The sequence below is a fragment of the Triturus cristatus genome, chromosome 10 (genome assembly GCF_964204655.1).
Source record: "Triturus cristatus chromosome 10, aTriCri1.1, whole genome shotgun sequence".
In the NCBI taxonomy this organism is placed as follows: domain Eukaryota; kingdom Metazoa; phylum Chordata; class Amphibia; order Caudata; family Salamandridae; genus Triturus; species Triturus cristatus.
Window position 1 is genome coordinate 925223134 of NC_140593.1, and position 1153433 is coordinate 926376566.

General features: G+C 43.4%; 1 protein-coding gene across 1 annotated transcript; it reads right to left on the bottom strand.

Annotated features, from left to right (window-relative positions):
* Nucleotides 1-297705: 297705 nt before the first annotated feature.
* On the bottom strand, nucleotides 297706-930354 carry TMIE (transmembrane inner ear). Its single transcript, XM_085630194.1, has 4 exons — nucleotides 929884-930354; nucleotides 662553-662670; nucleotides 596346-596495; nucleotides 297706-298040 (listed from the first exon to the last, which is right to left on the bottom strand). The coding sequence occupies exons 1-4, from the start codon at nucleotides 929983-929985 to the stop codon at nucleotides 297706-297708; spliced, it is 705 nt and encodes a 234-aa protein (XP_085486320.1). The 5' UTR covers nucleotides 929986-930354.
* Between the last annotated feature and the right edge of the window lie 223079 nt (nucleotides 930355-1153433).

Sequence of the window (1153433 nt, forward strand, 5' to 3'; positions counted from 1 at the left end):
AAGCTTGCCTTACAGAAGTATTGACCCTAGATTAATGTCTATGCTTCGGATTTTCATGGGAGACTCTTCATGCAGTGCAGAGCGGTACTACAGCCCTTGCTCTGTGTACTGAAAGTAAGATCAAGAATGCTAACAATAATTAAGTAGGTAAGTGAAGAGTACTGTGTGGAGAATTGCCTGATTCTTGCGTTACGTATCTACATTTTTTTCTTCTGAGTGAAATTCACACATTTGTTCTCACTTACACAATTTTAGCTGATTAATCTAGTGGCTAAATGTATTCATTTTATATTCGTGTATGTGTCTTTTTACGAAAATTGTGCCAACAATTGTAGTCAAACAAGCTAAGTTAAATTGTGTGTTGAAAGCGAAGGCTAAAAAGAATCAAGTGATTTCGATATATCCATCACATTCAGTGGTATATTTTGATGACATTAGACATCTTTAATACAGTGTTTTCTGTTTTACTAGTATTAATACATCCATTCTGTTTTTCTGACAGATCATACTTTGTACAGAATTCAAAATTCAATTTTTAAGGGTGACTGCCATTGAACAGTAAAATCATACTAGATATCTAATCATGCATGTACTCAAGGCATGTCAGCCTGGCAAAGTGCAGAAATATAGGACTCCTTTGTGTTGATTTAGAGGGGCAGGATAGATTCAGAGAAAAGATGGAGAAAATAAAAGTCAGAAAATGGGTATAGCCTAACAAAGGCCTGATGGAGAAAACAAAAGTCAGAAAAACGGGTCTAGCACTAACAAAGGCCTGCACCTTGCATGTCCCCTCAAAACATCTCACAACTATTAATGTATTTATTTGTTTTGAAGAGGCAGTCACATCGTAGTGCAGCTAAGTCAGTTAAAGGCATTTCTTGAGCTAACCGAACAGTTTCTGTGCAATAAAAAGAACCCTTCATGAGAAGATTGAGGATCGCACACAAAGGATCCAGATCCATTGTTGGTGGCAGCCGAATTGTACTTAGCAGGACCCTGTCCCATTTCAAAGGGGGGTCGGATTTCCAGAGGCTGCATGGTGAGATGGGAAGGACTATCTGAAGAGGATGGTCTTTCACGTGTTCTTGAATAATATCAGATTTGGTTGATTTTTCGAATTGCAGCACATTGCGTTGAAAAGCTGAGCAGCCAACACCTGGCTCTTCCTGCTTGTGTGAGACTTGGGGGCATTATTATCAAGAACGGCGTTAAAATGATCGCCGCTTTAGCGGCAGGAAACTGACGCTAAAGCAGCGATAATGGACTTGATAATATGCCGCAGAGAATTCCAATAGAAGCCCATGATCACACCAGAACCTGGGCTTCTATGGGAATTCTCTGCGGCATATTATCAAGCTCATTACCGCCACTTTAGCGGCAGTTTCCTGCCGCTAAAGCGGCGATAATTTTAATGCTGCTCTTGATAATATGCCTCTTGGAGTTTTATCGGGCTTGTGTGAGGAGGTTTGCATAGTTACAGCTCCTGTATTAAATTGCAAATAGTGGCCTACCTTTAGTAAAGCTATGCACTGGCGCACATCGATGCAAAGGGACTCAAAGTCTCAGAAAGATATTACCCATCCAGCTCATAAGGTGATTTTCATTGAAAAGGTGGCCTTTGTTCAGTGCACAAATTCAGTTGTGCTGCTTTGCATCATTATGCATCACAGGGGAGATGCGAGCAGATCAGCACAAATACCCATAGGTTTTGACATAAAGCACAATCTTCTGTGATAGCCAGGCTAGGCTTTGCATTTATAGTGAATTCCTCCTTGAAGTAAGTGTCAACAAAGGCACAAATGTTTATTTCTCATAAAAACCTTCTTGCTTGTGTGCACACACTCGCCTACAAGGCAATGCATTACACAAAGGTTGTTTGTGCACCTACAGAAGAGATGACAACAGCAGCTGGCCAGCCTAAGTATATATGGCTCTAAGCAATGCAAGCCGTCTTACAAGGCAATGGGCATCTCTAGAGGTGCTGTAAGGGAAACAATTGTCACAATGTCTCCCCTCACATCACTGCAGATTTATTGAGCAGGTGCAATGTTTCATCTTGGCAATCTTTTTGTTCAAAGAAGACAAATTTCCAAAGTGAGAGTTTGTATTATCAAGAAAAATTAAAAAACTATTGACCCTAAAGCCCAAGGATTTTTCTGCCGCACATCAAGTCTATTCTGAAGTGCTCCTGCCCGTGCCTGCCATGCCTCACATGGTGGCCACAGGCAGGGAAAATCAGTGACGGTTCCCCACCCTCAACAGGGTGGGGCGACCGCCGCTATGACCCAAGGATCTCGTGGCACATGAACTGCTGGGTCAATGGGTGCCATCAGTAGATCCAGTGGAGGCTCCGCCAGAGAACCCCATAGTCCCCTGACCTCTAAATGGAGTGAGTACACTATTAATTTGGTAGGGCAGGAGGACCACTGACGTCTTATGGCTTCCCTCCCTCCCTAATAATCCTTAACCAAGTCCAGCAGTTTGTAGGAAAGGGTAAGGCATTATTTAGAACTGCACCTTCCTGTGATGGTCACGGAGATCTGCAAATTAAATGTTTCTCTTTTTTTAGAACGAAATAAGTGCATTTACAAGGAGAGACTGCATAGAAGCTTGTGACCATTAGGTAAAGTCTGACTTATGACCATTAAGTAAAGTCTGACTTGTGACCATTAAGTAAACTCTGACTTGTGCCCATTAAGTAAACTCTGACTTGTGGCCATGAAGTAAAGTCTGACTTGTGGCCATTAAGTAAACTCTGACTTGTGACCATTAAGTAAAGTCTGACTTGTGACCATTAGGTAAAGTCTGACTTGTGACCATTAAGTAAAGTCTGACTTGTGACCATTAAGTAAAGTCTGATTTGTGACCATTAAGTAAAGTCTGACTTGTGACCATTGAGTAAACTCTGACTTGTGACCATATTAAGTAAACTCTGACTTGTGGCCATTAAGTAAACTCTGACGTGTGCCCATTAAGTAAACTCTGACTTGTGACCATTAAGTAAACTCTGACTTGTGACCATATTAAGCCAACTCTGACTTGTGGCCATTAAGTAAACTCTGACTTGTGGCCATTAAGTAAACTCTGACTTGTGAACATTAAGTAAAGTCTGACTTGTGACCATTAGGTAAAGTCTGACTTGTGACCATTAAGTAAAGTCTGACTTGTGAACATTAAGTAAAGTCTGACTTGTGACCATTAAGTAAACTCTGACTTGTGGCCATTAAGTAAACTCTGACTTGTGGCCATTAAGAAAACTCTGACTTGTGACCAGTAAGTAAAGTCTGACTTGTTATTACCGCGTGAGGCCACTGAGCCATTTGCTAATGTAAATATGTTTTTATCCACGTAATACCAACAGGCATTAATAAAGCACAAACACTTTTCAAATGATCCCACACAATTATATTTGAAAACCCAGTGGTTTACTTGCAGGAACAAAGCGTCAAAGCTTTATTTCTAAAGCAATATCTACATTTCTTAAATAGGCTTTTGTTTCTGCGACGAAATATGCTCATTGTGAAATAAAAAGAAAATAATCCACACATATATTTGAAATTCCACTTTCTTATCTTTTAGAGTAGTACTTCTTTCAATCAGTAATCTTTCAGCTTGGCACATAAAACATTCATAAATCTACATGAACATAAATATATGCACATGATGTTATGCACTTAGCATGCTCATTCAAATGAACAGTCGCAGTAGTTAGAATTAGGGCTTTCGTTTTTTGTTTTTCGTTGCATTGCATAAGAAGCTCACCTAAATGCGTTCTCTGCAAATAACTTCGAGCTTTCAAAAATGTATTTCACCAGATGACACAGCATATATATTATGAAATTCTCACTTTCATCACATTCCCGAGCCTAATAAAAGATATGACGTATGTTGTCTCTGTTTATTGCATAATGGCAGTAATAAATAGGGGCAAACAAAATGAGAAAGCCCAACTCTCACATTCCCTGAGCGATAAAAATAGGATGGAAGTATATTCAGAGATTTTTTTAAATTCTTTTTAAGCATTTAACCGGAATGAAATTTAAACATGCTCCATAAAACCATAAAAGCTTTTTAATTAGCATATCCTTTCAATGCATCTCATGAACTTCTACATAAAATGTATATAACCAGAAAAAACAGGGGGGGGGGGAAGGGGAGGAGGAGAAATAAATATGTTCCTATGGGCCAGATGTACAAATGCCTTTTGTATTTCTTAACTGGCTAAATCGTAATGTCAGCCAGTTAAGAAGTGGAAAACAGCCTTTTCTATGTACGAAGGGCCACATGTCTAACCTAATTTTGCATTCACAAACTGTGGGAATCACTAAATCTGATTGTTTGCGAATGCAAAATAGATTTTCGAGATGTATGAAAGGCATTGGCAGTGCATTTTAGGTCATCAGAATTTTTTGCAACTACATAAAATTGCGACTACAAATAGGGAATTGCAATTTGCGATTCTCTAAGCACAGGTACTAAGCATTTTATAAATGCAAACTGTGCATCTAGGAACAGTTATTACAATCAACTCTAGGTCGCTGATCACCATGTGCAATTTCTGACAATGCATAAATGATTTATTTGTCAAAGTGCCATGTAGCGCATACATGCGCACACACTATTTAGGGAATGCAAAATTGCATTTTCGTATATCCGTCCCTATCTGGAGATTAATTTACAATATCAAAGACGGGATTTTGCTCACCTCTTTCCAGGAGAATTTTTCCTAAAGTTTTGGTTTTAGCTGCTTTAAGACATGTGCCTCTTTGGTCTCTTTGTGCACCCATGCAAACTATATGATTTCATTCAGGACATTTAGGGTGATATATTGGGGCAAACCCTGTAGACGCCTGATTGCATATTTCTCGAATTGAGTGCGTCCCTAATCATTGCCTATTGAAGCTATTAATTCTAGATTTTCCATGATCGAAAAGGCCATTTTAGGCATGAGTGAAGTTACCCCTCTGGGTCCCTAAACTGGAAGTGATGTAATGAAAACGATTTTAACTATCTTTGGAACCATTACACATCCCCATCACAGTGTGGAGGTTACAAAGGAGCTGGCTGGGGGACATCTTGGGGAAGTGTCCCAGGCCCCAAATCCTCTAAGTAGTGAGAAGCACCTCGCACCCTCGTCATCCGGGAAATGTTTTTCCTATTATTACTTTTAATGACCCAGTCCAAAATGCCACTAATAATCCTTCTCACACACAATATAGGCCTACCTCTGCAAGGTTCCTTAGATATGCTCCAGGTATCAACAGTCTTTAAATAAAGAAAATCTGTTGCCAGAGGTTACCCTGTATTTTGTCATTCTGGTTAATGTACCACTACAGTAGGTTGGTGTTCCTGAAAGTGCATAGCAGTTGAAAAATAATATTGTACACTGGTGCAATTGGGGGGGTTGGTGGGGTCTCCTTTTTATTTAACCACATAAATATTCTGAGATATGTTGATTGGATTAAGCGGGGTTGAAAGACCTGTGAGGGAGACTGTGTAGTGATTCATTTTAACAAGCCAGCGATAGGAAGTAGGGTACGTTTGTAGCACTGGTGTGCCCACAATACTCACTCACCCATAAAGGTGTGGCCACTTGGACATTTCTACCCTCCCAGATTATTACCCCAAATGTTTAGGATGCACTGGCGCCCACCTCACAACCATGTTCTGAAGTTGCAGCTAATTTTAATATTCCTATATCAAATAGATTTGAGACACTTGATTCTGGATACAAATGTCTCAAATACTTGGAACGCCTAAGCATTTGGGGCATATTTATGAGCACCTTTGCATCACTCTTGCCCCACACAACACGGTGCAAGAGTGACACAAATGAAAAACGAAATTTATTAAGCCACACAAGGCCACCTTGAGTGGTCCTGCATGACTTCATGAATCTTGAGTAATGTAACACAGCTCAAATAGCCGCGTTGCATTACTATGCACCGGGGAGGCATTTCCATGGATGTTGCATGATTGAACCCACATAACATCCATGTATTCCCAGATTTACAAGAACATGTAAACCTGGGAATGAGTTAAAATGATACACCTCCCGAGAAGAGGCGTAACGAGGAGAAATACCTTTATTCTCATCGTTTTTTACTCTTTCTTTGTGTGCTGCATTGGCAGCAGACGCAGACAGAGGAATAATCTCCATGCGTTGGTGCAATGCGGGCACCCTTGCACCAATGTGCATGGGGGCTTGCATTGGCGTTAAGCTGCCAAAATGGCACCAGCATAAGGGAGAGGAACAGCAATGCACCGCATTGTATAAATATAGCTCATTCCTGCCCTTTCCCTGTGATGCAGGGCTGCGCAGCAAAGTGACTTTCTACACACCCCTTAAGCAAAAATGGTATAAATATGACCCTTGGTGAAAGTGGTGTTATAGAAGAATCCGGGGCTGTTTCTATTGCACTGGGAGTTTAAAGTTGGAACATCTCTGGATTGAGCAGCAAGAAAAATAACAGTTTATGGTTTGATTTCATTCAAAGTTTTAACATTGTTTGTTTTCAGGAAACATAGGCAGTTCATTATTCTTTCATTGTGGAAGGTTATAGATCTTCTTTTGCCCTGGCTATTCCTGTTACAACAGGTACTGCTAAAGGTGGTTTAATTACACTGGTCCTGCTTAAACTAAATTGTAAATTAACCATGCTTGACACTGGTCCCCACTATTTATTGATGATGTGATGATGTTTTTTTCAAGTCGCTTGGACATTTGTTGCCCAGTTTTTCCAACTCCATATCTAACCAGAGGCTCTCTGAGCATTTGTTAGCATTAATTTCCTTCCTCGAGCCATTTAGAGATTAATATACCCATTATCCATTTGGTTTTCCTGGGTGAGTTTAATATACATCAATGAAAGGAGTGGAGATGTTTACATAGAACATTGTGTGACAGAGAAGTTGGTGGCTTTCTTCACATGGAACACACTGCCCAAGGGGAATTTAAATTGGGATTTTATTTAGACGAGGTTGGTATAATTGCCCCAAACACGAAGTCTTACTTTCATTAGAAGAGGGTCATCGACTGTCAATGATTATATATTTATTTCAGCCAGACTTGTCCCTTGGTTTAAGCAGTTAAAGGTTATTTGGAGTAGTTTCAAGAATCATAATTCCTTAAGTCTCTCACCATGCAGGAAAAGACAATTGACATTAAGACTTCTGTCAAGCTTGTTACCAGAAACATAGCAGTTTCTGATCAAGGTCATAGATTAAAAGGGTCTAAAGTAATTCCGGAGACCTGCATAACAACCTGATTACTTTTTGTGCTCCGGAGTTCAAAATATGTAATTTCGAGGATTCAGCTAATGCTGCAATATTAGCAGCTTTCAAGACGACCTGTAACAAGGTTAAAATTGATTTCCCATGTCATAGTTCCAACTCTTCTTTCCCTAGGTGCAGATGCTTTGATAATAAGTGCCCTGGGCATATAGGGAACTACTTAAAGTGCTGAGGGAAACACCTAGGGTAAGAGATACTGTAGTGGTCTGTCTACAGTAGTACAAAGCAGCTGTAAAGGAGAGTAAAAGTGCTAGCGAGAGAAAGTGTGGTCCATTTTACTCAAGCTAGCACGCTTGCTCACCGTTCCCTATTTTGGAAATTAGTGAACCGCCCAAATGTTTGCTCTGCCCGAGGAAAACACTGTGTGTTCTCATATTTTCCTGGAGAGTTGGATAAAACATTTTGAAGGAGTATATATCAGTAGACTTACCATCATCGCAGCCTGATGTAGTTCTTATGCAGGGCACTTTGAATATCATTTGTCAGATGGGGCAGGTCGCTTAAGTTCTTACATGGGTAAATAACAATAAAGCACCTAGCCTTGATGGGGTTCCCTTCTACTTGTATAAAGTGTATTATTAATCTATGGGGCCCTTTACTTACCAAAAATGTAAATGTTGCTGCTAGAGAAGAAATACTTATTTCCTGGCCGTGCTCAATCATCATTCCAGTTCTTACAAAATGAGGCAAGATTGATTCTTGCTGCTTTTGGTCTATCTAGCTTATTGATTCAGTAGTAAAAGTGGTCAGTAGAGTGGTTTTAATATCCTTACTGAGTGGTCATAAGATTATCATGTAATAACTGATTTACAATATGGATTTTGGTCCAGTCAGGTTATGATTGAACAGAGTTTAAAATAATACCAGCTTAAAATAAATCGTTTGTGGCCAAGAGAAGTAGTTTACACTTGACCTTTATGGACCTTACATCTGACTTTGACAGGGTCAATAGGGGTAAACTCTGGTTAATGTTGATTTCTATGGGGATACTGTTTCATTTTTAAGAGAGTTGCATGAGGATATGTTTGACTCACTGAGATACAGTCCAGACAGCCATCACACTGTGACTTTGAGACCAAGAGGGTAGTCAGAGAGGGGCGCATATTGGCCCTTTCCTATTTACTCTGTATATTAACCAACTGGAGCCTGCCCTTCTCAGAGACACCAAGAATTGGCCTTGTGTGGATGCTAGACCCATTCGAACACTTTTTTATGCCGATGAGGCTGTGCTGATAGCAAAAAAAATCTCTTGGTCTCAATCACCTACTTGAATCTTTTGTCACTTTCATGAACTTCCTGGACCTCTTTACTATAATTAGGAAATCACACTTAATGGTAGCTGGCCCTAAATCGATAAAATCAAGAAGACATTTTGTTTAAGGGCGTGAAATTAGTTGGGTCTTGGCGTTCCCTTAATGGGTGTGCAAGTTGACAATAAAGGGTCATGGTCCATGCTTGACGTACAAAAAACAACTGTTATAGTAAGATCTGTTTCTGCTATTTTTGACTTTGCCTCCAGAACAGCCATTAAGAGCTATGTTAGGGATCTATCAAGCTTAATGTGTTTTAGCATTTTCATACAGTATTCATATTTGGGGCTATGCGGTTACCTCTGCATTACAATCTGCTGGAGATAATTTTGCAAGATGTTTACTGTCTCTTATGAGAGCATCCTTGGATATATAGCTCAAAAAGAATTAGGTTTAAGATATATTTCTGGTGTGCGTGCCCTTTGTCCCCCTACTCAAATATCTCTCTGCTGGGGTTAATAGTGAACCTGAGCTTAATAGAACCATTTTGTGGGATTGTATGAACATTGATGGGGTGCAGAGTGTTCCTTGGTTGAATTATGTTAGTTGTTTTAAAGTGCTTTGGCGTCTGGAACTTTTTGGTCACCAGAACTGTAGTTGGAGATCATACCTGAAATATGCAAAAATTAACTTCCTCTCACATCAAAAGGACAAAAGAGAAATTCATGAATTAAATAAACCCTCTGTCCAAATTCGCACTCATTTGAAATCTACCTTTTATGGAACAATATTTGGCCTCAGTGCCAAGTACAAAGCACTGTTAACTTTTAACGAAGTTCAGATTAAATTTGGTACACTGCTTGCTTGCAGGGCCAAGGGGTTGGCACCAGATCAACAAAGTAGGCCTGGGTGGAATTTCAATTATGCTGGAGTAATTGAAGTACTTTTGGTAATTTCATGTTACTCTTGGACAGAGAAAACCCTACTGCAAGAGCACATTTCGTGTTCTGCTGCATTTAGGGCTATTTCTTAGGATAAAAATGCATCCTTGCAACCACCTAGTAGGTGCATTTTGCACTAGGAAATAAGCACTTAATGCCAAGAATAAGTTGAGGAAAAATCTTACCACTGGCTACTCATGCTCGATATTCATGTTCTATTCAATTCAATTCAATTCAAAATACTTTATTTCTGCCTATAAGTCCATAAAAGTAAAAATGCAAAGAGAATACAGTAAATACATAGAAATTTTGAAATACACTCATCCGTTGCTCGTTACAGGGCACCAAAATACATCTGTTTGATAAAAATTCACAATGGATTTAAATAAGACTATCACCTATCCCGCAGGCTAGCCTCTACTGTCTAGAGACTAACCTATTATCATACTCATATATAAAGTGCTTGTGCAATACATGAGCAATATGATGCGGTTTATCCCATGTTCTATTCAATTTAGAGCTAATTGCACAAAATGCATCCTAGCTTCTATTTTAGATGGCTAAGTAATAGTGCAGAATTTTTCTTCTTTTTTGTGTAATCCCACATAATCTTGCTGAATTTTTTGCTACTTTCACATGATTATGCTACACAGAATTACAAGACGTATGCCCACCCTTTGTCAAATTCCTGGCCCCTTTTGTTGTGACACATTTTCGACCCAGGAAACGTTGCACCTTATTTTCCTCTGTGGGTTTTATGCCATCAACACCCAACACTCCATGTTCATAGAAGTGAACCACATCCTGGACACCTTCCAATCCAGTTTCAGAAGCAACCACAGCATGGAGATGGCATTCCTTGCCACCACCGATGACATCCGCTCCCTCCTTGACCGGGGTGAGACCGCAGCCCTCATCCTACTTGACCTCGTGGCCACCTTCGACACTGTCTCCTACTGCACCCAAATCATGAGACTTCACAACACCCACCTCCACGACAAGGCACTGGATTGGATCCACTCCTTCCGCATCGACCGGACTGTAGTATGGGAATAACGAAGAAATAATGCTGAAAGACGAGTTTTCTTTCTTTGTAAGAAAAGGATTTAATCCAGAGATATGAACCCACGACTTCTCCAACTCAAGATCCCAGTAAGAATGATATTGTACAAGTTACATTCCAAACTCTAGATTACACAGAACAAACACATTCTAATCTTTAAAGAGACATGTGTAAATAACAAGTACAATTACAGCATATAACATATCCCCCTTTTTACACAGAAAATGAAAACAATAAACAGCATTCAACATACCACATTAATAATAAACAAAATCCTTATTTCGAGAAGATGGGATTCTAATACGAGAACTTTGCCTTACACACCTGTGGTCACCAGAACCACTTACATTTCTAGTTTCACCATTGTCATTACAGATCATTAAATCGTTATTCCTAGAACCATTATCACCATCCCCCTCTCTTAACAAGGAATTAGAAAAATGCGAAGACAACTCATTTTTATCATTCTTGCCATTCAGATCACCTAAATTGAACCAATCTGAATGATCAAACAATTTACCTTGAGACCTCAACTTATCACAAATAATTTTTGCTTGACCCTTTTTAAGTTTGATTAGAGCATTCCGATTCCACCATCCACGATCTTGCAACATAATTGACATTCTCGCCACCTTTATGACCCTAGCTGGTTCCGAAAATTTAGATTGACCTTTGCCAACTCTAATAGGTTTTTTAATGAGTACCCAATCTCCCGGAACCAAATCCATATCCTTGACATGTTTCCTAGCATCATAGTTAGCTTTATAAGAAAGCTGTTTTTCCTTTACAAATGTCCTAACTTTTTGCCAGTCAATCTCATGTTGATTACCTAGATCAACTTTACCCTTCAGCCATGATGGACAAAACATTGTGACCGGTTTCCTACCTCTCAATAACATGTATGGGGACAAGTTGGTAGTAGAATGGGGAGTCACATTATAACTCCAAATCTTATCACAGATATACTTATACACATCCAACCCATTATTCAAGGCAGTTTGTACCCCTTCCTTCAACATTCTGTTGGCTCTTTCAACCAACCCATTTGAGGCCGGACTATAGAATGGCACTAAAATATGTTTTACAGAAACTTCACTCAAAAAGTTTTCAAAGTCATTAGAAACAAAGTGAGTACCATTGTCGGAAACAATCTGGGAAGGCAGCCCTTCAATCAAAAACAAACGCTGCAAAAAAGAAATAGCTGCCTTGGAATCTGCGCTCCTGACAAAAGAGAAATACAATCATTTAGAAAAATAGTCAATAGCCACAATCAAAAATTTGCAATCATTACCAAGTATGTTAAAAGGACCAGAAAAATCCAACCCCAGCTTCTGCCATGGTCCACTGGGCCATTCCACCGGACACAAAGGGGAAGTAGAATTACGCCAATGTTTGTCAGAACACAAACACTCGGGACATTTATCCACAAATAACTTAACCTGATTATCTATGCCTGGCCACCAATACACATCTTTGATTTTCCTAACTGTACTGGAAATTCCCAAATGTCCCTCATGCGCAAGAACTATAATTTTACTCCTTAAAGACTCGGGTGGTACAACTTTGTCATCTCTAAGAAGAATATCATTGACAACTGAAAGCTCATGCGCCACTTGCGAGAAACATTTATCCTGCATAGATAAACTCCTGTCACACGGCCATCCCTGAACCAAAAACTTCTTCACCCTTTCCAAGCAAGAATCTTTCTGTGCACCTTCCATCCATTCCTCTTCCGATAACTTAGTCATATGTGTGATATCACTAATACTAAACACCACATCAGAATCAGTATTGCTATCCGAAACTTCACACTCCAAAGGAATCCTAGACAAACAGTCAGCCCTGACATTTTTGCCACCTGGAATGTACTTGATATCAAAATGAAACTCCTGTAATCTAGCAAGTAGTCTGATTAAACGAGTGGAGGCTTTGTTGGAATTACTATCACCTAACATATATATCAATGGTTTATGATCAGTGAACAACTGAAATCTTGAACCCCAGATATACATTTTAAACTTCTCTACAGCCCAACAGCATGCTAGAGCTTCACGTTCTATAGTGCTGTAATTTAATTCAGCACTACTCAAGGACCTTGACGCGAATGCTATAGTGAATTCCTTTCCCTCCACCATTTGACTTAAAACTGCGCCTAGACCCTTTGAACTAGCATCTACAGTAACTACACAACTATGACCATGAGAAAAAGCTCTGATAGCCGGTGCTTCCAAAATTAATTTTTTGACCTTATCAAAGGACACTTGAGTTTCCTCAGACCACAAAAATTTCGCATTCTTTTTTAACAGGTCCCTCAGAGGTTGTACAATGATCGCATAACTTTGCACAAACCGAGCATAATACTCACTTAAACCTAAAAAGGCTCTCAAAGCATCCTTGTCTAATGGTCTCGGAGCTTCTTTAATGGCATTGATAAGAGATAATTTAGGTTTGATACCCTCAACAGAAATATTATGCCCCAGATAATCCACATCCTGAGTAATAAATTTACATTTGCCTTTATTGACAGTCATACCAGCCTCTTCTAATATATGTAAAACTTTATCAAGTAGTGAATAGTGTGAGTCAAGAGTGGGAGTATGAATTAAAATATCATCTTGAAAAGCCTGAATGCCTTTAATTCCGGAAAACAACTTGTCCATGAGACGTTGGAATACACTAGCAGCCGATGCTAACCCGAACGGCATGCGTTTATACATAAAGACACCAAAAGGTGTAACAAAAGTGGTCAAAGATTGAGATTCCTTAGATAATGGAATTTGATGGTAAGCTGATTTTAAATCAATTGTGCTAAAGAATTTGCTACCACCTAAATTTGCTAACATCTCTTGGATTTTAGGAAGTGGATGGCAATCCACAACAATATTTCTATTCAAGACTCTCAAATCTGCACATAAGCGGATCTCGCCAGAACTTTTGCGAGCCACTACAGCCGCAGAAACCCATTCTGACGACTCCACAGGCATTATAATATCTTGTGCACACAAATCATTCAAAGTCTTCCGTAAATCTTCTCTAGCAGACAAAGGCACAGGTCTGCACTTTTGAACAATAGGCAAAGCATTTTTTTTAAGTTTGATAGTATGATGGAAATTTTTAACCAATCCTATCTTATCAGAAAACACGCTAGGATACTTTGCTACAACATCTTCTACGCTGTGCTTTTCTAAATCATGTTTATGTACAATAGTTGATATAGGTAAATCACCTAAAGTAACAGGTTCTATATGTCCAGGTCTCAAAATAATTCCAAGATCTGCCTGATCTTGCCACCCCAGGATGTCCCTGCCATTCACAGCAACGTAAATCTTTGTGTAAATCTCTCTGCCCATAAACTTGATGGAGTCAGAAAAATATCCTTTCATGGTAATATCAAACCCCCCAAATGCTTTAGGATTTACATCAGTAGGTTTCAAAAGAACCTTTGACCAAAACTTACAAAATGTTATCTCATCTAAAATAGTTATGGGGGATCCTGAATCAGCCATGACATTTACATCAATAACCCCAATAGATACGCTACATAACGGTCCTTTACACCTTCTTACATCACCCCGTAAACTATTTACTTCAATAGTAGATAACAAGTTGTTCATGGCACTGCAAATATCCTCCTGTTCAATTTCTACGCTATTGATCTGACTTTTATGTTTAGAAAATCTGCATACTGTGTAAAAGTGACCAATCTTCTTACATGTATTACATCTTTTTCCTTGTGCAGGGCAATTGGGTGAATTCCCCATGTGATACTTAGAACCACATCTATAACATGAACCTTTTTTTACAGAAGAACTGTTAACTTTCATTTTCGTAGACACTGCACTAATATTTGTTTCATTGTTGTTAGCACACACATCAACTTGTAAAACTTTAGAATCAACATTACTGGAAGAATTCTGTGTCGAAATTTTCGACGATACAACAGATCGTTCTATACTCCTTGCAATGTCCATCACCTCATCTAGTGAAGGATTCTTACATGTTAAAATACGTTCTTGTATTTTCTTATTATGACAGTTAAACACTAACTGGTCACGCAAATAAGTGTCCAATTGGGAAGCAAATTGACACTTTGCAGCAAGAACGCGTAGCACGGCTAAATAATCCTCAATGAATTCCTCTTGTGTTTGCTTACGCTTAAAAAATAGATGACGTTCAACCATAACAGAAGGCTCATCTACATATTGTTTACCTAATCTAGCCAAGGCCTCAGCGTATACATTCCAACCTTCATCCCTGGGTGGAGCTGTTACAACAGGTAAATTATCAAAAACATCTTGACCAGCATTACCTAAATGGTTAAACAATAATGCTTTTTTCCTTCCTGAAGAGTATTTTGTTGCATCAATAGCTTCCAAATAATTGTCAAAAATTCTAAACCATCTATGCCACGGTATAAGTGGTTTACCAGGATTTGTTAAAAATGGAGGTGGTTGCATCACATTGTTTGCTGAAGATGAAGACATCCTTAAAATATAATTATATGTCCAGAAAACAAAGAATGAATTTTGACAAATAGTTATTAATTACACCCAAAACTAATATATTTTTAGGTTAATTAATAATCATAACATCACCAATGCAAATGGTCTAGAACGTAAATATCATTAAAATAAAAGAAACAGATTAAGACAAAAGTACATGGCACTAGAAAAGCGAAGAAATGCTCCTTCAATGAGCTATACCGCCAATTGTTCCATATGCTCGATGTCCGTAATAAAAAGAGAATCCAAAAAGCCAAAAAACGGGATATTTTCAATCCGTAATGTAAATGACGTTGTATCCCCAACCAAAGATGGCGGCTTGTGCGAGAATCTCGCAGTGACGAGCAAACGTGAAGTGAAGTCGACGTTGAGGCGTGACGTAGACGTAGACGATGAGCTGATGTTGCTGAGCCACGCGTCTGGTCCCGCGACTGCTCCCGCGACTCCAGTAGAACAATGGCGAGAATCCAAACATAAGCAAGCTGCAACGGAAACCACCGTCAAGGTAGAGTGCTTTCTATAAAATTTGATCAGCCACAGCGAATCTAACACTCACGAGTATCTCCGTGTAGATAACGCTGGCTGCGCACTTTTGACGAATTCAAAGCCACACAGTTTTCGCACTGAAGCAGTTCCAAATATGTCCACAGATTGTAAAATTAAAATGCTTAAGCTTAAGCAGAAATGCAGCGATGAAAAAAAATAGTCTCATAAGTTTTACATGAGAAAACACTCATGTAGGTGCCATTTGTCTTGAATCAGTTGAAAAATCAATAAAGTCGAAGATGAACTTTTGTAGATTGTCCAAACACGGTCGGTGGGTTCCTCAAAATGATCCCAATCGTCGCCAATATATGTAGTATGGGAATAACGAAGAAATAATGCTGAAAGACGAGTTTTCTTTCTTTGTAAGAAAAGGATTTAATCCAGAGATATGAACCCACGACTTCTCCAACTCAAGATCCCAGTAAGAATGATATTGTACAAGTTACATTCCAAACTCTAGATTACACAGAACAAACACATTCTAATCTTTAAAGAGACATGTGTAAATAACAAGTACAATTACAGCATATAACACGGACTCAGCGACTTACACTACCCCTGTTCCTCTCAGATCCTACAGAGATCAGCTGTGGATTACCCCAGGGTTCCTACCTTAGCCCCACCCTCTTCAAACTCTACATGGCCCCCCTTGGATTCATTGTTTGAAGCCGCAGACTAAACATTGTCTCTTACACCGACGACACCCAGCTGATCCTCTCCCTCACCAACCAACCCACAACCTACAGAACTAACTTCCACAGCGGAATGAAGTACGTTGCCACCTGGATGAAAGGCAGCTGCCTCAAGCTCAACTCAGACAAGACTGAAGTACTCACCCGTCAATCTGGGATGACTCCAGGTGGCCTGCCGCTCTGGGATGCCCCCACCCCGACTGACCACACACACTCAAACTTGGCATCATATATATTTTTTATTTTTTAGAGTTTTATATAGCACAAACTAGACTCGAGAAACTGGGTATCAGAGCGCTTTACATGAGCACCAGTTTTGTTACAGAATTACAAATTCATTTTTGTTAGGCACGGGAAGATTAAGTGATTTGCCCAGAATCAGAGGATGTTGAGTGTCTTTGCCGAGACTCAACCCAGTTCCCCAGCTTCGAGGTTGACCGTTCTAGCCGTAAGGCTACATCCTCTCCCCATTCTGGACTCTTCTCTCACAATGAACCACCAAATCAACGCAGTTTCCTTAGCCTGTTTCCACACGCTTCACTTGTTCCGAAAAATACTCAGATGGATCCCCACAGAATCCAGAAAGATAGTTGCCCACGCACTCATCACCAGCAGACTCAAACACTGCTAATCACTGTACATCGGTGACCCCAGAAACAGCTCAAAAAGCTACAGAACGTCAAAATGCTGCAGCTAGACTGGTCCTCGACATCCCCATCCACAGCCACAACACGCAACACCTGCGACAACTCCACTGGATCCCAGTCAACAACAGAATCACCTTCAAGCTCCTCACACATGCATTCAAAGCTCTTCACAATGAAGGAACAGCATACCTGAACCACAGACTCGCATTCCACATGCCCGCATTCCACCCAAATCACCCTAGTCTCCATCTCCAGGATCTGCAAGACCACAACCAGTGGAAGTTCTTTCTCCTACCTCATCGCCAAGACCTGGAGCACCCTGCCCCTCCACCTCAGGCAATCTTTGTTGCTGACCCAATTCAAGAAAGACACCAAGACCTGGGTCTTCGAATGATCCTACACCTGGAGGGATCAACAAACCCTGTCCCCTGCAGCACCTTGAGACCCTCACGGGTGAGTATCTGTGCTTTACAAGCCCTTGATTGATTGATTGATTGATTGATTGATTGATTGATTGATTCTGCACAATTCAGGGTGAGTCGTAATTTACCCTTGTTACCCTTATTTACTCAAGCTAGGCTGGCCTTGCTGCTTTTACAATTGTCATCTTTGGCTTGTTTTCTACAAAATGCTGTCAGATTTAGATTGTTGATGGATTTTTAAGTATTTTAACTGCCTTAGCTGTTTATTGTAAATGCCTTATTTATTGTTTTATGGATTTTTTTTTGTAAAAACCTGAAAAAAAGAAATTAACAACTGACTTCCTTTAACAAATTTCAGGCAATAGATGGGATAGATCAGCCTACTTTGAGAGCAGAAGAGAGGGGTTCATGGAAAGAGGACTCTACATGTCAGTTTGTCAATGAGGGATAGAAGAAAGGAGTTCTATCCACACTACATTCCCTTAGCAAACAGGTTAGATATTTTGGCCTGCATGTCAGAACCCTTACTGGCTGTATTCTGGTATCTGGCTTACAGAATCTCTGACTCTTGAGCGCAGAAGGTACTCATTTTTTAAGCTGTTAAATTGTTTACGGTATGGAATATCTTATTAGCTGCAAGTGACACTTTGGTCAAGTTCCTTTGCAGTTTAATTGAAGGTATGATACTTGGTAAACAGGAATGAATGGTGCAAGCTCAAGTATATAGTGTGTTGCAAGTACTAATTAGATTGAAACTTTAAACAATAATATTTAAACACTTTTATACATATTGGTGCAAATCCAGCATCAATATGTCATTGTAGCCTAAAGATATATTGAAAATCCAGAGATTTGTTGTAGTTTTGTCAGAACCACTATAACCACTATTTGTGATTCACCATTTGGTTAATGACATTTATCAAACTCAAGGCAATATGGAATGTATAAACATGAAATATTTGTAATTGTGTACAACCTCAACATTACAGTAATGCAATCCAGACCTCTCTCATTTGGTCATAAATATCACTCCTTGACCTTATGGAAGCATGCCACAACCATCTATGTTTTATATCTACACATTCCAAGGTTTCCATCACTGATTGACAAACCTTAGTAGAATAACATTGAATATGACATTATTTTAGCAAATTTTCCAAACTATGGTCATTCCCACAAGCTCTTTCACCTAAAAGCACATCTCTGCCTAAAATTCACTCACATCTGATTCCCCCCGGTCCCCTGCACAGTGGTTTACCTGATATTTATGGGTGTTCTATGGGTTTAGGGTGCCCATAGGCAAGAATCTGAGTACAGTGCATTTTGGAACTTTGGCAAGGAAATGAAACTGAAATACAATTTTTTTTTTAAGTTTACGTTTATTGAAGAAAAATAATTGAATAGAACAAAAACAAATTTCATATATATATATAAGTAGATATAACCTAATTAGATATATAATTTACATCAAGAACAATTTATAAAAGGGAAAAAGGAAGAGACATACAAGGAAGGGGGGAGGGGGGAAGAGAAACAAGGGAAGCAAAAAACAATAAGGAATTACATCATCAAAATAAGATATAATACCTGAGCTCTAAATTTATACGCATAGAAAAAATTGAATTTAAGAAAAATATATAAGCTAACTGTGATTGAAACAATATGGCAAAAGGAGTAACCGTGAATATAAATATGAGAAAAGCAAATTTACACAGGTACATCAAGGTGGTTTCCGAACTTCATCGGGAATGTTAACTGGGGTAACGTTGGTGGATGCAACACAGGTTAGACAGGAGGATAGTGGGAGCCATAAAAGATCTGTTTTGATGGAAAGAGAGACAGGAGTGATATAATTAGTGTCTAGTCTATGATGAAAGCAAACAGCATTCCACCATGCGTTGAAAGTGACTTTATTTGCTTGTTTCCAGTTAAAGGTAATCAAATGTAAAGCTATCGCCAATAATAAGTCAACTAATTTGGAGATGGAGGGTTCAGTAGGCCAGGCTGGTGATAAAGAACCTAAGAAAATGTTAGTATGGGAGATAGGATTTTGGATTTTAAAAATGTTGTTAATTTGAGACCAGACCAATCCCCAGAAACGAGAAATGGGAGGACATTCAAAAAGCATGTGCTTTAAGTCAGCTTTCCCACAAGGACATGACCAGCAGACGGAAGAAGAGTCAGGAGATATAGATGACAATTTTACAGGGGTAATTAAAATACGCTTGTAAATGAAGTATAGAGTTTGAGAAGTGTTAGCAGCTCTGGAAGTCTTATGAATTTTTAGCCATAGTTTATCCCAATGGGAGATAGGCCAACATTCTGCTAAGTCTTTTTACCAATACAATTCAGCTTTCCCCTTATCTCTAGTCGGATTATGAAATAAACATTTATATAAAGTGGAAGCCGATGAGGAGGATAATAGTAAAGGAAAAATATTGGAGCATTTGGATGAAAGATTGGATACAGCCGGTAGGGAGCGTAGATATTAGGAAAGGGAAGAGCAAAGTAAGGCATATTTAGTCTTACAAGAGGATGGCAATCCAAATTTTTATTGTAAATCCAAAAAGGATATGGGGTCATTGTTAGTTAAAAGTTGGGAGATCCAAAGCAATCACTTGAGTCTCCATGCCTTCCAATAAATTGTTCGATTATTAATACGTAATGACTTATTATACCAAATGGGTTGTTGATCTAACGAAGAAGAGGAAGGGTAAGAGGAAGGAAGAAGAGGTGCAAGGATTTTACGATTATGAGAGATAACTGGTGAGCAAAAAAGAGAGTTGTTATTAGTAAATGCAAGTGATTCTCTAAATTCAAAAGGAGATAAAAAATATTTTTTTATAGTCAACCAAATGGGAGGATGAATAAGATGATCTTCTGGAAGCCAGTGAGAAGATTGTTTTAGAGAAAAGGCATAATGCTATGAATTTTAAAATCGGGAAATTTAAGACCTCCAGATGATTTATCTGCTTGTAGGGCAGATAAAGCAATTCGGGAAGGTTTATTTATCCACAGGAATTTGGTTAAAAGAGAGTCCATTTTTTTAAAGTAGAAAGCAGGAATGTGAACCGGAATCATAGATAAAAGATAAAGAATCAGAGGAGAAAGCATCATCTTGATGGAGTCCAAACTTCCCCACCAAGAGAGGAAGAGTGGATGCCAGCGATCAATAGAATCTGATAGAGTCTTTATAACATTATCAAAATTTATCTTTAATGTATCCGAGATGTTGGAGGAGAACCATAAGCCCACATATCTAATCTTTGAAGTTTGCCAGGAAAAACCTGTTTTTATAAAATCTTGTTTGAGGCAGAGAACATTTAGAGATAAGACCTCACATTTATCTGAGTTGAGATGATATCCAGATAATCGAGAGAAAATATCCACCGGAGATGAAAAGGAAGGAATGGAAGTAGTTGGATTGGAACAGTACAAAAGGATATTATCTGCAGAGACAGACAATTTGAAATGGGAGGAGTCAAGTTGGAAGTCAGTAATACTTTTATCCAATCTAATTTTAGTTAAAAAGGGTTCTAAGTCTATTACAAACAAAAGAGGAGAATTGGACATCCTTGACGCACTCCTCTATAAATTGAAAAATAATCTGAAGTTGTGCCGTTCACAAAAATAGAACCTTTAGGACTAGAATATAATATAGAAATAAGAGATATTAGTTTAGGAGGAAATCCTATCCATTTTATTGCCTGAAACATAAAATCCTAACCAATCCTGTTGAACGCCTTTTCTGCGTCTAAAGCTATAGCAGCAATTGGATAATCAAGAGAAGACGCTTTGCTGAGAATATTAAAAAAGACTGGAGTTGTCAGAACATAAACAACCTTTTACAAATCCTGATTGTTCAGGGCCAATAAGATTAGATAGAATAGGGTCAATACAAAGTGCTAGAATTTTAGCAAAGATCTTATAATCCAGGTTGATTAGAGAGATTGGCCTATAATTTTTACATATTGAAGGATCTTTATTCTCTTTGGAAATTAAGCAAATCATGGCCTCTTGAAAGGTCCCAGATGAAGAACCATTAGAGATAAAGTCGTTGTAAAGTGATAAAAGATGAGGGATTAAGAGATTTGCAAAATGTGCGTAAAACTTGATGGTAAATCCGTCTGGACCTGGTGCCTTCCCTCTTTTTAATAGTGATATAGTGCGTGTAATTTCCGATGTAGTGATATCTGCCTCTAAGGAGGAAAAATCGGTGTCATTAGGTGGGGGGGGCTCATTAGACTGAAAGTAGGTAGAAAGGTCTGTCAAATTTGGTCGTTGTTCAGGGGTATATAAGTTTTTATAAAAAGAAACAAAGTCATGTAATATATCATTGTCTTTAAAATAGGATACACCTGTGTCAGTCCGTATTGATTCTATTTTGGTCCGCTCTCGTCTAATTTTTAAGTAATTCGCTAATAATTTGCCCATCTTATTTTGGCCTCCATAGTATCGAGCACTACACTTTAAAAGATAAGAAGAGGCGGCCTCAGTAGATATTTTGTTAAATGCGAGTTTTGCGTCAATAAGATTCTTTAATGGGGATTCAGAATTTGAATGGTAATAAGAATATTCAAGTTGTTTTATTTTAGCAAGTAATTGAGAATTTTTTTCTTGGAAAGTTTTATTCTTTTGTGAGACATAATTTATAATAAAGCCTCTGGCGTCCACCTTGAAAGAATCCCAAAATATTACATGGGAAGAATCCGGGGTGGAATTAAAAGAAAAGAATTCAGAGGCAAAAGAGGTAAATCGACCTGTGAAATGCGGATCTGAGAACAATACATTGTTAAAACGCCATCTGCCTGCATGAGGTGTAAAAGGGAGCAATTCAAAATCAACTTAGACTGGAGCGTGGTCTGATATCAAAATAGAGCCAATTTCAGATTGGGAAACTTGTTGAGATAAGGATTTACTAAAGAAGACATAGTCTATACGGGATTGTGAGTGATGAGGGGGAGAATAAAAACTGTATTCTCGAAGAGTATGATTGCAGAGCCTACAGATATCAACTAAGGATTTACGGCGTATAGAGGATGTAAAATGTGAGTGCATCTTTGTGTTAGAAAATTTAGCAGAAGATCATCTATCTAAAATAGGGTCAAAAACCTGGTTACAATCTCCACCAAAAATATTATATTCATCATCAAATAAAAGGAATTTATCCGATATCTGTGTCCAAAATATATTGTCAACATTAACTGGTGCATACACATTAAAAAGAAGAAGAGGTATTTGATTTATAAGAATTTCGACAATTACCCAATGACCCTCTAGATCATTTTCTTGATGAGTATCTGTAACTTGGTATTTCTTATGACATAAGATAGAGTCTCCGTTATTTTTTACTGAGAGAAGGGGAAGAAAAAGAAATACAGTTTTATTGTACTTTTCTTTTAGTTACAGTTAACAGTCCCAGGGCCCATAGAGACATGCCACACCAATATATTTACAAACATCTACACCTCCTATGGTTTTAATTACTGGGTACCATATTTCTCTTGCACTTATTGACTGTTCAGGAGAATGCACTGAACAGAACATTGGGGCCTAAAGAAACATGATCACATCACCCCACTGGCTCCAATTGCCCACCTGCAGCATCTTCAAAATATAGTGACACCATTTACAAAGCTGACCCTCATTCTCATTGGATGGCATGTAAAATTCGCTGATAATGATATCTGACTGATTTTTACTATTTTTTCCAAAACAAGGCAAATCTTTACAATGTCTCTCATGCAGGAACATATACCTGCCAAGGGCTTCTTGGTCTCCTGAACAAGGGGATAACAGTCATGTACAGGCTTTCTCTTGGTTTGGGGTGTTTAAAATTTACATGCGATAAAGTGGGTGCAGTTCATTTGGAATATTTCAAAAGCAACTGAAAGCAAAATGCTTGTTATGGATACCTGTACTTTTCTTGCTGGTATGACTCCTGGACTGTTTGAAAAGCAAGCAAAGCCATATATTTCCAACATCTTAAAATCCTGAGATTTGAATTGCTAGGTGCCAAAGCTCCCTCATCTTGATAAGCTGGTTGGGAAGCCACATTGAAGATGACCTTTATCAGGTTTTCAACTGTGGTACATCCCTTAGTCTTTCTTACCAGATGCATATTCCTGCCAATGCCTGACCAACTCATGTCAGTGCTCCAGAATGTATCCGAAGGGTGGGAACATTAGACATTGGCAGGATCTCCATGGGGCTAAACTGGGATCTACACCCTCAATACTATGGACTTTTTTCACAGAGAAACTTCCATGAGGGATGACAGTAGTATTTACGTGCGGGGTTGGCCGGCACTATGGAAACCCTGCCGACCCTATACATTTGTTAACATTAAAGAGACATGCTCCTTTCTGGAGTACAACATTATTTGGCTGTGTCTCAGCAAAAAGCCAGGCATTTTTGTTTGTTTTCTTAGCCTAAGAAACACATCCAAACTGTGTCTAGTCCTTTCTAGATCACAGACATATAGCCACTGCCTCTTGCATTATTTCTCTGTCCAGGAGAATTGTGTGTCTGTCCCCCAAAAAGAGCCATTAGCCATTTTTTCTCAGCTGATTCTGTGCACCAGCAAGAAGCCAGATGTTGTCTGTTAGACCATGCCATTTCTGTAGGGTCACCCTGGATTTTTGCCTTTTTTGCTGATCTCGTTTTTGTTTGCCTTTAGGACTCTGCACACTTTAGTCCCGCTAATCAATGGTTAAATGTGTGTACTCTTCATTAAACAAGGTAAAATTGGTACACACCTGATTGAATTATTGAATTTACTTTTAAGTCACTATTAAATTGTCGTACATGTACCCAGGACCTGGAAATTAAATGCTACAGCACAGATTGTGCCATCCACTAAAGTGGCACTGTAAAACATGTCGCAGGCCTGCCACTGCAGCCTGTAGTGACGTTTTTAACTTCCATTTCAAACTTTCAAAAAAAACTGTTTGCTTGGCCTAAACCTTCCTTTTAAATACTTATAACTTACTCCTAAGGTAACCAAGAATCTTCAGAAGTGACTCCAAGGGTCATTTGGCTAACCTGTTTGAGCTAGTGACAAAACAAGCTTACATGGGCCTTCCCTGCAACAACCCAGATGACCCCCACCAACTCAACCCGCCTGAGTCCTGCAGCTGGCCTCAATTGGAGTGTTTCCTAATCCCTAAGAGGTGCCCCAGCAAGTCCTGGACCACTGGCTGCATTCAGAGTGTACTCCTCCTACTTCAAACCTAGAAAGACTGAACTGCAGGTAAAAATGCAGATGTTTTGGGCTCTTTGCAACCACGAGCAGACACTTTGTATCAGCAAAGACTGCATCTCCTGGCAACACAAAGCTCTGATGGGAACCTGCTCTTCACGTCTACAGCGACCACCTGCATCTCCCAACAATGTTAAGCTCCAGTAGCAAGTACACAAAGATGGGGATCAAAGCATTAATGCCTGCATCAGCCCTACCATCCCAAGTAGTAATATTCAGCAAGATAAGGTGCAATGGGCTTAGGACACAATCCCCTAGGTCCCAAAATAGAGAAGCAAGAAAAAACAAATTCCTTGATCACTCTAAAAAAGTTCATGTACATGTCATTAATTAGACCATATCCACAGTGCAAATGATTTACAGTAAACAGTTGTTTTCCCAAATGAAAAAAGTTGATTAGATCTTGCGATGTTAAAAGTTATTCTCTATTCATGTTCTTTAAAATTCGAAACCGCCAATGCGTTTCATCCTGAATCGGACTTCTTCAAGGCTTAAAAAGTAAACAATATTAGTTCATGTAGTTGTTGCCAGTGAACAGAACCCAATAGATTTGAAGATTCTATGTATTCAAGCATATATGTTATATTGATTCAGAAACTCGGGAATTGAAACAGTATATCGGCGAATGTCACGCCCATCTCCATGCGGTCGTCTGGTTCAGAAAGGTTTCACGCTTTAATTTAAAAGAACATGAATAAAGAATAACCTTTAACATTAGCCAGAAACTGGTCCCAGGATGCTTGTTTCTGGTCCAGAGAAGACATGGCTTGGAAGTTCGGGCTGGACTGTTCCTATGAGGCACAAGGTCAGACTGATTTGCATATGGCCATGTCTGAACTGGGGTGGTGGAGTGAGCAAAAGAATTATGATGGATTAAACCCAGATCAGTTGACTGGGGGTGAGTCCTTGCAATGTTCAACACTCCGTCCATCATCCCCTTTGGTTTTGCTGTGTTCGCCCTCAGTTGGCAGGGTATGCCCAGATGTGGGTCCCTTGCTCACTTTGCCACTGGATTCAAGCTAGCCTGGCTGATGGCGGCTGATTAGCCAGAAACCGGTCCCAGGATGCTTGTTTCGGGTCCAGGGAAGACATGGCTTGGCAGTTCGGGCTGGGCTGTTCCGATGAGGCACAGGGTCAGACTGATTTGCATATGCCCATGTTTGAACTGGGGTGGCGGAGTGAGCTAAAGAATGATGATGGATTAAACCCAGATCAGTTGACTGGGGGTGAGTGCTTGCAATGTTCAACACTCGGTCCATCATCCCCTTTGGTTTTGCTTTCAAATAATGAATAAGCATGTATTTTTGTTTTTTATATTGGATATAGGTAGAGAGTCTGAACTAATATATTCATAGTGACTCATTTTAAATTTATGTTATGGTGAAGTGTGAATATGTATGTGAAAAAACGATTATTGACTGGCTTGTCTTCAATCTACAGCCCAGATGATGTTCGAGTAGGATGAAACGCGTTGGCTGGATAAATTGGATAATGTACCTTTGTGTTGAAAAATTGGATTGAATAATAAATTAGAAATTGGCTTTCTAATTAAACAAGGCTCCCTTGGGATTTTCTTGGTGGGATACACAGAGAATGGACGATATATGAGCGCACTGCTTGGAACGCTATCAATATTTGGATTAATCACATGCTCCTTTTGTATAGATTGTAGTTATTGTTGGTGGCCCAGTGGTGGTGAGACCACATAAAGTAGAGCATGATCAGACCTTTGAGAATCAGTATCCCAGAACAGACACCTGTGCGCACTTTACTTGCCACCACAGCGCCAGTTTGTGTATAGTTGGGATTTTATTTACTACAATGTACTCTATGTTTCTGAATTGGGTTGGCATTTTTTTCTTGTGTTGTGTTTTTACTTTATTGCTTCTTGAGTGCTGCATTAATACTTTCCACATTGCCACTAAGCTTATCCTACCTTTATTTGTGGGAAGATACCACAGGGAAATACACAGGTTCATTTAGCAACTTTTGTGGTTCTCCCTGGCAATGATTATCTTTATTATTTGAGTGGGGCTCTCAGCCCTCCCAAAAATAGCTAAATTGCTTACATTAACTATAGATTTCTTAGCCCCAGAAAAAATTCAAAGAACATCTTGGTGGAGCACAGAATTGTGAGGCTCTGCCCAAAAAAGGAGCCAGGTGTTGTGTGTATTTTTCTTACCCCAAATAAAAATCCAAAAGTGTCTGGCTCATTGCAGGAGCATGGAATTGCGTGTCTGGCCCCAGACAACAGCCAAAAACAGTTTGGATATTTTGTTAGGTTAAGAAAAAAAATCTAAACTGAGTCTGGTTCCTTCATGATGCACATAAATAGAGTGCCATTTCTCTCACTGTGTTTCTCATGGACAGAGAAGCATTGTAAAATGAAGGAGCTGAATTAAATAAACTAGGAAGTGCCGAATGCAACAGGAGGGACTAGGAGAAATCCTCTTCACTCTCCTTTCAGTCCCCGACTCCTGGTTTGTTTAATTCTGTTGTTGGGGTGGGAGGAGTGATTGAAGTGAGGGTGGACGATCTGGACTACTCCAAACTCCGTCCAATAGCAACCTCCAGAGAAACTAGATAAGGCCAGTAGCCATGGCTAAGGAAGAGCTGGATGCAGTTATGACTGCACTTTGCCTCTCTCATTACGCCACTCTTTAGTCCAATCCTGGTAATTAACTTGGGGGGCTATGGAATATCTTCCTCAGCGTCTATATGTATGTTACATCACATATGACAAGCATAACAAGTCACTACTGTGGTATAGAAAAAATCATAAACTGCTAACTGAACCTATTATGATTAATGCTTCCTGTTTTCCATTTTTACAGATAAATACAGACAGAAAACCTTCATTTTCTTGTCTGTATTTATTTTTAAATGTGGATAAAAACAGAAATTGGGTTGTTTTTTGAGTAGTTCTAAATACTGTCTGCCATGACTGCCAGGCCAATAAATTTGTGGATTGATAGATAAGGGGGGGTTATAGGAATTTTAGAAAAAATGCTTTAGCAGCAGTAGATATGGACAAGGTTGATACTGAAATTAACATTTTTTCATATAAGTTCACTGATTTATCCTCTGCAGGTGTTCACAGCAATGAAACCTGGCAGACATTCAAGGTTAAGTGCATATTTATTGGTTAAATAAATGTGAAAATATGCTGATTTCAGCTTAATTATTCCACAAAACGCAAAATTAATATGGATAAATACAGATGAAATTAGCACAAAATAAATATGGATAAATACAGAAGGAAATGGCAAAAAAATAAATACCATAAAACCTGGAGCCCTAATTATGATCAAGGATGGAGCACAGAGCTACATAACCTTTTTGCTAATGAGGAAAATAACCACTTCACAGCACCCAATGCAAACTTAGGGAGAAGTGTCTGAATGAAGCTGAGGACCTCTTGGCGCACATGAGTTTTTTTTCTGAATCAAAGGTGGACAGGCCTGATGGTTGATCCCTTAGACCAGAGACAGAGCCTTTATTTGATCGGATTCACATCTGGTCAATGCAGGGGACAAAATGGGTGAAAACATTCATAATGATAGACCCCTATCAGCAAGCTGGTTGCTTCACCCTAAACCATATATACAGGATGCAACAGATAATGCCGCAACCCCAGCTAGCATAATCCAACTGCAATTTAAGAAGGTCAACCACCGCTGACACAACTTGTAGGCAATTATGTATACACAAAAGGGGGTAAGTTCAGGCAACCATTTTCAATAGGCGGCCTTATACACACAATCGGGCAATTTCCATATTCCCCGTTTGAGATGCCTGGGGCCAGATCTTGATCGAGTTTGGGTGATGGTAATATCCTGTGGCACATACAGAGTAGTTTCCACAGCTTGGGGCACATTACCTCTCACACTTATCCATCTGGATATCCCATCACATCCAGAGCCCCCATTTGTAGATATATGCCGCAATGCTACTCATTCATGAATCGCTAGATCTTGATTTGGTTTAAGTGCTGCCAAGGCACCAGGGCACATCAAGAGCAATTTCTAAATTGTGGAGCACACGCCCATATGGATATCATAACCCGCCCAGAGTCCCCATTCTGTAGATACGCGCTTTTTACTCAATATGCGATAGTGGCACTCATACACAGTGGTCAACATCGATCTTTCATTAATCTCCATTAGATGGCAGAAAAAGAAATAGCATACATCGCTTATGCGATTATCACCCTTATACACTTCAATAGTCTACAACACTCAAATAGAACATACACACGGGTCATTCAAGGTTGCCCCACGTACCAGCACCTGTTTTGGACGCCTTGATAGCAAATCCTACCGCTTACCTGTATAGAGGCATTTGTTTGAGACTACCATCATTCCCTCATGCATGACCTTTTGAGACAATTTTATTATATTTCACCACTCTCTCCCCTTTTCAACAAGACATGATATGTGTACATAATCACACACTAGAGCAGGTTTCGGTCTTCACTTCACATTTTATGCTTGTCATTATAAACTCCGGGCAACTCTTCTCTTCTTCTTTTTAACGCCACAAATTTTACTTAACAGGTTGGAAGCCTGTGTACCTTAGGCGAACTGACGAGGACAGATGCGTCATGTAACCTGACTTCTGCAGGTGAGTGATGCCATTCACAGCCACTTAGCTACAATGGCATAATATATCTGAACACACCACACATCCTTTGTTAAATAAAAGACTTGTGACTATTTCCTGAACAATTGATGTTGATATGTTTTATTTGTAAGGATGGAATGTCTAATATGTGACGACTGCACTGCACCTCTCCATACTGATTTAATTGCGCGGTTTGTTTCTTCTGTCTTATCCACAGGTCCTACTGGTGAATCAGTTGAACTGCTTGCATTACTGGTTAGTATCTTCTATTGAACACACCGACGCGTTGTTAATATTGCATTTTCCATTTTCGTAATCACTCGCACACCTCAGTAGCTATAGTAGAGATCCTGATGAAAGCCACTAAACTTTCTAGGTCTTAGGCTGAAACATGTTGATCACTACTCTGTACGACTGCATCTAATGTATGCGGCCGCACTCCATGCTATTTGTTTTTAACCCTAGCACAGGGTAGCAAGAATAAATTGTATCATGCTAAGCTTATAGCTAGTTTTAGTCACCCACTTATTAGCATTGCACGTCTCCCATCCCCCCAACTGCTCACATTGGGTTTTAGGAATACCTCTCATACTTGAAAACATCCCTGAGCTCCCCCTCACAGCGAGGAGGCCGTAGCCCGCATTATGACTAGGCTTCATTATGCAAGGAGGATTCCCCATGATGAAGCATGACACCTTTGGTGTGTGAGGGAAACCATTCTTAAAAGGGAAGCCCCCCCACTAGACTGTCTGTTCCCACTATCTGACATCCACTTCGTTACGTCGGACCCAAGAGCTCTGTGTGTATTGACAACTTGTAGGCAATCCAAGTATGGGAAAATCCTTTGGAACAGCCAAAGTGAGTGGAAAGCAGCTTTGTAAATGTATGTTTGGCAGTCTTCATGGGACAGATCTCTGTCTATAAAAATGCTATGCTCATAATGGCACTGTTTGATAAGAGAAGGTGACACAACCACTTGCTCTGATCTAGCCATCTTTATTCAACTCTGCAGAACATGTCAAGAATACTCCGTGTTAAATAATGTTTGTTTAGTTAAACTAAAAGTCTGACACATGTACATACTGAGTCAGATAAGTAAAGGGTTAAAATATATAACTGTCTAATATATTGGTGTGATAACATCGACAGTGTGCCATATGAGACTCTCAAATGCAGAGGTTGAAGCGTACCGGATAGGAGGGGCACGATGTGCCCATACTTTTTTAATTTCTGAAAAATCGTTTTTGTGAAAAGACAACCATCCCAGGATAGTTAAATATGATAATTTAAATCCTTCAACTGAAGTTTCCTTCAGGGAGTCTGCAGTACTGTGAAACCGAAGGCGGGCAGGCGGCTAAACAATAAACAAGCCTGCATGCCAGGGTGCTGGCTTGCCTGAAAGAAATATAAATTTGCTAAACTGGTTAATCCCGAAACATAAAAGGTCCTTGGGAGCAAGTACTTTATTTAATTGATGAAATCCCTTGAACCTTTGTAGTGACGGATTTATTATTTTTGAATGGTAGTGTAAGAGAGTTCCCAGCTGAGCTTTGACAGTTATAAAAAAAAGTTGCATTACATGCAGTCTGGATATTACTAAAATCTATATTTTTAAATGGCAATTTTATCTTAAACATTTTGTGCATTGTGTGGCTGTCTATCTTAGACTGTGAGTAATGCAAGTTTGAAATAATTTCTTAGATATCACAGTGCTTTCTGCCACAGGTTGGGACCTCGTAGCACAAAAAGTACACAAGTCTCTATTCTCCACTGCACCAATCAAGATTTAATTCTGTGGCTTTCTCGTTGCACACAGACATCTGCAGTGAATCCACTAATAGATTTTTCATTATGTACTATAGTGCATTTCCCACTAATTAACTTAACTTTTTAAAATGTATTTCTAATTTAGGCTGCACATTATTTTAAATATAGTTTTCTGAAGGTGAAAGACCAAAATACTTACAGAATATTTTGTTTTTTTAGTCACACCCTTGACCCCGCCCCCACACTCACTGACCCTGCCCCATTGCATGCAGCTTCACAGTTCCTATACTTTCTTTAATGCACTTAGACTGCTGCTCAAACAATAAGGCTACGGTGTTATTTTCCAATGGTGCTGCAAGGGTATCATTGATTCTAATACAAGCACAGAAAAAGGAACATCAGGTTGGCAGAATTACCAGAACTTTAATTGAGGTGAACTGGACCACTCACACTCTAGAACCCAGTGCCACTGCACCTGCTGTACTAATTATAGGTATGCCCTTGCTATTTCCAATTCTATTCTTTCAGAGCAGTACATTTATAAAGGTAAATGAAGCATAATCTGAATTAATAAGCAGACTCTGAATATTCTTTAAGCCTGATTGGCTAGCATCTCATACCTAATTCGAATACAAGGAATTACATCCTGTGGAAGCCGTATGATGTGTTTGATTAATCAACTCTCTCTAGAGAGTCACTCATATAGACAAGGAAATTACAGGATAATGCTGTTGACCTCGAGTAAAGACGTAATGCTGCATAATATGCATGTTGCTTTCACAGAATTGGAAAAATAAAATGTTTGCCTCTGTGGATAGCTTGGTTGTATCACATAGGTTTTTACTAAGTGAGTACTGGAACAGCAGAAACACACAACCCAACAATGTCATCAATTCAATATCAGATTACTTAGACCCAGGGGCGTAGTTTCATGCTTGGTGTGTTACCCCCCCTAATAAATGTGTTATCTAGCAATTAATTGGGTACATGTGATTTCAGTCAGGTATGGTGAGTAGGCCTGGGCGGAGATCACATTCTAAAAAAATCTGCCGCGCTACGCAGAGTTCTGCACTTGGGCGGAGTTTCTTGTCCCGCCCGTTCAAGTGATGTTTACACAAAGTGTGTTCTTGCGAGGTAACCTCGTGTGAACTGCACCACACGGTTCGCATGGGTGCGGCCATCTTGTTTTTCACCCTCTTTGTGGTGATGGGGCCTACTTTTTCATCCTTTCTTAATCTGTGTAATCCTCTTATCAAACTTTGTTTACCCTCATTTTTATTTATTATGTTATCTTTTGTCTTTGTGAGTGTGTATTTTACGTTTCAATTTTTTTGTGTGTTTTTGTGTGAGTTTTGTGCTTTTTTTGTTTTTCTTCCTTATTTTGAATTCCCTCCTTCTTTTTCCTGTTTGTTTTTTTCTCTCTTTCACCCTCAGCACCATGGTGGGACATGGCTAAAAAAAAAAACAAGAGCAGCAGCCGCCTTTGCCAGGAAGGGGTGCAGCTTGTTCCTTATTTTCAAAGGTGGAGGTGGCAGCGCTGGTCTTTTATACTGAATAATTATTAATAATATTACTTGTGTTCTATGCTAATATTTTTTTCCAAAATAGCAAGCATGCTGCTCACACGCAGGTAAGTTACGTTTACAAATATTATGTGATCGGTATTCTAGACAGGTACTCGGCCCTACCTAATCTTACTTGCTGGCGCTCGCTTGGGCTGATTATTTAAGAAGTAATGCAGAGACTCCTTTGTCCAGTCACTAAGATAGTGGTAGCTAATATTAGTGATTTAGCTCATCCTCTCACTTCTTAAAGCCTGTATTTTTGTTTGTAGCTCGTACAGTTTCAAGCAATTTCCAAGTGATGTGTATGCATGCATCCATCTATGCATTGAAAGAAATATGCAGACTAAGTGAATTGGCCTATCAAAGGGGGTTGGGAGATTGCGAATGAGATGAGAGGCAAACATCATTTTTTTCAATTTATTAGTAATTCCATATTCTAGTTTAGTACATTTGGAACAGGGTTAGGTAGGTTTAGGAAATTTGGAGTAGGACGGTCCGCGTTGCAAGTAGTTGATCTTATTTAGAAACGTTCAATGTTATTGCGATTGCCTTTTCGTGCCCAAAAATATTTTGGGATAGATTATTTTTACCACCAATCTTTTTTTTGTCTTTATGTCTTACATCAGCATCCAGGGGCAAGAAGAGGGCTGAGACTGGTGAGGGAGCTGGAGGTACCTCCCAGTCCCAAAGTTCCTCGGCCGATGGCTCTGCTGTCCCGTAAGCCCTCCTGTTGTTAACATTAATATTTATTTCCCTAACTTTTACCACTCTTAATTTAGAATTATTTCTACCCGTTTTAAAAATAAAATCCAAACCCATTTTGATCTATTCGTTTCTAAATTCTCGTTATATCTGCATTATCCTACTTACCTATTTTCTATATTTAAAGTTTCTGTACTTTACTTCAAGCTGTCTCTCTACTAGTCTGTCTGTAACTTCCTTTCTTCTGCTTTGTCAGTCAGCTTTCACTGTCCCTTATATTTTTTGGACTGCCTAGTGGTGGTACTGTAAGACTCAGAGAACTCATTGGTCACATACTACTACTCTGCCGTGAAGATTGCATGCCCAAATAAGGTGGAGGAGGCAGCAGCTGTTGCAGATGCCCCAGGCCACAGACATATCCCAGTACCTCCAGTCTGCCGGCATCGCATTCTGATGGCAGCCGTCCATCACCATTCTATCACTGCTGCCCCCCATTTCAGTGCATTTCAGTGCTGCATCATGCAGAGGCTGGCGGGCATTGAAGCCAGGCAGGAACCGATGGGGAAGCTCCTAGACAGCTGTTAGTGCCCTATTCTGCTTGTTTTTTATCCTTTTTTGGTAGGTGGGACTTGTTGATGAGAGTGTGAGAATTTGGGAGCTGGGACTTTTTTTAGTGGATGATTTCATTTTGGGACTTTCTTTAGTTACTTTAAACACAACCTTCTTTTGGAACATTGGTTGGGGATGGGGAGGGGGTGGGCCAGTTGTGGCTCTAATTTATATTGTTAGGGGAATAAAATAAATATTTCATAGTTTTACATTATGATTTAAATCTTTTTTGGGGTGTCACTGTTTCACTTCACACTGCTGCCTTTGTCGCAGCATGTTTTTAAAATCTGCTGATAGTGTGTAACAAAAAATGTGTTATGCTGTAACCCCCCTTGTCCTACTACTCTCTCCACCTAGTCTCTGCGGTCTGCAACTATATTGTCCGATGAGGTGTGGGAGGGTGATTTTCCATTGCATATATATATATATACATTGCATTACAACAAAGATGAGCCACAGTTCTCTTACCTGAATAGATGAAGCAAGGGCAGCATGGTTTCCCAAAGTGCCCTGCTGGGGGCAGTAGTAGCACGCTAGCGCACTAATAGTGAAGGCATCAGAAGCGAGGTCCAGCTCCTTCCTAGGTGAACTTAAACTATAAGGTTAGGACTATTCATTGCAAGAAACTAACTAAGTTGAAATACAAACTTAGTGAAGACCTGTTATATATTATTATATGCAAGCTTTAAACACAACTGAGACAGTCACCAGACCAGACTGCTAGTACACAAGAATCCATCCAGTGACTGTGTGTTTCTATAAAGTTTAAATATGTTTTATGTATATGCCAAGGTATATTGAAGAATGAGTGGGTGTATTAGTGCCTGGATGGAGGATTTAGTAGGTGCGTGATTGACTGTATAAGTGAGTGATTAAATGATACTGAATGCTTGGGTTAGTGACTAAACTGTCTGTATCAGTCTGTCTGTTGTTGTGTAAGCTGCTGCATGAGTTGGTCAGTAGCTACATGAGTGTCTATATGGGTTATCGATTGGTTGCCTGAGTATTTGTATGAGTGCCTGAGCATGTGTGTGGGTGGGTGGGAGGTGTGTGACTCTTTGCATTGATGTGTGAGTGGTTGATTCACTGGGTATATGGGTTCAGGAGTGCATGTGGAAACAGCTGTATGGGTGGGTGAGTGTGTGTATGGGTGTGTTGGTGAGTGAATGGATGTCTCAGTGATACATGTTGAAGTAACTACATATGTAAAAGGCAGTGTATGTGAGAGTTGAAGTATATAAATGACTATACATGAGAGTCAGGTATTGTGAGAGTGGCTGTATGGATGAGTGTGTACTTGTATCAGTGATTGTGTAAGAGAGTAAGTATGTGTTAGTATCTGTATGAATAAGTGATGTGGTGTGTGTATAACTGTATAGGTGAGTAAATGGAAGTGTGATTGATTCTTTGCATGACTGACTAGGTGTGTGAGTAACTCTGGATGAGTGGTGGTGTGTGAGTGTCAGTATAGGTGTATGAGTGCATATGATAGCACTGTATTAATGAGTGACTGCATCTATGAGTGGCTGTATGGGTGAATGAGTGGACGTGTGTGTAGACCTAGGAATCAGTGAGTGGGTATGTAGTAACTGGTATTGGTGTGTCTATGGTTTTGAAAATGGTAGTCTGTATTCTAGAGTGGGTGTATCAAAGATTATATTAGGGTGTAAGGAGGTGCATCAGATTATCACGTGGATGATGTCATCAGCGATGTCATTTGAGATGTCATCAGTGATGTCACTGACCATGTCATGAATGATGTAATATGTGACATCATCAGCAGTGCATTGAACTAACCATAACCACGAAATTTCTCTGGTTTTGTACGAGTGAAATGTCCAACTAACTATAACGTCCCTGAAAACTATGTTTTTTTCAGTAAATTTCTAAGGTTTTTTAAATGCTAATTTCTAACTATAATATTCCTGAAACCTATGGTTTTTTCAGTGAATTGCAAAGGTTTTTTAAATGCTAATTTCTACCTATAACATAGCAGTCTAGTTTTCAGAGTGGAGGAGAAAGGTGAGCGTGGCCTCCAAACACCTTTTAGCAATCCCTCTGTGTGGGATTTGCTGGAGATAACAGGAGGGGTAGTTAGCCCCCAACGTCAACCTTGGGGGCCAGCCAACTACCCTTCCTATTACCTCCAGTAAGTCCCACACAGCAGGATTGCTAACATGTTATATCATGCCCGCCCCCTCCCTGGACCACTGTGCAAATGCCAACTAGCCCACCAGGTACCTCCAGTAAGCGCCACAGAGCTGCGTTGCAGAGAGGTGTAAAAAGGGGCGTGGCATCGGAACACCTCTCTGTAACGCAGCTCTGTGGTGCATACTGGAGGTACCTGGTAGGCTAGTTGGCCCCCAGGGACCCTCAGGATTCAAGGGGACTTAATCCCCCAATTTACAATACGCCAGGGGGCACATTTGTTTTGCTGGCCCGCCCCCACCCTACACCACTGTGCAAACGCACCCCCTGGCACATTGTAAATTGGGGGTTTAATTTCCCTTGAATCCTGAGGGTCCCTGGGGGCCAACTAGCCCACCAGATACCTCCAGTAAGCACCACAGAGCTGCATTGCAGAGAGGTGTAAAAAAGAGGCATGGCCTCGGAACACCTCTCTGCAACGCAGCTCTGTGGTGCATACTGGAGGTACCTGGTGGGTTAGTTGGCCCCCAGGGACCATCAGTATTCATGGGGAATTAATTCCCCAACTTACAACGCGCCAGGGGGGCGCGTTTGTTCAGTGCTGCAGGGAGGGGGCGGGGTCTCCGGCACGATACCGGCTTTTTTTTTTTTTTTAAAGGGGGCTGTGTGGCCCCCCTCCTGAGGCCTCTATTGGCCTCGGGGACCCCATCCCCCGGGGCTGTGCCTCTTATTTTTTATTTTATTTTGTATTCATTGATGGAGGGGGGCCGCGTGGCCCCCCTCCTGGGCCACTTCTGACCCCGGGGACCCCATCCCCCGGGGCCGGCATTTTGTGTTGGGGACCGTGAGGGGAACCCCAATGCCCCCACGGTCCTGCTGGCACCCTACCTCCTGCGGGAGCCGGCATTGCTTTTGAGCAAGGGGAGCTGCTGACATGCAGCTCCCCTTGCTCCACAGCAATTCTGCTTTGCTTCCTTGAAGCGAGAGCCGTGCTCCTGCCCTGCCATAGCAAACAGCAGTGTCCCGGGGGTGGGCACCCCAGGACACTGCAGGAGCCGGCCCTGGGGGGTGGCGGTCCCCAGGGCCATCAAGGGCTCAAGGAGGGGGGCCACGCGGGCCACCTCGCACTGTTTAAAGCCCCGGTGAGTTGAGGTGGTCCCCGGGGCCCGGGGGTCCATAACGGACTCCCGCATTTAAATAAAGATACACAAGCAATAAATAAACTGTTTAGAAAATAAACACACAGAAAGTCTTGGTTTCGGGGTAAATACTAATCTATCCTTAAACCTTCAGAACCTGAAATCGTTTCATTCCAGCTGAAATTTGCAAAATCCTACACAGACTTACAAGAGTGGCAGAGTTTTCACAGGCACTGTGATGATTGAATTTAGGCTGGATTACTAGAACTCCCTTTACTTAAGACTTTGTGAATGTTTTTTTTTCTCATGACTACATTTTTTCCGAAGGTGAATGATCAACATCTGTCTAGTGCATGATATTTACACACTGTTACCTCAGTTGTCTGGTGTCTTTGTTGGCTGCTAGTTTAAGACTTTCTGCAGGTTTCTAGCTTTCAAGGCAGTTTGGGGAAAGTAGAGCTTTCGAGGAGCTGGCCTTTATTTCCTGGAATAGAAATCTATGTCATCTGCTTTAATTCATTCGTCACTTTGAGACTATGAAGTTACTGAAGATGTGATTGTTACCTTCATTTTATTCTTAGGTTTTAAAGAAATTGTCCAGCATAAAGAAAACATTTTGGGTAAAGGGCTCTTTATAAGACTCACATTTATATATGGATTTTAGTTTTTATACAGTGCGAACTTGGGACAAGGACATTAGAGCGCTATACATGAGCACCTGATTAAATTATACAAGGAAAGATTAACTTTTTATTGTTTTGTGTGTGTGTTTTAGGCACGGAGGTCCAGTGTTAATCTCATGCCAGGACTTGAACCTGGTTCCCTAGTTCCAAAGTCGGCAGCTCTGGCCTCCAATTTCATCTCCTTTGCATTTCAGTACACATCTCAGCTGCAGTTTGAAAGGCAAGGGTTTTCCCAAGGAAGATACAGGGCAGAATGAGAGTTTCTAACCATAGGTTAAATCGGCGATTACGTTTCCCCAGTTGAGAGGAGCAGTTGAGTCCGGTGTTTACTTGGGAAAATATGACCTCATTCTAAAGTTTCCAGTACTATAGAGTGCCATGTTTAAAGTGAGCATGAATGGTTACTGCAGCCTAAAAGAAGTGATCAATTAATGAGGAAAGGAGTGGGAGAGAAGGCAATTGGGCTAGGATAATATTTGTGAAAGCATTTGTGAATTGGTTAAGCAAGAAGATGTTCTCAAGTCCAAACTATCACTCTAGTGGTTGTTTAGGAAACTCACATGATGGTATTTCCTGATACACATATTCTCTGGAAAAAAATGCAATGTAGTTGATAAAAAACTAGGCCCATTACAGACATGTCATGCATTATGCTTTGTGACGTGGCATTGACAGGCACAGAAGGTTTTATTTAGATTGATGGAATATAAACCTAGCCATCACTGCTTGAAGACTCAGGAAAGGCGCACATTTAGATACCATCATAGAAAAGTGAATGTGCCTACTTGCTTAGCTTCAAAAGAAATAAATGCTTGTTTTCCACAATATTCCTTAAAGTATCCTACATCGTGGAAAGTCTGGGTAGAGGGGGAAGTTACACCCGAGGAATGCCAAAAAATGCTGTACCTTGTTTTAAGAACATTTCCAGGCACATAAAATCAGTTTGGGGAATCTGACCTGAAAGTGCTCATTTCCAATGGACATTAAGGTCCAAGCGACATTCGAATAAACTATTGGAGGCAACGCAAAAATGTGTTTGTACAGTCCTTTAAAATATGTTGAAAATGCCATAAGTTCTTTAGGATTCTTTGGGGGTAAGGGGTGGGGAGGGCTGGGTATGATTGACTTTAAGTCCATAATGGACCGAAAGTTCAGCTAAAATACCCCATTCCGGATGAATTCTGAACTGTGCTATTTTGAGATAGAAATCAATACAGACAATCCTTTGACTATGCATATGATTTTAATGTATGTTCATTGTACATAAATTCTAGAACTGCACTCACAGCTGGGAACACCATTGAACAATTTTTATCTTGAAAGTACATTTATGAAAACCTATTTTAAACCCATCTTTCTGGTCTATCTATTCATTGTCTGGTCCATCTATCTGCCTCTGTCCATCTGCCTCTGTCCATCTATCTGCCTCTGTCCATCTGCCTCTGTCCATCTATCTGCCTCTGTCCATCTATCTGCCTCTGTCCATCTGCCTCTGTTCATCTATCTGCCTCTGTCCATCCATCCATCAATCTGATTGTATCTGGGTTTTCATTTATCTGAGTGTCTATCTATCTTAGTATCTCTCTATATGTATAGGAGTGTTCATGTTTCTAAATGCATACCTGTCTACACATCGGTCAGTCTTATACTATTTCAATACACCCACCCATCTGTAGATCAGCTGAGCTTCCATTTAGTCTGTCCGTGCACACATATTTATAGGGCCTGTTTAATTGTCAACTTTCCCACCCCTGACTGCCAGGCCAGGCTGTCTAAATATTAAATACTGCCAGGTGAACATTAAACACAGGTATTGGTGGCGTTGCACAAAGCGCTGCAATGAATTCGCTCTGTTTAGAGCCCTGTGGCATGCATCACACAGGCATCACTAGACTGTTTAATATGCTAATCAGGCGCGCAACACCCATTGGACTCGAAGGGCTTCAGCCCCCCCCCCCCCCCCCCCCCCCCCGTCGTGTGTGGCAGCCCGGGATGAGACCGCTTCCGGGCACCACACAGCCGCACCCGAGCACTTCACAGGTCTTTAAAAGACCATTTGCATGTTAATGAGGCCTTTCTGTTGTTTCACCCCTTCTAAGAGCCCTTGCACCTCCACTCTGCCTATTGCTTAAAGATTCAGCCCCCCCCCCCGAAATCAGCTCCACTCTGCCTATTGCTTAAAGATTCAGCCCCCCCCCGAAATATTTTCTTAGCCCCCCCCCCCGAAATTTGGCTCTAATTGCGCCTCTGATGCTAATTGTCACGGATGTGGCAGGGCAGTTTCGTGACTCGCATCTCTCTCACTCATGCTGTGGCCCTCCCCTCAGTCTGCAGTTAAATACGTGCGATCGCCCGCTGCCCCCCGGAGCGCGCGCTCCCAGAGAGAATGCAGCTGATTGAATTATAGCCTAACAGTGGGAAGAGGCTGCAAGTAGAACATCAAAGAATAGTTCTAAACTTGAAAACACCGGGGTGAACGAAGCATGAAGTGTACTTGTCATATGCGCGCTTAATTGCACTTGGGGACCTTGGTAAGGTGGGCGTTCGGTTCCTAAAATGAATCCTTGCGTCTTGAAGCCAGAGAGTCCGCTCGTGCGGAACGTGCGTTACGTGTGTGAACTCCGAGATGATTTCCCTTTCACTAATGGACATTTAAACGAGCGAACGTGGGACAGTGAAACAATTAAGGGGCATTTTATCAAGACAGGCGATAAAATTATCTCCGCTTTAGCGGCAGAAAACTGCCGCTAAAACGGCGATAATGGGCTTGATAATATGCTCTATGGAATTCCAATAGAAGCTCAGGTTAGATGTGAAGGACATCTAACATGGGCTTCAATTGGAATTCCATAGAGCATATTCTCAAGCCCGTTATCGCCGTTTTAGCGGCAGTTTTCTGCCGCTAAAGCGGCGATAATTTTATCGCCTGTCTTGATAATAGGCCCCTTAGTTAATGATACATGTGCCCGGCACACTCTCTGAACTTGAGTAATCCTTTTCTTCAAGATGAGCAGAAAGACCATCGGGCCTCTTGGTAACACTGGGGCCACACTGCCCGTCCGCCGTCCCCACTCCGATTAATGTGTGTGTCTGCCTCGGATCTCACATCTATCCATCCCTCCACCTCCTCCCTCCATCGATCCAGTCATCCACCTGGGACCTCCCATCCATCCATGCACCTCCGTGCGTCCATCCTTCCATTCCTCTGGGACCTCAAATCCATCCATCCATCCGTTCATGCTCCTCCGTGGGTCCAACATTCCATTCACCTTGGACCTCCCATTTATCCGTCCATGCACCTCTGTGGGACCATCCTTCCATCCGCATGGGACTTCCATCCGTCTATTCATCCATGCACCTCCATGCGTCCATCCTTCTGGCCTGGGACCTCTACTCATCTATTCATCCATCTCTCTCTGCCAGTCTGCGCATCCGTCCTGCCATCCATACCCATTCACTAGACTGGGAAGAGCCATACATCAATCCACCACATTTAGCCATCCGCATGGAACCTTCATCAATTCCCCCCTCTCTGTCCGTTTGTCCACTCATCCACGTCCGTTCATAGATCCACCAACATCAGTCCGTCTATCTATTCATCGAGTCAACCATGGAGCCTCACATCCAGCCATCCATCTCCTTCCATCCGACCACCCATCCACCCAAGAGCCCTGCAATCTCCCATTTATCAATCCATGAATCCTGCCACTTCACACCCGGCTATCCGTCAGCCTGTCCGTCCATCTGTCCATCCATCCATGATGGACCTCACATAGTACCGTAAATCCCCCACCAGCGTGCACACTTTGGGGTCTAGCATGGTGCTGGCAAGTTGCTGCAGGGTGATATATTTATTAGGCGCTATGGAAAACTAAATAAATAACGAAACAAATAGATTTGTTGGTATATTTCTAAATCATTACTAATTACATGGTATTCATATGTAAAATGCGCTATCTTTTTAAAGATAAAATATGCACTCTTTTTTTACACAATTACATGCATAGAATAAGCTCAGGTGTTTTATGCTTATCTGTACGTTCTTGCTTTTTTTTAATTTGCATTTGTTGTCGGTCTCCTGTGTCTCTCCAGCATATCTTGGATCTCAGGGGAGTGCCATGTTATGTAAGAGAAAGACTGAGGCGCGAGACTAGGTGCTACTGAGCTTCTCGGGTCGTGTTTCTATGAACGGGGTGCCGACTGAGGCACCATAGACATATAACCTAAAGAAGGTTTAGCGGCAAGGATGTTCCCCAGATATGCCAAATGGCTCTAATATATGCACCCCTTGACTAGACTGCCTGGTTTGAGCCATAGTGAGAATGTAGCTTTGATCCTGTGAAAGGGCGTGAAACTCGCTTTTAACCAGCCACCATAGTTAGAAAGTAATGACACAGGTGGACAAGGTGCTAACAACCGACACTTGCCCCTCCCCGCTCCCACCTCTTGTGTATGTGTGGGGGGGTGGGGGTCCAGCCTCTATCGACTTCTGAGGGCGGCCACACAGTTCGACTCCTGCATGTGCTCGACTTCACTGGACTTCACAGCTCATTCCGGGGCAGCAAAGAGCTTCTCTCCTTATCAGCGGCTTCACCTGCACCCCAGTACTGCCCGGGGTCGTCCTCCTGAGAGCTTTCATTACACCTCACACAAGTGGGGAGCAGCTATTACTTTTTAACAATGCCCCCGGTGTAGAGAGCCATCCGGACTCTCTCATACTATGTAGCAGTTACATGCACGCACTCCTACACCCCTCGGGGCGGGCTCGTCCCGAGGGTATAAATAAATGGGTCGGAGACCGCTCGGGGTCTTCCGGCCACGAGAGTTAAGTGGTGTCCCTGTGTCCTTTCTCCCACGCTGCTGCCGAACTGCGACACAGGCCCCGCCGCACTACATTGGCGACGAGGCCGGTCAGACCCCACGCGTGCCCACCGATCCTGGGAGTGCGCGGAGCCCACCCGCATTGCCTGCTCTCCTGCCACTTGCCTGCCTTATCTCCTGCCTCCGGAGCTCGTGGAGCCCACCCGCACCGCTCCACGTGGCTGCCTGGACTGAGCGCTGAGCCGTCTCCACCTCCGGTGGTCACCGAGCGATCGCGCGGCGCCCGCCACGCGACTCCCCTGCCTGAGGGAGCTCGTTCAGCTGGCGGTGCCCCTGCGCGCGCTGAGGAGGGTAAGTGAGGATGCATCGACAGCGCTGCAGCTCCTGCTCTGACTGGTGCTCGCCCCCACCTGCATCAATCGGTGTGCTGGGGGCCTTGTTTCCAACGGCTGCCCCCTCCACTGCCTGCCTGGGGTTTAGAACTCAAAATCATAAGGAGGAAAAGAGAAACAAAAGGCATGAGAAGGGGAAAGGCTACCCCAAGGACAAAAAACACTGGCAAAAGCAATCAAAGACTGAACCAAGCTGGAGCATTGGCAGCCTCAATTCAAAGGCCTGTGACAGTGTGGCTTGGCTGGTGCACCCCCCCCACGAGCAGGACGGCGCCGCAACGTCAGCTACACCCCCGCCTGCAGTCACACGGATCCCGGCACTGCCGCACAATTAGGAGAAGGGTGAGGGCACACGCCCCAAAACTGCACGTGGACGAGCAAGCCGCGCTCCTACACCGGTGCGCCCCTGCCTGGTCGAGATGAACGTCACATCTGCCGCAGGCGCGGCTGCCCAGCAAGGCGGAGGGCAAGTTCCGGCCGCTGGGGCCCCACCACCACCACCGGTGGTCACCCACACTGCAGTCGCACCGCTACCCCCGTTCAACGAGGCGTCGGATCCTGCCACTGCTGCACCAAGATGGAAGGCCTGGGTAGGACGGCTAAATCATTATTTCAAGGGGACGCATGAAACCGATGGGACTGTAAAACGATCTCTCCTAATCTGCTACGGAGGAGCAGAGATTTACGACCTGTTCGAAACGCTCCCCAACACCAGGAATGATGACGACTATGATGCGGCAGTCGCCGCGCTCAATAGACATTTCGATCCACAGCTCAACCCCGACTTCGAAAAATTCAAGTTCCGGAGGGCGTGGCAGACAGAGACCGAATCAGTCGACATGTTCTATGCGCGGCTACGCGTGGCTAGCACGTGCCCCTTCACAGACCAGAGGGAGGAGATCCGGGACCAGATCATCCTAGACTGCCGCTCAAAGCTCCTGCGAAAACTGATTCTCCGACAGCCAGGGATCTCGCTGGACGAGATCCTGGTCCTGGCTCGCTCTCATGAACTATCTGATGCCCGAGCAGAAGAGATGAAAGTGGCCTTACACACTCCGGTTGCCACGGGGTCGGTGCCTAGGACCCCGCATGTCAAAGAAGAAAAGGTGGAGGCCATCCAAAGACGTCCCGCTGTGGCTCGACAGGCGTCCAAACCACCACCAGGTGGGTCGTGTGGGTATTGTGGCGAAGATCACCCGGCAACGACCGCCTGTGGGGCAAAAGGGAAAACGTGCTCCCGCTGTGGAAGGCTAAATCCTTACGCCAGAGTGTGCCGTGGAGGGCGGTTCCGGCAGCTGTCGTCTAGGCCCAGGTCCGGGCCACCGCAGGTTCGCCAAGTCTCGCTTGCTGACCCGCCACCAAGCTCGGAAGACCAGCCACAGGCACGACACCCGGTATATGAAGACGAAGACGACGATGTGTTCGTGGTGTCATATGTCAGCCGGACTGGCTCCCGGAGAAGACCACCTCCCATGTGCTCAGTCTCAGTAGCGGGCATGGAAGTACACGCCCTCATTGACACAGGGGCGTCTGTCAATGTGATGGACTCTGACCAGTATGACTGCCTGTCACCGCGACCCCCCCCTGATGCCGTCCAAGGCGCGAATATACACGTATGGAGGCACGGATCCTCTTCCCCTCCGTGGCGTCATTCATGTCACCATCGCGAGTGGAAGCTACTCGACCGAGACCCAGTTTCACATCACTGAAGGCAAGAAAGGGACTCTTCTCAGCTGCCACACAGCAGAGGAGCTAGGGCTTGTGTTCTTTGAAAACCAGGTTCACGGCTCACATGCGGAGACAATACTGAGGGAGTTCCCGGCACTCTTCACCGGCCTGGGGAAACTCAAGGGCAAAAAGTTCAAGCTCCACAGAGATCCGTCAGTACGACTGGTGGCCCTCAGACATCGGAGGGTGCCTTTCAATCTACGCTCACAAGTAGAAGAGGAGCTGCGAAAGCTCGAAGAGCTTGACGTCATCGAGAAGGTCTCCGGCCCCACTCCCTGGGTGTCCCCGCTGGTCGTGGCGCCCAAGCCCAAACAACCAGAGGCCATCAGACTCTGTGTTGACATGCGACTGCCCAACACAGCCGTGAAGAGGGAACGGCACATCACCCCCACGATGGACGACATCGTGGCGGACCTCAACGGGGCAAAATGGTTCTCGAAGCTAGACCTGCACGCCGGCTACCACCAGCTGGAACTGGACCCGGAGAGCCGGTACATTACCACCTTTTCCACCCATGTTGGCCTCTGCAGATACAAAAGGCTCAGCTTCGGTGTGTTGTCAGGCGCAGAGGTCTTCCAGAATGCAATCCGTGAAACACTGTCAGGGCTGCAAGGGGTGATCAACCCCAGTGATGACATTCTGGTATTCTCCGCCACGCTCGAGGAACATCACTCTCACCTCCGGTCTACGCTGAAGAGGCTGGCAGAATGTGGACTGACTCTACACCAAGCCAAGTGCTCCTTCTACCAAGACAGAGTAGACTTCTTTGGCTACACGTTCACCCGTGAGGGGCTCCTGGTGAACCCAAAGAAGGCTGAAGCGATCAGGGCGGCCAGCACACCCCAGAGTCCCACCGAAGTAAGGAGTTTCCTTGGGATGGCCACCTACTGTGGGCGGTTCATCCCCAATCTTGCAGCCATGTCCGAGCCGTTACGCGCCCTCACGCGCCACGACCGCCAGTGGGAATGGACGCCAGCGGCCAACAAGGCGTTTCAAGATATCAAAGCGGGGCTGGTAGACAAGATGGTCATGGCGAACTTTCACCCCCGATGGCGAACAGAACTGGTCGTAGATGCCAGCCCGGTGGGCCTAGGGGCAGTCCTCCTGCAGGAACATGGCCCCGAAGTGTGGAAGCCTGTCGCGTATGCCAGCAAAGCTCTCACAGACACTGAGACGAGGTACGCCCAGATTGAAAGGGAAGCGCTGGCCATCAAATGGGTGTGCCAGCATTTCCATTTGTACCTGTGTGGGCAAGACTTTAGTGTCGTAACGGACCACAAGCCGCTGCTCCCGCTGTTTGCTGGATTATCGAGGCTGGCGCCACCGAGGATCGAGCGATGGGCAGTGCAGTTGCAAGCATACAATTTCAAAGTGATCTACCGGCCCAGGGCTCACAACCCTGCAGACTATCTGTCCCGTCACCCGGAGTCGTCGGGGCTACCAGTATCATCGGACGACACCTGCAGCACCGAAGCATTTGTCAGCATGGTATCACAAGGGGCGTGTCCTAAGGCCATGACGCTGGAGGAAATGGGTCAAGCCACTCGAGAGGACCCCACCCTCTCTCGCGTTCATAAAGCGCTTGACAGTAATGGGTGGGCCCATTTCATGGATGGAGCTTGTGCGCTACGACAAGAAGTCAGTCATGCTCGCCAACAGTTGTGGCACGTGCGGAGCGAACTCAGTGTGGGGGAAGAAGGAGTCATTCTGAGGGGATACCTCATAGTGGTCCCAGAAAGCCTGCAGAGAAGAATCCTGGCGCTGGCGCATGTGGGCCACCAAGGGATGGCCAAAACCAAAGCCAGGCTGCGCGATAGGGTCTGGTTCCCAGCGATGGACTCCAAAGTGGAGGAGATGGTCCGACAATGCCACGCCTGCACCATCACCAGAGGGGACCCTGCGCCAGCCCTGGTAATCACCGAAGAAGCGAGCAAGACCCAGTGGACTCATCTCAGCATGGACTTTGGGAGTTTTCCAGATGGTCGTCACATGTTGGTCGTGGTCGACTCGTTCTCGAAATTCCCCATTGATGAAGTGATAGCGTCCACTGCTTTCCCCCATGTAAGGAAGGTCCTGGACCGAGTGTTCGCAACGATGGGGCTGCCTGAAGAGGTCAAGTCGGACAACGGACCCCCCTTCCAGGGGCGAGAATTCCAGGACTACCTTTAAAGTTTAGCGGTACGCCACCGGAAGATTACCCCCTATGGCCCCAAGCAAACGGGGAAGTAGAGCGGCTCATAAGAACGATCAACCGTGCCCTGCGCGTCGCTGTGGAGAACGGAGAACACCCGGAAGCAGCTCTGGACCAATTCCTGGGCGCGTACCGCCAGACGCCTTACAGCACCACCAAGTGTGCTCTGGCTCATATTCTGTTCAAGAGAGCTCCACGGGATAGCATTCCGTCAGACCCGCGGTGGGTACTGGCCGTGCGGGATGACGCGGCGATTCAGGAAAGAAGGAAGACAAACAACAAGAAGGCCAGCGAGGCCCGCGGTGCCCAAGACCCACAGCTAAGAGTGGGAGACCGCGTGGTGATCAAGGACCGCCACCCCGGGTGGAAGTTCCGGACTCCCTATGAGCCTGAAGTGTGGGGAGTGGTCAGTGTTCAAGGGACCATGGTCACGGCCAAACGGGGACTGCAATCCATCACAAGGAACGTATCGAGCTTCAAGAAGATCTCGTAGGCAGATACGAATCGAGATGGGTCTAGTTATCCAGACTCACCGGTACACCTCCCTGCCCCTGCGTTGTCCAGAGAGGGGAGCGCCTCAACGCTCACCCCTCCGCCAGTCCGTCAGGACCATGAGGACACTGTCCAGCCAACCAGCCCGAACCCCGCTACCGAGGGGGGCGGGAATGTCCCATTGGGCACCTCCCCGGAACCCCGTGTCCAAAGCCAGAAGTATGGTCTCCGGCCGAATCCAGTCCCGAGTCAGAGGCTGAGGGACTTTGTATTTACGTCTCCATGACGGAAGGTACATTGATGGTTTTGAACTAAAAGAAAGGAGGGATGTAGAGAGCCATCTGGACTCTCTCATACTATGTAGCAGTTACACGCACACACTCCTACACCCCTCGGGGCGGGCTCGTCCCGAGGGTATAAATAAATGGGTCGGAGACCGCTCGGGGTCTTCCGGCCACGAGAGTTAAGTGGTGTCCATGTGTCCTTTCTCGCACGCTGCTGCCGAACTGCGACACAGGCCCCGTCGCGCTACACCCGGGACCTGGCCCACCCGCGGGCCTCATTAAAATGAAGCGCGGGAGCCCGCGTTTCATTTTCTAAAATAATTTTTGCGGGATTCGCGACCCCTATGTGAATTCCACCAACATTATAAAAAAAATGCTTTTTTGGTCTTGGGAGTCCATGTGGGACACCCTGAGCAGGCCTAGGGGGTCAGGGTGTTTCAACCCTGCCCCCTTTTCTTCTTTTTTAACCTCTTTTCACTGTTTTCTTGTGACTCGGTTCTACCGAGTCACAAGATGGCTGTCAACACTTCCTGGTTTGGAGTGTTGGCAGCCAATCAAAGTAAAGCTCATGCCCGGAAGGGTTCGCGAACCCTCCGCACCCACAGATATCAAAACTTTTTCTTTTTCTAATTTCTCAGGAACTACTGAACAGATTTACACCATTTAAAACAATAGTGCTCTTTCTGAACCAAGACCTACCTTTTTGCCACATTTGGTGTAATTCCGGTCAGCAGTTCAGGCTGTAGCTTTGTCTAAAGTTTCCTATGGAGATTAACATGGGGCACACGCATTTTGGGACCCCCCTTTTTTTTCGGCCTCTGCTTGTTGAATCACCCCGAAACTTCAAAACAGGAGCTAACCGGAGCGGGCCACTAGTTTTGAAAATTTCATGAAGATTAGAAAACGGGCGCTAAAGTTATTGGGAAAACAAAAAATGCTTTTTGAATAGAAACGAGGTCCTAATTATAACTACCTACTGGCGACTGCCAGTAGGTAATATAGATATATATATATATATCAAACACAAAAGTTTGCCTGCTGAGAGAGGACCAACACCAGGTAGGTTTTCATTTTGTCACCATTTATTGAACGAGGGCACAGACGGTCACGAATATCGTGGCACCATAATAGTCCTTTCCTGACGCATTTCGTGCGTAGAGAGCACTTCTTCAAAGGATTCTGGACACCTCAGAAATGAAACCGGCATTTTTTCACACCACTATATCACCGATTTCTTCCCCGCCTCAGTGGGCGTGGCCATTCCTCAGGCCTGCTGGATAATGTAGTGCTTCTCCTACTCCAGTGAGTTGCCCGGTTTCAAGACGTGTTACACAAATTGTATCCCAAGTGGGGTGTGCACAACAACATGTAGGTTTCTGGCTTGCCACTTTGCCTCGTACAATTGACACTTCCTGTCCCAATGCCAAAATGCCGGTTGGCACTTCAGCGAGACTGTGTGAACGCAGCGGGTTCACTCTTGCGGCTCAGGCGGGGCCGCTAGACCTCAAACACAAAAGTTTGCCTGCTGAGAGAGGACCAACACCAGGTAGGTTTTCATTTTGTCACCATTCATTGAACGAGGGCACAGACAGTCACGAACATCATGGCACCATAATAGTCCTTTCCTGACGCGTTTCGTGCGTAGAGAGCACTTCTTCAAAGGATTCCAGACACCAAAGAAATGAAACTGGCATTTTTTCACACCACTATTTCACCGATTTCTTCCCCGCCTCAGTGGGCGTGGCCATTCCTCAGGCCTGCTGGATAATGTAGTGCTTCTCTTACTCCAGTGAGTTGCCCAGTTTCAAGACGTGTTACACAAATTGTATCCCAAGTGGGGTGTGCACAACAACATGTAGGTTTCTGGCTTGCCACTTTGCCTCGTACAATTGACACTTCCTGTCCCAATGCCAAAATGCCGGTTGGCACTTCAGCGAGACTGCGTGAACGCAGCGGGTTCACTCTCGCGGCTCAGGCGGGGCCGCTAGACATCAAACACAAAAGTTTGCCTGCGGAGAGAGGACCAACACCAGGTAGGTTTTCATTTTGTCACCATTTATTGAACGAGGGTACAGACAGTCACGAACATCGTGGCACCATAATAAACCTTTCCTGATGCGTTTTGTGCGTAGAGAGTACTTCTTCAAAGGATTCCGGACACCACAAAAATGAAACCGGCATTTTTTCACACCAGTATTTCACCGATTTCTTCCCCACCTCAGTGGGCGTGGCCATTCCTCAGGCCTGCTGGATAATGTAGTGCTTCTCTTACTCCAGTGAGTTGCCCGGTTTCAAGACGTGTTACACAAATTGTATCCCAAGTGGGGTGTGCACAACAACATGTAGGTTTCTGGCTTGCCACTTTGCCTCGTACAATTGACACTTCCTGTCCCAATGCCAAAATGCCGGTTGGCACTTCAGCGAGACTGCGTGAACGCAGCAGGGTCACTCTCGCAGCTCAGGCGGGGCCGCTAGACATCAAACACAAAAGTTTGCCTGCTGAGAGAAGACCAACACCAAGTAGGTTTTTCATTTTGTCACCATTTATTGAACGAGGGCACAGACAGTCACGAACATCGTAGCACCATAATAGTCCTTTCCTGATGCGTTTTGTGCGTAGAGAGCACTTCTTCAAAGGATTCCGGACACCACAAAAATGAAACCGGCATTTTTTCACACCAGTATTTCACCGATTTCTTCCCCACCTCAGTGGGCGTGGCCATTCCTCAGGCCTGCTGGATAATGTAGTGCTTCTCTTACTCCAGTGAGTTGCCCGGTTTCAAGACGTGTTACACAAATTGTATTCCAAGTGGGGTGTGCACAACAACATGTAGGTTTCTGGCTTGCCACTTTGCCTCGTACAATTGACACTTCCTGTCCCAATGCCAAAATGCCAGTTGGCACTTCAGCGAGACTGCGTGAACGCAGCAGGGTCACTCTCGCAGCTCAGGCGGGGCCGCTAGACATCAAACACAAAAGTTTGCCAGCTGAGAGAAGACCAACACCAAGTAGGTTTTCATTTTGTCACCATTTATTGAACGAGGGCACAGACAGTCACGAACATCGTGGCACCATAATAGTCCTTTCCTTTTTTTTTTTTTTTTTAATTTTATTCAGCAAATAGCAGATTTCATTATTATTACATGCAGACAAATCCTTCTACAATACAAATACAAAACTGAAACAAAATCATTACAGTGCAGTTTTTTAACTATAGCCTTTGATCACAGCCAACCTGTTATTGGGGCCCATAATTGCTCGCCAAATAACTTCCTCCTATGGCCTTTCAATTTATAGAGAGCCATTTCCATATTATACAGAGCGAGAATCCTAGCCCTCCATGCAGAGAATAGGGGTGGGTCCGGGCTCAGCCACAGCGAGGTTATGCAAAGACGCATCACAGCCATACATAACAAAAAAAAAAAACCCTTCTGTGGTGCTGCCCGTTTTCTAATTGTTGTGCCAAATTTGGTGCCAAACAGTACAAGGCCCGCATTAAGGACTACCGGTATTTCTAAGGAAAAATTCAAAAAATGCTGTCAATCACGCAGGAAGGGGGCTAAAGACGGACATAAAAAAACACATATGTGCAGCATCAGCTGCTATCGCACCACACCGATTAACATTTATCCCCCCATCTTGCAATCTTGGCAGGAGTGTAATACAAATCGAAAATCGCCATATAACACTGACTCTTAAGGCTCCTAGTCAGCAGTATAGAATTAACCATTTCCAAAGACTCCTGCAGATCTATATTCGAAATCCCTAACCTGTTTTCCCATTTTTGTTCCTGTATTAAAAGGTCGTCGTGCTGCCCCCGAGTACCTTCTCGATACAGTTGCGCCAGCTTGCATCTGCCCATTATTATCTCAAGAATGCGTATTCCCTCGAGTGAACAAATACCCTTTATAATAGCTTTGTCTAGAAAGCTCCGCAACTGTAAGTATTTAAAAAAGTCACCCTTGTCAAGATCAAATTTCTCCCTCAATGAAGCATACAACATAATTTGGCTATGTTCACAAAGATCCCCAATAGTCCCAATACCGGCCGCACGCCACTTTCGCGCAACAGAATCCTGAAAAACTGTGGAGAAAGCCCCCAACAGGCCAATCGGGGTATATCGATTAAAATACCTTATCTTAAACAACACACGTATCTTTTTCCAGACAGAAAACGCAGCCATCAGAATTTTAAATCTGGTTTCTTATAGTAACTCAGCTCTATAATCCTAACAAATAAATACCGAGCTTCTAGGCCCAAAATTAATTCATAAATAGAAGGAGAAGTAGCCGGATCCTGAACCACTCTTTCTCCAGAAATTAGAACCCCGATGTGCTGAAACAGTGATATATAATAATAAAGACGAAAATTAGGGATGGACCACCCCCCACGACTTCTAGGTAGATAGAGCCACTTCAGGGCTCTTCTCGCCCTTTTATAGCTCCATTAAAACCGGGAGCACATCCTTTCTATTCTCAAAAATAAAGAGTTGGGAAACCATAACGGAATAGCTCGGAACACGTATAAGAATTTTGGGAAGATTAACATTTTAATAACATTGCTTCTTCCATAAAGAGACAGATACATATGATCTAGTTTCTCCAAAGTTTTATTGGAGGCTATAACAATAGGGTCAGCATTTAAGGCAGGGATGTCTTGTACTTTCGCAGAGATTTTTATACCCAGATATACAGCCTCATCGACTATTTTGGCATCAGACGGACATCCCCTATCTGAATGTGAGATCTGAGTTTTAGCTAAGTTCAATTTATAGCCTGAGATCCCTGCAAATTCCTTAGTCAAAATCTCTATTCTGCTTAGGGCACTAATCACATCCCTTGTAAGAACTGCTAAGTCATCAGCATAAGCCAATACTTTGACGTCATGTAGCTGGGGTTTAACTGGAATAATTAATGAGTCGTGTTCCAATTTAAAGATTAGCGGCTCTATAAAAAGAGCGAAGAGGAAAGGTGAGCAGGGGCAGCCCTGTCAGGTACCACTGAACACCCTAAGCTCCTCCGATTCCACACCTGAGACCCGAACGGTGGCAGCTGGTTTCCTGTATAGGGCCTGAACAGCCTTAAAAAAATCAGGAGGAAAACCCTTCCAAATAAGTACCGACCAAAAATAATCCCAGGAGACCCTTTTGAATGCCATCTCGGCATCCAACAGGGCCACACCCATCTGGGAATCCGTCGCCTGTGCCCAGTCAAATAAAGATATGACACGTCTTATATGGTCAATAGTACCCCTACCGGCAATAAAGCCATGCTGGCGTATTGAGACTATTGGGGTAATGACTTTGGCAATTCTCCTAGCGAGTAATTTTAAGTAGATCTCTCAGCAGGTAAACTTTTGTGTTTGAGATATATATATATATTACCTACTGGCGATAGCCAGTAGGTAGTTATAGTTAGGACCACGTTTCCATAGGAAAACCTCAACATTCTATTTTGAATAACTTTGGCGCCGGTCGACGAATCCTCGCGAATTTCTCAAAATAGGTGGGGCGCTACGCTCCGCTCCTACCCTGAAAGTCTCGGGGGGATTCGTCAAGCGGGGGCTGAGATAAAAGGGGGGTCCCAAAACGCGTTTTTCCCATGCATTTTTCCATAGGACCTTTAGAACGAGCTACAGCCCGAATGGCTGAACAGAATTACTCAAAATTTGGCAGAGAGGTAGTCCCTAGGTCAAGGAAGTGCCTTTTGTAGGTTTGGTGTAAATCTGTTCAGTAGATTCTGAGAAAATAGCCTTTAAATCAATATATATATCTGAGCCAGCTTACGGTACGCTTACCGTACGCTTACGGTAAGCGTACGGTGGCGTGCGCGAGCGCGATTCTGATTGGCTCTTAGATCTTAGTAAACATTCGAATCGGCCGAAACCAGGAAGCGGCGGCCGCCATTTTGTCTCTCGCACTGAGAGAGATTTTTAAAATCGGAAGCCCAAAAACATGTAAAGGGGCTGTTTTGACAACTCCCTCCCACATAGTCATGTTGAGGGAGTCCCCAAACATCCCCCAAGTGCAAAAACGGTTTTATTTTTTTTTCGGCAATTTCGCGGGGTACGCTTACCGTACGCTTACGGTAAGCGTACGGTAAAAAAATAAAAATAAAAAAAACACTATCCACACTTACCCCACCCCCTGTGCTTTTGGTGGCCGAAGGCCACCAAATGTGCTGGGCTTATTACAATGGAAAAAAACACTATCCACACTTACCCCACCCCCTGTGCTTTTGGTGGCCATAGGCCACCAAATGTACAGGGCTTATTATAAGGGAAAAAAACTTAGCATTTAAAAAACCGTACTAATTCACTGAAAAAACCATAGGTTTCACACACGTTATAGTTAGGAATTAGCATTTAAAAAACCTTGCAAATTCACTGAAAAAACCATAGGTTTCACACATGTTATAGTTAGTGGAAATTTTACTGATAAAAAACCAATGAAATTGCCCCGTTATAGTTAGCGCAGGCAACTATAACTCACGCGACCGCAATCCTCTGCTGATGACATATGTGTCTTTATGAAAAAAAAATATTTGTAATATATGTATAGCTAAAAATGTATGGAAGAAGGCATGGGCAAATAAGTGTCTAAATACAGTATTAGCATCAGCAGAGGATTGTGGTCGCGTGAGTTATAGTTGCCTGCGCTAACTATAACGGGGCAATTTCATTGGTTTTTTATCAGTAAAATTTCCACTAACTATAACATGTGTGAAACCTATGGTTTTTTCAGTGAATATATATATATATATATATATATATATATATATATATATATATATATATATATATATATATATATATATATTCACTGAAAAAACCATAGGTTTCACACATGTTATAGTTAGCTGGACATTTTACTGATAAAAAACCAATGAAATTCCCCCGTTATAGTTACTGTAGGCAACTATAACTCACGCGACCGCAATCCTCTGCTGATGCTAATACTGTATTTAGACACTTATTTGCCCATATCTTCTTCCATTAAATTTTAGCTATACATATATTACAAATATTTTTTTTTCATAAAGACACATATGTCATCAGCAGAGGATTACGGTCGCGTGAGTTATAGTTGCCTACAGTAACTATAACGGGGGAATTTCATTGGTTTTTTATCAGTAAAATGTCCAGCTAACTATAACATGTGTGAAACATATGGTTTTTTCAGTGAATTAGCAAGGTTTTTTAAATGCTATTTCCTAACTATAACGTGTGTGAAACCTATGGTTTTTTCAGTGAATTTGTACGGTTTTTTAAATGCTAAGTTACTTTACGCCATTTGTGGCGTGCGCGCCCACTTAACGCAGTTCGTTCCGTGCACGGTTTTTATCAACTTTAATAAGCCCTGTACATTTGGTGGCCTTCGGCCACCAAAAGCACAGGGGGTGAGGTCAATGTGGATAGTGTTTTTTTTATTTCGATTTTATAATTTCATGTTGCCAAAATTACGTTTTTTTTCTCTATTAATAAGCCCTGCACATTTGGTGGCCTGCGGCCACCAAAAGCACAGGGGGTGGGGTAAGTGTGGATAGTGTTTTTTTTATTTTTATTTTTTTACCGTAAGCGTACGGTAAGCTTACGGTAAGCGTACGGTAAGCGTACGGTAAGCGTACCCCGCGAAATTGCCGAAAAAAAAATAAAACCGTTTTTGCTCTTGGGGGATGTTTGGGGACTCCCTCAACATGACTATGTGGGAGGGAGTTGTCAAAACAGCCCCGTAACATGTTTTTGGCCATCATGTTTGATAAACAACACTCAGTGCGAGAGACAAAATGGCGGACGCCGCTTCCTAGTTTCGGCCGATTCGAATGTTTACTAAGATCTAAGAGCCAATCAGAATCGCGCTCGCGCACGCCACCGTAAGCTTACGGTAAGCGTACGGTAAGCGTACCGTAAGCGTACCGTAAGCGGGCTCAGATATATATATTGATTTAAAGGCTATTTTCTCAGAATCTACTGAACAGATTTACACCAAACCTACAAAAGGCACTTCCTTGACCTAGGGACTACCTCTCTGCCAAATTTCTAGTAATTCTGTTCAGCCGTTCGGGCTGTAGCTCGTTCTAAAGGTCCTATGGAAAAATGCATGGGAAAAACGCGTTTTGGGACCCCCCTTTTATCTCAGCCCCCGCTTGACGAATCCCCCCGAGACTTTCAGGGTAGGAGCGGAGCGTAGCGCCCCACCTATTTTGAGAAATTCGCGAGGATTCGTCGACCGGCGCCAAAGTTATTCAAAATAGAATGTTGAGGTTTTCCTATGGAAACGTGGTCCTAACTATAACTACCTACTGGCGACCGCCAGTAGGTAATATATATATATATATATATATATATATTCACTGAAAAAAACATAGGTTTCAGGCCTGATATAGTTAGGAATTAGCATTTAAAAAACCTTAGAAATTCACTGAAAAAACAATAGGTTTTAGGGGTGTTATAGTTAGCTGGACATTTCACTCGAACAAAACCATTGAAATTCCTCCGATATAGTTAGCTGTACTAACTACATCTCGCGCTCCCGCAATCCACTGCTGATGATGTCACATATTACATCATTCATGACATGGTCAGTGACATCACTGATGAAATCTCAAATGACATCACTGATGTCCAAAAATGGACACTTAGAAACTTTTCTGGTGAAAACCACACAATGGATTCCTATGGAAGGAAATACAAGTTACTGGTAAGTACGCCTAGAATTACTTTCCAGGGTCAGTGCTGGGCTAAAAGATGCAGCACTGGGTTCTCTCCTGATAACAGGTGAGTAAATCGGAATTCGTAGTTCGTCTGATTTTAGAGGAATATTTGTACAATGGTGAAGGAAGGGGGCGGGGCCTGAGGTGACGTGTGCAAACACGCCCTGTGGCACGTTTTAAGTTGGGAAATTAATTCCTCTTCAATCCTGCGGTCCCCTGGGAGCCAACTAGCCCACCAGGTACCTCTAGTATGCGCCAGGGAGCTGCGTTGCAGAGAGGTGTTCAGAGGCCACGCCCCTTTTTACACCTCTCTGCAACACAGCTCTGTGGCACTTACTGGAGGTACCTGGTGGTGTAGCCCCCCTTCTTTTTCTAATTTATTGGCCCTGGGGACCCCATCCCCTAGGGCCTGCCCCCAATTTTTTTTTAATAAAAAAAAAACAAATTTCGGGAAGGCGGCTGCGTGGCCCCCCTCCCGAGGCCATAATTTGCCCCGGGGACCCCATCCCCCGAGGCATGGCCCTTTTTTTTTTTGTATTTTGGGGGGGGGCTGCCTTGCCCCCCTCCTGTGGCCCCTTTTGGCCCCGGGGACCCCATCCCCCGGGGACGTTTCTTTTTGTGTTTTAAAAAAAAAAGAAAATATTTTTAGGAGGGGGGCCGCGTGGCCCCCCTTCGCGGGCCACTACTGGCCCCAGGGACCCCATCCCCCGGGGCCTGGCCACCTCATTGGGGACCCTGGGGGGGTCCCCAATCCCCCCACAATCCCAGCCGGCTCCCTGCCTCCTGCGGGAGCCGGCATTGCTTTTCCACATGGGGAGAAGCTAACATGCTGCTCCCCATGTGGAAAAGCAATATGCTTTGCTTCATTGAAGCGAGAGCAGGTTTCCCTGCTCTCGCTTCAATGAAGCAAAGCAGTTTGCAATGGCAGGGTGGGAGCTGCGAGGCTCCCTCCCTCTCATTGCAAACTACAGTGTCCCGGGGGTGGGCACCCCGGGACACTGCAGGAGCCGGCCCTGGGGGGGTGGCGGTCCCCAGGGCCATCATTGGCTCCAGGGGGGGCAGCGTGGCCCCCCTCCCACTTAATTTAAAGCCCCAGGGGATGATGGTCTCCGGGGCTTGGGGGTCCGTAATGGACACCCTATGTTAAATAATTAGTGCCCCGGGGGTGGCAGTCCCCGGGGCTGTGGGGGGGGGGCTGTGAGCCCCCCGCATACATTGACATAAAGCCCAGGGGGTGGCAGTCCCTCTAATTTTCTCAGGAACTACTGAACGGATTTACACCATTTAAGCAAAAGGCATGAGTCTGAACTGAGGACTACCTCTTTGCTAAATTTGGTGTAATTCCGTCCAGCAGTTCGGGTTGAAGCTGCGTCAACAGGTCCTATGGGAAAATGCATGGGGAAAACGTGTTTTGGGACCCCCCTTTTTTCTCGGCCCCCGCTTCACAAATCACCGTGAAATTTTCAGGATAGGAGTGGACCAGACCTGGCCAAAAGTTTGGAAAATTTTGCGAAGATTCGTCAATCGGTGCCAACGTTATTCCAAATAGAATGTTGCGGATTTCCTATGGAAAATAGGTCCTAACTATATGTACCTACTGGCGACCGCCAGTAGGTAACATATATATATATATATATATATATATATATATATATATATATATATATATATATATATATATATATATATATATATGTACAAGATGTATTTAACATATTATTTTTCCTGTTACAAGTTTGATACTGTGATACGTTTACTTATTCATCTATATGTGCTTAAGCAACAGGATTTTGTTTATATCTATGAGGAGCAATTATTTGTCATGGCAACAATGTAAACAATTGATTAAGGTGCATTTAAATCAAGCAATATGGCAACGTACCTGTAGTAGTGACCAAGGCGGCAAGACCGCCGAAACGCGTTTAACCATTTTTTGAGGAATAAAGGATTTTCTTTGACGAAAACCCCACGGAGTCAGTGCCTGTTTCAAGCATCTCTGAACTGGATTGTGAAATATATATATACATATACATATATATATAAATATATATATAGGTATAATACCTACTAGCGGTCGCCAGTAGGAAGTTATAGTTAGGACCTATTATCCATAGGAAATCCGCAAATTTCTATTTGGAATAACTTTGGCACCGGTTAACGAATCTTCACAAAAATTTCAAAACTTGTGGCCCGCTCTGGTCCGCTCCTATCCTGAAAGTCTCGGGGTGATTCGTCAAGCGGGGGGCGAGAAAAAAGGGGGGTCCCAAAACGTGTTTTCCCCATGCCATTTTCCATAGGGACCTTTAGTCGCAGCTACAGCCCGAACTGCTGAACGGAATTACACCAAATTTGGCAGAAAGGTAAACCTTGGTTCAGAGTCGTGCCCTTTGCTTAAATGGTATAAATCCGTTCAGTAGTTCCTGAGAAAATCAAAAGTAAAATCACATCCATATCTGGGAGGATCCTTACCACACATCTCATCGTGAGATCTAATTGGCTGTCAGCACTTCATCCAAGAAGTGTTGGCAGCCATCTTGGGACCAATATACATGATAGCACCTCATTAAAATGCATTGCAATAATAGAAGGTTTTAAGACTTTAGTTACATTATAAATCATTTGTTGATGGTACCATACTCATTTTAGGAATTGTGGTGTGTTCTAAGGTGACTTTACCATGTAAAAAAGCCTTCTGCTGTGATATCATGAATCATGTTGAAGAGACAACTATTTTCTCATGCTTTTCCCACAGAGGATTGGAAGGTGATCTATAAGCAAAACTGAGAGCATATTTTCTGTAAATTCACATTATCTTTCTCAGTCATGTGAGAATGAAGTCTGACATTCTCGGTAAAACATGTACATCCAACAAGGACAGAGACTGTCTGTTGATTCCTTTGTGTTCTACTGCAGCTTTCCAGAGTGTTCTAAAGAACAACTAGAGTGCTAACAGTCCTACTTATGACAAACGTATGGCACACCTCAAGCCATTTTGATTGGAATAAAGTGGTAACTCTTAAAACATTTAATTTAAAAAGGAAAAAAATGAGGGGGTTCATTTTGCCATAGAAAGTATGATTAGTGCTGCAGAAAGAAAAATTAGGGCACATTTTGAGTGACTTCACAAATCCTCTTCTATTTCATTAAAAAATTCTTACATGCAGACTGAAACATGCACTTTCTATACCAGCAGCAGACTTCCCTGGTGAGCAGTAGCTTTACTACAGTGATCTAATGAGCAACTAGAGTGCTAACATTCTGAATGTATGGCAAATGTGTGACACATCTGAATGCCTTCTTGATGGAATCAAAGTAAAAAACTGAAAGTACTCCTACTGAGGAGACTGTTGTAAATGAGGAAATCAGGAAACTTCATAACAAATAAGTCTCCCAAGATGGCCACCAGAGGCAAAAGAGCCCAAATGTAGCACAGATATCACCCAGATGTAGCCCAAGTATAGCCCAATGACAGAATGTCCCAGAGTGTTCTAAAGAACAACTAGAGTGCTAACAGTCTTACTTATGACAAAAGTATGGCACACCCGAAGCCATCTTGATTGGAATAAAGTGGTAACACTTAAAACATTTAATTTGTAAAGGAACAAAATGAGGGGGTTGGTAGAGTCAGCTGGTATTGGTGTGTCAATGGTTTCAAATATGGTACTCTGTATTTTACAGTGAGTGATGAAAGGTTATACTAGTGTATGATGAGATGTATCAGATTGTCACGTGGATGATGTCATCAGTGATGTAATCAGTGATGTCATTTGAGATGTCACCAGCGATGTCATCAGTGATGTCACTGACCATGTCATGAATGATGTAATATGTGACATCATCAGCAGTGCATTGCGGGCGCGCGAGTTATAGTTAGCAGAACTAACTATAACGGAGGAATTTCTATGTGGTTTTGTACGAATTAAATGGCCAGCTAACTATAACACCCCTGAAAACTATGTTTTTTCCTGTGAATATATATATATATATATATATATATATATATATATGATTCGAATCCCTTTATTCGAAGCAATTCAGTGAATAAGAGAACAGCACACCAGGAAACCGCACAAAAGTTTATTGTGCACTAGCATGGTGCGCGCACAGTGAAAGACCTGAAAAATAAATTAATTAATAAATACATAACTTAGCATTTAAAAAAACGTACAAATTCACTGAAAAAACCATAGGTTTCACACATGTTATAGTTACAAATTAGCATTTAAAAAACCTTGCAAATTCACTTAAAAAACCATAGGTTTCACACACGTTATAGTTAGCTGGACATTTCACTCGTAAAAAACCAATGAAATTCCCCCGTTATAGTTAGTGCAGGCAACTATAACTCACGCGACCGCAATCCTCTGCTGATGACGTCAGATATTACATCACTGTATTTAGACACTTATTTACCCATGTCTTCTTCCATTAATCTTTAGCTATACATATATTACAAATATTATTTTTCATAAAGACACATATGTCATCAGTGATGTAATATCTGACGTCATCAGCAGAGGATTGCGGTCGCGTGAGTTATAGTTGCCTGCACTAACTATAACGGGGGAATTTCATTGGTTTTTTACAAGTGAAATGTCCAGCTAACTATAACATGTGTGAAACCTATGGTTTTTTAAGTGAATTTGCAAGGTTTTTTAAATGCTAATTCGTAACTATAACGTGTGTGAAACCTATGGTTTTTTCAGTGAATATATATATATATATATATATATATATATATATATATATATATATATATATATATATATATATATATATATATATATAAGTTCTATGGTCTTTGACCCAGTCCTAGTAGTCAGGGAAGTTAGGCTTATTCTCAAACTCAGGTGGTTCACCCTGAAGTAGGTCATCTAACACACAACTTCCATGATCGAGTCTTCCCCATCTTCATCCTGTCATACTTAAGGTATTCTGGTGGTATAAAGTGCTGATTAATTTTAATCATTGTTAATCTCTCCACATTTTGGGGCGAAAGACAGGTCCTTCTCACTGTGACAATGGCGCCAGCAGCACTGAAAACACGTTCAACAAAGACACTGGCTACTGGGCAAGCCAGATAGTTTATTGTTAGCCTGCTGAGCAGAGGCCATTGGAACCTCTTCCAATACCAAGACACCAATGGGTTTCAATCAAAGTAGACCTCCGTTGGGTCATGCAGATAGGCCTAGAGCATCTGCTCAATTGTCATTGGTGCTCCACTTGCTTGACCTCTTTTGCCTTTGCCTCTGCACTGGATTTAAGCCCTGCAAGTAGAAACCATTATTTTGCAGATTTTTAGGCTGATGCTCCTGTTCTTGCTGTTGATGGTGTTCTTGTTGTTGTTTTAGGCTGCTCTGAGTCAACATCACTTCCCTCAGGCTCTGAACTTGAAGGCTTCCCCGCAGAACTTGTGCCCTGGACGAGTGGGCCTCTAATTCCTGGCTGTTCTTTTTATAGCTCACTGGCTTGCCCAGCTATACTTGTTTTGTATTTTGCAACATCCCATCTGAAAAGTAATGAAAGTGGACAGTAATGGTTTGTACCGTGGATCAAGAATTGTCGCACAGATGTAATGTTTGGATGACATAATGTCCCTTTGCACACTTGTATTACCAGATAGGCGAAGGACTAAGCTCTCTTTCAACTCATACACATCTTTATTTTCCTCCGGGCCTGAGTACATTGCAGACACCCCCTCTTAGCTGTTCCTGTAGCATGTGCAGCAACGGGATAGCTTGGCCAATGGTACTGTCCTACTTGCTGGCTTCCTGTGTGAACACCTCAAAAGAAAGCAGCATCTCCGCCAGGCATTTAACTAGGCCCCATTGGTCCAACTCTATTATAATGCCTATCATAGTTACAGCCCCTCTTTGCATGGGATATTCATTGATTGGTCTGTACTGCTCAAACAGACGTTCAAGCATGTAATAAGTTAAATTTCAATGTATTGGCTCCTCCTGTATGAGTGCTTTGACTGGCATTATATTATCATGAGGAATAACACTCAGCTGTTTCCAGGCTTTAAATAAGTGGCTGAAAAGAGTGCCGATTCTTCTGCAGGTGTTCAGTAAGTTGCTTACTTGGTCTCAACATCATTGCTCATCATCGCTAAAGTGATTAAACTGGCTGCCTCTGTGACAGATATGGGCTTGGGCATAGGTTGGGGTGGGTCGACTGATGTGGGGGTGCTACTCCCAGCTTGCTCCCCGGAGGCCGGTGCCGGTGCAGCAGTCACAGTTTTTTTCCCCCAAAAGTTTCTGGATGGACATACTAGTGGTGGTAAGCTCCTTCTTGTTCTCACTGACCACTTTCTTGGTAGCACCTTCTTGAAGCTATCTGTTAGCAGTGGCCCTGAGCTTCACAAGTTGAAGAGATGTCTATGATGTGTGGCCCACACATCACATTGTGCACAGGCCTTTTGTCTGGCAGTACGGTGAGTGATATTTTCTCTTGTAGACCTAAAAGCAAAGAAGAAACAAGAACCTCAGTGAAATGTGGCATTGTTGCAGTTCAATTAGTAGTACAAACAAATAATATTTAGTGTGTGGTCACTGGCTACTTAAGTTATTATAAATAATTAGCAATACAGTGTAGCCAATTATTAAATAGGCTTGGGCAGTGAACTTCGCTCCGTTCGTGGAGGTTTTAAAAAAAACAAATGTTATTTGTTTAATAACAGGCTTAGAGCTTTCATATACAAAGCTTCATAAAAGGGGTGCATTACTACAATCCTCACATATATCGATGCCAGCCAGTTTTACATGTTCCATAAGAGTACAAAAAAGGAAACCAATTGCAAAACCCCCCCACCCCATCCCAGCACTTGAACATTCAATTGTCAAGTCCAATAAGCCATGTGAGCACATATAAAGGACAACTCAAGGGAAATAAAGTCCGAATCCAAGAAGTCCTGGCCAAATACATAAGGGTATAAATCATGGAAAGATGTAGATACAAATCACGCAATGGGGTGGCTCAATTAATACATAGTTACTGGAGCCCATAAATCTTTGGGTCGTGAGGTCTCCGGCAACTCCTCTGCGTATACCTCCATTTGTTCCCTGCAATATATTAACTCTATGATCCATTTATTCACAGTAGGCGTAGATTTAGCGCCCCTGCATTGCGCCACAGCACGCTTAGCTAGTAGGGTCGAGACCGCAACCAGCCGCCTGCTGCAGGGCTTGAGACACTTCACGCTACCCAGCAAGCACACCTCCTGCTCACACCGCACGCATTCCAACACCACATCTGACAGCACACTCGCAACCTGAGCCCAAAATGCAACTATCCCTGCGCACTGCCATGCCAGGTGTAGGAAATCAGCGTCAGCCTGCCCGCACCGCACACAATTAGCTGTATCTCGAAATCCAAATCTGGGCCATTGCGCTGGCGTATAATACAACTGGTGCAAAAATTTTAAATGAATAATACGCAAATTATAGTTCGCCGTGAGGCGCTCCATCAGTTTGCAGAAAAATTGCCAATGCTCAAGTGGTAGCTCGAAACCCAACGTAGTACTCCATTTGCAATATGATGGGTGGACCGCCGGTTACCCTTCCCGCTGAGATGTGTCATATACTGTGCCTGTACGTTCCGGAGTGAGCGGAACTGGCCATGCTCATATAGGTCACCCATTCGTGTAACACCCACAGGTTCCAAAGCTCGCAGAGCGGGGCGCTCCTGAGCTGCCGAAATGCCCGGATGAGCAGCAATAGGGAGTTTCGGAGAATACAGATAATTTAGCTGAGCCCTCTTGGCCAGAGTCCGCCAGGCCCAAGCAGTGCACTGCACCGGGTTAATTTCCACCCTGGGGCCTCCACTCCCCCCAGAGAGTGCTGCTGCCATTAGCGGCATTGGAAGTACCGCATCGGCCTCAATCGCTGCGTGCAGCAAGATCCGCTGCGGAAAGAACCAACAATGGGCGTACTGCGCCTGCGCACATAGATAGTGTAAGCGCGTATCAGGTGCCTTAAAGCTGCCCGATCGAACGGCTGTACAAGAACACTCCAGCTGTTTCTTGCCCCCCCAAACTAAGGACAGAAGGGCCGATTGCAGTGTCTTGAGTAGAGTAGTATTCAGCCTAATAGGAATATTTACTAACAAATATAACAATTTAGGCAGTATAGACATTTTCACAACAGCATTCTGATCAGCAAGCGACAGCGGTAGTCTAGACCAGCGCTCAGCCTTGTCAATGATCTGTATGACAGCCCGTCCATAGTTCATGCAGATTACCTGTTCGGGTTCCCTATGCAACCAGACCCCTAAGTATTTCACTGGGGCACGTGTCCAAGTTAGTGAAAAATCCAGCTCAACCTCACGCGTGCCAGCAGTAAGGGGGAACACCATAGACTTGGCCCAATTGATCTCTAACCCAGAATAACCCTCAAATTTCACATACTCGTGGAGTAACGCAGGGAGATGAGTCCCTGGCTCGCATACATAAAGTAACATGTCATCTGCGTATAATGAGACAACTAGAGGTCACTGCCTGAACCGTAACGCTGCTGACGCATGCAATTAGCGCAATTTGCAAGCCAGGAGTTTCAATGAAAGCGCAAAAAGCATTGGCGACAGCCCTGTCGAGTGCTTCTGCCAATTGGGAAGGCCGAAGACACCCAGTCATTGACTCGCACTCTGGCAACGGGCTCCGTATATAACACCCTGATCCATTGTAGGAAAAACTGAGGAAGGCCCATTCTAGTCAAGACGGTGAACATGTAATCCCACTGAAGGGAATCAAATGCCTTTGCAGCATCTAGCAGCACCGCCACTGCTTGAAAGTCAGGGCCAAAATAATGCAAGTTATGAGTGGTAGACCTAGCAGGGACGAACTCCGATTGGTCAGGGAGAACCAAGAGGGGAACCAGTGGCTGCAGCCGAATAGCAATCATCTTTGCGAGGATTTTAGCATCGATTTTAATAATGGACAGCGGCCGATAAGAAATGCAGTGATTAGCAGCCTTATCAGGTTTTAACAGCATCTCCAGAAGGGCTTCCTTCAGGGTGGGTGGGAGATGTCCAGCTTCATAGGCCTCTGCATAGACATCCAAAATCCTAGGGGCCAAATCATCTATGTAAGCTTTATAAAATTCGCTTGGAAGACCATCTAGCCCCGCAGCCTTGCATGTAGGGAGGGACATAATAGCAAATTTGACATCCTCTACGTCAAATGGCTGTGTTAGATGTTCTCTATGGTCTAGAGATAGCCAGCCGAGGACAACATCATTGAGGTATGAGTTTATGTCCTCCTCGGGGATCCGGGATCTGCATTCATACAGTTTGGGATAAAAATCAAGGATAGCCTCGCTAATCTCGGGTGTAGTGTAGTGGGCCGCCCCCTCTGCATCCAACATCTCAGTAATATATTCTTGACTGCGAGGTGCTGCCAGCTTCTGCCCTAGAGAGCAACTAGGCCTTCCCCCCTCCCCATAATACCATGCTGTGCAACGCCTGGACCTATGAGCCATTTCTTGATCCATGGTAATATTGTGTTCCGTCACTAGCATTCGTATTGCGAAGAGTGTCACAGGAGATTAATCTGTCTCTCATGCCCGCTCAAGGGTAGATATTTTTGCTGCCAGTTTTCGAATTCTGTGCCTGAGATCCCGCAGCACCCCAGCCTGAGCCCCCATGCACAACCCCCCGGATAGTCACCTTGAACGCCTCCCACAAGATACCAGCGCTATCTACTGAGCCTTCATTCTCACGGAAATAGGTACGGATGGCCTCCCCAACAGTATGTTTAAAAACAGAATCTGTCAATGAAGAGGGTTGCAGTCTCCATGCAAATGGGAGTTTGTCACACGCAGGCACCTGGAGCTCCAAAAGCACTGGGGAATGATCCGACAGAGTGCGAGCCATATGGTAAATCTCAACTACCTAAGTGCAAGCCACCTCGGGGGCAAGCCACATATCCAAGCGTGCACACGTCCCATGCACGAAGGAGACAAACTTACTTTCACGCACTCCAGGGTGTCGCAGGCGCCATACATCATCCATTCCACCAGTTTCCAACAGACCCCACAGGGCCTATTTAGCGTTTTTAGGCCATGTAAGAGCCTGGCCCATACGATCCAATGCAGGTTCCAGGCACAAATTGAAATCACCACCCCAGAGATTCTCCACGGACGAAACCCCAAAATGCGGCACCATACATCTACAAAAAAGGCTGGGTCATCGGTATTTGGGCCATATACATTAACCAGGAGAACACTCACTCCACCCAACTGGCCATACACCAGAGCCACTCACCCATGTTCATCCATGTCGGTCCATATAACAGTAAAGGGAACCCCTCGTTTAACCAGAATCATCACCTCGCGGGAGTAGGTGGAGTAGGACGGCGCCACACGCATCACAGCCCAACGTGTACCCAGAACTTCACATTACCACTCGTGAGGTCTTACTAGTATGACAGATATCCTAGCTAAATAAATCAAAAACATGTGCCCCATATATGGATAAAAAGGTAGATGAATCGACCTTGTAGAATACAAGTGCCAGTCAACTCCGTCACAACCCCCTAGCCCCGATCCCTGCCCACTTCAGCGTCCCCAACTCACCAAAGCCATCCCAACCCAAACCTACCCAAACCAACCAACCAAAAGAAACAAACAAATACAAATGGGGTACACCCATATAGAGGGGGCGTCAGAGCGCGTCTAGCCTCCTAACTAGTAGGTGGTGGCGGAGCAAAAACCTGGTAGCTGTGCCTATCACACTTTGATACTGTGACCATCGGCCCAGTTAGGCAAAAAAACAAACAAACAAAAAAAACCATAGTGAGGCAATACCAGCAAAATGAGAAGACCTGAAAAGTCAAAGTGGACTGTTAGAAACATCATTGCAACAATGTATAAGAACTGTCTATAGAACATAGGTACTGGATTCGGGCAGGAAGACCCTCACTGTTCCTCATTGTCCAATGGCACCAGAGACTCTCGGCGTGCCCGCTTGAGATGTTTGGCGTGTTCCATGGCAGCTTTAAGGTTAGTGAAGATTTTTGAGGCCCCATCTGAACCAATCCGCAGGCAGGCAGGGTATAGCATAGCGTAAGGAACCCCTTCGGACTGCAGAAACTTTTTTACAGCACCAAACTCTCTCCTTGCTGCCTGCACAGTGACTGTAAAATCGGGAAAGAACGAAAGAGAGTTACCCTGATGCTCAATGTTCCCCTTGTCGCAGGCCTTTCGTAGAATAACATCCCGGTCCCTACAGTTCAGCAGTAGCGCTATAATTGGGCGAGGTGGAGTGCCAGGAACAGGCCTCACAGCAAGGGATCGGTGCGCCCTCTCGACAATTAACATGGGGGAGAGATGTTCAGTACCAAAAATGTCCTTGATCAGGTTTTCCACGAACAATTCCATCTTACCAACATTCGTGGATTCAGGGAGGCCTGTGATCCGAATGTTATTTCGCCGGGACCGGGCCTCCAAATTCTCATTCTTAGCCTGGAAAAGGGACAGAACCTTCTCCATATTTAGTGTTTTCCCGATAACCTCACTCAGCCATCCTCTGTCACCGACACACGTTGTTCCACTTCACAAATACGAGTATTTTGCTTCTCAAGGTGTGCCGACATGTGATCTAGGCAGTGGCTAACAGCTGCCATCGTCCCCTCTATGTACTGCAGGCTGCGATGCACAGCCAGCAGCGTTGTCTCGAGGGTGGGGGACCCGCAGCCATAGCATCAGCCTCAGAGTCCGATGCAGCCCTCTGAGAGGATTTGGAAGATTTGTGCGCCTCAAAAGTGAGACACGGTTGAGTCTTATCAGTCCTCCCCATATTAACTGTAGTAGAGGCAACGTCCACAGGCCCGGTATGCACAAAAAGGGCAAATTACACAGTGCGAGGGCCCAAGGAAATGCAGGTTTATGGCCAGGGAGCACTTGGAACCACAATAAATGATTTGGAGGCTCTACAACAATGAAAGTGTGCCAAAACTAGTCGAGGCCATAGTGGAGCCCGAAACGGGGGGGCTCACAGGCAATGAGCAGTTCACCACTAAGAGGATCGCTGATGCTGAGGCCTTCACATCAGGGGTTGGAGGTCATATAGAGAGAACTGCGCAATAGAAGTATGTCCCCAGCAAGGTCAATAGATGGGGGGGAGACGTGATCATAGCAGACTCCCCACAGCGGCCAATACTCTGCCCAATGGGACCAAGGAGGCCGGCAGCTGCTCCACACCAAACACCACAGCAGTAGACACAGCACAGTCTCCAGCGCACCCCTCCAACACCACTCGCTGCCACGTTGCTGGTTCAGGGAGTCGCCGCACAGTCCAGCTGGCTTGCAGCCTGCTCTCCAACCTCGTGCACCAGCGCACCGCACAGCTCGCAGGCTGCAGCCTGAGCCCCCACCTGTGCTGCCACCACAGACACTGGCAGGGGTCAGGTCGCCCCCCACTCACCGCAGCAGGCGCCGAGTGCTCCAACTACTACACAGCTTCCCCACAAAGTCCGGTCCGGTGAATCAGGATACTCGGGCCAGGGCACCTCATGGGCACCGCGCCGCTGTCTCCTCCAGCAGCAGGCACCTGGCTCATGACACGAAGGGGGCAGCTGGCGTGGGAAGTCGACAACCGGTACAGGGCATGCAGCGAGGCCAGGGCCAACTCCACAGCTAGGAGAATGTTCACCTCAGGCGCAGGGAGCACCAGAGCGGCTGCGACGCTCCAACTTCGGGACCTCGCGGGAGCCGCCATTTTGTATGAAGGCTGCCGAGACGAGGATACAACCTTCAGAGGTCACATTGGTAGATGCGTGCACCGGATGACAGCTCTATCTCAGGCAGGTACGTCAGGGGTGAGGTGCACCCGTTTTTTAATGCTGAATTGCAGCGTAACAGGCGGATAATGAGCAGATAAGGGCTCAGCCAGGCAGAGCCTCTCTAGGGAGCAGCCATCTTGCCGTGCGCTCAATCCGTTTACAGAGTTTGCGGAGTTTTCTGCACTCCACACTGCGCGGAGCTCACAGAGCTCGCGGAGTGCAGAAAACTGCTTCGCGATGTGCAGCAGGGTTTTTTCCATGCTCACGATCTCGAACGGTAAGTTCGCGAACGTCAGCTGCCGCTTGGGTAGAATTTCTACCCAAGCGGCAGGAATACCAGCACAAACTGCAGTTCGCACTGTACTCCGCCACTCGCGGAACTTCGCGGAGTTTTTTTTGTTATAAATTCACGGTGTTCTGTGTAGCAAAACTCTGTGAACTACGCCCAAGCCTATTATTAAAAGGAAAATCACACAAAGATAAACTTTCATGTTATATACTCAGGAAGCTTAAGAAAGAACAAAGGGGGGCGTGGCCAAGAGCATGGCAGTCTAGACGCATCCGACTGGAGGTCCGATGGCTGACATTTGATCCCGACATTTACATATGCACATCGGTAAATTTTAGGCTGAAACTTTCAGGCAAGGTGCTGAAAGGTATGGTCCAGGCGCCGAGTGGGTTGTGTCACTGGAGATCGCCCCGCTAACACCTTCAATCTGATGCGAAAAAGAGCCCAGGCAGCAGGCAAGATGGCGGTGGCTCGACTGAGGCACTGATGGAGGCGGTCGCTGTGAGAGATAGATGGACACCAGATCCCAAGAGCAGTGAAGTGTGAGTGGTGGGGAGGCTTGCCTGCTATCTACCGGCCTCTACCTGCATCTCCTGGCTCCTTCTGAACCCTCCCTCCGCTGGGACCGCTGAGACGCGGCATGGAGTGGTGTGATGGGAGGTGAGCCCGAGGCGGGGAGTCCTACTGAGAGGGCGCGCCAGTGAGTGGAAAGCCGTCGGCATTGGTAAAGGTGTCCCGGGCACCTCAGCCGGGTTGTGGCAGAAGACTGGGCACGACCGCCCCTTGCTGAAGGCGGTGGACCCGAAAGACAGCTGATCCTGCTAGCGGAAGGTGTTGCATGCCGAAGGCGAAGGAGGTGAGCCGACGCGCCTCGATTCGGTGCGGGAGCTCGGGAATCAGAGGGGCTGCCGTGGAAGAGAGCGGCCAGCGACCGGAGCTATCCCGGGGCAGCGGTGGTGAAGGGGCACTCCACAGAGCACAGTGAATGGCAAGAAGCACACAGGGAGCTGCAGAGGGAAGTGAAGGCGCAGCGGTGAGACCACAAAGACCCCGGTTCGGGGGATTGGCATCAGTGTGTACTGAGAGGGAGTCTCGCACCGTGGGGGCATTTTCCTTTCCCCTCCCCCGCCTATCTAGGCGAGGTCCTGAGCCTGAGGAGCCAAGGAGTCAGAGAGGGAAGTCAGTGGTGTGCTGCAGGGCATGTGCGGGGGGCCTCCACTGACACAGTAGCCATGAAGGCGACGGGCACTGGGTACACGGTAATCCCACGACTGAGCGGTGGGTGAATCAGACAAGGAGGGCATAAGAAGAGGAGTTGCTGGTGTGGCTCCAAGGCAAGATGGAGTGGTAGGTGGGCACCACCTGTGGCAGTGGGTTGAAGGACATACCCCCCATATAAAGTAAGTTGGTGGGAGCGGCGACCGAGGGATCCGGAGGGAGCACCCAGTGAGGACCGTTGTCCCAACGGGTCACAGAAAGCAGATTGGCGAACAGTGACCAGAGGAGGGGCACCACGTTTTACTGACGCTGAGCTTGTCCGGCACGGGGGCGTCTCCAGATGGCCCGAGATAAAGACTCCAAGACACAGAGGCAGGGGAAAGTGGACAAGTTCACTAAGCCGCTGCCATTGGGGGACCCCTCCCCCTCCGGGTCGGCGGGCCCGCCTGATAATAATGTCCTCCTACAAGCGATTCAATCCTCTAGAGAGGCACTGGAAGGCAAAATCGATTAAATCAAAATCAACGTCAATCTACTCCGTCAGACCTGTGAAAAGTGTCAGAGAGGGTGACGCACCACATATCGGAGGTTGAGGATACCACCCATGTCCTCAGAGGCGAGGTCACGGGCCTATCGGCGGCCATGAAAGATGTGCTCTGGAGGGTTGACGATGCAGAAAATCGGGCCCGAAGAAATAATCTTTGCTTCCTCGGATTTCCTGAGTGTATTAAAGGGACAGATGCAGGGGCCTTCTTGAGGAAGTGGTTTCTGGACTCCTTTCCCGGTGCCCCATTTTCGCCATGCTTCGTGATCGAGAGAGCGCATAGAATACCTGGGTGCCGACCGCCAGTGGGAGCCACCCCACGGCCACTGATCGCAAAATTTCTGAACTATCAGGACAGAGAACTCATCCTTAGGGAGTTCAGGCAAAAAAGGGATATTCATTTGGACAATACAAAGATCATGGTATTCCCTGACTACCCCCGTGAGGTGCAGAAGCAACGTAAAACGTTCGATTCCATGAAAGACAAGCTACGGCAAATGCAAATTACATATATGCTTCTGTTCCCTGCCAAACTTAAAGTGATCTAGCAAGCCAGGACAATATTCTTCAACACTCCCGAGGAGGCATGGCACTGGCTTGAGGAGTGCCCAATGCCAAGACCAACGGGAGGCGCCGTGTCACACTCAGGGGAAGCCCAATTGGGTCCAGCAGCAGACCCAAAACGCAGCGACTCGAAGGCTGGAATAAAGAGACTGCAAACCGGATCGCACGGAACGACACCGTACCGCAGTAGGAGAGTAACGAGATCTATGCCCTGAGCCTCGGATTCAGAGAGCCTACATCGCACAGAAAAACCTAAGGGGCCATCACGAACTGAGGATATGAGACAACAGCGTTCAGCGGACTGCACGGATCAAGACATCATAACAGACTCAGAGGGAGAGCATCCCTTGCTGAAGGATATTAACCCCCTGGAACAGCAGACAGAGATGGGCACAGAGACTGAGATGGACAATCGGATTCACCAAGCCGGCACGGGAGAATGATGTGAAGTAATTGGCCAGGAGAAATGCGAGGACCGTGGAAAGACAGAGGGACTCGCATGCCACCCCGCGTGCTCTGTTTTCCTTTTCTACATTTGATCTTCCTCTTCACCCCCCTTTTTTTGGTGGTGCTCCTATTTGCTCTCTTCCCGTCCTTTTCTTCCCCTTTATTCTCCTTTTCCTTCCCTCCCTTGTTTTAGATGTTTTTCTTGTTATTTGGGATTGGACTCCTTGTGTGGGTTTATCTGCTGCGGGGTATCTCTGCCCAACGGATAATCAGCAGCACCAGAGGCATGGGGGCCCCAATACTAGACAGCAGACCTGCAGGAGGGAGACCTGTGTGAGTGGGGCCTGGAAGGGAGGGGAGCGGTTTGAGAGAGTAAGTTTGGGTGGGTGGGTGACAGACCTCTCTAGTCCATACACCGGGTCTGGTGGCTCAGTGGACTAATGCGTCTACTGCAGGGGCCTGTGTTCGACCTCATGGTCACAGGTTCAAATCGCGGAGGGTCCACTCAGCCTTTCATCCATCTAGGGTCGATAAAATGAGTACCATTGAGTTGGGTAACAACAAACATCTGTTATTCAGCGCCAAGATACCCGTAGTGGTGAACGTGCGCTTTACAAATACACATGTTATGTTATACACAACGTTGTTGGTCCGGTTGACCTCAGGGGTAGTCGGTTAGATGATGGGGAGCTTGGGGGCATGGGGGGGTTTTCACATTGTTAGATGGCACCATGAAGGGCAGGCAGACAACATGAAAGCACAGACACAGCAGAAGCGGGGCAGTGGAGACAGCCTTGGCAGTGGGACGAACACGCTACACCACCAGGATGGCCACACCTAAGACCGGGACGTACTAGGTCCTCTCATGGAACGTGAACGGGATGGGAAATAAAATTAAGAGGGGATTGGTGGTGGCATACTTCAAACAACTGAAACCAGATGTCATCTTATTGCAGGAGACACACCTGAAGGGAACTCTCTGTGGGTTTCTGGGCCGAGGGGCGTACAAGACACTGGCGCATGCCGGGTTCTCAACAGGGGCAAGAGGAGTAGCAATTCTAATTAGGAAAAACCAGTCCTTCAGAATTGAACGTACGTGGACGGATCTTGGGGGTACGTATGTTGCGGTGAAGGGGGTATGGGACAGGAGAAACATCACCCTCATTAGCGTATATGTGCCTCCTAGGTTGCAAAAACAAACACTAGAGAAACTAGCAATAGTGCTGCTGGAAGCGGGATCGGACACACACATAATTGGGGGGACTTTAATGATGTAATGGACCCTAAATTGGATCGCACCACAGTCCTCGCGGGGGGCCCTAAGGAGACGCCACTCAAAAGGTTCACTGATACACAGGCACTCACAGATATATGGCGCAGGCAACATGCCCAAACCAGAGCCTATTCCTTTTTATTCGGGAGCACACAAAGCCTTCTGACGTCTGGACTACATATTGACCCCGGCGGGTGAATTAGGTGATGTACACAGGGTGGAATATCTGGCGAGAGGCCTTTTAGACCACTCGTCCCTGTAGCTCACAGTGGGCACTCTATTGCAATGCCCCGTAGGGGACTGGAAACTCAGTGCATGGGCGTTAAGAGACCCGCAAGTTGCTCAGGAAATCAGGGTGGACTCGGAACACTACTTTAATGAGAACGTAGGTACAGTAGACATGGCTATTACATTGTGAGAGGCCTACAAAACGGTATTGAGAGACAGGGCCCAAAATATCACAGCTTACAAAAAACGAAAAGAGGGAGAGCAGATTGCAGGTATTGAACCCCAATTACTGCAGATGGAGACACAGGCCAGCACAAGCAGTGACCCCTCACTGCTGCGCAAATTGCAACTTCTCAGACGGGAATATTTCGCGCTGAAAGGAAGCGCGACAGGAAATGCAAGCCATGCACCGACGGCTATATGATGCAGGGGACAAAACGGGCTGATTGCTTGCATGGCTAAGCAAGAAAGAGTTGGAGGGCAGGTGGGTGACCCAAATACAGACTGAAGCCGGCCAGATGCACGACACCCCCATAGCAATAGCCAATGCATTTGCGGACTATTATGAGAACTTCTACACACAGCGCGACCTGGCAGGGCCCCCACAGATACAGACCTATCTCCGGCGCATGCAGTTCCCGAAACTGACTGACGGCGATTCGAGGACATTGGATGCAAAAATCACCAAGGAAGAAATTGTAACAGCCATTGACCAGCTGAAGACGGCAAAAGGGGTCAGGCCTAAATGGACTCCCCCCAGAATTTTTTAAGCAGAACATGGCGCTCTTTTGCCCACATCTCCTCCAATTATACCTGCAGGTACATGAAACAGGTAGCCTTCCCAGACATCTGAGGACCGCCACAATTGTGGTGATTCCTAAGGAGGATAGACCACCACAGAGGTGTAGCTCGTATAGACCCATTTCCTTTATTAACATGGAAACCAAAATACTGGTGAGGATATTAGCTAACAGACTCACCGGGGTGATTTCGGGACTCATACATCGGGACCAATCTGACTTCATGCCTAAGAGGTCGACGAGGCTCAACCTTCGGAGGCTGCATAACTGGTTAGAGGTGGCGACCGCCAAGGAACACCCACATTTCGTCCTGTCTCTAGATGCCGAAAAGGCCTTCGATACTGTCCACTGGCTGTTCCTTAGGCTAGTGTTGTAAGAGTTTGGTTTTGGCCCTGCATTCCGCCGTTGGATTAGCGTTCTCTATGAGAGACCACTGGCCAGAACTAGAGTTAATGGTGTGGTGTCCAGGGAATTCTTGGTTGGTAGGGGCACCCGTCAGGGATGTCCCCTGTCTCCTCTACATTTTGCTTTGGCCTTGGAACCTCTTGCTTGTGTCATTTGGGCGCACCCAGATATGACAGGGTTTCGGGGCCCAGGAGAGGAGGGTTCAGACGACCGCATTTCACTGTATGCGGACGACATACTGCTGTACGTTACAAAGCCGGAGACGTCAATCCCTCAAATAATGGACAGTTTTTAAGAGTACGGGGCACATGCGGGATACACAATTAACTGGGAGAAGTCTTATTTATATCCGGTGGGCAGAGGTAGCGGATGTGATGTGTGCCACAGTAGGCTCCAACTGGCCCCAGACGGTATAAAATACCTGGGTATTTATGTCACGACGGACACATCAGAGGCACTGGACCGCAATCTTCACAGGGTGCACAGGGAATTCCAAAGCGGATGTAGATAGGTGGCGGACATTGCCGCTGGCCTTGCAAAACACGTATCAAAGGATCCCGGATGAGGTGTTCACCAGAATAGAGGGCACACTGCGGACATTCCTCTGGGATGGGAAACCACCGAGGATAGGGATGGCGGCATTGCAGCGCAACCAATACAATGGCGGTATTTCAATGCCTGACCTGCGGGCCTACTATTGGGCGACTCACCTCATCATGGTGAACGAATGGGGCCATGTAAATAGGGATCATCCCATATACACACTTGAACACACACAGTTTATTGGGCACCCCTACAAGCACTATATTTATGGCAGGAAGGGCTCCACACGTCTCCTAACAGCCACACAGATAGTAATATCAGCATGGAAAAAGGCGGAAAGACAGATGAAATGGGAATGCCGGGTGACAAGGGAAACCCCACTTTGGACAGGCAACAGACTTAAGGAAATTACGAAGCTGAGGGGTTTCCGGACATGGGGCCTGCTAGGCATCTCACAGCTCAAAACCTTACTATGTTGGGGGAAACTGGTAACCTTCGACTACTTCCAGAAAGAGTATGATATGGCCAAATCTCAACACTATAAATATCTCCAATTGTCACATGTGTGGCGGGCACAACATATTGACACACCAGATATACCCAAATATGCACCACTAGAGGGTCGTCTCCTGATGGGAGAGATAGGGGACAAGGCGGTCTCCTGGACATACAGAACCATCATTAACAATAAGCCAGACTCCCTTCAGAAGTTGAGGGCCAGGTGGAGCTAGAAATGGGGGAAATGGATGACCAGGACTGGGAAATGGCACTGATGCACCCTCGTGAGGTAGCCATCAAATCACGATTACGACTGATACAACTCAAATACTTACATAGAGCATACTATGATAGGGCGCGATTACACCGCATTGGGAGGGCGGAGGAACCCAATTGCCTGCGCTGCCAAGCGCCGGAGGGCACCTTCTTCCACACGGTTTGGTAGTGCTCCCAGATCCAGAGATACTGGATGGACCTGTTAGAGGAGCTAGGGGCCATTCTGGGGGGGACAATTCCTCTGAGTCCGCAGTTTGTTCTGCTGGGAATCTCCACGGAGATAGACCTCCCTAGGACAAAACTATTGCTACTCCAGCTCGGACTGGTGGTGTCAAAACATGTGCTGTGCCCATCACTGACTGAGTGGAAAAAGAACATAGACATGTATATGCTTGGGGAGAAAACGACCTATCAGGCACGGGGCTGTCCCAAGAAGTTCTGGAAGATATGGAAGCCATGACTTAAACACTATGGACTTACGCTTGCTGATTCCCAATGATGTCTTGGGGTGGGGTGGAGGGTGGGATGGGGGGATGGGCCTGAGGGGAGCAGAAAGGACACACCACTACCGTCTTATCGCTTACTACTGTTTAAAGACAAAGATGCTGAGATATGGTTATTGACACGTCCGCACATTTTTGATATGCTTTGTTTCTGTACTGCTACTATGAAAAATGCCAATAAATACATTTAAAAAAAAGAAAGGACAAAAACAACATACATATGTTACTATTTGCTTTATGTGCATCATATGGGATGTGGCACTCAGAGAGGTGCAGCTGAAAAATGACAATGGAATATTCCTTAGACTATGAATGCTGTTGTGCACCTATAGCAGTCATGACATTGATTCATTGATGCCAGATATGAAAATGGTTAAACAAATAAATTAAAAAAATCAAAAAATAACAAAAAAATAAGGACATAATAACAATTAAACAATTACTAACAAAACTACAAAAATATAAAAATTAACAAATAATTTTCAAAATGTCTAAATAAAACATTTACAAAACTAAAATTAAAAAAAATGTAAATAAAATAATATAAATAAGTGAAATTATCCTCAAAGGTATAATAATCATTTATTAAACTGCTATCTCATTGCTCAACCATCAATGCAAGCATATGGCAAAGGGCCACACTGGCTGGATGCACAAAATGGCTGCCTGCCATTGCCACATGGTCATCAACAACAATAAAAACACTGAACAAGAAAGCATTATGAACAAAGAGAAGACATGCAGTCCTATGCAAAAGCACACCGGCTGGCCACACAAAACGTCCACCAGCCACATGGTCCCAACAACAACCAAGAAGGCATGGGGAACAAACTAAGAAGAACACATGCAGACCTATTGGGAAAGCCCACTGGTTGGCTAAACAAAATGGCCACCAGCCACATGGTCACAACAACAACCAGCAAGAAGGCATGGGCACAAAGAACCTATGCAGGCCTATGGCTAAAGTACACTGACTGCCTTTGCAAACAGGCTGCCAGACACATGGCGACAAGAAGCAGGACAACTAGAAAACAAACAACACATGCAGACCTATAGACACTGACCATACAAACTATTCCAGTGCCGCAGAGTACTGACCTTCCTAGAATTCTGAAGGAAAGTGCCACCTCCGAGGACCCAACCCAAAGTGACTAGCCTTCACCTTTCAAAATCCAAACCCCCAATACTAGCTGCTTGAGAACCTGGTGAGACAGGTGAGGAATGCTGAGCAGAGAACGGGGACAGCGCAAACCTCTAAGAAGGAGCGATGGCTAAACTGAGCAGGAGGGGATACCAAGGCTGGTGAGGCCAAAACAGGACTACCAACAGTACCACCACCCCTTCCCTCCTGATCTTCGCCAGCATCCTGCTGAGAAGGGGAAAGGTGAAAGGCAAAGAGAAGATCCAGAGGCAAAGGGAAACTCAGTGCATCCACCCCCATGCCTCCCTGCAAGGAAGAAGGGTGCAAAATCTCAACAGAAGAGCATCCTGAGGGGAAGTAAAGAGATCCAACCAAGGTCCCCTGAACCCCCTCTGAAATCTCCCAAAAAACCCAAGGAGACAGGTACAGAGAAACCGAGGAAGGGAGAAGGCGACTCAGCTGATCTTCACGCCCATTCTCCCTACCCGGAAGATAGATTGTCATCAGACCCAACAGGTTGGCTTCTGCCCAAGACCCAATCTAATCGGTTGGAAGAGCAAAAAGTGGAGAACAAGTCCTCCAAAATGATTCAGAGAGGCTTATGCCACCTGATTGTCTGTCTGGACCTGAATCCACGTGTCCTCGAGAAGAGGGGCAAAGTGCAAAAGAACTTGGAATACTGCAGCCAGTTCCTTCCAATTCGAAGATATCCAGCTCTCCGCTGGAGTCCAAGGACCCTGAGGCATCGGAATCCTAAGACCTTGGATTCCAGTGAGACGGAAGGTTATACACCAGATGGAAGAGGTGCCTGCAAGCCCAAGGAACCAGGAAAAGGGAAGAAGCCATGTCCCCCTGAACCAGCAACCAGTCCCTGGCGGAAGCCGACTGAGCAGACGGGAGGGACCTGAGCCGAAGCTGGTGAGCCAGTGGAAGAAACACCATCACTAACCGTGTATTGAAGAGAAAGCAAATCAACTGGAATTCCTGAGACGGGATGAGGTGGGACTTGCTGACATTCATAAGGAACCCATGGGCCTCCAGGCGATTCTGCACCAACGCTACATCCTCCTGGGACTTAAGGAAAGACGAGGGAGAAATTTGCCAGTCATCCAGGTAGGGAAACCCCTGCGTGCATGCAACAGACCCACCAGGGGGGGCAGGACCTTCGTGCACACCCTATGGTTGGAGGCCAATCCAAAGGAGAGGACACAAAATTGGAAATGTTGCCCCATTGCAAAGAACAGCAAATACCTCTGGAAAAGAGGATGCTTAGGGATATGGAAATAGGCATCCAAAGGCACATAGGTATTCACGGTCTTGAAATCTAGGACAGGGCGGAAACCCCTAGACTCCTTCTGAATTAGGAACCAGGTTGTCAGGCGAGGTATCCTCCGAGATGATGGCACCACTGGAAGCCAGACCCGCCATCAGAGAGTCCACCTTCACCTGTGGGGGGAAATCAGCCAGAAAATTATGAAGAGGGTACTTATATGTGAGGAATCGAGGGAATCCAGCCTTCTTGACATTGGACAATTCCCTGGATAAAAGCTCCTGATGGCCTTATGGATGGGAAGAGCATCAGGCTCCTACCAGCTGTACTGAGAGAAAAATCGTCTTCCTCATCCAGAGGACCCACAGTTGGAAAGGCCAAATTGTCCTTCAAGTGGGTCATCATCTCCCTCAATTATGCCCCCTTAACAAAGTATCCCTGCTGTCCCTCATCTGAACCATCAAAGTCTGGGTCAGGCGGGGAAGAAACCCTGGAACTTTAGGCACGGGGCCCTCCCGAGTCGCAAACCAGATTCCACACCTTATTGATCATGGCCTGAAAGACATCAAGATCCATGCCTACAGGCTGATGAGAAGAAGCAGGCTCTGACACAGAGCCAGAAGAATGATGCTTACGCATCTCAGAGCGTTTGCCCTCCATGGCTGCACACAAGAAAACAACTGCTGAGTTGGAGGAAGAACTACTTCTTCAAATACGATCAACAGACACCGTTACCAAGCAACCAGCACTGACTCTGTGACGCGGCAGGCCAAAGATGAAAATCCAGCGTCCCTAACTTCCCAAGGAAAATCGCCTTGCTGGAGATCCAGGCAGGCACAAGTCCTTAACCGAGCCAAGATGACACCATTGACACAATCGCACAGGTAAGCCAAAACAACGAGTGGCAGCCAGTACAAGCCATGTAAAACATGCCGCTAGCCCCCAACCCCCAGCGCTCGGCACAGGAGTGGAGACACACAAATGAAACAGTGACCGCCATTCCTGATCACTAAAGCGCAGGAGCGGTCCAAAGACGAAAAAACACTACCGCCTCGTAGGAGCGGGGGTGAAAAAGAACAAAACACACTGCCACTCCAATCACTAAGGGCCTCATGTAGGAAGCCAAATACCGGCCGGTAACGGCCGAAATTCGGTAAATATCCCGTTACCGACCGGTATTTAGGCATTTGCGATGTAGGGGGCTGATTTCTGGATTCGGTATTTACCGAATCGGAAATTAAGAAATCGGTAAAATACCGATTCGGTAAATACCGAATCCTGAAATCAGATGTAGGGAGCACTCTAAAGAGTGAAAATTAGTATTGGAAATTCGTTATTTACCACCAAATACAGGTTGGTGATAAATAACGAATACCTTGCAAAAAGCAATATTTTGCTGATTTAAGAGTGCCATGTGGCAGACATACATGCCCTTAGGGCATGTATGTGTGCCACATGTGCACACATGCAAGATTCAGGGGTGCAACAGGGTGTCAATGTGACACCCTGCCACCCTTGTATATGCTCCCCCCATTACCGAATCGGTATTTACCGATTCGGTAATGAGGCATACCTTCCCATTGATTCCTATGGGCCTCCAGGCCCATAGGAATCAATGGGAAGGTATGCCTCATTACCGAATCGGTAAATACCGATTCATAATTACCGAATTTTTCCGATTCGGTAAACTTTACCGAATCATTACCTACATCACATTTACCGATTCATAAATACCGAATCGGTAAATTCGGTATTTATGAATCGGTAAATGTGAGGCTACCTACATATGGCCCTAAGTGCGGGAATGGAGATACCATAAAAGGAAAACGCACACCCCACACCAATCGCCCAATGCAGGAGGGGCGGTCCAGAAACAAAGATACAAAAAAAGAAAAACATTGAGACATTATAACAGTCCCACAAAACAAAGAAAACAAAGCATAAGCATACTCACCACCGCATTCAAATGCAAGTAGTGCACGTCGATGGGTGTTTCAGCCGGACCACAGAGCAAAACCAGGATATGGTCTGGGGTTGCCCCACCCTTATAGGTCAGGTGACAGGTATTTCCTGGCAGGCCGCAATGTTGGGTGGAGAATGTTTTCTATGAGTGAATGCTGTTCCCCCATATCTTCTATGCAAGGGGGCAAGATGGCCACTGACCGGCCGTAGCGTGTAGTCGCAGAACTCTCTCCCCCCTTTCTGTCTTCTGATGGCGAGTTAAAGAATGCTGTTGCTCTCTATTTGGAAGAATCTCACCCCGCCTGCTCGACCACAGGACCTAGATCGGCTGTGGTGGCTCCCGCATTCTGTTGCTTCATTGGTGGTCCTTGTGCAGCAGAGTCTTGAACGATTAACGGGGCTGCTACAGTGGCGGAGAGCTGAGTGGAGGATGGCGCTGATGGGACCGAAGCAGCTTAAGGATCAGAAAGACCCAAGAGACCCAGGTGCCACTAAAGAATCGACGAAGGATGCGATGGCCCTGATCCCAGTGCAGCGTAGTACAGGCTCGATGCACAGGACAATCTCTAAAAAATCAAATGAACGGGAGGGCAATGGCGGCAGCACCATGACCGTCGGTAGTAAAGACTCAGATGCTGCTCGGAAAGCCGCAGCGGTAAAAAACTGCCAGGGATGCCAACAAAACTAAGGAATGTTTATTCCGACAGCCTACCTTGTTCGAATTCTTCACTGTGAGGCCAGTGGAGAGCACGGAAGCTGGAGCTGGAGTCGCAGGCATCGAGGACTCTGAAGTTTTAGTATCCAGGCAATGCGTGGATACAATGTTGCAGGCACTACCAGAGACAGACGAGAGTCAAGGGAAGCCGAGCGCTGAGCTCGCGGATCCTACGGGCATGGCTCATCACGTTCAGTCTATTGAGGTAGGAGACTCCGTCCTTGGGGCCACAAATTATATTGGGTGTTCTGAGGTGGAAATAACTGAAAGTACGGTTGGAGGAGAGCAGGCCTTATCGGAGGATGCTGTGAGTAGTCAGGAATTGATGTCCTTGGTAAAGCCCCCAGCACTCACTGATCTCACAATTTCAAGGCAGTTTCGAGGGCTAGCCCAGGAAAGGGGGGCTACTGGATCGCCTGACAGAGATTGTTTCTTCTCTCTTAACAACAATTCAGACTCCTTTCTCTTGAGTGAAGGGAGTTTATCTTGCGACTCTGATTCTGTTGAGATCTCATCTGTGCAGAAGGCCCTAGCAGCTCATAGGGGTACCCAGCAGAAAAAGAAGGTTAAATCAAAGTCTAAATTGGGACTATTCAGCCACATCGCAGCTATACCAAGATGATGGCGGTACAAACAATCATGCGGGGCAGAATATTCCGAATAGTCCTCCTCAGGCCCCTTCATTGGATCTTCTTTACGCTACCCTGAAGCAAAGGCAGGGAGAGGCCAGGACAGGGAGTCGGAGCGCCAAGCAAGCAACAAAGAAGATACAGAGCTCTCTAAGAAAGATGAACAACTTATATGAAGACATGGCAGACAGGTCGCCCACGTGGAGGAAAGAACAGGAAGATTGGAAGATGATGTTAGCAGATGGCAGACTTTTAAACAGGCACAAGTGAAAGCGGTTGAGAACGATCAGTGGAAGCTGGAGGATTTTGACAACCGCCAGCGGCGGAATAACATAAGGCTGTTGGGGGTGGCTGAAGGGGCTGAAGGCAGGATGTCAGGTTGTTTGTCATCAATTTGTTGAAGGGCGCCTTCCCCGAGCTGACCTCTTGGAACTGGGAGAATGAGGTGCAGAGAGCTCATCGGTTTCCTTTGATTCAAATGGAAGGTCAGGGGGCGTCCCAACTTGAAAGACCCAGGGCAATCCTTGTTTATGTTGGCAATTATCTTCTTAGACAAGAAGTCATGGACAAGGCAAAGCCCGAATCTAGGCGTACATTTGACGGTATTACATTCTTTGCCCGTCCTGACTTCTGTCATGTCACTGTAGAAAGAAGGTGGAGGTTAAGACAGTTGATTGCTCCTTTTCAATGTCGGGGGTGTGAGGCTTATTTATTGTATCCTGCAAGGCTTAAGGTGATTATCAATGGGTATGTCAGAATGTTCTTTTCCGAAGTTAAGGCCCAACAATATATGGCTGAGCTGAAGGAGCAGAAGGGGGATAAGGCAAGGGGGCCTAGGCGGGGAGTAGGTATTATAAGGGGGTCCTCTTGTTGTTTGATCCTTTCATGGCTTTCTGGGGGTTTTCACTTCCTCTTTCTTATTAGACATTTTCGAAGTTAAGGTATAATTAAGGGATATAAACGGTCGAAATAGCAGAAAGGGGAGGCTGCGATTTGCTGCGAGCTAAGCGGTCACACATAGGTCATGTGTGACCTATTTGTCTGTAAGGGGAGTGGGGGGCCTGGGGGGGGAGGGACTCTAGTCTGGGGGGATGGGGGAGGAGGGGGGGCACACACAGTACAGCATGGCATCCGAGGTGGTGGGCTGGACACACAAGGTGTAGCAAGTATGGGGAAAGAAGGAATCCAGAACAGGTGAAGTGGAATTTGGATATTGTTTTTCTGCTGGTTAAATGATCTGGACAGGTATTTGATGTATTTTTTTGAGTGTGCGGATTGCCTCAGTTAATATCCGTGGGCTCAATGATTACCTTAAGAGGCAACGAGTTACGGCAATCTTGAGATCAATGCGATTGGATTTTGTTTGTCTACAGGAGACGCATATAGAGGGGACAAGGGGCTATTTACTGGAGCAATTGGGGTTCTTTTTGCTTGCCCATACCAAGCATGGGGTCAAGACCAGAGGGGTTGCTATACTATCTAAAAAAAGGATGTCATAGTTAAAAGAAAGATCGAAGACCAATGGGGTAGATGGGTCCTCCTTGAATGCATAATAAATGGTGAAGCATTTACTATAGGATCAGTGTATGGTTCTACTGAGGATGATCTGGATATATTTGAGTTTTTGGACTTAGAATTAGCCTAATGGCCTGAGCCGGTCATCCGATGTGGAGATTTTAATATAAATGGGTTAGGAGTGATGGGTACAGAAGCAGGACATTCCTATCTTGGTCGTAAAAAAAAAAAACATGTCGCGCAATAGTGAACTTGGCTCGGCACAACTCTCTAGCTGATGTGTGGGCACGTTTAAACCCTATAGGCACTGGTAGTACTTACTATTCAGTCCCGCACAAGGTCTGCGTTTGATTGGATTATTTTTTTATTTCTAATTCCCTGATGTCAAGAACCCAGATTGAGAAACTGCCTCGGATTGTCTCTGACCATAATCCGCTGGTGCTTACATTAAAACTTACAAAAGCGATCAGGCGGGAGCAGATGTAGACCTTTGAGAGAGGATTACTCAAGGATAGAAGCTATATTAAACATATGAAGGACTGGATTGTAACTTTTTAGGAGATCAATAGAGGAAGTACTTCTTCAGGGGTATCTTGGGATGCCTTTAATGCGGGAATTTGCGGGGAGACTCTGAGCTTTAGCTTATATAAGCAAAAGCAGGAAGAGCTAAGATCAAATAAACTCGCTCAAGCCGTTGCTGATGCAGAGGAGGAACTGAATTTAGCAATTCTTCATAGGAACCCTCTTGACTAAGTGCTCCTTAAAGTCGTATACACAAAGGCGGAAGCAGCTGAGAGTATTGCCAGTAAGGCGGCTGCTAACTTCCTAATTAAAAAAGAACAATGTCATGAACTAAGTGAGCTGGTAGGGCACACCTTGGCGGTTCGCACAAGAAAGAAAGCGGCCTCAGGTGAAGTCAGGGAGATCTCAGATGGCAGAGGGGCCACAGTAATTGACCCTGACGAGATTTGTGAGGTCTTTAGACAGTTCTACGCTGGGTTGTATAATGAGGATCAGCCAAGGGATCTTACGGTTATCCAGGAGTATCTCAGGGATATCTCAGCTCCTTTATTCTCCGAGGAGGATAGGGAGGCACTTGAAGTACCTTTGACCCCTGAAGAGATCACTAAAGCATTAAACAGCCTCCCCCTGGGTAAAGCCACAGGCCCTGATCAGATTCCCATCGAATTTTATAGAGTCTTTTATGAGGCTATCCATCAGGACCTGGCAGATACGATACTGCAGGCACAAGTTGGAGACTCCATACCAAGTTCCTGGGCAGGAGCAGATATAGTGATAATACTGAAAAAGGGTAAATCACCTTTAGAGCCAGGGTCTTATAGACCTATCACTCTTATGAACTCAGATGCAAAAATATTCTCTAAGGGAATGGCTCTAAGACTTTGTAGAATTATAGGGGATCTGGTTAGCCCTACTCAACATGGCTTCATCCCAGGGAGGGGCACAATGCAGCATATTCGCAAAGTCATCACCCTTTTTGATGCAATGGAAGTCTCAGGAGACCCTATGGCGGTCATGTTGCTGGATGCAGAAAAAGCATTCGATAGGGTATCCTGGGACTACCTTTGGATGGCTATGAGGTGGGGCGGTATCGGCGAGGGGTTTAGCAGAGCAATCCAGGCTCTTTATAGAGCTCCTACAGCCCGACTCAGAGTTAATAGAGGTTATACTGCGTCTTTACAGATCAAGCGTGGGACCCGTCAAGGGTGCCCATGCTCACCACTTTTATTCGCACTATATATTGACCCACTGATCCGCAAATTGGAGTCAAATGATAAGATTATTCCAATAAAAGTACAAAGTTGAGTTTTTAAAACTCTGGCATACGCAGATGACGTAGCTATAGTGACTCCAATGCCCGCTAGCGCTATAGTAGAGGTTGAATTAGAAGCTCAGGTATTCGGTCAGGCTTCAGGATATGCGCTAAATGGACCTAAGACTCAGATAATTAAGAACAAGGGGGCAGTCTGTAAGGGGTGGTTGATTGTACTGTATATTTAGGTATTAGTATCTCGGCAGATCTGGATAAAACTGTAGACAGGAATATTGAACCTATAATATCCAAAGCTAAAAGAGATCTTGGTAGGATGCACAACCTCCATCTGTCGTTAGTTGGGCGCTCCAATGTGGTAAAAATGAATATTTTGCCTAAGTTTCTTTATTTATTCAGGGCAATCCCACTTATATTTGAGGCTAAATGTTTTTTGGAGCTGGAGCACTTAATTAATAGATTTATATGGGCACATGGTAAAACCAGGACGGCGCTTCGCTTTATGACTCTTCCCAGGGATAGTGGAGGTTGGGCGGTTCCTGATTTTAAGATGTATTACTGGGCAGCCGCCCTCCAGTATATGCGTGGTTTGCTAGGTGGGGGTGCGGCAGATCCACAGGTTAAATCAGGGTCTACGACATATACTCTATACTTATTGGCGAGGAGGCGGAGAACTGCTTCCTTAAGTACACTTATCCCAGCTACTTTAAAAGAACTAGATTTAAGACGTTGCTGGCAGCCTATGAAATATGGACATCTTTTTTAAAAAAATATGGGATTGGCAGCTTCAACGCATACACCTGCATGGTTAGTAATGTATCCCTGCCAGGAGAAATATTTGCGGATTTGGTTATGGCTGAATGGGGAAGGCAGGGAATCCAGAAATTAGGTGACTTGATGGGGACTAACGGTGTTCATCAGTTCTCGGAGTTACAGGCTGTCTATGGTATTGATAGAAGGAGTTTCTTTAACTATTTACAAGTTTGGAGCTTCTTTGCCAATAAACAGGGAGGCGCCGCCGGGTTTAGCTAACATAAGATATTGGATGTTATAGAAGGCGGTGCAGACTGTACTATCCGTAGGTTTTACTCAGAGCTTTCTGCAATTAAGGGTGATGACCTGGTAAAATATGGCAGTAAGTGGGCAGAGAAACTTGGGATAGACCAGGACTGCGTCCAAGATTCACTAGAATTGGGACGGACTATCCAATGTTCTGCAGGGCTACAGGCCCAGCAATACAAGAGGATTTGTTCTCTGTATTATACACCTGCAAGGATAGCTCAGTGGGGGGGAACTGTAGGTATTAGTTGCCCACGGTGTGATAGTTTAGAGGCAGATATAATCCATATATTCGCCTCCTGTCCTAAGCTACAGATACTACATAGAGCTATTGAAACTTTTCTGGATAGAACCTTAGGAATTAAGATCTCCCTCACACCGACTTGGATTATATTTGGGATAAATGGTAATCCTGAGCACTGCCCCTCACACGACTTTTTATTTGTAGCCATGTTGGTTCTCCGAATGTGTATTGCAAAAGCGTGGTTAGATAAGGTACCTCCAACCCTGCAACAGTGGTTAGCTAGGCTGCTCTTCGTGTATAACCTTGAGAAGGGGATCTACGCGAGGAAGGGCAAAAAGGGAAGAAACTCTTGGGAATCATATCTGGGAACCTATCTCGAGGTGGAGGGAGAATTAATAATGTCTTGTTATTCCTTTTTTACTGTAATGGTACTATAGTAGTAACCTTCATGATTTCTATGTTCACCCCAGTTGTGTTTTTATTTTTTCTATGTATGAAAAAGTTGGAGTGCTATAACACAAAAATCCAAGAAAAATATATAAAAAAAAAAAAAAAAAGAATGCTGTTCCCCAAACACATAGTGCTCTTGGGTGACTGTGATGAGGAAGACAGAGTAGGAAGAGAAGAGTGACCGTCCAGACTGTTTCGGACCATATTATCTACCTGATGTTCAGCTGCATCCCACTAAGTGAGGTCATTCAGAGCTCAGGCAGGTGTGTGTTGGGGGAAATTAAGGTGTTCAATAGCATCTCTCTTTGTCAGTGCCATGCGCATTGCAGTCATAGGTAGCTGGTATTAAGTGGCACAGTAAGGATTACTCCTCTAACAATTGACAGAAAGTAAATACACCAAGCGGCTTTGATAATAAGCTTGGTGGATCTCAACTGCAGGCACAAATTTTCTGAAACTCGAGGGAATGCAGCTGTGCATGTGTCTGATGAGAGTTTGCTCACCCTGTAGGCACAAGGCAGGTTTGTCACGTCAGGGTGGTGGGCACTGCATTATTTAATACTGATGTATTGTCTTGCCTTTGGGCGTTCAACACTGTGGCCCAGGAAGAGCCGACACGGCTCCATAAACATAAGAGGCAAGGTGGAACATGGGTGGACAAAAGGGTGAATACATTTCCCATTGGGTGTTGGTACTTCTGTGTGGAACAGGAAAGCCTGAGGTAGAGCCCACTGTGTATTATGAACATGTGAGGGAAGAGGCAAACTGCACTCTCCAACCCCTATAAACTGAGCAACATTTTAAAGGCCACGCTATGAAAATGGGCTAAACAAGGAACTAGTATTCTTTCATTTGTATTTTCTTTGTTGAAACTACGATTTTTGATCCATGCGCACCGCAGCTGGATTTATTCTGACAAGGTGAGTGCACTAGCCACCTGTGGGACTGCGCCATTGTCTCCTCCCGTAGGATACCCACCATTGTCTCTGTGAGTTCCTCTCCTGCATTACACCTGGAATACTGGCAAAGATTGCTGCTGCTAGCCTCAGAACTCTCCATGCTAGCCCTCAGCAAGTACCGGACAGGTAGGTTACTCTCACGCCCTCACAGGGTGGGACTAGCCATAGCGGGCACCGAGCATTTTTTCCCGGTGAGCCGCCAGGGCGGGGGCTGCTTTTGTTGCTGGGGGCGAGCAATATTGACCCCTGTAGCAAAATCATCTGAAACGGGGCCGTAGCAAACAGCTTGGCCGCACCCCCATGCCAGAGCTCAGCAGATGTCAGCAAAGCGCGTTTAACTTGCCCAGACATTTTTCCAACTAGATTATTACAATTCCATGTCAAATTTTCTTTTCTAGTATGAAGTTACTGTATGGTACTGCTAGATTATCTTTGTAGTTGTGCAACCCCATGTGTCATTAAGAAGAGTCTAAAATGTAAGCAACCATAGTTGTCTGAAAGCCACACAAAATATTGATCAAATATCAAAAGTTGGCAACTATTATCTATTGACAAATCAAGCAAACCTTTGATCTTAAGTTAGGACTTTCTTTACATGTCACTCACCAAGAAAGCAAAAATTATTGTTTGCCAGTGAGGAAACGCATTGTTCATAACTAAGATTTATTTGCCGTAAATGACAGAAACAAAATTGCATTTTAGGTTCATCCATTCTACCCTCTCTGTGCCTCCTTTGGACACCTAACCCTAAATGGCCCACGTATTTGTTCTCTGTTCCTGGGTACTGCTGAGTTGGTGTAACAACTTGCACAATATTCACATTTTGTTGAGCTCGCAGCATAGTGCTTATTGCATTGTACATCAGTGAGCAGTGGGCAGCTTACGGCATCCGGAGAGAATGGGTTGTGTGGTTGGAGGTGAGCACAGGAAAAAGCGGGGGGGGGGGGCTGGTAGGCTGGGCTCTTCCAGGGTCAGAGGCTGTGAGGGATGCCATGCCTGATCAGCATTCTACTGGGAAAGAATTTGGGATCCTTCCTCAAAGAGACTGGTCAGTCTGAAGTCAGACGCCATCTGTGCCTCCCATGATGCACTCCTACCAGGAGACCCATTTTTTTCTCGAATTTTCTTGCGGGAGAACTCCTTTGCCTGCACTTCCCACCCATATTTGATTGATGCTCGCACGTACGTTATATTCAACTTGAGGTTTTCTGGCTCACCACTTTTAAGGCACCAGCCGCTACTGATTGCAGAGCATGTTCATCATGCAGCAAAGTTACAGAACCTTATAAGTGGCACCCTTTTCCTTCAAGCACAAATAATGCAGTGGCTGTGAGATCCCAGAGAAAGGATGGGGTAAGGAAAAAGATCTGTGTAGACTCCAAAGCCGCAAAAGATAATGCAACAAACAGATAAGTCTACAGATATATCGGGATAAAGACAAAACTAACAGAGACAGACAGGATTGAAAACACCTACTGTAAATGTTTTATACAAAGATACAGAAAAGGAGCAAGAAACGTTACAATAAAATGGATATGGATGAATAAAGACACAAGAGGCAGATAGGGACATATGTAAAGCAGAGACAGCTAGAAAAACAAGCATTTGCAATGCAATAGGTCTCGCATTTACGCGAGTTTAAGCTATTGGCATTGTAAATGACGATGCCTTTTATTTATGTTTGAAAAACGAAAACACAAATAAAAGGCATTGTTATTTGCAATGTGAATAGCTCAAACTCGCGTAAGTGCGAGACCTATTGCATTGTAAATGCTTGTTGTTCCTTTTACTGTAGCAGTGACCTGGTTTGTTTTTAAAAAAATAAGACCTTTGGCCACACGCTGTTTGTTCATTTGCATCTCACTGATGCTGGGAACAAAGAGATAGCAATCTTTACTGCCGATCTTTACTGCCGTGCGGCCCGCGAAAGTGAAAGCAAATGAGTGCTTTCAGGCCTCCAAATGGTGCGCGCGCCCGGCCGGCGCACATGCACTGTATTTGGAGGCCTGAAAGCACTCGTTTGCACTTCCAGATCCCCCATTTACAAAAGCTCTCGCGAGTGCAGTGCTAAAGCGCTGTCTCAGGCGAGACCTAAAAACTGCTGTGGCAGAGCTAGATTGGGCACATACAGGGAGGAACAGGATAAAAGGAAAAGCGGCAGATGTGGTAATAGAAAGATGGAGAGAAAAAAACACAAACACAGGTTGTGTCTTGAAATATGGAAACAGAAAAATGATTTCCACCTGGGGCCGTATTATGCATTATGATTGTTTGCACCCTGCGCACTTTTTAAAAGGTGCACCAGGAGCAAACAATCACAATGTGACCTATTATGTTTTATAGGCTGCCCCCAGGGCAGCCGAAAACTCGGGCTGCCCCCAGGGCAGCTCATTCACGTGAAAACACGGAGCAGCTACTCCTTGTTTTCACAGTGCAGGCAGCACCCGCCTGCACTTTTGCAGGGTAATAGAGATCCCCCTGCAGGCGGGTGCAGTCAGTGACTGCACCCGCCTGCAAGGGGATGTCTGGGGGGTCCATGGGACTCCCTTTACACCCTAGAGAGGGCTGCTGTCAGGAGGCGCACTGACAGTGCACCACCTTTTAAATGGCACACTCTCAGTGTGCTTCCTGAGGGCTTCTTTGACTCTGCGCCCGCATCTGTAATATGGCGCAGGCGTAGAGTCAAAGGAATTCCCTCATTTGCATAGGGCACACCCCAAAGCAAATGAGGTAACACCCTCTGTTGATAGAGCTGGCACTTTAAGTGCGTCAGCTCTATCGGTATAAAATGGGATGCACAAGCATCTACGCCCCCTTCTATAATACCAAAGGGCCCCGGGGGCTTGCAAAGCGGGAGCAAACGCCCATTGCGCCCGAGGCACTTATTGTAATAAGGCCCCTGGACTTTCCTGGCAGTATGCTGGACCTGGAATACACGTGGCACTGAGATATGTTTCAGATCCTCGCAAATATGTACGAATGTGAACCGGAGACAGGCAGACAAAAACAGAAAAACAGAGCAACGAATTGCAAACAAGAGGAAGAAATATTGAGAGCATGGAAAAGCGAGAGAGACAGCAACGGAAAACAAGCATTGGCAATGCCAAGAGGTCTCACATTTGCAAGAGTTAGAACTATTGGTGTTGTAAATGACAGTGTCTTTTACCCATGTGTTTTGGTTTGGAGTGGAGCGGATGTATTTGGTGTGGAGCGGAATTGTTCGTTGTCAATTGTGTGGGGTGGAATTGTGTGGTCTGTAGCATTTCCTTGAATGGACACTTCCTGAGTCTTCTAGAAAGTCCCTCCAACCACTAAAGCCTAGTGATATAATCGGAGGCTGTAGGGGCACTACTGATACAACCAAACTAATTCAAAGTAAAAAGAAATGTAGCAGCCAAAGTATTAGCCAATTATGGTTTTAGGATTTAAACAGCCAACTTACAGACTTCGTCCTAGGGAAATCCTGGTGGTTCCTGAAAGGTCGATTAACCTTTTTCACTGTAAGGTGAACTGGAGCTGGAACCAAATATACCACTATACATATATCATCAACATTTCCAATTTTAAATGGTCAGTCAATGATGAGCAGTTGGAAAAGGTTTCAACACCTTTATTTATTTTAGAGGATTAGTATGGTCATTGTCATCTTTATTAAGATTAGTCAGCTTATAGAAGTATCAACAAAAAGATTGTTTAGCCACAGCTTAAATCAATACACAGTGTTCCGTAAAGGATCACTAAATCAAGGAAAATAACTTACTCTACATAGAACCCGTGAAGAGTCCTTTTGCGGAATAAAGCAAGAGTGAGGATATAAGAAGAACTATCCATAAAGAGTCATTCTGGGACCTCAGCCGAGTTCCCTACAGCTGCAGTAGCAACTGTCAACAATAGTGTGATCTCTGCAGTAGTATTGATCAGGAAAGGATCATTAGACAGAAGGAAATTAAGTCACCTTTAGCAGTAGCTGTTGGTAACAAAGCAAAGAATCAACTCTCCAGGAGAAGATTGGCAAGGCAGGGGTGATGGATCTCTCCGTAAAGAAGATGCGGATGAGCAAGAAGGGGGCAAGGCAAGGGGTTTGTCTTCCTTGACTAGCTAGTAACACCCATTAATATAAAGTCACACAATAATGTATCAAACCACATTAGACATTACTCCTCCTGGACCAGTGGAAACTGATGTTGTTGTCAACTTCCAATGCTGCTTCTCCGACTCCCACAGTAAACATTAACGTTGAAATAGTGTTAAACAATGTGTCAGGTCTTTGTTACATGGAGGAAAGTTCTCATGAGAACCTTCTTATGTAAACTAAAAGATGCGCTGTGAGTTCAGTGTGAAGACAAAGGCTTGTCAGAGATGCAGAGGTAAACAGGCAATAATATTCTGATGAAGTATGCATAAAATATCTAAATAAACATTCATTATAACAGTCACAGCAAGTTTCAGTGTATAAAGCTAAATGACCTAACCTGGGGTGAGGAAACTAAATGAAGCATGAGTTTGAAGTCAGCGCATTCTTAAGCACGTTTCTAGTGCTAGGCAAATGTTCTAAATAAATGTCTATCAAGCCATGAGCAAGAGTTGAGAGAAAAAAGCTTTTATGACTAACTAAAGAGGCACTCACGGGAAAAATTGCCTAGTACAAAAACATTTTAGCTTCATTATTTTATAAGCATTATATAAGTACGCTTTGTTCTACATATGAATGATTAATATATATTTGTGTAGCATTAATAAGAATTCTTCTTGTTCTGTGGAATAGCACATTTTTCCTACGCGTCATTTTCTATGTGAAAGCTTTACTGCAGCAGTTTAAACACATTCTAAAGTGCAATTTTAACACAGTCGGCAAGTCCTACTTTTATTTTCTAACAGCTTTCCTCCCAAAAAAAACCCTGTTCTTTTGGCAAAACCACATCTTGATATGCATACAGGCCATCACGACAATAGTACATCCTTATACAGGCAACTGCATGTGTTTCTCAACCACTGAGGAAACCACAATGGTGTTCCAAAAGTTTTGACCACTTGGCAAAGACCTGGCCAGCAGTACATTCCATCACTTTTTAAAAGAAAAAAAATGGCAGTACAAAAAGGGCCTTCCATAGGCAAATTAGGAGTGTTTCTGCTCCAATAGGAACAGTCCAACACAAAATGGCAAGTGAGGTCAACCGCGAGTGGGAACACAAGGAACCCCAATTGATTTCAGCAATATTGGGCCTCAAGCAGTGAGGTGTGGATTGAGCCCAGCGGCACAGCAAGCATGAGACCCCACGTCTGGCCTTATCTGTCGCACTTAGGGGCATATCAGCAAGGCGATAACATTATCGCCGATTTAGCGTCCGTTTTCGGACGAAAAGCGGCGATAATTTTATCGCCCTATCAGCATGGACACGATAACGCGTGAATCCATGCCTTAGCGCCTGTTTCCTGAACACCCAGCTTTGCATCTCTAATGAGATGCAAAGTGGGCGTTCCTCCCCAAAATATATGGAGAAATGTCGCTAACCAACTTTTCTCCAGTTATCAAGGTGTATGCTAACATGCAGAGCGATAAGAAAAGTAGCGCTAACCACGGTTATCGCTACTTTCTTTACGCCTGCTTTTATTCTGACTTAGCCATGTAATCTAATGGGAGGTGGATTACATGGCTAAATCCACCCTGCCCTATCAGCAAGGTATCGCTGGTCGTAGTGTGATTATCGCTGGATTTCCAGCTATAATCGCACTGTTTTGTGGCTAACACATGGATTTCTATCGCTTGGGAGATAAGCGTTGCTGATAGCACGCTATCTCCGCGATAGAATCCAGCGTTAGCCTGCAATAATTATCCTCGCGCTAAGAGCGCTGAGCGATAATTATCGCAGGCCCTTGCTGATTTGCCCCTTAAAACGTTGCACTAAGGAAATCACAAATGTGATCGCTGGAATGCTTGCAACAATCTCAGCCGTTAGCAATCATATGAGCCACATTCCAGATCAAGTCATTTCTGCCCTCAGTGCCACAACAGACCGAGGTCTGAGATATGAAAACCAGACTGGTCTTGCGCTGATAGGAGCCGTCAGTACAAAAAACCTGCATCACGCACACCTAAAGCGAGGCTGGTCAGAGATGCTCTGTCTCTAAAGACTGCACAGAGGGCTAGGCGTTCCTCCCCAAAATATCTGGAGAAATGTCGCTAACCAACTTTTCTCCAGTTATCAAGGTGTATGCTAACATGCAGAGCGATAAGAAAAGTAGCGCTAACCACGGTTATCGCTACTTTCTTTACGCCTGCTTTTATTCTGACTTAGCCATGTAATCTAATGGGAGGTGGATTACATGGCTAAATCCACCCTGCCCTATCAGCAAGGTATCGCCGGTCGTAGTGTGATTATCGCTGGATTTCCAGCTATAATCGCACTGTTTTCTGGCTAACACATGGATTTCTATCGCTTGGGAGATAAGCGTTGCTGATAGCACACTATCTCCGCGATAGAATCCAGCGTTAGCCTGCAATAATTATCCTCGCGCTAAGAGCGCTGAGCGATAATTATCGCAGGCCCTTGCTGATTTGCCCCTTAAAACGTTGCACTAAGGAAATCACAAATGTGATCGCTGGAATGCTTGCAACAATCTCAGCCGTTAGCAATCATATGAGCCACATTCCAGATCAAGTCATTTCTGCCCTCAGTGCCACAACAGACCGAGGTCTGAGATATGAAAACCAGACTGGGTTTGCGCTGATAGGAGCCGTCAGTACAAAAAACCTGCATCACGCACACCTAAAGCGAGGCTGGTCAGAGATGCTCTGTCTCTAAAGACTGCACAGAGGGCTAGGCGCTGTCTAGTCAGAAAATCTGCCAAACAGCTACACAGATCTGGCCAAACATTACACTCTTCTTGGATATGCCCCACCGCAGAGGCAGAAAGTGTACAGTTCCGAAAAATAAATAAAACTGAAGCCTAAACTTTACATGGGAATGCTTTACCAACAGACCTAGGGGCAGATTTACAAGCCCCTTGCGACACATTTACGTCGCCGTTGCGTCACTTCTGTGATGCAGCGGCGGCGTAAACCATGCGCCATGTTGCGCTTTATTTACAACATGACGCATCTAGGGAGATGCGTCATGTTGTAAAGCCCTGCGCCACATTAAACCTGCGTCAGGTTTAATGTATGCAGGGTGGGCGTTCCGTCGGAAAAAGCCTCAGAAAAGTGACGCAGTGAAATCTACAAAATTTCACTGAGTCACGTTTCCGACGCCACTGCGTCAAACCCCTGCGCCTGCTTGAAGCAGGCGCAAGGTGTGATGCAGCATGTTAGGTATGGGCAGCCCCTGAGCATTGCTGGAGTAGCGTCGCGCTTGCGACATGACTCCAGCAATGCGCCGTCCTTACGCCATCAGATGCGTCACGCATCTGTTTATCCTTGCGCCACGATGCGCCGCATTGCAAATGCGGCGCATCTGTGGTGGCGCAAGGGTGAACTACGTGACGCATCTTACCTGGCGCATCCCTGCTGATATGCAGGGATGCGCCAGTCCTTGTAAATCTGCCCCCTAGTTCTGAGATGCAGTAGGATGAAGTGCTTTACTAATTCACTGAACAAATGAATTGGGGGACTGACACAAAACAGACCATCATTTACTTAGCTTGTGTTTAAAAGGAGCAACAAATATGTCAATAGGTCCATTCTCAGGTCCACACATCTACAGAAGGTGTTTCGACCGGGTGGAAAGTAAAGCCACCCCCTAAACAGTTTGGTGCTTATTTACAAGCCCCTTGCGCCGCTGGTACGTCACTTTTTCCATATAAAAAGTGACGCACCGGCGGCGCATAGGGCTTGTAAATGAGCTCCTCTGTACCTCCTTCGAAGCGCACTCGCTTTGTGATTTAGTGGCGTACCACTGGGGCTCTGGTAGGAGTGGCACCTGTGACTCAAATGTGTGCAGCAGATGTGTAGGTGGACCATGGTGCGTCAGCAGTGGGCACGGCTGAGACGTGCTGCCCACATCTCCCAGGTGTGTCCAGGACCGGACTGGGAACCAAAACCGTCCCTGGCAAAGTGCTTGGCCGGCCCACCCCACCCCGGGGGTTGGGGTTGCCGCCGAGCTCTTTGCCAGGGCCGGTTTTCGGCCGATTTTGTTACAGGGCCGATTATGCAGCTATGCTGCAAAAACGGCCCTGTAACAAAAACGGCCCCACGGGGCCCAAAAATGGCCCCACCCGTGCGGCCCACCGGGGGATTGCCCGGTGCCCGCTACGGCCAGTCCAGCCCTGGGTGTGTCAGTGGCACTTCCCAGCAGCCAAAGATGGCTGATGGTTGCTGAAACCAAACCTGTAGCACGGCGATACCTGACTGGTAACGAACCTCACCGGGTGCAAAAGGATACCAAAGTAATATTTATAGTACGCACTTAGTAAATGGCATTATGGTGCTTGGTTAATACTCCAAGTCAGGACCATCTCTCCATGGGCCTCATTGATAAAGCCCTCTGATGCCCTTTAGCTTCACCTGCATCTTGCTGACCAGATCATCACTCGCTCCTGCCTGAATTGGCACCGCCCCTACAGGCAAACCCCTATGAAAAGTGCCTGTGACAGATTCTGTAAACACACACAAACAAATCAATGCTACTATTTTCAACCGAATGGAGCTCTGCCCTTAGATTTGAGAAGGATAAAAAGCTGAGGCTGTCCCATCAATGTGCGACAAAATTAAGCTTGCATACAGCATTTAACTCAATAAAGTGGGTCATCAGCCTCTTTTCAGAAGAACCCATGCAAAGCCCTTTACAGAATTCACATTTCATTATGTTTGCTGTTTTTTTTAATATTGTGTTTTTTTAAATCTCATATGTAAGTGTGAGATCTTTTTTAATAACCAATCTAATAATGCATTCATTCATGAACTGGAATTCCTTTTGGCAGTGAAAAATTAAAGCGTAGTTCTCTCCGCCATGATTTTAACAGAAGTACACAGGGGCATATTATCAATCGGCAGCGATAATTAACGCTGGCCTCTCTTAGCGAGAAATTATTTATCTCCGGCTATCGCTGGCAATTATCGCCATGCTATCGCTGTATCAACAACGCATAGCGCAATGGCGATAATTTTCCAGCGATAGTGGGGGCATATTATCAAGGGCCATTTCGCCGCTTTTTTGGCTTTTAAAGACATCGCCCTATCTACAAGGGGATGGTAACATGCATTAGCGCATGTTACCACCCTTTTTCCCAACGCCTCGCTTTGCATCTCTAGTGGGCGTCACTGGGCAGTACTCCTTGTAAATTATTGCTGATGTGCACATCGCGATATTTACAATGAGGCCCATGCATTTTTGCAGATGTTAGTTTTTGGCGAAAACCGCGGTTTTCGCCAAAAAATAACGTGTGCAAAAATGCTGACTTAGGTATACTGACCATTGGGGGTGGATTATGTTGATACGACCACAGGGTCGTATCAGCAAGGTTATCGCCGTTTTCTATGGAACATCACTGAAAAAACAGCGATGTTCCATGGAAAACACAGCTATCGCTGGAAAATTATTGCCATTGCGCTATGCGTTGTTGATACAGTGATAGCATGGCGATATTTGCCGACGATAAATATTTTCTCGCTAACAGCGGCCCGCGATAATTATCGCTGCCGCTTGATAATATGTACCGCAGTGTTTTCCATCGAACATCGCTGGTTTTTCAGCGATCTTCGATGGAAAACGGCGATAACCTTGCTGATACGACCCTGTGGTCGTAACAGCATAATCCACCCCAATGGTAAGTATACCTAAGTTAGCATTTTTGCAGACGTTTTTGGCGCGGTTTTCGCCAAAAACTAACATCTGCAAAAATGCGTGGGCCTCCTTGTAAATATCGCGATTTGCACATCAGCGATAATTTACAAGGAGTACTGCCCAGTGATGCCCACCTTGCATTTCATTAGAGATGCAAAGCGAGGCACCTTGGAAAACGGGTGTTAACATGCGCTAATGCATGTTAGCATCCCCTTGTAGATAGGGCGATGTAATTTTCGCTGCTTTTTTCCCCACAGTTCTTTGCTACAGGTGCATTAACCCGCTGAAACCGTGCACCCAATACACAATAAGACCTTGGTTCACAAAAATGTGTGGCACAATAGTTGAGAGTGTGATTTTATAATAAAAACACAAACACACCCGTCCTTTTTAGACAGTAGTTCTTCTTAGCTGAAGCTCACATTTTCCTGGCTGCCTGCTTATTATCACACAAAGAGACTCGTTTCTGATGTAAGTTGCCAAGCGTAGGTAATCCTCCTATGTCCTGCCCGCCAATTAAAGCACTCAGACTGCAGCTTCAATCGCCTAACAAGGGCCTGCTATGTGTGTGTAAACATAGAGCGTTCGCCCCACCGAGATCCATATTTAAGGGGACAGGAGGGAGGGGAGGGCTGAAAGTACAGAAGCACATATATATATTGCAATCTCGGCCCTCGGCTCGCCATGTTTGGCCTCTGTACGAGGATTATTAAATCTGCAGGGTCACAAAATGCCCTAGCACAAACAAGGGAATTGTCCTGGTGTTGCGGAAGTAAAATACATCAATTGCCAGGGTTCGATGGGCCCAGTGCTACTGCACCTGCTGCACCAATGACAGCTCCTCCCCTGCATTGAGTCAGGTAAAGTAAATATACATATTTAAAGGGGAATGCCCAGCACCTCACAGCAATGCACTTGCCATGCTGCCCAAAATTACTCAGTAACCTGGAGGGAACTCAGTGATTTAATTTGCCTCAAAGCGTTGATTTCCTATGGCCACTCTCCACTGGATAATATCAGAATGATCAGAGTTGGCAAAACACTCAAAAAATGATGGAAAGATGACAAGAAATTCCTGCTAAGCACCAAATACTGTTCCATTTTACTCTCCATAAGTTATTCGCCATCTTGACCACAAATAACATTACCTCCTCGTCCGTCTTCCTCGCCACAGTAATTACTAATGAGCATTCTGCTCCTACAGAAACTCCAAGCAAAAGTTAACATACTAGTCTCCCTATCCCTCCAATATGGCCCCCAGTGGCAACCACCAATCACATAAAAGGATACAAGATCCACACCACAACCTGTTTTTTTGTTTCTGCACTACTCCGAGTGTTGTTCATGTTCCTGTTCTACAGGTAAGTTGGGGGCGGCGGTCCTGCTTTAGCGGACTCTTGAGCCCCGTTTTTGTCCCCTCTTGTTGGGCACTTTATACATATTCCCCTGTCCTGCTTTAGTGGACTCGCGGGGTCTTGCTTTACGTGCCGGTAATGATATCTGCTACAGACACCGAGTCCTGCCTTAGCGGACTCGGCATCTTGTCTGGGTGCCTGGATTTGATTAAACATGTTGCAGAGTCCTGCTCTGGCGGACTCAGCATGTTTATTGGTGCCTCCTGATGCCGCCGTTCTGCTTGAGGCAGACACGGCGTGGTTTCTGGGTCCACTGCGCGTTTCACTACACGCCTCCCTGATTGAAGCCATGGCGTTTCAATTCCTGCTAGCGGTCATGTATTAAGGCATGGCAGAGGGGCTGCATTCACTCGCGGTTTGTATCCGCTTCCGCTACAGTGTGTGTTTCTGTTTCCCGGTCGTGCTAACGCATATGGGTTCTTAACGCTTGCCTCGCGGGGACTTCTAGGGCCCTGCATTAGTGGTTTTCACCACTTGCACTTATGCAAACTCAGAGCGTGTTATTGACTTCCCTCCCGGTCGTGCTGGTGGGTCGCATACAAGTTCACTTCTCCCGCATGCCCCTCTCATTTTGTATACTACAGATTCCTGCTTTAGCGGACTCGACGTACCTTGCTTTTCGGGCCTCCCTTTTGCACGCAAGTTCCCTCTTCCTCTCCGCTTTATGGTGGGGCGTGACTTCTTGCTGTCGTCTGTAGGGGTTGGCGCTTGGTTTACTGCGCTGCTTCTTGCGATCATGCTGTGACATGCTTACATTGGGGCATGCCGCTCCCGGCCTGGGGCTATTTTCTCTAGTTTCCATGGTGATGGTACGCTTTTGAGTACTCCTACTTGCCGCAGTGATATTGCTGGTCATTCTTTGTTTGTCAACTATGGAGGCTGATGCTGTGTTGGATTCTGCGGCCACGGAGGGTTCTTCTGGTTCTCAGGACTCAGTCCCTTACCTTGCATTGATACAGCAAATGTCAATTACTGCGGTGGCGGCTGCCTTGCATGTTCAGGACTCGCTTCCGCCTCCCGAAAGGGCCAGATGTGTTCTGGGTCCTTCCCATGACTCAGAGAGAGGAAGATGTGGACCTAAATGGTCGTTTTGTGCAGGGGACGGATCTTAAGGATATTCTTCAACACATCCGTTCCAACCTGTTGTTTCCCTAGTCCGAGGTGGTTGTGGAGGTCTCTCATTTCTTTGCGCAATTTCGACGTACGGAGCCCGTGTTGTAGCCTCTCTACTCATCTGTTTTGAGGGTGTTGGAGGCTGAATGGAAAGATGTTGATAATAATAATTTACCCCAGTTTCTGAGTAAACGTTATCCCTTGCAGGACTTTGCAGTTAGGTTTCCTGCCTCTGTTATGGTGGATGTTGGACTGGGCGTGGACGTTTTCCCACTCTCTCCCTGATGGGATAATGGGGGCGGTTTCTTTCTTTCGTTTCCTTTGACTCCATTGAGCCTATGCCCATTCTGACCTATACCACACCTGATCTCGATTGCTCTCAGAAGTTAAAGGCCGCGCCTGGTTGGTGTCTGGTTGGGCGGCAGCCTGGTAATACCAGGTGCTATGCGCTAACGCCGGTTGTAGTTCCATTCTTGGAGGGCCGATGGTGCACTGAGAGTTTTGAATCTGTGCCTTTCTCTTTCTGGTGTTCGCCTTTTTGTGCTCACTTGGTGGTTCTGATGAGTGGTTCTGCACTTGCTCCTGCTCGTCGTGGGCAGGCTCCTCCGACCTTTTGTGGTCTTGGCCATGGCCGGGGTACTTCTTCCTCTGACTAGTCCCGGTTCCCTGCCACCTCTTCATCCACTTCTGCTACCTCAGCGTTGCTCCAGGTGTGGGTCCTGTGGGAGGCTCGGCTGTCTCTCTTTGTGATCGGCTGGATGCGAACTGTGTCGGTCAACTGGGCTCTCCTGGTGGTGTTGACAGGTTTTCTCCTTGTTTTCCTCCTGTCTCCCCCAGACTGTATCGGGTGACCCATTACCCCTGGGTCGCTCTATGATTGGAGGCACTATTGGGTGCGTACACTGCCTTGTAGTATGTGCCGCTATTGTTCTGATGCCTGTGGATCGGCGGGGGACGGGTGTATTCTTTGTTCTTCTTCCTGGTGGGATATCTCACGGGGGCCTATGTCCGGTGGTGGATCTACCTTGGTTGGATTAATGTTTTGATCCCGTCAATTTCCAGTTGGTTTCCTTGCAGGTGTTGCTGTCTCTGTTCATTCATTTTCTGGATTCCTTCGGTTTGCAGGATGCTTCTCTTCATGTCGCTGTCCTTCTGACCTCTTGTATTGTTTTGCCCTTTGGCCTGTGTTCCTCCCCTCGTGTCTTTGCTGCGGTTCTGGCACCTCTGGTTGGGCTTTTCCATGGGAGGGGGATTGTGGTCTTCCTTACCTGGTTGTTTGGTTGATTCTGCTTCTTTCTCTGGGGCAATGCTCCATGTCCGTGAGAGTTACCTAGTCCTCGTGGGTCACGGATTCTCTTGATTCCTGGTTCCTTCTCTGGATTGGATGTACATTGGGGCTCGCTTGGGACGCTGTTGGGTTTGGTGTACATGCATCATGCGCTGACATTGCCTCTGACGTCAGTTTTCGGTCCCTGGTGTCGGGGACTTGCCCTCCGGTGTGACTTTGGTTGGGGGTCAGGGTATACTGTCCGCCTACTTGTTGGTGGTGCCTTGGTCTCCTCTCCCTTTGTCTCTTATGGTGAGTTATATTGTTTTTCTCATTGGCACCACTATGGTCTGGATTTCGATTTGGGGGTTCCTGTGTCTGCCCTGGTGAGGGTAGTTTTGGGTTGTGGCTGGGTGTCGGTCATCTGTTCAGATGTCGTCCGTTTCTGTTTGTTCCCTCTCGGATGGTCACTGCGAGTGCCTATCTGTTAGCCTGGGGGGGGGGGGGCTAATTTGGATGAATCTTCGATGCGAGGCTGGTGGTTGGTGGCTCTGCTTTCTTGTTTCTCTGTTTGCAGGGAGCTGGAGGCTGTTCAGTTTGGTCGCTTGACGTTTACTGCCTTGCTGGAGGTTCGCCATGTTGGTGTCCGGACGTACTCTCATTTTATCATGTTCTGCTTCTCTCTTTAGGGGGGGTTACAATGTTCGTTCCCTCAGTTGCCTCTGTCATCTCCATTGTTCCTAGACGGGGTCGTGGTTGGCCTCCCTGTCTGCGGTTTCTCACCCGAATCCGGGGAATGTGATGGCAGACTGTCTGTACGGGATCTTTCCCTCCATGGGGGTCTTTTTATCTGTTCTGGATGATATTCCAGCCGCTGAAGTGGTGATTTGAGTGTCCGATGGTGGTCTTGTTTGCGTCTTCAGTCCATGCCACGATCAGTTGTTTCTACTCATTTATGCCTTTTCCATGGGCTTGGAGAAGGGATGCGATATCCTTCCGGTGGCCTAGGGGCCTGTTGTATGCCTTTCTCTGGTTTCCCTGATTCCGGTGATTGTGCTGAAGCTTGGGTATGATGGGGCCTTGGTGCCTCTAGTGGTTCCGGGTTGGCTTTGCCCCCCCTGTGGTTTCCTCTGTTGTTGGAGATGGCGTTGCGTCCGGGTTGGACGTTGCCGTTTCTTTCGTTTCCAGTTGATGGGCACTCTGGCTCCTCTTCCGGTGTTCCGGTCTGTGTTCCTTCTGTGTTGGCTCTTGTGCAGTGTTCCCTGCTCCGGAATGGTTGTTCATTTGGAGTTGCGGGTCTTACCCTGGTGTGCGGGCCCCCCTCTGCTTTTATTGTCTTTCGCTACGCATTGTGTCTCCTTTGCTATTTGGTGTCTGCACTATGGTTTGGCTCCTGATCGGGTCCTGGATATTTTTTAGGGGGTCGGTGTTGGTTGGGCTTGGCCCTTTCTACCCTCCATGTTGAGGGGGCTACCTTTAGAGCTTTTTCATGGTCTCACATTTGTGTCTGTGGGGCCTTTGAAGCCTCGTCTTTTCGCGTCTCTGGCACTTCTACGCTCTCGTCCTGTGTTATCTCCGCCCTGTGGGACCTTCCGTTGGTGTTGAGTGCGTTGCAGGGGGTTCTCTTTGGTCAGTTGGTGTAGGGGGACTTGCTGTTTTTGACGTTGTGAAGGTTTGGGTGCTCCTGCATGCTCTTCCTTCTTTTGTGCCTGCTTGTGTTTTTATTTAGTTGGTCGGCAGAGGTGGTGCTTCCTGTTGACTCCTTTGCACATTTTTGGTTGTGTAGCGAGCCTTGGTGTATTATTTGTCTAGCACAGCTTCTTTTTCTGTGGTGGCCTATTGTTTGTCATTTTTATCTGACCCGTCGGGGACTGTTGCCATCTCTTCCATTCTCAATCGATGGATTTGGGCGACTCTCCTTTTGGTGTCTGTTGCTTGAGTCGGTGGTTCCCTCTCGTCCGATTCGGGGGCGTTCTACTCATTTTGTTGCTGTTTCTTGGACCGCCTTCCAGGTTGTTTCCATGGGAGATTTTGCAGGACGGCCACTTGGTCTTCCCCTCATGCCTTCTTTTCTCATTACCGGCTTGAGGTTGGTGCTTCTGTTACCTTGCATCTTTGGTTCCATGCTCAGTGGTTTCTTGAGATGGTGTCTCTCTCCGTTGTTGTCACTGACATTTTTTTTTGTTGTACTGCCTTCCGTGTGTGGGCTGTGTTTCCTATCCATGAAGCTGATATTGCTTTGGTATCTGCTCATTAGTAATTACTGTGGCGAGGAAGACGGACGAGGAGGTAATGCCCATGTTACTTACCGGTAATCCTCATTACTCCGAGTCCTAGTCTTCCTCGCCACAGTATAGTTTCCCTTCCCTCCCGGCCCTCTGTTGTGGCTTCATGTGCACGGCTTTGGTTTACAGGTCGTGGTGTGGATCTTGTATCCTTTATGTGATTGGTGGTTGCCACTGGGGGCCATATTGGAGGGATAGGGAGGCTAGTATGTTAACTTTTGCTTGGAGTTTCTGTAGGAACAGAATGCTCATTAGTAATTACTGTGGTGAGGAAGACTAGGACTCAGAGTAATGAAGATTACCGGTAAGTAACCGGGGCATTATTCTTGGGTCCCCTGGAAAAGTCTGCACGGGTGGTGTGATCTGACCAGTTTTGTAACTTAGGACTTAGGAGACATGTTATTCACCATTGGGGTCTTGATCAACTCAGCGAGCTCCAGCCTGAGCCCCTAAGCCAGCGAGCACCAGCCCTGTCCTGACTCAGGTCTCCTAAGGCTTAGGCCGGGCTGCGAGGCCATAGCTCTAGTTACTGTTCCCAGCGCAGCTGCCCTGGGAGGACTAGTAGCTTGACAAAGAAGGACTACTCATGCTCCTTGCTCACTGTTTCTGCTTGTTAGTATGGTGTTAACCTACAGTGCCACGCCCCTCCTAGGGGTGAAACTCAGCAACGACAAGAACAAAACTTTGAACAAAACAAACACCATTGCATCCAGCCGGTGAGGTCAGCAGAGAAGCGAGTCCCTGCTGGGCACGATGGGGCATGTAGTCCCCAGCACTGGTGCCACAAAAGAAGGTTTTTTTAAAAACACATGAGGGACTACATGTCCCAGCAGTCAGTGTGCACAGCAGTTAACATGGTGGCCGGGGCAGCTCGAGTGCTTGAAAGTGGCAGAGGCAGCGGTGAGGGTGAAACAAGCCCCCGGAAAACAGCCTCTAACATTTGACCTCTGTCTTTTCATGCACAGCAAATGTAACAAGATAAAAACATTGTTTACAGCCCTGCTTACTGAAACTAACCTCGAAGCACTGAAAACATCAGTGCTCTGGTCAAATGCTCTTAGAGGAAAGTAAAAGTAGTCCCTCAACAGATGTTGCAATGAGACAAATGGAAGGGTACAAGTCCCGGGGTACTGCTCTATGGATTGAAAAGGAGGGGTACATGGGAAAGGTTGACCACTAGCAAGCAAGGATTTTTAAAGGACAATGACACAACCTAATGAAAAGCAGCAAGCCAACAAAGAAGTATATACTAAAGCATATACAAGTGGTATTGAAAGCTCGACCTAAAAAGAAGTAAAAGAGACAGTGAAAATGGTGAGAGAATCAACAGAAATATGCAGCGTCAGGTGGCTCAGTTGATTAGTGTATCTACTCTAGAAATATGTTTGATTTCATGGCCATAGGTTTGAATCCTAACGGGCCCAACTTTTCATGCTTCCAATGTGGCAAAAGAGACAAAACATAAGAAATCAAAGGGTTAACAAAACTAGCAGGAGAAAGTAAACCATCATGTTACATACCACGTTTCCTCTCCGTGTCTGGGTGTTCCTTGTCCCTTTTGCCAGCTGTTAACTTTAATTCTTCAGATGGACTGTGGTGTGACAACAATAGAGCTTGTCTCTCTTCCTGGGTACTGTTGTTACTGACAGTAATTGTGGCTGTATAAAGATTACTGAAAGCATGGAATGTGCTCTAGTCCCTGGTCCTTCTCTGGATTTTGGAAAATATTCTTTACTGTGATTACAAGTAAAAATGTGCACAGAATGGCTTTATCTGATCAGTAGGGATATTTGCAATTATTCACACATTTTATAGACAGTTGCTTGATATAGTACTTCTTTGAAGAGACTCAGATAGTTTTTGGCTCCAAAGACCTCCAGAGGACCTGGACACACTGACAACTTGATCCAGCCAAGGAACGTTGCTTCTGGGCTAATGCTTCAGGTTTCTGCTGATCAGAGCTTTTTTTGCAGTGGCAAATCGGATTTAGCAGGACCTCGCAGAGAAGGTATTCAGCCTCATGGAGGGCCCTTCGTCTACAACATGCAGCCTTGCCCTGCTGAAGGAATATGAGCTCAAAAAAAGTGACTAAGTTATGAATAAAAAACTCTTGACTGGCCAAAGGTGCCAAAATTATCTGGCCAATGAGAGGACTTGCATGGGTGCAAAATTTGAATTTCTTCCGCTCTGAGTTTTTGTCAACAAAACCAATAGCGTTGTCCAGACTTCGTCCAATGGATATCCAAGTACACAGAGCTCTGTTTGTCTACAGCTGGCTGCCATGCCTCATTGAAGATTTTCGGATCAGGTGGAATCAAGTGTTTCTGTATCTAATACTTGCTCCGTTGCTGTTGGCCTCAAATCACAATTAGGACCTGCGGCATGCTGACTGTTGTTGGTGCTCAATGCTTTGGTGCTATTTTTTACTATACATTTAACGACTCATATCCCCAGTTGTCCTTAATGGATTTTTGTTGTTCTGGTGTCATTACATTTATTAAAATGTACTCTATTTTTTAAATTGGTTTGATATTTTTCCTGTGTTGTGTTTTTACTTAGTTACTGTTCCATAGCTACCAGGGGATTCAACTAAGACTTATTTAACCCCTTCGCCGCGGCACGAATTCCGCCGCGGCGCTGGGGGGGTTTGGGGTCAGCTCGGCGCCGCCATGCTCATGACGGAACCACTCCGTCATGAGTCACGGGCGAGCTGTGCTCATGACGGAGTGGTTCCATCACGACTCCGCCCACTTGCATTGTTTGCCCGCACAGGCGGGTAATCAGTGCCGCGGTTGCGGAGCGGCCGCCAACGGCCGCAGCATGACGGAACCACTCCGTCATGAGCACACGGCGCCCGTGGCTCATGACGGAGTGGTTCCGTCATGAGCAGGGAAGGGGTTAATGATATTTGGGTGTGTAGCAAACCCCCTTTTCTAACAACCCAAGTTCTTACAGTATGCCAGGCCCTAAATCAATATTGAGTGACCTTTGTTTGCCATAAATGCAGAAGCAGTCTGTATATTTTAGAAACAGATTAGATGTATCATTTTTGTGTATGCATAGACAACAAGAATACTCCTCAAATTGCATAAATATCTCGCTCTCATGCACATCAAGAATATCTTGATCCATTGAAATATTCACCTCTTAGCTCCACCCCTAGCCTTATAGCCCCACCTCCAATCCTAATGCTCAAGTTGATGAGTACCTGCACTTACTGTTTTCCAGTTAAAGCCATCAACCATTGTTGAGGTGTTAATTAGCATATCTCCTTGTCAGTTCATACGTTTGTATTTATTTTACTCTGCAAGGCTACTGGATTGCTGGTTAACAATTTGGTATAATTTATACTAATTGTAGCTTGGTCATAATAACTTACTCAGAAGGAATCAGGATATTCCAAAGAGGGCCTTCTCATGCTAGCTTTACCTGCATTGCACCCCTTTCCTTTCTTTTTGCCTGTTCCCTTTACCTGACCGCTTTCCAGGGTTTTGTCAGGGAATCCTGAGACCTAACCAGGGAGGAGAGGGTTGAGGGGCTTTGGAGGACAAAGATGTTTCCGATCCACCTCAGATGCCATGAAAAACAGTTGTCCTTTGGTGTCTTGGTCTACGCTGCATCAATCCTACACCATCACCATGTTGCTTTCAGCTTGGTGTGCCTCACCTCTATCCTCATCCTTTAATATATAAGCAGCAGAGGTATTGGCCTTTCCCCTTTCCTTTGGAGCTACTTAGTCTGCCTTGCCGATTCTTGACAACATTTCCTGCCCCCCAGCAGCGCCAGTTAGAGAGATCGCTGAGAGACAGGTTTGGGCACAACTGCATCTGGCAACTAAAGTACAACTTGAATGAAGAGAGAGGAGGAATGTCTTTCTCAACTCTCCAGCATAATCCATTTTCAACTGGTCAAGTGGAATTTTCAGAAGGGCAGGTGAATTTTCAGAAGGGCGGCTGAATTTTCAGAAGAACAAGTGGTGTCACGGAGTCTCAAAATATGCCAGCCCAGTGAGGCACAGCTGACAATAGGGTTTTGGGGGCAACCAACCAAAGTGATGTCTGCCACCTTGGATTATTGGGGAAATGAAGCAGTCCGAAGACTGCTGGTGGTTTGTGCTATTTTATAGCCCGGGGTATTTAAGCAGTAATTTTGAGATGACCAGCTACCATTTTGTCTTGGTGACACAGTGGCTGGTACTAGGACAGTAGTGTTCTTGCCCAGCCTACCATACCTCAAATTAGTGGCTAGTGTCTGCATAATTTTGATAATGTGTTATTCAAGGGAAGGCTTTGCCTGGAACAGGTGTGCAGGGAGTGGTATTAATTATGTATGGCGGTTTCTTTGAAGCATATGCAGGAGCAGTTGACTGAGAAGTTGGCATGGTTTCTGCAGTTTATTGTTCTTGACAAAGGCAATCCAGGCTGCAAGATAACGGGTAGACAAGCGCATGCCTGGACGAGCCAAGAAGTTAAGATAGTTAGAGGTTAAAAGTTGCAGTAAAGCTGGAGTGGAGTTTAAAGGTCTCAGAGGCATAAGATCAACACATGAGGAGGTAGAGACTTACTGGATTAAGTTATTGTGGGAGGGAAGGACATTTAATCTTGGGGGTACTTAACATAGGTGAATAATTCTGTATAGTCAATCAATCAATCAGGGTTGGTAAAGTGCAGCTAATCACCGACGAGGGACTCAAGACACTGGGGGAGCGGGCTCAGTATAGTGCGGGGGTCATCCAAAGAGCCAGGTCTTGAGGTCCTTCCTGAACTGGTGCAGTGTGGGGGATAGCCAGAGGTGGAAGTAGAGGGGTAGGTCTTTCCAGGCCTTGGCTGCGAGGTAGGAGAAGGATTTTCCTTCTGTTCTGGCCTTATAGATGCGTGGGATGGTGGCTAAAGAGAGGTCGGCTGATCGGAGGTGTATTTTGGGTGGGTTGAAGGAGAGGCGTTTGTTCAGGTATGTTGGTCCGGTGTTGTGAAGGGCCTTATATGCATGGGTGATGAGTTTGAAGGTTATTCTTCTTTCAACTGGAAGCCAGTGGAGATCGCGAAGGTGTTGGGTGATGTGGCTGCGGCGGAGGATGCAGAGGCTCAGTCTAGCTGTGGTTTTCTGGATGGCCTGGAGTATACGAAGGAGTTTCTTGTTGAAATCGGTGTATAGAGCATTGCCATAGTCCAGTTTCCTACTAATGAGAGAGTGTGTGACAGTTTTTCTGGATTCGGATGGGATCCATCTGAATGTCTTTCGAAGCGCGGTCTAGTTGTTAAGACCTGGCGCTTACAAAACGAGACGCTGCGCTAGCGCACAGCGGGCGTGCCGCTGGCACGCCGAAGGCGCTCCTAAGGCAAGCCCGTCTGTGCCCGCCAGCGTCCCGGAGGAGTCCGGAGCCAGAAATGCTGCGGGGGTCCGGGCCCAACCGGGGAAGTCTGTGGTTTATAGCAAAGCTGAAATCTTTGACATCAGAGGCCAGGGAAAGGGATGCTGTCAGAATGGTGCGAATAGGTTGACCGAGACGTCCGCTGTTTGCCATAGGTGCAACTGGGCAGCGGACCCTTTGGGTTCTAATCAGAGGGGTGGTAGCGTGATCACGGCAAGAAAGGGCCCACTTTGGGATCTGGGTACACACGAGAACAACTTGCTAAAGTTTCTTCGCCTGAACACCCGCTCTATAAAAAAACATGAAGCTCAATTGTATTATCTATTAGTGGAGTCCAGCCCCGATGTCATGTTTGTAACCGAAACATGGCTGAATGACGGCTCTAATCCAACAATAGCAGGGGCTATTCAATTGGGCTATCAGTATTTGAGGAAGGATCGACCTGTAGGAAAAGGGGGCAGAGTGGGTATTATTTTTAAAGCGTCACTGTCCTGCTCCACTCTTCTGGCTCAGGATATCGTTGAGGCAGAAAGCCTCAGTTTTGTGATTACTATATCGGAGCACCAATCCATTGCGGGCATTTTGGTGTATAGGCCACCTGGTCTGGTGGGAACGTTTACCGAGTCACTCACCCAAGTCACATCCTCCATCTCAGTGAAATACAGGCATTGTCTCCTGTTAGGAGACTTTAATGTCCATATGGATGTGTCCTCAGACCCTGAGGCTATTCGGCTACGGGAATCTCTAGCGATCCTAGGCCTGACCCCGTATATTCACAACCCCACCCATGTAAAGGGTCATACATTAGACCAAGTATTGATGCTCCTGGTCTGGAGCAATGGCTTGAAGATCAGGTGAGGGTATTGGCTCCTCAGAAAACGCGGAATGGCACAAGCAACCGTGCCTCCGCACCGTGATTTACAGTGACACTCAGGGAAAGCAGAAGTGCCTGCAAGCGCCTAGAGAGAGTCTGGCGTACCAAGTACAATTCCACGGACCGAGCTATTTACAAGCAAGCTTTGAAAGCCTATTATAACGATGTCCAGGCTGAAAAGAAAAAATTATTTACCTTAAAAATAAATGGGGCGGCGAATAAAAGTAAAGAAATATTTTAAATTGTTAAAGATTTCACATCTTCCAGTGCTGTAAGTAAGGTCTTTACTCCTACCCTTATTCGGGTCCATCAGATGGCATGGTTTTTCCATGACAAGATCCATCTGATCCAACAATCATTTGCCCCTACGGGTTCTCCCGAAGTGGATACACCATTGGGTGTCCGGCCGCCGAGGTCAAGCTGTGCACTCTCCCTTATTCCTCCCATCTCCCTAGAAAAATCTTTGGATATTATGACCACCTTGAAGTCGGGCTCTCCGTCCGACCCCTGCCCAGCAAGGAGTCTGAAAAAGATTGCGGAACCTCTAAACCCGGCAATCAATTCAGTTCTGAATTCTTCCCTTGGACATGGAACAGTACCCAGTTGTTGGAAAAGGGCCAAAATTATTTTGCTGTTGAAAAAGCCTTTAGCCGATTCTGCAATCGCATTCAACTACAGGCCCATCTCCTTGCTGCCTTTCTATTAGAAGGTCTTGGAGAAGTACGTCAACCCCGTGCTAACAGACTTCATAGAAGATAACAATGTGCTCCATGATAGCCAGTCAGGCTTCAGAGCCTCTCTTAGTACAGAAACAGCCTTACTGGAGGTCTCTGAAACTATTAAAGCTCAAATGGACAAAGGGGGCAGCGCCGTCTTAATACTGCTGGATCTGACTGCGGCCTTTGACACCGTGCCCCATGACCGGCTTCTGCATAGGTTGGAAGAATGTGGGGTTGGGGGTACAGTGTACAATTGGTTTGCTTCCTTCCTTTTGGAGAGGCAACAGGAAATCTGGTCTCCACCATTTTCAGCTACTATCACCTCAATGCAAGTAGGGGTCCCGCAGGGCTCCGTCTTGAGCCCCACCCTTTTTCATATATATATGGCCCCTCTTGCGCTTTTGGCAGAGCAGCATGGCGCAAAGATTATTTCCTATGCCGACGATATGCAACTTCTGTTCACCTGCGATAAAGGAGCGTGCTTTCGCGGATGGGAGATAAAAGAATGTCTAACTGAGGTCATCGCGTGGCTACGACGGAACCAGCTCAAATGTAATTCAGAAAAATCCGAAATAGTTTTTTTCGGTTGCTCCCCAAACGAGGACTGGAATGAATGGTGGCCCAGTGATATGTCTCCTCCTTCAGCCCCAGTCAACATGGTTAAAAATCTAGGAGTCAAGCTGGACTCGAGTCTTACTATGAAGGCCCAAAATCAAGCGGTCGCCGGCACCGGCTTCGGCCTGATAAGAATGGTAAAGAACTTCCTTCCTCACCGACCGATGGAATCCCGTAAGATCGTTGTGCAAGCCTTGATCACATCTAGGCTGGTCTATGTGAACATCTTGTATCTGGGGCTCCCTGAGTACTTGCTCAATTGGCTGCAGGTTGTGCAGAATGCTGCGGCCAGAGCTATTCTTATGGTTAACTCCAGAACACGTATGTCGCCTCTCCTGGAAGCCCTTAATTGGCTCCCGGTGAAGAAGAGAAGTGGATGCGGTGGTGAACTGTCCGGAGGAGTTTTGTGGTGTGATCATAGGAGACGCTGTTTCTTTCCGTGAACACTGGCTCGAGTCTGTGTCCCACTGTGTGTGTGAGTGCGGTGACCAGGTGCTTCAGTATTATGGTGGCGAGGTTTTCTAGGAGGGAGGTGGTATTTGGGTTGTCGTGGTTGTCCAAGTGGAAGTTTAGGTCTCTGAGTAGGATGTGGTCTGTGGAGGCAAAGGTGTGGTGTGCCTTGAGGTTGGTGATGGCATCAGTGAAAGGAGCATGGAACGTGTGGCCTGCAGATGAGGGTTCAGTAGTGAGTCATTTGAGGGTTGGTCTGGATCTGGAAGTGGAGGTGCTCCATGAGGGTCATTGTGTCATCCGGGGTGGTGGTCATCATGCGGAGGGTCTTATTGTGAAGGATGGCGAGGCCTCCTCCTGGGCGGTTGGGGTGGTCCTTTCACAGGATCTTTTATCTGTCAGGAATGGCGGTAGCAATGTCAGGTGCAGAGGTGGTGTTGGTTCAGGTGTCTGTGAGGAAGGTAACTTCGGGCGAGACGGTGTTGAGGAGGTCCCAGAGTTCTTTGGCATGCTTGTGTAGGGAACATACGTTGAGCAGGATGCAGTTGAGAGGCTTGTGAGTGGTGAGGTCCGTAAGGCTGGGGGTTGCTGCTGAGGTCAGGAGGTGGATGAAGGTGGATGAAGGTGCGGTGGCAGTATAGACAGGATATGGGTGTTGTTCGGCGTTAAGAGGTTGGAGGACCAGGGTCCCTGGCGCTGCTTACGGTTGGGTCGTGGACTGGCGCAGATGGGCTTGACTTTGGAAAGCCAGCAGCCATCATTAAGTAGGAATTGGCAGGAGGGTGGGTCAGCTTGGGAGGTGGGAAGGACACACTGGAGGTGGAGGGGCCACAGGTGCAGCAGCGGCAGGGGAAAAGTGTGGGGAAAACAGCGAGAGCAAATAAAAATAAAGAGAAAGCAGAGAGGTTGAAAAGGAAGGGACAGGTCAAGAAAGGTCAAGCAGTAAAAACAATAAAAATAAAAAAGCAATAAAAAGAAACAAGCATTTGCAATGCAATAGGTCTTGCATTTGCAAAAGTTTGAGCTATTGGCATTGTAAATGACAAACCTTTTATCTTTGTGTTGGTTTTGAAAATGTATGCTACTTTGAGCATTGACATTGCAAATAACAATGCCTTTTATTTTTCTTTTCGAATTTAAAACATAAATAAAAGGCTTTGTCATTTACAATGGCAATAGCTTAAACTCGCATAAATGCGAGACCTATTGCATTGTAAATGCTTGTTGATATCCTATCAGTACCAACTCTGCTACATTTAAAAAAAAAGCTGAAGACACACATCTTCAAGGAGCACCTCTGCTGACCTGACAGTGCACACATTTGACCTTCTCCCAATTATTGCATTCCCAGGGGGGCATGCCCTCGTTCACTGTTTTGTTGCTCTTGAGCTAAATTTGCGCTATACAACTACCAGCACATAAACACATACATCCAAGGAAGCAAAAAGAACAGTCCTATTTGTCCCGTTTTGCATCACAAGCAGTCAGTAGCAAAACGCATTGTAAAATGCTCCTTTGTTTGATGGTGTCTGCTTAGATTTTTAGCCCTATTATGAGATCACTGGACAGATGGCCATTGTAATATGGAATCATGCCCCTAAGTTGTGACACTGTATTATTTATTTGCCAGTATACTCAAATAGCAACATATTTCTGGGCCTTCGCCGTGTCTTCAGGAAACCCAATCTGGTGTGTGATGGCTGACGGAAAGATTGTGGGGCATGTGGGAAAGGTCTACTTGTGAAGAATCTGTAGCCTGTGCATATGAGTGCTGTGCTTTTTATATGTGAGGGGTGTAGTGGAATGTAGAAAGTGTGTTGGTGTGTGTAAAGGTTGTGAGGGTTTTCCCGTAGGATGTGTGTGATATGTGGAAAAGATGTCTGTGTGTAATGTGTTCCCTCTTGTGTGACATGGGTCTGTATGTGTGTAAGAGGCATGTGGGTCTAGGTGGAATGTGGAGGTGTGTGTGTATAGTGTTGGACTATGTGTGCGAATGTTTTTGAGGTACGGACAAGCTGTGAATGTTTAGGTATCGGCCTGTGATTTTGGCAGACAAAAAGAGGGGTCAAACCGCCGAGAAACAAAAACAGAGAGGAGAATGCAGGAATTCAAGGAATTTAGAGGGGGTGGGTGGATGTTTGGAGAGGGAGGGATGCTGATGCCGTGTTGGTGAAATTTTTATGGCACGAACAGGGTCATCGCCTTTCCACCCACTGGTCGCATCGCGGGGGTCGTGGTGTCCCGGGTACCTAACGGTGTAGAACCAGTGGTCGAAGTGGGGAAAAAAAAGTAGGGGAACTGTGGGCGGAGAATCAGAGGGCGGGAATAACCTGAGGATTGGATCAGTGGGAGGAGTTAGAGGTGTGGCCAGGATTGGCAAAACATCCCAATCTTTAGTATTTGTTTGGCATTTCACTGACCAGTTACAGCTTATTATGTTATGTAATACAACCAATGGATACACATGATTATTTAACGATTAATATGCGTTATTGACATTAAAATAAATTCACACAGTGGGATATGTTTCTAATCACAGAATGTCCCAAATATGCTTAAAAGTGGAAGCACAAGCCATTTGTTTCCGAGCCATGGAGTTTCTGTTGTCAGCAATATACAGAGACAATCAATTTTACGTGTGTAAATCACTGTATAGAAAATGTTACATAGGACAAAGGACTACAAGGTGTAGGAGTCACATGACAACCATATTAGTAGGCAGTATAATTTAATATTGATTGATCTGGAGAAACACAAACTCAGAATTGACAATTTAATACCATGATTGGGGGTTCTCTTTAATAATCATTATTATTTCTATCCAAATGAACAATTGTTGCAATATTAGGATAATCAAAGACTTAGGGAAAAAAACATAAAGCTCTAGTTTATACCTTGCAGTTTATATGCAGCTCTTAGATGAAAGTTAATAGCTCACTGTTCTTTGTTAGGATTTTAACTTATAAACTGCAAGTAGCAAAATGATCTTACTGACATAAGCAGTAACCCACTGACCTATTTTAAATATATGCACTTTGTGATGGGCATGGTACATTTTCTTTGCAGCAGGCACATTAACCCTCTGAGCTATCTTTCCATGAGTCAAAACTTCCACTAGACAAAACTCCAATCTCGCTCTAGGAAGTAGTTTATTCACCGGAGTTATCATGACATTTTCATTATTGCCGAAAATTGCCGTAGGCCAGGAAGGAGGCAGCAAGTGCTTTTAAAACCATAATATACAACGCCCCCACTCAGTCAGCACCCGTTGCAGTCACACCAGTCACACCGCCCTAAAGATAGCTCTTCTCAGGGGTCCTGTGACCTCAGTGACAGAGTCACTGTTGCTCTAGGGTCTGCTACTTCGTAGGCCTGCCCACAAAACTGGAGGTGAACTTCAGTATGGATTGTGGTGGGCAAGCCTTCAAGGTGAAGCCACACTTGCCACTGCTAGCGTCCACCTGCTGGTGCTAAGACACCAGGGCTTTTCTGGTTTTGCTTGGCCTTCTAAGGTCTAGCATGGGAATGTGCTCCCTCAGGAGAGTGGTCTGGGGGGACTGTTCATGAAGGCTGAACCTGGTTCCCTAGTTCTAAATTCGGCAGCTCTGCCCCCAGTGCTACATCCGCTCCCTCACTTAACACCATACTGCCCCACTGAGAGAAATTCACACTGCCTTCAACTACAATCCAATTTGACCTGCTATAACCAACTGGATGCGACTCAATTCAAATTACACACTAGGCAAGAGCAATATGCTGCCTAAAGGAAAAGGTAACAACATCCTGGAAAAAGCAAACACTCATAGGGAATGAAAGATTAAATAAAGCATGTGAAATGTAAGCAGAAACAACATGGTGAACGTAATGCTTTTACATTTATGCAGTAATCAACAAGTATCTTTGCCTGAAAACTACAGGGACATTGAAATGACCCATTTCAATGTCCACTGCTCATATGCTTACAAAATGTAAGCAGTATGATTTAAAAAGACCACATTCATGAACACAAAGCCGCCGTACACATTTTTTTTCCAATCCACCCATCAACCAGGTACTGCAGTACCTCCAGGTTTGGCGCACTTCCCCATGGGGTGCGTGGGGGGGGGGACAGCGCTTCACTGGCAAACTCGGTAAAGTGATGCTAATGTTTTTGGGGTTTGAATAAAACCAATTTGGCCACTTTAAGAACACTTCGTCTTGCTTTATTTAATTATTGATTTTTCATATTATGAACCTTTTATTTCCAAGGCTGCACTTTGGAATAGAAAAATGTCAAAAACGGCATTTCCAGCAAAAGTTTTTTTCTTTTTTGCATCCATTTCACTGGGGAACAAATGAACGGCAGGAAGAAAGAGAGGGTGAGAACCATTTCTTGAGTCACGGTTTTCGGTAAGTGAAGAGGAGTTAGACAGAGAGGGAATAAGAGTAAGAAAGAGGGGTGGTGGATGGGGCAGCTGCCAGCGGCAGAGCAGAAGCAGACACCTTCCTCGTCTCGTCTGGGCAGGAAGCAAGAGACGGAGACCTTTTCCTTCCCTGCTCCAGTAGAACACATCGTAGCAGTTAATTGGCAAGAAGGCTCTTAATCTCGTTAAGCGCTCGCTGCTGGTGTCGGGTGTGATCTGGAAATCACACAGTCCATCCCCCACCCGCTGTAGCTAAACTACCATTACATCGAGGGACACTTTTTAGAGTGCTTAGAAGCCCCAACAGTGCAGTTGAATCACCATATAAAAAGTTATCATAGCATTATCAATAACAAAATGCTAAGTAACACCCCCCCAAAAGAATGTGTCCGAACACATACGTGCTTGAAGAGGATTCTAGCGCCTCGTTTGTAACCTCTGACACAACGTGTGGTTCTGATGAAAAGCTTCACCAGAGAAGGCGCTGTACCTCTCATGTCACAGTGCACGCACATACACAGCATCTTCTCGAGCCTACCCCTGCCTCCTTTCTGAGAACAACAAGGAGCGAGGGGCGCGAACCAGGCGCCATGGGAAAAAAAAACAAAGTCGTGCCTACATTAAAAGATGCCGCCCTGCAACGCAAGTTAACAGTAGTTGATCGATGCTGCTTCCGCCAGAAACGGAAGAAAACGGAAATGACGGACAACCAGCCAACAAAGAGCATGTTAAGAAGAGCAATGACAGATGTCACCAATGGTAAGTGACGAAGCAAAGAGAAATGCAAAGGGTGGAGTTTAACTAGTAATGCTGATTACTTGATGCCTCGTAAAAGCAGCGCATGCGCTGCTCTCTGCGAGACCTAAAATGATGAAAAAGAGGAAGAGGAAATAGAGATAGAACAGCAGAATAGCAGTGTGCTCTTCCACTGGACCACCAGGGATGAGGCGTAGGCTGGAGCCTGCGGGTGGAGGAGGGTCTCGAACACCCTCCAACAAGAGCTCTGGGGCCTCCGGGGGCAGCACTTAGTGGTGGAGCTGCAGGGAGGAGAGCAGTCACACTGACCAGGTTTTAGTTTAGTAAGGCGAATAAGGATATTTATAAATAAGGATGTATATAAAGCGCATAGCTGCGCATAGCGGTGCATCACAGCCCAGCGAGAGACATATCAGCTGATATGTCCACCGAATTATAGAAGCTAAGTAAAAGTCTATTCTAAAACAATTCGAAATAGCCATGTTTGTAGCCTCCTGTGGAACAACAACTCAGATGTTTCCATCCTCAGATGGAGAGGCAGAGAATTCCAGGCCTTAGCAGCTAGGAAGGTGAAAGAACGACCACCCCATTTAGCTTTCCTTACCCACGGGATGACTGCCTGGTTGGTTCCTGAGGATCTGAGATTATAGCTAGGTTTGTGGTAAGTCACCAAGGAGGTGAGGTATCATGACCCAGGGTTGTTTATATGATGTGCACCTGTTTTAATAAAGCGGCCTTTTTCACACATTCATGGTGTCAGTGGTCTGTGCTGCTCCCCCTATTCCTCAATTTAAAACAACACTTTCCACACTTGTATTTTATTTCCTGCATCAATGGATTATCAACCCATCACTGACCTGCAAGTCCATATGGTGTCTAATTTGTTGCTGTGATTCTTAGAATCAATATTTATCTTCCAATGACTTTATTTAGGGCAGCAGCTAGCTCCCACTGTGGCACTTGTAAGGGAAGATCAGGATGTCTGCTTTAATGCCACGATTCCTTTAATTGTGCTGCCTCAGCCGGAAATCGCATTATTACTGCAAATGTAGCTTTAAACTGGTATAACACGCAGAAACAAAGGAGCAGTTTAACAAGAAAGTGATGCATCTATAAAGATGCGTCACTTCCCCTGCGTCACAATTAGAAACCCTTGTGCCTCTATGGATGCGCCGTATTTACAATACGGCGCACCATGGCGCAAGGATTTACAGATGCGTCAGAATTTCTGACGCATCTGTTGACGCAAAAATCACGCATTGCTGGAGTGGTTTCGCAAGCACGGTGCAACTCCAGCAATGCAGGGGGAGGCCTATCATCATTGTGCTGCGTCACTCCTTATGCCTGCTTCAAGCAGGTGTAAGAATTTGACGCAGTGGCGTCCTAGAAGTGGCACAGTGAAATCTTGTAGAGTTTACTGCGTCACTTCTAAGAGGCTTTTTTGCGTTGGAACGCCTACCCTGCATACATTATACCTGATGCAGGTATAACGTGACGCAGGGCTTTACAACGTGACGCATCTTAGATGCGTCACGTTGTGAATGGGCCGCATTTTTACGCTGCGTCACAAAAAGTGATGCAACAGCTGCACAAAAATGACGCCAGGGGCTTGTAAATCTGCCCCAATATCTTTTCACGTTTAACGTAGCATAGTTATAACCACCGTTTTGCACTGAAACAATTTTCTCGTGCTGTGATGTGGGGTTTTACCACAGTCTTCATAAAACGTTTAACAAGCACGATCTTTTTTACTGTGCAAGAGTCCCCTAATAGGACTTTTTCACACTTACCGATATTCTCCCGGTGATGGCCACTTCATGGCAATGTTTCATTTCATGTAGTACAACAAAGTTAACATTTGCTCAAAAAATAATTATTATTCATGTTATTGGAAACATCGAAATGTATGTGAGGTCCGCCAGAAAAATCGTTCGCGTACATGCACCACTCACACCATTTAATTGAAAAAGTTCACCGTGCACGCTTTTGCAACTAATTAAAACATACGCTTGGTTCACGTATCCCGAGAAACCTTTTAATATGCAGACATGCCAATTAGCAGTAATTAGCAGAGGAGTTCAGGGCACGCATGTGAGAGAATACTGGGGGCGGGAAGGGGGTAGCATTGATTGCAAGATTAGTGTCCCTGTGCGTGGCAACTACCATGGCACAAATATTCGGAGTTTTATAAATTGAAAGCATTACATTCTCACTGGGCTTCGTCTTGTGTTGTACGTGATGCCTTTGTGTACAACATCCGTTCCTAGGCTGTTGGGAATATGCAAATGATGGTATTTAATGTTTCAAAAGCTGCCTCTGAAATAAGAACTTATGATACTGAGCCATACCATACAATGACCATACCATACAATGACAGCCCATGCCATACAATACCGTGCCATGCCATACCATACCATAGCAAACCGTATCGTAGCGTCCAATGACAGCCCATACCATGCCATACCATACCATACCAAACCGTATCGTAGCATCGAATGACAGCCCATACCATACCATACAATGACAGCTCATACCATACAGTACCGTACCATACCATAACATCCAATGACAGCCCATAACATACCATACAATGACCATACCATAGAATGACAGCCCATACCAAAACATACAATGACAGCCCATATCATACCATACCATACAGTATCGTACCATCCAATTACAGCACATACCATACCATATCATACCATACCGTAACATACCATACAATGACCATACATTACCATGCCATACCAGATTAAGAGTAAAAGAGACTCCACATGCGTATTTATCCATGATACACTCTGTACCGATACCGAAGTAGTTGAAATCTGGAAAATCTTTGCATCAGGCAATTAAGACATTTTTCATAAGCAATCTTATGAGGCAATATTGTAAATAAATGAAAAAGTACAATTGTCTTCTAGGTACTCATCAAAGTTGGAGATAACTACGATAAAATACCAAGGTCTAGTGATGTGCGCAATGATAAAAAAATTCAACGGCGGGCATATTATATTTGAAGATGTTTGATATGATGAGCCGCCCACAAGCAGGTTTTGTGCCGGGTTCATGCCGTCCACTGGGGAAAAGAATGTTGACTTGGCATTAAGCTGTAGCCTAAACATAGACACTCATAGATTATTAAATAATACTTTGTTCTTCAATAGCTCCTCATACCTGCTTTCTCCCACTTCTAAGAGCTAAGTAGCAAGTGCTCATGTAATTTATGGAAGGATAGAAGGCGAGCTGGACTGGCCAATATACTTGTAACCACGAGTTTCCCGGTCCAGACCACTGCGTGCTGGTCACAAACTAGATTGTCTTTGAACGGAGCCCGTGGTGACGCCCAATACCGGGATAGTACTTATGCCTTGTATTTGGGGCAGCTCTGCCAGTTGCTTCTATTTAAAGTCAGCAGCAGTGGGCATCGTCCAGATGAGACTTGTTGATTAATTACGTTTTGGATCGATATGTCGGCAACCTACAGGGGGCAGTGCTTAATTTGTAAACAAATTGTAAACAAATTAAGTGCAGGGACCCTCATTGGGAGGCCACTGCAGACTATACCACTATACCATTGCCCCTGCTAGGGCTACAAATGACAGTACCAAACCAGCTACTAACCATCACACCCTACAAGTGTGTAAATTCAGACTATTTCAGGCCCCCAACTCTACAAGATTAGCATTGGTGGCAGGTATTAGTCACTTTTAATGTATATAGAATTTGATGGGGATTTGTGGGGCTCATTCGACCCTATGCAGTGTGGAATAAGTAGTCTGAAGCTCAGGATCTCGAGGGAGCTGAGGGGTCTGGTCATGGAGCCCTCACACACACAGTAGGGTGTCATGCTCCATCATAGGAAGCTCCTCGTAAAGCCGGCGCTGTTATGCCTGACAAACTGGGGGGCTCTTTATCGGAGATCTTTTGATCCGTAAACACCGTTAGATGAATGCATGTTAGGGGTCACAAAAAATAGGGTGGTGAAGAGAAGTGAGGTTAAAAGAGTCTAAGGGAACCTAAGAAGTTTTAATGGGGTGGTGGTCCATTGACACGGTAAAAACAAGGGTACTATCTTGGGATCTCAATGGGCCCTAATTGCTGGTATGTGGGAAATATAACATGTTTCATGCCCTATTTGCCTGAAGGTTCAATTGGCATTTCATCAGGACCTAGAAATAAATCCTACCCTATATGTAATAGTGACGGGCCCCTGCTAAGGTCATGAGTGCCCGCCAGAGTAAACACAAGGAGATGATGGACGGAGCGCTGAAACTTTTCAGACACTCACCCCCAGTCACAGATCTGGGTTGAATCCATCATCGTTCTTTAGCTCAATTTGCCACCCCAGTTCAGACACAGCTATATGCAAATCAGTCTTGACCCTGTGCCTCATGGGAATAGTGGAGCCAGAACTGCCAAGCCATGTCTTCCCTGGACCATAAACAAGAATCCTGGGACTGGTTTTGGGCTAACAGCCCTCATCAGCCAGGCTAGCTTGAATCCAGTGGCAAAGTGAGAATCATTTTATAAATAAAACAAGACCAAAACAACACAAATCCAATCATTAGAAGTCGAGAAATCAATTATTCAAAATAAAATGCAAAAATAGCTTTTAGAAGCAGTCAGCACTTAGAGATAAAGCCCTACACTCTCTTCTGGTCATGCCCTAGATGGAATATTTTCCAATAGCCCCACCTTGATCATTAGCAATATTCTGCCCTTAACATGGACTGATCACTCGGCCATCCAATTCCACAACTCAGGTAAGGAACCTTCACCAGCCACGAGATCAAGTCCCCATTCAGTAGTTATTCGGGCTTGGCATAAGGTCACAGAACTCTTACCCAACTCTCAACCAGTCCTCAACCAGTCCTCTCCGATGACCAAGATATCGCCGTAACCCAGTATAGTGACTAGGTTGACTCTGCTGCTCACACTGTGGCTCAATTTAAGGAGAACAAAGTCAAGAGAAACAAAAAATCGGCCCCATGGTCCTCTGAAGAACTGAGAACCTTTAAATAAAGCAACAGAAGGTGAGAAAAGTGGCATCTCTAATACAATGCTCAGGAAATAATTAAGTTCAAGATCTGCCTGAATTTATAAGGCCATGATTTTTACTGCTAAAACCACCTACATTACTGAAAAAAATGAAGCAGCTAAAAACTCTTCCAGGGAACTCTTTCTGACAGTGACCAAGCTCACAACAGAGCAAACTAGATCCCCTACAATTGCTAATCAATCTTTTTGTGATTCTCTAGCCAGTTTCATTCTCCAAAAAGTATCCAACATTTACAACACCATTTTTGATCCCATTACTTCGCCATTAGTACCACCACCATTTTCACCTTGGTCGAGCCTAGTTTTGAATTCTTCTCTCCTCCTCCCCCTGAAACAATCAGCAAACTGATTAAATCTGCAAGATCAGGCTCTCTGGAGGACCCTGGTCCACCTAGGGTAGCCATCTCTATTGCAGGGATATTAGCACCCACTTTGACCAGGATTTTACCCCACATGTTTCATTCTGCCACTTTGTTTCTGTTACCTGGGAAAAATCATCAGTTCTCCCTCTCCTAAAGAAGCCATATCTTGATACTGCCAAGCCAAATAGTTATCACCCTATATCGTGCCTTCCCATGCCCGCCAGGCTTAACAAGAAAGAAATTAATTCTCCGGTAGTTAAGTTTATCCTCGACAATAATAATCTGGATGAAACCCAGTTTGGAATCCGATCTGGGCGCAGTACAAATAAGGCGCTAATAAAGCCAACAGAGGAAATCAAAACATCCCTCAATCGAGGCGGCAAAGCTGCTCTGATACTTTTGCACCTAGCAGCGGCATTCAACACTGTACATCACAATAGACTGTTTAATCATCTAAAGAATACCAGTGTCACTGGCACAGCTTGGAAATTTCTTAGTTCTTTTCTTCATGGCCATGAACAAGCTGTTTGATTGGATTTATTTGTATCGTATTCTCTCCCTTCATGTGGAGTCCCACAGGGTTTTTCCCTCAGCCCTACCCTGTCTAATATATATATTACCCCTCTTGTGCAACTAATCAAGTTGCTTGGTTTTACCCTTACCTCCTATGCAGATGACACACAAATTGTGGTCTCCCTGGCCAATGACTCATTAGAAACAGGATGCAATTTCTGCAATTGTGTGCAGGCGATCAATCAATGGATGGCATAAAATTGTCTCCAGTTGAACTCAGGAAAGATGGAGGTCCTACTCTTGTTGTGTAGTTCCTAGGAATCCCCAGGACCTGGGCTGTTTGGATGACCTAAACTGAGGGCTTAGTGTCCCAAACGCTTTCGGGCACCCCCACAGGATATGTCAGCCATGAGACCAGCTAGCTCTACAGTGCGGCTACAACACCCCTGTATCTTATGAATCTTACAGTGGTGTAGGTAGTTTCTGACAACCACTGAACATGACAATCCTTATTTCTCAGGGATCGTGGAAAACAGTACAGTACTTTTTGCTCAGTCACTTGTGCTCACTTACTGTAAAAAAATACATAGGATGGCGATTAGGATGTTTCAATAAGTATTCATTGGTCCAGCGTCAGCCTTGTGTAAAATATATTTGCAGCGATAATCAGGAGACAGAAGCATACAAAAGAGACTGCTAGTACCAATATAGTGAATAGTAGATACATTTCTACGATAGTGCTAATAAGATGAACATAAGCAGATAATAATATGAACATATATATATATATAAATATATATTACGAAATGGCAGTCGGCAGTAGGTAGTTATAGTTAGGACCTACTTTCCATAGGAAAAGTGTTTTTTGATTTGCCAATATCTTTAGAACCGTTTGATGAATCTTCGTGAAGTTTTCCCAAAAATAAGGTTGGACCGCTTAGTTTGTGTGTTGAAAGTTTCATCAAGTGGGGGCTGAGACATAAGGGGGGGTTCCAAAGCGCGTTTTCTCCATGTTATTTTCCATAGGAACTTTATAATAGGCTACAGCCCGACCTGCTGAACGGAATTACACCAAATTTGGCAAAAAGGTAGATCTTGGTTTAGACTGCGCCCTTTTTGTTAAATGGTGTAAATCTGTTCAGTAGTTCCTGAGAAATTTAAAAAAGAAAAATATTGATATCTGAGCATCGAGGAGTCGCGAACCCTCCCGAGCACGAGCTTCACTTTGGCTGCCAACACTCCAAACCAGGAAGTTTTGGTAGCCATCTTGTGACTCCGTAACCGAGTCACAAGAAAAGAGTGGAAAAAAGGTTGAAAAACAAGAAAAGGGGCAGGGTAGAATCACCCTGACCCCCTAGGCCTGCTCAGCGGCACCCTTGACTACGAACAGTTACATTGTTGGGTACTTTAGGCTGCTAACTGCGTGTTTTGCACAAATAGAAGCTGTGTTCTATGCTCCGGGGGTTGCTAAGTTCGAGTCTGATTTTAATAGTGTGATTTTTAAACTGAGAATTCCTGTGATTTTAATAACAATCTTGCACTGAAAGGAGCTCTGTTCAATGCTCTGGGGGCTTTTAAATATCAAACAGCGAGAGACTCAGGTCAGCGCACTAGACTGCTGATGCTGGCATGCTCGCTCGGCCTTCAAAAGGCAAGCCTGTCTACACCGGTCCGTGCCCGACCAGGCCCAGGGGCCAGAACCCCTGCCAGTTTGTCAGGGGAAAAGCATATTTATACCGCGGAGCAGCTTAACTCCTATAGAGGAGTGCTAAGAAGTGCTTACACTCATTGTCACCGGATAGTCTCATTAAGCACTGTCGCACCTGTCGCTTTAAATTATGCCCCATGTTTGAAACACTCTTTGTCCCGCCTATCACGGAGGCAATTAAAATGTGTTTACTGAACTGCCGTTTATTGTCTAAACACTCATTGGAAATTTAACTTTTACTGGAAGAAGAGAGCCCTGATGTTCTCTTCCTAACAGAGACTTGGTTGAACAAAGATGCTGACCCTATTATTGTCCAAGCCCTTCTCCCGGGCTATGCAATACAGAGGCTGGACCGAGACACAGGTAGAGGAGGTGGAATAGCCATTATTTATAGGAATACATTTAATTGCCGCTCCACTATAAATTCAATACCAGATTGCGAAAGCATTTATTTTACCTTAGGCATCTCCCATGTCAGGATCTTCTCAGGGATTTTGGTATATTGGCCTCTAGGTCCTTTAGGTAAATTCTGTAAGGATCTTCCCGATATTGTAGCCAATCTAGCTAGCTCCCTCCCTAATTTTACCCTATTAGGGGATTTTAATCTTCATTTTGATGATATTTTACTCTCTCCCATACTGGAATTAGTAGAGGGACTGGAGACACTTCAATTTATTCAATCAGTTGAAGGTTTCACCCACTGTAAAGGCCACTTACCGGACCCCATCTTTTCAAATATTCCTAATCTTTTGGTCAAGAACCCTAGTCCAGTGCATTAGATGGACCATTATCTAATTCCATTTTTATGGAAAGCATAGGAAGCCACTACTCCGGCTGAGAAAACCAGCAAACAGGTACGCGTTTGGTCGAAATTCTCTACAAAATCCTGGGTGACCATCCTGGAAGTTTCCGTTCCCATTCTCAAAATCAACCAAGTCACTGTGAATGAGGATTTTGTTAGCTGGTTAGAGTTGTCACTTGACACTATTCTACCAAAGAAATGGACTCACAATAAAGCAGGATCCAATCAAAATGCTTGGTATACGCCTAAACTCCGGGAGCTTAGACAGTCCAGCAAAAAGCTGGAAAGAAATTGGAGAAAAAATCCCTCTGTATCTAAAATCCAATATAGAGAGGCTATAAAGATCTACAAATCTGAAATAAAAGCTGCCAAAGCTCTCTATTATGAAGAGAGAATTAGTATGGTGGCAAACTGTCCACGTGAAATTTTCCAGATTGCAAAATCTCTCCTAACTCTTCCTGCGCCCCCCATTGCCTTTGTGGACATCCCTCTTCGCTGCAACCAAATTGCAGAATTCTTCCGGATAAAATACAAAGTATCTACAATTCCTTTCCTCTGGTGATTGTTCCACAAACTTTACTGCCACCTGACGCGACAGTCCAAGATGGAGACTGCTTGTTGAAGGTTATCCTCCCCCCTAAGTCTGACCTCCCTTCAAGGGCTTCTTAGTCAACTTAAGTCTGGAGCACCGTTAGACGTTGCCCCCCTAACATTTTAAACTTAATTTCAGAAACTGTATCCCCAGCTATTCTAAATGTGATAAATGCTTTGTTGGTAACGGGAATAGTGCCCCCTGGATGGAAACAGGAAATGGTTAGAGCACTCGTAAAAAAAACTAACCTAGATCCTGACGTGTTGTCCAACTACCGTTCTATCTCACTACTACCAGAAATTGGTAAATTAACTGAGAAGCACGTAAACCAGACTCTCTCATCCTTCCTTGAAAATAACAATCGTCTTCATCCCTCACAGACTGGGTTCAGACCACAGCAAGGCACAGAAACTGCTCTCCTGACAGTGGTGGAAGAACCAAGGAAAATTTTGGATGGAGGGGGCTGCACTGCACTTATTATGTTAGATCTCAGCGCAGCCTTCGATACGGTGAACCATCATCTGTTAATCCAAAGATTCAGGAAGGCAGGAGTGGCCGGAGCAGCATTAAAATGGCTACAGTCCTTTTTAGAGGACAGATCTTTTGTAGTCTTTGAAGAGGAAATCACCTCTAAACGAATGCCCCTTAGATGTGGGGTTCCTTAGGCTTCCTCCCTGAGCCCCACTCTATTTAATGTCTATATGAGTTCCCTGGCAGACGTAGTTACACCTTTTGGAAATCAGATCGTCACCTGTGCTGATGAAACCCGGCCGGTGGTTTTGATTAATTATCAGGAGGACTCAGGCTCGGGATTAGCCTTGTGTCTTGAAAAGATGTCGAGTTGGATGGACAGCTCTTGTCTAAAATTGAATTGAGCTAAGACTGAGCTGATACTCTTGGGTAACTCCACCGCACTGAGTATAGGATTTTTCTGGCCTAGCTGTCTCGGGACACCACCCTCCCCAAAAGACCAAATTAAGAGTTTGGGCGTATGGCTGGACCGTAATCTTGATTTTAAAGAGCAAGCATGTAAGGTGGCTGCTTGTTGCTTTGGGATCTTAAGAATGCTAAGAAAGATCCTTCCCCTCCTTCCCTTCACGGCTAGAAGACTTCTGGTCCAAGCACTGATTCTATCACGTCTTGATTATGCTAATGCTTTATATCTAGGAGCCCCACTCACCACCATCAAGAAATTGCAGATAGTGCAAAACTGGCCAGCACGTCTGCTTAGGAACTCTTCCAAGCGCCTTTCAGCCAAGTCTGCGTTTGCATCACTTCACTGGCTGCCCATTCAAGAGAGAGTCCAATTTAAGACTTTGTGTATTACACACAAAGCACTCTCAGGTAGAGGCCCTCCTACTATCAGATCCATTATTCAACCTTATCGCTCCACTCGGTCTTCAAGGTCAGATAATAAACAATTGGTAGTAGTTCCAAAAATAAAAAAATCACAAAGCGGAGGGCGTCGCTTCTCGTACAATGCCGCCAAACTGTGGAATCTTATGCCTCTTGGTATCCGCCTTGTGCCAAATTACCTGACCTTGCGAAAGCAGTTAAAAACTTATTTGTTTCCCTAATACGGCCCGAAGTTGAAGCTACACTGCTACTAGCGCTAGGATGCCCCCTATAGCCATGCGCTTTAGAAATGCCTCTTCATTCACAAGGACCCCCAGGGCCAAAAAAAGCATATATTTTTTTTAAAACGGCAGAATTCACTTTGGGGTCTCGAATCCTGCCAAAAACGTTTAAAAAATGAAGCGCGCTTCATTTTAATGAGGCGCCCGGGTGGGCCAGGTCTCGGGGACAATGCCAAAATGAAATAGCGGGGGCCCGCTGGGCCCCCACTGCCCCAGGGACTGCCACCTCCCCGGGGCTTCTATCAAAAGGAATGTGTGGAGGGTCCCAACCCCCCATGCTGCCCCGGGGACCGCTACCTCCGTGGGGCTTTTTTAATTGTATGCAGGGGCACACAGCCCCAGGGACCGCCACCTCTCCGGGGCTGTGTTTAAAAAAAAAAGAAGTGTTGGGGGCAAGAGCCACCCCACACACCCCGGGGACCACCACCTCCCGGGGCACTCTTTAATCAAATTCGGGGGTCCGTTATGGGCCCCTAGCCCCAGGGACCACCACCTCCACGGGCCTTTAAATATGAAGGGAGGTGGGCCGCGCGGCTCCCCTCCAGGATCCCTTGATGGCCCTGGGGACTGCCACGCCCAGGCCCAGCTCCTGCAATGTCTCGGGGTGCCCACCCCCGGGACATTGCTGTTTGCTATGGCTGGGCGGGATCACGGCTCTCGCCCGGCCATTGCAAACCCTGCTTTCTTCATTGAAGCGAGAGTCCCAAGGGACAGGCCAGGTGCCTGGGGATGGGGTCCCCCGGGCCAGAAGTGGCCCGGGAGGAGGGTCACGTGGCCCCTCTCCCTTTTATGAAAAAAAATGAATGGCTGGGCCCCGGGGATAGGCTCCCCGGGGGAGAAATTGGCCTCGGGGGGACGCCGCATGGCCCCCTTCCCTTTTTTAAAAATTAGTTTTCTTAATAAAAAGGGGCCAGGCCCTGGGGGATGGGGTCCCCGGGGCCACAAAAATGCCAGAAGGGGGACCAGGGAGCACCCCTTCTAGAAATTTCTTTTTTTTTTTAAAGGTGGGTCTTGCCGGTAGGCCATGCCCCCTTTCTCCACCACTCTGCAAACACACCCCCTGGCGCGGTGTAAGTTGGAGAATTAATTCCCCTTGAATACTGAAAACTTGCCCACCAGGTACCTCCAGTAAGCACCACAGAGCTGGATTGCAGAGAGGTGGTCCGAGGCCACGCCCCTTTTTACACCACTCTGCAAACACAGCTTGTGGCGCACTGCTGCTTGGAGGATGAAGTCCACTAGTGTCCTGAGGACTTCATCCTCCAAGCAGCAGTGCGCACGTTTGCAGAGTGGTAGAGAAAGGGGGCGTGGCCTTTGTCCACCTCTCAGCAATCCCACTGTGTGGTGCTTACTGGAGGTAAGAGGTAGGCTAGTAATTGGGGAGTAATTATGTGGTATGGTAGTCTGTGTTGTGGTGTGATAACCTCAGGTTTATTCTTCCTCGTTTCCATAGAAGTTCAACTATGAACTCAGTGAGACAAAAAAAGATGAAATCACTGCGGAGCACTTGTGGACCTAGTCAGGGGTATGAGCAGGGCCACTGGAATGATGTGACTGTTTGGCTGCACCGACTTTCCCACAATCATACATTTTCTGCATTAGCCACATAATTCATCATCTGCAGATTTCTAGCTGAAACGGGTCAAATGTTACCAAAAATGCAGCGACAAGTGTTACAGCGTGGTGGAAGGCCCTTTGCAAACCTAGAATCACCTGTTACTTATTGCAGGATGACTTTGCAACAAGGCCTCTTTCCACTCCTCTGTTGGTTCTTTGTGCATATCTCTTGCTTCTTTCTGCACCTTTCTTCGTCTTTCTGGACTTCTGTTGCCTCTTTCCGCATTTCTCTTGCTTCTTTCTGTGCCTTTCTTCCTCTTTCTGCACATGTCCTACCTCTGTAGGCATAGTTAGAAATTAGCATTTAAAAAACCTTAGAAATTCACTGAAAAAACCACAGGTTTCAGGTACGTTATAATGAGTTGGACATTTCACTCGTACAAAACCAGAGAAATTCGGCTGTTATAGTTAGTTCAGCTAACTATAACTCACGCCCCCGCAATGCACTGCTGATGACGTCACATATTACATCATTCAGGACATGGTCAGTGACATCGCTGATGACATCACTGATTACATCTCAAATGACATCACTGCTGACATCACTGATGACATCATCCACGTGATAATTTGAAGCACCGCCTCATACCCTAATATAACCTTTGATGCACTCACTCTAAAATACAGACTACCATTTTCAAAACCATAGACACACCAATACCAGTTAGTACATACCCACTCACTAATTCCTAGGACTACACACACATCGACTCATTCACCCATACAGTCACTCATACATGCAGTCAACCATCAATACGGAACTTTCATATGCACTCACATATCTATACAGACACTCACACACCACCACTCATCCATAGAGTTACTCACACACCTAGTCAATCATGCAAAGAATCAATCACACTCCCATTTACTCACCTATACTGTTATACACACACCACCTCACGTATTCAAACATATACTAACACATACTTACACTCTTATACAATAACCATTACAAGCCCACGCTCACCCATACAGCCACTCCCACAATCACTCACTCTCACATATAGTCATTTAGATACTCCAACACTCACATATACTGCCTTTCACATATGCAGTTACTCACACATGTACCACTGAGACATCCATTCACTCACCAACCCACCCATACACACACTCACCCACGCATACAGCCCTTCACAGATGCACTCTTGAACCCATACACCCAGTGAATCACCCACTCACATATTTATGCACAGAGTCACACCCCCCACCCACCCACAGAGACACTCAGGCACCCATGCAGATACTCAGACAACCAATCAATAATCCATATAAAACCTAATTTAGCTACTCACCAACCCATGCAACCGCTTACACACCGACTGAAAAACTAAACTGTGTGAATGTCTGTATCAGTCACTAACCCATGCATTCAGTAAAACACATTTAAACACTCACTTATACAGTCAGTCACGCACCTACTAAATCATCCATTCAGACACTTATACAACCACTCATTCTTCAACACACCTTGGCCTATATATATAAAACATATTTAAACTTTACAGAAACACACAGTCACTGGATGATGTCATCAGTGATGTCATTTGAGATGTCATCAGTGATGTCACTGACCATGTCATGAATGATGTAATATGTGACGTCATCAGCAGTGCATTGCAGGGGCACGAGTTATAGTTAGCTGAACTAACTATAACAGCCGAATGTCTCGGGTTTTGTACGAGTGAAATGTCCAACTAACTATAATGTCCCTGAAACCTGTGTTTTTATCAGTGAATATATATATGTGATCAAGGGCACAGGGTGCTCGAAACGCGTGCCGGTTGGTTACCATGTGGTTGTGATTTTCAAGCTTTTATGCTGGTATACATGTGTGCTCCGCAACAATAATAACTTTTTAAATGCTCAGTACTTCAAATGACATTTTATCTGGTTTGACCTAATATTAAATATAGTGCCGGCTGGTTCTATATATTTTATTAGGCTTTGTAATTTGTGACGCTATGCCCCATTGTAAAGACAAACGTTTTTGCAAAGTCTTTTACTTATGTCTATTGGGGATCACATGACACACTAGAGTGGTGTATAAAAATTCACGGTAACGTATTTCTGCATGTGATCAAGGCTGCTCAGGCAGCCGAAACGCGTTATGACATCTCCATGTGAGGAATAAACATTGATTTCGCTAAACAGAAGAGGAGTTTGTGCTTTCTTCATCGCCTTGCGGAGGTTGGGTACAGCAAAGCTATCATTTTTAATATATATATATATATATATATATATATATATATATATATATATATATATATATATATACATATATAGTGTGTGTGTGTGTGTCTGTAGCCAGGTAACCCCTGGGGAAGAACCAGTCCCCTCACCTTATGGTTGAGAACGAAGGACATTGTCTCTGCTTCGAGGATGACCCCCCCAAGGGATGTCAGACTGCTGCGTGTTGAAGATTCACCATGCAGGATCCTGTGTCAGCTTGGAAGGAATACTCCTCTGATTTTCAGGGGGAATAAGGGTTTTATATACTAGAGTGGTAACTCCAGGGTTTCTTCTAGAATCAATATGTTTTAAAAGCAATCATAAATATTTTTCCAAACAAATGCGATCACGCACAGCTGACTGTTGGCCAAGGATGAAAAAGTGGTGACCTTTATACAGAATAATGATATCATGCCTGAGGACATGTTTATTTACGTCAGGTACAGGGATTATGATATAATACTGATAGGAGCATGCTACTAGGTAAAAGGTCACCTGTTTAGAATAGTCATTGTCGTGTGGATGGGACAAATGTATGTAAAAAGGGATATATATGACAGGACTAGCCTAAAGGACATGACACTCTTTAGGGCTGACCCCTCTTTTTGGGCGCCAACTTGGTAGCCCCAAGACATGGATTCCCTTGCACCCCCTGTCAACAAAGGTCGTCATCTAGGTGTTCTGATCAACAATAAGTTGTCCCTCACTGACCAAGTCAATGCAGTTGCCTCCAAGGTCTTTCACACTTTAAAGCTCATAAACAAGGTACTCCCTTTTTTCCACCTCAACTTCAGAAGACGCTAGTGACTTCCCTTGCTCTTTCCTGACAGGACTATAGTAACAGTCTGTATTTCACTGTTCACAAACACGTATTAAAGAGGCTAAAGACCTTGGAGATTGCAGCAAATTCCTAAGTACCAATCGGTTGCTAAACCCATAAGAAAACTGCACTGTTTGTCTATCAGGCAAAGTGTCACCTTCAAGGCTCTTTGCATCATCCACAAGTCCCTGAAAGATCAAGGATTCTTATTCCTTAAAGACGGTTTTAAATAGTACCTGGCCACTGGACCACTATGATCGTCCTCAGCAAAATCAGTCTCAGTACCCAGCTTTAAAGTGTTGTTTGGGGTGGCCGTAGCTTTGTGCGAGCTGCCGCTCGCGCATGAATTGAGCTTCCATTTCATATCAAAGCCTCCTCCAACTTCTTGAGGTTCAGAAAATACCTCAAAGCCTGGCTTTTGATTCCCAACTATAGGTTTATTAACCCTGCACAACTACTGCCACACTGTGTCTAGTTCCAAGACACCCTTTTGGGTATTCGAGCGCTTAATAAATATTATAATATAACATAATAAAGTTAATTGGTCACACTGGGCCAGGATAAAGTCAAGAGTTCAGACAGCCCGCAGGGTCCGTTGAGCAAAAGTACTCTGATCCTGGTCGCAAACAATGAGATGTGTCATGGATCCCCATGCTGATGCTCCAGATTTCTCCACCCAATGGGGGTGGTGCATCGGTTCCATGAGCGATAAGGTGGTTCCGAATGCCATGTGCCAGGTGTCTCCACACTGTAGAGGCAAAGCTTCTATCTTCTCCACACAATGATGGTGATGCGTCAGTTCTAAAGCGGCAGTTCCGAAGGTGATGTGCCGGTTCCAAGTGCAATTCATTGATGTGGTTCTGCAACCACGGAGATGCGTCCGGTCCGATCGGTGCAACTGTGTCAATGAGTGGGTTCTGGCTGATGCAGCACTTTATACTCAATTCTGAGGACCCAGGACTGGAGTGGCACCACTTGGCAGAGCAGGACTCACAGCAGACAGAGTCCAGGTGCTGTTTGCAAGTTGAAAGGAGAAGTCTATGATATCCCTAAGACTTAAGAAAACAGGAGGCAAGCCTACAAACCCTTGGAGATACTTAGGTTCTGGAATGTAGAGATGCAGGTCCAGTCCTTCTCACTCCCATACTAGAGGGCAGCAGGCCAACAAAACAAAGCAGTTCAGCAAAGTGGCAGTCCCTCCAGCATCATAGCAGTCCTTCTTCCTGGTAGAATGTCCTCAGATATGAAGTGTTCTGAGCTGGTAGTGTGAAAGGTCCAGTACTTATTCCCAGTGGGCTTTTGAAGTGAGGGGGAAAACAAAGAGATTCTTTTGAAGTGCACTAGTCCCTTTATTTCCTGCCCTGGTTCCAGTCTCACTACAGGGGGTTTGCCACCCTTTGTTTGGGGACAGGACACAGACTTTTCAGGTGTGTCAGCTCCTTCTCCCATCCTGCCCAGGATGACCCATCAGGATATGGATGGTGCTAAAGAACGATGATGGATTCAACCCAGATCTGTGACTGAGGGTGAGTGTCTGAAAAGTTTCAGTGCTCCGTCCATCATCTCTTTGTGTTTGCTTTGTTCGCCCTAAGTTGGCAGGGGATGCCTAGACGTGGGTCCCTTGCTCACTTTGCTACTGGATTCAAGCTAGCCTGGCTGATGAGGGCTGTTAGCCCGAACCCGGTCCCAGAATGCTTGTTTCTGGTCCAGGGAAGACATGGCTTGGCATTACGGGCTGGTCTGTTCCCATGAGGCACGGGGTCAAGACTGATTTGCTTATAACCATGTCTGAACTGGGGTGGCGAAGTGAGCTATGATAGATTCAACCCAGATCTGTGACTGGGGGTGAGTGTCTGAAAAGTTTCAGCACTCTGTACATCACCTCCTTGTGTTTGCTTTGGTCCATCAGTCACACCTAAACTCCCTCTGTGTGTGGCTGCCTAAAGGAAATGCACAAAGCCAGTTGTCACCCATTCCAGACATGTATTCTGAGACAGACAGAAGACACAAAATGGTTACAGTACGAAAATGGCAACTTTCTAAAAAGAGGTCTTTTCAGAAATGCAATTTTGAATCCAACGTCACCCTAAGTTGTGGTTTTAAATTGTAATTCTAGAGACACTAAATCCGGGGGTTCGAACTCTTCCCAATTGGAATTTACACTTATAAAATGTAATAAGGCATCCCAATATTATTCTATTGAAGAGATAGGCCTTGCATTGGTGAAAAACGAATTTAAGAGCATTCCACTACCAGGACATGTAAAACTCAAAAGTACATGTCCTATATTTTAAATACACTCCACCCTGCCCCTAGGCTATCCAGGGCCTACAGGAGGTCTGAAAGCAAGATCAGGGGAAATCACACCAAGGATGCCATGTCTACAAATACTTTACACATTGCCTCATTCCCAAACTACCAGGGGTTAAGCACAGGTTAATTTGGGGTTAGCTTGTGACTTTGCACTAGAAGATATTGTGGTTGAGTAGGGTTTCACCTCCCTCAACCAGTAACCCAATTTCTAACATCTCATTATCCATTTTGTGCAGGAGAGTATCAAGTCTCCCACTCTTAACCTCTTCAGCGCTGCGCGGATTCCCGCACGGTGCTGAAAGATCTGAGCGCGGGCGGGGCCATGACGGAACGGTTCCGTCATAAGCACAGCCCAACCGACGTGCATGACGGAACCGTTCCGTCATCGGCGTCGAAGAGGTTAACAGTTATCAATGAAATATTGTAAATAGTATAATTCCAATACATAAATTTAGCATTTTGATTGGCCCTAGAGATTGATAACTACCAGAGAAATAAGCCTGATTGCAGTAGCAACTAAGATGTCACTTCTGCCCCCTGGCGCCCCTTATTTTTGCCCATGCCACGGAGCCACAGGTAAGCTGACTCAGAAGCAGGGACGCAGATTAGGGTTTTTGTCTCAGGATTAGATAGCACATCATCTCATGGAATGTGCTCTTATTGATTTACTGTATGGCATATGTATACTGATAGAGGTCATGGATATACTGGATGAGTTTGGAGACTACTGGGGTTTGCAGATTAACTGAAGCAAGTCTTTGTATTTCCACTGCACCCCATGACGGAAGGCGAAAAGCAAGCAACCCTGGTAACAAGACTTGAGTGGAGATTTGACTCCTTCAACTACCTGGGAGTGTTGTTATATCACACAGAAAAACCTGGGGAGCGTGGTGGCAGAGACGAGGCTCACTAGCCAGTTCTGGATATGTTACCGCTCTTGCCGATGGGGAGGACAGCCATAATGAAAATGCTTGTACTACCGCATCTGTTGCATCTTTTGTAGGTTTTGCTGGTGCGCCATCCATGCCATTATTTTTAGGACCTGCACAACATACTGTCAGACCTGATATGGGGAACAGGGAGAAAAGTATTGGCATTACAGATAGTATACAATACCACAGAGCACGTGGGCTGGGTGCCCCTAGTTATTAAATGTACTTTGCATCGACACAGCTGCAATAGGTGATCAAATGGCTGGACGGCTCCCCGGTGAGTGGCTCCGAACTTCTGGAATTTGCATTACAGGATCCTAAGGGACATGTAGTGACTGGCATAGTCTGCTATAGACCACCTGGAGTAGCCAGTCCCCAACAGCAGGGTATGTTGGCAGATGTCCTTAGCAATATGGCGCTAACTCACTCAAGACCCCTTTTTTAGGAGATTTCAATTTATGGCTCAATGGGAGTCTAGAATCTGGATATAATAACCTCCTTCAGACATGTGAAAACATTAATATGACACAGTGGGCCAGAGAGCCCACACGTAGAGGGGGACACGTACTGGATTTAATTTTCGCAAATAAAGAGTTAATTGGGATGGGGACAGTCTTGCCAATAGACTGGACTGACCATCATCTAGTACAATTTGGAATTATCTGCCCGGAATTGAGTATAGCTACCCCGATGGAAAATAAGACTTTTAGAGGCAGGGACTGGAAAAGACTTGCAGGAATGACAACGTCACTACAAGAGTCCCTCGTGAATCGAACCTTTGATGCAGGCAAATGGGTGGATGAAAATTACTCAAATTAATGAAATCAAATTATTTCGAGGCTTGACCAGCTTGCACCTCTAAAAGATATTAAAAAAGGGGGTAGACCCTCTGCCCCTTGGTACAATGATAATTTGAAACTCCTGAAAAGGAATTGTAAGCTAGCGGAACGGAGATGGAGGAAAGCCTATATAGATGAGGATAAAAAAAACTGGAGAGGAACGATATCTATTTATAAAAAAGAAATAACTACGGCAAAAGCTAAATACTTTGCTGATTCTATTCTGAAATCCTCTAAGAGCATTTTTAAAATAGTGAATGATATCACCAATCCCATCTGCACAAAAAAAGAAACTCCACCAACACAAGATCTTTGTGATGGGCTAGCCGTGTTTTTGAGGAAAAAATAAGTAAAATCATTAAGGGGCTACAATCAAGCAATATACCCACACCAGAGGATCTGAATGGGAACTCTGAGAGTCACCTAACACCCCAGAAACAAGAGCGGGTAATGACAGAGACCTTAGATAGCCTTGACCATTTTGAAATACCATCAGTGGAGGATTTTAGTAATTTAGCACTCAGTGTATCCTCGGCTCCCCGTTGGACCCGTTACCTCATAAATTATGGAAACTTTTAAGAGTAGAGCTTCTTCCCCCGCTCAGGCTGATCTGTAAGCAATCCCTTGAGAGTGGAACGGTGCCAACATGCTGGAAAAAAGCGCTGATCACATCTCTCCTGAAAAAAGCTTCATTAGATCCAGCCTGTCCTAAGAATTACAGGCCTATTTCATTGCTGCCCTACCCAGTGAAGATCATAGAGAGACTGGTCAGCAGAGAACTCTCCCTGTTCTTCGAAGTTAATGGGAAACTGGAGGATGTGCAATTTGGCTTTCGCCCAGGACATGGGACAGAGACTGCCTTGGTAACCGTATTGGACGATCTTTGAATGCGGGCGGACAGGGGACTAGCAACAATTTAAATTTTGTTGTACCTGTACGCCGCATTTGACATGGTTAACCACAAGGTACTCCTAGCCAGGCTTGCCAGAGCAGGTGTGAGAGGGCTAGCACTGGAATGGTGCCAATCCTACCTTTTAGATAGAGAACAAGCGGTTTCCCTCCCCCGTACCAATCTCAGTTTATGAAAGTCCAGCATGGTGTGCCACAGGGGTCTGCAATCAGTCCCATCTTGTTTAATACCTATATGAGGCCTCTGGTTTCAGTCATCAAATCACACAATATCAATCTGGTGAACTATGCTGATGACACCCAATTGATTCTTTCGTTGGAAGGTTTTCAGGCACTCTGACTGGATACATTTCACAACTGCTTGCAAGATACGGCTCTTTGTCTTCAAAACAACTATTTGCAATTTAATGGGGAAAAGACTGAGGGGCATATGTATCAACATCTCCATTTGCGATTCTCAAATAGCGATTTTTTGAGAATCGCTATTTGAGAATTGCAAAACGGGATGTATTTAAAAAATTGCAAAACATTTGCGATTTCTTAAAATTCCTTAATTGCGATTAGCAAATTGCGAAATCGCAATCAAGGAATACCTTCCCATTCATTCCTATGGGCCAGGAGTCCCATAGCAATGAATGGGAAGTCCTTCTCAATTTGCGATTCGCTATTTGCTAATCGCAAATTGAGAATAATTTCAAAGGTGCAAAGGTGTCATGATGACACCCTGATGCACCCCTGAAATCAGCATCTGTGCACATATAGCGCACATACATGCCCTAAGGGCATGTATGTGCACCACATGGCACTTTGAAATATGCAAAAAAGTGCATATTTCAAAGAAATCGTAATTTACCACCAACTTGAAGTTGGTGGTAATTTGCGATTTCTTAAGGAGAAATCGCACAACTTGGGTGCGTGTTACATTGCATTTAAGAAATCGCAATTTGCGATTTCTTAAATGCTTACGGAAACTTAAGAAATCGCAAATTTAGCGATTCCTTAAGATTGCGAGGCTGAAATGTCTCATACATCTCCTTTTGCGATTTTGTATTCGCAAATGCTGTTTTTTTGCGATTCGCAGCGTTTGCGAATACAAAATCGGTTGATCCATATGCCCCTGAGATCCTCTGCTGCTCAGTAGGGAAGGTCCCCCATCCATTACCTACAGGGTTTTGGCCATTACAGGTGACAGCTCTGCTGACCCCTGCAAAGGTTGTACGCAATCTAGGAATCAGCTTGGAATACAATCTGAGCCTAGAGTCCCAAGTAAACAAGACAGTTGGTAGCTGCTTTGCTCTGATGAAAGTGCTACGAAGGATTCTCCCATTGCTCCCTAAACAGACTAGACCGCTGGTAGTAGGGAGTATTATCCTTAGCCGACTGTATTATTGCAATGCTTTGCTGCTGGAGTCTCCTAAATATTTGATGGGGAGACTCCAGAGAATCCAGTCATTGGCGGCCAAGCTGGCACTAATGAGACCACGCCAGTCTTCATCATCTCAGGCCTTGGCCGAGCTCCACTGGCGACTAGTTGTGCAGAGGGTACAATTCAAATCAATGTGCATAGATTTTAAGGCTCTCTATTGCATTGGGCCCAAACCTCTACAGAGCAGATTTGAATGGTATGTTCCCCCACGTAATCTCCGTTCCTCCTCAGCCAAATTGGTGAGAGTATCCAGGTTTAGAAGAGTTAGATCTGGCGGAAGAGCTTTTAGCATCGCAGCAGCTTCGGCCTGGAATAAACTTCCCGTCGAGCTTAGACAGATAGGTAACCTGTTGCCATTTAGAAAGAAGCTGAAGACTTGGCTCTTTCCTAGCACGTAGTTTATAGTTGTGACCTTCTTATCGTTCAACTTTGTACCCGTCGCTACACTCTAGGGTTACTGATCTCACGTGTTTATACGCCAGGATACCCGTAGGGTCACAGTGCACTCTATAAATTCTGTATACAATACAATACTATACAATACAAATTCCGGAAAGACAGCTAGTGTTTGGAAGGCTGGGGACAGCAGTGGTGCTCCACTGGCTAATGTATAAGGGACAGGAACAGAAACCCCCACACAAGTTAGTGATAATTGCAACATAGTGCTGGCAGTGCTACATCCACCCGGGAGGGTGTGTGCTCCTACAATCGCCAGACAAGGCTTCTCCAACCAGTAGCTCATGACTACTGGTAGCTCTCCAGCTGCCTGAAGGTTGCTCTCCTGTGTGCAGACCAGCATATTAAATTAGAAGCATTTTGCTTGGTTGAATTAAGATATGTTTCCCAAAATTGGAAAGTGAGTATTCGAGATTAAATAATTTGAATTTCAGAACTCGTAAGCTAATGTTGGCAAAAAATTGTTGGCTTTCCAAACTATATCTGAAGGTGATGTTTGAATGATAAATCATGAGGTGCTGGGGAAGCTTATTACTAATTATTACCTTCGTACCAGAGGCATTGCAGCTCTGGCTATCATGTATTAACTATTCCAAATTGTTAAAATCTTCTTGATTTTATTGCTGGCAACCCTGACTCATGCACTGGGGTGATCACTGCTGGCAACTTGGAATGGGATAGCCACCAATGTAATTCTGTCTGATATGATCACTATTATAACATTGATAATATTAGTAGCTCAAAAACCACTAAACGGATTTGCACCAAATCACAAAAAGCATACTTTCCAAATTAAAATTTAGTGGAATTCTGTCCAGCTGTTTGAATGGGAAAACTTATTTTGGGACTCCCTTTTTTTCTCAGCCATCACATGACAGGTCAGCCCAAAACTTTCCGGGAAGGAGCTGGGGTGGATGAATGTTTATTTTTAAATGTTTCATGAAGATTCCGCAAACAGCACCAACTTTATTAGCAACCAAAAACCACTCTTCTTATGGAATGTAGGTCCTAACTATAATTACACAGTGTTGACTGTATATATACATTGCATTATTAGATGGAAACGATAACAAAAATGTGAATGAAGAGCAATTTAAGGGGAAAAATAAAGGGGGCAGATTTACAAGCCCCTTGCGCCTCATTTACGCCGCTGTTGCGTCACTTTTGTGACGCAGCGGCGGCGCAAATTCTGCGCCATGGTGCGGGGTACTTACAACGTGACGCATCTGGGAGATGCGTCACGTTGTAAAGCCCTGCGCCAGAAGTAGGCGTTCCTGCGCAGGGGGGCGTTCCGTCGCAGGAACGCCTCCTAAAAGTGGCTGAGTGAAACCTACAAGATTTCACTCAGTCACTTTTAGGCCCATGCTGCGTCAAAATCCTGCGCCTGCCTGAAGCAGGTGTAAGGATTGACGCAGCATTCACAAGATAGGGCCCCCCAGAGCATTGCTGGAGCTGCGTCGCGCTTGCGACGCAACTCCAGCAATGCGCCACCCTTATGCCATCAGATGCGTCACGCATCTGTTTATCCTTGCGCCATGATGCGCTGCATTGTAAATGCGGCGCATCTGTGGTGGCGCAAGGGTAAACTTGCGTGACGCAGCTTTCCTGGCGCATCCCTGCTGATTTGCAGGGATGCACCAGGAAACATAAATATGCCCCAAGATGTCTCGGTTCCTCATATTCATAACCACTGTTAGTCCGCACATGGTATTCAGAACAATAACTGTGACAGATTTGTTTGCCAACATTTTCCAGACAATTTTACATGCTATCGTATCCAGGCCCAATTCATCCATCTAGACATCACCACGGTAGCCAGATACAATCTGGGGTCAATTTCACAGGTGTAGAAATACTGTGACTCTTCCTAAAAAGTTAGGCTTGAAGTGCTTACACACTATCATTCCAACTTTATACTTTTTGCGATTATGATTATTTCTCCTGAAACCGAAACGGTGTTATGGAGAACTCTCATAAGCGAGGAAACATTGCATGTTTCTCAAGAAATAAACCCAGCTATTTTCCCTTGTGAAATGAACACCACGTTGGTCGGAGGCAATGCTCTGAAGTTAGAAGTTTCTGATAGCGTTAAATAGTGGCTTGGGTCCCTTCCTTGCATAACTATCCTACAATCACCATATTTGGATTTTGGTACTGGGTGGGGCAGAGCTGTGCCAAGGAGAGGAGTGGTTGATGCACCATAAGTGCGCATGACGGTTTTGCCGGCCGTCTTGAGCCGGCATAACTGTCATGCGCACTTTAGCATTTCTCGACCTGGCTGTGTTTTATAGCCGAGTGGAGAAGTGTCCCAGGTTCCCAGTCCCTGTTTGAGCGGTGACCCAGGCCACTCAGACCAATCACGATCCTGCTGTCATGCTGGTGACAGCAGCATCGTGATTGGCTAGGGAACTCATGGAGCCTGTGTGCTTCCTGCTTCCGTGTGTCTTGGACAGAAGGATGGAGGAGAGGCGGCGGTCAGGAGGTACGTATTTTTTTCTACCTTCCTCGCCTCACCCGCACTATACAGTAGCAGACGCAACTGATTTGTACACCAAACACTCTTATCAAAATAGACCTATTCCAAATTCATAATAACTTTCTTTAACTTTTGGTTCCCAAAGAGTAATGGTTTATTTTCTATACAGAGTTTGGGGCACAATGTAAGCCTATGGCACTCAGTTTCCTCTGTATCCCAATTGGTGTCCAGTCAAACAAAACTAAATTCACATATCAACACCTATCAACACATTGCCAACCACATGAGAAGACAGAAAACTGACAATAAGATGTCCTGCGCTACATGGTACAGACGTATACACAGGCACAAGGACTTAAATTCTGAAACGTTCTAGTTGGTGCTTTAAATTCTCATAATATGTCAGAGTGGCACAAGTTCAGCGGATTTATAGGAGTATTGAAAAGTCATTCCTTTCGACCTTGTTTTTATGGGAAATGGCATCACCATTGTAACTTTTTTCTTAGCAATCTTTATTGAAGTCTTGAAAGTGAGACTTGCCAGTTAACCTGAAAGAAAACAGGCTGCAACTACAGCAGCCCCTGGCTACTACATAAACCAGTGATCAGAAAGGAAACTGGTTAGTGTCAAAGGTTTACTTAGCAGTTTACAGAGATTGCTAGCAGCACCAAAGAATCAGCAAAAACATCCCATAGCTGTTCTAAGCTTGATACAGACCTGGAAACGGAAAGATGCACAGGGATTGGACAAAACTGCCTTTAATTCCTGCAGCAAATTGTTTATCCACTCGAAATCTGAAACCATTCTTAATTTTAGAGATTAACAGAAATGCCTTTCTTGCAGTTAAGCAAATTCCCAGATTCCAATAATTACTTTACAGAGTGTCTATGAATAGCAGATCCTTCGGCTTTACAACAAGGGGTTTAGAAAGAAAAGCGGATACCTCCCAAAGAACCATTTCGAATCAGTAAAAAAAACAAATGCCGCATTTGAACACTAAATAAGAAAAAATACTGATCCTATTCATCCTAATCTTTTTTAATTATTTTCTCAGAATAGCTACACTGAAATACTACTGCACAGCACACAGCCTTATCTTTAATTAGCTTTCTAAAGTTATACAGGAGCAATTAAGAATTTGCAAATTATATAGAAGTCAATATTATTTTGGTCTGAATGTACTCGCAGAAGTTTCTGACAGTAAAACAGTAATTTCGGGCGTGTCTCTCTATCCCAGTGATGACATGTGACGTTGTGGTGCCATCTATTAGATCGAACTGGGCACTTGGACCTTCTGTGGACGTATCTGACATGGATCAGTGAGTGGGTGATTACAGTATCCCTCCGCTATCCTTCTCAATCCAAATAACTGACTAACAAATCCACCACTCAATTTACTTTCATATTTCATTATACGTATTCACCACTAATCCTTTATGGGTTCCGGAGGTGCGTACTACTCATCGAAAAAGCACTTTGAAGCCTCGTTAGGGGTAGTAATCGCTATATGAATGCAATCGCAATACAATACAATTTCACTAGTGACTGAGGAGTGATTAGGGACTGAGGAAGGGAGAGAATGGTCACTGAAGAGGAACTTGTTTTTAACAGTGGAATTTGGGCATTGATTGACCTGTGAAAGCACATGGTGTTGCCATAATGAAATCAGCAATACTTGTTTTCAGAGCTATTAAGGTTGGGCCATCCTAATTTGTGGGACATTGAAAAATCCACCCCAGGCTGCCTCCTTCGTTTTTGTAATATGAGTCAGTCACTGCAGTTTACCACTTTATTTTTTACCTTCTAAACAGCAAATGATAGAGCATTTCTACAATCAGGACTTCAATCCTAACAAACATGAATCATTTATTACATCTGTAAATCAAAGCCCTTTAATTCTTTGGGTGCAACTTTATGTAGGAAGACTGATGTTGACATTTTACTGCTTATGTTTAGGGCCATCTCACATGTATTTCTACTTATTGAAGGGGGAAAGCGTCTGATAACGCCTCAAAAGCATGTGCAAGGTTATAAATCATAAATGATCAGCAAAGCCAAATAGCACTGGGCTGTTTAGGGGGCTGATCATGTAGTAAAGAGAAAGTTAGGGGCATATTATGAAGAAACGGCGTTAAAATTATCGCCGCTTTAGCGGCAGAAAACTGCTGCTAAAGCGGCGATAATGGGCTTGATAATACGCCGCAGAGAATTCCCATAGAAGCCCATGTTCAGGTGTCAACATGGGCTTCTATGGGAATTCTCTGCGGCATATTATCAAGCCCATTATCGCCGCTTTAGCGGCTGTTTTCTGCCGCTAAAGCGGCGATCATTTTAACGCCGTGCTCGATAATATGCCCCTAAGTCACTTGGGCCAGTCTTGGGGTAGAGTGTTGTGTTTTTTCCAGCTCTTGGGGCCATATTTGAGCAGACAGCTGTTGCAACTCTTCAGTCCTCATTGCTTTGGGTCGACATCATGTGGGGGTCGAGACTTTACGATTGATGGGGCACTCGAGCACTGAAATTTGCCTATATAGAAGTTCAACTGACAGAGACAGTTCTGACTCCTAACACCTGCATGTCTACAAAGCAGAATGGGAAGCTCCTGGTGTTGGTCTTGTGGCACAAAGCAAAGATCACTAGAAGATTATGTGGGCCCAAGACTGGGCGAGTCCACACCAGGAGGAAAGCTCAGCATAGCATGTCTGGATACTCATTTGAATAACAAGTCTGGTTTTCCAGTTTAGGAGTTACCATGTTGAGGCAGAATTCTGGTGCAAATCTATTTAACTAGCAGAAAGGTCAACCTGAACAGGACATCACATAGTCGGCTCAAGCAAGCTATCTTCATTTATGACACATTGTAGACCATAATAGGGTGTCCATTAGATGTCTGTGATTACGATGAGCCCACAGGTTTTCTGTGGATTAATTGAAAATGTGTGTCATTGGCTCATCACACAGTGGCTGATGGATCGAACCGTTAGAAATTAAGGGTTTCATTTTTCATATTCTTGAATAATATGGCTCTGTTTTGGTCTTGACAATGCAAAGCATCGTGGGTACTTTGATTGTTGTACTACATCTCGTCAAAAATTTGTAAATCTTCCCCCAATTCCGCTTAGAGCAAGACTCTATCTACCTGAAAAGGTGAAACTAGATCACCTACCCAATCAGCTCACTTGCACTAATCTCTCCCCACATACCGGTCACTTATCCCAAGCCAAACATCCACTTGTTCTTTGATCTAGACTCTAACTGAAAATGTCAAGCTTGATCACCTATTTCATAACCTAAGCTGCACAAACCCTCCCTCCCTGCTTTGAGTATTGTGTCCCTCTTTCTGAAACGGGCCATTCCTTTCAAATAAGAGGCTTAAACCAGTACTTAGTACGGTGCATTCAGGAAATACCTTCACCTCCGTGGATACACCGCATTTAACCAGTGCTCTGAAACAACAGGAAAGTGCAATGTCCTTGTGTTAAAACATTTCTACGATAAACAAAGAAACAATCAAACACATGAATAAACAGATACATAAATAAACAAATACATCAATAATGCTCAGTTTGACACAGGTAAAATGGAAAAATGCCTGGCACTCCTCCCAGATCATCAGTTACCTTCCAGTATAATATTGAACTAGTACATAATTACAAGTTCTCTGAGAGAAAATATATCAAAGAGGTCCATCAATCTTGCTGCTCCAGATAACAATTCTTTAATTCAATTGTCCAATTTTCGATACAATTTCACTTTCTGGTAGTATTCTCTCAGTAGTGTCTTCCCTTCTCTCTAAGCTATCTCTCTCATCTTAGATTCTAGAACCTCTCGCGACTGCCCCGAGCTGACTCTTTCTCTGTAATCTCTCACCTGTTTCGTCACTTCCTCAGCTTCCTATTTATTACTTACCGCTTACTTGTCCTTCTCTGATATGAATCTTTCTAACAAGTCATACCTCCATATCTCTGCCTCTCAGTTGCCTATCATCAACTGTCTTTTTATCACTTCTCTCAAATCTGAGTTATATCTTTCTTATCTGATTCTATAATTTATATATGACATTGATATTAGAATGTATAAGGATTCAAAATACTAGTAAATGGAAATCATGGTGTTTTGGGTACCTCTTCAATCCAAGGATCATGTGTGATAGTCGATTTTGCATAAGAGTTCATGAAGGTTGTCACAGGTAACCAAATAACGTCTCTTCTAATAGCAAGAGATATTAGTTCAACATATGCTCTGTCTAATCTGTGATTATAGCAAACACTAGACCACCATGCTAGATATGAAAGACTGGAGGAATCCTTCCATGATTTGGCGATTTGATGAAGTGCAACTGCAAGCAATAAATCCAATATACCAATTTTATCATGTTGAGAAGACCAATCATCTGAGAAAAATATATTCTTGCGATTAAATTGCATTGTGTGTTAAAAATAGCATTTATATGCTTCCAGACTCTCAACCAAAATTAATGTGTAGAGGTGCATTCAAAGAGCATGTGCTTGAGTTCAGATGGAGAGACATTGCAAAACCAACAGGAGGGGGAAGATGTGTGACTCATTTTTGATCAATCATTCGGTAATCTTATATAGCGTGACTACTCACCCGTGAGGGTCTCAAGGCGCTAAGTGGGGGGAGGTCTGCGTTTCAGTTGAAGAGCCAGGTCTTGAGGTCTGTCCTGAATTGCGGCAGTGATGGTGAGTATCTGAGGTGCATAGGCAGGGAGTTCCAGGTCTTCGCAGCAAGGTAAGAGAAGTATCTTCCTCCAGCCATGGTCTTAAGAATCCATGGGATGGTGGGCGTAGTGTTGATGTCTGGTGGGAGTGTAGAAGGAGAGGCAATGACTGTAGTATGGAGGGCTTTGTAGGCAAGCATGAGGAGCTTGAAGGTGATTCTTTTGTTGACAGGTAGCCAGGGTAGGTCTCTTAGGTGGCCGGTGATGTGGTTGTGGTGTGGGATGTTCAAGATGAATCTGGGGGAGGCGTTCTGGATGTTCTGCAGCTTTTTCTGGAGTTTCTTGGGTGGTGCTAGTGTAGAGTGTGTTGCCGTAGCCGAGTCTGCTGCTGACAAGAACATGGGTGACTGTTTTCCTGGACTTGGTGGGGATCCACTTGAAGATCTTATGAAGCAGGTGGAGCGCCTGGAAGTAGGAGGATGAAACAGCATTGATTTGGCGGTTCATGGAGAGCGAGGAGTCCAGAATGATTCTGAGGTTTTGTGTGTGGTCAGTGGGTGTTGGGGGGTTCCAAGTGCTGTTGGCCACCAAGAGTCATCCCAGGTGGAGGGGTAATCAATAGTCCATTATAAAAATAAAATAAAGTTTAAAGTTTCAGTAGTATTAGCTGCTCTTGAGGATATCTGTAATTTGAGACAAATCTTAGTCCACAAGGAAGTTGAGAAAGATATGCCCAAATCATGCTCCCATCGTAATTCCACATCTGTCTTGTCTCTATTCTCTGGATGAGCAGTGAGTCTATTGTAAATTTGTGATGCTGAGGGAAAGGATAGCAGGGAAACTTGCCGTTTGGGGAAGGGGAGCAATAGAAACTGTATCATCTGGTAACTGAATGTAGGCTGAATGAATGGTAGCTATTAATGAAATGTATTTAGGTGAATACGAAAAAGGTAAGGAAAAACATTGTTGAGCTTGTGTTGAAAAAAAGCAAGAATCTTTTTCAAAAAGTTCGTTAATCCATTTTAGACCTTTTATATGCCAGGCTTTCCAAAAAATAGTTTTATGGTTGATTTTAACATATTTATTATGCCAAATTGAGGAATGAAGAGATTGGTTTTTGGTATTATTATGGAGGACAAAATATGGCATAGAAGTTTTAATGCATTTTTTTTTAAATAGAGATATAGAAAGGAGTTCCTGAGAAAACGATCTGAACAAAAATCTGGAAAATGTACCCCCCCCCCCCACCACAAATAATGTTTGTGGTTTTAAGCTTTTGGAGGGACATGAAGAATTTTTTATTATTCCACAAAAAGTTAAATAGTATTGAGTAGAAATATTTTTTTAAACAAAACAGGGAATTGCTATGGAAATATTAGACAAGTAAAATAGTATTATGGGAACTAACATCATCTTTAAGGAATCTAATCTACCCCACCAAGAAAAAAATAGAGGATTCCATCTGTATGTAAGAGAAGTGATAGTGGAAAGAACCTGTTAGTAGTGACTGTTTCTTTGATGGACGAATTAAACCAAAGGCCAAGTTATTTAATTTTATCCATCCGGGTTCCGAGATAATGAGAACAGATTAAATCAGCATGAAAATATATTGAGCCAACTGTATGAAGCTTTTTACGGGTCGCGAACCATTTGCGACCTGAAAAAAGCTTTTTCAAATGTACAAAGTCCTATTTGCTATTCGGTAAGCTATTGCCGAATCTCAAATTGGGTTTGTCATATGGTATTAGGAAGGGGCGTGCCAAGGACGTTTCTTCCTAATTGTAATTTGCACTGGTAAGTAGGAATGTTTTGCAACCGGGAATGCAATCACAAAACATTTGCAGTTACCACCAAATTCATATTGGTGGTAGCGCATTCGCAAACGGGAAGGGATGCCTAAGGGACCCCTTCCCGTCTGTGGATGTGGGCACCAACACTTTTAAGAGGAGGCAGTGATCTCATGGACCACTGCCTACTCTTAAAAAATGAAAAGGAATATTTAATTTTTTCTTTTTTAAATGCATCCTGTTTCCTTTTAGAAAAACAGGCTACATTGCATAAAAAACTGCTTTATCTATTAAGCATTCACAGACATGGTGGTCTGCTAATCCTAGCAGGCCACCATCCCTGTGAGTGCTAGCCATTCCCAACGGGTCGCAAATTGCGACCTGCCTCATGAATATTAATGAGGCAGGTTCATTGTGACCCATTGAGAATTGCAAACAGTGTTAACCACACTGTTGTACATAGCTGTTTGTGATTTCCTAATAGTGAATCGCAAAAATTAGCTACTAGGAATTTGCAAACAGAAGTCTATGTACATCTGGCCCCATCTACTTCAAGGGATTATTTTGCATTTATCTTTATTTAATGTATGTCCTTAGACAGAGTAAAAACATGCAACTTCAGATTAGAAGGCTGGCAAATTTGTGGATTTGACATGAAAGGAAAATATCATCAGTGTATGTAGAAAATGTCAACTGTTTATCACCATATTGAAAGCTGTGAATGTCTGGGTGCAAGCAAAGTTTCATTAGAAAGAGCTCTAGGGCAAGAACGAATAAAAGTGGAGAGAGAGGGCAGCCTTGTTGAACATCTCGATGAAGAGAGTTTGGTTAAGATATAAAACCATTTACAATGATGGAGGCCTTGGGGGAGGAGTATAATAAAGAAACTACATAAATACATTTAGGGCCAAAACCAAACCATGAAAGAGTGGAAAAAATAGGGCCAACCAACTCAATCAAACGCTTTTTCTGTGTCCATAGCAACAGCCCCCAATGATTGACTATACAATTTAGAATTGCCGAACAAATTAAGAAAGAACGTTATCGGAGAGGTGTCTTTCTTTAAGAAATCCTGATTGTTCCCTACCTAATATTTGAGGAAGTAAAAGATCAAGACAGAGGGTAGGAATTTTAGTAAATATACATAATCTGGATTAAAGATGGGAATGGGTCTATACTTTTTACACATCTTTTGGTGTTTAGTTTCTGTGGGAATAAGACATATTAAAGCCACCTGTAATGAACCTCCAGCAGAACGAGAGGAAATAAAATGAGGTAAAATATGATGCACTTTGGGAGTTAAAATTTGGAAAAATGCGCTTAAAACTCTATAGTGAAGTCATCTGGTCTTGGAGCTTACCCTTTTTGATCAAATGCATGGCGGAATGTATATCTTCAATTAAAATTTCTTTATGAAGGAAGGAGAAATTTATATCAGGAGATTGAGGTGGTTTGGTGGAAGATAAATATTGGAGAATATTTTTTTAAGAAGCTTGGGTTTCGGGAGTAGAAAGACTACTAAAATATTTAGTAAATTCAGATTGGATATCTTCATTTTTATGAACAAGGTAATTAGTAGATGACATGATAGATTCTATTTTGATACAAACTTTTTAAATTTTAAGATAATTAGCAAGTAGTTTCCTACGCTTATTTTGTCCCCCATTAAATTTAGTGCTAGATGTACGGAGATAAGAATTAGCTATTTCTGTTGAATCCTTGTTGAATGTATATTTGGCTTGGATCAGTACATTTAAATATGCTTTTGATTTAGTAGCATAATATATATGTTCTAATTGTTTAATCTGTTTCATAATTTGAAGTCGTTTTTTAAAGGATGACTTTTACATGTGGGACACAAAGGAAATTATAAATTCTCTAGATGTAGCTTTAACAGCATCCCAAATTGTCAGAGGGGACATATCTAGTGCCTCATCATCAGTCAAAAAGATTAGATGCAAACCTTTCAAAAAGTTGAGTGAAATTAGTATCTAGGAGAAGAGTTATTGAACCTCAATCTCCTGGGGAATGTGGAATAAGATCTAAATCCAATGTAATTGGGACATGATCGGAAATTAATATGAAGCCAATTTTGGATTGTAAAATGTAAAAGGGGGAGTGAAACAAATAAATAATTGATTCTAGTTTGAGGAAAATGGGCAGGAGAGAAAAAAAGTGTATTCTCACAGGGTACGATTACAAACTGTCCAAGCATCAATTAGTGCTGTTTGTTTTATAGGGGAATTGAATTGTTAATGAACCCCTGATGGAATAAACTTGTTAGAATGGCGATTCTTAAAGGGGACCAAAATCATGTTGCGATTACCTCCAAAAATTAAGTAATTTTCAGTGAATTTATTAATTTAGAAAAAACTTCAGGCCAAAAAGATCTATCTAACTATATGGGAGCATAAACATAAAAAATTGTAATTTTATTGATTGGGATGGAAGCAACAATCCATCTGTCAAGAAAATTTAAGTCTTCGGATATAACCTGAATGCCTAAGGAGTTAATACAGCGTATTGCCACTCCATCACATTTGCCTGAACCTGGGGAAGATAAAATGTGTTCAACTTACAGCTTTTTAAGTTTAACAACCACTGTTTTTACCACATGAGTTTCTTGTTACAAGACAGTCACCTTTTAATAATGAGAGATTTGTTAATACCCTTTGCCATTTTACAAGAGAACCCAAACCTTTAATATTCCATTATTTAACTCTTAAAGCCATTTAAAGTGTAGTAAATGATCTATAACATATTGCCTACAATGATAATCAAATAGTAATAACATTTCAGATAAAAAGAGATAATTGAAAAATAAGCCAAGAATAAAGAAAATTAAAGATTATTGTAGGAGAAAATGTATTCAGAAGCGTAGAGAGAAAAAAAATAGATTCAAGAAGGTGGAAACAAATGAGAGAGAAAAAAAGGATAAGTAATAGAATACAAAAAATAACAAAAATATCATACTTTTGTAACAGACAAATAGTCAAGGGAGGTGAAACCAAAGTAGGGGGATGATACAAACGAAACCCGAAGCAGTCTACACAAGGGGAAGGAACAGATCGCATAAAAGACTTCAATAAGTTCTTCCAGACAAATGGAACTTGTCTAAGAGAAGGGAAGTAAACCTATTAACAGTAAATTAGAAAACATTTAACTAAAAATGATTATCTGATCATATGACTATCAGGCAAAGGGAAGAGCTAGATGCATACCCAGAATTTCCTTTTGTCCCTGCGCAAGAAACAGATTAGATCCAGACCATGAAATGCCACCTTTAGCTTTGGCTGCCTTCATGACTTTAAGAAGATCTAGATTTTCTAGGAAATACATTTTAACTCCTCTAGGTTTCTGCGAAGTTGATGCAACGTAAGAGACATGACTAAGTCTATGTCCCCATTGTATGTTTAAATGGGGAGAGGCAGGAAGGTTCAGGATCATGGGAAGAAATTATGTGAAGAATGAAGTGGGATCCAAACCTTCAACTCCTTTAACCAGACCATACATATGTAAATTATTTGTTCTGTTATGATTCTCCAAGTCTTTAGCATGTTTTTTTAAATGCATCGCTTTGGATTGCAATACTTTGACAATGTGCACTGAATCTTCAAGAATCTCAAACCTCTGTACGATCTGACTGACTCTGTTCTCCACATGAGACCATTTATCATTTAGAAGTTGAGTCAATTTGCTGGTATCTTCCAAGTATGGCTTAAGTGCCCTGATTTCCTCAAGTAAAAGCTACATTGATATTACTGTAGTAGATTTGTGGGAGAAGAAGGATCTTTTTTTACTATTTTGGCTCCAGAGACAGCAGAAGTTGCAGGACGTTTAGAGGGAATTTTAGTGCTAAATGAGAAAGTAGCTCTGGACATGCTAGAGGAAGACTCGAGAGTTGTTACCTACCATCTCTTTCATAATTCCTAGCACAGAAAAAGAGTTAAAGGTATCACCTTTAGTAGTGAACTTGGCAATCAATGGTGTAAGAGCGTGTGGATTGAGGTTCCTGGCCCTTCCCAAACATGGAGTTCTCCTCATATATTAAAAAAGGAGATGCAACAGTGATGCACTAAACACTAGCACATTCTATATAAAATAGCAATCTGTGTGTTATGACAGAGTTCTAACAGAGTATTTCTGGTAGACCACCAAAACTGTTATAGGAAACATATTAAATGAGACATTTAATGAGCATTTCCAGATGTCATCATAACCCTTCCAATACACATGCAGAAGTGATAATGCAAAAAGGAAAGAGAAGCAAAAATATCTTCACTGATGGTAAAAGGTAAAAAAAATGGTGGCCCAGGGTTCCTGTCAGCACACCCACCTAATCATGAAAAAAAGAAGGAAATATTGCACTCGGCTTAACAACCTCTCCATGCAATTTTAGTTTGTTGAGGAGATAATCTACTTTAGATGGAGAAGTGAGTGGAAAGAAGAGCACCATCAGCATGCATGCATGAAAGGAAAACAAAATTTTGGGTGCTTTTTAATTTAACCCCTTCGGTGCTCATGACGGAACGGTTCCGTCATGAGCCACGGTTGAGCTGTGCTCATGACGGAACCGTTCCGTCATGACCACGCCCGCGCAAGATTCCGTCAGCACAGCGGCGGAATCTGCGCAGCATGGAAGGGGTTAAAAAAAGTCATCAATCAAGCAAGATATTGACTTTGTGGCGCACCTTCATAGGTAGCAGACGTTCCCCAACAGAAATTAGCCAGTTCCATGAAAACGCGGCCATGTGTGAGCATCAGCCCGTCCTTTACCCATGACTGCACTGGAGCCTCACAAAAAGGCAGCCATCCTGCTTCAGCGCCATGCCACCATCACCTTTTTTTGATGTCTCTTTAATACTCTCTCACACTTACACACACGCTCCCCTGTCTTTGTATCTATCTCACACCCATCTCTCTGTGGTGTCCTTTTCCTGCTCTTCCTTTCATTACTTTCCCCTCATTTCCCCATATAGGGGCATATGTACAGCAAAATATCGGACCACTGAGCTGCTCCAAATTTGGCAGTGCTGCGCCATTATCAAAACGCTGCATTTCCCTAGCACTAGTGTTTAGTTTAGCTGCCTACCACCAACATAGGCACCCTTGCACCATAGTGCAAGGGTGCCTGAGTTGCAGGGAATGATTGTTTATGTGCAGGAAGGTGTCCCTTCTTGCACCTAAACAATCCATAATGGCAATTTTCTACTTCTATGTGTGCTGCATTTTACAGTACATAGAGAAGTAGTAAATCATCATTATTTAATGACTGTTTATGTGCAGGTAGGAACACCTTCCTGCACATAAACAATCATTAATGGCTTTTTGCTATTTCTATGTGTGCTGTATTCGGAATACTTGGGACATATAGAAAAATTAAAAAAGAGGAGAAATAAAAGCATTCCTTCCCGTGCACCATTCTAATGCCTGCTCTTGATTGGCATTAGTTTGTGGCACTGCCACAGATTTACACCTCCTTGTAAATCTGGGGCAGTGTCAAAAATCAATAGATGCTGCAGTGGAATGTCCACAGCAATGCCCATTGCATGCCCCTTTCACCCAGAAACCTGCGCGAAAAGGTAGCAATATTTGCAAAGTGTCGGTAAGCCACAAAAAGTGGTTGGACGCCACTTTGTAAATATGGGGCAGGGCATACCGCCACCAGAGCATCAAAAGAAAGGATGCTCTGGTAGTGCTAGGGGCTTGTCTTTCCCCTCTACCCCACCATTCTCTCACTTCTGTATGTCTAGCTCCCCTCTCATGCTCAGGGGCAGCAGAAGATACCCATGCTCGTTTTTACTGAAGCCCGCACATGATATAGCTGAGGGATACAGAGAATAAACAAGGCTCAATAAAGCCTTCTTTTACTTATGTTTCTGACACTGACTATCTCTGAGCTAGGGTTGCAAAGACCGCACCAGAAGTTGCAGGAGGCAAGCTAAGAATCGCAGCTGTAACCCCTAAGTGACAAATGTGTCACAGACAATTGACAACTTAATGCAAGCCTGAACAGACAGGTAACAATCAAAACCAAACTACACAAACCTCCCACAGTGTACTTGCAGCATAGAATACACTATCGCAAAATGAACTTCTGGTAGGGCAAGCTTTAAATGAATTTCCAATAAATTAAAACAAATCAACATTCCTCAGACTATGCACTTCCAGTGCCCTCCATTTGCATTGCTTAATCAGCTTTATGTTAATGATGATTCAACGGTTAATTGGCAATTAGAAATGATTCATGAAAAAACAAAGCCATTTGTTACTAAAATGAGTTATGTTGTTATCCAAAACAGTAAATATAAACAATTAAAATACTCTAGTTTGGACTATGGGGGATCAGCAGTTGTTTAATCAAATGAGAAAACTGCATTAAAAATGACAGCCTGTCAATGATTTGATTGTGTATACTCCCTCTCTGGTTACACACACAATCTAGATGCACAGTCCCCCAAAGTATGAGAGGATGTACATAAGGAAATGTGATGTGAAGATAAGGCTAATTTGCACACTGTTCAAATCCTTACAATGCAACAGTTTTGTTATTTGGAATATGTTGACTTTTCTATCAATATCAACCATGCTTTCTACACTGTTACTTTCTTGCATCATATAAACGTTGATTCTTTCTGCCATGTCAGTGATATGACAGAATTAAGGACTATTTGAATTTTATATAAAATGTTTAGGTGATTAGATGGGAAAGATATCACCTTTTCATAGTGATACAGCGTAAAAGCTGATCATGCTTTACACAACACATAAACCAATCTTGACAACGAAAACACAAATATGCACTGAGAGAAGTTGAAGTACCAGCACCTACTTAACTAGGTGGAAACAGTAGGATTACTCAAAAAGTCACTTTGAAATGTTTAGTAACTGATTACTTTATATATTCTTCACAAAGGTCATTAAAATTACTAATGTAATGTAGCATTTATATTGATTTAATTTTAGAGCCCCATAACAAGCTCGGCAGTGGTGCAATTAATGCAGGCAATATGTTAGATGATGGGAAATTTCAGTATTAATTCCTGACAGTTTAAAGATTATTTATTAATAGAAACAATTTTATTTTAATGTTTTTTAGAAATAGTTTATATGTTGCTACTTTTTCAAATTGTTATAGTAGACTACAATTAGAGTTGAACATTTCTGTGTAACAATCACTGACAACTTTATAAAATGCGTATATATGAAATGTTTGAACCTTAATTAGGAATTTAGTTTACTAAATAAGAAATGTTAATTTTAAAAAGCATTTGGATTGGTTTTCCATTATTTCATAGCCATATGCAATGGACTTTGAAACCTTTTCTCGAAGGTTGCTTTATTTGCTCTTGTTCATGCAACACGCAACAAGAGACTTTCTTACAGCACCTCTTTGTGTATGAATGGTGGGAAACTGACCTTTGGACTATATCCAGGAAGAGCACTGTAAGTTAATTAGCAACAGATTTACTTTAGATAGTGTGATTTTATATTTCAAGCTGTAAGACTCATGATAGAGCTTCTTAAAATGTAACTTATATGCATTACTTTTGGATCTTCATAACAATAACCAAATAATCTAGATTAGTTTGAGACATTTATTGTTTCTTGATGTTCTCTCCAGTGGCAGCTCCTCCGCTAAGGAGGATGAGTGTCGCCCCACTGAACAAAAGGAAACATTTTTACTATAATTTAATTTTTCCTATAGCTGTCAGTGGCTCTTGGGCAGTGTGGGGCTGGCAAAGCAGGGAGAGGAGTGCTTTGCACTCCTGAAGTACACACAACTGCTTGGCCAGCCTGTTCCTCACCAGGCTGCATTACAAAGACTGGTAAGGAAAATGCAAAGTCTCCCTCTCCCCTTCTGAGCGCCAAACCACTGTGCTCAGAACAATCACAACGCTGCATCATGGTGTTGTGATTTGCTCAGGGGAGCCATGAGATGGCTGCTTCCTGCTGCTAGCCGGGAGTTTGCAGGAAGATGGCGGAGGACGCAGGAGAGGTGGTGGGCCGGCAAGCCGACCATTCCAGGTAAGTGTTTTTTTTTCAGCGGTCCATCCTAAGCCCCCCGTCTCACCACCTGGGTCTGGTAGCAGCCGCTACTGGTTATTTCCACAGAAACTCTGCCTACAATTTTCTGATTGATTTTTAAATGTCTAATAAAGAAAGTCTTAGATTATTTTTAGAGTATGATACTTGTCAGATTAAACTTCTTTAGGAGGTTGGGACTTCCAATTGCAATGCTCTATTTTACAGAATGGTGCTAGGAGTACTATATTTGAACCTGATTACTAATTTGTTAGTTGGCTGCCAATTAATGGTCCTCATTGAGTGGCTGACACTGGTGCATTCTGGTTACCCACCCCTCATTACGATGAGGAAGGATCCATCAAAGGATCTTCGTCTCTGAGGTGAAGTATAGAATAAAACAATCACTCATATGGGCCCAGGGCTAGAAGAAACCAGTTCATCACTTCCGCTGCAACAAAAGTAGGCCGAAAATCCTTTTGTGCTCTGAAGGGCTCATAAACAATTTGATTGTAAAGACAAAAAGAAACAGACATTTAATGACAGTCTTGAATGTTTGATGTTGATTTGTTGCATCTCCCTACAGATATCTGTAGAACAGCAGATGGGTGAATCCAATAGGAGGGTATTTCACTGTGAGAATACCTTGGATTGCACTTTGATTATTGTGCTTTCTTTTTTTTTATTGCAAGCACACACGGGAAGAATTATATGTATTTTTTCATTTATTTGTTAGTTAGTTTGCTTGTTTGTTTGATTATCTAGATCTCGCAAACTGCTGCTTCAGTAGTTCAGTAGCTTAGTTGATGGTTCAGTGACTGGGGCTTGATTTAGTGCAAAACAACTGAAAATGTGAGTGTAAAAAGACTCTTAATAGAAATATGATATGCTAGGCACAGATATGGATAGACACAGCCGGCATACTGATCATCCTTAGTGAGTAATTTCTATACAATAATTGTAGCTATCTATCTATGTACACACTGAAACCATTGACGCTTAGTGGTCATATACCATGAAATAAAGTCAGAATATATACATTGAAAAGTACAATATTAGAGCAAATGAAAACTGTTGCTGTAATACCCGACTGAGAAATCAGTTAGACCAATAGTGAAAATTACATTTCAGATCAGATATAATTTAATTTGACAGAATGGGTCATAGACCTCGAAAACACAGAAATAGGTCCCATTGCAGCAACAGCAGTAAAATCTGTTTGGAATCCTAAATACATTATTTCAACATGGCACCATCAGCCCAAACTATACCAAATAATACTAAAACAGAAGGAAAGTACAACAATGCAGTGAATGAAGTAGTAACATCTTAACATACAACACTGAAGTCTGACCAGGTTCGAATAGCAAATGGCAACTCAACAAATAATGGTATAGCATTACCAAAGAAATAGATGAGCATTTCCTAGCAGACGAGGTGAAGCATACGTGTGGCAATGTACTGGGGAGCTGATTGGTCTATGACCTAAGAAGGTTAGAATGTGGCATGGATTCCAGTGTGGAATCAGTAGAGCTATCGTGGGGGTTCTGTAAGTGGGAGTTGGAGATGAGCTGTTGGTGGATGAGGTGCTAATAAATCCACTTGCTTAACTACTTGACCTGCCTCCTACTTTTTCATATCCTTGAGGACACCACATTTATGATTGTCGGGTTTTGGCTGTCTTGCAACGTCTAAGAGAAGCGGGTCTTACTCTTAGGAAAGATAAGTGTAGATTTGGGTTGCAGGAGGTAAATTATCTTGGACATTGTATAACTGGACATGGGATTTTTCCCAAGAAGGAATTGGTAGAATCCATCATGAATGTTTCTGTGCCGGTTAACAAGGAAGAATTGCTTTCTTTTCTTGGTATGGTAGAGTTTTACGGTAAATTTATCCCTGGTTATGCAAGTAAAACTCATGCTTTGAGGAAATTGACTGTGAAAAATGCAGAGTTTTTGTGGTCAAGTGAGTGCGAGGAGGAGTTCCTTTTGATCAAGAAGGAGTTGAGTAAAGCGCCAGCTCTTCATGCGTTTGTGCCTAGTGATCCGACGGTTATTATGACGGATGCTAGTGATAAAGGGTTGGGGGCAGTGTTGCTTCAGAAGAAGGATGGAGTGGATTGTTTGATTGCTTGTGCTTCAAGGTGCCTAAGAGGGTCTGAAAGGGGTTATTCAGTTATAGAGAAAGAGTCCCTAGCTATATTTTGGGCTTTGAGGAAGTTTAAAAATCTGGTGTGGGGTGTAAAGGTCTGTGTTTTGTCGGACCATAAGCCCTTAAAGGAGGTGTTTTCTAAGAAAGGTCTGGACTCTATTTCTTCAAGAATAAGGAAATGGATTATTTCTTTACAAGAATTTAATTTTGTAGTTGATTACATTCCAGGTGTGGTCAATAGGTCTGCTGACTGTCTTTCTAGGTTGGTTGATCTTAAAGGGAGCAATGTGGAGGATGGTGAGGATGATAATGAGGTGGTTAATGTCTGTGAAATCACGGATGGTACTGTTACCCAAGAGGATTGGAATACGGAGATCAAAAAGGATGATGAAATTTCAAGAGTGATGGTGATGTTGAGGGAAGGTAAACGGTTGGAGAAACCGTGGAGTTTAGTTTCTGATGAGCTTTCTGTGGTGGACGGCTTACTTTCGAGGGGCACGAGGTTGGTCCCGCCGTTGGGTATTAGAGAGAAATTGCTCAGTTTTGCCCATATTGGTCATCTTGGGATTGTCAAGACTAAGGAACTGTTGAGGTTGCAGTTTTGGTGGCCTGGTATGGATTTGGAGATAGAGAGGTTAGTTCGAGAATGTCCTGAATGCTGTGCTAGTGATAAGATTTTGAAGACTAAACAAACCCCAATGGTGTGCAGGAAGTTGCCTGATCATCCTTGGGATGAGGTTTCTATTGACATTGTTGGGCCTTTGCATGGGGTTTGTGACACTCCATATCTAATAGTGGTTTTGGACTTATACTCTAGGTGGATTGAGGTAGGTGCTGTTAGGGATGTGTCTACGGTGTGTGTCATCAGGTTTTTGCAAGAAATTTTCAACAGAGAAAGCTTTCCTAACAGTATCCTTTCGGACAATGGACCTCAGTTTACCTCTGGTGAGTTCAAAGATTTTATGGTGAGATGCGGTATTCAACATAAAAGGTGTGCCATATATCATCCTGAAGCGAATGGTGCAATAGAAAGGGTCAACAAGACTCTTAAGGAGAGTATTCAGCTGGCAAGAGCTAGTGGGTTGAATTGGAAGGAATCTCTTCAAGATAGAATTTTGGCTTACCGGGTGTCCCCTCATTCAACTACTGGGAGATCTCCTTTTGAGTTATTTAAAGGGAGGGTACCTAATACTTTGTTGTGTCCTGGTTGGATGAAGTTAAACAAAGGTTTTGTTGATAATCAGGTGGGGAGATGGAGGGATAGAGAGATAGAGAAGCAGTCTTTGAGGAAATGTTATGTTGATGATAAGAAAGGTGCCCAATTTCAGGTGGTCAAGGTTGGGGATTTGGTTAAGATAAGAGCCCCTGTGGGGTGTCAACCTTGGTCGAAATATACTAATGTAAGACCTGTGGTTAAGGTGTTCAACAACGCGGTTAAAACAAGTGATGGCAGGATTTGGAACAAGAGTCGTGTTGTTGTGGTTAATCCTGTTGTTTCTGTTGGTCAAGCAGATAGCGACAGGTTAATCTCCGGTCCTGGGTCCTCTGTTCCTTTGTCCTCTGGTTCTAATTTCCCTGGGGTCTTGAGGGGCATTCGGGAAAGAAGTCAAAGGGTACGCAGACTTCCTCTGTATATGAAGGACTATGTTAGGTCATAAGTTGGTTCCGTTGAGTGTGGGGAGGCTCATTTGCATATAAATATGTCACATGTTAATGCTTTACTATGAAGTTTTTTTTTCTGTTTATTTTAGTAGCATGTTACACTCTATCTTGATTCTGTGTGATGCTTTCTTTTGTTTATTACCATTTGCAATTTTGTTATTATTATTGTTAAGGGGGAAGATGTGTGGCAATGTACTGGGGAGCTGATTGGTCTATGACCTAAGAAGGTTAGAATGTGGCATGGATTCCAGTGTGGAATCAGTAGAGCTATCGTGGGGGTTCTGTAAGTGGGAGTTGGAGATGAGCTGTTGGTGGATGAGGTGCTAATAAATCCACTTGCTTAACTACTTGACCTGCCTCCTACTTTTTCATATCCTTGAGGACACCACAATACGTAAGTTATGCTTCCTGGAGAAAGGGCGGTCAAGATCTATTGACGCGTTCTCTTCAAGCAGCAGTCTGATTGACATTAATCAATTTTGGACTGACCATTCTTTGTCATTTGTATATTCGTCCTGATCATTTGTAAATATTTTATCCCCACACCTGTATATAATACATTTACTTCACCACAGTCACTGAGCACTTTCCCTCACTATAATTTGTCACTTTTGTTTTGACAGCCTTGTAAATATATACCCCTATTGCATTATTCAGTAAAAAGTATAACTGAAATTCTATGAAGTGAATTCCTGTTTGTTTTGTGTTCCACCAGTATCAAAGTTGAATAACACTGTGAATTTTATTTTATTTTATCTGCCTTCGGAAAGAAATTATCTGCTTACCCAACAGAACCACTGTAGCTTTTCTGAGAAATACCAAGGTTCTGAGGGACACAGGGTCACCCCATTATATTTGTATAATTCCATGAAGTTTCAGCACGGAGGTGAACAAGAATGGCAGTATTTCATTGGAAGGCATTAAAGGATGCTTTAAGACTTTTAGATATCAGAGGAACTTGGAGTTGGACCATATACGATGGTTATTGATTTTCATTATTGTAGACTTCCTAACCATGAATATCAATCACTTTAGGATCTAGGCGTGTTCTAGAATCTTCTAAAAGGGCCCGGTTGGACAACATTAGCATGAAAGTTAGGTGGTGTGATCTGCTCATAACAGGAGAGGCAATAATGAGAGAAATACATGCAGACTGCAAAGGATTCATCCAACATTTAACAGGATGTCAGTGAAGAACTCATATGCACAGATTATAAATCACCACGGTGTATCATTTTTCTATCAGATAGAAATCTGAAGTTTAACGATTAGGACTTTGTATATGGGTTCCTGAGACAATGAGAGTTATGATATGTTGAAGATGTCCATTTGATAGTTGGTGAGGATGCTTTGCATTGTTATACCATAAATTAGAGAATATCATAATTGTTTATAGAGTTGGGCATCAAATGTGAATACACGATCAATTGAGTTTGTTAACACGAGTATTTTTTCAAACATTAAATTCAGGGGTTCCTGTATTTGAACAACATCAAGTAGGGGGCTTGCCTGGGTTTATCAGATGAAGGAGCCAGAATTCATATAATTATTTGGTATTGAATAGCACTCTCTGGTCTTAGCACTCTCTGGTCTTAGAAATACAGAGGGTGCTTAATTGATATTCAATGAAGCTTAGAAATGAGACATAAATATAACATGAGGGACGCCTTTTGACATTTTGGTAAGAGAAGCACAACAGGTGTTAATGTTTTCATTCTTATTTTTTGACAGAGCAGCCAGAAAAAACATATTGAATTTTAGTAAAAAGTAAGTGCATGCGTCAATAAACAATAGTAATTGTTATGTGTTAAAAGTTGCGTTGGTCATTAAACTCACTTTGCCACTGGATTCAAGCTAGCCTGGCTGATAACGGCTGATTAGCCAGAAACCGGTCCCAGGATGCTTGTTTCGGGTCCAGGGAAGACATGGCTTGGCAGTTCGGGCTGGACTGTTCCCATGAGGCACAGGGTCAGACTGATTTGCATACGGCCATGTCTGAACTGGGGTGGCGGAGTGAGCTAAAGAACGATGATGGATTAAACCCAGATCAGTTGACTGGGGGTGAGTGCTTGCAATGTTCAACACTCTGTCCATCATCCCCTTTGGTTTTGCTTTGTTCGCCCTAAGTTGGCAGGGTATGCCCAGACGTGGGTCCCTTGCTCACTTTGCCCATGGTTTCAAGCTAGCCTGGCTGATGACGGCTGATTAGCCAGAAACAGGTCCCAGGATGCTTGTTTCCAGTCCAGGAAAGATATGGCTTGGCAGGTCGGGCTGGACTGTTCCCATGAGGCACAGGGTAAGACAAATTTGCATATGACCATGTCTGAACTGGGGTGGCGGAGTGAGCTAAAGAATGATGATGTATTAAACTCAGATCAGTTGACTGGGGGTGAGTGCTTGCAATGTTCAACACTCCGTCCATCATCCCCTTTGGTTTTGCTTTGTTCGCCCTAAGTAGGCAGGGTATGCCTAGACATGGGTCCCTTGCTCACTTTGCCACTGGATTGAAGCTAGCCTGGCTGATGACAGCTGATTAGCCAGAAACCGGTCCCAGGATGCTTGTTTCCAGTCCAGGGAAGACATGGCTTGGCAGTTCAGGCTGGATTGTTCCCATGAGGCACAGGGTCAGACTGATTTGCCTATGACCATGTCTGAACTGGGGTGGCGGAGTGAGTTAAAGAATGATGATGGATTAAACCCAGATCAGTTGACTGTGGGTGAGTGCTTGCAATGTTCAACACTACGTCCATCATCCCCTTTGGTTTTAAAAGCAACGTTAGTCATTAAACATTATTTGCAGTAAACTGTCAATGTACATCTCTATGTTGAAAGTGCATTTATTTATGTAAATAGAAAACAAATAAGTTGAGGTAGATATTAAAGACATGTTTACAAACTTGAGTGATACCCAGAAAAGTAGCATGTGGGTAATAGTAGATGATTCATAATTGTAACATTCACTGGGACTCTTGTACTGCTACTGCTCATTCTGTGCCTGTTGAGTTGTTATGTTGAAAATAATACTTGCTACCATATGTCTTACAGCTACTCTTAGTATTAGAGATGCTTGAACTACTGCTCCCAGAATGTGCCAGTTCATATGTTATTGAAGTTTGGTAAGCACATTTCAACTATACAAAAGTCAAAATGATTGGTAATCGGGAGGGGGGTAGGTGAAGGGTGTAAAGGGGAAGTATGAGCACAAGTTGCAATGAGGAAAACTGGGTGCGAGGAGGGGAGCAGGATTGCAAGCCAAGAGGTCATGCTGTATGGTACTTGTAGGCTGCAAGCAGATTCCAACTTCCTTTGCACTTGCAGAACAGGTACCACACTGGTAGCAGCAGTGCATTCTGTCTTTGCATGGAGAACAGGTACTATATTGACAAGAATAGTCAATATTTCTTTTGCACACACAGATGTCTGCATGCATCTATGTATAAGTATTATCCATATTCATCTGTCCTATATGTGTGTTGTGTGATCCATGCAGTGGCTGTATGTGTGCTGTTGTAATGCAAAGGTAATTGTAGGAGTGTTCCTCTGTGTATGCACCTGGATGCATGTACCTGTCATCTGTGCATGAGGCTCGCTGCATGCATGCACTGAAAAAAAGTGAAATCTATTGCCTTTGTTAATGCTTATTAATATATCACAGCTGTGAGGATAATATACTTGGGGGGGGTAGACATTTATAGACAGACCATTCGACCTTTCAAATGAACACAGTACAACTGACATGTGACTAATTATAACCTAGTTTTGCTGGTACTTCAGAGGTGCACCAAACATAAGACTGACTTTGGCCTAACTCCTACGGACTCTAACAAATACACCTCAGTTAGTTGTGGCTCTTTCTGCAGGGTCATCCCCAGATTTGATGCCTTTCTCTTCGAATTTTTGCTGAATTTTCTTTTGTTGGTCCAAAAATTATGCACACTTTACCACGGCTAACCAGTGCTAATGTGCTTGTGCTCTCTCCTTAAAACATGTTGAATTGACTTATACTCAATTGACATATTTGATTTACTTGTCAGTCCCAAGTAAAGTGGCACTACCTGTGCCCAAGGCCTGCAAATTCAATGCAACCAGTGGACCTGCAGCACAGACTGTGATACACACTTAAGTAGCACTTCAAATATGTTGCAGGCCTGGCACTGTAGTTAGTCTGGAGCCATGGCCAGGATGCAGGACATCTATGTATTTCAAAGGCATATCTCTATAAGCTTCTCCCCACTTCAAAGGCACAACTGTGCCTAAATACTGGACCTCAGACTCTTCTGTGCAATTCTGGACCTGCGGATACTCTGCCAGGTAGAAGAATTGCTGTGCTGCTACAATTCTGTCACTCTGCTGGGCTGTTGCTCTGAAGGAGCTGCTGCCTTGCTGTGCTGACCCGCTGCCTGCTACCCTCATGCCTTGAATGAGAAGGAATGGGCCTCCATCTTTTGAGTCCAGAACCCAGAGTAACTCCATGGGATAGGTGACTGGCCTCCTGATATGAAGCCTCAGGAACAGAACAGACTTCCAACAACCTTGCATTTTCACATGGACTTTGCCACCTGCGAGTCCACCCTGCCACCCCAGTCCGGGACCTTGGAAGTGGGCTTAAGGTGCGCTGTCCAGTTTCTATGGATCCAGCGGAGTCGATGGCGGAAACCTGACTGGAACCAACTCATAACCGCTGCTGAGTGAATTTGATACGTTGTGAAGTCCCACATTGCATCACAGCTCTTAGGAAAAATCTCCCCAACTGCAGGACACATCCCTCGTCAACAGAAGCCTAGACGACTATGCCAGACTCCACATCACAGCCTCACAGCTCTTCGGAACTGACGCATTCCCCAACTGTGCATCGCATCCTGAATGCCGGACTTGGCATTGCAAGCCCCACTAAGGGGATCCTCAATGACAATGTAGGCCCTCGCATTGCAGCACGCCGCATCTCAGAACTGATGCATTGTTTTGGCTGCATGATGCATCTTCGATGGAGATCCTCTCACAACACTCAGCAAACCAGGATTTAAAGTGCTTTGCTCAGCGGGCATAACTGGGATCCTGTAGTCTGCCCACTCTCCATCGCTTTCGGCCTGAACTTGTGACCTATTACTCTGATCCAACCAGATATCTCCAGTTGGTGCTCTGTGATTTTTCATGCTATGTTTTCCCAAATCTTTTTCTCCGGTTCTGCTAATTGGTTTTTTGTCGTTTTGGTCTTGTTTTATTTATTAAAGAAAGTTCTGGTTTTCTAACCTGGTGTGGGAATCGTTTTGTGTGGTGTTGCCACCGTTTTACTGTTTGAAGTGTTGCACAAATACTATATGGATTGCCTCAAAGTTAAGCCTGACTGTTCTGTGCCAAGCTACCCGGGGGTTGAGCACAGGTACATTTGGGGGTTGCTTGTGCGTTACCCTGACATGGATTGTGGTTTGCTTCTTGACTAGGGCTCACACCTCCGTCAACCAACAACCCAATTTCTCACAACATTGCATAGGATTAACACTGTAACACCAATGCAGGCTCAGCAGTAGTGGACTTGTATTTTCCTGACTCCTCTCCACCCTAACTGATCTTTCACAGGAAACAACAACATGCAACTGAGTTGATTTCAGCCCTATCAGCATATCAGAGTTGCAACCAGCATGCAACTAAGTCTTTCCTTGTCACATCACCAGTATGGCTGAATCTCTCTGACTCTTTGATACAAAACAAACTGTATAGATTCCCAAAGATACTTTTAAAGGTTTTTACTGTGTCTACTCAGTATATTGCTCCTTTTGGAGTGTGCATGGATACAAAATGATAGATTAAAGTAGTTCTTTGTAAAACAACAACCTGAAATTGTAATGACACACTGTCTAAGTGTCATAAGTCTGGCCCAAAAGCATGCACTGCAAAAACTTAGTGAATGTTCATCCTTTACATGCATGGGTTGTTATTCTGTTCTATCAGCAATGGTACCAATCAAAAAATGCAGATTTGTTTACCATACCTTTGGCTCCAGCGTCCACTGTGTGAGACTTTAATGTTGCTTCCTTAATACTCAATTCCCTACTTAAGCTAACCTTCCAGGGGTAGCTAAATCAACCCTTAAAGCTTTGATAAATGTTGTGCTTATAGTACCACCTAAAAAGAAGGAACTACCTCTGGCTGATTTCAAATGATATGGTGTCTGTCAGAACAGTTCAGGTGGGCCATGGGACAAGCAGGTCTTACTGGAACACAACCTAAGGTCTTTTATCACCCTTGTCTCAGGGCCAGGCCCATGTTACATCTTGAGCCGGGGTAAGTTCTTTCCAGCTCAAGTATGTTACTTATGTCATTTTAGAAATGCTTTTGAAGGCTTTACATAGGAATTCCACATAACAGAGTTGGTTTGGCTGGCAGGTGTGGAAAGACTGCGTGAGGTCATTTTATCTGGAATAAACATATTTATTTCATCTTTATTTGTGGAGTGTTTTAACTACAAGATTTTGGCAACAAGGATGGGATTCACACTCAGGTGTGAAAACCACAATGGATGGTTGTCATATTTTCACCTTAATGGATGATGATGAAAGAACACTGGTAAAACAAATTGATTGATTTGAAAAGCTTTTATTCGGTCAAATAGATCAACCATATAAGCAATACATTCATAAAACATTCTGATTAAAACAAAATGAAATAAAAAAACAGTGAGATTGAAAATATAAAAGTATCAAAGTTCATAAACATGATGAGACAGGTACAAAAGTGCAAATGCATAAGTGACAGACAGCCCCTAACATTTTACTTGGACATGGGCAGTCCTGATTCAAAGTGCAAATGCATAATATACCGAAAAGAGACATACAGTCAATTATTGATGATCAAAGATTTCCTAGTACTAATAGCTTTCATAAGAAATGTGGCTAAATAAAAACACAAATATGGATCATCCAGTCTAAAAAGCAACTCCATGGCATTTTTAATAGATCTAGTGTTGTAATATAAAAAGAAAGGTTTTAGATAAAATTTTCTAAGATGAGTATAAAAGGTACAAAAAAGTAGCATGTGGCAACAGCTTTGGTGGGAGACTCCGTCACATGGGCATGGGTGGGTAGAACTCTGTTTCGTGACTGGGAAATTGACGAGATGATGTATAGTACCCAATCGTAAACGTGTCAACACGAAACGGTGTGATGCTCTAGTCACAACTGACAAGTAACTTTGGAATGCCTGTTTAATATCCATTTGCAGATAAAAAAACAAGAGTTGGTTGAGTCTTGATAGCATGGAATCTAGCCTCTATTTTATTGGTCAGCATAACTGTTTTTATCTCGGTTCTAGCAACGGAGACTGTACACTCTGGATCCAATCGGATATCACAGTTGAATAAGAACTTAAACCAGTGGAAAGTATAATTAAGCCAGGGTATTTTTAAACAGTTTTCCAATTTAAGGCAATCCCGTATTATAGATTGCGTGAACAATGTCTCCTCTTTTGACCATATAGATTTCCATAAAAGGAGAGGGCATATTGGAACCAGGTCTGAAATGTATTTAATGCCCACCTCCCTATGGATCCGTTCAGTAGAAGCAGATAAAGGGGCACACAGTAGACGTTTTAAAAATGAATTTTCAATTTGTTGTAATTTATTACCTTGAAAGTGGCCCCAAACACCTGCCCCGTAAAGTGCTGCAGTGACACATCGTATCTCATAAATTGTCAACATGTCTCTGATGCATCGATTGCCTAGTTTGACAGCAAATCTAAAAATGCCATTAATGTTTCCCAACATCTTGGAACAGGCATTATCCTGTTCCTGTGCCCATGACCTATTTCCTGCGAACGTGATGCCTAAGTAACTAAATGTTTTAACTGTCTGAACCTTAGAGTCTTTGATGTAATAAGTGCTGGATGTTATAGGGTTCCTGCCACAGGCCATTACAAAAGTTTTCGATTTATTGATGAAAAGTTTCCTTTTGGCAATAAAAGCAGTAAAATTATCCATAAGACGTTGTAAACCAATGGGAGTACGGGAGAGTAGAACCGCGTCGTCCACATATAAAAGAATTGGGACGGGCATACCATCAACCCTAGGAGCATCCGACTCGAATAATTTCAGGGCTGCGTCTGCTTCGTTAATAAACAAGGAAAAAAGCAATGGGGCCAGAACGCAGCCCTGTCGGATGCCTCTTTTAACCTTAAAAGAGGGAGTATATTCGCCTAGTAGCCCATACCGCACCTTACTTGACAGATTTCCATATAATCTTGCTAGGAAATAGATTATCTCCTTAGGAGCACCCATGTCTAGCAATAATGGCCATAAAATTGAATGGTCTACCAAATCAAAGGCGCTGCTAAGGTCAGCAAAACATAAGTATACATTTCCTTCCCTAGCAAGGGTATACTTGCCAATCAAGAGGTCCAAATTGACACACTGCTCTAGTGTGCCAACTCCCTTTCTGAATCCATATTGTAGTGGAGTAAGAACTACCTTCTCTTGAACCCAAGCTTCTAATCTCAATAACATGACCCTACTCATGATCTTAATAGACGAGTCAAGCAAAGATATTGGGCGGTAATTACAAACATCGGTTTTAACTCGTTTCTTATGTATGGGTATTATAATGGATTGGCCCCATGACAAAGGGAGTTGGGACTCCACGGCGGCATTAAAAACTCTTGTTAAAAAAGGGGACCATAGAACAATTTCATTCTTATAAAAATATATGGGAACCCCGTCGGGTCCTGGTGCCTTACCCCCTTTACTGCTAATTATACCATCGGTAACTTCTTCTATGCTAATTGATAAGGGAATGATTGGCCATTCATCGAGGTACTGGTTGGGTTGGATGGGTAATACAACTGCATTAATAGGGTTAAAAATATTAAATGGGTTACCCAAGCGTTGCAGTTAATATAGGAGTTAATTTCGGGAATGTGGCCGTCCTTCAAGAAGGTGCTGTTTACAGTATCCCAGAACAGTTTGCTATTTTTTGTGTCAGCTGCCAGGCTTAAATCTTTCCAGGCTATTTCTTGGAGTTCCATTTTCCTAATTTTTAGGGCTCTAGCATATTCTGCATGCAAGGCCTTGATTATGTCCGAATTTCTAGGGTTACATCTCAAAGCTTGTTTGAGAATACGCAGGGCCTTCGTGCATCTAGTATCGAGCCAGCCCGCCTTAGGTTTTGTATTTTTGCAGACTGGTTTCATCAGACGATTCTCCACAATGATGTTTATCTTGGTGAAATTCTCTAACAACAGTGCAGGATCAACCTTATCCCCTAGGCAAACTTCAATTTCATTCTGGCATTGGGTGACAACATCGTGCAAGATTTTAGATGGGTCCACACCAGCCCATTTTATCCAGACACCGTTAGGTCTAGTAGGAACAATGCATGAGCTTTGGGGTGCACTGAAAATATGTTTTGGTCCCCAACATAGTAAATACACAGAAATGCTGTTATGATCACTTGTAGGTTGATCCGTTATCCAGGGTGGGGAAAATAAATGTGCACTATTACAGGAAATGATGATGTGATCGATATTAGACATTGCATTCCTACCTGTAAATGTGGGGCATTTCATATTGTGTTTGTCAGTAGCGCAATGTAACAGTTCTAAGTCCCATTTAGCCATACTACCATTTAGAGCCGTACCATATTTCCAGTGGAGAAAATGCATATGGCAATCATCATCAGATTCCCCCCTACTGGGGCCACAAACTTTAGTTAAAGATAATGGACATATTTGGACGTTAAAATCACCCACCTAAAGGATAACAATTGACCTCCTAATAGTACTGGTCAGCTTCTAAATTTCTCTTTCCAGATCATTAATAATTGAGCCACGTGAGGAATTAAACACATTGTTATAAATAATAATCAGAATAACATCTTTAACTACAGGGGAAGCCAGCCACATAATCTTAGCGTACATACCCACGTTAATACAACTTTTAATTTTACATTTATTTAAACTAATGGAGATCAGAATCAAAAGACCTCCCTTGGCTCTGCCGGAGGGCGAAGCCTGAGCCGGGAGCCAATGGGAGGTAAAGCCCTCTACATACATTGGATCAGTGCACCACGTCTCCTGTAGACAAATAATATCATGTTGAGCCAATATAAAATCTAACCATGTTGGAGTACCTATTTTGCTATTAAAACCAGCAATATTCCAAGTAGTGACCAGATACCCAATGACCGTATTCGTTACATCAAGTTGCTGAAGAGGTTCTCGGTTTCCCACCTCTTTTCTGGTGATAATTACTTCTGGTAAGGTACATTCTAGTTCACTAGAGACAGTGGATGGAAATATTGCATTTTTAGTTAAAAACCCACCCTGCTCCAACATGCATAGATCAGCCTTTCTAGTTGTATTCCTGGTATTTAAATTCCCTGTATTGGGACTTTTGGATACACATCCTTCCCTTATTACCTGGCTAATCCATAACGGTCCCTCACGTCAATCATTGCTGTCCAAATTACCCAACAACACCTGATATTTATTAGTTACTGGGACAGCAAAATTGGATACGGGGGGGTACAAAAAAGGGATTGAAAGAGGTCCATTTCTAGGTCGACTTGCATTTCCGTTTTCAAGTGTTCCCATTAAATGTCTATAAAAGTATCCTAAGGGGAGAAGAGTGGTGTTAAATTCGCGAGATGAGGGTAATGGCACGTCTTTGAGTGTATTCAGCGCCCACCTCGGGGACCTAAAATTAATAATTATACAGTCACCGGCAAAACATTTTTTTGAAGGTCCAATCCAACCTACTCTACGTGTTGTCAGGATCTGGTTTATCCCTTCCATTGGGTAATTACAATTATTGGTTAACCAAAACACTACTTTATTTATAAGAGACTCATGATCTTCTACCTGACCAAATTCGAGTTTAGGTACATTGGCCAGAATAGCGACATATGCACTGCATTCAGGAGGTAGGTTTGTAACCGAGGTCATCTTCCTATCCTCATAGACTGGCACTCTTAAACCATCTAGTTTGGCAGAATTGGGTGTAATTAGTTTGTCCGGCTTAGTCACTGCTCTATCCTTCTGAGGTGGTTTAGGTCCATGGTTATTAACTGAGTACTAAAATTCTTTCATTTCCCCTATTCTTCACTTCTGAGGCAATTATCTGCTCCTTCGAATTATCAATAGCTTCCCTATCCTGAACAGTAGTCAAATTGGTTGGGCCTATAGTAGCATCTTTCTGTTAGGTTCTACTTGACTCCTTTATGAGTTTATCGTTAACTTTATCCAACGTTCCAGTAATTTTATGGATTTCTCTGGCCAAAGTATCTAATTTATCATGTAATGGCCTTAGTAGCTCTATCATTTTATCTGATATAGTAGTCAAGGTTAAATGTTGGGGTATAAGGTCAGTTCTGTTCGGCTGATCGACTAGCAAACCTGGTTTCGCAACACGAGTGCTCTTAAATGCCTTTTTTGGCTTGGGTTTGGAATTGGAGTTCCCCCTTTCTAAGGTGTTCTTTCTGCATCCCCTAATTTTTCCCGATGGCAGGGGGCTCTCAGGGGGAATCAAATTAGGGGTCAGTGATATCCGAGTGCAGTCCCCGCTATTTCCTCCCGTACCGATGGTGTCCGGGACCAACTCGCTAATAACCAGTGAGTTATTAGTCGATGTATTTATCTCAATCTCATCAGGGGGGGCAGGAAGAGCACTGGCCCCATTTACCTGGTCAGCCCCCATAAGACTGGAACCCATAGAAAGGCGTCTATCGGTTCGATTAATTTCTTCTGAGAGGGCGTTAACAGCTTTAACCAAAAATGAATCAATTGTAGTACATGATCGATCAATAGGAGGCTTCACAGTTTTCCTCCTTGCCATAATCTTACTACGGGAAAGACTGTGCAAATGCCTAAAAGGACACGTATTGCACAATACAGTAGAATAGTCTACCACTTTGTACTTATTGGGCGTGAATATTAAGCATTAAGCAACCTATTAATTGTAAGGTGCAAATGCAGAATAAATAGACCTGACGTAAAGTGACACGTGCTAGAAGAAGATACAGTACTATGATATAATGATATCACATAAATGTTTAAAAAGTTTAAGATCCCACTATGTCAAACATACAAAAATGATCCAAAAAGTAGCAGCAATGGGAGCGGCAAAGAAAATGTCTTAATAAAAATTACGAGTTCCAGAAGATGAAAACTATGGATAGTAAGCAGTCCCCTCGTAGTTCGAGGTGTACACAGTTCTATTTATGTACAGTACCTTCCCTTGATATAGGCGAATTCCGGTCCGGATGAGGTGCCAATTGTTAGAGGGGGGCCCTGCCCTGTCTCCTCCTGGCGATGACGGGCAAGGACGGGCCCGCCCTTGGCCCGGGCGTCGCCCGGGCGCAGCCCGCGCGCGTCTTGCGCTGCGGGAGGCTGCCGAGTGTTTTGGCGCCTCCAGGCGCGCTCTGCTGCATCACTGCGGGCGTCGGGATGGGGCGGCTGGGAATTGTAGGCAATGCTGGCCATTGCCCTCACGGCGGCGATCTCTGCGTGTCCCCCCTGCTGCTGCCTGAAACGGAGTCCCACGCTGCGGGAGGCTGTCGAATGTTTTGGCGCCTCCAGGCGCGCTCCTCTGCGTCACTGCGGGCGTCGGGCTGGGGCGGCTGGGAATTGTAGGCAATGCTGGCCGTTGCCCTCACGGCGGCGATCTCTGCGTGTCCCCCCTGCTGCTGCCTGAAACGGAGTCCCGCGCTGCGGGAGGCTGCCGAGTGTTTTGGCGCCTCCAGGCGCGCTCTGCTGCGTCACTGCGGGCGTCGGGCTGGGGCGGCTGGGAATTGTAGGCAATGCTGGCCGTTTCCCTCACGGCGGCGATCTCTGCGTGTCCCCCCTGCTGCTGCCTGAAACGGAGTAAAACAAATTGAACAGTTCACCTTTTCAGCACTTGAACCTCAGCAAATCAGTGCAAACAGCTCAAAGCTCCTATGGAAGAATGGAGAGGGATACAGATTCAGAGCTCAACAGTTAAGAAATAGCACGAAATAATGATTATTCATTCAATTACTTATCTTTAAAAAAAAAAAGTGAAACCCTTTATTATACCAAAACAAAATACCACACAAAAGAATATGTCTGCGGACACAGGTTCTACAACAGATATGGCAGGGAATATAGGCAAAAAAGTATCAGACTTAGAATAATCCCATTGGTGCAGGCTCACTCTGGTTAGAGTAAGCAAACATCTGTGTTAAACCTTTAATGCCGCTCTTACTGGCAATCTTCACTGTAGCTTTTCCTAAGCCAACAGAGCCTTAGTGTCTGAGGAACATAAGATCTTGGGGGTGAGACTAAACTGAGCATAGCATGACTCTGGAGTGTGGGTGCGTTGGCCCCACCTTCCTCCAATGTTGTTCGGGAGCACCGTTCAGACCTCAACTGGCCAGCAGGTGCAGCTACAGGCTCACGTGGTGGAACAGACCCAAAGCAAACGTCTATCTCCCAAACACGTGAAGAGCCCACCCTTTAGTACTGAGGATTCTTCAGTCTTCATTGATCCTCTGCTCTACTCTTGGGCACAGCATGACAATAGTTATTTTACTACAATCAGCTTTGCCTTACTGATTACATTTAAACAACAAAGAACACCACTGCCTCTATCACCCCATACCCTCCATCAAGCCAAATAGGGGTGCTTTTCATTAAGTTCCTACTAATCTGCAGGATCTGCACATTTGTTGGACAATACAAACTTTGGGTGAGGCGCCTAGACTGATTCTAAGCACCCCCACAGGATATGTTGGTCTAGAGAACAGCTAGCTCAAAGTGCCACCATAAGCCCCCTAAACTGACTAGGGAGAGAATAGTTTCTGGCAACCACTGAACATGACAACCCTGACCCCTCCGGGATTGGGGAAACAGATCAGACCCTTTCGCTGAGTCACTAGTGCTTACAAATGCTCAGTGTAATAAAAAGAGAACATACAGTGGGACGTTTTCAATATATTTATTGAACCAATGTTATTCTTGTATAAAATACATGTGCTGGGATTATCAGTAGACAGAAGCAGATGAAAATGATTACAGGCACCAAAATAGTAAATATTAGATACAGTTCTACCATGGAGCTAAAACAGTGTATATATGCATGCCTATGATACAAGGCAGTAATCAGGAGAACTCCTACGTATGCAAACCATACTCTCAATGTACCTAGAGTGTGTGTAGGTGTGAAGCCAAGAATCACCCCAAGGGACGATCCAACCCTATTACCTGGCGGGAGAAAATGTAGAAGACCGTCTTGGTCATTAACTGGACACCTCCTCACGGAGATGTCAGACTGCTGCTTGGTGAGGTCTCAGCATGCAGGGACCCTTGTTTCAGCTTCTCAGCATGGAGGGACCCTCAGTATCAGCTGAAGTGCCTCCTCTGCCAATCTTTTGGGATGCTCTTTATTTATAACAGAAAGAGGTGATGTGCATATAGATTAGCGATGTTATGGTTATGTAGATAGACCTGTCACCCGGTGGATGAAGATAGAACAACATTTGTACATAGTGTGTCGAATGGTCTTGTACATGATGTTTGAGGCATCGTGATAATGTTGTGCGAAGCTAGATGTGTAAGCAAAGTTGTTTGAGAGAAATGAATCCAACATTGTCGTGCAAGCAAATATCTGTAAAAAGGTCACAGTAGATATGTTCTTGTGAAAAATAGGACAAAGTAAGAAATGCGCCGCTTTACTACATGGGCCTAACCTGAGCACATAACATGCTCAGTAAGAGACAATCAGTAAAACTCCACTAAATCGGTCACTGCTACATAAAGCAGCACTATCTCCATTCTCCTACACCATACTGTAGGATAGTAAACTCAGTGCTCCAAAATGCCAGCAATGCACTTTGCCCAGCTGGGTAGGCTGTCACTCAGCCCCCATGTTGTGGTATGCCAGTGGAGATCCAAAATGATTCCACTGACGTCACAGCCACACAGTTGCATTCAACATGGAGTCACACCACCAGTCACCATATACAGCCCCTGTGCAAATGACAGAGGTTTCTTTAGCAGATAGCGGAGGCAAGATATCTGCCTGAAGTGGAGGAAACCATTGTTTCTGTGATAGTAGAGAATCAGCTGGCTCCACTGAATGACATGCTAGCCTCTCTTCTGCCTCTGTATTTTTCAGCCATTTTAGATAAGGCTTTGCAACATTATGTGTACCGGTAAATGACGGCCATGATTGACACAGTCGTCACAGAAAGGAAAATTGAAGCAATCTCCCAAAGCTCTTGGTGAAACCACTAGATACGCCAAGACATTTCTATTTTTTTTTTTCAAAGAACAAATGTTGCCTCTGGGATTTGCTCCACAAAAATAATGCTGAATATCAAGCTAACATTGCAACCTGCCTTGTATTAAATCTTTGTTGAAAATGCTCCAAATTTGTTGAAAATCCCCAGCCACAGTGGCCTAGATCTCCAATTATAGCAGGCTATTTGAAGGCTATTTGACACCAGGCCAGGGGAGGCGGGTCATCCTCCGCCCCAGTGGATAGAAAGACTATCTGCCAAGCTCTAAATGAGTTTGCGCCAGACCTAAATAGGCGGAGCAATTGATTAAAACAGATTGTCAATTGCTGTATCATAAACACCAAAAACTATAGACGGAGATGTTTGGGAAATCGTTTACAACAGAACAAGCAATGTAGAAGTTTGGCAAATCTGTAACGTCGCATAAACAAAATAAAAATGTTATTTGAACAAACTAGAGTTATTTTTTCTATAGTGTGAAATTTCGTGTAAACCTTTTTTTTGCATGAATTACTCCACCGAGAAAGGCTTTGAAATAAAAATAAACAGTGAAGGTGAGAACATGGGGGCAGATTTACAAGCCCCTTGCGCTGCTAGTGCGTCACTTTTTGTGACGCACCGGCAGTGCATTTTTCTTCCCCATATTTACAAGGACAGGAAAAGCCACCCTGCGTAGCTTTTTCTGTCCTTGTAAATACGGCCCCTTAACACGCAGCACTTTGCATGAAAGGGGCGTTCCATGGGTGTTGCTGTGGGTGTTCCCACGCAACACCCTTAGAACCAGACACATTTCTAGATTTACAAGAAATCGTAAATCTGAAAATGCGTCTGAATGCTACGCCTCCACAGGGGAGGTGCAACAAGGAGAAATGTATTCATTTCTACTCATTGTTTTCCTCTTTCTATGTGTGCTGCATTTTGCAGCACACATAGGAAGAGGAATCACCTCTGGTGATTGTTTATGTACAGGGAGGTGTCCCTTCCTGTACAATAACAATCCTTTAAATCAATGACGTTTTACAAGTTCCATGTGTGCTAATGCCGCACACATAGTAGTTGTAAAACGCCATTTCTGATTGTTTATGTGCAGGAAGGGAACCTTTCCTGCACATAAACAATCATCCCGGTGAAGCAGGCATCCTTGCACCATGGTGCAAGGGTGCCTGCGTCGGCGCATGGCATCAGTTTGTGAGCCAGCGCAGGGGCAAGCACAGAAATGCGACATATTGTTGCGTCAAAATTAACGGACAATAAAATAAATTAATGAAAAATGTTGATTATTTTATCCTAAAATCCGAGTCGATAGAAAGATCTAACGATTCAACAAATACTATTCCACTTGATTTATATATATAAATTATAATAAGAATAGCTTAAGCAGCAAAATCACAAATTTAATGATATGACTCAATTCAGTGTATCGACCCAACCATCCCTAACACCGCCAGAATGAAAAAAAAGCAAGTAAACCCGAATATCATCCCCAGGGCACTATATCTAAAATTACCTACTATAAATGGTTCTGTATTATTCTGGAATTTACAGTTCTTTTTTTAGGCAGAAAAGAGTTTACATTTAGGCTTTGTAAAGGCATCCCACCCGCCTCAAATGGCCGTTGCCAACTCGCCCCAGGCTACAGAACAAAATGTATTCACACCTTGTCCTAGTGTGACATGTCTTCTCTTAGTACAGCAAGTACAGCAAGCAGACAAATTTGCTGTCAGCCTGACCTTCTTTCCCTTATAAAGTAGAACACAAAGTAACTTCCAGTAAGTCGCCTTCATTCACACTGCAAAAGGCATTTGAACATGTTCATAGATAAGCAATGAGATGGTACTGCAACTCTGTCCGGCTTGCAAGAGACACAAAAAGCAGTTTTATATCTAAGGCCCGATTCTAGCAGGGCGGCCAGGCCCAGCCAAACATGGCCTCTGGACCACCCAGGCACGACAGAAGAGACCATGGAGAACGCTCTTGTTAAGTGCTTCTTCCATGTCTACTGCGGTGGAAGGTTGTGATCTTTTTTTCACTTAATTCCCTTTATCAGTCAGGGGTTATGAAGGAACCCCTAGAATACATTTTAGAGTGAATTATTTTTATATTTACTATTTTAAGTATGTACTGACTTGGGGGCAAATTACCCGCTTTGGGTGATTTTCCCTATTTTTGTGCTGGCTGAGATAATAAAATACTGGTCATACCAGTAGAAAGATTTGCAGGTAGAAAATCTCGCTCGTGTCTGTGGCAAGCTGTAGTTCAGAGGTGTGTTTTGGGGGAGTGAGGACAGGGTTTTACCCGCCACTGATGCAGCAGGTGTAGTGACACCAAGGCCCAGGACTGTGAGCACCCTTCTGCACCTCAGTTATATCGGTATCTGTGTGGGAGTTCTGAAAGTCTGAAAGTGTTTATGTATTTTAATCTGTGTATGATGCATGCAGTAATATAAGGTAGTATGGGGCATGCATTATATTATTCAGATAATAGCGGTGCAGGCCTAATTGGATGAGCAGTCATTAGGAATCATTATTGTTTGCCCATTACCTAAGAATTAATAAAGAATTACAATGCCTAGTAGAAAAAGGACCTGATTCACAAAGGTAAAATTACACTTCTGTGTAAATTTACTATTTCTTTGGTATTTACAAATTACAAGTTACATTTTACTAATAGTAATTTTATGGCTGCGGACACTCCACAGTCGGGGCAGAGAACTCTGCCAACAAAAAGACAGGATATGCCTTCATGAGTGTGGAGTCATAAAATTACTGTTAGTAAAATTACACTTGTAGTTTGTGAATATCCAAAAATATTATACATTTACACAAAACGGTATGTTTACCTCTGAATCAGGACCTACGTGTGTATGTCTGTTCTCTGCCAGAGGCTGTGCTAAAGTAAATAACTGTTATCTCAATAAAATATTATGCTGGGCTAAATTTATTTTCACCACCATGGCAAGGGTACAAATATGAGCATTTCATATTCTGATGTCTTGTTACAGTACATTGCGCATTACCAGGGCCACTGACATTATGCAATTTTACCGCTGTGGGTTATTTCGCATAATTATGGATTTTCTGCATTTGCCACTATCCACCATCTGCCGCATAATCTGCAGATTAAAAAAAGTTTCTAGCTCAAAGGGATCATAAATTACATAAGATTCAGCAAGACGTTACAGCGCAGTCGAAGGCCCTTCGCAATGGTTGATTGGTCACCTTTTTGTTGATAAATGTATACTAATGAGGTGCAACCTATTCCCAGACAGAGTTAACAAGTGTATGTAAATTGTGCTGCATTGCACTGCATAATCTGCCTTTTCTTGCTGCATAATTTAGTTAACCTTGCCACACAAATTGGCCCTTCATGTCACATAATTTCAGTGGCCCTGGTTATAGTGATCTTACTCTTTAATTCATAATCATAATTAGGGCTCCTGGTTGTATGGTATTATTTTTTTTATATTTCTGTGTGCATTTATCCATATTACATTTTTGTTCATTTTTTCTGTATTTATCCATTTTTATTTTGTGTTTTCTGTATAAATGAAGCTTGAATGTGTATTTTTCCACATTTACTTGACTGATAAATTTGAATGTCCGAAAGGTTTCAGCAGTGTGCAGTGCAATAGCATTAACTGAAAATACTTGTATTGTAGAATAGCATAAATAACTGTAGATCTACACATAATTAAACTTAATTAGGAACTCTATTGTCTTTTTTCATCTCCCCTACCTCTCAGGCTGTACACCTACCGACCCGGCGTTCGTGATGACAGTAGAAAAAATCTCCTAAAGAAGGCCTATTTTCCGTATTTTTCTATATTTCAAAATAAATACAGACAGGAAAATAAATAGCTTTATGTTTGTATTTATCTGTAAAATCAGTAAAAATGGATAAGTGGGAGCTCTAATCATAATTCAGTTCAATATAGGGCTTCCACAGGTTACGCACCGTTGCACGATCTACACAGGGTGGCATTATTAATTACCAAACTTAACTCAGAACTGAATAATTCATTCCATAGGTATATTTTAAAGTGAACATCTCTAAAGTTTTGAACAAACAAAATGTGTTTTTCAGAGAAATGGATAGTCTCTGCTTACATCACAGCATATACTTGATATGGCTATATTAAAACCAAATATGTAAACATTTTAAGACTGAATTTTATCTATTCTTTTTAGTCACATTTCAGAATCAGGGTTGTTGTCTTTTTACATTTCACTTCATAGAACTAGGCTTGATAAGGCTCGCTGTTACAGTGAGAGATCACATGGCTGATGATCCATGGCCAGAAGCTACAGAGCATTTGGTCCCTTGATTTTCAGGGGCAAAACCGGCATCACATACATGTTCAAAGAATATATGCTGCCTGCTCCACTTAAAATATTATTGTGCTATTTTAACAATATCATCATTTTGCACACCCATCCTGTGTTTAATGTACACAGAACACACCACATATGGTCACCCACTATGTGCATAAACACCATGTTCATATCCAAATACGCAACACATAAGCACTCTGCCACCAGTTTCAAATGCATCACCGACACTAGAATGGCCATGCCTCACACACATGGACGAAACCACACCAGTTGCACACACATATAACACCCACACTCACTCAGACCCCACAACAAAAGATACACAAGCACTGATATTCACCATTCACAAACAGGGTCTCGAAAACTGCAAGCCCCGCAAGCTCTCAGTGCTTCTCTTCCCTCAGTTGAATCTGCCTAGAATATATATATTACAATGACCAGTGGTTGATGGATGGAGTCCAACTGCCTGAAATTGAACACTGACAAGATTGAAGTCATCATCTTTGGGGACAGCTCCTCTCTGTGTGATTCTTCCTGCTGCCTAACAGAGCTGGGACATACTCTCAGCCGCACCACCCTCACCAAGAATCGTTAGATTGTCTTTGACTTTAAACTTGACATCACAGCTCAAGTCAACACTGTCACTCCCTCATGCTTCCACACTCTGAAGAAGCTGAGGATGGTTTTCAAATGGCTCCCAGTCAACACCTGGAAAGCCATTACCCACATTCTTCTCACCAGCAAACTATATAACAAGAACACACTCTATTGCGGGATCAAGAAACATCTTGTCAGTAGGCTCAGAACAACCAGAACACAGTGGCCAGAATCAGTCTCAACCTCCCATGGCACTCAAACATTCCATCTCACCTCAAGGAGTTACATTGGCTACCCATACACATTTCAAACTCCTCACCCACTCTTTCAAGGCACTCTGGCCCAGCATACCTCAACAATCGCATCTGCCTTTACAAACCTTCCAAACACCTAAGCTTGCCAGCATGTGCTCTTGCACACATGCCACTCATAGGGGAATACCTGATCTGGTTGTAGTACCTTCTCCTACATTGTTCCTAAAGGGTGGAAAGACCTGCTGTTACACATCCACTCTTCCTCAATTCTTGATTTCGCAAGAAGCTTTAGACATGGCTTTTCGAGTACCCACATTAGGCCCTAAGCTTGGCTAGTCTCACAACTGCTCAGATGAGAGTGCGATTTACAAATCAACATAACATAACATGACATTCCATGACATGACCGAGGCAAGCAAATGAATGTTATGACTCTACATCACAACCATGTTTAAACTTTTATTCACAAAGCAAATTTGGCAATAGTGAGACATAATTCAGCTCATAGTGGTACAGCATTGTTAGTTTGGAAGATTACTTTTAGTTCCCATGCCTTATGCACATATGGCCATGCCTGCATGCAAATGAGGGAACGTCCTCTGAAGGAAGCTATTGCTCTACATGTGCATCATTATTATTATCAGGAGTGGCTACACAAGCATTTGTGGCTCCTTCTGTAACCAGGGCCTGGGAAGGTTACCTCTTTGAATGCAATCACCTGTTTTACAATTGTCCGGCATGAAAATTGCTCTCAGTTCTCAACAAAACTGCTTTCTTTTTTTCCAAATGTGTTGCGGATTTTGAAATTTTTTCTTTATGAAATTACACTGCAAAAAATGACATTAAAAACAACAGTCTAAAGTTCACGGTGTGCAGAGAAATAAGTGTTGGGCAAAGTGCAAGGAGTAAATTATCAATCTTGCTAGTGTGAAAATTCCAAGGCTTGAATGCAGTAACAGGGACCTTCTTCGGCTTGAACTTACATTACATTATGTTTGGTATCCAGGTGTTTGTGTTGAAGCTGGGCCTGCTGAACATTATGAAGGTTGGGGTTGATGAGTATAGACATCAGCTCTTACTATGAAATAATTCTATACTTGCTCAATTTGTTGGTTTGGAAGAAGACATTATTCAAATCTAGGTCATGTAGGCTAGCTCCAGAATTGAAAACAATTTGGCCCATATTGGCCCATTGAACATACCCTTGGCCCATCCAAATGAAAATTCCTGGAACTGGACCTGCATCTAAAGTATGCACATTCCCCTTTTAATAATAATCTTAGAATATCTTTATAAATCAAAGATTTGAAAGGCTGAACGGTCTGGCTACTTTAGGTTATGTTAGTTGAGTTTTGTTTTAATTGATTTCTACTGTTGTGTGATACCACTGTTTAGATATTCATAAAAGCAGTAAACCTACCAGCACCCATATACACTCATGGAACATGCACAAAGGCCGAAAATATTTGTCATAAAGAGCTGTACTAATACCTATGTATTAGTACCAGTTCATAAACATACCAATGGATGTTTGAAATCATGGATGCTTGGGGGAGAGGTTGTGTGTGTCAGTACTGATGAACAGGAGTGGACACGTGAGAGTAGGTAAGTGGAAATGTGGACGCACATCTACCTCTGCATGGGTGGATGCTTTCAGTGGTGTAGGCACTGTGTCATGGGTCTTAGTGCAAGAAAGGAAATGTACAGCCTCACTGGCTGTTGTTTGGATAATAAATGCCACAATAATCAGGGTTGAGTGGGCCCTTACAGGCCTCTCAGCCCCGGTGCCACTGCACATGCTTCACAAATGTAAGATACACTCCTGGAGGCATTTGTAGGTGAGGATAGATCATTGCGTGTTGACTGAGAAATATGTGTAGTTGAAAACAAAAATGGGTGTGTGTGATTGTATGTACCTTAGAAATCTTTATGGTGCCATTTCTAAGTGTTCATCACTATTACATTCATCTTTAGGAAATAATGAATGAGGAATCGTCCTATTTTAATGGCATCAGAAACAGGGAGTGAACTGCATATAAAACCAAAGAGCCAGAGGCGGTGTGTGGAAAACAGCTGTGTTTATAGATAGGAGTATAGAACTTTGGAAATGGTCGCTAATGAGAGAGAAAGAGTGAAGGATGGAAGAAAAAGAAACTTTATTTGTGCTAAATGGAACCTATAATTGTATGTTGTGTTGCTAATAATGACTCATTATTTGCCAAATCCTCACCTTCTGTACAAGAAGCTACCAAGCATCGTATCACTTTATGTGTTTTTGCTTTTGTTGGGTGTAGTAGCAAACCCACAGTCAAAACATTCCTGTGGTTCTGATTTTAAAATTAGATAAACAGGAATATGAGCACCCAAAAAAACTATATGCAAAGAAATGCTACACACATATGTACTTAGAAAACTTGCGAGCACTCCCTAAACAGGTGTTGTTCAATTTAGATTTTTGAGGTGCAAGGATCGAGGCATGGTTGTGCAAATCATTTGTCCATTTCTCTTTTCGTGACCACGAACGCCTCTGACTTCATAGAGCAGCACAACGATCTATTCAGAAATGGTAGAGCCACCTGTAGCTGCTCCTTGGATCAATAAGAGATGGGACCTGTCTACCACTCAGAGGACATGAAGGTCAACAAATGTAGCCATACAAGACTTGCTGGTATGTTGCAAAGTGGACTGAGAACCAGTGGTGGTCGGCATGGTTCGCGGGTGCCACGGGGGTGAGGGTCACAGAAAAGGTGGGGGGAAATGATAAAAAGAAACACTTACCTTACCATGCCAGTGCCGCATCTCTGCTCTCCGAGGTACAGGAAGCACAGCAAAGGCTCCCCTGTCCAATCACAATGCTGCAATGCAGCTTTCTGATTAGTTAGAACCCAGTGATTTGTTATGAGAGTCCTGGTTTGACGCTCAACCAGGTAATGGGTGCCTGGGCTAGTTCTCCAAGCAGACTGTGTTGCAGCCTGCGTGAAGAACAGGGAAAGTGAGCATGACTGGTTTGGACAGCCCGAGAGGGCCGACCAAACAGTCATTGCGGACTTAGAAGTGGGTACACCACTACTCCCCTGCCCTGCTCCGAGAGCAGAGCAGCCCTGCCCACCCTCCCGCCCGCAAGCCAACAGGAAACATAAAATGACAATAACTAAAAGTTATTATAATTTTATGTTTACTTTGCAGTGTGTTATGATTGGCTCTAATGGAGTCAATGATGTAATGTGGAATCGTTCCTGTGTCATGGAATGGTGTGATGCATGGCATGATGCATCACTCATTCCATGGATTGAAGGTGGATTGAGACGGTTGGTGCTGCTTTATAGATCCTGCTGTACCTCTTATTAAATCGTCATATTATCTTCAACGCGGATCCTGACTATTATTTCACTGGCGACGAGGATGGGATAGTTATGATTCCAGAATGAATGTTAAGTACAAGAAATGGTGTGTGGGAGACCATGTCTTGGTGAAGAATCCTAGGCATACATTCAAAGGTAGGACGCGTTATTTGGGTCCCTTTACCATTGTAGCCACCAAGAAAAATGTGGTAAAGGTTAGCACGGGCTGCTGGTGGAGTATGTCCAGGTTGGTCAGGCACACTGGTGGTTCCCGGAGTGCAGAGTGTTCTGACCTTTCTGAGATGGGTGGTAATCATTCAGATGGTGAGGGGGTTGTGGTACGAGGGGAATCCGAACAGTATCCGTCCAGGTCTAGGAGGGCACCTGTTAAGATGAAGGACTATGTACTGTACTAAGGTTACTTTGGTTGAGTCTGCTCTTATTTTGTATTTTCATTGTTTTAGGATAAGTTCTTAAGGTCTTTTGTATTCTCTTCATTTGGGTGGGAAGGGGATGTGTTATGATTGGCTCTAATGGAGTCAATGATGTAATGTGGAATCCTTCCTGTGTCATGGAATGGTGTGATGCATGGCATGATGCATCACTCATTCCATGGATTGAAGGTGGATTGAGACGGTTGGTGCTGCTTTATAGATCCTGCTGTACCTCTTATTAAATCGTCATATTATCTTCAAAGCGGATCCTGACTATTATTTCACAGTGCACTGCTTAAAAGCAGTGGGGCGACGCTCCACCGCCATAGCTGAGGAGCCACCCCTGCAGAGAACTGTGTGTGTGTTTAAAACTGCTATCTGTTTGGTCTTTATAGTCAAGCCACAGGTTTGGTGCTTTGTGTAAAAAAAAAATGAATGCAGGCAAATTGCAACAACATGGCAGCCTTCTCAACATTCGGATGTTAGAAAATTGCATTCACTGTATACCAGTAGATGCATTTGCATTACAGAGATCCCTGCTGGGCAGACGAGGATCTCTAGATATGGCGGTTGGGCAATTGTCGGACGAAGGCAGTGGAGAAGGCGTCCAACAATCTGATAGACTGGAAGGCTTCCTACCAAGCAGTAAATGAGCCCCTTATACTTCCGTTGGAGATTGTGAAGACTATAGTTCACAATGTCTGCCCTATTTTTACAATATGATATTTGTTTCCAGAGTTCATTTAAAATGGATGGGTGATTCTCTAAGTGTAGCCTTTCGCAGTAACACATTATCTGGATCAGACCATAGGCCTCAATTACGAGCATTTCAAACACAGTTTTCATTCCAAAGCTGTAACACCTTGTACGTCTGCCAACCTTAATTTATATTGGAACGATGGAACCCTCTTTTTTGTTTTGATCTTTTTTATGGCCATTCATAATTTAAGTAATCAATAGAGAATGCATCAGTTGTCCTGTTTTTTAACAAAGTTTTGGGTTCTGACCGTCTAAATGCCTTCATTCACGTTTAAGATTTTGGAGTGGTATATCTTGATTTTCTGTTTCAGTGGTTACGTGAAAAGCATCATCATAGGGTTTTAATTATGCTTTTCTCCACCTGGAGGGAGACCAACTGGTATTTGCAGCAGTGATCAGAAACAGTGAAGGTGAGAGTGAAGTGAGCTTAAAATTACCTCCATTACTCAAGGTGGAAATGGGGTAAGATTTAAAAGGAAGGTGGTGCGTAAATAGAGGGGCTACTGTTCTATAGCACATACTTTAAAAACGTATAAGGTCGACATGTTTCGGCCCCTACGGTCGGGGGCTTTGTTCAGGACCAAAAGGTGGCACGTAACTTGTTTGTAACTGTTCACTTACCCTTCTTCTCAGTGAGCCTGTTACAACACTGAGTGGTTACGGGTCAATGGTACCTGTAACTGGAAAAATAGAAAAAAAGACTGTGAAAATAGAACATAATGTCACTTTACCACATTTATTGATCTGTTATGAATGATGCGAGTAATTGATAGTCATTAACTATTTACTGCCCTGCTTAGGGAAATAGTGCGGGGAATAGAGGGAAAATAAAAGGAAAACACATATCTAGGACTCGGTGAGCGTAGTAGTGCACACATGACTTCAGTAACATTTGTTTTTAAGAATGAGGTGAATGTCATACTGTTAAGAGAAATTAGTGTAGCGCATCATAATCACCCTTGTTTACATAAACAATCCTCCCTTAGCGATTAGATAGAGGCGACGTCATCGTCGATAGTGCTGTGATTGTCACATCCACGTTCTATGGCTGACAAGTATTGAGCGCCCCGGGGTTCCAGCTAGACGCGTACCTGGATTGAATGGGAGCGATCGTTTGATTCTTCTTCAGGATGTGGAGTGAGCGTGTCGCGTTTATAGTGTGCTTCATGCGAAATCATAGTCGAACAATTATTTAGATTCGCGTGTAGTTAGCCTCTGCAACGGTAATGTAGGCTCGCTGCGTGTTGCAATTCCACGCTGAAATAACTTGTTAAATTGGCCTACTAGGTTCCTTTTGGGGAGAAGCGGAGTGGACTTCACTCTAGCTGTGACAAATAGAAAATAAAAAGAACGGGATGAAGTTGATGGGAAATATGTGCCATTGTTTACACTGTCCTCGCGTGCTGTTTGACATACCTTGTGGAGTCTTCGTCTCAACTTGTGCTATCTCGGTATACTGTGCCCTGGTGACGCCGGCCGGTAGCGGAGCTTTACAAATAGCCTTGGTCGCTTATGGGCATAGTGGAGAGACTCTGTTGTGCCATGCATACGTGCAATTTTAAATGGTAAATGAGGTTTGTTAGACGCATTCAAGTATCGTGTGAGTAATATGAATTTTCAAGATAAACTTGATTCAGTGGGGTGTGTTTATTGCGATTAATAAAATAGACATGTTTGCCCTAAACTTCTTTAAGTTGATTTTTCCAGATTATCCCCAGATATTAATGATTGTATACTAATATTTGATAGTAGAAATCGTTTTGCCCCAATAGATCGTGTTCAAACCATGGTTGTTGAAAATGTTCAGTCTCGTGTTAGTTGAATTATTTTACAAGCTAGCTTTAAATCCTGCTCACTTTTGTAGTCCCGTACCTCCATAAACGTTCAACACAGAAATATTATTCTGATGCTATACTAAAAATGTTTTAAAGTTTTCTTCATATCTTTAGATTAGCCATGACTTCACGTGCATGGTTTTGCCATATGGTCTGTTGTCTTTTTGACATTAACTATTTCAGTTCTCTGTTTGTTTTAGCAGTCAGTGAGATTTGACATAGTAATTCCAACACAGTTGTCTCTCTACTTTTTTCATTGTGTTAAGTTTCTTTCTACATTACATTAATGCGTGCTCCCCATAGGTTGATAGAGGTGGGGAGAAGGTGAAAGCTTGAACCAGGTCAAGCCTGAGGTCTGGCTCTGGCTCAGCTCGAGGTCCCGTTGAATCTTCAAGAACATCACAAGCCATGTTTCCATGTGGCTTCTGCCTGTCACCCTCGCTGTTCACTCAAGCAGAAAGAGGTAAAAACAAAGCATTGGCATTTTAGGGAAAGAGGAGATACAAAGAGTTACCCTTTTAATATCATATTTTCTAGAAAGTGAAACTAGAAAACCTTGATTTATCGCGGTATCCCTGTTTAACCAATTTGTAGGATGCTAGACAAATGTTTTATTTTACCAATTCTCCTTTTTAATTCACTCTCACTTATGAAATCACCTTCAAATATGTGAGTTCAAATAATAGCTGTACAACAACTTATTGCGTTTGATTTAATAGACTATAAAGCTGCCCTATCTAAAAGAATCTGGGCTACATACAGGGTTCACTTGCCAACTGTTTTCAGGTCTGGCTTTAGGGTAGTCCGCACATTGAGCCCGTGGCTGCTGTGTTTAGAAGTAACTTATGGGTTTAAAAGCACCTGCTGCGAAATTCTTAGGGGCAGATTTACAATAACTGGCGCATCCCTGAATATCAGCAGGGATGCGCCAGTTATTGAGCGTCACGGCTCCGCCACCATGGATGCGATCGCATTTACAATGTGGTGCACCATGGGGCAAAAATGGGCAGATGCGTGACGCATCTGCTGCCGTAAAGGCGGCGCATTGCTGGAGTGCCTCGCAAGCGCGACGCAGCTCCAGCAAGGCTCGGGGGTGCCCTATCTTTAAAATGCTGCGTCAATCCTTACGCCTGCTTCAAGCAGGCACAGGGTTTTGACGCAGCATGGCCTTAAAATCTACAAGATTTCACTCAGCCACTTTTAGGAGGCGTTCCTGCGCCGGAATGCCCCCTCGCGCCGGAACGCCTACATGTGGCGCAGGGCTTTACAACATGACGCATCTCCCAAATGCGTCACGTTGTAAGTACCCCGCACCATGGCACTGGCTTTGCGCCGCCGCTGCTTCCCAAAAGTGACGCAACGGCAGCGTAAAAGAGGCGCAAGTGGCTTGTAAATCTGCCCCTCAGTGTCCAGCAGTTTTCAGGCAACAATAAATATGTCAAGATAACTCTGGTGATTAATGTTCCAGCTGACAAGAGATGGAGCTTTGTCTAGTGGCAGTTTTGACTTCTCATAAAGTAACACAGAGGGTTAATATGCCTGCTGTAAAGAACCTGTACCATTCAGATCACAGAGTTCTATTTTATGTGGCTAGCTCTGTCGCTTACTGCTTTTGTTACACAAATCCTTTTATTATTTGCAATTCATAAATTACAATCCTAAAATGACCCTGTGGCCTAAGAGCTGTCACCAAAGAGCTTAGAATGTTATGTTTTCCCCCAACTCTTTCATTGTCCTAATATTGCTAAAAAGGGTTCATTTGGATAGAAATGAATTCTTATTCATAAAGCCAATCCCAACCACTGTGGTATGTTTTAAATCCTGCGTTTGTGCTTTCCAGATCAAACACTCTTATAGTATTCTGCCTGCTAGAATGGATGGAATTTCATTCCCACACCTTGTAATCCTCATTGTTTTATATAACATTTCCAGTAGAAAGATTTACACACATAGGATTCATTGTCTCTATGTAACGTGTGGGTGATGTAAAGTGCTCTGACACCGTACACTGGCATGAGTAACGCTATAAACCAAATTGTATGTGAGAGAGTGACTACGGAGATATGAGGGTTTTGATGGAGTGTGGTAATGAGGGAATTCATGTAGAGGGCTGTCATTAGAGGTGTCATAAAAGATTGTTGTGCTGGGCGCCACCAGCTCTAAGCCAGCTCTGATTGTCTTGCCTCAGAGGTCACTAATGGCTAGGCTTTTCTGTTTAGTTTTCATATTTGGTAAATTCTAGTATGGTTTTTTCCCAGTGTTTTCCAGTGATTTCAATACCTTAAAAAACAGTGGTTATCAGTGGTTAAACATTTTGTGCGCCTTTAAAAACAGAAAGTGTTTTTCCGGTGTTTATGGAAAGTTTTGCTCTTATAATTGCTTGCTTTCTGCACTGATAGTGCATGGCATATAGACAGCGTACCTACAGTGTATATATGAGGTTCGAATACATTTTTAAAGATCAAACTTATTGTAGTACACCATACAATACTTCTTCAGTGAGTCTTTAATCATGAGCACTTGCACTTTCCTTCCCATGTAAAATTTGTATCTGTGAAAAGGCCTTCTCAACATTGGCACTTAAGACAGGCAATGCCAAAAAAGCCAGTACACAATTTGCTAACTCTGGCCACAGATATAGTTTTCCATGCCAATACTGGTGCACCTGAAGATTGCAATTCTCTGGGACAGGGTCTGCAACCATATGCATTAAACTGTGGGCATATGCCCTCAGAGTTATTGAAGCGGTACAAAACGAAGCAGTACTTTTCAAAGTCCAGAGAAAATTTCCCTTCACGGAGGTATTGAGGGCCACATGTATCAAGAGCTTTTGCATTAGCAAACAGATTCTCAGAATCGTCTTGTTTTTGAATGCAAAAAATGCTCTTGACATGTATCAAACCTTATCTTGCGATTTGGTAACCTGTTACCGAATCGCAAAATGGGTTTGCGATTCGGAATTGGAAGGGGCGTGTTTAGGGTGTCCCATGGACCCCTGCCTACTCCTAAAAAAGGAAAAGAAAGCTTTTCATTTTTCTTTTTTAAATACAACCTGCTTTCCTTTAACGAAAATGAGAGCATTTAAAAAAATGGCTGCTTTATTCAAAAGCAATCAGGGACATAGTAGTCTGCTTACCCCTGCAGGCCACCATCCCCATGATTTTTGTGATGCCTAGGGGGTCAAAAATTGCGACCTACCTCATTAATATTCTTGAGATAGGCCATCTGCGACCCCTAGAAAGTTTCCGAAAGTGTTCAACACACTTTGACACATGCCGTTTTGTGGTTTCCTAATTGCGAAATGCTAGGATTCACAATTAGGGAATCGCAAAAAGGTTTCTTCATACATCTGGCCCTCAGAACTTGTACAGAGTCCCAAAAAAGGCTTCATTGACTTCAAATGCCATGGTCGGTGAAGGAACATTTCTATTCTCCATTGCAAGCCATTTCTCACGCATTATAAAATAAAATGTCCTGAATTGCTGCTCAGCATTTCTTTACCTACCAAGTGGCAGCATTCTAACATGGAATATGTTGCAGTGCCAACGTCACTAAAAGTGCCACCCAGCCAACTCTCAAGGAGATGTTTCACATCTACACCAATTAAGCTGCACACTTGGTAAACAAGGGTGTTTTCAGACTCTAGCTTTTTTATTATGTTCACTACAACAGTCATGTTTTCCTGTAAAAATCTATGATTGCAGTAGAGTGTACTTTTTTCACATCATTTCAATATGCGACGGAAGATCCTCTCATTTCTTGCCTTTGGCATCATTACTATGCAAAAATTCTGTTAACGGTCACCACATGGATGATATAGCATTCACGTCTCTAGGACTGAGAACAACTGGCTAAATGACACAGTTGGTATGACTCTTTCCTTGATGCCACACAAAGCACAAAATGAGATATATTTGCATTTTAGTTCCAGTGTATGATGAAACAGTGCCCCAGAATGGACTACGAAGTCAATAGCATTCTTCATTAACTCAGAAGGGGCATGTGTACAAGGAAGTGGGGGAGTGAGGTGTTAGCCGTCATGGCTTAACGCCTCACTCCGCCACTTCATAAACACAAGGCTGCACCATATTTACAAGGATTTAGTACAGCCGTGCGTTTCCCCCTGTGCTGGCGCTACACTTAGCAGTGTAGTAGCACCAATGCAGGCACTCTTGCACCATAGTGTAATGGTGTCTCCATGCAGGGGAAGATTGTTTATGTGCAGGAAGATTTCCTTTCCTGCACATAAACACTTTTGAAATGCCATTTTGTCACTTCTATGTGTGCTGCTTAATGCAGCTTACATGAGAGTTACAAAATGTCATGTCAGGGTTACCTTCCTGAACATAAACAATCCAAGGCGTTGTGCATAAGGCAGCACACATGGAAAAAGCAAAAACAAGGAGAAATAAAGCATTACTCCTCATTTTCTAAGTTAAGACCAGGTTTTCCCTGGTCTTAATTTTGGCGCTGCCTTCTATTTACACTGCCATTGTAAATAGGTGGCAGCCTCAAATTCAATGTGCGTTGCGGTGGAATACCCACCGCAACACCCACTGCCCATCCCTTTCACGCTAGGCATAGCATGAAAGGGAGCCTTATTTATAAGGCAGCATTAAGCCACAGCCACTTTAAGTGGTTTAACGCTGTCTTGTAAATAAGGCAAAGCCCCTATTGCCACAGAAACGTCAAAAAATGTGACGTTCACATGGCAATAGGGGTTTGTTCATAGGCCCCAGAAGATTGTAAAGATGCTTGCAGCATACCATCTAGCAAGTGGCAAGGATCTTTTACAGGGAAGCACTTCAGCTCATGTATCGATTTTGACAGGTCATCATGCAACTTTTTCATATACATAGCTGAATCACTGTAAATGCAAACAATAGCACTCCAATATTTGTTGAAGTTGGTAAGAACATTTTGCAGCAACATTACAAGTGACATGACCTTCTATCTTTTCCAAACGTCTGGTGTAATGTTTTCACCACTATCCCAGATGTTTGATGACAGCTCTCTTTTCCCATATATCTGTCACTACACCTTGCAGTGAATGTTTAAAGCCTGTGGTGTTTGGCAACTCGCCTACTATCAATACTGACTCACTAGAAAAGGGGGCTGATTCATCAAAGGGTTTCATCCAGTCTCAGTCTGTGGTTTAATGTGATGGTACATATTGGGAATGATTCTTATGAAAACATCCATTTTATCAGTGAAAGTCTCACACACAGAAAAAATAACAAATATGATTTTGATATGTCTTGATTCTCTACAGCTTATAAAATAATTAAACCTAACCTAAAACATGCTTCTAAACCCCGCATCCTTAGATCAAGGACCACACAACTGAAAAAAGCAAAAAAAAGAAGAAACAATATTTTATTGACATCCTTAAACTACAAAACAGAATACATTTAGCCCAGTCTTTCTTGCTGCTACCTTGTATAACAAAGTTACATTGTACTGGCCCCTTCAGGATGAAATACAATGAACTCTTTCACTTTTCTTTTCCTTTCTTTGAATGGCATTTAGTTTGTGTTTGTGCAGGTGTCTATCAGTGTTTATATGTTAATACTAGCGAGGGCTGTAGCCCTTTCGGTGAGGTTTTATCAGTTATTACAGGTTTAAGCCTAAAACAGGAAGGCCTAATAATGGCATTGTGGCCAGGGTGGGGGTGAGGCACGAATGGTTCTAAGTTCATGCTTAAAAGCTATCACTTTATAAGTACTTCTCAGTGTAGTGCTATATTGAGACACATAAATGTCAAAGCTTCTGCATGTTAAATAAATAACCTTTTTTAATTTTGAAAAGACTTTATAATTTTTTATGTGAAGTTTCTTGTATGATTTAAATGGCAAACATGTGCTGGACTTGGCTCATGCATGGGCTATACGAGCCAAGCCAGGCTCTTAGCTTGGCTGTGGCTAGGCGCCCCATTTTCATTTGTTGACTCACCCATCTCTAAGGCTTGTGCCTCTATGGGTGGTATGGTATCCCAATCCAATGATGATGTTACAATGTGCTCTCTTACCTTGTTCTGTGGCCCGACTGGAACATGATATCAAGAACCTGATATTCCTTTTGTATTGTAACCGCAACCCTCACCTTCACCCCGATAGGCAGTGCTTTCTCTTGGGAACTCTTTAGCAGCATCATGTCAGTTTTACTTGCTTTTGTGTCTGTTTCTTTATAGCACCCTAATAAACATGTCATGCAAGTGTGCTATATAAAAGCATTAAATAACCAAAGTAAATATATTGCTGGAATTGTCACCAATTATGACTGACTAATCAAATGGAAAGGCTAAGAGTGTGGGGATCCATGACTGTTTTTTGCTTACATTCTAGTTCAGTAGAATGCTGAGCAGTGCTATGAAACAGAGAGGGGCCGTGGACATGTGTCTCCCTGTGATGTGTGAACTTCAAGATATGTCTGCTAATGGTCTCATTGTCCATGCATGGATGGGCCTTTAAGACTGCTGTTTGCCCCTTTTGCTTATTAAGAGCGTCTTCATTCAGCTGAAACCTATATTTGGTAGATAGGCAATTAACAGTCATAATTTCCTTACTGAAGGGCAATAATGATTTATTTAAACACAAGGGTTAGCTGTATATTTTACAGTTTCCAAATGTCTGTCCTGCAGCCACCTTGTCATCAATGCCCTCTCTTCTAAATTGACTGCTACCCACCTCTTGGAGGAGGAAGATATGGGGGCATTAGGGCACACCAACTTGTCTTGCATCTTTCTGGTTCCCCTGAGTATGAACAGGCTGCCAGCAGGCTGAAGTGTCTTGTAATAAATTAATCCTGGAAATCATTTTGGTTCCCACTGTATACATTAGGCCTGTGATGTAAGAGTTGAATGCAGACTTAGATTGTTGAGTTATGACTTACATGCAGTGGAAAAAAGATGTGTAAAATTACTCTCCGTGTGTGGCGATTGCCTAGGCTTGCAGGACTGTACTACTGGTGACGAGAAAGGGGATCAGAAGCCCGTACACTGAAAGCACTCTTTCAGAGAGTTTATCTCTGTCCAACAAGCTGCTTGTGGGTGTCATGGATGTTGCAGTTGTAGTGTGCAATCAATGCTGGCCCAGGTAGAGTCTCAGTGCAGCAACAGCATGTATAAAATGCTTGAAGATAAAGAAAGCGGCATTGAAAGTCTACATGTCAGTTGCCACGAAACAAATGAAACAGCAGTAAATAAAAGGTACCGCGTCATTATGCAAATTAATGCCATATGCTATATTTAGTGGAGAAAGCTAAAGGCAGATGCAACCAGGTTACTAAAGCAGCGCACAAAAATAGCTCAGTACAGATTAAACTGAAATGCATGTGCTATGAAGCAAAGATTAACCAGGTGGTTGTGAAGAAACATTTAAGCACAAAGCCAACCAAAATCATAATGGTATTTGCTTTCATGGACTAGTAGTATATAAGGTTCATCTACTTACAGAAACTACTAATGAATCCTCTTGCCACAATGTGCTACCATGTGGCCCCGGGACTCCTCCTGGGGCAACTTGACCAGGGAAGAGGTGTGGCGACGCGGCCAGGGCGACTGACTCCGGAGTCTGGGGATCATGGTTCGATCCCCGGCGCCGGCGGCAGATTAGCCCAGCCCCATGTGACTCTGGGCAATAGCTTGCTTAATCTTCTGGACGGCCCCCAGCGCCTGGAGACACTTACGGTGATTGTTCGCACTTTACAAATATGGATTATTATTATTATTATTATTACTTGGCAGCACATTGTGGGCAGGGTTTGTGCATGCAGACTTGTCTCCAGAAGAAGCTGCCCACCACCAAAGCTGCCGCAAAGGTGTCTACAACAACTCCACAGACAGCCATCAAGTATGAAGCTCCAACGGAGAGCAAGAGCAAGATCGAAGATGCAAAAGCTGGTAAGACTGACCAAGCATGCAGCACGTCAGAAGGCGCTAGAGAAGCTCTGCCTAATCAAGTTCCACAAGAAGCACCTGAGAGACTATTACTATCTACTAATGTATATATGGCTGCTGCACTCTTGAAACCGCCAAATGCATTTGATATTGCCAAACAACATAATATTGGCAATAGATGGATGGCATGGATAGAGACTTTTGAAGATTTGATAGATGCGATAGATGAAAAAGATGATAAAAGATTCATAAAGTATCTGATGAACATGACTGGTGAAGGAGTGAAAAAGCCATGAAAAAGATACCACAAGAAGGTGAAGTGGTGTATGAACAAATCAAAACTGCCTTGAATGTCAAGTTTAATCCAGTGGAAAATGTAGATTACTGAAGATAGATATTCAGTCAAGAGCGCCAGAGACCAGATGAGACCATCGATGAGTTTGTGGAGAGACTGGATGTTCTGGTGAAACACAGTAAATTCGATTAATTTAATGATGAGGAAGGTACTCACCTCGAACTATCCCATATCCTATGTTATTGCGAATCATCTTTATTTGTCCAAAGCATCCAAGTATTCTCTGGCTTTTATTTCCGATGCAAAATACCTTGTGTGCCCATCATGGATTATCTTGAGTTGCGCCGGATTAATAAAATAAGTCTGAATATTTTTCTCTTGAAAAGGCTTTATTAGCTGTCTCAGCCTCCAGCGTCTCTCTACAGTTGAGTGGCAGAAATCAGGCCGCACAAAAAAAGAGACCCCCCCAACTGATCTCCTTGCTTCTGGTCTAGCCTTTTCTGAAATTGCCTGTCGCAAAAGGAAATTGCCGAAGAATACAAGAATTGCCCTTGGTTTGTCCCCCTCCTTAGGTTGAGCACGAGGTTCAAACGGAGTTCGGTGTGCTCTTTGGATCTCCACTGCCCACTTCCACTCTGACATCTCCGGAAAGGCCGATTTAAAGAGATCGATTATATATTCCCTCGGATCCCCAGCCCCCTGAGATTATTCCTCCTTTGTCTGTTCTCAAAATCTTCCAGCTTCCACTGGATATCCTTGATTTAAGCGCCTTGAGCCGCCACCTGAGTTATCGCACTGCCCACTTCTGCTTCAGTTGACACTATTCTTTCCTCTAGGTTCGCCACCCTTTCGCCCACATTTGTGCACGCCTTGGAAAGTTTCCTGACGACCCCCTGCATCTTTCTCATCGCAGCCTGCACCTTCCGGCTATCCTGACGCGTTTCTTCTCTATGAGAAAGGATGGCCTGATGTATTACCTCCAGAGTGGGGGAAATTGTTCCACCGTCAGTCGGTGATTTACCTGATAATGGAGTAGCAGACGAATAATCCCAGCTTAAATTCTTTTTCTCCCGCCTCTGTATACCAGGACACAAATTAAATTTTTTTTTTTCCGTTACAGGGGGATCTGGGTCGCTATCCTCGAGATCTGAGTCTAAGTTGCTGGCCCCTAGCGATGAACTTAGACCGTCATCTGACCATTCTGCCCCTTCTGAAACAGAGAAGAAGGCGTCACTGGGCTCTTTATCCACATCAGCTCCATTCTTACCCCCTGCCAACGGACATTTTGCCAGGGTCAAACTATTCATCTCCAATGCTGAGGGAAAATACCAAGATCCCTTTCCATCTTCCTCAGCTCCAATGGATATAGGAGCTTCGTCCTGCATATCGTTGCCATTTACCTTTATTTCCTGGCTCATAGCGATAGCCATTGCCTCTGTAGTATCATACGGGGGGGGCCGAGGGGAGAGTCATCGAACTTGATGTATCTAAACTGACCCCCCCAACAGATACAAACACAGGGGGATCCCTCTCGCCACCAGCATCAATGGCAAGGCGGGGACCCTCACCATCAGGCTCCACTCCTTGACTCTCACCATTACCCCCCGTGACCTTTGTACTCGGGATCACTAGGGTACTTCTAAAAGTTCCAGAGATCCATGCTGGGCTCACCTCCTTATTCCGCTTCTGCCTCATACCAGCTTTCTCCATCTTTGCCTTTGCTGCAACCGCAGCTGTCACCGTCTCCGTCTCCATCCATGGCTACTTTCCCCACATGAACAGATCAGCTACGGAGGGGCCGGCTGGACGATTCTTTCCCGTAGCCCCGCCTCTCCCTTTCCTCGGCGGGTCCGACGCGGAGGGCTGGCGCGTTCCCTCAGACGTCCGATCCGAAGCATTCAGGCATGCCAAAGGCTCTCCCCGTGGTCCTCGAGCTGCCGCTGCCGCTGCCTTAGATCCGGATGGATTCGCAACTTTCGGGGCCATACCTCCATTAACCAACAGCAGCTGAAGCAGGTATTTCCGTACAAAGCGTTTAATTAATCTGGATCCGGTCTTGAGCAAAAACACCCAGAATCTGTTGGAGGGAGTCCGTATACCCATAGGGGTTATCTCCTAAAGTTACCGATGATCCGCTGTAGCGCAAGGATCCTAATAGGGGCCTAAATTAAAAAGTTTGACCCAGCATAGCCCGCTAGTGTTGCATTCGGCCACCTAAGCGGCCGCCATCTTGCTTCTCCCTCGTCTTTAGGTAATCATTAATGAGACCGGACATGTAAAGGATTGGGCCTGCGCTTTTTCTGTCCTTTTGTGTTATATGTGCTATTTGATGAGTATGAATTATGGGGCAATATAAAATTATAAGTGATTGATTCAGAAGGACCCAGGCCGCTAGTGCTGTATACATCACATGCACAGACCAAGGTCTGAGCGCTTCAACAGGGTGGAGGGAGTTGGGGGTGTTGGGGAGGTAGACATTGGGTTGGGTTGGGGGTTATCAGTGTTGGGGAGGGGATGGGTTGGGATGGGGGGTGCTTGGTGGAGGGGAGAAAAGAAATACCTGGTACTGTTTGGTAAATTGGAAATAGGCCTGATATATAAAACAGGTGTCGGATTGTATCAAATAGGGTGTGGCCATTTTGCAGAGGAAAATGGTGAGACTTAGGATAGGTACGGTGAATATTGGGGGCCTGAATGATTGGAGGAAAAGGCAACGGCTAGGACAGTTTGTTTGGTCAAATCATTTAGATGTAGTTTGTCTACAAGAGACCCATGTTCCCTGGGCAAAAAATATCTATTAAATATTAGAGGATTTGATTTGTTGGCTTGCTCCACCCAGACATCTAACATTAGAGGGGTTGCAATTTTGGCTAAATCAGCTTTGGGGGGGGGCTAAACGCCAATTGTCAGATGCCCATGGAAGATGGGCACTAGTAGAACTGGGTGTCGGGTACACATTATGCACAATCTATGGTTCAAATCAGGACGATCCCGAATTGTTTGAACAGCTGGAAATAGAATTGATTAATTGGCCAAGACCCTTGATAGTATGCGGGGATTTTATTATTTCGGTCGATTTTGGTAAAAATACTACTTATGTAGGCCGTAAACCCAAGGTATATCGTGCATTAAAGGCACTAAGGGATTCACACGAGCTGATTGATGTTTGGGGAAGTAAAAAGCCAAATAATCCAGGGTTTACGTATTTTTCCTACCCTTTTAGTAAATATACCAAATTGGATTATTTTCTGATTACTAGATCAGAAATTAAGAAGGCCACAATTGAGAAGCTTCCCAAAACTTTGTCGGACCATAGCCCATTAATTTTGGAGCTGCCAGCAGATAGCTTAAATAAGAAACAAACAAAGTGGACATTTGAGAGGAAGCTACTAGCTAATCCCAACTATGCGGAACATATAAAGAAGTGGACCCAGGAGTATTTTAATATGTACCGTTACAGTGCATCCCGAAATACTGTATGGGATACATTTAAGGCAGCTCTTAGAGGGGAAACGATAAGTTTTTCGGCTAGAAGGAAGAAAGAAGAGCGGGAAGAAAATAAGAGATTAATGGGTCAGCTAGAGGATGCAGAGGAGCAACACATGTCGCATATTAGTCAGGGGAAAGAGATCTCGGGGATCCAGCAGAAGATTATATCCTTAAAAGCAGAGACACATAAAGGGATAGCTCAAAAATCTGCTGATGAATATCAGACGCATAGGGGTAAGCTCTATGAGACAGGAGAACAGGCAGGAAAATTGTTAGCCCTCCGGATTAGACAGCAAAACACAAAGAATTCAATAACAAATATACTAGAGGGGGTAAGGATGTATACAGAACCAGAAGATATATTAAATGTTTTTAAACGCTTCTACCAATATCTGTATAACGAAGAAAAGCTGCCAGATGCAGGTAGCTGTGAATTTTTAGATTTGGGTCCACATCTTGGTAGCCAGGATATAGAGATGTTGGAGAAAGATTTTGAAAAGGGGGAGGTTGCTGAAGCATTACAAGATTTACTTACTGGGAAGGCTGCTGGACCCGATAGCATCCCGCTAGAAGTATACAAATGTATTCAGAATGAGATTATCACAATACTTCTGGACTTATTTAACGGTATAATGAGCTCTGGGGTAATTCCAGATTCATGGAAGGAAACCAATATTATAGTTTTTCATAAAAAAGGTAAGCTCCCAGAGAGTCCTGCATCATATCGTCCAATATCCCTTATTAATACTGACACCAAGATCTATGCTAAGGTTGTGGCCAAAAGGCTGGGAAGGATCATAGGCGGTCTGGTCTCCCCGTGGCAGCATGGGTTTATCCCAGGTCGAGGGACTACTGAGCATATCAGGCGGGCTATTACACTTTTTGATGTGCAGGCTGCCACTGGGTGACGGATGGCCATGATCCTTCTTGATGCAGAAAAGGCCTTTGACCGTGTCACATGGAAGTACCTATGGGAGATATTGGAATATAGAGGCTTTGGACCTAAAATAATAAGATCTATTAAGGCCATGTACTCTGAGCCGACGGCCAGAATCCAATTAATGGGCGCTAGTTCGGAAAGAATATCTATATCTAGGGGGACACACGTCAGGGCTGCCCTTGTTCACCAATTCTTTTTGCTCTATATATAGACCCGTTAATTCAAAGACTGTTAGGTTATGATAATATTAGACCAATAGTTAGTAATGGATATGAGACCAAGCTTCTGGCCTATGCCGACGATCTGGCAATAATAACCCCCGAACCAGGCAGGGCTATGAGTAGTATTAGGGAGATCGCTAGCGAATTTGGAAGATGCTCTGGTTATATGTTAATTGAAAGCAAGACCCAGATAGTCTGCACTAGTAATATCGTAATGAATAATAAAAGGTTCACTGAATCAGCAGTATATCTGGGGGTTAGAGTGAGTCCTGTACCTGAAGCAATTATAAAAGACAACTTTGCCCAGTTATTAACAACTATTACGGCAGATCTAAAAAGAATAGATGCTTTACACCTGACTATAATAGGGAGAGCCAACGTATTGAAGATGACTATGCTCCCCAAAATTTTATATCTCTTTCGCTCCATTCCCTATATGATTGATGAAGGTTTAATGAAATTAATAGAGGCAACATTTATGAATTTCATATGGCAGTATGGCAAAATAAGACGATCCATGAAATATCTTTCTCAGCCTCAGGCGATGGGCGGGCTGGCTATGCCTAACATTAGATTTTATCAATGGGCTTGTTTGATTAGTCAAATGGCGATATTATTTGAGCTTGTCAAAAATCAGACAGATAACTCATATGATAATCAGACTCTTCCATCTATATTTGAACTAATGCTGGGTAGGGAAGCAAAAGGGCTTCTGTTGCGGAGAATGGATAGAAGATATTTAAAAAAAAGGAGATACAAATTAATGGATAGTTCCTGGAAGGTCTGGAAGTTGCTCCAAAGAACAATTGGAGTCCCTAAAATAAACTATTATACCCCCCTTTGGAACTCAAGCCTATTTCCTCAATTTAGTTATGATAGAATGGGGAGAATGTGGGAACAGCAAGGAGTTATAAGAATAGGAGATATCTGGGAAGGGGGGCAAATGCGAGGCTTTGGCACTATCCAACAGAAATTTGGCATACAAGATAATCAAAGCTTTAAATATATACAAATACGTAATACTTTAATGGGTATCTGACCTCGGATCTCTCCAGGTGGTAGAATTAATATGCTTGACTATCTATTAGGCGGGGGGATAAAAATAAAATCGGTATATATTACCCTTTTATTAAGTCTACAAGATGATATAGAAAAAGGTGAAGCTTCCTGGATGTTGAAACTTGGCGATCCAGATGTCGATGTGGATAAAGCATTGCAAATGGCAGAGAAAATTTTTCGATCCACAAATTTAAAGTCACAATATTATAAAACTTTATTTAACTTATATTATACACTGGCCAAATTATACGAGTGGAATAAGAGGGATGATGATAAATGCCCAAAGTGTCTGGAGGGGCCTGCTAATCTGGTACATATGTTTTATCAATGCAATAAACTAAGTACAATTCGCGAAGAGATTGAAAAGTTTTGGGAGGGGCTGCTAGGCAGAAAGGTCAACCTATCCCCTACCCTAATGATAATAGGTATTGACAGCAACTTGGGTATGAAGATGGAGGAGGAAGCCTTTGTGTTTCTGTGTCTCGCTGTTCTGCGTATAATGCTAGCAGGAAACTGGAAAGATGCCCTGGCCCCCACGTTTCAGCTTTGGTTGTCTAGACTCCTGGGGATACATAATATAGAATCTGCTTTATATATGCGGAGAGGAAGGAAGATGAGGGAGCTGGGGTTGGAAGTATGGGCTTCCCTTAAGGCGTGGAGGAACTCCCAGCGGTAAGGCAGAGTTGTATTTAGATTTTAAATATTTCAAATATTTATTAATGAATTGTTTCCTAAATGTATGTATTCTTGTATTATGTATAGAACTGGATTAAGAAAAACCTGATTTTTGTACTGTGTATTATCTATGACTAATTTTGTATGAACCTATTTATGTTAGACTTTCTATTATATAATGTATTTATTGCTATTGTACCAGGTATTTAATAAAAAACTAAAAAAGAAAAAAGGAAGGTACTCACCTCAGAGTTATTGATGATGTCTCTCAGATTCTTTTTGATGACAAATGTTGAAGGAGACTCTGAGCTTAGAACAGGTCCTCAAAGTTGCTTGCGCTGAAGAGCATGCTGATCATCAAGTGAGTGGCATGGAGGCCAAAGGTGCCCAAATTGCATCAGTCATAAGCATGAAAAGTAAGCCAGGGTACAACCCTGAGGGCCACAAGGCAATGTCTCTACAGAAAAAGAAAACTGGTTACAGGTGTTTATTGTCATATTACACATGAAGGTAAATGTCACGCCATTTGACAAACATGTCTCAGCTGTCGTAAAGCATACCATTTTGTTATGACTTGCAGAGCGAAGAGAAAAGTAAGTGCGTCAGAGCTTGAAAACAAAATTACCGCCACCTCAGTGACATTTGACGTGCTCCTACAAGGCCTACTGTCAACCAAACTGAGGAAAATTGACACTAAACGAAGTTGATCATTGTCTAAATTATCAACAAAGTGTCCCTCAGTATCAGTTTCCACTGAAAGTGACAATGATAAATGTCTGCTATCGATTTTTACCTCAGAACGGCATGCACATGTGGGACTGGCCAAAACTGAAGAAAAATTGACATGAAGAAGCACCAAACAAATTCAAACATTTCCCGAATATAACTCTAAAAACAAGCATTTGCAATGCAATAGGTCTCGCATTTCCATGAGTTTAAGCTATTGGCATTGTAAATGACTGCCTTTTATTTATGTTTTAAAAACGAATAAAAACATGTAAGATTGTTATGTGCAATGTCAATAGCTCAAACTCGCTTAAATGCGAGACCTAGTGCATTGCAAATGCTTGTTTTAAGCAATATTCAAAGAGCAGTCAGACAGTCAAGCATTATGAAATGCAGCTAACCTCTTAAATACTAGGTCGACTTAAACCATTTATAACAGAGACTTTGCCAAACGGTGACACAGATGACAAAGACAACAAGGTGAACACAAGAGAAACAGAGCTAGAAGGGGAAATATACACATGCACAGAAAGCGAAATAATACAGCGAAACAGAGACGCACAGGTGTCAAAGAAAACAAAATGGTGAAACATGACACAGTGAGAAGGAAGAGGAAAAGCAGAGAGACAAAAGGGAAAATACAGGTAAACAGAAAACACGGGTGAAAAAGAACATGAAATATTAAAAAAGGAGAGAAAGAGTGAGAACGAAGGGGAAAGACAGGGTGGAACAAACAGGAAAAACACAGCGAAACAAAAAACGCAGGGGGCAGAGATAAAGAAGGATAAGTACGCGTTTAAAGTAAGGGAGAGGTACAAAGTGAGATAGAAATAAATCAATACACGCAGCGAAACAGAAACACACAGGTGGCAGTAATAACAACGAGAAAGAAGATAAACACGAACATGAAACACTTAACAAAAACTCACAGTGATACAGCCGGAAATACAAATATAGAAAACACACAGCAAAATCGACACACGTGACAGAAATAAGCATAAGAACGAGGATGCTATCCATTTTTATCACAAAAGTAGAGGCGGGAGAAGGAAAAGGAGAGACATCGAGCTAGATTGAGAAAGAAAAAACGCAGCAAAAAGACACAGACGTAACAGACAGCAACGAGAAGGCGGAGGAACACAAAAGGGAGGACAAAACACACTGAAAGGAGAAATACACTCAGCGAGACAGCCAAATACTAAATCGGAGAGCCGAGCAGAAACACACTGGTGATAGGTTCCCAACAAACGGAAAGGGGTGTACAGAGAAAAAACATAGAAAGAAGACAGACAGTGCAAGTGTGTTAGCTAAACTCATCTAAACCGAAAGAATGAGGAAAAGGGAATACTGGTGCGGCAGAGACCACAGCAATACAGAGGAAAGACAGAGGAGGTGGGGAGAAAACCAGGGAAACAGAGACGCACAGGTGACAGACATGAACATTGGTAAATGGGGGGAGTTCGGGACAAACAAGCTGCTCGGGCTAAATAATAACAAGCAAGCAGAGAGAAAAGGAGCAGTGAAATAAGGGAAAAAGGAGGCACACTTAACTTTGGGTTTTGGCAACGCGGCCGCGACGAAAGTGAAAGTGATCGCAATCGCGATTACGATCGCATGCAACGGAGGGCGCGCGTGCACGTTCACGTGCACTGTAGCTTTAGGCCACGGCAGCACTTTGAAAAAGCCTCTTTACAAAATGTCTCGGCCAGATCAGCGCAAGCGCTGAATCAGGCGAGACCTAATAAATGGGTATTTCATACCATTCATAATCGACAGTGGTGCATTGATAAATATGCCTGAGGAGAAGTAACAAGAACTGTCTCTGTTACCACAGCTTACTAAGTTAACATCAAAACTATACACATGGACTGCTTTGAAAATGTGGGACAAGCACCTATTCTAGTACTTCAAGGAACAGCTTCTAGTCTCTGCACCTGATATGGGACTGATATCAGTGAACTACAACATAAAGGCTCATCATGAAATTGTAAGTCAATTTCCTTCATTATTTCATGGGCTAGGAAAACTCAAAACAATGAAAGTAAAGTTATAGATAAATGAGGATGTTTGTCCTGTTGCTGAAAGACATAGACTAGTTGTGTTTCACATGGAAGTAAAGGAACTTAATTTGTTACTTGAACGCTCCACAGGTCTGACACCATGGGTTTCTCCCATTGTTCTGGTGTCTAAAGAGACTGTGAAGGAACGCATATGCGTTGACATGCATCAGCTAAACAAAAAGAACATCACAAAGCTCTAAAGCAAATATGTAATTTGCTGACCAATGTAGGCTTAACTCTGAATGCCGACAAATGTGAATTTCTGAAGAAAAACTCGAAATTCTCTGACCATGTTTTTTCTGATGGCGGTATGAAACCTGATCCAGCGAAAGTGAAAGCTTTGTCTACTGTAAATACCACATACAACATTTCTATGCTACAATCCTTTCTTGGACTTTCTAGTTACTGTTAGATACATACAAAACTTTGGTACGGTCAGTGGACCATTATGGGAACTAACGAAAAAGAACATATCTTTTCATTGGTCACCTGATTGTGAGAAGAGTTTCCAATGCATCAAGCAAGCCATTGAGAGTGCCACTGAAATGACATACTTAGGGGCATATTAACAAGGGCTTTAAAAGCAAAAGAAGTGGAGATAAAAATATCGCCCTATCAACAACAGGGTGCTAACATGCAAAATTGCATGTTAGCACCCTTTTCCACTATGCTTCCCTTTGCATCTCTAATGAGATGCAAAGTGGGCGTTCCAGAGCAAAATAATAGGAGAAATGTCGCTAAGCAACATTTCTCCTATTATCAAGCTTCACGCTAACCCTGTTAGAGACAAAAAAGGCAGCGCTAACCACGGTTAACGCTGCTTTTTTACGTCTGCTAATTTTCAGACTTAGCCATGTAATCCAATGGGAGGTGGATTACATGGCCAAATCCACCATGGGCTATCAACAAGGATATCCCTATCCTTGTAGTTTTATCGCTGCATTACCAGCGATAACCTCCCAAAATGCCACTATCAATGGATTTTTTATCGCCTAGGCAGTTAGCGTTGTTAATAACGCGATAACCAGGTGAAATTATGCAACGATAAAGGGCGTTAAAAAAATTAACGCTAAGCGCCCTTAGCGTTAATTTTCCCTGTTCCTTGTTAATATGCCCCTAAGATCCCAAACTACATAAAGAGGTTGTATCAAACAATCAATGTTTATTGTTTCAGACGATTGGCCATAACAATTAAAATTATACTATACAATTTTTCATAAACATTCCAGCTAATAAACAATGTAATGTAATTAATAATCCTTTAAAACTATATAATGCTTTAAAATTGTCATGATATTCTGTGCTAACAGTATGTCACCATTTTCTCACACTGAACAAGTCAAGCTAGATTGTAAATATCAACCCCTCTTCCCTCTAAGCAATAAAACGCAGTAGGTTTTAAAACCAAGCCTCCTTAATGCTTCGACAACAGTACCTGTGGCGTTACTCATTCTACTTGACAATAAGGCTGATAAGTAGTGTGTAAATGCTTGCATGCTATTTTAATCTGATGCAACTCTTTTAGCTGATGTACAGTGTTGCCTATTAGTGTTCAGTTTTGAGTGTGCATCTGCTCTTTGTTTCCATGTCACTAAATATAGGATGAGACAGCCACCACAATAGTTCAATCGTCAGTTCTCATGCACAAAACCTCCGCCTCTTTGCAGGTTCTAACCTTACATTTTAGAAAAAGTGCCCTCAAGTACTGTCTGCAAATGAGGTACTTAAATTGGTGCAGAAAAAGAAAATGGGATAGCATTTCACGGCCTCCCAGGGAGCAGAAACACTGCTCAAATCTTCCGCCTGTTGGTTTCAGCCATCTTTTAGTGACAGAAGCCACTGGTAAAGATCTCAATCTAATTTTTTATAAAGAGCTTGTTTTCCTGCCAGATAAATATCTTTGAGGCATACAGTAGGGGCCGGGTCTTGATTAAAAGAAAAGTAACGGTTTGACAAGGCGCCTAGGTGGCTAAAGTTTATTTATAGTTTGTGGTGCCAATATGCCTTCATTACCACATTGTGGCTGTCCTTCGTGATTGTTTCAGGATTATGCAAATATTTGTTCAGGCCAATACTGGTCAGCAAAACTGACAGTTAGGAAATCCATGGTGACTTATGAGTCTTGCTGCTTCATAATGTCTTGTAGAGTGAGTCTGAAAGATGTCAATTCATCCCTGGACCATATGCAATGCCAATATTTTAGAGGAGACAATGCAATATAATAATCAATTTTAGCTACCCTAGATAAATTCTCAGAGCCAGCATTGGTGTACCACAGTCTTGGTGTAGTGGGTGTTGAATTAAGTTATTTTAGGTGGTTTGTATTCCTATGATCTTCTTCGGAGTCATATAGTCCAGCAGCCCTTGCTTTCATTTTGTAAGCCAATATTGCTGACTTCACTGAGTGATTGCAGCATGAATTTGCTAATCTCAGTACCTCTCCAGCTTGCTGAGTCAATATGATGGTGCTTTTTGAATGCTGTTGAGACCACTTAAGTTTGTCATCCAATCGGATGCCAAGATAGTCATAGGAGGATACATGATTCCAGGGTGATTTATGAACCTTGAAGGTGGCTTGCAGCTTTTTCTTCAAAATCATATATTTTGTTTTCCCAACATTAATAGACAATTTCCTTGCCATACAAAAGGCCTCAAAACCTTTACATAGACGGTGCACTAAAAGCTCTGTTCTACCCAACAAAACCGCTTTGTCAGCAACAAGTAAAATTGCTATTTGGTCATTGCCTACTTTTGGTATATCCACGTTGAGATTCATCAATGCTGAAATCATCGTTTATGTAACAGTTACAAAGGTTTGGGGTAAAACACAGCCCTGTTTAACACCTTGATTGATTGTTATTTCAGTTGTGTAATCACCTCTTGTGCTGTATATTATCCATGTGGTGTTATCAAAATGCAGGGCAATTAGGAGCTTCATGATGTCATCGGGAATGCTCATTCTACTTAGGATTTGCCATAAAATAGACCGATTTACGCTGTTGAAGGCTCTTTGAAGGTCAACAAAGATCAGGTAGAGTGGTGAAATTTTGAGACACATATATTTAGAGCAAATAAGATTCAGTATAAAAACCTAGTGTACTGTGTTCTGACCCCTCCTAAAACCCTCCTGGTATGGTGATATTAGGTTCTTTGCTTTCAGCCATTGATGTAAGTGGGATAACAGTAGTTTTCCAAAGACTGTATCAACGCTTTTGAGCGAAAAAAACAGCGACTAGTTAGAGACAAGGTCTCTCGTGCCCTTTTTGTGGATAGGCATGATTATTGATTTCCGCCAAGATTGTGGAATGTCTGTTAAAGACGAGATGGTGTTGAAGGTTCGAGTTAAAAATTAAGACAAAAAAGTGATTTAGAAAGAGGATTGATGAAATTTTCTCCAGTCCCGCAGCTTTTTGGAGTATTAGCGACATGATTGCTTGAACAACTTCCACTTCAGTACATTTTTGCATTTGCCCTCTGTATGTAGGATTAACTGGAGAAGTGCGAGATGTTGTTGATGATATGCAATGCAAAGTCGTGTGTTTCAAGCATTCATAAATTATAGCTAATTGTTTGGTTTCTAAAATCCTTTTATGATCTTCGCCACTCATTCTCCCTCTTGCACTTTGATTATTGGCTGATGGCACGAAGTATTGCGGTGCTGGTTGGTGAGCCCGTTGGACAGGGGCTCAGCATCCTTTTTGTGAAAAAAGGACTGTAATGATCCACCCATGTTTGTGGGCTAATATTCATCTCCAGACTCTATGGGGCACCCTTGCAACCGCTTTTAATTGTTTCCCAGAATTTTGGGGGGTTTCTTGAAGTAATTGTGTCTAACAATGCTTGACATAACTTATGCAAGTGGGACTTCTTTTTGTATTTTAAAAGCCTCTTGTACTGTTTCCTCTTCTCAAGAAAGGATTATTCATTTTATGCATACAGGTGTCGATTTGTTAGAACCAGAGACAGAGATTTTTTTTTTGTTTTGCACACTCCTCGTCGAACCAATCCCGGTCATCCTGAGCGGAGTGTACAAAAACAGGAGTAATTTGGTGCTCTCTTTCCAAGGTCGTTGGTGACAGCAGCTCCTCGAACTTGTGTAATTGGAACTGTTGTTGCTCTATTCTGTTCACAGGGGCATTTAATGTCAAATTATGTAATGTTAACCATTTTGAACTTTATTATCTTGTGACCTAATAATGTTTTTTCTGTTTGAATTTAAATCGATTTCTTTGGCCACTTGCAATGCAAATAAAAGTTTTCCCAGGATTTCGATGTGTCAAAAGCAGGAGCAATAGATCATGGTTGCTTTCAAGCCTGGTGATTACACCCATATCAATAATGAGGTTCCATGCTTCCGTATTTATTGCTATCTAACCAATAGTACTCTGTCTGGCACCTGCATGATAAGTGAATCTAGGGGGGTTATCTGATTTGGTTCAAACATCGAGTGAGCGTTGACAACATGATAAGTGAATCTAGGGGGGTTATCTGATTTGGTTCAACCATTGAGTGAGCGTAGATCAACCATTACTAGGGACTTAAAAATTCATTTGCCTTTCTTTCACCCTTTAGAATAATATTTGGGTGGTGCAGTTATTTCCCAGGCTCTGTCCATATCAGTTAGTGATTTATCTATAAATTGTGGGTGCAACTTAGTGTAGAAGTCCCCGCAGACCAGTTTGCAACTTTTTCTGGAGTTTACGGGACCTCCTAGCATTGCGTCAAGCTGAGATATTGGTTTTACTGGGCTTCTCATAAAATTTTTTATTTAAGGGACACAAGATCTGGTTTAATTTTTGCAAAGTCACCTGATGGAAAATATCGATTTATAATCCTGATTTTCCATTTCTTACTATTTAGGTGAATAATTTGGATGTTTCTACCGAGTATAGTGTGGATTATTTCAGTTTTTTTAAAGGCCGACGGTTTTATCCACATAATGAGACCTCCCACTTGTCTATTTTGTTGTTTAGTTGCTGGGAGATAATATTTGGAGTGGCCCTCTAGGTCAATAATGTCTATGGACCATGTTTCTTGAAAACAACAGATGTCTTGATCGCTGACAAAAGACAGCCAATCCTTATCCTCAACTTTCGATTTGAAGCCTGCTACCTTCCAACTCAATATCTTCAGATGCTCCTTTTGACCAATTTCAGATGGAATAATTCTGGGTTTATCCTACAAACATCCACTTCCTTGAATATCTGAGGTGGATGATAATAGTGGTCTTGATAATGGGTAGGGAGCTTGATGACGTGGTTACTAGGCCTAGTTATTTACCATGCAAAACTCTATATTTGGTAAATTGGAATATTTGGGAAAGGTCATAGTGGAGGTTTGAGCATTTTACAACACAGAGCCAGTGTTTTTTACTGTGGCCAATTCTGCTCTCAGGATCATATGAAGCTAGTTTTTCCATGAAAATAGAATGATAGGAGTCCTGCTCCTATGGCTTTATATTGATGCCCCAGGTCTTCATTAGTTCTTTGTGATTAAGAATATCTTTGTTATTATTGAATTTGACCATAGAGTCTGTGTGGATTCTCTAATAATAATCCTGTGCATCCAGACAAAACTAACCCACAGTAAATCCTTTGATCTTATATGCTGCAATCCTGGCAAAGAATTTACTAAACACAAAATATTCCTTCTGTTGAGGATGTCTTGGCTCCCTCTTGAGATGTATTCTGGGGTAAAAGTAATTGTTAATTGATCTTTGGAATAGGTAAAAGTGTCATTGTGATGATGCAGGTCAAGCGGCCGTACTGATCCTTTTGGACTAAAGTGCAGCCTTTGACACGGTCTCCCATAGTCTCCTCTCCCAAAGACTCAGCCATTGCAGGATTGTAGGCACTGGGCTCCACTGGCTATGTTCCTATCTATATGACCACAGCTTTCATGTGTCTCAGAATCCTTTCCTATTGGAAACTATGCCTTTAGCGCAAGGAGTCCCACAGGGCTCTATTTTAAGCCGAAATTTGTTCAACCTGTATATTGGCCCACTTGCAGATATTGTGGAATGGCACAAGGTGACTACTGTGGCATATGCAGATGACACACAATTTATAGTCACAATAGCTCAAAACCCTGAATCTGCAGCCTCTCGCTTCTCCTTATGCCCAGAAGAGCTAGCTACTTGGATAGTTAATCACTGACTTGAATTAAATGGCAATAAGACAGAGGTGCTGATTGTAGGGAAATTGCCCTCTATATGGTCATTGGCATGGTGGTCCACAACCCTGGGTCAGATCCCCACTCCCAGAAAAACCACAAAACATCTTGGGATTTGGTTTGACTCTGATCTTTCCTTCGCCCACCAAATCAGAATAGTTGCCGATGAGTGCTTTGCCATTCTTAAAATGCCAAGGAAACCGATTGACCTTCTACCTGTATCAGCTAGATAGACTATTGTGCATGCACTGGTCACTTCGCAACTGGACTATGGGAATGTCCTAAATCTGGGTGCTAACAAAGGGAGTCTGCTGAGACTCTAGCGCATTCAGAATGCACAGCTCACCTGGTATTAGGTCTTCATCGTAGATCGTAAGCCTCAAAAGCACTCAATGCCTTACACTGGCAACCAGTTGAAAAAAGATTCACTTTTAAAGCAATGTGGTACTGCCACACATGTGGTGGAACTGCAGACCCAGCTTCCTGCGCTCTTTAATCACGCCTTACCTCCCATCTCGCACCCTCAGGTCAGGCGGAACTTTGCAGACAAAGGTTCCTAAAATCTGGAAAGCAAGAATGGGTGCTCGTTCGTTCAGCTATTTGGCTGTTACATTTTGGAATTCCCTACCGACCCCACTGAAAGCATGCATGGCAGAACAAGCTTTTCGCAAGCAACAAAAAACTTGGCTATTTAAGTCTCTCTCTTAGTTCTTATTGCTGCACCTTAACCTTCTGCTTGATTCAGGATGGTCTGATTTCAGCGCGGGGACACACCATTGGTGTAACCAGGCACTCTGTAAATGGCATTTAATTTAATTTCATTATTTTTGACACGCCCTTGACTAATTTTTTGCATGCTGTTATCAGTCTCCTCATTTAGGGATGTGATTCAAAACTCTGTATCAGGATTAGATGGTTTAGTTTGTGTGTACATTGGCATTGGGAAGTTAGACATATTGATCAAGCAATTAGGTTGATTTGCATAATTTACCCAGGGCCGCAGAATATCAGAGTGTGTTTGCTCACGATGAGGAGTTGGATTCAAAGAGGACAACTCTCCCAAGACATCATGAATAGCCTTTCTGAAATTAGATTCAATTTGTTCCAATGTTGGAATATTTAAAGAACTAAAGTGTGTACGTGCAGTAATTGAAATTTTGCGGGAATGTTTGAAGCAAGACGATGCTTTCATGTGTCTCGTGATTTTGCTTCATGTAATGGTAAAGTTAGTATGTAACTGCTGAAATTGAAGTGACAGATTAATATGATTACATTGATTTAGTATGTTCTGTTTGGACGCTATGGCGAAATTAAGACCAACGGTTCGCTTTACGAATTTACTGAATCTTTAGTGATTCATAGTTTGGTTGGGAGCCCTTCGTTGTCAAGTTCTAGTGTTTGCATAGGAGAAGTTTGCCTAGGCCTTGTTGGTATCTGTTTTTATATGAGAGTGGAGTGTGCAATCTTTGCAGTACAGTAATCCTGAGTTTTGGTTCACAAAGTCAGCACTAATCTGGTCATTTTTTACATTGGCAGACACAGTTTTGGCAGCTTCTCCTCCCTTTCCCATCTATGTGGGGTCTACTGTCACAGTAATCCCAGGATGAAGTTGATCTGTTCCTGATATGTTGGGCTCAGAGATAATCTTGCCAACAACTTATATTTTGTTGTTGCTTTTAAGTTGGTCCTCTTTTTTCTGCTCTTTCCTTTCTTAGTGGAAGGAACATTTGTTGTTGACCTTTGAGAAATCAGTTTTGTCCTCTATTGAGACTCCACTAGTCTCATGGAGTTTAGTCTTTTTCTTTTTCGACCCAGGGACTATCTCTGAGACAGTAATTGGCTTTTTGTCTAGGGAGGGTTCACTAGACTTTGTCTGAGAAACAAGTACCTCCCCCAAGTTTTGTCTAGAATCCTCAATCATATCAGTTATAACCATCAGAACTTCCAGTAGTTTCTACAATATGGGAAAACAACGTTGACAGTCCATAGGTGCCTGAGTAGATTGCGCTTATAGCTTGTCTTTTACAGCTTTCTTGACTAATGCCATCCTGTGGTCAATGTTGGGTTTTGTAGAGGTAAACTGCCTGCTAAGATCTAATTGGGTATCAAGTTTCAAGGATTGTTACGTGATTGCATTAGCGATTGAGTCCAGAGTAGTGCACATGACTTTCATGATACATGATTCATTTTAGTATTGGTTGATCTAATGTAAACTCGGTCTCATTTTTTACCTGATTTCTAAATATATTTCCTGGGTCATCCCTTGCGTGAATTTGTTGGTTTTCCTCTAAGAGGTTTAGAACCTCCGATGAAAAACTATTTACTTGAAAGTCACTCTTGTTACTGTCAGGATTCTCTAATATGGAGAGTTCTGTGTAAGCAGGCCAAGCATGTATCGATTCTGAGTGTCCACTTTATAGAAATCATCATCTTTAGTATCTTCTAATACGCCCAGATGAGTGAAAATAGGAGAGGAAGATAACTGAGGAATTCTTCCATGATTTGTCTGTGCAATGGGTGGTGTTAATGATGCTGTTTCTATGAAGTGGGGCAATGACACTCCAGTTAATATAGGGTACAATGGCTGTTCTGAATATGAGATTCTTGTTGGTATTCATATTCTGACTGGTTGAGTAGGCTCTATTTTGAATTCGCTAGAGTCCTGTGTGGGTTAATGTAATTGATAAAGCTGCTTTGATTCTACGCCATCCTTGTGCACAATTTCAAAATGTACTTTATCGTCGCTGGCTCTCTCCTAATGCTGCTCCAGATAAAGATTCTTGTGTATGAGATATGTTGAATGTGTCGGGTCAGGGCTAGAATTATTATAATGAAAATAGTTAGTTATGGTGTTTACTGTCCCATGGTGCGTAGAAGTAATGTAAAGAGTGCACGATAGAAGTGATGGTGATTTAATCCTTGTTTTATTTGTTTGGAAGTCCAGCCCTGGGCAGCCATCAAAGTTTTCATCCGTTAAAATCTGCGGTGTGAAAGATCCAGTGATAACGTCTGGTGTAAGGAGGAATCATCATTGTGTTTCTTTGCACTCCCTTGACAGGCCTCAGTACTTGTGTATCTTACCGCAGGCCATGGATTGGGAGTTTCTGCTCTGCTCTGCTGACCTAAAACTTGGGTTCCTACCTGGCCAGTGCTTTTTTCGCTGCTACCTCGTACTTTTGGTGTTGCCGAGGGTCTCTCCCCGCCGCCGCGTTTCATTCCATCAGCGCGGCCGCAGTGAGGGAGGTACTACAAGCCCCACGAGCCCCTGCGGCAGGAAGCCGCCACCGCAAACACCCAGTTCACGCCAGGAGGCGCATAAATCGAGAGGACATTCCCGGCTGAGCGGGCGCTCTGCTGACCTAAAACTTGGGTTCCTACCTGGCCAGTGCTTTTTTCGCTGCTACCTCGTACTTTTGGTGTTGCCGAGGGTCTCTCCCCGCCGCCGCGTTTCATTCCATCATCGCGGCCGCAGTGAGGGAGGTACTACAAGCCCCACGAGCCCCTGCGGCAGGAAGCCGCCACCGCAAACACCCAGTTCGCGCCAGGAGGCGCATAAATCGAGAGGACATTCCCGGCTGAGCGGGTGCTCTGCTGACCTAAAACTCGGGTTCCTACCTGGCCAGTGCTTTTTTCGCTGCTACCTCGTACTTTTGGTGTTGTCGAGGGTCTCTCCCCGCCGCCGCGTTTCATTCCATCAGCGCGGCCGCAGTGAGGGAGGTACTACAAGCCCCACGAGCTGCCGCCACCGCAAACACCCAGTTCGCGCCAGGAGGCGCATAAATCGAGAGGACATTCCCCGCATCGCGGGATCGCACGCGGGAGAAGCCCGGGACAAGGGCGGGACCGTCTGTGGCCGTCCGGGGCCGGTAGAGGCTGGGCTGGGCCATATCCCTAATATATGCCCCGTGACGTACATACTCAGAGTATCCCTTTATGCTAATATAGGCAAAGGTGGGCCACGGACCAAGTAACGTACATATTATGATATATATGGTAACCGTCCCACAGTTGAGGCTGTCTAGTCTGTCATCGTGAATCTAGCTGTATTGCCTGGCCATATTTGCTCTTGGATATTTTGTCTGCAATATTTTATTTTGTTTTATTGTGGTTATCCTAGCTTGTAGGGTGCTAACACTTGATCCTACTCTGTTTCCTTGCATTTGTGAGTATTTATTTATATATGATCTTACTGCGGCGCACTATTTTCTGCTTATATAGGCCTGTAGTCTATAAGTACTATATGCGACTCTGTTAATACGAGTCATCTTTTTGAGCACTCGCACCTTAAATTTTGGAGGCTTATTGTTCTCCTAAGCGCTGCATTTGCACGTTTTGCACGACCCTTCTATTTCAGACTTTCCTGGCCTTATCCCCCCCTGCATTTGCACTTTATACTTTGGAGGCGAGCTGTTTTTTAAATATTGTATTTATTTATCAGCATAAGCAACCTTATTCTGACCCTACTCCTATTCTGCATTTGTATTTTAAACATTGTGATGTATTCTCTATCTATGTGATATTGTGTCTGATGGTTTTATTTGCCCGGCATTTTAGTCTGTAATCGTGTAACACTTTGTATTTTATATTTTTCCATTTATAACAAATCGGGATTGCGAGGTATCTCTTCCCATAGATTTTGCCTTATAATAAATTGGGATTGCGAGGTATCTCCTCCCATAGATTTTTCTCATAACAACTTAATTATCCCTCTGTAGTTGATTTAATCAAATAATCGTTAGTATTATGTCTACAAAGGGCAGCAGGAATAAACCAACTGGTGGTGGAGTACTGGGGATAGGCCCACTAGATAATTTTATCATAAGGGCTAATGAAGCCTTAGATCAAGGCTTCAGCCTTTTGGAGCGCAGAGTCTCCCAAGACTTAGCTATGGCAAGAAGATCATCCCTGGGATCACTTGCGTTAGCCAAAACTCCACTACAGGGTAAAAATAAAAATAGTGCTTCCACAGTAGTAGAAGTACATAGTATACCAAACGAGGTCGATTTGTCAGCATCACACCTATTGACAGACTCACAATTAAGTTTGGCACTGGAAAAGTCTCCGGAATTAATTATTAGTACTACGCCAGTTGAGATAAGTTCGAGGTCCTTAAGAGGCAGGAGAGAGGGTGCCATACGGAAACAAATAAAACCGATAACCATGCCAAAAACTAAAAAATCCTCTATGCCCAAGAGAAAGCAAGGGAAAGAACCAAATCATCATGGAATCAATGGCAAAGGGGATAATCAATCAGATGTGATAGATGCAGTTTCGGATGCCCAAAGTAAAAAGACTTCTAATATCTTGGGTGGAACTTGCGATAAATGAAATAAATGTATTAATTGCGAAATATATAACCAGCTGTTGACAAGAATTGGGGATCTTTTTAAAACTTATCTGTCCCCTATAGAGTCCAGACTGACACAAATTGAAAAACATTTGGCTACACTAAGTCCTACCTCAAAAGATTCCCTTAAGCATGGGGTCCCAAAGATCGGGGGAACACAAATTAAACCTACTGATCCTATTCTGTTGGATAAACCCCCGAATGCACAATTAAGTTCCTTACAGGCCCCAGATAAGCAAACGGTCGATAAATCGCCTATTTTAACTGACCCCAATAGACAGGAAAACACCTTATCTAATGACACTACATTTCCTAAAAGGGCCCAGGATATGGGCGCTAAAGGGGATAGATATACATTTAATTTGCCACCTGAAGCAAGCCCCTATGTGGTGATTATGACAGGGGTCCCAGAAATGGCAGGTCATACTGAGGAATCGAGCTGGTCATTAAAGAATAAAGTCCAGCATTGGCTCAACATTAATCGCCCATTACCCCCCCGACGATCAAGCAGGATTCTAATGGTACGTAGAGTACCATGGATAGGGCAAGAGGAGAAAAAGTCCCATGGCGACTGCGTAATCATTAATTTTGAGGACCCAAATACTGTAGATTATATATGCTCATGGAGGAATTTAGGGTGCAATGAGCGTATTGAAACAAAAAGATTTGCTTTCTTTTATCCCTCCATGAGCTGTCCCGGGTCAGGCTATGATGATGGAAATTGGAGTAGAATAGGTTATCGGAACTGGAGGGGGAAACAGAGAGAGTGGGGATTGTGGAACCAAAGTGATAGAAAGTTTTTGGGAGACTACAGAGGGATCACGACTTTTAATAGGTTTAGTTGTCTGGAGTCTGTAGATTGACCCATAGTCCCTATTGATTCCTCAACCAGAGAGCGGGAGGGTCAGATATTACATAATGGTAGAGCTAAACAGATGGTTTATAGCCACTCAAAACCAACTCTGGAAAATAGGAATATAGTTATAGATGCAGCTGTAGCATCTACTACACAATGTATGTTAATTGTAGAAATAAAAAATATAGGGACTGCCGTAATGGGAAACACTAGAGGTAGCGAAGGGACTGTTAAGCCCAGATATAGATCTTTAAGTATGGGGATGGAATTTGGAGAAAGTGTAAAACTCCCCTCAGATAAGTCACCCAATACGAACTTGAATATCCTTAGCTGGAATGTCGCAGGGCTAGAATCTAGACTGTTGGATTCCAATTGGCTAAGGATATTACAGGATAAAGATATAATAATGTTCCAGGAGACTTGGGCTACTATCGACCTCCAGATAGAAGGCTTCTATTGCAACAGTGTGTTTGCAACTAAGAATGATTATGGCCGCCCTAAGGGTGGGCTGTTGATTGGTGTTAGGATAACAGCAGGTGGTAGTATAAAGGTAATACCCACCAATAACCCCAATATTCAGGTTATCGAATACAAAAGGAAGGTACCCATCTACGTGATTAATTTTTATAACAATGATTTTTACTCAATCCCAAACAAAAATTTTATACAACTTTTTACATTTTTATCGGACATTATTGAACCATCAGATAACAGTAGAGGTAATAGGATCATTTTGGCAGGGGATTTTAATGCTAAAATTATCAAATCTAAAATAATAGAAGGAGATATGCATAACGACCGCGCATTTAAACGCGGCACAGAATTGGATTGTTTTATTTGTGAATATGCTCTAACTAACGTGATGGACATAAACCATATCTCCACAACTGTTAACGTCCCGACATTCAGAGGCAGAGATTATAGCTCAACTATTGTGTTAGACCTGGCATCTTTGGCGGGGTTACCCCTGACTTTTTGCCTCTACCTCCTGTATTTTTGATGCTATGCTGGATTTCGTTTTTGCTGGTTTAGATGCTTTGGGCACTTTGCCACCGCTGATCAGTGTCAAAGTGCAAGTGCTCCCTTGGTAAATTGTTATATTGATTGGTTATCCATGATTGGTATATTTGTTTCACCTGTTAGCCCCTAGTAAAGTGCACTGCGAGTGCCAGGGCTGGTGATTCAAATGCTACTAGTGGGCTGCAGCACTGATTGTGCCACCCACAGGAGTAGCGCTAAAATGATGTCTTAGGCCTGCTTGCAGTGCCTATGTGCAGTCCAGGACTGCCATGTGGACCTGGCCAGTGCACCCACTGACCAAGCCTTATCCTTCCCTTTCTGTACATGTCAGGCATCCCTATGGTGGCCCTAGGTACCCCCCTGGGCTGGGTGCAGTGTATCTGAAAGGTAGGGCATGTACTGAGGTGTGTAACATGCCCTGGTAGTGAATTACAGCCATTTTCGTTTTTCACTGCTGAGAGGCTATCTTGCCCATAGGATAGAATGGGGAAGGCTGTTTACATGCCTATCTTCCCATAAGGGCAAGATAGAAAATCCAAGTTTGGTATCTCTGTGTTCAGAATTTAATTATACATCTTTTTAGCAAGATGGTTTTTAAATTCACTGTGTGAGAATAGCACTTTTTAGAAAGTAGCTATTCTCCTGTTTAACCTTCCTGTGTGCCTGTGTGCTGGTTGGCTGACTGGTGTCATGTGATGGGCTAGGTGGCTCCAGGAGCCTGGATGAGTCAGCAGCAGGGTGAATAGGGAGATCTGCTTTAGATGGGTGGGAGGAGTAGTCCCTGGGTTTGAATAGGGCTGCCCCTGACAAACACAATGCTGGCTCCACCCCCTGCTGGCCAGGCTGAGGACTCTGCCTCTGCTGGCACAAAGAAGGCTCCACCTCCTGCTGAGCGTCTAACGACCCTGCCCCTCACTCTGAAAGGAACCAGGTGCTCCAGAGCAGAGCACACCCAGGAACCGGTTTGAGCAGGGGAATCCCCCCACTGGAACAAAGAGAGACAAAGACTTGGAGGGGTATAAGAAGAGGACCCCAGACACCTAAAACTTTAGATCACTTTGGAACTAAGAAGAAACCTCTGCCAAGGAGAAAGCTGAAAAGGACTGAAGAGGAGAAGACTGCCTGCTTGCTGTTTTGCTTTGCTGCCAAGGAGAGGGGAAGGACTTTGCTGTGTCCCCTTCTTTTGATTCTGATCTCCAAGGGCCTGAGAAGAGCTGGCTCCCTGTTAAGAAGTCCCAGGAACAAAAGGACTTCACCACCAGCTCCCCTGGAACTCTGCTGAAGGAGTTCTGACCTGCCTTGGAGTGCTTGCCCAGTCTTGGGGCCTCAGGAGGTCGTTTTGCTGTGTTTTGAGAGCTGGGAAGCAGAAGCGTGAAAAGAGTAACTGGTACCCAACGCATCATCCGATTGCGTGTCGCAAGAACAAGAGTGCGTGGAAAATTTCATTGAGGCACCATCGCAACACGCAGGGTACCCGCATCGCCGAGTGCGTCGAGCATCGTCCCGAAGCGTGAAGATTCCTGACATTGCGAGGGTAGTCGCAGAACCAGTTTGCGGGCCGCACCACTGCCGGTGCGTGAAAAGTCTCCAGTCATCGTGTGCGTCGACGCAGAGTCCCGTTCCGTGGCGCATCGAGAGTTGCGGCGCCGGAAGTCAACGCTGCGCCGCGCATCGTGCCACATCGAAGCGTGTCGCATCGAACCTGTGCGTGAAGCTTCCCCCTAAGAAACCTACGCAACGAAGGCCAAAGTCATCGCATCCTCCCCTTACAGATCGGAGCCGGCGCATCCACCTCTGCTGCGTGAAGCAGGGCTGCTGCAAAGCCTCCCCAGGATCTCAGGAGTATCGCATCGCCTTTGCAAGCTTCCTTGTTATAGCTTTTGGGAACCTTATCGCAACTACAGGTACTGTTGGGCACGAAAGTGTCGCATTTTGTGCATTGAGAGTCGCATTGTGCAGGACACTGACTTTTACATCCTGGAGTACTTTCTGCAAGCTCTTGAACTATCTTTAAAGTAACCTTTTTGAATTATATGTTGGTTTGTCTGTAGTATTTGGTCTTGTGAAGTTTTTAGTAAAGATACCTTATTTTTCTAAAACTGGTGTGGAGTAAATCTGTGGTGTTTTCACTGTGTTACTGTGAGTGTTGGTACAAATACTTTACACATTGCCTTTGATAGCCTAGACTGCTCAGGCCAAGCTACCTAGAGGGTGAGCAGGGGTTATCTTAACAGTGTATCCCCCTTTCCCTGACCAGAAGCAAGGGTCCCTACTTGGACAGTGGTACCTACCCTGCCAACTAGAGACCCCCAGATCTAACATTGGTGGTCAGCGGTGGGATTGAACTTGTATTTGTACTTGACCCACAGTAATTGGTGTACATCACTAGTTTAAGTGCAGACCAATAGACAACCACATACTATATTTTTTATTCTATTTTTGAGTAACTCTTCAAGAGCATCATGTCTCAGGTGGCAACAAGTGAGAAGGCAGAATTGGAGTTTTCCACTGCGGATTTGTATTCGTACGGAGTTGTAGAGCTCAAGCGATTCTGCAAAGACCGTGGTTGCCCTTTTAAAAGTGGAGCTAGAAAGGATGAGCTCCAAAAAGTCTTGAAGGCCTGGTGGGAGGCCCAAGAGGAGGATGATGCAGATGAAGAGGATGGTTTTGTTCCCCAAGATCTGCCCGTGGGCAGAACAGTCTCAAGGGTTGGCAGCTTCCATTCCAGTAGGGGGCTCACTCCAGAGGAGTTGGAGGAGAATCAAAGGGTGAGAGACCATGAAATGGAAAAAATGAAAATGGAAATGGCAAAGGAGGAGAAAAAGAATGCCCTTGCTTTTGAGGAAAGAAAATTGCTTTTGGCTCATGAGTTGAGCATGAAGGAGCTGGACATCAAGGCCAAGCAGGTGGAGTCCGGTTCAAATGGTGGCAGCGCACAGCCATTGCAGGGGGGTAAAGTATATATCCCCAAAGATTTAGTACAGAATTACAATAGGAGTGAAGATATCTATGCCTGGTTTACACCGTATGCAATAGCATTGAGAATGAATGGCGTGCCTGAACAGCATTGGGGGGTGGGCCTGTGGAAACATTTTGAGGCTTCTGGGAGGAGTGCTCTAGAGCCCTTAGAATTAGCAGGTACCATGACCTATCCCAATATGAAGGAGGCCTTATGTCTCAGGTATGGACTTACTCCAGAGCAGTATAGACTGCAGTTTAGGAACTCCAAGAAGAAAGAGTCTGAGACTTGGATGGAGTGTGTGAATCTGTACTCGTGGGCACTGGAAGGTTGGATGAAGGGCAGCAAGGTAACTGATTATAAGGGGTTGTTACATTTAATTAGTTGGGAGCACTTGAGTAGTCTATGTGTTCCAGAGCTGCGCCAGCATCTTTTAGACAGCAAGCTGACGGACCCCATTGAGCTTGCTAAGGAGGCGGACCGCTGGACCAGTACCAGGGTCCACAGAGGAATTGTGGGTACCATTGCCAAAGGTGGGCAGGGTCCCCAGCAGAAGAGTGGAGGGACAAGGGTAACCAAAAGGAGTTCTCACAAGGGCCCCAAAACAGTTCCCAGGGTAACCAGTCCCAGCCCCCCAAGTCAAAACCCAAACCAACCTGGCCCCCTAAGGGCAGGTCGGATAACAAGGGTCCCATTAGGTGTTATCACTGTCAGGAATTGGGTCACAAAGCTCCTGTGTGTCCCAAGAAATCCCAGGCACCCTCTGGTGCTCCAACACCGGGTATAGCTAGTGTAGCTTTTGGTGGGGATTTAATTTCTAGCGATTTGGAGGGATTAGCAGTTATGTCCCTTGTCTCTTTAGGAGACACAGAGATGGTCCAGGAAACCCCTGTCCCAGATAACACTAAGAAGTACAGGCAGTGGGTGACCATCAATGGGAGGAGGGTGGAGGCTCTCAGGGACACTGGAGCCAGTGTGACTACGGTCAGGTGTCAGTGGGTCCCTGAGGAGCTGATCATTCCAGACGTACTTCACCCAGTAGTGTCAGCTGACAACTCTGTGCGCCTTTGCAAGGTAGCACATGTTCCCTTTGAGTGGGGGGGGGTCTCAGGTCCTCTCAGAGTTGTTGTGAGTCCATCCATGCCGGTAGACTGTCTGGTAGGTAATGACCTGGAGAGTTCCCCATGGAAGGAGGTGGAACGCCAGGCTCATTTGGAGATGTTGGGTTTGCCTGAGTGGGTCTGTGTGACCACCCGGTCCATGGCAGCCAGACAGGGTTGTGAAGCAGACCTGGAGCCTGAAACAGTGGCCCAGGTCCCTGCCAGAAAGAGGAAGGGCAAGGGGCGTGGTACGTCCACCCCCGCTGTTCCCACGGTCCAGGAAGGAGCAGAACCTACGGGGGATGCCCTGGAGCCTACAGGGGAACAGGTCGCTGAGCTGGGAGAAATACCTGAGCTGACCCATTGGCAGCAAGAGGGTGGTCCCTCCAGAGAGGAGTTCTGCCGTGCGCAGAAGACATGCCCTACTCTTGAAGGTCTGCGGCACCAGGCTGCAGACCAGGCAGCAGGTGCTGATCCGAAGAACTTTTTTCTCTACTGGGAGAATGACTTGTTGTACAGTGAGCCTAGGTTTGCTGAGCCCAGTGGATCACGTACCCTGGTGGTACCCGCAGGGTTCAGAGACTTCCTACTGGGTCTGGCTCACGACGTGCCGCTTGCAGGACATCTCGGGCAGGACAAGACCCGACAAAGGCTTGCCACCCACTTTTACTGGCCCGGGATGAAGACGGACGTCGCTTCCTTTTGTAAATCATGCCAGACTTGCCAGGCAAGTGGCAAGGCTGGAGGAAAATGCAAAGGCCCTCTCCAGCCTTTTCCTGTAGTGAGCACCCCTTTCGAGCGGGTGGGGATAGATATTGTGGGGCCACTGGACCCCAGGACCGCCTTAGGCAACAGGTTCATCCTGGTCCTGGTGGATCATGCCACCTGGTACCCGGAGGCTATCCCTCTCAGGACAACCACAGCCCCGGTGGTGGGCCGTGCGTTGATGGGGATCTTTTCCCGTGTGGGTTTCCCCAAAGAGGTGGTATCTGACCGGGGTACCAACTTCATCTCCAGGTATATGAAGTCTCTGTGGGAGGAGTGTGGGGTAACTTATAAGTTCACCACTCCTTACCACCCTCAAGGAAATGGGTTGGTTGAAAGGTTCAATCGGACCCTGAAGGGCATGATCATGGGGCTGACGGAGCCCATGAGACGGAAGTGGGACGTCTTTTTGCCATGCCTATTAATTGCCTACAGGGAGGTACCACAAAAGTCTCTGGGGTTCAGTCCCTTTGAGCTTTTGTACGGGCACCCTGTTAGAGGACCTCTCAGTCTGGTGAAGGAGGGTTGGGAGAAATCCCCTGGGAAAACCCCCCAGGATGTGTTCAGCTATGTGCTGGCCATCCGCAACCAGACACAGCGCTTCCGGGCCCTCGCTCAGGCGAACCTGGAAGCCAGCCAGCATGAGATGAAGAGGTGGTATGACCAGCATACCACTCTGATGGAATTTCAACCTGGGCAGATGGTGTGGGTGATGGCGCCAGTGGAGCCTTGCGCGCTCCAAGACAAGTGGACTGGGCCATATGAGGTGGTGGAGCGCAAGAGTGAGGTGACCTACCTCGTCAACTTGCGATCTCCCAGGAACCCCATGAGGGTCCTACACGTGAACCGCCTCAAACCCCATTTTGAGAGGTCTGAAATAACAATGCTACTTGCTACAGATGCAGGGATGGAGGAGGATAGCGATCCTCTTCCTGACCTCCTGGAAGCTAAGGAGCAAGATGGGTCAGTGGATGGAGTGGTCCTCTCGCCCACCCTGACCCCAGAACAGCAGAGGGACTGTCGCCATGTGCTGGGTCAGTTTGCATCTCTGTTCTCCCTGACCCCCGGTATCACCAACTGTTGTGTCCATGACGTGGACACGGGAGATAGCATGCCTGTGAAACAGAGGTTTTACCGGGTGGCTGACAAGGTCAGGGCCAGCATCAAAAAGGAGGTTTCTAAGATCGTTGGAGCTAGGGGTGATTGAGCCCTCCAGCAGCCCCTGGGCTAGCCCAGTGGTACTTGTACCGAAAGCTGCTGCGCCAGGTGCCACTCCAGAACTTAGGTTTTGTGTGGACTACCGTGGGCTCAATGCTGTCACGAAGACTGACGCACACCCCATCCCCATAGCTGATGAGCTCGTGGATCGGTTGGGAGCTGCCAACTACCTCAGTACGTTTGATTTAACTTCTGGGTACTGGCAGATTGCCTTAACTGATGGGGCCAAGGAGAGGTCTGCGTTTTCAACGCCAGAGGGGCACTTCCAGTTCTGTGTCATGCCCTTTGGGTTGAAGAACGCCCCTGCCACATTCCAGAGACTGGTCAACCAGGTACTGTCCGGGCTGGAGCAATTCAGCGCCGCATATCTGGATGACATTGCTGTGTTCAGCTCCACTTGGGAAGAACACTTGCAACACCTCTGCGCAGTGTTGAAGGCTCTGCATAGTGCAGGCCTCACTATCAAGGCCAGTAAGTGCCAGATAGGGCAGGGTTCGGTGGTGTATTTGGGACACCAGGTAGGAAGCGGCCAGGTGGCGCCCCTACAAGCCAAGATAGATACCATCCGGGCTTGGGAACCCCCCAAAACCCAGACAGCGGTGAGAGCCTTCTTAGGACTCACCGGGTACTATCACCGTTTTGTCAAGGGGTATGGCACCATTGTGGCTCCCTTGACAGAACTAACTTCCAAGAAGTTACCGAAGAAAGTGATTTGGACCAGTGCCTGCCAAGAAGCTTTTGATGCCCTGAAGGAGGCCATGTGTACAGCACCTGTACTCAAGGCGCCTGACTTCTCCAAGGAATTCATAGTGCAGACAGACGCTTCTGAGCATGGAGTGGGAGCGGTGCTCTCACAACTAAATGATGAGGACTTGGATCAACCTGTAGCTTTCATTAGTAGGAGGCTACTTCCCAGGGAACAGAGGTGGAGTGCGATTGAAAGGGAAGCTTTTGCTGTGGTCTGGGCGCTGAAGAAGCTGAGACCCTACTTGTTTGTGACTCACTTCCGGGTTCAGACAGACCACAGGCCCCTCAGATGATTGATGCAGATGAGGGGTGAGAATCCTAAGCTGTTGAGGTGGTCCATTTCCCTACAGGGGATGGACTTTACGGTGGAACATCGCCCCGGTACAGAACACGCCAACGCCGATGGTCTGTCCAGGTTTTTCCGCCTTAGCGATGAGAACTCCCAAGAGGGTGGGTAGTTCTCCTCACTTTCAGCTGGAGGGGACACGTGTTAGACCTGGCATCTTTGGCGTGGTTACCCCTGACTTTTTGCCTCTACCTCCTGTATTTTTGATGCTATGCTGGATTTCGTTTTTGCTGGTTTAGATGCTTTGGGCACTTTGCCACTGCTGATCAGTGTCAAAGTGCAAGTGCTCCCTTGGTAAATTGTTATATTGATTGGTTATCCATGATTGGTATATTTGTTTCACCTGTTAGCCCCTAGTAAAGTGCACTGCGTGTGCCAGGGCTGGTGATTCAAATGCTACTAGTGGGCTGCAGCACTGATTGTGCCACCCACAGGAGTAGCGCTAAAATGATGTCTTAGGCCTGCTTGCAGTGCCTATGTGCAGTCCAGGACTGCCATGTCGACCTGGCCAGTGCACCCACTGACCAAGCCTTATCCTTCCCTTTCTGTACATGTCAGGCATCCCTATGGTGGCCCTAGGTACCCCCCTGGGCTGGGTGCAGTGTATCTGAAAGGTAGGGCATGTACTGAGGTGTGTAACATGCCCTGGTAGTGAATTACAGCCATTTTCGTTTTTCACTGCTGAGAGGCTATCTTGCCCATAGGATAGAATGGGGAAGGCTGTTTACATGCCTATCTTCCCATAAGGGCAAGATAGAAAATCCAAGTTTGGTATCTCTGTGTTCAGAATTTACTTATACATCTTTTTAGCAAGATGGTTTTTAAATTCATTGTGTGAGAATAGCACTTTTTAGAAAGTAGCTATTCTCCTGTTTAACCTTCCTGTGTGCCTGTGTGCTGGTTGGCTGACTGGTGTCATGTGATGGGCTAGGTGGCTCCAGGAGCCTGGATGAGTCAGCAGCAGGGTGAATAGGGAGATCTGCTTTAGATGGGTGGGAGGAGTAGTCCCTGGGTTTGAATAGGGCTGCCCCTGACAAACACAATGCTGGCTCCACCCCCTGCTGGCCAGGCTGAGGACTCTGCCTCTGCTGGCACAAAGAAGGCTCCACCTCCTGCTGAGCGTCTAACGACCCTGCCCCTCACTCTGAAAGGAACCAGGTGCTCCAGAGCAGAGCACACCCAGGAACCGGTTTGAGCAGGGGAATCCCCCCACTGGAACAAAGAGAGACAAAGACTTGGAGGGGTATAAGAAGAGGACCCCAGACACCTAAAACTTTAGATCACTTTGGAACTAAGAAGAAACCTCTGCCAAGGAGAAAGCTGAAAAGGACTGAAGTGGAGAAGACTGCCTGCTTGCTGTTTTGCTTTGCTGCCAAGGAGAGGGAAAGGACTTTGCTTTGTCCCCTTCTTTTGATTCTGATCTCCAAGGGCCTGAGAAGAGCTGGCTCCCTGTTAAGAAGTCCCAGGAACAAAAGGACTTCACCACCACCTCCCCTGGAACTCTGCTGAAGGAGTTCTGACCTGCCTTGGAGTGCTTGCCCAGTCTTGGGGCCTCAGGAGGTCGTTTTGCTGTGTTTTGGGAGCTGGGAAGCAGAAGCGTGAAAAGAGTAACTGGTACCCAACGCATCATCCGATTGCGTGTCGCAAGAACAAGAGTGCGTGGAAAATTTCATCGCTGCACCATCGCAACACGCAGGATCCCCGCATCGCCGAGTGCGTCGAGCATCGTCCCGAAGCGTGAAGATTCCTGACATTGCGAGGGTCGTCGCAGAACTAGTTTGCGGGCCGCACCACTGCCGGTGCGTGAAAAGTCTCCAGTCATCGTGTGCGTCGACGCAGAGTCCCGTTCCGTGGCGCATCGAGAGTTGCGGCGCCGGAAGTCAACGTTGCGCCGCGCATCGTGCCACATCGAAGCGTGTCGCATCGAACCTGTGCGTGAAGCTTCCCCCTAAGAAACCTACGCAACGAAGGCCAAAGTCATCGCATCCTCCCCTTACAGATCGGAGCCGGCGCATCCACCTCTGCTGCGTGAAGCAGGGCTGCTGCAAAGCCTCCCCAGGATCTCAGGAGTATCGCATCGCCTTTGCAAGCTTCCTTGTTATAGCTTTTGGGAACCTTATCGCAACTACAGGTACTGTTGGGCACGAAAGTGTCGCATTTTGTGCATTGAGAGACGCATTGTGCAGGACACTGACTTTTACATCCTGGAGTACTTTCTGCAAGCTCTTGAACTATCTTTAAAGTAACCTTTTGGAATTATATGTTGGTTTGTCTGTAGTATTTGGTCTTGTGAAGTTTTTAGTAAAGATACCTTATTTTTCTAAAACTGGTGTGGAGTAAATCTGTGGTGTTTTCACTGTGTTACTGTGAGTGTTGGTACAAATACTTTACACATTGCCTTTGATAGCCTAGACTGCTCAGGCCAAGCTACCTAGAGGGTGAGCAGGGGTTATCTTAACAGTGTATCCCCCTTTCCCTGACTAGAAGCAAGGGTCCCTACTTGGACAGTGGCACCTACCCTGCCAACTAGAGACCCCCAGATCTAACATATTGACTATATTTTTATGTCATCTGAGCTAATTGATTGCCTCGTAACAGCCGAGGTCTTGGAAACTGCTTTTGGCGATCACAATGCACTAGTGGCTAAAATTAAATTGGGATCTTCGCCAGTGTTTACTAGTTTTCCAGGCGCTAGAGACATTAGCCCCGCCACAAACAATTTGAGGTTGAAATGGAGGGGGGTTGATAGTGGAAAAGTGGTTGAGCACGTCATAAATAAGTACCAAGTTTTAATTGACTCATGCATATCCTTAGACGGGAATAACCAAAGGATAATTGATGATTTTACCAGTTTATGTACAGTTATAAAAACCTTCCTAACCGTGCCTAACCATAGTATAGGTAAAGACCCTAGGTGGTTTGACAGAAATTGTTCTGTTGCCAATAGGGCCTTGCGTAAAGCATTGAATGCAAAACCAAGATCCCAATTGGAGGTTAGGGCGGCAAGAAATGAATAGAAGTCTGCAATAGAAGAACGTAAGGCAGTAATTTTGAGAGAGCAATGGGAGGAGCTTTCTGACGCTGCAATAGGAAGGAATGCATACACCTTCTGGCCGGTAGTAAAAAAAATGCGTAATATGAGAAGCCAACTATCCACAATTAATTGTATCATTCCGAGTGATCGTTGGGAAGATCATTTCTCTAAAGTATATGCCATGAATACAACAGCTAATGATGAGTATATACCCGGCCAATTATGCTCTATACAGTTTAGCCTAGGCGAGGTGATTGTGGCTATTAGACAAAGTCTTGGTAACAAGGCCCCTGGGCCAGATGGTTTCCCAGTAGACATAATTAAATGGAAACCTGATCTTTGGGCACCGATTTTAACGAATGTTTTTAATAGTATACCTTTGGCAGCTATGCCTGACACCTGGTCCACAAGTATAATTGTACCAATATATAAGAAAGGGGAGAGAACAGACCCAGTAAATTATAGACCTATTTCACTTTTGGATAACACATTGAAAATACTAGGACGAGTCCTATATAATAGAGTAAATACATGGGCAGAGGAATTAGGTGTTTTGGACCCATGTCAAATGGGTTTCCGAAGTAGGGTTTGGACGATAGAGCAATGTTTAAATTTAAATTGAGTAATTGGCAAATATAATATTGCCAGGTCGTCAATAATTTACCTAGCCTTTATGGACTTATCGTCCGCTTTTGATTTTGTAAATAGGTCAAAATTGTGGTCTATTCTTTTAAATTATGGTTTAGATGCCCCCCTTGTACATTTTTTGGCCTATTTGCACACTGACACAAAAGCCAAAGTAAGGATTGGGATGGCGGGGGAAACCTCTGGGGCCATTAAAGTGGAAAGAGGAGTTAGGCAGGGGTGCGTTTTAGCTCCCCTGCTTTTTATTATTTATATCAATGGATTAAGTAACTCCTTAAAACTAACCACTATGGATGTCCCAAAAATAATGGGGAGTCCTTTACCAACATTGCTTTACGCAGATGATGCGGTCCTCTTGGGTCTCACCCCGAATGCCCTGCGTATCTTGGTCAAAAGCTTTGTACAGCACATGGATAAATTGGACCTCAAAGTAAATTTAAAAAAATCTTTTATCATGTCCTGTGGACCAGGGAAAAGACAGCTCAGTGAGATTTCGGTGGGAACTGCTAAGTTATACTCCACAAATATTTTTTCCTATTTAGGGATGCTTTTTGCTGCGAATGGCTCGTGGAGTGGGCATTTGGCCCACGCCACGAGCAAGTTCTCAAAAGCCATCAATTCTATTCTTAGTCTCCCACGGCCTAAGAAAATAGGAGCCACTAAAGCTATTTTAAAATTTTTTAAATCACAATGTGCCCCGGTAGCAACTTATGGTGCCGAGATTTGGGATTTGGTTAAGACTCCCAGTATTCAAACCGAGGAAAATCGTTTTTGTCGGAAACTCCTCGGAGCCCCCATTGCCACCTCGGAGTATATCTGTCATTGCGAATTGAATCTGCACTATATAACAGATTTTATAGCAACAAGACCTGCCTTGTTCTGGCTGGCAATTTGGAGGAACACAGCGGCCTCTCTAACCCACGAAATTATAAGAGATTGTTTAAACTGTGAGAAAGGGTTGAGAATCCCGTGGCTTGCTGGTGTCTTTAAGATACTATGTAGTGTGGGCAAAAGCCATCTATTCACTGACCCCACCAAAATTGAGGTTACAGATAAAAATGAAATTAAATTCGCACTTTACGCACTTTATAGTAATATGAGACTGGAAGCAGAATTAACCAAATCAACTGTCCAGGTCTATGTAAACAAAGACTTACATAGACAATCAATCCCTCTATATCTCACGTTACCAATGACAAACTGGGAAAGATCACTACTGCTTCGTCTAAGGGCTGGTACTGTCAGATTTTTATTATGTTTTCCATTAGGTTATTTTTCTTCAAAATCAGAAAACATGTTATGCCCTTGTGACGGAGTGAGCCCACAAAATGATTTACATTTTTTCTTCTTTTGTAAATTTTATAAAAAATACATTAAATGGTTTTTATTTCCATATTTTAAAAAACAAAGACCACTTTCCTTAGAACAGTCTTATGCGTTGTTGTTCACCCTGGAAACTGATGAATTGATCTTTCATGTTAGCACCTTTTTGAGAGTTGTAACGTATGTTCGCAAAACAATGGAAAACCCCTGAAATAATTTTAATGTCGAATAATTTGTGACCACACACTGTGTATTGTAAAAACATATATTTGTTTTTACATTTGGATTTGTATACATGTGATTGCTTTTATGAATTTGAAAAAATTCGAATAAAGATGATTTGAACTTGAACTTGGTAGTTTCTGCTATGCTCTATTGATTTTGGCCTGCTCATTGGTCGCCCAAATTGAGTAGACAGATCCAATCTTGCAAATGGGTTGGGAAGTGCTATGTACAGGCCCCAGGACCTTTAACGGTATGCCTGCCAACTCTTTGTTTGCCAAATTGACCGATGTGTTTCCAACAGTAGAAGTGTTTCATCTTGAGCCTGTGGTTGGCCCCAGTCCGGGATCCTTGTGTCTCGTGGCCTTTAATTTTCCTCTTTTCCCATATATTCTTGCGGGTTTCTTCTAATTACGATTTATATTCGATGGTTATATTTGATCTTATGTTTGTTAAAATTTGTGATTAGGTTTATGTTAAGGTTTGTATCCTCCAGCCTGTTCTGGCAGTTACCAACGAGATGGGCAGGGCCAGACCAGGTGTTAATGGCTGCTGGTGGGAGTCTATGAGCCGTAGACATTTAGAGCCATATTTTCAAGGAACGGCGACGCTTTAAGGGCAGGAAACTAAAACCAGAACCTGGGCTTGTATGGGAATTCACAAGGGCATATTATCAAGAACATTATCGCTGCTTTAGCGGCAGTTTCCTGCCGATAAAGCGGCGATAATGTTATCAACGCTCCTTGATAATATGGCCCTTAGGGTCTTTCTCCCCCCTGTACTCCTAAACTCAGTATTGCCCCTTCGAGAGGCCGTCCAGCAAACTGCAGCAGGGTCATCCACTTCAAAGTCTCCAGCACCACCAGACACTGCAGTAAAACCTGATCAGGTCATCCCCAGTTGAAGGAGCGTGGGTATGAAGGTTTGAGGCTTGTGAAGGCTCTTAACACGTTTTAGAAGGCATTGAAGTTTGAGCTCTCAAGATTAGAGGGTTCAAATCTGAGGCTAAAGCCAGGCATGCAGTCCTTTATTCAGGAGTGAATGTGCCAAGTGGGCAAGGTCACAAGAGGGCAAGGTAAGGTAAAGGTAAGCGTCTGAGGCCTAAGCTTGAGTACACCTGGCTGTCCACAAGCTGCATTCAGTCCTGGCTGGATCGCTTCTGCAGATGGCCCGGGCTCACTTCCCTGAGCGGTAACTAATGCCGCCTTACTCAGGCACTCAGGCAGACCTTCATCACTTTACCTTGTAGTGCCACTAAATCACCTCTGAAGCCAGGTCCCCTTCTCCTGGACCGGGACTCCTAGACCAGCAACTGCAGCACCGCACCTCCTCCTTTCCGCTTGCTCTCCCGCACACCGCTCATCTGAGTAAGACAGAGGTTATAGTTGACGCTAGATCAGTCAGGTTGAGTGCAATCCTTGCACAGCACAGCACAGTATCAGCCAAATGCCCAGAGACATATCATGGCATATGCCAGCAAGAGCCTGTCTCAAACAGAACATGCTTACTCGTAACCTTAGAGAGAAAGTTTGGAAGTGGTCTGCGCTTGAGAATATTTCCATGTTTTCTGGTACAGAAAGCCTTTCACTGTAGTGACTGATCATCAAGCACTGTTGACAATACTTGGCATTCCAAAAGCAAAAATGCCTCCTTAAATTGAACGTTGGGGTTTGAGGCTATAAGAATACAACTATACAATTATTCATCGTTCAGGGAAAGGTCAGCTTCCGGCTGGTTATTTTTCAAGAGTACCATTACAATGCCCTGGTACCCCATCTAAGACATAATAGGCCTACCTCAATTTTATTGTGAAATGGAGCACACCAGGTGCCATGTCTTTAGAACAAATTGCCACTGTCACAAGCTAAGATGGTGACATGTCAAGATTAAAAGACAGTATTGCTCATCTATCATGAACCAGCACTCCAGATCTTACACTAAAAAATGTAAGAGGTGATCTTTCAGTGACCCAAGAAGACCTCATTCAGCGAAGTACACAAATGGTTATTGCTGAGAGTCTTAGACAACAAATAATCAATGTTGCCCAAGAGGCACATCGAGGAATAGTTGCCACCAAGAGAGCGCTCAATGACCAAGTCTGGTTTCCGTATCTCGAAAAAAGGGTAAAAAAACATAATTAGGCACTTGTCTAATCTGCAATTGTTTTTTCATTTCAGGTCACTCAGCACCCTTTGAAATTGTCAGACTTGCCACATTATGCTTGAGAGAGAATTGCTATTGATATGTTTGGTCCTCTTGAAAATGGACATCTTCTAGTCATTGTTGATGAATACTCCTGTTTTCCATTGGTGTAAGACCTTTCATCCACTACACTTGAAAATGTCAAAACTAGATGGCATCTTTGTGACATGGGCTGTACCTGCAGTGATAAAGTCTGACAATGGCCCACCGTTTAATCGTTGAGAATGTAAAACTTTCTAAATCACCTAAAAATAAAGCAACTAAAAACACTCCTCTTTGGCCCCAGGCCAATTACCTCCTAGAACAGTTTGTGAGTATGTTAAAGCAAGCTGTTCAGTGTGCTGCATTGGAGAAGCTTGACAGCAAAGCAGTTTTAAACACTTCTCTTCAAGCTTACTGTTTGACCCCTCACTCAATGCCAGAGGAAAGCCCAGCAACTCTCATGTTTGGAAGAGCCAAGCCATAGGTCTGTGACACAAGCGTTGGAGAGATGAGTTGAAGGCAGGCGTATAATGTTGAGTTCTGACTTACACACAGCAGAATAAAGATGTGTAAAATTACTCTCTGTGTGTGGAATAGTTAGTGGCGAGTGCCTAGGCTGGCAGGGCGCTACATAGGCCAGAAGAGAAAGCCCTTCAAGTGGGTAAGATGCACCTGCTGTCAGCATTGTTTGGGGTGGGGTTAGCTCATTCTTGACTTGAATGTGGCCCTCCTCTACCATCATGAAGGCAACAAACAGTCCTGAAGAGAAACCTGCTGCACCCATGAGTGCCCCATTTGACCCATTCTAGCAATGTTTGTCATTGACAGATGGTGTGTCTGACACTTAAAGAAATGGAAAGAGCTGTCTAAGGTAAACCTGAGCAACTTGGTGTGAGATTTTCTCTCTTCACAGCAATGATCTATCTGTTGCTTACAGTTAGCATAAGAAGGTTTGGGATAAAGAAGCACACAGTCCTTGATGCAGGTGTCTTTCAGAGGGAACCTGAGGTGGAAGGGTGCTTGGTGAATCTAAGTTTTTTGCCACTTCGATGAAGTCTCTCAGGAGGAACATGCCTTTTTTCGCTACAATGTGACACCTACCACTGCATGTTCCATCAGCTCAGAGACCAGAGATCATCTGTCTCCCCCATCATAATTGTGAGTACAGTGCTTCCATCGTGGAATGGTCTAGCAGAATATAGCAGAATATAGACCATGTTTTACAGCGGCTCCACATCTCGATTCCAAAATTTAACTGCAGAAATTGTGGGTACTGACACACTGCTGACAAGTCAATGTGTAGCATGAATACAAATTTGGTTAAACATGTTTTACCCTTTCAAATACAACAATATACATATGTTGTTTTATTATACTACTAGCAGGGGCTGCAACTGCTGTTACAGGGATTCTGCTTATGCACAGAACTATGCACAGGAAACCAGGACCTCAGTAAATTGTGGTGTACCAAAAACTCACCTCAGAACCCAGAACCCCTTATCTGACCAGCATCAGTGTCCCATTTGTTATCCGAGTTTTATCTCGACGGTCCCAATGTATAGACAACCAAGAACAAGCGACTTAGGGTACTTTCAGGAATAGTGGGAATCAGAAATACCTGTTCGTAATGATTCTCATATCAGTCCACAACAGAATAAACAGAGATACGGTAAAGTTTAAAGAGTTTATTTTATAAACCTTGTCTCCTAAGATGCAGTACTTTGGCTAACATAAGCAGACAAATGATTGAGATCAAAACCATCAGCATAGTTACAACACCATAGAAAATGAAAGGAGTAATCATACTAAAATGACAGTGGATATCAGCCACCTTCCTTTCGCTAATAAACTAATATTATTATTATTAGACTAATAAAAGGTCTCTAGGCTTGAATGGGGAACCCCATACCGTAAAGATCAGCTTAGTGGAATCACGTCACAGGATCAGCTAGACTCTGCTCCTGGGAATGCTCTTCTTCTGAATGAATGTAAAGCATGCAGCCTGCAATATTAAAAGCACTCGACTTTCAGGTATTTGCAGCTGCATGCGTGTTATGGCTAAATAGTGGGCCGATCAACCTGAAACCAACAGCATGCACCGTCTAGCGACCCAGACTGTTTCTTTACACAATGTACAGACCAAGGTCGCTGCTCACTGTTAGCGATGTGAACAACAGACCGTTCTAATGTGAAGCAAAGTCGAGTAAGCATTTCTCACTTAATAACATGTGACTACACTGTCGTGTGCAAAAGCAGCAAAAGCGGCAAGATGGCTTTCTAACATCTAACCCGGTTGTGCTAACTTAGCATTGTACGTATATAGATAGCAATCTCCACTACACCCCCCCCTTGATCGGACCACTAACCAGTAGGGGCGCACTTGCAAGAACACAGAGTTCAAGTTTGAAAGAACGGAACCAAGGGCATGAATTGTAAGTCCATATAAGGTAAGTGAAAAGTTCGAAGAGAGAAAAAAAAATAAAAAGGATTGAAAAAAAAAACATTTAAAGGGTAAAAAAAATAACATCGATGGATGTACAACGAAATGAAGTGGGAAAAAAGTCAATCCATCAAGGTATAAGCACAATAAGTTGCAACAGCCTCCAAGAGGAAATCATTGGAACGTTCAGCAAAATTAACTGCCATCCAGTTCAGCAAGGGGAAGGAACACACATGTTCCTCGACAATCGGAGCCTCTAGCACCATCCGAGGACAACTGGTGTGTTCTTCAAGATAACTTATTGCTAAGAATTCAGCTGCAGCCGTTCCGATGTCCCAATTCCCTAGGACTCCATGTGCTGCTCCACAGGCCATAATCCTGACGCCAGAACAGTCCAACTCATGAGCCACTAAGGGGCTCATTAGCCGATCATAATCCGGGGCAGGAGACACCGAGTTCGACAGGCACAAATCCAGAGCCCATTGGAATGGACAATCTAGGCAATGAAAGACAGGCTGCACACAAGTAAAGTAGGGAAACCGGAAGGACAATCCATAGGCTATAGGGGCTCATTAGCCGATCATAATCCGGGGCAGGAGACACCGAGTTCGACAGGCACAAATCCAGAGCCCATTGGAATGGACAATCTAGGCAATGAAAGACAGGCTGCACACAAGTAAAGTAGGGAAACCGGAAGGACAATCCATAGGCTATGCTTAAAGTCGCCAGTGGTAAAGTGCCATAGTAGTCAAGCATCCGGTTACGTAGATGGAGCAGCCGGGACATGCTGTCGTGTGACGCAAGTTGTGCATCCATAGCGTAGTATGCAGATCAACAAAAGCACCCCAGCTACGAGGGCGAGAAGCAAAGGGAGACCTCCGAAGACACTGGAAAAAATAGAATGAAAAAATGCCGGGATCACACCAAAAATAGTTTGAAAGGAGGTCACGAGGCCGGAGCCCACAATTTAAAAAAAATGAGCCAGGCCACTTGTTGACGAGGCATTAAAGATAGTCTGAATCAGGGCCCCAAAATGAAGTGGGAGATCAGTATTCAAAAGCGATTGCACCTCTGTGCACGTGTTTGCTACGTGAAGGACAAATGTTTCCCGGGATGAAGTCAACGCAACTTCTTTTTGAGACAATAGAGCCCTTATTCTGCTCATCTTGTTGAACTCTGCTTTCAAGGTTGGAATGGAAGGCCAGATGGATACATCGAGCCGTCCATGCGGGGGTGGGAAAAGGACGTTATTACAGCAAACTACTCTCTGTGATACAGTCACTATGTAGGGAATTCCCACTAACATCCCACAGCAAGCTTCATTATTTAATAGGAAATAACTACCGTTAGCAAGCAGCGTAAAAGACGGTGTTATAAATGGCACCGGAATCCCTTTCAGGAAGCAAGCTAAATTAGGAGCGTGCACATTACATGCACCATGCAATTGAATGTGCCGACACACCACTGAGTGATCTGGAGTGGAAGTGCACTCTTCACCTTTTAAGTAAACCTCTTTTCCGTCCCTCACGCATCTATACGTGAATGGGAGTGACCAAACTTTGTGCAGGAATGCAGTACCAAGTTTTTCATACCTGCCAAGGGCATAATGTTTCATGCACGAACTGAACTTAAACAGGGGGAATGGTAATGTGATCAACCCGTGGATAAGCCACACAGCGGAGTTTAATTCGGCGACAGAGAAAGGTAAAGGTTCTAACTTTTCAATGTGCAGTAATGAATATGTTGCATCTTTCATGGACATGAACTGTTGTTTTGTAGTTAAATTAAAAGGGAGGAACAAAGATGAAGTATTCATGTAATCCCAAGGGACTTTCCCAGCCTTTAACGTTTGCAAAGTCCATGCAAACTGCATAATGGAATGCAATTGATTTTGACCATGATACAATACAGACAGATCATCCTGCACAATGTCTACCACAGATGAAACAATATTATCTAAGGTATAAATTCTAGAAGACAGGGTGTTAATGCTATTATCTATTACAGCCAATACCTTTTCCATATTGGCTTGGTCAATAGCTCGTAATCTGGATGCAGCTTCAATCTGTGACAGTTTCCAAACTTCGTTGTAAATAGCATATACCCATCTTTTGGACCTGCCAACCGCAGGACCCTTAACAAAATCATTCAAATCTATTTTGTCGTTCAATCGTCATAAATGAAGTTTAACAGATGCTAAGGTGGAATGTTGCAACCAAGACTCGCATAACTTTCCTACTGAGTAGGTAGTTACAGTGTGAGAAGATTCAAAACGGGGGTCTATACGAACTTGTGTATACCCCGGTGCTAAATCCAGAAACCGATGTTGACAGGAATCTGAGCTCGTTTGCCATGCCAACCACCCTTCCGGATGTAATTCAGAAATATTGAAGGATGTGTTGGAAATGTATGATTGCAACGTAGCAAGGGACAGATCCGTATGATTATCCCAACTAGGATAAGCACCCAGACCCGGAATGGAGGGAGAATTAAATTTTTTAGAAGTAGCCAATCCAAAAGAGGTGGTCTGAAAAATTGACGAATTCAAAAATAACATGTGGTTCCGGATGAGGCAGGCACAATGCAAAGCTTCTGTTCCCTCTACCTGCCACGGTTTAGAACCCCAAACCGATTTAAGATCGATAGTAGCTTTCCACAGATCATATCCTCCAATTGCCAACTCGTCCATAAAGGACTTGGAATATAACAATTTGGTGTTTGTAAGTCTAACTTTAGAAGCAGACTCAGCCGCAACCTTAAAATAAAAGGAGGCTGGATTCGACACACTGAAGTCAGAAAAATATGTGAATTTGTTCACTAACGTGGTTGAGCTGCCCAGCCTAGGGGCTGGACAGTGTTCCCATTGTGTATAATTTACAAAATTTCTAAACGTATTTGCTTTATGTAGGAAATGTGTGCCATAATGTTGATAGCAGAATTGGTCATCATAATTAGCAGTATCTAAATACAAATCCTCAGCATCAAATCCAGCATAATATTTCAAATCAGAAAACGGTGCTTCTATTGCTTGAACATCTCAGTCATCCGAGTAGATGTTTTGCTTAACTACATCACCCATAGAAACACAAAATACATTTGGCTCATTGATTACTTCAGTGGGGCCATGAATTTGAAATTTTACAGCATCCCAAGCGATCCCATCACGTACAGGCCAGGCAGTAATGTTCACAAAATTCTGGTCCCTTTTCATGACATGTGATGAGGAGTGGGGGGCTAAAGTTCCATCAATTAGTCGAATCGTAGATCTTTCTTTCAGGTAGTGTCCATTGATAAGTCTAAAAAACACTACCACAAAGCCAATGGACATAAACAAAAAAATACATATGAGCACCAGCCAAATGTAAGTCCAAGGGGGAATTGAAAAATGTCTTTTGAACCAGGCAACAAAAATTGAAACTTTTGACGGGGCAATGGAAGTCATTGAATTAGTGTCAAAGGAGTATCGTGACTGGGTAAGTGTGGTGGATTGTAAAACAGGCAACGGGACATCCGCAGGATAAGCATACTCAATATCTTCAGGTAGACCACCAGGTGTCGTGGTAATAAAGGACCAGTAACTGTATGCATCTCGACGGCAACATCAGGCAAGGTGTTAGAAGCTGGGGCCACAACAGAATTTCTCAGCATCGCAGGGCAAGAAACCGCTGGAGTCATACTAAGAAGAATCGGCCACTCGCTGTAGCTTGACATTGTCAATAGAGATGTACCTGTTATCCTTGCGACCAGGAAGTGGAGGTAAAATGACTGTACGTGTAACCTGTACTCCAAGCACCGGAACTGGTGCACGATAAGAGGGACCGAACTCCTTCTTGTTCTCCACCTTCTCATGGACCAAGTCACCAACTCGAGGTAGCCAGCCGACTACCGGAATCTGAAGCGCAGCATCAGATGTGGAGGGCACGTGTTCCTTCGCTAGACTTTCTCGGGCTTCTTGAAGATTCTGCAATACAGCACAGTGATCATCTACGTCAAAGGGTGCGGCTGGCGCCGCCATGTCTAGACCATCAAGGTCCGAGACAAACATTTGTACGCCAAAGAGCATCATGTATGAGGTCCGCCCACCCAGAGACCTTCTAGGGAGATTATTAAGTGCACGGTGCACGTCATACAAGTGGGCTAGCCAGTTCCGGCCAGTACCTAAAACCCTGGCTGTCAAAGATTGCTTTAAGTCACGGTTCATTCGCTCCACCACGCTATTACCCTCAGGTCTGCATGGAGACGAAAATTTTACTTGGACCCCCAAATTTCTCATGGCTTCTTTGTACGCCTTAGAGGCGAACGCAGGGCCCTGATCAGAATGAAAGGTACCACATGCAAAACTTCCAACAAAGACACGCAAATCCTTGATGACAGTACGGGCATCAGCACTCCTTTGTGGCCACACCCACAGAAAATGTGTGCACGAATCCACTGCAACCAAGATGTATTTGTACGCAGTATCAGAGGTAAATGGACCGCAATGATCTAAATAAACACACCCCAGTGGTTTATTAGATATGTACAACTGAGTTTGTGGTGGGCGCGCCGCAGTTGAAGGTTTAATCTGCTGGCAAATGTCACAATTGAGAACATAAGCCCGAGCCTGTTTATATAAACCGCACCACCAGTAACGTTGTTGTAACAGAGATACACTAGCTGCAACGCCGGCATGCGCGGACGCCATGCCCTCGTGAGCTGCTAATATCAAAGATTGTCTGCAGTCCGTGTTGGGAATCAATCTGTCACCAATGTCGTTATTCCTCACTAATGGGGCGTTATCAGGACTTAAGCGATAATGGTAACGAGATGGGAAACCTCTTGGATATTTTGTTCCCTTCTCTGTAGCAGCAATAGCTGCCAAGATGTCATCATCGATCTTACTTTGTGATCTTGTAACTGCTGCTACTAAGTATGTCGCCACTGCTGTTTTTGCTGCCTCGTCAGCTAAGCTGTTGCCGACAGCATGGACACCAACTCGTTGGTGACCAAGAGTGTGAATAACATTCACGAGAGCAGATGTTCTTTAAGTTCTGCCACTTGAACCCAAAGCGTTTTATGATTAATTGTGCTACCTTTGGAGTCATGATAGTCATTTCGAGACCAAAAATGTAGATTGTCGTTGTAAGATTGGACACAATAAAATCAGTCACTCACTATAAGAGTATTGATTCGGGGATCAGCAAACTCTAGCTCAAGCACCAGAGCATGAAGCTCCGCCAACTGTGCGGTACAATCACCCAATGACTGCGTATGCACGACATCGGATTGGAATTCACCATTCACGAAAGCACCGACCACAATTGCGCAGGCCGCTGAATAGGCATGATTCGATCCAGTAGCCGGTTGCACAGAACCGTCAGTGTAAATGACACAATGGTAATCTTCGAGCGGGCGCAAAGAAAGAGGAGCTGGATGAACGAATTAATACTGTTAAAACTCCTGAGTCTGAAGAGCCGCGTCAAAGATATATGTGACGTCAGGCGATGTCAAGGAAGCGGCCCATTGTATCCACCTTGGATGCAAAGCCTTAGAATTAGGTACACTTGCTTTCGTCACCGCCTCAAGGGCAGGATATGGTGTTACCACCAACATGCGTTTACCTTGCGATAGCGCTCGCTCTTTCAGAATCGCCATCTGTACTGCCATCAGAACTTTCTCGACAGCGGAAAATCGCAGTTCAGCCGAAGTGTACAAGTGAGATTTGTAGGCAATGGGGACGGTGTCGCCCTCATTGAACGTTAAGTATGTGAAACCCACTGCGCCTGGCACAATTCTTATCACCAGGTTAGTGTGGTTATCACGCGTCAGTAAGTATTTTGAAGCAAGAAGATCAGCTTGCAATGATTGCAATATAGCTGAATGCTCTGGCAGCCAACATGATTTGGAAAAAGTAGGTTGTACCAAGGCATAAAACGGCTTGATACACTGGGCATAATCAGGAATGTACGTTCGAACGAAATTCAGAAAACCCAGCAGAGATTGTAATTTCTTCAGTGTTGTAGGAGCTTGCAATGTTCAACACTCCGTCCATCATTTCCTTAAGTTTTTGCTTTGTTCGCCATAAGTTGGCAGGGTATGCTCAGACGTGAGTCCCTTGCTCACTTTGCCACTGGATTCAAGCAAGCCTGGCTGAAGACGGCTGAAATGCCAGAAACCGGTCCTAGGAAGCTTGTTTCCGGTCCAGGAAAGACATGGCTTGGCAGTTTGGGCTGGACTGTTCCCATGAGGCACAGGGTCAGACTGATTTGCATATGGCCATGTCTGAACTGGGGTGGCAGAGTGGGCTAAAGAATGGTGATGGATTAAACCCAGATCAGTTTACTGGGGGTGAGTGCTTGCAATGTTCAACACTCCGTCCATCATTTCCTTTGGTTTTTGCTTTGTTCGCCATAAGTTGGCAGGGTATGCTCAGACGTGAGTCCCTTGCTCACTTTGCCACTGGATTCAAGCAAGCCTGGCTGAAGACGGCTGAAATGCCAGAAACCGGTCCTAGGAAGCTTGTTTCCGGTCCAGGAAACACATGGCTTGGCAGTTTGGGCTGGACTGTTCCCATGAGGCACATGGTCAGACTGATTTGCATATGGCCATGTCTGAACTGGGGTGGCAGAGTGGGCTAAAGAATGGTGATGGATTAAACCCAGATCAGTTTACTGGGGGTGAGTGCTTGCAATGTTCAACACTCCGTCCATCATTTCCTTTGGTTTTTGCTTTGTTCGCCATAAGTTGGCAGGGTATGCTCAGACGTGAGTCCCTTGCTCACTTTGCCACTGGATTCAAGCAAGCCTGGCTGAAGACGGCTGAAATGCCAGAAACCGGTCCTAGGAAGCTTGTTTCCGGTCCAGGAAAGACATGGCTTGGCAGTTTGGGCTGGACTGTTCCCATGAGGCACAGGGTCAGACTGATTTGCATATGGCCATGTCTGAACTGGGGTGGCAGAGTGGGCTAAAGAATGGTGATGGATTAAACCCAGATCAGTTTACTGGGGGTGAGTGCTTGCAATGTTCAACACTCCGTCCATCATTTCCTTTGGTTTTTGCTTTGTTCGCCATATGTTGGCAGGGTATTCTCAGACGTGAGTCCCTTGCTCACTTTGCCACTGGATTCAAGCAAGCCTGGCTGAAGACGGCTGAAATGCCAGAAACCGGTCCTAGGAAGCTTGTTTCCGGTCCAGGAAAGACATGGCTTGGCAGTTTGGGCTGGACTGTTCCCATGAGGCACAGGGTCAGACTGATTTGCATATGGCCATGTCTGAACTGGGATGGCAGAGTGGGCTAAAGAATGGTGATGGATTAAACCCAGATCAGTTTACTGGGGGTGAGTGCTTGCAATGTTCAACACTCCGTCCATCATTTCCTTTGGTTTTTGCTTTGTTCGCCATAAGTTGGCAGGGTATGCTCAGACGTGAGTCCCTTGCTCACTTTGCCACTGGATTCAAGCAAGCCTGGCTGAAGACGGCTGAAATGCCAGAAACCGGTCCTAGGAAGCTTGTTTCCGGTCCAGGAAAGACATGGCTTGGCAGTTTGGGCTGGACTGTTCCCATGAGGCACAGGGTCAGACTGATTTGCATATGGCCATGTCTGAACTGGGGTGGCAGAGTGGGCTAAAGAATGGTGATGGATTAAACCCAGATCAGTTTACTGGGGGTGAGTGCTTGCAATGTTCAACACTCCGTCCATCATTTCCTTTGGTTTTTGCTTTGTTCGCCATAAGTTGGCAGGGTATGCTCAGACGTGAGTCCCTTGCTCACTTTGCCACTGGATTCAAGCAAGCCTGGCTGAAGACGGCTGAAATGCCAGAAACCGGTCCTAGGAAGCTTGTTTCCGGTCCAGGAAAGACATGGCTTGGCAGTTTGGGCTGGACTGTTCCCATGAGGCACAGGGTCAGACTGATTTGCATATGGCCATGTCTGAACTGGGGTGGCAGAGTGGGCTAAAGAATGGTGATGGATTAAACCCAGATCAGTTTACTGGGGGTGAGTGCTTGCAATGTTCAACACTCCGTCCATCATTTCCTTTGGTTTTTGCTTTGTTCGCCATAAGTTGGCAGGGTATGCTCAGACGTGAGTCCCTTGCTCACTTTGCCACTGGATTCAAGCAAGCCTGGCTGAAGACGGCTGAAATGCCAGAAACCGGTCCTAGGAAGCTTGTTTCCGGTCCAGGAAAGACATGGCTTGGCAGTTTGGGCTGGACTGTTCCCATGAGGCACAGGGTCAGACTGATTTGCATATGGCCATGTCTGAACTGGGGTGGCAGAGTGGGCTAAAGAATGGTGATGGATTAAACCCAGATCAGTTTACTGGGGGTGAGTGCTTGCAATGTTCAACACTCCGTCCATCATTTCCTTTGGTTTTTGCTATTTACAAAGTAACGCACCTAGGCAGTGGCGTCACTTTGTACACCCCTTTGCCACATTATACCTGCGTCAGGTATAATGTATGCAGGGTGGGTGTTCCCCCACAGCCAAGCCTCGTATGAGTGGCGCATTGAAATCTACAAGATTTAGGTGCGCCACTTCTAGGACGCCATTGCGTCAAATCCTCATGTCTGCCTCATAGCAGGCCTAAGGGTGATGCAGTGCCATATTCATAGCCCTGCCCTGTGCATTGCTGGAGTTGCGTCATCCTTCTGACACAACTCCAGAAATGCGTAGGTTTTGCGCTGACAGATACGTCAGTAATACTGACGTATCTGTCATTCCTTGCGACATGATGCATCATACACTAAATATAACGCATCCATCATGTCACAAGGAGAATGCACTGAGAATTGAAGCATCACTGTTTTCATGCAGCAATGCGTCACTTCTCATAAATAAGGCCCTAAGTCCCTGAAAGATGTGTGTAAAGGGGCTGTATTTACATTGCGTCATACAGCCACAAAAGGAGGCTGAACGCCTCTCTGTAAATATGAAGAAGGGCATAGCACCGGCAGACCGTGGCGAAAATTGATGTTCTGGTGGCCCAATCCCCTTGTAAATATACCCCTTATTTTCATATAGCACGTAGGAGTATATTCTCAAGAACGTTTGATAACTACCGCAAAAGTAGCTTAACGCAACTCTTCACATTGCAGTCTATCACGGGAAAATAACACCGTGATAACGTGGCATTCACAAGCCGGCAGTACAATGTGATAGGCTCACGATAACGCGTCAAATGTTGGCAATAAAGTCAACGCGACGCCGCAAGAATGCGAAACGCCAATGCAAAAAACATTGCGACGAGGCCAATCGTGATACAAAAGCCAGCGAAAACCAGCCACAGGCCTGCAAATCCCATGCATCATGTGTGAAAATGCACTATAAAAACAACGGAAAAAAGGGAGAAAAAAAGAAACTGCGTGCACCATGGATGCACCCAGACCGAGTGCAGAGGCCAATGCGAACCCCACAAGCCCCACAGACCACCAGCAAGGAACAACGGGGTTGGGGAGGGCCAAGGAGAAGAGTGAGAGGAAGACGGATTGCAGTCCGCAGGAAAACCAGATCAGCGTCACGGAGGTAACAGAACACTACCATAAACTGACACACAATTAGATCAATGAGAATGCAGTCGGAGTGTTGCGGAGGGCAATGGAGGAGGCCACGAGGCGCTGGCATGATGTGAAAAGCCAAACCAAGCACAAACCCGCTGCCAACAGGAAGGCAGCAACGGCGACAGGAGGTGGGAGTCCTGCGCCACAAGAGGAGCAGGAGGAAACGGAGGCCACAGTCATCAGTGTGGAGACACCGCAAGGAGGTGGGATTCCGGACACAGCCCGAGAGGACCTGACACAACATCAACAGGGTGAGTAACGACCAGGGACTGGGGGAACGGGGGGAGATGGGCACAATGGCACACATGCACAACGGTGTGTAGCACACTGCACACCCACAAGGACCCTGGATCATGTCCCTGGTCCCCGTGGCACACTGCAGCACACACACATAGCAATCACAGCACATCCACATTGACGACAATGTGGTACAAAGTGAAACACCGACACTGCGGAACAGAGGACTCAACTGGCTGCGCTCCTGCCCTGAAACAGGCCATCCACATCTAACAAGGCAGGAAACTGTGAGAAGGAAATGTACGCGTACAACCTCACATCCATCATGTAGTCCATATGCCCACTGTCCCACATCAAAATCCAGCACCTCCCAAACAGTCACAATGTACGTAGTCATACAGTCTGCATGTAAACAAGATCATTGGGCCAAAATACATGTCAACACAATGTCAACATGCATCTCCCCTTCACATTACAGAGGGACAAGCAACACCTCCAGCAGAGCAGACCAGACAAATCATCAGTGATGATGGAGAGGACCACCACACCTTCGACCCCGACACCCCACAACAGCTCATGGACATCCCAGGCAACCCACCACCAGGACCAGGGCAGCTAAGCGACATAGAGGAGAACCCAGCCCCTGCACACACCACACAGCAGGAAGCACCCGCCAGCACGGCTGGCTCCCAACACCTCACCGAGCCACACATTGCATTCCAATGCCAGGTGTCAGGATTGCAAAGGGAGGTGGCCGAACATGTACGGGTGGGGTCCTAACCCATGGAATACAAACTAGATCACTGCGACAGAGACACATGCATTTGCACATTTCCAGTACTGAACCACGCCCAGAGGCACACAATTATCATTCACACACCCACGCTGGACCTGCGTACGACGGCCCAGTCCACTCCTCTTAAGTATTGAGTGGGTGACGATAAAGCTACATGTCCAAGGTCTAACACGCTGCCTGCGGTGACATGTTGGCATGCTCTGTACACAACACAATGTAATGTTGTTGGGCCAGGGGCCCTCATGCATACATCCTGACCATACGGACACACGCAGATAGTTTGTGGAACTGGCCATGGGCACGTGCGCCCATCCCCTTTATTGGCAGGGCCACATGTACAGTGATGTCTGTGCTGGATGTGTGTGGGGTGAGTGTGAGCCAGCCCTCACGGAGTGGTTGGTGCTGGCAACAAATTGAAAAGTGAACACCATTAAAACGGAAACTGAAAACACCAGCATAACAGAGAAAAATGCGGAGCATCATGGAGGTAGCCGGAGCAAGTACAGAGGTCACTGAATATGCAAACAGAAGTGTACATGAGTTGCAGTGCACTGAGGTTGGGGCACCTCGAGTGCCAAGCAGGGTACCAGGCAGATGATGGCATCCACCACAGGTGTGAGCAACTCCGTTAGTTTGAATGCACAACTGTTTCGACTTTTGCAGTTGGCCATTGGAGGTGGTGGTGGCTTGTGCCTCCTCTGGTGATGCGTCGTCTGGGCCAGTCAGGACTCGATTTGATGTGTGAGCCCTGGTGTAAAGCAGTTGAGGCCAGAGGCAGCGGACAGCGCAGGGCCACATACACATGGCATTGATGTTAATGTTAATGTTATTGGTATTTGTATAGCACAACTGCTACCCGGAGGTGTCCTGGCACTGTGTGAAGGCCTATAGAGGATTGAAAGGTGAGGGAGATGAAGGGGAGATCAGTTGGTAAACAGCCATGTTTTCAGTGCCTTCCTGAAGGCCAGAAGATTGGTCATGCTTCGCAGATGTAATGGCAGAGCATTTCACGCACTGGCCTCATTCCCAGTGAAGCTTCTTCCTCCCGAAGTGGCTTTTTTTACCCTTGGGACAGTTATGAGTCTTGCCTCTGAAGACCGCAGTGTTCTGTGAACCGTACACCAGCGAAATCGTTGTTTTAAAAATTCTGGTCCAGTTCCCTGAAGGGCTTTAAACACCAGACAGAGGGACTTAAATAGAGTGCGCTTCCTATTTCCAGAGCCAAGGTCCATGACTTGAGCTGCACAGAGTTAGTGGCCCCGGATGCACTGCGGCAGGCACAAGCACACCGCCACGGGACAGTGAATAGAGGTACAGTGAGATGGTCCACACAAGCTGAGTGGGTCCTCATTGATGTCTGAGGGGAATGTGGTGGAGGGTTGCAGGGGACAGTGGAAGGTGTCCTCCAGGGCATTATGCAGAGGGTAGAAGCCATCCAGAAGCTGAAAATTGATGAGTGGAATGCTACTGCCTCGTTTTTGCCACAAAGTCAGTATCACCGACATGATGGTGACGACAACCCCCAGTCCATGGACTCAGTTGCAACCAACTTTCAACCAGAAAGTGTCCATGGATCTCGAGGAACAGACTTAGTGGCACCGGAGCTGAAAGGGGATGCAGTCTTCGATGAGGCCTCTACAATGATATCAAGTCTGCCATAAATAAATCAAGACTGAGTTCAAAATGTGTGACCTACTCGACCGCAGTGTATGCCGGAGGCAGTGGTTAGCAGGGGCCCACTGCCACGTGTCATTGGCTTGCGATGCACAGAGTTAGTGACACCAGGGCAGTTGTTGGTGGTGTTCGATCACCTCCGTAACGATGATCCTTTTTTCCTCCTGACTGAAACACATCATCCTCTTACACCTCTCCTTGTGTGCAATGATATGTAATCTGCCATTGAAAAACCAAGACTCAGTTCCAAATGTGTGACCTACTCCAGTGCAGTGTGGCCTGAGGACAGTAGTACGCGTTGGCACACAGACATGTGTGGTTGGAATGTAATACACAGACTTGGTGTCACCACAACGAAGGGAGTATAGTGAGATAAAAGCAGCCATAATTAATGTTCTCTGCCATAGTGTAATCAAGACTCAATTCCAAATGTGTGACCTACTAGTCCGCTGTGTATGCCGGTGGAGCATGTCAATGGGATAAGGAGTACTGCAGGCCTGTGTCGCATAGGCTGTGATGTTCTGAGGAGGCTGCCAGGGTCGCGGAACTTGGGCTTGGAGCTTGCACTGGCATGTGGTGGGCCCTCTTTGACACACGTCGGTGTCGGCGGGTGTGCATTGAAGCCTGGGTGCTCAGGGCCTAGCAGGACTGGAATGGGGACCAGCGGGCCGGGGTGCAGCAGGTGCACAGGATCGCAGGCAACACCGCTCACGGCAACAGCATCGGTCTCGTATAAGGGTGAGGGGCACTGCCCTGGCAGAGACGTTGGGCATTCCAGATACAACCACACCCAGAGCTACGTGCCTTTTATTCACACCCCTACGCTGGTCTGGCGTACGCCGGGCCAGCCCACTCCGCTCACGCTCACGCTTACAGGGGGGGACGTCACAAGCTACATTTCCGGGATCTTCCCCACTGGCTGGGGTGACATGGTTGCATCCACTGTCCACTGCACTCCAAACACCAGTGGTGTATGTCAACATGGATATGTGGGTGGTCTGCATACTGCAGTCTGGACATCGCATCCATGCCACACTTGGCATTGTGTACATTCTCATTCATCGGTCACTTGCCTCCTTCGCACATGCCTGGTCCCCACCTCTTCCCACAATCTGCTATCGTGTGGCTGAGGTGCCATGCCGTTGATGGCTTATGTGCACGGCTGGCCCAGGTTGCCACAGTAAGTTGTGCTGTTGTGTCTGGTGGTGGGCATGTTGTTTGGCATGTTGTATGTGAGTTTGTGATGTGTGCATTCCCAGTGTTGTGAGTTGCATGATTGTGGAGTTGAGGTGTGTGGTGTGTTCATTTGGTACTTGCCAAAGAGCAGCGCATTTCCGTAGGTGCCAACCTGGAAGCGCCGGTTGATGATGGACTGTCGGAAGATGTAGGACTCATGTACTCTGCCTGGGTGGTTGGCGTCGAAGTTGGTGAAGATTCCCCGGTGGTCCACTATTGCCTGCACATTGATGGAATACGTGTGCTTTCGATAGCGGAGATTGTGTGCAGTGTTGCCAGGTGGCACAAGTAAGACATGTGTGTAGTCAATTGCCCGCTGACACGTGCGGGAAGCCAGCAATAGCCTAGACGACTTGCTTAGTCTCCAGCTGTTCCTGCGCAGTGTGGGGGAAGGATAGGTAGTGTGGTACCAAGCTGATGATTAGTAAACAACAAGGGGGACAATGAGGGCTTGATAAAGGTTCACCGTACTTGTCCTGGGTAGAACTAGAAGACAAAAGAGGTACGTGTTCCTGGGTGGCAAGTTGGCCACATGATGAGTACTCAGAGTGGTGGGGAGGTGGGAAATACCTCCGTTCGGAACTAGGACCCTCACACACCCAGCAAGCTAGGTGTCATGCTTCATCATATGGGTCTGCTCCTCGTCGAGCTGGCGCTGCAATGCTCGACGGGCACCCATAAAGGGGCTCTTTATCGGAGATCTTTTGTTCCTTGCCGTATAGGTGCCGTGGGTGTGAAGGGCCTGGTAAGATGTAGATGTGGTGTGTGGGTTAAAACAGGTAAGTGAATCCTCTATAATTATTTTTATTCTGGAGAGGTCACAACCTGATTAAAAAGTAAAAAGAAGAAGGAGGGTGACTATTTTGTTTTAATCTGACAAAAATTACGCTCTACCGCTTATAGGTCAACATGTTTCTTGCCTATAAAATGTCTCTAATAGATCAGTTGGCCATTCCTCAGGACCTAGTGATTAAATGAAAACTATCTACAGTGTGTGGTGTGGTTCTACATAACACTTCTTCTCTCGGTAGGATGTTCCCCTGGAGGAAAGCAGCCAACCTTCTAAGGATTCAAGTGCTGTTTCACCAGATCGCAGCGGAGTATATGGACACTCAACGTAGTGTCGCTGCTCCCACTCAGAGCAGTCCGGCTCACCTACCCGCTCCGCTGCATCAGGAACCCAGGAACACCGTACCTCTTTTGTCTTCTACCAAGCTGATGACGGCATACAAGACGGTTGTGGGGAACTTGGATTGGGCTGGCTGTGAGACTCCTCTAACTCTGGCAGTTGTTGTTTGGAAGGTGCCAGTGGCCAACAGATGCGGCGCAGCCAACAGCTTTCTCTGAGGTGGGATGTTGGTTGTCTGCTGTGTTGGTACCGTCAGCCTGTGGGCAATGGTGATCTGGATGCGTGGGATGGTTGTCCTTTTGAGTCTGTGGTGGGCAATGACATTCCCTGGTGTTGGGTCTGTGAGGTTGGTGTGTTTTCAGGAGGTCGCTGTCTTTGTCTGCACTGCCTCAATGTTGGTCCGGGAGGGGGGCGGGGTGGTTCCGGGGGGGAAGGGGTCATAGGGTGGTGACGGTGGGTGTTGTGGCCCTGTTGTGGCTCTGAGCTGCATGATCAGTGGATCCATGGCATCTGTTGGTCTTCAGGTGTGGTTGTGGTCTGGGCTCCCATTTCTGGTGCCGGTTGTAGTCCGACTTTGCACCAGGTCAGAGCAGGTGTTAATTTCCTGCTGCTAACGCGCCTTATCGCCTGTTTTGTGATCTTATCACAGATCAGGCTGGTTGTTGACAATGTTGAGGTGTGGTGTTGTCGCTGATTTTTGCTCGGGAACGGCTACTCTGCATTTCATTAGCGATAGTTACCGGGATCATCTGTGGCGATGTTTTTTGAGGATGCTATAGCCGGAAAAATGGTGATATCGGCTGTTTGCACCAGCTTATGAATGGGGCGATAAATTTATCGCGACTTTGGCAGCGATAAAGTGCCGATAACTCGGCAATAGCTCCTTGAGAATATACCCAGTAGTTTCTACAAAGTTAACACTACTATTTCCCAACTTAAGGGTGCTCCTTCTTTCAACCTTAGAAAATTGAAATGATAAGCTGGCCTCTCACTTGATTCAAATCTGTGATTTGTAAATCATGCCAGATGTAATCAGAGAGTGTTTTACATTGGTGAGCCGTCTATAAAATATATTACATCTGGCTTGTGTTAAAAAATATATGTTACGTTTTTAAAAATGAAATAAAAGAAATTCCAATATAGTTTTCACATAATTAATATAATGTTTTTTTTTCCTGCCATTAAACTGTTTCAATCAAATCTTGATATTGTACTGCCATTTTGTGCAAGTTGATGAGTTATTTGAGAATGAGTTAGAAGATGGTGTAGGAGCACTAGTCTGTCAATTCACCTTGATCAGTTTGTAACTCATATGTTGTGAGTCAATGAATTGATATGGCTCCATTAGTGACAGCTGATGCTCCTCATGTTGTTTACAGCTTTGCTAGATATAATGGTTGAGCATTTTGGGGCATATCATCAAGATGCCACAATAAAATTATCACCGCTTTAGCGTCCGTTTTCGGTCGAAAAGCGGCGGTAATTTTATCGCATTATCAGCAAGCTCACGCTATCGCGGGAATCCTTGCCTTAACGCCCTTTCCCTCAACGCCCAACTTTGCATCTCTAATTAGATGCAAAGTGGGCGTTCCGGAAAAAAATAACGTGAGAAATGTTGCTAACCGACATTTCTCCTATCAACAAACCTCCCGCTAACTTGCATGGCGATAAGAAAAGTAGCGCTAACCGCGCTTATCGCTACTTTTCCTACGCCTACTTTCAATCTGACTTAGCCATTATATCCAATGGAAGGTGGATATAATGGATAAGTCTGCCCTGCCCTATTAACAACGTCTCCCCAATCGTTGTGCGATTATCGCTGGATTTCCAGCGATGGGGCATATCAACAAGGGGTGGCGATAATATTATCGCATTATCAACAAGGACACGCGTTTCTCCTTGCAATAGCATCCCTTGTCAGCACACCTCCCATCGCATCGCTAATGAGATGCAAAGGAGGCATACCTGACAAGACTCCCTTGGGAAAATATTGCTAACCCAGCTTCGTCATATTGACAACGAAGGTTAGCGATATTTAAAATCACGTTAAGTATGCCTTAACGCAGGAATTTAACGTCTGTTAAAATCCTGACTAAGGCATACCTAACATGGGGGGTGGATTGTATGGCTAAGACCACAGGCCTATTATCTAGGATATCGCTGTTTTCCACCATGGAAAACGGCGATATCCCCACAATCTCTGGAATTTTTGTCGCCTCTGTGATGCGCGTTGTTGATAACGCGCTAACCGGGCGATAAATTCCAGAGATAGCTGGCGATAAATATGAAAGCGCTGAGCGCGCTTTGCGATATTTATCGCCGGCCCTTGATAATATGCCCCAATAATCGCACATTTGTCAGCTCACTCTGGAATTTTTAGCGCTTTGGAGATAAGCGTCACTGATCGCGCCCTATCTCCGCGATAAAATCCAGTGATAGCCGGCGATAATTATCCTAGCGCGCTTAGTGATATTTATCACTGGTTGTTGCTGATATGCCCCTTTGTTTCCTGCAGATCACTTGCTCCGAGTAACTGTATTATCCAGCCCTTCCACTTCAGGATATTCACTTAAACATAAGAGAGGAACCCTCATTCACTCAGTCATGCTTGAGGATGAGGATCCTAACGCATAAACACTCTCAGAGGCACCATTATCTTTTCAACTGTTCTCGGCACGCAAACTCTCTGGATCACCACGTGAGATGATATGGGGGTTTCTGGTAATTGTTAATTTCTGGGAGACAGTGAAAGAAATTAATAAATGCATTAAACAGGATGTGCATAATTGTTTTTGAACTGGTGAAAAATACATCACCGCTTGTTCCATGGCTAGGGAGAAAGGATATTATGCACTATTTCTATTTTCTCATTTAAAGGTTAAACTATTTTTAAATGTGACATGTGGTGCAGTTCCTTGAAATCTCTGTGGGTTTCTGAAACATGTCTGCATCAGTCCTGAAATTTTAAAGTTCATTCAATTACTACCTCAGGTTTCCTTCTGTGCTTTTTCATACAAATAGACGAGTTTCTACTAAGAAGGAGTCAAATTAGGGCATAAATCCATTTCATGGTGTGGATTTAAATAGCATTCTGATGAATAGTAGGAACATAATTCGCATGTTCATATTAGACTCTTATTTTGGAAATCCCAATGTTGAAAGGATTTGAAATAAAATTATCTGCTTTCATTAAGCATTACAAACCTAACCAGGAAAGAAAATACCAATATGAGACATATTGGAGGATTTGACCAGTACAGTGACAAGTGTATTTCAGGATGTTTCCCTCCAAAGTATCTCACTCAACACAGAATTGAGCAGATAGGTCCATATTTAGAGTTTGCCCCGAGCACCCCCCCTTTGGACACAGATTTTGCACATCAACTCTACAAAATTATGAACCAAAGAATTCGCCTGAAGTCGCACAATCACAACACCAAACATACATGCGTGGTCAGAAAGAGGAGAATCATACATTCATCTTAGAATAACCAAATAATCAGTTTATTACAGAATAAACCCAAAATAACAATTCGGAAGAGTCATGTCGGGTCTTCTCAGGACATTCTGTAAGTCACAGACTGCAAGACAAAAACCTAGATAAGAAGGTGTATCAAAAACTCATGAAAGTACAGAGAGAGAGAGCGAAAGAGAGAGAGGAAGATGGAGAGAGAAAGTGAGGGAGAGAGAGAGAGAAAGAGAAAGAGAGAATGAGAGAGAGAGAGAGAGAGAAAAAGATGAGACAGAGAGAAATAAGTAGAGAGAGAGAGAGAGAGAGGGAGAGAGAGAGAGAAAGAGAGGGAGAGAGACTGCCGACACTGCGGACCCAGGCCTCACTGTTCACCTGCTGCAACCGGTGTATCTCCAACCACAAATGCCGGTACACCCTGCAGTCCCCCCGGTCCCTTATCTGGAACATTTTCCAGAGACATGAATGGTAGTGTCCATACAGTTGCACACGCCATCATCGCTTGCCCGCTGTTGGCACGAAGTATTGCGGTGCTGGGTGGTGCTGGTGAGCCCGTTGGACAGGGGCTCAGCATCCTTTTTGTGCAAGGCACTGTAATGATCCACCCATGTTTGTGGGCTAATATTTATCTCCAGATTCTGTGGGGCACCCTCGCAACCGCTTCTAAATATTTCCCCCGAATTTTGAGGGGTTTCTTGAAGTTATTGTGTCTAACAATTCTTGACATAGCTTATGCAAGTGGGACTTCTTGTTGTATTTTAAAAGCCTCTTGTACCGTTTCCTCTTCTCAAGGAAGGATTGTTCATTTTATGCGCACAGGTGTCAATTTGTTAGGGACAGAGATTTTTTTTAGTTTTGCACACTCCTCGTCAAACCAATCCGGTTCATCCTGAGCGGTGTGTACAAAAATAGGAGTAATTTGGTGCTCTCTTTCCAAGGTCGTTTGTGGCAATAGCTCCTTGAACTTGTGTAATTTTAACTGTTGTTGCTCTATGCTGTTCACAGGGGCATTTAATGTCATATTATGTAATGTTAACCATCTTGAACTTTATTATCTAATAATGTTTTTTCTGTTTGAATTTTAATCGATTTCAATGGCCGCTTGCAATGCAAATACAAGTTTTCCCAGGATTTGGATGTGTCAAAAGCAGGAGCAATGGATCATGGTTGCTTTTCAAGCCTGGTGATTACACCCATATCAGTAATGAGGCTCCATGCTTCCATATTTATTGCTATCTAAAAGATAGCACTCTGTCTGGCACCGACATGATAAGTGAATCTAGGGGGGTTATCTGATTTGGTTCAACCATTGAGTGAGCGTAGATCACCCTCTCGAGGGCCTTAAAAATGAATTTGCCTTTCTTTCACACTTTAGAATAATCTTTGGGTGGTGCAGGTATTTCCCAGGCTTGTTCCTGGAGTTTGCGGGATATATTGGCTTTACTGGGCTTCTCATCAAAATAAATTCTTTAAGGAACACAAGATCTGGTTTAATTTTTGCAAAGTCACCTGGTGGAAAATATAGATATATAATCTTGATTTTCCATGTCTTACTTTTTAGGTGAATAATTTGGATGTTTCTACCGAGTATAGTGTGGATTATTTCAGTTTTTTCAAAGGCCGACGGTCTTATCCACATAATGAGACCTCCCACTTGTCTTCTTTTTTGTTGTTTAGTTGCTGGGAGATAATATTTAGAGTGGCCCTCTAGGTCAATAATGTCAATGGACCATGTTTCTTGAAAACAACAGATGTCTTGATCGCTGACTACAGACAGCCAATCCTTATCCTCAATTTTGGATTTAAACCTGCTACGTTCCAACTCAATATCTACAGATGCTCCTTTCGACCAGTTTCAGATGGAATAATTCTGGGTTTTTCCTACAGACATCCACTTCCTTGGATATCCGAGGTGGATGATAATAGTGGTCTTGATAATGGGTGGGGAGCTTGATGATGTGATTACTAGGCCTAGTTGTTTATCATGCAAAACTCTATATCTGGTAAAATGGAATATTTGGGAAAAGTCATAGTGGAGGTTTGAGCATTTTACAACACAAAGCCAGTGTTTTTTTCTGTGGCCAATTCTGCTCTCGGGATCATATGAAGCTCGTTTTTCCATGAAAATAGAATGATAGGAGTCCTCTACCTATGGCTTTATATTGATGCCCCAGGTCTTCATTAGTTCTTTGTGATTAAGAATATCTTTTTTATTATTGAATTCGACCATAGAGTCTGTGTGGATTCTCTAGAAATAATCCTGTACATCCAGACAAAATTACCCCACAGTAAATCCTTTGATCTTATATGCTGCAATCCTGGCAAATAATTTACTAAACACAAAATATTCCTTCTGTTGAGGATGTCTTGGCTCCTTTACAATAATCTATACAAGGGTCCTAGGGGAACTAGTTTAAGGACTACAGCACCTTCAATCCCCAAAAGACACCGAAATACCCTAACAGAAGGTCTTAAGTCCAAAAAATAAAGAACAAAATGCCACGTGATGCTACATACACCGTGCACACCTCTTCAGACAATTAGTACATCACTGAGCCAGGAGATTAAGAGTCCATCAGCCCACCCTTGTTGGCGGAGCTTCGTCATTTGAGACTCTAAGGGGTCAAGGTCATGGCCCACATTATTGAGCCGACCGGCCCTACTGGGTACCCGACCCATTGATCCCAGGATAGAAAAATCTCCTGCCAAAGTGTGTAATACAATTTTGGAAGACTCAAAAAAACATATATGCAGTGCTCTAACGTGATAGTGCTTTAAAAATGACTACGTGGTCTCGAAGATAATTATGATATTGTCATCAAAATAGGTGTGTGGCTGTAGCCACCCTACCAGACTAGCAATGCTTTTGCTTTAATACTGTCACCTTATCTTCTTTCCCAGCTTTCTGTGGGAGGAAAGCCTCACCTCACCCGGCTGACTGATCGGTGAAGGAGGCACCGCTCTGTCCGTCGAGACCGCGAACTTGACTACGAGCAGTCTGGGAGGTCACCTCCCAGACTGCTCGTAGTCAAGTTCGAGGTCTCGACGGACAGAGCGGTGCCTCCTTCACCGGGTGAGGTGAGGCTTTCCTCCCACAGAAAGCTGGGAAAGAAGATAATCGCTGTTTCTTTACACTATTTTTACCAAATAGATCCTGCAGTAGCCTTGAGTATCATCGTAATTAGGTCCTGAAGAAAGCCGGGTTAGACAACCATATCGGCTGAAACATGTCGACCTTAAGAGACCGAGTCAGGAATTAGTCATATTTGTCTAAGACTAATTTGGTTTTTAGATATGACACCTGGTCAATTTGCAATAAACATATTTTTTGACCACGTAGTCATTTTTAAAGCACTATCACGTTAGAGCACTGCATATATGTTTTTTTGAGTCTTCCAAAATTGTATTACACACTTTGGCAGGAGATTTTTCTATCCTGGGATCATTGGGTCGGGTACCCAGTAGGGCCGGTCTGCTCGATAATGTAGGCCCTGACCTTGACCCCTTAGAGTCTCAAATGACGAAGCTCCGCCAACAAGGGTGGGCTGATGGACTCTTAATCTCCTGGCTCAGTGATGTACTAATTATCTGAAGAGGTGTGCACGGTGTATGTAGCATCACGCGGCATTTTGTTCTTTATTTTTTGGACTTAAGACCTTCTGTTAGTGTATTTCGATGTCTTGGCTCCCTCTTGTGATGTATTCTGGGGTAAAAGTAATTGTTAAATGATCTTTGGAATAGATAAAAGTGTCATTGTGATGATTCAGGTCAAACGGCCGTACTGATCCTTTTGGACTTAAGTGCGGCCTTTGAAACGGTCTCCCATAGTCTCCTCTCCCAAAGACTCAGCCATTGCAGAATTGTAGGCACTGGGCTCCACTGGCTATGTTCCTATCTATAGACCACAGCTTTCATGTGTCTCAGAATCCTTTTCTATTGGAAAGTATGCCTTTAGAGCAAGGTGTCCCACAGAGCTGTATTTTAAGCTGAATTTTGTTCAACCTGTATATTGGCCCACTAGCAGATATTGTGGAATGGCACAAGCTGACTACTGTGTCATATGCAGATGATACACAACTTATAGTCTTAATAGCTCAAAACCCTGCAGCTGCTGCCTCTCGCTTCTCCTTATGCTTAGAAGAGCTAGCTACTTGTATAGCTAATCACTGCCTTGAATTAAATGGCAATAAGACAGAGTTGCTGATTGTAGGGAAATTGCCCTCTATATGGTCAATGGCATGGTGGTCCACAACCCTGGGTCAGATCCCCACTCCCAGAATAACCATAAAACCTCTTGGGATTTGGATTGACTCGGATCTTTCCTTCGACCACCAAATCAGAATAGTTGCTGGCGAGTGCTTCGCCATTCTTAAAATGCCAAGGAAACCGATTGACCGTCTACCTGTATCAGCTAGAAAGACTATTGTGCATGCACTGGTCACTTCGCAACTGGACTTTGGGAATGTCCTAAATCTGGGTGCTAACAAAAGGAGTCTGCTGAGACTCCAGAGCATTCAGAATGCACAGCTCGCCTGGTATTAGCTATTTGACTGTTAAATTTTGGAATTCCCTACCGACCCCACTGAAAGCATGCGCGGCAGAACAAGCGTTTAGCAAGCAACTAAAAACTTTGCTATTTAAGTCACTCTCTTCGTTCTTATTGCTGCATCTTAACCTACTGCTTGATTACGGTTGGTCTGATTCCAGCGCGGGGACACACCATTTGTGTAACCACCAGGCGCTCTGTAAAAGGCATTTAATTTAATTTAATTTCATTATTTTTGACACGCCCTTGACTAATTTTTTGTGTGTTGTGATCAGCCTCCTCATTTAGGGATGTGATTCAAAACTCGGTATCTGGATTAGATGGTTTAGTTTGTGTGTACATTGGCATTGGAAAGTTAGACTTATTGGTCAAGCACTTAGGTTGCTTTGTATAATTTTCCCTGGGCGGCAGAATATCAGGGTACTGATCCTTTTGGACTTACGTGCGGCCTTTGAAACGGTCTCCCATAGTCTCCTCTCCCAAAGATTCAGCCATTGCAAAATTGTAGGCACTGGGCTGCACTGTCTATATTCCTATCTATAGACCACAGCTTTCATGTGTATCAGAATCCTTTCCTATTGGAAAGTATGCCTTTAGCGCAAGGTGTCCCACAGAGCTGTATTTTAAGCTGAATTTTGTTCAACCTGTATATTGGCCCACTTGCAGATATTGTGGAATGGCACAAGGTGACTACTCTGTCATATGCAGAAGACACACAACTTATAGTCACAATAGCTTAAAACCCTGCAGATGTAGCCTCTCGCTTCTCCTTATGCTTAGAAGAGCTAGCTACTTGAATAGTTGCTGGTGAGTGCTTCGACATTCTTAAAATGCCAAGGAAACCGATTGACCTTCTACCTGTATCAACTAGAAAGACTATTGTGCATGCACTGGTCACTTCGCAACTGGACTATGGGAATGTCCTAAATCTGGGTGCTAACAAAGGGAGTCTGCTGAGACTCCAGAGCATTCAGAATGCACAGCTCGCCTGGTATTAGGTCTTCCTAGAAGATCGTCAGACTCGAAAGCACTCAATGCCTTACACTGGCTACCAGTCGAAAAAAGAGTCACTTTTAAAGCAATGTGGTACTGCTACAAAATGTGGTGGAACTGCGGACCCAGCTACCTGCGCTCTTTAATCACGCCTTACCTCCCATCTCGCACCCTTAGGTCAGGCGGAACTTTGCAGACAAAGGTTAACAAAATCCGGAAAAGCAAACAAGGGGTGCTCGTTCATTCAGCTATTTGGCTGTTAAATTTTGGGATTCCCTACCGACACCACTGAAAACATGAGCGGCAGAACAAGCTTTTCACAAACAACTAAACACTTTGCTAGTGAAGTCGTTCACTTAGTTCTTATTGCTGCATCTTAACCTTCTGCTTGATTACAGATGGTCTGATTTCAGCGCGGGGACACACCATTTGTGTAACCAGGTGCTCTGTAAATGGCATTTAATTTAATTTCATTATTTTTGACACGCCCTTGACTAATTTTTTGCGTGTTGTAATCAGCCTCCTCATTTAGGGATGTGATTCAAAACTCGGTATCAGGATTAGATGGTTTAGTTTGTGTGTACATTGGCATTGGAAAGTTAGACATATTGGTCAAGCAGTTAGGTTGCTTTGTATAATTTTCCCAGGGCGGCAGAATATCAGGGTGTGTTTGCTCACAATGCGGAGTTGGATTCACAGAGGAAAACTCTCCCAAGATATCATGAATACCGTGTCTGAAACTAGATTCAATTTGTTCCAATGTTGGAATATTTAAATAACTAAAGCTTGTACGCGCAGTAATGGAAATTTTGCGGGAATGTTTGAAACAAGACGATGCTTCCATGTGTCTCGTGATTTTGCTTCCTGTAATGGCAAAGTTAGTATGTAACTGCTGAAATTGAAGTGACAGAATAATATAATTACATTGATTTAGTGTGTTCTGTTTGGGCGCTGTGGCAAAATTAAGACCTGTGGTTCGCTTTACGAATGCATTGAAAATTTAGTGATTCATAGTTCGGTTGGGCGCCCTTCGTTGTCAAGTTCTAGTGTTTGCATAGGAGGAGTTTGCCTAGGCCTTGTTGGTATATGACTTATATAAGAGTGGAGTGTGCAATCTTTGCAGTACAGTAATCCTGAGTTTTGGTTCAGAAAGTCAGCACTAATCGGGTCATTTTTTACATTGGCAGACACAGTTTTGGCAGCTTCTCCTCCTTTTCCCTTCTATTTGGGGTCTACTGCCACTGTAATCCCAGGATGAAGTTGATCTGTTCCTGATGTGTTGGGCTCAGAGATGATCTGCTTTGATTTTACTTGTATGTTTATATATATATTTCCTCTTTTACTTGTACTTGAAATTCTATTGGTTGCTAACAACGGGGAACAACCTTTACAACGCAACTTTTACAACGCACTACCATTACAACGCATTTTTTACAACGCATAATCCATTACAACGCATGACATTACAACGCATGACACTACAACGCATTTTTAAAAACTACCTTTACAACGCATTCCATTACAACGCATACTACCATTACAACGCATACCATTACAACGCATAATATTACACTATACTATTCAACACTTACCCTACTGATGCACCCCCTGGAGTTAGAATAGTAATTTTTACCCCTATACTATCCAACACTTACCCTACTGATGCACCCCCTGGAGTTAGAATAGTAATTTTTACCCCTATACTATCCAACACTTACCCTACTGATGCACCCCCTGGAGTTAGAATAGTAATTTGTACCCCTATACTATCCAACACTTACCCTACTGATGCACCCCCTGGAGTTAGAATAGTAATTTTTACCCCTATACTATCCAACACTTACCCTACTGATGCACCCCCTGGAGTTAGAATAGTAATTTTTACCCCTATACTATCCAACACTTACCCTACTGTTGCACCCCCTGGAGTTAGAATAGTAATTTTTACCCCTATACTATCCAACACTTACCCTACTGTTGCACCCCCTGGAGTTAGAATAGTAATTTTTACCCCTATACTATCCAACACTTACCCTACTGTTGCACCCCCTGGAGTTAGAATAGTAATTTTTACCCCTATACTATCCAACACTTACCCTACTGTTGCACCCCCTGGAGTTAGAATAGTAATTTTTACCCCTATACTATCCAACACTTACCCTACTGTTGCACCCCCTGGAGTTAGAATAGTAATTTTTACCCCTATACTATCCAACACTTACCCTACTGTTGCACCCCCTGGAGTTAGAATAGTAATTTTTACCCCTATACTATCCAACACTTACCCTACTGTTGCACCCCCTGGAGTTAGAATAGTAATTTTTACCCCTATACTATCCAACACTTACCCTACTGTTGCACCCCCTGGAGTTAGAATAGTAATTTTTACCCCTATACTATCCAACACTTACCCTACTGTTGCACCCACTGGAGTTAGAATAGTAATTTTTACCCCTATACTATCTAATACTTACCTTAAATGTAATTTAATATTATGCGTTGTAATGGTATGCGTTGTAAAGGTAGTATGCGTTGTAATGGTAGTGCGTTGTAAAGGTATTTTTTAAAAATGCGTTGTAGTGTCATGCGTTGTAATGTCATGCGTTGTAATGGATTATGCGTTGTAAAAAATGCGTTGTAAGTGCATGCGTTGTAAAAGTGTGCGTTGTAATGTCATACATCCCTAACAACGTATATTTTGTTGTTGCTTTTAAGTTGGTCCTCTTTTTTCTGATCTTTGCCTTATTAGTGGGAGGAACATTTGTTGTTGACCTTTGAGAGATCAGTTGTGTCCTCTGTTGAGACTCCACTAGTTTCATGGAGTTTAGTCTTTTTCTTTTTCGACCCAGGGACTATCTCTGAGACAGTAATTGGCTTTTTGTCTAGGGAGGGTTCTCCGGACTTTGTCTGAGAAACAAGTACCAACTCCAAGTTTTGTCTAGCGTCCTCAATTATATCAGTTATAACCATTGGAATTCCAGTAGTTTGTCCAATAGGAAAAAAACAATGTTGACAGTCCATAGGTGCCTGAGTAGATTGTGCTTATAGTTTGTCTTTTACAGCTTTCTTGACTAATGCCATCCTGTGGTCAATGTTGGTTATTGTAGAAGTAAACTGTCTGCTAAGATCTAATTGGGTATCAAGTTTCAAGGATTGTGACGTGATTGCATTAGCGATTGAGTTCAGAGTAGTGCACATGACTTTCATGATACTTAGTATTGGTTGATCTAATTTAAACTTCGTCTCAGTTTAAGACCTGATTTCTACAAAGATTTCCTGGTTCATCCCTTGCGTGAATTTGTTGGTTTTCGTCCAAGAGGTTTAGATCCTCTGATGAAAAACTGTTTACTTGAAAGTCACTCTTGATATTGTCAGGATTCTCTAATATAGAGACTTCTGTGTTAAGCAGGCCAAGCACGTATCAATTCTGAGTTTCCACTTTATAGAAATCATCGTCCTTCCTGTCTTCTAATTTGCCCAGATGAGTGAAAATAGGAGAGGAAGATAACTGAGGAATTCTTCCTTGATTTTTCTGTGCAATGGGAGGTGTTAATGATGCTGTTGCTTTGAAGTGTGGCGATGTCACTCCAGTTAATATAGGGTACAATGGCTGCTCTGAATGTGAGATTCTTGTTGGTATTGATATTCTGACTGGTTGAGTAGGCTCTATTTTGAATTCGCTCGAGTTCTGTGTGGGTTAATGTAATAGAGAAATCTGCTTTGATTCTAGGCCATCCTTGTGTACTATTGCAAAATGTACTTTCTCGTCGCTGGCTCTCTCCAAATGCTGCTCCAGAAGAAGACTCTTGTGTACAAGATATGTTGATTGTGTCGGGTCAGGGTTAGAATTATTATAATGAAAATAGTTAATTATGGTGTTTACTGTCCCATGGCGCATAGAAGTAATGTAAAGAGAGCATGATAGAAGCGATGGTGATTTAATCCTTGTTTTATTTGTTTGGAAGTCCAGTCCTGTGCAGCCATTAATGTTTTCATCCGTTAAAATCTGAGGTGCGAATGATCCAGTGATAACGTCTGGCGTAGGGTGGAATCATCATTTTGTTTCCTTGGACTCCCTTGACAGGCCTCATTACTTGTGTATCTTACCGCAGGACATGGATTGGGAGTTTCTGCTCTGCTCGTATTGATTTGGGAGGGCTCCTTGGTCGCCCAAATTGAGTAGACGGATCCAATCTTGGAAATGGGTTGGGAAGTGCTATGTACAGGCCCCAGGACCTTTAACGGTATGCCTGCAAACTCTTTGTTTGCCAAATTGAGCGATGTGTTTCCAACAGTACTAGTGTTTCATCTTTCGCCTGTGGTTGGCGCCAGTTCTGGATCCTTGTCTCTCAAGGCCTTTAGTTTTCCTCTTTTCCCATATATTCTTGTGGGTTTCTTCTAATTATGATTTATATTCGATGGTTATATTTGATCTTATGTTTGTTAAAATTTGTGTTTAGGTTTATGTAAAGGTTTGTATCCTCCAGCCCGTTCTTGCTGGCAGTTACCAACGAGATGGGCAGGGCCAGACCAGGTGTTAATGGCTGCTGGTGGGAGTATATGAGCCTTAGACACCTAGGGTCTTTCTCCCCCATGTACTCTTAAACTTAGTAGTGCCGCTTCGAGAGGCCGTCCAACAAACTGCAGCAGCGTCATCCACTTCAAAGTCTCTAGCTCCACCAGCGCCACCAGCGCCACCAGACACTGCAGTAGAACCTGATCAGGCATGGCCCCCAGTTGAAGGAGCATGGGTATGAAGGTTTGAGGCTTGTGAAGGGTCTTAAAACTTTTTTGAAGTTTGAGCTCTCAAGATTAGAGGGTTCAGAGCTGAGGCTAAAGCCAGCCATGCAGTCCTTTATTCAGGAGCGAATGTGCAAGTAGGCAAGGTAACAAGAGGGCAAGGTAAGGTAAAGGTATGCGTATGAGGCCTAAGCTTGAGTAAACCTGGCTGTCCACAAGCTGCATCCAGTCCTGGCTGGATCGCTCCTGCGGATGGCCCGGGCTCACTTCCCTGAGTGGTAACTAATGCCGCCTTACTCAGGCACTCAGGCAGCCCTTCACTACTTTGCCTTGTAGTGCCACTCATTCACCGCTGAAGCCAGGTCCCCTTCTCCTGGACCGGGACTCCTAGACCAGCAACTGCAGTACCGCACTTCCTGCTTTCTGCTTCCTCTCACGCACACCGCTCGTCTGAGTAAGACAGAGGTTGTAGTTGACACTAGATCAGCCAGGTTGGGTGCAATCCTTGCACAGCACAGTAAACAGCCAAATGCCTAGAGACATATCGTGGCATATGCCAGCAAGAGCCCATCACAAACAGAACATGCTTACTCGCAACCTTAGAGAGAACGTTTGGAAGTGGTCTGCGCTTGAGAATATTTCCATGTTTTCTTGTACAGAAAGCCTTTCACTGTAGTGGCTGATCATCAAGCACTGTTGACAATACTTGGCATTCCAAAAGCCAAAATGCCTCTTTAAATTGAACGTTGGGGTTTGAGGCTACAAGAATACAACTATACAATTATTCATCGTTCAGGAAAAGATCAGCTTCCTGGCAGGTTATTTTTCAAGAGTACCATTACAATGCCCTGGCACCCCATCTAAGACATCAATGGCCTACCTCAATTTTATTGTGAAATGGAGCACACCAGATGCCATGTCTTTAGAACAAATTGCCACTGCCTCGAGCCCAGATGGTTACATGTCAAGATTAAAAGACAGTATTGCTCATCTATCATGAACCAGCTCTCCATATCTTACACTAAAAAAAGTAAGAGGTGAACTTTCAGTGACCCAAGAAGACCTCATTCAGCGAAGTACACAAATTGTTATTGCTGAGAGTCTTCGACAACAAATAATCAATGATGCCTAAGAGGCACATCAAGGAATAGTTGCCACCAAGAGAGCGCTCCATGATCAAGTCTGGTTTCCGTGTCTCGCAAAAAGGGTAAAAAAACATAATTAGGCACTTGTCTAATCTGCAATTGTTTTTTCATCTCATGTCATTCAGCACCCCTTGAACTTGTCAGACTTGACACATCATGCTTGAGAGTGAATGGCTATTGATATGTTTGGTTCTCTTGAACATGGACATCTTCTAGTCATTGTTGATGAATACTCCTGTTTTCCATTGGTGGAAGACCTTTCATCTACTACACTTGAAAAGGTCAAAACTAGATGGCATCTTTGCGACATGGGCTGTACCTGCAGTCTGACAATGACCCACTGTTTAATAGTTGAGAATGTAAAATCTTTCTAAATCACCTCAACATAAAGCAACAAAAAACACTCCTCTTTGGCCCCAGGCCAATGATCTGCTAGAACAGTTTGTGAGTATGTTAAAGCAAGCTGTTCAGTGTGCTGCATTGGAGAAGCTTCACCGCAAAGCAGTTTTAAACACTTCTCTTCGAGCTTACTATTCGACCCCTCACTCAATGACAGAGGAAAGCCCTGCAACTCTCATGTTTGGAAGAACCATGCCATAGGCCTGTAACACAAGCGTTGGAGAGATGAGTTGAAGGCAGGCTTAGAACGTTGAGGTCTGACTTACACACAGCAGAATAAAGATGTGTAAAATTACCCTCTGTGTGTGGAATAGTTAGTGGTGAGTGCCTAGGCTGGAAGGACGCTACACAGGCCAGAAGAGAAAGCCCTTCAAGTGGGTAAGATGCACCTGCTGTCAGCATTGTTTGGGGTGGGGTTAGCTCATTCTTGACTTGAATGTGGCCCTCCTCTAGCATCATGAATGCAACAAACAGTCCTGAAGAGAAACCTGCTGCACCCATGAGTGCCCCATTTGACCCATTCTAGCAATGTTTGTCATTGACAGGTGGTGTGTCTGACACTCCAAGAAATGAAAAAGAGCTGTCTAAAGTAAACCTGGACCTGTTATCCAGGGTTTGGTGGTTATTCGGCCGTTCCTTAAAAAACCCTCATTCACGTTTTTAGGTGGATTGTATGGCAGTATATCTTGGTTCTCCGCCTCGATAACGTGACTGCATCATCATCGGGTTTAGTATTGTGCTACCTCCACCTGGAGGAAAACCACTGGATATTTCAGTAGTGATCAGAGATCAAAATTGGACAAGGTGCTCATGTGTCATGAATTGGTGAAGATTAAAAAGGATATTTCCTCATGCTACCTAGACTGTAATCTTTATTGTTGCCTGGTGCATGGAAAAAGAATAAAAGTGGGGGAAGTTGTACAGAAAGGGCAATTAATTTGTCCGCTGTACAATCAGTCCAATGGGTGGGTCGACATGTTTCAGCTCTTTATGTGCCCAGCAGGGTCAGGTGAGCTTTCATCAGGACCAGGGGGTGTTGTATTAAAGAGGGGTATTGCCCACTTTAAAAGTGAGGAGTTCGGAATATTCTTCACTGAACTCCTAGTGAGAGGTTAATACCTGTGGTGGAGAGAAGGGCGAATAACATATGGTCTGTTGGTAAACAAATAATTTCTTTTAAAACAAATTCTTTTTTTAAATTCTTTTTTTAAATTATTTTTTACCCAAAGTACAGGACGAGAAGCAACATGGCAATTCTTTATATACAGTAAAGGTGCAAGTGGGATTCGAACAAGCCGCTGGCTACATAGCAAATATAAATGGCAGATCTTTGCAATGATACCTGTATGTGTGTCAAATGATAGGGCTGAGGACTTTTCAGAGGGGTTGCTTTAATTAATAAATTACGCTTTTATACCTAAAATTATGTGTCAGAAATTAATGTTACATCCCAAACGTGAAATTAGACTGCCCATGTTGTCCTTATGTTGAGGATCATTGTGGGACTTGTGTATTGTTAACTGAAGACTACAAAATTGTGGACTGTGCAGGATACCGTATCACAGAAAATTACTCTGTTAATTAGGTTGGTTTCAATGAGGTAGTGGTGGCTATGATATGTGATGGTTACAGATGTTAATCTCTGGGAGGTCTAGAGCCCATGTATGTTGTAAACATAATAAACATCGATATTGCAACACTCGCGTCAATTTTTAGGAATAAGTGGCGGCACATTTGAGCTTATTCATTCTTACGTTCACTTAGATTAGTATATGGTATGTAAACACTCGTTTTACACATAATATTTGTGGCATCCATTGCAGGGCTTTTTAAAAAACTAAACAGTGCCCCTGTTTTATCTGTAGCACGTAATTTATGGTGTCCAGTATGTAAGCTACAGCGTCGTTATCAAGCAGTAAATCGAGCTTCTGGGACTTTGTTAGACACACAGAGAGCAGCGTACAACACTCGCACGTTATAAACATTCATTGCCTGGATAGCCTTCGTACCTTAAGAGCTCCGTTTTAGGGCTTCCAAGGAAGAGTGGCAGCGTGGTCGGGCTGTAAGGGAGGGGTTGGGAGGTCGGAGGGAAGGGGGAACAAAGTGAGGGTTAGAGTCAAACAAAAGAAAAGAAATCTCGAGGTAACGTTACGTGTCTCCGTCTTCAGGTTGCCTCCATACCGGGATTTCCGCTCTGCACGACTTGTGCTGACGCTGTCTTCCTGCTTGATGGAGACGGCCCGGACTCGAGAGTTTTTATGCGGTATAAAGTGAAGAAAGACTATTGGTTAAGACAGCAGTATTCAGGGCTGTCGGTTTACACGGTCTTTATCAATATAGGCCTCCATAGTCACTATATCATTGGTCTGTAATTCAAAGTGTTGCCAATATTAAGGATGGTATGTATTGACCATTTACAAATTGAAAATTAATAATTATAAATTACCACTGAACCATTTTAATAAAAAGCGAGTTTTCAGATGTTGCGTGGACAATGGTAATGCTTCAGAAGGATTTAGTTGGCTTGAGTTAGAAGGTTTATTATTCCTTATAGTGCAAATAAAGATTATAATAGAGATCTTGATGATATGAAAACCTCTTAGGTGTCTTTGTATGGAGCATTATTTCTGGCCATGAAGTAAATAATGTATTTACGATACACTTAACCAGGGGATATCATCGTTCAGACCTGTTATGTTTGTTTTTAAATGGTGTACCCATCTTTGTTCTTGTGTAAAGAGACGTTTCTCAACATTCCGTGACCCTGCCACCATAGACTCTATGACTATCCATTTTAGGTCATCGAGCGTATGTGGGTGATTGATGAAGTGACTACTCATTTTGGTGGTGTGACGTTTACATCTGACGTTGCTTCTGTGTTCACAGATTCGCTGTTTTATCTTGCGACACGTCATACCGATGTATCTCAGATTGCATGGGCAGGTAATCATGTAGATAACATGGGTAGTGTTACAGTTGGTATGTTGTCTCATCTTCCACACCAAGTCAGGTGTCAGTTCAATGGATTTTGTTGTTTCTGTTAAGTGACAGACGGAGCAGTGTCCACACGGGAAATGGCCTACCACTGGTGGCAGGTTCCATAAAGTATTTGTGATTGCATGTGTCTTTTCTTCCAGAGGACGAGTGTGTACTAACATGTCCTTAAAATTCTTAGTTCTCCTGTTTGCGAAGCGTGGTTTAGTCCAATCTAGACTACCTGAGGTTAGGATGCGCCAGTTCTTATTGATCATTTTCTTGATTGTGTTACTGGCTGTGTTATATGTTGTAACACATGTTACTTGATCAGATGATTGTGTTTTGGGTATTACTTCTAACAGGCTCTCTCTGTGTTGATTTCTTGCTCTCTTTTGGCATTTACTTACAATTTTCGCAGGGTAGTCGCGTTTGAGTAGTTTAGGGCGTAAGTCTTCTGCTTGTTCTTTATATTCACTCAGCTCACTGCAGTTCCTTTTCAGGCGCAGGAACTGGCTGTAGGGTACGTTTTCTCTGAGTGAGCTTGGATGGAAACTGTTAAAAGAGAGAAGGCTGTTCTTGGTCGTTGGTTTGAAGAAAGTTTTTGTTTTGATGGTGTTATTAGTTACGTAGATGTAAAGGTCAAGAAAATCCAGATGGTCTTTGTTTGCATTGATGGTAAACTTTAGACATTGGTCTCGTGTGTTTAGCCAATTGTGAAAATTTCGTAAATCTTCTTCTGTTCCCTCCCAGAACATGATAATGTCGTCTATGTATCTCTTCCAGAAGACGATACTGGTATGGAATGGATTGTTGATGTTCTGGATGTGCGTCTTTTCGAAATTGCTTACATATAGGCCTGCCACGCTCGGCGGGCGAAAGTGCTCCCCATGGAAGTACCATGGCACTGTTGGTAAAGGGTGTTGTTATATTCAAAATAATTTTCAGTCAGAGCCATTCTGCAGCATTCTAAGATGAAATGTCTGGGTGTGTGGTATTGCCAGTCGCGTGCAAACAGTAAGTCCTCAAGAGTGTTAAGGGTTTCTTGCTGAGGCAGGATAGTATAGAGGCTTTCCACATCTAGTGAGACTAAGATCATGGTTTCACTTAGAAACGGTTGGTCTTGTAAGAGGTTAAGTAAATCTCGTGTGTCTTTTAAATAAGTTGGAGTCTGCTGTACCATAGGTCTAAGATACTGGTCTGCAAATTGGGAGAGAGGTTCTAGAAGAGAGCCTATTCCGGATACAATTGGACGCCCAGGTGGTGGGCGTTGATTTTTGTGTACCTTGGGTAGGGAATAGAAATAAGGTATGCGTGGAGAGTCAGTTCTTAAGAATGAAGCCTCATTCTTAGTGATCCAATTGTTTGTCTCTGCTTCCTCTACCATTAGGTTAATAGTTCTTTTTAACCTCGGAGTCGGGTCTTCACTGATAACTTTATAGAATTTTTCGTCAGATAGTAATTTTAGGCACTGGTCGTCGTAGTTGTCTTTGTCCAAGATCACTATGCCTCCACCTTTATCGGCTGGCTTTATGATGATGTCGTGATGTACTCTTAGTTCTTCCAGAGCTTTCTTTTCTTTATTGGAGATGTTTACAAAAGATTTAGTCGTCTTCTTGTCAATTTCATTTATCTCTCTCATGACTGCCTGTTCAAAGGTCTGGATTTCTATTGCACCTGATGGTTCAAAGGGCAGAATATGGATTTAGGTCTTAGGGCAGTGTCTCCAAGGTCGGGGTTATTCTCTGTACCTTGAAAAAATGCTTTTAGTTTCAGTGGCCTGCAGAATTGTGCAACTTCACACTGTGATTTGAAGAGGTCCAATGGTGGAGTTGGTACAAAGCCCAGTCCTTTGTTTAGGACGACTTCCTGATCTTTTGAAAGAGTGATTTTCGACAGATTGAAAATTAGTGGGTCGTGCTGGTACTTGGTTTTTCTTTTGTGGCATTGGCCATACTTCTTGTCAGTATCTGTCTCTCCTGGTCTCCCTCGTTGGTTTGTACGGCCTCTCCCTAAAAAATCCATTGAACTGACACCTGACTTGGTGTGGAAGATGAGACAACACACCAACTGTAACACTACCCATGTTATCTACATGATTACCTGCCCATGCAATCTGAGATACATCGGTATGACGTGTCGCAAGATAAAACAGTGAATCTGTGAACACAGAAGCAACGTCAGATGTAAACGTCACACCACCAAAATGAGTAGTCACTTCATCAATCACCCACATACGCTCGATGACCTAAAATGGATAGTCATAGAGTCTATGGTGGCAGGGTCACGGAATGTTGAGAAACGTCTCTTTACACAAGAACAAAGATGGGTACACCGTTTAAAAACAAACATAACAGGTCTGAACGATGATATCCCCTGGTTAAGTGTATCGTAAATACATTATTTACTTCATGGCCAGAAATAATGCTCCGTACAAAGACACCTAAGAGGTTTTCATACCATCAAGATCTCTATTATAATCTTTATTTGCACTATAAGGAATAATAAACCTTCTAACTCAAGCCAACTAAATCCTTCTGAAGCATTACCATTGTCCACGCAACATCTGAAAACTCGCTTTTTATTAAAATGGTTCAGTGGTAATTTATAATTTTTAATTTTCAATTTGTAAATGGTCAATACATACCATCCTTAATATTGGCAACACTTTGAATTACAGACCAATGATATAGTGACTATGGAGGCCTATATTGATAAAGACCGTGTAAACCGACAGCCCTGAATACTGCTGTCTTAACCAATAGTCTTTCTTCACTTTATACCGCATAAAAACTCTCGAGTCCGGGCCGTCTCCATCAAGCAGGAAGACAGCGTCAGCACAAGTCGTGCAGAGCGGAAATCCCGGTATGGAGGCAACCTGAAGACGGAGACACGTAACGTTACCTCGAGATTTCTTTTCTTTTGTTTGACTCTAACCCTCAATTTGTTCCCCCTTCCCTCCGACCTCCCAACCCCTCCCTTACAGCCCGACCACGCTGCCACTCTTCCTTGGAAGCCCTAAAACGGAGCTCTTAAGGTACGAAGGCTATCCAGGCAATGAATGTTTATAACGTGCGAGTGTTGTACGCTGCTCTCTGTGTGTCTAACAAAGTCCCAGAAGCTCGATTTACTGCTTGATAACGACGCTGTAGCTTACATACTGGACACCATAAATTACGTGCTACAGATAAAACAGGGGTTCTGTTTAGTTTTTTAAAAAGCCCTGCAATGGATGCCACAAATATTATGTGAAAAACGAGTGTTTACATACCATATACTAATCTAAGTGAACGTAAGAATGAATAAGCTCAAATGTGCCGCCATTTATTCCTAAAAATTTACGCGAGTGTTGCAATATCGATGTTTATTATGTTTACAACATACATGGGCTCTAGACCTCCCAGAGATTAACATCTGTACCCATCACATATCATAGCCACCACTACCTCATTGAAACCAACCTAATTAACAGAGTAATTTTCTGTGATACGGTATCCTGCACAGTCCACAATTTTGTAGTCTTCAGTTAACAATACACCCTTCACAAGTCCCACAATGATCCTCAACATAAGGACAACATGGGCAGTCTAATTTCACGTTTGGGATGTAACATTAATTTCTGACACATAATTTTAGGTATAAAAGCGTAATTTATTAATTAGAGCAACCCCTCTGAAAAGTCCTCAGCCCTATCATTTGACACACATACAGGTATCATTGCAAAGATCTGCCATTTATATTTGCCATGTAGCCAGCGGCTTGTTCGAATCCCACTTGCACCTTTACTGTATATAAAGAATTGCCATGTTGCTTCTTTCTCGTCCTGTACTTTGGGTAAAAAAGAATTTAAAAAAAGAATTTAAAAAAAGAATTTGTTTTAAAAGAAATTATTTGTATACCAACAGACCATATGTTATTCGCCCTTCTCTCCACCACAGGTATTAACCTCTCACTAGGAGTTCAGTGAAGAATATTCCAAACTCCTCACTTTTAAAGTGGGCAATACCCCTCTTTAATACAACACCCCCTGGTCCTGATGATAGCTCACCTGACCCTGCTGGGCACATAAAGAGCTGAAACATGTCGACCCACCCATTGGACTGATTGTACAGCGGACACATTAATTGCCCTTTCTGTACAACTTCCCCCACTTTTATTCTTTTTCCATGCACCAGGCAACAATAAAGATTACAGTCTAGGTAGCATTAGGAAATATCCTTTTTAATCTTCACCGATTCACGACACATGAGCACCTTGTCCAATTTTGATCTCTGATCACTACTGAAATATCCAGTGGTTTTCCTCCAGGTGGAGGTAGCACAATACTAAACCCGATGATGATGCAGTCACGTTATCGAGGCGGAGAACCAAGATATACTGCCATACAATCCACCTAAAAACGTGAATGAGGGTTTTTTAAGGAACGGCCGAATAACCACCAAACCCTGGATAACAGGTTCAAGTGATCCACTCTCTTTTTTGATAAAAAACTATTAACTGGAAGGTGATTGGATCACGTATCCTTCTTACTCCCTACCAATTGATTAGCTATAAAATAAACCTGGAGCAACTTGGTGTGAGATTTTCTCTCTTCACAGAAATGATCTGTCTGTTGCTTTCAGTTAGCATAAGAAGGTTTGGGATAAAGAAGCACACAGTCCTTGATGCAGGTGTATTTCAGAGGGAACCTGAGGTGGAAGGGTGCTTGGTGCATCTAAGTTTTCTGCCACTTCGATGAAGTCTCTCAGGAGGAACATGCCTTTTTTCGCTTCAGTGTGACACCTACCACTGCATGCTCCATCAGCTCAGAGACCAGAGATCCTCTGTCTCCCCCGTCATAATTGTGAGTACAGTGCTTCCATCGTGGAACGGTCTAGCAGAATATAGACCATGTTCTACAGCGGCTCCCCATCTCGATTCCAGAATTTGACTACAGAAATTGTGGGTACTGACACACTGCCGCACAAGGCAATGTGTAGCGTGGATACAAATTTGGTTAAACATGTTTTTCCCTTTCAAATACAAGAATATACATATGTTGTTTTATTATACTACTAGCAGGGGTTGCAACTGCTAGGCATTTGCATCAATCAAGTTAAAGTGCTTTTGCACAAACAAAAGTGCTAAGCATTCTGACATTTTTATTTTACATTTATAGAAACTATTCTTGCCTTACATCCGAAAAATGCCTTTATTTTTTTTTATTCCATTTAAACAGTGAAATGATGTTCAATATTTTCATAAACTTGTCTTAATGTAAACAGTGTTGCTTTTTAGATCCTATATTTATAACTTACAGACACCCACTTAGGATGTTGAATTATTAAATGGCACTAACAAAAAGATCTAGGGACATATTCACAAGGAATTGTCAGAGCCCGGAGCTGTGCCAAATTTTGCAGCGCTGCGCTCCGACATTCCCAAAACGCAGCGATGCGCAGTATTCACAACAATACGGCAAATCCCTGTGTTTCCCTAATGCTGGTTCTAAAATGTGCTGCCTATCGCCAACGCAGGCACGCTTACACCATAGTGCAAGGGCGCCTGCATTACAGGGAATGATTATTTATGTGCAGGAAGGTGTCCCTTCTTGCACATAAACAATCCATAATGGTGATTTGTTACTTCTATGTGTGCTACAGAATGCAGCACACATAGAAGAAGCAAATCGTCCCTATTTTAGGATTGTTTATGTGCAGGAAGGGAAATCTACCTGCACATAAACAATCATTAATGGCGTTTTACTCTTTCTAAGTGTCCTGCAGAATGCAGCACACACAGAAAAAGAAAAAACAAGGAAAAATAAAAGTATTTCTCCTTATTTCACCATTCTGTTGCCTGTTGTTGCATGGCATTCATTTTTGGCGCTATACATCTGGAGCAGCATTAAAAAGCAATGTCTTTTGTGGTGCAACGCCAACAGCAACACCCTTGCACACCCTTTTCATGCTAAGAGGCTCATTTATGAGCCTTTGCAAAACTTTTGTGCTGCCAGTGCGTCACTTTTTGTGACACACCGGTGGTGTAAAAAATGCGCCATGTTGCGCCCTATTTACAAAGTCACGCATCCAGGCAGATGCTCCACTTTTACACCCCTTTCCGACATTATACCTGCGTGAGGTATAATGTATGCAGGGTGGGTGTCCCCCCACAGCCAAGCCTCATATGAGCGGCGCATTGAAATCTACAAGATTTCAGTGCGCCACTTCTAGGACGCCATTGCTTCAAATCCTTATGTCTGCCTCATAGCGAGCATAAGGGTGATGCAGTGCTATATTCATAGCCCTCCCCCCTGCATTGCTGGAGTTGCGTCACGCTTCTGACCCAACTCCAGAAATGCATCAGTTTTGCGCCAACAGATATATCAGTAATACTGACGTATCTGTCATTCCTTGCGACATGATGCGTCATACAGTAAATATGACGCATCCATCATGTTACAAGGCGGGCGCACTGAGAATTGAAACATTGCCGTTTTCATGCAGCAATGCATCATTTCTCATAAATAAGGCCCTACGTCCCTAAAAGATGTGTGTAAAGGGGCTGTATTTACATGGCGGTGTACAGCCACAAAAGGTGGCTGAACGCCTCTTTGTAAATATGGAGAAGGGCATAGCACCACCAGACCGTGACTAAAAGTGATGTTCTGGTGCACAATACCCTTGTAAATATACCCCTTAGTTTCATAAACCATGTAGGGGATATTCTCAAGAACGTGTGATAACTAATGCAAAAGTAGCTTAACGTAACTCTTGACATCACAGTCTATCGCGGGAAAATAACACCGTGGTAACATGCTATTCACAAGCCGGGGGTACAATGCTATAGGCTCACGATAATGCTTCAAATGTCCGCAATAAAGTCAATGCGAAGCCGCAAAAATGCGAAACACCAACGCAAAAAAGTCGCGATGAGGCCAATCGCGATACAAAAACCAGCGAAAACCAACCACAAACCTGCAAATCCCACGTGTCATGCGTGAAAATGCACTATAAAAGCAGCGGGGAAAAAAGGGAGAAAAAAAGAAACTGCATAGCACCATGGATGAACCCGGACCAAGCGCAGAGGCCAACGTGAACCCCAAAAGCCGAACAGACCACCAGCAAGGAACAACGGGGTCGGGGAAGGCCAAAGAGAAGAGTGAGAGGAAGACGGGTTGCAGTCCGCAGGAAAACCAGATCAGCGTCACGGAGGTGACAGAACACTACCATCAACTGACACACAATTAGACCAACATGAATGCAGTCTAAGTGTCACGGAGGGCAATGGAGGAGGCCACGAGGTGCTGGCATGATGTGAAAAGCCAAGCCAAGCACAAACCCACTGCCAACAAAAAGGCAGCAACTGCGACAGGAGGTGTGGAGATGCTGCAAGGAGGTGGGAGTCCGGACACAGCCCAAGAGGACCTGACACAACATCAACAGGGTGAGTAACAACCAGGGACAGGGGGGACAGGGGGATATGGGCACAATGGCACACATGCACAATGATGTGTAGCACACTGCACACCCACAATGACCCTGGATCATGTCCCTGATCCCCGTGGCACACTGCAGCACACACACATAGCAATCACAGCACATCAACATTGACGACAATGTGGTATAAAGTGCAACACCGACACTGCAGAACAGAGGACACAACTGGCTGTGCTCATGCGCTGAAACAGGCCACCCACATCTAACAGAGCAGGAAACTATGAAAAGGAAATGTACACATACAACCTCACATCCGTCATGTAGTCCAAATGCCCACTGTCCCGCATCAATATCCAGCACCTCCCAAACAGTCACAATGTACATAGTCATACAGTCTGCATGTAAACAAGAACAATGCGCCAACATACATGTCAACACAATGTCAAAATGCATCTCCCCTTCACATTGCGGAGGGCCAAACAACACCTCCAGCAGACCAGACCAGACAACTCATCAGTGATGCTGGAGAGGACCACCACACCTTCGACCCCGATGCCCCACAATGGCTCATGGACATCCCAGGCAACCCACCACCAGGGCAGCCAAGCGACATAGAGGAGAACCCAGCCCCTGCACAGACCACACAGCAGGAAGCACGCACCAGCACGGCTGGCTCCCAACACCTCACCGAGACACACATGGCATTCCAATGCCAGATGTCAGGATGCCAAACAGAGGTGGCCGAACAGGTGCGGGTGGGGTCCAAACCCATGGAATACTAACTAGATCACATGCATGGGATTCTAATTCCCCTCAGGGACCACCTACACCACACAAAGGAGACCCACACTGCAACAGAGACACATGCATTTGCACATTTCCAATAGTGAACCACGCCCAGAGGCACTCAATTATCATTCACATTCCCACACTGGACCTGCGTACAACGGCTGGGTCCACTCCTCTTACGTATTGAGTGGGTGAGGATAAATCTACATGTCCAAGGTCTAACCCGCTGCCTGCAGTGACATGTTGGCATCCGCTGTACACAACACAGTGTAATGTTGTCAGACCCGGGGCCCTCATGCATACTTCATGACCACATGGACACACGCAGATAGTTTGTGGAACTGGCAAGGGGCATGTGCCCCTGGCCCCTTTATTGGCAGGGCCACATGTACAGTGATGCCTGTGCTGGATGTGTGTGGTGTGAGTGTGAGCCAGCCCTCATAGAGTGGTTGGTGCTGGCAACAACTTGAACAGGGAACACCATTAAAATGGAAACTGAAAACACCAGCATAACAGAGACAAATGTGGAGCATCATGGAGGTAGCCGGAGCAAGTATAGAGGTCACCCAATATGCAAACAGAGGTGCCCGTGTGAGTTGCAGTGCACTGAGGTTGGGGCACCTGGAGTACCGAGCAGGGTATCAGGCAGATGATGGCATCAACCACAGGTGTGAGCAACTCCATTAGTCTGCCAATACGACTGTATCGACTCTTGCAGTTGGTGGTTGGAGGTGGTCCTGGCGGTGGTGGTGTGTGCCTCCTCCAGTGATGCATCGTCCGGGCCGGTCAGGACTCGATTTGATGTGTGAGCCCTGGTGTAACGCAGTTGAGACCGGAGGCAGCATACAGCGCAGGGCCACATACACATGGCATCGATGACCCCAGGTCCATCGTCTCAGAGGCCATCAAATATCTCAAGAGCCGGGGTCCCTGACTTGAGCTGCACAGAGTTAGCGGCCCCGGATGCACTGTGGCAGGCACAGGCACACCACCACGGAGCGGTGACTTGCGGTACAGTGAGATGGGCCACGTGAGGTAAGAGGGTCCTCATCGATGTCCGAGGTGAATGTGGCAGAGGGTTGCGGGGGACAGTGGAAGGTGTCCTCCATGGCATGATGCAGAGGGTAGAAGCCATCCGGAAGCAGCAATTGAGGAGTGGAATGCTACTGCTAATTTTTGCCACATTTTCAGTATCACCGACATGATGGTGATGACAACCCCCAGTCCTTGGACTCAGTCGCCACCAAAGTTCAACCAGAAAGTGTCCATGGATCTCGGGGAACAGACTTAGTGGCACCGGAGCTGAAAGGGGATGCAGTCTGCGATGAGGCCTGTACAATGATAGCAAGTATGCCATAAATAAATCAAGACTGAGTTTGAAATGTGTGACCTACTCGACCGCAGTGTAGGCCAGAGGCAGAGGTCAGCAGGGGCCCACAGCCATGTGTCGTTGGCTTGCGTTGCACAGAGTTAGTGAAACCAGGGCAGTCGTCTTTAGTGTTCGATCACCTCCGTAACGATGATCCTTTTTTCCTCCTGACTGAAACACATCATCTTCTTACACCTCTCCTTGCATGCAATGATATGTATTCTGCCATTGAAAAACCAAGACCCAGTTCCAAATGTGTGACCTACTCCAGTGCAGTATGGCCCGAGGGCAGTAGTACACGTTGGCACACAGACATGTGTGGTTGGAATGCTATACAAAGACAAAGGGGCATATGTATGAAAGGAAAAATTAGTCGCAAACGCTGCGAATCGCTAAAAACAGCGTTTGCGACTGATTTTTCGCAATTTCATATGTATGACACACTTCCACACAGAAAACTAAGAAATCGCTAAATTAGCGATTTCTTAGGCTGCGAAACATTGAAACTGCGATTTTCCTTGCGAATACTTAATTTGCGATTTCTTAGCTTAGCGAAAATTGCAAACAAGAAATCGCAAACTAAGAAATCGCAAGCGCATGTATGAAAAATTCGCAAATTGCGATTTCACGAAATTCGCAATTTAAGAAATCGCTATTAAGTATTAACACCAATTGCTTGCAGGTGGTAAACTGGTGCAAGGTACATAAACCACCCCACAATGTAACAGACCCACCCACAATGGCAGCAATGTTCGTGATAGCCAGGAGGCTGCGTATTTGGGCCCTTGCTCAGAGGAGAATGAGACAGGAACGTATATTCAGGCTGCGCATCGCTCTGTTCCAGCACACTGAAGAGGACATCTATGACAAGTACAGACTGCACCCACAGACCATAATGGACCTGATTGAGGAGCTGAAACCCTACTTGGAGCACCCTACACGCAGGACACAAACAATTCCCACACATGTGCAGGTCCTGTGCTCCCTGCACCTCCTGGCGTCAGGGAGTTTTCAACGGGTAATAGCGGAGGTTGGTGGGGTGTCACAGAGTGCACTGTCGCGTTTCTTCTATGCCTTCCTAGATGCAATGCTGCAGAGGCTCTCACATCACATTTACTTCCCCACCACCCAACAGGCATTACAGCAAACAAAACTGGACTTCTACCAGATTGCACTTTTCCCCCACGTCATTGGCTGCATTGACGGGACCCATGTGGCCATCACAACCCCAGCAGCAACTGAATATGTCTACAGGAATCGGAAATGCTACCATTCCCTCAATATACAGATTGTGTGCAATGCTAAGTATCTCATCACAGACATCGTACCCAAATACCCCGGCAGTACACATGACTCTTTCATCTTCAGACACAGTGGAATACACAGACGTCTGAGTGCTGGAGAGTTTGGGGAGGGGTACCTGCTAGGTAAATACATGGCACACATCAATACATCCACTACATCACTTGAGGGGGGGGACATTGACTTACCTATTGTGTTTGTCCATGCAGGTGACAGTGCCTATGCAGTGCGCGACTTCATCCTGACCCCATATCTGGATCCTGCAAATGCAAGTGAGAGGAGCTATAACAGGGCACACAGATCTACACGCTGCGTCATTGAGCGAACCTTTGGAATCCTGAAGAGCCGCTTCAGGTGCCTGCATAAAAGTGGAGGCGCACTGCAATACAGCCCTGAGACCTGCTGTAAAATCGTGGCAAGCTGTGCAATGCTACATAACATGGCAATGAGGAAAGGCACCACAATTGATGTGACCGATACAGACACATCGGATGACGAGCGCCCTGCTCCCCCTGCCAGACCTGCAGCAGGAGTTGGGGCAGCTGCTGGACGCCGGAGACGGACAGAGATCACACAAAACTACTTCTAGGTGAGTAATGATGAAATGAGACAACAAAGCTTGATGATGTGTGAAGTGTTTAATCACACTTCACATGAAAGAAAGAGTAGCTGTCCCCAGCACATGTTGTGCACACAGTGCAGGTAAGGCACAAGTAATTGTGCAAACAGCATTTTCGGGTTAATGCACCCATGTTGCAGTGAGTGTCCCCGCAGATGTTCACCTCCTTCGGTGACGTCCAGGCTGAGTGCCCCCCATGGTGTTCCCTTGGCCTGCACCCTGTCCGGCACTGCGGCGTCTTTCCCCTGGCAAGGTGGGAGTGAGGCTGCTGCGACTTGAGATGTCCTCACTCTCGGCAGAGGCCATGAGTGCGCCGCCACCAGCATTGGCTGTCGTCAGCTGCTCCACAGCAGTGGTTACCTGCGCAAGCCCTCGGGCAATATCCTGGCAGCAGTGTGCCATGTCGACCTGCATTGCTACGCTTCTGCGTGTGAGGGTGCTGGTGGTGGTGCAGGCGTGCATTGGCACGTCGGCCAGCCCTGTCATTGGCGGCTTGGGTGTGCCTCAAAGTGGCACAGAGCTCATGGATTGCCCCTGCCATGGCCACAAAGCCCTCCCCCATGTTCTTCTGGTCCTTGTGTATGCGGCATAGCTGCCGATTAATTGACCGCAGTGCTTTGCTTTGCAGGCGCTGTTCCTGCAGCATGCTCTGTTCCAGGCCTGAGAACACGGACCCTTCTGCTTCAGTCGCAGTGCTGCTCCTGGGCCTTGATCTGGATGTCTCCTGTGGTCTTATCCTTGGCGTTTGTGTGTCATGACTGGGCATATGTGACACACCCTGACTCCCCTCTCTCCTGTCGGTGTCATCCCCTGTGGCAGGGAATTCGTCCTCAAATGGAGGCAGTGGGGGCGCATGTGCGTGCTTCCTGCGCTGGATTGGCTGCTGCTCTGTGTCATCGCTGGAGTCCGCAGGGTGTGCAGGCTCCTCTCCCTCTGCACTGTCTTCTTGTGCCATGCCATGTGCTGTGGATGTAAAGGGGACTACATGAGTTTGTGTTATTGTCTGCATGTGGCAATCAATAAAGTTACTACTTTTTTTGGGCTAACCTCTGACACTGTATCATTCACTTATCCCCAACCCACATGGTACATTTAATTTCGTTAGTGTCATGGACATACAGTCAGACACAGTACTACGAGTCCCATGATGCATTGCTGGGTGTGCTGTAAGACCTGGCCTGGATTGACATTTTGGGAGTTTACTATGCGCATTTGGGGAAGTGTGCAAGGGATGGGGAGGAGTGCAGATTGATTTTGCATGCATCTTACCTTGACTGCTTGATGCAGGGTCGGAGCTGTCTATGTCAGCCACACCACCAACGCTCTCAGGCAGGAGAGTAGACTCCATGAGCTCCTCATGGGGTTTGGCTGCTCTGCAGTGGATGGTCCTCCTCCAGTCTGATTGGCGTCCTTCAGTCTGGCTGCCACCCTCTCCTTCGACCTCTGGCGCATGTCGTACCACCGCTTGCGCAGCTCTTCGATGGTACGTGTGGTGACTCCCACTGCATTTACCTTACTCTGTTTTTCTAGCCAGATTTTCCTCTTCCTGGCCTCTGGGACACGCAGTGCCTTCTTGCCGAAGAGGAGCTCATGGCTGCAGACCATCTCCTCAATGAGGACTTCCTGCTTCTTTTCAGAAAACTTATGTTTTCTCTTCCTTTTCTCTGCATCCTTGCCCTGCTGTTGTTTGGTGGAATCCATTGCTGGTTGCACTCTCCTGGGATGCCTCCTCACACTCCCCAAGCAGCCTCTGGGTGTGGCTCAGGTGAGCAGGTGCAGGAAATCACTCCAGTTTCCTGTTTGTGATGTCATCAGGCTGCACCTGGCTTGCAGATTCCCGTTTTTGCGATTTCTTAATTAGCGAATTTCGCTATTAAGAAATCGCAAAATGGGTGTCTGCGAATTGTTTGCGATTTTTAAGAAATCGCAAATGATTAGCGATTAATTTTTTACATCCCGTTTAGCGAATCTGAATTTGCGAATCGCAAAATATCGCAAATTAGGATTCGCTAAACGGGAGTTTGATACATATGCCCCTTAGTGTCACCACATCGAAAGGAGTATAGTGAGATAAAAGCAGCCATAATTAATGCTCTCTACCATAGTGTAATCAAGACTCAGTTCCAAATGTGTGATCTACTAGTCCGCTGTGTACACTGGTGGAGTACGTCAATGTGAAAGGAGTACTGCGGGCCTGTGTCACGTAGGCCGTGATGGTCTGAGGAGTCTGCCAGGGTCACGGAACTCAGGCTTGGAGCTTGCACCGGCACGTGGTGGGCCCTCTTCGACACACGCCGGTGTCGGCGGGTGTGCATTGAGACGTGGGTGCTCAAGGCCTGTCAGGACTGGTACAGGGACCAGCGGGCCGGGGTGCAGCAGGCGCACAGGATCACAGGCAACACTGCTCAAGGCGACGGCCTTGTGGTGGGGTGAGGGGCGCCGCCCTGGCAGAGATGTTGGGCATTTCGGAAGAGACCCACGCCCAGAGCTACGTGCTTTTCATTCACACCTATACGCTGGCCTGGCATACACCGGGCCAGCCCACTCTGCTCACGCTTACAGGGGTGACGTCAGAAGCTATATTTCTGGGATCTTCCCCACTGGCTGGGGTGACATGGTTGTGTCCACTGTCCACTACTCTCCAAACACCAGCAGTGTATGTCGACATGGATATGTGTGTGGTCTGCATACTGCAGTCTGGCCATCGCATCCACACAACACTTGGCATTGTGTACATTCTCATTCATCGTCACTTGCCTCCTTCCCACATGCCTGGTCCCCACCTCTTCCCACAATCTACTATCGTGTGGCTGAGGTGCCATGCCGTTGTTGGCTTATGTGCATGGCTGGTCCAGGTTGCCACAGTTAGTTGTGCTGTCGTGTCTGGTGGGTGGGCATGTTGTTTGGCATGTTGTATGTGAGTTTGTGACGTGTGCATTCCCAGTGTTGTGAGTTGCATGATTGTGGAGTTGAGGTGTGTGGTGTGTTCATTTGGTACTTGCCAATGAGCAGCCCATTTCCGTAGGTTCCAGCCTGGAAGAGCTGGTTGATGATGGACTGTTGGAAGATGTAGGACTCTTGCACTCTGCCTGGGTGGTTGGCGTTGAAGTTGTTGTAGATTCCCCGGTGGTCCACTATTGCCTGCACATTGATGGAATACGTGCGCTTTCGGTAGCGGAGATTTTGTGCAATATTGCCAGGGGGCACAAGTAGGACATGTGTGCAGTCAATTGCCCGCTGACACGTGCGGATAGCCAGCTATGGCATAGACGCCTTGCTTGGTCTCCAGCTGTTCCTGCGCAGTGTTGGGGAAGGATAGGTAGTGTGGTACCAAGCTGATGATGGCATACAAGACAATTGTGGGGAACTTGGATTGGGCTGGCTGTGAGACTCCTCCGACTCTGGCAGTTGTTGTTTGGAAGGTGCTAGAGGCCAACAGATGCAGCGCAGCCAACAGCTTTCTCTGAGGTGGGATGTTGGTAGTCCGCTGTGTTGGTACCGTCAGCCTGTGGGCAATGGTGGTCTGGATGCGTGGGATGGTTGTCTATTGAGCCTGTTGTGGGCAATGACATTCCATGGTGTTGGGTCTGTGAGGTTGGTGCGTTTTCAGAAGGTCGCTTTCTTTGTCTGCGCTGCCTCTGTGTTGGTCCAGGAGGGGGGCGGGGGGGTCCAGTGGAGATCATGGGGGTTGTGGCGGTGGGTGTTGTGTCCCTGTTGGGGCTCCGAGCTGCATGATCAGTGGATCCATGGCATCTGTTGGTCTTCAGGTGTGGCTGTGGTCTGGGCTCCCTTTTCTGGTGCCGGTTGTAGTCCGACTTTGCACCAGGTCAGAGCAGGTGTTAATTTCCTGCTGCTGACGTGCCTTATCGCCTGTTTTGTGATCTTATCGCAGATCAGGCTGGTCGTTGAGAATGTTGAGGTGTGGTGTTGTTGCTGATTTTTGCTCAGGAACGCCTACTCTGCATTTCATTAGCGATAGTTGCTGGGGTCATCTGTGGCGATGTTTTTTGAGGATGCTATTGCCGGAAAAATGGTGATATCGGCTGTTTGCAACTGGCTTGTGTTAAAAAATACAGGTTAAGTTTTCTAAAATGAACTAAAAGTAATTCCAATATAGTTTATTACATAATTAATATAATATTTGTCTTTTTTTACTGGCATTAAACTGTTTCAATCAAATCTTGATATTGTACTGCCATTTTGTGCAAGTTGATGAGTTATTTGAGGATGAGTTAGAAGATGGTGTAAGAAGACTAGTCTGTCAATTCACCTTGATCAGTTTGTAACTCATATGTTGTGAGTCAATGAATTGATATGGCTCCATTAGTGACAGCTGATGTTGCTCATGTTGTTTACAGCTGTGCTAGATATAATGGTTGAGCATTTTGTTTCCTACAGATCACTTGCTCAGAGTACTTCTATTATCCAGCCTTCCACTTCAGGATATTTACTTAAACCTAAGAGAGGCACCCTCATTCACTCAAACATGTTTGAGGATGAGGATCCTAATGCATAAACACTCTCAGAGGCACCGTTATCTTTTCAACTGTTCTCTGCACCCAAACGGAAGTAACCCAATACTCTCTGGATCACCACGTGAGATGATATGGGGGTTTCTGGTAATTGTTAATTTCTGGGAGACAGTGACAGAAACTAATAAGCATATTAAATAGGACATGCATAATTGTTTTTGAACTGGTGGAAAATACATCACCGCTTATTCCATGGCTAGGGAGAAAGGATATTATGCACTATTTCTATTTTCTTATTTAAAGGTTAAACTATTTTTAAATGTGACATGTGGTGCAGTTCCTTGAAATCTCTGTGGGTTTCTGAAACATGTCTGCATCAGTCCTGAAATTTTAAAGTTCATTCAATTACTATCTCAGGTTTCCTTCTGTGCTTTTTAATACAAATAGTCGAGTTTCTACTAAGAAAGAGTCAAATTAGGGCATAAATCCATTTCATGGTGTGGATTTGAATAGCATTTTGATGAATAGTAGGAGCATAATTCGCATGTTCATATTAGTCTTTTATTTTGGAAATCCCAATGTTGAAACGATTTGAAATAAAATGACCTGCTTTCATAAAGTATTACGAACCTAACCAGGAAAGAAAATACCAATATGAAACATTCACTAACATATTGTAGGATTTGACCAGTACAGTGACAAGTGTATTTCAGGATGTTTCCCTCCAAAGTATCTCACTCAACACAGAATTGATGTTTGGCAGACGGAATATTCCATCACAAATGTGGCATCTGCCCTGTCCACCTTAATATGAGTGCACTATAGCCTATGGCACTTGCGATATGCGGAAGCGATGTCGCCACATTTTGACAGAGCGCCAAGATGGTCTCTGCTGTCCAGGCTGATCCACAGAACGCCATTGACTAGACAGGATTTAAGTTGGCAGCATATGCTATTCAAACTCGTACTGCACATCACATAACATATATACTCTTTATGTTTTCATATAACAATATTGATGCAGTGATGTGAGGGCTGCTTTGGAAACTCAATTTCTGATGACGGTCAATCAAGAACATTGAGCATCTGTTTGGAATGATCACTTCTTGCAACATAACCAAAAAGGCATTGCTTGGCTTGTCTTTTACAGCAATGGAGAGAATAATCGAGCAGAGACTAGAATGCAAAAGTATGGTGCCAATATAATGCACTTAAGGTTCAAAATGTGTCTAGTAATGCCACCAAATCTCTGACACTAAGGGGCATATTCTCAAGGATCTATCGCCGAGTTATCGGTACTTTAGCACAGCCAAAGTCACGATAACTTTATCGCTCCATTCACAAGCCGGTGCTAACAGCCCATATCACCAGTTTACCTGCGATAGCATCCACAAAAAACATCGCCACAGATGACCCCGGCAACTAACGCTAATGAGATGCAGAGTAGGCGTTCCTGTACAAAAAGCCGCGACAACACCACACCTCAATATTCTCAACGACCAGCCAGATCAACAATAAGACCACAAAACAGGCGATAAGGCGCGGAAGCAGCAGGAAACTAACACCTGCTCTGACGTGGTGTAAAGTCGCAACCAGCACCAGACAAGGGAGCACAGCCCAGAGCCACACATGAAGAACAACAGATGCCCTGGAGCAACTGAACATGCAGCCCAATAGTGCAACAACACCCGGCACCACCACCCCCATTACCCCCCCCGGGTTCCTACATAATCTGTTTATTACAGAATAAACCCAAAATAATAATTTATAAGAGTCATGTCGGGTCTTCTCAGGAAATTCTGTAAGTCACAGACTGCAAGGCAAAAACCTAGATAAGAAGATGTGTCATGCGCTCATCAAAGTACAGAGAGAGAGAGTGAAAAAGAGATAGAGATAAAGTGAGAAAGAGAGAGAGGGAGATATATAGAGAGAGAAAGAGAGAGAGAGAGAGAGAGAGAGAAAGAAAGAACGAGAGAAAGAGAGAAAGAGAGAGAGAGAGGGTGAGAGAGAAAGAGAGAAAGAAAGAGAGAGAGAGAGAGAGAGAAAGAGAGAAAGAGAGAGGGAGAGAGAGAGAGAGAGAAAGAGAGGGAGAGAAAGTGCCGACACTGCGGACCCAGGTCTCACTGCTCACCTGCTCCCACCGGTGTGTCTCCAAGCACGTGCCGGTACACACTGCAGTCCCCCAGGTCCCTTATCTGAAACAGTTTCCAGAGACATGAATGGCAGAGTCCATACAGTTGCACACGCCATCATTGCTTGCTCGCTCCTGCGCACACAGGCTGCTGCACCCCAGCCCCTTCCGCAGCCCAGCGGTGATTACCCTCCTGTGCGCAACAAGGCATCACTGCTCACCTTCCTCCATCGGCGTGTCTCCAAGAGGGCCCACCACGTGCCAGTGGGAGCTCCAAGCCTGGGGCCCGCGATCATGGCACCCTACACATCATGCAGCCCTGCACAGCGGGTCACCAGGTCACATTCTTTATTCTGGGTCTTGATTTCGGTATGGCAGAGAACATATCAGTGCACATGGCATCATCACAGGCTGCACACCCGCTCAGCTTTTGAGGTGCCACTAACTCTGAACCGCAAGGCGATGCCACATGTCGGTAGGCCCGCACTGACCGCTGGCTCAGGCCTACCCTGCAGTCCAGCAGGGCTCACACTAATCCTACCAGTCCAGACCGCCCGGATGGCGCATCATCGCAGGCTGCACACCCGCTCAGCAATTAAGGTGCCCCTACATCAGTGCACCGAAAGACACCGTTCCATAGCGATGTGCCTGTGCCTGCCGCAATGTATCCGGTGCCACCAAGACTGTGCACGGCAAGCCTTGGACCCTTCATGATTGTGTCTCGTGGTGCAGACGTCATCTTGTGACCCCTAGCAATGTGAGGTGGCAGGGCCCTCTGGCATAAATGATAACCACACAGAGAAACCCAGTTACAGAGTGGAAATGGCATTCAGCACGTGCGTCGGGCCCTTTTTATTAGCAGGGTCACATGTCCTGAGATGGCTGTGCTGGATGGGTGCGGTGTGGGTCTAAACCAACCGTGAGGGAGTGGCCGTGGCATGCTGACAACTAGACCTGTGAGCAGCAGATCCCTACAGGGAAGACATGGGACATGTGGCGTTGTCATCCCCCCTGTGAGCGTAAGCGGAGTGGGCTGGCCTGGCGTATGCCAGTCCAGGGTAAGGGTGTGAACAATGACCCCGGTGCTCTGGGCGTGGTTCCGTCCAGGGCTGGACAAGGAAGTAACCAATGCATGTGTCTCCGTTGTAGTGTTGGTGCCACCCGGACCGCAATTGGCAAAGTGTCACCCTGTGACCCAAGTCCCACATGAGCCACATGGAAGTAAGGGGGACTCACTGAGCCTACATTCATCCATACTTCTACACTTGCAAGATCAAAGACATGAAACATCAGTGTGAAAAGGAATGTTTAATGCACATTCAGTGGAGTGTTGTAGCTGGAGCAGTACAGTTCCTTGCAAACCCCACTTTACATTGTTGGCCTGTGGGGGGCCAGCCAGAGTCCTTCAGGGAATGACAAGTACATCAGATGAGGATGAGCTCAGTCCGCAGTCTGATAGCTGTGTCATAGGTGACCAAACAGAATATGGCAGTCCATGTCGAGGTCCAAGGTGAGTGTCGCAGAGTGCATGGGGGGACAGTGGAAGGTGATGATGCAGAGGGCAGAACCAAGCAGAAACAGGCCATCTGTCGGAGATAAATGCTACTGCGTCCTCTGACAACGGAGGCAGATTCACCCTAATCTTTGTCCTCTGCTGTTGCATGTGCCTCACATGTGGGTGGTGGTGTTCTGTATCCAGCACTGTGTGGCAGTGACACCTCAGGGGCCGGAGGTGGAATGTCTGCCGCACCGTGTGACACTGCCACATCAGGGGCCGGAGATGTAGCAGCAGCATGCATCAGCGCCAGGGCTTGTGGCAGCAATGCCATGAGCTGGGTCTTTATGGCATTGAGGGACCCAGCTACCTCTCGCTGGTGTGCAGCCGTGGCAGCCGCTCTTTCCGCTCGAGTCCGCTCCATGTCCTCCATGATCCTATTAATTTGTCCCAACTCCCGGGCGAGCGTGCTGGAGCCACTCTGACTAGACAGTCTCAGAGTCTGGACTCTAGTGATGTCAGCCATGGTTCGTTCGAGAGCATGGAGCAGACTGTGGGTGTCCGTTAGGGACTGTGAGTGATCCCTGATGGGACGTAGACACCCACGTTTGGCGTCTAGTTTGGCTGCCATGTGTTCGAACCCCAACTGCAACTGTTCAGCCAGCTTCTCCTGGCACCCCAACACACGCCGTTGGAAGGCCATTTGTTTGTCATGTGGGTCCTGGGAGGCAGCCCTCGTTACTCACACTGTTGCTGTTGTGTCCAGTCATGTTGAGCAGTGTCCGGGCCCCCAATTACTGCAACCGTCTCCCCACTGATGACTGTGGACACCATTTCATCCATCTCGTCCAGCTCCTCCTGTGGCGCTGGGCTCCCACCTCCAGTCTGCATTGCTGCCTTCCGGTGCTTGTGAGTTTCTCCTTGATTTTGCGCTTCACATCATTCCATCGCCTCTTGACCTCTTCCATTGTCCTCTTCAGCACTCCGACTGCATTCACCTTGTCCACAATGGTGTGCCATATATCATTTTTAGTTGCCAGTGACACAGTGAAGGTGACGAACAGTAGTTGATGGTGTTCTATCACCTCCGTTATCAGGATCCTGTTTTCCTGCAGACTGAACCGTTTCTTCTTACTCTTCTTGTCCTTGCCCTTCCCTGACCCCGAGGTCCAAGGCTGGTCATCCGGGCTTGTGGGTTTCTGGTTGTCCTCTGTACTTGCTCCGGCTCCCACCATTGTGCTTCGCTGTTGTTTGGCTTTTGTTTGTATGTTTTTTTCTACATTTATAGTGCATTTTCCCGCTTGACGCGTGGGAATTGCAGGCCTGTGGTTGGTTTTCATTTATTTTTCTATCGCGGTTGGCGTCATCGCAGCTTTTTTCGCATTCATGTTCAGCATTTTTGCGGCGTCGCGTTGCTTTTAAAGCGGTCATTTGAAGCGTTATTGAGGAACTATTGCATGGTGCTGCCGGGTTGAGAATACTACATTAACACAGCGTTGTTTTCCCGCGATAGACTGCAATATGCAAAGTTGTGTTAAGCTAATATTGCAATGTTTATCACACGTTCTTGAGAATATACCCCTAGATTTCCCTTTACTTCTCAAATAGGAAGCGCACCCCACTAATGAGTCACATTGCTTGGGTCACAAACAAGCTTTGAACCAGAGGGTTTTCTCATTGTACCATGGAAATGTTTCATGAGTTGCCATTTTGTTGTCATACTGGTGCAAAGTGTTTTGCAAATCGAATCTCATCATCCAATGGTTGTTCGCTATGCCTTCATTTTAATTTTACAAAATTTGATTTATATGTGCTACAATTTCCTTAAGCAAAAGACAATGAACATTTTAATTATTTTTTTATTTTACAGAGATATATCCAGTGACACTTTTTCATATAATTTAACTAGAAAAATAAGTAATTTAGCCCATAATACAATCCCGTAACTGTGCACAGTTTCTTTCATAACAAAGCACGCAAACGTATTTGTTGTGATAAATGCAATGGATTTTGATCGGTACTTGTAGAGGGACTGGCTGAAGATCGTGGCAATGGGGTGAAGAGACAAATGACAGATTTAAAAACATCTTTGCATAGACTGATAAGTAAGTAATTTCCTGGAGATTTCATGTTCCAGACCATCACGCGTTGACATAAAATGTCATGGTTAGTTACAGAAGCGAAAAAATTCAAGTCAGTTTCTGATTTAAAAAAAGACTGTGTACCCATGCATTATCTCAAATCAATAACGATTCAAACCGAAAGGAAGATTTAAATGTATAAAAGTAATTAGAGAAAGCGTTCATATTAATTAAAGGGTTTCACCCAGAAGCAGAAGCACCGAAAAATCTGTCAAGAACATTTCGTTGTTTAAAAAATGAAAGGAGAAAATAGGCACAGTAAATTTTAGTAAATAAATTGTAGTTGTTGTTATAAACAAAATTAATCAACACAGATGTTGCTTGAAGTTAGGTATTTTCTGCATAATAAGCCTGTCAAGAAATTGGAGGGTTTAAAAAAAACTATAATGAATAGAACATTTGTATTACAATAACATTCGTTCTTGTCTAGTTAATCAATATTTCAATTGCCATGGAAATGTGTGATAGCTCTATCAGAAATAATAAATTGTGGAATAGATAAATTGAAACCAATTTAAAAAACAAGACAGCTTATTACTAAAAAAAATCCTCATTTGACACCTACAATTCAGAATATAAAAAGTTGAATTTTTTCAATACATACATTTAATGCATTCCCTTTTGAATTATTCTCTTCATCATTGTAATAACGGAAACGGGTTTTAAAGTCTGTCATTCTATGCAAAGATGATATATCGGTATCTGTGACATATTTTTCTCCTAATCAAAGGTTTTGCATCATGTTAGTGAATTATGAGCTTCATTGTAGAAACGCCCAATGAAACTATTTTCATACACAAGATATACAAGAGGCATAACCGGATATTGTATTCTGATTTAATATTGCCATCTGATATTTACAGAGAACTCAACCATCAGTCGTATGGTTTACTGTCATGTTGCCAGAAGACATCAACCTCATTTTTGGAACATGACACGTGAATGTCTATGATATAACAAGAATCATAATATTTTGGCTTTGTTCATTGTGAAGAAGTGACATTAGTAAATGACGAGCACTGGACAGCAGAGGAGCACTCAATGAGAGAAGGATTTGACTGGAGACTTACCTGGAACTAAAAAAAAGAGAAGAAAATGATAAGCAACTGAAGTGATTCAGAAAGGAGAGTCCCTTGGCAGAGTCCAGGATCCCGGTGAACAGAAATGTGTTTCTGAATATGCACTTTGATTTCACTGTTGAGTTGGACACCCTTTTAGATAGTATTTGAGACTAATTGCAGGCGATATCAGTGGCTAGTAAAGGAGTTTTCTTTAACCCATCAATGGTGAGAAATGTTGGATCTGCTTAGAAGGCCTTTTAGAATATTTGTCTTTATTTTGGGATCCAATGGAGTAGAATTTAGAGAACTGTTAAAAGAACTATTATAAAGTATTTAAGGCAATATTCAGATTTGCCTTGAATGAGATAGTCCTAGCTCCTTTTAGCTATTTGAGAGATATCTTTGGACTTCACACGTGTCATTTTTCAGAAGTTGTTGGGCATAATAAGGGGAATTCTAAATCATTTAGGGTAAGGCATTAAGGCATCTTGGGGTATTCTAAAGGTTGACCAGATCAAACAAGGGTAGATTTAAAGAGCAAAAGAAAAACAAAATTGGTTTAAATGAAATGTGATCTCAACACCTAATGTTTATTGATGTTTTTGGTTTAAAATTGATCCAGTTTAGCCACAACCTAACAGCTTTTTGGAGCAATAGCAATGCATACTGATATTTATTTGCTGCTCTGTGTGAATATTTTGAGTAGTTTGAGGCCTAATTCTTGGGCCCGTTTTGAATATCTCAGTAAAAGAAAGACTCTTTAAATTGAGGGCCCGCCTAAAGACAACTGGAAGTTAGTAATGGTTCTAATTAGGAGAACATATAGTTTAACCATAGGAATATCTTTATTTTCTAAGAAGGTACATTTGAATGATCATGTAAATGAGTTCCACCTGCTACTAAAACAGAGACCTTTTGAGCACAAATTAATGACTTTTTCCAATTTACACTTTGAAGAACAAAGGGTGAAAAGGAAGAGCTAAAAATGTAGATTGGAGTATAAAATTGTTGAAACATTTATGTTAATCACAGATCACGGTTAGTTTAGAATAAAGGGAAACATTCTCAAATTAAAGATTTGGGGCCATATTTATCAAAACTTCACGCAGCATATGGCAGCAAGCCATCTTGCTGCGCTGTGCTGCGTGAAAGGGCAGGAATGTGCCATATCTACCATTATATGGCGCACTCCTATCCTTTCCTAGCGCTGGTGCACTTTTGACTGCCTACACCAATGCAGGCACCGTTGCGTCATGGAAGGATTGTTTTTGTGCAGGAAAAGGCACCTTCCTGCACAAAAACAGTTCTCTGAGGCGTTTCCCTCTGTCTATGTGTGCCTCAGGATGTAGCACACGTAGAAAGAGGAAAAAACAAGGGGAAATAAAAATATTTCTCCTTGCTACACCTACCCTGGGAGAGTGCAGCATTCTGATGCTTTCCCGGGTCTACCACTAATCATTAATCTGGGAATGTGCTAAAATCCATTGGTGGATGAGTGGGAACATCCACGCTCCACCCAGAGGCCAAGTAATGAAAGGCAGCAGCTGGCTCTGCCTTGGGTTACTCCGGATTTACCGAGCACTGCAAGGCCACACATGGTGGACTCGCGTTGCTCAGTTAATCTGACTTTAGCATTGTGTTGTCCTTGCGTTACCTTGCATGACGCAAGGACAACTCAACACTATGATAAATCTGGCCCTTGGAGCTTAAGTACAAAAATGTCCAAGGCATATCAGTACACCACTAAATTAAGCAGGTGTGCTGTGCAAGAAGTTTGCATTAAGAGACCTCAGCAATGAAACTAAGAAAAAGAACATGTATTATTTTAATAGTTCGGTTTACACCTGTGCAAAGTATCCTTTTTAAGACCAACAGACCTACGCTTGAGTACAGCCTGGTAATGTCAGCAGAAATGTGTAACAAAATATTTTAGTGTGCCCAAAGCCCAATGCTTAAACTAATATTACTTGTTATCAATACTTCATCCAATGTAATTGTTCTAGTAAGTAATATGATAATACTGCTAAGCTTCAGTCCTTTTTATGTTCCTGTAACCAGACCACTGGTTCTGATGCTAATGTCTGGGCTTGTGCTCCCCCAAAATTAATAAAATGTTAAGCCTCCTCCATCTCTCTTCCACGAAATAGATTTGAACTTCTTGTAAAAGACTTTATGTTGCATTACATTTTAGTCAATATTTGAATTACGTATTTAACACGAATATAGCATGCTACAGCGCATGCTTTTACATTGTGTTCCATAACAACGTGGTCGTTACAACGACCGCGTTGTTACAACGCGATACCTTTACAACGCAAGTCATTAGATCGACTTGCACTAGATGGCACACAAACATTAGGAATAGTATAATTTACTATTCCAACTCCACCCTGTGCAACAGTAGGGAAGGTGTTGGAATAGTAAATCATACTATTCCTTAGGTTGAAGCGCCAGCTAGAGCAAGTTGATCTAATGATTTGCGTTGTAATGGCATTGCGTTGTAACAACACGGTCGTTGTAACCACCGCGTTGTTGTGGAACACGATGTAACAACCGTGTTGTAAAAGTTGTTTCCCATTTAGCACCTGGAACAGTACTCTGAATAAATTCCATATCTTTTTATGGTACTGAGAATGCTTAATTCTGAACCGCCTCCACATGTGTCACTGTAGTCAACCACAAATGTCGAAAGAATTCATTTCTACAGATCACAGATCATTTTTTGCCCAGAGCTATAAATAATCATTGCCTTTGTGCACTGGGTACCAGACTAAAAATGTTCATTCTGGAAACCATTGGTGCATTGTTGAGGGTGACTTTGACACACTTCTTTGAAAGATGTTCAATAGAGCTACCATCCCTGATAGGCTGAACTAGCTTGTGGGGGAATCACAGAATTACTGCATCAAGATCTTTCCAGTGTTGGAACTGGAAAATGTTTACTCTGAGATCTCAGAAATTAGGTGTGGCAAAAGGAGGGATCTGTATTGGGAGTGCAGTCACGATGAGTAAAGTCAATTACAGTCATCCTAAGCATTATGTTTTACTCTTCCCTGTCCGCCCCAATGAAACAAACAACTCTGAAAAGTGTGATAGTAAAGCTGTTCTGCTGTACTTAATGTTCCAGAAGAAAACTGCAGTTTAACATTGTTTCAGACGTTCAGCACTGGTTAACAGGGCTGTAAAAGAATGAGGCCTCCAAAGTGGTATGGCATAAGAAGGTCTGGTTCCCCCCTCTCTGAGCTCCTGTCCTACTCCTAGTATATTTGCCCTCCTCCTGTGCCTCCTCCTCCTCCTGGTACTCCTGTTATTGGTGCTTTCACAATCTCCTCATATGCCATCTGGTCCTCCTCCTACTTATGGTCCTGCTCCTGGTTCTACTCCTCAACACTCTGTCATGATGCCTTCCTATGAGTCTGGACATGAACTGGTTCTCATGTTCCAGTGTCTCATATTCCTCCTCCTCTTCATCATCATCAATATTCTATTGGTCCTTATTCTCCTTTTCCTCCTGGACAATCCTTGTATTCCTCCTACTTCTGGTCTTTCCATCCTGATCCTACTGTTCATCCTCATGATATTCCTTCTCCTGGTTCAAAGCATCCTCCTGATTTGGTTTTCCTACCGGTACTCCTCCGCCTCTGGACCCCCACCTAGTCTTGGTCCTACCCCTTAAAATCTTGTGGGCATATTAACAAGGACCGCGTTAAAAATTATCGCCGGTTTAGCGGCAGAAAACTGCAGCTAAAGCAGCGATAATGGGCTTGATAATATGCCCTTGAGAATTCCAATAGAGGTCCATGTTCTGGTGTGAACATGGGCTTCTATTGGAATTCTCCAGGGCATATTATCAAGCCCATTATCGCCGCTTTAGCGGCAGTTTTCTGCCGCTAAACTGGCGATAATTTTAATGCCGTCCTTGATAATATGCCCCTTGGTCTTCCTCATCCTGGTCCTCTTTTGGCTCCTGAACCTGAACTAGTGCTACGGGTGTTCTTGGCCAATTTAGTCATGAAGTTTCTGGTCTTCATCGTTCTCCAGTGTCTATCAAGATCCTGATCTCATTTCTGGCTTTCGTAGTCCTTGTGACCTGGATTTGATCAGCCTGTTGCTGACCTTTCTGTTCCTGATCCTTGCGGCCCTTCATATGATTTTTTTCTGGCCCTGTTTTTCGACCCTCTCTGGTCCTGGTTTTCTTGGCCCTGTTCCTCCTAGTCCTGGTCCTCCTTCAGATCGTGAGCCTCATTGTGAACTTTTTGGTCCTGGCTCTGTTCCTAGCTCTCCTAGACATGGTCATGTCTTGCTCCTCTTGTTCCTTTGGTTTTCTTAGACCTAATCCTCCTAGTGCTGTTCTTCGTAGTGCAAGCTCTACTAGTCCTGGTCCTTCTGATCCTGGTTCCACTAGTCTTTCTTATCCTGATCCTCCTCATCCCTATGGAATAAGACACACTGCTGTGGGTTATTCAGGTCCTTTTCCCCCTAGTCCTAATCTTACTGGGTCTTACAGACTTTGGTCCTCCTGGTTCTCCTGATTCTGGTCCTCAAGACCATAGTTCTCCTGATGCTCCTGGCCCTTTTCCTATGGTCTTTGTTCGGCTCATCTTTCTGATCCAGGTCCTATTCGTCAATATTCCCCTGATTCTCCTGGCACTATCTACTGTTTCTCCTTCTCTCTTCACCCAGGTCAGCCAGGTACCACCTGCAAGCCAGTTACTCAGGTTTGTAATTGTTTTTTTCTAGTGACTGTCAGATTTTATGCTTTGAGAGTGGGGCTATGGAAAATTGAACAAGAGCTCCCACTAGGGCCCTTCTCAACAACCCTTTTTTTGTCAGTGCTGGGCCTAATTAGAACTGTATATAAGACACTTCCTGCAAAGATCTATGTGTATCAAAAACGTTTCAGGGCATAATAAAATTAAGTTAACTCGGGTTTTTGATATATACTTGCTGAAGAGAGATGTTTGTCATTTTTGATCACAGAATCTCTCAACACCCCCACACCCCCGTGTGCTTTTGCTGGCTCTGAGCACAGAGAATGACCTTTTCACTGAAAACACCTGGCTTAGGCCACCTGCTACCGAAATATGTGTATTGGAACAAGTTTCAAGATGTAAAGGTGTTAACCCTTCTTTTTAATGAACTTAGTGGAGAGAGAAGCGCTGTGTCTGGACATAGGTTTGAAGCATTATAAAAAAAAACTTTGAGGATAAATACGCCTGCTTCAGAGTATGTATCCTGTAGGTCACAGATTTGTGCTTTACAGAAGCTCAATGGATTGAGGGTCTTGTTGAGAAGTTCACTTTGTTACCTGAAGGTAACAGGTTGCAATCCTTGTAAAATAGCTGAATGAATAATGTGTGTGCTTCAAAATATTACTATGTAAACTGCGTGACCAGTGTTTGAAATCTTAGTGAATTTAAATCAATCATGTTATTTGTTTTTGATGAAATGGGTTCAATTAAATTGGTATCACTAGACCCTTGTTATTAAGTGCCAACAATCTGCTTGAATTGAATGCAATATAAATGGATATTATGAGTGCTTTGAATAGATATAGCTGACATTTACAGAACTTCATATTTTACACACATGCTGAGACTGGGGTAATCTAAAAAGGTTTCAGATCACGGTTTTTCTCATAAACTTGTTAAGTGGCATGCTGAGCGTGAGCTGTCCTCTCCTCAATGGCCAGGCATTAGGTTCCAGCTGTGCTTGAAATGGTCTCCCACTGCTTCCAGCCAGGACTTCTAGCAGGAAGTTGATTGTCTATTTGCATTTGATTTCCTCACTGAAGGTCACAGAGATACAGACTGTGAATGTGCCCTGCGGCTGCCGCTGCTGTGTTCCTGTGTCACCATCCTGCACGGGAAACGGATGGGAAGAAATGCTGGGACTAGATCAGAAGCTGGTTCCAGATAGCTTTTAAACTCCGAATTTGGCTGGATCCCACTCTGTTCCAGCACTGAGTCCCCCCAAACTCTCCAGATAAGCCAGCCGCGACGATAGTGGGTGTCTTCAAAAAAACTACTTGAATTTGATGTATGTTTTGAAGATTATTTCGTCTCTGGAGAATGCATCAGAGCAAGAATTTCTGACCAGTCTTTTCTGGGACCGGAAGTGCCCTAATCCCTGTACCACTATCATTCCTGCTTTGCGTCTGACCCCCTCTCTGTGATACTTTACTGTGAAGCTTCTGCCACTGCACACCAAAACAGCAATTTCTCCTTTCTGTTTTGGGCACATTCCTGCATGAATGTTTCTGCCACCCGTGAGTTAAAATGAAAGCTTGCACAGAAAGAAGGCTTGCAGTACTTTCAGTCAGCGTCAGCAGGTGTGTTCCCTGCACTGTTCTAGGATGCCAGCATCAATAGGGTCTTAAAAGCCAAACATAAGAGGCTCCAGGCAATTTGTTTTTCTTTATATCTTTTCTTCATATTAGTTTTGTCATTCTGATATTCTTCAGGATGCCTGTTCAGCACATCTGCTCTGCCTCTGACACGTGTTAACAATATGGTCCTGCCCTGATGTGGCAACCTACATGCGGTTTCTTCTCAGGCAAAACTTTAAACAGAGGTTCCTCTAGAGGTCTTTCATAACTTCAAAAACCCTACACCTAGCTCTCCAAATCTCTCACTGTCATAACGGTGTAGTAATGTGAGCACACACCTTCTTACATGTTCGATGTAGGACATCCATGTACGTAAACGTAGGTGTGTTACCTTCGGGAACTTCTAGAGTACAGCCATTGGTGAGATATTGTCTTTTACTCACATATTCAGGGAATAGTAACCAATGAAATGCAAAAGTTAGCGCCCTTTTTATGTGTCCCGAAATCGTACTCAGATTAATGATCTAAGATGCGTCCTTCTTTGATTGACAGATCACTTCTTGGCAGGTGGTTTTTTGGCTGCTGGTTTGCCACTGGCGCCTCCTCCTTTTCCTTCCGTCTTTGCACCGCTTCCCGACTTTTCCCCAGCAGTTTCTTTTCCGCCTTTCTTTCCTGCTCCTTCTTTTTCCACATTTCCCTTCCCTCCATCTTTCTTTTTAGCCCCGTCTTTATCTTCTTTCGCTTCTTTGCCGTCCTTCCCTTCTTTCTTGCCTTCTTTTTCTCCCTCCTTCTTCTTGGCGCCCTTGGCCCCTTCTTTCTTGCCATCTGCCCCGTCTACTTTCCCGGAGACTGTCGACACTTCCGTTTTCTTAGGTTCCGCTTTATGAGCTGCAGAGATAAATTAAGCAAAAGTTAGCCACACGTTTTTCACGTTTTCGACAGCTCGACTATTTCTTTTGGATAGTGGGTTATGAAAGGTAACTTATCTGCACCCCCTTCGGTTAAATTGGATTCAGTTTTTTTAGAACATTTCTGAATACTCCTTGAATACATAAACATTTGCAATTAAAGTAGGCCATTTGATCAAAACAGACACAAGCTATGTTCTTTGTTTTATGGTTCTACCCATTTAAAATGTTCCTGTAAAACTGACATCTCTCTGCTGTTTTCTGTCTCCTAATTGTGTTCTCATTTCAATTTCAAAGCATCTACATTTGGCTGATAAACCGTTCTGGGGAAAATGAAATATCTCCACCGTGCAGGAACACGAAGAGAGGATTGTTATTTATTGGAGTAGAAAACTTTAATTGGATTTTTAAAACTAAATTTCCCACACTGGTACAAAAACACATCGATGGTTAAACACTATATATGTGTGTGTGTGTGTGTATGTATGTATGTATGTATGTATTTATATATATATATATATTACCTACTGGCAGTCGCCAGTAGGTAGTTATAGTTAGGACCTATTTTCCATAGGAAATCCGCAACATTCTATTTGGAATAACGTTGGCGCCGATTGACGAATCTTCGCGAAATTTCCCCCCCCCCCCAAACAAAAATATATATATATGTATATATATATATATATATTATATATATATATATATATTTCAAAGGCCCAAAAGCTTCGAGGTCGCATTCAACTGCCAATTTACCATTCCGGTTTTGTTCACAAGGAAGCCAGCCTCTGCATACCGGGTAAAATTACTTTATTGTTCCCAAACGCGTTTTGAGGCAGCAGCCTCTTCTTCCGTGGGCAGGCTGAAAAACATGTGACATAGAGTGCATGCGCTTTTGTATGCTGGCTTCTTTGTGGACAAAACCGGAATGGTAAATTGGCAGTTGAGTACGACCTCGAAGCTTTTGGGCCTTTGAAATACAATTAACTTGCACGGTTGTCCTGTCGTGGAGGTCTGCACCATCTTATAAAAGAAGAGGCTGCGCAAACAGGAACTTTGTTGACTTGCGACATAGCGCTGCCAATTTGGAATTAATGAGCCTGTCCTGCATTACGGGGCCCACTGGAGGGCTTTTCAAAGAAATGAAGATTGCTGTAAGAAAATTAAATGTTACATGGAATAAAGAACCACATGTCCAAGGACCCACTGAGGGCAGCATACAAAAGCGCATGCATGTCACATGTTTTTCAGCCTGCCCACGGAAGAAGAGGCTGCTGCCTCGAAACACATTTGGGAACAACAAAGTAATTTTACCCAGTATGCAGAGGCTGGCTTCCTTATGAACAAAACCGGAATGGTAAATTGGCAGTTGAGTGCGACCTTGAAGCTTTTGGGCCTTTGAAATACAATATATATATATATATATATATATATATATAATTTTTATCCTCAGACAGTTGTATAACGGGGAGGAGGGCTCCTGAAACACTGAAATCATTCAACCTTTATTAATACTCAAGTCAAGCATTTAAAAATTGAAGAATATTTGAAAATGAAATAGCCACGCAGCATTATTTTAGCATATCTGCATATGATAAAATTCGTAATCAAGCGGAATGTCAAACTGTATTTCTATAATGGAGGATTGTACACTAGCAACAACCTGTCTGTGGCCAAACATTTCTTCATTTCAGCGAGTTGTTTCACAGTTAGTGACTGTACATTTGAGTTCACACTGCAGATTGCTGTGGGTACGCATGTGGCAACTAGCAGTGCCCAATTTGTAAAAACATAAGTGCCAGGGACCTCGTCAAGAGGCCATTGGAGCTGGCATCACCCATTGCCCCTACACCACCAATACAACTACCAACTATAACACCCCTACAATTGTGACAAATCATGCGATTCCAGGCCTCTAAAGCTACAAGAATGGCTAGGGGGGCAGGTCATTTAAAAAACATATTGAATTATTAAATAATTGATGTTGCGTTAATCTATAAATTAGACAAGCAGTGGCATAGCTGGGGGGGCGTCCACCCCGAGCGGCATGAGATATTGGGGTGGCGGCCTCCCTCCTCTATCACCTGCCGTCTCAGGGTGGCAAGAGCACTCCCCCTGCTCCTCAATGCATTTGCCACCAGGTGGCAAATGGTATAAACGCTCTTGAATACCCCCGCCACTCTTCACTGTGGCCGCCGCAAGGTGGCAAACGCAGAGACCGCCATGGGCGCCCATCGGGCTAGCTATGCCACTGAGTGCCGAGGCTGAGTATCGGAACCCACTGGCTCAAATTAAGCACTGGCAACTTGTCATACGGGGGTAGGCTAACTGACTGCGGGAACGCAGCATTTCATCCTCCACTGCGTTCGAGATTCCCAACCAACAGCTTTTTTTCCCACTAAAATAGCATAGATTTGCGTGGCGTACAGTGCAGTGCTGTAGAGTGGAATAGCTTTGAATGGAGTAGCGTACAGTGGAGTGGTGTACAGTTTAGTGCATACACTGTGGTGGAGCACAGTAGAGAGGGTACAGTGAAATAGCATTGAGTGGAGCAGCATAGAGTAGAGTGGAGTAGAGTGGCATGGCATACAGTGGAATAGCATAGAATGGAGTGTTGTACAGTGGAGTGGCGCAAAGTGGAATAGCGTGGAGTTGTGTACAGTAAAGTGGTGTGGACTGGAGTGGCATACAATGGAGTGCGGTAGAGTACAATAGCATATAGTGGATTGGTGTAGAGTGCAGCTGCATACACTGGAATGTGGTATAGTGGAGTGGCATACAGTGGAGTGGCATACAGTGAAGTGGCGTACAGTGTAATAGTGTACAGTGGAGTGGTGTAGATTGGAGCAGAATAAATTGGATTGGCGTAAACTGGAGTACCATATAGTGGAGTAGCATACAGAAGAATAGTGTAGAGTGTGATGGCATAGAGTGTATTGGCATATAGTGAAATAGCATAGAGTGTTGTGGTGTACTGTGGAATGGTGTAGAGTGGAACAGCATGGGGTGGAGTAGTGTAGCAAGTGCCAGTGGATTGGTGCATAGTGGAGTGGCCTAGACTGGAGTAGCGTACAGTGGGGTGTGGTAGAGTGGAATAGCATGCAGTGGAGTGGTGTAGAGTGGAGCAGTGTGGAGTGAAGTGGCATACAGTGGAATAGCATAGAGTGGAAGGGCATAGAGTAGACTGGCATAAAGTGGAATAGCACATAGCGGAGTGGTGTACAGTGTCGTTAGGTACAGTGGAATATATAGAGTTGAATCATGTAGAGTGTAGTTACATACAGTAGAATAGCGTAGAGTGGATTGAGGTACAGTGTGTTAGTGTACAGTGGAGTGGTGTAGACTGGAGTGGGTACATTGGAGTGATGTACACAAGAGTGGCTTACAGTGGAACATGTTACAGTGGAGTGGTGTACAGTGAATTGTTGTCCATTGGAGTGGTGTAGAGTGCAGTAGGATACAGTGGAGTGGCATACAGTTGAGGAGAGTGGCATGAATTGGAGTGGGGTACAGTGAAGTGGGGTACAGTGGTATCGCATGCAGTGCAGTGGCGTACATTATAGTTGCATACTGTGAATAGGGGAGAGGGAAGTGGTGTACACAGGAGTGGTGTACAGTGGAGTGTCATAGAGTGGACTAGCGTAAAGTGAAATGGCATACAGTGGAGTGGCATAGAGTGGAGTGGCATAGAGAGTAGTTGTGTACAGTGTAATAGTGGTTAGTAGGGTGGAGTGGAAAGGTGTAGACTTGAGTGGGGTACAGTGGAGTAGAGAGATGCAGAGTAGAATAACACACAGTAAAGTGTTGTAGAGTGGAGTGGCATAGAGTGGAGTGTGGTAGAAAGTAGTGGTGTACAGTGGAATAGCATACAGTGGAGTGGGGTAAAATAGAGTGGCATACAGTGGAGTTGCTTATTGTGCAATAGCACATAGTAAAGTTGGTTAGAATAGAATGGAAAACATTGGAGTGTTGGAGAGTGAAGTGAGGTACAGTGTAGTTATGTAGAGTGGAATTACATACAGTGGAGTGGAGCTGAGTAGAGTGCCGTAGAAAGGAGTGGAATAGAGTAGAGTGTAGTGTTGTAGAGAGGAGTTGCATAAAGTGGAATAGTGTACAATGGAGTAATATACAGTAGCAGATCATACAGTGGAGTGTCATACAATGGAGTGACCTAGGGTGGAGATGTGTAGGTTGGAATAGTGTAAACTGTTGCAGGGTGGAGTGGAGTGCCTTACAGCGGAGTGGCATAAACTGAAGTGGTGTACAGTGGAGTGGCGTAGAGTGGAGTGGTGTTGAGTGGAATAGAATACAGAGCATAGGTGTACACTTGAGTGGCATACAGTGGAGTGTCATAGAGTGGACTAGCATAAAGTGAAATGGTATACAGTGGAGTGGCATAAAGTGGAGTGGCATAGAGAGTAGTTGTGTACAGTGTAATAGTGGTTAGTAGGGTGGAGTGGAAAGGTGTTGACTTGAGTGGGGTGCAGTGGAGTGGAGAGACGCCGAGTAGAATAGCACACAGTAAAGTGGTGAATAGTGGAGTGGCAGAGAGTGGAGTGTAGTAGAAAGTAGTGGTGTACAGTGGAATAGCATACAGTGGAGTGGGGTAGAGTAGAGTGGCATTCAGTGGAGTTGCGTAGTGTGCAATACCATATAGTAAAGTTGGTTAGAATAGAATGGAAAACTTGGAGTGGTGGAGAGTGGAGTGAGGTACATTGTAGTCATGTAGAGTCGAATGGCATACATTGGAGCAGCGTTGAGTAGAGTGCCGTATAATGGAGTGGAATAGGGTAGAGTGTAGTGTTGTAGAGAGGAGTTGCATAGAGTGGAATAGCGAACAGTGGAGTAGCATACAGTGGCAGATCGTACAGTGGATTGTCATACAATGGAGGGGCATAGGGTGGAGATGTGTAGGTTGGAATAGCGTAGACTGTTGCAGGGTGGAGTGGAGTGCCACACAGCTGAGTGGAATATACTAAAGTGGTGTACAATGGAGTGGCGTAGAGTGGAGTGGTGTTGAGTGGAATAGTATACAGAGTATAGGTGTGCACAGGAGTGGTGTACTGTGGAGTTGCGTCGAGTGGAATAGCGTATAGTGGGGGCATATAATTGAGCAGCATACACTGCAGTGTCGTAGAATGGAGTGGCGGGTAGTCTAAAGTAATATTAATAATAGTGTAATAGCGCATAGCGGAGTGGCGTACAGTGGATTAGCGTAGAGTGGAGTATAGCGTAGTGATGTAGACTGGAACGGCATGGTATGTAATAGTTGTGCAGTGGTGTAGATTGAAGTGTGGTACTTGAACCAAATGTAGCAAGAAAGTGGGTGAATGTGTGTAGGTGTAATGTGCAAATAAAATAGAATATGAAGTATAAATGCTATGTTTTGGAACTACGTGTAAATAGAGTAAGTTGTGTTAAACTTATAATTGTTAAAACCTAAGTAATATATTGTGCTGCGGTATACTGAGGTAACTTTGCGGTATACCATGGTACATGGCGATAACAAGGCAGTATCTGCTAAGCTAATGGTTCTATTTGCAAAATGTAAAAGGTAGCAAATGTAATCTTTAGCAAACTTTTGCAGTGTTGTGGGCTAGGGGTTTATATATAGGCAAGTATTAGGTTCTATTGTTGCTCCCTATCGATTGCCACTTTATGAAAGCAATAATAGTGCGATGTATTTATCATTTTTTTATATATTTTTGCAGCAGTTTAGGGAGAACTGCTCAGTTTTTAAAAACATTTTAATCAGTGCTGTAATTTGTATGTATTACAGCAGTACTCTGTCGACCTTTTTGTGAAGATTTAAATATGGTAAAAAATAAAAATACACAATACACTTGTAGGATATTAGGTTATTAGTTGTGCAGGATATGAGACCTGTACAAGTAATAGGTCAACATTTTCTCCTTACTGGTAACCAAGCGTCCCATTGTAGCTCTTGACTCTCTCAGGATAGTGAAGCAGAGCAGTCCAAGGCCAACTCAGGGGAGGTTGGCTGGGCTAGTAATCACCATTCTCCGGCACGCAATAATAACATTCAATAAATGATTATCCAGTCAGAGCTAATTCTTTATAAAAATAAGTATATTTAACACACATTATAACTAGGCTATCTGGTTTTAGGTTTAAACCTATAATAACTGATAAACCCAACCGAAATGAAAAGAGCCATCACCAGGGTAAACATGTAAACACTGAAAAAACACCTTCACAACCACAAACTAAGTGCCATTCAAAGAAAGGAAAAGATGAGTGAAAGAGTAATTTGTATTTCTTCCTGATGGGGCAAATACAATGTAACTTTGTTATACAAGGCAGCAGCAAGAAAGACTAGGCTAACATTATTCTGCTTGAGTTTTGTTGTTTAGGAATGTCAGTAAAATATTGTCTCTTCTTCCTTCTGCTTTTTCAGTTTTGTGGTCTTTGGTCGAAAGATGCAGTGTTTAAAAGTATGTTTTAGGACTTATTTAGTTATTTTATCAAATGTAGAGAATCAGGAAATATCAAAATCATATTTGATATTTTGGCTACATTTAATTTCACTGGTAGGTAAAATGGCTGGTTTCATAAGAATCTTTCCCAATATGTACCATCACATTTACCTAGACAGAGAATGGGTAAAATCCTCTGATACATCAGCCGCTTTTTCTACAATTAATTGCCAAACACCCCAGGCTTTAAACATGCAATGCAAGGTGTAGTGACAGGTATTTGTGAAAAGAATGTTGTCACCAAGCATCTGAGATAGTGAAAACATGACACTAGACGTTTGCTAAACATGGAAAGCAGTGTCACATGGAATGCTGCTGCAAAAAGTTCGTACTAAGTTCAATAAAAATTGGAGTGACATTGTTTGTATGTGCAGTAATTCAGCTACATATATGGAAAAAGTTGTATGATGATCTGTCAAAATCGATACCTGAGCTGAAGTGCCTCCCTGTAAGAGATCCTTGTCACTTGCTAGATGGTACGCTGAAAGCATCTTTACAATCTTCAGAGTTAATGAAGAATGCTATTGACTTTGTAGTCCATTCTGGTGCACTGTTTTGTTATGCCCAGGAACTGAAATGCAAACATTTCTCATTTTGTGATTTGTGTGGCATCATAGAAAGAGTCATCCTAACTGTGTCATTTAGCTGGTGGTTCTCAGTTGTCCAAGAGGCTGTGAATGCTATATTATCCATGTGGCAACAGTTTACAGAGTTTTTGCTTAGTGATGATGCCAAAGGCAAGAAATGGTTACATATTGATAGTGATGTGAAAAAGTACAGTCTACAGCATGCTTGGGTTTTTTACAGGAAAACATGACTGCTGTAGTGGAGATAATCAAAATACCAGAGTCTGAAAACACCCTTGTCTATAAAGTGTTCAGCGTAAATGGTGCAGGTGTGAAACATCTCATTGAGAGTAGGCTGGGCGACAATTTTAGTGACTTTGGAACTGCAATATGCTCTATGTTAGAATTCTTGCCACTTGGTAAGCAAAGATATGTTGAGGAGCAATTCAGGACATTTTATTTTATAGTCTATGAGAATTGTCTTGCAATGATTAATAGAAATTTCCCTTCTCTAACCATGGTATTTGGAGTTAATAAAGCTTCACTGAGATACTCTGTACACGTTCTAGGTCCCTTCTGAATTTTCTCCAGACTTTGAAAAGTACTGCTTCATTTTAGACCACTTCAATAACTGAGGGCATATGTGCCCAATTCAAGGCATATGTTGCACAACTAGTCCTAGAGAATCACAATCTTCAAGTGCACCAGTATTGGCATGGAAAGCTATGTCATTGGCTGGAGTTAACAAATTGTATACTGGCTGTTTTGGCGTTGCCCGTCTCAAATGCCAATGTTGAGAGTGCCTTTTTACAGACAAGCATTTACATATGAAGGAAAGAGCGAGCATGCATGTCCAAAGACTCACTAAAGAAGAATTGTATGGTGTACTATAATAAGTTTGATTTGTAAAAATGTATTTGGACCTCATATACCCTGTACACATGCTGTCTATAAACATGTACTATTGGTGCAGAGAGCAAGCAATAACAAACAAAACATTCCATACACACCAGAAAACACTGTTTCTGTTGTTTTTAATGCTGTAAAAATGTGTAACCACTGATATCCACTGTTTTTTGAGGTATTGAAAAACCTGAAAAAACCCATCAGAATTTACCAAAAATAAAAACTAAAACAGCAAAGCCTAATTAAAACGAACTACTACACATTAATTTGCAAAAATGTACATAAGGCAGATCAAAAATATATTGGACTACCTTATGAAATCAAATTTGACTTCAAAGGGTCATGATCCTCAAATTCACAGTGCACCTCACCAATACCAGACAACAAATCCCCATATGGGGGAATCACTTCAGATAAAACATTCCTTTTTCCCTTATCAAGGATTCATCATATTACAGGAAAAACATATCACATGGTAAAAACACCATCATTTTGTCCCTAAATGCAATTATCAATAATAACCATGGGCAAATACAAATATTAATGTCAAGAAAGCATATAACCTTCATCAGAAATCATTGTCTGCATTAGTATTTCAAGAACACCTTTCAAAATTAACATAAAATGTGTCTATCTGTTTTTTTTATATACTTTAAAAGCACATACATTGCAACCATATAAACAACGAGAGAGCACCACTTTTAGACCACACAAAATGCAGTCATATATCCAGCTCCTTAAGAGTACTGCATTTCCTATTTCTTCTTCATACATCTTCACGTCACATAAAATGCAGCCAGAGAAGAAGCCCCTAGAGGGTGCTGCATTCCCATCTGTAGAGCAAAATTTCAAGCTTTGGAACTGCTATAAAAAATATTTAAAAATCCTAAAGGGTCATGGATTTCTTGACCCCGTAAATGTAGAGAAATTCTGACAGAGATTACTTGTGGGTTCTGCTGTAACTCCTACAGCCCCCCACAACACTTCCCAGTTTCATTGGTGGTGCCCCAGTCTTCCTGGGGACACCACAAGGCAAGAACATGCTGCAAATTAGACTATCTTGAGGCATTATGGTACACTCCTCAGAGAAAAGCAGTGAATATTTAAACAGTGGGTCTCCTGCTGTGCTTTGTAATGGCATGTGTTGAAGTGACATGCGTTGTAATGGCATGCGTTGCAATGGCATGTGATGTAAAGGCAGTTTCGTTGTAACAGTTGTGTTGTAAACGCAGTGCGATGTAATGACTGCGTTGTAATGGATGTTTCCCCATCCTAAGACCAGGTATTACCTGGACTTAGTTTTTGGCGCTGCCCCAGCCTTGTATCTAGGGCAGCGTCAAAAAGCAATGGGTGTTAAGGTACGAACACTGCAGCATCCCTTGCATGCCCCTTTGCCGCAGAGGACACCTGCAGAATGGGACATATTTACAAGGTGGCGTTAAGCCACGTTAAGTGGCTTAGCACCACCTTGTAAATAGGGGGAAATGCTGCTATGCCAACGGAGCGTCACAAAAAGTGACGGTCTGGTGGTGATAGAGGCTTGTAGATATGCCCGCAATGTAGGGCTGCTGCCACTTACTGAGTCCTTGCCTGGTTAACCAGGACTTCCAAGGGGTCTTAGGAATTTCTAAGATTTTTTAAATGCTAATTTCTAACTATAACGTGCCTGAAATCTATGATTTTTTCAGTGAATTTCAAAGTTTTTTTAAATGCTAATTTCTAACTATAATGTGCCTGAAACCAATGGTTTTTAAAGTTAATTTCAAAGGTTTTTTTAAATGCTAGTTTCTAACTATTCCTACAGAGGTAGGACATGTGAAGAAAGAAGAAAATACGCACAGAAAGAGGCAAAAGAAATGCAGAAAGAAGCAACAGAAGTCCACAAAGACGAAGAAAAGTGCAGGAAGAAGCAAGACATGTGCCGAAAGAACCAACAGAGGAGCAGAAAGAGGCCTTGTTGCTAAATCATCCTGTGCCCACAACCTTTTCAGACGGGTACTGATGGTAACTGACTCTGACTAACCAGGCCTAGAGCCAGTGCTATGCTAAAAGACACTTAGAATACAGTGAAAACACCTACATACACTATGGAACACTATGCGTTGGGGTACCCCTGTGATTAGCATGACCTCCTCTGTAAGGCCCTAGTATATAATAGGGCAGGGGGATTAAAACTACTTCTAAGTCAGAGGTGCAGAAATATACTACTTTAACTAGTAGCCGCGTTCGCAGAGTGGTGGAGAAATGGTGCTGGGCGTCCAACCAATGCTCAGGAATTCCGCTGCGTAGGACTTACAGGATGTACCAGGAGGGACTCTTAGCCCCCAAACTCCCTCAGGACTAAATTGGACTTCACCCCCTTCCCATAGTCTGCCATGAGGCACATTTGCAGAGTGGTAGAGAAAGGGGACCATGGCCTCTGAAGACGTTTTAGCAATCCCACTGTGTGGGACTTACTGCAGGTAACAAAAGGGGAAGTTGGCCCCCAAGGACATCCTTGGGGGCCAACTTCCCAAACTAATACTTCCAGTCAGTCCCACACAGCAGCACTGGTAAGTACTCATACCAGGCCATGCCCACATAGCCCACCACTCTACAAACGAGCTCCCTGGTGCGCTCTTGGATGGGGATTAAAGTCCCCTTCACTGCTGGGGGTCCTTTAGGGGCCAACTAGCCTACCTTTTACCTCCAGTAAGCCACACGCAGTGGGATTGGTGATAGGTAGACTAAGGCCATGCCCCCTTTCTCCACCTCTCTGCAAAGTGCCCAGTGGCACATTTTAAGTTGGGGGATAAAGTCCCCTTGAATCCTGAGGGTGCCTGGGGTCCAACTAGCCCACCAGGTACCTCCAGTAAGTGCCACAGAGCTGCGTTGCAGAGAGGTGTAAAAAGGGGCATGGCCTGGACCACCTCTCTGCAACGCAGCCCTGTGGCGCTTACTGGAGGTACCTGGTGGGCTAGTTGGCCCCCGGGGACCCTCAGGATTCAACGGAAATTAATTCCCCAACTTAAAACACGCCACAGGGCATGTTTGCACACATGTCACCTCAGGTCCTGCCCCCTCCCTTCACCACAGTGCAAATGTGCCCTATGGTGCGTTTTAAGTTGGGGGATAAAGTCCCCTTGAATCCTAAGTGTCCTTGGGGTCCAACTAGCCCAAGAGGTACCTCCAGTAAGTGCCACAGAGCTGCGTTGCAGAGAGGTGTAAAAAGGGGCGAGGCCTGGACCACCTCTCTGCAATGCAGGCCTGTGGCACTTACTGGAGGTACCTGGTGGGCTAGTTGGCCCCCAGGGGCCCTCAGGATTGAAGTGGAATTAATTCCCAAACTTAAAATGCGCCACAGAGCATGTTTGCACACATATCATCTCAGGCCCCGCCCCCTCCCTTCACCACTGTGCAAACACACCCCATGGCACATTTTAAGTGGGGGGATAAAGTCCCCTTGAATCCTGAGGGTCCCTGGGGTCCAACAAGCCTACCAGGTACCTCCAGTAAGCGCCACAGAGGTGCATTGCAGAGAGGTGTAAAAAGGGGCGTGGCCTGGACCACCTCTCTGCAAACCAGCCCAGTGGTGCTTACTGAAGGTACCTGGTGGGCTAGTTGGCCCCCAGGGACCCCTAGTATTGAAGGGGAATTAATTCCCCAACCTAAAACGCACCACAGGGCGCGTTTGCAGTGTTGCTGGGAGGGGGCGGGGCCTCCAGCACGATCTCGTGGTTTTTTTAATTATTTTTTTTGGAGGGGGTGCTGTGTGGCACCCCTTCTTTTTACTTTTTTTGGGCCCTGGAGACCCCATCTCCCAGGGCCTGACCCCCATTTAAATTGTTTTATAAATATATGAACGGGAAGGGGGCCGCGTGGGCCCCCCTTCCATGGCCAATTCCGGCCCCAGGGACCCCAACCCCCGGGGCTGGCCTTTATTTTTTTTTACTTTTTATTCTTTATTTTTAGGGAAGGGGGCCGCGTGGCCCCCCTCCCGGGCCACTTCTAGCCCCGGGGACCCAAGCCCTGGGGTAGGCCTTATCCGTTGGGTACCGTGGAGGGAGCCCCAATGCCCCACGGTCCCGCCAGCTCCCCACATCCTGCGGGAGCCGGCATTGCTTTTCCACATGGGGAGCTGCTGACATGCAGCTCCCCTTGTGGAAAGCAATTCTGCTTTGCTTCATTGAAGCGAGAGCAGGTTTCCCTAACTATATGTGAGAGTGAGTGATTCTGAGAGTGGCTGTATGGATGAGTGTGTACTTGTATCAGTGATTATATAAGAGAGTAAGTATGCGTTACAATCTGTATGAATAAGTGAGGTGGTGTGTGTATAACTGTATAGGTGATTAAATGGGAGTGTGATTGATTCTTTGCATGACTGACTATGTGTGTGAGTAACTCCATGGATGAGTGGCGGTGTGTGAGTGTCTGAATAGGTGTATGAGTGCATATGATAGTGTTGTATTGATGAGTGACTGCATATATAAGTGATTGTATGGGTGAATGAATAGATGTGTGTGTATAGACCTAATAATCAGTGAGTGCGTATGTAGTAACTGGTATTGGTGTGTCAATGGTTTCGAGAATGGTAGTCTGTATTTTATAGTGGGTGTATCAAAGGTTACATTAGACTGTGAGGAGGTGCATCAGATTTGCACGTGGATGATGTCATCAGTGATGTCATTTGAGATGTTATCAGTGATGTCATCAGTGATGTCACTGACCATGCCATGAATGATGTAATATGTGACGTCATGAGCAGTGCATTTTGGGGGCGCGGGTTATAGTTAGCTGAACTATAACAGTGGAATTTCTCTGGTTTTGTACGAGTTAAATGTCCAGCAAACTATAACGTCCCTGAAACCTATGGTTTTTTCAGTGAATATCCAAGGTTTTTTAAATGCTAATTTCTAACTATAATATCTGTAAAACCTATGGTTTTTTCAGTGAATATATATATATATAAACACAAGGGCTTTTTAGAGCCGCCTTATATTCCCAATATCGGCTCGCAGAGTGACAGCTGCGGTCTGGCTAGCAGAGGGAGACCTGCGGGACATCGGGCAGTCTCGCAGAGAAAGAGCTGTGGTCCGTGGGCTCGGCTCGCAGAGGGAGAGCTACAGGCCGTTGGCTAACAAAAGCACAGCAGCGTACTGGCTTGCAGAGGGAGAGCTGTGGTGTGACTCGTGGAGGGAGACCAATGGGCCAACAGACCTGCTACCAGAGACACAGCTACGAGCTGCCCAGACGTGGGTCCCGTGCTCACTACGCCACTGGAATCAAGCTATCCTGGCTGATGACGGCTGATAGCCAGAAACCGGTCCTAGGATGCTTGATTCTGGTCCAAGGAAGATATGGCTTGGCAGTTCGGGCTGGACTGTTCCCATGAGGCACAGGGTCAAGACTGATTTGCATATGGCCATGTCTGAACTGGGGTGGCGTGGTGAGCAAAATAACGATGGATTAAACCCAGATCTGTGACTGGGGGTGAATGTTTTGCCATTGTGCAACAATCCGTCCATCATCTTGAGTGTTTTGCTGTTCACCCTATGTGGGAAGGGTATGCCCAGACGTGGGTCCCGTGCTCACTACGCCACTGGAATCAAGCTATCCTGGCTGATGACGGCTGATAGCCAGAAACCGGTCCTAGGATGCTTGATTCCGGTCCAAGGAAGACATGGCTTGGCAGTTCGGGCTGGACTGTTCCCATGAGGCACAGGGTCAAGACTGATTTGCATATGGCCATGTCTGAACTGGGGTGGCGTGGTGAGCAAAATAACGATGGATTAAACCCAGATCTGTGACTGGGGGTGAATGTTTTGCCATAGTGCAACAATCCGTCCATCATCTTGAGTGTTTTGCTGTTCACCCTATGTGGGAAGGGTATGCCCAGACGTGGGTCCCATGCTCACTACGCCACTGGAATCAAGCTATCCTGGCTGATGATGGCTGATAGCCAGAAACCGGTCCTAGGATGCTTGATTCCGGTCCAAGGAAGACATGGCTTGGCAGTTCGGGCTGGACTGTTCCCATGAGGCACAGGGTCAAGACTGATTTGCATATGGCCATGTCTGAACTGGGGTGGCGTGGTGAGCAAAATAACGATGGATTAAACCCAGATCTGTGACTGGGGGTGAATGTTTTGCCATTGTGAAACAATCCGTCCATCATCTTGAGTGTTTTGCTGATAAATTCCATGTCACTTGCCCCACATTCTGAGCCCCTCGTATACGAGCTCTGTGGCCCCCAGCTTCCGGAGTGGTGCAGACTCAGCGGCAGGACGGCCGCTAATTACATCGCGCTCAGTGGGGAGTGACCTACAGGTAAGTCGCACTCAGACAAAGGATAGCTTCCCCAAACAGCCTTTAATATCAATCAAACAGCAACACTTGCCAGCAAGTTATGAGCATGAGACTGCAGTCCTGACGCGTTTCGAGAAGTCCTCTTTTTCAAAGTATAATGCAGTCAAAAAGCGCATGTTGGCTCACCATCCCTTATTGAAAACGATATTGCATGCCCCTGATTGGCTGCTCTGAATGAGTCAATGCATTGCTTTATGGGAGGTATAGTCCTTTCTTTTCCCCAAAATGGATGCGCTTTTAAAATTAAATGCAGAAGTAAGGCTCTCACATGAGCCCCTGGAAAGCGTGGCTGATGAATTCCATGTCCTTTGCCCCACATTCTGAGCCCCTCGTATACGAGCTCTGTGGCCCCCAACTTCCGGGGTGGTGCAGACTCAGCGGCAGGACGGCCGCTAATTACATCGCGCTCAGTGTGGAGTGACCAACAGGTAAGTCGCACTCGGACAAAGGATAGCTTCCCCAAACCGCCCACTCCCCACTGAGCGCGATATATATATATATATATATATATATATATATATATATATTACCTACTGGCGGTCGCCAGTAGGTAGTTATAGTTAGGACCACGTTTCCATAGGAAAACCTCAACATTCTATTTTGAATAACTTTGGCGCCGGTCGACAAATCCTCGCGAATTTCTCAAAATAGGTGGGGCGCTACGCTCCGCTCCTACCCTGAAAGTCTCGGGGGGATCCGTCAAGCGGGGGCTGAGATAAAAGGGGGGTCCCAAAACGCGTTTTTCCCATGCATTTTTCCATAGGACCTTTAGAACGAGCTACAGCCCGAACGGCTGAACAGAATTACTCAAAATTTGGCAGAGAGGTAGTCCCTAGGTCAAGGAAGTGCCTTTTGTAGGTTTGGTGTAAATCTGTTCAGTAGATTCTGAGAAAATAGCCTTTAAATCAATATATATATCTGAGCCCGCTTACGGTACGCTTACCGTACGCTTACGGTAAGCGTACGGCGGCGTGCGCGAGCGCGATTCTGATTGGCTGTTAGATCTTAGTAAACATTCGAATCGGCCGAAACCAGGAAGCGGCGGCCGCCATTTTGTGTATTTCACTCTGAAAAAAAAGAGTGAAAACAAGGAAAGGGGGCAATGAGGAGAGTTACAGACCCCCTAACATTTGTAAGGGGGTCAAAGAAGGACAGAAAAGTACAAAAAAAACATTTATTGATTTTAAAAAAAATCACGGGGTACGCGTACGGTAAGCTTACGGTAAGCGTACGGTAGAAAAATAAAAATAGATAAATGAAAAGCAGATTTAAGAGTTTAGAAATTAGGGAGCTCTAAAAAGAGCTGTTGTGTTTATGAAGTCATTTTTTTAGTGGTACCTACAAGTAAGTACCGATGCAGAGTCTAAGGTTCAAGAGGAAGACTCTGTTCCCTTCATCATTGAAGTGCACACCATCTCCTCTATAAATGTCTTGCATGTCATAACGCAAGTTGTTGTGGTAAATGGCACCCATACCATAGTCACGGAGGAAAGCAGAAACAGATTTGTTGACGTGCTTTCTTGCTTTGTCAATCTGTGGACAGAAATGATTGGACCAGTTCCATTTTTGCCTTTGGCATATGTTGGAAAACACAAAGGCAGTTTTAGGGAAAAGTGTAAACAGTTGTGCAAAGGTGTCCTTCATAAGCATTTCCAGACCTACCCCAGTCAAAGTGCCTAGGTCATTGCCACCACAGTGCACTATTATGAGGTCAGGGTGTTGGATTTGAATGAAGGATTTCACCAATGGCATCAATTGGTGCCACTTTAACCCTCTCTGACCAATCCATTTAATGTCTACATTTGGCAAAGCAAGGTCTCTCACCATATCTGTTTTCTCTGCAAACTTTTCACTCCAGAAGACATAGCTGTGCCCTACAATCCACACTGTGAACATCTTCAAAGGAGAACTGGATGCACTCAGGAGGTGTCTTTCAGTAGAATGGCAATATGAAAAGAAAGACAGTTTGGAAATGGAGGCATACATATTTTTTTAAAACAAAAAGAACTGATTGGCTGTTTCATACCATTCTAGAATAAAAACTAGGCTGTATGTGAAAATTAATAGAAGCATGTTTTGTATTGGTACAAAAAAATGTGTAACCAAAGAACAGTACTATGGATTTGCTGTAAGGTTTGAAAAGTCAAGCACTCTTGCTCTGTGGAATTGAAACATTGTGTGTCGAACTTCTGACCTAACTGCACACAGCAGTGTTCCATGAGCTGTTGCTATGGTAGCAGGCAGAAGTCAAGTTGGGGGAAGGGTACTAGGCAGAAGTCAAGTTGGGGGCAGGGTACTTTTGGAAAAGGGTTGGTTTTCAACCAATAGAAATGTGTGATTACATTTGAAAAAAAGGGGGAAGCACTGAGATTTGAAACTTACATGTATATGTGTGGAAAAATAGAGGGAAAGTTTGCCATTATCTGGTTCTGCTGAGAGGAGAGAGGTGAACACAACAGAGATCCTGGCTCTGATAATCTGCTGTTTGAGTGTCACATTTCTTTCACAACTAACTAATTTTAAAGGTGAGTTTAGAGTTTGAGAGGGGATGTATGTGGTAACTTAAGAAATGAATAATAGAAATGGGAATTGTTTTTGTTGTAGTTACACATGGTGGTTTCATAATGTGACAGTGTGTAAAAGTGATTTACACTTGCCCCGAAAAAAAAAAGAGCAGTAAGTGTGCTTTCAAATTGGCAAAGAAATTTCGTTTTGGGACTAATGTGAAAACATGACTCTGTGTGCATAGAAGAATTATAGGCAGAGATTTATTGCGTCTTGCTCTGGTGATTTCACAGTTGCATTAGATGGAAAGGGGGAGCGAATTTTTTGGGGAAGAAGCAGAGGCTTAGCACACACCCATGTGCTTGCCATGTATAGTCATGCACAGTATTTAGAAGCCAGTGGGGTTTTCAGGTTTAAGTCTGTAATGCAAATACATTCAGCATCACTAAGGCTGGTTGCCCTTGGTGGAGTGTAGGCAGTCACAGAGAATGCACATGGTGGTGGTCTGAAAAAAAAACAGCTTGGACACGTGCAATTAAATAAATCAAAAATAGTGGTTTCATAATGTGTCAGTCTGTAAAAGTGATTTCAAATTGTAAAAAGAGATTTTCACTTGGCCCGAAAAAAAAAGAGCAGTAAGTGTGCTTTCAAATTGGCAAAGAAATTTCGTTTTGGGACTAATGTGAAAACATGACTCTGTGTGCATAGAAGAATTATAGGCAGAGATTTATTGCGTCTTGCTCTGGTGATTTCACAGTTGCATTAGATGGAAAGGGGGAGCGAATTTTTTGGGGAAGAAGCAGAGGCTTAGCACACACCCATGTGCTTGCCATGTATAGTCATGCACAGTATTTAGAAGCCAGTGGGGTTTTCAGGTTTAAGTCTGTAATGCAAATACATTCAGCATCACTAAGACTGGTTGCCCTTGCTGGAGTGTAGGCAGACACAGAGAATACACATGGTGTTGGTCTGAAAAAAAAACAGCTTGGACACGTGCAATTAAATAAATCAAAAATAGTGGTTTCATAATGTGTCAGTCTGTAAAAGTGATTTCAAATTGTAAAAAGAGATTTTCACTTGGCCCTAAAAAAAAAGAGCAGTAAGTGTGCTTTCAAATTGGCAAAGAAATTTCGTTTTAGGACTAATGTGAAAACATGACTCTGTGTGCATAGAGGAATTATAGGCAGAGATTTATTGCGTCTTGCTCTGGTGATTTCACAGTTGCATTAGATGGAAAGGGGGAGCGAATTTTTTGGGGAAGAAGCAGAGGCTTAGCACACACCCATGTGCTTGCCATGTATAGTCATGCACAGTATTTAGAAGCCAGTGGGGTTTTCAGGTTTAAGTCTGTAATGCAAATACATTCAGCATCACTAAGGCTGGTTGCCCTTGGTGGAGTGTAGGCAGTCACAGAGAATGCACATGGTGGTGGTCTGAAAAAAAAACAGTTTGTACACGTGCAATTAAATAAATCAAAAATAGTGGTTTCATAATGTGTCAGTCTGTAAAAGTGATTTTCACTCGGCCCGAAAAAAAAAGAGCAGTAAGTGTGCTTTCAAAATGGCAAAGAAATTTCGTTTTGGGACTAATGTGAAAACATGACTCTGTGTGCATAGAGGAATTATAGGCAGAGATTTATTGCGTCTTGCTCTGGTGATTTCACAGTTGCATTAGATGGAAAGGGGGAGCGAATTTTTGGGGGAAGAAGCAGAGTCTTAGCACACACCCATGTGCTTGCCGTGTATAGTCATGCAAAGTATTTACAAGCGAGTGGGGTTTTCAGGTTTCAGTCTGTAATGCAAATACATTGAGCTTCACTAAGGCTGGTTGCCCTTGCTGGAGTGTAGCACTGTGGACATGGGCTTTTTAAAAAATCTGAAAAGTGGTTTCATAATGTGACAGTTTGTAAAAGAGATTTTCACTTGCCCAAAAAAAAGAGCAGTTTGTGTGCATTCAAATTGGCAAAGAAATTTTGTTTTATGACTATTGTGAAAACAAATGTAGTAATATATTTAAATACAATAAAGGATTTTTTTTTTAGTTTTTTTCAGGTATTGCTGAAGAACAGTGAACAAAATTTAAGATGCCTACAAAATCTCGAGCTCAAAAAACGCTAAAAAAAAAACTATATTTGAAGACAACTGGAGGACCAAAGTTAGTAGAAGATGCTCATGTTGGGAAAAAGAAAAAATCTTCTGGTAAGCAGAAAAAACTATTTCTTAACAAAATATTCAAAACAAAGAAAAATGTACAAAATGTCTGTCCTCGGAAAAATGTAACAAAACATAGAGAACAGCAAAAAATTGAGAATTTAGTTAATGCAAATATACCTTCTGCAATTGAAAAGTTTAACATGAACAGAAAAACAGCGTTTAAAGAGATACGTAGAAAAATGTTTCAGAGAAGAGTTATGTCCAATTTGATAAAGGATGTAAAGAAATATAAGCAAAAGGCAAAATATTACAAGAGAAAAAAAGAAATTGAAGCCATTGCAGCAAAAGCATTAGAATTAAAAAGGAAACTATTCATATTAATTTTGAATAGGATGCGTACATTAGATAAAATGGTTAATGTACTGAAATCACAAAGCAAAAGCAAAAGAGTAGTGAACAGAACAAACTTTTGTAAAGTGTTTTTAGGAAAGTGGATGCATAGTTCAAGTAGTGAACCTTTTTTTAATGAAGAGAGCTATTTTCAAAGTAATAGTTTGCTGCATGCAGTTGACACCAGAGGTCGTTCATACGAAGTAAAAAATGGTTGCATAATGGAGAAGGAGATAATGGTTCCAAGAGATGAGGTACAAGTGATGGCAGATGAGGCAATGGGGAGACGTCCTAAAGCCCCAGTGTACACTTGGAATTGTAGTAGTATTTGCACTGTGCGTCAGGAATCTATTGACAGATTTCGAGAGTTTCTAAGAGAATATAGTAAAAAAAGTGTAAAACAAAAGATTAAGGTGCTTCAAAGTCTGGATCCAAGCAAGAGATTGACCCTGCAAACCAATACTGGTTTGCAGGGTCATTCTCTTGCTTGTCTATCTAGAAAAGTGTGCAATAGTGTTTTCCATCATTTTAGGATGCTGGCTGTTCATCATACTGAAATGAGAAAGTTTGTGAGACGGTTGTATTTTGCCAAAAGTCCAGCAATAAAGTTAAATGAATTGAATAGGGCTCTGTTCCGAGGAACGGTATCAGATGTAGAGAAGGTTGTTGATGAAATTCAGTTTTGTTACTTTGGTCCTGAACAAAACAGTGCAGAGAAGGACACAGTAAATGAGGCAGAAGTGGAAGAGAATGTAGAACCCTCTGTAAGTAACACATTTAATGATCACATAACAAAATTTGCAATAGTCTCTAATGAAAGACCAAATGTTACTTGTATTTGTTGCCGCAGAACTCATTATAGAAAACAAACTAGGAATGTTGATCTCTACAGAAAGAGTGAAAATGAAGATAATTATAAGTGGATGGATTTTGCCACATATATATTTCTTGAAAATTGTTTTGAATTGGGTGAAGATCAGCGTATTTGTAAATACTGTTACAACAAGTTAGAGGAAAATAGAATGCCGACCAGAGCTGTACATAATAATTTAGAATTGGATGCTATTCCTGCTGAACTTTCTGAATTAAATACATATGAGTCTATACTCATTCAATGTGTTCATCCGTTCCAGACCATAGTACGTATGGAGCCCAAAACTGGTAAATTACCTCCTTCAGATTTACTGAGAGGTTTAAAAGGTAGAGTGGTGTATTTGCCCTTGGATTTGAAAAAAAATATGGAAACTATTGATGCGGATACTTTGGAAACTGAACCATTAATTATTCTGGTTAATGGTGTACCTACAAAGAATAAGAAGATTTGGCAGGAGCTGGTAGATGTGCGGAAAGTACAAAGAGCAAATTTGTATTTGAAAAAAAATAACAAATGGTATGAATCAATTTATATAGAAGAAGAAGAAGAAGAAGAAGATTTTCAAGAACACACAGAAACACCAACTGGACAAATTGAAAAAGTGGACAAGTCAAAGGAAGAAGAAATTTATGAACATTTTAGCATACATCCTCTCCATTCGAAAGAAGTTATGGGAGACAATATTGATCTCTTTCAGATGAAGAAAGCAAAAGGAAATCCCGTGAGTGTATGGGAGGAGAGCTTGGAAGCTCGATGTTTTCCCCAGCTGTTTCCTAAAGGAAAAGGAGGACGATACGATGAACGTCCAGAACAGATTCCAGCTTCAGAGTATCGGACTACAAGACTATATGCTGAAGATCCCAGATTTCGACAAAGTATTCCTTATTTGTTCCATCTTTTATTTGAAAGCGACTTGTCTGCACTGTCTTATGCAGTAAATCACATTTTAAAAAGTGGAGTACATTTACAAAATGTGTCTGCTAAGGATTTTATGGAGAAAGTGCAGCACCGAGATGATCATTTGGAAACACAACTGATCAATCTGATGGCTTGTCAGCGTGGGACAAATGAATATTGGTACCGACGCCATGGTGAACTAAAATGCATGTTACGCAATTTAGGAACACCAACATGGTTCCTTACCCTAAGCTGTGCCGAGTACGCTTGGGATGATTTACTGGATTTTCTACGAGAGGCCAATTCAAACATTAAAAACATCGAATACAAGACAGCAGGAGAACTGTGCTCATTGGATCCGGTTAATGTTTGCAGATATTTCAATCATAGATTTGAGGCTATGATGTCCTTCATCTGCAATAAAAAAAATCCACCCCTTGGAGAAGTAGTGGATTTCTTTTGGAGAAAAGAGTACCAGGCAAGAGGTGCTCCTCATATTCATATGCTGCTGTGGATCAAGGATGCCCCAAAGTTTGGAACAGATACTGATGAAGCAGTGTTATCTTACATTGAAGAATATGCAACATGTGGTATACCAAAAAGCAAAGAAGAGAACAAGTTAAAGGAGCAAGTTCTACGTTTCCAAAGTCATCGGTGTGGAAAATACTGTCGACGGAAATACAAGAGCAAAGAAAAATACTACACTAAATGTCGATTTGGATTTCCTAGACCTGTTCTTTCAAATGGAAGAGTCAACAGTTTTATGTCAGCTGTGAGACATACTATCACAAGAAAATCACCTAAGAATACCTACAACCTTAAAAGAAAAGAAGAATCAAAAAATATAAATGACTACAACCCAGTCATTTTATCCATGTGGAACGCTAACATGGATATACAGTATGTAGCTGACAATTCCATTGCTGTTGCACGATATGTAACGTCTTACATTACGAAATCAGAAAAAACAGAATTGAAGGAAATGTGGGAAGAGATTTCTCACGAGAAGACTGTCAGTAAGAAGCTGTACAGTTTCAGTTTGAAGATGTTATCGCATCGAGAAATTGGATCCTACGAATGTTCAGATAGGTTATCTTCTGCAAGTCTCTACTCGAAGTCAAGAAGAATAATTTGGGCAAGTTTAGGCCTTGCAGCAATGAGAAATCGGGTACTGAAATCTGTTGGAGAAATTGAATATTTGGCCGAGAATGACCCAGAAAGTACAGATATATTGAAAACAAACATGTTGGACACATATTATCCCAAGAGAAGTCATCATCTGGAGAACATGTGTCTCTATGAAGTGCTGCAGAACTACATTTATTCACGGAAAGCTGCAGAAGACATCAACAGTGGAAAATATAAAGTTGTTGGTGAAGAAGGATGTTTGGTGAAGCAAACCAAAGGAAGTTTGATAAATCACCGGAAGCTGAGTTGCGACACAACCGACAAGAAAGAATTTTACTACTTGGCTCTTTTACAGTTGTTTAAACCATGGCGTACAGAGGATGAACTACTGGGAGAATTCCAGAGCTATGAAGATTCTTTTAATGCTTGCAAAGACAGCATACAATGCAGTACATTCTCAACTTATCTGCAAATGTTAAATGAAGAAATTGAACAGGAAACTACAATTGCAGCAGAAATAGCTAGAGACAGTTCTCAGGACAGCCAAAGTTCAGGAACATACAGTCAAGATCCCCTAGGACAACCAATCGTTGAAAATGAAGCATCAATAGCCATGAATGAAGTGGAAACGGCTATGAATCAAGCTCAAGAAGAATTTATAGACTTACAAAATTTGGAAAGACAACTGAATCAAGAGCAGCAACACATTTATGAAGAGATCAAAAACAAAATTGATCACGGATTTCTACATATAAAAAAAGAGTGCTCATGCACATCATTTCATCCAATCAGGATGTATGTAAGCGGACAAGCTGGCACTGGAAAAAGTTTCCTAATTAAAGTCATCAGAAGCTACCTAAAGCAAAAAACGGATTCTACTTTGTCTTGTGTGGTTACTGCTCCAACTGGGTTAGCAGCATATAACATAAAAGGAATCACCTTACATCGTTTGCTAATGTTACCAGTGGAGCATGAGAACAAAATACAATTCAACAAGCTAACTGGAGAAGCATCCTTGGAAGTTTCAAGAGTATTGAAGAAGATGCAAGTTCTCATTATTGATGAGGTGAGCATGGTATCAAACTTAATGCTTGCCTTTGTGCATTTAAGAATGCAGCAAATTTTGAAGACAGACTATGACGTGTTATTTGGTGGAAAACACGTCATAGTTTTTGGGGATCTTTTGCAACTTACTCCAGTTAAAGGACAACCAGTGTTTAATACTGTGACACATGAAGACACGAAGAAGTCATTGGGAAGCATTGGAAATACAAATATTTGGTCCTTCTTTGAGTACAAGGAACTTACAACTAATATGAGGCAAGCAAACGATGAAGAATATGGAAGTATTCTGAAAGATATCAGAATTGGACTACTCACAGAAGTTGGGAAAAAAGCATTACAGAGTCGGCTGCTACATAATTTATTTCCAAAGGAAGAAATAGTTGCAGAGAAAATATACAAGAATATTGCAGAAAACAAAAGTGTCATCTGCTTAATGCCAACTCTACGTGAATGCTCAATATTTAATGAGGAGCTTTTGAAATTGGAAAAGGAAGAGATCAGGAAATTGGAAGCAGTGGACAAAATTGAGGATGGAAGAATTACTGTCACAGTAACAGGCAAACTGAAAAATAAATTGGACTCACTAGAGAAGAACATCTCCAAAACAGCAGGATTAGAAAAAAATCTATATGTTTGCATGAACTGTAGAGTATTTTTAAGGAGAAATTTGGATGTTGAGAAAGGCTTAGTGAATGGAGCGATGGGAAGAGTTGTGGGTTTTATTAATTATCAGAAAAAAGAAGGAATTGAATGTTTACAGATAAAATTTGATCAGATAGATGAAGTTAAAGATATTTGTCGTTGTACAGTTCGTTTTATGCTTGTGAAAGACTTATATGTACGTAGGAAGCAGTTTCCGTTTTCTCTAGCATATGCTGTAACTATCCACAAGTCTCAAGGATTGACTGTAGATTGTGCATTTGTGAACATTGGTTCAACTGTGTTCAAAGAAGGTATGGCATATGTAGCTTTGTCACGAGTCAAAACATTATCAGGTTTATTCATGATAGACTTTGATGACTCAAAAGTTAGTGCTGTTACAAACTGTGTAAAGGAGTATAATAGATTAAGAAGAAGCTATGCTCCTCATTTAGGTCAGTATCCTGTGTTGGAGAAACGTGTAGTTTCTCGTAAAAGGAGAAATGAGAATATCTGTAATGAAGATATAGAGAAGAGGAAAAAAAAGAGGAGTGATGTAATTGCAAGCAAAAAGAAAAAGGACAATGAAGAACAGGTTGTAGGATGTCATTTTGAAAATAGCTCTGGTGTCAACTGCTACGCTAATGTAGTGCTGAATGTTGCATTTTATCTGGAAAGTTTGCAAGAGCAGATAATAGTAAATCAGGGAAAAAGATTCTGTTCAGAGCTGAGTCTCCTTTTTCAAAAGCTGAGTAAAGATAAAACTCAAATAGAAAGTGCTACTGATATTAGAAAACTTTTAGATGTATGTTCAGGACGAACACAGTTTTCTCAAAATGAACAGCAAGATGCACACGAATTTTTGATGTATTTTCTTCAGGTAGTGGAAGAAGAAGGAGTTCCCATTGACATTTTTTTTGGTCTCTCTTATAAATGGGAACATAGTTGTGATAATTGTTATAATATATGTGGCTCTATTGTTGATAATGAAAGGTTTATTTATTTGACATTGCCAGAGAGTAAAACAGTCACTTTTGCAAAATTAGTTAAAGATGCTAATCATAGCATGAAATGTGGTGAGTGTAATTCTGACATGTTTTCAACATTAATTTTAAGGGAATACGGACAGTATGTAATTTTAATGATGCAACGATGTAGAGCTGATGGTTCAAAATTGGATACTTTAATAAAGAAGTTTACAGGACAGCAATTATCAATTTCAGGAAAAACTTTTGTAACTGTTGCAATAATTTTCCATGATGGACCTACTGTTACTTCTGGACATTACACAGTTTATCTAAAATGTGAAAAAGGCTGGACACTGTGTAATGATTCCCAATTGATTTTCAAACAACGTTTGCCTTTTGATTTAGCAAATTCCTATCTAATCTTCCTGAAACCTAAATTTTAGAGAGACTTGGCAAGATCTGGACAAAATAATTTTACCATTTTACTGGATTACCATTGTAATTTTGTAGAAAAAATATTTTTAAAATTATCATTTGGCCTAAAGGAAAGATAACCAATTGTAATGTGGACTTTTTTAATTTTTAATGCAATTTTGAAAAACCAATAATTTATAGATAATCGGTAACTTCTGCACATTTTAAATTTTGGAATGCTATTGGACTGCCATTGGAAATTTTTTCAAAAATGATTTAAAAAATTACTATTTGGCCATGTGGAAAAGTAAGCAATTCTATTGTGGACTAAATAAATTATTCAAAAAATTTTCGTGAACCAAAATGTTACAGAGAATCGGTGAGATCTGGACAGATTAAACTTTAGAATTTTAATGGATTTCCCTTGGAAATTTATTCCAAAAAAAAAAAAAAAAAATACTATTTGGCCTAAAGGAAATGAAATCAGATGTATTTTGGAGTTATTTGAGATATAATATTGTGATTATACTTCTGAAACAAACATATCAGACGGTATTTTAAAGAAATAAGTATTGTTTTTAGATGATATTTTTTTAGAATAATATGCATTTCTGTAATGATAAGTTTAAGTGAGAAGAGATTCTGGGCTTTTTTAATACAATCTTTGAGATTGTTATTTTTTTTTGCCCGCTGTAAAATGATGAATGCAATTGCTTTCACAATTTATAGTGAAATGCAATATATTCTGAAAACAGCAAAAATAAGGCAAAAATATTTTTTTGAAAAAAATGTAAATATGTATACTGTATTATAAATTGTTAAAAAAATATTAATACTTTTTTCTTTTTTTTCAGATCGATATAGAAAATTTTCGAAAACTACAACCATTTTTAAAACTAATGAATAAATATTTTTTTGAGTGAGTATGGTAAGTCAATAATAATAATTGTAGTCTCTCAAGGACCTTGTAATGTGATAATTGATTTTTAGTGTTTTTGAGATGTCATCAGTGATGTCATGAGTGATGTCACTGACCATGTCATGAGTGATGTAATATGTGACGTCATCAGCAGTGCATTGCGGGCGCGTGAGTTATAGTTAGCTGAACTAACTATAACGGGGCAATTTCATTGGTTTTTTACGAGTAAAATGTCCAGCTAACTATAACATGTGTGAAACCTATGGTTTTTTCACTGAATTTCTAAGGTTTTTTAAATGCTAATTCCTAACTATAACGTGTGTGAAACCTATGGTTTTTTCAGTGAATATATATATATATATATATATATATATATATATATATATATATATATATATATTCATATTCACTGAAAAAACCATAGGTTTCACACACGTTATAGTTAGGAATTAGCATTTAAAAAACCTTGCAAATTCACTTAAAAAACCAGAGGTTTCACACACGTTATAGTTAGCTGGACATTTCGCTCGTAAAAAACCAATGAAATTTCCCCGTTATAGTTAGTTCAGCTAACTATAACTCGCGCGCCCGCAATCCACTGCTGATGACGTCACATATTACATCACTCATGACATGGTCAGTGACATCACTCATGACATCACTGATGACATCTCAAATGACATCACTGATGACATCACTGATGACATCATCCAGTGAGTATGTGTTTTTGAAAAATTTCAATATGTTTAATATATATAAGGAAAGGCCTGTTTAAGAATGAGTGGGTGTACAAGTGTGTAAATGGATGATTTTCTGTGGTGCATAACATGATTCTTTAAGTTAGTCATTAAATGTATCTTACTGCAGACTAGTGACTAAACTGTGTAAATGTGTGTATGTGTCTGTATGTTGGTGTATAAGTTTCTGCATGGTTTTGAGAACAGCTATATGAGTCTCTATATGGGTAATTGATTGGTTGTCTAAGTATCTGTATGGGTTCATGAGTGTTTGTGTGGGTAGGGTGTGTGTCACTCTATGCATAGATGTGTGAGTGGGTGATTCTATGGGTGCATGGTTTTAAGACTGCATCTGTAATGGACTGTATGGTTGAGTGAGTGTTTGTTTGGGTGTGTTAGGGATTGAATGTATATCTCAGTAGTACATTTGTAACTTACTACATATGTGAAAGGCAGTATATGTGCGTGTAAGAGTATATAAGTGAGTAGATATGAGAGTGTGTGATTGTGAAAGTGACTGTATGGATGAGAGTGTGCTTCTATCAATGATTCTATAGGAGTGTAAGAATGTGATACTAATTTTATGAGTAAGTGAACTTGAGTGTGTTTCACTGCATAAGTGAGTAAATGGGACTGTGATTATTTCCATGACTGACTAGGTGTGAGAGTACCTCTATGGATGATTGGTGGTGTGTGAGTGTCTATATAGGTGTATAAATGCATATGATAGTTTTGTATGGAGTGACTGTAAGTATGAGTGACTGTACAGGTGAATGAGTGGAGGTGTATGTAGACCTAAGAGTTAATAATTGGGTATGTAGTTATTGGTATTGCAGTATGTATGGTTTTGAGAATGGAACTCTTAAATTTTTAGTCGGTGTATTAAAGGTTATATTAGGGTGTGTGAAGATGTGGTAATTTTTCACATGGATGACGTCATCAGTGATGTCATCAGTGATGTCATTTGAGATGTCATCAGTGATGTCATGAGTGATGTCACTGACCATGTCATGAGTGATGTAATATGTGACGTCATCAGCAGTGGATTGCGGGCGCGCGAGTTATAGTTAGCTGAACTAACTATAACGGGGGAATTTCATTGGTTTTTTACGAGCGAAATGTCCAGCTAACTATAACGTGTGTGAAACCTCTGGTTTTTTCAGTGAATTTGCAAGGTTTTTTAAATGCTAATTCCTAACTATAACGTGTGTGAAACCTATGGTTTTTTCAGTGAATTTGCAAGGTTTTTTAAATGCTAATTCCTAACTATAACGTGTGTGAAACCTATGGTTTTTTCAGTGAATTTCAAAGGTTTTTTAAATGCTAATTTTTGTATTTTTTAATTATATTTTTTAAATATTTCTTTTTCAAAAATTTCCCTATGTATACATTTATGTATTATCTGTATCTTTTAATTTGGTGTGGCTCATTTTTTTTTAAAGTTTTAATTAAGATAAAGTTGAACAGCATAGTTAATATCTTCTATTAAGTTATGTCCACTTTTTTTTTTTTAATATAAATTCTTAGGGTGCGCGCTCAGAGCGCGCACCTAGTACGTTTGCGTACGTTTTTCATGAATTCCGGCGTATGTTATTTATGTACGCATACATACGTTTTAGTGCGCGCTCGGAGCGCGCACCCAGTACGCATGCGTACGTACGCATGCTTACGTGCGTCGTACGTGCTCCACGGGGTACACTTCCGTATACGCGTAGAGTACGCACGCTGACGTTCACGCATACGCGCGTGCTGCGTATGCGCGTTACGTACGCGCATAGTACGTAAGCGCATACGCGTTCGCGCATGCGTAATTGCACCGTGCGCGCTCGGAGCTTGCTCAGTGCGTGCACCTCGGGTTATGTGAATAATAAAACAACACTTTTAATTGGTTTTCATTACTTTCAGTTTCAGATTGTTACAACACCACACCCAATCCCCCATGGCAAGTCATGTGATCAAGAAACATCACTTTTCATTGGTGCAAAGTACTTTTAGTTCCAGATTCTTCCAAAATCACACCCACCCCCCTCATTGTTAGTTCTGATTCCCTAGGAGAAGGAGCTAATCTGTTTTTGAGATACAATGGCAGAGCAGCAGCCATCTTCTGAGAGTGAACAGGACACTCTTGAGAGACAGAGGCAGAGGAAGCAGAAAGACTCCTTCATATGGCAGTTTTTCACTTTTCCAGAGGGACAAAAGAAGGTGAATGCACCAAAGGTCACCTGCAAACTGTGTCAGCGCGTCTTGTCACGTGGGAATGCTAACAAGAAGTACTCTTTTAGTATTCATACTATGACGAGGCACGTTGAGGCAATGCATCCAGTGACTTTTCGTCGAGCTTCTGGAGCAAACCCTCCACCTGCTCAGCCGACGACATCTGCAGCACCTCAGCCGAGCACATCTTCGGCAGCTCAGGCGAGCACTTCTTCTGCAGTGGTGCCTTCACCTTCTTCCACACCTTTGGATATTCGTCCTTGTTTTGGGAGGATGAGTACACATTGCATGGATTGTGGTCTTCTTATTTCTTTGGGTGAGAGCAGTATTGATCTCATTCAAAGAAAATTTGAGGAGCATCCTTGCGAAAGGCCATAATTTTCTTATTTTTTTTTTCCTTTTTCTCTTCCTCTGTCCCTACATTAACTCAAGGGCTCTTTTTAGAGCCACCTAAAATCAAAACACAAAAATTTGTTTTTTAGAATCTATTTCTCTTTCGTTTTTTTAGGGTGCGCGCACCCTGTGCGCACCCAATGGGGTTTTTAAAAAAAATAAAAAAAACATTTTTTTCACCTTTAGTAAACCTTCAGTGACTCCCTGAGAAAGAGAGGGGAGTGGCAAAGTAATTAAAAAAGAGATGGTGTACATTTCACAGATGAAGGGAAGAGAGTCTTCCTATTAAACTTTAAACTCTGCATCAGTACTTATGTATAGGTACCCAAAAAAGATAATAGCTCACTTTAGTGCTGCATTTGAATTGGCTGTATTTAAAAGGAGAGGAAAAGACACACAGAGTGGCTTATCCTCTCCTTGTAAATATAGAAAAGCACCCTGCGCCACTAGTTCGTCAAGAAAATTGACGTAGTGGTGGCGCAGGTGGCTTGTAAATGTGCCCCAGAGATATTAAGGAAATTAAGGATAAAACAGACAAACCAAGAGTGACAGATACAGACACAGAGAGCAAACAACTGAAAAGGAGTAAGGTAGTCAAAAAGACTAAGACATATGCATACAGAAAAAGAAACATGGATGAAAAATTAGTGATGGAGGTAGTAAAGGTAGGGGAGTAGTAGAGAAGGAGTGAGGGAGTTAGAAAAGAGTAGTAAAGCAGGAAGAGAGAGTGGGAAGAGAAATGAGAAAAGTAGAGTAAGGAGAGGTGAAGAAAAGGAAGCATGAAACGAAACCAGTGACACATACAGATATGTTAAACTTACCTGACCATCAAAATAAATAATTTAGAATTAAATGTTTTTATTTAATTGTAAAGATAACTGAATTACATCTTCTAAATTTTCTTTCTAGTTCTGAAAAAAAGAAAAAAAAGTATTAATATTCAACAATACACTTTATTAAACAGTACATGTTTTTTCATATTTAGCAAAGCAATTTGTTGCCCTTTTTTTGCTGTTTTCAGAATGTTTTGATTTTCACTGAAAATAGTGAAATCAATTGTATTCATCATTTAACAGCGGGCAAAAAAAAAAACAATCTGAAAGATTGTTTAAAAAAGCCCCAAATTTATCCTCACTAAAACATACCTTAATAGAAATGTCAAAAATACCTTTTAAGAACAATAACAATTTTCAAGAAATTCCGTCTGTAAACCTTGTTACAAAAGAACATTTTCCAAAATAATATCTGTCAAAGAAGTCCACAAATGTTTGTTTTACCATTCCTTGAGGCCAAATGGTAAGTTTAAAATCTGTTTTGAGCGAAATATCCAATTTTAAGCCTTTTAAATTTTAATAATGCTTTCTTCCGATGATGATGTTAGTATTTAAAATTTGGGTTTCAGAAAAATTAGGTAAGAATTGGGTAAATCATAAGGCAAACGTTGCTTGAAAATCAATTGAGAATCATTACACAGTGTCCATCCTTTTTCACATTTAAGATAAACTGTGTAATGACCAGAAGTTATAGAAGGACCATCATGAAAAATTATTGCAACTGCTACAAAAGTTTTTCCAGATATAGATACTTGATTGCCAACAAACTTCTTTAGTAAAGTTTCCAATTTTGTTCCATCAGCTCTACAACGTTGCACCATTAAAATTAAATGCTGTCCATAGTTCTTTAAAAATAACGTTGACAACATTTCAGATTTACATTCAGAACATTCCATGTTGTGATTAGCATCTTTAACTAATTTACTAAAAGTCACTGTTTTACTCTCTGGTAATGGTAAATATATGAACCTTTCAGAATCAACATTAGTATTGCTTGTGTTCATACAGTTATCACAACAATGTTCCCATTTATAAGAGACACCAAATAAATGTTCTACTTCTACCCCTTCATCTTCTAGTACCATCAGGATATACATCAAGAATTCCTGTGCATCTTGCTGGACATTTTGTGTAAACTGTGTACGTCCAGAACATACATCTAAAAGATTTCTAACATCAGAAGCACTTTCTATTTTAGTTTTATCATTACTCAGCTTCTCATAAAGGAGACTCAGCAAAGAACAGAATCTTTTTTCATGATTTAGTATTATCTGCTCTTGCAAAAAATCAAGATAAAATACAACATTCAGCACTACATTTGCGTAGCAGTTGACACCAGAGCTATTTTCAAAATGACAACCAACAACCTCTTCCACACTGTCCTTTTTCTTTTTGCTTGCAGTCACATCACTCTCCTTTTGTTTTCTCTTCTGTACATCCTCATTACAGATATTCTCAATTCTCCTTTTCCGACAAACAGTACGTTTTTCAAACACAGGATATTGACCTAAATGAGGAGCATAGCTTCTTCTTAATCTATTATACTCCTTTACACAGTTTGCATCAGCACTAACTTTTGAGTCATCAAAGTCTATCATGAATAACCCAGATATTTTTTTCACGCGTGACAAAGCAACATATGCCATACCTTCTTTAAACACAGTAGATCCAATGTTTACAAAAGCACTATCAACAGTTAATCCTTGAGACTTGTGAATAGTTACAGCATAGGCTAGAGAAAACGGAAACTGCTTCCTATGTACATATAAGTCTTTCACAAGCAAGAAACGAACTGAACAACGACAAATGTCTTTAACCTCTTGTATCTGATCAAATTTTATTTTTAAACATTCAATTCCAACTTTTTTCTGGTAATTAACAAAACCCACAACTCTTCCCATAGCTCCATTCACTAAACCTTTCTCTACATTCAAATTACGTCTTAAAATTACTCTACAGTTCATACACACATAAATATTCTTTTCCAAACCAGCTGTTTTTGAAATATTTTTCTCCAGAGAATCCAATTTAGTACCCAATTTGCCTGTCAATATAATAGTTATTCGTTCATGTTCTATTTTATCCACAGCTTCCAGTTTTATGATCTCTTCATTTTCCAATTTCAAAAGTTCTTGATTGAATACAGAGCATTCATGTAGTGTTGGCATTAAGCAGATTACAGTATTTTTTTCCGCAATTTTCTTGTATATTTTCTCTGGAACTATTTCTTCTGTTGGAAACAAATTACATAGCAATCGACTCTGTAATGCTTTTCTGCCAAGTTCTGTGAGTAGTCCAATTCTTATATCTTTCAGAATACTTGCATAGTCCTCATCATTGGCTTGCCTCATATTGGTAATGAGTTCCTTATACTCAAAATATGTCCAAATATTTACATTGCCTATACTTCCTAACGACTTTTTCGTGTCTTCATGTGTAAGAGTATGGAATACCGGTTGTCCTTTAACTGGAGTAAGTTGCAAAAGATCTCCAAAAACTATGACGTGTTTTCCTCCAAATAACACGTCAAAGTCTGTCTTCAGAATTTGCTGCATTCTTAAATGCACAAAGGCAAGCATTAAGTTTGATACCATGCTAACTTCATCAATAATGAGTACTTTCATTTTCTTCAATACTCTTGAAACTTCCAAGCATGCTTCTCCTGCTAGTTTGTGGTACTGTATTTTGTTCTCGTGCTCTACTGGTAACATTAGCAAACGATGTAAGGTAACTCCTTTGATGTTATACGCTGATAACCCAGTTGGAGCAGTAACAACACAAGACAAAATGGATTCCATTTTCTTCTGTAGGTAGCTTCTAATTACATTAATTAAGAAACTTTTTCCAGTTCCTGCTTGTCCACTTACATACATTCTGATAGGTTCAAAAGATGTGCATGAGCACTCTTTATTTTCATGTAGTAATCCGTGATCAATTTTTTGTCTGACTTCTTCATAAATTTGTTTTTGTTCTTCATTCAGTTGCTCCTCCAAATATGTTAAGTCTACTAAATCTTCCTGAGCTTGATTCATAGCTGTTTCCACTTCATTCATAGCTATTGCTGCTTCATTTTCGACGATCGGTTGTCCTAGAGGATCTTGACTGAATGTCCCAGAACTTTGACTGTCTTGAGAACTGTCTCTAGCTACTTCAGCTGCAATTGTTGCTTCTTGTTCAATTTCTTCATTTAACATTTGAACATAAGTTGTGAAAGTACTGCATTCTATGCTGTCTTTGCTAGCATTGAAGGAATCTTCATAACTCTGGAATTCTCCAAGTAGTTCGTCCTCTGAACGCCATGGTTTAAACAGCTGCAAAAGTGCCAAGTAGTAAAATTCCTTTTTGTCAGGAGTGTTGCAACTCAGCTTCCGGTGATTTATCAAACTTCCTTTTGTTTGCTTCACCAAACATCCTTCCTCACCAATGACTTTATATTTTCCATTGTTGATATCTTCTGTGGCATTCCGTTTAAAAATAAAGTTCTGCAGCACTTCATAGAGACACATGTTCTCAAGGTGATGACTTCTTTGTGGATAATATGTGTCCAACATGTTTGTTCTTAAAATGTCTGTACTTTCTGGTTCGAACTCTGCTAAATATTCCAGTTCTTGAATAGATTTCAGTACCCGATTTCGCATTCCTGCAAGACCTAAACTTGTCCAAATTATTCTTCTGGATTTTGAGTACAGACTTGCAGATGATAACCTATCTGAGCATTCGTAGGATCCAATTTCTCGATGCGATAACATCTTTAAACTGAAACTATATAGCTTTTTACTGACAGTCTTCTCGTGAGAAATCTCTTCCCACATTTCCTTCAATTCCGTTTTCTCAGATTTAGTGATGTAAGATGTGACATAGCGAGCAACAGCAATAGAATTGTCAGCCACATACTGTATATCCATGTTAGCATTCCACATGGATAAAATGACTGGGTTGTAGTCATTTATATATTTTGACTCTTCTTTTCTTCTTAGATTGTAGGTATTTTTAGGTGATTTTCTTGTAATAGTATGTCGCACAGCTGACATAAAACTGTTTACTCTTCCTTTTGAAAGAAAAGGTCGTGGAAATCCAAATCGACATTTTGTGTAGAATTTATCTTTACTCTTGTACTTTCGTCGACAGTATTTTCCACACCGATGACTTTGGAAACGTAAAACTTGCTCTTTTAAATTTTTCTCTTCTGTGCTTTTAGGTATAGCACATGTTGCATATCCTTCGATGAAACTTAAAACTGCATCATCAGAATCTGTTCCAAATTTTGGGGCATCCTTGATCCACAACAGCATATGAATATGAGGAGCACCTCTGGCTTGGTACTCTTTTCTCCAAAAGAAATCCACAACTTCTCCAAGAGGTGGATTTTTTTTATTGCAGATGAAGGACATCATAGCCTCAAATCTATGATTGAAATATCTGCAAACATTAACCGGATCCAATGAGCACAATTCTCCTGCTGTCTTGTATTGGATGTTTTCAATATTTGAATTTGCCTCTCGAAGAAAATCCAGAAGATCATCCCAAGCGTACTCAGCACAGCTTAAGGTAAGGAACCATGTAGGAGTTCCTAAATTCCGTAACATACACTTCAATTCTCTATGGCGTCGGTACCAATATTCATTAGTCCCACGCTGACAAGCCATCAAATTGATCAATTGAGATTCCAAATGATCATCTCGCTGTTGCACTTTGTTCATAAAATCCTTTGCAGTCACATTACGTAGATGTACTCCAGTTTTCAAAATGTGATTTACTGCATAAGATCGTGCTGACAAGTCACTTTCAAATAAAAGATGGAACAAATAAGGAATACTTTGACGAAATCTAGGATCTTCTGCATATAATCTTGTAGTCCGATACTCCGAAGTAGGAATCTGTACTGGACGTTCATCATATCGTCCTCCTTCTCCTGTAGGAAACAGCTGTGGAAAACAACGAGCTTCCAAGCTCTCTTCCCATACACACACGGGAGTTCCTTGTGCTTTCTTCATCTGAAACAAATCAATAGCGTTTCCCATAACTTCTTTAGAATGAAGAGGATGTATGCTGAAATGTTCATAAATTTCTTCTTCTTTTGACTTCTCCACTTTTTCAAGTTGCCCAGTTGGTATTCCTGTGTCTTCTAGTATTTCTTCTTCATCTTCATCCATATAAATGGCTTCATACCATTTATTATTTTTTTTCAAATACAAATTTGCTCTTTGTACTTTTCGTACATCCACCAGCTCCTGCCAAATTTTCTTATTCTTTGTAGGTACACCATTAACCAGAATAACTAATGGTTCAGTTTCCAAAGTATCTGCATCAATTGTTTCCATATTTTTTTTCAAATCCAATGGCAAATAGACAACTCTTCCTTTTAAACCTCTTTGGTAAATCCGAAGGAGGTAATTTACCAGTTTTTGGCTCCATACGCACTATGGTCTGAAATGGATGGACACATTGAATGAGTATAGACTCATACGTATTTAAATCAGAAAGTTCTGGAGGAATATCAACCAATTCTAAATTATTATGTTCAGCTCTAGCTGGCATTCTATTTTCTTCTAACTTGTTATAACAGTATTAACAAATACGCTGATCTTCACCCAAATCAAAACAATTTTCCAGAAATATATATGTTCCAAAATCTTTCCACTTATAATTATCTTCATTTTCACTTTTTTTATACAGATCAACATTCATTGTTTGAATTTTATAATGGCTTCTCCGGCAACAAATACAAGTAATATTTGGTCTTTCATTAGAGATGATAGCAAATTTTGTAATTTCATCTTCAACATTTTTACTAACAGTAAGTTCTACATTCTCTTCCACATTTTCATCAATAACTGTGTCATTTTCTGCACTTTCTTGTTCTGAACCAAAGTAAGAAAACTGAATCTCATCAGTAACCTTCACTACATCTGATACAGATCCACGGAACAGAGCATTATTCAACTCATTTAACTTTAGTGCTGGACTTTTAGCAAAATACAATGTTCTCACAAACTTTCTCATTTCAGTATGATGAACAGCCAGCATCCTAAAATGGTGAAAAACACTTTGACACACTTTCCTAGATAGACAAGCAAGAGAATGTCCTTGCAAACCAGTATTCTCTCTCACTCTGCATGGATCTAGTCTTTGAAGCACCTTAATCTTCTGTTTAACACTCTTTTTACTATATTCTCTTAGAAAGTCACGTAATTTATCAATAGATTCCTGACGCACAGTACAAATACTACTACAATTCCAAGTGTACACTGGGGCTTTAGGATGTCTCCCCATAACCTCATCAGCCATCACTTGTTCCTCATTTCTTGGAACCATTTTCTCCTTTTCCATTACACACCCATCCTTAACTTCATATGCTCTACCATTGGTGTCAACTGCATGCAACAAACTATTACTTTGAAGATAACTCTCTTCATTAAAAAATGGTTCAGTACTTGAACTATGCTTCCATTCTCCTAAGAACACTTTACAAAAGTTTTTTTTTTTGACTTCTCTTTTCCTTTTGCTTTGTGACTTCATTGCATTGACTAATTTATCTAATCTACGCATCCTGCTCAAAATTAAAATGAATAGTTTTTTTTTTATTTCTAATGCCTTGGTAACAATACTTTCAATTAATTTCTTTTTCTTATAAAATTTTGTTTTTTTCTTATATTTTTTCACATCCTTCAGCAAATTTAACATCACTCTTCTCTGAAACATTTTTCGACGAATGTTTTTAAAATCTATTTTCCGTGTTCAGTCACTCTTCCTAACTTCTGAGTCTATATTAGCATTTTGTTTTTGCTGTCGACTCTGTTGTAGTTTTGTACTTGAAACACTGTTTGAATTTATCTTTCGATCATTTTTTTTTTTTTGAAGATATTTTTTAAAAATTCTTTAGTTTGATTACCAGAAGACTTTTTCTGTTTTCCAACACACGCTTCGCCTCCTATTTATTTTTTACCAGTCGTCTTCAAATATAGTTGTTGTTTCTTTCCTTTTCTTTTTCTTGACTTTATAGGCATCTTTATATTTTTTCACTGTTGCTCAGCAATACCTGCAAAAAACTAAAAAAAAATACCTTTATGTAATTTTAATTCATTTAAATTTTTTTTTTCGACTTTTCAAATCCTATCACATGAGCTGATCCTTTCCTACGAGTCCAAGTCTTACAAAATAGGAGAAACATGAATTAAATCTCTGACAACAATTCCTGTGTGCACACAGACTCTTGGTGTGATTCTAGGCAGAAAACGATATTTGTTTGGCAATTTGAAAGCACATGTACTTCTGTTGAGGAGCAAATGATAATTACTGTGACAGCCTGACACATTTTTCTTATATTTTAGAGAAGTAGAAAAGAGCACATGTCCTTACAGCTATTTGACACCATGACCATGTGTTACAGGGTGAGTGATCAGACTACAGCAAAGGAAATCAGCCTTGATGACGTTGAATGTGTTTGCTATTTGTTTGCATTTGCCTCACATTTTTGAGATACTGATTTCTGCTGAGTGCTAATCAACACATTTGAAGAAAACAAGGTGGCCCTTTTCTGAATATGCAAGTTTTACAGAACAACAGCAACACAAATTGGAACGCTGACAACAATTCCTGTGTGCAACAGAGTCATGGTGTGATTCTAGGCAGAAAGCGATATTTCCTTTGGCAATTTGAAAACACATTTAGTACTGTGGTAGAGCAAGTGATAATTACTGTGACAGCCTGACACATTTTTCTTATAGTTTACACAGACAGAAAGGAGCACATGTCCTAACAGCTCCTTGATACCATGACCATGTGTTACTGGATGAGTGATTAGACTAGAGCAAAGGAAATGAGCCTTGGTGACATTGAATCTGTTTGCGTTACACACTACTATCTAAAACACCACACACAGCTGACTATTATACATGGGAGTGTACGAGAAGCTGCTGCGTGTGTGCAAAGAGTGTGTTTCTGGAAACTGTGTATTGTCAGCTGCAAGAGAGATCTGCATGGAGACTTCCACAACTGCATGAAGAGTGCAGACATGTGTATAAGACTACATGTGTGGTAAGGGTTAATTAGACTTTTCAACATGTAGGAACCACCTCAGCCATTGCAAGAATTCATGAAAAATCTACCATGCTATTTTCACATGTGTTATTGCATTTGCCTCACATTTTTGAGATACTGATTTCTGCTGAAAGCTAATCAACACATTTGAAGAAAACAAGCTGGCCCTTTCCTGAATATGCAAGTTTTACAGAACAACAGCAACACAAATTGGATCGCTGACAACAATTCCTGTGTGCACACAGAGTCATGGTGTGATTCTAGGCAGAAAGCGATATTTCCTTTGGCAATTTGAAAACACATTTAGTACTGTGGTAGAGCAAGTGATAATTACTGTGACAGCCTGACACATTTTTCTTATAGTTTACACAGACAGAAAGGAGCACATGTCCTAACAGCTCCTTGATACCATGACCATGTGTTACTGGATGAGTGATTAGACTAGAGCAAAGGAAATGAGCCTTGGTGACATTGAATCTGTTTGCGTTACACACTACTATCTAAAACACCACACACAGCTGACTATTATACATGGGAGTGTACGAGAAGCTGCTGCGTGTGTGCAAAGAGTGTGTTTCTGGAAACTGTGTATTGTCAGCTGCAAGAGAGATCTGCATGGAGACTTCCACAACTGCAAGAAGAGTGCAGACATGTGTATAAGACTACATGTGTGGTAAGGGTTAATTACACTTTTCAACATGTAGGAACCACCTCAGCCATTGCAAGAATTGATGAAAAATCTACCATGCTATTTTCACATGTGTTATTGCATTTGCCTCACATTTTTGAGATACTGATTTCTGCTGAGTGCTAATCAACACATTTGAAGAAAACAAGCTGGCCCTTTCCTGAATATGCAAGTTTTACAGAACAACAGTAATCCAAATTGGAACGCTGACAACAATTCCTGTGTGCACACAGAGTCATGGTGTGATTCTAGGCAGAAAGCGATATTTCCTTTGGCAATTTGAAAGCACATTTAGTACTGTGGTAGAGCAAGTGATAATTACTATGACAGCCTGACACATTTTTCTTATAGTTTACACAGACAGAAAGGAGCACATGTCCTAACAGCTCCTTGAGGCCATGACCATGTGTTACAGGGTGAGTGATTAGACCAGAGCAAAGGAAATGAGCCTTGGTGACATTGAATCTGTTTGCGTTACACACTACTATCTAAAACACCACACACAGCTGACTATTATACATGGGAGTGTACGAGAAGCTGCTGCGTGTGTGCAAAGAGTGTGTTTCTGGAAACTGTGTATTGTCAGCTGCAAGAGAGATCTGCATGGAGACTTCCACAACTGCATGAAGAGTGCAGACATGTGTATAAGACTACATGTGTGGTAAGGGTTAATTAGACTTTTCAACATGTAGGAACCACCTCAGCCATTGCAAGAATTCATGAAAAATCTACCATGCTATTTTCACATGTGTTATTGCATTTGCCTCACATTTTTGAGATACTGATTTCTGCTGAAAGCTAATCAACACATTTGAAGAAAACAAGCTGGCCCTTTCCTGAATATGCAAGTTTTACAGAACAACAGCAACACAAATTGGATCGCTGACAACAATTCCTGTGTGCACACAGAGTCATGGTGTGATTCTAGGCAGAAAGCGATATTTCCTTTGGCAATTTGAAAACACATTTAGTACTGTGGTAGAGCAAGTGATAATTACTGTGACAGCCTGACACATTTTTCTTATAGTTTACACAGACAGAAAGGAGCACATGTCCTAACAGCTCCTTGATACCATGACCATGTGTTACTGGATGAGTGATTAGACTAGAGTAAAGGAAATGAGCCTTGGTGACATTGAATCTGTTTGTGTTACACACTACTATCTAAAACACCACACACAGCTGACTATTATACATGGGAGTGTACGAGAAGCTGCTGCGTGTGTGCAAAGAGTGTGTTTCTGGAAACTGTGTATTGTCAGCTGCAAGAGAGATCTGCATGGAGATTTCCACAACTGCAAGAAGAGTGCAGATATGTGTATAAGACTACATGTGTGGTAAGGGTTAATTACACTTTTCAACATGTAGGAACCACCTCAGCCATTGCAAGAATTGATGAAAAATCTACCATGCTATTTTCACATGTGTTATTGCATTTGCCTCACATTTTTGAGATACTGATTTCTGCTGAGTGCTAATCAACACATTTGAAGAAAACAAGCTGGCCCTTTCCTGAATATGCAAGTTTTACAGAACAACAGTAATCCAAATTGGAACGCTGACAACAATTCCTGTGTGCACACAGAGTCATGGTGTGATTCTAGGCAGAAAGCGATATTTCCTTTGGCAATTTGAAAGCACATTTAGTTCTGTGGTAGAGCAAGTGATAATTACTATGACAGCCTGACACATTTTTCTTATAGTTTACACAGACAGAAAGGAGCACATGTCCTAACAGCTCCTTGAGGCCATGACCATGTGTTACAGGGTGAGTGATTAGACCAGAGCAAAGGAAATGAGCCTTGGTGACATTGAATCTGTTTGCGTTACACACTACTATCTAAAACACCACACACAGCTGACTATTATACATGGGAGTGTACGAGAAGCTGCTGCGTGTGTGCAAAGAGTGTGTTTCTGGATACTGTGTATTGTCAGCTGCAAGAGAGATCTGCATGGAGACTTCCACAACTGCATGAAGAGTGCAGACATGTGTATAAGACTACATGTGTGGGAAGGGTTAATTAGACTTTTCAACATGTAGGAACCACCTCAGCCATTGCAAGAATTGATGAAAAATCTACCATGCTATTTTCACATGTGTTATTGCATTTGCCTCACATTTTTGAGATACTGATTTCTGCTGAGTGCTAACCAACACATTTGAAGAAAACAAGCTGGCCCTTTCCTGAATATGCAAGTTTTACAAAACAACATCAACCCAAATTGGAACGCTGACAACAATTCCTGTGTGCACACAGAGTCATGGTGTGATTCTAGACAGAAAGCGATATTTCCTTTGGCAATTTGAAAGCACATTTAGTACTGTGGTAGAGCAAGTGATAATTACTATGACAGCCTGACACATTTTTCTTATAGTTTACATAGACAGAAAGAAGCACATGTCCTAACAGCTCCTTGAGGCCATGACCATGTGTTACAAAAAATAAGCTGCCCCTTTCCTGCGAGTGCAAGGGTAATAGAGCAAGACCAACACAAATCAAATCTCTGATAACATTTCCTGTGTGCTCACTGTCTCATGGTATGATTCTAGGTAGAAAACAGTATTCCTGGATGATACCAGTACACCTTAACTTATAGTGAAGACATACTCCATAATATATAACATGTTCAAGCCACTTAAATATCTTCCTTAACATAAAATGAAAAACACAACTTTTAAAGTAGTAGGAAAATGTACAATACCATTTTCAAATGTGTTTGCATTTGCCTCTCATTTGTGAGTAACTGATTTCTGCTGAATGCTAACCATTACACTTTAAGTTAACAAACTACCCCTTTTCTGCGAGTGCAAGTCTAACAGAACAAAAGCAACACAAATTAAATCTCTGACAACAAATCCTGCGTGCAGACAGACTCATGATGTGATTCTAGGCACAAAACAGTATTCCTCAGTAATAGCAGTACACCTTAACTTACAGTGAAGACATACTCCATAATATCTTACAAGTTCAAAACAGTTAAATATCTCCTAAACCACAAAATGTAAAACTCAACTTTAAAAGAAAAATGACATTTCTATTATTTATATCAAAATACACCACATACTTCCCCTCTCAAACTCATAACTCACCTTTAAAATTAATTAGTTGAGAAATAAATGTGGCACTCAAACAGCAGATTATCAGAGCCAGAATCTCAGAGCTGTTCACCTCTCTCCTCTTAGCAGAACCAGTAAATGGCAATGTTTCCCTCTCTTTTTTCACACATATACATGTTCATTTCAAATCACAGTCCTTCCCACATTTTTTCAAATGGAATCACACATTTCTATTGGTTGCAACTTTCAACCCCTTTTCCAAATCATCCCTTCCCCCAACATGACTTCTGCCTGCTACCATAGCAACAGGTCATGGAACACTGGTGTGAGCAGAGAGGTCAGTAGTTCACCACACAATGTTTCAAATCCAAAGAGCAAGAGTGCTTGACTTTTCAAACCTAACAGCAAATCCAAACTAATGTTCTGTGGGAACACATTTTTCTGAACCAATACAAAACATGCTTCTAAAAATGTACACATACAGCCTAGTTTTAACTGTAAAATGATTTGAAACAGCCAATTAGTTCTTTTTATTAAAAAAAATATATATGTATGCCTCCATTTTACAACTGTCTTTCATTTCATATTGCCATTCTACTGAAAGACACCTCCTGAGTGCATCCACATCTCCTACCTCCTGAGTGCATCCACATCTCCTTGAAAGATGTTCACAGTGTGGATTGTAGGTCACAGCTATGTCTTCTGGAGTGAAAAGTATGCAGAAAAAAGAGATATGGTGAGAGATCTTGCTTTGCCAAATGTAGACATTAAATGGATTGGTTAGAGAGGGTTAAAGTGGCACCAATTAATGCCTTTGGTGAAAACCTTTCTACATCTCCCACAGCCTAACCTTATTATTGTGCACTGTGGTGGAAATTACCTAGGCACTTTAACTGGGGTAGGTCTGGAAATGCTTGTTAAGGACACCTTTGTGCAATTGATGTCACTTTTTCCACAAACTACCTTTGTATATTCTAATATATGCCAAAGGCAAAAGTGGAACTGGTCCAACCAACATTGTCCGCAGATTGACAAAGCAAGAAAGCACGTCAATAAGTCTGTTTCTGCTTTCCTCAGAGACTATGGTATGGGTTCGATATACCACAACAACTTGCGTTACGACATGCAAGACATTTATAGAGGAGACGGTGTACATTTCAATGATGAAGGGAACAGAGTCTCTCTCTTGAACTTTAGACTCTGCATCGGTACTTACTTGTAGGTACCGAAAAACACTTCATAAACACAAGGGCTCTTTTTAGAGCCACCTAATATCTAAACACTTAAACTTGTTTTTTAATTCTATTTTTTTAATGTTTTTTTTCGGGAGCGCGCTGGGTGCGCGCACCTCGCGATGTTTTAAAAAAAAATTAAAATCTATTTTTTTTGCCCTTCGTGGTCCTACTGTGACCCCCTTACAATGGCTAGGGGGTCAAGAACTCCCTCCCCTCCCCCCTATTCATGGTCTCCACCTTTCCTTTTCAGTGCGACAGACAGAATGGCGGCCGACACTTCCTGATTTCGACCGATTCTAATGTTTACTGACATGTAACAACCAATCAGAATTACGCTCGCGCACGGCAAGGTGCACGCACAGGGCTTGCTCAGTGCGTGCACGGTACGCGCGTATTGATATGCTTTTAAATGCTATTTTCTCAAGAAATACTGAACAGATTTACACCAGACCTGCGAAAGGCACTTCCTTGACCTTATGGCTACCTCTCTACCAAATTTCAAGTAATTCTGTTCAGCCGTTCGGGCTGTAGCTGTGTCTAAAGGTCCTATGGGAAAATGCATGGGGAAAACGCGTTTTGGGACCCCCCCTTTTTCTCGGCCCCCGCTTGACGAATCACTCCGAGACTTTCAGGGTAGGAGCTGAACGGAGCGCCCCATTAGTTTTAAAAATTTTGCGAGGATTCGTCAACCGGCGCCAAAGTTATTCAAAATAGAATTTTGAGATTTCCTATGGAAACTCGGTCCTAACTATAACTATCTACTGGCGACCGCCAGTAGATAATATATATATATATATATATTACCTACTGGCGGTCGCCAGTAGGTAGTTATAGTTAGGACCACGTTTCCATAGGAAAACCTCAACATTCTATTTTGAATAACTTTGGCGCCGGTCGACAAATCCTCGCGAATTTCTCAAAATAGGTGGGGCGCTACGCTCCGCTCCTACCCTGAAAGTCTCGGGGGGATCCGTCAAGCGGGGGCTGAGATAAAAGGGGGGTCCCAAAACGCGTTTTTCCCATGCATTTTTCCATAGGACCTTTAGAACGAGCTACAGCCTGAACGGCTGAACAGAATTACTCAAAATTTGGCAGAGAGGTAGTCCCTAGGTCAAGGAAGTGCCTTTTGTAGGTTTGGTGTAAATCTGTTCAGTAGATTCTGAGAAAATAGCCTTTAAATCAATATATATATCTGAGCCCGCTTACGGTACGCTTACCGTACGCTTACGGTAAGCGTACGGTGGCGTGCGCGAGCGCGATTCTGATTGGCTCTTAGATCTTAGTAAACATTCGAATCGGCCGAAATCAGGAAGCGGCGGCCGCCATTTTGTGTATTTCACTCTGAAAAAAAAGAGTGAAAACAAGGAAAGGGGGCAATGAGGAGAGTTACAGACCCCCTAACAATTGTAAGGGGGTCAAAGAAGGACAGAAAAGTACAAAGAAAACATTTATTGATTTTAAAAAAAATCACGGGGTACGCGTACGGTAAGCTTACGGTAAGCGTACGGTAAAAAAAATAAAAAAAAATAAATGAAAAGCAGATTTAAGAGTTTAGAAATTAGGGAGCTCTAAAAAGAGCTGTTGTGTTTATGGAGTCATTTTTTTAGTGGTACCTACAAGTAAGTACCGATGCAGAGTCTAAGGTTCAAGAGGAAGACTCTGTTCCCTTCATCATTGAAGTGCACACCATCTCCTCTATAAATGTCTTGCATGTCGTAACGCAAGTTGTTGTGGTAAATGGCACCCATACCATAGTCACGGAGGAAAGCAGAAACAGATTTGTTGACGTGCTTTCTTGCTTTGTCAATCTGTGGACAGAAATGATTGGACCAGTTCCATTTTTGCCTTTGGCATATGTTGGAAAACACAAAGGCAGTTTTAGGGAAAAGTGTAAACAGTTGTGCAAAGGTGTCCTTCATAAGCATTTCCAGACCTACCCCAGTCAAAGTGCCTAGGTCATTGCCACCACAGTGCACTATTATGAGGTCAGGGTGTTGGATTTGAATGAAGGATTTCACCAATGGCATCAATTGGTGCCACTTTAACCCTCTCTGACCAATCCATTTAATGTCTACATTTGGCAAAGCAAGGTCTCTCACCATATCTGTTTTCTCTGCAAACTTTTCACTCCAGAAGACATAGCTGTGCCCTACAATCCACACTGTGAACATCTTCAAAGGAGAACTGGATGCACTCAGGAGGTGTCTTTCAGTAGAATGGCAATATGAAAAGAAAGACAGTTTGGAAATGGAGGCATACATATTTTTTACAAAACAAAAAGAACTGATTGGCTGTTTCATACCATTCTAGAAAAAAAACTAGGCTGTATGTGAAAATTAATACAAGCATGTTTTGTATTGGTACAAAAAAATGTGTAACCAAAGAACAGTACTATGGATTTGCTGTTAGGTTTGAAAAGTCAAGCACTCTTGCTCTGTGGAATTGAAACATTGTGTGTCGAACTTCTGACCTAACTGCACACAGCAGTGTTCCATGAGCTGTTGCTATGGTAGCAGGCAGAAGTCAAGTTGGGGGAAGGGTACTAGGCAGAAGTCAAGTTGGGGGCAGGGTACTTTTGGAAAAGGGTTGGTTTTCAACCAATAGAAATGTGTCATTACATTTGAAAAAAAGGGGGAAGCACTGAGATTTGAAACTTACATGTATATGTATGGAAAAATAGAGGGAAAGTTTGCCATTATCTGGTTCTGCTGAGAGGAGAGAGGTGAACACAACAGAGATCCTGGCTCTGATATTCTGCTGTTTGAGTGTCACATTTCTTTCACAACTAACTAATTTTAAAGGTGAGTTTACAGTTTGAGAGGGGATGTATGTGGTAACTTAAGAAATGAATAATAGAAATGGGAATTGTTTTTGTTGTAGTTACACATGGTGGTTTCATAATGTGTCAGTCTGTAAAAGTGATTTTCACTTGGCCCGAAAAAAAAAGAGCAGTAAGTGTGCTTTCAAATTGGCAAAGAAATTTCGTTTTGGCACTAATGTGAAAACATGACTCTGTGTGCATAGAAGAATTATAGGCAGAGATTTATTGCGTCTTGCTCTGGTGATTTCACAGTTGCAGTAGATGGAAAAGAGGAGCGAATTTTTGGGGGAAGAAGCAGAGGCTTAGCACACACCCATGTGTTTGCCATGTATAGTCATGCACAGTAATTAGAAGCGAGTGGGGTTTTCAGGTTTAAGTCTGTAATGCAAATACATTCAGCATCACTAAGGCTGGTTGCCCCTGCTGGAGTGTAGGCAGTCACAGAGAATACACACGGTGGTGGTCTGAAAAAAAAACAGCTTGGACATGTGCATTTAAATAAATTTAAAAAAAAGGTTTCAGAATGTGTCAGTCTGTAAAAGTGATTTCAAATTGTAAAAAGAGATTTTCACTTGGCCCGAAAAAAAAAGAGCAGTAAGTGTGCTTTCAAATTGGCAAAGAAATTTCGTTTTGGCACTAATGTGAAAACATGACTCTGTGTGCATAGAAGAATTATAGGCAGGGATTTATTGCGTCTTGCTCTGGTGATTTCACAGTTGCAGTAGATGGAAAGGGGGAGCGAATTTTTGGGGGAAGAAGCAGAGGCTTAGCACACACCCATGTGCTTGCCATGTATAGTCATGCAAAGTAATTAGAAGCGAGTGGGGTTTTCAGGTTTAAGTCTGTAATGCAAATACATTCAGCATCACTAAGGCTGGTTGCCCCTGCTGGAGTGTAGGCAGTCACAGAGAATACACACGGTGGTGGTCTGAAAAAAAAACAGCTTGGACATGTGCATTTAAATAAAATTAAAAAAAAGGTTTCAGAATGTGTCAGTCTGTAAAAGTGATTTCAAATTGTAAAAAGAGATTTTCACTTGGCCCGAAAAAAAAAGAGCAGTAAGTGTGCTTTCAAATTGGCAAAGAAATTTCGTTTTGGCACTAATGTGAAAACATGACTCTGTGTGCATGGAAGAATTATAGGCAGAGATTTATTGCGTCTTGCTCTGGTGATTTCACAGTTGCAGTAGATGGAAAGGGGGAGCGAATTTTTGGGGGAAGAAGCAGAGGCTTAGCACACACCCATGTGCTTGCCATGTATAGTCATGCACAGTAATTAGAAGCGAGTGGGGTTTTCAGGTTTAAGTCTGTAATGCAAATACATTCAGCATCACTAAGGCTGGTTGCCCCTGCTGGAGTGTAGGCAGTCACAGAGAATACACACGGTGGTGGTCTGAAAAAAAAACAGCTTGGACATGTGCATTTAAATAAATTTAAAAAAAAGGTTTCAGAATGTGTCAGTCTGTAAAAGTGATTTCAAATTGTAAAAAGAGATTTTCACTTGGCCCGAAAAAAAAAGAGCAGTAAGTGTGCTTTCAAATTGGCAAAGAAATTTCGTTTTGGCACTAATGTGAAAACATGACTCTGTGTGCATAGAAGAATTATAGGCAGAGATTTATTGCGTCTTGCTCTGGTGATTTCACAGTTGCAGTAGATGGAAAAGAGGAGCGAATTTTTGAGGGAAGAAGCAGAGGCTTAGCACACACCCATGTGCTTGCCATGTATAGTCATGCACAGTAAATAGAAGCGAGTGGGGTTTTCAGGTTTAAGTCTGTAATGCAAATACATTCAGCATCACTAAGGCTGGTTGCCCCTGCTGGAGTGTAGGCAGTCACAGAGAATACACACGGTGGTGGTCTGAAAAAAAAACAGCTTGGACATGTGCATTTAAATAAATTTAAAAAAAAGGTTTCAGAATGTGTCAGTCTGTAAAAGTGATTTCAAATTGTAAAAAGAGATTTTCACTTGGCCCGAAAAAAAAAGAGCAGTAAGTGTGCTTTCAAATTGGCAAAGAAATTTCGTTTTGGCACTAATGTGAAAACATGACTCTGTGTGCATAGAAGAATTATAGGCAGAGATTTATTGCGTCTTGCTCTGGTGATTTCACAGTTGCAGTAGATGGAAAGGGGGAGCGAATTTTTGGGGGAAGAAGCAGAGGCTTAGCACACACCCATGTCTTTGCCGTGTATAGTCATGCACAGTATTTACAAGCTAGTGGGGTTTTCAGGTTTAAGTCTGTAATGCAAATACATTCAGCATCACTAAGGCTGGTTGCCCCTGCTGGAGTGTAGGCAGTCACAGAGAATACACATGGTGGTGGTCTGAAAAAAAAACAGCTTGGAAATGTGCATTTAAATAAAATTAAAAAAAAGGTTTCAGAATGTGTCAGTCTGTAAAAGTGATTTCAAATTGTAAAAAGAGATTTTCACTTGGCCCGAAAAAAAAAGAGCAGTAAGTGTGCTTTCAAATTGGCAAAGAAATTTCGTTTTGGCACTAATGTGAAAACATGACTCTGTGTGCATAGAAGAATTATAGGCAGAGATTTATTGCGTCTTGCTCTGGTGATTTCACAGTTGCAGTAGATGGAAAGGGGGAGCGAATTTTTGGGGGAAGAAGCAGAGGCTTAGCACACACCCATGTGCTTGCCATGTATAGTCATGCACAGTAATTAGAAGCGAGTGGGGTTTTCAGGTTTAAGTCTGTAATGCAAATACATTCAGCATCACTAAGGCTGGTTGCCCCTGCTGGAGTGTAGGCAGTCACAGAGAATACACACGGTGGTGGTCTGAAAAAAAAACAGCTTGGACATGTGCATTTAAATAAATTTAAAAAAAAGGTTTCAGAATGTGTCAGTCTGTAAAAGTGATTTCAAATTGTAAAAAGAGATTTTCACTTGGCCCGAAAAAAAAAGAGCAGTAAGTGTGCTTTCAAATTGGCAAAGAAATTTCGTTTTGGCACTAATGTGAAAACATGACTCTGTGTGCATAGAAGAATTATAGGCAGAGATTTATTGCGTCTTGCTCTGGTGATTTCACAGTTGCAGTAGATGGAAAAGAGGAGCGAATTTTTGAGGGAAGAAGCAGAGGCTTAGCACACACCCATGTGCTTGCCATGTATAGTCATGCACAGTAAATAGAAGCGAGTGGGGTTTTCAGGTTTAAGTCTGTAATGCAAATACATTCAGCATCACTAAGGCTGGTTGCCCCTGCTGGAGTGTAGGCAGTCACAGAGAATACACACGGTGGTAGTCTGAAAAAAAAACAGCTTGGACATGTGCATTTAAATAAATTTAAAAAAAAGGTTTCAGAATGTGTCAGTCTGTAAAAGTGATTTCAAATTGTAAAAAGAGATTTTCACTTGGCCCGAAAAAAAAAGAGCAGTAAGTGTGCTTTCAAATTGGCAAAGAAATTTCGTTTTGGCACTAATGTGAAAACATGACTCTGTGTGCATAGAAGAATTATAGGCAGAGATTTATTGCGTCTTGCTCTGGTGATTTCACAGTTGCAGTAGATGGAAAGGGGGAGCGAATTTTTGGGGGAAGAAGCAGAGGCTTAGCACACACCCATGTCTTTGCCGTGTATAGTCATGCACAGTATTTACAAGCTAGTGGGGTTTTCAGGTTTAAGTCTGTAATGCAAATACATTCAGCATCACTAAGGCTGGTTGCCCCTGCTGGAGTGTAGGCAGTCACAGAGAATACACATGGTGGTGGTCTGAAAAAAAAACAGCTTGGAAATGTGCATTTAAATAAAATTAAAAAAAAGGTTTCAGAATGTGTCAGTCTGTAAAAGTGATTTCAAATTGTAAAAAGAGATTTTCACTTGGCCCGAAAAAAAAAGAGCAGTAAGTGTGCTTTCAAATTGGCAAAGAAATTTCGTTTTGGCACTAATGTGAAAACATGACTCTGTGTGCATAGAAGAATTATAGGCAGAGATTTATTGCGTCTTGCTCTGGTGATTTCACAGTTGCAGTAGATGGAAAAGAGGAGCGAATTTTTGGGGGAAGAAGCAGAGGCTTAGCACACACCCATGTCCTTGCGGTGTATAGTCATGCACAGTATTTACAAGCCAGTGGGGTTTTCAGGTTTAAGTCTGTAATGCAAATACATTCAGCATCACTAAGGCTGGTTGCCCCTGCTGGAGTGTAGGCAGTCACAGAGAATACACACGGTGGTGGTCTGAAAAAAAAACAGCTTGGAAATGTGCATTTAAATAAATTTAAAAAAAAGGTTTCAGAATGTGTCAGTCTGTAAAAGTGATTTCAAATTGTAAAAAGAGATTTTCACTTGGCCCGAAAAAAAAAGAGCAGTAAGTGTGCTTTCAAATTGGCAAAGAAATTTCGTTTTGGCACTAATGTGAAAACATGACTCTGTGTGCATAGAAGAATTATAGGCAGAGATTTATTGCGTCTTGCTCTGGTGATTTCACAGTTGCAGTAGATGGAAAGGGGGAGCGAATTTTTGGTGGAAGAAGCAGAGGCTTAGCACACACCCATGTGCTTGCCATGTATAGTCATGCACAGTAATTAGAAGCGAGTGGGGTTTTCAGGTTTAAGTCTGTAATGCAAATACATTCAGCATCACTAAGGCTGGTTGCCCCTGCTGGAGTGTAGGCAGTCACAGAGAATACACACGGTGGTGGTCTGAAAAAAAAACAGCTTGGACATGTGCATTTAAATAAATTTAAAAAAAAGGTTTCAGAATGTGTCAGTCTGTAAAAGTGATTTCAAATTGTAAAAAGAGATTTTCACTTGGCCCGAAAAAAAAAGAGCAGTAAGTGTGCTTTCAAATTGGCAAAGAAATTTCGTTTTGGCACTAATGTGAAAACATGACTCTGTGTGCATAGAAGAATTATAGGCAGAGATTTATTGCGTCTTGCTCTGGTGATTTCACAGTTGCAGTAGATGGAAAGGGGGAGCGAATTTTTGGGGGAAGAAGCAGAGGCTTAGCACACACCCATGTGCTTGCCATGTATAGTCATGCACAGTAATTAGAAGCGAGTGGGGTTTTCAGGTTTAAGTCTGTAATGCAAATACATTCAGCATCACTAAGGCTGGTTGCCCCTGCTGGAGTGTAGGCAGTCACAGAGAATACACACGGTGGTGGTCTGAAAAAACAGCTTGGTTTCATAATGTGACAGTTTGTAAAAGAGATTTTCACTTGCCCAAAAAAAAGAGCAGTTTGTGTGCATTCAAATTGGCAAAGAAATTTCGTTTTGTGACTATTGTGAAAAGAAATGTAGTAATATATTTAAATACAATAAAGGATTTTTTTTTTAGTTTTTTTCAGGTATTACTGAAGAACAGTGAACAAAATTTAAGATGCCTACAAAATCTCGAGTTCAAAAAACGCTAAAAAAAAAACTATATTTGAAGACAACTGGAGGACCAAAGTTAGTAGAAGATGCTGATGTTGGGAAAAAGAAAAAATCTTCTGGTAAGCAAAAAAAACAATTTCTAAACAAAATATTCAAAACAAAGAAAAATGTACAAAATGTCTGTTCTCGGAAAAATGTAACAAAACATAGAGAACAGCAAAAAAATGAGAATTTAGTTAATGCAAATATACCTTCTGCAATTGAAAAGTTTAACATAAACAGAAAAACAGCATTTAAAGAGATACGTAGAAAAATGTTTCAGAGAAGAGTTATGTCCAATTTGATAAAGGATATAAAGAAATATAAGCAAAAGGCTAAATATTACAAGAGAAAAAAAGAAATTGAAGGCATTGCAGCAAAAGCATTAGAATTAAAAAGGAAACTATTCATATTAATTTTGAATAGGATGCGTACATTAGATAAAATGGTTAATGTACTGAAATCACAAAGCAAAAGCAAAAGAGTAGTGAACAGAACAAACTTTTGTAAAGTGTTTTTAGGAAAGTGGATGCATAGTTCAAGTAGTGAACCTTTTTTTAATGAAGAGAGCTATTTTCAAAGTAATAGTTTGCTGCATGCAGTTGACACCAGAGGTCGTTCATACGAAGTAAAAAATGGTTGCATAATGGAGAAGGAGATAATGGTTCCAAGAGATGAGGTACAAGTGATGGCAGATGAGGCAATGGGGAGACGTCCTAAAGCCCCAGTGTACACTTGGAATTGTAGTAGTATTTGCACTGTGCGTCAGGAATCTATTGACAGATTTCGAGAGTTTCTAAGAGAATATAGTAAAAAAAGTGTAAAACAAAAGATTAAGGTGCTTCAAAGTCTGGATCCATGCAGAGTGAGAGAGAATACTGGTTTGCAGGGTCATTCTCTTGCTTGTCTATCTAGAAAAGTGTGCAATAGTGTTTTCCATCATTTTAGGATGCTGGCTGTTCATCATACTGAAATGAGAAAGTTTGTGAGACGGTTGTATTTTGCCAAAAGTCCAGCAATAAAGTTAAATGAATTGAATAGGGCTCTGTTCCGAGGAACGGTATCAGATGTAGAGAAGGTTGTTGATGAAATTCAGTTTTGTTACTTTGGTCCTGAACAAAACAGTGCAGAGAAGGACACAGTAAATGAGGCAGAAGTGGAAGAGAATGTAGAACCTTGTGTAAGTAAGACATTTAATGATCACATAACAAAATTTGCAATAATCTCTAATGAAAGACCAAATGTTACTTGTATTTGTTGCCGCAGAACTCATTATAGAAAACAAACTAGGAATGTTGATCTCTACAGAAAGAGTGAAAATGAAGATAATTATAAGTGGATGGATTTTGCCACATATATATTTCTTGAAAATTGTTTTGAATTGGGTGAAGATCAGCGTATTTGTAAATACTGCTACAACAAGTTAGAGGAAAATAGAATGCCGACCAGAGCTGTACATAATAATTTAGAATTGGATGCTATTCCTGCTGAACTTTCTGAATTAAATACATATGAGTCTATACTCATTCAATGTGTTCATCCGTTCCAGACCATAGTACGTATGGAGCCCAAAACTGGTAAATTACCTCCTTCAGATTTACTGAGAGGTTTAAAAGGTAGAGTGGTGTATTTGCCCTTGGATTTGAAAAAAAATATGGAAACTATTGATGCGGATACTTTGGAAACTGAACCATTAATTATTCTGGTTAATGGTGTACCTACAAAGAATAAGAAGATTTGGCAGGAGCTGGTAGATGTGCGGAAAGTACAAAGAGCAAATTTGTATTTGAAAAAAAATAACAAATGGTATGAATCAATTTATATAGAAGAAGAAGAAGAAGAAGAAGATTTACAAGGAGACACAGAAACACCAACTGGACAAATTGAAAAAGTGGACAAGTCAAAGGAAGAAGAAATTTATGAACATTTTAGCATACATCCTCTCCATTCGAAAGAAGTTATGGGAGACAATATTGATCTCTTTCAGATGAAGAAAGCAAAAGGAAATCCCGTGAGTGTATGGGAGGAGAGCTTGGAAGCTCGATGTTTTCCCCAGCTGTTTCCTAAAGGAAAAGGAGGACGATACGATGAACGTCCAGAACAGATTCCAGCTTCAGAGTATCGAACTACAAGACTATATGCTGAAGATCCCAGATTTCGACAAAGTATTCCTTATTTGTTCCATCTTTTATTTGAAAGCGACTTGTCTGCACTGTCTTATGCAGTAAATCACATTTTAAAAAGTGGAGTACATTTACAAAATGTGTCTGCTAAGGATTTTATGGAGAAAGTGCAGCACCGAGATGATCATTTGGAAACACAACTGATCAATCTGATGGCTTGTCAGCGTGGGACAAATGAATATTGGTACCGACGCCATGGTGAACTAAAATGCATGTTACGCAATTTAGGAACACCAACATGGTTCCTTACCCTAAGCTGTGCCGAGTACGCTTGGGATGATTTACTGGATTTTCTACGAGAGGCCAATTCAAACATTAAAAACATCGAATACAAGACAGCAGGAGAACTGTGCTCATTGGATCCGGTTAATGTTTGCAGATATTTCAATCATAGATTTGAGGCTATGATGTCCTTCATCTGCAATAAAAAAAATCCACCTCTTGGAGAAGTAGTGGATTTCTTTTGGAGAAAAGAGTACCAGGCAAGAGGTGCTCCTCATATTCATATGCTGCTGTGGATCAAGGATGCCCCAAAGTTTGGAACTGATACTGATGAAGCAGTGTTATCTTACATTGAAGAATATGCAACATGTGCTATACCTAAAAGCACAGAAGAGAACAAGTTAAAGGAGCAAGTTCTACGTTTCCAAAGTCATCGGTGTGGAAAATACTGTCGACGGAAATACAAGAGCAAAGAAAAATACTACACTAAATGTCGATTTGGATTTCCTAGACCTGTTCTTACAAATGGAAGAGTCAACAGTTTTATGTCAGCTGTGAGACATACTATCACAAGAAAATCACCTAAGAATACCTACAACCTTAAAAGAAAAGAAGAATCAAAAAATATAAATGACTACAACCCAGTCATTTTATCCATGTGGAACGCTAACATGGATATACAGTATGTTGCTGACAATTCCATTGCTGTTGCTCGATATGTAACGTCTTACATTACGAAATCAGAAAAAACAGAATTGAAGGAAATGTGGGAAGAGATTTCTCACGAGAAGACTGTCAGTAAGAAGCTGTACAGTTTCAGTTTGAAGATGTTATCGCATCGAGAAATTGGATCCTACGAATGTTCAGATAGGTTATCTTCTGCAAGTCTCTACTCGAAGTCAAGAAGAATAATTTGGGCAAGTTTAGGCCTTGCAGCAATGAGAAATCGGGTACTGAAATCTGTTGGAGAAATTGAATATTTGGCTGAGAATGACCCAGAAAGTACAGACATATTGAAAACAAACATGTTGGACACATATTATCCCAAGAGAAGTCATCATCTGGAGAACATGTGTCTCTATGAAGTGTTACAGAACTACATTTATTCACGGAAAGCTGCAGAAGACATCAACAGTGGAAAATATAAAGTTGTTGGTGAAGAAGGATGTTTGGTGAAGCAAACCAAAGGAAGTTTGATAAATCACCGGAAGCTGAGTTGCGACACTACCGACAAGAAAGAATTTTACTACTTGGCTCTTTTACAGTTGTTTAAACCATGGCGTACAGAGGATGAACTACTGGGAGAATTCCAGAGCTATGAAGATTCTTTTAATGCTTGCAAAGACAGCATACAATGCAGTACATTCTCAACTTATCTGCAAATGTTAAATGAAGAAATTGAACAGGAAACTACAATTGCAGCAGAAATAGCTAGAGACAGTTCTCAGGACAGCCAAAGTTCAGGAACACACAGTCAAGATCCCCTAGGACAACCAATCGTTGAAAATGAAGCATCAATAGCCATGAATGAAGTGGAAACGGCTATGAATCAAGCTCAAGAAGAATTTATAGACTTAGAAAATTTGGAAAGACAACTGAATCAAGAGCAGCAACAAATTTATGAAGAGATCAAAAACAAAATTGATCACGGATTTCTACATATCAAAAAAGAGTGCTCATGCACATCATTTCATCCAATCAGGATGTATGTAAGCGGACAAGCTGGCACTGGAAAAAGTTTCCTAATTAAAGTCATCAGAAGCTACCTAAAGCAAAAAACGGATTCTACTTTGTCTTGTGTGGTTACTGCTCCAACTGGGTTAGCAGCATATAACATAAAAGGAATCACCTTACATCGTTTGCTAATGTTACCAGTGGAGCATGAGAACAAAATACAATTCAACAAGCTAACTGGAGAAGCATCCTTGGAAGTTTCACGAGTATTGAAGAAGATGCAAGTTCTCATTATTGATGAGGTGAGCATGGTATCAAACTTAATGCTTGCCTTTGTGCATTTAAGAATGCAGCAAATTTTGAAGACAGACTATGACGTGTTATTTGGTGGAAAACACGTCATAGTTTTTGGGGATCTTTTGCAACTTACTCCAGTTAAAGGACAACCAGTGTTTAATACTGTGACACATGAAGACACGAAGAAGTCATTGGGAAGCATTGGAAATACAAATATTTGGTCCTTCTTTGAGTACAAGGAACTTACAACTAATATGAGGCAAGCAAACGATGAAGAATATGGAAGTATTCTGAAAGATATCAGGATTGGACTACTCACAGAAGTTGGGAAAAAAGCATTACAGAGTCGGCTGCTACATAATTTATTTCCAAAGGAAGAAATAGTTGCAGAGAAAATATACAAGAATATTGCAGAAAACAAAAGTGTCATCTGTTTAATGCCAACTCTACGTGAATGCTCAATATTTAATGAGGAGCTTTTGAAATTGGAAAAGGAAGACATCAGGAAATTGGAAGCAGTGGACAAAATTGAGGATGGAAGAATTACTGTCACAGTAACAGGCAAACTGAAAAATAAATTGGACTCACTAGAGAAGAACATCTCCAAAACAGCAGGATTAGAAAAAAATCTATATGTTTGCATGAACTGTAGAGTGTTTTTAAGGAGAAATTTGGATGTTGAGAAAGGCTTAGTGAATGGAGCGATGGGAAGAGTTGTGGGTTTTATTAATTATCAGAAAAAAGATGGAATTGAATGTTTAAAAATAAAATTTGATCAGATAGAGGAAGTTAAAGACATTTGTCGTTGTTCAGTTCGTTTCATGCTTGTGAAAGACTTATATGTACGTAGGAAGCAGTTTCCGTTTTCACTAGCATATGCTGTAACTATCCACAAGTCTCAAGGATTGACTGTAGATTGTGCATTTGTGAACATTGGTTCAACTGTGTTCAAAGAAGGTATGGCATATGTAGCTTTGTCACGAGTCAAAACATTATCAGGTTTATTCATGATAGACTTTGATGACTCAAAAGTTAGTGCTGATACAAACTGTGTAAAGGAGTATAATAGATTAAGAAGAAGCTATGCTCCTCATTTAGGTCAGTATCCTGTGTTGGAGAAACGTGTAGTTTCTCGTAAAAGGAGAAATGAGAATATCTGTAATGAGGATGTAGAGAAGAGGAAAAAAAAGAGGAGTGATGTAATTGCAAACAAAAAGAAAAAGGACAATGAAGAACAGGTTGTAGGATGTCATTTTGAAAATAGCTCTGGTGTCAACTGCTACGCTAATGTAGTGCTGAATGTTGCATTTTATCTGGAAAGTTTGCAAGAGCAGATAATAGTAAATCAGGGAAAAAGATTCTGTTCAGAGCTCAGTCTCCTTTTTCAAAAGCTGAGTAAAGATAAAACTCAAATAGAAAGTGCTACTGATATTAGAAAACTTTTAGATGTATGTTCAGGACGAACACAGTTTTCTCAAAATGAACAGCAAGATGCACACGAATTTTTGATGTATTTTCTTCAGGTAGTGGAAGAAGAAGGAGTTCCCATTGACATTTTTTTTGGTCTCTCTTATAAATGGGAACATAGTTGTGATAATTGTTATAATATATGTGGCTCTATTGTTGATAATGAAAGGTTTATTTATTTGACATTGCCAGAGAGTAAAACAGTCACTTTTGCAAAATTAGTTAAAGATGCTAATCATAGCATGAAATGTGGTGAGTGTAATTCTGACATGTTATCAACATTAATTTTAAGGGAATACGGACAGTATGTAATTTTAATGATGTAACGATGTAGAGCTGATGGATCAAAATTGGATACTTTAATAAAGAAGTTTACAGGACAGCAATTATCAATTTCAGGAAAAACTTTTGTAACTGTTGCAATAATTTTCCATGATGGACCTACTGTTACTTCTGGACATTACACAGTTTATCTAAAATGTGAAAAAGGCTGGACACTGTGTAATGATTCCCAATTGATTTTCAAACAACGTTTGCCTTTTGATTTAGCAAATTCCTATCTAATCTTCCTGAAACCTAAATTTTAGAGAGATTTGGCAAGATCTGGACAAAATAATTTTACCATTTTACTGGATTACCATTGCAATTTTGTAGAAAAAAGATTTTTAAAATTATCATTTGGCCTAAAGGAAAGATAACCAATTGTAATGTGGACTTTTTTAATTTTTAATGCAATTTTGAAAAACCAATAATTTAGAGATAATCGGTAACTTCTGCACATTTTAAATTTTGGAATGCTATTGGACTGCCATTGGAAATTTTTTCAAAAATGATTTAAAAAATTACTATTTGGCCATGTGGAAAAGTAAGCAATTCTATTGTGGACTAAATAAATTATTCAAAAAATTTTCGTGAACCAAAATGTTACAGAGAATTGGTGAGATCTGGACAGATTAAACTTTAGAATTTTAATGGTTTTCCCTTGGAAATTTATTCCAGGAAAAAAAAAAAATACTATTTGGCCTAAAGGAAATAAAATCAGATGTATTTTGGAGTTATTTGAGATATAATTTTGTGATTATACTTCTGAAACAAACATATCAGACGGTATTTTAAAGAAAAAAGTATTGTTTTTAGATGATATTTTTTTAGAATAATATGCATTTCTGTAATGATAAGTTTAAGTGAGAAGAGATTCTGGGCTTTTTTAATACAATCTTTGAGATTGTTATTTTTTTTTGCCCGCTGTAAAATGATGAATGCAATTGCTTTCACAATTTATAGTGAAATGCAATATATTCTGAAAACAGCAAAAATAAGGCAAAAATATTTTTTGGTAAAAAATGTAAATATGTGTACTGTATTATAAAATGGTTTAAAAATATTAATACTTGTTTCTTTTTTTTCAGATCGATATAGAAAATTTTCGGAAACTACAACCATTTTAAAAACTATTTTTTAAAAAAACAAATGAATAAATATTTTTTTGAGTGAGTATGGTAAGTCAATAATAAAAATTGTAGTCTCTCAAGGACTTTATAATGTGATAAATGATTTTTAGTGTTTTTTTTAAAAAATAAAAAAAAAGGTACGCTTACCGTACGCGTACGGTAAAAAAAAAAAAAAAAAAGTTTTAAAAAATATATGTAAAAAAAAGATGAAAGATAAGGTTGGCTCTTAAAAGAACCGTTGTGTTCATGCAGGGACAGAGGAAAGAAAGATTGGGAATATTAGACGGTACGACAAGTGTGCTGATCTATTTTACTGTTCACCAGGGAAACACTGGTCTCCCTATAAGTAATTAGATCGTGACAAGTGGCGCACCGTACTTCAACCCTCGCAAACCGAGGGTTAATTTCCAGAGGGCCAGCAAAAGGAGATTCTCCCCCCCACAGATGAAGGGCTCACCTGACCTGCAGAAGAAGGAGTCTGCCCTGCAGGTGATGGTCCAGGCTGAGCTGCTGTGGATGTACTGGCTCGTCTTTCTGAAGAGTTACCTCCAAAAAGATGACCATGTGTCCTTCTGTGTACATCCTGGAGGTGTCTCTTCATGGTGTGATTCCCAAAGGAATACTTCCTGTTAGGATTACCTCTAGAAAGTACACGCTGACACAGCTTGCAAGTAACTAAGGGTGCATTCACCTTTTGCTGGCCTTCTGGAAAAGTAAAATAATCCCAAACATAAGAAGGCTTTACTTTCCTCGCTCTCTGCCTCAAGAAAGTGCTGCTGGTGCTAGCCTCACTCTCAGAAGAGCTCTGCTGTTCTGCCATCGTATCCCAAAGACAAACCAGCTCCTTCTCCCAAGGGATCACAAGCAGAAATGAGGGGAATGGGTGTGGTGTAGGAGAGTTCTAGAACTGAAAGTACTTTCAACCAATCAAAAGTTGTGTTTCATGATCACATGACCTACCGTACGCTTACGGTACGCTTACGGTGCGCTTACGGCAAAAAGTACGCGTGCGCGTAAAAAAGACACGCGCTTGCGCGCATGCGCATAACAGTCACTCCCCGGCACTTCCGCGTAACGTGCGCGTGTTGCGTAAGCGCGCACGCGTCCCACGCGCAGTACGCGCGGCTACGCAATGTACGTAACTATACGCAAGCAGCGTAGATAGATTACGGACGTTGCGTAAACCGTACGCTTACCGTGAGCTTACGGTACGCGTACTATAAAAAAAAAAAAAAAAAAAAAAAATCTGGAAATACATTTTACATGTTTATTTTAAAAAATATATATAAAAAAAATATTTAAGGATTTTAAAAATTTAAGCATAGTCTTTATAAAAGATAAGAAAATTAAATTAAAAATATGTTTGAAAAAAATGAAGAATAAAAAAAAAAAATAGCATTTAAAAAACCTTGCAAATTCACTGAAAAAACCATGGGTTTCACACACGTTATAGTTAGGAATTAGCATTTAAAAAACCTTGCAAATTCACTGAAAAAACCATGGGTTTCACACACGTTATAGTTAGGAATTAGCATTTAAAAAACCTTAGAAATTCACTGAAAAAACCATGGGTTTCACACACGTTATAGTTAGGAATTAGCATTTAAAAAACCTTAGAAATTCAGTGAAAAAACCATAGGTTTCACACATGTTATAGTTAGCTGGACATTTTACTCGTAAAAAACCAATGAAATTGCCCCGTTATAGTTAGTTCAGCTAACTATAACTCGCGCGCCCGCAATGCACTGCTGATGACGTCACATATTACATCACTCATGACATGGTCAGTGACATCACTCATGACATCACTGATGACATCTCAAATGACATCACTGATGACATCACTGATGACATCATCCAGTGAATGTGTGTTTTTCTGAAAATTAAATATGTTTTATATATGTATATCTCAAGGTCGATGGAAGAATAAATGGGTATATAAGTGTCTAAATGGATGATTTGTTTTTGAAAAATTGATTGTGTAACTGACTGATTAAGTGTATCTCTCACTTTGTGTATAAGTGGCTGCATGGGTTGGTGAGTAGCTACATGGGTGTCTATATAGGTTATTAGTTGTTTTTTTGAGTATCAGTCTGAGTGTCTGTATGGTACGGTGGGGGGTATTACGTAGTGCATAGATGCGTGAATGAGTGACTCACTGTTTGTATGTGTTGAAGACAGTATGTGTGCAGGACTGTATGGGTGGATGAGTGTGTGTATGGGTGTGTTAGTGAGTGAATGACTGTCTCAATAGTGTCTTCAGGAGTAACTACATATGTTTTAAACTAGTATATGTGACTATTGGTGTATATATGTGAGTATATGTGAGAGGGAGAGATTGAAAGAGTTCCTGTATGAATAAGTATGTGTTTCTGTAAGTGATTGTTTAAAAGACTAAGTATGTGTAAGTTTCCGTAGAAGTAAGTATGGTGGCGTGTGTATTACTGTATATGCAAGTAAATGTATGTTTTATTCTTTATTAGCATGAGTGACTATGTGTATGAGTAACTCTATGGATGAGTGGCATTGTGTAACAGGATGTATAGATGTATGAGTACATATGATGAGTGAGTACATGTATGAGTGACTGTATAGGACTGTTGGTGAATGAGTGGATGTGTATGTGGATCTTAGAATTACTGAAGAGGTTGTTGTAACTGGTATTGGTTTGTCCATTGTTTTGAAATTTTTAGTCTCTATTTTTGAATGTGTGTATCAAAGCTTATATTAAGGTGAGAGGAGGTCTGCCACTCTATCACAAGGATGATGTCATCAGTGATGTCATCAGTGATGTCATTTGAGATGTCATCAGTGATGTCATGAGTGATGTCACTGACCATGTCATGAGTGATGTAATATGTGACGTCATCAGCAGTGCATTGCGGGCGCGCGAGTTATAGTTAGCTGAACTAACTATAACGGGGCAATTTCATTGGTTTTTTACGAGTAAAATGTCCAGCTAACTATAACATGTGTGAAACCTATGGTTTTTTCACTGAATTTCTAAGGTTTTTTAAATGCTAATTCCTAACTATAACGTGTGTGAAACCCATGGTTTTTTCAGTGAATATATATATATATATATATATATATATATATATATATATTCACTGAAAAAACCATAGGTTTCAGGCACGTTATAGTTAGGAATTAGCATTTAAAAAAACCTTAGAAATTCACTGAAAAAACCACAGGTTTCAGGGGCGTTATAGTTAGCTGGACTTTTCACTCGTACTAAACCATTGAAATTCCCCCATGAGGCAACACTGAAAATATACCGTAGCTCTGCCTGTGCGAGATACCCCTTTCACGGTCCCTCTCCCCACATCACCAGCTCGCGGCTATGCCTTTAGAAGCAAGTCCGTCGGCACACAGCTCTGCATCTGCGAGCAACACTGTTAACTCATATCTGTGTCTGTGATAGCAGGCCCGTTGGCCCGTTACTCTCCCTCTGCAAGTCAGCCCGTCAGGTCACAGCTCGGGCCTGCAGCTGTACCTCTGCAAGCCAGCCCGTTAGCTCGTAGCTGTGTCTCTGCTAGCAGGTCTGTTGGTCCATTGGTCTCCCTCCACGAGTCAGACCACAGCTCTCCCTCTGCAAGCCAGTACGCTGCTGTGCTTTTGTTAGCCAACAGCCTGTAGCTTTCCCTCTGCGAGCCGAGCCCACGGACCACAGCTCTTCCTCTGCGAGACTGCCCGACGTCCCGCAGGTCTCCCTCTGCTAGCCAGACCACAGCTGTCACTCTGCGAGCCGATATTGGGAATATAAGGCGGCTCTAAAAAGCCCTTGTGTTTATATATATATATTCACTGAAAAAACCATAGGTTTTACAGATATTATAGTTAGAAATTAGCATTTAAAAAACCTTGGAAATTCACTGAAAAAACCATAGGTTTCAGGGACGTTATAGTTTGCTGGACATTTAACTCGTACAAAACCAGAGAAATTCCACTGTTATAGTTAGTTCAGCTAACTATAACACGCACGTCCACAATGCACTGCTGATGACGTCACATATTACATCACTCATGACATGGTCAGTGACATCACTCATGACATCACTCATGACATCTCAAATGACATCACTGATGACATCATCCAGTGAATGTGTGTTTTTCTGAAAATTACATATGTTTTATATATGTATATCTCAAGGTCGATGGAAGAAGAAATGGGTATATAAGTGTCTAAATGGATGATTTGTTTTTGAAAAATTGATTGTATAACTGACTGATTAAGTGTATCTTAGTGAATACATGGCTTAGTGAGTAATGTTTAAATATGTAAATATCTGTATCAGTCTCTCACTTTGTGTATAAGTGGCTGCATGGGTTGGTGAGTAGCTACATGAGTGTCTATATAGGTTATTAGTTGTTTTTTTGAGTATCAGTATGAGTGTCTGAGTGTCTGTGTGGTTCGGTGGGGGGTATTATGTAGTGCATAGGTGCATGAATGAGTGACTCACTGTTTGTATGTGTTGAAGACAGCATGTGTGCAGGACTGTATGGGTGGATGAGTGTGTACATGGGTGTGTTAGTGAGTGAATGTCTGTCTCAATAGTGTCTTTAAGAGTAACTACATATGTTTTAAACTAGTATATGTGACTATTGGTGTATATAAGTGAGTATATGTGAGAGTGAGAGATTGAAAGAGTTCCTGTATGAATAAGTATGTGTTTCTATAAGTGATTGTTTAAAAGACTAAGTATGTGTACGTTTCTGTAGAAGTAAGTGTGATGGTGGGTGTATAACTGTATATGCAAGTAAATGGATGTTTGATTCTTTATTAGCATGAGTGACTATGTGTGTGAGTAACTCTATGGATGAGTGGCGTTGTGTAACAGGATGTATAGGTGTATGGGTACATATGATGAGTGACTGTATAGGACTGTTGGTGAATGAGTGGATGTGTATGTGGATCTTAGAGTTACTGAATAGGTTGTTTTGTAACTGATATTGGTATGTCCAGTGTTTTGAAAAATTGTGTTTCTATTTTTGAATGTGTGTGTCAAAGGTTTATTAGGGGGAGAGGAGGTCTGCCACTCTATCACAAGGATGATGTCATCAGTGATGTCATTTGAGATGTCATCAGTGATGTCATGAGTGATGTCACTGACCATGTCATGAGTGATGTAATATGTGATGTCATCAGCAGTGCATTGCGGGCGCGCGAGTTATAGTTAGCTGAACTAACTATAACGGGGGAATTTCAATGGTTTTGTACGAGTGAAAAGTCCAGCTAATTATAACGCCCCTGAACCCTGTGGTTTTTTCAGTGAATTTCTAAGGTTTTTGTAAATGCTAATTCCTAACTATAACATGCCTGAAACCTATGGTTTTTTCAGTGAATTTCAAAGGTTTTTTAAATGCTAATTTCTAACTATGCCTACAGAGATAGGACATGTGAAGAAAGAAGAAAAAACGCACAGAAAGAAAAAAAAGAAATTCAGAAAGAAGCAACAGAAGTCCTCAAAGACGAAGAAAAGTGCAGAAAGAAGGAAAACGTGCAGAAAGAACAAACAGAAGAGCAGAAAGAAGCCTTGTTGCAAAATCATCCTGTACCCTGAACTTTTTCAGATGGATACTGGTGGTAACTGAGTCTGACTAACCAGTCCTAGAGCCAGTGCTATGTTAAAAGACACTCAGAATACAGTGAAAACACCTACATACACTAGGGAAAACTATGCGTTGGGGTCCCCCTGTGATCAGCATGACCTCCTCTGTAAGCCCCTAGTATATAATAGCGCAGGGTATTAAAACTACCTCTTAAAACGCGCCACAGGGTGTGTTTGCACACGTCACCTCAGGCCCCGTCCCCTCACTTCCCCACTGTGTAAACACGCCCTGTGGCCGTTTTACATTCGGATATTAAGTCCCCTTGAATCCTGAGGGTCCCTAGGGTGCAACTAGACCACTAGGTACCTCCAGTAGGTGCCACAGAGCTGCGTTGCAGAGTGATGTAAAAAGGGGCACGGCCTAGACCTCCTCTCTGCAACGCAGCGCAGTGGCGCTTACTAGAAGCATCTGGTGGGCTAGTTGGCCCCCAGGGTCCCTCACGATTGAAGGGGAATTATTTCCCCAACTTAAAACGCGCCACAGGGCTTGTTTGCACGCGTTAACTCAGGCCCCGTCCCCTCCCTTCACCACTGTGTAAACGCACCCTGTGGCCGTTTTTAGTTGGGAGATTAAGTTCATTTGAATCCCGAGGGTCCCTAGGGTCCAACTAGCCCACTAGATACCTCCAGTAAGCGCCACAGAGCTGCGTTGCAGAGAGGTGTAAAAAGTGGCATGGCCTGGACCACCTCTCTGCAACGCAGCTCAGGGGCGCTTACTGGAAGCACCTGGTGGGCTAGTTAGCTCCCAGGGGCCCTCAGGATTGAAGGGGAATTATTTCCCCGACTTAAAACGCGCCATAGGGCGTGCTTGAACACGTCACCTCAGGCCCCGTCCCCTCACTTCCCCACTGTGTAAACACGCACTGTGGCCATTTTTTAAGTTGGGAGATTAAGTCCCCTTGAATCCTGAGGATCCCTAGGGGCAAAATAGCCCACTAGGTATGTCCAGTAAGCGCCATTGCAGAGAGGTGTAAAAAGGGGCACGGACTGCACCACCTCTCTGCAACGCAGAGCAGTGGCGCTTACTGGAAGCACCTGGTGAGCTAGTTGGCCCCCAGGGTCCCTCAGGATTGAAAGGGAATTATTTCCCCAACTTAAAACGCGCCACATGGCGTGTTTGCCAACGTCACCTCAGGCCCCGTCCCCTCACTTCACCACTGTGTAAACGCGCCCTTTGGCCGTTCTAAGTTGAGAGATTAAGTACCCATGAATCCTAAGGGTCCCTAGGGTCGAACTAGCCCACTAGGTACCTCCAGTAAGCGCCACAGAGCAGCGTTGCATAGAGGTGTAAAAAGGGGCGTGGCCTCAGAAAACCTGTCTGCAACGCAGCTCCCTGGCGCATACTGGAGATACCTGTTGGGCTAGTTGGCCCTCAGGAACCCTCAGTATTGAAGAGGAATTAATTCCCCAACTTACAGCTGGCCAGGGGGCGCGTTTGCAGAGTGCTGCAAGGAGGGGCGTGGCCTCCAGCGCGACGCCGGTCTTTTATTTTTTTAATTTTTTTAAGACGGAGGGCTGTGTGGCCCCCCTTCTTTTTCTAATTTACTGGCCCTGGGGACCCCATCCCCCAGGGCCTGCACTGCACCCTAATTATTTTTTGTTGAAAAAAATTAATTTGGCCCTTAATCGGCGCCGGGGACCCCAACCCCCGGGTCATGGCCTTTTTAAAAAAAAATCTTTAGGAGGGGGCTGCGTTGCCCCCCTCCTCAGGCCACTTATGGCCCCGGGGACACCATCCCCCGGGGCCGGCCTTTGTTTTTTATTATTTTTAAAATATATATATTTATAGAAACACCTAGGACAAGGATGGCGGTCGCCATCTTGGTCATCGGACGTTCTAGTCGTCACAAGGACGCTAGACGTCTACATAAGGGGGGTAAATTAGGTGGAGAGTCTGCTAGGTGAGAGCGTCTAGAGCGCATGCTTCTATCTATTGCTTGCCATTTCGCTTACTATTGGCTTTTATAAAATGCCCGTTTTTGCATTTGTGTTAAAGTTACTTTGCATTATCCCCTGTTTTTATTGTTAGCCTTCCTACCTGCCCTCTTACTCGCACGTTAAAACGCCTATTTCACCGCTGTTGGGCGGGTCCCTTTCCCGGATAAGTTGAGCTTGTCTGCCATATTGGGGGTTCATTGGGACGCCTGGCGGTCGCCATCTTGGTCATCGGACGTTATAGTCGTCACAAGGACGCTAGACGTACACATAAGGGGGTCATGTTTACGCGCAGCGGACTCGCGCAGCGGGGTCGCCGGATTTCCGCCGGAGTTACGCCTGAGTTCAGCCCGTCTGCGCCCATCCGCGCTGAGGACGCGCTGCAGGACGGCCTGGGCATTGAGGATATGTTCTCTATGACTCAGGTATTTCACTCATATTCCTTGCAGGAGCTGATTGCACTAAAGCCTTCCCCTTTAGTATGTCACCACAGGTTTTCGCCTGAGGGCCTCTCACGCTCTACAGTTTGTCATACCTGTAATGGCACCTTATTGCCCTCACGCTCCAATAAGGGGGTGATTCATGCTCCTATCATTCAAGGGAACGATACTCAACTCAGAAAGGGCATTCCTAGTTAATGTTAGGTCTCTTATTAAAAACAATGTGGCTTTTCATGAGTTTGTGACCGCGAGGAAACCTTCTTGGGTTTTCGTTACTGAAACCTGGGCGTCGGACTCTGCTGGTCATGATTTACGGTTGGCTATTCCGGATGGATATGCTTTGCAGAGACTCGATAGAACAAGATGTAGGGGAGGTGGGCTGGCTATTCTCTATGAAACTTCCCTGACTTGTAGTATTAAAGCCCTGTCCGAGTCTTCAGACTCTTTTGAGGACTTGTACTTCTGTAGTTTTTGCTCCCCGTCTGTATCTATTACAGGTGTTCTCTTTTACAGACCACCTGGTCCTAGATCTAATTTTAGCTGTGAGCTGCTTAGAATTCTGGAACCTTATTTTGGTAAGCCCCATCTGACCATTCTTGGAGATCTAAATTTTCATTTGGATGATTTGGGTTCCAACGATACACTTTCCCTGGTTGACTCGCTGGACGCGTGTGGCTTTAGCCAATTGGTAAGCAGTCCAACTCATCGAGCGGGTCATATTTTAGATGGGGTGTTCTCCAACGACCCGAGGTTGTCAGTCGGTCCCCCCTTACAGCTGATTTGGTCCGATCATCTGGCAGTGCCCTTAGGACTAGCAGTTCCCCTTGTAGGGGCGCCTAAACTGAGCTCCACTAATAGAGTACCTAAAAGGTGCTACAAGAATATTACTAACGAATCTCTTATTCCTTTCATAGCGGCTAGCCCACATTCCTCTACCAAGGAAGTTGGTGAGGCTGCACAAGAGCTCGCTAATTCCATCTCTAGAGCGGTTGATGTGTTAGCCCCCACTTCCCTTCGGTATGCAGCAACACGTAAACCTTCTGCTCCGTGGTTCTCTGAGCCATTAAGGCTTTTGAGGCAGGGCGTTAGGAGACAGGAAAGGAAATGGTGGAAATTCTGGGACCCCAGGGAAAGAGAGACATATAAACATCTGCTGCAAGATTATAAGGCCAGGTGATAAAGGAAAAGCAGGAGTTTTTCTCTAATCTCACCTCATCCCTTTCGTCATCTAAGGAACTTTTAAAGATCGTGGATTCCCTCTGTTCTCTTCAAGTGCCTGATCCTGTGGTAGGGTCGCAAGAGCTGTGCAATAAAATCTCGGAGTTCTTCCACAATAAAATTGAGGACATCTACCTTGCCCTGGAATCACAGAGGATCACTTTGGGTATTCATTTTTCCTCGGCCTTGGAAATAATGGGTTTGTGGAATAGAGATCTGTCTAAGACCCTTACTCATTTTCCTCCGCTGTCCCTTGAGGAGCTTGAGCTTTTGCTGAAAAAGACAAAATCAGCCTCTCCTCAGGATCCTTGTCCCCTGAAAGTGTTGAAATCACGTCAGGATATGTTATTACCTCCTTTGCTGGAGGTGATGAACGATGCCATGGCACAGGGGCCTTTCCAGTAACCTGGAAAAAGGCGATAGTGAGGCCCTTGCTTAAGAAGCCCACCTTGGACCCAGAAATACTGAAAAACTTCCGTCCGATATCCCTGCTGCCCGCTCCAGCTAAAATGCTCGAATCCCACCTGAATTTTCATCTGTCGGCCTTTCTGGACTCCTCTGGTTATCTGGACAACTCCCAACATGGTTTCAGAAAATTCCATAGTACGGAGTCGGCACTTACTATGGTGGTGAACAACATCCGACTGAAGGTGGACCAGGGTCAGACCACTCTTTTGGTCCTATTGGATCTTACGGCAGCCTTCGACACCCTGTCTCCCTCAACTTTACCACCTCGTTTGAGGGAGTTAGGAGTAGCGGGCCCGGCCCTGAGCCTTCTGTCCTCTTTTTTTAGAGCTAAGAGAGCAGAGGGTCAAGATTGGAGAGTTCCTCTCCCCTGCTAAATCCCTGCAATGTGGGGTTCCACAGGGGTCGGCCTTGAGCCCGACCCTGTTCAACATCTATGTGGCCCCACTTGCTAGGCTTGTGAAATCTCAGGGGATGGAGGTGGTGTCATACGCCGATGATACCCAAATTATGGTGTCCTTAGCTCATTCGGCCTGCACCTCCGCTCTCAACTTCAGGAACTGCATGCAAGCAGTTGCAGAATGGATGATTCAAAATTCCCTGAAGCTGAACGGTGAAAAAACAGAGGTGTTGATTTTTGGTAACAATCAGGATATCTGGTCCAATGAGTGGTGGTCCCCATCTTTGGGAACATGCCCTATGCCATCTTGTTCAGCTAGGAATCTCGGCGTTATATTTGACACCTCACTGAATATGACTCTACAGGTTAACAGAACGGTGGCCACTTGTTGGGGGGTCATCAAGATTCTGAGGAGAATTGTTCACTATCTCTCCCCTCAGGCTCGTACGCAGACGGTAGTTGCTCTAGTGGGTTCAAGATTGGACTACTGTAATGCTTTGTATGCTGATATCAACAAGGGCCTTATCTCTCGCCTCCAGGTGGTACAGAATGCCGCAGCAAGATTCGTTATAGCCGCATCCATTTTGTCCTCGGCTACTTTAGCCAGAAAAAGCCTGCACTGGCTTCCAATCCAGCAGAGGATTTCTTTTAAACTCCTATGCTTAGTGTTTGGAGCCCTTTTCTCCGGATTCTCTAACGCACTTGGCTCTTTGCTAACCTTCTATACTCCGAGCAGGAGCCTGCGTTCTTCTGAGAAGAATCTTTTGGTAGTCCCCCGGGTAAAGAAAGTCAGATGGGGTGGTAGAGCTTTCTCCAATTTGGCTCCCCGTTTATGGAATGCCCTTCCCGCAGAAATTAAGGCTCAACCGTCACTTGTCCAGTTTAAAAAAGCGCTCAAAACATGGTGTTTCATTAAGGCCTACCAGTAAGCAAGTCCATTCTATCTATCTAGCTTTTGGTTAGGCGCCCTGATGCCCATTGGGCTGAGTTGCGCTTTATAAATTTGTTTTCATTCATTCATTCATTCACATGCTGGACAAACCGTATGTACCTATCACCATGACGATTTGCGTGATATTCATTAAAAGGCGACTCTGCATAGAATGAATCCACATGGAATGTATTTACACTGCTAGTGAAGCTCTGACGTGTCTGACGCCCTACCGTGCCTAATCCCAGCACCCCCGCCGGTGGGTACTCTCCAAGTAGACACCCTTGTCGTTTATTTATACAAACATGGGTAGCTATTGACGGACACATTTCATATACACGCACACCAAGCCATTCAAAGGGGATTCAACAAAAATTCGACCAAACTATGCAAGAAACCCCCCTCACGGTTAATAAAACACACATCCACCGCCGGATGTGTAATACTTTTTATTTTACTCTCTGGAAAGGAGACGAACCTCACTTTAGAGTCACAATGTATTGCATATTATATTTCACGCCCCGGTTCATCTTATATCACAATTTTTGGTGCATAGTTTATACCATATACTATGTCTAGTTTTCATTTTCAATCGGCTATGTTCTATATAACACTGCGTCCACCTACCCTTTTCACGGGCATTACATTTTGCGATGGGGGTGGAGGGTCAGGGGGTGTTTCTGCCAAGTGAGCCAGGAGTCACAGACAAACGTCCTCTTCTTCCTGAATAAAAGTGAGATTATGCTGGATACTTGTTCATATTTTAAGTAGTTCGCACATTTTAAAAACAATAAAGTTCCTAATACCCACCTTCTCTTAACAGTTAGCTTTCTGCCCCATCCACCTCCTCCCTATCCTCTGTTGTCTGAATCCATGGACTAGCCTCCTCCCTCCTGCCATGCATGGTCTGATGTGCTGCCACTGCCCTCCATTTAGCATGATGTACCAGTCCACTCCTCCTGCCCTCCATTGCCCAATTCTATGGCCAATCATTGACCTCCTGCTTAGCCTCTGTGCTTAGCTTGCTGCCCCTATTCTCCTTCCACCTGCTAAATCCTTTTTGCCCACCATGTTCCATGAACCTGCCACTCCTATCTACTCTGAGTGTTCTGTTGAGCTGCCACTCCCCTCCCACCTGCCTAGCATTGTCAGATGGCTGTAACCTGTCCCTGCCACCTCCACCCTGCCTGTCCACATGCCATGCCCCTATCCCCTTCATCCTGTCCTCCATGGTCCATTTTACTGCCACATCCTTCTGCCTCCCTGGTCTGTTGTATTGCAACTGCTCCTCCTGCCTGCCCCGCGCGGTCTGTTGTGAGGCCCCTTCCCCTGAACTCTCTTGTCTGTGCCCAGGTCCTGACCCTCCCTTCTATCATCCATGGTCCTTTGTGCATCCCCCTGCACCCTCCTTCTTGCCCATCATAGCCATTGTGCTGCCACTAACCCTCCAGCTTGCCATGCATTTTCTTCTGTGCTGCCATGGCCCCTCCCACCTTCCCTGTGTGGTCAGCAAGCTGCCCCTGACCCCCTCCCACCTTCCCTCCATGGTCTGTGTGTATGCCATCATAGTCTCATTGTTGCTCATCATGGTGTGTCTTGTTTCTAGTGCCCATCCTGCCTGACCTCCATGGTCATCTTGCTGCTCCTGCCCTGCCCCCTTGCCCCCAGCCCTCTGTTTCCATGCACAGACCCCTATTCCCTCCCTCCTGGCTTGTCTGTTCCATTGTAATGCCCCTGATCCGTTCCTCCTGCCCTTTATGGTCTGTTATGCTGCAGCTTTCTCTCCTGTCTGTCCATTATGGTCAGCTAGCTACCATTGCCTCTTTCCCCTCTGTTCTCTGTTGTCCATGTGCATGGTCCTGTCCCCTCCATATTGCTTTCTATGGATTGTTGTGCTGCACTCCCGTCCCGCATGCGCTGTGTGGTTATTGTGCTGCTGCAAACCCTGATGCCTGCCCTGTAGGGTCATTTTGGTGCACCTCTCCATGTCCCTCCTGTCCTCTGTTGTCCGAGTCCATGTCCCTACCCCAATTCCTCCTGCCTACCGTGATCCAATGTACCATACTTGCGAACATTTTGAACTTGGTAAGAGGGAGATTTTGAAAAAAACGGTGGTATTGATTTTCCCCTTTGAATTACATTGAAAAAGAGGAGATTGTAGACAGGAGAAAGATCAAATAAAGCCCATTTGAGCTTAAAAATATTGGACGTTTCCGGGCTGAAACGGGTCTGTTGGCATGTATGGTTGTACTACCACTGCCTCTTCCTTCTGCCCACAATGGTCTATTATATTGCCACAGCCTCTCTTGCAAGTCCTGTATTGTTGGTTTGTTGCCCCTGCCCCCCTTTCCACTGCCCTCCATAGTCTGTTGTGCTGCCACTGCCCTTCCTGCCTGCCCAGTGTGGTCAAATTGTTGCCTCTGCACTCTCCTACCTGCCTTCAATGTTCAGAGTCCGTGCCCCTGGCCTCTGCCTCGCAACAGTATCCCAATGAACAACTAGATTGCTAACATTCTATATTTATTACAAAAGTGTGGAACGCCTTGATGTAATCAAAACTGTAATACCTAGAGTATTTCCTTTAGAAGTTACATATATGAGAGGGTCTTATTTGCATCAAAAGTATGGTTAGTGCTCTAAAAAACTAAAATGAGGACACATTTTCTGAGTTTTCAAATAGCGACACAGAACTTTTAAATTATATGTAATCTTTATGTTTTTTATCCAGTTGACCACTTGATTAAATGTTGCACCTAGGGGAGAGGATGTGGTGTTACTTACAGAGCTGCAGACTTTGCAACTGAGGAACCAGGTTGGAGTTTCTGCTTCAGCTCAACATTCTGTGATTCTGGTCAAATCACTTAATCTCCCCATGTCTACAACCAAAATGAATTTGATCTTGTGTGATGTAACCAATGCTCATGTAAAGCACTCCAATACCTGACAAGTCTGCACTATATAAAACTGCAAATACACAAACAATAAGTGTTTTGCACACTTCTGTCATTGGGCTACATGTGGGTGATATTTGTGCTGCATTTGGGCTCTTTTGTCTCTAGTGGCCATCTTGGGAGATTTATTTGTTATGAAGTTTCATAATTTCCTCATTTACTGCCGTCTCCTCAGTAGGAAATGCTTTTAGTTTTTTACTTTGATTCCATCAAGAAGGTATTCAGATATGTCACACATTTGCCATAAATTCTGAATGTTAGCACTCTAGTTGCTCATTAGATCACTGTAGTAAAGCTACTGCTCACCACGGAAGTCTGCTGCTGGTATTAAAAGTGCATGTTTCAGTCTGCATATCAGAATTTTTTAATGAATTAGAAGAGAATTTGAGAAGTCACTCAAAATGTGCCCTAATTTTTCTTTCTTCAGCACTAATCATAATTTCTATGGCAAAATGAACCCCCTCATTTTGTTCCTTAGTAAATTAAATGTTTTAAGTGTTACCACTTTATTCCAACCAAGATGGCTTCAGGTGTGCCATACGTTTGTCATAAGTAGGACTGTTAGCGCTCTAGTTGTTCTTTAGAACACTCTGGGAAGCTGCAGTAGAACACAAAGGAATCAACTGACAGTCTCTGCCCTTGTTGGATGTACATGTTTTACTGAGAGTGTCAGACTTCATTCTCACATGACTGAGAAAGATAATGTGAATTTACAGAAAATATGCTCTCAGTTTAGCTTATAGATCACCTTCCAAACCTCTGTGGGAAAAGCATGAGAAAATAGTTTTCTCTCAAACATGATTCATGATATCACAGCAGAAGGCTTTTTCACATGGTAAAATCACCTTAGAACACACCACAATTCCTAAAATGAGTATGGTACCATCAACAAATGATTTATAATGTAACTAAAGTCTTAAAACCTTCTATTAACTGCAATGCTTTTTAATGAGGTGCTATCATGTAAATTGGTCCCAAGATGGCTGCCAACACTTCTTGGATGAAGTGCTGACAGCCAATCAGATCTCACGATGAGATGTGTGGTTAGGCTCCGCCCAGATATATATATGATTTTACTTTTTATTTTCTCAGGAACTACTGAACAGATTGACACCATATATGCAAAAGGCACATGCCTGACCTGAGGACTACCTCTTTGCCAAATTTCAAGTAATTCTGTTCAGCCGACTAAAGGTCCTATGGGAAAATGCATGGGGAAAACGCGTTTTGGGACCCCCCTTTTTTCTCAGCCCCCGCTTGACGAATCACCCCGAGACTTTCAGGGTAGGAGCTGAGCGGAGCGCCCCATTAGTTTTGAAAATTTCAAGAAGATAAGTCAACCGGCGCTAAAGTTATTCAAAATAGAATTTTCAGATTTCCTATGGGAACTCGGTCCTAACTATAACTATCTACTGGCGACCGCCAGTAGATTATATATATATATATATTCACTGAAAAAAACATAGGTTTCACACATGTTATAGTTAGCGGAAATTTTACTGATAAAAAACCAATGAAATTCCCCCGTTATAGTTAGTGCAGGCAACTATAACTCACGCGACCGCAATCCTCTGCTGATGCTAATACTGTATTTAGACACTTATTTGCCCATTTCTTCTTCCATACATTTTTAGCTATACATATATTACAAATATTTTTTTTTCATAAAGACACATATGTCATCAGCAGAAGATTGCGGTCGCGTGAGTTATAGTTGCCTGCACTAACTATAACGGGGGAATTTCATTGGTTTTTTATCAGTAAAATTTCCGCTAACTATAACATGTGTGAAACCTATGGTTTTTTCAGTGAATTTGCAAGGTTTTTTAAATGCTAATTCCTAACTATAACGTGTGTGAAACCTATGGTTTTTTCAGTGAATTTGTACGTTTTTTTAAATGCTAAGTTACTTTACGCCATTCGTGGCGTGCGCGCCCACTTAACGCAGTTCGCGCACCATGCGCGCACAGTGAGCACGCGGTGCGCTTCGCGCACCGCGCGCCCACTTTACGCAGTTAGTGCCGTGCACGCACGGTGGGCACGCGGTGCGCTATGCGCACCGCGTGCCCACGTTACGCTAGATGGGCCATGTACGCACGATGCGCTTCGCGCACCGTGCGCACATGGAGGACATATGATGCACTTCATTTTGAAAGGTAATATTTTAATTTTTCGTATATCTTATAAGCCATGCACAAATGGTGCCCTTCGGGCACCATTTGCACACGGGGTGGAGAGAGTGTGGATAATTTTTTTTTTTTATTATTAGTTTTTTTAATATTTTAGTTTAACTCAGCTTTAATAAGCCATGCTCAATTGGTGACCTTCGGGCACCAATTGCACACGGGGTGGGGAGAGTGTGGATAATTTTTTTTTTTTTATAATTGTTTACCGTACGCGTACGGTAAGCGTAATCGGCGAAATTAGCGAAAAAAATAAAAATCCGTTTTTGGCCTTGGGGGATCTTTGGGGACTCCCTCAACATTGCTATGTGTGTGGGAGCTGTCTAAACAGCCCCTTTACATGTTTTTGTGCTTTATATTTTAAACATCACTCTCAGTGCGAGAGAGAAAATGGCGGCCGCCGCTTCCTGGTTTCGGCCGATTCGAATGTTTACTAAGATCTAAGAGCCAATCAGAATCGCGCTCGCGCACGCCACCGTACGTGTACGGTAAGCGTACCGTAAGCGCACCGTAAGCTGGCTCAGATATATATATTGATTTAAAGGCTATTTTCTCATAATCTACTGAACAGATTTACACCAAACCTACAAAAGGCACTTCCTTGACCTGAGGACTACCTCTCTGCCAAATTTCTAGTAATTCTGTTCAGCCGTTCGGGCTGTAGCCCTGTCTAAAGGTCCTATGGAAAAATGCATGGGAAAAACGCGTTTTGGGACCCCCCTTTTATCTCAGCCCCCGCTTGACGAATCCCCCCGAGACTTTCAGGGTAGGAGCGGAGCATAGCGCCCCACCTATTTTGAAAAATTCGCGAGGATTCGTCGACCGGCGCCAAAGTTATTCAAAATAGAATGTTGCGGATTTCCTATGGAAACGTGGTCCTAACTATAACTACCTACTGGCGACCGCCAGTAGGTAATATATATATATATATATATATATATATATATATATATATATATATATATATATATATATATATATATATATATATATATAGATATATATATACATATATACGCTACAAGTTGCCCACAGTTGCACAGCACTCGAACACAGTTAAGAGGTGGCAAACCTTTTATTCACAGGGTATAAGCAGGCTCTGATGGCAGTTTCAATCAGACAGTCACTGGTGCGAGAGCCTGACGCGTTTCGAAAAAATGTCCTTCCTCAGAGGCAGTCGCTAAGTGAATGCGTGCACCTGGTTTCTTTTCATAGCGCTGTTATCACGCCCCCTGATGGGGCTATCCAATGACAGCACTGCACTATGGGAAATATAGTCCAGGTAATGTATACTTTAGATAGTAGAACTCATTTGTGTCCCAAATCTAAAAGCCCTGGATGAGCCAATGCCAGCAGTGTCTGCTTTAAATCCCATAACCGTGTTCCACAGTACGGCTCAGCACATTCCAAACTGCGTGCCCCCCCGGCTCCGGGGTGGTGCAAGTTCGGCGGCTGGGCAGCCGCCCCACATATACGCTCCAAGTTGCCCACAGTTGAACAGCACTCGAACATGTTAAGAGATAGTTATAGTTAGGACCTAGTTTCCATAGGAAACTTGTTTTTGTTTTCCCAATAACTTTGGCGCCGGTTGACGAATCTTAGCGAAATTTTCAAAGCTTAAGGCCCGCTCCAGTCAGCTCCTATGCTTAAAGTTTCGGGGTGATTCGCAAAGCGGGGGCCAAGAAAAAAGGGGAGTCCCAAAACGTGTTTTCTCCATGGTATTTCCCATAGGAAACTTTAGACACGACTACAGCCCGAACTGCTGAATGGAATTGCACCAAATTTGGCCTTTTGAGATGTCATCAGTGATGTCACTGACCATGGCATGAGTGATGTAATATGTGACGTCATCAGCAGTGCATTGCGGGGGGCGAGTTATAGTTAGCTGTACTAATTATAACGGGGGAATTTCTATGGTTTTGTACAAGTGAAATGTCCAACTAACTATAACTTTCACTAAAAGCTATGGTTTTTTCAGTGAATTGTATTGCTTTCTGTAATTGTGCTGTGTTTGCTTCTACTTTATTGGTTTTATCATTTTCCTCCTGTACTGGCCTTCTATTTCCCTTAGCCGTTCCTCCTTCCCATTTCCCGCCGCTGCATCCGCTCCGGCCCCTCCCCCCGCTCGCCCATTCGTCCGATCCCACCTCCCAGCTGCTCCTCCCTCCCACCTCCACTTCTTATGGCGGCTGCTGCGCGGTGTAGAGAGTGACCCTTGACCCTGCTTCCAGGCAGGTCACTCCCCACGCCACGCAGCTCCACCTGCCTGCACCCTTGTCCTGAGCCCAGCTGCCGCTGCTGACTGTGTTCGAGGCCTTCCTCCACCCTCAGGCTACCACCTGTGCCTCATCCCTGGTGGCCAGTGGTAGGCCGTAGGTTCTGCTCGCTGTATTGCATTGTATTGCTTTCTGTGATTGGGCTGTGTTTTCTTCTGCTTTATTGGTTTTATCATTTTCCTCCTGTACTTTTCCCTGCCCTTTTTGCCTTCTGTTTCCCGTGGCCGTTCCTCCTTCCTGTTTCCTGCCACTGCATCCCCTGCAGCCCCGCCCCCAGCTCACCCATTCGTCCGATCCCACCTCCCAGCTGTTCCTCCCTCCCACCTCCCCGTCTAATGGCGGCCGCTGTGTGGCTGCGCGCAACAGGCGCGCCGCTGGCGCACCAAAGGTGTGCCTAAGGCAAGCCCGTATGCGCCTGTTCCCGCCTGGACCGTGCCCAGTGCCAGAACACCTGCCCCCCGCGGCCGCTACAACACCAAACTCCGCTACGATGCCAGCACCCTCCACGCACTCAACACTGGACGATCACGCACCTGCTGCCTGGCCGCCCCGAAGCGCACCCAAGGACCCTTGTCCTGCCGGAACTGCAGCTTCACCAGCATCCGGCATGCCAAACTATCGACCAGGAAAGAACCCAACTACCTCAGATGTAGTCTTCTAAACACCCGCTGTGCACGCAAACACGCCGTTGAACTCTGGGACCTACTCGACTCAACTTCACCAGACGTCGCCTTCCTGACGGAGACCTGGCTGAACCCCTCCTCGGCACCCGACATCACCATAGCCACCCCGGACGGCTACAAGATCACCCACAGGGACCACACCAAGGGAGTAGGAGGAGGAATCGCCATCGTCCACAGGAACACTCTCAGAGTCTTGACCTACACTGACGACACCATCAGCACCGCCGAGCACCTGCACTTCCAGATCCACACAGACCCCAACACCACCCTCAGAGGAACCCTCATCTACAGACCCCCCCGGACACCGACCACAGTTCAGCGGACTCCATCGCCGACTTCGTCAGCACACACACCCTCGTCTCCACAGACTACATCCTCCTCGGGGACCTGAACTTCCACCTCGAGAACAACAACGACACCAACTCCACCACCCTAATCGACAACCTAACCAACCTCATACTCAGACAACTCGTCACAACATCCACCCACTCCATCGGCCACACGCTTGACCCCATCTTCTCCGCAAGCCCCCACTTCTCCATCAACCACACCACCGAACTCCACTGGACCGACCATCGCTGCATCCACTTCACCTTCTGGAAACCCACCACTCACCACTGCACCCAACAGATGCTTCGCCGCTGCTGGAGAAAAAAGTCACCGAAGACCAGCTTACCACCACCCTCGCCCAGAGCCCACCAGCCGACCCCACCACCACCACCTGCAACCTCAGACAGTGGATCGACGAATGCGCCAACACCCTCGCCCCATTCAAGAAATCCTTCAACAGCAAGAAAGCCAGCTGGTTCACTGAAGACCTCCAGGCCTCCAAGCAAACCTGACAAAAGCTAGAGAAGAACTGGCTCCATGAATGAACACCGGACAGCTACGCAGCCCACAAGAATGCCACCCCCGGACACCATCACCTCATCAGATATGCCAAAAGGGCTTCCTTCAAAGACCGCCTAGACAACAACGCGCACAACAGCAAAGAGCTCTTCAACAACCCCAGCTCCAACACCAACGACATCCCACCTTCGCAAGACCTGTGCGACTCGCTGGCCACCTTCTTCCATCGCAAGATCGCAGACATCCACGACAGCTTCAACGCCATGACCGCCCAACAACCACTGAGACAGCCGCCCCCACGGCCATCAACCGCACCAACCGCCTGTTTTCCTGGACCAACATTAACGACGACGACACCATCAAGATCATGAACACAATCCACTCCGGATCTCCGTCAGACCCATGCCCACACCACATCTTCAACAAAGCCAGCACCGCCATCGCACCCCATCTCCAGAAAGCCATCAACATTTCCTTCGAGACAGCAATCTTCCCGGCGAGCTGGAAGCACGCCGAGATCAACACCTTACACATGAAACCCAAGGCGGACCCCAAGGACCTCAAGAACTTCCGTCCCATCTCCCTGCTCCCATTCCCGGCAAAGGTCATCGAGAAGACCATCATCAAACAACTGACCTGCTATCTCGAGGAAAACAGCATCCTGGACCCGTCCCAGTCCGGGTTCCACAGCAACCACAGCACCGAAACAGCCCTCATCGCCGCCACCGTTGACATCAGGACCCTACTAGACAACGGAGAAACCGCAGCCCTCATCCTCCTCTCCAGAAGAACACAGAGCGTCCCCCTCACACCCTTCCGCTCCAAAGCCACCAAGATCATCTGCGGCGTACCCCAGGGCTCAACCCTCTGCCCAACGCTGTTTAACATCTACATGGCACCGCTCGCCCACGTTGCCCGACTGCACGACCTCAATATCATCTCTTACGCCGATGACACCCAGCTGATCCTATCCCTCACCAAGGACCCTCACACTGCCAAAACCAACCTCCATGATGGAATGAAGGCCTTCGCCAAATGGATGAAGAACAGCCGACTGAAGCTGAACTCAGACAAGACGGAGGTCCTCATCCTCAGATCCACCCCCTCGGCCTGGGACGACTCCTGGTGACCGACCGCACTGGTAACAGGTCCAACACCGACCGACCACGCATGCAACCTAGGGGTCATCCTAGGCTCCACCCTCTCCATGACTAAGCAGGTCAACGCCGTCTCTTCCTCCTGTTCCACACCCTCCGCATGCTCCGCAAGATCTACAAGTGGATCCCCACTGAAACGAGAAGAACGGTCACCCAGGCCCTCGTCAGCAGCAGGTTGGACTACGGAAACGCCCTCCACGCAGGAGCGTCAGCCAAACTCCTGAAACGGCTACAATGCATCCAGAACACCTCTGCATGCCTGATCCTCGACATGCCTCACATACCCCACCTGAGAGACCTGCACTGGCTCCCCGTCAACAAGAGGATAACCTACAAGCTTCTCACCCACGCACACAAGGCACTCCACAACACCAGACCAGCGTACCTCAACAGATGACTCAGCTTCTACACCCCCACCCGCCAGCTCCGCTCCACCGACCTCGCCCTCGCCACAGTCCCCCGCATCCGAAGAGCGACCTCCAGCGGCAGATCGTTCTCCGACCTCGCCACCAAGACCTGGAACACCTACGGCAGACCCAAGACCTGCTAACCTTCAGAAGACTCCTCAAGACCTGGCTCTTCGAGCAGTAGCAGCAGTACCCACCCCCCAGCGCCTTGTGACCCTCACAGGTAAGTAGTGCGCTTTGCAAATGCTATGATTGATTGATTGATTGAATCTATATATATTATATATATATATATACATATATATATATTCACTGAAAAAAACATAGGTTTCAGGGGCGTTATAGTTAGCTGGACTTTTCCCTCGTACAAAATCATTGAAATTCCCCCGTTATAGTTAGTTCAGCTAACTATAACTCACGCGCCCGCAATGCACTGCTGTTGACGTCACATATTACATCACTCATGACATGGTCAGTGACATCACTGATGACATCTCAAATGACATCACTGATGATATCACTGAAGACATCATCCAGCGAATGTGTGTTTTTCTGAAAATTAAATATGTTTTATATATGTATATCTCAAGGTCGATGGAAGAATAAATGGGTATATAAGTGTCTAAATGGATGATTTGTTTTTGAAAAATGTATTGTATAACTGACTGATTAAGTATATATTAGTGAATACATGGCTTGGTGAGTAATGTTTAAATATGTAAATATCTGTATCAGTCTCTCACTTTGTGTATAAGTGGCTGCATGGGTTGGTGAGTAGCTACATGAGTGTCTATATAGGTTATTAGTTGGTTTTTTGAGTATCGGTATGAGTGTCTGAGTGTCTGTATGGTTCGGTGGGGGGTATTACGTAGTGCATAGGTGCATGAATTAGTGACTCACTGTTTGTATGTGTTGAAGACAGCATGTGTGCAGGACTGTATGGGTGGATGAGTGTGTGCATGGGTATGTTAGTGAGTGAATTACTGTCTCAATAGTGTCTTTATGAGTAACTACATATGTTTTAAACTAGTATATGTGACTATTGGTGTATATAAGTGAGTATATGTGAGAGTGAGAGATTGAAAGTGTTCCTGTATGAATAAGTATGTGTTTCTATAAGTGATTGTTTAAAAAGTATGTGTAAGTTTCTGTAGAAGTAAGTGTGGTGGTGTGTGTATAACTGTATATGCAAGTAAATGGATGTTTGATTCTTTATTAGCATGAGTGACTATGTGTGTGAGTAAATCTATGGATGAGTGGTGTTGTGTAACAGGATGTATAGGTGTATGAGTACATATGATGAGTAAGTACATGTATGAGTGACTGTATAGGACTGTTGGTGAATGAGTGGATGTGTATGTGGATCTTAGAATTACTGAATAGGTTGTTGTAACTGGTATTGGTATGTCCATTGTTTTGAAAATGTTAGTTTCTATTTTTGAATGTGTGTATCAAAGGTTATATTAGGGTGAGAGGAGGTCTGCCACTGTATCACAAGGATGATGTCATCAGTGATGTCATTTGAGATATCATCAGTGATGTCATGAGTGATGTCACTGACCATGCCATGAGTCATGTAATATGTGACGTCATCAGCAGTGCATTGCGGGCGCGCGAGTTATAGTTAGCTGAACTAACTATAACGGGGGAATTTCAATGGTTTTGTACGAGTGAAAAGTCCAGCTAACTATAACGCCCCTGAAACCTATGGTTTTTTCAGTGAATTTCTAATGTTTTTTAAATGCTAATTCCTAACTACAACGTGCCTGAAATCTATGGTTTTTTCAGTGAATTTCAAAGGTTTTTTAAATGCTAATTTCTAACTATGCCTACAGTGATAGGAGCAACAGAAGTCCTAAAAGACGAAGAAAAGTGCAGGAAGAAGGATAACGTGCAGAAAGAACAAACAGAAGAGCAGAAAGAAGCCTTGTTTCAAAATCATCCTGTACCCTCAACTTTTTCAGACGGATACTGGTGGTAACTGAGTCTGACTAACCAGTCCTAGAACCAGTGCTATGTTAATAGACACTCAGAATACAGTGAAAACACCTACATACACTAGGGAACACTATGTGTTGGGGTCCCCCTGTGATTAGCATGACCTCCTCTGTAAGCTCCTAGTATATAATAGGGCAGGGGGATTAAAACTACCTCTTAAAACGCGCTACAGAGCGTGTTTGCAAACGTCACCTCAGGCCCCGTCCCCTCCTTTCCCCACTGTGTAAACACACCCTGTGGCCGTTTTTAGTTGGGAGATTTAGTTCATTTGAATCCTGAGGGTCCCTAGGGTCCAACTAGCCCACTAGGTACCTCCAGTATGCACCACAGAGCTGCGTTGAAGAGAGGTGTAAAAAGTGGCACGGCCTGGACCACTTCTTTGCAACGCAGCTCAGTGGCCCCGTCCCCTTCCTTCACCACTGTGTAAACACGCCCTGTGGCCATTTTAAGTTGGGAGATTAAGTCCCCTTGAATCCTGAGGGTCCCTAGGGGCAAAATATCCCACTAGGTACATTGCAGAGAGGTGTAAAAAGGGGCACGGCCGACACCACCTCTCTGCAACGCAGAGCAGTGGCGCTTGCTGGAAAGCACCTGGTGGGCTAGTTGGCCCCCAGGGTCCCTCAGGATTGAAAGGGAATTATTTCCCCAACTTAAAACGCTCCACAGGGCGTGTTTGCACACGTCACCTCAGGCCCTGTCCCTTCCCTTCACCACTGTGTAAACGCACCCTGTGGCCGTTCTAAGTTGAGAGATTAAGCCCCCTAGAATCCTAAGGGTCCCTAGGGTCAAACTAGCCCACTAGGTACCTCCAGTAAGCGCCACAGAGCTGCATTGCAGAGAGGTGTAAAAAGGGGCGTGGCCTCAGAACACCTGTCTGCAACGCAGCTCCCTGGCACATACTGGAGATACCTGTTGGGCTAGTTGGCCCTCAGGGACCATCAGTATTGAAGGGGAATTCATTCTCCAACTTACAACTGGCCAGGGGGCACATTTGCAGAGTGCTGCAAGGAGGGGGCGTGGCCTCCTGCGCGATGCCGGTCTTTTATTTTTTTTATTGTTTTAAGAAGGGGACTGTGTGGCCCCCCTCCCAAGGCCTTAATCGGCCCGGGGGACACCAACCCCCGGGTAATGGCCTTTTTTTTTTATTCTTTAGGAGGGGGGCTGCATTGTCCCCCTCCTCAGGCCACTTATGGCCCCGGGGACCCCATCTCCCAGGGCCGGCCTTTGTTTTTTATTATTTTAAAAAACTATATATTTATAGAAACACCTAGGACATGCTGGACAAACCGTATGTACCTATCACCATGACGATTTGCGTGATATTCATTAAAAGGCGACTATGCATAAAATGAATCCACGTGGAATTTGTTTACACCGCTAGTGAAGCTCTGACGTGTCTGACGCCCTACCGTGCCTAATCCCGGCGCCCCCGCTGGTGGGCACTCTCCAAGTAGATACCCTTATCGTTTATTTATGCAAACATGGGTAGCTATTGATGGACACACTTAATACACACGCACACCAAGCCATTCAAAGGGGATTCAACAAAAATTCGACCAAAACTATGCAAGAAACCCCCCTCATGGTTAATAAAACACACATCCACCGCCGGATGTGTAATACTTTTTATTTTACTCTCTGGAAAGGAGATGAACCTCACTGGAGAGTCACAGCGCTCCTGGCTGAGCCCAATGCTGTGTTACACCCACCAGTGCCCGCCGAGTGCCACACACCTCTGTGTTGTATTCCACCAGCTAGTGCGTATTCTATGACACTCTCTAGCACATGTGCACTGTAACACCACCCCGTGAATATGTCATGCCACACTTGCCTTCGCACGGGTTATATTGCCCCATCTAACGAGCCTTCCTCGATGCCTATGTTATAATGCACAGCGCTATGACATACATATTACAATCTGGGATCCATATCTTTGTACTACAAAAGGGGGTGGTGATGGACGGAGCATCAGAACCAATCAAACACTCACACCCAGTCAACAGATCTGGGTTTGATCCATCACCGTTCTTTAGCCCACTTTGCCGCCCCAGTTCAGACATGGTCATATGCAAATCAGTCTGACCGTGTGCCTCATGGGAACAGTCCAGCCCGAACTGCCAAGCCATGCCTTCCCTGGACCGGAAACAAGCTTCCTAGGACCGGCTTCTGGCATTTCCACTCTTTGTCACAGTGCATATGCAACGTTACGCTCCCCAGCACATATTTTATATTACAACTTTAGAGACTAGTTAGGTTACACAAAACTGTCCTGTTCATATTACACTCCAAGGCGCATATCGCATAGCACGCGCTAGTCCCTGTGCTATCTCGCGCTCTCCAATGAATCTGTCATTGCGCACAATGTATTGCATATTATATTTCATGCCCCTGTTCATCTTATATCACACTTTTTGGTGCATAGTTTTTACCATACACTATATCTAGTTTTCATTTTCAATCGTGCTCTCAGGACTATGTTCTTTATAACACTGCGTTCACCTACCCTTTTCACGGGCATTACATTTTGCAATGGGGGTGGAGGGTCAGGGGGTGTTTCTGCCAAGTGAGCCCGGATTCACAGTCACAAACGTCCTCTTCTTACTGAATAAAAGTGAGATTATGCTGCATACTTGTTAATATTTTAAGTAGTTCGCACAGACACACATTTTAAAAACAATAAAGTTCCTAGTACCCACCTTCTCTGAACAGTTAGCTTGCTGCTCTATCCACCTTCCTCCCTATCCTCTGTTGTCTGAATCCATGGACTAGCCTCCTCCCTCCTGCCATGCATGGTCGTATGTGCTGCCACTGCCCTCCATTTAGCATGATGTACCAGTCCACTCCTCCTGCCCTCCATTGCCCAATTCAATGCCCCATCATTGACCTCCTGCTTAGCCTCTGTGCTTAGCTTGCTGCCCCTATTCTCCTTCCCCCTGCCCTCCGATGTCGTTGTGCATGCCCCTGCTCCATCCTTTTTGCCAACCATGTTCCATGGACCAGCCACCCCTATCTACTCTGAGTGTTCTGTTGAGCTGCCACTCCCTTCCCACCTGCCTAGTATTGTCAGATGACTGTAACCTGTCCCTGCCACCTCTACCATGCCTGTCCACATGCCCCTATCCCCTCCCTCCTGTCCTCCATGGTCCATTTTACTGCCACACCCTTCTGCCCTCCCTGGTCTGTTGTGCTGCAACTGCTCCTCCTGCCTGCCCCGCGCGGTCTGTTGTGAGGCCCCTTCCCCTGAACTCTCTTGTCTGTGCCCAGGTCCTGACCCTCCCTTCTATCCTCCATGGTCCTTTGTGCATGCCCCTGCACCCTCCTTCTTGCCCATCATAGCCATTGTGCTGCCACTAACCCTCCCGCTTGCTATGCATGGTCTTCTGTGCTGCCTCGGCTCCTCCCACCTTCCCTGTGTGGTCAGCTAGCAGCCCCTGACCCCTCCCACCTTCCCTCCATGGTCTGTGTGTATGCCATCATAGTCTCACTGTTGCTCTCCATGGGGAGTCTTGTTTCTAGTGCCCATCCTGCCTGACCTCCATGGTCATCTTGCTGCTCCTGCCCTGCCCCCTTGCCCCCAGCCCTCTGTTTCCATGTGCAGACCCCTATTCCCTCCCTCCTGACTTGTCTGTTCCATTGTAATGCCCCTGATCAGTCCCCCCTGCCCTTTATGGTCTGTTATGCTGCATCTTTCTCTCCTGTCTGTCCATTATGGTCAGCTAGCTACCATTGCCTCTTTCCCCTCTGTTCTCTGTTGTCCATGTGCATGGTCCTGTCCCCTCCCTATTGCTTTCTATGGATTGTTGTGCTGCACTCCCGTCCCACATGCCCTGTGTGGTGTATTGTGCTGCTGCAAACCCTGATGCCTGCCCTGTAGTGTCAGTTTGGTGCACCTCTTCATGCCCCTCCTCTCCTCTGTTATCCGAATCCATGTCCCTACCCCAATTCCTCCTGCCTTCTGTGATCCAATGAACCATACTTGCGAACATTTTGAACTTGGTAAGAGGGAGATTTTGAAAAAAACACTGGGGTATTGATTTTCCCCTTTGAGTTACATTGAAAAAGAGGAGATTGTAGACAGGAGACAGATCAAATAAAGCCGATTTGAGCTTAAAAACATTGGACGTTTCCTGGCTGAATCGGGTCTGTTGGCATATATGGTTATACTACCACTGCCTCTTCCTTCTGCCCACAATGGTCTATTATATTGCCACAGCCTCTCTTGCCAGTCCTGTATTGTTGGTTTGTTGCCCCTGCCCCCCTTTCCACTGCCCTCCATAGTCTGTTGTGCTGCCACTGCCCTTCCTGCCTGCCCAGTGTGGTCAAATTGTTGCCTCAGCACCCTCCTACCTGCCTTCAATTTTCAGAGTCCGTGCCCCTGGCCTCTGCCTCTCAACAGTATCCTAATGAACAACTAGATTGCTAACATTCTATATATATTACAAAAGTGTGGAACGCCTGAAGTCATCTTGATGTAATCAAAACTGTAATACCTAGAGCATTTCCTTTAGAAATTACATATATGAGAGGGTCTTATTTGCATCAAAATTATAGTTAGTGCTCTAAAAAACTAAAATGAGGACATATTTTCTGAGTTTTCAAATAGCAACAAAGCACTTTTAAATTATTTTTTATCTTTATTTTTTTTATCCTGTTGACCACTTGATTAAATGTTGCACTTAGGGGAGAGGATGTGGTGTTACTTCCAGAGCTGCAGACTTTGCAACTGGGGAACCAGGTTGGAGTTTCTGCTTCAGCTCAACATTCTGTGATTCTGGTCAAATCACTTAATCTCCCCATGTCTACAACCAAAATGAATTTGATCTTGTGTGATGTAACCAATGCTCATGTAAAGCACTCCAATACCTGACAAGTCTGCACTATATAAAACTGCAAAAACACAAGAAATACGTGTTTTGCACACTTCTGTCATTGGGCTACATGTGGGCCACATCTGGGTGATATTTGTGCTGCATTTGGGCTCTTTTGCCTCTGGTGGCCATCTTGGGAGATTTATTTGTTATGCAGTTTCCTAATTTCCTCATTTACTGCTGTCTCCTCAGTAGGAAATGCTTTCCGTTTTTTACTTTGATTCCATCAAGAAGGTATTCAGATATGTCACACATTTGCCATAAATTCTGAATGTTAGCACTCTAGTTGCTCATTAGATCATTGTAGTAAAGCTACTGCTCACCACGGAAGTCTGCTGTTGGTATTAAAACTGCATGTTTCAGTCTGCATGTCAGAATATTTTAATGAAATAGAAGAGGATTTGAGAAGTCACTCAAAATGTGGCCTAATTTTTCTTTCTTCAGCACTAATCATAATTTCTATGGCAAAATGAACCCCCTCATTGTGTTCCTTTTTAAATTAAATGTTTTAATTGTTACCAGTTTATTCCAATCAAGATGGCTTCAGGTATGCCATACGTTTGTCATAAGTAAGACAGTAAGCGCTCTAGTTGTTTTTAAGAACACTCTGGGACATTCTGTCATTGGGCTATACTTGGGCTACATCTGGGTGATATTTGGGCTACATTTGGGCTCTTTTGTCTCTGGTGGCCATCTTGGGAGACTTATTTGTTATGAAGTTTCCTAATTTCCTCATTTACTGCAGTCTCCTCAGTAGGAAATACTTTCAGTTTTTTACTTTGGTACCATCAAGAAGGCATTCAGATGTGTCAAATATTTGCCATAAATTCTGAATGTTAGCACTCTAGTTGCTCATTAGATCACTGTAGTAAAGCTACTGCTCACCAGGGAAGTCTGCTGCTGGTATTGAAAGTGCATGCTTCAGTGTGCATGTCAGATTTTTTAATGAAATAGAAGAGGATTTGAGAAGTCAAAATGTGCCCTAATTTTTCTTTCTGCAGCACTAATCATACTTTCTATGGCAAAATGAACCCCCTCATTTTGTTCCTTTGCAAAGTAAATGTTTTAAGAGTTACCACTTTATTCCAATCAAGATGGCTTCAGGTGTGCAATACGTTTGTCATAAGTAAGACTGTTAGCGCTCTAGTTGTTTGTTAGAATACTCTGGGACATTCTGTCATTGGGCTATACTTGGGCTCCATCTGCGTGATATTTGTGCTACATTTGGGCTCTTTTGTCTCTGGTGGCCATCTTGGGAGACTTATTTGTTATGAAGTTTCCTCATTTCCTAATTTACTACAGTCTCCTCAGTAGGAAATACTTTCAGTTTTGTACTTTGATTCCATCAAGAAGGCATTCATATGTGTCACACATTTGCCAAAAAGTTCATGAATGTTAGCACTCTAGTTGCTCATTAGATCACTGTAGTAAAGCTATTGCTCACCAGGGAAGTCTGCTGCTGGTATTGAAAGTGCATGTTTCAGTCTGCATGTCAGAATGTTTTAATGAAATAGAAGAGGATTTGAGAAGTCACTCAAAATGTGCCCTAATTTTTCTTTCTGCAGCACTAATCATACTTTCTATGGCAAAATGAATCCCCTCATTTTGTTCCTTTTTAAATTAAATGTTTTAAGAGTTACCACTTTATTCCAATCAAGATGGCTTCAGGTGTGCAATACGTTTGTCATAAGTAGGACTGTTTGCGCTCTAGTCGTTCTTTAGAACACTCTGGGAAGCTGCAGTAGAACACAAAGGAATCAACTGACAGTCTCTGCCCTTGTTGGATGTACATGTTTTACTGAGAATGTCAGACTTCATTCTCACATGATTGAGAAAGATAATGTGAATTTACAGGAAATATGCTCTCAGTTTAGCTTATAGATCACCTTACACACCTCTGTGGGAAAAGCATGAGAAAATAGTTTTCTCTCAAACATGATTCATGATATCACAGCAGAAGGCTTTTTCACATGGTAAAATCACCTTAGAACACACCACAATTCCTAAAATGAGTATGGTACCATCAACAAATGATTTATAATGTAACTAAAGTCTTAAAACTTTCTATTAACTGGATGAAGTACTGACAGCCAATCAGATCCCACAATGAGATGTGTGGTTAGGCTCCGCCCAGATATATATGTGATTTTGATTTTGATTTTCTCAGGAACTACTGAACGGATTTACACTATTTAAGCAAAAGGCACAACTCTGAACCAAGGTATACCTTTCTGCCAAATTTGGTGTAATTCCGTTCAGCTGTTCGGGCTGTAGCTGCGGCTAAAGGTCCTATGGGAAATTGCATGGGGAAAACACTTTTTGGGACCCCCTTTTTTCTCAGCTCCTGCTACACGAATCATCCCGAGACTTTCAGGATAGGAGCGGACCGGAGCTGGCCAAAAGTTTGGAAAATTCCGCAAAGATTCGGCAACGGGCGCCAAAGTTGTTTCAAATAGAATGTTGCGGATTTCCTATGGAAAATAGGTCCTAACTATAACTACCTACTGGCGACTGCCAGTAGGTAATATATTTATATATATATATATATATATATATATATATATATATATATATATATATATATATATATATATATATACATATATATATATATTCACTGAAAAAAACATAGGTTTCACACACGTTATAGTTAGGAATTAGCATTTAAAAAACCTTAGAAATTCAGTGAAAAAACCATAGGTTTCACACATGTTATAGTTAGCTGGACATTTTACTCGTAAAAAACCAATGAAATTGCCCCGTTATAGTTAGTTCAGCTAACTATAACTCGCGCGCCCGCAATGCACTGCTGATGACGTCACATATTACATCACTCATGACATGGTCAGTGACATCACTCATGACATCACTGATGACATCTCAAATGACATCACTGATGACATCACTGATGACATCATCCAGTGAATGTGTGTTTTTCTGAAAATTAAATATGTTTTATATATGTATATCTCAAGGTCGATGGAAGAATAAATGGGTATATAAGTGTCTAAATGGATGATTTGTTTTTGAAAAATTGATTGTGTAACTGACTGATTAAGTGTATCTCTCACTTTGTGTATAAGTGGCTGCATGGGTTGGTGAGTAGCTACATGGATGTCTATATAGGTTATTAGTTGTTTTTTTGAGTATCAGTCTGAGTGTCTGTATGGTACGGTGGGGGGTATTACGTAGTGCATAGATGCATGAATGAGTGACTCACTGTTTGTATGTGTTGAAGACAGTATGTGTGCAGGACTGTATGGGTGGATGAGTGTGTGTATGGGTGTGTTAGTGAGTGAATGACTGTCTCAATAGTGTCTTCAGGAGTAACTACATATGTTTTAAACTAGTATATGTGACTATTGGTGTATATATGTGAGTATATGTGAGAGGGAGAGATTGAAAGAGTTCCTGTATGAATAAGTATGTGTTTCTATAAGTGATTGTTTAAAAGACTAAGTATGTGTAAGTTTCCGTAGAAGTAAGTATGGTAGTGTGTGTATTACTGTATATGCAAGTAAATGTATGTTTTATTCTTTATTAGCATGAGTGACTATGTGTGTGAGTAACTCTATGGATGAGTGGCATTGTGTAACAGGATGTATAGATGTATGAGTACATATGATGAGTGAGTACATGTATGAGTGACTGTATAGGACTGTTGGTGAATGAGTGGATGTGTATGTGGATCTTAGAATTACTGAAGAGGTTGTTGTAACTGGTATTGGTATGTCCATTGTTTTGAAATTTTTAGTCTCTATTTTTGAATGTGTGTATCAAAGCTTATATTAAGGTGAGAGGAGGTCTGCCACTCTATCACAAGGATGATGTCATCAGTGATGTCATCAGTGATGTCATTTGAGATGTCATCAGTGATGTCATGAGTGATGTCACTGACCATGTCATGAGTGATGTAATATGTGACGTCATCAGCAGTGCATTGCGGGCGCGCGAGTTATAGTTAGCTGAACTAACTATAACGGGGCAATTTCATTGGTTTTTTACGAGTAAAATGTCCAGCTAACTATAACATGTGTGAAACCTATGGTTTTTTCACTGAATTTCTAAGGTTTTTTAAATGCTAATTCCTAACTATAACGTGTGTGAAACCTATGGTTTTTTCAGTGAATTTCTAAGGTTTTTTAAATGCTAATTCCTAACTATAACGTGTGTGAAACCCATGGTTTTTTCAGTGAATTTGCAAGGTTTTTTAAATGCTAATTCCTAACTATAACGTGTGTGAAACCCATGGTTTTTTCAGTGAATTTGCAAGGTTTTTTAAATGCTATTTTTTTTTTTTATTCTTCATTTTTTTCAAACATATTTTTAATTTAATTTTCTTATCTTTTATAAAGACTATGCTTAAATTTTTAAAATCCTTAAATATTTTTTTTATATATATTTTTTAAAATAAACATGTAAAATTTATTTCCAGATTTTTTTTTTTTTTTTTTTTTTTTTTTTATAGTACGCGTACCGTAAGCTCACGGTAAGCGTACGGTTTACGCAACGTCCGTAATCTATCTACGCTGCTTGCGTATAGTTACGTACTTTGCGTAGCCGCACGTACTGCGCGTGGGACGCGTGCGCGCTTACGCAACACGCGCACGTTACGCGGAAGTGCCGGGGAGTGACTGTTATGCGCATGCGCGCAAGCGCGTGTCTTTTTTACGCGCACGCGTACTTTTTGCCGTAAGCGTACCGTAAGTGTACCGTAAGCGTACGGTTGGTCATGTGATCATGAAACACAACTTTTGATTGGTTGAAACTACTTTCAGTTCTAGAACTCTCCTACACCACACCCATTCCCCTCATTTCTGCTTGTGATCCCTTGGGAGAAGGAGCTGGTTTGTCTTTGGGATACGATGGCAGAACAGCAGAGCTCTTCTGAGAGTGAGGCTAGCACCAGCAGCACTGTCTTGAGGCAGAGAGCGAGGAAAGTAAAGCCTTCTTATGTTTGGGATTATTTTACTTTTCCAGAAGGCCAGCAAAAGGTGAATGCACCCTTAGTTACTTGCAAGCTGTGTAAGCGTGTACTTTCTAGAGGTAATCCTAACAGGAAGTATTCCTTTGGGAATCACACCATGAAGAGACACCTCCAGGATGTACACAGAAGGACACATGGTCATCTTTTTGGAGGTAACTCTTCAGAAAGACGAGCCAGTACATCCACAGCAGCTCAGCCTGGACCATCACCTGCAGGGCAGACTCCTTCTTCTGCAGGTCAGGTGAGCCCTTCATCTGTGGGGGGAGAATCTCCTTTTGCTGGCCCTCTGGAAATTAACCCTCGGTTTGCGAGGGTTGAAGTACGGTGCGCCACTTGTCACGATCTAATTACTTATAGGGAGACCAGTGTTTCCCTGGTGAACAGTAAAATAGATCAGCACACTTGTCGTACCGTCTAATATTCCCAATCTTTCTTTCCTCTGTCCCTGCATGAACACAACGGTTCTTTTAAGAGCCAACCTTATCTTTCATCTTTTTTTTACATATGTTTTTAAAAACTTTTTTTTATTTTTTTTTACCGTACGCGTACGGTAAGCGTACCTTTTTTTTTATTTTTTTAAAAAAACACTAAAAATCATTTATCACATTAGAAGGTCCTTGAGAGACTACAATTATTATTATTGACTTACCATACTCACTCAAAAAAATATTTATTCATTTGTTTTTTTAAAAAATAGTTTTTAAAATGGTTGTAGTTTCCGAAAATTTTCTATATCGATCTGAAAAAAAAGAAAAAAGTATTAATATTTTTAAACCATTTTATAATACAGTACACATATTTACATTTTTTACCAAAAAATATTTTTGCCTTATTTTTGCTGTTTTCAGAATATATTGCATTTCACTATAAATTGTGAAAGCAATTGCATTCATCATTTTACAGCGGGCAAAAAAAAATAACAATCTCAAAGATTGTATTAAAAAAGCCCAGAATCTCTTCTCACTTAAACTTATCATTACAGAAATGCATATTATTCTAAAAAAATATCATCTAAAAACAATACTTTTTTCTTTAAAATACCGTCTGATATGTTTGTTTCAGAAGTATAATCACAAAATTATATCTCAAATAACTCCAAAATACATCTGATTTTATTTCCTTTAGGCCAAATAGTATTTTTTTTTTTTTCCTGGAATAAATTTCCAAGGGAAAACCATTAAAATTCTAAAGTTTAATCTGTCCAGATCTCACCAATTCTCTGTAACATTTTGGTTCACGAAAATTTTTTGAATAATTTATTTAGTCCACAATAGAATTGCTTACTTTTCCACATGGCCAAATAGTAATTTTTTAAATCATTTTTGAAAAAATTTCCAATGGCAGTCCAATAGCATTCCAAAATTTAAAATGTGCAGAAGTTACCGATTATCTCTAAATTATTGGTTTTTCAAAATTGCATTAAAAATTAAAAAAGTCCACATTACAATTGGTTATCTTTCCTTTAGGCCAAATGATAATTTTAAAAATCTTTTTTCTACAAAATTGCAATGGTAATCCAGTAAAATGGTAAAATTATTTTGTCCAGATCTTGCCAAATCTCTCTAAAATTTAGGTTTCAGGAAGATTAGATAGGAATTTGCTAAATCAAAAGGCAAACGTTGTTTGAAAATCAATTGGGAATCATTACACAGTGTCCAGCCTTTTTCACATTTTAGATAAACTGTGTAATGTCCAGAAGTAACAGTAGGTCCATCATGGAAAATTATTGCAACAGTTACAAAAGTTTTTCCTGAAATTGATAATTGCTGTCCTGTAAACTTCTTTATTAAAGTATCCAATTTTGATCCATCAGCTCTACATCGTTGCATCATTAAAATTACATACTGTCCGTATTCCCTTAAAATTAATGTTGATAACATGTCAGAATTACACTCACCACATTTCATGCTATGATTAGCATCTTTAACTAATTTTGCAAAAGTGACTGTTTTACTCTCTGGCAATGTCAAATAAATAAACCTTTCATTATCAACAATAGAGCCACATATATTATAACAATTATCACAACTATGTTCCCATTTATAAGAGAGACCAAAAAAAATGTCAATGGGAACTCCTTCTTCTTCCACTACCTGAAGAAAATACATCAAAAATTCGTGTGCATCTTGCTGTTCATTTTGAGAAAACTGTGTTCGTCCTGAACATACATCTAAAAGTTTTCTAATATCAGTAGCACTTTCTATTTGAGTTTTATCTTTACTCAGCTTTTGAAAAAGGAGACTGAGCTCTGAACAGAATCTTTTTCCCTGATTTACTATTATCTGCTCTTGCAAACTTTCCAGATAAAATGCAACATTCAGCACTACATTAGCGTAGCAGTTGACACCAGAGCTATTTTCAAAATGACATCCTACAACCTGTTCTTCATTGTCCTTTTTCTTTTTGTTTGCAATTACATCACTCCTCTTTTTTTTCCTCTTCTCTACATCCTCATTACAGATATTCTCATTTCTCCTTTTACGAGAAACTACACGTTTCTCCAACACAGGATACTGACCTAAATGAGGAGCATAGCTTCTTCTTAATCTATTATACTCCTTTACACAGTTTGTATCAGCACTAACTTTTGAGTCATCAAAGTCTATCATGAATAAACCTGATAATGTTTTGACTCGTGACAAAGCTACATATGCCATACCTTCTTTGAACACAGTTGAACCAATGTTCACAAATGCACAATCTACAGTCAATCCTTGAGACTTGTGGATAGTTACAGCATATGCTAGTGAAAACGGAAACTGCTTCCTACGTACATATAAGTCTTTCACAAGCATGAAACGAACTGAACAACGACAAATGTCTTTAACTTCCTCTATCTGATCAAATTTTATTTTTAAACATTCAATTCCATCTTTTTTCTGATAATTAATAAAACCCACAACTCTTCCCATCGCTCCATTCACTAAGCCTTTCTCAACATCCAAATTTCTCCTTAAAAACACTCTACAGTTCATGCAAACATATAGATTTTTTTCTAATCCTGCTGTTTTGGAGATGTTCTTCTCTAGTGAGTCCAATTTATTTTTCAGTTTGCCTGTTACTGTGACAGTAATTCTTCCATCCTCAATTTTGTCCACTGCTTCCAATTTCCTGATGTCTTCCTTTTCCAATTTCAAAAGCTCCTCATTAAATATTGAGCATTCACGTAGAGTTGGCATTAAGCAGATGACACTTTTGTTTTCTGCAATATTCTTGTATATTTTCTCTGCAACTATTTCTTCCTTTGGAAATAAATTATGTAGCAGCCGACTCTGTAATGCTTTTTTCCCAACTTCTGTGAGTAGTCCAATCCTGATATCTTTCAGAATACTTCCATATTCTTCATCGTTTGCTTGCCTCATATTAGTTGTAAGTTCCTTGTACTCAAAGAAGGACCAAATATTTGTATTTCCAATGCTTCCCAATGACTTCTTCGTGTCTTCATGTGTCACAGTATTAAACACTGGTTGTCCTTTAACTGGAGTAAGTTGCAAAAGATCCCCAAAAACTATGACGTGTTTTCCACCAAATAACACGTCATAGTCTGTCTTCAAAATTTGCTGCATTCTTAAATGCACAAAGGCAAGCATTAAGTTTGATACCATGCTCACCTCATCAATAATGAGAACTTGCATCTTCTTCAATACTCGTGAAACTTCCAAGGATGCTTCTCCAGTTAGCTTGTTGAATTGTATTTTGTTCTCATGCTCCACTGGTAACATTAGCAAACGATGTAAGGTGATTCCTTTTATGTTATATGCTGCTAACCCAGTTGGAGCAGTAACCACACAAGACAAAGTAGAATCCGTTTTTTGCTTTAGGTAGCTTCTGATGACTTTAATTAGGAAACTTTTTCCAGTGCCAGCTTGTCCGCTTACATACATCCTGATTGGATGAAATGATGTGCATGAGCACTCTTTTTTGATATGTAGAAATCCGTGATCAATTTTGTTTTTGATCTCTTCATAAATTTGTTGCTGCTCTTGATTCAGTTGTCTTTCCAAATTTTCTAAGTCTATAAATTCTTCTTGAGCTTGATTCATAGCCGTTTCCACTTCATTCATGGCTATTGATGCTTCATTTTCAACGATTGGTTGTCCTAGGGGATCTTGACTGTGTGTTCCTGAACTTTGGCTGTCCTGAGAACTGTCTCTAGCTATTTCTGCTGCAATTGTAGTTTCCTGTTCAATTTCTTCATTTAACATTTGCAGATAAGTTGAGAATGTACTGCATTGTATGCTGTCTTTGCAAGCATTAAAAGAATCTTCATAGCTCTGGAATTCTCCCAGTAGTTCATCCTCTGTACGCCATGGTTTAAACAACTGTAAAAGAGCCAAGTAGTAAAATTCTTTCTTGTCGGTAGTGTCGCAACTCAGCTTCCGGTGATTTATCAAACTTCCTTTGGTTTGCTTCACCAAACATCCTTCTTCACCAACAACTTTATATTTTCCACTGTTGATGTCTTCTGCAGCTTTCCGTGAATAAATGTAGTTCTGTAACACTTCATAGAGACACATGTTCTCCAGATGATGACTTCTCTTGGGATAATATGTGTCCAACATGTTTGTTTTCAATATGTCTGTACTTTCTGGGTCATTCTCAGCCAAATATTCAATTTCTCCAACAGATTTCAGTACCCGATTTCTCATTGCTGCAAGGCCTAAACTTGCCCAAATTATTCTTCTTGACTTCGAGTAGAGACTTGCAGAAGATAACCTATCTGAACATTCGTAGGATCCAATTTCTCGATGCGATAACATCTTCAAACTGAAACTGTACAGCTTCTTACTGACAGTCTTCTCGTGAGAAATCTCTTCCCACATTTCCTTCAATTCTGTTTTTTCTGATTTCGTAATGTAAGACGTTACATATCGAGCAACAGCAATGGAATTGTCAGCAACATACTGTATATCCATGTTAGCGTTCCACATGGATAAAATGACTGGGTTGTAGTCATTTATATTTTTTGATTCTTCTTTTCTTTTAAGGTTGTAGGTATTCTTAGGTGATTTTCTTGTGATAGTATGTCTCACAGCTGACATAAAACTGTTGACTCTTCCATTTGTAAGAACAGGTCTAGGAAATCCAAATCGACATTTAGTGTAGTATTTTTCTTTGCTCTTGTATTTCCGTCGACAGTATTTTCCACACCGATGACTTTGGAAACGTAGAACTTGCTCCTTTAACTTGTTCTCTTCTGTGCTTTTAGGTATAGCACATGTTGCATATTCTTCAATGTAAGATAACACTGCTTCATCAGTATCAGTTCCAAACTTTGGGGCATCCTTGATCCACAGCAGCATATGAATATGAGGAGCACCTCTTGCCTGGTACTCTTTTCTCCAAAAGAAATCCACTACTTCTCCAAGAGGTGGATTTTTTTTATTGCAGATGAAGGACATCATAGCCTCAAATCTATGATTGAAATATCTGCAAACATTAACCGGATCCAATGAGCACAGTTCTCCTGCTGTCTTGTATTCGATGTTTTTAATGTTTGAATTGGCCTCTCGTAGAAAATCCAGTAAATCATCCCAAGCGTACTCGGCACAGCTTAGGGTAAGGAACCATGTTGGTGTTCCTAAATTGCGTAACATGCATTTTAGTTCACCATGGCGTCGGTACCAATATTCATTTGTCCCACGCTGACAAGCCATCAGATTGATCAGTTGTGTTTCCAAATGATCATCTCGGTGCTGCACTTTCTCCATAAAATCCTTAGCAGACACATTTTGTAAATGTACTCCACTTTTTAAAATGTGATTTACTGCATAAGACAGTGCAGACAAGTCGCTTTCAAATAAAAGATGGAACAAATAAGGAATACTTTGTCGAAATCTGGGATCTTCAGCATATAGTCTTGTAGTTCGATACTCTGAAGCTGGAATCTGTTCTGGACGTTCATCGTATCGTCCTCCTTTTCCTTTAGGAAACAGCTGGGGAAAACATCGAGCTTCCAAGCTCTCCTCCCATACACTCACGGGATTTCCTTTTGCTTTCTTCATCTGAAAGAGATCAATATTGTCTCCCATAACTTCTTTCGAATGGAGAGGATGTATGCTAAAATGTTCATAAATTTCTTCTTCCTTTGACTTGTCCACTTTTTCAATTTGTCCAGTTGGTGTTTCTGTGTCTCCTTGTAAATCTTCTTCTTCTTCTTCTTCTTCTATATAAATTGATTCATACCATTTGTTATTTTTTTTCAAATACAAATTTGCTCTTTGTACTTTCCGCACATCTACCAGCTCCTGCCAAATCTTCTTATTCTTTGTAGGTACACCATTAACCAGAATAATTAATGGTTCAGTTTCCAAAGTATCCGCATCAATAGTTTCCATATTTTTTTTCAAATCCAAGGGCAAATACACCACTCTACCTTTTAAACCTCTCAGTAAATCTGAAGGAGGTAATTTACCAGTTTTGGGCTCCATACGTACTATGGTCTGGAACGGATGAACACATTGAATGAGTATAGACTCATATGTATTTAATTCAGAAAGTTCAGCAGGAATAGCATCCAATTCTAAATTATTATGTACAGCTCTGGTCGGCATTCTATTTTCCTCTAACTTGTTGTAGCAGTATTTACAAATACGCTGATCTTCACCCAATTCAAAACAATTTTCAAGAAATATATATGTGGCAAAATCCATCCACTTATAATTATCTTCATTTTCACTCTTTCTGTAGAGATCAACATTCCTAGTTTGTTTTCTATAATGAGTTCTGCGGCAACAAATACAAGTAACATTTGGTCTTTCATTAGAGATTATTGCAAATTTTGTTATGTGATCATTAAATGTCTTACTTACACAAGGTTCTACATTCTCTTCCACTTCTGCCTCATTTACTGTGTCCTTCTCTGCACTGTTTTGTTCAGGACCAAAGTAACAAAACTGAATTTCATCAACAACCTTCTCTACATCTGATACCGTTCCTCGGAACAGAGCCCTATTCAATTCATTTAACTTTATTGCTGGACTTTTGGCAAAATACAACCGTCTCACAAACTTTCTCATTTCAGTATGATGAACAGCCAGCATCCTAAAATGATGGAAAACACTATTGCACACTTTTCTAGATAGACAAGCAAGAGAATGACCCTGCAAACCAGTATTCTCTCTCACTCTGCATGGATCCAGACTTTGAAGCACCTTAATCTTTTGTTTTACACTTTTTTTACTATATTCTCTTAGAAACTCTCGAAATCTGTCAATAGATTCCTGACGCACAGTGCAAATACTACTACAATTCCAAGTGTACACTGGGGCTTTAGGACGTCTCCCCATTGCCTCATCTGCCATCACTTGTACCTCATCTCTTGGAACCATTATCTCCTTCTCCATTATGCAACCATTTTTTACTTCGTATGAACGACCTCTGGTGTCAACTGCATGCAGCAAACTATTACTTTGAAAATAGCTCTCTTCATTAAAAAAAGGTTCACTACTTGAACTATGCATCCACTTTCCTAAAAACACTTTACAAAAGTTTGTTCTGTTCACTACTCTTTTGCTTTTGCTTTGTGATTTCAGTACATTAACCATTTTATCTAATGTACGCATCCTATTCAAAATTAATATGAATAGTTTCCTTTTTAATTCTAATGCTTTTGCTGCAATGCCTTCAATTTCTTTTTTTCTCTTGTAATATTTAGCCTTTTGCTTATATTTCTTTATATCCTTTATCAAATTGGACATAACTCTTCTCTGAAACATTTTTCTACGTATCTCTTTAAATGCTGTTTTTCTGTTTATGTTAAACTTTTCAATTGCAGAAGGTATATTTGCATTAACTAAATTCTCATTTTTTTGCTGTTCTCTATGTTTTGTTACATTTTTCCGAGAACAGACATTTTGTACATTTTTCTTTGTTTTGAATATTTTGTTTAGAAATTGTTTTTTTTGCTTACCAGAAGATTTTTTCTTTTTCCCAACATCAGCATCTTCTACTAACTTTGGTCCTCCAGTTGTCTTCAAATATAGTTTTTTTTTTAGCGTTTTTTGAACTCGAGATTTTGTAGGCATCTTAAATTTTGTTCACTGTTCTTCAGTAATACCTGAAAAAAACTAAAAAAAAAATCCTTTATTGTATTTAAATATATTACTACATTTCTTTTCACAATAGTCACAAAACGAAATTTCTTTGCCAATTTGAATGCACACAAACTGCTCTTTTTTTTGGGCAAGTGAAAATCTCTTTTACAAACTGTCACATTATGAAACCAAGCTGTTTTTTCAGACCACCACCGTGTGTATTCTCTGTGACTGCCTACACTCCAGCAGGGGCAACCAGCCTTAGTGATGCTGAATGTATTTGCATTACAGACTTAAACCTGAAAACCCCACTCGCTTCTAATTACTGTGCATGACTATACATGGCAAGCACATGGGTGTGTGCTAAGCCTCTGCTTCTTCCCCCAAAAATTCGCTCCCCCTTTCCATCTACTGCAACTGTGAAATCACCAGAGCAAGACGCAATAAATCTCTGCCTATAATTCTTCTATGCACACAGAGTCATGTTTTCACATTAGTGCCAAAACGAAATTTCTTTGCCAATTTGAAAGCACACTTACTGCTCTTTTTTTTTCGGGCCAAGTGAAAATCTCTTTTTACAATTTGAAATCACTTTTACAGACTGACACATTCTGAAACCTTTTTTTTAAATTTATTTAAATGCACATGTCCAAGCTGTTTTTTTTTCAGACCACCACCGTGTGTATTCTCTGTGACTGCCTACACTCCAGCAGGGGCAACCAGCCTTAGTGATGCTGAATGTATTTGCATTACAGACTTAAACCTGAAAACCCCACTCGCTTCTAATTACTGTGCATGACTATACATGGCAAGCACATGGGTGTGTGCTAAGCCTCTGCTTCTTCCCCCAAAAATTCGCTCCCCCTTTCCATCTACTGCAACTGTGAAATCACCAGAGCAAGACGCAATAAATCTCTGCCTATAATTCTTCTATGCACACAGAGTCATGTTTTCACATTAGTGCCAAAACGAAATTTCTTTGCCAATTTGAAAGCACACTTACTGCTCTTTTTTTTTCGGGCCAAGTGAAAATCTCTTTTTACAATTTGAAATCACTTTTACAGACTGACACATTCTGAAACCTTTTTTTTAAATTTATTTAAATGCACATGTCCAAGCTGTTTTTTTTTCAGACCACCACCGTGTGTATTCTCTGTGACTGCCTACACTCCAGCAGGGGCAACCAGCCTTAGTGATGCTGAATGTATTTGCATTACAGACTTAAACCTGAAAACCCCACTCGCTTCTAATTACTGTGCATGACTATACATGGCAAGCACATGGGTGTGTGCTAAGCCTCTGCTTCTTCCACCAAAAATTCACTCCCCCTTTCCATCTACTGCAACTGTGAAATCACCAGAGCAAGACGCAATAAATCTCTGCCTATAATTCTTCTATGCACACAGAGTCATGTTTTCACATTAGTGCCAAAACGAAATTTCTTTGCCAATTTGAAAGCACACTTACTGCTCTTTTTTTTTCGGGCCAAGTGAAAATCTCTTTTTACAATTTGAAATCACTTTTACAGACTGACACATTCTGAAACCTTTTTTTTAAATTTATTTAAATGCACATGTCCAAGCTGTTTTTTTTTCAGACCACCACCGTGTGTATTCTCTGTGACTGCCTACACTCCAGCAGGGGCAACCAGCCTTAGTGATGCTGAATGTATTTGCATTACAGACTTAAACCTGAAAACCCCACTCGCTTCTAATTACTTTGCATGACTATACATGGCAAGCACATGGGTGTGTGCTAAGCCTCTGCTTCTTCCCCCAAAAATTCGCTCCTCTTTTCCATCTACTGCAACTGTGAAATCACCAGAGCAAGACGCAATAAATCTCTGCCTATAATTCTTCTATGCACACAGAGTCATGTTTTCACATTAGTGCCAAAACGAAATTTCTTTGCCAATTTGAAAGCACACTTACTGCTCTTTTTTTTTCGGGCCAAGTGAAAATCTCTTTTTACAATTTGAAATCACTTTTACAGACTGACACATTCTGAAACCTTTTTTTAAAATTTATTTAAATGCACATTTCCAAGCTGTTTTTTTTTCAGACCACCACCGTGTGTATTCTCTGTGACTGCCTACACTCCAGCAGGGGCAACCAGCCTTAGTGATGCTGAATGTATTTGCATTACAGACTTAAACCTGAAAACCCCACTGGCTTGTAAATACTGTGCATGACTATACACGGCAAGGACATGGGTGTGTGCTAAGCCTCTGCTTCTTCCCCCAAAAATTTGCTCCCCCTTTCCATCTACTGCAACTGTGAAATCACCAGAGCAAGACGCAATAAATCTCTGCCTATAATTCTTCTATGCACACAGAGTCATGTTTTCACATTAGTGCCAAAACGAAATTTCTTTGCCAATTTGAAAGCACACTTACTGCTCTTTTTTTTTCGGGCCAAGTGAAAATCTCTTTTTACAATTTGAAATCACTTTTACAGACTGACACATTCTGAAACCTTTTTTTTAAATTTATTTAAATGCACATGTCCAAGCTGTTTTTTTTTCAGACCACCACCGTGTGTATTCTCTGTGACTGCCTACACTCCAGCAGGGGCAACCAGCCTTAGTGATGCTGAATGTATTTGCATTACAGACTTAAACCTGAAAACCCCACTGGCTTGTAAATACTGTGCATGACTATACACGGCAAGGACATGGGTGTGTGCTAAGCCTCTGCTTCTTCCCCCAAAAATTCGCTCCCCCTTTCCATCTACTGCAACTGTGAAATCACCAGAGCAAGACGCAATAAATCTCTGCCTATAATTCTTCTATGCACACAGAGTCATGTTTTCACATTAGTGCCAAAACGAAATTTCTTTGCCAATTTGAAAGCACACTTACTGCTCTTTTTTTTTCGGGCCAAGTGAAAATCTCTTTTTACAATTTGAAATCACTTTTACAGACTGACACATTCTGAAACCTTTTTTTTAAATTTATTTAAATGCACATGTCCAAGCTGTTTTTTTTTCAGACCACCACCGTGTGTATTCTCTGTGACTGCCTACACTCCAGCAGGGGCAACCAGCCTTAGTGATGCTGAATGTATTTGCATTACAGACTTAAACCTGAAAACCCCACTGGCTTGTAAATACTGTGCATGACTATACACGGCAAGGACATGGGTGTGTGCTAAGCCTCTGCTTCTTCCCCCAAAAATTCGCTCCCCCTTTCCATCTACTGCAACTGTGAAATCACCAGAGCAAGACGCAATAAATCTCTGCCTATAATTCTTCTATGCACACAGAGTCATGTTTTCACATTAGTGCCAAAACGAAATTTCTTTGCCAATTTGAAAGCACACTTACTGCTCTTTTTTTTTCGGGCCAAGTGAAAATCTCTTTTTACAATTTGAAATCACTTTTACAGACTGACACATTCTGAAACCTTTTTTTTAAATTTATTTAAATGCACATGTCCAAGCTGTTTTTTTTTCAGACCACCACCGTGTGTATTCTCTGTGACTGCCTACACTCCAGCAGGGGCAACCAGCCTTAGTGATGCTGAATGTATTTGCATTACAGACTTAAACCTGAAAACCCCACTGGCTTGTAAATACTGTGCATGACTATACACGGCAAGGACATGGGTGTGTGCTAAGCCTCTGCTTCTTCCCCCAAAAATTCGCTCCCCCTTTCCATCTACTGCAACTGTGAAATCACCAGAGCAAGACGCAATAAATCTCTGCCTATAATTCTTCTATGCACACAGAGTCATGTTTTCACATTAGTGCCAAAACGAAATTTCTTTGCCAATTTGAAAGCACACTTACTGCTCTTTTTTTTTCGGGCCAAGTGAAAATCTCTTTTTACAATTTGAAATCACTTTTACAGACTGACACATTCTGAAACCTTTTTTTTAAATTTATTTAAATGCACATGTCCAAGCTGTTTTTTTTTCAGACCACCACCGTGTGTATTCTCTGTGACTGCCTACACTCCAGCAGGGGCAACCAGCCTTAGTGATGCTGAATGTATTTGCATTACAGACTTAAACCTGAAAACCCCACTCGCTTCTAATTACTGTGCATGACTATACATGGCAAGCACATGGGTGTGTGCTAAGCCTCTGCTTCTTCCCCCAAAAATTCGCTCCTCTTTTCCATCTACTGCAACTGTGAAATCACCAGAGCAAGACGCAATAAATCTCTGCCTATAATTCTTCTATGCACACAGAGTCATGTTTTCACATTAGTGCCAAAACGAAATTTCTTTGCCAATTTGAAAGCACACTTACTGCTCTTTTTTTTTCGGGCCAAGTGAAAATCTCTTTTTACAATTTGAAATCACTTTTACAGACTGACACATTCTGAAACCTTTTTTTTAAATTTATTTAAATGCACATGTCCAAGCTGTTTTTTTTTCAGACCACCACCGTGTGTATTCTCTGTGACTGCCTACACTCCAGCAGGGGCAACCAGCCTTAGTGATGCTGAATGTATTTGCATTACAGACTTAAACCTGAAAACCCCACTCGCTTCTAATTACTGTGCATGACTATACATGGCAAGCACATGGGTGTGTGCTAAGCCTCTGCTTCTTCCCCCAAAAATTCGCTCCCCCTTTCCATCTACTGCAACTGTGAAATCACCAGAGCAAGACGCAATAAATCTCTGCCTATAATTCTTCCATGCACACAGAGTCATGTTTTCACATTAGTGCCAAAACGAAATTTCTTTGCCAATTTGAAAGCACACTTACTGCTCTTTTTTTTTCGGGCCAAGTGAAAATCTCTTTTTACAATTTGAAATCACTTTTACAGACTGACACATTCTGAAACCTTTTTTTTAATTTTATTTAAATGCACATGTCCAAGCTGTTTTTTTTTCAGACCACCACCGTGTGTATTCTCTGTGACTGCCTACACTCCAGCAGGGGCAACCAGCCTTAGTGATGCTGAATGTATTTGCATTACAGACTTAAACCTGAAAACCCCACTCGCTTCTAATTACTTTGCATGACTATACATGGCAAGCACATGGGTGTGTGCTAAGCCTCTGCTTCTTCCCCCAAAAATTCGCTCCCCCTTTCCATCTACTGCAACTGTGAAATCACCAGAGCAAGACGCAATAAATCCCTGCCTATAATTCTTCTATGCACACAGAGTCATGATTTCACATTAGTGCCAAAACGAAATTTCTTTGCCAATTTGAAAGCACACTTAATGCTCTTTTTTTTTCGGGCCAAGTGAAAATCTCTTTTTACAATTTGAAATCACTTTTACAGACTGACACATTCTGAAACCTTTTTTTTAAATTTATTTAAATGCACATGTCCAAGCTGTTTTTTTTTCAGACCACCACCGTGTGTATTCTCTGTGACTGCCTACACTCCAGCAGGGGCAACCAGCCTTAGTGATGCTGAATGTATTTGCATTACAGACTTAAACCTGAAAACCCCACTCACTTCTAATTACTGTGCATGACTATACATGGCAAGCACATGGGTGTGTGCTAAGCCTCTGCTTCTTCCCCCAAAAATTCGCTCCTCTTTTCCATCTACTGCAACTGTGAAATCACCAGAGCAAGACGCAATAAATCTCTGCCTATAATTCTTCTATGCACACAGAGTCATGTTTTCACATTAGTGCCAAAACGAAATTTCTTTGCCAATTTGAAAGCACACTTACTGCTCTTTTTTTTTCGGGCCAAGTGAAAATCACTTTTACAGACTGACACATTATGAAACCACCATGTGTAACTACAACAAAAACAATTCCCATTTCTATTATTCATTTCTTAAGTTACCACATACATCCCCTCTCAAACTGTAAACTCACCTTTAAAATTAGTTAGTTGTGAAAGAAATGTGACACTCAAACAGCAGAATATCAGAGCCAGGATCTCTGTTGTGTTCACCTCTCTCCTCTCAGCAGAACCAGATAATGGCAAACTTTCCCTCTATTTTTCCACACATATACATGTAAGTTTCAAATCTCAGTGCTTCCCCCTTTTTTTCAAATGTAATGACACATTTCTATTGGTTGAAAACCAACCCTTTTCCAAAAGTACCCTGCCCCCAACTTGACTTCTGCCTAGTACCCTTCCCCCAACTTGACTTCTGCCTGCTACCATAGCAACAGCTCATGGAACACTGCTGTGTGCAGTTAGGTCAGAAGTTCGACACACAATGTTTCAATTCCACAGAGCAAGAGTGCTTGACTTTTCAAACCTAACAGCAAATCCATAGTACTGTTCTTTGGTTACACATTTTTTTGTACCAATACAAAACATGCTTCTATTAATTTTCACATACAGCCTAGTTTTTTTTCTAGAATGGTATGAAACAGCCAATCAGTTCTTTTTGTTTTGTAAAAAATATGTATGCCTCCATTTCCAAACTGTCTTTCTTTTCATATTGCCATTCTACTGAAAGACACCTCCTGAGTGCATCCAGTTCTCCTTTGAAGATGTTCACAGTGTGGATTGTAGGGCACAGCTATGTCTTCTGGAGTGAAAAGTTTGCAGAGAAAACAGATATGGTGAGAGACCTTGCTTTGCCAAATGTAGACATTAAATGGATTGGTCAGAGAGGGTTAAAGTGGCACCAATTGATGCCATTGGTGAAATCCTTCATTCAAATCCAACACCCTGACCTCATAATAGTGCACTGTGGTGGCAATGACCTAGGCACTTTGACTGGGGTAGGTCTGGAAATGCTTATGAAGGACACCTTTGCACAACTGTTTACACTTTTCCCTAAAACTGCCTTTGTGTTTTCCAACATATGCCAAAGGCAAAAATGGAACTGGTCCAATCATTTCTGTCCACAGATTGACAAAGCAAGAAAGCACGTCAACAAATCTGTTTCTGCTTTCCTCCGTGACTATGGTATGGGTGCCATTTACCACAACAACTTGCGTTACGACATGCAAGACATTTATAGAGGAGATGGTGTGCACTTCAATGATGAAGGGAACAGAGTCTTCCTCTTGAACCTTAGACTCTGCATCGGTACTTACTTGTAGGTACCACTAAAAAAATGACTCCATAAACACAACAGCTCTTTTTAGAGCTCCCTAATTTCTAAACTCTTAAATCTGCTTTTCATTTATTTATTTTTATTTTTTTTACCGTACGCTTACCGTAAGCTTACCGTACCCGTACCCCGTGATTTTTTTTAAAATCAATAAATGTTTTTTTTGTACTTTTCTGTCCTTCTTTGACCCCCTTACAATTGTTAGGGGGTCTGTAACTCTCCTCATTGCCCCCTTTCCTTGTTTTCACTCTTTTTTTTCAGAGTGAAATACACAAAATGGCGGCCGCCGCTTCCTGGTTTCGGCCGATTCGAATGTTTACTAAGATCTAAGAGCCAATCAGAATCGCGCTCGCGCACGCCACCGTACGCTTACCGTAAGCGTACGGTAAGCGTACCGTAAGCGGGCTCAGATATATATATTGATTTAAAGGCTATTTTCTCAGAATCTACTGAACAGATTTACACCAAACCTACAAAAGGCACTTCCTTGACCTAGGGACTACCTCTCTGCCAAATTTTGAGTAATTCTGTTCAGCCGTTCAGGCTGTAGCTCGTTCTAAAGGTCCTATGGAAAAATGCATGGGAAAAACGCGTTTTGGGACCCCCCTTTTATCTCAGCCCCCGCTTGACGGATCCTCCCGAGACTTTCAGGGTAGGAGCGGAGCGTAGCGCCCCACCTATTTTGAGAAATTCGCGAGGATTCGTCGACCGGCGCCAAAGTTATTCAAAATAGAATGTTGAGGTTTTCCTATGGAAACGTGGTCCTAACTATAACTACCTACTGGCGACCGCCAGTAGGTAATATATATATATATATATATATATATATATCCAAAAGAAACACGCGTTCACTGAAACGCTGTACGGGCCACACCAACAGTGCTTGAAAAGATTTTCTTTATTTAAAAGACCAACAGGCATGACGCGTTTCGAGTCCTGCGACTCTTCCTCAGATGCCACTTGCTGTAATGTCAGTGGGTTCGTTAGATTTAAATAACGTAACTTTCTAAGACATTGAAAAGGGACCAACATCCATTTCCTCCAGTTTAAAGGCACAGTTCTTTCATGGTTTCTCATTTACAATTCTCACCGCATTTCAGTGGTACAACAGAGGTAAGTACACTTTTTCGTTTCAGGTTGCTTTTTAACCCCCAAATGGTAACACCATCATGGTTATCCTCTGTTGTATGATCTTATTAACTTATAATTCCGTTATATATATATATATATACATATATATATACATATATTACCTACTGGCGATAGCCAGTAGGTAGTTATAGTTAGGACCACGTTTCCATAGGAAAACCTCAACATTCTATTTTGAATAACTTTGGCGCCGGTCGACGAATCCTCGCGAATTTCTCAAAATAGGTGGGGCGCTACGCTCCGCTCCTACCCTGAAAGTCTCGGGGGGATTCGTCAAGCGGGGGCTGAGATAAAAGGGGGGTCCCAAAACGCGTTTTTCCCATGCATTTTTCCATAGGACCTTTAGAACGAGCTACAGCCCGAATGGCTGAACAGAATTACTCAAAATTTGGCAGAGAGGTAGTCCCTAGGTCAAGGAAGTGCCTTTTGTAGGTTTGGTGTAAATCTGTTCAGTAGATTCTGAGAAAATAGCCTTTAAATCAATATATATATCTGAGCCAGCTTACGGTACGCTTACCGTACGCTTACGGTAAGCGTACGGTGGCGTGCGCGAGCGCGATTCTGATTGGCTCTTAGATCTTAGTAAACATTCGAATCGGCCGAAACCAGGAAGCGGCGGCCGCCATTTTGTCTCTCGCACTGAGAGAGATTTTTAAAATCGGAAGCCCAAAAACATGTAAAGGGGCTGTTTTGACAACTCCCTCCCACATAGTCATGTTGAGGGAGTCCCCAAACATCCCCCAAGTGCAAAAACGGTTTTATTTTTTTTTCGGCAATTTCGCGGGGTACGCTTACCGTACGCTTACGGTAAGCGTACGGTAAAAAAATAAAAATAAAAAAAACACTATCCACACTTACCCCACCCCCTGTGCTTTTGGTGGCCGAAGGCCACCAAATGTGCTGGGCTTATTACAATGGAAAAAAACACTATCCACACTTACCCCACCCCCTGTGCTTTTGGTGGCCGTAGGCCACCAAATGTACAGGGCTTATTATAAGGGAAAAAAACTTAGCATTTAAAAAACCGTACTAATTCACTGAAAAAACCATAGGTTTCACACACGTTATAGTTAGGAATTAGCATTTAAAAAACCTTGCAAATTCACTGAAAAAACCATAGGTTTCACACATGTTATAGTTAGTGGAAATTTTACTGATAAAAAACCAATGAAATTGCCCCGTTATAGTTAGCGCAGGCAACTATAACTCACGCGACCGCAATCCTCTGCTGATGACATATGTGTCTTTATGAAAAAAAAATATTTGTAATATATGTATAGCTAAAAATGTATGGAAGAAGACATGGGCAAATAAGTGTCTAAATACAGTATTAGCATCAGCAGAGGATTGTGGTCGCGTGAGTTATAGTTGCCTGCGCTAACTATAACGGGGCAATTTCATTGGTTTTTTATCAGTAAAATTTCCACTAACTATAACATGTGTGAAACCTATGGTTTTTTCAGTGAATATATATATATATACATATATACATATATATATATATATATATATCAGTGATCCTTGCTTTAACTCCTTCGTGATGACGGAAAACAAGAGCAGACCCAGATTCGTCGATAGTGATTTTATTTAGCTCACCACCATGTCGCTATATATATATATATATATATATATATATATATATATATATTCACTTAAAAAACCATAGGTTTCACACATGTTATAGTTAGGTGGACATTTCACTCGTAAAAAACCAATGAAATTCCCCCGTTAAAGTGGTGGGAGCATAAATCTCTCACCAAATACCTGGAGGAAGGACGTGTTCCACGCGGTTTACGTATTCTTCTGGCTCCAAGCTATGAAAACCCCAACCCTGAAATGCTACGAGAATGGGGTAAAACTAACCTAGAATCATCAGCTAAACTGGTTCAAATCCTCATTAAGTATGCCTCCATTGATAGAGAGAATTTAATGAAGGAAATTAGTGAAATCAATGAACTGCTGGCAAAGTTTGGACCAAGAGACATTATTACCAAAACACGCAAAGAAATTGATGAAAGGCTTTCAAAACAGGAGGAGAAGATAAAAGCGCGTAAAATATATAAATTCGCCCGAGACAAGGAGGATTATGCGCAGGGCAGAATCTACACTTTTGCGCGCAAATATGAAAAAGCCAAGAGTAATAAACTTGCACAGTTACAAACTAAAGCTGCCCAACAAACCAGCCAATCAGTAGCTACAACATCAATGACCACTGACTCCACTAACATTGTCAGTGAGGAAGAAATACTTACCAGTTGTCCATCATCTGAAGATGGTGATTATATTGCAAGAAATCCAAATACAATGATTCTGGACTTGGGAGAAGAAGTTGATTTTTTAGTCTCGGACCGCCTGCAAACACTCAGGCCCCTAACGAGGCAGCAGAAAAAAAGTCAAGACGTAACAAAAGAAGGAGGGAACGCAGAAAAAAGCACAAAGTCGCCGAAAAAAACAAAAAAGCAATATTGGCGCAAAAAGCGGTAGAGAATAATGCTATAATCAATCTCTCCAGCCTGTCCCTCACTATGGCTGAGAAACAACTACTCAGCCTTGGTCTCACTTACTGCCCGCCATCAGACTTTAACTATGCCAAAACCCGGGTTGATGTTTATTGTTTTATTAGAAAACTTAAGCTGCAAAAGTTTTTTAATATCAAAGATGGTCCCTCAGGCAACACCGCGAATAGCAACACCAGTGGAGTCACCGCAAATTTAAATGTGCCTGCTCGAGACGCCAAAGCATTTCTCACTTTGCATCAACTGGCCAACAATGACACATCCAATTCTGTTCCAATCTCCACCCAGGAAGAACTAAGAGAGGCCTCTGTGGCTCAGATGGGCGCAAACAGCAGTCCATTTAAAGCTAAATCGAAGTTCATGCCTGTAATGCCAAAAGACTAGATAGATGTTTTTCATGACGTTGTTGTGGAAGATCTAAAACAACTGCAATACAAGATCAAGCACAAGAAGCGTTACAAAAGTCAACAAGAGGAACAATATCTATCCATGGTCTTGAAACTGAGTAAAGACTACAAAAATATTGTTACCACTGCTGACAAGGGAGGCAATGTGGTCATTTGGCCTCAAGATGCCTACATCGAGGAGGCCATGAAACAACTAAATGACTCCTCATGTTATGTTAAATCTTCAGGCAAGAACTACAATCTGGCCAAAGAATCACTTTTGAAATTGCTCCACAAATGGAAGAGGGAAAATATGATCTCAAAGCAAGAATTTGATTTCCTATATGTGGAATTTCCTATAATACCAAGACTTTATCTCCTCCCAAAAGTACACAAATTAGTCACATCAGTACCTGGCCGACCGATTATCTCGGCCATCGGGGGAATGGTAGAACATGTTACCGAATATATAGATTACTTCCTACAGGACTTAGTGAAGGAATTACCAACTTATGTAAGGGACACGGGAGACTTCATTGCCAAGATTAAGGATATTCCGTGGAGCGACGATCTTTTATTGATCACCCTTGATATTGAGTCGCTCTACACCAGTATTGCACATACAACTGGTTTGAATGCGTTAGAACATTTTCTTGGTAAGAGACCTGTTGAATGCTATATGCACAACAAGATGATTTTAGAACTTACTAGTTGGTGTCTAAACAACAATTTCTTTTTATTTGGTGACAACATCTACATACAAAAGCGAGGTGTGGCGATGGGGGCCTGTTTTTCCCCCAGCTATGCATGCTTGCACGTAGGCTGGTGGGAGGAACAGGTCCTCATGCACACCCATGGTGTAATGTACAGAGAACATGTCATACAGTGGATACGCTTTATAGACGATGTTTTTATTCTGTGGAGAGGCAATTTGGAAAGTGTCAATAATTTCCTGGCTTGTATCAATAACAACCAAGAAAATTTAAGATTCACTTCTAACGTAAGCGCAAATGAAGCTGAATTCTTGGATGTTAAATTATATGTTAAAGATGGCCGTCTTGTCACTAAACTACATAGAAAGAAAACTGCTGGCAATAACATCTTGCATGCCAGTAGTTCACATCCTCGACACACGATTGACAACATTCCATTTGGGGAGTTGCTCAGGTTGAAACGAATTTGCAGCACTGATCTAGATTTACAGGCCTGCACAAATGAAGCCCTAGACAGATTCAGATGTAGGGGATATAAAGAATCAGTCTTAAAAACTGCCATCCAGAAAACCAATGCTAGAACCCGTGAGTCTCTGTTTACCAACAGTGAATCAATTGCATCAACTGATTCAAGGGAGGAACAAACTCCCAGACTTATCACCGGGTACAGCAAACAGGCCAGACAAATTAAATCCATCATAAAACAGCGCTGGCCTGTTTTAAAAACAGATTTGGTTCTGGCCCCCAGGCTTCCAGACAATCCTGTGGTTACTTATCGGAGGGGACCCTCCTTTAAAACCCAGATCAGTCACGAATTCCCTGAGCTAGCAAAACAAGAGGTTTGGTTAAAGTCCCGGCCGGGTTTCAAGCGTTGCTCAACTTGCAGAGCTTGTAAATTTGGAAGAAATACTTCCCAATATTTGACACCGTTCAGTCCTATTGCCAAAAACATCAAGGGCACATTCAATTGCAAAACTGATTTTGCTGTCTACATTCTGACATGCACCTGTGGCCTCAGATATGTGGGCAGCACTAAGCTACAGGTGCATGCCAGAATACTCCAGCATTTACGTGCCATCGTTAATAACGATGGCACCTATCCTGTTGCCAGACATTTCAAGGCAAGACACAATAACAACCTACAATGCTTGGAATATTATGTCATTGCCTCAGTCCCTAAATCTAGACGTGGTGGCGATAGGGAAAAAATGCTCAGAAGACTTGAGTCACAATTCATTATTGAGTTAGACAGCAGATTCCCCAATGGATTGAACACAACGGAAGACTTACATGTTTTTTTATAACCAATCCTTGTTTAATGATTTGTTTTGGGCCATTATTTGCTTTCTCTGCCTTTTCTGCCTTTACCCTATTAATTTCATTATGAATTTTATTACACACACTGTATATCATTCCTTTTTTTATTATCACATGCACATTTGATTTTTTTCACTGGTTCAATGGATTTACATTACTTTTCCCATTTAAGTTTTTGGGACACAGACATCAAGATAGATTTTCTAGTTTGTTTCCTCCTTTGGAATCACGTATAGAGTAAAATCTTTTTTGGGAGGTGGTCGATATTTGCTGCTTCAATTGAATATACACAAAGAAATTGTGTGTACATCATTACGATCCATATTGTTGTTACATATCTATTGCATTCATGCAGTTAATTGAGAGATTGCAAAAGAATAAAACGTAGATGATATTTTTATATGGTCATATGCCTAGCATCAGGTTTCATGAATTGAGAAGCTTAGATGATTTTAAAATGAAATTATTTATAAATATTTATATTTATTTATATGCTATGCTTGCATAGAATATTTAGCATTATTTGCACAATTGCATCTGCACTTTATCTACGCACATTGCACTTTTTCATGACAAATGACCACCAGTAATACTGTGTTTTTCTTTGCAATCTACTATATAAGCGCATTTATGCGGATATCATGTGCCATTTTCAATGCACACTGACAATAATTGTTTGATATAAAATTAACAAAATATATAGCATGGCAACTCACAATGTAATGTTAACACAAATTTGGGCAACAAAATGTAAATACTGTAATTATACCTCCCGTTATTCGATTTATATATATCAAATTGTGATTTAGAAAACAGACTATCTATGTTAGCTATATGTAGTGTGTCCTCAGTCTTTAGTTTCTAATCACATGGTGCTGCAAAAAGAAAAAAATCACCAATTAAATTCGTGCAATGTACCCTTTAAAAGGGATGCTCTCTCATTTGCCTGGCGATCTGTGACCAAGGGCGGACGCCCGAAACGCGTCAGATTTGGTGAACTTGCCTTTTTAATAAACTTGCCGAAAGAAGACTGGGACTTGCGTGGTTTTTCCTCGTTGCTGCCTGCCTGGCGGTTCTATGGTGAAAGACTTCTGTTTGTGCATATATATATATATATATATATATATATATATATATTCACTTAAAAAACCATAGGTTTCACACATGTTATAGTTAGGTGGACATTTCACTCGTAAAAAACCAATGAAATTCCCCCGTTATAGTTAGTTCAGATAACTATAACTCGCGCGACCGCCACTCTATCACATGGATGATGTCATCAGTGATGCCACTGACCATGTCATGAGTGATGTAATATGTGATGTCATGAACAGTGGATTGCGGGTGTTATCTGAACTAACTATAACGGGGGAATTTCATTGGTTTTTTACGAGTGAAATGTCCACCTAACTATAACATGTGTGAAACCTATGTTTTTTTAAGTGAATTTGCAAGGTTTGTTAAATGCTAATTCCTAACTATAACGTGTGTGAAACCTATGGTTTTTTAAGTGAATTTGTACGTTTTTTTAAATGCTAAATTATGTATGTATTATTATATATATTTTTTTAAGGTTTTTCACCATGCGCGCACCGTGCATGCACGTGCGCGCACCCCGCGATTTAAAAAAAAAAAAACGTTTTTTTCACCCTTCGGGGTCCTTCAGGGACCCCCTGACAAAGGCTAGGGGGTCAGGAACTCTCTACCCTGCCCCCTTTTCACGTTCGCCACCTCTCTTTTTCAGTGTCACACCCAAAACAAACGAAATGGCCGCCGACACTTCCTGATTTTGACCGATTCAAACGTTGACTGACATGTAACCACCAATCAGAAATTTCGCTTGCGCACGTAAGGGTGCACGCACGGTGCGCGCATGGTGCGCGCACGGTGCGCGGCTATAGATATTTATGTACATTTAACTGCAATTTTCTCAGGAACTACTGAACAGATTGACTCCATATATGCAAAAGGCACATGCCTAACCTGAGGACTACCTCTCTGCCAAATTTCAAGTAATTCTGTTCAGCCGTTCGGGCTGTACCTTCGACTAAAGGTCCTATGGGAAAATGCATGCGTTTTGGGACCCCCCTTTTTTCTCGGCCCCCGCTTGATGAATCACCCCAAGACTTTCAGGGTAGGAGCTGAGCGGAGCGCCCCATTAGTTTTGAAAATTTCACGAGGATTCATCAACCGGCACCAAAGTTATTCAAAATAGAATTTTGAGATTTCCTATGGAAACTCGGTCCTAACTATAACTATCTACTGGCGACCGCCAGTAGATAATATATATATATATATATATATATATATATATATATATATATATATATATATATTACCTACTGGCAGTCGCCAGTAGGTAGTTATAGTTAGGACCACGTTTCCATAGGAAATCCGCAACATTCTATTTTGAATAACTTTGGCGCCGGTCGACGAATCCTTGCGAATTTTTCAAAATAGGTGGGGCACTACGCTCCGCTCCTACCCTGAAAGTCTCGGGGGGATTCGTCAAGCGGGGGCTGAGATAAAAGGGGGGTCCCAAAATGTGTTTTTCCCATGCATTTTTCCATAGGACCTTTAGACAGGGCTACAGCCCGAACGGCTGAACTGAATTACTAGAAATTTGGCAGAGAGGTAGTCCTCAGGTCAAGGAAGTGCCTTTTGTAGGTTTGGTGTAAATCTGTTCAGTAGATTCTGAGAAAATAGCCTTTAAATCAATATATATATATCTGAGCCAGCTTACGGTGCGCTTACGGTACGCTTACCGTACGCGTACGGTGGCGTGCGCCAGCGCGATTATGATTGGCTCTTAGATCTTAGTAAACATTCGAATCGGCCGAAACCAGGAAGCGGCGGCCGCCATTTTCTCTCTCGCACTGAGAGAGATGATTAACAAACAAAGCACAAAAACATTTAAAGGGGCTGTTTTGACAGCTCCCACACACATAGCCATGTACAGGGAGTCCCCAAAGATCCCCCAAGGCCAAAAACGGAATTTTTATTTTTTCGCTAATTTCGCCGATTACGCTTACCGTACGCGTACGGTAAAAAAATATAAAAAAAAGTAAAATATCCACACTAACCCCACCCCGTGCGAACTTGGTGACCGAAGGTCACCAATTGTGCATGGCTTATCACATAAGTAAAAAACGAAAAGATTAAAAAAAAAAATATTAAAAAAAAAAATTATCCACACTCTCTCCACCCCGTGTGCAAATGGTGCCTGAAGGGCACCATTTGTGCATGGCTTATAACTAATGCGAAAAATTAAAATATTACCTTTAAAAACGAAGTGCATCATATGTCCTCTATGTGCGCACGGTGCGCGAAGCGCATCGTGCGTACATGGCCCATCTAGCGTAACGTGGGCACGCGGTGCGCGTAGCGCTCCGCGTGCCCACCGTGCATGCACGGCACTAACTGCGTAAAGTGGGCGCGCGGTGCGCAAAGCGCACCGCGTGCTCACTGTGCGCGCACGGAACAAACTGCGTTAAGTGGGCGCGCACGCCACGAATGGCGTAAAGTAACTTAGCATTTAAAAAAACGTACAAATTCACTGAAAAAAACATAGGTTTCACACACGTTATAGTTAGGAATTAGCATTTAAAAAACCTTGCAAATTCACTGAAAAAACCATAGGTTTCACACATGTTATAGTTAGCGGAAATTTTACTGATAAAAAACCAATGAAATTCCCCCGTTATAGTTAGTGCAGGCAACTATAACTCACGCGACCGCAATCTTCTGCTGATGACATCTGTGTCTTTATGAAAAGAAAATATTTGTAATATATGTATAGCTAAAAATGTATGGAAGAAGACATGGGTAAATAAGTGTCTAAATACAGTATTACCATCAGCAGAGGATTGCGGTCGCGTGAGTTATAGTTGCCTGCACTAACTATAACGGGGGAATTTCATTGGTTTTTTATCAGTAAAATTTCCGCTAACTATAACATGTGTGAAACCTATGGTTTTTCAGTGATATATATATATATATATATTCACTAAAAAAACCATAGGTTTCACACATGTTATAGTTAGCTGGACATTTTACTCATAAAAAACCAATGAAATTCCCCCGTTATAGTTAGTGCAGGCAACTATAACTCACGCGACCGCAATCCTCTGCTGATGCTAATACTGTATTTAGACACTTATTTGCCCATGTCTTCTTCCATTAAATTTTAGCTATACATATATTACAAATATTTTTTTTTCATAAAGACACATATGTCATCAGCAGAGGATTGCGGTCGCGTGAGTTATAGTTGCCTGCACTAACTATAACGGGGGAATTTCATTGGTTTTTTATGAGTAAAATGTCCAGCTAACTATAACATGTGTGAAACCTATGGTTTTTTCAGTGAATTTGCAAGGTTTTTTAAATGCTAATTCCTAACTATAACGTGTGTGAAACCTATGGTTTTTTCAGTGAATTTGTACGGTTTTTTAAATGCTAAGTTACTTTACGCCGTTCGTGGCGTGCACGCCCACTTAACGCAGTTCGTTCCGTGCGCGCACGGTGCGCTTCGCGCACCGTGCGCGCACAGTGAGCACGCAGTGCGCTTCGCGCACCGCGCGCCCACTTTACGCAGTTAGTGCCGTGCACGCATGGTGGGCACGCGGTGCGCGAAGCGCACCGTGCGCGCACGGAACGAACTGCGTTAAGTGGTGCCCACGTTACGCTGGATGGGCCATGTACGCACGATGCGCTTCGCGCACCGTCCGCACATGGAGGACATATTATGCGCTTCGTTGTGAAAGGTAATTTAGTAAATGTTCCATATGAATGATAAGCCATACAAAAAAGGTGCCCTGCGGGCACCTTTTGCACACGGGGGGGGGGGTAAAATGTGGATAATTTTTTTTTTTTATTAATTTTTACCGTACGCGTACGGTAAGCACAATCTGCGTTTTTTCGGGGGTTCTTTTGGGACACCTTAACCAAGGCTAGGTGAATAGGAGATGTCTAGCATGCCCATTTACATGTTATCGATCATTGTTTTTCCTCCCCCCCTCAGAGTGCGAGAGAGAAAATGGCTGCCGCCACTTCCTGGTTTCGACCGATTCGAATGTTTACTAAGATCTAACAGCCAATCAGAATCGCGCACGGCACCGTACGTGTACGGTAAGCTTACCGTAAGCGCACGGTAAGCGCACGGTAAGCTGCCACAGATATATATATTGATTTAAATGCTATTTTCTCAGGAACTACTGAACAGATTTACACCAGACCTACAAAAGGCACTTCCTTGACCTGTAGACTACCTCTCTGCCAAATTTCAAGTAACTCTGTTCAGCCGTTCGGGCTGTAGCTGTGTCTAAAGGTCCTATGGAAAAATGCATGGGAAAAACGCGTTTTGGGACCCCCCTTTTTTCTCAGCCCCCGCTTGACGAATCCCCCCGAGACTTTCAGGGTAGGAGCGGAGCGTAGCGCCCCATTAGTTTTGAAAATTTCGCGAGGATTCGTCGACCGACGCCAAAGTTATTCCAAATAGAATGTTGCGGTTTTCCTATGGAAACGGGGTCCTAACTATAACTACCTACTGGCGACCGCCAGTAGGTAATATATATATATATATATATATATATATATATATATATATATATATATATTCACTGAAAAAACCATAGGTTTCAGGGGTTTTATAGTTAGCTGGACTTTTCACTTGTACAAAACCATTGAAATTCTCCCGTTATAGATAGTTCAGCTAACTATAACTCGTGCGCCCGCAATGCACTGCTGATGACGTCACATATTACATCACTCATGACATGGTCAGTGACGTCACTCATGACATCACTGATGACATCTCAAATGACATCACTGATGACATCACTGATGACAACATCCAGTGAATGTGTGTTTTTCTGAAAATTAAATATGTTTTATATATGTATATCTCAAGGTCGATGGAAGAATAAATGGGTATATAAGTGTCTAAATGGATGATTTGTTTTTGAAAAATTGATTGTGTAACTGACTGATTAAGTGTATCATAGTGAATACATGGCTTAGTGAGTAATGTTTAAATATGTAAATATCTGTATCAGTCTCTCACTTTGTGTATAAGTGGCTGCATGGGTTGGTGAGTAGCTACATGGGTGTCTATATAGGTTATTAGTTGTTTTTTTGAGTATCAGTCTGGGTGTCTGCATGGTTCGGTGGGGGGTATTACATAGTGCATAGGTGCATGAATGAGTGACTCACTGTTTGTATGTGTTGAAGACAGCATGTGTGCAGGACTGTATGGGTGGATGAGTGTGTGTATGGGTGTGTTAGTGAGTGAATGACTGTCTCAATAGTGTCTTTATGAGTAACTACATATGTTTTAAACTAGTATATGTGACTATTGGTGTATATAAGTGAGTATATGTGAGAGTGAGAGATTGAAAGAGTTCCTGTATGAATAAGTATGTGTTTCTATAAGTGATTGTTTAAAAGACTAAGTATGTGTAAGTTTCCGTAGAAGTAAGTGTGGTGGTGTGTGTATAACTGTATATGCAAGTAAATGTATGTTTGATTCTTTATTAGCATGAGTGACTATGTGTGTGAGTAACTCTATGGATGAGTGGCATTGTGTAACAGGATGTATAGGTGTATGAGTACATATGATGAGTGAGTACATGTATGAGTGACTGTATAGGACTGTTGGCGAATGAGTGGATGTGTATGTGGATCTTAGAATTACTGAAGAGGTTGTTGTAACTGGTATTGGTATGTCCATTGTTTTGAAAATGTTAGTCTCTATTTTTGAATGTGTGTATCAAAGGATATATTAGGGTGAGAGGAGGTCTGCCACTCTATCACAAGGATGATATTCATCAGTGATGTCATCAGTGATGTCATTTGAGATGTCATCAGTGATGTCATGAGTGATGTCACTGACCATGTCATGAGTGATGTAATATGTGACGTCATCAGCAGTGCATTGCGGGCGCACGAGTTATAGTTAGCTGAACTAACTATAACGGGGGAATTTCAATGGTTTTGTACAAGTGAAAAGTCCAGCTAACTATAAAACCCCTGAAACCTATGGTTTTTTTCAGTGAATTTCTGAGGTTTTTTAAATGCTAATTCCTAACTATAACGTGCCTGAAACCTATGTTTTTTTCTGTGAATTTCAAAGGTTTTTTAAATGCTCATTTCTAACTATGCCTACAGAGATAGGACATGTGAAGAAAGAAGAAAAAATGCACAGAAAGAAAAAAAAGAAGTGCAGAAAGAAGCAACAGAAGTCCTCAAAGATGAAGAAAAGTGCAGGAAGAAGGATAACGTGCAGAAAGAACAAAAAGAAGAGCAGAAAGAAGCCTTGTTGCAAAATCATCCTGTACCCTCAACTTTTTCAGACGGATACTGGTGGTAACTGAGTCTGACTAACCAGTCCTAGAGCCAGTGCTATGTTAAAAGACACTTAAAATACAGTGAAAACACCTACATACACTAGGGAACATTATGCGTTAGGGTCCCCCTGTGATTAGCATGACCTCCTCTGTAAGCCCCTAGTATATAATAGGGCAGGGGGATTAAAACTACCTCTTAAAACAGGCCACAGGGTGTTTTTGCACACTTTAACTCAGGCCCCGTCCCCTCCCTTCACCACTGTGTAAACACGCCCTGTGTCCGTTTTTAGTTGGGAGATTAAGTTCATTTGAATCCTGAGGGTCCCTAGGGTCCAACTAGCCCACTAGGTACCTCCAGTAAGTGCCACAGAGCTGCGTTGCAGAGAGGTGTAAAAAGTGGCACGGCCTGGACCACCTCTCTGCAATGCAGCTCAGTGGCGCTTACTGGAAGCACTTGGTGGGCTAGTTAGCCCCCAGGGGCCCTCAGTATTGAAGGGAAATTTTATCCCCAATTTAAAACGTGCCATAGTGCGTGTTTGCACACGTCACCTCAGGCCCCGTCCCCTCCCTTCACCACTGTGTAAACGCGCCCTGTGGCTGTTCTAAGTTGAGAGATTAAGTCCCCTTGAATCCTAAGGGTCCCTAGGGTCAAACTAGACCACTAGGTACCTCCAGTAAGCGCCACAGAACTGCGTTGCAGAGAGGTGTAAAAAGGGGCTTGGCTCAGAACACCTGTCTGCAGCGCAGCTCCCTGGCGCATACTGGAGATGCCTGTTGGGCTAGTTGGCCCTCAGGGACCCTCAGTATTGAAGAGGAGTTAGTTCCCTAACTTATAACTCGCCAGGGGGCGCGTTTGCAGAGTGCTGCAAGGAGGGGGCGTGGCCTCCGGCACGATGCCAGTCTTTTATTTATTTTAATTTTTCAAGAAGGGGGGCTGTGTGGTTCCCCTTCTTATTCTAATTTATTGGCCCTGATGACCCCATCCCCCAGGGCCTGTCTCCTAATTATATTTTTTTGACCCCAATCCCCAGGGCCGGCCACTGTTTTTTATTATTTTTAAAAAATATATATTTATAGACACACCTAGGACATGCTGGACAAACCGTACGTACCTATCACCATGACGATTTGCGTGATATTCATTAAAAGGCGACTATGCATACAATGAATCCACGTGGAATGTATTTACACCACTAGTGAAGCTCTGACATGTCTGATGCCCTACCGTGCCTAATCCCGTTAGACACCCTTGTCGTTTATTTATACAAACATGGGTAGCTATTGACGGGCACATTTAATACACATGCACACCAAGCCATTCAAAGGGGATTCGACAAAAATTCGACCAAAACTATGCAAGAAACCCCCCTCACGGTTAATAAAACACACATCCAATGCCGGATGTGTAATACTTTTTATTTTACTCTTTGGAAAGGGGACGAACATCACTTGAGAGTCACAGCGCGCACCTGGCAGAGCCCAATGCTGTGTTACACCCACCATTGCCTGCTGAGTGCCACACACCTCTGTGTTGTATTCCACTAGCTAGTGCATATGCTATGACACTCTCTAGGCCATGTGCACTGTAACACCACCCCGTGAATATGTCATGCCACACTTGTCTTCGCGCGGGTTATATTGCCCCATCTAACGTGCCTTCCTCGATGCCTATGTTATAACGCACAGTGCTATGCCATACATATTACAATCTGGGATCCATATCTTTGTCACAGTGCATATGCAACGTTACACTCCCCAGCACATATTTTATATTACAACTTTAGAGACTAGTTAGGTTACACAACACTGCCCTGTGCATATTACACTCCAAGGCGCATATCGCATAGCACGCGCTAGTGCCTGTGCTATCTCGCGCTCTCCAATGAATTTGTCATTGCGCACAATGTATTGCATATTATATTTCACGCCCGGTTCATCTTATATCACACTTTTTGGTGCATAGTTTATACCATACACTATACCTAGTTTTCATTTTCAATCGTGCTCTCAGGACTATGTTCTATATAACACTGTGTTTACCTACCCTTTTCACGGGCATTACATTTTGCGATAGGGGGTGGAGGGTCAGGGGGTGTCTCTGCCAAGTGAGCCCGGACTCACAGTCACAAACGTCCTCTTCTTCCTGAATAAAAGTGAGATTATGCTGCATACTTGTTAATATTTTAAGTAGTTCGCACAGACACACATTTTAAAAACAATAAAGTTCCTAGTACCCACCTTCTCTGAACAGTTAGCTTGCTGCTCTATCCACCTTCCTCCCTATCCTCTGTTGTCTGAATCCATGGACTAGCCTCCTCCCTCCTGCCATGCATGGTCGTATGTGCTGCCACTGCCCTCCATTTAGCATGATGTACCAGTCCACTCCTCCTACCCTCCATTGCCCAATAGTATGCCCCATCATTGACCTCCTGCTTAAACTCTGTGCTTAACTTGCTGCCCCTATTCTCCTTCCCCCTGGCCTCCGATGTCTTTGTGCATGCCCCTGCTCCATCCTTTTTGCCCACCATGTTCCATGGACCTGCCACTCCTATCTACTCTGAGTGTTCTGTTGAGCTGCCACTCCCTTCCCACCTGCCTAGCATTGTCAAATGACTGTAACCTGTCCCTGCCACCTCCACCCTGCCTGTCCACATGCCATGCCCCTATCCTCTTCCTCCTGTCCTACATGGTCCATTGTACTGCCACACCCTTCTGCCCTCCCTGGTCTGTTGTGCTGCAACTGCTCCTCCTGCCTGCCCCGTGCGGTCTGTTGTGAGGCCCCTTCCCCTGAACTTTCTTGTCTGTGCTCAGGTCCTGACCCTCCCTTCTATCCTCCATCGTCCTTTGTGCATGCCCCTGCACCCTCCTTCTTGCCCATCATAGCCATTGTGCTGCCACTAACCCTCCCACTTGCCATGCATGGTCTTCTGTGCTGCCATGGCCCCTCCCACCTTCCCTGTGTGGTCAGTTAGCTGCCCCTGACCCCCTCCCACCTTCCCTCCATGGTCTGTGTGTATTCCATCACAGTCTCACTGTTGCTCTTCATGGTGTGTCTTGCTTCTAGTGCCCATCCTGCCTGACCTCCATGGCTATCTTGCTACTCCTGCCCTGCCCCCTTGCCCCCAGCCCTCTGTTTACATGTGCAGACACCTACTCCCTCCCTCCTGGCTTGTCTGTTCCATTGTAATGCCCCTGATCCGTCCCTCCTACCCTTTATGGTCTGTTATGCTGCAGCTTTCTCTCCTGTCTGTCCATTATGGTCAGCTATCTACCATTGCCTCTGTTCTCTGTTGTCCATGTGCATGGTCCTGTCCCCTCCCTCTTGCTTTCTATGGATTGTTGTGCTGCACTCCCGTCCCGCATGCCCTGTGTGGTGTATTGTGCTGCTGCAAACCCTGATGCCTGCCCTGCAGGGTCAGTTTGGTGCACCTCTCCATGTCCCTCCTGTCCTCTGTTATCCAAGTCCATGTCCCTACCCCGTTTCCTTCCATGATCCAATGTACCATACTTGCGAACATTTTGAACTTGGTAAGAGGGAGATTTTGAAAAAAAACTGGGGTATTGATTTTACCCTTTGAGTTACATTGAAAAAGAGGAGATTGTAGACAGGAGACAGATCAAATAAAGCCCATTTGAGCTTAAAAACATTGGACGTTTCCTGGCTGAATCGGGTCTGTTGGCATGTATGGTTGTACTACCATTGCCTCTTCCTTCTGCCCACAATGGTCTATTACATTGCCACAGCCTCTCTTGCAAGTCCTGTATTGTTGGTTTGTTGCCCCTGCCCCCTTTTCCACTGCCCTCCATAGTCTGTTGTGCTGCCACGGCCCTTCCTGCCTGCTCAGTGTGGTTAAATTGTTGCCTTTGCACCCTCCTACCTGCCTTCAATTTTCAGAGTCCGTGCCCCTGGCCTCTGCCTCTCAACAGTATCCTAATGAACAACTAGATTGCTAACATTCTATATTTATTACAAAAGTGTGGAACGCCTGACGTCATCTTGATGTAATCAAAACTGTAATACCTAGAGCATTTCCTTTAGAAATTACATATATGAGAGCGTCTTATTGGCATCAAAATTATGGTTAGTGCTCTAAAAGACTAAAATAAGGACATATTTTCTGAGTTTTCAAATAGCGACAAAGCACTTTTAAATTATTTGTTATCTTTATGTTTTTTTATCCAGTTGACCACTTGATTAAATGTTGCACTTAGGGGAGAGGATGTGGTGTTACTTCCAGAACTGCAGACTTTGCAACTGGGGAACCAGGTTGGAGTTTCTGCTTCAGCTCGACATTCTGTGATTCTGGTCAAATCACTTAGTCTCCCCATGTCTACAACCAAAATGAATTTGTTCTTGTGTGATGTAACCAATGCTCATGTAAAGCACTCCAATACCTGACAAGTCTGCACTATATAACACTGCAAAAACACAAAATAATAAGTGTTTTGCACATTTCTGTCATTGGGCTATATTTGGGCTACATCTGGGTGACATGTTTTAAGTGTTACCAGTTTATTCCAATCAAGATGGCTTCAGTTGTGCCATACTTTTGTCATAATGAAGACAGTAAGCGCTCTAGTTGTTTTTAAGAACACTCTGGGACATTCTGTCATTGGGCTATACTTGTGCTACATCTTGGTGATATTTGGGCTACATTTGGGCTCTTTTGTCTCTGGTGGCCATCTTGCGAGACTTATTTGTTATGAAGTTTCCTAATTTCCTCATTTACTGCAGTCTCCTCAGTAGGAAATACTTTCAGTTTTTTACTTTGATTCCATCAAGAAGGCATTCAGATGTGTCACACATTTGCCATAAATTCAGAATGTTAGCACTCTTTTTGCTCATTAGATCACTGTAGTAAAGCTACTGCTCACTAGGGAAAACTGCTGCTGGTATTGAAAGTGCATGTTTCAGTCTGCATGTCAGAATTTTTTAATGAAATAGAAAAGGATTTGAGAAGTCACTCAAAATGTGCCCTAATTTTTCTTTCTGCAGCACTAATCATACTTTTTATGGAAAAATGAACCCCCTCATTTTGTTCCTTTTTAAATTAAATGTTTTAAGAGTTACCACTTTAATCCAAGCAAGATGGCTTCAGGTGTGCCATATGTTTATCATAAGTGGGACTGTTAGCGCTCTAGTTGTTCTTTGGAACACTCTGGGAATCTGCAGTAGAACACAAAGGAATCAACTGACAGTCTCTGCCCTTGTTGGATGTACATGTTTTACTGAGAATGTCAGACTTCATTCTCACATGACTGAGAAAGATAATGTGAATTTACAGAAAATAAGCTCTCAGTTTAGCTTATAGATCACCTTCCAAACCTCTGTGGGAAAAGCATGAGAAAACATTTTTCTCTCAATCATGATATCCCAGCAGAAGGCTTTTTCACATGGTGAAATCACCTTAGAACATACCACAATTCTTAAAATGAGTATGGTACCATCAACAAATGATTTATAATGTAACTAAAGTCTTAAAACCTTCTATTAACTGCAATGCTTTTTAATGAGGTGCTATCATGTATATTGGTCCCAAGATGGCTGCCAACACTTCTTGGATGAAGTGCTGACAGCCAATCAGATCTCAGTATGAGATGTGTGGTTAGGCTCCGCCCACATATGTATATGATTTTACTTGTGATTTTCTCAGGAACTACTGAGCAGATTGACACCAGACCTGCAAAAGGCACATCCCTGAGCTGAGGACTACCTCTCTGCCAAATTTCAAGTAATTCTGTTCAGCCGTTCGGGCTGTACCTTGGACTAAAGGTCCCTATGGAAAATTGCATGGGGAAAACGTGTTTTGGGACCCCCCTTTTTTCTCAGCCCCCGCTTGACGAATCCCCCCGAGACTTTCAGGTTAGGAGCAGAGCGGAGCGCCCCACCTATTTTGAAAATTTCGCGAGAATCCGTCAACCGGCGCCAAAGTTATTCCAAATAGAATGTTGCAGATTTCCTATGGAAACACGGTCCTAACTATAACTATCTACTGGCGACCGCCAGTAGATTATATATAATATATATATATATATATATACATATATATATATATATATATATATATTACCTACTGGCGGTCGCCAGTAGGTAGTTATAGTTAGGACCCTGTTTCCATAGGAAATCCGCAACATTCTATTTTGAATAACTTTGGCACCGGTCGACGAATCCTCGCGAATTTCTCAAAATAGGTGGGGCGCTACGCTCCGCTCCTACCCTGAAAGTCTCGGGGGGATTCGTCAAGCGGGGGCTGAGATAAAAGGGGGGTCCCAAAACGCGTTTTTCCCATGCATTTTTCCATAGGACCTTTAGACAGGGCTACAGCCCGAACGGCTGAACAGAATTACTAGAAATTTGGCAGAGAGGTAGTCCTCAGGTCAAGGAAGTGCCTTTTGTAAGTTTGGTGTAAATCTGTTCAGTAGATTCTGAGAAAATAGCCTTTAAATCAATATATATATCTGAGCCAGCTTACGGTACGCTTACCGTAAGCTTACCGTACGCGTACGGTGGCGTGCGCGAGCGCGATTCTGATTGGCTGTTACATCTAAGTAAACATTCGAATCGGTCGAAACCAGGAAGCGGCGGCCGCCATTTTCTCTCTCGCACTCTGAGGGGGGGGGCTGTAAACAAAGGCAAAAAACATATAAAGGGGCTGTTTAGACAGCGCCCATGCACATAGCCATGTTAGTTGAGTCCTCAAAGATCCCCCAAGGCCAAAAACTGTAAATTTTTATTTTTTGAAAATTTCGCCGATTACGCTTACCGTACGCGTACGGTGCGCTTACGCTAAAAATTTTAATAAAAAAAAAAAACACTCTCTGTGCATGGCATACTATTGTCATCACTTACAAATTAAATTTAACAGATTACCTATCACAAGGAAGCGCATAATATGTCCTCCATGTGCGCACGGCGCGTAACGCGGGCACGCGGTGCGCGTAGCGCACTGCGTGCCCACCTTGCGTGTACGGCACTAACTGCGTAAAGTGGGCGCGCGGTGCGCGAAGCGCACCGCGTGCTCACTGTGCGCGCACGGTGCGCGAAACGAACTGCGTTAAGTGGGCGTGCACGCCACGAATGGCGTAAAGTAACTTAGCATTTAAAAAAACGTACAAATTCAGTGAAAAAACCATAGGTTTCACACACGTTATAGTTAGGAATTAGCATTTAAAAAACCTTGCAAATTCACTGAAAAAACCATAGGTTTCAGACATGTTATAGTTAGCGGAAATTTTACTGATAAAAAACCAATGAAATTCCCCCGTTATAGTTAGTGCAGGCAACTATAACTCACGCGACCGCAATCTTCTGCTGATGACATATATGTCTTTATGAAAAAAAAATATTTGTAATATATGTATAGCTAAAAATTTATGGAAGAAGACATGGGCAAATAAGTGTCTAAATACAGTATTAGCATCAGCAGAGGATTGCGGTCGCGTGAGTTATAGTTGCCTGCACTAACTATAACGGGGGAATTTCATTGGTTTTTTATCAGTAAAATTTCCGCTAACTATAACATGTCTGAAACCTATGGTTTTTTCAGTGAATATATATATATATATATATATATATATATATATATATATATATATATATATATATATATATATATATATATATATATATATTTCTGCCATGTTTTGGTTCTGTTACGTTGTGAAAGATAACACAGAAGTAATACTGGTTGCTGATTCATTTGGGGTCACCGGCACCACCACAGACTGACTAACAACACCACTTCATGGGTCATTCAGCATGAACTCGCACTGCGTTCCCTTCTGGCACTGCTGCAGCAAGAAAAGTGTCTGCAGCAGAGAATCCTATTGTATGGAATTAGTTGGAGCACCCAAAGGCACTACATTTTACTCTAGATAGTAGAAGACAGCTGCCAGTAATCTTCTGTTTTATAAATTGAGGAATTGTCCATATTCCATGTACTTATGTAAGAGAAAGGAACACATCCATTTTATTCCTAATTCCTAATACAAGTGGCAAATCAGGGACCACACTGTGGATGTTCTGGAAGCTATGGCGTGCACCTGCTAAATTAGGAAGATTTTTTTTATGCCTCAGGGTACGGTGAATGTCATTCAATGAACATTCCTGCATCATATAACAGCATTGGGTTATACGGTATGGTACATAGTCTCAGTTCTTCATAAGTGCACGATAATGCACAGGTAATCATATATTACCTACAGAAACTGTCATTTCAGAAATCCCATAATTGTTGAACTAATAAGTCAATTGAGCCAGTTACAACACCCCGTTTGAAACCCTAAGCTGGAGGCTCTACGGCAGCCATCCGTTAGTGGGACTCAAATGTGTCAATTGGGTCTTTAACACCTGGTGTCTGTGGGTTTTGTTCAGCATACCTTGAAACTGGGGGTGAAATACCAATTTTAGCACGTGACACTCAGGATAACATTTGGGCAAGAATCTCAGAACTGAGTAACTCACAAAACAACATTCAGTAGATCATTATCTGGTTAATGTTTTTTCCTTTATAAAGGGTAAGTTCTTAAATACACACAAAATGACAGACTAGGCACACAGCAAGTAGTTATGGGTTTTTGGGTAAAATTACAAATTGGACTCTATTCTAAAGCGGCCTAGCAGAATAACAAGGGGGCAACCATGAATCCTAAAGAAATGCTACTGAAGGCAACTTATGCCCTAATTTTAGGGCCCGATTATAATGCCGGTTGGACGAGCATCTGACCGGCATCGTTGCAGGAAAGGGACAAGCTGACAGGTAGTTGGAGATCCTGACCGACAAACTAGGATCCGACTGCCGTGGAGCCAGTCGGAAACATGACTTTTTCCAATAAGGTTCGTGCTGCGGCCAGGAAAAGGGGCACAGCACTAGCCCCAATGCCAAAAGGCATGTTTTTCAACATCCCTGCACCGTGTGCCAGGCACCGTGAGGTGCCTGCCACACGGGGCATGGATGTTTGTGTGGACACCATAGGTGCCCACCAGACCTCATAGCGGAGGCTACGGACAAAGGGGGCCCTGCAAGGGCCCCCCAAAGTCCCCTTCTGTCTGCCTTTCTATGGCGGTCAGACCGCTATTGAAAGGCAGAGGAAAATAGCCATTGTAAACCTAGTCTTAAACAGGCAAAACAAGGAGAAATGCTTTTTTTCTCCTCCTTTTAGCTGTCTCCATGTGTGCTACCTTGTGCAGCACACATAGAAACAGCTACTTGCCTATGATTGTTTATATGCAGGAAGGTGACCCTTCTTGCACATTAACAATAATTTTTTTTAAATGCCGTTTTGTAGCTTCTATGTGTGCTGGATGAAACAGCACACATGGGAGTTACAAAACAGGGCGGAAGCCCTTCCTGCACATAAACAATCATTTTCCCAACGCAAACACCCTTGCACTATGGTGCAAGGGTGCCTGCATTTGCACTAGGCAGCTGAACTCAGCGCCAGTGCTAGGGAAAACGCAGGGGTGCGCCGCATTCTTGTGAATAAGGCACATCTCTGTGTTTTCAGAATGGAGAAGCGTGGCGTTAGTGGTGTTTGTTTAATGCCATGCTTCTCCATTCTTTTGTAAATATGCCCCTACATGTTTCTGCTGATAACAGACTTCTTCACCTGGAGAGAGAGAAGATCCTTAGGGGGCCATTCAGGAGCTAATAGGCATATTGGCCTTGTAATAGGCTAATGACAAATGAAAACCATATGCGCCCTCATTATATGCTTTCAGCTGTGACTCAGACCCTATTGGAGGATGGCTAATTACTAGCCTTTGTTTGCCACAAGTGCAAGATATGACTATGTTAACATCACATAGAGTTATAAATAGGACCCAGCATCCCTCAAAACTCTATCTTTTTTAACAGCCATCTCGTTCTTCTTTTGATAATACAGACTCACTCCAAATTGTAGTCTTACCAATACCTATAGTACCCCATAGTTCCTCTTTTGACTATACATTCAATTATAGATCTGCTCCTAATAATACGTCTACTCCTGATAAATCCATAGTACATAGTAGCCTGGCTTGAGACTGTGGCCGCTGTACAAAAGGAGGCCTGTCCTAACATAGAAGAGCTCTTCGCCTATGGCATACAACATGCCACTCCAAATGCAGATAAAGACTTTCTCCTGACAAAGTCAAGTCCTTTCCAAGTCAAGACCTTAACTGGTTGCCCACTCATCTGGGTTGGCAATTGCAAATGCAAGAGTGGTTCTGAGGCACGTATCAGGCCTGTCCCTGGAAGAGGCAAAATCCAGACTGTCCCTTATCAACCAAATGTACTCACCTATTTTCCACTCACCTTATAAAATCAAATCGACATGGTTCGCGGGTGGCAGGGTGGGTGCGGGGGGGTGAGTTGGGGTGGAAAGAGGGGGGAAAAGGTGCGCAAACTAGAAAATATATATATATAAAATTAAAAAACATTTACCTTGCCGCGCCGAGTTCCGCGTCCCTGCTCTCCTCATCAGACATGCACAGGAAGTACAGCCAGGCTCTCATGACCAATCACAATGCTCCAATGCAGTGTTTTGATTGGTGAGCACCCAGGCTCTCCTGACTAATCACAACACTGCAATGCAGCGTTGTTATTGGTTTTGAGCATCCTGGTTCCACACTCAACTTGGGAATAGGGACCTGGGGTTGTGCTCCACGCAGGCTGTAATGCAGCCTCCATGGAGAACCAGGAAAGTGTGCAAACCATTCCTCCTCTGCCCTGCTCCGAGAGCAGAGCAGTCCCGCCCACCTGCAAAGAGGCAGGAAACATAAAATGATAATAACTCTAAGTTATTATAATTTTATATTTCTTCTTCCTCGCGCTGCTTAGAAGCAGTGTGGCAACACTCCTCCGGCCTAGCGGAGGAGCCGCTTATGTGTACTAGGTAAATGTTATTAGTCAGACAATCAGGGTGAGAGGATCAGAGGCAGATTTGAACCAGCCTTTGATGAAATTAATGTTATGGCATATTGCGCGGACCCCACACAACTTCAAACAAATGTTCACCAAAAATACAGAATACTACAGATTACATATCCAAATATTAGAGTAAATATTCAAATGTATTTTCTTTTGTACCTAATGTTTGGAAGGGTCTCAGACACAAATAAATCATAAACCTCAGCATGAGTAGGCATCATTCCCAGATAAAACATATAATTCATGTCATAAAAGTATAAAATGCTAATATTGGATATCAATTCAGTTTTAAACATCAGGAAAATACGTTGTTTAACAGCTGATTTTAAATATATACCATTCCAAATTTAAATATATACCATTCCAAAACATATTTCCTGAAAACACAATGACAGTAGGTAAAAAAAGCGCAGCTCCACAGTTCTTAATCTTTGCCTTCCGAACTCCTGGGATAAGCAAGTCCATAGATAAATCTCTATGAAACCTACAGAAAAACAGAAAGTGCAATAGGATTTGGTCAGATGATTCATTGCAAGGCCAACAGCGGATGGTGGAAATATCCTACTGACCAAGGGAAAAACACAGCTTCTAACGGAACCCAGGCACAATCTGGTAAGGAGTGATCTCTTCCAAGGGCTCTTAACCCACTTTAAATATGGTTTGATCCCAGGACAAGACTGGATCACCTCATAGTTTCTAAAAAAAGAATCTGTAGTAGATAAAGCCAACTCCCTGTCCCTGCACCATTTCAATTTCAAATCTCCTTTCACCCACCTCTAATCCTTCTTTTTAATGGAGGTTTGGTCAGTAAAAAGGCTAGGTCTTCCAAGCAGAGAGAAATTAGTATGTATATACTGTGTCTGTGGCAGTGAAGGACACAAAGCACATGCCAGACAATTCTTGATTACATCTCTGCTAAGGGAGGCCTACGAATTGCACCACAATAGAGCACCACAATAAAAGAGGAGTTAATGTACACAGTCTTCTACTTAATCAAGACCAAGCTCCTCATGCACCTTGAAGTTATTACTACTGGGTAGAACCCCTAATAGCTTGCGAAGGATCCTATTTTCTTCCATCTGCAAATTGAACATTTTAGAAAATCTCCAGATCCCAGCGCCATATGTCAGAACAGGGACACATCTACATTTATAGATCTCTGTAAGAGGATGGATGGGATCATTCCCTATGCACACAGAGACATTACAAATCAATCCAGTAGCATGTGAGAAACTGGAGTATCTATTTGCCTGCCATACATGAGGACCAACTAAGATTTTCATCGAAGGTGACTCGTAAATAGGGAAAAGATTGCACTCTCTGGATGCACTTGGCAGATCGTAAGATTCTTCACATTCTTAGGGTTAAAGACCATTATGAAAGTTTTGGATCTATTAGTATCCAAGTTAAGGCTCTCCATATAGCAGACAAAACCATTAAATAAGAGCCTTAATTCCATTGCAGGTTCTGGCTACCGAGACTGCGTCATTGGCAGAAAGGTGAGCCATCGGCATTTTACTCGTAATTTGTGGGACGTCTGTCCCTAGACCTACCAGAATAGGATCTCACTTATTGATATAGAGTTGGAAAAGGATCAGTGTTAACTCACAACCCTGCCGAACCCCTCACTGTAAGATAATATAAGCGGAGAATTTACCATTACTCACATATCTCACCCTGACCTGAAGATTCCGGTGCAGCTCTCTCTGCAACTGCATTAATCCCTACTCCTCCCCAAAAGCAGCCATGAGGTCCCACACCTTGGATCTGTTAATGCTATCAAATACGCTAGACAGATCCATAAATGCAAGATGGATGGCACTTTGCTTTAGCAGTTTTTGCTTGCTGATTATGAGATGCAGGTTAATACATTGTTCAATGGTGCCTAAGCCAGATGGAAAGCCAAACTGGACCTCTGACAGGACATTATTTTAACTGATACAGAGTTGCAGCCTATCTAGAATAACACGTCCCACAATCTTGACTGAAGAGTCTAAAAGGGAAATTAGATGGTAACAGGCCTGATCCTGACTATCCCCTCTTTTAACAACTGGAACGGTAATAGCAGACCTCCAAGACTCAGGAAGCCCAACCTTGCAAGCAGAATTAATGACTTTTGTAAGCAAAGAGGCACAGAAGTTGGGATTGTCCTTGCATAGGTCCATTGGGACACCATCCAGTGCAGGGGCTTTATTGGCTGGACTGTGCTATATTACTGTAATAACCTCATCCAAAGAGAATGCGATTTTAATGGGAAGATTGCCTTGAACAAGGAGAAGCCCACTATGAGCACTGCCCTTCAAATCATATATATACTGTAAATGGTTCACCCAGTTTTTTGTGACAATGTTGCAATTTAAAGCTAACTTGAGTACTTCTGCCAGGGAGCAATTGTTGACCAGGTTTTTGAAGGCCCTATGACCGTTTAGAGTGCTGGCCTGAACTAGCGCATCCCAATTTATATTTCTCACTTCAGCTTTACTCACCACCAAAGCCCATGTGTAACCTTGTTGCAATTTGCAATTTCCACCCTATTTAAGGGGGTTTTCCTCAGGGCAACCTACAGGCTTTATTGAACCATGAAGCCACACCCATGTCATTTACCTTAACCTTCTTCGTAAGAAACAATTTTATAGCAGATCCCAAAGATACAAAGGAATCTACTACAAGGTGCCTGTCCATTTCTAAGAGAAGCAGTTTGTAATGTTGGTCTGGTTGCCTGCTACAAGCTTAACAAAAACTGAGGCCATATCTGCATGCCCCCAAAGCAGTCTGCTCAAATTATCGTTAACCTTTATTAGAGAGTTACCCACCAATGGCCCCCTTTTATCCATCACATACATTATTTGGGAAAGGTGGAGAACATTAGGATCACTGAAAACATTGGAGATAACACAGCTGTCAACATTTCTAGTAGACAAATGTCGGGATATAAAAAGTGTAGGAAAGTAGGATCTGCTTCTTATGGTTGCCCCAACATTTGCTTGATGTGATGCTGTTTTTGACTTGGCTGACTGGGATCCTGCTAATCAGGACCCCAGTCTATCTGCTTTTTCCCTACACTGTTGTGTTCAGTACCTAGGTACATCTCAGATTGGATACAGGGGTACCCTTGTCAGTCCCTAGTATATGATACCCATGTACCCAGGGCATAGGTACTCCAGAGGTCTCCCATGGGCTAAAGCATGCATTCTGCCATCCATGAGAGGCCATTCAAAATGAAACTACAGGCCTGCCATTGCAGCCTGTGTAACCTGGTGCATGCACCACTTACTAAATATATAGGTTTACTATATCCAAGGGTCACTGCACTTAAAACCTATAAGTCACCCCTCTAGCAGGCCTTTACAATCCTAAGGGCAGGGTACTTGGTTCTAAGTGAGAGGGTGCCTCTGCATGAGCAGGACACCCCTGCAGCCTACAGAGTCCATTCTCCTGGGTTGTCAGTGAAGCAGCCATATCCTATATGAAGGGGCATCACGTGACCGCACGATAACCATCTCGAAAAATACTGCAACAAATCCTATCATGTTTCGTATCAAACATGTTGGAATCATACCTCCCACACCGTAAATGGTGTGGGAGGTATGGTACCAAGCACCGGGAGAGCCCTCCGTTAGGCTTCCAGTGTTACCAGTACCAGCCTTCTAGTCCCAGACAGCACAAAATGGTTTCTCCCAACCAGAAACACATTTCTGCCCTCCTGCTGCAGAGCCAAGCTCGAGCAGGGGAAGGCAGAACAATACGCATCCTGTCACAAGGAGGTGTGACTGCCTCCCAGGCAGGATTTAGTGTATTAGGGCTGGGTGGGTGCGCTTGCCAGTGCCTGAAAGTCTGCATGAGGGGCACATTTGGTGTCCCTGTGCATAGTCCAGTTCAAACCAGTTCCGGGAGCCATTGGCTCCCGCTCTGGCACGAAACTGGACAAAGGACATGGGAGTAACCTCCCCCCTGTCCAGACACTCCCCTGAGTCCCCTGAATGTCCCAAACCTTTCCTTAGGGTACTTAAGGACTTACCTGGGTGTAGGTCCCTAGATTCGTTGTGGACAAGATTCAGAACTGAAACCACTGAACTTCTTCCGTCTGGGCACTCTGAACTTCCCTGGACTTCGTTTGGGCCTGACTTTGTCTCCTTTTCAGTCTGCTGCATTGTCTGTGCCTGTGCACCATACAGGATCCATGCAGGACCTGTGGAGCATCAAAGACACTTTAAGATAATCTCCCTTGAAGTGAAGTAGTCACTTCCCTGCATTCGCAGGCACCTCAGCATTGCTGGCCGGTCTGCTGGTCCTGAGCTCATGCAGACTCCGAAGTGTTCAACAACACATCTATGCCTCTCAAGGCCCGAGCTGTCCTCTCACCGAGTTTGAGCTCAGAATCCCTCGTTGGAGCTTCATTAACCAAACCCCTGTGTACCACATACTTTTGCAAGTGCATATGCTTGTTAGCAACTTTGCGACAAGTGGATTGGGCTCCAAGTAGGCCCAACCTCCTGCAACTTCTTCCACCAAGATCTTCAGCCACAACACCTCGTGGGCACCGTGGCCTGCTCCTGTTGGTGAGCAGCTCGAGGTCCTCTCGCGACCCCTGTGCCTCCGGATTGTGGGTACATTTGAAGGTCACCTTTGTTTTCCTTGGGCTCCCCTGAGTGCTCGGGCCTGCCCTGACTCCCCTGCTTTTGGTAAGTCTCCTGGACCTTGTTGGTCCCAGCCATGCACCTTCTTGACTTCCTGCGTGGGTTGCATTTGCCAAGGCTTGTTGGTTGGTGCTCTTGCCGGACACCGACCCCTCAGCACTCAACATCCTTCATGGGACAGCTCGTATCCGTGTCCTGGACATCCTCAGCTTCTCCTGGTCCTCGCAGCTGCAGAGTCAAGGTCACCGTCATCCTTCCAAGGCATTACACAGGTTTTGACTGACAAGCCTAGGGAAGAGCATGGCATCACATTCCTGGCAAGAATATTGACATAATAACTCAGAAGGTTGAGACTCAGTAAGACCCTGCGTATCCCCCAGCTTTGCATTAAAATCTCTGGCAACCAGCAGGTTAAAAGTTCTCCGTATACAGAGAGGACTAATGTACAGAGTCAATAAAGGAAAAAAGACCAGTAAAGTTCTTATTTACCTTAATGGAGAAATCATCATTATAAAAGTTCACAATAAATAGCCCAACATTTGGTGCCCATTTTTGATAAAAGGCCTGGATAAGTCTACTTTCTGTATCACAACTAGTCATAGACCATCCCAGAGTAACCTTAAATCAGGCCAGTAGACCAACACTAGCCCACCCTGAGGTTGACTGAAGGTCATGTTGACCAAAACTTACAAAGTTATCACAAAAGACATCCTCTGTAGCCCAGGTCTCCTGCAACAAGGCAATGTAGAATTGCTGGACCAAGTCCAACCAAGCCTGAGATCCAAACTTAGCATCAAACCCTGCAAAATTCTATCTGAACACGCTAAGATTATGATTTGAAGCATTGACTTTATTTGGAGATTAGGTACCACTAGTACTATCCAGTGTGGACCTAGACATGGGGGTTGTCATCTTAATTGATGTCATGTTCCGGGATCCCACTGCACTCTATTGGATGACAGTGGGCAAGGGAGAATCTGGATTACAATTGCAATGTCCAGGGTCAGAGTCAATCCACCCAGGTCAAGGTGTAGCGTTTCTCGAAACAGTTAGAGTTAGTGCACCCCAAGTATTACACTAATTTTTTAAGAGCAGCCGGGCCCCTCAACATGTGGGCCAAGTTGTTATAAAATTAGGATAGTGGGCAAACTGGATCAGTTTTGACTTAATGAAGCCCATATTGGCCTAGAATATCAGACCATCCACAATCCTGGGCTGTCTAAAATTAACTACAACACAGTCCCCACCAAAACATTTAGGACGGGAGCCTAGCCACCTTCTCTTTGCACCCTTAAAATGTCACTAGCAAGGCAAGAGGATTAATTAGTCTTTGAGCTTAACCAGTGAGTTTAGTTCAATGGTCGATTCAGGGACATTTTCTAAAACAATTGTGTATGGGCTAAATGAGGGCAGCAGGTGTAGTATGGGAACCTCCTCCCTAATTTGTTGTGCCTGGTCATAGTTGCCAGTGGCTGAGGGCTGCCAGGTGGGCAGTGTTCCTCTTACTTCATAGACTTCCCTCTACAACAGTGGACAGGCAAGAAATTCCAGTGGCTGAGTTGCGACACCAGCTATAGGTTTATCGGAGCAGCCAGCGGTGGGAATGGAATGAACATGGCTTCTTTGGTTCACTTTCCCAAATGCAGCATAATCACCAGACCTTGCTCCTTTACATACCATGATTTTAGTCAATCAAGTGTCGATGGATGCCAACCTGGAGATAACGGTGTCAAGTTTGGCATTCAGTACGGCGTCAAATTCCACCTTCAGTAAGTCGACCAAGGCACATGCTGAATTCAATCCCTGTCGAAATGGGTTGTCTGTCTGTCTGTAACCGGCAAGACACTTGCAAAGGTTTGTTTAATAGGACTGGTGCAGGCAAGGTACACAAACTCGTCTGGGTAGAGGACTCATTTGGTGGGGTAAAGCACTCAAATTAGGACTGCATAGGACATATAGGAAGGCCACCCATGGTTAAAGTCAGACTCAGATGTTGAGAGGGGGAACCATTCTCCGTCAAGGATTGACAGCGCTCCACAAGTTCGATCTCTTTTTAAACAACCTCCAAAACAACAGGCAGAAAACCATCAGTAGTAGAAATTCTCGAGGCAGCAGGAGAGGGTAGGGGTTTGTGGGAGGCAGAATTTCTTTTACCCATACTCTAAACAGACAAAGTTACAAAGTAATAGCTGAGCCAAAAGAGACAGAAGAAAAAGAGGAGGGTACCTGCCACAATCCAGGAGGACAGGGGTGGCCTAGCCCAGTCACTGTCGGTCGATGACAAGCGAAGATGGGCCTTGTATTCACCTTGCCATGTTTGTAACAAGTCAAAAGCGCTCACCAGCAAAGCCCACGTCCTGAGGGCCAGGTGGTTGTTGACCCACAGTAAGGCAGTTCTCCTCATTGTGTACCTGTTTCTAACCCTGAAGGGTGTGCCTCTTTCTCCTTTCTCTTATGAAAGTAGGTAGCCAGAGATAAAACCTCCTCAGGGTTTTTGCAAACTGACCTGCAGATTTAATTTTCTCCTGAAAATGCAATATTGCCAGATAGAGAAACGGGTAATCATTCAAGTGGCTTAGCCATCTTTTAATGGAGCCAATCCACTTGAAACTTTCTGCTAGTTAAAACACTCATTTGGAAAATGTTAGTGAAGTAGCGACTACTTGTCTTACCCCCACCAGGGGAAAATTGTTATCCTGGAACATCGCAGGGTTGAGTTCAAAACTCTTGTCACCTGAGTGGCTAGCTTTTATCCATTGTTTTGACATATGTCTCTTTCAAGAGACATGGCTCTTGATATCTCTGCACTGTGAGGAATTTGTAAACTACCATGTCCCAGCGGTAAAAGGGAGAATGGGTCGCCCTTCTGGTGGTCTAACAATATGGATTCGCCAGGAACTGAACATTAATATAAAAGAACTCCCCTCTAATAATAATGATATACAGGTGCTGCGACTAAAGCCAAGTCAACTAGAGTCAATCGACATTTACATTATTTACGCCAGGGGAACACAGGGAGGCAGGTCTGAAATTTTATCAGCCCTCGAGGACCTCCTTGATCAATATTCTGCTAATTCTAATATTATAACAGCAGGAGATTTGAATACAACGTTCGAGCCACTTGAAATAGGAGATTTGCCTCTTACCGAGAAGGAGGATGCTCAATGGGGCATTCCACAATTGGAACTTACCCCAGTCAAGAAGTGGACAGATGTAGTTATTCAGATCAACACCATTTGTCTTGACAGGGGACTAAGAGCACTAAATGGGAGGACGCCGCACGATAGATTAGGGTTGAGTACATTTATTAATGGGTCTAGTAATAGTAGAATAGACTACATCTTGGTGAGTTTGAAACTGTGGCATAAAATAGACGACATGGAAATAAGGGATCGTATTGAAAGTGATCATAACCCCCTGTGTGTTACCTTCGAGAAGTGGTAGCATACGTGTCTCCAACTCAGTGAGGTAGAATTATGCACATTAGATGTGGTTCCTACTCATGATATGAGGCGACTGAAATGGGCAAATCTAGCAAAACAGGGTGATGTACTGACTAGTATTTCTAATGACACTGCCAGTGCCCTGATAGAGTTAGAAAATATTATATCTGCTGGGAGGAACCTAGAATGTGTCACCAAGTTACATGAAAGATTTTTTGCCCATATGAGAACTTATTTTATTAAGAGACATAAGCCGAAGAAACTGATACCTCAAAGATCTTGCCGCTGGTATAATAGCGAGTGTAGACAGGTGCGTGCTAGCCTTGGGAGGGCGATCAAAATTGGGGAGTCTGCACAGGTACGGATTGCCAGGGCGAATTACAAGACCACGATGTATAAAGCCAAGCGTACCTGGGACGAAAATCACAGGCAAGACCTTAGAGAGGCTAGCGTTCAAAAACATAGTAAACTATTTTGGAGCTTATTAAAATGGGATCATGGCGGCCAACCTGAGGAACCACATAACCATGTCACCCAGGATGATTGGGTTAACCATTTTAAGCCGCAGTATGCCCGATGCCCAATTGAGGAATATGGGGTAGGTATTAACCATGTGTTTTATACTAAAGAGGTTTTTAATAGTAAGGATGTCGAATTGGCCCTTAGATTAGTGGCGGGTGGAAGAGCACCAGGTTAAGACGGTATCCCGCAGATGTGTTTACACATGATAAGGAACGGTGGGGGAGATATATTAAAATGTTGGCAAATGCCTTAACACAGGGAGCACCCATCCCGGATTCTTGGAAGGGCGCGATAATAGTCCCCGTATATAAAAAAGGGGATAAATCATTACCTGGGAATTATCGACCCATAAGTTTGATCGACACATTACAGAAGATCAGAGGTAGGTTAGTGCTAAGTAAGATACAGGATTGGATAGACGACAATAATATACTGTCCCTCTGCAAGCCGGATTCCGGGCATTCACTAGCACCATTGATCAGGTGTTTCGCTTTATCCTTATATACTGGAAAGTAGTGTTTCTGAGCAAAGGCAGTCTTTATGCCACATTTGTGGATTTGAAGTCGGCCTTTGACTTAGTACCACGCACCAAATTGTGGGTAACCTTGAAAGACCTAGGGTTGCCAAGTGAACTCTTATCAATGGTAATTAGGCTGCACGAGGATAACTCAGCTAGAATCCGATGGGGGTCCCAGGGCATGGATACTAGTACATTCCCAGTAGAGTGAGGGGTGCCCCTATTTTCGTTGTTTATCAACGGCATAGTGGCTCACATATCATCCGTGAATACTGATGCTCCAACACTTTCAGGGACCAAAATACCCATTTTAATGTTCACCGACAATACCTTGATAATTTCAAAAACCCCGAGCGGACTCCAGCAAGCTTGCTTATCTTTGAAGAATTTTGTACAGCTCGTGGTCTAGAAATCAATGTATCTAAGATGAAGTTCATGACTTTTAATTCATATAATGTTTTTAAAGGAAAAATGTTAATGAATAACCAACCACTGGACCAAGTTAGAATGTTCACTTATTTGGGGGTAAACATTCAGAGTGATATGAAGTGGAATCAGCAAATTGATCTTGCCACACTTAAACATCGGTAACTGGGAGGTGCGCTAAATGCGGAGCACAAAAAGTCACTCACTAAACCTATGCGACCTGTACTCCAGGTTTACGACATGAAAGTGGTCAGTGTGGCTCTTTACAGCGCCGAAGTCTGGGGGTTCGAGAATATGCCCAAACTTAGAGTCTCTGAAAATAGATTCCTGCGTAGTATAACCAATCTCTCCCAAAGTACACCACAGTGCCCTCTGCTCTACGAGCTTGGCAGAAAGTCCATATCAGATATTGCAAAACTACGCCCTGTTTTATACTGGCGTAGATTGTGGACTACGCCGGAATTGAAGTTGTATGCATTGGGTTTCATAGATGTTATTAATTCTGATACTTTCCACAAGATAAGTTGGTTGCGGGGAGTTAGGGATGTCCTTACAAGTATGGGGATGAATTCCCTCTGGTTGGATCCACTCTCAGCATGTTTTCCCTCAAAAAAAGCATTAAAAGAAAGGTACTGGGAGGTAGTGGTGCATAACACCCAAAGATATAGTGAATCATCTTCATTGACAGGTTTGTTTTTGAATTCTAAAGGCAGCCCTGTCTTTGAACCCTACTGGGACACCATAACCAAACCATTGGATAGAAAACTGTATTTCCAGCTGCGAGTGGGCTCGCTGCCTCTTAAATCTTTAACATCTAGGTGGTCGAGCTCAGGTGACGACAAGTGCCCAGTCTGTTTATCATGTAGTGAAACGATTGTCCATATTGTATTTGTGTGCCCAGCTTATGCTGCCCCGCGCCGGATTTGGTTGAAACCTATATGTAAAATGTTGGGTACGAGGAAGAGTGAGGAGGCAGAAAGGATAATACGTACTAGCACCTTATCGTATATCTCTATAGGAGCTGCCAAATGTCTGGGGTGGGCCTGGGTAATAAGGCTAAAACTTACAATAACATGAGCAAATTTGACTGTTTAAACTAGATAGCCGTAGATTGATTGATATAATGAAAATTATATTGTCCAGGCAGCAGGTTTACTCTATTGTCAAAATTAACTGGAAGTGAACAAAAGAAATGATGATACTGTACAATTTTTTATTGCAATTCTTTTTTATCTGTTTTTTAAGGCAATTTCTTAACTCTTTTTAATTGTAACCTGCTCCAGTGGTAATAACTATTGTAGGATATTTATCTCTTTGTCACATATTTTACTAGATTTTAGCTGTATTCTGGAATAATCATGTATACATATGTAAAATGCTTTTATGACAAAGTGTCGAATAAAGCTTTTTGGACTGGACTGGCTATTTAAAACTTTTCAAAATGGAAATAAGTTCACAATCCTTAAAATGCGGGTCATATTGGCCTGCCTTTTCTTGTAATAACTTTTAAATACGTTTTTCAGATGTAGCAGTTTCATTCTACGAGGTTGTGGGGCTGCTGTACTGTAGCCCTCCAGCGTTCTTCACCAGTGCCAACAGTTAGTCTCTTTTCTATGTCTGTATCCATTAGGTTTTTGGTTCTAAAAATAGTTGCACCATATCTTCGGACTGACCAGCCCAGACCATTGTACGTATCGTGGGAACGCCCTGGGCTGCTGCAGTTGGCAGATGTTCTAGAAGACTGGAACGCTCTCATGGCATTATCACTGCATCTTCCCGCAGTACAAATTACAAACACTTGCTGAACACTCATTCCACCCACATCAACATGAGCATACTTGCATGAACTATCCCCATTGCTTGTGTTGTGGTACTATTTCAGCTGTAGGGATTGAGTATTTGTGAAATATATTTTTTATGTGTTTCCTTAACAGAGAAATTATTTCAATGAGAAGATTTATCTTTTCCTGCATGTCATGACATATTGGGCAGTTAGGCTACTTTCATACAATGACTTATATTTTGTATCCCACACTTAAATGAACCTGCTGTATGTAGTTCAGCAAGTGTCAGAACTATTACATATTACAGGACATTTTTTAAATCATTTTCAAAGGGAAGGGGCAAATAATATGTTCTAAGTTTTCAATTGCAATATCAACACAGAAAATGTGAATAATAGAGAAATGTAAATATATTTTTGTTCCCGGTTTCTTTTCAAGGAATATTATTTTTGATGAGAAGACTTTGAAAAGGCTTTGCTCTCCCAAACCCCTGCTGTCACTAAGAAAGTTTGGTACACATTTTACAGTCTTGATTAATTAACGAGATAGGTTGGTAATTAGAAACTTTAGTATGAGCTTTATTTTATTTTGGGAGGACAATAAACAATGATTCTTTGAAAGATCCTGAAAGTATACCAGAATTACTGAAGTTCGTAATAAATTTACATAAGTGAGGAATGAGAAGGGGAGAAAAGATTTTACAAATTCTGCTGGGACACCATCAGGTCCAGGTGAGTTATGTGGTTTCAAAGAATTTACGATGGGCCTAATTCCCTCTTTGGAAATGGGAAAATTCAAGCTACATGTGTCAGATTGGGAAATTTGTGAGAGATTACATATTGCAAAAAAATAATCAATAATTTGGGTATCAATAGAGGTAGGTATGCTGTACAGGGAAAAGTAAATTTCAATACATTTACTAATAATATCATAGGTGGATATAGTGATATTCCCATCATTAATATGAATAGCATGAATTTGAATATTATCTTTTTGAATACGAAGAAAATGTGTTAGCGGCTTCCTAGATCTAAACAGTATTGAAATAATATTTAGCCTTGCCTTTTTAAACCTTTACGCCAGCTTTTTTACTTAATATACAGATATATTCATAGCATCGTTTTTTAAATTGATATTTATAAGTATTATACTTAGAGGTGATAAACAGATATTCCAGACTAGCTATTTATTTTTCCAGGTTAGATATATTTGCCTAAAAATATTTATTCTTCTTGCGCTAATGCGGCAGGTGGCACACAGAATAATAAAATGTTGATGACCATTTTATTATTCTGTGTGCACCAGCTGCGCTTGCAGCAGGATGGGCGATGCTCCTCCACCTTAAAGAGGAGCCACCGCTGATTATAAATACTCTCAAATTCACAAGTTTATAAATAGCTACAAACATCAGCCAGCAGAATGCAGATGTAAGAGTACCCATCTACATACATCTGCATTCTGCTGGCCTTGCCTGGGCAGGTCGGAAAAGAGGTGCTAACTCTTTTTAGAATTACAGATAAGTGTGAAATCGGCATGGCTGATGTTTGTAGCTTGTGAATTTGAGAGTATTTATAATCAGTGGTGGCTCCTCTTTAAGGTGGAGGAGCATCGCCCATCCTGCTGCTAGCGCAGCTGGTGCACACAGAATAATAAAATGGTCATCAACATTTTATTATTCTGTGTGCCACCTGCCGCATTAGCGCAAGTGTGATGGTGGGGGCGAGACAGATAGATTCCTGCATATTGCAGGATGACTGCTTCAAGTGCTCAGTGCGCATGACAGATTGGCTGGCCAATCTGTCAGGCACACTTCAGTGCCTGCAATCCCAGTGCTGCTGTAAAACAGCAGAGGGATAGGAGGCATAGGCCCGCTCAAAATTAGCAGTGGGTTAGCCTGCCCTTACTAGTCCTAGAGCTGCTCTCATGCTGAGAGCAGCTCCAGGATTGGCTGGACTTGCATGCAGGAAGTAAACCAACTTCCTTTCCTGCTTGTCGTCATTAGGAGAGGAAAAAGGCAACATATCCATGAATTTTACGGTGCCCCGCACCTTACCGATTTTTAAAGTTGCTAGTTGCCCTGTTCATGATGTATGTAAGCACTTTTTGGAACAACCGACCAGTGTTGCATGTGACTGTGGAATTCTTGCACAAATAATTTTATTTTAAATTACATCTTTGCTATGCAATTGAACCTAGTCAATCGATATGGGAGAACCAAGGACATACTATTGTCTAGCAACCGTCTCCAAATGATTGCTAAGCTTAGTGGGTTTATGTGCCTTCCTCCCAGGTCTAATAATACAACAAGTAGAACACCATGAGTGCTGAGAGGCCCACAGTGGTAAATTCCATGCAAGTGGGTGACATAAGACAAGTCTAGTAAATGTATGAATGCTCACACGAGTCATTTGTGGGCATAAGCCATCTGAAACTTGCCCCTCTCTCACCTTGTAAACGTTTAGAAATGTATAAGGGCTATATTAGCTCCCATTTCATGATGCAAGTGATGTAGGGTAAGGGCTTTCTCCACAGGAAAAAAAGGTTTCCCCCTAGATAAAAAAGAAAAGAATGTGCATTTGCATAGCATGCTCCATTCTCCAATGCATAATTCTACTGTATGTCAAATTCCACACAGAAGGAATAGGAGCTTAGGGGAGATGTCACTTGAAATTTGCAGTTTGCTCGGGACCTATGTCTGGACATATCCATCCCACTGGAACTAAACTAAACCCAACTGATGAGCCCTGCTAATGGAGAAAAACTGTTTTGGTTTGCTTGTGTTTTGGTTCAGTGAGGACCAGATCTTATAGTTCCGGTTGGACTGTGCCTATTGGCGCCAAGACTGATTTGCAAATGGCTGGGTCCAAAGTAAGGCAGCATTGTGTGCAAATTAAAGATGGGCTTAGATGCAACTCCAAGTTATTATCATTGGCTGAGACTGAGTCAAGCACTGCATGCATCACTTCTTTGTATACTTCAGTGCGGAGACCTATAGAACAGTATGGCCAGATGTGTGTTCCATGCACGCTGTGCCACAGGAACAAAGCTATACTCAACTAATTGATTCAAGCATTCAATCCATCACTTTTTTGTATACCTCAGAGGTAATTCATACTAGAGCAGAAATAGTTTTTTAAAGTGCCTATTTTGACCAAAGTAAGACTCTTCAATGTGTACTTCACATTAAGGGTCATGCCTTTTACTTGCAATTTGTAATTTTTACGTTGAACAGTGATTCTTCTCAGAATTATTGAATGTATTTGTCCTTTTATGACTTGGACACTCAAAAGTCCTACTTTACTAATAATTGGTGCTAATCAGCTGACCACGTTTAACGCCATACAAAAGGCCATTAGTTCCGATTTTCCTCCCGTTACTTAATAGGAGTAGAAAGTCAGTAATTTCACTCACATCTTGGAGAGGTTCAAACATGTTACTGAGGGGAATTTTAAAGCAGCCATCTGGTTTTCCAATAGTGGGTGTTCTTCCCTGACATTATGGGGTCTGGGACTAAACCTTTGGACTTGTTTATAGAAATAACCTAATGGCACAGCCTTAATGTTACTAAAAGTATTGCCTGAAAAGTGTATCCTGAGATTTAACTTTTCAACCAAGTTAGCATGTTTTCAATTGTCTACCTTACAGTCCTGCTGCCCAGTTTTTGGTCAGTAGCCAAACCAGGATATCCTTCTGACCATACTGATTTCATCAAAAAGGTCACACAGCCAACCTTAGTGCTTTTATGAGGCAATGTGTAGACTTATTCCTTAGATTGAGCCACTCCTCCTTTTGACCTTCCAGTAGGACTTGCACACTTTCCAGAACTATAACATATGGGATATACATAAAGGAGGTAGTTGCAACTGATTTACGCTTTCTCTACTATCTCCTTCTGCTCGATGTTTTGGACCCCTCCACCCCATGAGCATTAGATGGAGTTACAATGTTTCTCTAGTCAGTAGTTTTTTGAGTCTGTATTTTGAAAACCTATATTTTGACCAGTATCAAGGTGAAAGAATCCATTAACATTACCACTAATTTCAAAGAAAGATTTGTGAAATTACTTTAATTGTGCTGCAGGACTTTTAGATCATTTAATTTAATCATGGTTGAACAGTATTTAGAAGGGCTCAGAACAATAAAACTGATTGGTCGTTTGAGGTCAAATTTGGAGGTCAATAATGTTCTTGAAGACTACCCGCCACATGTCTGCTCCACCAGAATACTAAAACTTTTTCAGCACCTTGATTGTTCTTGATCTGTCATAGGCAAGTAACACTTTTGACCAAGCCATCATCCAGGGCAGGTTCCTAGAGGGGGGCAATGGTGGCAGGCCTTTAACTGGCTATCATCATTTTTATATGGATGTTTTCAGAGGTATTTTTGCTTCCCATTAAGTATAATACCAAGCTGTTCCTTTAGGAGTGCCTCCGGATTTCCCATTGTCACCCTTTTTGTTCAAAGGCACATTGTATCTTCAACCAGATTCACTTACTCCAAGAGTGTCTTGTTCTTTATATATTCTCATGATACCTAAATCATCCTCTGACTGGATAATATGGATGTTCAACGGATTTAGATGAAGTGCTGCAACAAGGAGGTGATAGTGTCTTGAAGGTATCATTCATAGAGAAAATCTCATTAATCGAACAATACCATAAAAGTTATTGGTAAATGCCACAGATCAATAAATATAGAAAGATATGACCAGAACATGTTTGAAATGTATCCATATATATGTTTAGTCATATATAACAAATTATATTAAGCAGCATCAAAATGAATGGAAAGTGATAGGTCCTCAAGGTCGAGGTGGACACAAAGTGCTCAGGACTGTGCAGGCAGCACAACATAGTACTTCCAGTATGAGGCAGTAATTTATCACAGGAAATAACATGCTGCAAATGCAGCTGGATTTCTAAATGTATAACATAGAAACAGTACCTTCCTTCACCATTTATACTGTCAATTCATCCACCCCCATTGATTCAGCGGCCAACCACAAAAAAAGAACTCTTTAAAATAATCAAAGAATTCTCAAACCTTACATCCATAGAGAACAATATCCACCCCTCCCAATAAATCTGTGACACCCTCTCAGACTGCTTCCACAGCAAGATCACAAAGATCTACAACAATTTTAACCTCCAACCTGCCACCATTAAACCCAATGCCCTCAACCAACCAGCGAGCATCAGCCAAACCATTACTACCTGCGCTTTGCTTGCTGCCCTGACCATCTCAGCCATCATGTCATCTATCCACTCCGGGGCGCTCACTGCTACCTGCCCCCACAACTTCTACAACCTTGCACGAACCCAATCATCATGCAATTCATCAGCATCTTCAACACCTTTGTCTCCACAGCAACCTTCCCGGACAGATGTAGCCCACGTATAGCCCAATGACAAAAGGGTGGAAAATTCCATAACCAGTTTGGACATTTTTAAAAGTCATTTGGAAAGGGTTAATATGGCTAACCAATAGAAATGTGTTTTATAATTTGAAATAATGTAGGAAGGAATGTGATTTGTTACTTACATGTATTTATGTGGAGAAAGAGTAGGAAACTTTGCCATTGCTGGTTTTGCCTTGCAGAGGCCAGTGCATTACATTTATTGTGTGCATAAGAAAGTCTTTTCTGAGTTTCTGATATTTTTTATTCCACAAATCAATTTGGAAGGTGAGTTATACATTTGTGAGTTGTATTATGTGTAAGCTTTATTTTTCAAGATAAATAATTAATCAAGAACTTTGATGTTTGAAATATATTATTAAATGTAGAGATGTTTATTGTAGTTTTTTTTACTGTAGTTAAATGTTGTTTGAAATAGATTCTGTATAGTATTATGTGTATATCGGAATATGGATTAGTGATTATGGTAGTTTGCTTTAGTGTGTGGATATGTATATTTGTAATATACCCCATAATTTTAGCTTTTGCTTTAAATTTGGAGGTGGAGTCTGTCAAATTTTAAGGTGTGCATGGACTTCTGTCTCAAGCATGTTTCTACTTGTATATGTATTTTCATATGTCTTATACAATTGGTAGCGAGGAGTCGCTGAAATATAGTAATGATTTGACATTGCGTGATGGTACACTGGAATGGCCTACACTAACTAAAAGACCTTAGGTGTGCTATCTGGACTACCTCTTAGTGGCCCTTCCAGAGTTGTAAGGAGGACACTAGTGGAAATTATTTTGCTTTGGGTTTAGTGTGTTATACATTGATGTTCTTTTGTATGTTGTGATTCATGTCATGTTATCTTGTATGTACATTTCTTTGTGTATACATGTATTGTTCTTTCTTCATGATTAGATGCCATTACTTATGTAGAGTGTAAAAATGTTTTGATATAATCTATCTAGAGTAATAATTAGAGAGGGAGTAATTAAATGTGCTCTACTCAAAAATATATATTTTTTGTATCGATTCCTTTATACCATTTTCTGACTGTATAAAACTACGTCCCTTACCCAGGTTATAAAGGATTAATTGTTGTTTGCTAGTTCTACTTATACAATTGGAGGTGCATGATGTATAACAAAGAGGTGTTGTTGCTTTTTATGTGGTAGGCTCAAGACTGTGAGTACTAGTAGAATGGTGAAGATGCAGCAAAAGTGTAGTGTAAAAGATGGTGACATAAGGTGTTATTAATTAGGCTTCTTTTTTTAAGTTTCTAGAGAGGTACAGTTGAAGTATGCGGCATACTTTTTTATGTTCGCTTGAAATTGGAAGTTTGTTCTGGGCTTTTTTTAAGGTTTGGATAGTGTTATGGTACAGACGTATTCATGTATGGTTTTAGTAATATGGTGAGACTTTTACTAAAGATATGTGAAGGGTTCCTACGTTCTATTTGGGTAGGTGTAATAGTATATGTAGTTGTAGAATGAGTAAGCAGTAGCCTGAAAGTGAGCTTTGAGATGTTTGTGTCTGTAGAGATGTTGTTTATTATAGTAATTTGTATGATGTGAAAAGAAGTCATATTTCATATATACCGCATCATTTTCAGTGTCTGTTTGAAATTTGAAGTGTACTCTGTGAAATTTTGAGCTGTGCATGACGTTGTGACTAAGATATGTGTCTACTTGCTCATACACTTATAGAATCACCCAGGCACTACCTTTGCACTCCTGTAATCACTCAGGCAGTACCTTAGTACTTCTGTAATCACCCAGGCAGTACTCATGCACTTTTAAAAGCACCACTCACTTTTTATATATTCCAGTAATCCCCCATATATAACCCCTTTAGTCATACAATCACCCAGGCACTAGTTATGTGCTACCCCTACAGTTATGCAATTATGCAGGCTGTACCTATGTAGTTATATATTAACTCACCCACTATCCTTTGCAGTCAGATAATCACCCATGCCTTTCTGTTGCATTTATCTATTCACCTAAGTATTACTAAAAAACTCATCTATGCCTTCAGGTGCTATTTATACATTTATCTATGCACTCAACGTGTATGTTTGCACTCATGCAATTAGCCAGTCACTATCCATCTTTTCCTGCAAGTATCCAGTGACTATCCTTCAACTCATTCAATCACCCAAGCACTACCCATGGAGTTTTGGAATTACTCTGGCAGATCTATTACCTGTCTCAGTTTCTAGGTTTTACTATATTCCAGAAATATTGTATACCAATTTGTTTTAGATTTGAAAAGGTAGAGACGTATATATGCACGCTTTTAACAATATGGAGAGATTTATGGTTGAATCCTGTAATAGTGTGCTGCTTTATATTTGGCTAGGCCCAACACTCATGCAGTTGTAAAAAAAACTCAAGTACTACCCATACAGTCTTTCAATGATCCAGGCACTACATATGCACTACTGTAATCACTCAGGCATTACTGCCTCACTCATGCAATCATCTAGACACTACCTATGCACTCATGCAATCACCAAGGTATTGCTCATGTACTCTTTCAATCATGTAGTCAGTACTCATGCACTCATATATTCACCCAGGCACTATTGTTGCAGTCCTTTAACATGGAGGCACTACCCTTGTACTCATGTATTCACTCAGCCAGTAGTCATGGTGTTATGAAATCACCCAGGCACTACCTTTGCACTTCTTTATTCACTTAGGCAGTACCTCAGTAGTCCTGTAATCAGCAAAGTGCCAATGCGCGTAAAAAAATCACCTAGTCACTTCCTATTTAGTCATGTAGATCCCTAGATATTACACCTGTAGTCATGCAATCACCAAGGCGCTACCTCTGTACTTTTTTAATCCCTAAACGTTACCTCTGTACTCATGCAATCACCAATGCATTAACTATACAGTGCTTAATTCAGCCAGCCACTATCTTTCCACTCTTTCAATCATGCAAACAATACCTATCCACTTACAAAATCACCCAGGCACTACCAATGCACTCCTGCAATCACCCAGGCACTACTCATCCACTCATGCAATAACCCAGGCACTGCCCATGCACTGCTCCAATCACCCATGCACTACCCATGGACTCCTCCAATCACCCAGCCATTACCTATGCACTTATCCAATCACTCCACCAATACCCAAGCACTTATAAAATTACCACGCACTACCCTTGCTCTCTTAGAATCACCCAGGTACTACTGATGCACTCATGCAATCACCCAGGCAGTAACCAAGCACTTAAAAAATCAGCCATGCACTACCCTTGCACTCTTACAATCACCCAGGCACTACCCATACACTCATGCAATCATCCAGGTATTGCCCATAAACTCATGCAATCAGACAGGCATTACACGTGCACTATTCCGATCACCCATACATTACCTCTGCACTCATGCAATCACCCAGGCATTAACCATGAACTTACAAAATCACCTATGCACTACCCATGCACTCCTCCACTCACCCAGGCACTACTCATCTACTCATGCAATAACCCAGGCACTACCCATGCACTGCTCCAATCACATATGCACTATCCATGCACTCTTCCCATCACCCAGACACTATTTATTCACTCCTTCGATTACCCAGCCAGTAGCCATGCACTCCTAATAGCTATCCACTTATAAAATCCCCCAGGCACTACCGAGGCACTCCTGCAATCACCCAGGCACTACTCAACCACTCATGCAATAACCCAGGATCTACTCATGACTGCTCCAATCACCCGTGCACTACCCATGCGCTCCTCCAATCACCCAGTCAGTACCTATGCATTACCTACTTATCCAATCGCTCCACCAGTACCCTAGCACTTATGAAATTACCATGCATTATCCTTGCACTCTTACAATCATCCATGTACTACCGATGCACTCATGCAATCATCCAGGCATTACCCAATTCAATTCAATTTTTATTTGTTATGGAACTCCTACGGAGGTCAACAAAAATACACCAATACAATAAAAAAGGCATACTTTAAATACATACAAAAAAATAATAATATATATATATATCTATATATATATATATATAATTAAATATACCAGTAAAATTAAAAAGGAGGAAAGAGAGTAAGACATACTTTAGATCTAGTGCAAAATTCTACAATGTCCAACCATCAGACGTTACAACATAGAAACTAAACTTTAAAAAAAAAAATCCTATTAAATATCCAGAAATGTTTTCAAAAATTGAAATATTCTATGCAAACCATTTCATTTAGTGGGTGAAAGACGAAGGATCGAGTCTCCTGAGCGGAATGAATATTATATTTGATAAATGATGATCTTAAGAACATGCGCCTGGCCCTTTGAAGTTCCGGGCACACAAATAGTATGTGATTAAGATCCTGAATTTGTAAAAAACACAATTCACAGATTCTCTCTCCTCTTGGGATTTTGTACCATATACCATTCACTTCTCTCAGAGGCAACAGGTTGGTTCTCAATAGTAGTATCAACCTTCTAATCCCATGTGGGAGATTCCATGAAAAATAGGGCTGAAGCCTATTCCCCACTGCACTCCCACAAACCACCACATTACAGGCTTTAGATTGACTTAAAACTGTGTCTCTTGCCGTGCTAATCAAGCTTGCGGACTTCTTTGAAAATGACTTGAATACAGGCTTTGGCATGGGTGAATCACAATTTAAACTGAGCCCAAATAAATCATTTGCTGAAGAAAGCTGATTTATCCTTCAGTTTAACAAAGATTTCCATTCTCAAAGCGGCCCTAAGGGTGCATTACCCATAAACTAATGTAATCAGTCAAACATTACCCATGCACTCTTCAATCACCCATACATAACACATACTTACTCTCTTGTACAATCACTGATACAAGCACACACTCATCTATACAGCTACTCTCACAATCACTCACTCTCACATATAGTTATTTATATACTCCAATACTCACATATACTGCCTTTCACATATGTAGCTATTCACACATGTACCACTGAGACATCCATTTGCTTACCAACACACCCATACACACACTCACCCACCCATACAGCCCTTCACAGATGCACTCAAACCCATACAGCCAGTGAATCACCCACTCACACATCTACGCATCTATCACACACACCCCACTCACCCACACATATATTCAGGCACCCATAGAGATGCTCAGACAACCAATCAATAACTCATATAGACACCCATGTAGCTACTCACCAACCCATGTAACCGCTTACACACCAACTGACAGACTGATAGAGACATTCACACAGTTTAGTCAGTAACCAATGCATTCAGTAAGACATGTTTAATCACTCACTTATACAGTCACTCACCTACTAAATCATCCATTCAGACACTTATACACCCACTCATTCTTCAATACACCTTGGCATATGTATATATATATAAAACATATTTAAACTTCACAGAAACACATAGTCACTGGATAGTGTCATCAGTGATGTCATTTGAGATGTCATCAGTGATGTCACTGACCATGTCTTGAATGATGTAATATGTGATGTCATCAGCAGTGCATTGCAGAGGCGCGAGTTATAGTTAGCTCAACTAACAATAACGGCCAAATTTATCTGGTTTTGCACGAGTAAAATGTCCAACTAAATATAACGGCCCTGAAACCTGTGTTTTTTCCAGTGAATATTGATTGATATATATATATATATATATATATATATATATATATATATATATATATATATATATATATATATATATATATATATATATATAAATAGATATATAGATAGATGCATATATATATACCAATAACATAAAATCTATTTTTTAAAACCATTCTATTATAAATTAAAAAATTAAACTATTTAAAAATCTTTAAACTTAAATTTACCACTCCTGTCAGTGCAACAGTAGGGAAAGTGTTCAATAGTGGCGGGGTAAAAATTATTATTCCCACTCCAGTGAGTGCAACAGTAGAGAAAGTGTTGGATAGCGGAGAGGTAAAAATAACTATTCACACTCCAGTGAGTGCAACAGTAGAGAAAGTGTTGGATAGAGGAGGGGCAACACTTACTAGTCCCACTGCAGTGAGTGTAACAGTAGGGAAAGTGTTGGATAGCAGAGGGGTAAAAATTATTATTCCTACCCCAATGGGTGCAACAGTAGGGGAAGTGTTGGATAGCAGAGAGGTAAAACGTACTATTCCCGCTCCAGTGAATGCAACCACAGGCAAAGTGTTGGATTGAGTAGGGGTAAAAATTACTATTCCCACTCCAATGAGTGCAACAATAAGGAAAGTGTTGGATAGCGGAGGGGTAAAACTTACAATTCCCACTCCAGTGAGTACAACAGTAGAGAAAGTGTTCAACAGCAGAGCGGTAAAACGTACTATTGCAACTCCAATGAGTGCAACAGTAGGGAAAGTGTTGGATAGCTGAGAGGTAAAACTTACTATTCCCACTCCAGTCAGTGTAACAGTAGGGAAAGTGTTGGCTAGCAGAGGGGTAAAAATTACTATTCCCACTCCAATGAGTGCAACAGTAGGGAAAGTGTTGGATAGCGGAGAGGTAAAACTTACTATTCCCACTCCAGTCAGTGCAACAGTAGGGAAAGTGTTGGATTGCGTAGGGATAAAAATGACTATCCCCATTCCAATGAGCGCAACAGTAGGGAAAGTGCTGGATAGCAGAGGGGTAAAACTTACCATTCCCACTCCAGTGAGGGCAACAGTAGGGAAAGTGTTGGATGGCAGAGGGGTAAAACTTACTATTCCCACTGCAGTGAGTGCAACAGCAGGGAAAATGTTGGATTGCAAAGGGATAACAATTAATATTCTCACACAAGTCAGTTCTAAATATAATAAAAATGTAAATACAAATATGCTTAATATTACAAATTGAAAAAAACATATAATGTTAAATGCATATGACAAATACCTACAAATAGTATATTAAACAAAATAAAAAATAAATTTCAAACAAATAAATATTTTTAATTAGAAATTTCCTACCCTATAACACCACAAGTCACAACCCACTTCTAAATTTTATTTTAAAAAAGTACCTACATAATTAACATAATCGATTACCAATTAAAGACATATTATTAATTAAAAACTAATTAAAACTCATATAAATAATTAAATTACCACATTTTACCCCTATAATCCCCACAGACCAATGGTAAAAATAAACTGTAAAAAATGTAATTACACAATTAAAACATATTTTTAATTAAAACACTGACAGTATATGAAAACTAATTATAAAGTCATTATAATTAATTTACTCCCCACCCTCTACCCCTAAAAAAGTAAAACCCACACACAACAAAATATAAACAATTATCATAATTAAATATCAATTCATTAATTAACATTAATGATCAACCAATTACTAATTAATTAAACATATATTACTTCCTGCTCTTTACCCCTATAAACCCCATATCCCATACCTAAGATTAATTACACAAATTCCATATTTAATTTTCAATTAATTAATCATTATTAACTAAGAACTAATTATCAATTAATAAAAATAGATTACATCCCACCCTTTAACCCATAAACTCCACAACCCACCCCTAACAAAATCACACAATTACCGTAATTAATTATCAATTAATTAGTTAATATAAATAAACAACACATTTTTAATTAAACACATATTACTTCAAACCCTTTACCCCTATGAACCCCACAACCCGCACCTCATATTATTACACAATTTCCATACTTAATTTTCAATCAATTAATTAATATAAATTAAAAACGAATTATTAATTAATCAAAAATGAATTACTTCCCACCCTTTACCCCTATAAACCCTACAATCCACACCCAAACAAAATTACAAAATCGCCATAAATAATTATCAATTAATTAATTAATACTAATTACCAAACAATTAATAATTAATTACAAATAAATTACTTCCCCCAATTAACACTAAAAATCTAAATTAAATTAAAAAAAATAATCATTCATTTATTATAATTAAATTACTCGCCACCCTATTGCCCTATAAACCCAGAGCCCTCTACAGAACTAAAAAACACCAAATTTAATTAAAATAAAATTGATAACTACTAAAAATGTAACATATATGGTAAAAACATAAACAATATCTAAACAAAAAAACATACATCAACCCTACATTTAAAATATAAACTAAAATACACGAAAATACACATCATTAATTTAAAAATTGATATTTTAAACAAGAATGGGACATATTCCCAAGCCCCCATTGCCACCACAACATCATTTTCAGTGACGTTGTTGTGGCGATAGGGGCTTAGCCCTCTTCACAAGGCAGCATTAAGCCACGTTAAGTGGCTTAACGCGGCTTAACGCTGCCTTGTGAATAGGGCCCTCTTCACACTGTTTTTAGCGTGAAAGGGGCGTGCAGTGGGTGTTGCGGTGGGCATTCCACCGCAAAACCCGTTGAGTTTGACACTACTTCCTATGCACAATGGCAGCGTAAATAGGAGGTAGCGCCAAACTTAAGACCAAGAAAAATCTGGTCTTAAGGTGGCGAAATAAGGAGAAATGCTTTATTTATCCTCGTTTTTGCTTTTTCCATGTGTGCTGCCTTGTGCAGCACACATGGGAAAAGCAAAATGCCATGGTTTGTTTATGTACAAGAAGGAGTCCCTTCCTGTTCATAAACAAACCTTTTTTGAAAATGCCGTTTTGTAACTTGCATGTGTGCTGCATAAAGCAGCACACATGTACGTTACAAACTGGCATTTAAGGTTTGTTTATGTGCAGGAAGGGACACCTTCCTGTACATAAACAAACCTCCCTGCTTGCAGACACCCTTGCACTCTGGGGCAAGGATGCCTGCATTGGCGCAAAGTTGTGAAACGCGAGGCTGCACCATATCCTTGAGAATAGGATGGAGCCTTGCATTTCCGAAGTGGCGGAGAGAGGCGTTAAGCCAAGAAAGCTAACGCCTCTCTCCACCACTTCCTTGAGATTATGGCCCTATATTTTTGCAAACAATATTAAAAACAATATTTCTTACCTTAAATTCAATATTCTTGACCACGATATTCTTGCTGTCGATATTTCTGAATCACTATATTTCCAACTTGATATTTGTGTAAGTCGACATTTCCTACTCAAAATTCTGTCTCGACACCAATTGATCACAGTCGGGTCAGGTTGCTTAAAAACTAGTTACACTTTTGCGCCTGGGAATGACTTTTGTATTTTTGTGTTTATTTATTATTGATTAGGGTCTCCTGTTTTTTATTTATTGTCTTTATTGATTAGGCATTTTGTGTTGTTGTTGTTGCAAAAGGTGTTGAACTGCATGCTAATTGGTGTGATTTATCTACTCGTGTGATGATGGGTGACACCCCAATAGACAAAATGGACTTACATCAAATCTGAGCTGGTCGCTGCATGTGGAAAAGGCATAGTTGTCCCTAATTCAGCACACTGCAAACATAGTCAAAATCCACAGGAAAACTACATCCAGACGGGTGGCTCCAGTCCTTAAGATCTATAACATCAAGGCTATGGAGTCGGACTTATATGGGCAGAGTTATGGGGTTGTACAGTAGTGGAGACAGGTTTATAAGATCTTTTTTTAATCTCCCCGTGAGTACCCCATCCACTGCACTCTATCTAGACTTGGCCCAAAGAAGGATCACTCAAAAAATCAACTTTTTGGCATTGTCTTTGGCCTATCCCAGCTTCGGCTTGGCCTATCCCTGTTTTCGAACTGTTTAGCATCTACTCCACAGATTAGGCATTGAATTATACTTGGCCTTTCCTGGGAAGCTTAGGACAGTTTCCAAAGTTAGTTTTATTACAAATTTTTGGGAGTGTGTTGATATTGAAAATGTGCTGTGCTGTAAAGGAACGTTATCATTAGTTTTCATTGATTTTAAACCATGTACACAGTATGAACAAACAAATGACGAAATTGTTACACCATTTGCAAGGAAGTTATATGTGCAATTTAGGTATGGATCTTTACCCATTAAAGCTTTTGGTAGCAAATGTCTAGGGTTGGGTGCTGCTGACAATCTATGCCCAAGAACGATGCCCCGAAACCGGTCCCAGGATGCTTGTTACCGGTCCATGGAGGACCTGGCTTGGCAGTTCAGGCTGGACTGATCCCAAGAGGCAAAGGGTAAAGACTGATTTGCATATGGCTGGGTCTAAACTGGGGTGGCATGGTGAGCAAAAGAATGATAGATTTAACCCAGATCTCTTGACAGGGGGTGAATGTTTGATTTGCTCCTCATTCCGTCCATCATCTGTGTATCTTTTGGTTGTGCTACGAAACCGGTCCCAGGATGCTTGTTTCCGGTCCAGGAAGGACCTGGCTTGGCAGTTAGGGCCAGACTGTTCCCATGAGATTTGCCATCGGCTGGGTCTAAACTGGGGTGACATGGTGAGCAAAAGAACAATGGATTTAATCCCAGATCTCTTGACTGGGGGTGAATGTTTGATTTGCTCTGCATTCTGTCCATTATCTGTGTGTCTTTGACAATCTATGCCCAGCATGCCAAGGGAGATTGGAATTGTTAACCCATGTATTGTTTTTCTGCCCATCTTTTCAAGACCTCCAGACAAAGTGGATTGGGACACTTTGCAGAACTTTGGGCATCAGAAAGCACATGGAGGCGTTTAGATTACTGGAAACTAATACAAGCAGAGTAGTGGTCTTTGGGTTGGCCAGATATCTAATGTCCATGTGAATAAGACGCACAAAATGTATAAAAGGTAGCTACTGATCTGACAGGTTGCCAGTGGGCACTGGGATCCAGCGCTTTTTATGGTCATGATTGTCAAATGTTGATGTAAGTATGAAGGGCGAGCCTTTTTAAGGGACTTTCTTTCATAAATGCATTAGCAAACCCAAACTGGGTGTAAGAGGTTTTTTTATCATTGTAGTATTTAATTTTATTGCTAGTTGGTCAAATGCTTTTCATTATATTGCATTTTGTCTTTTTGACACGTTTGATGCATTGGTAATTCTAATACAAATATATAGCTTGTACCCTAGAGTGGCATACAGGATCACTTTTATGGCTGATAGATTTTTACACTGTGCTGCTAATCTCCTTGGATATTTAGATTTTATTTTCCTACCATGATGTACCTGTTGTTAGTTCTCTATGCTCTGTAATTTAGTTGGTGAGGGACTTTTATTTCTTAACCATGCCTTCTGAAACAGTATTTTATTTTCTCTTTAGGGTTTTGCTATTGAATTATACATTTTTTATGCATTTTATATATTTTATTTGATGTCAGTGATGTACTTTTATGATCCTAGTGATTGATAATAAAGCCTTTGCTCATGACCCATGATGGAAGCACTGAACAAAAGCCTTAGTTCAATAAATACAGAAATACTTTGAATATATGTAAAATAAATGTAATACAGATATGATGGAAAATGTCCACATTTCTGATTTGAATCAAAATAACATTAAAAATGGTGAATGAATGTTTTGTTTCTATGTTAACGCAACAAGAAGATGGACGGAGTGCTGAAACCTATCAAACATTCATGCCCAGTCAAGAGGTCTGGGATTAATCGGTCGTTCTTTTGCTCACTATGCCACACCTATTTGGACCCAGACATATGCAAATCAGTCCGGACCCTGCGCCTCATGGAAAAAGTCTAACCCAAACTGCCAGGCCTGGTCCTCCCTGGACCGATAACAATCATCCTGGGATTGGTTTCAGGCCCATCCTGGCAATTAAAACTTAAAACATCATGACAGACATGTTCCGTCTTAACTCATAGGTCATAGGTACTACCAATCAATGTTCAAACCAGGAGTCAACAGAATGACACTCGCAATAAAATCTTCAGAAAGAAATGCATGCCAGTCAGTAAGCCAACAAGCAAACCCACCCAGCAGACAGATGCGTCAAGACCAAATGAAGTCAACACGGATTTGTTTCTTACACCAACATACACACACCTCGAAGGGCAGGCATGACATACTAAATCAAGGCAATATTTTAAGGCTAGCTGAAAGCATCCCACTGTTACAGAACATCAAGTCGACAGACAAAGTGTATGTCAAATTCATTGCAAACATGGGACCCTGGAAAATACAAATGCCCGAAACAACGTTGGTTAGCTGGCACTCACAAGAGATAGCTAAAGTGGTACTGTCAAGTAAATCACACTTTGAGAAGTGGGGTGTTCCCATCGGAGGCCAAGCATAGGAAACCTATTCACAAATTCTGCTGAAAATGCCCACAACAAAGAAGACTACCATATATTCCAGACTCAAGAATCATCCACCAGCCTATTTGATCCTGAGGAGCCCAATTGATAAAAATTGGTCACACATTCTTGCAAAGGCAAGTGACACCAGTATAACAGCCAGGAGAAAAATTGAAAAAGGAAAAACCCGACTGGAGATGGATGCCTCGAGCACTAATAAATAAAACCAAGGGATGACTCAAAAACCTAGGAAGCACATCCACCCTTGTTACAGAGCATCTCACTGCTGGCCTGCACATCTGTTTGTGGAATGTGGGGGGTTTAAAAATGTATTAGAATCTACAGCAGCTACTGCTTTCTGGAAGACGCATCACATTATTCTACTGCAAGAGACGTGGGCCCTGGAAAGCATGCCCCTGATGAGTTTCATTGAATTTAATAACTATACAGTTAAGCATACAACAAAGGGATGCCAAAAGGGAGGCCTGGCGACATACATCTCAGTGTATCGAAAGGTTAAGACAACCCAGATGGAATCAACCCAACCCTGGATCCTAGTGGTAAAATTTGAGGGCTGGTTCATGGATCCACCTCACCCTCTGATTAATGTGAAGATATACATCAACCTGGCCGCATTTGAAAAATGCAAAGTCAAGGCAAATCTGCAACAGATGTTTATGGGCTAGAAGCAGGAACACAGAACTGCTGAATTCATAATAACAGTGATTCTAATTAAAATCTGTTCAACACCTGAGATGTGGATGAATTTATCTTAGAATAAGACCTCCTATAGTAGATTCGGTATCACTGGCCACGAACAGAGGATAGATTCAATTAAATCGTAGCCTCCGTCCTCACAGAATTTTCCAGCATCGGCCTTAGAGTCCTAAACAGAAGATTCCGAGAGAACTAACACCCTGCAAAAATGAGGATCACCTCCAAGGTGAGCTCCACAATTGACTATACCGTGGAGTCCCTTCGATTTTTCAATCCAATAATTTTCTACAGGATTGAACCTCAATCAGAAAGTGACCACTGCCTCCAGCTAATAGGTTTAAGTACAATGACCTGCCTTCACTAAAACTGACAGCGCTACTAGTCCTAGTAACCTCAGGAAAATTGAGAAGGCTACAATGGAAAGGTGCAAATTCCAAATAAAATAACAGTGGAGTGTTCGGCTCTTTTTCTCCAAAAATCTACTCAGGATTGCAATCCGGTCATAAACTGGGGAGCCATCAGAAACGCTTTGTTATATAAATAATTAAGCTCGCAACATCAGAAAGGTCATCATCTCTGCCCCAGGAAACAAAAGCTGGAATGGTACACGTTGACCATAAAGACAGATTAGAAACAGCATGAATCACCTAAAAGAACAACAAGAAAGTCCCTGGCCAGTAGTTTGCTGGTCGAAAAAAATCAGAAAAGCAAGGTTGTTGTATAAAAAGGAAATATGGGCAGCAAGAAGAAGTATAACAAAGGACTGTGGGTGAAAATCTTGCATAATCGCAGGAAAAACAACCTAAGACAACTTTGGAGAAACATAAACAATTTAAAAATAGGTCCTCATGCAGCTAATAATGCCAGCATCACAGATCAAACCTGAGTAGAATACCTTGTATCCTATTATGCAACTTATATGAAAGAACTGGAAGCATCTAGTCACATAAGAACGTACTGATGCTAGGGTGGGATCAAGACAAAAGGGACAAGCACGTCTACAACACAAGAAGCACAGAGAAGCTGATACTTAAAAGTAAAATGAATGGGGCTTCATGTCCAAATGGACTGCCAAATGCCTTGTTTAAATTCAATGGAATAGAAGTGGTCCCAGAGTATAAATGGAGATTTAAGAAAGATCAACAAAAATTGCAACAATTATAAGGCAAAACCATAGTGTTATTTAATCACACTAGGAACAGGCAAATAAATGCATACAGTAAATCACACTATTTACAGATGTGCAGGGTGCCACGGGGGTGGGAAGGGAGTGAAGGAATGGGTAGGGTATTTGAGTAAGTGACATAAACAATTTCAAAACAATGGTACAAATCAATTGTTGGGCACCTTAGTGGCGTGCCAAAGGTTCAAAAGTCATTCATGAACAAAATCAAATATTATTGCCAGGAAGCCATATACAAATGAGAGTTCACAGTGCTCAACGCACTATTGAGGGTACTGGCATGATGGGATGTCGACGTTTCGACCCCTCTTCAAAGGTAGGTAAATTAATTCCTTACAGGTGGGGTCTTCCTCAGGACGGAAGAGGATGGTGAACCGGGGAAGGTAGGCACCTATGCAAAGATATAGGTGAAGATTAAAAAGGGAATAGTGCCAGGCGGACATTCAACTGTAGGACTAGATAAGGATATGACTGCCATAATTACCAGAGAAAAAAAGAAGGCATCAAGTCAGTGACAGCTTGGCATCTGGGCACAGAGGCTCAAAGGTCAGGTGGGAGTGAAAGTCACCTACAAGTTAATTTAAAAGCGACAGTAAGATCAAAAGTGCAAATGGCTAGAAAAACAGGAGGTGGGTGATGACTCCAAGTAAATCTAGACTCACGTTTATTATTTGAAAAAAGGAGGAAACGAATACTCCATTGGAAACACACCGCTGTATAATCGGTATGTGGGGTGAGACGAATCACCAAAGAATCAGCCTCTAAAAACAAATGGAGAGAGCGCTCTATAAATGAGTGAAACAGAAGGTGGTCCTAAACTAGAGAAATACAGAGCTAACAGGACCAGGTAACCCACATTATCATCCGTAGACTGAGATGTCATGAAACGGGACTAAAAAGTCCAGTGAAAAGCAAAACTGGGAAAATGTATAAGTCGAAACCAGCAGGAATTGCTTATACCCAAAGAAAAACCAAAAAGGGCGATTAATCATATGGTGCACATAATAAAAACAATATATGAGTCCGAAATTAACTGTGAGTGATAGAGGGGGACTGAAGAAATAAACAGGGACAGAAATTCTAGGTCAAATGATCCAAGTAAACGGAGTGTCATCCGACAGGTTCCCTTACCTAGAGACGGCGTACCAGACTGAGCTCGCTCGATTCTAACAGCTAACTGAGGACGCGGAGCGGCTCCCAGATAAGGAGAACGCTGAAACCGCGTGACGTTCAACCGGGTGCAGCAGCTGGATGCTGCCAACAACGGGAGATTAGAAGAAAGACCATTCGAGTCGGTCATTTGCAAAGTTGGGAAAAAGAAGGTGGGTAAATAAAGTCCCACACTAAATAAATAGAGTAAATAGAATAATTTCAAATTAAATGTGTACACGGAAAATACAAAACTGGAAGGGCATCGTCAGGGCCCGGGGGAACAGCCTTAATCAAAGGAATGTATACGTAGGGGATCACGTAGAAGTAACAGGAGAGAATCGATTGTACACTTTGGGATTGCAACATTGCATAATATATACAGTGAGGCTCTTGATCAATTAAGTAATCACATAAAAGAAAAAACAATTGTAAAATGAATGCAATTGGTTCAAAGCGTCTCAGGGATGAGAACCGGCACAATATATTAACGAAAAAACGGGGGGAACAGTGGTTGTTTAAAACAGACAGACATATGTGCTCATTTCGGTCAGCAATTACAGATGAGAAAGTAAAAAGAGGTTACATTAGTAAAATGACATCAAAAAGTAATGTTACTACATGTCAATGGATACAAGCTTGCTGGATAAGACAGACTATGGTTCCTGTGAGTGAAAAACAATGCATGTGCATAATACGTACATTCGGTCGAAAAAGCTCATGGTCAGCATCATACAGTGTCTAAGAAATAACGTTAACCACAGGTTAGAGAAAGGGCTGGGGAGAACAGAGCAAAAGAGAACCTAGTTCATGTGCTACCGAGGGTAGCTAATTGGGCATTACTCGGGTCTTGCTCATTTAAACCAGTTAGGATAGTGTCAAAACGGATCATCATTTTTGACTCTCTAATGAGCAGGATGGAGGATATATTACCTCCCCGAGGTCCCAGTTCTGTCTTTTCCAAGACGATCCATTTCATTTCTTCGGGATGGTGTCCCAGTTGGTGATAGTGATCAACTAAGGGTGCACTTGTCACATTACATCTGATTCGACTTTGATGTTGAAGGATTCTTGCCTTGACTTTCTGTTGTGTCTGGCCAATATATAGTCGGTCACATGGACACAGGATCCCATAGATGACGTTGCTAGAATTGCAGTTGGTATGTGATTGTAAAATAATGGTCTGATGCTGGTATTCGAATTTCTTTGATTGCATAGTTGTGGGGCATGCTTTACACGAGCCGCACTTGAAGTGACCTATGATGGGTGGTAAACTCCAGAGTGATAGAATCGTTGGTTCAACCGGGTCCTCAAGGAAGGAATGTACCACGTGGTCCTTGATGCTCATTGCTTTCTTAAAAGAGTGCATCGGTGGGTCAGGTTGGTCAATCTCCGTGGATATAATGTTCCAGTGTTTATTTTTTTTTATTTTTTTTTTTTTTTTTTTTTTATTTCTCCTCATATACCAAGAAGGGCATTCTTGATGAGTGGCCACCATCCCTCTCCACCGATCAAAATGACCAGGCCCTGATGTTGGAGACCGGTGTGGAGAGAGAGAGGCTCAAACTCACAAGCAACCACTGTTTTTGAACGTCCACTCCTTTTCGCGCAAATCGGATAACCCCAGGCTATTTTGGAGGGATCAAACCAACAGTGCCCAGGTTAAATCATTGGAATGTTTTATTTTTTTTCCTATTTATTTTTTTTATTTTTTTTATCTATTCCTCCATGTAACAAGTGGTGCCCAAATTTTTTCATAGCTGTTTCCGTCGCAAGCCATGTCCGATTCACTAATATATATTATATGTTTCAGGCATTCTGTAAAGGTTGGAGCCTTTATGCTTTTCCAGGCTCTACATATCTCTCGTCTTGCCAGAATAACCACATAAAAAATAAATTTGGATATCGAGTCATTGAGGTGGTAATTTGTGTGCAATCCAAATATAATCATTTCTGGCGTGACTTCAATATGTTTATGTACTACCTCAACTAAAAAATCTCGCACCGTGGCCCAGTAGCTTACTATCTCAGGGCAGTCTATAAACATATGGCAATCATCAGCTGCAGGCATTTTACATCTTGGACAAAGGTGGCAAAGGCCTGTTATCTTTGTAAGCTTCTTTGGGGAAATATAGGCTCTATATGCAGTATATAGATGATTTCTTTTAAGTGCAGCTAATTTGACCTCTGCATGTAACATGGTAAAAGAATCCCCCCATAATTCCATGAGGTTAGAGTCTGAATTTATAACATTCCCCCAAAGCTTATGCAGTTCGAGTTCTGTTATTGATTCCGACTCAAGGATGGCCCAATACCAAAAGGAAACCTCCTGCTTCCATCTACCACTCCTAGATACACAATCAAATTTAGGATTCAGTGATTCAACTCCCCAAGATTTTGTTGCCCACCATCCTGACAACTGATAGTATTTGTACCTTGATAGCGTCCCACCTGTCAGGCAGGATAAAGATTCCCAATTCAGGAGCCGCGAGTCTTTCTCTAGATCTTGCCAGAAAAACAGGCCTGCCAATTTAAGAGGACGGGATAATTGATCATTCAGGCATTCTGGTGTACCCGGGGAATCCCATATCGGGGCCTGAGGAGCATAGTATGGAATTTTTAGTATCTTTCTGACATACAACCAGTTCCTAAGAGCAGTGTCAAGGATTTTTAGCCTGACTCTCTTAAAAAACCGTGGATCGCCATATTTAAATAGGAAATATTCTTGCCCCTGAGGTATACCGTGTAATAGGGCTTGAAACAATAAACCCAAAGAGGAGGCATCCGTCTTTCCGGCTAACATTCTGAAGTTTTTAAAATGAAAAGAGTGACAATAGGCCAGTAAATCCGGTAAGGTCAGCCCTCCCATAGCGAGGCCTCTCCTCAACTTTTTCCAGGAGATCCTCGGTGTCTTAGTATTCCATATGAAAGAGCCTATTTTCCCCTGTATTTTAACTATATCCGGTGCTGGAAATGTCAGTGGAATAGACGCAAATAAAAAAGTGATCTTCGGCAGAATGACCATTTTGATTAGATTTACTCTGCCAAAAATACTCAAAGAGAGACCAGACCAACGCTGCAGTAAACCGCAAACATCCTTATAAACCCTCATCAAATTCATTTTGGCTATTTCTGAGATATTTTGGGCCAAAATTATACCCAGGTACCTCATATGTGTCTTAGCTCCGGCCACCCCTCGTGTCTGGTTCCAATGCATGGTCTCAGTTTTATCTTTGTTTACCCTATACCCGAGATTTCTCCGAACAATTCCGCTTGCTCGAACAGTCTTGGAATAGCCTCGTCTGGATTTGAAGTAAACATAAGAAGATCATCGGCGTATAGGGCAAATTTTAAATCTAGGTCTGCAATTCTAAAAGGATGGATCCCGGGGTCAGCCCTGAGCTGACATACAAAAGGTTCAATATAGAGGTTAAATAGCAGAGGTGATAAGGGACACCCCTGTCTCGTTCCTCTGGAGATTATGAACCAGTCTGAGAGCACTCCGTTTACCAGAACTTTTGCTCTGGGGCTCTTATATAGGGACTGGACAGCTGAAACAAAGTTGGATGGGAGTCCGAACCTAGTTAGAGCCAACCATAAATATGACCAGTTTACTTGATCGAAAGCCTTAGCGGCATCAATTGCCGTAAGGGTCAACGGGAGCTTCTTAGCCACTGCAACATCTACTGCTGCGATAGCTTGGTAGGTTAGCTCATTCAACTGCCTATCGGGAATAAAACCTCTCTGATCCTGATGCACAATTGTTTTGATGACTTTGGCCAACCTTGCTGCCAAGACCCCTGCAAAGATTTTATAGTCAGTATTCAGCAGCGAGATTGGTCTATAAGATTCAATTTTCAAAGGATCTTTATTAGGCTTCAGGATCAGAGTGACTGTCGCTTCAGACCAGGTATCCGGGATAGTGTCACCCGATAGATAAATTTTATTAAACAGAGTCGTCAAGGCGGAGACAACTTCCCCCGACTCTATCTGATACAATTCAATTGGGAGCCCGTCCGTCGGTGGGTTCTGCTGGCCTCTCGGAGGCCCTCTTGGCCAGTTGCCACCTCGTCCTCGCGGTGGTCTCCATTGGCCTTCCCCTAAAAAAGGGAAATAACCTTGGGGGGGGTTGTACCAGTTGTCTCGGTAATTATACTCGTAGCTGGGGCCAGGAGCCTCCGGATCACTATCAGAACTAACCGTAGAATCGGAAAAAGTGGTGTAGTTCCTTCTTCCTCTGAAGGCTCCTCGTCCTCTGCCTGTAAAGCGGCCAGAGGTATCCTGTTTGTAGTAGTCTTCGTTGAGATAGGGATATGTGTTCTTTTTCTCATAGAACCTGATGCCAAGAGGGCCTCCGAGAGGCCAGCAGAACCCACCGAGCGCCAATTGGGACAGAGGCCGAGGTACAACCCCGAAACAAGTTCGGTTCCAGCCAGAGAACCACGGAGAGATATCGACGAGGCGCAAAGTCTACAGATGGTAGAGCCCAGTGACAGTCCAGTGGTCAACATCTCTACATACAACCTCAACGCCGACGAACAGGCGGTACTTTGCAAGGGCCTATCTTTTGTCCCAACTGCCCATCCGAACACATTCAACCTTAAAACTGAACTCCAAGGGTTTTTCCGTAAGATCCGTCTCAGGTATTTTTTTAAAAACAAGGAAGACATCCTACCCAAGTCGGTCACTGGATTAAGGCCTCCATCGAAGTTTTTTCCACCGGCTAATGCTATGAGTAGCAGGATTTTGGCTTACGAGAGCATGGTTCTGAACGATGTTGGCACTTTACTCTCAACATACAAACACACCATACCGAATACCAGTAAGTCTGAGAAAGCGGCTCTCCAAACCCTCCGAAATAACAGAGATATTGTGATCAAGTCTGCCGACAAAGGCGGGGCTATAGTGGTGCAAGATACGACTGCATACAGATCGGAGATTCTACGGCAATTACAAGACGGTGTTAGTTACTCACTGTTGAGGTCTGACCCAACGAAGGACCTGATGGAGGAAATCCATTTAATAACTCTGGATGCTTTAAACTGTGGTTTTTTAAGCAAATTGGAATATGAGTATCTGAACCAACAACATCCACGACTACCCACCATCTATACGTTACCCAAGATACATAAGGATATCCTACATCCACCAGGTCGTCCCATTGTATCCGGCTGCGGATCACTTTTGGAACCTCTATGTAAGTACATAGACATTTTCTTGAAACCATTGGCAGAAGAAACAGAAACATACCTCCGAGACACCATGCAAGTTATTGCAATGATTGATCAACAACCCTTCAACCCATGCGAGCAGTTACTTGTCACTTGCGACATAGTCTCACTATATACTAGCATCCCGCAGGAGCCTGCATTGACAGTTATGCGAGAAGCACTGGATCTAAGACCAGCACCAACAAGGGTACCTACAGACTTTATCATAGCTCTTTTGACCATCGCTATGAAAAAGAATTTCTTTTACTTCCAAGGGAAGTACTATGTACAAACAAAAGGAGTCGCGATGGGGGCTGCCTTCGCACCAGATCTAGCGATCCTTTATATGGACAACTTTGAGAAGCGGTTTGTCCTCACCAACAACCCTTTTTTGGCACATGTCAACACTTGGAAGAGATATATTGACGATATATTGATGATTTGGAATGGTGAGACTATCCAACTCAATTTGTTCCACCAATGGCTAAACCAGTGCGACCCTAACATTCAGTTCACTATGCAGTCCAGCACACAGGAGATACCTTTCCTCGATTTAAAAATCTTCCACGAAGATGATAAACTTCTTACTACCCTGTATAGGAAGCCAACGGAAAGGAATTCTCTACTGAGATACAGTAGCCACCATCCGCGCGGCTTGCGCGACAATCTACCAGTGGGACAGTTCCTGCGGATCCGCAGGAACTGCACGAAACGATCTGACTACACTACAGAGTCTGAGAACCTAACAGCCAGGTTAATATTAAGAGGTTACCCAAAACGCCTGGTTAAGAGGGCCCGGAAGAGGGCATGGTACAACCCACGGGACATTCTGCTTTCGCCTAAACATCGCGATACATCAAGTCAAAATAACAAAATGATTTGTGTTACAACATTCTCCACGCGCAGTAATGCAGTGAAAAAGATCATCAATAAACACTGGAACATTATATCCACGGAGATTGACCAACCTGACCCACCGATGCACTCTTTTAAGAAAGCAATGAGCATCAAGGACCACGTGGTACATTCCTTCCTTGAGGACCCGGTTGAACCAACGATTCTATCACTCTGGAGTTTACCACCCATCATAGGTCACTTCAAGTGCGGCTCGTGTAAAGCATGCCCCACAACTATGCAATCAAAGAAATTCGAATACCAGCATCAGACCATTATTTTACAATCACATACCAACTGCAATTCTAGCAACGTCATCTATGGGATCCTGTGTCCATGTGACCGACTATATATTGGCCAGACACAACAGAAAGTCAAGGCAAGAATCCTTCAACATCAAAGTCGAATCAGATGTAATGTGACAAGTGCACCCTTAGTTGATCACTATCACCAACTGGGACACCATCCCGAAGAAATGAAATGGATCGTCTTGGAAAAGACAGAACTGGGACCTCGGGGAGGTAATATATCCTCCATCCTGCTCATTAGAGAGTCAAAAATGATGATCCGTTTTGACACTATCCTAACTGGTTTAAATGAGCAAGACCCGAGTAATGCCCAATTAGCTACCCTCGGTAGCACATGAACTAGGTTCTCTTTTGCTCTGTTCTCCCCAGCCCTTTCTCTAACCTGTGGTTAACGTTATTTCTTAGACACTGTATGATGCTGACCATGAGCTTTTTCGACCGAATGTACGTATTATGCACATGCATTGTTTTTCACTCACAGGAACCATAGTCTGTCTTATCCAGCAAGCTTGTATCCATTGACATGTAGTAACATTACTTTTTGATGTCATTTTACTAATGTAACCTCTTTTTACTTTCTCATCTGTAATTGCTGACCGAAATGAGCACATATGTCTGTCTGTTTTAAACAACCACTGTTCCCCCCGTTTTTTCGTTAATATATTGTGCCGGTTCTCATCCCTGAGACGCTTTGAACCAATTGCATTCATTTTACAATTGTTTTTTCTTTTATGTGATTACTTAATTGATCAAGAGCCTCACTGTATATATTATGCAATGTTGCAATCCCAAAGTGTACAATCGATTCTCTCCTGTTACTTCTACGTGATCCCCTACGTATACATTCCTTTGATTAAGGCTGTTCCCCCGGGCCCTGACGATGCCCTTCCAGTTTTGTATTTTCCGTGTACACATTTAATTTGAAATTATTCTATTTACTCTATTTATTTAGTGTGGGACTTTATTTACCCACCTTCTTTTTCCCAACTTTGCAAATGACCGACTCGAATGGTCTTTCTTCTAATCTCCCGTTGTTGGCAGCATCCAGCTGCTGCACCCGGTTGAACGTCACGCGGTTTCAGCGTTCTCCTTATCTGGGAGCCGCTCCGCGTCCTCAGTTAGCTGTTAGAATCGAGCGAGCTCAGTCTGGTACGCCGTCTCTAGGTAAGGGAACCTGTCGGATGACACTCCGTTTACTTGGATCATTTGACCTAGAATTTCTGTCCCTGTTTATTTCTTCAGTCCCCCTCTATCACTCACAGTTAATTTCGGACTCATATATTGTTTTTATTATGTGCACCATATGATTAATCGCCCTTTTTGGTTTTTCTTTGGGTATAAGCAATTCCTGCTGGTTTCGACTTATACATTTTCCCAGTTTTGCTTTTCACTGGACTTTTTAGTCCCGTTTCATGACATCTCAGTCTACGGATGATAATGTGGGTTACCTGGTCCTGTTAGCTCTGTATTTCTCTAGTTTAGGACCACCTTCTGTTTCACTCATTTATAGAGCGCTCTCTCCATTTGTTTTTAGAGGCTGATTCTTTGGTGATTCGTCTCACCCCACATACCGATTATACAGCGGTGTGTTTCCAATGGAGTATTCGTTTCCTCCTTTTTTCAAATAATAAACGTGAGTCTAGATTTACTTGGAGTCATCACCCACCTCCTGTTTTTCTAGCCATTTGCACTTTTGATCTTACTGTCGCTTTTAAATTAACTTGTAGGTGACTTTCACTCCCACCTGACCTTTGAGCCTCTGTGCCCAGATGCCAAGCTGTCACTGACTTGATGCCTTCTTTTTTTCTCTGGTAATTATGGCAGTCATATCCTTATCTAGTCCTACAGTTGAATGTCCGCCTGGCACTATTCCCTTTTTAATCTTCACCTATATCTTTGCATAGGTGCCTACCTTCCCCGGTTCACCATCCTCTTCCGTCCTGAGGAAGACCCCACCTGTAAGGAATTAATTTACCTACCTTTGAAGAGGGGTCGAAACGTCGACATCCCATCATGCCAGTACCCTCAATAGTGCGTTGAGCACTGTGAACTCTCATTTGTATATGGCTTCCTGGCAATAATATTTGATTTTGTTCATGAATGACTTTTGAACCTTTGGCACGCCACTAAGGTGCCCAACAATTGATTTGTACCATTGTTTTGAAATTGTTTATGTCACTTACTCAAATACCCTACCCATTCCTTCACTCCCTTCCCACCCCCGTGGCACCCTGCACATCTGTAAATAGTGTGATTTACTGTATGCATTTATTTGCCTGTTCCTAGTGTGATTAAATAACACTATGGTTTTGCCTTATAATTGTTGCAATTTTTGTTGATCTTTCTTAAATCTCCATTTATACTCTGGGACCACTTCTATTCCACTGTATGTTACCCAGGTCCCAGTGATTATTGGGTTTACCCTTAGTTCTAACGTTGTTTAAATTCAATGCAGTGTGCTGGTCGAAATTTGTCTCACCTCTGTATAATTATTTTTTTCCTCCAGCCAAATTCCTGACTCCTGGTGAGGTGCAAAATATTCATCTGACTTTTAAAGGCAGCAACAAACAGAGCCAGCCAACTACAGCGTGGTCATCTTGCTAGATTACAGGGCAAAATAATATGCAGGTCTTTTACTAAAAGATCTGAGCAGCTGGGTGGATAAGCAGCAGACAATTACATACAATCACTGTGGCTTTCGTCGAGAAATGGGCACAGTGGACAACCTTAGAATTCAAGCCCTGATCATAAATAAGGCTCAGAACCTTAAAAGCCCCCTTCACACCTGCTTCATGGACTTGAAGGCTGCCATTGACCAGGTTGATAGGACGTGGCCAAACTCATGGGACAACAACTGACAAGCATGTTATATGCAGAGTATATTGTCATCTTGAGGGGAACCGAGGTGGGTCTAAAGAGGTTGTTACACAAACTAAGCTCCTCTACCTCAGACAAGAAGCTGGAAATTAATCTAAATAAAACAAAAGTGTTAACTTTCAGTAAACACTTAAATACATTCGGTCCCTGGAAATTAAACGATCACAAACAAACCAAAGAAAGAAAATATAAGTATCTTGGAATAAAATGCAATATAAAAGGCACCTACCAGTGGCACAAAGAGCAAAATAAATCTGCTGCTGGATCGCAGCCTTCCTATCTTTACAGAAAAGGCTAGTAGGTCATTTGCTCCTTCCAATAGTAGAGGTCACCAGAGCTAAACCTTTGCCGACCATCGACTACAGCTGAGAAGCACTCTATGGTCATGTCTCTAACTGACTGAAAGCATTACATCCCTACATCTACAGGCAGCTCTTTCGACTTCCCACATTAATGCTTTTTACGCCCAAATAAGAATGGAGTTTGGCCACGTAAAGCATAAGTATGCAAAAGTATGTTAGGTTTTTGCTGTAAATTGAGACGTGCATAGGAGAACTCGTTTGACCAAAGGGTTATTGAAAGAGCTATCAAACAACATAGGACATTGCCCCCAGAGGGACAACCTACGGTCTTAGGGAAACTACAAATGACTGGGCCGTGCAAGCTACCAGCATCTTTTCATGTCTTCAAGAAAGACGTTAATTAAAGAGTGCATGCTCTATTCCTTTTTTTTTTTTAAATAATTTTTTTGTTCTTTGACATAGAATACAAAGTAAATAAGAAACAGAAAAAATAGGTATCAGAGAGAAAAATTTCAGCAAACAAATACATATATGAGAATCAAATAGTCCTTGCATATTAATCCTTTTCAGCAATTCATGAGTAAATAAATAGATCAATTTTATATACATATAAAATAAAAAAAACAAGGGGTGGAATTAAAGGGCTGACAAATAATTTGAGAAAAAATATAAAAGGGCTAACAAATAATTTGGGAAAAAATATAATAGAATTCCCCATAACTTAATTCACCAGTTTATGAATTGGTGCCCATATTCGCAAGCCTCTTTCTCGTTTCCTACGTCCCTTTAATTTATAAATTGAAGACTCTAAATTATATACTGCAAGTAATCGTGCCCTCCAGTTCGAAAAGGTCGGGGGATCGGCACTTATCCACTGGGACGTTCTACAGAGACGGGCAATGGCCATAGAAATAAATAAGAGAGGGGTGGTAACTGAATATGGGCTATTTGATACCTGGTTCAAACTGAAATCTCCAGACCCAGGCTACACTTTTTTTTCTGCCCCCCATAATAAACACGTGAGGTTAGATTATTTTTTTCTCTCAACCCATTTGGCCAGTTTTTGTGATATCGAGATTTTCCCCAGAGTGATTTCGGACCACAACCCATTAATAATAGAGATTCCTATGCAAGGGATGGGTAAGGTCCAGCGGTTATGGACGTTCGAAAGAAAACTTCTGTTGGATAAGGCATACTGTTCCCACACGGCTACTTGGATACCTGAATTTTTTTCCATTAATCGCAATACAGCATCAGCCTGTGTAGTATAGGATACTTTTAAAGCAGCTGTTAGAGGTGAAAATCTGAGCTTCACTATTGCACGTCAAAAAAAGATACAAAGGGAGATCCAAAATTGGGTGGAATTATTAAGGCAAGAAGAATGTAACTTAATAAATAAGATTTTGCAGGGGACAAGTATAGCGGAGTGCCAGCAATATATTGCTATATTAAAGAATAAAATCCATGAGTATATTAGTACGGAGATTGCAGCCAAATATATTCAACAGAAGGCAGAGGCATACGAGCTGGGTGAAAATACTGGTAGAGTTTTAGCCAAGCGACTTAAACAACGGGAGGCTGTTAACCGAATCCTTAAAATTAATGACCATGATGGACATGTTCAAGAGACTCCAACAGGAATTCTAAGGGTTTTTCAAAAATTCTACAAACAACTGTACCTACAGGACCCTACCGTGATAGAGAATGATATTCTAGCAGAATTTTTAAATGAGATAGACACGGTGAAGGTGCCTCAGGCTCAAAAGGAAGCTCTGGGAACTCAATTTAATTGGGATGAAATAGAGCTTGCATTGATCTCCCTAGCTCCAGGGAAAGCAGTTGGCCCTGACGGCATCCCGCTGGAATTTTATCGTGTATTCCGACAAGAGCTTAAACATGAATTGACACATCTACTTGAAAATGCACGTAACAACTATGAGATCCCTGATTCTTGGCGAAAGACCACTATTATTGTCTTTAAAAAAAAGGGCAAACCAGAGCTAAGTCATGCTTCCTATAGGCCAATAACGCTTATTAATAGTGATAGTAAAATATATTCAAAACTATTGGCAACAAGGCTAGGAAAGATTATAACTCCCCTGGTCTCCCAATATCGACATGGCTTCATTCCAGGAAGGGACACGACTGATCATGTACGCAGGGTGATTGCCCTTCTTGATTGGGCTCAAGCCACAAGGTCACCGCTGGGAGTGCTCCTCTTTGGACGCCGGAAAGGCGTTCGACAGGGTCTCCTGGCGGTTCCTCTGGTCAGTTTTAAGCCGGAAAGGTCTGGGGACATATTTTATATGGGCAGTTAAAGTAATGTATACTAATCCTGAAGCCGTAATTAGGATAGCAGGCCAGGAATCAACAACATTTACTATAAGCAGAGGCACAAGGCAGGGGTGTCCTTGTTCACCCCACCTTTTCGCTCTATATATTGAACCTTTCCTAAAGAAGTTAGAGACTAACACCTACATTAAAGCAATAGAGACGGGAGGGGCAATATACAGAGCATTGGCTTATGCTGACGACATCGCGGTTCTCACGCGCGATGTCGCTTCTGCCTTTCCAATTGTTAAAGACTTAGCAGATCAGTATGGGGTCTTATCTGGGTACAAACTAAATGTTGATAAAACTTTAAGTTTATGCTCTGGTTTGTCATGCCCCCCCGGTTTTCCAGTCGTGACTGAGGCTACATATCTTGGCATTACAATCACTGCCCAAGTTGAAAATATCCCAGATCTGAACCTTTTCCCTTTAATTGAAGCTAGTAACAAGAAATTGGAGAGGTTGGATCATCTACATTTATCTCTGATTGGGCGGAGTAATGCTCTAAAGATGGTGATTTTACCTAAATTCCTCTATTTGTTTAGGACTATACCGCTTGAGTTTCCTTCTTCTTTTGCTTGAAAATGGAAAGGGTATGGTCTAGGTTGGGTAAGGTCCAGCGGTTATGGACGCTCGAAAGAAAACTTCTGTTGGATAAGGCATACTGTTCCCACACGGCTACTTGGATACCTGAATTTTTTTCCATTAATCGCAATACAGCATCAGCCTGTGTAGTATGGGATACTTTTAAAGCAGCTGTTAGAGGTGAAAATCTGAGCTTCACTATTGCACGTCAAAAAAAGATACAAAGGGAGATCCAAAATTGGGTGGAATTATTAAGGCAAGAAGAATGTAACTTAATAAATAAGATTTTGCAGGGGACAAGTATAGCGGAGTGCCAGCAATATATTGCTATATTAAAGAATAAAATCCATGAGTATATTAGTACGGAGATTGCAGCCAAATATATTCAACAGAAGGCAGAGGCATACGAGCTGGGTGAAAATACTGGTAGAGTTTTAGCCAAGCGACTTAAACAACGGGAGGCTGTTAACCGAATCCTTAAAATTAATGACCATGATGGACATGTTCAAGAGACTCCAACAGGAATTCTAAGGGTTTTTCAAAAATTCTACAAACAACTGTACCTACAGGACCCTACCGTGATAGAGAATGATATTCTAGCAGAATTTTTAAATGAGATAGACACGGTGAAGGTGCCTCAGGCCCAAAAGGAAGCTCTGGGAACTCAATTTAATTGGGATGAAATAGAGCTTGCATTGATCTCCCTAGCTCCAGGGAAAGCAGTTGGCCCTGACGGCATCCCGCTGGAATTTTATCGTGTATTCAGACAAGAGCTTAAACATGAATTGACACATCTACTTGAAAATGCACGTAACAACTATGAGATCCCTGATTCTTGGCGAAAGACCACTATTATTGTCTTTAAAAAAAAGGGCAAACCAGAGCTAAGTCATGCTTCCTATAGACCAATAACGCTTATTAATAGTGGTAGTAAAATATATTCAAAACTATTGGCAACAAGGCTAGGAAAAATTATAACTCCCCTGGTCTCCCAATATCAACATGGCTTCATTCCAGGAAGGGACACGACTGATCATGTACGCAGGGTGATTGCCCTTCTTGATTGGGCTCAAGCCACAAGGTCACCGCTGGGAGTGCTCCTCTTTGGACGCCGGAAAGGCGTTCGACAGGGTCTCCTGGCGGTTCCTCTGGTCAGTTTTAAGCCGGAAAGGTCTGGGGACATATTTTATACGGGCAGTTAAAGTAATGTATACTAATCCTGAAGCCGTAATTAGGATAGCAGGCCAGGAATCAACAACATTTACTATAAGCAGAGGCACAAGGCAGGGGTGTCCTTGTTCATCCCACCTTTGCGCTCTATATATTGATCCTTTCCTAAAGAAGTTAGAGACTAACACCTACATTAAAGCAATAGAGACGGGAGTGGCAATATACAGAGCATTGGCTTATGCTGACGATATCACGGTTCTCACGCGCGATGTCGCTTCTGCCTTTCCAATTGTTAAAGACTTAGCAGATCAGTATGGGGTCTTATCTGGGTACAAACTAAATGTTGATAAAACTTTAATTTTATACTCTGGTTTGTCATGCCCCCCCGGTTTTCCAGTCGTGACTGAGGCTACATATCTTGGCATTACAATCACTGCCCAAGTTGAAAATATCCCAGATCTGAACCTTTTCCCTTTAATTGAAGCTAGTAACAAGAAATTGGAGAGGTTGGATCATCTACATTTATCTCTGATTGGGCGGAGTAATGCTCTAAAGATGGTGATTTTACCTAAATTCCTCTATTTGTTTTTTATTTGAGTTTCCTTCTTCTTTTTCTTGAAAATGGAAAGGGTATGGTCTAGGTTTCTCTGGTCTTATCGCCGATCTAGGAGAGCATTTAAGTGGCTGTTCCTCCCCAAACAACGAGGGGGATTAGCCATTCCGAATTTTTTACTTTATTATTGGGCTGCAATTCTCCAACACACGGCTATTTTACTTGTTGGATCAAATTTTAATATACCAACGGCATGCCGCCCATCTATATATGAATTCGGACTGGGGGATCAAGCGAAAGGGTTGCTGGTCTCAATATTTGAGCCCAGCTATTACAAAAAGACAAGATTTAAAATATTGCAGGCAGTGTTTAAGGTATGGAGACAGATTGAACGGAAATTAAAAATCCCAAATCTAAATGCAAATACTCCCTTATTAACCACACCAGGTTTACCACCAATCTTTCGGGATTATGTTACATCTACCTGGGGTAGGAAGGGTATCTATACATTGGGAGATCTTTATTTTAATGGGCAAATTAAATCTTTCGCAATCTGACAAGAGGAGTATGGGTTAAGTAGGACCGATTTCTTCAAATTCTTACAGATCCGAAGTTTCTTAGCTAGCGGACCCCATCGGTTGGTTTACAACTTCAGTAAAATATCCTTGGTGGAACTAATTCAGAAAAGGGACCGTTTGGGGAAACTATACATTAACCTGCTAGAGTCCTTTCCAGACGACTTACTGTCCCATACAGGAAAATGGGTTAAACTGCTGGTGGAGGATGAAATTGATATTGAAGATTCCATATCTTTAGCAAATCAGATATTGATCATGGGTAGTATAAGGAGTCAACATTTTATGTCCATATTTGACCTATATTACACTCCAGCAAAAATATCAAAATGGGGTGGTACAAGGGGCGCAAGCTGTAGTAGGTGCAATTCATTTGCAGCAGATGCTGTTCACATGTTTTTCACATGCCCAAAATTAAAAGAATTTATATATGATATTGAAACTTTTCTTTCTATAATCTTTCGGATCTCAATCCGAATTAATCCAGCTCTTCTTATCTTTGGTATTAGTCAAAATCTAACAGACGGATGGGCAAGATCAGATGCATGCTCTATTCCTATGGGAAGATTAAAATACCTTCTCCAAGCATGCACACTCATCGATCATTACTTATTTATTCATTCCTATAAAACCCTGGTGCAACAGATTTTTTTAGGTTTTAGCCTTTCTTCCAACATGAACAAAAAACTAATTTGCCCTCGCTTGGAAGACTTTCCAACACTTGACTTGTGCCCAACCTGGCTTGCAACGGAAAACATTAGCCTCTGCAAAGGTTTCAACCACAACCCTGAAATCATTATGCACATTATTTGTGTTTGCTCAGCATTCCTGAGTGGGAGATGACATCTTTTGCACCATGGCTTCAAAACATTTGGGGGCAGATTTACAAGCCCTTTGCAACATTTTTACGACACAGGTGCGTCACACCTATAACGCAGCGGCGTTGTAAACAATGCGCCGCCATGCGACAGATTTACACCGTGACGGATCTAGTGAGATGTGTCACGTTGTAAAGCCCTGCGCTACATTATACCTGCGTCAGGTATAACGTATGCAGGGTGGGCGTTCTGTCGCAAGGAAGCCCTGTAAAAGCGACGCAGTGAAATCTACAAGATTTCACGGAGTCACTTTCACGTCCCTGCTGCGTCAAAACCTCACGCCTGCTTGTAGCAGGCGTAAGGAGTGACGCAGCACTATGTGTATGGGCTGCCACTGAGCAGTGCTGGAGTTGCATCGCACTTGCAACACAACTCCAACACTGCGTCACCTATACCCTGACAGATGAGTCACGCATCTGTCTCTCCTTGCGCCACGGTGCGCCGCATTGTAAATGCGGCGCATCCATGGTGGCGCAAGGGGTCCCTAACATCACGCAATATAACTGGCGCATCCCTGCTGATCTGCAGGGATGAGCCAGTCATTGTAAATCTGCCCCTTGGAGTGCAATCATTCGGGCATGCAGTGGTTGCATGCTCCGGTTGGGGAAATGCTAGTCAAAATCAGTGGCGGCCAGCACAGATCAGGGCTGGTAGGCCGGGGGGGTGAGGGGGTAAGAAGGTATAATTGTAAAAAAAGAAAACTTTACTTACCTCCTCGCCGCTCTGTCCTACGTCATCTTTCCTCCGTTATGTTATGTTATTATAACTTCTATAGCACACGATAGTGTGTCTTGGCGTTGAACTGAACCGACCCTGCCACTCCTGCGTATCTTAATTCTGGAATAGCTACGTCTTTAACTTTTTCCTAACAGCGCCTAGGGAGTTGGAGGTTCTTATTTCCTTTGGTAGCATGTTCCAGATTTTAGCCATACCATAGGCTATGCTTCGGCCGCCCCAGATCGCTGTTCGAATCCTGGGAACTACCATCAATCCGCCATTGGAGGACCTCAATTTTCTGCCCGGGTTGTACCATGAGTATAGGCTTTTCAATGAAGCCGGTCCTATTTTATTCAGGGCTTTATAGGCTAAGCAAAGTGCTTTGAACCTAATTCGTTTTATCACTGGCAACCACTGTTTTCCTGGATTCAGGGGGAATAAAGGCGGAGAACCTTCTTTAGTTTTTTTATCAAGTAGAAAGATGCTGAAACTGTCGCATTCGTTTGTTGGGTAAAGGTGAGTTTACTGTCTATCAGAACCCCTAGGTTTTTGGCTTTTTCTGCTGGTTTTGGTGTTTCTCCAATTTCTGCTGGCCACCAGTGAGCGTCCCAGCCCAGCTGGAGTGTGCTGAAGGTTACCACTTCAGTTTTGTCCGAATTCAGCTTGAGGCAATGCCTTCCAATCCATCCGCTGATTTCATATATGAAACTGAGTTGCTGGGGAAGGGGAATTTTTGTACGCCGCAATCACAATCTGGGTATCGTCTGCGTATGATGTTAGATTGAAACCAAAGTTTCGAACTAACTGAGCCAGTTCCGATACATAAATATTGAATAAGGAAGGGCTGAACAAGGAGCCTTGGGGAACCCCACATGATAGCACATAGGGTGTTGCTTTGAAATGGTCAAGAGTCACTGTCTGTCTGTCTTCTATTTTTCAGAAAAGATGATATTAGAGACAGTGCCAGCTCCTTGATCCCTAGCTTATCAAGGCTCTGGAGCAGCGTGTCATGATGTACGGTATTGAAGGCCGCTGACAAATCCAAAAGGATAAGTACCGCCGCACCTCCTTTATCCATCACTGCTCTTATCTCCTCTGTTGCCTTAATCAGTGCTGTCCCCATACTGTGACCTGGACAGAAACCGAACTGAGATGGATCGAGTAAATCGTTTTGTTGTATGAATTCGGGTAACTGGCTATTCATACTTCTTTCCACTGCTTTTGCTGGGAGGTGCAGCCTAGCAATTGGCCTGTAGTTGCTAGTTGATAATGGGTCCAGATTAGCTTTCTTTATTAGCGGAAAGATGGCTGCATCTTTCCAAATAGCCTGAGGTGCCTGAGGTGAACATGTTATTAAATATTTTGGTTAAAGTGGGGCCCACCTCCCTTGCAATGCTTCTTAACAACGCAGGAGGGCAGGGATCAAGTGGGGATCCTGATTTGATTCCCTGGATCAATTCTTCTACCAGCTCGTTTGAAACCTCCGAGAAGTTAGAAAAGATTCTCCTTTCAGTCTCATTACTCACGCATTCCTTCGCTGTTTTTTTGGGTGTGGTCAACTTGAAGACGTTATATGTCATCAACTTTATTTCTGAAAGCACTAGAAATACTATCACAGAGAGATTGACTGCTCCCTGAAGCTTTATTTTTGGGTGCAATGGTAAGTTTCTCAACTACCCCAAAAAGTTCTTTGGTTGAGTTTTTTGCTTTCTCAATCTGTTGAGAAAAATAAGACCTTTTCTCTGTGATCAGTAATGATTTACAGATTGATAGGGCGTGTTTACAGTTATTTTTATCCAGTGTCTCATATTTCAGTCTACAACATCTTTCCATTCTACGACAATTCTGTTTTTCTAGACACAGGGCTTCAGTGAACCAAGGGGCAGATGGTTGCGTACGGTTCCCTGCATTTGTGCATGTGGGCACTGTAGTCCTGAAGGCATCATTGAGCCAATTGGTGTATTCTTCTGTTGCTTGGTCTATGTGGCTACTCAGGGTAGGCTGTGTGTTTTCCAGCTGAAGTTTTAAATTATTTATATTTAATTTACTCACTGCTTTAAAGGTACTTTGCTGTGGTTTGGTGGATCTGGCTTCTTGTATTGTTGGGACTAAATAAGCAATTAAGATGAGTGAGTGGTCTGTCCAGACCAATGGGTAGATCTCTTTAACCGCCAGACCTGGTACCAAAGAAAAAACCCCGTCAAGTGTGTGCCCTGCCTCATGCGTAGGTTTATGAATCATCTGAGTTAGCCCCAGCGAACCCATGGTTTCCATAAGTATAGCTGTATCTTTACCTGCTTGATCTTCAAGATATAAATTAAAATCGCCCAGTATTGTAAATTCATTGGTGGTCAGGAAGGGTTCCAACAATGAATCTAGGTTTCCAGTGAAACCAGCTCTTGGCCCTGTGGGGCAGTACACCAATAAGCCCTTAAAAGTATTTATTGGACTTAAGTCAAGTGCAAAAAATAGGCCTTCATAGTGGGGGTCACCGGCAGGAGAGAACTTGGCTCTAATATGTTCCCGACATATTACTGCTAGCCCTCCTCCTTTCTTTATCAATCTATCTAGACTGAAAGATGCAAATCCCTGTGGGACTGCAATCACAAAGTCAGGGTCTGTTGCCGGGTCAGCCCACGTTTCAGTAAGGAATATGATATCCAAATTATATTGTAGGATGACTTCTGCAATTTCAAATTTATGTTTAGACAGTGATCTCACATTGATTAGTCCACAGTGTACCTCTGTCCCTTCTTTGCTTCCTATCTGAGTTGTTACTAACTTAGTGTCTAAGGTATGCCCGGAAGTAATCATTTGTTGCTCAGGGAAGGTGAAACAAGAACAGCAGTTTTGACAAAGCCCTGTATCCAATGTGTGTCTTTTGCAGTCAGGGTGTGACCCTGATTTCTTTAAGTCTAACAGCTCTTTACCTGAGTATAGTATTCGATCGGACTTAATTTGGACAGGGTTTCTAGCCCCTAGCCCCGTTCTGGCGTGGACGGGTGCAGATGGGCTTGCCTTTGGTGCACCTTCGACATGCCCGCTGCGTGCGTTTCATGTGACCTTAAGTAGTGATTGTGGCGTAAAACTAGACCCCTCACCCCCGGAAGTGTAGGATTCTCCTTTCCGGCTTCTCAGCTCTCGTCTGACCACAGTTGCCCTCCGTACAATCGGCACTCTGCCATGACAGACCGGGCGAGATCTTGAGGCCGAGGCACCAGAAGAGTAATGTGCAAATTCCGCAGTTTAAAAGTAAGTTTAAAAAGTCAATTAATGATTATCCAGTTACAAAATTTGTGAGCATCTCCCCCTCCCCAGTAATCAGCGAGGAAATAAGCAGCTAAAAACAGTTAAAAGGATATAAATGCAAGTTCAAAATAGCGGAGCGTCAGCAGGGCTAGTTCAGTCCGCTGCGTGTCCGTTTCATGTGACCTTAAGTAGTGATTGTGGCGGAAAACTAGACCGCTCAACATGAACATGAAGCAGCCAGGCTCCCTCGAGCAGTGGGGCGACGCTTCTCCGCCTTAGTAGAGAAGCTGCCTATGGTCTAAATGTGCAGATGATTTGTGTCGCAAACAAATGCATTAAGAAACCACTGTAACCTTAAGACTCTTTAATCATGTATATCCCAGATAAATTGTATAGCACATTACATATTTTATGCCTATCATGGCCTCCTGCCATTGTAAATGAGCACATTGGTACACAAGATTTTTATAAAGATTTGTTAATTGTAATGTAAATGACAAATGTTATTTGTGTATTCTATGCAATTTGTTTTTATTAACTAAGCATATAATAATTACAAATTGTGCCAGTCCCCTACATGCTTTTAATCTAAGTAATCAATCCACAGGATTATATGCCTTCCTAACCTCACTTCAATGCTAGTGTCACCAATTTATGTGGGTTGCAGCAATCTGTTAATTGTATAATGTCCATTAGGTGGGGTTGGGTCTTGCTGCTCCTAGATGAAATTCCCAAACCACATATCATGACTGGTTGTATAATGCATATCTCCAAGAGCAGCTTCCTGCCAGACCTGTGTGTATTCCTCAAATATTTTATGGTTGGTCTTATAATGATTTCTACTCCTGTCACTCCACAGCCAGCTCATCAAAGCATATTCCACGGTTAGTTGTACAATTACATTTATTATGACTTGCTGCGTGGTACTTCTGCAAGGACTCCTTAGTACATACTGAAGTTGATGGAAGACTAAACCTCCCAAAGTTGCTAGCCCTCACCTTCGGACAGATTTCTATGCACCTTGAGCAACATGGTTTTAAAGACTATGATAAAAAAAGAACTCCAAAGCTGGTTAGCATCCGCATGCGTGACTGTAGGACTTGGCCCCCTGTGCAGGGTGACTCTCACACTTTTGAGTCACCCCACCTGTTTTCTGAAGCTGTTTTTATTGGCTTTCTATGACAGACTCTGTGCACTTTACCGCTGCTAACCAGTGCCAAAGTGCGTGTTCTCTTCTGTTTAAATATCTAAAAAAATTGACTAACAGCCAAGTAGCACATTTAATTTACTTATAGGTCCTTAGAAAAAGTGGAAATTCATGTACTCAGGGCCTGAAAATTAAATGCTAATAGTGGGCCTGTAGCACTGATTGTGCAACCCACTTACGTAGCCCTTTCAAAACATCTCATGGCTCCCATTGGTGCCAGTATGCAGTTTTAAACTGCCAGTTTACTTGGCAAAATAAACTGTTTTACAAGCCTAAAACTTCCTTCTTAATACATAAATTTCACCCATAGAGTAGTCACTAAACAGCCCATAGGTGTCAAGAATTCCTGTCATGCAAGGGAAACACGCCCTTATGTAAACAGGAGAGCTGTTACATAACTCAAGGAAAACACGCCCTTATGTAAACAGGAGAGCTGTTACATAACTCAAGGGAAACACGCCCTTATGTAAACAGGAGAGCTGTTACATAACTCAAGGAAACACGCCCTTATGTAAACAGGAGAGCTGTTACATAACTCAAGGAAAACACGCCCTATAAAGGGAGGAACCGGGAGGTACAACGCTGTCGGATATTGTGTTCACACCGACGTACCTGCTTCGTGAAGAGCAGTGTTCCGGAGTGGTGCTCCAGTAAGGCAAGAACGGAGGTAGGTCGAGTCGTTACTCCCTGGGCCGTGTCTTGCCCCATCGTCACCTGTGAAGGACCCGGAAGCTCTACCGGTCAACCATTGAGCTTCGCTTTTTGACTCGGCTGAGTCCAAGCGCAGTGGCGCTTTTGCTGGTTGGAGTCGTAACTCCCAGCCCGACCAGAGACACAGGGACTGCCAGCTGTAACGCACACCAGGAGGTGTTTGCCGCGTTACAGACTCGGAAGTCCACACGATCGATCGAGCGGCTGCTCTCGGTTCAGTCTTCTTGCTTGTGATTGGGGTATCGGTGACGCATCACCAGGAGGTGACTCCGCGTCCCGGTGCAGTCTGAGGAAGAGGTTGAGCGGCTGCTCCCTTCAGGTAGAGACCCCGGCTGGGTGTTTCCCTGACTCCTCGATTCTCCCCAACACTCTTCGTGCCCCTTACAGCCTACCGATTGGCATTGTCGGCCATTTCATTTCTGCCCTCTGTTGGCATACGCCGGGACCGGCGTATATGCAGAGGACGGTTAGGACCATCCGTGCTGTGGGCTGGTAACGTACTTAGCCTGGAGGATTCCAGTGACTATAACTTTTGTTTATTCTTTGTATTATATTTGCCTTCATTAAAACAACTAACCCTTCACTAGTGGTTGCGTCCTCATTGTCGTGTCTGTTAAACGATCCTGAGACGTTCAGGGCGTTACAATAGGTCAAGGTACAGTGTATTTAAAAAGTTGGACATATACTTTTAAGCTTTACATGTCCTGGTAGTGAAAATCCCTCAAATTATTATTACTATTGGAAGGCCTACCTTTGCCATAGGATAACATTGGGCTACCATATTATATTTAATAAGTGATAGCTTTTGACTGGGGGCAGGTAGGAGGGTGATGTTTTGTGTCTGAGGGATTTAAACCCCTCTTTATTAGTAAAGTCAGATTTTAAATCCCAATTCTGAGAAAAGTTACTTTTAGAAAGTTGGGATTTTCTTCTCCTAACCATTTGGTGCCTGCAGCTGTTTCCTGGGTTACATGATTAGGTGCAATTAGCATTTGATTTTTGTGTATTCCAAATAGTGATAATGATAAACTTGGGTGCTTAAATCTATGGAGTCAATGTTTGTTTTCTATTTTTATGTGCTAGAGGATGTCCAAAAGATATTTGAGAGGATGCCTCACCCACAACATATTGCGGCGTTCTTCATCATAGGCATCCACACCATGCCGGAGTAGGTGAACACCCACTATGACGGATGCAACCACATTGGGAGTTCTTATATACATCTTGTTTTGGACTTAAGCAGGGATCCAGTAGTAAAAATTCCAAAGAGATTCCTTTTATTAGCGGGTACTCTTGGTTTGATTAAAAAAGAATCCTAAAATGATTTTAGCCGAAGTACAATGGTTCACCAATTCAGAGAAGAGAAGAGACCCACAAGCTTGGCAGCTCTTTCCTGAGGATGAATTTAAATAAGCCTGTTAACCATATATCTTATGAAGAATTGTCAAGTATTTTCTGCACAAGCTATGTATAATCAAGCTGTCACAAATAAGAATACCATAAATAACTATTTGCTCTATGCACTGTTATCAACATGTGGAAGCTAAAGATGGTGGATTGGCTGTAGTATGTTCCAATATTGTAAAGTCTTTTTGAATGTGTGTTTTGTTTTTAACTTTTTGATCTGTTTCAATCATATGTACATATTGCAAATATTGGCATATATGTTGCTTCTTGCAGCCCTGAAGAAGTCCTGTGTGGAGGAAACGTGTTGGTTACTGAGTTGTATCTTTCATTCTTTGATGTATTTTTCATGAGAAGAAAATCAATAAAGAACCAATGAAGAGAGAAAATTTCGACATACACATTGATTATTTGCTACTTGCAAATGCATCATGAATATTGTAGGTATGAACGGGATGCAAAAAACTTTGGCTGAATTTCAAATGCTTCTTACTCAATATATCTACTAATCTTGAGGACTGAACCATTACTTGTAAGTTGTTTTTGAAGACCATTCCAATCTACCAGTCTTTAAATGAGCAAGATGGATCAGAGGAAGACATTGTCATCTCCCCTACACTGATCGCAGAGCAACAGTGGGACTGCTGCCACTTGTTGTGGCAGTTTTTCTCTTTATTCTCACTTACCCCAGGGTTTACTGACTGGTGTTCCCAACACATGGGGGTGATTGACCTCTCCTGTAGTCCCTGACCCAATCTAGTCATACTGGGATCCAAGGCTGCCCCATTGGGCACTGCCCCAGGACTGAGGTACTATGTGGACTATAGGGGGAATAATTCAGTCACCAAGATTGATACAAACCTTATCCCAGAGCTGATGAATCATTGATCCATTTCAGACAGTCAAGTTCTTCAGTACCTTTGACTTGACATCGGGGTATTAGTGGATTGCCCTGACTGAGAAGTCCAGAAGAGGCTGGCATTCTCCCCCCAGAGGACTACTTTCAGTTCAAAGTGATTCCATTTGATTAAACAATGTCCCTACTGCCTTCCAGAGGTTAGTCAACCAAGTCCCCGACTGGACTAGAAAACATCAGTGCTACCTGCTTAGATGAAATCCCTGTTTTTAGCTCCAGCTGGAAAAACCACTTGCACCACCTCTGGGAGTTACTTCAGACCCTGCAATAGGCTGGCATAACTATCAAGGCTAGTTAATGTCAGATAGGGCAGGGATAAGTGGTGTATTTGTGCCACCAAGTTGGAGGAGGCAAGGTGCAGCCACTCCAGCCCAAGATACAGAACAATATGTATCAAGAACCTCCCCAGACCGAGGTGAGATTCTTGCTAGTCCTCACTGCATACTACAGGAGATTTGTTAAGGGATATGGCACCATTGTTGTCCCCTGATCCAAGCTGACTTCTAAGAAGCAGCCTAAAATGTTGATATGGATAGAGGTGTAGCAGAAGACTATATACAGCACCAGTGCTCCAGATCACTGACTTTTCAAGGATTTCCTAGTTCAGATGGATGCTTCAAAACATGGCATCTGGGCTATTTTGTCACAGCTACATGATGCAGGCCTAAAACATCCTGTTGCCTTCATCAGCAGGATCCTACTTACAAGGAAATAGAGGTTGAGTGCAATTGAGAAGGAAAGATTTGCAGTGGTATGGGCACTGAAGCAATTGAGACCACACTCCTTAGGGACTTACTTCCGGGTTAATATAGACCACAGACTCCTCTGATGACTGATGCAAATATGGGATGAGAATCCAAAACTGCTGAGATGGACCATCCCAGGTCCTCCCTGGACAGGAAACAAGCATCCTAGGACCTGTTTTGGGGTTTCACCCCTCTTCAGCCAGGACAACTTGATTCCAGTGGTATGGAGAGCACGGGACCCACGCCTGGGCATACCCGTCCCACTTGGGGTGACAAATGCAAAAAGAACAATTGATGGACAGAATGCAGAACAATGTCATACATTCACCACACGTTTTTTGCTCCCTGTGCCATTCCAGTTTAATCCCAGCCATATGCAAATCGTTCTTGACCCTGTTCCCAATGGTAACAGTCCAGCCCAAACTGCCAGGCCAGGTCCTCCCTGGACATGAAACAAGCATCCTAGGACTGGTTTCAGAGTATTACCCCTCATCAGACAGGCTAGCTTGACTCCAGAGGCATGGAGAGCACGGGATCCACAGCCATATGCCACAGGAGTCAAGCTAGCCTGGCTGATATGGGGTATTACCCTGAAACCAATCCTAACATGCCAGATGAGAGGCAAGATGGCTTCTGTGTGAGCGGTGCATCAGCCACTCCCCTGCAGCTCGGAGCCCTGCATTCCCTGAATTGGGTTATCGGCTCGGCACAGAGAGCGGCTGAAAAACTGCAGTCATAAATGTCCTACGTGCATTTCTGGATCTGGTGTGGGGTCATGTCATGGCTGTTGTTGGCAGCATTAACAGCAGGAGCTCTGGTAACCCGCCGTGCAAGGCAATTCCTGCTCACGACTGCCTCGACTCTCGGTGGAGAGCAGTGAGGTCCAAGTGGCTCACGGCAAAGGATTGCACAGAGGACGGCATTGAGGATAGGATAACTCCCAAAGCGGCTAATAAGGTGTGCGAAAAGGCAACTGATGCTACAGCTCAGCCAGGGAACAGGACCTAACCCACCCCCACCACCCCAAGCCTGGGAAAACTGGTGCAACAACGTCTACTAACAACAAGGCAATCCAAAAGAATAGGAAAGGTTCCGAGATGTTTAACACAGTGGATGGGAAAAAAGATGATAGCATCCCACCAGGGGAAAAGGATGTCTCTCAGGGTAATCGAATGCAGGTACAGTAACAACAACAACAAGAACAGAGCATCACTGAATGTATTCCGGCTGTAACAGCAACTGCAGGAAAGTCTCAGGTGGAAGTACGTGAAGACACTTGGAGAGATGGCGATTGCGATAGTGACGGCTCCCTGGATAACAGTGGCAATCTGGTATGGGTGAAACATAGATACGATGGTTTGCCATGCAAACCTTTGGAGGATCAGTGGGGTCTCCAAGGCTATGGGTTGAATCTGTCCAAGAGGGACAACAGGGGGATAACAACAAGCTTGAACACACTATTACCCCCTTGGGACACAGCGTAAAGGATGCTGGCGGTCAGTCGCTAGACAATGCAGAAAGCAATCAAACAGCCCAGCCGTCACAACTCCCTGTTTGGAGTAACATAGAGATCAGCACCTTGGTTGAAGGAGGGAAGGGCTTTAGAGGGCTGGAGGACTCCCACCATCTAGGAGATAAGTTATTTTCTCTCATTGATAGCTCCGACATCAGTTCTGTTGACTCAGAAACTGGGGTATCCTCCAGACCTCTAGCTCCAGTCGGGGCAGCCAACGCGATGGCCCTGGCATCCCAATGAGGAGAAAAAGGCAATCCAGATGGTTCAAAGATGCCCTGCAGCAAGGACATGTCCCCGATGGATTTCAAAGGCAAGGGTCAGGTGGCACTTTAAAGTGTGATTACCCAATCACATGAAAAACCTATCATGATTCGCAAGAAGGCCCTCACAGGGAGGCTGTGGCAGTACAAGACGAGGAACCCTCCCTGAAAGTGATCTATGATACCATAAAACAACAGCGAGAAGAGACCTGAGCTGATGGTAAAAAAACAGGTTTGCTATGAAAAAACTGCAAGGGGCAGTCAGGAATGTGGCCAGAGCATGTGCTGAGTTTAGTGAGAGGCTCACTGTGACTGGAGAATAAACAGCCACCTTGGAAAACTGTGCCGTTAGGGCCAAAAATTAGACCAAAGCACAAGGCACGCAAATCTTCGATATCCAATGGAAATTTGAAAATTTTGAAAACAGGCACTGCCGCAATAACCTGAGAATTTTAGGTACTGATGAGGGGGTTGAAGGGAATGATGTCCAGGGTTACATGTTGAATCTGATGATGAAGGCCTTTCTCGAGCTCCAACAATAGAATTTGGAGTTTGAAATCCAGCAAGTGCATCACTTTCCACTTATGATGAAGAAACTCGGCCAGCCGTATTCAGGAGAAGTACAGAAGCCGAGAGCTATAATGATCTATTTTGGGAACTTTTTGCTTCGGGAAGCTGTGTTTGCTGAGGCCCATCCGGATGCTAAAAGGAATTATGAAAGACAGTCTTTTTCTACAAGAGAGGACTTTAGCCATGCTACTATTGAGAGGCATTGGAGGCTGATTCAGTTGATTCAATCATGTCAGGCAAGTGGGGCCAAAGTGTATCTAATGAATCCTGCCCGCCTGAAAATAATCTAAAAAACAAACCAAGAGTCTCAGAGATAAAAGCTAAAGAATATTTGGACAAACTGGGGTAGTATGGTTGAGCTAAGCACCTCTTTTCTCCTTTTTTCTGGGATGTGTAATGGGATGTAGCAGTGTATAGGCCGGTAATTTTGTTTGTGGGTGGTCTTTTTTTAACCCCAGGTGTAATTGTAGTTATAAGGCCCTGAGTGGCAGGGGAGGACTTGAGCACAGATTTCTTCACCCAGACCTTTTTGGTCTGTTTGCCTCAAGGGCAAGGTGGGGTTGGGGGAGGGGTGGGTGACGGAGGGGTTCGAGGATGTTTAGGGACTGGGTTGTAGCAGTTAGGGAGAAGCAGGGGGGTCAGCACAGACACAGAAGAGAGGGGAGCACAGAGAGGGGTAAAAAAGGGAACGAACAATGGTACATGAGGAGAATTAAGAGACTGTGGGGGAAGGATGGGAAAGTTGCTAATGGGAGCAGGGCCTATAGGCATTGCCAGTTGGGTCTGTATTGATAAAAGATGATATTTCCAAAGATGACAAGAATTCGAATAGCAGACCTGAATATATGTGGCCTAAATGATCATGCTAAATAGCGAAAGGTGCAGAAGATCTAAAAGTCTTTCATGCTGATATTTTATGTTTCCAAGAGGCCCATATTGAGGGTGCAAGGGAAAAGTTAAGGAACAGCTTGGGTATAACCTTATTGTTATTACTGCACAGGGAACCAGCAAAGCACCAGAGGGGAGGTCATTTTCTCTTGGATGGCAGCTATAATATTTAAACGTCGTTTGGCAGATAAATGCAGGCATTGGGTGATGGCCGAATGCTATTATTTTAAACATGCATTTACCATCTGCTCTGTATATGGGTCCAGTAGAGATGACTCTGATATTTTGAAATTTCTCAATCGTGAGCCATGGCCTACCCCTATTTTATCCTGTGACAACTTGAATATCAATGGCATGGGGGGGCTCTGGAGTAGTAATATCGGTAAATATGTCAGCCGGAAAAATAAGGTTTTCAGGGCTTTCACATGCCTGACACTAAACACTGGGCTTATTGATGCCTGGACACATCTAAGGCCTCTTGATCCTGGTAACAACTAATATTCAGTCCCTCACAAATCTGTAGCACCTTGATTATCTTATTGTCACACAGCAGCTATCACAAGATGTAGTACTGAAAAATATCACCGAATCATGTCAGATCATAACCCCTTGGTTTTAGAAGTAATTTGTAGAGGATCTGAAAGAGCTGAATACACTTGGACATTTGAAAGGGGTTTGCCGCAGGATTAGGGCTATATAACACACATGAATAAATGGATTGAAGAATTCATGGAGATTAATAGAAGTGGCATGGTCTGGGATGCTTTTAAAGCAGAGGTAAGGGGAAGACACTCAGCTTTAGCCTGCATCATAAAAAGAAGCAAAACCAGCACCCAAAGTTGTTATATAAAACACTGGCATATATTGAGGAGGAACTCGTTGGGACTATATCCTCTGGGGCATGTATAGATAATATTTTGCTCAATCTTGCTCTGGCAAGAGCCGTAATAGGAGAAATTTTGGCAGAAACAGCTGCCGAAATATACCCTGAAAGACTGTCACAAGTATAATGAACCGGTCGGCAGCAGCGGTTTCTTTGTTAGGGTGCTGGGGCTCTGCCCACCCTATCTGCATAATTGTGGATCATACCGGTAACTGCTATTTGCAATTACCATCATGGTAATTACAAATAGCAATTACCGGCATCCAGATTTCTTTTAAAATGTTAAGTAACATCAGTGATGATGTTCCAGAGCATTTTAAAAGAAATGTGGAAGCCTTGCGCCAGTTGTGAAATTGGACTCCTCCTGCACTGCTGCCTACCTGATGGATGATGCTCCAACATGGGCGTCAGAGATGGCAGGCAGTCAGACAGGCTTCTTGTGACACATGCAAGTGTGTATGTGTCACAAAATTGCTCTACTGCTTCTTTGGAAATACGGGTTGACATGGTGTCAGTCCTGCAACTCAGTATATTGAGGTCCTTGGCACCTTAAAGCAGCCCTGGGTGGGTACAGTTTAAGCCCTGTATCTCCAGAGGCTGCTTATTACTGGAGCAACATTAATGACCCGCCTGACATCCCTGTGATGAGAGGGGAAACAGAAGGGGTCATTTATCCTTTTGTTTTACAGCGTTAGCAACTAACTACATATTGTATAGTGCTGTGATTAATGTAGTAACTCTGCATTTTGTAAAGAAACATGAGTCACAGGGTCATCTAATGACCCTGTGATGTCAGTCACATGCTGAATGCTGTAAACAGATACACTGAGCATGCCTGTGCCTCAGTGTATCTGTTTATAGCATTGTTGTCATGTTTGCAGAGTAGAGCTTTCACTTTCAGCTCCTCTGCGAACTGTGGCTGGGAATCGGACACATCTAGTAACTGGCAGCACCCCAACCATGGCCTCAACTCACCAACCAGCAGGACAGACTGGGACAGAGCCTCCAAACGGCCGGCAAGGTAAGTTTAAAACCCTAAATATTTTATTTCACTGATCTTCCTATTCTGTGAGCACATTACATGTTTAAAATGCAAGCTGTACAGAAACATGATGTGCTTAATTTAATAGACTGCAATGTTGCTCTAGCTAATGGAATCTAGCCCACATACTATGGTGTTGATCCGGCTTGATGCCGAAAAAGCGTTCGATGGATATTAGGTAAGGGTTTTATCGACGCAATACTAGTAACACATCAGGCTCCAGCTCTTTGGCTTGTCTAAACAGGGGCCATACAGAACCACTTTTGTTTACAAAGGGGACTAGACGGGGTTGCCCCTGTTCCCCTCTTTTGTTAGCATGTTACATTGATCCCTTGATTTGGGAAATCGAGGACATTAGGTGCATTAAACCAATGGGTTTTCAAGGGCGTGACAACAAAATTCTGGTCTTTGCTGATGATCTGGCGGTTGTAACATCTGACCCCCAGTTAGCTCTTGTGGAAACCGAGGCAGAGACCCGGCTGTTTGGGAGGACTTCAGGGTATTCACTCAACCAGTAAAAAACTCAAACAGTCACAAATAGCATGGTATATCTGGAGGATCCCCGGGTGACACAGTCAGCAATTTATCTTGGGATAAATAGAACTTCAGAGTCGGAGCAAATTGCGGAGTTAAACCTAGCCCCGGTCATCCAGAAAGGGAAAAAGGAATTTGATAGGATGAATAATTAAGATGATTTTTCTAACCAAAGTCCTTTACTTCTTCAGGGCAACACCACTGAAAATTGAAAAAAGTTGGTTTAAGGGGATAGAAGACATGATCAATAGGTTTATATGGGCATCCTGGAAGACAAGGCGAGCTCTGAGGTTTATTACATTTCCCAGAGAGAAAGGGGGATGGGCGGCCCCGGATTTAAGAATGTACCATTGTGCCGCAGTGCTGCAGTTTATGAGTGATCTAGAAGGGGGGAACACTGCGGATCGATGGAGTAGGCCGGGGTCACCCGATACTTTTGAGCTTTTCTTGGGAGACAAGGCTCAAAATTAGTTCCTGAAATATAATGAATCTAGTTATTATAAGAGAGTCAGATTTAAAATTCTATCAGCTGCATTTACGATATGGGTGGCACTAAAGACGAAAATAGGGCTCAGCAGGATGAATTTCTACACTCCACTTTTCAGGGACCCAATACTCCCTGAAATTTTCCATGATGTGGCTATGTCATGCTGGGAAGAATTGGGAATCTGGAGGATTGGGGACCTTATGGCTTCAAATGGAATTCAGTAATTTGAAGAAGTTCAAATTAATTATGGGGTCGATAGGAAATACTTTTTTAAGTATTTGCAAATATGGAGCTTTTCAGCTAAGAAGAAAGGGGGGCCAAATGGATTATGCAAAAACTTAATCATGGAGGAGGTCAGGGATTAAGAGGGATGATCTATTAGTCACATATTTAGGGGCTGAGTCAATTGATGCAGGACAACCTTGAGAAGCCAATGGAGAAATGAAAACAAAAGCTAGGTACAATCTGCAGTAGCTTTCTAGACTCTCTGAAACTTGGTCAGTCTTTTCTGTGCTTGTCCAGGCTGCAATCACAACACCACAAGACAATCTTCTCGCTGTATTACACCCCGGCTAAGATAGCCCAATGGGAGGTCAAGCGGGGGTCTTCTGTCCTCACTGTAGCAGCATAGAAACAGATCAAATACATATGCTCTCAACCTGTCCTGTGCTAGAAACCCTGAGGAGGGATATAGACATTTTTTGGGATCATTCTTTGAAAATAAAAGTAACCCTAACATCTGAACTAATGCTGCTAAGTGTCAGTAGTGATGGAACAACAGGGACATATCACTATGTTTGGCCATGAAAGTGGTCAGAATCTGCATTTCTTTGGCTTGGTTGGATCCACTCGCCACAACGTTTCAACAATGGCTTACGCAGCTCTTATCTATCTTTAATTTGGAAAAGAGGGGTGTATGAAAGGAAGGGCCGGAGGGCAGGAAAACTAGGAAGGTGCACATGGGCCCCAATTTATAGCTGAGAAAAAAAAAGACCGGGAGATAGACCATAACTGATTAATTAATTAGGAATTGTTTGCACTATAAGCGTGTCATATGATATGAATTGTTGATTTTAAAGTCCCTTTATATATAATTGTATATTATTGTCTTTATTACAGTCTTTGGCCGACTATCCAAATGAATCCTTATTTGTAAGTATTTATATGATGGTTTTGGGAAAAAATAAAAAATAAAAAATAAACTTTTTGCCAACTTTCTGCTTGGAAAATGACGGAAACCAGGATCACCATCTGAACCGCAGCCATCGACGTCACATTTCTGGTTGACCTCAGTTTGCTGGTTTACCCTGTTGAAGAAAATCTAACTTCCAGAAAAGTTTCTGATCCTGAACTCAAGGTCTTCATCGGGAGCGACCCAGAGTTTCAACCTATTTACTTTGAAGCCTTCCACAGAGTTTGGACTTTACCAGCTTGGAGCTTTCCAGCCTTCTCCAATTACAACACCTGGACCAAATGCTTCAGTAACCTGCCTTCTTCAAGCCTTGCTTTGGGTCCACCTTGCAGCTTACCTTGTGAACGACTCGTTTATGACTACTTTTTCTCCATAAAAGTTTCTACGTCGACAGGTAAACTTGCCAATGGAACGAACCTGGTCCTTCTATCCATCCTGCCCTCCAACCTTACTTTTGACTTTTATTCGGTCTAGAGTGACCAGATAAACATGGTCGGATCTTTGTGTTTTTGGCACTATTTTTAATTTAAACTTCCAAAATTCATATCTCTGGTTGAACTTATTGAATTTGTGTTATTTTCATGTCATTTTATTTATGAAAATATTCTCTTTTTTTCTAAATTGGTTTGGGATATTTCTTGTGCTGTGTTTTTACTTATTTCTATTTGAGTGCTGCTTATGTGCTTTCCACATTGCATCTAAGTTGAGCTTGACTGCTTTTGTGCCAAGCAACCAGGAGATTAAGCACAGGTTTATTTAGTGACTTTTGTTGTTCACCCTGACAAGTATTCTGATTATTATGTGAGGTGGGTTCATCCCTCTCGACAAATACTTCAATTTCTTACACTTAGCCTTAGATGTGAGACTTGCCTTGTGCTACCACTTAGCTTGTCATGTAAAATCAAAAATCTTTATTTGATCTATTAGAAAGTAGCTCAGATCTTTGGGAAGCTAAAACAGAACCAATGGGCTCTTTGAATTTCTTAGAGAAATTCCAAGAGTTCAAATTTGGAATGCACTTCATCAGTAGATCTGTCATGAAGTTTGCAAGATCAGACCTTTACCTTCTTCTTAAGTGCAAAAGTCTTGAGACTGCTTCTTTGTTGGTGATTCTCCCTATCTTCAAGCTATTGAGAGATAATGTTCTAGATCATTTGGTATTTAAGGTTTCTGTAACATGATCAGCTTGTGATGAGATCACCTTTGTTTCAATAATTACTCCTCTAACTCTGTCGAGTAGAACATGACTTCTTGATGAAACCGTGCATGTGAAGACTAAAGTGCTGGCTGAAAATATATGGTGAAAATCTTTTTTTGTCATTTCTCAATGATTGATTAGAGTGATGATGGTCAACACATCCGGTGCAGATGGCCTCAGCGGCGTCACTAGGGTTGGTGTCACCCAGTGTGGTAACTCATGGTGACATGCGGTCCGCACCCCCCGCACCCTCCTAGTGACGCCACTGGACGCAGAGGGTGCGTAGGTACGGGTGAGTGCGGAGGTATGTGGCACAGGGAAAATGTGGAGGTACGGGGCACGGATCAGTGCGTAACTGGAGTTTATACAGCAAAGGTAAAAGAAGGCTAGGACTTGATGAGGTTTTATAGGGGTAAACTCCGAGTATGGCGAAGGAGGGAAGGGAACGAAAATCTAACGAGAGAGCGAGGGAGAGAAGGGAGCAGATGCACTGAGGGTGAGGAGCGGCAGCTGACATGACAGCTCGACACGGAGCTCCCTGCCTGGGCTCCGGGCGTGGGGCTCCCCTGTGCAGGCTGGTCCACGGGCGGGGCGGGGGTCCCATTATTTAGCATTTTGGTGTCACGGTGTCACCCCATGTGATGGTGTCACCCGGTGCGGTCCGCACCCCCCTAGTGATGCCACTTTATGGCCTTTTTGTAATCCGGATCATATTGGGTTTTACTTGACTTTGTAGACAGAGTAGGTCTTGGATGTGATTTTGCCTGGTTATTACCAAAGATTGCCAGCCTTGAGATCCCACACCAGTGAAGCAGCCACTGTCAATAAATGCACGAGGGAATGGATTTAGAACTAATGTGGATCATCGGTACCCTTATCCTCTGTATTCACATCTTTCTCTTCAGTGTTATATTTGACTTAACCTCACTTTCTTTTTCACAAGTGTAAATTATTGAGTAGAACCGATCTTCTGAATTGTCAGTTTTGACAGAGACTGTTTCTCTGTAGAAGTGATGTGAGGATAAGGCAGCTGACATTGCCTGTATATGAGCGGGAGGGAAGGTCAATGTTGACAGCCTCTTGGTCCTGGTTGCTTCTTCCGCACAATCTTTTCACCTGAACTCCCCTCCACCTGCCAGAAAGGTCAGTAGGTTTGGGTATTGCCCCCACCCCTTGTGGTAATTGATTGCAGTCTGGTCTCACACATGTAGAGATAGGCACGAAAGTTACTTGTGTTCATTTGAGTTATGTTTAAATATTAATATGTTCATATTAATATGTTTATTTCAATTTTTCACATTACTGCAGTGAGATAAAACCTTTTTAATACTTGCTATTCAAAGTAATTTTTCTGGTTAGAACACTCATGAATATTCACCGCACATCACCTTAATGTACAGCCCAGATAAAAGCGCTTATTTACATAAATTTCGATTTAATTTGCAATCATTTCTACATCTTCTTTCTTCTGCCGGTCCATTATAATACGTGGGTGTGCCTGAGACTCTCAATTTCAACTGACGGCAGTTTTAAAAGAAAAGGTTGGGTGCAGCTGTCTCGTACAACACAGGCAGTAGACAGATCAATCATGTTTCCTCATCATCACCGTATATATTTGTCACATTTGTTCTTGCACAGCTGTCTTGCATCAACATCTGCAACATAGAAAAACACTGGCACATATTAACTCTATGCCCCACTAGTCATAGTACTAGTCCTTACATAGGACACAGATAAACATCTCAGGAGGGATCGCCATGGCTGCTGGAAGGACAAAGCCAACTTTAGCCCTTTCTGTCCTAACATTGTGCGCATAATAAGCCTTGTTTCCTCTTGTGACTGTGAACACCTTTCCTCTGTCACAGAGGCATGGTGCTACATCAGAGGAGTCCAAACTGTGTTGAGTTTCATGTTTCCCTCCTTAATGTCTCCTTCACTGGTAGAAAGAGTTGATTCTGGGGAACGCAAAGGACCAATGCAAGGACCTTTGAGCCATGCTAGGGTTCACCACACCACCAAAATAATTAGCCATAGAACAACTGCATGCAAGAGAAGTAAAAGTGAGAGTGACGGACATCCATGGTCCTCTGATAATGAACAATGAGACCACGGCTGCTGATAATAGCACATCTGTGTGCATTTATGAAGCAGTTGTAAGAGTGCACAGGTTCCCTTTGGTTTGTGAGCGAGGGATGTTGTCGAGCATATGTTTTAGGCAGACTATATTTCACGATAGATCTCTGGCATCTCCTACAGTTGACTGGTGACAAGAAAAGGGAAACATACAACAATGCTTGCTCAGGAGTCCCACTTCATATGCTAGGCCATCTCTATTTGGAGATTGACTTTGCAACCAGAGTACAGGGAGAAGCAAGCAAAGAAGGAACACGCTCCCGGGATGAGAGGTGCACCCTTTTTTAGAGCTTGCGAAGCCACTGTTGAGCTTTCGGACGTGGCTTTTGGCACATTTGGACAATGTTGTTTGACTGTGTATATTCTAACACTTGTCCTTGGTACAGCCTGTGTGTACAGACAGCCAGGCCTACAGACACACAGGACAGCAGTAGTAGTTTGGTGTCTAAGATTAGTCACCCTTTTAAAGTTACAGTCCACTAGAACTAGGAATTCACCTTAGCAATGAATAATGCAATTTAGACATTGAGAGAGAATAGTACACCCCAGTAAGAAAAAGGATGATGCAAAAACTTAAAAGAAATTCTGCATCTTCATTGGAAACCTCTCCATCCTCTTCTCCAAGGCTGCCACCAAAGTAGATAGAAGAGATGCAGCTTAAAACCATCCCCATCAGAGGATTGAAGAAGGTATGCTACCAGCTTGGAGTTCAGGAATCGTCTTTTTTTATTTGATACTTCTATTGGATTTTTAAAATAGAAATCAAACAAATGGCAGGTAAATCAATGCAATTAGCCCCGACCCTCTGGCCATATGTCCGCACAAGGATAAACATTACAGTCCCTGGAGCCCAAAGTATTCCCACCAAGGACCCCATATCTATTGATGTTTATGTGAGCAGCCCTGTACTGTGGACACCGGCTCCACTATTTTGGAACACCAGTCCATATCCTGCTGCCATGCCGGTATGACCGGGTGGCAGCTGAAGCCTAGTCCTGGGCAATATTCCTTTTACCAACTAACAAACCAGCCCCACGAGATATCTCTCAGAACGCCTTCCACCCAGGTCATTCAGCAGTCCCAGGAGCCCAATCGGGGGAGAGCTATTATCTGGCCTTCTCAACACCCCCAACAAAACACCCAAACGTTGGGGCCAGTATCTGTGTATGATGGGGCACAACCAGACTACATGATAAAAATCTATCCCATCTGCTATGCACATATTGCATGAAGACATTGGGAGCTTCCCCACCCTCTATTACCATAGCAGGGTCAGATATTTCGTTTGCAGAACATTGACCTGAATCATTGGGATCCAAGGAGAGATGGAAAGTTCTCTCGGGTCATAAGCACCTCCCTCTATTCCCATCTTCTTAAGAACCATCCCATGATTCTCACCAGGTGCGGAGGTTAGTAAGTAAGTCAAGAGAGTTAGTGACCAGGAAGTAGGAAATTTGGGAGACCCCACCCTGCCCCTGAGGAGCTATGAGAACCTTACCCTCCATAGAACTGAATTCAGGGACCTCCACCAAGGAGGACTGGAGGGACGTCAAGGCGTGGAGAAGTTGCAAGAATCTGAAGAACTGGGAGTGGTGTAGTTGGAAGTCAACCTGCAAGTCAGAGAAGGACCACATATGTGGGCAATGTCACATGTCACCAAAACATGAGATCACAATCAGGTCCCACTGTCCAAATATCTCCAAGCCAGCCACATTGTGAAGCATAGTACCTTTCCAGAGGGAGGTCTGGCAAGTAACCCATCTTTCCAGCCGGTCCTTCTCATGGCCACCTGCCACAGCCAAAGAATCCCCTTGGTCAAGTCTGGGAGTGGGTGTGTGATCGAAGACATTTACAGACGGTCCACAATTGCACCCCATGACATGAGCAACAGTTTGGCCTGGAATACTTGTTAATATTGACCGCCATTAAAGCCAATCATTCAGAACCACAAGCGGTGATGCTCAATTGTAAAGTTGTAGGTTGGCCGCCGACAGGCCGTCGTCAAAGGTGGACTGTATGCATTTACCAAAGGCGGCACGTGGAACCCAACGGGCCCACAGAAAGTGTCGCACCTAAGTCTGTATAGAGCAAAACCAGGACCTGGGCTGTTATGGGGGAAATTTTGCAAAACATATAGGAAATGTGGCAACACCAAAATCTTAAACAAGGAAATCTTCCCTATGATGTTAAGGGGGCGAGAAGACTATCGCCCCAGATCTTTGCACATGCAAAGCTACTAGGGAAGTCAGGTTCAAGGACCAGTCAAGATTGGGAAGGAACAAGATGTAAACGCCAAGGTAGAGGAAGCTTAACCGCCTTTCTGGCGGTTAAGCTTCCTCTACATTAGCGTTTACAAGGGCCTGCCAATCATGATCTTGTTGGGAGCCGGTCACTGGAATAACAAAGGCTTTGAGTGGCTGACCAGTAAATCGGATGCCTGGCCAAAACGGTCAAGCATATGCAGCATTCTATGGCCCGTTGCCACAGGTTCATTCAAGAAGAGCAGCACATCATCAGCATAAAGCAAGATAAAATCCTCTTCAACCCACATTGGAACCCACATAGCTGTGCATTGCAGTGGACCCAAGTTGCCAGAGGCACAATCGTGAGAGCAAAGAGAAGGGAGGACAGCCCTGTCTGATCTCCCTCTGAATTGGGAACACCTGCAAAAGGGAACCATTCACCCGAATTCTGACCGTGAAACCAGTATATAGGGTACGGACATAGGATATAAAGGGGGGCCCAAAGGCCATTCCAGCAAGAACATCCCAACACATATCCCAGCTGAGGGAGTCAAAGGTTTTCTCAAAGTCTATAAGGACCACGGCAGCAAATGACGGTACACCCCCACAGTCTGTCTTCTGCGGATGCAGTGGCATGTTTCACGATGTCCATTAACCCCTTCATTTCTCGGAGTGAATCTACATTGAAACGAACTGAAGGAGTCAGTTGGCCAGCCCTTTGGCGTATATTTTAAGCTCAGAGCTGAAATCGGGCAATAGGACACTCAATTCACCGGAGACCGCCCCCCCTTGTGCAGGACCACTATGGTCACGTCGTTTAACTTTGCTGAGAGATAACCCTTGCTTGTTGCATCATTGTAGAGTGCTAGCAAGTGGGGTGATAATGCTGTCTGAAGTTTCTTGTAGTACTCTACCGGGAAACCTTTGGGTGATGGTGTCATGCCAGAGCTCATGGCAGATAGGGCTGCCACAACCTCCTCGAAAGTAAACACTTTGTCCAGTTTTGGGGCATCTGCCGCTGCAGCAGAATGCAGTGGCAAATCCTCAATCAGATGGCAAGAGTACTCATGTGGCGGTCTTGGGCGGTGAGCATATAATGCGCAGCAGCACTCAGCAAATGCTACTGAGGTATTGCGAGTCTCGGTTACCAGTCCCCACTCAAAAGCCCGAATACCAGGAATCACCCTGTCTGCTAGGCCATGAGACACCATGCAGTACAGGAGTGTGCCCGACTTATCGCATCAACCATAGACCCTGGTCTGGTAAGCCTCCCAACACTGTCTTGCCTTATACAAGAAGCTCTACCGCAACAAGAGCTTATCCAGCATGAGCTGATGTGGCTCAAATATATCTGCGGCAGACTGTGCCTCTGCCTGCACTATGCAGGCTTCCATGTCCTTGATTTGTAATAACTCCTGTTGGTCCTGGTTGTGAAAGTGTGTACGGGTGATCCCCCCGATGAATGCCTTACTGGTGGTCCAAAGTGTCTCTGGGGAATCCACCAAACCCATGTTTAGCTCCAGGAAAGCATCTCGTTCCTGTGACAAGTATTCCACTGTAGCACTGTCCACAAAGTGACATGCACTGAGGTGCCAGACCGGATGTTCCCCTTGGGTTTCCCAGCCCATGTAGGCAGTAACTGGAGCATGGTCTAAAATACCCCTAGGAAGGATCTCTAAACCTTTAGTGAGGAGTAAATTCATTGCGGGCATGAAAACATAGACTTTGCAGGAACTTGTCCTATGCTTTGCATAGGTAGGAGTGTATGTATCTGTGCAGGGGCTCTAGGTGTGCCAGACATCAAAACGGCCAAGGCAAGATGCCCGGTCCACGAGGCGGGTAGCCGTGGGCCCAGACCGGGCCCGCAAAATGTCAACAATTGAGGGCATCATCATATTAAAATTCCTGCAGCTGAGGGAGGAAAATAAATGCTCAGCATATTGTAGTCCTGACCATTATTTACCCCCTCAACTGTGACATACCTGCCCTGAGGGTCCAACGAGCTGCACATGAATACTATGGGGAGATGTTTGCGAATCAGGATAGCTACACCACTTGAGCCCTTGGCGTGGCCGGCATGGTATACCTTCTCATATTTGTAACAGGCCAAGAGGATATTGGGTAACAAGTAGGTGTGTTCCTTGTTGTAGAAGCACATTGAGGGCATGTTGTTTAGCTAAACCAGAGACTGCACTCTGTTTAATGGGATCATTGAGACTGTTGACATTCCATATCATTAATTTAAGAGCCAGTGGTTCTCAAGTGGGCTGCAATGGTCTGGGTAAAATCCAGGAGGGCATCCAGTGAAGAAGCGGGCCCAAGGGATAGAAGCTTGCCTGAAACAAAACAAACACAAGGCCTACAGGATGAACCACAGTAAACAAATTCCCCAAGCCCCCCCACCCCACACTGCCTCACCAAAAGCATATGTCACTCCCACAATAAAAAATCGCAAACAAAAGAAAAACAACTTTTGGAGCAACACAAACCACATCCCTCCACCAGAAATACCAATTAAAAAGGAAATGGTACTGTTGGTATAATAATATAGTGGAGTCCAAGGGGCAATTGTGGAAACCTCTGCAGGGCCAGGCCCCGTAGGCTCCTCTCTAAGAAGCAGAAGCCGAGCCCACCAAGTCTAACAGGGGAGAGGGCCCATCCATGTTCGTCACCCCCACAATGCCGTTCCTTGAGGGACTGGGTGTGTATGGGGTGGTGTGTTGACTTTTGGTGCTCTGCGCCGATTCCAAACAATGCTTTGAGTTGATGCGTGGATTTTCTTCTTTGTATCACCAGAACTCACTTCCAAGGTCCCAGGAACTGGATTTGGCAACACTTGGCAGAGTAGGACTCACACCAGTAGAGTCCAGGTGATTGCAGATGAAGTCTTTGATGGCCCTGAGACAACTTAACAGGAGGCAAGTTCAAACCAAGCCCATGGAGAACCTTGGAAGCAAGATGTAGAAACCACAGTCCAGTCCTTTCACACACAGAAAAAAGCAGCAAGCAGCAGGCCTACACAGCAAAGCAAACAACAAAGTGGCAGTCCCTCTTGACAGCAATCCAGCTCTTTTTCCTGGCAGAATATCCTCAAAACAGAAGTGTTCAGAGTACATGGTGTATACCCATTTTAGCCTTCAAACTAGGCAAACTTCAAAGGGAAGTATTTGCAGTGCACAATACCCTGCCTTGCCTTGCCCTGGTCCCAGACACTCTACAGGGGGTGGCAACTTCTTTGTGTGAGTGCAGGCACAGCCATATTCAGGCATCAGTGTCAACTCCTCCCACCACTCTAGCTCAGGATGGTCCATCAGGATATGCAGGGCACACCTCAGCTCCCGTTTTGTGACTTTCTAGAGTGAATGCACAAAAATCCCAACTGTCATCCTGACCCAGACATATATTCAGAGACAGGTAGAGGAGCAGAATGGTTAATGTGAGAAAATGTAAACCTTCTTAAAGTGGAATTTTCAGACCTGCAATTTAAAAGCCAACTTCACTAAAAGATGTATTTTTAAATTGTGAGTCCAGAAACACCAAACTCCAATTTTCTATTAGGTCCCAATTGGCAGATACACTTGCAAGATGTTACAAGGCAGCTCCAATGCTAACCTATAGGAGAGATAGGCGTTGCTGTAGAGAAAAACAAAATTAGCAATATTTCATCACCAGGACATGTAAAACACAACAGTACATGTCCTACCTATAACTACACTGCACCCTGCCCATGGGGCTACCTTATATGTCAGGACGAAATGGCAGTTTAAAACTGCACACACAGACACAGCAGTGGCAGGCCTAAGACATGTCTGCAGGGCTATGCATGTGGTTGACACAATCAGTGCGGCAGGGCCACTAGTAGCACTTGATTTACAGGACTTGAGCACACATGGTGCACTGTACTAGGGACTCAAGGCCAATCATAGAGAAGCCAAATATCATTATATTTTAGACCGAGTGCACATGCACTTTAGCACTCGTCAGCAGTGGTAAAGTGCCCAGAGTCTTAAAACCAACAAAAAAAGGTCAGAAAAATAAGAGGAAGAAGGCAAAAAGTTTGAGGATAACCCTGCAAAAAGGAACAGGTCCAACAATCAATCAGGCTTTCGCCAGACACATACAGATAAAAGTGTGATTGTGAGTAAATGGACATAGTCTGTCCAGATACCACTGACACATGTATGCCACAGCTGCCTGCATTTAAGATCTGAACAATCACTTCCTTGATTTGTTAAAGAGATTTTGGAGGTTACATGCAATCTTCTTGCATTGCTCAGTTTGGTTGGAGTTGGAGCCAGTCAAAGGTGGCTGCTGGTTACTACTGCCTATGATAAGAGCAGGACGAGCCTGTCTCAGCTCAGCAACATCTACACATTTCCAGAAGTGGAACAACTACAAAAACGCACTTGAACTGATTGGGGTGCCCAACTGCCATGGACTGAACTCACTAGACTACTAGTACTGTCCAATGAAAAACTTTAAGTCCATCAGACCTTTGAGGACCATGTACTGGTGCCTTCTTGAGTGTTGAGCTGCCCATTTAATCTAAAGTCATCTGTTGTGCCTTGAAATCTCTGCTAGATTTTCTGCAGCTGCTTGTGTTACATGGGTGAAAGTCTCAAGCCAGCACATGGAGTCCAGAAACACTGCTCTAACATACCAAGAAGCATTTGTTACCTCGCATCCAGGACTGGCAATGAGCTTTCCCTGCACCAATGAAAGAGCTAAGGAGTGACTCTTACTGTAGAGAACATTTCCCATCTCAAATACAGGTTTGTACCCTCTAGACTTGATGTGGTCCGGAAATTGCACATGCCCTTCACCAGCCTTATCTCCCTGGGTGGAGACTGAATTTTCCCTGAGTCACACTTGGATTTCCACTCTTGTGTTGAGCAGTGGTAAGTCTGCTGGCCGCCTTTATTTCTAGCTATATCCAGAATTTGAAGTAGGTACAACACACGAGCCCCTCCATTAGTGTTATCCATCCTTCCTGAAATCTGACCTTTGGGCTATTTGTTATAAGCATTTTGAGCCCATAGATTATCTAACTTGAAGGATGTACATATGGAAGGTACGTTGTCTGATGCAATGTGAAAAGCCCCTATAACTATGATTCTTAAAGAGAGGAAGTCAATTGAAAAATGATTATCACACTGTCCCTTCTTTCTCTTGAATGTGGAGAAGAAAGTTCTAGTCAAGGTCTTGGTTAATAGACTGCTTCTTGTCAATACATCCTTTTTTATGTCAGCCAGGCCTGAGTGATCCCCCTAGGTCCATGCTTTTTTATCTATATAGGATTGCCAAGAACATAGGTAGGGATGATCAAACTGAAGAATCCGCTGACATGTGGACATCAGACATAGAAAAGGTTTTGATTACAAGAATTATGTGATTACCTAATAACACAACTGAAGATGGGCTTTGGACCAGATTTTGTGGTGGGGATTACACTGCTGTTCACTGCCCCCCTGCAGCAGTTACAGTGAACAGAGTTTTCCCCAAAGTTAGATCTGAATAGGTATCTCAGGCCCTTTACTTTTTGCTCTGGCTTTGGAGCGGTTGTCATGTTGGATCGGGAGAGGCCCTTTTGTTATGGGTGTTTCAAGCAAGCACGGTAGTAAGAACGACATATTGCTTTGTAAAGATGACACCCTATTGTATATCAATAATTATTCATACATAATACAAAGACTTTTGTATACATTATGCAAATGTGGTTTACATTCTGGATTCTGATTCAATTGGGCCAAGTCCGCTTCTTTTCCATTTCTGCTTCACATCTCTTATCAGGTACTTGTTATGTTATGCTATGGTATGTTATGTTATGGCATGTTCTGCTATGCCATGCTATGCTTTGTTTTTGTTATGTTATGCTATGTTATGTTTTGTTATGTTGTGCTATGTTATGCTATATGTTATAAAAATATGTATAGCGCACTAATCACCCAAGAAGGTATCCAGGCGCTTGGGCATGTGTGTGGTGCCGAAGCTGCTTTTACAAAGAGCCATGACTTCAGGTTTTCACAGAGTTCAAGAAGTGAAGATGAAGCTCTGATGTGTTGAGGGAGGTTGTTCCACATCTTGGGTGTGATGCAGGATAATGAGCGACCTCCAGTTTTGCTTTTGCGGATGCAGGGAGTACGTGCAAGTGAGAATGAGGCAGAGATTAGGTGTTTGGTGGGTTGGTGAAAGTGTAGGCAGCTGTTCAGGTATTCTGGTCCTGTGTGGTGTAGGGCTTTGTATTTGTGTGTGAGAAGTTTGAATTAAATGCACTTGTGAATGGGGGTCAGTGAAACTTCTTAAGGTGCAGTGTGATGTGGGTGAGGTGTGAGAGGTCAATTATGAGTCTTGCAGTGGTGTTCTGGATGGGTTGAAGTCTTTGTAGAAGTTGTTTACAGAGTCCGGGGTAGAGAGGGTTGCTGTGGTCCAGCCTTCTAGTGATGAGTGCTTGTGTGACGGTCCATCTGGTGTTCTGAGGCAACCATTTGAATATCTTTCATAGCATGCATAGGATGTGGAATCAGGAGGTGCACACAGCGTTGACTTGAGCAGTCATGTTGAGCTTGCCATCTAGGATGATCCCTAGATTTCTTGCTTGGTCTGTGGGTGTGGGTGTTGGTCCTAGCTCCGATGGCCACCAGGTGGAGTCCCATGCATAGGTCTTATTGACAAAGCCAAGTACTTCTGTCTTCTCAGTGTAGAGCTGTAGGCAGTTGGTTCACATCCATTCTGATATAATGGTCATGCAGTTGGTGAATTGGTTCGAGTGGTGGTTGTGTTGTCCAGAAGGGAGAGGATGAGTTGGGTGTCATCGGGATAGGAAAAGACAGTTATGTCATATGACCGGAAAAAGTTGGCGAGCGGTGTCATGTAGATGCAAAAAAGGGTGGGGCTGAGGGACAATCTCTGTGGGACTAAACTTATCAATTTTGTGCTCTCTGATGTGAAGGGTGATAGATTGACCAGTTGGAATATTCCTGTGAGGAAGGAACAGATCCATTTCAGAGCGGTTCCTTGTATTTTAATCTTTTGGAGTCTTCTAATAAGGGTGGTATGGAGGACAGTGCTGAAGGCCACATTGAATTCAAACGGGATGAGTTCTGCTGTTTCTCCTTGGTCCAGGATGATTTATTTGTTGTCAGTGGCTGCGATGAGTGCTGTTTTCCATGCTGTGGTTCTTTCTGAAACCTGACTGAGTGTTGTCTAGAAGATGGTAAAGTACGAGGTGGGTTATGAGTTGGTTGTTGGTGGCCTTCTCAATCCCTTTGGATGGATAGGGGACAGGGAGATGGGCCAGAAGTTGCTCTGTTGATTCAGGTCGACTGCGGACTCCTTGCATAGTGTGCTGATATCTGAAAGTTTCCCTTTATCCGGTAAGCAGGTTAGCAATTAATTCTTGGGATTGGGTTGGTGTGTGAAGTTGCTGTAGATGTTTGCAATTTTGCTGTGAAAGATGTGTGATGGAGTGTGTGAGGATGGTATTTAACCTGTGCATTGTTATCCCCATATAAAGCAAGACTGGGGGCATAATTGTAGATTGTATGTTCTCCATAATGGGTTGCCCTTGTACACTGTCACTAATTTTATGAACCTCAGAAAAATGAAAGGCTGTGTAGACCTGCCAGGATTCAAACCTGTGACCGTGGGCGTCAAACAAAGATCTCTGGAGGAACCGACCGGGGCTCCAGGTCGTGGGGGAACCATGGCGGCCGCAAGCTAAACGGCTGCGGTCGCAGCTCCGCTCAGGCCGCTAATTAATTTTGAAGGCGCACGCTGATATGGGTCTCGGAAACCAGCTTCACTGAAATTCGGCTAGCCCTCTCCCTCCCCCTTTCTCCCCTGCCTCGGGGGCTTCTCTATTCTTACCCGTGTCAGGAGCTTTGCCAGCGTAGCGGCGCACGGGGGGAGCTGTATGGCCCCAGATTCCAGGGGCACTACGGTGATGCCGTATCGATTCTCGCGGTGGGAGGAGGTGTCCCGCGAGTGGAAACGAGGCAGTTCTGCCTGTAACCGGATCCGGGTCACGGGTGGCAGAGTCAGAACAGCCAGCGCTGGAGTCTACACAAGTGCCTGGGCTGGAGGTAGTGATTCTGAAATAGATCAAGAGACTGCCAACCAGGTAGGCGGTATAAATTCCAGTTGGCTTAGCAGGGTAGCAGTGGTTACTTGGAGAGGAGGAAGGGGTGAGTTGGGCAAGGTTGGTAATCCCAAAGAATGTGTTAGCGTTCATGTGCTTGGGAAGTTTGAAATTTCTTATACTTTTAAACAAGGCAAGGGACAAGCAGGTCTGATTTATTTTTCGTGTATGGAGACAAACGGGACACAGATTACAGCCACTGTGCCTCCCATATGACCTATAGTCCCTCCAGTAGTTAATAGATACACCCTACGGGCTAGAGCCGCCCATTTCACATCTAATACCGCTATTACCTACCCTATCCTCCCCCTCAGAATTCCCCTCCCGATTTCAGAAGCTAGAATCTCAATTAGACCTCATAGTCATAAAGGGGGGGACGCAGACACCAGTGCTGGTGTGGAAGGAAGTAGAGGTAGGGGTAGGGGTAAGGACACTTTCCTCCAAGGTAAAGCTAACCCCTTCGTTGAAAACATTTTATAAGGTGATGTCTTCCTCAACCACAAGAAACTCCAAAAAGTGAAGGTCTCAATCGGGCACCCTGGGCACTTCATCGGGGGATATCAGCGGTCTGTGTGAAGAAGCTCAGGTGGGTCCGGCTCAGAAAAAGGTATCTGATACGCCTGTAAACGTACAGAACGAAACAAAGTCAATGAATGTCCGGAAAATGCAAAAAGGTAGTCTTGAGGGCACCTCATCTATGATACATCCTGCAGTAGCGCTAACAAACAGTTTTTCTCTACTGGCACCTCAAGACGAACAAGAAGAGCAGCAAAGGACCACAGTAGAGCCTGTCGAGATGGGAGCCAGGTCTAGTTCATTGGCAGATATACTATTGGCTTTTAACGATGAAATGGCCAGTAGATTCTCGGAGATGGCAAGTAGATTCACTGTTTCAGAGGCCAATCAGGCTGCGATACAATCATCTTGTGTGGACCTAGCCCAAAAATTAGAGGATGTCTCTTTAAGAACTGGAGTGTTAGAGTATGAGGTACCTAAAATCAAAGAGGCTCTTAATAGTACTATGGCAGACACGACAAAGTTAGCAGCCCAGAATAAAGAGATGAGAGACGACATTGAGCGTCTGGAGAACAACCTGAGGCTTATTAATATTCCAGAAGCATTGGAAGGTACGGACATAAAGGGGTTTGTAATTTCATTATTGAAAGAGACAGTTTTGAAGAACTCCCCAAATGTTGACCTTGTGAAGGAGATACAGCGCGTACACCGTGACCCATTCAAGAGGAACTTGGCCAAGCAGAAGCCCAGGAAGATTCTGGTCAATTTTTTGACATATACTGTGAAAGAAGAACTTTTGGCTCTGGCTCTCAGAGAGGGATCATTAACTTCTAAGGCTTCCCCAACCCCCTTCTCCTTCTTAATCAGATCAGATATATCCCACATCACGGCAACAAGGCAGTGGGAACTGGGGAGGAGATTGGAAGAACTGAATAGTCTGGGGCTAAGGCTCAATTGAGATTTCCCGCGGCATTGCGAGTAATGTGGAATAACCACATGTACCAATATCGCACAGTGGAAGAGGTGGATGCCCTTATTGTTAAGATTAAGAATGGGGGAGGAATATAAGGAGGGGTGGTTTAGGGTGGGACTCATATCAGCGAGAGTATAGTTTTTTTTGGGGGGGGTTTTAAGTAAACTTTATTTATTTATTAAATTTGTTTCTTATGTGTCTGAGCGGGCTGAGACCAAATAGGCTTGCCTATTAGTAGGGAGGGTTTCCCATGGGGTAAGGGGTTCACTGGGTGGGAGGTAGGGAAGAGGGAGGGATAACGGGGTGGGGAGCAGTGGGTTAAAATTATAAAAACAATATATCCTCATTCTCTTGTTAATATTAGATCGTTACCCTTGGGGAATGGATTTGAATGGCAGATACAAGTAGGATGATTAGGGAGGTAAAATTTATCTTTGGAATGTTAATGGTCTAAGGTGCCCTCGTAGACAAAGATTGGTATTAAAATATCTGGAACTTTCTGCTGCACAGATCTGCCTTATTCAGGAGACCCATCTAAGCTATGTAGAATCTTGTGGTATATTTGTAAAGTGCCCTTGGGTGAAATATTTCTGTCCTTCTGAACAGTCAATTCATAGTAAGGGAGTGGCAATATTGATGGGGGGCAGGGTGCACTATAAAATCAGTCCAGTCTGACAATTCTGGGAGGTGGATAGTGGCCGTGTTAGATTTCGGAGGACAAGAGGTGACTTGTGCCTCGTTTTATGGTCCCAATATGGACGACCCGACATATATTTGTAGATTACAATCTAATTTAATGGAAGTTGTCACCCCATTAATAATCGGAGGAGACTTTAATGTTTTATTTGACCCTCAGAAAGATAGGTCTGATCAGAGGTACTATATAGGGCTCCACGGGTCCGTAGAGCCATGAAAAATATGCTGTGTGACCTGGGATTAGTTCATGCCTGGAGGGCAAAAAGGGGTGACACACATGGATTTACATTTTACAGCAAGAAACATGGTCATTCCTCAAGATTGGACTATGTTCTAATCGATAGGTCTAGTATAGTTAACCTGATGGATATATCAGTTATGTCTAGTCATCTATCAGATCATGCCCCCATGGTTTTTTCCTATACTCGGAAAAGTCATAATTTACAACATAGGTGGACTTTGAAAAGATCGATGTTGGCTGACCCCGAGATAGAGAGGGACATTAAAGCAGCCACGCTGGATTATTTTTCCATGAATGTTGGTTCGACCTCTTCAAACTTTGTGTGGGACGCCTTTAAGGCCTACCTGAGGGGCATGTTGCATAGCCATATCTGTTTTAGGAATAGGGCGGAAGCAAGGGAAATGCAGGATATTGAGGGGAAAATCCGACAGCTAGAGCAGCAGAGAGATTCGATCAATCGAGAGAATACTAGAAGGCTGGCATAAGTCTTGAGGGATCTCGAGAGTGCTCAGCAGGAGTATAGAGGAAGGCAGGATCAAAAGTGCAGAGCCCAATGGATGAGTAAAAACATGCAGAATTTTGAGTACGGCGAAAAGGCAGGTGCACTATTTGTGAGAAAGCGGCTCTGTATATACTGTTCCTTAATAGGTACAGGGTGTACAGAGTCCACAGACCCCAAGGGTTTAACAGAGGTTAAAGTTAGATATAACCTTACTCTCCAAAGTGGTAGCCTGGTCGAGCAGTAAGGCAGTATCAGAGGACGTGTAAAGCATTTGTTGTACACACTCAGTCAGCAAATAGTTCCACACGCTCAATAACTGAACTCTAGGCCAATGGTTTGTATATAAAAAATATATGCTTGTTTTATTTTAGAACCAACACTTGGAATTAAAATATACTTTCTCGACAGGAGATGTTTCATAAAAATACTTTTGTATATGCAATTGATTTTTTAGTGAACAGTTACAATTAGTTGCAGTAGGCAACTCTATTTCTAAACACAATACATTGAGCTCAATGATAAATTCAGATTATATGCAACAGATTACTTTGTAGATTACTTTTGTAATTCCAGGCTTGGATCCTAGATCCAGTCCTGGGTCAGTTCTCAGAATCAGCTGTTGAAAGTCGACTTTGGTACTGTAATGATTTTTAACTAATATTTAGCTATTTCAAAAGTGAGCACTTAGAAAATATTTCAGAGCAAACAATCAATGATTCCCTATGGAAGGAAATGTAGGTTACAGGTACAGTAGGTTATCGTTACTTTTGTAATCCAGTACTGGGTGTCTAGACTCAGTACTGGGACATTTATCCAAAATAGGTAAGTAATTACGTTTTCAGATGTTATACGATTTTTGAGGAATATTTAGAAATTGCAGAAATCAACACTTGGAAGAAATTTCATAGAAAAGCAGTCAATGGTTTCCTATGGAAGAAAAATGAGTTAAAGGTAAGTATAGTTGTGGGTACTTTTCAGAGTCAGTGCTGGGCACCAAGATCCAGCACTGGGAGCTCACCTAAGAGCAGGTGAGTAAATTCGTTTTTGGTACTCGGCTGATTTTTGGTGAATATTTTGAGTTTTGAAAAGTTCACACTTAGAAGAATTTCCAAGAAAAAGCCAGTCAATGTTACCCTATGAGGAAAATGAAGTTAGCGGTTCAAGGGTAAGTACTCGACTGGCAGAGTTGAAGTTCTGGGCATAGACTCAGGGGTCTCCCAGTGTCAGGTAGGTACAGTCAGTTCACCCTCAGCGGTTTCAGGACGGCCGGGTGCAGAGAGAGTTAGGCCCAATGTTATCCTATGAGGGATAGGGGGGCCTGGGTTGGTGGCTGCTGTCGGGCAAGCCACGCGGCTGTGGGAGCTGAGCTCCTGGTCACTTACTCAGGGCAAGTGGGGAAGTGGGTTAGAGTAGAGTTTTCACTGCCAGGGCCACTCGGGCGGCTGGCTGCAGGGTGCTTTTGAGCCGTCGGGCACGCAATTGATTTCTATGGGAAATCTCCGATTTGGAAAAAGACTGCAGGCTCAGGGACGAGGACTCTTCGGGTGCCACCACCACTTCGAGTGGTAAGTTGGATAGTTGGAGGATAGGTAGGTACCCCGGGATTGGGCACAGAGGGCCGTGGGGCGCCGGGTGCAGGGGTGCCTTTTGATGTCAGAAATCTTACCCTCTTGTTGATCGCGGTTGGGGTGGCACTCTGTTCTGAGGCTGCAAGCTTCTTCAGGATAGTTGAGGGGGGTCCTTGGGTGCCGGACTCAGGGTCACAGTCTCCGTGGGGGTCGTCCTCATGGGTTTAGTTCACTCCGGCACCGGCCAGACTTGGCGGGTGCAGAGTGGGCTGGGATCGCGGTTCCGGGCTGCTGCCAGGGGTGAAAGGTAGGTTCTGAGTAGAGCCTCTACTCATGGGAGTCCCGGGGGATTAGAGTTCAAAGGCAGCCAGGTCCTCCGGGGTTTCTGAGGTTGCTGGCCACAAGAGATGCCGGGTTTGGAGCAGGAGCAAGTCAGCGGTCGACAGGCCGGTAGGGCTGGGGCCAAAGCAGTTGGTGTCTCCCTCTCCTTTGCAGCTGCAGGGCAGGTCTTCTTTTCTTCTCGCTCTTCTTGTAGTTTTGGAATCTGGAATCTGGGGAAGGAAGGTTCAGGGTGCCCCTAAATACTAGATTTAGGGGCGTTACAGGTAGGTGAAGGCCAGGGACCAATGGGTCCTTGTCCTGGGGTGGGTACACCCCCTATCCTGCCCCTCTCCTGTGGGAGGGGGGCAGTAGCCTAATCCTGATAGGGTAGGGCCTCCCATCTTCAAGATGGCGAGAGCCCGGAGATGTGCTTCACCTCGCCTCCCCCACCTGAGGGGTGGGGTTGGCAGGCTGGCACATCCCCTGTCCTTGTATGGGGTTTCCGGCCAAGCTTCCCGCCAGAGTGGGGGGTTGCAGTGGCCTGGGGAAACTCCTAGAGGCGGCAGGCCTTTGAAGCTTCCCTTTGCTCATCCTGGGGGAGGAGATCTATCACCTCAACCAGGATGTGCATTGTTGCATGCCCGGGAGAGCAGGGGCTCTCCCACCCAGGGGTCCAGCAACGTGTCTGCTGTGTGGCAGCCTGGGCAGCCTCAGAGCAGACGTGGATTGTAGGTTAGTTATAGGAGGGCATCTCTAAGATGCCCTCTGGGGTGCTTGGTACATTAAATCTCACACTGGCATCAGTGTGGGTTTAATGTGCTGAGAAGTTTGATACCAAACTTCCCAGTCTTTAGTGTTGCCATTATGGTGCTGTGGAGCTCGTGTTTGACGAGCTCTCAGCACCATGTACTCTTAAATGGCAGCACTGAATGGACCTGGGTACTGTAGGGGCACAGGGCTCCTGCTCCTGTGCCCACACCATGGGCATAAGGCACCCGGCCAGAGGGTTGACTGACATATGCCTTGGCAGTGTGGGTGTTGGGCATGGCACACAGGGATGTGTGCCATGTCGACTCTTCATTTTGTCCTGCACCCAGACACTCAGCCTGCAAAGGCAGTGTGTGTGTGTAAGGGTACAGGGCCCCTAAGGGTGGCACAATGAGTGCTGCAGCCCTGAGGGGCCTTCCCTGGTCACAAGGCCCTGGGTACCTAGGGTACCATTTACTAGGGGCTGACATGTGGCAAGGGTTTGCCAATTTGGAGTTTGTGTGTTTAAGGAAGGAACATAGGCCCTGGGGACCTGATTGGCAGGAGTCCAGGGCACACTTAGTCAAAGTACATTCAGCAATTTAGCAAAAAGTGGGGGCATACCATGCAAGAAAGAGGGCACTATCTCACACAACCCCCCCCCAAACGAAAGGTGATGAGACTAACCTTGTCCTATGGAGTCTTCATTGTCTAAGTGGAAGAACCTGGAAAGTCCATCTGCATTGGCATGGGCAGTCCCTGGTCTATGTTCCACTTCAAAGTCCATTCCCTGTAGGGAGATGGACCACCTTAATAGCTTTGGATTTTCCCCTTTCATCTGCATTAGCCATCTGAGAAGTCTGTAGTCAGTTTGAACCAGGAAGTGAGTACCAAACAGGTATGGCCTCAACTTCTTCAGGGACCAAACCACAGCAAAGGCCTCCCTCTCAATGGCACTCCAACGCTGCTCTCTGGGGAGTAGCCTCCTGCTTATAAAATCAACAGGTTGGTCTTGGCCTTCATCATTGGTCTGGGATAGGACCGCTCCTATCCCTAGCACAGAGGCATCAGTCTGCACTATGAACTGCTTGGCATAATCTGGAGCTTTTAGAATTGGTGCTGAGCACATTGCTTCTTTCAGGGTGTCAAAAGCCTTTTGGCAACTAACTGTCCAGTTCACTTTCTTGGGCATTTTCTTGGAGGTGAGTTCTGTGAGGGGAATCACAATGGACCCATACCCCTTCACAAACCTCCTGTAGTATCCAGTCAAGCCAAGGAATGCCCTGACTTGGGTCTGGGTTGTTGGAGCTATCCAGTCCATGATGGCCTGGATCCTAGGTTGTAAGGGCTGTACCTGGCCTCCACCTACAAGGTGGCCCAAGTACACCACAGTGCCCTGCCCTATCTGGCATTTGGATGCCTTGATAGTGAGGCCTGCAATGTGCAGGGCCTCTAAAACGTTTCCAAGGTGGATCAGGTGATCCTGCCAGGTGGAGCTAAAGACAGCAATATCATCAAGATAAGCTGCACTAAAGGACTCCAGCCCAGCCAGGACATGGTTCACCAGCCTCTGGAAAGTGGCAGGGGCATTCTTTAACCCAAAGGGCATCACAGTAAACTGATAATGTCCATCAGGGGTGGAGAATGCTGTTTTCTCTTTTGCTCCTGGGGCCATGCCAATCTGCCAGTACCCTGCAGTTAAGTCAAAGGTACTGAGGAATTGGGCAGCCCCTAATTTATCTATCAGTTCATCTGCTCTTGGGATAGGGTGAGCATCTGTCTTGGTGACAGAGTTGAGCCCTCTATAGTCCACACAGAACCTCATCTCTCTCTTTTCACCCTGTTGATGAGGTTTTGGGACTAGAACCACTGGGCTGGCCCAGGGGCTCTCAGAGGGTTCAATGACCCCTAACTCCAGCGTCTTGCTGACCTCAGCTTTGATGCTCTCCATGACCTGGTCTGACTGTCGATAGATTGTGTTTTTGACAGGTGCATTGCCACCCGTGTCCACATCATGGGTACACCAGTTGGTCAGACCAGGGGTCAGGGAGAAGAGGCTAGCATACTGCTGCAAGACTTGCTTGCAGTCAGTTTGCTGTTGGGCAGAGAGGGTGTCTGATAAGATCACACCATCCACTGACCCATCCTTTGGGCTGTAAGAGAGGAGGTCAGGGAGAGGTTCACTCTCTGCTTCCTGCTCCTCATCAGTCACCATCAGCATGGTGATGTCAGCCCAGTCATTGTAGAGCTTGAGGCGGTTCACATGGATGACCCTCTTGGGTGTCCTGCTAGTGCCCAGGTCAACTAGATAGGTGACCTCACTCTTTCTTTCTAGGATAGGGTAAGGGCCACTCCATTTATCTTGGAGAGCCCTTGGTGCCACTGGCTCCAAAACCCACACCTGTTGCCCAGGTTGAAATTCAACCAGTGCAGCTTTTTGGTCATACCAGTGCTTCTGGAGCTCCTGGCTGGCCTCGAGGTTCTTGGATGCTTTTTCCATGTACTCAGCCATTCTGGACCTTAGGCCAAGCACATAGTCCACTATGTCTTGTTTGGGTTCTTGAAGTGGCCTCTCCCAGCCCTCTTTTACAAGACAAAGTGGTCCCCTTACAGGATGACCAAACAGAAGTTCAAAGGGTGAAAAACCTACTCCCTTCTGTGGCACTTCTCTGTAAGCGAAAAGCAGGCATGGTAGCAGGACATCCCATCTCCTTTTGAGTTTTTCAGGGAGCCCCATGATCATACCTTTCAATGTCTTGTTGAATCTCTCAACAATGCCATTGGTTTGTGGGTGGTAGGGGGTAGTAAACTTATACTGCACCCCACACTCCTTCCACATGTGTGTTAGGTAAGCAGACATGAAGTTGGAACCTCTGTCTGAAACCACCTCCTTAGGAAAACCCACCCTGGTGAAGACACCCAGGAGGGCCTTGGCTACTGCAGGAGCTGTAGTAGTCCTAAGGGGAATTGCTTCAGGGTACCTAGTGGCATGATCCACTACCACTAGAATAAATTTGTTCCCTGAGGCTGTGGGTGGCTCAAGTGGACCCACAATGTCCACTCCTACCCTTTCAAAGGGGACCCCCACCACTGGTAGTGGAATGAGGGGGGCCTTTGGGTGGCCACCTGTCTTGCCACTGACCTGACAGGTGACACAGGAGCTGACAAACTCCTTCACCTTTTGGTGCATCTGGGGCCAGTAGAAGTGACTCACTAGCCTTTCCCAAGTTTTGGATTGCCCCAGATGTCCAGCTAGGGGGATGTCATGAGCCAAAGTTAGGAGGAACTCCCTGTACTTCTGTGGCACCACCACCCTCCTGGTGGCTCCAGGAGTGGGGTTTCTTGCCTCAGCATACAGTAATCCCTCTTCCCAATAAGCTCTGTGGGTACCACTGACATCTCCTGCGGTACTTCATTCCTGTTTGGAGGAAGTGTTTAGGTGGATGACGACTTCATCCCTTAAATTGAATGGCTCAAAGACGGAGCTCATGATCTTAGGCCATACGTCTTTTGCTCTGTCTCCCAGTAGTTGGCCTGACTGCATGGGGGTTCCTCCCACCCCGAAGAAAGAGATCAAGAGCCTGGGGGTGTGGCTGGAGCAGGATCTGACATTTAGAACACACGCCAAAAAGACCGCTGGTGTATGCTTTGGTATGCTCCGGTCAGCCCGCAAGATTCTGTCACTCCTCCCAGATACCTCCCGTAAATTGCTTATACAGGAGCTCATCATCTCAAGGCTGGATTACAGCAATGCTATCTTTCTGGGCGCGCCGGAATCTACGTTTAAGAAGTTGCAGCAGGTGCAAAATGCTGCGGCCAGACTGCTGACAAACGTTCCCAGAAGGCAGTCCGCCAAACCGGCACTAAAGGCGCTTCACTGGCTTCCGGTGCGTGAAAGAGTAACCTTCAAAGCACTTTGCATGGCACAGAACCCTATAAAGCAGCAAGGGCCCTCCGTTCGGATCATAAATTCCTCCTCCAGTCTCCTAGAGTAAGACGAGCCCGTACTGGAGGGAGAAGGTTCTCGGTGAACACGGCCTCCGCGTGGAACGCGCTTCCACTTGTTTTGCGGGCTGAGACTAGCACTCGGCGTTTCCGCAAACTTCTAAAAACTCATCTCTTCCCAGACTAGCGTGTCACGTGTTAGCCTCGGTTGGTCTTCAAATGGCGCTGGGATGCTCAAGGGTAACCGTGCGTGATATAAAACTCCAAATAATAATAATAATAATAATCTCCCCTGGCTTCTGAAACAGCTTGCTGCCTCAGGCTTTCAAGAGTGGGAAAGTCTCGCTGACCCTGGCACAGCTCTTCCCTAGAGGGTCCCCCTGGGCCCAAGAGTTCAACCTGGTAAGGGTCAAGCTCCATGGACTCAGTTCCCTCAGGGGTATCCAAATCCTCTCCCTGGGGAGAGGGGTCCTGAATGGTTGGCTGTGTAGAAGCTGGTTCCCCAGTCTTCTTTCCTTTTCTCTTGGTTGGCTGGGCCATTATTCCAGGCTCCAGACCTACTTTTTCACCCTTCCTCTTGCTCTGTGCTCTGGTTTGCACACACACCAATTCAGGGATGCCCAGCATGGCTGCATGGGCCTTCAGTTCAACCTCAGCCCAGGCTGAGGTTTCCAGATCATTTCCAAGCAGACAGGCAGCTGGGAACTTTGGAGAGACCACTACCTGTTTCAGGCCAGTAACCCCCCCCCCCAGCCTAATGTTACCATGGCCATGGGATGACTAGTGGTGACACTGTCAGCGTTGGTGACTGGGTAAGACTTCCCAATCAAGTATTGCTCAGGGGAAACCAGTGTGTCTTTCACCATAGTGACACTGGCACCTGTATCCCTCAGAGCTTCTACCCTAGTTCCATTCACCCAGGGGTACTGCAAGTATTTCTTTAAGTTGGGTGGCCACACAGCTACAGTGGCAAACTCCACTTCTCCCAAGGAGACTAGACTGGCTTCAGTGTGTTCCCAGATTTGCTTAGGGTACACCTCTGATCCCATTTGTATGCTTGCTGCCCCAGGAGTAGCTGTACTGGGTGCCTCAGGGGCTTTGTTTTGGGGGCAAGCTACAGTTAAGTGTCCTTGCTTCTTGCAGGTATTACACCAGGCCTTTAAGGGATCAAAGTTCTTCCCCCTATATGGTTGGGGCACATAGGGAGTAGTTTGGGTCCCACCCACCTGAACAGGTCTTTGGGGCCCTTTGGAAGACTCAAACTTTTTATCTTGGGGATTTCACCACCTTTCCCCTGGGGAGGTTTTGGGACCACTTTATTTTGGTCACCCCCAGTGGTTGTCTTAGTCACCCTAGTCTTGACCCAGTGGTCTGCCCTCTTTCCCAATTCTTGGGGAGAAATTAGACCTAGGTCTACCAAATGCTGATGCAACTTTTCATTTGTGCAGTTACTCAAAATATGTTCCTTCATGAATAAATTGTACAATCCATTAAAATCCTGCACACCATGTTCAGCTAACCAACCATCCAGTGTCTTCACTGAGAAATCTACAAAATCAATCCAGGACTGGGTCTGAGTATTGTGAGCCCCCCTGAATCTAATTCTATACTCCTCAGTGGTGAATCCAAATCCCTCAATCAGAGCTTTCTTCATGAGGTCATAGGATCCTGCCTCTGGCCCAGAAAGGGTCAGCAGCCTGTCTCTGCAGTTACCAGAGAACAGTTCCCACAGGAGTGCCCCCCAGAGACGTTTCTTCACTTTTCTGATATCACAAGCCCTCTCAAAGGCTGTGAACCATTTGGTGATATCATCACCTTCCTCAAATTTAGGGATAATCCCTTTGGGGATTTTAAGGTCAGAAGTTTCCTCCCATCCTTATTTTTATTATTGCTGCCACCATTGATGGGTGCTAAACCCATCTCTCTCCTTTCTTTTTCTAGAGCCAGGAGCCTGGACTCTAGTTCTAATCTTTTGGCCAGCCTCACAAGGCTGTCCTCTTCACTGGGGGGTCCCACAGTGTTCTCTCTGGGACCAGAGCCACCTGTGTAGTCTCTAGGTTCCCAGATGCTAATCCTTGGATTGGAGGGTATGGGTGCCCTCTCCACCCTAGGGAATAGCATGGGGGGGGGGGGGTTGTTTTCAACCTCCTCTGCTTCCCTTTCCTCATCTGACTGGCCATCACCATGTTCAGATGGTTGGTCCTTAGCACACTCAGCCAAGAGCTCCTGGAGCCCTAGTTTGGTTGGATGCAGGCCCATTTGTAAATTTTTAAGTTTGCATAAGGACCTCAATTCCTTGAAAGACAAGTGTAAGTAAGGTGTGAGGTCGAGCTCCTCCACCAGGTCCATGTTATTATTCTCACTAATAGCTGGGTTTGTTTGAGACATTCTAACCTGACAGTTCTAACCCTCTACCCTGACTATAGTGACTTTTATTTTTCTAAAATTCTAATGGGACTTAAGCAAGGCCCTAGCAAGACTTTTAGTAATTTTGGAAAGACCAATCAGAATTCTAAAGGCAATTTTTAGGAGTTCTGTCGTGTGGTCAGATGGTAACCAAGTAGTCCAACAAATGCAAGTTTGTATCCCACCGCTGATCCACCAATGTGAGAAAGTGGCTCTGTATATACTGTTCCTTAATAGGTACAGGGTGTAGAGAGTGCACAGACCCCAAGGGTTTAACAGAGGTTAAAGTTAGATATAACCTTACTCTCCAAAGTGGTAGCCTGGTCGAGCAGTAAGGCAGTATCAGAGGACGTGTAAAGCATTTGTTGTACACACTCAGTCAGCAAATAGTTCCACACACTCAATAACTGAACTCTAGGCCAATGGTTTGTATATAAAAAATATATGCTTGTTTTATTTTAGAACTAACACTTGGAATTAAAATATACTTTCTCGACAGGAGATGTTTCATAAAAATACTTTTGTATATGCAATTGATTTTTTAGTAAACAGTTACAATTAGTTGCAGTAGGCAACTCTATTTCTAAACACAATACATTGAGCTCAATGATAAATTCAGATTATATGCAACAGATTACTTTGTAGATTACTTTTGTAATTCCAGGCTTGGATCCTAGATCCAGTCCTGGGTCAGTTCTCAGAATCAGCTGTTGAAAGTCGACTTTGGTACTGTAATGATTTTTAACTAATATTTAGCTATTTCAAAAGTGAGCACTTTGAAAATATTTCAGAGCAAACAATCAATGATTCCCTATGGAAGGAAATGTAGGTTACAGGTACAGTAGGTTATCGTTACTTTTGTAATCCAGTACTGGGTGTCTAGACTCAGTACTGGGACATTTATCCAAAATAGGTAAGTAATTACGTTTTCAGATGTTATACGATTTTTGAGGAATATTTAGAAATTGCAGAAATCAACACTTGGAAGAAATTTCATAGAAAAGCAGTCAATGGTTTCCTATGGAAGAAAAATGAGTTAAAGGTAAGTATAGTTGTGGGTACTTTTCAGAGTCAGAGCTGGGCACCAAGATCCAGCACTGGGAGCTCACCTAAGAGCAGGTGAGTAAATTCGTTTTTGGTACTCGGCTGATTATGGTGAATATTTTGAGTTTTGAAAAGTTCACACTTAGAAGAATTTCCAAGAAAAAGCCAGTCAATGTTACACTATGAGGAAAATGAAGTTAGCGGTTCAAGGGTAAGTACTCGACTGGCAGAGTTGAAGTTCTGGGCATAGACTCAGGGGTCTCCCAGTGTCAGGTAGGTACAGTCAGTTCACCCTCAGCGGTTTCAGGACGGCCGGGTGCAGAGAGAGTTAGGCCCAATGTTATCCTATGAGGGATAGGGGGGCCTGGGTTGGTGGCTGCTGTCGGGCAAGCCACGCGGCTGTGGGAGCTGAGCTCCTGGTCACTTACTCAGGGCAAGTGGGGAAGTGGGTTAGAGTAGAGTTTTCACTGCCAGGGCCACTCGGGCGGCTGGCTGCAGGGTGCTTTTGAGCCGTCGGGCACACAATTGATTTCTATGGGAAATCTCCGATTTGGAAAAAGACTGCAGGCTCGGGGACGAGGACTCTTCGGGTGTCACCACCACTTCGAGTGGTAAGTTGGATAGTTGGAGGATAGGTAGGTACCCCGGGATTGGGCACAGAGGGCCGTGGGGCGCCGGGTGCAGGGGTGCCTTTTGATGTCAGAAATCTTACCCTCTTGTTGATCGCGGTTGGGGTGGCACTCTGTTCTGAGGCTGCAAGCTTCTTCAGGATAGTTGAGGGGGGTCCTTGGGTGCCGGACTCAGGGTCACAGTCGCCGTGGGGGTCGTCCTCATGGGTTTAGTTCACTCCGGCACCGGCCAGACTTGGCGGGTGCAGAGTGGGCTGGGATCGCGGTTCCGGGCTGCTGCCAGGGGTGAAAGGTAGGTTCTGAGTAGAGCCTCTACTCATGGGAGTCCCAGGGGATTAGAGTTCAAAGGCAGCCAGGTCCTCCGGGGTTTCTGAGGTTGCTGGCCACAAGAGATGCCGGGTTTGGAGCAGGAGCAAGTCAGCGGTCGACAGGCCGGTAGGGCTGGGGCCAAAGCAGTTGGTGTCTCCCTCTCCTTTGCAGCTGCAGGGCAGGTCTTCTTTTCTTCTCGCTCTTCTTGTAGTTTTAGAATCTGGAATCTGGGGAAGGAAGGTTCAGGGTGCCCCTAAATACTAGATTTAGGGACGTTACAGGTAGGTGAAGGCCAGGGACCAATGGGTCCTTGTCCTGGGGTGGGTACACCCCCTATCCTGCCCCTCTCCTGTGGGAGGGGGGCAGTAGCCTAATCCTGATAGGGTAGGGCCTCCCATCTTCAAGATGGCGAGAGCCCGGAGATGTGCTTCACCTCGCCTCCCCCACCTGAGGGGTGGGGTTGGCAGGCTGGCACATCCCCTGTCCTTGTATGGGGTTTCCGGCCAAGCTTCCCGCCAGAGTGGGGGGTTGCAGTGGCCTGGGGAAACTCCTAGAGGCGGCAGGCCTTTGAAGCTTCCCTTTGCTCATCCTGGGGGAGGAGATCTATCACCTCAACCAGGATGTGCATTGTTGCATGCCCGGGAGAGCAGGGGCTCTCCCACCCAGGGGTCCAGCAACGTGTCTGCTGTGTGGCAGCCTGGGCAGCCTCAGAGCAGACGTGGATTGTAGGTTAGTTATAGGAGGGCATCTCTAAGATGCCCTCTGGGGTGCTTGGTACATTAAATCTCACACTGGCATCAGTGTGGGTTTAATGTGCTGAGAAGTTTGATACCAAACTTCCCAGTCTTTAGTGTTGCCATTATGGTGCTGTGGAGCTCGTGTTTGACGAGCTCTCAGCACCATGTACTCTTAAATGGCAGCACTGAATGGACCTGGGTACTGTAGGGGCACAGGGCTCCTGCTCCTGTGCCCACACCATGGGCATAAGGCACCCAGCCAGAGGGGTGACTGACATATGCCTTGGCAGTGTGGGTGTTGGGCATGGCACACAGGGATGTGTGCCATGTCGACTCTTCATTTTGTCCTGCACCCAGACACTCAGCCTGCAAAGGCAGTGTGTGTGTGTAAGGGTACAGGGCCCCTAAGGGTGGCACAATGAGTGCTGCAGCCCTTAGGGGCCTTCCCTGGTCACAAGGCCCTGGGTACCTAGGGTACCATTTACTAGGGGCTGACATGTGGCCAGGGTTTGCCAATTTGGATTTTGTGTGTTTTATGGAAGGAACATAGGCCCTGGGGACCTGATTGGCAGGAGTCCAGGGCACACTTAGTCAAAGTACATTCAGCAATTTAGCAAAAAGTGGGGGCATACCATGCAAGAAAGAGGGCACTATCTCACACAACCCCCCCCAAACGAAAGGTGATGAGACTAACCTTGTCCTATGGAGTCTTCATTGTCTAAGTGGAAGAACCTGGAAAGTCCATCTGCATTGGCATGGGCAGTCCCTGGTCTATGTTCCACTTCAAAGTCCATTCCCTGTAGGGAGATGGACCACCTTAATAGCTTTGGATTTTCCCCTTTCATCTGCATTAGCCATCTGAGAAGTCTGTAGTCAGTTTGAACCAGGAAGTGAGTACCAAACAGGTATGGCCTCAACTTCTTCAGGGACCAAACCACAGCAAAGGCCTCCCTCTCAATGGCACTCCAACGCTGCTCTCTGGGGAGTAGCCTCCTGCTTATAAAATCAACAGGTTGGTCTTGGCCTTCATCATTGGTCTGGGATAGGACCGCTCCTATCCCTAGCTCAGAGGCATCAGTCTGCACTATGAACTGCTTGGCATAATCTGGAGCTTTTAGAATTGGTGCTGAGCACATTGCTTCTTTCAGGGTGTCAAAAGCCTTTTGGCAACTAACTGTCCAGTTCACTTTCTTGGGCATTTTCTTGGCCTCCACCTACAAGGTGGCCCAAGTACACCACAGTGCCCTGCCCTATCTGGCATTTGGATGCCTTGATAGTGAGGCCTGCAATGTGCAGGGCCTCTAAAACTTTTCCAAGGTGGATCAGGTGATCCTGCCAGGTGGAGCTAAAGACAGCAATATCATCAAGATAAGCTGCACTAAAGGACTCCAGCCCAGCCAGGACATGGTTCACCAGCCTCTGGAAAGTGGCAGGGGCATTCTTTAACCCAAAGGGCATCACAGTAAACTGATAATGTCCATCAGGGGTGGAGAATGCTGTTTTCTCTTTTGCTCCTGGGGCCATGCCAATCTGCCAGTACCCTGCAGTTAAGTCAAAGGTACTGAGGAATTGGGCAGCCCCTAATTTATCTATCAGTTCATCTGCTCTTGGGATAGGGTGAGCATCTGTCTTGGTGACAGAGTTGAGCCCTCTATAGTCCACACAGAACCTCATCTCTCTCTTTTCACCCTGTTGATGAGGTTTTGGGACTAGAACCACTGGGCTGGCCCAGGGGCTCTCAGAGGGTTCAATGACCCCTAACTCCAGCGTCTTGCTAACCTCAGCTTTGATGCTCTCCATGACCTGGTCTGACTGTCGATAGATTGTGTTTTTGACAGGTGCATTGCCACCCGTGTCCACATCATGGGTACACCAGTTGGTCAGACCAGGGGTCAGGGAGAAGAGGCTAGCATACTGCTGCAAGACTTGCTTGCAGTCAGTTTGCTGTTGGGCAGAGAGGGTGTCTGATAAGATCACACCATCCACTGACCCATCCTTTGGGCTGTAAGAGAGGAGGTCAGGGAGAGGTTCACTCTCTCCTTCCTGCTCCTCATCAGTCACCATCAGCATGGTGATGTCAGCCCAGTCATTGTAGAGCTTGAGGCGGTTCACATGGATGACCCTCTTGGGTGTCCTGCTAGTGCCCAGGTCAACTAGGCACCTCACTCTTTCTTTCTAGGATAGGGTAAGGGCCACTCCATTTATCTTGGAGAGCCCTTGGTGCCACTGGCTCCAAAACCCACACCTGTTGCCCAGGTTGAAATTCAACCAGTGCAGCTTTTTGGTCATACCAGTGCTTCTGGAGCTCCTGGCTGGCCTCGAGGTTCTTGGATGCTTTTTCCATGTACTCAGCCATTCTGGACCTTAGGCCAAGCACATAGTCCACTATGTCTTGTTTGGGTTCTTGAAGTGGCCTCTCCCAGCCCTCTTTTACAAGACAAAGTGGTCCCCTTACAGGATGACCAAACAGAAGTTCAAAGGGTGAAAAACCTACTCCCTTCTGTGGCACTTCTCTGTAAGCGAAAAGCAGGCATGGTAGCAGGACATCCCATCTCCTTTTGAGTTTTTCAGGGAGCCCCATGATCATACCTTTCAATGTCTTGTTGAATCTCTCAACAATGCCATTGGTTTGTGGGTGGTAGGGTGTAGTAAACTTATACTGCACCCCACACTCCTTCCACATGTGTGTTAGGTAAGCAGACATGAAGTTGGAACCTCTGTCTGAAACCACCTCCTTAGGAAAACCCACCCTGGTGAAGACACCCAGGAGGGCCTTGGCTACTGCAGGAGCTGTAGTAGTCCTAAGGGGAATTGCTTCAGGGTACCTAGTGGCATGATCCACTACCACTAGAATACATTTGTTCCCTGAGGCTGTGGGTGGCTCAAGTGGACCCACAATGTCCACTCCTACCCTTTCAAAGGGGACCCCCACCACTGGTAGTGGAATGAGGGGGGCCTTTGGGTGGCCACCTGTCTTGCCACTGGCCTGACAGGTGACACAGGAGCTGACAAACTCCTTCACCTTTTGGTGCATCTGGGGCCAGTAGAAGTGACTCACTAGCCTTTCCCAAGTTTTGGATTGCCCCAGATGTCCAGCTAGGGGGATGTCATGAGCCAAAGTTAGGAGGAACTCCCTGTACTTCTGTGGCACCACCACCCTCCTGGTGGCTCCAGGAGTGGGGTTTCTTGCCTCAGCATACAGTAATCCCTCTTCCCAATAAGCTCTGTGGGTACCACTGACATCTCCTGCGGTACTTCATTCCTGTTTGGAGGAAGTGTTTAGGTGGATGACGACTTCATCCCTTAAATTGAATGGCTCAAAGACGGAGCTCATGATCTTAGGCCATACGTCTTTTGCTCTGTCTCCCAGTAGTTGGCCTGACTGCATGGGGGTTCCTCCCACCCCGAAGAAAGAGATCAAGAGCCTGGGGGTGTGGCTGGAGCAGGATCTGACATTTAGAACACACGCCAAAAAGACCGCTGGTGTATGCTTTGGTATGCTCCGGTCAGCCCGCAAGATTCTGTCACTCCTCCCAGATACCTCCCGTAAATTGCTTATACAGGAGCTCATCATCTCAAGGCTGGATTACAGCAATGCTATCTTTCTGGGCGCGCCGGAATCTACGTTTAAGAAGTTGCAGCAGGTGCAAAATGCTGCGGCCAGACTGCTGACAAACGTTCCCAGAAGGCAGTCCGCCAAACCGGCACTAAAGGCGCTTCACTGGCTTCCGGTGCGTGAAAGAGTAACCTTCAAAGCACTTTGCATGGCACAGAAGAGTCTGCAGGGGAAGGGTCCGGCAATCCTGAGGAACATGATTCAACCCTATAAAGCAGCAAGGGCCCTCCGTTCGGATCATAAATTCCTCCTCCAGTCTCCTAGAGTAAGACGAGCCCGTACTGGAGGGAGAAGGTTCTCGGTAAACACGGCCTCCGCGTGGAACGCGCTTCCACTTGTTTTGCGGGCTGAGACTAGCACTCGGCGTTTCCGCAAACTTCTAAAAACTCATCTCTTCCCAGACTAGCGTGTCACGTGTTAGCCTCGGTTGGTCTTCAAATGGCGCTGGGATGCTCAAGGGTAACCGTGCGCGATATAAAACTCCAAATAATAATAATAATCTCCCCTGGCTTCTGAAACAGCTTGCTGCCTCAGGCTTTCAAGAGTGGGAAAGTCTCGCTGACCCTGGCACAGCTCTTCCCTAGAGGGTCCCCCTGGGCCCAAGAGTTCAACCTGGTAAGGGTCAAGCTCCATGGACTCAGTTCCCTCAGGGGTATCCAAATCCTCTCCCTGGGGAGAGGGGTCCTGAATGGTTGGCTGTGTAGAAGCTGGTTCCCCAGTCTTCTTTCCTTTTCTCTTGGTTGGCTGGGCCATTATTCCAGGCTCCAGACCTACTTTTTCACCCTTCCTCTTGCTCTGTGCTCTGGTTTGCACACACACCAATTCAGGGATGCCCAGCATGGCTGCATGGGCCTTCAGTTCAACCTCAGCCCAGGCTGAGGTTTCCAGATCATTTCCAAGCAGACAGGCAGCTGGGAACTTTGGAGAGACCACTACCTGTTTCAGGCCAGTAACCCCCCCCCCAGCCTAATGTTACCATGGCCATGGGATGACTAGTGGTGACACTGTCAGCGTTGGTGACTGGGTAAGACTTCCCAATCAAGTATTGCTCAGGGGAAACCAGTGTGTCTTTCACCATAGTGACACTGGCACCTGTATCCCTCAGAGCTTCTACCCTAGTTCCATTCACCCAGGGGTACTGCAAGTATTTCTTTAAGTTGGGTGGCCACACAGCTACAGTGGCAAACTCCACTTCTCCCAAGGAGACTAGACTGGCTTCAGTGTGTTCCCAGATTTGCTTAGGGTACACCTCTGATCCCATTTGTATGCTTGCTGCCCCAGGAGTAGCTGTACTGGGTGCCTCAGGGGCTTTGTTTTGGGGGCAAGCTACAGTTAAGTGTCCTTGCTTCTTGCAGGTATTACACCAGGCCTTTAAGGGATCAAAGTTCTTCCCCCTATATGGTTGGGGCACATAGGGAGTAGTTTGGGTCCCACCCACCTGAACAGGTCTTTGGGGCCCTTTGGAAGACTCAAACTTTTTATCTTGGGGATTTCACCACCTTTCCCCTGGGGAGGTTTTGGGACCACTTTATTTTGGTCACCCCCAGTGGTTGTCTTAGTCACCCTAGTCTTGACCCAGTGGTCTGCCCTCTTTCCCAATTCTTGGGGAGAAATTAGACCTAGGTCTACCAAATGCTGATGCAACTTTTCATTTGTGCAGTTACTCAAAATATGTTCCTTCATGAATAAATTGTACAATCCATTAAAATCCTGCACACCATGTTCAGCTAACCAACCATCCAGTGTCTTCACTGAGAAATCTACAAAATCAATCCAGGACTGGGTCTGGGTTTTGTGAGCCCCCCTGAATCTAATTCTATACTCCTCAGTGGTGAATCCAAATCCCTCAATCAGAGCTTTCTTTATGAGGTCATAGGATCCTGCCTCTGGCCCAGAAAGGGTCAGCAGCCTGTCTCTGCAGTTACCAGAGAACAGTTCCCACAGGAGTGCCCCCCAGAGAGGTTTCTTCACTTTTCTGATATCACAAGCCCTCTCAAAGGCTGTGAACCATTTGGTGATATCATCACCTTCCTCAAATTTAGGGATAATCCCTTTGGGGATTTTAAGGTCAGAAGTTTCCTCCCTATCCTTATTTTTATTATTGCTGCCACCATTGATGGGTGCTAAACCCATCTCTCTCCTTTCTTTTTCTAGAGCCAGGAGCCTGGACTCTAGTTCTAATCTTTTGGCCAGCCTCACAAGGCTGTCCTCTTCACTGGGGGGTCCCCCAGTGTTCTCTCTGGGACCAGAGCCACCTGTGTAGTCTCTAGGTTCCCAGATACTAATCCTTGGATTGGAGGGTATGGGTGCCCTCTCCACCCTAGGGAATAGCATGGGGGGGTTGTTTTCAACCTCCTCTGCTTCCCTTTCCTCATCTGACTGGCCATCACCATGTTCAGATGGGTGGTCCTTAGCATACTCAGCCAAGAGCTCCTGGAGCCCTAGTTTGGTTGGATGCAGGCCCATTTGTAAATTTTTAAGTTTGCATAAGGACCTCAATTCCTTGAAAGACAAGTGTAAGTAAGGTGTGAGGTCGAGCTCCTCCACCAGGTCCATGTTATTATTCTCACTAATAGCTGGGTTTGTTTGAGACATTCTAACCTGACAGTTCTAACCATCTACCCTGACTATAGTGACTTTTATTTTTCTAAAATTCTAATGGGACTTAAGCAAGGCCCTAGCAAGACTTTTAGTAATTTTGGAAAGACCAATCAGAATTCTAAAGGCAATTTTTAGGAGTTCTGTCGTGTGGTCAGATGGTAACCAAGTAGTCCAACAAATGCAAGTTTGTATCCCACCGCTGATCCACCAATGTGAGAAAGTGGCTCTGTATATACTGTTCCTTAATAGGTACAGGGTGTAGAGAGTGCACAGACCCCAAGGGTTTAACAGAGGTTAAAGTTAGATATAACCTTACTCTCCAAAGTGGTAGCCTGGTCGAGCAGTAAGGCAGTATCAGAGGACGTGTAAAGCATTTGTTGTACACACTCAGTCAGCAAATAGTTCCACACACTCAATAACTGAACTCTAGGCCAATGGTTTGTATATAAAAAATATATGCTTGTTTTATTTTAGAACCAACACTTGGAATTAAAATATACTTTCTCGACAGGAGATGTTTCATAAAAATACTTTTGTATATGCAATTAATTTTTTAGTAAACAGTTACAATTAGTTGCAGTAGGCAACTCTATTTCTAAACACAATACATTGAGCTCAATGATAAATTCAGATTATATGCAACAGATTACTTTGTAGATTACTTTTGTAATTCCAGGCTTGGATCCTAGATCCAGTCCTGGGTCAGTTCTCAGAATCAGCTGTTGAAAGTCGACTTTGGTACTGTAATGATTTTTAACTAATATTTAGCTATTTCAAAAGTGAGCACTTAGAAAATATTTCAGAGCAAACAATCAATGATTCCCTATGGAAGGAAATGTAGGTTACAGGTACAGTAGGTTATCGTTACTTTTGTAATCCAGTACTGGGTGTCTAGACTCAGTACTGGGACATTTATCCAAAATAGGTAAGTAATTACGTTTTCAGATGTTATACGATTTTTGAGGAATATTTAGAAATTGCAGAAATCAACACTTGGAAGAAATTTCATAGAAAAGCAGTCAATGGTTTCCTATGGAAGAAAAATGAGTTAAAGGTAAGTATAGTTGTGGGAACTTTTCAGAGTCAGAGCTGGGCACCAAGATCCAGCACTGGGAGCTCACCTAAGAGCAGGTGAGTAAATTCGTTTTTGGTATTCGGCTGATTTTTGGTGAATATTTTGAGTTTTGAAAAGTTCACACTTAGAAGAATTTCCAAGAAAAAGCCAGTCAATGTTACCCTATGAGGAAAATGAAGTTAGCGGTTCAAGGGTAAGTACTCGACTGGCAGAGTTGAAGTTCTGGGCATAGACTCAGGGGTCTCTCAGTGTCAGGTAGGTACAGTCAGTTCACCCTCAGCGGTTTCAGGACGGCCGGGTGCAGAGAGAGTTAGGCCCAATGTTATCCTATGAGGGATAGGGGGGCCTGGGTTGGTGGCTGCTGTCGGGCAAGCCACGCGGCTGTGGGAGCTGAGCTCCTGGTCACTTACTCAGGGCAAGTGGGGAAGTGGGTTAGAGTAGAGTTTTCACTGCTAGGGCCACTCGGGCGGCTGGCTGCAGGGTGCTTTTGAGCCGTCGGGTCGCTCAATTGATTTCTATGGGAAATCTCAGATTTGGAAAAAGACTGCAGGCTCGGGGACGAGGACGCTTCGGGTGCCACCACCACTTCGAGTGGTAAGTTGGATAGTTGGAGGATAGGTAGGTACCCCGGGATTGGGCACAGAGGGCCGTGGGGCGCCGGGTGCAGGGGTGCCTTTTGATGTCGGAAATCTTACCCTCTTGTTGATCGCGGTTGGGGTGGCACTCTGTTCTGAGGCTGCAAGCTTCTTCAGGATAGTTGACGGGGGTCCTTGGGTGCCGGACTCAGGGTCACAGTCGCCATGGGGTCGTCCTCGTGGGCTTAGTTCACTCCGGCACCGGCCAGACTTGGCGGGTGCAGAGTGGGCTGGGATCGCGGTTCCGGGCTGCTGCCAGGGGTGAAAGGTAGGTTCTGAGTAGAGCCTCTACTCATGGGAGTCCCAGGGGATTAGAGTTCAAAGGCAGCCAGGTCCTCCGGGGTTTCTGAGGTTGCTGGCCACAACAGATGCCGGGTTTGGAGCAGGAGCAAGTCAGAGGTCGACAGGCCGGTAGGGCTGGGGCCAAAGCAGTTGGTGTCTCCCTCTCCTTTGCAGCTGCAGGGCAGGTCTTCTTTTCTTCTCGCTCTTCTTGTAGTTTCGGAATCTGGAATCTGGGGAAGGAAGGTTCAGGGTGCCCCTAAATACTAGATTTAGGGGCGTTACAGGTAGGTGAAGGCCAGGGACCAATGGGTCCTTGTCCTGGGGTGGGTACACCCCCTATCCTGCCCCTCTCCTGTGGGAGGGGGGCAGTAGCCTAATCCTGATAGGGTAGGGCCTCCCATCTTCAAGATGGCGAGAGCCCGGAGATGTGCTTCACCTCGCCTCCCCCACCTGAGGGGTGGGGTTGGCAGGCTGGCACATCCCCTGTCCTTGTATGGGGTTTCCGGCCAAGCTTCCCGCCAGAGTGGGGGGTTGCAGTGGCCTGGGGAAACTCCTAGAGGCGGCAGGCCTTTGAAGCTTCCCTTTGCTCATCCTGGGGGAGGAGATCTATCACCTCACCCAGGATGTGCATTGTTGCAGGCCCGGAAGAGCAGGGGCTCTCCCACCCAGGGGTCCAGCAATGTGTCTGCTGTGTGGCAGCCTGGGCAGCCTCAGAGCAGACGTGGATTGTAGGTTAGTTATAGGAGGGCATCTCTAAGATGCCCTCTGGGGTGCTTGGTACATTAAATCTCACACTGGCATCAGTGTGGGTTTAATGTGCTGAGAAGTTTGATACCAAACTTCCCAGTCTTTAGTGTTGCCATTATGGTGCTGTGGAGCTCGTGTTTGACGAGCTCTCAGCACCATATACTCTTAAATGGCAGCACTGCACTTACAGTGCCTGGGAATGGACCTGGGTACTGTAGGGGCACAGGGCTCCTGCTCCTGTGCCCACACCATGGGCATAAGGCGCCCAGCCAGAGGGGTGACTGACATATACCTTGCAGTGTGGGTGTTGGGCATGGCACACAGGGATGTGTGCCATGTCGACTCTTCATTTTGTCCTGCTCCAGACACTCATCCTGCAAAGGCAGTGTGTGTGTGTGTGTAAGGGTACAGGGCCCCTAAGGGTGGCACAATGAGTGCTGCAGCCCTTAGGGGCCTTCCCTGGTCACAAGGCCCTGGGTACCTAGGGTACCATTTACTAGGGGCTGACATGTGGCCAGGGTTTGCCAATTTGGAGTGTGTGTGTTTAATGAAGGAACATAGGCCCTGGGCACCTGATTGGCAGGAGTCCAGGGCACACTCAGTCAAAGTACATTCAGCAATTTAGCAAAAAGTGGGGGCATACCATGCAAGAAAGAGGGCTCTTTCTCACACTATTGGCTTGGAAAGCTAGAGTAGAACGTTCACGAAATTGCATCAAGGAATTAATTATAAATAAGGATGGGAAAAAGTCAAGTAATATAGAGGATATACAGGCCTGTCTTCTCTCCTTATTTTCTGAGCTTTATAAGAAGGAAACGGCCCCCAGTTCTGAGCGCCTGCAAGCCTGGTTGAAAAGTAAATCTCTGTCTAGGTTGTTTATAGATAGCAGAACAATTTTAGATGCTCCAATTACAGAGGAAGAGATCAAAGTACAAATAAATAAATGTAAGAACAATAAGGCTGCGGGTTCATACACGCTTCCAAGTGAGGTTTATAAGATGCTGTCAGATGAGCTGGTTCCAGTATTATATGAGCTATGTAATTTTGTATATAGCACAACAGGAAGGGCACCAGGGACTTGGAAGGAAGCTACTATTGTACTTATTTTAAAACCAGGGAAAGACCCCCTAAAGGCAGATTCGTATCGACCAATATCCCTGCTGAATACCGATTATAAAATCTTTATGGGTATTCTGGCAGGGAGACTGTCCCATCTCACCCCTGCTTTTTGATATTTACATTGAGCCATTGACACAAGCCATAAGACTAGATAACTCAATTACCCCTTTTAAATCATTACAATATAGTAGCAAGCTGGCCCTCTACACCGACGATCTGCTGTTATACACAAATAATCCAGAGGATACTATACCAAGAGTTGAAGCATTATTAGTTGAATTTGGTACTTTATCTGGCTATCTTGTCAATACCTCTAAAACAGAGGTAATGTGTTGGAATGTTGAAGGCTGGGAGGGACAGGGAAGTGAAGAATTAAAATATCTAGGTGTTACTATTGTGAAAAATTTGGACAAGATTCCACAGACCAATCTTACTAGGATTAGTAATGAGATAGACCGTATATTTGCCAGGTGGAGAAATCTCCCACTGACAATATACGGCAGGGTCAACCTGGTGAAAATGGTCATCTTGCCCAAGTTGACATATCTTTTTAATGCTATCCCTTTGGTCTTTCCCAGCAAGGGTATTGATAAATTTCAAAGCAAGATTGGAAGTTTCATTTGGGCCAATAAGGGAGCCAGATTGTCCTGGAAAAAATTAAGACGCAGGCTTGTTAGGGGGGGGCTGACCCTCCCAGACATTAGGTGGTATTCTGTAGCTTTCCAGTTCAAAAATATTAGGATGCTACTTGCCAAGCCGGGGGAGTCATCGTGTGGGAGATTATTGGGGGAAATGGTCACGACAGAGGGTGGGTGTGGGGAGGAGAGTTTTTTGTATAAGTTTGGGGCGCCAAGGTTTTTCAAGCGAGTGCGCCTGAAGGTACTAAGGGCTGCTCTGGATATATGGGTTAAGGTGAGACGCAGATGGGGGATTGGGTATTATTCTGACTCTTCCCCTATCTGGGATTCACCGGCAACTCCGATCTGTCTGAAGGATAGCCTTGCAGTCCCTATAAAAAGTGCGGGTATTACAATTTGGTCAGATTTGATTTCAGAAGAAGGGGTTCATCCTTGGGAGGTATTGAGGGCCAGGGTTGGAAGTGACTTTTCCAGGTTTAAATACTTGCAGCTGACCTCCTGGTTTAATGCGGAAAAAGGGGATATAAGTGGTGACTGGGAAACAGAGCATCTTCTGCAGACTTCCAACCGCAAAAATAAAGAAATTTCCCTCTGGTATGGAAAACTTATGGATGCTGATGATAAAGAATTGCCTCCGCAACATGCAGTTTGGAACCAGTCCTCCCTTGAGGAGATTGCGGTAGATCTCTACGAACCCTCTATGAAGCTTCTGTATAAATATGTCAAACCGGCCAGTTGAAAAAAGAATCATTTTTATGTGGTAAATAGACTCTATTACACACCTGCTAAAATTGCCAGGTTTGCCCCCCTATCCTCCCCTAAGTGTCCAAGATGCAATGCCCCGAGTGCCAACGATATACATATTTTCTCTGAGTGCCCTGTCCTTAGTAGATATTGGAGAGAAGTGGGGGATGCCCTCTGTGACATTTTTAACCTTAATATCAGGATGAATATCTCTTTGATAATTTTTGGAGGAGATGGAATATCTGGGAATAAATTATCGCAGTTGCAGAGGGGGCTGCTGTTAAATCTGGTAGTATTAGCCCGACATGAGATATGTATGAAGTGGAAAGATCCGGGCCCCCCCGGGGGTGAGGACTGGTACAGGGCTGCATTTGCTATGGCCCGATTGGATCGGGAGGAGGCAGGGAAAGTGAAACAAATATCTGGCAACCCTTACTATCCTGGGGCTTGAACTTGAGACTGATATAACCCGTTCCCGATGAACTGCCCCCCCCCCATTCTCCATCTTTGTCCTATGATTACACCAAGCCTACATCAATGGGGCTGGTCTGGTTAGACCTAAGCGAAAACAGTGGCCGCAGGGTGCATAGAACAGAAAGACGGCCTCTTCAGTTAACGCTTATTGGTGAGATGATGATAACAGTTTTTTTTTTAAAAAGATCTCTGTAGTATACTGTGCATCAGACTCATATGACAATCAGGCAGAGTTCAAAGACAGGAATTTTAGCAATATTCCGCAATTTGTTCATTGAATATGCTGAGCAGTGGTGTGATACTCTCAGTGTCACTTCTGGGAAGGTGTACTGATTTCGAAATCATCTTTGACCACATTCTTATATATCCTTCGAAAAACCACCTGGGAATAGCAAGGCTGATAAAATCTTTACCTCTACTCTGTGTAGGTCACTGTTACCCTAAATTGCAAGTTACTATAATACTTCCCATCTTGGAGTCATCAATGGTTGGTTATACACGAGGCTGCAGGGCTCTAGAATTGATGAAACAGACTGGTTATGAGTGAAAGGTCATTTAGGCCTCTACTGTAGGCCGCTGTTTTTCAGAGTAAGCCCTGGAAAACTGTCATGAACACAGTGGGCTCAGAAAAAAAAAAGCTGTTAAAATAGACTCCTCTGTTGGTTCATGGCATTGGGGATGGGGTCATATAACAAAACTAGAAGAGTTTGAAATACAGGATTCAAAGATATAGCTGGGTGTGGGAATAAACATATTTGACTCACTAAAACGACAATTCTTCTAATTAGAATGGAATTAGTGGGTACTGTTTTACATATTATAGCCTTATAGCCCGTCGTAGCGGGCTATACCGGCTATTAAAGGCCCGCTGCATCGTTAAAGGCCCGAGCTGAAGGCGAGGGCCTTTAACAAAGCAGCGGGACATTAATAGCCGGTATAGCCCTGCTACGAACGGCTATAAGGCTATTAGAACATTCTGCCACTAGAGGGCAGAATGTTATAACAAATTAAGCAAAGACTTCAGGGAGCACGAGGGGATTGAAATCCTCTCAGGCTCCCTGAAGCCTTTGTTCACAGCCAGAGCTGTGAACAAAGAAACATTGGAATGTTGGAGCTCTGGGCTTATACCAGCCATTATAAGCCCGGAGCACTCTGTTGTTTTCAATGGAGCTTCCAACATTCCAATGTTCTAATTAAAGATATTACATGCTCTTTAATATATATCACTGATTTGAACTACTAGATCATTGTCAAATTGAAGATAGGGTAGATGACATCCTATGGTATATCCTGCAGTGTGCTTTCTATTACAGACAAAATACTCATACAGACTACTGCAGACAGCTTGAAGAGATTCAAACAGATGGGAAGGTGACCTTAAGAAGCTTCCAATTACTCTTTCTGCATCCTATATATTTATGAAAATCCAAAGGTATCTGCTGTCCTGCTACCTATCCCTTTAAATGTTTACTGTGCCTCAAATTTTCTGACTAGTTGGTGTTATGAATGTGTATGTCTTCGTACTCTCCAATGATCGAGCACTCTGAGGGTGTGGGGCATATTTACAAGGGAATGGCAGAGCGTGGTGTTCAGCACAATATGCTAACGCCACGCTCCCCGATTCCGAAAAACGCAGGGATGAGTTGTATCTACAAAGATACAGCACATCCCTGTGTTTTCCCTAGTGCTGACGCTAAATTATGCTGCCTAGTGCCAACGCAGGCATCTTTGCACTATAGTGCAAGGGTGCCTGAGTTGAGGGAATGATTGTTTATGTGCAGGAAGGCGTCCCTTCCTGCACATAAACAATCACTAATGGCAATTTGAAGCTTCTATGTGTGCAGCATTGTGCAGCACACATGGAAGTTGCAAATCGCCATTTTTTTAATGATTGGTAATGTTCAGGAAAGGACAATTGCCTGTACATAAACAATAATTCATGGCGTTTTGCTGTTTCTATGTGTGCTGCAAAATGCAGCACACAGAGAAACGGGAAACTTCATTTACAACGCATTGCATGACTTTACAACGCAAGTCATTACAACGACGCGTTGTTACATTGCATGCCATTACAACGCACATCTTTACAACGACTTGCTGTGGGGGCAGAAGGTGTTGGATTTGTTGGATTTTAAATCCAACACCTGCCCTACTGTTGCACACACTGGAGTTGGAATATAATACTATTCTAAACTCCAGCACACCCCCTACATCAAGTCGTTGTCGACTTGTGCTGTAATGGCATGCATAGAAACCGCATTCATTGTAATGAGTGCTATTCCCTAGAAACAGCAAAAACAAGGAGAAATAAAGCATTTCTTCTCATTCCACCATGTTAAGAACAGGTTTTTCCTGGTCTTAATTTTGGCGCTGCCTCCTATTTACGCCACCCTTGTAAATAGGGGGCACCGTCAAAATCAATGGGTGTTGTGGTGGAATGCCCACAGCACCACCCATTGTCCACCCTTTTCATGCTAAGTATACCGTGAAAGAGTGCCTTATTTACAAAGTGGCTTTAAGCCACATTAAGTGGCTTAAAGCTGCCTTGTAAATAAGGTGAAGCCCCTATCGCGACAGGAACATTGTTAAAAGTTACGCTCCTTTGGGGAAAGAGAACTTTAAATATGCCCCAGTATGTTTTTCATAACATGTTGTTTCTCCAGCATTGTTCACCGATAACATGCAACTAATAAAAATTGCTTATAGAATAAAAATAAAGTATATCTGCCTTGTATAGTTCAGATGCCCAATTATGCTAAATCAAAAGAAACTGGGGTGGCGTAGTGAGCAAAAAAACAATGGATTTAACCTGTATCTGTGACTGGGGGTGAATGTTCAGCATTCCATGGATCATCTTTTTGTGTTGCTAAAATCAAGGGAAGCGTCAGATCTTTCTGATCAAATTTCCGCTGCTGTAAAATGTAAAAAATATAGTGATAATGGAGTTACAAAGGGTTTCCTTTTTTATTGAGGTTTTCAACTGTTTTAATCATGTCCTTTTGTCTAGAGGGTCAGAAGCCATAGTCCCACTTGCAGGATAACGTTCATTGTTCTTTTGTAATAGAATGAATTGCAATCTTTATAGTTGTGAGAATCTGGTTACACACAGCACAGGGATCTAAATCACTGAAAGGACTGAGAACAGTATTTATTGAGTACAAGTTTGGCAGTCCGAGCACCCAAAAACTGCATCCGCAGCCGCCAGTAGCCAACAACGCTGGCGGTCTTTAGACCGCAGTATTACGAGTTGACCGCGGGGCCCGCATTATGCCTGTGGTGGTCTTGCAGCGGTGGGCAATGGTTTTCCATATCTCATTGCCTGTGTGTACATTGGGACTGCATATGAGTTGAATGTATACCTAAGCATGATACATGTGGAAAAATACCACCTACCTATTGCCGGAGTCCGGATCATGTGTGACCAGTCTAGCAAAGGGTATATGGTACAAAAATGATTCACCTGTAGATCACCGCAAATAGGGTTGTATTCTTCGGGGTGAGTATGCTGCTGTGAAGGGAGACCTAGAGAAAGGGATCCTCATCGAACTCTGCTTGAAAGAACAGGAGAGGAGTGAGTATGCACCCCAAATCCTTCAACACCGCCATCTCAAAGCTGGCGGTTGAACCGCCACCGTCTGCTTATCGGAAAGCTAACTCGTAATATGGACAGCGGTAAAGCTCCTCAGTACCGCCCTATGGCAGCTGCCTTTCCCCAACCGCGACCTCGGTGGTAGGCGGTGTGCTGGCGGTGTTGGCGGTTAAGGCACTGTCTTTGGGAACGCAACCCACCGATCTCGCAATATGGCAGTGGCAACTCCAAGGTCACCGCGGTCGGACCGCCACCGCCAGTACGTCAGTTCGCAGACCGCCAAACTTGTAATGAAGCACTTTGTGTTTTACTATATCTTCAGTTTTGATTTATTGTGTGTGTTCACTACTCTTTGGCTACTTTTACAGAGTATAGTGTTAAAAAGTTTATTAAAATATTGTTCCCATGAGGCACAGGGTCAAGACTGATTTGCATTTGGCTGGGTTCAAACTGGAATGGCATGGTGAGCAACAAAACGATGGATTTAGGCCCAGATCTCTGTACTGGGATGAATGTATGACATTGTTCTGCATTCTGTCCATCAACTGTTGTTTTTGCATTTTTGCATTTGTCACCCTGAGTGGGACGGGTATGCTCAGACTTGAGTCCCGTGCTTTCCATGCCACTGGAATCAAGCTATCCTGGCTGAAGAGGCGTGAAACCCCGAATCCAGTCCTAGGATGCTTGGTTCCAGTCCAGGGAGGACCTGGCTTGGCAGTTCGGGCAGGACTGTTCCCATGAGGCACAGGGTCAAGACTGATTTGCATATGGCTGGGTTCCAACTGGTATGGCATGGTGAGCAACAAAACGATGGATTTAGGCCCAGATCTCTGTACTGGGGTGAATGTATGACATTGTTCTGCATTCTGTCCATCAACTGTTGTTTTTGCATTTGTCACCCTGAGAAGGGACAGATATGCTCAGACGTGAGTCCCGTGCTCTCCATGCCACTGGAATCAAGCTACCCTGGCTGAAGAGGGGTGAAACTCCGAAACCAGTCCTATGATGCTTGGTTCTAGTCCAGGAAGGACCTGGCTTGACAGTTCGGGCTGGACTGTTCCCATGAGGCACAGGGTCAAGACTGATTTGCATGTGGCTCGGTTCAAACTGGAATGGCATGGTGAGCAAAAAAAAGATGGATTTAGGCCCAGATCTCTGTACTGGGGTGAATGTATGACATTGTTCTGCATTCTGTCCATCAACTGTTGTTTATGCATTTGTCACCTTGAGTGGGACGGGCATGCTCAGACGTGAGTCCCGTGCTCTTCATGCCACTGGAATCAAGCTATCCTGGCTGAAGAGGGGTGAAACCCCGAACCGGTCCTAGGATGCTTGGTTCCAGTCCCGGGAGGACCTGGCTTGGCAGTTCGGGCTGGACTGTTCCCATGAGGCACAGGGTGAAGACTGATTTGCATATGGCTGGGTTCAAACTGGAATGGCATGGTGAGCAAAAATAACGATGGATTTAGGCCCAGATCTCTGTACCGGGGTGAATGTATGACATTGTTCTGCATTCTGTTCATCAACTGCTGTTTTTGCTAGTGTAGTAATAGTGCCAGTGCGATCTTTAAGACCTCCCAAAGTACTAGATTTGAATTACCTGCTATTGGCAATCAAGTTTCCCTTTTAAAGGTGTACATGCCTGATTATACAAGAGATGTTGGGAGAAGGAGAACGTATTATGATTCCGGGCAGATGAAAAGTTGAGGAGGTTCAGGAACCAGTGAATGCTCTTGACTGTAGCCACACAGAATACAGAACAGAGGGGTTAACATAAAAGCAGTTCTGGAGATATTTACACAATATTTACCAGAATAGGAAACAGGTAAAATAAACCTTCCAGATCCTTGGACTAGGTCTATCTACAGTATTAAGATGGGTACCTAGGTGAAACACCCACAGTTAAATCAGCATCAAGCTGCTTCTTCAGGAACTCTCCTTCACCAAGTTGAAGTTTTCATTCCATAGTCATATAACCTACAATTATTAATGGAGAATTTGGCATCATTTAGCCAGAGCTCAAAACTCAGGGGCAGATTTACTGACATTTTGTTCTGAGGTTGTGTCACAAAAGTGACAAAAACTGTTGCAAAGTATTTATTTGGAATTTACTTTAAAGTGCAAAACCTGTTTTGCACTGGAATGTTGGGCTGCTTTGCATTACTTTGCATTGAGGGTTGGGGTGGGTTCTATAGATGGTACACGCACACATCCATTCAACCATCCAAGGTTTTTTAAACAAAGGCCTATTAAATAACAACAGTAGACAGGATTTTGCACCAAGAATAATGCCTCCATGAGACAGGCATTAAAAAGAAGAATTATTTGTATTTCTTCAAACTTTCCTGAATGTGCATGTGTGCCACTGCACAGTACACATCCAAAGTTGGAAAAATGTTAAAGTTTGTCTAGGCATAGTATTTTGTCCTGGAAGGATTGCCTTCCAGCACAAAACCTATGCGAGAAATGGCACAGACATCTTTGCACTATGGTGCAAAGTTGATTGCATAAGACTAGGCATTCTGACTGTGTGCCATCACCAAGGAGAGGCCATTACAGTGCCATATCTTAGACGATATGTTGCTATCCTACTCACCCACTCTCACACAACGCAGCTCAGTGACTTTTCTTGCTCTGCTGCGATGCATGAATTTTTAGTACATCCACTGAGTGTTCAATTTGCTCATTTCTCGATTCAAACTCACCTTGAAGGACATTGCAACATAGTTGAACTCACCAAACCTGCAGCCTCTTAAACTGCTCCTAACCAGATGCCACGACTTCTTCAACATTCAACATCTAAGTACCAGAGCTGTAACTATCCTGGGGGCATATTATCAAGGACGGCGTTAAAATTATCGCCGGTTTAGCTTCAGAAAACTGCCGCTAAAGCGGCGATAATGGGCTTAATAATATGCCCTGGAGAATTCCAATAGAAGCCCATGTTCACACCGTAAAATGGTCTTCTATTGGAATTCTCAAGGGCATATTATCAAGCCCATTATTGCCGCTTTAGCAGCAGTTTTCTGCCCCTAAACCGGCGATAATTTTTAACGCCGTCCTTGATAATATGCCCCTAGGAACCTTGGACATCAGATATTTGAGCCATTGAGACCCAGATTCAGCTTCAGCCCTACAGGAATCATCTCTTGACAGGATCTGCTAAATGAATGAATCCATCTAAAACACATTTCAAGTGAGTTGATAAAACAGACTTACACTGAGGGACTGTTCGGTTTCTGGTGGGTTTCCTATTTGCCTTATTGATAAACACTGAAAATCAAAGGATCTTTTTTCCATTTTCAATTATGTGTTTTGAGCCTCTTCAAAATGTGTCTTCTACCCCTTGTTATTATCATTCGTTAAATCATTTTACTAAAACTTGATAATGCAAAATTCTTTATGTAGTATCTATATTGTTGTATGGTTGGGCTGTAACATATATAACTCTTTTCTTAAAAGAGTGCATTAAGGCTATATTCCATATTAAAAACATAGGGGCATATTATCAAGCACGGCGTTAAAATTATCACCGCTTTAGCGGCAGAAAACTGCACCTAAAGCGGCGATAATGGGCTTGATAATATGCACTAGAGAATTCCAATAGAAGCCCATGTTGACACCAGAACATGGGCTTCTATTGGAATTCTGTTGTACCTTAATTCCCTTAAGTGCATTCCCCTCTTAGCTGCTCAGCCAGAATGAATGTGATGGATGCATGGAATGTTGGAGTGCCTGGTGAGAGAGAGAGTGGAATGTTGGTGTGCCTGCTTGCGTGGAGAGAATGACAGTTGGAGAGAGTGGGCTGAGCAGCAACCATGCTGCTCCTGGTGGGGCCATCATCCTGATTAATCTTATCATCTACTGAACTACCTTGTACCATCTGGTGACCGACCAATAAACCTACATGAAATATACCTCAAGGCTACGTCTGGAACTTACTACCATTTATCTTTTCAACATTGGCGACGATCTGGAAGAAACCCTGCGTGACAAGACTACTGAAGGTGAAGAAATTTTCATTTATGCAGAACTTTATGTGTACTAGAAACTACTCAAAGCAAAGCAACTTTAAAAGCAAGAAAAAAAAAAACGCTACTTAAAGCAAAGCAACTTTTACAAGCAAGGAAAAGAACACCCTTATAGGTCCCACCAGTGTCCTTCACCATCTGGACAGCCTGCCCAGGGTGCTTCACGTTCCTTACATCAATAGTGTCGACTTCAAAAAAAATATATATAGCGTTAACCACTTCATTTTCAAGATTGACAGATCAAGATACTGGTCCATCTGCACTGGATGTTGTTTTTCAACCGAATATAGTATTGGATTCAAAAATGCGGAGACAACTTTGAGAGTCAGCGTGATTTATGACCCTTGACGACTTTTTGTCATGAGGTTGGAGCGTCGATCTATCGAAGTTTGCTCTGTGTACTTTGCCAAGGGAGTTTGTGAGCCGCAAGTGTGGTGTTCACTTATGTTATCCGGATCAGATATGCGGCAAAACCGTTCCTTCTTAGATCAAATTGCGGCATTTTTGGTGACTTTTTAACTGTTTTTAAAGCTTGCCGTTACACTCAGCGGCATTTGAATGGGTACCGCGAGCCACAGCACTTCAGGGTGAGCCACGAGACTGATGCAGTCTGTTAGAAGCCTGCCATGCTGTTACAAGCTCACCTTATTGTTCTCTGTTGTCCTGGCAACGTTACGAAGTTTCAGTCCTTTTCGTCATCGCCTCCGCATTTCTCAAGTCTCTTGCTCACTGACGCCTGCATGCATGGACGTGACGAGAGCCACCCGGTGCTCCATCGTGCTGCGTGCCTCCATTTTGGGATCTGCACTGTCTTAATGCTCAGCGCTGTTGCCAACCGCGTTTGGTTATGACTATTAAATCGGAGCATCTGCCAACCAGTTTGTCTTTCTTTTTGGAGGACTATAAAGTTTTATTCCGGAAAAACATCAGGACATCGTTTCCAGGTGATTCTTTAGCCTGCTTAGATGCTTTGCGGAAATTGAATAGCGCGGCTTGATGAACAGTCGCACTGGTCACAAAAACCTTTTGGACTGAATTGAACTGATCATCTTTCGGAAGGAAAGCAGAAAGCCATCCTTTGAAGCACACAATAAGTAATTTAAACGCCGAATGTTTCCAGTCTTGTTGATTTGCTACAATTGCTGAGATATATTCTTAAAAATGGAACTACGGTGACAACTTTATTTGTTTTAGTTTATTGTGTTTCAATGGACAGTGTTTCTCGACATGTGTTTTGCACTGTGGTTACTTCATACGTTTTCATGCTTTCGTTATGTTAATGTTTTTTTTTTTTCAGTTGTATTACAAGTTTAGTGATATTTCACTGTATTGAGATTGCCGTTGATATTTCATAGAGAGTTACGTTTCACCTTATGTGTTTTCCTGACTTAGTTACTTTCAGGGTATCTGGCATTTTTTTTTGTAGGGTATTTGTTGTTTAGGAGCTGGTCTTCTTACACTAGTTTTTACTCTTCAGTGGGGGTGGTGCGCACACCCTTCACACTGATTTCACCCTACTCAGTCTTTGGTGCCTAGTAGTAGTGTTACGTTTGCATTACCCTTTAGATTGTTTCTATCAGTGAATACTTGCGCAGTGGGCTGTGTACCCATCTTTAGTTAAAATGCGCAATGGACAAGTGTACTCACATTTTATTTAGTTATAGGTAACGGGCAGTGTATCCATCTTTAGCTTAGTTAAAACGTGCAATGGGCAGTATACCCATCTTTTGTTAAAATGCGCAATGGGCAGTGTACCCATCTTCAGTTAAAATGCGCAGTGGGCAGTGAACCTTTATTTTATTTAGCAATATGTAATGGGCAGTGTACCCATCTTCAATTTAGTGGAAACGCGCAATGGGCAGTGTACCCATCTTTATTTAATAAGCGCAATGGGCGGTGTACCCATCTTTACTTGTAATACGCAATGGGCATGTACCCACTCTTTAGTTTGTTATACTCAGAGGTGCTTTAATGTTTTAGTACATGAGGCGTGCAAAAGAGGATGAGTGTATAGGTATTTACATCTCTCGGGGCTCTTATTTAATGTATTAGTATATTAGGTGTGTTAAACATCTCCCGGGGTTCTTCACTCTCCTAGTCCTGCACTATTTCCTCCATGGTGCTGTGTGTAGAAATGTAGTTGGGGTGTCAGACCTTTTTTTTTTTTTTTTTTTCCCCAGCTGTCAGTTACGCTACCGCTTTGCACTTCTTTTTACCCACTTTATTTGGTCTGCCTTCTCTAATCTCTGTTATTATCTACTCATATTCTGTTTTTCACTTTAATCACACTTGATACATGCAAGGTTCCAACTTGTTCTATTGTTTTTCCCAAGGGAATGGGAAATGCTATTTGTATGTTTTGAACTTGAATCCTTGCTAACTACCACTCTTCTTTCATTCTTATTGCTTTTTTGTTATTTACTCATCTCTTATTTCTATCTCATTGCTTTTTCATATTTATTCTTCTTATTTATTGTGTGCGATGTTACATGCATACTTATTCTTATTTTTGCTGCAATGTCGCAATTATTGTTGTTTATTGTTCCCAAGGAAAGGGGATATGTTGTACCTTAATTCCCTTAAGTGCATTCCCCTCTTAGCTGCTCAGCCAGAATGAATGTGATGGATGCATGGAATGTTGGAGTGCCTGGTGAGAGAGAGAGTGGAATGTTGGTGTGCCTGCTTGCGTGGAGAGAATGACAGTTGGAGAGAGTGGGCTGAGCAGCAACCATGCTGCTCCTGGTGGGGCCATCATCCTGATTAATCTTATCATCTACTGAACTACCTTGTACCATCTGGTGACCGACCAATAAACCTACATGAAATATACCTCAAGGCTACGTCTGGAACTTACTACCATTTATCTTTTCAACAAATTCTCAAGGGCATATTATCAAGCCCGTTATCGTCGCTTTAGCGGCAGTTTTCTGCCGCTAAAGCAGCGATAATTTTAACGCCCTTTCTTGATAATATGCCCCTTAGAAGTTTAGGCTGGGGACAGCTCCTTATCTGCATAGCTATGTCTAGCATCCTTGTATTTTCACTTGCAAAAGCATACACGAAAATATTTGTGGCACTTGACACATGAGCCACATTATACCATAGTATTAGGGGGAGTCACCTTAGAAGTGCAGGGGAGAGCACCTGCTCATGGTATGATAGTTTCCCTTTCAAAAATGTGTTTGGCCCACTGCTACATTAGAAACATTTTGGAAGAATAAGAAATACACAGGAAGCATTGCTGACTTTAAGGGGCCCAGGAACCAGAGAGCACCATGGTTCAAGTTTACCCTCTTCTGCTTCGGCCAAACATTTACATTGGATTCTATGAGGTTCAACATCTCACAAAAGAGTAAGCCTACTGCTTTTCACAAACTGCACTTCTAAAGTTTCTACAGTAAAAATTAACCTGTAAAATATACTCCAGCACAGGTCTGGAGTATTACCAGCACCTCACATGGACAATGGAGGACCAGTATTATTTGCTCACTAATTGCATTGTGACCCGAGCTGAGTTTTGCACTGCGCCTGATGTATAAATCAGTCACAAAACCACGAACCACAAGGAGTGCAAAAACGTCAGTGCAAGTAATATGTATGTTCATTCTAAGACTCTTTGTGAGTGGTTGTGGATGCAGTGATGGACATTGCGAGAAATGGCAGACCTCCATCACTGCATCCACATTTACAGAATGTCGACATTCTCCTAAAGTAGCCCATGACCTTTTAAGGAACAGGGGCTACTTTCAAAGAAAGTGTTGGAGACCACCAAGAAGGGAAAGACTGAGGAGTTATTAGATGCGCTGCTCTCAGACCTGATTATCTAGTCGACTTTTTCACATATATTTGTGGTGTAGAAGATATTTCGTAATGTAGAAAGTGCATCACTTGCTGGCTCTAAGACATTAGTTATATACAAATTCACAATGGAAAAGGAAAATAGACGGCTAATGTCCAGTCAAAAGAAAAGGAGTCACAGACCTTGGAAATAATGACTGAAAGAACCAGTAATGTTGTGTGTCAAGATAAGGTGGCTGGATGTGACTATTGAATTGAACAGTGGGTCATTCTAGTCTGCTGCTAAATATGTGGGGCTGAGCTTCTGCTCTTGTGCCCACATCGGTTGGAGTCATGATTATCCACCAATAGCTGATGCTTATGAAACATAGGCATTGCTATTATTAGAAATTAAATATGATACACTGCTTCTTTTCATTTGGTGGTGGGGGTGGAGATCCATGTGCCAGTCTGTGTATTACTCTAGGCTTTTTCTAGGCATGAGAAATGTTTTGGGTAAAAAAAAAACTCAATATGCATTACTACTCGTATGCCAAGAATATCTGGTTAGTTGACAGGTAATCTAAACAACAAATAATGCTATTATCTTGTAACATACAAGGACTAAATAACCCACGAAAAGCCACCTGTTTGTTGGCCTAGATAGACTGGCATTACAAGATGTGGTATGTGACCTTAATATCGATTGACACAAATATCATGTAAAACATATCGTGATGTCAAGAATATTGTAGGATAGGTAAGAATACCTTTTTTAACTACTATATTGTTTTTAAAGCATAGTTGTACCTATAATATTTTTTACAGTATTTTGTTGTGTTGTATTACTTTGTGTGTTTTATGTTTTCATTTTTCCTAATGTAATTAATGTGTGATTATTTTTAGTTGAGATTTGTTTTAATATGGTAATGTATTTATTGTTTTTTTGTATACTTTTATCTTTATTTATTTATTGGAGAGTTGTGGGGTTTGTAAGTGTATAGGGAGGGAATTGTTTTAATAGGTATTTTTTAATTGTTTAGAAAATAGTTTTATTTATTTTAGAACAAGTAAATTGTGAGTTTGATTATTAGTTATCTATAATATTTCATTTTAAAGTATTTAGTAGATAATTTACAAAAGGGAGTTTTTAGATCTAATTGTTTAATCTACATTAATTTTGTAAATTATGCAATTGTTTTTATTAAGTATTATATTGTTTTCAATTTTTATTCTAATGTTATTGTTTTTGAAATTACTATGTATTGGTAATTCTTTTCGCACATTATTTTTATCTTTTGCCGGGTGTTGGATTTTTATGATAGTAATGTGGGATGTGTTTTAAATTAATATATTTCTTTACTGATTTTAATTGGTAAATACTTTTTAATATAATTCCTCTTTCTTATGCGGAGAGGAGATAGTATATCTGTCTCTTCCGAAGTCCAACAGTTTATCTGATCTTGCTGAGGTTGGATTTGGAATAGTAACTATGATCCTTTCAAATTTACCACTTTCCCTGCTGTTGCTCAGGTTCGAGAAAGAATAGTAAGGACGACCTATTCAAAGCTCAACACTTTCCCTACTGTTTCTCAGGTTAAAGTGTGAATAGTACATCTGACCCCTCCATAGTCCACTCATTTCCTACTGTTTCTTATTTTGAGAAGGAATAGTAAATATGACCCTTCAAAGTCTAACACTTTCCCTACTGTTGTGTCGTACTTTAATCTGTCGTACTTTAATCTCTGTGACCGCGTAGGGGACAGGGCCCCACCCCTGTCTATCCTGGTATTAGAAAACCGCAAATGGTTAATGCGGTATGTACGAGTGCTTTATATATCGTTCTAGCTATGAATGCACTGTGTACACGTTATTCTGCTTCACTACGCGGGTTCCATTTTGGAGGCAGTAGCCATCTTGTGATTGCCCTCACATAGGCTATAATGAAGCAACTACGGGCCTTGCAATCCATGTGCCTTTCCATGACTCTTCTGTGACCTGGACGGCTCGGTTCTACTGCCCCAGGTCAAACTGGTCTCACAAGCTCCCCTTCCTCCGGCCACCTGTGATTAGCATCAGGGCTCAGCGCACCATAAAGTCCTTTCATCACACACAAGCCTCCGGCTAATCACTTTCGCACCTGCTTGTTCCTGCTTTATGGCTTGTTTCCCAAAACAGGAGATGCTCATGTTTATTGGGGCCTATCGATTATCTAATGTGGGATCTGAACCTTGCTGTGTAAATAATGGTGGGCTGGCTTAACTGGAATGTGGGATGGTCATCATGACTCTGCTCTTTCGTTTGAACTGTACACTTGTTTATTGCCGTATCATAAACCTAGGAATGTATGCCTGAGGCAGGGAAAACTGTATTTAAGATGAAGTCCGTTTCTATGATTTTCAGCAGTCTCCTGAGAACATACACGCTGTTGTACTTCTAGGATACCTGTAATTGGTCTGCAGCCAATAAATGAATCTTTGACTTCACCTAGAAGACTCTGTGTTTCTGTAGGTCTGGAACAGGGTGAACCCAGAAGTCATAGGGTGAGTGCCCCTGCACCGCTGGGTCTAATATACCCAGTACTTCAGTTTGGCGCCCAACTCGGGACGATTTCAGCGGTACCAGTCCAAGCCAGAGGTTCGTGAGGAGCTTCGTGTGGAAATTCTGGAGGAAGGCCGCCACTTCATCGACCCCTGCATGTCGACGTGGTCCGAAAGTCTTTTCTGCGAGGTTCTCCGCGTCCGACGGCTACGAAGGACTGCTGCCCTGATTAATCGACCTGTTTTGGACCCTTGACGAGTTTTGAGAGAGCGAAACAATCGAGAGAGTCTTCTGGTGACGCCATCGATCAGCAATATTCAGTTAAGTATAAGTGGAGCGTCTCCCATTTGTTTGGTATCCCTCGGGATCGTTTTGATTTGGAAATTTGGAGTTTGCAAACGCCAAAGCCAGAGGACTCGTGTATTCACGAGACTATCGTAATCGATAATCCTCTGACGTTTAGATCTAGACTAGTGAGCGAAGATGCCTGGTTCTAGAATATTTGGTAGAATATTTTGCTTGGGTTGTGGAAGAGATTTCCAGCTGGAGGAATCATGTCCGGTTCCTCCGGTTGGAACTCCAACTTATGAGCTCTATGTAAAACATGGCGTAGGCCCTATTGCATATAACGAAGTGTGGATCCACTACACCAGAAAAGACGGTGTTTTAAAATGGCCCCAAAATGGTAGTTTCGATACCGATATTTTAGATAATTTGGAAATTAAATTGTTTAAAAAGCAAGCCCGGCCGGCGATGTTTGATTCTTTCCGCTTGTGGCGAAAGGAAGCCAAACAGAAGGAAATTAAGCTAGCGAAAAAGAATAAAAGGGAGAGAGGTATGACAGTAATGCAAGCAGCTGTACAATTCAAAGACAATGAGGAGGAGCAGATGAATGAGCAATTGCACAGGCAGCGTAAGTTAGGGATCGACAAATGTTACCCAGCTTTACCGCACTCTAAACAGAATGAGTTAGAAGAAAAGGAGAAAGATCCCCTGATGTCGCATTTGTTGAGTTCGCCACCCCCGTATGCTCAAAATGCCACGGCGCCTCCCCAGCTTGTGAATATGCCACCTCCAGTCAATATACTGCAAGCCTTGCCGCTACCGCCAGCTGCTTTGCAGCCGGCTCCTATCCCTATAGCGCAGCCTTCTCAAGGGCCGCCAGTTGTGTTTCCAACTGCCCCCGCGCTTCCTGCGACTTTGCCTAGCATATTGACTGCCTCCCCTGATACTCTTCCTTGCACCACTCCAGTACCTGTTTCTGCATCCTCTTTTCTCCCCTCTGTTTATCCCCCGGTTTTCGCCTCAGCTTCTCCTTCAGCGCGACAGCGCTTAGCTAATGTGGTTACTACATTAATGTCTCCTCTCTTTGAGTCATCTGGTGCGACTCCTGGTTTACAGCGTAAGCAATTGCGCAGTCAATTGCCTAACCCCGATGAGAAAAAGGTAATAGATCGCATGGCGCGTAGATGGATTGTTTTCCCTTCACTGTATGATGTGGAATCAGTTGTCAACGTTTTCCATCAATGGGATGCCCCAAAACAGAGATATGTGTTTGAGAAAATGTGCGAAATTCTCTGTGAAGAATTGGAGGATAGTGGTAAAGACCCGAGCCCGCAGGAGTTGTGTAGAGTGAGGTTTGATTTTGGAACTGGTACAATTGTGGATCGCGAGGTAGATAAAGCAGTTGCGGTTGTATTGTCCTTCAGGAATGATGATTGTCAACAGTCATTGTTTGAACAAGATGTCCTTGTGGGGAAAAAGGTAAAAGCGCGACAATACCCCATGAGAGAAGTTCCCCCGGTATGGAAGGAAGCAGTTGCAGCTGATGCCGGTGCCGGTATCGCTGCTGTGCCAGCGCATTTTCAGCGTGTTTGGGTGCATGTTCCATGGAAGCGTTCTGAGGTGCTAGCGCTTAAGCAGACATTGCCTGATCCCCGTAAAAACCCTGCAGGATATTATAAAGAGTTGTCACAGACGGCAGGGTCATGCGTTATGAATCTGGCCGACATAGACATGTTGTTTGGTAATGTTGTTCCACAGCCCCTATGGGGATCAATTCGTAATGCAGATCACGATGCAGAACTAGGTGCTACATGGGCTGACATTATTGCCGCTGACGCTAGACAAACTGGTGGCGCAAAACCTGAGCCATTAATAGCAGAACTCCCTGGTAGAATCATCACGTATATGAAGACAATAATGCCCAGGATGTGCGTATATTGGGACAAGCTATCTGCATGCAAGCAGAAGAAAGATGAAACAGTGTCAGACTTCTTTACCAGGTTTGAAGAAACGTTTATTGATCACAGTGGGCAAGATATGAGTACTGAGGGTGGCCAACGGTTATTTGTGGATAAATTTGTGCAGAATTTACTTCCTGACCTGTGTAAAAAGTTAAACGATTCAGAAAGTTCTTGGGCTGTTTCCTCTTCAGCGCAAATACTGGCTACTGCACAGTATTATGAAAACAGAGATAAAGATGAAAAAGATAGAACAGATAAGAAAACGAAGGAACTAAAGACAAAGGTCCTTTTGCAGCAGGCCTATCCGCCACGTGGAGTTCAGAATAATTATAGGCAACCCCAAGGTGTCTATCACCAACCCCAACAATTTCAGAACAATCAGCAAATGAATGGGTATTATCAACCACGTGTCCCTGTAGGTCCCAACCAATGTTCATACTGTAAAGAGGAAGGTCATTTTAAATATAGTTGCCCTAAATTAATGCAGCGGAACGGTAATGCGTATGGCACAAGAGGTAGGGGTGGTCAGCAAGCTCCTAGAGGCAGAGGGCGTGGAAATGATCCCCAGAACGCGCGTCCTCTGCCGCCTCAAAATACCATCAATAGTTTTGACCAGCAAGCTAACACAACTAGTAATACAGCTCAGTATTACAATAATGATTATTATGCAGAGGACGGCGATGCAGAAAATAATGATTACTAGGACAGCCGTAGACAGAGAGAGGGAGTTGTTTCAGTGCCAGTGGATCAGAGCGGACCGTATGTTGAGGTGACTACAGCAAATGTAACGGAGCCCTTTCTTCTAGACACTGGTGCTGCAAAGAGTTCAATCATGCATTCAAAACTCCCTGGCGCACCTTTGTCTGGCGATATAAATGTTTCAGTAGGTTTTTCTGGCGCCCCAGTTAGAAACCCGATTTCTAGTCCCATGTCACTTTCTATTGGACCTTGCGAGCTGAAAGCACCCCTGATTCTAACAACAGGTTGTGGTGAGAATTTGCTTAGGGTTAGATTTGTTGAAAAGATTACATGCTACACTGTATTGTTCACCGTCAGGGGTACAACTTACATTAGGCAGGAAAGTGATTTCCCCGATGTACTTGTCTAAAAATACAATGCCGCCTGAATTGTCATCCCTTCCGGATGTCCTTTGGGCTACTGGTCCCAATGATGTGGGCCTCTTGGAGATACCGCCATACGTGGTAACTTTAAAGGCTAATGTCAGACTGCCACGTATTCCCCAGTACAAGATCTCTAATAAAGGCCAGAAAGCATTGTTAGACATTGTCAGCGATTTGATTAATAAGGGTGTAATTGAAGAGACAAGAGGCAACGTTTGCAACAGCCCGATTTTACCTGTTTTAAAACGAACGGACCCTTCACAGCCACCTGTTTACAGATTTGTGATTGAATTTAGAGAGGTTAATAAGATTGTTGTGCCACAGTTTCCAGTTGTCCCTGATATAACTGCCTTGTTAACGATGATTCCAGCCTCTGCTGCACGGTTTTCAGTGATCGATTTAAAGAATGCTTTCTTTAGCATCCCAATTGCAGAAGAGAGCAGAGACATTTTTGGCTTTAGTCTGGGAGGCCGAAGCTTCCGCTTCAAACGCGCTCCCCAGGGCTACTGTGAGAGTCCATCCATATACAGTCAAGCTTTGAAAGCGCAGCTTGATGCACTTGTTTTACCTAGTGGCGCTATTCTGATTCAGTACGTGGACGATTTACTAATCGCCGCGGATACTGAAAAGATCTGCAAAGAAGCCACATTGTCATTGTTGCGCCATTTATCTGCTTTCCATCATAAAGTGTCTCTCTCCAAGCTGCAATATTGTCGACAAGAAGTGACCTACTTAGGTCATCTCTTATCGAAGGAGGGAAGGAAACTGACCCCAGAAAGAATTCAAGCCATTGCGCAGTTGAGTGTGCCAAGAACACAGAGAGAAGTGCGTGCTTTCTTGGGCATTACCTCATACTGTAGGCACTGGATCCCAAATTTTTCCTTGTTGGCAAAACCTTTGTTAGCCTTAACATGCAAAGACACACCGAATCCTATCCCATGGTCTGAAGAGTGCCAGAAAAGTTTTGTGGAATTGCGCAATGCACCTGTGTTGGGTACTCCTGACTACAGCAAGCCTTTTACATTGTATGTTCACGAGAAAGATGGTTGCGCATTATCAGTGTTAACACAGCCTTTTGGTGACAGACCGCGCCCATGCGCATATTTTTCATCAACCTTGGACCCTGTAGCGAGGGCATTGCCAAGCTGTCTGAGAGTGACAGCTGCTGCAGCTATGTCTATCCGACAATCTGCTGGTTTGGTAATGGACAACACATTGATCGTTATGGTTCCACATGCTGTAGACACATTATTAAACAGAACCAAGACACAACACTTGACTAGTGCGCGATTATCAGGCTATGAGCTCACACTGTTAGCAAATCACATACACATAAAGAGATGCAACACGCTGAATCCAGCTACGTTATTGCCAAATCCAGCAGACCTAGATGAGAATGAGCAACATGACTGTCTGTTCAGAACAGAAGAAGAGACGAAAGGGAGAGTAGATCAAAAAGATACTCCCCTGGCTGAGTGTGATGGTACTTTATGGGTGGATGGTTCGTGTTTCAAGCTCCCTAATGGTGACACAACTGCTGCATATGCTATCACGACTTTACATACGGTTGTGGAAACTGCACGAGTGCCACATAATTCGGCCCAAGCAGCAGAATTAATCGCCCTCACGAGAGCGTGCGTGTTGTCTGAAGGAATGAGAGTGAATATATACACCGATAGCCAGTACGCCTTTGGCGTGGCTCACAATTTTGGACGACTGTGGAAAGAACGTGGGTTCCTGACGTCGCATGGAGCTAAAATTCAGAATGGCAAGTTGGTGAATGATCTCCTTGAATCACTGACCCTACCATTACAAGTTGCGATTATGAAATGCAGTGCGCACAGGAAAATCACAGATGATGTTGGACGTGGGAATGCGTTTGCTGATGAGATCGCGAAAGAAACAGCACAGAATGTAAAGACTAGAATGTATATTGCAGGCCCCGCAAGATGGGTTGATGATGTTGGGATGTGTGAAAACACAATAGAGAGTGTGAAGTCGCTTCAAGCTGAAGCTACAGAGAAAGAATTAAGCAAGTGGAGAGAAAGTGTGGGTAAGTTAGATGAGAATGGTTGTTGGATTGATCTGACAGAACATAGGCGATGGTTGTTGCCCGATGCATATGTGCTTCCAGTAGTTACAATGGCACATGGGATGGCACATATCAGTACGCAAGGAATTTGTAAGTTGTTGGCTCCAGTATGGCAGAATGCTGGGATTCCCAAGTGTGCAGAGAATGTGGTCAAGAATTGCATGGTATGCTTGAAATACAACCCTGGTAGGGGAACCCCAACTCCAGCTGGTCATTTTGCACCCCCATCATACCCATTTGAAGTTTTGCAGCTGGACTTTATCCACATGGAAAGGTGCAACAACCTGAAATATGTACTGGTGGTTGTTTGTGCTTTCTCGAAGTGGATAGAGGCTTATCCTCTGAAAGATAACACTGCCCTGTCCACAGCCAAAGCTCTTGTGAAGGAGTTTTTTCCCAGGTTTGGAATGCCAAGAATGGTGTGGTGTGATAATGGAAGTGAGTTTGTGGGTAAAGTAATGAAGAATGTGTGCGAGGGTTTAGGCATCAAGCAAAAGTTCCACGCTGCAAATCACCCCCAATCAGCTGGATTAGTAGAGCGCTACAACGGTGCTCTAAAACTTAAGCTGGCCAAAATCCAGGCGAGCACCGGTCTTAAATGGCCTGATGCTCTGCCTTTAGCACTTCTGTCCACCAGAATGACCATACACTCACGAGTGGGACTTAGTCCCTATGAGGTCATCTTTGGCCGCCCGGCTAATGTATGGGGCGTGCCAAGACCGGCGAAATTCAGTGAGATCGAGCATCCAATACTACTCGATTACTTGTATGATTTGACTGTTAAACTGCGTGTTTTACATCAACAGGTGCATGATACTCTTCCTCAAGCTTCTGAAACTCCTGGACACCCTATCGACCCTGGCACATGGGTGCTGATTAGAAACTTCCAGCGCAAGAGCAACGACGAGCCTCGCTGGATCGGCCCTCACCTTGTACTTTTATCAACAAGATCAGCGGTGCGAGTGAAGGGGAAGAAACACTGGATCCACGGCACCCACTGCAAGGTAGTTCCCTTGCCCCTGCCATATGACCAGTGGGTCCAGGAGGGTATCGCCGACTCTGAGACAGACACTGTACCTCGTTTGGTACCATTCAGTGATGCACGCATAAAAGGCACAGTTTCAGACCAAGAGAGTGACAATATTCTGCAAGAGGCTGTGCCACTGTCAAATCGATTGGACACCACAGAGCCTGAACTTTTGTTCCAAGACCAAACAGCACCTGGCCGTCTCCGCTATAATTTGAGACCAAGGCCTATGGAAAAATAAAAATTTCCTTACTATTTCCTTTTTGACATTTTAGCTCTCCCATCTGAAGGACTTTCTTGATTTTTGTTTTTCGAACCACCATCCGGGTTCAGCCGCAGGGTCGCGGTGCCAAGACTCTGGGGTACAGGCCGAAGACGTTAGGTCAACGGTTCTGGTTGGTCTAGGGCGTTTCCCTGGACTGACAGGCGTACTCCTTAGCAGAAGAAACTCATCCGCCGCGAGCGGCCCGATTAGAGGATGGAGTTTTTTAAGATGGAGAGACCCGTTGAGGAAATGAACTTTAAAGCAAAGATATGTAAAATTATGAGAAGTAAATGTTTTGTATTTCTGTGCCTATTTATACTGTGTAGTATGATAATGTTTACTGTGGGATTTGTGTTTTTCTCCTCCCAGGAGCCCATTGCACCCACTGTACAGCCTATACCTCTTTCTACTGCCTCCTCACACTCTTTTCACCCTCTGCCTGAACATGAACAAACCAGACGATCAGAATTTGTAAATAACTCGTTTATTCAGCTCTTGCACCAACACCAACTAGTAATGAATACAACCAATTGCTGGGTCTGTGGGTTAATGCCACATACCATTAACAAGGGTATTCCCTATTTGGTGCTGCCCTTTAGTTACAATGGATCGTCATGGGCATTCCAGACCATGTTCCTCTACGCTCTAGATGCCTACTCCCCGCGACAACCGCGTTCCATCAGACCTAGTACAAATAATAAAGCCTTAGTGAGAGGAATTGCCGATATGAGTAGGGATATTGATGCATACTCATCCATTCCCAAAGAAGAGCTGAGAGCTTATGTAGGGTGGAACGCGACGGGGTATAGTATTAGTCTGGGTGAAAGACAGCGAAAAATCTCATCTCCAATCTGGGTCGTACCCCACATAGGTCGGTTCTGCTTACAGGGTAATGGTCAGAAATCCTAGAGCCCAACTGGGAAGAAGTGACTGTACTGAAACGTACACTTTCCCGTCACAGTTTTCCCCTGCGTTTTTGGCTGCCAAGGGTACATATTTCATCTGCAATGACCGAGCATATACATGGTTGCCCCCTGATTTCTCGGGCACATGTTATATTGCGAACTTGCTACCGCCAACATTTACTGCTGCCGCTGACTATCACAAGACCAGAGTTGTGAGGGGCGTGATTAGTAAGGAGGATACTGCCGGTCAGGAAGCAGGAGACTTCTTCTTGGGTTTCCTGCCGTTTTGGGGACCTATGGTAAATAGTAGGAACCTGAGACAACTGACTCGTGTGGTTGAATCCACTGTCAATGTAACGGCTGGTGCCCTTGGTAATCTGACCGCTGAGCTCCAAGCGGATCGCCTTATGACTTTGCAGAAACGCATGGTTCTAGACGTTATTCTTGCAGACCGCGGTGGGGTATGTAAGGTTATCCAATCCAGTTGTTGCATTTTCATACCAGATAACGCTCCAACAGTCTATCAAGCCATCTCCAGACTCCATAAAATATCTGAATCCATACACGTGGATAAGGGAGACTGGTCACTGGTGGGGTGGTTCTGGGAACTGATATCTGCCTGGGGTTGGAAAGTTCTAATGGTCATTGGAATGATCTTAGCCATTCTTTTCCTGTTCTGTCTGTGCATACAGTGTGCTCCTGCGATATGTGGCCTCTGTGCTACCTTATGTGTAAGGAAACCTGTATCGAGGGACGAGCTAAGTAATAGGATGATGCTACAGCAACATCTCCATGACTTTGTGAACATTGACCTAGACTCGGATTAAGATGAGTATAGTGATTGCCTATGTAAGGGCAAAAGGAGGGTCTGTCGTACTTTAATCTCTGTGACCGCGTAGGGGACAGGGCCCCACCCCTGTCTATCCTGGTATTAGCAAACCGCAAATGGTTAATGCGGTATGTACGAGTGCTTTATATATCGTTCTAGCTATGAATGCACTGTGTACACGTTATTCTGCTTCACTACGCGGGTTCCATTTTGGAGGCAGTGGCCATCTTGTGATTGCCCTCACATAGGCTATAATGAAGCAACTATGGGCCTTGCAATCCATGTGCCTTTCCATGACTCTTCTGTGACCTGGACGGCTCGGTTCTACTGCCCCAGGTCAAACTGGTCTCACGAGCTCCCCTTCCTCCGGCCACCTGTGATTAGCATCAGGGCTCAGCGCACCATAAAGTCCTTTCATCACACACAAGCCTCCGGCTAATCACTTTCGCACCTGCTTGTTCCTGCTTTATGGCTTGTTTCCCAAAACAGGAGATGCTCATGTTTATTGGGGCCTATCGATTATCTAATGTGGGATCTGAACCTTGCTGTGTAAATAATGGTGGGCTGGCTTAACTGGAATGTGGGATGGTCATCATGACTCTGCTCTTTCGTTTGAACTGTACACTTGTTTATTGCCATATCATAAACCTAGGAATGTATGCCTGAGGCAGGGAAAACTGTATTTAAGATGAAGTCCGTTTCTATGATTTTCAGCAGTCTCCTGAGAACATACACGCTGTTGTACTTCTAGGATACCTGTAATTGGTCTGCAGCCAATAAATGAATCTTTGACTTCACCTAGAAGACTCTGTGTTTCTGTAGGTCTGGAACAGGGTGAACCCAGAAGTCATAGGGTGTGTGCCCCTGCACCGCTGGGTCTAAAATACCCAGTACTTCAGTTGCTCATGTTAGAGAGGAAATAGTAAATCTGACCCGTGCACAGTTCAACACTTTTCCTGCTGTTGCTTACACTTGAGACGAAATTGTAAATATGACTGCTTTTAAGTTCAACACTTTCCCCACTGTTGCTGAGGTTTAAGTAAGAATAGTAAAATCTTATGAATCAAACGTCAAACACTTTCCCTACTGCTGCTTACGTTGGAGTGAGAATAGTAAATCGAACCCCTTCAAAGTCCTACACTTTCCCTATTGTTGCTAAGATTAAAGTAGGAGTTGTAAATCTGATCCTTTGAATCTTCAGAGCTTTCCCTACTGTTGGTTAGATTGGGGTTAAAATAGTGAATTTGAACACTAAGGGCCTCATGTAGGTGGGCTGGCATTTACCACTTCATAAATACCGAATCATACCGATTCGGTATTTATGAAGTGGTAAATGCTATGTAGGTAATTGGTCGGTAAATATTACCGATTCGGAATAATTCGGTAATTACCGAATCGGTATTTACCGAATCGGTAATGAGGCATACCTTCCCATTGATGGGAAGGTATGCCTCATTACCGAATCGGTAAATACCGATTCGGTAATGGGGGAGCACATGCAAGGGTGGCAGGGTGTCACATTGACACCCTGTTGCACCCCTGATTCGACCATGTGTGCACATGTGGCACACATACATGCCCTGAGGGCATGTGTGTCTGCCACATTGCACACATCTACGGGCAAAATAATGCATTTACACACATATTCGTCATTTACCACCAACTATTAGTTGGTGGTAAATAACGAATCCCCACACACACCACACAGTCCCCCTACATCTGATTTCTGTATTCGGAATTTACCGAATCGGTAAAATTACCGAATCGGTAATTTTACCGATTCGGTAATTTTACCGATTCGGTAAATTCCGAATACAGAAATTCTCCCCCTACATCTCAAAAGCCAAAATACCGGTCGGTAACGGTATAATTACCGAAAATCGGCCGTTACCGACCGGTATTTGGCTACCTACATGAGGCCCTAAAAGTCTATTTTTATGTGATTTTTTTTTTTTATTTACCATAAGTTTTGTACCTTCATTTTGAAAGTAATTTAAATTTAAATGATTCCTTTTTTTAGCTAGTTTATACATTTTTGAGGAGTAATATTATTTTTGTTATTTATCGTGCCTTTTAAGGATTTCGGTCGGACGAGTGTCCGACCGGAATCGTTTCGGAAGTGAAACCACCTGACTATTAGTCGGCGGTTTGCCTCCTGATATTATGATGTGACCACCAGCAGAATGGTTGGAAACATAGCCTTTACCATTGAGGCTTGTGCTGCAGCTCAGAAAAGGGCCACAGCACAAGCTGCAAAGTTAAGGGTTGTGTTTCTAAACATCTATGCACCGTGTGCCAGGCACCATATGATGCCTGACACACGGTGCATATATGTTTGTGGGGGCACCACATGTGCCCCCCCAGGCCAGAAAGCGGAGACCTAGGAGGATGTAAACCCGGCTAGGGGCCCCAAAAGTCACTTACCGACAGCCTTTTCATGTCAGAAAGGATGACATGGAAAGGCTGTCGGAAAGGAACATCCTAATCCCTATGGCAGTGCCCTTGTAGGGATTAGGCCTCCGACCGACACCGCAACAGGACCCTTGACCCTGTCAGAAGTGGCGGTTGTTCCCTCTGACGACATCGCGCTGATCGCTGGCATCGTAATTCAGTGATCGGATCAATGCCTTGGATGTCAGACAGACGGCCATCAACGGCCTGTCAGTGGTGGTCTGTCCAACATCCTGATAGGGCCCTATTGTTTTAGTTTTAATAATTTTTCGTGTATTATTTATACTTTGTAATATTTTGTATTTTAATATTCTTAACTATTAGTATATTTTATTTTATTATTTATGTTTATTAAACAATGTATGTATTTACATATTATGTTTATTTGCATATATTTTAAATATATATTTTTAGGATTGTAAATTATACATTTTTTATATTATACATATTTTTTCTTAAATGGGTATATATGTTCCAAAGTTATCTGTGTACATACATACAAAATATGTAAAGTTGATATTTATGTCCGCATTTTTTCAACAATATTTTGTTTCACAGTATTTTTTTATCAGCGTTATTCAGTCATATAATCTGCAAATATAATTATGCTACTAGAAACACACCTTGAGCCCTGATAGTAGATACAGTTTACTATCAGATCTGGAAACAACCGATTTTCTTATGTCACATGTGTCAGACTCCAGAAAAGGTGTAGATTGATTTGTAAAAGGCTCAATTTTAAGTTGTATGTGATACATATAGATACACAGAGTAAGTAGCCCTACTGTTTGCTAACTGAGAGATGGCAGAGAAAGGGGTCACTTATTTGTGTAAGCATGTGGTGGAGGCTTTTTTCCATATATTAAATGTTTGCATCAATACAACATTAGCTCATAGACATATTCACACTGTTTGTAGAATGATATGTCATTTATGTTTAGATTGATCATAGCTTACATACTGTAGTTATAGGCAAGAGGCTTCTAGCATTGTGGAGCATATTATTGAAATTCTGAAATCCAGGATGGCCAGTATATCTAACTCTTTGAAATGGCCTTACACTCCCCCCTTGTTTTGATGTGACTTCAAAGTACTCCTAATTGAAGGACTGGACTCTCGCTGCATGAAGTGTTGATGGTAAGACCCAGGAGAATTGTATCAGTGCCTGCAGTTGAGCTTGTTAATACAATGGGTGATGTGATTCCGAATTACAGCAAACGAGTGGCTGATTTGGTGAATTCGGTTCCCCAACAGGTAGACGTGATGGCCCTCACCTGAAAAACAAGAGCTGTAACATGACTGTAGACCAGGTAATTGGGTTCTGTGAAGAAATACATTAGGAAGACAAGCCTAGAGGTGTGTAGGAAGGAACATTTCAGATCATCCTTGTGACAAACACTATTGTTACGTGTGCCAGATTATCACACTGCATATATGCTTCCCATACCAAGAGAGTGAAAACACGCCAGCTTAGAAGTGGAGACAACAAACACTAATTTGTAGAGTCAAATTCAAACAAAGAAAAAACATACAGAGGGAGGAGAAAACAGTGCACAAGGGTCTCAAAGTCAAATTGTGACAAGTGTACAATATGTGGCGAATGACCTGAAACTAATCACAAACTATTCACAATTTTATATCTTGCTTTATTCACCTTTTGACTAAGTCTCCCCGGTCCACCATGGTTGACACCATTTGTGACGAGGGAGTTAATGGTATTACTGCCATTTTAGATCGATTAGCAGTTCAGTGTTTTTGCTTTCAGTATCAGCTCCCTACTTAACAAGAGCCTGGAACGGACACGCTGCCTGCGAGCTAAAAGCAAGCCTGTTTGCACCCCTCTGCACCTGAATGTTGCCAGGTGCCAGAACCCTGCATCTTCCACCATAGAGGCAAGTCTTCCCACTATGATTTGTTACACCAATGATGAGCTCAAACATCTAAAGGACTTGGCAGCATCGCATAGGGCTGACAATTTCCTATGTGCCTATGAGTTTTCCCCTTGTTTGGAGGGCCCATCCTCATACTATGAATGCATTTTTTTCTTGAATTACTAACTCTTGTGCCTGGGCATCTAGTGAAAGGGGCGTCCCTAACGTAGATTTGTTGTGGTCATGTGGAGAAAAGACCTCTCTCCCCAAGGCTAAAGATTCCCCAAGAGAATTACATTTTCAATTCCCAAAATGAATCCCCTATAGTAAAATGTCTCTACTGCAATGCAAGGTTGATTCCTAAACACACAACTACGTTATGGGATTTACTTTCTTCCCTACAACCTGATATCTGATTCCTTACAGAAACGTTGTGTTTTACCCACTTGCCCTTCACTGCATCTCTATTGCGTTTCCTTATAAATATAGGATGGTCCGACTGAAAAGAGAAACTAAGACAGGATACTAGATAGCTATAGCTTTTCTGGACTCCTTGAAGATTGAAATTATTGACTCTTTTTCTCTGCCAGGATGGAGCTAAGTATCTTTAAACTAGAAACTACTCATGGTGGTCCCTGGAAGGGCGCTCTAGTTTATCACCCTCCCGGCCCTAAGAAGGGCTTTAGCAATAAACTGAAAGAACATCTAGCAACACATGACCCTGCGAAAGATGCTTTCATCTTGGTGGGTGACTTCAACTATCATGCTGAAATAGTTTCAGGAATAGCTGTGTCTCTCCTACTTACTGACATCGAAATGTTAAGTCTTCCACCCATATAGGTGGCTACACCCTTGATCTTGTGTTCACTAATTTGCAGCACTTCCACATTGATTCTCCCAAGCCCTTAATATGGTCTTGTTGGCTTGGCCCTTTTGCAGGGTCATCCATGAACTTTTTGCCTTCCTCCTGTATTTTTTTCTGACCTGTTTTTAGTGGTTTTATGACTCTGGGCACCTTTGCACTGCTGATCAGTGCTCATGTGCATCTGCTCACTTTTGTAAATTGTGTTATGGATTAGTGACTCCATTATTGGCTTATTTGATTTACTTGTCAGCCCCTAGTTCAGTGCATAATGTGTGCCCAGGGCCTGTAAATCAAATGCTGCTGGTGGGCTTGCAGCACTGGTTGTGCCACCCACAGAAGCAGCTTGTAAAATAGGGCTCAGGCCTGCCATTGCAGAGCCTGTGTGCAGTCTGGGACTGCCATGTCGACTTGGCAAGTACACCCACTTGCCAGTCCCTAAACCTTCCCTTTTCTACATGTTAATCACCCCTAAGGTATGCCCAAAGTACCTCCCTGGGCAGGGTGCATATTGTATGTGAAAGGTAGGACATGCCCTGATGTGAGTGGCATGTCCTGGTAGTGAATGACAGCCAATTTCGTTTTTCACTATTGCAAGGGTATCTGTTCCCATAGGCCAGAATGGGCAGTTTGATTATAACATCTTATAATCATAACTGACCCAGGGATCGAGATGAGAAAATAACATTTAGTATGCCTGAACTCAGAATGTTAAAATACATCTTTTAGTGTGGGTGATTTTTGCATTCTGTGTTTGAAGATATCACTTTTAGAAAGTAGGTATTTTATTGCCATCCAGTATGCCTCTGCTAGGTCTGTGTATTCCATGTCTGGTTTGTGAGTGACAGGGGGCTGGAGAGGGCCTTGGCTCCAGCAGTCTGATGGGTCAGGGCTGGGCTGCATAGGACCTGCCTTGAATAGAGTGGGGGGAGCAGATTTCCTTTCAGCTACCTGGGCCAGGTCTGCTTTTAACAATGCTGGCTCCACCTCCTGCCAGGAAGCTGCACCAGGGAGGACAGAATTGGTTTTGGCTGAGCACAGACACTATCTGCCTTCAGAGAACAAAGGACTTTGCACTATAAATATTGGAGCCCAGAACCCAGAACTTTAGATCAATTCTGGGAATCAAGACACACCTTTGCCAAGGAGAGAAACCAAGGAAGCTAAAGGAGGAGACTGCCCCTGTGCTGTTTGCTGTTTGGGGTTGGCCTGCAATGGTTACTTATTGCCAAGGAAAGGAGAAAAGGAACTTTGTGTGTACTTTAACTATCTTGAGGAAGATCTCCAAGGGCTTAAAGCTGAGCTTGCCTCCTGTTCTGAAGTCTCAGGGACACAAAGACTTCACCACCAGCTCCCCTTGAATTTCCTTGCTGGGAATTCTACCTGCAGAGAGGTTCCTGTTGTTGTTTTGGGTCCTCAGGAGACTGCGTGTCGCTGGGAGCTGGAAGCGTGATGCAACGAGGAAGAAGCATGTCGCCGCCGCAGCAGTTGCCGTCGCATTGCCGATGAAGCGTGTCGCATCACCAGAGAAGCCTGTCGCCGCCGCAGAGGTTGTCGTCGCATCACCAGAGAAGTGTGTCGCAGGGTCTGTCGCAGGTCAAGAAACCATCGATTTTGCCGCACGGCCACCGGGCGTGCACACATCGCATCCAAGTTGTCGCATCGCATCAGAGACGCCATTTTGTCGCATCGCACCGGATCGTCGTATCGTATCGAGGCACCATCTTGTCACATCGTAACCGGAACGCAGTAAGAAACCGATGCATCACCTACTCTCCGGTAAGGAACCAACACATTACCTCCCCTGGGCTGCAGTAACGAACCGACGCATCACCTTCCCCGAAGCAAGGAACCGACACATCACCTTCCCTGTGACCCTTTTGTTTGTTTTGCGTGATGCATCCAAGACACTGAGAGTAAAGTGTCGCATTTACCATCTACATAGAACTAAGCTATTTTCTACCATCTGAAAGTCATATTTTTATTACTGTATTGTGGATTTTTGTTGTTTAGTCTTGTGTTAAGTCTAGTGAGATAACTTATTTTTCTAAACTGGTGTGGTGTCCATTTGCAGTGTTTTCACTGTATTACTGTATGTGTTCACAAATGCTTTACACACTGCCTCTGAGATAAGCCTGTCTGCTCGTGCCAAGCTACCAAGGGGGTGAGCAGGGGTTATTTTAGAAGTGTATCCCCCTTACCCTGACTAGAAGCAAGGGCCCCTATTTGGACAAAGGTATCTACCTCTGCCAACTAGCTTTCGGGTCCCAGTTAAGGATGTCTACCTAAGGCCTAAGAAGATTGGCCATAGTATGGTGAGGTCCTGGAAGCAGGTTACTCTAAATTCTTTTGAGCCAGTCTTTTATGCCACAGACATAGAAAATACCCAGGACATAAAATCTGCCTTAGCCACACTCCAGGACTCTTTCTCTCAGGCTTTAGATATAGATGCCCCTTTTAAACAGGGTTCTCTCAAGGCCATCAGACATCATGTCCCATGGTACTCAACTGAATTAAGGCTTGAAAAGACAAGCCGCAGAGGACTGGAAAGGAGATGGCGACCCTCAAAGTCCTCCTCTGACAATAAGACATATAAACAAGCCTTAGGGGCTTACCAATTTGAAAATTAGAGAAGTGCAAAGAATACATACGCAGGATCGACTAAGCCGAAAATCTGCTAAAGAACTGTTTAAAGTGTTAAATGAATTCACCAAGCCTCTTGCCTGTTCCTCAGTTATCCCAGCCATTCAAGCTTTGTGTAATATTCTTGCGGACCATTTTGAGGCAAAAATCGAGAAAATAATAAAATATATCAGAACTTTTGTATCTCACTTCATCCTTTGTTGCCGCTTCAACCAACAATTTTCCTCATGGATATTCCGTAGCTGTACTTGAGAAATTTGAGCCCATCACTCAAGCACAGGTGTGAGAGATGTTGATTAAAGCCAAATCGGGATCACTTCTGATCCCTGTCCACCTTGTATAATGACTGCTCTGTCAACCATACTTACTCCCACTATCACGTCTATGTTTAACCTATTGCTTACCTCGCTGGTCGTGCCACTGGAGAGGAAATCTGCACAGGTCTCACCTATTCTAAAGCAACCTAACGCTGACCTTAAAGTGCCTGCCAACTATCAGCCCATTTTTCTCCTTCCTTTTTTGGGCAAGGTTCTAGAATCTTTTGTGAATAAACAACTGTCCTCCTGTTTGGAGGAACACCATCTTCTGGACCCTTCACAGTCGGGCTTTAGAGCTTTTCACAGCATGGAAACAGCTTTGGTGGCAGTAGTCGATTCTAAGACTATCACTAGACACCGGAATGCCGGCTATGCTTGTTCTTCTTGACCTGTCAGCCATGTTTGACACCGTCTTGTATTCCATCTTGGCTCAAAGACTTTTTGAGATATGCATCCTGGAGATGGCACTAGACTGGTTTAAAGACTTTCTGAACAACAGGACCCAAATGGTCTCCCTCGACACCTTTTACTCTAGGATCATGCCACTGGTCAAGAGGGCCCCCACAATGATGTTCCTTGAGCCTCATTCTTTTAACATCTATCCGTGCACCCCATGATTTATGACACCAAGTTATGATGGTTCATGACTCCAAATGATTTACGACACCCAAATGATTTATGACCCATGATTTATGATGTGCAACACATTGAGATTTATGACACCAGATTTTATGATGGTTCGTGATAATGATTTATGACCCTGGCCATAAAATTATGTCCTGGGGACTGTAAAATGAGTATGCGTTTAAGGGTAATAAAACTGCAGCCAACAACAACCCCAAAAACTACACAAGAGTTGGCTGTCTGTAAGGAGGTTTGCGTGCCATTCCGGAGTGGGAACAGTGTTATATCATGTGTGCTTGTAGAATGCTTATTTTCAGCTTCTTCAAAATTTGGAAGGTAGTTGTCATTTTGCTTTAGTGTTTCCATATGTATATCATGTCGATGACATAGCTGATAAGAAGAGGTGTAAAGTAGTAGTGTAACAGAGGCTTATGTAGTCCCTGGTGCAGAGGGCCCCAACACTCCATGGGCACCCAATCCGTCAAGGGCGGGCCATTCAGCCCAGGCCGAATGAATATCTCATTATATTCTAAAGGAGTGTACTGCTTCACAAATAATAGCAATATATTTGGAATTATGATGCCTTCTGAAGGTGTAGTTTATATTATTTGAAGAATAGAAATCTGTCTACTTTGGTAGGACATGCGGATACTAACATGGCTGGTGCTTTAACAGCAATTAATACTGAGTGTATAACTATACGAACTATGGTTTTGAAGAATAGGCTTGCTTTAGACATCGTATTAGCAAAAGAGGGCAGAGTTTGCCACATGCTTCACGTTCAGCAATGCTGCACGTGTGTAACAGATACAAGCGATAAAATTACCAACTTAATAACTAACATGACAGACATTTCTTGTGAGGTAAAGAATTTGGAAGAGACAGGTGCCTGGGAAGCAATAGGGAAAGGATTTTTCAAACCTTAAAAGTGGTTTAGTCGTATTAATGTGGAATTCTGGAAACTATATTAACCTCTATGCTAATCATTATGATTGTATGATATGCATATATCTTGTTACAATAGAAATTACAAATGATTTAAAAAAATAGTGGGTCGAGGTGCAACGGAGAGATGCAGCTGTCAGCAACAAGCGGAAACGTATTGAGTATGAACTGGATGACATTCAAGACAGGGTATATTGTGAGAGGGAGGACTTGGTGAAGTTTATTCCATATAATAAATGTTTACGTTAATAAGACATTAACACATAAGCATGTTAAATTTGTTTGTAGAAGGATATGTTCATTTATCTTTAGACTGATCACAACTAATGTAGTCCTGCATCCTAAAATGGCTAACATTAGTGATCACAGATAATTAAGACATGGTGATGAAGAGGTTCTCAGTTCAAGTAGATCGGATGGTCAAGGTGGCATTATCCAAAGCGGGAAAAATTACACTTGTTAAAATGGTGATAAAGGATACATTTTTAGATTTACTCAGCAGTATCCTAATCCCACTGAACAAGTCCTTCTTTTTTACACAAGGATAAAAACTGACCCACTTGGTTTCTGGGGGCACACAGCAGCAGATAAAGTGGGAAATACTGTTGTTCTCACATAATAAGGGAGGGTTTGCGATTTTGCATTTGGAGGCAGACTTCTACGACACCAAAGTCCACTGTTATATACACTAGTACCACATGCCCCATCACCTGCCCCAACTGATCGCTAGAAAGAGCAGGTGAAAGAAAGCACATTGAAGACAGTACTAACCGCTAGGATACAGAGCCCGACTACATGTATTAAAACATTGGCGCCAGCCAATTGGGCCTGGCAAGAGATGGACTAGCAGGACATACTCGGGTATATTCCCTTACAAACCCTTTTCTGTTTTTGGCAAATAATAAAATTGCTAACAAACCCCACTCGTTAATTAAGTTTTCTTTGTTTTGCTTAAATATGCACCAACTTTGTTCAGCCTCCTTGATTATCTTCACGGTCTATTACACCCGTGTCAAAAGGAGAGAGAAATTAACAGAAGTAAATGCAGATGACACAGGAAAACTCGCACTAGCAATTACCACTGCGTTTCTTTATTTTTCCCCGTGGACCCTGTTCTAATTTAGATGAGAAATCACGTAGCAACGCTTTTGCTAATTACAGAATAATGAACAGGCTGTAGTTAGCCTTCAGAGAACATGAATACCAGACATCAATTCACATTCACGGGTGTAAAGAGAACACCGACTATAGGAAAATATTGGTTGTGTGTTATTAATAGCTGTGGTGCAGTTTGGCAGCTATTCGATTGTGTCCTATTAAGTATGCACTGCAGAGAGGAGATATCCGCTACCCATTATGAACCAATCATATGCCGCTCCTCTATGCCGGCCACTGAAATCGCTTCCTCTTATAAATGAACCAAAACATGCATTAAATTTCGGATGATGATGACTCATTTCTTTAGCGTGGTGAGTTATGCTAATTTGGATACTAAGTATTCCTGGTGAAAACCTCGGATGTGATTACAATCCACAAATCGTCTGATTCAATTACAGGTTATCATTTTACCTCATATAAAAATAAAGAAAGAAGAAATGATTTGCATTTGTGATCACTTGAAATGTTCCAATTTGGATGTGAGGGTCAAAACGGATTCATTCATACCAGTGTAAAACCTCCTTGTTGAAGGCCAACTGCATTTTTATTGCTGTATTAAGAGATGCAAGCAAAAACAGATAAAAACACGCACATGATTTGCTGACAGAACTCAAAACGGGGTGACTGGAGTATTAATGCAACTCTGTAAATACAGTTTTAGAGCACAAATATGCAGAAACACGATTTCCGGTCATTTTTACCCAATATTCAAGTCTTAAGTACCATTGATCGCCTACTTTACAGTGATAAAAACTGATGGTTTTGCTGACCATGTCGACAAAATTACAGTAGTACTGTTGGCAGTAGCCATTGTTATATTATTGGCAGGATTACTAGCGTGTCTTTACTCTTTTGTCAAGCCGTTATGTTATGATAAAATATTTGTAAAGCGCATGGCTGCCCAGCGCTAGTCTCAAGAAAGGCCACTGTAAAAGACACGCAGAGAGGACCACAGGAGGGATTAAACAGAAAACCGCCAGGTCTTCAGGGCCTTCCTGACTACTCAGTGGTTTTGAATGATCCTGATAGACAGAGGTAGCGTGTTTGAGAGAGCAGGTGCACAAGGTGCGGAAAGCGCAGCCTCCTGCTCTTACTATTATAACACGTGGGACGTAGGCCAAATTGAGGAAAGCTGAGCAGAGAACCCGCGAGGGTGGGTAAGGTCGGAGCAGATTGGACAGAATGGGATGTCCCTGAGAGGCTAGGATTTTATGTGCCAAGCACAGGACCTTGAAATGGACATGCTTGTCCACAGGGAATAGATGCAGCATATGAGAAAAGCTAGAGAACTTGCAAAACTTTGGAGGAGAGAATAGCAATCTTGCAGCAGCGTTTTGGGCCAGCTGGAATCTTCTGGTCACCATTTTATTAGATCCTAAGTACAGGATATTACAGTAGTCCAACCTCAAAAAGATGGTAGACTGAATAATAACCTGGCGGGTGTGGAGTAAAAAAATCCAAGAATAGGTTTGAGCCCACATAGAAGTTCAAATCAGGTACCTAACACTGATTTCACCTGCGCTTCAAAGGTCAAGGCATTGTCGATTCAGACACCTACATTTTTTACCACCGCCTTAGTCAGCAGGGGTAGCCCCAAAGAAAAGGGCAACAAATGGGTGCCCCGATGGTGGATAGCTCTTCCTAAAATAAGGATTTTTAGGTTTGCTTGAGTTCAGTTGTAGGCACACTGCACCAGCCACTTTGAATTTAGCCAGATCCAGAGTAGGATTGTTGGAAAGATAGATCAAAAGCTGGGTATCATTAGCATATGACACCAACGTGAGTGAGCCCTGGGCTTGCACAACCTGAGCCAATGGTTGAATATAAATGTTAAATAGAGTAGAGCTCAGCAAGGAGCTCTGGGGAACACCATGTCGCAAAGTGTGTGAATAGAAACTACGTGGGGGGAACAACCTGATAAGATCATTCAGAGAGAAAGGAGGACTACCAGGTTAGTGAGGCGCCACCGATAACAATCTCCTGTAAACGCTGGAGCAAAACATCATGAGACACTGTATCAAAAGCGGAGCTTAAGTCAAGCAAGATCCAAGCAGAGGATCTGCCTTCATCTAGAGAGCCACTAAGATGCTCATTAACAGCAAGCAGACCCGACTTGGTCCTGTGTCGTGGCCTGAAACCATTTTGGGAATGTACAGAATTTGGTTAGTCTCCCAAAAATTTGTTACAATGGTATTTTTACGTGTCCCAGTGATTTTAGCCAGAAATGGCAGTAAGGTAATGGGACAAAGGTTTTCTGGTGTAGAAGCATCCAAAGCAGGTTTTTTGAGAAGGGAATAATTTGACATGTTTCCAAGAAGCCAGTTTGGATGCTGATGCCAAAGAAAGATTTATCACCTCAAGACAGAGTGGAAAAAGACAATCCTGAAATGTAAACATAGATCCAGCTTAAGGGGATCAGCTGGTTTGCCCAATTGTACTTTGGTACAGAGAATCTGTAGCTCTTCAAAGGACAGCAAAGGAAGAAGGTGGCCATGTAGCAGGGAGTAACTAGTATGAGCCTCTAACCTAAAATCCCTAGTATCAGAGGCACAGTTGGAGTAAATGTCTTCAACCATGCCTCAACTAGGATTAAAACTAATCAAATCTATTGAGCTGAGCAACATACATTTTATATGAAATTACTGCACAAAGAAGGCTTTGAAGTTAATTTCTCAGACAATATTTTTTATGGATAGTTAGAGAATTTAAATATTATGGGTGCTATGCTCGTATGTGTCCATGGCCTTTGCAGCTGGTGTAACCTACCTCCACTTTCCACTTACCTGACCTTCACCTGTAGTATAATCATGCATCTGGTTTATCGTCAAGATAATTTTTTGGATTATGTTTTGTATTTTAATATGTCTTTGGGTGATGTGCCTATGTTTACAACTTTAAATCAATTGGCAGGGAGGAAGTGCAAGGAGAATATAGTTAATTATAAGTGGCCTGTCACAAAAATGTATGTTGCTAGCCCCACTAACTTTAAGGCTTCATGTAAACTGAATAGAGCTGCGAAAGACTTTAAGAAGAGTTGAATGGAATTAAGACAAACACTGAGAAGAGGATATAGAAAGAAGAAAGGTTTGGCTGGGAGAAATAAGAAGAAACAGTATTAGAGACAGAAATACATCCAAAACTCTGTGTGAGGTGATTCAGAAAGATCATATGCAAAGACCAGAAATAGTGAGTTGGAGTGATAGTGTAAAAAAAATCAAAGTTATGGCTGATCAAGTTTTGTCATGGGAGAGAACCTGTAATTAGATAAGTTTAGTATATGTCGTGGAAGAATTCTTATTTTCAGCATCCACAAAATTGTATAATAGTAGTTGGTATTTAGCTTCAGTGTTTCCAAAAGTATATTGTGTAGGTGACAGACATGATAAGAGAGTAGATGCCAGGTAAGAGTAACGCAGGCCTCTGGAGTCCATGGTGCAGGGGCCCTCAAGCCCTCATAGGCCCCCAATCCTTCAGGGGGAGCCACATTTTGCCCAAGCAAAATGAATATCTGTGAGATTTGGGAGACTCAGGCCCCTCCTCATATACTGCAGGGACGGCAATCATTTTGCATTACACCACTGTTAGTGGCTCCTGGGAAATCTAAGCGTAGTGCTTCAAAAATAGTAGGCAATATTTTTGGAGCTATGATGCCTTCTCTAGGTATAGTTTTAGATGATTTTGATTTGAAGAATAGAAAGCTGTCGACCTCGGTAGATCATTGAGCTACTAACATGGCTGGTGTTTTAATCACAAAAATTACTGAGCTTGTAGCTAAAAGAGCTATGGATTTAAAGAATAGGCTTTCTTTAGGCATCTTTTTAGCAAAAGAGGAAAGAGTGTTCTGCATGTTTGACATCCAGAAATGCTGCACGTCGGTGCCTGAAACAAGTGATACAATTAACAAATTCATGACTAGCATGACAGACATTTCTGATGAAGTCAAGAATTCGGAGGTGCCATATGCCTGGGAAGCAATGAGGCAAGGATTTTCCAAGAGTGACAAGTGGTTTAGTTTTATTGATGGATGGATTCTAAAAACGATATTAACCTCTATAATAATCATTTTGATTGTGTGATGTATATTTTTCATTTCCTAAGCTAACAAAAAATGATTTCGAAAAAGGGTGGGCCGAGTTGCAGCAGAGAAAATTTGCTGTCAGCAACAACGGGAAAGAAGAGGAAATGTATTGAGTGTGAACTGGTGGCTTTCAGGATAGGGTGTATTGTGAGCTTAAAGCGTTGGAAGAGTCCAGAAGCAAGCTGGAACAATCGACAACGTCCTAGTACTGGAAAAGTTCAATTAGTGAAAGTGCGGTTTATGGTGATTTTCTGAATCACCAGATGGAGGACTTGGGGACGTATTTTCATATATTAAATGTTTACATGAGTAAGACCTTAACATATAGACATGTTAGCATTATTTGTAGAAGGATATGTTTATTTACATTTAGATTGGCCATAGTTAGTGTCGGCCTGCATTTTAAAATAACTAACATTGGTTGCTTTCTTGCTTTGTGACATGAACATTAAATTACCAGGTGTAGCTGGAGTCCTAATAATCAAATGCAAATTTCTGCTGCTTTCTTTCCCATAAGAAGAAATGTTGTCACTGCGATAATCAGTGAAAGTTTTAATTAGTAGCGTAGTCATGAAGACACCTGCAAAGTAGAGGTTGGTCCTTGTATTTCATTATGTTACAGATAGTGTAAATTGGAAGGAAGCTGAGAGACGCTGTATTGTGAGAGTCCTTGGACCTTTCTGCTCTTGAATTTTTTCATTTTTAAACTGTATTCAAGCTTTTTTTTCTTGTGAATCATTTCTACACAAAGTGCAGCATTCAGCACTTTACAATGCCAAGTTATTGTTTTAAGAATTCTGTGTCAATCTCTGATTGTATCTCTCAACACAGTAGATCAACGCATCCAATTTACCCACTGTATAAACAAAGAATCAATAACATTTCTGGATACCTATATTACCATCAATCAAGGACACCTTACCACTCAGGTATACACAAAACCTACTGACCGTAACAATCTTCTTCATTTCCACAGCTTTCACCAACCATCGCTCAAGCAACATCTACCCTACTCTCAACTTCTGAGATTAAAAAGAATCTCAAGCACCAATGATCTTTTCGAATCGAGCAAGCTTACCTGTATCTCTAAGTTTGAACAATGCAAGTACCCAACTAAAGTTTTGGATAACGCCATTTTGAAGTCAGACAAATCCACCCGACAAATGTTACTTTCACCTAAATCCATTAAAATACAAGACCAGAGAATGACATTTGTATCCAAATTTTCAACACATAGTTTCAACATAAAAAAAACCATCCTCAGATACTGGCCTATGTTAAGCACTGAAGCGGAATTTAACAATGCCTTTGATGCACCTCCAAGATTTGCTTACCAAAGATCACGCAACCTCAAACAAATAATATCCAAAGCGGACGAACCGACTACAAGCATTTTCAAAGGCACTGTACCTTGTCTTAACTGTGGCAACTGTAATTCCATCATTAAAGGCACTACTATTTAACATCCATCACAAGGCCACACAATTAAACTCAGAGTTACAGCCACATGTAATAGCCAGAATCTCATTTACATGTTGAAATGCCCATGCGGCCTGGTGTACGTGGGTAAGACGGAGAGAAAGATTCATATAAGAATCAACGAACATAAAAGTAACATACGGACACAACAAGCTAAATCTCCAATCGCAACTCATTTTCACCAGCACCAACACAATATTTGCCAACTCCGATTCCTCGTTCTTGAACTGATACCCTATCTTAGGGGACGAGATAACAGTAAATATCTACTACAAAGAGAAATATTTTGGATTCACAAGCTCAATTCTACATACCCAAAAGGTCTCAATGAACGCTATGACCTTGGCTGCTTTCTATAATCTGGTCTTTCTTACACTCAGATACATAACATTGGACTATCTCCCTCTTTGGACTCCACAGTACCTTAGGTCATTTAGAATTCCCATGTGGAAAGTGCCATTTACCTTGTATTACTTGCTTTAAATATGGATGTTTCACGTAAGATAATTGATGCTGTCAATTTCACATTTATTTTGTCAACATGCAACTTGTTCCTTTTTTGTAATTTATTGCTGATGCATTACCCTTCTTCTTTATTTCCTTTATTTTCTTCTGATTCTATTGAATCACCTTGTTTGACTCTTAGAACTCACAAGTCTTTTTACATCGCAAGTTTCTAATGAACCAGCATGCTTACGCACCCGTGTTTCATCTTTCGAATATACACACCTCTGAACTACTAGTCTTTCTTCTACGTAGTTCGAATCAACTCACGTTTCTAGTCAATCATGTGGTCTTATACCACATGATCACAACCTCTTTCACGCTCCGAAGTGCACTGTAACGGTTTTCCCCGGTTCCATGAGGGTCCGTTAATCGTCTACTAACTGTCATTACAAACCGTAAGTCAGATTTTTAACATTTGGGGACTGTTTAAAATCGCACAGCCTTCGTTAATTTTCACGTTACACGTATTTGCCACTCTGTTTTTCTGTCGCACACTCTTGAAAATCACAATCGGCACCGCTGTGATATTTAAATTTGCGCCGAATCGTGCGTCACGATACTATTTGGAAGCGGGTCTCTTACAGCATTACTTTCTTCGCATCACTGTGGTTAATTGTTTGTTAGGATATAATTTGGAAACAGGTCTTTCTATGCATCACTTTCTCTGTATCACTGCGGGGAGATAGATTTTACATCTATGTCGAACGCACTGTTTATGTTTTTCACCAGACACAATTGGTATTACCAAGGTTCGACGGGTACTTGTCATTTCTGACTATCGTTTCTGACTATCCTTTATGTTCTCAATTGTTTGATTCTTCATTGAAACTGATTTAACCTCATATATTAAGACTGATTCCTGAACTTGTCCTTTCAGAACGCCGCCCCTGAAGAAGGGCTCAAAAAGCCCGAAATGCATTGGGCAGTTGGATTAATGATACGTTATATAAGAATGAATATAATTCCATGAAATTACACTGAAGAAAGTATTTAATAAACTGAACTTACGTTTGAATCAATTTTTGAATCACCAGTTTATCTTACTAAAAGAGATTTTATCTCTGAGACTGAGTGCATCACGAATAACATTTTCCTATTTAGGAACGTGCTTACTTTTGTGAATCCAGAGGTAGTCACAGTGCAGCTGCAATAGCTGATGCTCGCATAAGGCATTCTAAATGAAAATTACATCTGTGCCTGTCTTCAATGACAGTCACTGGAGCTTGCCACCATATAGACAGATTATTTAATCTGAGGTATACCCATAAATGCTTGTTCGTAGATTATGTTGCACTTATTGTGTAACTACGTATTACTCAACTTTCCGTGAGGCAATATATTGATAATCCATCTACTCCCAGAAGTCCTTGACTTCTACTTCCATCATATTTCCTTTGAAGCGTTTCAGAGGCAGGACTTAGTGTGTGTACTTTAGCTAAACACTGTTAGTAAATTTCTAAAGACAAATGCTGGGACATAACTTTTCTTAGGACATCTGTCTACATGAGACCCTGGGTCAGATATTGTCATAGTGGTCACTGAAGGGCATAATATCCTGCATTGAAATGGGATCATGAGGCAGGACGGGGAGTAGCAATAATTATTTATAATCACTTTAAAATTTGCAAAGAACATCTTGAGGAGTCATCTGTGAAAGATTTATTGGCCAATGATTGATTGATTTATCATTATTACAGTCTTTGCTTTGTGCTAGTATATCACCAGTCTCACTCTCTTCAAGTTTTTCTCTTCACGTTTTTCTAGATACTTTACTGTAACTGTAGAACAATAGTCCAATTTGCTACGGTCATAGTTATCGGTGATCTAATGCAATTGCAATTCACCATATCTTTATTTTGCATTATCTCAGGAAGTAGGGAATGCCTGGTCATACCACTGACCTAATTCTGCATATTCTAAATTACTGTAGATACACTGTTTCTGGAAAGAACTGAAACTAACACTTCTCTAACCAAAACAGCTGGATTTTGTTATGGAATAAAATGGATGGGCAGGTATTATGTTTGGTCAATTGTGAATCTCTTGTTTAGTGTCTGATGAGACTGATTCTCGATTGCAGTCTTTCATACACTGCCATACTCAGACTATTTCTAGGTCCTTCTGGTAGTCAAGACAGGCCAGGGTGGACTAGCAAGGGCTTGTTTTCCATACTTTGATATACTGAGTGTAATTGGTGTCTTTATTACTCGGAAGACAATTGTATGGCCTATCACGCATGACAGAGGCAAAACAAAGTCTGTATTTGCCAGACTATGGTCACCTTTTATCATAACAAAATCTCTCATGTTTCTAGTTCAAGGCTTCTTTATGGTGAATCATTATCTCACTAAGGGTATGTGAATGTAATTTTTGGTAACAAACTCTGCAATTTACGAAACTGTGGGGTGTGTGACAAGAAAATGTGTTTTTGGAATGTACTAAATCCATTTAGTGATTTGGTATCATGTTACGGAATCGCTATATGGGTTTAGGAAACTGTTTGGAATCTCGATTCGGAGGGGTTGGGTTTAGGGTGTCCCTTCTAAATAACAATTCCAAATGGTATGTATTAATGTTTTGCAACTGAAATCCAGTTTCAAAACATGAATATTTTATGCACTACTGAAAAGTAGTGACAACCTGTTTGCAAATGAGAAGGGGTCCACAAGAGACCCCTTCCCGTCTTTGAATGGTCAGAAAAACATCTTTTTGGAGCAAGCCGTGTTCCATGGGACCACTGCCTATTCTTAAAAATAGATTTTAAAACTTTTTTTTTATATGCATCTAATTTTGTTTTAAGGAAAACAGCCTGCATTAAAAAAGTCTGTTTTATTTAAAAGGAATGACAAATATGTGGGTCTGCTGAACCCAGCAGGCCATCATCATTTATATTGCAGTGAGTCATAGTGGGTAACAATTTGCGACCTACCTCATTAATAATCATGAAATAAGTCATTCATTTATTATTAATGTATTTAGCCAATAAGAAAATAGCATTAAAAAGTATACTATGTACAATAAGAGTAAAAAGTTCCAAACATAAAATTGCACAAAAATAATTCATAGATAAGAACAATTATAATTTACCATTCCAATTTAAATTTTATTTTAAATACATAATCATTTAAAACAAAGCAATATGGCACAACGGGGTCACTATAATCACAGATTCTGTTTCCTCTTTTTTAGAGCATGCTGGAGAAAACTAGCCACACAATAAAAGGTAAAAGGATCCATTAATAATTTTACAAAATATAAAGCTGGGCGGCATTGTCTGGAATTCAGCCGACGCAAGAAAGAGACAATATAAGTCATCCTTTCCTCAATATACAGACTACAAAAAAATAGAAAATGAAGATCCCATTGAGGGGAACGGGAATCAAATGGACAAGTCGTAAGGGCATCAATGGAATATATCTGATGGATAACCCAGCAAAATGGGAATATAATTCAATTGAAACCTTGTTAATAAAAATCTTCGCCTAGAATGTGTTACAAAAGTTAAAGATGAGGGAACGGTGGAATCTATTCTTGGTGTTGACAGATATAATTTAACACTAGGCTTACCCAACTTTCTTTCCTAAGCTGTTCTATCCATAGATTTTTTAGAGGTTTTTTTAAGATTGATTTACATGTAATTGGATCATCAAATAATTTGGCAAAGCCAATGCTATAAAGACTATTCTTAACAAATTGAAGCCACTTTGCTTTAGATAAGCCATCAGGCTTTAAAGAATCTTTTAAAATATCTTGTGTGAGCTTCAACGCCTCCCTCTTCCACACTGAGTGTCACAAAAGACAAGGGGCAATACGAATATAATCCGATATATAGGGAACATCCAGTTCAAGGTGACAATTATAGGAGGAACAGGTTTTAGTTGCGCCTAACAGGCGCTTCCAAAAATGGTCCTCCACTTGTTGTCGCACTGTTATATTGGCAATGCCCCACACAGCAGCTCTATAAGTGGCAACAGATGTAGTTTTAGCTTCATCAATCTTTTTAATTACCTCAATTGGTTTGGATCCAAGCTTTTTTATGAATTTAAAAAGGGCCACTATACTTTTTTCCATTGATGTCGCCCTATTAACCACCATATTTTTGCATGGATTTTTAGAGTTGAATAATACCCCGAAGTAGTAGAAAGAATCCAGTAACTCAATCTTTCTTCCTTCTATGTTCCAATTATGGGTTATTTTCTGCCTTTCTTCTGCCAGCCATGAGTATAAAGGACTTTGCTTCATTTTCTCCAAGTTCACACACCAAGAGAGGGGTTTGGCCATTTTCAGAGTGGGCAGAATAGCACCCTCTAGGATAGCTAGATGACACACATTGCAGAAAGTGATCATCATACGGGGGGTCCTGGTATGCCATTGTCTGGCTAGTACCCAATCCACTTTCAAAGTGTAAATATGGCCCCTGGCGCCCAGATCTCAGATCACATCTGGACTGGAGAAAGGAATGAAGAAGGACTACCCTGCTGATCTCTTGGCCTGGCAAATAGAGGCTGCTTTGAAGACTGAACTGCACCTGCTGATCCTAGGGCTAGCGAAGAAAAAACTATGGGGCATATCAGCAACAACCGGCGATAATTATCGCTAAGCCCACTTAGCGCTAGGAAAATTATCGCCGGCTAGCGTGGATTTTTATTGCTGAGATAGCGTGCTATTAGCAACGCTTATCTCAAAAGCGATAAAAATCCTAGCGCTAACTGCCAAACGTGAGATTATCGCTGGAAACCCAGCGATAATCCCACGAAGTTTGGCGATAGCTTGCTGATAGGGCCTCACATACTTAGCCATGATATCCACCTTCCATAGGATATCATGGCTAAGTCAGTTTCATAGCAGGCGTAAGGAAAGTAGCGATAACAGAGGTTATCGCTACTTTTCTTGTCGCTATGCTGCTTTGCGTGAGGCTTGATAATAGGAGAAATGTCGCTTAGCGACATATCTCCAGTTATCCTGGGGAGGAACGCTCACTTTGCATCTCATTAAAGATGCAAAGATGGGCGTTAGGAATTCAGGCTCTAAGGCAAGGTTTTACGCGATAGCGTGACCTTGCTAATTTAGCGATAAAATTATCGCCGCTTTTCGGCCGAAAACAGCCACAAAAGCGTCGATAATTTTATATCGCTACCTTGTAGATATTCCCTTATGCCTGTGGTGTGTGGCTCATGCAAAAGTCACTTCTGAGCCCCAGAAAGAAGAGTTGAACTTCAATAGTCAGTTGGCTGGCTCCATGTTACAGCACCAGGGCAGCAAAATCTGAAGAAGCTCACGCAGATGACCAAGTCCAGATACTCAAACTGTGCACTCGGTTCTGCTGTACCTGGGAGAGACGTTGGAGTGCAGATTGGTCACCCAAGACAGACACTATCCTTAACCAAAATGAATCATCAGTTGACCAGTAGTACAGTGGAAACTGAACTCTTGCTGGACCAACAGGAGGGTGGAAGAATGCTGCCTCACATCCCAGCACTCAATCTGTCCCAATGCATTATGGTAAATGCAGTGAATAATAATACTTACTTCAGTAGTTGTCTTTAATTTTTCACTCACGTTGTATCAGCCTGTGTTGTGTAACCCTGGACATGGGTTTCTGGATTCATTCGTTCATCAGTAGAGAGCAACAAATCATTTTGAGAGTGCTGAAAATGTTTCCCAAAGACTTATCAGGTCTCTGTACCACTTACTAGGTGCAGGTACATAAACAGGCTAGTCAGGTCGGTAGCCCAAGGAAGCCTTTTCAAAGAGAAGGTGTGTGGGAGCTCACTGCCAAACATCACAGCACTCTTCCTGGACCAAACAAGACTTTAAGGGACATTGACCTATGAGGCCAAAGTCGCCCACCTGGACCGTGGACTGAGGAGGTACCTCGGGAAGACTCCTGTTGACCACACAGCCTCCTCAGCATCTTACAGCATCTTCAATATCATGTATTCCTTGCATCAGTACCACTCCATTGAAGGCAAAGGAAGTTCTCACTTAGAGTGGAACTCGAAGTTAGACTGCTTTGGTGCCAAGGTAACTGTCCTGCTACTCTTCATTGCCCCTCTCTGACCTTCCCCCTAGGTGGGCCGGACTAGCCGAACACAATTCTTAAAAGTTTTACTAAGTTTCCCAACTTTGCAGTTGCTAATGCTTGTGTGCGTTTTCAAGTGAAAAGATTAGATTTATATTTCACTTGAAAATGTATATCTCTGGAAGCCTATGGGGGATTTCGTTCATTTTGGTGTCTAAACATTCATAAAAATAAGATCTATATTTATAAATTAGTGTTGTATTTCTTTCCTGTTGTGTGATTTTCTTATTTTGTTGTTCTGGTACTTCTAAATGCTTTACACCTGATTTTTTGTTTAACCCTGACTGCTCAATGCCTTAGCCACCCAGGGTTAAGCTAAGGTTTAACAAATGAGCCTGAATGGATCCAAGTCAGTAATATGAGTTTATTCGATGGTGAAGTTGCACAACCACAATATATAATACACCACAATTCCTCACAAATTTTCTGTTCCCATACTAAACGTTAGGATTATGCCAGCGCATATGTGAACAACTAAACTACACAAGAAACCCAACATCGTGTCTTAAGGTAATGACGGACTCACCCAGTGAACTATATGTGAAGGATTAACAGTTGACCTGTGTGGTTGGTAGGTATGCTAATTAAGGGTGGAAAGAAGATCACCAGTGTATAATTGATAAGCTCACTATTGTTGCTATTGAACATATCACTGAAATTCACATAAACTCAAGACACTTCCAATAAACTTCATACATTACAGACTTTGAGTACCAGCTATGAGGAGGACAAGGGGAGAACATCAGCATGGGGGCTCAGGGAATCAAGATGCGCAAATGTGATGACCAACACAGCTCAGTGGATTGAGTCAGGAAGGAAACTTCATTAGAGATGGGGTCAGGAGAGGCTTTCGTCCAATGAAAAGAAAGGAACAGTGTGGTGAATGGACAGGGTATAGTTCTCAGTCAATTAGAGTGCTTCATGGGAGTTTTAAAGGAGTCTTTACAGTTCAGAAAGGAGGGCTTTAGTTGAGTAGAAACACATAGGCTAGAACTTGCTGCACCTGATGTTAAATGCTTCCAGTTTTTTTTAGAAGCCTCGAGTGAAATCCTATCCCCAAATTGGGTAATTCCTAAAAATAAGGATTCCAGGGTCAACTTTAGTGAGAGCTCATGTATGGAATAAGAAAGAATTGGAAAAAATAATTCATTGAGGACCTTCAGGTTTAGAGAAAAAAGAGACTGCATGGACTGCTTAATGATGCCTGCTTTGTGAACTAGTATACATCAAGAAACAAGCATTGACAGAATGTGATTTATTTGGTAGCTTCATTTCAGTAACAATAAATGTTCTGTTATGATTTTTTTTTAAACTCATTGTGAACATTTACAGAAAGATATAGCAATTGCTAGGTATTGGAACTTCTTTTATTTCTGTAGGGGGCTCCCACCTATATTGACCTTCCTTGCTTGCAGTTTGTGGTTTTTTTGGCGACCTTATGACATGACTTTTAATTTATCCTTGTTGTATACTGCAACTTAATGTCAAGAGCTGTGTGGAATTTCCAGTTCTTTCAAATAGAACTAAATCATCTGCTTTACACAGAAATTCAATGTGTGTATCACCTACTTTGTGTAATTCTTGAGTCACCACTTTCAGAACTTCTAGCAGGTCATTGACATAGAAACTGAGTAATGATGAGTACTGAGTGATAATGTGCAAACCGGCATCGTTGTTTTACTCAAGTGTTCATCTGCAATCTCCTATTCAGTTTTCCTGTGTTATCCTAATGAACATGTGCAGATGAAGAGCTTTACAGATTTCAATCAGGTGGACCAGACAGAAGTTCTTTCTTGACTTTTTCAGTTTTTCCAAAAGTTATTCTCTTAAAAGCTAATTGAATATTTGTGAGAAGTTCAAAAAATCTGCCTACAGGGGTGCTTTCTTCCTCATAGTAAATCGAATTATCGGCAATTGGAAGATCAATGCTGGGCCACAATTGAAAAGGTCCTCAGTAAATTCTCCTTTTACAAACAAGAGTACCTTTTCTTCATCCTGCCAAAGTTTACTTCATAATGTGTTTGTCAACTTTAGCATCCATATGTGTGAGACTTTTGGGCCTATATGAATGTGGATCATTCATGTTGATATTTTTGTACTGGGGTATTGTTATGTTACTAAACAAAAAAAATGGAAACATGATTTTCCCTCCACACTTCTCACATACTTCTTCTAGTGCTGGTGTCAATAAAAGATGATGTTATTTGAAGAATTCATTTATTATTAAATTGCCTCTAGGTGCCTTTTCACTTTTCAGAGTACTAATTGTAGTCTGTATACATTGTTGTATAAAGCAAATACCATCTTCCCTTTGCCCAAGTTGAGGCCCTCTAAGAAGGGGCTGCAGTATATGGACAGAGTAATACCGGCTTCCCCTTGCAGTTGTGGTACCACCTTCCATAGTGTTGCCAAATAATATACCACTCAGATTTCATAAGGGATTTTGGACTGGATGTGTTACTTAAAGTTTTGATTTTCAAAGGCCATAATATTACTCATTTTCCTAGAGACCCATTCAGCAGCTTCTTTCTGGAACTTTTGCCATTCTTCCCCTAAATGTGTCCATTTTTATTTGTCTTTCAAGTGTTTATACATTAATCTGCTCTTCTTACCTGATCTTTATTTCGCGCATCATGAAAGGCCATCAGGCGCCTTGTCATTGGGTGGAGTATGAGGTGATGGGTATTGGTAGAATTAATGACCACAGTCTGCATTCTTTAGCCAATTTTGCCACATGTTCCAGGGTATTGTTACTTTTTGTAATTTATGGTAAATGTTTGAATTGAACTGACATTATTGTGTAAACCAGTCACTGATAACAGTGCTGACAATATTCGTCTTTGTTATATGCTGCCATTGTTAGGAAAGTGGAGAAATGCAGTGTGGTCATGAGAAAGTGGTGTGTTGGCACTGCTGTTGGGTTGTCTTACCCTGAGCAAGGTTTTGGGATTAGACATTTTACTGTGTGTTTGTGATTGATTCCAGAGTCTTCTTGACTACCACTGAAACTTGATTACTGCTGGCATTGGTATAGGTTGCTCCCGGGTATCCTATTGCTTTGGAGATAGGGGGTTTGGTGGATTTTGAAGCATGCCGATGATAGGTTCTGGCCATGTGTTTTGGGTGATCAACATTGGATTTCTATTTCTTTTTTTTACCTTTATGTGCCTGACATGAGAAGTCTGCCTCACTTCTCACTTGTTTAACAGTGTTTGTGTGTCTGCTACGCTGTGGTTGTTGGATCATTCCAGCTATTGGTGATCCTCAAGAGTTGGCTTTCATAATTGTTAATACTGTTTTTCATTAATTTGTGCATTTAATGAAATAGTTTTGAAATGTCAGCTATGCTAAATCTGTATTTTGATTTCCTTTATTTGCAGCCCCAAGTATCGTACCATTATCAACGAGATAACATTAATGCTTATACACACAGATATGTGCCTGCTATGTTTAGGAACTCATGATGCTTTTACTTTGTCTATGTTTTAACTAGTTACTCTGATTTTGTTCCTTGCTGTAGCTGGTTCCATGTGGTAAGCATAGTTGTGTTCCAAACATTATTCTCATGTACCCAAGCATAAGAAAATATACAGCTTGTGAGTCATAGGTATCTAACTAGAATGTACCCTGTTTTGGAATATTACACAGAGAGCTCTCCCCAGAAGCAGTGCTTTGAGAAAATTTGCAACACAGAATGAACTTTGCACTGTGATTTGATGTATTGCTGTCAATAATCTTATCACAGGGGGTACAAATATTAAACCTTAAAGGTGGCCAACTTTAATGGACATATAGTTATGGAGTATGATCAAAAGGATTTATGATCTATAAATAATCCAGTGTATGATATCTTTGATGGTGACAGACTAGAATCTTCATTTCTTATTTCAGAAATGTCCACTGAGCTGGGTAATATTAGCATTAAATTGTAAAGTTCCTTTAAAACGAGTTTGTATCTTACATTATACAAAATGAATATTATTAATATGGTGTAAACCTTAACAAGAACATTATTATAATTATTATAATTATTATTATTATTATTATTATTAATATTATTATTATTATTGTTGTTGTAATTAATATTATTAATATTAGTAGTAGTAGTACTAGTAGTAGTGCCATTTGTAGGAGGATTAATAACACCAACACTACTACTACTACTACTACTACTACAAATAATAATAATAATAATTGTTTTTTTCTTTATGTCTAATGGAATTATCTAATTATAGGGTGGTCCCTTTGATCCCCATATCATTAAACCTCTTACCCTGCCTTCCAGAGTCCTGGAGAGTAACTCTCTCTCCTTGCTTACATATCCTTGCTGCTTTGGTATTGGTTGTATTCATACTTCTATTGAAGAAGCTCACAGTTAATCCTTATATTTCATCTCCAGTGATTGATGTTCAATTGAATTATCCTGTGTCCCTCTGCGCATAACTTAATGAATCCTCTTTAATCTTGATGTTTTGAACTTCAAACCACTTGGATAACATTGCCTCATGCATCTGATTTCATATTTAGTGCCCATCACAAATATCTCTTTTCCATAGAAATCATTCCTGACCTCTCTGCACAGCAGCATTGTCAGTCATCCCACCATGCTTAGGCATAACATGCACAGCGCCACCCTAATTTTTTTCTTATCTTTTCACTCTCACATGAGTCTCTTAGCATTTCATGCTCTCTCACCCTTCATCTTTATCGGTAGGTGACTCTTAAGGCTTTGTACTTAGCACTCTTTACTTATCTCTTTAACTCACTCCCTTTGTTGACATTGTGTCACCCTTCAGGTTCTCCTTACACCTTTATGCAAATGACAGATAAACATCATTCTTCTTCTCTATCATCACCTCTAATATTTAGACAGTCTGCTACTGCCTCTTGGCCAGTTTAATATTGGATGGCTCTTCATTAACTCACATTACACTCTGCTAAATATTAGAATAACTATCCACTTTTTTGCTTCCTCTCAACCAACCACCACACTGACACCCATTCTGTTACCACAAACACTCCACCTCCACTTCCCTCTACTGAGGATTTTGATGTGCCCTTTGACTCCACCTTGTAGCTGTAATTATGTATCACACTTACACTGTCAAGGCATAGAGGGACCGTTTCTTAAGCCCAAGAAGCGTATGCCTCATCTCCATTCCAAGCAGCTTTTCCGCTTGGCTAAAATTCTTCCCTATTTCTTTACTTCTCCAATCCAAATCTCCTCAAAGTTAGTTAACCCCCTCTTAGATGTCTATATTTGAAGATCTCTGTCAATAATAGGTTTTTTTTTAGATTCTTTCCTCATGCTCCTCTAATCCCACATTTGTAAAATCACTTATAAGAAGATGAAGACCATGATGACTTCAAGGAATAAAACTGGTTTATTTTACACGCTGTTTTCAACAAAATAATGTTATAGACTATTACACGCACTGGACATGTTACTTCTACATTAACAACATTCAAATGTCTACCATTAATTCTGACACATCACCCCCCTATTGATTGACTGTGTGGATTTTTATGGTATCTTCAAGATGAGAAAAATAACTTGGGCATATTAAAACCACTTCAGTTTTAGTCAACATATGGGTCTGCCGATTGGAGAGTTGGAATAAGAATAAGACAATGAAACAAGAAAAGGCAGTGGAAAGTAGCAGATAAAATAAATAAAAATAAGACAAACAAGATTAAGAGTCCAAAGAACATAGAAGTTTTCAGGAGAACATGGGAAAGAGAGGTTAAAGGTAGAGCAAGGAAAGGAGAAGATCCCTAGGTTCCTTGGAGAGCCATCTCATCTTCTTCTTTGACAACTGGTAGAGCGCTGACAGGTCTGGCTTGGAGGTGGCTAGAAAGAGTCTGCAGATTTTCAGCCGAGCCTACAGAGTAGGGCCAGGAAAAGATGAGTGAAAGCCAGGACATGCAAGGAAACATAGAGACAGTTAAGAAGCCATCAGGATACAGAAGGATAAGCATGCACAAAAGGAAACAAAACTCTGGAGAGCCCCATGCATCCATGTTTTTATCTAAATATATTGGTTCACAAGGTTTCTTTATCATTTGTTCAATTTACATAGTTTCCCCCTTGACCACACCATGTAATCTTCAGTAAATTTCATTACTGCTCAGTGACCTGCTGCCTTTTTCTTTAATTGGTTATAAATCTAATATTTGGTATGCAGTCATACAAAATGTAGTCAAATTCATACAAACAAATGTATGGATCCATGAAGTCCATCTCATTACTGTTCAGTGGCCCATTGCCCTTTTCTGTCAAAGCTGAAAACATTTAGTACCTCTTCAACCTTTATGATTTTGGGGGAATAAACATCATTTTTATTGGTTAGAAATCCAACAACTGGTATGCAGTCATACAAAAATGTAATCAAACACATGAAAACTATTTTATGGATCGTTGAAGTCTGTCTTGCAGCATGCAAATATAGTGAGGGGTATCCTGGTACCTTCTGTTTTGTGTCACTAAGCCCTAGTAACATGCTCTATGTAAAAAGCATGAATGTGATCTCAAAAGTAATTATTAGACCTGACATCCTTAGCTTAGTATCTTCAAAGCTTTTTGCCCTCACTCCTTCCTGTTTGCTGAATTTGTGTTTGTTGGCTTTAGGACGTAGTGGACTTTACCAAAGCTAAAAAGTGTTAAAGTGCTTGTGCCTCTAGCATCCGCCCAGCCCAGGTACTCGCCAATAACCACACCACACACGGAGAGTAGTTTTACACGTCTTTATTCCTCTGCATGTAAGTCATAATTCAACATTCTAAGCCTGCCTTGAAATCATCCCACCAATGCTTGCATCACAGGCCTATGACGTATAGTGTAAACCAAAAGAGTTGCAGTGTTCATTTATTTACAAGACACTACATCTCCTGCTTTACTAAATAAAAAGTTATGACTTTTCAAAATAGAAAAATAAATAAATAAATGCACAAATAAATACATGAATAAACACACAGATATTCATACATCAGCAGGCAATTATAATTCTTCAATTAATTGTCGTGGTGCCTGAATCACACATCCTGATCAGGTCACTTGAAACTGGGATTCCGCAGTTTAAGTGTCAGTGATCTGCACACGTGAGGTGGAATCATCTGCAGAAACAATCAACAGTCACTACATTGACATCGATGTTTGGTGAGTGATGGGCCACATGTTGAAATGAAAAGAATCTCTCATAAGGGACTTACCAGGATGCTGGGCAGTTACCATGCGTCCTTTGGTGTTAGTGATGGTAAATGGTTGGGCCTCAAAAGGAGCATTAGACTTTTTTTCTGGGTTGTTTGACAAGCATGTGATCTCCTCCTGTAAAGATGACATCATTTACATTTCGTCTTCTGTCAGCATGTATTTTCATTTTATGTTTGAGAACAAAGTCTGTAGTATGAATGTCTTTCTCACTCTTGGATCTGAGATTGGTCCATTGGTGCATCTTGGTCATCATGGCTCTTCCAAACATGAGGGACACACAGCCTTCCCCTACTGCTGAGTAAGAGGTTGAACGGTAAGCTTGAAGAGTAGTGTTTAAAACAATCTTGAGGTTGAGCTTCTCCAATACAGCATGCTGAACAACTTTCTTTAGAGTACTCAAGAACCATTCTACCAGGCCATTGACTTGAGGCCAAAGAGGAGTGCTTTTCTAATGCTTTACAGTGAGGTGATTTAGAAAGTCTTTAAAATCTCTATGCTAAAAAGGTGGGCCGGTGTCAGATTTTAGGATTGACGGTACACCCCATGTTGCAAAGATACAATCTAATCTTTGGATATCCGTTTCATGTGAAAGGTCTTCTACCAATGGAAAATGGGAGTATTCATCAACAATGACTAGAAGATTATGTGCATTCTCAAAAGCACCAAAGTAATCAACAACAATCCTCTTCAAAGCACGATGTGGCAATTATGACATGTTCATAGGGTGTTCAATAACTTGAGACAAAGTCTTTAATCCTTTTTCAAATCTTCTGTGAAGATAAGAAAACCAGACTTGGTCATGGATAACTCTCTTGGTGGAAGATATTCCTCAATGTCCCTCATGGGAGACATCGATCACTTGTCACAGATTCTCAGGTATAACAATTCATGTCCTCACAGACTGAGGTTTTCTTGAGTCGGAGAAAGTTCATCTCTTACATTTCTGAACTTCAAATACTCACTGTCCCTAGTGAGGGGTCTAAAATACTGCTTCGACAATTGATGAGTAATAATGTCTTTTAACTTTAATGTCACTGTCTGGGCTTGTGGCAGTGACAATTTGTTCGAAAGACATGGCAGCTGGTATGCCCCATTTCAGAATAAAATTGATGTAGGCCTCTGCTGTCTTAGATGGGGGTTCCAGTGCACTGCAATGACACTCTTGAAAAATAACCATTAGGATTTTGATCTTTCCATTGATGATGAAGAATTGAATAATTGCATTCTTTCAACCTCAAGGCCCCCAAATTTTCAATTCGAGGAGGCATTTTGGCTTTGAGATTGTCAAATATCGTCAACAGTGCTAGATGATCAGTCACTATTATGAAAGTCTTTCCGTACAATAATTTTTTGCAGGCTTTTACTGGTTCATACCACAATACTTCTCCAGGCATTTGGCTGTCCGTTGTGCATGCTCACTGATGAAGAGTGGTGAGTCAACTTACCAATACCATGCAAAGAGAGTTTCAATTCGAGAACCTCTTCCACATCGGTCCTGATGAACGCCACCTCACCCATAAGGGTGCTCTAGGCTGAAACATGTCGACCATACCATGACTAAGCCATTAGGTGTTGCAGACTAGCAATGTCCGCTCTAACACCGCCATTTATTTTAGCCTTATTCCTGTCCTAGCTCAAAAAATAAGTCACACACAGGAGAGGAGGTAAGTTTACCCTCTTTTCACTACTGGTGCAATTCAGACAGTCTCCCTCCTGGTGGAAGAAAGTAGAAAACTTGGAAAACAGGACACCCAAGTGATAGACCCAATGATGATGCTATCCACCAACCCACACTACCAGAGAATACACATACACCTCAAATGGTGAAAGTACGGTTGAGGGTCCCTGAAACATCTTTCTTGAGGCTCTGGAACTTTGAAACACGTGATTCATTCCCATTGATTATGACTGTATTAGCCGTTGAAGCTGAATGAATCTCTGCTTCTATCTCCCTTGCATTTTTGTTTTATAAATATTGGCTCTTCAGAGCCCCTCGTCAGTACACTCCTGGACCTGTGAAAGATTCGGAGGATGGATTGCCCTGCTGCCCTGCTTCCAGAGGGACTACCCTGCTGCCTTTCAACAGGAAAAACTGCCTTGCTGGCCTATTGTCTGATGAAAAAGGACTGGACCTGCTCTTTTGAACCCAGGAACACCAGAGTGACTCCAAAGGCTAGTTGGCTAGCCTCCTGTATAAGTTACAGGGACACAATAAGCTTCAGAGGCCTCCATGCAAATGTTCAGCTGACCACCTGCAACTGAACCTGTCTGGACCTGCCTATGCCCTGATGCTGCCTCCACTGGAGTGACTACTGGTCATCAAGAGGTTCTCCCCACATCCTGGACCCATGGATGGCATCAGTGGGAGCTCCTCCAGGAAGAAAAAAGGGAAAAAATGCCCCCAGCAACGACCGTCAATGCAAAGCTCCAGTGAGACCAGCAAGTTTACGTCAACAGTGGCCATTGAAGATTACCATCAAAGCAAGACTTACACTTCAGGCTACAGCATCAACAGCCCATGGCAACTGCCAACGTGGAGTGGCAGTGACTACCGCATCTTCATGCTACAGCAACCACCATTTGCGAAGCTCAACCTGCTTCCCACATCGAAAGTCTCTGCCTCGCGGCCTCTCCAACTTGAACAGAACTCTTCACATCAGACCAGAGAGAGTAACTTTACAGTGGGACTAATCTGGCCCCAGTATATGGCCTGCACTCCATCGCAGTTGGCCTGAATTTGTGACTTTCCCCCAGTTAAGCAACCAGATGATCGCGAGTGGGGCTTTGTGCTTTCCTGAGCTATTTTCACTAAAAATATTAAAATGTAATATCATTGGTTCTACTGGCTGGATTTTGGTCATTCAAGTATCATTCTATTTATTAACATGTACTCTAGCTTTGTAAATTGGAATGGGATTTTTCTTTTATTGTGTTTTCATTTTATTACAGATTGTATGCTGCATAAATACTTTACACATTGTCTCTAAGTTAACCCTGACTGCTTTTGTGCCAAGCTACCAGAGGGTTAGGCACAGGTTAATTTAGTGACTTTTGCGGTTCACCCTCAGACGGACTGTTGTTGTTGCTTGAGTGGGGTTTCCACCCCTCTCAACCAATAACACAAATCCTTACAATAATTTTAAACTGTTACTTCTCTTTTAGTCTTTACTTAAACAGTTGTTCTTATCTTCAGGAGGCTTTCTCCCAGAAATACATAAAGTGAGAGAAGGGCTAAAGGATTCAGATTTACCACCAATATGCATAAATCACTTGTGTGTCTGTCTATAAAAGAAATAAAAGAAGATATCCCGCCTAAAAGAAGGAAGGCCAGACAAGAAATCTAAGAAGCACAAACACTTTGCTTCTAATTCTACCCAAAAAACACAAACAAAAAGCACCTGCACGCTCCTTTTCAGGCAATGCCCTCAAAATCTGCAACTCGTTCCCTGTGCATTTCAAGAAGAACCCCGCCTTTATGAACTTCAAAAGGTAATTAAAAGATCTCCTCAATCGACACCTCAATCCTACAGAATATAATACCTAGCACTCTACTCGATTCTTTTCCTCATATTATATTATGTTATGTTATGTTATGTTATGTTATGTTATGTTAAAGAGATTAATAAGAGCGCACAAATACCCAGAGGTGTCTTGGCGCTAGGGAGTACCAGACGCAAACTCGCCCCTAATACTGAAAGAGCCAGGTTTTTAATTGCTTTCTGAAAACTGTCAAGGAACTAACATTCCTAAGTTGAAAGGGGAGGGAATTCCACAATTTCGATGCACCATAATAAAAACTATGGCCACCCCAGTGCGCCGTATGAATTCTTGGTACCAACAGTAATCGTGCCCCCATAGACCGAAGGTGTCTGGTCGGTTGGTACCATGTGAAAAGATCCTGCAGAAAAGATGGACCTAGGTGATGCAGAGCTTTAAAAACAATACATAATGTCTTGAATTCAATGCGCCGAGATACTGGACGCCAATGGAGATTGCGAATTTCATTAAAAACTGAGCTATGTCTGGGGATGTCAGACAAAAGGTGAGCTGTCGAATTCTGAATCATCTGAAGTTTCCTCAGACACTGCTTCTGGGTGTTAAGGTATAGGCCGTTACAACAGTCTAACTTAGATTGAATAAGGGAAGAAACTACTGTTTTCCTGGTGTTGTCGGGGAAGTATGGAAATATATTCCTTATTTTCTTTATGAGAAAATGTGAGGCAGACACCACGGCATTCGTTTGATGGCAAAATGTCAATCTATTGTCCATTAGCACACCCAAATTCTTTACTTTAGCCACTGGCTTTGGTGGTAGTGTATGTTTGTTCCTCTCTTCAATCTACAATCTACTTTGACGCGACCCTCTAAGAGTCTGTATTATGTATCTGTAATCTATGTTCTATAACTCTGCCTTGTCTATGTCTGTAAAACGCTCTGATGCCCCCGGGTCTTGCCACTGATATATAAAACTCTTTAAATTAAAAATAAATAAATAAATAAAACTCTGTCCACCAAACAATAAATCAAGCCCTTGATTATAGCCGCTCACATTGTACAAGGCTAAGCAGAAACAGTCATGGTTCATATTAAGGTTGAGGAAGCTGGAAAGAAGGATCCTTGAGAAGAAGAGAGAATGACAGGAATCCTGACTTGTTGGTGGATTAGGGCTACATGTACGTAGATTTCATTTTGCGAGTTCCTAATAGCAAATGTTTGTGATCTGCTATTAGAAAATCGCAAAAACCTATGCACCAATGCGCCTTTGACACATTTAGCAATTACTAATGGGATCACAATGGACCTGACTCATTAATATTCATGAGGTAGGTTGAATTTGCCACCCCATTGGGAATCACTGCAAACAGAGGGATGCTAGTCTGCTGTGGACAGAAGACCACCATGTCTGTGTTTGCTTTGAAATAAAGCAACGTTTTTTTGTTTAAATGCAGCACGTTATCCTTAAAGGAAAATGGGATGTATTTCAAAAGAGAAATGAAACATTTCAGTTTCATTTTTAAAGAGTAGGCAGTGGTCCCTGGGACCACTACTTGCGCTTAGAAAACTTTTCCGCACCTCTTCACAAAGGAGTAAGGGTCCCCTGAGGACTCCTTCCCATTTGCCACTGGGTTACCACCTATTTGAAGTAGGCAGTAAAATGCAAATGTTTTGCGATAGCATTTGCGTCACAAAACATTTGTACAGGGCCCTGCGGGTCACAATTAGGAAGGGATGCCCTTAAAAAGTTACTGAATCACTATTTGGGCTTTGTACATGCCAGAAAAGCGTTTTGCATACACAAATGGGGCAATTCTGCGAATTGGCCTGTTTGCGACCAACAAAAAGGTTTGTTTATATGGCCCTTAGACCTTTTGTTGTTTTTTCAGTTATGAGTGATTTTCTGGAACTAAGATGGGCGTGTGCAAATTACACATTTCTCATGAAATTTCATGAACATTTGCTTAATGTATATGAAAATACCCAATTTTGGGGGAAATTCAATTGCCAAAATGTCTTCAAAATTAAATTCAGGGCCATCTTTGCCTTTAAAAATCACATGAAGTACCAGCATGAACCAGTCTTCAACAGAGAAAACTCATGAAAAATTACACACATTTTGCAAATATTAAAATAGTCACCATGGCCAAATCTTAGTGCTAAATATCCCTGTCTGTGCACTAAATTACAAAACATATGTGAAAAATAGAAAATGCATAGATGTCGCAGCTGAGAGCTCTGGCTTGCCCCTTGCGACCCCAGGCACCGCTTTTGCGACCCCTGACCTTGGAGCTACCAAAATCAATGCCTGAAACGCAGGAGGTGCTTGTCCTGCTGGGCGTCGATTGGGGTTCCACTTTCCTGGTTTCTATTAATTTTTTTATTACACTAATAGTGAATAATGTTATAACCATTAGTGTTATAAAACAATTAAGTACAATTAGCTAGAATTTAATCCTTCCTGGCAGCTGAGGTAAGTAAAAATGCTTTTAAATGTATGCAGTATGTGTGCTTGCGGCGGGTGAGTGAGCTTATGTGAGAGAGAATGTGTGAATGTGTGTGTATGTGTAAGCATGTGTGTTTCAGTCAAAATAAATAAAGGTCAAATTGCATGTGATGTCACGTTGCTACCCTGGGCATTTTTGTGAATTGATGCCCATGAGCAAATTGAAGTCATTTTTGCGTCATGTTCTAAGAATAGTGCAGCCTTTAATTGATATGCATGGCAAGGAGATTGCTGCTGTCCAGTGACAGCCAGATGCGGGTAGGTCCCGTGTCAACCGGATACTTCAGTGAAGCCCTTTCATCGCTAAATCAGCGATCATCCTGGCCAGTCCCGGTTATGGAGCCTGGTAGATACACACATACCTTTTCCAGCGACGGCCCGTATAGGGCGTGTTACCAGGGCGGTGACGTGGGGCAGAGGAGGGGCAGGGTGAGGGGTTGCAAAATGCGGCATACAGCCGATTGTAGGTAAGTTACAAAAAAAATAAAGAAAACTAATTTTGTTGCGCGCGCTGCATCGCATTTGGCGATGCTGCGCGCGCAACGAAATTCATTTTTTTTTTTTTTCGTAACTTACCTGCAATCGTCCGTATGCTGCATTTTGCAACCCCCCACCCTGCCCCTCCTCTGCCCCACGTCACCGCCCCGGTAACACGCCCTATACGGGCCGTCGCTGACCTATTCCCATCTCTCTTCTCACCCCCTCTCCAAAGGAACAGCACACTCCTTTGTTTTGCAGTTGGTTGGGGCCTGTATGCTGGACCTTCAAAGCCCCCGTCCCTCCTCATGATATTCATTTGTCACGTTCAGAAAACTTTGCTTGGGGCGAAATTGCTTGCAGAAAATAGACATGTATTTTTGAAGATTATCATGCAATTATTCCACAAAAAAAGTGTGTATTATTTGTTTGCAGGACTTTCCACACCCTATTAGTTTTTCAAACTTTTCTAAATTAATAAATAGATAGCAAAAAATGGCAACTTTAAAATAAAGACATTCCTGAGGGTGCTGAAATCCGAGTTTGTTAACTCCCTCGCTGGGCCCAATGGGCATTGCAGTGCCGGCCCAACAAGGAGCAGCCCTACGATGAAGCATGACACCCCTCAGGTGTTTGAGGGTTCTAGCTTCTTATTGGAGCTATCCCTGTGCGAGTATGCACCTGGTAGATACACACTCCCATTTCCCCATCTCTCTTCTCCCTCTTCCTTAGGAACAGCACACTCCTTTGTTTTGTATGAATGTGACAAATCTCACAGCTTTGTGAGCTGCTGAGTTTTGTCATCTTCACAAAATGTTGCTGATGGAATTATTGTGTCAACTTCCCTCCCCGTGGCTAGTTCCACTTAGAGCCATCCGAACCGTCTGATTTTCCTCATAGCTCTCTCACCTCCAGTTCAGTTATTCAGACCTTTCTCTATTACCTTTTCCATATGTCAAATTCACAGACATGAAACATCGCACTACAGAAAAAACTGACCAAGGATTAAATAGGCCTTATAGAAGCTGAGACCAGCACTCATTTTGTGTTGGCCAGGATTCATTTTTCGTCATCGGACTTAGAATCAGTGAAACAGAGTGGAAGATGTCAAATCAGAAAGAAAGAGGAAGAGAAAGATTGAAATTGGTGACAAAAGAAGAAAGCATAGATAAAAATCACACATACGAGTGATACGAAGAGACAGGAATTGTAGAGTGGTAGAAGAAAGAGGTATGAGGTGGAATCAAATCTAGACATCATTGTTATTCAGCATCCCAGCATTTGGCAGCAGCGGCAGAGGGCTCCTATGAAATGCTTTGGGCCTCTGTGATTATTTCTATTTTTCTAATACAAATCATCACTGTCATGGCTCAAAAGTTTGAAACACAATTTGATAGCCTAAAATTACACTATGCCGTGACTGAATACCTTATCCAAAGCTGGCTATTTCTTTGAATTCTGGTACCTGAACTTTTACAATGGAAAGTACCAAAATGGTCACAAAAATCAGAGACAGCATAAATTACATCTCCCTTCATTTGGGCAACCTTGCCTACCTGTATACGGAGATGAGAAGTTTAATATAAAGGACTATATTGCACCTTTGGTTTCTAGATGCAGTTTTTTCCGACAGAAAATGACAATGCTGAGGTGAATGTACCAGTAAATGAAGGGTTTGGCTGCCAGCATCTGTTGTCTTAGAGAAGGGCTCGGTAAGAGGAATCAGTGCAAACACCAATACTGCTAATGTGTTAAAGGATGCAAAGCCTGCACTTTGGAAATTTTCTAATGCCCAAGTCTCTTGCATTAAACAGACATCAAAATTATCTATAAAGGTGCCCCAGTCTTCACATATCAGTTTGCTCTTGAGGCCTGCCACATTCCATGAGAGCAGACTAATACTTGACTTTGAATTGCTTGTAGCCGGGAACTGGTCACCAGCGGTTCTAATAGTGGCTGGTAAGATAATTGCCCTATCCGGGATTTCCTGCACAAACCCATTTGCCGGCCCTTCCAATACTGTCAACCCCCCTACCACTAGAGAGGTGAATGACTCACTAGGGGGATTCTGAGATGAAACCACTTCCACAGGCAAGCTGTGTGAAGTTTCCAGTAACCCCAGAGGGGAAGAGGTAGATTTACATGCCAAGGAACCTATATTGTGAGCCAGTAATCCTTTCTTTTCCCTGATGTAACCAATCGGAGCACTGCGGTTTGGGCGTCAATCCACCGGGCTTTGCATTAAAAACGAATGCCTACATGTGAGAGGTGCAAACAAATTTGAAATATGACGCATTGCATGTAAATTGAAAATCCAATGCGAGGGAATCTTCTGAGTCTATCTATGCATAGGCATACTGAAATGGTATGTTCCAGTCCAAAATATTATGCTAGGAAGCACACATTCACCTCTGCTCAATGGTTCAAGGTTGAGAGTCTGGTAAAGGAAGCCTTGTATGAACACCAGAACATGAGACGGCACCATCAGCGGTCCAGCCTTTATATATATGGTGCTGTCGTGTTTTTCAGTTTGCACAAAGAAGCAAAAATCGATGCTGCACTGGGTAAAACTTTTTATTACTTGGATGTAATTTCTGTGAAATGATACTTTTTATATAACTTATTCTTGACTAGTTGCCACTGCGATGAAAATTTGTAAGCGCAATACCTATTTGCGGGCCTTTGCACGGTGGCGCAGTTTTAGTGCTGCAGCAAAATAGCATTTTTTTTCAGGTCAATGAACGAATTTTGTAAAATTCCAGCAGCATAAGTTTTTGCCAGTCAAGCAAAGCATGCCTGCAGATTTTGGTGAAATACAGCATTGCCTAAGTTTTAGTAAATTTGGGTCCAAGTCCAAGGGGGACTTGAAAAGCACTTCTTGACAGACCATCCTAATTGTTTTAATTTACTCCAGTTCTTAATGTGAGCCTTTGGTTGCAGCTGAAGCCCTCTGGCCCTCATTTTTGGGGAGCACTTATTTTTCCTTATTAGTCTTTGACACAGAGCAAGAGAGAAAAAAACTACACAAGGGGTAAAGATAAATGGCAGAAGAGAAAAACTGTATAATGATGAGAAAGTGAAAAAGCAGAAACCTGCAAGAGTGAGAAAAAGGGGCAGAATGTTCTTGGTAGTAGCTTGAAGAGGCATGCTTGGTATCAGTACAGCTTCTTAGAAGAACTTTGGGTCCCCACAATTATTATAATTTTTTGTTTTTTTCAAAGTAAGCACTGGGTTTACACTCACAATCTTGCATTAGACGCAAAGGAATACAATACCTCCGGGAATGTCCGTGAGCTCGTTTAATGGGGGCACAGTTTCGAGTTTGTCAGCATACTCCTTTCCTGCCTGCCGTTGTGCATACCGTGCCTCGATCTCCTTTTTGGTTCGTGGAATTCGGCACTTGAAGATACAACATAGTGTGATAACTGGAAAAAACACACAAATCAATCACCGAGGGCACTTTAACACTGTGAAAGACATTTATAATAGGAGTGAACCAAATACATGTCTGAGCAGGCAAAATTTTTATGTTCAATATGGGGGCCTATTCACAAAGGCATTTTGGAGAAGGTAAAGTAGAACACCTCTAGAACTAATTTGATTATATATCTTTTTAAATTGACCGCAAAGTATTACAACGGGAATGAGATGAGACTGTTCAGGGCATATATAGTCAGTCAAGTCAAAATACTTTATTCGGTTAATTACAACTATAGATCTATTCCAGAGGGACCCCTGGGAATACAACCTCAAGCACAGTAACAATTTTGGACCAGGCACTAGCTAGCTGTCCCTCAGGCTCTAAAACCATTGTGGGTGGGGATTTTAATTGCACATTTGAACCCCTCGGTGGGGATGACCCCTTGGGCATTGAGGAAGAGGACTCTAGATGGTCCATCGCGGCACTGACACTCGCCCCAATTAAAAAATGGTCATCAAAGGCAATTCAGATCAACGCCCTCACAGTGGAATACAATCTAAGAGCAGTAAATGGTAGGACACTCTCTAACCGTGCGGGAGCAATGACTTTTAATAGGCTTAGTGGCCCGTCCAGAATTGATTATATTCTATTGGATGTCACCTTGTGGTGTGATCTAATAGATATGGTGGTGGTACCCTCACAGGATAGCGATCATAACCCCCTGTGTATGAAGTTGAGGTGGGGCAAACAAAAAGGTCGTGGGAAGAACGCCCCCCTGAGGTCAACCAATGAGGTTGTCCCATTCAATGGTAATCGTAGGTTGAAATGGGACAAGGTTCAACTTCAGGTTGAAAATCTGGCAAGGATTCGGGCGTATGTAGTAGACCTGACCAGGGAGTTGATGGATCTTGAATTGGCAACAGATAGTGCCCAGGGGTCATTTTTTGCACTGGCCTATAAACACACAGTTGCGGAAGTAGGGAAGTACTTTGTAATCCAGGGTAAGAATGCCAGCAAGGGGAAAAAAACGCCAAAAACCACTAACCCCTGGTATTCAGACATGTGTAAGGAAAAAAGGAAAGAGTTAACTCTGGCCCTACGTAAAAAGAGTCAACCCTTAGTTAGAGTAGCCAGGAGGGACTATGCAAGAGCTTTGATGTTGGCCAAATGCGAATGGGAGGAACAATTTTGGCAGGATCTCAAATGTTCCTCCAAAATGAAGAACTCTTCGTTGTTTTGGGAAATGATTAATAAGGCTAGGCAGCGTACCATGCCCCCAATAGTTAATCATATTACAAGCCAACAATGGTACAGCCATTTTTCTGCTCTGTATGGTGGTTTGGAAGGGACTTCCTCCCCCCCTTCTGACCCGGTGTGTAGGGTCCCCCCTAGTATGATGTTTGAAGATCCATTTTTGGCTTCAGAGGTGGTATTGGCTATTAGACACCTGACCCCGAAGAAGGCCGCTGGCCCTGATGGGATTCCAGGGGACCTTCTTCTGGAAGAACCCGAAGCTTGGGCTAAATTTATTGCCATATTAATGAACTTGATTTCTAGGGGATACCCCGTGCCAGACTCATGGAAGGGAGCAGAGGTGATAACCGTGTTCAAAAAGGGTGCCGATGATGACCCTGCCAACTACAGACCGATCAGTCTGATTGACGTGATCCAGAAGGTAGTTGGTAGGGTCATCATCATGAGGGTAGGTGTCTGGATGGAAGAGGAGCATGTTCTCTCGCATTTTCAAGCTGGATTTCGCCAAAAGGTGGGCACGATGGACCAGGTGTTTCGCTTCTTTGCAATCTATTGGAAGACGGTTACCATCAATAAAGGTAGTTTATACCTGGCTTTCATAGACCTCAGGATGGCGTTCGACCTGGTCCCTCGTGCAAGGCTGTGGGAAATCCTAGAGAAGATGGGTGTCCCAGGACCGCTTTTGGGTTTCATTGTGAAACTCCATGAGGGGAATTATGCGAGGATCAGATGGGGTACCCAAGGTCAACTGACAGAGAGGATACCCGTGAAGAGGGGTGTACGCCAGGGATGTGTGATGGCACCAACCCTGTTCTGTCTCTTTGTGAATGGAGTGGTGGATCATCTGAGAGAGGACTCGGCAGATGCGCCATCACTGGCAGGGGAAAAAACACCTACCCTACTCTTCGCGGATGATACCATTTTGATCTCAAAAACCCCCGCAGGTCTCCAAAAGCTCCTGAATCGTTTTAGTGCATTTTGTACCGATAGAGGTCTTACCATCAATACCTCTAAAACAAAGCTCATGGCCTTATCACCCTCGAATAGATTTAAGAACAATCTCTTGCTCAATGGTGAGCCTCTGGAGCTGGTAGACTCCTTTGATTATTTGGGTGTTAGGGTTAATAGTCGGATGAGCTGGAAAGATCATTTGGCCAAAATGTTGTTGAATCATAAAAGAGTTTCAGGGGCGGTTCTGAGAGAACACCGGGAGTCAACGAGTAAACCTGTAGCACCAGTTCTTGCAATTTATGAGGGTCAAGCATTACCATCCGCCCTATACGGCTCTGAATTATGGGGGTTTGAGAACTTAACGGAGTTGGGTATATCTGAAAATACATTTTTGAGAGATTTGGTAGCCCTTCCTCCTTCCACTCCGTTAACCCCATTACAGTTAGACTTGGGCAGGCGTTCCCTTAAAGATCTAGCGCGCTTGCGCCCATTACTTTTTTGGGTCCGCCTACGAAGGAACAAGGAGCTCCACAACTATGCAGCAGTCTTAGACGAACTGATTTTGCTTAATACAGGCAATAAGATTAAGTGGCTGAGTAATTTGAAGCACCTGGTTGTTTTACTCGGTCTGAACGAATCATGGCTGAGCCAATCTCCGCCCCCAAGCAAATGATTAAGAAGTTGTATTGGGATTGGGTTCAGCGGGAGATATTTTGTAGAGATACAGGGGGATCCCTAACTGAGCGGTTCTTGACGTTCAAATGGTCAAGGAAATTCGAACCATTTTTGGACTTTATAGAAAAACCCCTGGAAAAAGCGCTTTATCTAAAGGTTAGGTTTGGGATTCTCCCGGTGAATGATTTTCTAGGTGGAATAACCAGGGTGGATTAACGAAATCTTGCCCGGGATGTGTAGCTCCTAACGAGTCTCTGGCGCATTTCTTCTTTGCCTGTCCCGCATACAGGGTAGCTAGGAGCACTTGGTTAAAGCCTTTATGTAGGGGGTTGGGCCTTAGATGTCATAAAATGGCCCTGCGGGTTCTTTGCACTGATACGTCCTCACCCGCCATGGTTTGTGGGGTAGCCAAATACCTGGCCAGTGCTTGGTCGACACGTATGAGGAGTACCAAGGCACTGTCCTATCCCACTTAATTGCTCCAGGTACCCTGTAGACGCTCCCCCAAATATGTGACAATGTTTTAAATGTATAAATTAGTAAGCGGAAAAATGAACATGTTTTGACGTTGTAATAAGGATTGGTGGGTTTTCGTTTTTAGTTCACTGTACTGTAAAAACTGTATACTTTTATGATGATTTTTTTATCGAATAAAGTAAATTACCTTACTATAGAAGTACATACAATGGAATCTAGTAAAAACATTGTAAATAAAAATGTAAATGCGTCTTCCCTAAATTCTCAGTCATAAAAATATCATAGTACATCAGATAAAATAATGTCCGAGCTTTACTACATAGAGCCCATATATACAAATATTGAAAGGCCCCGTTTAAAAAATTTTTGGACAGCCAGAACTAAAAAACTTGCAATACTAAAACATTCCAGTGGACTGTTTAATATCTGGAGGTATATAAATGCAGGTCTTACTTGTAAAAAGCCTTTGTCTTTTCATAATGGTAATATAAATTGCTTACAAACAGACCAATAATAATCTCAAAACATCATAAAATGCAATGTGTCCTGAGTGGAAAATGTATCACACGAACAAGAGCCCATATCTTTCATCTTACACAACAACTGAGGTTCAGCCAGCACAGATTGTAGAAGATTTCATCTGAACCTTGTTAAAAGAAAATGATGAAAGGGAAATATTTAATTAAAGTAAGTTTCTATTAACTGGTCGTTTTTAGTATGATATAGGCCCATGCCGTAGGTTTCAGGAGCACCCTTGCTTCTCTCTCTGCATGCACTATAAACAAAAAATGTTTTGAACTCAGGACAAGTCTTCTCTAATGAGCAAATTGGATGAATCAAATAAATCAGGGTGCCCCAATTTCTTAGCTAAACTCTTTATATAGGTATCCAGGGGATATTATATGCTTTGTCTAAGGACAAACAGTCCTGAGCGATTAGCGATTCAGCTCTACTTTTGCATTAATCCAAATACAGCGCAAAAGTGAGCCCATTGCTAACAAGTCAGGAACATAACCAACCCCCAATTCCTGATGGACAAAATAAGCGGGTACAGATTGCGGGACTGAAAGCAGATTTCTAAAAAACTTGTTCTCCACTATTTGAAATTCTCCCGCCTATTTATAAGGCCAAATGTCAGACCCATAGCACGCAATTGCAATACATTTGGCTCTATATATATTTAAAAATGCAAAAACAACAATTGATGGACAGAATGCAGAACAATGTCATACATTCACCCCAGTACAGAGATCTATATATATTTAACACAGCTTGAGTTGGTTTGGCCCCCAACCTTTTTTCAAAATCAACAACTGCTACAGCGGCTCTTCCATGGCATTTCTTTTTGTTTTTCTTTGTGGCGACCATGTCTATCATCAAATAAGACCACTAAATAAGAGAAGGTAGTAGCCCTTGTTATTTCATTTCCCTCACTGAATTGGGTTATCTGTTTTCAAGCTCTTGGTCCCAGTATCATTGTGAGTGATTTGACAAAATTAGTACTTAAGTCCAATGAAGCCATGAAATCTACAAAAGAGCTAAGGTAGCATTGAAACCCCATGGCCGGCCTCACCATTAGCACTGCGTTGGCCGCATAAAGGAGCGCAGGAATGAACTGATACCCTGCACAAGGGATAGCTTTACAAGCTAAATGGAGGGCTTAGTCTAGATTATTAATATATAGCATAAAAAATAGGGACGCTAATGTACACCCCTTTCTGAATCCCCTTGATATCTTTATAGATGACAAGAGGTTACCCCTCTGATCCTATCTAACCACAGCAGTAATATGTGTGTGCAAGTCAAACAAAAAATTAACAATGTTCTGATCCACTCCTGTTTTGATCAGTAATGTCCATAATTTTGATCTATTCACATGGTCGAAAGCCGAGGATAGATCCATAAAAGCTAAATGCAGTGACCCTCTTTTAGCTACAACGTATTTTCCCCTCTATCAGCTGTAAATTGAGACACTGGTCTATTGTTGCCTTAACTGTCCTAAACCCATATTGTAAATTGGAGATTACCTTTCATTCTTCTAGCCTATCAGTCAATTTTTTGGACTACCACTCTGCCCATGACTTTAACTGCCGAATCTATCAGCGATATACATCTATAACATCATGACACTGGCAAACCAGTTAAACAAGCAGCATTAAATAAATGTTTTAGAAATTTAGACCATAGTGGCAGATTTAACTTATAAAGGTCAGCCGGCACCCCATTTGGGCCATGTGCTTTGTTATTTGACATTAATAATACTGCCTCAGTCACTTCCTCTTTGTTAAAAAACAAAACGTATTTGCCATCATCAAGAACAGGAGGGAAGAAGTAGCTACTTCAGTAGGGTTAAAAGATATGTTTTGAAAATGTGAAACTCACTGTTCTGCTGGTGTGGTACAATCAATCAGGCTATTTCCAACTCCCGAGAAGAATGGTCTGTTAAAAATCTCTCTGGACACATCGCTATTTTTAATAACATCCATGCACAATAAGTCATTTGAGGCTTCTCTTTTGATTTATTTCTTTGTGGGTTTCCAGAGTTTGCTATACACTTTTCAATTCATAACTATCTGGCCATTATCTTGGGGTACTCGCTTCAAGGCATTTATTGAATTACAGATGGGCCTCTAAACATTTGTGGTCAACCCATCTCTCCGTACCCTCCCTGGCTTTGCTTACAAGTTGCAAGAGAGTTTTTGCAACCTGATGGCATATCCTGCCATAAGTTTTTAGCAATGTCTCTCCTTGAGTAATGCCATCTGAACACAGTCTAATGTCATCCCTGGCAATATTTAATAAATCATTCGTAAACTATTTGGGTACTATCTTATTTCATTTCAGCCTACGTGCCTCACCACTATCAATACCCCCATCAGGATTTGTATTCTCCTTATCCTCCTATTTAAGGCTTATACATATTGGATTATGAATTGGGACCACTTAACCGTATAGGATACAACCTGGTGGGTCAAACAGACAGTAGTAAATATGTAATCAATTGTATTGTTCAATCCCCTTCCAGTGAAAGAGGGAATACTATCACCAACCTTGTCTTCCCTCAGGTATCGTAGCATAGATAGAATTAGCCATAATAGCCTCCAGTAGACCTCCTTGCTGTGTATGATCAAAATGCACATTTGAGCGATTCCCGGGGCTAAACTCATCAAAAACATGGCAATCACCAGGGCATCAAAGCACATTAAAATCCCCCAGAATTATAACTGAGTAAAAAGTATTTTGCTTATCCCTGACGACTCAAGAAAGATTTTAAACTTAACAGGTGCTTGTTCATAAAATGTCTCTCATATGGGTTATAAAAATTAGCAATGAGTGTTTTGGGTGGCTTTATGGGAATTAGTTGAACCACCAAGCGATTATTGGAACCCAATTCAAGCTTTTAATGGGTACCCATAGTGCTGAGGGAGATAAGGGTATGTAAACCTCCTTTTGCTCTACCAACCAGTGAAGGTCGTGCAGGTTCAAAAAAGGTCATAAACCCATCCACAAAGAACGTATTTTTAGTTTCCCAAGTTTATTGAGGCCCACCATATGCTGTTCCTTTAAACTATCAATCCATCTTAGGTCTTCTCTTTTATTGTTTAACCCGGCAATATTCCAGCTCAGATCAGTTAGCTGGCTACCACTTCATTCACGCGCCTTAAAAGGGGTCTGTTAGTTACTGAACTATCCTTGGTCTAGGGTAAAAAAGGGGTAACCGGTGTAAGTCAATAATTATAGTCCAACTGGCTCAATGGTAAAAATCCATTTGATGTTTCTATGATGGACTCTGGTGGCCCCCTCACTCTAGATGGTGCATCTCTCAAAGGATATATAGAAAATCCAGAATGTGCTACCTCTTTTGTAGGATAACAAAAATCAAGTGGCAAAGCTATGATTCCTCCAGGGCACAGGTTAGTTCCTGCATGAAAGGTGCGGCCCTCCCTAGATATTGATTTTGCCAGGCGACAAATATCTAGCTTTTGCAATACTCTACTATGCGACGAAGGAACTAAACTCCCTATAGCTGATGAGGGGTGGGCTACAGAGTGGGTTAAATTGTTATCAGACATCCTTGCAAGAGACACAATACTATGTTTAGCCCTTTCTCATTTGTCCACAGAGTGGTCAGAGTTAATACAGTGCAATCACCCCTGCTAACAGTTTGTTTTGGGGAACATTCCATAATTTAGCCTCAATGTGAGTGCTATTTTCTGAAAGCCATGTATTCAAATAAACCATTAAAGACTCTTTTTTTCCCCATTTTCCTCACCATCTTCTCTATTTCGAGCAAAAAACTTTTACTAATTTCGCATATAAAGTCAGAAACAGGGGTTCTACTTGTGACTGAATAAGGCTACCCACAGTGGTTGTCATAGATTGGTGCAGCAGGTTATCTTTTTTCCAAAGGCATTTCTGGACCTAAGTGGGAAGTAGAGGCATGGTTGGCTGTTATTACTGATCCTCCCATGGAAGTACCAGCCTTTGGGCTTCTTTTTTTCCTTTTTTTGGCAGATGCTGCTCCCTCTGGGGATACGGAGTCCACTATATGGTTATCTCCCTCTAGCGTTAGTGTTCTTGGTGGTAGCTCATTTAGGACAGGTTCCCCCAGTCCTTCAGCTTGCTTAACTTTCACAACCTGTTCTCCCTTCATATTCTGCTCAGCTGTATTAGATACAGTTCTGCTGACTGTCAACCATAACTTCTTCTCTGCAGTCTGAATTTCTCCTGATAGGGCTCCTGCAACCATTGTGCGACACAACATTATTGATGCACAATTGTGAGGTACCTTTGCTCTCTCAGAGTCTGGGATACAAGTTAATTTATGCTTACCCATGGTTTTTGCCAAGTGGTAAAAGAAAGAGCGGTGGCCCAGCCCAGCCTCTGTCAGTCTCTGACAGGCGGGGGATGCAGTACTACCTCACACTTTAATAGCGCTGTAGATCACTGACATGTGGTAGCCTAGCAAGGGCTTGTGGGACTTACAGTCCCCAGCGGTCACTCTCCACTCGGCTACGGCTCTAACCAGGGATGCAGGCAAGCAAGGAGCACGAGCAGCCCTTCAGGAAGGTCCAGTAAATGACAAGGGACCGACCACAGCAGCATGGACACAGAAGCAGAATGCGCGTCCCCATATAAAATTAGAACAAATAGAAAGTAGAGTGCTCCTTTGCACTTTTAACAGAGAATGAACGGTTTGGCGCAAATCACAAAGGCATGTAAGATCAGGTAGAAAGTACTTGTGTAATACTCATAATCATAATAAGCTTTATTTTGACAATTGCCATAAAAGCAAACACAAAAGCTTAAAACTGTAAAAAGACATGGAATAAAACCACTTAAAAACATAACGTATAAAATAGATAAGATGTTTGTAATACCCACATTTAGAACTAGCCACATATAGGGGAAATATAACATATAAGTTATAAAACAATTGAAATATTTATAATATCCACAATTAAAAGTAGCATAATTTAGGGGGAACATCACGACAAATGTAAGATGTGAACGTGAATTTCATCCAACAACTCCTATACTGGTTATCTACTGTTATACAGTCTATAAAAAAACATAAATGACAGCGAAATGCAACTCGGACACACAAGAATCTTAGGGGGATATTCACAAGGATCTATCGCCGAGTTAACGGCCCTTTATCGCAGCCAAAGTTGCGATAAACTTATCGCCCCAATCACAAGTTGGTGTTAACATCCCACAGCACCAGTTTACCCGCGATAGCAGCCACAAAAAACATCACCATAGATGACCCCCGCAACTATCGCTAATGAGATGCAGAGTAGGTGTTTCCGTGCCAAAAGCCGCGACAACACCACTCCACAACATTCACAACGACCAGCCAGAACTGCGATAAGAACACAAAACAGGCGATGAGGCATGTTAGCCGCAGGAAATATAACACCTGCTCTGACCTGGTGCAAAGTCGGACCACAGCCTGCACCACAAAAGGGAGCACAGCCCACAGCCACATCGGAAGGGCAACAGATGCCATGGAGCCACTGGTCATGCGGCCTGGACACCCACGAGGGCCACAACACCCACCACCACCACCTCAGGACCCCAGCCCCCACCCGGAACAACCCCCCCCGGACCACACCAGAGGCAGCGCAGAGAAAGACAGCGGACCCCCAGGAAACGCACCCGCCTCACAGACCCAACACCTGACAATGTCATTGCCCACTACAGGCTCAAAAGGACAACCATCGTACACATCCTGACAAACAACGCCCAACAGGCCGACGGCACTAACACAGCGGACAACCAACATCCCACCCCACACAAAGCTGCTGGCTGTGCTGCACCTGTTGGCCGCTGGTACCCCCCAACCAACACCCGCCAGAGTCAGAGGAGTCACACAGCCAGCCACATCCAAGTACCTCACACCTGTCCTGGACATCACCATCAGCCTGGTACCCCAGTACCCATACGTCCAACACAATGTGCAGGATCCGCTGGAGACCAAGCAAAGACCATACACCATAGCTGGATGTGTTGGGGGCAATCCACAGCATACATGTCATACCTGTGCCCCTTGGTGAAACAGTACACAATCACCGCAACAGAAAGCACACATCTCACATCAATGTGCAGGCAACAACCGAACACCGTGGAACCTCCACCAATGTCTCCTCCAAATACCCAGCCAGAGTGCATGATTCCTTCATCCTCCGACAGTCCATCAGCAACCAGCGTTCCCAGGATGGCACCAAGGGAAATGCACAGCCCCTTGGCAATTTCCAACTGAACACCCCACTCACCTCAACTCCACAACCATGCAACTCACAACTCTGGCAATGCACAAGTCACAAAATCACAACCAACATGCAAAACAACATGCCCACACACCAGACACGACAGAACAACTCACAATGGTAACTTGGGCAAGCCATGAACATGAGCCATCAATGGCATGGCACCTCAGCCACACACTAGCCGAATGTGGGGAGAGGTCGCAATCAGGCATGTGTGAAGGATGCAGGAGAACCATGATTGGGAGAGTACACAATGCCAAGAGTGGTGGATATGTGCTGGACAGACCGCAGTATGCCGGACACACCCATATCCATGGGGACATACACCGCTGGTGCATGGAGTGTAGTGGACAGTGGACATAACCATGTCACCCCAGTCAGCGGGGGAGTTCGCGGAAATGTTGCCGGTTACGTCCCCCCCGTAAGTGTGAGCAGAGTGGGATGGCCCAGCGTACGCCAGGCCAGCATAGGCATGTGAATAAAAAGCACGTAGCCCTGGGCGTGGTCTTCTTCCAGAAAGCCAAACGTCTCTGCCAGGGCAGCGCATCTCACCATGCCATGAGGCTGACACCATTCTAATGAGCGTAGTTGCCTGCTATCCTGTGCGCCTGCCGTACCCCGGCCCTCTGGACCCCGGAACCTGTCAGGCCCGCCCCGGGCAGCCAGGCCACACTAATCACCTTCCGACACCGGCGTGTGTCAAGGAGGGCCCACCACGTGCCTGCGCAAGCTCCGAGGCCCGTGACCTTGGCAGCCTCTCAGACCAACATGGCCTCCACGACACAGGCCCGCTTTACTCCTTTCTCGATGACGTACTATACTGCCGTCTCCGGGCCTACACTACGGTCAAGTAGGTCATACATTTGGAACTGAGTCTTGATTACACCATGGCAGTGAACATTATTTAAGGCAGAGTTCATGTCACTATACTCCCTTCGATGTGGTGCTCCCAAGTCTGAGGATAGCATCACAACCACACGTGTCTGTGGGCCTACGCGGACTACTGCCCTCAGCCTACGCTGCACAGGAGTATGTCACAGAATTGAAACTGAACATCAATCATTCAAAGGCAGAATACATTTCATCGCACGCAACGAGAGGCATAAGAGGATGATGCGGTGCAGCCCGGAGGGAATAGGATCATAGTTACGGAGGTGATCGAACACTACCGACAACTGCCCTGGTGTCACTAACTCTGTGCTTCGCGAGCCAACGACAGGTGGGTGTGGTCCCCTGCACTACTGCCGGCCCCCACTACGGCCAAGTAGGTCACACATTTACAACTGAGTCTTGATCATACATTGTCCATGTACGCACAAAAAGGAAGATTCTACTTCACTGTACTCCCTGTGGTCAGGTGGCAGCAACCATGTACATAGCATCCCAACAACACGTGGCTGTGGGCCCTTGCTGACCGCTGCCCCCGGCCTACACTGCGGTTGAATAGGTCACACACACCTTTGAATTCAGCCTTGGTTTATTTATGGCAGACTTGATGTCATTGTACAGGCCTCATCGCAGACTGCATCCCCTTTCAGCCCCAGTGCCATTATGTCTATTCCCTGAGACCCATGGGCACTTTCTGGTTGGACTTTGGTGGCAACTGAGTCCATGGACTTGGGGTTGTCATCGCCATCATGGCGGTGATACTGACTTTGTAGCGAAAACGAGGCCGTGGCATTCCACCCCTCTATTTGCTGCTCACGGACAGCTTCCACCCTCTGCATCATGCCCTGAAGGACACCTTCCACTGTCCCCGCAACCCTCCGCAACATACACCTCGGACATTGATGAGGACTGCTCAGGTCACATGGCCCATCTGACTGCACCTCAAGTCACCGTCCCGTGGCTGGGTGCCTGTGCCGGCCGCAGTGAATCCGGGGCCACTAACTCTGTGCTGGTCATGTCCGGGACCCTTTCTTCTGAGATATTGGATGGCCTCTGAGGTGATGGCTTTAGGGTCATCAACGCCATGTGTCTGTGGCCCTGCGCTGTCCGCTGCCTCCGGGCTCAACTGCGGTCCACCAGGGCTCACACGTCAAATCGAGTCCTGACCGGCCCGGACATCGCATCACCGCAGGAGGCACACGCCACCACCGCCAGGACCACATCCAACCGCCATCTGCCAGAGTCAAAACGGTGGTCCTGACAGACTTACGGAGTTGCTCACACCTGTCGTGGATGCCATCATCAGACTGATACCCTGCTCGGCACTCCAGGTGCCACTGACTCAGTTCACCGCAAGCCATCGTCCGTTACTGATTGAGTTTTGTGTTGTTGAGAGGTTGCACAGCAATGTCTCCTCAAGCAGTGTGGGAGACCTGGGATATTGATGAGGAAGATGATGCAGGTCTAACACACCCCACTGCATCTGCATCAGGAATGTCTGGAAGGGACACAATCTGAGACTTTTTCTTCACATGGGCGCACTCAGCTGTAGTGCCCCTACCTCAGTGCACTGCAACTCACGGACACTTCTGTTTGCATGTTGTGTGCCCTCTGGACTTTCTCCGGCTCCCTCCATGTTGCTCAGCAGTTGACTCTGTTATGCAGGAGTTTTCAGTTTCCGTTGCACTGGTGTCCACTGTTCAAGTGGTTGCCAGCACCAAGCACTCCGTGCGGGTTGGCTTACACTCACCCCACACACATCCAGCACAGGTGTCACTGTACATGTGGCCCTACCAATAAAGGGGCCGGGCGCACATGCCCGTAGCCAGTTCAACATAATATCTGCGTGTGTCCCTGTGGTCTTGTTGTATGCATGAGGGCCCTGGGCCCTACGACATTACATTGTGCTGTGTACAGCGGATGCAGACATGTCACCGTAGGCAGCGGGTTGGAGCTTGGACATGTAGCTTATTATTATTATTATTATTATTAATGAGTTTTATAACGCGCCTGGTTACCCTTGGGCATCCCCGCGCTCATCCAGAAAGAGACGTCATAACATGAGGCACCAGAAGTTAGGCAGGAAACAGGTGAGTTTTTAACAGCTTGCGGAAACGCAAGAAACTTGATTCCAACCGTAGATAAAGTGGAAGGGAGTTCCACAAAGTGGCCACATTGAAGGAGAATCTTCTGCCCCCAGATCTTGCCTTCCTTACTCTCGTGACCTGCAGCAGATGTTGATGGTCCGATCGAAGGGAGCGAGAGGCTTTATAAGGTTGCACCATATCCCGTAGGATGGGAGGGCCTTTCCCCTGCAAGATTTTATGGGCCATGCAGAGTGCCTTAAATTTCACCCTCTCCCTGACGGGAAGCCAGTGCAACGCCTTCAGCGCAGGTCGAGCAGACTGACGCCTGGGGAGATCCATCAGGAGCCTCGCGGCCGCATTCTGCACCTGCTGTAATTTGTTTAAGGTGGACTCTGGGGCCCCCAGAAACAGCACATTACTAAAGTCCAGCCGGGAGATGATAAGCCCCTGAACAAGTAACCTCCTAGAGACCACTGGGAGGAGAGGTAAAATCTTCCTGGCTGAACGGAGCAGACCAAAACACACGCCTGCGGTCTTTTTAGCGTGAGTCTTAAAGGTAAGGTCCTGCTCCAACCACACCCCCAAACTCTTGATCTCCTGTCTGGGGATGGGTGCCGCTCCCAGGCAACTAGGCCAGCTACCCGGAGACAGGGTAGGAGGGGAGTTCCCCAATATCATCAATTCCGTCTTGGAGCCGTTAAGCTTGAGGGCTGAGCTACACATCCACGTGTAGATCTTATTCAGACACGTATGCAGCTGATCGGGATGGTAAGATGACTGGGGAAGGCCTACCACCAGCTGAGTATCATCGGCATAGCTGATAATCTTGACACCCAGGGGCAGTATCTCATTCTCCAGGGGGGGCATATAAATGTTAAATAAAGTAGGGCTCAATGAAGAGCCCTGTGGCACACCACACTGGAGAGGAACCGATGAAGATTTCATATGGCCTTCCCACACCTCAAACGTACGGCCAGCCAAAAAGGAAGAGAACCACTTCAGGGCCAGCCCGGAGACCCCCACCCCCGACAGTCGTTGGAGAAGCACTTGATGGTCCACAGTGTCAAATGCCGCACTGAGGTCGAGGAGGATCACTGCCACTGATCGCCCTGTATCCAGAATGCTCCTGGCATTCTCCACGACTGCCAGCAGGGCAGTATCGGTCCCCTGACCGGGGCGAAAACCTGTTTGAGAATCACCCAGAAGGGAATTGGACTCCAGGAAGCCCGAAAGGCGCCGATTCACCAGTTTCTCCGCTACCTTGCTAATGCCAGGGAGCAGCGAGATAGGCCTAAAGCTGGCAAGGTCTGCAGGATCCAAGTTAGGCTTCTTCAAGAGAGCCTTGACAACAGCTCCCTTCCAACTCGGAGGCACCACTCCATGGGCAAAAGATAAATTTATAAGATCCGTCACTGGACCGCCGATGGTGGAGGCTACCTGTTTAAGATATTTCATTGGTGCCGGATCTTTAGGTGAGCCACTTTTCATGGTCGTCAGGACTGTGAGAACTTCTTCCACACTAACAGGGCCGAAAGAGGCCAGCTCCGCTGTCCGCACCCTGGACAGAGACTCAAACATACTATCAGAGGAATTCTCCACGCTCAACCGAGGGAGTGATAATAGAATGTTATCAACTTTGGTTTTAAAGAAGGAGGCAAGTTCGGAACATTTCTCAAGAGGATCAGCGTGGAAGACTTGAGGTTCGGGAGCTTTTAGGAGTTCTTTAATGACCCTGAACGACTCTTTTGAGGAGTTGGCCGCCGAGCCTATTCTCTCCTCAAAGAATACAGATTTAGCTACCCGAATAGCTGATTTGTACGTGCTAAGAGCCGCCCGATATTCTCTCCGGGTTGCTTCACTCCAGTCTTTTCTCCAAGACCGTTCCAATCTCTTGCAGCCCCTTCTCAAAGTTCTCAACTCTGATGTATACCAGGGCGCCGAACCCACTCTTTTACCCATAGAAAGTTGTTTCTTCTTGGGGAGGAGAACATCAAGCGAGTTGGTCAGCCAGATGTTAAGCCTCTCATCGGCGACTAATGGATTGGACCCGAGGGGGGACCGAGACGCCTCCAGATGGGCCGCCCAGGTATCAACTGAAAGTCTTGACCAGGCTCTTTCCACCTTGTATACCCTGGGAACAGATGTAACTGGGATATCAAGCTGCCACTGGGCAGACACCAAAAAGTGGTCAGTCCAAGGCAGGGCCAGCGCTGGAAAAGCTTTAAGGCAGGCCGAGTTCGAAAATATCGGATCCAACAAGTGGCCCTTCCTGTGAGTGGCACCGAAATTAACCAAGTTAATCCCCAAAACTTGAAGATCACTTAGTAAATCTACTCCCAAGGAGTTGTGAGGGTCATCAAAGTGGATGTTAAAATCTCCCAAGGCGATGAAATTGCCAGTGGAAGAGGCAAGAAGGGCAGCTGATTCCAAAAAGGAATTAAGAAAATTTCCCATGGGCCCAGGGGGACGATAGATCAAAAAGCCTGTCAGAGACGCCGTGGGTGAAAGTCGAAGAGAGAACTGACCGCTCTCACAGTCACTCATCCCTCCATCCTGCACCTTACAGACTAATGAGTCCCTATAAATGATGGCAATCCCTCCTCCCCTCCCCACAGGCCTATCCAAATGTGCCATTAGGAAACCAAAAGGGAGAGCTGTAACTATGTCAGGGCCCGAGCAGGAAGAGATCCAAGTCTCGGTTAAGAATAACACATCTAACTTATGGTCCAAAATCAAGGAATGAATTTCTGTGGCATGACTAGGTACAGACCGGCAATTCAGCAAGGCTATAGAGAGCATAGAATTATCATCGGACAAACACCGTCCCCCACTACATGTCCCACAAGGCAGGAACGGTAGATCACCCTCATTGGCGTACCTACAAGGTGCGAGATTCGTGAGCCGCCAGGACATAAGTTCTTCCCTCCTGTACCCAATACGAGTGTGGCCCGGCTCCCCAGGAACAAGCATAGCGGCCAGCCCTGAGCCCGTCCGTGCCCGGACGGGCACAGACGGGCTGAACTCTGGCGTAACTCCGGGCACGGACGGGCTGAACTCTGGCGTAACTCCGGCGTCAGTCCGGCGTGACCGCTGCGCGTGACCGCTACGCGTAAGCATGGCTGCCTAAATAGTCTCCAACCAAAGTGGAGAGAGGACTTGCTGGCGCGCTGGGACCGACTCACCCAAGATGGCCGCCACGAGTCAGGGGCGAAGGATCCGCAAAACGCGGTGAAAATAGCCCAATTATCGTGCAGGTATGATGGCAGAGGTGGGGGTATGCGTGGCCAAGCAGGTAGGACCCAAAATAATAATAAAAAAGTATTCCTAAGGAAATGTCAAAAACGAGTGGTTAAAAACAAACGCTGCCCCAAAACAAGCGCTGCATGAATAGCGTTCGCGCTGGATTAGTGCGCGCTGCCCAATCAGGTCTGCCTAAATAGTCTCCAACCAAAGTGGAGAGAGGACTTGCTGGCACGCTGGGACCGACTCACCCAAGATGGCCGCCACGAGTCAGGGGCGAAGGATCCGCAAAACGCGGTGAAAATAGCCCAATTATCGTGCAGGTATGATGGCAGAGGTGGGGGTATGCGTGGCCAAGCAGGTAGGACCCAAAATAATAATAAAAAAGTATTCCTAAGGAAATGTTAAAAACGAGTGGTTAAAAACAAACGCTGCCCCAAAACAAGCGCTGCATGAATAGCGTTCGCCCACTCAATTCATAAAGGGAGTAGCCTGGGCCGTCGTACGCAGAGCCAACGTGGGTGTGTGACGGCTATTTGTGTGCCCCTGGGCGTGGTTCTGTACTGTGAATGTACATCTGCATATGTCTCTAAGGCAGTGTGGGTCTCCTTTGTGGGGTGTAGGTGGTCCCTGAAGGGTAATATACACCAACGTATGTGCTCTAGTTTGCCTTCCATGGGTTCTGACCCCACCCACACCTGTTGGGCCACCTCCTTTTGGCGTGCTGACACCTTGCATTGGGGTGCCATTTGTGGGTGGGTGAAGTGTCGTGAGCCAACTGTGCTTGCTGGTGCTTCCTGCTGTGTGGTCTGTTGCAGGCTCTGTGTTCTTCTCTAAGTAAATTGGCTGCCCGGGTTCTGGTGGTGGGTTGCGTGGGATATCCATGGGCTGTTGTAGGGCGTCGGTGTCGAAGGTGTGGTGGTCCTCTCCAGCATCACAGATGTGTTGTCTTCTGTGCTCTGCTGGAGGTGTTGTGTGCCCCTCTGCAATGTGAAGGGGAGATGCATGTTGACATTGTGTTGACATGTATGTTGGCGCATTGTACTGGTTTACATACAGACTGTATGACAATGTACATTGGGACTGTTTGGGAGGTGCTGGATTCTTCTGCGGGACAGTGTACATTTGGACTACATGACGGATGTGAGGTCGAACGCGTACATTTCCATTTCACAGTTTCCATCTCTGTCAGACTTAGTTACATGTTTCTGTGCATGTGCGGAGCCAGTTGTGTCCTCTGTTCTGCAGGGTCGGCTATGTGCATTGCACCACTTTGTCGTCAATGTGGATGTGCTGTTCTTGCTATGTGTGTGTGCTGCAGTGTACCAAGGGGATCAGGGACATGATCCTGGGTAATTGTGGGTGTACAGTGTGCTACACCTCGGTGTGCATGTGTGCCATTGTGCCCATCTCCCCCCATCCCCTCAGTCCCTGTTTGTTACTCTCCCTGTTGATGTTGTATTAGGTCCTCTGAGCTGTGTCCGTACTCCCTACTCCTTGCACCATCTCCACACTGATGACTGTGGCCTCGGTTTCCTCCAGCTCCTCCTGTGGTGCAGGACTGCCACCTCCTGTCGGCGTAGCTGCCTTCCTGTTGGCAGCGGGTTTGTGCCTGGTTTAGGTTGTCACGTCATGCCGGCGCCTCTTGGCCTCCTCGATTGGCCTCCTCGGCACTCCAACTGCATTGCAGGTGATCTTGTGGGTCAGTTGCTGGTAGTGTTCTGTCACCTCCATGACGCTGTTCTTGTTTTCCTGCGGTCTGCACCCAGTCTTCCTCTCCCTCTTCTCCTTGGCCTTCCCCGACCCTGTTGTTCCTTGTTGGTGGTCTGTGGGGGTTGTGGGGTTCACGTTGGCCTCTGTGCTGAGTCAGGGTGCATCCATGTTGCTACGTGCTTTGGCTTGTTTCTGGTGTGTTGTTTCTGTAGTTTTTATGGTGCATTTTCCCACCAGACACGTGGGATTTGCAGGCCTGTGGCTGGTTTTCGCAACTTTTTGTACCGCGATTGGCCTCATTGCATGATTTTTTGCGTTCGCGTTTTGCATTTTTGCGGCGTGATGTTTAATTTTGCGCGGCCATTTGACGCGTTATCTGGTGACTATCGCATACTACCGTCGCGTTGTGAATACTTGGTTGGCACGGCATAATTTTCACGCGGTAGGCTGCGATGTTGAGAGTTGCGTTAAGCTACTCTTGCGGGAGTTGTCACACATTCTTGTGGATCTACCCCTTAGTAAAGCGCTATTTACTGCACATATAACTGCTCCTGTAACTCGCCCCCATTATGTCCTTCAAATGTTTCCCCAAAAGACAGATGGGAAATTATAAGGGTGCACAGATAAGCAACAAACCTACAGATAATCCTCTCAAACCAGTTAAGATTATAACTATTGCTCGAAAAAACTGTGAATTGTGAAATCTCAATGTGTATACAAGGATAGCCTAGTAAGTGGCAACTTTTTCTACAATATATTTGATTAACGAATTCGAATGTCCTGGAATAACTATAAGAAAACTGCAAAAATTTGTTCAGTTTTCAGTGACCTATTTTTGCACCATTTCCACCTCTTTGTCATTAGTTGATGTACAGCTATTCATAATTCATACTTTTAGATATGGTTTGAATTATTACATGGATGTATGTGGCTGGACAGCAGACATAATTTTGGGTATTATAAGGAAAAGTAACTACATAGTACTCTGAAAGTGTAATCTCTTGAAAGTTTCATTGAATTTTGTGAAATTTCATGGAAAGAGATCATGCAATTTTGCACAACCTTTGTTACTACAGACAGGCCTTTTTTTGAACAGGTAAAATTGATTGAGTGGATTTTATTTACAATAAACAAGTTAAGATATTTCAGCAAAGACCCAAAGAGAGAACAAGACATAAAAGCATCAACCATTGTAGGATTGTAAACCAGAGCCTCAGTCCATTGTTCAGATTCCTGTCAGGCCATGCAGGTCAGGCACATACAACTGAGCCGAATTAAAACCAGCAGGCCCTCACCTGAGTATTTACTACCTTCCCAAAAGTTTATAGTAGGGGGTCTACATCTTGCAACAGTACCGATTCCAGAGATAGCTCATAGTATCATGTGGCCATTATGGTACTGCTTCAGCTCCACTGCCATGTTTGATTTTTGACATGGGCATGATGTGGATGTGGAATGTAGCCAACTATGGTCTGCACTACCCCGCCCACACAATTTCACAATAGGAATCCTCTGATGCCTCATGTCCTTGGCTCCTGAACAGGATATTTCCCTTTAGAGTTTTAAATCTAGGCTATTTGTACTTTTGCTGCTTGGAATAATGAGTCTTTTATTCTAAAACACCTTTGGCGTAAAGGTTAACTTGACGATTAACTTGATGTGGTCATTAAGACACACTATCTGGCTAAAATAAAAACTCGAACTAAATTGTATTAAAATCAAATACTTAATCTCGCCGATAATTCCAAGGTAATTAAGACTATTGTAGCTAACCTCACCAAAGAAAACAGTAATGGCGGTTTCATACCCGCTGCGCAGAAGCTATTTAAAGCACTGCAGAATCTCTTCAATACTGAAATTGAAATATCAGAGCATCATTCAGTACCACAGATACTAAACTTTTCTTCTCAAAGGACCTGCCTGCACCGTCCTCCACTTTCTAGAATCTTTTATTCGTCGCTCTATAAAGTTCAAGCTCTCCAAGCATTTATGTTGAATCTGGATTGGCTTTTCATTTCTGCTCTTAAAAATGATCAAGATTTTCTCTGAACATTTTGCCCCTGTTATAACACAACTTTGGGATTTCTCATTCCGCTCTGCTACAGCTCCATCTTCCTGGAAACAAGCTATCATCATCCCTGTATACATTTAGTCCTAAAGTTTACTTAAATTAGTAAACACACTGGGGCAGATTTACGTTCCCTGGCGTATCCCTGCAAATCAGCAGGGATGCGCCAGGGATGATGCGTCACGCAAGTTTGCCTTTGCGCCACTGCAGATGCGCCGCATTTACAATGCGGTGCATCGTGGTGCAAAGACAAGCAGATGCGTGACGCATCTGCCGGCGTAAGGTTGGCGCAGTGCTGAAGTTGTGTCGCAAGCGCGATGCAACTCCAGCACTGTTCCAACCTGCCCTATCCCTAACATGGTGCGTCACGCCTTACGCCTGCTTGAAGCAGGCGTAAGGATTTGACGCACCAGCGTCGGAAAAGTGACTGCGTGAAATCTTGTAGATTTCACTGCGTCACTTTTCCGAGGCTTTTTCCGACATAACGGCCACCCTGCATACATTAAACCTGACGCAGGTTTAATGTGGCGCAGGGCTTTACAACGTGACGCATCTCCCTAGATGCATCACGTTGTAAATCTGCCGCAGCATGGCGCTAGCTCTGCGCCGCCGCTGCGTCACAAAAGTGACGCAACGGCGGCGCAAAAGTGGCGCACAGGGCTTGTAAATCTGCCCCATTATGTTTTGCTAGTTGTATTGAATCAGCTATACCAAAAGTCTTTTTGCATTTTAAAAGAGTACGACTGCAGGTCTGTGTGGCATCGAGGCAGAGGCCAATCTGGTTTATGACACTCTGTCAGGCTTGGACAACCTGTGCATGGCTTGTCCTTTTTGACCGCCCAGGAGCTCTCAACCTCTCAACACTTTTACACTCCATCTTGCTAATATGTGTAGCTGACATTTGAGTGAGAAGCAGAGCTTTAGGGCCAGAATCATCATTGCTTTGCACCGGTGCAAAGTCTCCAAACTTGAAAACTTGAAGGCAGCCCTAAAGTTACATAAAGTAGGCCTATGAAATGCTTTGCACTGCTTTGCTACTTTGTGTCAAGGGGGCATCCCATGGGTTGTACATGGGTGTTCCTATGCAACCACCTATGGATGTTGACTAAAAAAGGTAGGCAAGGCTTAGTTCCAAAAATGTACGCCTCCTCGAGGCAGGCATAATATTGAAGAAGTTTTCTATTCTCAAAACATTTCTAAATTGATATAGAAAATCTGCATTTTCTGCGTGGTCACCCCAGATGTCTCGCCTTTTTCTGGGCCCTATTTTTGCTGAGTTTAAAACTCTTTGCACATTCCCCCTTCTAACCAGGAGTAAACTGCCAGTGCTCACCCTTTAAATGTGGTTACATTGACAATTTCCTGATTGGCACATTTAACTTGCCTGTAACTCGCTGGTACATGCTTTAGAAAGTGTACCCAGTGCCTGAAGTTGAATGCCACTTGTGTACTGCAGCACAGATTGTGCCATCCACTATAGTGGTAGTGCAACCATGTCTACAGATCTACCCGTGTAGCCGGACTGCTGTAATGCAAAACCATTTAAAGCACTGCAGAATTTCTTCAACACTAAAATTGAAACTATCAGAGCTTAATTCAGTACCACAGATTGTAAACTTTTCATGTCAAAGGACCGCTTTGCATCGCCCTCCACTTTCTAGATTTTTTTATTTGTCTCATACCACATTCAGGCTCTTCAAATATGGTTATGTTGAATCTGGATTTCATCTTCATTCCTACCCATCAAAATAATCAGATTTGCTCAGAATATTTTTGCCCCTGTTATGGCACACATTTGGCACTTGTCATTCAGCTCTGCTACAGTTCAGCTTTCCTGGAAACAAGCTATCATCATCCCTCTTCTGTAAAGCCCGAAATCTAGTCCTAAGGTTTACTTACATCACCAAACAAATTCTATTTTGCCTGTAGCCTGACTGCTTTACTGCAGAACCTGCAGTGACAATTTTTGACAGGTAAAAAGAACCTCAGTTTAAATATTAGTAATTCACCCCGTGTAGTCCTTGTAGCCAACAAGGTAGGGTGTATGATGTTTTAAAGTTGGACAGGTTGAAAATCAATATTGCCTTATTCCAGCAGTGGCTGGCTTAGCTGTCCTATGTGTAAACTCAGAGTACAGATCAAAAATCCTAATACTTTATCTCTGGAAAGGGACCAATACTAACTAAACAACTATTTTTAGAAGTTATTTAAAATCGAATTCACATTTTAAGTCAGATTTTATTAAATATTAAGGAAAAGTACCTTAGAAAAGTAGAAAAGTTGCCTTTACCCCGCCTGAAGCTCCTTGAGGGTAATTTGCCTTACCTCACCAGCAAATACCAGCCTGTGCTCAGCCTGGAAAGAGGTGTGAAAGAGGTGTGAAATTCCTCCAAGGAACACTCAATAGACTGACCTGAATGTACAGAAAGTACTCCCCTGGGTTCGAAATAATATGCAGGGTGTGGTCTATGGGCATTCTTTTGACACCACAATGTCAACTCCTGCCTGACAGATCTGTTGGCAACATGTAACACTTTTGCACGTTTGAATGGGATAGAACAGGATGCCAGAACAACTGTTGCACATGCCCTGTCTAGTTGCTGAAGGGCCTTACTTTTGTCTTACTAGACTTCTGTCTCTGAGTTTGCTTTGAGTACAAGGCCTGCTTCAAACTGGATTTTAGCTTTATCTATATAAGGACACTGGTTATTATGATAGTGCACTCACCTATGCTCAGACAACACTCAGTGATCATGTTCACTGAGGTCAAGGGTTACTTTCATCTTGAAAATTCTCTGAAACATGACATTTTTTGTTTGTTTGCATTTCAACAAACAAGAAGTACTGAAAAAGTGGGTAGGGGTGTCCCCACCCACTAGCTGGTGCCAGGAAATAATATGGCACTGATGGATCTGGAGAGAACACTTGCTGGTCCTGCGGAAGAACAGAAGAGAAGTGGTCCTGCTGTCTGTGGCCTATGAGAAGCTATATAAGATTGGACCTGCTCCCCTTGCACCCATGACAAGGTACAGGATTCCAAGGGTCAGTTGCCTGACATTCTGTGTGGCTACAAGGACACAAAAAGCTGCACAAGGCATTTTCCCTATAATTCCCGGTTGACCAGTGGCAACACACATACTAAGTTAGAAGACCTTTTGAACTATGTCTAGGCATACCCTTTCAATGCTAAACGTATGCTAGACATCCTGCACACATCCTTCCACTATGGGGCAAGGGGTGTTCATAGTACAAGGAAATCTAAAGTGCACTAGTGCAGGGGAGAGAGTAACAGTGCCATAGCTTGGTAACTACGGTGCTTTTCTGCTCTCTTCATTTCATGCAGGAAAGCACAGCAATTTTGTTGCTACGTTGCGTGAGTGCTGTGTAAATTCACCCTTTGAGTGCATAAGTTTCTTTCTTTAGTGTCTCTTCCAATCTAAATCTCTTTATCCCTATCAATCCATCACTATCCATCTGCTTTGTGGAATTTGACGCAGAGCTCATCCCTTATCCCTACTTTATGTTATATTTATGTCGACCTCCGCAACCTCCGCATCCCCAACCACTTAATTTTATCCTCTCTTATAGCTGTGAATTTTTCTGCTAAGCCAAGGACTTACGTGACTAAAGAAGGACGTAGCCTTACCCCACTCAGCATTTTAACAGGCCCTAATTTCCCTCATTTTGTGAATTATTTCAAATTCATTTAAATTTGATAGACTGCATGGAGAAGCTTGCACCTTGTTTTAAGTTACTTGATGGCTCATCCTGATGTGTCCTTTTCCGACATCTCTGATACGATTAGAAATCCTAGCGAGCACAATGTTTGATGAGACTCTATCCTTTAAACCACTGATTGCTAATCTTGCTGCTCCAAATTTCCTGTGCCTGAAAACATTATCAAAGATGTTTCCACTTCTCCAAGTCAGCTGTCAAAAACTGCTGTTCATGTGGTTATTTCTTTCTGCCAGGATTTTACTAAATTCAATGCATATTTGTGAGAAATTCATTCTTTTTGTCCTAATCACCCCCATTTTATTACAGATACTGGTAGTTGCTGACTCTTATTGTGTCCTGGGCTCTACTAAACAGGGCCAGGACTAGTGCTCTGTGCAAAAGGTTATGTTAATTAGGTATAATTACAATTGGTATGACAACCTACTTGTAAGCCCCTAGTATATGGTAAGGCAGGTAGGTTTAGAGGCCAAGTAGATTTAATGCACTTAAATATGCACTGCTGTATGGCCTACAGTCATTTCAAGAGTCAGCCCTGCTTTTCAGGCTGCTTCTAAATTAAAATATATGCAAAATCGATTTTGGAATTAAAGTTACTTTGAAACTCCTAAACTACCTTATTTATACATATACATCACCCTTAAGGTCTCTCCTAGGTGCCAAAAGATGTTTCATATGCCCTGATGAGGAAAAAACTGCAAATTTTATTTTTCCCGATTGTAGTGCAGTAGTTCCATAGGCTAACATGAGAAGGCTTCATTACAAGGCTAACTATTGACAGGAGTAAGCTAAAATTACACTTCAAAGTGTGCAAAAAATAGTTTGAATGAACCCAACAACTTGCATGGCCAAGGTTAGATATGATATAACTATGACAGAAAAGAAGTTATAGAACTTGCTTTTTCTGATATGCCTCCCCTGATTGGCCAGCATTTGACAGGCTGACCCAAGCTGCTCTGTTGAGGTGTGAAGTGGCCTGAAAGGAAACAAAGAGACATCAGGTGGGAAGAGATTTGCAAGCTGCAGAGAAAAAGGCAGGAAGGGGGCTGGGTAGCCAAACTGGTCATCAAAGTGGAAATGACTCTTAGAACAGGACCCAGGCCCACCCCCATTTCCTGTGCCTCAGGAAGATGGGAGCCCCTGTAATTGAATTAACTAAGGGGTTGGAAGGAGAGTGTTAGGGAACGCTAGCCCCATTTGTAGGTTGGATTAGCCATACCGTAAGAACAGGAGAGATTTATTCAATTTTGGTTTTTAAAGAACAGTGCTTTATGGGACATGAATTTGCCACACTTCAGGGGAAGTGGTTTTCATTGATGGTGGCACTCGGCACCCCATTGGTCAACAAAGCCCCCCTGCTAACGAGCCCAAAAGGCTGCATAAATATGGAATCCCTGCCTTAAAAAACAAGTAGGGCTGCCCTGCCGGTGTTGTGGACCCATCAAGAACCGAAAAGGACCTTCTGGAGACATCACCAGATGTTTGAGATCAGCAGGAGCATTTTGACCAAAACGGTCCACAAGTTAACCTATCGGTCGTCAAAAGTCAAGCTGGTGATGTCGAACTGTGACCCGGCATGAAAATTCAGGTTTGTCTCGCTTTTTGTAGTTGAAGTGACTTCCAGGAATCAACAGAGGCCTCCCCCTGAAGCAAGCCGCTGTTGTTAAACCCAAACCTGGCTTGCCAATGAGACCCTCTCAAAAATTCAGTAGGTCAGAAGGTGGAAACTTTACCAGGCCGTACCACTCATTGTATCCGACCGTGCTCCGTTGCGGTCAGCCTGAAACTTTTGACTTCGTCCCAGAGTAGTGTGACCAGATGCCCCAAGTTGGTGCTTTTGGCTTTTAAGAACTATTTAGTGACTATTCTTTGAAAAGTAATATCTCTGGTTCCCTACATTGGCTTTTTGTTGTTTTGGTGTCAGTTTACTCATAAAAATATTTCCTATTTGTATGAATTGATGTTGGATTTTTATTGCATGTTGTGTCTTACTCATTTAAAGTATTGGTGCTTTTAAATGCTTTACACACCTATCCAGTCGACAAATGTATATTCTTTAAATGCATTTTCTTATGCCACATGGCAATCCTTAAGGTTGTCCCAGAACAACCAAATATTTTACAGTCAAAGTAGATTCCTACCCATGCCGTGAGCCCAGACTGGTGGCCCTGGTGTCCTAGGGGCATGCAAATAGGATACCATGGGGCCCCTATATGTGGAGAAGGAACAGGCTGAGAACCCAGGACCTGCATCCCCCACCGGGGATCTGGTTGGAGGAAGGCACAGCGAGTGTCCGGTGACTGCTGCGAACCCCACAACGAGCGGAGTATCATGGCACGAGGTCTGGGTCTGCCTCTGGGGATGGGGGCAGGGCTTGCCATCTCCTGCGGCATACAGGACCCCGGTCGTGGTAGCAGACTGCCACAGGGGAGTTCCGGAGAAGCTGCAGGACTGAGAGGGCAAATAACAAACTGGCTTACCACCCTACCAAGGTGAGAGTTTTGCGCTGCACTAGGGGCTCCGCCTGGTCCCTGGCCATGAAGTGGGACTGTGTGCTGCAGCCTGCGAGGATCCTTGAATTGGGACAATGCAAAAGGGACCAACCAGCATAACGCTGATAACACTGCACTGAGTCCAGCTACTATCTCTCTGGGGTGACTGTGGGGCGCCCATATTGGAAGGCAATTAGCAGCCTGCAGACACAGGTGCTGATACCTCAATAAGGGAGGCAAGGATACTGGGGCCTAGAGTGGCGGACTCGGCCCCAGATAAGAACTGTGAGGGGGCCCAGGAGAGAGCCCACCCTCTGTGATTTGTAGAGGAGCGGGTCTGGATTGACAGACTAGATCCTTGGAAGCAAATTGAAGCCCACTCATACAAATCCTAACAGTTAACAGCAGACAGAGCCTTACCCTGAGCCACATTCTTTCTGACCACACACTACCCCTGTAAGACTATAGAGGTCCACCACGGTGGCCGAAAGACATCCTGCACCCAGGCAGGGCACATACCTTCCTCCCCAGATATTCTCACTTGAGCCACTGATGCATATTTCGTGGAGACCAATAAGTGAGTGGGGGATACACCAACATTTAAAAACTGCCCTCACACACAGCAAGCTGTGTCATACTTCACCGTTAGATTTCACAAAAAATGTTTTTGTTGTATGTGTTGTTTTCCCCTCCCCTATTGCTCCACCCCCATGCGTTTGGCTGACGCGGAGGTGTAGTAGCAGCCCTATGATGAAGTATGACACAGCTTGCTGTGTGTGAGGGCAGTTTTAAAATTTTGGTGTATCCCCCACTCACTTATTGGCCTCCACGAAATATGTGTTTTTTTATCCCTCTTCTTTTTGTGATATTCAGTACATTGGAGTGCAGGACTGAAGATGTGGAAGGGTACAATAGGAGGAACAGTGTGCGGATAATTGGACTGCCAGAGGAAGTCAGCGACATGATAACCTTTCTCGAACTCTGGCTTAATTCGGTTTTGGCACCAGAGGGTCTATCCCAGTTCGACACACTCTAGAGGGTACCTAGGATCCCTGCTTGTCCTCCAGCCCAGGCCATCCGCCGCGCCCAGTGGTAGCAAAATTCCTCCATTACAACAACATTGACATCCTCCTGCAGAAGGCCCGCACGGATGGCCCATTCATGGTGGACATCGGCAGGGTTTGTATCTTCCCTGACTATACGGCTGAAGTGCAGAAATGGCGTGCTTCGTACCTGGAGACTAAGAAGGCACTAAGGAAAGAGGGTTTCCAATATTCCCTGATGTTTCCTGCCAGGCTCTGTATAATGCTGGATGAGAAGACTCATTTTTGAAAATCCAAAGGCAGCCTGGGAATAGCCTGAATCCTACTAAGCTGGAGACAAATTTGACCACAAGGTCGGAAAAGAGAGTAAGGACCCGGTAGAACCAGAAATCACCTTGAAGACCTAGACCCTCCCAGACTGAGAAGGAGAGAGCCGCAGCCCTGGTGACTGGAGGCTCAGACTCTAGCAGGCTCTCGAGCGGCCAGCATCACACTGCCAGTGGTTACCCCCAGAATCGGTGAAAACTTTAACTGAACTGAATCTTTTCCGCAGGGAGCCCAGTGTTGGGGCACAATGGAGCACCGTGTCATGGCCAAAAACAAGCTGGCTGGAGCCACTGGACAAAAGGAGTGGCGCAGGTCGCGCTGCATACATGAATATCACAAAATGGATGGTTATCCACTTGCCATAGCCTGCCCCTCCTGGAAGGCCTCACCCAGACACAGAAGGGGCCTCCCGATGATTTGAATGGTTTGCTTGCAGTTTGGGCGGCTGTCCGTTGCCAGATTGTTCTGGGGAAAGGGGATTTCTGGCTTCTAGGGGTTCTCATTGTTTCATTTTTTGCTTATTTTACAGGTGGTGTCCTGGCATGCTATTTCCGGGGGTGGGGAGGGAGTGGGCAAGGGGGGAGAAGGCAGAACTGAATACTTATACCTTTGAGAATGCCATCAGATCAACATACACTGAAACTAATGACATGGAACATTAGAGGTATGGGTTCAGCTGCTAAGCGCCACAATACCTGCGCAGGAGAGGAGTGCAGATCACATTCCTTCAGGAAACACACCTCACTCATGGCGAAGTGGAGAAATTACACAGGAGATAGAGGGGGAAAATATGTGAGACCTCCTACTCCGAGAGCCATTATCCCATTTGAACCCTTGCATAGACTCATAGATAAAGAGGGTAGATACGTACTATTAAAGGGTAGGCTCTCTGGACAGGATATCACACTAGTTAGCATATATGCCCCTAGCCAAGATGAAGTGTTGTTCCTCCAGAACCTTTTGGGCCCTCTGGCAGAGGTTTTAACTCCAAACGTTCTTCTGGGAGGCGACTTTAATTGTGTTAATGACATTACCATAGATCGCTCACACCTCTCATTGCCAAGCACTCAAGCCCACCGTACAACAGCAGGGTTCCGAGATTGGAGGGGACACTGGGGTCTGGAAGATACCTGGAGGATACAACATGCAGGAGCCCATGATTACTTATACTCTTCCCCCTTACATCAACTGCACACTAAGCTGGACTTATTTTTGACCACACCCAATCTGGGCTGCTCTTTTACACACACGGAATACCTAGGGCGCACGCTCTTGAACAACAGCCCCCTCTTGTTGATACTCCAACCGATGAGGACACGCCCACTGATTTTACTATGGCGACTAAACCCCTTGGCGTTAGAAGACACTTGCTTTAAGGAGACTATAGGCACAACCATAGACACTTATTTCGATAGTAACACACAAACGGCATTCAACATACTGGGAGAGTGGGAAGTGTTTAAGGTGATGATGAGGGGGCCTTGCCTCGGACAATCGACTGGGGCTCAGAGGGAACCCCTTCTGGAATTGGAAATACTGGAGGGTGACCTACATAGGCTAGGCAACAAACAAGTAACCAGCTCAGATGCATTAACCGCCCTAAAACGAACATGCACACTTTACTACCAAGCCCTTGAACGGCTGAGATGCCATGACTACAAAAGCTACTTCACTAAGGGGCAGGATAAAGAGGGAAGGCCTGGAAGACTGCTGGTGTGGCTAATCAGGCATGAGACACATGGATCTCCAATTACTCAAGTCTGTACCATTGAGGGAGTTCCACATTATTTATGTTCCTGTGGCCTTTAATGCCTTATTTGGTGACTATTACACAGCCTTATATAAGGCCCCATCCCTGTCTTCCTCCAACACCCAGAGAGACTCCCTTACAGCGCTGCGCCCTCGGACTCTTGACATTCAGGTAGTAAATGCTATAGGAGGACCGGTGGCAGTGAAGGAGATTCGGGTGACGATTAAAAGCATGCCACAGGGAAAACTCCAGGACCTTACGGCCTCCTGGCCCAATTCTTCTCCACCTATGCCTCAAAGCTTGCGCCACAATTGGAGAAAGCATATGCTATGATGATACCCTGAAACCGGTCCCAGGATGCTTGTTTCTGGCCCAGAGAGGACTTGGCCTTGCTGTTCGGGATGGACTTTTCCCATGAGGAGCAGGGTCAAGACTGATTTGCAAATGATTGGGTCCAAACATGGCATGGCATAGTGAACAAAAGAATGATGAATTAAAACCAGATCTCTTGAATGGTTGAAAAGTTCCAGCACTCCGTCCATCATCTTGTTGTGTTTGTTATGTTTTCCCTAAGTGACCAATAGCACTTGCACATTACCAGTGCTGAATTCCCTAAGCTCTAGTTCAATATAGCACTCATAATGTGTTTTTAATTGTGGTTAGCATGCTGGGTAGACTGCATTTTGGCCAGGTAGTGTGTTTATCTACTTGTGATATAAACTAGCACTTTATTTATAAATATGAGCACTTTATTAGCCAGATGTAATTTTAAATACTAGCAAACTAATATGGGGGGATTTGTTTAAACATTTTTGTACGGGGATGAAATTAATGCTATATGTTTTTGTAGTTTAATCTAATGACTGATCTCTGTGTTTCATGTTGTGTGGCCTGTTCTTTCAGGCTGACACAATAAAACTGACTCTAACTTAGGACTGTGTGCTCTGAGTCATAGATACCAGTAGGTTTAGCTCAGGTTAATTAAGGGTTCATGTTGACAGGGTTTGTGAAACCATGAGGTGGTTAGTCACCCACCCCATTAATTAATCAAATTTCTTACAATGGCCACCTAAAAAATGATACGAAATCATAATGTTGTATGAGAAGCTGTAATGTATGAATTAGTGAAATACATATTTTACTTTTCACGCCTCACTTTTTTAAACTCTCTCTCTGTCTCTCTCTCTCTCTGTCTCTCTCTCTCTATAGGACAGCATTGGGAAGATTTATTAAGGGTTTCACAATGACAAAGTAACATAGAAAGACACAACCTCCTGGAATGGGACTTTGACCTGGAAGGATACCCTTGTCTTGGCGCACATTGTGCTTTACGCCACTTTGTATCCATAGGCCGTGGCATGGGTGGTACTTGGGCTTTACAGTGCAAGTAACAATGTATTTCTGTGCAGAGCCTGATCTACTAAAGTGCAAAGATGGGTGATTGGCGCTAGTCAGTCTGAGCAGAAAGCAGCAGCAGGCCATCTTTAGTAAATATGGCTCTGCATTGCTTTGTCCCCCATGAGCAGTGCAGCACAGCTTTCCTGTGTGCTGTGTTGAGTTGCGCTAAAATGTTGTGAATCTACACCATTATTTTACAAGTTTTTCAAGCTATCTTTCCTAAAATATTAATTAATCCTGACCCTGGTCCATTTGTAGAAAACCAAAACTCTTCATCTTTATCCTCAATTTCCAACTCTTGTGCTCATCAATCACATTAGTGCTTTGATTTTACTTAGGGTGGAATAAGCAGGTTATAAGCAAACAATGACAGCATGTGGCACTGTAAGCGCCGTACAGTGACACGTGGGAAAGGACCTCACACTGACACCAAAAAACTAAAAGATGTATATAAATACTGTGACATGCTCACTGCCCCAAGAGCATCAACATTGACATGGGGACACTGACATGAGTACAGCAACAAATGTAAACTGACACGCGGACACTAACAAGGGGACACCGACATAGGAGCAATAGAAATAGTCTCTGTCACTAGGATAATGGCACAGACAATTCAATACCAGCTCTGAGTCACTGGCACAAGGGCACTGAAACAGGAGAACCAATAGAGATATTACAACAGTGACACTGGAGCGTTGGCATGGTGCGCAGTCACTAATGAGGGGATGCTGGCATGGGGTAATTTCATGAGGCACTGACACAAAGGTGCCAGAACACAAGGATACTGATTTTAGGACAAAACACAAGTACAGAACCATGTGGTAGGGACGTGAACTAGGGGACAAGGCATTAGTTTACTGACACTGAAGGAGGCCGCTAGCTAGGGGTGGACATAAGATGACTCACGTAATTCAGTGTAGCGTACTCACACTGAATTACCCCAAAATTATAATTGCTGAAAACTTCATGTATTCTTTGTAAACCCAAGTGTGTCAAATCAACAGATACCAAACTATCTGCATATAGTAGACACAATACATGTCTTCCCCCATTTTTGGGGATAAGGCATAGGCTTCCCTCGAGCAGTTGTAACATGAGCGAGATAAAAGAAAAGTAAGGTTGGTGCCAACATGCACCATTTTCTAAAACTGTTCTCTATTGGGATTTTCCTTGATAGAGACACATTTTTGTCCAGTTCCATCACTGCCCAATTTTCCCTATGAAGTTCTTTAAGAATAGCCAGGAGAGAATAGAGATTCCTTAATTTCGTCCACAAAATCTTTCAGTTAACTATATCAAATTCCTAGTCGGGTTCTTCTCAGCCTTTGAGCCTCTCCAAGTCAATAAGAGGAATACCATTGATTTAGGTAAGAATACATTTCTGTTATTCAGCTCCTATGTACTCCATCAGCTAACAGAAAACTTTACAAATGTTTTAGTATTTATAGATGCATATTTTTTCAGAGCTTTCTTTTACCTAGAAAGCAATATCCCTTTTGTCTAATGGGTAAAAATTTCTTTAGAATTTCTTTCATGTTGCACACAAGAACACAAGGGTACCTAAACACCTTCAAGCAGGGGTCCTTCTTATGGCAATATTTTGCGACTTTTTAATGTGTTGCACTGGGAAAATGCATCTGAGGCCTCTTACATGTTCTGTTGTAAGCCTTGATAAACAATGTAGTTGATTTCTGCTCAGTGGTGCAGCTTTTTGGGATTTCAAAAAGCTCTTCTTTAGAACAAACTAATCATACTGTGTCTCAAAGAAAAGCTATTCACACGATTGTGTCGAAAAGTAGTGTCGACGAGTTTTGATGGTTTTAACTAATATTCCATCTTTGTCAAGACCAAAATAACGTCCCTCTTGTTATAGGCACTGAAATACATCGTTGCTTGCACTGTAAAGCCCAGTGCCTATAACAAGAGGGACGTTAGTTTGTTCTAAAGAAGAGCTTTTTGAAATCCCAAAAACGGATGTGTTATAATAATGACAAAACAAATTGTCTGTTTCTGTCTCTCTGTTAGGTGTATGGGTTACGAATAGGAATTAGATAAAATTGTTTTTATTGTGATAATTATATTTTATATTGGTATTTTGTGTATTACATTTTTTTAATCTTATAGGCTTGTACAATATGATATGTAACTGTGGGAGTATATTTGTTTGGTGTTAACAAATATAAAAATATCTTTCTTTTTTAATATTTTAAACTGTCGTCTTATACAAAATATAAATAAACTCTTTCTTAATTATTTCAATATTGTTATGGTGTAATTTGACATTGTACATGTTCTAGCATATGGGCTTTAGACTGTATTTGTTACAAGTATCAAATTATCTATTCTAGTTTTCCACCAGGGAATCCCGCCTTTTTACTTGATACAAGTACCCTATTCCCCTGGTTTTGTAAGGGGTCCCTCTCATTTTTTTCTTGAAACAATACCTTTTCACTCTGAGCTACAGAAGAATCTACTTCTCTGAGCCGAACCAAACTAGAGGCTTACAGAAATGCCCTATTGCAGGATTAAGGGATAATTTACTCTCCTCCTTTACAAAAAGTTTAAAGGATGATACCAGACCCGCTTGAAAGCACAACTTATACTATCATCATTAACGACTACATCACTAGCATCGCTTGTACTGTACTAGATTTGCATTCATGCACGGCTCGCTACTCATCAGCATTTACTATTACTACCAGGCCTATCTATTAAGATATGTGCTTTTATGGATATTTTATATCTTTATTGAATTGAATTGAAATATACTCTATGTTAGATACTTTAAATGTTTGCAATGTGAACCTTCATGTATATCGACTCGCAAATGGTCTCACTGTCTGGTAATACTACCAGTAATATACATTGCATTTATGTTATATGTTTATTAAAAAATCTATAAATGCATTTGTTTTTTTTAAATGTAGGTGCTCACACTAAGAACAGCTTTGCACCCGTTTTTTAATGAGCTTTTACAGTAAAATGTGTATACATTTAGCTTCCAAATTCTCACCATTATTGCAGGAGCTTCAGACAGCACAGTCCAGAAAACATAGAGGCACCCTATATGTATGCACTGACTCAGAGAAATTCTGAGTTAAATCTATGGGGCTTATTTACAAGTCCATTGCACCGCCTGTGCGTAACTTTTATTGATGCACTGGCAGCGCAATGGGCTTGCCCATACTTACACGGCTAAGTAAATTCACCCTGCGTGACTTTTCATGGCCTTGTAAATATGGCCCCTTTCACGCATTACTCTGCGTGAAAGGGGTATTCCATGGGTGTTGCTGTGGGTGTTCCATGAACCATCCATGGAATTAGAAGCATACCCAGATTTACAACATTTTGTAAAACTGGGAATGCGTCAGAATCCTGAACCTCCCCAGTGGAGGCGTAGGAATGGGACAACGAGGAGAAATACTTTTATTTTTATTTGTTTCCTCTTTCTATGCGTGCTGCATTATGCAGCACCCATAGAAAGAGGAGAAGGCCATCAATGATTGCTTTTGTGCAGGAAAGTGTCCTAGCAGCGCAGGTTCCCTTGCAAAATGATGCATGGGAACCTGCGCTGGAGCATGGCAGCCGATTGTACGCCAGTGTAGGGGAAAGCACAGAGATGAGTCATATTGTTGTAAATATAAGACATACCTGTGCTTTGAAAAGGATGCAGCATGGTGCAGCATAATGGCTGCAGTGTCGCGCTGCGTCATTTCCTTGTAGATGGGGCCCTGTGCTCTTTAGACAGTGCAATCAAAAAAACACAAGCACTAAGCTCTGCTCTGAGCCAGCTACATGTTCATGATACAGCCCCTGGTCTCAGAGCAGCAGAGTGTTATGGTATGCGAAATGGTTTGAGTACAATGTGAATGACAGCTGAACGGCTCAATGGATGGAGAGGGCTGACCGAAGAGCCTGTATGCATTTATACAAACATATACGTATTTTAAATTTGATTTTTGGGAAAACGTGATGCTTTTGAGATTACAGCTGCCTCTAAAACAGATTGACAAAGTTTTGCAAAGTAAACCACTTGTATTACACAGTAATGGAATAGTACAAGAACTAACAAAAACTCGACTCTAATGATTGCAATTTAAAGCTGCCACTTTTGTATCTTTTCATCTGAAATGTTAGTAAATTCGATGAACAGTATCTCAACAACTCCCAGTTGGTTAACATTTACTGCTGAAATCTGTTGTGATCTACAGGTGGTGAGTTCCAAAACTATCAAGGCCATTCTTCTGGGGTTGGCAGGTTGAGACCTTTACACTGGACTATTTGTAAAATATGAAGTCCAGGTGCTCAAATGTTTGTGGGAGACCACACCCACTTCCCCCAGCCCCACCCACTTCCTCCACTTGCGCCACCCACTTGCTCTTTCGGTTCCACCCACATCCTCAGCAGGCACTGCTGAAAGTCAGATGTAATATCTAATCTGAATTCCAGCAAGGGAGCCTTCCTTCAAGTAAGGTTTTGATAGGAGGTTTCCCTGCCCCGTAATAATTTTGAAAAAGAGTAAATCAAAGGTGCATTTACAGCAAAATTTTGGAATAAATTAGCTAAAATGACTAATGCATTGAAAAGGGACACATGAAATATTCCAGTGCCGATTTGGGGAAAGGAAAATACTGGACTATGCCGTTTTTAACAGAGTCTGATTGTGTGTCATGAGTTCAAAGATACAACTTTTACATATCACTGAAGCCAGAGGATTGTGAAAAATCCAAACATCACATCTAAGAACAAGCACAACCCATCCATGGCCACAAGGCCATCAAATATCTTGGTCTGTGATGTTTGTTGAGTTGGCTGAATAAAGCAGAGACATGCAAACACAGACACACACAAGGACATCTGTAGGTATGCAGGCACATGTGCACTAAAAGACATATTACATTTGTGGATTGTAGAGGACGCAAGCAGAGTGCAAAAACACACCAATATAAAGGTGTAGCACATACTCAGTGGCAAAAACCAAGGACATAAATGAAATATGGCAACTGAGACTTACATAGAATCAAAATATGTCCCCTTCACATACAAAGAGACAAAAACCTAAACCATTCCATACTGAGCGTTACCCATCCTCCACCCTCACTGTCTCTCACACACATACACACACACACACACACGCACACACACACACACACACACACACACAGCTAAAGTCAGAGCAATCATATTAAACATTAACACATGTGGAATGTGCCAACACACAAGTTTGGAGTACAATAGCAAAATACTGTGCTTTGCTGACAAGAGTGCAGTGTCTCATGCCTTTTGCTAGATAGTGCTAATAGTGGCTCAGCACTTGTCCCTGAATTCTCTCTAATATCATCTATCTACATAATTGTGGTGGGTGGGTGGATGTAGGTTGTAAGTGTTGATTGGGTAAAAATGGAAGAAGTGATTTAAATGGAACTCCATAGTGCAATCTCTGGCAATGTGGAGGTGCCATGCTGCTGAAGATGAGATAGTACACAGACATCTTCTCCATCCCCACACATTGGTCCACCAGCTTTCTTTCACCACATCAACATCAAGACACTGTCTTTGTGAGTGTGTGGGTTGGCTAAACATAGCCTTTTGTAACAATAGTGATGGTGGCACTCCATCATTTCCATGTCAAAATATTATCCGACTTTAAAAAGAACCCTTTCCTTTCTCTGACAAGAGCAAGAGGAAACCAAGTGAGCAGCAGTCAGTTGCTGTTAAAGAAAAATTTGCTTGCTGCACTGCTGCTCTGCCTTCCTGCCAGCCTACGTTGAATCTTACATCGGGCAATAACTGGGCCAGTGATGCAGGTGGCTAACACTGTAGTACTTAAATGTGCTTGTGGACACTTTCTAATGAGTGCTGTTATAGTTGACGCACTTCTTATCTATGCTATGCAACCACATGACTTGAATTGCAAGCAGGGACGTCTAACCATAAATTTGTCTTTGTTGAATTAACATGTCTCATATAAACCTAAAGCACTGCTGGCAATGTGTATTTGCAAGAGAGCAAGAGAGAGAAAAGAGAGACTAGGGCTTATTTTCAGTTGCCCTTCTATTGCCCTTCTGCATACTTATATGGGCTTCATAGGGGAACATGGCCCAAATGCTACCCGGATTAGATATTTATTATCCTCTCAAGTCAAGTGACTTCAGTGCGGCCCAAAACATGCCACATCAAAGATGTTCCACACTTGCTCCAATGTGAGTGCTAGTGTGTGCCCTCACCTATTTCTCTACAATCACAGCAGTGCTCACTGATCTCCTATGCAAGCTTCAACACTAATGGTCGTATGCAAAGAAGGGGCAAGTGCTAATATCTGATTACCTGTTTGCACGTTCTATAGATTGTTCTTCGACTGTGCAGCAATAACATACATGATGATTTCTGCCCCTGAGGCACAAATCCCCACTTTTCTTTTATACTCTAAAACTAACTGCATCATGCATGACTGTCATCATGTGATGCTTTCTACAAACTACATTAAACCAGTGCTAAATTTAGGCGGTGGTTTCTAATGCTCAGCAGTGGCACTTAATTCTCAACACTGACACTAATGACAGTCCACCATATGGCGGAGCTGTCTGTCTAATTTTGAGATGAGCACAGCCACAATGTTTAATATGTCAATATACATTAAAATTGAACTATACCTGCCACCCACGCTATTCTTATAGCTTTGGATGGCCAGCAATAGTCTGAAATGTCATGCTTGTATGAGTAAGATGGTAAGTATTTCTGTTGGTACTATCATTGGCAGAGCTGACAGGGGCAATGGGTGGTGCAGGCTGCGGTGGCCTCCTGAGATGGGCGTTGGCACTTAGATTTTTTCAAATTAAGCACTGCATGAAACATATTTTTCTGAAATATAAAAGAGGATCCCATTTGGCATTCTTATGGCATAGCATATCATTGACCTGAAACCTTTAATCAGGGTGCTTTAGTGCACAAAGAAAGTTTCTTTAAGCAAGTGTTCTTTCCTGTAGCTTCAGGTGACCTGTGGTTAGTTTGAGTGGAACTACCTAAGCATTCAATCAGCTAGAATAATCCTGTATATCGAGATTGGTTCCATTTCATCATATCAGACTGACAAAAAAAGACAATGGTGAAATCACAATGGTGGTATAGTCTATGATGCCATGCCCACATTTTTCTGTTCTCCAGATACAAGCTATTAAGAGAACAAATAATAAATATCATATATTGCAGGCTCACTTTCGACACCTTGGCTGATGATGTGAATGATACCCTAATTCAGAAATCAGCAAACGTTTTAGGGTTTTATATTATATTACACAACATTGGTTTTGGATAGAACATTCATCACCAACGCCTTAGGGTTCTGTTAGGATGTGCATGCCAGTTTTTTATTTACTGCTTGCCAAGAACAAGAAGACTGTGGTCTGATGGTTGGAGCTTCCCAATGGCTGGCACAGCAAAGTTTTGTAACCTTGCGCTTACCTGCATGTTGTTGTGTTCCTGTACTTAGTATGTATATAGTATGTTTTTGTCAAATGGTTGTGGGTTTCTTCTCATGCACTGTTTATGCAGGGTGTATTTTGTGTGACTTTCAAACAAATCCTGTAAGTGATGTTCTGTGTGCCTGCTACTGTCTTGTTGTCCAAGTGTGTCTGAGGTCTAACACTTGAGGTAAAAATTGTTGTCAGCTGTGGTGGGACCTCCCAATAATAGTCTCAACTGAGGAGAGAGCAGGCCCCCTCCAAAGTGGGGTTGTAAACTGAGGAACCAGAGAATGGGACTAAATGTAATGGACATATTTTACATTAACTCTCTCTTTTCATGTATATATATATATATATATATATATATATATATATATATATATATATTATCTACTGGCGGTCGCCAGTAGATAGTTATAGTTAGGACCGTGTTTCCATAGGAAATCTGAAAATTCTATTTTGAATAACATTGGCACCGGTTGACGAATCCTCGCGAAATTTTCAAAACTAATGGGGCGCTACGCTCCGCTCCTACCCTGAAAGTCTCGGGGTGATTCGTCAAGCGGGGGCTGAGAAAAAAGGGGGGGTCCCAAAACGCGTTTTCCCCATGCATTTTTCCATAGGACCTTTAGACACAGCTACAGCCCAAACGGCTGAACAGAATTACTTGTAATTTGGCAGAGAGGTAGCCATAAGGTCAAGGAAGTGCCTTTTGTAGGTCTGGTGTAAATCTGTTCAGTAGTTCCTGAGAAAATAGCATTTAAATCAATATATATATCTGTGGCAGCGCTCCGTGCGCTTACCGTGCGCTTACGGTAAGCTTACCGTACGCGTACGGTGCCGTGCGCGAGCGCGTTTCTGATTGGTAAAAAAAAATAAAAAAAAAAAAAGAATTAACAATCACATTTAATATGTAAATCTAAGGACCCCCAAGAGAGAAAAAAACAATTGATATTTTGTAAAAAATGGCGAGGCTTGCACGGTACAAAATGCGCCACGTGGGCGCTCGGTGCGCGAAGCGCACCGAGTGCATACAGCGCGCGCACGGTGCGCGAAGCGCACCGAGCGCGCAAAAATTAAAAATAAATACATAACTTAGCATTTAAAAAACCGTACAAATTCACTGAAAAAACCATAGGTTTCACACACGTTATAGTTAGGAATTAGCATTTAAAAAACCTTGCAAATTCACTGAAAAAACCATAGGTTTCACACATGTTATAGTTAGCTGTACATTTCACTCGTAAAAAACCAATGAAATTCCACGTTATAGTTAGATCAGGTAACTATAACTTGCGCGACCGCAATCCACAATGTGTCATTTCAGATGTCATCATTGATGTGAAGAGTGATGTCACTGACCATGTCATGAGTGATGTAATATGTGACGTCATCAGCAGTATATTGTGGGCGCGCAAGTTATAGTTACCTGATCTAACTATAACGTGGAATTTCATTGGTTTTTTACGAGTGAAATGTACAGCTAACTATAACATGTGTGAAACCTATGGTTTTTTCAGTGAATATATATATATATATGTATATATATATATATATATACACATTATCTACTGGCGGTCGCCAGTAGATACTTATAGTTAGGACCGTGTTTCCATAGGAAATCCGCAACATTCTATTTGGAATAACTTTGGCGCCGATTGACGAATCCTCGCGAAATTCTCAAAATAGGTGGGGTGCTCCGTTCCGCCCCTTCCCTGAAAGTTTCGGGGGGATTCGTCAAGCGGGGGCTGAGAAAAAGGGGGGGGGGTCCCAAAACGCGTTTTCCCCATGCATTTTTCCATAGGACCTTTAGTCCGAGCTACAGCCCGAACGGCTGAACAGAATTACTTGAAATTTGGCAGAGAGGTAGCCCTCAGGTCAGGGATGTGTCTTTTGAAGGTCTTGTGTAAATCTGTTCAGTATTTCCTGAGAAAATAGCATTTAAATCAATAGATATATCTATAGGCGCGCTCCGAGCGCGTACCATAAGCTTACCGTACGCGCACGCTGCCGTGCACGAGCGCGATTCTGATTGGTTGTTAGATCTCAGTAAACATTCGAATCGGTCGAAACCAGGAAGTGTCGGCTGCCATTTTGTCTCTCGCAGTCTGAGGGGGTGAAAAACAAAGGTGGAGAACGTGAAAAGGGGGCAGGGTGGACAGTTCCTGACCCCCTAGCCTTTTTCAGGGGGTCCCAGAGGGACCCCCAAGGGCAAAAATTAATTTTAAATTTTTTACGAAAAATCGCCGAATGCGCGTAGCGTACGCGCACGGCGTAAACGTAAAAATTCCGCGAGAAAAATTCCGCGAACTTCGCGTAACTATTACGCGTACCGTGCGCGCACGGCAAAAAAAAAATTTCAAAAAGGAAAGCTTAAAAAAAAATAAAAAAAATTGTGAGGTAAGGTTGGCTCTTAAAAGAGCCGTTGGGTTAATACAGGGATAGAGGAAAGAAAGAATGGGAATATTATGAGCGTCTACAAACGTGCTGGTCTATCTTATTGTTAATAAGGGAAACACTGGTCTCCCCAAAAACAATAAGACCACAACACGTTAGACACCTCATTGAAACCCTCCAAAATCGAGGGTTAATGTCCAGAGGAGCAGAAGAAGGTGATGCTCCCACCTCAGAGGAAGGGCTCAGCTGAGCTGCCGATGATGTACTCGGCTGAGCTTCTGAGGTTGGGCTCCGGTGACTTACTGAAGAGTTTTCTTCAGTATGTCGAGCAAAGGTCCTGGGATGTTTATCCCTAAGGTGTCTCATCATAGAGTGATTTCCAAAGGAATACTTCTTCCTTGGATCTCCTCTAGATAAAACACGGTCACAAAGTGTGCAAGTGACCAATGGAGCATTGACCTTTTTCTGCCCCTCTGGAAAAGTAAAATACTCCCACACAAAAGAATCCTTTTGTTTCCTCCTTCTCTGTCTGATGATGGTGCTGCTAGGCTCACTCTCAGAAGAGGTCTGCTGCTCTGCCATTGTATCTCAATGTCAATTCAGCTCCTTCTCCTAGGGGATCTCAAGCAGTAATGAGGGGAATGGGTGTGGTGTGGGAAGTTTCTGGAACTGAAAGTAGTTTCAACCAATGAAAAGTGTTCTTTGTGGATCACATGACCTATCGTGCGCGCTCCGTTAGCTTACGGTACGCGCTCGTAAACAAGTACGCATGCGCGAACGTGACGCTTACGGAGCGCGTACGTAAGACGCACTCGTGCATGCGCATTACACGCCCCTGCGTAACCGCGACGTTGCTTCCGCGCAACGCGCATGCGTGTACGCGTACGTCACGTACGTATCACGTAAGTGCACTGTACTTATGACGTACGGAGCGCGTAGCGTCAGCTTACCGTACGCGCATCGTATCACGTAAGCGCACCGTACTTATGACGTACGGAGCGCGTAGCGTCAGCTTACCGTACACGCACGGCAAAAAATGCATACAAAAAAAAATACAAGTTTCAAGAGTTGTAGAAGATAATAACTGTGATGTACAACTGTATGTAAACATTAATTTAAAAAAAATTAACTATTCCATAATGCAGGATATAGTACATATATTATTTTATACATAGGTTGAATATTATTTTTTACCAAAAATGTCAAAAAAAAATTTGCATTTAAAAAACCGTACAAATTCACTGAAAAAACCATAGGTTTCACACACGTTATAATTATCAGGACATTTCACTAGTGAAAAACCAATGAAATTCCCCCGTTATAGTTAGTGCAGGCAACTATAACTCACGCGACCACAATCCTTTGCTGATGACGTCAAATATTACATCACTGATGACATATGTGTCTTTCTGAAAAAAAAATATTTGTAATATATGTATAGCTGAAAATTAATGGAAGAAGACATGGGTAAATAAGTGTCTAAATACAGTGATGTAATATTTGACGTCATCAGCAGAGGATTGCGGTCGCGTGAGTTATAGTTGCCTGCACTAACTATAACGGGGGAATTTCATTGGTTTTTCACGAGTGAAATGTCCTGCTAACTATAACGTGTGTGAAACCTATGGTTTTTTCAGTGATATATATATATATATATATATATATATATATATTCACTTAAAAAACCATAGGTTTCACACATGTTATAGGTAGGTGGACATTTCACTCGTAAAAAAACAATGAAATTCCACCGTTATAGTTAGTTCAGATAACTATAACTCGCGCGCCCGCAATCCACTGCTCATGACATCACATATTACATCACTCATGACATGGTCAGTGGCATCACTCATGACATCACTGATGACATCATCCTTGTGATAGAGTTGCGGTCGCACGAGTTATAGGCAAGGCTTTCAGCCACGTCCTAAAATCCTTCAGAGTGCCATGGCAGGGGTCATGTGGCATGTGCCGCACTGGCTTCCGGCATGTAACCCCTCTGTTTGCTGTCCAGTTTCAATTGTTTCTGCGCTGGTAATCCACTCACTGTGCATTCCTTTGTAGCATGTAAAGCAGTAGTTTGACTTTGTATCAGCGCTCGTGTGATGGGGACTGAAATGTCATGTTTGGAAAGAAGCACCAAAATCGTTATCGACTCTGAATGGCTTCGATATTATTGCCCATATTCCCTTCATTATTGTTGGTTGTTCTCAACACTCTAAGCTACGCTATCTCGTTCACTTGAACACGGGGCACGTATTACAAAGTAATAATTGGGATGTGAAAGGCAGGGACAGTGGCGTATTAATTGCAATGCCAGTAATGTGTCTGTCTGAAAGTGATGTCGCCATCACATTTGACCTCCCCTGGCCTTGTTGTTATTTGGAGTGCGTCTGTTCTATTCTTCGCGGTACTACATTGGTCTATCCGCCTATGTATGGAGCATTCTGTCCAGGCATCTAGAGAGGGCTAGCTTTTTACATCTCCTGCTGGGGTTTCCTCATGTTTCTTTTGTTATACTGCACATACGTTAAATGTCAGTGGGTTAAGATGTCATGGCTGCTATCTAGAAGTGACGTTGTATACATGCTAAGTTCCCGTAGTGGTCATCCTGCAAAGGTCACTGTGATGAGCACTGGTCTCTAAATCAATTAGGGTTCTTGTAAAGCGTGACTACTCAAACGTTAGGGTCTCAAGGCGCTGTGGAGGGGGGTGGCGGGGTCTCTCCATAGGAGCCGTATATGCTGTAATGTTGCTGCCTCTCACACAGACTACTTCCTGCCATTGACCTTGTACCGCTTTCGCAGCCTGATAACTTTCCTCCTGGTTCTGTTAACATTGTTGTATACAGGAGTTTCGTTTTTTGTGAGCCTTTAATTAAAGCCTGGCTATAAATCCAACTACCCCTTGTCAGTTTGAATGTTTAGGTCCTACATTTAATCCTCAAGGTGAAACTACAAGTCCCAGAAACAAAAGTGCAATGGCAAACAAGACAGCAGTGGCTGAAATATTGAAGTTTGACTGTTTATTTAAACCATAGAAACAATTCTACGGTAGCACTGTGCCCTTCCGCGGATTAGATATTAATCGTTTGGTAGATTGTTGCCATGACAGCATACAGATGAATCAACCAGCCTAACTCACCCTTGTGTCTTAACTCTATGGGAGATCAATACGTTAATTAAATCCCAGTAGCCCCTGCTCTTTCTAATTTTACCTGATACATTTCTGCCCATGTAGAATTTTCTCCCACACAACTTCCACTTCTATTAGGGAGAGACATTTCAGGATTAAAAGACAAGTTCTTGAAAAGTCTTGACCTGCTTCCGTTGTTTCAGCTAGGACAGCAGCTTCAAGTGGGCAAAACAAAGCTGATTTAGATATGCATGCAGTGTGAGGTAGTACGTTGTGGGCAAACATGAAGCTGATTAAAATATGCATCCAATTCTCTGCACAAATAGTTGATGAAACGAGTTGATTAAAATATGCACCCATTGCAAGGCCTTAGTATAGTCTGCCTTCAGGACACCGTCCCGTTGTCTAATAAAAGTAGATTACACAAATATTCCCCCCCCCCTTTGATGTAACACACTATCTGTTCCAACATGTTATGTTAATGAATTTAAGAAAATGCACTGCTACCCCTGAGTGTCCTAGTGCAGTCTAGAAAATAGATTGAATTAAAACCAGAGGGAGCATGCAAATCAAAGGAAGAGCCAGGTCTTGAGTCCCTTCTGAACACGGAATGGTTTATTTTGGCTGCTAAGCTAGAAGGCCTTTAATTCCATGTCTTTCTTACCAGAATACTGAACCACTTAACCTACTTTTTAAATGTTGCTACTTTCGGTTAGCTGTGCTGTAGAGAAGCAAAATCTTCATGCAGGACAGTAATAAAACAATTCAGTTTATAAAAACATTAGCCTTTGTGTGAATGCTGTGAATAACGCAAGTTTTTGTAAAGCACCTTCTCATAAATGGGATACTGATGCTTCTAACCTAGTTAAGATGATTGCTTGTACCTCTGTCTTCTAGCCGGAACCAATAGAAACTAACTATGGGGCATATCAACAACAACTGGCGATAATTATCGCTCAGCGCTCTTAGCGTGAGGATAATTATCGCCCGCTAGCGTGAATTTTTATCGCTGAGATAGCGTGTTATTAGCAACGCTTATCTCAATAGCGATAAAAATCTACACGCTAATAGGCTAACGTGAGATTATCGCTGAAAACCCAGCGATAATCACACGTTACCTTGTTGATAGGGACAGGCAAACTTAGCCATGATATCCTCCTTCCATAGGATATCATGGCTAAGTCTGAAAATTAGCAGACGTAACAAAGCAGCGCTAACCGCGGTTAGCGCTGCTTTTTTTGTCTCTAACAGGGTTAGCGACATTCTTGATAATAGGAGTAATGTCGCTTAGCCACATTTCTCCTATTATTCTACTCTGGAACGCCCCCTTTGCATCTCATTAGAGATGCAAGGGGAAGCATAGAGTAAAAGGGTGCTAACATGCAAATTTGCGTGTTAGCACCATGTTGTTGATAGGGCGCTAGTTTTATCTCTGCTTTTTTGGCTCTTAAAGCAAAAAAAGCAGAGATAAAGCCCTTGTTGATATGCCCCACTGTTTGACCAGTAGCCTCAAATGATGGTAGCAGACTAAAACGAGTTTGTGCTTTCAACAGCAAATTAACTAAATTCCCATTTTTATATTTTTATAAAACTCCTTGACCGGATGGGTGTAGGCCACCAATTCATAGACCAGATGTCAGAAGATCTTACTTTTTGTCAGACTTAAGTTTTAAGGTATTCTGTGACATTGCGGAAGCAGCAGCTTTCAGGCCACCTTTGAACCTGCTTTTTGGCACCACACCTAGTGGATTGAAGCGCTAAATACCTGCAACAGTACTACAGTAATTCGCAAATTGATAATACAAACTTACAATGAACAACATTTATAAAATACAAAAATTCTTACATCGCAATACAAATAGAACATAATATATTAACTTTTGCATATCCCCATAATAGTTGCTTCACTTACCCTATGACATTTGTCAAGAACTTGGATAGTTGTTGGTATTCTGCTGTTATCCCACATTAGCCAGTCACCTTAGACGACATACCACTTTTCCGTTTGCATACCCACAAGCTTTACACTTAACCTGCTATTTTTTTCTTGATTAGCTTATTATTTTGGAGCAACTAAACTAGTACTTGCACAGAATATATGTGCACATTGATTTTTTGAAAAGATTACAAATTTAAACTACTCATCGCAATATCTGCACACCAGGACAGATCCCACTTTGCTCTTCCAATAATTAACCAATGTTAGTGGCAGGATAATGGAAACAAGCATTGGCATAGCCAATAGGTCTCGCCTTTGGGACATTATATGTATTTACTTATCTGCCACAATATTCTTGTGCAACAACATCAACTGTTGCATGGCTAAAAACTTATAAGGTCCCAAAGGCGAGACCTATTGGCTATGCCAATGCTTGTTTCTGTTGTCACTGCCTGTATTAAGAGGCCTGATGCTGCTGCCAATGATAGTGCCCGCCTCAATGTCATGCTGCACTGGCCGTGACTCACGTTGCGTGTGTGCTGAGGCGTGGAATTTAATTTGAATAAAAGGTTAAGCAAGCTGATGCAGCCCCTGCCCCCACAGAACCACATGCAGCCAAATCACTGGCCCGCCCACCTGCAACTCTGAACGGAAGGCAAATTTGCATGGATTAGTGGCTCTCTCAGCTCAGCAACGCTCTTTTTTAGCAATGAGACTCGGAAGACTGTAATAGAGTTTTAATAGCACTGCAGCAGTAAGTCAATTTACTTTGACATATATGATATGACATGCAGGGTGTGCAGTCACGCTTATGATGTGAGTTGGCAGTGTAGACCCGGCCCTGTTAAATAAGTGCCGGTGCTAAGCATCGGAAAGCACCGGCACAAATTAAGCACTATAGCAAATCCCGTTCTTTCCAGCGTATAGAAACTACAGGTGTGTGATGCAAAGCGCTATGTAGAAAGCAAGACTTTATTCAATTCAGAGATATTGCAACCTGATGTAGTTTAAGATTTTGGAACAGGAGAATATAAAAACTGTCATTTAGATGCGAGGCATAAGGGTGAAGTATGCAAACATTACTGTGCCACGACAGGAAAGAATGAACTTTTTTTTTTTTAACAACCACAACGGTGATAATAAAAAACAGATTGACCATTTACACAGCTTAGGTGGGAAGCTGCTTCAATCCAGTTCAAGTGCTTCTCGATAGATTGAGATGTCCATTTATTGTAAAAGTATCCAGATAGTACTAAAATCCTGATTTATTTCTGTGGTGCGTTGGGCCCATATGGATCCCTTCTCTCTCTCCTCGGTTTCCAAGTGTTCATTGAAAAACTGCACCTGGCAGCTGCTTCTTGTTGCATTCGAGTCCAGGTATTTTTAGTGGGAAGCTTGTTAAGCTCAGATTCTTTGATGGTTTCCTGGCAAGATGGCTGACAGTTTGACATAGTACAGAATCAATTTTACGGCTCTCTAGTTAATTACTGTAAGCTACAAGTGTGTGCACTTTACAAGAATAAACAGTATGTCAAACTTTGCTTGTACCCTGTCAAATTCCGTTGAACGATCGCAATTTTTTATTCAGAGTAACAAGGCTTGGAAGGACGCATTCTAACAATCTGTTTTTACCTCGGAAGAGAGTATTGACACAGCCATATTTGATTTATGAGCGCCATATTTCACACCAGACAACGTTTCAGCGCACAGTACTTCATCTGACATTTCAAATTCGAGGATACGTTTGAATGCTAAATTTTGTTAAGGAAATTCAAGCAAAATTGAGTTGAAGTTAAGTCGGAGGCATGAAAAGTTTTCTCCTGCCACATCTCACTACTGTCCATTATTGCTTCCGAGTCCTCAACCAATTTCATTCACTCCCATGCACAATTCTTGACTTACCTCATTCTGCCCTAAAAGTTATTATCTAGTGAAACTTCCCTCTGTCTTTTCCAGATATTAGACATGTTAAAATTCTATGATATTTCCGCCCTGCACCCATTGTTTAGCCCAGAATTTTCTTCTCAAACACATGTCCAAACTGCAGATCCATACTACTTTTATTTCATGGCCGACATGATGGGTACTTGACGTGCATGGTTCATGACTGAGAGAAGCACTTTAGCCAACATATATGCTTCTTAACTATATGCTTAGGATTAAATATTGGGTGTGAAGGTCCGCTGTTATGAGTAATCAGTGTGACGCAGTAAGACAATGTTACTGCATGCATCTTGGTTGTGTGAAAGGCTGTGTGATACAATATATAGTCAAAACTTGTTGGAACCTGCCACTGGGCCCAACTGTGGTGGTTGAGGCCTTTTCCTGCTAAGTTCCTGGGCTCCGCCCTACTCTGGATCCTGAGCAACTGGACCAAGTACCCCTTCTGCACTTGGCTCTCAGTTGTACTTGTGGACGAGTAGTCAAACTCTCCCTCGGGGTGGGAGGGGATGTAGATACAGGTGGGTAACTCAAAGAGCACAAAGTACAATCAATAAATCATTGTCCAGTCAAATACTTACTTTTATAAGAAAAATAAGTATTTCTTTTCTAACATCAAAGGAATAATAACATCCATAACCAATAGCACAATCTCCTTGAGGTCGGATCTCTAGCGTTTGTTAGGCAAACTCCATGTCCCACCCTCTTCCTTGCAATGTGTTTAGGGATATTCCCTATTCACTGGTGAGCACATCCAGGGAATTCTTACTAGTAGGCTGTAATCAAGAGTTCCCCTTTGACTCTTTAGGAATGAGTCAAAAGTGTCTATAGTGCCGCAGCACCATCAGCAGCAAGTTCCCCCGGGGCCGCATAGGCCCAGTTCGAGTCTTACCTGCTTCTGAGGTGACCATCACCACGCTCCAGAAAAAAACAACGTTGGTTTGGTTTGTTACTTACCGGTTTTTAGGTCTCGCCTACGCAGTGCGCATGCACTGCATGGGAGGGGACCTCATGTAATCGATCTGCTTTTGTCCCCAGTGTAGCAAATGCCCTTTCCACAGGCGCTCAGACGTCCTGACCCCCTTTGGAGAAGTGGGCTGTTCGCAGTACACGCAGTAGCACCTGGCAGGTGCAGACACTCTCCCTAGAGGGGCGCTGCCAGCTTTTCACAGTTAACAAAACAAATTTCCCATGCTCTCCTTGTCTGTACTGTTTACTTTCATATGTCAAAATTTCGAATGTCAAAAATTAAAAATGCATGTTTTAATCTAAAAAAGCTTCCACTGGTCTGAAGACGGGCCGCTCTTCTTTTTTCAATTAATTATGCGAGGGCCAAACAGAAACCATAACCAGCCTTCACAATAATGTTCAATGGAGCCCCACATTGCAGTAGAGTGTAGGTACAACTTTACCATGGGGTCATCGTAGTAGGGCCATGGCAGCCTAACGGGGTCTGAAAGAAGACTCCTAGCCTGCAGCCTACTGGGGAAATGCTGGGGATGGAAAATGTCCAATCTGCAAAGATAAATACTCATCATGCTCACCCTAATGTCGCTGCAGAAACTTAATGCTTGACAACATAAACACAACTTTGTCCCAAAATAGTCATTCCAAGATGTCAGAAAAATTACATTAAATCGCTTTACCAAACAATCCATTGCGAAATCATTCACATTGATCTGACCGAAACCTCACCTCAATGACCTCATTTGACCACTAGCTATTTTTGATTTATTTTCTACCAAAATGCTTATGGAATATTTATTAAAACAGAAAAGGTTCACAAGTTTGAGCAACTCATTTCACCTAATCTTGGTTTAATAAAAATCCACCTATCCGATTTGGCTGTAGTTCAAGTTGCAACAGTTTTTACCTGTAAAAATGATCAAGCACTTAGGGGTAGATTTACAAGCCCCTTGGGCCACTTTTGCGTCACTTTTCCCATGTTAAAAGTGACGCAACAGTGGCGCAAGGGGCTTGTAAATCTGCCCTTTAGTACTTTTGGGTCCCCCCTATAACTTTCGCTCTACTTGGTGGATCTTCAGAAAAACTGCCCAGAATCGAGTGGGTGTGACAGAATTAATCATCTGGAAAGTTCTGTGAAGTTTTCTAAAACTGAACTACTGTAATAAATGTCAAATAAATGTATGTATGGACCATAACGGGTGTGGTCAGCAGATGGAAGACGCCTTTCTTGGAGGCTCTGCATAGAAAATGCATAGCGATAAGTCACTTTGCCCCAAAAGGGTAACCAGTGCATTACATATCTGTTATTTTGGCCACAGCTGTTCCTAAAACACCGGATCCCCGTCACTTAATGACAAGACTGAAAATTCCAAGTTAATATCCTCTAAAGCTCACGGCTTGTAACGCTTCAGGCAATGATACGAAAACACACACAAAGGATGTGCTACCTTGTATTGACCTTAAATGAAACATGCGTTCCTACTGTGTTGCCATTGTTACTCAGGGCTTCATTACAATCTTTCCTTTCTTTCAACGGGGCCAGCAACTGGAATTACAAGCTCTATAAGAATAAGGAGAGCCATGGTAAGACAGAGCCACTCAACTGTAATAAATCATTACAGATGAGTTGTGATGTTATGACGCCTGTTGCCTCAACCGCAGCCAAGGTGAAAGGCGGGTCACAAATCATAATTACATCTGCATTTTAAACATCAAAGATGAGAAGTGTCATTGCGTTGTCCTGGTCTGATTTTATATAAGGAACAGTGGTCAGAGGAGAGAAAATATTCATGGCAACATATTTAGTTTGACGTGGTCTCTTACCAACGATTGGTTTGTTTCTCCAAATTCTGAGCTTTTAACTCTGACTTAAATTACACTGGCACTAATATCTTCTTTGAAACTATTTCTTTCATAAAAAAAGAGCACAATACTACGAATTCAGTGGTTTGTGGGAAGGGTGAAGGCAGGGGATGCTGGTAATTTTACTAGGCAGGGGGCGGGGAGGGGCACACATACACCTCACTAACACCCATTCATTCCCACACACTCACACACACTAATTGACAAATACACATGCACTCATTCAAGCATGCACCAAACAAAAACAAAAAACACATAAAACTGACCTCAACAGCAGCATTCCATGAGGGTTGGGACTGCTGCCTTTCCTCATTGGCTGATGAGAAGGCAGTAGTCCCAACCCTAGGAGGTCCCAGGAGAGTTCGCACTGCTGCATTCCCCGCTTGACTGAACCAAGGCCAGCCAATGAGGGAAGGCAGCAGGCCCAATCTCATCACAGAGTGGGATGGGGTCAGTAAGACTGCTGAGCCCACACCTCTCTATGACGAAGTGTCACTGATTGACCCTTGGCCCTGGGAACTTCAGGGCTTAATACTGAAGCGCCCAAGTCTGAAGCAATCGGTGACGCTTCCTATCGTCATGAGCAGGAGGCAGAGGCGCAACTAGAGCCAAATTTCGGGGGGGGGGGCTAAGAAAAAATTTCTGAAACTTTAAGCAATAGGCAGAGTGGAGCTGCGGGGGCTCTTAGAAGGGGTGAAACAACAGCGAGGCCTCAGTAACATGCAAATGGTCTTTTAAAGACCTGTGAAGTGTTCGGGTGCGGCTGTGTCTGTGCCCGGGAAGCTGTCTCATCCCGGGCTACCACACGACGGGGTGGGGGGGGGGGGGGCTGAAGCCCTTTGAGTCCAATGGGTGTTGCGCGCCTGGCAGGAGGGCCTCAAGGAACTTTAGCCAGACTTAGGAGCTCACACGCCCAGGGCTCTGAAATCGCTCAGCCTGACAGACAATCTTCCTGCCTGGAAAAAGGTGAGGGTCATGGCCCCTCAGCCCGTATGGACGGGCTACTTCTGGGCGATGGTGTGACCTTATAAGGAATAGAATAACCTCTGCCTTACATTAAAAGGATATTGTAAAGTGGATTTTGGTTCCGTCTCAGAACTGACACAAGGAAGGTGACCACTTACTACATTTAATGCAATAGTGGAGATTGAAAAACAAATGTTGATGTCTTAAAACAGATTTTATTTCACCGTTATATTTCTGTATTGTTTTATGTACTTCATAGATACCCCAAGAAGTTTTCTTCCCTGTAACTTTAGCTGGTGAATTGCTTACAATAAAAATTAATTTCTATGTCATGTCTTCGATAGCATAAATCAAGAAGCCCTACAGCTTCAACGTTTACCAGCCTGACTGGTAAAATGTATCCAAACTATATAATCTGTTTTTTGATGTAAATTACAGTACTTGTCAATCAGTGAGATGTTTTCAAAAGCAATTCTGTTTTTTTTATACTTTTTACTTGAAAAAGCTCCGTTTGCTTTGAGCATACTGGCATGAATAAACGCAATGAGCAATTTTAGAGCCTCCTCCCCATGTCCCAACAACAAGCACCATCTCTGCTGGCAAGCCAGGCAGCTTTTTCCACTTCAGTTCTTTTGATTATATTTAAATTGCACATTTCAATCAGCAGTCCTCCTTCAATTTTTGAAGTGTCAGGTTATTCAGTGACATGCCAGGTTTCTTAATGATGCTTAGTGTTTCTTGTGTGCTTGGGATCCAAACTGAAGCATCGTTTTGTCCCCCTCCCCCATTTCTCCAAGAAGTGGTTTAGAGTGCAAGGTGCCAGCAAGGTATACAATTATCGAAGAGTAAACGCTTCAGCACCAACTTCGCAGAGATATTGGCCGAAAGGTCTCTCACTGCCTTTCCTTGTTAATAAATCTAGTTGTGGGAATATTTCACTACCAGAACTGTTGGGGTGCTATTCTGTAGTGGTTTATAAGCCCAAACAGGGAAGCAGTTTTCATTGGTGCATCAGGTGCAGTGGCGCCAGGGCACAGAGGCCTGAGGGGCACATATACCACATACAAGAGTACACTACACCCAATCATCCAAGCAAATTCACATTAAATTTAGCAACTTTTGACAGGTTAATTTTTGGGAGCATATTTAAAGGAGAGGCCACACAAATCTTTAATATGCTAATTACGTTGGTGCCGTATGACGTATCTGCATGGGATTTGCAGACGCATATCACGCTTACCTTGCTCTTGATATATTGAGTCTAGCTTACCTTTAGGATATGGAGTTTCATGCAAACACTCTACAGTGGAACATACCTGGGGAGGGTGGAAGAGAGTTAATTTGCTAATAATATGCTGACCAGCCACAGAAGGTCAACCCGCTCTCTGCGTGACCATCAAACATGAGTAGCACGCTATGGCACATTTCCTAGGCATATATTTATTAAAATATTTGCAAAGGATTCGTGCACTCTGTTGTAAGTTGTTCCTGGAGCAAACTTTCGTACAGCTGACTCAAAATTGACAAGGGAAGCAAAAAGCTTTCTTGTCAAATGTGGGGCCTTTTATTTTCAAATCTAGGTCCGCAAACCTGCGCTAGAGGACGTCCTGCAGAGTAACAGTCCAGATAGCTCTAACTTGTATCCCTTTCAAGTCCACTTATGCACTGCTGTTGGCACTGCAGGTACGAGCGGTTCGGCGATGGGGCCGGCTGGGGGGGATTTCTAAAGATGACCACAAGGGAAAATTAAATAAATAATTGCTCAAAGGACTGACTTGCTGTCTGAAGAAGAAAGATTGGACCTGCTTGACTTGATCCCAGGGTACCCAGACTGACGCAAAGAGTCTGATGGCTGACATCCTATGAGAGCTACAGGACACAACAAGCATTCAGAGGGTCCTGGCAACTGCCCAGCTGATCAGCTGGAACTAAATATGCCAGGACCAGCCTGGGCACTGCTATTGGCTCCTTTGAGAGTGAGTCCTGATCCTCAAGAGGTGGTCTCCAGGACCTGGATCCCTAGCTGGCCTCTTTGAGAGCTTGTCCACAAGAAGAAAGGTGAAACTCCTGAAGTTTGTCTCCACACAACCACGAATGAGTCATTTGTGCCAAAATGACGACCCTCAAATCGAAGCTCAAGTGGACCTGCTTTTCGTTCCCAACTGTGACCGTCCACACTGACCGACTATGTGAAACCTGCATTAAACATTGTAAGTGACCATCCGCAATGATCAACAAATGAGTGGCTCCAGTGACAACCCTCTCTTTATACTACAGCAATCACTGTCTGTGACACTGGAGCTGATCATCACGCCGAAAGTCTCAGCCTTGCGCCCTCTTCCAAAGCAAATGAAACTCTTCGCACCAGACTTGAGAAGGTAACTTTTGAGCTAACCTGGTCCCTTCACCTGACCCGTGATCCACTCCATCGTGGTCGGCCTGAATTAGTGACTTTCCCACCAGTCTAGTGCGGCCAGGTAACCACCAGTGGCACTTTCTGAACTTAATTGTGATGTTTCTTTCAGTGTCATACACTTTGTAAGTATTTTTGTAACGCAAAATTTCTGAAAATTTTGTGCAAGTTCTATGTTTGGGTTTTATTTTATATTTTGAAGTTAATGGTCTGGTTCACACTATTATTAACATTGTCATTAATACCGATACACATTGCCATGCTCTTTGTGAGCTGGTTGGCTAATCATTTCTGCAAATTTTTTCTCTTGATTATTCGCGCAGATAAATTTTGTTCCATATGTGATTATATGGGGTGTACTCGGGAATGGCCGAGAAGCAACTGAAGAGCAGTCTATTGGAAGCATTATTAATCCACAAAGGATTATTTCCCAGAGTCTACCCAGGAGTAAGAGAGTAGCAGCAAAATATCAACTCATTTGATGCACTGTTACAAGAAGTCTACCCAGGAATGACAGAGAAGCAACCCGTTGGAAGCCCTCTTAAGCTACTAAATTGCATTACATGGTGTTTATCCTGGAGTTACATATGTAATCTTTCAAGAAGGTACAGAGACACAACCGTGGGACACTGATAAACGACCAAGCAGGAGCAACAATGGAGCAACCCATTTTAGGCACTTAAAGAGGCAAGGGGTCTTACATGTACTATTTGCAATAGCATCAGTGAATAGAAAACAATGGTGGTACTATTGAACCACAGTAGTGTTTTCTATAAAGTTTACTTAATAGTGACAGAGGAGCAATAGAAAAGGAAACCAATGGAGGCACTGCCAACCCCTAGAGATGTATTATATGGAGACTACCCAGGAGGAATAAATGAACAACATAAAAGCAAACAATTGGAAAGATTGCAAATCACTGGAAATTATTCTATGGATTCTACCCAGGAGCAACAGAGAAGTAACCCATTAAAGACTGTGTTAAACCATCAAAGGGATTATGTATAATTTTCACTGTTGGTTGAGAAATTAGGTGTTCAGAAAGGGACAGGAGAGAGGAAGATTACCTCAACGTTCCACTCCAGCTGGTTAAAGTGGACAGATGCCCCTTAGGAGGGTATCAAATAGGAAGGTGAGGAGTGGAAGGGATAAGGAATGACAAGAAGGGAGAAGAGTAGTCCTGGACTACACTGTAAGAAATACTCTGAGTGATTTAGCTATGGGGACAGGTGGAGTGCCAGCGGGGGAAAAAGTGACAGACTAAAACAAATGTGCCAAATAGTGAATTGAAATGACGCAAAAAGGCAGTTACATAGAAGGAAAGAAAGGAAAAAGGAAAGAAGGAAAGGAGAAGGAAAAATATTAAAAATAATAAATTAAATTAGGGAAAGAGAAAGAGGAAGACAGAAAGAAAAGAAGCAAATTGATGAAATATTGCACAGGTATGAAACTACTTAAAAGTTTGTTGTCTGTTACCAACTCCTTCCTGGGGAGCAGATGTGGATTTTTAACTGCAGAGCATCAAATCAATTGCTCTTAGTTATCTGTCAGGGATAGATAGGGCTGTCACTCAAAGGAGAGGGATTAGAACATTGGAATGTTGAGCGCTCCATTGAAAACAATGGGGTGCTCCGGGCTTCTAATGGCCTGTCAAAGCCTGGAGCTTCAACATTCCAATGTTTGTTTACAGCCATTGCTGTGAACAAAGGGCTCACAGAGACCGAGGGAATATCAAACCCCTAGGGCTCTGTGTGGCCTTTGTTTTACAAATTAGAACATTCTGCCCTCTAGGACCAAAATGTTCTAATAGCCTTAGAGCCCTCTGTACTGGCCATTAAATGCCCACTTGTAACATTCATATTGCCTATTCCATGCATGCTCAGGTTCTTTCTCCTTTTCCTGTAATTCTGTATATGTGCTTGGTTTCATTTCATATTACATACTAAGTCCATGTACAGATTCTTTACATGATTCTACGTATGCTTCAGTTGCACCTGGAGTTGTTCGGTCTGCGGATGTATTGCGGTCTGCCTGAATAAACTACAAAAAATACAAAATTTTCGCAGATTCTTCATAATATTGGCAACAAGTTGAGGAGCCACTTCTGTCAACATTGTGCAGCACAGGGGCGGAGAGTTTCCTGTACCCAGCAATTTATTTATTTAGGTTTATTTTGGCCTGTTTTCTGGAAATCAGGAATTTGTTTGGACTTTCGTTTGGAGCGGCTTTGAATTACCACCCTTATATCTGTGAGCTTCGTGTATTCCTTCCGGTGTTTTGAAGAAGGCCGAACGAACGGGACCGGGATACATTGTGTTTTTCAGGAAAGTCCAACGAGACCGGGATACATCGCTCGCAAAGTTTAAAAGAAAATACCTGCAATCCTGTGCGCGCTCCTGTTGTCCCATCACAGAATTCGCAGTGTAGGTCGTAATGCAGCTGTGAAGTCACCTCATTGCCTAAGTTCAGTGAGCAAGTCAATGTATCAACGTAATCATGCAGCATGGCAGCCATTTTAAGGGAACAGTTCTTACAACTTAGCTGAGCCGCTATGCTAATTGTCAGAACATATGCTGCATACTTTCTGGCACGTTGTGGGTGTATAGGTTACTGGTAAATAAGAGCATTTATTGTAAGAACTGGCCCAAACAGAATTGTTTCAAGGTGCAAATGTAACTGTAGGTTTCACATTTGGGTTTATTCTTCGTACATTTTTTGCCTGGTTCTTCTTTTTAAATCTATAGGATTCTTCACATTTGTGAATGTCAAATCGTTTTTTTGGTAACTCAGCAAGTTGGGTTGCTAATGTACTGAAGTTGTCACGTGTATAGTTTATTTACAGATTGTTGCTTACTTGTCTGGTATGATGTGTCCTAAGTAAAGAAGCTATGCAGTTTGACACACCAGTTATGTTTCTACAAAGTAAAGGTGAGCCTCAAATTCCATGGATGGGATGGAAAGAAGAACTTCTGACACACATGAGGGCGATAGACAGAGAACACATGGGTGTTGAAAGGAAAAAAAGCATGTTTTATACTGTTTAGGTGCAGAAAGACAAATTGCTTTTAGAGCTATGCCTCAAGTTCTACCACCTTATAGTCAAGAGGAATTGAATGTTTACAGGGAAGCCTTTTTAAGGATTGAGCAGAGATTTAAACCTAACACAAATATTGCTTTAAATAGGTTTAAGTGCTACACCTGAGCACAAAAGGAGGGCATATCTTTTGACACTTATTTGACAGCATCAAGGTCTTTGAGCAACCATTGCAATTTTGGGAGAGAAACAGCCTTTACTACACAACTTTTACAATGCAGTACTTTACAACGCAGTCGTTACAACGACTGCATTGTTACCACGCATGTCATTACAACGCAAGTCGTTTCAACAACTTGCTCTAGGGGGGGTGCAACACCAGGGAATATGTTGGATTCTAAATACAACACCTTCCCTGATGTTGCGCAAACTGGAGTAGGAATAGTAATTAATACTATACCTGTTACTAATACTATTCCTAAATCCAGAGCGCCCCCTTAAGCAAGTCGTTGAAACGACTTGCGTTGTAATGGCACGTGGTAACAATGCTGTCATTGTAACGAGCGCATTGTAAAGTACCATGTTGTAAAAGCACGCGTTGTAACGTGCTATATTCCTTTTGGAATAATGACCGACAAAATGATTAGTGACCAGATTATCACACATGTTAGGAATAAAAAGTCGCAAGAACAACTATGGGTCATGGGAGATCCCAAATTGGCAGAAGCTATTTCAACTGCAAAACATTAGAACAATCTAAAAAATGGATGCACAGTGAAAGGAAGGCGAGTATGAATGTGGAAGGAGTTGAAGAAGTGTGTGTGTTTAAACGTATGGATGAACATCACCTTGAACCATCTCACTCTAGGTCTAGGCATGATAGACCTGATAAATCTGGAATATGTTACTGATGTGGAAGTAAAATGCACATTGTATCATTTGTAGGTTGTCCTGCTATTAATGGAGAATGCAAAAAATGTGGAAGAGTAGGTCATTTTGCAAATGTTTGCAAGGATGGAAGGAGAAGTTTTAGTCAAGTATGTACTGCTGAGAGGGCATCGTAAAACCTGGATGTGAGTGTGGTGCCTTGATTGAAAACAGCAAAGGTATTGTGTTCTCCATAGTAAATGGTGTAGCAAACTCCAGAGAAGAAATGGTCTAAACAACTCCTACATGTGTAGTAAATGTTGTTGGAGTAGATTTAGACCTCATGGTAGATTCAGAGTCTCCTTCGACAATCATTATAAGGGAGTATTAAAAGGATACATTAAGTGAAGTACTTAAGTGTGGACTATTACAACTGTCTACCATTGAAAAGGATGGTTTTCTGAGTGTTCTATTACAGTTTAGTGGTAGAGTTGCTCAAATTAAGTTATACATCGCAGATAAGGGTGTGAATGGTTTGGGTTGGAGAGACCAGTGGAAAATGGGAATTATCTTGAATCTCTGTTCTAGAGAACCAGTATTGTTGAGTGATGAAGAGTGTGTTAAACAAGTATCATCGCTTGGGAATAGCGATGAAAAAATATGTGCTCAAGAGTATTTATAAGAAGTTTTTTGACAGAAAAGCTAGGGAAATGAAAGAATTACGCATATAGGATCAAACTTAAAAACAATGTGGTACCTATAAAACAGATGTTGCGAGGAGTTCCCTTTAATGTACATGAGGAATTAAGGGATGTGCTCAATGTGTTAAAGATTGCAGGAATCTGTTAGCATGAGCTGAAAGCCATTTTGTACCTGGCAGCCATTGTAGTTAGACATGTGCTTTCTCCCTCTTCCAGAGCCTTGCACATGCTCAGAGAGACCCGTAGCTGCCAGAATGCACCTGCTCCTAGTATAGAACTGTCAGGATATTCTTACTGATGTAAGCAGTTTAGTCCCCCTCCCACTTTGTTGAGCAAGTAAATTTTGTATACCCATATTAGTCAATAAGCATGCTTATATGTGCCAGGACCTCCCCTTGGTTTTATGCTGACTATGTAACCTATGCTTATATAAGGCCCCTGTTCTCTGTACTCCTTAGAATGGCTCCTACAGTGGCCTCAGAGTACTGTGTGAAGCAATCTCCCTCATCTGAGGTTAATAAATGCATTGTTTTTATATTACAGCTTCTGTGCCAATCTCTTCTTTGTTGGTTTAAAAGGACCAGGTGTATCAGTGAACCCCTTAGAAGGTTTTTATTTCTTCAAATGAACTGGTCATTGATGGTATTACTGAAGCTATTGAATCTGATGAATGGATTTCCCCCATTGTTTTGGTGCACAAACCTGATCAAAAACTGAGAGTCTGTGTGGATTTGAGAGCACTGAATGCAAATGTTATATTTGACTGTCACCCCTTACCCAATATTAATGAAGCTGTGTCCATGTTGGAAGGTGCTAACATTTTCTCCACTCTAGACCTGAGATCTGCGTATCATCTGATCGGATTGTCTGAGGACTCAAAGCAATTAACAGCTTTTATTACACCCCAGGGTTTGTACTAATACACCAGGATGCCATCCGGGTTGGCTTCCGCAGACTTCGTTTTCCAGAGGGCTATATTTTACATTTTGAGGGACATTGACCAGTATGTTAAGTGTTTCCAGGATAACATAATAATATTTTCTAAGACTGAAAAGGAGCATATAGAGCCTTTGTTTGAGGTATATAATAGGTTGACAAGACATAGATTGACACTAAAGCACATAAGTGTAAAATATTTAAGAAATCAAAAGAATATCTTGGGAACCTTTTGTCTGGTGATGGAGTGATTCCGAAACAATCCATTGTTGAGGCCATTGTGAATGCTCCTGCCTGAACCAATAATTAACATTTGCTGGTATCTGTGAATACTACAGAAAATGTATTAAAAATGTTGCCACCAAAATGGAACCTCTGAGAATGTTGTTGAGACAAAATACGCCATATGTATGGTTGGACAAACAACAGAAGGCATTTAAGTAGATTAAAGGTGAAATAGTTAAGGTAACCACTGTAAAAGCGTTTTTCATAAAGAAGGAATGTATAATTACTGTTGATGCGAGTGTATATGGTGTTGGAGGGGTGCTATCAAAGAGGAGTGGCAAGAAAGAGTGGAATATTACTTTTGCATATCGAACTCTTAATGAGACAGAGCAAAAGAATGCGGTTACTGAGTGGGAATGGCGAAGACCTTTACAACGTGGTCGTTACACCGCGATACATTTACATCGCGGTCATTACAACGCAAGTCGTTACAACGACTTGTGCTGGAAGGCGCTATACACTAAGGAATAGTATGATTTACTATTCCAACACCTTCCCTACTGTTACGCAGGCTGGAGTTGGAATAGTAAATTATACTATTCCTTAGTGTATAGCGCCCCTAGTGCAAGTCGTTGTAACAAAGGGCATTGTAATAACTGCGATGTAACGTAAGGCGATGTAAATCATCGCGTTGTAACGTCACATATTCAGTGGGAATTACTCTCTTGTATGTGGGCAATTGAGGATTATTGTAATTACATTTGGGCCAGTAAGTTTGTACTAAGAACAGATCATAAACCACTGATAAACATCCTATCACCAGGGGGGTTTGGAATTCCACAACACGATTGTCAGACTAGTGTCTAAGATTCAGGAGTGCATTTTTAGTACTGAATATTTACTGAGAAAGAAAAATGGTACTTCTGATTACCTGTCACGCTTCCCTTTTCAACAGACTGACTCGGAAATGATAAATGAATGTGAAATGGTTGCCACTATTAAGGATATAGTATCCAGAGACTTTGGAGACATTTCTTGTGAATTGTGGAAAGAATGTGAATACGTGGATGGCCTTTGACGAATTACAATGAAATATATACTAGAAGGGAAGCCAAGCAAGAAGGATATTAGTTCAGAATGAATACCCATGTTCAATGTAGCAGATGAATTGGAGATGAAAGGAAACTTAATGTATAAAGGGAGTAAGTATGTTCCCCCTAAAGGAATATGTCTGCTATGAAATGTCTTGTGAGAAATAATTTTTGGTGGCTTGGCATGGATAGGGTCATTGATCGCACAGTCAGAGAACGCAATGTTCGCACTTCTAGTGAAAATATGTTTAAAGTGAATATGCCTTCATTGAAAAGTGTTGAGTGGCCTGAAGAACCATATAAGAATCTTGCCTGTGATATCTCAGGACCATTTAATTTCTTATCGATTGATTTCCGTTTTGCTTTAGTCATGGTTGACTATCATTCTAAATGGCCAAAGTAAAATTTATTTCTCAACCTACCATTGGTGTAGTAATAGAGTTCTTCAAATAAGTGTTTGCACATGAGGGGTGCCCTTCTACATTGGTCACTGACAATGAGGTACAGCTAACGTCAACAGAAATAGAAGTCTATCTAAGGCATTGGAGCATAAAACACGTGATGACTTCAAGTATGAACCTCATGAAAATGGTAAAGTTGATAGGTTCAACTGTGTGTTGAAAGGGTATGTAGTAGAAGCATTTAAGCAAGGAGGAGATTGGAAGAACTCTATTAGAGAAAAGTTGTGGTTATAACACATTACCCCGCACACATTTACTAAAGTTAGCCCTTTCAAATTGTTAAAAGGAAGGGATCCGGTATCTATTTTGTGTCATTGGTGGTTCAAAGAAAGGTGCAGAAGAAAAGGAGAAGAGGGGTGGGGCAGTTAAAAAAAACAGCACTGATGGTGAGGAGAAAGCTAGATTAGCTAAAATGTGGTAGGATGACAAATGGAAGGCAAAACCTTATCCTTATCAGTAAGGTAAGAGCCAGATTTGGAAAAGCTATGAAGATTCTTAAAGTATTCACTAATAGTGTACTCACCCAAGGTGGTAAAACTTGGAATATTAGAAGAGTAGCCCGATGCCCTGAAAATACAACCCCGGAGCTGATGAAGAGGACAAGGAGCAAGGATTTTTTTGAAAGATTAAACCACCATGGCCAAAGGTGTGATCATAATGGAGTGTGTGGAAATCGCTCAGAATTGCTGAGAATTAGTGAAGGCACAGTGGCTTCAAGAGTCAAAGGGGTGAGCCGATTCAGACAACCTCCTAAAAGGTTGTTTGATTTTTTCAATTGATTTTTATTATCTAAAGGTTCACATTCTCATTGCCTATTTAATGCATGCACAGGTTCTTTCTCCTTTTACTGTAATTCTGTGCATGTGCTCTGTTTATTTTCATATCAATTCCAAGGGCCCGATTACGAGTTTGGCCATCTTCCAACTTTCCGACTGGTGGTGGCACAGGAGTAGCAGTCCACCGTGTTGCTGATTATGACTTACAAAGTCGTATCAGCACTGGACCACCTGCTGAGCCAGGGAATCCCTGGCGGTAGTGCAGGAGCGCCACAATGAAATATGCTGAGCAGGGACTTGTGTGGTCCTGCTCAGCATATTTTGAGTTCTTGCACCGCCAGCCTTTTCATGGCGGAGCCCTGCCAAGAAAACGTTGGTGGTGCAAGAACAAAGGGGACCCTACAGGGCAGCCATGTCCTCCACACCACGGGGATACATTCAGGGCGGCACAACATGTGCCCCCCTGTCTGTATTCCCCCCAGTTCTGCCGTGCTGGAACTTTTTGCTGTTCCCATTGTGGTGCCTGCTTTCAAGGCACCGCCATAGGAAAGGCCAAAGAACCGCCAACCGTATTACGAGTTGCACATTTGCAACTCGTATTGTGGTCAGCGGTGCTTGCGCAGCTTTGGTGCAGCAGAGGCTGCATTGAGCCATTGCACCAAAATCGTGATCAGGCACTAAGTTCCTGTACAGATTCTTTACATGATTCTAAGAATGCTTCAGTTGCACTTGGAGTTGTCCTGTCCGCAGATGTATTGCGGTACTGCTGGAATAAAGTAAAAATAAAAAACACTTTGCCGTGAGAGCCCGCTACGCTGGGTTCTAAGGCTATACTCTGTCCCTAGGCCTATCCAGGCCTTAAGAGGGCCAAACAGGGATGTCGCCATAGGAAGTCACCACTTTCTTTACACACCCTTAACCAGAGGATGCCCAGGCAGCGGGACATCCCGGGAAATATGAAGAAGAAATGTAGAATTTTGTCACATGAGAAACTCCAATGGAGAGGACTAGTTACTCACAGCACATCAAAGAGGGGCTAATTTAGAACACTCAACTCAGGAACAGGTCACCATGAGGCACTTAAGTGGAACATCGGAGGCCAAGTTACAAACATTCTTTGTGCAAGGAAACACTGTAACAGCAGAAATGCACGACTTGAGAACTACACTCTTTAACATGTACACAATAAATGTAATTAAAACTGAAAAGCATTTACCTAAATCCAACTCTTTTGCACAGAAAATCGACTCCAGCAAAGAACGCAAAACCGGTGTTTAGTCCTACTAAACATAAAATACCACACACAAGTACCATGTCAGCTGAAATACACAGAGTTTTAAGTACACTCTTTAACGTTTGATGGGGTGATACAGGTTGGGGAATGTGATGGTCTAGTAATCATATCTGTTCTATTTGTTGTCATGGCCCTCTTTACAAAATAGGGTTCTAGCTCTTCGAGAAAAGAATAGAGCAATATGAATTCTTACTCCTGTGACCTTGAGGCTTCAGGTGTCAGAAGAGTCTTTTTTCCAGTCTCTAGAGCAAATGATAATTGACATACATGTAACATTCACAGTACTCCCCCCTCTAAGGGAGTCAATAAGTGGCAGATGACTTACTCATTCAGTAACTTGGTAGCTGGTGGTGTAGAATGTCAATTAGAGAGTCACTAGGGAGTGAAAGTGTGACTATTCTCCCCTTTCTGGTCCTTGAACTGCCACATGCCTTTCCATCAGATTTTGAAGCACTTTGATTGTTTTCCTTGTGAATGATTTGTATCCACGTCCTTTGTGGGTCCATGGCTGGGAAGATGTCACATCAGCTCCCCTTACCTGGATCACAGCTCATAGAATGCTACTTTCTGTGATGTCTCCAGAGGAGGAGAGGGCATTTGAAGTCACTTACACTAGCCCTCTAATTCTGTTGAAGTGACTCTTGTTCAAGACTTTCTAAAGTTTTGATGAAAGGATGCCCCCCTGAGCTTGAGAATAGTTAGTAGCGGGAATCAAGTGACTGTTGCTGGTGATTTGGGTAGTTAGTGGTTTCTACTTTAACTTTTTTTGCACTCTAAGCACTAAAAATAAACAGGGCTTTTAAATGAGACTGCCTCGAGAAACCGAGATCATGTGCAAAGGTAGGGTCGTAAAGCAGCCACAGTTTATGCACGCTGGCTGCTTTTTGAACCCACATATATTTTGGTTTTCCAGCTGGTGTAGTAATCATTTGTATCACAAAAGGCCCATTTGCAGGGGATTGCAAAACGCCCGGCCTCATTCATATTTATGAGGCATCAGTCAGTTTCCTACTCTCTGTGAATGGTTGAGAAATGCAGGCACAGAGGCCTGCAAGGAATAACACCGCTCCATCCCTGGATTCGTTTTCTCTAAATATGGATTTTTTCAAACAGTCCGTCCTGGCAGAAATAAAGACAGAAATAAAAGCTGGCTTTCCATGAATGGCTTTTGTGGGTGCATGCAGCTGCCCCCTGTATTACTGCATGTTCTCTATCAGTGCCAACAGCCACCATGCTGGGACAGTCCCTCTCTGAGGATGCCTTACTAGCCCCTTTTAAGAGTCAGAAACGGATCTATCGTTTCTTACAGTTTTGTCAACAAACCCATTACAAGCAACCTTTCCTTTGTGATTTTTTTATGATTCAAAAAGTTAATTTTGTAAATCAGAAAGACATGTTGGATTACATTTGTGCTATTTGTACAGTGTGACATACATGTTTTGTGATTCCAAATTCAGTAATTTTTCGAAATCACAGCTTTGAGACGAACAATGCTTTATCCATAATAACCATGAACCAATGCATTGTCCAAATTATGCTGAGTGTATTTAGTCCCCCACATGCATTTTCAGAACACTTCTTGACCGCCTAGTTTGAAAAATGTGCATTTGTTTCATAGATTTAATCTCCGTTCCATTGTATTATCATTTGAGATAGTTCAACCTTGAGTATGTTATGTTATGACGGGTATTATAAAGCGCGCGGCTACTCCCAGGAGTGTCCCGGCGCTGAGAATAAAGAACCCACATCCAAACAGCATATCAAATGAAACACAATGTCCGGCAACGTACAGCCAACCGAATAGATTACAGTTGAAATAACCAAGTCTTCAACATTTTTCTAAAAACAAGCAGATCCTGAGCCTGGCGAAGAGACAGGGGAAGATTGTTCCAAAGGCCGGAAGTAGTCGCCTGAAAAGAGCGACCGCCGACCCGCACAAGAGTACTTTTCGGCACAGAGGTCAAGAGCTGGGCTGAGTAGATTTTGACATTATATTTTTAGCTACATGATAAAAGTTCTTTAGATGCGGATATTGCATCTGGGTTGCTTAATAACCCAGTTTATTTGGGTGCTGTGCCTCAAATATAATGCCAACATATCTGACGACCTCAATAGAGATGCCACCAAATTGACCTGAGAAGCAAAATTTTAGAAAACTAGAGGGATGAAAGTAAAAACTGATAAACAGTTTTCGACCAACTGGGGGCTGATTCACAAAGGGCCTCCACACTCATGTGTGTGGGGGTCTCTGCTCTCAGGCAGAATGAGAATTCTCACTACGGAGACTCCCCACAACTGTGGGGTCTCCGCCACGACTGCGGGGTCTCTGCCACGAGTGCGGAGCGCCTTTGTGAATCAGGTCCTGAGTGTCTAGCAATTCTTGGGCATTTGTGCTGCCCTATCAACAGCTTTGAGCTCCTATTTCTTGGGACTTCCCTTCACTCTTTCTCTCCCAGGGAGGAGAAGGATGAATGTAGCAGGCTGACTAGAAAGCAGAAGCAATAATTGGGTTTGCTCATGGCAAGGGGGTTAATCAGGCATTTGAGGTGTGAAACAAACGATGTGTGCAGATTCCAGATATTCAATAGTTAGAACACTGCACGTGGCAGTGAGCTCATATATGGATTGTGATAGGCACAGACCATTTGCTGAAGATAGAAAATGCTTAATTATCAAAAAAACACAAAAGACAACAAACAAGAAAATGAGTGTAACTTACTGACTCCCAAGACAAAGATGGAGAATACCCCAATCACCTGCCAGAGCCGTAGCCCCCAAAACACAACGGTTTCTGACGTGACAGGGTCTGGTTTCTTCTTGGGAGGCTCTGTTGTTGCCTGTCAGATGGGAAAGATGGAACATTAGAAAAGTGTACACTAAGTGATGCTGTTTGTATTCTTCACCAACATACCAAAGATAATTCATCTAAACTGAGACTTGTGGTGCCTGAGATTTTGCATGCACTGGCACAGTTTGATCAGAGCATGGCTGACTTTGATCATGTTTTCCTCTTTGTAGATTAAAAACATCATGAAACAGATTATGCAATACAGACCAAGAAAGCAAGGAAGGAAGCAAGCGAAGAAGGAGGTAAGCATGGAAGGAAGGGAGGGTTGAAGAAAGGAAGGATATTAGACCTTATTCACTAAAGGTGGTGCAGGTGCTAATGTACAGCACTGCAATTTAGTACTGCACCCACAAGCCTTAGTAAAAGCAACATGAAATCTCGTTCACCAAACATTTTAAAGAGAAAATAAATCATAATTTGTTCATAATTAGAAAAGTTTCAGAAAGCATCGATTTAAGTCCAAAGAGAAAAAAAAGCTAGCATATTACAAATATTGATCATCTTTAATCATCATTAATCAATTCATGTAAATGTAAATGTAAAATCAAAGTGCTTTACGCACCTTAGCAAACTGACACTTTTGGATGTTGTACGAGCACCAACATACACCTTTATTTAGCCTGTTAGGAATGTGGGGGCATATTTACTGAAATTTCAAGCAACACAGGGCAGCTATAAAAGTTGCTGCGCTGTGTTGTGTAAATGAGAGAGCTGAACAAAGCTATATCTACTAAGATATGGTGCTCTTTAAGCTTTACTTTTGCTGGCGCATTTGAGGCTGCTTAGCACTAACACAAGCACCCTTGCACCATGGTGCAAGAGTGTCTGCATTAGGGGAAAGACTGTTGTTGTACAGTAAGAAGTAGTGTTCTTTATTTGGTTTTGAATAAAAACCATAAAAGTACATCAAAAAATACAATCATCTTGAAAACCATAAAATCCATGAAAGAGATATAAACATACATTTTACTTCATTACAATAGCTACTACCATCAAATAATCGCTGTTATAAATGGGGGTCTCTAATTGGCAGAGGTATGCACCTTTGTCCAAGTAGGGACCCTTCCTTCTAGTCGGGGTAAGGGAGCTACACACTTTAGATAATCCCTGCTCACCCCCTTGGTGGCTTGGCACGAGCAGACAGGCTTAGCCCAAAGGCAAAGTGCAAAGTATTGTATACAAACACACAGTAACACCGTGAAAACACCACAAATGGACACCACACCAGTTGAGAAAAATAGAGTATCTTTTTCTAAATTAAACAAGACCAAAATGACAAAAGTCTACCATGAAGGTATTAAGATATTACTTTTAAAACAGATACTTCAAGAATAACACTTGTAAAAACAAAATAGCTCCACCTGGGGCTGTTACAATGTCATGACAGGCAAAAATCGAAAGTATGGCACCGACCGCGAGGTGTATGATGTCGCGCATGGCTGCACAAGAACCCCCAGACAACAGTACTTTGGAAACAAAGTCTATGGACAATACACTGCGTACTGGAGGTGATCCAACAGTGCCGAGGCGAAGCCAGTTCCCTGGTTGCCACAGGGGAGGCGAGGCATCGAGTTCGTGAGGAGGGAGGTATTGAATCCAGGTAGGGGAAGTTAGGCAGCGCCGGCGGCGGGGCATTGGGTCCGGTGAGGCAATGCGAAGACGAAGAGTTCTTAAAGTCACCCTCCTCGGTTATCGGCTCTGCAGTAATGGAAAGTAGGCACTGGCTGTGACCTTGTCGATAGAAGCTCTGCCATTGGAAAGGCCGATAACTGCAGGTGTTGGCAGGCATCGAAGGCCATTGGAGCTGCGCTGCAGGCATGGAAGTGTGTCATGCACTTCACGAGCGGTGCAAGTAGCGATATAACTGGCGGCGGCGCTCATTGCATCATAGTTGTTTTTCTTGCTTTGCAGCACCAACCACACAATTCTCAGGGCCCATGAACTGGAATTTGTGCCCTTTTGAATTCAGGAGTCCACAGAGGAGTCCAAGTGCTGGTCAGTGGGTTGCAGATCACTCTTTGTGGCCCTGAGACTTCAGACTAGGAGGCTAGCACACACAGGGCCTTGGAGATTCTCCATCAAGAAGGTTCACAGTAAAGTTCCAATACTTATACGCCATTTTCTCTTTGTTCTCTTTGTGGCAAGGGTCTCTGACCCAAGTCCAAAAAAGTTGTGCCCACTCTGGCCCAGCTTCACTACAAGAGGCGGAGATAGCATTGTGCAGAGGAGACACTGACTATTCAGGTTCAAGTGAAACTCCTCCCACCAATCAAAATGCAGCCAAGGTCTATTCAGCCCAGCTATGAGTCACCCAGGAAAAGCAGGACACACCTCAACCACCCCCTGTGGCTGTCTACAGTGAATACAAATCCCCAGCCCCCGACAATCCAAAAAACAGACAGTCACTACACAAACCAGCAGAGGCACACAGAATGGTTAAACAAGAAAATGTCTACTTTCTAAAAGTGGCATTTTCAAACACACAATTTAAAAAGGGAGAACCTAACTCCACTTCTCCATCTTGTCCCAGTGGAAAGTTATACTTGTAAGATGTTACAAAGTAATTCCCATGCTAGCCTATGGGACAGTTGGCCTTTCAATAGTGAGAAACAACATTGGCAGTATTTCACTATTAGGATATGTAAAACACACCAGCAGATGTCTTACCTTTCACATACACTGCATCCTGCTCATGGGGTCCCTAGGGCCTACCTGAGGGTGCCTTACATGTAAGAAAAAGGAAGATTAGGGCATGGCAAGTGGGTGCACTTGTCAGGTTGACATGACAGTTAAAAACTGCACGTGCAGACACTCCAGTGGCAGGTCTGAGATACATTTACAGGGCTACTCAGGTGAGTGGCACAATCAGTGCAGCAGGCCCACCAGTAGCATTTGATTTAAGGGCCCTGGGCGCACACAGTACACTTTACCAGGGACTTACCTAGTTAATCAAATATGCCAATCATGGATAACCAATCGTAGTACCAATTTACACGGAGAGCATATGCACTTTAATACTGATTAGCAGTGGTAAAGTGCCCAGAGTGCTAAAGCCAACAAACACAGGTCAGGAAAAATAGGAGAAAGAAGCAAAACAACTTGGCAATAACCCTGTAAAAAAGCAATTTCCAACAATCCCTAAAAGGAGTATCTTCCTGCACAAAACAATCCTAACATCACAAATACAAAGTGGAAGTAACAAGGAGAAATAATCTTATTTCTGCGCACTATGCCATGGTCAAGATGGCAGACCACTTTGGCGCAATCCCACGTTTACTGATTTCAGTAAATCTGGGACTATGTCAAATAACATGGGTGGATGCACAGGAAAGCACTTGCTCCACTGACCATCTACCACTATGAAAATACAAGGCAACACAGAACAAACCACTGCGTTACATTACATTTTTTAACGATGCCATGCTAGGTACCACAAATCACCACTTGCATGGTTTTGTAAATATTATTTAAGCCATTGCGTTGGTGTGCACCAATGCTAGAGGAATGCAAAAGCTTAGTAAATCTGGGCCTCCATGTTTAGCACTCAGGTTATTTATAAATGTATTTATTTCCACGAGTGGCAATACAATTCTATCAGTATAGTCTTGCATGAGGACAATAGTAGTACATAGTATGAGAATCAGTTATGGCAGATAACACAAACCATTGTTGTTATCTGCTGTTGCCAGAGTTCTTACCTCCCTAGCTATTTTCCTTTTGTCTTCACGTAGTTCTTTGTTATACCATGGTTCATGCCTGCTGCCTCTTTGGGCTTGTTGTCGGACAAAGTTCCAGTGTGATGCAATAGAATACTGGAAGTCTCCTCCAAGCACTGGTGTGAAAGTTGCCTAGCTTCCATCACAGGGTCCAAAGCACCTATCTTTGCTATAGGGGGTGGAACAGTCGCTCAGGAAAAAGGCAATCATCCAATTGTCTCCAGAGGAAAGGGATAAGGGAGCTTTTTCGATCCTGTTCTTGGTCCTGAAAGGGTCAGGAGCTTGCAGACCCCTTCTGGATCTGAAATGGGTCAATGCTTGGATTCAAGTTCTGCACTTTTGGATGGTGACTGTGCAGACAATTTTTCCATTATTAAGGACAGGAGATTGGCTGTCATCCATAGATCTAAATGTGTATCTCCAAACCCTCACATCAAAAATATTTGTGGTTTGCCCTGGAAAATGATTACTATCCATGTATAGTTCTTCCTTTCAGTTTCAAGTCGTCCCGAGGGTATTCACCAAAATCCTAGCACCCTAGGTAGCTCTGCTCCACTCCTAAATGAATTTTTGTTCACCCTTATCTCAATGACTGGTTGATACAGGCCCTGTCTGCAGATTTGCTGTTGTTCTATGCAAACAGGGTTCTGGAGCTTCTTTGCACTCATAGATTTCTTATCACTTGGGAGAAACTTACTTTAAGACCAATACGAGACCTCATTTTCATTGGAGCTCATTTTCTGACCATGCAGTGGCAAGTTAATCTCCCCACAGGGCGGGTTGCCATACTTCGGGGCTCAGGGTCCAGGGAGATTTGGCATCTACAATCTTCCTTGTTCCTTGAGCTCGGTTCAATCTCCACTAATTGGTTGCCGGGATCCTTCTCAACTGGAAATCCAAGTTCTCAAGATTAGACAGGTTCTATCCCGTTCACCCAGCAAATCAAAAGAGACCTGGCATGGTGGTTAAACTCAATCTATTGCAGCGGAACAGTTGGATTCTCCAGAACCAGTGTTCATCTCCTCAGATGCCAGTTTGTCAGGCTGGGGAGCCTGGGGAGATGCATTGCAGGCACAAGGATTTTTGACTTGCACCAAAGCAAGGATGTCCTCGAATTGGAGAAAACTCGAAGCAGTGAGGAGGGCTCTTCTTGTCTTCAGTTCTCAGTACCAAGAGAGAGCCGTTCTAGTAAGAACTGACAATATCATGGACAAAGCTTGTGTGAACAGACGGCTCAGGCTTGTCTACTGTCTCAAAGGGTGATTCACATTCAGTGCACTTCCAATGTGACAGCAGACCTTCTCAGAAGGGAGATTCCTTCCTCTATAGAGTTTTCTCTGCAGCTGAGAGTGTTTTATCTGTTGTCTCAGTGGTGGGTCTTCCGGTTGAAGATCCGTTTGGCACACAAGTCAATGCCAAGGTTCAGAAGTTCTGTGCTAAGGAAAGGGATTTTCAGCTTGGGCAATAGATAGTCCATCATGCAATGGCCAAAGGGTCTGATGTATGCCTCCCTCAGTTTCCACTAATCGGGCCCTTTCTTATGAAGGTTTGAAAGTTGATGGTTAATGGTGACTCCTCAGTGGCTACAAGCCAATTGGTTTCTGCTGCTGTTGGGGATGCAGAGGGCTCCGGAATGGCCTCTCCCACTGGCCATCTCCTCTGGACATCCCGATTTTGAGGGTAGAGAGTCTACAGAAGCTCCATTTGACGACCTTGAGGTTGAGAGGAATGGATTGAGGGATCAGAAAATGTCAGATGCCTTAGTGGTTATGTTGCAGGCTTCTCAGAAATGGTCAACTTATTGCTCCAATAATAGGCACAGGGGTTCTTCTTTTAAGTGGTGTGGAAGGAAGGATCTTGATCCTACATCTGTGAGTTTGCTCATGGTGATGGAATTTTTGTAAGATCGGTCTAAGTTGGGCTTAATGGTGACTATGCTGAGAATGCAGTGGGCAGCAACCCAGGCATTTCAGGGTCCAGGGAAGAATGTATTGGATGAGGAGGTTTAGGTTTCATGTCTCTTGAAGGGCCGGTCTAATTTCTGTCTGAGGTCATTTAGATCTTTTCCTCCATGGGCTATGACTTTGGTTTTAGAGACATTAATGTCAGCTCCTTTTGAGCCTCTAGAAGAGGTTGAGTTACAATTGCTTACTCTTAAAACAATCTTTTTGGTGGTCATTACTTCAGCTTGGCAATTAGGGCGATTGAGAGCACTCTTTTAAATCTCCTTTTTGCAAAATGTTCCCTGACAGGGTGATCTTGGTCACACTTCCAGCTTTCATTGCAAAAGTCAACTCCCTCTTCTCTTTCACAAGTGGCAGGAGGTGATTCTAACAGAGTTGTTCCCTTCCCCCGTTCATTGGAGGAGAAATGTTTACATCTCCTTGATGTCAGAAGGACTCGTGTTGTCTATTTGCAGAGGGTTCCGCCTTTTCATAAGGTAGAATCTTTATTTGTGACTTTCCGTCCGGCAAGAAAGGATTGAAAGCTAATCAAGTCATACTTATTTCCTGAATACTGATTTCCACATATCACAGTTTGCATGTTTATTATCATTAACACTGTATGCCTGAGCAAACGCAGTGGCCATTTCAATGGAGAATGTTCTATCAGTAAATGATACTGCACTAACATACGATGCTTGCAAAATACATTTGCAACTGTGTTCCCCAAAAATCACCAGCAGCTGCATCCTACACCCTTACTCCTCTCTTGCTGAATACATTTGATACACTTGTTCTCCACAAAACGCTAGGATATTTTACAAGACCTGCGACATCATTGATGTAATTTTGATGGCAGCACCCCCACTCTGAAAATTGTTTCAGCACCACTGATGAGAGCAATCCAGGTTTGAGACAAAAAATGAGTGTTGGGAGCATGCCTCAGCAGTATCAATAAGGTTCTGAAATCAAAGTTCAGAAACATGGCTAAAGGGGAGAAAGAATATGGAACATGCACTCCATCAGCAGGTTGTTTTCATATTCCAATTTAGTAAGTAGTTGTGAATTATTAGTGTGTTAGCAGCATGGAATGAGAGTCAGGTCAACATTTTTCTAATGTTTAATAATGGGTGCTATGCTGTAGTGGCAGTAGTAGTAGTAGACAATTTCATGTGATTTGATACAATGATAATTACACTGACATTTCTATCTGAGAAGAAGAAGCCTATCCAGAGGAGACTTAAATAGAACTGGGGGAAGGGATCGGTGCAGAAGGTAGCGGTGGCCACTCCATTGGAGCGGAGGAGCGCTGTCCCCAGCAAATAATACGATAATAAAACGGGTTTCAAATCGGTTTTACTTTAGTTTTTTTTAATCCCCTGGACCTGTCCTCCGGGTCTCTGATGAGTCTTGGTGGCAGGTCAAGGAGATGACTGCTGGTGGGGGAAAGAGGCCCTCCCTTCACTGTGCATGAGGTGTTTGGCCAGCCGTCACAGGCAAGCCAAACACCTCATGCACAGTAAAGCTCTCTCCAGCCCCAGCTGCATTGCTGGGGCTAGAGAGAGAAGGCACAAGCTTCCAGTCTGCCTGGGAGCGCAAGTTGCAGGTGCTCAGGTCAATCCTGATGCTGCTTTCCTGCAGAATCAGAAATTGGCCCCAGTGCATTCTGGGAGCCTGTGTCCAGTACCAGGAAGAGCACGATGCGGAGGGAGACGACGGTGGCGACGTGAAGGTAAGTATTATTATTATTTTTTTTTATCTTTTATCCCTAACCCCCCCATCTCCTTCTCCCCTCCTTGGGCCTGGCCTGGCCTCTTTGGCCGGCGATGGGCTGCTGGCAGATGAGGAAGGAAACTAAAGAATCTCAGTCTGCAGGTGTTGAATGTAAGAGACATGAGGGCCTACCAATGTCATATAGTAGTGAGGCAGTAGATTAAATGTGATTTGAGGTGGGGATACAGGGTGGGAAAGGGACGTCGCCATCAATAGTGCAGCAGGTGCAGTTGTGCCAGAGCTCAGTTACCTGAAGGGCACACTGAACCCTGATTTTTGCAGTATGTTGCTATTCAATCTGAGGTTTCATGTCAATTTCACTTGTCTGCAGTATGAACCTTGGCATCCCTTCTATTCCATTGGGTGGGAATAGAGAAGATTTGTGTATTATCAACGTAAATGTGGAAAGAAAGCAGAGAGAAGAGATGGTGTCTCCAAGTGATGTGCACATACAAAATAATAGTGGTATTCTAGGACTCACCCTTAAGTGACCAGAAATGATGTAGGAAGGCTCGGAGTAGTTGAACACATCGGATCTTTATTCAAGATACAAATTTCACTTCAGCCACCACTCGCCGTTACTTACCCTGTCCAGGATCAGAAGTCACAGACCCTAAGGCTCGCCATGGAATACCGTGCCTAACATTCCACCCTTAACATTCTGCATAAAACTATTAATGGTTGACACTACAGGATACTACACTCCTCCCTCTTTTCTAATACAAAAAAATACTAAGTCATGCAATAGTAAGAAACTCAAAACAAAAATGGTTACTATAATGATAAATAAACCATTTTGTACCTTAACGTTAAACAATCTCATTAAACAAACTCTTTGAGAAATTGTGGTTTCATGGAGACTTTCAAACTTCTCCTTAACCCTTGTTTGGATCACCACCCATCACATTTCCTCTGACATTTTTCTCCTTTTTCTCCTTCACCTTTACCACACGTCCCAAATTCTATATCTTATGGTTTTCAGTTCTGACAGCATTGCTGAACACTCTGACAACTTTCATAGAAGATAAATATTTAGAAAATGTTTTAAAGATTCCCACACAGAGATTCTTAATTTTCACAAAGTCCCAAGTTTGAACCACTGTTTTCTTCACAGCTTTACGAGAGTCAAACCACACCTTTCTTTCCGACAGTTTCTCATTTCCCCTTTGATCTTTTATTTCAACTTTTTGCCTTATACTCAAATTGTCACACACCTTGTCATTAACTCACGAAGGACATAACAAGATATTAGCTTTTCTTCTCTTGAATAGTTCAAATGGAGTAAACTCTGTGGTGGAATGCGGAGTGACTCTATAATTTCTTTTCTTGCAGAAGACGTCATTATTCCAGTACACATTTCCAGTATTCACCCTCTGTATAGTCTCTTTGAGAACTTTGTTCAACCTTTCCACCATACCATTAGTTTCAGGATGATATAAGGCTAACTTTTTGTGCTTAATGCCCCTTTTACACAATAATTACTCTATGTCACGTGAAACCAATTACACCCCATTATCGGTAAGTAATGACACAAAAAATCCCTCTCTTTCAAACACCTGTTCCAAAACCCCTACCACATCTTGTGTTTCAATGGAATTAATTATTGCAACCTCCGGCCACCTAGGATACATGTCAATAAGTACCAACACATACTATCCGTATTAGAATGACGAATGGGATCCAATGTATCTATGGCAACTTCCTGCCAAGGTTCTTTAGGTATCACCCTGATTAACATAGGTTGAACTCTACACTTTAGTGTTTTGTCAGCATTGGTACACTCAAAGCACTCTGTCACATCACGCTCAACTTGAATATCCATACCTGACCACCAATACATTAGTCTAAACCTTTCCTTTGCTTTTGAGATCCCAGGATGACTGTTGTGAGCTAGAGAGATTAACCGTTGTCCTTAACAAAACAGGAGGAATCAATCTGGTCCCTCTGAACACTAACTCCCCTTGCAAAGACAATTCATCTTTGACTCTCCAATAGGGCTGTAACTGTGAATGACATTTGTCGATATTGGTCCAACAACTCCGAAATCTTCGTACGAGATCTTGCAACGTCTCATCCTTGCCTAGTTATGACAACCATTCCTCTTCTTTAATGCTCCCATCTCGGACAAGACACAATTCAAATTCTTCTTCCTCACCACCTTCATTCTCCTGTTCCATCCCCTCACATTCACTTACTAACCGAGAATAGTCTGCCACACAGTTCTTTACACCTGAAACATACTCCACATCAAAGTGATATTCTTGCAATGCAATCACCCAGCTCCTTATCAGACACTGCAGCCAAGCCTATCTTCTTAAAGACATCTTTAAGAGGTTTGGGGTAAATTTTTACTATAAATTTAGTGCCCCAAACAAACTTTCTTAATTTCTGTACAGCCCAAGACACAGTTAACGCCTCTTTTTCAATAACTGAGTAATTCAGCTCTGCTCCTTTTAAACTCCTGGAGATGAACAAAATGATTCTTTCTATGCCATAATGCTTTTACATAAGAACTGCTCCCCGACCTTTAGAAGTGGCATCAGACATTATCGTAGATTCCTGCCCTGGCTAAAAACGCTGTAGACACGAAGCTCTTTTCAGGAAACTCTTCAACATACTGAACTCGCACTCACATGCTTCACTCCACAAAAACTGAACCCCTTTCTTTAATAGCGATCTCATATTTTTGGTTTCCTTTGCAAACTTTTCAATAAACTTATAATGATATTCAGTCATCTCCAAGAACTTGACCAACTCTTCTTTGGATGCGGGACTGGCTAGATTGTTAATAGTCTCAACTGGCTACTGTTTCGGCTCAATACCATCCAAGGTTATCTTGTGTCCCAAGACATTAATTTGGTCTAGACAGTTTTCAATGTCATTCCGCTGTCTTTAAATCTTTGCAACACCTCATACACACGATTATGTTCTTCTTCAGTCTCACCATACACTAACACATCATCCTGGTAAATTTTGATAATAGACATTCCTCTTAGCATCCTTACCATTATCCAATAAAAAACAGCAGCTGCTGAGATCAACCCAAAAGGCATGCGCACAAAATTATACGTTCCAAATGAGGTAACAAATGCCATTAAATCCTGTGAATCATGGTGTAGTTTAACTTGATGATACGCTGATGTGAGATCAACTGTCGTAAAACATTTTGCCCGTTTTTAACACTGAAAGCATCTTGTTGATATTTGGCAAAGGATAATGATCAACAATAACAATCTTGTTCAACTCACAGAAGTTCACACAAAGGCGAACTGACCCATTAGCATTTTTTGCCATGACCACTGAAGCAAGCCATTCCGTGGCCTTCACCTCTACAATTATACCATTCTCCATCAATTTGCCCAATTTTTCCCTCATCTTGTCCTTAACTACTAATGGCACCCCTCAGACTTTACTTACCACAGGTGTTGCACCTTTTCACTCTAATTGTATGCACATAATCCCTTAAACAGCCTAGTTTGCTATTAAATACTTCAAGAAATTCTTTTTCAAAATTAGGTTTGACAGAGCCGACATTATTTACTTGTTCAAGTTGCTTCAACCTAACCGATGGACTTTCATTAGGATCAAGATACACTCCTAGATCTCTTTGATGATACCAATTAATTAGGGAGTCGCCTCGCATAGAGACATATACCTTGCCCACAGTCAGTCTGTCTTTAAATTCTAAAGAATCAGTGGAGTACCCAATCAACTCTATAAGCTGGCCCCATATCCTTTTGGACAAATGTCAGGTTTAAACAATTTAACTTTTCCTAACTGATTCTGAAGTCTTTAGGTAGCAACAATATCTTTGCCCCTGAGTCAAATTAAATAGAAACTGAAGCACCTTCTTGTACCGTTTCCCAGGGACAACCAGCGCCATCATGAACCTGTAAGATAATCTCTTCACCTGAAAGATCACCAAAGCCTTCACACTTGACTTCATTAACCTTCTTTTTGGTGTTGGCATTATTTTTCTGAGTAGTACTCCTACAACATTTTGACACGTCATTTCTTCTCACATTTGTTGCAAGTAGCTTTCCAACCCACACACCCTTCAAAATGTGCATAATGACCATATTCACCACATCTGTAACACTGCCCTAGATTCACCTTTCCATCTTTCCCAACTTCCATCTGACTCAACTGCATAGCACTAATACCGCTTTGATTTTTGTGCACAGACACCGGTTGTGCTGTTTCTTCTTTTTCACCAGTACTTCCCTTTTTTATTATATCTACACATGCCTGACTTTGTTCAAAACATTTTGCTATAGTGCCCACTTCAGAAAGAGAGGGATCATCTTTTTGCCAAATACTTTCTTTGGCCTTCGCTACAGAACAACCCAACATAAACTGATTTTGCAATCTTTCTTCACTACTGGCATTAAAACTGCAAGATAAAGCCAATTCTCTTAATGCATTCATATACTCTTCAACAGATTCTCCTGGTCTTCGCATGCGCTTGCCAAGCTGATATCTTTCTAACACCCTTGAAACCTTTGGTAGATAATGTAGATCCAACTTTTTCGAACAAATCTCATACTCATTCATATTGGTACTTATGCATAAAGACAATTCTGGAAGATGTTCAAAAACTTCTTGGCCTCCATAACCCAGGCAATGTAACAGTAATGACATTTGCGTTCCGCACTTAGAGATGTACCACAAACGCTGGCGTAATTTTCAAAAACATGTTTCCATTTCTTCTATGGAATTGAAGGATCACCAGAGTTCATCAAAAAGAAAGGTAGTACAGGAACATTTTGCATGGTGCCACGTTGCAGAATTATCCCAGGTGTAATATAAGGAATGATAAGGACAGTCTTGAAGTTAAAACTAAAATTGAAGAAATAAAACAGATTGATGCTCCACCTGTGTTTTAAAGAACCTGTCTCGACCAGAAGACACACAAAGCAATCTTGTCAGCTGTTTGAAATAGGCGTCATACATAAAACTTGGCCCCATAGCACAAATATTTAACACTTGACACCGCATATAAATACCCCATTAGCCCAACAGGATGGTCACAAATGCTCTAAAAGAGAAGGTGTGCGCATCACAGTGAATAAGAAATCATTGAAACACACACATCAGCATAAAAGGTGTGCCCATCACTGAGCATGAAACTCCTGGGTTGCTTAGAAACTGCTGTAAACCTTCCCAATGTTTCAAAATGGCCACTTGTGCATGAAGACGTGAACCGGGAGTTTGTTTTCTGAAGATAATGTGCTTGTACCACTCTGCAGTGACTTCAGGTTCCTCCCACCATTCCAATGCGGCCGCTCTGCTTCAGAGCGTTTGAGAAACCAGAACGCGAGACTTGTGATTAAGCCTGAGCTGAGTTCCTGCAGTTCCGCTACGTGGAACTCCGCAAAGTGCAAAAAAAACTCTGCCGCGCTACGTGGAGCTCCGCGAACAGCTGAGTGCATTAGATAAATGCCGTTCGCGGTGATTTTCAGTGCCAGGTGCTTGTCCGCACTGTGCAATCATCGTGAATGGCACCATGCACAGCGCAAGCAGGCGCTGTTTCCTTTCTGCCGCTCGAGTAGATTTTTACTCAAGCGGCAGCTTTCTCAATGCGAACGGACAGTTTCTCAACGAGAGCGGTCGTGAGCATATGCGACCACTCGCAATGAGAAATCTGACTGCCCGCGTCGAGAAATCTCGCCAGGAGGTTGATTTTCCACACTCGCGCACGCCAACTTGTTGTTGACGATCGTGAATGAGGAAAAATCTCTCCGGGAGGGGGATATTCCTCGCTCACGCTCACCAACATGCTGTTGACGAATGTGAGGAAGGAAAAAACTCTGCTCCGCAACACAAAGCAGAGTTTTCCAGAACTCCGCGATCTCCGCATAACGGGGAGTAAGGAAAACTCCGCAAACTCCGCGAGTGGAGCAGAGTTCACCGCCCAGATTTACTTGTGATGTGTTCGGCTCGTGCAGTCCTCAAGGCCACAGGAGACAGTTATTTTAAATTTAGGGCAAATATTTGAGACAATGTGTTCCCATAACTCCAAGTCACAAAATGTAAGGGCTTCTGAGCACAAACCAGAGAAAGAAATGTAGGCTCAGGAGTATCCATAGGCCTATTGAGTCCTTTGCACATGCGTTGAGTGCTTGGCTTGGTTAGTGTTTGAGGTGAAGTGTTGTGTCCATGCGGAAAATGTGGATCCGCTATACTCCAAGTCATTGTCAATGAAATGATGTAGGAAGGCTTGGAGTAGTTGAACACATCAGGTCTTTATTCAAGATACAGATATCACTTCAGCCACTACTCACTGTTACTCGCCCCATCCAGGATCTGAAGTCACAGACCCTCCGGCTCATTATAAAATACAATGCCTAACATTCCACCCTTAACATTCTGCATAAAACTAACAATGGCTGACACTGTAGGATACTACATGACCCCAACTGGCAGAGCAGATGCTGGGGATTTCTTGCAACCCCATGTCACTGAGAAGGAGTGGTCTGATTGGTATAGAGTAGAATCAATGTAGAGCAGAGAGCTTGCTACCAATAATATGGAGGGAGGGGAGCAATATGGGATGATCTATAATGTTGAGTGTTGGAGATAGGTCAAGAGGAATTAGAATAGAAGATTTATGGTGGTTGTGATCTCAGGAAATAAAGTTAGCAACATAGGAAAGAGAATGTTATCAGTTGCTGAAGGGCACAAAAGCCTAACTAGAAGAGATTTGAGTCAGATTTAAGAAGGGAAATATGTACTGATTCAGCTGTTATGTATGGATTTTCTGGATCTTGGAGAAAAAAAATGGGAAACTAGATTATATCAGCCTGATTCCCAAAGGGAACTTATGTGTAGTAAAGTTATATGTGCAGAATCTCTGCACTCGCATCAGAATCTCAGCACTAGAGGCAGAATCACAGTGCTCGGGCAGAATCTCTACACAGCGCACTGCAGATAGTGTGCCATGTGGAGATTCAGTCCCGAGAGCAGAGATTCCGCCCCGAGTTTGGAGTTTCTTTCACGAGTGCAGAGACTCTACTGCAAGTGTGGAGACTCGGCCTCATAACTTTAGTACACGTAAGTGAATCTGGCCCTATATGTCTCCAGGGCAGAGTCAGCTGAGGGACTTTTCAATAAGGGTACTCCAACAGCTCATATGAACCAATGTGACTAATTTCCAATTAGGTGACAGGGACTGAACATAGAGATAATGCAGACAAACAACCTGCAAGAGAGAGAGATAACATTTAATAGTGAAAGGCTCTTATATGGCACTTGTGGGGTTAGTGGAGCTGAATATGTGGATGAGTTACTTAAAGTTAATTACGAGAAAAGGCAGACAGAATGATAGAGCAAGGCTGGGCTGTGCTGAGAATGAAGTAGGAGGAAGACTGTGTTGTGAATAAAGTAGGCAAGGAGTTCATATATTAGTTATTTTAGAGGAATTATATGATGAGACTGACCAAAAAATGTGGTCGCAGATTGAATTATTGATCCTAAATGCAGGATGTTGTGACTGAAGCTGTAGTGAGTAGATGTAATCTATTAAAACTAGGTGTACTTGGCTTTATAGAAAGCTAGCAAATTCAGGTTCAAAGTTTATTTGTAATATCTGGATTATTTGAAATGCTGTATTCAAAACACTTGTGAAGAAGTACCCTCATCTGTTGTCATTGAGTGAATGGTTGGTGTGATTCATGTTTGTGAATATTGAAAAGCTTTGTGCGAAGTGTATGTCAAAAGTGCAGTGAAAGGTATTCCTAAATTGGTCAAAGGGTATTGTCTGCTGCAGCAGTGTAAGTTCAATGTGGATGTATAGAAAACAAGAAAACAGTAGAGTCAGTAATGGACTCGTGGAGAGAAGGAATATCAGGTCATGGTCAGTGAGGTTGAAATCAATCATAGAAGACAAAAGGGTTAGTTAGAGAGAAATCTGCATGAAGTCTAGGACATTATTTAGACGAAGAGAGTATTCTGTAATAGGATGTTGAGATTGAAATTGAAGTCCCATAGTAGAATGAGGGGGAAGCATCATTTCAGTAGGTTGATAATGGTTGTAAGACACAACCACACATGCAATTACCAAACCCGCCTTTACAATGCCGTCAATGCAATGCATGCATCATTACCGCACATGTATTTACAATGAAACCGTATATGCCTTTACCATGAAAATTTCATTATAAAGGCACAGTTAGTATTGGCATATGCGTGGTAAAAATGTAATAAGTAAGTGTAATCCCTATATGTATATATAATCACCGTCCATAATACAAAGATGAAATCTGCACTCCTGTAAGTTTCACTGGAGTTTTATATATAGTTATGTATATAAACATATATTATATATGCAGATGCATATATACATATATATATATAAAATCTCCTTGCCAACCAAAAATCACTACTCACCCTAAACCCTAAAATTGCCCTTACCTCTCAAAGCCCCATATCCACACTAAACCCAAAAAAACACTTTCCTACCCAAAAACCATACCCATCCTAAACCTTAAAAATGCCCTTGACACCCAAGAATCCCTACCCACCTTAAACCTAAAAAATGTCCTTACTACCCAAAGACCCATATCTACCCTAAAATCCTAAAATCCCCTTACCACCCAAAAACCCAAACCCACACAAAACCCTAGAAAATCCCTTACCACCCAAAAACCCATACCCATGCTAAAACCTAAAAATGCACTTACCACCCAAAAACCCATTCCCAACCTAAACCCTAAAAGCCCCTTACCACCCAAAAACCCATACCACCCTAAATCCTAAGAATGCCCTTACTACCAAAAAATCCATACCAACCATTAACTCTAAAAATACCTTACCACCCAAAACCCCCCACACACCATCAGCACTTAAAATTCCCTTGCCATCCAAAATCCCACATCCACCTTAAACCCTAAAGATACCCTTACCACCAAAAAACCTATACCCATCAAAAACCCTAAAAATGAAATTGCCACCCAAAAACCCATACTCACCCTAAACCCTAAAAATATCCTTCCCACCCAAAATCCCATACTCACCCTAAACCCTAAAAATACCCTTACCACCCAATAGCCTTTACCTACCCTAAACCAAATATATATATTTATATATATATACATATATAACACTTAATACTTGCCTGCATTTACATGCAAAACCTTCACCATGCATCTGCCTTTATCATTCATGCACAGTAAAGGCTTTATGGCAAAGGCATGCGTGGTAAAGGTATGCATGTTACAGGCATATGCATGGTAATGGCTTTGTGGTAAGCCACGCGTGGTTTTGACTGTGTTGTAATGGCTGTTTCCCATTGATGACAGTGCTGATGACAGAGAAAGGGGCAAGAGAGCAGCAGAACCGACCCGTGTAGCTTGAACCAATACTGAAGCAATTTCAGAATAGACTTTTATGATTCTGCAGTGCCACAGTACTCCTCCACTGACAGAACTTCCTTCATCAGGTGGTTCAAATATGGCGCCTGCACTGGACTGGACAATGGCTGTCTTCTATGTGGAATGCAGCAAAGAATCTGGCACCTCGAGGGCTAGAAATATGCAGCAGGCAGTGAAGCCTCACATGCAACCCTTGTTAACCCTTCCAGCAACATATGAAAACTGCATTATACATGAAAATATTTTGGGTACTGGATTGCAAAAAATGTGTTGGTTGTTGTAAACAAAAAGACAATACAAAAACCCAGACCATTTAATTTGTTGGAAGGCTAGTTTAACTGAACTCAGGCAAACCACTCTCTCTCCCAGCCATCACCAGTATCCATGGGGTCCCCCAAGGGTCCGCTCTATCTCCCATACTCTTCAACTTGTTTCTAGAACCATTAGCTAATGCACTAAATTCCACTGACATTCTCTTTCATATGTATGCGGATGACACGCAACTTTATCTGAAAATCTCCTCCCCGGATAATATCATTTCACTCAACACTCCCCTAAGGAATACTCAAAACTGGTTAACTGAGAACCACCTCCTGCTCAACACCTCTAAAACAGAATTCCTTCTCATTTCTCCTCCGAATCACATCCCCAAGTTAGACCCTTTAATGAACCACCTCACTGCCTTCAACTGCTCCCCCCTCATTATTGACTCTCTCAAAATCTCTCTGAATCACCCTGGACAAGCATCTGAACATGAAGAATCATATCAGCAATGTGTGCAAGGGAGCTAACCATCTGATGAGGATACTCAGGAATCTCAAACCCTTCCTCCCACAAGCTGACTTCGAACAAGTGGTCCAAGCGCTTGTTTTGCCGAGGCTAGACTATGGCAGTGCTACACTCTGTGCCCTCCCCAAATATACCTTGGCCGCACTAAGGGCATAATTGAATGAGGCTGCCAGATTAGTTACAGGTACCAAAAGAAATGTGCACATTTCCCCAGTCTTAAAATCCCTAAATTGGTTGCCCTACGAAGCAACAATACAGCTAAAGATAGCCTGCCTGTCTCACAAAGCCCTCCACTTCAAAAACCCCAGTTATCTAGTGCAAAAGCTAGAATTAACCAGAGGGAGTAGACCTTCCAGGAGTGCAAACTCTCTCCTCTTAAAACCACAGATCGTTTGCAAAAAGAGAATGTGTCACCGTACTTTCTCCGGCTCTGCTCCGAAGATCTTGTACTCTCTCCCACCAGAAATACGTAGAATCTCCTCCAAGGGTTCTTCTAAATTGGAAGTAAAAAGATTCCTTATAAACAAGTTTTTACCTTAAAAGGATTTTGGATCGTCTGCTCTATTGCTTTGGACTTACACCTTTAAGCCCTGCGCTGGGTGCTATTCTTGTTTTTATGAATCTTCTGCACCCCTCCTTGCTCACTATGTATCAGTTTATTACCTTATTCTTTGCTGACCCATTTTGGCTGTAAACTTTTTGTTTGGTATTCCTATCTGAAACCTGTACTGCAATTGTTACCTCCCCTTCCCTCCAATTGTAAAGCGCTCTGATATCCTTCGGGATCATGTTCGCGTCTATAAAACTTTATAAATACATAAATAAATAAATAAAATGCTGAGTCAAAAAACGAAAGGTATGCTATGATCTCAGAATCAGGAGCTCTAAATTGATGATCTACCTTACCAGCCCAATCATGCTATATCAAAGTCTATATGCTGGACATAAAGACATAGGTGGTGAGCAGGCATAATTTAGAGAAAGCGTAAGAAGGGAATGACTCGAGAATAAGGCCATATCCTTGCCCTTATCTTGGAGGCGTTGATGCACAATTGCCTGAACAGCAGCCACATAGCGAATGCCATACAAAGCAAATGTCCTTCAATTACCATGGGGAGGGGGGTGGGGGAGGGAACATTATTTGAATGAAAAACTCCTCAATCCTATCTTGCATTGTAACAACTTCAAACGGTTGTGAACAGTAAAAGGATTTTCAGTCATTCAGGAAAGGTTGCATTTTGCCAGATGGGGCACTCTCGATATACTGATAAAAAGGCATTTTCTAGGACATTTTTGCTGTAATTTGGCCCCAAGAGCAGCGCCGGACTGGGGAACTCAAATTAGCCCTAGCAAAATGCTCAAACCAGACCTGCTCCCTTTGTCTACCCGGGCAACCTATCTTTTTTCATCCATCTATTTTCTCCCTCTCTTTCTCTCCCCTCTCTCGTCTACCCTATTGATTGCTGTCTTTCTACCTTTGCCCTCTCTCTCTCTCTCGCTCACTCTTTGCAGTACATGCTACATTTAATATTGAGGAGCATGAGAAAGTGACAAGAGTCCGAGGAGGGTCCGAGGAGGGACCCTGCGCTTTCAAAACTGGTCTCCAAAGCATTCAGCTCACTAGGGAAATGCCCGGTGAAATAAAAGGCCTGCCCGACCCTGCACAACTTTTGCCTTTGGGCTAAGTTTGCGCTTTATAAGACTAATATTCATTCATTCATTCATTCATATGGTGCTGTAGGGATTCTGCCTTACTATGCCTTATGAGTGTGTCAGTCCTGACAACTATGCTACCATTAAGTTCATGAGTATAAAAGATTGTTCCTCCATGAAAGAATTAATGAATTAATGAATTGAATCATGAACACATTGTATTTGCAAAAACAGAAATACCACGCAAGGGCAGTCATGCTGGGGATGTACATTGGTCTGAACAGAAAACATCAAACATGAGAAGTAAGTCATGTGAATGAAGCCTCCAGGAATGGACCACCTGAACCGTAAGTAATGTTCAAAGTGCATTTCTCTACATAAATGTTATTTTTTCTGTAACTGATTGGTTCATTGGTGTGTGAAACTCATCCTGACTCAAAGAGAATGGACAAACTCGTGCTAATTACAGTTAAGGAATCCAGTATGTTCATATATACACACAGATAAACCCTTTGGTGATTCTTCTATTTATTGTATCCATTCGATAATTTCTAAAATTGTATTTAAAATACCTCACCCTTACAAAACCTCATGAAATAGTTCAATCATCTCCAAGCATCCTTCACAGCTTCAATACCCAGGTTGTACTTTTATGGGTCTGCTCAAAATGTTAACCTCTTCAGTGCCCATGACGAGCTGGACTCGTCATGGGCCGCAGTGGCGCTGTGCCCATGACGAGTCCAGCTCGTCATAAACCCCGCCCGCTAATGCAACGGCCAGCACAGGGCGGGGAAAGGGGCGGGCACTGAAGGGGTTAACCAACTTGCCACAACCACTGCTGCTGTAATCTTGCTGTGTGCACCAGTTTCCCAAGCAATGCAAATATATGTACCTTACTTCTATCGCTTTTGATATCAATATCACTGCTGGCCCACTTCCTGAACGGAAAACACAGTTTTGATGCTCAGCATGTGCCTTAGGGTTTCATGCTATGCGTCAGTGATGACGTCCAGTACTAAGTAAGATCCCAAGATAGCGGTACGAGGCTGAGTGTCAACAGACCTGCTGAAGAAGAGCTCCAGCAGCGGCATGACTAAAAGCAGTATGAGGGGAAGAGAGCGCTGAACATCCTGAGATCGTGCAGCTGTCCTAAAGAATACACGTGTTACCCCCCCTCCGACTTTAGTGAGTTTACTGGCTCACCACGGAGAATCTGGAAATGTGTGTCTCCACCGGAACAGGCTTGCCACCATGCTCTGTGGACACTGGCATTTGATGTTCTGTGTGGACTGAGTTGTAGACTTAGACCACTCCCTCTGATGTCCAAAGGAAGGGATGCTCAAATGGCAGAGAAAGGTGCTACAGTGGGGGAGGCTCGGTGGACACCAAGGGCCCGTGCAGGGGTGGGGCATGAGTAAATGCAATCAGTATTTTGTTAACTGATTATTTCAGAGCAGTGGCATAACAAAACTTGAGCCCCCCCCTGCAAAGTATATGGAGGAGGCCCCATGCTCTGGACCCAGTCAGGAGCTCTCATGCCTGGAGCTCGCTGACCGTGCACAGTGTCGGAGGGGACCTACTTGAGCTTGGGGACCCCCACACCACAAGGCTGCCAGGGCTAATGTTACACCACTGTTTCAGAGACTACCTGAAAGACTCCTGCGGTAGCTTAATCCGACACTCACATGCCTGCAGTAGGACAAAATTCAATAGTATATTGCCCTAAAGTAAGCAGTTGAGAATGGTGTTCACCTGAGGAGCCTTCCATTGATAAACTCATACCGTATAGGAGCCCACAAACGTAGTAGTTCTCAAACTACTGCTTCAGCTGCAGTCTGAGCCAGTAAATTAAGGGGATTGCTCCGATCAGAATATAGCAGATATGGAGAAAAAGACAATCGCTGAGACATTCATGCAGATTACAAAAATCCAACCCTTCAGAAACTGAGCCTTGTAGCAAAGCTAGGTAGAAAGCACCCTCACTGATAATTAACCCATGCAGTGGACACTGATTTGAGTGGTAGGTAATTGATAGATGTTCATACCCGGGTGGCTACTAATTGACGAGCAATCAATAACTGGTGAAACTACTAAGCCACTAATGGTACAGCTCATTCACTCCATGTGCTCCATACTCTTGAGTTGGCTCTAAAATCAGCTGATTCTATAACAGGAATGGCAACCTTGCTGGTGCACTGGTTCTCACCCTTTCCTATAGGTTTCACATTTATGAGAGAGCCTAAGGCTATAGTCCCACCAAAGCCTAATAATGTATTGCAAACTGTGAAGGGGGATGACCTTGGTATGGTTTCCAAGTTAGCCTTTGCACCTCAGTGTAATTCCTTTCCTGCAATGACTGTCAGGGGATGCAAATGTTTTGCAATGCAGAAAGCATTATTATGTCTAATTAGCAGAGCCTCTACATAAGACTCAAAGTCTGAGCTAGATTTAGAAGGGACCGGTCTAGCTTTCAATACAAGTGCAAATAAGTCACCAATAAATAAAAGAGGTAATGATAATAAAACATGGGCAGAGGGGGTGAATGACAAGTTTCCTCAGTTTGATCAAGAAAAAGAAGGTGATAAGGGGTTTGAAGATGATGAATTATAGTGGAACGACAATGGGATTGAACTCAACCATCTTGTTGTGTCTATTGTAATTAAAAGGCGACATGCAAATCAGTCTTCTACTCTCTGCTACTTCCAAGCAGCAGACCTGTATATTTGAGTTGGTCCTCCCACCCATATTTGCTCCACCTCCTCTATATATGAACAGCATAAGCTTCAACAGTAGGAGTAGGAAAAACACTGCTTTGCACCTAAAACCTTTCATTTACAATTACACATGGTGCAACTAAAGATGTCAAAAACATAGACACAAAGAGTCACCTTATTGATATAGAATAATGTACATCAAGCCTCTCAAAGACTGTGCATACTACACAATATTAGGTTCAGTAACAGTAGACTAAAATAAAAAAAATAACTCTATAATAGAAGACTTAGAAAATATGATGCACCTCAAGAATTTTTGAGTTCTTGGGATCTCAAAGGGAAATAAAGGGGAGGACCTTAGAGCTTATATTGTGCAACTTTTTAAACAGGCTTTTCCCCAATTTAATGACAGGGATATTGATTGTAAAGTGCAAACAGCATATCATTTCCTTTTTGGAAGGGCAGGAATGAAAGACCAGGTCTACTGATAATATCATTATAGGTAGGAAATTACAGGTCATATATCAGGAAGCATGCCCCTCGAAAACTATTCAGCCACTGATTTGCACATTTTTACATGCTTTGTAACTGCATAGTGTTGTGTCTTGCTAAATGATCCACGTCGAGACTGGTAAGCGTTAAGTATATTCTTTATTCTCTTGTTGGCTCGTGCCCACATGCAAGTCCGTTCCCTCTGCCCTCGTCCAGTAAACTGCCTGCCCCACTCCCTGATCGGGAGTGGTGTCTGGTCTCTGTCCCCTCCCCTAGGTCCGAGCGCAGAGTCCTAGTGCCCCTGACCCCAGGTCACTACATCTCCCCTCTTGTCACGAAAAGAATGTGAAGAGAGAAAGAGAGAGATCTTATGTATTGTGCCGAAAGATAATGAAAAAGAGAGAGAGAGAGAGAGAGAGAGAGAGAGTGAGAGAGATGGAAAATGGAAAGAATGGAGAGACATGTAGTCATCCCCAACGCTACATTTCTTCAATCATTCTTTTTGTCCTTTTGCTCACTCTTTTTGGACAAGTCCCTTATTTTTCTTCCTGTAATTCCTCTTCTTGTCCTTTTCTGTACATCTTCCTTCCTTGTCTGTTGCTCTGTTTCTCTCCTGTGCTCCTATGGTCTCTGCCACAGTGTCCTCTCCGTCTTCGTCAATGGGCTTCACTTCTTAAAAGTGAGAACTGTTTCTTGTTATTCAGTATGGGCCTGCCTCCGCCGTGATTATTGGCCCTTTGACCTCTGTTACTGTTAGCTGGCCTTTGGAAAATGGACTGTCAGACTTTCTCCATTGCCCCTGACGCACTATCACTTGGTCTCCTTGCTTGAGGTGCACTGGAGTGGCATGTCGCCTGTCGTCCGTGTATGCTTTCATCTTCTCTTTTACCCCCTGGTCCCTGACAGCAATGCTGCTGTGTTCTGATGGCCTCTTCACTTCTAACTGTTGTAGCCGTGTTCTGCTTGTTCTTTCCAGCACTAATTCAGCTGGACATCTCCCTGTGGAGCTGTGGTGGGTGTTTCTATAGTCTCATAATACTTGACAGAGCGCCTGTCCTATGGAGATCAGCGCCAGCTTTGCTCTTTGGACAGCCTTATTTATGTTGCCCATGAACCTCTCCACCATGCCATTCGCTTGTGGCCACAGAGGCGTTATCTTCCTGTGATGAATGCCTAGGTATGTCATGAATTTTTTGAACTCTTCCCCTGAGAATGGAGGACCGTTGTCTGTGTTGAGTGTCTCTGGTGATCCCCAGGCTGCAAATATGCCATCTAGTACTGGTAATGTCACGGTTGCTGATGTCTAGGAGACGTGGCATACTATGGGAAACCTTGAGTATTCGTCAATGATCACGATCAGATAGTTACCGGTGTCTAGCAGCCCATAGAAGTCTGCTGTCAACGTTGTCCATACTGCCTTTGGAAGTTCTGCCATTTCTAATGGTTCCGGCTTGCTGGCTGACCTGTTGCTTGACAGATGTGACAGCTCATGATGGTGTCTTCCACCATTCTGTCTAGACCAGAGAACCATACCTTCTCCCATAGCATCTTCTTTGTCGCGACTATGCCTCTGTGTGCCTCGTGTGCTAAGCTAACAGTCTGTCGATGTAGCCACTTTGGTATTACTATCCTTGTTCCTCGCATTAGTATGACACTTTCAGTCTCTGATAGTTCGTCGTGTATCTTCTTGAACGCTATCATTTCCTCCTTGTTGTCTCCGTCCCCCATTGCAAAGTTGTTGATGTGTCTCAATCTTTCCTGCCTTGTTGTTGCTTTCAACGCTTGCATTGTGTCGTTCTTTGCTGTCTCCTGTTCTAGTTCCGCCAGTGTTATACGCACCAGCGTGTTCAGCCTTAGTACGAAGTTGAGATATTCTTCTGCCATTGAGGTCTTCTCTGGTGCCTGTGGTAAGGGGTGTCGAGACATGTAGTCAGCCGGGTTGTGTTCTTTGCCCGGCTTGTGCTCTATCTTGAAATCGTAGTTCATCAGTCGTATGCCCCAGCACTTGATGCGAGGCGGCATCTTTGCATTCGGACTGCTATATATTGTCACCAGAGCCTAATGGTCAGTGATGATGGTAAATGGTTTTCCGTAAATGAACATGTGATAGTGTTTGCACGCCCAGACCACTGCTAAGCTCTCCTTTTCAGATTGGGAGTATGCTCTTTCAACGTCAGACAGACTTTTGCTTGCGTATGCAACAATTTTTCTTGGTGAGTCTCTCCCTGAAAGGTGTTTTGCTAAGATTGCCGGTCTGGTGTCTACGGTCAGCTCGGTGCATAGCAGCGGATTGAAGTAGGCAAGATCGTCTATTTCCATCATGGCCTGTCTTATTGCTTCAAAATGCCCAGCTGCACTCTTGTGACCAGATGAACTTTTGACCCTGCTTTATTAGGTCCCGCAGTGGTGTGCTCACCGTGGCAAAGTATTTTATGTAGCTGGCACAGTAGCTAGCAAGACCAAGAAACGACCTCACTTCTGCAACATCGATTGGAGGATTCGCCCAGGGTGTCGTTCTCTTTCAATGGCTGTGTTTGGTTTCCTCATGTCCACGCATATGCGGATCTTTGAAGTGTTCTTTTTTGGAACTGCCACTATGGGAGACACCCAGGGAGTCGGCCCTTCCGCAGGCTCAATGATGTCTTGTGCCAGCAGACTCTGTATTTCCTCTTCGGCCTGAGGTTGTAGGTGTATGGGCACTCGTCAGTGATGCTGCGCCACAGGTTTGACTGCCTCGTTGATGTGCAATGTTATTTTTTTCCCTTTTAGTTTCCCTAGGCCTTGTAGTATGGCTGGATGTTCTTGTAGAATGTTTCTTTTCTCTGACATGTGGTATGTCATGGCCAGGAGGCTCATTACCTGCGCCGTGACATTGCTCAGTAGGCATGGTGCTGGGATGTCTGTAGCACATGTATCTCTTCTCTCATGACCGGTCCTTGTACGTTAGTGTTTCTATGAACTTCCCCGTGTTTTCCACCGGCTTCTTCGGGCCCCAGGTGAAAACATCAATGGTCGATGGTGATAGTGGTGATCTTATCTTCATCTTCTTGTACTCCGAAGTGCACATGATGTTGCACGTAGCCCCACTATAAGCATGAAGCGTGTGCTGTGGCATCCTACTTCAATCTCCACAGTTGCTGTTTTCTTGATCTGATGCTTCTCCACAGTGTTGATGTGCTCTGGCCTTCCTACTTCTGTGGGTGCATCTGACATCAAGTACAGTTGTTCCGCTCTTTCTGATGCGACTGTTCCTTCGGATTCACCTGAGGAGCTGCGATTTGCCATCTCCATGTGCCTGGCATGCCTTCTCGTTACTGCTGCTTGCTGGTCTTCTTCGCTCATTGTTTAACTGTCTACTCATGCAAGCACTCGCAAAGTGATTGTCTCTGGTCCACTTTCTGCATTTCTGGCCCATTGCCGGGCATGCACCAACGTGTGGGAAGTCAAGGCAGCATCGATAGCTTTACAGATAGATGGAATACAGAGTCTGCTGGCACAAGACATCATTAAGCCTACGGAAGGGCCGACTCCCTGGGTGTCTCCCATAGTGGCGGTTCCAATAAAGAACACCTCAAAGATCCGCATATGTGTGGACATGAGGATACCAAACAAAGCCATTGAAAGAGAACGACACCCTGGGCCACACCTAAACGACATGATAAGCTGTCTCACTGGAGCATGCTGATTCTCGAAGCTGGACCTGTGCAAAGGGTACCATCAACTGGAGCTCGACGAGTAATCGAGATACATTACTACATTCTTTCTTGCCTTTTCGTTGGCGGTGTGCTGTCTTTTTTCTTGCTGCTTCCAATTACACGATTCGTTTGTTCTGCCCTTCTGTCTTTGCCCTGCTCCATCTCTTTGGTGTGTGTCGTCGCTCTTGCTTCTGCTCGGGCCATTGTCAATACTTTTTTCCAGCGCCGTTGGTTCCTTCAGAATATGTGCGCGGAACTCCATGGAATGGCAACCTTCGATGATGCGCAGTCGTATCGCATGTGCATTGTCGAACTTGTCAAATTTGCAATACGTTACTAGCTTTTGCAGTCTTGTTGCAAAATCGTCCAAGGACTCCTCTGCTTGTTGACATGCTGTGTTAAATGTGTATCTCTCGAAGTCTATCTTTCTTTGCAGGTCGAACTTCTCTGTGAGACACTGTATCAGTCCCTTGTACGTTGCTATTTTATCGCAGGGGAATGTTGTGAGCAGGTCTTCTACTTCATCCCCTAAGAGATTCAAGAAGAGGTCAACGTGTTTGGCATCTGTACGGTGTCAGTGGCGCGCATGTAGCTCTCGAATTGCCAAATCAAGCGTTCCCAACTGATGCCTGTCTGGGGTTCCGATATGCTGAATGGTAGTGGTCTGCAAAATATTGCCTGTGCGCTGGGGTTGTCACTTTCGTTGGTCATGTTTCTCCTTTTCCTTTGTCTTTCCGTTTTCTTTTTGTTATGCTGTGTTCCTTCTTTCCTTTTTTGTGCTGCAATGTCCTTTTAGTTCGTTATTTATTCCTTTTCCTCTGGCTTTTTGTTAATGCCTGTCGTCAAAATGGCCACCTGGCCCTCTCCAGCCTCTCATTCACTGTCCAGCCTGACTCTAAGATGGCCGCCGGTACTTCTGTGGGCGAGATTTTCTATCTTATTGCATTGCATGACTTTAAAATGGCATCAGGGTCTTCCTCAGCTCTTCATTGGCTGTCCTGCCTGACTTCAAGATGGCCTCCGAGCTCTCGCGAGATTTCGTGTTGAATCTCAACGCGGGACGCTCAGGCTCTCGTTTAGTCAGCGGGCGGCTTTTCCACGATCGGGTGCTTATTTTGCACTTCCCTCCCCTCACTCTCCTTGGTGCGGCCGGGGTGGGCTCCCGATGTCGCCGTGGATGCCGCACACAGACCAGGGTGGGCTCCTGGCTCCCTTTCTTTTGCGATCGGGGTGGGCTCCCGATTTCGAGTCTTCTCTTCTATGGGGCCCAACAGACCAGGATAGGCACCTGGTTTTCGTCTTCTTCTGTGCTCCCGATGTCGTCTCGTCGATCGGCGGACCAGGGTGGGCTCCTGGTTCCGCGTGGACGTGGTGGGGAGGTGGTTTCTTGTGGTGGCTCTGGATCCCACCTGCTTGTCGCCAGTTGTCCTGTCTTGCTAAATGATCCACGTCGAGACTGGTAAGCGTTAAGTATATTCTTTATTCTCTTGTTGTCTTGTGCCCACATGTACGTCCGTTCCCTCTGCCTTCGTCCAGTAAACTGTCGGCCCCACTCCCTGACCAGAAGTGGTGTCCGGTCCCTGTCCCCTCCCCTAGGTCCGAGTGCAGGGTCATAGTGCTCCTGACCCAGGTCACTAAACTTATGTGGTCTGTCAAGTATTTGGTGATGGGGTTAAAGAAGCTCTTTTTTTACACCATAGATGTGTCATGACCTGTTAGTTTTTGTTGAAAGCCACTACACAGATTGAATCACAAATCTCCTTTGCTCTTTGACTTGTTTTGTTTTGTTTTCATGACAACATTGTGTTGCATTTAGATGCTCTGAAATCATAAGTGTGAGACTTAAAAGTGCCTCTCAATTCCAAGGCACTCTGTCTGTCACATTATTTGTATTTTCTTCCATGATGAAGTCAGCATGTTGTACTCAATAGAGCAACAACTGTTTAGTGAGATAATACTCTTCCTCCATTGGCTGTACATACATATTCAGGAAAGTTAAATAAAGCCATACTCCTAATAAAAAGATGATGCGACATGATATGCAGTGAGTTTGTATGCCAAAGACTTGTCCTCAAATTGGCTCTCTGAAAAATGCACCAGAATCCGGCATTTCGCATGTTTAGTTACTATTGCGACTTTATGATTGTGCTACTAAAAACACAACTAAATCCAGTTATACTGTATTTTTTAAGCAACGCATTTATGCACAAGGGTCTTCTGAAAATGAACCAAAACAGCAACCAGAGCTGCACACAAGTGGTCCATTTCGGATTTAGATAACGTTTAGTTATCAATGTTTGTGGTTCTTGTTTTTAAACACTTCTGTTAGTCTGTGACAATCAAAGACCTGTCTCTAAGTGCATCTCTCCCTGATCGCACCTCCTTCTGCCTGTCTTAATCCCACACTGGCTTCTTTCTGCCCACCTCCTTGACTGTGCTTTTCACCTTCTAAACCTCTCTCATCCCATTTCTTTCACAGACAACACCTCTCCTTCCTTATCCCTTTCCCTGCTGGTTCCTCTTTCTTTCAGCTCACACCCAATCCTGCCAGTACCTCTTCTTTTCTACTTGCACTGCTTAAAGCCTGCACCTCTCTTTGCCATCACCTCAACAGTCTTATAGCTCCCCATTACGCCACCAATACCTCCTCAAACATCTACTTCTCAGCACCTCTCCCCACCTGCTTCTCTTCCTGCACCTCCCTGAACATTTACATACAGTGCTTAATTAGAGCCGGTTCTTTCCAGTGCTCAGCACCGGCACCTAATCATCGGCACCGGTGCATGTAGCACCAGTTAAGGACACACTTATTTAGAACGCACATGGTTTTCCTCAGACTCACAGGTTGTTGAGCCACCCGAGACTTTAATCAGGTTCTCCAGCTCCGAAATCGGCAGCTCTACACATTAGGCCAAGTCCTCGCAAGGTTCAAAAGTGCTGGGGCTCTAGTCAGGAGACAGTTTGCAGCAGCACATTTCTCCTAGTAGCGCTGCCTCCTGAGGAGAGCCCCGACACTTTTTATTTTATAAATTAACCAATGTCTCCATGTCTGTGCCCAATCCACACCCATCGCTGTCTGGAGCTCTCTCTGCTTTTCATCTCCCAGCACATACCTCTCATCCCCGTACTGTTCTCTGGCTACACATTCCATTTCTGCCCAAGTCTCCTTGTTCACACCTTGTTATGATTCCTACTTTTCTTGCACACACACCTCCATCTCCACACCTCTCCCTGACCATATCTTTCCCTGACCCTACTTGACTTTTTCTATACTTCTCCCAACCTGTAGTCCTCCAAGTCCATACCAATACATGCCTTGACATTACCCAGCCTGCATCTCTTCCAGCCTACATTAATGCCACACTTCTCTCAATCTGTACCTGTCCTTAACTATAACTCTCTCTGTACTTCTCCAGGCATGCTGTTAGCCAGATGTCTTCCACTGCCTAAATCATTAATATACCTGGGATGAAGTACAGCCTGCCATATATTATCAGATAATTGCAATTCACTTAGGAGTTCTGTCACCATAAAAGTTCTCTGGGGCCGTAGTATAATAAATGCCCCGGGGACGTTTGCGCCCACTTTGCGCACCCTCGGGCACTTTGGTATCACACAAGGGGGCGCAGACGCTTGTGTGTCCCCTTCAGTAATACTGATAGCGCTGTTGCACTTAATGCGCCAGCGCTACCTTCGGGGTGTGTTTCCTCATTTGCATAGGGGCATGCTCTCTGCAAATGAGGGAATTTATCTGCCTCTGTGCCCGTGCCATATTACAGAATCGGGCACAGAGGCAAGGAAACTTTCAGGGGGCGCACTCACAGTGCACCACCTTCTAGGTGGTGCATCGTGAGTGCGCCCCCTGAAAGCAGCCCTCTGGAGGAAAGAAAGAGGGTATATGGACCCCCCAGACATCCCCTTGCAGGCAGGTGCAGTCAGTGACTGCACCCACCTTCAAGGGGATTTCTAATCCCCTTTAAAAGTACAGGCGGGGTGCCGCTTGCACTGTGAAAACACGTAGTGGCTGCCTGCAGTAGCTCTGTCTTTTCACATGAATGCGCAGCCCTGAGGGCAGCGGGAGTTCGCAGCTGCCCTGGGTGCTGGGCATACGTAGTAATAGGGTGCATTGCCATTGTTTGCGTCCTGCACAGATTTTAAAAGGTGTGCCCAGTGCAAACAATGACTAATACAGCCCCGATCTCCATAGTAATTGATATATCCTCTTTTTTTTTTTTTTTTTGCAGTTTGATGTTGCGCGAACTTGACCCGAAGGTATCAGACCACTTTACATCGGCACCCGTTGCATTACAGACTGACACATTCACTTCTAGGCATGGGGAGATTAGGGGATTTGCTCTGAATCACAGGATGTTTGTACCTCCCGCAAGCCTCGAACCCGGTTCCCCAGCTTCAAAGTCGGCCGCTCTCGCGTTATTTTATTCCTTATAATTATGGACAGGCTATCACCCTTCCTACAAACCGAGTAAATGTTTGGTGTCTTGTTCTATCACATAGAACAGATAACATGTTTGCAGATAAGTAAAATCTACAGTGTGAATTAAACATACCAAAAAGTAGTTAATAATTTGTTGAAAAAATATTAGACGCAGTTAAATGTGAATCAGATTAAAATGACAGTAGCTCAAAATGTGTAGACACATGCAGAGATTCAATTTTTCATGTAATGACCCATCGCATGGAATAAAGCATGTTGTCATCAATAGATAATTTCTTCTTAAAATTCTTCAACATTTTGGAAAACAGATCAGAACGAAAAGTCAGTTCTACTTTTCGTTCTCTAAACTGCACATTTAACTCTGCCCTGTGACTGCCTTTCAGGTTGGCTGCTGGGTCGGGCAAAATAATGTCTCAACTCAACTGCAGTAATCTATTTCAGTTGAGAAGGTAGGTCGTGGGCTGCAAAAAGGAAATCGGACACAGGATCTTTCTTATACGAGGATTACCGATTCATTCACATGATGTATCATCTGAAAAAACTGATTTCGTTCCTTCCTGGTTTCCGTCTTGAAAAGGACTTTTCAAACGTCTCGCTTTAATTGGACGGCTGCTGGACAGGCGCATGCGTGTAAAAAGCCCCCAGTGCTAAATTGGACAAACGCCCAGTCTTATTAGGTCAATTTGGCAGTGACGTAAGGCATAGCAAGATTATTTTTTTTACATTTAAAATGAGTAATAACTCATAAGTGCACTCGACATTAGGGTACATTGAACAAAACAAGGCAGAGTGATCAAACGTCACAATTAATATTCTTGTCTGCGCATATCCGGGGACTATCGAATTAGTAGCGACGACTTTCAGAACACCGTCCTTCAAATGCTCCTCATAGTCCCTTCATTTAAGAGTTTACTCCTAATTCCTGCTTGCATTCGTTTAACAGTTCTACTTTTATGACTCTAAAATATCATTAAACTTAAATAAATGTTATGAACACTGACAGCTGTTGCAAGGCCTGTTTAATATGTATTTCACAGGAATGACATCTCATTCAGTTTTTCAAGTTCACCGTTGTTTTTTAATTTCTGCGGTGCTATTGCTCTATATTTTAGAGCACAGCGCCGCCATGCGTACAAAGAAGGCAGCTACACTCAGAGGTGAACGAATGAAAGGAGCCAAGATCTTTACTGGATATTGCTTGCTAGAAACACACTCCTGCCATGGAATTCACTGTCTCCCCTAAAGCAAGAAATACATTTGCTGTACTGAAAATACGTGAAAATAGCAGGGGTTAAGCACAAAACTACAGTTGCTACGCCCCCATGAGTTGGCAATCATATTAATATTTAACGTCTAAGCGACACATACTGTCACAATAATATGACTCTTGTGCAAGAGGTATCAATTTTTTCAAGAGATTCAGTGGTAGGTGTCTTTAGTTGTACAGCCACGTTTTTTGCTTCCCAGCTACGTTTAGGCTTTATAAGTAGAACCATCTACGGACGTAATTAATCAAACCACTGTGCATCATGATGATTTACATCTTAAGACACATATAGTTAGAAACTCAGTAAATTATTTTTAAAAAACTGAAGAAAATTAAAAGGTAAACATAAGAAAGGAGAGGGACTGGGTGAACGAATCAACCTTACCCCCCCCCCCCCCGAAAATTGGCAACCCCATGAAAAAACAGAGATTTTTTTGTAAAACTGGAGGTTTAAAAGCCTTCCCAAAAAAAGCAATATACATTTCCATTCAGATGAACTCTGGGAAATTTCCCATCAGGCGTAGAGCATCCCTTGAAAACAGGGCTATTTTTTATCAAGATCTGACGCAGCGCAGCAAGCCACACTTCTGTGCTGCATGATAGGAAAGGGGCAGAAAAGCGTCGTATTTAATATAACACTGCACATTCCTGACTTTTTTCAGCACTGGTGCACAATGTGCTGACTAGCGCCAATGCAGGCTATCTTGCACCGTGCTGCAAGGGTGCCTCCGTTGCAGGCAGGATTGTTTTTGTGCAAGAAGGGACACCATATTGCACAAACACAATGCCTTGAGGGATTTTCTTCTTTCTATGTGTGCTGTAAAATGCAGCACACATTGAAAGAAAAAAAAAACGAGAAATTAAGATATTTCTCCCCATTACGCTTCACCTGTGTACGCATAGCAGTTTTGCCGCATTCCCAGGTCTACCACTTATGGTAAATCTGGGAATGCATGAAAATCCATGGGTTTTAAATGGGAACACCCACACACCAATGGAACGCCTCCCTTGGGCGGGGTAAAACAATGCAGCTATTTGTGCTGCGTTGCGTTACTCGGGATTTATCAAGCCACTCAGGGCCATGCAAGGCTTGATAAGTCACATCTAAAGGGTTGCTGTGCTTTTGCACTCCGTTGCATGGTGCAAAAGCGATGCAACCCTTTGATAAATATGGCCCAGCGTTGTTGCTTTTAGGGGAGTCAATGTAGTTCCTGAAGGACAGAGGTGACATGGCTGTTTTTGTTGTCGCAGTCACCTGCAAGGCTGCAGAAAGCAATCATTCCTTCAACAGTGCCAAGGTTCAGACGGAGGTTCAGCAAGGAGCACTGTGCTCAAGGAGTCACCAGCCAAGGTTAGGGTCAGTCTGGGAAGCAAAAGCAGTCCTGGCAAAATATTCAAACAATCCACCCCCCCCCCCCCCCCGCCCTCTATGCCGCTCGCTCTTTCGTTTCATCCATCTATTTTCTCCTCGCTTTCTTTGATATCTGGCATCCTGTCTTTCCCTCCTCTCGCTCTCTCTTTGCTTACTCCTCCCACTGTGAATCTGCTGCAATAGAAAAACAGAGGCCAGTGGCGTAACAAAACTTGAGACCACCTCCGTGCAAAGTAGATGAAGGGCCCCCCCCTCCGGACGCACTTAGGAGCGCTCAGGCCAGGGTACTATGCTGAGGGCTCCCCCTGGAGTTTGGGGCCCCCTGCACTGCGGGGTTTTTGTTACACCACTGACAGAGGCCAGAGCAGCGGCCCTAGGAACTACAAACTGGCCACCAAAATTTCCGGCCCACTGGGGAAATGTCCTAAAACATAAAAGCCCTGTCCGACCCCGGCCAAGGCCAGATGCTGAACTACAGTGTGAATAATGGCAAGTGGTCGGTTCTGTTTAATTCAACATAGAATGGACAACTAGGAACTAGCTGATTATATGACTGAAAGTTCAGATAGAAACCCTGCAAAACAAAGGGACACGACCTAGCACTGCATGATAACCTGATGTCAGATAAAAACGCACAACCAATGGGCACGAGTCGGGGTGAGCAAAACCAAATCTTTTTGTATGCACAATATGTGTAATCTTCTCAAAATATTGCATATTATGTAAGTCAGCCTTGGACTATCATATGAGTGATGATTCTAGTCAAGGTAGGGTGACCAGATTTTATGAAGCGAAAACCGGGACTGGTCAGATATAAAAGTAGGACTAAAGCCTTTCGTATTACTCATATGAATGGCCTATCCCAGTTTTGTGTAGTCTTGCATATGTGTGTGTGTATACCTGACTTGAGTTTTTTTTTTTTTATTTAGTTAATTAATACCATAAAGGAGTGCAATACCATCAGACATACAAGAGCAGAATATACCAATAGAATTTAATTTTTTTTTAAACTTAAAATGTCAGTTAAAGCGTCCCTGGTTTTGGCAAAAGAGTAAACTAGTAATGCCTCAGAGATAACCCTCAGGCAAAGCAGAAATGCATGTGGACATTTAAAAATATAAAATCCTAAAAAGGAGCTTAGGTGTAGGTAAGCATTGACTATAAGTTATGTCCTATGACACATATAATACTGCTCATTCCCCCATGAGACTGTTTTCTAAATGGTGACAGTGTAAAGAGCAGGGCTTTCATCCTTTGAAGTTATCAGCTTAATTGCCTGGTACATCAATATGACTAGGGCACACAACATTTGTATGTTTTCGCCCTTTATGACATACTGAACAGCCTCATTCACCTTATGACAACCACCTTTCAGGAAGCTCGAGCATAACCATTTAAGTCTGTCACCGTTGGGGAGCTGCACATGCAATGTGTGTTAGAGATTCGGACTTGCACACACTTAAGCGGCAGCTAATGTTGAAGTGGTCATACCTGTTCCAAGCCTGTCGAAATTCTAGAAGGGCAATGGCAATGGCCGCTTTCGTTGCTGTATGCTTCTCTTTTCTACTACTCCCTCTTCTTTCGACCCTTTTCTGTCCATTCACTGCTATCCACTTTATATGGGCCTCTTGCCCGTGTTCTCATTGTTCTTGATTTTAAAAAAGGTCCCGAGACTTCCCACAACAAGCTAATATTGCTATATGTACTATGTCACGCGGCCGGCCCAACAAGGGTTGTAAGCGACATGCTGTGTTCCAACTCGTCTACTAATGCCTTTTCATATTCTTGGAGAACCTTGGATGAAATGCGGCCGGCCCTAAATGGGTTGTGGGCTTAATGCTTTGTCTATCTGGACCTCTGTTCTACTCTGTATTTAAAAAATAACACATATTTAAAAAAAAAATAGCCACAGGGTGGTGCGGCCATGGCAAGGACCCATGCGCATGCGTCCACGCTGAGCTGCGAGGTCAGCGGGCCCGAAACAAGATAACACAGCCACTTTGACTCCCCAGATCCTCACAAATGATAAGGGAGGTGGAGGGGGGCCAATCGGCTCAGTGAAGTGGGCAGGAGCCGGGACTCTGGGATGTGAGTTTGACTGCGGGAGAGCCTCGGAGATGGGCTACCCCTCTGCCTGAGCGAGACAAGATGGCCTCTGACATCGCATGGGCAGGGATTTTAGAGCTGATGCATGGAGCTTGGTACCAGCCTACTGAGTTCAGGATGAAGCCCTTCGCACTCATGCCTCAGAAGGCTGCAGATTCAGACGTGATGAGCTAAGGAGGCCCTGTAAGGGCTGTTGCGCAGAAGACGATAGTGGGAAGTGCCAGTGGTTTGCCCAGCCACCAAGGTACCTGCGTATAGTAAGCCAGTAGAGAGAGGCAGCACTCTGCGCCTGCTGATCGCTGCTACCGGAGGAGGCCACCGGGGAGAAAAAGGGCCACCCAGAAGTAAGGGACACCTTTCCCATGCAACATCCACAGCTTCCCCGCTCAGGCAGGGCAGAGGGAGCAGAGAATCCTAGCACCTCCTGACCCTAAGATGGTGCAGGGGGAAAGCAGGAAGCCAGAGGAGGTCGGCAGAGCAGACGGTCCCCCATCGAAGGCTGGGAAGACCCGTGGAGGAAGAGTACCCACGTGGAGACTGATATAGACGTTTTTGGATTTGGGCCTAGAAGTGCAGCCTTCTTGGTGCTACACACAGCATGTGGAGTTTTGTGGGGGCCCTGGCTACCTTGTTGGACCCCAGTGTCTTCTACAGGCCTGACTCCTGTCTGGGTTTTCCAGTTGCTTTGGTCTCGGCTCGGAATGGCAGGCATCCATGCAAAGGAACAAAAGGGGGGGGTTCCATCAAGGACCTCCTAGGGGGACCTAGTCAGGCTACGGAGTCCTTGCCACCATCAACTGGTGATGCTGCTCCCCGGGCGACCTGGAGGGAGCATGGGCTTCTCGGCCACCCATGGTGATATTCAGATGATGATGGCGGCCTCCACGAAGGAAATTAGACTCTTGTGACATGACTTTTTTCAAATCTGTGAGTGAACTTGATCATGTGGTGCAAAGAATCGATACCAGGGTTGATCAGCTGGAGGTGGCAACAGCAGAGTGCCCTTACGAGAGAGATGAGCTTGATGCAAGGGCGGCTGAGGTCGCGTGGTATTGCCAGTGGCTTACAGATAATGTGGAGGATGGAGGAAATCAGTATAGGAGAAACTATACGCAGATCGATGGTGTTCCAGATGTGATACCGGAATCTCAAATGATAAGTTATGTCCAAGACCTATTTGCCTCATTACTGGAAGCTTCATTGGAGTCGGAAATAAAGCTAGACCGCATTCACAAAGTGCTCAATGCATTCCAGCCAAGAATGGGCTAACACCGGACGACCTCACCAGGGTCCATCAATTTCATCGAAAGGAAGAAATTATGAGAGTGGCCAGACATAGGGAGCTGATGGATGTCAGTAATGTTATTTCAAAATGTGTCTAACTAGACTTTCGCTAAATGAAAATCTTTGTAAATTGTGACTGACATTTAGTGAACTCATAAGATCCACTACAGGTGGGGGTGTTGTAAATTAAAGCAGAATGTGATTAAGCATTTACTGAAAACATTAATGCTTCCCTTTTATCGTGTTTTTCTCATTATGTTGACCGAAGTCTGGACTCCATTTTGTATTGACATGCTGCCACGTGTTCACCACGAGGAGAGTCCGACCTCTGTGTCAGTTGCTCTTGTAATCTGCCTAGTAACAGTTATAAATAGCTTTCTCGTCTATCTGGCGCATGCCCAGACTTGACCACATCTGTTATAATTAGCTTTGCTTGACCATGTGTTTTCGCGGGCCCAAAGAGTGTGTTAGCTCCGCCCATGTATTGATTCAGTATCGAGAATGACCCTAAATGGTAATGTTCTTCAACCTCATGTGGTATCCACCCACTTATGAGCCCCTCTGTTGTGTATAAAAGGGGACTGTGTACGAATGTTCTGTGTGCTACTCCATGCAATACTGAAGAGTGTTGTGTGGATTGTAGGACCACCCTTAAGGGTTAATAAACGTTGTTTTTGTACTTTGCAGTTTCCGTGCCAACTTCCTTATAGATTCCGTTACAGGAGAGCGAACCCTTGTGCCTTGCGGGCCTAGCTGGGGCCTGTATTCATCAATTGGCGCCCGTCACGTGGGGCTCATCGGCGACTCGGATGCTCGATGGACTGGTCGCGACGAAGGTGAGGAGTTTGGCCGGGGACGTGATCACTGCCAGTGGCATCTTAGCCCTGGCATCCCGAGGTTCTTCTTCCTTCCCTTCCGAGCTGACCGTCTGGGTGGCGCCGGTCATCGACTGAGACCTCTTCTGTCGGTCCTGCCGTGAGAGCCGTTTGGGCGATTGTGGAGCTTGGCAGTTGGAACCTGGACTCTTGATTGGTAAGAACCGTTGTACGGTACTTGCTCCGAGTTTTGAAGCCTGGTCTGGCTATTTGAGTTTGATTGATGGTGACTAGTCATATTTTGAATTTGTCTTTGTGAAAATATATGCGTTGCAACACATATAGGCAGGTAATGTGGAGAAATTTCTCCGGAGCTGTGTAAACTTTGAACGGCGCAACGATTAAGTGCCATTTTTCTTGATAATACTGCATATTTTGCATTATTCCTAGCATGCCTGCTTTTAGCGCACTTCGTAAGTGGTGCTGCTGTTTTGGGAACCGGTTGAACCTCGAGGAATCTGCTCCAGCTCCCCCAGAGGGGACTCCTAATAGGGATATGTACGTGAAGCATGGTCTTTCTTCCATAATGTACAGCACGTTATGGAGGAAATATACGAGGAAGGATCCTGAGTTGCGATGGCCTTTGTATGGATCGTTTGATATACGTAAGATTGAGTATGTGGAACAGTGTATGTGTAAGCGACGTGCTCGTCAGGATATGTTTGAGTGTGTGCGATTATGGGTGAAGGAAGTGCGTGAGCGAGAGAAACGTGAGAAAGCGCTGTTTGATAAGGAGCAGCGAAAGAATGATCATGTGCGAGCTCAGGAAGCGAAGCATCGGGAGGACAAAGAGCAAACGGACAGACAAGAGAAAGAGCGTAGGCTACAAGTTTCGGGTCAATATGTTGTTCGTCAGCCACTTTATCCTGTCCTTAATAATCCTGATGACGATTTTTATTTACTAGATCGCTCTCCGCCCCCTTATGTTGGCGCATCTGCTCCGCGGCCGCAAGATTCTGGCCCGGCTCCGGGTAAGGTCGACACACGGTCCATGTTATCGACCGAGCATATGGCTGATCTTCGGAAACTTTCCCTCCGTGCACTTAAGGGCAAGATGTCTAAGGATGAGTTGTTCCATACTTGGGGGTCGTGGCAAGATAGAGAGAGGGTGTATTTTCTGTCTCATTTTTCAGAAGAAGTAATTGCTGCTTTCCGAAAATATTCTAGTATCCTTGAGCCTGACGAAGTGTCTTCGGATGCCGGAGCATTACGTAATGGTGTTTTTTCTCCCCCTAAGGCTTCTGAGGCGGCTCGGCGGCTGTTCGCTTTGCGGGACGAGGTGCTGGCCCTTAGAGAGAAAGCACGTCAACAAACGGAGGAGGAGAAGCAGTCGGATTCGTCTGCAGCAGGGGGCCACCCATCCGCCTCCCAGTCAGATAAGGATGACATAGTGCATGTTAAACCAATGCGAGAGGCGGCGCCTTTGTATGTTCCTCCCAAGGGAGCAGGGACTAGCTCGGATATTAATTCTGTCGATGCTAGGGGATATTTTGTGTATAATTGGGTTTATACTCCATGGCATAGGGCCGATGTTATGGCATTAAAGAATGCGCTGCCTGACCCCCGCAAGAATCCAGCGGCCTTCTATGAAGAAGTCGAGGGGGCCTTGAATTCTTGCATTATGACCTTAGCGGATATAGACCTGTTCTTTGGCCTTATCCTACCGCCGGATACATGGCGCTCTGTCCGAAAGGTAGATGATGCGGTTGCCTTCAAGGCCCGGTGGTCTGACCTTGAGGATGAGGATAGGGAACGGAAGCCCGCACAGAAACCACCCCAGAATATTTTAGATCTCCCTGCGGCTATTGTGGCTAAGTTGAAGACGATTATCCCCCCTAAAAAGATTGACTGGAATATGTTAGCTGCATGTAAACAGAAAGTTGACGAGTCAGTCGCGGACTTCTTTACGCGCTTTGAGGAGACGTTTCATGATTTTAGTGGCCAGTCGCTTACTGACGACACGGGCCGCCACCTTTTCGCGGACAAATATGTGGCTAATCTGCTGCCGGCAGTTGCGGCCCGGTTAAAAGCGAGTGAGAGTTCTTGGTCCTCCGCGACACCGACGGCCCTTCTGACCATCGCTCAGTATTATGAGCGTCAGGAGCAAGAAGCGAAGGGCCAGGAGGAGAAGAAATCGAAAGATCTCAAAACCAAGGTGATGTTAGCACAAGTATATGGCCCGCCCCGCCGGGGTAATAATAATAGAGGAAGGGGCGGATCTTATGGTCCCCCTTCGGGCCGATCTGATTTGAATAGGAACCAGTGTGCGTATTGCAAGCAGTTGGGCCATTGGGCCAGGGATTGCCCAGCGTTGCGTGCTTCGCGTCAGGGGCACGCTCCGGGTGGCCCGAGAGGTAGAGGGGGCTTCTCGAACTTTAGAGGGAATTCCAACGATAATGCCCGTTTCGATACTGCCGGACAGCACCGAGATAGCTCAAATGTTTTCGATCGCCAGCACCAGTATCATGTATCGGACATCGATCGATCGGGATATCATGATTCTCAGCATGCATAGGAATGCGTAGGATGGGGGTCTGAATCAGTTGAGGTGCCGGTCGATCAGGCGGGTCCTTATGTATCGGCTGAGGTTTTAGGTTCTACTGATCAGTTCCTAGTGGATACAGGAGCGACACGTAGTGCATTGTCTAGGTACTTGGTTCCGGGGGCTCCCCCATCCGGCTCAATGGTTACATCGGTAGGGTTTGACGGTACACTCTCCCGAAGCCCTCTTTCACAGCCCCTTGCATTTAAAGTTGATTGTTTTTCTGCGCCCTGTCCGTTTCTGCTTGCTCCGTACACACCGGATAACATTATGGGCCTTGATATGTTAAAGCACTTTAGGGCCACAATCCGCTGCTCCCCTGAAGGTGTGAGGGTGATCTTAAATGATAACTACCCCCGGTCTGGGCGGATGTGTACGATATCAGAGGATGCGTTGTTGGCTACCCTCCCCCGAGCTTTATGGGCGACTTCGGACACAGATGTGGGACAAATGGTGATCCCTCCGGTCCACATTAGTGTCCAGGAGGGGGCGGTGTTACCACGCCTCCCACAGTATCGTATTTCCCAGGAGGGCGAGGAAGCTCTCATACAGATTGTGCAAGATTTGATCGCTGTAGGAGTAGTGGAAGAAGTTCCCTATAATATCTGTAACAGTCCGATTCTCCCTATTCTGAAAAAGGACACGGATGCAAAGGTCTATCGGTTCATAATTGATTTGAGGGAGGTGAACAAGATCGTGATACCTCAGTACCCGGTGGTTTCCGATATCACGACGTTGCTTACCTTGGTCCCGCCTACGGCGACCATGTTCTCAGTGATTGATTTGAAAAATGCTTTCTTCTCTATTCCCATTCACCCTGATAGCCGATTTCTTTTTGGGTTCACATTAAACAATAGATCTTATCGTTTTTGTAGAATTCCCCAGGGCTACACAGAAAGCCCTAGTATTTACAGTCAGGCTTTGAAGCGACAGTTGGACTCCTTTGCTTTACTCGAGGGGGTCGCCCTCATTCAATATGTCGATGACATCTTGTTGGCGGCTGACACCCTGGAGTTGTGTGAGAAGAGCACGTTATCCCTACTTTCCTTTTTAGCATCCCACAATCATAAAGTATCTAGGAAGAAATTGCAATTCTGTAGACCAAAGGTGACTTATTTAGGTCACCTTTTGTCTAAGGAGGGGCGTGCACTCACACCAGATCGTATCCAAGTAATTTTGGACACACCGAGACCATCCACGCAGAAGGATGTGCGTGCATTTTTGGGCCTCGTTTCTTTTTGTAGACAGTGGATATTGGGGTTTTCACACATAGCTAAGCCATTACTAGCTCTCTTGACAAAAGATACGCCTATCCCAATCCCTTGGTCAGATGAGTGTGATGCTGCTTTTCAGCAATTGCGACAGGCCCTTTGTTCAGCACCAGTGTTAGGGACCCCTGATTATGCTAAACCCTTTTCGTTGTATGTGCATGAGAAAGATGGATGTGCATTATCAGTTTTAGTGCAGATGCATGGTGATAAGCAGCGCCCTTGTGCATACTTTTCGGCTGTACTTGATCCTGTCGCCCGAGCATTACCAGGGTGTTTTCGCTCGGTTGCGGCGACAGCTGTGTCAATACGGCAGAGTGAAGGAATTGTATTGTCCCATAAACTGTTGGTGTTAGTTCCCCATGCTGTTGATGCCCTGCTTAATCAAACAAAGACGCAGCATTTGACCAGTGCCCGTTTAACGGGATATGAGTTGACGCTTTTGGCTCCTCATATTACGTTAAAAAGGTGCGTGACATTAAACCCGGCCACATTGTTGCCATACCCCGAGACCCAGCCTGAGGCGCAGAAAGCGCATGATTGTATTCTTGTGACTGAGGAACAAACAAAGGGTCGTATTGATCTGCAGGATACGCCCTTTCCAGATGTAGATGGAGAGTTGTGGGTAGACGGGTCATGCCTGAAGCTACCAGATGGTACGACTTCAGCAGCGTATGCAATTACCACATTACACACGATAGTGGAGACAGCACGCATACCACAGAAATCAGCTCAAGCAGCGGAACTGATAGCGTTAACACGAGCGTGTGAGCTCAGTGCAGGATTGTGTGTGAATGTTTACACAGACAGCCGCTATGCCTTCGGAGTAGCGCACGATTTCGGCCTACTCTGGAAGGAGAGAGGGTTTCTAACGTCACATGGGGTACAGATAATGCATGGGGAGTTAGTCCACAATCTTTTAACTGCATTGACATACCCAAAGAAAATCGCCATTGTTAAGTGTAGCGCCCATAGGAAAGTGGTTGATAAGGTTGGAGAAGGGAATGCGTTAGCGGATCGAGTAGCACGGGAGACTGCGTTGCAGCCCGGTACTACTGCCATGTATGTAGTGAAGTCACAGGTGGAGAGATGGCATGATGCGAAGGAGGAAGTGCGAGAAATACAAAAGACCGCTTCTGACAAAGAGCGGGAACAATGGGCTAGCGAAGGAGAACTGGATGACGAGGGTTGCTGGAGAAATAAGCAGATGGATAGATGGAAATTACCCACGGCTTTTGTACAACCTATGGTTCAAATGGCACATGGGCTAGCACATGTTTGAGCTTCCGCAATTGTGAAATTGCTTACCCAAGTCTGGGAGCATCCAGAGATTGCTAGCACGGCAAAGAGGGTGGTGCAGACCTGTATGATCTGTCTGAAGTATAACCCAGGGAAAGGCACTCGAACTCCAGCAGGAGGATTTGCGACGCCCACTGCACCCTTTGAGGTTCTGCAGATGGATTACATCCAGCTTGAGCGCTGTAACAACTTGAAGTATGTTCTAGTAGTGGTTTGCGCCTTCAGTAAATGGGTTGAGGCGTACCCTGCGAAAGACAATACTGCAATGACTACAGCGAAGCTATTGCTGAAAGAGTTTTTCCCCCGATACGGCGTCTGTAGACTTCTGTGGAGTGATAATGGCCCTCACTTTGTAGCGGATGTTATAAAGTATGTCTTGAAGGGCCTAGGCATCACCCAGAAGTTCCACGCCGTGTTCCACCCTCAGTCTGCAGGACTAGTCGAGAAATATAATGGTACACTGAAGCTTAAGATCGCCAAAATCCAAGCTTCAACATCTTTGACTTGGCCAGACGCCCTGCCACTGGCGTTATTGTCAATTAGGTCGGTGCCACACTCTCGAACCGGCCTTACACCCTATGAGATTGTATTTGGACGCCCAATGAATATTTGGGGTCCACCAAGGCCTAAGGCTGTGTATGATGTACCTTGTGTGATGATGAGTGATTATCTGGCACAGTTAACGGATAACTTGGTTTCTATTCATCAACAGGTCCGAGAGGCGCTCCCTGATCGGTCTACTGGCGAAGGACATGGTCTCCGACCTGGAGATCATGTAATGATAAAGGTTTTCGACAGATCGAACAGTTTGGAGCCGAGATGGGTAGGACCTGAGCAAGTCCTTCTTGCAACGAGGACGGCAGTGCGAGTCTCGAACAGGAAGAATTGGATCCATTCCCTGCACTGTCGAAAGGTACCGCCCGGATTGGTAGAGTCTGCCGTGCTGACCGATCAACGAGACATCCTAGCAGCAGAAACAGGCCGTGCTGCAGAGCCAAGCGACACTGAGGAGCTCTTTCCGGACCACGCGACTTCTGGAGGAAGGCGATATCATCTGCGACCAAGGAAGTGAGGTTTCCAGTACCGGGACATACTGTCAGAACGGCCCTTGGGTTAGTGAAACGGAGAGCCGATGAGGCAAGGGGGGGGGATCAGCCCTGCATTAGTGTAGTGACACCCGTCTTGGCCCGCTGGTGAAGAAATCAACCGCTGCCCAAGGGGAAGAGTTCTGACAGACTTTTTAGTTTCAGGAAGATATCAGGGTATTGTTTCCTTTGACATGGAGAAGAAGAAAATTCTTTGTGCGTTGGGGTTCATGCTAACAGTAGCTATCGTTGGTATAACCACATGGTTTGTGGAGGAGGCAACTCCTGCTCGAAAGACGCTTGTGTTAACGACTCCAGTGCCTGAGGAGCACTACTTTTATACGTTGCCATATCAAGAGTTGAAGCATCGACAATCCTATTTGAATAACACTTTCATTCAGATGCTGCATCACACCCACGTTGCTACAAATGCTACGAACTGTTGGATATGTGGGATGATGCCAGCTCATCAGAAGAAAGGAGGTACGCCATTCATACCACTTCCTTTCTCTCATAATGGCTCTTGTAGAGCATGGTACACTTTGCTGTTTGCCACTCGGAAACCGACAGTGGGACGATTGCTTTTCAGACTCAATAAAGAATGTCATCAGGACAAAAATGGATATCCACAGGCAAATGGGACAATTTGGGAATGGGAAGAGTACCGACCAGACAATGAATCCATTCCCTATATCTTCACGAACACCAGAGACACTGTGGGGAAGGACAAATTCGTGATCCAAGTGGCACAAGCTCAAGCGGACCTGTGTGTCCAGAGTGTGGGTTTTATCCCTGTTGGTGTCAGTGATTGCATAACCGTGTTAAACATCGATGGGTTAAATAACAGTACCTTCCTAGCATCCCATAATACCTACTTTGTATGTGGAAATAAAGGTTATTACCGTTTGCCGGCTGGGTGGTCTGGGGTATGCTATGTATCATTCCTATTACCTCCTGTATTCTTAGCACCCGCGTCATATCATAAGGATTTAAAACTGTTGAATAATGTGACTGTAAATAGATATAAACGTACTCTATCAATTGATGAGGTGGATCAAACAGATACCAGCTTGCAACAGTATATTGATTTTAACTTAGGACTGTTCTTTTTTGTTGGAGCCGCTTTGAATAGTAGAAAGATCCGAAGATTAACGAGAGTGGTAGAAGCTGTGACTAATCAAACTGCTGCTGCTCTTGGGAATCTTACGGAAGAATTGCAAATTACTAGGATTGTTGCATTGCAGAATCGTATGGTATTAGATGTAATGCTAGCTGATCGAGGTGGAGCCTGTAAAATTATTGGAAGTAGCTGCTGTGTGTTCATCCCTGATCATACGCCATCCGTTTATAATGCCATTAACAAACTGCACAAAATAGCAGCTGAAATCCACACAGAAAACGGCACTTGGTCCTTTTCTGGATGGTTTTGGGCGTTGGTTACTGCCTGGGGTTGGAAGGTTCTAACTGGTCTCTGTATTATTATAGCAATTCTGTTCCTTTTCTGTATGTGTATTCAATGTGGACCATTGTGCTGTTCCGTATGCATTTCACTCTGCATTCCAGATAAGAAAACTATTGCCGATGTTGCCCGCCAGAAGGGTCTAGCTAAAGAGGTTAAAGGAATGATGATAATTGACATATATGATGATTATTCTTGGAAACCGGATGTCTTCAGTAAATGCTGAAAGGGTCGTCTGTTGTAAATTAAAGCAGAATGTGATTAAGCATTTACTGAAAACATTAATGCTTCCCTTTTATCGTGTTTTTCTCATTATGTTGACCGAAGTCTGGACTCCATTTTGTATTGACATGCTGCCACGTGTTCACCACGAGGAGAGTCCGACCTCTGTGTCAGTTGCTCTTGTAATCTGCCTAGTAACAGTTATAAATAGCTTTCTCGTCTATCTGGCGCATGCCCAGACTTGACCACATCTGTTATAATTAGCTTTGCTTGACCATGTGTTTTCGCGGGCCCAAAGAGTGTGTTAGCTCCGCCCATGTATTGATTCAGTATCGAGAATGACCCTAAATGGTAATGTTCTTCAACCTCATGTGGTATCCACCCACTTATGAGCCCCTCTGTTGTGTATAAAAGGGGACTGTGTACGAATGTTCTGTGTGCTACTCCATGCAATACTGAAGAGTGTTGTGTGGATTGTAGGACCACCCTTAAGGGTTAATAAACGTTGTTTTTGTACTTTGCAGTTTCCGTGCCAACTTCCTTATAGATTCCGTTACAGGAGAGCGAACCCTTGTGCCTTGCGGGCCTAGCTGGGGCCTGTATTCATCAGGGGTTCCCAGTCCAACTCATTATCCAATATAAAGATCAACAGGTCTCACTCTCCACAAGACAGGAGGGCCAGACCTCTTTCAGCTGAGTGAAAAACAAAACACCAAAGGCAATGACCCTGAAATTCTGCAACGGAAGTGGCAACAACAACAAACCTGAAGATCCAGATGAAGGGATTGCACCACGAGGGGTTCAATAACAGCAACATTCCCCTGGAGAGTACCACTGCATGATGGGCCCTGATGCTGCTTTGAGACAGAGGTGGAGAGACTCTCTGGATTGCCCCTCTAAAGCAGGTTAGACAGACCTGTGGTAGCTTTTGGCTAGTGTGGTGTGGCCTCTGGGCATGCCGAAACCTAGGGCCCAGCAGCACCGATGGAGTGGGGGGGGGGCCTCAGGACAGTACTCTGGCCTGAGAACTCCTGATTAAGTTCATAGGGGAGGCTCCTTCATGTACCTTGCAGGGGGCCCCCCTCACGTTTTGTTACACCACTGCTTCTGGGGCCACTGGCGATGGCAGGCCAAGTATGACTACTTTGGACGCCTCTGGTAGGACAATGGCTGTGGTATGCCTTCTCTGGTTTGGGGAGGGGAGGAAAAACTAATGTTATGTTTTGGTTTGAGGGTCAATGATGTGGGCTGTGAGAACGGGAGGGGCAATGAAAGGGTATTGAAACCGGCCGCTAACCCGAGAAGAGTTAGCCCAATATGGTGGGTGACCAGTTGATGATACCCGGAGAAGAGGGGAAAATCTCTGATGTTCTCAGGACACACAGAGTCTCTGCTGATTTCTAGCTAAGTTTGTTTGTCTTCTCTGAATGGTCCTCTCTTATTACGTTTTCAGTTGATGTTCTTTTGTTTTTGGCCTGGCATCTGCACTACAAATGTGGAATCATGTTTTTGTGTCATGCATGGAATCCATTATTTCTTGCTTCGTTCTGTGATATTCAGTGAAGAAAAGACCTGAACAACATGTGCAGAACAAGTAATATACCCTAAGGTTGAACTTGTGTCCTTTTAGCTTGCACAATGAAATATCACAAGATGTACATTTCCTGTAGCAAGTTGCTTCCATACGTTTCGAGTATGGAATGTGTCAATCTAGGTCCATATATTGCAAAGACAAAATCCGAAAGTTGTTTGCACAAGTATTGTATAAACCCTTGTTTAGACACATCTTATGCTTCCAGCCACCAGGATACGTAGACACTATTACCTTCCACCATCTACATCACGCATATACCACAAGATGTTACTTCACTGTGATTGGCTAGACACTTAATGCTTGTGTAGTGCTTCCATCTTTCGATCAGCGACACTCCATGTATTTGACCACAATAGTGAAGAAATTACCTCTTACTGTATTATTATTGGACATGTACCGAAACGCCATTTTGTGATTTGAAGGAATAAAAGATTGTGTTGAACTTCTGCAATTCGGCCATTTGGTTTCCCAAGCCATCTGTTCCTGTATATACATATAAAGCTGCCTTTGAAATTCTCCGGTGTCTGTGACTATTTTATTTAACTTTCACATTTTGGTGAAGAATTGCGGTCCTGGAGAGGTGTCTTTTGGTGATGGTCACTCTGGTTCGGTGGACGGTCTCTGCTAGGCATCTGCCTCTAACGTGAACGCTCTCTCTTCTGCCCTCCCTGCCTGTATGCTGTGAGACTCTTTTCATCTGCACCCTCCACTACTCCATTGCGGCAGACCATGAGTGACACTCGCCCCGTTATTCCTGATTTTGCAATTGCACGTTCACTGTTCAGGGATGTGGCATTTTAACTGTGGCTTTCATATGCAGCTATACTTCAGGAGATACTGTTAGATGTGATATTGTAATGCTGTGATATTTTCCTTTTTGTGGTTTTGGCTTCCCCTTCCTGACACACTGATTTCCAGGAACCACATGGTGCACTTTGTACCGAGTAGGTTCCTGATGGTTTGAGTGACCATCACTTGGTATTTATGCCATATGACACACTTAACGCCCGAGACGGTTCCTGTGGGTCCTAGGTCCTCCACTTGGGAGCCTGGACGGTTACTGTATTTGTCTGGGCCAGGGGAAAGACCCAGGACTCAGGAACAGAGCTTTAGATTTCGTGCTGGTATGTGTCCCCGGCGATTGACTGTGATGGACAATATGGGCTTTCCCAGATGTAGATAAGTGTGGATTGTGGTGAGTTGTACTGGCCAGTAGGGGAAGGCTGTGGTCCTTCTGGATTTGAAGGGAGCAGAGGGTGCTCTGCTGATTTTGCCTTGTCTCCTCCGTCGACCTTGGGTGCGCTTGGCGGTTGAGTGTCTTTCTCAAAGTTTTGGACTCCTGTACATAGGGGTCTTCGGTTGTACCCAGGTGCAGTTCGCACTGGTTACCAGAGGAGGGTGACAAGAGTAAATTAGGGTGAGGTTAAGGTAATTTACATTTGTATAGCAATTAGAGAATATTAGGGTGAGATTAGGGTGATTTACATATTTTTGTATTTTTGTTAATCATGTCTTTGCCATACTTTATCAATAACGTACATTTTTGGAATTTTTTATGCAAGTTTTAGCATTTATGTATTGCCACAGGGTATATATTACTTAGTTATTTTTCTGTACTTGGGACTATGCAGTGACTATTCTTCCCTTCCCATTGCTCCCCAGGATAGGGCTTTGGGCCACGAAAATTGTGGTGTGTGGGTAGGACAGGCCTAGGAGACCTGGTAGACCAGGGTTACTTAGCTGCTTTTCTTTGTATGCATCTATAAGGACTTCATGGTTAATGAGTAACATTTGATCTGTTTTCAGAATGCCAGCATGGCTGAACGCACATCTTGCCTCCTACTAATAATATTGTGCAAGGCTTAACTCAATCCGTTCGGTGCGCGCGTCGACCATCGGCCACCGCGAGCACTACCTGGCTAGTGCTGCGCACGTCCGTTGGCCGATGCGGCCCCGCCCACTCATTAAAACTCCCGCACTGCGGCGGAATTTGCACCGCAGTTAACGGGTTAAATGGGAAATATAGGCAAATGTGTTTTTTTCTTTCTTCTCCACCCTTATGTCCTTGTCTGAGGGTATGACCTCTGAGAACTAGCTTCAGCGAATTAGCTTGTGTTGTGGTGTCTAGTATGAGTGAAACAGTTTTAACATGGTAGGACAGCTATTGTATCTTCAACAATGCAGGAGGCATCGTCCCTCCTGGGTCTCAGTAACAATGCATTACTATCTTCTTCAGGAGACCATAGACTTTGCTAAAGGGCTTTACATGCATGGTTTGGAGCTGCTCGAACGATGGTAGGAATAGGAGTTCTGGGTATATATCACATAATGTAAATAAGGGTAAACACAGGGGTTGAGGTAGGTGTAGAGGCAAAAGAACAGCACCCCGAATACCACCAAGGACCACTTACTGCATCAAGCCTGGTCATTGGTGTAACCCCTGCCCCCTCTTGCACCAACCAGAGTGTTGTAATGGAAGATCGCCACAGCACAACCCGTTGCCAACATAGCACCCTGCACCACATGCACTTCTGATGACTCATTAGACCAAAAGAGTGAGGAACTGAGTTTGCAATGGTTGCAGAGCCTGTTTACAGACTTAAATAGAGAAGAGAGAATGATGGAGGAGAATGGTTGGTCATCCAATGCCGTTATTTAGGCTTTGGAATTCAGATTAGTGCCACAAGTAGTGGGAGTTGCAACAGGCATGGAACCCACAGAGCTGCACTGTGCCCTGAATGTAACACATGGAGTTTATACACAACAACGAGATACCATTCCATTGACCATCTTACTGCTTCTATGTTGAGAGAGTTTCACGATTTGCCTCAGATGGCCTATGGCTTAGTGGCAGAGGGTCCGGGTCTTTTGGAGATAGTGTCCACAGCCGATACTGAGTGCCAGTCCAGACAGACTAGTGACTGTCCAGATGCATTGCCAGTGGGGGTAACTCCACTTCATGTTTTTCCTATCTTTCCGCTTGATGACAGTCCACCTGAAAGAGCATCGACACCACTTTCCCCAGTAATATGAAAGGTATGATAGCCACAATTCATACAAAGTAGAATGTATTATAATCAGTGCTTTAAATGGGCCGGTACTCACCGGTACGGAAACCTTCACTTTTATATGTTCTCCCCTTGAGTACCGGGACCTTTCCTCCGACAAGGAGAGTACCGGTACTCATGACGGCCCGGATTTGATGCGGTTGCTGCTGAGCTGGTTCAAAAGCGTGAAAACCACAGCTCATCTTTGGTAGAACACAGAGAGCTAGCTGCGTGTGCCTCTCTGGAAGTTAGGAGAGGAGGAGTATCGCTGCAGGGTGTCTTTCAGAGGGGGTCGGAAGGCGACCAAAACACCTAATGGGCGTGAGTGTATGACACACTGTTTAGGGCAATGCAGCTTGTTAGCTTGCCTATTGTTTCAAACGCCTGCAAATCTTCCCCTATCAACAAATTAAATGAAAGGGATTTGCATGAAAGAAAATCCCTGCCCTCTAGACTTAAATCAATGCATTCATGCTGTTCCAAACACTGCAGCACTAGTATTGATTTGTCAGTGCGCCATTTATAAACATGTGTTATACAACTATAAACTTGGGTGATTTGCAGCACCCAAATCACCTCCTAAGCATCTCTGCTCCAATGAGACATACCTGTGGCAGTCTCTGAAAAGGATTCAATATGCGAATATGTACATTGCACAAAAAGCGAACCCCGACTTTGTGCTGCACCTGTTAAAGATTTGAAGGCCTCCACTGTCGGGGCCTGCGAGTAAAAGTGAATGTGTGAGAGCCAGGAAGTAAAAGCAATACGTGTGTGAGTTTGCAAGTGTGGGTATGACTGTGAGAATGAAAAGTAGTATTGTGTGTTTGTGTGAAACTAAATGTGATTTAGAGAGCATGAAATGGGCTTTTAAGTGTGTGAGGGAGCGTGTGTGTGTGAAAGGGGACGAATGTATCTAGACAGCGTGTAGGGAATGTGTTTTTCAAGCCTGGCTCAACCTGTAAGTGGCTCACACACCTCTAGGCAAATGTACTTTAAAAAATAGCACTCATGAGGCCAACTCTAGCTTTATTAATCGGGAAAAGCCCAAGGGTTTGCAGCAGAACGTGGGTGCAGTCGCAAACAGCAAAGTCTGAACGTAGTTATTTTTTAAGACTCTGCCCCAAATAATTTGTGAATAAGACAAATGTGAAAATAAATGTATTCTGCCTTGCCTAACTCATCACAACATGTTGCATTTCGAAATAGTACCTGGTACAGAGATCATTGTGAATCCAGTAAATTCCCGGGTGTAATGGCACTTTAATAACTATGCTGGTTAATGCACTTGCTGGAAATATCTGTGTGCATTTTTCTAATCAAAGGTTTGACTGAATATAAAATTGCATGGAGGATCAATGTGCCTGCTGTAATGCACAGCATGAACATGCAGATCACTGAGTGGTTTTTTTACATAGAGAGCTCTGTTGGTTACTGTTTTTGCTGCAGAGATCATTGTGTTACCTGCAGGTTACAAGTTAAAATCTGTGTCAAATAGTTTAGCGATTCCCCGTCCTGCATCAAGGATATGCATGCAAACTACAAGGCAAACATTAGGAAACTTGTTGGTTTTTTTTCTCAAAAAATTTATTATTATAAGGTTGCTTAAAAAAAGGTTAGTTTGGTTAATTCTAAGGACTTATTGGTAAGTACTATATAAATGGCTAGACATTGTTACAATGCATGCATATGTGTTGCATACAAAGTTAAGAAAGGTAAAAAACATAGCCCCTCCCCAAACTCCACCCCCAGTCCACTGCTTATTTTGTGAGTACCTGCACTTATTTTTTTCCATTTAAAGCACTGATTATAATATTAACAAAATAGGGACAATAAACCAAAGTTTTCATATTAGATAAGCCTGTGGAGTTTAACTTCCCCTTTTAGGCTGCCTTCACTCTGGCTAACCACGGACCATGGGCGTTGTTCCAACATTACAGCCGCACAGTGTAATGATATCCCATGACTGCTGATATCTGTATACTTTACCTGCAGGATAGTCTGGCAGGTTCAGTGTGTTTTGCTCATACTGCAGAAAAGAAATGCACATCTGGATAGGTATGAATACCAATATTACTATATTCAGACTTGCTTGGATTTTACTAAATTTAAGATTTGTATAACTGCACCCTGGATGCAGGAATATGTGTGTGGATATATATAATAAAATAATAATTATTAAAATAATTGGTTGGTGCAAAAGTGTTGTTCTTTCCTTGTTTCTTTTTCCCTATTTTGCAGAAAACGAAGGGGAGGGAGGTGAGTTTTTTGTAGGTGTCTGTCTATGATCTGCTCTATGTTATTTTTTGTAATATTTGTGGGAATTTTGGGAATATATGTTAATATATTAGGTAAAGTGGCATGGATTGGCCTCCATGTGTAAGCAGGTCCGACTGCATACTGTCCATAATGGCCTGCTGTAAATATTGCTATTTAAAGTTTTCCCTCTTTATCTCTTATTGTTTATTTGTTATTGTTGATGTTCTTTGAACATACAATGGGTTACACAACGAGTAAGGATGAACTGCATAGCAGTAAGCATACCCCGCCTAGGGGCCTCCGCCACCTATTAAGTGGATGCACACCTCAGCCTCAGGCATACTCATTATCAGCCCATTGGCTCACATTGACAGTAGGAACAAGGATCTGCATTCCCGCTGCATGGCCACCCAAAGATACATCAACCCAAGCTCTAACTGCCTTTTGCCCATTGCTACTTATGTGCTCACCACTAACAGACACATTGTGTGACCACTTTTTTAGTAACACAGCACTGCCTGGTGCTGATGGAGACCTCTTTGCTGATGGATCTTGTCCAAGGGATAAGAGGGGGACGCGGTGCACCTCTTTTGATGCGGATACAGTTTGCTGCAGGCGATGAGGAAGTTCTATATTAATTCCCTGTTGTTTTCTCCCCTTGAACATAAAAGGTCGTAGATATGTTGACAAGAACGTGGATGGTTGCTTGTGTAAGTGAGGCAGGATAGCATGGTTGGAGTATGGAATAATTGGTTCAAGTAGGAGACAGCCTTGTTGAAGTATGGATTTTTGAGAAGAGAACACAAGGGTTTATTAGGATGTGAAGTAAATGACTCTGGTGTGGGGGTTGGGCAAGGGAAGAAAGGTAGGAAAAGGCTTTGTGAATGAGAAATGAATGAAGATGCTGCATGGTTCACCAACGGTATTGATATTGACTTTGCACTGATTATGCAATAAGGTGTTGGTTCACCACATTGATGGTGCTTTGTTTTTCAGTTATATTTCTCTTTTTCAAAGAGATTGTGTGTGTTATAGTTTAGGAATTCAGAACACATAGAAATATCACTAGAGATCTGCCCCTTATACAGCTCCTTTTGATGTTATGCATAGGAACTGTGTCCCATATTCTAGTATGTTTCATAAAAGACGGCACAGCTATGCGCACTGTTTTAGTGAATACCCAAAGTTGTTGTCACAGATTGGCTTTTGTACGTCTACAGCCTCACAAAATACAAAATGAGTACAGATGTGTGGGGGTGGTGTGAACTGATGTGGGATATCTGCACATCTGTGAAGCTTACAGTACATGATAAAAATAGCACAGGGTACAATGATACAGGAGCCACCGGGGGTCTGGAGGAATATCTTAGCACAGAGCGCCACCACACCGACTTCCCACACACCTCCAGTGACCAGGAAAATGTATTTTTCTAAATAGTAAAGAATAATTAGTGAGAAATAGTTAAGGAATACCAAACGATTTTGCATGATAGAGAAATGACTATCCAAATGGATAAATTTAAGTTTTTAGCTAAAAAAGTTCAATGTTTGACTTATCATATTTCACAAGAGGACATACCTTCCCTATCTAATATATTACAGTACACTGAAAGAATGGAAGCTCCCTCAAACAAAGACCAACTTCACTTTCATTGAGGTTTGTGTATTTGATTCAAGAATTGTCAATAAGCTTTGCCATGATTGCCTTTATGATTGCCTTTAAGACAGTACTCAATTACCCTTTTGAACAGCCCTACTTGTAAATAAGAGACATGAATAAGAATATATACTGAAAATTGGATTTCTCCACATTACCTGCATTGCAGGCACAGTTTTCACCATGCAGTACTTTCCAAGGTGCAAGTACAATCTTTGGACTGTACTCTGTTCATTATATGCATGTGAGCTTTATAGGATGGGGGTGGAGACCCCACTAAGCCAATGGGTTCAGGGGTGAGCACAGTACTGAGACGGCATTAACCTCTGTACTTAACAACATCCGAAGTCAGGCTGATGCCAGTCACAGGACTCTGTTTATCCTTCTGGACCTTACAGCGGCCTTCGACACTATCTCTCCCTTAAGATTGGTTGGGAGGCTTAGGGAAATAGGGATCAAGGGCCTTGCCCTGAATCAGCTCACCTCATTTCTCATGGACCAGTCACAAAGGGTCACGATGGGTCAATTCTACTCCGCTTCCAATCAGTTGTTCTGTGGGGTCCCTCAGGGGTCCTCATTGAGTCCTACCATTTTTAATATTTATATAGCTCCTCTTGCCAGGGTGGTAAGATCTTTTTGGTTAGGAGTGTTATCCTATGCTGATGACACTCAAATTATGATCTCTATCACTGACTGCGTAGAAGCATCAGCGGCAACTTTTAACAAGCATTTGCAATGCAATAGGTCTCGCATTTACGCGGGTTTAAGCTATTGGCATTGTATATGACAATGCTTTTTATTTTGAAAACCAAAACATAAATAAAGGGCATTGTCATGTACAATGCCAATAGCTCAAACTGCATAAATGCGAGACCTATTGCATTGCAAATGCTGTTTATAACGCACCTGAATCTCTGTCGTAGTACACCACGTGGCGACCCCTATTGTTGTGTCCTTGTTCTATATAAAGAATTGCAAGCTTTGCAGTAATAAAGGGAGACCGTTCCCAGAGACTTCTCCCAGCGCAGTATCTATTCAAGGACATCACAACTGTCTCAGGCTAGTGTGTACAATGCATCTACTAGAATGCTCGTATAAACTGTCAGAGTGACTAAGTCCAATGTAATACTACTATGAGAGGATCCTCAAATGTATTCTGTAGTAAAATATTCCTTCTTGCATCTCCCTCATTGGTGGATATTCTGAGAAGCATGCACTTGTGTAGAAATGTACGAAGACAATTGTCCAAAGTCCTATATAAGGATGTGCTTTTCACTGCATTCCGAACCCCTATTTCCCACCTTCAGAGGGCGGATCTATGCTGTATTTCATATAGACTTTTACCGAGTTCTTTGTACTTACGATTTGTAAGCTGTGCCTCTAAACTTTTTGATGGCATATTTCCATTAGTTTGCCTATTATTTCTTATACAAACCTTAAAAACGTCAACTTTTGTCTGTCATTCTTACTGAGCATGTTTCAGTACTGAACACTGAACTTGTTTTAAATGTGTTAGAGACGGGTCCAATCGGTGAGCACCAAAGTCTGTATTGGAACTACAATGCTCCCAGGCCTAACCATTGGCGTGCAATTGACATTATCCTTTAAGAGGGGGCTGTAGGTTGACACAAGCCAGGACCACACTGAATCTGCATTTGTAGCTGATGCAGCATTGAATTTATAGCCTAATGCCATGGTTCTGCCTTTTCATAGCAGGGTGATCCGAAGTCTAACATTGAGACATCTGTAAAGGTCCCATGTGCATCTTGCCTCAGTCTGTGCTAGTATCTTAAGTTTGCTGCTTTCTGTACTAAGGATTGGTCTGGTAGCTGGAATTCTGGACAGATTTTCTTGGCTGGATGAGCAAGGCAATGGAAACAATGTTCGGAGGAGATCACTTTGCATTTTATTCACCTGGGTAGTAAATTGACCTGGGTGTGCTTCCAGTCCTCAATTAGGGTTGGCCGGAACTTTGCCACCGTGATTTCTAACAATAGTTGTATAGAGGTGCTGGCTAACTTCTTTGGTGGCTTACGGAATAATAACCTTAACGGTGCTGTTTTATTTTCCAGAGAAGCAAGATGTGCGTTGATAGAACCTTGTGTGGAAATTGGATCCCAATGTGTTTATTTATTCTAAGATTTTCCTGTCAAGTTTCCACACATAAGATACATTTGTAGTGCTTGCAAGTGTGACCCCTTTCGCCTTGTCCTGGTTGATCACTAACTAGTCCATGCTACAGTGTCCCCCAAGGTGATCAATGTGTTTTTGGAAACTAAACCTGGTTTGATCTAACATAACTCTGTCTGCTGCATATTGCATAATATGTAGAGATTCATTGTTTAGCGTGGGTGGCCAAGCTCACAGATTATTTAGGGATGCACCGATGTCTGCTCCATATGAACAATAAAGGCGCCAAGAAGAAGACTTGTTTTAGGCCCTTGTTGATATAGATTTTAGCCGGTAACGTAACGTTGTCTCCCAATTTTAACCAAATCCAGTTGTTTGTATATAAAGACAGGATGGCCTTTGATGCCATTGGTGGTATTCCCAATTCCACCCCCTTTCCCAATAGAAACCCTCTGTCTTTGCTATCAAACACCTCCTTAAAGTCAATGAAGCATGCAAAGAATTTCCATTGGTTTTCATGCTTGTATGGATTTGTAGGGCTCGGTCCACTTTATTGTCAGTTGTTGTGCAGGCTGCTATAAAACTAGTCTGGAACCATGGAATCATGCTTTTAGTCGTAATCCTGGTCCACGGCTCTTTTGTCAATACGGCAGCGTAGTATTGAGAATCAACGTCTAAGAGAGCTATCAGTCTGTAGTTTTCAGGCTCACACATTGGGCCTTTCTTCTAAAAATGTGTACATGTCCTGGACAGGGGGATCTCGCAGACTCCTCCCACCAGGGGTGACAGCTGCTCTCAGAACCCCTCTACTCCACCAAAAGGCAGATCTCAGTTAGGTGGAGAGTCACTGTCCTTCCCGTCGGGGGAGGCAGAGTGTGATGACGCACGTGAAGCGTGTTTGGAAGCGACTGGTCCATGTTACTCACTGTTGGTGCAAGCTCCACCTCTATGGATCTGAAGTGCTACAGACTGGCTGGCATTTGCCACACCCCCACTTCCATTGGGGGGAGGTTTCAGCACAATGTTGGTGGCCACCCATCATCATCACCAGCAGGATGCCTGCCACCCTGTATGGATTAGGCACCTTGGACTTCAGGTCAGCCACTTCCCTTCTTCATCACCCTATCTCTTCATTTCTTGACTCTACAATACAGGGCAGAGTGGAAATATGCCAACTACTTTCTATTGTCTCCGTAACAAATCTACTTCCATTTAGTACTCCTGCAATAGTAGCTTTAGCTCAAAGAAAATACAATATTGATACAGTAGCAGAAGATTCAAGACTGCTGCAAATCATTTTGGAAGCGAAGACATTTGGGTGTATTTTAGATTTTACAACTTCAATCAAATCGATGCGTTGTGATGGAAGCTGAATGTGAAGTGCTGATGTCATAAGACGTGTTGGTCAGGGCTCTGCCTCCACCAGACCATCGGAGCAAAGATGGGCGCGACCTTAAACTCCCCTTGACCCTGAAGAAGAGAATGCATTGAACGAGGGCGGAAGTGACAGTGACCGTGTCCTATAGGCAGTGCCACTGGAATTAGGCGAGTGTGTGGCCACGGTGATGTTCTCATACTTAAAGATTTGCCGCATTTGCCACATAATTCATCATCTGCGGCATAACCTGCAGAGTTTAACAAAAAAATGCTTTTAGCTGGAGAGGTTCACAAGTTACTAATAATTCAGAGAAAAGTGTTGCCTCGCAGTGGAAGGCCCTTTGCAAATCTGGACCGGTCACCTTTCTGTTGCTTATTGTAATTGTATTGTATTTATATACCTGCTATATTTGGATGTTCAGTTGGTACTAACGAGGTGCAAACAATGCCCAAACAGTGTTAGAAAGTTTAAAAAATGACAGAATTCTGAAGTAATACTATTGCACAATGTGCCACATTATGCCGCATACTTTGCCTTTTCTTGTTGCATAATTTACTCAACCCTGCCGCATGGTTTAGCCCTCGCCTGTTGCATAATTCCAACAGCCCTGGCTAGAGGCTCTGCTTTCGTTGAAGTGGGACCTTTTGCGCCTGGATCATGTCTCAGTCTAAAATGGCTTCGTTCTCTCCATGGAAATGCCAGATCTCGAGATCCGCGGAACATGCCTCTCTCGAGCTGCATTCATTAGGCACTGTCCCTTTTTTGTTCTTGCAGTTTTATATAGCGAGGTAATTGTATGCACAATGGGATACTTTGGGTATTCCCAGTGAAATACGTAGCAAAATGGACTGCTGTGGTTTCCGCGGCAGAACACGGCTGTATACATGTATTTTTTCGCATTCCTTGAAGATCACGGAACAATTCCGCCGCCGTTCAATCTCATTTAAACCTGTCTACTCCCAAGAGAGAGCCCCGGATTGCAAGGGAGCGTCGCAGCCTGGCGGTTATTTGCTGTCGAGAAGTCTCCGCCAAGGCCCCCGAAACCAGCCAACAAGCAGCGCCCGAGCCGGGAGATATCTTGCTGCAGGGCAGCCGGGTTTAAGTGCCTTTGCCAGCATGTATTTTGTAGTTTCTTCGCGGCGACGGCCCCTCTCCCTGACGAGAGTAATATATATGCCATACGGAGCGGGGTCATTCCAATCGCATCCTGTCTTGCATCCGATGTGAAGGCCGATAAAAAAAATAAAACAACACTGAAGGCTGGCAATTTCCTTCAGAGCTCTCCTGCAGCTGAATTCATAATATATATATATATATAGGCAGTGATGGTGGTTTTGATGGCAAGAAAATAAACAAGCCATAAGCATGGTTAAACATATCCGAAAAAGTGTATCGTTTAATTTCTTTTGTTTTTCGTAACATGGTATTGTTGTTCATTTCACATCAGTCTTGTTTTAGGCTGTAGTTAAAGTGATCGGAGACGCGATCAAGCAAGCAGAAAGGAAACTGATTAGAAGGGAGGGGGTAGTGTGAAAACAGCGGGGAGAGAAGGGAGGGTGTAATAAAAAACAAAGGAGCCAAAGCTATAGAGAAGGGAGGGGGGAGTGGGAGCAGCTGTGCACGTGCATGTGATCGTGCACTCAAGGTTTAGGCCAGCCAAAACCGTGGGTAGCACTTTGAAAAACCCACATATAATATGTCTCTTCGAGCCTTTGGCTCGCGAGACCTAAAAACTGTATGCAGGCAGTGGCTTCCTGGATCGTAGAGAACTATCTAAGACTCAATGGGGAAACAACTGAGGTTTTAATTTTTTGGGAAACCATCAGGATATTTGGTCGGAACCTTGGTGGCCGGACACGCTTGGTCCTTGCCCCTGCCCTGGCCTCAGTGCCAAAAATCTGGGCATCATAATTGACAACTCCATTTCTTTTGGTCGTCAAATCAATAGAACAGTTTCCACCTGCTTTGGGATGATAAGGATCCTCAGAAAGATTTCCCAATTTCTTTCTTTTTCCTCCCAAAATCAGACCGTTGAGGCCCTTGTGTTGTCTAGATTAGATTACTGTAATGCCCTTTATTTGGGTATTAATAAGGGGCTTGTGCATCGACTTCAGCTAGTGCAGAATGCTGCTGCCAGGCTGGTGATGGGTTTTCCCAAAAATCACTCTGTTGCGGCCACTATCAGGAATCTGCACTGGCTTCCGCTTGGTCGGAGAATTGTATTCAAAGCCCTTTGCCTTGTTCATAAGGCTTTCTACAATACAGGGTCAGAAGGCATCAAGAAACTATTTCGGAATATGTCCCTACCAAGCAGTTAAGATCGGCTAGTAAGAACTTGTTGATAGTACTAAGTTTTAGGAAAGCTAGGTGGGGAGACAGAGCCTTTTCTGTTGCTGCGGTTAAACTTTGGAACTCCCTTCCTCTTTCCATTTCGGTTCTGGAATCTCACTCTCTCTTCTGTAAAGCCTTGAAGACCTGGCTTTTCACTTTATCAACTCTGTAAGCATTGCACCTGTGTGAACCTCGGTTCTTCTGACCTCTTTCCGCAGCGCCTTGAGGCCGCTGGGCAAAGTTCACGCTTTACAAAGCTTATATGGGTAGGGCTCATTCAGCCCTACAGTTTATCTTCTCCTGTCTCTGAGGTGGAATTTAACTTGTGTTATGACCAAGACGAGGACAGGGCCCGTGCAAGCAGTGGCTAATTACAAATAAAAACTGTATCAACATGATACAGAAAAGAACAAATAACTTAACAACATAACTGAACACCTTAAAAATACAATAGGCAACGTTAAAATGCATGAATGCAATAAAATATAAAAATGTAATAAAATGAAAAGTCGTATATTGTAGGGTCTATAATTAGCCTTCTCTTTAAACATCAACTCTTCCTACAATTTTCAGAAACAGATAAATGGTGATCAACATGGATGGGGCATAGTCATTGGATTTATCAAGACAAATAGTTTGCAAAGTAATCTAAATGCATCATATAAACGCTGATCCGGACTAACCCATGGATCCTTTAGAGGCATCCCTTTATCACGGACCTCCTGCAAATATCAGGAGTTATTGTTCATGACCGCCCAAGGCACAAGTATGGTTTCCCCAGGAAAATCTGTGTAGTGCCTTGAAAGAGTTTACACAGTGTATCATGAACTGAAGTCAAATGCCTTTCCAGTCGGCCCCATTAGTCCTAAAAAGTAAATTATTATGTACCACGTATATTGAGTCGTAGCATGGCAGTTGGAAGATGATACCAAAGAAAATGTCTACACCTTCTGAGGATGGGTTCTAGAAGTAGGCACGTATTTGGGGCCTGGCATACTAACCTATTGTATGGTCGCAAATGCTGTGATTTGAAAGCTAGATACATTTTATGAATAAAGGTTTAATCCCATTTTTGAATAAAGGTTTACTGACTCCTGAATTGGGATTTCAGATGGATACCAATTTGCAATTTGGAAGAGAAGGGTGTTAGTTAATCATACAAAAGTTTAGTAGTCCACTATGCTAAGACGGTAGTTAGCTTAACTGACCAACACCTGGTCAGTCTCTCTCAGCACTTGTTGAACCCCAGCAACCCTTCTCCTAGGGATAGACCTGCTGAGCTGAGGGACCAGCATGGGCTAGAAGATTGGATCTCAGGCTGCACCGGGCGCCTTCCTCCCTCTACGTCACCTCTCGTTATGTGATTTCCGAGCACCTGACCTGTGGGACCCCATCGCAACCATTCATCAACTGTGTCCAATTGCCGCTGCTCGTGGCCCCCTTGTAACAGCAACAAAATAGCCGACAGTAGGGGCAAAGCAGCATGGTGATTCGGGGCCGGAGCATCCATAGGGTGACCAACTGGCATGGGTGCAAATTCAGGACCGTCAGTGTAAAAATTCAGGACAAAGGGTCAAAATTCAGGACAAAAATTTAGGACAGAAGGTCAAAATTGAGGACAAAAATTTGGGACAAAACATACGTTTTACAGACTTATCAGAGGAGGTCGCACAATAGTATATATGTAAATAGACAACCAAAATAAGTTCAAGTCAAAATAAGTTTATATAAGGTTGAGCCAATCATGCACTTCACAGTTTTTCAGTTGGGCGCAGCTTTGCAAAGCTGCATCAGGCTCTTTCTGCAATCAAGATTTGTGCAGGAGAAGGCACACCACAAGCTGTCGCTATAATATGGCCCAATGTCATTCTATCTGTGATAATCGCCCGCAGTCTCAGAATGACAATGGGCCGGTCCACAGTCTTTGCGAGATCCAGGAGGGGCTGCTTCAGGCAGCCTCAGTCTACAGATTAAAAGATAAGTGCGAGAGGCCCAGAGTGGAAACTTTTAAACTCATGAGGCCTCTCGCAGGGAAACGGCATACCTTCCTGAAATTCCCCAATTTGCTTTTAGTATGGTGTCTGTGAGGCGTCCATAATTTGGGGACCCAAAATTACGGACGCCTTACAGACATCATACTAAATTGTGGATGGTCCGTGAAATTTACGGATGGTTGGTCACCCTAAGCGTACAAGGAAAAGGCCAGCAGATGGAAAGGCCACAAATATACCCAGCCGCTTCCATTGCATATGGTGAAAGTGAAGAGAGCACCAGCAGCAATGTACAGCCTTCAGACTGAGTCCTTTCCTTTCAGTCTTATCTCTCTTTTTTGTGTTCTGCTGGACGGAATGGAGGAGGGAACTGATGCAGCCTCGGCCAAGAAAGACATCAATTCCTGACCTATCCAAATCAGCCACAGGGAACTCAGAAAGGGAAAAAATCCCTCAAATCCTTAGCAAGAGGTGAGCACCGGGGGGGTCTGAGTTACAAAGAATGTATGCTGTGCTTGCATTCATTTTAAACGCAGACCTGATGCAAAATCTAAGTTGGTATTTACAATCCAAAGAAAGTATGATTTTCAATTGTTTATCATCAAAAGTAAGGTAAGGCAACACAATACACTTCCTTCCATTACTTTGCGTTAAGGGGACATTCCTGTGGAACCACTAATGGGTGTTTAAGCAAATCCCTGTTGTTGAACTTGAACCTCTCTGCAGGGTTACCCCCAAAAATGTGGTCTTCAACACTCCTGTTTTCTGAACTTGCTTTAATTATCCTTTAGGACTATGTGCACTTAATCACAGCTAACCAGTGCTAAAGTGCTTGTGCACACTCCCTGAAATGTGTTCAAATTGGCTTGCACCTGATTGGCAAATCTAATTTACTTACACACGTCTAGTAAAGTGGTAAACCACATACCCACGGCTGGAGAATTACATTCTGTTTGTGGGTCTGCAGAACTTTATTGTGCCACCCACTTCAGTAGCGCCTTATGACGTGCCTCAGGCCTGCCTTTGCAGTCGATATGCAGTTTAAAACTACCAATTTGACTTGCCAAAATAAACCCATTGCCAGACCTAAAACTCACTTTTTAATATATATTTCACCTTTCAGGTAGGCCTTAAACAGCCTATGGGGCAGGGTGCAGTGTATATAAAAAGTTGGACATGTACTTTTAAGTTTACGATGTCCTGGTAGTGAAAATCTCACAAATTGCCTTTTCATTGCTGTGAGGCCTACCTCTCCCAAAGTATAAAATTGGGTTTCCTTATGAAATGTAATACATGATCATTTTGATTAGGAACAGGTAGAAATATAATCTTTGGTGTCTAAGGGATTGTAATTTCAAATCATTTTTGATAGGGAAGTCAGATTTTAAGACAGAGTTCTGAAAATGGCACTTTGAGAAAGTTGGCATATTCTAGTCTTAACCATTTGGTGCATCCAGCCTGATACTTGGGTCACATGACTAGGTGTAGTTGGCATTTGGCCTTTCTGCATTCCACCCAAACAGCATCACAATAGAGGGACTGTGATGGCAGGATGGGTCATCCAAGCAGCATAGGGGCGGAGCTGTTCACAGTCCAGCTTGCACTTCAAAGACACTGCCTTAGCTCACACACAAAGAACTTCACACTAGCCAATTGTGACTGCAGACAGCCTGGGACCAGAGCATGGAGGTAGGAAATTCCAGACACTTCTGTGGGGGAAAACTCCTGAAGTTTCTTCCACTTCAAAACTGGCACCAGGTGTAAAACTGGGACTCTCAGACTTACTCTTCAGTTTACTTCCAGATCTGTGGAAGGGCTCTCAGTAGACTGCCCTTCTCCTGTGGCCTGCTGTTTGCTTTAAAGGACTGTCCTGCTGCACCATGAGGGCTTCTATACTCAAATTACTTGCACTTGATGAAAATGATGATGGTGGTACTATACTCTGAAACATGGTAACACACTGTTAGAACTACTTACAATGTATAAAAAGGCTATAGAAATATTATGTATGAGAACAACAGAGTCAAAAGAAGACCTTCAATGTAAATGTATAATAAAAACATGCAAGATGATAACGCTGGTGTGCAGATCACCGTAATAACTGCCCGTAGAAGATGATAACGCTGTAAAATGGTAGGTCACGGTAATAACTTCATGTATTGTTTCCTGTTCACAGATTTAGCACATGCTGTACAATGGCCCAAAAGCTGAGTGCAAATAACAATAATTATTTTTATTATTTTAACGTTTAGGTGTGTGAATCACCATGATCCGCAAAATAATTTCCATGGATTACTGAGAACACGCAACAGGATTCCCCACCTAACGTTGCTATTAGACTTTGGTTGTGCAACTCACCGTGACATAGAAAGTGTGATTACCAGGATAATTCCTGTCAATTGACAATTACCCAAAGACCTATTATAGTGATCAGCAGGGTAAATAGGCAATCACGTACTGCTGTAATGTTTTTTTTGGGGGGTGCGAATCATTGTGATCCACAGGGTAAATAAAGTGATACACACAGTGAAGACATTTCTAGGCAAGCAGTATGCCCGTCCGGCATTTGGTCTTGCTCTGCAGAGCCAATGCCAGATAACCACAATGCAACAAAAGAGAAGCAACGTTCACACCAGTGCCGAAAAGACGTTGCTAGGTAACATCTAGAAGGCAATAAAAGCTAGAACGCTGTCTGCATCATCTGCATCAGTATGTTGAAGATGTAAGACACTTCAACAATTACGACAAGGAAAGTCCAGCACACGTGCAGGCACTAGCTCTAGGGAAAGCGTGAGCTTGGAGAGCTAGTTGTCAAAATTATGTCCCAGAGTCCCAACAAAGCGGTGAGGGAGTGCGGAGAACCCCCTCTACCCTTACATGGACCCGTTTACCATCAAGAAGGTGCCTGCCACTGTTGAACCAGGGTGAAGGATTTCACTGCTTAAAGCGCCAGGGTGGATCGAATTTCCGCGCAAAGGTCTGGAATCATCGCCGGCCAACTTGTTGCCAATAAAAAGATGCCACAATATAGTACTGCTCTGTAAATATGCTATTTATTTGAGCATCTAGAAGTACGATCGGCAGCTTCAGGCAGAAACCTGCAACTGTCTCCACAATCAAGGAAATACATTCCACTCACGCACTGACATTCTGATTCTGATGGATTGTAGCAGAACCCAATAAGCCTCAGGGACAGAAAAGGCTACATCCACCTTGAACCCGCACTTGTACCTAGCCTTAGTGAGTACTGACCCCTAATGGGTTTACCTCACATTCTGGACCTTTGAGAGCGGTGCTAAAGATACCCAAATCCAAAACGTGGCACTTAGAAAGTTTGCTGGCAAAAAGTGTTCTGAGAGCCGAGAGGAAACCACAACCTTTCTGCTGGTCAATCCACCCAGGGTGCATGGCCGGTCAGCTTCACTTCATGGCTGCTCCTGCTACATTCTTCTCCGCCACATAAAATCCTGTTTGGTGGTTCCTCATAGAAGGTGTATCCAGCCTTATGGAGTCCTCATTGACTACAGCCTGAAGCTTTGTCCCTCTGTAGGTTTTTGACTTCCATAAAGGAGCCTAAGTCCAAACATAGAAATCTTCACTGTAACTTTGTCCAGCGATGATGACGCCTCCTCCTCGGACACTGTGGATTGCTTTGCCCCGTTGAACTTAAGATTCTCAGGAATGTTTTTTTTTGTATTCTTCTTAGTCTGAAGGTAAATAGAAACCGGATCCAATCCACTTTGTGCATTCAAACTTCACTCCATCGTGGTCATCCATATCTTTCAACTTAGCCCTGGCCTTACTTGGCTGGATGTCTGTGGATGGCAATTTGATCTTTTAGGCGTTATTTTCCATTAAACTTTACAACTTTAAAAATTCATAACTCTGGTCCTACTGATTGGATTTTTGTTGTTTCAGTGCCAAATGTTGTGTTGTCACTTTATTATTGTTTAAGTGCTGCAAAAATAAATAACACGCTGCCTCTAAGTAGAGCCTGACTGTTTTTGTGCCAAGCTGCCAGAGGGTTAAACACAAGTTAATTTAGTGGCTTTTGTGGTTCACCCTGACAAGGATTGTGGCTGTTGCTTAAGTAGGAAAGCCATTTAGGAAATTAATAAAAATATAATTCTTAAAAAGGCATAACTATGAAAAGGTAATCATCTACTACCATCATTGCAGGCTGACAGTTGATCTTCCCAAAGAACAGTTATGTAAAACCAGAGACCTTTATTTAGTCTTCAGCAGAAATACTTGCAGTTTCTCCAAGAGCAATTTTATCTCACCTCTCTTCTCCTCCACGGGAAACATCATTACAATGCATGCGATACATCGTATGCCATTACAACGCGGTCATCACAACAACCGCGTTGTTACATCGCAAACCATTACAACGCAAGTCGTTACAATGGCTTGCTGTAGGGGGCAGAAGGTGTTGGATTTAAAATCCAACACCTTCCCTACTGTTGCGCAGACTGGAGTTGGAATAGTAAATTATACTATTCCCAAATCCAGCGCGCCCCCTTCAGCAAGTCGTTGTAACGACTTGCGTTGGAATGGCATGTGATGTAACAACGTGGTCATTGTAATGAGCGCATTGTAATGGCATGCAAGGTATTGCATGCGTTGTAATGTGGCCTATTCTCCTTCACGCCCCACTCAAGTACCATAAAGTTATAGCTCTAGTTGTCATCAGTACTTAACTGTAAAAGAATGTGTGCTGGGGGTCAAAGTTTTGACCAGAAGCATGTGACTGCCACTATCAGATGTCGATGTACCAAATACAAATGCTGCGTACTCTTGATTCCACCTCATGCCTCTTTAATTCACCACCAGGCTCTCCCCTGCTTCTTTGTCTTAATATTGAGGGTTCCTTTACATCCCTGCTTTCCCCTTTTTTACTGTTTTTCTGTCTTCCACTTCCTCCTTCTTTCCTCCATATGTATTTTCATCTCTCTTACTCTGGATCAAATTTACCTAAGAAAAAATAAGTGCTGGTCCCCAAAGATGAGTGCCAGCAGGTTCTACCTGCCACCACCGGCTCAAATTTAGCTCCGGTTCTCATCAAATCATTGAGTCTCTATGTTGTTTGAATGAGATAATTTGACCCTGACTCCTGCTCTTCTCTGCTACAGCAATAAAGGAAAGGAGTGCTGACATGCTAAAACGCTAACATGCTAAGCTGCAGAAGGGTAAGGGCCCTCTACAGGTCAATAGGCAATGTGCACATCTTTGGATACAATTATGAGAGATTACAATATTTTGAATAGAACTCTGTAATCATCCAAAGGCCGGTCAATAATGCTCTAGTTCAGCTCAAATAATTTGCAAGCAAGTGACCCTTGGGACACCCTCACAGCCATCCACTGCCCATGCCAAATTACCATCACTCTTGGCCAGATGGAGGTCCCAGTAGCAGCCTCAAGCTATCTGGAAGTAGGGGAAATGTGGTGCAGTGTTTCAGTGCTGGGGAGACGAAGGGTGTTGTGGCAGTAGATGGGAGGACTATTAGCACACTTAGGGGCATATTATCAAGAAACGGCGTTAATATTATCACCGCTTTAGCGACAGAAAACTGCCACTGAAGCAGTGATAATGGGCTTGATAATATGCCGCAGAGAATTCCAATAGAAGCCCATGTTCTGGTGTCAACATGGGCTTCTACTAGAATTCTCTGCGGCATATTATCAAGCCCATTATTGCCGCTTTAGAGGCAGTTTTCTGCCGCTAAAGCGGCGATAATTTTAACGCCGTGCTTGAGAATATGCCCCTTAGTCGCTTCTGTGATGTATGGTGTATGGGAGCAGCAGCAATGTTTCGGCCTTCATAGTGAGCCTTTCCTTCTGATTTGAACTCTACTTTCTACATTTTGCTGGTCGGGATGGGGATAACGTACTGTTTTGGTTCTGCTACATTTTAAAACAAATGATATCCATTTCTCACCTGCAAATTTGTAGTGGTAACATATTTCTATTGGTAAGTTCATCTAGGTAAAGGTTGTATGGGGGAAAGGCGAGTGAGCGAAACAGCTGTTCGGTTGGGTATGTTAGATCTGGCCAAACTGTTTTGTTCTGATTTGACAAACTCAGAATGTGAAATCTGTGTCAAAGTGTAAGAGTACTGTTCCCATGAAGGTGAAGCATCTCGCAGACAACAAAATAAAAAAAATACAAAAAAGTAGAAAATGGATTCTTCACTATTAAGATGCTAAAAAGCCTTTAAAAAACACATGGATCAAAAGAAAAATAAAGAGTTAGATTCCGAATGGACATACCAACCTAAACACATGGGCCCTGATTCTGAAAACTGTCATGGAACGCAGCGCAGCCTCCAAAGAAGCTGCGCTGCATTGCATGACAGAGAGAGGACAGCAGAGCGCCATATTCACAGAGATATAGGTCTCTCCTCTCCCTAGCGCCGGTGCTGGTTTCAGCTGCCGCGTGCAGGCACATACCTTAGTGCCATAGTGCTAGGGTGTGTATGTGAGTCTAGTATAGGCTTTGTACAGGAAGGATACCCTTCCTGTACAAAATACTATGCCTGGGTACACTTCAAAGCTTTTTCTACTTTGTATGTGTGCACAGTGCAGCACACATGCAAAGTCGCAAAATAAATGAGAAATTAAAACATTCCTCCCTTTAGCAGCTGCTTTACAACAGCGTTAATTTTTGGCACTAAACCCTGTCTACTGTCTATGTTAGTAGATGGGGTTTAACGTCAAAAGGCATGGGTGGTTGCATGAGAACACCCATGTACCACCCATGATTCGCCCCCTTAACGCAGTGTAATGCAAAGCAGCATTGCGCGCTGCTTTGTTTTACTTTTCTATACAAACTAACACTAATACCGATTAGCATTGTTTTGTTACGCCCCAAAAAGGTTTAGCATTGGGTTAGCATTACAAAATTAACACTAACCCGACACTAAACCTTTTATAAAACTAGGCCTTAATGTAGCCTGTTCCATTTCAGTCTGTTTTAAAATTGTGCAAATACCTAACAACTGTTCCATTGGTCATTTGCACATCGAACTAGTGTGTCAGCGACTTAAACAGAAGGTAATAATGAAAAGGCCATTTTGTAAAAGCCACAATTTTCTATAGTGCAAGGTACCAATTTTGCAGTATGGCTCCCCCGTTCACACTTGAGGCCAGATCACAAAACATTTTTGACTGGAGCAATTTCATGTCCATGAAGTTGTGCAATCCACTTTTACTACCATAGTATGAAAGTAAGTTTCTGAATGTGGTAATGTATGACCATAGTGATTGTGCATCTTTGTTGTGCTGCATTTTGTAATGCTAGTGATCCTGTTTTATTGTTCTGCAATGATTTTCTACTGCAGCAGGACATGGTACTGATGTCAAGAACTGCGTCAGCCTAATCCATGGTGGTCTACTGGTAAAACCTCACTGTTTTGCTGCTGGGTTGCCCCTCTGTCTCTCTTTTCCACTTGTTCTGCTTTCTGCCTTTTGACCTTTATTCTGCTTTTTTCTCTGCTTTTGCTTTTTTCTTCCCTTTTTTCGCCACCCTCGCCCATGTAACTGCTATCTGCAGCAGCCCCGCTCGTCCAGAGATACTTCCGGCTCCCGCGTTTCCCACCTCCAAGCTGTCCAGTCCACTCCCACAGCACTACTTAATGGCAGCTGCTGCGCGGTGAAAGTGCAGTCCACAGACCTTCTAGTGGACTTGCGCCCTTCAGGGCACAGCTCCGCCTGGTAGCTGCTGCTGCCCCTGTTGCTGCTGCTGACCCCTGGTCAGGAGTTCGAGGCCCTCCTCCACCCACAGACTCCTGCCTGTGCCTCATCCCTGGTGGTCAAGAGGTAGAGTGGCACTGTTCTGCTGCTGGGCTCCCCCTCTGTCTCTCTTTTTTGCTTTTTTTAGCTTGCTGCCTTTATTCTGCTTTTTTCCCTGCTTTTGCCTTTTTCTTCCCTTTTTTCGCCACCCTCGACCCTGCCACTGTGATCCCCGTGGCCAAGTCCCCCTCCAGTGACCCTTCTTGCTCCTGCGTTTCCCACCTCCCAGCTGTCCAGCCACCCCCCCCCCCCACAGCACTACTTAATGGCGGCACACTGCTGGTGCTCCTTTGCAAGCTCGTCTGTGCCAAGACGGCACCCAGCATCAGGGTCCCTGGTTCTCAGACATTCTACCGCTACGATCCCAGCACCCTCCTCGCCCTCAACTCAGGACACCACACAGCCTGCCACCATGCGTCGCTGAAGGAGACCCAAGGGCCCTTTGCCTGCTGGTACTACAGACACATCCTCACTTACATCAACACGACAGATACTCTCACCTCCTAGCTGACCAACAGTGCACCCAACAGGCTTAACTCCATCCTCCTCAATGTGCGATCCCCCCACAAACACTCCACAAAAATCTGGGAAATCCTCGACACCGCCTCTCCCGACATCCCCTTCTTCATGAAAACCTGGCCGACCCCTTTTCTGGGATGGACATCACCATCCCCACAGCTACAAAATCACCCACAAGGACCGCGCTGACCAACTATGAGGAGACATTGCCATTGTCCACAAGACCACCCTCCGACTGACCATGCACTCAAACGACCCAATGACAACCATGGAAAACTTCCACTTCCAGATCCAGGCCAACCCCAACAACAGAATCCACTGCACCGTCGTCTGCAGGCCCCCGGGCCCCCGCCCGCCCTTCACTGACATCATCAGAGACATCATCGCACCCCAGCCTCTCGCATCCACCGATTACACCATATTACACCCTACTTGGAGATCAATGCCAGTGCACACAACAGCAAAGCACCACCATCAAGGAGTTCTCCAGGCCCAACTGCGAGACCACGGACATCTCACCCTCCCAAGACCTCTGCAACAAACTTGGCTCCTTCTTCCAACACAAGATCAGCCAGATCTATGACATCTATGACACCCAAGACCCTACCACTATGACCGACACCACCGCACGCAACCATGCTGCACCCCAACAGATCATGCTCAACTAGACTCCGCTCACCACAGATGACACACTCAAGACCATGAAGAGCATACACTCAGGAGCCCCATCAGATCCTTGCCAGTCCCATATCTTCCATAGAGCAGCCGCGTCCATCGTCCTCAAGCTTTGCTGCACCATCAACTGCTCCATCAAAACTGCCACCTTCCCCGATGACTGGAAACACGGCAAGATCAACCACCTGCTAAAGAAGCCGTCCGCCGGCCTGACAGACCTCAAGAATGTCAGACCCATCTCCCTCCTCCCCTTCTCAGCCAAGGTCACCTCGAAAGCCATCAACGTCCAACTCTCCGAGTTCATCGAAAAGAACCACGTCCTAAACACCTCCCAATACGGCTTCCGAAGCAACCACTGCACCGACACCACACTCCTTACTGCCACCGACGGCATCTGCTCTTTCCTTGACCAGGGAGAAACCGCAGCCCTTATCCTACTGAACCTATCGGCCGCCTTCGACACCGTCTCCCACCGCACCCTAATCATGAAACTCCACGATGGTGGCATCTGCGACAACGCCCTTCCCCAACTGCCCCCCTCTCTTCCCAACCCCCTAGGAATGTCACTTAAGTCCAGGTCGGTAAGGTATGGTAGACCTACTTACTCAGTGGGGCATCGACAGCGAATGGGATAGTGCCTGAGCGGAGTGCGTCCCAATGCCTGCAAAGCTCTCCATGACGCAGGACCAGAATATCTGAACCACCTCTTCCCATTCCACACACCTGCCAGATAACTCCGCTCCACCCAACTTACCCTGACCTCCATCCCATGAATCTACAAGACCAGAATAGGAGGAAGATACTCCTCCGACCTTGCTGCCAATACATGGAATATCCTTTGCCTCCACCTCAGACAATCTGCGTCGTTAACCCAATTCACAAGGGACCTCAAGACGTGGCTCTTCGACTGAACCTCCACACCCAGACGGATCAGCACCCCCCCCCCCCCCTTCAGCACCTTGAGACCCTCACGGGTGAGTAGCAGCGCTATACAAACTCCTGATTGATTGAAAACATAGACTTTACTATAGCGGCTTCTGCTGCGGCCCTTTTCAGGCCGTCCGCACAAGCCACAATAGTAAAGGCTATGTTTCCGACCGCCGTGCTGGTGTTCACATTGTAATGCATCAGGTGGGTCCTCTGACTCCCTGTTGGGCGGTCCCATTCCCGCTACGATGTCGGTTGGACGGTCGTCCGACCGTCATCGTAATAAGGGCCATAGAATCTATAGAAGACTCTAGCCTGTTGACAGACTTGGTATTTTGTTGTAGTATCACCTGATCTCATATGGGGCAGACTGTACTAGGAAAGTCCCATTCTCTAAGCCACTATATGTCCTATATGCATTTTACGGATTGTATTGTATTGTTTGTAAATATTTTTTTTAATGTGCTGTTCCCACTTTTATGGAAATGTACTTTGAATTGTAGCAGGCCTAGGTATGCACTGTACTCCTTGCTTACATCCGTTGATGAAGTACTATTTTATGTTTTAATATTTTGAATTGAATGCAATTCAATTTTTTATTTTATATCTTTTATCTTCAATTGTTTGAAAGGAATAAAGGATTTTGAATCAAAGCGTTTTTCTACTGCAACTTGATGTTGTTGTGTTGCATTGTTTAGACCATTGGTTCTAAACCTTTGGTCCGGGGACCCTTGAGGTCCATGAAGGCTACTCAGGGGGTCCCCACCTGCTCAGAAAATTAAATAATATAAAAAGGTTAATAAAAAGTGTATATAAATAAACAAGTAAAATTGAAAATATTAAACCATTCTGTAAATGTGAAAGAATTTAAATTTGAAATTGGAGGCTAAAAATTAAGTTAGTATCCTCAGATTGATTTGTAGGAGCAGTGCAAGTGCATCAAACAGTATATCGCATGGACGATGATTGGCCTCCTGTGAATTTAGAAAAGCTCCAACCTACAGTTAGGCGGGAAGCTGGCGAAATAAAAGAAATCTGCAGCCAGCCAGCAGTGCCGAGACAAGTTGCGGATTTAAGCCATATTGTCAAAAAATATATTAGCCAGCCCAGATTCCACACATAGTAAATAGATTGAGTGGAATGAATGAACCCTCTTGGTTCCTCGGGAACTAAAGGGGGGCCACAGTAGCAAACGTTTAGAAAGTAGAACAAAGCACTATGAGTAAATAAATGGATGCACAGAAGGTCGGAGGGGGGTGAGGACTCACCTACCGGCCCTATCAGGAGTTATCTCAGGCAACCGCAGTCTCGCAAATGACATGCAGTACCATAACTATAATCCACATTTGTAAAGCGCAAATAATCCTCCGTAAGGGTCTCTAGGCGCTGGGGGCCGTCAGGAAGATTAAGCAAGCTATTGCCCAGAGTCACATGGTGCTGGGCTAATCTGCCACTGGCGCCGGGGATTGAACCATGATCCCCAGATTCCGGCGTCAGTCGCCCTGGCCGCGGCGCCACACCTCCTCCTAATGTCTTGATTTTATAGTTTGATAGTATTGGTACTCTTATTAATTGTGACAAAAAATGATCAATATATTTACAGTCCCTACAAAAATGTCTGAGTTGTAAAGGTTTTCCTTGATGATACCCACTAGCCTCTTTATTTTTGATTTTTTGCATTATGTGATTATATAAATACTTGCATTTTTTTATTTTGAAATTGTGTTGACATAGAACGTATTTTTACTGTATGTCTTATATTTAGTTCTGAAAAATGTATGAACAGACCAAAGCACAAAGAACAAATTCGCCAAACAAATTGTCTTTCTTGAAAGTGAAGTTAAACAATAAATCTTCCTGCCACAAGAGGGCAGGATTGCACATGAATATACTTGACTGCTTGGAAGTTGGACCGGGGATTTCTGAAGAGCTTGGACAGCCGTACTCAATAACTTTGATATTTTTAAAATGTTTGTAAATGTTCCATTTAGACAATGGCCCGAATCTAGAAAGTGCCAACATTCTGAGCATCTGGGAGGGACTGATGAAAGTTCCCAGCAGGAGATGTTCAGTGGCAATGTGCATACCTATAAATTGAAAACATTTCTAGGGTGAAACCGTAGATTAAAAAGGTAGCAAGGGTTCTGTGCTGTGCTGATGATCGTGCAGACGCCTCTCTTCGTAGAACTTAATGACACGTTCGCTTGGCGGACAGGTCGAGAGCATATAATGTGTACACAGACCCTTCCCAGCCTCCTGCCACCTGGCAGGAGGGGTTCTTGTTATTGCCTCTTTATTTGACACTCAGTGGTAATTCCTTATGTCTGGCCTCTCTCTAAATGTAAGTGTTTTTCTACGATTCAGGCCAGGAACATGTCAAATGCTTCACATTTTAACAGGTTCTTGTATTTCCAATAAATACGCGGCGGGAATGCGGATTCCTAATGCTTATCACAGGATGATGTTTTAACGCCTGCTGCGGGGCGCAGTTGTCGAGTGTTTTATGTTACCCTGTGAACCGTGTCAGACTCATGGCAGGGCCGGCCTTCGCGCCGGTGGTGCTACAATATTTTTGGTGACCCCCTCCCCCCACTAACCATACCCCCATGACTACCTTCTCGGATTCCCTCACTACCACTGGAAAAAAATGCCCCTCATCTCTCCATACACGGCTGGCTTTAGCGCTGGTGGCGCTCGGTGCAACAATGTTTATTGCCCCCGCCCCCAATGACCCCCTTCTCAAGGGATTCCCTCACTACCACCCTTTAACAGGGCCCTTCAAGTCTCTATAACCACTCTCTCTCGTGCATTTATTTTGTTTTATAGCGCCACTCATCATCAAAAACCTTTATTCGATATTTAGAAAATATCATAAAAGTACAATGGTACAGTTAAAAACATTACAATACAAATCATTTTATACTGACAAAAGAAAAAGAAAAAAAAGGAGGGGGCCATTTGCATCAGAATGTTCAAAATAACCCTCTTGTGCGTCTCAATCTTAGTGCAACTCTAATAAAATTCATAATACAAGCTAACGTCAATGGATTCCCAGCCTTTTGTAAATATAAGAGAGCAACCTTTGCATGTCTAAAGTTCATTTGTTTTAAAATCCTTACTAAAAAACGACGTCTGGGCACTGAATAAAAAGGGCAAAGAAGTACAAAATGAAGGGTATCCTGCGGAGACCTATTGTCGCAGCCGCAGGTACCCTTCTGCTCAACTGTGGCCGTAAAACCAAATGGGTCAGCCAAAAGATGGTGTAAAAGGTTGAGCCTAAAACGGGTAATTAAAAATCTGTCTTGTGCATTATATAACAGGGCAAGGTAGGGTTCCATACCTACTACTGATTTAACTAGATTGAAAGTGCGAACAGTAGGCTTACTTGCTTCTGAGGCGGCTCTACGGGCAGACTCCTTTGACAGAAAAAGTTTTTTAATACGGGTTTTATCCACAGCAGTTATTGTCGTGGGGTCAATAAAAAGATTCTTACAGTCTAATCCGGACAGGACACCCTTAACGTAGCTCAGCCATGGGATATCCAACCCCTTATCTCTACCCATACAGTCACTAATTATCTGCCTACTCAGACCCGCCTCACTATTGGTCCATATTCTCAACCAGGCCATAAGTGGTCTGACTTTAATCAGGTCCTCTATGTACACCCTTCCCAATTCAGCATGTGTAATATAGACTGACGTACTTTGTGGGATTTGTAAAATTTTCCTAAAAAATTTGTTTTCCTCAGTTTGAATTAGTTGTGGGTTCGCAAAACCCCACACTTCTGCCCCATAAATTATTTTGGGACAACAAACTGAACCATACAAATGCATGACCTGTTCAGGAGACCACCTGCCCAACCTATGTCCATAGCTCATTATAGCCCCCGTGGAGGCCACTACTTTAGCACTTCTACCTTCAATTAAAAGTTTAAAATTTAAAAACCCGTCAAATAAAACACCCAGATAGGAAAAGGATTTAACCTGTTCCATTACGTGTGTGCCAATTTTGAAGCAAGCATTTTTACATGATTTAGACCCTGCCACCAGTACGTAAGATTTAGCTAAATTTGCGGAGAGATCTAAACTGGCCATAAAGCTAACAAACCCGTCCAGCAAGATCTGGAGGCCTTTCGGTGTTCTGGCTAAGAGTACCGCGTCGTCCGCATATAACAACACCGGTACTGCTCGAGCACCCACTCTAGGGGTATCTACATTTAAGTTACCAAGTGCCAGTTCTAGCCCGTTTATGTATAATGAAAACAGAAACGGGGCCAGAATACAACCCTGGCGCACCCCGCTAGTGCAGGGAAAGGGAGCTGTAGTATCACCCTCTAGATTATAACGTACTCTAGCAGAGGTGTTCCAGTGGAGTGCTCTTAAGATAACCACCAGGCCATCTTCTACCCCTAGTTTGATCATTAGGTTCCAGAGCTTTTCTCTATTGACGTGGTCAAAAGCTGAGGAGAGGTCCATAAACCCCATATAAATCGACTGGTTGCTTGCAATGGTATACTTGGCCGTTAGGAGGTAGAGATTCAGACACTGGTCTGTAGTTGACTTTCCTGTTCTGAACCCATATTGCAAGTCGGTTATTATGTGGTGATCCTCTGCCCAATCCAGGAGGCGGTTCAGGACGACTCTCCCCAATACTTTAGCTGTTACATCAATTAGGGAAATCGGGCGATAGCACCGGGGGTCATCCTTTTTCCCTTTTTTGAAAATTGGGACTATCGTGGCTGCAGCCCAGGATCTTGGCATGCCTGTAGAAACAGCCGTGTTTATTACTCTAGTGAGGATAGGTGCCCATAGGTCAACTTTACTTAGGTAGAGGTCTGGGGGAATACCGTCCGGCCCAGGGGCTTTATTCTGTGTCAACCCTTTGATCCCCACTACCAGTTCATCTACCGTAAATTCTACGTTTGTCACCCATGGGCAAATAGCGCCACTCATACCAGTGTAAGGTGTCGGAGCACTTTACATCACATACACTTTACAGGAAAGCAAAGCATCATAAGTGTGTAAATCAGTGTATAGGAAACGTTACATCAGACAGAGGACTACAAGGTGTAGGAGTCACCAGTCATCCCTACTAGCAGACAGTAGAGTTTAAGAGTGTTTGATCTGGAGAAGCACAAACTCAGATTTTAAAACATAAAACCAGTGCTTGAAATAGAAATATAGAAGTGCAGTGACTCTGAACCAGAACACCTGCTTGTTTCTGAGAAGTGCCAGTACTCACCAATTAAATGCATTACGTCACGCTTGAAAAGTGCGTGTAATGTCCCTCTCAAACATAAAAAAGTGCTGGAACTCAGTGCCTGCCAGTACTGGCCCATTTTAAGCACTGCGTAAAACTGTGGTTGGGGGTGGGCTTTACTAATAAGAAATTGATTTCTACCCAAGTGAACACTTTTTGCAACAATAAGATAATGAAAGACTGGGTGGAAAAACATAAGGGGCAGATTTACAAGAAAGTGACGCATCTGTAGAGATGCTTCACTTTCCCTGCACCAACATGCAAAACCCTTGAGTCACCATGGATGCGCCGTATTTACAATACGGCGCACCATGGCGCAAGGATTGACAGATGCGTCAGAAATTCTGACTCATCTGTTGACGGAAAAGTCACGCATTGCTGGAGTCGTGTCGCAAGCACGACGCAACTCCAGCAATGCTCAGGGGCGCCCTATGCCTAACATGCTGTGTGACGCAGCATGGACGTAAAAGTGACTCAGTGAAATCTTGTAGATTTCACTGCGTCACTTTTACGGGGCTTCCTGCGACGGAACGCCCACCCTGCATACATTAAACCTGATGCAGTTTTAATGTGGCGCAGGGCTTCACAACGTGACACATCTCCCTATATGCGTCACGTTGTAAATGGGCCGCAACTTTTACGCTGCCGCTGCGTCACAAAAGTGACGCAACAACGGTGCAAAAGTGAGGCAAGGGGCTTGTAAATCTGCCCCATAAGTCTCTAATTTATACCTTGCAGTTTGCATGCAGCTCTTTGATAAAAGTTAATAGCTCACTGCAAATTACAAAGGGTCTCTTAGACAGAAGCAGTAACGCACTGACCTATTTACATTGTTTGCACTTTGTGATCTGCCGGGTACACGTGCTTTGCAGCAGGCAATTTAACCTCGCTACTTTATGATGAGTCAATACTTCCACTAGACAAAACTAAGATCTCTGTGCAGCAGTTCCATCAATTACCAGAGTTACTTGACATTTTTATGGTTGCCTGAAAATTGCTGGAGGCAAGGAACTGCCAGCAGTTGCTTTTCAAACCATATTTTACTTGAAAACATGGCGCCCATCCCAAAGTCAGCGCCTTGTGCGAGGGCACGATCGCACCACCCTATCTCCATCGCCCCTCTCTCAAATACATTTCATTTGTTTTAAAGCTCTGGTAAAGGCTGACTTTACTAATCCACTCGGCTATCCACATAAAATACAGATCTGTTATTTGCAGAAGGTGTATTAATTATCTGTGCTACTTTATGGAGAATCTAAGCTGCCAATCTCTCTCTCTAGCAGGAACATTCATCCCAAGAGTTAGCTTGATATTTTGATTACTGCCTGAAAGCCGGATGCACAAAGAACTCCGCAGCAGGTGCTAGTGTCCCCCTCCCCCCCACCTAGGTCAGTGACCCCACCTCCAGGTCAGTACCCACCGCTGCACCAGTCCCTACAGTCCCTAAAGCTGGCCCTGACTCATGGTATTTATTTGTTGCAAGACTAGCTATCAGAAGATTCATGGCTCATGCATGATAAAAAGTGTTTCTGTTTTGCATTGTGGGGTGTGGGGAAAGATTTGTGCAATCCTTAGCGCCTATTGTTACACGTCGGTCGGGGTTGTATTCCCAGGGGGAATACAACCCAGATTATTCGGTGTCACCTGGTGTAGTAACTCCAGGCCTGTTTTTACCAGGTGATTTTCTGCACCTAGTAAAAACACAATGGACTATGGAAAATGGGTTTAGGGCAGGTGAGCTGAGCCTCAACTAGACCCATGCCATGGGTCATGGTGCAAGTTGAGAAAATTGCCTCTGTGCTGTTGTAGTAATAAAATACAGCCTTGTCAGGCTTCAATTGGCCGCTCAGGTTTGCACTGCACCTGCTGCAACGCTGATAACTACGCTGCAGCTCGGAGGAGGTAGTAAAATATGAGTAAAAAAGTCCCCAGGGAACAACCATGTAGAAAAAGTCGAAACAAACCCAATTCAGTCTGGTTACTCCCCATTCTTGGAACTTAGGGCCTGATTACGATCTTGGCGGATGGGATACTCTGTCCGTCCGCCATATTACAAGTTCCAATATGTCCTACGGAACTTGTAATATAGTAAGCAGGATATCCGTCACGTTTGTGACGGAGTATCTCATCCGCCAAGATCATAATCAGGCCCTTAAACCTGTAATTGCCTTAAACATATGGAGAGATATCAGCTGGAAGTGTTGATCCCAGCCACAGTACCTCTCAGCGAATTTACGCTAAACTCGTGATCTGGTGTCATGGGGGGATGAAAGAACAAGTTTCGCCATGGGCATGTAATATGATTTTAAAGTAAAAAAAAGATGGCTTTCCTAACAGGAATCATCCTTTGATAATAGCGTACACTGTGAGGTATGTTGATCATCGCAGAAACTACCACCCAACTCAGGAACCATCCTTCTAAGGGCACCAGAGGAAGCAGCAGGACCTCATCTTGTTGCTCCCCTTTTTTTTTTTTTTTTTTTGCAGAGTTTTATATAGCGCGAACTTGACCCGAATCCAATCAGGTATCAGAGCGCTTTACATAGCACCAGTTACGTTGCATGAGTTACCTTTGGACAGTGGTGTGGGTAACCCCCGCCTTCACTTCTTAAGCAGGGGTGATGTTGACACATAATTATTCATGAGCCTGTTCTGTCTTTAGCTCTGCAGACAAATGGTTTAAAAAAAGAAAGTAAAAATCTTAAGGGATGCACAGCCAGTCACAGTAAAAAATGGCCAAAACATGAAAGAAATGAAGAGTGTACAGAGCGTAACTTCAATTGGTACAGCAGATGCAGTGGCCTGAGGGGCCCAATGAACCCTGTTTATTGATGTGTTTTACCATTCGAATTACCGCTGTGGGCCCACTTTCTCCCATGAATTAGGGACACAATACACTGGCTACTTAGAGGAGTGTGAGTGAAGGTTGGAGGAAAGAGTGAAATGAAGAATATATGAACAGAAGTAAGACACTGTGACAAAAAGGAAGGGCCAAAAGCATGAACAGATGAATGCAAGGGTGAAAGGATTGATGGATGAAATGTAAGCAACATTAATTGCCTTATTATGACGTTGGTGTTACTCGAGGGGCGGCGCCTTGCGCAGTCTGCTGGAGGACCGCTAAAGCTGTGGTTCACCCACCTGCCAGATTACGAGTTAAATCCTGTTCAGGCAGGCGGTGCTGACGCAGTCTTATGGTGGTGGGCTGTTAAGCTCATTGCAGAGCCTAACATGCAGACTGCCACCATGATAGCACTTACTGCACATTACCGTGGGGAAACTGAGGGTGCAAATCCAGGGGGGCACAACATGTGCCCATCCGCATGCACCCCCAGGAGTAGCACGGCGCCCTGAGGGCCCCCTTTATTTCATCTACAACCACCTTTTCATGCCCGGCTCACAACCATGAAAGGGGCGGTGGACGGGGTTACTCATAATGTGCTCAGTGGTGCTGCAGCGGCACTGCCAGAATATTGCAGCCCCCTGACAGTGCCTCCCCTAAAGCAGAGGATGAGACTCGATGGAAAGCTCTGAATCCTTGGTATAATTAAAGCTGTGGTGCAGCCAAGTCTGTTCTTATTGCTGCTATTAAAGTCAACGATAGGTTATTGATCAAAGAAGCAAGGGCAGTCTATAAAAGTGCCATTGCAAAGGCAAAGGCAGTTGGGAGTGCCATAAATCGGATACTCATAGAAGTGCCCTAAACAATCATGACATGAGGTCTTTTTGGAATGTGATTAAGTGGGGATTCCAAGAAGGCAAAATGGCTATAGAACCCAACATTGGGGAGGAGATATGGGAGGTACATTTTGAATCCCTATACCTAACTGTAGAGGATGTTGATGGGCCAGTGGCTAGTCGATCTATGCCCCCTGAGCCAACTCTTTCAGTTACCCCTCGGATCTCGCTAAGGAATATCACTGACGCAATTGGCAAGATAACACCAGCCAAGGCTCCAGGGCTGGATAAGATCCCTGGAGACCTCTTTCGTTCTGAGCCCACTGTCTGGGCCCCTTATTTGCGCTCCTTGTTCAATGCCATCCTACAGGGCATGGCGATTCCTACCACCTGGGCGGGGGCCGAAAATATTCCAATCTTTAAAAAGGGTTCCCCACTCATTCCTGCCAACTATCGCCCTATCAGCCTCAAAGATGTAAGACAGAAAATATTTGCCCGTGTCGTTCTGGGACGACTCCAGACTGCCGACCTGGATGGAGGAGCATAATATTCTTATTCCCCTCCAAGCCAGGTTTAGAGCAAAGATCTCCACAACTGATCAAATTTTCAGGCTACAACTATTGCATTGGAAAACTGTGTGCATAGAGGGTGGCAGCCTCTAGTTTATATTTGTGGACCTCAAATCTGCATTAGATCTGGTACCGAGGGATAAACTATGGGCAATTCTATTGGCTATGGGAGTCCCTGAGTATCTCTGTCATCAGCTGAAATGCTTACATGAGGGTAACTTCGCTGAAATTAGGTATGGTAAAAACAGTGAACTTTCAGCCCCTTTGCTTGTAGAGAGAGGTGTTCGCCCTGGCTGCATCCTGGCCCGACTCTTTTCTGCCTTTTCATCAACGGCTTAATTGAGTTGTTGATTGCTGGGAAAGACATCGAGGCCCCCAGGCTAGTGAACTGCGAAATACCAGCTATGATGTTCGCAGACGATACCCTCCAGCTCTCGAAATCCCCTATGGGAATCCAGAGGGCCATTGACATCTTCAGTGTTTTTTGCAGAAACCAGGGTCTGGACACTAATCTCCAAAAAACAAAAGTAAATGGTATTTAATGTGGGCAATAGCACCCGTCCAAATCCCCGCCTGGATGGAAAACCTTTAGAGAGGGTATCAATCTTTGTGTATTTGGGGGTTACGCTTACTGAGAAAATGGACTTTGGTGCGCAAATAAATAAAGCAAGCTTAAACTGTTTCAGACAACGGGGGGCATTACAAAGCTATATAGGAGCTGCACTCACAAACTGGTTGGCCCGGAGGTGGAAATTTACAAGGTACAGGCCAGGGGTGCCCCCCTGAATGGAGCTGAAATCTTGGGCTATTGTTCACCTGGCTCTTTATTGCGTATAGAGAATTATTTTGCTAAGCAACTGGTGGGCCTTCAGTCTAGCTCCTCATTGATACCTCTCCGAATGGACCTAGGGATTAGGCCCATCGTAGACGAAGCCGCTTGTAGACCTCTTTTATTTTGGCGACATCTGTGGAGTACCCCTGAACTGGCTCCATACAGGGAAGACCTGACTGAAGTCTTGGGCCTACAAGGTGCGGGAAAACTATCATGGTTTTCACATATTAGGAACACCTGCAAAGAAACTTGCCAAGCGACCTCCAGAAAGGTCCTGATGGAGAGTTATAGAGAATATAAACTCGTGCAATTACAGAGGAGGTATATATATGGCCAATTGACCCTTGGGTTTCTGGAAGTAAAAGATAAATACAGTCTTGTATTGGTTCTGGACAACATCCAGCCGCTCCTTGCCAAGAAGCTGTACCTACCATTCAGACATGGGGTGCTCCCGCTGCGTACATTTACTAACAAGTGGGAGGGTTCACCCAGTCTGGGTTGTCCAGCATGTAATAATGCAGACGAGACGGAGCTTCATGTGCTATTCTTTTGCCTGGGTTATAGGAGGGCAAGAATTTGATGGCTGTTTCAGCTATGCAGAAACTTCGGGGTCCAGACACTGTAGCAAGGTTTTTAGGCTGTTTAAATATGATACCCACATGGACCGTGTAATAAGCCATAGTTCGTAAGGGGTGAGATGTCTTTGCGCATGAGACTTGTTATCCGGATGCAGAGCCCAGAGTCACAGCCGTAAATAATGCAATCTTTCAGATTCAGGAAGGCCATAGTCAGATCGTAGCTGAGGGAACGGGATAATGCCTTCCACATCAAATAATTGAACCAATGCGCGGCACCCTGCTGCCCTCCACAGCGGAAAGGACGTCTCGCACACCCCAGGACTAAAGTCGGAGTTGTCAAAGAGTGGTGTGAGAGGGGAGGGGAAAGTCATCAAGCCGTGCCTCCTGCTAGTCTGGTCCCATATAGATAGTGTGGGGCGTGTGACTTGTGAGGCGTAAAGGTTGGGCTGTCTCTGCGATTTCCTAAGGAAGGGTATCTTCATAAGAGAAGTGTCCGCAACAGCACGATCCTGGAAGAGCCAATGCGTCTCTGATTCAGTGCGGCTCCACTCGACCAAGTGCCGTAATTGTGCAGCTTTGTAGTAGAGCGTAATATCCGGGATCCCGAGGCCACCTTCATTGGGTGGTAGAGTGCAAACGACTCTCTTCAGTCTTAGTTTGCGACCCTGCCAGATGAAAAGAGAGGGCTCTGACTGTACCAGGCATAACCAACCGTTGGGAGGCTGCAAAGGAAGTGTCTGGCAGAGGTAGAGGATTTTAGTGAGGATTGTCATTTTAATGGCAGCAATACGCCCTAGCCAGGAAATAGGGTAGTGTTTCCAGCGCTGCAAGTCTGTGTGGATTTGAGTGTGTAATTTGGCATAGTTGACCGACATCATAAACTGTAACGTAGGGGTCAAATGAATTCTCAAGTAAGGGAACGTCCCATCAGATCATTGTATAGGGTGCCAACTTCTGAGGCGAAAGTGAGATTCAGGGCAGTAGATTTTGCAATATTTACTTTGTACCCGGAGGCCCTCGCAAAGGAGTCTAGCTCCCCTAAGAAGACACCCAGGGCAGTCACCGGGTCCGACAGGGTGACGAGAACATCATCTGAGTACAGACTTATAGTGTGTACGTCGCCCCTGAAGCGGATACCCATGATTTGCGAGTGCTCCCTAACTCTCTGCGCCAGCAGCTCCATATATAAGGCAAAGAGAAGGGGCGACAAAGGACACCCCTGCCGTGTGCCTCTACTAATGGGGAATGGAGTTGAGGTGTGCCCATTAACTCTTACCGAGGCTGTAGGAGAGCGATAGCAGTTGAGAATATGCGTCCTCATCTTTACTCCTAAGCCTATGCAAATCATTGCCTGTTCTAAGTAGGGCCAATTAACACAATCGAACGCCTTTTCAGCATCAATAGTGAGGAGCATGTAAACCCCTGGAATGCGCGACGCCTTCTCTATGAGGTGCAGAACCCTCTTGGTGTTATCACTAGTCTGCCGTTGAGGAATGAAACCCGCCTGGTCAGGGTCTATTAGCCCCAGCATATAAGGTTCCAGCCGGGCCACCAGAATCCCGGTATAGAGCTTCAAGTCGATGTTTAGAAGGGAAATAGGCCTATAGGCCCCACAGCTAGTCCTGTCTTTTCCTGGTTCAGGGATGACTACAATCGCAGCCTCCAGCATTGAAGGGGGGATCGCACCTAAAGTCGCAAAGGAGTTAAAAAGCCTGGTAAGTAGAGGGGCCAGCGTGGAGCAGAGGCCGCCGTGTAGCCATCTGGACCGGGGGATTTAGCTAATTTGAGGTGTGATATGGCCCCTATGACCTCCTCTGGGAGTATCTCCTTTTCTATATGTTCCGCCTGAGCTGAGGTCAGTGTGGGGAGCTGAGCCTGTGTCAGATATGAATGGATGAATGAATAAAAATTTATATCGCGCAACTAAGCCCGAAGGCATCAAGGCGCCTAGCAAAAGGATCAAACAGACCAGAACTACTCCTGCGGATAAGCCTTGGCAAAGAGCCACGTCTTTAATGCCTTTCGGAACATAGGGAGATTCTGCTGGAATTTGATTTCAGTAGGGCAAGAGTTCCACAGTTTGGGAGCTAGTGACGAAAAGGCTCTCCCTCCCCATTTATCTTTTTGAAAGCGGGGAACTGAGAGTAAATTCCTTCCCTGGGAACGCAGGTTCCTGCTCGGGACATAGGGAGCCAGCAAATCCTTCACTCCTTCCGCCCCGCTGCCAGTCAGGGCCCCAAAGGTCATGCATAGGATCTTAAAAGCAATCCTATCTTGGATAGGTAACCAATGAAGACTCTTTCTAGCAGCGGTGGCTGACGCAATCCTGGGAGCGTCCAGCACGAATTTGGCTGCCGCATTTTGGGCTATTTGTAAACGCCGCACAAGGCTCTTATTAATGCCAGAGTAGAGGGCGTTGCAGTAGTCCAGCCGTGAAGCGACCAGTGCAACCATGATCTGCTTGCGGGCCTGCGGCGCCAAATAGTGTCTGATCTTCTTAAGGGTTCTGATAATACCCCAGCAGGTGGAAACAGTCCTATTAACCTGTTGAGACATAGAGAGCACAGGATCAATCATCACCCCTAGATTACGGGCCAGGATCGTGAGTGTGGGACAGACTCCCAAGGAGGGGGGCCACCACTCCGAAGACTAGATGTCCCTATTCCTGCCAAAGATGAGGACCTCGGTTTTTTTCCCGTTAAGTTTTAGTGAATTATGAATCATCCACTGAGAAACTGCCTCCATGCAGTTCCTGAACCTAAGAGCAGGGGAGCTGACAGAGTGGGAAAGGGACACCATGATCTGGGTGTCATCTGCATATGACACCACTTCCAACCCAAATGATCTTATTAACCTGGCAAGTGGGGTCACATAGATGTTAAAAAGGGTAGGGCTTAAAGCCGACCCCTGCGGGACCCCACATTGCACAGGTAGGGGTGTAGATAGAAACTCACCCAATTTGACCCTCTGTACCCTCTGATTTAGAAAGGAAACCAAGAGGTTCAGAGCCAGACTTTCCACCCCAATCTCCCTAAGGCGAGATATCAAAACCGAGGGAGATAGGGTGTCGAAGGAGGCTGTCAAATCCAACAGGATCAGAAGGGTGGTGTGGCCTGAATCAACCTCCGTGCGGATGTTGTTGAGCACTACCGTAAGGGCTGATTCCGTGCTATGGTGTCTCCGGAAGCCATGTTGGGACTGATCAAGACAGCACGAGCTGTCTAAGAAAGCGTCGATATCCTCTGCCGCCAGGTGTTGCCCATCATACAGACCTGCATAGAAGTTTCGGAATGTCTCAGCAATGGCTGCGTCATCCGAAATCACTGTCCCCTGGTGATCCTTAATCTCCTGTACTCCCTGGTGCTGTCTAATCTCTCTAAATTTGTGTGCTAGCAGTCTCCCACATTTGGCCCCCCAACGTAAAAGAATGGCGCAGGCGCAGTGAGGCGTATTCTGCCTTGTTGCAGTCGATGGCGGCCAGTTGTGACCGAACAGCGGTCAATTGGCGCCAGATGCGGGGGGCCTCAGTGTGTTGGTGCATTTGTTCCAATTTGCGTACTTTCTGAGTTAGGTCCTCTCTCTTACGTTTGTGCTCTGCATTGTCTGCGGAGGAGTTGGCTATTATTTTGCCCCTAAGGACTGCCTTCAGGGCTTCCCACCTGGTGGACACATGTGTGTCGGGGTTGTTATTATGGGATAAATAATCATCAAGTGTACGTTGTATCTGGTTGACTACATCCGCGCATTGAAGGAGAGTGTCCCGTAGATGCCACCGCTGTGCTGGCTGTTGGGTCGGAGGTAGTGTTAGAGTAGCCATTACAGATGTACAGTCCGACAGCGCTGCAACTAAAATGTCTCCCGCCGTTGTGATGTCTCGGAGCGCTCTAGAGCCTAATAAAAAATCAAGACGAGCGTAGGTTTTGTGGGCGTTAGAATAATAAGAATATTCCCTGAGTCGGGTGGTGGCATCTCCATAGGTCTACTAGGCCCAAGCCGTCTATCCTGGCTAGCCCTGTGTGTGTGAGAGCGCCCACCTAACCTGTGCGCTGCGCCAAACCCATCTAGGTTGTTGTCGAAGACTAAGTTAAGGTCGACCACAGCAAAATCTTGCGGTCTGGCGTGGCAGTGGCTTCGCTCAGGGCACCATGTAAGACACGTTCCTGGCCTTCATTGGGTGCATATATGGACCCTATGACTAGTGTGTGGTCTCCCATCGCAAACTTATAGGTAAGCAGCCTGGCCTTGATTTTGGCCTCCTTTTGTATAACCTTCCCTCTGAATGCCTGGGAAACCAATATTGCCACCCCTGTTTTTTTTTTGGAGGGTCCAGAAGAGAAACATTGTGTGGGAAAAGTGCGGGACCTAAGCCGGTGGCAATTTTTGGAGAGCAGGTGTGTCTCTTGTAAGAGGCAGATGTCAGCGCCAGTACTCTCCAAGTATGATAGAATTGCCCAGCGCTTGATAGGGTTGTTAAGCCCTCGCACATTAAGTGTGAGGAGATTGAGGGTGTTAGGAGGCATCTAAAGCGTAGGGCCCAACGGGCAATGTGAAGAGCTGAAGAGAAATCTGAGTGTGGTGACTAGTGGGCAGCGATAGGGTGCCACAGATGTATCTGCGTCGCCATTGCAAAGTACGGGAAGCAGTGGACTGGGATCCCCAAAAGTAAAAGAAGAGAAAAAGAAGAAAGTCTCTTTTAAAAGTGGCACAACTGGTGCCCAGAAATGTCTTTAGTCCGAATTGCAGTCAGTCATCCGTAGACGAGCGGTATTTAGTGTTCACAGGGGTAACGTTGTGGCCTAGAGCACCCTCTGGCCTCCCCCACCGGCCGCCCGAATTGCATTTTGAGAATTAACAAACGAGTGATCCACATGCTGTTCACGAGGCCTGTGACCTAGCAAGTGCCTCTGGCAAGGCGTCCAGTGTGGCCTGTTGTCATTTTATGATTTCCGCGGGGTCCGGTCGGTTGGTACGGTGCCTTCTCCTTTGTTGCCTCCATTGCGGCTGTGGTTCTTCAGCTCCGTGCTCCGGGCTATCACAGCCATCGCCCTCGTCCGGATGTCAATGCCTAGCAGCCGACATGCCTCAGATAATGAGCGGAGTTGATAAAGTTTGTTATCAAAGCGAAAAATGAGGCGGAATGGATGTCCCCTAGGGTATGCTATGTTGTGTTGGCGCAGGACTGTGGTGATAGGCCAGAAGGTCTTGCATTTCTGGAGCGTGAGTGCGGCTAATTCCTGGTAGAGAACATGATTCTGGTCCCGATATGTGATCGGATGCAGCGATCTGGCCTTGCAGAGAATCTCCTCCTTAGTGCAGAAGTCTTGGACCCATGCTAATATATCTGACGGGGGAGAGGTGTCGGAGCGGGGTGGGCGCACCCTGTGAGCTCAATCTATTTTGAGATCTGAGTCTGGAGGGTTGCCCAGGATGTGATTGAAAAGTTCTCTCACATACATGAAGATATCGCCAGCCTCCTGGTTAGTTCTGACCCCTCGGATTCTGATGTTATGACTTTGTGAGCAGTTCTCTAAATCCTCAAGGTGCGATTGCAGATCCACTTGCTGATCATGGATGCGGATGACCTCTTGTTGTAGGGCAGCTACCTCAGTATCTCTATTGTCACTCTTGTCCTCCAATGCTGCAACGCGCTCCACGACGCAGTCCATGTCCTTGTGGATGTCCTGTATTTCTGAGGTGAGATCCCGCTTGAGAGTATGTAGATCATCGCACAGGGCCGAATATAGGGACTTCAGAAAGGCCTATGTCACCAGTTCCTCCTTAGGCGCATCCATCTGTGATGAGGTAGCATCACCCGGCAATAGGGCGTCCGCTACCGCTCCGCCATGGGCGCGTGCGAAGAGTTCCTTGAGTGATTTTTCCTTTTCCCCAGTTCCTGCCCAGCAAAACGGAGTTTGCAATGTGGAGTCGGAACTGCTCGGGACCCGTCCAAAGATCCCCAGGGTATGCAGCAGTTTTGGCAGGGCCCCGTGGTTTCCCTCAATGTCTGTGTGACAAGATGCGGCCAGACAGTCTGGGCTGTAGCCCGCACTTTAATGGGTCGGGCTCTCAACCCCGGACCCAACGCCTGCTGTATGGTGCAGAGGGGTGCAGTCCAACTAGAGGAGCCTCCTGTGCATCCTCCGTCAAACTGGCAGGCAGCAGGCCCCACGTGTTGGTACCATTAAAAAGGATATGCGGGGACAGTCCTCATGGCTTTCCTAATGCCACTGCCTGAGAGAAAGATGTGCCTCCTGGCAGGGGACAGTGTGGCCGTGCCTCTGGTATGACTCCGCTGGCGTGGCACTGCGCACTGTATAGGTGGTGCTGTCTTGTACCCTTCTCCCAAATGAATCTCAGGCCCACAGATCGCGCTTGTGGAGGTTGGTCAGTTTCTGTATGGGGCCGCCGAGTCATACACCTCGGGGCTCCCAGCCGGAACCAGGGCCAAGCGGGGGGCACGCAGCGCACCAAAAAATGCCGTGGTGGCCGGGCCCCACCCTCAACGGCTACCTCTAGCACCAGCAACACAACCCCCGGCACTTGCCTCTGGTCTCCGGAATTGGGGCTCAGGCCGCTCCACTCTCCATGCGACATATGCTCTGCCGGGCCGCAGAGCAAGATGGCGGGTACGTCCCCGCTGTCGCCTCCTCTGCTGGGCCCCGTTGCTGAAATGTCATGGGCAGAGCACTCCTCTGTGCCACCTCGGCGCCGTCAAGGGGATAGCGGTAAGGCCCGCAGTGGCCTGCTCCTTTCGCCCCGATGTCGTCTGTACCTCCTCCGTGAGTTGGCTCGGGCCGCCAGCGCTTCATTGAGACTTATAATGAGCGAAGACGACTCTCTGGAAAAGCCACCCCACTGGTCATGCATATGCACTTTATTGAACTTTATCGTTTGACTAATGTAAAGGCCTAATATTGCCCGCGCATTGAATATGTATTTCATGTCTCTTTTACTTGTGTTAAGGCTAGTGAAAGAGAGAGACGATCGCGCTAAGTAAACTAGACAGGAATTTTTTACATTTCTTTTTTAACAATGTGCCGTCTGGACCCTTATGCAGATAAATGGAAATCTTTTATGTGTTGTATGTAATATATTGGATTTTATCTGTGCTTTTATGGCCATTCTGGCCGAAATTAAATTTTATGATGATGATGATGAAAGGTCTGAACTTTCTTTCCATTTTATTTGCAGGAGTCTGACAGCCTCTCCCCAAACTAGACACCCTAAAGCTGATAGGGTAATGCTCGGACCATGCCAGAGGTAGAGACAAATCCCCCTCAAGCTCTAAATTACAAAAAATCTGGTCGAGGGTGTGGCTCCTATTGTGTGTGGAATGGGAAACATAGGGAGCAAGGTTAAGGACTGAGAGAAATTCAGACAAGGAGATAGCTTTGGGCTCTGTGGGTATGTCCATATGGATGTTAAGATTACCTAACACCAGGAATTTACTGTATCTGAGGACTTGGGGTGCAATAACCTCATTAATGGGATTCAAGAATGAGCCTGCAGGGCACAGGGGCCTGTATATCAAGGCACCTGCTAAGGATTGCTGTGCTGGTCAGGAGCAGTAAAAGCCAAGGCATTCAGCGCCCTCCATCTCTCCTAAGGAAATAGTGTTGCATACATATTCTTGCTAAAAAATAATGGCTACTCCCCCTCCTTTGCCAAGCTGGCGGTCCTTCCTAAGAACCTTATATTCAGGGGGAATAGCTGCTGCAAGGATGGAGTTCGAGAATTGCGTAAGCCAAGTTTTCGTGAGAAACATTTGAGAAACCTCTTGAAGAAAAGGGCCTAGAGGCCAATGAGCTGCTGTTGGCTGTTTTGCAAGAAGCCTCTATACGTAAGCCAGATGTATGGAAATACACTGTGAGTAGAGTATGGTAGAGAAGCCACAGGAAGTAGTGCACTGACATAACCATGGCAGAATTGTAAGAAAGGTTGAGAGCAAGCTGAAGGCCCAGAGCAACAGAGAACACAACAAGCTATTAATTTTTTGCTTTCCAAAGCTTTTCACAGATGCCATCAGCAACAGCAAAAGGGAAAAATATGTTTTTTGCTCATACTGAACAAGATCAACCTTAAAAAAAAGTCCATGAGATACAATTGATGCATAGGTATGTGTCAACACACATGGACTCATATGCATAATGTTAAGAACGCCCCAGTGTCATGATGTATTCATGCACATGTCACTATGTATGTTCATGCACATATCATGACTTGCCAACCATTTGGCATTTTTGTTTGTTTTCAGATTTGGTTCACTGACCCAATATCATGTTAAAAAATATAATTGACAAAACTACTGTGTCAAAAATATTGTTTGCCACACTATTGGCGTATTATACTTAGTACTTAGTACTTAGTAAGTATAAAACTATCAGAAAAATGGTTGACACTAAAATTTTCCCCCAAAAGGATTTTTTTCAACATAAATAGAGTTTGTTTAAAGTAGCAAATATTAAATATTTTAATATATAGATTTAATATAATGATAATAAATACATTCCAATATTTAGATAATAGTACAATATTAATTAAATGAATATAATGTAAAATAAATATTTTTATGAATGATATTGCACTAAAAGTTTACTATTCCCACTCCACTCTGTGAAACTGTAGGGAAAGCATTGGATTTCGGAGGGGTGAAATATAATGTTGCCTCTCCAGTCCCTACAACAGAAGGGAAAGTGCTGGATTTTGAAGGGATTACATTTACTATTCCCACGCCATTCTCTGCAACCGTAACAAAAACGTTAAATTTCAGAGTTGTGAAATGTACTATTCCGAACAGTAATTTTACTATTCCTACTGCAGTCTAAGCAAAAGTAGGGAAAGTTCTTCACTTAAAATACATTACATATATGATTTACCATATGAATGTAAAAAAATATTAGACCTTTAATAAAATTAAATTATTACGATAATATAGAAGTACGTATTAAACAAAACTAACAACAATCAATTTGCATAATTACTGTTCAATAATAAATGCATGAATTATTAAATTAACCTACAACCCAACAAACCTAGCATCCCACAACTAAAATAAAAAGAAAAAAACAAACATTCCACAATTTACATATTCAAAATACAATTAAATAATTATTTTACAAATAATTATGAATAGCTAATTAATTATTACTTGATTAACTTCCCATCATATATTGCTGCAAATCATCTTTCAACTAAAATATAAGTATATTAAATTAGTAATTCAATCTTGTACATAATTAAAAATCGATTAAATAATTAACAGTTAAGAATTAATTGTTATTTATTATTTAATTAACAACCCACTCTACAACTTTCCAGCCCCTACAAATCTAGCAGACCATAATTAAAATTATATTATTGAAATCAATTAAATAATTAACTAACAATTAATAATTAATTGTTAATTTAATATTACTTACTTAACTTCCAACCCTTTACCCCTACAAACCTAATAGCAGTATTACATAAATTACATAATAAATATCAATTGTATAATTAAATACAACTTATTAACAAAGTATTAAATAATTACTTTCTAATTCCCTTCCCAACCTATCTCCCTACAAACCCAACAACCCACTAAGACACTTTAAATTACTATTTAAAATGAATAGAATTTCAAAATCACTTCAAATTAAAACCTATATTTTAAAAACAATAACAGTTATATGAGCAATTGTAAACTTACAATTAATATCAAACAAAAAATATTAAATAAAAAAACAATATTGTTAACCACTATATTACAGAAAACGATATTAAAAAACATCAATATTATATAACTGTAATTTTGAAACCAGGGAAGTCCCCAACAGCCTGTGGTTCTTATAGACCAATCTCTATTTTGAATGGAGACTATAAGATCTTTGCCTCCATTCTTGCAAAGAGATTGGCTCTAGTCGCTCCCACTATTTATACACGGATCAGAAAGGATTTATTAAGGGGCGACAGCTTTTTGAATTGACTTTTGATTTGATTGGATCAATAGATATGGCATGTTTGAAGTCTTTGCCCTTGGCGGTTCTCACGCTGGACGCCACCAAGGCCTTCGACAGAGTCAATTGGTTGTATCTGTTGGAGGCCTTGGCAAAATTCGGCGTGGGGGTAGATTTTGTCAGGCGATTGGTCTTCTTTATCGGAACCCTAGTGCCCGTGTATTGGTTAACGGTATTTTATCCGACCCATTTGACATCTCGAGGGGCACCAGACAGGGTTGCCCTCTCTCCCCACTCCTGTTTGATCTGTACGCTGAACCTTTTGCCCAGATTTTGTGGGATAGTGTTAACATCAAGGCATTCGCATACAGGGGTTGGGAGAGAAAGGTGGCCCTTTATGCCGACGATATTCTTATATTTACCTCTGAACCACATGAGGCCCTCCCAGCAATATTTAAGTTGGCTTCGGAGTTCGGGAGGGTCTCCGGCTATGAAATTAATACTTTAAAAACCGAGATGATGACCTGGAATATTGACCAAAGTACCTTTAATTCTGAAATCCGACTGGGGAGTAAGTTAAGGTATCTAGGTTTGGATATTGTAGCTGACCTCGATCAGATCACTATTATTAACTTTTCAAAAGTTGCAAAAGAATGTCGTAAGCTGTTCCAAACCTGGGCCCATCTTCCGCTCTCCCTATTGGGTAGGGTCAACCTTGTTAAAATGTCCATTTTGCCCAAAGTTTCTTTTTTGTTTAATACGATAGCTTTATATTTTGATCCCGCCTCTATCAGAAAATTGCAGTCTGATATTAGTACCTTTATCTGGAATAAACATCTTCCAAGAATCTCCTGGAAAAAAATCAGGTGGCGTAGGGAAAAAGGTGGGCTCGCTGCCCCTGACCTCCAGGCTTATGCCTGGGCCTTCCAGCTATCTCACGCTAGGATCCTATTAAAGAGTCCAGTAGGTTATGGAGTGGGGTTCACTTATTCTATGTTATTGGATGTAGTCAGGGTTTCTTTTCAAATTTGGAAACCCCAAGTTTTTCAAAAAAATTAAATTGAAAATTTTATGGGGTATGGCTAGAATATGGGCTCAGATATCTAAGGCCATTAAAGTCGGGTACTATGGAAGCAAGACACCGCTGTGGGATCTCCCTGATGGTCCAACTTGGTTAGGGGATGCACTAGCTATGTCTATGAGAGAAGCTGGACTGGAGGAGTGGGGTGACCTATTTGTTGACGGGGACTTGTTACCCTGGGAATATCTTTGCACTAAAATTGGTCCAAACTTCTCCAGGCTTAAGTATCTTCAAATATCGAGTTGGGCTCCTGCATATTCTGTTCAACCTCCACATGGTGGTAAATATCCCTTGGGTGCGTATAGTTATCTTATAACGCTTTTGGTAGATAAACTGCCTGCCAAGAAGGAAATTTCACTGTGGTATAATCTAATCCTGGAGGAAATGGATGGAATATTTTCATTGCCAGAGGAGCTTTGGTCTTTGCATGTCACCAATCCCGATCTACAACATCTTTGGAATTCGTCTTGTACGTTGATGTGGGACATTGTCAAACCTGCATGGTTACGCAGGAACCATCTTTTCACCATTCATCGAGCATATTATTCACCCCTTCGTCTCTCCAAATTTACCGTGGGGAGTAGTGTGGCTTGTGCGAAATGTGGTTTGGTGGCCGCTTCTGACATTCACATGTTCTTTGAGTGCCCGCATTTGTCCTCATTCTGGGAAGCCATTAGTAAGACTCTTTCACTTTCTGTTGGTATTAACATTACCCTGGACCTTACATCAGTAATATTTGGTTGCTACCAAGGGGTCCCTTCCTTGGCAAAAAAGCTTATCTTTTATGCCATACTGCTTGCCAGGAGGGAGATATGCAGGAAGTGGAAGGACTCTTCATCTCCTTCTATCAATGACTGGTATGCTTTTACTCTGCTGGTCTCTAATTTGGACCTGGCTAGAACCGGTAATCCAGATAAAAGATCCTTTTGGCATCTTCTGAATTGGGTCCATTGAGTATCTGGGTTTTTTTTTTTTTGTTTTTGTTTTTCCCCCAGGTACAATGATTAAGCCATCAATCCCATTCTGGGGGATAGCTGTTTCCAGGTGCTATTATTAGTACCTTGGCTGGATTCTAGCAACCCCTGTTTGGTTTTATATTAGCGATTACTATTGGTTGAAAGATTACTGCTGAGGGGTGAGCTCTCCGGTCCACTACTGCCCCAACCAGTCATAGTAACTGAGGCAGAACAATGTGTGTAAACCTACAAGATTGCATATTGAAACCTGTGTGGCAGATGAGGACAAAAAAAAAATTTTACAAAAAAATACAAAAAAAAAATATATATATATATATTATTTAACACTATATTACTTACCTCAAAGAAAGATATTATTTTCTGCGATATTTCTGCATCATTGTTTGTGTGTCATATTTAATTTCTGATATTTCTGCCTCATGATATTTTGAAATCGATATTTTATGCAAACGCCATCAAATTTACCATTTCAAGAAGGCAAATGGCCTTCTTGAAGTGATACATTAAAATAAACTAATACAATGCGAATGGGAGTGTCTATTGGGAAAGGAACAGAAAGGTAGAAAATTGCACCTATGTGGCCCAACTAAAAAGTTAGTTAATAAATGCAATGCTGTGGGGTGGGGGAGCAACAGAGGAATAGGGAGGTAGGTGGAAGCAAGACACTGCCACTAAGCTGCAGAGCGAAAAAGGAGAGTTGAAGGAGCCCTGGGGGGAAGAGCAGGGGGCATTAATAAATATGTGAAGAGGAAAGTAAAACACAGAGGAAGGTAGAAAAAAGCAATACTCATGCACTCCCATGCTAAGCTATATACGAAACAGAAAAAAAAGTTTCTTAAATCTAAGCACCGGAAGGATAAAATTCTTACAAAAAAAACGAATTGTAAAGAAGTTGTGCTCTAGGAGAAGGACAAGCACAGGAAGAGGAAGGAAAACCATTGAATAAGAAGCAAGCAAATGAGACTAACAAAAAGCTAACCAATGATTAACAATGCGCTGACCCAAAGTCCACTGTAAGGAATGGTATTATGCACAAATGTTTGGTAGAAAACAGACAGGGAAAGGGAGATATACAACAGACTACAAAGTGAATGCTACAACGCAGTGGCCATATCAAATGTGGGTGAGCCCACTACTGCCCTACTGAAATGATCAGTCACGCTACAAAGTCTCACATTTTAAAAGTAAAAATGAAGGTGATATTAACACAGGCCAAGTTGCAGCCTGTACTGAGAATTTTCCCTATGTAAAAACTGTTTTTTTAATTCAATTAGGCAGATGAAATTGCTCAGCAACTGAGATGATTTAATTAACACGTTGATAGCTGGTTGGCGGGTTGGCTCAACAAATTACATGTTTGAAAATTTAGTTGAAAATGTTTTAAATTATCCCTTTTAAAAAGTTGGTCCATTAACATGGGCCAGAAATTTACGAAAATTAAAGCCTGCTGTAGATAGGAGTTGGGGGTTCATCTACGTAGAATTCGTAGGTTCTAAAGTGGTGAATTTCAAACATTGTGCCGGTAAAGGTTGTAACAATTTGATACTATCAGTCATTTTACAAGAAGAGTTTGGGGTATCTCAAAGAATAACTGAGACATTCATTGACATATAGTTATAAACTTTTTGGGACGATACGTCCTCTGCATTGCAAGAGATATGTACCCCTACCATGAATTCACATCTGCACTGTTTTCTGCATCCCTAATGCTGATTATTTTTGTCATAGGCGAATACAGGTTATGCACGTGTGCCATGACATAGCCCTGTTTCACAGATTGCGGTCTTGTTGGACTGGGAGGGAGCCCAAAGTGCTACCCTTCATAGTAATGGAAGGCTACGGCCTACACCCGGGGCTAAGCATCACAAGTGCGGTGGTAGCAGCATAACATGTAGTGATCAGTAGTAGTGAACAGGACCCTTTTACCCTGTGTCACTGGAGTGAAGCTTAGAGGCTCACTCACCTTCTTAAAAGGTCCATTGCTGAGTGCTTAATTCACCCTTGATCTACATCAGGTAGATTTGTTGTTCTGCATAGAGCTGGAGTAGAAACTCTTGTTTAATGCCCGGCAACATGGCAGAACTTCTGTCAGTGATGTTTGTCCTGGGGATGGGCCTCTCTTACCTTAAAATGGACCCATAAATTAGAGGCACATCTCCAGAAAGCATATAAACCCAAGACCAAAAGTCCACCAGAAGGAATGACGTAATGAGGGCAGACTTATTTGATAGCTCAGTTTGTGTCTTTCCTATCAGCTGCAGGAGCAGTGAGAGGGTTTTCTTGATTGCAGGACAAGTGGCCACATCACATTGGTGTACCCAATTTCCTACTGTTAGGAACACCAGTTTTTCCCTTCGATCTGATTGAAGCTGGGTGCAAGCGGAGTAGGATGTTCTGTTTATTTGCATGTTTATTTACAAATGTCCCAGTACTACCCACTTCTAACTTATGTCCATAATTTCCTCAATCTGCCTTGTTAGTCACTTCTAGTCAACTCCTTCTTTTAAACGTAAACGTAGAAAAAGATATTCATGAATTAATGTCTTAGTCGAACAAATGCAATACAGCTTCTGTAAATGAGATTTATGAAGTAGCCAATGCAGTCTTTTTCAAGGCTATTGTTGTGCTCAAACTTCTACATGACTCTAGGAGGGCGTCAATGTGCTTAACCACTCAAAGGCTCTCAAGGTGAGGCTCTTGGATGGCTGCACACAAGTCCCTCAGAAGTCAGACACGTTTCATTTAATGACAAAGTCCAGAACTTGAGTTAGCCTCATGTAACCAATGCATGGCACCTGAAGCAAACCCGACCAGAGATATTTCATATATCTTTAAAACACAATCATTGTTTGTTCCAGGATTTGGCCATTTCATTAGGTAATCATTGATTACATAGATTCCAGATGTGTTAATCTGAATGTGAAAAACCTTTGGACCAATTCGCAAAAGCAATTTCTGCCTGTGAATCCGACATGCACAGGCAAAGGGCTGGATTGATAAGTGCACAGTATTCACAAAAAGGCACCTTGCTTTTGCAAATCCTTTTCATCAGGCAGAATATTACCATGCCATGCTGTGAGTACGTTCCAATATAGTGGTGGAAAATGGGAATTATAGGCCTTGGTTGGCCTGAAACATTTGGGAATACACACGAACTCCACAGTGTGCTTGTATTCTCATACTGCTCTCCTTCTCATTTACGCCCTGGAATTGGTTGGAGTTCTACTTCTGCCATAGGCAGGAGTAAATCCTTCTAGATTGTGGACAGCGGCGCAGACTATCACCAAAATGGGTTGGTTTGTAGCCTAAGCAGTCTTCCCACATGGAAAAAATATAATAAATTTATCTATTGCTTAAAAACCATGGTATTTCAGCAGGCATAATTATGCACTGTGAGAAATTGGATTGTTGGTTGAGTTGGGTGTTAACCCTGCTCACGCAACAGCCACAGTCCCTGTACCGGTGAACCATAAAACTCACTAAATTAATCTGTGCCTAACTCACTGGTAGCTTGGCACAAAAGCAGTCACATTTAACTTAGAGGCAATGTGTAAAGTATGTATGCAGCACATAGACAGTAATAAAGTGAAAACACAACACAAGTTAATATTCCCACACCAATTAAAAAAAATACAGGTAATTTTAATAAATGATTTGACCCCAAAATGAAACATGCTATCTGTGGAACCAAAATGTTTTTTTTTAAATTTAAGGTAAAAACTTGTGCCTAAAAGATCACAGCGGCAACCGTGGATAACTAGTCACACAAGACCGGATCAAAGTCGAAAAATATGGCTGACTGCGATGGAGCACGAGTCAAATACAAAAATGGATTGGGTCGAATCAACGCTTACCTTCAGACGTGGAAGAAATTTTAGCAAAAAGTCTCTTGAGAAGGTAGAAGTTCAGAGATGAAAACCTGCAGGCGATGTTTAAGGAAGAGGCTTCATCATCAGGGAGCCACTGGACACCAAGTTGTGGAGAAAATGTCCATATTTGAACTTAGTCTCTTTTTTGGATGTTGAACATTTCCATCAGGGCGAGGCTGCTGTAGCCAAAGGGGGCTGCAAGAGGGTGGATAACCATTCTGCAAAGGATCGCTAAACAGAATTTGCTGCTGCAGAGACGAGCGTAGTGGGAGCTGCCTCAAAGTCAGGCTGATGTGCATGCACCTTGGGTGGATAGACGAGCAGGTGGGTCCTGCTCTCCTCTCGGCTCTCAGAACAGTTTTTAGTCCCAACTTTTGGATTTTGGCCATCTGGGCACGGTTAGAAATGGCGATTGCTGGTTGGCTAAGGCTTGCGCCAAAGCCAGGCAGAAACCACCACTCTAGTCAGGGCAAGGAAGTTACACGCCAAAGATAACCCCTGCTCACCCCCTTGGTAGCTTGGCACGAGCAGTCAGGCTTATCTCTGAGGCAATGTGTAAAGCGTTTCCGCGCGTACCCAGCAACAACACCCAAGGCCCACCACAAAGGAAACTCCACACAAGGTATTCTATAAAAATAGCCTTTGTATTATAGTAAAACACATTAGATAAAAACACACACTTTACAATGTGCCAACAGGCACGGGCAGAATTTACAAGGGATATGTACAAGACAGGGCCACCTGGACCACTGTCAGGAATAAGCACTTTTTGTAGAAATAATACTTTAGAAATAATACTTTAGAATAATACTTTAGAACATAGCACATACAATCACTGTAGCACTAAATGGAAAATGTAGCACACAACCAGTAGCCACTGGTAACAGGTAGGTCTCACCTACGCAACCCTAACCACCTTAGGAAAATATCGCGCAGGGAACTAGGACCTCACTAGCACCACCTGCACTAGGAGGAAACAACCACCTAAGTATCACAATACCTGTAGGGGTAAACGCATATTACACATGATGCATCACAACACATTCAGAGGTGTAGGGAAGGAAAACACATGATGCACAAAATACATTCAGCGGTGTAAGAACAAGGCACATGACGCATAAAAACACATTCAGAGGTGCAGGTAGGAACATTAGCGCAAAACTCCACATGAGCCACCACCTGTGGCAGTCCCTGGGCCAACTGGCCTGGTACGGGCTAGGACGCCCTGTGTTCAGCAAAGTCAGGGGCAAGACTGCGCAGGAGGCACAGTCCAAAACTCGGAGGGCCACAACCTAAACGTGGCAGCTGCCCACTAAGTGCTGGGCAGCTGTGGAACGAACTCAGGCACCGGCGTGCCTCTGGAGCCCTCTCTGGGCTCTGTCCACCCAAAATGTCCCCTCGAGCCTCGCAGGCTCTAAACAATAATGCTCCCCTTCGTTGGAGCGCTCAGGGCGCTCTGAGCAACTAATGCGGGGTGTTGAAGCCTCACGGGGCTCTGAATCAATAATGCCCCCAACGGTGGAGTCCCTCTGGACTCAAGACGACTAATGCCCCCACCGGAGCACCGGAGGCGCTTTCCACAACTCTGTCACCAAAGCGCTGCCGCTGCCCACTGTCAGGCGGGGCAGCGGGAGGGAGGTATGAGCACTGCACCCGCAGTGCTCGACTTTATCACGGGGACGGCACCGGCCAACGCACCTCCCCACGCCCCCAGCCACCCAGCAGCTGAGCCGCACTCACCGGCTTGCGGGCAGACAACACACGGAGGCGGGGTGGGCTCCGGTCCTCCTCTCGATGGGGGTCACTTCTCTCTCAGCGTTACTCCTCTCCTCATACGAGGGCACCGGCGCACAGGGTCGGCTCCCGCCCTCCTAGTTTCGTTTCCGGTTGTCCCAGAGTCCCGCCCTCGGCCTGCCTGACTTCCTGCAAGCCCGGCCGCGGCGGTGATCTCCAAACTCGGACCACAGAGGGGTAGGCTCCCTCGGTAGAGGTGATATACGGCGGGGTGGGCACCCGCCATAAGTATAATCAAATAAGCGGGGTGGGCACCCGCAAGCACACCACAATGCGGGGTGGGCACCCGCCAATTAAATAATTAAATGAGCGGGGTGGGCACCCGCTATCAGGATCAAAGCGCTCACAGCGCTATGCAGCAAAACAGCGCTCCCAGCGCTCTAAAGCCCATAAAGCGCTCCCAGGCGCTGCAAGTCAAAAAGGTCCAGCAGAGAGTCCTTAAAGAGCAGGGGGGCAAATGCTGGGCCCAGAGCCAGCTCACAGGGCCCTCCAGCAGGGAGGCAGTCCCCAGTGGCGGTCTCTCCTGGCGCCCAGCAGCAGCAGGCCCCCTCCAGATGATCCTGCAAGAGAACACCAAATGTAAGGGGACACAGCCCCTTTTTATACAGTAAATCCTTTGTCTCAAGGTGCAGGGAAGGGGCGAACCAGTTACAACTGGTCCCTGAGCACTTTGTTTTGCTCAGCCCCTCTCCCTATTCAGTGGACAGGCCAGGGTCATCAGACGCACCACAGGGGCCGGAGCCAGCATTGTGTGGGGAAAGCCCTGCCCTATTCAGGTCCAAGTTGCACTCCTCCCCAGCCATCAATATGCTAAACTCCCTATTCACTACTGGGTGACTCCTCCTGACTCTGGGGATTTCCCTAGCCCGTCACATGACCTCAACCAGCCAATCGCCAGACAAGGCACACATTTCATACTGCACACTAAAGTGCCCACTTCTAGAAGTGGCACTTCCACACTAGGTACATGCACGCCGCACACATCATCGCGCAGCATTCACTCACACAAGTCCGCACATACCAAATTCGAGCCTGCACACCCCACGCATCAGGAACTACCAGGACACATACATTCCCCCATGCATTCCTATGGGAGGGCAGGCCATCCTCACTACACGCACGCACTTTACCCTGGGACACAGTGGTAAAGTGCGCAGAACCCACAAATCACTACACCAGATCACAATAAGAAGCAAAAAGTTTCGGGGGTGAACCTGCCTGAAGGGCCAAGTCCAACAGGCACCTTTAGCACCACTTCCAAGGTATCCTTTTCTGTCCCTGAGGCTCTGATCAGGAGGCCAGACAACTAGCCCTTAGTGTCACTCTGGTAGTCCTGAGTTGAAGAAGTGGAACATGGGTCAAGCAGCAGGGCAGGCCTCTGACTGTTCAAGGCAGGCTTTAGGTTGCAAAGCAGTCCTTCCAGGTGGAGCAAAGCAGTGTTCTGAAGTACACAGCAGCAGGCAGGTCCCTGCGAGTCCTTCTGCAGGTACAGAAAGTGAACTGAAGAGTTGGTCTGAGGGTCCAATTGTTATACCTGGTGCCTTCTTTGAAGTAGGAGATGTTTCTAGAAAATTCTCTTTGACGTGTTCTTCTGTTCTGGCACCAGCCTGTCTGCATGAACAAGGAAGTGGAGTGAAGTCCTATGTGTGAAGACAGGTAGAGACTATTGTTTTGCAAGTGGGGCTGTGCTTATCTCCACTACCCCCTATCCTCCCAGTGACTGCCCCTCCAGGCAATGTGTGGTAGTCTGTGAAGAATAAATCATGTCCAACTACACCCAGTCATGTGACCCAGGAACAGGCTCCAGGTACCAAATAGTTAGGGCAAGAAATTGCCAACTTTCTAAAAGTGCCATTTTCAGACACCAACCATGAAAGTCGTTCTTGCTTTCAATCAAAAGTGAGCACCTGTTACATGTGATGAGGCAATCTTGTGTTGTCGTGTGGCAGACGTAGGCCTCACTGTAGAGAAAAATGAATTTAAGAATGTTTCACTACCATTGTATGTAAAATTTAAAAGTACATGGACCCCTCGGGGGAGAAGTTCCTTGCAATGGATCCCCATCAATTTGGGGGTGTTCCCTTTCCCTTCCTGCTCTGTAAAGGTATTCACTCCTACCTTTGAAAGGTGTAAATCTGTTATTTACAGGTAAGAAAGGGCTTGATAAGAAGTTTTCGCAATACCCAAAAACATACACGTGTGAGTCACCGTCCTCCAGGGTATTCCCACCATGGAATGGCTACACTCCTTTCAGCAGGAGAGATTTACTCACAGGAAACCCTGCGTGTGAGGATTATGTATCTACAAGTGCAAACCCAACCTTTCTGAATTTCATAAGTTGCATTCGTTACTAAAGCTATTTGAGGCATCAAAACTACAAGCACAAATTGCTTTATGAATGAGATGTATCGTCGTAAGTGCTTGCATGCTAAATATGGACCATGTCTGCCATCTAGTGGCCAAGTAAAAATTTAAAAAGATGAAACAATACTTTAGATAGCATTATGATTGTTGTACTAGTATATTTCACATAACATTTTAAATAGATTTGTTGCGCAAAGATCTAATCTTCGAGTATACCAATGTAAACAAACAATAAAATGCATCTACCAAGGTTTGTCTATTTACAATTTGAAAAGGAAGTCTATAAAATCCATTTACTTTAGCAACCGTGATTGAAAATTCCCTGTGAACAGTGATGTAATCAGGAGGTATGCAACAACCTCACGATGATGTACAAAGTGACAGGAAAGTGTAAGTGCGAGCAACACCGTGTTCACCAAACGTGTGATTTCTACACTCCGCTTTGAAACTTCAGAATTACCCACAGAGGTTGAAAATTCGACCCTAAATGTTCAGGAGGATATCTTTACTTCAACTAGGTTCCTCCTTATGCGTCTCCCGCAGCACAGGGTCGGACAGGGACAGAAAACATGCAAGGGTACCAAAATAACGGTGCCCCCCCCCCCCCCCATCAGTGAATTGGATAGCATAAAAGTTGCCCACATTTGGAAATCGGGGCAGTTTTGATCTTTTAAAGGCCTAATTAGGAATGGAGGCGTTATTGATCACCCCTGGTAAATATTGATACCACGAGTAGGTTATTTGTAGAGTGCGACAAATAACACCTATTTTAAGTTCAAGAGGAATAGCCTGAAGATTTTGGTGTTTTGCGCACTAAAATCTGCATGATACAGTAAATACCATGTTTTGCGCTGTTAAATTTAGGCAGGTTTGAACTGCCAAAATTAACAAGCATTTTCAATGCAATAGGTCTCGCATTTGTTAGAGTAATAGCTATTGGCTCTGTAAATGACAATGTCTTTTCCCCATGTGTTTAGGTTTGGAGTGTAGTGGTTGTATGTAGTGTGGAGTGGAATTATGTGGGTTGAATTATTATTGTTAGTTGTGGAATTGTGTGTGATGGAATTGTGTGGTTTGGAGTGGATTTGTGTTGTGGAATTATTTGGCATGGTGTGCAGTGGATTGTTGTGATAGTAATGTGTGGTATTGAGTGACCTGGAATGATGCGAAGTGGGATTGTGCATTATTGAATGCAATTAGATGGAATGGTATTATGTGTTGTGGAGTGGTATGTAGTGGAGTTTAATTATGTGGTGTGCTGTTGAATTTTGCGGCATGATGTGGGATTTTGTGGTATGGATTGGATGGATGGATGTGGTGTGTTGTGTAATTGTGTTGTTGAGTTGAATTATGTGGTTTCTTGTTGAATTATGTGGTGTGGAATGGAAATGTGAAGATTTGAATTGTGTGGTGTGGAAGTGTGTGGCGTTGAGTAAAATTATGCTGATTGTATAGGAAAGAGAAGGGGATGAGCATGTAGATGTGAGGTAATATGCGATGAAGATGAGAGGGAAAATAAAAGGGTGATGGTAGAGAAGTAGAAATGATGCCGATTGCAGAAGCAGGTGCAAAAAAATAGAAGAAAGACAGAACTTGTAGGGGACTGGTAGAGCTAAAGGGGGAGGGAGTAGGAGAGGCGAAGGTAACAAAGAAAGGTGGGAGATGGTGGAGAGACCCTGCAGGACATGGACGTGGGACGGTGACCGGAGGAAGATGAGGAGGAAGCGAGGACAGTGGAGCTTGGGGACGGAGAAACAGCTAAGAAATGTGGAGAAGCAGAAGTCAGAGACTCGGGTGCAAGAATAAGGGAATCTGGAAAATTTGAGGCGACAGTGGAAGGGTGGAGGCGGGAGAAAACCAGAGCATGAAAGCGAAATGGGGGGAAGAGGGGTAATGGCCAGACCGGAAGTGAGAGCGAACAGTGGAGCTTACCTTTTTATTTTTTTATGGGTGATTTGTTTCACCTGTTGTTTGTGTGCGGAGTAAGTCACTCAGGAATGTGAATGAGAAGGATCAACAGGGGAGGGCGAGGTAAAGAAGAGAGGGGTAGAGTTGGTGGCGACAAAGTTAACAGGTAAAGATGGAGACGAAGAATGAGTGGTGCAGGTGGTGGTGAGAGGGAACTAGAGAAATGAAGGTGAGAAAACTAGTGGCAGAAGTCAGAGCAAAATTGTGAAGGTGGGGAGGGGGGCAAGTATGAGAGAACAGTGAAAAGGGAACTGGGACAGAGGTAGGGAAGAGTGAGACTGATACAGGTGTGTGCAGCACCGGAAATGAAGTGCGGCGCTGAATAAATGTGCATCCCCGAATGTATATTTCGTGGTTAGTACAGAGCTGGGCAACTGTGTGTGGGCTCAATATGCCCAGACAGAAAGCATGCCTGGCATAGAGTATACGCACAATCTAAATTACGTCCGTCACAACATATAGTACATACCTGCTGTAACAAGTGTCTGAAGGCCATGTTCCAAATACCGTGAAATAACAGGTGGCAATGGTACTTAGTATAAATGAGATTGCAAAACCCAACGAGGATCGGTTGACAACACAATCCCAAGCAAAAACATGAAAGCGCGCGCCATGCTGAAATAAAGTGCGGTGCCCATGTACATCAAATGAATGTGAGTGGCGGACCATGAAGCGGGCACCATGGCAATTAAAAAAACAAAAAAACATAAAAGCGGGTGGCATTTGATGAATGGTCTACTTATGTAATTTAAATGCATGTGAGGGACAGGCTATGGAGAGATGAGGGGCCTTGCTGGAGGGTGGTAGTGAGGGAATCCATTGAGCATGAGCTTATTGTGGGTGTAGCAAACTCGATTTACCACAGACACTTTACTGTTAAAATCATAACCAAGGTGAGACCTAAAAAAATGACCAAACGCATTTTAGAAACAAAAGCCTTAACAGTAAGAGTTAGTAACTAATGAATCATTTACAGCAGCATTATAAAATATGTGCACAACCCTTTAATTACTGATTATAAATTCGACCCACTTGCAGGCCTCATGTTTCTAAACTCTTGGCACCCATCTCTCCTTTCATGCTATCTCCGAACAGCCAGTCGAGGTGATGCACTGCACGATGCCTACTTCCACATCAGACTGGGTTAATTGAAGGAAGCATTTGTAATCTCTAAACAAAAGAAGCTGCTTCCTACCAGCGCTTAATGACGACTGCTAATATGTCTCTACTGTTTTACTGCTCATAGAAGAAGGAGGCGGTTACAAATTTTGCTCTACTTTTCCAAAGTTAAATTCGGGTCTAAAGTGAAGGAAAATGTACACAGTAAAAGTTGTCCAAAATAAAATGTATTTTGTTTCCTTCCATTGACAAATAGCTGTGCTGTTTGGGTTCAGCAATCGTTGAGTATTAGCCCGTACGTCATTCTGCAGACACCAAGTGTGACATGAAACATGATCACAAAGTGGATTAGCTCCGTGTTTGCACAACACCGCGGCGCAGCTTTAAAAACATGCCCCAGTGTTGTGGAACTATCAATTTGAAACTCACACACAAGAGCCTTAATGTTTCAAAATCAAAACCAAGGAAGGACTACAATAGCACCGCCTTCATAAAAGCCACTTGTACCACTGCATTTAATCTTGTCCTTGTGTAAGTTAAGGGCATCACTGGTCTAAACTGATATAACCAGGATATAACCCAACTAATGTTGTTGAGAGAAGACCCTGACAAAAATTTTAAAAAAACTGAATTTGTTTTCTCCCCACCCCAAATGGGACTCGAATCCATAACCCCTCAGCTTAGGAAGCCAGTGCCTTAACCATTCGGCCACAAAGCTGCTATGGAAATTACAAAACCATGAAGCTGCAATCCTTTCCTTTTCTGTGCGCACGTGAACAAAAGAAATACCGGGAAACAAAGTACCGCAAAGAGATTAACACTGTACCGCGGCACAATGATAAAAGTGAAATATAATCGCGGAACGACGATAAGCTACGCACTAATGCACTAACCGGCGAACAAAGCTCCGGGATATCGCCGCACAGATGCCAGTACCACATAAAGCCCAGCATGTGACCCACTAGTACACAATCCAGTCCACATGGGCATGTCAACAAGGAGACATGCCTTAAACAAACAAGTGCGAGTGGAGGAATACTGTAGTTAGGCGCCGCTGCTTCGGGACTACACGGAAGTTCTTAACAGATCAACAGCCAACAGAAAGCAAGATAAGAACAGCAATGCCACAGTTCAACGAATCGCAAGCGGTATGACAAATTAAATGCACTTTCACCCAACATAGAGATGACTTTATGGCTCACTGAGACAGCTCATGCAGCGCATGCGCTGCAAAGGCGAGACCTAAAAAAGGCTTAGTAATTTAACGCATTTGATAACAATCGGATGCATTAAATACCTTCAAACTCATAATTCCAACCAGGGGCGGCTCCTCTGCTTTTTCTCACCCCAAAAGAAAAATAAAACTATAATAACAATGTTATTATCATTTTATTTTTCATTATTGGCTATGTAAAGGTGCGGGCTTGGCGGGCTGCACTTTACACAGAGCAGGGGGAGGAGTGGTGGCACTCTCCTAAGTCTGCATGAGGTTTGGCCAGCCATCTTGGGCTGGCCAAACCATCATGCGCCCTTGGCATGTTCTCCATAGATTTTTTGCAAGGTATGGGAGAATGCATGAGCTTTCTGCTGGCATCGTCTGTGGTAATGCCATAGAAATCAACAGCAAAAACCTGGTCCATCAGGCTTTAAAACAGTCCTGCAATCAGCCAAAAAATCAGATCTGTCAGAACAGATATTCTGGCACTGCCAGATTCTCCTATAGGCCAGTTTGACCTTGCCTGAGGAGGTTCCCATGGGTGTATATTGCCCATCAACTTCAATCACAGGGCACCGAGCGCACAGGAGAGGCCTGGAGAACAGAGAGTACCAATACCTGCACCCCTCCCACAGCAACCGGGGAGTATGCAAACACGCTCTGCTGCAACCCCATCATTGGCAAATGTGAGTGGAGGCTACATCAGTTTACCACCTGCTCAGAGCAAGTGCCCAGAATTGAGAAAAACCTGTGGAAAAGGATCTACAGGTATGTCTGTTATATCCTATTCAGGGGACTTTAACTCATGATACCGGAATTTAGTGGTGGACATGCTGGCCAGAACTGGTATATCCGACCACGGTGTCTCTAACTTTTAATTCTCGCATAAAGAGGGTTCTAATATTTGATAATGTAGGCCATGACTCTTTGGGGCAGAATTATCAATGCTTTGCACCACTGCATAGTCACAGAAAGCGATACAGAGTGGTGCAAAGCCTTAGTAAAGTATTTACTTTTCAGTGCAAATTCTTTTGAGCTGGAAAGATGCTCTTAAAAGTAGCACAAAAAGCACTTTGGGCTTCTTTGCACTACTTTGCGTCAACGGGTATTACATAGTTTGTACTTTTTCTCCATACCTGTGCGTTCCAATGCTACCTCCCATGGGTTTTTGATACGAAGACAGAGCAATAAAGATTGTCACGCCTGGCTTTACTTTAAAAAATAATGGCTACTTTAGGCAGTTGCAACTTCTGAGAAAAGTTTTAATTTTTCTACACATTTCACCTATTTCTAACCAGAGATTTCTATACTGGGGCCTATGTTGACAGCACAAACACACACCTTTGCACAATGGTGAAGTGTGTGTATGATGCTAGCTACCCTTAACGAGCCCCACAGCCAGGGGTTTAGCTTCGAGGGAGGGGTTTGGGATGTTGCATCCCCTAAAAAGTTTTTTCTGTAGTAAATAGTTGGGTACAAGTGCTTTCAGTCAGGTATGGTGAAGTGTCGGTCGGATTTCATCTGGGATTTATACATGCCAACCCTGACAAAAACACACACATTCTCTCTCGTCTCTGTTTTGAAGACCTTAAAAAATGTTGATTCATTTGAAAAATGTTGGGGCATATTTAGAAGGAAGTGGGGGATTGCTGTGTGAGCCTCCTTGGCTCAACGCCGCACTCTGTCACTTCTGAAACATAGGGCTGCACTGTAATTACAAGAATGCGATGCAGACTTGCATTTCCCCCTTCACTGGCACTAATTTAGCTGCCTAGCGCCAACGCAAGCACCCTTGCACCATAGTGTAAGGGTGCCCGTATTGAGGGGAATGATTGTTTATGTGCAAGAAGGAGTCCCTTCGTGTACATAGACAATCTGAAATGGCGTTTTGAAACTTCTATGTGTGCTGCCAAATGCCGCACACATAGAGTTGCAAAAGATCATTTTTTAATGATTGTTTATGTGCAGGAAGGTGTCCCTTCCTGCACATAAACAATCAATGGCGTTTTACTGTTTCGTTGTGTGCTGCAAAATGCAGCACCCATAGAAACAGCAAAAACGAGGAGAAATAAAGCATTTCTCCTCAGTTCGCCAGAGTAAGACAAGGTTTTCCCTGGCCTTAATTTTGGGTCTGCCCCATATTTATGCCACCTATGTAAATATGGGGCAGCACCAAAATCAATGGGTGTTGCGGTGGAACGCCCACCGCAACACCCATTGCCCACCCCTTTCACGCTAAGTATAGCGTGAAAGGGGACCTTATTTACAAGGCAGCGTTAAGACACATTAAGTGGCTTAATCCTGCTTTGCAAATAAGGGGAAGCCTCTATCACCACAGGAACATCTACTACAAGTGACGTTCTTGTGGCAATAGGGGCTACATTTTCATAGCTGGAACTATTAGGTGAACTTATCAATATTTGTACAGAAGCAGGATGAGTAAGCAGTAATCAACTCATTTGTCAAGGGAGAGGTAAACATAATCTATAATCTTCCAATCCACAAGTAAAAGTTGCACCATTTCTGATAAGAGTGCTAAGATTGAAGGAGTTGTATTTGTGTTTTTGTTTGTTTGATATTTTTTATTTACTAATGAGGCATTCATAGTTCTTAGTGACCACTTATAAAACTTAAGGGTTAACATTGACAGGTTTCTGCGTGAGATATGAGAGGCCGAAGAGAAAAGATAAATCGTGGGGAAGAGTCATGAAAACGATAAAATAAACAAAAACAGATGCATAGTTGCATTACCTTCTCATCTCAGCTCTGCATCACATAAATTACGATCTATTCGCGCAAACACCTTATGTACCTTAATGGAATAAAAACAATTCACATTTTTCCTTCTCACTCCTCTTGTGTATGGGGATTCCCCCTGGCTGTGTAACGCATCCCAAAAGATGACTTGCTTACCTCACATTCATGTTTTTTATTGTAAGCTTTGGTAAGTCAATTGGGGTTCATTGTGAGTGGCGGCCATGTCCATCCCTACGATGTGGTTCAGTACTGTTCTTCACCTGTGCTTTGAAAGTGTACAGGCTGTGGAAAGCTTCCCTCAGTCCACAGTGAAGGAATGGTGGGAGTGATGTGAGAGTTGTGGCTGGCCTGTGATGCTACTACCTCCATGGATCCTACTTGGCTCTACTCTGCTTTCCTCAAAAGGTATTTCCAGCCCTAATCAGAATGAACCCAGAATCTGGGAGCCAGCAGTGCCGTGCCACAATTCCTTGAAGGACTGGCTGGTGTGGTCACCATCCTCTCTTTTTTCTGGAATGGAGATATCTCTGTGCTAGATTCTTGGGTTTTCAAAAGCATCTGGGAAGTTTATGTACATAAATTAAATAGGATGCCTCTTTATTCTTGAGTAGGAAAGGCCCATAACCCTTGTGTTTACTCAAAGAAGGTGGCCAGAGGAAGGATATCTTTGATTTAGTAGGGAAGAACCTATTTTTTTCAGTGCCACCTCAGAAGAAGGGGCAAGGGAGTACCCAGCTGTATTCTTGCTCCGCAGCAGGCTAGTGATTTTTGTCTGATAACTGAACTAAAACTGATAAGCATGTTTTAAGTACAATGTACGTCAAGGTGTGGACTTTGCAACAGATCTTGCTTAGGAACTCACTGACGATATTTCTCATAGCAACACTCAGGGGCATACTGTCTACATAGTATGATTTACTAGTCAAATCAAAGTTCCCATTTCTTTGGCATCCACGGGATACACCAGTAGTTTCTTGCATTATCTCTCCAGTATTATTTTTTGTCTGCACTTGATGCATTCCTAGAATTCCCTACAGTCGAGCTCAGCATCTGCTCTAGTTTTGTGATCCCTCCACTCAGGATTTTGAGACTTTGGATTCAATCTGAGATCTTTGGGTCTCCTTACTTTGGTGGACTGCTTTAGAGAACCGTAAAGATGGGTTCCTCTATGCCGCCAACACCTTTTGTCTGTCTCTATGTACGCCTGTAATTGGGGATGTGGGGGAATTCTTGACGGGACAGATCTGCTCAGGGTTAGTGGCCACTCTCAGAGATTCATCATTGGCAGGCTCTTGCTGCAGTCCTTCATGCTCCCAGATCTTTCATCGAGTTGAATTGGTGAAAGGTGATCTTGATCTGCCAGAAAAATATGGCCATCAAGTTTTTCCTCAACAGGCACTCAGCACAGGTTACAGGTCTCTGGCACTCCTAGCTTTTTAAATAGGGTGTTTGTTATTAATTCATATATTGGCACTATGCATAGGGTTCAGTCTCCTGTCGGTGGATCTCTTTGTAGACCCCTGTGCTCTGGTACCTGTCATGCTAGATAGATGACATGGCTTGGGGAGTAGAAGCCCTGGTCTCAATGACTTCTCCCAATCTGCAAGTATCCACCCCTTTATATTCATTCCCAAACAGTTAATGTTGAATTGGACCTTGTACTACTTGTGGACCACTGATGGCACATAGATTGCTATTGTCACCCACGACTATTGAGTGACATCAGTGACACTGACTCTTATATTCACTTTCCCTGCGTTTTATGCAAAATACTTCATATGGGATATGGGTCCAGAATATATTTCTCAGAATATCCTCTGACATAACTATTATGTCCTACATATCAGCTTCAAAAATACCACTCCATAGGAGTTAATAATAAAAACTCTAGATCCAATGGGATTAGATTTTTGCAAACAATATTTAGGAGACAATATTTTTGTTAGGCAACATTTCTGTACATGAAATTTGGACATACATCTGCAGTTATATCCAATCTGCTAGCCTGCAGCTCTCATTGGTCCTCGTTTTTGACATTTACCTCACTTCCCAGATCCCAGGAGCCTGTCTGCCAGTAACACCACTGTTCAGTTCTTGCTGATGAAGAATGCATCAGCATTGGATTGCATCTCATTGACTTTGATATAAAACTGTCCCTCTGGAACATTTTGCACATGGCCTGTTTGATACCCCCCTCCCCCTAGTGTCCAATAACTGGTGTATCAACTAACTGTTGATTGGTATCAGGAATAGCAGCAAGAAAAAAAACATGATCTTCAAAAGCTAGGAGTTGAATAGTGGAAATATTCTTGGTCTAGAAACTAGCATCAAAAAGGTAATTAATCATTGAGCTCTTTAGAGACTGTGCCCTGATTTACTGAATCCTTGCAGCAGTCTTGACACAATCCTTCTCCATTGTGTTACAGAGTTGATGCTGTTGAAAGGCAGGCTAGGTAGATACTGTTCCTAAGAATTTGGATTTCAACAGAAGAACCCGTATGAAGTCTTGAGAGAGGTGGAATCCACCTGAATAGATATGAAATAATTTCAGAAAACCTAGACTACATGGATATGAGGCTAGACACTGTCGAGGAACAATTAAACTGGGTTCTTGCTTGATGATGTAGATTCTGGCACCTACATGGATTCCATTTCAAATTGAAAGCACAGTCTAATTGGATAATGTAAGTTTCATTGAAAATGCTGAAAAGGAAGACAAATTGTTCTTCCAGGGAGACTTTCTCTCATCCTTATTTACTATTGGCTTCTCAGAGCTTTTGGAGTTTCAGAGAGTATATTGGGTTTTAAGAGCAATCCTACAAACAATCTTCACATGGGACCATCATAGCTTTCTTCCTCAGTTATCAACAGGACACATAGGTGGTGAATGCAGCTACAAAACATTGTCTGTACATTTATAAGGTGCACAAGGTGAATATCGCAGATTTCTTTCCATATAGAAATCCCCAAAGAATAGATTTATTTCTCATAGTCCTTTGCTCAGAAAAAGAGACATACATTTTGATTTACTTGAGCAGCTACATTGATTAATAAACTTGCTAGACAAGCTATAAAATACTTTGACTCTGGAGACATGACCTTTTCGTACAATCATTAGAGTAATTTGGAATGAATACTTGCAGGATCCAAATACCAACACCATGGAATTTGACAGGAATTTGCAGTGCTCACTGAGCATGATGGATTCAGACAGATTCCAAAGACAGACAACTTTATCAATCTACAAGAAATGTCCTGAGAAGGTGCTCTTTCAGTAACAAATTAATCTGCATCTTATGGCTTTCTATGAACCTACTGCAGCATTTTGGTGGGGTGAGTCCAAACTTGGTCACAAGGATGGTTTTCATTGTAGTATACTTCATCTGGTGATTCTTCTGTACTATATAGAATAAAAGACGAATATATAACCCCTCTACCAAGGCTGAAGGTTGATCCTTTTACAATACACTGCCTTATGGACTGCTTAGGGTCTACTTATATGTATTAAAAAGTAAGGTTTAGGCCTGGCAATATGTTTACCTAGGTCAGAGAGTCAATTGAAAACTGCACACACAGGCTACAATGGCAGGTCTGACACATGTTTAAAAGATTACTTAAGTGGGTGGCATAATAAGTGGGGCAGGCCCACTAGTAGCAATTAATATACAAGACCTGGGTATGTGTAGTAACACCTTATAATGGACTTATAAGTAATTTAAAAATGGCAATTGGGTGTAAACCAATTTTACCACATTTAAAGGAGAGAGTACACACTAACCCTGGTCGGTGTACTCCGCTCTGCTCGTGGAGTTTTCTGCAATCCGCGTTACACGTAGATCGCAGAGTTCCCAAAAACTCTGCTTCGCGGAGCGGAGTTTTTTTTCCTCGCTCGCGTTCATCAATGATATGTTGGCGAGCGAGGAAAATCCACCTCCGGGTGAGATTTTTCCTTGTTCGTGAACGTCAACATCAAGTTGAGAATCGCGAGCGTGGAAGATCAACCGCACGGCGAGATTTCTCAATGCGGGGGGGCAGATTTCTCATTGCGAATGGTCGCGTATGCTCGTGACTGCTCGCGATGAGAAACTGTCCATTCGCATTGAGAAAGCTGCAGCTCGAGTAAAAATCTACTTGAGCGGCAGAAAGGAAAGCAGCGGCTGCTTGCACTGTGCATGGTGCCGTTCGCGATGATTGCTTAGTGCGGACAAGCATCCGGCACCGCAAATCACCGCGAACTGCATTTTTCTATCGCATTCCGCCGCTTGCGGAGCTCCGCGTAGCGCGGCGTAGTTTTTTTCCATTTCGTCCAGGGTTAGTACACACACCGCCACTGGTTAGCAGTGGTAAAGAGTCCTAAAAGCCAACAAAAATGAGTTCTGAGGATGAAGGCAAAAAATCTGTGCACAACCCTCCAGAAAGGGCCACGTCCAACACTTGGGATTTGAGACCACAACCATGGGCTAACACATTCAAACCATCACCACTCACAATTGTATTTGGCACTACACATGCAACTCCTCATATACATCGGTGTCCGCTCACTGTCCTTAAGGCCCATCTTCTTGAATATGATGCATATGTGACTTCTCTGACACTTTGCACATGGACTTCCATGCATTTTTCATCTCTCAGATACACCCTCAACCACAGTTGTGTACACATCACTTTCACTTCTACTGTGTTTTGGCTACATCTTTGGAAAACCGGTAAAATGTACTGACTAAGGCAAAGACTATCCATTCATTTGACCTGCTGACTAACTGCACTAATACACTTAGACCCTTATTCTGCAAGTGCCCACCATTTTCTGTTACTCCATGTTTACACTGTCAGTTGTACGTCAGACTATTATAATCTGAAATATCACGTGACAACCATTGTGTTCTAAATAATGTTTATGAGAATATTCAGTGTAGACTTTATTAACTCAAGAGGAGTGATTTTGCAGACAAGTTTGAGGGCACTGTATTTGTGTTAGATGATATTCTGAGGTGTTTAGACAAATAAATTGTGTTAGATGCTATTCTAAGGTGTTTTGAATAAAAAATATTGTGATGCAAAGATATTGTATCAAGAATATCTAGATGTCAAAAATATTGTCAAGAGGAATATCAAAGGTAAGAATATCGTCTTGATGTTGTTATGAATATCGCTATTTAGAAATATGCTTAGAAAAAATATTGTTTATTTCAGTTGTTTGGTATTTTTTTGGTAGTATGGTTTCTAAATAATCTTATTTATTTATGTAAAATGTATTTTTTTTTTAAATGTGAGTAATGCGTATAATTAATGTTTATGCATTAGGTTATAGGAGCAAGACGTTGAGTTTTTAGGGGATAAGGGTACGGAAATTTTTAAAATGGGAACATTTTAATTTGACTTTAAGTTACATTTTTATAAATATATGCGATTTTTCGTTTTATGTTTGTAAATGATGTTTATTTATTCACATATGTAAGTAATTAAAACAAATTATTACAAATTTCAATTTTTTTAAACTTTGCTTTGCTAAATTAATTAAAAAATAAATGTAAATTTGTGTGTTGTTAATGTAAATATAAATTATCTAAAATATTTTAGAAATATTTGCAAATAATCAAATGTTAAATTAAAATATTTCATATTATAATTTAATGTAAATATTTGTGTAATGTATTCTATTTAATTATTTTAAAAATATAAAATTGATAACATTGATTTTTTTAAATAATTAAATACATCTCATAAATGTGTTGGGTTTCCTTTAGAAATGTGGATTGTTTTTACTTTATTATTGATAAGTTTTGTATAAATAATCTTTAAATGTTAATATGATAATAACAGGATTAATAATATGTAATATTTTATTGCTGTTATGAAGTTATAATAAATATGTATCAGAGTTATTGTAGTTATAAAAAATTATATTCCTATTTAAACTTTGTATGCATTATATAATGTATAATTTGCAAATAAGCAACTTTTTTATTATTAAGAAAATAATTATCATGTATTTATTTGTTATATACTAGGTAGTTGGGAATATAATTTATTTAATTTTTTGTTTTTACTGAATATATTTTATAATGATTTAACATTTTAAATATTTGATTTTAAATACTAAAATAGTTTATGATTTTGCAATTTATAATACATTCATATTTATTTTGTTTACTTAAAATATGTTATAATAATTCATATAATGTCACGTAAGTAAACCCTAACACTCCTGGTACAATCCGTATGACCAAATTCGCTGTATTGTCTCTTGTAAACAAGAATTGAGTTGCAAGCAGATCAGACTACAAAAACCTAAGTATTGCTGTATGTTCTGGAAGCCAACTGGAAGAGGAAAAAGAGGGTTGTATCAACGAGTAAAGCGGTTTGATACGTTTGGCATAATCAGGAATGCAAGTTCTGCCGAAATTCAAAATACCCAGCAAAGACTGCTATTTTTTAAGGGTAGAAGAAGGCTGTAATTGAACACATTTCTCCAAAAAGTGGGGGCCAACCTCTACCTTAATTATTAAGCTCATAACCAAGGAAAAGTACTGCCAAACAGGCAATATGTGATTTCGCAAAATTACATTTGTTGCCTAAATTCGCAAAATGCACATATGATGCAGATTCCTTTCATCACCCGTCAAATAAATGTCATCGATGTACAAAAAGACATCAGGGTCAATCTCATGTAAAATTGAAACAATGCGTGTCACAAACACGCCTGGGCCATTCTCATATCCCAGGGGCAATAGCACTGAATGCGGTCAAATCACGGCTTTCAAGAGCCAAAGAATGGCTGAAAAAGCCATTGGAAATATCCAAAGTTGTTTTGTACTTTTTTCAAACAATGTTGTTTACTAACGCAGAGCTATGTGTGTTCTGAACCGCAACAGTACAAACATGACTGTTCAAATGTCTGTAGTCTAAAACTGTACGATATGAACCGTCCGCTTTCAATATCAGAAAAAGTAGATTATTCATCGATGAAACACAGGGTTCAATTACACCCTGATATTCCAATTGAGCCAAAATGTCACTTAAAGATGCTTTAGTGTCAGATTTAATTGGATAATGCGATTGGGGCTGTGCTGTAGAATGCAAATAAATGACATGAACTAGGGAATCCTTGTCCCAACCCACCTGATTGCAATATATAACGCAAGAGCCAGGGATAATGCCCACTCCAAAGGATAAGCAATTTTGTCCTCATCAAGTACATATTTCGAAAAACTTGGTAGAATAGCATCCTCCCCTCTGGAGGAAGAAAGGACAAAAGGGGGAGGCCAATCAACCTCCGCCAGCAAAATATCATAAGAAGACATTAGATTATCCCAAAAGACTGCTTTAACAGGTCAATTAATATCACCTTCAATTTGAAGGTTCACTTCATAAAGCCTATCAGGAGGAGCAACACAAGTGTCAGCTGTTTCAACTGTAAAAAAAGTGTCAGTTGCTTTCGCCTCCAGCTGCTGGTGGAGTGTCTGCCACACTATGGTACCCTCCACCGTACTATTGAGGAGGGTTACCACCCAACTCCTGTCGAGGAGGAGGGTCCACACTGTCTGAGGCATATTTTGCAGTCGAAGCGACAACTTTTTTCTTCTGAAATGGGGCACAATATTGAGGTGGTTCCTCCTGCTTGACTTTTACGTCAAACTGGCCCCGTGGGTCACGTCTTGCCTTGCCTTGTCTGTGAGCCTGCCACCCGCCAGCCTCCTCCGCCGAATTGTTGATCCGACGGATCCTGAATGGAATGCAGAGAACGAGGATCAGTAACCAGGAACCTCTCGGGTGTGTTAATTTTAGAGCTGACCCAAGAATGTATACACATCTGCAATAATAATTTGTAACTGTTGCTCCCGATCCATATCTGCAACCGCCATTGGATGTTGGCGACTTGTAAGCAAACTGCTTCACCTATAATGTTGGCCAGAATCATATCGGAGACGATAGGGAACATGCCCAGTAACTTCATCCCCAAATCCAGGGCTGGACAAGCCCCGTGTTCATCCCTGCTTCAGAACGCTTAGCAGAACGCTCGTGGAAGGGGTGCCAAAGTACAGTGTATACACTAGAGCAAACACTGTCCCCCAGGTGGTGCAGTCAGCTTAAGGAGGAATCAGACAACTCGGCATACTCATTGTAAGGATCCTGTATTTTTCAACAGTAGATGTATTTCGATAAAACAGCCTCAAGCTGCTCAAATGTCTGGGTGAGCCAAAATAGCAAATCGTCATGATTTTGAGGACATTTGCCCATCACTGTGTTAATCATGACAGGGCTAATCACAAGTCCCCCACCCTGACCTAGTGCCGGAGGAGCCGCTCCAGCCAGAGCTGCCTAAAGTGCACGAGACATAAACTGTATGACTCATCTATGAAGATGAACCAACTGTGTGTACAATAGACGTAGCTCTATAATAATAACATGGAGATAATTTGGATGTGGTTTAAAACCAGCCAAAACAGGCAAAGTGGCCCCATCAATAGAGAAGGGACCCATTCAAACAAAAGAGACAGGGTGAGTAAGGGTGCCATTAAACCAAAAGGTATGCTCCCAGGACATCAACAGAACTTCAAATAATGCATAAAGATGATACGCTGCTGGAGTAGTAGCGGCCGTGTAAGCATGAAACAAAATATCATTCGCATCTACCGTGGGAATAAAATACCTCAAAGCGGTATGCTGGATATGCCTCAATGACAAAAATAATGTTAGCCCCTGCATTGGTGACTCCGTGTTGAGTTAAATAAGCTATAACCGCCATGCGCTTATGTGCCGCAATAGCGACCGGTTGTGCCATGTGTAAACAGAAATGAATACGTAAAATGGCAGTGCAAAATAGGGTCCAAAAACCTTTTAAACCCCAAGCTTGAAAGGCCTATAGAAATAGGTATACCCTACAAATATAGGAGGCTAAGCTTTCCCACCAATGACGTCTCTGGGAACCGGTGAGAGGCTATTGTGGACAAGCAAAAGCACTACTCAGGGTCTCATGAATAGGTACCAGACCAAACGGTAGTGATGCCATGTTGCAGGGATTGTGCCCAAAAACAGAACTATGCGTAGGATGATGGGAAGTTAGTGCATAGGGACTGAGTCATCCTACCACCTTAGTACCCATGAGCCCAGGACCGACTAGCTATAGTGTATCACATGCTCTCCTTCTCACTCGCAGAGAAACAAGTGATTAGACACCCCAGAACACAGCACTGCCAGATCGCGGTGGCAAGACACACCCTTTCACTCGCACTCTTGTAGTTGTCCACAATAAGATTTGATAGAGACACAAACAAGTTTAAAATATTTATTTTAACTAACATGCTCTAATATGCAGTATGGGTGCCACAACAAGCAGAAAAAGGCTTAATACAAATATTGTCAGTATAGCAGTTAGTCCATAAATCATGAAAGGAGATGTCATTATGAAAAGACAACATAGCCTAACCTCCCTCCCCTTGCACAGAAGTAGTATTATTATATATTAGAAGATCTCTGGGCTTTCTTCTGCAGACACCATACCTTAGCCTATAGAGAGGATAGATCTACATCGTAGGTGCTGTCTCGCTGTTCTTCCCAGGAAGGTCCCTCTCCAAGTGTGTTCTACCTATTTGTGTATTCCAATAAGACCAAAGTACGCTGTCCCAAACAACAGCTGCATCTGTATATTTTGTCTAGGTGCTAGGGCCTAGCCAGAACAAAATAACAAGGGGCATTGTTGTTTGACCTTGCTCACAATGTTCAGACAAAATCTCAGGAACCTGCAGAGTGTGAACACAGCGATGTGTTCTCATGTGAAAACGGCAATAGAGACAGTTGCAAAAATAAAGTATTGTAGTAACGTGCGCATAGCAGCTGGCAATCTGCAGCGTGCTCCTGCTAACTTAGAGAAAACAACAATGTCCCCATGGGCCATGTGACACTCCAATGTAACCAAAAGCAGGGAAAGTGTTGGACCTTAGAGGGAGTTACATTTGCTATTCCCTGTAGGAGAGTAGGATCTGCACTTATGTTGCCCCCACTTTTTTTCTGATGTATACTCTGGTTTCTTGATATAGTCTGGCTGGGTCCCTGCTAATCAGGGCCCCAGTCTCTCTGTTCTCTCTAAACGACTTGCTGTGCATATTAGATGCACTAGTGATTGGATACTGTGGTACCTTATGAGCCCCTAGTATATGGTACCTTAGGTACCTAGGGCATAGGCACTTCACTGGCCTACCAGGGGCTGCAGCATGTATTATGCCACCCCTGGGAAGCATTCTCAATCTGACACCATAGGCCAGCTACTGCAGCCTGTGTGAGGTAGTGTTAGCACTCTTCACTGAGGTATAGGTTTCTATATCTCACCATACACACACATATAAACCTATCAGCCACCCCTATGGCAGGCCCTATCAATCCTGAGGGCAGGGTGCTTGGTTTACAATGTGAGGGGGTGCCTCTGCATGAACAGGGCCCCTCTGCAGCTACCAGAGTCTATTCTCTGTGGCTGTTTGTGGATGCGGTTAAACCATATACACTTAAGTGCATTAAAATGATAACTTTGGAATGACTGCATCAAAACATGTCATGTTTGGTGTCAAACAACTTGGAATCATACTCCCACATCAGTCCATGATGTGGGATCATGATCCCACCCTTCTACAGGGGACGACATGTAAAACGACAGAAATCTGAAAGAGCCCTGGCATCACAAAATGGATGCCACCAGCACAGACACTGGGCTGCCCTCCTGCTGCTGACTGAAGCTCGCAGTGGAGGAAGCCCAACAAAAGGCATCCTGTCACAGGGAGGTGTCACCACCTTCCAGACAGGATTTAGTGTATTGGGGCTGGGTGGGTGCACTCCTAGAGTGCTTTGAAGTCCTGCACTGGGGGTGCAGTAGGCTCCTCTGTGCATATGCCAGCTCAAACCGGTTATGGGGCTACCTGTCCCTGCTCTGGTGCAAAACTGGACAAAGGGAAGTGGGTGTTACCACCCCCTACCCTGACCCTCCTGGAGGAGTGGTCATAGAGCTAGTCCCTCCCCAATCTTCACTATAAGATAGCAAACTTTGCCATTGCAAAACAGATAACCCTGGACGACGCTCTACAAAGAAGAATCCTGGCCCTTCGACATTCCACTACCTTTGGAAGACAGAAGAATCTCCCTTGGAGTCAAGGAGTGACTCCCCTGCTTGGTAAGCACCAAAAACATTAATCAACGGTTGCAAACTTTCCCGCTCCCGCCGGAGTTCGAAGTCCCTGCAGCCCAGGAAGTGGATTTCCTGACTTCACGACGGCCATTGTGAGTCCCCAGCAGAGCTGTGGCGAGTGGACCCCACGAGTGACGAGGAACAGCAATACCAGGGGACCGTGCACTATTGTCGAGTGCAAACCCTTCACGACGTCCTATGGACTTGTGCATTGGACAATTTGTGGCCCAAGCCTCCAGCAGGTTTTGCGTGGAAAACCAGTGGCCTACCCTGTCCCGAGTGACCGTGGGCTCCTGTGAAGCATTTCCTGGAGAGGTGCCTTTGTGATCCCTTGCCCATTGGCTTGTGGGTCCCCCGAAGACTTTTTTATTAACTAAAAGGGCTCTCCTGGTTGCTCCAGGCCTGCCCTCACTTACCTTCACTGGGTGAGTCCCTCAGACCTTACTGGTCTGAACCATCGACTTTCTTCAGTCTTCACAAGACTTGCAGTTGCTAAGGCTTGTTGGCTCAAATCCAGTTGCTGACACCTCCATCACCCGCAGACGTTGCGGGACACTCTGAATCCAGCTGCTGGTCATCGTCGATCGCTCCTGGACCTCGTGAGCAAAGAGTCAAAACACCATCGATGACCTGAAATCACCCGACATCCGTGGTCAGCCATCTTCCTGGCAAGTGACTTTGAACACTGACCCTTCAATTTTCAGGTCTCCTCCATCTTGAATCCAGCCTTGGATTCCACCGGACACTTCTTCAGTCGACGCAAGCAGCAAGTCTTCTTTGGTCTCCATAGAAAACAGCGACGCGACCCGACACCAAAAGACACCTATGCACCCGGCTTCCCTGGGTGAGGTAACTCGTGCACTCCTGTGCCCTAGTGTGTGTTGGCTCTCGAAGTACTTACCTTGTAAGTGGCTGGCTTGTAGACTTCCTCGAAGTACCCTAGAACTTTAAAAATCAAACCGCGACTTGCACCATTATAATCAATGGGAAACCGGCGACTGTGTTCACACTCTGCACGAGTCTCCCGTGGGCCTGTTACTTACCTGCTAACACTGCAGTAGTGAAGCCCCAGCGATTCCCCAGGCCCTGGGCCTTGTCATTTTGCAAGTCGACATTCTTATACCATTTTTTTAGTATATGGTCTGGTACGACCCTAGGGCTAAAGCCATATTTGTGCTTAACTTATTGAGAAACGTTGAATTTTGAATGTGTATCTGGCTTCTAATCTCATAAAGAGATTAGTAGAGTGTGTCTGGTAATAAATACATATATATTTGATATACATACCTGTGTGGTGTCCTTTCATTTGGTCATTCAAGAGACTATAAGGTAAAACAAGCTGCTTTACATTCCTCTGAGACTTAGCCTGAAGGCTGCTCTCCACAGCTACCACTAGGATAGCTTTCTTTAAAAGGTTGTCTTAAACCTATCTACCATAAGAGTCGAATTGGACTGGTGTAAGGTGGCCACTATAACTAGTGACCAGCATATGCCAGGCCAACTTCTCACATTGGTGGGCAGCGTGTGGGATTCCAGCTTGCCATTGTTTTACCAGAAAATCTCTATTTGAATTACTAACTGAAAACCACTAAAGGTACTCAAGGTACATATAAAGTCAAGCATAGTATCAATAAGTTCTAATGAACTTAGAGCTGTTTGTGAAGGGATAGCACACCCTTGCTACAGCTCAAGCTAGGTTCAGTAGGCCACAAACTAGTGTAGGTAGTACAACACTGCACAACACTAGAATGTCCTTAAAAGGTGAAACCAGTGGGTCCACCCAGCCTCAGTACAAGGACATGGCCTACACTGACTTGAAGGCCATGTGTGTTGAAAGACACCTGAAGCTAGGACGGAGTCCCTCAGCCCTAATCTGTTAATAGCAGATGACCTTAGGTCAGCTCTAGGAGCTGACAGGTCTGAACCAGGGGATGGGTCAATTACAGTGTCTGGGTCTGATGATGAAAATCAGGATGACCAGGACTTGTGATTGAAGGGCCAGACCCAGAAAGGTCTGAACAGGACAGAGAAATCCTCCCTAAGAGGACTGATAGAGTGTAAGAGAGGCCTAGGTCCCCTTCAAGGGAATCTGACCATTCATATCACTCTAACAGAAAATCTGTCCATCAGAGGAACTCATACTTACATAGAGAGACCTCCTCTGAAAGAAGGTACAAGTTGCTCCAGTATGAGGAAGCTAGGCTTGCCCTCAGAACCAAGCAATTGGCCTTAGATAGAGAAGCCTTTGAGCTCCAGATAGCTTCTAGAAAAGAGGGGTTAGATACCCCTGGTGGCAGCAACAGTGTCCCTAGAGGCAAAGAATATATTCCATACCATAGGAACCTGTCCAAGGTTGTTCCTCCCTACCAGAGTGGGGATGATATCCACAAATGAATAACTGCTATGGAGAGGGCCTGTAAAGTTCAACAGGTCCCCCAGAAACAGTGGGCAGCAATCTTGTGGCTCTCCTTTTCTGATAAAGGTAGAGACAAGCTCCTCACTGTTAGAGAAGAGGATGCTAATGACTATGAAGCCCTGAAGAGTACCTTAATAGATGGGTTTGGCTTAACCACTGAACAGTACAGGTTGAAGTTCAGAGATACCCAGAAAGCACAGACTCAGGATTGGACTGACTTTGTTGATTGTGCAACCAAGGCTCTGGAAGGTTGGCTGGTTGGTAGTAGAGTTACTGATTTTAAGGGATTGTATAATCTTACAATGAGAGAACAGATCCTTAATAATTGCCAAAAACAGTTGTTGCATCAGTACCTGGTGGACACTGATCTGACCTCTCCCCAAGAATTGGGAAAGAAGGCAGACAAATGGGTAAGAACCAGGGTGAGGCAGAAAACCCAGAACCAAGAGGGTGACACCAAGAAGCAAGATCCTAAAGGCTCAGATAAAGGTGGGGATAAGGCAAAAGACCAGAAGTCTTCACAAGGGCCCCAAAAATCTGCATCTGGTGGGGATTCACAGTCTACAAAGGGAAAAGGCCAAAAGAAGCCCTGGTGCAAATTCTGTAAACAGAAAGGGCACTGGACTTCTGATTGTACCAAGTCCAAAGACCAAACCACCACCACTCCAGCCCCTAAGGCACCTGTTCCCCCTAGTGCAGTCATTGGTGGAGGTGGTAACCAGAATAACGGTGTAGTACGGTTGACCCTGGGTTCTGATGTGAACTCTGGCCTAGTCAGAGTACCAACACAGGCATTGCTAGTTTGTGAGGGAGACCTTGATATGTCCTTCCTAGTGAGCCCCAGTAATCTGGGCAAGGACAAACAGCAGCCTATCATAAATGGCAAACAGGCTTTGGCATTCAGGGACACAGGTGCTAGTGTCACCATGGTGGCAGAGGATCTAGTGGACCCTGCCCAGATCATCCTGGGTGAAATGTACCAGGTTACCAATGCAAGCAATGTCAGGACCAACCATAGTCTGGCAGTTGTGAATTTCTCCTGGGGAGGGGTTACTGGCCTCAAAAAGGTAGTAGTCAGTGCAGACCTCCCTGTCGAATGTTTGTTGGGCAATGATCTGGAGACTTCAGCCTGGTCTGAAGTAGAATTATGGACTCATGCTGAGATGTTGGGCATACCTGCAGAGGTATTTGCTGTGACCAGGTCACAAGCCAAAATGCATAAAGCTGAACCAGCTCTGGATCCTGAAACTATGGACCAGATGCTACCCAAGAGGAGGAGCAGTAGGGTTAAGGCTGTGCCTTCCCTTCTGTCTCAGATCTCAGATTCCCCTCCTGAGGGAGGAGAAGCAGATCCTGAAGAAGGAACTGCCCCAGAGGGACTTGAGACTGATCAGGTTGAGTTCTTGGGGGCAGGGGGGCCTTCCAGGGAAGATCTGAGCAAAGAGCAGCAGTGCTGCCCCTCTCTTGAACCCCTCAGACAGCAAGCTGCTGCTGAGGCTGCTGTGAGTGCTAGTGGATCCCATAAAGTTTATTGGGATGAGGGGCTCCTATATTCTGAGGCTAGAGATCCTACCCCTGTAGCCACCAGGAGGTTGGTAATACCTCAGAGGTTTAGGGGGTTCCTCTTGACCCTAGCACATGACATCCTATTGGCAGGACACTTGGGCCAAAACAAGACCTGGGACAGGCTTGTCCCTCATTTTCATTGGCCACACATGTCTGAGGACACCAAGGAGTTTTGTCGCTCCTGTGTCACTTGCCAAGCCAGTGGCAAGTCAGGTGGCACAACAAAGGCCCCCCTGATACCACTACCTGTGGTGGGGGTTCCCTTTGAAAGGGCAGGGATTGACATTGTTGGTTCCCTTGACCCTCCAACTGCATCTGGGCACAGATGTATACTGGTGGTAGTGGATCATGCCACCAGGTATCCAGAAGCTATACCCCTCATGACTACCACAGCCCCTGTGGTAGCAAGAGCCCTCATTGGAGTTTTCTCCAGAGTGGGTTTCCCTAAGGAGGTCATATCTGACAGAGATACAAACTTTATGTCAGGATATTTAAAAGCAACGTGGAAGGAGTGTGGTGTCAATTATAAATTCACTACTCCCTATCACCCACAATGCAATGGGTTAGTTGAAAGATTCAACAAAACCCTAAAGGGAATGATTAACGGCCTCCCAGAAAAGCTTAGGCGAAAATGGGACCTTTTACTTCCCTGCCTTCTGTTTGCATACAGGGAGGTTCCACAGAAGGGGGTTGGCTACAGCCCTTTTGAACTTCTGTTTGGGCACCCTGTCAGAGGACCCCTGTATCTGGTGAAGGAGGGATGGGAGTTACCTCTCAAACCTCCAAAACAGGATGTGATGGACTATGTCTGATGTACTTGGTCTCCGCTACCGGATGGCAGAGTACATGAAGTAGGCAACTAAAAACCTTGAGGCTAGCCAAGAATTACAAAAAGCTTGGCATAACCAAAAGGCTGTCCTGACTGTTTATCAGCCAGGCCAGAAAGTGTGGGTGTTGGAGCCTGTGGCCCCAGCAGCTCTCCAGGACAAATGGAGTGGCCCCCATACAATTGTTGAGAAAAAGGGAGAGGTCACCTACTTGGTGGATCTTGGAACTCCCAGGAGCCCCCTTAGGGTGCTCTATGTCAACAGACTTAAGCCATATGTGGACAGGGCTGACATGGGCTTGCTCATGGCTACTGATGAGGACCAGGAGGAGGAGAGTAACCCTCTCCCTGACCTGCTCTCACAGAACCCTGATGATGGGTCAGTTGATGGTGTTGCTTTGGCAAGCAGCCTCACTGAACATCAGCAAACGGAATGCAGACAAGTTCTGCACCAGTTTAGACATATGTTTAGCCTGACGCTCCCATGAGGAGGACACTGGAGACAGTCTGCCTGTAAAGAGTAAAATCTACTGGCAACCTGACCATGTCAGGGATTGTATCAGGACTGAAGTCCAGAAAATGTTGGAACTAGGTGTTATTGAGCCTTCAGATAGCCCTTGGGCTAGCCCAGTAGTCCTTGTACCTAAACCTCATACCCAGGGTGGTAAGAAAGAAATGAGGTTTTGTGTTGACTACAGAGGCCTCAATGCAGTCACCAGGACTGATGCCTACCCAATACCAAGGGCAGATGAACTTATAGACACTTTGGCCTCAGCCAAGTATCTTAGTACATTTGACCTAACAGCTGGCTACTGGCAAATCAAGTTAGCTGATGATGCCAAGGCCAAAACAGCATTTTCAACCCCTGGTGGGCACTATCACTTCGTGGTAATGCTCTTTGGTTTGAAGAATGCACCTGCCACTTTTCAGAGGTTGGTGAATAAAGTTCTGACTGGTATGGAAACCTATTGCTCAGCTTATCTTGATGATATTGCTGTCTTTAGTTCCACCTGGCAGGATCACCTGGTCCACCTCAGGAATGTTTTGGAGGCCCTGCAAAAAGCAGGCCTCACTATCAAGGCCACTAAGTGCCAGATAGGGCAGAGTCAGGTTGTGTACCTGGGCCACCTTGTAGGTGGAGGTTAGGTTCAACCATTGCAGAGCAAGATCCAAACCATAATGGAATGGGTGGCTCCAACAACCCAGACACAGGTTAGAGCCTTTTTAGGCCTGACTGGCTACTATAGGAGGTTTGTTAAGGGATATGGATCTATAGTGACCCCCTTAAATGATCTGACCTCTAAGAAAATGCCAAAAAAGGTTCAGTGGATAGCTAGCTGTCAAAAGGCATTTGATGACCTCAAGCAGGCAATGTGCACTGCCCCCATCTTGCAGAGTCCAGATTACAAAAATAAGTTCATTGTTCAAACAGATGCTTCAGAGCTGGGTGTGGGAGCTGTACTGTCTCGACTTAATGATGAAGGTCAAAACCAGCCAGTAGCTTTCATAAGTAGAAGGCTGACCCCTAGAGAGAAACGTTGGTCAGCTATAGAGAGGGAGGCCTTTGCTGTGGTGTGGGCCCTGAAGAAGCTGAGGCCATACTTGTTTGGCACTCACTTCATAGTTCAGACTGACCACAAGCCCCTCCTATGGCTCAAACAAATAAAAGGTGAAAAACCTAAATTGCTCAGGTGGTTCATTTCCCTACAGGGGATGGACTATACAATGGAACATAGACCTGGGACCCAACATGCCAATGCAGATGGACTCTCAAGGTATTTCCACTTAGAACATGAGGACTCAACTGGTCAAGGTTAGTTTAATATCCCTGCGTTTGGGGGGGGGGGGGATTGTGTAGGAGAGTAGGATCTGCACTTATGTTGCCCCCACTTTTTTTCTGATGTATACACTGGTTTCTGGCTATAGTCTGGCTGGGTCCTTGCTGATCAGGGCCCCAGTCTCTCTGTTCTCTCTAAACCACTTGCTGTACATATTAGATGCACTAGTGATTGAATACTGTGGTACCTTATGAGCCCCTAGTATATGGTACCTTAGGTACCTAGGGCATAGGCACTTCACAGGCCTACCAGGGGCTGCAGTATGTATTATGCCACCCCTGGGAAGTATTCTCAATCTGGCACCACAGGCCTGCTACTGCAGCCTGTGTGAGATAGTGTTAGCACTCCTCACTGAGGTATAGGTTTCTATATATCACCATACACACACATATAAACCTATCAGCCACCCCTATGGCAGGCCCTATCAATCCTGAGGGCAGGGTGCTTTGTTTACAATGTGAGGGGGTGCCTCTGCATGAGCAGGGCCCCTCTGCAGCTACCAGAGTCTATTCTCTATGGCTGTTTGTGGATGCGGTTAAACCATATACTCTTAAGTGCATTAAAATTCTAACTTTGGAATAACTGCATCAAAACATGTCGTGTTTGGTGTCAAACAACTTGGAATCATACCCCCACATCAGCCCATGATGTGGGAGCATGACCCCAGCCTTCTACAGGGGACGACATGTAAAACGACAGAAATCTGAAAGAGCCCTGGCATCTGGGGGAGCAGTAGGCTCCTCTGTGCATATGCCAGCTCAAACCGGTTCAGGGGCTACCTGTCCCTGCTCTGGTGCGAAACTGGACAAAGGGAAGTGGGTGTAACCACCCCCTACCCTGACTCTCCTAGAGGAGTGGTCATAGAGCTAGTCCCTCCTCTATCTTCACTATAAGATAGCAAACTTTGCCATTGCAAAACAGATAACCCTGGACGACGCTCTACAAAGAAGAATCCTGGCCCTTCGACGTTCCACTACCTTTAGAAGACAGAAGAATCTCCCTTGGAGTCAAGGAGTGACTCCCCTGCTTGGCAGGCACCAAAAACCTTAATCAACGGTTGCAAACTTTCCTGCACCCGCTGGAGTTTGAAGTCCCTGCAGCCCCGGATGTGGATTTCCTGACCTCGACGACCATTGTGAGTCGCCAGCAGAGCTGTGGCGAGTGGACCCCACGAGTGACGAGGAACAGCAATACCTGGGGACCGTGCACTATTGTCGAGTGCAAACCCTTCACGACGTCCTACGGACTTGTGCATTGGACCATTTGTGGCCAAAGCCTCCAGCAGGTTTTGCAGTGAAAATTAGAGGCCTACCCCATCCCAAGTGACCGTGGGCTCCTGTGAAGCATTTCCTGAAGAGACGCCTTCGCGATCCCTTGCCCGTTGGCTTGTGGGTCCCCCGAAGACTTTCTTATCAACTAAAAGAGCTCCCCTGGTTGCTCCAGGCCTGCCCTCACTTACCTTCGCTGGGTGAGTCCCTCAGACCTTGCTGGTCTGCACCATCGACTTTCTTCAGTCTACACAAGACTTGCAGTTGCAAAGGCTTGATGGCTCCAATCTGGTTGCTGAGACCGCCATCAGCCGCAGACTTTGTGGGACACTCCGAATCCAGCTGCTGGTCATCGTCGATCCCTCCTGGACCTCGTGAGCGAAGAGTCAAAACACCATTGACTACCTGAAATCACCCGACATCCGTGGTCAGCCATCTTCCTGGCCACCGGTCACTGGCAAGTCGCTTTGAACACTGTCCCTTCAATTTTCAGGTCTCCTCCATCTTGAATCCACCCTTGGATTCCACCGGACACTTCTTCAGTCGACGCAAGCAGCAAGTCTTCTTTGGTCTCCATAGAAAACAGCGACGCGACCCGACACCAAAAGACACCTATGCACCTGGCTTCCCTGGGTGAGGTAACTCGTGCACTTCGGTGCCCTAGTGTGTGTTTGCCCTCGAAGTACTTACCTTGTAAGTGGCTGGCTTGTAGACTTCCTCGAAGTACCCTAGAACTTTAAAAATCAAACCGCAACTTGCACCATTATAATCAATAGGGAACCCGCGACTGTGTTCACACACTGCACGCGTCTCCCATGGGCCTGCTACTTACCTGCTAACACTGCAGTAGTAAAGCCCCAGCGATTCCCCAGGCCCTAGGCCTTGTCATTTTGCAAGTCGACATTCTTATACCATTTTTTTAGTATATGGTCTGGTACGCCCCTAGGGCTCCAGCCATATTTGTGCTTAACTTATTGAGAAATGTTGAATTTTTAATGTGTATCTGGCTTCTAATCTCATAAAGAGATTAGTAGAGTGTGTCTCGTAATAAATACATATATATATATTTGATATATATACACATGTGTGGTGTCCTTTCATTTGGTAATTCAAGAGATGATAAGTTAAAACAAGCTGCTTTACATTCCTCTGAGATTTAGCCTGGAGGCTGCTCTCCACAGCTACCACTAGGATAGCTTTCTTTAAAAGGTTGTCTTAAACCTATCTACCATAAGAGTTGAATTGGACTGGTGCAAGTTGGCCACTATAAATAGTGACCAGCATATGCTAGGCCAACTTATCACATTCCCACTTCAATCTAAAAAAATAGTAAGGGAAGTGTTGGAAGTTGGAGGAGTTAGATTTATTATTCCTACTCCAACATAAGCAAAATCAGACAAGGTGCTGGTCTGTGGAGGGGTTAGATTTACTATTCTCAATCCATTATAAACAACAGTAGGGAAAGTGTTGGACTTTGGAGGGGTTACATTTCCCATTCCTGGTTAAACAAAACTAAAAGCAGGGAAAGTGTTATATTTAGGAAGGGTTAAATATATCATTTAAAATCCTAATAATTTGTAAACAAACATTTGAATACTCAACAAGTTAAGATTATTAAAACTTATTAAAAGTAAATATATACAATATAAATAGCAATAATTGAAAAATTTGTCACAATAATGAAACAAATAAAAATCTTAATTTGAAAGAAATGCCCTTTCTTCTACACTACCTAAAAATCCACACACCCCAAATAATATGACAAATTATAAATTAAATTGTGATATATTAAAATATCAATATTAATAAACAAGTGAAATTAAAAGCATGAGTAATTGAAATTTTTTACAAATTTTGCAATTAAAAACTCTAACTAAAAACAGCAAATATGTGCATAACAAATAAATAAAAGTCAACATCATTAATTCTTCTGCCCAACACCGCATCAGTCATGGGACCGACCGACACCCAGTCGGCGGTTCTGACCGCCACTTAAGTTTGTAACAGAACACTGTTCGGTCACATTCCTACATTGTACTATGAGAGCATGCATAAACTGGCTGTAATGCATGCTCCCATAGTAAAATGGGAGGTGCAGTTCATCACTGCACCCCATGGCAGGCACCTCAGGGGGCCTGCCACATGGTGCAGGGATCAACAGGGAGCACCATACGTATGCCCTTGGCCTCCAACCGGAGACCGTGCACCCTTGGGGGCCCTCAAAGACACTTTCCGACATGGTTTCCATGTTGCACAGGCTGGAATGGAAACCATGTCGTAAAGCTTCATCATATTCTGACGGGCGGAAAGGCCCGCTTTTGAGATTACTTGCCGCATTCCGACTGGCGGATAGGCTCTCCAAGACCCTCAGAAGCCAGAAGGAATGACCAGTTGGATTCCTTTCCGACCGCCTCCATTGTAAAGAGGTGGTCGGAAAGGAGTCTAGCAAGCACATTACAATGCAGTTCTGAAGGTTCCGACCATCGGTCAGAGCCTTCCGAGCCCTATTGTAATTGGGCCCGAAATATTTACCTAACACTTAGGAGCTTATTACGATGTCGGGCGAACATTGACACCGTCATGACAATAGGACTGACTGACCTCCGGTCAGTGGTACCAACCGCCTAATTACTAGGGGACGGCACATGGTGCGGTCGCATACTCACATTTCTCTATGGGAGCATGTGCTATGGCTATAAACCGGCCATAGCACAAGCACCCATAGGGAAATGGGAGGTTGTATTCATCCCTGCACCACATGGGTGCCCCTTCGGCCCCCAACCGGACACCGCAAACAGAAGACCCTGCTTGGGCCCCCCAAACTCCCTCTCCGACAGGCAATGTCGGAATGCCCGGCATGGAAAGCCTGTCAGAAACCGAGCATCGTAATCCAGACGGCGTAAAATGTCATCCATATGGATTATGGGTCAGTCTCAAACTGGCCGACGGGCTTCTTGAGCCCGTCGGAATACATCCAGAATGACTGGCCAGTTTTACTTCTGAAAATTACAAAAAAAGAATAATTTTAATACGTTTCTAACCTATTCCCCTACAAACTATTAATGAAATGTAAAAAATTATTTATTTATAAAACATTACAAATTATGTTTACAAAAGCAATAATTACATTAATATCACCAACACCGTACATGGATATAGCTAACATGTATTAAATGAATTTAAAACAATATGTAATACATCTATAAGAAAGTAAATGATATTATATACGATTACATATGCACACAATCACACACACACTCATTTATATGCATTAAACGATATTCTTACCTTCTATATTTTGTCACTCTATATGCTTGCGGTGACACTATTTCTGCAATGATACTCATGTCACACAATATTTCGGAATTACAATTTTTGTCTAGACTTAATACAGAAGCATTATTTCCATCTGGGGACATTTATGGTACATTACAATTTCTTTAGATTGTTCTTCTGCTACCCACTGTTATTATGGACTTCAAGTTTTTTGACTTATTATTCCTAATGCCCCTTATTAAGTAAAAAAAAACATGAGAAATCATATGTTACATGCTACACATTCGGGTACTGTACGTGTTACACAATACTTCAAAAATGAAACTTTTATTATAAGTCCTCATTTGTTCTCCATCAAATTTCATACATTTCATGTTACTTTTACTCCCTTCTAAAAATAAAAATAATTTTTCTGCAAAATCATCTGTAGCTTCTTTTCCTGGATTGTGACTAAAAATGAGATTGTACAGTGGGAATTGGTGTCTATCGGCAATTAGAAGAGATTTACTGTATCTGTGCTAACTAGACGTTTATGTAATGCATGCCAATGGCCTCATTAAAACAATCAAGGTTTACCGAAGTAAAAGGTCAGAAGAATGTTTTCAATCTCACACTGTCAATTATGAGCAGGATGTATCCTCAACTGGTCATTTTCCTGTTTTCTAATGCGTCTTCCTTGGTATATTAATAAATAAACACGCCCAGCAGAACACATTCATATTCCACCCATTTCACTGTGTAGCTGACCTTGCAGTAAAATATGCTGTCAGATATCAAAATCACGAGTTCATGCTGTGCATTACTCAATGTTTTCTTCTTTATTTCAGAGGAAGAGAGCAGGGCTTCCTTTCAGAATCACTTAGGGCGCTGGCCCTTGATCAATGTTTTTGTTCGTATTTATGGGGTGAAAAAAAGCCAATCTTACTGAATAAATTAATCTCCATCACCTTCCTTTTCGATAAATACCATTACGGGGACGCCTGCTGTCAGGTCTCAGGCTCACTGTGAGGCAGGGAACACGAGGTTAAATACGTTGCCACAACTGTTAAAGCAACACAAGATTCGATACACTCCCTATGCCAACCAATCAATAGTGTAAAAATAACCATAATATAGTATTCAGATCGGAAGCCTGGTGAGTGGGCCTGTGAACTTTGGCCCATAGGAGACGATAGAGTGGGACTTCAGAGCCAGATTGTCTCACTTCCTGAGTATGGTCGTCAGTCAGCACAAAAGGATGTTTATTCACAGCACCTTTGCTTTCCAGCACTTCATCAGTGCTCGCAGCCTTTCACTTCCGTATAGTTTGTCACTCATCCCTGCATTCTCACACCTTTGGTGTTTTCCTCCCCTTTCAGTTCCCTAGGGTGTGGGTTTATAGTTAGTTTCAGTGTCGGTGCTGGTGTGCCTTCCTTTGCTGTTTTCCTTGCTCGCCTCTTAAGTTACAGTTCCTCCAGTCTCTAGGGTTTTCTGGATCGCATGGATTGATCCATATGGAAAGTGGAGGTCGCTACAGCATACCAATGCCCAGAGGGTGGTGAGTCATTCCGTCATACTGATCTGCTCAAATACCGATGTGAAACTCTTTGTGTGCTTAAACCCGAAAGCTGTTATTCTGTTTGTGCAAAGTGCCGTGGATCCTGTAATTGATTTATCAGACTAGGCGGAGCCTTTAATGGAAACCGCGACAGGCTCCTTTGTGTTGTGAGTCTGACACATGCAGTAACAATGCAGGTTGAACAATGACGTTCTGGCCATTAAATAGTAGACAGTAGTGAGTGTAGCGTGACCACTCAAGCTGTCAGAAGAGAGATACCAGAGTTGCATCTCTCTTCTGACAGAATGCATCTGTATAGGTTCTGCCTTATGTAAATGACCTTAGTCCCAACCACTGGGGACTGCAAACGCCAAAAAGAGCAACAAAACACTCTTGTTTAATGTTGATAAGTATGCATTAGCAGCCAAGAAGCATGCTTGGATAATCATAAACACCTACGAGAAATTGGAAACTCACCCTTACATGTCTACCCCCTTTCCATCACATATGAGGGATGCATGTCTCATACTAAGATTCGGCAGGTATCCAACCAAGGACAGCACTCCAAAATGGCTGCAACAATGGGCAACTAGCAGCTGTAGACTATATTGGTATCCTCAAGAAACTCTATTGCATTTAGTTAGCATCTTCCCCAACTTGCTATATAGGAGTGAGAACATGCCACGAAGCACTTATGTCTATTGGGCACAGCAATCCCCTCACTTTTTGGTTTGCTAAGTGTCTGACCTTAAACCACCTGTCATTCCTGTTTTCCTGCTGTGGGGGGGTGAAGCTGTGCCCTGAATGAACCGACGCACCGCTGGGGAGACTACAACTCCAAACAACCTCCTGCTTGCCACACACGCATTAAAAAGCGATACCGACCCGCAGCGGATGTAGCCACCTCTCATTCCTGTCTTCCTGGTGTTAGGGTGTGAAACTGTGCCCTGACTTAACCTATGCACCACTGGGGAGACTCAACTCCCAACAACCTCCTACTTGCCACATGTGCATTAAAGCGCCATGACGACTGGTGGCAGATCTAGCCGCTTTCATTCCTGTGTTCTTGCTGTGAGGGGGTGAAGCTATGCCCTCACTGAACCTACGCACCACTGGGGAGACTGCAACTCTTAACAACCTCCTGCTTGCCACACGTGCATTAAAGCACGAAGCCGACCTGTGGTGGATGTAGTTGCTTGTCATTCCTGTGTTCCTGCTGCGAGGGGTTGAAGCCATGCCCTGACTGAGCCTACACACTCGCTGGGTAGACTACAACTACCAACAACCTCCTGCTTGCCACATTCACATTAAAGCGTGACACCAACCCACGGTGAATGTAGTCATCTGTCACTCCTGTGTTCCTGCTGTGAAGGGGTGAAGCAGTGCCCTGACTCAACCTACACATGGCTGGGTAGACTAAAACTCCCAACAACCTCCATCTTGCCACACGTGCATTAAAACGTGACACCAACCCACGACGAATGTAGTCATCTGTTATTCCTGTGTACCTGCTGTGAGGGGGTGAAGCCGTGCATACTGAACCTACACACGGCTGGGTAGACTACAACTCCCAACAACCTCCTGCTTGCCACATTCACATTAAAGCGTGACACCAACCCATGGCGAATGTAGTCATCTCTCATTCCTGTGTTCCTGCTGCAAGGGGGTGAAGCCATGCCCTGATTGAACCTGCACACCCGCTGGGTAGACTACAACTCCCAACAACCTCCTGCTTGCCACATTAACATTAAAGCGTAACACCAACCCACGGCAAACGTAGTCATCTGTCATTCCTGTGTTCCTGCTGTGAGGATGTGAATCCGTGCCCTGACTGAACCTACACACGGCTGGGTAGACTACAACTCCCAACAACCTCCTGCTTGCCACATGCGCATTAAAGTGTGACACCAACCCACGGCAAATGTAGTTGCCTGTCATTCCTGTGTTCCTGCTCTGAGGAGGTGAAGCTGTGCCCTATGCACTACTGGGGAGACTACAACTCCCAACAACCTCCTGCTTGCCACACACGCATTAAAGTGCAATGCCGACCCGTGGCGGATGTAACGGCCTGTCATTCCTGTGTTCCTTCTATAAGGGGGTGAAGCCGTGCCCTGACTGAACCTATGCACCGCTGGGGAGACTACAACTCCCAACAACCGCCTGCTTGCCACACGTTCATTAAAGCGCAAAGCCGACCCGCAATGCGAGATGCGCGCGTGGGCGTGCCCGGGCAAAGCACAGGCCAAGGGCGGGCTCATCCATGCCCATCAGCACCCGGAAGAGGCTGAGCTGGGCCAGCCCTCTAGCATCTCGGCCTCCGCTCCTGGGACCCCGCCAACTGAAGAACGGGCAAACAAATGGACAAAGCAACCCAACAAGGGGGGGAAATCATTAACAACTTGGACTCCTTTTTGACCAAGCGTGGCGGAAGTGCTATCCAAAGAAATCGAACTTACCAAACGCCGCATTTCTCTAGAAGAGATAAGAATTATACCCGGAAAGTGCAATTTAGCTGAACAGCCAAGTCCTAATACAGTGACTCCGGGAAACCCCCCACCCATAAGGGCCCTTTCAAGACTTCATGAAGCGGACAGTAGCCCTGTAGCGGAGTCCCCAGGGAAGAGGAAAGGGGGAGGAGTTAAGAACACTGTGACTGTTAAGCCAGCTAAATTCAGAAAAACTGTACAGTCGGAATCCACAGTTAGACCTAATCTACCATCTTGTACTGATGAACCGTGTGAAAGAATGGAGCAGGCTTTCACAATAGTTTTGCAACTGGTACTGTGTCGACTAACAAAAATAGAGAACTTAGCCATACTCTCCAACAACTAGCAGCTGTAGACTCTGTGGGTATCCTCAAGAAACTCTACTGCATTCAGTTTGCATCTGCCCCAACTTGCTATATGTTCGCCAAATTATTTTAAAACCATTATTTTTAAAAGAAGGAGTGGGAACATGTCATGAAGCACTTATGTTATGTATAATGGGCACATCGACTACCCTCATTTGCCGGTTTGCTAAGTTTCTGACTAAGGCGGAACTAATGTTTACATCTTTATCTTAAATGTCTAGTATTTTTATGTAGTTTACTTTTACTCGTTCTTATGCACAATGTAATTATGCCCTAAAGATAAACAGTGATAGGTAATGAAGGTAAAATATGACAATTTAATGTTAAGTAGTTAAAGGTTCTTGCATTGATAGCTGAGAATGATTTGTGCATGACCAATTAAGACTTATCTAACATTAAGTATTTCAGCATTGTTCGCAATGAATTAGTTTGAAGTTGAGCACTTTAACATTAACTTGTAAATGATCTTAAACTACCTTATATGTCTAGTGGCTAAAGGATTATTTTATCTATGTGTCTTAATTGCAAAGTGTGTAATGATTTTAATTGATCAGACAAGAATTTTAGCATTGTGCGGAATAAACTGGTTAGAAGTTAAATACTTTAGCATCACCTTGCATAGATCTTCGGATATGATTTTCACATGACTATTCTTGAATTACAATGTATGTAAAGTAGCTTAAATCCTTATTTTACTCATTTGTTTTAATTGTAATGATTTTAATTAATCAGACACTAAACTTGGACAAAATCAGATGAAACAACTCACTGTGTCTGTCCATAAACATCAGAAATAGGACTAGACTAGGCTGTTTTTACTTTCTGGTGGTGCAGTTGGTCATATAAAGGGTCCCGGCAGTGTCCAGTACCGGGACCAGCTGAGCAGAGCAGGGCGGCGGGTTGAACCAGCGCTACCCGGCCCCGCCCCCTCCTACTGGACACCTGAAATACACCTCGCGCCTCCCGCTTCGCGGGAGACGCAGCGTCCAGCACCGGGACCAGCTGAGCAGAGCAGGGCGGCGGGTTGAACCAGCGCTACCCGGCCCCGCCCCCTCCTACCGGATATTACCAGCAGCCTTCTCCGGCCCGCGGAAGGCGCCGGGCGAAGCCCGGGCAAAGGGCGGGCCGTCAACGGCCGTCAGAGGCCGAAAGAGGACGGGCCGGGCCACCCCCCCAAGGTGTTGTAATGGGTAAGCGCAAACAAGCAGCTAACAGGGAGGAGGAGGGGAAGAAAGCGAAGGTTGCCAGAAAATCGGAAAGTATAATCTCCTACTTGTCCACCGCAGTAGGGGTTCTAACTAAAGAAATTGCAAATGCAGAGCAGGAACTTGGTCTGGTACTTCCCTCTTCACCTCACGAATCTACTGACTGTGTGGCAGTGCCCAGTATACCCCTGGAGCCCATGGTGGTTGTGTCGAACCCACCCATTGTGAGCGATCCCGTTATCTCTACCCAGGATGGCGCTGATCAATTGGGGCCACACGCCCATGGTAATGTGGGGCCTGTAAGGGTCTGTAAGAAGAAGATCGCCAAAAGATCCAAATCCCCAAGAGCTCCGCAGACCATTGAGGGTCAAATAGTGAACATTTCGGTGGAATTACTTGAAGAACTAATTACTTCACGCATAGAACCGCTACTTGTGGGCATTGCTAAAGATATTGTCAAGACTTTGAACGTTTGTGTTGCTGACCTGCTTAAAAAATGCACCAAAATTATTGCCGCCTTCAAAGACCTTAGCTCACAACAAAAGGGGGATAGTCAGGCTAAGCATAGCTCACAAAGGCCAGAGGGGGGCATGGGAGTGCCTTTTGGCCCATCGAATCATCTAAGTCCCCGTGTGAATTGTAGCTCCCTAGGCAGGTCGCAGAGCGTGGGCCCATCTCCTTCTGTCGTGCAGCCACCATTAGGCAGGCATACCTCTGGTAATATGCCGCGTGCGGCTAGCCATGATGTAGCTCAGCCCTTGGGTCGCAGTGTGAGGCAGGCAAGGGGTTGTTCGGTTACCCTTGACCTTCCCCCGGAAGCGGCCCCGCTGGTGGCTGTATTTGTTGGGGTCCCACCGCTCCGTGTGGGAGTGATGGAATCAACTCATGATTTGTTGAGGGAGACTAGATCATGGTGTTCAGCCTTCAGTTGTGGGGGACTGGACATCTCTTCCAATATCATCATGGCGAGAAGGGTGGGGTGGGTCGGCCGGCGGCCCAAGCGGCATGCGGGTGACTGTGTAATAGTCAACTTTAACAGTCCTGATATAGCAGATAGACTGTTCTGGGATGGGTCAGAGGTAGCGCAAATAGGAATTAGACCAGTCCCCCTAGGGTATTTCTATCCTCCACCAGCTCAATTGTTATGCGGTAAATATAGTCATTTTGAAGCAGCTTCCGTTGCCAAAAATACTCTCCCCCTACCCCCCTGGCCACAACCTACTTACCGACTGCAAACCATAGTGGGGAGTCTAAGTACTGGGGAGATTTCAAGGCTTGGCGACTGGCAGCTACCCACCAATGTTCCTTTCCCCACCCCACTAATCTGATTTTGAATAATCGCTATTCCCCACTGTCTAATTTGGAGGCAAATGATTGACTGACAGTGTTGGACCAGCCACTCGTACCCAGTTACGTAAACCCTGTTGTAGGGGTTACCTGTAAATTAATTAGCTGGAATGTTGCTGGGACTAGATCGATGAGAGCGGATGCAATTTGGCTTGATTTTTTAGGTAAACACGATATTATCGCCATGCAGGAATCATGGGACCCCTCAAGCAATTTCTGTATGGATGGCTATTCTAGCTTTGCGGTACCGGCCGTCATGGGTGGGGCGGGACGAGCGAAAGGGGGTCTAATATTTCTTTTTGCACTACACTTGAAGGGCACATTTACTCGATTGGTCTCTGGTTCGAATAATTTTCTTTGTGTTGAATGGTCCGTCTCCCAAAATCCTACTGATCAATTTTTATAATTCTAGAGACTGTGTCGATTTTAATCAACATGTGGCCGCTTTACAATGTTTTATTTTAGAATATAGCCAAAAACAAAACACAGGTTTCGAGATCGTCCTTATGGGCGATTTTAATATTCATCCTTGTGTTGCTGAGTGTCATACTAGGGACCAGGATGCTCTTAAGGGACCAATAGGTGCTGCAGCCTCTCATTTTGAGCACACTAAGCATGGGGAGGCCCTAGAGGAATTCCTTGCCACTACCAATATCTATGAGTCCAATTTTATTGAGGTTGGGGGCAGGATTGTTACATATAAAGGCCCTATTTCGGGGACAGTGATTGATTATATTTTTATGTCCACTGGCGCCTTAGCGAGGGCCAGTCTTGGGCGTCCTTAGCTTTTCTCATCCCCATTACATATTGTAAAGGCAGATGCAGTGTGGATTAAGCAGTCTTTTATAGACAGGGAAAAACTGGATCGGGAAGAGAGGGGACTTACAAAACCAAGTGTTAGAGCGCATTATATGCTTCTCTTATCTCCCTCACTGGAACCCTATTTAAGCATTGTCTCTAATCCACACCATAGATTCCTACTGATGAGATTTAGATTTAATCTGATCCATTACTCTTTAGGTTTTTATCCGTCCTGGGGTAAACCTGAATGCAGCAGGCCGTGCCAATGTGATAATTTTTCACACCAAGATACTTTACACTTCATCATGTTTTGCGAGTTTTATTCTGCTAGTCGAAAAAAAATATTTGTTTCCAATTCTGAAGGAAGCCGGCTTTTTACAAGTTAGACCTGCTTTGTTATTTCTTCAGCAGCTGAGCAGTACCCGCATTGTGTTTAGTGCGGCAAATTTCTTGGTGGCAGCCCTGCGCCGCAAACCAAAAATTCTACACCAGTTTATGCAATCCTGACTGACCTTTTAACGATTGTTTTTCGGCATGGTATTTTTAACTCTGAAGATATGTTTGAAACATTGATGGTACATATTATGCTTTTTTTGCATTATTTACTGTATGAAATCTGTACTTTTTATGATTTTAAATAATCGAATAAAGTGTTTTTGATGATGAGTCCCCTATGTGTGGGGCAGTAGCCCTTGCTGGGGCCTTGTGCCAACTGAGGGAGGGGCAAACGAATATCAATGATGAAAAAGTCAGGGTAGTTATGCTACATATAAAATAAACACTGTGCTTCTCGTAACCAGTATGTCTGTTATCTTGATTTGGATTTCCGTTAACTGGAGTGGCCCATCCAATTAGAATGAGAAGATACACAGTAAGTCCACAAATCTGTATTATTTCACCTGGAGACTTTGGCAGAAATATGTGGGAATCAGTTTGGAGACAATCATTTCAACATGTTATTGCCCAAAATCTCATGGTCCTGTGTATATGAACCCCCTATTTCTGCACACCCCTTAACTAGAGTCACAGATGCCTCTTATATTGATAATCCTGAGGAGTACTGGGAAGGAAACTGCCAGGCATGTGAATGACCCTAGAGATGGAGGTCACTATAAAAACAAGCTCAAACTTAGCCAAGAGGTTTGACTTTTGATGGTGCATGTTAGCAAACACACAACATATATGCACAAAATTGACACGGATGATTATAATGTAGCACTTCATAAACACATCTGCTGCCTCTAATTGCTGTAAATAATAGGTGTTACTATTATCCAATTCAACAGTACTCAATTTACCAATCTCGCAAGAATGGAAGGCTGGTTGGGCCTTGTCACGTTTCAAACTTGCTGATCGGTAGATCATTGCACATTTCAGCGGTGAGCACTTAAAACACTGAGACATATGCAAGTACAACACATATAGAAAAATATACAAACATAGCAACATATCTAGAAAGACCCATTTGTAGGCACAGACCAATACATCGAACAACTATGCACACACACAAAGAGCAGTAGGAAAACAGGCCTTGCTGAGTGCAGACTTACTGGAACCAAATTCACAGATCACCTGATATGCAGTGTCCAATAAACAAAGGAGACACTTCCATAAGATGAGGTATGATGCCAGCTTGTGTTGGTGCCAAAGTCCGACAATATAACTGAAAAAGGTCTGATTAAATAAGTGCCTTTCTGAGCAATTAATACAGAAGGCAAAATCCTATTTTGCTTGAAGCTCTCAAAATACTTCAATGATTCCTGCAAACACACATATTAGGCTGCATGTGTTGTTAACAATGGTTCGTAGACTTGCACTTTATGATGGTCCAAGATGTTGTCAAAGTAGTAGATGTTACAGGGGAGTGGAAAGAAGGGAACAAGAGCCAGGGATGGTAGAAATATTCTTAGAAATGAATAAGCTTTCCAAAATAGAGCAGTAGTACATAGCTAACTGTTTGTGTGTCAGTTTGGCCAGGAGGCAGGAAAGAAGTCTGGGCTGCAAGAGGGAGAAAGGGATGTATTTATCAAGGCCTGCTATACCTATCAATAATATAGCAAGTGCGGTATCATAAGAGGCCAGGGGAGTGATGTGCTCATTGCACTCCAAATATAAACTTGATACTACCAAACCTGGGGATTTGAGCCCATTCTTGATTGCACCCGGGGCCCATTCCTTCCTTGATAAGTTGCTGAATCACCATAAGAAAACACTTAAAGGAATCTAAAGCTGAAGGAGAGCTAAAACACTTGGTAAATTGTTAAACATTATGGCAAGCCCAGGAGATCCAGGTTCCCATGACCTCATACCAACACTGAGGCTAACACACACTGACAACAAACATACAGGCACACCTACAGTCCCACACACAACCTTCCCTTTGGCTCTGTGGAGGGCACCATCTTAGCATGGTCCTTCCGTCTGATGAGGTAGCCCAGTCAGAGCTGCTCTCAAGAGTCTCGTGAGACAACACCAGTGGTCATCTTAGGAGTGGACTGACGGTGAGACTAAGATAGCTCCGTATGACCCTTGGACCCTGTCATGCATGATGTTTGGACACTTTCACTTTCAAGTTTGCCAATCTCACGCAAGAGTCTTTCTAATTTTTTTTTATCTTAACAATTTACTACAAAAAAAGGAATAGTGACAAGTGTTAATCACCTGGAATTCCATTGTGGAAAAACAATGAATAAATCATTTTGATCCCTTGACACAGTATTACTATCTAAGATAATTTATTTTATGTAATGTAAAAATACTTGTCTAAAGTACCGCCATCTAGCATACGCAAAACAATTACTTTTATTTATTACTGGTCAAATGTTAAAAAAAACATTGAAATGTTCTTAACCACCTCTTTTGGGAAATGCCACTGGATATTGGATGTTTATCACTCAATGTTGATGCTGCCTCATGAGATAAATCACCAATGTCCACTGATGCACAAACCTGGCATAACATTTTCAATTACTATCTTTCAAACATGCAATTTTCAACTAAAGCAGTTTCCTACGGGATAGTTGCATTCAGAACTACTTTCTGGCAGTCCATTTATACTGGCCTGTCTCTATATCACTGGTCACCCAGGAGTACTGCCATGTTCATAATCTGGGTCATTAGGGACCATAGACGCTTGGTAGCCATTTTAGAGACATGATTTCACACTTTCACCACCGCCTTCCAACTATGCCTGTAACCAGTATGCTGAATATTTCTCTCCCAACCCTGATCTGGGAACTTTTTATTCCCTCCTCTATTTGAGATCGTTTGGGAATTAGCCATGGCCAAAAACGTAGCCATCTTCATAATTATCATTTAGCTAAAGGTGCCCCCCTGCCCACCAGAAGCTCTATTAGGTTTGTCTGGTAGCATACCTATAAGAAATTGGCTTGTTGGTTGAGTGAGTTGTAACCCTGCTCAAGCAAAAACTACTATCCCCATAAGGGTGAACCACAAAAGTAAATAAATAAACCTGTGCTTAATCCTCTGATAGCTTGGCACAAAAGCAGTCTGGCCTAACTTATCAGCAATGTGTAAAGTATTTATGCAGCACACACAAACAGCAATAAAGTGAAAACATAGCACATGGAAAATCCCACTCCAATTTAAAAAATAGAGTACATTTTTATTAATTGGACACCAAAGCAACAAATATCAAATCAGTAAAACAGGAGATATGAATTGTTAACTTTTAGGGTAAAAGGTAGCACCTAAAAGATCAAAGGGCCAACCACGAACCTCTACTCTTGGGAGAACAGGTCAAAGTAAAAAAATATGGCAGACCGCGATGGAGAGCGGGTCCTATACAAGAAGTGGATAGGTCCCAGTTAGTGCTTACCTTTAAACTTAGAAGAAATGTTGTGGAAAAATATCTAAGAATGTAAAGTTCCGCGGGGCAAAGCTAGAGGCGGTGTCCGAGGAGGAAGCTTTATCGTCGAGAAGTCGCTCGATGAAGTGGCAGTGAAGATTTAATCTCATTTTAGAAGTTGAAAATCTCCAGTGGTACAAAGCTGTAAGCTGTAGCTGGAGAGGACTCCACGAGGCCAGATATCCCTTCTGCGAAGGACCACTGAACAGGAATTGCTGCTGCAGAGAAAAACGGTGTGGGAGCTGCTGCGAAGTCAGGCTGTCGTGGTCACCTCTCTTTTCTCAGAGCATATTTTACCAAAAATGATTTATGTCCAGAGTTTGGAAAGTTTGTTATCTGGCCTATAGGGCCACTTTTAAGGGTCCAGGACTGGAGGGGCACCACTTGGATGGACAGTACTCACTTAGACTGGGTACAGGCGAGTGTTTGAGATGGTTGAATCCTTTTCTCTCCCTGAGGCTCTTACCAGGCCAGCCAACTAGCCCTTGGAGTCACTCTATTAGTCCTGGATTCTAGAAGGGGAACAGGGCTCAAGCAGTAGGGCAGGCCTCTGAGGTTTCAAGCCAGGCTTCGGGCAGCAGAGCAGACCTTCCACACACAGCAAAGTAGTCTTCTGAAGTACACAGCAGGTCACAGCAGTAGGTAGGAGAGTCCTTCTACAGATTGAGAAAGTGAATGGAAGAGTGGGTTTGAGGGTCCTATTTTTATACCTGGTCCTAGTTTTAAACAGGTAGATATTTCTAGAGATTTTCCTTTGAGGTGCTTGGAGTTTCCTGCCTCCCATGCCCTGACTCCAGTCTGACTACAGGACAAAATGAGGTAGTTTGAAGTCCTTTGTGTGAAGCCAGGTCTTAGCCTATTGATTTGCAAGTGGGGCTGTGCCCAGCTCTGCCCCCATTCTGCCAGTGATGACCAATTCAGGCACACCTAATCCCTCTATTGTGTGGCTGTCTGGAAGAACTATACAAAGTCCAGCTGGCAACCACACCCAGCCAGGTGACCCTAGAACAGACTGCAGGTACAAAATAGCTTGGATAAAAAAATGCCAACTTTCTAAAAATTGCATTTTCAAAATTGTGGTTTAAAATCCAACTTTACCATTAAATTTAAATAACAATTTCTTAGATACCAAGTATGAATGTCCTATCTGCTCCCAATCAAAAGAAAGCACTTCCTAAATTAAATAAGGCAATGCAATAGACCAGTATCATACTGTGGGAGAGATAGGTCTCACAGTAGTAAATAATGAAGTTGTGCATTGTTCACTACCAGGACTTGCAAAACTTAAAAGTACATGTCCAACCTCTCAACTAAAATACACTTTGCCCTATTGGTTGCCTAGGCCTATCTTGGGGGTACTTATATGCAATAAAAGGGAGGTTTTAATGTTTGGCAAAGGGGGTATTTTTCCAAGTTGGATTGGCAGTTTAAACTATTCAGGTTGCAATGGCTAACCTGGACTTGTTTTAAGTGATGTAGGCCCACTAGTAGTCTTTAATTTACAGGCCCGGGGTATATGATATTCCACTTTTCTAGGGACTTGAAAGTAAATTAGATATGCCCATTAGGTGTAATCTACCTTTTCCATGTTTAAGGGATTGCGCACAACCTTACTTATCCTCTCAACTAAAAACGATCTATGATAGGCTACTCTGTGAAAGATTAATAGAAAGAGATGTCTTTGTTGAGGAAAACATCTTCTTACAGGCTATAAATGTATGTTCTGCCCAGCAAACAAATCGACTTCTGGACCTATTAGCAGCCTTTGATACTGTTCACCAACAGACAGTGTTAATAATATTGGCTCAACATATGAACAAAATTCACTAAAATGGATAGCTTGGTATCACAAAGTCAGATATAGCCTGTAATAATGCCACAGTTTACCTCTTCTTTAATCATTGTTTGTTCTTAGAAGAAAACCATAAATGGAAACTCATTTTTAGTACAGGTGACAAAACTTTGGACTCCCTTTCCGGCTATGATATGGAAAATAATGACTATCTAAACTTAGAAAACCAATAAAAACCTGGATATTTTCGAAATGAGGATCCAAGACAAATGGGTTCTATAATTTCAAAACAAAATATTGTGATCTGTACTAAACACTCTAGCCAAGAGTGCCCAATAGTGCCTGCTATGTCGTAACTTTACCCTAACAACACAAAACGTGATACGAGGAATGCTGCAAATAGTTTAACCTCTGGAAATCACTTGGGATAGCATTCCAACCCATAGGTTTTACCCACTGTGCCATTATAAACAGAAGCCTAACATATGCAAATCCGTATTGACCATGCCCCACATGGGAAGTCCATCCGGAACTGGCAGGAAAAAACCCCTTCCTGAAGAGAACACGTGTAACCCCAAACCAGATTTGGCCTTGTTATGACTCATCAATGAGGTACAGCTTGGTATATATGGCACAGTGAGCAATGGACCCAAATTTCTGTATACCACTTAGGGCTTACATCAATCAGGCAAAATATGATGAGAGGAATGCTTGTAAACAGTTGTTTACCCACCATGCAACATCACCATATCTAATTCCGCCTTGTTCCAGTTCCGATAAAAAATGTACAGCCAAACTGCCAAGACAGGTCCTCTCTGAATCAGAACACAAGCAACCTGTGGTACACTGAATGCAGATCCTCTTTGCACTTTGTGGGTCATCAGAATCCTTACCCTTGTGCATTCCATCGAATAAGAATATGGGTCATGTTGCTCTCTGTGTAGAATGTTATTATTCAAAAGGACAAGGGCGTTGACAAGGAGAGGAGCTGAAGTAAAGAGGCTAGGATCAAAGAGGTATCTTGAATAAAGCTACAGTTTCATGAAGTTAAGGTGTACCTCTCATCGTCATACAGCCCAAGACTGATTTCAGCCTAGTTGGGACTCGTCTGCCATGAACTGGTTGGTTCCAATGACACAGTGATCATGGGACCTCACTGCACCATTGAATCCAAGCTAAACCTCACTGATGAAATCTAAAAAGGCAGAAGCCAGTTTAGAATTGTTAATTTTCTCTTGTGGAGAGGGTCTCACCTGGTAGTTCGGGATGGACTGATCCGATGAAGGGTAGGGACAGTCCTTTGTTTGGAATGGCACAGTGGGTGAAGACAGGCCTTTGTTTGGAATGGCACAGTGGGTGAAAAATGATGGATGGGAATGCTACACCGAGTGATTGTTACTGGTCAGACTATTTGCAAGCATTCCTCCCATCAACTTTTATGTGATTGATGTACACCCTAAGTGGCCAAAGGTATGCCCAGGTGTGAGTCCATTGCTCCCTGTGCCATTTTGTGTGTTTTGCTAATTGTACCCAATTCTTGGCTTGCTCTAAACAGTGCAGATTGGACAACATTGGTGACCAAATTGTACAGGAATCGCCACAATTGGACTCTACCAATGCAGAGTATAAACAGTGCAACCTGCTTTACAACTATATCATCCTGGCAGTCCTGATATAGCACACTTGGCCCGCAGGTTAACACAGCATATGGAAACTGCCACAGGACACACTTGTACCATTGAAAAACCACTATCAGTCACATAAGTAAAACCTCTCTGTGCTGCAGAGGACAGGCAAATAATGCATGAAGACTTCAGCTACATATAGCTGGCACCCTCGAAGACTTTAATATGAACTTCACTGCAGGTCACAACCAATTTCAATAGCCATATACACAACTAGAGATCTTATAGTAATAATCATATAGCCCATTATTGAAATTCAGACCATCCAGGTTGATCTCAGCTCTCTCTCAGTCCTCTCTCTGCCTAGATACCTTCTACTCATATCTACTAAACTTACCAAGTGGATAACAGCACAGGAATGGATTGAAAAAAGCAAGAATGCAAAGAATATTTTCAATAATTACCATAAACTCAGTACAGAATCTTCAACTTAATTTACAGCTGCCAGATAATTAAAATCTTAATTTGAGTGTCTCTCACATATCCTATTTCAATTTAATGTTAAACACTGAATCTGAAGACAACAGCAGACCACCATTCTGGATCTCATGCATGGCACTAAAATGCGTCCAAATAGATTCACAGAAAGTACATTTTTCCAACCAAACACTTCCCCCATGCCAAGGTGTGCTAGCCATCTGATAAACCAGTTGCACGTCTCACAATGGGGTATGAACTGCTACATAATAGCAAATAAAATACAATACTACCCTTCTAACATCACCATAACTCACTTACACTTCTCCCATAAGTACCACTCCCTCTGACAGTCAGCCTCTGCTGCCTAACCAAACTGTCATCTGCAGATCTAACACAGATACACTTAGCTCTCACTCTTCTCTTCCTCTTGATCCATACTCAACTAATAACTTTCAACTCCATGAATAGCTAGTAACCAGCCCAAATGCTCCAGTCTTACTTACAACCCTGACCTTGAATTTTTCTACCTAACAATTGTGTTTCCCAACGATCTCTCCTACACCCAATACACCTCCTACTCCTACTTCAAAGACCAACCCTAACTTCCTTTTCTACCACTTGCTCCTCACCCCCCACATGCATCAAAGGATGTCTTCTTCTACCAACTTGTGTCAGGATTGACACATGCAGAAAGACACACCTTGGGTGTAATCATTGCTCTGTCAGGACACAGCACATCAGGAAACTCAAGGTAAATTTAGAGCAACTACCATGTCAAATCCTTCCATGCCATCCTCTTGAACAAAAGAGTCCTGGAAGAAATGATCCGAAACAAAGGTATTTAACAAACACTCGAAGAAATAGTAGTAGTAGTAATAAATAACGTTTGTTGTATTAATCAATTGATTACAATAAAACATGTAGATCATAGCATATATAATTAAAAATTATCTAATAATATAAAAATTCTGCAATTAAAACTTACAAGTCTAATTTACAACAATCACATTTAATACAAACACCTCAAGGTATAAGTTTCTATATGATCCCAACTTATGCAATGATTAACATACATTATTCAACCATCTTCCACTGCATTACCATCATCTTTAGTTCCATCTATTGCCTTACAATAATAAAGTGCAAATGTGCCACAAGTGTAAATACATTTGGGGCAAGATGTACGACCATTTTCTGAGCTCGCAAACAGGAGATCGGCCCGTTTGCGACTGCAAAAAATGGTAATGGCGTGTAAAATGCTATTTTGTGTGTCACTGACATGCAAAATAGCGTTTGTGACTCTCGCTAGTAAGAAGGGGCGTCCCTTCCTAATAGTGATACTTACTGCCATGAACTATTGTTTTGCGACCACATTTGCGGCCCAAAACATTCGCAGTTTACCACCTCCTTTAAGTAGGAGGTAAAGCACTCACAAACGAGACCTTTGCCTGCCCCTAAAAAATGAAACTGAAAAGTTTCATTTTTCTATTTTAAATGCAACCCGTGTTCTTTTGAGGAAAACGGGCTGCAATAAAAAAAAATGCTTTTTTTAAAAAGCAATCCCAGACATGGTGGTCTGCTGTCCCCAGTGGTGTGCTAGCCATTCCAAATGGGGTCCCAAATTGCGCTTGCCTCATGAATATTGATGAGGCATGCAATTTGAGACCCCATTGGGAATCACTAACAGTGTCTGTGACACTGTTGTACATTGCTTTTTGTGAGTCACAAATTGCGAGTCGCAAAACAACACAATTTGCGAGTCGCTAAATGTAAGGGTCCTACATCTGGCCACTACTTTCCAGCAAGCAGATTCAATACATACACCCCCTAGTATTAAATGCTATTTGTATTCCAACTTCTACAATAATTTACATCTAATGTTCAACCATTAGCCGCTGCATTAATGATCTTCTTTAGCTCAGTCTGTTACTTTCACTAATGTACTAAAGTGCCAATGGGCCAGATGTACAAAGCACATACAATTCATTGCATTTGTGCAGCTGGCCCTTATCTTTACAAGAAGGTCCAGTGCTCTGTTGAATAGAATATATATTACTTCCCATTGTATAGAGACAATTACGCAGATAATGCTTTATAGGCCGGACCTAAAAATGTTATCATCGTTTTTATTGCTCTGCCTTCTCTCAGCCTAAAACAGTATCTAACAGCAGCCGTAGTTGATCCTATTTTAGCATTTTTTTTTTTTTAATTTTTTTTTTTAAACCGTTTATTACAAGTCTCAAGAGTATACAAGTATGGGCCTACAACCTTCCGGCCGGCCGCTAGCAATGACAGGAACATACGACATACATTTATGGAACACGTGGCGTTGCAAAGGAGCATGCTCAGGAGGTAACAACGTCATAAGCCACATCATCCAGACCCCACTATACGGCTTCATTTTAAATTAAGAACAACAAGAAAACCACACCCACAAGGCAACCCACAATCGGAAATAGCAGCACGTGCTCCCCTAGAGGGGGGATCCCAACTATCCATAGAAGTCTAAAGAGGGGGAAGAGAGCAGAGCGAGGACTGGGGGAACCCAATGCCCGGCAGCGGGGGAATGAGTCGGCTAGGGGGATGGGGCTGGCGAGGTATCAGGCAGCAACGGTGGTGCACAGATACCCCCGCGGTAGGCGTTCCAGGGGCCCCATACTTTCACCCATGTCCCAGGCTTACCCCTCGCCACATACACCACCTTTTCTCGAAACATGCACCAGTCCATGTGTTCTTTCCAGGCCGAGGCCGTCGGGGGCCTCTGGGATCCCCACAGTTTAGCAATATCACGCTTGGCTATCATATATCCCAGAGTCACCCACCACGTCTGCGGCGCCGAGTAATCAGTCAGTTCCCACACATTCAACAGGCATCTCCTCGCTTCAGGCAACAGCGCCACATGCGTAACCAGTCGCAGCACCTCATGTACATCACGCCAGAACCCCTCCACCTCCGGGCACTCCCACAAAATATGCAAAAAGGTCCCCAAAGCACCACACCCACGCTTACACAACCCATCTACAGCATAGCCCATACGCAGAAGCTTTGGCCCCGTCATGTAGACCCGTTGGAGTATCTTGAGCTGGACGAAGCGAAGGCGAGCCGGTATGGCCACCTCCTTCGGGGAGGCCACCGCGGAGGTCCAGTCCTCGTCGTCCAACTCCAGCCCGTCGGCAACCCAAGCCGCGCGAAGGGCAGTCAACAGGCCCGAGCGGTCATTTATCAGCTTTTTGTATATCAGTGAGATCGTGCTGTCCGGGACGTGCCCATCCAGCATTCTATCCTCCAGGGGGGAATATTCCGGGATGGAGGCAACGTCCGAGAAGACGGAGCCCAGCGCATGACGGACCTGCAAATACCGAAAGTATTCACTGCCCTGCAACTGAAATTCCGTCTGCAGCATATCGAACGTTTTAAATCCTCCCCTCGTCCAGAGATCCCCCACTTTACTGATACCTATTATGTCCCACTTCTCAAAGCCCTTAGAGGTCCACAGGGAGCCTAACCGCTCAGACGCGTATAGTGGTGACGCCCGGGTCAAACGGTCCTTCCACCCCATTGCTGCATTGGCTGCGTGCCACACTTGCACCATGACACGCATGGAGCCCGTCAGACGAGCGTCGGGCGCGCTAGAATAGAGCGCTCGATTGTAGTCGCCACCTGGCAGGAGCATCTTGTCCATTTCGAATGCCGGGTTTAAGGCGGGCCCGTATAGGCCATGGTTAATTGCAGCGAGCTGGGAGGCCCAATAGTACCGTTTAATATCCGGGAGGGCAATCCCCCCGTCATACCATGGGAGCGTCAACTTCGCCAGGGCAATACGCGGCCTCCCGTCCCAGAACAGGCGGCGCTGCAGACTCTCCACCTCACGGAAGTAGCGCGCCGGGACTAAGTCCATAGTGTTCTGCAAAGCGTACAGGAAACGCGGCAGAGACATCATCTTGAACAATGCCGCCCGGCCGAGTGGCGAAAGCGGCAGGCGCCGCCAGCGTGCGACATCTACCTGCAGGCGCTGGAGGGGGGGAAGCAGGTTGCGTTCATACCAGGCCTCCGGGTCCAGAGTAATGAAGACACCCAGGTACCGAAATCCCTGCGGGGCGATCTGGATCGGACAGCCCCGCGGGAGAATAGGAGCCTCCCCAGAGAGAACATACACGCACGATTTAGCCCAGTTGATGACGAGACCGGAGTTACGACCAAATGAGTGTAAAACATCAACCAGCACTATAAGTGATTTACGTGGGGAGGCTAGGTACAGAAGGATGTCATCAGCGTATAGGGATACGCGGTCCTCATACTCGGGGGTCCAACGGAGACCACGGATGGAAGGCTCCCACCGCAGCCACTCCGCCAGGGGCTCCAAGGCAAGCGCAAAAAGAAGCGGCGATAAGGGACAGCCCTGTCGCGTGCCCCGGCCCAGCTCAAACGGGGCCGATACTCTTCCGTTCACCACCACCTGCGCCAATGGGCCCGAATACAACAATTTGACCCAGCTGATGAATCCTGGGCCAAATCCAAACTTCGCAAGCATCGCCCAGATGTATGGCCACTCAAGCGTATCAAACGCCATGGTGGCGTCCAAGGACGCCAAAATGGCCGGTTCCCGTATAAATGGGACGCGCGCGAGCACCCCATGCAAACGCCGTAGGTTAAGGGCTGTGTTGCGATGGGGAATAAAGCCGGACTGGTCCTGATGAACCAGATCTCCCACCACCCCGACCAGCCGATTGGCCAGTACCTTGGCGAGAATTTTGGGCTCCGCATTCAGTAGTGAGATAGGCCGATAGGAAGTAACCCGGTCCCGAGGTCTCCCCTCCTTGTGGATCACCACGATTGTAGCCAGACGTTGGTCAAGCGGGAGGGAGCCCAGCGAGTGGGCCGCCAGGAACATTGCGCGGAGGTGGGGCGCCAGTGTATCCGGTCGCAACTTATACAACTCGATAGGGATACCATTCGGGCCCATGGCCTTGCCAGAAGCGACCGAGCGTATGGCGAGGGCGATTTCGTCGGAGGTGGGAGCGGCGTCCAGCGACACCCTGTCCTCCCCGGAAAGGGACGGCAGCGCGATATCCCTGAGCAGGGCACGGGAATCCTCTTCAGAGCAAGAAGAGACCGGGGAATACACCTCGCAGAAATAATCCGCGAAACAGGAGACAATTTCTTCTGGCTCAGTTACACACACACCATTCGTTTTCTCAATCAGCGGGACCACACGATTCGCTCTCTCCTTTTTATCCAACCACGCTATCAGTTTACCAGCCTTATCACCCACATCATACAGTCGCCCCTGTTGCTCTCTACTAAGGCCCCTGGCCGCCTCCGTGACGAGGGCCCTATAAGCCGCTTGTTTGAGTTGGAGGACATGTAGTGCAGCATCCGTCACCCCATCTTCTAGATTACCCTCCAACTCGGCTATTTCAGCCTCCACCCGGGTCACCTCCTCCCGCTCGCGCCTCCGGGCGTGGGAAATAAGGGATAGGGCCTCCCCTCTGAGAACTGTTTTGAAGGCCTCCCACAGGGAGATAGCCGAAGGCACTGACCCCACATTCTCATCAAAATATCGCTGGAGGGATTTAATCAAGTCAGCGCGAATGGTGGGGTCGCGCAGGTACCAGGAATTGATTGGGACCACCCTGCCCTCACCCCTCGGAAAGACATCGAAATGTAACAGGAGCGGGGAGTGGTCCGAGATACCCCGTGCCAAATGGCGCACCTCCCCCACCCTCCCGACATAGGCCGCCGGGACAAGGACATAATCAAGCCGGGAGAGACTACCATGGGCCCCCGAGTGGAAAGTGTACTGCAGCTGCGTGGGATGTTTTAAGCGCCAGCAGTCCACCAATCCCAGTGTGTCCAAGAGGCCGGATAGCCACGCCTGTGCCCGGGGGAGGTCCCTAGGGGGGGTGACGATCCACAGTCCCAGAAACCACTGCATTGAAATCCCCCCCACCACCAGAAGCCCCCCCGGAAGGCCAAGGAGGAGGCGCCCCAGGTCTGCAAAGGTGGTCGACTGCAGCCCCGGTGGGACGTACACTGACACAAAGACAACCACTTTGCCCTCCATTCTCCCCACCAAGACAGTGTAACATCCCCTATCATCGTGGAGCACCTCATCAATTTCTAACGGGAGCGAGTTCTTTACCATGATACCCACACCCCTTGAGCCTGACGTGAAGCCCGAGTGGGCCACGAGGCGGTAGCCACGCCGATTCATGGCACAGAAGGAATTGCCAATAAGGTGTGTCTCCTGCAGAAAGACTACATCGGGCGAGAGTCGCTTCAAAAACTGCAGGACCACACCTCGTTTGATCCTGTCCCCCAGTCCATTAACGTTCCAAGACAACAAAGTTAATTCCCTACCCCCATCATACACAGAAACCATCATTCGTCCCCCCGAGAGCACCTTAGAACCAACACAAAAATAAGTTTGCCTTGTGATAATAACGAACAACACCCCATCCCTGCCCACCCACCCCAACAGAACTCCCCCCTCCCTGCACCCCTGCATGAGCCCAAACAGCCCCCCCCAACGTGCAGTGTGCCTGTCGCCCCATAGATAGTTAAACTAACTAGACCCCCAGAGGAGGAGGGAGAACCCCCAAGAAACCCCACACAACCTCCATAGGAGGGGAACTTAAGCGAACAGACGTATGGTCAAAAGTGGCATCATTTTTGTCCCGAGCGAGGCCTAATATTAGTCCCTCAGTCCTGATCCGGCGAGCCCTCTCCCCCCGCCGCTCCCCCCACGCCCCCCCGATCCCGATCCCCAGACAGAGTATCCAGCCAGTCCCCGGCCGCTTCGGGACGATCAAAAAAGTGCGTGCGACCATCCACCTCCACTCGCAGCTTAGCTGGGAAAAGCATGGCGTATTTGAGGTTTAGGTCCCGGAGACGGCGTTTGACACCGAGGAAGCTCAGTCTCTGCTTCTGGACCGCTGGGGTGAAATCAGGATAAAAATGAATGTCCATATTGTCAAGTCTAATCGGTCCCTGTAGTCTGGAGGATTGCAGGATAGCGTCTCTGTCCCGAAAATTAAAAATCCGGGCAATGAGAGGTCTCGGAGCGGCTCCGACCTTAGGCCTTCCCCCGGGAACCCTGTGGGCCCTCTCCACAGCAAAGAATTTACTCTGCCCCCGCGGCTGGAGATGGGTAACAATCAGGTCTTCCACGAAAAGGTCCGCCGCCGCCTCCTCACGTCCCTCAGGCACCCCGATGATACGGATGTTGTTCCTCCGGGCCCGACTCTCGGAGTCCTCCAGGCGGCGATCCATCAGCGCACTCGCCCGAGCAAGCCGGCGCACCTCCGCTTGTAGGGCCGCCACATCTGTCGTAAGGCCCGATGCGGTGTGGGCCAAAGAATCGACTCGGTCGTTGGTCTTGGAGAGATCGGCCCTTACCAGGCCAACATCCACGAGGACCGAGTCGATCTTCTGCGCCAGTGTATCGAAACGCTGGCCCACTGAGGCCTTCATCTCGGCGATGGCGCCCATGACATCCCGCAGAGTCAGATCCGTGGGCAGATCGGGGGCATCAGTAGGGCCCTCAGGGGACCTGTGTGGCACCTCGGGGGATCCCTTCTGGAGGGTATATCGGTCCATGCTGTTGGACTGATGGACTGCGCCACGCCGGGTCGATTTTATCTTTGCACGGTCACCATCTTGTTTCGTGGCCATGGTCCCAGTCTCCCGGTCGCACCAGCCACGTCGTGAAAGGCAGGCAAGCCGGTCCACGGGCTCCGGGGGGGGCCACCTCAGATCTGCGGGGCGGATCACAGCCGGCGGGCAGGCAGGGTCCCCCAGCGAGGCCACACCAACACACAAAGCCCCGCGACCCAACCTCGCAGAGACAGCAAGGGGGGTGTGAAAGCGAAAGTGAAAGTGCGGGGTACGCGAGCCACCCAGCCCTGCCCGCCGCTGTTGTTCACTTTGTCACTGGATCGCCCCACAGCGCAAATCCGGGGTTCGGCTAGGAGAAGGCCGCAAACCTCGATCGGTGCTCAAGCCGGTGTCCGAGGTCCGATTTGGAAGCGGAAAACGGGTGCCACCTCAGCTCAGGCTCACCAACACAGTCCCCTCATCTGGGACAGGATATGTTCAGGATAATCGTAGGAGGTCGCGGAGAACCTCGGGAGCCTCGCACCTACGCGCCCATCTTGGTTGCGCGCTAGGCTCCTCCTCTATTTTAGCATTTTTAAACAGGGAGCATAAATGTAGCTTCCGTATAGACAACAGTTTAGGGCAGAAGGAATAAGATCTTTCTGTGCTTGACTCTCCCCTCACTGAAGCTCAAACAAGCGAACAAAAAATGGTTGAGTTCTACAACTGACTCACAAAAGGCTTTGACAAACAAATACCAGAGAGGACATCCTATCTTAGTAAACACAGAATAAATTAACATCAATTATGTAATTAAATTGCATGCTAAATCTCTCCTCCTCTTCTTCCCACAACCATATTGTTACGTGTTGCAACCCAAGAACAGCTAAGAAGTTAACTGTGTCACTCAAGCATGACGTCAAAATACTTCAAGCATAGATTCTTCAATACTTTAAGCATAGGTTACACTTCAAATCAACATCCTTCTATACTACCCTGCCATAAATGAGCTTCGGCTCCTCGACTATACAAATGCAATTACAGTACAAATACAATAAAGTACAAAACCTAACAAAGCGGTCATGTTTATTGAAGGTATTCTGTCGCCATTGTAACCATGCTAAGGAAAACTATATTTACATTTATGATGTGAACGTGTTGATTTGCTCTTTGGCAAAGTGTGTAGTTGAAGAGTTTATACTTCTTTAATGTTTATCTTTCAACTCTTGACTATGACCTTTCTTTGCAGATATTAATTAATACAGAGCGGGAAAGACGTAGTCATTCACATGCTACTCAGTAATTGGTCTTTTGCTATTCACAGACACGGTTTCTATATGTTTCAGTCCTCATGAATGCTGAGAGCTATTCCACTTAACCTTAAATTCCTGTAAGTGTGCTGCCACAATCCACAGGATACTAATTAGCTTTTTCCCCATAAGCTTCCTGATTCTATTTTCTAAATGGGTCACATATTCCTGTGGTGTGTTCTATCCTGAGACTGTTCAGTGTGTAGTATATTAAGTTTAATATGTTTTTCATGAACTCATTCAACATTTAATTCTTTTGGACTATCGACTCTTCCTTTGTGGGATGAGGTCTCTAGGATAAGGGTCTCTTTGGAAAAACTGATAAATGCATATTTTAAAATTGTTAGTTGAATAAAAGCTTTCAGTAGACACTTATCTCGATTTTCATTTATTGAGGCCATTCATAAAACGAAAGGAACTCCTTATGAATATTTTCTTTTATGTCATAGTGAAATTTTGAAATGGCGGTCGCGATTTTAACTTAATGAAGTTGGACATTTGTGAATCCGTTACTCTGCCACTAATCTCTGTAAGTATTTGCTGCATCCAGAAATGTTTGACGTTTGTAACCATTCCCGTTAAATGTCTGCGCTTTTAGATAGACTCTTAACTAACTGAGGTCAGGTGAACTCTCAGGAAGCTGCAAGAGTTCACATTGCGACCCATAGCAAATCCCAAAAGAAAGGGGGTATGTAATGGGGGCCCCCATAGAGATTTACAGTGCACTGTATCCATGTTTTATGTACGTAATTGCAGCCCCAACCATTTATCTGATTTCGACTCAAAATGAGGTTGGAGACTTTGTGACTCCTTGTAAATGTTCATTTTATTTTCAGTCACAGCACAAAATGAGGATGAGGTTGCAAAGCAGTCAGTCGACAGAAAACACTGACTGCTTTGCGGACACACCTTAGAAATTGAAAGCAAAACAAAAAACGAAATAGTCCCACAAAGGATGGAAAACTCACAGACTACTGAAGTCTTTGAAATAACTTTGTTGTATAAACTATCACCTACACCTCAGGCTCTTTTTTATCTTCACATTGAACAGACACACTAACTCAACATCCATGAACATAACCACGTTTTGAAACTGGATTACAGACAGCTACAACACAAATCTTGGATTGCATTCTCCCATCAGTGATTTTCACAGCAATTGTAAACAATGTAATCACCTTCAATGCACTTGTAAATTTCAACCACTTTTCACAACAAACCAGAGTTTCCACTTTCTCCCAATCTGACAATGTCTTTCATTCTTTTCTTATTATCACAGGTTTTCTTCTTCTTGGCCTGGGTTTTCTGTTATTTTCATCCTCCGATCAGTTATGCCATTGAATTTGACTCCTTTGTCCCACATGAGCCACAGCAGAAACATTTTTGTGCAAAGATCTCTCTTTTTGAATAACTCAATCACCAATTTTCCTGTGCCTGAGTGAGGAGGCTTGCAAGATGCTGTAATATTCGCCTGTAATATTTTCCTCCACTTTAAATTACAAGCTTTAGCCAACTGGATGATTTCCTTCTGTGTCCTATTAATTCTATCAATGATCCTATTTGTTTCCTGGTTGATAATTGAGCTTTTTTTAAGTAGTATTCCACAAGACTTCAAATACTCCTCCATAACACTCAAACAGATTTTGGTGCCGCTGCCAGCTACCATGCTTTCGAGATAACTTTCCATTTTGAACACAATGTAAAAAAATAATGCTAGTAGAAGAAATAAACGTTATGCATAAGCCTTCCAACCATCACAAACAAAGATCCAATATCAAAATCAGATAAGGCATTGAGTGCTAACTCCTCAAAGGTCACATTAAATCTATTGCTACTTCTACCAGGGGTTATCTTTCGACAGGACTTGCAGGTGTGCTGTGAGTGTGGAGCTGCCTGCTGCCGGCTTCGGACTGCGGCCGGGCTGCGACTGCGGTGAGCTGCTGGGGATCTCCCGACGTTGCTGCCTGCCCCCTTGTCAGCGGTGTTTGGCCTGGGGGGGCCCTACTGTCGCCTGCTGCTTTACGGGGGCCGGTGTACTCCTCCCCAGCGGCGTGTGGAGCGGAGGTGCTGGATCGGCCCTCGTTTGCCTGGAGTGCTGTGGTTGCAGCGCGGCTCCCCCGCTGGCTCGGACGGCACTTGCACTGCTTCGGCGTGGTCCTGCTGGGGCCTACCGGCAGGGTGCGACCTCCTGGTCCCGCGGATGTAGCCTGGCCTGCAGGTGTACTCGGCCCTCCGGTGCTTCTACACTCATCACGCCTCACCTGCCCGGGGTCTGATATGCCTGTATGATTGCAGCGGCGGATTCTGTAGACGCGCTGGAGAGCAATTGTGTTCAGCTGCGAGACTCCAGACACTTCCAGACACTTCCGCGCTGGAGCGCGTTTACAAGCCACGATGAGGCTCGAGACTGTTTAATTCTTTCCCCCGCTGATTTTTGGACACTGCCAACACGCTGGAGTGTGTTTACGAGCTGCTGTGAGGCTCAATACTGTTTCATTCTTTCGCGGCTGATTTTGGGGTATTTCCTACGTGCTGGAGCGCGTCATGAGCCGTTAAGAGGCTCGGAGCAGTTCTTTTCTATTTTCTTCCTCAGCTGCTCCTCGCAAACGAGCTGGAGCACGTCTACGAACCATTCTGGGGCTCAGGGCAGTTTGCCATTTATCTCCCTTGAGACATAAGGATATCGCTAACGCACGACCGTGAGCCGGTTCCAAGCCTTGGATTACCCTGAAGTAGAGGAGACATTCTCATTATGTTGGACTGCTTCTACCAAGCTAAGTACATTTAATTTTGATTTCATGGGAACAGTCTCTCTGCAGAAAAGAGTACAGGCACGTTGGGCTCATATACAGGAGTGCTTATTTCTTTTGTTGCTTTATTTTTGGATTTTGTGCTTTTTACACAAGGCAAGACATTGTTTGGAAGCGAGTGAGCGAGTCAGTTGCCTCGCAGGACCCCAGCTCCTAGCCCCAGCACCCAGCCTTCATCGATGCGATACAGCCGGGGATGAAAGAAACAGCACTATCACCCCTTCACCGCGCCTGGCTTTACCTGCCACTCCGTTGCTCCGCAAGTCTCGCTGTTGACTGAGCTGCTGACAGCGAGCCGAGAGCAGCATGCCGCAGCGTCCACAAGCACGGCTCTGGGATTCCCGCGGTAAGCAGGCGGCAGCAGCTGCGGCAGTAGCAGTAGCAGTACCCGAAGGATGCACCCAGAGGTTACACCCGGCCGAGTCTGGGTCTGGCCGGAAGGCGTGCGACGAGCGAGGGGTTCGCCTGGGACCAGGGAAAAACGCACGGTTGATAGGCCATATTGGAGCCCCTGAAATTGCCTCTGTGTGCTTCTGTGTATCTGGAGTGCTGAGCCGCTTCAGAACGCATACGTCACCATCATTATTCAGCTGGTTCCTGCAGTGGTGAGTGGGGTTTTTGTATCCATCTCAAGTCCGGGGAGAATAACATCATGGGAAAACGAAACCCAACGCCCGCAGTTCGTAATACCACGTCTATTGACACCATGCTGGAGAGGGTGATGAACATAGTCAGTACTGAGATTGAATTGACTGAGAGGCGCCTGTCCCTGGGCTTAACAAAACCTCATTCTGCCACACAAAATGAGAACATCGATGTAAGTGCCCCCCAACTAATGACACATAGTGAGGTTGATCATGGCCTACATGGCTCACATTTACTAACCGGAGAAAATATACTGAGTGCTGAGGAAACTGGTCACATAGGGGTAACAGTAGACCTTGCATCCAGGAGTTGCCCAATTGACATTTTAGTCTCGGCAACTACAGACATATCCCCGAATCCGGAAATATGTGGAGCAAAAAGGAAAAGGGAGACAGTGAAGACAGTGAAACCAGTTTGCTCCAAACGGAAACAACCTCCACGTCTGAACTCCCAACGTACCACGCTAAATACGTGGTTCCAGGGCCCGAAAGCCCCAGTGGACCTATCACCCTGCAGCGACCCAATTGATCCAGTTTCATTGGAAATTTTAAATAATTCTGCACACACTCAGATGGAATCTATACAGACTCCTTTTTCTAATTTTACACTTGGGGACACTGCTATTGACATTATTATAGACACATTGTATGACCGAGTTAAAGTGCTTGTTGATAAAAACTTTGCAAACCTATGGAAACGTTTAGATCGTTTGGAATCCCTAACTACTAGGGTAAAATCCCCCAGCAAGGAATCTAAACAGCCATCCCAACAGGGTAGCCTCCAGAAAAAATTAGTTCAGAGCGAGCAACAATTGTCCATAACTTCAAAGCAGCCCCCTGTCTCCTGTGATACTAATAGTAAAACTAGAGATCACATCCTTTTAAAATCACTCACTGACTCTGTTAATACCCAAAATATAATTCCCACTGTTTTATCACATCCTACTACTCAAACTGGTGTTCATGCCGTCTCCACAGCTTGTACGAGCACTGTCGGCATTAATATCAGTGGGTATGCCGAGTCAAATAAGGATGTTTTAAGTCTACCCCCAGCGTCTTGTCCGTACATTCTGATTCTCTGAGGGGTGCCTCCATTAGAGAAGAACAAATCTGAGTCCTGGGAACAATTACGAAACAAAAGTGTGGATTGGTTGGCAAAATACAAAGGGTACAGGAGGTCTGACATAAATGATATTTTAATGGTATGAAGGGTGGGTTGGGTTGGATCGGCGGAAAAAAAATTCTGGGGCAATTGCATTGTTATTAGTTTCCGCCGACCAAGCCTTGTTAGATCAATACTGGCTGTAAGGGAGATTAACTTCCCCATTACCCACAAACATCTGTGCCTACCCCATGGCTTCTTTTATAGACCACCATTTGAACAGCAATCACTAAGCAGTCCCTCATATCACTCTGTAAATAGATTCCCTGCCATTTCCGATCTCGATACCCTTGATTGACCTTCACTTACATCTCAATCGATCGAACCAGCCTCTCCGGCACCTATGGAGATTATCCTAGCTAATAACGACCTTGAGGCTGAAATTATTCTTGTAAATGATCGTCCTGATTCACTATTACAGGTGGCTGTGTTCCGGTGTGATCTTGGCTTGACTCGTTCAACTGATGAATTTCCCCTCCCTGAACTGACCCGAACAACGCGTATGCGTTAGGGAGCTGCACAGCTGCGGGACTGGAGCGCTAACGGGAGGGAGACAGTTGGACGGAGACGGGGGGCGTCCGGGGTCTGAGCCGTGGGTGACGCTCACAGGACCAAACCACCACAGAGGGCTGCTTCCCGAAAAAGGGGAAAGACCGGAGAATCCTGTTACGGGCTCTGAGAGGATACGCCTAGAGTGGCGTGAACCCTGGTACAAGTCGTTCACAGCTGCTCGCCCTTTATGTACCTACGACGCCGAAGACGACAGAGCATTGGAAACACACGGCGCCCGGTTACCCTACAGAACTTGGGACTTCGTGAGGAGGTGGATCGACGCTGGAATCCCTAGTGGGGAGCGTGAAGCGTCATTTGGTTCCAGCTGGGTTTGAATCATTGCTGGTAGAATCGCGCGCTTATGATAGCGCTTGGATAACTATTACTTTCAGCTTGGTTCGAATCATTGTGGGCAGAAACGCGCTTATGATAGCGCTTGGATAATTTTCACTTCCTCCAACTTGCTCACAGAACTTGAAGCGTGGGAATGCGTGGAGAGCGCTTCCCTGTTATTTTCATCACCGTTTGCCTACAGAGTACGAGGATCTCACTGGGCGTCTCCTTGTTGTTGCCCTTGGCTGCCCATGGACCGACCTTTAGACTTTGCCCCATGCTAATCTCTGGCAGCACATGTATCTCCTCACTCCCGCCGCCGCGCTCAGGATTTCGCGGCCGCAGTGTGGTGTGAAGGAAAAACCGGACTACAGCTCCCAGATTTCCCAGGACAGGCACAGCGTCATCAGACCAGCGCACGGAGGCGCATAAAATCTGCGTCATTCCCCGCGTCGCGGGACCGCGCGCGGACGGCGGGCCCTCTGTGGCCCTCAGAGGACTGGACTGGGCCACGGCCCGTACGTCGCAAATAGGATTTCCCGTGTGTGTATCAAAGCCTATAATATCCCGTAAGTGGACTACCTGACAAAAACACCCTGTAGCGTTGATGCATTTGTTAAAGTTGATAAATAGCACTTAAACTGTATGCACTGGTCCTAATACCACACTGGTAGACGTACTGTTTGTTTAAAAAACAAAAAAAAAAAAAATAACCAATCATGAGTATGCCTGGACCAAAAGACAAGCCTCTTGGGAGAGGAACTACTAAATGTGGGACATTGGACAATTTTGTCATTAGACCTATTACAGAAATCGATAGGACTATAGCTCTAGAGGATTTACGGGCGGAAAGACGTCGCTCTGTAGAACACGCAAAAAATAGTCGCTTACTTGATCTTCCCTCACAGGAAATGTCCTCCTTACAATGCATTACCCCATATGATAGAGATGGTTTTGATGTCTCCTTCGGAGATGGTATACCCTTACTTCTTAGGGACATCACTCCTCCCCTAGACTCAGTAAATGACAAAATTTCATCTCCCTTATTGAATAAGACTTCACTTGAAAAAGCTGTTCTGAGGGCTCGTTTACCATCTGTAGAGTTAATCCAGCAAAGCGAACCTAGCATTCTGGTAACCCCTCGAGCACAAGACCCCATACCAAAAAAAAGGAAAAAGAAGAGCTCTCTATTGAAAAAATCAAAGCCCAAAAGCAACATATTAACTACTAAACTAAGTAACTCTGCAAATAAAGTTCTTACACTCGATACATATAACTCACAAAGTGAAATAATAAACCACGTATTATTGGAGAATTTTGGGATAATGATCAGATCCCTTATCTTACCATTAACAGAAAAATTAAAAGTTATAGTGTCTCAACTGGAGAATTTAGAAAAAAAAACTTGAGGAGATTAAAAAGGGAACCAAGGACATAGTTAAGCCTCAATTAGTCCCTTCAATGAGCCCATCGCCAACATCCAACACTGACCAAGAGGGTCCAACTACTAGAGTGATTAGCCCGCCTAAACTAAACATCCAGCATACGTTGCCTTCTCGAAAGACACGTAGTGATGGACCCCTCAAAGACTTGGAGCCGGAGGTGGCTTCGAAACTCAAATCCCAACAAAAATTGAAGCAACCCACAGAAATAAATACCGACCATCAAGATTTGACAAGGTCACCTATTCAACCACACTGTAATGTTGACCTTCCTCCGGAAGCTGTTCCTCTGGTAGTGGTCCTAACTGGAGTCCCTCCCTTAGAGGATGGGAAAAGTGAAGGCCACTCCCAACTAAAAAATAAAGTTATATTTTGGCTTGGCCAAAAATGCCCTCTACCTCCAGAGATCAATGGGGAAATCCTTCTTGTTAGGCGTCTCTCTTGGCTAGGAAGTAGGAGAAAAGATATCAAGGGTGACATCATAACAATTAATTTTAGAGACAAAAGAGCTGTAAAACATATCTTAACTTACTCCTCTTTCAATGATTACAATTTAATAAAGGTACACGACCTGACCTATTTCTATCCTAGAGCACATTTTCCGGTTAAAAACAACATAAGTCATCTAACCCAAAGCTTGGATAGGTGCACTAGCCCCTTGTTCCAGCGCCAGGATCCCTATTTCAGGCCCCCCTATAACCAACAAAGCAATCGAGATATGCATACCTTACAATATCCAGATTACTGCCCAAGGCCCTCCTTATTAGACCTAGGAGGTTATTCTAACTCTTATTACCAATATAGGACAAACTCAAATAAGCCCCTCATAGAGAACTATAATCAGCACATTCCATCATTTAATTTACAGAAAAATCCTTGTGTCACTTAATTTCATCAAACATTAGATCACTCAAGATTTCCTCACCAATCCCAGAACCATTGTTTTCACCCTCCTCGCCCAAATCAGGGCGACCACACTTTACCCTTCCACAATCGATATGCTGAATTCATAGACCTGGAAGGAGTGGACTGACTGAAGTCACATGGGGCAGAAATCACTAACACTAATAGATTACAAAAGGTTTCCCCCAGTATCGTGGAGGAAAATACAATCTTTAATCCTGATATATCTATGCCCCAGGATGGCATTTCAACTCACGTCCAGACTCCCTTAGTATCCACGGATTTTTCATTTAACCACGCATCCGTGGAAAAAATTAATCCCACTCCAAATACAGAATACAATTCTAAAAACTCTCATACTTTTATTTCTAAAACAGGTCAAGGAGATGAGATAAGTCCCCATATAACGTTCCTGTATTGGAACGTAGCAGGTCAACGTTCTAAGGTTAATAACGATATATGGATTAATTTTGCCCCTACATTCGACATTCTGGCACTCCAGGAGACCTGGACTGTTGAACCAATACACATGGTAGGCTATAAAACCTTTTTCTCTTCAGCTCAACCCTCTGCCTCAGGTAGAGCGAAAGGAGGTTTATCAATTTACATCTCTAACCTCCTAAACATAAAGAAAATAGTCCCCATGAGTCTCGATTTACACGCCCAGATTCTTGAATTGACCTTATATGATGGGGACAGATTTATTATAGTGAATTTTTATAACAACCTCCCAGAGCCCGAAACAATATCTGTGGTATCTCAGATACGGACTACTTTAAAAACTAGAATAACAAAAAAAACAAGTGACGCGGTGATTGTTTGGGGGGGGGATTTTAACTTAGGTCCATGCCATCATACCCCAAACGGGAACATATGCGGCATAGTGGACGAATTTGACAATTCCATTTCCCATTTTAGACACTCAACTCTGGGCAACTACTTAAACGAAATTTTATTCGATCTAGATTTGGTTCAGGCAAATTCTAGGACCAAAAAGAATCAAACCTTGGCTCCTACTTTTTTTGGGAGAGGTTGTTCAACAACCATAGATTACATCTTGGTTTCAAACGCGGAGAGGACTGAAGACGTTGCCTTTATTAGACACCTAGTCTTGCTAAGTGACCACTATCCCCTTAGCATTTTCCTCCCCCTGGCTCATAGGCCAAAGAGAGGTATGGGAACCATCCTTTCACAAAATAACCTAGCACTTTCTAGATTAAATGGTTATGCCCTCAAATGGGGAAATGTAGTGCCCATGGAGTTGACTAAACAAGTGATTACAAACGCTAACTCACCCATCATGACCTGTCTTAATCCACATTCTAGCAATTCGGAGGTAATTACAAGCTTCGAACTGATTGTTGTGGCAATCAATGAAGCATTGTGGGTAAAAAGAGCACACGCCTCAAATAAACAAAAAGGCTGGTTCAATCATGATTGCACATCCGCATATTCCAACTTAAAATCGGCACTGAGAAAAACAACAAGGTCCCCACAAGAGATAGTAATTCTCAGGAAAGTCTATAACCAAACCCTAAAAACCAGGAAAAAAGAACTAAAAACTCAGCTTTGGGAACAATTACACGAATCTTGCTCCCAAAAAAATATGACAGCTTTTTGGCAAATAGTAAAGTCTCCTTTTTTTGATAACACACATCATGCTAAACTAGATGTAGCCATTGAGGAAAAGGAATGGGTCCGGCACTTTTCTAATATTTTTTCGGTAGATAAAGGGTTACCTGAAGCGTTGCATTCACACAGCCTGAACTCTAAAACATTAGAAGAATCCTCTCTAATCTACCCTATTGACCTTCATTTCTCTTTGGAACAAATCACTTCGGCCCTGAACGCAAGCAAAAATGGGAAAGCACCTGGCCCAGACGGAGTCCCTATCGATCTATTTAAAGATCAAATGGCCTTGTGGACCCCTATTTTAACCAGAGTTCTGAACGCTACCTGTAAGATGGGTTTACTACCATCCTGGTCAAAATCTATACTAGTCCCAATCTTCAAAAAGGGTGATCGGGACTCTGTATCCTGCTATCGCCCAATATCCTTGTTAGACTCCTTGGGCAAGATGGCAGGGAGAGTCATTCTTGAACAACTACAAGATTGGGCTGTCGAAGGTAGGGTCATCTCTGATTTACAATATGGGTTTCGTCAGGGCATGGGCACAACCGAGCAGGCCCTTAATCTCTCTCTTTTGATCGACAAATATGTCCACATTAAAAAGGGTGACCTATATATGGTTTACGTGGACTTGACAGCCGCGTTTGACTGTGTCTCCCATTCCAAATTATGGGTAATATTGGCTGACATGGGGGTCCCCCTGAACTTACTCACATATGTTAGAGAACTTTATGCAAAGGCTTCTGCTCGTGTTCGTTATGGGGTGGGGGGGGAACTGACTGATCCTTTTCCAGTAGAAAAAGGAGTTAGACAAGGATGCGTCCTTGCCCCTCTTCTTTTCACATTATATACCAATGCACTGGAGAAGGAAATGCTGAAGGGTTCCCAGGACCTCCCAACGATATGTAAACGCCCAATACCTGCATTACTTTATGCAGATGACTCGGTTATATTGGCACGTACTCCCTGCGAACTACAAAAAAATCTGAGTAGATATTCCACGTTCATGGCAAGCCTTGACCTCAGGATAAACATAACTAAAACTTTTGTCATGAGGTCAAACTCTTCCCGTACAAATGCTAATAAAATGAGGGGTATTTATTTGAACGACCAAAAGATAGCTACTACCCACACTTATTCCTACCTGGGCATAATAATAGACAACAAATTATCATGGAAAGCAGCAGTGGAAACTCGAAGATTACTTTTTTTAAGAACAGTCACAGCCCTTTTTAACTTTATTAGGAAATTGGGCAATAGAGCCCCAAATGAAATCATCCAGATCTATAAAGCCAAATGCTTGTCAGTGGCCTTATACGGGGCTGGCCTATGGGGCTTTGTGAACTTAGATATCATCCAGAAAGTCGAAAACTGTTTTTTGAGGTCTCTTCTCTCAGTACCGAGAAGTACGAGCACTTTTGCTTGCCATCTAGAATTGGGACTTGTATATCTGGTGGACCTAGCAAAAGTGGAGCCTCTCTTGCTTTGGCGTAAAATATGGACTTCAGATAAAGCGACCCTCTCCCAATCACTTCTCTCGGACTGCTTAAACCTGGATAACGCTCATAGGTCTAAGTGGCTGAGGTACATTGCAACTTTCCTCCATGATTTGGGCTGGGACAAGTATTTCTATAATCCCTCGTCAATATGTGAGGTGTCAAGAAAAACTTTAAAAACCAAAGCACTCGCCCATCTGGAGGAGTTGAGGCTATTGAGTGAAGCTACTAAACCATCTGTCACCCATAGCCTAATGATCCAACTGGTCCCAACCCTGCAGCCATATCTGACCCTAAATATGACAAATCATGAACGCTATTTATTGGTAAGACTCAGGATGAATATTTTTCACCGAATAATAGCCTTCCCAGTTCAGAATAATTGGGTACAAAATCTACCGGTTTGCCCCTGTGACCTTATATCTGCACAATCAACTATGCATACTATTCTTTTCTGTAAATTCTTTGCTGAAAGCAGGAAAAAATTACTTGTTCCTATTTTGAGGAGTCTAGGACTCAGGCAATGTCGCACAGCATTTCTGTTCCTGCAGATGTTGGAAGGAGATTTACTGACATTTACAGTAGCCAGCTTCTTGAAGTCTATTGTTTACCATCGAAAGACTTTAGATTAAAGAATCATTGATTTTATCTAATGATATAATTGTGTAAATTTTAAACTTTTTTTTAGCTATGTTCACTGAATGCTCGATTATTCTAAAGCACTCCTTTTTATTCTGGAAAGATTTTTTCTTTTTTTTCTTTTTTACTTCTCCCGTTTTAATAACTTTTAAAGAATTGTATCTTATTGATTGTCTTTTATTGTATGCTTTTTATGATTTATAAATTTAAATCGAAATAAAGTAATATTGACTTGACTATTACAGGTGTTGAGCTGGAATGTGGCCGGATTGGCTTCCAAATTAAATATCGATGAATGGGTCAATATGGTAAATAAACACGACATCCTTATGTTTCAGGAGACTTGGGCAACCAAAGAGTTATATCTTGAAGGATATGAATGTTTTAATATTATCTCCCCTAATCCCAAGCAAGGCAGACCCTCAGGTGGTCTATCGATATGGGTTAGTATCACATCGGGCGGCAGTGTAAAATCAATTCCCACCAAAAATGCCAATTTTCAAGCTTTGATATACACACGGGGGTTTCGATTTGTTTTATTAATTTTTATAATAACGATTTTCTAACCATACCTAATGTGAATTTTGTTAACCTCTTTAACTTTATTTCGGATATGGATAATTTGTCGGGAAAGCAAAGACTGGTAGGGATATGTTTGGGGGGCGATTTTAATGCGGAGATTGCAGGGGGAAATACCTTGACCCCCATCCAGCATATTTCAGTCAATCCGTGCAAAAGGGAGTATGAATTAATAGACCATTTATTAAATAGCAGTCTTTCAAATGTTATGGACATTGCAGCTGTAAATAATGAGGATAGTTTAATACCCACTTATAGAGGTCTTGGCCGAGCCTCAGTATTGACTATGTTTTTATATCAGCACTATTAGAAGATCATTTAGCTGCAGCAGAGGTTAAAACATCCATCTTTGGGGATCATAATCCAATTTTAGTCTCTTTTAGGGCTGCCCTTAGACCTGACCCTAGAAAGGAGCCAGGGGCCGATAACATAGAATCTTCCACAGACAACTCAAGAGTTAAATGGAAAGGCATGGATTGCCCCAGGGTGTTCCAAAAGATGGTAAAAACTTATCCATCGCTTTGTGAGACTTGTCTCACATTGGACAATCCTAACCCAGAGGCAGTTTCTGCTTTGTCCTACTATGTGCAGGCATTAAAAAACTGATTTCAAGATCTGTAGTTCCACTCAGTCCCGACCCTAGGTGGTTTAACAGCACTTGCTCTAGGGCAAACAGAGAACTTAGAGCCGCCCTATCAGCTTCCCCCAGAGGCCCTAACCTTATCAGATTATTAAGGTATATTTATAAAAGAGCAGTGAAGCAGAGGCAAGATGTGATTTTAAAAGAGCACTGGAGTAACCTGGCTTGTGCTGCAAAGCTTAATAATACAAATGGTTTTTGGACAGCCGCCAAGTCACTGAGAGAGTTTGGCAATACACTCACCCCGTTAAGTTGTAATATAACGAGTGAAGTGTGGGTAGACCATTTTTTTTAAAATATATGCTGTTACATCTCAGTGCGAAGATACTTTTGACAACCTCGCTGCTGCTCAAATCCAAATATCTTTATCGGAAGTTGAGGATGCAATTAACCAGAGCCTGGGCAACAAAGCCCCGGGCCCGGACGGGCTACCAATCGACCTTATAAAATCTAGGCCAGAGTTTTGGGCCCCTTTGCTACTCAATGTTTTTAATAATTTAACAACAACTAAAATCCCCAATACTTGGTCTACATCTGTAATTGTTCCCATCTTTAAAAAGGGAGATAGATCCAACCCGAGTTGTTATAGACCAATTTCTCTAATTGATAATACCCTTAAGATATTGGGGAGGGTCTTATTTAACAAAATCAGAACTTGGGCAGAAGAGGAAAACATATAAAACAAATGCCAGCTGGGTTTCCGAAGTCATCTTGGAACGGTGGAACAGTGTCTCAATCTTAATTTAATTATAGGAAAATATACCATCGCTCGACACAGTCCCCTTTACCTAGCATTTATGGATCTCACCTCCGCATTTGATTTTATTAAAAGATCTCAGCTTTGGCAATGCCTTTTAGACTACGGGTTGGACAAAGACATGGTGTATTTTTTAGCGTATTTACATAGGGATTTAAGGGCTCGGGTGAGAATAAGCACGGATGGGGCAGTTTCAGGGGATATAGTGGTTGGAAGAGGCGTCAGACAAGGGTGTGTCCTTGCCCCACTTTTGTTTATTTTATATGTTAATGAGCTACATAATGCGTTGTCTGACCAAACCACAGATGTCCCAATAATTAATGGTAATAAACTGACTGCTCTATTATATGCAGACAATGTTGTTTTAATGGGACGCACACCCAATGCTCTACGTATTTTAGTTAGGGGTTTTGTAGTTTTTATGAATAGTCTGAATCTTTGCACGAATTTTAAGAGATCTTTTTTAATGTGTTGTGATAAAAAAAAATGCCTTATTAATGTCATTACCTCGGGCTCAGATACCCTGTTACGCACTCGCACTTTCCTGTACTTGGGTTTACAATTTTCAGATAATGGATCTTGGGCACCTCATTTGGTATATGGCCGGACCAAATTTTTAAAAGCAGTTAATTCGATAATAAGTCTCCCTCAACCGAAAAGAATTGTGGTAGTACTGTCCCTACTTAAAATTTATAGGACACAATGTGTACCAATCATGACTTATGGGGCTGAAATTTGGGGTTTTATAAACCTGAAAAGCGTCCAGGTTGAAGAAAATAGATTTTGCAGGAGAATTCTGGGGTTACCAATTTCATCATCTACTTTTGCCTGCCATAACGAGTTAAAATTATCTTACTTAGAGGATTATATTAGGTCCCACCCTGTCATGTTTTGGCTGACGGTTTGGCAAAACCTGGCAGCCTCGCTAACAAGTGAGATTATAGTTGATTGTTTAAAATGTGACAGGGAGGAGACATACCGTGGCTTGCAGAAGTACAGGCAAATGTGACAAGAGTTAACCTTGGTCATATCTTTCATAAACCAGACCAACTAGATGGAATTGATAAAAAGATTGTCTGCAAAGCCTTATACAAACACTATGGGGACATAAGATATGCACAGGAACACACCAAAGTATCCGTGGCACAATATATATCAATGGCAGAAGAAGGTGGACCTTCCTCTTGTTTACCAGCTAGTTATCTTTTAAGAGATATCACTCGCTGGGAGCGAAGCCTTCTTTTTCGCCTTAGATCCGGCACAATAAAATACTTGCTGTGTTTTCCCTTAGGCTATCAATCTCACATTGAGGATTTGGCTTGCCCCTGTGGCAACCTAGGAAAGCAGTCTATGCTGCATTTCTTGTTCTTCTGCACTTTTTATCATGCAGATACTGATCCCATTTTTAGGGCTAATGGAATAACGGATTTTAGGGTTGCATACAAAACTATTCTTCAGCTTAATGGTGAGGATCTAACATTTCGAGTTTGCTCTTTTTCAAAAATGGCTATTCGCTCACCTTCTTCCATGAATTCTTGAATGTTGGACTAGGTCGCACTACATGCACTTTTTGATTTTATACTTAAACAGGGTAATATGTGATATGAGCGATATCTGGACGTATAGACCACCATGTATGGAATTTAATAAGTTCGTCCTTTTTTGCTGCTATTTTTCTCAGTCCTATTTGCACTTTGAACATTGGCACTTTCCCACACGATGCTGCTATTTGCAATACTGGTAATAATCTTGTGATGATTATTAAATTGTTTTATGTGGTCTGCTTTTAATAGTAGCTGAGGGCTTTTTTTCTTTAATGTGACTTAATAATTTGTCCATCCTTGCTGCTATCTTCGGAAATATTTGCACTTTGCACTTTGGCACTTTAGCATATGAAGCTGCTATCGAACATGTGTGATAATTCTGCAATGTTTCACTGAATTGTTTTGTAGTTGAGCTCTGTTCTTAAAACTTAAAGATGATGGATCAATGTAAATGCTTTTTATGATCAATTATGTGAGAAATATTTGTACTTTTATGGATAGTGCATATCCGAATAAAGATCAATGAAACTGAAACTGGAACTTCTGTGTCCTATTAATTCTCTCAATGATCCCATTTGTTTCATGGTGGATAATTGAGCTTTTTTTAAGTTGTATTCCACAAGACTTCAAATACTCCTCCATAACACTCAAACACATTTTGGTGCCGTTGCCAGCTACCATGCTTTCGAGATAACTTTCCATTTTGAACACAATGTAAAAAAAATAATGCTAGTAGAAGAAATAAACCTTATACATAAGCCTTCCAACCATCACAAACAAAGATCCAATATCAAAATCAGATAAGGCATTGAGTGCTAACTCCTCAAAGGTCACACTAAATCAATTGCTACTTCTACCAGGGGGTATCTTTGTAGACATTTGTACACCATGGGCATTTGTCCACCGTCAAATTCTTGACCCAGGTGCTACATTCTCTGCAATCTCATCAGAACACCAAACATTTGACTTAATTCTCTCCTTTGTCTTAACTATTCCCCTATATCCTTCAAGAGTAAACAATAAAAGCTTTTCACAGATTATGTCAGCCCTCTTCACAAAACTCCTTTATCCTCTGAGAACCCAACACTGGCAATCCTCCATTTTCTGTCTAAATTCTTGATGCATTTCCAGAATGATCTATCTCCAGTACATTGAACATTACCGTTTTTTTTTCCAATTCCAATTTCCTGTCCTCCTTGGCCACCACTCTCAAAATTGCTAGGCAAACATTAAGTTTGTCTTCCGCAAACGCTTCTGCCACATCAACTTTCTCATTTTTCAACACTAAGCTTGACAAACAATCTGCTGAGAAATCTTTCACATCAGGTATATATTCTACTGCATAGTTCTTCAGACAAGTCTTATTACATCATCAACCAACAAATCACTAAGCCTTCTACCCCTAACAGCTTTATATGAAGATCACAGAGCTTTAAAAGAGAGCAGAGGGGTTCACCTAGCTCACAGATGGTGTTTGCACTTTGAGACATGGTCCTGGAAAACACAGCTTTAAGAATGGGGTGATCAGATATTCTGAATTTATAAAAATGGCTAAACCATTGTTTTTAACATGCAAATCATGTATGATGATAAAAACAAGAACTATGGGTCTGCACAGAGTAGTAACGGTCACTATCCCCACCATATCAGAACATCCCCATGCAAGATTCACAACCCTAGCCCTGTCTTGACTTAGTTGCTGCCATACTTTTACACTGTATATGGAAATTCAATATGGATTGGAATACTTGAATTTTATGTTCTCTGTGATTGCCATCAAAATGCTGTCTAATCCTGTGAAATGGTTGCCCTGTAGAAATGTCACATGTATGTAACACTGCCTCTAACTTTTGTGTTATTTAAAAAATACTTAGAGTCCTGCTTCTTTGTTGATGGAATGTCACGGTTTGTGTTAAGAAAATCTGGTCACCCTACTTTAGAATCTTTAACTTTCTTGTGCAGAAGTTTAAATATGTACATGAAAATGGTTCTCATCCATGCAAGTTCCTAAATTAAACCATAAGAACAATGTTATTTATTTGTTCATATTATATCTTTAAAGTGTACTAAGTCTAGTGTAGCCAAGTCAGTTTTGTCTGTATATAAAGCAGTAGCATCATTGTTCTTTCTGATTGGCAATCCCACTTATTTTAGAATATATTTTAATTATTGACATTGAATGTAGTCATTTGTAACTGATAAAATGCTACATTTTTTACAGACAATTAATATATATTTTAAGTGTGTTTCATCATTTACTCACAATAAACATGATTTTGAAGCCAGTGAATAATAATGCAGGGAAAGGCAACTGTTAACAAAAGGAATGTGGTAAAGAGTAAATAAAAATTAAATGTGTAAACAGCAACTCCATAGAAACCATAATCAATTAATTTCTAATATGTGATTAGTCTGCAGCTAGCTTACTGCACTTCTATAATTCTGTGAGAAAGTGGATTTTTAGATGGGGTTGAGAGTAGTCTACCACAAGTAATAATGTTTCTGTTAAGTCCAGTTAGATCCTGTTAGTTCCAGAAAAGACCAACCTGTTAGGTCCTTTTAGGTCCTGTAAAGGAGCTGTTAGATCTAGTTAAGGTTTAAGTAATATAATCCTGAGTTCAACCCCTGGACGCTCTGGCACGGAGTCGACAGGCCTAACTTAAAACAAATGTGTAAAGCATTTAGAAGTATTAAAACAATTAAAAACACAACACAATAGAAATCCCACTCCAAATTATAAAGCTAGAGGATATTTTGATGGATAAAATGCCACCATAATGTCAAAACTCCAATACGTAGAACCAGAGATATGATTTTTTAAAGTTCTAAATGAAAATAGAGCAAAATAAATTGATTACCAACTACAGTCTTCTGGTTGTGCTCGAACGGGACAACAAAAAGGTTTCAAGCCGACTGCGATTGAGCGCAGGTTGAATATGAGGATCAGGTTGGTCACAGTCAGAGTTTCCTTAAAACTTAGATGTTTTTCTGGAGCAAATGTGGTTGTTAATGAGTCACCGGCAGGGCAAGCTGCAAGTTGGATCCAAGTCGGAGTTCCACGACAACAGGTTGCTGAAGAACGTGTTCCCGGTGCAGACATCAATGAAGGCAGGAAAGCCCTGAGCGAGCGCAATCTGTTGTCCGTGCCCAGGAATATCTCAACAACGATCAGATTCAGCTCCACATCGATCTCAGTAAAGCTTTCAAAGTTTAGACTTAGAAACGTTTCTGGAAGTCCAATCAACTTCAGCGGTACAACCCAGTAAGGTGAGTCCAACCAGAGATTCAAAATTGACCACTTCTGCTCGACAGTGGTCCTGGTCTTTTGCAGGTATTTCAGAGAGAAAATGTTGGGGAAAAGTTTCTATGTTCTAGCTTTTGCAATTTGAGCACGAAGAGTACACTCTGACACTTATATAAGGGACCCAGGACCTAAGGGACATAACTTAGGGGTCAGGACTCACTCTAACAGAAGCCACCGTCAGGGACTAAAGCAGGTTCAAATGAAATGGGTTGGCTGGGTTGTTCAGGAAAGTGGGCTTTTTGCATCTTTTTGTGCCCCTTTAGCTTAATAGGAGGTCATCCAATTGACCCTTGGAGTCCATTTCTCAGTTTGAAGTACAAGTGGGAGCAGATACAGCCCTTAGGGTTCTCCTCACAGGTCACAATAGCAAGTGCAGTCCTATTTCTGTCTTCTACAAGTTCAGCCGTGTTCTGAAGAGGCTACTAGGGGTGCCACATTTATGCCCAGTACCAACCTTTCTCTGGGGGAAACTCCTGGCCACTCCCCAAACAAGATGTACAATTTATGGTTAAACCATCCCACCCCTTTGCAGAGCTCCCTGTACCAACTCAGATTTTTGGCTATGGTAAAGGGCAAACCCTCCCTTGTGATCACTCAAAACTGGTTCTGGGATAGCCCCTCTCCCATTGGAATTGGTGATAGGCTGCCTAGCAGGACTATGGAAGACGCAGGCCCATGTGTGAACTATATTTGCCTATGACAGGGTAGGTGCCCTTTGAAGTTAATTAAGTTCCTCACCTCAGTCCAGATGGTCATCTTGTGAGGGAGAAAACATTTCCCAAAACCCAAGCCCTTTGGTCACTGTTTGGGAGCAGTACACCTTTTACCACATGGGAGCCATCAATAGTAAGGTTCCTTGAGGATTTATTTAGTAACAATTAATTATTTATTCGGGAAGTCACAAAGTGATCTTAATTTCCTTTAACTCAAGCAAAAAAAGGAGAAGGGGACAACTCATACAGTGCAATAATACAAAAAATGACCCAAGTTCATTCAAAGTTTTTTTACCAAAAATAAATTTATATTTTCAGTTTCTGAAGTAGTGAAACAATACACTTTACATTTCATGTACGGCAATATAAAACTACTGTCTTCTTTGCAATCTTACTAGCAGTAGTTAATGACATTTCTTACATACACAACAGAGCCCACCACATGTTTGGCCAGGCAATGAACTAAATTCATACAAACTTAAAGAATTTTTTAGGCTACCAATGCCTCTTAGTTATGTAAGAAAATGTCGCAGCGTCGACGTTTCGGTCTCACTCTTGAAGAACAATCACAGAGACCATCCTCAGGACCGAAGTTGCACCATGAATCTATTAAAATATATACATACATTCTATTAATATACTTGAGTTCACAAGTTTGTAGTGAATATACACAAAAGGAAAACAGGTGTGATCTGTTCCAACCACCTATAGTGTGGTTGTTATTATAAATTGGAGGTGGTAACAGGACAGAGCCCAACACCTATGCACCACACCAGCCTAGTCTCAAAAGCGAGGTGTAAACCATAACCACCAAAAGTCCGATAGTGACAAACTCAAAATCCAAAAACTCACTGCAATATGAAAATCAGCCTGTTCTAGAATTTTTGAGCAGCGTATGTACAGCGTTCCTTGAGAAACAATCCTGATATCAAACAGTCAAGAGAGAACATCGTTACAAATCATGTCCTCAAAACAGGTTGGTCAAACGCTCCTTAAAAAGAGCCTGGTACTACGACCGTGAGGCATTATTACAGACCAAAGACAAGCAAACACAAGAACGAGAGTTGATCACCTGTGTCACGACTTTTGGGAGTGAATCCAACTCTATTAAAAAGATAGTGACAAAAAACTGGCACCTGATTCAGAAAGCGGAACCACAAATGTCACTACCTCGTTTTGCTTACAAAAGGGCGAGAAATCTAAGAGATTACCTCGTAAAAACATATAAAGAATCAACCCCGAGTACTTTGACAAATCTTTGGGGTCTACCACCGATCATTGGCCACTATCCCTGTGGTCATTGTTCTGCCTGCCCTACCACATCAGTAGTCAAATCATGTGTATTGAATGGAAAAGAATGGACAATACGACAACATTCAAATTGCCTTACTAGAAATGTCATCTACTGTATAGAGTGCCCCTGTGGGCTATTCTATATTGGCAAAACCACACAAGAGGTGAAAAAACGGATCACCCAACACCAATCAAGAATTAGATGTAGGATAGAAACGGCACCAATGGTCCAACATTATTTAACAAAGGAACATTTACCCTCTGAAATGAAATGGTTTGTACTGGAAACTGTAAAAATGAACAAACGTAGGCAAAATGTAGATCGTTTGTTAACACTAAAGGAAAACAGGTGGATTTGGTCTGCCAAAACTGTAGAAAAGGGACTTAATTCCCTTGTGGAATGGCAATCTTTGGCAACCCTCTAATTTGACTTTAGTTCTTGCCTTTCATTTAAGAGCCCTTTACCCTATGTGGGCATTGTATCCCGTTCCAATATGGCCGACACATTGGTGTATGGGGACCTCATATACTATATTTTGTATGTTGAGCAATCTTTCTCAAGAGTCCAGCCTTGGTTGGGACTCGTTTGTGACGGAGAGAGCTTCTGTCGACCTATAATGTTATTCTAAGAAGGTCGATTCAGCTTGTGTATTTAGATCCACTTGCCGCTGATACATTACGGAGCGAATTAACAAACACGACACTTGCTGCCATTAAAATGGGCACTTCCTATGTTTTGGTACTGTCGATCTAATTTTATTTCTGATTGGATTATGTTTGAGAGGTTTTTCGATCTATTATAAATATTACCATTCAAAGATGGCCGACCTATATGTCTGTCTACGTTGAGACCAGCATGCCGCTGGAGCTTAAATCTCGTAACCAGCGTGCATCCGGTGCTCGACTGACCTAGGGAGTGAGAGGCAGAACTCGGAGCTGTCTGAATCAGAAGGTGAATTGTAAGTAAATTCTACCTTAGTTTGGGACTGTAATTCATCTATATTTCAAGATGGGAAACTGTAATCTATTACTGATTGTTTTAACTGTTGCTTTCATAGAAATTTACGGAGGAGACGAGTATTGCCGTCTTGTCGGCTAATAACTGCCGGTATGTTTCTATAGCATGTTCTTCCACTGCATGTTACAGACACCGTGTTGTGAGGGTGTGTTTTGTAACTATGTTCTTTTTTGACCGTTTGATATTAGGAGTTTTGCAAGGAATACTGTATATTAACTTCTAGCATAGGTTGAATCCCACCTTGTTTTGAGGACATGATTTGTAACGATGTTCTCTCTTGACTGTTTGATATCAGGATTGTTTCTCAAGGAACGCTGTACATACGCTGCTCAAAAATTCTAGAACAGGCTGATTTTCATATTGCAGTGAGTTTTTGGATTTTGAGTTTGTCACTATCGGACTTTTGGTGGTTATGGTTTACACCTCGCTTTTGAGACTAGGCTGGTGTGGTGCATAGGTGTTGGGCTCTGTCCTGTTACCACCTCCAATTTATAATAACAACCACACTATAGGTGGTTGGAACAGATCACACCTGTTTTACTTTTGTGTATATTCACTACAAACTTGTGAACTCAAGTATATTAATAGAATGTATGTATATATTTTAATAGATTCATGGTGCAACTTCGGTCCTGAGGATGGTCTCTGTGATTGTTCTTCAAGAGTGAGACCGAAACGTCGACGCTGCGACATTTTCTTACATAACTAAGAGGCATTGGTAGCCTAAAAAATTCTTTAAGTTTGTATGAATTTAGTTCATTGCCTGGCCAAACATGTGGTGGGCTCTGTTGTGTATTTAAGAAATGTCATTAACTACTGCTAGTAAGATTGCAAAGAAGACAGTAGTTTTATGTTGCCGTACATGAAATGTAAAGTGTATTGTTTCACTACTTCAGAAACTGAAAATATAAATTTATTTTTGGTAAAAAAACTTTGAATGAACTTGGGTCATTTTTTGTATTATTGCACTGTATGAGTTGTCCCCTTCTCCTTTTTTTGCTTGAGTTAAAGGAAATTAAGATCACTTTGTGACTTCCCGAATAAATAATTAATTGTTACTAAATAAATCCTCAAGGTATCTATTGTATTTAACTGATCTACCCAATTCCTTGGGGAATAGTGGGTTGCCCTATTGTGATTACTTATCAATAGTAAGGTGACACTGAACACTGGCCGGAAGGCACAGTTGTCTCAAGCAGGAAAATAAACACAAGGAGATGATGGACGGAGAGCTGAAACTTTCCAGACACTCCCCCCCAGTCACAGATCTGGGTTGAATCCATCATCATTCTTTAGCTCACTTTGCCACCTCAGTTCAGACTGAGCTATACGCAAATCAGTCTTGACCCTGTGCCTCATGGGAACAGTCCAGCCCGAACTGCCAAGCCAGGCGCTCCATCCATCGTCTCCTTGTGTTTGCTTCAAGCAGGAAAATGACAACTTTCTAAAAGTGTCATTTTCAAAATAGTAATCTAAAATCCGACTATTGACTATTGAGTTGGATTTTAAATTACAATTATGAGTCCTTGAATCATTTTCTAGCTATTCCCAAACTGAAGTTCAGCATTATAATGTATTATTATGTAACCCAGTGTTTTCCAATGGGAGAGCCAGCTTTAACTCATTGAAAAATGACTGTGGAGATTTTTTACTGCTAGGATGTGCAAAGTATAAATGCTCTTGCCCTGCTTTTTAAATACAATGCACCAAAACCTTCAAGAATCTAGGGCCTACTTTAAGGGGTGACTTATAGTTATTAAAATGGAAGGTTTAGGCCTGGAAAATGGTTTATTTTGCCAGGCTGGATTGGCAATGTTAAAATTGCCTTCCCAGGCTGAAAGGGGAGACCTCAAGACATGCTTTGCATTGTCATTTTAGTCGTGGCAAAATGTGTGCTTCAGTCCACTAGTGGCATTAACTCAAAGGCCCTGTCTACACTTTGCTTCTTTAAAAATAAATCATGCCATAAATGATGAAATATATACTTCTCTTCACATTTTATAGCCTGCAGTTTTCAAATCTGCATTCATTCTTCAGGGCTCATTTATTTCACCTTGTTCAATAAAAACGGCTTTACATTTTACTTCTATTCAGCATCGTGGCAACCATTTTGGCATAAATATAGAATGTTGGCATTATAGTTGTTTATTAGCATGCTGTGGTGAAGCTGCAACAGAACACTGGGGGATCAACTGGTAGGATGCTGTTGCTTAAAGTAAATTTCACTCAGCATGACAGAATTTCTGACATGAATGAGTAGGAAATTTGCAAATTTATAGAAAAGATGTCACAATTTTAGAGTTCCAGAGCACTAATCATAATTTCTATGACAAGATGAAACCTCTATTTTTTTACATTTAATGCTGCCTCATCTACAGGAAATTATTTCATATCTACTGTTCCAATTTCAGCAACATGGTTTTCAGGTGTGCCTCACTTTTGTAATGAATATGGAACGTAGCATTCTAATTATTAGAACTCTCTGTGTTGAGGCTGTCAAACAAATTAACAAAAATAGACAGAAACAAAAAAATATTCTCCTCCCTAAATGGGTAAATCCTTATGTCAAAAGGTTCTACTAAATATAGACGGGAATAAAAAAAAAAGGTATGAGCGACTGGAAGATTTAATCTACACCGACAATTCAAGGTTGACCCTTTTGTTACCTATGCTCTTGGAAATCAATGATCCTACGTAAACGTAAAGATGTTCACACTGCCTGAGTTTCTTGCCTTTTTAATTTGCTTTACTTTGTTTAGCATCTAAAAGTATGTGTGTATCTGGAGTAATATTCTGGTGTCAAGAGAAGTGACCGAGAGTGGTTATTAGATATGGTGTTTTTTCCTTCTTAAGGGCCCCATTAGGATGGCGGGCTGACTTTAGTCCGCCCACCACCCTAGCGGTGCTGGGACCAGCCACCAGCGGTGCGGCTGTCCTGCACCGCCAATTAGGATGCGACCGCCACTCTAGCGCTCGCATTCTGCATATTCAGCATTACGGCGGGTGCTGCTGTAAGCAGAACCCGCCCCAATGCCAAAGAGGCATGCTGTGCAGGCAATGACAGGGGGTACCATAGGTACCCCCCAAGTGCAGCTCCCCACCCCCCGAGGGGCCCGCAACGGGCCCCCAAAGTAATTCCCACCAGCCTTTCCATGGCAGCATCGCCGCCATGGAAAGGCCTTTACCACCAGTCATCATAATATGGATGGCGGTGCCTTCCAGTCACCGCCACCATATTATGCCCGAGTTCCGCCCAGCCGGCAATCGTGACGATTGCCAACCGGCAGAAAATCGGCAGATTAACTTTCCGTCCACTGCGGTACCCCCCCGCCATGGTAAAATGGCGGGGGGTAAATGTGGTTGTGATGGCAGGCGGATCGCCACCGCCAGCCGGGCGGTGGCGATCTGCCCGCTTTCATAATCACCCCCTAATTCTTTTATAAGTATTGCACCCCTGACGACTCTGGCATGAAGAATGCTCAGAGAGAACTAGTTGCAAAGAGCGGTCAGCGTTAGGCAATAATGACAATTTTCAACATGTCTTAATGTTGTTATGTCATTTGTCAGAATCAAGCCAAAATATGGGCCATACATGGCCCTTGTATTGGGCCATATATGGGGCTGCTTTCAGTATCAGTCTTTGTTTATGTAGTCAAATTTGGTATTTTAAGGTGTACTGGACCCGGTCGAAGCTTGTTCTCAGTCTCTGGCTGTAAGCAGGGCCCGCTTTAACACTGGTGACGCCAGGTGCAACAATCTTTTTCGGCACCCCCATGACCACCTTCTGCAAGGATTCACTCACTGCCACCATCCAACAGTGTCCATGATCTCCTCATAGCCCCTCGCGCAAATGCATTTTATTTGTTTTATAGCGCTTTTATACCAGTGTGGGGTGTCAGAACACTTTACATCACACATAAGCGAGGCAGAGACAATGAATCATACATGTGTAAATCAGTCTATAGGAAATGTTACTCAAGAAAATGAGGATTTACAAAGTGTAGGAATTACGTAATCCATCATAGAGGGTAGTATATTTTAAGAGTGTTTAGTCTGAAGAAGCACAAACTTAAAATTTAAATCATACCACAGTGATTGCAGTTGTCTTTACAAATAAGAATATATCTCTATGAAAGCCAACCCATTCTTAGCAACATTAGAGAAACAAAAGATTGGGGGAGGATTGGGGGAAAGACCCAGCTCATAGGGTGGCACCTACTGTGATTTTTATGCTGTTGCTTAGAGCTAGCAGCCCAGAGAATTGGTGCAGAAAACGTTTTCCTGCAGCCTGGTGTCCCATGAGATTACCAGCTTCAGAATGTACGCAACCTGCTAATGCAAAACTTTAGACTAAGGTGGGCCACGTTGGACTTTTTCATATGGGTGACATTGCCTAATTTCACCTAGTATGCCAGGACAGTATAGTGTTTTAATACATTCATGTTGCCTCACTTGTCACTGCACTCTATGAGCTCGATTGCCAGTTGTGAAGACTTCTATGCTGAGATTCTGGGAGTCTGAAATTACATAATAGAAAAAACATTTGCAAAGAATTATTGAAATTAATAGAATTATTGCAATTATGAGCAGGGCACAAGTCGAGGGTGCCCATGGTAGATAATGTCTACCCACCCTTGCCACAGGGTGGATGCTGTCTCCCCAGCCAAGATGTTGGGCTCCACAGAAATGTGCTGAACTTGTCACAATTTTCAGACACATTCAGCAATGGCTACACACGGTCTGCTTTCCTTTCGAGCAGCAACGTGCAGGCGAGGGGTCTTTGTTGTTTTAGATTCCAGCTGAGCCCAAAACAAATGCTAAAGTTAAGGAGCCATCAGGTCTCTTTTTGATTGAGTATCCTGGCTGGAAGCTGCCTGGAACCTCACAACTGACTGAAAATTAAATGGAGGGGAAACAAAGGAGGCTCACAGCTTGTTTATTACTTCACAGATACTTAAGAGAGGCATGCTTTTGACTTTGTTCAGTGTCTGTAGATAAGAGATATGCATGCACAGTCAGATGTGTAGGTCTGTCCCCGTATTTACGCGAATAACACTTGAAATACCACTATTTTGTTTTATTTCTTTTATAACGCTATTCATCCCAATCCAGGGTGCCGGAGTGCTTTACATCACATGTACATATTATACATTGACAATAAATCATATGTGTGTAAATCAATGTACACAATAAGCTACATAAGTAAGTGAGTGTTACAAGGTGTAGGACTCACATTTCCTCCATAACTCAATGTAATATACTAGAAGGATTACAATTTCTGAACTGCAAGCAACAAAAGGATCTCTGTGTTAAAAGTAGTAATCCAGTTACCCATCAACATAAAATGAAAATCTGTCATCTATGTGTCACATGATGTGTTTTGCAGGCATAATATTAACCCTCTAAGCTTCTTTAATTCAAAACCGGAACTAGGCAAAACACAGATCTCTCTAGCAAGTGCATTAACCTTCAGAGTTACCTTACCATTATTATTAATATTCCGTGCAATTTACTGGGTATACAAAGACCTATACAGCAGGTGCCTTAACCCCATAATATAGTTTAAAATACACACTTTGCAACCAATTAAGCAAAACAGATTTACTGCCATGTTTCTCCATGTTGCCAATTTCTTTGTGACAGAGTTTTACAAAATAACTGTAGGAACTGAGGCCCAGATTTTGCGTCTGGGTTGTGTCACATTTTTGGCACAACTTTGATGCAAAATCTCATTTCTTCAACATTAAAATGTGCTCAAATGTACTCATGATAGACCTGATAAACATATGTGTGAGATCTTAAGACAGTAAGATCTTAAAACCTGATGTCACTTCATGTTAAGCCACTTTCTGTGAGGTCATGACTTGTGGAGACACTTCCTGTGAAGCCTCGCGGAATGTCATACTCCGTGATGTCAAGTGCCATGATGTCAATTGCTTAACTTGGTTAGCCCTCCACTTCTGTTTTTTAGTTTCTGTGCCCTGATTATGAGTTAAACAAATAGAAATAAGAAACAACTGTGAGCAAGCAGATTTACGTAGTAAAATTCCGCAGTGTATTACTGATTCCAGGGGCTTTAACACATATATTTATCATCCGCTCCATGCATGTGGTAAATGTCCACAAGTACTCCTGTGTGGGGCGGGGGTGTTCTGGGTGTCAGGTTGTTGACGGGGATAGGGGAACATGTTGCCCCCCAGTGTAGATCATGACATGGTCCATCCATGCCTTGGTTGAAATCCAGCCAGGAAAAAGCAAATGAGTTAGGGCTCCAATGCCGCCTTTACCCAAAGTGATTTTGCCAGACAGATATTCTGGTTCAAGTAACGTTGTGTAGTTTTTATGCAATAACAACACATTCGTCAGTGGATTTTTTTAATAAAACAGTAAAAACAGGAATAGCAATTTCCCTAGTGCAAATCCTAATGCTCTTTGAATTCCAAAAGAAGCATAAGCGATACATTTTGACAAGTAGAAATGGACAGGCGTACATTGCCACATGCCTCACAGAGTGTACATATTCAAAGACCAGTCTACTTTAAAAATTATCTTTGACTTCTCAGCTTAAAATTTCACGTGTAAAAATATGGCTTCTTACATTAGCATCTTAGCATAACACCTGTCAGTACATAAGGTCAAAACATTATGATTCACTCCTTTTTTAAGTAAAACAGATACATGTCTTCAAGAGACAATATGGGGAGAGGGCTTTCTGAAAAATCTACAGTACATTACTAACTGTTAATGCCAAACAACATTTGGGCAATAAAGCTATAAGCACTCATCTCGCTAATCCTGCTGAACACAGGAGTTGTTCTTGTCCCATTTTGCTGGGTTATCCCCAGACTGATTGTGCTATCTACATAAGTAGCACTTTAAACATGCCTCAGGTCTACCATTGCAGCCTGTGTGCATGCTGTTTTAAACTGCCATATCAACCTGGCAAAATAAACCTTTTTCCAGGCCCAAACCTCCCTTTTTTATACAAATAAATTGCCCCAGTGTATGCTCTTGACAGCCCAGAGGGCAGGGTGCTCTGTATTTAAAATGTAGGACATGTACCTTTACGTTTTACATAGCCTATCAGTGAAAAACTCTTACATTTATTTTTCACTACTGCAAGGCCTACCTCTCCCATAAGATAACATTGGAGTTACCTTATTACATTTAATAAGATGTTATTGTAATGAAAAACCTTAACTTTTGATTAAGTCAAAATTAAATTAAAGTTTTGAAAATGCCACTTTTAGAAAGTTGGCATTTTCCTATCTTTGTCATTTGGTGCCTGCAGACTGTCTCTGGGTCACATGATTGGATGTAGTTGAAAGTTGAGCTTTGTGTAATCCTCCTATGCAGCCACATAGAATAGGGTGCTTAGGTGTGTCTGGATGGGCCACCATTACCTGGTTGAGAAAGACTGGGCCTGCAACTCTTGAACTTAGAACCACGGAGTGACACCAAGGGCTAGTTGGCTGGCCTCATGATCTAAAGCCTCAGGGGCATAACAGGTTTCCATGATCTTTGCACCTGCAACTGGACTCAGTTATCTGTGAGTTTACCATGTCAAGTGGTGCCACCTCAGTCCTAGCCACTTGGAAGCAGACTTACGTGCCCTGCCAGCTTTTGTGATCCAGCGGAACAAATGCATCTCTTCTGCTGCATGGTGCACACTCAAGCCGAACCAACACATTGCCGCTGCTATATGGATTGAACCCATGGCAAAGACACGCATTGCATCACAGCCCATCAGATTTGCTGCTGTGCGATGCATCCTCAGCTCAAGCCCTTGCATCCGTCATCGACAGCGACTCCGGGCCCTACATTGAAGCCCCTCGGTACTGACGCATTGCCTCGACTGCGCAATGCATCCTCAATTCCGGGCTTTGCAGCTTAAGCCCTCGTCAACAGGATTCTTGACAACAAGTCAGGACCTTGCATCGCAGCCTTGTTACACCTCGGAATTGACGCATCATTATAGCTGCACAATGCACCTTTGACGCGGATCTTAGTAACGTAAACCAGGATTTAAATTACTTTGTTCAGCGGGCCTAACTGGGTCCATGTAGCCAGCCCACATTCCATCGTGGTCGGCCTGAACTTGTGACTTTGTCTGGGTCCAGGTTGAACAGATATCCAGAGTTTGCGCTTTGTGCCTTTTGGAGCTATTTTTCACTAACATTTTTTAAACTTGCCTATCTCGGGTTCTTCTACTGATTGGATTTTTGTCAATTTGGTCTTGTTGTATTTATTAAAGAAAGTTCAATTTTTCTAAGTAGGTGTTGTGTTGTTTTTTCACATTATTTCTCTTTTAAGTGTTCCACAAATATTTCACACATTGCCTCTAGGTTAATCCTGACTGTTCTGTGCCAAGCCACGGAGGGCCAGCACAGGTTAACCTAGAATTGTCTTGTGCCTCATCCCAACAAGGATTGTAGTTGCTGTTTGACCAGGGCTCACACCCCAATTACCCTACATCCCACTTTCTTAAAGCAGGCAAGTAAACATGTTCACTGTTTCTGTCTGCTTCCTGTTTCTGCACCTAAACCTAGATAAAGGCAAACAAGAGTAGTGCCAGCTTCAAAGCAGAATGATTAAATGGGTCAGGTTCATCATTCCATACACAGCAACAAATTGAAGGCTCTATATAGATATAACCACTTCAATGCATAATGGCAAAAACTTTGGAGCAAAGGGTGCAATTTTTGCAAAATTAATATAACAATCAAAGTAAGAATTATAGGACTAGCCTTAATACATAATATACCCTTCAACTATTTTCTCTCATGTCAACTACATGGCAATTTAAGTAAATATAAAGGCTCTCATTATGATGTTGGGCGGACCGCCACGACAGGCCATTGGTAGCAGTCCGCTCAACATCCAGGCCATTGGTCCGACCGCCAGAGTACAGTACCGGTGGTAAGAGCGAATATGTCGGGGGGAAGAGTGCCACCTCTGACAGGCTCAACGAGTTCCGTGTGTGTTCATGGCGGTCCCACTGCCATGAATACACTGCCATGAATAGGCAGATGGAAAGGGACTTTGGGGGCCCCAAACAGGGCCCCCATCCCCTGTGGGCCACTGCTTAGTGGCCTGATGGTCACATGTGGTGCCACCTCCACACATTCATGCACTGTGTGCTAGGCACCACATGGATGTGCACAAAATGCTTTTCTCTAGTACTGCTTGTGTTGCAGCCCTTTTCTTGTGCTGCAGCACAAGCAGCACTAGAAAAAAGCATGTTATGGCAGCCTACAGGGCAGTCGTATCCTAATAAGGCAGGCAGGACCGCTGACTCATTGTCGGATGGTTCCTGCCTGTGGCGAAGGCGGTCGGACGCTCGTCCGACCTCCATCATAATGAGGCCCATAGTGTTTTGTAGTTCATAGGTGCAAATGCTGGCGCTTCATTTTGATTGAAAATATGGTATGGAGAGCTTAATTAACAAATAATTTTTCACGAAATTACTGTAATATTATATTTGGGAGTGCTTGGTGCAAAAATCGTTTGCAACCTTAGTGTAAAAGCAGACATGTAAAGATAGTAGTGTGTGAGAGGATTATATGTGCATTTTGGTTATGTTGCATTTAGTTTTGGCGATGATGATGTGATGATATATTGTTCTTTTTGCTGCTGTGTTTTTGCACTGCTTCATTGTGGTGTGCTGTTTTGTTATATGTTGTTTTTTGTGTTGCATTTTGTTTTAACTGTTTTGTTGTTTTATGGCTTGTTATTCATTTTTGTGTCGTTATTTAGCTTTGTATTATTTTGTTCTGTGATCTGTATTTCCTTTAAAGATTTCAACAAATGGCTGCTACCTTTCCAACCAAATGTAACATATTCCTTTGTATTTCCTGTGGCAAACATTTATTTACTTCTTGTCACTGTGGTAAAATACCACTACAACAATTTAAAACATCAGTCAGCCTAAAACTGTGGCAGAGACCATAGTCCACATCACCTAAAGTGCGTACTGAAGTGCTAAGTTAAGAAATTATTTCTTGCATCGAAGAAGTTAAAGCCAATATATCTGGAGGTGCATTCCATTGTAATCATATATTGATTACGTTAGAATTCTTATTTTACAAAAAAAAATTAAATGCCTCATTCAATGCTAATAATATTTTGTTTATTGCATGGTCCTTAATACAACGGGCTTGCCATGTTAGGCGCTGTAAGTAATTTGTCTACCCAAAGAAATGCAACTCACATAAGGGCAGCTTATTCCATCAATTAATCTCACTTTCCCAGTCTGGGAAACCCACAAGGGTTCGAGCCTACTGAACCACTGCCGTACCCGTCATTGATATTTCACTCATCCTTATTCCTATTTTTTCCCTTGTGTTTCTGGCAGATTTGCATATGCCTGGAATGTGATTGATTTATTTCCCAAATAAAAATATCTTGTCTATTCATTCAAAATGAACCCTGCTATTGTGTGATCAGTCTCTCTGTCGCCTCACCTCTCTCTCTCTCTCTCTCTCTTTCTCTCTCTCTCACACACACACACACACACACACACAAACAGTCTCTAGTATCCTCCTTTTTTGAGTTTCATACAATTAAGTACAACTCTGGGATCTCTTGGTCAACTCATGCTTAAGAAATAGATAATTAACTGAATAAAACGACGAAACCAATATTTGGCACACGCCCCATTTGAAGTTGCCCCCCACTGAACTCTTATCTACGTAAATGCAGGTGGCTGTGAGAACACTCTTTCATGCACGAGCCTCTCTTATTGACTGCCAGGATCAGGGAACTTGAAAAAAGAGGGCCTTACTCTTGACCCTCTCACCAGTCCCCAAAACCATCAGAATATCTTTCCACAACAAACTGGCTATGGATGTGCACATCAAATCTAGTGGTGTTGCTAGAGGAGTGCCAGATGGGGCAGGTACCCCCCTCCCCCACGCCCCACTACTGGGCGACAGGCACAACTGACACATGCCCTCTCAGTATGGGAGCAGTGATGTTGTTTCTGTTTACATTCTACTTACTCTTACATTCCCTAAGGGTGCTAGTGTGTAAAGGTACTCAGTGTATATCCTGATTTACTCTCCTCTGCAAGACTCATTCCATGCTACTAACTACTCTGCTTGGCACTCACTATGAGTGGTTACTATAGTTGCTGGCCCCATTGGAATTATGAGATCAGCGCATATGGTTTGTTCCACCCTGAGATTTTGGTAGCCTTTGGCAGCTGACATCTATGTATGAAGCTGTCAAGCGCTCACTTTGTTCCCTCCACACGCTGCCAGATTCTAGCGGGGAATACATATATGGTTCAATGGTTAGCAGGCCTGAACATTCACTCTTCTTGCAGTGTTCCAATAAAACCTCATATGTGCCAATAAGTCTTCTGTAATATTTATGTTTCATCATTATTGAGGTAGCAAATTACATTCTGAACATCTTCGTATATGCTATGCATCGAATCAAGAAGAGGAGACCTGAGAAGGATGTAATCAATTACAGTCATGGCAACTGGAACTGTAATATCACGATTACAACTAAAATATCTGCCATCTCAACCACAAACTCTTAACAGGACCGCCCAATTTTGAGATCTTGAATGACTGCAGCCCATGAATAATTGAAAAGCTATTTTTAGTTGAGTGTTGTCTCTAAAAGTAATAATCACAACCTTCCCTACTACAGACTTTGGTGTCAGCTTAAACTAAGCAGTGTGCTTCACCATTTGTACATCTTCGAACATGCTTCCTGGGGAATTTTGAACAGCAGTATCTGATCTTCTCAGGTCAATATCAGGTACCACTCCTGGGAACTCACAATCTAGGCCTTACTGGAAATCATGTACATAGTCAGTGCTTATCTTAGAAAACTGAGATGGATGCAGCCCTCATGGACCCATGTTGAACAACCCAGTTTTACAAGTAATGATGGTACAGGGGAATTTTGTCACTGTAATAGGTGACTTTGATGAGTATATGTCCTTTAAAAATGATTATTGAATTCTGAGGTTATTTGGACCAAGAAACTAATTTTTAACATAATGTTAAATGAATTAAACATTTTCACAAAAGGGCCTATTACGAGTCAGGCAGAGTGATATTCTGGTGGTACTGCCCCACATAATTTAAAGTTTTACCAGGTATGTTCCTGCACCAGGCAAGGCCAAATTGTTTTCCGTGCACATGTTTATGCTGTTGACTAAAAAGATAATTCTGTGCGTAAATAGACCTGGAATCTGAACAGGCATGCAGAATTAGACCCGATAATCCTGGTCCAACATGATCCTACCCTTTCTAGAGCCTGGATGTGGGAATGATAAGTAATTGGAGTTTATGCCATCTTGTTAATAGAAGAGTTGTTAACCAGGTATAAGAACAGCTATAGGTGTTCTGCAAGAAGTATTTAGGAAGAGTAAAGAGAAGCAGTAGTTTCAATTGGTGCTTCTGGGGAAGGAAGGGTCGGTTACCAACACAACCCCAATTGACCCTTCAAGAGGGGAACAAACAAGCAACAAGAATCCAATCCGAGCACACTTGTGTAGTCCAAAAGTCAATAATGTTGTAAAGAGTATGTTATCAATGTCCACTTTTAATCCAAAAACAACAGTTCGGGTCTGAAATTGTAAATAGGCTTGTAAAATTATGACCTGAAAAAAGTCTCAATTAGCTTAAGGAGTGTGTTCCATTTGCTTAATAGGTTCAATGTACTTGACACTAAAGGTTAATATCATTATTCTGTCTCGAATAAAGTGAGAAAATATATATATATTTATATATGTATAAAATGAAAGTGAGAAGAGTACTTCGTTAAGAATTTGAGAAACAAGATAATTGTAACCGACTAACAATCAAGTAAAGCAACGTTGCCATTAGAGGTCACCTCCCTGAAAACACTGTATTAGAAATTAACAGACTTTCATTTAAAAATGCATAAAAAGGGCGTGGCCAACCATCATGGCCGATCGGACGGATCTCTGATCAGCTCCGTCCCAGGCCCTGCGCAACTTCGTTCTATGAGGCAAACTTACCGGTTTCAAGGAAGCGGATGGTGATCTCCCGGATAGCGGGATGCTGCGGATCACCCGACTTTCACTTTGAAGTGCTCCTGAGCGGCAAAAACTGCTTTGGCCAGTAGCGGCGACCCTGAGAGCTGCGGGGGAGAGATGGCGCCTCCCGCTGTGGCGGGTCCCTGACGGCGTCTTGCTGCGATCTATACGGGACCCGGAGAATGGCCGGATTCGTCGGAGCGGGTGCGGGCGCCCCTCACCCCCCCGGCCGGGGGGAAGATGATACTGCTCCACATACATTACTGCTCAGGAAATTAATGGCGGACGCGGAGGGGAGGCGGCCTGCAGCGGGTGCTCTGCCTCATTAAAATGGCGCGCCCGCGGTAACCGAGGAGCTCTGTACATCGAGCTATCTCCTCCTTGGAAGCTCCTCTGGCGCGGTGTCTCTCTCCCCTTCACAGAGTCTGGCTGCAACCCGGCACGGAGAGCTGGGGACATCGCTCTTGGGCCTGTGGGATCCCAACTGACACGTGGCTGCCGTCTTCATAGCTTCTAACCAGGCAAGTGATGCACACAGGAGGGGTACTGGAACTGTGGCGAACCCCCTGACCTAGACTACACCTAAGCTACGCCGGCTCTTTTATCTGAAGGTGGCAAGGTTGGTTTCTCTGTGGCCTGCATGATGTATTAATCTATTACCCTTTACTGCCTGACCCTAAGATGGCCGCCATTCAGGACGCTCCATTTTCAATACACTGGTAAACCCCAGGTTTCAGCATATGGCCTCAACCTCCCGAAAACCACAGAGTGGGGCCAGAGGATAGCACAACGACCGCATTATCAAGCAGCTGACTTGTGGCGCTGGAAGCAGAGGAGTACGGTGGCGCACCTAACCCAGGAGTCAAAGGACTAGCACGACGGGTCGCAAGAATTCTGACCACTGGAGCCTTGCGGAACATCCGACAACCTCGGTGCCACCCTTCAGCAGCAGCGCCTTCGCCCAGCTGGAAACGCAAGGCGGCCGGTGGCTGACCCAGCGGCGCCCGCCTTATGCCGCCCAAAAAGACCACAAACAATAAGGTCTCACAATACTTCGAGACGGCGGCCACCAAGACCCTTGAAAAGGGAGCGACGTCACGATCCTCGACAATGTCGTTAACACGGGAAGATCTTATGACCTCTCTTCGTGAATTTCGGCAGGACCTCCGAGCAGATATTAAAGCATACATGGAAGCTTCATTTGAAGCATTTCGCACAGAGGTGCGGGAGAAGCTGGTGTCTCTACAGGCGGATGTAGACTCGACGGGGACGCGGACGCTTGACCTCGAAGCCAAATACCAAGATGTGGACATTTAAAAAGAAACGACTCGGCGGATCCAGTTTCGCATACCTCGCCCCAAAAACCTGGAACTCTCTGCCCTTGTCTATCCGGAGCTGCTCCAAGCTGACAGAATTCAGGCGAGCGTTGAAGACCTGGCTATTCAAACAAGCGTACGGTTAGAACACCATACCTTCTGACCCTTCACTATCCATCTCTCATCTGTTTTCTTCAGCGCCATGAAACCCCTGGGTGTCCGCGCGCTTAACAAATTCCGCATAGAATAGAATAGAATAGAATAGAACCGCCTCAAGCCCCTGGAAGGAGGAGTACTGGAACTACGTAGGCCGATCCGAGCGGCCACAACCAAATGCGAAGATTTGGAGAATCGCGCCCGGCGCGACAATATCCGCATTCGTGGCCTGGCAGAAGGAAGCGAAGGCCCAGATCTCGAGGCGTTCATGGTAGGGCTCTTCTCGAATGTCCTGGGAGAAGATGGCCCGGAGGTCACGCTGGAGAGAGTCCATAGAGTGGGGCCGCGGCGCCCGGGGGAGTCTAACAAACCAAGAGACATTTTAGCTCTTTTAAAGTAAAGGAGAGGGTTTTGCACAAGGCAAGAGTACTGGACACCATCTCCTTTCAAAACACCACCTGCACGCTCTACCAAGACGTGGCTCCAGCTACGCTCCTGAGGCACCAGCAATTTCGTCCGATCACTAATTTTCTACGGGGCAAGAACATTAAATATCGCTGGACCTACCCCTTGGGGATCACATTTCAATGGAACAACGAAACTTGCCACTGTGAGGAGTTGACGGAGGCGGCAGACATGCTAGGTCTGGAGGTACCTGATAATTCAATGGACAACTCGGGGGCCCAGAAAAGACTCGACCGTCTAGAGGGGGCTCAGTGGAAACCGATGGGCAGGAAGCCTGCGAAACAGCCCAGATAAACTGCAGGCCGGCGAGACCCATGGGAAGATCTTTCTCCAATGGGAGGGGATTACGGTGGATTGACTGGAGGGATGGATGGAGCGGAGGACTTGCAATGAACACCTGAAAAGAATACTGTTCTCAAATTGATACCCCCTACACTTTCCCGCTCATAAGTGTGTACCTTGGGAACACCTGTGGTTTCACCTCGACGGCCTGTGTGTGGGAGAAGGGCGCAACACGCGCGGGTGTCCGGGGGCTGCCGGAGGTGTGGTAAGGAGGGGAGGCAGGTGAAGGTTGCATCAGACTGAGATACATTCTGGCATATACCTCCTACTACTCAGGAACCAAGGGGGAGAGGCAAAATGAACTGCCGCATATGAGATATATCATGTTCCTTACCTGTTTGCCTTAATACGTTTACTGTTCAAGGGGCATGGGATACGGGAATGGTCACGCTCTTCGAGTGTGTGCATACACGGAGTCTTCTCTCTATGATGGGAACTCTCCACACTTGTTTTTATAGTTTAAGTAGTTTTGTTAAATTAGTTGGGTGTCGTGGTGCCGTTTTTTTTCTTTTTTTTCTCTTTCATTTTTCTCTTCTCCTTTTTTCCACTTGCATGGGAGGGGGGCAGTCCAGAGGGGGGCGAGGCAGTGCTGGCGCGGGGTCAAGGGACAACGTATACACATCGGGGAGGTTACACATGGCTATTAAGTACTTGAAATGTTCGGGGACTTAACTCCCCGCATAAACGTCAGCGCATGTCGAAATACTTGATAGACCACAATGTTCAAGTGGCCGCTTTGCAGGAGACGCACCTCAAAAAATCCAAAATACACCGATTAAAACATAGGGCCTACCCGCAAATATTTGGTTCATCTCATATTAATAAACATAATGGGGTGGCATTGCTGTTTCATACGGGGGTCCCATTTCAAATGCAAGAATCCAAAGCTGATAAATTGAGGCGATATATCCTAGTCAGAGGGGACCTGGGGGAGCAGGGCCTGTACATTTGCTGCACTATACGCACCCAACCAAGGACAACAGGACTTTCTACTCTCCTTTCTTGGGACCCTCGAAAATTTCGCAGAGGGGGATATCCTTATCTTTGCTGACCTTAACCTTATATGGGATCCAGCTCTAGACACCTCCAATTCCAACAGAACAGCAGAGATAATTGTTGGTAGGGCGCTTAAGGCACAGCTGCAGCGCTTGGGAATGATAGATACTTGGAGGGACAGTAATCCCGCTGTGAGCGACTACACCTTTTTCTCTCACTCCCATAGAACATACTCCCGTATTGACTATATATTCCTTAGCCAATCCCTGCTGCCCTGGCTAGTGCACACACACATACACCCGATCTGCTTATCTCACCACGCCCCACTTGAACTGACCCTTTCCTGGCCGAACCCCCGCCCTAAACATGTGCGCTGGTATTTCCCCAACTTCCTATGTCGAGATCTATAAAACATTTTTTGGAGCAAAATGACCCCGCCCTCACTTCCCACGCCACAACCTGGGACGCCTTCAAGGCCGTCATTCGGGGGAAATGTATTGAGTTGGCCTCCACTCTGAAGTCCCAACAAAAAGAGGAACGTCTCCTATTGGAAACTGAATTACGAGCCGCAGAAACAGCGCATAAAACCATCCCTTCAGCTCCTGCACTGCAAAAAGTCACTGCGTTAAAGGGGAAATTACAGGCGATATATTCTAACAGGGCGGAAAAGACTCTCCTACGGTTTCAAACTGGGAACTACACAGAGGGAAATAAAGTGGGGTCCCTTCTTGCACGCCAATTGAGGATCAAACAAGAATGTGAGTATATTAAGCTGATTGTGGATGACGCGGGGGTCACCCACAAGACGGAAGAAGAGAAGGCACTAGCCTTTGAAACCTTCTATCGCAAGCTATTTACCTTCGACGACCCACGGCCCTACGATCAACAGTCTTATCTGGACTCCGTGGATCTTCCCCAGGTCACTCCAGAGGAGGAGCAGAAAGCGATTGATGCACTTAAACTTCCGAAATCGCCAGGGCCCGATGGATACACGGCTCATTATTATCGTACCTTTGCTCCCAAAATAACTCCATTTTTAACTACCCTATTTAATGACATCGCCACAACACAACAGACCACTCTGTCTATGAGAGAGGCGATAGAAGCAGTGATCCCCAAACCAGGTAAAACGCCCACGACCTGCTCTTTATATTGCCCAATTGCCCTCCTAAATTTGGACGCCAAGATTTATACAAAAATTTTAGCCACCCGTCTTGAATCGGTGCTCCCTTCCCTCATTGCCCCGGATCAATCTGGGTTTATTAAGGGCCGACAAACCCACAATAACTTGAGATGCATTATTCATGTTATAGAAAAGGCTCAGAGGAAACATATTCCAACGGCTCTTCTCGCGCTGGACATAGAGAAGGCCTTTGACCGGGTTGAATGGTCTTTCTTGTTTAGAGTTTTACAAAGATTTGGCTTTCCAGAGGCCTTCATAGGGATGATCCGAGCCAATTATCATGCTCCAACCTCGCGGGTCCTAGTCAATGGGGTGGCATCTTCCCCGTCCCCCCTGGCTCGCGGGACGAGGCCGGGGTGCCCGCTATCCCCCCTTCTCTTTGCTTTATGCACTGAGCCACTGGCACATAAGATCAGGCAGAATCCTGCTATCACAGGGATGCGCTTCGGTCTGGACGATCACAAGGTTTCGTTATTCGCTGACGATGTGCTCCTTCCGATTACTAATCCGCAAATTTCTCTCCCGGCCATCCAAGAAGAACTGGCACAGTTTGAGTGTGCGTCCGGATTCAAAACTAATCTGACCAAATCCTTTCTGCTTAACTTAACCCTTCCTTCCGAAGTCTGGCATCAGATAGAGAGCGCCACTCCATTCTCTTGTGTAACCATGGAAATCACATACTTAGGGGTTCAACTCACTCCACGAATCTCTGACCTTTATAAAGCCAATTTCCCTCCGCTGCTTCGCCAATTGAAGAATGATATGGTCCGTTGGAGTACAGCCTATATCACATGGTTGGGTAGAATCAACGCCATTAAAATGAACGCACTACCTCGTTTGCTTTACCTTTTTCAGGGTCTCCCTATCCCTGTGGGTGGGGGCCTCTTCACAGAACTCAAACGAATGGTGACTAAGTTCATCTGGCAGGGGAAAAGGGCTTGCCTGTCCTATCGCCTGTTGACGCGCCCCCATCGGGAGGGAGGGTTGGCCCTCCCAGACTTCCAGGGGTATTATAGAGCAGCTCAGCTTCGGGTGGTCGTTCCGAGAGTCAGAGAAGCATTGGCTTCACATAGATCGTCAGCTCACCGGCCGTTCTATCTGGGACTTGCTCTGGAAGCCCAAAGTTGACAGGTCGGCCAATGCGTATATCAGCACACCCATCTCCACCACACTCCGGGTCTGGGACATGCTTACTACATGGCTACGACTGACCACTTTCCCCTCCCCCTTCACGCCCCTCCATTACAATGCGGCTGTTCCCCCAGCACTGCATGAGGATCCTTTTGACGCTTGGAAGGAGGGTGGGTGCCGCACAATTTCACATCTGTTTCGCAAAAATGGCCCTAGCAGCTGCATGGAAGCGACCAGAGGCACCCTCACTGACTCAGTGGCATGCAAGGCTGTGGAGGGCATTGCCCCTTGAGCGACTGTTGGACATTATGGATGACACCAGGAAGGAATTTGAATATACCTGGTCCCCGCTGGTGGGCTACCTCTCTGAAGGGCTTCCAATTACGGCCTGCACGCCAAGGCTTAGGGCCCTCAACGTGTTCCTTATCTAGGGGCATAGCTTCCCCGCCGCTTGTGTGCGCCACCCAAAATTAACAAGGAGAACACAGACACCTAACCCCACCAATACACATATTTAGTTTATGGCATCACGGCACCCTTGTTTTTTGTTGCTTTACTGTTTTGTTATATCTGTCAAAATTACCTGCAACGCCCCCCATAGGGGGGGGCAATTGATATGCTGTTCAAGACTTGCACATAACAATACTTGGTGTATATGCTTGGAATGGGGACTTTTTCGAGCCACAGACCTTGAGACAAAGATGACACTCATACTAGCTTTCTGTAACTCCTGGCTCTCCCCCTCGATTTGCTCTGTTTGTATGTATTGTCTATGCTGCTTGTCTGTGGTCATATTAAAACCAAATAAACAGATTTTGACAAAAAAATGCATAAAAAGACTCTCTGTAAGTTTGTCGGGGCAAATGTTAAGTGCACCAAGTCTAGATATCGGCTATTGCGTATTCAGTAACAAATGAAGAGAATATATAACAAAACTATTTGCAAGTATGGCATAATAATTGTTAAGCACACCAATTCAAAATATCATATATTTCGTATTCAATAGCAATTAACAGAAAAGGGCATCATAAACCCAATGGGCTACATATTGCCTGATTCCTGCCTTAAATATGAGCCTCAAATGCGGTCAACAGTCATTATACCACAAGGTACAGTGTAAGCAACTAGTCCCTCCACTGAGTATTATGCGTCTCAACGTATGTCACCTCTTATCCGCCTTAAATATGAGCCTCAAATGTGGTCAACGGTCATTATCCCACACATTCTAGTGTAAGCAACTAGTCCCTCCTGAAATAATAAGCATCTCAACAAAAACGCAGCATTAGCTTATGATATAAACAGGTGTCGAAAAACCATAAACATATAAATCAAGCCAAAAGCCATTAGCATATAAATCACATCAAAAGCCAACATCACTTACTAAAGAACGAAGTCGCAAAAAACAGAGAGTATTCCCGGCGTCTCCATGGCATGGACAATCTGCACCATTTTTGGAGGCCCATATGTATCATAGCACCAATCAGGTGCCACACGTGAACGTCAGGGCGTAAGGGCGCGCCACTTTGGCACTATTTGGATATAACTAAAGACAAGTACGGGATCCACAAGTAAGGGTCTTAAAATTAAGATCGCGATTTCATCTCAAAGACTGACAGGAGAAATAATAAATAAAAGCCCACATATATGCTTGAAAAGTGTAAAATAGGCAGAAAATAATGCTGATGTTCGTAATATTTGTAATTATAACGAACATGCAGCGGCCATCTTGGAGTAGAGAGTCTCAATAATGATGGTGTACAATATAGAGCGAATCGTCAGCAGTCAACAAACAAGTGTGGTATAATCATAACCCTACAGAAAACATGTTACTATAGTCAGGAAAATAGATCAAGAAAGGAAAGGAAAGGAATGAAAAGGGAGTAAGGCGACGATCACAAAAAAAAGTAAAATAACTGGCAATTGGCACTAAAAACATACCTATTTAACGAAACATGCAGCAACCATCTTGGAGTGGAGAGTGTCAATAAATGCCATACTGAATTGGTATCTCTGCCACGGTATTTCCACATTCAATTACTGGCTCATAATAGGACCCATACAATAAGAATATCTTTAGATGCTGTTTTAAACAATATATAATCTGGGGTAGAGTAGCCTATAGGGCAATCAGGCAGTGCCTGTTAGGCTGGTCTGACAGATCAGTGTGTGGGCCATTTTTATGGCCAGGTGGGTGGTGTTTACTGTTTATTTCCCATTTATTACCACTTTTATATCAATATGCTTGGTCTAATGTGGCCACTATTATTTTGGTGCCCGGGACGATTTTTTGTCCCAGTCTGACCCTGTATATAAGTGATCAATGAACATTAGCAGCTTCTGACATTCTGTCATTACTAAGTGCAAAATGTTCCAAGCAATAGCCCAATAACCATAAAATAACCTTCTCATGAGATTGCCATGGGAATAGAAGCGTAAATGAACTGCAAATGACATTCTGCAGCAAGAGAAACACTAAAAGCGAAATGCACATTGTTTTGATGCAAGCAAATCCATTTAGAAAAGATTGAACAATGCATTAACTGGGTGACTGAGATGAAAAACACAAACTCCAGTAGAGTAATGTCATTGTGGCCCTCTCAAATAGCGGCACCTGCTTGAGCTATTTGCAACTAAAGGGAGAAAATAAGATTTAGGGCAAAAGCTTTTTTTGCAGACTCTGATTAGCTGGTCCTTGACAATATAAATAAATGGCACGAAATGCTACTTTCGGAGAAACAGAAGGCACTTCTCTGCAGAAAAGAAATAGAAATAATGCAGACGGGAAATGTTGAAAAATTGATTGCTAAATGAAAATGTGAAATTTGTTTTAGTGAAAAATGCCAGTAAAACCGCCTATACTTTGTACATACTGTGGACATTTAGGGGCTGCCTATGAGTAGCTCAGAGTTTTCCCACCTCAATGCAAAACCATGTTTACACAGGTTTCAGGAAACGCTAAGTTCTGTGGTATTTACGCGAATAAACCTCACCACCATCATTAAATTTCAGCAGGTCAAACCCGCCAGAATTTAAAAGGGGAAAAGTGTGCTGTATTTACCTTAACATGCGGATTTTTCATTAAGCACCAAAATCCACAGGTTACCCAAAAACACAAAATATGCAATAATGATCGAATCTGATAAAATCCGAACTCTTCTGTGTCAGATTTTAATCAGATGTGATAATGATGTCATCTGACTTGACCACCCGTAATTACACGTTTGGGACCTGATTACGAGTTCCTTCTCATTTTACTAGCCATATGTAAACTCCTGTTTACACAAGCATCGCAATTACGAGTGTAAAGGTATTTAACACAAGCAATAATTATCGGATGTGTAAATTATTCAATCTTAGTTACATTTTGGCAGGTCAAACCTGCCGAACTTTAACAGGGTGAAACATACTGTACTTACCATATCATGCAGATTTTGGTGTGGAGAAAACCAAAAACTGCATGTTATTCCCCATAAACTCATAAAAGGTGTTATTTACCCAGTGGTATTGTTACTTATCAGGGACGATAAATAATGCCTAGCTTGTAATCAGGGCCTTAGGCTTTCATTTAGAACCATGGTATAGTATAAAGTCAGCTGCAAATAGTTTTTTGTGCTGATATTGATTGACCATAGCACCCAATAGGAGTGGATCACACCAGTGGAGGCGATCATGAAATGTTCTGTAAAAAAGTGAGTTATTAGAATTACTGATACTAGGTGTAATTGCAGTTGAGATTCTCTGAGTTGGAATGGCTACTAACATGAAGAAAGGGGACTTCCTGCACCGTTTCTAAGATCGTTTCCCCAGTAACGATGACCTATTTCCAGGCATATTTTCACCTGCTTCTTACAAGTGGCTATGTGCTCACTTCTGTGTTTGTAAGCTCAGCACCACTATGTGTTCCCTAGTGGCACTTATTGATGTTAACTCTAGAACTCAGGGTAATAACACATGCTACATTAGCATTCACAAGCACACTCAATCATACAACACAACTGACATCACACAACCCCTGTATTGCAGATTTCCACCACAGCATACCCCCTTCAAAAGTTCCTGTCACTCAACAAACCTACATCACATTGACCTCTCTCAGTCAGCGTACTGTAACTAACCTTGTGAACCATACACTCGATGGCACAATACACCCCATAACATGACACTACCTACTATCGGGTAAACACAGCATAACATGGTTCAAGGACCAGGTGATAAAGCACAGTATAAAACACTGAGAACTCAAGACCAACCATACACACACGCATTTGCATGCACACACACACACACACTCACACATACACCAGCAGTCTTTGAGACCTCAGTTTGGACACACGGAGCATTCACCATCAGAAATTGACAGCTTAATCTTACAGGTGGTAACCAATTCTTTTGGTTATAAATTTCAAGGGTAGTCACAAAGCATATGTGCATGACCTAGTGAGTTGCAGGGGCATGAATGGCTCTTTGCTACCTCTTTTACATGTGCTACACAAAGATCCCTAATGTGTGCATTGCAATCTGCAGTGACACTTGCGAATCTCATTGCAAATTTGTGATTTCTGAAGTGGCACTTTGCATTTCCAAAGTTAGCTGTGCTGGTTTGGTAAACAACCTTTACAACGCAACTTTTACAACGCACTACCATTACAACGAAAATTTTACAACGCAAGTGGATTTACAACGCATGCTTTTACAACGCAAGTCTTTACATCGACTTGCGCTAGATGGTGTGCTAACATTACAAATAGTGTAGTTTACTATCCCAACACCTTCCCTACTGTTAAGTGGACTGAAGTTGGAATAGTAAATTACACTTTTCTAATGTTAGCACGCCATCTAGCGCAAGTTGATGTAAAGACTTGCGTTGTAATGGCATAGCGTGGTAACATCGCAGTCGTTGTAACAACCGCGATGTAACAGCACGCGTTGTACTGACTCACGTTGTTACGTCATACATCCGCTGGTTTGGGGAATGTAGAGTACCTTTGTGAGCGGGACCAAGGGCTTGCATTGATAAGGGGCTAGATAACAACATGGAGGTTACATTGAACTTATTCAAATCTCATATCAATATCCATTAACATGTTCATAGTATACCACAAACATATTCTTATTGCTTATTCTCACATGTGAGTGAGTGAGTGAGTGAGTGAGTGAGTGAGTGAGTGAGTGAGTGAGTGAGTGAGTGAGTAGTTGAGGTTACGGAAGCGAGACAATCACTAACTGAATTGCAATTTGCAAATGTTTCCTATTGACAAAGAATTTGTGGTTGTATTTCTTTCCACAGTATATCTGTTTCACTCAGAGACAATTTACACTGTATCTCTGCGGTACAAGGGGAGTTTTTCAAGAACATTTAAACATCCTGGATGCGAGAGGAGTGTTAAGATTGATACAGAACAGTAATAATACATGACACAGACATATATATATATATATATATATATTATCTACTGGCGGTCGCCAGTAGATAGTTATAGTTAGGACCTATTTTCCATAGGAAATCCGCAACATTCCCAATAAGTCTGGCGCCGGTTGATGAATCCTCGCCAGCTCCACTCCGCTCCTACCTTGAAAGTTTCGTGGTGATTCGTCAAGCAGGGGCCGAGAAAAAAGGGGGGTCCCAAAACACGTTTTCCCCATGCAGTTTCCCATAGGATCTGTTGTCGAAGCTACAGCCTGAACCGCTGAACGGAATGACACCAAATTTGGGAAAGAGGTAGTCCTCAGTTCAGACTCGTGCCTTTTGCATAGAAAATTAGAGATTAAAAGTACATATATATCTATGGCCAGGGAAGATCCACAGACCCTACCCGCACCGTAAGCGCACCCTCCCCGAACCGAGCGCGCAGCCTCCCGATCGCGCGCTGAATGCTAATTGGCTATCGAGTGTTTGTCTACATTCGAAACCAGGAACTGTTGGCGGCCATTTTCTGCCTTGGTAGAAGCGAGGCTGAAGAAGGAAGGGGAATAAGTGTGTAAAACATATAAAGGGGGCTGAGTGGAAATACTCTGACCCTCTAGAGGTGCTTAGGGGGTCCCCCTTTTTAAAAAAAAAAAAAAAGGTCGAAATGCGCGCAGGGTGCGCGCATCCTATCGCGTTGGGTGCACGGATTCTCTCGCATTGGGTGCGCGGATGCAAGGAAAAAAAAATTGAAAAAAGACAAGAAATCATTGGTTGTATTACAACTTTCTACACTGAAAGGTAGGGTGTATATTTCTGTTTGTTAAAGGCATGATTCTTATTGGTTAATAAAAACAGTTTGTAAGGAACATTATATATGATAAGCTGATATGTTGAAAAGTCAGGCACACTTGCTGTCTTGTTTAGCAACATTGTGTGCTGATCTTGTGACTTGTGTGCTCAGTGCAGTGTTCCATGACCTGTTTCTATTCGTAACAGGCAGAAGGCAGATTGGGGGAAGGGTTGAAATGTATTTCACTTGGAAAGGGTTGAAATGTTTAACCAATAGAAATGTGTGTTTGCTTTTGAATTTATGTGTGAAGGATTGTGATGTGATGTTTACATGTATATGTGTGGAAAATGAAAGGGAAACTTTTCCATTCTTTGTTTTTGCTGAGAGGTGCACAGTGTAGAGATTCTATAAAAGAAAATCTGGTGTGTGACTGATATACTTCTTAATCTACAAAAAGGTGAGTTATTTAATTGTGAGGGGATGTATGTAGACTATTTTGATTTTAATCAGACTAATGTATTTCTCCTGCTAAAGTGTAGGGAGTACTTTTTTTCTCTACAATCTTATTGACAGTGTGTGTGCATGTAGAAACCATTCTGTGATAAGAATTTGTGTTTTTCATGTGTTTGCAGACAGATAACTGTGCTGTTTTTATATTTTTGTAGAATTAGAAACCAGTCATTGTTTATGAATTTGTGAAATGAGTTATGTTTCTATACTAAAATGTAGTACTCCTTCTAGATGAAGAAATGTGTTTTGGTATAGTGCAAGGGATAATGTTGTTTATCTAGAATCACACTGTGAGTCTGTGTGCATTTGGGAACCACTGTGAGAGAAGGATTGGGTAACATCGTATATTTTCTGACAGATAACTCTTTTAAAACCGGTCATGTTGTCAAGTTTTAGTAGCATTAGAAGCTAGTCTTTGCTTATGCATTTATAAAATGAGTCAGGGTTTGACACTAAGGTGCAGTACCATGTACTATTCTCTTCACTGTGCCAGAACTGAACATTTAAAAGTTTTACCCAGGCACTGTCCTAGCAGTAGTTTGATGATTTAGTCAGTTTCTAAGTACTTATGTTGTGAACCATACATTACCACATAGACTGCTTCAAATGTCTATGCAGTATGCATGCAGTCTTCTAACATACTATACACTTGTCTTTCACACCTTCAATTCCCTAGTCAGTATCCATACACTTCCAGGAAACACCCTTTCACTCCCTTTGCACTCCTCTAGTGACCCATTCAGTACCAAGTACTAATCCATTCCCTGCACCAAAAGCCTACCACTTATAAATTCACCCAGGCACTCTCCTTGATGTACTCTAATCATTCAGTCAGTGCCCAAGTACTCATGCAGTGAGCCAGGCCTTATCACATAGACTGCTTCAAACGCCTATTCACTATGCATGCAGTCCTCTAACCACCTACACAGTTGTTTTTCACACCTTCAATAGTACTGTAATCATTCAGTCAGTTAGCATGTAGTCTTTTAGTGAGGAAGGCTTTAGGGCATGAACTGCTTCAAAGTAGTAGTAACATGTAGTGTTTTAACGATCGTCACACTTGTGGTTCAGGGCTTTAGTTTCTTAGTGAGTTTTTATGTAAAATGTGTTTGTACAGTAATGGAATAGTATAAATTTGAAAGTTATTAATATACATTTATTTGTGATTCTCTTTTACAGATACAGAACAGGAGTGTTTCTCATCTGTTTGCACTCTTCTCGTGCAAGATTGTTCGGATGAAGGGTCCTTCGGTGTTTCATCATACTTGCGATGCCGTACGAGTATTTCTTGTTAGGATCCCCTTGCAACAGAACTCTTTTGCAAATCTTGCACGTGACCAAGGTGGCATTGATCTTTGTTTGCCCCTCGGGAAAAGTAAAAAATTTCCACACCACTGAAAGAAAACGTTGTGGGCATGGTGTGTCCTCCAAAAATTCATACTTAGATTCGGTGAACATTTTAAAGCGACAACATTTACAGTTTTTGTAAGTTAAACTCATAAAAATGTTTTTGCTGTAAGCATTTTATATATCTGTGATTTGTATCTTGTGCTATTTTGTTGAGAATAGCATGTTGTTTTTCTTTAACAATCTTTTTTTTTTTTTTTTTTTTAAACCGTTTATTACAAAATTCAAAAAATATACAAAGATGGGCCTACAACCTTCAGGCCGGCCGCTAGCAAACAAAAGGAGCATATGATACAAACAATAGCGCGCATGCTGCGGCACAGGAAAATGCACAGGAGTTAGCAGCGTTGATAGCCACACCATCCGGACCCCACATAACGGTTTCTTTTTAATTTAACAATCTTTTTGATTGTCTGTTTTTTTTGCCCGCTGTTAAGTGATGAGTACGATTGAAATCACTATTTTTAGTGAAATTTAGTATATTCTGAGAACAGCAAAAAAGGCAAACAAATTACTTTGTGGCAATTATGCTGTTTATTTTTAAATTTATTATTACATGTTATAATTTTTTTTCCTTTTCTTTTACAGATCCAAATTTTAAAATAAGCAATTTATATGAATTTAGATTGCAATGAATATCTGAAAAAAATGTATACTATTTTTTATTCCTATTACTGTGAAGGTAAGTTTAACTAAGTCTCAATATGCAGAATGAGGAGGTCTGCAAGAAGCTACAAAGTTGAAACACATTTCTAAAAAGACTCTGTTTATACCTATGTAGTTTTGAAATCTGATAATCAGATATCATGTGACCTGCAAAAAAAGAGATTTGAGGGGTTCATAATATTTCCCATTGTAGCTATTGAAGGACCGCAATAATTTCAATCATTCTTCTTTGAACATCTTTGCAGACAAAACTCTGTGGTTACCTTCTATCATTCGCAAGGAATTTTAAAACCGGAAATATGTCACTTTTTGTAACATAGTTATTGTGCAAGACACTCTTTCATATTTACAAAGAGAGGAAAAGGCACTCTGTGTACTTTTTATACTCCATGTAAATACAACCTCATTATGCACACCACTTTGCGTTGAAAGGGTGTTCTATAAGTGTTGTTGTGCATGATTGCACTTAATACTCATAGAACAAAGACACATGTCTAGATTTATCAAAAATCATAAATCTCGATATGTGTGTGAATGCTGCACCATTTTAAAATTGGTGTAGGAAAGCACAACAAGGAGAATTGTTTTCATTTCTCCACATTTTTATATCTTCAATGCATACTGAAATGTTCAGCATACATTGAAGGAGAAAAATGCATTTTCTCATTGTTTTTGTGCAGGAAGGTGTGTCTTCCTGCACAAAGACAAACAGCACATGACACAGATATCCTTGCACTATGGTGCAAGGGTATCTGTGTCACCACATGGATGCAGTTTAAGCAGCCGTGCAGAGAGAAGCATACATTTACAACATATTTATGTACATATGTTGCATCCCTGTGCTTCGGAAGTACTACAGCACACTGCAGTTAAAGAGGTTACTGTGTGATGCTGCAGCACTTCCTCATAGTTCTGCACTTATACATTCACCATATGCTACTAATGCATTCATTCAGTCAATTACATACTACACATACATTCATCTAAACTTTCACACACTAACAAAGAAATTTAGCTTTTTTTTTAAACTTACAAGAACTTTTTTTTTCTTCTTTTTTTTTTGGGGGGGGGGTTCTGAACAATTTTTAATTTGTTTTGGTTTTTCTGCAAAAAAAACCCAAAAAAAACAGGAGGCACCAACAATGAACTTCAGGGAACAATAAAAAAAAAAAAAACTTGCAAATGTGACTTTCCTGCCGGCGGCAGATCAGATCGATCGACTGCTCACCGTAGCACAAAGTCGCATTGCACTTACTGCAGAGCACTTTTAAAAATTGAAATTGAGGACGGATGTCCAAATTTTGGACTGATGGATGCACTCTTGAAGTGCTCGGCTGCGATGAGGTGGAAGGCGCAGGAGCAGGAGTGTTTCTCATCCGTTTGCACTCTTGTCGTGCAAGATTGTTTGGATGAAGGGTCCTCAGGTGCTTCATCATACTAGCCAGGCCGCACAAGTATTTCTTGTTAGGATCCCCTCGCGACAGCACTCTTTTGCAAATCTTGGACGTAACCAAGGTGGCATTGGTCTTATTCTGCCCCTCGGGAAAAGTAAAAAAAATTCCACACCACTGAAGAAAAACTTTCTTTGGGTGGTGCCTCCACCAAAAATTCATCCTCAGATGAGTGAGGAGATGCAGGTGACGCCTGCTGCCCTGAAGCCATTTTTAGGAGAAAAAAGTTAGAGCTAAGTGTAAACTTAGTCTAAAAAATCTTCTTCTATGCAAAGAGATGCTCCTCCAAAGAAGGTGAAAGAAGAATGATTGAATTGGGTGGGGTCTTTCAATAGTTAGAACAGGAAGTGTAATGAACCAATCAAATCTTTTTTTTGCAGGTCACATGGGATCCGCGCACCGTGCGCTTACGCATCACGCACCCAGCGCGCATCGGCGAAATTGAATAAAAAAAAAAGTATAGGCTTAGATGTAAAAATATATTACTTTTAAGACTAGTTTAGAGTTTGTCTTCAATTAATATTCACATGAAATACATATATATGTTTTTTAAATGTTAAATATTTTGCGGGATCCATGCACCTACCGCGTCATAGACGCAGATGATGCATCGTGGAAGCGCGTAAACATCGTGTTACGTACATCAAACGTGTCGCGTATAGGCTGGGAGTCGCGTACCGGTCGTATTGCGATCGCGCACTAAACACGTACCCAACGCATACCATGCGCGGATGCTATCGCGTAGGGATCGAGAAATGTGCGCATAGGGTGCGCGGATCCGAAAAAAACTATATAAAATAAAGTTTTGAACATATAGTTAAAAAAATATTTTGCAAAATATAAAAAAATATGTTTGAAAAACCCATTAAATTTAAATAATATATTTTAATTTTTGAAAGAATTAATTGAAAAAATAAGTTTAAAAAATGGTGTTAAAAAAGAATTTAACAAAAACATAATTAATGAAATTGACACACTGAATTTGAAAAATATAGAAATCCAATCAAAATCATTAAACATGATATCTTCAGAGATAAGTTAAAGATAGGAATTAGCATTTAAAAAACCTTTGAAATTCACTGAAAAAACCAAAGGTTTCAGGGGCGTTATAGTTAGGAATTGGCATTTAAAAAACCTTAGAAAAGCACTGAAAAAAACATAGGTTTCAGGGCGTTATAGTTAGCTGGACATTTCCCTCGTACAAAACCCGAGAAATTCCCCTGTTATAGTTAGTTCAGCTAACTATAACTCGCGCCCCCGCAATGCACTGCTGATGACGTCACATATTACATTACTCATGACATGGTCAGTGACATCACTGATGACATCACTGATGACATCTTAAATGACATCACTGATGACATCACTGATGACATCATCCAGTGAGTATGTGTTTCTGTACAGTTTTAATATGTTTAATATATATAGGGAAAGGTCTGTTGAAGAATGAGTGGGTGTACAAGTGTGTGAATGGATGCTTTTCTAGGTGCGTAACTGACTCTATAAGTGAGTCATTAAATGTATCTTACTACAAACTAGTGACTAAACTGTGTGAATGTCCGTATGTGTCTGTGTGTAGGTGTATAAGTGGCTGCATGGTTTTGTGAATAGCTATATGAGTGTCTATATGGGTTATTGATTGGTTGTCTGAGTATCTGTATGGGTGCCTGAGTGTTTGTGTGGGTAGGGTGTGTGTGACTCTATGCATAGATGTGTGAGTGGGTGATTCTATGGGTGCATGGTTTTAAGAGTACATCTGTGATGGACTGTATGGTTGGGTGAGTGTATGTATGGGTGTGTTAGGGACTGAATGTATATCTCAGTGGTACATGTGTGACTAACTACATATGTGAAAGGCAGTATATATGTGTGTAAGAGTATATAAGTGGGTATATGTGAGAGTGTGTGATTGTGAGAGTGGCTGTATGGATGAGTGTGTGCGTGTATCAATGATTGTATAAGAGCGTAAGAATGTGGTACTATTTTTATGATTAAGTGAACTTGAGTGTGTTTAACTGTATAGGTGAGTAAATTGGACTGTGTTTAATTACTTACACGACTGACTACATGTGTCAGTACCTCAATGGATGATTAGCGGTGTGTGACTGTCTATATAGGTGTATAAATGCATATGATAGTCTTGTACGGAGTGACTGTAAGTATGACTGACTGTACAGGTGAGTGAGTGGAGGTGTATGTAGACCTAAGAGTTAATGAGTGGGTATGTAGTTATTGGTATTGGAGTATCTATGGTTTTCAAAATGACCGTCTGAAATTTTGAGTCGGTGTATCAAAGGTTATATTAGGGTGTGAGAAGATGCACTAATTTATCACATGGATGAGGTCATCAGTGATGTCATCAGTGATGTCATTTGAGATGTCATCAGTGATGTCATCAGTGATGTCACTGACCATATCATGAGTGATGTAATATGTGACGTCATCAGCAGTGCATTGCGGGGGTGCGAGTTATAGTTAGCTGAACTAACTATAACAGGGGAATTTCTAGGGTTTTGTACGAGGGAAATGTCCAGCTAACTATAACGTCCCTGAAACCTATGGTTTTTTCAGTGAATATATATATATATATATAAATATATATATTCATAGACATTGTGAGATTAAATCTCTTTCCTGTGCTGATAAAAACCAAGAGGGATTTGGTGTGGATCAACTATTTACTTCTCATACTGATAGGTTGCTGCAATGTAATCAAAAAGCTGCTACTGCCAAAAGTTCTTTATTTCTTTAGGGCTATCATTCTGGAAATTTAACTGCAGTGGTTTAAAAAGTTGGAGGCGAACTATAGAAGTTTTATATGGGAGTACAAAAGGGTGAGGAGAGCTTCAAAATATTTGGTGCTTCCCAGGGCTAGAGAGGGTGGTGTCTAATTTCAAATATTATTATTGGGCAGCATTATTACATCATATAAGGTTTTTAATCATTGGTAGACAACCTTAAGATTTAGGGCTCGAGGAACTGCCTTCTATCTATGAGCTGATATTGGGAGTTGAAGCAAAAGCTGGTTTCTTAAGGACAGTGGAGCCAAGCTAGTTTAAGAAAGTTAAATTGAAGGTGTTAACGTCTGCAAATAAGATCCAGGTGCAGGTAAAGAAGAAGCTGAAAATAGGTCGATATAATTATAACACCACTCTCTCACATTCTGGAATTTTCGCAATTATATTCCATAATAAATGACTGTCTCACTTGGGAAAAGGCAGGAATGGAGAGAACAGGGGATGTTTTATAATAAGGATCAAATATTCTAAGTTGAGGAATTGCAATACAAATTTGGGCTGATAAAACAGATGTTTTAAAGTATCTGCAAATCAGGGACTCTGTGTCAAACAGTGACAGGGATAAAATCTCTGTAGAGTTATTGAATCAGTTAGGTCACTTTGGGGGTGGGAAGATTAGACAAATTTATAAAGTTCTAACGGATTTAATGCCAGACGATCTTGGCAAGTAAGCAGGTAACTGGGAGAGAAGACTGGTGGCTAAACACAAATGTTTAGAAATTGTTGTAGATGGGTCAGGAATTGTTATCAACTGGGGTATTAAAGGCCCAACACTATATGTATTCAATCTCTACTACACAGCAGCCAACATGTCTAGCTGGATGAAAAGGTCAGAATCTACCTGTCCTCACTGTGGCAGTCATGATGCAGACTGAGCACATATGTTTTGCAATTCTGTAAAGTTTGAGGCTCCCAAAGAAGGAATCTTAGATCTGTGCTTCATATTCAGGTTTTGATGATGCCACAGTTAATGCTGTTAGGCACGGAAAAGGGAGCAATAAAGGACAGGGGAAAAAAGCACTATATTTTTGTGGCTATGGCAGCTATTCGTATATGTATTGCCTCAGCTTTGCGTAACTCGTATCCCCCTACCTATCATCAATGGTTAGCTGGATTGCGCTCCATTTACCCTCTGGAGACCAATCTGTATTGATGAAAGGGGTGGGAAGCGGGATAGCTGGAAGCCTAGGCCTGGGCGGCAGTAGACGAGTGGATTGTCAGAATGGAATATTTTGATATTAGCTGCTATTGAAGATGTTTCCAATGGAGTAACAATAACCAAAGACATCGAATTTATTATCAAACATTTATTCAATAAACTATTAACTAATCAGTTCTTTGTTTGGGCAAGTGTTACAATAATCAGTGTCTAGATGAATTGAGATATGCATAAAGATACTGTTATGAATTGTGAATAATAAATGTACAGCTTTGTAGGTACTGGATTTGCTATGATCCCCCTCTAATAGAATGAAAAATGAAAATAAAAAATAATACATTGAGGAGTAAAGGAAAATGTGAATGGTGTATTAATCGCTAGGTGCCTCGAGGCTCAAGAGAAGAGAATCAAGAGCTCCTGAGAAAACAAGAGAGAGAATTTTCATCATTGGACTCACTGGGAAATATGCTACAGTGCAGGGGTGCAAGCACCACAGAGGGCATGGATCACAATCAGATACGGGTAAATGGGTGTGGTGAGGAGCGATGAAGTGGAGAATGCAGGTCGCTTATGGGGATATTTTTGAAAAAGTAAGAGATGAGAGCTTGTGAGTAGAAGTGAGGACCATAGGGAAGCTCTGGTTTTGTGATGCAAGAAGAAAAAGGTTTGAGGTGCGGGAGAAGGGAAGAAGTGTTGATACCAAACAAGATGCCGATTGTACCAGAGGTGAGAACGCTCATTGAGTTATACTGATAAGGAGGCTGTTGTAGTATTACATTCTGCTTATAAGCGGGTTCATTTGGTAACGAGGAAGGGAATAGATATTCAGGTATTTAGGATATTTGACAAATACAACATATCCATCCTAATAACTGTATAGAATTATGTTTTCTTGTATTTAGAGCCAACTCAATTAGACTAGCTATATCATCTTCAAATTGAAAAAATAGTAAAAGCATGAGACGGGGTGTAGATTGGCAGGAAAACACGACAGTGTGGTGTGCTTGACTTTTTATCTTCGATATAAATATGAGCATATGATTGTCAAAGCAATCTAGGACACCACTGAGATAAAGAGGCAGCAATTGGGAATACTTCGAAAAAATATCATAGAAAGGAATGGAAGCTTATATTCCACCTGCACACTTTTATAAAGTGAACAAACTAAATCATCACTGAAGTTTGTCAACTTCATATAACTGCGCTTGCTGGAAACAATACTGCAGAGCACAGTTTTCATACAATAGCAGTGTTTGTAAGAGAATGTTCCAATAATATCACGGCATGGGGGAAAGAGGGATGTTTCCATCAAAACCCTTTATGCATAATTCTTGTTCAATCATTTTCTCTTATGAAACAATGCCATTTCTGTGTATGTTATGGGGCTTAATACTTTCCAAAGTTTGTGCATGAAAACATTTGAAACTTTGCATAATCCTAGAAATAATCAGAAAAAATAATAAATAGAAAGCTATGGCATGAGAATTAATGGCAGGGTACGATTGGGACAAAAAATAGGACTGAGCACCATAATAAAAGCGGCTCCCATTAATGAATAAGACAGCTAAAAATGTGGCCCATGTTCGCAATTCGTGGCAGTTTTGCAAGGCATGGAAGAATGTGATCGATTTAAGCTTGCTGTAGGTAATGTTTGTGCTAACATCAATGATTTTAACTGCAAAAAACGGACAATAAAATTGGTCCACAATAGTCAAACTAAACAAGCATTTGCAATGCAATAGGTCTCTCATTTATGAAAGTTTAGTAAATGCATTACCTATTGCATTACAAATGCTAGTTTGTATAAACGTCTGTGAAGTGCTTTAACTTTAAAGTTGGCTGTGCCCCTTTCTTTAGACGAGCCGTGTTTAAAGAAAGGGGCGTGGCTGCCATTAAAGTGAAAGTGCGGTATGGGGCGCTTTTACAAAAAAATGCATTTGTTTGTCTAGTTGACAAACAAATGCTTTTTTTGTAAAAGTGCCCCATGCTGCGCTTTCACTTTAATGGCAGCCATGCCCCTTTCCTTTGACTCGACTTGTTTAAGGAAAGGGGCACAGCTGACAAAAAAGTGTAAGTGCAGCATGGGGCAATTGCAATTTAAAAAAAAATGTAAATAAATAGTAAAAAAAAAACATTTGGTTCAGCAAGTAAAGCAAAGCCACGGCCGCACGGGGCGTGCTAAGTAAACAAAAATTATAAAACCATACTAGAGAGCGTGTCCTGCCTGCAACAGCAGGAATGTGAAAACCATTAAATGAAATAGTGCTTAGAGGCTGTAATTAAAGCCTACCGAGCAATAACAAATGCAAAACGGGGTTTCCTCATGGGAGGTTACAAATGTAGACAAAGCTGTACTAAGGAGGGACTAACAAGCCCTCTATTAGGAATCAGAAGCCAGTGTTTACATGTCACAAACCTATGAAATACATGGGCGGAAAGTGGGCGGGGCTTCAAGTCCATACTCTAATACAGCATGCCTTGAAGAGCAGCGAATGCGCTGCGCAGATTCGACCTAAAAACGGCCCGCACAGTGATCTGTCAGATCAGCCCTCTGTGTACTGCCTGATTGCCCTATAAGCCAGTGCTACCCTGGGGAATGGCATACTTTGAGCAAGCATGGTCTCTATGTGTTTCCACAATAACACATGTTCATACCCTTGACCAGCAACTAGAGAAAAGCCTAATTCATATTGGCTTCACAACAATGGTGTGTACCTCTCCTCCCAGTCGCATTCAGGATAGGCGGACTACAGGTTCAGTGATGTTTTAAGACATAACAAAGTGGGCAACTGCCAGGTTCCCAGCCTCTGGGTAGGGACCCTTGCTAGTGACTCCTTCATGTCTACTTAAGCCTCATAGGTCCGACTACTATTCTCATTTGGTGCACTCAGCTGATGAGTAAACATAATCTTTTTTCAAATGTGATTTTATTATTTTACTTCCTTTATTGGAAAGAGCTGGAATGGATCATGATCCATTATAGAAATGTTGTAGAACATTTCTTTTCTAATGGGTTTATTAAAAAGGTTACAGAGAAGGGGAATGGATCTGGGTGGATGAGGCATTCTTCTTCTTCCCTCCACACCAGCTTTAATAACTGCTGTTTGTAGTGGTTCCTGTCTACAGTACAGCTATTGGGGTGATACGTGGTCTGATGTTGTATACAATGTTGAAGTCAGTGTGAAAGGACAATGCCGGGGAGCTCCGATAGGAGTCTCTGAAGAAGGATTCCCTTCTCCAGAGCAAACACTGAAGGTAACATCTACAACTGCGCAATGACACAAGAAAGGATAGGTGGTGATCCGGTGATGCTGGACGTGGGCCACGGGAAGTGACCGTCCTGATTTGTCTTTCTGTCTTGTGCCTGGAGGGGTGCCACAATGTGGAGAGGAGGAAGAGATCTCCCAACAAAGGTGTGGGCCATGGTACCATTAGTCCAACCATGTGGGTATGTTTATAGGGAGAAGACAGGAGTAGAGGGCAGCTGGAACCTCGTACCAGGATAGGTGGCACAGGGGCATTGGGGTGACTGACTTGAACCCCATGCTTCTGAACAAAGGTGATCACATGGATATATACCTCTAAAGGTCCTGAAGAGATTAACTTCACCCAGTCAGTAGAGGCATTCTACACAGCAAGATTTGCCCCAGTTGTGAGCAGTTGCGGACATCCATGAAGACAGTGGTAGGCATAGGTGTCCTTCTTTGGTACTTTCTCAAGTTTTGCTGCATAAAGGACAGTAGTGGCCAACCCTCAGTCTGAGTCAATTCCCAACACTGAGTGAGCTATTGTGAGGTGGTTAAGTCCCTCGAATTCTAGACTGCTAATCGTTAGGAACAGAGACAGTGCTTAATTTGATCCAGTGGTTGCAGATGGGGCCCACTAGCACTCATGTTTAGGGACCTGCACTTATTTTTCCTCTTCAGACTTCCACACATAGCAAGAGAGATAAAAAAAAACAAAAAAAGGAAAAGAAGAAAAGAAAGATGGAAAGCAGTGACAAATAGAGAATAAAGTCATAAAAACAACTTGCAAGAATGAGATAAAGGGGTAGGGGGTGTCTAGTTGTGGATGAAAGGGGGATGAGGTGAAATCAAACCTACAAAGCCTTGGTGTTCAGCACTGCAGATACTCGCAGGTTGGACTGTTGGCTTCTCGGAAAAAGTTGGGCCTGTGCACTTAAATTAAGAGCTGAATGCTAAAGTGCTGATTGGGAACCTATTATGAAGATTGTTGGTATCAATGGCCCATCCTGGCAGCCTTTTGACCTGCCTGCATTTGTTGTATGATGGATTAAAGCAGCCTACCTTAGCATCTCCAAGCTACTTTTGCCAACCAACTCTGGGTGAGTTGTTGAGAAGTGTTTGCTTCCTTGAATGCTAGGATTCGTCTCTGCAGGGACCTTTGAGGAAGAGGTTAGTTACTAGGTAGATTGGTGAAGACCTAATGCTTCCAAAAAACACAAATGAAGAGGGAACTATTGGTATTTCTTTGTAGCCACATAACACTTGGACAGTCTGTCTTGGAGGCTTGGTCTTTGGAACCTCGCATCGCCTCTGCTGCACGGTGCATCCTCGACATTTGGGAGCTAAAAAAATCAGAAAACCCTTTCATAAATGAAATTTTCTCTGGTGGTTGTAAAAGAGTATTAAGAGGGTAAACTGGAAGAAATTAGATAATTTAATGAGGCTCCCTATAATGGCTAGGCTCACGAATTAGAAAACTAAAGTTCATGTAGCTGTACTCACCTATAGTTAAAAAGGAGATGCTCATGGCTCTCCATTCCCTTTTAATGTAACAAAGCACTAGTGTCTGATGGCTGTAAAGCCAACATTTAGAAAACATTTTCCTGACAAATGGCTCACAGACTAGTTGAACTGTATAATAATGTTGCAATAACAGGATGGGTCATGCACCTGATGAATGAGGCAATAGTTAGTCATCACCAAACCAGATAAGGATATCCTTTTCTGGTACTCATACAGGACTATTGAATAAACACAATCTGATAGTTTTTGATGGTTTTTAGGCGAAACCTCAATAATGACTAAATCATTTCAATGGTCTGCCTTGACACCACCCTTAGGATTTTCGATAGGGGGTGTCCCACACCTCCTTGAGTGAATCAATTGCGGCTAGCGTTACCGGTGCATCAGTCATGCAGATTAGATGAAGTCATCTGCTCCTAATCATTAAAAACCATCAAACACCATCCGATTGTGTTTATTCAACAATACAGGGTCTTCAGTCACATATGAACATTCCAACCTGAAGATGGTTTTATAGATGAGAACACACAACAAGACCGAAATGGCAACAACTTTTCCCATTTTCATGCTTAAAAAAACTCTTTGGAAATGTTCATTGCAGTCTCCATGATAATCTCCTTGCTGGAAAATGTTTGAAATAGGTGGTAACAAGAGTGTTTATGAGAAACCAGTTGATGTATAAACAATATATCTCATTCACTTTTTTGTATTCATGTGATATGCATTTTGCACCCTAACTTTCAAATGAATTTTTCTACATAAATTTGTATTTTTCTAAAAAAGTATACGCCCGTCCTGTTCTTCCTTTGCTGTTACATTCGTTTTGAATGAATATGATTTATTTTGTCAATTTTGTTTGTTGGAGTCACTTTTAGTTTGGGCTGGGTTCAGAGACCCTTGCCACAAAAGAAACAATGACAAAATGGGGTATAAATAAATTGTTCCATGTGCAATAAAGGTTTGAACAGTGTACCTTGAGTTATAGCCAAATAAAGACCTGATGCCAGATTACCTCAAAAGAAGTGGGCAGAGGTCAGAGAGGTAGTGGGGCTAGTGGATTTGTCTTAGAATAATTCAGAATAAAGGACCAGAGGACCATCCAGTGTCAAATTAAAGTCGGACAGTTCTACATGAGAGACTGAAGGAAAGGAGTGAACATGGGAGAAGAAAAGAATATCTGTGTGCAAGATTATGTAATGAAGTGGGATAAAAACAGAAAAAGGTGATGGTGGGATCAATTGGAATTCCACTCCATTGAGACTGAAAGGTCAGATAGGCAAGAATAAAATCATTCAATAGCCCTGTTGAGCCCTCTTGAATTGATACCAATGGTTTAACTAGATCCGTAATCATTGATTCACACTGAGATCCACGATGAGGGTATTTGAATGACCAGAACCTCCCCTTGGTAAAACCATGCTGCCCTTTATTCTGATTCCTACCATCATCCATCTTTCGAATTTATGTCATTATAATCCACGTCACTGGAAGCTATGCCTAAGTGTCCATGTTAGCAAACTTCTTTCTTGTTTCACAATTACTCAAGTGGTGTTGAATGCACTTGCCTAAATGATCTATGTTGAAACATTTATTTTGTACATTTTCTGCAATAATACACCTTAGACTAATTTGAAAATCTGCAGGAGGAGAAGTCCCATATTTTTCCCATTGATTTTTCACATGTAATGACTGCTGATACAGTCCAACTTTAGTCTGGCGTTGGAGGATCATGTGAATGTGTTTGTTTGGTGTTCCGTGAAAAGTCACATTTGATTATGCTCTCAGAGAATCACCACTTCCAATTTTACATAGTCGCAAAAAAAATCCTCACTTCGTGGTAGACTTGCTGCTGACTGTGTTGTCTATTCCTTGATCCGTTATGAAGTGGGCAAGAATGTGCAAATGAAGTCAAATGTATGCAAACAAATGTCAGATGCATTTCAGTTGTAATACTATCTTTAGTTTGAATCAACACTCTGCTTTTAGGAGGAAAGTCATTTCTAAATTTTTCTTGACCTATTAAAAAGAAATCCTGCCATGTATACTCACGGTAGTGACCTGGGTGGTAGTTCTTGCAGCTGGCATCCGTCAAGGCAGTTTTTAGAATCATTCTTCATTGAGTTATAGCATTATGCCTCGTTATTACATTTTAAAACAAGTTTTTTTGCGAAGGTGAAGTAAAATGAATTTGTAAACTGTAAACCATTGCTTTAGGTATATCGGCCCATTGTTTAATTTTCAAAGCAATACATTCACAGGCCAAAACGTTTGCTCACAAGTCCATGGCCAGTGCTATTGAAGGTCAGTGTGCTAAATATCAAGACTCCGTAGTCATGATTCCACCTGATGCCTCTTTAATCCATCACCAGCCACCTCTTTATCTCACTCTTGCAGGTTCTATGCATCACTGCATTCGTTCTTAGTCACTGTTTTTCCATTTTCCACTTCCTCCATCTGCCTCCTCTTCCTTTCCCCTTTTGTTTTTTTCTGTTTTCCTCTGGATCATAGTTTGTTCGGGAAAAATAAGTGAGGTCCCCATAAATGAGTGCTGGTAGGCCCCACTGACAATCACTGGCTACAAGTGTGTCAGAATAGGTAGGCATATTCACCCGACAAATGGTAAATACCATTACCCCAGGGTGAGGTATTTACCATGTGTGAGCTATGTAAAACCTAACGGGGACGTGGAGAAGCAGTATCAAAACGGGTGAATGAAAAAATAGTAAAAAGAATGATAATCCTAACATGATCAGAAAAAATTAATTAGATTAGAGTAGGCCCTTGAATGAGCAGCTGTATAAAAGCTATATATTGCATGCATCAGAATACAAAAGCCATTTGTTAGCTCTTTTTCAACGAGAAAGATCCACAGGCCTCATGTACAAAGCAAAGGCTCTGATTTGCAAAATATGACTCTTTGTGAATTCAAAATAGCTTTTGGCTATTATACAAAGCCCAAATTGTGATTCGGTAACACACGCATGATGTGGCCTAATGGCTAGAGGGGTCAACCTAGAAGCTGGTGACCCGGGTCTGAGCCTCAGCAGGGACACTCAACATCCTGTGATTCTTGGCAAATCACTTAATATCCCCGTACCTAACAAAATGAATGTGCCCATCTGTAATGCAACTGGTGCTCATGTAATGCGCTCTGATACCTTCGGGTCTAGTTCGCGCTATATAAAACTCAACTAACCAAAAACTCTCTGAATGGTAAAATTGGTTCTTAGTACAGACTGAATTGGAAGGGCGGTGCTTACTTCTAATTAAAGTGGCAAACCATTGATAGGTTACAAACACTTCAAAGGGAGTGGTAACCCATTCGCAAACAGCACGAGGACCCCCAAAGGACACATTCCCCTTTGAGAATTAATTTTTCAAGATACATCACATCCATAAGAAAGAAAATCTGCAGCGGTCACAACAGGAGATCAATAATCTGAATGTGCCCACTATCTGACTTTGTTCAAGAGATGGATATCACTTTAACTCACCGGAAAGACTGATGCTCTAGAAGATACATGCTTCTGAGAGTAATCTAACCAGTTTTTATGAAAGATTAATTATTATTGAAATGAAGTCTGAAAGGCCATCAAAGGGCCCTAGGATTTCATGGAGAAAGCTGGGTAGGAGGGTTGAAATCGGAGGGTTGGCATTACCGGATATATTGGTTTACTGCTATGCTATTCAATTTAAGAATGTTTGCATGCTTGCTAATAGGACTGATAAAACGATGATTGGCCTTTTCTTTGAGGTGATGTTAATGGATGTCCCACAAGCTCAGACTCACTTTCTTTTTAAATACGGAAATCCGAAGGTTTTTTAAAAAGGTGAGGCTCAAGATTTTGAAGGCTGCATTATATACATGGATATATGTATGCAAAACCTTGAGAGTTCCATATTTTTCATCATGGGCACCCATTTGGGACTCGCCAGGCACCCCGGAGTGTTTGAGGGACCAGTTAAGTCAGCCTTTGAAATCTGGTGGGATTAGCTATTCGGCAGACCTTAGGAAGGCATAGAGTTGGGAAGCTTTATCCAACTGTACTAACGGTATGTTAACTAGGTTCAAATACTATCAAATGAGTTCCTGGTGGGCAACGCAAGAGTGGACAGAGGAAGAGGAATCTAAATTTGATCAAGTGATGAGAACTGGGTGGTGGGAAAAGGAAACATCCTTTTGGTATTGGGCCTTTCTGGAGATGGATGTGAAGATCGGGACCGAAATTCAAAAACTTTGGGGAGAAGAGTTTAATGGTGAAGACTTGACACAAATATGGAGTAATTCTTTTAGCATCTTGAGACAAGTAGTAAAACCGGCATCACTTAAAAGAAATCATTTATTCTCTACTTATAGGGTTTACTGGTCCACAGCTAAGCTTTCCAAAACTACCGGTACCATCTACACTTGCCCTAGATGTATGTTAGTAGCTGCTGACGATATACATCTATTTATGTCATGTGCAGTAATAGCACTATTTTGGAACTCACTTTGGGACTTTGTGGAAGATATTATTGGGATTTGAATTAAGGTAAGCCCTGCGTAACCTTCGTTGGACTTATTTTGGGGCAAGATGTGCAAATTACAACAATTGAATTAAAGTTTCTGTTTTATATAATCCTAATGGCAAGGCGTGAGATATGCAAGTTATGGAAATCTGAAAATCCTCCACTCTTCTATGAATACCTTAAGAACGTTATTTATATATCTGAATCTGACATGGCATGTGATCCAAGAAGCAGGGAAAAAATCTGGGCTCCTTTGTTAATGTGGAGAGAGACGGAAACATGAGTCCTATGATTATGCCACCTATACTGTCGGCCATGTTATCTCCTATCCTTCTGCAGTTTCAGTTGTTTAGGAGATGGAAGTGAAAACAGTAGTATGCTTGTGGGCCAACTCTCTTCTTATCCCTCTTAAGGACAACGGTCTAGCTCCCTTCAATAAGACCTAGAGGGTGTAGAGCTTAACCCGGTAAGAAATATGGCAAAATGAGGACACAAAAGGAAAAAAAAAATGAATTCTGAATGAAAGAGAACAACAGAAAAGCATTACTAATAGGGATGTGCAAGGTTTTTAATGCAAGGGAAGTCTCAGCTAGGTCAAAATATTTTGTCCACCCATAGGTGTTTCCTGAGATTACTACATTGAGGGAAACAGCCGTTTCCCTGCAAACGTTACAACGCATGCCATTACCTCAAATGCCGTTGCAACGCGAAAGGTGTGTAGCAGGGGGTAGAAGGTGTTGGATTTAACTCCAACACCCTCCCTACTGTTGCACACACTGGAGTTGAAATATTAAATTAAACTATTCCAACTTCCAGCACACCCCCCCCAGCAGGTCGGGGTAAACATTTGCGCTACAACGGCATGCGGGGTAATTGTTGCATGCGTTGTAACGTCATACAACCCTACATTGACTCACTTGTGTTCTTCCCTCCAAACTGGCAACATTTTCTTGCTAGTGTCAATATTTCCTCAAAATTCGAGTTTGCTCTTGAAAATGTGCCATGTTTTTCCTGGGCTAGCTTCAACCCACTTTTCACGTACGTTTGGAATGATGACTGCCCCATTTCCTCTCAAAATAAGGGTACACACATTGGTATCAAAAAGAATTTGCAGAACACTTTACATGTGATAATCTTAATATTAACAAAAAGTTCCAAAAGTTCAAATGAGAAAAAAATATTTCAAAATGTTCACACCGCTTATTACCTTTATGGTCACAGCAAATGTCTAGCAATATCAGGAAAAAAACAAATGTAACATAATGGGGAGAATGGATAGGAGCCGAAGACACTAGGCTAATTATGGACAACGTCCAGGAATGCAGATCCAGAAAAAGTGACTGACCACGAAAAGCCAATAAAGAAGCGAAAAGTAGAACCTGCAAAAACTATGAAGATAACCTTGAATAACTGTGCACATCACACATTCTTAGTACAAACAGAAAAAAAAGAAAACAAGAACCCGACAAGTAAACACTGGTTTGATAGAGACTGCAAAAAGAAGAAAATTGCACTGCTGAGGATGAGGGCACTTATTGACTGTACTTCTTTTTCAGTGATCAGATCCCAGAGAAAATCTTTTTTGTGAAAAACAATTTAAGGCGCCCAGCTGAAAATTGGGAAGTTCCAGAAATGGCAGCAGTGGCAAAACTTTGAAAATGTTCTGAATGTTGGGGGCCTTAGATAAGAATGTAGCTGAAAAGTACAATATTCCAAAGGTGCACCAATGACAAGAGGAAGCCAAGGCATAAAACTTCTATTAATAGTGAAAAAAACAGTCTGTCAGTAACAAGCTGCACTTAGTCCAGTGACTCCACTATCACAAGTGTGGAGGAGGATGAGACAATCATAGAGAGTTTCAAGGAGGTGACCATGAAGACAGGAATTACAGGAAGGAAATCCCAGGAACTAATTCCATACTGGGGGTGACTTTTAAGAAATATATAAGATAGTGCTTGCAAGTACTAAGGAGGACCATCATTGCAGATGTAGAACAGCTGGAATTCCAAGCGTCCAGAAGAAACAATGCTATGGTGCTATTTTACAACAGAAGTTCACTAAACTCAACCTAGAGTCATAGTCCCTCCGGCTGTGTGAGGCACACAAAAATTGAGTCTTTAATTTGTATATTAAATTGTTCATTTCAATATTAGAAATATGCATAGGCTACTCAGATTAGGGTAGGTGGCTTGGTGGAGTGTTACCTATGGCACGTTTGTCTTATCATAGCATTTTATGGATGCACTCATCCACCCACGAGCCTGAATATCCGACTGCAAATTTAGAGAGTTACACAGTGCCATTTTTCTATCTTCTTGTATGCAAAGGTCATTGTTGACCAATTGCAAATCAAACTATTCCAGAACCCAAGGTTAATGGTTAGTTCAGTGTTTTTGGTTACTGTTAGTTGCTGTCGGATCCAGGGCTGGTTCTAAGGCGGTGCGACCAGTGCCACCGCACCGGGTTCTGACTTCACGCAGGGGCGCCTGTTTGCTAGTTTATATTGTTTTTAAAAAGAACCTGCTGCCAAGTTCCTAGCGTCCAGCAATTTTCAGCCAGCAATAGAAATGTCGAGATAACGCCAGTGATTAATGTTCTTCCTGCAGAAAGACCTGAGTTTTGTCTAGTGGAAGTTTTGATTCATCTTAAGGTAGCAGTGTTAATATACCTGCTGCAAAGAAAGTGTACCATGCAGATTATAAATTGAATTTAAACTAAATAGGCCAGTGGGTTACTGCTTTCCTCAGAGACTTCCTTTTGTTACTTGCAGATTAGAAGTTAATATCCTAATATAGAACAGAGAGCTATTAAATGTCATCAAAGAACTGAAATGCAGACTTCAAGTATAGATTAGAGCGTATTGATTTTTTCCCCAGACTTTCATTATCCTAATGTTGCACAAAGGGTTCATTTGGGTAGAATTCAATTCGGATTATTAAAGAGAACCCCAGCCATGGTGTTCCAATTTAAATTCAGAGTTTGTGCTTCTCCAGACCAAGCCTCCCTAAACGATACTGCCTACCAGTATGGATGACACATAAATACTACCCCTTTTAGTCCTCTGTCTAATGTAATGTTTCCTTTACATAGATTTACACATGTATGATTGATTGTCTCTGTAATGTGTGTGTAATGTAAAGTGCTCTGACACCCTTTGATTTTATGAGTGACACTTTAAAATTAATTAAATGATTCTAAGAGATAGTGGTTATGGAGACTGTTAAAGGGTAGACAGTGCTGGAATCCGTGCAGAGGTGGTCACAGGGGGGCGACAAAAACATTGTCTCACCAGGCGCCACCAATGCTTAAGCCGGCGCTGATCGAATGGATGCATTCCTTTGGTCGGCACGACGGCTTCTATTGTAGATTTATTTCTTGTGATTCTTTTCATCTGTCGATTTCTCTCTTCTCCCACTTTGATGAAAAATGTTCCAGCACATAGCTTCACGGACGTAACCACGTATCAAAAGTCATGTTGGAAAAAAATAATCTCTCCGTGGATCAAAAAAGCAATTCCAAGCAGCAGGCGTAGCGGGGAAATGCGCACCGACACATTAAAAGCAGGCTGTGGAAAGTACATGAAGGCAACTCACAGAGGAATGCTCGTATCTGAAATAGATTGGGAAAAGAATTTGGAGGCGCACAAATCTGAGTGTCAAATGCCAGCAGTCAGCGCCATTAGAACTCTCTGGAAGAGCAAAAACCCCGCGAAGCGCAGGTCGCACGAGCCCAGGAGCGTCAACGCAGGCAGACGGAACACCGGAAATAGGCCCTGCAATTAGGGCTGATTATCCCCGCTGCCTCTCCAGCTGGGCCGATGTCTTTGAAAAATAAACAGGTTCCATTATTAATAGTTTCCAATTGGGAACATAAGGACCACAAGCTGTCATGGGAAACAGCTTTTAAAATATACATGGCACCATGACAAAGGTGCCGAACAGCCTAATCATGCATATTATGCAAAGACAAATACAAGTAAGCTCAATGCACTTTCGACATTTCATTTAACCCCTTCGCTGCTGCGGACATTCCGCTGCAGCGCTGGGGGGGGCAGGGGGGCAGCGCGGCGGGCCTGTGCTCATGACGGAGCCGCTCCGTCATGAGCCACAGTTGAGCTGTGCTCATGACGGAACGGTTCCGTCATGACTCCGCCCATTTGCGTTGTCGCCCCGCACAGGCGGGGAAACAGCGCCGCGCAGGCGGAGCGGCCGCCGACAGGATTGTCATGACGGAACCGTTCCGTCATGAGCACACGGCAACCGTGGCTCATGACGGAACGGTTCCGTCATGAGCAGGGAAGGGGTTAATAAAATCATATGCCATGCAGTTAATACATATATATGCAAAATGGGCTCGTTTCCAAGTGGCATGCGCCTGGAGTTGAGGAAAAGTGTTTGGTGCCGGCTCTGTTGGACTGAGTTGTATCTCTGTTTCGCCGGCATCGCACGATTCCGGGAGACCCTCCCTGGTGTCGGCCTTGGCCTGCTCAATCTAAATCTTCACTGGTCGTCATGAAGGATGTTATGATTGTTCCTAAAGCCCTGAAGATGAGTGAACTCTGGGGCTTATTTACAAGCCCATTTTGCCACCGCTACCTGACTTTTTCCCATATTAAAAGTGACGCACCGGCGGTGCACGGGGCCTGTAAATAATCCCCTCTATTCCCAAGGCTGGCAGGCTGGATCATTGCGGGACTGGGAACCCATAGCAGCCCTGGCGAATGTTATCAGTCCAGCCCTGAGAGGTGCGGGTTCTCTCCCAAGAAAATCTGGGCAAAAATGGAGCAGTCTACCACACATTTATCATTATGTATTTAATTGTATTCGTTTTTAAAGCATAGTAAATGGTGACCTTACAGTGCACCAGGATATAACAATCTTTGTTTGGGCTCTTTAATGATTCCCTCACTGTCACCCTCCAACAATGCCTCTCATCTCTCCAGAGACCCTCTCTCACATGTATTTCATTTGTTTTATAGTACCTCTCTAACCAGTATAGGGTGTCAGAGGACTTAACATCACAGAGAATATAAGTGTGTAAGTCAAGTGGTGAAACAAAGGTCCCCGCAGCCCCCGTAGTGCGGGGGGCCCCCAGCTCCAGGGGTCCCCCTCAGCACCGTACACTGCCCTGAGCGCTCCTGAGTGACTCCAGAGGGGGGCCCTTACTGTATGTTGCAGGGGGGGCCCTGAAGTTTAGTTATGCCACTGTGTAAGTCAGTGTAAAGAAAATGTTACAAAGGAAAATACAAGGGTAGGATTCACATGTCACCATACTGATAGGCATTTTTTAAGACTGCTTGTATGGAGAATCACACACTCCGGATTTAGAACATAACACATAGGTTAAGGTTGGCTTTACTAATACAAATTTATTTGTACCCAAACAAACCTTTTTTTGCAACATTAGAACAATGAAAGACTTGAAAAAATATATAACTGCCTAACCTGTATGTAGGAAGGTAGGGTCAGCTTCTTATGGTTACCCCCACTTTTTGCTAAATGTGATACTGTTTTTGATTAGTCTGACTGGAATCCTGCTAATCGGGACCCCAGTCAATCTGCTTTCCCACTAAACTGTTATGTTATGTACTTAGGTACACTCCAGATTGGATACTGGGGTACCCTTGGCAGTCCCTAGTATATAGTACACATGTACCCAGGGCATAGGTACCCCAGAGGCCTCCCATGGGCTGAAGCATGTATTAGGCGTTGCAAAATTGAACTACAGGCCTGCCATTGCAGCCAGCGTAAGTTGGTGCATGCACCACTTTCTTAAGATATAGGTTTACTATATCTAAGGGTCAATGCACTTAAAACCTATAAGTCCCCCCTATAGCAGGCCTTAACAATCCTGAAGGCAGGGTGCTTGGATCTAAGTGAGAGGGGCCCACTGCATGAGCAGAACACCTTTGCAGCCTACGGAGTCCATTCTCCCGGGTTGTCAGTGAGGTAGTCATTTACGACATATAGAGTGGCATTAGGAGACCGCGTGATGACCAACTCTAAAACGGCTGAAAGTAACCCTATCATGTTTGGTGGAATGATACCCCCACACCGTGGGAGGTATGATTCCACCCCTCAGGAGCAAGCTTCGTTGGGTCCCTGGTGTTCCTGGTACCAGCCTCCTAGTCCCGGGCAGCACAAAATGGTTGCTGCCGACCAGAGACACGTTTCTACCCTCTTGCTGCTGAGTCAAGCTCGAGCAGGGGAAGGCAGAACAATAGGCATCCTATCACAGGGAGGTGTGACCACCTCCCAGACATGATTTAGTCTATTAGGGCTGGGTGAGTGTGTTTGTCAGCGACTAAAAGTCTGCATGAGGGGCACATTTGGTGTACCTGTGTATAGTCCAGTTCAAACCAGTCCTGGGAGCCGTAGTCTCCTGCTCTGGTGCGAAACTGGAAAAAAAACATAGGAGAAACCTCCCCACTGCCCCTGAATCTGTCCAACCCTCTCTCGTGGGTACAAAAGGGCTTACCCGGCTGTAGGACCCTAGATTCAATGTGGACAAGATTTTGAACCAAAAATCACAGAACTTTGACCGTCTAGACACTCTGGACTTCGCTGGACTTCGTTTTGGCCCACTTCGTCTCCCTCTCAGTCTGAAGCCTTGTCTGTGCCTGTGCCCCATACAGGATCCATGCAGAACCTGTGGAGCATCAAGGACAACTGAAGATAACTCCCTTGAAGTGAGGGAGTCACTCCCCTGCATTCACAGGCACCGCAACACTTCTGTCCGGTCTGCTGACCCTGAGCTCTTACGGACTCTGAAGGCTTCAGCAACACAGGAGTTGGGTTTCTATGTCCCTCGAGGTTCAAGCTCCCCTCTCACCAAGTTTGAGGTCAGAATCCCTCATGAGGGCTGCTATACCCGAACCCCTGTGCACCGCGTACATTTGTAAATGCATATGCTTGTTGGCGTTTCCTGAACAAGTGCATTGGGCTTCGAGTAGCCCCAGTCTCTGGCACAATTTCCTACCATGAACTCTGGCCTCCTCAAACCGAGTTCACCGGGGCTGTTGTTTGGTGAAATTGCTCAAGGTCCTCTCGCGACTCCTGTGTCTCTGGCCTGTGGGTCCACTTGAGGGTCAACTTTGCTTTTCTTGGGCTCCCCTGGTTGCTCCAGGCCTGCCCTGACTCCCCTTGCTGTGGTGAGTCTCCTGGACCCTGCTGGTTCGAACCGTATCCCTCCTTGACCTTCTGCGTGGGTTGCTGTTGCCAAGGCTTGTTGGTGCTCCAGCCGGACACTGACCCCTCAGTACTCGACATCCTTCATGGGACAGCTAGTATCTGGCTCCTGGTCACCCTTGACATCTCCTGGTTCCTGTGGCTGGAGAAGCAAGAACTCCAACAACATACCTGAAGCACCCGACATTGGTGGGCATTCGTCTACCGAGCCCTGGTCACTCCTGAGTGACCCAGACTCTGTCCCCTCTGCTTTCAGGTACTCTTCGACAAGAATCCACCTTTGGATTCCAATGGACCCTTCTCCTCCTTCTAGCAGTGGCTCTTCTTCGAAGTCCTCCATTGGGTTTGATGGCGGTTCCCAATGCCACTTCAAACCTATGCACCCGGCTTCCCTGGAATAGGTAACTCTGATAATTTTGTATCCATGGGTGGGGCTCTCCAACCTCCTAACTTCTACAGGGTTTCTTCGAAGTCCACTGGGAAGGGTCCTTAAACTCTAAAACCTTAACCGCAACTTTTCCATAGAATTGTGCGGAGCATGCGGTCGTGTTCCCACACTGCACCAGTCCTCTGTGGGGTCCCTACTTACTCACCGTGGGTGGTTCCTTGGGTTCCCAGCGATTCTACAACTTCTACAATCTGTCTTGACTCGAGTCGTGGTTCTTATACCACTATTTTAGTGTATGGTTTGGTCCCCTCCCCCCAGGGCCCACTGTGTAATAGTGCTATTCACTGTCATTTCTGTGCTTAAGTATTGTGTGCTTTGTGATTATCTCCGTGCAGGAGATACTGTGTCATACTAGAAAGAGTTATATTTATAAATACATATTTTTATAACTACTGTGTGGTTCTCCTTCCATTTAACCAATACTATAAGGTTGCATTCTGGTAAAAACAAGCTGCTTAACATTCCTTCAAGACTAAGCCTGAAAGCTGCTCTCCACAGCTACCACTTGGATAGCTTTATAAGGTTATCTATGACCTCTTAAATCACCATACGGGTTGTTTGGACTGGTGCAAGGTGCCCACTTTAATTAGTGGACAGCATATACCAGGCCAACTTCTCACACTGTACCATTTAGTTGGCAGTTAGCTCTTTGATAACAGTTCATAGCTCACTGTTCTAGATTATGATTGTAACTGATGAACTGCACAGTAACAAAAGGATCTCTGTGACAAAAGCAGTAACACACCAAGCAATGCACATAAAATACTGTCCTGGGATCTGCATGGTACACTTCCTTTGCAGCAGGCATATTAACCTTCTGCCCTACTTTAGATTAGTCAAAAATGCCACTAGACAAATCTCAGCTCTCTCTTCAGCAAGTTATCTTGGCACTATTATTGTTGCCTGAAAACTACTGGATATACAAGGAACTCTGCTGTGGGTGTGCTCAAAACTGCTGAACTGCCACAAAAACGGCCCCCAGTAAGAAAACCGACCCCCGCCCAGCCTACCAGGGAAACACCCGGTGCTCGGTGGGTCCGAAGTAAGTTTCTTAATAGGAGGTTGGAGTGGTTTTGTAATTCTGTACGGCCCTTGAGTGTAAAGTTGCTTGCGGGGGTGGGGGCAGTCAGCAGCTCTGTGATATCTAAGCATATATTGTTGAATGTCTTCTTCACTGCATTTTGTAGGGAAAACCCTGCATGCAAGTTAGGTGCTTTGATTTTGCTTGTTTCTTGGCTTTCCTTGAAACTTCCTGAATGGCCAAAGGTGTTCATAACATCAGACAGAACATCAAAACAGCATGCTTCTCAGCAGCAAACACTTTAGAGAGAGACTTTCATTTGTGATGCCTTTCAAGGCCTTCCTGACACAATCACAAATAGGCACAGGAAAAAAGTTAGTCAAATTGTAAAACAGTAAAATTTCCCTTTTTTTCAATTGGCTAGCTGAAAAATGTTCAAATCCACACCGTAGGGAAAACAAGAGTGTTTTGGTGATTTCCATCCATATATTTCCAGCAAAACGTGATCCAGGGAGAATCACAAACCACACAAACTGAATAAGCTAACCAGTTTTTAGAGGGATTACCAGTTCATTTTCTGCTGTTTTTACATTTGGGAAGGCAGAAAGGATCAGACAATTTGCATGGATTTATCCTGCAATCTTCTTCCAATTTCTATAGATATGAAAAAATATGCTTAGGTTAAATAACAAGAAATGCTTACTTTAGGAACATTTCCATTACAAACGTATTACCTGTGTTAATTTCACTAGCGCTGACGGAGTTTCTGTGCATGTCCTGACCCCATGGCAAATCAAGCATAGGCAAAGGCAACAGGTCTTGCTTATGCAAGAGCTATTGGCTTTCCCAATGTGTTTTAGCTGTTTTGCACACCGGTGTGGCTGCTGTTCAGCATAACTAAAAGTTTGTGGCGTAGAGGAGAGTGGCGTGAAGTGTCCTAGAGTGGAATGGCGAGTTGCAGAGTGGAGTGGCAAAGAGTGTTGTGTATTGGAGTGGCATAGAGTGGAGTCACATAGCGTGGCACAGAGTGGAGTGTTGCAGAGTAGAATGGATTCATGTGAATTGGTATAAAGAGTTGCAGAGTAAAGCGGCATAGAATTCAGTGGTGTACAGTGCAGAGATGAAGAATACAGTGTCATAGATTAGATTGTTGCAGTGGTGTAGAGTTGAGTAGAGTGGCGTAGAGTACAGTGGTGTGGAGTAGAGTGGCATAGAGTGCAGTGACATAGAGTAGTGCAGAGTAGAGTGACATAAGGTAGTGCAGAGTATAGTGGCTAGAGTGGTGCAGAGTAGAGCATGACCCATTGAGTGCATTGGCATAGAGTGCAGTGGTGTAGAGTGGAGTGCTGCAGAGTGAAGTGGCACAGAGTGCATTGGCAAAGAATGCAGTAGTGCAGAGTGGAGTGGCAGACAGCTCAGTGTCGTAGAATGCAATGGTGTAGAGTGGTGTAGACTGCATTGGTGTAGAGTGCAGTGGCATAGAGTGGAGTGGCGTAGAGAGGAGTGGTGCAGAGGAGAGTGCAGTGGTGTAGAGGAGAGCAGCGTAGAGTCGAGTGGCATAGAGTAGAGTGGTGCACAGTAGAATAGAGTGCAATAGCATAGAGTGAGTTACAGTGGAGTGGAATAGCACAGAGTGCAGTAGAGTGGATTAGTGTTGCATTCATTGGCATAGCGTTGTAGAGCATAGAACTCAGCTGTGTACAATGCAGTGTTACAGAATGCAGTGGTATAGATCAAAGTGGGGCAGAGTAGAGTGGCATAGAGTGCAGTGGGGTAGAGTGCAGTGCTGCAGAGTAATGTGGCATAGAGTGCAGTGGGATAGAGTAGTACAGAGTAAAGTACAGTGGCATAGAGTGGAATGGTGTAGAGTGAAGTGGCAGATTGTGTGGTGTTGCAGAGTAGAGTTGAGTTGAGTTCAGTGGCATAGAAAGCAGAGATGTAGACTATAGTGGTGAAGTGTCAGAGTGCAGTGACGTAAAGTGCAGTGTGGTAGAGTAGAGTGGCATAAAGTAGAGTGGAGTAGAGTGCAGTGACATAGAGTAGAGTGGCGCAGAGTGGCATAGAGTGCAGTGGCATAGAGTGCACTGGCTTAGAGTAGATTGTCTCAGAGTAGAATAAAGTGGCGTAGAGTGGAGTGGTGCAGGGTAAAGTGAGGTGGCTTAGGGTGGAGCGGTGCAGGGTAGAGTGCAGTGGTGTAGAGTAGAGTGGCATAGAGTAGAGTGGCATAGAGTAATGGCATAAAATGGTGTAGAGTGCAGTGGCATAGAGTGCAGTTGTAAAAAGTAGATTAGAGTGGTATAGAGGAGATTGAGTGTAGGGGCTTAGAGTGGAGTGGTAAAGAATAAAGTGCATTGGTATGCAGTGTATTGGCATAGGGTGCATTGGCGTAGAGTGTATTGGCATAGAGTGCAGTGGCATAGAGTGAAGTGTTGCTGAGTGGCATAGTGAGGAGTGACGTGGAGTGGAGTAGTGCAGAGTACAGTGAAGTGACCTACACTGGAGTGGTGTAGAGTGCAGTGGTGTGGAGTGGCATAGAGTGCATAGGCGTGGAATAGAGTGGCGCCGATAGAGAGACGAAGAGTAAAGGGGCATTGAGTACAGTGGTGAAGAATGGAGTACTGCAGACTGGAGTAGATTGCAGTGGTTCATAGTGCAGTGGCATGATGTAAAGTGGAATTGGAGCAGAGTAGAGTGCAGTGGCATGAACTGGTGCAGAGTAGAGGGGAGTGGCATGAACTGGTGCAGACTAGAGGGGAGTGGCATAGAGTGAAATAAGTATGGTGTGGTAGCACACTTCCATTACATACATCACATCTTCAATTGAAATCACCACTACATTTGCAGAGAAATTCAGTTTCAGTAATAAAGGTACACAGTGCACAAACAATATTGTGTATGTGTACCTAGTGTGTTGAACTGGTTTGATCATTTTAAAATATTTGTTTCCACCACACTTTAGAATTACCAGAAATATGTTGTATTTGGGCCTTTCTAATTCTGAAATATCTGCACAGTTCATTGAGAGACGTTTACATTCTGTTGTGTGGAAGAATATGCAGAACATCATACAGCCCTCCTAAGCAGTTCCCGAAGCAAACATGAGCGTCACATAAATCCTCTCACTTTGAAGTCAGAGAAATAAAAGTAAACACCAAGCTCCCTGGAAGAGCTGGAAAAGAGAGCCTGACATTTGACCTCTGTCTTTGAATGCACATCAATTGTGACAAGATAAGAACAAGATTTAAAAGCCTGTTTACAGAAATAGAGCACTTGTGGTCTAATACAGTAAATAGTGATTGCACAGGAGAAGGAAAAACTCAAACTGGACAGTCTAAAACAAATAGAGCCAGCAAATAGAAGTCAATGGTAAACAACGGGTGAAATGCATACCCAAGGGATCTTCCGAATGCCCTCAAGATGTCAATAGCAAACCAGACAGTTGCGCTGTCTGCAAGGCCTTGAGCTAACAAAGTTCCCTCTGGAACCAGAGGACCAAATCAGTTAATTTCACTTATACGACAGTCAATGGAGTCAAATTGGCAAAAGATTTAGCATCTAACTAGATTAATCAACATTTTCAATCCACTAACTAGTCAGAATAAGATAGGACCGAAGAACCAAATCTATTCTGCTGGCATCAACAGTTGCTCTATGCACTGTACTTGACGGTGGAACAATGACAGTATCTGGCTCCAAGAGATAGGGATGTCCCGTTGTTTATGGTACCCCATTCCACTTTTTTAAGGGCCGCACTGGGCGGTTGCACTGTGTGACACCTGTTTAGGGTGTAAAGTTAGTGAATGACCGGCAGTTCCTTTGCCTCTACCCCTTTCTGTAATAGAGCACAGGTGAAGAGGCAAAGTATTCCCTAATTTGTATTGGGCATGTTCTAGTTGGGGGGTGGAAAAGAACAGGTCGCCCCCCACTCACGGAATTCAACACCAGAAAAGACCTGTTCTATCAACTGTATGAACTGCTATGGGCATCCACCGTGTATTTTTGCAATCACACAATTTTGTGTGACAGGACAGTGGACTTCAATCACTTAATTATCTTTAAAACCTAGTGTTTGTGCTGTCTTTCCCTGTATAGCCCTCCCTCTAGTGGGAAGAGAAACTGTGAGGGTGGAATAATGTAACAATGAATTAGAAGTGTGAAAAAAGGTGAGAGAAAGTTAGCAGTGCCTCACAGGAGTAAAACCATGGGAGTTTACAGACTGGTACTTGCCTGCATCCTCAAGTTCTCATCATTAGCAACTGCCAACTTATAAATCAAATAGGTAATGAAAAAAAAAAAAAAAGAACAAAAACGTGTTCAGTGTGGTATATTTGAACCCTGTCAGGAGTACCGGGATCTGGCGTAAGAAACCCGATACAACTAGTCTAAAAAAGAGCTAGACAGCCACTAGCTATACTACTTTCTTCCTTGTTGTGTGTCTGCTCAATTAAAACCATTGCTAGTTGACATCACGCCTGACACGTGTAGTTTCGGCACTATCTGTATTACAGAAAGGGTGGTGCACGTGTCTGTGGCCCCTTCTGTAATATCAAAGTGTCGCAGGGGCACAGAAAGTGGGTGCACACAACCTTTTTGCCCCAGTGCACTCACTGTAATATGGCCCTAGGTTGATTTCTTCGCTCTTCCCACATTGACCTATAAAGAATACCCTAGCATATGTGAGTCCCTCATGAATGTTTGCTGTCTTCTTTGATGTTCAGCTGCTAGCATCACTTATTCACTCATTTGATTTAAGGATCTAAACATATACTGATGACTCAAAAAGATTCTATTACTAGATAAAAACATATCACCAGGTAGGGACTCCCTTTTACAAAATGGCTTGATGTCAGCAGATGCTACATGAGAAATAACTTCTTCAAACTAATTACAGGGAAAACAGAATATTGATATTTGGGTGTGTTAAAATTTTTAGGACGAGTCTAGACAACACTTGAGCTGTTTGGAAGATCTGTTGTATGTACTTTGTGGGCTCTGGAGATTAGCCCCAGGACTTGTCTACTTCCGCTTTTGCTTAGGGAGTTTTTTTTCTAGCCACTACCTCTATTTAGCTGTCTTGATAGAAAACGACCAGTAGAGGTCAGTAAAATACCAGGCTTGCTTTCTGCTTAGGGACTTTCTTTTTTAAATTTTTCTGGCAACTGCCTCTATTTAGCTTACTTGATAAAAACACAACAAGCAGAGGTCAGCAAAATACCAGAATCACTTCAGCATTCCCTAGATTCCAGGCCATAGAAACTTATCTTCCACAAACACCCATAGACAATAACATTTTTTTGAAATGTATTTTCAGTGATATGACCATTGAAGGCCCTGATTTTTTTTTTTTGAACCAACTTTTATTGATTTTAACGGTCGTGCAGAAGTCCATACACAGCTTGTTCGCCTACAACCACAATGGCCGGCAGCAGGTGACAAATCATTAGCAGGAGCAAAGGCATATGCATTAACACAAGTAACATTATCAATAGCCCAGGAGCCGGCCCCCACAGAGATATTCACTCTCAGAGGCTCTTGCCTTAGTGACGCCAAGCCCTCAGTAAACCTCCCGCCCAGTAACCCTGCAGAGGCAGCTCCTAGAGGCTGGAGACCATAGCTAACAAAATGTCACAACTGTCACGGGCCAACCGGGCAGGCAGCGTTAGGGTAAGACTGCAAGGGCGCCCCATTCGTGCAATGTAAGAGTCACAGCATATTATAGCGAATATCGCCTAGAAGAGACGCTGTACAAGTCCAGGAACTTTCATCAATGATGTACAGGGCAGTATGCAAGTCGACTGCTGGCTTTTCTCTCATTGCAAGTGTAACTAGGGGTTAAACCCTCCACCCCGATATCCCGCCGCCATGCCAGGGCGAGGATGTCGCCCCAATCCCTGCATCAAAGATTGCCAATGCGGCGACCAAACAACCAGGGGGATAGAACAAGGGAAAAAGTGAGGGGGTGTGGACCATCGCACAGGGCAACAGTCATGGCGAGGGGGAAGGGATGTGCGCTCAATTATCATCCTCAGATGGGGGCCTTTCAGGGTGTGGTCCGCTAATAGCAAGTTCTCCTCCCGTCCTTCCAGGCCGGCTTTCGCTAGTGGATTGGGTTATACACCCTCTGCGGGATTCCAGTACCCTCCCGGGTCCGTGGGGTCCAGCACGTCATCAAAGAGCTTCAGGGCTCTAAGTCGTGGCGGCTGCAAGCGAGCATGTTCTAGCCGCCCCAGGTAGTCTACCAAAGGCTTCCAGAGCTTTTTATATTTGGCGTCTCGGAGCTGCAGACGCGCCGTGAGAGACTCCATCGCCACCACATGCCACAGACGAGTAAACCACACGTTAACGGAGGGCGACTCTGGCTTCTTCCAGTAAAGGGCTATTGTTTGTTTTGCGGCGCCCAGCATGTGGAGGCTAAGGTGCCGATCCCGAAGGCCCTGATTTTATATTAAAAACAGAGCTTTGGACAATACCATTTCCCACGGATAGGCAGTATTTCTCTCAATGTGTTCCCATACCTGGCGTGTTCCGCAGTTTGGTGCTTACTTTCTCTCTGACACACATCTAATGATTGTACTCAGCCTCTGTGTGCAACCTTCTGCCATCTCCGTCGTGTTTAGAGCTGTGGCATAATGCAAAATGATAACACCACATCTGATTTTGATGAGTTGAGTCTCATATATTACAGATATATGTTGCCTTTGGATGGGTTGGGGCCCCCTGAAGAGTTGGGGGAACCCCTGTGCCACAGAGGATGCAGGGGCCTGTGTTGTGCCCCTGGTTTAGAGCTCATCATCTCGCTCTCATGCACAGAAAGTCTCTGCCACCTGCTATCACATTCAACAGCTTCACATGGGCTGCCCCAAGGCCGCACATTCTGATATCATTTTCTCATCCCACCGTTTCATACACTTTTTATGTGAGAGACCATGGCAAGGTCCTGAAATTATTAATCATCAAATCACCTCCTGAAAACGTGCACTCTCAAACCACATGACATGCAAATTTCACTTACCCTAACACAAGTTGTGCCTGTGTACAACTGTAAATCATGTGACAGGGTGTTTCCTTCATGCTCCAGACTGCTTAGAACCGCAATGAATAGTGAATATCAGATATGAACTCTTGCTGCTGACACATGCGGAGTTCTGGAGATCATGGGTTCAACTCCTACCAAAACTGACTCAGTTTGCACTCTTCAGAGTCTCAGGTTTGACTGCTGATAAAGCAACTTTAACCTTCAGTATTCACTAAAGAAAGTACAGCCATGTTGGGTTATTGTGCTACCTCATGTTGACAGGACTAATACATGGTAAATCAGCGGTAGCATTCACTACATAAAAACAAGAATTGGCAGTGCCTACATGCTTTGCTTTTCTGTGCCTTTTGTACCAGTATTGTTCAGAAACAGAAAACTCAACAGGCCATAAAGTGTCATGTTCTGGAACCATCCCAAAATGATCGAGTTGGACTCTTCACTTTTATGTTTGCTAAAAACAACTGCGGGGATATGAAAATATGTGTTGTTATTTCAAAGAGGGGGACATTCATACACTTTTCTACAGGTGAATCGCCACGGCATGGTGGGTTAAAAAAAACGCATTCCACTGCATGTTACCGCATCACCGCACTGAAAGGTAAGTAAAGATCTTCACTGTCTGATTTTACTCGTGCGTCTGTGATTAAAAACAATATATATAATAATAATCATCGCCGGAAGTCGTCGTATCTTCCCTGTGTCGTGGTGATTACCATGAGCTGGTGATGTAATTGTGTTGAAAATACATGAGCGAGGCTACGTTGCAGTAATGTGCGATAATGTACCGGTTAGTGTCAAAACCTCCATGTTAAAGAAAAGTAGACGTTTCAGAATCCATGATAATGTGCTGCATAGCTAAATACATATAGGGTCCCAAAGGAGAGACCGATTGCATTGTAAAAGCATGTTTTGGAATACAATCAACTAGCCAGCATCACATGGAACTGTACCAACACCACTAGACTCAGTTGAAACTATTTGCTACATAATGACAGCTAGCTTTCCATAATAAGTTAAATACATGTAATCGTTTCAACCAGTTCTTAAAGCTAAAACAAGTATGGAAATCACTTCATTTTACCCTTATCTCTGAAAGGCACAAGAGGTCTATGCTTTAACTTGAGCAGAACTGAAAATTATGCCATTTCTAGAAGTTTATAAAAACACAAAAAAGGTTGGTTTTCTAGACACTCTGACACCAAGAACTTAGCCAACGTGCCAACCCAAATTAGAAAATCAGGTGTGCTGCAACCATTCCACAACCTACTGAGAGATATTTGAGGGAGATATGTTTCAGGTAATGATCAATCCCATGAAGCATTACAGGTAGAGTTAGTGGAACCCCAAGTCCTCTTTCATTAAAGAATTTCAAACGCAACAACACTAGAACACGATGGATACATTTTTAATATATATTTAAAACCAGAATCCTGGTCTAGAACACATGATATGAATGGTAACCACAATAAAGAGAAATAAAACGGCAGCAGCAACGTTTACCAAGAGTGTAAATAAGAAAAATTGCTCTAACATGGTTGGGGTATAGCAATGCTACACATATTCTACTACTTCTAAGTGCTAATCTAATTCTATCACAGCAAAACATAAAACCTATGTTGAGTTTTCAGACATGGAACATAGCTCCTATGTTCCATATAGTCACAAGATCTGCTATTCTCGTCTTATGAGGCCAGCTGCACTGAAAGCCGGTGAGAGAAGGCCAAATGCCTCCCTTCCTGGTAGGCTTCGATTGCGACCAGCAATTTGATTCTGTGCTGCCGATCCCACCGTCGGTCTCCATCAAGTCCCCTCTACCCCTCTCTCTCTGTGCTTGAATTTTATAACATAATCTCATTGTTATGAGAAACTCTTAGCACAAAGAATTAACAGAAAGCAGCCTGACACTCTTTCAATTATTTTCATTCTACGGATTTTGATTGTTATGACGTCTGCTCTGGACAAATTCTTGGGTGCTAGTGTGTGAGGAAGTGGCTTCTGGTAATCATGACAATCCATAGTAAGGAAGAAATGCGTTATTTTTCAATGTCATCTGATTGAAGAGTGTCTTGATAACATGTTTTTAAGGCAACTACTGTCAATTATATTTCGACCCTTAGGGGAATTTATGGGTCATCATCTTGAGGGAAATCGTTTTCCAGAGCTATGGTAGATCCCAAATCGCTGGTAGAGGAATGTCCAAGGGGATGAACCAGCACGGTTCTAGATTCAGAGAAGTACCAAACCTCCAGAAATTGGTATTTGCAGATTACGAAGGCGTGAGTACATCAGAGCAGAGGAGCCATCAATTCTCAGTCAAACAGTGGTAATTAGTCAATGATGTAGCTGAAGGGATAGCGCATCCCCTTGGATAAAAAAAAGAGACAGAATCTTTGTGGCTCGGACGCGTTGAAAGAGAGATTCAGTCTCTGGTGTTCTTACAAGGGGGCCCACTAATGAGAGATTCCGTCTCCAGTGTTCCAACAAGGGGATACATTGATCGAGTTCCCCCCCTTCAGTTACATCAAATTAAATTAACACTGTTCGGCTGAGAATTGATAGCTCCCCTATATGATTCAAGCAAGCTTTTAAAAAATAACTGATTCTTTCATTATCATGTTCAGTTATTTGATGTATCAGCCCTGCAATTGAACGTCCCACTTTCTATTGCCTTTTTATGATCACTTTATTTCTATTCTCTAGCAGGGTCCCATTTGCACCGCGTGATCACATTATTGCAAAGAGCACTATTGTTATTTGTTGTAGATCCTTTTGCATCAATAGTGATTTTAAGTCTCCTAATAATTATTTGTACGTCGAGTATTGCTGCTCAAATTTCAGGTCTCCAAACATTGATATTAACATTCATTCCTCGATCTGTCAGCAACTTTTGACATAGTCTCACATAGTGTGCTTTTGGATAGATTAAGTGCTATTGGGTTACAGGAAAATACCCTACATTGGTTTAAATCCTTTCTGAAAGATAGAAAGCAGGCTATTCAGATGTCTTCATTCCTTTCTGATTTTAAAGATGTATCTTGCAGGGTCTATAAGTTATCTGCTCCTAGTCCAACCCTCATTAATATATATACGTTACCACTCTGTCAGACGTGAGTGCTTCTTTTAGACTTCAGTTCTAAGGCTTAGATATTCATCCATGTGAAGGGCAATCTTAGCCAACTTCAGAAACAATTTATTTTAAGCTGCTTGGTAAAGGTGGCCAGTTGGATTAATGCAAGCTCTCTGAGGCTAAATTAGGAGAAAACTGAGGTGTTGGTGCTTGGTAACCCCTCAGATTGGTTCCCTTCATGGTGGCCTCAGACTTTAAGGTTCTGTCCAACCTGGCAACTACTGCCTGCAACATTGTTTTTTTTTTTCAATATTAGGCTGTCATTTGAACTCCATGTAAAAAATCAAATGGCTACTAGTTTCTTTATCACAAAAGAATTGAAAAAGATCTTATCATTTATTCCTAAAAATTCAAGACAATTGCTAAAACAGTCCTTGATTCTTAGTAGCCTTGATTACTGTAATGCACTTTATGTCAGTCTTCCTGCTTATCTTATACAGAGACATTAGTTAATTCAGAATGCGGCCACCAGATTGATATTTGGTATTCAGAAATTTGAGAGCATTTCCTTTCAACTTCAAAAACTTCACTGGCTCACTGTTCAAAAAAAGATTCTAGTTTAAGGCCCTCTCTTTCTGTGCCACAAGGCCTTGTATCGAGTGTCTCACACTACCTACATTTATTTTATGTTTGAAAAATACAAACCAACTCGATGGCTTTGTTCTGCCCCTGCACATTTAGTAACTCTACTCAAGTTTTGGAGGTCAAGATTGGGAGGGCATGCCTTTCTGGTGGTTACAGCACAGACATTGAATAAACTGCTGAGTGAGCTACGTTCTGAATCCAACATCTTACATTTCTGTAGGTTACTAAAAACTTACCTTTTCACTCCATATTATAATTAGAGATTCAGAGTCCCATCCCTCTTTTGGATGCTTATATAGGCTGGTAAATATAGATGCCTTATCTTAGAGCCAGGACACCTTCAAGTAATCATGAGTGCTATAAACTAATAAATTATAATATTATTTGTGTTTTTGATTCAATTACTTGACAATCAACTATTGTTATAGATTTTGATGAATGAAACCTAGATAGAACTTTGCTGCTCCTTATTATGAATAAAAGACAACACTAAGTAACAATGGGACATGCACAAGAATGTCGAGGAACAAAACAATCTATGCTTAATTCAGGGAAACAAAATCAGGAAAATAAGAGACTGAATTGGGTTACTTCAAATGGAAGAAATATGAGAAGTAGAGAAGTGGGGAGAGGAGTTGGCCTAACGGCTAGGTCGCTCGACCTCGGACCTGGGGAACTGGGTTCGAGTCTCAGCAATGACGCTGAACTTCCTGTGATTCTGGGCAAATCACTAAATCTCCCCGTGCCTAACAAAAAATGAATGTCCTCATTTAACTGGTGCTATGTAAAGCGCTCTGATACCTGATTGGATTCGGGTCAAGTTCGCGCTATATAAAAAACTCAGCTAAAAAGTAGGAATTGGGTAGGCTGCTTGGTAGGGTGTTAGGGCCTACAGCCAGGGCAGTAACACTTGACACACTGAAACAGTAAGGCGGTGGGAGACAAGAATGGGGAGAGGGCATGAACTGCTACACCCAAGACTGGAGGTGTTGTATATATCTTAATGGCCTCCCAGATTTTACTTCCCTTGCTCACAACCGCTTTTCACTCCCCTACACCAGCCCACTACCAAAGCAACACAAAGCACGGTCGGACTGGGAACTCCAACCTGCCCTGGCTGATTGCTGCTTGACCGGCCCCGGAAGTGGGGGTAGGGAGTGCTGGTGAGAAGCACCGCTCCAGCTTTTATTACAGGGGGTCGATATTGCAGCACTGCTGCAAAACCGGCACCCAGTAACAAAACCCAGCCCCAGGGTTACAAAAACGGCGCCCATCCCTCCGGCCACTGGGGAAACGCCTGGTGCCCGCTATGGCCAGTCTGGACCTGACCCAAGTCAGAAACCAAACTTCCCCTTTGGTGGAATCAAACACTTCAATCTCATTCACACAACCTAGTCATCCCATATCATCAGAACATAAATTCACATTTGGAGTAAGGAATAGTTGTAAAAAATATAAAGATTTATTTCAACCTTTAATTGAATAATTTATTTTAATCATTAAAAAAGTATTTTTAAAAAACCATCAGACAGAACAGTTCATTTCTCCAACACAACCAATTGTTGTGTATACAATAAAAAAGCATAAAAACCTAAATTATATCAAGAGAGGTTCACATAAAAAGACAACAAACATTAATTTCATAGTTATACATACACCAAGGCAGGAGAAAAAACTAGACAGAAAACTCATGTCATTATGTAAAGACACCATTCTATAATAGATTATTTATTGCAGCCGGAATATGTTAAATAGTATTTTACCATTGACTTACAAACATCCCAAAGATCTAGTGTATATACTTTAAAAATACATCAACCTCCCTTTTATTAAATATGGGGGCTCCTGCTTCCAACCTGTTAGATAAACTTATGCAGAATAAGGTCTTCAATCAAAAGATACCCAATCAGAATCGTCCTTCCGTTTTTTATATACAGGCCAGCATTCCTCTTATCTCCTAGCCATATTGTGGGAAAATAACCGCCGTTTTAAAAAAAAACAACGGAGGTTATTTCCCCGCAATACAGCTAGAAGATAAGAGGAACACTGGCCTGTATATAAAAAATGGAAGGGACGATTCTGATTGGATATCAGAAGACCTTATTCTGCATAAGTTTATGTGAGAGTTTGGAAGCAGGAGCCCCCTTATTTAATAAAAGGGAGGTGCTGACCCCCATATCAATCACCATTGAGAAATGGATGTGTCTCACATGAAAAACAGATCTTTGTGAAGTAGTTTGAAAAAGGAAAAATCAGTTTCCTCGAACTCTGGAACTCCTAGACTGCATAAGAAGCTAATCAGGAGTGTTTATCCAAGAAAGTCTTTAAAGATATAACAAATCGTAGCCGGGAGATATCTACTTTCCTGAAGAAGGTGGTTGTTATTCGCTAGGGCCCACCGAAACGCGTCAAAGCCTTTTTAATTTATATACACTAGATCTTTGGGATGTTTTTAAGTCGATGGTAAAATACTATGTAACATATTTCGACTGCAATTAATATTCTATTATAGACTGGTTTCTTTACATAATGACATGAGTTTTCAGTCTATTGTTTTCTCTTGCCTTGTTGTATGTATAACTGTGAAATTATGTTTGTTGTCTTGTTATGTGACCCTCTCTTGATGTAATATATGTTTTTATGCTTTTTTATTGTATACACAATAATTGGTTGTGTTGGAGAAATTAACTGTTCTGTCTGATGGTTTTTAAAAAATACTTTTTTAATGATTAAAATGAATTATTCAATTAAAGGTTCAAATAAATCTTTACATTTTTTACAATATTCCTTACTCCAAATGTGAATTTATGTTCTGATGATAGAGGATGTATAGGTTGTGTGAATGAGATTGAAGTGTTTGATTCCACCAAAGAGGAAGTGTGTTTTCTGACTTGGGTCTACTTGGTGCTCTACCTCTTTGGGTGTAAGGAGCCCCTCTCTGTTTTAAGGCAGTCTGGACCTGACACCAAGTTAACACACTTGACAAGTGTGGCAGCCCCACACCTCTCAGAAACTCCTGATCGAGAGCCCAAAGCAAAGCACAAAGCACAGAGAGGCATAATCAAAAAAAATAAGCTGCGACCAATGGCTTTCTCCTCCATTAACACCCCCAAAATTGGGGAGACAAAGCTGGGGAGACAAATCTTGGATGACTAGGCAGGATAAATGTGAGATACACAAGGCGGAGCAACCGGGGACTTAGAGAACCAACAAACACAGGGCTCCCAGGCCTCCAGAACATAAATCATTTGGTGGCAGGCAATGCCACAAAATGCACAAACTGAGCTTTATTGGAGAGACTCGGAAAAAAAACAGGATGTTGATATACACTAAAGGTCCTTCCACACCATCTACGACCCAGAAATGTTGGATTTGGCTGAAACATCAATGCTAGAAGTCACTTTGGTGGCCTATCCACAAACAAAAAGAGTGGGAGCAAAAGTCCATGAATACAAATATATTACACACAGAAGAAAGACTGCTTGCTGGTGCTCCATAAGTATACAATCGTAACATTGATTAAGTAGGTAACGACTAACGTGCAATGCATTTAAAAAAAATAGACATATGAAAAACTAACGTGTACGTGCACATTGAAAAAGGATTTATAAGAGTGAGTTAAAAAAAAAAACAGGGAAGTGCTAGGTGATAGAAAGAAAGAGGCATGATGTGGGCTCAAAAGTGGGCAACCTTGGCTTTCGGCAACCCTGGCATTCACCATCGCCAGCAAAGGGCTCCTAAAAGAACTTTGTGGCCCCGCCCCTCACTATTTATTTTATTACAAAATAAGTACCGTGCACTGGCTAATAGTCCACAATGTTTTTGTTACAAAGCCTCTACTACTAGGAATCCTTAAAGACTGCCTGACACAAAGCCATTACAATTGAAGCAACGGGTATCACTTGTAGTTAGTTCATTGTCTGTGTTAATAATCTCTCCTTAAGAAATGAATTGATTTTTAATCACGGTTTCAACATTTTTCCGATAGTGGTGTCCCTGAGGCAGTGCAATCTATAATGTTTAACTTCTACTTCAATGCATTGAGAAATTGAGACAGAGCCGCAGAATACAAAATGCCTTTTTTCGATTCTGTGCTTTCCTCGCTCGTCTTCAATTGATCTTTTTTTCGTTAATCTTTTGTTCAAAATCAATACCGAATTATGATGAATGGGTGGTGGATTTAGCATCGAGAATATGTGAATCTCAAACTAAAGGCATAACACACAAACGCTTTTATTTTATTTTAACCAATTTCATTGAAGTTTGGAATAAAACAGAAAATACACAGTGCAACTTCGGTAAAAATTGACAGCAATTTTCGAGGAGTGGGAGAGCTGTGACAATCAGAGAAAATAACATTTACATGCGACGTTATATCCAGAAGGGTAGAATACAGTCGTATGAGGGAGTGTGACAACGGTCATGAGAGGTAACAGCATTTTTAAATGTATCTCTTGGAAAAATATTGGAGCAAGTCTCTATAGTTGAGTGCACTGTGCAGTACCTAAGCAAAAGAACAGAAGAAGAAAGGAGAAAAGCGCAGAGTGTGAAAACAAGCAGTGAAGAAAGAAACAGAGGGTGTAGGGGAGAAGGGAAGAAACTAGTCCAGATTAGTTGGGCCGGCAGATCCAGTGGCAAACGCAAGATAGAGGTGGTATGATCCACCAGCGAACCAACCTCTTGGTACGAGCTGGATGTTGTGACGCGCATTAAGGTGGCTTGGATTATTTTAAACATACATCATTAGATTCCCATAAACCACATGTAATAGACGTGTTGTGCAGTTTTTTGTACATCATGTTGTCAGCACTTCGGGTGGGTATGGGCCTGCACTAAATCTGCTCCACAGGGTGAGTTGATTCCACAATCCAAATGACTAATAAATATATTGCTCCTAATTATGATTAGGGTGGCCAGATGACTTCATGTCACTGGGACAGGACATTTCCAGTCGTGTTTTTTTTTTAAATCTGGTAATTAATTCAGGTGAGTTAATAACCCAGTGGAGTCTGACCAATCGCGTCTTACCCAGAATGCACCAATGTATTAGATTATATTATGGGACAGGAAAACCGGTGTGCCCAAGACATGGAACCATCTGGTCACCTTTAACATTATACTACCACAGAGACACCAACTACTGCTGGTGGATGACTGAAAGATGCTTCCAATTTGCTCTATCCCCGGATTGTTCATTTATTCTGATACAAAGTGAAGCTGCAGCTGAATGAGAAGCTTCCCCATGTGTCCCCAAGCTTTGTGTTTTAGCACCTTTAACTGATAGCTATGTTTTATGTCTGCCTCTGACAGCTTTAAATATGAATCTCGTGCCATCTCTTCCTCAAAAATAATTAGAGAGATGGAGAGTATGCATTGCACCACCCCTCTTCAGCCATTGGCTTTCGTGTGTTTTTCATGGCTTTCCATTGGATAGATGGGCTAAACATCAAGGCCATGTTATTTTGTGGATGGTTACACTGTCCCATCTATGTGCCTATTAGGTTCAGTGATTGGGCATCTAGTAGCCCTTTTATTACACTGCAGTAGGAGCTTCAAGCGTAGATTGTATGTGAGAACCAGTCTGTGCTATTTTAAGTATTTATTTGACTGAGGCAATGACATTTTTACTTCCTATTCATGTGTTTTTGTTCAGGGAGTGTATGCTGTTTTGGTGCTTTAATGTTAAAGTGTTATCCACTGTTTGTTCTTGTGTGTTCCTTTGCTGTACTCTGCTGGTATAACTTGTTGGATTTACATATCTTTTAAGTAAATGGGTGCATGTAGGCTTTTTTAAGATGCAAATAAACTACTGTCTCCTTGTTAAAAGTATCTGATTTGTAATATTTTGCCATGTATTTCTTCTAGTTTGTCACTTATAACACAAACCTCAACTACTGATTCCTTTTAATAACACTATTCTTTGAGGGGGGTGAACAACCTTTACAACGCAACTGTTTCAACGCACTACACTTACAACGAAATTTTTACAACGCAACATCCACTACAACGTATTCCATCACATAGCATGACACTACAACGCATGTTTAAAAACTACCTTTACAACGCATTCCATTACATCGCATACTACCTTTACAACGCATACCATTACAACGCAATCCAACACTTACCCTACTGTTGCACCCCCTGGAGTTAGAATAGTAATTTTTACCCCTATACTATCCAATACTTACCTTAAATGCAATTTAATATTATGCGTTGTAATGGTATGCGTTGTAAAGGTAGTATGCGATGTAATGGAATGCGTTGTAAAGGTAGTTTTTAAACATGCGTTGTAGTGTCATGCTATGTAATGGAATGCGTTGTAGTGGATGTTGCGTTGTAAAAAATGCGTTGTAAGTGCATGCGTTGTAAAAGTGTGCGTTGTAACAACATACATCCTTTGAGGGGATTTAGCAAAAGACAGCTTTGGCAGTGTGGCAAGATCTCATGTCAGCACTACACACTACAACACTCAGCACATCATACAACATACGGTATTCAGAAAGGGATTTTGCATCATCTCTCTTACACAAGTGGCTTGTTTGACATTCCAAATCAACCATACCTACGATACCGATCTAACTCCATGGACCCACATCTGCACCTAGGCTTACTTACCCATCAGCTCAACTCAGCTGGTTAAGCTCTAGCACCATGGGAATTTACTCATTCACTATCAAACAACTTCTCTCTCTCACACATTAATGACTTACTTCCTGCCAAAAACTACCAGTCATTTTATCTACTCTTTCACTCCCAGCCCCACGGTTTACTGGCTTGTGCACAGCACCTTTTTGCTCCGACAACTCCCCTCTTCCCATTTCCAAACTAGCCAGAAGCACTAGCCTGGAGGAAACACTCAGCCCGTCCTTCTGGAGTCCAGTGACCCCTCTATTTAGACCCTTTCCAGATCCTTTCAGTGCTTACCCATTAACCCGCCCTTACTGAGACCACAAGTCTATTCACTACCTCCAACTTATTTCAGCATGGCACTTTTTACCAATTTTGTATTACACTAATTTACTCCAGCCTCATAGCTCACTTTCACACACTCAATCATTCGCTTCCAGATTCAATCTCCTAGTCATTCACTTTACTCTTTTCACTTCCAGTACGATTGACGCCCCTTTGCTGGCGCCAGGACGCCCCTTTGCTGGGGTAGCTGTGCGCGGTACAAAAATCAGTAACATAACATAACATAACATAATATCTGTGCCCTGTGCATACCACCTTCTTGCTCCAGTAACAATACTAGCCACCCTTCTCATCTCCATTTAAATAGTCTATAGGCACCACTCCGGAATATTTTCTCACCCCCAGCTTCTCTGAGTCCAAAGACCTCTCTCTTTCATCCATCTCAGTAATAATGTTACACTTTATCTCACCCTCAAGAAGACCTCAACTCCAACCATACTATCCTTCAGTCTCAGCCCTTTTGCTTACCAGCCTCCCATCCCTGACAACTTCCTGCTCTTCTGTCTGCATGGAACATCTCTTCCCACTCTTCATCCCTGATCATAACACCGGCCCTGATACATTACTCATTTCACCCTCTCCAAATCCTTAGCCATTCCATTGCAACCTCCTTCCACACTGCGACTCAGCATGTGTCTATAAACCCTGCACAATACCAGTTCCCTACAATGGTCCACACCGCTGTCCTCTCCCTAAAAGAAGAGCCACCCACAGCAACACAGAGATAATAATTTGCACAAATGGTATTTCTCTCACTCACATCCACAACTTTGTTTATCCAGAAAGTTACTCAATATAAGATCTACTAATGCACACCATCTACAAATAGCTGCACTATGTGAACAAACAAACTCAAACCTCTTTTGCATGATGGAATCTGGCTAAATGACTTCTCACAAAACATCTTGGCTATCCTCCTCCCACCAGGCTACCTATTCATAAAATCTGGCAGACAAGGCAAAATTAGCTGTGGTGTTGCAATCATTTTTATAGAATCTCTTACTTTTCACTAGTCTGATTCATCCTGCTGTGATTCATTTGAAAGCATGAAAAGGGATCTCACAGCGAATTCTTCCTTAACAATATACCTTCACATAATCTACTGACCACTATAAATCTCCAACAACTTTTTAGAACACCTCTTTGCATACGTCACCCTCAACCAAATGCTCTCCTCAAAACAGCATCTACACACAAGATTTAAATATTGTCTTGGGAAACCGTCATTCAAACCTCTTCAGAAAAGTAGATAATGTAATGAGACTGCAACATAGCAATCAGTTATCTACCCACCTGATGCACAACAAAGGAAAACATTAGACCGACTTTTTATATCTATTGAAGGCTGAGTCTCACTCCCTTTGATGGAATTGGACTTTGCCGACCACTTCCTCATTCAATTCAGCTTGCTACTGGTGCCCCTCATACACAAAGTTTTCTACATTAGATCTTAAGCAAACGCCTACTACTGATACGTAAAAATATTGAGAATAACTATATCGATCCTATCTGCGCCCACTACACAAAATCAAGTGACGTTTTCTACAACAATATAGCCCCAGCAAAATTGAAGACTCAGAATGCCACATGAAGCATACCAAAACACAATGAAGCCTTACGCACATGCAAAAAGGAAATCAGAAAGTTAGAATGATGATGGCAAAATGATAAGTTGGACAAATTTAAATGCAAGCTAAAGAAGGCCTGAAAGTTGCAGAAACTAGAAATCCAAGACAGCTTGCTTTCAGGACATACTCTGACATTCATTGAACCCCTCCTGCATCTTATTCAACTTTTTTATAGAAAAATCTAAAGCCAGTAATTGCGCAATTCCCTCTCCCTCCATTTTGAAATGGAATGATTTACTTGCTTTTCCTCCAACAAAATTGCAAAACTGAGAGTGAATCTCTCTGTTAAATCCTTCCTTCCACCACTTCTTACCACAAACACCCAAATATGGGAGTCATTCCAGAATCTCAATTCCAAAGACCTATTTAAAATAATTAGTGAAATACGACCTATCCATTTTTCAGAGATCTAATCCTAGCCAAGACAATCAAGGAGAACTTAGTATATTTGCACCAATCTGGCTCACAATAGGCAATGCTTTTCTAACTAAGGGCCTGTTCCCCAACATCCTGATACTGGGCTAGATGTTGCCTATATGTAAAAATCAAATGCTAACCCTGAAATATAGAAAACATCAGACCCATCAACAACCTCCCCTAGCCAGGAAAAGTCATTGAAAAGTCTATTGCACTCAAACTAAACAAACACATCAGTCACAATGACCTTCTCTCCAATATCCAATCAGGATTTAGGGAAGAATACAGCACTGAAACAGCAACCTTGAAGATACTGGATGGCATGTATCATATCCTTGATGAAGGGGAAGTCTGCCTACTGGTCCTGTTTGATCTGTCAGCAGCGTTCAACACAGTGGATCACAATCCTCTAGTAAAGACCCTATCACTTAGACTGGGTCTCAGGGGAAAGATTCTAAGCTGATTCTCCTCCTTCCTGAATGGCCAATCACAGCTTGTAAAATTGAGCAACTTCACAACGTCAACAGAAAGAATGACATACGGAGTCACACAAGGTTTCACACCTATTCAAACTTTTTGTGGAACCACTCGAATTGCTGCTGAACTACACAGCAATGTAGCTTCTCTTGTACGCAGATGACACCCAGCTTTACTTAAACTATCCTTGGTTCAAGACCGACACACCTTACCTAAGGGTCTGAAAACCACTAATGACTAGATTGCCTCACACTAGGAGTTTGAATAAATTTATTACATTTGCAAGAGCATACAGCTTTTTCAAATATAGGGTTTTGTGATATGTTTTCATTTACAAAGGCTTAATATACTGATGGAAACAATATACAATAAACAACAGTAAAATTGTGTGCTTAGAATTCATCTCCAGGAGATGTAAATCAATAATGAACTGAGATAAGCAGCATTCCTAAACCACCTTACTACTGTTTTATATAAACATATTTCAGCATAGGTTCTTGTCAGTGACCTACACTACCTGATATGAAACCAATCAACAACATAATTTCTCCTTATTTCGCACAAATCATCTGCCAAAATCGACTCAACTCTGCTCGTGGAATTATCTTTGAGGGGGCTCCATCCATCACACAATACGCCAGTCAAATCCCTAGATTTCACAATGGACTCCTTTCTCTCATTATCAGCATAAGTAAAAAAGATGGCACAATCTGCAAACTTCCATCTCTACCAGTTTAAGAAAACAAAACACCTAGTCTCCTCCAATCAACTAAAATGAGCAGTTTAATCTCTAATAATTTCAAGAAATGACACAGGAAATTTCATTTTATCGAGTAATTCCTCAAAAACATTGGCTGAGCTCAAAGCTATCTTCCACTCCAGTGCAACACTTATCTTGCAGAAGAAATGGCTCAACCATATTTCCACCCTCAAAGCTTTACACTACCACACACCCTTCTATTTATCCAGCCTCCTCACATCGTCAAGAGGTGTAACACTCTAAAGATTAAAACCCTGCTAAAACCTAGATGCACCCAAATCCATGTCCTTGTTAGCCCTGAGGCAACCCTTCTCAGGTGCGGTGTCCAACTTCTGAAACTCCCTGCCAATAGACCTAAGATGCAGCCACGACATTCTGTCATTAATGAAAGGCATTTGTTTTAAAACCTCACCTCCACAGACAGGAATCTCTCTCCTGTGTGGCCCTCACAGAAAATCTCCCTCTTGTTCTCTACACATTCTGACTGGACATCCTCAACCACATTTTTGTTTACCGTTCTTCTGTTGTTTCACTTTGTTAGCAACCAGTTACGCACCCTCCCCCCTCTGCTGCCCCCACCTAAATGCTACTCCATGTTTGTGCTCATGTCAAACTATTCTGTTCTCTGAAAACGTGCTTTAATACAGGTCCTGGGGACAATATGCTATATAAAACTTCCAATAGATAAATAAATAACCTACTTACCATACCTGTCATTCCTAACCTGAAGTATCTAACCTACCATACCTCCCGACAAAACCTATGGCCATGCCATACCTAACTTGCTATAACTACCTATCAATCAAACCCACCATCCCTACCTACAAGCCACACCTACTTATCTAACCTTCTACTATATCTAAATACCTACTGTACCTAACTTTCCATTTCTAACCTGCCATACATTACCTACATACCTTAGCCACCATACCTTGTCTGCCATTCTTAACCTACCATGTTTAACCTCCCATAGCTGTACTAGTATCTACCATACCTATCTACCATCAGTACAGTACCTATCTGTCATACCTCCCTCCCTACAATCCCCAACTTTTTATACCGAACATACGTCTGCCTCCTCAGGGCATATGTTGTATGTCTTTCGAGAAGATGTGATTTTGTAAAACAGGGACAAGTTATGTTTATGTTGAATTTAACGACATTGAATAAGCCATCCAACACTTGCCCAATAAATGTGAAACTGTCAATTGCAACTGCTGTATCAGATAAATGATTAAACCCTACGATTAAAGTAAAACAACCCACACGCACTGAATACAGACTTCTCACATCCTAACCTTTTGCACACAAGGAGTCATGCTAACCTTAGAAAGTAAAGGCACCAAATATAACATGTTACAAACACTTACAATGCACTTATCAATAACATAAAACTAACACCATACAAAGCCTCACCCAACTAATACTTTCTACCTCAAAACATTAACACTAAAAAAATTAAACTACAGTTAATCAACTTCAACACTTACTACCACTTCGGGCTTACTTTAAGAAAAACTAAGTATGTTGGGCTCCATGATGGCTGCGGATCTTGTAAGATCTGCCGGTCCCAGGATGCTTAGCGAGCAGAAGAATGATGATAGATTAAATCCAGATCTGCGACGGAAAGGTTTCAGCACTCCATCCATCATCTTATTGTGTCTGCTGCAGCTTTAGCCTTTAATCTGTATTTAGGTGACACATGACAAGAGCAACTCAGAATACAGTACCTCAAGGAGCAGATGAATGAGCAGGGTCCTTAGGGTTGAGTCTATGACTGAGGGCTGCTGATGATACCAGTGGGTGGAGGCTTATGCTTAACAATATGGTAGAGCCTGCCTCATGTGGCCTAGGTCTTACTGCCCGGGGATGAGTAAGGACACCAGTGAGAGCGATGGTAGATCGGTCAGCAGCAGACTCACAAGCTTCGGGTGCACCCTTAAATGTCCTCCTAGAGGCTGGTGCAGTTGTAAAAGCGAAGCTACTGGAATCATAATGGTGGAGTATGGCAGGTGGAGATAATGTGAAGATCGGCAGCAGTAAAGTGCTACCTCCTCGCTAGAATGCTGACAAAAGAATATGACTGTGTAGTGGCTTCTGAAGGTCAACGTTGAATACCTTAAAAATAAAGCATAAATTGCATACATCAGGATCAGTGGACTACTAATGAAGTCTGAGGGTGAAGATTTGAAATCTAAGATCCGGCATTTCTTCTGTGAGGTAATTTTAGAGCGGTCTGAGTTAAAATCCATTCCTAAAATAAGCCAGTGAACTTGCCCAATGAGTAGGGGGGGAAGGTTGATAACCGACACAGCACTTGCTTAACTCAGCCACTTAAGAGAGTGAGATTGTGTGACCAAAGTGGCTGCCAAAAAGAGAGACTTGATGGTGACGGATGCTAAAATCCAGATATGAACTGTACAGCCATGTTGAAGAGGCAGACATTCTAGATAATAAGGAGCTTATTTCCTTGATCAAAGAGGCCTCATATGGGTACCCAGCATGGCCATGCTTTCAAGACTGAAGGAAGACCTACACATTTTCACATTCTGCTGTGCTAGATAATATTGGGAATCCCAGAAAGCACAGTTATTACTGTGAGAGGGAATATGTTCTATGCTGAATCTGAGGTAAATCATTGTGTTAGTTGAATGCTCAGAGTTGGGGCTTGTTGGAAACTGTACCCCGTATAAGGGAAGGTTTTCACTGTGTCATTCTTTAGACAACAGAGTAAAGTTTAGATTTATTGGAAACTGAATTTCATTTTAGGCTTGTACTGAGATCGTTCATCTTTTTTTTTTCCACCCCCACCCCACATTTTATATTTATTTACTGAGGCCTTTGTTAACCTGCTTAGAAACATATGGAGATAGGAAATAAGTTATTCTTTGTTGTGGTCTAGAAGTACTTCAATACTGTTAGTTGTTCGACATATTGAAGCATATGCTCCCAAACAATTATGTTCTTCTATTTTATATTGTCTGGCTTGACAGCACAGCTGTCGTAAGACAATTATGTGAGAATCACCAGGAGAGAGAGAGGCTTTAGCTCTGCCTACATGTTGGGAGCCTGGATACAAGTTTGGATCGGGCAGACGTGTTTTGCTTCCACAAAAAAGTGATTGCTCTACACACAGCTGTGATCATTTTGTTCATTTCTACAGCTGCCTGGGGTTGAACTTTCAGGGGCATACACATGACATTGTATTGCTATTAAAGTGTCTTAGTGTACTAGATCATTAACTGTATTTTTCATTGGCAGCAGCACAGGTGGATGGTGGACAGTCATTAAACTACATAGATTTTTAGGTCTGGCTTAACAGGGCAACTGTCACCTGAACTTTTAACCTATACCAATATTGTTCTACAGTTCTTTGCTTCAACACAAATACGTACCCATTCCCATGCAATATACTTGAAATGCTTCATATTCACATACACCATTTCTTTAAATCCAGATCTAATATCATTTCCATTGCTTGTTACCTTTTGGTTTGGGAGAAAAATGAAAAGAAGAGCATAAAAAGAAGAGCAGTTCAGAGTTGAATCATGGGGTGAGCCTCAAACCAGACATTTTTGCTTTTTGTCAAACGCTGCAGCCTGCCAATCTTGTGTTATGTGGATCAAACAGTCGGATGCCCTTCTCAATGGATTTTCTATATTTTTTTTATCACTTAGGGTGACCCTGAATCTTATGTCCATTATGTTTTCCCTTGCATCACCTACACCTGCCACAGTATGCAATCGTGCAATGTGATGCTGGTAGTGAAGTGATTGGTGGTGTGCGCAGCAAAATGGCCCATCAAACCACAAGCATATGAATGGCTGTGATCCAATAGTCTGAACCATGCTGCACTTATCTCTACAACAGTAACCGGTGGTTTGCTTCCCTGGCAACTTCCCAGGTGCCATTCTACACCAAATTAACAACAGGGATTTATTTTCATTAAGCCCAGCCAAAAACGCATGATTCCCAACCGCGGGTTTTGCATATTTGGTATTTTTTTCTTGGTATCCCTCATGTTTTTTGCATAATTTTTTGACTGCAGGAGACTCATTTTGAGGGAACTTTAAAGCTAACGTATGTTGCAACCAAGAGGAGCTTCCTACTTGGACCACTCTTTTGTGAAAAAGTGTATTGCTTTATTTATTTTCATGAATTCAATGTAGATTGTCAATCAAAGCGTGGATTTATTTTTATGTTTCAGTGATGCGGTTGATTTTAGACAGTTCAGCATCATGAAGAATTGCTTTAAACAGTGAAGTCGCAGTGTCTGGGCAGTTTGTGAGCAAGATATTCCCACTAACTACATGAAACAAAATGAATGGCCTCCTTGTAGAGTGGATGCTGGGAGGCAGGAAGGTTTTAATACTCCTCAAGATGCTCAGGTGGGTAAATATATATATTTTTCTGTGTTCTTTGAAGTATAGTTTGGGATTTTTTTGTAAAGTCAGGAGATTTGAAGCAAGGAAATAAGCCATCATAGTTTATGCCAGATGGCCACATCCGGTTTGTGCCATCTGAAAAGAGTATGAACTCTGGCCTAATTTGAATTTTTTTTATATTGCCCAAACTTAACATGCACTTCTCTGAGGATTGCCTGCTGCTTGTGCAATAGCTAACCGGGGCTCAGCAGAGATTCTCTCAAAACTGTGATTTGACCTAACCAGAGTATGTTTATGGATTTTATAGTAACCCCATTCCTGAAAATGTCCACTTATGTAGCCTTTCACCAGTTTCCAAGGGCTGTACCAACTTTTAAAGTCCCTGAGCCCGATATATAATCAGGGAGAGTTCCTTTAACAATGGTATAGCCTGAGGCAGAAGGGCTATAAGCCTATTAGAATATTCCAACCACTGAGAACAGAATGTTCTAAATCAGGTTCTCTAACTGGGCGATCCTCAGCTATCAGTAGCTCGCAGACACCTTCAGAGTAGCTCACAGCCTTGGGTTAATCTTTAAATAAGCAAAGGGCCACATTTTCCTTTTAAAGATAAGGAAAGGTTGTTTTTATTTTAAATTATTTTCATAGGGCCTGATAATACACAGTGCTGAGTCAGATTTATGGCCCAGAGTGGGACACAGAGGTGAAGAACTGACACACTGATGTATTTAACTCTTAAATAAAAGTCCTTGTCAACTCACAGTGGTGAAGACCTGAAGCACTGAGGTATTTAACTCTTAATTAAATTCCTTGTTGGCTCATTATTGTACTGAGAACAAACTGATGTTTCTGAATACTTTTACATGGGAGAAAATTAAAATAAAGAGTTAACTTACTGATTAAGTTAGCTCTTCATTTTAATTTCCCCTCATTTCAAAGTGGTTTGTTTACAAACAGCAGGCCTCTTGGTCCCAGTGGCCAGTAGACACTGTAAAGTATTTATAACTGAAAAATACCGTATATTTTTTTTAAATGGGAGAAATGTAAAGTGAAGAAAATTAATTCTATGAAACATTAAGTGCTGGTGTTTTTCTCCACTTTAAATTAAACCAATTACATCTTAATTTTTTATGAAGCATGTTTCTACACTTTAAATTTCTCCCATTTAAACAAATGGCTGTATTGTTCTGTAAATATGGCATTGTGTCTACAGGCCAATGGGCGCATGATGCCTGCTGTTGATAAATGTGACTCTCTGAAATAGGAGAAAATTTAAATGATATGTTTTACAGAATCTATGTAAATATAAAGTTAACTCTTCCATTTTTTCCCATTTCTAAGGGTTGCAGACTTCTACTGGTCTGTGCGCTTGTAACTGAAAAATACAGCCATTTTTTTAAGCGGAAGAAATTTAAAGTCCAGAATTTTTTTCCATATTATGAACATTTTTGCAGGATATTTTTCTGCATTTTAAGTTTCTTCCTTTAAAGAAAAATGGTTGTATGTTTGTGTTATACATGCAACTGTGGTACATATGGCAAAACGTATGTCCTGTGCCACAAGTACATATGACACAGGCTCTAAATCACCGATCCACATATATCTTATTCATACACACATATGCGTATGTATACCCAAAGACCATGCTCTCACTTACACACATGGCAGCCCAGTCATAGTATTTTGTTCAAACACATAGCATCTGGGTCTATGGCCATTGGGCTTAATGTCAATGAAGCAGGGCGTGTGGGTCTCTGTTAACACTGCGTGAGTGGCTTCGTTTTCGGTTGCTCACAATGGTTATCACTGATCAGAAATAGCTCTCAATACAGAAAAGGTTGGAAACCCCTGTAAATCTAAATTAAAGGTACTCTCCCTCGTTGTAGGCCATTGCCTTGGGTATGGAGTATAACTTGGGATCAGGACCTTTAACAAACACTATAGACATATTTCATATTTTCATACATATTTCATATACAAGCAGAATGGGTGCAAAATTCCCGGGAAATGCTAGAATTCCTTTTTCTAATAAAACAACTGTGGTGCTGTAGGACAAACTATGGATGAATACAGCATCATATAAGTCATGTGATGAGCAGCACCAAACAAAGGGGGAAACAAGTATGCTTGCTTTCAACTGAGACTACTGAAAGTCATTAAATATTTAATCTCAGTGACATAGATGAAACCTGTTGTTCATCCTTAAGTAGTCTAAAGGATTGACTGTGGAAAAACCATACTGATAAGCATTTCCAATTTGAGTTACATCCACTTAAACTTTAAATGCAGTCTGTGCCCAGAAAAAGCTTGGTTATCCACCGTTCCCAAGTTTCAGAGAACTTTATGGGGAAATATGTTTTTCAGTGGCTGCAGCACTGCTCTAGAACTGGCTTACACTGAATCTGAGAAGCGAACACTCTGTGCTGAGATTTATATTAGAGAGCTACTAAACACCTGGCTTTTCCACTACTAGGCTCCTGTGATTTTACATGACTGGTTAGTGATTTGCCGAAATGGTCTTCGAAAAATGAGCGCTGAGGTACCTACCTGGCTGTAGCGCATTAGATGTGCCTAAATATAAATAAATACCATGCAGACAATTGCTCCTCTAATCACAATATATTAAACGCAAAACATACTCCTATATAAGGATGTGGGGTTCGGTGCAGCATTTGACTGAACGTTGGTCACCGCTGCCATCATTTGCTTGGCAGATGCGTATGCTACCAGGGGCCTAACAAAGGCCCCGCATGTGAGGGGGCCCCTTCAGCATATCTTCCACGGGGCCCCCTCATGGTTTGTTACACAACTGCCTATTAACTGCAATAACACTCTCCTGTCCTGAGAAATCGTAGCCAGACAGACAGCTAAACACACCTTTCTGCCAGTGTGCTGCTGGCCTGAAAGAAATGTAAATGTGCACAATGAGTTAATCTGCAAATCCTTTTCATTTGCAGATTAACTCTTGTGCACATTTGCATTTCTTTCAGGCCAGCAACACACTGGTATATGTCTGTCTGGCTTCCATTTCCCAGGCACCTGAATAAAACTCCAGGGAAAGTATTTTAACTATGTCTGGAACATTTCTTTTATCATATGAACAGTGCGACCCCCTTCCCATGCCTCCACGGCCCCACTGGGGGTGGCGCCCCACAGATTGAAGACCTCTGACTTAAAGGATGTGTTGCCTTTGAATGGACATCTAAATTCCAGCACTATAAAATATGACCATCTCACACGGAGTAAATTGTCGTCCCTTGTATTACAGATGTCCTTACAAACTGTCCCGTAAGAAAACAAGTCCATGACTACATAGCTATCTAGAGTCCATTTAAACGTAACTTGTCCCCTGATGTTCTTGCTGTCTTTTTGATTTAAACAATTTGATGGGTCTCTAATCATTTGAGACCCCCATTCTGCATATTTGTGCCCTCATTGTCACCCCTTTAGTGAGCCCTGAGAAGGAACAGTCCTATTTGTCTGTCCTCTGCAGAGCCATGGATGTAGCTCTACTCTGCTAAAGCCATGGTTAGTAGCAGATGATTGATAGTTTTTGGGGTGCCTAGAAGCATCCAGGGAAGTTACCTATGGACCTCCACATTTATACAAAAGTTCAAAAGCTCTGGCAAACGGGGTCCCCAATATGTGGATATGATATTTTTCACATATAACGCTGTGTACACAACATCACAAACATCAGCAAGCATGATTTATGATAAACAGCTTTGCAAATATTACCAATATGCCTGAGTTAGAGTTGCCCATAAATGTTTATTAATGCTTATAAGAATGTAAAAATAGTGACTGCAAGATGGTGAATGAGTGTTGCCGAACAAGGAAATACCTCTGCTCCACTACCTCTCTTGATCTACCTTTTTTTTTGTGCTAATCTGTAGCAATACACAGTTTCCTGATAGATAATCTTTTTCAGAAGTTTCTCTGGAGCCTCACAGGTAAAGGCTCTTTGTATCCAAGACTGCTCTCTGAGGAGGGAAGCCTTACCCCAGCCCGATTGGCCAGAAGTTTGAAATTGTAGCATACACTAAACTGTGATTTGCATGAGGCTTAAACTATTTTCTCAACATTGTGGAGGAACTACACTGTAGCCCACTGAATATCCTCATGAATTTGGACTTGCATGGACCTGTTTTGCTGTGGTGTATCAAGAGCATGCCCACTTCTTCCTAGATATGATTAAGCCAGGGCTCTGTTAAAGCACTGCTCAACGGCACAGCAGCATCATTTGCCAAGTCTGAAACCCCGGCTCATCTAATGTGTCGTGCTGTGGTGTACCCTTCAACATGATATGGATGCAGACTGCTGAGGAGCCATCCTCCTCAGAACCAAGGAGTCCCTTGCATCTCACACCAGCAGAAGAGATGAGCTGCTATGATACAGCTCCTGCATTAACACTGGCAAATTGGCCTTAATGCACATCTTTCAACCAAACTTTGTTATGTTATTCTTTTAGCCACTTTATCCATATTTGTCTTGCTGCATTCAACTTGCTCTCAGATTGGGTATGCAGCTAACGAGTCAACTAGCAGTATATTGAACTCTATGTGCTCCTGGGCTGTCATTCTTGTCTGCCTCATGCCACCGAAGTTGTCATGTGTGCACAAACTCAAAGACACAAAGGCCTTTGCAAGTACTCTAGGCACTATTGACACCAATGATTGTTTCCTGTTGTGTTGTATAAATGCTGTTTAGATGTTTCCACACATTCAGATTTGTGAAAGATACAAAATACAAAGTATGCCATTTAGACAGAAAAGTTAAGATCTTTCTTTCCGAACAGCAATCCCCATATTTTGTAAAGCTTTACAAAACGTGTATTACCATTTTCATATTACATCATAAAGATGCCTTGTCTTCATTCTAAGTGCATTCTGGTCATCACTCCCTATAGAGCTTTTCAAGCATAATTGTTACTGAACATTAAAGTCTACTTAGCCAGGGTCTCTAGTTACATAATTGTATTGTGGTTTCACATTTGCTCTGTTTGTGTCCACAGTAATTCATTTTGAGATTGCCATTCTCATAATGGGATTACTCGCTCACTGTGCCATGTTGTGATATCTGATAACGGGTTCAGCATTGTGCTCCTACTTTCTACTCATTAAATCATGTTGATACTGTAAATGTGATATATAAGTGTTGTTAGTAAATGTTTTATTAAGATGCAACTGTAGGCTGGGCATTTACACTGTATACTAGTACTGCTGTACCTAGCCTCACTCCATTCAACCCACCTTGAGTTAAGCCTTGCACGGCTGCCAATAGAATCAAGGAGGCTTAGATAGCCCCACTTTTTGTTGTAGACCGTGTACCCTGAGCACTCATAGCAAGAAGCATGAACTTTGTCTTTGAGACATTCTTTAGGCGCCTACCAGGGCCAGACTAGCCGTAGCGGGCCCCGGGCAATGCCCCGGTGCACCGCACAGGTGGGGGCCGGTTTTGGGCCCCTGGGGGCTGTTTTTGTTACAGGGAAATCGGCCCTGTAACAAAATCGACCGAAAACCGGCCCTGGCAAAGAGCTTGGCGGCACCCCCAATTCCCCGCGGTGGGGGGGGGGGGAGGTGCAGCTGAGCACTTTGCCAGGGCAGGTTTTGGTTCCCAGTCCGGCCCTGGCCCCTGCAATTACCCTCTCCAGGACAACCGCAGCAGGACATCTTCCTTCTACATGGTGCAAAGCCTGGGCGGTAAACTCTGCTCTGTTTGCGGAGTTTTGGGATTATTCCGCACTCCGCGCAGCACACGAAGTTCCGAAAAACACTGCTCCACCAAAACTTTTAAATTATATATGACTTATGAAGAACTTTTGATTCATAACAGTGACTCCTACTGATTTCTCGGCTGATTTATGTTTTATCATATGACAGAACTCCATTTCACTGAGGGGTCTAGTAGATACTTTATAAAACAACTAATAAACAAAACATAACCTTGCCATGCAAATGGAAAGTAGTTTTATTGGGTTGCATTTTTCCAAACTGATCCATGGGATCTTTGGGGTCTTTAAAATATGATCAGTTCTGGATTCGGCTGTTTTACCATAGTTTTTGGACTTTCAGCACAAATCCTGATAGACGGTCAAATTTGCTTGTAGACCCTGTTTGATTTTCCAACCCCCACTCCTTCCAAAGGTCTCCAAGAGAAACTGTGCTTCCTTAGACCAGTGTTCTTGGCAAAAAGCATTAGCAAAACAAATAGCCCGGTTTTCCATATCCAATATCTCTTAGCTTTACCATTGCTTTTTATGTCTGTGTGCATACTGTCCTCAAAAGAACCCTGTAAGATGCACTAATTGGTGCTTATGGTCTGTTTCTTTAAACTATGGCAATTCAATGTCTTTTAAAATTCAGTATTTGCCCTTGAAATCCATACACTCAATAAAGTAGCCGACGGTCTGCCTAGTTCCGCTAAATGACTCTGTGTTCGACATGACTCTTAATTTATCCGCTAAATGAATCTGTGTTCAACATGACTCTTAATTTATGAATTTGAAAAAAAGGTTTCATTTGGAGACACTAGTAGACATTTAATTTTAATTGTGGCCCAAGCCAGCTCTTGATAGCCTCATGTTTTAAAAAAAAGTTCAAATTAAGATTACGCACACCTACACATACATACAAGGGTTGTCAGTCAGCTCTCTTCATCCATTGCTCAGTTCAAGTGTCATTCATTTTTAATTCTTCCCACCACAGCATACAGAATGGACCAATGGATCAGCCCACTCCATCCCTTTGGCAATCTCGCAAAGTGAGTAACAGCATTTAACCTCATCACATGTGCACAGCCACTCAAGGAGCAGACTTCAGTTCTAGGGCTTGTGTGCATGGGCTGGTGGGCTTCCCCTTCATTTTGATATTTGTAAAAGTTTTTCAAATAATTTTTTATTGCATAGTTTATATTTTTGCAAAAACAGTTAAAAACAATAACACTGCATGCTCATCCAGGGCCCACCTGTTGGCTTTCCAAATGCTTGATTCAAATAAAGTGGAATAATGTGCTGGGCTTAAATAAGTGTATTGATGAAGGTGTTTGCAGAGGTATTAAATTAAAGCACCTTGTGTTGTCATTAGCTTAACTCCTAAATCTCTCAATTAGTTTAATGATAGAGTTCTTCTAAAGAACTCATTTTCCTTCTGCGCCCACAGAGCACCTCTTAGGAACATTTGTACCATGGATTACTTTTATCACCAAATTGTGCCTAAATGATCATTGTTCGATTTGCAAATAGCAGGTGTTTCAGTTGCTTGATAATATTAAAGAAGACCTGAGCAACTAAACCCTCCATCCTTCCCTGCCCTCAGTATAACTACCTGAGACACACTGGGGCAGTGTTAGAGAAAGTGCCCCAGGAGTGCAGCAGGTGTGTGCACCCGTGTTCACTCCCCCGGGGCACTTTGTATTACAGAGGAGCTGGCGATGCTTGCATGGCCCCTGATGTAATACACATCGTGACAACACTAAATAATTGCCAGTAGATTTCAAGGTGGTGTTCTCGCATTTGCATAGTGGCATGGCTCCATGCAAATGAGGCAATCCTTTGACTTTGCATCATCACCGTATTACAGAGGTAAATAGGAAGGCAAAGAGCCCATTAGGAAGAAGTCTGACTGTGCACCACAGAGCGGTGGTGCACAGTCAGTGACACCCTTAACCCCTTGCATGCCCGCCCCTTTCCCCGCCCAGTGCCGCGCTTTGCATTAGCGGGCGGAGTTCATGACGAGCTGGACTCGTCATGGGCACAGCGCCACCGCAGCCCATGACGAGTCCAGCTCGTCATGGGCACTGAAGGGGTTAAAAGAGGGGAAACAAAGTTCTCAAGGAGTCCATATGCATCCTCCTTCAAGTAGTTTGCAGTGACTCACTGCCCCTACATACAGGGGGTCTCTGCCCCCCTTCGAAATGCAGGCCAGTTGCCACATACACAGTGAAGGTAGGATCAGTGGCATCAAGCAGTTGGTCCCATTTGCTGGGATATGGTGCATCGTCCGAGTCTGCACCTGGTGCACACTCTTAAATGTGCACCTCGGTGCAGAGTAGGCAATGCACCATAAGCATAAGATGGCACCAGGTTTGAATAGCCGAGATAAATTGCTGAATTTTCCACTATAATTGTGCAGCTTTATTTTTGCAGATAATGTCTGAAAAAATTACTCTATATTAAAAGTTGGTGATTTATCTAAACACATTTTAATTCAATTTGGCAATTTTTGCAGCTCATTTCTGTGTTGTAAGAGCCCAGAGTCAGATCTGCTTTGAAGATAAGCAAATGACATACCCTCAAGTCATTTATATTTTATTCAATCCATTTGGAAATAAATGCTTGAGCCAGGTTTACTGCATTAGAATTTACTGAGATTTTTCGAATATTTCTCTCTTTGGTAAGTTTTGAAAACATGTACGGCTTTGATTTCTTGATGTACTTTGGATAATGCTATTATTGTGTTTACTGATTCTTGTGTGATTACCAGGACACTATCAATGAAAAGCTATCAATTTGGCATATTGTCTCTCACAAGTGATTTCCACAATCCCTTCATTCTTTCTTATATGTTGCATTATTAGGTCTATTGCTTGGGGATGCGCACTGGTGTCGATGGGCGTCCTTGCATCTGTTCCTTTCCAAAGCGAGAGGTCAGATAAATATTCAATAACTCAAATTCTGAATTTAGAAAAATTATATTTCGGAAATGCCTATCTGAGAAAGGTTTTCTCCTAGTAAACCCCCGCAAACCACTTCAAAACACACCTTAACTGTCCTTGTTGAGTTCGAACAAATGCCTACTCATCAATGAGACATGACTTTTGCTGGTGTTTTTATTTTCTTCACCTTGTTGATTAAGTGGAGGACTTTTCCGCTACTGCTTCCTTTTCCTGAATGAAGCCTGTCTGACTAGGGTGGACGAAGGTCGAGATTAAGGTGTCCAGTCTAGTGAGAAGTATCAGTATTGATCCATATTAAACAGTACAATAATCTTTGTCGGAAGCATACAAAAATGAGTCTTTGTTAGGGTTTGAGATAGCCAAAGGAGTTGGGTGGGACTGGCCGTAGCGGGCACGGGGCGTTTCCCTGGTGGGCTGGAGGGGTGAGGGGCGGTTTTCCGGCCGTGAGGGCCGGGTTTGTCACTGGGGGGCGGTTTTGCAGCAATATTGGCCCTCTGTAAAAAAAGCTGGAGCAGTGCTTTTTACTCGCAACCCCCCTCCCCCACCCGCTCCCTGGGCCAGTTGAGCAGCAATCAGCCAGGGCTGGTTGCTGTTACCAGTCCAGCCCTGCAAATGGGTCATTTAGACCAAGTCAGTCGAACTTCTTTCTGCCAGGGCAGAAGAGAGATGTACTCCTCTGCCCTGGCAGACAAACAGCCCACCATATTCAGGTCTCCACCTGCCTGGTGGAGTCATCAATACGACCACAGGATCCCACTGCCTTGGCAGCTCCTCTGAAGGCACTGACAGGCTGCCATGTTCCATGCAGACACTGAGCAGTCTTTTTTGTTTTTCGAAAACAAGCTCCCAAAGTGAGAGTCTGTTTTTGTCAAACAAATAACTAATGACCCTGACTTCCTTGGAGTTTTCTTCAAGGAATTGGGGCCATTCTTTCTGTTTGAGACCACCAGATGGCCCGAAACAAGAAAAAAGAAAATGAGATCATATGCTCTAATTAGGGTATACATTCTGAGGTACTTATCCCAACAACCCTGAGTTCATTGGGCTGTTAGTGTGTTTTTTCCACTGACAGATTCAGTGGGGGCCACACTGACAGCATGATGATGGTCTGCAGGGGGGCTCCTCCTTTTGAGCAGAGGAGAACTGAGTAAAATGATAGATAGGTCGGGCCAGAGCTGCCATGCCAAGTGGCAGCAGCAGGGAGCTGTGCGCTTTAAAATGCGCATGTCTGTTTGGCCGGCCTTCTTGCAAAGGACAGCCAGACATGTTCATTTTAAACTTCTCTAGCCAGCTGCCTTACACAGCTGAGCTAGACAAAGTGCAGGCCTTCAGTGCTCTTAAGAGCGCTGAGTGAGGCCACTCCCTCCAATCCTGGTGCTGTTCTCATGCTGGTAAGAGCAGTAACAGGATTGGTTAGGGGAGTTTGCTGCTGGTTCCCGCGTTGGAGGCTGCCAGAAGAGTGAAGGAGGACGTTGCAGACTAATGTAAGTCTGGTTTTGGGGGGCGGGATGTCACATGCCCCCCCACCCCCCTGCCACGTCTGTACATGGCAGCCACTACTGATAGCCTGCCTGCCTGACAATAACTGAATGAATAAAACTGTTTTGTGAGGGACAGTAGCAACTGCCTGAGCGAAATTATCTAGAGAAGAGAAATGGGTGAATCGTGTCTTTCCGGTAGCTTGGCAACACCTGTAAAAGCACCCATGTAGGTGGCAGAGATATTTAGCATGAGTTTTACCCTCAACCAGTAGCCAATACTGACCCTGCATGGTTGCTGAAGTATGGCCTGTCTGGTGTCCGGCCTTGATAAGTCAGCCGGCCATAAGAGAGCCCTAGATAGAGCCTGTTACAGCCGTGCAAGAGGGAATTACCAAGGGCCTCAATCAAAATTGGTCCAATCCCTGCATGGACATAGTTCATGATACAAAAGCACAGAGAGAGGTCAAGGCAACAGAACCCTGCACCAGTCAATATCGTATCGTGGCTTTAAAGATGAATTCAGGTGTGGTGCAATGAGCCAGAGACGTGAGCCTCATACGTCCCCAATAATGGAGAAGAGATACCCCAAAGCAAATTTAGACACAAATGGCGCTGCACTCAACTAAACAAATAAGATACTTGTCAATGGATATTAATGTCCATAATATCCATTGACAAGTATCTTATTTGTTTAGTTGAGTGCAGCGCCATTTGTGTCCAAACATATTTGATGATGTTCCAGACATAAGAAATGCGAAGAGCGATGCTGTCTTTTAAGTGAATGGCTTTGGCGTCCATGCTGAGTGTATTTCCTCAGGCGTATCCTACTTCCCTAGTTTTGACAAGGGACGTGCGACTAAAAAGGGCCATCTGATGGATCCATAAGGCCTTCTAGAGTCAAAATATACAACTTTCAACTTTTTTTTCCTGTGGGAGAAAATCACATTCCGAGAACATTATGTTATGTTACATTACGTTATGCTTTGAGATGTTATACTTTGCGATCGTACATCGTATGTATTATTTTCAGTTTTATGCTGTGTGCTAAATTAGGGAGCTCCACATTCTGTCAGCGGTGATGCCATGTCTCGCCCAGACATCTTCTCAAACCCAGAGCTCCCATTACACGTCTCATTGAATAGAGTTGAATTTGAGTTGAACTGTTTACGTGTGAACTGTACTTACAAACAGGGCTTTAAGTAGGCCGAGTCTCACCGGTGCTGAGCACCGGCACTTTTTTAATGTTATGTTATGTTATTGCTATTTGTAGAGCGCAGCTGCTACCCGAAGGTGTCCTGGCGCTATATGAAGTCCTGCTGGGGGAACCTGACCATGAATGTTAGTTATTGAAGAGCCATGTTTTTAACGCTTTTCTAAAGGCCAATAGATTAGTCAGGGGGCCTCAGAACGGGTTTCTATCGGGCTCTGTGTTGTGCCCTGGCACAGGCTGTCCGGTTTTTTTCCGAACTGCAGTGACAGCAGGCACATCTCTGCTCACACTGCTCACTTGAAGTTACGGCATGACGTCATGCCAGGTGAGCGTTGTAGGATAAGAGAAATCCTTTAAAGAGACTCATTTTCTCTCTGGATTTCCCTTCTCTTTTTGAAACTCAGGAGCAGCAACATTGCTGTGGTGTCACCAGGGCTTTAAGTCGAAGCTTTGTCAATATTATATACAAGCCATAGTTGCTGCATATTTATCTTGTGCAACTTACAACCATTGACAAAGCCAATAGTTCTGACTTGTTGTAGGTATGATGTTACTTGTTTTGTCATATATCTGGATGTAATGACAGAAACATCAAAATATAAGTCGGGCAGCACACTATGCCAGGCACAGAATTTTAGCTTGTGTGTTTTTAAGCCACGCCCTTAATTACACTGCCCACGCCCCTTTGAGAGACCCCCCCCCCCCCCCCAGTTTTTTCATCCCACTTAAAGCTCTGCTCACAAACATCCAAATGGGAATAAGTGGCATTTTTCGGCTTAAAACGCACGTTCAGAATGTAGATTGTCAAGTAAATTGTGGTCAGAATGCAGACAAAGAAAAACTTTTAACAATCCGATTAAAAGGCAAACGCAACACAGTAACAGAAAATGCACTGATTGTAACATACGACACAGAAAAGAAAGAACCGTGGAAAATAGATACACTGTATACTCTCATTTGTTGTTGTGTGCTACGAAGCCCTCTCTCCTGCATGTGTCTCTTTAAAAACATGCAACAATCAGTCAGCACCAACAGAGTAAGGCAAAAAATGGTTCTTCAGATATGTAATGATCATTATGGAGCCTATTAGCAAAAATTGCAAATTGGAAATTAATTTTCCTTCATTCTCCCCAGAAGGCTGAATCATCGACCATCTAACATAACAAATGCAAACCCAGACCTGATCATTTGAACATGGAACGATCAATTTCAGTAAAGAAAATGTGCTACCTTTCTGAAAACTGGCACCTATCACCCCAAATATGTTCTTATAATGTCCATATGTATGCGGTATAACTTGTAAATACAAACCCCTTCAACAGGCTTTCCCTACCAATTTGCATAAACATAGATAAGCAATAACATGTATACTGTTACTCTGATAAATTCAAATCATACCCTGGCGTTCTTATGTGTTATGTACTCATCTTTTAGATGTATGCATTTATTTTGAAATTGTGCATTTTGCTACAGCGCAATACGTTTTTGTGTACGGGTCATTAAATGACTCTTTCTTGTCAAGCGAAACGGAGTGCGCACCGCTGTTCAAAGGGGTTACAATTACAAACACATGCATACTGGTACTCCAACTACGTAGGAGCCGGTGAAGTAGGGGCGCGGGTCTCCCAACAAGCAACAACAAAATCCGGACCCCTGTTTTATCCACTTGGTGTCAATATTAATAAAAACAATGATTATACGTAGGGAAAACAGCGTGCTCTGTCCTGTCATCTACTGATGTCGAGTTTGCTGAACAGGCATCCGTACCGGAAGTAACGGCGGCGGCAGGATGGGGTGTCTTACCTCTATGAGCTGAGCTAGCCCTGCCCTCAGGGAGCAGGAGAGCAGGACGATGGAACTCCTCGAAAGAGTACAGCGATGCCGGCAGCCGGGGGCCCACGCCATCTTATTTCCTGTTGTCTCTCCTCCTCTGCCTCTCCTGAGCGCGTGGACCGGGCTGGCCAGGTGATGAATGGCCAGCTAGCCGCTGACAGCTCCCTCGGACTCGCCCAGCATCCCTTCCTTCCCGCTGCAGCCTGCCTCTCCACAGCCCGACGGTCACAGAGTCAGTCGGTGGCGAGCCGGGGGAATCATTAATTAATGACACTGGTGTCATTTACACTCGGTGCCGGGGAGCTGGTGGGTGGGATCATTAAGAGGGCTGCGCGGAGATCTGTGACCAGGCGCGTCTCTCAGGAAGAGAAACCTATCGCAGTGTACCGTGCAAATGTTTTATTTCACCAGACAGACAGGAGCAGCCTCTTCCGAGGTGGGCTCCCACTGCCAGATGGGGATGTTTGTGCAGGAATGTTTCCAAAATCGTTCATACCTCTCATCACCTGAGAGACGATTTTTATTGCATCGCGTGTGTGGAACCAATCGACAAACTGGTGAGATAGATGGGGGTGGGGGGTCATTGCACCTGCGGTAGAGGTAAGTAACATAGCTTCGAATTTTTAGCAGCCTTTCATCCTTCTGAGAATGATAAAATGATTAAAACAAGCAGCACTGAATGGAGTTATAATATCACTTTCTATTACAGCCTTTTGAGCCTTAGAATGATGTCAGAACACTATATAAACATAGATCTTTAGAGCAGATTTTGGACTTGAAAAGACACAAACAAATAAATGACTAAACCTTCAGTGCGTTGTGCACTATGGCGCTTGAAAAACGCTATATCCAGTGATGCAGGAAGGGAACGTATAAAGGTGGCAAAAACTGGCTCAAATAGGTCTCATGCCTCAGTAACAATCAACTTTGTTCAGCCTTCGCAACGGGCGGAGAGTGGAAAGTATTCAAACATAAAGTGAATACTGTTATAATGTGAACCTCCTGATGTGATGTGCTTTGGCACTGCCATACAGTCCTGCACTCTGCACCACTCCACTTACATTAAATATAAATTCTCTGTAAAGCGCTTCTCTTTTCTGTTGAGCTAGCTTAGCACTATATCAGATAAGAACACGTAAGTATAATCTGTTCTCATTTGATCATATTTGAAGTGTACATTTTAGCATGCGTAAGTGGTAGTACCCTACCACCCCATGCTTTAGTCATATATTGTGGACACAGTGCACACAAATGCACCACTGGACGGATACAAATTACCTTGCCAGTCTCTAGAGGGTGCAGCTCATTTGTTGTACTTCATGGCACAATCCCACTCTGAAAATTGTGCCAGCACCACTGCACTAAAGAGAATGATCCGCAGTGTACGCTATATAAATGTTGTCGTATACTTTGGTATTACTATAGCCAGGAGTAGGTTGCCCGCCTCACTTCTTGGCGCTTGCTCAATGTAAAGTTCATAGCGTTGTCAAATTTATAGCTGCAATATTCAAAAATGCAGTGGAGCAGAATTGTGTTTTTTCAGAAAATTGTGTAGTAAACAAAAAAATTTGACTTTTTTTCCTTTAGTACAGGCTATAGGAATAATTCTCAACCTTTTAGAATTTTTGTTGACAAACGATATTCCACCTTTTTCATAAATCTGTAAAGCAAAATGTACTGCCTAGTCGAGCTGTAACAACTGCTTTAGAGCATTATCTAAGGATTTTCCAATCTAGTCTAAATAAGATCAAAAGTAGGTGAAACTGCAGTAAAACTTTTACAAAGTCTTAAATTGAAATGTGAGGTAAAAATACCTGATTAGGGATATGAGGATGATTTTATAGCATGCGCTCCCCCCATATTAACCCGTGTGATTTTACTGAATGTTCTAACTTTGCATGAGGTAAACTTGTACATGAAATAAGTGCCTGACGAACTTCCACCTGGTGACACGACATGCATTAATTTAGTATTCACTAGAACCTTCCAATCTCAAATTTATGCCTAACAGTTGAGTTGATGGAATTACATCCAAAACTCCTGGGGGCATATTAACAATGCGACGATAACAAATTATCGCCGTTTTTGCGGCCGTTTTCGGCCGAAAAGCAGCGATAATTTTATCGCCTTATCAGCAAAGTCACGCTATCGCGTGTTTTGCTGATTTTGCTCCCGTTTCCAGCACGCCTAACTTTGCATCGCTAATGAGATGCAAAGTAGGCGTGTCTGTGGAAACAACATGGGTAAATATCACGAAGGCAGCTTCGCAATATTTACAATGCGGGGAAGCGATTATTTAAATCGCTCTAAGTATGCCTTAACGCAGGAATTTAACGTCTGTTAAATTCCTGACTAAGGCATACTTAACATGGGGGGTGGATTGTGTGGCTAAGACCACAGGCCCCTATTATCAAGGGTATCGCCGTTTTCCATGTTCCATGGAAAACATCGCTATTGCTAGGATAATTATCGCCATTGTGCTGAGCGTTGTTAATACAGCGCTAGCATGGCGATAATTACCTGCGATAGCCGGTGTTAAACATTTTAACGCTAAGAGCAGCCAGCAGCCGTTGATGATATGCCCCACAGCTTCCTAAAAAACACACGGTAAAAGAGTGCAATCAAGAGAGAGTGTTAGCAAAGACAATAGACCTTAATTAACAGGCATGTAAAAATAGGTATTCATAAAAACTGGTTTCAAATGTTGATTGCACAAATGCTGTTTATCATATTAAAGCCTGTGCAAATGGCTTGGCCAATGCAGGCGAAAAAGTAGCAGAAAAGAATTGTTTGCTGTAAAGAATATTGGAGATAAAGAATTGAAAGTGACAAACATCAAGATGATTGAGTGTGCTTTCTAGATGTAAATTAGCCCCTCATCCATTTCAATGAGACAATTTCATGACACACCGATAGCAAATTGCTTGATGCAAAAGATGAATATTCCACAGGGTGGAGCCAAAGCCAGCTCTATCTATGTTTTGAAGAATATGTAACAATCAGCCATGGCCCGTGCAGGTAAGAGTGGTGGGCCAAGTGGTGGTGGTGGGGGGGGGGGGGGGGATTTTGACGTACGACGACAAGGGAACATTTATTATTTATTTAATTTTCCTTCGTCATCATCAGTCGAAATCCCCCCTCACCCTGCTCCACCGCCCCACCGCTCTTACCTGCACGGGCCGTGGCTGGTAACTACTTCTTGCAGGTAGCTGCACTGGCAAGTCGGGCATAACAAATACCTTAATAGAATGTTCAAGGTGAAAATACCACTAGCAACACTCTACAACGTCAAAAAATGATAGGCCTATCAATGAACAACAGAGCCACAATGTGAGAAGTTGGCCTGGTATATGATGTTCACTAGTTAAAGTGACCACCTTGTACCATGCCAAGCAACCCTTATGGTGTGGTTGTAAGTCAACCTTTTCGGACTAGCTGCCCTAGTGGTAGCGTAGGCTAAGCAGTCTTTGAGGCTAAACTCGTGAAGCGTGTTAAGCAGGCTGTTTTACCAAGTGTAACCCCCTTTTATACCAATGAAAGGACACCACACAGATATATATTGAAAATATATATGTATTTATTTCTCAAAGTAACCCCTAGACTCTTTATGAGCACAGGAGCACAAATCGTTAAACAAGAATACGTTAGAATACACAGAAGTTGCACTTTATATGGATAGGCCCTGGTGGCCGCTCAAACCATATACTAAAATAGTGGTATAAGTACCATGAACAGAAAAGGGAAAAGGCCTAGGGCCTCTAGAATCGCTGGGCCTACAAGGAGCTAACTTCAGTTAGTGACCAGGAGGTCCACGGGGTGCGTGTGCAGAGCAAATAGTCACACGCGTGCTCCCATAGGTTCTCAATGGGTGCGTAAAAGTTACAAAGTTACTGCAAAAAGAATCTTCCGGATGGACTATGAACTCAAGATTGGAAACACAGACACTAGAGAGGATACTCTACACTTGGGCACCGGAGTGCCAGCTTTACCTCACCCACAGGAAGCGGGTGCATAGGTCTCGAAGTGCGTCGGGTTTCTTCTATCTGTTCAATGGAGCCTGAAGACAAAGATGCTGCAGGCGGTCGGTCCGGAAGGGATGCGGTGGATCCAAGAGTGGATCGGAGTTGTAGAAGACCTGTAAGCAGAGGGGACAGTGTTCACAGTCACTAGCCAGTGACCAGCGTGGCACCAGGTGGGTACCAGGCGATGTCGGGTGCAAACAGGAAGAAAGGTGCAGCTTGTCTCTGCAGCCACGTGGTCCCTGAAGGTCGACGACGTCCAGGAGTCAGTTCACGAGCTGTCCCACGCAGGCTCTCGCTGTCGGCGGTGTTGGCGACTTGATCAAAGCAAACAAGCTTTGGCAAAAACAATTGTTGTGGAAAACGAAATAAGCTGATGGTTCTGACCAGCGAGGTCAGAGGGATTGCTCCTTTGGAGGGGAGCAAGGGCCAGTCTGGAGCAACCAGACCAGTGGTGTTGTTCTTGAAGTTCGTCGCCAAGATGGCCACTAGCCAGCGGGCCAGCAACCGGTTAGGCGCGTCGAGTGGCAAAATGCAGAAGGGCCCCACGCAGATCGTGGAGATGCTGGAGGGCTCACCTTTGGTGCAGATGCTGCTCGGGTGTTGGGCTTCTCAGATCCCAAAGCACAACTTGGAGGGAGCCTCGGTTGTTGCGCTTGCAGCTTGTCGTGGTCTTTTCAAGATGGCTGGCTCCACGTGTCTCGGTGCCTCCACGGGTTCCTTCTTTTCAGGGACTGTGGATCGGGCGGTGAGAGGTCTGGAGGTCCAGGTCTTGTCAGTCTCTGGGCTCGGGCTCCGGCGGGAGGCGGCGGCAAAGCAGACGTTGATTCGCTGGATGGTGCTTGCGTTAGCAAGGTGGTCACTCCCTGACCACAGGGGAGATTGGCTTCAGTCCTCTGTGCGGCAGAGTGTCGAAGTTCCCGTCTTCTTCTTGTAGTTAAGTTGATTCCAGGATGTCTGAAGTCTTAGGACACAGCTCCTACCTTTAAGCGGATTCTAGGGGCCGGACTACCTGCTAGGTCCCTCCCTAAGGGTGGGACCAGGAAGGGGGGTGGTTACACCCCCAATCCTTTGTCCAGCTCGCCCCAGGTCCGGGGCTGGTGTGCCCCAGGACCGGATTGAACTGGCATACGCACCGAGGCTCCTTGTGAGCCTCAGGCATGTCTGGTTTCTTTCAAGCCCTACCTGACCAATACACAAAATCCTGTCTGGGGTGGTGCTCGCACCTCCCCTGGCAGGAAACCCTTTGTCCACGTCTCCCAAGCTGGAAGGACTCCCAGCAGCAGGAGGGCAGACTTGTGTCTGTGGTGGCAGCATCCATTTTGTGGAGCTGAGGCTATGTCTGATTTTACCCGGGTTTCAGGTACTGTACATGTCGTGTCCCTCTAGAAGGGTGGAATGCTAACCCCGTCGCCAGAATTCGCGAGGGGTTAGTATTCCAATTCGTATGACACCTTACTCGACATGTTTTGATAAAGCCAAACCAAAGATAGCATTTAACCGCGAGGTTCATAATGCACTTAAGAGTATATGGTATGACGATATCTGGAAACGGTAGAAGGAAGTTGTTCCGACCACTGCAGACAGGCTCAGCTCATGCCAGAGCACCATCTCACATGGAACCAAGCACTCTGCCTTCAGGATTGTTAAGGCCTGCCATAGGAGTGACTTATAGGTTAACATGTGTCCCATTCAAGGTTAGGTATAGGTATACTACACCTAAGTAAGAGGTGGTTACACCAACTTACCCCAGCTGAGTGATCAGCCAGTTGTGTCAAATTTGTTAGGCCAAGCCTGGGGTGGCATAATACATGCTTCAGCCCCTGGCAGGCCTTAGATACACCAATGCCCTGGGTACCTAGTGTACACTGGTACAGGGGCTCACAGGGTGATCCACTTCCAGTTGGTTATGCACCTAGGGTGCATAGTGTCAATTTAGTTAGAGAGAACAGCAGGCTGGGGGTCTGATTAGCAGGCCCACAGCCTCAATAGGTCAAAAACCAGTGAAGCAAAAAGCAAAAATTTGGGGTGACCATAGGATAGCAGACCCTACTCTCCTACACAACCCCCCCCCCAAACGCAGGGACATTAAACTAGCCTTGACCAGTCTCGTCTTCATGTCCTAAGTGGAAGTACCTGGAGAGACCATCTGCATTCCCATGGTCTGTACCTGGCCGGTGCTCCACTATAAAGTCCATACCCTGTAGGGAAATGGACCACCTAAGCAGTTTGGGGTTTTCGCCCTTCATCTGATTTAGCCACAAGAGGGGCTTATGGTCGGTCGGAATCTTGAAGTGAGTGCCAAACAAGTATGGCCTCAGCTTCTTCAGGGCCCACACCACAGCAAAGGCCTCCCTCTCAATAGCTGACCAATTCTTCTCCCTGGGGGTCAACCTTCTGCTAATAAAAGCAATGGGTTGGTCTTGACCATCTACATTAAGTTGTGACAGCACAGCTCCCACACCCAACTCAGAAGCATCTGTTTGGACAATAAACTCTTTGGAGTAGTCAGGACTTTTCAGGATAGGTGCAGAGCACATGGCCTTCTTCAGGTCTTCAAATGCCTTTTGACAGCTTACTGTCCACTGAACCTTTTTGGGCATCTTTTTGGATGTCAGATCATTAAGAGGAGTCACAATGGACCCATAGTTCTTAATAAACTTCCTGTAGTACCCAGTTAAGCCCAAGAAAGCTTGAACTTGAGTCTGGGTGGTTGGAGGAGACCAGTCCTTGATGGATTGTATCTTACTCTCCAGTGGTTGAACTTGGCCTCCACCTACAAGGTGGCCCAAATACACAACCTTACTCTGCCCTATCTGGCACTTAGTAGCCTTGATAGTGAGGCCTGCCCTTTGCAGGGCCTCAAGAGCCTTCTTCAGGTGGATCAGGTGATCCTCCCAGGTGGAGCTAAAGACAGCAATGTCATCAAGATATGCTGCACAAAAGTCATCCAACCCAGTAAGGACTTGGTTCACCAGCCTTTGGAAGGTGACAGGTACATTCTTCAGACCAAAGGGCATCACCACAAATTGATAATGCCCACCTGGGGTTGAGAATGCTGTTTTGGCCTTAGACTCCTCAGCTAATCTGATTTGCCAATAGCCAGCTGTCAAGTCAAATGTGCTCAAAAACTTAGCAGAAGCTAGTTTGTCTATGAGCTCATCTGCCCTTGGAATAGGGTGTGCATCTGTCCTGGTGACAGCATTGAGACCCCTGTAGTCCACACAGAACCTCATCTCTCTCTTGCCATCTTTGGTGTGAGGTTTGGGGACCAGAACCACTGGGCTAGCCCAGGGGCTCTCTGAGGGTTCAATGACACCTAATTCCAGCATTTTGTGTACCTCAGCCTTTATACAGTCCCTGACGTGGTCAGGTTGTCTGTAAAGCTTGTTCTTTACAGGCAGACTGTCACCAGTGTCCACCACATGGGTACACCAGTCAGTTTGGCTAGGTATTAGGGAAAACATGTGTTGAAATGATTGTAGAACTTGTCTACATTCAGTCTGCTGATGATCAGTGAGGTTGCCTCCAAGGGTTACTCCTTCAACTGAGCCATCTTCAGGGTTCTGAGACAACAGGTCTGGGAGAGGGTCACTCTCTTCCTCCTGTCCCTCATCTGTAGCCATGAGCAAGCCCATGTCTGCCCTGTCAACATATGCTTTTAACCTGTTAACATGGAGTACCCTGTGGGGACTCCTGGGAGTTCCTAGGTCTACCAAGTAGGTAACCTCTCCCTTCTTTTCCAGGATTGTATGGGGTCCAGACCATTTGTCTTGGAGTGCTGCTGGGGCCACTGGCTCCAACACCCATACCTTCTGTCCTGGCTGAAACTCAACCAAGACAGCCTTTTGGTCATGCCAAGCTTTCTGTAAGGCCTGGCTTGCCTCAAGGTTTTTGGATGCCTTCTCCATATACTCAGCCATCCTGGAGCGGAGTCCAAGTACATAGTCCACTATGTCTTGTTTAGGCTTTTTGAGAGGTAACTCCCATCCTTCCTTCACTAAACACAGTGGGCCTCTCACAGGGTGCCCAAACAACAATTCAAAGGGACTGTAGCCAACTCCTTTTTGTGGGACCTCTCTGTAAGCAAACAGAAGGCAGGGTAGAAGGATGTCCCATCTTCGCCTGAGCTTTTCAGGTAATCCTTTGATCATACCCTTTAGGGTCTTGTTGAATCTCTCAACAAGCCCATTGCATTGTGGGTGATAAGGAGTGGTGAACTTGTAGTTGACACCACATTCCTTCCACATAGCTGTCAAGTATCCTGACATGAAGTTGGTACCTCTGTCAGAAACCACCTCCTTAGGAAACCCCACTCTGGAGAATACTCCTAGCAGGGCCCTGGCCACAACAGGAGCTGTAGTGGTCCTAAGGGGAATTGCCTCTGGATACCTGGTGGCATGATCCACTACCACCAGTATAAATCTGTGGCCAGATGCAGTGGGAGGATCCATGGGACCCACTATATCTATTCCCACTCTTTCAAAGGGGACCCCCTCCACAGGTAGTGGTATTAGGGGGGCCTTTGTTGTGCCACCTGATTTGCCACTGGCTTGGCAGGTCACACAGGAGCGACAAAACTCCTTTGTATCTTCATTCATGTGAGGCCAGTGAAAGTGAGGGACAAGCCTGTCCCAAGTCTTGTTCTGGCCTAAGTGTCCTGCTAGAGGAATATCATGGGCCAAGGTAAGAAGGAAGCCCCTAAATTGCAGAGGTATAACCAACCTCCTGGTTGCACCAGGCTTGGGGTCTCTAGCCTCTGAATAAAGGAGCCCTTCATCCCAATACACTTTATGGGTACCTTGAGCATTCCCAGCTGCCTCAGCAGCAGCCAGCTGTCTGAGGGGTTCAAGAGAGGGACAGGATAACTGAGCCTGCCTCAAGTCAGCCCTGGAAGGTCCCCCTGTCCCCAGAAACTCAACCTGATCAGGTTCAAGCTCTTCAGGGACAGTTCCTTCAGGGTTCTCTAGATCAGCTTCCTGGGAAGGTTGATCATCACTCTGAGGCGGGGGGAAGGCACAGCCTTGACCCTCCTGTTCTTCTTCTTGGTAGGTGCTTGGTCCATTGTTCCAGGATCCAAGACCTGTGGTTCAGTAAGGCACGTTTTGGCCTGTGACCTGGTCACAGCAAGGACATGTGGTGATATACCTAACATCTCTGCATGTGTCCTGTACTCCACTGCTGACCATAGAGAACTCTCTAGGTCATTGCCCAACAAACATTCTACTGGGAGGTCTGCACTAACCACAACCCTTTTGAGGCCAGTTACCCCTCCCCATGAGAAGTTAACAACTGCCACACTATGTGAAGTAGTGGCATTGCTGGCATTGGTCACCAGGTAATTCTCACCTGGTATGTACTGTCCAGGGTCCACAAAGCCTGGTGTCACCATGGTGACACTGGCACATGTGCCCCTGTAGGCTTGAGCCACTTTTTCATTAATTAAAGGAGTCTGTCTGTACTTGCCCAGGTTACTGGGGCTCACAGTCAGGGACAAATCTATGTCCCCATCACAGATCAGGACCGCCTGTGTCAGGGTTCTGTCTAAGTCAGAATCTCCTTCAGTTCCCATAGTGATTCCCACTACACCCTTTGACTGGGGACCAACACTGCTAACAGTAGTACTGGGAGCAGGTGCCTTAGGGGCATCAGTGTTGGGGGCTCCACCCTTTTTGCAATCACTAGTCCAGTGAGTTGTATTTTTGCAAGAGTTGCACCAGGGTTTCTTCTGACCTTCTTTCTTCTTCCCTTTAGGCTGGGACCCACCCTCTTTAGTACTAGTTTGGGGCCCTGTTGAAGACTTCTGGTCTTTAGATTTCTGATCTCCACCCTTTTGGTCTGTTTTCTTCTGATCACCCCCTTGGCCCTGGTTCTGGTTCTTTTGCTTAACCCTGGTTCTGACCAATTTGTCTGCCTTCTTTCCCAATTCTTGGGGAGAGGTCAGATCAGAGTCAACCAAGTGTTGATGCAGTTGCTGGTTTTGACAGTTATTTAAAATCTGTTCTCTCATCATCAAATTGTACAATCCTGTATAATCAGATACCTTACTTCCCAGCAACCAACCCTCCAAAGCCTTAGTGGCACGTTCAATGTATTCAGACCAGTCCTGAGTCTGTGTCTTCTGGGTGTCTCTGAACATTAACCTGTACTGTTCAGTGGTTAAGCCTAACCCATCAACTAGGATACTCTTCAGGACTCTGTAATTTCTGACATCCTCTTCCCTAACAGTGAGGAGTCTATCTCTGCCTCTCCCCTCAAAGGAGAGCCATAAGATTGCTGCCCACTGGTCTTCAGGAACCTGCTGTACTTTGCAGTCTCTCTCAAGAGCAGTCATCCATTTGTGGATGTCATCCCCACTTTTGTAGGGGGGCACAACCTTGGACAGGTTCCTATTGTCAAAGACCCTATCTCTGTCCTTAGGGACAGTGCTGCCACCAGTGGGTATAGACCCACTCTCTCTAGGTTGCCTAGCCTTGTTCAGTTTCTCCTCCATCAGGGCTACTTCTAGCTCCTGTTTCCTGATCCTCAGCTTGGCTTCCTGCATTCTGGCCTCATGTTCCCTCCTCTGAGGGGTGGTCATCCTTCTCCTGGAGTGACCTTGAGAGCCTCTAGAGGCATGAGAAGCATTAGATTCACCTGAGTGATTCCTTTGCCTCCCAAGCCCCTGGTTAAGTCCACTGGGGAGATCCAATGGGATGATCCCATTGTCAGTCCCCAATAGCCTTAGGTTAGCTGGGCCACGTATAACACTTGGCACTGGGCTAGTTCTCCCTTCATCCTCACTACCTTCTGTATCAGTACCCTTCTCACTTTCATCCTCTGTAGTATGAACCTCATCTAAGGGGTGACTATTGGAAAGGGGTACCTCAGTAGCATCTTCAGAAGGGGGGCCTCCTGTTCCAGTCCCTAAGGGGCCTAACTGGGAGGTTTTCTTGAGAGCTCTCTGATCTTCATCAGCTTGTAGAAGCTCCCTGAGTTCAGCAGAAGTAGGGTTCTTGGGCTGTTTAAGGCCCCTGATATTTGCCAACTGCCTGAGCTCATTTTGATTTAGGGTAGCAAAGAGAGTTGGTGCCCTCTGGGGGTCACTCTCGACAGAGATGGGTACCTTGGACCCCTCTGCCCCCTCCATTGCTCTTAAGTGTGGGTGGATGTGTTGCAATCTACCTACACTTGGGTTTACCTACTAAACCTATCTAGTAGTTGTAGTCAGGGTGTGCTACTCCCTTTGCTCTACAACAACTAAGTTCAGTAAAACTTAAGTATATCTATCTTGTTTTATATGTACCTACAGGTACCTATGTGATCTTTCAATTGGTAACCGAGAGATTACAATGGTAAAACACAGCAAGCTCAAATCCAACCGCTGCTCACCAATGTGAGAAGTTGGCCTGGTATATGATGTTCACTAGTTAAAGTGACCACCTTGTACCATGCCAAGCAACCCTTATGGTGTGGTTGTAAGTCAACCTTTTCGGACTAGCTGCCCTAGTGGTAGCGTAGGCTAAGCAGTCTTTGAGGCTAAACTCGTGAAGCGTGTTAAGCAGGCTGTTTTACCAAGTGTAACCCCCTTTTATACCAATGAAAGGACACCACACAGATATATATTGAAAATATATATGTATTTATTTCTCAAAGTAACCCCTAGACTCTTTATGAGCACAGGAGCACAAATCGTTAAACAAGAATACGTTAGAATACACAGAAGTTGCACTTTATATGGATAGGCCCTGGTGGCCGCTCAAACCATATACTAAAATAGTGGTATAAGTACCATGAACAGAAAAGGGAAAAGGCCTAGGGCCTCTAGAATCGCTGGGCCTACAAGGAGCTAACTTCAGTTAGTGACCAGGAGGTCCACGGGGTGCGTGTGCAGAGCAAATAGTCACACGCGTGCTCCCATAGGTTCTCAATGGGTGCGTAAAAGTTACAAAGTTACTGCAAAAAGAATCTTCCGGATGGACAATGAACTCAAGATTGGAAACACAGACACTAGAGAGGATACTCTACACTTGGGCACCGGAGTGCCAGCTTTACCTCACCCACAGGAAGCGGGTGCATAGGTCTCGAAGTGCGTCGGGTTTCTTCTATCTGTTCAATGGAGCCTGAAGTCAAAGATGCTGCAGGCGGTCGGTCCGGAAGGGATGCGGTGGATCCAAGAGTGGATCAGAGTTGTAGAAGACCTGTAAGCAGAGGGGACAGTGTTCACAGTCACTAGCCAGTGACCAGCGTGGCACCAGGTGGGTACCAGGCGATGTCGGGTGCAAACAGGAAGAAAGGTGCAGCTTGTCTCTGCAGCCACGTGGTCCCTGAAGGTCGACGACGTCCAGGAGTCGGTTCACGAGCTGTCCCACGCAGGCTCTCGCTGTCGGCGGTGTCGGCGACTTGATCGGATCAAACAAGCTTTGGCAAAAGCAATTGTTGTGGAAAACAAAATAAGCTGATGGTTCTGACCAGCGAGGTCAGAGGGATTGCTCCTTTGGAGGGGAGCAAGGGCCAGTCTGGAGCAACCAGACCAGTGGTGTTGTTCTTGAAGTTCATTGCCAAGATGGCCACTAGCCAGCGGGCCAGCAACCGGTTAGGCGCGTCGAGTGGCAAAATGCAGAAGGGCCCCACGCAGATCGTGGAGATGCTGGAGGGCTCACCTTTGGTGCAGATGCTGCTCGGGTGTTGGGCTTCTCAAATCCCAAAGCACAACTTGGAGGGAGCCTCGGTTGTTGCGCTTGCAGCTTGTCGTGGTCTTTTCAAGATGGCTGGCTCCACGTGTCTCAGTGCCTCCACGGGTTCCTTCTTTTCAGGGACTGTGGATCGGGCGGTGTGAGGTCTGGAGGACCAGGTCTTGTCAGTCTCTGGGCTCGGGCTCCGGCGGAAGGCGGCGGCAAAGCAGACGTTGATTCGCTGGATGGTGCTTGCGTTAGCAAGGTGGTCACTCCCTGACCACAGGGGAGATTGGCTTCAGTCCTCTGTGCGGCAGAGCGTCGAAGTTCCCGTCTTCTTCTTGTAGTTAAGTTGATTCCAGGATGTCTGAAGTCTTAGGACACAGCTCCTACCTTTAAGCGGATTCTAGGGGCCGGACTACCTGCTAGGTCCCTCCCTAAGGGTGGGGCCAGGAAGGGGGGTGGTTACACCCCCAATCCTTTGTCCAGCTCGCCCCAGGTCCGGGGTTGGTGTGCCCCAGGACCGGATTGAACTGGCATATGCACCGAGGCTCCTTGTGAGCCTCAGGCATGTCTGGTTTCTTTCAAGCCCTCGAAAAATAAGGTAACAGTTCCTAAAGAGAACAGTGCCAATATGGTCTACTGTAAGAAGGGGGGAGAAGGAGATTGTGGATGAGGTTCGAGAATGATCGTGTGATGGAGACCAGATACTCCTGGGTGGTACTAGAAGTGCCCTCACACACCCTTGCGGGTGCAAAGCATCATCATCGGGCGGTGCTCCCCCCTTCTTACAGTAGACCATATTGGCACTGTTCTCTTTAGGAACTGTTACCTTATTTTGCTAGTGTATTGACTACAGGACCTCCTCCCCTTCCTACTTTTTGCTCCTTGTCCCCCTTCTCGAAGTGTGTATACATATTTAGTACGGCAGCTAGCCGTGGGACAACCCCTCTATTTTTCTTTACTTGGGCATTGCCCTACCCCATCCCTCACAAGACACAACAAGCTCCCTAGTTTCCCCAACCACTCTAGACCCCTGGTCCATTATGGATGACCCAGGTCTATGCTTTGATGATGAGACAGTAGCCGAGATTCTAAGAGCCCCCTCCTTATTATCAGAGGATGGCAACCTTCCATCAGGTAGCAGGGACGATGACTGGAAAGCCTTACAAACCTTGAGGAGGTTACAAATTAAAACTGCTCTACATGGTACAGTCATGACCGAGTACTTGAGAGCCAATATTGCTCCCAATGGTCTTCTTGTCTCTCTTTCACCTCGTATATTCCTTGAGGACATCACATTCCGGCGGGAGTGGTCCCGCATCGCATGGAAATGTACGAGGGACTGGTTGGTGCTGATTATCAACACAGCTAAAAGACTATCGGACGAACTTCTTATACAAATCACACTATCCGAGAACAGACTTAAGACAGGCATCTCAATCACCACATTTAAGTCACGTTTGTCCGAGATTAACCAGGAAATGAACGACCATAAAGAGTACCTGACTAAACAAAAAATTAACCAACTCCAGAAGGATGTGAAAAGATTCGACAAGGAGAAGATTTTCCCGTACACGAAAGAAGACTATGTCTTCCAGACCATTGATACATCGGATGATGCCAGCAGTAACCATTCATCAGGCTCCAACAATAGCAATTCCAGCTATGACAACAGGCAACCAAGGTGCCGGGGAGGCTATAGACAACCTCCACCGCCCCCTCCTCTGTTCTCAGGCTTCCCAGGCCTCCCTTACCAACCACCTATGTACCAGGGACCGTGGATGGGCCCTCAACCTCTTTGGAACCACCCTCTTGGACCTAACCAAATCATACCTCAGTACAATCAATTCCCGAACCCCCCTTTTCTAAACAGAGGGAGGGGCAGAGGAAGAGGCAGGAGAAGAACAGGAGGAAAGAATGTTCAATGGCAAGACCAGGACAAGATGACTCTCAGGAGCAAGTCAACGAAACCCTTGTAGTGAATCTGTCATCTAGACCACTGACTCCGGACGAACAGAAACTCTTGGAAAAAGGTCTGGGTTTTGTCCCGACTCCCAGAGAAGATGACTTCAGACTGCACCAGGAACCTCACCTCTTTTTCAGGAAAATACGTCTTAAAGCATTTTTTGATGGCAAACCAGAGCTCCCGGTGGTAGGGACTGGCCTGAAGAATAAATCCAGGTTCACCCCCACTTCAGCAATGACACCTAATGAAGTTCTTACTTTTGAACAGGCGGTCCTCAAAGACGTCACCGAGACCAAAGTCACCAGTCACCACTTTTACAACCTGTCAAAGGAAGAACGAAGAATCCTGACTAAAATCGCAGATGACCAAACGATCATCCTCAAACCCGCTGATAAGGGCGGCGCCATTGTTATCCTTGACAGAGGGATTTATGAAGCAGAATGTGAACGACAGCTTCTAGATACCAGGTATTACCAACTTACCGAAACAGACCCCACGTCACGCCTCATGAATAAGATACAGAGCCTGACCCTGGAAGCCGAGGCTGAGGATTGGATTTCACATGACGAGGCTCTTTTTTTTAATCAAACTAATCCACGGACACCCTATTTCTACTGCCTTCCGAAAATCCATAAAGGCACTAATCCTCCCCCCGGACGCCCCATCGTCTCGGGCATTAATTCCTTACTTGAACCTTTAAGTAAGTTTTGCGACTTTTTCTTACGACCACTGGTCAGCAAGACACCCACCTACCTGAGAGATACTATGGAGGTCCTCAACCTAATACAACAATTTGATTCCCCAGAGACGATTGACCTTCTCGTCACTCTGGACGTTGAGGCACTATATACGAATATACCTCAAGATGCCACCCTTGCTGTCCTCGAACGTGCCCTACAGAGTGTGGATCCGTGGCCCTATGTCACTCTGATACCCTTCATTTGTGACTGTGCCCATCTCGCACTCAAAGAAAATGTTTTCGCATTCAATAACAAACTTTACCATCAAATCCAAGGTACATGTATGGGCAGCACCTTTGCGCCGAGCCTGGCTTGCCTCTACATGGCCGACCTGGAGGAAGCAAAAATCAGGACACCCTCCAATCCATTCCATGATAACATCCTCCTCTGGCGTCGATACATCGACGATATTCTTATATTTTGGAGAGGGAGTGTAGAGGAGTGCACTGCATTTTTCACCTGGATGAACACTATTGACTCCTTCCTTAGATTCACTGGGACTCACTCCCCTGAATCTATATCATTTCTGGATCTCTCCATAACACTCAAAGATGGTAGTCTTTTCACTACCAACTACAAGAAACCCACTGACAGAAACAGCCTGTTACTCTATCACAGTCATCACCCCAAATCACTTAGGGATAACCTCCCTGTGGGTCAGTTTCTTCGCCTAAGAAGAAATTGCAATACCCTCACCGAGTTCGAAATCCAAGCAGCCATTCTTAAAAAGAACCTCATTGCTAGGGACTACCCTATCAGCATCATCAAAACAGCCCACAAGAGGGCAAGAAACAACCATCGTGAGTCTCTGTTGGAAACAAGAACGAAACCTGAGAGTTCCGCACTCACGTGCGTGACCTCGTTCACTCCCCTCTCAAACACTATCCAAAAAATAGTGAAAAGACATTGGCGGATACTCAGAACTGGGACATTTGATCCGGGTCCTCCCCCCTTGTTCGCCTTTAAACGCACTCAAAATCTGAGAGACATCCTAGTACATACGCGCCCCAGAACCATTCCAAAACCGCCCCAAATCCTCTGGAACTTACCCCCAATCTCTGGCCACTTCCCTTGTGGGTCATGTTCTTGCTGTCCACAAACAGAACCTACAAAAGAGGTTGACCTAGGATTACCAAGACCATGGCAATTAAAACGCCATACCAACTGCAATTCCAAGAATTGCATTTATCTACTGACTTGCCCATGCGGACTCCGGTACATTGGGATGACGTCAAGACCCGTCAAAACACGTATTGGGGAACACAAGAGCACGATAAGGTGCAAACGAACCCAAACGAGGTTGCAGAACCACTTTTTAGAACTCAACCACCCCCCTGAGACTCTACACTGGACAGTGATAGACCACAACCCTGCCTGGTCAGCCGCAACCCTTTTCAAAACTGAGCAACGGTGGGTTTTTAGACTCAAGTCTAATGTCACAGGCCTCAACGATGACATTCCTTGGAGTGCTCTCCATCCCTGATATATCTATACATATACCTTTTCCTATTAGTCATCATCATAAAGCACACACACACTGCTATGATTCCTCTCCCTACTTGACTATTGAATCTCTGAGATACCTACGTCAACCCCTGTGACGTTCACTGTTGGTTCACAATAGATACCGACTTTTGAGCTAATACCCATAGACGTCCATCAGCCACGATCAAGGCCCCCTCACCCGATTTTAGTTCATCTTTGCACTACGACTCTCCCAGTGAGTATTTACGAAGCGGGTGCGGGCACTTTGACAGCCCCACGCTGTCCCCCTTACTTTATAGACTGTGTTTTGGCTAGGTGGAACAGACCAAATTACGACCACGGACGCGAATTTCTAGAACTTGGTCGAAGGTACTGTACCTCTTGGTCAGAGTGAGCATTAATCTCTTTACCTAGTTTCAAACTGCCCTATTTATGACACCAGCCTCTGTTTAATACCACAAGAAACGACCCGTGACTATGACCAGGCTTCCCTTGGCACCCGTTCCAAGATGGCCGCCACCTTTCCGGCCCTCAACGTAGTCCTTCCTCAATTCCTGTCCCATCCCCGTAACCACTGTTTTGAGCATATATAAAGCCCCACCCCGCCGCGCAGTGCTACCGGCGACTCTGGAGGCACCCTAGGTTACCGCAGTGGAACTTCCGAGGCAGATGAAAGTAAACATGATGCTAATGAGCGACTTTCTTAGCGGCACTTTTACTGTATCCTTGTTTTCCCTCAACCTTGGTATACTACGTGGCCGTATTTACCAACCGTATGTGTGAGCTTTGTTACTCCCAGGGTTCCTGTCACTCATGTAGACTGTTTTCCTCCCCCCGTATTTTAACTCCTTGCAGCTGTAGCCTCAGCCCCAGATGATCAATACCCGGCACAGCTTGGACCCAGACTTATGCGGGTATGATATTGTAACTAGTTTGTATATGACCGGCATGCGTTTTTCCAACATACACACATATAGTTCACAATTGTTGTGTGTACCCCTGTCTTACTCACTATCGATACGCGTAGCATGCTTCAGTATGTACACGCCATAGTCGTTGGTATTCACACGATTGAGACTAGTACTGGCATTGAGATTACTACAATCACGCACCCACCCTTATCCCACACCCCCTGAGCAACAGACCAGTCAGTCAAACGCCCGCTTTTGAGCTTACTCGGTAAATTGTACCTATACCTCTCCGAGTCTCACATCGCTCCACAGCATGCACGGTCTGAACCACCAAGCAGGGGTTATACAACGGGATGTACGCCAGTAATTTTTAAACCATTTTAAAAGCTTTTTTGTTGTCTTACCCTTACCCCCATTTTTTGGCACCTTTTCACTAGATTCGGGGCACTAGCACCAATCCCAGCATGATTCCGGCTGGAATGCTCTCCCCACTGGTGCACAATATTTTAGCCCAATTTGAGGGTACCCCCCCATTCTTTGTAACCCCTTGTTCTCTCCTTCTCCCTGCAGGTTCGACGTCAAGGACACAAATAATCCGTGTTCCTTCCTCCTTTGCTTCTGGGATTACAGGATACTCCCCTATTTCTCTGAATCCCTTCCTCTTTCTTTATAGTCACCACTTTGGTCCTGACGAAGCGTTAGGATCCACTAGGGACCGCAAGCGGCGCGAAACATGTTGACCACCACTTTTACTCCCTCTCTCTCACTTTAACCCTCACTCCAACGGGTCGAGAGCAGTGGGACATACCTACATCCTTCTCCCCTACTCAGAATGTTTATTTAACATTATCCCCCGTTACTTTTAGTAGATCCACTGGACCCACTAATAAATTGTTAGGGTACCATTAGGTCTTTTTAGCTCCATCACTACACCGCCCTCTTCCTTTCCCCACACACCCGCACGCACAACTACGGCGACTCCACAAAAAGATCTCCGACAGAGAGCCCTTCCAAGGGCCCGTGAGGGACTGCAGCGCCACCCCCACGAGGAGCACCGCCCGATGATGATGCTTTGCACCCGCAAGGGTGTGTGAGGGCACTTCTAGTACCACCCAGGAGTATCTGGTCTCCATCACACGATCATTCTCGAACCTCATCCACAATCTCCCTCTCCCCCCTTCTTACAGTAGACCATATTGGCACTGTTCTCTTTAGGAACTGTTACCTTATTTTGCTAGTGTATTGACTCCAGGAGCACCGGTACAGGACCGCCTCCCCTTCCTACTTTTTGCTCCTTGTCCCCCTTCTCGAAGTGTGTATACACATTCTTTCAAGCCCTACCTGACCAATACACAAAATCCTGTCTGGGGTGGTGCTCGCACCTCCCCTGGCAGGAAACCCTTTGTCCACGTCTCCCAAGCTGGAAGGACTCCCAGCAGCAGGAGGGCAGACTTGTGTCTGTGGTGGCAGCATCCATTTTGTGGAGCTGAGGCTATGTCTGATTTTACCCGGGTTTCAGGTACTGTACATGTCGTGTCCCTCTAGAAGGGTGGAATGCTAACCCCGTCGCCAGAATTGGCGAGGGGTTAGTATTCCAATTCGTATGACACCTTACTCGACATGTTTTGATAAAGCCAAACCAAAGATAGCATTTAACCGCGAGGTTCATAATGCACTTAAGAGTATATGGTATGACGATATCTGGAAACGGTAGAAGGAAGTTGTTCCGACCACTGCAGACAGGCTCAGCTCATGCCAGGCACCATCTCACATGGAACCAAGCACTCTGCCTTCAGGATTGTTAAGGCCTGCCATAGGAGTGACTTATAGGTTAACATGTGTCCCATTCAAGGTTAGGTATAGGTCTACTACACCTAAGTAAGAGGTGGTTACACCAACTTACCCCAGCTGAGTGATCAGCCAGTTGTGTCAAATTTGTTAGGCCAAGCCTGGGGTGGCATAATACATGCTTCATCCCCTGGCAGGCCTTAGATACACCAATGCCCTGGGTACCTAGTGTACACTGGTACAGGGGCTCACAGGGTGATCCACTTCCAATTGGTTATGCACCTAGGGTGCATAGTGTCAATTTAGTTAGAGAGAACAGCAGGCTGGGGGTCTGATTAGCAGGCCCACAGTCTCAATAGGTCAAAAACCAGTGAAGCAAAAAGCAAAAATTTGGGGTGACCATAGGATAGCAGACCCTACTCTCCTACACACAATGACTGTAATAGGAATTCACAAAGACAAAGCACATCTAGGTGTGTCCAACCAACCACTGGGGCCTATAAAGGAAGTCCTCACAAACACTCACAAACCTTCACAAGCAACAAAATGAACCAGTTCATCACTGGGCAAGTCTTTGCTGTCACTTTGGGTAGGTGTGTCTCATCAGATAGTTGAAAAACTTCACCTCTTCTTTGACCACCTCCACTACCAGGAATTTGGGTTTGTGGTGCTGTGAAGAATTGGGTTGTTGATTGAGGGTGGTGAATCCCTACAAAAGCAACATACACAATCTTTGTAAGGGTGAACCACAAACAGTCACTTAACCTGTGCTTAACCCTCTGGTAGCTTGGCACAAGCTTGCTCGGACTTAACTTGGAGGCAATGTGTAAAGTATTTATCCATCACACAAACAGTAATAAAGTGAAAATGCAACACAAGAAAAATCCAACACCAATTTGGAAAAATATGTTAGAATTTATAAAAAATATTTGACAACAAAAAGCCTAGAGTACAATCAGTAAAACCAGAGATATGCAATTTCAAAGATTTAAGGTAAGTATAGCACCTAAAAGCACGAAGCATCACTCATAGTTATCTGGTTGTGCGAGGCCAGGTGAAAGTAATTCGTTCAGGCCAGCAGCGATGGAGGGCAACCAGCTAGAGGGACCAGGTTAGTCCTGTTGAAAAAATTACCTGATCACTGAGCCAGTGCCGCCAGAATCCATGGGAGTACCGAAACCCAAAACGATTGACAGCGAGCCAAAAGTTCCCAAAGTGACCGGGCGGTAAGTGCATAGGCTCTAGGCAGCAAATTGTAGGTGAGCGAAGGCAGTTGATGTGAGTATCAAAAACAGGTATGGGTTGAGACAAAAGAGAACCACACCTGCCAATGATAGTAATATGGGGACAATATATGATGCTTTCAAAGGTGCAATGAACTAAGGAGTCTAAATGTACAACCCCTCTCTACTCCAAAATTTGGGAAAGGCTCCAAAATGCACAAAATAACACAAAATAGTTCAGCACTTAATAATATAATACTTGTATTTGATGATTAGATCAATAGACACAGTCTTTATATATGTATTCAAGAATGTCCACTGTAGTATTATTCTTTCTTCATGTGTCCTTTATTAAGCATTTCTTCACATAGAAACATTCAAATAAACAGCAAAAAAAAACCTTAAAAAATATTCACATAGGAACTGTCCCAAAAAAGGAATAACACCTTTCTATAACAGTATTCTGTTTTATTTTCAAAAATATTCATCTATTTCAATCAGTTAATATCCAATAACTTTTCAATAAATACATATACATTAAATTTCATATGACTCCACCCTTCATCTGATACAGAGGAGTCCCAAATATAGACAAAGCAGTCTACTTAATCCAGGTACATGTCTCAACAACAAAAAATAATAATATACATACACATTACAGCCACAAGAAAAAATGACAACAAAATAACAAAAAATACAATTATCAAAACAAAAACAGTTTAACAAAGACAATACATAACAGTTATAAACATCATAGACAATATAAACAAAATTGCCCAGACGCGCGTTTCGGAATCCCATGTACCATCCTTCCTCAGGGCCCTGATGGTATATTCAAAATTTCAAAAAGCTAGATACATTCATTTAAGTTTGACGAAGAATTTGAGAATTATTGTTGAGGCTTCGTCAATAATATTTGTTATGTCAAAGTTGTTAGAAGATACAGACTATCATGGAAATAAAGCCGATCCTTCAAGCTATCTTCCTAGGATTCAGTGCTTTACCATATCATCAAAAAAATAGGACTCAAAATATCTTGGTCAGTTGGTATGGAACACAGGAGACAACAAGTGTTCACACAATCGGGTACTCCAGTCACGAAAATAAGGAGAACCATCAACTATATTAAGAAATATCCATATATGTCCGTGGTAGGAAGTGTTATGAGTTTATTAGCACAGTACAGGTGGACACACCCGTCTCCAGCGATAATTATATTATATGACTTCAGATGTCCCACTTTAACCCGATCCAGTCCGAACCGTCTATTGCATGTAGTTCTGCAGTACCTCCTCTCCCCATGTTCGATTGAAAAGATGTGGTTGGGGGAAAAATCTCTCTAAAGTCAAAGTTCCGCCATGCATCTCGTACTCTGGAAATACCGGAAGTCACATAGAAACATTTCAGATAAAATCCCGTAGCCAGCGCGTTTCGTCCACATGGGACTTCTTAAGTGCTCCAACTCGAATGTGGGGTTCTCCAAATCCAAAGTGTCTTTTGGCACACTTTATATTCCAAGTTCAATCAATTTATGCAGTATGTACATCTGGTGGGGTAAAGTTATCACAACAAGACCGTTGTGGTGTCTGCTTCAGAGTTTGAGGACTGAACCATTTTGTGTTATTTTTTGCAATTGATATTAGGTCGATGAGACTTGCTCCCACTTGGGTGCATGCCCATTTCCAGCCCGTTGAACATCCCTACCCTTCGCTCTGTCCCTGAGCTTTGCTGCCTTCTCAGCCAATTATCACTCCTGGCGGCTGACCATTCCGTTCCTCCTCTTTGGTTGAACTTCCACCATCTTCTCTGCCAGCTACAATATTTGTATTGCTTATTGCGCCTCATGTAGGGGAGCACATCGGCCCATGTTGTCTTTGTCACCAAGTCCCTTGATAAATTGATAATTTTCAAAACTTCGGAGTTGGCTACACTATCTGCAGCACTTACTGTGAGCCGGCCACTCATAAGTGGGATCTCTTTAGCGTGCTCAAGCCCCTTCCCTGTGGCTCACATTTAGACTTTGTCACCTTGACTGTAACTTCACACAACTTCTGATTCCCCCGTCTATGCCAGCACACTCGCTGGAAACTGGGTGACTCGCAGGGACAAAAGATGGCCCGGGGGGAGGGTCACTGCTGTAACTTGGGTTAGTTATGTAGCTCAACCCCGAACCAACAACTTAATTTCAGTCTCTCAGGGACCCCACTCAAATCAAGAATTCAGAAGACTTACAGCTGGAGTAAAAAAAAAGATCTATCTTCGCAGTAAACTGGAAGTTGTCTCAAAAAGTATTTATAATGAGGTGCAGAAACATAAGAGGCATTAAAAACACAAAGCACACAAAAACGATTCTACATCATTGTCCAGCTCAAGTGCAACAGTCCTCCTACCAGACCCTCAGCATGTGTAGCCAAGCTGGATTGATATACAAGGGCGAGAGGAACCTCCGATGCTCAGCTCGTCTATCAAAGACTACTTCCTACAACCCAATATATTCAATAGACTGGACCCAGGTATCCCTCTTCTCATAGCACATGGCGACAATCTTCAAGTAGCACGTGGCACAAATGAAGAAGTTACCTTCTCCAACACGGAGGATCTTTCAACCACTTCTCCAATGCACCATGAATCGGGAGGGAACAATGTAATCATTGAGCTTTCCATAATCTTGGATTCAGTGGACTTAGTGACATCCTCCATAGTCAGCAAATCAATACTCGTGCCTTCCTACTCTTGAACTATCAAAGATAGTGGCACAGATTAATTACCCTAACACAGGAGAAACAACAATAGACTGAGTCGATGAATCCATGGTGATCCGTAAATCTACTCTTACAACACTGAGTTCCTCCCCAAGGACTGACAAACCATACAAGCATTAGAACTCAAAAAGCTCCTACTCAATGACTTGGGAGAAAAGTTATTAGAGGACATGGATGAAACAAAGCAAAGGGGCTCAAATGTGGTAACACACAACTCCCCGACTGGAACACAACAACAGAAACAGTACTTATGTCGATTAACTCAACTTTGCTAGTAGCCATCAATGCGCTAACGTGGCTGTCCAACAAATTGGAACTGAAGATTGCCCTCATACAATCACTTGCGGCAATTCTTCAAACCAACATAAACTCAAAGGTTGACAGACTAGAGTCAAATCTGTCATCTTACCATCAAATTAGCCAGTCAAGAGCTGCACAAGCACACCCATAGTTGACAAACTCTGCACACTCCCAGAACTATTGTTCCTCTTAGTGGTCAATTTGATGAAAATGAATCAGACTTGGACACCAAGGAACAATTTACCGAGCAAGACACACATACAGGAGTCACTATCTACTCAGAGAGAGAAGACATATGGAACAGAAGATCGTCAACTCAGTGTCAAAACAACAGCCAGCCAGAAACATCACTTGATAAGCCAGTGAGGTTAGAAGGGTAGCAGAACCTACTGACCAAATCCTGGAAGTTATTAACCAGAAGAGAGAAAAAAGATTAAAAAGAACATAAAAAAACTAAACTAGATAGACAGGCTGTAATGCAATCCTAAAGGTATACACAAGGCGCACTACCAATTAATCTGAACAGCATAAACTCTTCCTAATATTCTGTGGGAAGCAGCAGGCGCAAACATGGAGTGACACGATGACAAGGAACAACGCAGCATCGGACACTGTAACTCACCCAGTCCTCAAGGATGATATGAAACTAACATCCCTTACAGAATTGAAGGAACAATTAAACGGACCACGTCATAATGCCATTCCAACTAAGAACAACGTTTCCAATTAAACTGAAGTCCAAGCCACCTTCACCGGGAGTAGCATATATCCATTTTCAGCAGCCTCAACCAAGAAAGAATCCTGATCACCTCAAAGCGACTCAGCTTTCAAAGGCCTTCCAACAAAGGAATTAGAAATTCAGGACAAAAAACACCCCACTGCCCCTGTGCAAATGTAAGCATACAATTGGTACCCATAGCAGACAATTTACCCCTGCTCACTTATCCGCACCTGAACATAATCTTGAGTTGCAATGCTCAGATTACGAGCAAACCGCAGGATTGGTCTAATACTAGGCCCAATCCAAAATACGACATTGTCCTCCCACCAGGGCCTACAATCAGTAACCACCCAACTCTTACTTTTAAAACAATACATTCACAGCCATCCCAGTTTCACCAAACAGAGATAGGGCGGCCTCCCATTCGGGAGCAGATAGCATATGTAGGGATAACCAAAACACCGCACCAACAATTCAATTATCTCCGCAGCATAAATCAAGGGGCCATAATGACATACTGAACAGGCCTAACATTCTCTGCTTACTGCAACATATCCCTTCTTTAAAGCACATAAAACCTGAAGACATTACCAGGATAGAATTTGAATCACTGCCCCATCTTTCCAACCTAGAGTCAACCATAGTAACCTGGGGCTCAGAGGTGCTAGCATCCAGCGTCATCAGTGAAAAATTAGTATTAAACTAATAACAATAGTACCTGAGAAAAATCCGTACATGCTTCTCCCTAGAATGGTCTTCACAGCAGAAAATCACCAGCTTCTAGTATTCTGTAAGGAGTGGGTAACACAACTATCCTGACATCTCAAAATGCTTCTCAGATTTCCATTAAGCTCAGCCTGAACCAAAAAATACAACTGCATAATTTCATTATGAATCTTCAAATCACGACAATTGGGGTTGGATTGCTTCCACCTTGGCCTAAACCACAAATATTCCTAGCCTGCACCCCAATGCCACAAGTAGAGCATGGCAATATAAGAACAAGCTTACTTCAATAATTTGGAATGTTGCAGGTTCAAAGCACATCCTTAACCAACTAGAACCACTCAACTGTCTAAAATCAGGAGATGTGTTATGCTGACAGGAAACATGGGCTGGAGCGCATATTCAGTTAGCAGGGTACCTTGAGTGTGAACACCTAACCTCCAAAGAGAAAAGCTTTGGTAGACCTTCCAGAGGCTTGTCTATTTACATTTCAACTGAATTAAAGAATCCAACAGCCGTAATCAGCCCAGGGTGTCAGGTGCCTCAAGCAGGCATAATTAGTGGATGTCATTTATGTGGTTGTTTGAGTACCCTTCTGCTAATTAATGTCTAAATAGGTCGGCCTAGATAATCACAGAACTAGATTGCATCACAGCTCTTGAGGACCCCTTATGTAAATTTCCACCCTACGAAGTTATACTAATAGGGAATTTCAACATACCCAACTTGAACAGACAAGTAACAGATAATGAACCCAAGCCGGTGGTTTCCTACCCTACTAAACTGAGACATTGTCTAAAAGCACAAACTTTGACACCTCTACAGTCTGAGGGGCCTCCTCCTAATTCATTACACACTTTTAAGGATACTTTCGACCACAGACTACACATTTGTGAGAAAGTCTCTATACCAGCCCCTGAAAACCTTCTTAATAATTGCTCACTCAGAAAGCTACCACGCTCCACTTAAAATGCTTATAAAACTCGATCACTATAGAGCTGCCCAGTTTAATATACTGGGTCTTCCAACCAGGGCAGAAAGCACCAAATTAGTAAAGTGACAAATGGAGGCAAGGCTCCCCTAGCCCGGTTCAGCAAGTGGAAGCAATTCTTCAATTCTCAAATTTCCCACTCTGACTCTCCCATATGCACAGAACTAAATTTAACTGGGACGTCTTCAATGACACTCTTTACTCTGACATAAGCGTTAGAGGAACCCGTCACAAAAAACTGGCAATAGACAAGGGATCATCAAATCCATATGGTACACTCTTGAACTAAGGAAAAGTAAGTCAGTTTGAAGGGCAATGCAAATAAGTATAAAGAAAACAAATCCAAAACAGTGATGGCACAGTTTAACAGCAATGCAAAAAAGGTCTACCAATCACTTTTGTGGTACATTAAGCAAGGTTGCATTGCATTCAAATGGATACGCATCCCCTCTTTACTTGATTGCAATAGCCAGACCAAATTCTGGCACTATGTTAACACCTTAAACACCGCACCTGGCTATAAAGCTGTTGGATTTAGCCCTTCCTGCAGTGCCATCCCCAGAAATCTTTCTGCCTTTGCCATCTACTTTTTGCTGAAATCATTTTTGTTGACCATAGGACTCTGTGCACTTTACCACTGATAACCAGTGCCAAAGTGCACCTGCCCTCACATTTAAGACGTAGATGAATTGTCTTATATTCAATTGGCATATTTAATTTACCATTTAAGCTTCCGGAAGCAATTGAAGACTTGGCTGTTCTCCCTCTAGCCCAGCCTGCTCTCTCCTACTCTGCAGTCATCGTACCTGTATCTAGCACCGGAAAGCTTCTTTGGGGTCATCCGTCAGCTCTAGAAATCTTTTTAACATAACATAAGTAAGTCCCTATTAAAGTGGGTTAAGGCTGCTCATTTCTAAGTGCTGCGCTGTGTCATTTAGGTGCGGTACTCATTTTAAATATTACCCTTTTTTGTATCTGTGTTAAAATTATTTTAGATATTCTCCCCTGTTTTTAATAGGTCACCCTTACCCGCATTGTAAATTGTGCCCTCACCGCTGCTTTTAGCGGATCCTCCATAGCGCGTTTTGCGCCCTTTTCGTGAATTCTCAGCGCCATCTTGGGTGGGGGACGCTGTTAGGACGCCAGGCGACGTAGCGTTACAGCTGTCAGGGGTCAGGTGGATTGGCTAGAGGCAATCACCAGGGAAGTGTACTTAAGGGGCTTTGAAAGGTACGCTTGCAGGTTAAGGCTGCTCATTTCTAAGTGCTGCGCTGTGTCATTTAGGTGCGGTACTCATTTTAAATATTACCCTTTTTAGTATCTGTGTTAAAATTATTTTAGATATTCTCCCCTGTTTTTAATAGGTCACCCTTACCCGCATTGTAAATTGTGCCCTCACCGCTGCTTTTAGCGGATCCTCCATAGCGCGTTTTGCGCCCTTTTCGTGAATTCTCGGCACCATCTTGGGTGGGGGACGCTGTTAGGACGCCAGGCGACGTAGCGCTACAGCTGCAAGGGGTCAGGTGGATTTGGCTAGAGCCCTATTTAGTTCTCACATGCAGGCGCGAAGCGTGTGCGCGCGGCGTGTGTGCCGTAGTAACGCCGGAGTCACGCCAGAGTCCAGCCCGTCTGCTCCCGTCCGCGCTAAGGACGGGCTGGATGGCGGGGAGACAATATATAGTGATCATGCGACTACTGGGACCGGTTACACGAGGCAGGATCTTATTACTCTGAAGCCGCCTATGCTCCCCTGTCACCATGGGTATGCTCCGGAAGGGTTTTTGACCTCCCCTAGCTGCCATTGTCTTCGGTCTTCTACCTCGGAGTTGACTCCTGTTGCTGTAACTTCATCCACAGCTTTGAGTCCTAAGCCAGGAACTAGCCTGAGGAGCGATAAGGGGTTCCTCGTAAATGCGAGGTCATTAATTAGGAATAATCTTGCTTTCAAGGATTTTGTATTGGCCAGAGAACCCGCCTGGGTTTTCATAACAGAAACCTGGGCAAAGGATTCCTCGGGCCCTGACCTGGTTGAGGTAGTACCAGATGGTTACACCTTAGTGAGGATGGACAGAGTGGGTCGTAAGGGAGGAGGGCTTGGTATCCTTTATAGGGACCACCTCTCCTGCCATATCACTCCCCTAGAGGACTTTCAAGACTCATTTGAGGCCCTTCAGTTCTCCATTAATGGACCTTATGTAGTGCCATTTATGGGCTTTCTCATCTATAGACCCCCGGGGACCAAAACTAATTTTGGTGATCAAGTGCTCAATATTCTAGAGTCACACTTCGGCTGCGAGCACCTTACGGTTCTTGGGGATGTAAACTTCCATTTGGAGAACTTGGAGTCAACCGAAACTTCATCTTTATTGGATATTTTCTCCAGTTGTGGGCTGAGACAGTTAGTTAAAGGCCCTACCCATCAGGCCGGACATACGCTTGATGGGGTATTCTCCAATGATATTCGGCTGGTTACTGAGACTCCCTTCCCTCTCTCCGGGTCTGACCATTATGCGATCCCTTTGGTCTTAACAACTGTTCTGATCAGCAATAAGGGAAATGGGCCTAGCAAGATGGAATCCAGACGTAACCTAAAAAATCTAACTAACAATGTGCTCGCTCCTAGACTGTCGAGTTTAATGATCTCTCCAGAGGAGGATGTAAGTTCTGCAGTTGAGAGGATGGAGAATGTTATTAAAACAGCTCTTGATGAATTGGCACCGGCCACCTCGCGCTACTCTGCTAGAAAAAGTCCCTCGGCCCCGTGGTTCTCTGAATCACTAAGACTTCTCAGGCAGGGACTACGGAGACAGGAACGTCTCTGGAGGACCAGTTGGGACTTGCGTGAGAGGGATGGTCATAAAATCCTCCTAAAGAAATATAAGACGGAGGTAATAAGAACTAAACAAGAGTATTTCACCTCTCTTACTACCTCTCTCTTCTCACCGAAAGATCTTTTCAAGATTGTTGACACGCTTACTTCATTGAAGACGCCTGATCCTGTGGTCAGTTCACAGCAGCTCTGCAACCATGTTGCACAATTCTTTAACTCTAAGATCGTGGATATACATTCAGCATTAGAGCTTCAAAAGATAACCTTATCTACCTCCCTATGCACTCCTGTCACTCTGTTAACATTACCTGAGGAGGGGCTTTTAGGGGGTCTGTCTAGTTTTCCTCCCCTCTCCTTACAGGAACTTGAAGTTCTCCTGACTAAGACTAGGTCGGGGTCTCCATTAGACCCATGCCCTCTGAAACTTCTCAAACAATGTAAGGAGTGCTCTCTGCCTCCCTTACTGGATATTATGAATAGGGCAATGAGGGATGGGATTTTCCCCTCTCAATGGAAGAAAGCGGTGGTAAAACCTCTGTTAAAGAAAGCTACTTTAGACCCTGGGGTTCTTAAAAACTTCCCCCCTATTTCGCTGCTCCCAGCCCCTGCAAAGATGTTGGAAACTCATCTCAACCATCATCTTGCAGTCTTTCTGGAAACCTCTGGCCGGTTAGATCACTCGCAGCATGGATTTAGGAGAGAACACAGTACGGAGTCCGCCCTTACTATTGTGCTTGACAACATTCGCACTAGAGTAGATAAGGGTCAGACCACTCTCCTTATCCTGTTGGATCTTTAACATCCAGGCTGAGAGAGATAGGGGTGGAGGGGCCCGCACTTAGGTTGCTGGCATCCTTCCTCAACCAGAGGGAACAGAGAGTAAAGCTGGGGGAGTTTTTGTCTCCATCCCTTCCTGTGCTCTGTGGGGTCCCTCAGGGGTCGGCATTAAGTCCAACCCTTTTCAACATCTATGTGACCCCACTTGCCAGGCTTATTAGATCTTATGGGATGGAGGTAATCTCCTATGCCGACGACACACAGATATTGCTGTCTTTCGCCTAACCTGCCATCTCTGCTGCTTCCAACTTCAGAAATTGTATGGAAGCAGTTGCTCAATGGATGATCTGCAATTCATTGAAGCTTAATGGCGAAAAGACAGAGATTCTTGTGTTTGGAGGAAAGGAGGATTTTTGGTCGGCGGACTGGTGGCCTACTTCGTTGGGTGCGTGTCCGACTCCTACGACCCTAGCTAGAAATTTAGGAGTCATGATTGACCCTACCCTGGGGATGGACCAACAGGTAAAGAGGACTATTTCCACCTGTTGGGGCCTAATAAACATTTTCCGGAGGATTAGACATTATTTGTCTCTTCAAGCCAGAAAACAAATCGTCTTCGCACTGATAGGCTCCAGACTGGACTACTGTAATGCCCTCTATTTAGGCATTAACAAGGGCCTGTTAACACGATTACAAATGGTGCAGAATGCTGCGGCTAAGTTTGTATTGGACTTGCCCAAACGGGCCTCTGCTCAGGCTGCCAGAAGGTCATTGCATTGGCTCCCAATTGAGGCCAGGATCTCTTTTAAGTCTTTGAGTCTGATCTACGGGGCTCTGGCCACTAATAGGTCCGGAGGCTTAAGGGACTTGTTGGCCCCCTATACACCTTCCAGAACCCTTCGTTCGGCCAACACATTTTTGTTATCAGTCCCTCGAGTTCGTAAAGCTAAGTGGGGTAGCAGAGCTTTTTCAACTTTGGCCCCTAAGCTGTGGAACACTCTGCCAGTGGAAATTAAATCTCTTCCCTCCATGCAAGCCTTCAGGAAGGCCCTTAAGACTTGGCTATTTGCCATGGCCTACCCTTAGTTTTGATCAGTCTTTTTATGAATTTTCTTTGGTTAGGCGCCTTGATGCCTTCGGGCTTAGTTGCGCGATCACAAATTTTCTTTCATTCATTCACATGTGCCCAAGGCCTGTAAGGTACACTTTACTAGAGAGCTGCAGCACTAGGTGTGCCACATACTTTAGTAGCACTGTAAAACATCACCAAGGTCTGCCATTGCAGCCTGAATGCAGTTTTAAACTGCCATGTTGATTTTTACATATATAGATAGCCCATAGGGCAGGGTGCTGTGTAATGAAAAGGTTGGACATCTACTCTCCTGTCCTGGTAGTAAAAAAATTCTTAAATTCGTTTTTCACTCTTGTGAGGCCTACTTCTCCCATAGGATAACATTTGGGATTCCTTATTATGTTTAATAAGTAGAGGTCGGTGATAAATTCTGCTCTGCCATCGGAGTTGGCCGAGTTTTGTCATTCAACATTATGCATGTAACATGTAGTTTCAGGCAAATTCTGTCAACTGCTGCATGCTGGAGTTTTTTCCCACGTGTGGCTAACCAACAACAGTAAGTTTGCGAGCGAGATTTGGCATCCCTAGCATGATTTTCGGATGTTAGGAGGGCACCTGGTGAGATTTCCCCTACACAGGTGATTCACGACCATTTGTGGTCAGAAAGCCACCACTCGAGTAAAATATTTACACGAGCGACAGCAAAATCAGCATGGGAAGCAGTGTCCCCTGGCACACATCGTGATGCTGTGCGCACTGATTTTTTAGGGTGGCACTAGCTCTTGTGCTAAAAATCAGTGCGAGCAGCGCAACATGCCTAAACCCGACCATTGGCAGAACTCTGTGGAATATTGCAGAGTTTTTATGTAACTCTGCAGAATTCTGCAGAGTAAAACTCTGCGAGTTCCACCCCTACCCTATTCATAGGTTGTGATTTCTAATTGGGAGCTGGTGGCTATGTCATGTTTGGTGTCTAGGAAATTGTAATGATAAACTCTCTTTAATGGTAAAGTCAGATTTTTCACTACAATTTTGAAAATGAGTTGGCATTTTCTTGTCCTTAGCTCTTTAGTGCCTGCAGCCTGTCTTGTGTCACATGAATGGGTGTAGCTACCAGTTAGACTTTCTGAATTGCTCCTAGTCAGTCACACAATAGAGGGATTAGGTGTGCCTCAGTGGGCCATCTACTGGCAGGATGTGGGACGGAGCTGAGCACAGCCCCACTTTCAACTGAATAGCCTATGCTCTGCCTTCACACAAATGGCCTAATTACCCTGTATTTTCACTTCAGCCAGCTTGAAGCCAGGGCAGGGGAGGCAAGAAATTCCATGCACTTCAAAGCCACTGTCCAGAAGCTTCTCCCACCTTAAAGAACCAGGCCACCAAGGTATAAAAGTATGACCTAGGACACTAACTTTTCAGTGCACTTCTGAAACTGTGGATACTCTGCCAGGAAGAAGGACTGCTGTGCTGCTAAAAGGACTGTCGCTGTGCTGGTCTGCTGCTTTAAAGGGACTTCTGACTTGCTGTGCTGACCCTCTGCCTGCCGCCCTCATGTCTGAGGAAGAATAACTGGACCTGTAACTTTATCTTGAACCCAGTACCCTAGAGTGCCTCAAAGGGCAAGTCTGATGGCTTCCTGATCTGAGCCTCAGGGACATAAAAGGCTCCCAAACCAGCTCCTGGACCCAGCTACTGTGAGTTCTTGACCCTCAAGTGTTGCCTTTCAGGACCTGGACCGTTGGTGTAGCTCACAAGGTCTTGAACTCAAGCTTTGGGCTCTTCGTGACCAAGAAGGGCCCATTCATAGTGGAACTGTGCTGCTCATACTGAAAATCAGCTCTATCCGTCACCATCCCATCTCTTTAAACAGCAAGTATTGATCAACCATGGAGGACCACCAACGCAATGCTCAAGCACGTCCATCCACGACATCCGGCCTGCTCTTTGTGCCACATCGACCCCCACCTGCAACACTCTCCTTGTTTATAGCAACCCTCTCCAACATGAACAAATGCTTGGCAAACAGCTTGAGAAGATAAAGCTTCAGCTGGACTAACCTGGGGCTTTATCCGACCAGCGCTCTATTCTGGCCGGCCCAAACTTTAGAGTTTTGCCTGGTCTAGCACAACCAGAGTGCCAGGGTTGGCGCTTTATGCTTTTAGGCACTATTTTTCAGTTTATTCTTAAAAAATGAATAATTACGGTTCTACTGATTGAAGTTATGTAGTTTTGGTCTTCTTTTATTTATTAAACTCAGATCAATTTTTCTAACCTGGTGTGGGGTCATTTTGTTTGGTGTTTTCACTGTTTTACTGTTGAAGTGCTGCACAAATACTTTACACATTGCCTCCAAGTTAAGACTGAGTGCTTTTGCCAAGCTACCAGTGGGGTGAGCACAGGTTTATTTAAGGTTTGCTTGTGCCTTGCCCTGAGTAGGACTCTGGTTGCTACTTGCTTAGAGGTCACAGTCCAGTCAACAAGTAACCCAGTTTCTAACAAGAGGGAATGTTGTTCCTCTGGATACGTGGATCAGTTATCTACTTGGGCTCTATTCTGATACAGTCACATCTAATACCGTATATAAGGTCCAACATGTCGCGATCATGTACGGTACTGGACAGATCACCAAAGAGGTTGTTCGAATGTTCAGAGGATAATCAAGACATTCAGAGAAAACAGGGCACCCGGCCCATTGGCTTTCCAGGTGCTCTGTTCAAAGCTGATCAGGAATTTTGGGTAGATCTTCTCTACCCCCTATACAGGAAAAGCTTTGCCGACATACAGGTACCTCAGTCCTAGAGAGGGTCTAGTCTAGAACTCATTCATAAAAAGGGCAACAGAGGTGCTCCAGCTAACTATCACCTAATTGCCCAACTAGACACCGAGGCAAAAGGACACACAAAAATTATATTGCACAAATTTGAGGAGTGGACACTTAGAGAGTATTCGATCCTGTTCTATCAAACAGGCTTCAGGCAAAACTCATTAACCACTGACAACATTGCTGCACTGGCCTATCTTGTTAACCATTCGCTATAACATTTCAGACCTACACTGTTAACATGCTTTGATGATTTTTCCCCGGCGTTCGACAGGGTGGATCAGTACAAGCTATGGGTCAAACTTCCAATCTGGGGCATACCTAGACCTTTACCTAAAGCTATTATTTCTCTTTACTTAGACACCTGGGGTTGCATTAAGCTAGGGTCTGAAAACACTACCAAGTGCCAAATACCAATGAACGGAAGCCTCAAACAAGGGTTTCTTATTAACCGCAATTTTATTTAATTTGTATACAGCCGATTTGCGCAAAGAAAATTCCCTTTAGGATAGGACCTTACAGACTGCCCATCATCCAGTACACTGATGATCCTGTCATCCTGTACCACACCAAAAATAGCATGCTCCACGCATTTAAAGAACTAAAAAATTCTAACTTAGATAATACATTGGTGGTAAATGTTGGTCTTCGGAAATACAAGCACAAAGGAACACACAGCTTGAGGCTCGGCAATCTCAAAATTGCATCAACCTCTAGCTACAATTACTTAAGTGGCTTGTTTCTCTGAGTCCAGGTACACATAATCTACACTTGAAACATCTTGCAGGTAAAGCCTTAGCATTAACATTTGCTTTATGCAAGCTACATAATCTTCTACATAGTCTATCGGCAGAGCCTATAAAAAGAACTATCTAAGCAAAACTGTTTCCGGTACTTAGCAAACCCAGGGAAATTGTCCCCAACTTTAGACAACCTTCAGAGTATGACACATAGAAGAAATTTCAATCTTCTGAGGTATACTCGACAATCCCTCCTTCGACTTGAGTTTGGTCTAACAGCACATGATTTTGAATGCAAGGCCTCTTTTCTTAAATATTTTTCTTCTATTCACTAAGGTGAACCTGAATCTTAAAAAAACCCTCTGAAGGAGATTTTTGTTTAAAAGAGACAATCCGTGGGCCCTGTATCTAAATGCTGGTGCACAGGATTTTAAAAGGAACATGGAAGCAATGAGGAATAACATAAGAATTACAAAAGGGTCCCTGGTTGTACAGATAGTAGGGAGAATAGAGCAGGGAAAACATACTAACTAACAACAAAAACTTCTCCCTAGTATTTACTTTTAACAATGGCAGCACATCCAGGAATATACGAGTCCCATCGACCAGTTTCTTGTCAAGATTTATTAGCAAAAAATATACAAATAATTTTTATAACTTCATTTTTAAAGATGACATAAATACATATAAAAAAATTACATAAATATTTCAGGAGAGCCCCAAAAGGTAGATGAGGAACAGTGACGTATGATGTACTCATCAACAAAAGAAAGAAGAAGAGAACACAAGAAAGGAATACAGATGCTTAAATACCAAGACTATACACAAAATCATGAAAACACCCAATTACATACATACAAATAATATCCAATACAAAATTCACAACATAAAATACAGAACAGAAAGAAATGCGCCGACGTGCATTTAGGAAATGTGATGTACACAACAGATTCCTTCATCAGGGCGCTGAAGGAGGACCAATCAGTCAGTGGCCACAAGCCATCTGTGTGTCCTACACTGGAAAGTGATGTACGATGTAAGGGGCTCAAAATAAATTCAATTTTAAAAACCAGTCTGCTTTCTACACTGAGGCCTAGAATGCTGATTATACTGGACACGATGTCTCAGTGTGAAAAGGAAGAGCAACGCTTCTAAAGGACAACACAAAACAGCTGGTCCAGCGCATCACGCACATCGCATATGGCTCCCCCTATTGGCGTTTTCAAGAAGATATTGTTGATTCAAGTCTAAATAATTAAAGACGTTTACCCAGTGCCATTGAGCCGCTGAACTATACGGTACTTTGACCACATGGTGACACTGTAAGCCACGGCTGGGGCATACATTACTGTGCCCCCTACGACAGTGAGCAGCGCAATCCATATGCAGCTATCTGCCTCGCAGCTGTTTTGCGTTGTGCTTTGGAAGCGTTGATATTCAGATAACCACTTAACTTCCTATGTTCTGCAGGTTCAATTCAATCGATTTTTTAACCTTTGTAGGAGTGAATCATCCTCAACCAAGAAGAAGCAATCTGTTGTCTGTATTTGTTTCTGTAATATTGCAGTCTTCACAGCTCATGACATTTGTCTGGTGTTTCCATCATATATGAAATACATTTGTCCATTGGGAATCAGTGCATTGACGGGACATGTTTTGTGAACTTTACTCTTTGCCTTTCTGTCCTAGCATGTCTGCATTACTGTCATGGTCACCCAGTTAACAGAGTCAGGTGTTTCACAGAACATCTGGGCAGTTGGTCTTTTTAAGTATGTTCATGGAGATTCAAAAATATGGTTCATAAAGATTTGAAGGAAGGGAGAGTCACAAGTGCTAAAATAGAACTGTAACAAACTTAATTTAAGACTGTTGGTAAAAGGAGACAAGGTTGTCAAACAATCACTTATAAATAGACTTTGAAAGCACATTTCAATCTATCTGGAACAACCCAAATGGTCTGGAACAAGCCAAAAGGTTCAGAAACAAACCAGAAGGTTCTGTAAAAATCAAGTAAATAGATATTGACAGCACATGGCAATCCATCTGGAACAAGCCAGAATGTTCTGGAACAAACCAAAAGACTCTGAAAACAGCCATGTGATGGTGGCAGCCATCTTTGATTTCAGGAGGTTATAAATACCACTCCCTCGGACTGCACCCTTTGCTAGGCAATCGGCGTTCCAGTGAAGGCATCGCCCATGTTTCTCCCACCAACTCAGCTTACCATTGCATCTAGGACATCACCTTCCTCTGTGAACCATGCGCTTCTTTAGAGAGTTCTCAACGATCTGCAAGTGATAAAAGAGATAATAGAAAGCTAAATACATTCAGTGTTCAATGATTGAGCATCAGTAAAAGAACTTAGTGGTCAAAAATGCACGAAACCTCATTATTTACAAGGTACTTAGGGCCTTATTACGATGGCCGTGGGACCCCTGCCGTCAGAACATTGGTCCCATCTGTCCTTGCTGGCCTGCCTGCTACATAATGATGGCAGGCGGATGGTGGGCACGTGGGGAGACCATCTGCCACGCATCCGAAAGGCTCAAGGAGCCCATCGGACCGTCAGAGAGACTGCAATCCCTACTACAGTGGCGGTGCATGCTCAGGCACCTCCGTAGGGATTACAATGTCCCTTTCCGCCGGCCGTTTCATGGCGGTTAAGCCACCATGAAAAGGCTGCGGGAAAGTGAATTTGGGGGCCCCTAGCGGGCCCCCTTCCCCTCTGGCCCTCCACTATGGGCCCTGGGGGCCCCCCTAAACATCCCTGCACCATGTGGCAGGCACCACATGGTGCCTGCCACATAGTGCAGGGATGTACACAAATATGCCTCATAGCATTGAGGCTTGTGCTGCAGCCTTTTTTGGGCCGCAGCACAGGCTTCAATGCTACAAGGCATGTTTCTGACCGCCTCCACAGCGGTCAGATCGTAATTTGTCTAGCGGGACCACCGACTCCCTGTCAGTAGATACCGTTACTGACAGACGTCCAACCGCCATCATAATGAGGCCCTTAATTATCATTCGTTGAATCACGCAATCTGCGCTAACCCAAGAGAGACATTAAGGAAACCATGCAGCATGTACCAAATCCTGAAACTAGGTTAATTCTAGTGAAAAAACACAAGAGAAAGAACTAATGTTTGAAAGGATTCTCATGGGAATTAACAGGTATATTGAGTCTGGATTGAGAAAAACAATGTAAATATGTAAATGATTGAAACTGTAAATCAAAAGCTGTAATTTCTTTTTTATTTAAACAAAAAACAAATTCTTGTAGTTGTTCAGACACTCGCACACTGAGAGGCAGATGACAGACGAGCCTGAAGTGTGATACAAGGAAGCTGTCATACAGTCAGCAGTTAGATATTTTCCTATTTTTGTCCCATTCCCCAATTGCCCTTGATCTTGATGTTCCTCCAGAATGAGTGCTGTGTACAACTCACTTGGTAGAGCATCAGAAGTTGTGGAAGGTCAAGCATCGTGCATCGGTACTGCTGAGCCAGTTATCACAGGTGAGTCACTCTCTGATCAGTACTTGTCGTATTTGATAAGTACTAACACAGGGATGATCTTACGCCTAACAGGAACCTTGGTATTCTTTGAAGAGAGACACAGTGGTGTCCAAGGTTTCATTTATAGTTAGTTTTTTAGTAATAATTTCATGACCCAAACCCTAGCTTGGACTTCATATTGTCTTCACCACCAGTTTATATTGTTTTGCCTTAATCCTATTAGCAACAAATAATAAGATCAACACAAGTAATGATATGGAAACATCTATATCAACTTACATATAAATTATCAATCTGTTAACATAGTAGTGCAGATAGCCCCGGTGCTCAGCGCATTGTGAATAGGTGAATACGTATATACAGCGTAAATAAAAGTCTATGACAAATCAATATAAACAAAGGAACAGTAAGATTCCATATAATGTTCAAGATTCTCTATAGGAGAGTTCAGTATTCAGTGTTAGAAACAAATATGTTGTCGTTTTGGCGGAGTACCATCTGGCGCCATCAGATTGCGAGCAGTGAGTAATCTCCATTGTGGTATGTGTGTAAATGACTATGCAGTGCTTGTTGGATCACCATCAATATAGGGAACTGGTTGAAGTCATCAAATCAAGGAGGTGTCACAAAACAAATCCACCATCCTCTGCTTTGCTGATGTGGAGGATGATGAACGTGTCTTTGCTGCACTTTGACACCTCTTTGATGCACTTGATTGCTGAGGCACAGAATGATCTTGAAATTAAAGAGTTACCAAACTGCAACAAACTAATCTGTTTCTGCAGAAGGATTGTGATTCTCCTCTTTGTTTTAGTATTCTGTTCTAGTTTGTGAACATTAGCTGTTTGAGAACTTGCTGTATCTTTGCTAAATCTTCCATACTCTATTATGTTGGTTTTTGCTGTTTTCATTCTAGGTGAGTATAGTGCCTCTTATACACGTGACCTTCATAATCATTAGAGATTCCCAAAATTGCATAGTTTACACAACCATGGGCCTTGGTTTTACTTTATCACTGTTTCATTGAGAACTAAGCAATTTGCATCGTTTCGTGTGCTTTCAAGTTTGGAACGAGCGAGTTATACAGTGAATATGAACATATATTCACCACTAATACTGTTTGGGTTCCGGAGTAGCTTGCTACCCACCAAAAAGCACTTCAACACCTCATCAGGGATTTTTTTTAATTTTTTTATTTTTTTATTTAAATGGCGCACAGCTACCCGGAGGTTTCCCGGCGCCTACGGACACGTACTACAAGGAGACAAGGGCCAGAGCTCTAATGATTAAAAAGCCAGGTTTTTAAATCTTTACGAAATTTGTGATAACTTGTTTTGTGACGTAATTGAAATGGGAGTGAGTTCCATAGGGAAGGAGCTAGATAGGCAAAGGAACTGCTGCCCATTCAAGCTCGTTTGATCCTGGGAATATGGAATTTTAACTGATTGGAAGATCGTAGGAGCCGTGAAGGGAGGTAAGGATGCACCAAGGCACCAAGATAGTGTGGTGCTGAGCCCATCTTAATCCTATGCATGTAACAGAGGGCTTTAAATTTAGCACGATTATCCATCCTCAACCAGTGAAGGTCACGGAGTGGACCTGTAGTAGAGGCCATTCTGGGTACTTGGCATAGAAGTCTGACTGCGGAGTTCTGGACCACTTGCAGCTTTCGAAGCACCTCCTTACTTGCGCCCAGATACAGCACGTTACCGTAGTCCAGTCTGGACACGATCAAAGCCTGGATGACGGTTTTTTGTGTGGAGGGTGAAAGCGTCCAGAGAATTTTTCTGAGCCATTTTAAAATAAATAGGATAGCAAGTGCTAAATGCAAACCTTTCCCTCTTCTATCCTTCGCAATCCAAATAATAGACTAACATATCCACCTCTCAAATTAATTTCATATTTCACTATACTAATTCACCACTAATCCTTTTAAATTCCTGAGTAGCGTGCTACTCGCCAAAAAAGCCCTTCGACGCCTCGTATGGGGTAGTAAGCGCTATATGAATTAAATTACAATGCAATACAATACAGTATATCGTGAATTGTAATTGGAGTTTTTTTGCGTACATTTGGCTAGTTAATTTTCTTTGTTGCAATTGAGATAATTGTGTTGTTCTGCATCTTGGCTTACGCCACGCTGCCATCCTTGAACTCAGCCTTTACTGCTTCTCCATGAGTACCTGGAGGTTTAAGGAAGTTTGAAGAGGTTACATTTTCACTGTAGACCTGGCGCTGTGAAAACTGGTTGCTAGGAAACTTCAGCTGTTGGAGTGCTTAGCGGCTCTTGCATCTTCTTGTTCTTGGACTGACTGACAGCTGGCTTTGCAAGTCCGGATTTCCACATACACTTTTCCACTGACTCTATTTTGTGTCATATCAAGTCAATGATGTATGTGATTTATTTGTTTGCTCGTGTCTTTTATCTTCCTGAAATATATGATTGATTTCAGCTTAGAAACGGCTCTATAAAGTTATTTTAAAAGTTAGATTGAACATTCTACAAAATATCTGTCATCCATGGATCAGCATTAAAAAACGCCCAGTACATGCTATGCTATGTTATGATAATTTATAGAGCAATACATCCCGAGAGTCTCTTGGAACTGTAAAAGCCTTAACTGAGAAAGGGGGAATCCATTTATAACAAGCATTGGCAATGCCAAATTGGTCTGTCGTTAAAGGAATGTTTCATGGTAGGTAATGTGAAGCCTGACAAGTAAATAGCATGGGAATAGATATGCATTTATGTGAAAGCATTGAACTGCTGAATAATTTTGGTGGAGGTTAGATGGTGACAGTTCTACTGTTAAGCGAGACGTAAAAATTCATGTAGATTAATGACCATCTGTTACATTCTCACATTTACCTTTTGCCATACTTGTTATCTTTTGTTCTACATTCTAATTCCATTTAGAACCAACCTTTAGAACTTAGGCTTAGACTGAGCCAGTTGCACTGGGTCTGCCTGAGCATTTGAATGCTCCTGTTGCTGTGCTGCATTTATTTACAATAAATCTTTTTAATCATTTTTGGATATCAGTTTCTTTCAAAGCGACGAGTAGAGGAACACTATTCTCAACATCAAGAAGCAGCACAGAAGATTAGTGTTCCAGAACCCTATTGGATTATTTAAGAAATTAACAAAATAAGAAGAAAATTAACTAAAACGAATATGGAATTTAAAAGGAAAAGAGGGTCGGTGAATATTCATTTTGTTACTAAAAGACTGCCTTCACCTAGATTTCAAGGAAAAAGAAAAAAGAAGAAAAACAAATTGAAAAGATATATATCTAAAGAGATCTTAAACCAGCTTGACAGACGAACCCAATCAAAAATAAAAGAAAGAAGAGGAAGAAAATGATTAAGAGTTCCGATTGACGAAATTAACACGGAATTGAAACAACAGCATGTAATTGGGATCGTTAAGTACCTGCGGGATTTAAATACATCAACGCATCGGGCATCTTTTGAAGTTTCTCCATGGTCTTCGCGAGCTGCCTCGGGAGTTAACATTGTCATTGTTGTCTAGCGTTGAACATGCGCAATGCAATCTGGGAGCCGAAATTAATGCTTAGAACGTGCGCGGATGACTCAAACAACGTGGGGTCCATTTTGTTGTCCCTAGTTACATCCTTAGCAACAAATGCGCTTGCAAAACCGGAATCTCAACAGTAAGCTTGGTTTAATTTGGATTGTTTTTTTTTTTTGGTTGGTGCATCATCGTTTTCCTACTATACTATTAAACCAGAATTACCACCAACATATGGAAAAGACTGGACCTTCAGTAAGTGGAACATTTTTAATATTTTAAAAGGAAGAAACACTGTTAGCTTCATTTCTTTCTATTTCTTTTTGACACGGTATTTACATTTCTTTCTTTTTTTTATCACTACTAAGAACACAAAGAGAATAATTCTCATTATTTTTTTGCATTTTAAAAAAAAAGAAGAAGAAGAAGAAAGTTGATTATCAAAAGTTAGTGGACAAATTGTATTTAGGGTGAGTTTGGCACATTTACAAGAAAGTATATGGTAGTTTTACAGTAAATTGACAATATGTAGTTTGAACCGCCAGCAACGTTTTTGCAATCGAAAGGTGAGCCACCACTTCCATGGGCTAGGTGGAAGGAAGAATTCATTAATTACATGAAAGCTATCGATGGGGAAAGAATGGGAGCGGAAAGGAAAAAAAGTATTTTGTTACACTGTTTAGGTTCAGAAGGACAAATGGTGTTTAGAGCTTTACCACAAATAACTATTACAGAAAATGGAGAAGCAACTAATGTTTACACTGAAGCCTTGCTTAGGATGGAAAAGAGGTTTAAACCTAGAAGTAATATAGCCTTGAATAGGTTTAAATTTTATACTAGAGTACAAGAAGAAGGTGAGTCATTTGATGATTTTTTTTAACAGGATTCCGCACTTTAAGTTTACATTGCAATTTTGGTAACATCTCAGATGAAATGATAAGAGGCCAAATCATAGTTCATGTAAGATGTAAAGAAACACAAAAACAACTATGGGTGATGCCAAATTATCAGAAGCCATTTCCACAGCAAAAGCTTTTGAGCAAACGGAAAAATGGATGCATGTGGTAAAGAATAATAGTAACAAGTCTGATAAACCGAAAGAGATTGCTGCTGTCAAACGTCAAGATGAACTTAAACATGAACCTCATAATTTGAATTCACTTTTGGCCCAAAACACTCATTTCAATACCCCTAAAAGGTTTGATAGAATGGGAAAGAATGTGGCTTGCTACAGATGTGGAAACGGAAACCATATGGCTTCATGTGCAGGTTGTCCAGCCATAAAAAAAGAATGTAAGAACTGTGGAAGGATTGGTCTCTTCGCAAACATGTGCAGGGATCAGAGGAAATATTCTACTCAATATCACCCCAGAATTTCATGCACATTACAAGGACCTGCACAAGGCATAAATTATGGTGGAAATGGTACTATGTCACAAAGTTTGGGTTTTGTGGTGTCTGTTCTAGATAGCATTGCAAACCTTGAAGATAATGAGGACATGCCCATAAAAAAAACACCCATGTGTGTGGTTCAGATATACAATGTGAATTTAGATCTCATGGCTGATTCTGGATCACTGTGGACCACCATATCCAAACAATATTTTGAAGAAAAGCTTACTAGTGTGTTCGATGTATATAAGATTTATTCGCCGGACATTAATCCAGTAAGCTATGATGGTTCACGTATTGACTTGATGGGTTATTTTAAAACATCATTAGTTTTCAAAAGCCGAAGGGCCAATATACACCTATATGTTGCTGTCAAAGGTATAAATGTACTAGGTTGGAGGGATCAATGTAAGCTTGGAATAATGTTGAATCCAAGACTTAAAGAACCTGTGGTATTGGACGACTCTGTTAATAATAATTATATCTCAGTTACTAGGTCTGAGGACATGGAAAGATTCATAAAAGATTCCTACAAGGAAGTTTTCACTGACTCTTTGGGGAAACTTAAAGAGTATTCTCATCAGATAAAGCTCAAAAGTAATGTTACATCGGTTAGACAAAGAATTAGACCTGTACCGATAAATGTAAGAGATGAGTTAAAAGAGATGTTAACAGACCTGGTCTCAGAGGGCATCATTGAACCAATTAACTTATCTGAATGGGTTTCACCCATCGTTTTGGTCCACAAACCGGATAAAAAATTGAGGTTGTGTGTGGACTTAAGAGCATTGAATTCAGAAATGATTGTGGATTGTCACCCATTACCAAATATAAACAAAGTGGTGTCGTTGTTAGAGGGTGCAAAAGTATTTTCTACTTTCGACTTGAGGTCAGCGTACCATCAAGTTTCTCTAACAGAAGATTCAAAAATGTTAACAGCATTTATTACTCCACAAGGTTTATATCAATACAACAGAATGCCCTTTGGTTTGGCCTCTGCGGCATCGGTTTTTCAAAGAATCCTGTTTAACATCTTCAAGGACATTGATGACTTTGTAAAAAGTTTTCAAGACAATATTTTAATTTTTTCTCCCAATGATGAAGAGCTTCTAAAACATCTGTCTGAAGTGTGTGATAGATTAAAAAAAAATGGTTTGACACTTAAAGCTCACAAATGTAAAATGTTTAAAAAGACTGTGGAATATTTGGGTCATACTCTTACTGGATATGGAGTAATTCCTAAAAAATCTAATGTTGATGGAATTCTAAATGCTCCCTCTCCAAAGAACAAGGAATATTTACTATCTTTTGCAGGAATGTGCGAGTATTATTCTAAGTTTGTGTCGAATTTTGCTACTAAAATGGAGCCTTTGAGGAAATTGTTACGACAAAAAGCCATTTTTGAATGGTCAGAAGAGCAACAAGATGCTTTCAATATGATTAAGCAGGATATTATAAATGCTCCTATTTTAAGACCTTTTTGCATGAACAAACATTGTGTTATTACTGTTGATGCAAGTTTATATGGAATTGGGGGTGTCCTCTCGCAAAAATGTGGAAATGAATAATGAATGTGTGCTTTGCATCTAGAACTCTAAATGAGACTGAAAGGCATTATGTTGTTATAGAAAAAGAGTTACTGGCATGTGTCTGGGCAATTGAACATTATAGGAACTACATTTGGGGCACGAAGTTTACTTTGAGGACAGATCACAAACCTTTAGTTAACATACTTTCACCAGGTGGAGGGTGGAATTCCATGGCTAGGATCGCAAGGTTAACATCTACATTGCAGGAATATTGTTTTAATACGGAATTTGTCCCAGGAAATTATTTTTTTTACTGCTGACTTTATGTCACGTCATCCCTGTCACTCATGCTTTGAAAAAAAAGATGATGAATTAGATATTGTTACCACTATTCAGGATGTTGTAGTAGGCGCCTTTTCAGATATATCAGAACAGTCATGGAAATCCAGTGAGGAAAATGATTCTCTATGGAAATTAGTGAAGAAATATATTGTGGAAGGCTGGCCTAAGAGAAAGGACATTAGTGAAGATCTCATGCCCATGTTTAAGGTAGCAGATCATTTGGAATTAGAAGGGGATTTTGTTTACAAAAGTGGACAGTGTGTTCCACCTTTTGGCGTGTGTGAGATAATCCTTAAATTATCTCATAAATCACATCCAGGAATGTCTGCTATTAAACGCTTAATTAGATCCTATTTTTGGTGCCCAGGAATGGATCGCATGGCAGATCGTGTTGTTAGGGAATGTGATGTTTGTATTTCAAATGAGAAAATGCTTAAAATCAATGTCCCGCCTCTTAAAAGTACTGACTGGCCAGAGGAACCCTGGAAGAAATTGGCCTTTGATATTTCTGGCCCATTCTTAAATCTTCCATTGGATTCACAATATGGTTTGGTATTAGTAGATTACCACTCAAAATGGCCAGAGGTCAAGTTTTCCCAATGGATACTACTACTAGAGTGTTAGACTTCTTTAAGGAAATTTTTGCAAGAGAAGGATGTCCATCAATAATTGTCACTGATAATGGTGTTCAGTTGACTTCAAAAGATATGGAGGAATATCTTAAATGTCACAATATTATACATGTCACCACATCTTTGTATGCACCACATGAAAATGGTCAAGTTGAACGCTTCAATCGTGTATTAAAGGGTTACATTTCTGAGGTCGTTAAGCAGACACAGGATTGGAAAAAGGCTTTAAGGGAAAGATTATGGATGTATAGAATTACTCCACATTCTTTTACTGAAGTCAGCCCATTCCGTCTTTTGAAATGGAGAGATCCTGTTTCTCATATTTGTCCATGGTGGCTTAAAGAGAAATGTAACAATAACATTAGGAATAATATTAATATAATCAATACTAGCATTAGGGTTAAGGAAAAACAAAAAAGTACAAAGAATGGTATGATAAGAAATGGAATACAAAGGAACACAATTTTAAAGTAGGGTAATGTGTGAGAATAAAAAAAACTGGTTTTCTAGGGAAATGTACGAGTAAGTTCTCTAAACCCATTAAGATCACCAAAGTTTTCAAGAATTCCCTCATAACTCAGGATGGTAAGATGTGGAATGTCAGACGTGTTTCTAAGTGTCCATGCCTAGTTCTATTCATGTTAATGATCATCCTTTGCGTTCAAATTTACCTGTTCCCACTAGGTCTCAGTATGTACCTCATACTGGTCTTGAGACCATAGCTTTACACAATGATTCTGTTGCTCTTAAAGTTAAGGACTCCTCTCGCCCAAGATCTTTACCCAGGAAGTTGTTAGAGTTTGTTAGATAGTTTTACATGCTCCCCTTTAATCTTATTTCCTTCATTTTCTTATTTTTATTTTCTGTATATAAGGGAGGTATGTTACATTCTCACATTTACCTTTTGCCATACTTGTTATCTTTTGTTCTACATTCTAATTCCATTTAGAACCAACCTTTAGAACTTCAGCTTAGACTGAGCCAGTTGCACTGGGTCTGCCTGAGCATCTTAATGTTCCTGTTGCTGTGCTGCATTTATCTACAATAAATCTTTTTAATCACTTTTGGATATCAGTTTCTTTCACCATCCTCCTACCATATGTGTTGCTGCCGTAGAAAAACTACTCAAATTATCTAGTTAACGCAGACACTTTAATAGGCTTCCTGTGTCATGTGTGTGTTCTGATCAACATTGAGCCCCTAGAATGGGTGGATACATTTGACTACTTGGAAATACATACTGATATCGGGTTGATTTGGAATCAATATCGAGAAAAAGCGGTGGCCATTTTGAAGCAAACCATGGCGGCTGTCGTCAGTTTTGAAAACACGGACTGGAGAATAGTCCCAAAGCACTCACCTACTAGTATATTGGGGTAAAGTGGTAGCTTCAGCTACTTATAGTGCCTAATTCTGGGATCACATAGAAGGTACTGCATTGCAGAACGTGGCGAATCACTTTTTGAAGTCACATCTGTGCTAGGGCCCAGGTCCATCAGAGGTCCCTTCTTACTTGTAAATGGGAATTAAAGCTATCTCTGATATCATTTTTACCCCCAATCTATTATTGGTCTGCATCATAAAAATCAACAAGCAGGCATTTATTTAAAATCTTTGACAGAGACAGCAACTTGCTCTGCACTAAATATGGTGCATTGGTTGTCCCATGTACAGAATACATTAAAGTTACTTGAGTTTGAATCTTTTTGTGCAAGTACAGCTACCATTAATTCTGATACAACAAGAATAATTAAGGAAGCACCCTGGCTGTATAAAATTTGTAACAAAGATAAGGATGATTCTGGTGTATAGTTTCCTTTTACATAAAGATCTTGTCTATTTTGAGACCTCTATAGATGCAATTTATCCTGAATCACTGCATACATTGTATGTTAAATCCAGGTTTATCACTTTGATAATAAAGATATATACAGTTAAGGGGACATAGGATAACATGTGATGGCCAATGTGATTGTGGCATGAGGGTTAGTGAAACTATTTTGAAACCATTTTTACCCCCAATCTATTATTGGTCTGCATCATAAAAATCAACAAGCTGCCATTTATTTAAAATCTTTGACAGAGACAGCAACTTGCTCTGCACTAAATATGGTGCATTGGTTGTCCCATGTACAGAATACATTAAAGTTACTTGAGTTTGAATCTTTTTGTGCAAGTACAGCTACCATTAATTCTGATACAACAAGAATAATTAAGGAAGCACCCTGGCTGTATAAAATTTGTAACAAAGATAAGGATGATTCTGGTGTATAGTTTCCTTTTACATAAAGATCTTGTCTATTTTGAGACCTCCATAGATGCAATTTATCCTGAATCACTGCATACATCGTATGTTAAATCCAGGTTTATCACTTTGATAATAAAGATATATACAGTTAAGGGGACAAAGGATAACATGTGATGGCCAATGCGATTGTGGCATGAGGGTTAGTGAAACTATTTTGTATTTTGTGCTGTTTTGCGCTAGGACATTAACTGCCCAAACAAAATGGCTTGTTTCTTTGTTCAGATTATACAAAAAATGTAACTGCACTATTGACTTAAGAACATGATATACGACAGACCAGCAAGAGTTCTATCACACAGTTACCACGTATATTTGTGCCACCAGGATTATGTCTGGTAAATTTAATGACATCTGAAAGCCTCACCGATTTTATCTGTTCTTCCTGTTTTGGGCAGTATATGAAGTACATCATGCAAATGTTTCAAATGCATAGTTTTAGAGTTTTCTGATCTTTTACAATTTGAGTATGTAAGAAACATATATATTTTTTCTACCAAATATTTTATTGGATGAAATGTAAATCCCTAAAGTAACACTGATTGGCCCGCAGACATTAGTGGGCCGTGGCGGGTGAATTGTGGCATCCTACCACCACCCCACTGTTTTAGGAAGAATATGGCAATGTTTCCAGAGCTAACTTGCCTCTACTGATATGGTGGAGGTGAACATGGCTGTGATGTGGGAGGAGATGAAGGTGGTATGGGAGCAATTTATAGCTTAAGCAGCTCACCTTAAGAAAATGAGAGAAGTCATAAAAGTGAATTTGAACTGTGAACTGTTTGAGGCTGAGCAGCTGCAAAAACATATCCTGTGACAAAGATATTGGAAAGGGTGGTGACACTGAAAGGACAGATACGAGTCAACGAATTGTATAGATCTAGCTACCTACTAGCACAAATGTAAATGCACTTTTTAGACCCACAAATTCTTCTGATTCTATTGAAGATGTGCGCCAGGCCAAATGTGTTACTTCAGCTAAGAGGGAAGCTGCAATCTACCTCATCCTGAAGATGGGTTAACCCTGAACCAACTGAGTATTGTGTAGATCGATTTCTATATTATATATGTGCACCAAGATATTGACTGCAATTTTGATTACTAGACTATAAGAGGTAATTTCCTTATTCCTATTAATTCATACAGACCAGTCAGGCTTCAGAACTGACAGATAAACCAGAGAAAACATTAAAAGATCCTTCCATCCTTTGGATGTGGGAAGTAGCAGTAGCCAAGAGGGTCTTCAGTCAAGTGGACTGAGCCTTCTTGAGAGTAGCACTGTCTTAAATGGGATATGGGAACCAGTTACTGAATTGTGATTTGATAGGTGTCAGGTTCCCAAGGCCCTATTCAGATTGGTCTAGATTAGTAGGGGGGACTGTGAGAAATTGGATTTTTGATTGGGTGGGGGGGTCAAAACCCTTCTCAGGCAACAACCACAATCCTTGTCAGGGTGAACCAAGCAAGTCACTAAATTAACATTTTCTTTTTTTTTTTTTTTTTTTTTTTAATTTTTATTGAACAATAATTCGGTTACACGCACGGGCCTACAACCACCAGGGCCGGCCGCTAGGTACAGAATGAAATATACATTTATCATGGCTGCAGTCAAGTCCCGGGGCGCAGCCCCGTAGTGGCTCCGGATAGTTCTAAAGGAACAGGAGACTTAAGTCCAACAGACACAAAAACTAAAAGAAAAACAAAAGGCGAGGCATAAGGGCAAACAGTGCGGGTCAGGCTTCCTCCGGGGAACTCCAGTGCAGACCATTAAGCAGCCGGCAAAAGGAAGGAGTACCGGGAGGCTGGGGACGGGGGGGGGGTCAAGGGAGATGAACGTCCATATGTAGTTATTCCAAAAGGTGCCAGGAACCATCAGGGGTCAGGGGGACATGGCGATATCGGTGTCCACCAGGGGGGGCGTACAGATACCCCCGCGATACGCATTCCATTGCCCCCAGATTCTACCCCATGCCCCCGGCTTACCACGGGCCACATACACAGTCTTCTCCCTGAACATACACCAGTCCATATTCTCCTTCCATACTGACACGGTGGGCGGCCGTTGGGCGCCCCAAAGCTGCGCTATATCTCTCTTGGCAATCATGTTCGATAGGGCCGCCCACCGAGTCTGAGCCGCGCTGTAATCATTGGGCTCCCACACATTCAGGACACAGCGACGCACCTCCGGCAGCAGCACAACCCCAGTGACCTGTCCCATAACCATATGGACCCGGCGCCAGTAGTCCGCCACCTCGCGGCACTCCCACAGGATATGGAGAAAGGTGGCGCTGAGCCCACAACCCCGCTTACAGAGCCCGTCGTCGGAAAATCCCATCGAGACCAAGCGAGGACCCGTCACATACACCCGGGGAAGAATCTTGAGCTGTACCAACCGGAGACGGGCCGGAATGGCGACCTCCTTGGGGGACGACAGTGCAGACTGCCAGTCCTCGTCGTCCAATTCCACCCCGTCCCCCGTCCAAGCCTCCCGGAGGCGCACAAAGAGGTCAGCCCGATGATTAATCAGTTTTTTATAAGTTAAAGAAATAGTACTGTCAGGGACATGTCCGTCAAGTATGCGGTCCTCGAGGGGCGAGGAAACCGGGATCTTGGTCCCCTCCCCAAAGACCGAGAGCAGGGCGTGTCGAACCTGGGCATAGCGGAAGAACTCCCTGTCCGTAAGCTCGTATTCGGCCTGGAGCACCGCGAAAGTCTTAACCGTGCCCTTATGCCACAGGTCTCCCACTTTGCTGATACCAATCGTATCCCACTGGTCAAACCCCTTCGTAGTCCAGAGGCTGCCCAGGCGGTCGGAGGCAAACAAAGGAGTAGCACATGTTAGTCGCTCACTCCAGCCCGTGGCCGCAGTGGCAGCCCTCCAGGTCCGCACCGCAATCTTAGTAGGACCCGTAAGGGTCCGGCCAGCCGAGCGGGAGTAAAGTGCCCTGTTATAGTTCCCGCCGGGAAGCAGGAACTTGTCCATCTCATACGCCGGATTCAAGCCAGGCGCATACGTGGCATGGTTAATGGCCGCTAGCTGCGAGGCCCAATAGTACCTGCGAATGTCAGGAAGCGCGATGCCCCCGTCGTACCAGGGGAGAGTAAGCTTAGCAAGAGCAATACGCAACATTTTCTTAATCCTCTAGTAGCTTCTCACAAAAACAGTCAAGGTTAGCCTAGAGGCAATGTGTAAATTATTTATGCTACACACAAGCAACAGTAAAGTGAAAACACAACACAAGTAAAATCCCACACCACTTTAAAGAATAGAGTCAACTTTAATACATTATTTTACACCAAAATGACAAAAATCCAAACAGTATAACGGGAGATATTCAATGTAAAATATTTAAGTGAAAATAGTGCCTAAAAAATCCCAAAGCGAGAACTGTGATTGTGCCGGACCGGAACAAAGTCACAAGTTCAGGTCAAATGCAATGGGTTTTGGGTCACATACAGGGACCATGTTAGTCCCTCTGAATAAGTTCCCTTCTCAAAGTCTGACGCAAGGAGTTCAGTTTGCAGTGGAGGAGGTGCAAAGAGCAGGGAGAGTGATGCGTATGGTTGTTGCCATAGCGCTAAGAGCAGATCGAGTGTCATAGATGGTCGTCGCTGTAGCATAAATATACTGTCGGACGTCGGGGCGGTTGTTGTTGGAGCTTCTCAATGGTGGTCACTGCGGGATGTCGATGCTGTAGTGTGAAGTGCAGATCTCACCTTGCTGGTTGTTGCTGGTTGTTGCTGTCATCACTGGCAGTCACTGTAGCATGAAGAGTCAGGTCTACCGGAGGTTTGTGTTGGTTGTCGTTGTGAGCAGCAAGACCTCTGTGTGAGCTGGCCCATTCACAAAGAGCACAAAACTTCAAGATTTTACCTTTTCTTCACAGGAGGAGCTCAACTGAAGTCAGGCAAGGGGCCAGGACATGGGGAGGCACCAGCATATGCCAGCCGGGCTCCGGCAGGTTCAGGCAGTTCAAGTGCAGTAGGTCAGCTGGGCAGTTACACGGAGGCCTCTGGAGCTATGTTTTGTTCCTGTAGCTCAGAACAGAAGGTCAGTCAGCTGACCCTTGGACTTACTCTACCTGGAATGAAGGAAGCAGGTCCAGTCTTCCTTGCCAGAGGGCAGGGCAGCCCTGAAGCAGCAGTTGCGTTCTCTGGCAGCATGACTTCCTTCCGTCTGTAGCATCCACAGGTCCAGGAGTGTACTAAAGAGTGGGTCTGGGGTAATATTGTTATACCTGGTGCCAGCTTTGTTATGGTAGAAACTTCTGGATTCCTCCTTCCCCATAGATGGTTCTGGAATTGTATTTCTCCCTGTCCTAGTCCCAGGATGTCTGGGCTGACAAAAGGCTAGTATGAAGTCTTTTTGAGTCTGCTGAGGCAGTTCTTTTGGAATGTCAGTGGGGACTGCACAGCTCTGCTCATCTCATCCTGGCAGGATGGCATAGTCCTTCTTTATGTCATTGCCTGCATCTAATCATGTTACCCAGAATACAGGCACCACATTTTCAGGACAAGAAAATGCCAACTTTCTAAAAGTGGGATTGTCAGAATTGTGGCTTAAAGTCCGACTTTACTATTAAAGAGGGTTTTAAAATGCAATTAATTTGAGTGCAAACATTACATTTCTACCTGTTCCAAATCAAAACCTATCACTTAATAAATGCAATAAGGTAACCCAAAATTGCACTATGTGAGATATAGGCCTTGCACTAGTGAAAAAGGAATTTAAGAATTTTTCACTATCAGGTCCTGTAAAACTTCAAAGTACATGTCCACCATTTTAAATATACTGCACCCTGTCCTGAGGGCAGTTTGGCCATACCATAGGGGTGACTTAATTGTATTAAAAAAAGAATGTTTAACCCTGGCAAAAAGTTTAACAGCGCGTATGGACCGGTGACGCTGCTCGGGTAGGATAACAGTTTACTTCCACCAAGGAAACCGGCACTAGAACTCAGTGTCCGCGGCGACCGGTACCGACTTGGCCCGGATCATTAGAGACAAGGGTTACATTTAAATTTGATTATACCAGAGGTACCCTCACACTTTTTTTAGGGTGCTGTAAGGGTGGTCACTTCTCACTTCATGTGTTTTGTGTCCACCACCAAAAAATGTGTGTAGGTAGGATTACTGTTTAGGTCCTGAAGAATTGCCATCTACTTGATAAAATAGGCATGAAACATGTTGACCACAAAAACTAGCGTATAAAAACACAACATTGTGTGTACATACGCGATTTTTTCATATTTTTTAATTAGGAGAAGAGCCATGTACATTAAAATAGTTTTGATTGGATTTTTTTCCCTATTTTAAATCACTTCACATACTCACTCATTCACCTACACTAAGACCCTCACTTACATCTTACCTAACGGCTTTGGAAAAAAGATCTCCGATAAGTAGGCCCCATCACGGGCGCCTGATCGGGCATTGCAGCGCCGGCCCGAGTAGGAGCAGGCCCGATGATGAAGCAAGACACCTTCTTGTCAGGTGTGTGAGGGCCTTATTCCAAAAAAGAGGAGATCACTCTCCTGTCGTTCACTGGTATTCCTTATTACAGTTAGAATTTTGTCTTTGTTTTGCCTCTTTAGTTAGGAACTGCATACTTTGTTGTTCATACTTAATTACTTGGGTACGTATGCTGGACCTTAATAAAAAACCCTAGATTCCTAATCCCCTCCCCTTTGTCTTCAAAAAGTTTATTTTGCCAGGTCAAAATGGCACACAGGTTGGAATGGCAGGCCTGAGACATATTTTAAAGGTCTACTTAAGTGGGTGGCACATTAAGTCCTGCAGGCACTCTAGTAGCATGTAATTTACAAGCCCTGAGTACTTGTAGTACCAGTTTACTATGGACTAAAAGGTAAATTAGATGTGCAAGTTGGATGTAATGCAATGTTACTATGTTTAAGGGAGTGAGCACAAGCACGTTAGCACTGGTTAGCAGTAGTAAAGTTCACAAAGTCCTAGAGTCAACAGAAATGAATTTCAGCAAAACAGGTGGGGAGAAGGATATACGTTTAGGGGAAGGCCACCGTGAGGTGTCAGGTCTAACAGGGATCACATAGGGCAGCCATCTATTGCCACTTCTTTTCATCTTGATCTTCAGCCGCTAGCTATCCGTATCAGGACAAACAGACTAATTATTACATTAAAGAATTAAAATTGAGGCAGATAGATTGAAGTTGACTATGTTCACCAATGATGTCCTCCTCATAATCAATGACCCAAAGGTATCTGTGCTGGCAATTATATCTGATTTGCACACCTAGCTGAGGCCTTTGTCTTTAAAGTCAATTTGAGCTAGTTGGTCGAACATAACATCACACTGCGTAATGCAGCAGTAAATTCCTCTCAGGGACCACCTCATTTCAGTGGTCTGCAGATTACATTACCTTTTTACACACGATCTTGGTACCTACCCTGGAGTGAACTGTAGTAGCTAACTTAAGGCTTCTCCAGCATATGGTCAGGATAGGCCTATTCAACAGCGGCTTTTGAAATGTCCATGCTGTTCAAGAACCTCTATTATTTCTGGCTTTTAGTTTTCTAGAGGGAATTACTAATGCAACTAATACACATTCCTTCCCTTTTTACCCCTTTGAGAATTCAATCTTTCCCCTAGGCCTGAACAGATGGGTCTTGTGAATTTGGAAAAAAGGAGAGTGCATAATATGTTTTGTTGCATCTTTACATTTTCTTGGGATGTAGCATCTATTTTCAGCCCCCAGTATTATACATTCTGTTGTGTTAACTCTTTGTGGAGATTCATATTACTTTTTTATTCTGGCTCATCACCAATGATCTAGAGTGTTTAGCATACAACTTGCAGTGATAGGGCATGTTCCTCCCTTTCCTCTGCATTCTCCATTCTCCTCTCTAACATTACAATCATGCCACAAAACATCGGGCACAGGAACACTTTGCAAGTCATGATAAGGCGCAGTTGGGTCCAACACGGGAATAGACCTCCTCCTGACTCACAATGAGGCCCTGAGACTCATAAACACATTTCAGACAAGGAGCTAGCTCACCCTAATATCCAATATAAATGGAGGAGCCATTCAGAGATATTAACTTGATAATGTCATCTGAATTATTGTACATATCCCTTGGAACACATGGGTGTGTGTTCATGGCAGGCCTTAAAGGGACAGGGCACAAGAGAGCACCCAGAGGCTGCCCATTTTCTGGCACGGTTTCTCTCTATTCATGGTAGGTACAATCAGGCTACCATATGACAGCTTTATTGAGCAAACAATGTGATTTGTAGAGGTGAGAATGTGGAGCAGTGCTTAATTTGAGTTGATGGTTGCAGTTGGGGCCCACCAGCACTAGTGTTATTGGGACCAGTTCTTATTTTTTCTCAACAGACGTTGATCCAGAGTAAGACAGAGGAAACCACAAAAGGAGAAAGAAGGAGGAAGAAAAAGATGGAAAAGTGGCAAAGGGGCAAAGGGAGACAGCAGGGATCAAAAAGAACCAGCAAGAGCAAAAATAATGAGCAGGACGTCTTTGGTGTTATATGAAAGAGGCAGGATACGGAACATTGCTATACAGCAACGGCTGCGGGCTTCAGAGTAAAGCTTTGGGCCCAGCACTTATTCTTTTACAAATTAAGCACTGATGTGGAGTAAGGTATAATGCCTTGTGGGTTGGTATGGACCAGTAGAAGGGCAGGTATCAGTGCTGAGGTTCTGCTCTTGGTGTAGGTTCAGTACTTGATTGATACCTTCTGATTAGATATTTTTGAAGAATGATGAAAGTTTCTTCACCATTTCTTTCTGAACACTCTTAACAAGGAACATTTTTGCAGTAGCTTCTTGTGAATCATAAATCAGAGTTGAGGATCAGTTTGCCTGGTGGGGGAGGAACACTTGTTTTCCAATAAACTGTCTCCTACACTTCCATCAGAACTTATGTCAGGTCCCCTTTCTATTGCTTATGTCCACATTTCTTACCATCCATTCAGTACTGGTTCCAAGTTATTAATCATTTGCTCGTGTTGTCTATCGATTATGTGCAGAATTCAATGTTGCTAGACCTGGCATCCTTGGTGTGGTTTCTCCTGACTTTTTGCCTTCAGACCTCCTGTTTACTGTTTTGAGGACTTCGTTTTTGCTGGCTTTAGGAATCTGAGCACTTTACCACTGCTAACCAGTTCTAAAGTGCATGCGGTTTACACTTAATACATGGTAACATTGTCTTATCCACAATTGGCTTTTTTAATTTACTTCTAAGTCCCTAGTTAAATTCACTACATGTTCCCATGGCCTGTAAATATAATGCCACTAGTGGGCCTGCAGCACTGATTGTGCCACCTACGTAAGTAGCACTTTAAACATGTCTCAGGCCTGCCACTACAGAGCCTGTGTGTTGTACAGTTTTAAACAGCCACGTCGACCTTGCAAGCTAACCTACTTGCCAAGTTAGGGGGGGCTAATGAATCACGGGATGTTTAGTTCACATTTCCCTTGATCCTGGCATTGTGGAGGTGGGATTGTGATATTTTAGCTCCATTTTTAAACCAAGTGTGTACATTTTTGGTTGTTTCTGCTTTGTCTCTTTTGAATAGGTCATCTACAGAATCCTGGAGGTTATATCCCAGGCAGGATTCACTTGGGACACTTAGTAGGTGTTTCAGTTTTATAAACACCTATGGTCCTTCTGACCCTTAGGATAGCACCGTAGGGATCCTTTTTGCCCAGATGAATGCCCCAGACCTATTAGGCTAAATTGCGAGGGCAGAATCATGTTGGTAATTATAGGGCTGGCATGAGTCATTGTACTCTGAGTTACCTGTCACAAAGTTTGTTTGTTAATATACCTAGGATCCTCATGAATAAAAGTGATAACTTAGGAACCCATAGGAATTTTTTCTCACATGGATCCCGGTATTGACCAGTAGTTTTATGTAAATACTCCATCCTTTCGCCAAGTCTTTGTGGAGGTCGAGTCTGCCTCAGTGGCACCATCTTGCCAGGGTGTGGAGAGGATTCTTATGATGAAGCATGACACTATAATGTGTGTGAGGTATCCTCTTCCATTAAGGATGGCCTTCCTATTCTGAATGGCCCTCAAGCGATTCTGACTGGGAGGTGCAAGACCGGATCCATAGCTCCTAGCCCCTATGTATGATACTAGCACCCTACTACTTTGTGATTTGTGTATTTAAAAAGTAGGGCATGTACTTTTAAGTTTCCCATGTCCTGGTAGTGAATACTCCTAAATTTGTTTTTCACTACTACATGGCCTATCTCGCCCATAGCTTAACATTGGGATTGCCTTATTGCTGTTTATAAGTATATTTTCCAATTGGGATGTGATGGGGCTTTGGAGTCTCTAGAATCACCATATAAAAATACAACTTATGGTGAAGTTTTTTTTAAAATTGCAATTCTGAAAACACCACTTTTAGAAAGTTGACGTTTCCTTACTGAGGGGTTGCATACCTCCCTGTAGGGAGTCTGGAGCCAGGGCATGGAAGAAAGGGACTCTGTGCACTTCAAAGCATCTCTTTGAAGTCTTCCTAATTTCAAAGGCCCAACTGGGTATAAGTACCGGACCTCTGACACCACCAACTCAGAACACTTCTGGAACTGAGGACATTCTACCAGGAAGAACGACTGCTGTGCTGCTGGAGTACTGCTACTTTGCTGAACTGCTTTGCTGTGTTGGCCCGCTGTCTGTTGCTTCTTGCCTGGGTGTTAGAAGGACTGGACCGGCATATCTACATCCCAGAAAAAAAAGTATCTCCAAGGGCTTGTTGGCTTGCCTGCTGTGTCTGAAGTATCAGGATATCAAAAACCTTTCTCTTTAACCTGCAAAAAGCACCTTGACTCTGTCTTCTCTGAGTCCTGCTCCGTCAAGAGGTGGAAAATCAGTCATGGATCCTTGGAAGAGAACTCAAAGTGCTGTATCTGCCAGAACCCACACATAGACCTTGTTGTGCCAATCAGAACCAGCGCTTTCTTGCCATTGCGGGAACCAGAACAACACATCTCCTTTGGGACCGCCGCATCACCTCCAGAACCGCCTCATCGCCACCACTGCGAGGAGAAGATCGACACCTAGCCTCTACAACATGGAGAAACCCAACATATCACATTTGGAGCTGCCGCACCTCGGAACCGGTGCATCGCTCATGGACCTAATGCATCACCACAGTTGTTTGGAGAAATCCCGAGCATCACTCCAACAGCGTTGGACTCACCGACGCTTCTCATTGCTTGCAGCCTTAGTCAAGGTACTTTTGCTCAGCAGGCACCTGCTTGGGTCCTATATCTGGATGGCACTCCGTCGCAGTCAATCTGCACTCTTGACTTTGTCTCGGTCCAGTAGGACCAATTAACTCTTTAAGCACTTACTGCTTATAAGCGCTACTTTTGCATTTAATCTTCAAAAATTCACATCATGTCTACTACTAATTGGATTTTTGTCATGTTTATTTAGTTTTATTTATAAACGTATTCTCTATTTTTCTAAACTGGTGTAGAATCTTTGTGGTGTTGTCACTGTGTTACTGTTTGATGTGTTCCACAAATACTCTACACATTGCCCCTTACCTCTGTGCCAAGCTACCAGACGGTGGGCACAGGTTAGTTTAAAGTGTGTTTCTGACTTAGCCTGACTAGGATTGTGGTTACTGCTTGGAGAGGGTACATACCTCTGTCAACCAGAAACCCAATTTCCAATGATTGTCTTTTTGGAATTGCAGATTCTGAGATAGAACTAGTTGTCATCCAATATATCCCTATGGCCTAATATATGTAAAAAATGAGTATCTATGCTGTTGCTTTCTTATCACATAGACTTTAGCCAGTGTTTGCATGAACATATCCACTTCACAATTAGCTTGCAAAGACCATTAGGTGATTTTGCCCGAAAGAATTTCAATTTGGATGCAATAGCCGTAAGATTCTCTACCCTCAAATGAGAGTAATTATTTGGCCAGTGAAAACTTTGCTTAGTTTCTTTTCTGGATATTATGCAATATTCCCAAACATGGGGAAAAGTATTTTAAATGCTGATTCCCCATTTTGCACTACTTTTTTAGCACAAAATGTGACCTCATGTTTATTTTGTACGCAAGGACACATTTTGAGCTAACACAAATTGCACAAAATCACACATTTTACGAACAACAGATACCATGCTCCCACAATAGACTTTTTACTGAAACAATATCTCAGTTATGCGACATAACGTAATGGACATAATTTCAGGCACTTCACGAAGCAAGCATAATGCATAATGCCGGAAATTACACAGGATTACCCCAGCATAAACAAATCTTCCCCAGATCTAGTAATTATGAGACTTACTTCTTGGAGCTAATATCTATGGACAACATTTTCTCCATTATGCAAGTAACCACTGCTGTGCTGTTCATAAAGCCAGATCCTTAAATTACTCATCGGACAGCACCTATTTCTAAGCACCACAAGAAAAAGAGTAGAAAACGATTTAGACCTTCAACAGGGTTAGATTTCTCTCTTAATGAGCATATCAATACAGATCTGTCATGTTGTCTTTTTGCTTTTTATGTGACATACAACCTATTATGTTTTTGTCTTTTTCATGTGGTGGAGCAGGTAAAACAAAATGTTGTATACCTTCTCTATTTTGCATGATAAAATACTAATTACGTAACTTTCTAAATATTTACCTGTATTAACTGTTTTGAGTGTTGACATTAATCAACCCTGCACCTTGATAAACACGAATTACATGTGGGACTAAATGCTAAGTGCATGGCAAATAATTCTAATGACTAACTGTGGTACGCATATTAACTATAGAGAGTGTTGTAATAGTAATTGCATGATTTATGTTGCTTTTGTAATGTTTTGCGTTCCTGGTGGGACGAAATGGTGAGTATTATTGCTTTAAACGTTGCTATAAGATAGGAAAATACTAATGTATAAAGAGATTAGTGTGGGTTTAAACATTAGAATCTTCATTTCCGTATATTAATTATTCTTTATGTTTGTTTCGCTTAAGTTGGCATTCGGGCCTACTAGGCCATGATATTCAAAATGGAGTTCGGAAGTGGCCACCGTCGTGTGAGCGCGATGTCTACTGCGCAGACTCGGATGGCTCTGAAGATCTCCAGGCGTCCTCTGATCAGGTCACGGTGTTCCCCGCCAAGGATAGGAACGTGGAGGACTGCCAGAACTCAACTAGTGTGAATGACAGAGAGGACAAAGGAAACCTGTCCTTAGAGGCCAGCATATTGAAACTACGGACCCTTTCGCATGAGAACTGTCCAAACCATGGGATGACATATTCGGTCCAATGAGAACTGAGGAACTCTACGAATCACGTCTGATATTGCAAAATTTGGTGGCTTAGTCAATCACAGTCATTCCCAATTCAGCAAATGTAGCATGTTACCCAAAGTTTATTATAAAAGGGGGGTTAGTGGAAGGGTGTTAGTTGTTGCGTTTCTGGAGTGTGATCCGAATCCCTGTTGACCGATTTGCTTGCACGATTGTCGGGTCCCCCGGAGATTTTGGGACTGTCGTGCCGAGCAAAAAGAACTTTTCTCTGGACTAATTTGGGTCGTAGCCTGCATTCGTTTGGAGGGTCACACCGGAAAGGGATTTGACTTATGCAGGGCTGATAGGTTGCGGGAGAATGGTCGTCAAAATCAGAAATTAGGTAAATATAATTGTCATATTGATTTATGCCTATGTTATTAAAATTCTGATTGATTATAATGCTGATTATGCCAATGAGGGTGAATTTAATTAGATAAACTAAACATTTATTAACAGAAAACAAGTGTGTGATTCTTTAAAGGGCATTGATTAAAGATTCTGAGACTTTGTATGTGTTTTAGCTGCTTCTAAATCACCATCAACCAGTCCAACTAATTGGTCCATCGACCAAGTGGTGGAGTGCCTTGATGTTAAAGTTAGGATTCTATAAGTACAGCTGTATAATATATACATTTCTGTAAATATTTCTTTCTATAGGTAATAAGGTACCCCCTCAAATGTCCAGCGCTCCTCTTCCTCCTGTGTACAGATTCGAGTGAGACATAGGAGTGTTGGTGTTATGGGCCCCACCAATGAATGTATGCGTGAATGAGTAAGAGTGATGACGGGTCTGTGACGCAGGGAGGATATGTAAATGTACCCTTTTCCTGCTGGAGCACATGAATACCAGGAGACAATGCATTTTCTATGAGCTAGGCTTTGGTGTCACACACCCAGCTGCGTGTTGAGCTCTAAAGCTATCAGTCCATGTGCTAGTTGTAACTTCATACCTTGAAAGAAACTAGTTTTCAGTGATGCATTGATACCATACACAGAATCCATACTAGGTTGTGATACATTATTTCTAGAATAAATGCAGTTTGGCGTGTTAGTGTTGCTATGATGCAGTGCAGTGGATTGGGGCTCTAAGGATAACATGTGTTTTTTAGTCTCTCTATGGATAGTGTCACAACTATGCACTGCTTAGTACTAGGTTAGTGTCTCTAGGATGCTCTGCAGTACAGTTGATTAGCGCATCTATGATACTTTGCTACATTTTGAACTGGTGTCGCTAGAACGGCCTTTGGTGGCATAGTTAGTGCTGCTAGTATAATGTACAATGTGCTGGGTTCGAGTTCAGAGGATGCAGTGCAGGCTCGTGCACTGGTGATCCTTTTTTTTCTTCTTTTTTTTGGTATTTTATGAACAACGCACATGTATACGTTCATATATCTGAAATACAGTCAGTAGACAAAAAAAACACTAGAGAGAATGGCATTGAGAATGGCATATGAAACAATACGATCCGACATATCCGGCACATTAGACACTTGTATACATCTATATTGGCAGCATAGTATTGGAACATCAGAGAGTAGCGTGAAAAGACTGATGTGTCCCTCTTGGGTGCATCGAGTATCTAGTGAAAATGACCCCCGGGGGGTGTGAGTGGATACGGTAGGGATATTGCGAGTTGGGTTAGATATTTGTTGGGGAACGTGAGTCCGGGGAAACTTGTGGAGTATGCATTGGAGTGGACCCCATATATCACGAGGGTGTGAGGAGAGTGGGATGAGCTCGGCATATGTACAGGTTTGGTCCTGCCAAAGTATCATATCTGTGAGCCAGTTCTTGAATTTTGGGGCACGTCCCCGTCCCCAACGACAAGCAACACGACGTTTGGCTAGGACCAAACTGAAGGACACAAATTAACGGTGTGTAGCCGGGATCTGTTTAGTGTAACCAAGCAGGGCTGTAATAGGGGACACAGAGATGTGAATTGAAATCATGCAGTCCAAGTGCACTGGTGTTCCTATCATGCAGCGTGAGAAGACAGTGTCCCTAATGTGCAATGCTCTGGAATATATTTTCTCAAGATACAGTGCAGTTTAATTACTTACATTCACTTGGATTCAGTTCAGGGTTCTGGGCTAGATTCCCTCGAATGCAGTGCCCTGCACTGGGTAACTTTCTCTAGGAGGCAGACACTGACTAGGCACAGGTTTCACATACAGGGCACTAATACAGAAACACTCAAGCCCATATTTATCATAGTGCTGAACCGCCCTTGCACCCGCAATACTAAAGTAAGATTTATCAAGCCACGCAAGGCCACCTTGCATGGCCCTGCATTGCTTGATATATTTGCAGTAGCACAAATAGTTGTCTTGCATTACTCTGTCCAGGAAGGCGTTCCAATGGTGGAGCGTGGGTGTTCCCTTACATCCACCAATGGATTTCGGAGAATTCCCAGAATTACCATAAGAGGTAGACCTGAGTATGCATCAAAATGCTATGCCTCCCCAGGGGAAGGGCAACGAGGAGAAATATCTTTATTTCTTCTTCTTTTTTCCTCTTTTAATGTCTCTGAGGCTTATTTTTGTGCAGGATGGTATCCCTTCACGCACTAAAACAAACCTACTGTCAGGAGGTAGTTCCTTTAGTTTTTTCGTGGCTAAGACCTGGAATGACCTACCTATGGAATTGAGGACATGTCCATCGGAGACAAGGTTTCGAAAACAGCTGAAAACCGGTCTCTTTCAATCTCCCCTGGGGGCAGGTAGCAGGCCTTCTAGCATCTTAGGACCTATGGGACTGGGGGGTGGTGTTGGGCCAGTTGTCGTGGTCTACAGTGTGCTAGCGCGGGGACACTCCATTGGAGTAACCATGTGCTTTACAAGCTTAACAATAATAATAATACCTTCAACGCAAGAACCCTTGACACATGACAAAAGGATGCCTGCATTGGCACTAGGCAGCCAAAGTGTACCACTGCTTGGAGAGGACAGGATACGCCATATATTGTTTAAAACAGTGCATTCCTGCCCTTTCCCTTTCACACAGCACAGCAAGGTGGTTTGAGGCGTTGCACTGTGTGAAAGCTTGATGAATCTGAGCCTCAATGTAAATTCTGAGCATGATAGAAATGCTGAGAAGGCATATTCTAAAGCTTCAACATTTAGTCATAGGAAGACAATAGCCATGACAGGTTAAAGTCCCATTCAAACCTCTTCCAGTCATTTGCAGTAGCGGCTCGCATAGGGCGTGCTGCGGGGCGGTGGGCGGGGGAGGGGCAGGGTGGGGGAGTAGCAAACACGGACATACGATGGAATGGAGGAAAGGAATTATTACTTTCCTCCGTTCCGTCGTATGTCCGAGTTTTCTACCCCACCCCGCCCCACCGCCCCGCAGCACACCCTATGCGAGCCACCACTGCATTTGAGTACGACCATTTTTACGACACAAGTCTGACAGTGGAAGTAAGAGAAAGTACAAAAGCTCTATTTAGCTAGGCCAAAAACTGGAGTGGAGTTTAGGCACCTGCAAAACTAAATGTAGTTTGTTTTCTTGTTGCACATTCAAGCTCAGAGTTCAGTCTTGGAGTTCACGTTTTATCCAGTGATGTTAATTTTACCGAGCGTTGTAGCAAAAATGAGGCTCACCGCCACAGATGGCTGAAGACTGTAGCATGGCTCAGAAAATGTCCCCAGTGCCACCTTCATGCAAGATTGCTTAAGCCTAATGCGCTTTTTATTGACGTACTGTCTGCCGCCTGTCTCAAAAGCACGCTGTGTGCCATGGACAGGGTATGAAAATACTAAACACCTATCCTGTCCAAAAATATAATTATATTTTCTCAGGATATTGCGTCGGTCTTTATGTTTGTAACCGAAGGGTGTTAAGAGCTTCATCCAAATGTGTTGTGTGTATTCGGATTGAGAAAAGCACAAGGATAGAACATGGCGCTAACTGCACTTTTTTATGAGAAATGACCCGAGTAAATGAACCACTGAATGGTTTAGTGTGTCATGGAATAACATACATTTTCACTTTTATGTTATATACTTCAATTATCTGAGTTTAGGTACTGTAATTTAAGTTCTCTTAAGACCATTAGATATGCATAGATTGATTCTGACCCCTGCAAATTGCAGGCACCAGACAATTAGCTGGACAGCTTTGGTGGTTGAAAGTTCTGCAGTCCTTATCTCTGCGACCACATTGATAGCTGAAATCTTCTGTCTTGAAGCCATTTCACTCAAATTATTTTTTCAGAAAATTATTTTATCTATCTGTTGAAAAAACGATGAGATTCTCTTTGCTTGTAGCAATTCAAACACATTTAAAATGTGTGATAATATTTTTTTTAATTAAAGTTATTTTCTGTTCTAACCACCAACCTCTGAATTAAGCCGACGTCACCAACATTTCAGCAGTTACTAGGCGATTCACCTTTGGCGTGGTGTGGATCAGGGCCGCACTGGAAATCCAAAGCTACCCTGGCAATTTTGTCAGAACCCTTGCCCGCTCCAGGGAGAGGAGGGTGTTTGCAGCTGTGAAGCACTGCTGCTCTTGTTACTGGGGGTATGCAGTAACAAACCCGGCCCATACCCTTCCAGCCTCCCGGGAAAACGTCTTATGTCCGCTACACCATGCACGCTATCCCTGGTGTGGATGAAAACTTTCTGAGCACACAGCTGCCCAAACCTGATGGCGACAAATGCAAAACAAGCATTTGCAATGCAATCGGTCTTGCCTTTGGGACCTTATATGTATTTAGCTATGCAGCACATTAGCCTGGGTGCTGAAACATCTACTGTTCTTTAACATGGAGGGAAAATGAGCACCAAACTGCCTGACACGCCAGGTATGGGAACACATGGAGAGAAACATTGCCTTTCAGCTGGAAATGGTATAGTCCAAAGCTCTGTCTCTAATATAAAATCAGGGCCTTCGGTGGTCAGATCACTGATAATACAAGAATTGAAAAAAATATTATGGTCCACGGGTGCTCATGTAAGACAATTTCTATAGACTGGAATCTAAAGAATGCTAAAGTGATTCTGGTATTTTACTGACCTCTGCTGGTCGTTTTCTATCAAGAAAGTTAAATAGAGGCAGTTGCCAGAAAAATTAAAAAAAGAAAGTCCCTAAGCAGAAAGCAATTCTGGTATTTTACTGACCTCTGCTGGTCGTTTTCTATTAAGATAGTTAAAAAGAGGGAGTGTAACATAAATAAAGTCCCTTAGCGGAAGCAGACAAGTCCTAGGGCTGATCTTTAGAGCCACAAAGTACATACACATATAAGTATATACTAAAGTATATACAAGAGGTCTCAAATGCTCGAGCTAACAGGTCGGCATTGGAATTACATAATATGCAGCAATGCTGATGACATATTGATGGCACAGTGGCACTATTCCACACTCTTAAATCAAGGGCTTTATGTGACTGTTCATCCACTACCCCACAAGTTTTTCAGTGGTGCTGGGTGGAACAATTTTCAGAGTGAGGGGTGCTGCTATTAAAAAACCCAAGTGCCACACAAAAAACAAGGACAGAAAATGTGCCAGGCCCATTCAGTATGAGATTAGTAAGGGTGTATTATGTAGCCAGTGCTTCATTTTGGCACACTGCTGTAATAGCACACTGTCATTTATAGACAGAACATTTTCTGTTGAAAGGGCCTCTAAATTAATATAGCACATAAACAATAGTGTTTGGAAATCATGTTTCAGCAAATATTTATCATTTGCACATCATCAAGTAAAGTGTCTTGATTTGTTTTAATCCTATCAAAATCTTTGTTACCATCACACTTCCGACTTACAAACAAAACTTGCTTCATTTGTTATTTCCTTAATGCTGAAATATTTTGAGATGTGTTTAGTTCATTTTTACAGGTATTCAAATGTTGAGTTTTTAGGGGAAAAAACGGAAAAAACATTATACGGTCTTTCATATTACTTCCTGTAACCCAGCAAGATTGTCACCTAAGTCATCTCTCTTTACAGTCAGAGAAATATAAATAAATACCAGTTCCCAAACAAGGAGGCAATATGTCAGAGGACATAGCTTGGCATGTGACCTTTGTCTTAGAACCCACTACAAATGTGACAAGATAAACACAAAATTTAAAGGCATCTTTATTGCTCATTCATCTTCCCAAATCCAGCATGGTGATTTTTTTGAGTTTGCTGCGCCCCCAGCATCCCTAATTCCAATGCCTATGCAGCTTTAGGCTTAGGCAAATGCCCATCTGCCAAGGCCCCTTGATTGAATGCATTCTCTGAATACATCAACTGCATGCTTGTGGGCAAATGAAAGCAGTTGCACTCTTCCAACGTCATGATAAGCTTTGAAAGCAGGAAAAGTGACCAGTTAAGGGGCCCATTCCACAGGATGTACCCATACAGCGGTCGACCTCGAAGCGGGGGAACCGGGTTCGAGTCTTGTTATCTACACTCAACATCCTGTGATTCTGGACAAATCACTTAATCTCCCCGTGCCTAACAAAAATTAATGTGTCCATCTGTAACGAAACTGGTGCTCGTGTAAAATGGTCCGATACCCGATGTCTCGTGTCTAGTTCGCACTGTATAAAACTCAGAAAAAAAATAATCAAAAAATCACTGAACACAATAAGGTACACAACTGAACATCTCCTTTGATGCAAAATGATTCGATTTTGTCCAGATGATACATTTTATGGTCTATGGTATGTAATTTATAGAGAATGAGTGTGCTGAAACGTTTAGGCACTAACTGGTGAAAATTGCACAAATTAGTCTAAAACATGTACCTTTAATAATGAAACAGAACTATATATTTTTTGGTTTTTCATTGAAGTAGAACAGATTCAGTTCGGAGAGCCAAGGGTAGCGGATTTCAAGTCTTTTCAGTGGCTACAGAAAATGCTTTGCACCCAAAGGCTCCTGTTCAAGACTTGGGGACAGTTTGAAAACAGTGTTGGAGAGAAAGTATGGGGCTATTTGAGAGATACCATGAAAACGTCTTGCCCATAAACTTGGTAATCTTGTCATACGTTGCTCTATGCACGATCACCCTAATATTAACAAGCCCAGGCAAAGTCAAAAGATCGCCACGATGAAGCCTGTTGCCTCGGCAATGCCTATAAGTCATACATTTATTCCCTTACATTGGAGAATAATTGTGGGAGTAAATATGCGACTTTTTAAACAGGAATGTATGAATCAGATCTAAAAATCTAATAAAATGAGGACTGGAGCAAGATCCTTCTCTTCCCTATATTTAGTTCATCATTACATAAAACATCAGATAGTTTTTAGCCTCTAAACATAAATCTCAAAGCACAAATATAATCCTCAGACAGATGTTTAGAAAAACAAGCATTTGCAATGCAATCACTCTTGCCTTTGGGACCTGATATGTATTTAGCTATGAGCCTGGGTGCTGAAACATCTACTGTTCTTTAATATGGAGGGAAAGTAAGCACCAAACTGCGTGACACGCCAGGTATGGGAACACATGGAGAAAAATATTGCCTTTCAGCGGGAAATGGTATAGTTCAAAGCTCTGTTTTTAATATAAAATAAGGGCCTTCGGTGGTCATATCACTGAAATTACATTTGAAAAAAATATTATTGTCTACGGGTGCTCATGAAAGACAATTTCTATGGACTGGAATCTATAGAATGCTAAAGTGGTACTGCCAGAAAAATTTAAAAAAATAAAGTCCCTCAGCAGAAAGCAATTCTGGTATTTTACTGACCTCTACTGGTCATTTTTTATCAAGACAGTTAAATAAAGGCAGTTGAACAGAAAAAAAGTCCCTAAGCGGAAGCAGATAAGTCCTAGGGCTGATCTCCAGAGACCACAAAGTACATACACATATAAGTATATACTAAAGTATATACAAGAGGTCTCGAATCCTCGACCCAATAAGCTGAGCTTCCCATTCAGTTTCTGAACAAGGTTGTTTCTAACTGACACTGCAGTGGAGCTTAACATAAGAATGGTTATAATCAGACCATCAAGTGATGGCCACTCCCCTATATGAAACTTAGTGGTGCAGATGAGTGGACCCTATTTATGTGGAGCAGTTAGCTATGCAAACCAGTCTACTTTGGAAATGCACAAACTGTGAAAGGTGGTGGGTTCTTATAGTGTGAAGTTCAATCAGTAGGTCCTCACCACCTACCCTGGACAGTGCCTAATCAAGGCTCCTGTTTTCACTTAGCTGGCCACCAGCCGATAGTTCTGCTTAAGTGAGAAGCCATTACAAAACTACAGAACACATTGTTATCTGTGCTTTTAGGAGTCAGTACTTTCAAGCCTCATGCATTGTGGCACAGTGTCTTCGTGTTGCGACCATCTAAAAGGTATAGAAAACAGTGTTCTCTATACTTTTAGAATGGCTGCTCATTGATATTGGCTTTACCAATGAAGGCATGTGTTGTGGGCTTGCTTTGAATGATCATCAGGTTCCAGGTATGGAACAAGTGGTCTTGGGGGTTCTGTGGTGAAAGAGAATACTGGAGGAGAAAGGAATGGACAAGAAGTGGAGACAGATGTTGCCTGTTATAGCTGCTGTAATTCTTTTCAGGCAATAATACAGAAATAAAGTACACTTTACTGTACCTGCAAATAAGCAATCTAATTGGAATAAGTGGCGACAAGGTGCCTGAAGGGGAGTCCACGTGTGATATTACACCAGTGGGAGGTCATTTTGATACAGTGGAAGGTGATTTACTTTGAATTCATCGATTTACATCAGAAGAAAATTTTGACGGAATCAATGGCACCTGAAGAATTGAACCAATCTTCCAGCATTTTTATTTGCTTAATTAGCAGTGAGTGCATTGCATTTGGAAGACCGTGAACCAATATATTGGTTGCTTGCTGTTGACCCTTGCACTACTCTTCGCATTTGGATTTGGTTTGAATGTGGCATGCGCACGCAGCCATGTGTACATTTACTTTAGCTGTGATGTAATTGCAGCTGCGTGCAGTATACTGCGTTTGTGCTGGCATGCACACGAGCCGCCATCTTGTAAGTTTAAGGACTAATTCATTCCTTGCATTGTCTGCCTATGCAATTCAATGCTGTATGAGGGTGCAATACTACGTTGCAATGTGCTGCCACTGTATGGATGTAAGGCTGTGGTATTGATAGGAATTGCTGTTTTAACATATTTTATGCATTATGAGATTGACAGTAGTTGACTCTGAGGTGAGATTTATATGTTTTGAAAATATCTCATTTTGCTTCACATTGTGGATTTTTTTTAATTCATGCTTGACATATCAAAAAATAAACTTCTTGTCACTATTGGTATTGGATCATTATACCATTTTACAAATATGTACAAGGATCACAATTAATTACAGTGGGTGTCCACGTGTCAACGGTTAAGTAAGGACAGTGGACTAGTCCTATTCGTGGGTGAAGCCTGGACACTGAACAATTCCATTGGATAGCATGATCACATCAACCTCTTCGGTTCTGACCCTACTGTATCTGCACAGAATTTTATCACCAGCCCACCCACACCTTTTTGGTCATCGGGGAGTGAACCTCTTTTGAAATGGGTTGAGTGGAAATATTTATAAAATTACATTGCAGCTATTGACGGGAATAATTCCATGTCAGGAACAGATGAAAATGATTTTGTTACATTCTTTGGGTCCCATGGGACTTAAAGTTTATTCTCAAATAACTAAAAGGTAGGTGGCTGGTGATGTGAATTTCTTTAAAAGGCTACTATATTAGAATTGGATGGCTATTACACACCTAAGGTTTGTATTGGTATTACCAGGTTCAAATTCTTCCAAAGGGAACAAGGAAAGAGCAAAACAGTTGATGAATATGTCAAAGAACTAAAGAAATTAGCTTTGGAGTGCAAATATGGGTTCTTACATGATTACTTGATCAGAGATCAGTTAGTAATGCATGTGAATAATTCTGCTATTCAGGAGTGTGTTTGGGTCGATGAGGATTCTGAATTAAATGATGTTTTAGCGATAATTCACAAAGCTGAGTTATCAAGTAGGTGTGCAAGAGCGTTGAAACAAGAGGTGAAAGAGATTAAAAACAGGACAACCATATATTCTGTAAAAGACACGTAAGCCAGAGACCAAACTAGGTGTTACAAATGTGAGAGCAAGGATCATTTGGCGTTTAGCAAAAAATGTCCTGCTGCCTAACAAAGGTGTAGCAGTTATGGCATCATAGAGCCTTCTGCAAAAGTATGTGGAAGGAATAAGAAATCTGTCAAGAGTGTGAATGAACCTACTAGTAAGGATGATGAGGATAGTTCTGAGGGTGACAACGAAAGTTGTGATAAAATAGCCGGTTTCTGTAGAAGTTTGTTTTTAAATGTTGCGGATAAAACTCAAGCCTAAACCCAAGTGCTGGATGACGATTGGAGGTGGGGGGGTACCTTTAAAAATGTATGCAGATTCTGGATCCCTGTATATAATCATTATTGAGGAACTCTGGAGGAACCAATTTGTCAAGAAAGTGGGCAAGGAACTATTAACATCAGGTATAAACCCTGAAGGTTATAGCAGTGAACAAATAGACATGATAGGGTTTGGATGATTTACATTTAGATTCAAGAATAGACATGCGAAGGACAAGCTGTATGTTGCTTAGAAAGGACCTCCGATACTTGGTTGGTTGAACCAACGTCATTCACACATTGTGCTCGAGCCGAACAGCCAGGAACATATTGGTGAGAGTTGATGGTGTACAAATGATTAACAAAATGACCAAAAGATTTGCAAACCTTTTTAGTGGCGATCTGGGATTCTTGAATCATACACAGTCTTGTGGAGGCAGTTGCAGGGGGGTCCTTGGTGCTCCTGCAATGCATATTGTCTCTTGGGATCTGCCCACCAGGTAGGGTGGGAGCATTGCAACACTCCTGGTGCTGGTCTCCAGTTTGTGCTTGTGCCTGCTCGGGTTACAACAGCGGCCTCCTCCTCTTGACAGTGATCTCGTTCAGACCACACTTACTGCCTTGTCCCGGTGGCCTCTTTTGGCATACGGGGTCATGACTCCACTCTTTACATGGGCTGAAGCCTGTTCGGTACAGCATCAATCTTTAAAGTGGCCCCACCTAGCACACAGGGCCACCAAATATGTTCGGCACATGGGTTACCGCATGATCATCATGACTATACTCTTCACAGTGGCCCCTGCTGGCATATGGGGTCACCATAGCTCTCTCCACACAGACTACGACCTGATCGGTGAAGCAACGGTCACAACTCACTTCCAAGTTGGCCGTCATTTGGCATCTAGGGGTCGCCAACATTTCCCTGCACATGGTCGACAATCCGATCGGTTCAGCAGCCATCTCCTCACACCTTGCCACGGGATCCTCCACTGGACCTCACTTCCTACAGCACTTTCTAATTCCTCACAGAGCCCACTGGTCTTGGCAACAGGCAGGCACAGGTCCCTCAGGATCCATGGGCAGATGGTCTTGGAGTCTCTGGGTGATGTACCCTCACACAGCTGGTTGTCTGGCATGTATAGGCCCTTAGTCCTGGTCATAGGCAGAAGTCTTGCAGAGCTTCTCCTTGCACAACTGGCTGCTTGACCTATGACCATTTTAGGACCTCGAGCTCCCTTTCCTATAGCCCATTTCCAGGCACTAAATGTCATTTAGAGTCTGAACCTTTGAAGTTTATGTTGGAGGTCTGCTTCTTTTTGTAGTGCCCTCTCCAATGCCCTGCCCTTCCTCTAGAAAGTAGTCTATCACAGTTGGAAGGACTCCAAATCTGATAACCTCACAACACAGGCCATGAGAGGGACTAGATGTTCACACCTGCATGTCAGCCACAGTGATCTGTGTATCAAAAAGGTACTCCAGGGCCTCTGCCCAACTCTTTATGATTCTCTTATCAGCCCCATCTATTTTCTGATTTGTGCCTTAGCCCCTTATGACCTCTCTCTTAATCAAAGAGCACCCTTTGAACTATACTGAAAAGCCTGGCTTTCCCTTCCTCCAATGTTCCAACCCAGCTTACAGGCATGCAGCAATCTGCAAACCTGTCTGGAGTGATTCTTCTACCTCCTCATGTTCTTCCAGTTAGCCCTGGGTCTCCCAAAATGAAGCTTAGCATCTTCCATGTCTTGTACAATTCACAGGCACGCAAACACCAAGCACATACATATATTATGCACACACTGTACAGTGCTGTATCCTTTATGCATTGTACCATTCTCAGGCACACATACAACCAGTACATGTATATAACACACATGCACTGCACCAACCCTGTATTGTACTATTCCCAGGCACACATACACCCAGCACATGAATAACACACATGTGCCGCGCAGCCCTGCACACCACACCAAAGAAGGCCAATGATGAGTTAAGCATACAGCAGCAGAACTTTTAATAGTTGAGTCTGTAGAACTCACTCCAGTGACATAGGAAAAAAGGCCTGTTCACTCATACTGATCACTACACAGTGTGCTGCCACCACCACACTTGCGTTGCTATACTCTTGGTAAATGCATTCCGCATCCGGAAATCGTTTGGACCCGGTACCTGACTGTCCTGCAATGCCCGACTCGAGTTGGCCGGCATACCCACCCGCCCACTCAAGTCACTGGACATCCATTACACTGTTCCTTTTAGTTGGCCAGCGTACCCGCCCCCAGCCCACTCCAGACACTGGCCTTCCTTCATACTGTTCCTTCTAGCTTCTTGATCTCGCCATACGGCACACCCTCCCTATGCCTCATCTTCCACCTGGATTTGAGTTTGTGTACTCCTCTCTAGGCTTTTCACACCCCCTCGGGAATCTTACTTTATTCATTTCCACGTCGCACATCGACGTATGTAGAGCTCCTCTAAGGCACCACTTGCTTCCTTGCCTCGCACACCAGAGGCCGCTCCTACTTCAAGTTTTCCGACGTGGACCGTAATATGTACCGGGACACGTAGGCCTTTTCTGATCCCCGATCGGCCTCATGACCGCACCGATCAATCAACACCGCCACACAGCCCTGAAGAGTCACGGGAAACTTCCCCTAAGTGACGAAACACGTGTCGGCTGGTTGTTTCTTTGTTGTTGCTTTAATAAATACTTTGGAACAAATACTCTGGTGTTGACCACTAGAGTTGGTATAATACGAGACATTTCCACGAGTGTGATATCCTCATAACGTGTGCCCAGGACTTTGTTCTCATACTCTTGGTAAATACAGTAGCCTTTCACCACCATAACAGTAGCACCAAAAAGACCGCAATCCGAGAAACAGGCTCATGTCATGGTGCACACGCATGATCTATGCTCACCAATGACAACAAAAATCAGCATCAATGATCCAGACATCTTTACAGTTAGGGCACTCATGGTAGGTATGACCGTCCATTACCATATGAGGGGCCTTTCCGTCCCAACAGTTACTCCAATATGTTCCTTATATATTTTGTAATGTTTCAGATACAAGTATTGTAGAGAGTGGCCATTAGATCGTCATCAATTTTTATTCAAGGTGGGGTGCTTTAAGTTTCACTTGACAAAGCCCGAGACTTACTAAGCTTTTGAGACAGTGCATAGTGACACAAAGCAAAATTCACTGGGAAAAAGTCTGTTACTAACATGGTACAGTAGATTTGAAGTTACATTCAGGAGATATGTTTGGCAAGGAACATTCTGCTGACATAGATGACTGTCCATAACCTAATAGTTATTTCATGACAAGGTGTAAAGAATTCACAGATGTACTGCAGATAGACAACAATGATAATTATGTTGCCATATTTACATGTATAACTAATATGACTAATGTCTCCTAATCTGAAATGCCAACAAATACTTTACTTTCAGGCAACATGGCCTGGGTGGCCCCAGACATGCCCTTCACAAGCTGAATATGCCTGCAAGCATAAAGAGCAGAAGTATTCTACCAACAACAGTGACACCACCACTGTCTCTGGCGCTACAGCTGCTCCAAACTGCCATTTGTGTAACAGTGATCTTCCAGCCTGCCTGCAAGCAGGACTGTAAAAACATCTCCAAGGCCAACTGTAACCACCACTACATTGTACAGTGTAGTCTCAGACCATGACTTTGACTGTACAAACTACGCCTATTGCTATGTTCAAGCATAACTATTGCTTCACTTTACCCAAGCCTCTGGTGGTGGCAGCTGCCTGCACTTTCTAAAGGAGTAATAAGATGATGAAGTAATTGACAAAATTCCCATGGAAGAGTCAGAGGTAGACATTAAAGCATGATCTCCATTTGAAGAACCACTACTGATAGAGCAGAGATGTTATCATTCACCTATTTAAGACAATTTTGCATAAGAAATGGTTTGTGACACCAATTTACATAATAATACAAAATGTGCATTAGGCTCTATTTTTTAAGAAAACACACAAATTAAGTCCTGATTTAGATACTGCATCGCAAAAGCATGCAGAATGTTAAAGGTAGTTTCTAATAACACATAACAGACAATAAGTAGGTGTGAAATCTCACATTTAGTAACGTGTTCTTATGCTTAGATAAACGTGAGAGGTAAGAATAAAACTGTTTCATGTGTTAGAAAAACAGATAATAATATTAGAATGTGTAACGTGAGCACTGACAATGACTAGGAAAGTAGCCGTTACATGTAGATGTGTTCAGATTTATTTAGGAAAACGTTTAATTGATGAGCCTTTTTAACTTTGTATTGCTGAAATGACATATAACTTGTAGAAAAGACTTCAGAAAATTATACGTGAAATGAAAGTGACTTTCAAAAACTTTTATGAGTAACCTATTCTTATACAAATTAATTGCATTTCATATTAAAGTGATATTGTTATGCTTAACCCCTTCGCTGCTGCGGACATTCCGCTGCAGCGCTGGGGGGGGCAGCGCGGCGGGCCTGTGCTCATGACGGAGCCGCTCCGTCATGAGCCACAGTTGAGCTGTGCTCATGACGGAACGGTTCCGTCATGACTCCGCCCATTTGCGTTGTCGCCCCGCACAGGCGGGGAAACAGCGCCGCGCAGGCGGAGCGGCCGCCGGCAGGATTGTCATGACGGAACCGTTCCGTCATGAGCACACGACAACCGTGGCTCATGACGGAACGGTTCCGTCATGAGCAGGGAAGGGGTTAAATGAGAAATGAATGCACTGTTTTATATAATATGAGATTCATATTGTAGCAAAAAATAATCGGGCATAAGCTGTATTTCATGAAGGCCTCCAACTTTGTTTCCTTTCCTAGAATGAACTTATGAACTGAATAGAGTGAAGCCTATGGGAACATTTCATGAAGTTTCCACTTGTGTTCTAACACTCAATAGTCTCCTTTCACGTTTGTAGCTTACTTGACTAGATATGCAACAAAAGTGTGACATCCTAGAGCAATGCTTGAGAATGGACTGACAAGTGATAAGAGCATGAACTCGCCTACTTTCTTAATGCAGCAAGCGATCATACAACAAAATTATAGTGGTCCTAAGCAAAATGCGAGTAATGGATTACTTCATCCTTCTGTATTTGTATATTTTTAATTACTACATCATCTCATCCTATCGAGAGTGACCAATGGGACAGAGTGGTCATCAAATTTGGTGATGCCAAAGGGTGTAAATCTGGAAACGATGGAGTATAATTGACTACATGTTGAACTAAGGGGCGTCTCCCCTTTAGCCATCTTGTAGTACAGAGACTGACGATTTGGGATTTCCAGAACAAAGTGAACTGTGACGAAATACTGTGTTTGCTGCCGGCTGGTAAGCTATCGTAGTGGAACCTTTTAGGCTGAAAGGGTTCATAACGATGTGGTTGTGGCTTTGACACTGCAGTGGAGAGAGAGGCAGACAATTCTGTCGATGAACTGCAACTGGTCACTTGGTAATTATTGAACTTTCCGATTGGGTTTATATCAAATTCGACTGATTTCCCTTCTAATTGTTTTTTTGTATATAATCTCCCACTGCTGAAGAAGATAGATCTTGTAATATTGAATGTCACAGAATTTGAAAATGCTTATTAAACCTGATCTTATTTGAAATTTAGACTGTATACTAATCCTTCAATTCTTAAAATAAAAAATAATATGATAACATTTCTCTGCTGATCCTGTTTCATTTATTTGGTTGTGGCTAAACAATACTGACTTAATGGTTAAGGGATTTAGAGTGGGTTTACAAGGAAACTGCTTCTTTTATTGAATGTTAGCAATCATGTATTCAAGGTTCTCACATGATAATTGCTACGCCTCCTAATAGTCCAATTATTTTCAGCACAGATCCAACCAAGATCCTTTAGAGGGCCTACGAGATTGATACGCTAACTGAGGTTTTTAGGGACAGAAAACTAAATTAAAGCAAATAAAATAATTTATGAGGCCCAGCATATTCCGATACAACAGTTTTTCTGGTAGCAGAGGATGGTTAACTGTCTGACAAAATTGTGATGTAAGGAGGACGTGTAATACGGTCACTGCATATTTGCCCAAACCCCAAGTTCAGCTATCTTTTCCCTGAATGACAGTTCTGAAGACGATGAGACGAAGAGGCAAGTGGTGTGAGTATCAATAGGCTTGTGAAGTATTGTTGTGTATAATGTGTTACAAATGAGAATTGGTAGAGAAATGTTTCAGTGTTTTATGTATAAATAGGTTTGTTGTATTGAAATTTGTAACAGGTCCGAAGAAGCCTAAGATCCTGGGATATGCACCTAAGGGTGGTCTCAGTGTGGCATTGGCTGAGTAAGTTTGTCTGCTGTTTTGAGGGTGCTGTTATCGGCAGTACCACCAGAGAAGGGATCTTTGCGAGAGTGTGAAGATTAAGAATCGTTGGGATATTTCTCAAGTGCCCTGAGACTCATTGTAAGGATTTTTCAGGTGAAGTTGCACAGGCCAAGATTTTGCTTAGGATGGATGAATACTTTCTGGTTGTATGGCGATCTGTAATTTCTTTTAGTGGAGCAGAAAATAATTTCGTTGTGTTTATTGAGTTGCTTAGATTGGAATTGAAAAGGTTGAATTGTGAAGGAGGGGTTTGGATTGGTTGAGGGTGCTGGAGAGCGCAGCACAGCGATTGGGAGTTAGAACGAGAACAAGGGAGTGTGTTCCTTCTGGAATACGAGTGGAATAATTGTAAAGGACAATAAAATATTTTGTTTGGAATGATGAAAAGTTTAAAGAGCTTAAAACCATTGATAAATGGAGATGTGCCTGTACCTACTAGAGAAGGAGTACCAATAGCACCTGAAGGCATGCCTGCTTTGCACATGTCTCTAGAGAAAGGATATCATACATGTACTTTGTTAGAAAATTGAATGAAATATACTGAGAAAGATGGACCTTTGGCTTTCCCAAAATATGGTACCTTTAATGTATGAATTCTTCAAAATTCAAGAAGACAGATTAATTATATTAAGCCATCACCAAGACCCATGCAATTTGAAGCTCTTCAAGATTAGGAACATGTGGCCCGTCAGAAAGAAATGGAGAAATATCAGGGCAGATATAAGAATACTTTAAATAAGTATGTAGAAGCTACGTTGGACTCTCAACTGAAAAATAGAGAAGGGATATTGCAGAGGGAGCACAAATGTATCCTGTATTAGTCGCATAAAAGAATGAGGGAGAAAAATGCAAAGAGAAGAATAAACATCTAGAAAAACCTCAAGCTATCACGTTAACTGATGAGAATGGTGATGCGATCGATGATGAGTTTCTGAGTAAATTTATTATAAATCTACCTCCACCATATAACAAAGGACAGTCACAGACAAGATCAAATCCGTTTGTGAGAATTCAACCTGCTTCACCTGCATTACCAAATAGTTTGAATTCTGTAAATCCTTTCCTGACTGAAGAGCTAATACCTAGAGGAGTAGGGTTTAATAACCCCATAATACCAAATGCTCCAGATACTCTTTCAGTGCCAGTAACTATAGGACCCGTGGTTTCTTTGTATCAATCAGGTATGGGAGGCCAGCAAATACATGCGTTAACAGTTCCCACTGGATTAGGGGGGGTGAATAGTGTTTCAGCAGAGTGTTTTCAGCTGAAGGCACAAGAGGAATCATTGGTTACCTTGGAGCAGATAACACAGCAAATGTCAAGAATACAGAAGTCTAGTTGTACTTTGATACATACTCTATATAGTGGACATGGCCGAGGCAAGAACAAATGCAGCCCACATCTTTAGCAGCCAGGTTGCACAGGAAAATTTGTTGCACAGGAAAATATGTTGTCTGCATTGTATGCACATACAAGTGCTCTATAATAGGGAATTTTGAGGCACTCACCTGCATCACAATTGCATGTACCTACAAGCTGTGATACTAGCTACCCCTCTTCCTCTTTGCAGACTGTCAGTCTTCCATCAAGACACAGAAAATGTCTGTCCATTCTAGTCATCTATCTGAGGCAGGATAAACCACTGCCAAGTAACGTGTTCTCTAGGGCAACTGTCATGACTTACCTATTTGTACATATTTTAAGCTAGGATGGTAAAAGTAGATTGGAAGGTGTTAGCTGAGGGGGTATAGTTGTACATTGGGATATGTTTTGGGGATACAATAAAGATTTCAAGAATGAGGAAAAGTTGGTGAGTGGGAGGGCATGCTGGTTAGAACAAAAGGTTTGTGGACAGTTTCATTTATCAATAGTGTATTGTATGAGTTAATTGGGCAGTGGATTGAATTGTGAAAATGAGAGTGGGAGGGCGGTTGGGTTCACTTCAATAACTTCTTTTGAGCAGCTAGATTGTGTGGACATTCGTTATTGTGCTCTGCTTTTAGTTTGCTTATGTTATACACAAATGTCATTTGTCCGCAGCAAAGGGCAATGTCACTCAGAATTGTATGGATATACCAGATGCTATTTTGTTTTTCTTACCTTGCTTTAATTCATTAGCAGCAGTCAATATAAACAATAAACTACTAATGACATGAGGCTAGGCAAAAGAGTAGCCAATGGGAAGAAAACACGTAGTCTAAACACTGTACAATAGCAATCTAGGCACATATATTATACCTAACTTGACTATGAACAGTCCTATTGTCTTGGTGCTCTCAGTCAAGATACGCATTTTATTTCAACTTTATTATTTCAACTGTATTCTTCTATTGTGGTTTTTGCATATCTATTAGTTATTTTATGCCTTGTATTCCTATTTATACAGTGTTGGAAACTTTCTTTTCCAGTCACATCCCATGCTCCACCCAGCAGGGTTTCTTTCCCCTGTATTAAAAACTCCTATTGACACGCTCATTGCAGAGAGCTTGATTATTTGTTTTTTTCCCTGTAATTAACTACTTTTTTGCTGGTTGCCAGCCACTTTTATTTTACACATTGAATTAAATAGCTCTTTACTATTACAAATGGGGAATGAAGAACCAACAATTTTAAATGACACCATGAGTGACTTTGTACAGTCCTCTTTGGAACAGACTGTTGTGTGGATAAGCTGCCAAGAAATATTGACGATTTGGTCATTAACCTTATGTTAAAGATAATTTTGGTCAGTACAAAGAGATGGGTTATCCTGTACCTTCTTTCAACAAACTCATATCTTAAAGATAACATTGCACTGGTGGACAATGAGGTTCCCTCACACTCGACAGATGAAACGATTCCTCTCAGGCCTCCTACCAAGGAGGGGTTTGTTACTACTTATAAAAAAATATTCTGACCACATCTAAATGCAGAGATAAAACAAAAACTATAACATTGGTGTCATCTCCTGTCCTTATTTCCCATATTAATTATACAGATGACAACGTGGACGACATAGACTCTGACCATGACAAGGATAATTTTGAGGACTCAGATCCCATTCCCGATCCATCTCCTAAAAAAGCTAAGTTTTCTTTTCCTTCTAAAGATCCCTTTGCTGCTGTGGCAGTTTTGGATTTAAAGGGTTATCGCCAGGCACAGTAGAGGCAGGAGCTGCTTTACCTGCCACCAAGGATGCACAGGCCCCTACAACGCCAGTCAACAAGAATACAAGCCTCAATTCTATCCTCAAGGAGGCTGAAGTTTCCGTGGACAAGGTTAGAAAGATACATCTCTCAACCAAGTAAGTCTTCCTCCTGGTCTTCCTTTTGTAGGAGGCCATCTTTGTTTGTTCCTTGCAAAATGGCAGTCCATAACTTTGCAGGGTTCAGCTATAGAACTTTATCCAAATCCTGTTCAAACAATATTTCCTCCTCTGCCAAAATTTTCTATGGAAATGTTCAACCTCATTTCTCTAGAAATTCAATCTCTTCTAAAGAAGCAGTCAATTTATATAACTTCTCCCGACCCATCTGAATTTTTCAGTTCCCTCTTTTTGGTTCAAAAGAAGAATACAAGGATGAGACCTGTGACCAATCCAGGGGCGGCTCCTTTATTGGAGCAGAAGGGCGTTGCCTCCCTGTATTTGTTGCCCCATCTGCTTGAATGTTTAATTAATAGCTTATTTTTCCAGGCTGCAGTGCTTTTATTTTAGCAGTGGGATGGGTCGGGTGCCTTTCCTAAAGTGAGGGCGGGCAGAGGTGGGGCTTAATTACCAATTGATTTGAGTTCAGGCAGGCTGGGTGTGACGTGAACTTGAAGTGAAGTGCACATGTCAGATTAGACATATGCCATTCTGTGACCAGCCCAACATGCTCACTTGAGGCCTCTTCCTACTTGCACAGCTCTTAGCGAGCCGGGGGATAAAAGCCACAGGTCCCAGTCTCCTAAGGAATGTGAGGTTCAGCTGCCCCAGCCTATCCTGGAGATGCTCTCATGCTATTTGCTAACATAAATAGCAAGAGAGCAGCATCTGGATTGGCTCTGGGGGCATGAGAGGCCTCTCTAGTCAACTAAGTCAAGCACCTGAGGCAGCTTGGGCATAGGAGGTTCAGAATCACAGCACATGGCCAATCCCTGTATGACTTTTTATACAGCCATGTAGTGATTGGTCATTTTGAGTCTCTGCCCTCTCTTCGTTATATAATCTCAAATGAGACCATTCGTATATCTCCACATCGTGTACGGTGTGTTTTTCCATGTCATGGGTGCGTAAGTACTGAATAGGGTCCTGCTATTTTTACATTTTTCATTTTGTCTTTAATTCCTGACTAGTCCAGACTTTAGTAACAGAATGCTAATCAAAATTCAGAGTTCATTGCTGCCATGCCATGCCACGCATGATGTGAAGAGTCAATTGTCATTTCCCACACCTCCGTTGTGCTCATGCAAACAAAAACTGTAATTTACAGATATCTTTGAATCTGCCTTACCCAATTTAGGAGTGTGCATCTTCCCAAAAAAAGGCTTGTGTTGTATTTAATTGAATCATTTATTTGTTTTCAAAATATTGTAGATACAGATTTCTAAACAATTTAAAGGTGGACATTTTGAGGAATTTGTGGTGGCAATGTGCATGCCATTACTACCAAGGGCCCAGTCTTTATCACTCTCAGTGGCTGCGTGGCCCAGCACCTGGCTGCTTTTAACTTTTTCTAGGTGCCGCAGTGTGCCACCGAGATACCTCCTGTAACTGGTATTCCTGGTTATCTGCTGGCTCTGAATCGTGAAGGCTTGCACTGGTGTGCACAGGTGCAACCAGGAACTGTGCTGTGCCCGAGTCAGTGGCATAACGAAAGTTTAAGGAGCCCTCCTGCAATGTCCACGGAGGGGCCCCAGCTCAGGATTTAATGCGGAGCACTCAGGCCTAATTACTGGGCTGAGCGGACCCCCTGCAGCTGGGGGTCCCCACGCACCGCAGGGGATGCAGAGCCTGTGTTACGCCCCTGCTGTGCCCTGGATCTGCAGGTATCATGCCGTCAGTGCACTTACACCGAAGCACTACCTTTGCGAGTTCATGAAGGCGTTGCAGGGAGAGCCATTTCTCACTGACAACTGTGACACATCCTTTTTGTCAATTTGCACTAACACACTTGATTGTGAATGATGTGTGTGGCCTTTGATGTTGATGCACTCAAAAGCCCAGTACGTTTTATGTACACCTTTGCAAGCATAGACACAGTACTGATCATATGCAGTTCACAATATATTTGATGTCATTACCTCTACAGAAAAGTTGTTTCTCCATTTTGCGCTATAGATGACTAAACTTGAGCTTTCATACCCCATCAGGAGGTATAGATGACTACATTTTAGCTTTAGTACCCCATTAAGAGGTCACCAAGTTCCAAAAAACTAGGTGTGACAGTGACATGGGGAAAATAAATATGTGACAGCGCTCCGTTTCCTTCATTTGTTCACCCCATGCAGCTGTAACATTTATATCTCCTGGCAGACGGGCGTTACTTCATACTTGCTTCCTTGTTTAATTACATCTTTTTCTCACCCCTGCGAAAAGCGAGCAATGTAAACCATTTGTCAGGACATGCGAACACAGAGCCACCAGGCCGGGTAATAGATGGCTGCGTTTGATGGGAGAGGTGGTGGGTATGACAATATATGGGCTAGGGCTCTAAACTGTGGGGAAGAAATCTCAGCCTTGCCTTTGATGCGTACACGTGTGACCATGGGGTTAGAAGATGTGCTGCACGACACCGTTGATTTAAAAAAAAAAAAAAAAAGCATGTCAGTAGTTTCAAAGAAGGCAGACTAGTCAGCATTTTTGCATTGATCTCTTCTTTCTTGGCCTTGAAGTGGGTGGAAGCCTGCCTACAGTGCACAAACCAACAAAACAGAGCAGCGCAACTTGCCTGTGCAGCATGTGCGCACTGTTTCATTTGCACACAGACAGAATAGCTTGGAAGTGCAGTGATAAAATCTCATTTTGCAGAGGTGTTTCGTTTGCTTGCCAATAATTATTTTCTTTTTCTATATATATCCATATGAAAACAGAATATTGAAATGATCTGTGCATTTGAAACTGTACAAATGTCTATAATGATGCAACCCATGCCAATGTAGGCTATCTGCTGGGTGTCAAAAGTTCAATTATACCTGCCCTTATTCGGGCCCTGCCTTCTTCCTTCATGTGCAGATTCCATTTTGGGCATGAGGATGCTGATGATAACTAACTGCATCAGTTCTATCGATCTGGTCTCCCATTGAGACTGTGTTGGTGTTGAAACATTTAAAATGCACCATTTGCCCACTCTTTGTTTTAAAAATTTTCTCTGGGGACAAACCCCCTTTCACAAATGCCTTTTATGTCAATTAGGCATGCTCTCGACGTAACTCCCACCTTCAAAACGTTTACGTCTACCACATTTTTTAATATCACCAGCCGCCACTGAATCAATTGCAAACATTTCAATCAATTTGTGTTTTTACTGTCACTTTAAGATGGAAACTATTCTCCATCTCAGGGATTCCCTACTAAAGCATGACTGGATGGTCCAGCTCGACCTTCAGGATGCCTATCTATGCATGCCCATTCTTCCGGATCACAGAAAGTTTATTTAATTCCATTGGCAGGGACAAACCTATACTTTTTCCTGTCTACCTTTCGATTTCTCGTCAGCCCCATGGTGTTTTACTAAACTGATTAAACCAGTGGTAGCTTTTCTCAGAGCTCAAGGCATCAGGTTGATAAAATACCTAGACGACATCCTCCTAATGGTCCAATGCATTCGCACTCTACAGCCACAAACTCAAATTGTGTGTTCCCTTCTTTCAGACCTAGGGTTTCTTGTCAACATGGAAAAGTCAATGCTAATCCCATCAAAACAAATAGAATTTTGGGGTTTTCAAATACATCCTTCTTCCGCCACTATTCATCTTCCTTCTGCAAAAATTAAATCCATAAAATCAGAAATTGTTCAAACTCTTCGCAAGTCTACCAATTCTCTCAGAATTCTTGCCAGAATAGTGTGTTGTAAATTGAAACAACGATGTGATTAAGCATTTACTAAAGACACTAATTCCCTCACCTTTAGATCATGTTTTCTCCGTTATGTTGACCGAAGTTCGGACTCCATTTTGTATTGTCATGCTTCCACGTGTTCCCCACGAGAAGAGTCCAACCTCTGTGTTAGTTGCTCTTGTAATCTGCCTAGTAACAGTCTATAAATAGCTCCTTTGTCCATCTGGCGCATGCCCAGACTTGACCACATCTGTTATCAGTTAGCCTTGCTTGACCATGTTTTCGCGGGCTCAAGGAGTGTGTTAGCTCCGCCCACATATTGATTCAGTATCGAAAATGACCATAAATGGTAATGTTCTTCGGCCTCATGTTGTATCCACCCACTTATGAGCCCCTCTATTGTGTATAAAAGGGGACCATGTACGTAAGTTCTTTGTGCTACTCTATGCAATACTGAAGAGTGTTGTGTGGATTGTAGGACCACCCTTAAGGGTTAATAAATGCTGTCTTTGTACTTTGCAGTTTCCGTGCCAACTTCCTTATAGATTCCATTACAGGAGAGCGAACCCTTGTGTCCTGTGGGCCTAGCTGGGGCCTGTATTCATCAATTGGCGCCCGTCACGTGGGGCTCATCGGCGACTCGGATGCTCAAAAGACTGGTCGCGACGAAGGTGAGGAATTTGGCCAGGGACGTGATCACTGCCAGCGGCGTCTTAGCCCTGGCATCCCGAGGTTTTTTCTTCCTTCCCTTCCGAGCTGACCGTCTGGGTGGCGCCGGTCCTCGACTGAGACCTCTTCTGTCGGTCCTGCCGTGAAAGCCGTTTGGGCGATTTTGGAGCTTGGCAGTTGGAATCTGGACTCTTGATTGGTAAGAACCGTTGTACGGTACTTGCTCCGAGTTTTTGAAGCCTGGTCTGGCTATTTGAGTTTGATTTGTGATGACTAGTCATATTTTGTATTTGTCTTTGTGAAAATATATGCGTTGCAACACATATAGGCAGGTAATGTGGAGAGATTTCTCCGGAGCTGTGTAACCTTGAACGGCGCAACGATTAAGTGCCATTTTCTTTATAATATTGCATATTTTGCATTATTTCTGAGCATGCCTGCTTTTAGCGCACTCCGTAAGTGGTGTTGCTGCTTTGGAGACCGGTTGAACCTCGAGGAATCTGCTCCGGCTCCCCCAGAGGGGACTCCTAATAGGGATATGTATGTGAAGCATGGTCTTTCTTCCATAATGTACAGCACAGTATGGAGGAAATATACTAAAAAAGATCCTGAGTTGCGATGGCCTTTGTATGGATCGTTTGATATACGTAAGATTGAGTATGTGGAACAGTGTATGTGTAAACGGCGTGCTCGGCAGGATATGTTTGAGTGTGTGCGGTTGTGGGTGAAGGAAGTGCGTGAGCGAGAGAAGCGTGAGAAAGCGCTGTTTGATAAAGAACAACGGAAGAATGATCATGTGCGAGCACAGGAAGCGAGGCGTCGGGAGGAAATAGAACAGACGGAGAAGCAAGAGAAAGAACATAGGTTACAAGTCTCGGGTCAATACGCTGTTCGTCAGCCACTCTATCCTGTCCTTAATAATCATGACGATGATTTTTATTTATTAGATCGTTCTCCGCCTCCTTATGTCGGCGCGTCTGCCCCGAGGCCACAAGATTCTGGATCGGGTTTGAGTAAGGTAGACACGCGGTCCATGTTATCGGCTGAGCGAATGGGTGAGCTTCGACAGTTTTCCTATCGTGCATGTAAGGGCAAGTTATCCCTTGATGAACTGTTGGCTTCTTGGGAGTCGTGGCAGGATAGGGAAAGGTTGTATTGTTTGGGACACTTTTCTGATGAAGTGATTACTGCCTTTCGGAAATATTCCAGTGTCTTTGAACCTGCTGATGTGGTATCAGATTCTAAAGCATTGCGTAATGGTGTTTTCTCTCCCTCTAAGGCGCCTGAGGCGGTTCGACGACTGTTTGCGTTGCGGGATGAGGCAGCAGACCTTAAAGAGAAAGCGCGCCAACATCTTGAGGAGGAAAAGCGGTCGGATTCGCGTACTGGAGGCGGCCATTCATCCACCTCTCAATCAGATAAGAGCGATCCAGTGCATGCTAAGCCAATGCGCGAGGCGGCGCCTTTGTATGTTCCTCCTAAAGGAGCGGGGACTAGCTCGGATATTACCTCCGCCGATGCTAAGGGATATTTTGTGTATAATTGGGTTTATACTCCCTGGCACAGGGCTGACGTCATGGCATTAAAGAATGCGTTGCCTGATCCCCGCAAGAATCCAGCGGCCTTCTACGAAGAAGTCGAGGGGGCCTTGAATTCTTGCGTTATGACCTTAGCAGATATAGACCTGTTCTTTGGCCTTATTCTACCACCGGATATGTGGCGATCTGTCCGAAAGGTAGATGATATAGTTGCCTTTAAGGCTCGGTGGTCTGACCTTGAGGATGAGGATAGGGAACGGAAGCCCGCGCAGAAACCACCCCAGAGTATCTTAGACCTCCCTACTGCTATTCTGACTAAGTTGAAGACAATTATCCCCCCTAAAAAGATTGATTGGAATATGTTAGCTTCATGTAAACAGAAAGTTGACGAGTCGGTTGCGGACTTCTTTACGCGTTTTGAGGAGACGTTTCATGATTTTAGTGGCCAGTCGCTTACTGATGATACGGGTCGCCACCTCTTTGCGGATAAATATGTGGCTAATCTGCTGCCGGCAGTTGCAGCCCGTTTAAAAGCGAGCGAAAGTTCTTGGTCTTCCGCAACACCGACGGCCCTCCTGACTATCGCCCAGTATTATGAGCGTCAGGAGCAAGAAGCAAAGGGCCAGGAGGAAAAGAAATCGAAAGATTTAAAAACAAAGGTGATGTTGGCACAAGTCTATGGCCCGCCCCGACGGGGTAGTAATAGAGGTAGGGGAGGATCTTATGGTCCTCCCTCGGGCCGATCTGATTTGAATAGGAACCAATGTGCGTATTGTAAGCAATCGGGTCATTGGGTTAGGGACTGCCCGGTGTTGCATGCATCGCGTCAGGGGCATACCCAGGGTGGCCCGCGAGGTAGAGGGGGTTTCTCGAACTTTAGAGGGAATTCTAACGAACAGGCTCGTTTTGACTCTGCTGGGCAGTACCGAGATAGATCAAATGTTTTCGATCGCCAGCATCAGTATCAAGTGTCGGGGATTGACCGATCGGGGTACCATGACTCTCAGCATGCATAGGAATGCGTTGGATGGGGGTTAGAATCAGTTGAGGTGCCGGTCGATCAGAAGGGTCCTTATGTATCGGCTGAGGTTTTGGGCTCTACTGATCAGTTCCTAGTGGATACAGGAGCGACACGTAGTGCGCTGTCTAAGCAATTGGTTCCGGGGGCTCCCCCATCCGGCTTAATGGTCACATCGGTAGGGTTTGACGGTACACTCTCCCGAAGCCCTCTTTCGCAGCCCCTCATGTTTAAGGTTGATTCTTTTTCTGCACCCTGTCCGTTTCTGCTTGCCCCGTACACACCGGACAACATTATGGGCCTTGATATGTTAAAACATTTTAGGGCTACGATCCGCTGCTCCCCTGCTGGTGTGCGGGTAATATTAAATGACAATTACCCCCGGTCTGAACGGATGTGTGCGATGTCAGAGGATGCGCTGTTAGCTACCCTCCCTCGTGCTTTGTGGGCAACGTCGGATACTGATGTGGGACAAATGGTGATTCCACCGGTCCACATTAGTGTCCAGGAGGGGGCGGTGTTACCACGCCTCCCACAGTACCGTATTTCCCAGGAGGGCGAGGAGGCTCTCATGCAGATAGTGCAGGATTTGATGGCGGTAGGGGTTGTGGAGGAAGTCCCCTACAACATTTGTAACAGTCCGATCCTTCCCATACTGAAAAAGGATACGGATGCCAGAGTTTATCGGTTTATAATTGATTTGAGAGAAGTAAACAAGATCGTGATACCTCAGTACCCAGTGGTTTCCGATATCACGACGTTGCTTACTTTGGTACCACCTACGGCGACTATGTTCTCAGTGATCGATTTGAAGAATGCCTTCTTTTCCATTCCCATTCACCCTGATAGCCGATATCTTTTTGGGTTTACATTAAATAATAGATCTTATCGTTTTTGTAGGATCCCCCAGGGCTACACAGAAAGCCCTAGCATTTACAGTCAGGCTTTGAAAAGACAATTGGATTCCTTTGTCCTGCTCGAGGGGGTCGCCCTCATTCAATATGTCGATGACATCTTGCTGGCGGCTGACACCCTGGAGTTGTGTGAAAAAAGTACGTTATCCTTACTTTCCTTTTTAGCATCCCACAATCATAAGGTATCTAGGAAGAAATTGCAATTCTGTAGACCAAAGGTGACTTATTTGGGTCACCTTTTGTCTAAGGAGGGACGTGCACTCACACCGGATCGTATCCAAGTAATTTTGGACACACCGAGACCGTCCACACAGAAGGATGTGCGTGCATTTCTGGGCCTTGTTTCTTTTTGTAGACAGTGGATATTGGGGTTTTCACACATAGCTAAGCCATTGTTAGCCCTCTTGACAAAGGACACGCCTATCCCAATCCCTTGGTCAGATGAGTGTGATACTGCTTTTCAGCAACTACGACAGGCCCTTTGTTCAGCACCAGTGTTAGGGACCCCTGATTATGCAAAACCCTTTTCGTTGTATGTGCATGAGAAAGATGGATGTGCATTGTCAGTTTTAGTGCAGATGCACGGCGATAAGCAGCGCCCTTGTGCATATTTTTCGGCTGTACTTGATCCTGTCGCCCGAGCATTACCAGGGTGTTTTCGCTCGGTTGCGGCGACAGCTGTGTCAATACGCCAAAGTGAGGGAATTGTGTTATCTCATAAGTTGTTGGTATTAGTCCCCCATGCTGTCGATGCCCTGCTTAATCAAACAAAGACGCAGCATTTGACCAGTGCCCGTTTAACGGGATATGAGTTGACGCTTTTGGCTCCTCATATTACGTTGAAAAGGTGCGTAACGTTAAACCCGGCAACATTGTTGCCATACCCCGAAACCCAGCCCGAGGCGCGGAGAGTACATGATTGTATTCTCGTGACTGAGGAACAAACAAAGGGTCGTATTGATCTCCAGGATACGCCCTTTCCAGATGTAGATGGAGAACTGTGGGTGGACGGATCATGTCTGAAGCTACCAGATGGTACGACTTCAGCAGCGTATGCAATTACCACGTTGCAAACGATAGTGGAGACTGCACGCATACCACAGAAATCAGCTCAAGCAGCGGAACTGATAGCATTAACACGAGCATGTGAGCTCAGTACAGGATTATGTGTGAATGTTTATACAGATAGCCGCTATGCCTTCGGAGTAGCGCATGACTTCGGCCTACTCTGGAAGGAGAGAGGGTTTTTAACGTCACATGGAGTACAGATAATGCATGGAGAGTTAGTTCACAATCTTTTAACTGCATTGACATACCCAAAGAAAATTGCCATCGTTAAGTGTAGCGCCCATAGGAAAGTAGTTGACAAAGTTGGAGAAGGGAATGCGTTAGCAGATCGAGTAGCACGGGAGACTGCGATGCAGCCCGGTGCTACTGCCATGTATGTAGTAAAGTCGCAGGTGGAAAGATGGCATGATGCGAAGGAGGATGTGCGGGAAATGCAAAGGACCGCTTCTGACAAAGAGCGGGAACAATGGGCTAGTGAGGGAGAGCTGGACGATGAGGGCTGCTGGAGAAATAAGCAGATGGATAGATGGAAATTACCCACGGCTTTTGTACAGCCTATGGTTCAGATGGCACATGGGCTAGCACATGTTGGAGCTTCCGCAATTGTAAAATTGCTTACCCAAGTCTGGGAGCATCCAGAGATTGCTAGCACGGCAAAGAGGGTGGTGCAGACTTGTATGATCTGCTTGAGGTATAACCCAGGAAAGGGTACTCGAACTCCAGCAGGAGGATTCGTGACACCCACTGCACCCTTCGAGGTTTTGCAGATGGATTACATCCAGCTTGAGCGCTGTAACAATTTGAAGTATGTTCTAGTAGTGGTTTGCGCCTTCAGTAAATGGGTTGAAGCGTACCCTACGAAAGACAATACTGCAATGACTACTGCGAAGCTGCTGCTGAAAGAGTTCTTCCCTCGATATGGCGTTTGTAGACTTCTGTGGAGTGATAATGGGCCTCACTTTGTAGCGGATGTTATAAAGTATGTCTTGAAGGGCCTGGGCATCACCCAGAAGTTTCACGCGGTATTCCACCCTCAGTCTGCGGGACTAGTCGAGAAGTATAATGGTACACTGAAGCTCAAGATCGCTAAAATTCAAGCTTCGACGTCTTTGACTTGGCCAGATGCTCTACCACTGGCGTTATTGTCAATTAGATCGGTACCACACTCTCGAACTGGCCTTACACCGTACGAGATTGTCTTTGGACGCCCAATGAATATTTGGGGTCCACCAAAACCTAAAGCTGTGTATGATGTACCTTGTGTAATGATGAACGATTATCTGGCACAGTTAACGGATAACTTGGTTTCTATTCATCAACAGGTCCGAGAGGCGCTCCCTGATCGGTCCACCGGTGAAGGACATGGTCTCCGACCTGGTGACCACGTGATGGTAAAAATCTTTGACAGAACAAACAGCTTGGAACCGAGATGGGTGGGTCCTGAGCAGGTCCTCCTCGCAACGAGGACGGCTGTGCGAGTCTCCAACAGAAAGAATTGGATCCATTCCCTGCACTGTAGGAAGGTGCCGCCCGGATTGGTGGAACCTGCCGTGCTGACCGATCAACGAGAAATCCTGGCTGCAGAGACAGGCCGTGCTGCGGAGCCAAACGCCACTGAGGAGCTCTTTCCGGACCACGCGATTCCTGGAGGAAGGCGATATCATCTTCGACCAAGGAAGTGAGTTCTCCAGTACCGGGACATACTGTCAGAACGGCCCTTGGGTTAGTGAAACGGAGAGCCGATGAGGCAAGGGGGGGGGATCAGCCCTGCATTAGTGTAGCGACACCCGTCTTGGCCCGCTGGTGAAGAAATCGACCGCTGCCCAAGGGGAAGAGTTCTGACAGACTTTTAGTTTCAGGAAGATATTGGGTTTTTACTTTGACATGGAGAAAAAGAAAATCCTTTGTGCATTAGGGTTCATGTTGACAGTAGCCATTGTTGGGATAACCACATGGTTCGTGGAGGATGTAACTCCCGCTCGGAAAATTCTGGTGTTGACAACTCCGGTGCCTGAGGAGCACTACTTTTATACATTACCGTATCAAGAGTTGAAGCATCGACAGTCTTACTTGAACAACACTTTCATCCAGATGATGCATCATACCCACGTTGCTACGAACGCTACGAACTGTTGGATATGTGGGATGATGCCAGCTCATCAGAAGAAAGGAGGAACGCCATTTATACCACTTCCTTTCTCTCATAATGGCTCTTGTAGAGCATGGTATACTTTGCTTTTTGCCACTCGGAAACCGACAGTGGGACGATTGCTCTTCAGACTCAATAAAGAATGCCATCAAGATAAAAATGGGTATCCACAAGCGAATGGGACAATTTGGGAGTGGGAAGAGTACCGACCAGACAATGAATCCATTCCCTACATCTTCACGAACACAAGAGACACTGTGGGAAAGGACAAATTTGTGATTCAAGTAGCGCAAGCTCAAGCGGATCTGTGTGTCCAGAGTGTGGGTTTTATTCCTGTTGGTGTTAGTGATTGTATTACTGTTCTGAACATTGATGGGTTGAACAATAGTACCTTTTTAGCCTCCCATAATACGTACTTTGTGTGTGGAAATAAAGGTTATTACCGTCTGCCGGCTGGGTGGTCTGGGGTATGCTATGTATCATTCCTATTACCTCCTGTATTCCTAGCACCCGCATCTTATCATAAGGATCTGAAATTATTGAATAATGTGACTGTAAATAGGTATAAACTTACTTTATCAATTGATGATGTAGATCAGACTGATACCAGTCTGCAACAGTATATTGATTTTAACTTAGGACTGTTTTTCTTTGTTGGAGCTGCTCTGAACAGTAGAAAGATCCGAAGATTAACAAGAGTGGTAGAGGCTGTGACAAATCAGACTGCTGCTGCTCTTGGGAATCTTACGGAGGAATTGCAAATTACTAGAATTGTTGCATTGCAGAATCGTATGGTATTAGACGTTATGCTAGCTGACAGAGGAGGAGCATGTAAAATTATTGGAAGTAGCTGTTGTGTGTTTATCCCTGATCATACGCCATCAGTTTATAATGCCATCAATAAACTGCATAAAATTGCAGCTGAGATCCATACAGAAAACGGCACTTGGTCCTTTTCTGGATGGTTTTGGGCGTTAATTACTGCCTGGGGATAGAAGGTTCTAACTGGTCTCTGCATTATTGTAGCAGTTCTGTTTTCGTGCTGTATCTGTGTTCAATGTGGTCCCTTGCTCTGCTCCTTATGCGTATCATTCTGTATCCCTGATAAGAAAGCTATTGCCGATGTTGCTCACCAGAAACGTTTAGCTAAAGAAGTTGAAGAAATGATGACAATTGACATATATGATGATTATCCTAACAAACCGGATGTCTTCAGTAAATGCTGAAAGGGTCATCTGTTGTAAATTGAAACAACGATGTGATTAAGCATTTACTAAAGACACTAATTCCCTCACCTTTAGATCATGTTTTCTCCGTTATATTGACCGAAGTTCGGACTCCATTTTGTATTGTCATGCTTCCACGTGTTCCCCACGAGAAGAGTCCAACCTCTGTGTTAGTTGCTCTTGTAATCTGCCTAGTAACAGTCTATAAATAGCTCCTTTGTCCATCTGGCGCATGCCCAGACTTGACCACATCTGTTATCAGTTAGCCTTGCTTGACCATGTTTTCGCGGGCTCAAGGAGTGTGTTAGCTCCGCCCACATATTGATTCAGTATCGAAAATGACCATAAATGGTAATGTTCTTCGGCCTCATGTTGTATCCACCCACTTATGAGCCCCTCTATTGTGTATAAAAGGGGACCATGTACGTAAGTTCTTTGTGCTACTCTATGCAATACTGAAGAGTGTTGTGTGGATTGTAGGACCACCCTTAAGGGTTAATAAATGCTGTCTTTGTACTTTGCAGTTTCCGTGCCAACTTCCTTATAGATTCCATTACAGGAGAGCGAACCCTTGTGTCCTGTGGGCCTAGCTGGGGCCTTTATTCATCAAGTGAGCCTTCTTTCCTCTTCAATTGAGGCAATATTTCCAGGCCCTCTGCATCATAATGCCCTCCAAAGCCTAAAGATTCAACTTTTGCACAGAGGCCTAGCATACTCAGATTCCATTGAGTATGTATGCAGAGTCCCAACTAGAACTTCAATGGTGGATCGACCATTTAGATTCATGGAACGGCAGTACAATTTTTGCATCAGCCCCAGATCTTGTGTTAGAATCAGATGCAAGCCTGACAGGTTAGGGCACCCATTGTGGACAAATCTCAACTGGAAGTACATGGTCACCAGAGGAGTCAAAATTGCACATTAAGTGTTTAGAGATACTTGCAGGCTCCTTTGTGATCAAAAGCCTTGCAAAAAACAGGGTCTCTTGCTCCATTCCTTCTCTTCATGGACATAATTTCCATCGTAAGGTACACCAATCATTTAGGAGGTAGATAGTTCAAACCTCTGGAGGAACTAACAAAAAGTATCCGGGAATTTTGCCTTCTCAACAAAATCTTATTATAAGCGGAATACTTACCGGGAGCCTAAAACAGGGTGGCAGACTGGCACTCATGTTCCCTTCAAGATGCAAGTGACTGGAAACTACATCCCTCAGTCTTCAAGTCCTTACTTCACAAATGGGGTCTGTTCCACATGGACATTTTCCCTTCCAGACTCAAACATCAACGTCCTCTTTTCTTCATTGTCATTTGACGCCCAGATCCCTTAGCATTAGCCTCAGATGCCATTTTACAGGACTGGTCCCAGTGAGTGATTTACGCCTTTTATCATGTTAACTAGAGCACTGGCTCAGGTCAGACACCAGAAAGCAACCCTTGTCCTAGTGGCTCTCTTTTGGCAGTCTCAAGTTTGGTTCCCTTCACTTCTAGGACTAGCAATAGAGTTTCCTGTCCTGCTTTCTGTCCTCTCTGCCCACATTTTAGACTCTTTAGGCAATCCACACAATCTAGTTCTAGACAATTCCCTTATTCTGGCAGCATGGAACATATCAGGTCTTCCACATCTCCCCCTTTACTTTCGCCAGAGACTTCGCAATATATTGACAAATCCTGGTCTCCAAGAACAACCAAGGCTTATAAATCAGACTGGGCTCTTTGGTCAAGCTGGTGTTTGTGAAAACACGTCAATCCCTTTTCAGCAGATGTAGTTTGCATTGTTAATGTTCTTGTAGCTGAAGCCAGTAATGTGAAAACTTACCATACCATAAATCTTTACAGATCTGCCATTGCCATCAACCATCCTTAGGTCAATGGGAAACCAGTAGGAGAACATCCTAGTGTGGTCATCTGTTAAAGGGAGTAAAGTTTTCTAATCTCCCTGTTCTACAGCACAGTACTTTATGGGACGCCAATTGTGTTTTAAATCAATTTTTATCCTGAAAATGATGCCCTGTCTCTCAAAATGTAATCTGCAAAACTTACCATGTTATTGTGCTTTATAGCCATCAAACATTTATCAGATATTAAAGCATTCAAAATTACCTTTAGGCAGTTTACTCCTACTGGTCTTCTTTTTACCATACACAAACGTACAAGACTAGTCTAATCCCTGTTTTTTATCTATATTTTCCTGACCATCTCAAACTCTGTGTTGCACAATGTCTCACAGTATATGAACATCACACAGTTGATTTCAGAACCTCCTCTGATACTCAACTTCTTATCTCCTCAAAAAACCCACAAACTTGGTTCTTCCCGTACTCTTGCTCACAAGGTTAAGTGGGTTATGTACCTTGCAGGTATTGATACCTCCTTTTTTGGTGCCCACTCAGCCAGAGGAGCCATGGTGTCCAAAGCTTTTTGGGCTGGCTCCCAGTTGGAGAATATTCTGAGATAAACTGATTGGTCTGATGATTCTTCATACCTTTTACTGTAAACCTGTTCTTACTGCTTCTTCAATATTGATCATATCCTTTAAACAACATAATAGGAGCCTCGGGTCTTGCCATAAAATGTAGATTTTCATAGTAATTTATGATGGAAATTCTTGACTTTATTAAAGACACGGAGGCGAATATTATCCCACCTCAACGTGCTATTAACGTTTCACTATTTCCCACCCTTACAGCATCTTCAACGCAAGCTCCTGATACCTAAGACTCCATTATACAGTCATGTATCCTCAAGTATTTCCCCTTTTAACGCATCCTTCCTCTGCACGTTTGAATTGTTCTTTATTTCTCCAGCCATTGTATCCTTCCTGGATGGACTTTTGCCAAGACGTATTCACTTTTTTTCTAGCCATTTCTATTATGTTGTCTATTTTACCTTTGTTCAATATTTATCTTTGACCTCTCGCACAAGAAAAAAGGAATGGTTGCAGTCAAGTTAGGTATTAGATATGTGCTTACATTGCTATTGGGCAGTGTTTACACTATCTTTTTTCTTCCCATTGGCTACTCTTTTGCTTAGCCTCATGGGTTTTGTAGTTTATTGTTTACCTTGACTGCTGCTATTGGATTAAAGCAAGTAAAAAAAGCATAATACTCGCCTCCATGTCTTTAATAAAATTAAGACTTTCCTTCATATATTACTTGGAAAATCTACATTGTGTGCTATGCCTGTGCTTATAGTCTACAGTACCTTTGCCTGCCATCTCAATGAATGCCTGGGGCCAAAAATAAATATATATATGGTTTACATACCGGGGAGCAGGAGTTTAACTTGTGTTCATGATATTGCCAATATGCAGCTGAGTTCAGGCAGTAATTGGATACATTTGGTTTGCCTGAGACTGTTGGAAATATATGATTACTATGGTGAAAAAATAAATAAATGATAAAATCGAGCATTTTATTAGACCTGTTACACATAATATTTATTTGGTTTATATGGCAATTGAGATACTTGGAGTGTGGTTTCTTGATGTCGTTGGATTTGTGCTTTACAGTAATTACCTGGGGGCTTTAGCAGGAGGAATTATCAGGGCGCATTAACCACTGTTATCGTCCTGAGCTGAGGACAATAATGCTTAAATAATGTCATTAAATTGTTTGAATTTCCCGAAGGAAAATTGTCTCTACCGTTGCTTAATGTTAAACCCAAAATTCGTCTGCCTGTAAAATAAATAATCAGTGGTACCATGTATAATAAATACTGTATTGCAATTCAATTCTACAAGAAGAGATTGGAGGGAAAAGTATACTAAAATAAGAAAAATCCAACACATCGCCAATTACAATGTTAATTATCCTTAGGCTGCAGCTCACTCCCACGAATAATTGTTCAGCTGAACGTTTCTAATTAAGAGGGTACTCTGTCTGCTCTTGGAATATAGACGAGTGTGCCTCGCCAATCAAATGAATGCTCTCTGACATGCAGAAACTAATCAAATGCAGAATATATTAGCACCTGAATGGCAACTGACGCAGCTCTTGAGCTACGATAACAGAAGGGAGATTTTTTTGTTTTTTGTTTAACGTAATAGTTCCTCTTCCATGGAAAATATGGCATTATGTGATATTTGGCCTTAAGCGAACAATATGTCTCACATCATGTAGCTTTACTATAGGGCAAGTGTAAAATATTTCACCTATATATTTTCTCCCTGCACTTGTTTCGAGCATACTTTTTTTCTGAATCAATTCAGTTTACAACAGGAATTTGCCACACTTAAAAATGAACATCTTCTGATTCACCCATCATATAAAAATAGTTATAGTATCACTATCATTTCTGTGTTTGTGGCAACATGAAAAAGCAACCCACATAGGAGAAGCATGAAACTGAAATTAGCAACAGAAAATACATTTTTGCAGTCCTATCAAAGCAAAGGCGACTATATAGTGGAAGACAAGAGATAAGAAGTGAGTATTGCAATATGTTTACAAACGGGCTCCATCACCGTTGACCTGAACTTGTGACTTTTACTCGGTGTCGAATGACCAAATAACCACGAGAGGCACTTTGTGCTTTCAGGCTCTATACCTACCAGACATCTTTAAAATTGCATATCTGCATTTCTACGGATTGGATGTTTGTTGTTTTGGACTCAAATAATTTATTACATTTTACTCTATTTTTCTAACATGGTGTGGAATTTGTTTTTGTATAGTCTTTTCACGTTATTACAGTTTGGGTGCTGCATAAATACTTTACATATTGCCTCTAAGTTAAGCCTGACGGCTATTGTGCCAAGCTACCAAAAAGTTCAGCACAAGTTAATTCAGTAACTTTTGTAGTTCACCCTGACAAGGACTATGGCTGTTGCATAAGAAGGGCTCATACACCCTTCAACCAACAGCCCAATTTCTCACATTATGTATCCAGTTTTTTTCTGACTAAAATCCTGTTGCAAATTTTTTTTTATTTTTTGTTGACACCTCATAGGAGGGTGTATAGCATTCACATTCCCCTTGGGACTCCTTTTCCTTTGGTAATGTAAAAAAACTTTATTGAAGAATAGGCAGTGGTCCAGGGAACGTCTGTGCATCTCTCAAATAAACAAGAAAAGCAAGCTTTACTTTTTAAACAAAGTCCCATTTCCTTTAAGGAAAACATGCTGTATTTTTTTAAAAGTTTGCTTTATTAAAAAGCAATCACAAGCTTAGTGGTCTGCTGAGCTTAGCAGGTCACCATCCTTGTGATGGCTTTTAATCGTAGTGAGTCAAAATTAGTCTTCACGATGTAGGTCAGATTCTGACCCACAATCATTTGGAATTTTAAGACTTGACTTATTAGGACATAGGTTGGTTTTTGACAATTCTTTACTTCTTGCAAAAATACTGTGAATTGCAACAAGTATTTTGAGAAAATTAATAGTACATCCGAACCCTAGTACAAGTTTCAAGGAGAGGGCACTGCATATTAGATGTAAAGGTATCTGTTGGGGGAAAGTCTTCAGTGGTAGCTTGGAAAATAAAAAACAGGACGCACACACAGTAAGCACAGAATGAGGCAGCTGTCACAGTGGCATGGCATAAACAGTCTGTACGCTTGTGCGCATGCATGTCTATGCATGAGTTAACACATGAAAATCAGACCTACAGGCTGTGTCAATGCTTGTTGTCAATGTGTAGACATCTCCTGATTTTACAGTATCCATCCTTATTTGCCTGAAAGGAAGGATTTGAGGATTGATGAGTGAGCAAGTGTCTTCATCTTCCTCTTTGTTTCAGTGTAGGTTAAAATCATCCTGAAAAATCTTATCTATTGGCAAGATGGTTTGATCAGCTGTACAATCAAGGGATACATCAATACAACTTTTTTTGATGACAAGTAGGCAGTAAAGAAAAAGTCAGGATAAGCCATTTAGCCATAATTTTTGCAATCGGCACAATGAGGCATTGTAAGGTGGAGGAGTTATCTAGTTAGTCCATTTAATTTAGGAATTTCTTGTGGGTAAGGGCAAATTCACACTATCACCTTTTGTTTAGCTCCATTGAGGTAGAAGGTGATATATCCCCAGTGCTACGGTAAGGTGAACTATCAAAATAGAGGATGAACATAACCAGGTTTCAATGAGTGCTGCAAAATACAGGAAGAAAGTTCATTACCGTCAATAGCCGGTGCTCATAATATTAGGTATTTTATGTTGTAAGTGTGTGTGTGTGTGCGTGTGGTGTATGTGTGTATGTCCTGTTTTGGTGTGAAGTGCATTAGAGGTAATGTGCCTGGAGGAATGCTTCGAAGGATTAGGATTGAGGTGCGATATTAAGGAGTAGGTATTTCAAGTGAGGTTAATGGGTATCAGGTAATCATTTCCTGGGTGGAGAGTGCTTGTGAGGGAGACGGAGGATGTGGTTTGTAAACTTTATATCATGTCATACAGTGGATCCAGCTTTCATTTGCCGTCAAGCAATTCATTTTGGAGAGTGTGAGAAATTAGGCCTTGGATAACTGGTGTGTGCCCTGGTCAAACCACAGCCACACTCCATGGCAGAGTGAGCCACAAAAAGTCACTGAATTAACCTGCGGTTAACCCTAAGTAGTATGGCACAAAAAGCAGACAGGCTTAGCATGGAGGCAATGTGTAAATTATTTAGGCAGCACACAAACAGTAACAAAGTAAAAACACAACACAAGAACAATCCCACACCAATTTAGAAAAATCGAGAAAATGTTAATAAATGATTTGACAGCAAAACAACAACAATCCAATCAGTAGAACTGGATTTATGAATTTTTAAAGGTTTTAGTAAAAACTAGTGCGTAAAAGATCAAAGCACCAACTGCAAACATCTAGTTGCGAGAAACAGGGTGAAAGTCGAAAAAAATGGACGACCACGATGGAGCCCAGTACAGATATATGAAGTGGATTGAGCCTGGTCAGTGCTTACCTTGAGACTTGGAATACATTTTGAGCAAAATCTTCTGAGAAGGTAAAGCTCAGCGGGACAAGGCTGCAGGCGGTGTCCGAGAAGGAAGCAACGTCGTCGGGGAGCCTTAGGTTGAAGTCGCGGTAAAAAATTCTACCTTCAGACTTAGTCATTTCTATCGAAAGACGAACATCTTCAGCGGATGAGGAGGCAGGAGGATTTAGCCAAAGAAGTTCCAGTGGCTTGGATCCCCCTTTGGCACAGGACCGCTGAACAGGATTTGCTGCTGCAGAGAAGAACGTAGAGGGATTTTGGCTATCTGGGTACCTTCAGCACCTCAATTTAGGGCCCAGGGCTGGGGGAACACCACTTGGGGGCAAAGGACTCACTCAGACTGGGTCCAGGTGCGCGTTTAAGATGGTGGAAGCCTTTATGCCCCTGTGGCTCTGAACAGAAGGTCAGCAAAGTAGCCCTTAGAGTCACTTTAGTAGTCTTGGTTTCAGGTAAGTATGCAGGACTCAAACTGCACGGCTGGCCTCTGAGGGTTCAAGGCAGGCTCCAGGCAGCAAAGCAGTCCTTCCAGGTACAGCAAAATAGTCTTGCACAGTGCAAAGTAGGTCACAGCAGCAGACAGTCCTCTAAGGGTCCTTCCACAGATCCAGAAGTGAACTGAAGAGTGGATCTGAGGAACCTATTTTTATACATAGTGTCTCCTTTGAAGTTTGGGAGAGGTTTCTAGAGGTTTCTACTTTGAAGTGAATGGAATTTTCTGACTCCTCTGCCCTGGCTCCAAGCTGGCTGTAGTGGCAATGTGGAGGTAATCTGCCCTTTGTGTGAAGGAGAGCACAGCCTATTCAGTTGCAAGGTGGGCTGTGCTCCACTCTGCCCCCATACTGCCAGCGGATGTCCCGTTCAGAAAAATCTCTATTGTGTGACACATGCCCAGTCATGTGACCCAGGAGAGGATGCAGGCGCCAAATAGCTAAGGGCAGGAAAATTACAACTTTCCAAAAGTTATTGCAACAAGGGGTTGGGCCTATACCTATGTCCAAACTAGGCCACCTTAATACTAAGGGAAAGAGAGGAGGTGTTTTGGATGTGCACTATTATGTGATACCTTCAGAACAAACCACCTTTAATCATTAAGTGGTTGTGGTGCTTTTATTCCACCTTTCCTTATTTCATTCAAAGTACAAAATGGTTCGGTTTTGATTCATGTCATAGAGAAAGAAACTATACAACATTAATAACACCAAATAAACATTGACATCAGGTACATTTCAAACAAAAATACATTAAAGAACCACATCAATGGAGCAGTGTGTACAAAAAACAGTGTGACAAACATCAGACCAGTCCTTATTTCTGGGGCAGTGGAAATAATTCATTCTTATTAGATAAGCAACATGCCAGATACAGTTAGAACAACCAGAGGTTACAACAGACAGAAAGTCCTGTTTGTATATAATACATTTCACAAGCTGGTGGTGGCTGTTATTAGCTGTGAGGGGGGTGACCTTGGGTATGATTTCTTCATTAGTTTGGAAAACGTTTAGGAGTAGATATCAAATTTTTGTGCAAAATCAAATATAGTTGCAAATTCACTTACAGGTTCAAAATCATTCTTTGAAGAAAGTAGGGAGCATTGTGGTAACAACTGTAAGGGTAAAATCAAATGCAGGTGCTAAATCACATTTATGTTCCAAATCACTCTTTGGTGCAACATCGTCAAGAGTGCAGAAACACTACCAGGATCATAAATTAAATTTACAACAAAAAAATGCTTAGGTGGAAAATCACCATTGGTGCAAAATCTCCATTGGTGCAAAATATTCAAGGGCTCTGAAACACTTTTAGGAGCACACCTAACATTAAGAAGCAAAAAACTGATTTAGGTGCTAAATCACCATTATCACGACTTCAACAAAGGTGTGAAAACAACTGTAGAAGAAAAAACTCAAATGTGCGTGCAAGATCAGACTGAGGTGTAAAATTGCATTAAGATGTTAAACTATCTTGTGCCCAAAAAAGGCAGGATTCTGGGAACGCTTACTGGTGCATGAACACATCATGGCCCTGAATATGAGTTGCACCATGCTGGTGGGACGCAAAATTAACACTACTATGCGGCAAACATTACTATGCATCCTGCCAATAGCTTGCATTTACTAATCTCCCTGGAATAACTGTGCGTACTCGGCTCAACTAAGTGAAATTCTGCACTGCTTTTCCTGTTGTGGTGGAATGAACGCTCGTATTCACCACTAGCTCTCAGCAGGTGGAAATGTGAGCTGGGGGCTGATGCTGGGCACAGAAGGTTTGGGAAGGAATGGAAGTGAAACTCGCATTCGCAAAGCCAAATAGGTCTTGTGAAAAGCTGGCCTGGTATGTGATGTCCACTAATGTAAGTGGGCACCTTGCACCAGTCCAGGCAACCCTTATGGTGATTTAAGAGGTCTCAGACAACCTTAGAAAGCTATCCAAGTGGTAGCTGTGGAGAGCAGCCTTCAGGCTTAGTCTTGACGGAGTGTAGAGCAGTTTGTTTTAATAGAGTGCAATCTTATAGTATAGATTAAATGAAAAAGAACCACACAAGGTATTTATAAAAATACGTATTTATTATATAATACTCTCAAGTACGTTCCAGTATCTCCCAAACGAAGATGTACACAAAGCACACAATACTATAGCAAATAAATCACAGTAAATAGCACTAATACACAGTGGGCCCCAGGGGGGGGACCAAACCATATAGTAAGAAAGTGGTATAAGAACCAAGACTCAAGTCAGGATAATGTCGAGAGGTTGTAGAATCGCTGGGGACCCTAGAAACCATCCAAGGTAAGTAGACAGGGACCCCACGGAGGGCGCATGCAATGTGAGAACACGACTGAGGGCTCCGTACAACTCTGTGTGTATGTGGGGGTGGGATATTTAAAGATTGGGGACCCTTCCCAGTGGACCCTGAAGAAACCCCATGGTAGACAGAAGGTTGGAGAGCCTCCTCACCTGTGGACACCATGGTACCCAAGTTACCTATCCCAGGGAAGCCGGGTGCATAGGTGTGAATTGGAGCCGTAAACCGCTGTCGAACCCAATGGAGGACTACAGGAAAGTGCTGCAGAAGAGGAGAAAGTGTCTGTGGGAATCCAAATGTGGATTCTTGACGAAGATTACCTGAAAGCAGAGGGGACGGAGTCTGGGTCCCTTGAGAGTGACCAGGGGCTCAGTAGACGAAGGCCCGCCGATGTCGGTGGTTCAGGATAGATGTTGATGAACTTGACTCTGCAGCTGTAGAGACCAGGCGATGCTGAGGATGATCAGGAGCAGGAAACAAGCTGTCCTAGAAAGGATGTTGAGTGCTGAAGGGTCGGTGTCCAGTGGGAGCACCATCAAGCCTTGGCAAAAGCAACCCACGCAGGGAGTCAAGAAGTTGCAGGAAGAGGACCAGCAAGGTTCGGGAGACTCACCACAGGCAGGGGAGATCGGGCAAGCCCAGAGCACTCAGGAGAGTTCAAAGAAGACATGGTTGACCCTCCACAGTACCCATAGGTCAAAGACACTAGAGTCACAGGAGGACCTCATGCAGGTTTACAAAACAACAGGCCACGGAGCACACAGTGTGAATTGGGTGAAGAACTTTGCAGGAGAAGTTGCCAGAGGTTGGGGCTACTTAGAGGCCAATGCACTTGCTGCAGAATTGCCAAGAAGCATTTTCACTTGCAAAATTATGCGGAGCACAGGGGTTTGAGTATTGCAGCTCTCACAAGGGATTCTGGCCTCAAAATAGGTGAGAGGCAGCTCAGGCCTTGAGGGACATAGGAAACTGGCTCCTTTGTTGTTGAACCCTTCGGAGTCCGTAGGAGCTTGGGATCAGCAGCCAAGTCAGCAGGGTTGCAGTGCCTGCGAATGCAGGGGAGTGATTCCTTCACTCCAAGGGAGATTATCTTCAGGTGTCTTGGATTCTCCACAGGCCCTGCACAGATCCTGTATGGTGCATAGGCACAGACCAGGCAGCAGACGGAGAGAGGGGGAGTCAGGCCCAAACAAAGTCCACCAAAGTCCAGAGTGCCCAGACAGAAGAAGTGCAGTGGTTTCAGTTCTGAATCTTGTCAACAACGAATCTAGGGACCTACACCCAGGTAAGCCCTTAAGTACCCTAAGGAAAGGGTTGGGAAGATTCAGGGGACCCTCCCAGGATAGGTGTGGAGAGGGGGGAGGTTACTCCCATGTCCTTTGTCCAGTTGGGCCCCAGACTGGCTTGAATTGAACCAAATGTGCCCCCTCATGCAGATTTCCAGGTGCTGGCAAGCGCACCAACCCAGCCCTAATACACTATGTGATGGACCGGGGAGAGCAACTCAAGAGATGGCAGCAGACTGTAAATGAGGTATTTCATGCACAACTATCGGATATAGTTTTAAAATTGTGAAAGACTCTCATTTAACAAAGTATTTAGTGCAATGAATGAATTACAGATAAAAACATTTTAAATGGTAGAAGCAAAGCTTAATGTGTCTAGCAGCTAGCGCCGAGTGAAAGTAACTAACTCACGCGCGTCCGCTGCGTGCTCCGTTTTGCATCTGTTTTTATGTAGAGGATGGCAGACTAGACCGCCAACCTCCAATCACCAGAAGTTGCCTCCCTCCTCTCAATCGGGACGAAGACACGTGGTGGACCGGGGAGAGCAACTCAAGAGATGGCAGCAGACTGTAAATGAGATATTTCAGGCACAACTATCGGATAAAGTTTTAAAATTGTGAACGACGCTCATTAAACAAAGTGTTTAGTGCAATGAATGAATTACAGATAAAAACATTTAAAATGGTAGATGCAAAACTTAATGCGTCTAGCAGCTAGCGCCGAGTTAAAGTAACTAACTCACGCGCTTCCGCTGCGCGCTCCGTTTTGCATCTGTTTTTATGTAGAAGATGGGGGACTAGACCGCCAACCTCCAATCACCGGAAGTTGCCTCCCTCCACTCATAGGGGACCAAGACCCGAGGTGGACCGGGGAGAGCAACTCAAGAGATGGCAGCAGACTGTAAATGAGGTATTTCAGGCACAACTATCGGATACAGTTTTAAAATTGTGAACGACGCTCATTTAACAAAGTGTTTAGTGCAATGAATGAATTACAGATAAAAACATTTAAAATGGTAGAAGCAAAACTTAATGCGTCTAGCAGCTAGCGCCGAGTGAAAGTAACTAACTCACGCGCATCCGCTGCGTGCTGCGTGCACCATTTAGGTGCAAAATCGCATTACTGTGAAAAATTACTCTTAGGGGCATATGTATGAAAAATCCTTTACGAGTCCTTAATAGCAATTTTTAGCGAATCGCTATTAAGGACTTGCAAAATACAATGTATGTAGAAATCCCAATAATAATTGCGATTCGCAATTAAGGAATACCTTCCCATTCATTTCTGTGGCCCTAGAGGCCCATAGGAATGAATGGGCAGACATTCGCAATTTGCAAGCACCCATTAGGTACTCGCAAATTGCGAATGCAATTTCAAGGGTGCAAGGGTGTCAAAAGGACACACTGTTGCACCCCTGAAATATGTATGTGTGGACATGTGGCGCATATACATGTATGTGTGCAACAAGGCACTTTGAAAAATGCAAACAAGGGCATTTTTCAAAGAAATTTCAAATTACCACCAACTTGAAGTTGGTGGTTGTTAGAACTAGGGGTCTCTAGTTGGCAGAAGTAGGTACCTTTGACACTTTAGATAACCCCTGCTCACCCCCTTGGTAGCTTGGCACGAGCAGACAGGCAATGTGTAAAGTATTTGTACCAACACTCACGGTAATACAGTGTAAACATCACAAATGGACACCACACCAGTTTAGAAAAATAAAATATCTTTATCTAAACTACACAAGACCAAGATGACAAAAATCCAACATACAGATACTAAGAAGAATGGGGAGACGCAGCGTGTTGGACTGTATTGGCAGCGGGGACCAGGAATTTCGCATTTTGGCCGGGAGGAGGCAGCAGCGCGAGAGCCAACAGCGCTACCCGGCCACGCCCCCAAACACCGGGCCACTGAAATTGAGCTTGCGCCTCCCGCTTCGCGGGAGACGCAGCATGTTGGACTGTATTGGCAGCGGGGACCAGGATTTTCGCATTTTGAGCCAGGAGGAGGCAGCAGCGCGAGAGCCAACAGCGCTACCCGGCCACGCCCCCAAACACCGGGCCACTGAAATTGAGCTCGCGCCTCCCGCTTCGCGGGAGACGCAGCGTGTTGGACTGTATTGGCAGCAGGGACCACGATTTTCGCATTTTGAGCCGGGAGGAGGCAGCAGCACGAGAGCCAACAGCGCTACCCGGCCACGCCCCCAAACACCGGATATAGCTGGTACCATTTCCCCGGACGCGGGACGCGCGCGGGAGGCGCCAGGCTAAGCCCGGGTAAAGGGCGGGCCGTCTACGGCTGTCAGAGGGCGGAGGAGGTCGGGCCGGGCCACCCCCCCAATTTCCTGCTATGGGTAAGCGCAAACAAGCAGTGACTGTGGAGGGGGATGGGAACAAAGCGAAGGTTGCTAGAAAATCGGACTGCATTATTTCCTATCTGAAACTGCTGTTGGGGCTTTAACCAAAGAAATTGCTAATGCTGAACAGGAACTTAGCCTGGTACCCCCTACATTGCCCTGTGTACCTACGGATTGTGTGGTGGTACCTAGTATACCTCTGGAACCGGTGGTGGTTGTGTCAAATCCCGCCATAGTTAGTGAACTTGCTAAATTTACTCAGGTCGTGGATGTTCAACAGGGGCTTTTTGGCCCAGGGTAATGCAGGAACTGTAAGGCCTAGTAAGAAGAAGAACGTGAAACGCCCTAAAACCCCCAAAGCTCCGCAATCTACCGAGGGGTCATTAGGGATTCTCACGGCGGACGTACTAGAAGACATAATCACCTCACGTTTAGAACCATTATTGGTGGGCATCGCTAAAGACATTGTTGAGACCTTAAATGCCTGTGTTGCTGACCTGCTTAACAAATGCTCTAAAATCGTAGCCTCCATTAAAGAGTTTAGTTTACAACAAGGGGGGATTAGTCAGGTCATGCACAGCCCACATAGGCCAGAAGGGGGAACGGGAGTATCTTCCGGGCCAATGATTCAATCACATTCACAGGGGATTCGCAGTACCCCAGGTAGGACACTGAGCATGGGCCCACCCCCTTCTGCTGCACAGCCGTTATTAGGCAAACACACTCTTGTAAATATGCCGCATGTGGTTAGTCATGAGGTACCCCAGCCCCCGGACCGAAGCGTGTGGCAGGCAAGGGGTAGTTTGGTTACCCTTGACCTTCCCCTAGAAGCGGCCCCATTGGTGGCTGTTTTTGTAGGGGTCCCACCGCTCCGTGAGGGAGTGCAGGAATCTACTTTTGACCTGCTGAGGGCGACCAGATCTTGGTGTACAGCCCCCAGTTGTGGGGGACTGGACATTGCCCCCAATATCATCATGGCGAGAAGGCTGGGGTGGGTTGGGCGGCGGCCGAAGCAGCTTGTGGGGGATTGTGTTATAGTCAACTTTAATAGCCCGGACATTGCAGACAGACTGTTCTGGGATGGGTCCGAGGTTGGGCAAAGGGGAATTAGACCAGTCCCCTTAGGGTTCTTTTACCCACCCACAACAAAACTGCCAGGTGGCATTCACAGTCACTCGGATGAAGTTCGCATTGTTAAAAACTCCCTCCCTCCACCCCCTAGGTCACAATCTTCTTATAGACATCCTACCAGGGCGGGATGTCATAGTCCGGGGGAGACGTCAAGGCTTAGAGATTGTCTGGTGCCCAATAATGTTTCTTTGCCCCATCCCACCAATTTGATTTTGAATAACTACTATGCCCCACTGTCAAATTTGGCGGTAAATGATTGACTGATAACCTCAGCGCACCCCTCTGTTCCCTTCACCTCATAGGTAGACATGATATTATTGCCATGCAGGAAACCTGGGACTCTTCAAGTAACTTCTATCTGGATGGCTATTCTAGCTATGTGGTACCGGCAGTTGTGGTTTGGGCGGGTCGAGCGAAAGGGGGCCTAATACTTCTTTTTGCACTTTATTTGAAGGGTACATTTACTTGCCTGGCCTCTGGTTCGAATAATTTTTTCTGTGTCGAATGGTCCGTCTCCCATTCCCTGAAAATTTTATTGATTAATTTTTATAATTCCAGGGACTGTGTGGACCCTAATCAACACATGGTCGCTTTACAGTGTTTTATTTTAGAGTACAGTCAGAAACAAAACACTGGTTTCGAGATCGTCCTTATGGGCGATTTTAATGTTCATCCCTGGCGTGGGCCTATGAAGCTTATGAGGGACCATTTGGCGCTGTAGCCTCGCATTTTGAGCATACTAAGCATGGGGAGGCCCTAGAGGAACTCCTTGCCACCACCAATATTTTCAAGTCTAATACTATAGAGGTTGGGGGCAGGGCTACCACGTACAAAGGTACTACCTCAGGGTCAGTGATAGATTACATTTTTATGTCCTCTGGCGTTTTAGCAAGGGCAAGAGCCTATAATGTCCCGTCTGCCCTTAGTGATCATAACCCGGTTTATTTGGAGCTGCCTATGGCTGAAAGTCTGGGCGACTCGCGCCATGTCTGCCAAAGTGACCTTCCCCTGACCACGAAAGATAAGGGTCGTAGGGTCAAATGGGCCACGGTGGTGCCAGTAACTTTTATGGAGGAGCTCTGTGCTAAAGTTAATGGGCACTGGGCCACTTGCCTCAATGATAACTCACCTGCGGAGGAGGTAGTTAGTGCCTTTGAGGCAATCTGTGCCCAGATCTCCAGGGACCTGACTTCCACCAATAACCGCAGAAGCAGTAATCCTTCTAGATGGTTTGACGGAAGTTGTTCTAGGGCCCATAGGATTTTGCACAAGGCGCTAAATAGCTGCCCTAGGGATAAGGGGGCAATTGTAGCAGCCAGAGGGGCCTATAAAGAGGCTATTGCCAAACGGAAAAAGGCAATCAAATTAGAGGCTTGGGACAATCTTTTATCTATCGATGTCCTACGGGACAGCGGTAAGTTCTGGGTAACAATTAATCACCCTTTCTTTTCGGGTATCGAGGGCACTGATTTGGATTGTGTAATCCCGGATGAGCAATGGTTTGACTATTTTAGTAATATGTACGGGGCGGGTGGCCCAAGTCCTCCATGTAACAGTACTTGCTTAGAACCTCATGCGCTGCCCTGTTTACTTTTTGACCTTTTGGATGTGGAGAAAGCCATAAAGGACTCTGCAAGTAACAAGGCGTCGGGCCCTGACGGTGTGCCGGCAGACCTATATGGCTCCTCCCCTAACGTATGGGCTAGGATTTTAACAAACATTTTTAATGCAGTTTCTGGTCATAGGTTCCCGGATTCATGGGCTACAGCGGTAATTACCCAATTTTTAAAAAGGGCCAACGGGGAGACCCTTCCTGCTATAGGCCCATCTCCCTGCTAGACTCTGCAGTGAAGATCTTGGGCAGGGTCTTACTTCCCAAACTCAGGGATGTTCTAGACAGTCGGGGTATTCTGTCTAATTTACAATATGGGTTTAGAGCGAATAGGGGGACCTTGTCTAAATCTTCAGCTTTTAATCAGTAAATACACAGTGGCAAAGGATGGGTCCCTTTTTATGGCTTTTATGGACCTGTCCTCCGCTTTTGATTTAGTCAATCGGTCAAAGTTATGGTCTATTATGTTGGATTTGGGTATTGACCCTCCCCTGGTAGGTTTTTTAGCGGCACTGCACCAGGACCTTTCTGCTTCAGTGAGGGTCACTCAGGATGGGAAATGCACTACGCACTTTAGGTCAGAGAGAGGGGTGAGGCAGGGGTGTATCCTCGCCCCACTCCTCTTTACTATTTAAATTAATGGTCTGGAAAGGTCTCTGGGGATCCCGAGGGCGGATGCGCCGCGTGTAGGGGATCTAGTTATACCGGTTCTCCTATACGCTGACGACGCTGTTTTGTTGGCACGCACTGGTGTGGGGCTTCAGAGACTGTTGGATGCCTTTGGCGCCTTTATGGCTGTTTTAGACCTCAAGGTGAACATAAAGAAATCTCATTTTATGATGGTGGGGAAACAGGGCAGAAAACTTAAATCTCGATCCTTTTTTTGTAATGGGGAGGAGATTACGAGAGTTAAGGTTTTCTGCTACCTGGTTGTTCTCTTTGATGAGAGAGGTACTTGGGGCCCGCAAATAAAGCTCAAAAGCAATTCTGTAGCCAGGTCCACCTCTGCGCTTTTGAGTTTTGCTAAAAGACTGGGGGCAAGACCAATGGAGGCCCTACTAAAAGTTTATATCTCAAAATGTTTGGCTATCGCCACTTATGGCGCGGCACTGTGGGGCTATGTTGCACAGGACATGATCCAAGTGGTTGAAAATAGATTTTTGAGACACTTGCTCTCTGTTCCGCAATCGACCCCTGTCTTTTCTATTCATGCGGAGGTGGGCTTGGGCTATGTTTCGGATAAGCTGAAGATGGCCCCTTTGTTGTGCTGGGTGAAAACCTGGCTAAATCAGGAAATCACTCTTAACCATCTGATTCTCACCGATATCCTAGCTATGGACCATGTTAAAAGAATACCCTGGCTGGAGTACGTCAGAGCGGCGTTCTCCCGCCTTGGGCGTCCAGAGCTCTTTTCATCCCCATCACACATCGTTAAGGCTGATATAGCTTGGATCAAGCAGTCCTTTATTGATAGGGTTAAACTGGATCGCGAAGAGAGGGAACTTTTAAAAGCATGTGTCAGAGCGCATTTTATGCTTCTCTTATCTCCTTCACTGGAACCTTATCTAAGAACTGTATCTAATCCACATCATAGATTTCTTTTGGTGAGATTTCGTTTTAATCTGATTCAGCACTCACTTGGTCTTTATCCATCTTGGGGTAAATCTGAATGTAGTAGGCCATGCCATTGTGATAATTTTTCTTTTCAAGACACATTGCATTTTATCATGTTTTGCGACCTATATTCTGCAAGCCGGAAAAAATATCTGCTCCCAATTCTGAAGGAAGCCGGTTTTGTACAAGTTAGACCTGCCCTGTTTTTTCTTCAGCAGCTGAGTAGCACTCGTATTATATTTGGTGTGGCAAATTTCCTGGCAGCAGCTGTGCGCTGCAAATCAAAAATTCTCTTTAATCTGTATAATCCTTGAGTGACTTTTAATGTTTGTTTTAGGCATGGAATTTTTTTTTTTTAACTTTGTGAATATGTTTTAACATTGTGGTATCTTATGTTTTTTTTTACAGTTTTTTAATTACCGTATGAAATTTGTACTTTTATGATTTTAATTAATCGAATAAAGTGTTTTCTGACTGAAAAGGAATGTCTTTAAAAAGGTTGTTGCAAAAATAAATTTATAGATGGTAAATGCGACACTTTACTCTACTTTGGATGCGTAGCGCAGAGCAAACAAAAGGGTCGCAGAGAAGGCGATGCGCCGATTCTTCCTGCGCTCCGGTCCCGATGCGACAAGATGGCACCTCGATGAGTTCCTACGATCTGGTGCGATGTGACAAAATGGTGTCATTGATGCGATGTGACAACGTGGAGGCAATGCGTGCACGCCCGACGGCCTTGTGGCAAAATCGGTGGTTTCCTGAGCCACGACAGGCCCTGTGACATGCTCCTCCGGTGATGCGACGGCGATCAGTGGCGGCGGCGCATGCTTCCTCAGCGATGCGATGGCCCTGCGACATGCTTCTCCGATGATGCGGCGGCAAACAGCGGCAGCGGCGGCACGCTTCCTCGGCGATGCGACAGCGGCTGGTGCAGCGGTGACACGCTTCTCCCTCCTGCGTCACGCTTCCAGCTCCCACCAGAAAAAAGGCCTCACACATAGTTACAGGCCCTCCTGGTAGAGTAGAACTCCAAGCATGGAAGTTCAGGGAAGCTGGGGGTGAAGTCCTTTTGTGCCTGGGACTTCAAAAACAGGAGGCCAGCTCTTCTCAGGTCCTTCAAGGCTTTTCTTCAGATGGACACAGCAAAGTCCTTCTTCAAGCAGGGGACACAGCACACAACAAAGTCCCTTGGACCTCCCATCAGTAGAAACAGCAAACTGCAGGCCAACCCCAGACACACAGCAAGGGCAGTACTTTTCCTCAGTCTCTTCAGCTGATCTTCTTTGGCAGGGATTCCTCTTGATCACGAACAAGTCTAAAGTTCAGGGGTTCAGCCCTCATATTTATACCCCAAAAGTCTTTGTTCTCTATGTGTGAGGGGTCCTGGACCCACTCTAAACCAGTTCTGGGTGCACTCTCCGAGTGCACAACTCCGTCCTTTGTCAGTGTGGGCCAGGGTCATCAGACACACCACAGAGGTGGAGCTAGCATTGTGGTAGGTAGGCACAGCCCTATTCAGGCCCAGGTGCTACTCCTCCCACCACTCCAAATGTAGATCGGCCTATTCAACCTAGTGCTGACTCACCCAGACTCTTGGAGTCACCCCAGCCCCAGTCACTCTCAAACCAGACAGTCAATCCACAAACAGGCAGAGGCACACAGAAAGGTTGAACAAGAAAATACCCACTTTCTTCAAGTGCTATTTTCAAACACAGAATTTAAAAACCATCCTTCCTAAAAGATGTGTTATCAAATTCTGAGTTCAGGGATACCACACTCCATGTTTCAATCTCACTCCTATGGGACGATATGCTGGTAAAATGTTACACAGCATTCCCCATTCTGTCCTATGGGCAAGATAGCCTTTCAATAGTGAAAAACGAAATTGGCAGTATTTCACTATTAGGACATGTTACCCACACTAGTACATGTCCTACCTTTCACATACACTGCACCCTGCCCAGGGGGGTACCTTGGGCCTACCATAGGGGTGTCCTATGTGTAAGAAAATGGAAGGGTATGGCCTGGCAAGTGGGTACACTGGCCAGGTCGACATGGCAGTTAACAAACTGCTCACAGGCACTGCAGTGGCAGGCCTGATACTTCTTTTCAGCGCTACTCATTTGGGTGGCACAATCAGTGCTGCAAGCCCACTAGTAGCATTTGAATTACCAGCCCTGGCACACTTAGTGCACTTTACTAGGGACCTACTGGTAAGACAAATATGCCAATCATGGATAACCAATCACAATAATAATTTCCACAGAGAGCATATGCACTTTAGCACTGATCAGCAGTGGTAAAGTGCCCAGAGTTCTATAGCCAACAACCACAGGTCAGGAAAAACAAAGGAGGAAAAAGCAAAAGGTTTGGGGATAACCTTGCAAAAAGGGCCATTTCCAACAGTGGTAATTTGCAATTTCTTAGGCCAAAATCGCACAACTTTGGTGCCTCCTGGATTGCATTTAAGGAATCGCAATTTGTGATTCCTTAACCCCTTCCATGCTGCGCAGATTCCGCCGCTGTGCTGACGGAATCTTGCGCGGGCGGGGTCATGACGGAACGGTTCCGTCATGAGCACAGCTCAACCGTGGCTCATGACGGAACCGTTCCGTCATGAGCACCGAAGGGGTTAAATGCATTCGCGAAATAGTGAATTGCAATTCCCTAAATTGCGAGGGCCTTTTAGGATGATACATCCCAAAAGACTATTTCCCATTCGCAAACGGGCCCATTCTGAGAATCGTCCCGTTTACGAACGGGAATTACGCTTCATACATATGCCCATTGATGACATATCAACGGGAATATAGAAATCTTTTTGGAACACAAATCACATGTCAAACCACTAGTAGATTTAGTAAATAATGAAGCAAAAAAGTACAGATATGCTAGTGCATAGTTTCTGATTTCGTAAGTATTCATCTAGATTTCCATACAAGGCAAGGGTACAATATGCATGTCATAACAGTTGTGCATACTTGTGTTCTATTCTATTATGTTGATACTTATTTATAATGTATTGAGGTACTTGTGGGTATTTTCCAAATCCAATGTGTGTCTATATTGCAAGAGTAGAGAAAAACAAATATAAGGGAGAGTGAAAACATTTGCAGGTCTACAATTGTTTAGAACTGAGTGCCACTGCCACCAAACGAACTACTAAATTGCGGGCAACACATTCCACTCACTAATACACTAATAGAGCCTTGCCACTGGGTAGAACTGGCATAGGGACACTGCAGTAATGGGGAAGAGACCCATGCAAACTTTGGTAAAGGGGGCATAGCAGTACATAAAGTAATGAGCTCCAGGAAACACAAACACAATGTGAGGAGCTGGACGCCACTGACAATGACTCTCTGCTTGTGTCTACCGTGTCTACTGTGCTGGTGGTGGGGGCAGGACTACATGCCCTGTCAAGACCCACCGCTTTTGCCACCAACATTGCCGCAGCTGTTCCGCGCCTGGAGGTGCATACTAAACTGGGACAGGGCTCCTGCTGCGCAGGACGCCGTGTCTACAGTGATGGTGGTGGGGGCAGGACTACACACCCCGTCAGGACCCGTGGCTTTAGCTGCCAATGACGCCACACCTGCTGCGTGGCGAGTGCCCGGGCAAAGACCTGGCAAAGAGCAGGCCTGTCTGCGCCCTTCTGAGCCCATCCATGGCTGGCAGGGCGAGGCTGGGCCAGGTCCATTGAAATTCTCTTGGATTGTTTGATGCCCCACAAAGGCTAAGGTACTGTTAACATCTTACCCACACAGCTTTCTATCTGACTTGCATATTAATCGGTTCCTTAGGAATATTGTTGATAGCTCATTACAGCTAAGTGAGGTATATTTTGTTCTTCTTGGCCCATTAAGGGGCATGCACTTAATTTCTTTTTTTTTTACGGGATTTGTGATTTTAGACTCATTAATTATGGTCAAAAGGAAAATGGCTGCTGGGGAATCAGGGGGAATTACTGGGGGCAGCACAATAGTGACTATTGATTTAACTGCAGTGGAGAATTGTGGGGCCGTAGGGGCTAGTCCTGGCCTGGGCCATGCCCCGCTTGCTCTTCCATTTACGGTGGTTTCCAGTGTTGAGCCGGTTATGTTCATGGTGGGAGATGACACAGTCCTGGATAGTCCCCCCACTAAGAGGAAGAGAACTGGTTGCAAAAGAGCCCCTCGGACGATGTCACTGGACAAGTCAATACCACCAACCAGCACTAGTTTTGAACCATTGCTAGATACTCTTTTTTCTAGGCTAGAGTTAATGACTAATGCACTCATAGCACCTATACGACAAAAGCTGGAGGACATAGAGGCGAGGCTTAATATCCTTTTTCCAATTACACCCCCATCAGTCCAGTGGGACAGAGACAGAGGGGGGAGGGATTTCCTGTTATGCTAGGTCCATCTCTATGCAGCTGTCTGGCCCAGGGACACTTTCTGCCACACCTGGTAGCCTGAATCAGGTGACACAGCAGACACAAATCTCCGTCCCATTGAGAGAGGGGGTGTCCAATGGCCCAGGAACATTTGTGCCCTTTTTCTGCAGTACAGGTGGCGCAAACACAAGGGTTGCGAGTATCCAGGGGGCCTAATTGATATATCCACTTTGCATGGACCTGCCACGTCAAAAGCTGAAAGCCAGAGTATTCTAGATCTGACCCCAGAATCAGCACCCTTGGCCGTAATCACAGTGGGAGTCCCTCCACTCTCGCGAAGCTCTAAGGAGTCTACTTTGGACCTTATACATAAAGTTACTCACTGGTGTAATAACAACGTAGTCAATGGTCAAAATATATCTCCTGATATTATTATGGCCAGAAGAGTGGGCTGGGTAGGCCGTAGGGCAGAGAAAAATATGGAGGGGAACTCTGTCATAGTTAAAGGTAGACATCCTTGACAATCCACAGTACTTGCTGGCTGCCATTTTAGGTGTAGCTCTAAAACATCAATCAGGATTGTCCCACGTAAGTACTTTTATCCCTCAGACTAGACCATCTCTGGTAGCCCCCACACAGACCAGCTAAGCCTGCCCAGGGCAGAAATATAGATCCTGTTTTCCCCCTGGCTAATAGATTTGAACCTCTGTTAAGTGCACAGGGACTTGATGAAAATGATTGACTAATATTAGCCCAGGCAAAGCCGCAGGGCATTAGGCCTATGGCTCCGGTCATTAACATTCGTTTCATTTGTTTCACCCCCCCAGTCAGTGCCTGGCCGATTACTTAAGTCAATTTCTGCCACCCCTGCCCCACCTTGTATGAGGATACTTTTGTGGAATATAGCAGGTCTAAGGTAAAAAATAGATGACGTAAAATGGCAGAGAGAGGCTCCTTTTATCGTGTCATATAAGTGCCCTACAGGAATCTGGGAATCTGTTTTATCTCGCTTTTTAAGTGTGCAATTTCTTTAACAGTGGGAAGTGCAAGGGGGGTCTCCTTTTATTGGTCTCACTCGAACTATCCTGTAAAATTAGATTGGTAGAGTGTCAATCGCCCCATTTGTTAGCAGTGTAGCTGACATTCAAGAATCATCCCACCCTGCCAGTTGTTAATTTTTACAATTTCATCACTAGAAGCCTCGAGACAGAAAACTTAATAGCCTTAGGGGGGCTTCTTGAATATTATGGGGAGGGGAAACCCTCCTATTACGAGATTATAATCCTAGGTGACTTTAACACTCATCAATGTCACCTTAATTGACAGTTTGGGCTGGACTGTTCCCATGAGGCACAGGGTCAAGACTGATTTGCATATGGCCATGTCTTAACTGGGGTGGCGTGGTGAGCAAAATAACGATGGATTAAACCCAGATCTGTGACTGGGGGTGAATGTTTTGCCAATGTGCAACATTCCGTCCATCATCTTATGTGTTTTGCTGTTCACCCTATGTGGGAAGGGTATGCCCAGTCGTGGGTCCCGTGCTCACTACGCCACTGGAGTCAAGCTATCCTGGCTGAAGAGGGGTGTAACCCCGAAACCGGTTCTAGGATGCTTGATTCCGGTCCAGGGAAGACATGGCTTGGCAGTTCGGGCTGGACTGTTCCCATGAGGCACAGGGTCAAGACTGATTTGCATATGGCCATGTCTTAATTGGGGTGGCGTGGTGAGCAAAATAACGATGGATTAAACCCAGATCTGTGACTGGGGGTGAATGTTTTGACAATCTGCAACATTCCGTCCATCATCTTGTGTGTTTTGCTGTTTGCCCTATGTGGGAAGGGTATGCCCAGACGTGGGTCCTGTGCTCACTACGCCACTGGAGTCAAGCTATCCTGGCTGAAGAGGGGTGAAACCCCGAAACCGGTCCTAGGATGCTTGATTCTGGTCCAGGGAAGACATGGCTTGGCAGTTCGGGCTGGACTGTTCCCATGAGGCACAGGGTCAAGACTGATTTGCATATGGGCATGTCTTAACTGGGGTGGTGTGGTGGGCAAAATAACGATGGATTAAACCCAGATCTGTGACTGGGGGTGAATGTTTTGCCAATGTGCAACATTCTGTCCATCATCTTGTGTGTTTTGCTGTTCGCTCTATGTGGGAAGGGTATGCCCAGACGTGTGTCCCGTGCTCACTACGCCACTGGAGTCAAGCTATCCTGGCTGAAGAGGGGTGAAACCCCGAAACCGGTCCTAGGATGCTTGATTCCGGTCCAGGGAAGACATGGCTTGGCAGTTCGGGCTGGACTGTTTCCATGAGGCACAGGGTCAAGACTGATTTGCATATGGGCATGTCTTAACTGGGATTGGCATGGTGAGCAAAATAACGATGCATTAAACCCAGATCTGTGACTGGCGGTGAATGTTTTGCCAATGTGCAACATTCCGTCCATCATCTTGTGTGTTTTGCTGTTCACCTTAATTGTACTGTCACAAAGGTTCAGGGACTTTTCACCTTTGGCGACCCACTTTAAGCACTAGTCATCAGGCATTCACATAGAGGGGCTCCTCTCAGCTAACAACCTGTACTGTTTAAAGCAAACAGAGGTGAGCACACTGGTTCCCACTTACACAGGCAGGGGCTGCACCCGTACTATTGATTACATAATGCTCTCTGCATCTTTAGTCCCGGCAGTTAAGAAATTGATCGTTTCCTGGAGCTACAGTGACCATAATCACCTCATGCTTGAATTGGGTTACCCGTCTGCTCTACAAGGAGCAGAGGGCAGGAGTATCCCAAATGCGTACATTGGCAAGACCAAGCACGTAGGCTGACGTGGGAGAAGGTGATACCGGAAAGATTCCTGGAGAATTTGTGTGCTATGTGCACCTCAGAGATCTTAGTATGTATGGAACCAACACGCGGAATAGAGCTGTCCTAGATGCCTTTGACAGGTTAACCAAGCAGATAGCCTCTAGTTAAACTACAAAAAGTAGGGCTAAAGGTCCCAAGGACAAGAGGTGGTTTGATGGTACTTGTACATCGGCTTAAAGGAAGTTATTGTTCACACTCAAACAAGCTATGAGGGACGAGGCTGTGGTTAGGAGTTGTAGGAAGGCTTATGAGTCTGTAGTCCAACAGAGGAAGACGTTTATCAGAGAACAGGCCTGAGAGGCTCATGGACAAGCAAGTGTTCTGTCTGATAGCTCAAAGTTTTGGGCCATAGTTAATAGCCCTTTCTTTTCTTATACAGCAAATTCTAGTACAGACTGTACCATATTTGCTGAGCACTAGGTTCAGCCTTTTGAAGGCATGTATAGTGGTGGAAATTTAGAGAGCCTGAGGCATATTGGGACTCCAGCTTAGCTAGTGTTCCCATTCATTTTAGCACAGATGAGGTCCACAAAGTCATCAGGTCGACATCCGGTGGGAAAGCACCTGACCGGGATGGAGTTCCCTCAGATCCGTATAAGGCCGATCCTGTGGTTTGGGGAAAGATATTGGCAGGGGTCTTCAATGCAGCCTGTACGTGTGGTTTTCCTCTCTCCTGGGCCAAGGCTATTCTTATTCCTATTTTTAAAAAGGGCTCAAGGAATGACCCCGCTTGTTATTGACTTATCTCGCTTTTGGACTTGGCTGCCAAAATCATGGGGAAAGTGATACTGGATTGTTTATCATTGTGTCTAGATCATTTTAACGTCATTTCTGACTTACAGTACAGCTTTAGGCAAGACAAAGGGATGCTCAACCAATGCCTCAACCTGCACTTAGTGGTCAGGAAATATACAATTGTGAAGAAGGGAATTTCACATATGGCTTTCATGGACCTAACATCAGCGTTTGACTGTGTAAATAGATCTAAGCTGTGGCTGACTCTTCAGGATCTGGGTCTGGACACGGAACTGGTGGACTTCTTACATGCCTCCTATAATAACACAACGGCGGAAGTGAGATTTGATGAGGATGGAGACCTGACAGACTCCTGGGTGGTCAAGAGAGGTGTTCGGCAGGGGTGCATTTTGGCCCCTCTGCTGTTCACACTGTATATCAATAAGTTTGGGGATATCCTATCATCCAGATGTAAAGACATCCCGAGAGTTGGATCAAGACGATTCCTGCACTCTCATACGCAGACAATGGGGTCCTGATTGCCAGAACTGCCGTTGGTCTTCAAAAACCTTTACATTGTTTTATAGATTTTATGAATTCAGTTGACCTAGCCACTAATCTTTTTAAATTTTATACCATGCCGATAGGCTCCCGGAAGGCTGCGAGCTTTCATTTTTTCTGTAAAGGGGCAGAACTAACAAAAGTGTCAACCTTCCCATATTTGGGGGTGCTGTTCGATGATCGAGGCCAAACTTCTTGCCGTTCTCCCCACTATTCCGGCATACATCCTACATGAGGAGCTGGGCGTGGGGTATATATCAGATCTGATTGCGGTTGCCCCGCTGTTGCGCTGGTTGAGAATTTTGGCTTGTCCTACCCCCACCTTAAATCAATTTGTCATAGCAGACTGCACATGAGGGGGGCCTTATGTATCCCCTAGCTAAAGTACATCATGGAGCAAATGAAATTGTTCGGCTGCCCTGACCTGTATGTTAATCTCAGGCCTTTAGGCCCGGTAGCCAATAGAGTCATTAAACAACAGGTTCTGGTTAAACGGCATGTTGTGTTTCGATTTAGATGTCTGTAATAGGTTTTCCTAAATCATGTCCTTATGCAGGCACAATTCACATTGCCCTTATTTAGGCATAGAATCCCAGCACTTATTTAGGCATTAGCCATGCTATCCAAATACAGGCATGGTCACCTACATCCGTCCATCCCCACGTCACAACGAGTTCTTAGAAACCAGACCCTCAAGCCATTGGGATTTTCCCTACCTAGAATTATTGATTTCTCCAAGTACTCATCTATTATGCATGAACTACTATTCCTTAGGGGTTCATTCATGACGTCTTCCTCTGCCTGACTTTACGTCAATGCTAACATTCCTAAGCACCTTCCAGGTATAATTATACCTTCCCTTAACATGGCAAACCACGGCTCGGCTACACAGCTCGATACGGCTTGCCATGGCAAGTTCGGAAGAATTTGAGTCCCCGCATGACGCACTGACCAGACGCTGTCATCCCTGCTCGCAGAGAATCCAGCTTCCAGTGTACTGGCTCCCTTCGAGGGTGTTAGAGTTTGAGACCAGGATAGAGATTCCCACCTCTCTCATTCTAAGGTATAGAGCTGACTAGAACCTAGAGGGATTCTTGGCATACAAACGGAGCATATGCAAAACTATAGCTTACCATACTATAGAATACGGCACCTACTTCTTACCTTGTACTACACTTAGGTTAGGTACACTGGGGTAGAACTATTTAGAAGCATAAAACGAGTATCCACTTTTTAGACTATGTTATTTATGCATGTGTATATGAAATATATTCAAAACAAAAGGATTCACATCGAAGAGGTTCAAAGGAAGGTGTTCCCAGTCTTGGTAGGGCACACACAGTGTTTGCTAAAATACCCCTCACACACCAAAAGGGCCCTTGGTGTCATGCTTCATCATAGGGGTTCTCTCGCCCCGCTGCGGGACGGGGCATCCTACGACTAGCGACTACGCTGGAGCACTGTTATTGCAGTACTATGTGTGGTGTATGGGTAGTGAGAGGAAGGGTCAGGGGTGGATGAGATGAGTGAATTAAAAAGTACCTGGCCTTGTGGACTTAAGGAATTTAATAGGTCATTGAGGCTGGTACTGCTAAAATGGTGGTTCTGAGATGTCCTGCGTTTTAATGTGCAGATACTCCTGGTCAAGTCAACATGTTTCGAAGCGTCAAGGCTTCTTCATTAGGACTAAAGATGATCCCTTCAGTGCTCACTATGTTGCTATCAAATGGTGTAGAATGAATGTGCTTAATGCGTGGGGCATTACCTCTTTACTCCCTAATCCTGTTTTTCGCAGCTATATGAAATATATGTCATAGCTAAAAGACAATACTGTTGCAGTATTATTTCTTCTTACTGCTTACACTGTACGTATTATATCTCGCATACTGTCTTGCAATTGTAACAGCTCATATCTCTTACACGAGAAACAAGACTGTTCAATAAATCCTTTTATTAAAACGCCCGTCTAGCTATTTCTGTGTAACTCTGAAGAAACTAAGCATGAACGATTGACTGAGTGAAACTGTCATCTGTTGTTTCCACGATTTTGGACATGTTCCGATTCTAAGGGAAACAAAGTTGTCATGTTTATGCGGTTGCCAGAAACTACTCCCTTCTTGTTTATTTAAGGAGTTTCTAGTGGCCTCTGAGTTAGCTGGCACTCAAAGTAATTAAGTTTAATGTACTCGATAGAAGCATACTGACCTCAGTCCTATACCACAACTATAGTGTATATTATTCCAATGCACAGAGCTTATAAGGGAAATTGGAACTACACTACAGGCAGGGGCTCAGGGAAGGCAAGGAACTAGCTAAGCCTACTGTGAGAAGGTTTGTTACACTAAGTTTGAGCCCACAGGTACAGCCGTACTTGGTGCTTGTCACTAATGTATATCATGTCTTTGTGTTAACCAGATTCCGATTCAATCTGGTACCATGGCTACTAGCCTTGTCCCTGTGACAATTTTTCTGAGCAGGATATTCTACATTTTATCTTTTTTGTGATTTCTATGATCCCCTGCGTAGTTCATACTCCCGCTGCTCAGAAACTGTCAATTTGCTCAAGTAAGGCCCGCATTACTATATCTTCAAATGATTTCTTCTCCCATGATCTGTTGTGCGGTTGCAAGCTTTTTAACAGGGGCCTTAAGACATAGGAAGAGATTGTCTTTGCAGTAGCCAGGTTGTATTTGCTAACTGTTTTCTGGAAACTATATGTGCCACCCTCTGCCCATCATGTCAACTCCCTAGTCTATTTACTGAGTTCATGTTTTATTACCTCTGCACTTTACCAGTTGTATTTTATGTTTATCACAGCATTTAGTGCTGGTTTATAACAATGGGTTTTTATTCTTATTTGTCTGTACTGTCAGTCTTAGCTTATTTACCTACGTGATTTGGATTTTTAATTGTATATGTGGTATCTTTTAATCATTGTATCTCCTATCAAATGTCTTTTTTTAAATGTTTGCTTTTATGGCTTTCAGTGGCCGAATAAAGTATCTTTTGACTTGACTTGACTTGACACTCTGCTTTTCTATTTCTGGTAACTTTGACGGGGCACCACCCTCTTTCACACACACCCAGACACTGTTCCTGACACTAATCAATATTCAGGGAAAGGCCCACACAAAGGCAAGACCACAGAATGTCTGTCATAGCAGCTTGCTAATGCTATTTGTGTTGGCAAGACCCACTCCTGCATTCTGCCTTTTCTGGTTACTTATTTAGACTTTGCACTTAAATTTTTCGAATTCCTGCTTTAACCTCTTTCCTCCACTGGAAGAGTTGCCTTCTGATAGTGCAGCATCTGAAAGAATGACAGTTGACCAAATAGGTGATTTCACTGCTCTCCCTAACACTGGGAGCAGAAATCTAGGGATATATGTCATTGGATGTTTTGTAACTCCAGAGGCAAATGAGGACAGAGGTGGGGAAAATATATCCGTAGATGTCTTGTCACAATTAAGCAGGCTAGATGAAATCCCCAATAGCCATAGTTCTGACGTAGGTAGAGCGGTCAATGGCACAATTATCACACTTACAGATCAAACCCCATTTACTCTAAATACAGCTGATTCTGAGGTCATTCATTCACAATCTGGTATTTGTTTAATATCCTGGAACCTGGTAGGAAGTCCATCTAAATTGGCTGATCCTAATTGGTTATTGTATATCGGTGAATATGATGTCTACATGTTCCAAGAGGCCTGGGCCACCGGAAACGTTATTGCTGATCAGTTCACAACTTTCAGTGTGGAAGCCAAACCCCCTGAGCATGATGGAAGGGCAATCGGGGTCATCTGATTCTAAGTAAGAACAATATATTTAGATCATGCACTCTATTGCAAATAAAATGCCGAGACCTAATGGGGATTAAGGTTACTCTTCCCTCAGGGTTGAATATGGTACTTTTAAACATTTATGTGAGATCCACTGTGGCCTGTACTGAATCCCCCACTTTATCTATTGTTGAAGAACTTTTCAATTCCTTATGCCCAAATACCAAAATAATATTGGCTGGAGATTTCAATACATCATATGAACTCTCCTCTTCCATAAATGAGCTCATAGAAGAGGAAAATGACCAATGGGGCATCCGGGCATTAACTGTGAAACCATCAGCTAATTTTCCTGCCAATAAACTAAAACTAGGCTCCTTAACAGTTGGTAGAGGGCTGAGGGCATGTAATGGACACATAACATTTGACCCCGATCGAGCTCCCACCTTTAGAAGAGGTAATGATATGAGTGGTATTGATTTTGTTATTCTAGACGCCACTCTTAGCTGATATGAAAGTGGAACAGCACCCTGACAGAGATCATGACCCCCTGATTGTATCACTGATCAGAGCATTACATGTCAGGGAATCAAATACATGTTATACAATAGTGCCTGACCCAGTACTAGTCAATTGTTGATGTTATGGCTCATGGCTCAGAGTTTTGTCAGATCCGAAGTTGTTGTCGCAGATATATGGGCTTTATGTTAAGTTTTTGACAAATTATGTGGGGGTAAATGAACCAGAAATCCCTATTTTGAGCATACATAGCTTATTTTATAAAGAGTTACAACAGGTATTCTACAAAGATATGGCTCATGAGAAGCCAGCCTTGGGCAACAATATTAAATGGAAAGATCTCACCTGTTAGCAGACCAAAAGCTCTTTAAGATCCGCTGTCTTAGGCAGCAACAGGGATTCAATAGACCAAGCTAGGCACGCTTAAAAAGCCTTGTAAAATTTTGCAAAAAAGAATTGCGATTACAAAATTTGGGAGGACATGTTGCTTGCAACTAAAACAAATGATAATAGCCTTTTTTGGTGAACAGTGGCCCAAACTAGAACATAAAACGCTAAGAGCTACCAACATGTAACTGCTGAGAAATTGTATCTCACTTCTCTGATCTCTATGAGACAGGGGTCTCAGATACCTTAGGGCCTGGTTGCAACCTAACGACCATCACAGGCATGTTTTGCCACTACACTATAGAAGCTCATGTCCCAGCTGTTACCTTTAGTCTTGAGCATACTGCCAGAGCTATCTCCTCGTTAAAATCTGCTAAGGTGCCAGGACCGGACAAAATCCCTGGTGACTTATACAAATCGGAACCCCAGATTTGGACAGTTTATCTTATTTTACTTTCCAATGCCAAAGCACAAGGGGGTGAGATACCAGATTCTTGGAGAGGAGCAGAAATTGTCACAATATATAAAAAAGGTGATGCATGTGCGCCCTCAAATTATAGGCTAATCAGCCAAATTGATAACGCTCAAAAGATCTTTGCTAAGCAAATTCTTGACAAATGGTTACATTGGGTAGACTACAACAATATTATGTCAGCCCGCCAAGCTGGGTTTCGCTCCAAGATGAGTACCTCTGATCAAATTTTTAGATTTGCCACATTATAATGGATATGCATCTCACTGCGACATCAGAAACGTTTTGTGGCTTTTATCGATAATAGAGCTGCTTTTGATCGGATTCAACGTACCAATCCTGTTGCACATTTTAAATAAGATGGGGGTCCCTGGGGAATTGATACATCTCATATACCCAATGTGCAGCAACGATTTGGCTCAGGTACATTGTGGACATATGGGAGAATTAACCGGACGCATTCCTATCCAGCGGGGTGTATGGCAAGGGTGCATTCTTGCACCCATGCTCTTCACCCTTTATATAAATGATGTGGTTAAAATTTTGATGAACTGCAGAAATGACTCCCCTGTTCAGAATAGCAATAAGGTACCGATTCCCTTATTCACAGATTACTCCCTTCTCATTTCCAAGACACTGATGCAGCGGAGTTTACCAGCTCTACACATCCATACACACAACACTAATTTGTGCCCATATACATTCATACACGTAATGAACTGGCAAATATCCACTGGTCATCAATTTTATTTTACCCTAGGAAACCTTTACACCAGTAATCTTACCATTCCTGTCTCCTGAGTAAATGAACAATTAGATAGATCTATTAGTAGATTAGAAGAGGGAGGGGAATACAATAATGCATTTAACTTTATTTAAAGAACCACAGACTCAGAAGGATTTTTAAAAGTTTATCTGAATTAATAATTTTGTGAGTCAAATCAAAATACACATGGATATACCAAAAGTCTCCATCAGGAAAATAGCACGGTTAGCTTATAATCAATTTGCATTAATAAATTCTTACAATGACAGCACCTGAGGAGAGAAAGAACAAAGAGCAGGCACAGAGCATTTACTCTACAGTTATATTTACCTTGAATGGTGTGAGGACCCCCGACATCAGAGAGTCAAGGATTCAGGACAGATTCAGAACCGGGAAAGCTGATCTCTTCTAGTGTAACGCCAGCGTTACACCCCTCTCTGGTGCTACTCTCTCCGGCTCGGGCTCGTCCGGACCTTCCTAGATGTGCCTCCTCGGTTGTTCCACAAATTTCCCTAGTGTTGGATTCTTCAGTCAGATTGCAGCAAAACCGGGCAGCATCTCAGCATAGCATCAGCATCTCAGCATCAAGTGTGTCTAACTATCTAGAACTTACCTCTGTTATACCAATTTAAATGTATGATCCACCCCCAAATGTTATAATTCCATGTTGACCCGCAATTTGATTGGGCCAAGCAGTGGGATGAGGACATCACACCATACTATGTGCACTATTTTTCTTTAGTCTTTAGTCTATTGTCTAGCTCCCCGCCCCTTAATTTTAATACCCACAAGCTTTATTCCCACAAGCATTTCATATGTGGATCGATAAGTCTATTTTACAATGGTGCTTCTTCTTCCTCTTGTAGGGTCACAAGTTGGTTTCCCATGTCCTTACAGCCAGTCAATTTACTTCACTTGTTAAGAATAAGCAGACGTTTGCACATGCGTGGAAGCCACAAGATGTGAATTATTAATAAAGTCAAAGAAGAACATGTTAGAATACAAACTTAAATGAATTCACTGTATACCACTTACTTCTACTCTAACCCCATTTACTTAATAAATCTTTTTCATTAATAGCTTAGTAGAACTTGCATAGGTTAGTTTCAGCACAGCACGTGCATTAGTGTATTACTTTAAAGCGGCCATTTTAGAAGCTATTGCGCAGCTGCAAAGTTTTCCCCCCAAGCGTCAGAAAACGTCATACTACGTAGATGTAGTAGACGCAGGCGCAGAAAAGTTCCCGCGTTTTAGCGGCCATTTTAGGACACTTGGATTACTTATTAGTGAAGCACATAGAAAAATGTCCCCTAGATACAATATGTTGAATGTGGTGCACTGTTAGTACTCACAGACAGATTGATTATAGTGTTACAGGTTATTCGAGAGGATTGCATATGAGCAAGTTTCCTTTTATGTGAAACCTTGCTCCATCAATTCCCTCTTTGATGGCATTTTATGCCATCACTAAATTCAATTAAACTAGATGACAACTTTAGCATTCTATCATTTCAATGTTTTCAAATCTTTTATTCTTCCCTTTATCTTTCTTAATTTGTGATCCTTTCATTCTTTTGTAAATATTCCCTTTCAATTCTTCAAGTCGTATTTCTTCTAATTTTCTTTTTCTACCTTTCTCATTCACTTCGTACCTGTCGGGATGTGCTCCCTATCCCTCTACGAAAGACCCCGGACTCACCTTTGTCGTCCCCCTCTTATGCTCCACAGCCCCCGGAGGCCGGGACGGGTCCAACCCCCTCAAAGACGGAAGCCTTTCCGGAGACCTGGCCCTTTAAGGACACAGTCTCCTCTTCGTGGGAAAGCCACGCCCCCTATGACGTCGTCGGTCTGGATTGGGCGAATCAGGACAAAAGTGAGGCGAACACGGAACTAAAAGAAGGACCGGGGAAGCGAGGAGGAGGCGAACGCGAAGGCAGAGACGAGCGGAAGGATGAGGAGAAGACAGCGGTGACCAGTGCAGGCGGAGGACGATTATCGGAGGAGCCAGGAGGCTGGAACCACGCAGCGCCCGGCCAGGGACCCGGAGGTTCCTGGCTTCAGCAGGTACTGCAACGCTTCCTGGGGTCAGGGCGGCGGGTGTTGGAAAAGTCAGGGGACGCCTCCTGAAGTGAGCAGACGGTTCATCTGCTACTGACATCCTTCTGTCGTCGTTAGGGTGTTGGTTTAGCTCTGTACCCGTGCACGCCCTCCTTATTGCGGTGATCCCACACCTCCTACCCTACAACTTTGAAACGTGCCTGAGTCTAAGGCTGCTTTCTTTTCTTTTTTTTCATGTATGCACTCCTGAGTCCCTTCCGGTGAAGCTAACTGGTGACCACGTTGAACCCTAGAAGAAGGACGTGAGAGGTGGAGTCAACCCCAGTCCTACTTCCCCAGTGCTCCGCATTTCAAGGAAATTAAAGGACTCCTGTTGTGTTACGAAATAAAACTACTGCTCACTACGACAATCCCCATTCGTCTCTCGTGTCTACTTAACCTCCTCTCCTACCCCCCGACATATGGTGGAGAATGCGGGCATAAAGCGCAGGTGCCGGAACCCTGATGGAAGCGCTTATACAACACCTGGTGGAGGGGCAGAGGAAACTGGAGTGGGCCGTCGAAAGACAGTTCACCAGTGCTCAGGCCGACAGGGATACCTTCAAGGACCAAGTGAAGGCTCAACTAGACGCCCTGACTCGCGTGGTCGAGGAAATCCCCTCAGCCCCTATCAGCCCTGGGGCTTCATGGTCCTCCAGTGCTTTCCCCTCCGTCTCCCTGCAGAAATATCTTCCTGGCAAGGACCCAGACGCGTTTCTGCTTAATTTTGAGCGAGCAGCAAGGGCGGCAGGTTGGCCAGTCGAGAAGTGGCCCTTCTTCCTAGCACCCCTATTATCAGGAGAAGCTCAGGCAGCCTATCAGCTGGCCAACGCCGGAGGCGAAGCCCCCTATCACGACATCAAGGCTGTGATTCTGGACCATTTAGGGATGTATTCTGAAGCTTATCGGCTACACTTTCGTAGAGAAAAAGGCGCTACCGGTGACACTCCGAAGACTCTATACATCAAGTTAAAAATGGCCACAGAAAAGTGGCTAAAACCGAACGAACTTACAAAAGCAGAAATTATGAACGCTGTAATTCTAGAGCAGTTTCTGGAAGCATTGCCCTTTACCACACAACGTTGGTTAAAACAACATGCGGGATTAACAATTGACAGGGCTGTAGAAATGGCCACCTCTTATGCAAGAGCACAACCCCGCACGTTACTGTGGGAACCCGAAAAAGGCTTACGTCCATCCACTCTTCCACGGAGACCTCTCCGTGCCATCAAAGAGCCGGAAAAGTTTAAAAACGCACGACCAGAACCCCTCATCCCTAGACAGCCCCAATGCTTTGACTGTGGGGAATGGGGTCATATCGCCCGGGTTTGCCTTCAAAGAAAGTCAAAAGAACCCATGGATGTTAGCTACGGGCCGCGTAACATGCTGTATTCCACTGAGATGGGCGCCACCTATTATGTAAGTCTTAGAGTAAATACCTTCACTGTATCAGCCTTATTGGATTCAGGGTGTAAACAGTCTATGATGAAAAGCCGTTTTGTGACCCCTAAGCAAAGAGTTCCCGGGGGGCAGGTAGCCATAAGATGCATCCATGGAGATGTGCGCCTCTATCCCACCGCCAAGGTTCCCCTTTCATGTCCAGGGAAAACAGGTTCTATCTATGTTATCGTAGGTCTTATGGACACCCTCCCTGAGGACCTTATCTTAGGTATAGACAATCCAGATTTTTTGTCTCTGTTCTGGAAGACCACTCAATCAAGTCCTAAAGAGGTCCCTGCTCTTCTGGTACAGGAACCCTGGAAAATCGATAAAAACTTCCATTGGGCTCAGGCAAATGACGTCACGCTCATTCATGCATGGCAAGAGGCCTGAAATCAACCTAACAACGGTAAAGTTACATTCCCCTCCTTTTCAATCCAAAAGGGTTTATTGTATCGTCTCCCTAGTGCCAACGCTCCCTCCCAACTCCTCGTCCCTAATGAGTTCAGGGACCAAGTCATGTTTTTTGCACACAGTCACCTTTTGGCCGGCCATACAGGGGCCCACAAAACCACCGAGAATATTTTGAGAGGCTTCTATTGGCCAGGTATTTACGCCCAAATAAAGTCCTATTGTCAGACCTGTCCTGTGTGTCAGGTCAAGAATCCTTATCGTCCAGCTCGAGTTCCCCTCCAACCCCTACCTATCGTTGGTCAGCCCTTTGAACGGGTTGGTATGGATCTCATCGGACCGCTCCCATGGTCTTCCAAGGGCTATCAGTACGTACTAGTCTTAGTTGACTATTGTACCTGGTTCCCCGAGGCCTTCCCCCTTCGCAGCACCACGACCTCTTGCATAGCAGACAAACTCCTGGAGTACTTTTCACGAGTGGGATTCCCTTCACAAATTCTTACGGATCAGGGAACTCCCTTTGTCTCAAAGCTCATGTCACAAGTTTGTAGTCTATTGAATATAAAACACCTTAGAACTTCAGTATATCATCCCCAAACAGATGGGTTAGTCGAAAGGTATAATGGGAACCTGAAGTTAACATTAAGAAAAATGTTAGAGAGCGAAGGGAAGTCCTGGGATCGTCTTCTGCCCCTGGCCCTCTTTGTCATTCGCGGGCAGATACAGAGTAGTCTAGGATCTTCCTCCTTAGAACACCTTTACGGTAGACGACCACGTACACTGCTAGAGATGACGAGGGAAACCTGGGAAGCAGAAGAGGATAACACCCAGACTCTCCTAGACTATACCCTACATTTACGTTCTAGGTTGGGTAAACTTCGAGACTTGGCTCAACAAAATCTAGAAAAGGCCCAAGTAAAGCAAAAGAAGTACTATGACAAGGGCACCAAAGTACGGAGCTTACAGGTAGACGACTGGGTCTTGGTACTGCTTCCCACAAGTCTGAGTAAGATAAAAAGGGAATGGAAGGGCCCCTATAGGGTCATAGAGACCATAGGCAACACCACCTATCGATTACAAATGACACCACGCACAACACAAGCCTATCACATAAATCTTTTGAAAAAGTGGTTAGGGCCCCCTCCGAAAAGCATAAACCTCTCCCAGACAGAAAGGGAAAGACCTTGTACCCTAGAGAAGTTAACAGTAAACCCAGAGCTGTCTATCCCCCAAACCAAAGAGCTTCTAGATGTGTTTTTCCCCTTTCGGGAGCTGTTCTCAGACGGTCCCGGTAAAACAACCCTGGTGGAGCATCACATAAACACTCGCCCCGGAGAACCGATAAAACAGAAACCCTACCGAATTCCTGATGCCAGAAGAGCGGCCGTATCAGCCGAAGTCCATAAGATGCTACAAATGGGTGTGATTAGACCCTCACAGAGCGACTGGTCATCCCCTATAGTCCTAGTGCCCAAACCGGATGGCTCTATCAGGTTTTGTATTGATTTTAGGAAAATCAACGCCATCTCGTCCTTAGAGGCCTATCCCCTACCCCGAGTGGACGAACTTATCGAAAGATTAGGGAAAGCTCAATACATCACCACGTTAGACTTGACCAAAGGCTATTGGCAAGTACCCCTATGGAACAGCGATCAGAAGAAAACAGCTTTTCCACTCCAGAAGGCCTGTTTGAGTTTACGGTGTTACCCTTTGGCCTACACGGGGCTCCCGTAACTTTTCAATGTTTAATGAATATTGTTCTACGCTCCCATCAGGAGTACTCCTCAGCCTATCTCGATGACATCGTGATCTTCAGCCCCTCATGGACGACTCACCTAGAGCATTGCCGTCGAGTTTTGCAGGAGCTACGAGTCGCAGGGCTCCACGTCAATGCTGGTAAATCCTTTGGGGCTTTCCACCAGGTACGCTATCTTGGATACCTTTTGGGTAAGGGGAGTATTGAGCCACAGAAGGAAAAGGTCAGGGCCATCACAGAGACCCCAAACCCTACAACAAAAAAAGAGATCCGGGCCTTTTTAGGTCTCTTGGGGTATTACAGACGCTTCATTCCCCAGTACTCTGAAATTGCGGCCCCATTGACCGACCTCCTAAAGAAATCAACATCGGACAGAACTGTGCGTCATCCCTCCCCCCGGGTCTTGGAGGCTATATCTCGCTTAAAACAGGCGATCACTAGCGGACCAGTGCTGGCCTCTCCGAATTTCGATTTACCGTTCATTCTACAAACGGATGCCTCTGACACCGGCATCGGTGCCGGTCTCTCTCAAGTTACAGACGAGGGAGCGGAATGGCCCATTCTTTTTATCAGCAGAAAACTATTTCCCCGTGAACAGCATTGCCCTATAATTGAAAAGGTATGCTTGGCCGTGAAGTGGGCCGTGGAAAAACTTAGTTATTATCTGGAGGGGCGGCGCTTCCGACTCTACACGGACCACGCCCCCCTCATATGGATGAGCCGGAATAAGTCTAACTACCCCCGGATTATGCGCTGGTTTTTATCCCTTCAGCCTTTTGTGTTTGACCTCTTTCACCGTAAAGGTTCCGAAAACTCTAACGCTGACTTCCTCTCCCGAGTGCACTCTGTCCCCAACCGGGACCTCTCTTGGGGTGGGGTGTGTCGGGATGTGCTCCCTATCCCTCTACGAAAGACCCCGGACTCACCTTTGTCGTCCCCCTCTTATGCTCCACAGCCCCCGGAGGCCGGGACGGGTCCAACCCCCTCAAAGACGGAAGCCTTTCCGGAGACCTGGCCCTTTAAGGACACAGTCTCCTCTTCGTGGGAAAGCCACGCCCCCTATGACGTCGTCGGTCTGGATTGGGCGAATCAGGACGAAAGTGAGGCGAACACGGAACTAAAAGAAGGACCGGGGAAGCGAGGAGGAGGCGAACGTGAAGGCAGAGACGAGCGGAAGGACGAGGAGAAGACAGCGGTGACCAGTGCAAGCGGAGGACGATTATCGGAGGAGCCAGGAGGCTGGAACCACACAGCGCCCGGCCAGGGACCCGGAGGTTCCTGGCTTCAGCAGGTACGGGAACGCTTCCTGGGGTCAGGGCGGCGGGTGAAGTGAGCAGACGGTTCATCTGCTACTAACATCCTTCTGTCGTCGTAAGGGTGTTGGTTTAGCTCCGTACCCGTGCAGGCCCTCCTTATTGCGGTGATCCCACACCCCCTACCCTACAACTTTGAAACGTGCCTGAGTCTAAGGCTACTTTCTTTTCTTTTTTTCATGTATGCACTCCTGAGTCCCTTCCGGTGAAGCTAACTGGTGACCACGTTGAACCCTAGAAGAAGGACGTGAGAGGTGGAGTCAACCCCAGTCCTACTTCCCCAGTGCTCCACATTTCAAGGACATTAAAGGACTCCTGTTGTGTTACGAAATAAAACTACTGCTCACTACGACAATCCCCATTCATCTCTCGTGTCTACTTAACCTCCTCTCCTACCCCCCGACAGTACCTTTTTCTTTTCCCACTGCATTTGCGACAACACATTATCATCAGAACTAGCAAAGTTATGCCCATGATTGGCAATAATATTTGAGCTAAGATACCTTTACCTATGTTAGAAAACCCACTACTGATGGTGGAAAAACTATTTGTTATTTTCTTCCATACACTGTCAACCTCCAGTGGTTTCAGTTCTTCTTCCAAATGTGTAATATTTTTAATATATCTTCCAATCTCTACACTTTTGTCAGGTATATACGAGCAACAATGTTGCGCTTTCAGCATTTTACAGACTCCACCCTCTTTTGCCAATAAGATGTCAAGAGCAAGTCAATTTTGCAAAACCATAGATCTAACAGCAACTAATTCTGTATTGATCAGTAAAAATCCTCCAGCAGTGTCAGTAGATAACTGATCAACTACTGTTGACAATAGACAATTTTTTTTGAGAATTTAGCAGAACCCCCACTGAAGGTATCAATGCACCAAATATATTACCTACTATTTCAGAAAAACTAGCTCTTTTATATCTAGTTAGTCCACTACTGTCGTTATTGTTTCCAGTGATTCTTTTAACGTGATAGACTTTAGGGAATACTATTCCGAAATAGCAACTCCCATACCAGTGATCAGGTAACCTAAAATAGGCTTTGCTTCCACAAATATAATAAATTCCAGGAAATACTGGATCAGTTCCTCCTTTTAGTCCCCAACCCCCAATTACTAGGAAATTATGTTCGAATTCACTGGAACCAATAAATACATTGTTATATTCTGTTTTAAGTCTGTGGAGACAGATTTTCCCTTACTTTTCAAAGTCCAGAGCCATAGCAGCATGAGTCTTGCCAGCTACTAAAAGGTCTTCCCTTTCAACTCATTTAGGTATCCGAGGTTTTGGTTCAGAGGCTATTCTTTGGAAATCCTGTCTCCTGTTTTCTACTAAATTCAAAAATATATTTTTTTCTTCGTGCAATTTACAAGTTAAGTTGCGTTTATGTGCATCAGCTATATCTATTGCCTTCATTGTTAGGAAATATTCACCCATGAATTGTGAGTCTCTAGTACTAAGGACAGGATTCATGCTCTTTCGCATGGGAATTTCTGAAAATATTACATCTACATTTGAATAATAATACTGCGGTTTTCCGGTTCTATAGAATAAACTAGCCAGTACACTACATGAAATTCCATATGTCAATGGTAAATGATGATAAGTTACCCCTTCAGCTACTGAGCTTGGCAATTTCATGCAAACCTAACAATCACTAACTTCAATAGTTTCTACATAATGTACTAAGAGATTTGCAAATACATTTAAATCAGTTTCATTCTTATCTACAGTGTGGTGTAAATCTAACTCATCTGGTGTTTCTAAGTCTACTTAATGTTTGCAACTTCTTCATGTGTATTAGTACTATTTTGTTTGTCAGTAACCATCAGGTAGGGTATAGCATTTGCTAATATCACCCATATTATGAGGGCTAATATTAACCTACATTTACAGATTCTACAACACTTCTTTCTACAGCTTTGTTTTGGTTTTCCAGCAACATTATTATTAGACATTGTGGGCAAGAAGATTATCTCTTCTTAACTTCAGAACCTTGTATGAGATAACACCTTAGGCGGTTTTTCTCTTTCTGGTCAGTCTCACTTCTTCTTTAATTTGTTCAACACTCAGTTCTTCATCACTTTCTTCATTTAAATCGAGATTTTCAAAATCTTGAAGAAGAACATATGTCCATTCAGGACCCTTGAACTTGTTATTCAATGTCTTCAATCTTTGACTCATTCGCTTTGGTATTACTTTGCAAGGTCCAGATTGACTAGTTACTTCATTTACTTGATCAGGTACTTCATTGATTGTCTTAAGTCAATATTTCAGTCACTTGATAATTCTTGGCCAATTATCACCTTTTCGACTTTTCTTAAACTTCACTGCAAAGCCAGGTTCTTCAAGACTCCTCTTCTTTTCTTTAGATTTTGGCACAACTTGATCAACTTCATCTTCTGATTTACTCACTATCTGACCTTGTCCAGGGCTTATTATTTCGGCCTGTTCTGCCTGGAGGGGTTCATCTACCTTAATCTGACCCTGTTCAGGATTAGTGATGTCTGGTTTTTCTTCTGTATCCTGAACTTGCGTTTCTATGCCTATCTGATCCTGTTCAGGTCTTTTTACCGCTTTACCTTCTTCTGCCTGAATGTTTTCTCTAAATCCTAACTGTCCCTCCTCAGACTCCGGAATGGGGCTTTGAGTTTCTTCTGTCTGAGTATATTGTTCTCTCCTTAGCTGTTCCTGCTCAGGCTCCCTAACAGTAGTTTCCCTACTTTCCTGGGTGAGTTCTTCTATACTTGTCTGGTCCTCACTCTCTTCCTGTCTATCTAACTGTGTTTAACTTCTAGTTCTTATATGTACTTCAGGTATGTCCACCACTGGGATCCAGCCGTCCTGATAAGTGCTCGGTTGATCTTGGGCTGCTACTTCAGGAACTTCTATAGGAAGTTCTTTAGCTGCACAACCTTCAGCACCACCGATTTCTGGTTTCAATCGTAACTCTTCTTCTTCAGGAGCTGGTACCCTTTTGTTATGGCTTGCATGAATCCAATTAGGCAGCCCTGCACATTTCACAGCGGTTGAGGTAGTTAATCTAACTTGATGAGGTTTATCCCACCTTTGTGCCACGCACGATTCTCGAGTGTGATTCTTCACAGCTACCCAGTCACCAGGATTCAGGTCATGCGAGTGGCTCAGCTGTCTGTTGAAAGCGTCTTCCCCAACCTGATGAGAGAAAGAAAGCACACTGTCAGCCAGCTCTTTGCAATACTCCAAAACCAAGTCATCAGTTATATTCAACCGCTTGTGTCCTGGTACACATGCTTGTTTCATTGCTCTTCCCATGAGAATTTCATGGGGACTCAATCCAGTATTTTTGTCTGGAATACTTCTGAGTCCTATCAGAACAAGAGGCAAAGCATCAGGCTATTCCAGTGGGGTGGATGTACACACCTTTCCGAGTCTTGACTTGATTGTGCCATTCAATTGTTCTACCACTCCAGAAGCCTCTGGACGGGAAGCGCAGTGCAATTTTTGTTCAACCTTGAACGCTTCACAGATTAGTCAAATTATTTCATTATTAAAATGAGACCCTCTATCTGATTCAATCGTTAATGGAAAACCAAATCTAGGAATGAGTTCTCTTAATAAAAGTTTGGCCACTGTCAAGCTGTCATTTCTTCGGGTCGGGTATGCTTCCACCCACTTTGAAAATAAACAAACTATGACAATTACATATTTCAACCCTCGACAAGCAGGCAGTTGAATGAAATCTAACTGGAGTCTCACAAAAGGTCCCTCTGCCTTTCCAATCTTTCCCATGCAGACCACAGTTTTCCTGCCAGGGTTTATTTGTTGACATATTAAACATCTCTGTCAAAGGCTCTCTGCTACATTCCTGAACTTTGTGTTACACCAATCTTGTCTGAAAAGTCGAATCATTTCATCCCTGCCCACATGTGTCTCCATGGTACATTCTATCCATTGGGGCAAGCATACTGTCTGGCATGACTGGTCTGCCATCATAACAAACCAACATACCATCTTCTGCCCTTCTTTGACATCCTATTTTCATCCACTCTTCCTTCTCTCTCATGTCTACTGCATCCTGCAGATCTTTCACCTCCTCCCCACTCCTGCAAGTAGCATAAGTTGGCAGCTGATTCCACAAGTTTCGATTTTCTTGTTTAAGGCACTCTTATGCCTTGCACAATATTGGGCAACCTGTTAAGCATATCGGTTACCGGCTGTCACATAGTCATTTCCTGATTGGTGAGCAACACACTTAACAACGGCCACCTCTTTTGGTAATTGAATTGCCTCCAGTAAGTCTTTCACAAAAATTCAATTTTTAATAGGGGTCCCTGAAGAAGTCAGGAAATCTCTATGCATCCACAGTTGGCCAAAATCATGCACAACCCCATAACCATATTGACTGTCAGTAAATATGGTTACTCTCCAATCTTTCCCAATTTTGCATGCTTTAATTAAAGCGATCAACTCAGCTACTTGTGCAGATCTGACCTCTGGTAAATAGGATGCTTCGACTATTCCAGTTAATGTACATAGAGCTTAAGCAGCACTCAATCCTCCCTCCTTGTGTCTCATGCATGAGCCGTCTACAAACAGCTCATGTTCTGCATTTTTCAAAGTTTCCTCTTGTATGTCAGGACGTGGTTTGGTGCTAAGTTTAGTCACATCAAGACATTCATGCTCAACCTCATCTCACACTTCTTCTTCGTAAGGATCAGGTAGTAAGGTAGCTGGATTAAGAACAGTACACCTCACTATTGTCACATTTTCAGCTCCCAGTATTATTCTTTCATATTTTGTCAGCCTACTGGGAGTTAGGTACTGTGTTCGGGTCCTGGTCAGTAAAATCACCACTGCATGGGGACCATACACCTTGACAGGGTGTCCCATCACAATTGACTCACTCTGTTCTATGCTTACATAGGTTGCAGCAACAGCTTTCAGGCAACCTGGTAATGCGCAGGCCACAGGATCCAAGGTAGCAGAAAAGTATGCCACTGGCCTTCTCATTAATCCGTGTCTCTGTGTCAGAACTGAAAGCGCGCATTACCCCGCTCATAGCAGAATAATGCAAATTCTTTTGAATAGTCGGGCATGCCTAAAGCGGGTGCTTCACACAAATACTCGCGCAATTTTCTAAAAGATCCTATACTTTCCTCATCCCATTCTATAGGATCCTTTTCTCTCTTTCTAGTCATTTGTATCAGAGGTTTGGCTAGTAAAGCAACCCATACAATCCACTGTCTAAAATACCCTACAACTCCAAGGATCATTCCTATGTCTTTTTGGGTTTGTGGCAATTGCATTTGTCTTATTATTCTGTTTCTTTCAGAGGTCACCCTTCTAACTCCTCTTTCTATTTGATGTCTCAGGTATTTAACTGAATTTTTACAAAACTGAACTTTCTCAGGGGACACTTTATGTCCACCCTTTGGCAGATGATTTAACAATGCAATTGAATCAGTAACACAGTCATCTCGGGTGTTTGACGCCACCAATAGGTCGTCAATATACTGCACCAGGACTGACTCTCTAGGCAATACAAAGGATTCAAGGCTTCTTTTGAGAATCTGATTAAAGATTGAAGGACTTTCAGTGTACCCTTGAGGCACACAATTCCAGACATAAACATGCTCTTCAAATTTAAATGAAAATAAAAACTTACTATCTGGATGCAATGGAATAGAAAAGAATGCATGACACTAATCGATCACTGTGAACCATCCTACTTTCCATGGTATCTGATAAAAACTTACGGCTGGATTAGGCACTACTGGGCAGCATGGTACAACAATTTTGTTAATTTTCCTGAGGTCTTGAACCACCCTATATTTCCCATTAGGTTTCTTAATGCCAATTATGGGTGAATTACAAGGGCTACTCATTATTTCTTTCAGGATACCTTGTTCGACCAATCGCTCTATCTCTGCTGCGACACCTGCCTTTACTTCTGGACTCATTTTGTATTGTTGGGTATTCGGGTAAACAGCGCCTTCTTTTACGGGCACTTTTACGGGATCTACATTTGCCATTAATCCTATTTCTTTTCCAGTAAAATCCCATATCTCTGCATTTACGATCAGTTTAACTTCTGCAGGTAACTCATTTTGTGTCATCATCGAATATAATTCATTTACTTCTGTTCCCTGTTTAGCTAACATGAACTTATAAACTCCATCTTCATCTGGGGTTTGTTTTGCAACACCATCTGGTGTGCAAAATATAGTGCAATTCATTTTGCACAGCAGGTCTCTCCCAAGCAAGTTTACAGGGCTTCAGTCACAGACCACGAACTTATGCATTTCTTTAAAATTACCAATTCGCACATCCATGGGTTCTGCGATTGGGGTTCTAATCCATTTGTTTGAAACGCCTACAACTTGGATGTCCTCTCCCGAGAGGGGCAGGTTAGGAATGTCTGCTGTTCTCACAGTAGACCTGGTAGCACCAGTATCCAACAAGAAGGTAATATCATTTCCTTTTACTTTACCCTCTATATATGGACCTGACTGATCTACCGGTAGGGATGAGGCAAGAACGCACTCCCCTCCCTCCCCCCTCAGGCACCGTTATTCTTGATCATAATAAATCAGTGGGTCCTGCAAAAGAAACTGTGATGTCACAAAATGTTTCTTACCACTTCCTTCTGGAAATCCAGCGTCCACACTGTACTTGGCTTGACTCACAAAATGTGATTTAGGGGCAGGTGGCAATTGACTCTGAAGATCTATACCCTGTTGCTGATGACTCATTAACACCTCATTCTGCGTCTGTGGATTAAAATTTTGATTCGGGGCGTTATTAACTTGTATAGCTTTACACTCGTTCTTCCAATGCCCCAACTTCCCGCACCTGTGACAAGGACATTTCTTCTTTGCATCTTCCTGATTTAATCTTTCCCGTGGCTTTCCCCCATTATTGTCACCTTGACCTTGTGTTCTTCCTTGATTTTCTGACTGCTTATTTAATTGGAGCTCTTGCTGTTCAGCTAATTTTACTTGAGCCCACATTACTTTTTCTTTTAATGCCTTTCGCTTGTTATCAATTTCGTCTCCACAATATTTTGCATATTTAAAAATTTCGTCAATGGGCTTTGATTGCCAACACAGCATGTGCTGCTTAATCATTTGAGATATATCCAATCTCAGCTCAGACAGAAATCGATACACAAAATGAGTCATGTCTTTGTTTTCTAAACTTTCAAACACACTATTTTGTTTGAACACCTGTAAAAGACATTCGTAGTAGGCATGTACAGACTCATCCTTTTCTTGAGTTGTTCTGTCTATTTTGACCCAATCTGTTTCTTTCGGGGGAATTTTACTCTTTAGAAAGGTGATTACCTGATGATACTTTTTCATTACATCCTCTGACCGGGATCCTGTTTTTGAGTCCTTTGGATATTCCTCACTAGGCCAATCCACAGTAATCTTACATTCTGTCCACACATCTGCAGGTACTACTATGTCAAACAGTCCATCCAGATCCTTCAATAAAACTTTTGAAACTTTCACAAACCTCTCAACTTGTCTGTACCACTACACTGGTTTCTCTCTCAATTTTGGGAAATCATTTGTAAAGGACAAAATATCCTGTCTATTCCATTGCACATGTACGTACCCCCCTCCGGGTACTTCTCTCATCGGATACAACCTTTCAGCTTTTTCTGTTTCCCTCATGACATAATCAGATGTCGTTCGATTTACCTGGGCTTCTTCCTTTTTCTTTGCCCATCTAACTTTCCATCTTTCAAGATCTCCCCACTTTTGTAACAGAAATAACAATTCCCTGATCTGTAACTTTCTTCCAGACACATTCATATTTTCCAAATCCTTATCATAAAATTCTGCTCTATAAGGTTTCTGCGACACCTTTGATTTCCCTATGTCAATTCCCATTTCCGATGCTAAATTTGTCAGTTTGTCAAGGAATGCCTTTGTATTGTGTGTAATGCTTCTACAAATAAACACTAATTCTTCCTCAATGTTTAATCTGTCTAGACCCACATTTCCGGCAACCATTTCTTCCAATTCCACTCTCAGTTTGAAAATGTCTAATATCTTTGGCTTTGACTTTGGCTTCTCTATTTCTTGAGACCATCTCTCTATATCTTCTGGGGTTACTATTGTGGCACTTCTAGTTCCTGATGATGTTTCTAATCTAACTACTTTTGAACAACTGGGCAAGTTTCTCTTCAGGGTTTCCATCGTTGGCTCCCTTAAGGGCAAATCCATCAATTATATTACTGATTCACATACGCTTGCTTGATCATCTATTATTACCTTTTCTTTTCTAGGTTCTATACTTGTAGTAGGCATCACAGAAATTTTAGGACAGTTTGATTTTTTTCCATACAATGGAACTACCGGACCTATTATCACTGGTATGGTCAATGCTTCAGGATGTGCGTTTATCTGAGCTATTTTCTCAATCAATTCATCTCTATTTTTATTTATTGCTTCCCTTTCCTTTTCTTGAAGTACCCTATCTGCGGTGTCATGTACTATCTGTGGAACCAAAGGTGTTCCTATCATCGGGGTACTAGGTGTCATTCTATTGAATCCATCATTATAAGGTGGAGGACTTTTCATCAATGTGTCTTCCAGGTATCACTCTTCTATTTCTCCGTTACCTGACATGGTTAAGTGCTTGGTATTTGCTGTTCATTTACCTCCTATCTGCTCTTCTGATGTTAACACAGTATATAAACCTTCCGCCACCATGGCCTGTCTCCATTGCTTCATTTGACTATCTCTAGTCTCTCGAGGAAACTTTGGGTAATATTTGCTTAAGATCCTGTTGTTTCGTGGTCTGTCACGTTCAAAGGCTTCCATTTTCCATTCTTCTAAAGCCTCATATTGAGTCAATCTAGGTCTGGGTTCTAACTCATTCATTCATGTTCTTAAATTGTACAATATTCTTCCATTAAAACCTCCGTACTCAGGAAATGTTAATATTCTGTCATCTTTTGTGTATTCTACTCAATTTTCTAACCATACACAAGTATGATAGCCTCTCTCCACCATCATGTAAGATGCAGGTGTATTTGTTGGAGGAATGAGAATCCCTTCTCTACTCTTAATGGGTTTGTCCATTTTGAAATAATTCTTTACCTTTTGCATAAATGTAATTTTTCTTTTTTCTCTGTACATTGCGTGCTTGTGCTTATTAAGGTGCTGCTCGTAATCCTATAAACCTTCTATCTGGTCTAGTCCCTGTTAATGTTGGATCGTACATGCAAACTCCACTATCTATTATTATTCTCGGGATCTCTATTTTGTCAACCAATTAGACACTTTCTTTAATTCTAAAATTTTCCAATGCCAGCTAGTTTTCTAGTCTGAGGACCAACCAACTTCTACTCTGCTCGCTCACTCAGCCAATGCTTGCGCGGCTTTCTATAATGTCAGTATAACTCCTTACAACTGACCCCTCCTTTACAAATTTTGCATCAACTACACGCCCGCTGTTTCAACCAATCCCAGCGCAGCTCTCAGTGATGTCAGTGCAGCACCCGCCAACGACCCTCCTTCACAAGGTAATACAAAAACTTATTTTCTCACAAACTTTTCACACAATTTCATTAATTAACAACATTTGCTATTGTGTCTGATCCACTAATTCAAAGAATAGTAAGATTTCTTTCACTGCGAGTAAAACTCTTCCGCTTACTCTTCACACACTACGAGTAAAACCTTTCCGCTTACTCTTCACACAAGCATCAGAGAACCTGTTACTCCTTCAGTATTACCCTTTCTTGGTGATATAATACCAAAATTTCACCAGTGAACTCCTCGCTATCAATTATTCCCACTAACATACAAGAAATTTTCCCTAATTTAGTGCTTCCAGCCCTGCGTAACTTTCAGCACTTTCTCGATCCAGACCAATAACCTAACTGCAGTGTGGCTTCCACTCGCCACCCGCTATTCAATATTCTCGGGAATTTCCAGACAACATAAAACAATACATAACGGGTTTTTGTTAAAACATAAATCAATAATTCAAATTTCAAATACACTCCTCACCTAACTAACTATACTAACCATGCCTCTGCTACCAAGTAAAACTGATGCAGTGGAGTTTACCAGCTCTACACATCCATACACACAACACTCTCCGGCTCGGGCTCGTCCGTAGCCCTTCCTAGATATGCCTCCTTGGTTGTTCCGCAAATTTCCCTAGTGTTGGATTCTTCAGTCAGATTGCAGCAAAATCGGGCAGCATCTCAGCATAGCATCAGCATCAAGTTTCTATAACTATCTAGAACTTACCTCTGTTCTACCAATTCAAATGTATGATCCACCCCCAAATCTTTCAATTCAATGTTCACCCGCAATTTGATTGGGCCAAGCAGCGGGGTGAGGACATCACACCATACTAAGTGCACTAGTTTTCTTTAGTTAATTGTCTAGCTCCCCGCCCCTTAATTTTAATACCCACAAGCTTTATTCCCACAAGCATTTAATATGTGGATCGATAAGTCTATTTTACAATGTTGCTTCTTATTCCTCTCGTAGGGTCAAGAGTTGGTTTCCCATGTCCTTGCTGGGCTTAGTGTTTGGCAGCCAGTCAATTTACTTCACTTGTTCAGAATAAGCAGATGTTTGCGCATGCGTAGAAGCCACAAGGGAACAGAGTGTCGCGGTCACCCTCCAAGGCCCAAATGTGAACTATTTATAAAGTCAAAGAAGAACACGTTAGAATACAAACTTAAATGAATTCACTGTATACCACTTACTTCTACTCTAACCCCATTTACTTAATAAATCTTTTGCATTAATAGCTTGGTAGAACTTGCATAGGTTAGTTTCAGCACAGCACGTACATTAGTGCATTACTTTAAAGAGGCCATTTCAGAAGCTATTGCGCAGCTGCAATGTTTTCCCCCTAAGTGACAGAAAACATCATACTACGTAGATGTAGTAGACACATGCGCAGAAGAGTTCCCACGTTTTAGCGGCCATTTCAGGACACTCGGATTACTTATTAGTGAAGCACATAGAAAAGCGCCCCCTAGATACAATATGTTGAATGTGGTGCACTGTTAGTACTCACAGACAGATTGATTATAGTGTTACAGGTTATTCGAGAGGATTGCATACGAGCAAGTTTCCTTTTATGCGAAACCTTGCTCCATCAACACCGATGGTACTCCAGCCCCTTATGGACAAATTTACTGACTTTTGTGTGTCAAGGGACTTGGAGTTCAATGTAAATAAGACCAAATATATGGTATTTTGGAAGGGAGTGGTAAAAAATCCCATTAGACGAGTTGGCAGAGAAACCCCTAGGAGGGTGAGGAGCTTCGAGTACCTGGGAGTCAAAGTAATGGAGAATTTAAAGTGGAAAGTACAGCTAAGTAACAGCACGCTACTATTTGAGCACAGAGCAAACACTATTAATAGGTTGCACAGGCAAACGAGCTCTCGTTCGGTCTCACCGGCCCTTGAGGTATATCGTGGTAAGGTGTAGGGGGCCGCTCTTTATGGTGCAGAGACTTCTGGCTGTATTGATGTTTCTCCACTTACTATTGCAGAAAACAAATTTGTCAAACAGCTGGTTTCAGTTCCATATAGTACACTGATAACTTCCCTATTCTTTGAGTTAGGATTAAAGAGAATTGCAGATTTGGCCGCACTTAGACCACTTGTTTACTGGGTTCGTGAATGGGTCACACCTAAGCTAAGAGAGTTCAGAGACTGCCTTGCTGACTTGCTTAGTGCAACAGGCGATAAATCACTACCCTGGGTTAAATTTGTTTAGGACTGGCGAAACAAGTTGGGATTGTGAAGACTATGGGTCAATCCGGAAAAAATGTGTAAAGATTATCTTAATATTTTGAAATCTAGCTACTGGATTTATATCCAAGATGGCTATATTAGCAGTCAGTCAATTGGGCCATTGACAAATAGATTTTTAGATATTATGGCATTTCCTTGTTTTGAGGAATTTTTAGATTTTGTTTCATCCCGCTTAGCAAAAAGTCTCTATATCTGCTTCCGACTGCTCACTCTACCTGTGAGGTCCTTCACTAATAAATAGAAAAAGGACCCAGCTTCTAGCATTTGTCCGGCATGTGGTTTAGAAAATGAAGAAGAGACACATATACTATTCTTTTGTCCTGGTTATCTAGGCTTGCGCCAGAAAGGGATTATTCCTCTATGTTGCAATCTGGAGGTGACCAGATATTTAGTGGCTGTCAGAATTTTACTACCGTTATTGCTGTCAGGAAATTTGTACAGGTGGTCTGGTTTAAACGCGGCAGACTACAGACTGTGACTGCCAGTGATTAAGATATATTTTAATTATTATCTTACATTTTATCTATATTTATTTTAGAAAAAAAAAGAAAAAGTAAAAATCTCTGATCTTATCTATGCTGCTTGTTGCTCGCTTTGCACAGCCCTTGTCCGACTTTTGCACTCTGTTCTGTATATAAGTAATGATTGCAGGAATTATTTTTTAACAGCATCTGCTTTTTACCAGAAGCTTGAGTTGTGTGACATTTAAAAAAATGTATCTTGATGTATTTATTGTACTATTTTGCCTATGTACACTTTGATGGTACTTGCATACTGAATAAAGTATCTTACTACTACTACTACTCAAGTTGGTTAAATGTATGTGTGGAATTAATGTAAAATATACATTTTTAATGTAAGGTTAAAACTTATAAATGCATTTATTCTTACATTTTTTTAAATGAAACAAATTATTTAATGTCATCAGTGATGTCATTTGAGATGTCATCAGTGATGTCATCAGTGATGTCACTGACCATGTCATGAGTGATGTAATATGTGACGTCATCAGCAGTGCATTGCGGGGCCTCGAGTTATAGTTAGCTGAACTAACTATAACAGGGGAATTTCTAGGGTTTTGTACGAGGGAAATGTCCAGCTAACTATAACACCCCTGAAACCTATGGTTTTTTCAGTGAATTTCTAAGGTTTTTTAAATGCCAATTCCTAACTATAACGCCCCTGAAACCTTTGGTTTTTTCAGTGAATTTCAAAGGTTTTTTAAATGCCAATTCCTAACTATAACGTGCATGAAACCTATGGTTTTTTCAGTGAATTTCAAAGGTTTTTTAAATGCTAATTCCTATCTATAACTTATCTCTGAAGATGTCATGAAAAGCATTCTTTTTTAAAAGTAGGGTGCACATTAGTTTTGTGGAAAAGCATCTTTGTGATTGGTTAAGAAAAAGCAGTTTCAACGTGGAGTAAATATCATAGGATAAAATTTGCTCAGCTCAACCACACCTGCTACTTGCATTTGGAAAACAATCGTCAAATTTTAACCTGCATGTGTCATTAAATGTTCAAGAAAATGTTACAAAAAAATATCGTAAAGTTTTTAAAAATTGATGAACTTTTAACCTGCACGTGTTGTAGAATGTTCTAGAAAATGTGTTGATAGAATACGTTGCACTTCTGACTTCTATGTGTTGTTGAATATTAAAAAAATGGTTCATATGGAAAATTAAAAAGAAACCAATAGAGAAGTTTTGAAACCTAAAATAATCAACAAACTATTCTAATTTATTCTTTACATGTATTTATGTGTGCAGCAACAAAATTATAGACACAACAGCACCAGGAAGAGGAAGAAGCAGGGAGTGGGGGGATGAGGGGAGATGGGCAGAATGGCACACATGCACAATTAAGTACAGCACAAGTATAGGCAAACAATGGCCAAAATGAAACACACCAACAAGGAGCACAAGTCACACAACCCGCCAACATCACACCACTGAACGAGCATAGAAGTGAAAACCACGCTGCATTCATACAGGATGTGTACAAAGGCCAGTCGTTAGTGTTGTGGGATGTCTACGACCGTGGTCATCATGGATGAGATGCCCAGCATGTGGCACATGGTCGAGTTCACTGTGTGTCATGTTGCCAAACGGCTGCTCCTCCCTCCCACGAACCCCCACCCTTTTGTACGATGAGCTGTTGTATCTCGTGCACTCGTAAGACACGCCATTGTAATGCCTATTTGCGCATGTCCTGCTACATTCCAACAACATCACAGTGCCGTTTGGAGGTGGTACATTCCACTTTACAACATCGACTGCTGCGGCTCTTGTAACAGGCCACACCAGAACACAGAGACACACTTACTGCACTTCCTGTACACGGACATGTCCAAGACACCCCGTTCCCCTTGCCGGATAGGCACACCCCTCCACTGACCTGTGAACCCCAGACCAGCACACGCCAGTTGTGCATGCAGGAGGATGCGTACATAGCTACACATCCAGGCTCACTGCCAACGCTGATGTGACAGCACACTGTGATGTTGCAGGGCTTGTGCCTATCATGCTAAGACAATGACCACAGGGACACACTTACTAAGATATGGGTTTGGGGGGCATTGGCGGTCCTGGAGTTGTTGAGATGAGTCTTCTGGCCCTCATGGGTATCCCTGTATCATGCTCATTGACTCTATGGCACCTGTGGGTGTTCTGGTGTGGCTCTTGGCTGTGTTCCCTTTCATGGTGCAGGTAGTTGTCCTGCTTAACACCAGCAGAAAGCAGGTGTAAAATCCCTGGTGCTAACATGTCTTATCGCCGGAATTTGTTTCGCATTGCAATTAGTGTGAAAGTTGTGATGTGATTTTTTTCGTCTGCAGAACAGTATACGAACTGAGCAATGTATCTCGTCAAGATCCAGCACCTGACGCACTATTCCCAATCAATATAAATACAATGAGATTTCTTAATAGATTTTGTGTGTACACTGTAAGTGCAGCCAATACCTCAGTGCAATACAATACAGGATTTTAGTATTTAGAATAAATCGCAAAGGTGCACCTCATGTCTTTTTGCACGGGAACGGCTACTCTCCATTTCATTATCAGCACTTTAACGGAAGTAAAGTTGAGATAAATCTAACACACTATTCAGAAGTTGGTGCAAACTGCAGATATCACTAGTATTCCAGCGATAAGTGCCCCAAAATTTAACACCATGGTGGACTCCATCAAATAACAGTAATAAGAACAAGAAAGAGTCACACAGCAGTTAAGAGAACAACCAAAAACATTATTAATTTTTTTTTCAAACTTTATTTTTTATAATAATAAATATATAAAGGATAAACTATTTTCAAACTTTATATTTTTATTAACATAAATATAAACAATAAACTAATAAACAAAATGTAACAACAATAATACAAAACAACAAAGCAGAACACTCCTGTGGGAACCACGGATGTCGACGACAGACCTGGAAAATCAAAAAGATTGTTAAAAAAAAACAACATGTCATTCTTAACAAAATACCACAAGAAACAAATCACAGATATATAAAATGTATACAGCTAACAAAATTTTATAAGTTTAACTTACAAAAACTGTAAATGTTGCCACTTTAAAATATTTACCGAATCTGAGGAAATTTTTTTGCAGAAGGCACTACGCCCACAACGTTTTTCATCAGTGGTGAAGACATTTTTAATTTTTTCCAAGGGGCAAACAAAGACCAATGCCACCTTCTTCATTCGCAAGATTTGCCAAAGAGTTCTGTTACGAGGGGATCCTAACAAAAAATACTCGTGCGGCACAGCAAGTATGATGAAACACCTAAGGACCCTTCATCCAAACAATCTTGCACGAGAAGAGTGCAAACAGATGAGAAACACTCCTGTTCTGTATCTGTAAAAAAGAATCACAAATAAATGTATATTAATAACTTTCAAATTTATACTATTCCATTACTGTACAAACACATTTTATATAAAAACTGACTAAGAAACTATAGCCCTGAACCACAAGTGTGACGATCGTTAAAACACTACATGCATAGTGCATACTACTTTGAAGCAGTTCATGCCCTAAAGCCTACCTCACTAAAAGACTACATGCTAGCTGACTAAATGATTACAGTACTATAAGGAGACACACTGGGTGAGCGGCAGGGTGTTTGCTAGAAGAGTATGAATACTAACTAGAGAATTGAAGGTGTGAAAGACAACTGTGTAGGTGATTAGAGACCTGCATCAATACTGCATAGGCATTTAAAGCAGTCCATGTGCTAAGGCCTGGCTCACTGCATGACTACTTGGGTACTGACTGAATGATTAGAGTACAGCAAGGAGAGTGCCTAGGTGAATTTATAAGTGCTAGGATTTTCGCACAGGGAATGGATTAGTACTTGGTACTGAATGAGTCACTAGAGGAGTGCAAAGGCAGTCACAAGTGCTGGACTGTGTGGATACTGACTAGGAAATTTAAAGTGTGAAAGACAAGTGTCTAGGTGGTTAGAAGACTGCATGCATAGTGCATAGGGGTTTGAAGCAGTCCATGTGCTAAGGCCTGGCTCAGTGTATGAATACTTAGGCACTGACTGAATGATTAGAGTACTGCAAAGATAGTATCTTGGTGAATTTATAAGTGTTTGGGTTTTAGCACAGTGAATGGATTAGTACATGGTGCTGAATGGTTCGCTAGAGGACTGCAAAGGGAGTGACAGGGTATTTCCTGGAAGTGTATGGATACTGACTAGGGAATTGAAGTTGAGAAAGACAATTGTGTAGGTGGTTAGAGGACTACATGCATAGTGGATAAGGGTTTGAAGCAGTCCATATACTAAGGCCTGGGTCACTGGATGAGTACTTGGGTACTGACTGAATGATTAGAGTACTGCAAGGAGAGTGCCTGGGTGAATTTATTAGGGTTTGGCGCAGTGAATGGATTAGTACATGATGCTGAATGGGTCACTAGAGGAGTGCAAATGGAGTGACAGGGTGTTTGCTGGAAGTGAACGGATACTGACTGGGGAATTGAAGGTGTGAAAGACAAGTGTGTAGGTGCTTAGAGGACTGCATGCATAGTGGATAGGGGTTTGAAGAAGTCCATATGCTAAGACCTGGCTCTGTGCATGAATACATAGGCAGTGACTGAATCATTAGAGTACTGGAAAGAGAGTGTCTTGGTGAATTTATAAGTGTTTGGGTTTTGGCACAGTGAATGGATTAGTACATGCTGTTGAATGGGTCTCTAGAGGACTGCAAAGGAAGTAACAGGATATTTCCTGGAAGTGTATGGATACTGACTAGGGAATTGAAGGTGTAAAAGACAAGTGTATAGTATGTTAGAACACTACATGCATACTGCATAGACATTTGAAGCAGTCTATTTGGTACTTAGAAACTGACTAAATAATCAGACTACTTCTAGGACAGTGCTTAGATAAAACTTTTACATTTTCAGTTCTGCCACAGTGAACAGAATAGTACATGGTACTGCACCTTAGTGTCAAACCCTGACTCATTTTATCAATGCATAAGCAAAAACTAGCTTCTAATGCAACTAAAACTTGACAACATGAGAGGTTTTAAATTAGTTATCTGTCAGCAAATACACGATGTTACCAAATGCCTCTCTCACAGTGGTTCTCAAATGCACACAGACTCACAGTGTGATTCTAGACAAGCACCACTATCCCTAGGACTTTACCAAAACTCATTCACTACAGTGGAAGTGGTAAGCGAACTGCACACAATCTTCATATTTCAGGACTGCACTTTTATGTCAAAGCCTGACTCATATAATCAAAGCATAAGCAAAGACTGACTTCTAATGCTACTAAAACTTCACAACATGACCGGTTTTAAAACAGGTATATGTCAGCAAATACACGATGTTACCAAATGCTTCTCTCACAATCCTTACCCAAATGCACACAGACTCACAGTGTGATTTTGGACAAGCAACACTATCCTAGGAGTTTACCAAAACTCAATTACTACTCTGGAAGAGTTAATGGTACTGCACGCAATCTACATATTTAAGTACACCACATCAGTGTCAAAGCATGACTCAATTAATCAACGCACAAGCAAAGACTGGATTCTAATCCTACTAATACTTCACAACATGACACGTTTTAAAACAGTTATCTATCAGCAAATACATGATGTTACCAAATGCTTCTCTCACAGTGATCCCAAATACACACTAACTCACAGTGTGATTCTAGACAAGCACCTCTATCCCTAAGAGTTTATCAAAACTCATTCACTACAGTGCAAGTGGTAAGGGAACTGCACACAATCTACATATTTCACAACTGCAATTTACTGTCAATGCCTGACTCATATAATGAAAGCATAAGCCATAACTGTCTTCTAATGCTACTAAAACTTGACAACATAACATGTTTTACAACACTTATCTGTCAGCAAATACACGATGTTACCAAACACTTCTCTCACAGTGGTTCCCAAATACACACAGACTCACAGTGTGATTCTAGACAAACAACACTATCCCTAGGAGTTTACCAAAACTCATTCACTACAGTGGAAGTGGTAAAGGAACTGCATACAATCTACATATTTCACAACTACACTTTAATGTCAATGCCTGACTAATTTAATCAACGCATAAGCAAAGACTGGCTTCTAATGCTACTAAAACTTGACAACATGACAGGTTTTAAAACAGTTATCTGTCAGTAAATACACAATGTTATCAAATGCTTCTCTCACAATCCTTACCCAAATGCACACAGACTCACAGTGTGATTTTAGACAATCAACACTATTCTAGGACTTTACCAAAACTCATTCACTACTGTGGAAGGGGTAAGGGGACTGCACACAATCTACATATTTAAGTACAGCACATCAGTGTCAAGGCATGACTCATTTAATCAACATATAAGCAAAGACTGGATTCTAATGCTACTAAAACTTCACAACATGACAGATTTTAAAACACTTATCTGTAAACAAATACATGATGTTACCAAATGATTCTCTCACACTGATCCTAAATACACACTAACTCACGGTGTGATTCTAGACAAGCACCACTATCCCTATGAGTTTACCAAAACTCATTCACTACTCTGGAAGAGTTATTAGTACTGCACACAATCTACATATTTAAGTACACCACATCAGTGTCAAAGCATGACTCATTTAATCAACGCATAAGCAAAGACTGGATTCTAATCCTACTAAAACTTCACAACATGACAGGTTTTAAAACAGTTATCTGTCAGTAAATACATGATGTTACCAAATGCTTCTCTCACAGTGATCCCAAATACACACTAACTCACAGTGTGATTCTAGACAAGCACCACTATCCCTATGAGTTTTCCAAAACTCATTCACTACAGTGCAAGTGGTAAGGGAACTGCACTCAATCTACATATTTCAGAACTGCAATTTACTGTCAATGCCTGACTCATATAATGAAAGCATAAGCCATAACTGTCTTCTAATGCTACTAAAACTTGACAACATGACATGTTTTACAACACTTATCTGTCAGCAAATACACGATGTTACCAAACACTTCTCTCACAGTGGTTCCCAAATGCACACAGACTCACAGTGTGATTCTAGACGAACAACACTATCCCTAGGAGTTTACCAAAACTCATTCACTACAGTGGAAGTGGTAAAGGAACTGCACACAATCTACATATTTCATGACTACACTTTAATGTCAATGCCTGACTAATTTAATCAACGCAAAAGCAAAGACTGGCTTCTAATGCTACTAAAACTTGACAACATGACATGTTTTACAACACTTATCTGTCAGCAAATACACGATGTTACCAAACACTTCTCTCACAGTGGTTCCCAAATGCACACAGACTCACAGTGTGATTCTAGACGAACAACACTATCCCTAGGAGTTTACCAAAACTCATTCACTACAGTGGAAGTGGTAAAGGAACTGCACACAATCTACATATTTCATGACTACACTTTAATGTCAATGCCTGACTAATTTAATCAACGCAAAAGCAAAGACTGGCTTCTAATGCTACTAAAACTTGACAACATGACAGGTTTTAAAACAGTTATCTGTCAGTAAATACACACTGTTACCAAATGCTTCTCTCACAATCCTTACCCAAATGCACACAGACTCACAGTGTGATTTTAGACAATCAACACTATTGTAGGACTTTACCAAAACTCATTCACTACTGTGGAAGGGGTAAGGGGACTGCACACAATCTACATATTTAACTACAGCACATCAGTGTCAAGGCATGACTCATTTAATCAACATATAAGCAAAGACTGGATTCTAATGCTACTAAAACTACACAACATGACAGCTTTTAAAACAGTTATCTGTCAGCAAATACATGATGTTACCAAATGATTCTCTCACACTGATCCCAAATACACACTAACTCACAGTGTGATTCTAGACAAGCACCACTATCCCTATGAGTTTACCAAAACTCATTCACTACAGTGCAAGTGGTAAGGGAACTGCACACAATCTACATATTTCAGGACTGCACTTTTGTGTCAAAGCCTGTCTCATTTAATCAAAGCATAAACAAAGACTGGCTTCTAATGCTACTAAAACTTGACAACATGACCGGTTTTAAAACAGTTATCTGTCAGCAAATACACGATATTACCAAATGCTTCTCTCACAATCCTTACCCAAATGCACACAGACTCGCAGTGTGATTTTAGACAATCAACACTATCCTAGGAGTTTACCAAAAGTCGTTCACTAGTCTAGAAGAGTTAATGGTACTGAACATAATCTACATATTTAAGTATAGCATATCAGTGTCAAAGCATGACCCATTTAATCAATGCATAAGCAAAGACTGGATTCTAATGCTACTAAAACTTCACAACATGACAGGTTTTAAAAAAGTTATCTGTAAGCAAATACATGATATCAACAAATGCTTCTCTCACACTGATCCCAAATACACACTAACTCACACTGTGATTCTAGACATGCACCACTATCCCTAGGAGTTTACCAAAACTCATTCACTACAGTGCAACTGGTAAGGGAACTGCACACAATCTACATATTTCAGGACTGCACTTTTCTGTCAAAGCCTGACTCATTTAATCAAATCATAAGCCAGAACTGTCTTCTAATGCTACTAAAACTTCACATCATGACAAGTTAAAACAGTTATCTGTCAGCAAATACACAATGTCATCAAATGTTTCTCTCACAGTGGTTCCCAAATGCACACAGACTCACTGTGTGATTCTAGACAAACAACACTATCCCTTGCACTATATCAAAACACATTTCTTCATCTAGGAGTAGTACTACATTTTAGTATGGAAACATAACATAACTCATTTCACAGATTCATAAACAATGACTGGTTTCTAATTCTACCAAAATATAAAAACTGCACAGTTATCTGTTTACAAACACATGAAAAACACAAATGCTTATCACAGAATGGTTTCTACATGCACACACATTGTAGAGAAAAAAAGTACTCCCTACACTTTAGCAGGAAAAATACATTAGTCTGATTAAAATCAAAATAGTCTACATACATCCCCTCACAATTAAATAACTCATCTTTCAAGTTCTTTTGTAGATTAAGAAGTATATAAATCACTCACCATATTTTCTTTTACAGAATCTCTGCACTGTGCACCTCTCAGCAAAAGCAAAGAATGAAAAAGTTTCCCTTTCATTTTCCACACATATACATGTAAACATCAAATCACAATCCTTCGCACATAAACTCAAAAGCAAACACACATTTCTATAGGTTAAACATTTCAACCCTTTCCAACGGAAATACATTTCAACCTTCCCCCAATCTGCCTTCTGCCTGTTACCATAGAAACAGGTCATGGAACACTGCACTGAGCTCACATGTCACAAGTTCAGCACACAATGTTCCTACACAAGACAGGAAGTGTGCTTGACTTTTCAACATATCAGCTTATCATATATTATGTTCCTTACAATCTGTTTTTGTTAACCAATAACAATCATACCTTTAAAAAACAGAAATATACACTCTACCTTTCAGTGTAGAAAGTTGTCATACAACCAATGATTTCTTGTCGTTTTTCAAAAATCGTTGCCGTGGATCCGCGCACCCACCGCGAGAGGATCCGTGCATCCAACGCGATAGGATGCGCGCACCATGCGCGCATTTTGCCGTTTTTTTTTTTTTTAAAAGGGGGGGCCCCAGGGGTTCCTTCTGGGACCCCCTAAGCACCTCTAGAGGGTCAGAGTATTTCCACTCTGTCCCCTTTATATGTTTTACACACTTATTCCCCTTGCATCTTCAGCCTCGCTTCTACCGGGGCAGAAAATGGCCGCCAACAGTTCCTGGTTTCGAATGTAGAAAGACACTCGACAGCCAATTAGCATTCAGCGTGCGATCGGGAAGGTGCGCGCTTGGTTCGGGGAGGGTGCGCGCTCGGTTCGGGGAGGGTGCGCATACGGTGCGGGTAGGGTCCGCGGATCCTCCCCGGCCATAGATATATCTATCTTTTTAACTCTAATTTTCTCAGGAACTACTGAACAGATTCACACCATATATGCAAAAGGCACGAGTCCAAACTGAGGACTACCTCTTTGCCAAATTTGGTGTCATTCCATTCAGCGGTTCGGGCTGTAGCTGCGACAACAGATCCTATGGGAAATTGCATGGGGAAAATGCGTTTTGGGACCCCCCTTTTTTCTCGGCCCCCGCTTGACGGATCACCGCAAAACTTTCAGGGTAGGAGCGGAGCGGAGCGGGCCAAAAGTTTGGAAAATGTCGCGAGGATTCATCAACCGGCGTCAATGTTATTCCAAATAGAATGTTGCGGATTTCCTATGGAAAATAGGTCCTAACTATAACTATCTACTGGCGACCGCCAGTAGATAATTTACAGATTGGTATATATATATATATATATATATATAAATATATATATATATATAATACATATTTAAATTTCAAACTAAACCACATTCACTGGATGATGTCATCAGTGATGTCATTTGAGATGTCATTAGTGATGTCATCAGTGATGTCACTGACCATGTCATGAATGATGCAATATGTGACATCATCAGCAGTGCATTGCGGATGCGCGAGTTATAGTTAGCAGAGCTAACTATAACGGAGGAATTTGTATGGTTTTGTACGAGTGAAATGGCCAGCTAACTATAACACCCCTGAAACCTATGTTTTTTTCTGTGAATTTCGAAGGTTTTTTTTTAAATGCTAATTACTAACTATAACGTCTCTGAAACCTATGGTTTCTTCAGTGAATTTCAAAGCTTTTTTAAATGCTAAATTCTAACTATAACGTCTCTGAAAGCTATCTTTTTTTTCTGTGAATTTCAAAGGTTTTTTTAATACAAATTTTTAAGTGTGATAGTAGTTATACCTATTTTTGTACTGATTTTCTACAGTTTTTTAACTGTTTATTTATAAATATTTTATTTATGAAATAACATTATATATTTTTCTGAAAATTGCTAAAAAAAAATTTAAAAAAAATTCAAACTGAAATATTGATTAATTTTCTTGTTTTCATTTTTTATTTTAATATATTAATATATATATATTTTTTAAGTCAATTCAGTCGCGCACTCAAAGCGTACACTTCACGGTGGGTGCGCGCATTCTAGCCGCCATTTTAGAAAAGTCATGAAGGATCTGCGTACGGTGTGCGACAGCTGCGTGTTTTTCAGTTTCGTCATATACATTTAATATTACGTGATGTGCACGATTGGTATGTGACCAATCCGCGACTCCTGCTCCCGCGTTCACGACACATGCGCATTACGGTACGAGATGCTTGCGTGGTTGCGGGTCCCGCGTGACGTCATATACATGCTGGGGCGCGCTGGGTGCGCGACTCCCGCAAAAACAATTTATGTTCCAAAATGATATATATGTGTCTTTAATATACATATTAGGGCAAGAGATTATCTAAGATATTCAAAATAATATATTTTTATTTATAATGAACTTATATTATTTTAAAATATATTTTCGCGAAGTCAGGTGGGTGCATTGTGAGTGCAGAGAACCAGGTCAGCAGAGCTGTTGTAGAGCCAGAGAAACCAGGTGAGCAGAGCCATTGTAGAGCCAGAGAACCAGGTCAGCGGAGCTGCTCTAGAGCCTAAGAGGCAGGTCAGCAGAGCTGCTCTAGAACCAGAGACCCAGGTCAGCAGAGCTGCTCTAGACCCAGAGAACCAGGTCAGCAGAGCTGCTCTAGAGCCAGAGAACCAGGTCAGCAGAGCTGCTTTAGAGCCATAGAACCAGGTCAGCAGAGTTGCTTTAGAGCCAGAGAACCAGGTCAGCAGAGCTGCTCTAGAGCCTAAGAACCGGGTCAGCAGAGCTGCTCTAGAGCCAGATAACCAGGTCAGCAGAGCTGCTGTAGAGCCAGAGAAACCAGGTCAGGAGAGCTGCTTTAGAGCAAGAGAACCAGGTCAGCAGAGCTGCTTTAGAGGGAGAGAACCAGGTTAGCAGAGCTGCTTCAGAGCCAAGGGACCAGGTCAGCAGAGCTGCTCTAGAGCCAGAGAACCAGGTCAGCAGAACTGCTTTAGAGCCATAGAACCGGGTCAGCAGAGCTGCTTTAGAGCCAGAGAACCAGGTCAGCACAGCTGTTGTAGAGCCAGAGAACCAGGTCAGCAGAGCTGCTCTAGAGACTAAGAACCACGTCAGCAGAGCTGCTCTATAGCCAGAGAACCAGGCCAGCAGAGCTGCTTTAGAGCCAGAGAACCAGGTCAGGACAGCTGCTTTAGAGCCAGAGAACCAGGTCTGCAGAGCTGCTCTAGAGCCAGAGCACCAGGTCAGCAGAGCTGCTTTAGAGCTATAGAACCAGGTCAGCAGAGCTGCTTTAGAGCCAGAGAACCAGGTCCGCAGAGCTGCTCTAGAGCCTAAGAACCGGGTCAGCATAGCTGCTCTAGAGCCATAGAACCAGGTCAGCAGAGGTGCTGTGGAGCCAGAGAAACCAGGTCAGTAGAGCTGCTTTAGAGCGAGAGAACCAGGTCAGCAGAGCTGCTTTAGAGGGAGAGAACCAGGTCAGCAGAGCTGCTTTATAGCCAAGGGACCAGGTCAGCAGAGCTGCTCTAGAGCCAGAGAACCAGGTCAGCAGAACTGCTTTAGAGCCATAGAACTGGGTCAGCAGAGCTGCTCTAGAGCCTAAGAACTAGGTCAGCAGAGCTGCTATAGAGCCAGAGAACCAGGTCAGCAGAGCTGCTGTAGAGCCAGAGATACCAAGTCAGCAGAGCTGCTTTAGAGGGAGAGAACCAGGTCAGCAGAGCTGCTTTAGAGCCAGAGAACCAGGTCAGGAGAGCTGCTTTAGAGCCAGAGAACCAGGTCAGCAGAGCTGTTGTAGAGCCAGAGAACCAGATCAGCAGACCTGCCGTAGAGCCAGAGAAACCAGGTCAGCAGAGCTGCTTTAGAGGGAGAGAACCAGGTCAGCAGAGCTGCTTTAGAGCCATAGAACCAGGTCAGCAGAGTTGCTTTAGAGCCAGAGAACCAGGTCAGCAGAGCTGCTCTAGAGCCTAAGAACCGGGTCAGCAGAGCTGCTCTAGAGCCAGAGAACCAGGTCAGCAGAGCTGCTGTAGAGCAAGAGAACCAGGTCAGCAGAGCTGCTTTAGAGGGAGAGAACCAGGTTAGCAGAGCTGCTTCAGAGCCAAGGGACCAGGTCAGCAGAGCTGCTTTAGAGCCAGAGAACCAGGTCAGCAGAGCTGTTGTAGAGCCAGAGAACCAGATCAGCAGACCTGCCGTAGAGCCAGAGAAACCAGGTCAGCAGAGCTGCTTTAGAGGGAGAGAACCAGGTCAGCAGAGCTGCTTTAGAGCCATAGAACCAGGTCAGCAGAGTTGCTTTAGAGCCAGAGAACCAGGTCAGCAGAGCTGCTCTAGAGCCTAAGAACCGGGTCAGCAGAGCTGCTCTAGAGCCAGAGAACCAGGTCAGGAGAGCTGCTTTAGAGCAAGAGAACCAGGTCAGCAGAGCTGCTTTAGAGGGAGAGAACCAGGTTAGCAGAGCTGCTTCAGAGCCAAGGGACCAGGTCAGCAGAGCTGCTCTAGAGCCAGAGAACCAGGTCAGCAGAACTGCTTTAGAGCCATAGAACCGGGTCAGCAGAGCTGCTTTAGAGCCAGAGAACCAGGTCAGCACAGCTGTTGTAGAGCCAGAGAACCAGGTCAGCAGAGCTGCTCTAGAGACTAAGAACCACGTCAGCAGAGCTGCTCTATAGCCAGAGAACCAGGCCAGCAGAGCTGCTTTAGAGCCAGAGAACCAGGTCAGGACAGCTGCTTTAGAGCCAGAGAACCAGGTCTGCAGAGCTGCTCTAGAGCCAGAGCACCAGGTCAGCAGAGCTGCTTTAGAGCTATAGAACCAGGTCAGCAGAGCTGCTTTAGAGCCAGAGAACCAGGTCCGCAGAGCTGCTCTAGAGCCTAAGAACCGGGTCAGCATAGCTGCTCTAGAGCCATAGAACCAGGTCAGCAGAGGTGCTGTGGAGCCAGAGAAACCAGGTCAGTAGAGCTGCTTTAGAGCGAGAGAACCAGGTCAGCAGAGCTGCTTTAGAGGGAGAGAACCAGGTCAGCAGAGCTGCTTTATAGCCAAGGGACCAGGTCAGCAGAGCTGCTCTAGAGCCAGAGAACCAGGTCAGCAGAACTGCTTTAGAGCCATAGAACTGGGTCAGCAGAGCTGCTCTAGAGCCTAAGAACTAGGTAAGCAGAGCTGCTATAGAGCCAGAGAACCAGGTCAGCAGAGCTGCTGTAGAGCCAGAGATACCAAGTCAGCAGAGCTGCTTTAGAGGGAGAGAACCAGGTCAGCAGACCTGCTTTAGAGCCAGAGAACCAGGTCAGGAGAGCTGCTTTAGAGCCAGAGAACCAGGTCAGCAGAGCTGTTGTAGAGCCAGAGAACCAGATCAGCAGACCTGCCGTAGAGCCAGAGAAACCAGGTCAGCAGAGCTGCTTTAGAGGGAGAGAACCAGGTCAGCAGAGCTGCTTTAGAGCCAGAGAACCAGGTCAGCAGAGCTGCTCTAGCTGACACTGACTGACTGACACTGACTGACTGACACTGACTGATTGACACTGACTGACACTGATTGACTGACACTGACACTGACTGACACTGATTGACTGAAACTGACTGACTGACATTGACTGACTGACACTGACTGACACTGATTGACACTGATTGACTAACACTGACTGACTGACACTGATTGACTGACACTGACTGACACTGACTGACACTGATTGACTGACACTGACTGACTGACACTGACTGATGACTGATACGGATTGACTGACACTGACTGACTGACACTGATTGACTGACACTGACTGACACTGATTGACTGACACTGACTGACTGACTGACACTGACTGGGGGGAGGCTCCTGAGACGCCAGACTTACCAGAAAGCCCTGTCATAGCACAGCAGGAGAAGCGGGGGAGTTTGTTGAGCTTTTCCCTGACCCAGCGCAGAGACAGCGACACACCGCTACCGCGACCGAGTAGCGCGAGGGGACTACATCCCCCATGAGCCCTTGCTCCTTGGCACGCCTCTTCCGGCGACAGCGCGCCCTGAGGCGCTAGAAAACCGGCGGCTCCCTCGGTGGAGCGGGGGAGGCTCCTGAGACGCCAGACTTACCAGAAAGCCCTGTCATAGCACAGCAGGAGAAGCGGGGGAGTTTGTTGAGCTTTTCCCTGACCCAGCGCAGAGACAGCGACACACCGCTACCGCGACCGAGTAGCGCGAGGGGACTACATCCCCCATGAGCCCTTGCTCCTTGGCACGCCTCTTCCGGCGACAGCGCGCCCTGAGGCGCTAGAAAACCGGCGGCTCCCTCCGCGTCGCGGGACGCGCGCGGGCGACGCCGGGCTGAGCCCGGGCAGAGGGCGGGCCGTCTGTGGCCGTCAGGGGCCAAAGGAGGCCGGGCCGGGCCACCCCCCTAACTCTGGGCCCGAAATTTCCAGCGAACGGACCCTGCGTGGAGATCGTTGCCAACTGGGGTTGCTACTCTGAAGGTAATTGGGAGCACTGCTATGTTCGTTTAGCTTATAAGGATTGTGACGACATCTTCAGCAGTATCTGTGTGTTCTACTGCTTAAAATAGTGGTTTCTGTTCCTTGGTCCGGCTAGTCTGCCTCCATGGCTAAAAATATTAACAAAGCTGTGGCCAAGGGGGGCGCGGGGACTTTGGACGCCTTTTTGAAGAAAGCTGAAACTGTGGTTGCCAGAGAAATTGCAAGTGTTGAGAGAAGGCTTTCCCTGGAACCAGGACAATCGGTTAACCACGGATCGCACTTGAATCCCCCTATTAATGACATTGATGTGAGTTTGCCCAGTTGTCCATCTATTGTAGAGACTGCACCAGAAGTGAGAGACATTGTTGTTCCTTCTGTAGTAGATGGTATTGATGATCCTCATCTCTCACCTAGAACTACTCGCTCTGGTCAATCTCGAGTATCAATGTCTGCCACTACTAACTTTAAATTGGTAAAAGAAAAGCGACCAAGGGCCCAATTGGAACGCGTCAAAAAGTAAAACAATCTAGGTCTGTAAAATCTGCTACTGAGCTAGCTCCACAGGATTCCATATTGGCCCCTTTGGCACAGGGGAACAAGTCGGTTGGGGCAGGCGCGAATGTTGCTCAGATTCCTGTTGTTTCTGTTGGTTTTAATTTGCTTGATTTTTTAAAGCGTATGGACGAGCAATTGAAGGTCTCTTTGACCCCGGTTTTGAATAGACTTGATAACATTGAGAATAGACTTACTTCGATTGAGCGCCATATAGCTGGTCAGGAAACAATTTTAAACACTCGTAATCCATTGGAGAAACCCACCCTAGCAGGAGTTATTTCCAGAGTATCCGACCTAGCTGATTCCATGATATTTACCACTGTAGGTGTTACTAACCAAGCTGCAGTGGCTGTTGCACCACCTGTTGAACCACCTGGGGGTGTTAACTTGAGCTCTCGGGATGTCCCAAGGAGAGTAAGCTTGCCCCCCACACAGGTAAACAAAGAATATCCTTTGCATCTGCCACCAGAGGCTTGTCCGTATACTGTCATTCTGGCAAATGTCCCTCCATCTACTGATGGGAAGGTAGAAAATTGGTCCTCTTTAAGGAACAAAGCCCTACATTTTTTAGCTGAAAAGACAGTTTTGGGGAGCCACCTTTTTAAGTGTTTTAAAATGGTAAGAAGGGTTCCCTGGGTGGGGAAGCTAAATAAGACACTTAAGGGTGACTGTGTAGTCGTGAGTTTTAGCTCACCGGATTTGGTAGCTAACATTTTTAGGCAGGCAGGAACGTCTAGATTACACGATGATTATGTGAATATCCTCCCATTGGGGTTCTTCTATCCACCTCACTTACAGAGACGGGGCGGGAATACTGGCTATAATGCCCAACCTGTCCCTGTGTTTAGACCACTGGCCTTGAGTAACAGATATGAGGTCCTTAGTTCTCTGGACACAAATGACTGACTTCATGTAGCGCACAGCTAGATTTGGGATATTGAAGTCAGTGGAGTGTGTATGGAAAACGATGGAAGTGCGATGCCTGCAAATGATTACACTGGTCCTTACGGTTCGGGTGTTAGTTCCGTTACCCGATTCACTGATCAGGATAAGGGTATTAATCGGCTAAAAATTATGTTTACCCCAGATAATAAGGTTAATGCTTCCGCTGGCACACTTAATTATCCGCTTGTAAGGACTTTGGTTAGGGAGGAGGTTACGGACTCCTCCCACCATCCCTTGACTATGGGTAATAGTGTGGCCAATGTATTAGCAAATAGGGTTATTGCTCTGTCATGGAATATAGCGGGGTTGAGAACAAAAAGAGAGGATACAGTTTGGAAGACATTTCTCGCTTCCTACCATATAATTGCTTTACAAGAGACGTGGGAGGCCAGAGATCCCTTTTATCTGGATGGGTTTCAGTCCTTTATTAAATACGCTGTCCCTTCTTCCTCGGGGAGACCCAGTGGTGGCCTCTTGTTATTATTTAGTCTTAAGCTATTGTATAGCACAGAACTTGTTAAGACTAGCTCACCCAATATATTGGCGGTTAAGGTTGTAGGTGTCAACCTCCCATCAATGTTAGTTGTGAACTTTTATAATTCATTTACGAGGACGGACGAATTGGAGCACTTAAAGGCTTTATTTACCTTTTTAGAGGATTTCGATGCAAATAATGTTACCCCTTATTATTTGTTATTGTTTGGCGATTTTAATATTCATTTAAGACAATTTAATTGTTTTGAAAATTTTGAGCAGGCTTATTGTCCGCAGGAGGAAGCCCTTTTTGATTTCTCAAAAGGTGGGATGTTTCTAGACAGTATTGTATCTGCTTTTAATTTATTTATGCCATTGCAGAATTTAGTATCTCCTGTGCCCACATTTACTGGTCAGGGTAACAATAGTATTATTGATCATATATTAATTTCCTGTACTATGAAGGGACTGATAGGACCTTTTTGTGTCACGGCTAATGTTCTTAGTGACCACAACCCACTATCTTTGGAATTAAACATTAAGGATGTCCTTAGGCCTATTCATATGTCCACAATTTCTAATTCTAACATAGTCCCCACTAAACAGGGAACTCGTTTGAGATGGGAGGTTATTACCCCTAGTGATTTTCTTGAGAATTTGTATCATAGTAATCTGGAGGATTTTAATATTTGCCTAGCGATTGAATCTAAATCAGGGGATATTCTTGGTGCCTTTGAGCGAATAACCAGCCAGGTTATGGATAATTTAACTCTCGTTGGGAAACCAAGACCTAAGAAGCATAAAAACTGGTTTGATCAGGCATGTAGTAGCGCGCACTCTACTCTCTTGCTGGCCTTAAAAGACGGCGCTAAAGATACCAGTAGGATTGTGGAGGCAAGAAGATCCTTCAAGAAAGCCCTTAAGGCAAGGAAATCTTGCTTGAAAAAATTGGCGTGGGAAGAATTGTCAGACGCTAGTGTCTTAAAAAGTAGTTCCCAATTTTGGAAAGTAATTAACAGCCCACTTTTTAATGAAATGGAAAATACTATTAATGATTGTCTCATTACCCCAGATAAATGGGTGTCTCATTTTAGTGGGCTTTATTCTGAGATTCCTGACCAGAATCCTGTAAATTTTGGGGATACAAATCTGTCATCGACAATTAATTTTACTGAGAATGAAGTTCAGGACGCCATTGAATCAATGGCAAAGGGCAAAGCACCCGGCCCCGATGGTGTCCCGGCGGATTTGTACAAGGCAGATTCCAATTACTGGGCGAAAATTCTAACCTTAGTTTTTAATGCGGTAGCAAAGGAGGGTGATCCCCGTTCTTGGGGTAAGGCCGTGATAGTTCCAATATTTAAAAAAGGTGCAAGAGAGGATCCGGCATGTTATCGGCCTATTTCTCTTCTTGACTCCGCAACAAAAATAATGGGTAAAGTTGTCCTAGCACGGTTAACATCTTGGCTGGAGGATAACTCTATTATTTCGGACCTACAGTATGGTTTCAGAAGGGGAATGAGCACGGTAGGCCAATGCCTTAATTTGCATCTTATCATTGGGAAGTATACGATTGCGAAGCAGGGGGTCTTACATTTAGCATTTATGGACCTATCGACTGCTTTTGATTTGGTTAATCGCCAAAAACTATGGGCTTCCCTGGCAACTATGGGTCTTGACCCCGTGCTGATTTCCTTTTTGGCACTTATACATGAAGATACTACTGCGGCGGTCCGTTATAATAAGGACGGGAATCTAACTGATGCCTGGCAAGTGAAGCGCGGGGTGAGACAGGGGTGCATTCTTGCCCCCCTGCTCTTCTCACTCTATATTAATAACCTGGGGGACGTTTTGTCTTCTTCTTGTAAAGACATCCCAAGAGTAGGCACTAAGTTGATTCCCGCGTTGCTGTATGCGGATGACACGGTCTTATTGGCTAGAACTGCTAAAGGCCTTCAAACCCTTTTAAATGGTTTTAATGATTTTATGGTCTCTCTGGACTTAGTAATAAATTTTAAGAAATCTCATTCTATGACAATAGGAGATGGTGCTGCAAAAAAGGTTAAATTCTTCTGCAACAAGCAGGTGCTAACAAAAGTCCAGACCTTTCCATATTTGGGGGTCACTTTTGATGACCGAGGTTCATGGGTCGCGCAACGCGCGCTGAAACAGAATATCCTCGCCAGGGCAACTGGAGCGTTGTTGGGTTTTGCAAAACGGTTGGGATGCAAGCCCTTGCCCGCGATTTTGAAAATATACAACGCTAAGTGCGTGCCTATGGCCCTGTACGGTAGTGAGGTCTGGGGCTATGCATCCGCAGTGGAGATTCAACCAATTGAGAATGCCTTTTTCCGGAAACTTTTGTCATTGCCTGTTTCTACTTCAATTTTTAACATTCATGAAGATCTGGGGGCTGAATACCTAGTGGACCAGATTGCCGTTGCCCCTTTAATGGGTTGGCTAAGGGTTTGGGCGCAGCACCCACCAACCCTAAACCAGCTCATTATACAAGATTGTCTGGTCCTTGACAAAGCCATGTGCATTCCCTGGCTACGATATATTAAATCTAAGATGGAGACTCTTGGCTGCCTAGAATTATTTGAGAGACCTTGTGAGCTGTCCAAATCGAAAATAAAAGATTTAAAGTCTCAGTTCATGTGCAGGGCAAAGTTGCAGAGAGAAGGCGAGGAAGTGTGTAAACCGTCTGTTAGGAGATTTGTCATGTTAAGTATGGGCAATGAGATGCAGCCATACCTGACTTATATTAATAACCCTTTTCATTTGTTTTTACTGATTAGGTTTAAACATGACATGTTACCCTGGCTCCTAGCACACCCGAAGGGCTTTTTTAAAGAGGGCACTTTGGGCCCCTGTCCATGTGATAACGCCTCCGTACAAAATACGCTGCATATGATTTTTTGCTGCAAATTTTACACTCTGTTACGTAAGAAATTTATTTGCCCAATTTTTAAGAACTGTCACTTTGACCAAGTAAGGCCCGCCTTGGTATTTCTGCAAATGCTTGGCTCTCCCTTTGTTTGTTTTGGAGTTGCCAGTTATCTTTCAGGGGCTATTAGAAGTAGAAACCGAATGTAGTTTAATATATTTTAGCTTTATTCTTTTTATAATGTTTGAGAGTCCGAGACCAGGCCTTTTTTATCTTCTTTCTTTTGAAATCATGAAATAGTCTTTTAAATTCTGGCCTGTTTTATACCTTTTAACACTTTCGCCAATTATTTGTGTAAACATATTTTTATGTATATTTGTGTATTTTGCATTGTCTGAATTTTCTTTGTTAATTATCTTTATATGTAACTTTTTGCAAATGAAATTTTCTGTATGCTTTGATGGTTTTAATTATTAACCGAATAAAGCTATTGTTGACTGACTGACTGACTGACACCGACTGACTGACACTGACTGACACTTACTGACACTGACTGACTACTCTCTATTACTCTACTACTCACTCTCTACTACTCACTCTCTACTACTCTCTACTACTCACTCTCTACTACTCACTCTCTACTACTCTCTCTCTACTACTCATTCTCTATTACTCTCTACTATTCACTCTCTACTACTCACTCTCTACTACTCACTCTACTACTCTCTACTACTCACTACCACTCACTCTCTACTACTCTACTACTCACTCTCTACTACTCTCTACTGCTCACTCTCTACTACTCACTCACTACTACTCTCTACGACTCACTCTCTTCTACTCACTCTCTACTACTCTCTACTACTCACTAATACTACTCTCTACAATTCACTCTCTACTACTCACTCTCTACTACTCTCTACTACTTACTCTACTACTCTCTACTACTCTCTACCACTCACTGTCTATTACTCTACTACTCACTCTCTACTACTCTCTACTTCTCACTCTCTACTATTCACTCTCTACTACTTTCTACTACTCACTCTCCACCACTCACTCTCTATTACTTGCTCTCTACTACTCTCTACTACTCACTCTGGTATTCAAAGAGCATGTTTCAGTCTGCATGTCAGAATTTTTTAATAAAATAGAAGAGGATTTGAGAAGTGAAAATGTGCCCTAATTTTTCTTTCTGCAGCACTAATCATAATTTCTATGGCAAAATGAACCCCTTCATTTTGTTCCTTTGCAAATGTAATGTTTTAAGTGTTACCACTTTATTCCAACCAAGATGGCTTTAGGTGTGCCATACTTTTGTAATAAGTAAGACTGTTAGTGCTCTAGTTGTTCTTTAGAACACTCTGGGACATTCTGTCACTGGGCTATACTTGGGCTACATCTGGGTGATATTTATGCTACATTTTGGGCTCTTTTGTCTCTGGTGGCAATCTTGGGAGACTTATTTGTTATGAAGTTTCCTAATTTCTTCATTTACTACAGTCTCCTAGGTAGGAAATACTTTCAGGTTTTTTACTTTGATTCCATCAAGAAGGTATTCAGATGTGTCACACATTTGCCATAAATTCGTAATGTTAGCAATCTAGTTGCTTATTAGATCACTGTAGTAAAGCTACTGCTCAATTTCTATGGCAAAATGAACCCCCTCATTGTGTTCCTTTTAAATTAAACTACTCACTCTCTACTACTCACTCGCTACTACTCTCTACTACACACTCTCTACTACTCTCTACTACTCTCTACTACTACTCTCTACTACTTACTCTACTACTCTCTACCCCTCACTCTCTACTACTCTACTACTCACTCTCTACTACTCTCTACTACTCTCTCCCTACTACTCCCTCTCTACTACTCACTCTACTACTCTCTACTACTCACTCTCTACTTCTCGCTCTCTACTACTCTCTACTACTCACTCTCCACTACTCACTCTCTACTACTCGCTCTCTACTGCTCACTCTCTACTACTCTACTACTTTCTACTACTATCTCTACTACTCACTCTCTACTACTCACTCTCTGCTACTCTACTACTCTCTACTACTCTCTCTACTACTCACTCTCTACTACTCTCTACTACTCACTCTACTACTCTCTACCACTCACCCTCTACTACTCTACTACTCACTCTCTACTACTGTTTCTCTACTACTCACTCTCTACTACTCACTCTACTACTCTCTACCACTCACTAACTACAACTCTCTCTCTACTACTCATTCTCTACTACTCTCTACTACTCACTCTCTACTACTCACTCTCTACTACTCGCTCTCTACTACTCTCCACTACTCACTCTACTACTCACTCTCTATTACTCTCTACTACCCTCTCTACTACTCACTCTCTACTACTCTCTCTACTACTCACTCTCTACTACTCTCTACTACTCACTCTCTACTACACTCTCTACTACTTGCCCTCCATTACTCTGTACTACTCACTCTACTACTCACTCTCTACTACTCCGTACTACTCTCTACTACTCACTCTCTACTACTCCACTACTCTCTACTGCTCACTCTCTACTACTCTACTACTCCCTACTACTCTCTCTCTTTTACTCACTCTCTACTACTCACTCTCTACTACTCTCTCTCTACTATTCTCTACTACTCTCTACTACTCACTCTCTACTACTCACTCTCTACTACTCTCTCTCTACTACTCACTCTCTACTACTCTCTCTCTACTACTCACTCTACTACTCACTCTCTGCTACTCTCTACTACCCTCTCTCTGCTACTCAGTCTCTACTACTCACTCTCTACTACTCTCTACTACTCACTCTCTACTACTCACTCTCTACTACGCTCTACTACACACTCTACTACTCACTCTCTACTACTCTCTACTACTCACTCTCTATTACCCACTCTCTACTACTCACTCTCTACTACTCTCTACTACTCACTCTCTACTATTCACTCTCTACTACTCACTCTACTACTCTACCATTCACTCTCTACTACTCACTCTCTACTACTCTCTCTCTACTACTCCCTCTCTACTACTCACTCTACTACTCTCTACTACTCACTCTCTACTACTCTCTCTCTACTACTCACTATCTACTACTCACTCTCTACTACTCGCTCTCTACTACTCTCTACTACTCACTCTCCACTACTCACTCTCTACTACTCACTCTCTACTACTCTACTACATTCTACTACTATCTCTACTACTCACTCTATACTACTCACTCTGCTACTCTACTACTCTCTACTACTCTCTCTACTACTCACTCTCTACTACTCTCTACTACTCACTCTACTACTCTCTATCACTCACTCTCTACTACTCTACTACTCACTCTCTACTACTGTCTCTCTACTGCTCACTCTCTACTACTCACTCTACTACTCTCTACTACTCACTATCTACTACTCTCGCTCTACTACTCACTCTCTACTACTCTCTACTACTCCCTCTCCACTACTCACTCTCTACTACTCGCTCTCTACTACTCTCTACTACTCACTCTACTACTCACTCTCTACTACTCTCTACTACCCTCTCTACTACTCACTCTCTACTACTCTCTCTACTACTCACTCTCTACTACTCTCTACTACTCACTCTCTACTACACTCTCTACTACTTGCTCTCTACTACTCACTCTACTACTCACTCTCTACTACTCCCTACTACTCACTCTCTACTACTCTCTACTACTCACTCTCTACTACTCCACAACTCTCTACTGCTCACTCTCTACTGCTCACTCTCTACTACTCTACTACTCCCTACTACTCTCTCTCTATTACTCACTCTCTACTACTCACTCTCTACTACTCTCTGCTTCTCACTCTCTACTACTCTCTACTACTCACTCTCTACTACTCTCTCTCTACTATTCTCTACTACTCTCTACTTCTCACTCTCTACTACTCACTATCTACTACTCTCTACTACTCACTCTCTACTACTCTCTCTCTACTACTCACTCTACTACTCACTCTCTGCTACTCTCTACTACCCTCTCTCTGCTACTCAGTCTCTACTACTCACTCTCTACTACTCTCTTTCTACTACTCACTCTACTACTCACTCTCTACTACTTTCTACTACTCACTCTCTTTTACCCACACTCTACTACTCTCTACTACTCACTCTCTACTACTTTATACTACTCACTCTCTGCTACTCAGTCTCTACTACTCACTCTACTACTCTCTACTACTCACTCTCTGCTACTCACTCTACTACTCTCTACTACTCACTCTCTAATTTCTACTCTCTATTACTCATCCTCTACTCTCTACCTCTCTACCTCTCTCTACCTCTCTCTCTACTACTCTCTACCTCTACCTCCTTACCTCTACACCCCTACCTCTCTACCTCTCTCTAACTCTCTCTACACGCACACATATGCACATATATATATATGCATATATATGCATATGCATTTATATATATGTATGTGTATTACCTACTGGCGGTCGCCAGTAGGTAGTTATAGTTAGGACCGTGTTTCCATAGGAAATCCACAACATTCTATTTTGAATAACTTTGGCGCCGATTGACGAATCCTCGCGAAATTTTCAAAATAGGTGGGGCGCTCCGCTCCGCTCTTTCCCTGAAAGTCTCGGGGGGATTCGTCAAGTGGGGGCTGAGAAACAGGGGGGTCCCAAAACGCGTTTTCCCCATGCATTTTTCCATAGGACCTTTAGTCCAAGCTGCAGCCCGAATGGCTGAACAGAATTACTTGAAATTTGGCAAAGAGGTAGTCCTCATGTCAGGGATGTGCCTTTTGTAGGTCTGGTGTAAATGTGTTCAGTATTTGCTGAGAAAATAGCATTTGAATCAATATATATATCTATAGGCGCGCTCCGAGCGCTTACGGTAAGCTTACCGTACGTGCACGGTGCCATGCGCGAGCTCAATTCTGATTGGTGGTTACATGACTGTAAACATTCGAATCAGTCGAAATCAGGAAGTGTCGGCCTCCATTTTGTGTGTCTCACACTGATAAAAAAAGGAGGAGAACGTGGAAAGGGGGCATTGAAGAGAGTTGCAGACCCCCTAGCGTTTGTCAGGGGGTCCAAGAAGGCCATAAAAGTATGAAAAATACATTAAAATGTTTTATTTAAAAATCACGGGGTGCGCGTACGGTAAGCTTACCGTACGCGTACGGTAGAAAATAACAAAAAAAGAAGAAAAAAACAAATTTAAGTGATAAGATATTAGGGGGCTCTAAAAAGAGCCGTTGTGTTCATTGAGTGTTTTTTGGTACCTACAAGTAAGTACCGATGCAGAGTCTAAAGTTTAAGAGGAAGACTCTGTTCCCTTCATCATTGAAATGTACACCGTCTCCTCTATAAATGTCTTGCATGTTGTAACGCAAGTTGTTGTGGTATATAGAACCCATACCATAGTCTCTGAGGAAAGCAGAAACAGATTTGTTGACGTGCTTTCTTGCTTTGTCAATCTGCGGACAAAATTGGTAGGACCAGTTCCACTTTTGCCTTTGGCATATGTTAGAATATACAAAGGCAGAATGAGGAAAAAGCGACATCAATTGCACAAAGGTGTCCTTAATAAGCATTTCCAGACCTACACCAGTTAAAGTGCCTAGGTCATTTCCACCACAGTACACAATAATAAGGTTAGGGTGTGGGAGATGTAGAAAGGTTTTCTCCAAAGGCATTAATTGGTGCCACTTTAACCCTCTCTGACCAATCCATTTAATGTCTACATTTGGCAAAGCAAGGTCTCTCACCATACCACTTTTTTCTGCAAATTTTTCACTCCAGAAGACATAGCTGTGACCTACAATCCACACTGTGAACATCTTTCAAAGAGATCTGGATGCACTCTGAAGGTGTCTTTCAGTAGAATGGCAAAATGAAATGAAAGACAGTTTGAAAATGGAGGCATACATATTTTTTTAAAATAAAAAGAACTCATTGGCTGTTTCACACCATTCTACACTAAAAACTAGGCTGTATGTGTACATTTATAGAAGCATGTTCTGTATTGGTTTAGAAAATTGTGTTCCCACAGAAGAATAGTTTGGATTTGCTGTTAGGTTGGACAGGTGACGCACTCTTGGTCTTTCGATTTGAAACATTGTGTGGTGAACTTCTGACCTCTCTCCTCACAGCAGTGTTCCATGAGCTGTTGCTATGGTAGCAGGCAAAAGTCAAGTTGGGGGAAGGGAACATTTGGAAAAGGGTTGAAGTTTTCAACCAATAGAAATGTATGATTTCATTTAAAAAAAATGGGAAGCACAGAGATTTGTAATTAACATGTATAAGTGTGAAAAAAGAGAGGGAAACATTGCCATTAATTGGTTCTGCTCAGAGGAGAGAGGTGTACAGCTCTGATATTCTGACTGTGATAGTCTGCTGTTTGAGTGCCACATTTCTTTCTCAACTAACACATTTTAAAGGTGAGTTATGAGTTTGAGAGGGGATGTATGTGGTGAATTTTGCATGAGTCTGTGAGCATAGAGGAATTGCTGTCAGAGATGTATTTGGTGTCTCTCTGGTTCTTTTGGGAAGTAACCATGCGTATGTCTCTTGCAACTCAAAATACACAGTCTGCATAAGCAGACTGTTAGCACACACCCAGCAGTTTAACCTGTAGAATCATGCTGAGTATTCACAAGTGACTGGTGTTTCATGGAAGCAGTGAGTAACGCTAATACATTCAACATCACTAAGGCTGATTTCTTTTGCTGGAGTGTAGTCAGTCACCAAGGTCACACATGTTCATGGTCAGAAAAAGCTGTTTGGACATGTGCTGTTTTCTGTGTCTGAAAACTGTAATGAAAATGTATGCGACTGTTAGAGTAACTAACGCTTGCAGGAAAAAAACAGTAGTAAGTGTGCTTTGAAATTGGCAAGCAAATTTCGTTTTCTGCCTAAAAACACAGAAAACAGTAGTAAGTGTGCTTTGAAAATGGCAAGCAAATTTCATTTTACGCGTAAAATCACAGCATGAGTCTGTGAGCATAGAGGAATTGCTGTCAGAGATGTATTTGGTGTCTCTCTGGTTCTTTTGGGAAGTAACCATGCGTATGTCTCTTGCAACTCAAAATACACAGTCTGCATAAGCAGACTGTTAGCACACACCCAGCAGTTTAACCTGTAGAATCATGCTGAGTATTCACAAGTGACTGGTGTTTCATGGAAGCAGTGAGTAACGCTAATACATTCAACATCACTAAGGCTGATTTCTTTTGCTGGAGTGTAGTCAGTCACCAAGGTCACACATGTTCATGGTCAGAAAAAGCTGTTTGGATATGTGCTGTTTTCTGTGTCTGAAAACTGTAATGAAAATGTATGCAACAGTTAGAGTAATTAACGCTTGCAGAAAAAAACGGTAGTAAGTGTGCTTTGAAATTGGCAAGCAAATTTAGTTTTCTGCCTAAAAACACAGAAAACAGTAGTAAGTGTGCTTTGAAAATGGCAAGCAAATTTCATTTTACGCGTAAAATCACAGCATGAGTCTGTGAGCATAGAGGAATTGCTGTCAGAGATGTATTTGGTGTCTCTCTGGTTCTTTTGGGAAGTAACCATGCGTATGTCTCTTGCAACTCAAAATACACAGTCTGCATAAGCAGACTGTTAGCACACACCCAGCAGTTTAACCTGTAGAATCATGCTGAGTATTCACAAGTGACTGGTGTTTCATGGAAGCAGTGAGTAACGCTAATGCATTCAACATCACTAAGGCTGATTTCTTTTGCTGGAGTGTAGTCAGTCACCAAGGTCACACATGTTCATGGTCAGAAAAAGCTGTTTGGATATGTGCTGTTTTCTGTGTCTGAAAACTGTAATGAAAATGTATGCAACAGTTAGAGTAATTAATGCTTGCAGGAAAAAAACAGTAGTAAGTGTGCTTTGAAATTGGCAAGCAAATTTCGTTTTCTGCCTAAAAACACAGAAAACAGTAGTAAGTGTGCTTTGAAAATGGCAAGTAAATTTAATTTTACGTGTAAAATCACAGCATGTGTCTGTGAGCATAGAGGAATTGCTGTCAGAGATGTATTTGGTGTCTCTCTGGTTCTTTTGGGAAGTAACCATGCGCATGTCTCTTGCAACTCAAAATACACAGTCTGCATAAGCAGACTGTTAGCACACACCCAGCAGTTTAACCTGTAGAATCATGCTGAGTATTCACAAGTGACTGGTGTTTCATGGAAGCAGTGAGTAACGCTAATACATTCAACATCACTAAGGCTGATTTCTTTTGCTGGAGTGTAGTCAGTCACCAAGGTCACACATGTTCATGGTCAGAAAAAGCTGTTTGGACATGTGCTGTTTTCTGTGTCTGAAAACTGTAATGAAAATGTATGCGACTGTTAGAGTAATTAACGCTTGCAGGAAAAAAACAGTACTAAGTGTGCTTTGAAATTGGCAAGCAAATTTCGTTTTCTGCCTAAAAACACAGAAAACAGTAGTAAGTGTGCTTTGAAAATGGCAAGCAAATTTCATTTTACGCGTAAAATCACAGCATGAGTCTGTGAGCATAGAGGAATTGCTGTCAGAGATGTATTTGGTGTCTCTCTGGTTCTTTTGGGAAGTAACCATGCGTATGTCTCTTGCAACTCAAAATACACAGTCTGCATAAGCAGACTGTTAGCACACACCCAGCAGTTTAACCTGTAGAATCATGCTGAGTATTCACAAGTGACTGGTGTTTCATGGAAGCAGTGAGTAACGCTAATACATTCAACATCACTAAGGCTGATTTCTTTTGCTGGAGTGTAGTCAGTCACCAAGGTCACACATGTTCATGGTCAGAAAAAGCTGTTTGGATATGTGCTGTTTTCTGTGTCTGAAAACTGTAATGAAAATGTATGCAACAGTTAGAGTAATTAACGCTTGCAGGAAAAAAACAGTAGTAAGTGTGCTTTGAAATTGGCAAGCAAATTTCGTTTTCTGCCTAAAAACACAGAAAACAGTAGTAAGTGTGCTATGAAAATGGCAAGCAAATTTCATTTTACGCGTAAAATCACAGCATGAGTCTGTGAGCATAGAGGAATTGCTGTCAGAGATGTATTTGGTGTCTCTCTGGTTCTTTTGGGAAGTAACCATGCGTATGTCTCTTGCAACTCAAAATACACAGTCTGCATAAGCAGACTGTTAGCACACACCCAGCAGTTTATCCTGCAGAATCATGCTGAGTATTCACAAGTGACTGGTGTTTTATGGAAGCAGTGAGTAACGCTAATACATTCAACATCACTAAGGCTGATTTCTTTTGCTGGAGTGTAGTCAGTCACCAAGGTCACACATGTTCATGGTCAGAAAAAGCTGTTTGGATATGTGCTGTTTTCTGTGTCTGAAAACTGTAATGAAAATGTATGCAACAGTTAGAGTAATTAACGCTTGCAGGAAAAAAACAGTAGTAAGTGTGCTTTGAAATTGGCAAGCAAATTTCGTTTTCTGCCTAAAAACACAGAAAACAGTAGTAAGTGTGCTATGAAAATGGCAAGCAAATTTCATTTTACGCGTAAAATCACAGCATGAGTCTGTGAGCATAGAGGAATTGCTGTCAGAGATGTATTTGGTGACTCTCTGGTTCTTTTGGGAAGTAACCATGCGTATGTCTCTTGCAACTCAAAATACACAGTCTGCATAAGCAGACTGTTAGCACACACCCAGCAGTTTAACCTGTAGAATCATGCTGAGTATTCACAAGTGACTGGTGTTTCATGGAAGCAGTGAGTAACGCTAATACATTCAACATCACTAAGGCTGATTTCTTTTGCTGGAGTGTAGTCAGTCACCAAGGTCACACATGTTCATGGTCAGAAAAAGCTGTTTGGATATGTGCTGTTTTCCGTGTCTGAAACCTGTAATGAAAATGTATGCAACAGTTAGAGTAATTAACGCTTGCAGGAAAAAAACAGTAGTAAGTGTGCTTTGAAATTGGCAAGCAAATTTCGTTTTCTGCCTAAAAACACAGAAAACAGTAGTAAGTGTGCTTTGAAAATGGCAAGCAAATTTAATTTTACGCGTAAAATCACAGTATGAGTCTGTGAGCATAGAGGAATTGCTGTCAGAGATGTATTTGGTGTCTCTCTGGTTCTTTTGGGAAGTAACCATGCGTATGTCTCTTGCAACTCAAAATACACAGTCTGCATAAGCAGACTGTTAGCACACACCCAGCAGTTTATCCTGTAGAATCATGCTGAGTATTCACAAGTGACTGGTGTTTCATGGAAGCAGTGAGTAACGCTAATGCATTCAACATCACTAAGGCTGATTTCTTTTGCTGGAGTGTAGTCAGTCACCAAGGTCACACATGTTCATGGTCAGAAAAAGCTGTTTGGGCATGTGCTGTTTTCTGTGTCTGAAAATTGTAATGAAAATGTATGCGACTGTTAGAGTAATTAACGCTTGCAGGAAAAAAACAGTACTAAGTGTGCTTTGAAATTGGCAAGCAAATTTCATTTTGTGTGTAAAGTCACAGCATGAGTCTTTTATGGCATTTTAGGACCCCCTGACAAATGCTAATGCATTCAACATTACCAAGGTTCATTATCTTTGCAGGAGTGCAGTCAGTCTGCCAGGTTACACATGTATATGCTTGAAAAAAGCAGATTGCACATATGCTGTTTTCTGCCTCTGTAAACTATAAAGAAAATGTGTCAGACTGTTAGAGTAATTAACAATTGCACAAAAAAAAAAAATGAGTGTGCTTTTGAATTGCAAAAGAAATATCGTGTTCTGTCTAGAATTACACCAAGAGTCTGTGTGCACACAGGAATTGATCTTAGAGATTACATTCGTGTTGGTTTTCTTGTGTTTTTCACTTGTAGGAAAGGGGTAGATAGTGTTATAAGAAAAGAAATGATCATGACAATTATAGTAATATATATAAATTACAAAAAAGGTATTTTTTTTTTAGTTTCTTTCAGGTATTGCTGCACAGCAGTGAAGGAAATATAAGATGCCTATAAAATCAAGACAAAGAAAACAACAGAATAAAAAGGTTTATTTGAAGACAACTGGAGGACCTAAATTAGTTGAAGATGCTCATGTTGGGAAAAAGAAAAAGTCTTCTGGTAAGCAGACAAAGGAATTTTTTTTAAATATATTCAAAAAAAGGAAAAATTTGAAAAATGCCCCCATTGGAAAAACTGTTTCAAGTAGAAAACAACAGGAGAATAGTGAGAATTTACTAAATGCTAATGTACAAGCAGAAGCTATAATAATTAATTTGAAAAGAAAATCAGCATTTAAAGAGATCCGTAGGAAAATGTTTCAGAGAAGAGTGATGTCCAATTTGCTAAAGGATGTGAAAAAATATAAGAAAAGAGCAAAATTTTTAAAGAGAAAAAAAGATATTGAAGCCATTGTAGCAAAGGCTTTAAATTTAAAAAGAAAACTATTCATTTTAATTTTGAACAGGATGCGTACATTAGAAAAAATAGTTAATGTAATGCAGTCACAAAGCAAAAAGAAAAGAGTAGTAAAAAGAAATAACTTTTGTAAAGTGTTTTTAGGAGAATTTTTTAATGAAGAGAGTTATCTTCAAAGTAATAGTTTGCTGCATGCAGTTGACACCAGTGGTCGAGCGTATGAAGTTAAGGATGGTTGTATAATGGAAAAGGAGAAAATGGTTCCAAGAAATGAGGAAGAAGTGATTGCAGATGAGGTTATGGGGAGACGTCCTAAAGCCCCAGTGTATATTTGGAATTGTAGTAGTATTTGTACTTTGCGACAGGAATCTATTGATAAATTACGTGGGATTTTAAGAGAATATAGTAAAAAGAGTGTTAAACAGAAGATTAAGGTGCTTCAAGGACTAGATCCATGCAGAGTGAGAGAGAATACTGGTTTGCAAGGTCACTCTCTGGCTTGTTTATCTAGGAAAGTTTGTCAAAGTGTTTTTCACCATTTTAGGATGCTGGCAGTTCATCATACTGAAATTTGGAAATTTGTGAGAAGATTGTATTTTGCTAAAAGTCCAGCACTAAAGTTAAATGAGTTGAATAAGGCTCTGTTTCGTGGATCTGTATCAGATGTTGAGAAGGTTACTGATGAGATTCAGTTTTGTTACTTTGGGCCAGAACAAGAAAGTGCAGGGAATGACACAGTTATTGAGGAAAATGTGGAAGAGAATGTAGAACCCTCCGTAAATAAGAAATTTGAAGATCAAATTACAAAATTTGCTATCATCTCTAATGAAAGACCAAATATTACTTGTATTTGTTGCCGGAGAAGCCATTACAAAATCCAAACAAGGAATGTTGATCTCTACAAAAAAAGTGAAGAAGAAGATAATTATAAGTGGAAGGATTTTGCAACATATATATTTCTTGAAAATTGTTTTGATTTGGGTGAAGATCATCGTATTTGTAAATACTGTTACAACAAGTTGGAAGAAAATAAAATGCCAGCTAGAGCTGTACATAATAATTTAGAATTGGTTGAAGTTCCTGCAGAACTTTCTGATTTAAATACGTATGAGTCTATACTCATTCAATGTGTTCATCCGTTCCAGACCATAGTACGTATGGAGCCAAAAACAGGCAAATTACCTCGTTCAGATTTACAGAGAGGTTTAAAAGGAAGAGTTGTCTATTTGCCGTTGGATTTGAAAAAAAATATGGAAACTATTGACACAGATACTTTGGAAACTGAACCATTAGTTATTCTGGTTAATGGTGTACCTACAAAGAATAAGAAAATTTGGCAGGAATTGGTAGATGTACGGAAAGTACAAAGAGCAAATTTATATTTGAAAAGGAATAATAAATGGTTTGAAGCCATTTATATGGATGAAGATGAAGAAGATTTAGAAGGAGACACAGACACACCAACTGGGCAAATTGAAAAAGTTGACAAGTCGAAAGAAGAAGAAATTTATGAACATTTCAGCATACATCCTCTTCATTCAAAAGAAGTAATGGCAAACATCATTGATCTGTTTCAAATGAAAAAAGCACAAGGAACTCCTGTGAGTGTATGGGAGGAGAGTTTGGAAGCTCGATGTTTTCCCCAGCTGTTTCCTACAGGAGAAGGTGGACGATATGATGAACGTCCACTCCAGATTCCTGCTTCTGAGTATCGGACTACAAGATTATATGCAGAAGATCCCAGATTTCGTCAAAGTATTCCTTATTTGTTCCATCTGTTATTTGAAAGTGACTTGTCTGCACTATCTTATGCAGTAAACCACATTTTAAAAAGTGGAACACATCTACATAATGTGTCTGCTAAGGATTTTATGAACAAAGTGCAGCAGCGAGATGATCATTTGGAATCACAATTGATCAATCTGATGGCTTGTCAGCGTGGGACGAATGAATATTGGTACAGACGCCATGGAGAATTGAAATGTATGTTACGGAAATTAGGAACTCCAACATGGTTCCTAACCCTAAGCTGTGCCGAATACGCTTGGGATGATTTACTGGATTTTCTACGAGAGGCAAATTCAAACATTAAAAACATTGAATACAAGACAGCAGGAGAACTGTGATCATTGGATCCGGTTAATGTTTGCAGATATTTCAATCATAGATTTGAGGCTATGATGTCCTTTATCTGCAACAAAAAAAATCCACCACTTGGAGAAGTTTTGGATTTCTTTTGGAGAAAAGAGTACCAAGCAAGAGGTGCTCCTCACATTCATATGCTGTTGTGGATCAAGGATGCTCCAAACTTTGGAACAGATGCTGATGAAGCAGTGTTATCTTTCATTGAAGAATATGCAACATGTGCTATACCTAAAAGCACAGAAGAGAAAAAGTTAAAAGAGCAAGTTTTACGTTTCCAAAGTCATCGCTGTGGAAAATACTGTCGACGGAAGTACAAGACCAAAGATAAATTCTACACAAAATGTCGATTTGGATTTCCAAGACCTGTTCTTTCAAAAGGAAGAGTCAACAGTTTTATGTCAGCTGTGCGACATACTATTACAAGAAAATCTCCCAAAAATACGTACAATCTGAGAAGAAAAGAAGAGTCAAAATATATAAATTACTACAACCCAGTCATTTTATCCATGTGGAATGCTAACATGGATATTCAGTATGTGGCAGACAATTCTATTGCTGTTGCTCGGTATGTCACATCATACATTACTAAATCTGAGAAAACAGAATTGAAGGAAATGTGGGAAGAGATTTCTCACGAGAAGACTGTCAGTAAGAAGCTGTACAGTTTCAGTTTGAAGATGTTAACGCATCGAGAAATTGGATCCTACGAATGTTCAGATAGGTTATCATCTGCAAGTCTTTACTCGAAATCCAGAAGAAGAATTTGGGTCAGTTTAGGCCTTGCAGGAATGCGAAATCGGGTACTGAAATCTGTTGGAGAAATTGAATATTTGGCCGAGAACGACCCAGAAAGTACAGATATTTTGAAAACAAACATGTTGGACACATATTACCCAAAAAGAAGTCATCATCTTGAGAACATGTGTCTCTATGAAGTGCTGCAGAACTACATTTTTTCACGGAAAGCCACAGAAGACATCAACAATGGAAAATATAAAGTCATTGGTGAGGAAGGATGTTTAGTGAAGCAAAAAAAAGGAAGTTTGATTAATCACAGGAAGCTGAGTTGTGACACTACTGACAAAAAGGAATTTTACTACTTGGCACTTTTACAGTTGTTTAATCCATGGCGTTCAGAGGACGAACTACTTGGAGAATTTCAAAGCTATGAGGATTCATTTAATGCATGTAAAGATACCATTGAATGCAGTATTTTCAGGAATTATGTCCAAATGTTAAACAAAGAAATTGAACAGGAAGCTACAATTGCAGCTGAAGTAGCTAGAGACAGTTCTCAAGACAGCCAAAGTTCTGGAACGCTCAGTCAAGATCCCCTAGGACAACCAATCGTAGAAAATGAAGCTGCAATAGCCATGACTGAAGTGGAAACGGCTATGAATCAAGCAAAGGAAGATTCAATAGACTTACAAGATTTGGAACAACAACTGAATGAAGAACAACGACAAATTTATGAGGAGGTCCGAAAAAAAATTGATCACGGATTACTACATGAAAATAAAGAGTGCACATGCACAGCATTTGAACCAATTAGGTTGTATGTGAGTGGACAAGCTGGAACTGGGAAAAGTTTCTTAATTAAAGTCATCAGAAGCTACCTACAGCAAAAAACTGATTCAACTTTATCTTGTGTTGTTACTGCTCCAACTGGATTAGCAGCATATACTATTAAAGGAATTACTCTCCATCGCTTGCTAATGTTACCAGTGGAGCATGAGAACAAAATAGAATATCACAAGCTAACTGGCGAAGCATGTTTCGAAGTTTCAAGAGTGTTGAAGAAGATGCAAGTTCTCATTATTGATGAGGTAAGCATGGTATCAAATGTAATGCTTGCCTTTGTGCATTTAAGAATGCAGCAAATTCTAAAAAGAGACTATGACGTGCTATTTGGAGGAAAACATGTTATAGTTTTTGGGGATCTACTGCAGCTCACTCCAGTTAAAGGACAACCAGTGTTTAATACTGTGACACATGAGGACACGAAGAAGTCATTAGGAAGCATTGGTAATGCGAATATTTGGTCATTCTTTGAGTACAAAGAACTCACTACCAATATGAGGCAAGCAAATGATGAAGAATATGGAAGTATTCTGAAAGATATCAGAATTGGACTACTCACAGAAGTAGGAAGAAAAGCAATACAGAGTCGGTTGCCACATAATTTATTTCCAAATGAGGAAATAGTTGCAGAGAAAATATACAAGAACATTGCAGAAAAAAATACTGTAATCTGCTTAATGCCAACACTACGTGAATGCTCGATATTCAATGAGGAACTTTTGAAATTGGAAAAGGAAGAGATTAAGAAAATGGAAGCAGTGGACAAAATCCAACATGAAAAAATTACTATTACATTAACAGGCGAACTGAAAAATAAATTGGATTCTCTAGAGAAGAACATTTCGAAAACAGCTGGATTAGAAAAAAATCTGTATCTTTGCATGAACTGTCGAGTATTTCTAAGGAGAAATTTGGATGTTGAAAAAGGTTTAGTGAATGGAGCTATGGGTAAAGTTGTGGGTTTTGTTAACTACCAGAAAATAGAAGGAATTGAGTTTTTAAAAATAAAATTTGATCAGATTGAAGAGGTAAAAGACATTAGTCGTTGTTCAGTCCGTTTTTTGCTTGTGAAAGACTTATATGTACGTAGGAAGCAGTTTCCATTTTCTCTAGCATATGCTGTAACTATTCACAAGTGTCAAGGATTAACTGTTGATAGTGCATTTGTAAACATTGGATCTACAGTGTTCAAAGAAGGTATGGCATATGTTGCTTTGTCACGAGTGAAAACATTATCTGGTTTATTCATGATAGACTTTGATGACTCAAAAGTTAGTGCTGATGCAAATTGTGTTAAGGAGTACAATAAATTAAGAAGAACCTATGCTCCTCATTTAGGTCAGTATCCTGTGTTGGAGAAACGTGTTGTTTGTCGGAAAAGGAGATTTGAGAATATCTGTAATGAGGATGTAGAGAAGAGAAAACAAAAAGAGAGTCATGTGATTGCAAGCAAAAAGAAAAAGGACAATGTTGAACAGGTTGTTGGTTTCCATTTTGAAAATAGCTCTGGTGTCAACTGCTATGCAAATGTAGTGCTGAATGTTGTATTTTATCTTGAAAGTTTGCCAGAGCAGATAATAGAAAATCATGAAAAAAGATTCTGTTCTGTGCTAAGTCTTCTTTATGAGAAACTGAGTGTTGATAAAGCAAAAATAGAAAGTGCGAATGAAATTAGAAATCTATTAGATGTTTGTTCAGGACGAACACAGTTTTCACAAAATGTCCAGCAAGATGCACAAGAATTCTTGATGTACATTCTTTTGGTACTTGAAGATGAAGGGGTAGAAATAGAAAATATGTTTGGTCTGTCTTATAAATGGGAACATAGTTGTGAAAACTGTTTCTACACATGCAGCTCTAATGTTGATTCAGAAAGGTTTATCTATTTAACATTGCCAGAGACTAAATCAGTGACTTTTAGTAAATTAGTTAAAGATGCCAATCACAACATGGAATGTTCGAAATGTAAATCAGACATGTTTTCAACCTTACTTTTAAAGAAATATGGACAGTATGTAATTTTAATGATGCAACGTTGTAGAGCTGATGGAACAGAATTGGACACTTTAATAAAGACATTTACAGGACAGCAATTATCAATTTCTGGCAAAACTTTTGTCACAGTTGCAATAATTTTCCATGATGGGCCTTTTGTAACTTCTGGTCATTACACAGTTTTTCTTAAATGTGAAAAAGGCTGGACACTGTGTAATGATTCTGAATTGGTTTTCAAGCAACGTTTGCCTTTTGATTTAGCAAATTCCTATTTAATTTTTCTGAAACCAAAATTTTAGAAAGAAATTGCAACATCTGTTGAAAACATTATTTCCATTTAATTGGATTACCATCGGAAATGTCATCAAATATTATTATAAAAATTACCATTTGGCCTTACGGAAAGGTAATAATTTGCATTGTGGACTTCTTTGACACAAATTATTTTGGTGATTATGCTTATGCAACACAATTTTCGGACGATATTTACTGAAATTAGTGATTGTTCTTACGTGACGTTTATATTACGGTATGTTTTAATGAGAAGAGATTCTGGGCTTTTTTTAAACAATCTTTCTGATTGTTTTTTTTTTTTGCCCGCTGTTAAGTGATGAATGCAATTGCTTTTACGATTTACAGTAAAATGCAATATATTCTGAAAACAGCAAAAAAGGGCAAAAATATGTTTGATGAAAAATGAAAATATGTGCACTGTATTCTAAAAAGTACTGTTAAATATTAATACATTTTTCTTTTTTTACAGATTGAGAAAGGAAAAATATAAAAATAAACTTCTTTACAGCAAGTAAAATAAATCATTTATTTTTCTTTTAGTTATTTTCTTTGTCAGGTAAGTGTGAAATTTCAGGAATTATCACACATTTACTTTAATGCTCACTTTTTTCACTGCTCTTCTCTATGCTTTTTTCATTTCTGTAGTAGTCCCTCATGGACCTTGTAGGTTAATTAAATTTTTTGGGGGTTTTTAAAAAAAAATTTTAAAAAATGCGCGTACCGTACGCGCACGGTAAAAATAAAAAATAAAAAAAGTCAATTAAAAAAATTTAAAAAAAGTTAAGAAGTAAGGTTGGCTCTTAAAAGAACCGTTGTGTTCATAAAGGGAAAGAGGAAAGAAAGAATGGGAATACTAACAAGGACCACAGATGTGCTGGTCTATCCTATTGTTTATGAGGGAAACACTGGTCTCCGCATGAACAATTAGGCCACCGCAGAGGAAGTGCTCGGCTGAGCTGCCGAAGAAGTACTCGGCTGAGCATCTGCAGGTGTGCTTGGGTGACTTACTGGAGAAGTTTCTCCAGTATGTCTAGCATAAGTCCTGGGATGTTTATCCTTAATGTGTCTAACCATAGAGTGATTTCCAAAGGAATACTTCTTCCTAGGATTCCCTCTAGATAAGACACGCTCACAAAGTGAGCAGGTGACTAAAGGAGCATTTACCTTTTTCTGCCCCTCTGGATAGGTGAAATATTCCCATACAAAAGAAGTCTTTTGTTTCCTCCTTCTCTCTCTGATGATGCTGCTACCTGGCTCACTCTCAGAAGAGGACTGCTGTTCTGCCATCGTATCACAAAGACAACTCAGCTCCTTCTCCTAAGGGATCACAAGCAGAAATGAGGGTAATGGGTGTGGTGTAGGAGAGTTCTAGAACTGAAAGTACTTTAAACCAATCAAAATCAAAAGTGCTGTTTCTTGATCACATGACCAACCGTGCGCGTACGTTACGCTTACGGAGCGCTTACGGAGCGCTTACGGTAAAAGTACGCATGCGCGTATAAAAGACACGTGCATGCGCGCATGCGCATAACAGGCACGCTCCAACACTTCCGCGTAACGTGCGCATGTAACGTATGCGCTTACGCGTCGCGTACGCAGTACGGACGTCTACGTAAATTGCGTAACCATACGCAAACAGAGTAGAAATATTAAGTACATAAAGCAAAACGTGCGCTTACGGTAAGCTTACCGTACGCGCACGTAAAAAAAAAAAAAGAAGAAAAAAAAAGATTCACTATGTTATACTACTATATCTTACCTGTTTGGTTAAAAAAAAGGTGAAAAATTATATATTGCAGAATTTTAACATTTTTACCATAGTGTTTAAAGAGAATATAAAGTAAAAATAAAAGATGTAAAAAACCTTGCAAAAAGAAAAAAAAAAAAATTATTTCACACACGTTAAATATAACAATTAGCATTTAAAAAACCATACAAATTCACTGAAAAAACCATAGGTTTCACACACGTTATAGTTAGGAATTTGCATTTTAAAAACCTTGCAAATTCACTGAAAAAACCATAGGTTTCACAGACGTTATAGTTAGCTGGACATTTCACTCGTAAAAAACCAATGAAATTCCCCCGTTATAGTTAGTTCAGCTAACTATAACTCGCGCACCCGCAATCCACTGCTGATGACGTCACATATAACATCACTCATGACATGGTCACTGACATCACTCATGACATCACTGATGACATCTCAAATGACATCACTGATGACATCACTGATGACATCATCCTTGTGATAGAGTGGCAGACCTCCTCTCACCCTAATATAACCTTTGATACACACATTCAAAAATAGAGACTAAAATTTTCAAAACAATGGACATACCAATACTAGTTACAACAACCTATTCAGTAATTCTAAGATCCACATACACATCCACTCATTCACCAACAGTCCTATACAGTCACTCATACATGTACTCACTCATCATATGTACTCATACACCTATACATCCTGTTACACAATGCCACTCATCCATAGAGTTACTCACATACATAGTCACTCATGCTAATAAAGAATCAAACATCCATTTACTTGCATATACAGCTATACACACACCACACACTTACTTCTACGGAAACTTACACATACTTAGTCTTTTAAACAATCACTTATAGAAACACATACTTATTCATACAGGAACTCTTTCAATCTCTCACTCTCACATATACTCACTTATATACACCAATAGTCACATATACTAGTTTAAAACATATGTAGTTACTCATAAAGACACTATTGAGACAGTCATTCACTCACTAACACACCCATACACACACTCATCCACCCATACAGTCCTGCACACATGCTGTATTCAACACATACAAACAGTGAGTCACTCATTCATGCACCTATGCACTACGTAATACCCCCCACCGAACCATGCAGACACTCAGACTGATACTCAAAAAACCAACTAATAACCTATATGGACACTCATGTAGCTACTCACCAACCCATGCAGCCACTTATACACAAAGTGAGAGACTGATACAGATATTTACATATTTAAACATTACTCACTAAGCCATGTATTCACTATGATACACTTAATCAGTCAGTTACACAATCAATTTTTCAAAAACAAATCATCCATTTAGACACTTATATACCCATTTATTCTTCCATCGACCTTGAGATATACATATATAAAACATATTTAATTTTCAGAAAAACACACATTCACTGGATGATGTCATCAGTGATGTCATCAGTGATGTCATTTGAGATGTCATCAGTGATGTCATCAGTGATGTCAGTGACCATGTCATGAGTGATGTTATATGTGACGTCATCAGCAGTGGATTGCGGGTGCGCGAGTTATAGTTAGCTGAACTAACTATAACGGGGGAATTTCATTGGTTTTTTACGAGTGAAATGTCCAGCTAACTATAACGTCTGTGAAACCTATGGTTTTTTCAGTGAATTTATATATATACATACATATATCAACATATATATAATATGCATATCTATATAAATACAAATATAAATGCATGCATACATATACATATATGCATGCATATGCATGTTATGTACATGAAAGTTTTAAAAACACTAATAAAAGCAAAGCTAAACAGCCACCTAATTACAAACAGAATTGCTTTTACTTAAACGAGGGCGAGACCTATTGAATTTTCAATGCTTGTTTACTTTGGTTCCATCAAGAAGGCATTCAGATGTGTCACACATTTGCCATAAATTCTGAATGGTAGCACTCCAGTTGCTTATTAGATCACTGTAGTAAAGCTACTGCTCACCATGAAAGTCTGCTGCTGGTATTCAAAGTTCATGTTTCAGTCTGCATGTCAGAATTTTTTAATGAAATAGAAGAGGATTTGAGAAGTCACTAAAAATATGCCCTAATTTTTCTTTCTGCAGCACTTATCATACTTTCTATGGGAAAATGAACCCCCTCATTTTGTTCCTTTTTAAATTAAATGTTTTAAGAGTTACCACTTTATTCCAATCAAGGTGGCTTCAGGTGTGCCATATGTTTATCATAAGTAGGAATGTTAGCGCTCTACTTGTTCTGTGGAACACTCTGGGACATTCTGTCCTTTGGCCATACTTGGGCTACATCTGGGTGATATTTGTGCTACATTTGGGCTCTTTTGTTTCTGGTGGCCATCTTGGGAGACTTGTTTGTTGTGAAGTTTCCTAATTTCCTCATTTACTACAGTCACCTCAGTAGGAATACTTTCAGTTTTTTACTTTGATTCCATCAAGAAGGCATTCAGATGTGTCACACATTTGCCATAAATTCAGAATGTTAGCACTCTAGTTGCTAATTAGATCACTGTAGTAAAGCTACTGCTCACCACGGAAGTCTGCTGCTGGTATTGAAAGTGCATGTTTCCTTCTGCATGTCAGAATCTTTTAATGAAATAGAAGAGGATTTGAGAAGTCACTAAAAATGTGCCCTAATTTTTCTTTCTGCAGCACTAATCATACTTTCTATGGCAAAATGAACCCCCTCATTTTGTTCCTTTTTAAATTAAATGTTTTAAGAGTTACCACTTTATTCCAATCAAGGTGGCTTCAGGTGTGCCATATGTTTATCATAAGTAGGAATGTTAGCGCTGTAGTTGTTCTGTGGAACACTCTGGGAAGCTGCAGTAGAACACAAAGGAATCAACTGTCAGTCTCTGCTCTTGTTGGATGTACATGTTTTACTGAGAATGTCAGACTTCATTCTCACATGAATGAGAAAGATAATGTGAATTTACAGAAAATATGCTCTCAGTTTAGCTTATAGATCACCTTCCAAACCTCTGTGGAAAAAGCATGAGAAAATAGTTTTCTCGCAAACATGATTCATGATATCCCAGCAGAAGGCTTTTTCACATGGTAAAATAATCTTAGAACATACCACAATTCCTAAAATGAGTATGGTACCATCAACAAATGATTTATAATGTAACTAAAGTCTTAAAACCTTCTATTAACTGCAATGCTTTTTAATAAGGTGCTATCATGTATATTGGTCCCAAGATGGCTGCCAACACTTCTTGGATGAAGTGATGACAGCCAATCAGATCTCACGATGAGATGTGTGGTTAGGTTCCGCCCAGATATACATGTGATTTTACTTTTGATTTTCTCAGGAGCTACTGAACAGATTTACACCATTTAAGCAAAAGGCACGACTCTGAACCAAGGTCTACTTTCCTGCCAAATTTGGTGAAATTCCGTTCAGCAGTTCGGGCTGTAGCTGCGACTAAAGGTCCCTATGGAAAATTGCATGGGGAAACATGTTTTGGGACCCCCCTTTTTTCTTGGCCCTCGCTTGATGAATCACCCTGAGTCTTTCAGGATAGGAGCTGACCGGAGCAGGCCATGAGTTTTGAAAATTTCGCGAAGATTCGTCAACCGGCGCCAAAGTTATTCTAAATAGAATGTTGCGGATTTCCTATGGATAATAGGTCCTAATTATAACTACCTACTTACCTATTGGCGGTTGCCAGTAGGTAGTTGTAGTTAGAACCTAGTTTACATAGCAAAAGCATTTATTGGCTTGCAATATCTTTTGCGTTATTTGACGAATTGTCACAAACCTTTCCAAAACAAGTTCCCTGGTGATTCTTGTGGCACATATAAAGTTTCAGGGTGATCTGTCAAGCAGGGGGCAGAGAAAAAGGGGGGTCAGAAAACATTCATTTCTCATGTTAATTCCCATTGGCCCTTTAGACCTGGCTACAGCCAGAACTGCTGAATGGAATTACACCAAATTTGGCAGGACGGTAGATGTTGGTCCAGGGAAGTACCTTTTTGTGATTTGGTGTATATCCGTTCAGTTGTTTCAGCGTTATCAAGAATCCAAATTTGTGTGTGTATATATATATATATTGAAAATTTCACGAAGATTCGTCAACCGGCGCCAAAGTTATTGGAAATAGAATGTTGTGAATTTCCTATGGAAAATAGGTCCTAACTATAACTATCTACTGACGACCGCGAGTAGATAGATATATATATATTATCTACTGGTGATCGCTAGTAGATAGTTATAGTTAGGACCTATTTTCCATAGTAAATTCACAACATTCTATTTCAAATAACTTTGGCGCCGGTTGACGAATCTTCGCAAAATTTTCAAAACTCTTGGGGCGCTCTGGTCCGCTCCTATCTTGAAAGTTTCAGGGGTGATTCGTCAAGCGAGGGGCGAGAAAAAAGGGGGGTCCCAAAACATGTTTTCCCCATGCAATTTCCCATAGGAAACTTTAGCCGCGGCTACAGCCCGAACTGCAGAACGGAATTACACCAAATTTGGCAAAGAGGTAGTTCTTGGTTCAGAAAGAACCCTTTTTGTTAAATGGTGTAAATCCGTTCAGTAGTTGCTGAGAAAATCAAAAGTAAACACACATATATATCTATTGCCGCGCAGGATCCGCGAACCCTCCCGATCACAAGCTTTATGCTTATTGGCTGTCAACACTCCAAACCAGGAAGTGTTGGCAGCCATCTTGTGCCTCGGTAGAACCGAGGCACAAGAAAACTGAAAAAGTAATGCACAGATTGCAAAAAGGGAGCAGGGTAGAAACACCCTGACCCCCTAGGCCTGCTCAGGGGGTCCCACAAGGACCCCCAGGACCCCAAAAAGCATTTTTTTTAAAAAAGTTGTCGAGGTTCATGCACCCAGTGCGAATTTTGGCCAACATTGTTAAAAATACGAAGCGCGGGCAACCGCGCTTCGTTAATATTTAGCCCCCGGGTGGGCCAAATCCTGGGGGCAATATTTGTATTGGTATTTGGGCCCCCCAGCCCCGGGGACCGCCACCCCTTGGGGCTTTTCAAACATAATTGCAGGGGGGCTCACTGCCCCCCGCAGCCCTGGGGACCGCCACCCCCCGGGGCTTCTTAGTTTAATGTTGGGGGGCCTCTAAGGCCTCCCCAAGCCCCGGGGACCACCACCCCCGGGTCTCTACTTAATTGTTATTGCGGGGGGCACATTGCCCCCCACAGCCCCGGAGACCGCCACCCCAGGGGCTTTTTAAAAAAACATAACCTGTGTGGGGGGCTCAAGCCTCCCCACACGCCCTGGGGGCCGCCACCTCCCCGGGGCTCTAAATATTAAAATTGGGGGGTCCGTGACAGACTCCCCAGCCCTGGGGACCACCACCCCCCGGGGGTTTGTAAAATGTGGGAGGGGGGCCGCATGGCCCCCCTCCTGGAGCCTTGTCATGGCCCTGGGGACTGCCACCCCCAGCTCCTGTAGTGTCGCGGGGTGCCCACCCCCGGGACACTGTAGTTTTCTAGGGCAGGGCGGGAGCCTTGTGGCTCCCGCCCTGCCATAGCAAACTTGGTTTGGATTTTGAAAGAGAGAGCAGGAAACCTGCTCTCTCTTTCAAAATGCAAACCAAATTGCTTTCCCACATGGGAAGCTTCATCTTAGCAGCTCAACATGTGGAAAAGCAATGCCGGCTCCCGAGGGACGAGGGGAGCCAGCGGGACCGTGTGTGGATTGGGGACCCCTCCACGGTCCCCAACGGAAAGGGCCAGCCCCGGGGGATGGGATCCCCCTCCCCAAAATAAAAATAAATAAATACATTTTTTTAAAACAAAGCCCGGCCCCGGGAGATAGGGTCCCCGGGGCCATAAGTGGCCTGAGGAAGGGGGCAATGCAGCCCCCCTCCTAAAGAATTTTAAAATAAAAAATAAAAGACCAATGCCCGAGGGATGGGGTCCCTGGACCGATTAAGGCCTCGGGAGGGGGGCCAGGTACCTCCAGTAAGCGCCACAGAGCTGCGTTGCAGAGTTTAGTAAAAAGGGGCGTGGCCTCTGAACACCTCTCTGCAACGCAGCTCTCTGGCACATACTGGAGGTACCTGGTGGGCTAGTTGGCCCCCAGGGTCCATCAGGATTGAGGAGGAATTAATTGTCCAACTTAAAACGTGCCACAGGGCATGGTTGTAGGCATGTCACCTCAGGCCATGCCCCCTTCCTTCACCATTGTGCAAACGCGCCCCGTGGAGAGTTGTAAGTTGGGGAATCAATTATTTTTCAATACTGTGGGTCCCTGAGGGCCAACTAGCCCAACAGGTATCTCCAGTATGCACCAGGGAGCTGCGTTGCAGACAGGTGTACAGAGGCCTTGCCCCTTTTTACATCTCTCTGCAACGCAGCTCTGTAGCACTTACTGGAGGTACCTAGTGGGCTAGTTTGAGCCAAGTGACCCTGAGGATTCAAGGGGACTTAATCTGTCGACTTAGAACGGCCACAGGGCGCGTTTACACAGTGGTGAAGAGAGGGGACAGGGCCTGAGGTGACATGTGCAAACACGCCCTATGGCACATTTTAAATTGGGGAAATAATTCCCCTTCAATCCTTAGGGCCCCTGGGGGTTAACTAGCCCACCAGGTGCTTCCAGTAAGCGCCACTGTGCTGCGTTGCAGAGGGGTGGTCCAGGCCGTGCCACTTTTTACACCTCTCTGCAATGCAGCTCTGTGGCGCTTACTGGAGGTACCTAGTGGGCTAGTTGGACCCTAGGGACCCTCAGGATTCAAATGAACTTATTCTCCCAACCTAAAACGGCCACAGGACGTGTTTACACAGTGGTGAAGGGAGGGGACGGGGCCTGATGTGAAGTGTGTAAACACGCCCTGTGACGCATTTTAAGTTGGGGAAATAATTCCTCTTCAATCCTGAGGGCCCATGGGGTCCAACTAGTCCACCAGGTGCTTCCAGTAAGCACCACTGCGCTGTGTTGCAGAGAGGTGGTCCAGGCTGTGCCCATTTTTACACCTCTCTGCAACGCAGCTCTGTGGCGCCCAATGGAGATACCTGGTGGGCTAGTTGTACCCAAGGGACACTCAGGATTCAAGGGGACTTTATCCACCAAATTAAAACGGCCACAGGGCGTGTTTGCACACGTCAGCTCAGCCCCCCACCTCCCTTCACCAGTGTGCAAACGCGCCCTGTGGTGCGTTTTAAGAGGTAGTTTGAATCCCCCTGCCCTATTATATACTAGGGGCTTACAGAGGAGGTTATGCTAATACCAGGGGTACCGCAACAAATAGTGTTCCCTAGTGAATATAGGTGTTTTAACTGTATTCTAAGTGCCTTTTAGCATAGCACTGGCTCTAGGACTGGTTAATCAGAGTCAGTTTCCACCAGTACCCATCTGAAAAAGTTGAGGATACAGGAGGATTTTGCAACAAGGCCTCTTTCTGCTCCACTGTTCTTTCTGCATGTCTTCCTTCTTCCTGCACTTTTCTTCGTCTTTGAGGACTTCTGTTGCTTCTTTCTGCATTTCTTTTTCTTCTTTCTGTGTGTTTTTTCTTCTTTCTTCACATGTCCTACCTCTGTAAGCATAGTTAGAAACTAGCATTTAAAACACCTTAGAAATTAACTGAAAAAACCATACATTTCAGGCATGTTATAGTTACAAATTAGCATTTAAAAAAACATTGAAATTCACTGGAAAAACCATAGGTTTCAGGCACGTTATAGTTAGAAATTAGCATTTAAAAAACCTTAGAAATTCACTGAAAAAAACATAGGTTTCAGGAGCGTTATTGTTAGCTGGACATTTCACACGTACAAAACCACTGAAATTCCCCCGTTATAGTTAGTTCAGCTAACTATAACTTGCACGCCCGCAATGCACTGCTGATGACGTCACATATTACATCACTCATGACATGGTCAGTGACATCACTCATGACATCACTGATGACATCTCAAATGACATGACTGATGACATTACTGATGACATCATCCTTGTGATAGAGTGGCAGACCTCCTCTCACCCTAATATAGCCTTTGCTACACATACTCAAAAATAGAAACTAACATTTTTAAAACAATGGACATAATAATACCACTTACAGCACACCCATTTAGTAATTACAAGATCTACACATACATCCACTCAATCACCAACAGTCCCTATACTGTCACTCATATATATACTCACTCATCATATGTACTCATACACCTATACATCCTGTTACACACCACCACTCATCCATAGAGTCACTCGCACACATAGTCACACATGCAAACAAAGTATCAAACATCCATTTACTTGCATATACAGTTATACACACACTACCACACTTACTTCTACAGAAACATACACATACTTACTCTCTTAAACAATCACTTCTAGAAACACCTACTTATTAGTACAGGAACTCTTCCAATCTCTCACTCTCACATATACTTACTTATATACACCAATACTCACATATACTAGTTTAAAACATATGTAGTTACTCATAAAGACACTATTGAGACAGTCATTCACTCACTAACACACCCATACACACACTCATCCACCTAGACAGTCCTGCACACATGCTGTCTTCAACACATACGAACAGTGAGTCACTCATTCACGCTATCTATGCACTAAGTAATACCCCCACCAAACCATACAGACACTCAGACACTCACACTGATACTCAAAAAACCAAGTAATAACCCATATGGACACTCATGTAGCTACTCACCAACCCATGCAGCTACTTATACACAGAGTGAGAGACTGATACAGATATTTACATATTTAAACATTACTCACTAACCCATGTATTCACTAAGATACAATGAATCAGTCAGTTATACAATCAATTTTTCAAAAACAAATCATCCATTTAGACACTTATATACCCATTTATTCTTCCATCGACCTTGAGATATACATATATAAAACATATGTAATTTTCAGAAAAACACACATTCACTGGATGATGTCATCAGTGATGTCATTTGAGATGTCATCAGTGATGTCATGAGTGATGTCAGTGACCATGCCATGAGTGATGTAATATGTGACGTCATCAACAGTGCATTGCGTGCGCGCGAGTTATAGTTAGCTGAACTAACTATAACGGGGAAATTTCAATGGTTTTGTACGAGTGAAATGTCCAGCTAACTGTAATGCCCCTGAAACCTATGGTTTTTTCAGTGAATATATATATATATATTTAAAAAATCCACACTCCTAATGTATCAACAGGACAACAGGTATGGACCACACGTGTTCGAATTTTCTTAAGCAGTGCTTTATTGCATGATATAGTTAAAGTGCATCAGCATCATAAAATGCGAAGACCAGTGTCCAGCCTGAAGAGTTTCGACCGCGTTTCCGCGGTCTTGTTCACATGATGCGCTGGGCCAATCAGAACAAATTTATCGAGTGCACATTCTAAAAAACACCTCTGAAGAACCGGAATCTTCTTTTGGGTCCGGCGGCGCAGGGTACGCCTTAATCTCCTGGGTTCTCCTGCTCAGCTACACAGAGACACGGGGACACTCCGTCGGCGTAAAAGATCAGATTTTATTAGCTGCAGCCAGTACAGTTGTCCTAGAAGTACACACGGTATGTTCTCAGGAGACTGCCCCTTCACTCCGTGGCTCACAATCTTTTATACCACATAGGTGACATATACATTAACCAAATATACACCCAGAACATATAAGAAAGAGCCAATAAGAAAAGTTGGAAAACAGGACAGAACCAATAGAAAAGGTTTGAAAACAAAGTGTCAGATGACTCGAAGCAACCGTGTTTGCCACCCCTCCCTCAAACTAATTCATTAACAGATTCGCAACTAACTTGCAGGTGGCGAGAAATATGTTTGTGCGTGTTGGAGGACAGTTGTGAAACAAGAGAATGCTAGCAGAGGACAGTGAAGGCCAGACGATCAGATAAAGTCAGAAGAGAATAGTGTGAACCAACAGATAGTTGAGACGGGGATTAGAAAACCAGACAGGGATTAGTGTACTCGGCCAGTGCTAACATCAGCTTTGTAAATAGAGGCAGAAGGCTTATTTCGACACGAAGCTGCAGAAAAAGCAGAAAAGACTATGTTCGCCGTGCTGCCTGAGTGAGGGCAACACAAAATGGCGGCGGAGCACAAAATGGCGGGTCGATTCGATCACGATCGAAAATCGAACTTCCTCACCTCCCCTGGAGCCATCAAAATAGAAAAAATACTGGTGATACAAAGATCAGATCACATCGATGTTATACTACTGTCTACAACTAAAACCAATTAATGTCTAACAACATAAAATACTGTTTAAAAATGATTTGACATAGATGCAAATTTGACTGCTAAAAAGATAGAGAAATTGATATTATAACATATGCAAGCGAGGAGAGAAATTAATTATTGAGCAAAATGCATGATTCATTAGACACTAATGCGGTGCTCATGACAACTCCTAAATGTGCAATATTTGATCAATCAGACAGCATAAAGCAATCTGTCATAACGTCACAAAGTCAATGACTTGAAAATTAATTCTGGCTCCCCCTAAAAAAAGTGCAAAGGCTGTAAAGTGCAAGTGCAAATAAGGTGCAAAATAGCTAAACATGTACAAAACATACTATTCATAGATATAAATGGCACACATTTTGGCAACTGTTTGAATCTGTAAACATTAAAGTGCAAGTGCGCAGTAAAATCATCGGATAAGTGCAAAGGGGTAACAGATAATCTTGGTTGTCATTGGCTGAGGCAGCATGGTTCACCACAGCCAGAAACATTCAACACCGGTACTCAAATGGAAGCTCAATGCTCATAGTATAAACCAGGATTAAGGGCCAGCAATGTACTGTATATGAATAGAAAAATCAGTAAAAGACTAATCAGCGAAAGACTACAGTACTCTGAGAAATGAAAACCAACTAGGTCTAAAATCGCTTCCTAGAACAGTAGGGAGCAGCGTGCTGCCTGGCTAGAGAAGAGCTGTAGAATCGTTTATAGTTACTTCACAAATGATTGTGAAGGTCTTCCCCCATGTTAAGACCGTTGGGCATGCATGTATCTAATAAAACAATGAAGAGTGATTCTAACTGGCATAAAACAATGAAGAGTGATTCTAACTGGCGCAACTCCTTCTCCCTGTTGCCACCACGCAAGGACTTTGGTACAGAACCAATCACATAATATTTTAGGTCATTCAAGTTGTTATTATGTACATATTTTAGGTGCCTAGCGACTGGGTAATTTGGATCCAAATTAACCGCAGCTCTAATATGTTGTAAAATGCGGTTAAACACCTGGAGTTTAGTACTCCATACGTACTTGAGTTGGCAGGTACATTCTAAAATGTACACTGCATACTCAGTATGGCAAGTGAGATGACCCTGGATCTTAATAGGTCTATCATCAAATGCTGTTGTGTATTCGGTGATGTTTTTACCGAATTTACACGCACGGCACGTGTTACATTTAAAGAAACCTGACCTGGGAGATAACTAATTTTCAGGCACGATTACCTCAGGGCTGCTCTTAAGCAGTGCATCCCTCATCGAGGGTGCACGGCTAAACGTGAATGTAGGAAGTTTGGGCACAATTTGAGATAGTGTTCGATCTGAAAACACTATCGGCCAATGTTTATAGATGATCTTCCGAATTTCTCACTCCTGACTGCTGTACGCCATTATTAGTCTGACCGGTTCTGAAATATCAGTCCCATGGACGGAACTAGATGCACTCGCATTGGTAGCAGCACTTTGGCCCTAGAGGAACTCCTCTCTGTTGTGTTCATTGGCCTTATTCAGTGCCTGTGTAAGCTCAGCCTGCTTGTAGCCTCTGGCCAAAAATCTCTGTAGAGCTTCTGCCTGGCAAACCACAAGATCCGCATCTGAACTACATATTCTTCTAATGCGCAGAAAATCCCCATAGGGGATATTACGAATGAGATGAGATGGGTATATAAAGGGGCACGAATCCATCGAGGTTTCGACAGTCCACCTGCTCAAATTTGATGGGCAACCAACACTTGAAACTAGGAAGTGATGGCAGACATCTTGGGACTCAGCTTTAACCGAGTCCCAGAAAAAACATAAAAAAAGAAAAGGGGGCAAGGTAGATGGGCTTTGAGGGGATCACTCATCATCGGCCGGGCTAGCTTGATTCCAGTGGCACAGATGTGGGTCCCCGGCACACTGGGTACTGGCAGGACCTATTGGGCCATTTAAGCTCCCAGTGAAGATGGGGTGCCCTAGCGGTAAAAATTGGCCCATGGAGGTGGGCTGCACGGTCTTCTCCAGAATTTGAGAAAGGCCTTGCCCGGGGATGGAGTCCCTGGGGCCACAATCTGCCTGGAGAGTGGGCCTTGCGGCCCACTTCCCAAAAAGTGGAAAAAAAAAGCTGGACCAGAGTATTGGGTCTCCAGGGCTGAAATGAGCCTAGGAAGGGGGCCGTGCAGCAACCCTTCCCTATTAGAAGTAGCCTGCATGGCTCCCTCCCCTAAATGAAAAAAAAAGGCTCGACCCCGGGGGATGAGGTCCCAGGGCCGAAATGAGCCCCGGGAAGGGGGGTGGGCACACTGACCCCTCCCATAATTACTACATTTAAAAAAAAATTTTTTTAAAGAATCCAGCCTGTCAAGACCCTGAGGCTTTTCCCCCTTTCTCCATGACTCTGGAAACATGCCTTCTGGTGCACTACTCGCTGGTCGATGAAGTCTGGGTGCTGAGGGTCCTTGGGGGCCACCTACTCCTCCTGTTACCTCCAGTAGGGGTAACACAGTGGGATTACTGAGAGGTCATCAGAGACTTGTCCACTTTCTACACCACTCTGCAAATGCAGCTCCTGGCATACTACTGATTGGAGGATGATGTCCCCTTGGATGCTGAGAGGCCTTGGGGGCCAACAAGCCTACACAGCAGGATTACTGAGAGGTCTTCAGAGACCACAACCCCTTTCTCCACCACTCTGAAAAATGCACCTCATGGTGCACTGCTGATTTGGGAAATAAGTCCCGTTGGATAGTGAGGGTCCTTGGGGGCCAACTACCCCTCCTGTTACCTCCAGTAAGTCTCACACAGTGGGATTGCTGAGGGATCATGGAAGGCTGTCCTCCTTTTCTCCACCACTCTGAAAACATGCCTCCTGGAGCACTGCTGGATGGGGGATGAAGTCCCCTTGGATGCTTCAGGGTCCTTGGGAGATAGGAACCCCTCCTTTTACCGCCAGTCATTCCCACAAAGTGTGATTGCTGAAAGCTGGTCGGAGGCCCTCACCCTTCTCTACCATTCTGCAATGTGCCTCCTGTTGCACTACTGGTTGAGGGAGGAGGTCCTCTTGGATGCTAAGGGTCCTTGCAGGCCAAGAAGCCCTCTTGTTACCTCCAGTAAGGCCAACACAGCGGGATTCTTTTGAGCTGGTCAGAGGCATATCCCCCTTTCTCCACCTCTCTGCAAGCATGACTACTACTTAAAAGAAAATCTAAATTCACTTTAAAAACCAAAGGTTACAGGGAAGTTATAGTTAGGAAATAGAATTAAACAAAAACCTTTAGAATTCACTGAAAAACTAAGGTTACAGGGACGTTATAGTTAGGCTCAGACTTCACTTGTATAGAACCATAGAAATTCAGAAGTTATAGTAACCTGCGCTAACTGTAACTTACGCCCCCCCAATTTACTGCTTATGACCTTGCTTATTACATCACTCATGACATGGTCAGTGACATCAGGACCTCCCATAGCGGTGGTGGTCCCTGGGAAAGGGGGGGGCTGCAAGGACCCCTTTACATTAGCCGCTGGGAGGTGGCCGTCCGCGGGGCTGCAGGGAAGGCCATACACTCCTCCCTTGCATGAATTTATTAAATAGCCCAGGGAATGTGGTGGTCCCTGGGGTTACGGGGGGATTTACACCAAACCATACATAGCATGCTTTCTGTACCAACAGCTAGCTTTTTCCCAAATTTGGTGTAATTCCATTCAGAAGTTCAGACAGAAGTCGTGCTCAAAAAATGAAAAAAAAACATAGATATAAAATGGGGAAAACGCTTTTTGGGACTCCAGTTTTCTCAGCTTCCACTTGACAGAACACCCTGAAACTTTTAAAACAAAAGCTCACCTAAAAAAGGGAAGTTTTGTGAAAATTTCTTTAAGATTTGTCAAGCAGCACCAAAGTTAAGACAAGAGGAGTGCGAAAAGAGGCAAGAGAAGTGCAGAAAGAAGTAACAGAGGTACAGAAGGAGTCAAGAGGACTACAGAAAGAGGCAAGAGTGTTGCAGAAACAGACAAGAGAGGTGCAGAAAGAGGAATGTGGGGTGCAGAAAGAGGCAAGAGGGGTACAGACACAAACAAGAGAGCTGCGGACAAAAGAAAGTGAAGTGCAGAAAGAAGCAACAGATATGCAGAAAGAGGCAAGAGTGGTGCAGAAACAGGCAAGAGAGGTGCAGAAAGAAGCAACAGAATCAGAAAGACGCAAGAGAGGTGCAACAAGAGGGCAGAGGGGTGCAGAAAGAAGCAAGAGAAGTGCAGAAGGAAGCAACAGAGGTGCAGAAAGAGGCAAAAGGGGTGCAGAAAGATGCAACAGAGGTACAGAAAGAAGCAAGAGAAGGCAGAAAGAAGCCAGCAAGGTATAGGAAGAGGCAGGAGAGGTGCAGAAAGAAGCAAGAGTGGTTTGCACACCATTATTACCAATGTAATAATCACATTTAGCACAAAGTAACAGGTGACCATTGCAGGATTGCAAAGGGCCTTCCACCACAATGTAACACTTGTCGCTGCATTTTTTGTAACGTTTGAGATGTTTGAGCTAGAAAAAGGTTTATTTTGTTCAAATCTGCAGATTATACAGCAAATGATGGATTATGTGGCAAATGCGGAAAATGTATTATAACGCAAAAATCGTTGCAGCCGAACAGTCGCATAATTCCAGTGGCACTGCACATACCTCTAACTAGGTCCAGAAGTGCTCCTCAGTGGTTCCTTTTTTTTCTCTCATTGAGTTTATGGTTTAGCTTCTATTGAAACGAAGAAGACTAAGCCTGAGGTTACCACTCCACAACACAGACTACCACTCCACATAATTATTCTCCAAAACACATAATCCCACTCTACATAATTACTATACACTAAATACCACATACTTTTTATCCACATAATTCCATTGCAGAACATACCGCACAATTCCACTACACACTAAGTACATCCACTTCATTCCAAAAAACATTAGTAAAAAACTTTTATATTTACAATGCCAAAAGCTCTAACTCTCGCAAATGCAAGACCTACTACATTGCAAATGCGTCTTTAACTAGTAGTCGCATTTGCAGAGTGGTGGAGAAAGGGGGCTGGGCCTCTGACCAGGGATCATGAATTCCGCTGTGTAGGACTTACAGGAGGTACCAGGAGGGCTTCTTGGCCCCAAAGTCCCTCAGAAGCACAGAGGACCTCTTATCCCAACCAGTAGTGTGCCAGGAGGCATGTTTGCAGAGTGGTGAACTTAGAAGGGCATGGCCTCCGAAGACCTCTTAGTAATCCCACTGTATGGGACTTACTGGAGGTAACAGGAGAGGTAGTTGACCCCCAAGGACATCCTGTCGGCAGGAGCAATGTTAGTTCCCATGGGTGATCCAGGTCCTGGGGGAACAATATATATACTTTGGGGAGAAGCGCGCGTGTGGCAATCTCCATGGGCCGATTTCGGCCTTGGGAACCCTATTCCTTGGGGCCTAGCCTTTAAAAAAAGTTGCAGGGGGCCAAACAGCCCTCTACCTGGCCTGATTGTGGCCCAGGAGACCCCATCTGCTGGGGCCTGGCCAACAAAGGATGGGTGCCCAAGTGCCCACCCAGGACAATCAGCATGCTATGGCTGGGTGCCACAACTGGCTCTGCATCTCAAGTGGATGCAAGGAGCATCTAACAATGCTGCTCCATCTAGGCAGGAGCATTTTTCATTCAACAGGGAAACAGAACAAAAGTCCGCTCCCAGCAGGCGGAAGCATTTTTCATTCTCCCGCCTGCTGGGAGCCCACTTAGTGCTTGCTCCCACTTGGCAGAAGTTTTGAAATTGCTCCCGCCAAGGGAAAGCAAACATAGGTTTCGCTGCCTGCTCCAGTGCCCTATGGTAACAATAACTTGCGCCGTCACCATGTACTGCTAATTATCCCACAAATTACATCAGTCGTGACATCTTCTATAACATCATTGATAATATCCCTGCACCATTTGCAATACAAATTTTTATGAGAAAACTGTGCATGGCGGGGGTGCAATTTACAGTTACCTTAGGGCACGATTTATAGTTTCTTGAGTTAACTATAACTGCTCACTTTCTCTTGTCTAATGTGTGCAAATTTGAACTTGTCACAAGTTTCCTATAGTGCCACTGTAGTTCTACTCCATGTAAGCCTAACTGTAGGTTGTAGGCAACTTTTGCTTTGCGCACATTACGAAGTAACATGTTTGTTTTTGTGCCACACTATTAGAAATAGGATGCAAATGTTTTTCTGCTAGAATTCAGTCTAAACATTTCATAGAAGGTCAAACAACATAGTGCCCTGCTGCTCTTTGTGGTTGGTCACTAACACATTCTAACACATATTAGAATGGCCTAGCTACTGTTTTCTGGCATGGCGCTTCATATCATAAAAGCCAAGGCTTACCATTTTGAAAATAGAAAGGAGAATTCCTAGCAAAGCAAAGGTCCACGTACGAACATGCCATCTGTACGCAATCTGACATTCAGATGAGCTAACGGCAAATGCCAGCTATGGGACCCGACTCTAAACCCAGAGATCACTGACATATTACTGTGCTCACGGAGTGAGGTCAGGCTTAGGCAAAAAATATAATTCACCATGATTGAGTTTTAAATTGTGTACACTTTATTGATAGTGCTACTTTTCTCAATTGTATATGTTTTCTAATTGTAGCACAGTTGCTAAATGATAGAGTGCGATAGTTTCAATAAATATTGTAAACTGTCCTCTTGTCTTTCATTTGTTTACTATGGTCATGGATAAATGAGAGAATGAAAGGTAATGATCCGTTAACATGGTTCCCTGACTAGTATGCTAGGGGACTAGTATGCTCTGTTCTAGGCTGCCAATTTACCTGTTAACCTAGAAAGATTAGGAGGGCGGGTAAGGCACCATGAGCTAGCAAGAATTTGGGCCCATAGGTACTGATATGGTACGTTGACTCAGTCCCTACTCACTGACGTTCTATGATCTCAGGCAAAGTTCTGTTTCCAAACAGAGTCCCTGCAACAAACCTAACAATAGCGTCCCTGTAACCTTTGGATTTTTAGTGCATTTATGAGATTTTTTCATTCTGCTTTCTAACTACAACGTAACCTTTGGTTTTTTCAGTGAATATATATTTATATCTTAAAGACGTATTTTAAGTCCCTATTTTAAGTCGACTGCCTCCATTATTTTCTATGAGTGTGTTTCGCAGCACCATGTGTGGTGCTTGGCTTACTCCAAGGCTGAGCTGGAGTACATTTACTCATGTTTATTCACCTTTAGGGCTGTAGTAACTTTAGAAGTGCAGTTTGTGAATAGCAATGGGATTGCTTTTTTCCGATTGTGTGTGTTTTTCTAGAAGACTGTTTCTCCCTATAATCCTCCGTGCTTTTCCATAAACCCCTCCCATTTTGCAGTAACGATTCCCTGGAATCTACTCCCCCATTGATTTACAAGTGCGGTGATCTCTGCCACTGAGGCAGAAATCTCCACACGGAAATGACATGAGAGGCAGAGATCTCCAACCGTAGATTAGTAAATAGCATTTTGTAGTTTGTGACTAGCACTAATGGGATACTACTCCATGGACTATAAATGCAATTTGTTACTAGGCCCCACGTTGTTCAGTGACGTGCTTGTGTGTTTAAATTGCATTATGATTAAGTAGAGACACTACAAATTGGATGAAACAAATACAAGCATCAAAAAGTGACTACAATAGCCTTCCACCTAAATTTGGAGGAGTTTGCAAATGCATTTACATTTCAGCAGGCCATACCTGTGCACCCTAAAAAATAATTAGTTCGCCATCGGACATATACCTATGGCTCTAGAACATTAAAGTTGTCACTTTACTAACCAGGATATGTTTGTTCAAACCATTACACTGCAACCTTTCAGAAAGTACTCTCATACAGGTTGTGCAAAAACCCCGTAAAAAATGATTTATAGCTTGGTATATTACAGCATAGAGGGTATTGCTTCACAATACCGCACATTTTGAAATTCATGGCTAGAGCAAATACTGGTAGCTTTTCTGCTAATGATACATTTCGTCAGTTCTATAGAAGAGGACTCAAATGTGCATTTTAACACCATTATTAGGATCCAGAAGAAACTGCTAATTGGAAGGATGCGGAGGTTCATTCATTTTCAGTTTGTCTTGTGGTTCGCCACCTCTTTCAACTTTCATGTTCAGTCACTCACCTCCATCCCACACTGTCTGACACTTCAAAGTAATGCCTCCAATTAAAAGCAGCTAGCATAGACCTTTAACAACAACTACCCCAGTATGGGACTACATCGCAAAGTTTATTAGCAGAAATAAAAGACAAAGAACTGACTTACGGTCCAGGTTCATAAGAGGTTGGCTCTGCTTTTAACAGTCTATGTTGATTTACAATAAAAATTCAGCCGTGACTTACACTGTAATAACCAGCTTTCTGCTTCTGGTAGACGACATAGCATATCCTTGTAAATTAGAAATATTTGATCTTCAACAAGGCGGTCGCACATTTAGCCTTTCTATAAAATATCATGTTGTTTTAAAAAAAAAATGCCTTTTTTCCCGGAGCTTTATATAGCGCAAACTTGACACAAAGGTATCAGAGCCTTTACATGAGCACAAGTTGCGTTACACATGGATAATTTGATTTTCGTTAGGCACCGGGAGATTAACAGGCACATGCATCAAGCAAAACTGCGCTTGCACATTTAGCTAATCGCAAAAAAAGCATGGTAGCGCCCGCAAATCAGCTACTCCCAATGCATGAACCCAAATTAGCGAAAAAACCATGAAAATCGCAAAAATAAGTAATCGCTAAATTTGCGTTCACCAATTTAGCGATTCCTTATTTGCTAACTTCAAAGTTGCGAATTCCAAATAGCGAATCGCAATTTAAGATTTGCAAACCCATGCATGAAAAATCACAAATAGCGATTTTGTAAAAATAATCGCAATTTTGCAAGTGCAACTTAAAGAGGATTACAGGCAGGTGGTAACCATGAGTAAAAAATCCCATCAGGTGCTAATCCTTAGAAAACTATTTAAACTGACCCAGGAGGCCTCAGAATCTTTCACAATGGCAGCGCTCTACTTGATGGCGAGGAGGATGAGGCTCCATGCAGCAGCTCAGCGAAGAAGGAGAATACAGGAGCGCATTTTCAGAGTGCGCATCACATTGTTGGGACAAACAGATGATGAAATATACGACAAGTACAGGCTGAATGATTCCATGATCCTTGATCTAATTGCAGAATTTGAACCCCTAATGCAGCGCCAGACTCGCAGGACCAATGCCATCCCCACTCGTGTGCAGGTCCTATGTTGCCTGCACCTACTTGCATCAGGTCATTTCCAGGGGGTAGTAGCTGTAGCTGGAGGGGTGTCACAAAGCTCCCTTTCACGTTTCTTTAAATCTTTCCTGAACGCCATAATGACAAGGATCCACAACCACATTACCTTCCCCACAACCCCACAGGACTTCTACCAGGTAGCCCGGTTTCCACAAGTAATAGGTTGCATATATTGTACGCATGTTGCCATTTGTCCGCCAGCAGTGAAAGAATACATTTTTAGGAACCGTAAATCCTATCATTTACTCAATATACAAGTAGTCTGCAATGCTGACTATATCATAACAAACATTGTGGCTCAATACCCTGGAAGCACCCATGACTCCTATATATTCTGACACAGTGGCTCACACACCCATCTGCTCAGGGGTGATTTTGGCGAAGGACATCTGCTTGGTAAACATATGTAATAATTCCTCTCACACAATGGCCAAATGGCATTTCATTATTGTCACTAACTCTTTGCTCACTACCCTGTAGATGACAGCGCATACGCCGTGCAAAACTACATTTTGACACCATACCTCACCCCAGACACCCAAAATGAGCAATGTCATCGAGCGCACCTTTGGGGTGATGAAAAGTTGCTTTCGCCGCCTCCACAAGACTGGCGGAGCGTTGCAGTACCGGCCCGAGACCTGCTGCACAATTGTGGCCGTATGTGCCATCTTGCACATTATTGCTACCAGGAGAGGCATACCCATTGAACTGACCGACAATGAGCCTGAGGAGGACAACCAGCAAGGGCCACAACTATGACCAGCACATGGGGCAAGCTCAGCAGAAGGGCGAAGGAGACATGCAGAAATCACACAACCTTATTTCTGAGGTGAGTAATGATGAGACACGACACAGCATGTTTGAACTGTACTGTATTTACTAGCATTACACCATGTTGTTATGTTTAAGCACACATAGCAGGTGCAAATTATCACAGTGATTGCACGCAGAAAAAAAAAAGAAATCCTCAATTTCGGACTTGGATCACAGTCACTAGCATGGTATTGTCAATGGTTACCACACCATGGTTGAGTTGGTCTGCCAAAGTCAGTCTATCTCTTCCTACCACACACTCCCAAACGCCTTTCACCGACATCATCTCCATCCCTCATGGAGGCTTCGGAAGGTGTTGTGCTCAGAGTGCTAGGCCTCCTGCATGTGGTGACTGGAACTGGACGGCTACTGAGGCTGGACGCCACAGGTGTTTCCATGTCTGCCTCAGTCAGAGTCTCCTGTGTGTCTCCGCATTCACTGTCCTCAGACTCTCCTTCTGCTGCATCTGTGGTGTTAAACACTGCAATTTTAAGTTGTTGTAAGGGTAATGTCTTGTCACATTCAGCATACTTTGTGCCTCATTAAATTACTATCTGTCACACAGTGTTCACGTGTTTTACTTTCTTATTGTGTGTTTGCCTACCAACTTGCGTAATCTGCCTGTTACTCCCACAATGCACTTGGGTGTTGCAGGATAATGTGGACTGGAGTTAGTATCTGTACACTAGAGCTGAACTGAGGTGCTGTTCACATTTTAGTATGTATCTTGAAATGGACATTTGCATGCATCTTACCTTGTGAACTACTGGCCGCTCCAGGTGTATTCAACTGGGTCACTCCCACCACAGCTTCAGGCTAGAGTATGGACTCAACTAGGTCCTCCAGGGGTGTATTTCCCGGCAGTGTTGCAGGTCCCCCTCCAGTCTTCTTAGCCTCCTTCAGCCTGTCCGCAATTCTCTCCTTGGCATGGCTGCGCAGGTCGTACCACCTTTTGTTCAGGTCATCTATTGTGCAGTGGGTGACCCCAATGTGTTCACCTTATTCTGGATACTGAGCCAGATTTTCCTCGTCTCTGCCTCCGGTACCTTGAGGGACAGTTTCCCAAAGAGCTTATTGTGGCTCCTCACAACCTCCTCTATGAGGTTTTCAATTTCTTTCTCACTGAATTTCAGTTTGCGTGTTTTGGTGGATGCACTCTCGCCTGGTGCTGATGATTCCATTATTTGGCATTGGACCGGTCTGCAAGCCTAGCAGTTGTTTGTCCTGCTCTGCTCCTGCACTCAGCCTCCTCCTCTCACTCTCTATGTGCACTGAATGAAGCATGGGCTGGATGACTTCCTGGTTATGATGTCATCAACATGCAGCAAAAGCGACGCTCTATTTGCGATTTCGCTATTAGCGAATTCGCAAATTGCGAAATCGCTATTAGCGTGCTCGCAAATAGGTAATTCGGTATTTGCGCATCGCTATTGTTTAATCGCTATTTGCGATTGCGATTTTTAGCGATTCGGTAAAAAAAATAGCAAAAACGGTCATTCATTGGAGATAGCGATTTCTTAATAGCGATTCTTTAATATTCGCTATTAAGGATTCGCTATTTCGGAGTTTGATGCATGTGCCCCTTAGTGAATTGCCCAGCATCACAGGATGTTGAGCGTCTTTAACGAGACTCGAACCAGGTTTCCAAGATTTGAGATCAACCCGACCACCTTAGCCTGTTAGACCACATCCTCTCCCCTTTGGTTGTGTATGTAATGTGTGAATGTGTTTTTTGTAGAGATTGTAAAAAGTGCACCGCACACTCCTTTCACAAAACATTAGATTCACAGGGAAATAGATAGACTCGAGTTCATTAGAAGCAACATTTCATCCGGCTTGACACAGAGTGCCTTCACCCTTGGTTTAGGGTATGCCTAGACATGGGTCCCTTGCTCACTTTGCCACTGGATTCAAGATAGCCTGGCTGATGAGGGCTATGAACCCGAAACCGGTCCCAGGGTGCTTGTTTCCGGTCCAGGGAAGACATGGCTTGGCAGTCCGGGCTGGACTGTTCCCATGAGGCACAGGGTCAGACTGATTTGCATATGGCCCTGTCTGGACTGGGTGGTGGGGTGAGCTAAGGAATGATGATGGATTAAACCCAGATCAGTTGACTGGGGGTGAGTGTTTGATTTGCTCAAATTCTCCGTCCATCATCCCCTTTGGTATCGCTTTGTTCTCCCTTGGTTATGAGCACAGAGGTAAAGCTATGAATAGGTCCTGTGTATTTAGCTATAGCTAGAAAGGCGCCTTAGCCATGCAGTAGGACCTTGAATGGGCCTTACAGTGTAGAGAAGTAAAACAATTCTCTCTATTCAGGCCTGCATTGCTAACAATAACCACCAATAGGCAATGAGGACTCCTTGGGTTTGAGATCTGTTGTCGACTTGTTCACCCGACAGCCCCTTTAAGCAGGGCTTTAAGTGGGATTAATAAACTGGATGGTCTTTCAAAGGGGCGTGACCGGTGTAATTTTGGGCATGGGTGAAAATCCCTTAAGCTGAAAATCTATGCTTAGCGTAGTGTGCCGCCGGTCTGGTATTTTGCTACTTCTGTCATTACATCCAGGGATATTATCCAGCAAGTAGCATTACACTTACAACAAGCCAGTACTTCTGGCTTTGTCAATGGTTGTGAGATGCGTAACATAAATAAGCAACAACCATGGTTTCGTAGTATAGCATATTGAAAATGCTTCAATTCTGAAATGGTGAGACTGTGAAAGAACTAAAACGAGCCTCTTTGAAGTGCAGTGATACTGCTGCAGAGTTGAGATTTTTTCCCTGAGGGTGAGGTCACAAACGGAGAGCCCAATAGAGACCCGTCTCAGCACCTGCCCTTTAGAACTGCCAGTGCTAGGCACGTACTTACAGCCCTGCCTTTCAGAGACAAATACACAGAAGGTGACAACAACGTCTTGCAGTCGCCTACAGGACCAGTCCTCAAGAGGCAGCACAAGAAAGGGCAGGTCCAGGATGAAGGCCTGCCCCATACTAAATCAAATAATGCTTCAGAATTATTCCCAATCCATTTAGCGCAATTGACTGTACTCAGTCTTGCCTTAGTACCAGACAGGTGTTTTAAGAACCTACGAGGCCCATATAACTGCATATTAAACATTGGGACAGTAAAGTGGACCTGTGTACCTTACACATAGTAGGAAAAACAAAACGACTGGTTTGGGAATAAAATATTTGTTGTTTAAAATACAATAAAGCGACAAACGTGTTAATTGGTGGTGTTTCATAAATATTTCATAGTAAGTAGTGCTCCACACACCACGTAGACGGATCACTGACATAATATCGACTACAAAAATATAGACTTACAAAAATATCGATGCCAAAATATAGAATGCCAAAATATCGAAGTCCTATCTCCAAACAGGAAATTACAAAAATATCGAATCCAAAATATCGTTGTAAATAATATAGTTAGTCAAAATATCGAATTTTTTAAATGTTTTAAAAGTAATGTTAAATAAATGTAATAATACATATAATTAACTGACACATACTTATAAATACTTAAATAACAGTAAACTTAATGAATAATTAAAGTAAGTAAAAAAAAAAAATTAATACATATATCTTAACGTGATATTAATTAAAAATATTCAATATTTTCTGTGTAGGATAGCGGGCGCGTAAAATTTACTATTACCACTCCAGTAAGTGCAATAGTAGGGAAAGCGTTGGATAGCGGGAGGGTAAAAATTACTATTCCCACTCCAGAGAATGCAACAGTAGGGAAAGCGTTGGATAGCAGGAGGGTAAAAATGACTATTCCCACTCCAGAGAGTGCAATAATAGGGAAAACATTGGATAGCGTAGGGGTAAAAATTACTATTCCCACTCCAGAGAGTGCAACAGTAGGGAAAGCATTGGATAGCGGGAGGGTAACATTTACTATTCCCACTCCAGTGAGTGCAACAGTAGGGAAAGCGTTGGATAGCGTAGGGGTAAAAATTACTATTCCCACTCCAGAGACTGCAACAGTAGGGAAAGCATTGGATAGTGGGAGGGTAACATTTACTATTCCCACTCCAGTGAGTGCAACAGTAGGGAAAGCGTTGGATAGCGTAGGGGTAAAAATAACTATTCCCACTCCAGAGAGTGCAACAGTAGGGAAAGCGTTGGATAGCGGGAGGGTAAAAATTACTATTCCCACTCCAGAGAGTGCAATAATAGGGAAAACATTGGATAGCGTAGGGGTAAAAATTACTATTCCCACTCCAGAGAGTGCAACAGTAGGGAAAGCGTTGGATAGCGGGAGGGTAACATTTACTATTCCCACTCCAGTGAGTGCAACAGTAGGGAAAGCGTTGGATAGCGTAGGGGTAAAAATTACTATTCCCACTCCAGAGAGTGCAACAGTAGGGAAAACGTTGGATAGCGGGAGGGTAACATTTACTATTCCCACTCCAGTGAGTGCAACAGTAGGGAAAGCGTTGGATAGCGTAGGGGTAAAAATTACTATTCCCACTCCAGAGAGTGCAACAGTAGGGAAAGCGTTGGATAGCGGGAGGGTAAAAATTACTATTCCCACTCCAGTGAGTGCAACAGTAGGGAAAGCGTTGGATAGCGGGAGGGTAAAAATTACTATTCACACTCCAGAGAGTGCAATAATAGGGAAAGCATTGGATAGCGTAGGGGTAAAAATTACTATTCCCACTCAAGTAAGTGCAATAGTAGAGAAAATAATAAATGTATTTTTATTTTTAAATTAATTAATTATTAATACAAAAACAAGTATTACAATTAATTACCAATCACAAAAGAATTGATTATTTATAAATACCAATACATTTTTGTTTAATTAATTAACAATTAATAATTAATTAAAAAACAATTGTTTTTCAATAACAAACATTAATAAATGCAAATAATACCAATTAATAATTAATTGATAATATATTAATTAAGGATATACACAAATTATTTAAATAATTATTTTTTTCCAATTATATTACTTCCCACCATATTCCCGTATAAACACAATACCCGCTACAAATATTAATTTAATACAATTAACATAATTATCAATTTACCTATTAATACTAATTAATTACCAATTAATACTAATTATTTACAAATTAATAATTAATCAACAACCAATTAATTTGCAATACCAATTAATAATTAACTAATAACAATTAAATTACTTCCCACCCTATTCCCCTATAAACCCACAACCCGCTACAGAAGTAAAATGCAAAATTAAATTAAAGATATATTAATTAACAATATACACAAATAAATTAAATAATTATTTATTTACAATTATATTACTTGCCACCATATTCCCCTATAAACACACTGCCCGCTACAAATATTAAATGATTACAATTAACATAATTATCAATTAAACAATTAATACAAATTAATTACCAATTAATACTAATTATTTACTAATTAATAATTAATCAACAACCAATTAATTTGCAATACCAATTAATAATTAACTAATAACAATTAAATTACTTCCCACCCTATTCCCCTATAAACCCACAACCCGTTACAGAAGTAAAACGCAAAATTAAATTAAAAATAATTAATAATTCCTATAAATTATTATTTAATAATCTATAATTAAATTACTTCCCACCCTATTCCCCTATAAACCCACAACCCGCTACAGAAGTAAAACGCAAAATTAAATTAAAAATAATTAATAATTCCTATAAATTATTATTTAATGTACTATAATTAAATTACTTCCCACCCTACTCCCCTATAAACCCACAACCCGCTACGGAATTAAATTACAAAAAAATAATAAAAATAAAATTCAATAATTTAAAAATATTCTAACATACATTCCAATATTAATACATACTTTTAACACATATACTAACACTTAAAACACTATAAAAAATTCGATATTTTTTACAACTATATTATGACTGTCGATATTACTTACTTCTATATTATTGCAATCGATATTTCTTACCTGTTTTTCGATATTCTTCACCACTATATTTTTGCCAGTCGATATTCTGTCCATTCGATATTAAAAACTCGATATTCTTGCTACTCGATATTTTTTTTTCGATATTATGTCTAGTTACCCACGTAGACACACTCCTGTTAAAAACAGACGTACAAGCTTTTCAGGTGTGGGAAATAGAATGGACACTTTTGTGTGATATGTGTGCATAAGAGAGGGGATTTATCCACTGAGAAAACTATTATTCATGTGGAGAATTAGAAGTGAAAATTGCAGGCACCAATTTCCTCATGATTTACTCATGCAAGTTTGCAACCTCTTCGTGTAACCAAATGATTACCTTTTGAGAAGTAAGCGTAAATGTGGAAAGCTACAACAGCCTTAGATTTCCAGGCCAACGGCTAGGAGGAAGATTTTTCACTTTTATAGGCTGGCTTTGCGAACCAGGGCAAGTGTTATTATTTGAACTCATTTCCTCTCACTCACACAAATTCCATTCTTTAGACAATATCAGCAATGACTATTTTAAAGCATCCCAAAAAGCTTATATATTCATCTAGCCATGTACAATTAGGGTAATCACCAGCACTCCAAAATCATAATGGACTCATCTAAAATCTTGAATATTTCACCTACAAATCATTGTTTTCAGTTGTGTTAGTCTAATTAGTTCAATGGAAGCAAAACAAGATTGATACACCCAGAATACGTTAGGTCATCACATAACAGTCCAGAACTGGAAACTGTGTTATAATGACCTAGAGGGAGGTGATAACCCTTCCCAAATTACTTCTTTCAGCATCAAAGGAGGGGGAGGTTGAGCAGAGTATGCTGTGATTTAAGGCTGTACACAAGAGGTCCCTGGGAAGGCGCTCAGCTGACTAAGCTATTTTTCTATTACAGACATTTAGTGAATGTATGTCTTCATTGGGTAGATCCTTTTGATGAACAGATATTTTGAAAGATGCTGATGTTTAAAATGTGCAGTTCTAGGCTACAAAAATGTAACCCTCTCGATCAATCCTTAATGAAAGTGTCTAATTTCTTCGTCGGGAGTAGAATGATGAAAATATGTGCTACTTTTCACTGCAAGGACATGTAAAACTCAAACCACATATTCTCCCTACTAAGTACAATGCACACTGCCCTGTGAACCTTTAGGGCCTAATTTAGGGATGACTTATATGTACTAATAAGAAAGGATTAGGCATGTGAAAAGTTTATTTTGCCAAGTTGAAATGGCAGCATAAAACTGCACTACATGCTGCAGTGGCAGGTCTGAGAAATGTTTTCGAAGGCTACTTTAGTGGGTGGCACACTGAGTGCTGAAAGCCCACTAGTAGCATTTAGGTTATAGGCCCTGGGTATATGTCGTACAGTATACAAGAGACTTATAAGTAAATAAAATGTGCATATTAGGTGTAGGCCTACTTTACCATATTTTTTGGGAGCGAGCACAAGCACTGTACCACTGGCTAGCAGGGAAAAAGTGCACAGAGTCCTAATGCCAACAAAAACGGGTTTTGCAACAGAAGGCACAAATCTAGGGGACACCCTGCAAAAAGAGCCATGTCCAATAAGAATCCTCAGTGATGAGCACTCAGATAATTAGCAGACAGTATGTTAATTGTGATGAATCTGGAGAAACAGTGTAACAAATATTTTATGACTCAGGCTTTCACATGCACAGCATGTACACTACACAATTACCAATAACTTTCCATAATATATGATGAAACATTCGTTTTTTTATCTGAGGTGTGGTACCACAATACCAATGTCAGAATATGGTCTGACAAAAATATCATGCACAAAAATATCACCCAATCGGCGGTAATAATAAAAATCTACACCCAATGGGCCAATAGTTTTGTAAACAATATTTAGGACACAATACTTATGTCAGACGATATTTCTGTATCTGATAATCTGATATTCTGACCTACAAATGTATACGGTGGCTGGTTAAATTCTTGTCTGCAATATTATACTCATCTCTCAGGAGTACAGATATACATTTTAGGAGGTCACAAACAGTTCCAGAAGTACTCCTGGAATACAATAGTCTTAGATTTCCAGGAGCTTTCATGCATGTAAGCAGTTACACATGCATAAATAAATATGGTGTGCAACTAGGCTCAGATTTACAAATAATTTGTGTCAGGTTTGTGTTACTTTTTTAACGCAGACCTGAGGCAAAGTCTAGGTAGGTTTTTACAAACCAATGCAATCCATGATTTGCTTTGGTTTGTAATGAAAAGCAACAAGATGGTGCAATGCTCTGCCTTGCAGTACTTTGTGTCAAGGGGGCGGTCCATCTGTAGTGCACGGACATTACCGTGTAGCCACCCATAGAAATCGATGCAAATCCCTATCTAACAAGATTTGCAAGCTGGGATTTTTACCAAAACTTGTGCCTCCCTCAGGCAGGCTTAATGGAGTGAAATATTTTTATTTCTTCTTGTTTTTTTTCCCGTTCCAAGTGTGTTGCATTCTGCAGCACACATACAAAGAGGAATTTGACTTAAAGCATAGTTTCAATACAGGAAGGGGCCCTTTCCTACACAAAAACTAGGCTGACCACAATGTAGAAATATTTGCACTTTGACACCAGGGTGCCTGCTTTGGAGGAAGCAGAACTGTGTCACTTCTTAGGTCCGCTCTCTTCTGATCATGCAAAGCAGCGCAGCAACTTTACTTGCTACCCTGTGTTGTGTGAACTCTTTGCGAATCTGAGCTGAAGTCTACATGAAGTGCTTAGCCACCATGAATTTGCACATTCTATTTTTTGTTTCTTTTTCTTTTTGGAGAGAATATTTTTCTCCTTGGAAAAACTCCTCATCTTGCACACTCATCAGTGCACAGCTATCAGTTTTGGAGGTGTTGCCTACATATTCCCACACAGGATGGGTACTTATTCCTGCTCTTGACATAAGTGAATCTCAGACTGTATCCAAGATGGCATTAGGCTATGAAAAGTTGATGAATACCCACAAATTCACCTGTTTGTGGTTATTCACACTATTTACATTACATTCCTGCCATTCTAAGCCGTCTCCTGACTCCTGGAGACGCAGTTACTCCTATAAAATAATATGCTACCATTGTGTAATTTTACATATGATTTAATAGATTTTTTATTTGTTTTTAATTGTAAATTCGCATTTTGTGAACACAGAATAGGAATTTCACTCCCAATCCTAGATTCATGAACAAATATCAGAAAAATACTTCTGTAGGAGCAAAGAAAAAGTAAATGTATTTTTCTTTGGAAAGATTTCTAAGAAGGCTCGTCAGAATCTGCAACAGTCATAGTACTCAAGCTCCCAGAAAACATTTGAGGTTTTCCCTTTTATGGCATGCTTTGTAGACAATCACCTATTTGAAAACGTTATGGATGACTACAAATTTCAACATTTTTCTGCCTAGACTAACTGGCACATGCATCAACAATGCCATTTGCGATTCCTTATTAGCGAAAAATAAGGATTCGCTAATAAGGAATAGCAAAAGGCTATGCATGTAGAAATCGCTTACAAAATAGCGATTTCTAAACATTCCTTAATTGCGACTGGCAAATTGCGAGTCGCAATTAAGGAATACCTCCCCATTCATTCCTATGGGCCTAGAGGCCCATAGGAATGAATGGGAAGACATTCTCAATTTGCGATTCTCAATTAGAGAATCGCAAATTGCTCATGCAATTTCAAGGGTGCCAGGGTGTCAAAAGGACACCCTGTTGCACCCCTGAAATCTGCATATGAGTACATCTTGCACACACACATGCCCAAGGGAATGTGTGTGTGTAAAATGGAACTTTGAAAAATGCACTTTAGTGCATTTTTCAAAGTTTTTGCAAATTACCATGAAGTTCAACTTCATGGTAATTTGCTCCCCCTATTAGCGAAATCGCTAATATTTTTACTTTCATGCATTGCATTTAAGGAATCTCAATTTGAGATTCCTTAAATGCAACCGCAATTTAAGTAATCGCAATTTAGAGATTACTTAAATTGCGATTTTTGTATTTGGGATGATGCATCTCAAATGCAAAAATACCGGTCGCAAAGGGGCAGATTCTGAGAATCTGCCCGTTTGCGATCGGTTTTTGCTTTGATGCCTGTGGGCCTAAGTTGTTTCTTCAGGGAGTCCCCAGACAGCTTTAGTGCTGTTCGCTATCTATTCCCACCCTGGAAACCAATTTCAGGGTGGAAATGGGACAAACAAGATTGCGAATAACCACCACTTGGTTATATGTGTCTCAGGGCATCCTTGCTGTTGGACACCCACTGCCCCCTTCCTGTTAGAGGATTTACTCACACACAATAGTAGTACATTCGTTTCCAAATTTGTTTTGTGAATGGCAAAAGGGACCTTCGGCGTGTAACTTGAACTTACACGTGAAAACTACCTCTAATTCGATCTCATAATTGTTAAGAATAAGATGCACCACTTTTCAGCAACAAAAAATATCCATGAAAAATGAACAGGATAGAGCGTTCAAAACAGTTTTTCGTGACAAAACAGATGACAGCTGTTGTAGTAAGGCTGAAATACCCAATGGGGTTTCGCCTTTCTTTTGAAACTCACAAGTTCTGCAGAGGAGTTTGTTGCAACAGGCTGTTGTGGGTGAAGCCATGATTCTCGCTCCTCAGCCTGGCTGGGCGTATCTGACTTCACAGCCCTGTTTGACCTGTTGCTCAGGGTGCTACGGTCTGACTCACCCCATAATTCGGCATCAGCACTTTTAAGTCTCATCTTCCTGTGGGGGGTGGAGGGAAAAGATCATGTCCTGTCATGCGACATGCCTAGCAGAGATCTTCCAAAGTTTGCACAGTCGGCAGGGTTTAGTAAAGTCCTGATCATACCAGATATTTTGTTAAAGTGTAGGCATTCGGTTTGTTGCTTTTATATTGACCTACTTGGGCGTATTTTAAGATGTATGTAGCGTTTCAAACACTTGACGAGGCAGCGAAGCGCTACGCCTCAAGAAAAGCACTTAAGAGTTGGTGTCTGGCAAGAGCTGGAACGAAAGAGTCATTTTAGCTAAAAACGATTATTTCTACAAATATAAACAAAACGGTTGTTTCATCATATAAATCGTTATTTTCTTATGTTGATGTTTTTATTCCATGCTTTGTGCTCGCGAAGATATTAGAAATATAAAAAAAAGCGTGAACAAAAGTTTATGAAAGTTTTTATTGATTTCGGGAAGTGCTTTTCATGTTTGGGTTTAAAATAATGCTCCCTATCAACTTCGACCTTTCACGTTACCAACGGTCCAATAGTGCAAAATGGTATTTTAACACTGGTGCATATTTCAAGGCAGAAGTCGTCCAGTCTGCTTCTGCCGTTTATTGACACCACAGATGCGTCAGGCTCTCCAGCCGCACCCTTGCTGGCCCTGTGTATTGCTTCTGTTTTTCAGTCACACAATTTTTAGGTTTCGCCTGCACAGCGTTGTGCTTGTGAAATCTCTTGTATTTAATATCTCTTAGAAGGGGGCTCTTATCTGTTTCCATTGCCGAATTACTGTGTTCATTCACTTTTGATTTAACTTCCCCCCGCTGTACGCATTTACAATACTTCTACTAAAGCTGTTTGCACTGTTTGAGCCGGATTCACTGTCAAGATAAGATCTTTTCCCACGGAAAAGGCAGACAGCTTCTAATAGTATGCCAGAATGCTTGCTTTTATTACTTAGTTGTGTAAAGCAGATGTTTTAGCCTTAGAATGTTTGTGGTATTTCCTATTCATGCCTCAGTACCTTTCTTTGCACTTTGTAGGCATTATCTGATTTTTTCTTCAACTTAATTTATTTGGTCATTATGATCAAATTTAAATGTTGTGATAAACATTGAGCATTAACAATAAAGTTAGAGGTGTGGCTCACTGGTTAGAGGCGGCAGATCCATAAGCAGAGAATCAGCCAGGGACCAGGGTTCAATTCCCGACGTGGCAGGGTCGTGGACCAGGGTCAAAAATGGACTTGATAATTCTCACCTCGGTACCTACTCTAACCAGGAACACACTCGGCAACTCTGGGCACTAGCTTGCCTCATCTCCACAACGGCCCCCCACATTCGCCGGGGATGCCTGGTTTCACCTTGGAGATACCCTGGAGGGACCATCTCACAGGGATAGCCAGGACAGGTTCCCCAGTGGTCTACAGCGCCAGGACGCCTCAGGGCAGCAGTGCGCTTTACAAGACACATACATTTACATTTACATACCAGAGCTATGCTATATTTTGTTATTAAACAGGCAGCCACGCATGCAGTTACTTGCAGACAACAGGGTCATGATTTGAATGTAGCACCGGGCCCAAAAGTTGTCAGAACTCCTCTAAACACATAATGTTGCTATATTTGACTACTAAACAGGCACTTACAATTGCAGCTGCCTTGCTGTTAAAAGGGACTTGATTTGAATGGTGCAGCAGGTGCAGTGGCATCTGGGCCAAAAGGTCTAAGAGCCCCAATAAACCTCAATTACTGCTAACATTTAAAACTGAACAGGCAGTCATAAGTGCAGGTACCTTGCAGACAACAGGGTCATGATTTCAATGGTGCAGCAGGTGCAGTGACACCACGACCAAGAGCTCTAGGCACCCCACTACACAACTAAAATTGCTATATTTTACAACTAAACAGGCAGTCACAAGTGCAGTTACCTTGCAGACAACAGAGTCACTGATTTAAATCCTACAGCAGGTGCAGTGGCACCGGGCCCAAACAAACTCCTCTATACACCTAATACTGCTATATTTTACTACTGTACAGGCAGTCGCAATTGAAGTTACCTTGCAGTTAAAAGGGGCTTGATTTAAATGGTGCAGCAGGTGCAGTAGCACTGTGACTAAAAGTTGTCAGAACTCCCCTGAACACCAAATATTGGTACATTTTACTACTAAACATGCATTCACAAGTGTAGTTAGCTTGCAGGCAACAGGGTCATTATTTGAATGGTGCAGCAGGTGCAGCGGAACCGGGCCCAAAAGTGATCAGATCTCCTCTAGACACCTAATATTGCTATATTGTACAACTAAACAGGCAGTCACAAGTGCAGTTATCAAGCAAGCGCTAGGGTCATGATTTTAACAGTGCAGCAGGTGCAGAGGCGCCGAAATCAAATGGTCTAGGCACCCCACTAAACACTGATTATTGCTATATTTCACAATTAAAAAGGCAGTCACAGGTGTAGTTATCTTTCAAGCACTAGGGTCGTGATTTGAATGGTGCAGCAGGTGCAGTTGTCAGAACTCCTCTAGACACCTAACATTGCTATAGTTTACTACAGAGGAAACACAAGGAGATGCTGGACGGAGCGCTGAAACTTTTCAGACACTCAACCCCAGTCACAGATCTGCGTTGAATCCATCATCGTTTTTTTGCTCACTTTGCCACCCCTGTTCAGACACAGCTATATGCAAATCAGTCTTGACCCTGTGTCTCATGGGAACTGTTCAGCCCGAACTACCAAGCCAAGTTTTCCCTAGACCGAAAACAAGCATCCTGAGACCAGTTTCAGGGTAACACTCCTCATCAGCCAGGATAGCTTGAATCCAGTGTCAAAGTGATCGAGGGACCCAAATCTGGGCATATTATTGACGGAGCGCTGAAACTTTTCAGACACTCACCCCCAGTCACAGATCTGGGTTGAATCCATCATTGTTATTTAGCTCACTTTGCCACCCCAGTTCAGACTCAGCTATATGCTAATCAGTCTTGACTCTGTGCCTCATGGGAACAGTCCAGCCCGAACTGCCAAGCCAGGTCTTCCGTGGACCAGAAACAAGCATCCTGGGACCGGTTTTGGGGTAATACCCCTCATCAGTCAGGCTAGCTTAAATCCAGTGGCAAATTCAGCAAGGAACCCACGTCTGGGCATACTCTGCCAACTTAGAGCGAACAAAGCAAACACAAAGAGATGATGGACGGCGTGCTGGAAATTTTCAGACACTCACCCTCCAGTCGCAGATCTGGGTTGAATCCATCATTCTTTAGCTCTCTTTGCCACCCCAGTTCAGACTCAGCTATATGCAAATCAGTTTTTAACCTGTGCATCATGGAAAGTCTTCCCTGGACTGGAAACAAGCACCCTGGGACCAGTTTCCAGGTAACACCCTTCATCAGCCAGGCTAGCTTGAATCCAGTAGCAAAGCAAGCAAGGGACCCACGTCTGGGCATATTCTGCCAACTTAGTGCGAACAAAGCAGACACAAGGAGATGATGGACGGAGCGCTGAAACTTTTCAGACACTCATCCCCAATCACAGATCTGGGTTGAATCCATCATTTTTCTTTACCTCACTTTGCCACCCCAGTTCAGACTCAGCTATATGAAATGCAGTCTTGACAGTCGCAATTGTAGTTTCCTTCCAGTCGAAATGGGCTTGATTTAAATGGTGCTGCAGGTGCAGTGGCACCGGGGCCAAAAGGTAACATAACTCCACTAAACACCAAGTATTGCTATATTTTACTACTAAAAGGCAGTCACAAGTGAAGTTTTCTTGCAGTTAAAAGGGGCTTGATTTGAATGGTGCAACAGGTGCAGTGGCACTGAGGCCAAAAGCTCTAGGGACCCCATAAAATACAGACTATTGCTTACTTTTGCTACTAAACAGACAGTCATAAGTGCAGTTACCTTACAGGCAATAGGGTCATGATTTCAATGCATGAGCAGCTGCAGTAGCACGGAGTTCAAAAGTTGTCCGAACTCCTCTAAACACCTAATATTGCTATATTTTACTACTATACAGGCAGTCACAATTGCAGTTACCTTGTAGTTAAAAGGGGCTTGAATTAAAGGGTGCAGCAGGTGCAGTGGCACAGTGACTAAAAGTTGTCATAACTCCTCTAGACACCAAATATTGCTATATATTACAACTAAACAAGCAGTCACAAGTGCAGTTATCTAGCAAGCGCTATGGTCATGATTTTAATAGTGTAGCTGGTGCAGTGGCACTGGGCCAAAAAGTTGTCAGAACTCCTCTAAACACCTAATATTGCTATAGTTTACTACCAAACAGGAAGTCCCAATTGCAGATTCCTTGCAGTTGAAAGGGGCATGATTTAAATGGTGCAGCAGGTGCAGTGGCACCGGGCCAAAAGTTGTCATAACTCCACTAAACACCATATTTTACTTCTATACAGGCAGTCAAAAGTGCAGTTATCTTGCAGTTAAAAGGGGCTTGATTTAAATGGTGCAGCAGGTGCAGTGGCACAGTGACTAAAAGTTGTCATAACTCCTCTAAACACATAGGTGCCAATTACGATCCGGTAAAAAATTCCCCCGTGCGACTCGTATCCGGTCTTTTTACCGTACGAATCATACAAGTGCCGTACGAACTGGCAATCACGATTCGCATGGGAAAAAGTCCATACGAACCGCATTGGGAATCATTCCCCACACGTCCTCGGGTCGGAAAATGTGTCCGACACGTCCTCGGACGATTTACCGTACATACGTGAAAAGTCAAGTCCGACCGAGGAATCACGATCCATCCCGTGCGTCCGAGGTTACAACCGTATGGAAAAAACACCGTCCGCACCGAACTCCTATAGCAACCATGGAGACATGTGCCCGCATACGCGCCCAACACTCCCCCCAGCCCCCGTACGTCCGACACGTACCCCCCCGTCCATGTACACCCCAGTACGTTCGAGTCCTACCCCCCACCCCTGTACGTGTCACACCCCCGTGTACCCACACCCCAGTACGTTTGAGTCCTACCCCCACCTCTGTACGAGCCGTACCACCGTCTATGTACACCCCAGTACGTTCGAGTCCTACCCCCACCCCTGTACGAGTCGTACCACCGTCTATGTACACCCCAGTACGTTCGAGTCGTACCCCCACCCCTGTACGTGTCGTACCACCGTGTACCCACACCCCAGTACGTTCGAGTCGTACCCCCACCCCTGTACGTGTCATACCCCCGTGTACCTACACCCCAGTACGTTCGAGTCCTACCCCCACCCCTGTACGTGTCGTACCATCGTGTACCTACACCCCAGGACGTTCGAGTCCTACCCCCACCCCTGTACGAGTCGTACCACCGTCTATGTACACCCCAGTACGTCCGAGTCGTACCCCCACCCCTGTACGTGTCGTACCATCGTGTACCTACACCCCAGGACGTTCGAGTCCTACCCCCACCCCTGTACGTGTCGTACCATCGTGTACCTACACCCCAGTACGATCGAGTCCTACCCCCACCCCTGTACGTCTCACACCCCCGTGTACCTACACCCCAGTACGTTCGAGTCCTACCCCCATCCCTGTACGAGTCGTACCATCGTGTACCTACACCCCAGGACGTTCGAGTCCTACCCCCACCCCTGTACGTGTCGTACCATCGTGTACCTACACCCCAGTACGTTCGAGTCCTACCCCCACCCCTGTACGTCTCACACCCCCGTGTACCTACACCCCAGTACGTTCGAGTCCTACCCCCACCTCTGTACGAGTCGTACCACCGTCTATGTACACCCCAGTACGTTCGAGTCGTACCCCCACCCCTGTACGGGTCGTACCATCGTGTACCTACACCCCAGTACGTTCGAGTCCTACCCCCACCCCTGTACGTCTCACACCCCCGTGTACCTACACCCCAGTACGTTCGAGTCCTACCCCCACCTCTGTACGAGTCGTACCACCGTCTATGTACACCCCAGTACGTTCGAGTCGTACCCCCACCCCTGTACGGGTCGTACCATCGTGTACCTACACCCCAGGACGTTCGAGTCCTACCCCCACCTCTGTACAAGCCGTACCACCGTCTATGTACACCCCAGTACGTTCGAGTCGTACCCCCACCCCTGTACGTGTCGTACCACCGTGTACCCACACCCCAGTACATTCGAGTCGTACCCCCACCCCTGTACGTGTCATACCCCCGTGTACCTACACCCCAGTACATTCGAGTCGTACCCCCACCCCTGTACGTGTCGTACCATCGTGTACCTACACCCCAGGACGTTCGAGTCCTACCCCCACCCCTGTACGTGTCGTACCATCGTGTACCTACACCCCAGTACCATCGAGTCCTACCCCCACCCCTGTACGTCTCACACCCCCGTGTACCTACACCCCAGTACGTTCGAGTCCTACCCCCACCTCTGTACGAGTCGTACCACCGTCTATGTACACCCCAGTACGTTCGAGTCGTACCCCCACCCCTGTACGGGTCGTACCATCGTGTACCTACACCCCAGTACGTTCGAGTCCTACCCCCACCCCTGTACGTGTCGTACCATCGTGTACCTACACCCCAGGACGTTCGAGTCCTACCCCCACCCCTGTACGAGTCGTACCACCGTCTATGTACACCCCAGTACGTTCGAGTCCTACCCCCACCCCTGTACGGGTCGTACCATCGTGTACCTACACCCCAGTACGTTCCGGTCCTACCCCCAACACAACCTCCTAAGTACGGAGCGCACCCCAGGCCCCAACATCACAACCGCATGTACGAGTCGTACCAACCCACACACAAGGACAGCACCGTACAACCAAATGGCCCATGTACACACCGTACACACGCTCAAAACGCACGTACGCAACCAGGCCAAAACTAAACAACACAATAATACACCATACGAATGGCACAAAGCCACTAAACATGGCCAACAAACACTAAAAAAACACCTTCACTGACCTGCAACTGCCAAAGACAAACAGAGGCCCAAAACACCACCACTACTTATAACACACCCACCCAAACTTCAAACACTGCCACACCCACCCATGGACCAATAAAAAGGGCCCACACACACAAACCATGAGCCTTTGCAACAGACTCACTGCTGCCAGACACCACAGAACCATACTACAAGCTACACCACACCTTACACTTGTACACCTTCACACAACCACCTTCACAGACACACCCTCATCACATTCACACACACACACACCCACAACCATCCACACCCACCCCCAACATCCACACACACCCCCCACCATCCACACCCACACCCCTCACCATGCCCACTACCAAGAATCCAAAGTTCAGTAACCGAGAGTTGGAGGTCCTTGTTGATCAAATCCTCAGAGTCGAGCCACAGATCTTTGGAACATTGGTCAGAAACACCAGCCTGGCAGCAAAAACAGCCATGTGGCAGACCATCGTCGATGCTGTGAATGCTGTTGCGGACACCAGAAGGACCAGGCAGGAATGCCAGAACAGGTGGTACGATCTGCGGAGGAGGGTCAGAGCCAAGAGGCAGGAGGAACACGACCAGGCCAACGCCACCGGAGGAGGGCCCTCCCGCAGACCCGTACAATACCATCCCTGGGAGGAGAGGGTGATGGCCATACTGCCGGTGGAGGCAGTCGAAGGATTAGAAGCACTCCGCGACCCGGGTGAGTACACAAACAACGCACCTCACATGGGGGGAACGGCATCCACAACCAAACCCACAAACAGGCACGCAACCACCACAAGCTATCGCATGACTCAACCACACTCCATGAACACGCACATGCCACTGCTGCCACCATGCCCCATGCACCCAGCTGGACAATGTCAAGTCACAGGCCACAGAAGACAACAACACATGACACGGTAACCCGGATGGCGGGAGGCTGGGCCCCAATAATCACATAGTGCAACTCCGAAGCAGACAACAATGCACTCTGCCCATATGGCCTAGGTCACAGCCAGACAAACAGTGTGTCCCAACACAGGAATGACTTGCCAGCAAATGGCGGACGCCTTGCATCAACACATGGGGGTGAAGGCACTGTTTTGCACATGACAGCAGCTAATGAACAGGCAACATTGTGAAAGAGTGGCAGCACACACCACCACAGCAGCAGCGCACAGACACACATCACACCCAATGGGTGCCTGGAGATCAGAAACAAACTCACATCAACAAGCCAAGGCCCACTCAAAGATCTGCTAACAGTGTGTGCCCAGGAAGCTGGGCTGAGGTGACAGAGGGTGACACACGGAGGGAGGGAGAGGGGGACACAGAGGGAGGGAGAGGGGGACACAGAGGGAGGGAGAGGGGGACAGAGAGGGAGGGAGAGGGGGACACAGAGGGAGGGAGACACAGGGACACGGACAGAGGGAGGAGGCTGACACATGGAGGGAGGGAGAGGGGGACAGAGAGGGAGGGAGAGGGGGACAGAGAGGGAGGGAGAGGGGGACAGAGAGGGAGGGAGACGGACAGAGGGAGGAGGCTGACACACGGAGGGAGGGAGAGGGGGACACAGAGGGAGGGAGAGGGGGACACAGAGGGAGGGAGAGGGGGACAGAGAGGGAGGGAGAGGGGGACAGAGAGGGAGGGAGAGGGGGACAGAGAGGGAGGGAGAGGGGGACAGAGAGGGAGCGAGACACAGGGAGAGCAAATCAGCCGTGTGGCGTGTGCGAATGTCTGCTCGTCAGCAGGTAGACTGCGTGCATGTAGACAAGGGTGGCCAGTGCCAGAACCCCCCCTCTTCACCATGGCAAAACACAGGGCCATGTCACAACCTGTTCACGAGCACAAGGACAGCTACCTGGATCATATAAGTGTGTGGATCCACTCCATGTGCACATGTACAGTGCTACACGGAAGGCGCCAATGCATGGCTCGCCACACCTGCCCACTCCACTGCTGACTGCAGTCACATTTGACGCAGCAAGTAAGACTGTGCCACACATAGTTAAAGGGGCCAAAGTGGTGCCCAAGGGACACACCCATGCACAAGTGCACTGTGAGTGGAATGCAAGACAGATCCTAATTCCAAGAGGAAATGTGCCAACTTTGAAACTGATGAAACATGGATGTTGCATGGACCAAAATTAACATTG

Excerpts from the sequence above, each read along its gene's own strand:
- TMIE (XM_085630194.1), bottom strand. The coding sequence starts at position 929,985 with ATGGCGTGGGCCCCCGGCTGCCGGCATCGCTGTACTCTTTCGAGGAGT. Across the intron at positions 662,671-929,883 it reads GGCTAGCTCAGCTCATAGAG|GCAACAACAGAGCCTCCCAA; the intron begins GTAAGACACCCC and ends CCCATCTGACAG. Across the intron at positions 596,496-662,552 it reads CATCTTTGTCTTGGGAGTCA|TTATCACACTATGTTGTATC; the intron begins GTAAGTTACACT and ends TGTTTTTTCCAG.